The 1,153,433-nt window shown below is 34.1% G+C and overlaps 4 protein-coding genes and 1 non-coding gene across 6 annotated transcripts; 1 reads left to right on the forward strand and 4 right to left on the reverse strand.

The window, feature by feature from the left end:
• Window positions 1-19,524: 19,524 nt before the first annotated feature.
• On the forward strand, window positions 19,525-55,201 carry LOC149409665 (uncharacterized). Of its 2 annotated transcripts, XM_089649610.1 has the most exons (23): window positions 19,525-19,801; window positions 24,955-25,103; window positions 26,753-26,889; window positions 27,111-27,871; window positions 28,074-28,171; window positions 28,260-28,364; window positions 28,925-29,099; window positions 30,199-30,335; window positions 30,915-31,118; window positions 31,743-31,980; window positions 32,329-32,447; window positions 33,009-33,216; window positions 33,559-33,856; window positions 34,877-35,006; window positions 35,431-35,553; window positions 36,097-36,225; window positions 43,816-43,987; window positions 45,926-46,219; window positions 46,929-47,106; window positions 47,783-47,993; window positions 49,795-50,166; window positions 52,504-52,650; window positions 53,358-55,201. In XM_089649610.1, the coding sequence occupies exons 1-23, from the start codon at window positions 19,672-19,674 to the stop codon at window positions 53,403-53,405; spliced, it is 4,563 nt and encodes a 1,520-aa protein (XP_089505736.1). In that variant the 5' UTR covers window positions 19,525-19,671; the 3' UTR covers window positions 53,406-55,201. The 2 variants fall into 2 exon arrangements, with proteins under 2 accessions (XP_089505736.1, XP_089505738.1); XM_089649612.1 differs by lacking the exon at window positions 52,504-52,650.
• Window positions 55,202-66,502: 11,301 nt separating this feature from the next.
• On the reverse strand, window positions 66,503-68,185 carry LOC149409666 (uncharacterized). The gene has a single exon (XM_089649723.1). It carries the CDS (start codon window positions 68,100-68,102, stop codon window positions 66,516-66,518), a length of 1,587 nt encoding a protein of 528 aa, XP_089505849.1. The 5' UTR covers window positions 68,103-68,185; the 3' UTR covers window positions 66,503-66,515.
• A 29,444-nt stretch (window positions 68,186-97,629) lies between these two features.
• On the reverse strand, window positions 97,630-101,065 carry LOC149409667 (uncharacterized). The gene has a single exon (XM_089649482.1). The coding sequence runs from the start codon at window positions 100,742-100,744 to the stop codon at window positions 99,164-99,166; it is 1,581 nt and encodes a 526-aa protein (XP_089505608.1). The 5' UTR covers window positions 100,745-101,065; the 3' UTR covers window positions 97,630-99,163.
• Window positions 101,066-169,389: 68,324 nt separating this feature from the next.
• On the reverse strand, window positions 169,390-704,876 carry SPR (G protein-coupled sex peptide receptor). Its single transcript, XM_089649467.1, has 3 exons — window positions 704,448-704,876; window positions 319,133-319,233; window positions 169,390-170,111 (listed from the first exon to the last, which is right to left on the reverse strand). The coding sequence occupies exons 1-3, from the start codon at window positions 704,874-704,876 to the stop codon at window positions 169,421-169,423; spliced, it is 1,221 nt and encodes a 406-aa protein (XP_089505593.1). The 3' UTR covers window positions 169,390-169,420.
• A 310,623-nt stretch (window positions 704,877-1,015,499) lies between these two features.
• On the reverse strand, window positions 1,015,500-1,015,571 carry TRNAT-GGU (transfer RNA threonine (anticodon GGU)). Its single transcript has one exon. It is a non-coding gene; the product is annotated as a tRNA-Thr (tRNA).
• Between the last annotated feature and the right edge of the window lie 137,862 nt (window positions 1,015,572-1,153,433).

Consider the following 1,153,433-nt stretch of genomic DNA (forward strand, 5'->3'; position numbering starts at 1 on the left):
TTTTCCTTTCATTGAAAACTAATCTAATACATTTTTATTTAGAGGCGATAAATAAAGTCCGCAAATTATTTTCTGAGACTGGCAACACCCATGTCTGTCAAATTTGACGACTATAATGTCAGTCGTTGGCTTTCCAATGAATATTAGAATAATCTTCGACATTTATGTTGAAATCGAATCGAAGTGTTATTTTAATAAAATATTTGTAGTAAGCGTATACATCTACCCTGAAAGAATACCAATAATACTAAAATACGAAAGCGGCCACTGTGCTACGCAAAACATAAGTTTGCTGACATTGGTTTTTCATCACTTCGTTTACTATGATTTTAATAATATCACGCAAAAACACCCGTCTTCAGATATAATCTTCTGAGCTAGCTATTTTTCAACAATTTTTAACAAAAATTTAACAAATTTTAAAGTTTATTTAAGTTCTGTGATAGTTATATTCAAGGTCTGTTATTATTTCATTATGGGCCAGTTGGTGTTTCTCAGTATCTACTCGAATAGTAACAAAACTTGAATAGAACTTTTACAGGTGTTGAATATTAACTTTGAAATTTGATAAATTTTTCATGTTCTGTGAAACAACTAGCCCTTAAGGCGATGCCATACGTAATGCAAAATCATGTGTTTTTGGTCGCCTAGTGTTTCAGATGCTTTTATTACATACTGCGAGTAGAATACATCTTGGCCTTTGAAATGATCGAGTATTTTTTAGATAAGTCTTTTTATAAGCCCAGAAAAAAATAATGTATAAGGCCTATGAAAACTGCTTTAAAGTTCAAAATCTCCTACTTACGAACCCATTTTCGGTTATGATTTTATTGTATAATGTGGTAAATTAAGTTATTTATAAAATGATCGAATTACATTTAAATATTTGTGCCTGAACATCCACAAAATAAAATAAAAGGCACTTTTTGACCATGTTTTTTACTTGCATACATCAAAACAGGCGGATGGTGTTAAGCGGGAATTTAAACCTTATCGCCATCTACGTAAGGGTTATTATTGATAGCGGCTCAATTTAAAATATTATACGACGTAGTGCATCGCCTTAATGTTGTATGTTCGAATGTATACAATACCTACTTTACTGAATTAGGAAAAGTTTCCATACTCCGTCTACTTCTAAATACGCATAAATTATTTGAATAACATTGATGGCTTCCATGGTCAAAGGGTAAGGCTCTCGACCAGCAAGACGGAGGCCGCTTGTTCAAATCCCAGCATGTAAATATTATTTGTGTTATTTCACAATTTACTCATTTAAAATAGTATATAGCATATTTCCAGTACACTCCAGAGTGGGAGATACTCTCAGTATCGCCCTGGTATAAAACCACCATTCGGAAATGAAACATTGCTTGAAATGGCTTTCGCCGTGTTTGGTGACCAGATCTGAACAACCAGATACTTCCCCACCTTCCTTTTCTCCATCTCCTTCCCTTCCCCACTACCTTCAACCTCACAACATACCTCAATTGGGTTTAGCCTAAAAAAAAATTTGAGAGCGGTAAGATTTTTGTCGATTTATTTTTTTTATTTTCAAAAGAAAGATAAACATTCCTGGGTTACGAATAAACTTACAATATTTGAAAATTTTTTACTACCATCACAGTAAGAAAATGTTGCTTGTGTCGTGATGGAGGACTTAGCCAGCTGAGGAATTGAACACACTACGCCTGGGTGGGACCCAAACGCGATGTCAACTCAGTCACCGGCTGGTCAAAATAATAATAATATATCTTATTGTTAAATTTCATGTTTTTTATTTTTAAGTTATATAAATTATTTCACGTTTTTTGTAACAGGATTACTAAATTTGTAATACACATAAAAAATTTGTCAGTTGTAATGTTGGTTTACATTCCAATCTACATGGAAGGCATTTATATTTGAAGGTGTGTATTTTTTAACCCTTGGCCGGACCTGACCGTCTTATGCCTCGCCACCACTGACATCCTAACATGAAATCCGGGTATCATTTCGATGAGCTGGAGACAAACCATATGATCAGAAGCATCACAGGAGCCATGAGAACCACTCCAATACTAGCCATGGGAGTGCTGCTGAACCTACCCCCACTAAACATAGAAATAGAGGGGGCGGCGATGGCGGCAGCCTACAGGTTACATTGCAATGGCCAATGGAGAGGAGAGTTGCCCAGAAACAGTCACACGGAGATAGGAATAAGACTGAGGGCAATTAGTCCGACGGCTGGGATGAAGCAGGACGGCAAGCAAGCCGAATACTTCTTCGGACAGCTGTTTAAAGTGACGTACCCCACAAGGGAGGAATGGGACTCGGTCCCAGGTCCAAACTCCAAACAGGAACTAATCTGGTTCACAGACGGGTCCAAGATGGAGGAAGGAACAGGGGCCGGGGTCTGTCTACAGGGATCTAAGAGGGAACTCAGTATACCTCTAGGAATGCACTGCACTGTGTTTCAAGCTGAGATGAAAGCCATCTTAGCCTGCGCACAGGAGAATATGAGTATCGGGTACAGAAATAAGAACATAAATATATGTTCGGATAGCCAGGCGGCCTTAATGGCACTGGAAAGTAACCGATGCGACTCCAGACTGGTGATGGAATGCAGGACTATCCTTATAGAACTGGCGACCATCAATAAAGTAACCCTGCTCTGGGTACCAGGACATAAGGTATTGAGGGCAACGAGCGGGCTGACGAACTAGCAAGGAAAGGGGCGAAAGCACCACTTGCGGGATCCGAGCCGGCCGTAGGAGTAGCAGCTTGCCACACCAAACTACATATCAAGAGGTGGGTCAAATCCCAACACTGGAAGGAATGGAAGAAGGCACCCGGAATGAGGCAATCTAAAGTACTCATAAACGGACTGGACCCTAACCGAACCAGGCAACTACTCGATATGGACAGAAACTCACTGAGGGAACTGGTAGGACTATTAACGGGACACTGCCATCTCAGGAGACACATGCAACTGTTGGGAGTGGAAAACACCAACATCTGTAGGAAATGTGAAGAGGAGGAAGAGACTCCAATTCACCTATGGTGCCAATGTCCCGCTCTGCTGGGAATAAGTCTCAGATACCTGGGAAGAGACAGTGTGGAACCAGAAGACATCGCCACATATCCAATGACAGCCCTGGCGAACTTCATAAAAGGGACCGGGTGACTGTTAAAGGAATGAGGTAAAATGGGAGATAGTACAATGGGCCTATGGCCTAAGTGCTCGCGGGGAACGTAAGTACACCGCATCCGACTTTAAAAAAAAAAAAAAATCATATGTTTGGCACCGTGAGAGTTCGAGAATGCTTTGAATATTCTACGACAACAGTCATATGTTGAACGCCGAAGAGCACACACTAAAATATCCAGACCCTGCGCAGAAAAGTAAAGTTTGTTATAGTATTGCAGTCTATCGTGGGACTTTTCTACGCAGGATCTGAATATTTGTTCTTTAACGAATCACCTGGCGCAGCGATGCTTCAATTGATAGCGGCCGGTAAAACATAACACATTTGTAAAAGTGTCTTTTTTTTTTATTTTTATATAAACTCCGCACAGGAGGCCCAGAAGAAAATAATTTCCCTCAGGGCCTATATCATCTTTAGGGATGCTGTGTGGAGGGTCTTTTTGTGGAGAGGAAGGAGTGAACATGGGTCTTGAAGAGTCCCAAGTTGTAGGAGGGAGGAAACACAGAGGCCGGCAGTTCGTTCCAGAGCCGAGCTGTTGAACCTAAGAACGAATCGTAGAAGCGACCCGTTCTCATGTGACAAATGTCAACTGTGTACAAATGTTGGGCGCGCGTTTGGCGCGTATCCCGACTACGCACCGGTGCCGAAGGGATCAATGACGCCAGTTCCTCAGAACATCTTCCATTGTAATACCGATAGAACAAGGACAGCAAATTAAATAATGTCACAAAATGTTAAATTTTGGAAACAAGCCTAAACTTTTGTTTTAATTTGAGATATGTAGTTAAGTTTTTACACAGCCAGCAATTTGTACGCCATTCTAAAAAGAACTAGTAATTCGTACACAGATTTTTGTTCCACGCATGACATTTCATGCTCATATTGAGACAGCATGTAGCACTTCACTGAGAATTCTGGGCTTTGTTCTACGCACTGCAAGGAATTTTAGAGATAACCGGGTGCTTATAGTTTTATTTAATTCCTTAGTAAGGAGTAGACTTGAAAGTGGGTCGGTGATTTGGAGTCCACACCAGGTAAACTATTCTCTCATGTTGGAGAGAGTTCAGCAGAAATTCTTGAGATTTCTCTACATGAGGGAGTATGACTACTACCCGTGGCTCTATCCCACTGACTTTCTTTTGAGTATGCTCGGAATTAACTATCTACGGGTCAGGAGTGCGAATTGCTACACATTTCTTTAGACTGATTCGTGGATGGTTTGAAAACTCGGTAATCATGGAGAGCATTCATTTCTATGTTCCCGATGGTTATCTACGTCACCGACAACATAGACTATTTTATCTCCCGGCCTGCAGAACTAACTTGCCAATGGTCATGCCTGTGGGGAGAGCAATCTTGCTGTTGAACAGAATCAATTCGGATATCCACATTTTTAGCATCAATGAAGCTTCCTTTAAAAGGCAAGCTCTATTATTACTGGTATACATAGTTGATATACACACTGTTAATATAAATCTAAGAATTCTTATTGCAAAAATATTTTTAAAACGCATTTTTTTTTTTTTTTTTTTTTAATTTTTATTCCAGATCTCGGGGAGGGTGGTGCAATCCCACGAGCTCCATATTATACATAGAATATATATAAAGAAATTAACTTTGATTAAATTAAATTTGAAACTAACAATTTTGTATTGTTTTTGAGATGAATAAACAAAATTGAATTGAATTGAAAACAGCATTAATTTTAAACGCCCACTCCACCGGCTCCGCATCACTTGGTTTGTTCCCCTCGCCCTTATGGGCATCTCTGTCTATTCCTTAGTCTGTGCTCTTAACACTCCTTTAATCTGTACCCTTATTCAGTGGCGGCTCGAGCACTTCGATGGTGGGATTGACATTTTTTTTCATGTACTGAAACCTCACTTACCGGAGAATATAATATAAAATTTATTAAACAAAGTTGTTTATGGACAAGTCATACACACAAGATGTCTAAACCCAAAATCAATTAAATTCTTTATAGGTATATGCCGATGTATAATATAGTGTATAAAGATCATGCAAAATCTTGCAAGATTATCATCAAACTTAATTTGAACGCGTCGGATTCCTCTTGGAAACTATGTAATGATGGGGTTTAATGATCTGTGCCCACTGGCTATTTGAAATGCACAAACAAGTGCTCATGCATCGTTTTGCGGATTGTCTACGATCGAGAAATAAACGCAAGGAATATGCCCAAATGCTTAGAAGGATACATCGGAATATCTCCTCGTGTGCGCTAGGTTTTGCGCACAAAGAAATGCATCAAAGGACTATAGATTTGCGTTGCTACGCCCTGGTCGTCGCTATGCGCTGGTCGTCACTAGTAAGCTTCACGACATGGCGTGGTGGGGACGTTTGTCTCTTGAAAATGTTCGTGAATAAATTTTTATATCATAAAATACTGTAAAAATTTATATTTCTGCAAATGTTAATTGATTCTATAATCAAATAATTCATTCATTTTGGTTTCGGTATAGTATAGACTTTTTTTTTCTTTTAGTAGATTTCATGTAAATGTGGTGGAGATTGTCCCCATTGTTTCTGTGAAGAACTGCCACTGCGATTATTATAAAGAAGTATCTTTTTAATTTCATTTCATTGCCGGCAACCCGGGCATCTATTGAACATTTAATTTGATACATATGTGTGTATATTACCCTCCTCACTAGACGATGTCTGTTCTGAGACAGGTAAGATCTTTGGTTGTTTCCTATTTTCCAGCCTTGTTACATGTCCTGCCCAGGGGAATCGTCCCAGTTCTATTATACCGCACAAAAGTCCCAACTGCACCCAATCGTCTGGAGCAGTGAAACTGTGGCATCCCAATAGGGGTACATTGTGAGGCTGAAGGTAGCGGGGAGGGGAAGAGGAAGGTGGGGAAGTATAATAAATAGTATAACTCAAGGTCGTATTTAATCCATAATAATATTTTTCTCAAAACACTGTATCTGTATATGTATTATTATAAACAAAGATCATTAGATTATTATGGACAGTAACTAAGCATGTTATAAGATCCTTCAATGTTTAAGATAAGATGCTGAATGCTGTTGAGTGACTCAAATACATTTCTCACCATCTCTATGCAGCCATCATCTATTTTCCAACCATAGGTAGAAGAAAACTTTGATTATACATGGTAGAGCTCGGTCAATCAATAGTTTTACACAACTCGGGTCGCTTCCGACCTACTGGTGTCGTGAGTGGGTTGTGAAAACCCGTTCTTTGGGTGGGTTTACGGGTGCTACGCCGCCCGGCGTACCAGTTTATGGACTACCCGAAACCCAAAAGCCGAATACCCGTCACCTGGTTACTTTCACTTTCATTTGCTGTAGTTAGGTAGTAGATCCTATAACTGTTAGACCATGCCATGATGTGAAATTGTGTAAAACTCTTCACATTCCAAAATAAAATAAATATGACTTAAAATATCCACTTAAAATAGTTCAAAGATTGATAATTAAAGTAATATTGAAAAAACCATCCAAATTTTCTACTGAGATTCTCTTTTCAATATTCAATGTACCCACAATAGACAATATATATATAAAAAATATTCAATTCTACAAATTTATAAAGAAATACATTTAAATAACTTACAATTCAATTCATCAGCAAGATATCAAAAAACTATCAAAATCCCAAAACTTAATACAAAGCACACACAAAATACCTATCTCTATCTAGGTATAACATATTTTAACATCCTTCCATTATATCTAAAAAATATTGAAGATATTCAGGAATTTAAAATAAAATTAAAAAAATACCTAAAACTACTATAAAAGTCCATATCTTACTCTTATTATTATTTCGTTCAAATCTTGAAACTGTATTATTGATAAATCTTGCCTATTTCTTACTTATCCCTTTGGTTTTGCAAATATATTATTTACTTACTTACATGATTCCATATAATTGAGCTAGGATTCACTCACCAAACACAAGAGCCTCGTCTCTTTATGGTGAGGAAAAGCTATTATTATTTACCTTTATAACACTGTATAGTATGTATAAATTGTATATTTATTGTAAAAAACATACAAATATAAAATAAATAAAAAAAAAATGACAATTTATTTTTCGGAATAACTTTATTGAGTAAAACCTCAAATTGTAATATTTAATTATTGAAGACAATATTAGCGATTTCTAAACGAAAATCTGAAACAGAAAAATCAGAAAAGGATACGGTCACATCTAGGACACGAACCCAGGACCCTTGTCCTTCCGGGACACTGCTCTACAAACTGAGCTAATGGGACCCTATCCCCCTCTTATCTATCCCCATGTTTTTCCGGGACACGGGTGTCCCGGAAAGACAAGGGACCGTATCCTTTTCTGATTTTTCTGTTTCAGATTTTCGTTTAGAAATCGCTAATATTGTCTTCAATAATTAAATATGACAATGTTTGCTTCCGCTGTCTTCATACTAGCAATGGGTCATGACTAATTTTATTAAGAGCAGGATCCACGGTACCAGGTATTTTCGTTCAAATTCAAACTTAATTGAACGGGAGCTGTGAGCTTAGAGCTTATGAGCAATGAGAATACTGTGCTCGCCCGATACGGCTCCCCCGATACGGCTTCCAGCTCCCAGCGTAAGTTTATGAATGATCGTTTGACTCTTAGTACCAGTACGCCGCTCGTACCCTGAGAAAAATAAGGTGCTAGGTAGTTAGTAGATATAGTCAATGACTAAAACAAATATCCTGTGTAGTTACCAGAGATGTGCAAAATGGGTACCCAAAACCATTTGAAATGCAAAATGGAAATGGGTCAAAACTTTTCCATTTGAAAATGCAAAATGCAAAATGGTTTTTAGAAAGGCATTTCAAATGCAAAATGCAAAATACCTATTTTCAAAATGCATTGAAAATGCAAAATGGTTTCTCAGGTCAAACAATTAAAATAATTATAGAATTTTTAACCAATTTTGTCATTTAATAATGAACATCAATGAAGAACAAACATATTACATGATGGTAAATCCAAAAACACCACGACTACCATAGACATATGAATATTAGTAGACCTGCCCTAAGTGATTAAAAGCGTATTATTCCCCACTCCCCATACCGGTTCCATTGGAGCCGGCTGGGCTCGCGTATGGCTTCCCGTGAATCTTGAGAATGTGACGTCATCATTCTTGTGCGAACTAGTGTCAAGCTATAGTCGAGTTCATTTTACGAAATAACACGGCAAAATGGTGGCTTGCGCTATGAAAACTTGTAAAAATAGAAGTGAAAAAGAGAATAAACCCAATTGTCGTATTACATTCCGTAGGTAAGCATTATTTTACTTTGTTTTAAGCTTATTCACATCGTATAATATGGATCAGTTTTAGAAACATATACTATCACGCGATGGACGCGAAACACAAAGCCGTGCACAAGAATCAGGGATGTGCATTCGCCTTTTGCGCTTTGATAAAATACATAATAGTATCATTTGGAACTCTGTCGTATTAATAAAGGATAATAAACCAATCATTTTTAAATTTATTCCACTTTAATAGCGTTATTACAAAACGAGTTTTGAATTTTACACAACTCATAAACAACACTTAATATAGGATAAATGGTTGGTTATCAATTGTGAAAAATTGGTATGTTTGGAAGAAAAATGTAGATACAGTGAGCATTTTTGGAATGAAAAATGTATGTGTCATTTTGCTGTCCGATGATATTTTTTTATCCATTAAAATTGAAAATATTATATTTTTCTATCGCACGTCGCCACCGATCATATATTATCTTTGGATTATACTATCACACGTCGCAACGGACCACGTGTTAGGTCCGCGCTTGTTTCGTATGTACGGTACTGCTGGAACGAGAAAGAGTGCATATCACGTAATGCGCTAGGTTATACTGAGTGGCGATGTGTGATAGAAAATCATGGTTTTTGTTTTTAATTGAAAAAGTGTCATCGGACGGCAAAATGATGTCCAAATTTTTACTCCAAATACTCTTAGGAATCGCTGGTAAAAGCTGTGTGTATATAATTTCATTTGTTTTTTTAGTTGTTTTACATTTCTATTATCTTCTTAAAAGTGAAATGTTATATATTTTCTTAAAGCTTTAATTATTTTATTATTAATAGTAACAGAACGGTTGTGACAACCCTCCAACATTGGTCGAATGTAGCGATTCTCAAGTGAGCTAATCGTTTTTACTGGGAAGTAAATTATGAAACATTTATAAAAGTGTCTTAACTAAATACTCTGAAACTAACTACGACTCTGAAAATAGAAGAAATTTACTTTGGCGAATTTGGACTTCGCAAATTTGTTCATAACGTGGCGAGTAATTTGCGCTCCCATGCAAAAATGTCTATTCATTCAAAAGCAGATTTTATTTTTAAGAACTAAATGGTGATATTATAATGCGAGATGCCTATACACGGTGTCCGGAAACTCGTAGTACAAGCGGGAAACTGGAGAATCTACACCACATGGGGAACCCAAAAAAACATAAAGTTTTTTGATTTGAGCATTTTCAAAAAAAAAAAAAAACCAAAAAAAAATATTTTTCGGCTATTTTAGGGTTAAAGTTTTTTTCTGGTGTTTAGGGTTGAATAACAGATGTTTTAACCCTGTAGAGCAGAAATATTTTATGATTACACCGGGTTAAATGAAGGGTGATTTCAAAATAATGCTTCAAATCCGAGTTTCTTCATTTGTTTTACTTTCAAATAGTTTTAATTAGTTGGGTACTTTGATCTTCAGTAATAATTTATAAGAATTTGATTAAAAAAAAAAAAAAAAAAATCAACTTCAAACTCGATTTACTCGATAACGAAAGCTCAAATAAAAAAAAAATATACTACAAAATCGACTCCAAATGTGATGTAGATTCACCAGTTTCCCGCTTGTACTACGAGTTTCCGGACACCCTGTATACTGTAAGATTGATTTATTGACGAATCACAGTCAGCTTTCCCCTCTGCGTCTCGCAACTGATGGTTTTACCCCTCACCTTTAGGTTCTAGTCTATTATATGTCTGTGACGACTACAGATTATTAAACCACAAAAAATTTGCGCGGGACTAATGTTGCCAACGTAAAAACATAGAAACTGCTCTCTAATATTTAATATTAGAGCGTCATGGCTCCATGTTCAGTATTTGAATCAGTATTTTTTGTAATGGTATCACTCAATTGCCAGGTCTCCTACCAGGGAGCAACTTGACAAATGTAAATTATCTCTCATAGCGAGGTTGAAGACCGACTGATATTTGGGGCTTATGAAAAAAAGATGAGTGGAGATAGTAGGAAGAATGTTGCAAAAAGGCATTTGAAATGGAAAATGCATTGAGAAAAGCATTTAAAATGCAAAATGCAAAATGGTTTTTAGAAAAGCATTTAAAATGCAAAATGGAAAATACCAATTTTGCATTTTGCATTTCCATTTGAAATGGATTTATTTGAAATAAAGCACATCTCTGGTAGTTACACATGTCCAAGTCCAGATGTCGGACTGTACGATGCCGTTCAAGTCTCTGAGGTTGTAATAACAATTAATTCTTTGGGGATCAACTGTCCAATGGATCAACTATCCAGGGGATCAAATGTCCTAGGGATCAATCGTTAGGAAACCATCGAGAATCCAAGGATTTTAGAGTGCATGAGTCTCTATCTTACTATCTGAGATAGCGTTATCATACATTATTCTATCTTCCTTTCTGTAGGACCAAAGTGTTAATGGTTCTGCCAGTTGGGACGCATAGAGGGATATTTTGTAACTGTATAGAATACCTATGTTAGCAACAAATTTTAGAAGTGAGATTCAAAAGACAAATCTATTTCAAAGCTCCATACCATTTGTTAGAGATAACACTGTTAGCTGAAAATAGTTCTGTAAACAAAGAAATTTCAAACAGAAAAAGTTGGACACATTTTTTTAGAACCTCCTTAAACTGTTCCTTTTTGGGGCCTTCAGGGAACCAAGGGGGAGTGGAGAGGAGAACTGAGGCTCTCTTCCCTCGTGGGCCTTCAGGGAACCAAAGTGAGTGGAAAAGAGAGCTGAGGACACCTTAGTGAACTCTTCTTTCTTGGGGCTTTCAGGGAACCAACGGGGAGTACACTCATCCCTCGTGGGGCCTTCAGAACCTAGGGGGGATAAATAGGGGAGCTGAGGCAACCTCTGTAGATTCTTTCCTTGTGGGGTCTTCAGGGAATCAAGGGGCAGTGGAGAGGATTGCTGAGGCCACCTCCGTGGACTATATGCTCTGGGGGCCTTCACGGTTCCAAAAAAGAGGGACTTCTTATGGAAAAAAACCTTACCGCTTCAGGATATCCAGGGCATCCATACGCGGGGAAACAGGGACCTTCACGGGACCTGGAAACAAACTCAAGGGAATTAGGTAAAATCGGAGATGGCACAGTGGGCTTAGATAAAAAAAGTTTTAAAAAAATCATAAAAACAATATTTCGGTTGTCGGTGCTTGAAGTGAAATACTCTTGCGTGAAATTATTCACGTTCAATGAGCCCAAATTTGCTTGCTTTTCAAAATTACAACCGAAGCCATAAAGTAGGTATATATACCTACCTAAAATAAGTAAATTATTTTATTTTTATTTTAACTAGCTGCACCCCGTCACCGGTTGTTGTGGCTCTGTCGGTCTGTGCAAATAAAGAAACAATAGCGCGTGTTGCTTTTACGAACAACAGATGGCGCTGGTTTAGAAAAAAAAGTTTTTATCTGTCACAGGTGACATCTTTATAATATAGGTATATAAAAACATACGCATATTCGAGTGCAACGTTGTGTCAACATTACAAAGCAATCAGTAAAGACCTTTCGCAAATTCAATTATTTTTACATTTTTATTTTTATAGATAGGATGATTCTGAATTTTAAACATTTCTTTTGTTTACTAACTTTTTTTTTGTTTCATTCGAAAGGTTGTCAACAAAAATATAATAATAATTATAAAGAAAGTATGTTATATTATTTTTATTTATGTTACGTTATGTTGTGACCTAAAAGGCAATTTTAGGTTCATGATGGCTACCAACGCTGTACTACGTATTGGTGGTTTCCTATTGGTTGAAGTTATAATAACGAGTTTGGCAGGTGATAACTAAAAAGAGGGACACATAAAATAACAAGGGGTTGATGAAAAAACCTAAGGGTGGTGCTACAGTTGATTTATGATTCTTATTAATACAGGATTTTCCAATAAGAGGTGTTATTTTGAATAGCCCGTTATTTCGGTAGATGTTACTTTTGAAGCTGTCATTTTTTGACATTTAACAAGTAGAAACTACGCCACTAATAAAAACGGAACGATACACGCTTCAACAAAAATTTCAACAGAAATTATTTAAATTCACTTGAGTGAATCAAATGCAAATCATCTTGAGTGATGAGGCCCATTTCCACCTCGGTGGCTTCGTCAACAAGCGAAATTGTCGCATCTGTGGCTCGGAAAACCCAAGAGGGTCAATCCGCACCAAATCATCCATAAAATTTTGGATTTGTCACCCACCATCTCAGATTTTGATGAAACTTTAAATTTTTAATCCTTCCATATAGATAAGAAAATATACCAAATTTTACCTTCCTACCTCAACTCGTTTTTTTTTTATGGGCAGTTGAAGTTTGGGCAAAATAAGCGTTTTTACATATTCCGAGCACTCCGGAAGAGCTTGTACCTTCAATGAAAAAGAATTGTATCTTTGTCATTTATAGTGCAAATGCAATGAAAATTTTCAATATTATCAAGAAAACTATGCTGATTGCAGAAAAAAATAAATAAACCCTTTACATTTATCTACTTGACTTTAAAAAATTACCAAAAGTAATTTTTTAAGTAATTTTTGTGACGGAAAAGGTACTTTACAAAAAAGCAATATCTCGGGAAGGTACAGGGTTAATGAAGTAATTTTTTTTTTATTCATTCCTACAAATAGCATAGAATCACATACAAAAATAAAATTCATGGCATTTTACTTGCTTCAATAAATAAAATCCATTTTAAACTTTTTTCAAACTTTTTGTAATTTTTTTTTTATTCTTATCTACAATAAACATAGTACAACCTAAAAAAATAAAACTCCTGGTATTTTGTGTGCTTCACAGTGTAGAAACGTTTTTAAAATGAGAAATCTTAATCATTCAGAATTGTTCCAAGTTTTTTAAAATCTAGATACTGTATTTGCAAATAAAAAAAGTCAAACTTATTCGGTCCTTTACAACATGCTGGTAAGCTTGCAATGTAAGCTTAAGGCACCAACAAAATAATGTACCTTGTTCCTTACCCTGAATGCATACACCATAGCAATATTTTATAACAAGATCAACTTTTTAACTCTTTTCAATACAAAGTTAACTCTTTAAAAAACAAATACAATAAAAATAAAACAGGCAATGTAGGATTAGGTTAAATGAAAGTACAATACAATAATATTGTTTACAAATAAATGTTCAAGTTCATTTTTTACTTTTATTCTTGATCTGACCCATAAGATGGTTGAACTTTTGATCAGCATGATGAACGTCTTTTTCAAGAAAGTAGTAAGCTCTTCCTGAACCTTTTGCTGTGGGAGGGTCAACGATATTAAAAATATTTTGTAGTGGAACAAAACAAATATCTTCTTTTTGATGTGGCCAGTAAAAGGATGGAGCTGGGCCAAAAGGATGCATAAACTTGATTGATACATCACACTCGTCTTCATCTTTGGAAACCACAAGTCCAAAAAACCAATGGTTGTCATATACGCAAGCTACATAAGAGTTTGTACAAATTTGTACCATACTTAGTTGCTCAGAGCGATTTCGTTCCCCACTGAAGTTAAAAATCAAAGCATAATCTGAATCTGAACGTATCCTTTTTGTGCCAACTTCATTTTCAGACAGAGGAACAAAGCAGTGGAAACCTCGAGTGCCTGGTATTGTTTTAGCTTGTGAAAAACGCTGCTGTAATTGTTGCCTGCAAGTGAATAAGCTTTCTTTTCTCAGCAAGTAAAAATATATATTTTCTACTCTCGACTGACAAAACTTAAAAGTTTTGTCTACAGTTGTGATAGTGTTGCCAGGGCCAAGTTGCAAACTTTCTCTAGTTAGAAGACGTTTTACTGTTCCACCTATTCCATCACAGGGAGATTTCCCATGACTCGTAGCAAAAAACGACCAACATGCTTTCAAGTTGAAGTCTTTTTGATGGTGACACAGATTTAAAAAGGTTTTGCAGTTTTTATATTGCGCTGCGCAACCATCAGTAAAATAATGAACACTTTGAATTTGGGGAAATTTTTGATTTAAAAATTGAGCAACAATTTTTTGAGTTTCGTAAACGAAACTTACATCATGTTCCAAGTCATCTGAAATTACACACAAGCTTGACACTGTGAGATCTTTGCCAGGCTCTTCACAAGTGTAAATTACCACTGGGTGGAGTGAACAACTGTCTTGCGTCCAGTGGTAACCCTGGACTTCATTCTGGATAACATAGGAGAAGTTTTCACTGAAGTCTAATAACACAACAGCTTCATTTATCTGAAGCTGTGCTTTTAGGGACTCTTTGAGATATTTTGATTGAGACTTTGTTATAAAAGAATGAGGAAGAAGTTTTACAAGACTCTTCACAAGATGTTCTACATATTCATGAAAGGGAACTGTAACTGAAACCTGCTGTGTTCTATCAGTAGTTACCCATGCACTGTATGTAATTTCATCTTCTTGGTCCCATTCTTCAAATTTTTCTAACAAATGTTTTTTAAGATTTTCACTAGATGTTGAACACTTATCGCAATGTCGAAGCATACAGTCTCTATTGTTCTTTGAGCACACTAAGTAGTCCATTAAATCATTGTACGTTTCTTCACTGTCACAAGCATTAAGAAGCAACACTACATTTTGATGAATTGCACAAACGCAGACAGAATGAGAGCCTGGAGAACCTACTGGCACACACCATTTGGGACGCAACCAACAAAATTTCGAAATCCCAATTTTTGAAGCAGGGTATTCAAACTTGAAGGTAGCATAAAGTTCATTCAGGTTACAAAGCAATAGTCTTTTGTTGTTCATAAACATTTTTGGTTATGCTAACTTTATCTTTTTTCCCTGGCATAACATGAGAAAATTCATCGTTTTGGTAGAAATTTTTAACCAAAGTAACTGTTCCTTGGTCTAATGGTTTTCCTTTTTTTGGATCAGGTAAAGCAATGATACCATTTTCATTTAGTAGCTCTCGTGCTTTACGAACTGAGTATTCACCAACACTGAATTCTTCAGCAACCTTTTTTCTACTCCACGAAGTTGGAGCGAGAGTTAGAAGCTGAATTCTCTCACGGCGTGTAACTTGTGTTTCCAATTTTTTTTTAACCAACTCAACAAGCCTGTCCATGTCATTAGCTTTTTCTTGAATACATCTTGGTATTTTTGCATCACATTTTACTGGGGAAAATTCTTTTTCTAAAACTTTACTTACTTTTTTCTTTAAGGTTGAACAAGCAGAATCTAACTTCCGTTTAGCGTAACTAGACTTACTGTGGGATGGTATTGCATGTAGTTTAAATGGAGATTCTCCAATGTCAGTTAAAGAAGTGTTGATTTCTTGTAAAAAAAATTCTTTGTTTAAAACATTTTCAACTTCACTTATGTCTTCTTGAAAAGTGTTAAGCTCTTCAATTTCATTGTTAAGGTTTTGGCTCTTACTAATTTTTGCTCTGCATGCATTACAAATTTTTTGTCCAGGGATTGCTTTATTAGTTACTTTTAGAATGGTATTAATGTTCTCTGAAAATTCCAAGGATACTGTTCTTAAAGTTTTTGTAATTTTCCTTTTGTGGCTTTGGAACGGGTCAAAACAAGCTTTTTGAAATGTTTCATATTTATTTAAGTTAAATATTCTGTGGTGCTCACAAATGTTGAAAACCAAGTCTGTAGATACAAAACTTCTTTGTTGAATAAGCTTTTTTTCAAATTCACTTAACAAATCCACACTCGTTAATTTCTCTGACTTAGTATAACTTTTTTTGTGACATTCAGTACCATTATGTTGTCCCACACTACATTTAACTAAACTTGTTTCGATTAGAGACATTTTAACAACGTACACCATAACATGAAACAACTACTGTATTTATATAGATGATCACTGCTTTGAAGCTGACTCAGAACTAAGCATGTCAGAGGAAACAAAGCATGTAGTATCCTGCAAACTTAGTGATGAGGCAGATAGTAATTTTCATGTTCTGTCTTGTTCTTGTTGCAGATACATCATTTCCATGTAGTGACTTGTCTCTAGGACTGTTTCTTTGATATTAGTCCATTCATTCAACCTATATTACTAGCTATATACCTAAACTATAACTTGCCCAATTACAAACTAAAAATAGATATTAAAAAAATCACAAAAAGTTTGAAAAAAGTTTAAAATGGATTTTATTTATTTTTGTATCTAGATTTAAAAAAACCTAGAACAATTCTGTATGATAAAGATTTCTTATTTTAAAAACGTTTCTACACTGTGAAGCACACAAAATACCAGGAGTTTTATTTTTTTAGGTTGTACTATGTTTATTGTAGATAAGAATAAAAAAAAATTACAAAAAGTTTGAAAAAAGTTTAAATGGATTTTATTTATTGAAGCAAGTAAAATGCCATGAATTTTATTTTTGTATGTGATTCTTTGCTATTTGTAGATATGAATAAAAAAAAATTACTTCATTAACACTGTACCTTCCCGAGATATTGCTTTTTTGTAAAGTACCTTTTCCGTCCCAAAAATTACTTAAAAAATTACTTTTGGTAATTAAAGTCAAGTAGATAAATGTAAAGGGTTTATTTATTTTTTTCTGCAATCAGCATAGTTTTCTTGATAATATTGAAAATTTTCATTGCATTTGCACTATAAATGACAAAGATACAATTCTTTTTCATTGAAGGTACAGGCTCTTCCGGAGTGCTCGGAATATGTAAAAACGCTTATTTTGCCCAAACTTCAACTGCCCATAAAAAAAAAACGAGTTGAGGTAGGAAGGTAAAATTTGGTATATTTTCTTATCTATATGGAAGGATTAAAAATTTAAAGTTTCATCAAAATCTGAGATGGTGGGTGACATGGCCTGGATGATTTGGTGCGGATTGACCCAAGAGTTATTGTTGAAAAGCATCTCTATTCTCAACGTGTGACTGTTTGGTGCGGTTTATGGTCGGGCGAAGTCATTGGACCTTACTTTTTCGAAAATGAGGCTGGAGCAACAGTTACGGTGAATGGATTGCGCTACCGAGAGATGATTAATGATTTTTTATGGCCGGAATTGGATGGTATCGATCTGGACAACGTTTACTTTCAACAAGACGGCGCTACGTGCCACACAAGCAACGAAACCATTAATCTTTTACGATTGAATATCAAAATAACACCTCTTATTGGAAAACCTGTACTATGTAAGATTCTCATGCATATTAATTTTTTGTTTTAAATGGCTAACCTTATATTTTTCGTCTGAGCACTGAAAACAAACAAAAAATGAATTAAAAAAATATTTCATAAAGGTTTCAACCACCTCACTTTTTTGTTGTTTCATATTAAAATCTTATATACATATAGAATTTCGTCCTGCGCATGTTTGCACTAGCAAAACTCGAAAAGTAGTCGACAGATAGCGCTGAAAATTTAAAAGTGTGTTCTTATTAGTGCCAGGAGTGTTTTTTGGTTGGTTTGAATGGTAGAAAAAATGGTAAAAAATTCCTCGGCTGGCTAAGTCCTCCATCACAACACAAGCAACATTTTCAGCTTACTGTGGTGGTAGTAGGAGATTTTCAAATATTGTCAGGTTATTCGTAACCCGGGAATGTTTGTCTTTCTTTTAAAAAAATAAATTACATTAATTAAAGTCGATGAAATGTAGTTTTTTAACAATATCATTGTGGTATACAGTAGTGAATGGTGGAATAAATCGGAGGCGAAAGACATTACTGACATTAGTAATAGCAAAGCATTGCGAGGCAACTAGTACCTACTTAATATAAAATTCACAAAGTTTTGTAATTTTTTATGAATTTGCGGTCGGAACCTTTGGTCTCATATAAGTGTACATTTTAATTCTCTTGTGGTTAAAGCGTGGTATTTTCTTTTTCAAATACCGTTTATCCATATTTCTAACCATTACAGTAAAGGTGATACAAAGATTTGTATGAGATCATATATTATGGTAGACGGAAAAAAACAGCGTATTCAAAAGGTAAAATGATGATACGATGAGGATTTTTTGTAAACTTGTCGAATTCCGTTGCATGCAAAGGCTCTTTTAAAAAAAACACACTTGATTTCAACTTAAATATCTAATTGAGACAACATTTAAGTCGAGGGTTTAAGAAAACATGCACAAAATAGGTTTTTGTAGTGAAATTATGAGTTATTTTAATAATCTATGCGTATTTCCTAACCTTCAAACATAACTTTGAAGAAAAAATTGAATTTTAATGCATCTTTTATCATGCCCCACACAAATATAGTTATTTGTTGTAGTAATTAAGTAACCAAGTGTTATTTATAATTTTTGCGTGTTGAGCGGGCAGCGGAATTCGAAAAGTTTATCGAATTTATATTTTATTTTAGTTAATACAAGGAGAAATGTTACAATACAGGATAGTAAAAAAATTAATTCTATGACAAAAATAGGGCAGTTAAATAATGTCAAATCAAGACAGGAACAAGGTTTTGATGGAGTTTACGACTTTTGCCACCAACCTTTTTTTAACGCTATACAAGAGTAAGTAGCTATATAAAGTAAAACTCTTGTTTTTTTCTTGGGTTGTTGGTTGTACAAAAGTTGTACCTTCAATGCTGTTTTAAATAATAACCATTTTAATAATTTTTGCGAATTTTGTAATGCCAAAAAATCGCCTTATAACATCCAGCCGTTTAAAAAGTGAATTTAATCGTCGTGTGTTGATGATATTTAATTTTGTGCTAATATTTATTTTAATCAATTTTTAAATAAATAATACTAATATGATTGGTTATTTATTATTACCAAGGTAGGTGCCAATCACCGTAATTATTTTTTTTTACGTATTTACATGGCTACTAAAAATGCTCACTCTTCGGTCATACGACAAACCCAATATGCATTGTGATTGGTGCAAACGTTGGCGTCATTACAAACTGAAAGCGGAAATATCCAATCAGAGAGCTTCAAATTCGCTTATATTGTAACAGACAACGGGCGCCACTGTCGTTTATTTTCAGGGTCAATTTTAAAATCACAAAAGTATGTAAGCAGAATTCGTTAGTTCTTAATTTGATCACAGGTAATACAATTTAAGCTTACTTTTGCATTGGCGCTCATCTGCGTTCACTTGTCAACTTCCTGCCGCCATGCTGTTTTGCTGTTAGCATTGGTCCGCGGTGTATTCGGTTATCAAATGGATTAGTATCCGTATATAAACATTTCGTCGGTATATTATATTAACTGCTTCGTTTCTGGTAAGTATTAGTATCCATTTCCTCAAAATGGACCCCGCAAAAATGAAAGTGGTCGAGTTGAAGGCGGAACTGAGCGTGCTGGGCTTGGATGTAAAAGGAAATAAGGCCGTGCTCGTTGATCGGCTGAAGAAAGCGTTGGAATCCAGCGGAGGACTAGGTAAATATACAATATGAATCCCCTTTCTCATCTCCATATCCAAAATGGATTGATTAAAGCGTTATATAACGAAATCTCAGCACAAATCATTTTCCCGCTCAGTACTTTATGCATAATATTATCAACCGCCGGTCATTTTTGCATTGCTAAATAAATGAAGTCATGATTGCAAAACATCTCAATTCGAAATCTTGGTCGACGTTTGTTTATCGTATGTACTTTTTAAAATTATTCGAGTATCAAAATAAGTGTATAATATCAAAAATGCCTATTCTGTAAATGAAGCCTGGATGCTGTCCAACTTCCGATATTACAGGGTTCAGAACTAATAAATTGATGTTTATTAATAAATTCATTGATAAAAACATTCAGTTAGGATATTTTCTCAAAAAAATTATCTTACACAATTTGTTTTTATATTGGAGAGTGGGGCGGTTGTCAAACATGCCGACATTGGGTTCCGATCGTAATGTTACATTTCCCATCGAATAATACAATAATCCTTGAGTGCCGTCTCTAGTTCACATAAAATATCGCTATAAAATCGTTATCGCTTTAGTTTTACTAGTTATAGTTCTGCAAAACGTCGGACTTGCAAATACAATTTTGCGCCAACCATTGTTATTTGTTAGGTTAGTTGTGTATATTCGTTGTGATAAACGCGGAATACGACATTGCTGTTAAATTTGAGAATGAATCCCATTGTTCATTATTAAATCGTTGCAAAATAAGTTAAAAAGTCGTTAAAACTTCATGGATTGTTCATGTTAAGGTAAAGTACATTTTTGCTTAGCATGTGCATAAATCAATATCTCTAGATGTGAGTAATTTACTTGTTTTGCATTGTGACTTATAATAATTATGTTTAGGTTTCATAACATTTTTGTACTTTTGATGTATCATTGCATTCAATGATTGTTTTTTTATTTCACCAATTTTTAATTCAGATCAAATAATTCTTCAACATGGAATGGAATAATTTTTTTAAATTTAAAAATCCAATGACACTACAATATATCTAGACTCGTTATTGTCTCAAAAACTAGAGATAAAATGTGGCAAGTAGGAAAAACTCGCTTTTTTCTATGAATTCTTAATTCAAACGTTGCTTATGTGTGACACATTGTCATATGTCACATTCAAAGAATAAGCGTGAATGAACGAAATAAACGATAACAGGCAGCGTTTTTGTATTTGCGTTGAATTTTACATTCTACATCACGGGCGTGACTGAGATAACATGATGCGCTTACTCGTTTACACCATAAGACCACCACGGAAAACTGTATGAGACGACCTGCTAGATTGTGCTTCTTATACTTATGTATTGCTATGTTCGCTATCCTAATTAATCTAATCACACTGAAAATCTTCAGGAAACAATCGAAATAATTGTATTTGTTATAATAATAAAATAATTTGTGAGTATTAAACGAATGAAATCTTATTCTTTTGTTATTAACTATTGTTTTCTGAATAATAAAAACATTTTGTCGTCACATACGAGAGCATTTTGAAACTTTTTAATAGGTAACAACGTAACGCGACGTGTGGTAGTATAGTACTAAAACTACAAGCTCGAAAGCAATAGAATTGTCTTGCATTTGGCTTGCCACTTTGAGATTTTTACAGCGCGTCTATATATTGTAACGTCATTGAAAAAATCAGTTTTTCAATTCTGAAAATTCTGTAATTCTGGTCAACACTATAAGTCCACCAAGAAAAGAGCATAAAGTTTTATAGATGCAATGTCGACATCCAATTAAGTTGACGTGAAGCATAAAAAAACAGTTAAATCTAGAAAATTAATTCATATCGTCGGTTTTCTGCCAGAAGTCATTAAGTGACATTTTTTTAAAAACTGATATGGAAGTCGCAATCTACCTTTTTTTTCATGCTTTATTCAGTAAATAAGTAATTAGGTCTAGTTACTTATTTGCTGAAATTTAACTAATTGAGCACTATAAAGCCGGGAATACACATGCCTGTAGCTGGCACACTTGCATGCCAGCTCCTTGCACATGCCAGCTACTATCATGTGTATACGCTAACTTGCATGCCTGTACCTGCCTTGCCAGTAGATTGCACAACATTTGATTTACTGGCATGCAAGTTGAGGGAGGGGACGAGGGGGGCTATGAAACCGGCATGTGTGAATGTCGTGACAAGTACGGGCATGCCAGTAGCTGACCTGTTGTTCGCCGCGGCCTTTTCTCTCATTAAATTAGCCACACATTGTACTGCCAATTGCAATACGATGATATTTAATTCCCTTCGAATGTTTTCCATTGCCAAAAAGCTTGAGACTACTCAGTCTCAGAGTGATTTGAGACACGTACTGTCTAGTGACTGGCATGTGTATACGTCTTGCAAATACAGGCATGCAAGGACGCAACTGGCATGCAAGTTTAACTTGCATGTGTATTCTCATTGCGCCAGTAGCTTGCACATGCCAGTAGCTTGCATGCAAGCTACTGGTCCATTTTACAGGCATGTGTATCGCCGCCTTAATAGTTGAGTGTATATAAAATACCAATAATAATTGTTAATATAAAATATTTTAATGACTTTTGAAAGTGTAATAATGTGGGGAAATGCACATAAAATATGTCTAAAAATTACACCTAAAAATCATAATTAGTGGAGATAGTCTACGGCGAATTCTTCCGGCCGATGGTCAACACTATAGAAGCTGAGATGGATAGTGGTGGAGTGGTTGCGGTGATGAAGTCGGTAGCACCGTCCATATCTGCTTCTACAGTGTTGACCATCGGCCTGGAGGATTCGCCGTCGACAGCAGTCTATCGCTAAGGAATCACCTACACAGCATTATCATTTCCAGACAGCCCGGCGATGTCTTCGAACTTTCGAGTGCTGATTAAATTAAGCAGTTCTTCTCAAGTTACGCATTGTCTGGAACATTCCCGGTTTTACAAGACACAAGTGGCTCTATACAGGGTGTATCGGCACTAACCCGACAAACTTTAACCAGCTATTCCTTAGCACATTTGGAGTAAAAAATGTTATGGGCACTTTGCTGTCCGGTAGTACTTTTTTTTCAATTAAAAACAAAAAAATTTAAAATTTCCACACTACATCACTGTCATTGGCATTGCGTTTCGTGTTCAACAGCTGTTATAATAAGCAAGTATGTCAAAAAGCGTATTCGCTCTTTCGCACACACTAAATAATAGTTAAAAATGAGACGAATGGTGCCGTGCCATTTCGTTGTGATTGTAAGTGTGCGCCAATATAGGTACACACGTGCATTATTCAACGGAATTCGAATAAAATATTTGCCAGATGGGTTTTCAAACTTTGACAAAGGATAAAATAGTGGTGACATGTGGTGAAAATATGAATAGTAAATTTTTTATTAAAAAAAAAACGTCACAGGACAGCAAAGTGCACATAAGATTTTTTACTCCAAATATTCTAAGGAATAGCTGGTTAAAGTTTGTCGGGTACGTGCCGATACACCCTGTATAGGCGCGGCTGCACTACAGCTCAGTCTTAGTCACTCAGTCAGTCAGTCTCGGAACAGTGTACACAGCGAGAACTCGGAGTTGCGCCTAGACCTGGTGACTCTTTGCTGGCCTGCGCCCTGCCTTGGCCTTGCCTTGTTTCTTTAAATGCTACATAACTCGAATGTCGATACTAAAATTTTATTATATAGAAATAGTAATGTTTATTATATGCATACACTGGAAATGTAATTTTATCGAGTTTCTAAACCAGTATTTGTTTTTAGGGAAAATAAAAAATAAGATATATTTGAAATACACAGAAAACATTGCAAACTAAAAAAATGTGATTAAAGTACTGAAGGGTTAAATTTTGCTTAGATATTATTTTGATGTTTTGGATTGTAAAATTATATTGCTAGAACGATGCCAGTGCACATATCAAGTTATCAATGTTAAAGGTGACGAATGCATTAGTTCTATGCAGATTAGAATTTATTGTCATGATGTAAAATGAACACTTTGTTTAGTCCAGATTTGTAAACAGTACAATTTAGAGGTCTTTTCGAATGGAAATAATATTATTCTATTATGTTGACGCTGACACTCTCAATTTATATCATTGTAAAGTGAAATTGTCTATTTTTTTAACCGCAACTTGGACATAAAGTCATAAAAGGTGGTTAAATCCTTATATTTTACCATTTATTTATATTTTAATAAAACTAGTCTTGTTTTAACAAAAATTGGTTACATCCAGCTGATATTATGTACTTTCAATATAGGTCTAATTCATTTCAGTGCAGGAATTGCTAACCTGATTTTTTTTGGCGCCATCTATGTTTCATAATATTACATGTACAAGCTGTTGAAAGAATACAAAACAAATTCTTACATTTTATAAATTTTAAAATGGGTATTCCAGCAATTATGTCGAACTACAACACTTTGTTAAATTATATGAATATGCACAAATTGCCAGAAGAATTTTCACTGACTATATAAAATATCTATATAAAATTCTCAATGATTTAGTTGATAGTCCGGTATTGCTAGAATTGATAAGCTTCCGGATTCCACAATGTAATACAAGTCAGGATTTATTTCAGTACAGAAATTCTGGGACTAACTTCCATATATATTCCTCTTTGCCCAGAATACTAATGGAGGTAATCAATTATACCAAGTCAGTGGACATTTTCAATTTATCTTTAAACAATTAAATGTTGTTAATGAAGCAATTCAGTTATGTACAATAAATGATGTATATTTCTTAATATTCATTTGTAAAAGCCCCAAAATGGGGCGTTAAATAATAAAAAATAATAATAATAATAATTCCCATTATAAAATTTAACTATTTCTCTATTTCGTTTTGTTGTTTTCTCGAACTTTTTCAGTGATGGTTTTTGGTTTTGACAATGTTTGATTTTGAGGTACAGAATTATAGAATACATATTCCTGCTTCCCTTCTGGAATACATTATTATTATTATCATTAAATTTGTAATACATAATTGAAATGTACCTACCTTAAAAATGAGTCCCAATAGAAGTGTCTGCCGTTAGCGCTCAATGCGAAAATCACAGGTTTGTTGAGATTAGAAAGTACTTTCTTCCTCTGCCAGTTCCATGCCACATTGCCTTACATCGTTAATGAATTAATCATTAATATTGTTGTTTATTCCAGTGCACGCCGACACAACCATCGCCGACACATCGACCGAGGAGCTGGACGACACGGTCGGCGGTGATTCCCCTCCTCGCAGGAAACCCGGCCCCGCATCCCGAACCCGCAGGCGCCTGTCTTCCGCAGAGCCCCCCGCCACCCCTACCAGGGTATTTACCTTCAGCTACTCCTATTGCTAAAACTGATGTGTTCTGGTGATGCAGTGCTGATTTCCAACAGCAATTAGTTAGTTACTTCTGGTGCAAAACTTAAAGATGTAGGCTTGGGTGTGGAAATGAACAATCTGAAAGTACATTTTCTGTTGTAGTGTAGTATTGAAGATCTACAGTCTCTAATGTCATCAATGTAAGTCCAAATAATAATAAATAATAATACTTGGATGACTTGTATAGCGCCGTTTTTGTGCAAAAACATCTCAAGGGTCTCAAAGTCTTGGTGGATACTTTAAAATAGTGTGAATCTGAGGTTCCCAAACTTTTTTGCCCCGTAGACCACTTGCCAAAAAATTTTTCTTTCGTAGACCCCCTGCCTGCCGAATATTGAATTTTCCTAAAACTATTGACGTCCCATGTGATAATCATTTATATTTTTCCTAAAAAGATTCCCTTCCCTTGCCTGTCCAACAAATGGGTGGCGGTATAGTTCCTCTGTCTTTACACTGTGCAGACAGGGGCGCCCTTGTGAGGTATTACACCAAATGAAAATGAAGCAGGATAAGCAACGGGAATTTCTTTCTGTAGCTGGCCCTACAGAACGGCCCCTTAAGTTCTTTGTTAGTCATTCCTGTTAGTTCTTCTTGTCACATGATATCCGATTCTTCAACGTTCCATTTCCATAGTCAAAATGTCCTCAGACTTAGTTTTGAAGTCTGTGTGCCTTTAAATGTTGAACGTCATTATTACCCCGGACGTTTTTCAAAAAAAGTTGGGGAACTAGGTAAATTCGCGGCTTCCAATAAACAATGTTTTGCTTGAATAAATTAATTCTGACGAGAAAAGGAACGTAGACTCTATTTATATACCTCAATAAACAACTTCACGAAATATAAAAATACAAATATCAAATATGTAATTTCTCAGTCTATTATATGTTTGTTAGGTCTATCGTGTCATTTACGGAACTCCTAAATGTTGACTTGTGGTAAATGGGGGTCCGCTCGTATGTACCCCCATTTGAATCTCGTGGACCCCCAATTTTTTTTCTCGCTGACATAGACCCCCAGCAAGCCGATATCGACCCCTGGGGGTCCATATAGACCACTTTGGGAACCTCTGGTGTGAATGATGGATTCTCGGAAAAGGTGGATGAGTTTGTGTATTTGGGAAGTACGTTTATGAGATATACTAAGTCTGACAAGGTTGGTTGGCACCAACAAATACTAATTGTCCTAAGAAGTGAAGCTAACAGTACACAATTGAGTACTGATTCTAACCTTGATGTAAGGCAGTGAGGCATGGAACTGGCAGAGAAGGAAGAAAGTTGACTGAATGCCATATAAATGAGATCTTTGAAGTGTATGTTTGGTAAATTTTATGCATGATCGTGTGAAAGATGTGGAAATTAGGAAAGAATGTAGGCTGATGTTATAAAGATTAAGATAAAGAGTAAGATTAAGGAAAATAAAGGGATGCCCAGAGGGTTTGGATATGTAGAGAATACATGACGTAGAAGTGAATGGTCGAAGAAGTTAGGGAAGCCCGAGGAAATGGCTTGAGAAATCTTTATTTTGTAAGGTAACTTCTGTCACTCTTAAAAATCTCATTTGGGCTATTGTTAAAATATGTTGTGTTATTTACAGTCGAGCCGTCGGGGAGGTGTTCGAGACTCCACGGAGACATCTGTGAAGAGTGCGGTGATCCCTGAGGAAAGCAGCCAGAAGATTGTCTCTCTGGACAGCGAATCCGACTCTGAGAGCTCTTCAACTACCGCAAAAAGGTTTGTCATCTCATTTAGCTTCTCAGCTTTAATTGCTACCATTGTTCCGTGTGTTTCATGTTAAACCAGAATATTAAAGAAAATTGAGAAAAAATCTATCGTGTAATCACTAATGTAACCTTTTATTTTACCACATTCTGTTCACTGTCCTCTTGTATCGGGTTACCGATTTGGTAATTCTTTGATGAACTAATTTGATTATAATAATATATGTTTTTTAGTGTATCAAAGGTAGAGCCCACAAAGGCAGCCGTTCCTGCTAAAGAACCTCTACCCGTCATAAAGGAGGTGCCTGTTGCCCAGTCTCCTGCCAAGGAGCCACCAGCACAACAATCTCCCGCAAAACCTACCCCGGCCACACAATCACCTAAAGAGGTTGTTGCGCAATCCCCTGCCAAACCTGTGGAGCAGGCAAAACAGGACAAATCCCCCGAAAAACCCACTGTACCATCGCCTGCCAAACCCGTCGAGCAGTCCCCCGTCAAACCCACACAGCAGGCGCCTGCCAAAACAGTAGAATCATCGCCAGTCAAACCTACACTACAATCGCCTGCAAAACCGGCTGAGAAATCTCCCGTCAAACCCACACAGCAGTCACCTGCGAAACCGGCAGAGAAATCTCCCATCAAACCAACACAACAATCGCCTGCTAAACCGGTAGAACAATCACCTGCCAAACCTGTAGAATCATCGCCTGCCAAACCAGCTGAGAAACTTGTTGAGAAATCTCCAGCTAAACCCGTAGAGAAATCGCCTGCGAAGCCAGCTGATAAGCCGACGATGAAACCAGAGCAGGCCAAGGTGGAGAAGATGGTGGTGGATGAACCAACTGTTGTAGAAGCCAAGGAGTCGGTGGAAGAAGATAAGGTCGAGGAAGTCGAGGATTCCGCTTGCCCGCTGAAGCCAAAGACTCCAGTGAAGGAAGCCACTGCTAAAGAAGACAAGAAGAAGTCTCCCCAGAAGGAAGAACAGCCAGGGAAAGGTGAGATTTATATTTGTTTTGTATTTTTCCGTGTGATTAATGTGGTCACGTGCAATCAAGCTTAGTATCAGATTTCATTGCCTGCCACCCACCCACCCGGGTGTTAACATAATTATTTATACATCTTATGATAAGTGACCCGCCTATGGAGGTTGGTCTCTTGTGAACTAAATGAAATACTGAAGGTCGAAACCCTTTTCAGTTGAGGCTATGGAGGTTGAAGAAGGCGCCAAACCTTTAGAAGAGAAGCCCAAGGAAGGAGAGGAAGAGAAACCTGATGAGAATAGCTCTAGAAGAGAGGTGAGTTTCTTTTAAATCACTAAATCATCCCAGCTTATTCTGGCCGACAAGTCTACAACATATTACATGTCTGTTTTTGTACTATCAGGATTCGAGGCGAGACCGTGGAGACAGAGACAGAAGAAGCGGCAGAAGAGATAAGCACAGCCGCTGGGGCGGTCAGGCTGAAAATTCAGAGGGAGGAGAGAAGGAGGTATTTCAATTAATTCAATACTGTTGAAGAAAACTGTTATTTTTAAAAACATCACCTCAGAAACTGATTTGATCCAATACATTTTTTCCGTCCTAGAATGTGATGCTTCTATGTCAAACTTATAGAACATATGGGATAAACAGTGAAATCTTGATGGATTCATTGACTTTAAACCGCAGTAAGCAGTTTCATACGTTTCCGTATTATGTATTATTTTGAGGAATGGTATTAATTAAATAATACATTTACCATGACACCAATCGCCCGAGTGTATATTTTCTGCTATCTTTGTCGCAATTTTCCTTTGATTCATCTCCATACTTAATACATAATACACTATTAAAATATTACCAATTGAAAAAAATGCATTATGCCAAAAGTACTGACTTGTCCTGTAAATAAATAAATTACTCAATACTCTTTAATCCTCAGTAATATTACTCTGGTGCATATAACACATTTGATCTTTCTGATTATCGCGTCTTTCGCATACTGTGGGTTTAATTTAGCTTCTAAAGAAAGAAACGTGCAATAATTACAAATCTGCCACTGCCCCGTAGGAAAACTCTCGCGATGGCGAAGACGCACCCAGAGAGCGCGATGGTGAGGACAGACGAGAGCGATCTCGTCGGTCATCTGAGCGCCGGCCCCAGCGTGAGCCCTCACCACGCCGCAAGAGCCCCACACGCATTCCCGAGCCGGATGTGCCCACCGACAAGGTCACAATCTCCTGGTGTAAGTACTAACTGACCAACCACCTCATCGAATAATAGTGGAAAAAATCCTAAATTCTTTAACCTTTCCTCATCTGTGGTGTGTATTTACTACACATTGCTTCTAATAACTTTAATAACTCTATAAATATAATTAATTCTGGGTTCAGATTTTAGGTATTCCTCCGTTATACATTTATGCACTGAATTAAAAAATAATAGATTACATATTTTTTAAATTCAATTGAAAATCAGAGTTTTTTTGTTAAAAATCGGGAACTAATACACCAATACAATCAACCGTGTGATACTAAATACGCGAAGAGTGTGAAAGGAAATGACACGCTATTGATGTCCCGCTTTAATTCGCTATGCGGGAACATGAGACATCCACACTTCTGCAGTTGTAGTTTTGATTTAGACTATCGATACCTACGACCGCACAGCTGTGTCTGTGCCAGCCGCTAGCCGCGCTGCTAGGCAGTTGGCCGCAAACCGTCGTTAGATTTGGACCTCTCGCACGTTTCTTTAGCATCTGCCGATGGTTTTTTCATGTTTTCAGCAATTAAATTACAATTATTATAACTTTTGATATAAAATATAATAAACATAATCGATTAGCTATGAATATTCATATTTTTCTGATATTAAATCGCTTATTTTGAGATGTGTATTGACTACACAGCACCGTAACGCGTGTATTTTTTTAGCACAGTAAGGGAAAGGTTAAAAAAAGAAGATAGAGACGCTTTGCAAATTTGTGATATTTTTTTATGCTGTGAGTAACTATATACTACAGGGTCAGGGTAAAGTTGTTCCAATTTAAATAATTCAATTGATTGTGAAAACCCTTGCTTAACAAGTCGCCTCCTGGCATAACTGTTCTGCGCTATTCAAATCGCTCACCTATCTCAAATAAGTGTTAAATAATTAGAATGTTTTCCACTTCATTTTCAATTAATGCATACGTATTGAAAAATCAAAGACAATTTGTTGGATTTTTTCTGCAGTGGTCTGGAACTGCAAATAAATCATCAAAATCTACTCGCACTTCACTTGCAAAGAAATCATCAGTCAAACATACAGGTAAATTTAATAATCCGTACTTGTTTTTTTTGTAGACGACAGTGACTTGAATCTGCATATTGAGGTCCCAGAACTGAGTGCTGCCGTGCCACTTACCGAGGGAGGCTTTGGCCACTGCTGGGCTGGAGCCAGGGCTTCACACGGAGTCACCGAGGGGAAAGTGTGCTATGAGGTAACCTTGCCATCAGACATAGGATTATATGCAATATCTATTCCAAAACATATGCCTACTTTACATATAAGGAATATGTCTTTTAGAACCTGTTCATTGGGAAACTTTTGATTTCACAAACAAAAATACTTATTTCGGTTGTGTGTGACTGTCTGTAACTCCGTTTCAATGAGTTCTAGAACTTGGATTTGCTTTGAATTTTAATGTCATTTTCAAAATTTTAACTGATTTTGAGAATAATTATTATATAAGGCAAGTGAAAACATAATTTACCTAAAACCTCTGGATTCCAGGACCCCAGACATCTAATGCAATCATCCATTCAATTCCACCCAAAGTAAAATAAAATTGAGCTTAATTCTTACACAAACAGGTAGAGAATCTTGCAAACAGAGAAAGACTGTCAAAGAGAAAGAGAGCAGATATCAATTTTATTAGGAGACAAGGTCAACCAGGCCTGGATTCCCAAAGCATTCCGCATAACTTTGGCAAAGCTGCACTGTGCACGACGAAGGGCCTAGTGCATTCTTTAGTTTGCTAAGCTCTAGCTGCGTTTTATATGGTAATCTTTTATGTTAGGTTCGCTTGGAGAACATGCAGACCCCCGCAGACTCCGGCAGCCCGGCCATCAGGTTTGGCTGGTCCACCCTGGCTTCCTCCCTGCACCTGGGCGAGGGCCCTCTGAGTTGGGGCTTTGAAAGTTCCGGCCGGAAGATCAACAATTCCGAGTTTTCCGAGTACGCTGAGAAACTCAACGAGAAGGACGTGGTTGGGGTTTATTTGGTAAGTTATATGTTCAAAAATAATTTCAGTGCAACTAGTTTGTTGCATATTGAGTCCTCATTTAGATTTAAAAAAAAAACAGTTTTTGGTCAACATTTTCATATATTCTTATTGAGGGTCTAATCACGTCCCTTGTAAATTGCTCTAAAGAAGAAACGTTAAGAAAAAAAAGAAGGAATGAACCTTTTTTTAAAGTTTTGACATTTGAATTATCATGATTTATTTTTGGGGAATTATGCATTATTAAGCGGTGTGTTTAGGGTTTATTACACACCACTTAATAATGCATAGTACCCCAAAAATAAATCAATCTATGTAATACTTTTGGCCGTGAAAATCTCAAATCATATCTTTGACATTTGACTTCATAGAAGAAATTGAAAAACATAACTGCATTTAAAGTGAATTGTCTATTGTGGACTGCGTCTACACTGAGTTAAAACTGACAATCTTATGCAAAATGTACAGCCCCACATGACAAATTAAAGTAAAATGAAATAATTAGACAAAGAATCATATAACATTGTTTTTCCACACATGTTTATGGAATCTCATTTCTACAGTGTTCAGTTTACTTTAATCCTTCCTCAGCACTAATAGTAAATAAGTTTTGTTAATTCCCAGGATCTGGAGTCCAGCCCGTGCACTGTGTCGTACACCATCAACGGCAAGGAGCAAGGCACTGCCTTTGAGTTTGAGTCGGATCTGCTGGAGGGTGCCGCTGTGTTCCCCCACGTGCTCAGCCGCAATTGCTGCTACAAGGCAAACTACGGCCACGACAAGTTCAGCCTGCTCACCAAGACCAAGGTGGTGAAACGGGCCATCGAGGTGCCCATCGAGACTGTCGTTGAGGAGAAGAGAGGTGATTATTTGCTTTTTAATCACTTACTTTGATGATGTTCTCAGTATCCTGGGAGAGTCCAAGTGTTGCTTAAAATTGTTTAGTTACTGGATGTGAGAATAGCCAGTGACTTCCGAATCGTCCTTTTCGTTTTTTCTTTCTTTACTTCCTGTCCCCCTTCTTCTTCCCTTACGACTTATCTTTCGACTTCCCATCAACTTCCCTTCTGCTTTCCCTTCCCATCCTTACTTCCCACAACCTCATAATATTCCCCAAATAGGTATGTCATAAGTGCTCGGGTTCAGGGCAGTTGGATCACTTGAATTTGCTTTAAAAAATGGAGATTTTTAAAACTGTTTGGTCTTCCAGTGAAAGATCAGAAAGAGAGGGAGGCGCAGAAGCTGATAGACGATGCCCAGAAGGAGAAGGATGACGACAGGAAGAGGAGGGAAGACCGCCAGAGGGAGCGCTCCAGGAATGAGCCCAAGGTTTGTATCTTTCTATGATTAATTAACAATCACCAAATCACTGCTGTCAATTGACTATCGGAATTCTCGTAGATAGTTAGGACAAGGCTACCCTTATACAATGAACAATATAAAGTTGTAATATTTGAATTATTATCCTTCTTAGAATCCCTACTGATTTGCCTATTTGTGAACTATCCTGCGCGGTTATCCTGCACAGGGCATAATCCCTTTCGCTAAAACATTTTAGATACAATGCACTTCCACTGGCCTTTAGACAGAACATAAATTATTATATACATTAAACACCAAGTCTTAGATCCCCTGCCAATACAGATCAAATATTGATATTCAATATCAACATTGTTATTAGTAATGGTAAACTTATGTTTTTTAAATGTACAATTATGTTTTAAAACACGATTGTGTTGTAAACATGAATTAATTTTATTTTTAAACTGCGACTGCTCTCAACACAGTATTTTCTAATGGGACAGTCACAGTACCCATGCAATATAAGGAGGTTCTGTTTTGTATTTGAAAAGTAATGCAAAAAGGTAATAATATTGTTTGTACGTTTAGGAGAAACGAAGACGCACCGACCACAAAGACGACAAGGAGAAGGAACGTGAGGAGAAGGACAAGGATTCTAGCAAGGCGGAAACCAAGGACGCCCCGGCCAAGGAAAACGGCCAGCTAGGGGACTCGCCGGCCAAGAACGGCAAGGGTTCGGAGAAGTACGACCCTCTGGACTGCATCGACGATGTGGAAAAAGAGGAAAGCGCTGAAGGTGGGTTGGAATTATTATTCTACCTATCGGTACCCCGGTCAGAAGTCACTAGTAACTTCCTCTCATTTCATCCACTTCAATCCCTTATACCAAGTCCTGAGAGTCCTTATACAAAGTCTCGAGAGTCCTTCCCTCCTCATGTTTTGAAGGTCAAATGTGCAATATTTAAAGTTTTTTTAATTTTGAAGTTTGTATTGAATTGCTTTTGAATCATGAAATATGTTCAAGAAATCAAGGATATTGTTCAGTTAGAAAAAAGGTTTTGAAACTTGTAGTACCTATCCACACGTATGATACTAATAATCTTTGAACAGTAATGTTAATAAAGTTATTTTTTTTCAGTCAAAGCTGAGGTCGTTAAAGAAGAAGCCAAACCCGACTCTGACGTCAAAGTCGAGGCTAAGGAGGAAAAAAAAGAAGAACCCACCAAGCCGGCGGTCAAAGAAGATGCCACTGAGGCAAAACCCGCAGAAGGCACAGCCGTTGCGGAAGATAAAGTGGAAGAGGCCGTCGCCACTCCTGCTCCCGTAGAAGACGATAAGAAGAAGCCTGAAGAAATGGAAGTGGAAGCCAAAGTTGAAGAGAGTCTGCCTGATGGAGTGGCGGAAGCTCTGGCTGAAGGAAAGACGACCGTTACGAGGTTTGTTAATTTATTTTTATAATTATATATGGATGATTTGTATAGTGGGCTTTCTGTAAAAAATCATGTCAAACACTCTTTATGCTGAAGCTTTATTTATTTAAAACAATAATGTAGAATTACAAACAACAACAAACAACAGTTGCCAAAGACTATATAACACTTAAGGAATATATCCCATTCATTAGGCTAATTTGTTCACTTGTCGGAACAGCTCATATTATCCTCTCCGTTGTCTCCCTTATTGTCCTGCTGAGAAATATGATCTAAACGGTGTTAGAAAGAGAGCGCCTTACATTCAAAGCTAGAAATTAACCACAGAATTATTAAATTGTACACATCTGAGAAACCAAAGGTACCAATAGCAATTTGAGAACATTTCACTTTGTCAGACAAAAAAGCAAAAGGTGAGCCATATTTAAAACTTTTTATGTTTGCATTAAAAAATTGAATATTTCTATAATGATATATTTATTTCTAATACGTAATAAAATTTGACTGAAATTAACATTCAGAAAATTCCATTTTCTTTGGATTTAATTGCAAAGTGGAAATACACACAAATACCGATAGAATATGCCAGAGGCCTGAGGGGTTAAGCGAGATAGATTTAAAGGAGAATGATGAGGAAGAATATCTTTCATATTATAATATAATATCAGGAAGCAGAGGTGGACTCCGGCAGTGAGGTAGATTCTGAGGGGAGTGGTGATGAAGAAGACTTTGCACCACACCTCGCTGTTGGGGTCTAAGTCAAGCAGGGGTTGGACTCAGTGGCGGCTCGTGACTTTTGCGTGTACTACAGTGCTAATATTACAAAAAATGGCATTATTGATGTTGTTGTGCCTGAAAACGATTTTTTATGTTTGATGAAAATTTTTTGAAAACATTTTAAAATTATTGTTTTTTTTAATCGAAAATTTGCAGGTACTTGAAAATTCAATTCTTCCATATATTTATTATTCCCACCCTCTTCAGCTTACACATTTGGTTCATGGTTATTTTTTGTAAAATCTCCAGGTTTGAGCTGGATATTGAGATTGATGGAGAGGAAGCCAAGATGTTGGAAGGATACCTCTACATCGGGCTGGTGCCTCTGGAGAAGCTGGTTCCTGGACCCCAGAGACCAGGCTCTGAGGAGGAGTGCCAGGTACCGCCTTTTCCAACACACATACATACTTTTAATTATTTCATGCCAACATCTTGTCCTTGTTTTATTGTCCATGTCGGATTTTCGTACAAATCTAAAGTTTTATTCTAATATTGATGAAATTTTGCACACTTCAAAGGAGGAGGAAGGTCACCGTCTACATGTTACTTTCAAAAACTGCACCAAGCCCGAGCAACACCAAGTGTTGCTAGTTTGCTAATAAAAAAGACTTAAATTGTGTTACTAATTTAATACACTTTTCATTATTTGTTATAAATCAGTGATCATTGAATCCTGTGTTAGTCCATTATTATTATGACCATGTATATTATATATCCCAAGTTTCAGTTGGTTTGCTTCAATAGAGCCTTTTAATTTATGAAATGATTGTATGATTATTAATGGTGACTATTTCCATCATCAGGTCATCATGATGTGTGGTCTGCCCGGATCAGGCAAGTCCCACTGGGCCCAGGAGTATGTGGCTGTGAACCAGGATAAGAGGTTCAACATCTTGGGGAACACCAGTCTGATTGACAGGATGAAGGTATGAACACAGATTTTATTTCAGAAGATTAATTAAACACCACTGGTAAATTGTTTATCAGGTGCGATCATGGATTTATTTTTGCCTTTTGGTTCAATACAATAACATTAGTTACGAGATGCTAACATTTTACCTAGCGTTCGTCAATGTTAAAAGCGTGAAATCTTAAGAATAAAAAATTTTCGACTCCCTTACAAAATACAGTGCCGGTTGAAATAAAAAGTAGGCTTTTGAGTCTGGTAACGTCACGCATCACACGTCCATAGATTTGGTGCCATTTTGGGAGACCCGAATAATTGTAACTTTCAAAAATTATTTTAACTATTAAATAGCTAATAATAACTATTATATAGAAGGTTACTAAAGTTATTAATTTAATTCAATTAGGTGCGCCTTCTATGTCGTTTTTAGTGCTGATATTGAGGTTATTTTATTGGCCTTTTTCAGCCAGACTTAATTCTTGACTTGTACTGGTTAAGCTTTTATATCTGGGGGAAGGGTAGTAATAAAGTTGACAATAATTGATTGGTGTGAATTCCCTAGGTGGACTGCAAGCCCTTCAAGGCCCAGTTTGAAGGTCGCTGGGATGCGGTGATCGCCAAGGTCACCAAATGTGTGGTGAAGCTGATTGAGGTCGCCCACAATCGCCGCCGCAACTACATCCTCGACCAGGTAACATTCTAAACACTTCACATCTTCATGTCTACGACGGTGTTCAAACTGTGCTCGAGTCGAGCTCACAGATATCCTCGGACACAAGAGTGTTGTCCACAATATCACAATTTACATCGGGGACAAACGTGAACCCATTTGTTATGATTAAGATGATAGATTAAAGGATTCAGCCTCCTCACTTCAGATTTCACTAGTAATTGTCACTCATCCGATTATAGTTATTTTAGATACAGTGAAACCTCTATCTATCGTTTTAGAAAAGACCTGTTGAAAAAAGCCATGAACGCGGAAAATGAACTTTACTTAGTTTGTAACTTTATTGCTGTACATATATTATGGAGAACATATATTGAAGTATGCAATTTTTTCACCGATGGTTCATTTGGAAACGCTCGAAACCTAGATAAGTAAAAATATTGCACGCGCAGAACATTTGACACGGTTTGACGACAACTAGGTGTGGTAATGGTGAGTGGTTTATTTATGGACTAATGCCAGGAGCGGCCGCCGCCGGCAGAAGCGACTAAATCGTTATCTCTCTCTTTCCAATGTTCCGCTCATTGTTTACAGAACCGATAATCGAAACCAAGCATTTAGTTATGGAATGTGGTTTTAAAATGTATGTTCATTTAAGATTTATAAATGATTGATAGGGGATAAAATATGTATAAAAAAAAACTGCATGATTTTCAACGATGAATGCTATAAAATGATGCATAATAGAACGATGCAATCTTTGTTTTGTATGATGTAAATTCGAGACTGGAATAAATATGGGAAAACAGTCATTCGATGAACGATCGATCGAGGTTTCACTGTACACAAAATTCATTCGATGACCGTCAAAATTGACATTTAGCGTCATTTTAAATTTTCGTCATTTGAACATTCTCCGTTAAATACCGATTCTCTGCCCATTTTAGCTTTTGTTATTATCTGATGACAATTTGATCAAAATCTGTAGCGGGCAGAGAACCGACTTATAAAGGGGACGTTAAAATGTAAAAAATTCTAAATGGTTTTGAACATTGATTTGATGGTCTACAACACCCGAACGAAAATTTAAATAGGAATCCATAATTATGAAGTAAATATGAATTACGAATTGTAAACAAATCTCAAAAAATTTTGAGGTACCAATTTTTTTCTGCCATGGAGAAATTTGTTGTTTGTAGAAATGTATTATTTTTTAAAATGACTTTTGAATGTCCAATGCTTATTATTTGGCGATTGCATTTAGAAATATTAACAAAGCAAAAACAATCCATCTAATTATCATTGGCTTTCTTCCAAACTGAATAAGTGATATTTGAAATGTACCATTCTCCCTTTTATTTATTTTTACTGTATGCGCTCAACAACTTAGCAAAAATCAAGCCAGTTTTTGGGTGTTGAAATTTTGAATACATTTATTCGTTGGGGGTTCGCTTGCTGTCCTTGTGTCCAGACGTGTAATTCTACCAAGGTAAGAAAACAAGGTAAAAGGTTTGTGTGTACATCTGGAGACAAGAAGGCCAATCCAACGGAAGGTACTGGTATAGTATGCTGTGAGTATATTTATTACCTCTCATTCCTCTAGTCAAATTTAATCAGTCTTTAGGTCTATTTTGGAAAACGGTAAGTGGGGAAGAAGTTGAACACTTGTAGCGCTGAGTGGATTTGTAAAAGCGAGCGCAACTTATGAACTGATTATTCGACCTGTAATGAGATACATAATAATATATAAATTGCAGAATTTTGGAGAATCAAGACCCGAAGAGTGAAGATTTTAATATATTATGGAAAATAAGCAAACAAATTGCTCCATTCTGATGCCAATTTCCAAGTATTTTGAAATTCAGAGTGGAGTCTAGGTATTTCTGTTTTCTTCCACCATTAAATGTTTTCTTATCATAAATAATAGTGCAATTTACATGTTTGCATTTTGATATTAAGAAAGTTGCCAACAGATTTGATAAACTCGCTGATTTTGTTTTTTAGGTTTCGGCTTTATTCTTGCAGATTAAATAGCATTTGCAACCAGCAGCTCACATTATTTCTTTTTATTTCTTTGGTTCAGAAATAATTCATTTTTTGTATTATTTTTCTTCATTTTTAATAGACACATCTACAAGGTGGGGCAAAAGTAATCACCCTATTGGAAAACGCTATAACTTTTGCAAATGGCGCCAAATGTCAATTCTTTTTTGACATTTGTGAAGTAAACAAACGCAGAATACAAATCGACAAGACATGAATCGGTTTACTCCGCAAAAACGCGGAATAATTGTTTCCATTTTTTTTTAATGGAAACCTTAAGGAGAATATTCGCCAGGAATGCGAGAACCTGTCGCCCGAAGTTCTGGCAAGAGTGATGGAAAATGCCATAAAACGGGCCCGTATGGTCATCAACTCTGGCGGCGGCCACTTGGATTAAATAAACAAATTTCACAAGCAGTACCAAAGTTTATCATAAAAAAAATTACAGCAAAAGAACATCGGGTGATTACTTTTGCCCCACCTTGTATATTGACAATTTTTATTTTTAAAATTGTCATAAATTAATTTCTGTTTTATAAAAGGATTGTCTACAATTCTATGTATTTAAATATTGCACAGTGCACATAAATTCAAACAAGCATTCTGGAATATATTATGAAAAACTGAAAGTTCCTCGTAAAAAGGCTATTTAAGGCATTTCTTCAAGTTTAAAAAAAAAATAAAACACTGTATTTTTTGTTGCATTAATTTATACTTTAAATTTTAATTTGTCATTTACCACACATAATACTGTCGAACTTGGTTATAACGATCACGGCAATAGCAAGTTCACGGCTATAATGAGCAATTACAAAATGATATTTTAGTTCTGGCTTTTCTTCATATAATTGTTGGCTGTTGTGACGAGGTCAAGGTCGACTGATAACTGTGAAAATAATTTTGTCAACACATTTCTGAATACTTGAATGGGTCGTCGAGTCTGAAAATAAAGGAATAGTTGGGAATTATTCTCAAAGTAAGTGGTAACAAACAAAAGAGCCATTAGCTGCCCTGCGCACAATGGCGCTTGGCGTTAATTTCCTATCCCGTTAGGGAAGGTTTCATATTTTTATGGCACTACCTAAGGCACTATATAAGATCTGCATAGTCATGCGAAATTTGAGCTTTGCTAATTTGTTACCGTTTTATGTCTTCTTTTGTATTATAACTCATCGTCAATTTTGTTTTAAAAACAAATAAATATTTGTTTAAAAGGACCAAGTTACGAGTACGTACATCACTGCACGGTGTAAATTTATGATAGTGATGCACAACTTTTTCAGCAGAGGCGCCTATTTTGCCTATTTTTCAAACAAGTGGATTCTTTTTTGTTTTTGTTGAGGGGAAGAGCTTGATGGCGAAATTCAAGATTTAGGGTTTCTGTTGATTTTTTAGAACTTGTTTAGCAAACCGGTTCTTCAAATTTAGTTCCATTTAGGACATGTAGCTTAAATAAACCAACGCTCTTTTATTTTAATTCTATTTTGTACCTACTTCATAATGGCTTACATCTATATACTGTTAGTATCTCGTGTATAATACAGATATTCTCCTATGTAAACTGCATCATTTATCACTTTTATGTAAAAGCCTTTTTAGGCGTGTAAATAAATAATAAAATGTTCTCAGCCAGGGTTTTCAAGAAGTAACCCAAAAATTTTGATTCTTCTCTATAGCCATGTGGGCCGTATGTAATTGACATGCAGACTGCAAGAATTTTCCGCAGGTTGTGTATCACTGTTTTGTGACATGAAAACATAACAATCCGGCAAGATATGTAGTTATTTATGACAAGTGAGATTTTACAAGCGGTACAATACACCCAAGCTGAGACAATTTAGTGATATTTTTCTTGGAAGCATTGAACCAGGTGATGATAATTATAATGCGTTTGTTTTAAGGAGGAAATTGAGAAGCATGAAAGCGAAATCTAAAAAAAAATCATTTATTATAAATTTGGTTAGTGAAAAGTTTTTGTTTAACTACTCCTCGTATTTTGAAAATATACTGTACATTTGCGAATATATTGATAGGTACATACGACTTTTAAAAAACATGTTTTGGAAATAACGAGTAATGGGTATAAGGATCAAATTTAGTCAGTCCCCTCGTGCTCGTTATTTGGTCAGTCCCCTCGTGCTCGTTATTTGGTCAGTCCCCTCGTGCTCGTTATTTGGTCAGTCCCCTCGTGCTCGTTATTTGGTCAGTCCCCTCGTGCTCGTTATTTGGTCAGTTCCCTCGTGCTCGTTATTTGGTCAGTCCCCTCGTGCTCGTTATTTGGTCAGTCCCCTCGTGCTCGTTATTTGGTCAGTTCCCTCGTGCTCGTTATTTGGTCAGTCCCCTCGTGCTCGTTATTTGGTCAGTCCCCTCGTGCTCGTTATTTGGTCAGTCCCCTCGTGCTCGTTATTTGGTCAGTTCCCTCGTGCTCGTTATTTGGTCAGTCCCCTCGTGCTCGTTATTTGGTCAGTCCCCTCGTGCTCGTTATTTGGTCAGTCCCCTCGTGCTCGTTATTTGGTCAGTTCCCTCGTGCTCGTTATTTGGTCAGTCCCCTCGTGCTCGTTATTTGGTCAGTCCCCTCGTGCTCGTTATTTGGTCAGTCCCCTCGTGCTCGTTATTTGGTCAGTCCCCTCGTGCTCGTTATTTGGTCAGTCCCCTCGTCCTCGTTATAACCAAGTTTGACTGTATATAGACGATAAAATGGTCATTAAAATAATATCTCCATTCAAAGAAAAATAATGTTGACTTACAAATATTTTTCTTCCACAGGCACACGTAAAATTAAGTATTTTTAACTAGGGATATCCTTATAAATATGCATAACATTTCTAGTTTATGTTTCTGTTTTGGAAATCTTACTTAAAATGAGTAATTTTTAATACTTTCACTGTGTAAAATTGTAGCTAAGAAACTAACTTTAAGAATAATCTTTACTATTATAACTATCAGCTGTGATTTTCATCATTTTTAATGACTTCATCACATTTCAAAAGTGTGTTGAACTGCCACTATTCTGAGTTGTATAGGAACCGGGTACAATATTATAATTCGTAAGCAGATTTTATTTTCGAGGACTAAATAATGATATCAGAATGTGAGTTGCCTGTATACTCTCGGATTCATTTATTGACAAATCACAGAAAGGGAGACGGTCACGTCGCCTCCTCACCCGGAGCAACTTGGTTTGTTCCTCCCTTTTCCCCGACAGGCTGGTCTATGGGATGTCTACGAATCACTCTGTAAAAATAGGAATTTTTATTTTTTTACAGGTTTAAATTTCACTCCATGAAAACTAATCTATTTAACATTTTCGTTAGTTTTTACAAGTTTTTGTTGGGGATAGAAATAAAAAAGAATAAAATCTAAACCATTTGCAGTACAAACTTTTGTCTAAAAAGGATACTTAATTTTTTTTGATTACATGCAAGGTTCAGATTATTCAATCTTTTTTTTTTTTTTTTTTTTTTACTGTCAGTCAAAATATAAAAAAAATGTTTTATCAATATCCTACACCAAACTCGAGAGTTAGTTATTACACTATTTTGTAATGCCATTATATGAAGTTTATTTTTGTAAGAATATTAAATTTAAAAAAAAATTCAGTCCTTGTGTGGAAAAACAGCATTATGTAAAAAGTTCCGAGTTATGTTCTGAGATATTGACTATTAAACATTTCATTTGACGTTAGCTAGCATATATATGCATTTAATTTATGCGTAATAAACAGAGATGTGCAAAATGGGTACCCAAAACCATTTGAAATGCAAAATGGAAATGGGTCAAAACTTTTCCATTTGAAAATGCAAAATGGTTTTTAGAAAAGCATTTCAAATGCAAAATACCTATTTTCAAAATGCATTGAAAATGCAAAATGGTTTCTCAGGTCAAACAATTAAAATAATTATAGAATTTTTAAACAATTTTGTCATTTAGTAATGGACATCAATGTAGAACAAATATATTACATGATGGTAAACCCAAAAACATTACATGATGGTAAATCCAAAAACACCACGACTACAGAATATGAAACCACAAAAAATTTGCGCGGGACTAATGTTGCCAACGTAAAAACATAGAAACTGCCATCTAACATTTAATATTACAGCGTCATGGCCCCATGTTCATTATTTGAATCAGTATTTTTTGTAATGGTATCACTCAATTGCCAGGGCTCCTACCAGGGAGCAACTTGACAAATGTAAATTATCTCTCATAGCGAGGTTGAGGACCGACTGATATTTGGGGCTTAAAAAAGATGAGTGGAGATAGTAGGAAGAATGTTGCAAAAAAGCATTTAAAATGGAATATGCATTGAGAAAAGCATTTAAAATGCAAAATGGTTTTTAGAAAAGCATTTAAAATGCAAAATGGAAAATACCCATTTTGTATTTCCATTTGAAATGGATTTATTTGAAATAAAGCACATCTCTGGTAATAAAGAATTTCTATTAATAGACAATATGTTTTATGTATTTTAATTAATTTACTCCTCAAGTTTTGAGTACACTAAAAGTAAATGGAAAACAAAAAAAATAATGCCCTTTTTTCCATAAATCAATATGCATTTGCGTTTTCTCCAGGTTTGTTTCTACGAAATTAGTTTATTCAGCATCTGTTTCCAGTTTGACTGATGAATTTACCAGGAACCAGTCACACACGAAAATAATTAGTGATTGGACAAAACTGCAATATACTTTTCAGCCAATCAGCACTCTTGGGCTTCACAGAAAAAAATATCAAATAATTACAAGTAATCCAAGCGCCGTCCACACAAACCGTCTGTTTCAAATCGATTTGACTTGACCGTCGTTTGGAGATTCTAAAACAATTTTAGGCGTTATTTCGATAAGGCAATTTTTCCACGTAAGGGCAGTTCAGAGTCTGCAATGGCAATGTTTAGTTGTTAATTTGCTGTATTACATAATTATTCTCTGCTTTTGGATTGTAAGAATGATTGTAGAGAGGAATATATTACATTTTGACTAGCGGCAGGTGGAGGAAGATTCGATAACATACTACTTTGGCCGTGTTCAGATTTCTATAGATCTATTATGGTGGCAATGAATGTATTCTTTTTATGTTTATTTCAACGAGTTTATCAAATCTGTTGCAAACACAAAGGTATGCAATATACCACAAAGTATGAACAATAATGATTAGTAGTGGAGGTAAAGAGAAATGCTTGAATTTGGTTGTTTGTAACAACAAAGTGGTGGGGGTATAACCAACACCAACCCCAACCCCAACCAACAAACCAACAATATCCCTCCGCTCCAACGGAAGAAAACTAAAATTGAAAACCGTCTAAATTAAATCTGTTTTGCTCTCTATCATATATCCGGAAATCTACCCAATGGATGCTGCCTAACTTGGACTGCCCGATGTCTGATGACCCCTCACCTCGATGTCTTCTTGTGGTATCAAACTCAAAACACATAATCTTGACAACGTGGAAATACTAAATACCAAAAAAAACATAATAATTCGTCGCTGGATCACAATGGACCGTGTGCACCCGCACCGTCTCTGTGTGAATGATGAATGTCTCTGGATGAACATCAACAACAGACTAATGTCTACCCGTCGGCTCAGCGGCGCAAAATGCGCGATTTCAACAACGGATACAAGCGAACGGCCGTCGTCATTGTGCCGGCCGAGGATACCTTCGCCGAGCGCCAAAAGTTGCGCGAAGAAAGGGATGGCAAGGATGTTCCTGATGGGGCCGTGCTAGAAATGAAAGGTACGCAATAAACAAACAAACATTCAACCAACGCTACAATGTTTAAAAAAAAAATTACTTGTGTGTGCGACATAATATATATTATTTCACACATTTTCTTTGAGTTTTCACGATTTGAACAGTTTTTTAAAATTTTATTTTCTCCTATCTTTAAAAATTGCCATACAAATGTCGCACATGTCTGATATCACACTAAAAAATCTTGTTTTATCTTGCCTATTTTTATTTATTTAGTTTTTTTCCTTTTTATTATACCTTTGCTGTTGTTACCTGAGCCTCAATTATTTTTAAACAACACTAAAAGTAAAAGTTAAAATGTTGATTATGAAACAGCAAAGTTAAATATAATTTTTCTTTACCACTTTTCACTTGTTCCGATAATCTGTGCTTCCCGCTCCCAGTTCCTCTGTTTTCTTGATTTTAAAATGGTGACACGATTTTGATTTATTGATGCAAACTTTTACTTTTTGACTTCGCTATTTTCCAAATACACTTCCGATCATGTCTCATTATTTCTCTTTGGTGGTTTTGATTAATCTGGTATTACATGTCTTGTACTATTTTCTTTGCAAACAAACAATTCTAATATATTTGGTTCTAGATATTGAAAGTTTTTACTAATAAAAATTATTTAGGGAAAGGGGCACTTCTCAAATTTGTGCGGCAGAAATTCCTGTGTGTTGATTTTGATCTTTTCAACATTCGGCGCTTTCTGACATGGGACGCAGTTCTTAACCATAATATATTTTTTGATAGATTTATGCAAATTTTGAATCCAGCGTACATATAAAAATTATTCCTGTTTATTTTCCCCTCTGTATTGGCTCGAATTGGATACCAATGCATCAATACGTCAGTGCTAAATGTTCTTTTGAGTTCTTCCTAATATTATCATTAGAACTTTAAAATATACTTTTGGTATAATGAAGGATCTAGGAGGATTGGACATAATATCAATTTAGTTTCATTGCCTTCGACACATTTATATAACCCGAAGCAAAAGTTTCCATCTCGCATTGATTCCCCCAAAGCGCAAATGTACTTGTTATCTCTGTAGTACCATTGAATATTAGCTCTTATGCGCAGTCTTATGTGCGTTTCAACAACGTAGTCGTTGGCAATAGAGTTCACACTTGTAAAAGATATCAGCTCACGCTCTACTCTATAGCGCACTATTTCTGGATACTGATGTGGAACCTCCAAAATGTCTTTCAAACAACTATTTTCTTTGACGTTTCATTGGAAATTTAAAGATTTTTTATTTAATTACTCTAATATATATATGTATGAAATATAAGTGAGATGTAGAATATTTAGTTAGTCCTCCTCGCTAGGAGATGCTGTGCCTAGGAGAAGTAGGTTTTGGATGGAGGGTTTCCAGCATCTTTTATAGTAAAACTTCATGGTTGGTTGGGTAGGGTTTCTCCAGTTACTTCTATGACGATGTTCCTAATTACTAAATAGTAATACCTTAAACAAAGATTTAATAAATGTAGCTATTTTCTGTTTTAGTTTTTTTGATACTGGGTGGACGTTAGTTACATAAGTTTAATGGAATTTATTTATCCAAAGGTACTTAGGTATATTTAGCTTGTCTATTTGCTTGGTTCTGGTTTTATGATTATGTGAGGAGTTTGCCTTTTTGTCCTTTTTGAGGCGATGAACCAGAATACTTTGGCATTATGGGGATCTTTAATATGGAAAGGATTGTCCTATATCGGAATAAACAACATGGAACTGTAAAATATGATTACTTTGGGAACAGTCACAAACTCGCTGAACATTTAATTCTTAGAAGTGTGTTAGGGAAACCCGTTTTTGGAGAGTTCTAATTTGAGAAGAAATAACAGTTACATTTGTGGTTTGCTCGAGGATGAACTAGTTAGGATGGTGAATATGAATAGAGGTTGCTACAATGCGTGCGTTGTACCATTCCAGCCAACTTCGTGCTGCCGGAGAAGTGCATGTGGCTAGACGAGGTGGTGTTCTCGGAGCAAGGCGAAGAGGAGTCCAAGAAGACGGTGGCCAGCTACAACCGCGAAGGGCGGCAGGCGGGCTTCGGGCCCAACCAGAACATGGGCGGGGGGCGCGGCGGGAGCAGCGGCAGCTCTCGAGGCGGCCAGGGCGGGGGAGGTGGCAACCGACGCCGCTTTGATTCCGACAGAGGGCGGTACGACCGTGGGCGCCAGGGCGGAGGGGGCGGTGGACCCATGAGGAGGAATGACCGGCGAGGTAAATTTATTTATGTTCTTAACCAGTCAACTGTTTTTTCAATTTCAGGTGAAGATTTCAATTGAAGTTGTGATTCCTTGTGCGCTCATTTCACAAAGTCTTTTTTTTTTTTGTTGTTTTATACTTGCATTAAAATACTAAATAAAATATGTAATTATTATAATGCAATTAAACCTGAAATAAGGATTATGCAATTCAAAGGAGGCGAAATATTTGTTATTTGCAAAAAAACAACTATTTTGTGACATTGCGTAAATTTTATTTGACTAATAATTGGTGTTATTTCACAATATCAATTAAAAATAACGTATAGTATATGTACGGCACCTTCCAGAGTGTAAGATACTCAGTATCGCCCTAGTTTAAGGACCAATATTCAGAATTCAAACGTCGCTTGAAATGGCTTTAACCAAGTTAACAGATCTGAAAAGTCAGGTACTTCCCCAACTTCCTCTTCCCCTTTCCCTTCCTACAACCTTTAGTGTCACAACATATGATAGGATGCCGTAGTCTCACTAGCTTGTTTGGTATTCACATCTAAAATTTATCATCAATGAATTATATAGCTGTTAAATTATATTTTTTGGGAATATTTAAAATGTGAAGCTGGTATTGTGTAAGCTTATGGAGAAATTAAAGATTTAAACAAGGTAATGTAAGGTTCCATTTTGGGTACGGGAATGTTAATTTGAGTGTGTTTTAATTCTAGATGACCGTCGCGGAGGTGGAGGCGGCGGCTGGTCCGGAGGCCGTGGCTGGGAGGGAGGCCGCGGAGAGGGGGGCGGCGGGGGCTGGGGCCGAGACATGCCTCCCCATGGAGGCGGACGCGACCAACGCTCTCGGGAGCCCTACCGTCAGGGCGGCGAGCGCTGGTCTCAGCAGGGCCGGTACGTTACACTCATCTCAATACATGCTTAATTAATTAATTTATTTATTTACTATTTTAGAGACTAAGGACGGGTTGTTTCGGAGAATTTGAACAATTTTTCAAATTTGATGAATTGTTCAAATTCTCCGAAACAACCCGTCCTAACAGTACATAGATGAAATGTGATAAACTATTTACAAGGTTTTGGGAATTTTTAATACAAGGATCGTTACCAATGACGGCAAGTCTCTTATGAAATATCTGTTTAGTGATTATATACATTTTACTGCTACATGGTGATTATATACATTTTACTCCACTACTTGGGCTGGAATTTGCTTGTTTTGCTTATTTTCTAGTTTCTTATTTACCATGCACGGTAAATAAGAAGCTAGAAAATAAGTTGAATTAATTGGAGATGGTTCGTGACTCATTTTATTAAGAGCAGGAGTCATGGTACCAGCTCAATATTTTTATACCATTGTGAGATCCAACGCAATTGAAAGGGAGCCTTTAGCTCAGAGCTATGAGCAATGAGCATACTGTGCTTGCCCAACTTCCCAACGTATACTTATGAATGATCGTACCGGTACCTCCTGGTCACTAAGGCCATGAAGTATCTGTATGGATAATTCAGGTATTACTTGTATCACCGTTCCAAATGTGAACTGTGTCTCATTTGTGACTTGTTTCAGTGGTGGTGGAGGCGGACGTGACAGCCGTGCCAATGACGCACCCCGCCGTGCACCAAGCAGCGGCGAGCAGCAGCCGCGCGGGCCGGCCGGGGGTGCCGGGGGCAGGGGGGGCGCACCCCCCCTTCCCTATCACCGTCAGGCCGGACCCGGAGCATCCGCCGTGCCTGCGAGGGGTGGTCCTGCGGCACCCGCCAGGCAGAACTACAACAGGGTATGTAAAAAACAATATTTATTTCAACTCAAACCTTCTAATTATCCCTGGAGATGTTACTGTGCTGCTGTTTCAAATTTTTCACTTATTTTTATTGAGTCGTTGATGTCAACCATAGACAAACAAAACAATAAACCTCTTCATGAGGGAAAGGGAAACATTTCAGTTTGGGCGGAGCGGGGAGGTGGCATGTCCACCTCCCTTTTAAGTGATTTGTGGCAACTTACGTTGTTGTATCAGTATTTGGTCTAAATCGATAATAAAATCTGCTTGCAAAGAAATCCCAAATCGGGTAAACAAAAGTTCGGGCTTGTTTCCAAAATTGTTTGTTATAATATTTAGTTAGGACACTTTTATAATTGTGTTAATTTACTCACCTCACTTATTTTTTGCTTCGCTACGCAACTCAATGTAGATGATGATATTGTAGATGATTGGGGTAAAAATGAACATTGAGTAGTGATGCCGCCGGGTCCCGTTTGAGGAACCGGGTCCTGTGGGAACCGGGTACCCGGCGGCATCACTAACATTGAGACCCTGCGAAGAAAAGTCCCACAATCTACCGCGCTGCAAACAGTTACCCTACTACCAGAGATGTGCTTTATTTCAAATAAATCAATTTCAAATGGAAATGCAAAATGGGTATTTTCCATTTTGCATTTTAAATGCTTTTCTAAAAACCATTTTGCATTTTAAATGCTTTTCTCAATGCATTTTCCATTTTAAATGCTTTTTTGCAACATTCTTCCTACTATCTCCACTCATCTTTTTTTTCATAAGCCCCAAATATCAGTCGTTCCTCAACCTCGCTATGAAAGATAATTTCCATTTGTCAAGTTGCTCCCTGGTAGGAGCCCTGGCAATTGAGTGATACCATTACAAAAATACTGATTCAAATACTGAACATGGGGCCATGATGCTGTAATATTAAATGTTAGATAGCAGTTTCTATGTTTTTACGTTAGCAACATTAGTCCCGCGCAAATTTTTTGTGGTTTCATAATCTGTAGTCTTGGTGTTTTTGGATTTACCATCATGTAATATATTTGTTCTACATTGATGTCCATTATTAAATGACAAAATTGTTTAAAAATTCTATATTTATTTTAATTGTTTGAGCTGAGAAACCATTTTGCATTTTCAATGCATTTTGAAAATAGGCATTTTGCATTTGAAATGCTTTTCTAAAAAACCATTTTGCATTTTTCATTTTCAAATGGAAAAGTTTTGATCCATTTCCATTTTGCATTTCAAATGGTTTTGGGTACCCATTTTGCACATCTCTGCCTACTACATTAGCGAACTTATCTGATTAATTTCACATGTGTTCTTTTCAGCAGTCAACGTATGACTAATGTCATAGTTTATTCAAAGCATTCTCTCAAAATATAATAAATTGATAGGCTAGCTTTAGACTTGTAAGTTTTTTCGTAAATTTACGACTTCTAGCCAATGGGCATATTGCATTTTGAAAATCCAATATGCCCATTGGCTAGAAGTCGTAAATTTACGAAAAAACTTACAAGTCTAAAGCTAGCCTTACTCTGTACTTACCTTCGTGGATAAGACTATTGAGGTATTTTTTGGGGAGGTGTGATATAATGTACATACACGTCTTTTAGCCAAGGACACAATATAACACAGCGGACAGGGAAGTCAAATTTAGTATGTAGTACATACTTCAAAGACTGCCTTTTCTCTGAAGAGATGGTTCCACTCCGAGACAATTGATTATCAGAACTGCCACAGCATATAAAACTTGAGAAGTATGAATATAATTGTATGTTGTTTGTTTGCACAGAGCAATTCAGGTGGGCAGCAGGGAGGCGGAGGTAACTGGCAACAGCAGCAACAGCAGCAGGGCTGGGGCGGTGGGCAGCAGCAACAGGGCTGGCCGCAGCAGCACTGGGGTGGGGGCGGGCAGCAGGGCTGGCAGAACACAAGCTGGGGAGCCAACTGGAACCAGTGGAACAACTGGAACAGCCAGCAGCAGCAGGGGCAGGGCCAGGGCCAGGCGCAGCAGGGCCAGTGGGGCAAGGCCGGGCAGGCAGGGCAGGCCGGTCAGGCTGGGCAGGCCGGACAGGCTGCGCAGGCGGGCGGAGACCCCGGCCAGTGGGGCACCTGGTCGCAGCAGCAGCAGGGCTACTGGGGGCAGCAGCAGTGGCCGCAGCAGGTAACACAATCTCTCATTGAATCAACCAAACAAAGAATTGTTTAGTTCCTACAACCTAATGGTCAATCTATTCACCCACCAAATGATTTTTTAATAGCCAACAGACTAGGTCCAGTCGACCAATCCTCCAACCAAATGATTAAATAATGGTTATTTAATCTTTACGTACCCCAGGGTACGGTAAGGTAAAAATCACATTTCACCCGAAGGGGGTCCTACATCTTGAAATTATTGCCCTTTCCAATAGCACTCTGATATTATTTTTTTAAGCCCACTGTTTCGACTGGACAACGCCTATCCTCGCGAAGCAGTCAATCAGTAACCCTTCGCCGTTAAGGAGTCGAAAAGAATATTCCATAAACAGAAAACATTTTGGTTAAGGCCAACCAACATGTAGACAATACCATCTCTAAATAGTCGTAATATATCTGTTTAGGTCTTCTAAACTACACAACGGATTATGACAGGGTTTTCACTTTTCAGAGAATTTATTCCCCAAGGTTTATATAATACACGTTTACTATATTTATAGAAAGTAGAGAAAAGTCAATGTTTTGTAATCAAGTCAAATATTATTGTGCGCTTACATTGCTAACGCTGGCTGAACCTTGAAATTGTGTATCTTAAAAAGGCCTACAGAAAAGTCCACAATGGTATATGTCTAATCTCCTAAGGATAACCCTGAGCAACACCGGGTACACATCAGCTAGTACTATAATAAAGTGACATTTTATTGTTTGTGTTTAACAAAGCCAGTAGAAGTAAGATCCAAAGGCAAAATGAATGTATAAGGTCGACATTGCAATTGCAGTAATTCAGGCATCAGGCTCCTGGGGGTCAAGTAATGCAAAATGGTCAAAGAGCTATTACAAACATCATTGTAGCCTTATACTGTTGTCCAGTAACCAATCTACATAAACCTAATGCTGTAACTGCTATAGGTTCAATAGTAGATAGTACATGTCTGTCCACGTATTCTGCATTTCATTCTGATTAGGATATCCAACCACACCAGAGCGCCATCTGCTTTGAGCTTTCCACTGTACATTTCTTTGAATTACCTTTTCATATAGTTTTTGGTGTAGGGTATGTTTTCAGTTAAAACCAGTTTATATACTGTTACGTAATACGATCGCTTAACAACTTGTGTTACCCCACTTTCCCCCATGGCCACGGTCATGTTAAATGCACGTGATAGACCACCCACGGCGACCGCTAGGCCTCCAGCCTATCTCGCCTCGGGCAACGCCAGTCACCATTCTACTTGGGCCTCGTGCAGTCGCGGTCCCTGCGTCCCGGCTTGGCAATTATTAATACGCCCGAACCTTGCGTAGTTCTCGCGTGTTTAAACCAACTCAATTATTGTAATCAATAGTTTGCCGTATCATTCTTAAACATGTTCTGGATCCGTTATATATTCGGCCCGTTGGAAGTCGTTTGTATTACCGTTAAATTCACCTGTTTCCTCGTTCGTGTGGTCTGACCGGACCGCGGACCCTTCATTTATCATGCCTTGGCGAACCAGTAAGCATCTTCAGTATACCCTTTCTTGTGTTCAAATCGGTAAATTCATGTAGCAATCCCCGTTTCACCCGGTCGTCCTAGAGAGAGGAAGAGAGAGAGTCAGATTCAATTCAACCCTGTGTTTCTTTAGAAAATGTTAAATATACCTGTGTCCTTCATATTCATGATTAATTATTGCTTTGACTTGCCCCATCCCTGACCGATGGACGAAGAAATGAATTAAGAAGCTCCCCACCCCTGATGGATTCGAGTTCTCATCGGCCTACCTTTTTACACTGAGCTAGCAAATTGCATTACACCTGGTTCAAGTCCAGATGGGTAACCTATTACTTAGCACTGGTTTCCAACTAGGAGCCTAAACATAATATAGCAATACTCTTAATTAGGGAAAAGTCTTACCATATAAACTTAAAATGTATATGAATAATAAGATTTATTATCTGGTCAACAGAAAACAATTGCGAAAAAATCATTAAGGTGCAGTTCTGCCAATTCTCAGTCGACGATGAGTGGTATTTTGAGTATTTTCTGTTTCAACGTTTCTTCAAGAGGTTATTAACATATTAAAAAATGGTAATGAGATTTTTTGTTTTAAAGTGCGGATTGATTACTAAATAGTTTTTGTAGGATTACCTAAATTATAGTATATAGAGCATGTGATGTAAAAAACAACTTAGATATCGCATAAAACTGGGGGATGTGTATTTTCCCCGATGGTGGCCAACATCCTGTTTGTCAATGAATCCATCAATCCCTTTAAACCTCTCCCCCTGTAATCCACCATGAGTAATAATAATGAGGACATTATCACAGCAATACGGCAACAAGGCGGTTGCGGGCGCCAAGACCGTGGGCACACCAGCCGCCGGAGCGCAAGCCAGCGGGGCCGCGGCCCAACAGCAGACCGCCGCCTCACAGCAACAGATATGGGCCCAGTACGCGCAGGCCTATGCGCAACAGGTCAGCAAATGGGACTATTAATGGGAATTACTAATTTCCCAACTTTCTCCCTAACCTTAATCTCCCTCTCCTCCCCTCCCCCGCTGACTCCCTTCAGCCACACAACATGCTCCATGCCATTGGGTAGAGCCAGTCCCACTGACCCCAGGTACCTTGGATTCTTATGCGGTGTTTATATTCAAACAAATTCTTCATTGAATCCCATTGCGATATTTAATTTTTGTTCAACTCACATGACATTGCTTATCTTAACTTTTATTGCATAAGTTATTTTATTGACTGAGCGTAGCAAAGTCCTTTTTTAACTCTGCCAAAGTCCATTTTTAACTCTTAGTCTTCAAAGTACAACATTGCAAAGTATTTTTCAGATTAAGGCATTTTTAACAATAAAAGCTAAATTTATGCATCATTTTCTAGGTTATTTTTAGAAAACCGTGGATTAAATTACTCAACCCTCAAATCTTCTCAAACAAATAGAATTGCAATATTTTACATCAAAATTTTGAAAAACAAATATAACCACTTTCATATAAAATTAATATTCATTTTAATGGTCTCGTAATGAACATTTTGTGGCTTGAAGGGTTTTACCAAACCACAGTCAATATGGGGTTTATATATGATATGATAGATATGCCCCCATTTTGTGTCGAATTATAAAATGTGGACGCTTTGTATATGATTAAAAGTGAATTATTTATTTGCAGGGATACGCAACAATGGGCAACACAGCGGCCCCGGCTGAAAAGAAATAATCATCTCCCCCCGAACAGTATTGATTGTAGAAACACCACCCTAATGCTGGTGGTCTGCAGTATGGACACTTTGTGATTATATGGTGGAAACTCTGTTTTATTCGTTAGGTTTAATCTAAAATTACATGTGTAACAATAATAATATACTTTCCTAAGTGCATATATTTTAAGAGAAAAATGTGTGTTGTTGGGATGTCTGTTTTATTAGTAATAATATTACTCTAGTTTAACCATTCATCGTTTGACTCTTTGATAGCCTGAAGGTTTGAGGCCTAAACTAACCATAAACACCTGACTTTAAATTATTTCAATCATTTGCCCAGTGGAACTTTCTTATAAGGCTTTTTTAGGTATCGGAAAACAAACTTCTTTTGTCATCCGATTGGGTCCATAAGGGTGAGGAATCGACGTAAACTGAAAAACCTGCCCAGGAAGGTATAGTTGGCTAAGGTCGGCAGCACAGTCGCACGGTTTACATAGATTCCTTACCCTTACCGACCCAATAGACAACGGGCTAAGTATTATGAGGGTTTTTACTGGATACATATTTTTCAAAAAGGGCATGCGTCATATCAAAGTGAAAATAAAACGGCATCCTTTGCCAGTGAAGTCCTGTTTCTCTCGGTCTGCACAAGTTGATATAAACTATACCTTCAAATATTCTGAATGTTTTGTTGCATAACTAAATCTTATGTACTAGCTTTGCGTTTAATAAATAAATGAATTACTTAACTGGATTTGTGTCTGTGCTCGAGGAACATTTATAGTTCCAGCATAGTAAGTTATATACTTTATTACTGCTTAACTAGTTCCTAAAAACTTTATTATAATAAATCTGCATAACTGCTTACAGACAAACCTGTTGAAGTTCTATCAATAATATTTTTGACAAAACCTTGTTTCTCTAGTTTTGTGGTTAATAAAGAAATCGCTCGTTTTGGATCTGTTCTCGAGGAACATTTACAAGAAGCTGCCAGACGTTCAGTAACAATACTGTTGAAAATTGATAACGCGTATAGCATTGTGCATGAATTGGCCTTGCCAATGGACGCTGTTCAGCATCTATATATCGATATGTAATGAATTTAATTTTATTTTTATAATGGAAATCTCTTGCATTTGGTTGAAAAATTGAAAAAAAAAATTTTAGTGTTGCTACTAAACTTGGAGATAAATGAAATTAGTAATTTTGAAAATGTAAATGGACGACATAACGGAATGGTACAAATAATAAATGACGAGTTTTAATTTTTTTTGATTTGTATCTGATAACGATTTTTTTTTCCTTGTTTTTAAGAAACGTTGCATTAAACGTGGATAAAGTGGAACCATTCTGAATGTGGTGGATAATTTACTCTTTGCACTGAATACTGTAAAACAATATTCACTCAAACCTCAATCATGGCAACAAAGACAGAAGATACATAGGTGTCCATTTCAGTGATGATCGGAATGCTTATATGTATTGGTTCAACTGTTAAAATGGAAACGTGTAATGAATTATTGAAGTATGAAATTTTTGTTTAGAAAAATAATGTACAAATTTCTGCAATAAAAAATATCTTTTTATACACTTTTTCATTGTAGAATTATCCCACACTTGGATTATTAAATTAGGATGCATTTTTATATATTATTGTTTTATGGTATGCAGTGAGGACTATGGATATACATATTATAATACATGATATTATTTTGTCCTTAGTGTTTCCTTGTTTGACACATGTTCTTTTGGTTTTGTTCTTTTTTTACTGTAAATACATATATCATTTGTTATAGTAATTTGACGTATAAGTGGAAATAAACTTAGATAAAATATATGATAGTTCTTTGATTTCTTGACATCTCCCATTTCTCAACTCGTATTATGTAAATTTATTTGTTTTTCAATCCCAACTTTCCCATCCCCAATCCTTTGAGTCTCGCAACGTACCCCAGTGTGGATGCCCATAGTCTCACTGGCCCCTGGCGGTTGGTACTCTTGAGTAGTGTTCACATAAAAAAACAAACAAAAGTATAATCACCCTTGAAGTTGGTATTCCTGATTTGTAATATCTCGCATCGGACAATGATCCCAATGTGCCCATACTTCGAACGCCAAAGCTGACTACATCTGTAACCTCAATGCTAATTCAATAATAATGGTTGCTCCACGCCAACATTTTAGTTATTTCTGATGTATTACAAAGATCTCAAATATTTCTAGAGGGATCCATACGGATGTAAGTTATTGATATTTAAGATTAATAAAAACAGGACCTCACAAGTAAAACATATTTTAATTACTAGATTTTATTTTTCCGGATGATGAATCCCTAGTAGCTTCCCGATGGAAACTGTGATGAAATAGGTTTCTTCCAAAAGAAAATGTATTTAATGAAAGCTAAACCTCAATTACGAAGAAATCATCACACTAGAGACACCTAGCGAACTTTATTGAAATAAATGCAGGAGACTGTAATTGGAAAAAAGAGGCGTTTTAGTGGGATGTGTCTACCCAAATTTATTACTAAAATTAGCCAATCACAGTGGGTTTTTGACAGGACAAAGGAGAAATCTACATTATTTATTAACATGGGAACGAAGACATCGAGTCAAAGGATAATGCACTATAAGATAAACATGTTCTCACGGGGGAAACATTGGTCATAAACTTTCGGTGTAAGAAACGAAGAGAGATTGATACAAATGAAAAAAAAGGATTGATTGTCATTCGAAATCAAATAAAGTATGATAGACTGTTATCTGGAAGGGGCAAGAAACTTCTAATAAGTGAAATTAACGCGTGAGGGTAGAGTAGACTCAGGAGAACCCGAAAAAAACTGTGTAGAGAGGTGAAAACAAGACAAAACTAAGTGATTTAATTATAGTTTTGAATGATGGAGGGAAATACATCTACAGATCAACAAGAAAAACGCGTAATCGATATGCAAATTTGAGAGGATCGTACTAGGAAACTACCGGCCGAGGAACCAATGGTTTTGGATCGATGAGATTAAATACAATGGCCTGATTCATAAATTTATGTGTTTATATCGAAATAAACAATACAAGATCCACGATCATTAGAAGGACAATTAAGATGGAATTGGTCATAAAATTTAACATGGGACATATGGGACTATTTATTTAAAACCAAATGCATTAGATTGACAGGCAGACACATTAGCTACAATTGATGGCTGAGGTACAAAGATTTTATAATAATTACTCCATATAAATCAAAAATTAATGACTATTTTTTGAGGGAACAAGATGCAATACGGGTAACGCCTTAATATTTAATTAATTTACAGTGGCGAAACGGTGAAAGGGGGGGAAAATAATGTTCATTTCGGGTCTAATGACATTAAGGTGCATAAAGATTGAGGTGGTTAGGAGTACTACCCTGTACACTTAAACTGAGATAATGCATAAAGATATAAATGAAAACATTTGAACTCTGTTTTCCAAGCGAAATTCGAATAGAAAGTTTGGCCTTGGAAGAAAGGACGCATACAGACCGACAGATTGGCAAGAACTGGAATATACACGAAAATAGCAGCATTATGAAGTTGATTTCGGCATCATAGGAGCGTGGAGATGAATTTAAAGTGCCATAATAACCAGAGGAAGGATGAAATAAACGTAAGCACTAATAAACATGATTGGATTGAGGGAATCCAATGCGAACATGAACTTGCCTGCTAAGACAGGAACAATAGTGACTGAATTATGAAGCGCAATCCCGAAAAGAACAAAAATTAGAGGGAAAATTATTTATAAGATAAAGAATTAGATAAGGAACGTTGAATGTGAAGTGTGCGTAGGGAGTACGGTAATGGACTGATTATATTCCCAGAAAAATAAACGAAATTAAGCACAGCTAGAAAAACACATCTAACCTTACGACGAACTCTATGAAAACAATTAAAGGATGCTGATCCAGCCCTGCAACTGCAGAGGACAAAGACGGTAAATTTGAAGGCGTAGCCGAGAGATGACTATGTCGTATGAATAAGTGACCAGATTTAAATAATCAAAACTAGTGGCACATATGTTCCAATTTACGAGTTGATTGATGATCTATTTGCCTGAAGGGTGAAATCGACTTAAGTCATTTTGGTATTGAAGACAGTATAAAAACGAGTGCGCGAGAGGATTCGAGACAGTTCTCGGGGAATTTTGTGAGGCTTGAAAGGACGGGAAGTGCGAATTACGCGTGTGTGTACGTCGAGAAAGGTAACTAATAAGTCCCTGGACTTAGGAGATTTTCAATAAAAGTATTAAATTCAGTTTTAAGTCTCTTTGAAAAAAAATCCAATCAGTGAAATTTGAACAAGTCAGTTTTAATTAATTAAACAGTGTTAATAAAGTAGGGTTATATTCAGTGACTTTCAATAAAAGTTAAATTCAGTTATTCCAAATCCTCTTTGAAAATCCCATCAGTGAAATCCTATAATAAAATAGAGTTTAAACTCAGTGTTTAGGAGTGTTAATGTGAAAAGTGCAAAAAAGTGATTTGTAAATTATTTAAATTCTAAACTAATTATTTCATTCAAAGTGAAAATCATTTAAATTCAATTTAAGTGTTTTATCGGATATCTAAAGTGAACGTGATCGCGTCTTGATATTTAAAAATAGATTATAATTTAGTATCAATTTTGGAAAAAAAATATTAATAGTAGATACGAACATCATTAGCTTAAAAAGAAACACAATTTAGACAGTTCGAAAAGTAATATCAATGATTAGATTTGATTAAATTTAATCTCTTTGTGATTTTATTATTCAGTTAAAATAAGTACGAAGAGAATTCGGAAGGATTAAAAAAAAAAGTGAAAATGATAAAAATAAATATTGTCTCTTTGTTTAAAAAGTAATAATGAAATAAATTTGAAAATAAAGGATTCATCGGATACTTTAAAGTTAAGTTTAAAATTAAAATAAACGTTACCTCTTTGTCTTAAAATAGTGTTTCGGGAAAAATAACAATAATCACTCTCCTTTGTTTCGAAATAAAAGGAGTAATAATAATACGATTAGTTCAGATTTTGTATAAATAATAATACTAAATATCTTATCATTGTTTGCGATATATTTTGGAAAGTATTAACCTCAGTCCTTACGTCAATCAACATTTACGAAAACTAAATCAAAACTTTAAAGCCGCGGTCAAATGAAAAAGAAATGGTAGTCACGAATCAATTTAATTAAGACTACATTCTAAACAGCAAGTAGGTAATATTTTGGAACCTTGATCGCAAATTTCGTGTAAACCCGAACGGATATATTTGCATGATCGATCAAGGTGGGTGAGTCAAAAGAAATCAAAATATAAGATAAAAATTCAGAAATCAAAAGACAACGTTCCTGAGAGCCGAGAGGGGAGAGAAAATCATGGGCGACAACGTTCCTGAAAGCCGAGAAATCATAAAAATGAAATCTTATAATATTTTATATTTTATATATATAGGTTATAATTCGGTCCAGCCTCTGGTTGCGATATTTCAGCAACTAGATCTATCCCAAGAATTAGGTACATATGATACCTATAATATGGTATAACTTTGTACCATTTCACATATAAAGATGTATATATCACGAATACCTATTATCACACTTGTGTCATGCACAAATGTCTACTTCAAATACCTATTACCACATTCGTGTCAAAAACAAATACCTACTTCCAAATATCCTTTCAAAATTAGGTAAACCTTATTTACCAACATGTACCATGAAAATCCAAAAACGATAATGTACGATTTGTCTTCTAAACTATCAGCTGATAGTAGATATTATGTCACTGATAGCAGATACAAATATAACCCACAAAGAATTCATAAGACCCTAAAATAGGTCAAAGTCCTCTTAATTACACGAACTGCATTCCAGTCGAACTCTAAAATAAATAAAACATCGTGTCCGGTAAGGGCAGGTTTCTCAAAGCTAGTCTTTCATACCAAATCACAGCAAGCATATTCATGTGTGTTTTATACACTGGCTAGAAGTCAAAATAATATCAATAAGAAAACATCCTAAATACCTAACTACGTACGTCAGAGATGAATAGCTCACTCAAGATACCTATTCGGTTAATTATGGTTCAATTAAGTCGCACATACTAGTTATGTGATCATATCCTAAGTGACCAAATCTAAGCGTCATAATAATTTTGTACGTATGAGTACAACCTATTTCCACCCAATGTTAAATAACTCAGTCAAATTCAATCAAAAGAGGGGGTGGTCACTCCTTATAAAATCCATCAACGAAAACAAAAAAAAATGTGGTTGTCAGACCGCGATACCAAAACTGTCAAACAAACAAACAAGTATATTACTTAGTATATCGTATTTATTCGTATTTCCTATTAGTATTTATGTATCGAGATATCGGACTCAGGACTCACAACCCTGGGATTTGAGATTCTTGGTTCCCAATGTTTCATGTGAGAAAATGTTACATTGTGAATTATAAAAAAAACGTATGTATACATATATGTATTTGAATGTATAATCCACTGGGTGATGTGAACCCGCCTACAGCTGGCGTTTTAGGCCTAAGAATGGTCATGTCACATCGCTTCTTGGAGTGGTGGCAAGCCTAGGAAACTTGTCATTACAACAACCGTGAGTATATGATTGTTCAGAAGACGAAACCGGTTCGCTTCAGTAGTCGTAAATCCGGAGGTGATGGAATTTGGAGTGTACTGGACCCAGGGGAGGTTCGATCGTAGCGCTAGAGGGTTGTGGATCTGGAGGTGTGGGAAAGCCTCGCAAGTACCTACCACTAGAGGCACCTGACGACGGTGTGAAAGTCTTATTCGACCTTGGTTCACCCGGTTATATTGCAGGAGGAGGCGCCAAATTATTAACAGCAATATTGCTTTCCGAGTTCGTCTTCGTACAAAATCATAAACACTAACCATACTTACAAAGATTAAATCAACATGTATGTACCCCACAGGTCGTCGCAGAATTGGAGAGAATTTTGGAGAACATATGTTTCATAACTAATATTGTACTAACCTATATTCGATTGTTTTAACTATATATGTATGCTATGACACTAAATTAAATGTTATGTATTTTCCACAGGTTTTACGGTTTCTAAAGGAATTAGAACTAGGAGATAGGGATTATCAGGAAAAATTTAGTTAGGTTAAATGATACCAGCGTTCGCAATATCTCGACGTAATCCAATCTCCTTACCCAATCACTAACCTGAAAAGAACCAAAGTTACCACAAAATGAAAGTAATTAAAATCCTATATCATAAATCAAAAAAATTACACAACGTTTGATGGAATTTAATTACAATATAAATACGAAAATATTTGCGTTCAAGGCCGTAAATAACGTATTAATTAGTTAAGTACATATGTCTATAAAGATATATAGTACAAGAGAGCTTTAAGTGGCTTTCTGTAGTTATCAAAGAAATTAAGGGTCCAATTTTCATGGAGGCTTATGTGTTGTAGGGGAAGAATTTTCCAACCCTACGAACACATATGTAAAGCCTTAGAAAAGAAAAACAAATATCGATCATAGCCAAGAGAGAAGAAAATTCTATTTGTTTTAAACAAAAAAAAAAGGAAATATATAAAATTACTCTCACACCCAAAAAGGTGAAACATTACAAACCCTCTATAAAAATTCAAGATTTTAGTATTAACGCTGATCAGAAATAATTAAAACAAACCCCACGGAAAGATCGATTTTCTAGGTCCGCTAAGGCAAAGTCGATTGTAGGTCTGTCTATACACTGGGCTATGCACCAAATATTGTTTTTACACAATCACTTGTCGTAAGATTTCCACTGTATTTTAGAGATTAGATGGGGCGAATTCAATCGTAGGTCTGTCCAATACTACAGGGCTGCGCGTCGCATTTTTTTGTGTACGGTTGCTTCACTTTTGTGAAATGGCTTTAGCCGTGTTTCGTGACCAGATTTGAATTGCTAGATTAAGATCACCCTCCTCTTCTCCATCTCCTCACAACATACATACACAATTAGGAATGCTATAGCCCCACTGGCTCTAGATGTTTGGGAGCAGTTAAATAGGGCGTGATCAAAGATATTAGAAGAACGAGATATGCTATGTTGGCCGCCGGACCGTAGGCGGAGTACTACCTAATTAGGGTACTTTGAACGGTATCGGGACGTGTACGCACAGAAATCTGTTCTATGTATTAGTGCGGATACCTTAGCGTAAGCGAAGGTGTGCAGTAGTATTGGTGAACAAAACCGGCGACACTGGGCAAAACAATTCCACACAGTATGAACTGCTCATAGCACATCTCGTTCTTCTAATATCTTTGAGCGTGATAGACATGTGTAATTAATTTTCCGAAAATTCCTAAGAAGCGACTATTAAAGAGTCATAAAATATGTGTTTGTTCCTTTAAATAATAAGTTCTCATGTTCTAACGAAGAAGCGAAGGCCGATGCAATTAATTTTAATAAATTTTCCGCCTTTTCAGGTATCATGGATTCTTGTTAGGAGATAAGAATGTTCACCCCTATTAAAATTATTACCCATATTAAACACATTTGAGATATGTATGTACCATTTTGCCCAATAGATAGAGAAAAGATTGGTGCAAGCAGTCATCCTCATCCAACAGTACCAGGGAAAAGTAATATGTTGTTTTATTGACCATCTTCCTACAGGACCTCAATTCTCGACGAATTCATTCCACTCGAAAAATGAGTGGTGTGACCCATTCGTTCTAGTGGAATAACTTATGACGTTTGGCATATGTAAGAACGTACCTTTGACGAGACTCAAAAATAAGAACGTCGACCAATGTATGTATTTTTGACGGCGTTTGCTAGCGGCCAGGATTGGAGAATCGATACCGTGATCCTACAAAACTCCTGCTGCCATTACAAGCTGGACGCTGTCTGAAAAACTCTGGAATTAAGGTGTCCAAGTGTTCCGGTGTTCTGCTGACTTTCATAACAGCATTTATGCGAGCTTCATTTGTCGCATACATGCGATATTCATGTTTAAAATCAACCCTCAAAAACAAAGTTTTTTTTACTAAAATACAACTGTTTTATTAATAGACTAGCTTTACCCCGCAACGCGTTGCTGTGGTTCACTCTGCCTGTGCTGATAGAGAAACAATATCGCGTGTTGCTTTTACAACCAACAGATAGCGCTGTTTAAAAAAAACATAGTTTTACCTGTCACAGGTACATCTACATACACGCATATTCGAATGCAACATTGTGTCAAAATTTCAAAGCAATCGATGAAAAACTTTCAGAGATTTAAGATTTTGAACAAATGAACATTTACATAGATGTATTTCAAAATACTCTTTGGTTGGACAGAGGATTGATTATCCTCCCCAGGGACTGGATTCAACCGCGCTAACAACTGAAACAAATCTCGATTTGAAAGGACCGACATTTATTTAGAATATTAACTGGTGTAATGTATTCTAATTTCAGATAAATGCGTGTGTGTCTGCGTGTGTAAGCACCATTGCCACCAAAAGTTGTCATCGTCAATAGAGTCGAGTTTTAGCTCGATCGGATGTTTCTCTGAAGTGGGATAATTTCTCTTTCCAAGATTTGCATTAATTTATTCACGAAAACAAAAGTGAAAATTAAATAAATGTGCTTTAAAAAAATAAACCACTGAAAACAATTTTTTAGTCTTTTAAAAATAAAAATAAATAAATTGGTTTAACTGTATTAAGTATTAAGTCCACAACTCTACCAACTTCGCCAAATGCCGATCGGGTAGGACCGACATTTATTTTATAAATTAAATGCTGTAATTTTAAGTAATCTCAGAGAAATGTGTATATCCACGTGTGTATGCGAGATTGCCACCAAAAGTTGATAGAATGCATTGTCATCGATAATGAAGTATATCTGCTCGATCGGATGTCGGGAAGTGGGTTAATTACCACTTCAAAGATTCATTCATTCACGTAAACAAAAATGAAATTCAAATAAATGCATATGAAAGATACTGGACAACCTTGCACACTCTCATAATGTACCTGCAATGTTGTTTCATTCGTAAAAGGTGTACGAATCCCAAAGTCCCACGTTTGTTGCATTATTTTACAGTTTCGCCACATTATCACATTCCTGATGCCATCTCGTTATCTGAAAAAACCTGTATTTAATACGCGGAACATGTTATTAACTGCTCAGAATTATCAATAACAACTCGATTCTGTTCTACTATTAATTATAATTTCATTATCACCGAGGTTAAGGTTTTTGCGATTGACTTACGAAATACCCGGAACAGTAAAAATGATTTTATTTACAAGAATAAGTTTTTTCAGTACCTACTTAAAGCTCCATAGTAAGCGTTCAAAAGAAAAAGAAAATGATTTGAAAGGAGATTCGTAAATAAGGTAGCGCGCTAATATTAAAAAAATCTAATAATAACTAAGCGAAAACTGTGAAAATATTTAATAAATCACGACTGATATAAAAAATAGCAAAAATCTCTTCAAATGCCTAAGTTGCATATAAAGATACACTGTGAATTTTTTCATACCTCTAACATGACAAAACACAGAATTAAATGTGTTTTTAATAATTTTCGGAGCACACTTTGCGAATTTTTCTTTCGAAGGAACTTCATATAATTATTATCGTTTCGGCTCTACAAATGTACTGATATTATCTCCAAAAACAACACATATTTTTAGGAACTTAAAAACTTAGTGTTTAAGAAAATTCGCAAAAAAATCGGTTGAAATTCGGAATGCGGTGGGCTAAACCGGTCGGTACCCCTGAGTGGGGATCTGGGAGGTATTCGGAATGCGGGGGTTAAACCGGTACCCCCCAGTGGGGATCTTGGAGATATTCGGAATGCGGGGGCTAAACCGGTATCCCTGAGTGGGGATCTGGGAGGTATTCGGAATGCGGGGGCTAAACCGGTACCCCCGAGTGGGAATCTAGGAGATATTCGGAATGCGGGGGCTAAACCGGTACCCCTGAGTGGAGATCTGGGAGGTATTTGGAATGCGGGACTAAACCGGAACCCCCGAGTGGGGATTTAGGAGATATTCGGAATGCGGGGGCTAAACCGGTACCCCCGAGTGGGGATTTAGGAGATATTCGGAATGCGGGGCTAAACCGGTACCCCCGAGTGGGGATCTCGGAGGTATTGGCTCAACTCGAACAAGTACATAGTGAGCAGTAGCTCGGATTCAAAATGGATGCTTCTATTTTTCTCTCATTTTATAAACCAATACAAAATATCCTCAGAAATCATAAGATTTGTTTAATGTAAGAATGATATATGTATTACGCAACTGCGAATGTTAGAAGAAGTCCGGGACGCCCGAGGATGAAATAGCACGATTAAGGGAATCAGATACCTGAGTCGGGCCATGTCAAGAGTCGGAATTACAGAAAAGTATGTATCAGATGATGTATAATGTGAATGAAGCAAGGCGTGTGTGCCAAGACCGAGTTGTTTGGCGGTCCGTCTTCTGCTCACCCCCGCGGGGAAACGGTGTGTTGGTTACTTAGTTATTTTGGTATTATCAAAATTACAAATTTCGGTCGTGGGTCTGTCTGCCTGTGCAGCTTTCGTTCAATGAACTCGAATTTGTTTTGAATTGAAATGTCGTTCTCAAAATTAGAAATGATTTTATGAAGAATTCAGACAAGCCTGAACTTACCAACATATAACATTTAAATTGTAATTTTCAAATTTGGAACTGATGTGTCAAGAATCTATCTATCCGGTTGTATGAAGAATTCAGACTAGTGATAAGTTACCTATCTATAGTATAACAATTTAATTGTGATTTTCAAAATTGGAACTGATATGTCAAGAGCGTATCTCGTGATTTGCGTTAGTTTTTATAATATTTTGGAAACTAGGAAGTGGCCTTAACATGAAACATAATAAAATTAAACACTTAAAATTTTTGGACATCACTTTAATTTTTATAACACTACAACCGGTTGTGGCGAAACCGGTTTTAGTATTTATGTATAATAATAGCCACATAAAAGAAATCGGTAATCTAAAAAGTTTTAATCAAATTCTTGTCATCAAAAATAGTTGTCGCGATTTGTAATTTATTATTATTAAATTAGCCAAATATTATTATAATGTACATAATAAGGAAGTTGAGTGAAAAATATTTTGACTTATAAAAAATATGTTCATGTAGATCAAAAAATATCGATTCTAAATATATAAATATATTTCTATATTATTATTCTTACAATTAGTTAAACGTTCTTGAAAAAGCATTCAATAGCAATATACTGTATACGCTCCACGATTGGTCGAAAGAATTCTGTCGTCACATGTGTCGTGACTTGTACGTACAACGGAACACCTATGGTGCATCTCTTTCTATTACATGAGAGATGGTCGATTTAGATGAGAGAGGTGTATAGGCCAAAGGTTTATTTGGGTTTGTCAAATATATGTACGTATTTGTTATTATTATTATATGAAATGGATTTCTAAAGATACATATTCGTATAGTGCTTTATAATAATATGTTGTTTATTGCATAACTTAGATGTTTTTATTATTATACATGTCACAAAGCATGTGATACACTTCAGGCCGCCGGCCGCTCAGAAAAGTCTCACAGTGAACTGGGCTGTAAACCGTTATTTTACTTTTGGTCTTTACTTTTCTGCGCGGTGGTCCTGAATTCGCGCGGGGAACGTCAACAAGTAGCGACGGCGATACCGTACAAGTACCGTATCGGGCGTGAAAAGCAAATATTCTAACTTAAAATATTAATTTAACTATGAAATCTTAATCAATTTTCTTTTTTTTTTAATAACATCAATTATAATAGACGGTTAACATTGGTAAAAAAATTACTGGAATTCCTTGTTGAAGAATTAAATTTTTTTCCATACATAATGCTTAAGCGACGTGGTTTTCACAGTTCTAATGACGTCACACTACACCCCGCCTGTTACCGCTCGGATTCCGCTCGTTTTGGCGGGCTTAATAAAATTTAAACTTTGAGAATTAATTTAACTATGAAAACAAACTTTAAAAAAAAAAAAAAAATACCAGTATTTAAGTTTGAATGCGAACATTGATAAAAAAAAATAAAAAAAATGGACTCAACTTCCTTATTATTGTATTATCACAGGTCAGCATTTAATGCCTCTTTCCACAACAGCTTTTTCCCAGAAGTTGTAATCTGACTCACTTAGTGTGTTGTCATCACACTGGTTATTATTCTTATCTCCTACGTAGCAGGTAGGGTGATTACCTTCATTAAAATATTTTCTGTTCAAACGTAAGTCATACACATCTACTGCGCTGATGATTGGAGGGAGACAAGCACACTTCCAAGGGTTCCCATGAAGAGATACCGCTGTGCCCAGCTTCCCTTTGAAGAAGCTAGCTGGGAGGTACGTGAGCCTATTGCACTCAACTGCGAAGTAATTCAGATCTCCAACATGGAGCAAGTCTTCTGGGAGACGGGTTAACATATTGTTTTGAAGTTCCAGCCTTTTCAACCGCTTTAAAGGAACAAACGTCAGGATGTTTAAACTCGTCAGTCGATTGTTTTGCAGATTCAAGTTTTCTAAAAGCGCGTTGTTTTGAAACAGGGTATTATCCAATGTTGACAGCTGATTTCCGGCCAAGTTTAAAGTTTCCAACTTTCTAAGATCCGTGAAGAATGTGTCGAAGAAACTGGCCATCAGGTTGTAGGATAGATCTAGCTCTTCGATCGTGGTCATTTCTGCGAACAGTTTCTCGTACATCCATGCGAACTTGTTGTGTGCCAAGTTTAACGTTCTGAGTTTGTTTGTAAACCAGAAACTTTCCACGTGCAAGTGGGTGATATTGTTGTAGGAAAGATCCAGCGTTTCCAGTCCTATTTTGAACACTCCTGGCCTGAAGAGGTCGCCGATACGGTTATGCGACATGTTTACAAAAGTCATACTTTCTATGAGGCTACCGACTCCATCAGCTGTGATATAGTTGTAAGAGAGATCCAGATAGGTGACAGAAGTACCTTTGAATGTGTTCCTTGGTACATTGCGTATTTTTGAATGGGACATTATCACAGTGCGAAGATTCGTAGCAGTTTCGAAACACCTATCTCCGAGCTTGACCTCGGTTTCCGTAGCATTTATAGATTTCAACACTCCACCGACATTGAACTTGGTGAAATCAATGTTGTAAGCGTTATTACGCGACAGGTCGACAATCTGAAGTTTGTTGAAAGAATTAAGATTGGTCAATGAAAATACGTCAAAAGGTACGCCGACATTCGACAAGTCCAAGGAATAAAGATTCGGCACTTTGGAAAGGAGAGATTTCCCTTTACATTTTCCGGTACTGGATAGTCGTAATGTTTCCAGATTTCCCAAGTATATAAATTCCTCTCCTGAAAAGCAGAGGTCAGGATTTCCAGACAAATCCAGATTAGTCAAAGAGCTTGCGTTTGAGAACAACTCCGGCGATAGTGTTAGCAATTTTGCATTTTTTAGCACGACAGTTTTAATCCTCTCCCAGTCGACATTCCGGAATGTATCAGTTAATGTGGTGTCTGCCACATCAGATTGTTTTTTCCTCGTAAGGATATAGTTCTTCTTTTCTCCGACAGCGCGGCACACTAATGTATCCAGGTTCCATTTGGATCTGTCACAATTCAATTCACTGACGCTTATTTGACCTTGCAACAACACGGCGATGATTAGAAGGAAGTGATGAAAGGTCAACATAGTGAGAGAAATCTTGCACGATCACTGCACTCGCGTGACTGCGGACACAGCCTCACCATGGGAACTGAATTCTGGATGCTGCTTACGTCTTGAAATAGGATAACTTATTTAATACAAATAATAACATAAATACGACCCCGCAGGGCCGGAGTGAGAACTAACGGTTGAAAGGGCAATATCTAATTATTTTTTTTAGCAAGACTTTAATTAGTTATTGCAGAACAAAAACCCATCAAACAACCTATTTGATAAAATTAGGGTCTTGGATATTCGCCAGTTATTTACAATTAGAATTTGAACAATTCATCAAATTTCAAAGTTGATTTTCAAGTTCTGTGAAAGGTCTATTCAAGTTCTGTTATTATTTCAGTTTTGTGAAATAACTGGCTAATAATTATATAATAAGAGAACTTGAATAGAACCTTCACAGAACTTGATAACAAATGGAAAAATAACCTGCTGGTAAATCCACAACATCAAGCACACACCCGTCTTCATCAAACCTGGGATGCGTGCTCCCTAAAACTAGAACCACATTCGCTTAGCGACAATCTGGTTCATTGCTCCTAAAATATACAATGCCTTAAACACCGATATAAATCCAATTAATTCTACATCCTTTTTTACTATCCGTGTTCAACATTGGCGAGCTTTTTTTTAAGAATACACGAGTTTAAAAAAAAAGTTTTAACTAGAAAAAAAATATAATTTCTTTTTTCATATCGCTAAATTCAGATGTGACCGTAAATAGGTACATTTCTAGATAAGTACGTACCACAATTAAACTGTGTTAAAGAATTTTTATTTTTTGGAATAACTTTATTGAGTTAAACCTCAAATTGCACTATTAATTAATTTTTTTTGTATTTATTTTAATCTTACTTTTAATATTTTTATTTATATTTAATTCTTAAAAATCCTTTAATCAATTAGTTTAATCTTAATTTTTATTTCTTATACGGTTTCTATAATAAAATATATTTTTTGTTTTTGTTTTACCATAACATGTCCCCCATCCCGTTCCCTTATGTTTTATTATTTGTTCTACAAAATATATTTTTTATATATTATATTTTATATATATATTATATAAATCATGTACGACTACCATAATACGGGCATGAGCCTAGTATGATAGTTGAGAAAATCACCAAAATTGTAATCTTTTAAAATTTAGAAAATAATATGTATATTTTTTTTATAAGACTTTCGGTTGAGACACGTGGTCTTTTTAAAGTTTGAACACGGGAGTCTTTCCTTCTTTGATTTGTCATAAAATGAATTTGACAATATACAGGCAACTCGTATTGTAATATCAACATTCAGTCGTCGAAAATAATAATCTGCTTACAAATAGTTAGTCCTGTTTACAAATGGCTCGCAAATTTGACCACAAATCCCAAATCGGGTATACAAAAGTTTGGGGCCTTGTTTCCAAAATACAAAATTTTGTAACACTATTTAGTTAGACACTTTTACAAATGTGTTATAATTTATCCACGTCACTCATTTTTGCGTCGCTGCGCCAGGCGGTTCGTTTAAAAACGAACATTCAGATTCTACGCGGAAAAGTCACCCAGTGGACAGCGCAGCAGACGTTTGCCTTACTTTTGCGAACTTTACTTTTCTGCGCAGGGCCTGGTTATTTCAATGTCAGCTCTTCGGCGGTCAATGTACGGCTGGGAAAACGTCAAAACGTGGAATAAAAAAATGTTTGTAATTAATTGCTTGTGTTTAGTTAAAATAAATGTAAATTAATTTTTTTTATTTTTATTTAAGTATTTAGATAGAAAAAAAATATTATAGCGTTGATAATATTATGTTAAACTTTATTTTTTATATTCCAAAAGGCTATTTTATACTTATGAGAGATAAGGATCTAAAGTCAGTTTTTTATTTCAAGTTTAAAAATGGTTATTTTTGTTCCTAATACTTGATCTTCATTGTTGTTATTATTTAAATTTACGAATCTGTATAGTATGATTACTGTATAATAATAACTAGCCATTTAATAAAAAAAGATTCGAAATTTTTAAATTAGAAATTCATATGTCATACGGCATATATTCTGGTCTAGTAATGTGTAATTTCTATCACCTAAGAAATTCTAAAAGTACTATAGGATTCATATGTCTTGATTATAAATGTAAAAATTCTAACTATACAATTGTAAATGTTCTCCAAAATGCCTTGGAAAGAATCTCAGACTTGTGATGTCCCGAAAGAAACCATTCATCTGTTCTGAATGCAATTACTAATGTTATCCAAATTGACCCTGGTAATAAATTACATCTTTGCGATTCTTTCAAGGATAAAGAAACCATCCTGTCACTTCGAATGCAATCAACAATGTTCCCAAAATTTGTTTTGACAGCATCGCCATTCCATTGTAAGAATATTATGTACTAAATACACAATTTGGCTGTCCTGAAACGGGAATCCTTCCCAGTTGGACAGACAAAGGTTCATTTTGTTATGCATTGTTTGTAATTTATATATATAAAATAAATAACAAAAAAAAATATTTATCTGTGCGTGTCTTTCCTATTGTATCCGAGTACACATCTGTAGAGTGATCCTTGATAAGCAAGTTACACTGGTTTTTCCAGCAAATAATAATAGCGAAACTAGAATTATACATTGATTATGATATAGCTATAGTGCTGGCCGCTCGTTGGAGGGCACGGAGTAAACAACATAGACATTTTAGACTACACTCATAGAGCATATTATAGCATAGAGCAGTGTTCCTCAAACTTTTTGTGTTCAAGATACACCTATCAAATCAAGAAATTTTAGAGGTACACCAAAGAAAAAAGCAACGTTTATTTAAAATTTATTTACAACTAAAATTAATATACCTAATACAAAAAGATGTTTAGTTAGAAATGTGAGCCTGTTTAACTGAGCACAGGCGATCGAAATTTGGAGCAATCGTTGATAAGGCTGCTCTCATCTCTTCATTGATCGTCCTCAGGCGTTCTCTTTTTTTCGATTTAATTGTAGTGAGTAGTGAGTTGAAAATCCCAATTCGAATAAGAAGATTGTGGCAAATTATAATATATTTTCAACAGCATGCTTTGAAAGCAGTGGATACTCATTTTTTTATATGCAGCCAAAAATATGCTACTTTGGAAAATTTTAGTTTTAATTTCCGAATAGTTTTTAAGGCGTATTAACCAGCGACCGAGAATTCGAATTTCGTCAAAAGACAGTCTCACGATCGGAAGTTTTTTAGAACGAGACAGAAATACCATATTCATTCCACTGCCAGCCGTATACTCCGCGCGGCGGTCGAAACCTACAGCATGGTTCCGATGAAATAACAATTATTGTGTTTGAATTTTCGGTTGTAGCTTTCTTCCTAATAAGTAGTTACATACATATTTGTAAATTATACGTCGGAGTGCGTAAACATAAATAAATACAAATGTAGTGCGTTGACATAGCAGGTACAAAATAGGTAGGTATTTGAATAAACTTTTTTTTTTTAATTTTTCAAATATTTTTATTCACTTGTTTTTTTTAAAATTTTATTTTACATAGGTTTTACAAAAGTGATTAACATTAAGTTTGATTGTAAAAAATCTCTCGTCTTACATATTTATCCGTTTGTAAGATAGGTATTACCAGTAAGTTTTATTTCTAATACTTAAAGTAATTATATCAAAATAACCTTGTTTTTTTTCTTCTAAAACAAGAAGCTCAATTCACAATATGACATTATTAAACTGACAAAAAGTAACACTAAAAATACTAAATATGTTGAATTATACCAATGTAATAGGGAATTGGACAATAGAATAGAAATTATTAACAAAAACATGATTTGAATCGCACATCACGATTCAAAACCGTTATTTTGACGGGAATCATATACGCATAGACTAGAATGCGGCATTGCCTGCTCTTTTGTAGCTAGTTAAATATATTTATATGAGGAAGATTTCGAAACAGAAATTGTACAGCTTAATGTGTAACTAAGAAAATTTTATTACAAATAAGTTTACATGGAAATGGAATTAATCTCCTTCGAAGTACTGTGCTTGACTAGAGATATACTTATCCCAACGTTGAATCCATGACTGGAAACATTTTACCACGAGTTACCCGACACCGTGTGTACAAGGTACTGTTGCATACGTGTTGCTCGCGCAACGTCGGGTAGTAAATTATGGTTTATGATTATCGCGGTAATTACAGTTGAATCGGTCACCGTAATATACCATGCATTTCCCGACACCATAATAATAATAATAATAATAATTGGATGACTTGTATAGCGCCGTTTTTGTGCAAAATCACCTCAAGGGCGCTGAAATCACCTCAAGGGCGCTGGTATACAAGGGTATGGTTTTGTGCGTGTAACTCGCGTATTGCCGGGAATTATTGATATTTTATAATTACCGCGATATTCACGGTTTCAGTCACCGTAATTTCACCACGAGTTTCCCGACACCGTGTACACGTGGTAATGTTGCATGCGCGTAAATCGCGCAACACCGGGTAATAAATGCTTGTTTATAATTACCGCGGTAATTAGAGTTGAATCGGTCACAGTAATATACTACGCGTTTCCCGACACCATGTACACAAGGGTATGGTTTTGTGCGTGTAACTCGCGTAACGCCGGGAATAATTGCTAGTTTATAAATACCCCGATATTGACGGTTTCGGTCACCATAATATCCATGATTCACAATATATTGTAGGTATTACCTATTTACATAATAAAATAATAATAATATTAATGTAAATTACACATACCGACGGAATTTTAGAGACAATATTTGCTTCAGAATCACAACCATTCGTCGGTAGGTGATTATTTTCCCTGAAAATTAAACAACACAAAATTATCGCTAAATGTTATAAAAAATATATGCGTATTCTGACTGATTCGTTTGAACGACCCTGTAGCATATAGAGTACGTACAATGTACAAGGATAATTAAATATGACTAACCCTTTTTTTTCTGCAAATATTTCTCCCATGTACGTTTTTGATGACGAAATTTTTGTTTTCTTATAAAAATTTTGTCCGATAGTATTTTTCTCCTCATTTTTAAACGAGGAATTTCGTTAAAATGTTATCAAGTAGACTGGCGTGGAATAGACGTCTGCTCGCCGCGCTGTCGCAGCGGGGAATGATAAAATTTCGGCTTGCGCCGAGGTAATCAGAAACAACGAACAAACAATAAACGCGAATCGAAATTAATTACTATTATATACTTTAAGAATATATTTCTTGGTCATAAATTATTTTTAATGTTTCAATAATATCATAGTAAATTATTTTTGTAAAAAGATCTCAACTATACCAATTTGTAAGGTCATAAATAAATAGTCAAATTGAGGGATTTTCGTCACAAAACGCGTCCTCGGATTTATTTATTAGTAATTTTATTTGAAATAAAAACAAAATTCTTATACATATATATGATAGATAATTTATTGATTGTTTATACTGTATTATTATATGATTTGAAATATTTGTTGTATGATACAACTTCGCCTTTGAAAATGCAACAAATCTGCATATCGTCCAACGGTAACACTTTATTATGGTATGAAAATAATATCATTTTCCAAAATTTTACAACTTACTTTACAAGATAAAATAACGATCTTTCGAAATCAATTTGTGTTTTTTTCTAGAAAAGTGTCCATACGTCTAAAAGTGACCTCAAAAATGCCAAATTTCAGGTCAAGTCTACCTATTTCGCCTTAACTCCATGAATTCTTCCTGTTTGTTTATCGATAAGTGTCCAAGGGAAATGTTATACGAGAGTGGATTTCGTACCCAGTCCGTAGGTTGTAGGTCACACTTAGGAAAAGAACAGTTCATTTTTTCTGCTAATAGCTCCAAGTGTTTCACTATCAAAGCCTGCATTTTTTTCTGAATCATGACATTTGGAAACAATTCATTACTACCATTATCAGTGTGGCTGATCCATAATACCAATGTAGCTTTCAATTTTAGAAGCAAGACGTTAAAATATAAGAATTCCTACCTTGCATTTTTCTGTTGAGCTCATTTAAATGAGTGATTATGTCCGCCAGATAAGCAAGTGTTACTACCAATTCTTCTTTTTTAAACACAGAAGCAAAATCTGAACCCTGGGCCTTTAAAAATGTCTGGGACTCATTTTTTAGCTCGTAAATCCGAAATAACACTTTTACGCGAGAAAGCCATGGTAGGTACTTTTGTATGAACAGAAATGACTGATGATCTGCTCCCATTTGCTTACTTATTATCTTCAAAGTACCTTAAATTTTTCCGCAGCACACCAACTGATGACCACGGTACACCAGTGTGCCGCGGCACACGCTTTGCGGAACACTGGCATAGAGGAGCGATCGGAAAACTTTTTTGCTAAGAGCCAAATAGAAAAAAAAATTTGCTGGCCAAGAAGCAAACTTAAGGACATCTAGATAATTCTAGGTTAAAACATTTTTATTTATTGGGCTTAAATTTATTTATATTGTTATTTAATACACTTACCTACATATTAAAATTAATTAAAAATACATATTTACATTAAAATTTCATTTTAGTTTAAAAAAAATTATTATTTTCACTATGAAGGAAAATTTAATTTATTTAAAAATGATGTCCTGTATGAACTTTGGCTCAAAGGAACCAGGGACACGTTTGTTTTGAAAATGTATTTTTATGGTATAATCCACTTTTTACCTAATCAATATTATAGTTCACCAGCTTAAAGTTAACGTTTTTTGGCATCCTGAAAAAGGACTTAATTATTACATCCGTAAACTGAACACGGAACTTTATTTTTTGAAAAATCAATATTGATAAAAAAATATTTCGAAAGAGCTAAACACTGCCACCGAGTTCTAAATAAATACAATTTGCCGTCATTGAAAGGAATGCCAAAGTCAATATGCTACATTAGCGCCTCTAGCAGCCAGAATTTTTAACATTGCCACTATTTCATTGGAGTTGGACGTTTTACTATTATTTTTTAATTAATTTATTTATTTACATACAGTATAAACAATACGTACCAGTTAAACAAGTATATTAAAAGTCAGTGTCTGTAACTGTCTTGACACAAATTGATAAAATGCCAATTTCCTGATAAAATATTAATTATTCAGAATTTATCGAGAACACGTGTTCTTTTCTTAATAAATTTCAAGACGAAATGCGACAATATCAGTATGTCAATAACAATACTAATATTTGTACATCAACTCATTTGTTAAAGGCCTGCAGTCCCGTTTTAACAGGACAATTTTTATATCAGTAATTTTTTTCCGTGTAGGAGTGTTTTGTGAATATCTCACTAGGAGAACCTGTTATTTTTCCAAAAAATGTTTAACCATCCCATTCCAGAGCGGGGTACTAAACTTCCCCCAAAGAGTTTATTATTATTTTTATATAATTATTTTTACATAAAACGTGAAATTAGGATATTATAGGGTATTTGATGTGAATGAAGTTTTTGAAGATGTTGCTGTCAATGTACTATCGGCCATTTTCTAAAAGTATTTTCTTTAATAAAAAAAAAACTTTGTATTTTGATGTTTGAAAATGTAAAATCCATTATTAGATCGCGGTACGTAGCTTGACGACCCCTGGCGCAGAGCACAGATCATTAAAACATACCTACCTATCATTATAACATGTCTACCACACTTGAACCACTTGAAGACCACAAATAGTTGTTTAAAAATTGTAAGATCTGTTATTGAATCTGAGCAGGAAAACTGTTGATCTAAAAACCTGTTTCTTGACTCACCTTATATCGTAACGAAAAGTAATTAATCTCTAAATAATATAAATATAGATGCTACCCGCGTCTGTCTGTTTATGCGCTTCGTTCTTCTAAACTACGCAACTAATCTTGATAAGGTTTTCACTGTCATTTAGAAAATTTTTTCCGGAAGGTTTATATATAGGTTTATATGTGATTCATACTTGCATACTTATGTTTCTATAAAATAGTATTTTTTAGTTATTTTATTATTATTTCATGTATGATTCATACTTGCATACTTATGTTTCTATAAAATAGTATTTTTTAGTTATTTTAAGTTATTTTTATTATTATTTCATGTGTGATTCATACTTGCATACTTATGTTTCTATAAAATAGTATTTTTTAGTTATTTTATTATTATTTCATGTATGATTCATACTTGCATACTTATGTTTCTATAAAATAGTATTTTTTAGTTATTTTAAGTTATTTTTATTATTATTTCATGTGTGATTCATACTTGCATACTTATGTTTCTATAAAATAGTATTTTTTAGTTATTTTATTATTATTTCATATATGATTCATACTTGCATACTTATGTTTCTATAAAATAGTATTTTTTAGTTATTTTAAGTTATTTTTATTATTATTTCATGTGTGATTCATACTTGCATACTTATGTTTCTATAAAATAGTATTTTTTAGTTCTTTTAAGTTATTTTTATTATTATTTCATGTGTGATTCATACTTGCATACTTATGTTTCTATAAAATTATATTTATTTATTATTATTTTATAGTTCTTTTAAGTTATTTTTTATTATTATTTCATGTATGATTCATACTTACATACTTATGTTTCTATAAAATAGTATTTTTTACTTCTCTTATGTTATTTTTATTATTATTTCATGTATAACTACCACAACACGGGTATTAGCCTAGTATGGTAGTTAAAAAAATGTCAAAAATGTAACATGTAAACATTTATTAAATAATAAATTATAAAAAATATATATATGTATATAATACATTTGTTTATTGTTTTTATTTATTAATAAAAAAGGATACACGAATTACATTATACATAATATAAAACAGTTTTTAATTACATAATATAATATGATATAATATAAGTATTTGATGTACCCGATGTACCCCCATAAATAAGCAAGGCTTGAGTGTATGGGGGGTAAATACATGCATATGATATTTATAGAAAGTAGAGAATAGTCGATGTTTTGATATCAAGTCGTAAACAAATTATTTTCGAGCCACAAAGTTATTGAATAAATTATTAATATTTTAATTAATCTAAATAACATTTTTGATCGGCAACGTCGCAAATGTCAAATATGATAGTCTACAATCTCGGCTGTTGCAAATCAAAATACGCATGCAAAATGTGCAATTATTGTGTATATCGTTCTGTCATTTTAATTAATTCTATATTCTATGCTAAAACGATTGATGAATATATGTAATTAGGAAGATAACCTATAATCATTTAAATTGTAGTTTACAAGCGTAATTTTATCGTTGTTATTGGTAATCTCCATGAATTTTAATATATTTTAATAGCGCAAATATGTGAAAAATCACAGAATGTTATTAAGTGTAGGATACAATTATTGTATAACAATGAGAACGTATTGCGAGCGGTATGCTGAAATAGGCGAAGCGACGAGTATATAGCGTGGTCTGTCACAGGCTTAAACTAAAAAAATATTTCTAAATATTATACAGGGTTTACCAATAAGAGGTGTTATTTTGATATTCAATCGTAAAAGATCAATGGTTTCGTTGCTTGTGTGGCACGTAGTGCCGTTTTGTTGAAAGTAAACGTTGTCCAAATCAATACCATCCAATTCCGGCCATAAAAAATCATTAATCATCTCTCGATAGGGCAATCCATTCACCGTAACTGTTGCTCCAGCCTCATTTTCGAAAAAGTAAGATCCAATGACTCCTCCGGACCATAAACCGCACCAAAAAGTCACACGTTGAGGATAGAGAGGCTTTTCAACAATAATTCTTGGGTTTTCCGAGCCCCAGATGCGACAATTTTGCTTGTTGACGAAGCCACCGAGGTGGAAATGGGCCTCATCACTCAAGATGATTTGCATTTGATTCACTCAAGTGAATTTTAATAATTTCAATGCGTTGTTGAAGCGTGTATCGTCCATTTTTATTAATGGCGTAGTTTCTACTTATCAAATGTCACAAAATGACAGCTGCAAAAGTAACATCTACCGAAATAGCGGGCTATTCTAAATAACACCTCTTATTGGAAAAGCCTGTATAATTGATAGGTTGGACGACCTCCCTGGTCAAGAGATAAGACTCCCGACTAGCAATCCAGAAGTCACGGGTTCAAATCTCGGAGTACGAAAATAAATTTTTGATCAATTTGTATTATTTCATAAGTAATACGTAGTATATTTGAAGTAAGTTCCAGAATAGTAGATACTCTCAATATCGCCATGGTGAAAGACCACCATTCTGAATCGAAAGATTGCTTGAAATGACTTTAGTCATGTTTGGTGACCAGATCTGAATTGCCAGAATCAGATAACCCCATCTCCTTCTTCTTCTCACTACATTCAGCCTCACAACATACCTATCCTAATTGGGGATGCTACTAATTGGGTGTCACTGGCTCCAGGCGGTTTCGAGCAGTAGGGACTCTTGTGCGGTATAAAAAAGGTGCTTACACACAATCAGTACCAATTTTGAAAATGAAAATTATAATAATTTTCTGGTAATCATAGGTGGGTACTTTAAAGCTTGTCTAAATTCTTCACAGCATTTGTTCCACATTTTGAAAATGAGGATAACATTAAAATTAAATTCGAGTTCATTGAACCAGAGTTAAAAAGGCAGACAGACACACAGCTGAAAAAAGCATTTTTGATTACAAAAAACACACTTCAATGTTTTTTTTACACATTAACAATAATTAAGATTCTGAAGGAATTTTCAAATTCAAATTCAAAATTCAAAAAAATATTTATTGCACCAAAAGAGTACAAAGGGTATAACTTATAGGCTACATCCTATTTCTTCCAGCTAACCCAAAAAAAAAGAAATATGTAAAATAAACTAAGTTTGTTTTACATATTTGGGTTGTGTTTAATTTATTTATTTCTTCCTGTCTTCATACGGCTACACACCAATGTACTACGAGGAAGATTGCAAGTTTGAGGTACTTGTAAGTATAAAAATCTATGGATAACCGTAAACAAACAACAGCTGATTCAGACAGCTTCAAACTTTATACCAAAATAAGTGACAATTAAGCAAATCAACACAGTAATCCAATAAAAACCTAAAAACCAGTGTTACGTAAAACAAAGTGACAGTTTATCCGGTAGTGGCAGTGTAAAATAACTACACATTTTGTTAAAATAAATATATGCCAAACTACAAGTCATTGTAAACCAAAGACAATTTATGGATTTGAATTTGTGAAAAAAAAGAAGAAGAAGAAAAAAAAGTGTCATTTTTGTCATAGACTAAACAACCAAATTATATATTTTAATTATTTTAATAAGGGGCATTTATGAACAAACAATAGAAATTTTCCAACGAATTAAATAAATAAATACAACATCAAGAAAATGTCCAAATCTCGCAGCAAGTTTTCCAACGTGAAGAAAGTACTGACAACATCGTCATCACTAACAACCGCGTCTGGCACAATGGACTCTCCGTCGGAGGCTCATCAGTCGATGATTAACATTGACAGCGACTCTATCTTGGAATTTATCAATTCCAAATTTGAAGAAATGAAGGAAGTTATGCTCAACAAAATTGCATCAGAGCTGCAAGAAATAAAAAGCTTTACTAACTTCGTTAACGAAAAATACGATGACATAATACACAAACTGTCAAAAATCATGGATACACCAAATCAAGTAAATAAACTCAAGGAAGAACTAGCCGAAAAAGAAAAAAGATTGGCTGCAGTAGAAGTTCACCTGGCAGATCTGGAACAATCAGCCCTATTGAACAGTATAGAAATAAGCGGTATAAAATTGCAAGACAACTTATCCCCAGTCCATACTGTGACGCGGATCGCGGAGCTCGCGGGCGTCATAATGGCACCAGAGGATACCTACAAAATTACAACCAACAAATCAAATGATCAAAAAAAATCACGATTAATTTCGCAGACATCACAAAAGCACGCACCATGTTAGCTGCTAAATATAGTGATCCGATAAAAAAATTCAACGGGGAAGGAGCCCAATACGTTTACCTAAATGCAGCACTAACGCCTTATTATAAAAATCTACACTGGAATGCCAGAAAAAGGGCACAAGAAAAAGAATATAAGTACGTATGGGTGAAATCGGGAAAAATTTTGGTAAGAAAAACAAATGACTCAAAGGTGGTTGAAATAAGACACCTAAACGATTTACCTACTAAGATGATTTAAAAAGAAGAAAAAAAAACTTATTACACTATTTACTCAATATGTTTATTATGGCTTCTACAAAGATAAAAACCAATTTTTAACGGTAATTAACCGTAATATACCAACACCTGATATACCAAAAAAATTTGCATCTCTGAGAAATGCAACTCCAAAACTGATTAAAATCAAATTTAAAAATCCAAATGGTCGAGATAAGTTTTTGGAAACAGATAAAAATTGCAATAAAAAAACAGAGAAAAATGAAGTGAGACGGAACATTAACAAAACAGGATTCGCAAGACGGCGTGGACCTATACACATAAATGAACATCTAGCCACTCACACAACAAGAAAACTATATCTCTACAAACTATTTGCAAGAAACTACCTTTTCACCTACTTATGGAGTACAACAAGGCGAGTATATATTCGCCATCGATCAACCGACTCGCGAGCAATTCAATCTAACTCAGAAAATACCACCAACCTCATTGAAGAACAACTAGAGGAAAACCAACAAATTGATGACATAAGTACAACAGCGGAAGAAATTGTTCCTGAAGTAGGCGCCAAACTGTATCCTTATATTACTTCGTACTTATAACCATAATAACCATAAACATTCCCAAATCTTATGTAGATTATCATGTTTGGCTTTCCATCCAAATTTCTATTTTTATCCTTGTAAAAAATGATTTCTGCACTGAATTTTGACTTAGAAACAATAAATAACACAGAATACACTTTTAACCAAGCAAAAGAATACAAACTCCTTGTCTCAGGAAAACACAGTTTAAGCATAATATGTCAAAACATAAGAAGTATTCAAAAGAACTTTGATAGTTTCTGTGTCCTACTAAATGAAATAGATATAAGTTTCGATATCATTATCCTAAGTGAATGCTGGTTAGGTGATTCTTACACCAACTTAAACTTAAATGACTATACCACATTCCAGACCACAAGACACATAAATCAAAATGATGGTATAGTAATTTTTGTCAAAGATTCAATAAAATCTTTCATATCAGAAATTAACATAACTGAAGCAAACTGCATTCAAATATCCCTTGGCCCATGTCTTTCTATATTTGCTATATACAGACCACCTTGCTACAACAATCTCTCCCCTTTCTTAAATTCCTTAAATAAACTTCTTGAAGAACATAAAAAAACTCAACAAATAATTATTGCTGGTGACGTGAATATTAAAATATTAAACTGCCTACCAAAAACTACGGAATTCTTAAATCTTTTTACTCACTACGGACTTAAATCTACAATAAACTCGCCAACAAGAACTACATCACCCTCCAAATCCTGCATCGATCATATATTCGTTAAAACTATAAGAAAAACTTTTTCATCCATTATTCGCTCAACTGTCACTGACCATTTTACAACTACATTAAACATACATATTAACAAAGAACAAAGTAAAAACAAAAATGACAACATGCAAGACAAAATAAACTTTAAGTCCCTAAAATCGGATATTCACGATGAACCTTGGACTAACGTACTAAATGAAATAGACCCAAACACAGCGCTGAACACATTTATAAATACGGTTGAAACCTACATAGCCAAACACCCCACAAAAAATCCACAAAAGAACTACACACAAAAAGAAAAAAAAAATAACACCATGGATCACGAAAGGAATAGTCAACAGTATTCATAAAAGAGATGCAATGCATATGCGAGTCCACAAAAACCCGAATGATAACAAACTAAAGAATGATTACTTACTGTATAGAAACCTGTGTAATAAGTTAATTAAACAAGCCAAATACAAATATTACAAAAAAGAAATAAAAATCGCCAAAAATGATCCTAAAAAAATTTGGGAAATTGTAAGAAATATTACTTATTCCACTCTGAAGAAAGATTCACATATCAAATAACTATTAATAAACGGAGACAAAGTCTTAACAAACAATGAACCTAATAAAATAGCTAATTTTATTAACACACAATTCTCAAAAGTTGGCTCTACCTTAGCGGAAAAAATTCTTAAAAAAAACTCTACATCAGAAGACTCTTTATCCAAACTTTGCTCTTCCATACGACCAAATCACTCGTTTAATGCTTATCAAGTAAATGCAAAGGAAATCTCGGATCTTATTAAATCTCTCAAACCAAATTGCGCGATGGGACCGGATAACATTTCCAATCAAATACTGATAAATCTACGAGAATACATACTTATACCGCTTCAACACATTTTCAACCAAAGTTTTAGGCTCGGAATTGTCACTGATCACTTAAAAATAGGATGAATTACTCCAATACATAAATCGGGAGACAAAACTCTGATATTAAATTACAGACCAATCACTTTGCTAAACTCACTATCTAAACTTCTAGAAAAAGCTATGAAAAAAAGATTAATTGCGTACCTTGAAAAACACAACCTGCTCTTACGCCGTCAATTTGGATTTCATGCCAAAATGGGTACAGAAGATGCTTTATCAGAATTAACCAACTACATAGTGAAAAGCATAGATGGCGGATAAAAGGTGATTGGGGTGTTCTTAGACCTAGCAAAAGCTTTCGACACCATTTCGCATAACTTACTACAACAAAAACTCAAAAATATCGGTATAACTGGTCAACCGCTAAAATGGTTTGTCAGCTACATTGAAAAGAGACAGCAAATAGTAAAAATAAATAAATACAGCAGTGACAAAGCAGATATCAGGTATGGAGTACCGCAAGGCAGCGTTTTGGGTCCCATACTATTCCTCATATATATAAATAGTCTAACTGAGATAAACCTAGGAAAAATTGAGTACAAAGTAATCAGTTATGCAGACGACACTGCAATTTTGTTCAAGGCACAATCATGGGAAAAGGTATTCAAAAATACAGAAACAGGGATGACTGTAGTAAATAAATGGCAACAAAATAATCTACTAACACTGAACATTTCAAAAACAAAATATCTAACTTTTAGCAAAACAAAGGCTGGTCAACCACATAGCCAACCACAACTACATTAACCCCTGCACCAATATTTCGTCAAATAACACATGCTGTACTTGTGACAAAATTGTTTATGCAGACAATATTAAATATCTAGATTTAACTGTTGACCATAAACTAAAATGGGATATCCATATTAATATATTATCAAAAAAAATACGAAAATTATCATACATCTTCAAAACAATACGAAACATCATGTCATTAAATCAACTAAAAAATATATATTTCGCACTCTGTCAAAGTATTTTAGCGTATGGAATATCAGTTTGGGGAGGAGCAGCAGATACTTACCTCAATTCTCTTAAAATAAATCACAAAACAATAATTAGAATTATGTTTAAAAAACCTTACCAACATCCGACGGAACAGCTAATGATCAAAAACAAATTACTAGACGTAAATAAACTATTCATAAGGAAGATCATTTACAAAAACTGTATCAAAACTTCACATCTCCACATACCTCACTCGCAAAACACAAGAGCAAAAATTAATAAGCACTTTCAAGTTCCCCATATCAAATCAAATTTTACAAAAAACACGAATCTTACCTAGCACCACACATTTTCAATACCTTCCTAACACAAACAAAAACTTACGTCACCCCAAATAATTTGAATTGGCTGTTCAAAAGATTTGTATTATGGCTGAATGAAAAGGAAAGAACAGATATTCAAAATATTCTAAATAAATAACATTTCATACAATTTCTCACGAAATTATATAATATTCAAATAAAACAAATGCGAGAAACTGAAATTTTGCAATACTAATTATCATGTAACCGCTATATCTATATTCAATTGTCACAAAATTTAATTTACTTTTATCTATGTTACATAGGCAATCTTCTCATGGAATGTAACTAATAAAAAAAAAAAGTATGTATGTAAATATTTAATATACCACCACATAATTGTATCTTTTTGTCTTTTTACATACATTTTTTTTTTTTTTTTTAAAAGAAAGACAAACATTCTTGGGTTACGAATAACCCAACAATGTTTGAAAATCTCCTACTACCACCACAGAAAGCCGAAAATGTTGCTTGTGTTGTGATGGAGGACTTAGCCAGCCGAGGAATCGAACACGCGACGCTCGGGTGAGACCCAAGCGCTATGCCCACTCAACCACTGACCGGTATATATATATATTTTTTTAAATACATACATTTCTTTTGGAACAAATATAATATGTGATTTACCCGCCTCGGAACAGACTTTGTCTAGTGAGGCGGGTAAAAGAAAAGAAAACAATGTAAACAACCATGAAATTAAATAAACGCCCGGGTTGCCGGCACTGAAACTGAAAAAAGGTCATGGGGCAATGTTACTACGAAATGCCACTAATTTAACACTAACTTCGAAATTTTAAACAAAAAAATTGCTAAAAAGTTTAATTTCTTAAGTAGGATAAAAGGAAAATTGGACATTAAAACAAGAATATTGGTCTACAATACCACTGTAGCATACCATCTGAATTATTGTACAAGTGTAATATTTCTAAGTAACAAAACCCAAATTAAGAGAATGGAAGTAATCCAGAACAGAGGCATGAGGTCAATACTGTGTTGTTGCAGGTACACCAGAATAAAAACCATGCAACGTCAACTCAATCTTTTAAATGTGTGGCAACGATTAGTTTATAATACCTTAGTGTTTATTTATAAGCTTAAAAATAAAATGTTTCCTGACTATATGTCAAAGAATGTTAGAATTAATAGTGCAGTTCATTTATATCCTACGAGAAACTGCAAGGATTTTAGGCTTCCTAAAACACATTTATCGGGAACACAAAACAATATTTATTATAAAGGTTTTAAAATGTTCAATGAACTCCCGGTAATTGTTAAGGAAGCTAAAAGTCTTGCAGTTTTTCGTGGATTATGTCTCAATGTTGTGAAATCTAAATTTTAGTATGTAAGTAGTAAATAATATTGTAGTAGTCATAGAAAATAATATATTAGGTATAAGATGTAAAATTTTATAACTATATAAAATATACATTAAAAAAAAAAACTATTTTGCGACATGCGTCAAAAGATTTTTGCTGAACTGTCTGTACGTGACATTAAAAATGTAGATGGTCAATGCAGCAGGAGTCGCTCTGTTGATTGGCGCGTTCTGATGGGTAGAAGTTCTCTTGTTAGCAGAGGCGGCTGTAGGGAACCAGGCATTGTAGGTCATTTGTGTGACTAATCTTTATTTGATATTGTGAAAAATGTAGGTAGATACGGCATGAGTCCGTGAATCAAAATACATATTATGTTAAATATAGTAAATTGGAAATAACTACTCAATCCATGTACTGGCGGCAAATTATTTAAAAGAGATTCTGTTTAAATGTAGTTGTGCACAACATTAAAGTAAATAAAATAAGAGTTTGAAACGTACGTCCGCAGTATCCAAAGATACTGGGTACGAAGCTAAGAGTATGGTGGTTCGGTGGTGCGAATCTACGCGACGTTTATCAATTCCATTTAAGTTTAGACTTGCGATTCTATTTGACAATGATCTTTTAAGTTTTTTTGTTTTGTTTCATTCTTCAGCTTTATACTAAATAGATAATAATAAATAAATAATTATTCTAAACCTTTTACGAACTGTCCAATTGGAAAACAACCATTTTTCCACACACGACAAGCGTGTAAAATGATAAACCGACGTAAGTTTATGTCACCATCTCTTTAAAACATATAATATTCATCATGCTGTCCTCCTCACGGCCATGACCTAAGCGTCCCTAAGCTTTCTTCGGTACCTAATTTCTACAAAGACGAAAGACATAGTGCCGTCTCGTTTATTCTATGGTGCGCATAGGGACAGAAGATTCCAAAGCCGGGGATATTCTTTAAATTGACCCAGCAAATCGTGTGGACTTGTGAATGAAAGCTTCTATTAGAGTCACTAGTAGGTACAATAGATGTCACTGCTCGTCACTCGCCGCCGCCGCTCGCAGCCTGCTATTTCGCGGTACATTTCAAATAAATTAAGAATAAGACCAGTTGATTTGATGCCCATCATTTATTATTATTGGTGTCTTATAATTTTGGGGGGTCAAACACCAATTAACTAAGGGAAGAACCGCCCCTGCTTGTTAGCCACGTATGAGTAATATTATATAAATCTGGCGCAGCCGATAGAGGAAGTTACAAATTTGTAACGGGGTTGTAAAAAAAGTGAACACTACAGGAACTGCATGCTAAGTCACCGCAAAAGGGCACGCGATTATCTTCTTCGAGTCCATCCAAGGGGAAGAAGAAGTGAAATCACCGCAAAAGGGCGCGTGACGTGACCACCAATACGATAGCGTGATCTTCGTCTGGAGACGATTTCGATTACCGCGAAAGGGCGTGTAATCATCATGTTATTCTGACTCTTGACATATTGAAGTGAATCACCGATACAGTATTATATTTGTACGACTTTCTTGAAGGAATGGAGTTTATATAAGAAACAAAACTATTAATTCCCATTGCGTATGTACGGGTAGACAAATTATTCAACTTTATATTTTAAAGTATAACTTGCAATATGTGTTTGTTTCATAAAATAATTAAATTAGCCCCATCTACGATAGAGCAGATTGTGAGTTCTAAATGAAGTAGACCTTTAATGCCTAGAATCCATATATATGGTTAGTTTTGGTTATGGCTACCACCGCCCCGAGAACCATTTATTAGATAACCAACACCTCTGCCCTAGGTCTTCAAGAGGCTCGCTACGTTTACAGATTTAGCAGGGGTTCCCGGGTTCACGGGGTGAGGATTGTCTAGGTCTAGGCTGGACAGATTTGGAGAGACTTGTTGAGGGAGATATTTTTATTTCTCCAGTAGGACGCTCTCGACCCATCACCTTGCACCGAAGTGGGAGATATGAGGGATACCTTTTTCCTTCCTAGATCTTCATCTCCTTCCTTTCCTCAAAATAACTCTCCACACAGCATCCAAAGATGACATAGGCCCGGAAAGAAATTATTTTCCTCAGGATCTCCTGTGTGAAGCTTTTAAAATCATCAAAGTCATCAAAATCATCAAACAAATACTAATATGATCTATCGACAACTTCTACGGTAGTGCGTTAAACTCACTGGCTCTAGACAAGGGATTAAAGTAAATTAAAGTACACACTATACCATATTATTATTTACATCTCTTTACGGATTGTAAGACAGTTTCTGAATCAAAACTAAGATTGAAATTGTTTTAGTCATTTTTAATGACATTTGAATAGCCACTAACTCCCCCTGTTCTTCCTTTCTTCATCCCCTTACCTATCACTTAAAAAATCCTAAATTAAGCTTGCTTTAGTCTCCGGGCAGTAGAAACAAGAATGTTATTTATAGACTTGGATATCAATTGTGCTTCCGTTCACTACACAAAATTATGTTGAGACTAGACGATATCCTAAAATAAAGCCAGAATCTTAATGACGTAAGTGAAACAGTCGTGCACAAAAATATGCGACGCGCGGCTCTGGTATATTGGACAGACCTGCGGTTGAATTTGCTCTATCAAATCTCTAAAATAAAGTAGGAATCTTAACGACATTACTGATGAAGTCGTGTTATAACAATATTCGGTGCGCGGCCCAGCTTAATGGACGGACCTACGGTTGACTTTACCGTATCAGGCCTGGAAAATCGATCTTTCCGTGGGGTTAATTTTATTACTTCTGACTAACGAATTACTAAAATCTCAAATATTTCTAGAGGGATTCCTCGGGAAGTTACTAATTGATTGTCTAGAAAAATAAAATATGGTCCTCACCGCTTATTTTATAGTTGAAAAACTTTTTATAAAATTTTCAATCCGTTGTACTTCAAATATTTTTATGCTCGGCTGCTGTTTTTATTAATCTCAAATATAAATAACTCACATCCGTATTGACCCCTCTATAAGCATTTGAGATTTTAGTAATACTTTATCAGAAATAATTAAAATGTGAGCCTCGAGCACTCCCCCATTATTAGAGTCATATGTCGCCTTAAGGTATGTCCACAGTATTAATTATATTATAGTGTCAGCATTTGATACCGGTGTTAGCGATGGCCGTTTTCCAATTCTCTTAATTTCCTGATAAATGTTTATTGTTTTATGTCGTTAGTAGGGATAGTTTTATTTTCTCCAACATGATGCGACAATATCGCTTGTCTAACTGCAAGTGATAAATGTCTCTAGGCATTTACATATATATTTTTATTTTATTTTATTGAAATAAAAACAATATGAGTTACAGTGTGCACATTTACAGGGTTTTCCAATAAGAGGTGTTATTTTGAATAGCCCGCTATTTCGGTAGATGTTACTTTTGAAGCTGTGTTTTTTGACATTTGACAAGTAGAAACTACGCCATTAATAAAAATGGAACGATACACGCTTCAAAAACGCATTGAAATTATTAAAATTCACTTGAGTGAATCAAATGCAAATCATCTTGAGTGATGAGGCCCATTTCCACCTCGGTGGCTTCGTCACCAAGCAAAATTTTCTCATCTGGGGCTCGGAAAACCCAAGAGTTATTGTTGAAAAGCCTTTCTATCCTCAACGTGTGACTGTTTGGTGCGGTTTATGGTCCGGCGGAGTAATTGGACCATACTTTTTCGAAAATGAGGCTGGAGCAACAGTTACGGTGAATGGATTGCGCTATTGAGAGACGTTTAATGATTTTTTTATGGCCGGAATTGGATGGTATTAATCTGGATAACGTTTAGTTACAACAAGACGGCGCTACGTGCTACACAAGCAACGAAACCATTGATCTTTTACGATTGAATATCAAAATAACACTTCTTATTGGAAAACCCTGTATTTTACAAAATATTAAAAAGTCATCTTTTTCAGTCTTGCATAACCTATCAGAAAAGAGGAACTCTTGTGCCTGATAAGAGAGCTACGATTCTCTGGTTGTATATAGTGGTATGTTAATGTTAAAGTTTTTTTTTGAAAAAGTGTTTAATTTTATTTATTTGTTATTCCAGTCGAACAACGAGTGGTTAGAGTGGAATAACTTATGAAGTTTTGCATATGTAAGTACGTACCTTCGACGAGACCATGGCGAGACTCAAAAAGAAGAACGTCGACCAATGTATGTACTTTTAACGGCAATTGACAACGGCGAGGATTGGAGAAGCGACCTGATCAGTGGCGGCGTAGGGTAGATTGGCACCCGGGGCGGTTTTGTATTGAGCACCCCTACTTAAAATAAAACACCGAATACTAAACATGCTTACGAGACTTTATTTTACTGAAATATTCGATGACATTATCAACATTTATTTTCCTGTCTCTTTCAATTGATAAAATCGAAAGATTGGTTAGTCGCGCTTGGCTCATTGTGGATCTTAAATAAGATTTTATTAATTTTAACTTTGAAAAGCTTCTTTCATATGAAGCCACCGAAACACAGATTGTCAAAAAAATCTTAGACACAGCGCTAAACTTGGAACTGACTCAGAATAGCTCCATTTTACAATGAATCTGAGGAGCTCCAATGTAGTCCATTGAACTGCTTCGTGGGCAGAAATGTTGGCGGCTCCTAAATGGCACCTCAATCGTAATATCTCCAACACGATATCCTCTGCTGAAAATTCATCGTAAATTTTTAATAAATTTGGAACCATTCCACGAAGATCTCCTTCTGGTTATGTTACCAACGTTTTTGTCTGAACAAAACTAAATGTAACCAGAATAAAATCCATTGCCCTGTAACGATGCAGCTCGTCTGGTAATGTAAGACCAGCATCTCGGGCCATTTCTCCGGGCATACGTTTACGAAATCTCCTGCTTCCTCTTTTTCCTTCAATCGGAATGTCAAAGTCCTCACATATTTTTGTTGCGTAGCAAATAGCCTTTTCCACTATTTGATTGCGTTGACTTTGAATAAAAATTTTAAGGGCCTTAATCTTTACTACACACTTTTCTAATGATAGCCCAGATGTTTGAATATACTGTTGCGTCTGATTAACTTCTTCTAGTACTTCACACCAAAAGGAAAGATATCATAGAAAACTGAAATCACACAAAGCTGGTATGAGTGTTGATGCTGCTTCCCTTGTCTCAGCATTTTCTTTACTAGTGTTGGGATCACACATATCTTCGAGTGTTGTTACAAGCTTCTCAAAATTATTCTTCAATTGTTTAACAGCGTCGTGATGAGCACTCCATCTTGTCTCTGATAGCCGTTTAACGGACACGCCTACATTTTTCATTAATATTTCCCACCGATATGTGGATGATGAAAAGAACGTGTAAACTCTTTCTACAGTTCCGAAAAAAGTTAAACTTGAAGAAACGCTACCAAAAGAGTGCACTCCACATAGATTAGGCGAATAATTTGCACAAGGCGAAAACAACGTTTTCGGATTGCGTTCTTTGATTTTTGCTTGTACACCACCACTCCGCGGTGAACAGGGGAGGAGGTCATTTTAATTACGGAGCTGCCTAAACGGGCAGATGACAGCTGTCAATTCATTACAAAGAAATGGAATTTCATGGCAGCTCTCTAATTCGTCTGACTCCTTCCCCTACCATAGGAAAAATATTTTATAGCGTCGTGTGACGGTAGAAAAGATAAGCGCTCGCGGTTGAAAAGATAACTGTTTGCGTTTTTATAGCTGTGTGTGACGCAGGTCATATTTGGCTGCACAAGTGTGTTGTCGTTTTCACCCCTTGGTCCTTGGTACCCGGGGCGGACCGCCCCCCCCGCCCCCCATTTACGCCGCCACTGGACCTGATCCTACAAAACTCCTGCTGCCATTACAAGCTGGACTCAGTCTGAACAACTCTTGGATTAAGGTGTCCAAGTGTTCCGGTGTTCTGTTGACTTTTATAACAGCATTTATGCGAGCTTCATTTGACCCATACATGCGGAATTCATCTTTAAAATCAACCCTTAAAAACTTTTTTTTAAATAAATATATATAAATTTATATTTTTTAAGGGCGGAGAAGGTTTACACGTAGTTCCGTGTGAGCACTTAGGGCATAGGCCCATTATGCTATCTCCCATTTTACCTCAATCCTTCAGCAACAACCCAGTCCCTTTAATAAAGTTCACCAGGGTTGTTATTGGGTATGTGGCTATGTCTTCTAGTTCTACTGTATGTCTCCCTAGGTATCTGAGCCTAGTTACCACCAGAGCAGGACATTGGCACCATAGGTGAATTAGAGTCTCTTCATGCTCTTCACATTTACTGCATCTATTGGTGTTTTCCACTCCCAATATCCGCATGTGTCTCCTGAGATGGCAGTGTCCCGTTAGTAGTCCTACCAGTTCCCTCAGCGAGTTTCTGTTCATATCAAGTAGTTTCTTGGTTCATCTAGGGTCTAGTCCTAGAAACCTTTTAGATTTTATTAATACGTTAAACCCCCGTTATTAGAGTCTTATGTCGCCTTAAGTGTAAGAAGGTTTTTGCCGAACCATATTAACATCTTCATTCGCTAATTTGTTAACTAGTTCCCGTGTTTGACATAGTTAATAATACAATATCATTTGCACAGGAGATTAATTCACCTATACAGGGTGTATCGGCACTAACCCGACAAACTTTAACCAGCTATTCCTTAGCACATTTGGAGTAAAAAATGTTATGGGCACTTTGCTGTCCGGTAGCATTTTTTTTTCAATTAAAAACAAAAAAATTTAAAATTTCCACACTACATCACTGTCATTGGCATTGCGTTTCGTGTTAAACAGCTGTTATAAGCAAGTGTGTCAAAAAGCGTCTTCGCTCTTTCGCACACACTAAATAATAATAGTTAAAAATGAGACGAATGGTGCCGTGCTATTTCGTTGTGACTGTAAACGTGCGCCAATATAGGTACACACGTGCATTATTCAACGGAATTCGAATAAAATATTTGCCAGATGGGTTTTAAAACTTTATCAAAGGATAAAACAGTGGTGACATGTGGTGAAAATATGAATAATAAATTTTTTATTAAAAAAAAACGTTACCGGACAGCAAAGTGCACATAAGATTTTTTACTCCAAATATGCTAAGGAATAGCTGGTTAAAGTTTGTCGGGTACGTGCCGATACACCCTGTATAATAGGTAGAAATAATTATGGTCGAAGAACCTTCCCTTGAGGGATGCCAAAATGATTTTCATTTATGATTGAGTTTATGTAATTATATGTTTGCAACACAAGGTTTGATATTGAATCAAAATTTGATACCAGTGTTAGAGATGGCTGTTTCCCAATTCGCATAATTTCCCGGTAAAAGTTTGTTATCATCGTCAGTCAGTCAGTCATCTTGCTCTTATTCTGTACAACGTAAGTGTACGAACACAAAGATCGCGTGTTTCGGCTTTCAGATTAGCCGGCGAGTAAGCGGCCGACTGGCGCAGGCGCGCCGACAAGAATGTTTTTATCTAAACGTGTGAGAACGCACATAGTAAAGGCAGGTTCAGACTTGTGTCCGCGCGCTGGCGCGCCGAGAAGCTTTACCTGAATGAATTCTTAATTCCTACTCGCCGGTGCGGCCGGTTAGTGAAGCTTGTTTTGGAAGCTAGTGTCAAAACATAAATAAACGAGTCCTGTCAAAATAAGCGACTTACTAATTGCTGCTGTTTTTAACAAATCGCCGATCTGGGATAAAAGAAACAGTTTACATAGCAACAGAAATGTTGTCGACAAGTGCTGGAAAGAAATCAGTAAGCATATGAATGAAAATGGTACGAATAAAAGTACGAACTGAGAAAATTTTATAATAACCTCAAATGTCACGAGTGAAATAAGGTATATTTAAAAAATCTTTCTTTTTCAGCCTTAAGCTCACTAAACAAGTGATGATATTCACCATACACCGTACAGCGCCCCTGAGGTGATATTTCGCAAAAGCGGCGCTATAAAAATCATCCAATAAATAAATAAATAATAAATAAAATGGCTTTTTCTACTACTATTAATTGGAAGAATACCAATTGTTTTGTTTCTTAATGTCAAGAAAGAATTCTCCAAAAGTAAAAAATCTTCTTCCGACGAGCTTGATATTTTGTTAAAACTGACAGCTGCTATCAGGCTACCGCGCAAATGGCGCGGATTTTACTGGCGTTCTATGTGTCCACAACTCGGCACCAGTCTTCTCCGGCGGACTCAGGCACTGAGCGCTGGTAATCTGAAAGCCGAAACACGCGTTCTTTGTGTTCGTACACTAACACGCGATGTGACAGTATCGCTTGTCTAGCTGCAAATGATAAATTTCCGAGGCCATTTAATAAGGTTTATTATTGTGTCATCATTTGATAGCGGTGTTAGCGATGGCCGTTTCCCAATTAGAGTAATCTGCCTGTAAAAGTGTATTATTTAAAAAGATGAAAAACTTTTAAAGTACTGTTTTATTAATGTTTCAGAATTATTTCAGTACCTTAACCATTAATTTCAGGAACCCACTTTTGTTTTCCTTAATGCTACGTTTATCTAGAAGGATTTTAAACATTTTCATGAAAAAATATGAAATAGTTTTTTTCATAAACAGATCATGTCCACAAAAACACATTTTCGCGACGCTGTGCGTCGTTCGCTTGAGTTATTATGTACAAGGTGGGACAAAAGTAATGTCATAATGTGAAATAAAAAATGGGCTCTGTTTTCACAGAAACTTTATTTGAATGTGTAAAATTGATAACATTTTAAAGTTGAAAAAATTATATAGGTCAAATGACCACCTCCTGAGTCTTTGCACATTTGTGCTCGTTTTACTGCATTTTGTATAGTTGCTCGCAAAACATCTGGCTCCAAATTGGCGATTTCATCTTCATTGTTGGCTTTCAAGCCTTGTGGTTTTTTTTGTAGTTAAGTATTACATGTAGGAAAATGCACGAGAACCACAGATACCAGAGTAACAACTGATAATTGAGTAAATTAGTCAAGCTTTGGTAAAATCGAAACTAATTAACTGTTTATCATGTCCCATCGCCACAGGGGTAGGCAGAGACGATTAACCGACACACAACTCTGTCTTGATGCAAACTTCTTGCTTCTTTCATATTCATAGGTCGTCTCATACATGTTATTCTATTATTCTGACTCCTTAAAATAATAGAAAGCATTTGATTCACTTTGTCATTTGACACCCACTTCTTGCTTCTTTCACATTCATGCATCGCCTCATATATATTTTGCGTATTTCTAAAATTTGACATGATCAGTCTCAAGTATTTGATTCTCTTGGTCGTTTGGCAGTTACTTTTTGTTTCTTTCACATTTATACATCGTCTCATACATATTGTTCCGCTATTCTGACTTTTAACACGTTTGACTCGTTTAAAATTTCTTTTTAAGTACAACAAAAAAATCAAGACTGAGTCATTTAGATACTCACTTGTACCTAGATAACATGCAGTTGACGATAATTTCGCAGAAATTGTAGATGTGTTCAACTGCACGGAATTTAGTAACAAGAAGGCAATAGTAATATACTCAATACTTTCGGTACATCAATTATAAAATTAATATTTCCATCGAATTTAATAACAACCGATTTTTTTGGTGAAGAAGAACAAGGATGAATACAGGAATGGATAGAATGTAGGTATGTTCCCTCATATATCGGCGATTGGGGCCTCAGTACCTACGGGTAAAATACCAACTGACGCCCACATTGTCTAAGATGAGATTTGGACTTCATTTTAGGGTATTGTATCATCTTAAGAACAAGGATGAATACAGCAATGGATAATATGTAGGTATATTCCCTCATATATCGGCGATTGGGGCCTCGGTACGGTTAAACACCCACAGGCGCTCACATTGTCTAAGTTAAGATTTGGAATTTATTTTAGGGTATTGTATCATCTTAAGAACAAGGATGAATACAGCAATGGATAATATGTAGGTATATTCCCTCATATATCGGCGATTGGGGCCTCGGTACGGTTAAACACCCACAGGCGCTCACATTGTCTAAGTTAAAATTTGGACTTCATTTTAGGGTATTGTATCATCTTAAGAACAAGGATGAATACAGGAATGGATAGAATGTAGGTATGTTCCCTCATATATCGGCGATTGGGGCCTCAGTATGGGTAAAACACCAACTGACGCTCACATTGTCTAAGATGAGATTTGGACTTCATTTTAGGGTATTGTATCATCTTAAGAACAAGGATGAATACAGGAATGGATAGTATGTATGTATATTCTCTCATATATCTGCGATTGGGGCCTCGGTACGGGTAAACACCCACTGGCGCTCACATTGTCTCAGTTAAGATTTGGAATTTATTGTTTATCTATTTACACAAACAGACCGAGTCACAGCAACTCGCGTGGCGAGGTACAGCTAGTACCAAAATAATGTCGCTAACCGCGTCTGTCTGTGCGCTTAGTTCTTCTAAACTACGCCACTAATTTTGATGAGGATTTTCACTATCATTTAGAAAATTTCTTCTGTAAGGTTTATATTTAATACATGTTTATTGTATTTATAGAAATTAGAGAAAAGTCGAGCAACGCCAGATACACTTGTAAAATGTAACTCAATTTTATTATATTGCGGTAAATTAAATAAAAAAATACGTATTAAATTACTGGCGAAGTCAATTTAGTAATGAATTTTAGGTTGCAAAGAGATTTTACTGAATGCATTTTAAAATCCAATGTGTAGGTACGTCATCAGAATCAAAGTCATCGAAAAACTCCGAAATAATTGATTCTCGGAGTGAATAAACCTGTTTACTTTGTATTTTGGCCATTCTGTTGTGTTCAAGTCTCAGATTAATAACATATTTTTCTTGCTAGGTTTCAATTTCTAAAATTTGTTTTTCTTAGAATACAAGTTATCGGGAGGGAGATTGAGATATCTGATGTGGGATCGTGTGATATTATTTATCTCAGATTTACAGACCAACTGCGCAAATAAATAATGTACGGACAATATTTTTTTACAGGCCGGTAAGGAATTGAACTCCCAGGTATTCTAAAAAAACCCGCGTATTGGTGATGACGTAGCAAACTAACCGTTCAGCCGCCAAACAACCCTGTCTTGGCAACACTTCTTGTTTCATTCACACTCATACATCGTCTCATAAATACTCTTCTGTTATTCTGACACTTAAAATATTGGACTGAATCACCTATACCGTATTATATTTTAAATAAAACTATTTATTCATATTCATATTATGAATAAAACTATTTATTCATATTCATATTATGAATAAAACTATTTATTCATATTCAAATTATGAATAAAACTATTTATTTATATTGATATTATGAATAAAACTATTTATTCATATTCATATTATAAATAAAACTATTTTTTTATATTCATATTATGAATAAAACTATTTATTCATATTCATATTATGAATCAAACTATTTATTTATATTCATATTATGAATAAAACTATTTATTCATATTCAAATTATAAATAAAAGTATTTATTTATATTCATATTATGAATAAAACTATTTATTCATAATTATATTATAAATAAAACTATTTATTTATATTCATATTGTGAATAAAACTATTTATTCATATTCATATTGCGTATGCACGGGCGCAAACAAATAATTCATCTTAATATTGTAACTTGTGAAAAGTGTTTGTTTCTTAAAATAATTAAAAAACAGGATACATGATTTTAAGCTCAACTCGTAAAATAATTCCCTTAAACATTGAAAATAACAACCTGCAAATCCTGATACAGGTGAAATATCTTGGACTGTGCATTGATAAACACCTAACTTTTAAACAGCATATTCAAGATATTAAAGATAAAATCACCCCCTTAATTAGCGTATTCAGCCGGATATCATATATGTTACCAAATAAAATTAAAAAAAGGTTTATATTATCGCCTCGTACACTCACATTTAAACTACTTGGTTGAAATCTGGGGAAATACATGTGAAACATATATAAACGAACTACAGGTAACACAAAACAAAGTAATCAAAAAACTATTTCACTTCAAATCTAGAACATCAACTAAAAAATTATATATGGAAACAAAACTATTAAAATTAAGAAAATCATATGAATATAATATATGTCTTCTTATTTACAAAATAAATAATAAACTCATACATACAAATACAGAACTCATTAAAACGTCCCAAGTACACACACACTTTACTCGGCAACACGATAAAATACATTTAAACACCATACATACTCATTATGGCAAGCAATCCATTGGTTACGAGGGAAGCAACATATACAATTGCCTCCCAGGCGAAATTAAAAATGAAAAAAGTATAGGTACATTTAAAAAAAAAATTGTTCAGTTTTATGCTCAATCAACAAAACAATGAAAGTGAATAATATCAGTGTGTAATATATTTATGTGTAATATTATATGTTATTTCTAGTTAAATAAGTGAAAAATGTAATTTTCTTTTATCAAGAATAAAAAAAATAAAAAGAGCAGATTATGAATTCTTTAAAGCGAAACTTTGATGCCGAGAATCCATGTATTAGGTTGGTTGTAAAATCATCAAATGAATTCTTATATCTATCAACAACTCTACGGCAGAGCGTCTAGCTCATTGTCTCTAGACCAGGGTTCTGGTATTCAAAACCCTATAGGGACAAATAAAAATAATGTTACAGTACTATGGGTTTAATCACATAAACAATTAAAATAAATTAAACTAAATAATATTATTTGCATCTCTTTCCGGATGGTAATACATTATCTGTATCAAATCTTAGATCGAAATTGCTTTAGTCACTTTTAGTTACCATTTGAATAGTCACTAACACTTTCTGTCCTTCATTTCCTCATTCCCTTAGCTATCACTTATATCACTCACTAAAATTCTAAATTAAGATTGGCATAGTCCCACCGGTTTTAAGCTGTAGAGACTTTTGAGGTATATCACACAATATCGAATAATGTTATTGAATATTAATTTTTCGAAGAAAATTTCTTATGAAAGCTTATCACTTTGTGATGTCATTATTTATTAGAATAATACACAAATAACTTTGTTTACATCACTTTAATATTTATAACCTCTATATGTTTCATGAACAATGTTCACCTCATCAGGAGTAAGTATTTACATTGAGTGATGTAAACAAAGTTATTTGTGTATTATTCTAATTATTGAATGACTTAGGTATCTCTTTTGTTTCCGTTTACTACACAAAAACTTTGTTGAGGCATGTTCACAGTATTATTATATCAGCATTTGATACCGCTGTTAGCCATGGAAGTTTCCCAATTTTCGTAATGTTCTGGTAGAAGTTTATTGTTTTACTTCACGATAAACTTCTACCAGAAAATTTGGAAACTTCCTGGGAGAAGTTTATCGTGAAGTAAAACAATAAACTTCTACCGTGAAGTAAAAGAATAAATTTTCTGGTAGAGGTTTATTGTTTTACTTCACGATCACAGACATTCAAATTAAAAGAGTAGCGCGGGAGTCGGCGGGACCGCCCCACCTTCGGTGATTTGTCAATAAATGAATCTGACAGTATAGAGGCAATTCGTATTGTAATATCACTATTCCTCGGTTAGGTCCTCGTTAGTAAAATTATTTTTACAATTTTCTGTTTAGTTAGACATTTTTACAAATGTATACACCACACGTGATTCGTTTAAGAACGAATATCTGAAAAGGATGTGAATTCTGTGTAGAAAAGTAACACAATGGACAGCGCTGCAAACCCTAGCTTTACTTTTCGGCGCATGGTCTGGTGATTTCAATATACACTCTTCGGCGGTCAATGTACGACTGATGTCGTAGTTTATTCAAACATTCTCGAACCCTGTTTTGCATCCAGCTCATCGAAACAATACCCAGATTTCATACAAGCGCAATTCTATTAATTTGTATGCCTATGGTCATGATGCTTTTATTCTCTCCAATGAAACACGTGGTGTGATAATACCACTTGTCTTTCTGCAAGGTACTTATGAATAATTGTATACAGACCACACAAAGTTTTTTTACTGTGTCAGCATTTGATACCGGTGTTAGCGATGGCCGTTTCCCAATTCGCGTAATCTGCTGGTAAAAGTGTATTATCGTTGCAGTGTTTGGTATTATTCTTCTCTCCAATGTAGCAGATGGGATAATTGCCTTCGTTGAAATATCGCTTGTCCACTTTTAATTCGTATATTTCCAAGGCATCGATTATTGGAGGAAGACAGGAACATTTCCAAGGGTTTCCGTGAATAGATACAATAGTGCCCGGTTTCCCCTTGAAGAAGCTACCTGAGAGGTATGTCATCCTGTTACAGGAAAGCAAAAATGTTTGCAGATCTAACACAGAAAAAAAATCTTCCGGGAGCCTGTTTAACTTGTTGTTCCGCAAATCCAGAATTCTCAACCGTTTTAACGGTACGAACGTAAGAATGTTCAACGTTGCTATATTATTATTTTGAAGGTATAGGTTTTCGAGATTTTCATTTTTATGAAAAATATTGTTGCTTAAAGCAGCGATTAAATTTCCAGCTAGATTGAGAGTTTCCAAGTTTTTGAGGTCATCGAAAAAAGATTCTCCGAAGGTGTACAGCACGTTGTGAGACAGATCTAAAAACATGAGGGCTGGTAGGTCTGCCAATAGTCTTACGTACATCCAATGAAACTTGTTGTGAGACAAGATTAATGTTTTCAGCTTGTTTGTCAATGAAAAACTTTCAGCGTGCATGTGATCTAGTTTATTAAACGACAAGTCCAGGGTTTCCAGAGATTTCTTGAAGATTCCAGGCTTAAACACATCATCTATTTTATTATGAGAAATATTCACATAACTCATAGATTCTGTCAGACTATTTAGAGCCGCAGCAGAGAGAGTATTGGAGGAGATATCCAGGAAAGATATTGCAGTTCCTTCAAACGAATCTTTCGGAATGATGCGTATTCTGGAGCCTGACATAATCAAAGTTCTCAAACTGACAGCATCCACGAAACAGCGATTACCAACTTTTACTTTCGTTTGCGAAGTGTTTAGAGATACGACCACTCCTCCTACATTAAACTTCGTAAAATCGATTTCAAAATTATGATTGCGTGAGATATCCAATATCTTGAGCCTTGGGAAATAATTTAAATTACTCAAGGAAAACATGTCGAAAAGTACACGCACATTGGACAAATCCAAAGAATGAAGATGCGGTAATTCAGATAATAAAGATTGTTTTCCGCACCTCCCAGTTCCAGACAGACGCAATGTCTGTAGTTTTTTCAAGTGAACAAACTCTTTTCCAAAGAAGCAGAGGTCGGGGTTTTCGGATAGATCGAGGTTGACTAAAGCACTGGCGTTTACAAACAGGTCTGGCGTAAATTTCAACAACTTCGCATTCTTTGCTTTGAACGATTTGACTTTAGTCCAGTCGAATTTTCTGAACGTTTCCGTGGTTTTTGTGTCAGCGAGGTCAGACTGTTTGGTAATATCGAGAATATAGTTGTCATTTTCCCCGATGGCGTGACACTCCAATGTTTCCAAGTTCCAAGGTGATATTGCACAGTTTAACTCACAGTAACTGGTTCGCACCAGCAACATAAACAGTAGAAGGAAGCCACGAAGCGACATTACTTTCGCTTTAAAATTTAAATCACTTCACTTTCACGGACTCGGACTTATCGCATAATGCGTGTAACTTGAAAACTGCACAGAAGAGGCTGCGTTGCCACTGGATCGATTGGTTTACGGAATGCCTGCGCTAAACACGAGACACAGGGCCGGTACAGTGAGTGACCGTTCAACTAGTGACCAAACCGGGTCCTGCTGACAAGTGGATAGCGAATTTGACTACAACAACGTGCAAGTACGTCTGATTCGCAACTTTGGCTGGACAAAACTACGATTTCAAAAATCTAAAACGACTAAATTCGTTTAATTCAATTGCCAGAAGTCAGGGAAGGCACTGAAGAGGTAAATCAATAGTATTTTGTATTAATTAAGTATTTTGTGGGCGTGTGCGTGTGCCCTTAGTAGACTACATATTTCCATTGAAAGTGAATATAAACACGATTTTAATTCCACTATTTATCTGGATTGAATTTAATAAAAAATATTAACGTTTCATGGGATGAAAAATCACAATGTTAACTTTGTTCGACGTGCAATATATTATACTTCAGTGTTAAGTCATAAAATTGGTTTATTAATATTTATTACAATATTTACTGGCTGGCGCTTTCAGAGTTACCCTGGTGAAAGGTCACCGTTTACGCTGGAAATGATTACACGCGTATGTACGTCGCTTGAGGTAATATGAAGGTGAATAAAAGAAAAACTATGGGGCTACGTTTTTTATTTTTATTTTATTTTATAAGATAATATATTACAAAATGATAACAAATTTATAATGTATTATTCCCAGTGAGTTTACAAATCTCATTTTGGGAAAGACAACATTAGATTAAAGACAAGACAACATAAATACATTCAAATAAATAAACTAAGAAGTTATTTTGGAGTTCCAAAGAAAGAATGTGTCAGTCATTAATAAAACTGCTGAGGAAATAGCTTTTAAGAGCTTTTGCCAATGTTTTTTTGTTCGCTGCCGGAAGTTTTAGATTACTAGGTAATGCGTTGTTTTGCTTCCGTGCAATGCATTGTAAGGAGTTAATTTTAAATTTACATGATTTGCTACGTGCTGCGTACGAGGACCAATAGTCCAGCTATATCTGAATTGCCAGTTATTTCCTACTTTCCGATTTCATTAAATTGTTTTGAATCCAACTCCCTTTCTCAAAAAACAATTTTGAAACAAGTGCATTTTTGAAGCAGGGATAAAAATTTTCAACTACAGAAATGCTCTGTTTCAGAAATAATTCCACGAATTTTCGATAAAAATACATTTTTTTGGATTTAAAATGAATTTTAAACATGCTGGGAGTGTGATGGATTATTTCTAAAAAAACGCCATTCTGTTTTTTTTTCTTCATGCATTTTAAAGTCTTCCACGGTACTATTGAAAAATGTCCTTCACAACACAGGTAAACTCCTAGCGTGGTTAGCAATATGCATTCTCTTGTAATAAAAAAACATGTTATTTATGTTTTACCAAACCCGTCATTACCATACAATCCACATTATTAATAAGAGGTAATATTGTTTGTATGAAATGCAAAAACTTTGTACCATAACTTCTTAATAATTTATAATCCTTGTTTAGTAAATTGTTAATTTAAGAGGAAACAAGCCAAAAATATGTATATTCTTTGTATACCTTATATTGTAGGTAATAGGCATTAAAATCGCTTGACAAACGGAGTCTAGAAACGTTCGATTTCAAGCACGAAACTGGTTTTTATTTATTTTGTAAATAAATTTTATAAGAAAGCAAAAAAGTTAATCAAGTGAAACTGTCACAGATAATCTTAGCTATAATATTTTATTTTTTAAAAGTTGTTTCCTTTACGCGTTCATACATTTATATTAAAAAAAATATTTTTTTTAGTAGTTTACATTTATATTTTTAATTGAGTAATTTTTTTATTTTATTTGTATTCTACTCAAGCGAAACGATAGGAAAATCTTTGATTTATCGAAAGCATATTTTTTTGTATTCATAATGTATACCAATTCCTTATAAAGGTTAATCAAAATAGTGATTTAGCATTAAGCTTCGCCTTAATAAAAAAAAAATATTTATGGATACAGTTAACAACATAAAAAATAACAAATATATTTGAAAAATATTTGGTCCTTTGTGTTGTAATGAATTGCGTAGTTAAGTTTCAATTTGACATTGAATCGGACAATCGTTGTCGTTAAGTATTATTTTGCAAACAGGAAAATCCACGAAAACCACCGATACCAGAGTAATAATACCTGTGACTTAAATCGAATAAACTAGTCAAGCACTGAAACTAATTAACTATTTATCATGCTCTATCCGCCGGGGTAAGCAAAGACTAATGATCGACATTTGATACAAACCTCTTGCTTCTTTCACATTCATGCATCTTCTCATACATATCCTCCTATTATTCTGACTCTTCAGATGCCCAGACTCAAAAATTTGATTCAGTTGGTCGTTCGGCTCTCACTTCTTGATTTTTCACATTCATTTTCAGAATCACCCTGGTGAATCATCACCATTTAGAATCGAATGGTTTAGGTAGGTGCTTAAAATGGATTTAGTCGCGTTAAGTGATCATATCTTAATTGCCAGGTAGTTCCATTTGTTCTATTTAAAATCTTCTTTGCCTTCCCGATTGCTTGCTAAAGAGTATCATGCGAACAATTTACGCGTAAGTGAATGGACGAATTCGGGGACGTCTAAGGAGGACGTCAAGCACAAAAGCGGTCATGTTAATTAATGTTAATGTTATTTTTAATATGATATTTCGAGCCCGGAGATAATGGCATCCTCAATTAAGGGTATATTGTCAGGCTGAAGGAAGTTGTTAAGGGAAAGAGATGGAGTGGAAGAAAGTGATGGGGAAAGGAACGCTGAATTTACCACTAAGCATGGCAATAGCCGTCAAATGTTATGAATAATGTTAATATTTCGTTTAAGAATAATGCAAATTTACCAGAGAGATACTGAGAGTATTTTTATTTCGTAGACATTACACGATACGCCATAAGTTTTCGATCAATAACAATTTATAATAAAACACGTTTTTCGTTCGTGTATAGATTCACCTCTGTGTTTTTTTTATTATAAGCAAGTCACACAGGTTTTTCGACATTTAAAAATCTAATCGAAACATTCCACAAATAAATTGCAAAAAACCCCTGTGAGGTTATGGCGATTCTTTAACCCATCAGGCCTCTGGCATACTGACAGACCGTTATGTTTATTTGTGTGTATTTCCGCTACTCAATGAATATTGAGGATATTTCTAAAAACTAAAAACTGTTTTTGAGAGGTGTTGAAATACACTTATTAATACACTTTGAATGTATATATATAATATGAAATAATAAAATTATTAATTCAAACATAAAAAAAACGTTTTAAAATAGCCCACCTCGCGTCAAACACTTAAATTACTGATAAAAAAACATGTCACCTAACTTTTTGGCATTTCTTACAAAAATGATAAATAAAAAAATCACAAAGTTTCACAAACTTTTCTCAAATTGCGGTCGGAACATTTGGTTTAATAGAGATGTTCATTTTAATTATTCTTTATTTAAAATTTGTATTTGAATACAAAGCTTGGTGTGTCTCTTTCTAACACCGTTTAGTTCATATTTCTAACTATGAAGGTAAGGGAGACACAACGATTTCTAAATCTGTTATGAGCTATACCAAAAAGCAATTATACAATACATTGCTCATAAGCAATATAACGCATTACCTAGTATTCTAAAACTTCCGGCAACGAACAAAAAACGTTGGCAAAAGTTCTTAAAAGTATTTCCTCAGCAGTTTTAGTAATGACTGACACATTCTTTCTTTGGAACTCCAAAATAAATTCTGCGTTTATTTATTTTAATGTATCTATGTTGTCTTGTATTTAATATAATGTTGTCTTTCCCGAAATGAGTTTTGAAAACTGACTGGGAATAATACATTATAACTTATTATTTTGTAATAAATAAAAAAAAAACAAAAAAATTATGAACTGTTCTAAAAAGCGTACAAGCTAGCCAGAATATTATTTTTTCGGTGACACATTATAGCAAGATAACGAAAATTATTTGCTGTATGATAATTGTAAGCCTTTGTTACCTATCTCACTATAATTTATTTATTTATTTTAATATCAACGGTATAAAATAAACCATATACAATAAATTATAAACAGTGACATCAGAAAATATACAATTAACAGAAACTCTAGATGGATATAAAAAGTTAGAGATACAAGTACATGCAAAACTTATAGGTAGACTAGGTTAGATTAGTATTGATTGAAATATATGATAGTATAGATACATGATATAATATATTACAATAGCTAAAATGAATGCATTTATATTCAGGTTTTGGTTGAAAGTAAGTAAGTACCAATCAAGCTGTTGGTTCACCTTATTGACCCAAGTTTCCTCTGTTGCCCCAGGCAGTTCATTTTATATACATATTATATTTATTTGACTTTTTACGTAAGTATGAGTAGACATTTAGTAGACATTTTAGTGGTCATGATTTAAAACATATGATAATAAAGCCTTTTTATAATATATAATAATATTTCTTTGCGTCCCGTTCTGAGGTAGTTGACAGGAATGCACAAAGTGAATGTTAAAGGCTACTTTTGCAGGTCAATTTTTAAAGTGGAACTTAATGTAACTTTTTTGTTTTGTATCTTAGTTACATAACTTTAACACAACATTACAAACCGCTTCTCTCATAAAATTAATATTATTAATAATGAGATAATAAGTAAGCGGTCATATTTAAAAAAACTTCAGTTTTTAAAAAATTCACAATTAGTAATCATTTCGTGGTTAGACATAATTGTAATTTTGAAAACTTAGCCAATGACCGTTAGAACTGGGCGTTTCAGTTTATTTACAAGTTCTATTCATGCTCTGTTATTATATCATTATTGGCCAGTTTTATCACAAGAGTGTTTGCGTTTGTAAATTCTAACCGTAATGTAAGATGTACAGTAGAATAATTTCAAAGAAATTCGAATCAGCCAATCTGCACAAACTGAGTGCTGTAAGACCAAAGATATTAGAAGAACGAGATATGCTATGTTGGCTGCCGGACCGTAGGCGGAGTACTACCTAATTAGGGTACTTTGAATACTATCGGGACGTGTACGCACAGAAATCTGTTCTATGTATTAGTGCGGATACCTTAGCGTAAGCGAAGGTGTGCAGTAGTATTGGTGAACAAAACCGGCGACACTGGGCAAAACAATTCCACACAGTATGAACTGCTCATAGCACATCTCGTTCTTCTAATATCTTTGTGTAAGACCATGCGCAGAAAATTAAGTTATCTCTAGTAAGGTAACCGTCTGCAGCGCAGTAGAGTATAGAACTTTTCTGCGCAGGGTCTTGCAGCATTTGTTTTATGTCGATTGGTTACCGACCCGTGGGATGACTGGCTAAGTTGGACCACTGCAGGGTAATTTGTAAAAAGGGGCTGCGGGCGGGTGTTCCAAATTATTTCGAACTATTTTGAAATGATTATTATCAATAAAATTTTTGATAATTATTTAAAAAAAATTATTACAGTTCAAACATCCTGCTTTGAAACCTTCGCATTTGCTCGTACATTTAATCTCTTGAAATTGTATCTATGTTTGTTATGTTACCTAAATTTTTTCATTGTAATTTTTTTAATAAGATGTACGGTATGTATACGACAGATGGCAAGGCTGATAGGTATATTGAAATAAGGGTAAATGCTCGTGGAGGACTGAATACGGTTGGCGCTAACAAAAAACTGTCCAAAGAAGCGAAGCTAGCAGTCCACAATAGAGCGCTGGTACCTATCTTGATGTATGGAACTGGCAGATGAAGGATGAAAGTAGACTGAATGCTGTATTCCTCAAACATCATCGCGTGGAGGATCAATCTTTGGAGTGGAAGGAAGTATATACACACTTCAAAATAGGCCTGTAATCTATAACTATACACGTCACACCTTCTTTGCATTTTGCGCTCTGTTATCAAAATGCTGTAATGTTCAGTAATAAAGAAATCAAATACATTTCTTTTAATCTTATCGGTACACGTCACATGTGTATCAATGATATACCAATTGTTTGAAACTAAATGTCGATAAATGCAAAATTATGTCCTTCTATAGATCAAAAAAACAATTGTCTTCGAATACTTAATAATATTTGCTTAACAACTGTTACATCTATTAAAGACCTTGGTGTCTCTCTTGATAGCAAGCTTTTTTTTCGAGATCACATAACTGCAATCGTTAATAAATCCCTCAAACTACTTGGTTTCATCACTAGAATCACTTCGGACTTAAAAAAAAAAGTAAATACCCTTAGAACTCTTTACTGCTCCTTGGTTCGCCCCATCTTGAATATGCTTGTGTTATTTGGTCTCCTTTTTATGCTGTCCACATTCGACGCATTGAATCTGTTCAACATCGGTTCTTAAGAGGGATTGCTATGATATGATGAAATTGAACTAACTCTAAACCTTTCTCCTTTAGAAGTCCGTCGGGAAAGTAATGACCTCATTTGCTTCTTCAAAATTATAAATGGTATTATTGATTCACCTACTCTACTGCAACTCATTCCCTTCAATATCCCCTCGCACAGACTCAGAAATAATGAACTGCTCTTTCTCAACCATCATTCGACAAATTATGGATATTATTCACCATTGTCCAGAATGTGTAGACTGGTCAACTCAAATCAAAACCTTAACTTTTTTCGGATAAGTCTGAATGATTTTTGCCAGTCGCTAAACAAGTGACGGAATATTATAAGTGTCCTGTGGTCCTGACCCACGGCGTAGTCTTGACTTGATTCGACTTGTCACTTTATTCTCTCATATTATTATTATTAACTCCACACAGGAGGCCCTGAAGAAAATAATTTCCCTAAGGAATGTCATCTTTGGGGATGCTGTGTGGAGGGTCTTTTTGTGGAGAGGAAGGGGTGAACATGGGTTTTGAAGAGTCCCATGTTGTAGGAGGGAGGAAACACAGAGGCCGGCAGTTCGTTCCACAGCCGAGCTGTTGAACTTAAGAACGAATCGTAGAAGCGACCCGTTCTCATGTGACAAATGTCAACTGTGTACAAATGTTGGGCGCGCGTTTGGCGTGTATCCCGACTACGCACCGGTGCCGAAGGGATCAATGACGCTAGTTCCTCAGAGCATCTTCCATTGTAATACCGATAGAACAAGGACAGCATACCTACCTGACGCCTGTGCTCTAAAGATTGCAGTCCGTTTGTTAAGATTGGGGAATCTATCAAACGGACCGCCCGTTTTCGCACAGAGTCAAGGGTTTTTTTTCAGGTATTTAGGGGCTTCGGACCAGAGATGGCTGCCAAATTCGACAGTAGGGCGCACTTGCGATTTGTACAGGGTCAGCAGTTGTGTATTATTAAAGTATCTGCGGGCCCTGTACAGTACGCCCAGCTTCTGAGAGGCCAACTTTACTCTGGCTTCGATGGAGCCCCCGTACCTGAGCTGGTCACTTATAGTTATACCAAGCATATCAATGGAAGGCCTGTTCGGAAGATTGCTTCCGTTGAAGGAGACTAGATTATCATTTGGATCCCTTTTAGACGTAATCAGACAGGATTGGGTCTTTGAAACATTAAATTCGACGAGATTATTTTTACCCCAGGAGGAAATACTCTCGAGATAACCGTCCATTCTCTGCTTCAAAGCCCTCCGAGCCGTTGGAGTTATAATATCTGCCTTATGTCTTTGCTTTCATGTACCTTTGTCTACTCTTGTATTTTTCATTTTAATGTATTCGTGTTATTATTTTGTAATTTGGACAATGTCCGTTAATAAATAAATAAATACCTAGTAAAAACCCAGTGGATGGTTTTGAGAAAAACAATATTTCTTACAACATAATTCATTTGGTATTTTCACGAGTTTTTGATTTCCTAGAGCAGGCAATCTACCTAGCTAACTCTTCGACTATTCAATGACGAATGCCTACAAGCAAATGGTAGGTATTTTGAGGTTGCGCCAGTGTAAATAAATGTTTCCATCTTTGCAGACGTAGATTTAAAAAATAGTGACCAAAAAATACTAAAAAAAACTAATAATTACTCGCTGTTTACAAGCTACGAGATATTTAAAAAAATTTATACCCTTCAAGAGTTTCAAGTGCTCGGAGCCAGTGGAACTATGGACTTTTATGTTTTGACTGGAAGAGGTAAGGAAGAAGCTTGGTAAGTACAAGATCTCTCCGCTTTACATCTATTAGCCCATTCAGAGCAATGTGACAATTCTGAAAAACGACTTTTTCAATGACGAAAGAGAGAGTGTCCATCACTTTAAAACGTGTCACAGATATGCTTTATATAACATGGGATGTAATGTAACTTGCAGTTAAAAGCACAAACACACTTTTTTTTAAAAACTCACGTCGGGTTTTGATCCCTCAACCTCTGAAACTGGATCTCAATCGCTAAGCCATGTAGGATAATTACATCAATATCTGTAGGTCGTCAAATATTTATTTATAAAAAAAACTACACAAGAAAATCATAAGTCCAGTACTAAGTCATTCCTGTGTCGAGGTGTGCAGATTTAGAATAATAGCAAATAAAAAATAACTGCTGTGAGTACATTTATAGTTGACAACAATAACATTCTTTATAAACCAAATGAGTATTACAAATTAATTGTGGTTGCTTATCAGCCACATTCATAGGATGACCATACTTACGAGTACAAGAGGGAGAGCATGAACAATCTTAAAAAGTAAATGAAAATCGTTGAAATCGAAATTGAAATATCGTTACGTATGTAATAATAAGTAAAGAATAAAAATTTAATGATAGTAAATAAAAAAATATTGTCGCTATCTGGTCTGTCTGTTTCTGCGCTTATTTCTTTTGAACTAAAGGACGGATTTTTAAAGGGTTTTATACAATAAAAGAAGATCAAATATTTTTCGCCTTTGTGATAATTTGAATAAATTTAATTAACTTCGTAAGTTTACATAATTGATTAAAAAAAAAATTATATTACACGCCCATAGTGGCTTTTACACACATGTGATATAATTATAATAATTTAACACTAATATAACAAAAGCTAACATTAATATTCATTTATGAGGTATGTTATTATATCCTTCTTGTAACTACATTCCGTGCAGTTGAACACATCAACTACTTCTGAGAAAACATTGCCAACTGCATGCAATCTAGGTACAAGCGAGTATCTAAATTACTCACTCCTGATAATTTTGTTGCAATTAAAAAGAATTTTAGATCTACTAGTTCTAGGTATATGAAAGGTAATTAGACTTAAATAAATCAGGGCTGTCTTTAATACCATTACCAATTTTATAAATAAAAATCAAGTCGGAAACAAGTCTTCTATCTGAGAGTTTTAATAAGTTTAGTTCTTTCATCAAGTGATTGTAGTTTGATGTGTCAATTAGTAGACCGAGTTTAAAGTTGATGAATCTTAGGAATTTATGCTGATTTTTTTCAATGGAGTCAGAGTGGATTTTGAAGTGAAGGGGTTACCAGATAAAAGAATTATATTCGACTTGACTACGAACTAGAGAAGAATATAATATTTTTAATGTTGAAATATTACGAAAATCTCTGCCATTTCGAAGAATGAAACCAAGCATTTTTAATCCTTTGTTGATAACTGAATTTATATGTGAAAGAAAGTTAAATTTTGATCTTCTAATCAGAAAAATTCAATTATAATAAGGAAGTGTCCGTGATTTCAGTTTTTTTGTATGTATAGAATATTTTTGAATACCCTTTCCAGTTTTCTGCGGTCACTTTCTTGCATCATAATTTAGGTAATGCTAAATGTGGTCAATTTGTCAGTTTGTTGACGTCCCATTTTATGAGATAATAATAAAATGATAAATATGATGTATTTACAGTAGCGGGTGTTTATCTTGAAACGTGATTACTTTATGAAAATAATTTGTGACGGAACTGGCAGAAGATGGAAAAAAATCGTAGAAATGATATACAACTCCAGATAAACAAATATTATTCACAATAAATATCCTGGCATGTAGCACCATTCTGATTGAAGTAGAGGACTTAAAATTTGCGTAAAAAACTGCGATTTTTAACATTTTGAAATACTATGGATACGCATACTATGGATACCGCATACTATGGATACGTATACTCAATAATAAAATATGGAATAATTTTTTGGGGAAACTCAGCAAACGCCAGAGATGTTTTTATCATCCAAAAGAGATGCCTACGAACAATTACAAACTCTGATCACCGGGATTCATGTAGACCAATTATAATGGAGATATATATAATGGAGTTATGCCTGTTAGTTCGATCATCTCCAGAAAAGTTTCCACAAAAAAACTCAACACATAAACACGCTACAAGGTTCACAGAAAACTTATTAATCCCAAAAGCAAACAAAACTATATTTCAAAAAGGACCACACTACATGGCCATTAAAGTATATAACAACCGTCCACGTAGCATCAAACAAATAACCGACATACTTAAATTTAAATCATCACTAAAAACATTTCTTTTAAACAATTGTCACTACACCTTAAATGAATACCTTACATAAATTAAATACCTCTGTTTTTTATTTTTTATTTACATACATTTGTTAACATGTAATTGTTGGATTATGTAATATAATGTGTATTTGTTGGGTTAGCTGGAAGAAATAGGATGTAACCTATAAGCTATACCCTTTGTACTCTTTTTGTGCAATAAATACGTTTCTGAATTTTGAATCTCATCCATAATAGTCTTCATATTACAAATCAACCAAAAGCCATAATAAAAAACAGGTAATCAATAAATAAAACATTGAACATTCCGATAACACACACCACACACGGACAAAGACACTTTCAATACTACGCAACCAAACTTTTTAACAGTATGCCCATTACTTTGAAACAATTAATGACTACAAATACATCTACAAACTTTCTCAAAAAAACATATCGTAGCCTGGATAAAAAATCCAGATATTCACTTTATTCAAAAGATTATAATTCAAACCAAACATAACCAAAATATAATAAGTAAAATTGAATATTATACACGTTCTTCAAGAATTATCCAAAAATACATACACTCACATATAAATGTGTTTTCATGTTTCTGTGAAAAAAAAAAAAGCTTTCTACTACAACACATAAATACCTGTGAGGTGTTCACGTAACATACAATATCACCCACATGCAGTTTTACCTATATCAACCTATGTTCTTTATTTTTTATAATTTTTTTCTGTACTTTTTTCTCTGTACTACAATATAAACCACTGTAATCATTTGTAAAATGTGTATTCAAGAATAGACAAATAAATAAATAAAAAAACAGTAGTTTGGTTTGGCAGAAGAAAAAGAAATGCGTTCATCTATTAAAATTACAGAAAAAAAACGTTTAATTTTGTGACATGCGTACGAGTCGTAAATAACGATCTAAATACTGATTTTTGAAAATAATTTTTAATTAATTATCATGATGAAATATAATACAAATGATTTTTGAGTACCGGTCTCACTGAGAATTTCCTGGGTCAAGATAGGCGAGAACAGGCTTGGAATGTCGGACGGATGTGGTTAATGCTTTAGGTATAGTTAAATGGACTGAATTGTTAATAAACTGATAACAACTCTTTTATTGAATTTCAAGAACAATTAAAGTTGCGTATTAAAGACTGAAGTAAAAACATCTAGTTTGGGTCGTCGCGTTGTGGAGTTTGAAATTATCCTGTCAAAAATGTCGTGTGCAAAAAGCGCGTTTTCTATTTTTATGTTAATATTGGTGCAAACAAGTTTTTGTGAACTTTATTGTGAAGTCTCACCGTGGTCTGCAGAGACTTTGCGTTGCTCTCCGATTGGAGATACAGGAAATCACATCGTAGAGAAGAGCAGAAGGTTAAATTACGTCGAAAAAACTCTAACAGATGATTTTAAAAAGTACAATTGGCTAAGAATCATAACATTTATTTTGAGGGATTCAAAGTTGTATAGTTTATCTCCAGACTTGTTCGTCAACGCAAGTGAATTGATCAATCTGGACCTCTCTGGGAATCCCGATTTGTGTTTCAAAGGAGGAGAATTCGAGCATTTGAACAATCTGCAAACTTTGCAATTGTCGGGTTCAAGTCAATGTACAGAGCCTTCTTTGCTGTCAAATGTCCCTAATCTACGCGCTTTGGACCTCTCAAATCTTAGAGCCAGTTCTTCCATATTTTCACTGCGCAATTTGAGCTCTTTCGCTAGACTGGAACACGTTGACCTCTCTCGAAACATTCAAATTGATTTCACGACGTTTAGATTCGGAGGATCTGTGACCCATTTGGATGCTTCAAAAACAATAGTGACGCTGGGAAAAAAGTGTTTAGAGAATGCTGTCAACCTACAGACCCTTTTGTTGTCTCAATCGGGTATATTGAAAATCCCGAGAAGTGCTTTCACAGGCACAGCAATAAAGCACTTGGATCTCTCTTACAACTCCATTCGATTCGACAGTCTGTTGAGTCTGACGAACACCATGACCTTTGTGAACGCATCGCATAACAGAATCAGCGATTTATTTAGAGGTGGGGTCTTCCCGCAACAACTGGAAACCCTAGACCTTTCGTTCAACAACATCAGCGCCGTTGACGTCGATACTTTCGAGAAGACAAACAAGCTTTTAACTCTGAACATGGCCCACAATAAACTCTTCTGGTTTTATGAAAAAGCGTTTTTGGGCTTAACAGAGTTAAAAACATTGGATTTATCGTTCAACCAGCTTGCCAACTTTCACGTCAACATCTTCGTTGCCCTAAACAAACTGGAAACATTGAACCTGGCTGGAAACGAGTTTAAAACATTGGACCTCGCACTTTTTCAGAAAACTACGCAAATCAAACATATGTACTTGCAAGAAAACCATATTCAAACTCTCAATATTTTAACATTCGCACATTTAAATCAGCTGAGGACTTTGGACTTAAGAAACAACAAATTATTGCGTATACCTGAAGGTTTACCCAATGTGGGAAAAATTAAAACTTTATCAATATCTTGTAATAAGTTGTCGTATATTCCCGCGAATTTCTTCGTGGGACAGTACGGAATACAAGTAACTTTGCGAGGAAACCCTTGGAAGTGTGGATGCTTGATCCCAGTTTTAAACAATTTAAGGGGTGCAGAAGTTGATCAGATAGGTTTTACTGATGGCAGCCACCCCACCTGCTTCATGGGGGAGGGGAATCATTCCGAATGTAATGATAATTCTCTTAGTGAAGATGAATATTTGAGTTGGGAGATGGCTATTAAAGGAAACCGTATAACGTGCTGAAGTATTTAGGCTATCAAGACTTGTTGGAGAAATTAGTGTAATTGATTTAAATAAACAGGACTCGTGTTGTGATCTTGTGAATAGTGTAATCGATGCAAAAGGGCAACCACAATAATCGTAAATCAGTTACTAATTATCACAAGGAGTAATGTATAGTGAAATAATATCGCTTTTTACAACGACAATAAGTTTCCTAGATTATCGTTGTGGCCTTAATGCTGGCTCAGATTACAATGTTTTTTTTTTAAGTTTGCACTTGCACAGTTTTTTCTTCAATCTAAAATCTTAAAGTTTATTTATTAGACACACTAGAGGAGTTTTACATTACATTTTAAAAGGTGTTTGTATCACTGAATATTCTAAAGACTTAGGACGGGTTGTTTCACAGAATTTGAACAATTCATCAAATTTTATAGTTGATTTTCAAGTTCTGTTAAGGTTATATTATAGTTCTGTAATTATATAGGGGTTTCAGATAACTGAAATAGTAACAGAACTTGAATAGAACCCATTGTTAAAATTCTGTGAAGCAACCCATCCTTAAAAAATTTGAAACAATCTAATGAAAAAAATATCAAATTAAATACATTTGTAAAAAACACGGAATCAGAAAATTCGACAAGCCAGTGTCCTGGTGTTGTTAAAGTAATAAAATCAATATTTAATAAATATCGGCAAGATCTTTCGGGAACATTGATATTGATTCATTGAAGCAATTCAGGACAATCAATTTTGTAACGTAGAATTTTATGTAATAGTGTTAAATCTACGCTTTTTATTTTTCTGAATGTTTCATTTGAGTTATTTATTTCGGGAAAGGAGGATTACATAGGTTTTCGGGTAAAACTTTCAGTAACTACAAACTACGGGTATAAAATATGATTTAAGATTTTCACGGCCAAAAGTATTTTACATCTGTTCATTAAATAACACATCTGCCCTGATGATGGACACTGCAATGCTGTCCGAAACTTTGGCTAAAGAAGGAGTTAGCGCAACACGGCTTAACACCCCAAAAACAAATAGCAAAAATACGGGTAAAAAGTCCAGAAAAAAACAAGATTAAATAAATTAAAATTGCAATTTTTTTCATAAAATGGCGCCCTAAGCACTGCAAAGATCGCCATTGTTGTTTAGAAATTTAAAAAGAAAATATTTAAAAAAATATATTAAAAGACATTATAGAAATTATTTTTTATAAAAAAAATAAGGTTAATCATTATATGTATTAGTTATTAGCTAGAAGAGTAAATGTTTAAATCAATCAATCAATATCAATTAATTAATAATTAATTAATTAATTGATTTGTTTCCAAAATGTGGTTGGTGAATTTAGAATAATTATTTCTATGCGAACATCTTTTTTTGTTTATTTGTTTTTAATTAGTTTTAAAAAATTATTTATTTCTACGACAATAAGTAAACTTTACAGTACATCTAAAACTTTTCTTTATATGTAGTATTTGGGCATAACTCACGAAAAGCAGCAAGGCTTTAAGCTTCTTTAACATCTGTCGGTAGTTCATTAAAAATCTTAAATTCGTTAAAATAGAGATTATTTTGTTTTGTTTTTTATTATAATTTGTTTTCGGAAGTCTAAAATCTCCACAGTTTCTCGTGGGGTAGCCATGTATTGCGAAATTAAAATTTACACCATTAAACATGTATTTCGGGGCATCTAATTTTTTAGCCTTAAATATAAATATTAGGGTTTTGTGAATTATTCGCTGCCTCACACTTAACATTCCTATTTTTTTTACAGAATCTTTATCTTAGAATACCTACTACAATTCAATACTGCTCGCATGCCTCTATTTTAAATTATTTGCGATTTACTTATCTTTGTTTGATTGCACAGTAAGAGGACAAACTTTATGCCTCAACTATAATATTAAAGTTTCTAGAAGTCTCTTACCTATACAAAAAGTTACCAATCGTAATAAATTAACTAATAAACCCCGATTGGTTTGAAAGATCATCCTATTATTAATATTTACACACAAAAAAATATAAATTCAAAAAAAATGTTAATAGTATAAAAATCTTGTTGGATAGTCTTTGGGATGTTTTTAATTAATAAATTTATACTATTTTTCTCCACTTCTTAACATTGTCAACTTTCCTTGGATAAACGTAAGATCTAATAAACTTTTTCATATTTTTTGTGTTTAACACTTTATGATTTATGACCGTTATTCATTGCAATATTATATATATGTTTAAATTATTTAAAGATAAGGGAACTTAAACTAATCTACTATGTATGAAAAGTTGTTAATTTTTTAGCAAATGGATGGTTCGATGTTTTATGCATAACAATATCTGCGTATATATCTTTAAATGTTAAATTCAAATTTATTTTTTGACAATGGAAATACAGATCCAATAAAATTATGCCATAATGTTTTTTTTCTTGTTTCTAATAACGAGGGTTTACTCGACGTTAACATTTTAATTATTTCTGATAAACGTATTACTAAAATCCCAAATGTTTCTAGAGCGATTCCTACGGATGTAAATTATTGATATTTAAGATTAATAAAAATAGGACCTTAGTATTAAAATATTTTATCTAAAATGGTTAGAAAATTTTATGAAACGTTTTTCAACCTTAAAATTAGGGGTGAGTAGGAGATTTTAATTTTTTTATGTTTTATATATTCAATAATATTATTATTGGGTTTATAAAAACAGTTTATTTTTAAACAAGTTCTGCTGTGTAATTATTATTACGCGTGACAGCTGTTTCGCCCTCTGAAGGCATTATCAAACTGTGGGTAGCCCACTTACAGACGATATATTTATATTATTTGTAGATAGGTATTTTAATTTCAATTACTGATTTCTTAATTGATTTCTGAGTAAAATGTTAGAAATTATTAATGGTTATTACCCCAGTAAAGTTTCCCCAATTACTGTAATGTTTAAATTTGACTGAATGTCTTTATGTTAGTTATTCCCAAACGATGACTCATTGGGTTATTTTAATAGCATAATTAAGTACTTCATAGTGCACTCATATTTGCACTACGTTTGAAGATATCTAGTAGGGGTGAACGAATTATATTTGTTTGTTCGCACAGGAGATTTTACTTTTCTAACTTGTAAATTACTTGTATTCACTTGTAAATTACTTATATTGACTTCTAAATTACTTGTATTCACTTCTAAATTACTTGTATTCACTTGTAAACTACTTTTATTCACTTGTAAATTACTTGTATTCACTTGTAAATTACTATCATCTACTATTATTTTATCTCTCCTATCTTATAATATGTACATTTAAATGCAACTTTATATGTACAATTAATAATTTTTTTAAAGTTTTTAATATTTTTTTTTGTAATCTAAACATTAAAAAACTCCCCTTTTCACTGTATTATGCAGTACATATTGTAAAATATATATCATGTAAAAACAAATCAGGGCGTTTATAATATAATAAACCTACATCTATATATATAAAAATAAAAATGTTAATATTCGTTTTGTTCAAAATTTTAAATTTCCGAAAGTTCTTCAACGATTGATTTTCAACGTTGCCTTCGAATACGCGTGTGTTTTTATATACCTATATTATATAAATGTCACCTGTGTCAGGTAAAATATGTTTTTTTTAAACACCTTTTATTGGTTCTCTATCTGCACAGTCAAGCTGAGCCACAGCAACGCGTGTCGGGGTGCAACTAGTAAACAATTTACTTAAGTTATACTATAAATATAAATAGTATAATTTAAGTAAACAATAGATATATCATTGAAGAAGAAAACAATAATAAAAATTCTAAATCAGACTGCTCGTGCGCAGGATCGAATTGCATACGCTGCCGCCGCTTACGAAAACAATATGAATATTACGAAAAAAAGTGATAAATTAATTATTAATGAACTTCTAACGTTTCTTCAAAACAAAATCGATGTCTTAGACGAACTAACCGCGGTTCAAATATGCTCCAATCATTTCTCAGAAGACGAAGTGGAGGCTGCGAAAGACATTCTGTGCAGTGAAACAGTTGAACGCAGGATTATGAAGAAAGGCGAAGGTAGGAAGTGTAAGAATTTATATGATATCATTAAAATACTGAAGGAAACAGAGAATGAAGCTCTACCGACATTTGTGGCTCAGAATCTAACAAACTACCGCCTGTCAATTTCGATCACGTAGATGTCACTAGTCTCCTAAAAGATATCATGGCATTAAAGGGTAACTAACCACAATTCAGACACAAATGTCCAAACGAAGCGAACGAAAGAACGAGACAGAGAAAAAAAAAGATAAATAGGAAATAATATTTTAACTATACAGGGTGTATCGGCACTAACCCGACAAACTTTAACCAGCTATTCCTTAGCACATTTGGAGTAAAAAATGTTATGTATGTTGGGCACTTTGCTGTCCGGTAGCATTTTTTTTTCAATTAAAAACAAAAAAATTTAAAATTTCCACACTACATCATTGTCATTGGCATTGCGTTTCGTGTTAAACAGCTGTTATAAGCAAGTATGTCAAAAAGCGTCTTCGCTCTTTCGCAAACACTAAATAATAATAGTTAAAAATGAGACGAATGGTGCCGTGCCATTTCGTTGTGATTTTAAAAGTGCGCCAATATAGTTACACACGTACATTATTCAACGGAATTCGAATAAAATATTTGCCAGATGGGCTTTCAAACTTTGACAAAGGATAAAACAGTGGTGACATGTGGTGAAAATATGAATAGTAAATTTTTTATTAAAAAAAAAACGTTACCGGACAGCAAAGTGCACATAAGATTTTTTACTCCAAATATGCTAAGGAATAGCTGGTTAAAGTTTGTCGGGTACGTGCCGATACACCCTGTATAGTAAAATAACTAGATCTTTATCTTTTTATTTCCTGTGTCTGGTTTTGTTTCTTGTTTCATTTAGATTCGTTAATATTTTTTCAATGATTTACTACATTGATGATTGATGGGTTGATGATTGAAAGTTGTTCCAATAAAAAATAAATATTTTTAATGACTTTTATGTTAGTAATAATAATTGTGTTATTAGATTCTGAGAGCTAAATGTAAATTCAGTAAAAGGAAACATCCACCGCATTTTAAAAAGTAGTTAACTGTTATAAAAAAACACGGCAAACAACACCTTATATTTGAATTATGCGTTTCAATTTAGGTATCATTTTAAAAGTTCTCCATGAAGAAAATATATATTTATTTTTTGATTGACTCCCTTTTACATATAAAATCATTGCTTATTGCACTACTGAATACTAAGAAATATACATTATTTATTGTACATAACTGAATTTCTTCATTAACAACATTTTATATTTGTTTAAAGATAAATTAAAGATGTCCACTGACTTTAGTATTCTGGGAATTCATAGAGGAATACGTATGGTAGTTAGTCCCAGAATTTCTGCACTGAAATAAATCCTGACTTTGTAGCGCACCGTTTGTACGCTTGCCACTACACCATCTCTTTTCCCCGTACAGCGCCATCCTGCTCACCCAAACCTAGGCGAACTAGGCTGCGCAGACGCCCTCTGCGCATTTCCCACTCTCGAGTCGCCACATAAACCACGCCCCGCCACAAGGAATGGCCTATATAAAGAGCTGCAGACCTCAATTCAGCCAGTTCGTCTGCAGCTCGCCCTTAGCTAGTACACTCTCTTAGTTGCGCTTCGTCCTGTGGTACGACCCTCTAAGCAGAACACAGTCACCGCCGCCCGTTACCATAACGGCACAAGTCAGTTTTGTTGCTCCCAAAGACTAATCGGCAAGGTTCCCTCCGATCCCGTGCTCAGTTAATTATTATTGTGATTTGATACATTGTGACTATTTTTACTATATGTGATCTGTGAACTTACCTTAAAATAAATAAAGTTTAACCAACAATTGTGTTATAAATTCTAATATAAAGTTATGGAATTCGGAAGCTTATCATTCTAGCAATACCGGACTATCAACTAAATCATTTAGAATTTTATATAGAAATATTAAGTCAGTGAAAATTCTTCTGTCTGACAATTTGAGCATATTCATATAATTTAACAGAGTGTTGTAGTTCTATATAATTTCTGGAATACCCATTTTAAAATTTATAAAACGTAAGAATTTGTTTTGTATTCTTTCAACAGCTTGTACATGTATATTATAGTGTGGGTTCCAGACAGGAGAATTGTAGTCAAGTTGACTTCTTACATAGGCAAAATATAACAATTTAATACTCTTTATATTGTTAAAATTACTGGTTAGCCTAGTTATAAATCCCAACATTTCTAAGTCCTTATTAGAGATTTCTGTTATGTGGTTAACAAATGAAAGGTTTCATTGAAAAGTGATGCCTAAGTTTTTGATTTGTGTTGATGTCTCAAGAGCATCGTTATCAATGTTGCTATCAAAAATCACTGAATTATTTATTCGAAAACATCTAACTATTTGAAATTTTGAGATATTTAAGTAAAGTCTATTTTCATTACACAAAATTACTAATTATATGTACGTGTTTGAAAATCAAAAATGTCTCTCAACATCTACTGATATAACAAGAGCAATTAACTGATATAACTGTCTCAATCGGGTATATTGAGAATCCCGAGAAGTGCTTTCTTAGGCACATCAATAAAGCACTTGGATCTCACTTACAACTCCATTCGATTCGACAGTCTGTTGAGTCTGACGAGTCTGTTGAGTGACTAAACAAAGTGAATAGGCTAATAAAATATGATAATATTTTTATGAAATAACACTAAGTTATCCCTTTCAGACCCGAGCCTAGTTCACAAACAATTTTTAGTTTTTCGTTGTAGTAATGTGATTATGGGTAACAAAAAAAGAAAAAAAAGAATTTTTTTATATTTTTTATTAATCAATTTCTCTTGGAAAAGCCATACTCACAATTGTGAGTACTGGGTCTCAAGAATTTCCAAAAAGAGATACTGTTTTAACAAAATATTCGAAGTAAGTTATCAAAAATCAATGATTATTTGCTATGAAACTTTAAGAAACAGTTGACATCTTTTGATAGGCATAAGTAGACATCACATTTTATACATTTGGTGCGAGATCGCTTTGAACATCCCTCCAGTCTGCAACACCTTGGAACTTTGAGAGTCGACAATGGGCCAGTGCTCATACCCGTCGTACCTCTTGTCTTCAAATGGAATTGCAGCTGGTTGGTATCTTTTTGAAGGTGACTGTATTGTTTGGGTGCTCGTTTCAGCATCTGCATCAAACTTTCGTTTGGGTGGCAGTCCTCCAAGCAAATACTCTCCAATCGTCAGCCTAAAATCCAGCAGGTCCAGTATATCTTTTTTTCTGTAATTATTTTCGTTGCAAACTCTTCTGTACTCATTCCAGCTATTTACGATAGCTAAGTCAAACATATGAATAATTACTTTTAACGTCCATTTCTTTGTCTTGACCCAAGTCCTGTAACATTCCAGACTTTGTAACATCACAACTATCGACTCCATCCATTTTTTCATTGTATAGTTTTACAACAGCTGGGCACTGAACTTGTATGTGTTTTTTTTCAGTTTTATCCCATCTTTCAACTTGAGTACTGGGCGTACTACCTACAAAGGAAGATGCCATTAGAATAGATTTGCTGTCTTTCAATTTCACAATAGAAATAGCATCATCTGATCGGCATATTTCTTCAAAATCCCCTTTCTTCATTTGTTTATCTGGGGTAAACTTGAAGCCTTTAAATCTGTTAGGCATAATGGTGCCTGTGCCATAAATTTTTTTCTCCTTTTAGTTTATCAAATAAAGGCATTGTTGTGAAATAACGATCAAAGAAGACAGAGCTTTCTTCTGGCAGAGTTGAAACAAGTCGCAAAATTACTGCAGGACCTAGACCTAATGTTCGATCGGGTAATGGTGTATTCGCACCTTGGTATATCTCGAAATCCAACACTGTTCCATTGGAACCAGTCATTACGAAATTTTTCAGTCCGGTTGGACGAGGTTTGTTTCTTACAAATTGGCGAACGGCACATCTTCCTAGAAATGGTATCATTTGCTCGTCAATTGAGTAAAACCCAAAGTCTCTCTCAATAGAAAGACATCTGTCTCTCACTGTTTTTATCACTGGATCAATTTTGCAAAAAATATTATTAGCATGGCCTGCATTTTCAGCAAATGTGTCAACGAAGTGTAAATTGACGCGGAACATAAAAAATCTGTCACGACTCATTGCTGATGCAATCGGATCAAATCGAAATCGAGAATGCCAATGTAGCTTGATCCTCGGAAATTTAATACAGCCAATCAGGGCATTTATACCAAAAAACTTTTTTATTTCAGAAGAAGAAGTTTTCAGTATGTTTCCAGTTTTATTTAAATAATATTGTGCAGTGTGTTTCGCTCCCAGCTCAAAAAGCTCCTGCGTAAAATACCTCTCAAAGAATGCGACTGGTGATATTACTTGAGAAGGTACTTTCAATGTTGGTGTTGTTGTCTTTCTCACAAAAGATCTTTTCCTCCACTGGTAGTTTCTTTGTGCTGGTGGTTGATTATCCGGTTCTTCGTCTGGCTCAGCATCAGATGAACTGCTTACGGTTCTATTTTGTGGGGTCCATTCATCTTCGTTATCATCATCGCTAAATAACTCAATATCTGATTCATTTCCGTTCATAAGCAAGTCAGTAATGGCATCTGGATCATTTATAAGATTCTCCATGGTCTGTAAATAAAATACAAATCATAAAAACACAGTAAAAACAAAGGCATTTTATTTAATGAATACAAATATCTTATACCATACATTACTTACATTGGCAGGGTAGAGAACCAGAGCTCACAAACGTGAGTTGTAAAATTCAAATGTATCTAATCAATACAAAATAAACTTTTAACTTGTAATAGAGCTACACTATTGTTTACTACACTCTTGACCAACGATAACTTCAATAATAATTGAAATAAGTTGAATAAAAGCAAAGTTATGAGCAAAAACAGGGAGAACCACAAGACTTTATCGAACTGTCATAAAAGTGCAACAAAAGAATCCTGGTGTTGCCACCGCATAGAAATTTTACCCAATTAAAAAATATTTTTCAAGTACCCATCCATGCTCACAAACGATCGAGACTGGTCACACACCCATAGAAGCATTGCACCGTCAGAAATTAAATCAGTAACTTACCCTCACAAAAGTGAGTACAGGGTCTGAAAGGGTTATTCCAAAAAATAAATATTATTCCTAGACTTGCAGGAAAGTCAATAGATGTCGCACATTAAAATAAAAAAATAAGGTATGTTTATCTAAAGACACTGTCTACATTGCATTTAGTTCGGGTTGAATCTTGCGATCATACATAAAGATAGTTGCCAATAAAAATGCGCGGTGGGAAAAATGAAGACAATGTTGGTAGTTCTTAGTCGAAGTATGATACAGTTAAATATGACCGAGGAGATAGGGTCCCATTAGCTCAGTTGGTAGAGCGGTGCCCCGACAAGGCAAGGGTACTGGGTTCGAGTCCTAGATGTGACCGTATATTTTCTGTTTCAGATTTTCGAATCGCTAATATTGTCTTCGATAATTAAATAAAAATATTTACTTTAATAACGTAATAGCGCTGTGGATACAACTAATGACCAAAGAAAATACCCCTATACAACAGAAAAAATTATGTTAATGTTATAAAATTAATGTACTTCTATTTTTATACTCCGTATTTTTTAAAAATATCTTTCAAGTGTGCCAGAGCGGCGATGAGAGGGGGTCGGTAAGATTACATTTTTAACATCTTGTCGAAATTGTCAGCATAAAATAAAGCGACGTCAAGGCATGTGCTCCAACAGTATATGGAGGTAACTGAAGATTTAGAAACTTCTTTTTGTAAAATTGTCAGCATAAAATAAAGCGACGTCAACGCATGTGCTCCAACAGTATATGAAGGTAACTGAAGATTTAGAAACTTCTTTTTGTAAAATTGTCAGCATAAAATAAAGCGACGTCAAGGCATGTGCTCCAACAGTATATGGAGGTAACTGAAGATTTAGAAACTTCTTTTTGTAAAATTGTCAGCATAAAATAAAGCGACGTCAAGGCATGTGCTCCAACAGTATATGGAGGTAACTGAAGATTTAGAAACTTCTTTTTGTAAAATTGTCAGCATAAAATAAAGCGACGTCAAGGCATGTGCTCCAACAGTATATGGAGGTAACTGAATATTTAGAAACTTCTTTTTGTAAAATTGTCAGCATAAAATAAAGCGACGTCAAGGCATGTGCTCCAACAGTATATGGAGGTAACTGAAGATTTAGAAACTTCTTTTTGTAAAATTGTCAGCATAAAATAAAGCGACGTCAACGCATGTGCTCCAACAGTATATGGAGGTAACTGAAGATTTAGAAACTTATTTTTGTAAAATTGTCAGCATAAAATAAAGCAACGTCAAGGCATGTGCTCCAACAGTATATGGAGGTAACTGAAGATTTAGAAACTTCTTTTTGTAAAATTGTCAGCATAAAATAAAGCGACGTCAACGCATGTGCTCCAACAGTATATGGAGGTAACTGAAGATTTAGAAACTTCTTTTTGTAAAATTGTCAGCATAAAATAAAGCGACGTCAAGGCATGTGCTCCAACAGTATATGGAGGTAACTGAAGATTTAGAAACTTCTTTTTGTAAAATTGTCAGCATAAAATAAAGCGACGTCAAGGCATGTGCTCCAACAGTATATGGAGGTAACTGAAGATTTAGAAACTTCTTTTTGTAAAATTGTCAGCATAAAATAAAGCGACGTCAAGGCATGTGCTCCAACAGTATATGGAGGTAACTGAAGATTTAGAAACTTCTTTTTGTAAAATTGTCAGCATAAAATAAAGCGACGTCAACGCATGTGCTCCAACAGTATATGGAGGTAACTGAAGATTTAGAAACTTTTTTTTGTAAAATTGTCAGCATAAAATAAAGCGACGTCAAGGCATGTGCTCCAACAGTATATGGAGGTAACTGAAGATTTAGAAACTTCTTTTTGTAAAATTGTCAGCATAAAATAAAGCGACGTCAAGGCATGTGCTCCAACAGTATATGGAGGTAACTGAAGATTTAGAAACTTCTTTTTGTAAAATTGTCAGCATAAAATAAAGCGACGTCAACGCATGTGCTCCAACAGTATATGGAGGTAACTGAAGATTTAGAAACTTTTTTTTGTAAAATTGTCAGCATAAAATAAAGCGACGTCAAGGCATGTGCTCCAACAGTATATGGAGGTAACTGAAGATTTAGAAACTTCTTTTTGTAAAATTGTCAGCATAAAATAAAGCGACGTCAAGGCATGTGCTCCAACAGTATATGGAGGTAACTGAAGATTTAGAAACTTCTTTTTGTAAAATTGTCAGCATAAAATAAAGCGACGTCAAGGCATGTGCTCCAACAGTATATGGAGGTAACTGAAGATTTAGAAACTTCTTTTTGTAAAATTGTCAGCATAAAATAAAGCGACGTCAAGGCATGTGCTCCAACAGTATATGGAGGTAACTGAAGATTTAGAAACTTCTTTTTGTAAAATTGTCAGCATAAAATAAAGCGACGTCAAGGCATGTGCTCCAACAGTATATGGAGGTAACTGAAGATTTAGAAACTTCTTTTTGTAAAATTGTCAGCATAAAATAAAGCGACGTCAAGGCATGTGCTCCAACAGTATATGGAGGTAACTGAAGATTTAGAAACTTCTTTTTGTAAAATTGTCAGCATAAAATAAAGCGACGTCAACGCATGTGCTCCAACAGTATATGGAGGTAACTGAAGATTTAGAAACTTCTTTTTGTAAAATTGTCAGCATAAAATAAAGCGACGTCAAGGCATGTGCTCCAACAGTATATGGAGGTAACTGAAGATTTAGAAACTTCTTTTTGTAAAATTGTCAGCATAAAATAAAGCGACGTCAACGCATGTGCTCCAACAGTATATGGAGGTAACTGAAGATTTAGAAACTTCTTTTTGTAAAATTGTCAGCATAAAATAAAGCGACGTCAAGGCATGTGCTCCAACAGTATATGGAGGTAACTGAAGATTTAGAAACTTCTTTTTGTAAAATTGTCAGCATAAAATAAAGCGACGTCAAGGCATGTGCTCCAACAGTATATGGAGGTAACTGAAGATTTAGAAACTTCTTTTTGTAAAATTGTCAGCATAAAATAAAGCGACGTCAAGGCATGTGCTCCAACAGTATATGGAGGTAACTGAAGATTTAGAAACTTTTTTTTGTAAAATTGTCAGCATAAAATAAAGCGACGTCAAGGCATGTGCTCCAACAGTATATGGAGGTAACTGAAGATTTAGAAACTTCTTTTTGTAAAATTGTCAGCATAAAATAAAGCGACGTCAAGGCATGTGCTCCAACAGTATATGGAGGTAACTGAAGATTTAGAAACTTCTTTTTGTAAAATTGTCAGCATAAAATAAAGCGACGTCAAGGCATGTGCTCCAACAGTATATGGAGGTAACTGAAGATTTAGAAACTTCTTTTTGTAAAATTGTCAGCATAAAATAAAGCGACGTCAAGGCATGTGCTCCAACAGTATATGGAGGTAACTGAAGATTTAGAAACTTCTTTTTGTAAAATTGTCAGCATAAAATAAAGCGACGTCAAGGCATGTGCTCCAACAGTATATGGAGGTAACTGAAGATTTAGAAACTTCTTTTTGTAAAATTGTCAGCATAAAATAAAGCGACGTCAAGGCATGTGCTCCAACAGTATATGGAGGTAACTGAAGATTTAGAAACTTCTTTTTGTAAAATTGTCAGCATAAAATAAAGCGACGTCAAGGCATGTGCTCCAACAGTATATGGAGGTAACTGAAGATTTAGAAACTTCTTTTTGTAAAATTGTCAGCATAAAATAAAGCGACGTCAACGCATGTGCTCCAACAGTATATGGAGGTAACTGAAGATTTAGAAACTTCTTTTTGTAAAATTGTCAGCATAAAATAAAGCGACGTCAAGGCATGTGCTCCAACAGTATATGGAGGTAACTGAAGATTTAGAAACTTCTTTTTGTAAAATTGTCAGCATAAAATAAAGCGACGTCAACGCATGTGCTCCAACAGTATATGGAGGTAACTGAAGATTTAGAAACTTCTTTTTGTAAAATTGTCAGCATAAAATAAAGCGACGTCAAGGCATGTGCTCCAACAGTATATGGAGGTAACTGAAGATTTAGAAACTTCTTTTTGTAAAATTGTCAGCATAAAATAAAGCGACGTCAAGGCATGTGCTCCAACAGTATATGGAGGTAACTGAAGATTTAGAAACTTCTTTTTGTAAAATTGTCAGCATAAAATAAAGCGACGTCAAGGCATGTGCTCCAACAGTATATGGAGGTAACTGAAGATTTAGAAACTTCTTTTTGTAAAATTGTCAGCATAAAATAAAGCGACGTCAACGCATGTGCTCCAACAGTATATGGAGGTAACTGAAGATTTAGAAACTTCTTTTTGTAAAATTGTCAGCATAAAATAAAGCGACGTCAAGGCATGTGCTCCAACAGTATATGGAGGTAACTGAAAATTTAGAAACTTCTTTTTGTAAAATTGTCAGCATAAAATAAAGCGACGTCAAGGCATGTGCTCCAACAGTATATGGAGGTAACTGAAGATTTAGAAACTTCTTTTTGTAAAATTGTCAGCATAAAATAAAGCGACGTCAAGGCATGTGCTCCAACAGTATATGGAGGTAACTGAAGATTTAGAAACTTCTTTTTGTAAAATTGTCAGCATAAAATAAAGCGACGTCAAGGCATGTGCTCCAACAGTATATGGAGGTAACTGAAGATTTAGAAATTTCTTTTTGTAAAATTGTCAGCATAAAATAAAGCGACGTCAAGGCATGTGCTCCAACAGTATATGGAGGTAACTGAAGATTTAGATTTTTTTTTGTAAAATTTAATTTTTTTTTTTTTTCATAGGAAGCAATTACTTTGTGGTTAGACATTATATTATAAAATAAAACACAAACACTTTGTATTTAACCACGAATTTATTATTTCATATATCGACCGGTTTCACTTCGACCAAGCTTCTTCAGGATATAATAATAACTAAATGCTAAGACAGAGTTATGGCTTATATATAAGAGTGACAGAGGGAGAAAGAACAAAATTAGAGGGAGACAAAATATTTGACATAGGTAAAATGGATAATCAATTAGTGGGAGGGAGACAACAATACAATAATCAATTACTGGGGGGGAAACATCAATACACATCATAATCCCAAGTAAATGAACAAACAACAGTTAACTGTAATCTATGAGATATTAAAAAAAGGAATTTTTTGTTGTGTTTTACATTAACTAAAGGACAATATTTAGATATATATGATAATATTAATAATGAATCACGCTACAACACATATATACTATCATGGGTTAGGATGGATTGCGGGAAATAAGTTAAAAATAGGACTATAGGGTGTATTTTTTTGATTTGATAAGTTAATTTGATTATTAAGTAAGTATTCTGACATATTTGTATTTAAAGATTTCATAATTTATAAAGCTTCTAAGTTATCTAGTTTTATACCTATACTATTTTTATGTAAGATGCGAGTTCCTGAAATTTTATTAAATGTATGATCTGTTGAGATCAAGTGATTTGCCAGCTCATCCTAACCCATGATCGTATATATGTGTTGTAGCGTAATTCATTATTAATATTATCATATATATCTAAATATTGTCCTTAAGTTAATGTAAAACACAACAAAAAATTCCCTTTTTTAATATCTCATAGATTACAGTTAACTGTTGTTTGTTCATTTACTTGGGATTATGATGTGTATTGATGTTTCCCCCCCCAGTAATTGATTATTGTATTGTTGTCTCCCTCCCACTAATTGATTATCCATTTTACCTATGTCAAATATTTTGTCTCCCTCTAATTTTGTTCTTTCTCCCTCTGTCACTCTTATATATAAGCCATAACTCTGTCTTAGCATTTAGTTATTATTATATCCTGAAGAAGCTTGGTCGAAGTGAAACCGGTCGATATATGAAATAATAAATTCGTGGTTAAATACAAAGTGTTTGTGTTTTATTTTATAATTTAAAATTTTTGTTAGTGTTGGAGTTTTTAGTAATCCTTTTTTTTTAAATACTGTTGATAAGTTCATTTACCACGAGAAACTGAAAACTTTGAATGAAAAAATACATTTGCACATAAAAATATAAAAAATACATACGCGCTGATAATGTAAAATAATAATTATGAAAAATAAGAAAAAAAATTTTTTTTTGCATTTTTTCCGGTCTCCAATTACCACAATGCCCCGAGACATCCTGATTGGTGGTAGGTAAAGTTGACAGGCTTGGAATAACAAACGGATGTGGTTAATGCTACTTAAATAGACTGATTATTTTTAAACTATGAACTTATTTATTGACGTTCAAGAACAATAATGTCTAAGTTTTGCATTGAGGCCCGAAGTTTAAACGTCTCTGATGTTGGACCGTAGCGCGGTGAAGTTTCAAAGATAGTATGTTATCAAAAAATGTCGTGTGCAACAAGTGTATTTTGGTCCCTTCTGTTATTATTTGTGGAAACTAGTTTTTGTAAACTAAACTGTGAAGTCTCACCATGGTCTGCAGAGACATTGCGTTGCTCTCCGATTGGAAATAAAGGAAATCACATCGTGGAGAATAGCAAAAGATCTAACTACGTAGAAAAAACTTTGACAGCTGATTTTAAAAAGTACAACTGGCAAAGAATTATAACATTTATCTTGAGGGATTCAAATCTGTATAGTTTATCTCCAGACTTGTTCGTCAACGCAAGTGAATTGATCAATCTGGACCTCTCTGGGAATCCCGATTTGTGTTTCAAAGGAGGAGAATTCGTGCATCTGAAAAATCTACAAACTTTGCAATTGTCGGGTTCAAATCAATGTACAGAGCCTTCTTTGCTGTCAAACGTCCCTAATCTACGCGCTTTGGACCTCTCAAATCTTAGAGCCAGTTTTTCCATATTTTCACTGCGCAATCTGAGCTCCTTCGCTAAACTGGAGCACGTTGACCTCTCGCGAAACCTTCACATTGATTTCACGACGTTTAAATTCGGAGGAGCTGTGACCCATTTGGATGCTTCAAAAACAACAGTGACGCTGGGAAAAAAGTGTTTAGAGAATGCTGTCAACCTGCAGACCCTTCTTTTGTCTCATTCGGGTATATTGAAAATCCCAAGAAGTACTTTCACAGGCACAGCAATAAAGTACTTGGATCTCTCTTACAACTCCATTCGATTCGACAGTCTGTTGAGTCTAACGAATACGATGACCTTTGTGAACGCATCGCATAACAGCATCAGCGATTTATTCAGAGGCGGGGTCTTCCCGCAACAACTGGAAACCCTGGACCTTTCGTTCAACAACATCAGCGCCCTTCACATCAATACTTTCGAGAACACAAACAAACTTTTGACCCTAAACTTTGCCCACAATAACTTTTTCTTTTTTTACGAAAAAGCATTTTTGGGCTTGAGAATGTTAAAAACATTAGATTTATCATACAACCAGCTCGGCAACTTCTACGTCAACACCTTCATTGACTTACAAAACATGGAAACATTAAACCTGGCTGGAAACAAGATTTACACAATGGACCCCGCGCTTTTTCAGAAAATTTCCTTAATCAAACATATATACCTGCAAGAAAACCATCTTGAAGCGCTCAATATTATGATATTCGCAAATTTAAAAGACCTGAGAACCCTGGACTTAAGCAACAACGAATTATTGCGTATACCTGAAGGCTTACTAAAAGTGGGAAACATCAAAACTTTAGTAATGTCTTGCAATAAATTATCGTATATTCCCACTGACTTCTTCGTGGGACAGTACGGAACGCACGTATCTTTGCAAGGAAACCCTTGGAAGTGTGGATGTTTGATCCAAGTTTTAAATAATTTAAGGATCGCAAAAGTTGATCGGATAGGTTTTACTGATGGCATCCACCCAACCTGCTTTGTGGGGAAGGGTAATTACTCCGAATGTAATGATAATTCTCTGAGTGACGATGATTATTCAAGTTGGCAGTTGGCCGTCAAAGAAAATGGCATTACGTGCTGAAGTGTTCAGGGTTTCAAGAACTGAGAGCAAAAATCAATGAACATGAATTACACAGGACTCGTGTTGTGTTTTAAAAGTTTGTGAAAAGTGTCAACATCTATGCAAAATGGCAACATTATAGTTATAAATCGTAAATCACGAGGAATAAGATTATTTAAATCAAATAACATTGCTTTTGAATGTGATAATAAGGTGCTTACCCAGATCAATCATCATTGTAGTTCGGCTTCAGTACAGGGACTGATTATAATAACATGGAATTTATATAGCGCAGTTTAGTGTCATTTCACTTCAAGTGCGCTTAACTACTCGTATAACAAACTTAAAAAAAAATGGTAATTCAGTATTAATGGTTCTTAAAATTATTCCTACAGTGTGCCTTACCCAATACAGATCTAATATTATAACACTAAATACACTGTTTATACAAAGTGATGACAAAACTTAGAATAACAATAACAGCAGGACAGGACAAAACACGAATATTAAAACTAAAACATAACATAAAACAGGAGGCAGATTGTGCTCAGAAATGAGAGTTACATCATTACATTCATTCATATCTGCATAAGCGTAGATTTTATCCAATACGAATTTTTTATAATTGTTTTTGTCCGAATTTATTTTGTTACGTCGAAATTGTAACATAATATAAGTAAATCACTCAAACTATAGTATTCCCAGGCAGAACTCGTATGCACGTCACCATGGAATATTCGATAGGAAAATACGTCGTAAGTTGCTTCCTACAATACTGATGGATGACAGTGACCATTATAACGTCGGTACAACTGTTTGTTTCCCTTATAAACTAACATTAAAAAAACGGAACCCTTTCATTACGATGACAGTTGAATTCAAAGTGTTACAAATCAAGAAATAATTCGTCCCAGACAGGATAATATTTATATTTTTACGGTAAAATCTGTAACGAATAATTAGGCACTTAATGTTACATGTCTACCCCATCCTGTGCGAATTCTATTACCATTATTTACGTTTTTGAAATATACCCTTTTTTAATACGACAGATTATTAATCTAATTCCAGTACAATCTTCTCATTCTGACACTCTCAACATCTAGGAAGATAATTAGACAACAAAGTCTTAACGCTATTTAAAGAGTAACTAAATATCTACTGTTTCAAAAATTGCATTTAACAACACTATTCCTCGTGTCATGCTATATTGTACTAGAACATCTGTTCTACCGTGTGGTATCTTTTCAAGTCGTGACGACGATAAGTCATAGCATTCCAAGAGAAATGGACTGTCAATAAAGTTATGAATAATGTTAATAAAAACATTTATTACCAGTTTTAATTTGTACCTTGATGATGCTTGAGCAAAGCGAAACCGGTCGGTAAATGAATTAATTTAAAACTAGTATTTTTATTAAAAAATGTTATTTTTATTAAATCCAGAAAAAAAATATCTGGTACATCCACATGCGAACGCATGGAACTTATCCGAGGTTCATACACCATATGAACTATATGACTTACTTGAAGCAACAAATGCATTGATGTATTATACTAGATTAGCCCTGTCTAGTTAAATTTATTTTCAAAATGACAACACATAGCGTACGTCACAAATATGGAGATGAACTTAACAACCCAAATCTGTATAAACTCCCTGTACAATGTACAAGCGTTCAAACTCGTAAGCGAAACCAAGGAACAGCGTTCATTTTGCTACCGAGGTGGTTACAATGCTTGGACCTTTTCATAAATGTGCACGTGAACGAAACCAAAATTGTGTTGGGGTTATTTTTCAATGGATATCCCGTGTCTAATCTAATATTAGTCTATGAAAAAATTGTTTTAGCCTAGAAACTAGACGTTATGCAATATTATTGTTGAAGAAAGCAATCATTTTATTGTTTGTTATATTTAATATTTCTATTTATGATACTGTGGCAATTTGTGGTGGAATTCCATTGTAATTGAAACAAAATTAAAACTTTTTTCACTTGCCTTATTTTTTGACCGTGACCGGTTTCAACTTCAGCTTATTATCAGACTGCTACAATTATTCCTTAAATTATGGTTTAAATGCATAACATTTGAGGGAATGAGTGGGATGAAATAATTAACTGTTTATTTATTAATTAACGTCCTTTTTCGGGATTTTTACAAATGAATATTCAGTACATAACTGAATTGTTTTATTAGCAACATTTTATATTTGTTTAAAGATAAATTGAAGATGTCCACTGACTTGGTATAATTGTTTTCCTCCACTAGTATTCTGGGCAAAGAGGAGTATATATGGTAGTTTGTCCCAGAATTTCTGCAGTGAAATAAATAATAATTTTTAGTATTACGTTGTGGAATATCATGCTTTATTTTTTTGTATTATTTTCGATAGCTCAATAATAATAATATTTGGATGATTTGTCTAGCTCCGTTTTTGGGCAAAATAACCTAAATGGCACTGTACAAACATATAATACACCTCTACAATGATATATGGAGATAATATATAGTCCAATACTTACCTGGTAGGTCACTTGAAATTAATAATATTAAACTAATTGTTTATTAGCGAATTTTAGATAGGTATATTCGGTTTTTAAAATCCATGCAAAAGCCTGGCTGCTCGTAAAACCAAATATAATAAAATTGACAGGAATGGTGTAAATTGTTTTAATTATAAATATATGGATTTTACAATCTTCTATGCTATGATGTTTCACAATTGAATTTTGTAGCGCGCCGTTTTTACTCTCGCCACTACACCATCTCTTTCCCCCGTACAGCGCCTTCCCGCTCACCCATACCTAGGCAAACTAGGCTGCGCAGACGCCCTCTGCGCATCTCCCACTCTCGAGTCGCCACATAAGCCACGCCCCTCTACAAGGAATGGCCTATATAAGGAGCGAAACGTCGTAATTCAACCAGTTCGTCTGAAGCTCGCCCTTGGCTAGTACACTCTCTTAGTTGCGCCTCGTCCTTTGGCACGACCCTCTAAGGAGTATTCTACTTCCATAAGCAAAGCACCAACCAGACCCCGATTGCTGCCTTAGTTGCGCTTCGTCCTATGGTACGACCCTCTAAGCAGACCACAGTCGCCGCCGCTCGTCACCATAATTTCCAATTAATGGTTATTATCAGCAGGCCTAATTACCTCGGTTTTAGAGAATCATTTACTATCTATTTAGGGAATACCATAATTAAGGTGACACAATACCCTGATAGCGGGGATTTCCCCCATGCTCACATTTGAATTATTTCTGATGTACGTATTACTAAAATCTTAAATGTTTTCTTGTACATATTTTCTTTTTACAAACAAATTATATTATTTGGCTTTCAGTCATGCCAATTTTGGGAACTGTAAAATTGGAAGTGGTTGTGAAGAATTCACACATGCCATAAATACCTATCTATAGCTGATGTAATATTCTAGCAAAAAAATGCTTTATTTTAAATTGCAAGCTGATTTTTCAAGAATTCACAGGTTCTGCCCTAGTATAAGATATTACACAAAGTGAAAGGTATAAAATTTTAGATCTTCGAAAGTTTTGCTCGTACGTATACGTACGTTTCAGTTAAATATGGGAAAGCAGAACACAAAAGGAGTTTTATCGCGAACAAAATTACAGCACCAAGGAAAATGCTTAACGGATTGGAGATGGTACTACTGAAATACACACATAAAATAAGATTTTTGGGATAAGTTTTCTACAGAACATAATTGTACAATGTCAGTTTAAATAATTTTTAATTTGTAGGTATATACATATATGCGCAGTCGAAAAACTTTAATTGAGCAAATTGAATTTGGAGTATAAAATGTAGATTAATGTTGGTTTCATGTGACATGTTTTTATTTTTACCGAAATGCATTTTATACATCAAATAGGTAAACTAAGGAATAGCTGGTGAAAGTAAAGTAAGCGTTTCATTTGTAAAAACATTATATTTTTATACTGTTCCGTATGTGGAACTTATAATTTTGATATCAAAATAACAATGTAAATTTGTACCTATTAACTTCCGCCCATGTATTGTAAGTTCTTCCCTTCCCACAGTGAGTTTTATAACTCATCGGGATTGCTTTAGCAAGAAAAAAAAAATCATTAATAATTAAAAACATGAGTTTTTTTTTCTATCAAAAACTTCTATCAAAAGTGTCTACCAAATAAATATACATTTATTAACCAAAAAAGGATTTGTGATTTATATTTTTTTGGGATCCCTTACAAATTTTTTCACTGTACGTAGATACCACGAATTTCAAAACAAAATTATGCAATTCATTAAATAATGCTAATATTAATTATTATTATTATTATCGTACAGAAATTTATATTTATAAAACTTGTCCGTGTGAAATCAAACCATGTCACACTGTGCAATATTTGGTCCGGCGCGGCGCGCAAATGAAACTTGATACGAAATGGTTCGGTATCTGGCTCCGCCCACTTAAAGCGCGTTCACGCCCATAACTAATATTTTTTTGGCGTCTTATTTCGCCTTAAATGGTTTTCACCTAATTACAGTTGTGAGACAGGTGTCTATTTCTAATATTATTGTATTCTTGAAATAGAAACAGTCTAACATAACAAATTTCAATTTAAAAAATCCATTAAAGTATTCTTATTCCAATATTTTTTGTATTCTTGGTAACATGAGATTTTTTAATGGAAATTCCAAAGTCTAACTTTAATAAATTAAACTGTTTTCATGTTCTGATGATAAACCCCAGGAGTTGTTGCTGCAGTGAGCCGTAATATGTAGTCCGAAAATGTCGGTTTGGAATCAAAGATGATAACGATATCGTTTGCCCTTTAATGCTGTATCTGTAGTTCAGGTTGCATTTTTAAGCAGTCTTGGTAAGAAATTATTTGCATCAGAAGTTTGAAGTCATCTGAAAATAGAAGACATCTGCCATATTTTACACAGTCCTGGATATCGTCTATAAGAATGAGGAACAACAAAGGACTAAGGTTTGACGCCTCGGGAATACCTGGCAATGCATGGAATTTTTTAGATTTATGTCCATTTATAAAAACATATTGGTTTCTGGATTTAAAATATGAGGCTTTTTTACTTGTTTTCATAACTGAAAATTTAATATAACGATTTATAACGATGCCCAAAATAATAAAGTACAGGTTATACAAAATAGGGGGATGAGGATTATTTTAAAATGCAACATTTTTACTAGAGTTAAAATTATGTTAAAAAATTAAATATGATGACAACCAAGCAACATATATTATATAATACCTTGGCAATGATGTATAAGCTTCAAAATAATATGCTCCCAAATTATCTGCAGAGATATATAATGTACCATGAAAATGTTCACAATTATCCTACGAGAAGACGCAGAGATTTTAGGCTTCCCAAAACTAAACTTTCGTGCACACAAAACAGCGCGTTTTATAAAGGGCAAAAACTTTATAATAACCTACAGGGAGCCCCAAGCCTTAGCAATTTTCGTAGGACATGTGCTTTATATGCCAAAAATATTTTTTTATTGTTGAACATACTCACCAATATTATTTTAGTCACCTAGATATCTTATATAATGTAATTTTGTGTATTTATCTTTTTCTCTTAAAATCTAATTAAAAATGGTATTTTTTGTATTTTTTATATTTTCCTACTAGATGTATGAAAAAATTTGCGTATATCTTAATAAAGATTCAAAAACAAAACAAAACAAATGTAAATTGAACACCTTATGAAATAGAACTTATTTAGGCATTGATAATAGTACTGTCTTGCATTTTCACTTTATGTTATTTTTTTAACATTACCTAATAGTCGTCTTACTAACCATATATCTAAAAATATACTGTTATCTTTTTATTTCATACTATACATATGTTGGGGACGGATAATCAACTTACCGTCGCACAGCGGATAGAAAAGAATTGGAATTCCGGAATGCCAATAACAATAATTAAATATTTATCCCTAATAATAAATAAATATTCATGCCCAGGCAAGGCGAGTGTCCTGGGTTAGAGTCCTAGATGTGACCGTATCTTTTTCTGATTTTTCTGTTTCAAATTTTCGTTTAGGAATCGCTAATATTGTCCTTCAATAATTAAGTAAAAATTATACTTCAATAAACGCTGATTTATCGACTGAACTGAAAAAAAGGTTACCTCAAAAAGGTTTCTTCATTTAACAAAGTTTTGGATTTTTTTAAATATCAGATTACTTTCCTAAATCAATCCCCTAATAACGGAAATCAAAATATTTAAAGATTATATCAATTTTTAGCTTTTTCAATGAAAAGTGAATGTTTTGGACACATTATTTACTTTTATTATAAATGTTGAGGTTGATAGTATTTTGGCATTAATGTATAATGTAGAGTTTATATTGCATGGATTTTTTTAGTACGTAGTAGTAAGTAGGTACACGATATATCAAAACCACCTCAAAACAGATCGGACACTGAATTATGTTGGCCTCAGTGTTGCCAACTCAACAACTTCAAAATATGCTAGAGTGATGGAAAAATATGCCAGAAAAATGCTAAATTACTTTAAAAAATGCGAAAAGAAAAGCTAACATAAATTTAACTTAGAAATAAAATCAGTGAAATAAAATATCAATTTCTTCATCTTCATCTTCTTCTTCTTCATTAACAGCAGCTGATGTGGAAGGCTGAGAGACGGAGTCGTAACTTTCTTTGGTCCCAATGCAGCGTAGTACTTCGTCAGGAACAGTGTAAGAATAACAGCACTTTCCTGCTCTCTTTAGGCCAAATCTCACGTACAAAATGGCATTCAAGGTTCTCACCGCCAAACGATTTCGGAGTTTTGTTTTGACGAGACTCATTTGGCTAAATACACGTTCAATGTCCGCATTTGAATGCGGCAATGTTAAAATAGACATTGCAAACTGACATAAATCACCGAAGGGGTTATTATTAGCTGCATCTTTATATTGCATGACTTCATTCCAAAACTCTACAGTGGAAGTCAAGGATTCCCATTTAATGTGAACTATGTTTCTCCATTGAGACACCAATTTTTCAATCGAAGGTTCATTTAGTCGGAACTCTTGGGCTATTTCTACAATGGATGGTTTTACTACTTTTAAAGAATCTTTATCTTTATCGCCCGAAAAAGTGTTGTCCATAGTGCAAGTGAGGTGGGGAGACCGACAAAGTTATCGATATCATTTTTGTTAGTTAAAAAATTGGTTTTTATTATTTTCATGTTTCTGTAAAAATAAGCCAAATAAATATGCTATATGCTGAAAGCATAATAGTTATGCTAAACATGGAGTAATTATGCCAAATTTAGCATATAATATGCTAACTTGGCAACACTGGTTGGCCTCCTATCTATCTTAACATTCCAACATAATTACAGATTACTCTCAGGTCAGCAAATGTTCTAATCGTTAAATGTCAGATAAAATGTTTTGCTTCTGGAAGCGGTTGAGATTCCCGTGTCCGCGAGTGTAAATCGTGATGAAAGACAAACAAATAAACGAAGGAATATGTTATTATTTAAAAAAATGATATATTAATGTTTATAAGACAAGGTTTTACGCATGGCACAAAGGATAACAAATTATTATAAGCAATAATTAGTCGCCTGAAATATCAATACAAATTTTAAAATATCTCCCGAGTAAAAATAAATGCCGCCGACTAATGCCACTTAAATGCAACTAAATAATGCGACTAAATGCCGCCGACTAAACATTGCTTATAATAATTTGTTATCGTTTGTGCTATGCATAAAACCTTGTCTTATAAACATTAGTTTATATAAAAAAAAAAAAAAATTTGGTCGAAAGTCGAAATATTTCACCAACAAATGTAGATATAATATGTCTCGACTCCATCTAGTGGGAAATTTAGCACAAACAAAGAATTTCCTAAAAAAATAAAGTTGGTTGTTTACAGGTGAAAATATAATAAGCAGTAATTGTTGATTGAATTATTAGTACATATTGAATTATTTGGCGGGTTGAAAATAAGCCGACATGGCTCAGTGGTCCAGAGCACCTGAACGGACAGCAGAAGGTGCGGGTTCAATTCTCGTCGGCGGCATTTATTTTTACTCGGGAGATATTTTCAATTTTGTATTGATATTTCAGGCGACTAATTATTGCTTATAATAAGAAGGAATTTGTGTTCTGAAAGTTTCTCCTGTGAATCCCTACAGTGTGACAGTAAACGAATAAGAAAAAGGCATCGCTGGCGTTCATCAAACTCTGAAAGTTTTGCTTCTTTGAACTATCCAAGAACTATTCACAGAGAATTCAGCCTTAAAGAATATGTGGAATAATTAACGTAATTTTAAACCACCGGGCCCCACCATTTCTCTTAAAGAATCCTTAATGCCTGCACCTCCCAGAGATATTAGAGCGTCTTCAATGGCTTAAAAATATTAGAGCAATGTAATGTCATTAAGGACCACCTTGCCAATTCGGATTTTAAAGAGATCGGGATGAATTTTGACTTGCAGCATATGATTCTGCGTCTGTTCAACATGCCTCTATCAAAAAATCCTTCGCGGCGATAACGCATACAGCGTAGTATACTTGCCATCAGAAGATATGAAAAATGTCAAAGATTGGAGGTGTTTTTATTCTACAGTATCTGGTAATATTAATATCTAATGAATGTACAGTTTAGGAATGTTGTAAGCGAATGCGGAGCCCTCCGTTATTTAAAAAAAGAACCAATGACTTTTTCAAACAGTAAACGGCGTCAGCGGGTTTTTATCTCCAACTTTGGTATTATTAATAAAAAATACATAAATGTATTCATTTAATAATGTTTTTGTTACATATGTTCTTAAACGATTTGATAATAAAACATGTATATTTTAGTATGACCTGTGAACTTGATTGTGGGTAAAACCTCAATAAATAATAATTGTAATACGAATGGTAATTGTTGTTATCTACAATAATGTTGAGGAAGTTTAGGTTTAATGTTTTTAGAGCCAATTGGTTAGCATAAGTCGGATAGTTGACATTCAAGAACAATAAAGGCAGGAAGTTGTGCAAAAAAGACTGAAGATTAAACATCTCTGATAAAGGGGCGTCGCGTCGTGGAGTTTCAAAGATAGTTACCAAAAAATGTCGGGTGCAACAAGTGTATTTTGTTTCTTTTTGTTAATGTTCGTGAAAAATAGTTTTTGTGAACTTAATTGTGAAGTTTCACCGTGGTCTGCAGAGACTTTGCGTTGCTTTGCGATTGGAGATACAGGAAATCACATCGTTGAGAAGAGCAGAAGGTTAAATTACGTCGAAAAAACTCTAACAGATGATTTTAAAAAGTATAATTGGCGAAGAATCATAACATTCATCTTGAGGGATGCAAAGTTGTATAGTTTATCTCCAGACTTGTTCGTCAACGCAAGTGAATTGATCAATCTGGATCTCTCTGGAAATCCCGATTTGTGTTTCAAAGGAGGCGAATTCGTGCATCTGAAAAATCTACAAACATTGCAATTGTCGGGTTCAAGTCGATGTACAGAGTCTTCTTTGCTGTCAAACGTCACTAATCTACGCGCTTTAAACCTCTCAAATCTTAGAGCCAGTTCGTCCATATTTTCACTGCGCGATCTGAGCTCCTTCACTAGACTGGAACACGTTGACCTCTCTCGAAACATTCAAATTGATTTCACGACGTTTAAATTCGGAGGATCTGTGACCCATTTGGATGCTTCAAAAACAAGAGTGACGCTGGGAAAAAAGTGTTTAGAGAATGCTGTCAACCTACAGACTCTTTTGTTGTCTCAATCGGGTATATTGAAAATCCCGAGAAGTGCTTTCACTGGCACAGCAATAAAGCATTTGGATCTCTCTTACAACTCGATTCAATTCAACAGTTTGTTGAGTCTGACAAACACCATGACCTTTGTGAACGCATCGCATAACAACATCAGTGATTTATTCAAAGGCGGGGTCTTCCCGGAACAACTGGAAACCCTGGACCTTTCGTTCAATAACCTAAGCTCCCTCGTTGTCGATACTTTCGAGAAGACGAACAAACTTTTAACCCTGGACATGGCCCACAATAAACTCTTCTGGTTTTATGAAAAAGTGTTTTTGGGCTTAGTAGAGTTAAGAATATTGGATTTATCGTACAACCAGCTCGCAAACTTCCACGTCAAAATCTTTATTGACCTCCAAAACATGGAAACATTGAATTTGGCTGGGAACGAGTTTTACACATTGAACCCGGCGCTTTTTGAGAAAACTACGCGAATCAAACATATGTACCTACAAGAAAACCATCTTCAAACGCTCAATATTTTGACATTCGCAAATTTAAAAGAGCTGAGGACTTTGGACTTGAGAAACAACGAACTATTGCGTATACCTGAAGGCTTACTCAAGGTGGGAAATATCAAAACTTTAGTAATGTCTTGCAATAAATTTTCGTATATTCCCTCCGACTTCTTCGTGGGACAACAGTACGGAAAACACGTATCTTATTTGAAAGGAAACCCTTGGAAGTGTGGATGTTTGATCCCAGTTTTAAACAATTTAAAGGGCGCAGAAGTTGATCGGACAGGTTTTACTGATGGCAGCCACCCAACCTGCTTTGTGGGGAAGGGTAATTATTCCGAATGTAATGATAATTCTCTGAGTGACGATGATTATTTAAGTTGGCAGTTGGCCGTCAAAGAAAATGGCATTACATGCTGAAGTATTCAGGCTTTCAAGAACTGAGAGCTGAAATCAATGAAAATGAATTACACAGGACTCGTGTTGTGTTTTTGTGAAAAGTGTTTACGTTACGCAAAAAGGCACATAATAATAAATAGTATGTCAGTTATCACGAGAAAGAAGAGATAGTGGAATATGGCAGGACATTTGACATTCTTGTATCTTCTGTCTTCTTCGTTTTTATACAGACAGGAGATCGTTAAGAAGGAAGATTTTCATGCACGACTTTTAGGACGATTGTCGATGATGTGCATACGATGTCTACCTGGGGCTAGTATACCAGTACATTGTTGTAATACCGTTTGAAGAAATTCTTTAAAGCCTAAACACATTATGATATATGCATCAACTCTTATTTGGTAGTGGCTTATGCAGAGTATATGCTGAAGTGTCACATTACGACATAATCTTCCTCAGGAGAGGGTCAGATCAATTGGGGAACTGCCGCGGAATATCATTTCTTTGTATGGGATCTTTCACCTTGACAGATGACAGCCGCTTGGGCATGGCGCTCCGTAAATTGATCTGATCTGAGGGGGTCGCATCATTTTCAAATACCTCCTGGTAGCAAATCACAGCCTATCATTGTTGCCACGCCCACACTTATAACACATCTGTCAGGTGTGACAGGTCTGTCTAAGATTGTATGGCGAGCGATATAATGTTATATAAAACGCTTTGCTGCGTGTAGCGTGTTGTGTCTCCCCAATTATTCAAATCAAAACATTAAACCAATGGCGTAGAGAAGGATTACATCGGTTTACAGCACTGGTAAGATCGCCATTGTTGCCACAAGTTCTGCTATAGATCAGCGGAAAAGACCAAAGATAGGTTGTAAATGTAAAATGATGACCTTATGAAACTAGTTATTAGTTATACATTATATTTCTTTTTATATTACCTAATCGTCGTCTTACTAACCATTTGTCTAAAAATGTACTGTTTTTCTTCTTTTACACAACTCATTCTTCTCGATCAATATTTATCTAAATTCAACATTTTCTAAATCTGTCGATAACATGGCAATGAAATGTTTTACTGTACATTCCTGTCTCCTCAGAGCAGGTTACAGACTAGTTTCATCTCCAGAACAGGTAACAGGTTAGTTTCCTAAGGGACTATGTCATCTTTGGGGATGCTCTGTGGAGGGTTTCTAAAAAGGAAATGAAAGAGAGTAATATCTGGGAAGGAAAAAGGTATTAGGGGTGGGTAGAAACCCTTAACTTACCCCCCCTTCCCTTATATTCTAATACTAAATCGATGATTTTGTGTATAATTATTTGTTAATGATTAAGTACCCTGTATTGAATATCATCTACTTCGATCGATAAAAGTTTTATCGATAATATCGGTAACTTGTCATAATTCCCAAGCATGACTGCAGATCGCCAACGAAAAAATAACATTTCATAACGACTTAGTGTTATTAATTTAGTCGACGTGAACTGTTGTTTGTGCATTAGTGCAATCGTGCTGGGAAACGATGACAAGTTATCGACAGAATCGATAAATCCTCTATCGATCGATTGATGACCTGTTTTGTTTTAATCTCTTTCGTCAGTTTCTTTAAGTACACTTCATGAAGTATCCTTTCTTTTCACGAAACTATGTACATCATGATGTGACACCTATTAACCTATTATGTATTCATTACTTCCGCCATGGATGAAACCACAGTATCCTCCTTGAATACCTCAAGGACGACATAGTGTTTTTAATTATGACGGCATAATAACACTTTCCGAATACATGCGAACATCTCAGCACAGTGAAGTGAAGTGTTTCTAGTGAAGTGTCAACAAAACTCATGTAAATTCTATATATATATATTTAGAATTTACGGCACAAGTGCCATTTACATACAAAAGTTTTTATTTTATATTTTTATACACACATAGATAGTACAGTATTAAATTTTGTAAATTAAATAAAATAACAGTAAAGAAAGAAGCAATGACAATAGCCTGTTATGTAGTGACCTCATTAAAATAAGTGGCGTTCAAATGTGTTATTAGTGCAGCTTTATACTTTTCAAGGGGAATATTAAAAGTATCTGCGATTTTAGCATAAAAGTTCCCAAGTGTGTGCAATCTATTTATAACTGAGTTATATCCTGAGACTGTGTTATAATTGTCGCAATAATACATACTAGAGAACCTTGATCTAATGGTAGGTACATGAAATTGAATCAAAATTAATATGTCAGGGCTATTCAACTGATAATTTATAATTTTGTATAAAAATATAAGATCAAAATTTTTTCTTTAATCACTTGATTCTAAGACATTACCTATATTGATGATAAAAACTTATACTTAATAATATAGATTATAACCAGAAAATTGATAAAATAGTAACAACATGCCAGCGTCAAAGACCGAAAGATGGTAAGCCTCTAAGTTTTATTTATACATTTATTATCTTAAAATTATTATTATTTACATTACTGACCCATATCTTGCCCTAACACTATTATAAAATTTTATTGTTACAACATATCACCATATACTTTTAGCGCATTACCTTTCCATCTAAAGTGTTGTTTGTTCAATATTTGCACTATCGACGTATACCTAAATATTATATCGACTGCATACATTCCTCATTATTTAAAAATCATTATCAAACGAAGAATAAATCAAATTATTGAGTATTATAAACTAAATATATACTAACTAAATTCACAAATACCTTCTGTGTATGTAATAAATTCTATAGAAAAAATTAAAATTTATTATTTCAAAAGTCAAGCTAGGATACTATTGCACAAATAATGATGGTTTTACTGCTATTAATACCTACTGAAAAAAATTTCACATTTTAACATACGTAATGAAAAATATAAATCTAAACGAAATAGATTAAATCTAAACATTGAAGAATATGTATTTGAAAAAGCCAAAATCCTAAAAAGTCTAAAAAAAATTTAAATCTAAACGAAATCGATAAAATCTAAACATTGAAGAATATGTATTTAAAAAAGCCTAAATCCTAAAAAGCCTAAAAAATTATAAATCTAAACGAAATCGATAAAATCTAAACATTGAAGAATATGTATTTGAAAAAGCCTAAATCCTAAAAAGCCTAAAAAAAATATAAATCTAAACGAAATCGATAAAATCTAAACATTGAAGAATATGTATTTGAAAAAGCCTAAATCCTAAAAAGCCTAAAAAATTTTTAAATCTAAACGAAATCGATAAAATCTAAACATTGAAGAATATGTATTTGAAAAAGCCTAAATCCTAAAAAGCCTAAAAAAAATAAAAATCTAAACGAAATCGATAAAATCTAAACATTGAAGAATATGTATTTGAAAAAGCCTAAAAAAATATAAATCTAAACGAAATCGATAAAATCTAAACATTGAAGAATATGTATGTGAAACAGCCATAGAATGCAGTAAAATCTATAAAAATATAAAAAAATCTACTTTCAATCTTACACCTAAACATAAAAAGTGTAAATAAAAACAAGGATGAATTTTCGGTACCTCTAAATACACTCTGTTCACAACCAGATTTTATAATACTATCCGAAGCCCATATACATTCTAACATAAATATACCAAATATCCCAAACTACAAGCAATATGTAACAAATTACGAAGATGTAGTTACGAAGTTTCTAGGGAATCAGAAGGACCGGAACTTTTAAAATATCGTAGAAAATATGTTGTTCAATTTTAAAAATCTGGGAAGCTCAATGAGTTTAAAACTCCATTTTTTAAACTCCCATTTGGATTACTTCCCGGAAAATCTTGGTGCAGTTAGTGAAGAGCAATGTGAGAGGTTTCACCAAGATATCAAGGAAATTGAGAGAAGGTATCAAGGTCGATGGGATACAAATATGATGGGCGACTACTGCTGGATGCTGCATAAGGAAAATATAACGTCCCACAAACGAAAAAACACAAAACGAAGCTTCCAAAACTAAAAAAAGTAGATTTTATAAAGATTTATAATTGTATATAATGTAAATAAAATATATTATGACTTAAAATTAATAAAATTTGTATAATTTTATGATTTTTTTCTTTTGAAAATTCCCTACAGAAGTAGTGTAAGGCGGGTTTTGCCTATATTTTAATTTCCACTTTGCGGAAAATCCTTACGTGATGGGTCGAAATGGATGGCATTCTATAATTCAGCATACCGAAATACATATAATTCAACCATTACCATTTAAAAAAAAATTAAAAAATGTCAATTTGCAGACCTGTGTTATCAGATTAATAAAAATAGTGGAATTGTAGTAATGAAAAATTTACCGATACCAACGTTACCGAAATACCTATGTGTAACGTAAACTGTCTGTCAAACAATTTTAATGTAAATAATATGCCCTTTAATATAATCGCAATGTATCAAACACACAGCTCTAATGTAACCTTATTTATAGAAGCGTTAAAAATATCTCTGTAATAAGAATAATTTAAATTGTATCGTAATAGGTGACTTGAATATTAATACTGGCCCAAATAATCACTGTAAAAATAAAATGGATTATATAAATGCTATGAATGAAATATGTTAGAGAAATTACAAAACAAGCACCATCGTGCCTAGATCATATTTGGAGCAATATTAAACACACAGAAAAAAATAAATCTATCATATGGAAAAACGACATAACAGATCATAATACGAATAAAATTGTTTATGGTTTATGTAGAAACTTAAAAATTTATGATTCTGGAAAAAATGTTAACATCATTTCAAAACTGAACTATCAAAAATTAAATAATAAATTACGTAATGAATCATGGACGTCAATACTAAATTGCCAAAACTCTGATACATTTGCAAATTATTTCGAAGAAACATTAAATGATGGAAAATTAAACCATGGATTACGCAAGGCTTAGTTATATCTATCCGGAAAAAAGAAAAACTCTCCATTCAAACAAAAAAAACTAACAATAATCACATCAAAATTGAATATAAAATATTTCGAAACAAACTCACAAAAAATATTTATTTATTTATTTATACGCCTATTGGGCTTTTACATACATAGTTAATAACAAAAATAATATTCTGAAGATTGCAAGTTCACAAAAGTAATAGTAAAAATACATATAACCATATCCATTTGACATATTATAACAGCAAGTAAATAGTACAAAAATAAGAATATTCCTACTCCTAAATTATACAGACTTAAATTAGTTAATAAAGCTAAATATTATTAAAGACACGAAAGAAATATATTATAAAGATAATATAATCCTTACAAAGAAAAACCCTAAAAAAACATGGAACACTATAAACGAAATTATAAATAAAAATAAATCAATTACAAATGTTATAAACAAAACTGGAACCATATTAAATGCTATCCGAGAATCAAAAAAGTGTTCAAATATTTTCAACAATTTTTTCGAAAACGTCGGACAAAAACTTGCATACAAAATCGATCGAAATTATCAACCAGATGATATTCATGAAGATAAACTCAGTGATAACAATCTATCAGTTTTTAAATCGACTACGGAGAAAACATAATAAAATCACTAAAAATGGTGCTGCACCTGGATATGAGGGTGTAACTACAGAAATCTGTAAAAAAATATTCTAACTCATCAACTAAACCAATTAATCATATAATTAATGTAAACATTGAAAGTGGAATATTCCCATCAAACTAAAAAAATCCATTATAAAACCTGTTATAAATCAATTAATCAAGAAATAAACAATTACCGCCCAATGTCGTTAATATCCAATGTAGCCAAAAAATAGGAAAGAGTAATAATGAATCAAATTGTAGATTACATGGAAATAAAAAGTTATAATCCCCAGTCAATACGGTTTCAGAGAAAAATTGAGTACGCAAGACGTAATAGCGGAATGAACTAGAGTTATTTATAAAGCATTGGATAAAGGGAAAAAATGCTTAAGTATATTCATTGTTACATCAATATTACACACAAAATTAATCAACAAACTAAATAATTTAGGAATAACTGACAAAGCTAAATCGTGAATAAACACAGTTGTCTATATCAAAGAACCCAGCAAGTGAAAGTAAACAACGAGTTAAGTGATATAGAAAAAAATAGTGTCGGAATCCCACAAGGAACTGTGTTGGGCCCAATACTATTCATATTATATGTAAATTAACTTTTTGAATTCCCAATTATCGGAAAGATTATATCTTATGCGGATGATACAGTATTAACGATTGAAGAAAACTCCTGGAAAAAGGCCGAAATATCGGCAAATAATGCAATTAATTTCATTAAACAATGGTTTGACTAAAAATTTCTCTCTTTAAATGTTGAAAAAGCTAAATATCTACCTCTGAGCCTAACAGAGAATATTTCAAATATAAATGGAAACATTAAAGTTCACGACAGAAATTGCCTACGTAAAATCACACATGTAACTCAAATTGTATACATATTAGTAGTAGAGAACAATTAAAATATCTCGGAATAATTATCGACAGTAAAATCAAATAAACTCCACAATAAAAATAATAAGGAAACTAATAAATAAATTCTTCAGACTTACGACGGGTTGTTTCGGAGAATTTGAATAATTCATCAAATTTCAACGTTCATTTCCGGGTTCTGTGAAAGTCCTATTCAAGTTCTGTTAATATATCATTATAGGCTATTTACTTGACAGAACTGAAATAAAAACAGAACTTGAAAAAATCTTTCGCATAACTGGAAAATGAGCGTTGAAATTTGATGAATTGTTCAAATTCTCCGAAACAACCCGTCTTTAGAAATACTACCTCATTAGAAATAGTAAAAGAAATTTACTTTGTACTTGCGCACTCTGTACTACAATATGGAATCATAGCTTGGAGAGGTTATTATTACATAAATCATCCCTTCTCCCACTCGAAACAATTCAAAAAATTCTTATAAAAATTATCATAAAAAAACCGTACTACCCAACAATAAATGTTTTCCAAGAATTCGCTGTTCCCCCACTTACAAAAATTTACGACAAAATTGCACTGCTGCAGCTACTTATTCTTTTTTGAAAACTATTTTTAGTGAAAATAATACCCTGCTGAGGAAAATAATAATACTGCTAAGTATTAGCATAAGGTATACTTCTGTTGGTGGTCTAACTGTACCACCCGTACAAACCACAACAGCACAGAATCACTATGTATATAAATAAATAAAATTATTTAATCAATTACCCGCTGATATGCGAACAGAAAAAAATACGACAAATATAAAAAAAGGTTAAATCTTATTTTTGTAGTTCCACCATTTAATTTTAACTTTCTCTTAGATATATTCTTGACTGTTTTGTTATTCCTGATGTTTTATGTACATCCTATATAATTTCTCGTTTTAATTACCTTATAATTCTTAAAAAATATTATAAGTCTAAATCTATAATATGTCAAATTCTTAAGTTATTGATAAGGATTTTTAAGTTATTAATAAGTTGTTCGCTCCTAACCACAAGCGTCAGTTTTTGTAGGAGAGTGTATAAAATATGTAAGCTATAATATGTCCTATTTAAAAAAAATTATATTAAAAAATAGCAATAAAATACGTCCTGTTTTCATCGAGTTTTCTTAGCCTAGCAACACTGAGGGTGTTTGAATGAGTGTCTTTTTTATATTTGAAAACTGTAATGATTAATTTGGACGTATTATATAGAAATAGGAGGTAACGATTTTTTGCAAATTTTAAACATATTTGGACTCGTTTCTTTAGTGCGCTAAGTGACGGTGCTAGAAGAACCATATCATCTGCGTACCAACTGTCTATTTGTAAATACACTGTAACCTCTGTATTCATTATAATAATTGTATAAATATTTATAATGGAGTATATAATTAGAGCTACATAATCATCTACACTAAACAACATATTTATCAGTGGATACTATTTTACTTTTTGGATAAGTATATGCAAACGACTACACCATAGCGAGGAATTTAAAGTTGTCAAATATAATCAACAAGGAGATCTTCTTCAAAAAACAAAAATGTTTCAAAGAAATAAAAATACTATTCAAATTGCATACACACAGAGAAATGTATTTACAAAAGGTAAACAATGTAAACAAAAAAAACACAAATACAAAGAAAACATTTTATAAAAAAATATAATATCGATATTTCAATGTGATCTTTGGCATTGCTTATCATTGGCCAGTGTCTCATAATTAGGAGAGTATGACGATAATTCTGTTAGCAAACAATCATAATTACGCTCATCGGTGAGTCGAGATATATATCTTACTTTTATTAAGTTCATGTTTGAAAACAATGATTCGCATAAATATATCGAACCGAAAAATGATTCAATTTTATATGCCGCTTTTTTTCAAAAATGGGAACTTTTCTCTGTTCACTGTATTCCAAAAGTCCTCTGATATTAAGAATTTTGGCAAAATATCATTCTTAAGGTCCAAACTTTCTAACTCTAGTTCTTCTGTCTTACCTTGTACAAAATCTGCAATACATGCGGCCATTTCCATTATATTTATTTGGCAAGTAAAAGGATTAATACAGGAGTAAACAATTGGCTCGATATGTGCAAACTGCAAAAATCTCTCTTCAAACTGTTTTTAACACCTCAACATTCATACAATATCGCAAACATACGAACGTATTTAATAAACCTAGGCACTCAAAATTAAAACTCTAACAAATAAATAAAAATAAATCATATTTTTAATTAATGTTTATGAAAAATTCTTTCACTGTCGAATAGTGGCGGGCACATACGAATCGGGCACGGGGTTGGGAATCCCTGTTGTAGACAAACGGCGTGGTGTCCAGGAATTCCATTACAGTTGGTTTTACAAAAATAATCTCACTTCCAGAGCAAGTGTGGCCTTGTTACCCACGGCTCTACGACAAGAAGCCCGTCCACACAGGATCGGTAGATGTCCTTCAATTACAAAAATAATCTCACTTCCAGAGCAAGTATGGCCTTGTTAACCACGACTCCACGACAAGAAGCCCGTCCACACAGGATCGGTAGATGTCCTTCAATTACAAAAATAATCTCACTTCCAGAGCAAGTTTGGCCTTGTTGACCACGGCTCCACGAAAAGAAGCCCGTCCACACAGGATCGGTAGATGTCCTTCAATTACAAAAATAATCTCACTTCCAGAGCAAGTTTGGCCTCGTTGACCACGGCTCCACGAAAAGAAGCCCGTCCACACAGGATCGGTAGATGTCCTTCAATTACAAAAATAATCTCACTTCCAGAGCAAGTTTGGCCTCGTTGACCACGGCTCCACGAAAAGAAGCCCGTCCACACAGGATCGGTAGATGTCCTTCAATTACAAAAATAATCTCACTTCCAGAGCAAGTGTGGCCTCGTTAACCACGGCTCCACGACAAGAAGCCCGTCCACACAGGATCGGTAGATGTCCTTCAATTACAAAAATAATCTCACTTCCAGAGCAAGTGTGGCCTCGTTAACCACGGCTCCACGACAAGAAGCCCGTCCACACAGGATCGGTAGATGTCCTTCAATTACAAAAATAATCTCACTTCCAGAGCAAGTGTGGCCTTGTTAACCACGGCTCCACGACAAGAAGCCCGTCCACACAGGATCGGTAGATGTCCTTCAATTACAAAATCCGTCAATCCAGAGGTTGCCCATAGCTCCCGAGCGGTATGCCGGAAAAATAATAATCACACAATCTTTGGCCAAAACTCCCAAGATATCATAAAAACTCCCCAGATATCATAAGAACTCCACAGATATCGTTAAAACTCCCCAGATATCACAAAAACTCCTTAGATATCATAAAAAACTCCCCAGATATAATAAAAAAACTCCCCAGATATCATAAAAAAACTCCCCAGATTCGAAAAATTCGCTCCTTAGAATTGAATGTAATAGGCTAGAGTTTCCCCACCCCTGCCCTAATAGTATCACTACATGAGCACCGCACAAGAGTCCCAACTGCTCTCAACAGCCTATAGCTAGTTAAACTGTAACATCCACATGGGAGGGAAAGGAGATGGAGAATAGGATGGTGGGGGAATTACCTGATTATTTTGATCTGGTCTCCAACAAGGCTAAAGCCAATTCAAGCAAATATTTAATAATATATAAATAAAAAACCTTTTATGTGTCCACGTCGGGTTTTTAACCCTCGTTCTTTGGTTCTACAGACAATGAGCTTACCACACTTTCACGCAGCTCGTCATGGTTAATTTAAAAGAAGAACAATTTCGTTTATAAATAATATATTTATTTTTACAGTTTTGTTACAGTTTTTAATAATGTTTACATAATTTTAAAACATTGAATTATATAATATTTCCTAACTACGCAAGCGTTACAAACTTCCTAAATATGTATATCTCCCTTCGTTTCTTCTACACATGAATACAATAATATATGAATTTTATAAAAAAATTACACAATACAAACATTCAATATCTCCTTCGATGTAACAGTTTTAAATGATGAAATACAACGTTCAAAAGGACAATTAAAACATTGAAATGAAGAATTCTAAATTAGAATATGTCTTTCATAATTAGAGTTTCTTAAACAATTAAATGAACCATTCGAATTTCGGAAGTTATGTAGTACAACACGACGAAAACATTTGAAATTCGAATTAAGTAGACAATGAAATTAAAAATTCATTGTCCGAACACCGTGAAAGTAAACATTTGAATTTAGCAAACAATGAAAAAAATATATAATTCGAATTTTAATGAAATAAAGAATTTAGAATTCAGTGAATGGTTTTACTTTTAAACAATATTTTTTTTAAAATTTTACTTTAAAATAAAAAAAGTGCTTCAGTTAATTAAAGTATTATAAATGTACATAGTTTAATATAAAACAAGAAATTTTAGTCATTTTTAAACACATTTGTTCCATCTTTTGACACAATGTATCAAAATAACAGCGTCTGAAAAAGTCGTATAAATTATGAAAATTTATGATATTTACACTATTTCTGTTTTTCAATAGATGTACACTGGTTCAAAACAAATGTATGTTTTATATCTAAATTATGGCAAGCCAAAAAGGAAATTCTATAAACAAAAACAAAATTCAAAATGCCACAATAAATTTTATCATTTAGTATTTATATAATTTATTTACAATAAAACATTTATAAATATAAGTATAAAAAGCTGGGCTCATTGCTTTTTAAACTAATATTTAAACTATTTTTCATTACAAAATAATTTTTATATACGATTTCTTAAAAACTACGACAGTGTTAAATTGTTTTTGTAAAACTCAAAATAAATGTCGCTGCTTTCGCCGATCTAACTAAATTCAAGTATACTTTAAACTAATGTAGGCAAGTATCTAAAACGGAACATCTACTTGTCTGATTAAACCATCGCTTAGCGTTGAACTGTCAAAGTTACATAAAAATTTATAATTATTTTTCGGTTGAAATCATTGTGTTATGAAAAGTTAAATAATTTTTTTGTTATATGTAAACTACACTATTTTAAGGCTCCGTAGTAAGCTTTTAAAAAGAAGATGTTTTATAGGGAGATATGAAAATACGAATGTTAATAAAACGATAATGATTAAACGAAATTTGTGATTATATTTAATAAAACACTCTAATGTCTAAAGTTATTTAGGTATGTTTTTATTTACATAATTTAAAATGTCTTGAAATGCCCTAATGTTTGCACATGTCCTAAACCAGTTGGCATGTATTTAATTTAATACTGCTCCGTCACAAGTTATCCTGCGGTAGATATCGCCTAGATAGCAAAGAGTCGGTGGAATATTTCTGAACGCATCCGAAACTGTTTTTGAAAGTTGATGAAATTCGCTCTCGATTTATAAATACCATAAATTTTTTTAAATATTAAAATTTTGAATGCAAACATCATTAAACCAGAGTGGAAGATACTACCAGTATCGCCCTGGTGTAAGACCACCATTCAGAATTGAAACGTTGCTCCAAATGGCTTTAGCCGTGTTTAGTGACTAGATCTGAATAGCCAGGTACTTCCCCACCTTCCTCTTTCCCTTCCCCACTTACCTTCAGCCTCACAAAATCCCCCAATTGGGGATGCCATAGTCTCACTGGCTCCAGACGGGAACAGTTGGGACTCTTGTGAGGTACTCACTATAAAAAAAAAAAAAAGATAGAGCCAGTATCGCCTCGGTAAATTTAGAATCGAAACATTACTTGAAACTGTTAGTGACCATGTACATTCCAACCTCACTCTTCCCCATTCTTTTCCATTCCCAGTTCCGCCTTGCAACATACCCTGATTGGGGATGCCATAGTCCCAATTGTTCCGGACATTGATTTGAAACACTTAGAGCAGTATTCGCGTAAAATGAAATTATAATTACTTAAAAATTTTCCCACTGAACAAAACTTCTCAAAAATGTGATCCAAAACAACTGTCACAAATTTACATAAGAGACACACCAAGGAAATTGATTACATTTTCAAAAAAAGAAATCTGATATTTAATTTTTTTAAATATTTTTACCGAAGTAAGACAAATTTGATCTTACTTCGGACACACATGAACCCAGAACACTCTGTCTGTTTATCTATTCAGTGGACCCTCCGAAAATAATTCAAGTACATTTTGAATTTCTGAAATCTGGATCTTTTCCGCTTGACGGGAAATGAAAATACGTAACATTTATTTTTTTAAATATTATCAGGTCGGCGCATAAAGCCTCGTTGATACGGTTTGATGAATGTAATTTATATTGAAGGGTCGCAGAAATTTGGCATTATGATCATATTTTAAGATGACATTTTGATGGGAATTAGAATATCTCTAAAATATTGGATATTTTTTTAAGGACACTCTGAAAATTAGTAAAAAAAATTGTTGATTGATTTAAAAAAAAAATTGTAATATTAATAATATAAGTATGAGGAGGTGCCAGTTTGTAGAGACCTTTTATATTAACCAAGATACTTTTTTCCTTTCCAGAACTTACTCCCCTGCGTCGCCAAAGGTAACATAGACTCAATGTTAAAAAAGGTTGATAGGTGGTGGATATTCGACTTGTCTGGGAGTTGGGACAGAACGGGTTCGAAGTTAAAAAATCAGAAAAAAAAATTACCAAATTTTTCGCCATAGAAAATGCAGTAGTGGCAAGCGAAGTTGTGTCAGAAGAAATGGCTAGCAGTCGATAACGGAGTTTTGATAACACTCCTAACAAATGACGCAATGATAGAGAACTTATATAAATATATTATAGGTAGGTATACTATCTAAGCGGCTATGTAATAAAAGATATGCTTTTGGTATGTGTCGGTGGAAGCAAAGGCGGAGCTGTGTATATGTGAGCTGCAGTATTATAATTGAACGATGTTATTAACCTCTTAAGGACCACGCCCGAGTATACTCGGGCGGCTATTATGTGCCAGAATTCGGAATTCATACTATAGAATTTTTTTAATTATTTTTTCACACTATGCACCACAACATCAATATTCAGTCCCATTTTGGGCCCGAATATGGCTTTTATATGAGGATATATATTTTAAGTAAATAAAATTAATTGATTTTTAATTTTTAAATGATTACTGAAGGGGTTAAACATAATAATTTCGGTTGTCGGTGCATGGGCGCGTGTTTTGAAAATTGTATCACTGCGTAATATGTAAAATTATTCAAGTTAAATTAACTTTTGATTTTTAAAATTGTAATTTTTTAAAAATCATGAAAGACAAGCGATAAAGTAGAAGCGAAAATTATTCTATTAATTAAAGATATATTTTTTAAAAGTGTATTGATTTAGTTTTAATGTTTGACAGATGCTTCGATGAATTTATTAATTAAGTCAACGATTGTGGTTCTACTGAACTAGGTCCAGTGGACATACTTTAGATAAACGTTCATATAAATATTCTTTTAATGGGTACCCATTGTCTTGTATTTTTATAATTTCGTGTCCTAATTTGTCAAATTTACTAACATTCTTCTTTTAAGAGACAATGATTTGTGAGGCAATTATAATAAAAAATACTCGTAGCTTCACAAATCCTTCAATTTTAATATAACGATGTATCTGACTCAAGTATTAGATTCACTTGATCCAACCATGTCTTCTTAGTGCGTACCCGAATTCTTCAACTCACTTTTTATGCATCAGATTAGCAGAACCTATTAGCAGAGATCACTGAGGCGTATGTGTGGTTAAACCATACGTGGTCATGAGGATGCAAGGCTGATGTAAGCGTACTGAGTAAGATTAAGAAAGGGATGATTATATGGTTTGGGCATGTAGAGCGCATGAACGAAGAAAGGAGTGTAAGGAGAATATATGACGCGAATGTTAATGGTAGCAGAAGTCAGGGATGGAAAACATGGCACGACCATGTTAACCAGAAATTTGAGTCAGAATAACATAAGAGTATGTATTAGACGATGCATGGATGTGAATGAGGCAGGGAGTTGTGCCAAGACCAAGTTCGACTTCTCTGCCTACCTGGTTGGTGATTTTCACGGGTCTGCTCTAGTATGTTACTACTTTCGGTTCACGGCCCATCTCCATTAGAAGCTTTGAAGGTGATCGGAGAAAGATCATTTTTTGAAAGTGATAAATTTGTATTTTAATGTTTTAAACAACGGACTTGCCATAAGAAGAATGTCATATGAAGATAAATTCATTCTCTTGTCTAGGTATCGAGGGAAGGATGTGAAAACCCAAAAAGGACGCAGGAGAAAACCCCGAAGGCTTCACTTACATTAATTCATATTTCAGCTGTCACATATCAAAATGACATGAAGCGACGGATGAACATCGAGCAAGTTCTGTAAACAGTAGAATTCGCGTAAAAAAACATGATTCTAATTTTATCTAAAACCGAAACTAAAATTTCCTCTGAAACCATAAGATTTGTAAGTAGGTTTTTAAATACCTACCTACTTGATGATAAACAAAACACATAAAAGGCTTTACATATCTCCCTGCAATCGGAATCGATTTTAGAAATATTGTTGGCCGGGATAAAATTGGCGGCTTCTCTACACACTTGTCCCTGCAGCAGAGTGAAACTGATCGCGCAGTGAAGCCCTCGTCGATCAACATGGAATATAGGAATGACTCTGGCACTTTCTTTCCGATCTGATATCGGTCCAGATTTTTTAATTGATCGCGGTGATCAAAGAAGGGATTTATGTTGCTCCCTACAGGGAGGATTACCGGGAGGTGTGTAAGGCCTTTTAAGTTACTTTTCCCATTTCAAATTAAGAATTATGGAAACTTTGGCGCCAATGTTTTTTCCCTGTTGGGAACAAAGCTTGGCTACCTGGGAAGACACCAGAAGAACCAGAAGAAATAGTAACTTAACCAACAAACACCCTGGTTAACTTTAATCAAATTCTGTTAACGGAATGAGGTAAAGTGAGAGATAAAGCAATGGGTGAGTGTTCACGGGAACCATACGTTAACCGTCTCCGTTCATTATAAAAAAGATTTATTCAATTTTTCTAAACAAATGTAACCTTTTCAATGACAATTATTTTTCAAACTTTCGTCAGGCAGGAAGGTATCTTAATATTGAAAAAAATGTAAATAAGTAAGTCCTCAACAGCCTCCGTGGTCGAGGGGTAAGGCTCTCGACTAGCAAGCGGGAGGTCGCGGGTTCAATCCCGTCGTGCGCAAATAAATTTTGTTGTTTAAGTTGTGTTATTTCACAAAATACTTATTAATTAAAATATATAGTATATTTGCGGCATGTTCCAGAGTGGAAGGTACTCTCATTGTCGCCCTGCTTTAAGACCACCTTCAGAATTGAAAAGTTGCTTGAAATGGTTTTGGCCGGGCACTTTCCCTCCTTCCGCAGTTAGGACTCTTGAGCGGTTTCACATAAAAAAAGTCCAAAATAAACACTAAGGCTTCACTTAAAGTGATTTGTTTTTAAGGTATTATGCCGTGTTGCGCTACCTCATTCTTTAGCCAAAGTTTCAGACAGTATTGCAGTGTCCACCATGAAGGCAGATGTGCAGTTTTAAAAGATATTTAGACAAAAGTAGACGAATAATTTGGTTTTTCGGAATGATTTTTTTCAAAATCTCAATTTTTTTATCATTACTCAAATGTGTAAGTAGATTAACTCGAAAAGATTTCAATATAGAAGCCTAATGGGCGTCTATACATTGTGTTATAAATAAATACATAACGCAATCGATAAATTGTAGTTTTACATTTACAATTACTGCGTTTTCCCTTGTTCAAACATTTCCCCGTGTTCCGGAAAAGTGTGTTTATTTTTCAAAATTCAAAATGAAAATTGTGCTTCAATGTTTGAGCGAGAGCATCATTTTAATTTAACTTTAAACATTTCCGTTTTCATTACGGTCTGATGAAAATGATAAAACGTGGAATAAACGTGCAGTAAAACTGCAGAACGAATCCCCGAAGGTTTACTGTGAAATTTACAAAAATAATATTTATGATATTTTTATTTTGGCATCCTTTGTGTGCAGGTAAAAGGATGGTTTGGGATGCGGAAGCAGGCCTTTGAAATTTTGTAGTGACAATTTGCAAATTGGAAATCGGCGTATCAGCGACAAGGGTAGTTAAAAAAATCATTGACGAAGATAATGTCAACAAGTCTCAGACCGCAGCTGTAGGACCACAATATGAAAGACATGGACACAGCATAATTGTTACTAATCATTATGAGATGATTATCCTGATAAGAGAGGACGTAACACCAGAGGACGTAATTACTTGATGAGATTGGTTATTGATCGAATGGTCCAAAGGTTGGGCTACCACTTTGGAGTCGCGGGTTCAATCTTATTAAATCTAAGTCCTCCATCATTGCAGAATCAATATTTTCACTTGTAAAGATGGGAGTAGAATGAAATCAAATATGGTTAGGTTAACTCTAAAACGGGAGTCAAAATTATCATCGAACACAGTTCGATTATCAAACCCTTGAACAAATCTTCTAGCGAAATGATTTCGCCAGCACGTATTATTAGCAGTATAAAGTTAACAGTTTCGATGGCCTACTTCTATACGGAGGTAAAAAAAAATAAAATTCGTTAGTGATGCAATTTTGTTACGAGCTCTGCTACTGTTTCAATGGAGGAACAACACAAATATTGTCCAGTTTGGTAGGGTAGGTTATTATATAGCGTACACAAACAATAAGTTGAATCAATGTTTATTTTGTATTGCTCTTTTAATTATGAAATTTAGAAAAATTTGATAAAAGTCTGGATAAATATTCTAAAACGTGGGACCCGGTTAGTAAAAATAATTTCTTTCTTTCAGTCAAATAATAATGACAAGTAAGTATTTTGGTTTGCGGAAATGGAAAAATTGCATTTTATTAGTTATTTTGTTAACACTTAAATCGATTGTTCATTTAGCGGCCATTGTTATTGATGTGAAAGTTTTAAGGTAATTTATATAATAAGTCTACTCTTATTTAACCCAAAATAACTTGAAAATAAATTAACCCTAATATAGGAAATTTGTTTGAGTTAATACATAAAAATTAAAAAAAAAACAAACTATTTTATTATTATTGTAACAAAAAAATACTTCAAATTATACGTTTTAACAAAGAAATATCTCTAAAAATACATTCTTTTTGATTTCCGGAAAATGAAATACATACTTCTCATTATTATTACTGACGCAAATTGTTTTTCAAACAATATGTGCCTAGTAACTGTGTCTCACTTTTCTGTTTATTTACCCTATGTCAGTTTGTTTATTCACTTGAGCCTTGCATTCAAATTACAGTTAAAAAATATTTCAATCGCTATTTTTAGGAAACTGTGATTTATGAGATGTTACCGTATAAAAATATAGGTCTTTGGGTTGTGAGAAGTACGAAGAGGCATATTGTACGGGTTCTAGACAGTGCCTTGTGGTACACCGCCCAGAAGAAAATAATAATTACCTATAATATATTTCTCGTGGAAAAGAGCTTGACGAAACGAAAATTCAATACGTGGTGAAAAAAATACGTTAAATAGATGTGTTACATTGATTTGTGGTAGTTGTAACCATTTTCATCCTAAAAAAGGTAATTATTCAATTGTATTCTGCAATAGAATTGTAGAATTATTTGGGATTACTGCCTTTAAAACACGGTAGTCAGGAGGGAATACTGTATTTGTTATACTGGTATTTTAATTGAAACTGCTCTGATTAACTAGTGTGATTGATTTTTCGGCATCGTTTCACAGCCGGTCTCCATGTCAAACACGTTCTTAAAGTTTGTACATGGTTTTTTGTGCTACGAGAAGACTGATATTGTACGGCGTTCCATCCTCTCAACCTACCCCTGATGTGAATCATTGATCACGTAGGTATATGAACTTCATTTTATTCACCGTATATGACTTCCGAATAGGAATATTGGGCCTAGATTTTCCGGACACGATGATTCCCCACATGGAAAATCTCGCACTTTGAGAACTTTGAACACTGATTATTCCGCATATTTTAATACGTTTTCATACGAAATTACGATCACATCAACTCGAGATTCCTCTACGAATACATTGTCCGAATCAGCTGCCATGTGATGTAGTAAAGATTGTATAGGACTGGCAGGAGGGAGAAGTAGCGAGAAGAAATTTGCATATAAATGTGGAAGTAAGAGTAAAAATGAGAAGGGACGGACCAGTGGCGTGTGGATTGTCCCCGGGGGGCAAAACAATTTTTTTTTGACAGTTTTGTAAAATGATTTGATTTGAATATCAGACGTGCCGAAAAAATGATTTATTTTGAAAAATTCGATAGAATATTGAATTTGTCGACTAAAATTTGATGGAAAATATGATTTATTTTTATATGAATACTGAATGACCGGACCTAGTGGGACTATGATCGCTTTAATTGGATTTTTTTGTTGGAGTGGAGGGGGGGGGAATAAGATAAAATTAAGGAGGTTTTACCCGTTAAAAGCAACTTTAAGAAATGTTTCGAGAGAGAGATCTGCATAACTAATATTTTATAATTAATAAATATGGAGAAACGAGAAACGGGGGAAACGTATCCCAAATTTGCTGTCAAATACATGGACGACAAAAATTGTACATAATTATTCAAAATAACCATATATATTTTCTTCATAGAAATAACAAGCACTTCATGAAAGAATTAAAATTATTAAAACTGTCAGACAGAAGACTTGTTTCTGACTCGGATTCGTTAATTAATATTGATATTGTTTACAAATACACTAGTATCCGTAGATTGTATGCATTTAATTGTATAAATATACCTGTGAGAATGTTTTAACTATGCTGTGTGCCTTTGTTTGTATGTATGCGTTTTTTAATTTTTTTTTATTGAAGGAAGTTACGATGTAAGAACAAGTCTTAATTATATTATTATTATTAAAATATACACAAAGAAATATATAACAAATTAAAAATCAGCTGGAATAGATCCATTACCGGGAGGAAAGAATGGACGAGTCACGAGGGTGGTCGAATTAAGCGTCGTTTCATGCAAGAGCGTCGTCCCGTCTTGCCATGCTTGCTACGCAAGAATCGTTTTTTTTTTAAAATCAAGGATTTGTGGGGTAAGAGGGGACTGCGGGCGGGTGTTTCTAAAAACTCTTTGAATCATTCCATACTGTCGGTGGGCACAGATACATTCAAACGTATCCTCTTTAAAATTATTTGGCTGTATTTAGGAGTCGTCTATGTAATACGTGACACAAATATGAAATTTTAAAAATCTTCTCACGTTTCTTTATCACGTTCATCTACCGCGTAGTTAAATTACGTCATACTGAGCAAAATACCACCAACCCACCCAAATAATCAGTTAGTATGTAGCTAAGTGAACAGATGCGTCAGGTTCCCACAAAGGAGTCGCGGGCTTAATCGTCTCAAATATCGTCATGTTAAATATACAGAAAATATGAATACAGTTAATAAACACTTTTAATAGAAAAAAAACACTTAGTATTAGTTACATAATAATGAGAAAAAAGGATTTTGGTTTCCCGAAACGGAAAACAATGCATTTGAAGAGTTATTTCGTTAAAATTAAAATTTTAAGTTATACTTGGCGGCAATTGTTGTGGATTTGAAAGTTTAATATTTAGTTTTTTTTCTTTATTTAACTAGAATATGAACCTATGATCCCAACATAATTTTTTAGGTTCTTAGTTTGTGTTTAGTTAAAAATAAACCAAAAAATTGGCCTAAAATACCATTTTAACGTGTGAAAAAAGATATATTAACCATTTTTTATCGAAAGCTAAATACTTACATCTCATTGTTATCTAACTGATATAGAGTTTAAAAATAAATTAAAAGTGAGAATTAACCTTGTCCATATTTCATGTAAGCAAATAAATTTAAAACTATATATTTCTACGAATATAGCGTATATTTGAATGGACATCGATGTCGCCAATGATTCCAGTCCATGTAGCACGCGCTCTGTCTCTATTACATTTGTCTGACATCGTATATCGCCATCCCGGTCGTAATTTAAATTTAATAAAGATGATGAAACACAGTATTTCTGTTTTTTTTTGTTGTTTGTTTTTTGGGTGTTATGCCGTGTTGCGCTAACTCCTTCTTTAGCCGACGTTTCGGACAGCGTTGCAGTGTCCATCATGTGGGCAGATCCGGTAGATCCGAGGATGTGTAGATCTGATGATGGACACTGCAACTCTGTCCGAAACGTCGGCTAAAGAAGGAGTTAGCGCAACATGGCATAACACCCCAAAAACAAACAACAAAAATGCTTTTGGCCGTGAAAATCTAAAAACTTACCTCACAGTATTTCTGTATTTGAAATTTAAGACCCGATTGGCCAGAATTTTGTACCACGAAACACACCCGTATTACATTTCTTGTTCTTATTTATTCTATGTTAAGAGTGGAATTTTTAGTATGGGAAAGTTATATAATAGAAAATTTAACGTATATTTCTCATAAATTAAAAATTACTCAATTTTTTTTTAAATCTCAATACTACAATGGAACTGAACAGAACATACTGAAAAAAGATACAATTTTCAATATCCTAACAACGTTCCCTAAATTCGGTGCAACTTGTAAATGGTAGCATAGGTGGAATTTGTGTAAGCCCATTTAGTTTTTTTTCTGGGTACGCCTCTGCCATCGGGGCAGTGAAATGTTTTTTCATACTTATTGAATAAAATGTTTTGCAAAAAGGCGAGGTATTTTATTCCAAGTTCAGGAGAAACGCTTTGGGAAATGAAATTTTCAGAGAGAACTTGCGAGCAACGATTATAGTCCAAGAATTCATATTATCTACAAATAACATGAAAATATGTGAAAAAAACTTTTACTTTCATCACTATAAGTGGAAAATGTTTTTTGTGCTATAATAATAATAATAATAATAATAGTGTTTTATTATCTTTTTTTTGTGTAACAAATAGATATAATGATATCCTCACTGGGATCTCCCGTGCTTATTATATTATTATTATTATTATCTAATGGAGGACTCTGCTATAGTGATTGAATCCACAACGTCTAGGGGGCAACCTGATGCATTTGTCAACTTATCTACTAACCGGTAGGTACTAATCATTAATCGAAATTTTATGATTATTTTTTTTACATTATCTCCACACGGGAGGCAAAACGCAGGCTCTGAAATAATTTCCCATATTTCCCATATGGCCTATGTCATCTTTGAGGGTGGTGTATGGTGGGTATTTTCTGTAAAGAAAGGAGTGAAGTTGAGTCTTGAAGAGACCCATGTTTGGTCGAAGAAACGATTCGTTTTTATGCGACAAATGAAAAATGCTGAGAGTGCATTTGGCGAGTTTCCTGACTGTGCACCGGTGATCAATGCCGCTAGTTAGTCGCTAGCGTCTTCCATTAAAATACCGGTAGAACAAGGACGGCATTCCCACCCAACGCCTGTGATTGCAATAAATGCTGTAAAGATTGCAATACAATTGTTAAGAAATGAAAATCTATCAAATGGACCATGATGGTTTTTCAGGTATTTTGGGGCTCCAGACCAGAGGTGGCTGCCAAATTCAATAGTGGGGCGCATTTATACAAGGTTGGCAGTTCCGTACTATCTGCAGTATCTGCGGGCCCTGTTCATTAGGCCCTGCTTCTGTAAGGATAACATAACAAAGTTGTTTAATTTTGTAAATGATAAGTTCTTAATAATTCTGGATACAGTCGCCATCTATGGATTGTTTGAATAATTGATTATTAGAAATGGTGTGAATCTGCACTAACGTTCTAGAGCTCTAACCCTGTCGATAAACAGTTGCTTCTTTTTCGTTGTGTATTTCCGAATCTGTCAATGGTTTAGTATTTTAACCTATAAAGGGACTGGTTACCAGTCAAAAAGTGTTCTTTCTTCAGAAATTTATTACAGTAAACAGTGTTGATTTGTACAAGGGTCGGGCCCGTTATCGATAAATTGTTTTTGTCAACGTTGATATTATAAAAAGCATGTTTTGTGATTCAAAATAAAAAAAAGTTAAAATACGCTCCACGTGTTTCCAGTAAAGTCCATAAACCAGAAAAATATACATGGTTGCAAAGGCAAATAATGTTGGGAAATTCTGTATTTTAAATGCGGATATCTTCGAACTTACGAACTCCTAGCAACATCTAAACCTCGTAGTATAAAACTTCTTGATAGATATTTTGCAATCCCTAAACCTGTATCAATTTACCAGAAGCGCAATGCAGGGCACGTTTATAATATGTAAATATGTATTTAGCCGCCATTAGGTAGACTCGGCATTCCATCCTAGTCTTGTTCAAATTCAAATCAAGAACTGTGAACACCTTCCCGCGCAAACTTTCCGGAAGCCGGAAGTGAGGGACAATATTTGAATATGGCGGTGTTTCCGTGCCAGCGAATAGAACCGGAAATTGCATAAATTATGTGGCAGAACTACGTGCGCGCGCAACGTAAAAAGATATTTATGCACATTATTTATTTATGCATATTATTAGAAGTCCATTACCGGATAAATAAAATTTCCATATTTGTTCGACTGCATAATTGCACGAATATCACATGATATTTATTTCGTTACTAAAGTTGTATTAATTCATATAGGTACCAGCAGATGGCACTGATGATTTGAGATTTGAACCGAAAAGCACTGCCTTTTTCGACACAAACATAAAGAATCGTTCCTTGAATGTTCATCTTTTTAAATGGAATAATGACAAAATTTGATTATGACGTGTGCTTCCGTTTCGCATATTTAGTTCCTTCCTTAGAAACCTTATAGCAGTGCGGTCAGTGCGGCGCACGCGGAATTGCTATTCTTAGTTAATATTATTGAAAGTGATTTATCCCAAATTTAATATTATAATATTTTTATTTTATGCGAGTAAGGTAGGGCAGGCGGTACTTATGAGCTTGTACTCACAATAATTTCGGTCAAAAGTCAATCACCCACGTCAGGCCAGGTACAGACTACTAGAAATTTTGTAGCCTATACCAACTGAATTATCCGTATGGAAACTCTGAGCTAAAGTGGTGCCATCTCGGCACGACAAATAAATGTAAATGATGTAAATGTGTCTTCGGGTATTTCTGCCTCGCCGAAGAGTTCCGAGGCATTGACGAGCGCCGCTCATGTTTAGGAGAGATTTCAATATAATGGTTAACATCAATCCAGATAAATTGATGTTCTAATGCGACATTTCTCAATGAGCGATATGGAATCCGCTCGCACCACATGATTTATGACAACTTAATATGTGATACAAATTAAACTCAATATTTTGATAGTATATTGGTTGGTAATGTTAATTACTTTTAAATTGACCGAAATTTAGGAAGTGAGTAACTTCAACGCTTCTAAGCGCTAGTCGCCACTTCCGATGTTCCTATATGGATGGGACGTATTTGGTTCAAAGTCATTGTATTTGTTCGATAAGTTACGACAACTCCGTGAAAATTAGATGTGAGCGGTAATTTTTTAAACAAAAGAAAGTGTTTTCGTAGATGAGAAGAGGGAAGGCTGATATTAAACGAATTGGGATTGAAGGGGGATGTTTAAAGGAGCAACTGTATGCAGTTGACGCCGGTAAAAAGATATCAAGGGAAGTTGGGCTAGAGGACCACAATGAAGGGTTGATACCAATCGAGGTAGGTGAATCAGTGAAACATGGAACGGACAGAGAAAGGACGGAAATTGATTGAGTGCTGTAGAAATTAGATCCCTGATGATCACGTGTGGTAAAACCATGTAAGTACCTAAGAACAAATAATAAATGCACGTGAAATTCCAGACATTTAGGTCAAATTTTTTACGCAAAAATTCACTTATGACAAAGTCATTAAATGGCCATTTAGCGCAATTTTGTTTTTTGACATTTTAAAGGTCCCCGTTAAACGACGATCATTGTAATAATATTCAAATTGTGAAAAGCTGACAAGCTTAACAGCTTGATAGTTGTCCCTTTCTGCTGTTCACCATTAAGTGTGAACATTTGTTCAAAAGCTGAAACGGACTTATGACGGGTTGTTTCACGGAATTTGAACAATTCACCAAATTTAAAAGTTAATTTTCAAGTTCTGTGAAGGTTCTATTCAAGTTCTAGTACTGACCAGTTTCTTCACAAAACTGAAATGATAACATAACTTGAAAATAACTTTCACAAAAATAGAAAATCCACTTAAACATTTGATGAATTGTTCAAATTTTATACATTTTTATAAGAATCAGCATTTAACGGAGACATTCAATTGCCAAAAAATAAAATGGCGCTGATACCTAATGTTACATTTTAATTTCTATGAAACAACCCTTCCTAAGTCTGTGCATTTTTATGAAGCGAAGGTTCACAGTTCAATTAAAATTATGTTGCTCTCAAAGTAATTTTTTCTCTAAAAATAATTTAATTTGTTATATTATTTACCATAATCAAAATAGTTTTAATGGGTTAAATGTTTAAAAAAAAACAGACAACCCATATTCATTCAAATGACAAGACAAAAAATAAAATGTTATTTAAACAAAGGTATATAATAATATAATATATGTACAATATATTTAAAAAAAGATTCCTATCCTACACAATTTTAAAGTTACATCTTTCAATAAAATTTCTTAACATTTTATGATTAATTAAGTATTGAAGTCATGTGCACATTTATAGGAGTTTTACCACAATCACCTACCAACGAAATAATGTTATAAATATGTAATTATACTATTTTGATTCTACGTAACTACTCCTTTTGTTATAAATTACTTCAAAACGTTCATCATCCATTCTTTAATTTTAAAATTATAACAAATTTTAAGCATTCATTCATATTTTTTCGTAGTATTCGTTTCATTCATGAAAAATCAATGTAATATTCAAATCATTCATTTTATAAATTACTTTTCTAATCTTTCATTGTCCATTTTATAAACGAATTATAACTCGAAACATTCATTTCATAAAATAAATAAAAATATTATCATTCAATTTATACGCAAAATTAGTGTCAATTCACATTAATTTAATAAATGAATGTAATATAATTTTCATTTGTCATTCATTTTATAACTCACAAAATTCTAAATATTCATAATTCATTTCGCACATTATTATAAGTTTATTAGATAAATTGTACAATATTTTTAAAAATCATTTTTGAAAAACTGTAAGTAATAATTGAATCATTCAACATTCATTTGTAATATTCAAAACATTCACTAATCATTTTACAAATTGAAGATGATTTAATCATCATCATTAATTTCATAAAAGTAATATATTATTCGCATCGTTCATTTAATAAATCATAAAATTTTCGCAAAACTTAATATTTCTATCATTTTAAACAATGTATAATATTCTTATAGTAAAATCATCATTCATTTTATGAATGAGGTACCCTTTATCATTCATTTTGATGTAGGACTCCTTAATATTAACATTCATCACAATTGGTTTTTTTTTAATTAAGAGAGTTCAATTTATAATGTAAAAATAATATTATTTATCATTCATTTAAACATATTTCATTCATTTTATAAATACAGAAATTTTCTAAAAAAATTATCATACTTTTTGTAAATGAAAAAATATTCCAAACATTTATCATTCATTTCATAAATGAAAAAGTATTCTAAACGTTTATCATTCATTCAACAAAATATTATTCAAAGTTTTCATTCATTTTATAAATGATGAAAGATTATTTATCATTGATTTAATAAATGACAAAATATACTAAACATTTTTAGTTCATTTTCTAAATGAGATAATATTCTAAACATTTATCATTCATTTAATAAATGACAAAATATTATTAATCTTTATAATTCATTTAATAAACGACATAATATTCTAAACATTTATCATTCATTTTATAAATGAAAAATATTTTAAACATTTATCATTGATTTTACAAATGACAAAATATTATTAAAATTTATCGTACATTTTATAAATGAGAAAATAGTCTAAAAATTTTTCATTCCTTTTATAAATGAGAAAATATTCTAAACATTTATCATTCATTTTATAAATTACGTAATATATTTTTACCATTCGTTATATAAATTATTTTTGATCATACTTAACTATCTACTTGCAATACAATTCTCATTACTCTTTACTGTACTCATTCTTGATTATATAATCCTTTAAACTAGGTTTATAATATTGTTTGTAAAATTTATACATTAAATTGATAACACACTAGAAATATAAGTATTTTTTTCTCTAATCTAGGCATGTAATTCAAATAAAAAAGTAGGATTTTAATTCTGATAAAAAGTGTGCCTCTAAAAATAAAGGTTTAGTGGGTTTAGATATTTCGAAAAAAAAAATGTAGTATTCAAATAAAATTATATACTTTAACTGTTTTACTAATCCATGTAAAATAATTACTTTATTTTCTAAAATATATTTTGCAACATTTTTTTTCTCTAAAAAAAAATATATCGCGTTAACCTCTTGACTACAGCCTACTACAATGGCAGTTCAGGGAATAGAAACATAACTTACCTTACGATGCACTGCATATGCAGTTGTGCTAGGACTAACAGTTATACTGGCTGTTTCTAGGGATTATTTTTGATGATTCTATTTTAATTTTGTGCATTGACTGATCGTTTTAGCGTATTTATACGCAAACCAGAAATAAATACGAAAAATGCTACTTTTTGTTGTGTTTCATATTGTAATTGTAATTACTGAATATTTGACGCCTTTTTGGTATAAAACAGTCGAATATATTATTCTAAATAATGCCCTTATCATATACACCGTGTTTCAAGCTCATATAGCGAAACTTCAGAAGATATAATATGAAATTCAAAGCTTTTGTTTTTCCTGCTTCCATCTCAAAGAAAATAGGTGAACACGTGCTTCTATAGTTGACGAGCGTAACCTTCGTAAGTAAAAAAAGAAAGCTGGGCTCAAGCTACCTTTAAAAATAAGAATCGCTCTGTTTGAAAACATAAATATTCACCCCTTGAAAGTTTCGTGAGATAAACTAGAAACTCGGCGTATAAAACATTATTTTCCATATGTCTGTAGGTATATTGTTAACACTATGTATACAATGTTTTCTGTAATTTCTAGAGCACAGTTCATTCTATATATCTGTAGGTGCATTGTTTATACTACACAATGTTTTCAGTAATTTCTATAAAACAGTATCTTCTATATGTCTGTAGGTGTATTGTTTATACTATACAATGTTTTCTATAATTTCTAGAGCACAGTTTCATTGGTACAAGTCCTGGGCCCGTTGACCAGCGAATATCTACTGGATCCCCCATTCTTCCTGTTGGTAGTCCCTCCTCTAACAAACAGCTCTTTGAAAGTCTCCCTGAATTGCCTGGACATCCCGCAATAGATTGCAAAGTTGACAGGGTAAGACGCCATGATAAAAAAGTTGGTAATCAAAATGAGAATATTAGCAATGTTGTAGTTTAGAATTTCTTTTACAGAGCTTGATATAATGTGCAGAATAGTCACGATCGCAACAGGAATTTCAACCATCAAGAACACTGTGACTACAACAATCAACATTAGAGTGGTACAATTGGAATCTCGTAGCTTTTTGCATTCAGATTTGCGGTTCTCCTTGAAAAGTTTTCGTCGTCTGCGTTGGGCGTCCCTCATGGCTCTGAAAAGGAGCACGTTTAAAACCACGAGGGATACGCAGGGGATGAGGTGCACGAAGATGACTCTGAACATGTAGTAAGTGGTGAAATAGATGTCTTGGGTGACGTACTCATCCACCCAGAGCGAGATGGAGCCTCGGCAGACGTCCTCCACTCGGCCATTCCAGAGGATCCTAACGGGCTGGTAGGTGCGATCGAAGAACCGCGTAGACTGATGCAGCAAAGCGCCAATACCTATGTAAGTCAGGCACTTGGTCACGCGTGGCATCGTACACCTGAAACAATAAGAAACATTTCATTAGTTGGTATAAATTGATTACTGATACGAGTAGAAAGTGTAAGGTAGCAGTTTCTTGACGAATAAGATATTTAAATTGGCGGGCAAAGTGTTCAAATTAGCGTGCTGGACCCCTTCCCCGTTTGATGACAAAATAGTCACTATATACTATATACTCACACACTCCACTTGGCGCCACAACTCTTGGGCCACGTGGCATATTTAAATATCTGGACACTAAAAAAGCCTTAAGCCTTGGCCTTTTTAGAAAATTTTTCAAGAAGTGTTATATCTGACTTCAAATAACAGAATTCTAAATGGGCACTGAGAATGTCGACACAGACATCGGAGCTCGGAGTTTTCTGGCACCGTATGCCGTAAGGAATATGATATAATAACTAGTATGCGTATCCACCATTTCAATGGGTAATTCTCGCACCATCCATAGAATAATTATGTCAATGAGAGAAGCTGGTCACATCTGATAACCCACTCGGCATAAAATCAATTCTGTGCATAATTTCGCCATCGCGGCGAAACGGCCATAATTCTCAGCGCTTTTTCATGAAAATGGAAAGAAAGCGGATTTTTCGGTCTACTTACTTAAATCAATGACTTAATATAAACTAGGTTAGTCTGTGTGGTACGAAACAATTCTGAATGAAAACAATTTTGATACATTATGTCTAATCACCTCTCTCTTGCACACTGCTATGGCATGGTGTTGATGTATACAGAAGTCAACACGGTATTATTGTGATGTATGGTAAAAAGTTGGGTATTCGAGCGATAGATGGCACAAGTCAGAAAGCTTACTCCAGAGTCCGACAGATGTCGCTAAAGTGTAGCAATTGCCTGTGGGGTATCCTTGTCAGACTTCAAGCTTCGAGCTTCGAGAAACAGAGAATTACCAACCCTCGGGTAATGAACAGTGTAGCTAAATCCAGACTTATTAATTGTAACGTAAATAAACGCAATTATAGTAAAGAACCTTTTACTTTTTCAAGGAGTTCCCAATACAGAAATCTGCAAGTAAGCAGAAATATAACACTTATTATTGTTGTTATTAGTAACAAGTACTTATATTTTAGCTGACTTCTACCCGCCGTAGCTCGGGGTTACGAATGTTTTAGGATAAGAGTAAAGTTTTGAGGTTGTGACTTATTGTATACCAACATAAAAACTAGGTTCACTTGTATTGTAGAAATTATATTGTTGTAATGAATTGAAAACGTTTACTTTTTCATTTATTGTTATTAGTAACAAGTATTTATGTATTAACTGACTTCCGGCGTAGCTCGGGGTGACGAATGTTTGAGAATAAGAGTAAAGTTTTGAGGTTGTGACTTATTGTATACCTATTATAGTATTTGTTTCACTTGATCGTGCTATGTCTTCCTTGGGCGTCACCATATTATTTCAATTTTCTTTTAAAAAAATCCATTTATCGTTATATTAATTTACGTATCTCATTTCAGTTCACACGGAGAACTGTTAAAAACGGAATGTTGGCCGTTTTCTGATAAGCTGCAAAATTTTAATGTATCAGAACACGTATTCATGCACTAATAATATGCCTTAATAATATACAGGGTTTTACAATAAGAGGTGTTATTTTGAATAGCCCGCTATTTCGGTAGATGTTACTTTTGAAGCTGTCGTTTTTTGACATTTGACAAGTAGAAACTACGCCATTAATAAAAATGGAACAATACACGCTTCAACAAGGCATTGAAATTATTCAAATTCAATTGAGTGAATCAAATGCAAATCATCTTGAGTGATGAGGCTCATTTCCACCTCGGTGGCTTCGTCAACAAGCAAAATTGTCGCATCTGGGGCTCGGAAAACCCAAGATTTATTATTGAAAAGCCTCTTTATCCTCAACGTGTGACTGTTTGGTGCGGTTTATGGTCCGGCGGAGTCATTGGACCTTACTTTTTCGAAAATGAGGCTGGAGCAACAGTTATGGTGAATGGATTGCGCTATCGAGAGATGATTAATGATTTTTTATAGCCGGAATTGGATGGTATTGATCTGGAAAACGTTTACTTTCAACGAGACGGCGCTACGTGCCACACAAGCAACAAAACCATTGATCTTTTACGATTGAATATAAAAATAACACCTCTTATTGGAAAACCCTGTATAATGACATATAATGACATCGTCATTATACATTCCTGTTTTACTAAAAGTTTAATAGTAAGCCTATCAATTCATGCGTCAAGGGCCTGTGATCCCGTTTTTAACCAAATTACGAATAATTTGTAGCAAATACAATTTTTTCTCCATATAGAGATAATGCGTTAAGGCTTCCTACGGCGTCTTGTTCTTCTACGATTCGAACTTAAACATTATCAAACATGCTGTATATAGTTTTCTGTGCGCGATTGTTTGTCCCCGTGAAATATTCATGTATGAAATTTAAAATCTCATTAAATGAAGTCAAATTTGATTTAAAATTAAGAGTTAATTTTTAAAATTGGAACTGATTGTTCAGACGAGAAATAAAATGGGTACCTACCTACATAGAACCAAAAAATTATTAATTTTTAAAAAGTAAATTTATAATCACCTATTAATATGAATATTGTAAATTATTAATATTTTCAGCTTCACAAATCCGTACACTTATAATATCCCGTGATTTTTAGTATTAACTAATTTGTTTATCAGCATGGACTGTTCCACTGTGAACATGTGTATTAATACCTTAGTGAAAACCTATTATTGGTTAAATAATTTAACACTTACTACACCATACCTTGTAATAATTATAACTGTTGGTTTTCCAAATAAAATAAAATAAAAAATAAAATACTTGTATTGTCTGCCTAGTGTATTGTATTTCAAGGGGTCTATTCATGAACATATTTATAAGTCCGGACCACTTCTATTCCAAAATTATAATTTCAAATTTCAAACAGGACCGAATTGGAGAAAAGCGAATTGTCTCTTTTTTGCTTAGGACAAGTTCTTTTCTAGGATGAAGGAACAATTCTGAGGCTGTGTTCTACCGGATTTAGTAATTTTTCTCACGACAGCTTTAAAGTTGTTTGTAAGTTGCTTCAAATTCATTGAAAAACCCAATTTTGGACTAGGGCCTAGATTTACGGGGCAGAATCGAATGACATTTTGTATGTTTAGTACAGTACGTTTTTTTTCTAATTTAAATTATATAAAATTGTAACATTTATTTCATCACTTTTAACACTTCTACTCCTTCACCAATTGTTCTGTCGTTTTGGGTTTGCCCGTCCCCCCGTACTACACCCCTTTAACCTCTAATTGTTCTAGAAATATGTACATTTTGTATAGGTATATTATAGTGGCGAAAACAGAGTAATTTGATTTTCTGACTTGAAAAAAAATAATTATATATTTTCATGAAATGAGAAAAAAATAAAACATTTTCATGAAATAAGAAAAAAAAATTATTAATTTTTAAAATTTTTTTATTAAAAGTTTTTTTTATTACAGAGTTTAGTGTTAACGTATACGTGTTTAGTGTTAACGTATACGTAGTGTTAACCTATACGTGTTTAACGTAGTTTTAACTACGTTGTGTTAACGTATGTTAACTATGTTAACTACATTGTTACGTATGTTAACTATGTATGTTAACTACGTTGTGTTAACGTATACGTGTTTAGTGTTAACGTAACGTAATCTACCTACAGAGTTTAGTGTTAACGTATTTTTATGTCTGCATCAAATTAATAAAAAAAACACCAGAAAACTAAAGCGATGACCGTGCATCAAACCGTTTTTATCTCGTGAAGTTGCTCTTTTTCAGTGATTTTGTCTTCTTAAAAAACTGACACAAACTGTCAACCTATTTTGAAATAAGCCAGGCTCTATAAAACACAAAAGTGCAATCTTTAAAGAAACTTACGGCTGTTGTTCCCAATCCTACTGATCAACTGTTGAACCGAATTTTTGGCTCAACATTCCATGCACAATTACGCTCTTCCCAATGCAACTCTCATATCAGGCTAGAGGAACTAAACAGCTGGATCAAAGCTGGATTGACCTCTGGCTCAGTAAAAGGATTAGTTATAAAAAGTGTCAACGGAGTGAAAAATGACAGCGAAATGTCGAACGTCCTTTAGTTCACGCATTCTTTTTCGTATTGCGTATTGACAATTTCATTATTATCTTTAGTATCAAATTAATATGGACTGTGAATATGAAGATATCAATGATAATATTTATAGTAGATATTACGGAATTGACGTACGTAATGCACGATAATATCCAGTTACACAGGCGGCGACAGCCAAACAAAATGACAACGATTTCTTCTGTTTTCGATTATCAAAAATGCCGTATGGTGTTGTAAACTCCATAATATAAATTTTCCCATTCTGCTTGCTACTTTTTGGTTTTTATTTTGCTCAAGTTGCTTAGTTTCATGTTAACACACGGAGAAGAAACATCAATCGTCAAATTTGTATTAATGTACCTATTATCGCGCTTTCGGAGCATTGGTAAAAGTCAAGCTAATGCTTTATTTTTAATATATTTACATGCGTTTGTTAAAACAAATAAAAAGTCGGTTTATGTATTACGGTACTTAAAACAAATTATCTGTATTAATAATAAGTAAAATAATAATTCATCAATATTAATTTAACATTGAAAGTTTATACTTTGTTGTCATTTTATTGTCTGTGAAAGTGGGCGGGGCCACTTAAGATTACCAACGATAAAGATGTTTGGAAACAGGCGAATCGAGCGTTACTAAATAAATGGCTTGGCTGATTGGAGCTTCAGATTGATCGATCTAAAAGTTGGGAACAACGGCCGTTAGAGTCATTTGACATCATATAATCAATATTATCCATCGCGAAATAACTTTTCTTATATTAAATTCTCCATGAATACACAGTGCATCGTATGTACTAAAAAATTGACAATACATCTGATTTCATATCTTGTGCTGTTTTTGAAAACGTCTACCATCTCATTTGCGCCGAGATTGTAGAAACCTCACGCTGTGCAGCTAGAAAGTTACAATGGAAATGCAAAAAATGCTTGAAGATTGTAAAAAAATTACAAAGGTAACATTTTGTTATGTGATGTCATAAATGATCAAGAGCCATCTATCGTCAAACATGCCAAGCAGACAATACAACTGTAGCAGTTATTTCTAGCCCGCTACAGAGTCATAGCAACAATCAGTGCCCATCTCTGATTTACGGCTGTTTTAAAGGAGGGCAACTTCGCCACAACATGAGACGGGTTGGCGGTCAGCACAGCCACTTCAACAACAACGTTGTGGAGCAGAGAAGACACGAGCCACCTCATGAGCCGACACGACATATTACGAGTTTTGATGACGAGGCAGATTAGCTATTTTTGCCTTGGTCATCCATCGTTCTACATATAAAATATTAGCTTTGCCGATGGCACTGCTTGGCGCCCCTTATTACCATTTATCAGGTTAGTTAAATTTTAAATGTCACCATCTTTTTGTCACTCTCAATGTAACTTTAAATTTCCAATCGTGCATTCAACCTTCTCATGGTTGATGCACACGCCTGAGATATTTGCTATTGATTAAAGAGTTCTTATGTTATTTAAAAGATGTAGAAATAAATGTCGTATTTTGGAATCATTTTCTCCTTTCTTTTATTTACGACACTATGTTACCACATCACCTCATGATCTGGCTATAATAACGCCCTACGTGGTAATATTGGCTGCAATGGCGCTCCAACGTGTTTAAACCCGGTTGGCATTTAATTTATTTTTTTCGATCTCGTTGACATTGAGGGTTGGCAGTAATTTTTGACGTGTGACATTTTTAACTGGCTTGATAAAGGTTATTTTTATGTCGGCTCATGGGGGTCTTTCTCTGTTGTGCAACGTTCTCGTCCGTGTTTCTATTTTAAAAATTGCTTTCTTAATAATTATTTTAAGATAATTACTATAATTATATCTAATATACTTTTGGCCGTGAATACTCTGCGAGATGTGGTGGGTATCTCGTATATTTTTAATTGTGTTGTAATGTTGATCCAGATTCCCACATCTGATTTATAGTATTGGTATAATATGTAATGATTCACCTGGCTCTTTCTTTTAAAATTTCTTTAAAATTTTTTTTTTTAAATTAAATTAATTTTGATTTAATTTTCATCATATAATTAATTGGTGATATTAAATTCTATGCCTGTTGATACTCCAGGATTCATAGCGAATTTCTTTATTTATTTTATATTTTTATTTTGTGTATTGTATTTCGTATTGTTCACCTTGATAAAATTATATTCAGATGGGTACTCCGTCCACGGACGTGACTAATAGCGTCAATATGCTTACTTTTGAGTTTCTAGGTATTCAGGTACACCTACTGACAATGCGTTTAGACGAGACGCAGTTTACAATACTCCGATGCTAAAATGGGTAAAATTTTATGTCGAGGGCCGCTCTATATTTTTGCTGCCGCACATAACACGGCATACAATAACATTTATTACTTTTTGCAAGGAATTCGCTCCGTGTCGCTAGGTAAGTGAAATATTATTTTCGTCACTTTTATTATTGTTTTTGTGACTCATCATTTTGCACGCGAAATGCGTCGTAATTTTATTCAGTTTTATTACTTATTGCAAGGATTCGATCGCGTATATTTTAAAAATTTTGTTAAATTCAAATAATAAATTTATATGTTACATTTTTCGCTTTTTGTGTCCAACTCTTTTCGGAGGATTTATTTGGTACATTTGCTCGAAATTCTGTACGTTAATTTTGTTACATAATATAACTTCGTAATAATTTTACATAAAATTTAACTGTTACATTTCGTCGTTTGTTGTCCAACTCTCCGGAGGATTTATTTGGCACATTTGCTCGAAATTTGTATATTAATTTTTGTCACAAAATACTTAACTTCATAATAATTTTTGTCACAAAATATTTAACTTCATAATAATTTCTTTGAAATTTTAATGTTACATTTTACAATCCTGATAATAATACTTCAAAAGTTATTATATTAATTTCACGATGTTTGCTGATGTTTAAATAATAATTATCCGCGGTAGAAATTTTTTTTCTCATCAAATTTAGTGTTCAGAATTTTTAGTGTTGAACATTAATATTGTTGACTCCAATGTTGTATTTCATTGTATTGTCACGGGTTTTGTAATCCAGCTTGTAATGAGGGATCATTGTATTCCGATCGCAACTAAACGGCGACTTTTTAATAATTATCTACTTTTAACTACGCAGTAGTAAAATTTTTCAATAAATTTCCAATTTTTTGTTTTGTAGTGAATATTAATAAATTATACACTTACATTCATTTTGAGATTCTTCTTGGAACTAGCTTTCATAATTTATAATATGATAATTAATAATGAAATAATTAATTTATAATTATTTTTCATAAAATATTTTGGAATTTTAATTTTTTACATTTAATTTTTTTTTAAATTCTTGATTTTTAAATTTAAATTTTTCAGTTTTCTGTACTGTTTAATTGGTGAGTTTTGTTATCTATCTCACATTGAGGATATGGTAGATCTCAATTCACGCTTTTTGAATGTTATCGGACTTTGGAATTTTTATTAATTAATAAATGTTAATTCTTTAAACGTCATTATTTACAACTTCGTTTAAGAGGATCTCATGGTTATATTTTAGGTCTCTTTTGTGGTTTTATACCGCGCTTTTGTTTAAATTCTTCGTTTTGGTAATAATTTTGCGAAATTATTTTTTTGGCTTTTACATTAATTATAATATTACTACCGCCATCTTTAGTAACTCTACGCTACTTTTAACTTCGTGATATTTTCAACTTCTTGGGTTTGTGTTTTTGATGGATTTTTCTTCAACTTTACTTTATTGTTCTTATGAACATTTTAAAATTCTATTTATTGAATTTTTTTTTTTGCAACATTACAATCAACTGGTAGTCAGAGTTGCTTTTAAATTTCCGAAACGGTTCAGTGGGCTCGCTTTACAAGAATTCATCTTTTAACAATATTCTTTCGCTACTATAGAATGTTTTGTTCTGAATTCTTATAATTTTTTTTTTTTTTTTTTAGCAAGGTGAACATTATGTCCTGTGTTGTGTTGTCAGTGAATGTACTTGTGATTATTTATTATGATTATTGAGGATTTGTTTCTCACATTTATTGAGGATTTGTTTCTCACATTTATGGTTGAGTCTGCACATAATACGCTACAATATACCATAACTGGGTCTCGTTATGTGATAACACCCATGTTACAAGCTTTTAGCTTTAACATTTACCATGATAGCTTAATCAGGTTATAATAGATACATTACCATGATAGCTTAATCAGCTTATAATAGATACATTCTCATGATAGCTTATTCAGCTTATAATAGATACATTACCATGATAGCTTAATCAGCTTATAATAGATACATTCTCATGATAGCTTAATCAGCTTATAATAGATACAAACCATGATAGCTGATCGGCTGATAACAGATATATTTTATGTGTTTATTTATTATGTCATGTATATGTTTACGTATTTCATGTTTTGTGTTATGTTTCGTCGATTTTCAACGGTATTCCTCAGTCTCTGACTGGTTCGCTCCGTGACGAAGGAATATGTGCATGAAAATGAAATAATTAATAGATTAATTTCTATTTACTTTTGGCATACTCTTCAATATTTATTACAAGAAAATTTATTGATATTGATTTTCTATTTAATATTCACTTCTACTCTACTGCCATCTATTGTCAAGTAGTGCAAAACTTTTAATTACCATTGCTTTTGGTTTGATCTGCCATCTGTTGACAAGATGAGCCGAATTTTCGATAACAAATTCTGATTTCAGTTTGAACAATCATCTTCAACTTGCTGCCATCTATTGACAAGATGTGCGTAACCTTTTAAATACAAAGGCGTATTTTGGTTTGATTATTAACTTTTATTATCTACGGGTACACTGTGATATATTTGCATAATTCATTTTCAATTTTAAATTTTTCGTTTATGAAAATTGTTTTTACTTATTTATTATCATTATATCAGTCATCATGACGTTTAACTATTATAGGTTTTTTTGACCTTTTTATTTATTTTTATAATATTATTGTCAAAGTACAATTCTGTGATAACTTTTCTTTTACAACACAGTTTGTTAAAAACTTTTTTTTTTTAAATTTTTACAACATAATCTTGTTAATGTTTTTAAATGTTTTAGTGAATCTAAATCTTTTGTGTTCAGAACAATGCTTCTTTTATGCACACTCTTTCTTTGATAAGGGCCTGCCAATTTGCGAATCTTTCTTTTTTTTTCTTTCATCGGTGACCAAGGGTTGGTTAGGTTTAGATTTCTTCAATCATCGAGAAAACTTCTCCATGCTATGTCAACTGAAGACATCCGGACCATACTCTTCCTTCTTCATCTCCATGCTGTGTCAACTGAAGACATCCGGACCTTACGCTTCCGTCTTCATATCTATGCTGCGTCCAACTGTTATTACCTGGAGCACAGTCTTTCTTCGTCATCTGCTGGCCATTACTCTGGATACTGAAATTTCAACATCAGAACTTTAACCATATCAATGCTGCCTTCCTCGGGGTTCAATCGTTCCAGACCATGCTGAACTTCAGGAACATTTTCAATGCTGAAGCCTTTTACTACCCGCCAAGACCGCACTACACATTTCTGCTGCTGGAGGGTGAATCGACTTTGTCAAGAGGTGTCAGGCGAACCTCAGACTTATAGCCATAAGTCCTTTGGCTAAGGGGGCATTGTAGCAGTTATTTCTAGCCCGCTACAGAGTCATAGCAACAATCAGTGCCCATCTCTGATTTACGGCTGTTTTAAAGGAAGGCAACTTCGCCACAACATGAGACGGGTTGGCGGTCAGCACAGCCACTTCAACAACAACGTTGTGGAGCAGAGAAGACACGAGCCAACTCATGAGCCGACACGACATATTACGAGTTTTGATGACGACGCAGATTAGCTATTTTTGCCTTGGTCATCCATCGTTCTACATATAAAATATTAGCTTTGCCGATGGCACTGCTTGGCGCCCCTTATTACCATTTATCAGGTTAGTTAAATTTTAAATGTCACCATCTTTTTGTCACTCTCAATGTAACTTTAAATTTCCAATCGTGCATTCAACCTTCGGTTGATGCACACGCCTGAGATATTTGCTATTGATTAAAGAGTTCTTATGTTATTTAAAAGATGTAGAAATAAATGTCGTATTTTGGAATCATTTCCTCCTTTCTTTTATTTACGACACTATGTTACCACATCACCTCATGATCTGGCTATAATAACGCCCTAGGTGGTAATATTGGCTACACAACCATCAACATCTGCAAGCATTCAGTCAAGCGGCACTGAAAATTTTCCAACTTCAACCATAGATGGCGTTAATAAAAATAATGCTCTTCTCACTTCTGAATTATTTATAAAGGAACTATCCAATTTTAAAACAGCTATAATGGAATTTGTGGAAAAAATTGACTCATTACCCAAAAATATGAATCAATCATTTCGCAAAAGAAATAATCATAAATTCAATTCAATTTATATCGGATCAACACGATGATTTAAAAAATCGCATAGTCGAGATTGAAACATCTCAGAAACAAGTCAATACTGATATAATGGAAGTAAATAGGGATAATTCTGTCCTATAAAACACTATTTCGAAACAAAATGAGAAAATTGATCGACTAGAGTACTATAGTCAAATATTCTCATATCTATCAGAGGTGTTCCTGAATCAAGCGTTGAAAATAATATGGAAGTACTGAAAAAATATCCAAAATTATCAATTACGAAGGTACCGCCACACCATTATAGTCTGAAATAACAAAAATCTAAAGATTGGAACCAAAACTTTAGAAAAAAATCCCAGGTGCATTATAGCGACGTTCAACAGCATTCAAGCTCGCGATGAAGTCTTAAACGAAATAAAGAATTATAAGAAATTTACTACGATCAACACTAACAAACTAAACACAGTTGACCTTGGGCTATCGCAAGAAAACAGACGCATTTATGTATCCGAAAATTTAATACCAAAAGGAAAATTTTTATTATCTCAAACAAAAAATTTGCAAGAGATAACAACTTCAAACACTCTTGGTCGAATTCAGGACGTATTTTAATGAGACAAACTGATACCTCCAAAATTATAACAATAACCAATGTCCTAGATCTTGATCGAGAAAAACGTCAATTAATATGACTAATGATACAAGGGATTTCATCGCGTGATTCATCACTAGATTCAACACAACCTCGCCAGTTTCAACAGTAATGTCATCGCGTGCTTCATCACTAGATTCGACACAACCTCGCCAGTTTCAACAGTAATGTCATCGCGTGCTTCATCACTAGATTCAACACCACCTCGCCAGTTTCAACAGTGATTTCATCGCGTGCTTCATCACTAGATCCAACACAACATCCTAGTTTTATTAGTGATTATTTTATTATATTTTTTTATTTTTATTTATTCTTAAATAAATTAGTATTACAAAGGTATAGTACATTGTCCTCCACGCTAAGAGTTCACCTGTATTGTGGAGAAATTTTTCAATTGTAAAGTTATATAATAGTAAGCAATATAGTGGAGATTAGTTATACAGAGAAACAATAAAATTTAAAATATAATATAGATTTTAACATAGTTTTAACAAAAACAAATAAGAAATAAAAATTAAATATTTAAAATGATTGTAGCCAGTTCCATATGAGTTTTTTGTATTTTGTAAGCTTAGATGTTTTATATTGTGTTGGAAGTGAATTGTATAGTTTTATAGCCTGGAATCTGTAGTGTTTTTGTCCAAAGGATGTGTTGGTTTTTGGTATTAGTAGTTGGTGTGCATGTCTTGTTCTAGTATTGCGAGAAGTTTGTGAATTTTTAAGTGTGTTTAGGTTCTTGTAAAGGAAAGTAAGTATTTGTTTTGAATATAATTTTTGAATCTTCAACACTGGGAATCTTTTGAATATGATTGAAGTGGGTGATAGTATAAGTACTTTGAGTATTACTTGTAGGTTTTCTGAGCTTTATACAGTGTATCTATGTATTTTTTACTGGCAATAATGCCGTATTCTATTATGGATTGTGCTATTGTGATGTATATATTCTTTATATCACATATGTTTAGTGATTACATCGCGTGTTTCATCACAAGTTTCATCGTATGTTTCATCACTGATTTCATCACAGGTTACATCGCTGAATTCATCACTGGATTAATAATAATAATACATATATTTTTTTAATTTACAATATTTGATATTACGCATCAAACAACACAAATAAAGGTCATGATTAGTTTCTTAGAACCAGGCATAATATCGCATCCTCTACACTTTTGAAATAGTTACGGAATGTTTTTTTAAGTTTCAAAGAGAACCAGGCATAATATCGCATCCTCTACACTTCTGAAATAGTTACGGAATGTTTTTTTAAGTTTCAAAGTGAAGCTGGCATTTTATGTCCTATTTTCGATCTCCAGATTAAATCCAGAATCTAGAATCCAAGATGCTATGATCGAATGCGGCGGCTGTGAAATGTAAAAAATGCTCACTTTGAATGATATTTTTTATTTTTTGTAACTTTAAAGTTTTCCTTATTTTAAAGAATTTATTTCTGAAGACATTTTTCACAGTAGACTTATTAGTGTTTTTTTTTGTTTTACGTCCAGACGGTCTTTTACATGGATTTAAGAATAGAATATACCCAGCGAGCTATCGAAAATTATTCACAAAGTTTTTAAAGCATGAAATAACACTAAACTGCTAAACTGAATACGAAGCAATGTTAGTAACATATGTAACAGAAACATAAAATAATATAAAAACTAGAACAATACTACATGGTTTTCCAATAAGAGGTTTTATTTTGTTAGATGTTACTTTTGAAGCTGTCATTTTTTGACATTTGACAAGTAGAAACTACGCCATTAATAAAAATGGATAATAAGTGGAGTGGTAAAGTAAAATGGAATAAGAATAACGATACAAGACGTATTGGAATTATTAAAATTCACTCGAGTGAATCAAATGCAAATCATCTTGAGTGATGAGGCCCATTTCCACCTCGGTGGCTTCGTCAACAAGCAAAATTGTCGTATCTGGGGCTCGGAAAACCCAAGAGTTATTGTTGAAAAGCCTCTCTATTCTCAACGTGTGCCAGTTTGGTGCGATTTATGGTCCGGCGTAGTCATTGGACCTTATTTTTTCGAAAATGCGGCTGGAGCAACAGTTACAGTGAATGGATTGCTCTATCGAGGGATGATTCATGATTTTTTATGGTCAGAATTGGATGGTATTGATCTGGACAACGTTTAATTTCAACAAAACGGTGCTACTTTCCACACAAGCAACGAAACCATTGATATTTTATTTATAAATTGAGCCGCTATCAATAACAACCCTTACGTAGATGGCGATAAGGTTTAAATTCCCGCTTAACACCATCCGCCGGTTTTGATTTATGCAAGAAAAAAAACATTGCCAAAAAATGCCTTTTATTTTATTTTGTGGATGTTCAGGTATAAATATTAAAAAATTTTCCGATCATTTTATAAATAACTTAATTTGCCACATTATACAATAAAATTATAACCGAAAATGGGTTCGTAAGTAGGAGATTTTGAACTTTAAAGCAGTTTTCATAGGCATTATACATAATTTTTTTTGGGTTTATAAAAAGACTTATCAAAAAATACTCAAATTTTCAAACCAAAAACACATGACTTTGCATTACGATGTATTGCATCGCCTTAAACATGATCACAGAATTTTTTAAATTTTCATTATTTTTTTTCTAGAACAATTTTATTTTTATTTTTTAATGATAAACTAATGTTTTAAAGACAAGGTTTTAAACATAGCACAAAGGATAACAAATAATTATATGCAATAATTAGTCGCCTGACATATCAATACAAAATAAAAACATCTCCCGAGTAAAAATAAATGTCGCCAACGGGAATTGAACCCGTTCCTTCTTAGGTGCTCTGAAACAGACATAGCTCAGTGGTTTCAGAGCACCTGACCGGACATCAGAAGGCACGGGTTCAATTCCCGTTTGCGGCATTTATTTTTACACGGGAGATATTTTCAATTTGTATTGATATTTCAGGTGACTAATTATTATTGCTTATAATTATTTGTTAGTTGTATTTTTTATTATTTATGTTAAAGATGTACTACGTGTAAGTAACAGTTGTCTGAGCGTTATACAAAGGTATTCATTATTTTTTTTTGTATATCATAAAAAAATCTTTATGTTTACACAAACAGTTAGCTTCTGCACGAAAATTCCATAATAACTTGTAAAGTGAATATTTTCCAACAAATTGGAAACATGGGGTTCGCCAAGCGTTTTGTATAAAAACCTTGCCAATTTTTTTTTTAAACCTTTATCGAGAGACAAACCCAATTGTGAGGCATACATGTAGGAAACAAGCAAATATTGGATAGATATAAAAAATATATTCCCGTAGATTAAAAATATGCTACAAAATTGTGTTTAAACGGTTTTCATTTTTTACTAGAGATGCAAATAAATGCCCCGATAGAAAACCCATTATTGAAAATCATAAAGTCTTTGCAAATTGTTTTCGTGATTATTTTGTAAAGCTCATTTTGAATTTAACGTAACGGAATTTAAAATATTCGTGTTTGATATAAAGCTAGATAACCGATTTATCATTTCCGATTTTATGTCCGAGTTAAATCTTCCCCACAGGAAAAACTAAACCCTTCCACACACTTTTCCACAAATGATCATCTAGTCGATCGACATTATGCAAGTGCATTATATAAGCAAAATAAATACAAAACAATACAAGAACAACACGTCAACTCACCAGAGATCAAATGGGAAAATAATTCACCGACTCCAGATATTTTCATATCAGAGGGTTCGGCTCGGTAGAACTCCTAACAGAGCCTATAAATCCTACTGATCCCTCAACATAAATATTTAAAAAATCTTTCGTTATCCTACATGTATTCAAAATGACCGACTTTTGCATCTTTATATATAAATTTTTTGATAGATCTAATACGCCTAAATTTTGAATGAGAGCTAGGTATAATGCCAGTAGCCGAAATAACAAATGGTAATATTTTTATAGATTATTATTATTATTTATTGAAAGTTTTTGATACATTGCAAAGATTATAAAATACAGGAAAACATTACATGAAATTACAAAAATAAAAGGTAATTTAAAAAAAATCCGCACTCAAAGCCAAAACAGGTTTTAGCGTTGGGCGGGAAATAAAAATTAATAAATATATATATATATATTTTTTTTAAATATTTATGTTGAGGGATCAGTAGTCAACACGTCAACTCACCAGAGTTGACGTGTTGTTTTTGTATTGTTTTGTATTTATTTTGCTTATATAATGCACTTGCATAATGTTAATTGATTAGATGATCATTTGTGGAAAAGTGTGTGGAAGGGTTTATTTTTTGCTATGGGGAAGATTTAACCCGGACATAAAATCAGAAAAAAAACTTTTATTTTAAGTAATAATTATGTGTGGATGTTCGAGGTTTGACGTAAAATAGCTTTTGATTACTTTGTTTTGTGTTGCCTGTAGTTCAATTATATGTGTTTTAAATGCGTTTCCCCAGATTTAAATCAAGTAGTTTAAATGAGAATGTACGAGACTATAATATTTATTTATTTATTAACGCCCTAATGGGCTTAAAAAAAATAAGTAACAAGTAATACAGTTGTGTTAGGTACATAGTTTACAATAAATAATGGTTTATGATTATGTTAAGGTAAATTAAAATTAATAGTGTGGATTACGGAAAGCAAAATAGGTATTAAGAAATATAGAAATATAAAAATAAAAGTGTATTCACTACGGAATAGTGAATTCATACATCTCAGTTAAGTGATTAAAAAGATTTCGTTTTATAACTAATACGGAATCTTTAAACATGTCTACAATATTACCAAATTTATTGCCAAAATGATGTAGTCTATATATAGGTGTATGAGCTTCATAGTTGGTTTTAAAATTGTCACAGAAAAATGTTGCACTTTGCCTCGTATTTCTGGTCGGTACGTAAAATTTTATTTTGTCGAGAATTTCTGGGTTGGCAATGCAATTATTAATAATTTTATTTAATAGTACCAGATCAGAGATGATCCGCCTATCTGACAGCGTTATTAAGATAAGTTGTTTCATTAAAAGGACATAGTTAATATTTTGAATTGGAATATTCAGTTTAAAGTTAATAAATCTTAGAAATGGGGACCAGGTAGGTGAATTATACTCTACCTGACTTCTTACTAAAGAAGTGTACAATGTTTTCAAACATTCAAGTGACTTGAAATCACTCGCCCTTCTGCATATGAAACCAAGCATTTTTATAGCTCTCTTTGTTATATCATTTATATGCAGAGTAAATGTTATCTTTTCATCAAATATAACAACTCAAGTCCCTGATCTGAGCAACTGATGTCAATAGTACATTATTTAAAGAGTATTCATAAGTAAAATGACTTTGGATTTTACGAAAACGAATAACTTGGCACTTTTGAATATTAAGAAATAATGAGTTGATCACACACCAATGATACAATTTATCCAAATTAGATTGTAAAATATGGCAATCCTCTATACTACGTATCATTCTATATATTTTGAAATCACTAGCGAAGAGCAGAACTTGTACATCTTTAAATACACTAACAATGTCATTTGTAAATAATAAAAACAGAATCAGAATATATATATATAGAAATTTTGTAATATTATTTGGTAACCGATATGATAACCGGCTAAATACGCTAACTAAGGGGGTGATTTTGTCTTAAATTGACTCTATCCTGAGTTCCCATGGAACCATCTCAAACACGCTTGATTTGATGTTCATTGATATATTGTTTCATTATTATTTAATATAATAACTTCATTAAGGCACCATCTGTGATTTTATTTACTCACTAACAAGCCGATCTTCGGTTTCTCTATTTCTTGTTCTTGTAACTAAAGCTATAACAAGTTATAACAACTGTTTGCCTTTCATTCCGGGTCGCTGATCGCCACCCTCTTATTGCCCCCACCCCTCGGCTTCATATTAAATAATAGTTTTAGAGAGTATTGTACAGTCAGAGAATAGATTGCGAATAATATTTTCAATGGGCGTTAAACTATCTATATAAATAAAAAGGCAATTTTCGTACATGTGTGCCTTATAGACTGCAAAACTACTGTACCCATTATGCTGAAAATTTAAAAATTTGTTCTTATTAGTGCTATGAGTGTTTAGAGAGTGGTTCGACAGGTAGAGGAAGTCGGGACACTAGAGAAAGACTTAACGCATTATCTTTGTCTTGAAATGAGATACAGAATCTAATAAATGTCGATGTAATGCAGTTTTTCCTCGGGGAACGCACGAGGGAGACTTCACGCATTATCTCAGGATTGGAATCATATACGTAATGGAATCAAAGTCAATATAATGTAGTTTTTCCCCGGGGGACGCCCGAGGGCGACTTAACGCATTATCTCTGGATTGAAATCATATACGTAATGGAATCAAAGTCAATATAATGTAGTTTTTCCTCGGGGGACGCCCGAGGGAGACTTAACGCATTATTTCTGGATTGGAATCATATACGTAATGGAATCAAAGTCAATATAATGTAGTTTTTCCTCGAGGGACGCCCGAGGAAGACTTAACGCATTATCTCTGGATTGGAATCATATACGTAATGGAATCAAAGTCAATATAATGTAGTTTTTCCTCGGGGGACGCCCGAGGGAGACTTCACGCATTATCTCTGGATTGAAATCATATACGTAATGGAATCAAAGTCCATATTATGTAGTTTTTTTTACGGTAAAAATGTGGATTTCTTTGATGAATTACATGAATAAATTGTCTGTAATGGTTAAAGATGTCACAAAATACGGATAAAGTCACTTCAAGCAACGCAAGGTTTCCAATCTGAAAGGTGTAGGTAACTGTGGTTTCACGAGAAAAGTTAATTTTTTTTTATGTTGCGATGATATCCTACCATATCCTCTTCTGCACTATAATCTATACTTTTCTTTAATCAAACGTACAAACAGGGAAAGGATACCTACTCAAGTTAACAACTTCATTTGCTATAATTTTCTCTGTGCAGGTCAATATTTGTGTTATGAATGAGATACCGGAGTAGCACTGAACATATTATAATCCCTAGAAACGTGAAGTGGCCGTATCCGTATGCCAGAAGTAAGATAAAATTTTCCTTACTTCTGATGAAATTGATCGAACTTTTTTTAAACATCCAAATCCTTTTTTGAGTGAAAAAATTATTATTACATTAGCCTGTCTAAGGCCTAGGAGTCGAAAGGTGGTTGCGCCAATGCGCAATAGACATTAATTTATACAAACATCTCATACACACATACCTGCGACCACTGTACTGAGATAGTATTATTGTCCTTTGTCCTACCTTCCTTTCCATTCCTGTTCATTTTATGTGCCCTTTGGTAATCAGTATGTTTCAATAACCCTAACCGCTCACAATTAACCGCATCCGCGCGAGATCTCATCTCCCTTATCTTATTACATTATCATTCGCGCCGATATCGTGCAAGCCGCTTCGTGTTAAGTGACATTGTTGTGAGGAGAAAAGACAGGAAGAAGCGAGTGCCTTTTCCTAATGGTGAGTCCTTCCTTTATCGGTACAACAAATATTGTCTTATGTGCAGTGGTCATTGCTCAATCATCGAAGGTCCTTCGACAATCATTTCTTACACTATCATAAAAACAACTTCATAACTTCTTATACACCAAAAGGTCTTGTAAATTGTCAATTATTGGGAATTGGCGACATAAGTTTTCTTTAGACTCCTAGACTGATTAGTTGGTCAAATAAGAATTTCACTATTTTAAAATGTTGATCGATTTCATTAGAAGTGAGTAAATATTGAATTTATTTCAGCACACCGACACATCCAAAAGACATTTCTGTCAGTCTATCTCTTCAGCGCTAAAGAGCACATCTACCAGTGGCGTACCCTTTCACTAATTCCCGGACCCTTCGCCCTTTAATCTTTGTTAACTAGAGGCAAATACTAGGAGACGAATTATCATAACAAAATATTTAAAAAAAGACAAGTATTATTAAAATAGTTTTCTGTTCAAATATTGCATTATAGGTTGGTACCTACTTTATCTTTTACAAGAATTTTTCGCAAAATCAGTTCCGATATTGAAAATGATACTAGCTTGGCGCCAAGATCCTTTGATGTGTGCACGAAACCAACAATAATCGGGTTGACAAGTCGAAATCGGAGGCCAACGCGTGCATACATTAAGTGGTCCTGTACACGTTGGGCTAACGCATTGGATCAATGTTGGCACCAACCCGCCAAGGTGTGAACGATGGTGGGTTGGCCCAAAATGGGTTGGTCCAAAATCCTTTGATGTGTGCATGAAAATGACAATAATCGTGTAGGAGGCCAACGTGTTTATACGCCAAGTGGTCCTGGTCACGTTGGGCCAGCGCTTTGTGCCAATTTTGGCGACCCACCAAACGGTTGAACGCTGTTGGCGCCAAGATCCTTCAGAATCCAAAGTTGGTAGCCAATGCGTGCATACGTCAAGCAGTCCTGTACACGTTGGGCCAGTGTACTACGCGCTCTGTCTCACATTTACGAGCCATAACGCCAGCCGAACCATGAATTATGGGAAAGGAAAGAACCAACCCCAAGCGACGGTTTGCGCCTTTTGCGGTTGCTTCGTTCCTTTCCCAAGATTCTTGGTTCGGCTCACAGGTGTATACGCAACATAAGGTGCTCCTGGAACGAGACGGAGTGCTAATCACGTGATATGCTAGGTTGTACCCAATGGCGTGATGGAAAAAGTATGTTTTTTGTTAAAATTTTGTTAAATTACTTCTTCAGGAATCGCTGATTAAAGTATTTCGGGTACGTTCTGATACACCCTGTACGGCCAAAGTTTTTCCTGCAGCTGCACAGTGCCATTACAAAATATCCGTAAGTAGTAAAACACACATAATAGGAAAAGGTAGGTAAGGCATGATCGCGTGTCGAGTGTCGCTGTGCTACGAAGAAACTACACGAACTGTCAATCGGCTACGCAATGAAAGTTATGCATTTGGTTTGCAGATTGAAATAAAAGCGGGGCACTGATGTGCCTAGACGCCTGTGATAGCCTTATAATATGTGAACAGTTTAAGCGACATTTATGCGCGCAGTACATGAAGAAAAATTAGTGATAAAAATATTGCTAATTCATTAAGAATCTCTTCAAATCGCGATTCAGGCTTTTAACGAATGAATTGATAGGTTTCCTGATAAAATTTTACCCGATGTCGGAACACATGTTTATAAAATTCCTAACATTTATAGCCGGATTACAAAAAATAACAAAACTCATTTTTCTCCGCGTATAAATCGTCTTCCTTCTTTCTGTTATCTACGAATTACAAGCAAAACCATCAATACACGACAATATTTCACAACAAACTATGAATCATCAAAATAAACCAATGAAAAATCAATGGGACTTAATTAGCGCAAATAAAATTAATTACAGCAAATAATATTCGTGTGATAATCCCACCGGGTAAACAAATTATGTTCATCGACACGATTTGGTAGACAAACACACATAAAATCTCTTAATGAGAGAAATATTATCCGCAAATATTATTATTTATGATACGGTTTATTTGTGATTCTGTGTTCGTAATTCCGTGGCTTGTTTATAAATGGGTAATATCAGTTTTTCAAATTTCACGAGGCATATGTAGAATTAGATGTTATGCGACACAAGACTATTATAACTGGGGTTTGCACGAGGCTCACATTTTAATTGATTCTGACGAATTCATAACTATAATATATATTTATATCGATACCGGCGGATGTAATTTTTTTATATTTAAGATTAATACTTTTGACCGTGATACAGGTATCAAAGTCCTAAATATAAATGGAATAGGTTTTTAAACAATTAAGGGCCGGTTTTATAACCATCCGTTACGCTTAATACCATTTTTAATTAATATTTGGTCTACCACCTGATTTTGCCGTTTTATAAACGTTCGCCAGGTCAACGATTGGTTTCATTTCGATTTATGCATAACCCACTGATTTCGGTGAGTTAAATGGGCAACGACCCGTTTTGTTGGCGCTCAAATGCTTTTTGACAGCTGTCAGCAGGTAGTTGTTGTATTGTTGGTTGTCTTTTGCCCGGCGTTCGCTCATTTGAAACCGTGCACTATTTTAATTAAAAGATAGTAGGTATAACGTAATTTGACTTTGTGAAATGGATTCCTCATCAAGCAGTGGAAGTGGTGACGGGCGTTTGGCATTTCTTGGAGACACTTCATCTATTAACAGTGAAGAAGAAGCTGCAGGAAGACGCAGGCGTCCGCGTATTTTCATGGATAGACTGGACTATTTCAATTATTTTGCCGACATCGATTTCAAAGTGAGATTTCGTTTGTCAAAAAGTACCGTAGGTCTAATTTTAAATATAATTGGATAATATAAAGTGGGTTAATATTGTGTGAACAAATACTGCAAACCGCTCCAAACTTTCGAAATAACGACCGCTTTTGACAGCTAAAGTAATAACCATAGATGAAAACAATATCAGAGACAATTATTTACCAAAAACATTGCCAGTAAAAATACTTTTGGACCAAATGTAACCGTTGACCGCTGATAATGCAAATTTGTTTATAGTACCCAAAAGAAGATAACGAACGGATAGCGGTCCGCTAACGAAAAACGGTTCGTTACGTAACAGAAATTTGGTACTTCGTTTATAAAACCGGCCCTAAGAAGCTTTGGAAATAAAAAAAATATGTTAAAATTATTAATAACCAATTAAATTTAACTGTCAGCCCAATTCTTAGTATGTTCCCCATTACTTCACTTATCCCAAGTTCCCCTCCCCCACTTCTCTCCAACAACTGACGGTCTGTCCCACTCTAGTATACTGCCTCTTTCTTATTTAATAATTTATGTATTATATGTGTACTTCTGTATTTAATAGAATACTTTTTATAACTGTCCTGATGATGTAACGGAGGTAGTGAAACCGACAGACAGTAAAGTTTATCAATAAAGTGACCTAAAACCAAGTATTTTCATTTCATTTATTTAAAATGTCAAGTCACTCTGTGTTTGCTTCTTTCGAAAAATGATTTTTTTTTTAATGCTAAACTAATGTTTATAAGACAAGGTTTTATGCATAGCATAAAGAATAAGAAATAATTATTGCTTTGTTATGAATTATTTCGTTTATCATGTTGTTGTGCACGTTTAGATGTTATTTGTCTCGTGGTAACAAATCACAGAAATAAATAACAAAATCCAATTAATTTTAATTAAGGACACCTGCAGACGAGAGACTTCGAGTCCCGGCGACAGTTGAACAACTATTCCAAAATTCACACAAATTCAAAAAATGTCTCCCAACTGTGTGCGCACCTCCATATATCGGAATGTAATTTTATGCCTGCAACTGTTGCAACGCATCTGTTTCCGCAACCTCTATCGCAAAGTCTCTCGTCTACGTGCGCCTTAATTATTAATTTTGTACTTAATATATTACAACAACAAAACACTTCGTTCAAAAACTTCAGCTTAAAATTAGTAGTATTAATTTATTTTCGAAACATTTACACAGGTATAAGAGGTAATACCGTAGCAATGTATTGCGCCTGAATACTTCAAAATGTGCAATTTATTGTACTTTAATGTTAAACCTTTTGCATACAACTAAATTCTAGGCGCAGCGAAGTGCAGATATCTCGAGAGCACTCGGGTTGTGCAAATTAATGATATTTTAGTCGAGACCAGTTGCGGCTCGTGTCTTTTGGGTGTACTAGAGTGCTGATATTACAAAAATTGAATTATTGATGTTGTTGTAGCTGAAAATGATTTCGTATTTTTTTTTCGAAAATTTATTTTTTTGTATGAAGATTTTCAGGAAATCCGTGCGGCGCTGAAATTTCCTGAAAATCTTCAAACGAAAAATCGAATTTTCGAAAAAAAAAAAACGTTTTGGACTAAAAAACATCAATATTGTTGAATTTTTCAAACTTAGCACTCTATCAAAGTGAAAAGTCACAAGCCGCCACTGGCGAGGCAACTATTAAATGTAACTGTCTTGCTCGCAATGTCGACTAATAACCAATATTGTTTGGTTTAAGACTTTTATTGTGCGGATGTTGGTTGTTGTGCTAGGATCTTGTCCTGTTTATTAATTTTTCAAAAACCTAGCACAGCCGATAAAGAAAATTAGAAACAAAAAAATAGTTGGCACGCGTATGCGTATTATTGCGTATATGTCCGCGTGATTGTTACGGACTACCAAGCTTATGGTAAAAATAACAATACGTGGTAAGTTACAGATTATCATAATATTAACGAAACATTCATGGGTACAAAACGAACTCTCTCAAGCAGGATCTCGTAAAAATTTTCTTTTGAAATTTCTTCACTTCAAGCTCCGATACTTGAGAATGCTACTCACTGTTATACCCTATAAGGTAAGCGAGGTCACTGTCCCTGTCAGAAAGTAACAATCAACTGAGTCTGCATTGACCATTGACATTTACAGACAGTTCATCAACTATATTTTGATGCATGGCATCTTTTTATACTTAGCACTCCTCAAATTTGTATTTTTTTTCGTAATTTATTTTATTTTAAATGCACATTTACAGTTATACATTAGAAGTGAGTCGTTCGCGAACGAGTCGGCTCAGTGAACCGGATCTTTACACCGATCCGTAAGATCCGGTTCCCAAATCAGCCGCTCACTCGTTCGCGGATCGGTAGTGACTCACCCGTTCGGGAACGGTGAGCCGGTGACCCGGTGACCCGCTTCACTCGTTCGCGAACGAAGAGCCGGTGAGCCGGTGAGCCGGTGAGCCGGTGAGCCGGTGAGCCGGTGACCCGGTGACCCGCTTCACTCGTTCGCGAACGGTGAGCCGGTGAGCAGGTGACCCGCCAGACCCGAAGAGCCGACTCACCCGTTCGCGAACGAAGATCCGCATACATCGTTCAACGGATCTCACGGCTCGCGGGTCACTACTGACGTACTGACCGGATTGATTATATATACGACATAATAATACTGGTATTCCCGCTTGCATAACATTTTTGTTGTTGTGTCGGCACTTATTTAGTTTATTATAACAGGAACAAGGAAGAGTTATATTATGTTCATGGTTTATTTTCAGTTAATCATTGATATCGAAATAATCGTAAAAAAGTAATGTTGGCATTGAGTACTTACATGAACGACGTTTAGCTATTATTCTCACACCGAAGTATTTTGTTTCACAACACAATTTTTATATTATTATTACACTTATTTGGGACAGAATTAATTTAAAATAAATTTAAGTTTATTTTCATTGTTCTATATTTTGATTCCATTCACCAATTGATTTTTTAAAACTTAATTTAAAGAAATTTTTTCAATGGTATTGATATAGATTATAGATTTTAATTTAAAAATAACACATCTGACAATTTTTGTGGCCGCAGAAAAATGATTCCAAATTTCACTCTTTTTTCTTGTGGAAATCGTGGTAAATTTATATTAAAGCTATTATAAAGTTCGTAATTATGTTTTCCGGGTAAAAAAAACTAAAAAGCGATAAGAAACGTGATTCAACGATTACCGTACGATTGAAGTTTGACGTTTTGTACCAAAAACCTAACAAAACAAAAGATTTCATTTTTTCATTCTAATAAAAGGGTATTCCAATAAAATTGGGAATCCCCTTTGAATATAATCATAAATATACGATATATTGATCGATTTTTCTGGACAAAAAATTTGTCTTCGAAATATATAATATTCCCAAAGAAGCAAAAATGTCGGAATGTTTCCTCACGATAGCAAGGTCCCATCTGACGAAGCGCAGTCCTGAGAAATGACCTTTAAAGCATTTATCTTTTCAGCTCATTCTTCCGGAGGGAGCTTTGTCAGACGCAACCTGTTATGAAACATCATAAAACCCTAAAAATATTTTAAATGCAACTTTTATAAAAGAAAAATGAAATCTCATGGTTTCATGTTTAAATACTTTTATTTTATAAGCAATAATTATTAGCCTAAAACACTCATCCACATTGAAAAATCTCCTGATAAAAGATACATGACGCCAACGGGACTTGAACCCGTGTCCTTTCGATTTCCGGTCGACAGCTCTGACCACTGAGCTATGGCGGCTTATCTCTTATCCGCGAAATAATTCAATATATACTAGTGTTTCAGGCTAATAATTATTGCTTATAAAATAATTGTTACCCTTTGTGCTATGCATAAAAAATCTTGTCTTAAACATTAGTTTACCAAAAAAAAAAAAAAAAAACTTTTAATTTCACCAAAACATAAAAATAGCACATTGTATAATAAACGATCCAATTTGATTTCGGTCACAATGTACAATTAAAATAAATTTCACTAGCGAATCTTAAACATCTTAGGACACTGTAGAGTGTAGAACACAATGTCGATTTCAATATCTGTACCATTGTATAATATCGACGACTACACGTATGTATTCTTTTATTTTATTTATGGATGGGGGGGGGGGGGGGGGGGGGTTCAATCGAGCCGGTTCACTGAAGCGGATCTTTCAGGTGAACGGGACCCAGTGAACCGGCTCCCTCAACTGAGCCGCTTCGCCCATCTCTATTATACATAACCAATAAAAAATATACATTTTATTTTATTAAGTAATAATCCGCGTTTTTGAACTGTTGAATATTTATGATTTAATATTTTCACGGCCAAAAGTATTTTTGCTATTTGTTTTTGAGGTATTATGCCGTGTTTCGCTAACTCCTTCTTTAGCCAACGTTTCGGACAGCATTGCAGTATCCATCATCAGAGCAGATGTGTTATTTGAGGTTGTGGTGAAATGCGAGCTTATGTATGGGGATGTGATACCGTGTTGCCAGCTCCAACCCTCTGAGCCAACATTAACGTATAATTTTTTTTTTTAAAGTGGTTAGTGTTGAATATTTAATTAGAAAATATCAATATCAGGGGACAGGTAATTTAGTAACAGAATCATTTTTCCGAGCGCCATTACTAATGGTAAGTTAGTTCTGCATTTTGGGACGACAAAGGTTCTGTGCCTGCGCGCTCTTGTGTGATTGTCGGGGACATAAAACTCTAATTTTTCTATTATATCGGGAATAGAGATGTTACCGTTTAGAAGTTTATATGCTGTTGTCAGCAAAGCAGTTTTCCTTCTATCGGTGAGGCTATTAATACCCAGCATTCCGGACAAAAATGCTGATATATTGGCGCATAACCGCTTTATGGAGAAATAAATAAATATCTAGTTAGTTCGGTTCTTTTGTAAAATAAATTACAAAAAACTTCATTACTTTGATGGAACAAAGAACATTAGTGAGCGCGGGAACAATATGTTACTTTGTTTCAGAACCAGCTACAAGAATATGGAAAACGCTAAGTACAGGGTTTTCCAATAAGAGGTGTTATTTTGACTAGCACTCTATTTCGGTAGATGATACTTTTGAAGCTGTCATTTTTTAACATTTGACAAGTAAAAACTACGTTATTAATATAAATGGAACAATACACGCTTCAAAAACGCATTGAAATTATTAAAATTCACTTGAGTGAATCAAATGCAAATCATCTTGAGTGATGAGGCCCATTTCCACCTCGGTGGCTTCGTCAACAAGCAAAATTGTCGCATCTGCAAAAGCAAAACCCAAGAATTATTGTTGAAAAGCCTCTTTATCTTCAACGTGTGATTTTTTGGTGCGGTTTATGGTCCGGCGGAGTCGTTGGACCTTACTTTTTTGAAAATGAGGCTGGAGAAACAGTTACGGTGAATGGATTGCGCTATCGAGAGATGATTAATAATTTTTTATGGCCGAAATTGGATGGTATTGATCTGGATAACGTTCACCTTCAACAAACGGCAGTACATGCCACACAAGCAACGAAAACATTGATCTTTTACGATTGAATATCAAAATAACACCTCTTATTGGAAAACCCTGTACTTCACATTCATTCAGGATAAGTAAATTATCTACAAAGGAATTCAAATGTCCAATTAAAATAACATAAGGAAATAACGGAAGAGAACTTCTGTTCTAGCTAAGGGAACTCTGAAGAGTTAGAGTTGCATTTCAGTAGTTGCACGAGGAATTATTATAATGAGAGAAATGAACAATGGAAGAATTAAAAATAAAACCAAACGTACATCATTACGTTCATGTTTATATTATAATTATTTATTTATTTATTGATTTTATTTTAGTAATTTGTACATTTAAGTTTACAAATGACTAATTAATTGTTACATATAAATATACTGTGTTTTTTTTCTTGAATTATGATTACAAAGTTTCTTTAAGGCTCCGTAGTAAGCGTTCAAAGATGGTTTGAAAGGAAGATATGTAAATACGAATGTTAGAGGGAGCGCGCTAATATTAAAAAAAAAACAATTATAATGAAGGGAAAATTGTGAAAATATTTAATAAAATACGACTCGTTTGAAATAGGGCAAAAATATCTCGATAAATAAGTTGCGTTTAAAGATACAAGATGATTTTTTTTCATACCTATAACATATTAAATAACAGAACATAACGTTTTTTTAAATATAATTTTATAGCTTGTTTTGCGATGCTTTGCGATTTTTGTCTATCGAGGGAATTTCATATTATTACCGCTTCGGCTTACAAATATGTAAGATAACAGTCTCAACTGGGAATCGAACCCAGGATCTCTATCTTACTGAGACAACGTAATGCGTAAATTATTATATTCTCTTATAATTTTATATCAACTCGAGTATGATTTGAGATTTTCACGGCCAAAAGTATTATAGTGATTAGTTTTTGGGGTATTATGCCGTGTTGCGCTATCTCCTTCTAATCTGACAGATATGTGATCAGATTACCCATCTGCCCTGATGATGGACACTGTATTGCTGTCCGAAACGTTGGCTAGAGAAAAAGATAGCGCATAACGGCATAATACCCCAAATCACTATGACTATATCAACTCGTTGGAATATTTTTTAAATTTTTAGTCTATAGGCCGGTGAACATTATTTAAGAGGAAGCTACAAGCCAAAAATGTGTAAATTCTTGGTATACCACATACTGTAGGTAATAGGAATTAAAATCGCTTGACAAACGGAGTCTAAAAACGTTCGATTTCAAGCCAAAAACTGGCCTTTATTTATTTTGTAAATAATTTTACAAGAAAGCGAAAAAAGTTAAACAAATGAAACTGTCACAAATAATCTTAGCTATAATACTGTATTTTTTTTAAAATTTTCCTTTACGCGTTCATACATTTCCATTGAAATAATGTTTTTTTTAGTAGTTTACATTTATATTTTTTATTGAGTAATTTATTTTATTATTTGTATTCTACTCAAGCAAAGCGATAGTGTAACTCTCAATGTATCTAAAGTATATTTTTTGGTATTCATAATGTACACCAATTCGTTATAAAGATTAATCGATTAAATGATTTAGCATTAAGCTTCGCCTTAAATTGAATTAGCCAGCGTAAGTTTTGTTTAATTTGAAAAGGAAATTAAATATTCAGAGAAACTAAGCTGTATTTTTTTCGAACAACTTTCAAACAGGTTAATTAAGGGGAATCAGAAGAAAAGGGATGTTTAATAGCTTGAAAAATATCTGAAATTCGCTAATTTGAAAATCGTCTAGGTACCTAACTATAACACGTAGAAACTATAAAAGGTAACAGGGGGTAAAGTGTAGTGTAAATGTAATGTGTTTGTTTCGAGCTGCGTAAGACTCGCCCCGCTATGCCCCCCCCTCCATACTAACTTTGGGATGTGATTATATATGATAGTTAAAGTCAAAAAAAAAAAAAACATATTTTCGAAAGTACATTATTTTTTCAATACAAAAATATTAAAAATAATTACTTAAAAAAATTGGTACTTATTTTTTAAAGATTTTTTTTTGTCTTTATTACCTTATTAAGCGATGCACTACGTCGTGTAATATTTTAAATTGTGCCGCTATCAATAAAAACCCTTACGTAAATGGCGATACGGCTTAAATTCCCGCTTCTAACAATCCACCTGTTTTGATTTATGCAAGAAAAAAACATGGCCAAAAAGTGCCCTTTATTTTATGTTGTGGATGTTCAGGCATAAATATATATTTTTTTTCGATCATTTTATAAATAACTTAATTTGCCACATTATACAATAAAACCATAACCAAAAATGGGTTCGTAAGTAGGAGATTTTGAACTTTATAGCAGTTTTCATAGGCCTTTACATTATTTTTTTCTGGGCTTATAAAAATACTTATCAAAAAAAAACTCGATTATTTCAAAGGCCAAGATGTATTCTACTCGCAGTATTTAATTAAAGCATCTGAAACATTTCTAGGCGACCAAATTTTCAAACCAAAAACACATGATTTTGAATTACTACGTATGGCATCGCCTTAAGGTATAATCCATCTGCCGTTAAAGTGTTTTTTTAATACTTGTCCTGTTTGGCGGCTTCTCTAGTCTAGTCAAGGGATTGATACCCTCAGGTAGTATGGTAGTTTCTCAAGTGTGGTAGATACTTTCAGTATAGCCGCGGTGATTTATTTTTAACAATTGATTTTTCTTACACCTGATTTATCCATTATAATTAGATTACGGTTACATATGGACGACCTCGGTGGTCAAGCGGTCAAAATTTTTAAATTGAGCTGCTATCAATAACAACCCTTACGTAGATGGCAATAAGGTTGAAATTCTTCTCAACACCATCCGCCTGTTTTGATGTATGCAAGAAAAAAACATGGCCAAAAAGTGCCTTTTATTTTATTTTGTGTAAGTTCAGGCATAAATACTAAATTTTTTTCAATCATTTTATAGATAAATTAATTTTCCACATTATACAAGAAAATCATAACCGAAAATGGGTTCGTAAGTAACTAACTAACTAACTAACTAACTAACCATCACGCCGTTTCCCCGCAGGGGTAGGCAGAGAGGACGGACCGCCAAACAACTCGCTCTTGGCACACACTTCTTGCCTCATTCACATTCATACATCGTCTCATACATACTCTTCTATTGTTCTGACTCTTGACATGGCCCGACTCAAGTATCTGATTCACTTGGTCGTGCCATGTCTTCCTCGGGCGTCCCCGACTTCTGCTACCATTCACATTTGCATCATATATTCTCCTTACACTTCTTTCTTCGCTCATTCGCTCTACATGCCCAAACCATCTAAGCGTCCCTTTCTTGATCTTACTCATTACGCTTACATCAGCCTTGCACTCTTTGCTGATATCCACATTCCTCACACGATCATACATGGTTTTACCACACATACGCCTCAGGGATCTCATTTCAACAGCATTCAATCTACTTTCATCCTTTCCTTGCCAGTTCCATGCCTCACTTCCATACATCAGGGTAGGTACCAGCACTCCATTGTGGACTGCTAACTTCGCTTCTTTGGACAATTTTTTGTTAGCGCCTACGGCGTTTAGTCCTCCATTAACGGAATTACCTGCATTTACCCTTCTTTCGATATCTCTGTCAGCCTTCCCATCCCTCGTAAACATACTTCCTAAATACACAAACTCATCCACCTGCTCCAAGTATTCCCCATTCACAATTATATTGCACACTGTTTTCGTACTCTCTCTTTCAAACACCATTACTTTAGACTTACTTACATTCATCATTAACTCATTCTTCATGCATACTTCGTTCATCCTAGACACGAGAGACTGTAGATCATTTATACTATTAGCAATCAGCACCGCATCATCAGCATACAACAGGCAACATACTTTAAAATTATTCAAATTCGCGCCCAATCCCACCTCTTTCAATTCTTGCATACAATTATCCATGTATAGATTGAATAACCACGGTGACATTACGCAGCCTTGTTTAACACCTTTTGTGATATCAAACCACCCCGTAAAACCACCGTTTACCCTAACACATGCAACGCTTCCCTCATACAGAGACGCAATTGCCTGAATCAGATTCGTATTCACTCCATACTTGGACAACACCTTCCATAGCTTTTTCCTGTCGACTCGGTCGTATGCTTTTTGTAAATCTACAAAGGCACAGAAAAGTTTCTGGTTTTTTGCCAGAAACTTCTCAGTGAGCATACGCAATGAGAAGATCTGGTCCATGCACCCCCTTCCACTCATGAAAGCACCTTGCACATCCCATATTTTATCCTTTGTTTTCTTTCTTACTCTTTCAATCAAAATTCTACCATACAGCTTGCCAACTGAACTAAGCAGGCTAATAGCCCTATGATTCCCACATTCCATACGTGACCCTTTACCTTTGTATAATGGCATGATCACAGCCCTTCTCCAATCTAAAGGCGTGTAACCTTCCTTTAAACATTGGTTAAAAAGATTGCACAACCATGTGAGAATTACACGGCTACCTCCTTTAAAATATTCAGCAGCAATATTGTCAAACCCAACAGCCTTACCATTCTTCATACATTTAATCGAGTTTTCTATCTCATCCATGCTAATTTCGGTAACATTCACTCCATCGTCATTCATATCTGATTCGCCACTGGAATCACTGTCATTCACTTCGCTTTCGAAGACTTCCTCGAAATAATTCATCCATCTCTCTTTTATTTTTTCCTCATTCGTCAACATTTTTCCATCTTTTGATTTTATCACTTTCATGCTTCCGTTTTCTGGGCCACTCCGGGACCTTTTGACTTCTTTCCAAAACAACTTAATGTTTTCTTGGAAATGGTTAGTCATTTTCATTCCTTCTTCCTCTTCCAGGCGTTTCTTTCGTTCTTTCACTCCAACTCTTACTTTTTTCTTACATTCCTTATATACTTCTTTCGCTCGATACTTCTCTTCGCTGGAAGCACTGCCAGCCGCAATCAGACACAACCATGCTTTCTTCTTTTCTGAGACCAGTGCTTTAATCTCATCATCCCACCATGCATCACCTTTCTTCCTACCTTGCGTACTTATTCCGCAAACCTCCCTAGCAGATTCACAAAGACACACTTTTATGTGGTTCCATGTTTCGTCTATGCTTAGACCATCCATTTCCTTCGCATTCAATCTTATCTCTGCACAATTCACATACTTACTTCTCACATTATCGTTTTGCAGTTTTTCTATTTTGACTCTTGTCGGAGCTGGTACCGTTTTCACTTTAGAGCGCCAACCGCGAAAGAGGTTTACTCTCGACACTACAAGAAAGTGGTCAGTTTCGACCTCAGCCCCTCTGAAAACTCTTGTGTCCTCGGTAACAGCTCTCAACCTAGAGTCAATTACTACAAAATCAATAATTGACCTCTCATTTCCTCTTTCCCACGTATATTGGTGGATACCTTTATGATCGAAGAAAGTATTCGACACAAACAGGTTCCACTCTAAACATACTTCAAGCATTCTGTTCCCGTTGTCATTCGTTCTTTTATCCCCAAACATACCTAAGACCGAATCAAATCCGTCACGTCTAATTCCCACCCACCCATTCAAATCGCCTGCCATTATAATCCTTTCGTTCATATTTTTTAGTCTCATTACAACATTCACACCAGTCCAAAAATCATCTTTCACTTCATCGCTTTCAGAATTAACAGGGGCGTAGCAAATAACAAGAAACACCCTTGTCAAACCGATTTTAAATCTGATCCACATTATTCTCGGACTTACACATTCATACTGCAACATACATTCAATCATTCTGGGAGACAGTAGCGCTGCAACACCTTGACAAGCCCTCTCCGTATCTGGTCTCCCAGACCAAATGACGAGCCTATCATTATGCTGCATTGTACCGCTACCTTTTTTCATACTCTCTGTTATACAAAGTACGTCCAAACATTTGCTCACCATAGTATCACACAGTTCGTTCATCTTTCTTTCCATTCCTCCTCTAATGTTCCATGTACCAATTCGACATTGATCACGTTCCGTCCTCCTCTTTGCGCCACCGAAGGGTTGGCGATGTGATGGATAGCGAACCTCATCGACATCTTTGTCGGCCATTCCCTTCCAAGTACTACTTAAACATCTTAATTATACAACTTATCATATCGTTACACACATAAAACAAATAATACATATTTATACGCTTAATATAACATTTAACTTAACAAATAAACTACCACTAAAAATAGTTATTTTATCACTATATAATTGTTTTAAAACACTCCATGTAGACAGCAAACCAAAGAGCGCGGGTTCATTCCGATTTCATCCTTCATTTCCGATGTCATTATTCCACGCGCGGAAGGGCACGAGCGGTGGGGAGCGGAGGTTGCGGCAGGGGTTGCATGAGTCGCCAAATGACTCTTTTCTTGTGCGGGTTCAGGGTAGATTCCGAGAAACGATGATTCTGTGGCCTAAGCAATGTCATATGGCCCACATTCTATAACGGCACTGAATAAGCACTGTATGCGTCGGACAGCGGGGTTTGCAGTATTGGTGCGGGTGGACGAGGGGCAAGGGGCAAGGGCCGAAGGGATGATCACATCTGGTGAATGTTCAAAGCACTGATCTCGTATTATAGGCACAGGAATTCACACATCTTAGGATTAACAAAATTATTTGTCACCTTTTCTTAAAGTCGTTATACGTCCACACTGGTCACAGTAAAATTAGTTTTTAGTACACTTAAGCAACTTAAATACAGTAAGGAACATTTATTGACACTTTTAAGGGCGGAATATATGAAATTTCACTTGTAATTGTCGAAGAAAGACGAGACCGACCAAAACGCGTCAGGCTGCTCCGAGAGAGCCCGACCTACCGTAAGTAGGAGATTTTAAACTTTAAAGCAGTTTTCATATGCCTTATACATAATTTTTTTCTGGGCTTATGAAAAGACTTATCTAAAAAATACTCAATTATTTCAAAGGTCAAGATGTATTCTACTCGCAGTATTTAATTAAAGTATCTGAAACATTTCTAGGCGACCACATTTTCAAACCAAAAACACATGATTTTGCATTACTACGTATGGCAGCGCCTTAAATAATTTTGTGTTATTTCATATGAATCCAAGCGCAGGTAAAAGAACACAATTCAGAAATGAAACAAACCTTTCTTGAAATTGCGTTTACCGCGTTTAATGATCTGATCTGAATAACCATGTGCTTCTTTACCATCCTCTCTCTCATCTCCTTCCCATCCCTACTTCTTTCAGCCTCACAACTTGGGGTGTAAGTTGAAAATGGTATAGTCACAAAATTAGATACCTATATAAAAAAACATTAATTAAGCTTTTTAATTTAATCACCGTTTATATAAAGTTCATTAAAATAACTGAAATTGAGAAAATACACTATTTGAAAAGAAAATTTACTGAATTTGTTTTCATAATGCCGATATTATTAAACGGGTTATAAAATTAAAATAAATAAACCGGCAAAGCAGAGCGCAAAATTCTGCTTTTAAAGCGCTAAAAATATACAATAGAGGGACAATCGACCAACATTTAGTAAATTATTCTAGGACTGAACGTGAAAAACTACTCCAGTTAGAAATACCCCATTGAAGATACGTGTCGAAACCAGTTAAAGACTTGATGAAAGGAAATACTGTTCTGTTAATGCAGTTAATTAAACATTTAACGTCATTAATTAACACAGTACGTGCGAACTATTTATTTTTGGAATAACTTAGTGAGTAAAACATCAAATTGCAATATTTAATTATTGAAGACAATATTAGCGATTGGTAAACGAAAATTTGAAACGGAAAAATATTCGGTCGCATCTAGGACTTGAACCCAGGAACTTCACCTTGTTGGGGCGCCACTCTACCAACTGATAAAATTAATATAGTGTTGGTGGTTCTTATTCGAAGTATGATATAGTTAAACATGACCGAAGTACAGGGTTTTTCAATGAGAGGTGTTATTTTGATATTCAATCGGAAAAGATCAATGGTTTCGTTGCTTGTGTGGCACGTAGCGCCGTCTTGTTGAAAGTAAACGTTGTAACGTTGTGCATCAAAACCATTCGATTCTGGCCATAAAAAATCATTAATCATCTCTCGATGGCGATCCATTCACCGTAACTGTTGCTCCAGCCTCATTTTCGAAAAAGTAAGGTCCAATGACTCCACAAGACCATAAATCGCACCAAACAGTCACACGTTGAGGATAGAGAGGCTTTTCAACAATAAATCTTGGCTTTTCCGAGCACCAGACGCGACAATTTTGCTTTTTGACTAAGCCACCGAGGTGGAAATGGGCCTCATCACTCTGAGATGAGGATGATTTGCATTTGATTCACTCAAGTGAATTTTAATAATTTAAATGCGTTGTTAAAGCGTGTATCGTTCCATTTTTATTAATGGCGTAGTTTCTACTTGTTAAATGTCAAAAAATGACAGCTTCAAAAGTAACATCTACCGAAATAGCGGGCTATTCAAAATAACACCTCTTATTGGAAAACCCTGTAGATATGGTCCCATTAGCTCAGTTTGTGGAGTGGCGCCTCGGCAAGGCAAGGGTCTTACGTTAAAGTCGTAGATGCGACCGTATATTTTCTGTTTCAAATTCAGCGAGACAGCGGGTTTCTCTGTCGAGTTTCAGCTTGATCGGATGTTGGAAAGTGGGTTATTATCTGCTCCCAAGAATTGCATTTATTCATTCTTTCCCGAAAACAAAAGTGAAATTCAAATAGACATATTTAAAAATGGCGTTAAAACGTTTTGACGACCTCCATGGTTTAGTGATTGAGGAGTTAGACTTTCGATTAGCAATCTATCAATCCGAAGGTCGTGGGTTCAATTCCAGGCTTGTGCAAGTAGTTTAACTGAATTAATTTGTGTTCCTATAAAGATATACCACCGCGGACTTTTCTGTAAACCTTTTTGAGATATACAATTCCGTAGTACATTATTTTAAGGTATCTCATAAAGTTTAGCCAGCTTTAGGAATGTAGGATACAAAAAATATTTTTTTACGACTTGTTAACAAAACATCGACTTTTTTCTACTTTATATAAAGATAATATGCATAAATTATATATATAAACCTTAAGAGAAAAAATCTTTAAAATATAGTGAAAACCATATTAAAATTTGTTGCGTAGTTTAGAAGAACTTAGCCTACAAACAGACAGACACGGAAAGCGACTTTATTTTCTACTTTTTAAAGATTTGCGGCACGTTCCAGAGTGGAAGATACTTCCAGTATCGCCTGGGTGAAAGACCACAAATGGCTTTAGCCGTGTTTGGTGCCCAGATAAATAGCCAGATACTTCCTCTTACCTATCTTCATCTCTTCCGCACTACCTTTCGTCTCACAACATACCCCAATTGGGGATGCCATAGTCTCACTAGCTGTAGACGGTTGAGGAACTCTGCAGTGTTTACATAAAAGTCTTGGTTTGACCCGACTGAAGCATTTGATTCACTTATTATTTGTGCCAAGACTTTTAGGGCGTTCCGAACATTTTCCATTCACGGCTTCATAATATATTTTCCTGTCATTATTTTTCTTGGCATTCCGTCTACTTGCAACACCAAACAAGTGTCTTGTTACCGGTCATATTTTATATTAATGCCATCCAGAACTTTGCAGATTTTCTGCGCGCCAATACTCGGTCCTCGAGTAATGTTCGGGATGGGCAGAGCATGAAACTGTCACCAAGGCATGGGCACACAAAGGATTACAGGTTCTACTAATTGTAGTGAAATGAAAGATGATAGTTTTGTTTTTGCACATTATAAATCATGGAGAATATATTTAAGTTAACATGTTACATATAATGAGTCGGCACTTACCCCCAGGGATCAAAAATTGGTTTTTAATTCTAACTAAACTGACTAACCACTGAATAACGGGAAGTGAGCGGGGAGCTTCTATCCGGCCGGCGGTGGTCTGTCCCAGACGGATCCAGCTGGCACCATCAGGGCTTTGGTCCGAGAGTAACGTGTCCAGGAGACGGGTCCAGCGTCTCCGACAAGGTGACTGATAAGCGATTCTGGAGCGTAACGGGTCTAGCATTTAAGGAGTGAATCCATCAATTGAGGAGCTGATCGGCAGATTACTTGAGCGGGTGCCGTCCGGGCGTGTGATTTTATTATCCGTTTCTCGTTTAGAAAAATACGGCTTGTATAGCGCCACTTGAGGTAAATGCTTCAATTCGCGGAATCCGCGGAATACCGATTTGCGAGGGATCGCGTATATAATCTTCAGTAGAACATTTGTGATTTTCACGAGCACACACACGGTGAACCATTATACGGACGTTTATTTAAAAGAACCTGCACCGACTGGGTTTTTGTAAAAAAACCGAATAACCCGCATCAGGAATACTGATGTACACATTTTTAATACGATCGCCCATCCAGGGTACAAATGAATTATCATCTAATTGACTGTGCGATCATTACACGGCCGCCCCGCTCGTGTAACAATTCCAGAGTACCAAAGAAAAGGAGACGGAAACAAACAATAGACTCCCCGGCGGTCTATGTGTTGCCAGACCGTGCTCTCTATAATTTTAATCGAAATTAATGCTAACAATGGTACTTGTTCTGAAGAGGTGTTTTAAATAAGACTTAACACCGCTTCATAACATTACCCCCCGCGCCACACAAATGTTTGTCCCCAAACATTAATACAACCCTAAAAAAAACTACAACTGCAATAACTAAGCTTCAAAAGATCCTCTGGGTTTCTAAAAAAAAACAATCAACAATTATACATGAGCATCATAATTTGTAAGATAAGTAAGGAATAAGACAAAATCTACGATTTGGATAGCAAAACTTATGATGAATGGGTGTGCCGCAGCTCCAATCGCACCCATCGAGCGTGCAGCCGGATGGTTGAGCCTGTGATTCAGCCATTCTAGAACTTAAAGATAACTTAAGATTAATGTAACTTAATTACAAATTTTAGAAGATATTACGTGAACGGAGTCTGCAAGCACCCACAGTATCGGAATACCGGGTGATGATAAATTGACGATTGTCGAAGACTGCCGTTAGCGTTACATCTGTTACGGAAAATATTCTTAAACAAAATTGTAGGTAAACCTGTAGGTATATAAAAAAAATATTATTGTTCTTCTCAACACATCTAAACAACTTAAGCGTTAAAGCTTCACTGGCCCTTTAATAGGGCGATAAGCCACTCAGGCAACACTTTTTTAGGGAGGTAAACCAACCCTCACTTTTCACTGAGTCTACTTCTCCGTTGGAGATAAAATACACTTCGAAGAAATTCTATCTACTCTACCTGACCTGGTTATTGGGTAAGTTTTTCGAAGAGAATTTATACAATAAGACAAAATAATCATCCTTGGAAAGCATTATTTCGTAATAGTAGAAAAACTTTTAACCTTTACACGCACGCAGGTGTGTAAGGTGGTTTAATCGAGTGGAACTGTCAACAACCAATCTTATAGATGTGGTGCAATTAGTAGTAGTATACATCCATTGTTGTAAATGGTGTCATTGGTCGAAGATTGTATACATCCATTGTTGTAAATGGTGCAATTGGTAGAAAATTGTATACATCCATTGTTGTAAATGGTGCAATTGGTAGAAAATTGTATACATCCATTGTTGTAAATGGTGCAATTGGTAGAAAATTGTATACATGCATTGTTGTAAATGGTGCAATTGGTAGAAAATTGTATTATTGTACTAATTTATAGATAAAACCTACTTTTACTTAATATAACTAAAGTTATAGAAGGAATTTACGGAAAAGACATATGCTGAACCAGCTCTTATAATTGTATCATTAATTACTATGAAATTATTAAACAAAATATCAAGAGTACTACCATAAGTATACCATTTCCAAACATGACAAGATAATTATAATAAAGTAAACAAAAATATATTTGGTAAAATTCAATTCTTAATAATAAAATTTTAAAAACTGCTTAGAAAACAAAGATGTACTGGACCGGTACATCTTCACTTTCTAAGTAACGGGCGAACGTATACAATATGCACATAAGTATATATTAAGAAACCTAGAATATACGGGGATAGTGGGAAAGTATCACCGTGCATTCCAAGATTTGGGCAGTTTATATATCCCATGCTACCTAACTTTCACTTGTTTAGTCAAAGCCATATTTGACGTCGTTTTTTTTTTTTATTTATTTTTTTTTTTTTTTTTTTTAATTATTGTCTTTTAATTATTTTTTTTTTAGTTATTATACTAACCATTTTACGAAATTTCTATATTTTCTAAAAGAAAATTAACTAGGACAGGACTAAGGACTGTCATAATGCTGGGTCGCTCCAACTCGGGTGATCAAGCCGCTTTGTGCTCCCGTGCATTGAAAAATATTTGAAATATTAATTAATTGAGAGTACTTGGTAGGGTGGCCAGACCCACCAAAGCACTATCAGAAACATATTAATCCGGTATATTTTCTGACTTGACGATGTCTTTCACGTGAAAGTTACCAGTTTCCTTACCTTTGAGGTCTGCTAATGTATAGATTAAGTCTGATTTTTTCTTCACGACTATATTTTGCACAAAGCGTGGAGCTAGTTTCTGTGCAAAGTAATTTAAAGCGTTTGATTGGACGAAATTTCTACGCCAAACCCTGTCTCCGACTTGAAAACTAACATGTTTTCTCCGCAGGTTATAATGGTTTGCTCCTTTTTGGTAAGCTTTTAGTAAAGCATCTGAGACTTGCTCATAAACTGATGACAGTTCTTCTAATTTTTGTGCGTAGGTTCTCTGACTAGTACAATTTTGTGAATTAGGTTCCGTATCAGCTATAGGGTTACGATGCAAATCACCGTCTAATATTTGCTCCCGACCATGCATTAGAAAATAAGGTGTAAAACCCGTAGCGCAATTTACGGAATTGTTCATAGCTGATTGTATTTGTGGTAAAAATTTTGACCAATTACGGTGGTCTGATTCAACTAATATCGATAATGCGGTGCCCAAAGTTTGGTTATATCTCTCTACCACATTATTTTGAGGGGTATAATAAGAGTTATAAAACGAAGGTGGTATATTATAATTATTTAATAAGTCCTTAAATTCTTTGGATACAAACTGACGGCCGTTATCACAAACAATGGTGCGCGGTACGCCATGTACAAGAAAGATACTTTCTTCTAAACTCTTCACAATGCTTCGCGCGGTACCTTTGCGCAACGGAAACAGCCAGGTAAACTTTGAAAAAACATCGACACAGGATAAAATAACGGTAAAACCAGAGTAACTTCTCGGTAATGGACCTACCAAATCCAACGATAACATTTGCATTGGACGTGTAACTTTTTTTGGATGTGATGAAATACCGTTAGGTGAGGCCGTACTGATTTTGTGGGCCTTACAGACCGTACAGCGATTTACAAATTGTTTAATGTCTCTGTACATATTTGGCCAAAAATACCGTAATTGTACTTTTTTATAAGTTTTAAAAACGCCGGGGTGACAAGATCGAATAGACTCGTGAACACTACTTAAAATGTCTAATCTTTTTTCTTGAGGAATTACTTTTTTCCACGCAGTGTCTTCACACAGTGCTAAACGAGTTTTCGTGTGACGAAATAGTTCGTTATCCCGAATTTGGAAGTTCTGAAAACGTTGGGGAAATTCTTGACAACCCTTCCAAATATTTTGATACCACTCATCTTGAATATTTCCTGAATCTATAATGGAGATTTCGGCAAGATCCATTCGCGAAAGGACATCTGGGACTATGTGTTGAGTACCTTTACGATGGATTACATCAAACGAGAATTGGGATAGGCGTGAACTCCAACGCGCGAGACGACCGCTGGGGTTGGACAGAGAACCTAACCATTTTAGACTTGAGTGGTCGGTTACAACTGTAAAATGAGTTCCTTCAATGTATGGTCTAAAGTGTGTAACGGAGTCTAGTACGGCTAAAAGTTCACGCTCAGTTATTCCATAATTACGTTCGTGAACGTTTAAGCATCTCGAAAAATAAGCAATAGGGTGCTCCTGTCCATCTATAGTTTGAATTAATACCCCCCCAATGCCTACGGAGCTTGCGTCACAGTGTATAGCGAAGGGTTTCGAAAAATCTGGACAACTTAAGACTGGGGCAGAAGTAAGTGCTTGCTTTAGTGCAATAAATGCGGATTCAGCTTCCGGTGACCATTTAAAATTACTAATTCCCTTTTTTGAACCAGTAATACTTGTTAAAGGAGCTGCAATGCTTGAAAATCCCCTGATAAACCGTCTAAAGTAACCGCACAGGCCAATAAATGCCCGAATTTGTTTAGCATTTTTCGGTATAGGAAAATCTTTAATACTATCTATCTTACTTGGATCAGTGCGAAGTCCCTGGGAATCTACCATATAGCCCAAGTATTTAAGCTCGGCTTTACAAAATTCTGACTTTTTTAAGTTAATGGTGAGACCCGCGTCTCGTAGACGTTCGTACACCCGATTTAACAAGTTTAAATGTGATTTCAAGTCTTCCGATACTAATATAAGGTCATCTAAATAGCAAAAAACATTATCATCGAAATCAGGTCCAAACAATGCATCCGCTAGTCTTTGTAATTCGCTAGGAGCATTTTTCAAACCAAACGGCATGCGAGTGAACTCAAAGAGGCCCCGCCCAGGAACAACAAATGCTGTCTTTTCACATGATTTTTTGTCCAAGGCTATTTGCCAAAATGCCTTGGAGAGGTCAATCGAGGAAACATATCTGGCACCGCCCAGTTTATCTAGGATACGCGCAATATAGGGAAGAGGGTAACTATCACGTACCGTGACGTTATTAATTTTTCGAGAATCAAGGCAAAATCTAGCTGTTCCGTCTTTTTTTGTTACAATTATTACTGGACTGGACCATGGTGAACGAGAAGGTTGAATAACCCCTAATTTTAGCATTTCATCAACTTCTGTTTCTAATTGTTTCTGCCGTGCGGGTGAAAGAGGGTAATACCGCTGTTTGATGGGTGGTTCTGTTGTAATTATTTTGTGTTTAACTAAGTGTGTTAGACCTAACCCCTTTTTTTCAAAAGAAATTGACTCGAATTTTTTAACTATTTTAGAGAGTTCCCTGTTCTCTTCAATAGTTAGGGATGAGGCTGGCCGAATAGCCCGCAACCCACTAATATTTCCTTCCGAAACAGGAAGAGTAGCTTTCGAAAACAGTTCCGGTGCGATGTGGAACTCCTTCCAAAAGTTAACTCCTAGAATAATTGAAGGCGACAATGTCGGGATGACGTAGAAAAGAATTTCCTTTGTGGATGATTTATACGTGACCGGCAATGACATTGTCCCTAAGACTGGTTGGTTTGAACCGTCCGCTGTATAAACACTAAACTTAACTTTAACTAACTTAATACCTAATTCCTTAAAAATTTTATAACTATTGCCTCCTAGACATGACAATGAAGCGCCGCTGTCTAGCATTCCGCTGTAGAAATTATTTATAATATGTACATAAGTATAAGGACGGTTATCATTTTCAATAGCCATCTCCCGTGGCAGCGGGCCCACTGTTCCGGTTGATGGGGATGAAAGAAATTTATCAACTATTCGGAGCCAACTCTCCCACTCGCTTTTCCTCTGCGCCAAGGACGGCTTGTAGCAAGAGAGACTCCGACCTAGTTTTTTGACTTTTTATGAGCTTTGTCATTGATAGCTCCCACTTTAGGATTGTTAGACCTTGAATTTTTCTTCCTGCAATCTTCTATAACGTGTCCCGATAGTTTACAATATGAACAGAATGGTTTATTGTAAAACGTTCTAGAATTTTCGTGCGCAGTTTTTGTATATGTGTTAGAAGTAGAAGAAGACGGTTTATTGTATTTATAATTATTATCTTTGTTTCCAAGACTAACTTTAGTATAGTTGTTGGAATAATTGTTGTTATTTGGTTTTCTGTACTGATTTTGGCTATAACCTTGGTGTCTATGAATATTATTATTATTAAAATTAGGTGTTTGTCTAGCAGTACTATCAAATTTCTCAGGTTTATTAGTGACAGGTAAGTCTACTTTTGGTTGAGAAACGTTGAAAGATACGAAATCATCCGACAGTGTTGCATAAGATTCCAAGTTGCCTGCATGAGTAGTCAATTGATCGAATGTCGATATATCTCTTGAGACTAGTAAATTTGTATACATAGGCAATAAAGCTTTTTTTGCCAACCGCAAAAGTTCTAATTCCGGTAGTTTAGCTTCAAGCATATTGTTTAATGACTTCATTCTGAGAGTGAATTCTAGCACTGACATACCTTTAGGTTGTGTCATGTCAAATAGTTTTACCTTAAGATCTGTTTGAAGGTCGTTTGCTTCAAATTGTCTTATCAAAAGTTTTGAAAGATCGTCCCATTTCAAATCCTGAGTGTAAATAGACCTGAACCACAGGAGTGCTAAACCTTCTAAAAGATCAGGAAAAACGCGTACAAGATGATCCTGGTTAAAATTTTTTGTCCTACATTTCTCCTCAATCAATAGTAAGAATTCCCTTACACTACTTTTTCCGTCATATTTCAGTTTCCAACCGTCTACGTTATTTGAGTGTGAGTCTCTATAAATAATCTTTGTTTGTTTAATTATGTGGGCTTTCTTAATGGTTGTGTCGTCTAATTCAGAATCCGATGATTCAGAATTCACTTCACTTATAGCAGGTATTTTAATCTCTTTATTATAAGCGCGCGCCTGTAAACGTAACTCATGAGAAGTCGACGATGGATCAATATTCCTGTCTTTAAGTTCTTTAATGAGAACCTCCTTCGAAGCCCCATTGATATTTGGTATTGGTATTGGTGAAGACATGATTACGTTCTTTGATGTTCAGATAAAAAGAAAGAAGTAAAGGAAGAGAAAAATAAAACAATTATTGTTAAAAAAAAAAAATTAAGGTATTTAATTTTTTGTTTATAAAACAAAAGAAACTCTTCATTGACGGCTGTAGTATCATTAGACGTAATAATAGCTCAACTTCTATTGTACAATTGTGAAAAAAAACAAAAAAAAATGTTAAAAAAAATATGCTCCACCCTAATGAGAATTGCGAAAAATGGACCACCCTATTATATTGTGAAACGTTATTAAACGTCGGCCTAATGTAATTGTCGATCAAAGATATCATTTAATTTGGGCGAAAAAAAAAATGACGTAGGTATGTATATAAATAATATTGAGTGTTTGTTGACTTACGAGTAATTAAAACGCATATCGATTGTAATGTGGACTTACAATTTGTATTGTAGAACGCCGACATAAATGTTTTTAATATTATGTATATTAGCGTTAAAATCTAATAATATTATAAAACGCAAATATGCCTTGATCAAACAAGTGAATGACATCGTAAAATAATCGTAAATAATTATGAATTAGACAGTTTGACATAACCTCCCATATAATCATCTTGTTTACCAATTAGTGTTGACATAAAATTTGACAGCAACAAAAGCATAGATAAATCATAGATTTCATGAAAGATGAAAGTTTACGCAAGATTTTACCATAGAATAACGCAAATTATGAATTATCGTTACAAGAATACTGAGTGTATTTGAGGTTATGAAACAATATACAAATCACTAGACATATGTGATACAATATTATGTCAATTAATCATGAAACATTTCACCAAAATCAGCACAACATGCAATCACCACGAGCCAAAACACGTTGAGGCGCCAATTTGTTACCGGTCATATTTTATATTAATGCCATCCAGAACTTTGCAGATTTTCTGCGCGCCAATACTCGGTCCTCGAGTAATGTTCGGGATGGGCAGAGCATGAAACTGTCACCAAGGCATGGGCACACAAAGGATTACAGGTTCTACTAATTGTAGTGAAATGAAAGATGATAGTTTTGTTTTTGCACATTATAAATCATGGAGAATATATTTAAGTTAACATGTTACATATAATGAGTCGGCACTTACCCCCAGGGATCAAAAATTGGTTTTTAATTCTAACTAAACTGACTAACCACTGAATAACGGGAAGTGAGCGGGGAGCTTCTATCCGGCCGGCGGTGGTCTGTCCCAGACGGATCCAGCTGGCACCATCAGGGCTTTGGTCCGAGAGTAACGTGTCCAGGAGACGGGTCCAGCGTCTCCGACAAGGTGACTGATAAGCGATTCTGGAGCGTAACGGGTCTAGCATTTAAGGAGTGAATCCATCAATTGAGGAGCTGATCGGCAGATTACTTGAGCGGGTGCCGTCCGGGCGTGTGATTTTATTATCCGTTTCTCGTTTAGAAAAATACGGCTTGTATAGCGCCACTTGAGGTAAATGCTTCAATTCGCGGAATCCGCGGAATACCGATTTGCGAGGGATCGCGTATATAATCTTAAGTAGAACATTTGTGATTTTCACGAGCACACACACGGTGAACCATTATACGGACGTTTATTTAAAAGAACCTGCACCGACTTGGTTTTTGTAAAAAAACCGAATAACCCGCATCAGGAATACTGATGTACACATTTTTAATACGATCGCCCATCCAGGGTACAAATGAATTATCATCTAATTGACTGTGCGATCATTACACGGCCGCCCCGCTCGTGTAACAATTCCAGAGTACCAAAGAAAAGGAGACGGAAACAAACAATAGACTCCCCGGCGGTCTATGTGTTGCCAGACCGTGCTCTCTATAATTTTAATCGAAATTAATGCTAACAATGGTACTTGTTCTGAAGAGGTGTTTTAAATAATTACTTTTAAATAAGACTTAACACCGCTTCATAACAGTCTCTTTCTGAAGCGTGTTAATTATTATACATGCACATTGTTTTACCGCATATACGCCTGAAAGATCTTACTAGTTTTACTACACATACATCACAGGGTTCTCGTTTGTCCAATATGAACGCAAGTTATATAACCAATATGTACCATTATTTTCATCGAACCTTTTTCCGTTAATTTAACAGCTATCGTGAGAAACACGAATAAATAAGGGCTTAAACTGCCACAGAAAGATCTCCGTTAAATAACCATTAATTTATCTTTCTGTCCGAGCTTCCTTTAATGGTATTCTGCAGATATTTAGTGTTTTTTTCCAGGCAAGCGTTCATTACTAGCACTCAGGATCTTCAGCGTTGCGATAAATATTATTATTTTCCCGATAAATGCGGAGAACGAAAGAAAAAAACTGTCTATTAGCCGATTGGAAAGTTTATCAGCCAGTTTCCTGAGGCACGTACAGTTGATTTAATTCGGACTCGAAAGGTAAATTTTTATGTTATGTGCATTTTATTTGATTCTAAATGTTTCTTCAACTAATATTAATAAATTATCAATTGAGGATTGCCAACGTTTTTTAAGAATATTGGTTGTAAAAATTTCTTCAAATTATTGATAATACGATGAAAAATGGGATTGCAGGCCTTAAACGAATGAAGTAACAGGATTCCTGATAAAGTTTCAGAAAATTTAGAATACCTTTAGAATTTTTTTTTGCAAGTTTTTCATAAATAACCATCCCCCAAAATATCGCGGTATTTACGTGGAACACGGTGTTTAGTTGACTTTTTCGTGTGATATTAGCGATTGGAATAGGAAAGTTCAACATAATAGGCGTTTTACACGTTCGTTTTTTTCCGTACAGGTTCCTCACAGGTAGTTTTTTCATAGTATGGATTCGTGATGAAATGAAAGAAGAAAGAGAAAGGAAATTTGTACTGATTTTCGCACAGTTTAAAATGGCGGACATTATTTTACATAATCTGTAATTTTTTACACATCTATATTATGTGGAAATATTGCATGTTTATTTAGTTTTATACCTAAAACACTGATTAAAAGACTATAATAAGTGTTTGTTAATGACTGTGAACGCGTATCACTGTTGATATTTATGAGATGTTGACGACAACTGAGATGGCAACTTACAAATGCTTTCATGACGAGATATTGCCATTTACGATGTGTTGCCATTTTATGACATTACCCTCTCAAAATATTATTTCTTAAAAAAAAGGTTTTGAGTTTTCTTTGAATTTTTCTTCAAGTGGATCAAAATTTTCAATATTTTTTTACAAAAATGAACATACTTTCTACACAGGTAACAATACTTTTCCTCAAATAACCGTATTCATTCTCTCACCCACGTTTCGTATTCAAACCGCCCGATTCCCATTAAACCTCTAATTAATCAGTTTTTATTAAATTTCTCGCAAATCGCCGAAAACAAAATCATTATTTTTCACTCTTTTAAAAATAAGCCTTAATTATTAGGGTAGCCTGTTTTAATGAAGACAAATGCCTTCAAAGAAACCTCCTTCTCTATAAATCAGAAGAACTTTGGATGTTTTTATGAAGAGCTTATTGAATTAGGACGATCTGAATTTTTTTGCTCGGCATCTTTCGCCACTTTTTACCAATCAATCTGAGCTGAGAATAAAGTGTGTCACATAATTGTCGCTAAGTTTATTTTTACATTTGTGTTAATTCTGCACAAGTGTTTAGACTATTTGGTGGCCAGATCTGAATAGCAATACCCAATCTAACTTCGTCATCATCTTCCACATCTTCTTCCTAATCGCCTTACCTGTATTTTTCTCCATTTTCTTCCCAAACTTCTATCTCATGTTCTTCATATACTTTCCCACCTTCTTCCCAATCTTTTCCCCATCTTCTCCACCTACTTCCCCATCTTCTCCACCTACTTCCCCATCTTATGCCCGTTCTTTTCCTATATTCTCGATCTACTTCCCCATATTCTTCCCAATCTTTTCTCCCATCTTCTCCACATACTTCCCCATCTTCTCCACCTACTTCCCCATCTTATGCCTGTTCTTCTCCTATATTCTCGATCTACTTCCCCATATTCTTCCCAATCTTTTCCCCCATCTTCTCCACCTACTTCCCCATCTTATGCCCGTTCTTCTCCTATATTCTCGATCTACTTCCCCATATTCTTTCCCACTTTATTCCCTTTAGTTTTTCACAATTTATTCTCCATCTTCTTTCCCATCTTATTCCCATATCATCTTCCTCTTCGCCTTCACTATCTTCTTACCCATCTTCTTTCTAATCCTCTTTCACATCTTATTTCCATTTCGTCTTCCTCATCGCCTTTTCTATCTTCTTCCCAATATTCTTTCCCGTCTTCTCCATCTAATCCCCCATATTCTTCCGTATTCTCTTCCACATCTTATTTCCATTTCGTCTTCCTCATCGCCTTCTCTATCTTCTTCCCAATATTCTTTCCCGTCTTCTCCATCTAATCCCCCATATTCTTCCGTATCCTCTTCCACATCTTATTTCCATTTCGTCTTCCTCATCGCCTTCTCTTTCTTCTTCTCAATATTCTTTCCCGCCATCTCCATCTGCTCCCCCATATTCTTCCTAATCCTCTTCCACATCTTATTTCCATTTCGTCTTCCTCATCGCCTTCTCTATCTTCTTCCCAATATTCTTTCCCGCCTTCTCCATCTACTCCCCCATATTCTTCCTAATCTTCTTTACCATCCTCTCCATATATTTCCCTACCTTCTTCCCATTCTTATCTCGCCATCTTCTCTATCCACTTCCCCAAATTTTTCCTATATTTTTCATAAATTCTTCCCTATCTTCTTCCCTATCTCCTTCCTCATCGTCTCCCCCGTTTTTTTCCCATCTTCGCCATTTACTAACCCATATTCCTCCCGATCTTCTTATACTTCCCTTTATTTTTCCTGAAAGGCTTGCTGAAAAATACGAACAACATTAAAATTTTATAAATATTAAACATCTCTGCCCTCCCTTACAGAGAATGAAAATGTAGGCCTGCTCAAAAGCAAGTAAAATAGATTGTTATTTCAGGAACTACTCACACTGAACATGACATCTCTAGAAGGATGATATGTAACGATTTAAAAGAACACAACAACTGATGCGACCAAATTGACTTCTTCTCAAGAAAGAAAAAAAAAGAAAATTTGAAAAATAGTGTCATTATTTAATACAAGCCTTTTGGCTCCTAGGCTCCAGATAGATCAACAGAATAAATAGCCAATTAGAACAGTTTTGGTATGCGTGTTTTCAAATCCTTTTTGAAATCAATAATTTTTGACGAAAATATTAAAATTACACAGTTTTAGTACGATAATCATAATGATAACTACAAAATCTTAAATCTTCCATACAATTTAAACAGTATTTATTTTAACGGTATTCAATTGAATATCTGTACAGAGAAAGAATTTGGATATTTTAAAATTATGGTAAATTTCAGCTATTTTATTAAATTTCAGCTATTTTATTCTAATTTCAGATATTTTAAATAGGTAAGTTGAGAAATAATAAGGTAAGTTGAGTTTATTTATGATACATGGAAACGCCCACCAAACCCTTCTGTCGGGTTGATTTTTTCAGTGACCACGCAGCCGAATTCATTTATAATAATTTGTCAGACTTGCGAGGGTAGGCAAGTGGAAGGATGGGATGAAAGAAGAAGTTAATGTATCGGAAGCGAGATCGTTAAGAACAACGTGTGCTAAGTCTCTGTAAAGAATACAAGATAAGAAATAATAAGGAATTAAAACAAAGGGTGTACGGGTAACAGAATTAAGAATATGGTATTAGTTGAAATGTGAATAGTATTGTCTTGAAAGATTTTAGGGTGTTAACCTGATGGATGGCACTGTATCAGATATGTGTTTATGATGCGGCTGTTGCAAATATGATTTATGTAGTTTCACAGTCGCGAAAGTCGGATACAAAGAATCTAAACTATTCTGTCTCCGTAAACTATTTGTTTTGCAAACTATGAAATATATCTTTAAAACAAAAATAAATTCTAAATAAATTAAAACAGAATCAACATTAGAAATAATAGTGTATTTTATAATCCCCGAACGAACACAAAACAAATGCAAACACACTGCGGTTTCATTGGACTTCGTACTTTCAATCTTTTACCGAAAAATATTTAAGTGATTACTAAACTTCTATCATTTAGTGATTAAGAGGAAGCTACAAGCCAAAAATGTGTATATTTTTGGTATACCTTATATCGTAGGTAATAGGCATTAAAATCGCTTGACAAACGGAGTCTAGAAACGTTCGATTTTAAGCAAAAAACTAGTTTTTATTTATTTTGTGAATAATTTTATAAGAAAGTTAAAAAGTTAATCAACTGTCACAGATAATCTTAGCTATAATACTGTATTTTTAAAAAGTTGTTTCCTTTACGCGTTCATAAATTTCTATTGAAAAAATATTTTTTTAGTAGTTTGCATTTATATTTTTCATTGAGTAATTTATTTTTTTTATTTCTATTCTACTCAAGCGAAACGATAGGAAAACCTTCAATTTATCTAAAGCATATTTTGTGGTATTCATAATGAACAGGGTGTTAAGGGACGCACTTGACTTGCTTGATTACTCGATTCCTGTTATTATGTGGAGGAAAAAATGGAAATGAAATTTTTTGTGATATTTTTGATGTTCTTTTTTTTAACAAACTTTAAAAAGTCACTTTAAAAAGTCACCGAAGACCAAAATTTCATATTAATTTTTACTCCATAATCAGGGAGTACTGGTTAAAGTATGTCAGGTACGTTCCTTAACACCCTGTAGGTATATTATTTTCGAAGCACAAATTTCAAAATTACACTTCATCATTTTTGTATGCTAATTAATCAACACTCTTTCAAGAATTCATCAGTTGGTATAAGATTAATAAAATTCAGACGATAAACACTTTGGATTTTAAAAACTTCATTCTTATCCAAGATTAATTACTTGAGAGTGTTAATTAAAAAAAACGTTATTTTAAATTAAAGGTTTAATTAATTTTGTACTTCTTCTTCTTCTTTATGTGCCGTATCAGGTCCCCCCGACGTTGGCGATCACTCTTGAAAATGTCTCTTTGTCTTGCGCTGCCCGGAATAGCTCCTCCACACTTCTAATGCCGGTCCACTCTCGTATGTTTCGCAGCCAAGACATTTGTCTCCTACCAGGCCCTCTGTGACCCTCTATCTGTACGATAAATGAATATATATATATATATATTTTTTTTTTTTAAATGTGAAACCTTACAAGAAAACCTCCCAATTAGTCCTAACCGCGTGGAGCCAGTGAGACTATGGCATCTCCAATTGGGGTATATTTTGAGGCTTAGGGAGGGGAAGGAGATGGGAAAGAAGAAGGTTGTAATTTACCTGGCTATTCAAATCTGGTCACCAAACACAGCCAAAGCAATTTCAAGCAACGTTTCAATTCTAAAAAGTGGTCCATACGTCAGAGAGATACTGAGAGTATCTTCGAATCTGGAACGTGCCACAAATATACTTCGAATCTGGAACGTGCCACAAATATACTTCGAATCTGGAACGTGCCACAAATATACTTCGAATCTGGAACGTGTCACAAATATACTTCGAATCTGGAACGTGCCACAAATATACTTCGAATCTAGAACGTGCAACAAATATACGATAATATTTTAACTAACCCAATCACTAAAATCCGATTGAGCTGAAACTCGGCGGATGCACTCGTTGATCACAAAGCATTCTTTTAACATTAGGTATCAATCACAAATATACGATCATTAAATTACAGCAAAATATACGAAATAAATGTCGGTCCGACTCGCCCGCGATTTGGCTCAGTTGTTAGCGAGGTTGACTCCAGTCCCCGGGGAAGAAGGTTAAATCCCCGGTCACCTCATTTTTTTTTAGTTTTAGATTTTCAAAAAATTGAAAAATAGAGAGAAAAAAATGATTACGGTTTTTTTTTATCAAGATACTGTTAAAAATGTGACTACATGACCGTTTCTTTTATATGATTCAGAATATTAGTCATTAAGAATATATATGAACAAGTGTTCAACGCAGAATAGATATGAAAGACGAGATGCGAAAATATTATTATTCTGAAGGACACGTGTTCCGATTTCCTCATAAAAAAGCCGTGCTTTACTGATAGTTTGTTATGAAATTTGTCAAATCACTCATTATAAGCCTCTAGTCCTGTTTTTAACAGAGAAACGAGTAATTTGACTAGATTTTTAATTAATTAATAATTTTTCACATCAGTTTTCTCCGTGTAGTAAAAAATCTTTGTTTTTATGGGTTGAATTTTTGTTGTTTGAAGAATTAAATTACATTTTCAGATTTATTTTATTTTTTATCACCCGCAGATTTTAAAAATTATTTAACGCACCCCTGCGGTGATGAAGCGATATTCGAAAATTGGGTAAGACTCAATTCTGTCACTGTCACTTGTCCTGCATGTTGTCTCGTGTCACTTGTCACTTGTCGCTTAACAGTTATTTATTATTACGGAAAACCGATGGAAATATTTATGGAAGGTTTTTAAACGTAAAAAGGTTGTTGAAAAAAACAGCGCGATATTATAAATTTTCGAGACAGTGTTTTTGAGTTGCGTGGATTTATATTAAAAATAATTTGTTTCAATACAAACAAAATATATGAAATGTCTGCTTTCCATTCTATAATTCATAGATTAGTTAGTGTACCCCTATCTCTTAACAATTTTCAAGGGAACTCAATATCATTAAACAAATTGCAACCAATAATGGATATAACACCAATTTAATTGAAAACATTCTTAATAAAAAATATAAGAATAAATTCCTTAAATCATACAAACATTCTTAATAAAAAATATCCTATACAAAAGGATGAGAATAAGAAAAAATGGAGGAAAATTATGTATTTTAATAATAAAGTTTCTAATTCCTTAACAAAAAATGTACCTAATGAAATTCTTCCTATATTTTATTCAAATAACAAACTTAAAAATTAAATAGTAAATAATAAAGATAGAGATTCAATAATGAAAAAATCTGGAATATATAAATTGAAGTGTAATGATTGTGGTTTCTTTTATATAGGTAAAACTTCGAGAAACTTTGAAATAAGGATTAAAGAACATATGAAATCTTTAAACAATAACAGTTTCTCGGAGTTTGCCAACCATTTGTTGGAAACTAGTCATACCTTTAACTTCAATAGTGGAATAGAATTAATACATTGTAATGTCAATGGCATTCAGTTGGATAAACTAGAAATTTTAGAGATTAGAAAGAGTGTGAATGCAAAATTGAATATTATTAACAATCAAAAATGACAAAATTTAAATGACCCAATATTAAACCTATTCCCTTTGTAAATTGTTCCATATTGCTTCTCTTTCCCCTATCCATTCTCATCTTTTCATTGTTGCCATTGTCTATGTCTATTATTTTTTAATGACACCATTGTCCATGTCTATTATTTATAATTAGTATTATTAAAACCCTGAAGAAGTGAGCGTTGTTCATGAAACATGTTGGTATTTATAAACAATAAAAGTGGTAATTAAAAGTATTTTAATAATTTCAAATATATGTGTCACATATTTATTTATTCTTATTTGAAGTAAAATTAAACCTTTCTTCTTTACAAAAAACGTAGGAAAAACTTTGATCTCATCTGCATTTTCAAAATTATCAACAGACTCATCTATGTTGTTGAAATTCACCCCTTTCAATATCTCAGAAATAATGAATTGCTTTTCCTCAATCAACACTCCACAAATTATGGATACCAATGTCCAGAATGGCCAGACTTGTCAACTCAAGTCAAAGCCTTGAATTTTTTGAAGTAATGATGTTTGTCAGTCATTATGCAAGTAATATTTTGTATTGATGTGGCAGAAGACATGAACTCTGTTCTTGACTTGTCATGAAATTATCTTTATTTTATTGTTTTAAAATGGAAACATTTGTGCATCTGGCTATTCATGGAATCCTTCAAATTTTTCTCCAGCACCAATTGTTACACATAATAACATGGTATGTAGTTCGTTCTAATTGATTTATATCTATGGTTTCGATGTGTGGCACCTCCAGTACTTATTTACTTAACAATTGTGTATCGCGATATTGCTAAAATTGGATTTTTCGATATTTTGGTTGCCAAATCTGCGATCTAGGACAGAGTATGGGAAGGCAAATCTGGGGAAGAGCTCATTCCTTGTACGACAGTAAGATTTGGTCCATCTCTGGACTGAAATCGCTGAATAACGCCATCATTACCTGGAGATTGGAGACTGGATTATTGGAGGATTTGTAATCGAAAATTGTCTTCTTAACATGGAACCACGATTAACTTGGCCGCTCCCACCTGGAAGTCACTAATTGTTTTTTAAATTCAACAGAATTTTATTGCTGCCTGCCATGCTATTCATTAACTACGCTTCAGTCGGCACCATATTAGCATAAGCAAGCCATTTTGCCAGACAGTTTAATTTTAGGATGTTTTTGTTTTATTTCAATATACCTACATTTTTCTAAAATATTAACACTCTTTCTTTTGAAAAACACCCCATCCGTTTTCAGAGCACTAGAGAAGGATTCTTTATTAAAATATTGAAGACAATATTAGTGATTTCTAAACGAAAATCTGAAAAATCAGAAAAAGAAACACACACATCTGGGACTCGAACCCAGGACCCTTGTCTTTCCGTGACAGTGCTCTACCAACTGAGCTAATGGGGCCCTATTCCCCTCGGTCATTTTTAACTGTATCATACTTCGAATAACAACTACTAACATTGTCTTCATTTTTTCACCGCACATTTATTCTTTATTACATTATATTTTATTTGTTCCTAATTAATTAATTAAAATTCTCCGACTTAATATTTATGTTCAAAATCGTAATTGGTAGTATAGGCAGCCCTAATTTACTGATGAATTGAATGAATTTCATGTGCCTACTTGCGCGAGCTACTCTTTCCAAAATAATGTTTAAATGTATCAATACCAGTGTTGAGCATTGAAAATACTCACTTATACCTAAATTACATGAAGTTAGTAATAGATAAGCAGATGTGGCGGATCTCTTAAACTGCAAGAAGGCTATAATATCATATATTTTCAATAAATATTAATTAAACCTAGAAAGTCTACTTAGAAGTTTTGCGTGTACCTGCATCTCTTACTTTAATATCATTATAGAGTTTCTGATCATTTTATACTTTCTGATGTCATTGTATTTGATTTATTGTTTATGGTATATTTATACCGTTGTTATTAAATAAATAATCTAATCCCAAGGTAACACCATAGACATAAGAGACATTCTATATTATTTCTATGGCGTCTATCTACTACTTGCCATGTCAAGAGTCAGAACAATAGAAGAGTATGTATGAGACGATGTATGAATGTGAATGAGGCAAGGAGTGTGTGCCAAGACCGAGTTGTTTGGCGGTCCGTCCTCTCTGCCTACCCCTGCGGGGAAACGGCGTGATGGTTAGTTAGTTAGTTAGTTTTTTCTATCTACTATACCTTCAATTTAAATCCATTATCTACACAATACAAAAAAAATCATTTCTAATGTTTTTAAATGGAACAAAGAAATTGTGTGGAGTTATCAAATGAAAGAGAATGAAAGGGGCAAAGTATGTGTAACAAAACAAAACCAGTCGCTTTAAAATTCACGTGGAACGAGAATCATGTAGCCCAATATACCACATCCGAGAGATGTGAACATTGTAAAGTAGTGAGGGTGGGAAACGGAAGGGAAAAGATAGAAGAGAAAAGAGAAGAGGAAGGAGAAGGTTTCCGTTTGTTGGCAGAGGTCGCTCCCTCGCACAAAACAACTCATTAGTCCGTGTCTTTCTAAAGAAAACAGCCGGGCTACAGAAGCGGAGCGGGGTTTATAAACTTTGGTCTGTCGGCAGTAGGAATTGCGAATCCGGCGGTGTTTGGTAAAGTTCAGATTTTTAAAACTCAAAATCACAATTTCTATTTCAATTACCGATAGCAATCACTAAAACAGTGTCAGGAAACTAGTGATTCAAGTTCAAATCATCGATTATTGTATCTAACGGTAAATGATAACAAGATTTAGAACGGGTTGCTCCCGAGAATTTGAACAATTTGAATCAAATTTTTACGTTAATATTCCAGTTCTATGAAAGTCCCATTTAAGTCCTATCATTAACCAAATAAGCAATAAAAATATAATTTTCACGGAATTTAATTTTGAAATTAGATGAATTGTTCAAATTCTGTAAAATAGTCTGTCCTAAGCTTACTTATATTTCAATAAACAAATCAAATATGTGTTAACAGACCAATTTTCCATCTTAATTCACTCGCAAAATAAATTGATTTGAAAACCCAGCCTCGTTTCTCTCTGCACGTGCACAGAATCTGTACAAGGGCTGATATAAAGCAATAAAGACATTAAAAGGCTTTTGCCTCGGGGGAGGTGACGGAGGTTGCAGGGTAAAAGGAGAGAAATTGATAAGGTAGTCGCTGATTATAACCTTACTAGCGAAGACCACTGAAAAATGGGACCGCAGAGAGGACGGACAGCCAAACAAGTGTTGGCACACAATCCTTGTGCACACAATCAATTTTGTAATATCCTTGATATTAGTGTATGAGCTCACAAATAGATGGCACTATATTAGTCCATTAGGTTACCCATTGATGGCAATAAATGCCGAGAATAATAGGATTATAAATAAGGTTTGAACCTCAATGTCGAGGTCCACTTTATTCCAACCGCCTGCTAATTGAGATAACAGAACCATTGTCACTCTATCACAAAAAAGTTCTAGTGTTTTGTTGATGCCGGAGTTTTATTTACTAAGAGAGTTTGTGAGAAAACCCCTGAGAAACAACACATTCATTAACAATAAAAACTAAATATGTGACATTTAGTATATCATCAAAAAGTCAGCCTTCTGACACTCATAATCTAATTATACATAATTGTCTGCTAAATTGTAATTGCCACCCCTTGGAAAGTGTAGATTGTATCATGTATCTAGGTGTAAGGATTGATAAATTTTTAAAATGGAATGACCATATCGATATGTTAACAAAAAATATTAGGAGACTTCTATTTATTTTTAAAGAACTGTGACACATATTGGACAAAGAGAAATTAAAAACTGTCTATTTTGCCTTAGTCCAATCTCGACTTTCTTATAACATAGTATGCTGGGGATCATGTCTAAAGTCCAATGTTGAACCACTAAATATTACTAAAAAATTGATCCTTAAAGTAATGTAAAAAAATAATTCTGTTATCCATCCAACCTACTTTATAAGGAATGTAATGTTATGTGTATAAAACAGCTATATATCACTTAAATACTTTGTCGTTTTTTTATCAATATTACATTTGCTGAAAGAACACAACAAATGCGGACAACTGGAATTAGCTCTACATTGAACTTTGTGGCGGTACATACGAAAACTTCTTTTGGTCAAAGAAATTATTTATACCAGGCACCACTTATGTTAAATATTCTTCCAAATCATATTAAGTCTACCAATTCCTTAGTTAAATTTAAAAATTTAATTAAGATTTTTGTATTGACAGACAATTGTCTTAATATTTTTTCATCCTTGTCCTTTCTTAAATAATAAGATTTTATATAAGTCCCATTTACTAAAAACTGAATGTCACCCTATCTGTCTTTATTATCTACTTTGCTTCTTCTTTTGAATAATGATTAATGATTAGTTATGGTTCAAATATTGTTACAATATACTGTCAAATTACCCATCTGGTAACACATCTAATACTTATTTTTTTCTTTAATTTTGAAATATTTTGTGTTTGTATGTAGAATTAATTTATGTTTGTGATAACTCTTATGTTTGCTTCACTCAAATGTAAATTGTTAACCTCGATACAGGCTTAGTCCTAGTGAGGTTGATTTTTATGTGAAAAAAAAGTGTTTTATGTATAGTGAGATGCAATAAATAAATAAATCAAAAAACCAATGCCAATAAGTAATATTTGCGATTTTTTTACGTATTTGAGATAAAATAACGATATGCATATGCAATATTATATCACATAAAAAATAGACAGAACAACCAGAACTGTGTGTTCAAATATCACATTTACCCTCAATTATAGTGTTGTTATTCAGTCTTAGTTTTAATACTGCCCATCAGATGTCAGCAGCGTGTGTAAATCTAAGTTATTATTATCCAGTTTAGGTAGTTTTAAGATATTTCCATAGGTGGCGGTACTTACCCTACATGACAGAGACAACATGTCGGCTGTACCCGAATGATAACAACTACAGCCGATGCTTGCTGATACCTAGATAGACAGCCGAGTTCGAGTGGCTTCCTTCGTTAGAATAACTGTGAGTGGTTTATTTATGAAATAACTAGTCTCATATACAGCGGATGTATGTCCTACAAGATATTAATTATATTAACCTTACAATATTAAAGTAACTGGTATTCTTTGATGAAATAAAAATATTATTGAAAACTCCTGATCTCAAAGTCTATTTCTCATTAAGACGACAATTAACAATACACAAGTACATTACATTACATTACGCTACTTTTGGACAAGCACAGTTAATCCAGACAAAAAATCGACCTTAACTGGAACAAATTAGGGGAAAGCTGAATTTTTGCATGTAAATAATACCAACTGCAGGGAGTATTTTCACAAAAGTCCCCACTCCTCCACATATTCCCCCCCCCCTGTCCCTCGCCAAACATTTAAACTAAAGAAACCACGGAAAAAGTCAAGATACAAGTAAGATGCTCCCCGTATACCTTAACGAGGCAAAAATAAATACATGTTCGAACGTGAAATACTTGGGGCACATTATTAATGAAGACCTATCGGACGATGGCGATATCGAACGACAAAAGAGAAGCCTAAGCATAGTATCTAATATGATTGCCTGCAGATTTTGCAAATGCAGCAATACCGTTAAAAAAATACTGTTCAACGCATTCTGTACTGGCCTGTATACGTGTGAGACATGGTGTCACTACCGAACTTGCTCGATGGAACGACTCCGAATTCAATATAATGACGCCTGTAGAATCATATTTGGATACCGAAGATACAGCAGCGCATCGACAATGTTCACGGAACTAGGACTGAATGGATTTGCCGGCCTGATGAGACACCGGGTCACTGGAGCAAGGATGCGGCTAATGGCCTCCGCCAACACGTTGGTGACCGCAGCCTACCAGCACCAAGCGCCACTCCTGAGTGAGAGCTGGGCCCAAGCGCACTCAAGACCACACCCTGCATAGTTGTCCTTATTTGTTAATTTATTATATCTATTATACAAAAAAAATCCATATCTATATGGGACGTGTAGGATTGCACAAACCTCCCCACATCCTGGAATAAAATATTATTATTAGCAGGAAGAGATCAAACCGACAGGAAAAATAACATATTCACGTGATATTCTTCTCATATTCTTTTTTCACGGGTTATGATAATCGTAGGATTTGTGAAGCTGAAAGTATTATAAAAAATATATTTAACTCAGAATCATTGCCTATCAAAAGATGAAATTTACGATTTGAAATTTACACATCTGACGGCCTCCGTAAACGAGAGGTAAGGCTCTCGACTAGCTATCAGAATTCACGGATTCCAATCCCGGCGTGTGCAAACAAATTATAATTGATGCATTTGTTTTATTTCACAATAAATTTATTCATTAAAAATAATATGTAATATAATTGCGACACGTTCCAGAGTGAAAGAACTGAAGACACTCTGAGTATCGCCCTGGTGTAAGACCACCATTCAGGATTGAAACGTTTCATGAAACGGCTTTCTCCATCATTCTGCTTCCCTCTTCACTAAGGTAGTGCGTCACAACATTCCTTAAAAAAATAATTTACAATCACGAGATACACGGACACGGGACGAGAAATGCAAAGTAACTTAGATTGTCCACAAGGAAGAAATCTCGTGTACCGAGCCGTACAACTATACAACAAAATCCCGAATGAAACTACTAAGACTGAAAATATGATTTATTTGATTAAAAATATTTATAGATTTGGCCAAATAACGTTAATTTTTATATGTGTTTCTAGAATTATTAGCACACACGACGATGTGAGCTAACTTTAGATTAATAATTAATAAATAAATAGATATTACACGGTCTGCAAATAATATTCGAGAAAAGTTTTGTAATTCCGAAAGAAGTTTGATTAATTTTGTACTTTTCAATCTGTTGCTATAAACTGCGAATAAAACAAATACATTGTGAAGTTAATTCTTTGGAACTTGTTTAGAAAAATCAACAAACGCAAGTTCTTTGACTATTTCCTTGGAAAAAAACCATCGAGACGTAATAAAATTATGCATAAAATGGCATAAATTCAAAGCGGAATTCTTAAGAAAATTCCTGCCACATGCCACTCTGTAAAAAACTCTCATAAATATCAAACAAACCTACAAGACATGCTGAAAGTATTGAAGGCTTTATTCTTTGGAATTAAAATCATCAAACTGGAAATAAATCATTCAAAGACAAGTTAGGCAAAGCATATAAAAAAATATGATGAAAACTCCGACCGTTAATACAAGCTTTGGACAAAGAGACCACAAATTACAGGCAGTGAAATCATTCGACAATCTTTCACTCGATACAACAAATTAGGTTAATATGAAAACATCATAAAAAAATTATAACGTAAAGTAGTAACATGTATACATTATAAAGAATACCATTACAATACACACTTCATTATATTCAATCGTACTGCAGAAACTTTAATAGTCCACAACTGCTTACCCTGTACAAATAGCAAGGGCGCGTCACGGTTGAATTTGGCAGCCACCTCTGGTCTTGAGCTCCAAAATAACCTGAAAAAACCCTCGACTCAATGCAGAAACTGGCGGTCCGTTTGATAGATTATCCTATTTTAACAAACGAATTGCAATCTTTAAAGCACCGGCGTGGGATGGGGATACTGTCCTTGCTGAGTTCCTTTGAGGAATAGCGTCATTGATTCATTGATCTTTTGGCACCAGTGCACAGTCGGAAAACACGTACCCAACATTTGTACACAGTTGAAATTTATCACATAAGAACGGGTCATTTCTACGACTCGTTCTTGAGTTCAATAGCTCGGCTGTGGAACGATTTGCCGGCCTCTGTATTTCTTCCCTTCTATAACATGGGTCTCTTCAAGACCCTCCACACAGCATCCTCAAAGATGACAAAGGCACTGGAGTGGAGTTAAAGTAAAAAAAAGTATTATTTTTTTTCACTGATTTTGGATAAAAAATTATAAAATTTTGTTTTCTACTCGCACTGTGCTTCCCTAAATTTTCGTCTTCGAGGTAAATTTTTCTGGAGTTATAATATCTTACGTAATATATCGTGATTGATGGTACTCGGCGCGCGACTCGAAATAAATCTGCCGAAATTTTCTTTCGCGCGAACATTACAGATTGATGCATTTATTCACAATTTAGAAATATTTGAAAAATAATAACTTTATAATAATAGTTCATCTGAAAACATGTGCGCCGCCGACTTTTATTTCATTCACTTGTGTGTCATGTAATCTCTTGACACTTATTTCCATCAATTTTACATCCTGTCACTTTCGTCATTCCCAGCTGCTCCCAACCGTCTGGAGTCGTCATGTTATGTCGGTATGTTGAGAAGCTGAATGTACCGGGAGGGGAAGGAGATGGGGAAGAGGAAGATGGGGATGTATCTGGATATTCAGGTCAGGTCAAAAAATACAGCGATAACCATTTTAATATTGAATTGTCGCCAGGGCGATTCTGATAACGAAAAATTCAATCCTACACTGGGTAGACGCACCGACATTTCGTTCTATGTGTATTTCACACGATGTTTTTTTTTAATACTAATTTCCATATTGATATTATCAACCTATAAAAAAAAATTGATGTCAAAATATCTATGTAAAATTGTACCTATTAACTCTATTAGATTACCTAAGATTAGATCTATGTATTGTAAGTTCCTCCCGTCCTAAAATGAGTTTTTTAAATGTGATTGCTTTAACAAGAAAAAAAATTATAAAAAAAAAATCTTTTCAAACGTATACAGATTGTCAAAACCTTGAATATAATCATAGATTACTTTAAATCATCTGTCATTTGCACATTATCAAAATTGACAGACTTGCCCTAACATAAAATCCGGTAATCATTTCGACAAGCTGGAGCTGAAGGGAAATCAAGTGACCATATTTTTGGCACGAGGAGGGTTCAGGAATACTTCAAAAATTAGAAAACACCGAAGAGTGAACATTGAAATAACCAGATCCTGCAGATAAAAGTAAAGTTCGCCAAAGTTAGGAGTGCAGTCCACTATGGGACTTTTCTGCGCTGGATCTGAAGGTTCGTAAATGACTGTTAAAAAACTGAACCGCTTTCAAATTCAAATGGATAGCTTAGAAATAGTGTAGATTGCGGGATCGTGTTTTGGCAGAATGTTATGATGCAGGGCTAGACTCCTTTTGTTTTAATATTTTATTCATTAATTTATTCTGCATCATCACATTTATCCTCGCCGATTCTCTAACCTAGTTAGGAACTGGGCGATTGTCGCGGGTATTGGTTTTGGTAAAATTTCGAATCATAATTTAAAATTTAAAATCTGTACCGGGCGGAAACAGAAAAAAACAAAAACACTTCCTTGCCTGCAGAGAAACCAGAGAGTGGGGCCTGATCTCTCGGCAGACGACAGTCACAGTTTTCCGGAGTGAAATTGTTTGGGAATGGTTTCCCTTTAATCGGAGTGGCGAAGTCTAGTTTTATAGAGCCGTATACATGGAGTAAAATACGAGGTTCCATAGTGGAATTGGTTCCGTGGCTAGTTCGAATATTGTAACCACGCGGCATCATGAATCGCAAACGGAGTCAGACGTGTGATCTGCTTGAATCCGACCCATCCTTTATGGGATGAAGAAGCCAGTGGCTTGAAATGTTGTGCCCGGTTACCGGAAGCCTAAGGATGGTATTCTTTCTCGCGGTTTGGCACTACGCCGACCGCATTTTCACCAGGGCCGTAGGGAGGCCTATTTTTCCTTGCATAAAGGGAATCCTCGCCAGGATACACGGATGAGACCGCGGGCACCAGATTCCTCTTCCTCAGTCGCCAGATTGCCAGTTTCCTGCCACGGACAGTCGCCAGGAGGCGGAACTGACTCTTCCTCTTGCTCCGTCTGGAGCCCCCTGGAGCTCAGCCTGATGAGGTGCTGCTCCAGCTCGAGTGGGATGTTACTTAATTAGCTAGATAGATAAAGCGTGGTCGGAACCTTGGGGGTAAGCTTGTATCTGGCTTTTATTATATTGTTTTCATTATAACTCACACGGTAGAGTGTATAGACTTGTATTGTATTCGAAATAATATACATTAATGTTACTCTAAACCTTCTTTCCTTGACTCTAAATTACACATTGTAACCTGACACATTTCTGGTTTCGAACCCAACCCCCTGAGAACCCTGGGATCACAAACATTCTTGTGGGTATCTGACCCTCAAGAATTGGCGCTTCCAGTACTGGATAAAGTTTGTGATTCCACATTCATTATTATAACCTGAAATGTCTTGTGAGTATTGTAGGTTGCACGTAGCAGGTAACCATAGCAACTACTCAACGTAGCAATTGGCGACCCACTTAAAACACGGCTATAAATGTGTCAGGATTGTGTTTTTTTTTGGATGGTTTAGGGTTATTTTGTTCTCTTGGAGCTCTGATACATAACCTAAAATGTTAAACTTGTTTGTTAAATGTTAACCCGATAACTGTAAAAGTGAAATTGTTATCGCATGATTGTATGAATTTCTTATGTGCGTTGTTTTAAGGAATTGTGTGAATGTTAGGGATCATTCCTCCTTTATGGTACCGTTAAATAATAAATTGAAACATGTTTATTTATTAATGCAGTTGACAACTGAATATTATTATTATTATACACAAATAACAACGCATATCGAAGTAACGGGAGTCGGTTCATTGCCATTAGTTCATAGCATGGCTTGCGTCTTCGCTAATAATTTCAAATAATAAATGTGTATTCTAATTAGGTAATTGTTTTCATTTTGAAAAGTGATTCTTTTTTTTCTCGTGTGGATTTAATACGTGAATAAATAATATTATATTATAATACATTGTTCAGTATTACAATAGTACGGAAAAACCAGGGCTGGCAAAGAAATAAATATTTTATCAAGGTTGCCACAAATTTTTTCAAGGTTGCCACAAAATATATATTTTTTTTACCTTATTTATCAAGGTTGCCACAAATATTTTTCAGGGTTGCGAAATTTATTTTTATTAATTTTTAATTGGAAAAAGGTACGCACTATACTGATGTGTTTCTACTTAATATACTTCTTTTGAGTTTTTGCTTTCTAGTATTGTCATAATATGTTATAGACAAGTTCTTTCGGATTTCGGAAACTAACGGTCATCTTCTTTTTCTATTTTATATCAAGTATAACTTCTGACGTCATCATGTCTACTCCAATTCCGAATGTGAAAAACGCTTCTAAGGAGGAGCTAATTAAGGAACTAACGGCGCGGTCAATCAAACCAGATAATACATTCCAAGCGTTACGCGCACAAGCGCGCGCTTTTAATAAAAAACAAAAACAAATTTCTAATGCAGATTCAGAGAATAATGATTCAGAATGTGACTCCGAAGTTGAAACGACGGGTAATAATTCGGACGGGGAAATAAATAGTGAAGTTAAAGGGAAGGTTACCCTAATTAAAGAAACCAAAATAATTTATAAGGAATCTTCGTCGCGTGGGCTTGGTAACTGGGATTACAAGTTCGATGGTAAAACCTGTGTGCGGGACTTTTTGAGTTTGTTAGATGAACGTTGCAGATCACGGGGCATTACGCACAAAGAAATAGTGAAATCTTTTAATGAAATTCTAGATGGTCTTGCCTTACTGTGGTATAGGTCTATTTACACCCCAGATTTAAAGTGGGATGACCTATCCAAGCTATTAATCAACCAGTTCGAGGGAGAGGGTAAACAGATTGAATTAAAAACAGAACTTTTTAATTTGAAACAGCCTAAGGGTATGTCTGTTTTTGAGTTTACTTTGAGAATGAAGGCCCTCAATAATAAACTTGATGCCAAACTGCCAGAAGCAGAACTGCTGCAATTAGCAATGAAGGCACTGCTACCATCATATGCAAACTTACTAGCAGCAAGAGATTTTATCTCTTTCGAAGATCTCTCTAAGGCAGCAACAAAATTAGAATCACTAACTGAAGCTTCAACGTCTTCTTCTTCTAATAAAAAAGTGGTTGAACTACCAGAAAAATATAGTAACTTTAGAAAGTATTCGTCTTTCAATAATAAGGCTAGTTTCAATAATAGTCACAACACTTCGACTTTTCATCAAAAACAACAAAGTCATCAGAATACGTACAATAATGATATTTTCACGCGTAAGACGTCTTCTCTTCCAAATAATAAGATTATTTGTGACTTTTGTAAGAAAAGTGGGCATAAGGTAACGGAATGCTGGAAGAAAGCCTTCAATTCTAAAAATGCTAACGTTGGTACCGTACATACTGGTAGCAAGAATCACACTCAAAAAAACTAGCTTGGAGTCAATCTGGACACGCCCCTCCCTGTGCGCAAAGGGAACGGGAGTGGCAGAGTTGGCTCCGACTGGTTCGTCAGTTTTTGTCAACACCGTCTTCTGGGGTGGTGGGCCCGCTACCACAGAAGCCGGAGGTTGTGGGAGATAATCGTCCATTCGTTAATATATATATATTAGATAATACGTTTTCTGCTCTCTTAGACAGTGGAGCAACAGTCTCTTGTTTAGGGGGAGATAGTTTTAAGCAATTTGTAGATTTAGGCGTAGAATTAGAAAAAGTTGATTTTAAAGTTAAAACAGCTGACGGTTCGAGTCAGTCTGTTCTGGGTACTTTAACCTTGCCGGTGACGTACAGGACAATCACGAAGGAGGTTGTCTTTTACGTCATCCTATCATTATCACCTGATTTTATCTTAGGAGTCAACTTTTGGAGGCAGTTTCGAATCGCACCGGAACTGTTTCCAGAAGTTCACGAACCTGACCATGAAGGTCACCTTAATGAATTAAGAGCAATACGGCCGGCTTCTTCATTATCTGTTTCTGAGAGTAAAGCTCTTTCGAAAATGATTAATAAATTCGAATCTATTTCTTACGAAAGGAAAGGTCTGGGTTTAACTCATTTAGTAAAACATAAAATCGTTACCAATGGTCCGCCGATTAAGCAGCGCTACTATCCTCTGTCTCCGGCAAGACAAAGGCAACTTGACGCGGAAGTGGACGAGATGCTAAATTTGGGAGTAATCCGTCCCTCTCGTTCACCGTGGTCTAGCCCAGTTGTTATTGTACAGAAGAAGGATGGGACAGGGAGATTTTGCCTGGATTCCAGGAAAATTAATAATGTCACGGTCAGAGATAGTTATCCACTACCTCATATCGCACGTATCTTGGACAAACTTGGTGGCGCAAGATATGTGTCTTCGATAGACTTGAGTAAGGCCTTTTGGCAGGTAGCGCTGGATAAAGACTCTTGCGAGAAAACGGCATTCGTCGTCCCAGGTCGGGGACTCTTCGAATTTACTCGTATGCCGTTTGGGTTAAAAAATGCACCCTCTGAACTCCAAAGACTGGCTGACGCTCTTTTTGGACCTGAATTTGATGATAACGCTTTCTGTTATCTGGACGATTTAATTTTAATATCGGAAGATTTTAATTCACATATGAGACTACTTAATAAAGTTTTCGAAAGACTGAGAGACGCGGGTCTCACAATAAATCAAAAAAAATCAGAGTTCTGTAAATCGGAGCTTAAGTACTTGGGGTACATAGTAGATTCACAGGGGCTTCGCACGGACCCGGTAAAAATTGAAAGCATTAAGGATTTCCCTATTCCAAAAAACGCGAAAGGAATTCGAGCTTTTATTGGCCTTTCAGGGTATTTTAGACGTTTTATCAAAGGCTTCTCCAGTATAGCCGCTCCGTTAACAAAGCTTACTGGATCAAAGAATGGAGTCAGTAAATTTAAGTGGACTCCAGAAGCTGATAAAGCGTTTAATGATCTAAAACAAGCTCTTATTAGTGCTCCAGTTCTAAGCTGCCCAAATTTTTCTGAACCGTTCGCGATTCATTGCGATGCAAGCTCCGTTGGAATTGGTGGTGTTCTAATTCAAAATATAGACGGTGCCGAACACCCGATCGCGTACTATTCACGTTGTCTTAATACCCACGAACGTAACTATGGCATCACGGAAAGAGAGCTTTTAGCGGTATTAGATTCTGTCACCCATTTTAGACCCTACATAGAAGGGGCTCATTTCACGGTAATTACAGACCATTCGAGCCTGAAATGGCTTGGATCCTTGTCAAACCCAAGTGGTCGTCTGGCGCGTTGGAGCACTCGTCTTTGTCAGTTTTCCTTTGACGTCATCCATCGTAAAGGTACGCAGCATATTGTACCAGACGTACTTTCTCGCATGGATCTCGCGCTAATTTCGGGTCTTGACTCTCAACCTACGTCGGACAAATGGTACCAAAATGCATGGCAAGGTTGCCAGGATTTTCCTCAAAGATTTTCTAACTTCCAAATTAAAGATAACGAATTGTATCGCCATACGAAAACTCAATTAGCCTTACGGGAGGACACTGCTTGGAAGAAGGTGATTCCTCAGGAAAATAGGAAAGCTATTATTTCAGACTCCCATGAGTCGACTCGTTCATGTCATCCAGGAGTTTTTAAAACATATAAAAAGTTACAACTTCGCTATTTTTGGCCTAACATGTACAAAGATGTCAAAGAATTTATTAGTCATTGTGCTGTTTGCAAAGCGCATAAAATCAGCACGGCACCACCGAACGGTTTATCTTCTAACCCAAAAAAAGTAACAAGGCCTATGCAGATGCTATCTTTAGATTTGGTAGGACCTTTGCCTCGTAGTTATTCAGGACATACGGTAATTTTAACTTGCGTTGATGTTTTCTCTAAATTCACGTGGTTATTTCCGCTGCGCAAAGGCACCGCGGGAAGCATAGTAAAGAATTTAGAGGAAAATATTTTCCTAGTACACGGTGTACCGAAAACTATTATTTGTGACAACGGGCCCCAATTCATCTCAAAGGAATTTAAGGACCTCCTTAAGAGTTATAATGTTCCACCCCCATTTTATAACTCGTATTATACTCCACAGAATAATGTCGTCGAAAGATACAACCAAACTCTTGGCACCGCGTTGTCAATCCTGGTGGAATCAGACCACCGTAACTGGGCTAAATTTCTGCCACAGGTTCAGTCCGCAATGAACAACACTGTTAATTGCGCGACAAATTATACACCGTACTTCCTTATGCACGGCAGGGAGCAAATTCTCGACGGAGATTTGCACCGTATACCTATAGATAATGGGGAAATTAACTCGGAAAGAGGAGCTTCGCCCTCCGCTTATGCTCAAAGGCTACAGGGTCTAGCAAACATATACAAGCAGGTTTCAGACGCTTTGTTCAAAGCCTACAAGACGGGAGCGAATCGTTATAACTTACGCAGAAGAAACGTCACATTTCAAGTAGGGGACGTCGTGTGGAGACGAAACTTTGTTCAGTCAAACGCATTAAATTACTTCTCTCAAAAATTGTCCCCACGCTTCGTGCAAAATGTTATAATAAAGAAGAAATCGGATCTAGTGTATACCCTGGCAGACCTTACAGGAAAAATATCTGGCGATTTCCATGTAAAGGATATCGTCAAGACGGACAATGTTCCGGTATAAATTCTTTTCGAACATCAGTGCCTCCGAAGGTCTGGCCAACTTTCGTGAGGATTGATATTATTAATAATTAAGAACTTCGGTTCCTTATTAGAATTTCTAAGCACGGAAAACTTCACCGGCCTGATCAACCGAGTTGAAGAATTCCCATGCCATCTGACAAACTTTGGTCCTGTCATAATTTCATTTCGGAAGAAATGTTTAAATACCTCGCGAGGGCGTTTTTTTTTTTTTTAATATATCTGTTATTGTTAATTATAAGCTACTTGCTTAAAACAATTAACCATCAACTCCGGTATGAATGCTCGAATTGAATGGACTAGAAATAAACCTTATTAGAATTAGTAATAATTAATGTAGTATTTATTTATTAGCAATAATTTATTTATTTACTTAAACTTAAGTACACAACAGACTCCAAGTGAACAAATGAACACTCATTTAAAAATATTATGAATTTTGTATAATGAAATTGGCTAATATACCTTAACATGTAGTATGTGTTAGGATATAACATCTTGAAATGTAAGGAGTTACATTCCCACTGTCTCTTTCGTTTCATGATGGTGAAAACAAAGAAGCATTGTCTACAAATTACGTGCTTGAACACTGGTTGTTCTCGTTTCATCATTAATATGTAAACGGATATTTTTGTTATTGTTTTACAGTAAATGTCTTGATGGGTCATGAAAATATATTAAAGACTGCACCAAGCGGTGCACTGAACATTTAATCTCCTAGTGATAAAATGGAGCTGTTCGCTTTATTGCTGATGAAACGAGACATAACTTACTTGTTTTCCTTTATAAGTACGGTTCTGACTTATAATGTGGAACGATATCCCACCACCGATCCTTCCACATTTTAAGCCACTTCTTTCATATTATGATTCTTGAACCTGATTTTTCTGTATTTTGTCAAGATCAGAACATACGAAGATGTTTTGAAACCTTCCGTAGGTTCTGACCTAGGTTTAATCTATAAATGTTAATTTTATTTGTTGCTGATTCTTTGACTTCTCAACAGTCATTTCTGTGTACACACTTGTTGTACTTGTTACAAATAATTTTTTTTTTTAATTTTAAAAATTGCATTGCATTAAATCTTGCTACCATGTAAGTAACATGAGATGTTCCTTTCCTATTGTTTTAGAATTTTTATTATAAACTCTAAGTTTATTATACATAATTGTTGTTACAGTCCTGCGAGACTTATTATTAACAATTTTTTTTTTGAACAACTGTTTACAGAGAAAACCATAAGTTGTTTCATAAAAATATCGATTACGCCTTCGTTACTGTTGGACGTATACCTAGATCACTGCACTAATAATAGTTGCATATCACTTAACCCGATTGCACCTTCTATATTGATGGCTGTATACTGTATTAATTTGGCTCCATTCTTATGCGATGGTTGTTGACTGCTTAACACTCTTGTTGAATTAAGATTGTGTATTTTCATTAACTGCTCTGTTCTCTTATGGATACCCCCATACGACCTAGTTAGGTAGATTAGGTATAAACATCGACAAAGTGTTTTCTTATCTCCTATGGAGAAGTAGAGTCAGTGATAAGTGAGGGTTGCTATGCACCCTAAAAAGTGTTGCCTGACGGGCTTATAACCCTATTTTGGGTCAGTGATGCATTATCGCATTTGGTTGTATAAAATGAATGTGATAGACAGTCAGTTATTTGGTTAGTTATAAATGTGGCGTCTGTATTAATTAAGTCTTACTTTTATTAATTATGTACTAATTATTTTTATAAATGTAACGTCAACGGTTGTCCATGACGCTAAGTCAATTAGTCTTCACCCAGCATATTCAAGCTGTGGGTGTTGGCGGATCCCGTTCACGTAACATTGGTTGTTATGTTTAGATTAAGTTTTTAAGTTTAGTTCCTACAATATTATAGTTATTTAAGTAAGAATGGCTGCACCGCAATCCTGTTCATCCTGCCTTACGTTCGATGAAGTGCGACCGGATTTGCGGCACGCCCATTCGCTATTCTCACTTTGGTTTAATTTTGTTATATGAATACTTCCTATTGATGGTTATTATTATCTACTGGTATTTTATTGATCACTTTGTTTTTTTTTCTGTTGTAGTAGACCCTTGGACCGACCTAGAAAGAATAGGGTTAGGTTATTTCGACAATTTTATATGTTTGAGGGCAAACATTTGGTGGCGAGGGGGGTAATGTTATGATGCAGGGCTAGACTCCTTTTGTTTTAATATTTTATTCATTAATTTATTCTGCATCATCACATTTATCCTCGCCGATTCTCTAACCTAGTTAGGAACTGGGCGATTGTCGCGGGTATTGGTTTTGGTAAAATTTCGAATCATAATTTAAAATTTAAAATCTGTACCGGGCGGAAACAGAAAAAAAACAAAAACACTTCCTTGCCTGCAGAGAAACCAGAGAGTGGGGCCTGATCTCTCGGCAGACGACAGTCACAGTTTTCCGGAGTGAAATTGTTTGGGAATGGTTTCCCTTTAATCGGAGTGGCGAAGTCTAGTTTTATAGAGTCGTATAAATGGAGTAAAATACGAGGTTCCATAGTGGAATTGGTTCCGTGGCTAGTTCGAATATTGTAACCACGCGGCATCATGAATCGCAAACGGAGTCAGACGTGTGATCTGCTTGAATCCGACCCATCCTTTATGGGATGAAGAAGCCAGTGGCTTGAAATGTTGTGCCCGGTTACCGGAAGCCTAAGGATGGTATTCTTTCTCGCGGTTTGGCACTACGCCGACCGCATTTTCACCAGGGCCGTAGGGAGGCCTATTTTTCCTTGCATAAAGGGAATCCTCGCCAGGATACACGGATGAGACCGCGGGCACCAGATTCCTCTTCCTCAGTCGCCAGATTGCCAGTTTCCTGCCACGGACAGTCGCCAGGAGGCGGAACTGACTCTTCCTCTTGCTCCGTCTGGAGCCCCCTGGAGCTCAGCCTGATGAGGTGCTGCTCCAGCTCGAGTGGGATGTTACTTAATTAGCTAGATAGATAAAGCGTGGTCGGAACCTTGGGGGTAGGCTTGTATCTGGCTTTTATTATATTGTTTTCATTATAACTCACACGGTAGAGTGTATAGACTTGTATTGTATTCGAAATAATATACATTAATGTTACTCTAAACCTTCTTTCCTTGACTCTAAATTACACATTGTAACCTGACACATTTCTGGTTTCGAACCCAACCCCCTGAGAACCCTGGGATCACAAACATTCTTGTGGGTATCTGACCCTCAAGAATTGGCGCTTCCAGTACTGGATAAAGTTTGTGATTCCACATTCATTATTATAACCTGAAATGTCTGGTGAGTATTGTAGGTTGCACGTAGCAGGTAACCATAGCAACTACTCAACGTAGCAATTGGCGACCCACTTAAAACAATTGCGCCTTAAAACAAGAGTTCAGGCAAGTTACTTAGCTTAGAAGTAGTGTGGATTGCGAGATCGTGTTTTGGCAGGCGCCAGTCAATTGCGCCTTAAAACAGGAGTTCAGGCAAGTTGCTTAGCTTAGAAGTAGTGTAGATTGCGGGATCGTGTTTTGGCAGGCGCCAGTCAATTACGCCTTAAAACAGGAGTTAAGGCAAGTTGCTTAGCTTAGAAGTAGTGTAGATTGCGGGATCGTGTTTTGGTAGGCGCCAGTCAATTGCGCCTTAAAACAGGAGTTCAGGCAAGTTGCTTAGCTTAGAAGTAGTGTAGATTGCGGGATCGTGTTTTGGGAGGCGCCAGTCAATTACGCCTTAAAACATGAGTTTAGGCAAGTTGCTTAGCTTAGAAGTAGTGTAGATTGAGGGATCTTGTTTTGGCAGGCGCCAGTCAATTGCGTCTTAAAACAGGAGTTCAGGCAAGTTGCATAGCTTAGAAGTAGTGTAGATTGAGGGATCGTGTTTTGGCAGGCGCCAGTCAATTGCGCCTTAAAACAGGAGTTCAGGCAAGTTGCTTAGCTTAGAAGTAGTGTAGATTGCGGGATCGTGTTTTGGCAGGCGCCAGTCAATTACGCCTTAAAACAGGAGTTCAGGCAAGTTGCTTAGCTTAGAAGTAGTGTAGATTGCGGGATCGTGTTTTGGTAGGCGCCAGTCAATTGCGCCTTAAAACAGGAGTTCAGGCAAGTTGCTTAGCTTAGAAGTAGTGTAGATTGCGGGATCGTGTTTTGGGAGGCGCCAGTCAATTACGCCTTAAAACATGAGTTTAGGCAAGTTGCTTAGCTTAGAAGTAGTGTAGATTGAGGGATCTTGTTTTGGCAGGCGCCAGTCAATTGCGTCTTAAAACAGGAGTTCAGGCAAGTTGCTTAGCTTAGAAGTAGTGTAGATTGAGGGATCTTGTTTTGGCAGGCGCCAGTCAATTGCGCCTTAAAACAGGAGTTCAGGCAAGTTGCTTAGCTTAGAAGTAGTGTAGATTGCGGGATCGTGTTTTGGAAGGCGCCAGTCAATTACGCCTTAAAACATGAGTTTAGGCAAGTTGCTTAGCTTAGAAGTAGTGTAGATTGAGGGATCTTGTTTTGGCAGGCGCCAGTCAATTGCGTCTTAAAACAGGAGTTCAGGCAAGTTGCTTAGCTTAGAAGTAGTGTAGATTGAGGGATCTTGTTTTGGCAGGCGCCAGTCAATTGCGCCTTAAAACAGGAGTTCAGGCTAGTGGATTAGCTTAGAAGTAGTGTAGATTGCGGGATCGTGTTTCGCTAGGCGCCTGTTTTTTTGATCCTTGAAATTTGTGTTCAGAACAGCTGCATAGCTTAAAATTAGTGTTGATTGCGGGATCGTGTTTTGGCAGGCGCCAGTCAATTGCGCCTTAAAACAGGAGTTCAGGTTAGCTGATTAGCTTAGAAGTAATGTAGATTTCGGGACCGTGTTTTGCTTGGCGCATATTTATTGCGCCTTGAAACTCGAGTTCAGACCAGCTGCACAGCTTGAAAGTAGTGTTGATTGCAGGTTCATGTTTTGGCAGGCGCCAAAAGATTATGACAAATTTGTAAAAATATTCAAATTTCGAAACAGGCAGAAATTTTGTTCACCAATTTAGGATTTTGCAGTTAAGTTTTTTACGCAGCCAGCAATTTGCGCGCCATTGTAATAAGGACTAGTAATTCGAAAGCAGATTTTATTTTCGCGAATAACATGGTTGTTTCATTGAGTTAACTTGGTTTGGTGCGCTTTCCCTTATGGCCTAGTCTATTAATTTGGATGTCTATGGTCATTTGCTTTTATAGTTACCATTAACAAATCATTAACAAACATTCTAAATTCGCAATAACAAACAGTAATTCACGTTCACAAACAGCTATTTTACACGTTCACAAACAGTTATTTTACACGTTCACAAACAGTTGTTTTCCACGTTCACAAACAGTAATTTTGCACGTTCACAAACAGTTATTTTACACGTTCAAAATCGGTTTATAAAAGCATGTGTCTTCTTATCAACTAACTAACTAACCATCACGCCGTTTCCCCGCAGGGGTAGGCAGAGAGGATGGACCTCCAAACAACCCGGTCTTGGCACACATTGTTTGCCTGATTCACATTCATACATCGTCCCAAATATGCTCTTCTATTATTCTGACTCTTTTCAGTCAATATTTTAAATTTAAAACACGCAATATTTCCACGTAATATAGTAATGTAAAATAGTGACAGACGACATATGTCAAATAATGTCCGCCATCTCAAACTGTACATCAAACTATAATAGGTACCAAAATAGAAAAATTTTGCTTTTTTCATCCCGAATCCGAATGTAAAGATGAATCTCAAACATTCTAAAATAGAAATCTGAACTAAGTTTGTACTTTCATCAAAAACATTTTGCTCGATTGGATTAAATCTATTTGTACCGGATGTCAGAAACACACATCATCAATCTGTAGCTATTATGTATATGGCATCATAAGTTAATGCTTTACACTTTACACGTGTAGGAATTCAACACCCATTTTTTCTCCAATTCCATAAGTAACGTATTATTTGTCCACACGTCGAATATAATAATATTATTTTTTATTAAAGGTAAACATGTTTTTACAAGACAAGGTTATATGCAGAGCACAAAGGACAACAAATTATTAAAAGCAATCATTTTTAGCCTGAAAGAATAATATATTGAAAAAAAATATTCCGACAAAAAATATTATTTTATTTGATATGAAAATGTTTAAATTGTTAGAAAGAACGATTTTCAGTTTCTTTGCATTTCTATATACAACTCGACATGATGCATTTGATGGTTCATAATTAATTGCTTTGATAAGCTTTCAGATTCCACTACGTAATACTAAAAGTAGGAATTTATTTTAGTGTGAAAATTCAAGGACTAACTTATGGACGGAAATAATATACGGAGTCAGTGGAACAAATTAACAAATACAAAAGATTGTTAATGAGGCAGTTTAGTTATTTATAATAAATACTGTATTATTTTTACTATTCATATGTAAAAGCCCTTAAAAACTACGTTAATTAATAAAAAAATCTATATAAATAAAAATTTTTGAAATAATTAAAAACACTTTGTTTTTAATTATTTAGTAAATTAATAAATTGGTGCCACAAAGTGAATTTGAAAAATTTGAAGAAAAGAAAAAAATGTTCTTCGCCGAATGTTTTGAAATTTTGACACAACGCTGCATTGGAATACGCATCTATTTTATTAAATACTTATATTATATACAGCGTTTTCCAATAAGAGGTGTAATTTTAAATAGCCCGCTATTTCGGTAGATGTTACTTTTGAAGCTGTCATTTTTTGACATTTGACAAATAGAAACTACGCCATTAATAAAAATGGAACGATACACGCTTCAACAACGCATTGAAATTATTAAAATTCACTTGAATAAATCCAATGCAAATCATCTTGAATGATGAGGCCCATTTCCACCTCGGTGGCATCGTCAACAAGCAAAATTGTCGCATCTGGGGCTCGGCAAACCCAAGAGTTATTGTTGAAAAGCCGCTCTATCCTCAACGTGTGACTGTTTGGTGCGGTTTATGGTCCGGTGGAGTCATTGGACCTTACTTTTTCGAAAATGAGGCTGGAGCAACAGTTACGGTGAATGGATTGCGCTATCGAGAGATGATTAATGATTTTTTATGGCCGGAATCGGATGGTATTGATCTGGACAACGTTTACTTTCAACAAGACGACGCTACGTGCCACACAAGCAACGAAACTATTGATCTTTTACGATTGAACATCAAAATAACACCTCTTATTAGAAAACCCTGATAGGACTGATAGACTGTTGACTGAAGATAGGACTTTGTAAATGTCACCTGTGACAGGTTAAAACATCCTTTAAAAAAAAACAGCTCCATTTGTTAGACGTAAAAGCAACCCACGCTATTTTGTTTCTCTATCTGCACAGATAGACTGAGCTACAGCGCTTGGCGATATACAGCTAGTAAATAATAATTTGTGTAGCTTAGGTGAAAGATCACACCAAGATCGTTTTTCTAATATAATTTCATCGGCACTATTTAATTAATTGCAGCATAAATAAATATATAGAAAACATGCTTACCTGGCAGGTCACTTCAGATAAACACAGTTTCATTAAATGTTAAAGCTTGGAGAAGATATGACTTTGCACGTAGAGGTATATTATATTTCGTATATTAAAGACACTGAACATTGTACAATTTTAATGGATGCTACTTTATCCTCCATTACAGTTGATATTACATTTATTAGAAGATTACTGGCAAAATGAGATTTCATAATTATTTTGAATATTTTCTAAATTAGATTTTTGTTTTCGCCATTTGGACATCAAGATCTAACTAACTAACAAAAAACTAAAACCTTCCACACAATTTTCCACAAATGATCGTCTAGTCAATCCACATTATGCAAGTGCATTATATAATCATAATAAATACAAAATAATACAAGAACAACACGTCGAATCACCCAAAATCGAATGGGAAAATAATTCACCGACTCCAGATATTTTCATATCAGAAAGTTCGGCTCGGTAGAACTTCTAATTGGACCTATAAATCCTACTGATCTCTCAATATAAATATTTAAAAAAATAATTCGTTATCCTACATGTATTTAAAATTACTGATTTTTGCATTTTTATATATAAATTCTTTGACAGATCTAATATGCCTAAATTTCAAATGAGAGAGCTAGGTATAATGCCAGTAGCCGAAATAACAAATGGTAATATTTTTTTAGTCTGAGAATGACAAATTCTTTTTATCTCATTTCCTAAATTTGTGTATTTTCTTATTTTTTTTAATATAGATCTAGTCTAGAAACGTTCGATTTCAAGCAAAACACTGTTTTTTAAAATTCATTTTTTAAACAATTTTATTAGAAAGCAAAAAAGTGATTCAAGTGAAACTGTCACAGATAATCTTAGCTATAATAATGTATTTTTTAAAAGTCGTTTTCTTTATGCCTTCATTCATTTATATTGAAAAAAAAATTTAGTAGTTTAAATTTATATTTTTTATCGAGTACTTTATTTTTTTATTTGTATTCTACTCAAGCGAAACGATAGGAAAACCTTTAATTTATCTAAAGCATATTTTTTGGTATTCATAATGTACAACGATTCGTTATACAGATTAATCAAAATAGTGATTTAGCAAAGCTTCGCCTTAGTACAAATAGATGCATTACGGTAAAAATCTTAGTTTTTGAATGGTTGATTTTAGAGTATTTACAACTCTGGAATTTTCCGCAACTATCTTTATTATCTCCTAAAAAAGAATTACGAAGGGTTTGTTTTTTATACAAATCTACAGTTTGGATTTGAGAATGATGAAATTGTACGGTTCACCTTCAAAACAAGAGGAAAAAAACTGTCTAAATAAGATAAAATCATTTCAATTTTTAACCCTTGGAATGCAAAAAGCAAAATTTCAATCGAACACCGTACACCGGTAGACTCTATTTTCGTGAAAACTTACTTGTTTCTTTAAAAATTGATGTTTTCTTTTAATTTTTCTGTTCTACCAGTTAATACGTTTATATATTTATTTAAAAACACATATCTCCAGGATAGTCAGAAAAATGTTTTGTTTTGTCTTTCTTATTTTATAAAAAAATGAAACGAAAATATGTTTGAGATTTATTGTATTTCCAGTTAAATTCCAGTGAGATTTTCCTGTAAATGAATACACTACCATGACATTTGAAATGAAATTTTGCGTGCGCTTTTTCACAGATAAAATAAAATTTTTGCAACTGAAAAAACAGCACGCTAAAATAATATTAATATACTTTATTTCCTTGCCAAGCGAATACGATATATTTTTGTATACTACAAGCACTTTATTAAGGTTCATTTAGACGTACATTTGATTTCTTTACACAACTAAAATTACATTTCTACAAAATAGTCCATTCCGCGAGTTGGAACAAAGTTTTCAGCGCGGCTTTGTCTAGAACCTGCTACAGAAATAAGGTTCTATTTCGGCCGGCGGCAGAGTGAAAAGAGGCATAAAATATTCACTTTCCCTCTGATAGGCTCTAGATTACTCCGGAAACACATGTCCATCCCGTCAGGTGGGCGGTAGATGGAAATTGCAAAGTTACATAAGTCTTTGTTGTAGGAAAACACTATGACGGTAACTGCAACTTGTCAATAATGTAACTAGATTTCAGGTTTAAATTAATTTATAATCGAGTATACTATATACGTATACTACTCAATAGTAGTGAGTAGTACTCATAGCTCGGTGGTCGTCAAACTTATTAGTCAAAAGAACCAAATATCAGCAGTATCTACAAGGAGTTAAATTTCTTTAGGAGCCGGTTAAAACTAAGTATTCCGAATAAAACAATATGATATTATGTAAAATTCTTCATAATTATCTTATTTATTAAATTTACAAAAAAACCGTTTTATTAATTACAAATCTAAAGTACGTATTAAGGTGAAGCTTAATGCCAAATCACTATTTTGATTAATCTTTATAACGAATTGGTGAACATTATGAATACCAAAAATATGCTTTAGATACATTGAAGGTTTTCCTATCGCTTCGCTTGGGTAGAATACAAATAAAAAAATAACTTACTAAATAAAACATATAAATGTAAACTATTAAAAAATTTTTTTTCCAATATAAATGTATGAAGGCATAAAGGAAACAACTTTTAAAAATATATTATTATAGCTAAGATTATCTGTGACAGTTTCACTTGATTAACTTTTTTGCTTTCTTATAAAATAATTTAAAAAATAAATAAAAAAACAGTTTTGTGCTTGAAATCGAACGTTTGTCAAGCGATTTGAATGCCTATTACCTACAATAAGGTATTCCAAGAATATACACATTTTTGGCTTGTAGCTTCCTCTTAAGTTATTTATTTAGAACTATAGAAATAAAGTAATAAAATAATTAGAGTAGAAACAAAAACAAAAAAAACTGTTATGCAGTGGTTTCGTTTAAATATGCACGGCTAAAATGTTAAATAAGTACATATTTATAGATAAATAGAGGCATTTTAAAAACATCAGCTAACATATCATATGAGTTGCCAGTAGTAGAGTAGTATGTAATCTATTTATAACAGAATTGTAGGCTGAAACCGTAGTATAATTGTTACGATAATACATTCTAGCTAACCTTGATCTTATGGTAGAAGCATGAAAGTGAATGAAACTAACTAGCCATTACACCGTTTCTTCGCAGGGGTAGGCAGAGAGGACGGACCGCCAAACAACTCGGTCTTTGCACACAATCCTTGCCTCATTCACATTCATACATCGTCTCATACATGCTCTTCTATTATTCTGACTATTGACATGGCCCGACTCGAGTATCTGATTCACTCGATCGTGCCATGTCTTCCTCCGGCGTCCCCGACTTCTGCTACCGTTCGCATTTGCGTCGTATATTCTCCTTACATTCCTTTCTTCGCTCATTCGCTCTACATACCCAAAAACCTTGCATTCTTTGCGGATCTCCACATTTAATACATGGTTTCGCCACACATATATTCCTCAGGGATATCATTTCATTTCAACATTAATATATCAAGGCTATCAAACTGAAAATTTAAAATTTTACATAAAAATATTCAAAATCTAAAATTAATAAAACACAATAAAAATTTGCATTGGACTTTTTCAATGATATTAATATGATTATTAAAGACAGTTGACAAAATTGTAGAGTTATATTCTATTATACTTATAACGACAAATGTGTACAGAATTTTTAATGTGTGAATATTTAAAAAACCCTTACTATATGTTCGAAGAACGAACATGGGTTGTGACAGGCGATGCAAAAACACAATGCGTAACGTTACTTCACAATCAACTTACCGCGAGGCGATGGTGAAATCTGCGTAGTGAGCATCATCTGTCAGCACTGGAACGTTTAGCGTGGTTTGTTAGCACTCGTTATTTAAAATTAAATTGCGATAAAATACGTAAGGTAATTATTTCGATAAAGAACCGGCGATGGAGTTTTGACAGGACGAACGGTTTTTGTGCGACTGGGTCGGCTCACGGCTCTCCGTGGTTTTAGCTGACGTGGGCGAACTTAAACTATACAGTTTAAATTCTGACGATACGATTGGTTAGTACACGGCCTGTCAAAAGCAATCGGCGTTACGGAACACTATAAAACCCAAAATTTTCATAGCCCTGTTAGCAATAGAAGTTATATGAGATACAAAACAGAGTTTGTGGTAAAAGATGCTGCCTAGGTCAAGTATTTCGACTTCAAAGATTTAGTCGACATTACACAGTGAATGGTTCCATGATAACTCAATACAGTGACAATTCAACACACTTTTAAAGTCATTAGAAACGATTAAACTTAACATAACCTAACCTAACCTACTTAACCCAGTTAATAAAGTTTTTGTTTCATCACTTTCCATGACTTTATATAACTTTTTAAAGATGTGATGAATTATCATTGTGATGATTTATCCAGTGATCCCCTAACCTAATCCAACCCAAACTTAAATAACCTATCCCAACAGGATGAACTATTTAAATATATTTTCATGAATTTATTTAAATATATTTTATACCTAGCCAAGTTCTATACCAATATAACCTAACCTATCCTAATGCTTTTTTACTGTTGTTTTCAAAGTATATTATATAAATCAAGTAAGTTATTTTTTATTTATTTATCAATATAAAGTTTATTACATGTATTTTTCGACATCTGTCGCATTAGGGTACACCTGTGTCGAGACAGACGTATTCAGATACTTAAAGAATATTTACATGCATAACTAAATCAAAATACAAATTACAAAGTTGTATACACTTTCAACCATGGAGAGAATAGAATAAAGTGTAGGTACAGGGACGACAATATTATAAATGCATATGAAAAATAAATGCATTTAGTTGGAGGACGTAGTTACAAAGGGGCTTTTATAAAATTATTGATTCTAATATTTTATTTTGTATGTGTAACCTAACCTAACCTAACCCATCCCAACCTCACATATCCTATCCCAACAGAAAGAATCGACATACCTAGCCTAGTATGTTCTATCCCAATATAACCTGACCTAACCTAACATAACCTATCGCCGTTTGTACTGTTCTTTAAAGTATATTATATTAATCGTGTGTCGATTTAAGACTTGCGTAATTTATAACGAATACGTAAATAAATCAACATAGTATCTAACCTAAACTAATCTAACATAAAAACTAACCGAAAGAGCGTAGGCATAGATAAAGAAGAACACAAGAAATTAATTGTGGGTGTGTTTCCTGATCCAAATATTTGCCTAATCGAGACTTAAATTTCTAGTACAAAACTGTTCTTAAGAAAATCAAATGGGATTGACATCTACGATATCAGGCGAGTATAAGCGAGACAGAGTGCCAGGCTATTGAGCTAAACGGAACAAATTTGTATGGAAGTCACTTCTAGTTTTCTTCTTTATTCTATGTGGAGATTGGACAAATGATGAAATTAGAAATGCGACGCCGCGCTGTTAGGTTATTTTTTATTTTTTTTTTATTTTTTTTTATTTATTTATTTAACGCCCAGAGGGCTTTTACATGGTTGGTAGTATAATTTTAATTTGACAAATACTTTCAAACATAAAAAATAAGAATAAAATTACATTTGATAAAAGCTATGCAACAAGTCATACAAACACAAGAAACAAAAACAGAAAATTACAGCTATTTGTTGGTTTACATGATTTGTTTAGGAGTATTGTTGAAATAAATGTTTTAAATGATCCACAAAACTTGCCAAGTTGGTATTGAATATGTCAACATCACCCAAGTAATGATTTCCCATGGTGTGAAGTCGTTGTATCGGAGAGTGGGCAATGTAGTTACGCTTATGTGTGCTGCTGTAGAATATTGTATTTTGTCGTGTTGTTACTGTGGGTGTATGTATGTTTATAAGTTGCAGGAGTTCACAACAGTCGAATTTAGAGTTAAGTATTTTGAATAAGAACGTTAAATCGTTTATTTTACGTCTATCTTCTAATGTATGTATTTTTAGAGTATTTAGTAAGAAATTGTATTTTAAGTCTTCGACAGGGATATTTAATTTAAAATTTATAAAACGTAGAAATTTTTTTTGTATTCGCTCAATGTTGTTAATGTGAATTTTATAAGATGGAGACCAAACTACTGAGTTATATTCAATTAGACTTCTTACTAGAGATACGTATAATAGTTTAATGGCTTGCAAAGAATTAAAGTTTTTAGTTGTTCTTAATACAAAGCCTAGTGTTTTCATACCTTTGTTCACAATTTGATGGATATGATTGGTGAAACTTAGTTTTTCATCCAAAATAATTCCAAGATCTCTCATTTCCGTGACTCTTTCTAAAGCTATGTTATTGATGGAATATTCGAATAAAACAGGATTTTTGTTTCTGAAGAAAGTCAAGGTTTTGCACTTTACTACATTTAAAAATAAATTATTTTGAACGCACCAATCTCTAAAGTTACTAATATTTGACTGTAGTATATGGCAATGATTTATATCAGTTATTTTCTTGTATAGTTTGACGTCATCTGCAAAGAGCAATACCTCGACATCGTTGAAGCAATTGGTTATATCATTGATGAAAATGAGGAACAAAACCGGGCCAAGGTGACTACCTTGCGGTAGGCCACTGGTAGCCCGGAAAGCTTTCGACATCCAAGATTTTATTTTAACGAACAGTTTACGATTTGACAAATAGCTACTAAACCATTTTAGCATGTTATCCCTTATTCCTAGAGCAAATAGTTTTTGGATTAGTAGTTTATGGGATACTTTGTCGAATGCCTTCGAAAAGTCTGTATATATACAGTCGACTTGTTTATTTTCTGCAAATGATTGTATAATGAAGTTTTGAAATACCGTTAAGTTAGTTGCGGTGGATCTTCCTTTGATAAAACCGTGCTGTTTTTGATTAATTAATTTTATTAATTTGGGATAGATTTCATCAAGGACCAATGATTCAAAAAGCTTTGGCAGTACTGACTGTATACAAATGGGGCGATAATTAGCTATGTCAGTATCGTCTCCTTTTTTGTAGATCGGTGTAATGAAGCTAGATTTCCAGCGGTCTGGAAAATGTCCAAGGGACAAGAGACGGTTAAATAGTAATGTAAGTGGTTTAGATAATGTATTAGAGCATGTTTTGAGGAATATTGGTGGAATGTTGTCTGGGCCAGCGGATTTGTCAGTGTCTAAGGAAAGTAATTTTTGTTCGCAACACTTTTGTGTGATTTGGCAGTTTGTTAAGTTTGTGGTCATATTAAATTTGTATTCGGGTATTTTATCATCTGGAGTGTCTTCATCATATACATTTTTGAAGAAGTCCGAAAAAAGGTTTACAATATCCTGTGTATTGTTTGCACTGATTCCATTCATATGCATTATTGGCGGGTAGTCTGTGTTTTCATTGTTCATTTTTTTAAGAAATTTCCAAAGGTTTTTGGATTTAAAGACAGTGTCCTCGACAGAGGTTATGTACATTTTGTAACATTGTTTGGAAAGATCTTTACATTTTTTCCTAGTTTCGCTAAAGATTATATAATCATTTATGGATTTACTTTGTTTGAATTTTTTGTGTTGACTCTTTTTTTGCTGAAGAGAGGCTGTAAGCTCTGATGAAAACCAAACCGGGTAGGTATAGCTTCTCGGTGTGTAAAAAGGTACATAGGATTCAATAGTATTAGAAAAATATAAATAAAGTTTATCTAACGATTCATCAACGCTTTCATCGGATAAAAAAGACCAGTCTGTATTTGAGAAATAGGAGTTAATTGAGTCGAAGTCGGCTCGTTTAAAGTTTAGGACGCTTTGTGAAGGTTTCCTTTCATTATCACATATCATATTTAATTTAATGTATAGGGGAGGATGATGATTATCTATAGGTAGAAGTGGATCATTTGAGAGTTCAACAGACATTTTAGGATAGTTTGATAAAGCTAAGTCTAATAAGCGATTGTTACTGTTATATATAAAATTATGTTGATGAAAGTTTAGAAAGTTTACCATGTCCAAAATTTCACGTGCACGATCGTTTTCACTTTCGTTTATGATGAGACCACAGTTATTTGCTTTCCATATTAAGTTTGGTAAGTTATAATCCCCAAGAATAACAATTTTCGAGTCAGGATATTTTGATGAAATTGTTTCGATGTCTTGACAGTGGTTTCTATATGACTGAGGGTCAGAAAGTGGTGGTAGATAGGCCGTTCCAAATATAATTTTCTCGAGAGGAGTCGTTATTTGCACAAAAATATGTTCGATGTTATTGTGTTTCGTGGTTAATTTTCTTGCTGACAACTTCTGTTTTATTGCAATTAAAACTCCTCCACCTCTTGACTTGGAACTTGATCTGACGTTTCTGTCGCAACGAAATACTTTGTAGTTAGTAAGACCGAGTTCAGTCGATTTGATTTCCGAGTTTAGCCAGGTTTCCGTAAGTATAATGATGTCATGATGATGAGAAGGTAGAGCTGCTTGTAGGTCATCGAGTTTTGATCGCAGTCCGCGGATGTTTTGATAATAGATTTTTATGGTTCTGGTTCGGTTAGGTGGGATTTCTTGAATATTTTTGTAACTTCCTAGTTTTTTGGTCGATTCGGCACGATTCGGGGGGTGGAGTTAATGTATTTTATGGTGACATCTTCACCATTTTCTTTCCTTTTTTCCAGCTGAACCCTCAGATCGCTCAGAAATTTTTGTTGCGCCGGTGTTGAGTCGGGGTAAATTCTGACATTGTTCTTGAGAAGACTTCGTTTGCTTAGAATATTTCTGGATTGTGTTGAATTTTGTAGTTCTATTTTTATTGGTCTAGGCTTGTCATTTAATAATTTTCCAACTCTATAAAATTTAGAAATATTTTCATTTGCTGAATTGTCGATTACACCGATTATACTGGTGACAGCTGCCTGGTCATCCAAGATTATATTCAAACTTCCTCTTTCCCATCTCCATCCTCACTGCATAAAGCATCACAATATATTTCTATTTGGAAATGTCCAACTGAATCCGAGAAGTTTAGATAAATAACGTTAACTTTAGCTAAATGAAACCCAAATGAAAATATCTATTTGCGTTACAGTAAAACTCCATAATTCCGGCTCTTTATACAATAGTAATAATGCTCTAAAGACGTGCCTTGACTGTAGTAGTACCAGTGAACATCAAATCCCTAGAAAAGAGATCTACACCGATTTGAAAGAAAACGGCTGTCACCCCAGACAGATGTATGAAGTTTATAATCCATTCAGTAAAAAAATCCATATCTTAAAATTAGTAAGGAAGCTTAGTATTTGGGAATACTGATAAGTCCATAGAGGCAATACCAGTTCAATTTAATTAAAAGGAATTGTTAACTGCGATTAGCTTCAATTTCGGTTCTACTTAAGGATAAGGAATCGTCCTTGATAAAATTAGACTTAACTTTATTAAATTACCTTAAAATTAACGACCTTTTTTGCTGTCATCCAGAGAACTCGATTAGTAGTTAAGGAGTAACTCGTTAATAATTTTAAGATTAAGGACAATTCCTTAAACTTAAGTATAACTACAATCGCTTCTCTTCTCTCCGGTGGCAGCAGAATTGTCTCTTTCCTTAAAATTAACGTATTTTATTATTTCAGTTCTCTGAGATGAGGGCGATAAATATGTTAATTCAATGGTTAAGTACAATTCAGTTTCCTTATTATCCTTAAACAGAACCGAAATCACCCCTTTTCTCTTGGATGACAGCAGAATTGTCCTTAACCTAAAATGATAATAAATTAACTTTGTGTTAAAGCCTTACGTGACACATTACGATATATAATGCCCGCATAAATTGCCATGTACGTATTTATGTCGTTGAATCACAGTTAACATAAAAGTGATTCCGGCTTAAAGGTAAGGAATCGTCCTTAATCTTAAATTTTTCGACTTTTCACTGTCATTCGATAGAACTGGAATCGCAGTTAGCGAAAAAGTCGTTAATTTTAAGGTTGAGAACAATTTTTCTGTCATTTTATAGGACTGGAATCACAGTTAAGGTAGAAGTCGTTAATGATTTGAAGGTTAAGGATGATTCCTTATCCTTAGTAGAATCTCGGAATCTCCTCCGCAGTTCTCTCGGATAATTTTAAAGTTAAGGACAATTCCTTATCGTCAAGTACAACTGCTCCTCAGGTTACATTTCTATCGGATTATCTCTCCAGTCTGTAGTGCCAACCTACTGAGCAGTGAAGTCATTATTGAAATAACGCGACCCAGCGAAAGAGTAATGACTGGAGGGGGAACTACGTATATTTCATGGGATATCAACTCGGCAAATAATGGAATTATAAATTAGGTGCAATTCACTAGACTTCTAGAAGTAGTACCTACACTAGCGTTGAATGTACCTTCAACTAAAGGATATCTAAAGCTGTGTTTGGAGCCGTCCAAATAGGCGTACCCCGAAAACAAAAGTTACACGGAAAAAAATGAGTATTTATTAAAATCCTTTTAAAACGGGACAGCAGGCCGTTTCCTAATAAAATTTGGGATATGTACATAGGGAAATTGCAGAATTTGAGATTTCGAATTAAGTATTTGCGAATGCATACTTACCAATCCCATATATTCACATGCGATTGAAAGAATCCAAAATAAATTTTTAAGATATGTAAATTTTAAAATGGGCATTCCTAGAGAAAACCTAAATAACGATAACGTAATTTGTTCGTTAAATTTAATAAAATTATCTGATCGCAGAATTATTTCCGATTTAACCTGTTTGTATAAAATCTTTTATTCAATGTTTGATACACCTGATTTATTATATGTAATCTCTTTTCATACTCCAAGCAGGTCGGTTACAAGACAGTACCTACCATATTATTGTAGCAATTCTATATCAACGTCCCAATATCACACTCATGTGCGACGGATTCAACAGCTAGGAAACAAATACTACGATGTTGTTATTATAGTTGGATAGTTGGAGAATTACCTTGCCGGCGGAACGCACGTATTACGCCGCGCGCCGTTTGTTTTTGAATATTCATTCCGAATACTATTACTTCGCCAAAAAAATGAGCGATCCAAGTTTATTTATGAATGAGCTTCATGTGCTCACTAATATAATAAAAGTGTTGAGCACCAAAGTTGACAGCCTAACAGCTGATGTTAAAGAAATAAAGTCAATACTACTAGTCGGTAGTGATAAAAGTGTACCTACATCGCGAGGCGAGGTAGATACATCGCTTACCGCCCGCCGCTGGGCCGATGTCACTGCCCCCCCGCCCCCGCCCCCGCCGCCGCCCGGTCACCCGGCCGCCCGCACAGAGCAGAAAGGTACCGTAAACAAAGGCCGAATGTCTACCCGTGCTACAGCTAGAGCAAAGGAAGGCGAAACAACTCAAGTTTCAAGTCAAGTTTCTGGGACCATCGACAAGGGGAAGAGGCCGCTGTCCGGCCCATCTAAACCGAAGAAGATGTCAACTCCCGTTGCCCAACCTACCGATACTGTAACATCAAAGACTGCAGAAACCGATACAGCTGAATCCGAATCTGAAACGGAAGCTTATACCTCCACTTCGGCTAACACCAATTGGCGCCGAGTCACGCATAGGAAAAAAAGACGACCAGTACTTCATGGTACCGCGACTGAGCATAAAGGCCTCATAGCCGTTGAAAGGCGCAAGTATATTCATGCCTGGCAATTCGATGTCAACACTACGGTTGAGGATATTGTAAAATTCCTTCTCAATATAAACAAAGAAATTGTTTACGATGTTGTCAAATTGACAGCCAAAGCTGACTACGCCTCTTTCCGGATCGGAGTCCCGGAATCGAAGCTTTCGTTTTATATGGACCCGAACGTATGGCCAAATCATGTTGCATTCAATGAGTGGTTTTTTCGGAGAAATTTTGCAACCAATGATAAAACGAAACACTCTAAGAGTGAGAAATAATTCTAACCTCTCTATATATTATCAAAACGTTCGAGGGTTAAATACGAAATTGGCAGTATTTAAAAACAACCTATTTGCTCGAGATAGCTTAGATTTAATAGCAATCACTGAATCGTGGCTGAAACCAAGTGTGCATAATTCAGAGCTATTTCCAGAGAATTATGTTGTCTTTCGTCGTGACCGCCTCACACGAGCGGGGGGTGTCGTCCTGGCTGTTCGTGCTGATTCTGTAACCCATGCTGAGAGGATTTATTCAATGGACCTCCCCGACACTGAATCCCTGTGGGTGAAGCTATCCTTGAAATCTTCAACTGTTTTCGTATGTGTGATATATGTGCCACCTCGTTCTTCAACTTCGTTATACTACAACATGTTTGAAAAAATAGAAAGTAATTATAATCTTCTCAGTGACAAAAATATCTTAATATTAGGTGATTTGAACCTCCCTTCCTGTAACTCCAATATTGTGAACATGTTTAATTATTTTAAATGTTTCTACGGTTTGCAAGAATATAACTTGATATGCAATGATTATAATAACACTCTGGATATAGTTTTATGTAATGCCAAGGATCTTATAAAGTGTGTTGAGAAATGTCATGACCCTATTACAAACGAGGATAAGCACCACCCTGCTTTGTCTATAAGTATTAGTGAGGCTCACTCAGGTGTTTCAAGTTCATGTCTAAACCCAAGTCCAATAGAAGTTCCCTCCTATCACGGAGCTAGAACCATAAACGCATGGAGATTCAACAAAGGAAATTTCCACTTATTATATGAATTGCTTTCTAAATGCTCATGGCAACCGGTCTGCCAAAGTTCAACAGACATAAATGCATTATGTACAAATTTTTACAATTCAATTTACAATATATTCGACAAGTGTATACCCATTTCCACACCTCGCACTACGACACACAGAGTATATCCTAAGTGGTACACAAATAGTATCATTTCAAATATTAAAATTAAACATATTTTTCATAAGCAATGGAAAAAAACACGTCACAACTTGGACTATGCTAATTTTTCAGCCTATCGCTCCATCGTAAAACATGAAATCAGTGAAGCTTTTAAAAATCATTTAACTTCAATGGAAGAAAAATTATCTATAGATCCCAAACAGTTTTGGAAGTACATTAAGGATCTAAAAAAATCTAACAACTCATTTAAGTCTATGATTCTTGACGGAGAGGAATTGACTACTGATGATAAAATCGCTAATAGTTTTGCAACCTTTTTTCATCTGTTTACAAAAATGTCCAACCAACTCTCAATATTGACTCTACCCTTCACACTGTACAGATTGGGCCCTCATTCGACCTGGTCAGTATTTCAGAAAAAGATGTTAAGGAGGCACTCTCAAATTTAAAGAAACCTCACTCCATCGGTCCTGACAATATTCCAACATTTATACTAAAGGGTTGTTCCGACCTTTTAATACCACCATTATGTCATCTCTTCAATGTATGCCTAAAAAACGGGATTCTCCCAGACATCTGGAGATTAACTAAAATAACCCCTATCTACAAGAAGGGAGACAAACGCGATATCCGGAATTATCGACCAGTTGCCGTTCTATGTTCCATCATGAAAATATTCGAGAAAATTCTACATAAATATATACTTAATCACGTTAATCCAATTCTTGATGACCGTCAATATGGTTTTAGACCCCAGATGTCAGTAACATCAAACCTCTTATGCATCTCAGATTTCTTATCACAAACTCTCGACAATCGGGGACAGGTGGATGTTGCTTATTTCGACCTGGAAAAAGCATTCGACAAGGTTGACATCGACATTCTTCTAAATAAGCTAGCTTCATTTGGTTTTTCCAAAAGACTACTCTGTTTTTTTGCTTCATATTTTCGAAATCGTAGACAGTTTGTTTATTATAAGGGTTCCAGTTCTTTGGAATTCATAGTTTTTTCTGGAGTTCCTCAGGGGTCCATCCTTGGACCACTTCTGTTTCTGATTTTTATTAACGATATTGGTTCAGTCATCACACATTCGCTGTATTTACTATTTGCAGATGACTTGAAACTGTATCGCTCAATAAAAAATCATCTTGACTGTATTCTCCTTCAATGTGACATTGACTGCGTCTCAAACTGGGCCAAAATAAATGGCTTGAACTTCAGTACACCCAAGTGCAATATCGTCTCGTATACAAGATCAAAGAAACCGCATGTATTTGAATATACAATCAATGAAATTATTCTCCAACACCTAAACCAAATCAAAGACCTAGGAGTTATTTACGACACCAAACTAACTTTTCACCAACACATCGATGATTTAATAAGCAGAGCATACAGGCTTCTCGGCTTCGTAATTAGAAACTCATATCCGTTTCGTAACACAAAAACACTGACGTTATTATATAACACACTAGTCCTAAGTGTACTTGAATCAAACTCGATCATCTGGGCTCCACATGAATTAACATACACTTTACGCATTGAAAGAGTCCATAAAAAATTTTTAAGGTTTTTATTCTCGCGGCTCTATGGACGTTACCCTTGGCTTTACCCATCGATTTATATATTAGGCATGACCAATTACCACTCCCTAGAGACACGTAGAGGTATTGCTTTGCTTAAATATTTTTTCCAACTAATAAACGGTCACTTATCTAATAATGAGATACTGGCCCAATTAAATTTTTTTGTACCAGAGTCTCACTCTCGAGGACGTCATCACAATCTTCTATATAGTAGAGCAAGCCGCACTAATTTATTAATGAACTCACCTGTAGGGAGAGCTACGTACTTTTTGAATGCGGTAGATAAAAAATTAGATTTATTTTTTGTGTCCTATAGCGCATTTGTGAGATTTTTGGCATTGCATATACACTGCATAAATGGTACAATTATAACGTCTTAGGCTTTATTACCTGTAATTGTTATAAATAAATGTACAAATTATAAATAAATAAATAAATAAATAAATAAATAAATAAATAAATAAATAAATAAATATATTTAGTACATCAATTTCAATATATAAGCATACCCTATTGAAGTTTTTTTTCATCAAGTAGTGGAATATTTTAATAAAGGTATTAAATTTGATTTGACTAACATATAATAATTATGTCAACTGAAACAGAAAAAAATATTTTGGATTTTTTATGTTTTGTGCCAGCATGCTGTGTAGATCAAGTTCAGTGATATTTTGACTTTATATTTATTTTTCTGCAATTGTTTTAAATAGTCGTTTCCTGCACTATTTTCATGTTTAATTTCGTAAATATTTTTTTATATATATGTATGTAAAAGCCTTAATAGGCGTGAAATAAATAAATTATATATATTGCGTGAACAGCACTGATCTTTATTTTAATTATATTTAAATTATAACAATTAATTGTTTTAATCTTGAATCTATGCCTGATTTTATAACTGGTTATATTCGCCTCTTATCAGCAATCGACTCATTCAGTCTTACATTGTAGATGAATTGTGGTGAATCGATAATATATTTCACATTTATGTAGATGAATTGGGGTGAATCGACAGTATATTTCACATTTATGTAGATGAATTGTGGTGAATCCATAATATATTTCACATTTATGAAGATGAATTGTGGTGAATCGATAATATATTTCACATTTATGTAGATGAATTGTGGTGAATCGATAATATATTTCACATTTGTGTAAATTAATTGTGGTGAATAGATAATATATTTCACATTAATGAAGATGAATTGTGGTAAATCGATAATATAATTCACATTTATGTAGATAAATTGTGGTGCTCTAGTGAGATATATCTGGTTGAGCATTGTATGTTACTTGAACCCATTTTGTATATTTAATAGTGGATGGTACTCTCAGTATCGCCCAGTTGAGACAAAACACTCTAGAATAATTGAGCTATATGGCTAAGTACACTCTTTTCTTCTTTATTATATTAATGGATATTGCCTTTTCACGTTTATAAATCAAATGTACTAGCAGGAGTCTTTTTAAAATTAAATTAAAAAAAATATTGAGTAATTTGATTAATTAAAATTTTTATTTATTTGCGTAAAATAAACGACATAACTTTTTTATTCCAGATTCTGCAAATCATAAACTTACGAATACCTAAAATAACAACACGACAAAATACACTATTCCACTGCAACACACATTAGCGCAATTACATTGCGAACTCCCCAATACAACGGTTTCACACTATGGGAAACCAATACTTTGGTGATGTCGATATATTTAATATTAACTTTGCGAATTTTGTGGATTACGTAAAAATACTTATTTCAACACTATTCCTAAATGGAAGTTATATTTTTGTAAACCAATCAAATCGCTGTATTTTTTAATTTATGTTCTTGTTATTTTTAAATTTGTTTCTTGCATTTATTATTTTTTTAATGTAATTTTATATTTATTATTTCTTTCTCGTGTTTCAAAATTGTCCGTCATTAAAATTGTACCACATACATTTAAAAGCTCTCTGGGCGTTAAATAAATAAATATAAATAAATTTATATAAGGCTGCGAGATTAAGAATTAAGGCTGGTCAAGATTAAGGCTGTTGTAAAGAATTACACCACTTTCAACTTAATCTTCAACAACCTATTTGAAATTTGAACTCGATTTATGAAGTTTGATAGCTGTAAACAATGTAAATTTTAGCCATTTTTCATGTTATTTCGGCGCCCAAGAGAATCTGTCAATTTCAAAATTGAACACAAAAATGCTCAATCTCCCAAAATCACGATTCACTTTTACTAACAATAATAAACCATTTCGTAACTATAATAGCCAGATGACATAAAAATAATTTTGGTTAAATATTAATTATAATTTCTTAAGCTCGGTTGAAGTACGGTATTTTATGAAATCATCACTGGAAAATTAATAATCTCGGTTGCAGTACGGTATTTTATGAAATCATCACTGGAATAAATTAATAACCTCTGTTACAGCATGGTATTTTATGAAATCATCACTGGAATAACTTAATAAGCTCTGTGGTAGTACGGTATTTTATGAAATCATCAGTGGAATAAATTAATAAGCTCGGTTAAGCACGGTATTGTATGAAATCATCACTGGAGTAAATTAATAAGCTCGGTTGCAATACGCTATTTTATGAAAACAACCATTAGAATAAATTAATAAGCTGTTCAAACCACCTGTTCTCAAATCTAAATCGTTGGACTCTACCTCCCAAGACATAGACTGATCTCAATTGCCACAACCATTGCACGATTATTCGAACGTCTATTATTAAACAGTATCGGAGCCAGTCTGGAAACCTACGACAGCCAAATGGGATTCAAAAAGCAAACTGCTACCGATACTGATATATTTACGGTAAAAAGAACCCTGGAATACTACAGGAATAAAAAGACCACCTCATATGCATGTTTCTTAGACCTGAGCAAGGCCTTCGACAGGGTTTCTCACCCTCTGCTATGGGCTAAACTCAGAGAAAGAGGCATATCATCGGAGGTCATACATATCCTCGACTCGTGGCACAGACAGCAGGAAAACCTAGTAAGATGGAAGGATGATTTTTCCGAACCTTTCCTCCTAAAGAGTGGCGTCAGACAGGGAGGATGCATGTCACCGATACTGTTCAATCTGTACATGGACGAACTCACCGAAAGGCTAAACAATGCAGGAGTAGGCTGCCACATCGGAGGACAGTGTCTGAGTAACGTCAGTTATGCGGACGATATGGTCCTGATGGCACCATCTATAAGGGGACTGCGCATTCTTCTGAAAATCTGTGAAGAGTATGCTGAAGAAACAAATATGTTGTATAACCCCGCTAAAACGGCTCTATTGGTCATAAGACATGGGCAAGGCCCGAAAAATATTCCTCCAGCTACCTTGAACGGTGTGAACTTGAAGGTGACCGAAGGAACTAAATACCTTGGACACATAATCACCAGTAATCTGATGGACGATGATGAACTCGATAGACAAAGGCGAGCTCTCAGCGTTAAAGCAAACATGCTCAGTAGAAGATTTCGCCTTTGCAGTACCGCAGTAAAAAGGACGCTCTTCCTTTCCTTCTGCGCAAAGTTGTACACGTGCGAACTATGGGCAAACTACAAAAAGAGTAGTATAGAAAGACTACGGGTCCAATACAACAACGCCTTCCGCACAATGTTTTGTCTCCCCAGATACTGCAGCGCTTCCCGTATGTTCACGGAGGGGCGAGTTCCCGGATATGCAGCCCTTATTAGATCCAGGGTGGCAGGAATGAGGGAAAGGATAAGAAGCTCTGGAAATATCCTCACTATGGAAGCCCGCCTCACTCCATCCTCCAGCATTTACGCACACTGGAGAAAAATACTAGCGCCTAATATAGTCACGGCTCCCTAAAGGCTTCAACTTTCTATTATTCTATTTATTTTATCATTTTATTTTATTTCATTTTCAATTTATTCTGTTTTCTTTTCGTTGTCTTTCTGTTCTATCTTTTTGTTTTTGATTATATATTTCATTGTATGTCTATATGGAATGTGTGGGACTGCACTAACCTCCCCACATACCGGAATAAACACCTTATTATTATTATTATTATAATAAATCAGTTAAAATAGTATCTATCACTTTTCAACAAATTATAGTGTACATTCAACATATAAATTAAACATAAGAATATGAAAATGTAATTTTATCGAATTTATTTGGGAGATGGTTGAAGATCATTGAATAGTTTTATTCCATTATTTACAAAATGATGTTGGGCTGCTGTTGAGCATAACCGTGGTACTGTTAGTCCTTCTACAGTGTTATTTTTTAACACGATAACGAAATAACGATAAATAGGGCCCTCTTTACATTCTTCATAACCATTATAAATAAATAATTTGAGTAAATCTTTTAGAAAATGTCATCCGTTTGTCCAAATTTAAACAGGTTTCTGATTAGTAATTTTCCCCTTATAAAATCACTATTAAAATTACATTAACACCTTGAGGCAATTTTGGAATACATGCTTTAAGGCGATGCCATACGTAGTAATTCAAAATCATGTGTTTTTGGTTTGAAAATTTGGTCGCCTAGAAATGTTTCAGATGCTTTAATTAAATACTGCGAGTAGAATACATCTTGGCCTTTGAAATAATCGAGTATTTTTTAGATATGTCTTTTTATAAGCCCAGAAAAAACTAATGTAAAGGCCTATGAAAACTGCTTTAAAGTTCGAAATTTCCTACTTACGAAGCCATTTTCGGTTATGATTTTTTTGTATAATGTGGCGAATTAAGTTATTTATAAAAATATCGAAAACAATTAAATATTTGTGCCTGAAAATCCACAAAATAAAATAAAAGGCACTTTTCGACCATGTTTTTTTCTTGCATAAATCAAAACAGGCGGATGGTGTTAAGCGGGAATTTAAACCTTATAGCCATTAACAACGTAAGGGTGTTATTGATAGCGGCTCAATTTAAAATATTACACGACGTAGTGCATCGCCTTAATGACTCGAAACAACTGTAGAGCCTTTTTGGGAGATATACACCCCAACTTCTCATAAAAGTTATGCTATCTTATTTTGTATTATGGTGAGGAATACACCAAGCTATACAATTAGAGGTCCTGTGGGATACTAGTATCTCGTCGACACGTGTTCCACCATTAGAATGCGATAACTGGTGGACGTAGATCGGATTCGGTAGTTTTAGTTACAGCTTTGGGAGCGTTGGAGGCCAATGGGAGATTACAAATTAGAACCTCTTTTTAGCTTCACACATCAATGGACAAATATAATTTTAATAGGGTCCGAAAGAGAGAGATAGAGAATACCACGCTTTAGTTGGGATTAAAAAAATTACCGCACAGGCCCCTGTACCGGACAGCAGATGGATGTACCTAATAATTAATTAATAATTAAGAAAATGAATATTCTGATATCACACATTTTACGATGAAGAATCCTTTGAGGCTTATCTCGCACGATGAGTCATCCTGCTAAGAATTTAAAGCACCGTACACGTGTCATATCGCCAGTTCAAGGATGAATTACTCGCACGATAAACCGTGGGACCTCAGTATATGTTTAGATTTAAGAATAATTACTCCACATTAACACGTGTAGAAATTGTTGAATTCGAACCCAATAAATACGCAAACAACTGGCTCAACCAGTCAGTTGTCCAAGGTACCCCCAGAGGAAACCGGCATTTACAGTCAATCCCCAACAAACACAAAATATCACTAATAAACCGGTCAGAAAAGCGTATAAAAAAAACATAAAAACTCCGACGGTAAACACTACCTTTGGACAAAGACACCATAAATACCACGCAATTAAAGCATTCAACAGTCTTCCACTTGAAACAAAAATTGAGGAAAATAAAAATAAATTCAAACACAAAATAAAAAAATGGATTAAAGAACAAAAAAGACAATATTTCCAAAATTCTATAACATAAGAGAATAAAACATATACACGCAACACAAAAAATGTATAAGGCAAGCGGCACGCACAAGCACATAGATCATTGTAAATGCCGATTTCCATTCTCTTCTAATGTTTTTATTTTGGTGTGAGAATTGAATTTTGATTTCTAATCTTTATTTTTGATGTAAATTTATCTTTATTTTAATGTTGTTTTTTGTTTAAATGTATAAATTCGCATATTTTAAAATGGGGGCCTCAGCACGGGTGAACAACCCAGTGAGGCCAACGTTGCTGAATTGAAATGTAAAGTACTGTAGAGTAATGTATCAATAAATAAATAAAATAAATAAATGTCACTGGCGTAGGTGTCCAGTACAGCTCCCAATTTTTTTAAATAATTCTAGGAAACAACATTTAGCATTTGAAAAAGATTTGTTAAGGTTTGCAAATATATAAATAAACATTTTTGTATAAAATGAAAACAATGAAGTGACAGTGACTTTTATAATCCCTTATCGAATTAATTACAATTTACAATATAAAAAGCAGTAATAATAATTTATAACATAAAAAAGTAGTAATTACAATTGACAACATAAAAAAGTAGTAATAACAATTTACAACATAAAAAAGTAGTAATTACAATTTACAACAAAAAAGTAATAATTACAATTTGCAACATAAAAAAACAATTGGTAAGCAAGAAAACAATCGTAATTTTTAATTGTATGTAATATTAAATCGGAAAGTGTGTCATATGCTTTCAAAAAAAATGTTTTAATTTGGAATGCGTTCATTAACGGCGAATCTATTGGAAAATGAATGTCAACCGGAAATATTTATAAATAAATTATGAATCTGACTGATCATTTAAAGTAACTTGACGACAAAATCTCAGAATACCCTTGGTGTTGACAGTTACAATTTTTGATCAGAAATGTTCAATTGGTTCATTTGATTTGATTTTCATAAAATATTTAAATAAAAATAAAGGTCAATATTTATGACAGCGAAAACATCAACGGTATTATCGAAATAAAGAGAAAACAAGCACATTTTGACACTGCGTCAGAGCAAAGGTCAGATTGTATGCAATAATGCCCCAATTACCATATATCTAGTTCGTTAGTCAGTATAATACAGTGATTCCCAAATGTGGACTATATCACCCCCCTGAGGGCGTTGCTTGGTGAGATCCATTGGGGGCGCTATGGCCTCTAGGGCAAATAAGGGGGCGGCGAATGACTCAAATGGGCGTCAGATGCAATAAAAAAAATCATAATAAATTCAAATAAATCGTAGATTTACACCATCGCAAGAATCTTGCATATGAACCGTTCAATTATGTTCCGTTCGTATGGTCTACCTAAGATTGTGGCTGATAAGCCAACAATGGTACTTTTTAATACTTATTTAGTTAGTATAATGTTATTTTTGCCAACTTTAAATGTACTGCCTAGCTGTAATTTTATTTTGAATAACTGTAGAATTTGTAATTTGTAATAGTATTACGGGTTCAATTCCCGTTGGCGGCATTTATTTTTACTCTGGAGTTATTTTCAATTTGTATTGATAGTTCAGGCGACTAATTATTGCTTATAATTATTTGTTATTCTTTCTGCTATGCATAAAACCTTGTCTTATAAACACAATTTCACAATTAATTAATTAAAATAATATATAGTATATTTGCGGCACGTTCCAGAGTGGAAGATACTACCAGTATCGCCCTGGTGTAAGACCACCATTCAGAATTGAAACGTTGCTCCAAATGGCTTTAGCCGTCTTTAGTGACTAGATCTGAATAGCCAGGTACTTCCCCACCTTCCTCTTTCCCTTCCCCACTTACCTTCAGCCTCACAACATCCCCCAATTGGGGATGCCATAGTCTCACTGGCTCCAGACGGGAGCAGTTGGGACTCTTGTGAGGTATTCACTATAAAAAAAAAAAAAAAATAAAAAAAAAAAAATTAGTTTATCGTTAAAAAATAATAATATTTTACAAGTCAAAAATATTTCACCAATAAATGAAGATATTATATGTCTCGACGCCATCTAGTGAGAAATTTAGCACTAACAAAGCCTTTCATACAAAATAAAGTTGGTTGTTTACAGGTGGAAAAATATAATAAACAGTAATTGTTGATTGAGGTACTAGTATATATTGAATCATTTGGCGGGTTGGAAATAAGCCGACATTGCTCAGTGGTTTCAGAGCACCTGACCGGACATCAGAAGGCACGGGTTCAATTCCTGTTGGCGGCATTTATTTTTACTCGGGAGATATTTTCAATTTGCATTGATATTTCAGGCGACAGATTATTGCTTATAATTATTTGTAGTAATTTTGTAGGTTATGCTAAGCTTACATGTATTTTTTCTTTATGTTTTATTAACATTTTAAAGCTGTACATATCGACACAGGAATTCCCTAGCAAAACAAGCTGCTTATGATTTTGTTGTAATATTCTTTTTTTTAATGCAAAAAATTTGTGATTGGGCATTATGGATGCATTAATAGTTTTTTTTATAATATTGTGTAAAAAAAACTTTTTTTCGAATTTATAAGTGAAAAATGTGAGAAAAGAATTAAACTAGTAGAAGATCAAACCCGAAACGCCCGGATACGAACAGATAACTACCTACGTACCAACGGGTTGGTCATGATTGTTTAATTTTGTAAATGATAAGTTCTTAATAATTCTGGATACAGTCGCCATCTATGGATTGTTTGAATAATTGATTATTAGAAATGGTGTGAATCTGCACTAACGTTCTAGAGCTCTAACCCTGTCGACAAACAGTTGCTTCTTTTTCATTGTGTATTTCCGAATCAGTCAATGGTTTAGTATTTTAACCTATAAAGGGACTGTTACCAGTCAAAAAGTGTTCTTTCATTCAGAAATTTATTACAGTAAACAGTGTTTATCTGTACAAGGGTCGGGCCCGTTATCAATAATAATAATAATAATATATTTTATTTAGGTAAGTTTACATATTACAACTATACATACATATTATGGTGTACATTGATTGTAACTTTTATATTTAAGGTTATAAAATTAACAAAAATGAAGAATTATTAAAACAAACATAATATTGTGAAGGTAAATAGAAAATAAAAGTACAGTTGTGGTTTCTCAAATACCGCCTCACTAGGCTAGCCTGTGTTGAGGCAGAATTTTTCGTGATAGTACCTAATACCATTGAACATACCTATACTTGTATTAAGAAGTATTCGCTTAATAATGTGGTGACTTCAATAACTGCGAATTTGGGTGAATGCACCGGTAAAGGCCCTATTCTTATTTTTAATCCAAATTTTTACATTATCTTTGAAATTTTTATGTGAATAACATTGTTTTATGCTATCTGGAAGAATGTTGTAGAGTCTTGTCGCAAAGTATTTAAAGTTTCGTTGACCAAACGTAGTATGTGTTATAGGAATTTGTAGTAAGATTTTGTTGTTGCTTCGAGTACATCGTGTATTTGAACTTTTTATGTAGTAATTATGTATATTTGAGTATAGATGAGTTAGGATAGTTTTTGCATATAGCTGCCGAACATCAAACACATTCATAAATCAATATCAATAAATTGTTATTGTCAACGTTTATATTATAAAAAGCATGTTTTGTGATTCAAAGTAAAAAAAAAATTAAAATACGCTCCAAGTGTTTCCAATTAAGTCCATAAACCAGAAAAATATACAATGATTTCAAAGCATGTAATTTTAGTGGAAGACAAATAAACTTGGAAATGGGCGCTGAGCAAGATAAGGTTGGGAATCTCTGGTATAATGTGTCGCCTAGAGTGTAGGTGTGAAACTGGTTAAGGAGATAGGCTCGGTCTCACTTGGTAATTTGCCTGAATATGCAATCAGTGGAGACGTTAACTCACTTAACAGATTGCCAGCGTCGTGTCGCTTCCCCATGACAAACCTAAATAAATAGCAAAGGGAAATTAAGAAAACAACTATGTTCAAGGATTCCGGTGTCACACGACAAATATAGATTTTAATAGAAATTAATTTTAAGGCATATTTATAGAAATTTCCTTATTAATTAACCCTTCAACTCCTCCATCAATTCTTTTGCTCTTCGAACCCCTCACCCAATAACCCAATTACAGACATCTGTACCCGGTGTCCAGAAACTAGCTGTACCACCGGTAAACTGGAATATCTACCTTATGGACATATATTTTGCAAGAAAACTTCACTACATTCTTCCTTCAGATATAAAACCAAAAGAAAAATAGTTTAAGGTTAAACATAACGTACGTTATAATCTACACGTTTATAGATGGCGTTAATTAAATTATTTTATGAAATACAATTTTTGCAAGTTATGCTTTAACATATTAAAACAAATTATTTATTTGCGCCAGTACATACGCAATATGAATAAATAGTTTTATCCACACAATACTCAATTCTATCAAGAAAGACATGAAAATACAATATTGTATAGGTGATCAATCTATAATTTAAAATTATAGTTATAATGAGTTTTTTAAAATATATAATGCATCTAAAAAATAAAAACAATAGGACAGTTCAACCATGAATATATCCGAGTTAAATTTTTTAACTCATTTCCAGAAAAAATTAGAAACATGAATGCAAATATAAACGAATTCAAAAGCCACCTTAAAAAGTATTCCGAACGGTTGAACTGAATCATATCAAATATAAACCAATATAACAACACCCCCCATACACACAAGCCCTGCTTATTTATGGGGGTACATCAAATACTTATATTATATTATATTATGTAATTAATTACTGTACTACATTGTGTAATGTAATTCGTGTATCTTTTTTTTTACTAATAAAAAAAATCTATTTTCAATTTTCCACCTACAGCTAGAAGCCAATTTCAAAGAATTAATATTTTAGTTTAACAGAGGACTGAACCTTTCTCCCAAGAACTAGAGTTAACACCGCTAATACCTTAGCCAAATCCCCATCCTACTGAAATTTATTTCGTATTTTTGTAATTATTTTTTTATAGTTATGTTTAACTACTGGAATTTTTAAAACATTTGTGTTCTAATTACGGGCACATATGAAAACTAAAAAAAAACAAATATAGGTACGAATAAAAAAAACTAATAAACAACAATTATCACATTTTATTATAATAACAGTACTCAAATAACTTCTTAAACGCGCGGCAGTGTACTTCGAACATTGACTTTACATTGACGAATGTCGGCGGACGGTGAATAGCTAGGGTAGGCAAAGTCTACCGAATTAAATCGGAACTCCCTTGGCGCGGCGCATCCCCTTTCCTCACCGCGGCGTATATGCCCTTATTATCTAAAATTCATTTACGGAGCCACGTTTTGCATTCAGATAGGAATTCGTCCCAATTAAACGGAATGGTGTCCCAGATAAGTAAATTACTTCCTTGAGTTTTGGACCAAATAACCGGCTGTTCCGGTAAACCGGTGTAACAACTAAGCAGAATCAACTGTAATATTCTGAGAAATTGTAAATAAAACAAAAATAAAAAAAATGCCGTTCACAACATGAAGTTTCCTCTAAATGAACAATTTTCTTCCTAACTAACAAACTAACCATCATGCCGGTTCCCCGCAAGGGTAGGCGGAGAAGACGGACCGCCAAACAACTCGGTCTTGGCACACACTTCTTGCCTCATTCTCATTCATACATTATCTCATACATACTCTTCTATTATTCTGACTCTTGAAATGGACCGACTCAAGTATCTGATTCACTTGATAGTGCCATGTCTTCCTTTGGCGTCCCCGACTTCTGCTACCATTCGCATTTGCGTCATATATTATCCTTACACGCCTTTCTTGGCTCATTCATTCTACATGCCCAAACCACTAAGCGTACTTTTCTTAAACTTACTCATTACGCTTACATCAGCCTTGCATTCTTTGAGGATCTCCACATTTCTCACACGATCATACATGTTTTTACCACACATCAGCCTCAGGGACCTCATTTCAACAGCACTCAGTCTAATTCCATCCTTTCTCTGCCAGTTCCATGCCGCACTTCCATACATCAGGGTAGGTACAAACACTCCATTGTGGACAGCTAACTTCCTTTCTTTGGACAATTTTTTGTTAGCGCCAATTGCGTTCAATCTTCCATTACTGGAGTTATCTTCCCAGAAATCACATCTTAGGTTCAAGGAAGTTAAAGGTTTTACAATGACGAATTCCTTAGAAAACATATTATGACTTTAATAATATATTTACATTCATAAAGAACAGATTTTGAAATGTGTCCCTATCTATCCTAATAACCATATATACAGGGTTTTCCAATAAGAGGTGTTATTTTGATATTCAATCGAAAAGATCAATGGTTTCGTTGCTTGTGTGGCACGTAGCGCCGTCTTGTTGAAAGTAAACGTTGTCCAGATTAATACCATTCAATTCCGGCCATAAAAAATCATTAATCATCTCTCGATAGCGCAATCCATTCACCGTAACTGTTGTTCCAGCCTCATTTTCGAAAAAGTAAGATCCAATGACTCTGCCGGACCATAAACCGCACCAAACAGTAACACGTTGAAGATAGAGAGGCTTTTCATCAATAATTCTTGGGTTTTCTGAGCCCCAGAGTTGAGAACTTGAGTAAATCAAATCAAGATGATTTGCATTTGATTCACTCAAGTGAATTTTAATAATTTCAATGCGTTGTTGAAGCGTATATCGTTCCATTTTTATCAATGGCGTAGTTTCTACTTGTCAAATGTTAAAAAATGACAGCTTCAAAAGTAACATCTCTTATTGGAAAACCCTGTATAAATACCTAATACCTATAAATCGATTTTTTTTATATTAGAGTTAGATTTTGTTATAAACCTAATTATACAGTTTTTTTCCAAGATAAGAGTTGCTCATTACTGCTCTAGACGGTTGGAAGCAGTTAGGAATATTGCGGTATTCTCATTTTTTTTTTCATAAAATACGAAGAAAATTTACATCGTTTCAGACATCCTTTTTCATTTTCATCAAAGGAGATAATATTCAGTTGCTAAGGAATTAGTTAAAATACCCTATCTGTTTGGAACACGAATAAGGAGAATGGGTTTATAGAAGCTATGGCGAAATGTCCGCCTTTGTATATCGAGTTTGTTATTCAAATTGATTTAAAACAGAATTAAATTTGAATTTTATATCAGGCTAGTTAAAGAAGCAATCTTCAAGTTTACAAAAGTAACTCGAGAAAATGTTGCGAGTCAACAACAAAGGGTCAGCAAACTTATCAAATCAAAAGGTAATTTTTGAAGAGGTATAAAACATATTTTATTATTGTATATTGAGTTAGTTCGTATTACATTTTAGATGAAAGATACAATTTTTTTTTGGAAAATCAAATCTAAGGTATGAGATACAAACTTACCCGACAAATTCGTTGTGAGTGAGAACAAGGTGGCAACGTAGTGATCCGTCCGTATCCATTGAAACTACATGTAAACAACAACATTAGGCAGAGAGTTTTACGTTTACGATTATGCTACAATTCGTATGTTTTAAACCAAATTCAGAAAGAAAACTGTACTAAAATTAACAAAATGTAATTACACTTTGAAAGACTAAATTATTCAATTATTAATCACTTAACTAATGTCATTGCTTCATTTAACTAAATTTCAAAATGTCCACATTCCATCATTTAACTCGTCGTGTAGATCGTCGTTTACATCATGTAGCCGGTAAGCTTAATAAAGGTCTGCCTATTCTTTTTGGATGAAGCCAGAAATTGTCACAGTGAATAAAATTACAATACAATGTTAAAAGTAAGTCTTTGGACAAAACAAGCACAGAATAAAGATAAAGACACACTGTAAGATAGAGACACACTATATTAACACGTTTTGATTTAAGTAATCAAGTTTTTACAGTTAAACACTGCTAAATACATTACTTTATCAGATCCTCTGCGAATAAAATAAAAGTTATTGTCACGAAGCGCTGCAATTAAATACACCGACGAAACGACAGCTTTTGGGTGCGTGACGGTAGATTTGGCAACACCGCAAAATAATAATGCCAGACGCACACGGCGCGGCGGACCAATTTTACCTGAAAAGTACCCTTAAACGTTGTAAAAAAAGTACAAGTACAAGTAAAAAAGTCATTAAACTTACTTGTACTTATATTGTATCACATAGAATCAACTCCCAAAGTTAGTGCACTTTACCCTAGGACACCTTGTATAAACTAATTTGTACGTGGTTACATTTCGTTGTATTTAAAATTATATTTTGCAGGAAGCATATAAATTTAATTTTAATGCATTAATTCTTAAAACTTATCATTATACATTTTTTAAAAATCGAACTCCAAGGAACTAGAAGTACCAGTAGTCAAATCGAACACCAAGGAACTAGAAGAGCTAGTACTAAAACGAAACTCCAAGGAGCTAGAAAAACTAGTAGTAAAATGGAACTCCAAGGAACTAGAGGAACTAGTAGTAAAATGGAACTCCAAGGAACTAGAAGAACTAGTAGTAAAATTGATCTCTAAGGACCTAGAAGAACTAGTAGTTAAATGAAACTGCAGGGAACAAGAGTCATTGATTTCTTCGGCTCCGGCGTTCAGTCGGAAAACACTCCAAACGAGCTCTTAACATATATCTGTACACAGTTGAAATTCGTTACAACAACATTGACAACAGTTTCGACTCGTTTTCGAGTTAAACAGCTCGGCTGTGGAATGATTTACCGGCCTCCACAGCATCCCCAAAGATAACTCAGTCTCCCCCAAGGAGTTAGTGTAGAAATAATAATAATAGAAAAATAACAACTTTTTTTATATATAATAAAATGGCGAACACATTTCCACAGCTCCGTGAGAAAACGAATATATATTTTAATGCCTTTTCCACATCTTATCTCTTGAAGATGGATTTAGTCGAGTTCAGTCCAGTTCATCCGCCATGAAAAGCTCGTAACTGTCTGGTTGGTATGAATAGAGTCAATCTTCCATTGTTGTCGGAAACTTAACCAAACGAGACCAGACGTTCAAAAACTTGTTTGTTTACAGCGATCAATCAAAAGGATAAACTTAGCACTTGGTTTCAATTTAATTACCACAAGAAGTGAAGAACTATTTATGTAGTGAGGGTAAAAGATGCATTAAAATTACACTTCTCAATTAAGTTTGAAGGTTAGGAAATACGCATCCATTAAATAGTTGTCTCCATTAGATATTTAAGTTGAAATCAAGAATTGTTTTTTTAAAGAGCCTTTGCGTGCAGCGGAATTCGACAACTTTAACATCACAAGTACCAACTGCTCCAAAACCGTCTAAACCCAGTGAGACTATGGCATCCCTAATTGGGGTATGTTTTGAGGCTGAAGGTAGTGTGGAGGGAAAGGAGATGAGGAGAGGAAGCTGGGGAAGTACCTGGCTATTCAGATGAGGACACCAAATACATTTCAAGCAACATTTCAATTCTGAATGGTGGTCCTTCACCAGGGCGATATTGGAAGTACGAGGGTACGTTTTTAAGTTCGCGGAATGGGTAGGTAGATGATTAGTCGGAGTGTCGCTGAGTTAAGTACTAATTGAGCAACTCATTATTAGTATAAATACCAGGTTTTATCGTAATTAGGTCATTAGTCTTTGAGCTATCGTCGACCAAACAAGTCAAACAAGGGGAGAATTGTGAATATGGAGAAAAGCGAGTTCCGCACTGTTATAAAATTCCTTCCTACCAAACAAGGAAAATCAGTTCAGATCATACTTGAAGAGATGTCATCCGTTTACGGGGATTTCTTGTACAAGTGGCATACCCTCTTTAAACAAGGCAGGGAGTCGCTTGAATCTTGAATGAAATTGAAATTTTATCTTCCTCCCTGGAATATGTCGCAAATAATATATTATTTTATATGAACGAATTGTGAAATTTATGAAATAAAAAGCCTCTCTTACCCCTCAAACACTGAGGCCATCAAGCTAAGCATATTGCATAACATAATTTATGGTAGAAAATGATATCGACTTGGTTATTCCAATCTGTTCGCTAAAATGGTTAAAGTCAGATAATATTATAACAGATTTTCACGGCCAGAAGTATTATCGCGATAACTTTTAAGTTAGTATGTAGTGTTGCGCTACCTCTTTCTTAAGCCAACGTCTCGGAAACGTCACAGCGTCCATCATCAGTCCATTACTTTTACTTAGGATTTGTTTCAGATGTCCTGGGAAGACGCAAAACGCATGGAGCACAAAAACCACTTTAACTGTCATGTTCTTGATATTCAGTAATTTACGGCTACACCAAAACTCAACTTGTCCTTGTACATTAATAAACACACACTTCACGAAAATCTATACATTCATCTGCCCTGAAGCCTGTGATACTACATACAGATGTATACAGAATGTTCCGTCACGCCGATTTGCTTTTGACAGGCCGTGTGCTGACCAATAGTATGGTCAAATTTTGAACTGTACAGTTTGAAATCACACACGTCAACTATAATCATGGAGTGCCGTGAGCCGTACAATCGCATCGAAACGTTCGTCTTGTCAAAACCAATGTGTGTACTATCGCCGGTTATTTATCGGAATAATCCCTTAAACGTATTTTATCGCAATTATCGCAATCCAATTCAACATAACGAGTGCTACCGTACAACGATCACCGTTCCAGTGCTGACAGATGATTCTCGAGATGCAGATTTCGTTCGCCACTCGGTAAGCTGACTGTGAATTTACCTAACAAATTGTGTTATCGCATTCGCCTGTCATAAGCCATAGGCGTTATCCATGCTTTATCTGTGTGGAATAGCCCTTTAAAATACGGCTATCCCGACCCTTGTTCGTTCCTTGAACACAGACTATCAAGCGTTTTATGGGCGTGGCCAATACAGATTCTTGTGTTGTAGTGTCACACGAAGCTATAATATTTCTCTCCTCCTTTTACGGGATTTTCAAATTTCTTTTAATGGATTTGTCACCTTGACAGCTTACATCCGCGTGACCGTGGCCTCAAATTGATCGCATCGTTTTCAAATAACGCCTGGCTAGCAGATCACAGCATATCATCTAGGTTACGCCCACACTTATAACACATCATCTGTCTGGTGTAACATGGCTTTATAGTTATAGGATAGCGAGCGATATGGCAATGTAAGCCTTGCCCGAAAAACGCTTGATGCGTATAGCATCGTTTGGCAGCACCATTATGATGGACACTTTAACGCTGTTCAAATTGTTAGCTAAAGTAAAAGAAACCGCCACACGGCGTAGTAACCCAAAAATCAAAGACCATTATGTCAAACATGTTTGAGAATGTGTGGTCTAAAGAACTTTCATGAACAGTTACGTTATAGTTCGACGTCTTGCTTAGAGAAGTTACCACTAGAAATTCGTCTAGGGTGTTATCCACCCCACAGTTGAAAAACAATTATTATGGGAATATAATGTCTGTGTTGTCCTCGATGGATTAAACTTTAAGTGTGAGGCAAAGTTTCAGTCAGGGCCGGATTGGCTAAAAATACGGATATAATGTACAATCACAAGGCGTAAAAAAAGTATCAAATATTATTATTTTTAATGATATACTAGTGTTAACAACACAAGGTTTTATGCATAGCACAACGGATAAAATATTATTGTTAAGCAGGTAGGTAACGTTTTAGTGAAAAATATAAAAAAAAAACATTTACCTATTTTGAGTTGAAAATGTATTTTTTGGATGTAACTTTTTACTCCATTTTTCTTGATAGTCAGTAATTGACGGCTACACCAACACTAAACGTCGAAACCTTCAGTGAAATACCGGCCATTCTACGTTAATAAACACACACTTCACGACAATCTACACATGGATCTGCCCTGAAGCCCTTGTCAGACTATACTAAACGCATCTAGCTTTTTATGGGCGTGGCTAATACATATTGTTTTGTTGTAGTGTCACACGAAGCCATAATCTTCCCCTTTTACGGGATTTATAATTTCTTTTATAGCATATGTCACCTTGACAGCTTGTCAAGGCTTGTCTTGACTGTGGCAGCCCCAAATTGATAATTTTAAAATATCGCCTGGCTAGCTGTTAAGAACAAGCCACATAAATGTTAGTATTAATTCTTAGGACATGTAAAAAATTCAATAACTTTAGAACAATGAAAATCCTATATTTTGCTTATGTCCGCAGCTTACTAGAATACGCGTCACAAGTTTGGAACCCGCAATACATATCACATGTAGAAATTCTAGAACGTGTTCAGAATCGTTTTCTACGATACTTGGATTTCCGCAGCTACCGCCCACATCTAAGTCACCAAGATTCAGCAGCGTACTTCAATATACCATCATTAGAAGTTCGAAGAAGCTCGGCCGATGTACTCTTTCTTCAAAAAATAGCCAGGTCCGTTGTTGATTGCCCAGAACTCCTAGAACGAATACAAATACGAGTTCCTAATAGACAAACCAGATCAAACATGATTTTTAGCCTCCCTCGATGCAACACTAATTCTAAGCAGAATTATTTCATCTATCGTGCGTCCAACACTTTCAACACACACTATTCACAATTTGACATATTTAACTCTACACCACACTCCTTAAAATCCCACAGACACTCTCTCGATACCTTACAATAACAATAACTACAGATACCATAAACATAACCTAATCGATCCCCCCCCCATCCTACCCCCTCCCTATTCCCTCCTAAATAACTTGTCTCTTGAAATGTAATTTTCCTTAGTAAATATCTCGGAATCACTACACTTGTATACAATACCTATGTGGAAACCTGTAAATGGTTTAATTATTGCAACTCGATTATTATTATGCTTTTATTAATGTAAACTGTTGGTATCCCAAATAAAATAAATAAATAAAAGTAAAGTAGGTATTTAGTGTAATTTGAAATGATTTAAAAATAGTGAAAATAATGATATTCAGCTAATTTTAGTAATAACACTAATAATTTTTAACCTTTTAAAAATAAGACAGTTTTTTATACCATGTTTTCATAGTTCTTTTACAATTATTAGAATGTTTTATAACTTTTATAATTATTATAACTTTTGTAAGTACTTTTAGCCAGAATAGGAAATAAACTATAGGAAAACGAATTTCTTCTGCAGGCAATCTAAGAAAAGATGACTGTTATTTGATGTCAGATTGATCGATATAATAATATTTTGGCCTTGAAATGTGGAATATCGCCAAGGTGAAAAACCACCGTAAAGAATCGAAACGTTACTTGAAAAGGCTTTGACGTGTTTGTTCCCTCAATACATTCAACCTTACAACATTCTCCATACAATTACACATAAAACATTCAATTACGTTTTTATCACAATAATGCTGCAGTTCTTTCTTAAACACTACATAATAGCTGTAGAAAATGAGACAATGTACAAAGGAAAAATGTAATCAATATCATACATCTATCATCACATGTAAGATGACACGGTTGTTTGCGACATCTCACGGGTCAGAGAAAAGCAATTGATTTTCCTCTCTGTATAATTAACACATGTGATTCCCGATGCACGTCTGAATGCCCTACACAAAAGCAGAGTAATGTGTAATTACACAATAAAGCGTACTCAAGGCAGTAATCCTCCGGGTAATGGGTTAGTGGGGCCCACACTATCGTTGCTTTATCCTATAATACAAATAGTATCAGATGATCTCTCTCGGCGAACGACACTTGAGATTATTTTGCACTTTCTACGGCGTATTCGTTGAACCGTCGCATCTGGCTAGGTTTTGACAGTGCATTAGGTACTTGAAAACTTTTCTTCGGCGATCTAGTGGAACTGTCACGTCGTGCTAGAGAAAGAGGTACTTGAACACTTGTCGCGAGTGTTACCTACTCAAGAACGCTCCAGACCCGAAGATAACACCGAGCACACCCAGCATCCGGCTATACATCTTATCTAGCGGTGTCTACACTTGGTGATCCACCAAATAACATTATCATCATCGACGATGGACCCGGACGTGGGAGCGCGTGACCGCCCGCACAATACCCTATCAACGAGAGCACCGATAAATAGGACCGCAACACCTCACAGGGTGTCAATCTTCAGTTAACAAGACTACTTGTCAATATTGTTGTTAGATTCTCCATCTGAAATTACGTTTAAATCGCTTGTAATTGTGTGTTTTATAAATAAATATTGTTACTTCACCGTCTCATAATTTTATTTAGTTAAAATAAAATAAAGGAAAACCAAGAAAGTTAACTCGAGCGGGGATCGAACACTCATTGTTCAGATTCAAATATTAATATTTGATTCCCGGCTCTGTGATTTTTGAAGTGAAACTTCTTTACGCGCGTCATGCAATTTCGAGGACCGGAGTAAAACCGACTCATGACCGAAACGAAAATGCGGGTACCCCCACCACCGATTAAAGTTCATTTGATCTAGTCAAAGTTTTGAAGTAACATATAAATGCTTCTTAGCTCATCCCGACAACTGGCGTTGGTGGTGTAATGGTCAGCATAGTTGCCTTCCAAGCAGTTGATCCGAGTTCGATTCTCGGCCATCGCACATTATTTTTTTGTTTTTAACGCCTTTTTCATTCAATATCTTATTTTTTAGTAGGTCAGAACATTTTTTAAAAGAAAATAATATTGCAAAATAATAAAAACACTTATCTCACTGTGATAAAACATTACTCCGCTAGAGCGCGCTTTGCGTTATTGTGTTGGATTAAAATTATTATCTAATCCGTATATTATGATAATTGTATTACATTTATTTAATTAATTTATTTATTTTGATAATATGTAATAATTTACAGAAAAAAAAATTAAAACTATCTCCCTCTGATAAAATATCCGTTCGCTAGAGCGCACTACGCGATCTTGTGTGGGATTCTATTTCTGTACATTGTACATTATTTTTAAAAATATATTATATTTTGGGTGTGATGTAGGTAACATTATAAAACATAACAAGCTCTCATATTTTCAGAACCTACATAATATAATCAATTTATGCGGCTTTGCTTACAGTTGGTGCTCAGCGTGGTTGGCTTTCAATCAGTTAAGCGAGGTTCGATTCTCGGCAGTGGCATTTTTGAAGTGAAACCTTGTTGAGGTGGGGGAGCCGCTCACGAACGTTCTCTCTCTTCTCTTCTTTCCTCTCTCTCAGACACCAGCGAACTGCGCCACGCCAAGCATCAGCTGAAACTAGAAGTTTCACTTCTGTCTTGCGTAGGCTTGACACACCCACTTTTTCCTTATTTACCCCACAAAGAAGGCCCTGAGCAAAATAATTTTCCTCAGGGCCTATGTTATCTTTTGGGATGTTTTGTGAAGGATATTTTTTAAGGGGAGGTAGTTCTGCGAAGGTAAAAGGGTTGTGTAGGAATCAAGGGATCGGCGTGTCCAGGAGTGACGGATATATCTCTACCACTGCGTTGAAAAAGGATGGGTCGAGAGACCAGTTGGATGTTTACCAGTTATGACCAGTTATGTTTTTATTTATGTTTTCGTTTCAGATGACACATACACTTCACTTTGACTTTGGTTCAAGATTTTGTTTATGATAGCCTGCGATAAGCGAGCCCTATAGGTCTGAGACAGAGGTATGAAATCATTGGATCACGACACAATAAAAGAAATTGTAATTTTTTTTTTTTTATGGCTTTATCTAGGTATTAGAGCCGGGAAAGAGTCTAGAGGGGTCGAGAAGATGCACTCAGTGGCATGAATAGCCAAGAAGTGACTAGAAGGGACTAAAATAGACTAGGAGAGATGAGGTGATTTTGCACAAGAGCGGCGCTGTATAAATCGTCCAAATATTATTATTATTATTATTAATAGAGACTAGATATGATGGACTCGCTGAACGTTACAGCGGTGCTGCCCAGGTCTGTTATCTATGTGAGGATATTATTTCAGCGCTCTTTATTAGCAGCAGACACATACCTGAACGGATGACGAACCACGTGCTGGCGCTGTTGGTGGACGCGAAGGACTCTATCCCTGCAGCAGCTGGTCCAGTTTCTTCACCACCTAGGATTCTTGCTGCAGAGTCTCCATTTTCTATCTTCGTTGAACGTCACAGCGGTGCTGCCAAGGTCTGTTATCTATGTGAGGATATTGTGTCAGCGCTTTAATAGCAGCAGACACATGTCAGCGCTTTATTAGCAGCAGACACATACCTGAACGGATGACGAACCTCGTGCTGGCACTGTTGGTGGACGCGGTAATCTCTCTCGATGCAGCAGCAGGTCCAGTTTCTTCACCACCTAGGATTCTTGCTGCAGAGTCTCCATCTTCTATCTTCGTCGAACGTCACAGCGGTGCTGCCAAGGTCTGTTATCTATGTGAGGATATTGTGTCAGCGCTTTAATAGCAGCAGACACATGTCAGCGCTTTATTAGCAGCAGACACATACCTGAACGGATGACGAACCTCGTGCTGGCACTGTTGGTGGACGCGGTAGTGTCTCTCGCTGCGGCAGCTGGTCCAGCCTCTTCACCATCTAGGATTCTTGCTGCAGAGTCTCCATCTTCTGTCTTCATGTCACCTGTTCCTGTTCTTCATTTTACTTTACTTAACTTCACTTTATTTTGGTAATATATATATATTTTTTTGTAATACCTGCATCAACTGTAAAGCGCCCCTGAGGTGATAACTCACAAAAGCGGCGCTATAAAAATTGTCCAATATTATTATTATATTATTATTATTATTCCCAAACCAGCCTCTCTCGATCTGGCACGCCACGCAGCTGGTGAGCAGGTGCATTCTAAACACAACTCACCCGATGATCCCGGGCACCCCTTGCTTATTCACCAAACTTAGCCAACCACTTGGGGTGACCTATGGCAAATGTGTTGGTTATTCAATAAATGGTTCCCGGGGTGGCATTATGCAAACCCGTATCCCAAATTGAACGCTAAGAATGAAACATAGCAATCACATGTACAGGGTTTTCCAATAAGAGGTGTTATTTTGATATTCAATCGTAAAATATTAATGGTTTCGTTGCTTGTGTGGCACGTAACGCCGTCTTGTTGAAAGTAAACGTTGTCCAGATCAATACCATCCAATTCCGGCCATAAAAAATCATTAATCATCTCTCAATAGCGCAACCCATTCACCTTAACTGTTGCTCCAGCCTCATTTTCGAAATAGTAAGGTCCAATGACTCCGCTGGACCATAAACCTCACCAAAAAGTCACACGTTGAAGATAGAGAGGCTTTTCAACAATAACTCTTGGGTTTTCTGAGCCCCAGAAGCGACAATTTTGCATGTTGACGAAGCCACCGAGGTGGATATGAGAGTCATCACTCAAGATGATTTGCATTTGATTCACTCAAGTGAATTTTGCGTGTATCGTTCCATTTTTATTAATGGCGTAGTTTCTACTTGTCAAATGTCAAGAAAGCAGTGGCGGCTCGTGACTTTTGGGTGTAATAGAGTGCTAATATTATAAAAAATGGCATTTCTGATGTTGTTATAGCTGAAAATGATTTTTTATTTTTTTTTCGAAAATCGATTTTTTGTATGAAGATTTTCAGGAAATTTCAGTATCGCCGTGCGCCGCACGGAATTCCTGAAAATCTTCATACAAAAAATCAATTTTTCTAAAAAAAAAAAAAAATCATTTTCAGCTACAACAACATCAATTAAGCCATTTTTAGTAATATTAGCACTCTAGTAACCCAAAAGTCACGAGCCGCCACTGCAAGAAAGACGGCTTCAAAAGTAACATCTACCGAAATAGCGGGCTATTCAAAATAACACCTCTTATTGGAGAACCCTGTATTAATGAAATGTAACACTGCTACCGTTGCCGTGAGAATTATAAAGCGCCAATTGGCCACAAGTAAATTTCTAAGTCCGACCCTGTATCCACTGGTGTTCCAACTTATCTAACTGAAGTATCTACGTATTAGCAAATAATAATTTGGAGTAAATAGGGGATAACAATATGATTCTATTGATCGACTGAATATCACAAAGCCAAAATTTCCTAGTCTTGGCATTAATCAGGTTTACCCTGTAATTTTAGATATCCCTAACATTTAGTCTGGATTACAAACGGGATCAAAGACGTTCAGTAAACGTAAAATCAACAATCATGAATTATAGCTGTAGTTATATTAAAGATAGTTTTGGTATCGGCTATGAACCGTGAAAAATGACGGGACATTATAATTGTAGGATTTGTGAAGCTGAAAGTATTTACTATCTATAATGATCAGCGTGTACCTTGATAGCAAACTTATATTTAATAAGCACATTGACTCAATCGTTAATAGGTTGTATAAAATGCATGGTTTCGTTCTACGTGTAAGTAAAATATTCAGTAATCCGCGTACAATTGTAATGTTATATTTCGCATTAGTCAGAAGTACACTGGAATATGCATCGCTTAATTAGAATCCACAATATAAACTTTTCATAGATAGTATAGAACGTATCCAAAACAAATTAAAAAAATATATTACCCCCGAGTGTACATTTGAAACTTTGCAGCGAAGACGAGCAGTAGCTGACTCAATATTTATACACAGAATTTTAAACAATGACATTGACATACCTTTGCAATACAGTACATACAGTGCTATTCCACACGCTAAATTATAAAACAAATGCAGCATCTAATTCGCCAATTAACCGAGCTCTTCATACTCTACATAAATAATATAATTTCAATTTGTCTAAACTCTAACATTGACATTTTTTCGGATTCACTGCCCAAATTCAAACGTGGCTTAATGTCAATAATTTAAACTATATATAATATAGACACACACACAAACACTCACACATACATTATACACGTCACACACACACACACACACACCTATAAACTACACAAGTTACCTGGTAATTAAGGAATAAACAAAGAAAATAATAAAAAAAGAAAATTTGTACTTACTTCATTTACTATACTCTTAGAGTACTTTTTATGATTTATCTCTAAATTGTATAAATAATACACTTGTACACTTTTATTTGACACTGAGCATTATCTGTATACAAAAAATATCTTTTATACTTTTTCCTTATTTAAATGTAAAACAATATTTAAAATTGTTATCTACCAGTCAATCTGTGAGAAATAGTTAGGATGCAGGCGAATTCTAAAGTTATTTTTATACAAAATTATCTTTTAATTACTGTCTGTATCTGTGTTTTCTCCTTAAATACATAAATAAATAAAAATAAACATACCAATTAGCAGACATTACAATGAAACATATCATAGGTGCACAACATGAAGTATCTTATTCCTGTATATTGTTTCAACTCTGTAAATCATGTACTGTTTTTTTCGATAATACAAAATAAATAAAAATAAAATAAAATCCTTGATATTATTGTAGTAGCTCACCAGATTAGCAGTAGATGGCGTTAGCTTACGAATATTGTAGAGATCAATTGTTTAATAAATTAGGTGGGAACCTCAATGTCGGGTTTACATTTTTCCAACCGCCTGCTAAATAGGACACCAGAGCTCTTTGTCAAAATATCATATTAATAAATATATATTCTAAAACTTCCGGTAATTGTTTGGTTTCGGTTGTCTCCTTATTGTACCTTTTTAAAGTGTCTGCTCAGAAAATTCTCATTTCTGAGCACAAACTGCCTCCTGTTTTATATTATGTTTTAGTTATAATATTCGTGTTTTGTCCTGTCCTGCTGTTATTATTATTCAATGTTTTGTCATCACTTTGTATAAACAGTGTATTTAGTGTTATAATATTAGATCTGTATTGGGTAAGCCATATAGTAGGAATAATTTTAAGAACCACTAATACTGAATTACCATTTTTTTAAAGTTTGTTATACGAGTAGTTAAGCTCACTTGAAGTGAAATGACACTAAACTGCGCTATATAAATGCCATGTTATTATTATTAAAAATCAGTGTTTTACGCAAAGTCTTTTGTTTAAGCCGGAGTTTTATTGAATAAGAGAGTTTTTCGAAAAACCCGTAGATACAACATCTTCCAATGACATTATCAAAATACAAGATACGTTATATTCATGCTTATTGAATAAAAATGTTGCATAAGAAAAGAATATGAATTCAAAGATTATGTATTGCGTATATATATGAATGAAAAATGATCATTTAAAAAATATTATATTATACAGGGTGTATCGGCACATTTAGAATGTTTTTTCAATAACATTTTGTTTCAATTAAAAACAAAAAAATATAAAAAAAACCACACTCCGTCACTGTCATTGGCAGTGTTTCTCGAGTTCAACAGCTGTTATTAGCAAGTGTGTCAAAAAGCGTGTTTGCTCTTTCATACACACTAAATAATAATAGTTAAAAATGAGACGAATGCTGCCATGCCATTTCGTTGTGATCCCAAAAGCGCGCCAATGTAGGTACGTACGTATATTATTAAACGAAACTCGAATAAAATATTGCCAGATGGGTTTTCAAACTGTGACAAAGGATAAAACAGTGGTGACATGTGGTGAAAATATGAATGGTAAATTTTTTATTAAAAAAATTTTTTACCGGACAGCAAAGTGTCCATAACATTTTTTACTCCAAATGTGCCAAGGAATAGCTGGTTAAAGTTTGTCGGGTACGTGCCGATACACCCTGTATATATGAACAGCCCGCTGGAATGTCCACTGAACTTATCTTCCCCCAATCAAATCATCTAAGTAACTGCCAAATATTTAACCAGAATAAAGAATTATAAATTAAAAAAATAATTTTGCCACCTTTTATATCGCTTTTCTAATATGATTTATACTATCAAATCCGATTTGGAAAAATGAAAATTCATTCAACTTGAATAATTTTACGAACTACGCTGGAATACTATAAAACACCCACGTACCGACAACAAACAAAAATTAACAAAAAGTTGCCTCCAAAATGATGATAAATAGAATTAATTATAGGCAAGTATTTTATAATTTATAATACAAATAAATGAAACAGCTCACATCCGATATCAGATATTTATTATACCTTTTGATGTAAAAAAAAATTACATAAGTATTTTGGCCCGAATACCAAAATTTAGTTTTATATTAAAAGGCCGCACAATTATGACTACCACAACACGGGCATTAGCCTAGTGTGATAGTCAAAAGAAAATGTTCTGCATCATCGTGTAAATTTTTATAAAAGAAAAATAATAATTATTCCCATTACGACGAGACAATGCCCTAAAATAAAGTCAGAAACTTAATTTCAATTCAATTCAATTCAATTAGTTTATTCCTTTAAAAACATTACAAAATTACATTTTATTTCGTTTTTAAGTACATTTGTAAAATGGTATTACATAATAAGTGGTGTATAAACTATACCAGCATTAATTACATTAATTACTCTAATAACGGGGGTTTGCTCGACGCTCACATTTTAATTATTTTTGATGAACGTATTACTAAAATCTCAAATGTTTCTAGAGGGATCCCTCGGGAAGTAACTAATTCATTGTCTAGAAAAATAAAATCTGGTGCTTACCGCTAATTTCATAGTTCAAAGACGTTTAATAAAAATTTCAAACCGTTTTACATAAAATATTTTAATGGTAACGTCCTGTTTTTGTTAATCTTAAATTTAAATAACCCGTAGAGATCCCTCTAGAAACATTTGAGATTTTAGTAATACGTTCATCAAAAATAATTAAAATGTGAGCGTCGAGCAAACCCCCGTTATTAGAGTCTTATGTCGCCTTAAGAGGAAGCTACAAGCCAAAAATGTGTATATTCTTGGTATACCTTATGTCGCAGGTAATAGGCATAAAAATCGACTGACAAACGAAGTCTCGAAATTTTCGATTTGAAGCAAAAAAGTGGTTTTTATTTATTTTGCAAATAATTTTACAAAAAAGCAAAAAAGTTAAACAAGTAAAACTGTCACAGATAATATTAGTTATAATACTGTATGTTTTAAAATTGTTTCCTTCACGCGTTCATACAATTCTATTGAAAAAATGTTTTTTTTTTGTAGTTTATATTTATATTTTTTTATTTGTATTCTACTTAAACGAAGCGATAGTTTAACCTTCAATTTATCTAAAGCATATTTTTTTGGTATTCATAATGTACACCAATTCACCAATAGTGATTTAGCATTAAGCTTCGCCTTAGCAAAGTTCCCAAATAAAATAAAGATAGTTGAATAGAATGGAAATAGTTTACTAACATCGCGCCCTGGGGTTCGAAAATATCACGCAAAGCCACTGTGGTAACTGGCAACTACCAAATAATAATACAAGTTTGTAGAACTTTACTACAATCGAAATCTTTGATCACTTATATAACTAGGAACTAGTTTAAGTATCAAGTTTCTTCAGTAATTCAGCTGCGGGCTCTATGATTTCGGATTATGCGACTCTAAAGTTTGTTTGTTCGACTCAAACCAATAGTCTTAAATTATTCTATAAAAGTACTGATCAATGATTTAAAAAAATGTATTTGTATCATAGACATATGAATATTAGTAGACCTGCCCTAAGTGATTAAAAGCGTATTATCCCCACTCCCCATACCGGTTCCATTGGAGCCGGCTGTGCTCGCTTATGGCCTCAAGTGAAATTTGAAAACGTGACGTCATCATTCTTGTGCGAACTATGGTCGAGGCATCATCGGTTCATTTTACGAAATAACACGGCAAAATGTTGACTTGTACTATGAAAACTTGTAAAAATAGATGTGAAAAAGAGAATAAACCCAATTGTCGTATTACATTCCATATATAAGCATTATTTTACTTTATTTTAAGCATATTCACATCGTATAATATGAATCAGTTGTTACTATCACATCGAGAAACGTCTGGACGCGAAACGCAAAGCTGGTTGGTTGCTGGGAAGTAAATTATGAACATTTATAAAAGTGTCTTAACTAATTACTTAAACGAAATATTCGACTCTGAAAATAGAACCGAATTTTTTTGCCGAATTTGGACTTCGCAAATTTGTTCATAACGTGGCGAGTAATTTGCGCTCCCATGTAAAAATGTCTATTCATTCAAAAGCAGATTTTACTTTTAAGAAGTAAATGGTGATATTATAATGCGAGATGCCTATTTACTGTCAGATTGATTTATTGACGAATCACAGTCAGCTTCACTCTCTTCGTTCTTCAACAGTTGATTTTACCCCTCGCCATTATCTTCTCGTCTATTAATTCCTATGTCTGTGATTTGTATAAAAATTGTTAAATGGGTGCTTCGCTGACATTTTGGCTTTCCAAAATCTGTTTGAGATTGAGTCGATTAAAAAAATACTAATAAATACGGGCAACGAAAATTCACTTATCTTGTACCTTTTATATTTTATAAGATAAATATTATATTTGTATTTATTGGGTTAGTTGGAAGAAATAGGATGTAACCTATAAGCTATACCCTTTGTACTCTGTATTTTGGTGCAATAAAAAAATAAAATGTAAAAAAGCGAATCAATCTGCACCGATGAACTAAAAAAAATGTGAAAATTGTTAATAGATCAAGATATTTTATATTGATATAATTTATAAATGGGTTTTCCAATAAGAGGTGTTATTTTGAATAGCCCGCTATTTCGGTAGATATTAATTTTGAAGCTGTCATTTTTTGACATTTGACAAGTAGAAACTACGTCATAATTAAAAATGGAACGATACACGCTTCAACATTGCATTGAAATTATTCAAATTCACTTGAGTGAATCAAATGCAAATCATCTTGAGTGATGAGGCCCATTTCCACCTCGGTGGCTTCGTCAGCAAGCAAAATTGTCGCATCTCGGGCTCGAATACCCCAAGAGTTATTGTTGAAAAGCATTTTATTCTCAACGTGTGACTGTTTGGTGCGGTTTATGGTCCGGCGCAGTCATTGGACCTTACTTTTTCGAAAAAGAGGCTGGAGCAACAGTTACGGTGAATGGATTGCGCTATCGAGAGATGATAAATGATTTTTTATGGACGGAATTGGATGGTATTGATCTGGACAACGTTTACTTTCAACAAGACGGCGCTAAGTGCCACACAAGCAACGAAACCATTGATCGTTTACGATTGAATATCAAAATACCTCTTATTGGAAAACCCTGTACATTGATGTCCTTTGATGGTATGTATGCATGTAATTGTATAAATATGCCTGAGAGTATGTTTAAATAATGTTATGCGCCTTTGAGTTTGTGTCTGCCTATGAATATATGTAAAAAGGAAACGGGGTTTCCTTTTCTGATTTTTCTGTTTCAGATTTTCGTTTAAAAATCACTAATATTGTCTTCAATATTTAAATATTACAATTTGAGGTTTTACTCAATAAAGTTATTCCGAAAAATAAGTAAAGTATTTTTATTTAGGTCATGGAATTAGAGTTGACCAAAAGAACACAACCTTACAATTGTTAGTTTTGGTGTATACATGATTTTGACAATGATATCCATACGTTCTAGGTCTTCCATGGGACACACATGTGAAAGAAAACTTTTCAATTTCCGGTATCCTTCCAATCACAGTCCTTCCCAAACATGAAATCGCGACCACTATCCTACAAATTACCTAACAATCAACCCACACTAATATCAAGTTACTTTACAATCAAGACATCCACAACCACAATACTGGAATAACAATAAAATCCCCATTCCTCTAACACACACTACGAAATATGGAATAAAATCTCTTAACTATATTGCCTACACACTCTATAACTCTCTTCCAGATATGTATAAGAGCCGCCAGCATAATCCAAAAATTCAAAGTAAGGCTTTAAAAAAATATTTTTTATAAACATATAAAAACAAAAATACATAATTCTTGTCGTGTTGTAATTTGTTTTGTTTCTTTTTCCCACTTGATAAAATCTGATCTTACTATACGTGTATAATTTTTTTTATTTTTTTTATTATTATTTTTTTTTTATTTTTTTTTTAATTATTTTTTTTTTTTTTTAAGATTGCTTTAAGATTGCTAGTTAACAATCGAAACCGGTAGCAAAGTAAACAAAATTTAAGAAACAAATGTACATTGGAAAATAAAACCTAATAAAACCGAAAAATCTCTGCGTTCATTGCTACTGTTTTTCAGTTCGTATTATATGATTTTACTGTTGTTATTTTCTGTAAACAAATGTAATAAATAAATACCTACGGGCCCCCAAAAGCTTACCCAGTCTGCCGAAGTAAAATTCACGGCACTGTCTTTAACTTCAAGTGTAGATAAACCGAATATTAACTTTGAAGTCGTGAAAATAAGTTGGATTTCATCGATAGCATCTGTACCTTGGGTTTTGATTGGAAATGTTTTGAAGATGATTTGAGTCGTGCGTTAATTTTGATTCGCAATAAATCAAACCAAATTACTTCCGTTAAATCCATAAAGGTGAAAAGATAACAATTCAGGATCGAACAGCCAAGTCCTTCCGAATCTTCATCTTCCCCATATCATTCAAAATTCCTACTCCCTACAGAATCACAATATACCCCAATTAGAGATGCTATATTTAAAAATGAAAAAGTTATTTAAATGATTGCAATATGAATTTGGTAATTTAAATTGTACGGGTCGACGTGGTAGTTAATTTTAGTATTTTTTAAAGTCATTTTTAGTTCATATTAGTATTTTAGTCATCTTTAGTTAGTTTTAGTATTTTATGGTTGTGTTAGTTAATTTGATAACTAGGTCCCGAAGGTCGAGTGGTTAATTATTATGTTTTTTATTAAGTTTTTAACCCAGCAGGACTAGGAGGGTAGTGCAATCCCAGTCTGCCATATTACTTGATATATCGTCACCTTAAAGCAATAGTGGGATATCTTGAAAAATGCTGTTCTGAGATAATAGGACTTTTAGGTTTGCGTGAGCTCTAGCAGCATCAAATTAACTAATCTTGCAGATTAATGATATAGTATAAGAGAGGTAAATTATTTAACATCAACACAAAATTGTAATAATAGAAAAATAATTAATTTTTTCATACTAATTTTGACAAAGTATACGTAAATCTGGAAATATCTCACTGTTGCGTGGAGTGTTTGGTAATCATCTCAAATTATCTCAGTGTAGCATAGTAATAATATTACGAGTTTAGATGGATAAATGAATTAATAATTGTTCCTCGGGAGATTTTTTCAATGTGTACGACTGTTTCAGGCTAATAATTGCTTTAAATAATTAATAATTGCTTTAAATAATTAATAATTCTTATTTCTGCATGTTTTTCCATGATGTTTATAATCATAAATACATTTTCAACAGTACACACCCACCTACTCCTATAGTTTGTCAATACGACAATTGACGATAGTAAGGTGGAATAAAAATGAAAAAAATATATATTTGTGCTTATAAATTTATTTATGAGAAGCGTTATATAATGTATATAACAAAAATATCAGAAAAACCTTAAGGATAAAAGTATGTAACAAAATTAACAGAAAACCAAGAATAAAAAGTAGGTATGTATCAAAAATAACAGAAAACCTTTAGAATAAAGGTATGTAATTTTTTTTACAGAAAACTTTAAGAACAAAAAAATAAAACAAATATGTGTTGATTCCCTGGAAACCTACAATGAACCTTCATCGTTATTTTTTTCTTGTACATCGCAGTCTGTATTAGCAGTATTAATTAATTCAAAACAAATTATGAGGTTTTTTTGGTATAACACCACTTTGGCAAACAAATAAAAAATCACGATTTTTATTCGGTGGAATTGTAGGTGGAGCTGTATAAGCTGGTCCTAGAATTATACTTTTCTCATTCCAAGCATTATTTAGTCGCTCTCTCACATAAATGCTCTGATTAAATGGATCCTCGGTGTAGGTGCTTTTGTATTTGATAACTAACGATTCGTCTTTAGTGATCTGTAAAATCTTAACTTTATTCCAAATACATTTATTTTTGTCCATGTTTATTGAGAAATTTTTTCCAGTATTCTCACATACCTTCTTCCAGTCAATGAAGTCCGTTGTTTCCATTTCTGTTAACTTATAACGAGGTTCATTCTTCTTGGAACACTTTATGATCATCGCTAACTCCGTTGGAATAAATATTAGGCCTTGTTTTAAAATCCTGACCTTTTCTCTGTCGATGCAATAATGAATGGAGTCTCCTTTGTTTCCTGAGTGCCCAACAATTAGGTATATATGGGTAATGATTTGAATATCAAGTGTTCATACTGCATGCATGTACATAGAAAATAAATAAAATTGTTTTTATTCTGTGCCACACAGTTATCAGAATAAAATATCACTTCCCGTATCCCTTGGCAAAGGTCTTTTAAAAATGTGTACACGCAGGTAGATATTTCAATTGGGCATCTTTTAGCTACACCCTCATGCCGCATGTAACAATGGCCCTGTCTTGTTTGGTATTGTAAATACAGAAGTTATAACGTTTAACTTGCTCTTATAAAAAAATAGATATATTGCCATTTGGCAACGGCATAACAGCTTGAAAGTCATAAATGGCAACTACAGTATCATCAGTGGTCTTGGTAATGTTTTTATCTTTTTCTTGTCGAGATAGCTTTACATTCTGAATGTGTTCAGAATATTATTATTTTTTCTAATATATCATTTGCAGTACTATAGTTGTATTATACACAAAATCCACAAAGGTTCTTTTTTGGTTAAAAAAAATATATATTGAATTTATATCTTGATGGGATATTTTATTTTATTTATTTATTTAACGCCCAGAGGGCTTTTACATGGTTGGTAGTATAATTTTAATTTGACAAATACTTTCAAACATAAAAAAAATAAGAATAAAATTACATTTGATAAAAGCTATGCAACAAGTCATACAAACACAAGAAACAAAAACAGAAAATTACAGCTATTTGTTGGTTTACATGATTTGTTTAGGAGTATTGTTGAAATAAATGTTTTAAATGATCCACAAAACTTGCCAAGTTGGTATTGAATATGTCAACATCACCCAAGTAATGATTTCCCATGGTGTGAAGTCGTTGTATCGGAGAGTGGGCAATGTAGTTACGCTTATGTGTGCTGCTGTAGAATATTGTATTTTGAATTTGTTATTGAATTGTAATTTAATATTGAATTTGGTATTGAATTGTATGTAGAGTGTATAACATAGAGATTACCTACCGAGACACACTTCTATTTGTACAAAGTGTACATCTTTTGGATATTTGGAGATCCGAGATGATCCTGCACGATAATAGTGCGATTCCACTCTACTAAAGCTGTTGATGTGATTCATAACACCATCAACTAAATCATCCTTTTGCAGGAAGCTGTCTGTTTTCTTTTTTAATGCAGTGCTTATGGTATTATTGCTTATATCTAAGGTTGCCATAAAAAAATCTTACACATACGTATGTTATGTCCATCTCTCTCAAAATAATAACCACTATTAGCTAGCATTCATGGAATCATAAATATTAAAATATTTTAATCGATCAACTTCCAAAACAGATTCAGAACATTTGTATTTACAATTAGTACACAGTACAGGCTTAATTTGTTTTGCTCTGCGTATTTTTCCTGACTTTGCTACATACTCCTGACCAGTATTCACCTTCAGTTTATTTATGTTTCTCTTCCAAGATCACCCAACTTGTTGAAAACTATAGAGCTACAGTGAGACAATAAATTTATTTCAGTATTTTAAACGACCTTTTGAAAGCAACAGTGGGACAACATCAATATCTCAGTGTTGCTCTGAGTGACCGAACATTTCAATACTGAGATTTTACTTGTAACACTGGCAATTTTTTTTTTACAAAATATCCCAGTAATGCATCATGTAGAGCTCAAAATTTTACATCGAACTGCATACTTATCTCAAAAGTGTATTTTTCGAAGATATCCCACTATTGCTTTAAGGTGACGAATATACAAGAGAGAAATAAGAACAATGACAAATAAAAATAAAATTAACAAATAATACATAATAGACAGGTAGCTAATGATAACACAAAAAAGCATTATAGGAATAAGATAAATTAATGTTAAACTAAATGAAATTAAATAATCGACCATCAGAGAGTCCGTCGCATAGTCTGCATCCATCGCTCATTAAGTGGAGATAATGATCGCCCATCAGGGAGGTCGTCGCATCGTCTGCATACATCGCCCATTAAGTGGAGATAATGATCGCCACCCTCCCTTCTGTGAACATCGTGGAGGCACTGCAAAACCTCAGTAGTTGCATAAGTTGCCTGTATACGTTGTTGTAGCACACCCTCAGCTTATCCCATTGCGCTACTGGATATTGTGTCCACAGTTCTGGCAGTGCATTACGTCTTAAAGAGCAATTTTGTAACATCTTCGATATAATGGTAGAAACGCCTTGAGAGCATTCCTGCCCTTATACTGATTGCTCTCTTTTATCGTTCCATATATTACATATCCTTCATGTCGTCTGTAAGGATATGTCCTAAATATTTAACATGTAAGGCCACAAGTTCATTACCTTCAAGACGGATTGGTGGAACTGGTGCAACTTGTGAATTGACAACTGAAGATCCTGGAATCGATTCCTAGTTGTGATCGTTATCTTTTTTATTTTCCGTGTATTGTTCTGTTATATCTTTTGCCTAGATTTATCAGTATTATCTTCTTCTTCATTGAAAAATTAACATATTTCTTAATCACCACATCACTTGTTTAAATATTCGATCCTTAACGAAAAGGCATTATTTTATTTTTTTATGTGTAGGTATACCCAATAAAAAATACCTTACTGATAATAAACGGTATTTGAGTGAACACAATACCATTCATTCAATTAATGATTTAATCAAAAAGTAATGCATCAGCTCAATATATTATTCAGTAGAATTCCGTACTAGGCTCAATATATTATTCAGTAGAATAATATATTGAGCCTAGTACGGCAGCTTTAATAAATTATTCACAACATTGCTGTGTTTTCTCACCACAGAATTTTCAATCAATATGTTCGATTCGTCTATCCGTAATTAATAACGAATGAGCTACTTGCATGTGATTATTATTAAAATACGTAATTCTAAATCGTTCGATGCTTTTTAAATCGTATTTTAATCAAAAGGGTATCCAAAGTACTCATAGACAGACTAGACCCAAGGAGAACCAGACAACTATGCAATATGGACAGAAACTCACTGAGGGAACTGGTAGGACTGCTAACAGGACACTGCCATCTCAGGATGCACATGCGGTTGTTGGGAGTGGAAAACACCGACAGATGGAGGAAATGTGAAGAGGATGAAGAGACTCCAATTGACCTTTGGTGCCAATGTCCCGTTCTGTTGGGAACAAGGCTCAGATACCTGGGGAGACACATGGTAGAACCAGAAGACGTAGTCACATATCCAATGAAAACCCTGGTAAACTTCATTAAAGGTACCGGATTACTGTTAAAGGAATGAGGTAAAATGGGAGATAGCACAATGGACCTATGTACTAAATGCTCGTCGGAACTACATCTAAACCACCTCCGCTCTATAAATAAATAAGATCGGACACACAACCCATCGTCTTGCACCGCAGTGTGAGGGGTGGATTGAAACGTCGGTCACTCTTGGACACACTGACCCCCAGATTCCTACTCAGCCTTCACATTCCTACTACTTTTCTTTCCTTAAAAAACCCCTGGTAATAGGCCCAGAACCAGAAGACATAGCCACATCCAATGAAAGGAAAAGGAATGAGGTAAATTGGGATATAGCACAATGGGCCTATAGCCTAACAGTGGCGGTTCTTCCCTTAGGTCAATTGGTATTTGACCCCTCAAAATTATAAGACAACAATAATAATAAATTATATGCATCATCTCAAGAGAACCTTGCGTTAACCGTCACCTATTCAAAAAAAATCATACGGCTTAAATATAAACAATTCTTATGAAAGCTTTTCAGGAAAGGTGATTTTTTTAAAAACATTATCATCCATACAAATACAATAAGAGAGCTGATGTGATATACTGTTGGCCAAGATATACTTGTGTTATTCCAGATGTCAGTGACTGAAATATATCTAATTATTGAAGACAATATTAGCGATTTTTAAACGAAAATTTGAAAGAGAAAAATCAAAAAAGATACAGTCGCATGACTTCAGCATCTCAATAAAGTCAGAATAAATGGCATATTTCAGAACATATTCGAAAAATAAATACTTTTTTTAAAAAAGGCGGTGAATTACGCTTTCAAATATTTTCATTAAAATTAAACATTTAATTATTAAAATTTCCATGAGACCATGAGTTGCATGAACAAATTGACTATACGGATAATAGCTGTTTTTTTCCAAATCTGAAAAAATTAGCACGAGGAGTTATAAAGCATATTAGTAATAAGGAGATGTAATGCGCCTGTCTCGCTAGGAAAATTTGTGTTGAGAGCTGATGTGCGATATTTGATCCCGATTGGGTTATTTGCCTCCCGGCTATTTACAGACGTGTCCTCTCCGCTAGCAGTTTGCACTAAGGAGAAACAACAAGCAGGGATTCGATTATCCTGGTCGGAGGGTGTAAAAAAGAGCTTAAATTCATCGCAGACTTTAATCACAATACGGGGACAGTGATTAATCACTTTTAAGTGGTTTTTTGTGAATTGACAAGATTAAAAGTGGAGGGAGGAGTGTGACACAAGAAGAGGTAGCAGGATGTTTTCTCTTCGAGGGAATTTCATTAGATTACTTTTCAACTCATCATGTGAATAGAGATTATATAAAAAAAACCAATACATTTGCGTTCAAAGGGAAGTACATTATAATATACGTCTAGCTTTGGTAGAAATTCAGAATAGAAGGGAGGTAACTATGTAGAAACATTATGCACAATGTACATTTGTGTAAATATTGTAGAACCAAAATGTAGATAGGTACGTATTACAACCCCAGCAATAAATCTGATTTCAATTAACAGACTTATCTCGTCACAGCAATCTATAGCACAATTCGCAACTTCTCGCTTCCTTTGCTCGATAATTTAGAGAGAGAGTTATTTATTGTTCTTGCTAGATGTCACTGAATTACAGAAACGTGAATAATATTATGGGTGTGTCCGTGTTCCAAAAGAAAATTCAATTTTCTAAACATCTGGTAAAATTGCTTGAACATCATGTATGTATGCAATTTGATAAGATTTGAGATTTTCATGAGCAAAATCAATATATATATATATATATTATAAAAGTAAGTGTACAATCGTGCCGCTAAAAGTAAGAAACGAGTCCCGGTATTATCAAGGGAGTTATATGGTGTGGTAGCCCTCTATCTCCCATCCATGAAGAAGGTTCCAGTTTTTACCTGAAAGGCGTGCTTTCGAAGAAACAGGGTTTTCCAATAAGAAGTGTTTTTTTGAATAGCCCGCAATTTCGGTAGATGTTACTTTTGAAGCTGTTATTTTTTAACATTTGACAAGTAGAAACTACGCCATTAATAAAAATGGAACGATACACGCTTCAACAACGCATTAAAATTATTAAAATTCACTTGAGTGAATCAAATGCAAACCATCTTGAGTGATGAGGCACATTTCCACCTCGGTGGCTTCGTCAACAATCAAAATTGTCGCATCTGGGGCTCGGAAAACCCAAAAGTTATTGTTGAAAAGCCTCTCCATCCTCAAAGTGTGACTGTTTGGTGCGGTTTATGGTCAGGCGGAGTCATTGGACCTTACTTTTTCGAAAATGAGGCTGGAGCAACAGTTACGGTGCATGGATTGCGCTATTGAGAGATGATTAATGATTTTTTATGGCTGCAATTGGATGGTATTGATCTGAACAACGTTTAATTTCAACAAGACGGCGTTACGTGCCACACAAGCAACGAAACCATTGATCTTTTACGATTGAATATCAAAATAACACCTCTTATTGGAAAACCCTGTATAAGGTTTCTCATATCCCTTCTTAAGGTTTCGCCCTCTAGAAATTTTTAGAACAGCCCAGAACATTCGAGAGTATTTGAAAGCATTTCACAACATTCCACATCCAACATCCCGGAACTTTCTGGAATGAAGTGGAATGTTTGGGCAGAGTCTGGAACATCCCAGATCAGAATGATTTTAACTAGTAATTTATCAGGAAATTCGTAATCGTTACAATACATTGGCTTCTTTAAATAGTATAAAACAAAGTCACTATCCGCGTCTGTCTGTTGTGCGCTTAGTTCTTCTTAACTATGAAACAGGGTTTGATTTTTACTATCATTTAACGAATTTCTCCCGGCAGGCTTATATACGAGGCGTATCCAGAAAGTAAGTGTACTGAGGCTCTCACGACCGAACGAATTTTATTTTCGACATGTTGGCTACATTTACATGTAGCCTGACTTTTCCCGTCCGCAACGAGACCGTTTTAAGGTCAGTACGTTGAGAAATGTCGACGCGACAACACGTTTCGTGAAAAACGTCAATACAATCTCCCGCCAAGTGCGAAATACGCGGCGTCATCCGTTATCACGTTTGGAAGGGAAAACCTTCGTTTGAGGTTTATAATTTGGTGAAAACTGCATATGGTGATAAAGCTATGAATCGTACGAGTATGTGCAAGTGGTATCGCGAGTTTAAAAATGGTTCTCACCTCTTCACCCTCCGCCAAAAAGTTCAAAATCACAATTTCAGCCAAGAAAATTATGGCATCCGTGTTTTGGGACTGTCAAGGCATAATTTTGATTGAATATCTGCCTCAAGGGAGACCATCAACTCTGCAAGATACTGTGAGACCCTAAAAAAATGCGGGAGGCGTTTCAAAACAAGAGGAGAGGCATGCTGACAAAGGGAGTCAGCATGCTGCACGACAATGCCAGACCACACACGGCCAGCGAAACGAAGGAACTGCTTGCTTCGTTTAAATGGGATGTCCTAAATCACCGCGCGCATTGTCCTGACTTAGCACCTTCAGATTTTTATCTCTTTACCTCCCTGAAGCTGTACATGGGTGGAAAAAGGTTTTCAACAGACGAGGAGGTAAAGGGGGAGGTGGAGAAGTGGACGAAGGGGTTGGCGGGAAACTAATTCGAGGAAGGCATCAAAAAGTTGATACCCCGCTTCACCACCTGCATTGAGAGGAATGGCGACTATGTCGAAAAATAGCTTACATATGTACTACGGTAACCATGTAATTTTTATGTTTCAATAAAGAAAATTGTAACCTACAAAAATTCAGTACACTTACTTTCTGGATATGCCTCGTATATATATAATATATGAATATTATATTTATTGATAGTAAGAAAAGTCGAACAATGCCGGGTCCGTAAGCTAGTTATGAATAATTTATGGGTTATATTCATCCAAAAGGATCTGAAATATCCGGACAAATGAGAACAATTAATTGAAACCGGTCATTACTTGGAATTGTTCCTGAATACCTGGGAATACCCAAAACGCATAGAGCACGCCTATTTACCGAGGCAATTGAAATCTGGTTTATTTTTCTGTGGAATGCCAACGAAATATTTGCCGCGTTTTTAGTGTCAAAGCGTCTTCTTTCATTATTTTTGATATAAATTGATTATGGAAATAATAGATTTGAGGTATCATCAGAAAGATAGTTTTATCTACATTATTTTGATGTAATTTTTACAATATTTTACCCAAGAAAAGTGATGAAAATTAACTTCGTAAGAAATGTCAAAATTTTTACGTCATAATGAATAATTATATTTTTAGCATTATTTATTTACAGGTTTCTTGTACAAAATAATATTATTAGTAACAACAGTTGTATAAACTACCGAAATCTGGAAGAATTGTTATCATATACTTATATAATGCGACACAAAATTTTTTTAATTTAAATAGTTTACACATCTGCCCCTATGATGGAACAGTAAAGCTGTCCGAAACGTTGGATAGAGAAGAAGGAAGCGCAACACGGCGTTATAACCTAAAAATGAATAGCGATAATTATAACAATCAATTTTATTTGTAAATCGGTAACGATCATAGTTCTGGGAATTTTCTGTTCGGTTGTAGATACCATCGTAACATGGCTATTATTTAACAGAATGAAATCCAATCACAAACTTTTAATGAACTCTTAACTTCAAATAATTATGATTTCAAATCGTTAAAATAATCGAAAATAATAAAATAAATATTTAAATCGTCAAACTTCATTAAGTTTTATTTTTGATATATTTGAATTGAAAACCTTATTGGCTGAGCAGTAAGCTCATTGGCTTTGAGCCAGAACTCTTGCCTTTAATACCCTGATGAGGGTAATGTATTTCAAAATGTATGTATTATGAAATATAAAATAAATGTAGCGTAATTTCTCAGTCCTCCTTACTAGAAGATTCTGTGCTAAGGGGAACTAGATCTTGGGTAGAATGTTTTAAGCGTCTTATATAGTTCAAATTCATTGTGTTTTTTTATTAAGGTGAGATTTGATGAACTTAATGTAGTGATTTTTTAGAATTTGTCGGATACTGGGTGAGAGTTTGTTTGATTCACTCATCATCATTATTATTTGATCCATTTGATCGATCCATGCCTTCTTCAGACGTTCCAGACTTCTTCTCTCATTAACTTTCACGTCATATATCTTCTTACAGTCCTTATTCGTACATTCATTTTTAAGAACCATGATCATGTGTTTGACAAGTAGAAACTACGCCATTCATAAAAATGCAACGATACACGCTTCAACAACGCATTGAAATGATCAAAATTCACTTGAGTGAATCAAATGCAAATCATTTTAAGTGATGAGGCGCATTTCCACCTCGGTGGCTTCGTCAACAAGCAAAATTGTCGCAACTGGGGCTCGGAAAACCCAAGAGTTATTGTTGAAAAGCCTCTCTATTCTCAACGTGTGACTGTTTGGTGCGGTTTATGGTCCGGCGGAGTCATTGGACCTTACTTTTTTGAAAATGAGGCTGGAGCAACAGTTACGGTGAATGGATTGCACTATCGAGAGATGATTAATGATTTTTTATGGCCGGAATTGGATGATATTGATTTGGACAACGTTTACTTTCAACAAGACGATGCTACGTGCCACACAAGCAACGAAACCATTGGTCTTTTACGATTGAATATCAAAATAACACCTCTTATTGGAAAACACTGTATATATCAGACATATAAGAACTGCTTTAAAGTGTGAAATATCCTACTTACGAAATTCTTTTTGGTCATGGTTTTATTGTATAATGTTGAAAAATAAGTTGTATTGGAGATGATCGGAAAAAAATAATTTTCCCACCTGAACTTCACAAAATAAAATAAAAAACGCTATTTGACGTTGTTTTTTGCATTAATCAAAACAGGCGTTTTGTGTAAAGCGGGAATTTGAACCTTAATTGAATTAATTAAATGTTACACGATGTGGTGCATCGCCTTAAGCTTACGCTTTGATTTCTTTCCGGGTCTTCCCATGTGTAACATGGTAACCCACGGTTTTAGCACACATCAGGCATCGTATTTATAGAGCATTCGTTCTATTTTCATCCCTCCTTTTCCAGTTCCATGTCTGACGCGGTACATCAATTTAATACCATTGATACAAATTAAGAGTTGCTGCCGATGCAATATTGTGTCAGTTTTGCATGACATGGAGTTCATCATTTTTAATTCAATAAATACAACCGGACCAAGCCACACAACGCATCGAGCCGCTCCCAATTAGCAAATAACTAATTAAATTAAACAGTCAAAGGCAATAGAGTGGATGAAATCAATTGTGACTATAATACTGTATTTGGACATCCACTTCAAAGGATTATCCTCTCGCTATAGGCTCTCAACGAGCGTCATGGAAAGTGCGAACTATTGGTTTCTTTCAAATAGATTTAAGGGGGTGGCTGATTATGCTATAAGTTCAAAGCGTTTTATATAACTCCATATTGCTCGCCATACAATCCTATAGAGACCTGTCACACCTAAAAATATAATGTTTTACAAGTGTGAGCGAGGCGACGATATATTTGAAAATTATGCGACCCCCATCTCCTACCAACGGCAGGAGAAGGGGTTATAACAATTAAAGGAGCGCCGTAATACGCGGCTGTCGTCTGTCAAAGTGATAGATCCCATACAAAGAAATGATATTCCGCGGCAGTCCCCCAATCAATCTGAACCCTTCTCCTGAGGAAGATTATAGTAGTGTGTCAGTCCAACATATAATACGTATATGCCACGCCTAATTGTGTCTAAGGTCTTAAACGTTAACAGAAAAAAGTCAAATTAATGTTTGATATAATTTGTAATCAATAAAATTATATTTATTTAGGTTTTTATAAACGCAAGTTATTGCTTGGCGCTTGGAATATTTTTTATTACTAGGGCATTTTTGCCAAAGTTTGTACATTGCGTTTCTGTCATATTTCCGACGATTTTGATGCCTTTTTTCATACATATTGTAGAAGAATATTGGAGAGATATTTACACGAAAATGTATTTTTTTTATTTTTATTTTTTTTATTTTATTTATTATAAATTTTTAAAGATACAGGTATATGCAGTCCCACAAAGCTGTCACACATGACGGCTTGTCTGTAGGTTCTACAAATAATATATATAAAACATTTTTAATTTTTAATACATGTATGACACAAAATTATACAATAAACAATATCACAAAATAATATATATCAAAGTACCTACCTATATACAAATTATTTAGGCAGGTACGTTGAGATGTTCAGGAATACATCAATAATAATGTTCAGAGATACATTGATTCGTCGCTTATTAGCCAACGCTTAGTGTTTTTGGGGCAGGGTCTCTCATTATTCTGAGGTTTAAAATAATTATTAAATTTATTGAAAATCTCTGGTATTAAATATTTAAGCGTTCGGCTTCCATACTTATTTGTTACTCTTGGAATAATGAGGCCCTTATTTTCAGTGAATCTTGTTGTGTGATTATGCACCGGTTGCTTTTTATATTTGCTATCTCCCTCATTATCCATTATAATAATGTACCAAAGAAGACCCTTTATTGGAAGTAGGCCCTCAGAACCATACAGTAGTTTTAGATTACTTCTTTGTCTGTAGATATTCGGTGGTACAATTTTTTTTATTATAGCAATTTGTAAGTTTTGTATATATTTAATATAAATATTGCTTGAGTGCCCCCAAGTTCGTATGCCATATCTGAGTATGGATTCGACCATAGAAAAATAAATTATTTTAAGAGTACAATGAGGCAAAACAAATTTCAGTTTATAAAAATTACTTGCAAAAGATCGGAGCTGGTTACAGATTTTAGCCACTTGTTTATCCCATTTAAATTTATTGTCTACTATTAGTCCCAGATAAGTATATTCGTTAGTAAAGTCAATTGTTTCACAGTGGCAAATATTTTCAATTTTTCTATGTATACATTCAGAATTATGAGCAATTATTTTGGGTATATTCCATATTCCCAGGCTTGGTGATTTTACATACATACATTTTGTTTTTTTAACATTAATAATTAAACCAACATCATGAGCCCATTTAAGTAGCTCGTTAAAGTCACTTTGCAATTGTTGAATAGCTATGATAGGATTTTCATTGGATACTACAAGTGCAGTATCGTCAGCAAAAATGAATCTAAAGGCCTTTTTAAAGAGTTTTGACATAACAATAACATATATAATGTACAATTTTGGACCTAAAATTGATCCTTGCGGTACTCCTAATTTAATATGTCTTCCTTTACTCATATCATTTAAAATCTTTACGTTCATTTTTCTATTAGTTAAGTAGTTTTTAAAGAATGAGAGGAGTTTACCCCGGATTCCAATGTTTTCAAGAACCTTAATTAATTGTATATGGCTGAGAGTGTCAAAAGCTTTTGAGTAGTCAATAAAAAGCACCAGTACATGTTTTTTAGAATTAAGTTGAGAATTTATAAAATCAGAAAATTTTTCCAGCAATTTATCACAACTTTTTTTTTTCTGGAACCCGTACTGGCATTCATCTATAATATTCAAATTATTCAAATATTTATCTAAATTTATCGAAATATATTTTTCTAAAAATTTTTCTAGTGCCGGGAGAATAGAAATTGGCCTGTAATTGTTAATTTCGGAGTGATCTCCATTTTTGAAAATAGGTCTTACAATGCTATTTTTTAATTCATCGGGGATGAGGCTGGTATCGATTATTCTGTTGATAAAGTGAGCAATAACAGGGCTAAGTAATTTGACATGTTTTTTTTAAATCAAACATACGAATTAGATCTATGCCCGGTGACTTTGAATTTTTCATACCTCCGATAATATATTCAATTTGCTTAGCATTAGCTCTAGGTAAGTACATTGAATGCGGTAGGGATTCTTGCAAGTGATTAGACGCTCGGAAATCACATTCATGTAACAACTTATTAACTCCTTCATCAAAAAAGTTAGCAAAATTTTCTGCCACTGCATCAGAAGATTGTGACTTTAGGAAATATTTAGATAAGACTTCATCGCAACCAGATTTATTTTTCCTACCCAAAATTGTATTAATTTCATTCCATGTTTTTTTAATGTTCTTGAAACAGTGATTAAATTTGTTATTATAGTATGCCTTTTTTGTGTTTAATATTTGTTTATTAAGTTTATTTCTATATTTTTTGAAAGAGATTTCATATTTTTTATTATTAGGCGTGTTTTTCCACTTTTTCCACATGGAATCTCGTATTAGAATACTTTCAGCGAGACTGTCATTCATCCAAGTTTTTTGGTTATTTCGAAATTTTTTTGTTTTTAATTTTGTAAAGGTACTTTTTTCATAAATATTTTTAAAAATCGATTTTAATTCTGCATAAATAATGTTTGGTTCAGACAATTTTAACATTGCATTCCAATCGGTGATTTCGATCAATAAATCAATCCTTTTGTCCGATAGTGCAGTGTAATACTCTTGGTGCGATTTGTCGACGGTACATTTATCATAGTAACAGAAGTTAATACTAGCTGCAGTTAGGTAGTGGTCAGCTATTATTGAATCGCATACGCATGAACTGATTTCGGTCGTCTCCTTCACTCTTACATAGATATGGTCTAAACATGAAGCCGTTACATAATTAGTCAATATCGCTTCTCTAGTCACATCATTTATACATCTGGTCATTCCAAAATGAGACATGAGGTTTTCATATTGCATAGTTATGGGTTCGTGTACATTTAATAAGTTAATATTCGTATCACCTAGAACCAATACGGATTCTTTTATATCAATATTTCCCAATATTGTCTCCAGCTCATCAAGAAATAATTTTTTTTTTGTATTTGGCGGTCTATATATTGCTAAAAGATGTAAGCGAATATGTTTGTTTACTGAAATGGTTCCGTAAACGCATTCAAAATTATTAGTCATAATATTTATTTTTTCAAATGTAAGGTGATCTTTCACGTACACAATAATACCGCCACCCGATCTTTTTGTTCGACAAAAATGGTACGAATTAAATCCCGGTAATTTATAAAGATTTATATTATTTTCATTAATAGACGTTTCGCATAGCGAAATTAAGTCGATGTTTCTCAAAGAGCTAGAAACAATTAATAGTAAAGTGTCCCAATATTTAGATAAAGATCGTATATTTAAGTTGAGGGCAGTTATTTTATTATTTCCTAACACATGTTTTTTTGTAGCCCAGTTTTCAAAAATTGACGTGCGTTCATAATCTATTTCTGCTGAATCAAAATCACAGTTCAAGTCACCCATATAGAATAATATTTTAATTGGCAGCAATAATATATAAACATGTATTGGGATTTATAAATATAAATACGATAGATACATAACAATATAGCAGTTAGTATTTCCGATATGTTCCAGGTTAGATTATAGTTTAATCAGTTAAATAAATTTAATCAGTTAAATACAACTTAAGAACCCGTTAATATTTTAAATTAATTATTTAGATCAAAATAAAGTGTGTTTTTACCAAGTATTATTTCTACATTCAATTAAACAAAGTTAATTTTGCATTGTAGGTAATTAAGATTAATTTTATGGTGTCTTTAAATAGCTTGCATAATTAACATATTATTGAAAATTTACAGTTTTTACATAAATTTGGACCAACATTGAAAAAATCTAGTTTTACTTTTGTGCTAAAAATCCGTTAGTTCCATTCCGTGGCCACATTTACATTTTGACATATATTTTATAACGCCCTTTTGAAGGGCTTTTACATGGGAATAGTTTATGAAATTATATAAAATTACACTATCATCAACCGTTCTATTTTTATTTTTTATACATAACTGAAGTGCACTAGCAACAATCCATTAGTCAACATTATTTCTCTCCATTAATATTCTGTAAAGAAACGAAATGAAAAATATACTAATGTCAAAAACAAGTAAAAAATAGAGGATAAATGTCCATTTCCACAGCTGAGGTATTTCGAACAGAAATAATAATAATATCACTGTATGAAAAGGTCTAATCCTGTGATGGGAAAGCCGGCATACACAATTATACTCACAATTGATTTCCTACACATCATTATGCCATTTTGACTGCTGAATTTTTAATTTGCTATTTGATAGCGGCTCTGCACGTTGTGCAGCTTACTTTTGAAGTAGCCAATCATGTTTAGATAGTGTTTATTTTTTTTAATGCCGCACAGAGTCATTGGTATGATATCATCTCCATTTGGAGTGTATAGTGAGGCTGAAAAGAATGGGGAAGAGAAGGAGAAGGGATAGAAGAAGTTTTGAGAATTTACTGACTATTTAAATGTGGTCAGCAAACATGGTTAAAGTCATCTCGATTCTTAATCATGGTCTTTCACCAGAAAGCAGGCGGGGGTAACCAGGAACCGCCCAGGAACTATTTATTTGCTAGCCAAAACCTCTGCCATAAGTCACAGATCTTGCTTCATCCATATTCAAACATTGCATAAAATATTTTCTTTATCTATTAGTTGTCTGCAACGGGCAAAAAGCTGATTTTAGGCACAAACATTCAAACATACATATACTTTAATACATTTGTGGGCACACACTCATTGCTTCATCCACATTTAAACATCACATAATAAATATAAAAATAGGCACACACCTCCTGTTAATCCACATTCAAACATTTCATCACACCCCAGATTTTTACCCATTAGTTTCGGGCAAAAGCAAAGTATTGACACACACTCTTTGTTTCATCCACATGCAACCGCCCTTCAATTTATATCGAACCAAAGGTTCTTTTTCGTTTGAATTCGGACCTGCCTATTTCGTATGGAAAATCCTATACAAGAATTAAGCCCCTAATCGTATGGAAAAAATTCAGACCATTTGTGATGTTTTTATATATCGATCCGTTCAAATTGTCGCTGGTGTGGCATGTCTGATTTTGGCCTTTAAGTTTATGGTTCACTTCGTTTAGTGACTTAGCATGTTTAGATGTTTAGATGCCTGTATAGCATGTTTAGATGCCTGTATTCATGGGGTGATGCTTAGTCAAATCCGTGGATGTTACTATCTTGTCCTTGCGGGCTGGAACGGGAGAGATCGTTCGAGGCCATATTACTTCTCCAGACGGAACTGGGAGGGATGGATTCACACGTCCGTCACTCCTAGACACCCAAATGACCACCAGTTTCCCACCCCTTTTACTTATTCCTTCCCAGTAGGTACTTCCTCTACTTAGTTTCCTTAACTCTTGACCGGCCAAGATGCCAAACAAAACGTCTGTAACCAAGTGGGTTTTCCGACGACCCCATGCATTTTTTGTCTTATGGGCTTTTAAACTATAGAAATTACAATTATTAATGGTAACCTATGTATTTTCGCAGGAAAACGTAAAATACTAAAACGATATGTCAAGTATTTAAGCTAATATAAGGAGCACAGTAATTTAGGTTACTACCTACTCCCCTACTTGGCTGCGGGATAGTTAAGGCGATGCACTACGTCGTGTAACATTTTAAATTGAGCCGTTATCAATAACAACCCTTACGTAGATGGCGATACGGCTTAAATTCCCGCTTCTAACCATCCACCTGTTTTGATTTATGCAAGAAAAAAACATGGCCAAAAAGTATCTTTTATTTTATTCTGTGGATGTTCAGGCGTAAATATTTAATTTTTTTTTGATCATTTTATAAATAACTTAATTTGCCACATTATACAATAAAATTATAACCGAAAATGGGTTCGTAAGTAGGAGATTTTGAACTTTAAAGCAGTTTTAATAGGCATTATATCATCTTTACATTATTTTTTTCTGGGCTTATAACAAAATTTATCTAAAAAATACTCGATTATTTCGAAGGTCAGGATGTATTCTACTTGCAGTATTTAATTAAAGCATCTGAAACATTTCTAGGCGACCAAATTTTCAAACCAAAAACACATGATTTTGCATTACTACGTATGGCATCGCCTTAAACAGACCCTCCACATAAAACCACCAAAGATGAAGGCCTCCCGTATGAAGTCAATATAGAATAGGGCGATACTGAAATAAATAAAATCTCTTTATTATAGATTCAATTGATAAATTGATGCAGTTTGTAAATAGTTTTCAAAATTTAATTTGATTAATGAAATAAAATATTGAATAATTATAAATTCTATGTTCAGTTATTTATACAAATTATGATTGTTGAGATTATACCGCTATAAACTATAAAAAGTAATTGACTGGCATTTCAAACAGATCGGATTTATTAGATTACCGGACTTTCTACGAAATACCTCTATAAGTTAATTTTACTATGGGTCCTCAAATCTTCCACTTAAACCGAGCTTCCCAAGCTCAGATTTAAAGCTCTCACAACTGATGCCAAATAATAAATAAACAGGAAAATTGGGACCATTGAAAGGAATCCAATTTCTATACTAGATTGGCTCTCTTGCTATGTAATACGAATAAATAGGGTCTAATGAGGGTAAGCCGCCAAAATCGTAAAGATGTTAATATCTTTTCACAGGGAGGTTTTAATGTGCTTACTCTGAGCACTAAATACAAGTTTGGAGCATAAATCCATTTCACTAAATTTAAAAACCTACTAGTAGTTCTTATTTGAAGTATGATACAGTTAAAAGTGACCGAGGGGAATAGGGTCCCATTAGCTCAGTTGGTAGAGCACTGTCCCGGAAAGACAAGGGTCCTGGGTTCGAGTCCCAGATGTGACCGTTTCCTTTTCTGATTTTTCTGTTTCAGATTTTCGTTTAGAAATCACTAATATTGTCTTCAATATTTAAATATTACAATTTGAGGTTTTACTCAATAAAGTTATTCCGAAAAATAAATATTAGTAATAATTCATATAAATTTACATTTGCTAAAGATGGTAAGCCTTCAACGAATTTAAACGATGCAAAGGCAAACATTTCTGCGCGCAACAAGTGTCAAAATCAATGTTACTTGGGTATGAAATTAATTGCGAGTGCATCATACGTTTGCCAAAACAAAGCATTGTTCGAAATGGACAGGGCACTACCATCTATCAGAGTTTCGTCAAACAAAGGGTGGTAGAATGGTCGGGTGGGGGTTACACAGACTCCTCCAATGGTTCATAGCCCATCTCTATTTATATTATCTATGGCGCAATCTATATCGATGTTTTAAACTCAGTTAGAAGGTAATAGCCAGTCGTAAATATGTTCATTATCTGGAAGGGGATTATCTGAATAATTGCACTACTGTAGAATTCTGGTCCCGAGTTGGAATCTTCGCAAGGTATTAGAGGAATAATTCAGAGCTGGAGCTAAGATTTATAAAGTCCTAAATAAATTAGACTGATGATGGTAATTGAGTCAAATAAGTTAATTCTTATTTCTTAGTTGAAATGGGGTATCTATTTAATACGAAATTTCAATAAAGAAATGCCAATTAAACTAAGTCAGTTAATTTTGAAAATGCAATAAGGCAGAGTTTTGGCTTTGAATTGATGTTCAAAATAAGAGGAAGGTCACAGCTTGTAAAATATTAAGAAAAACTCTGCGTGTCCAATTCCAGGCAACGCTGGCGACTTCTACTAGTTTAAAGCGAAATAATACTTGAAAAAAATATTAGTTATAGGCGTTTCCAAAGAGTGGACGCGCTTCCAGTGGGCGGAGCAAGAGACTGAACCATTTATTATTTTGAGTATCGAGTTTCATTACTATAAGTATTGAAGTAACGTATGACCGAGTTTGCTTTAGCGGGACTGAAAATGGATCTTTCCGAGTGGTATATTTTTATTAATTCTTTTAATTATTTTAATGAATACGTTAATAAAATCACTAATGTTTCTAGAGGGATTCCTCGGGAAGTTACTAATTCATCGTCTACAAAAATAAAATCAGGTGCTTCCCGCTCATCTTATAGTTGAAAAACGTTTTATAAAATTAGCAAACCGTTTAACATAAGATATGTAATGGTAATGTCCTATTTTTATTAATCTTAAATATAAATAATTTGCATCCCTAGGAATCTCTCTAGACACATTTAAGAGTTTAGTAATACGTTCATCAGAAATAATTAAAATGTGAACGTTGGGGCAAATTCCCGTTATCAGGGTTTTGTGTCACCTTAATCATAAATACCTACATCAGGATATGGTTGCGCCAATACGCAATAGACATTAATTATACACACATCTCATGCACACATACACACATACCTGCGACCACTGTACTGAGATAGTATTGTTGTTCCTTTGTTCCTACCTTCCTTCCCATTCCTGCTAATTTATGTGCCCTTTGGTAGTCAGTATGTTGCAATAACCCAAACCGCTAACAATAAACCGCATCCGCTCGAGATCTCGTCTCCCTTATCTTACGAAATTATTATTCGCGACGATATAGTGCAATCCGCTTGTGTTAAGTGACATTGTTGTGAAGAAAAGACGGGAAGAAACAAGTGCCCCTTTCCCAATGGTGAGTCCTTCCTGTATCCATACAACAAATATTATCTTATGTGCAGTGGGCATTGCTCAATCATTCAAGGTCCTTCGACAATCATTTTTTACACTAACATAAAAAACAACTACATAACTTCTTACACACCAAAGTTGGTCCTTCGAGCCGGATATTGAACCGTAATTTCCGTAATTTCGGTAATAAACCATAAGAGTGTTATTGCGTTTTACATACCCGCGTAATCAATTAATAATTACCCGCATTTTATTTCTGGAGATTCCTATCCGATATTACTGGATGAATTGAATGGAAATAACATATTTACCCGCAAATAGAATAGATTTATAATATATGCCAATACCGCTATTTAATATCTATTTCTAATAATAATACCGATATTGTTATATCAACCGCATTTAAAATTAACCGCATTTCATTATAAATTATTTGGTTATTGTAATACATCCCAGTATTGGATGTATTATACATAAAAATAATAATACTTTAATAAGACGTAAAGTGATAAATTTGGTCTACCCGCATTATCTATACTTAACCCTTCACGGCACCCGCACTGAGTTAACCCTACGGGCATAAAAGTTAATTTATTGAATAAAAATTAAATATCAATCAATTTATTTTCTATAAATATTATTATTATAATATTTTTTACCGCATTATATAATAAAATAACCAGAATCAGAAAATGGCTACAAGCGCGTCAGGGTCGTCACGTGACGAAAGACTCTTGAAACGTTTAAATGCCAAATTGGCCGCTAATTTTGCATGTTTACAATCAGTCTTCGACAAGATGAAGAAGGCTTCTGATAGTGTTAACAATCGGCAATCTTTTTTATCAGGCGCAAGTACACTAGAAAGAATTCGGTCCGAATTTATAACGCTTCTAGATGAAAAGGTTAATTGTGAACTGGAATTGAACCCAGAAGCAGTCGCTGAATATTCTCAATTAAATGCTTTTGAGGAAATTTTCGGCATTATTAAATATACCGAAGCGAACATGCTGGCCAATCCGGTTGAAAAACCTCGCCGTCAAATTAAATTACCGCCTTTAGAAATAGCGTGCTTTGACGGAAAATTAGAAAATTGGCCTCTTTTCTATGAGACTTATATCTCGGTTATCCATTCAAATTATTCATCGGATAATTCAGAAAAGATGCAGTATCTGATGTCCAAGTTGACGGGAAAAGCTTTAAATATTTGCAAAACTATCACACCTACCGGTACAAATTATCAAGTGATATGGGACGCATTGTGCACCAAATATAATGATCCACGCGTTCTCGCTGAGTCATACTTTGATCGATTGCTGAAAATACCTGCTGTTACTTCGGTTACGCCCGCTTCGCTAGAAAAATTTGCAGATACATACGCGACTAACATTGCCGCACTGAAACAGTTACGAATCAAAGATCTCGCAGAATTTATATTGCTACAACTGGGCCTTAAACGTCTTGACATAGAGACAGTGAAGGCTTTCGAATCGTCTATTCGGAATGATGAAATTTTCCCGTCCAGCTCTGATTTAATTGATTTTGTGAGAGGACAGCAACGAATCCTTAATCGCGCGCAAATCGCACAACCTACGTCGAGCCGTCTTGGCTCAAATAATAATAATTCCGCAAAGACATTTATTAATGTCGAAAAAGGCGACAATCACTCTGTCGAAATTTGTTTTTGTTGTCAAAGGGGATCGCACCCTTTGTATCAATGCTCTAAATTTAATGGTTTAGAACCACGCGAGCGATTTAATTTAATCAAGTCATCGAATATACGAGTTTGCGTGAACTGCCTCAGTACTAGGCACGGCACAAAAGCGTGCAAATCAAAGAGTACGTGCAAATCATGCACTCTCAACCACCATAGTTTGTTGCATTTCAAACAAACTGATCAGCGAAAACCACAACGAGACCAAATACCGTCTCCCGCGTCGCCAGCAGACGTCGATAATGACGATTCAAATTCTGCAAGCCCGGTATCACTGTGCGTGACAAATTCATTTACTAGAGCAAATACTACTGCACTCTTAGGAACTGCCGTTTGCACTACCCGAGATGCTAAGGGCCAGGTGCAGACAATACGCGCTCTGATAGATAGCGGCTCCCAAAGGGATATTATTACGCGTAAATGCTGTTTACGTTTGAATCTCACGGTGCGATCATCGCAAGGCACTTACGTCACGGGAATAGGCGACTCAAGAAATTTGACAAAGGGCATGACTTGTCTAAAATTATACTCTCGCTACGACGACACTCACTCGTATATGATTGAACCTTATGTAGTAGAAACTATAACTAGTGAGTTGCCTACTGTTAACGTCAACCGCGCCTCGTTGTCGTATCTCGACAATTTGCCCTTAGCAGATAATACTTTCCACACGCCCGGTGAGATTGATATTATCTTGGGATGTGACATGTTTGCTCGCATTTTTAAAGCAAACAAAATATCAGGTTATCCCGGCCAGCCAATTGCTATCGAAACTACTTTGGGCTATCTCATCCTAGGCACTGCTCCAACGATGACTGAAACCCCAAGTATAAACGCCACACCATCATTTTGTACGTTCGCGAAAAATGATGACCTTTGCCTTTCGCGCTTCTTCGAATTGGAAGACATTCCAGACGAGAAATTTTTAACGCCTGATGAACAGGAATGTGAAGACATTTTTAAACTCACCACTTCCCGTGACACGACAGGTCGTTACATTGTTGCGTTCCCGTTTCGTAACAGTCCTTCTATCCTCGGTGAATCGTTGCCAGCCGCTGAGCGCCGGTTCCGATCTCTCGAACGCCGATTAATAGCTCAACCCGCTATAAAATTAGAGTACGACAAAATATTGCGCGAATACCTACAGAAAGGGTACATTTCGCCTGTCGATAATTCTGACTTACCCCATTACGTCATTCCGCATCATATTGTAGTTCGCGAGGACAAATTAACTACCAAAATCCGCATGGTTCTGGACGCGAGCATGAAATCCGATTTGGGCTACTCGCTCAACGACATTCTACATACCGGTAAGAATTTACAAGGTGATTTGTTTCGGATTATACTTAAGTTCCGATTGTTTGCAGTAGCTATAACCGCTGACATAAAACAAATGTATCTTCAAATTGTAGTGCAAGAAGAATGCCGTCGTTATCAGCGAATGCTGTATAGATTTAACAATAGCGACCCTTTACAATTGTTCGAATTTAATCGCGTCACATTCGGCATGTCTTGTAGCCCATTTTTGGCAATGCGTACACTGCGCCAACTCGCGTCGCATGAACGACCTCGTTTTCCACTTGCTGCAAACTTGGTGGAAAATGGCTCTTTCTATATGGACGATTTCGTCACCAGTTGTTCGTCGGTCGAGGAAGCCTCCGAGTTATCGACGGAATTAATTCAGCTGTTCGCTGCTGGAGGATTTGACCTTGTAAAGTTCTCTAGCAATTCTCCTAATCTTTTGTCCACGATTCCTTCAGCGCGTCGTGTTAAGGAACATGTGGAATTTAATTCTGATGAAAACCTAAAAATACTAGGGCTTCATTGGATACCCGCTTCAGATAATTTCGTATTTGTTGTAAACTCCAACGAAAGAATTTGTACTAAACGAAACATTCTCTCGACGATTGCTCGTCTTTGGGATTTGATGGGTTTCGTTGCACCAGTTGTATTATTAGCCAAGCTTATAATTAAGTCTCTTTGGGAATACAAGCTTGATTGGGACGATACTCCTCCTGGAACTGTTGTCACGCTTTGGCGACAGTTTGAAAAAGAATTGCCATTACTGCAATCTATTAAAATTCCTCGTTTTGTAGGAATCGAACACCAATGTATACTAACCCTTATCGGGTTTTCAGACGCAAGTGAACGCGCATTCGGAGGTGTTATTTACTTACATGTTTACTGTCCGAATACTGATAAAACCACAATTAGTTTATTATGTGCCAAATCCAAAGTCGCTCCTGCTAAGACGATTTCACTTGCGCGATTAGAACTATGTGGAGCACTAATACTTGCGCGATTAATGCATACGGTCAGTAATACCTACGCATCAAATTCAAGAGCTCATACGACATTAGCTTTTTGCGACAGCACGGTTGCTCTAGCGTGGATAAATTCACCGCCTGCGAAATGGCAGACCTTCGTTGCCAATCGGGTGTCACAAATACAAAAACACCTGGGGGCTGAATGCTTCTATCATATAAAAGGGAAAGACAATCCCGCCGACTGCCTGTCGCGTGGTCTCACCCCCGCTCAACTCATAGACCATCCGTTATGGTTTAATGGCCCCGCATTCGCTCAGTTACCTAAAAATGATTGGCCTTTACAGCGTTTTGATTCGAAATCTGTATCTGATCCACCCGAACTGAAAACTAAAGTTTTGATGTCCGTTCAAAACAATAACCGCCTCAAAACAATTGCTCCACCTTTACTGTGTGCACTAGCTTCTCGTGTTAGTTCATGGCCGAAATTAATTCGGATTGTAATCTATGTTTTTCGTTTCATTAAGAAATTACCGCGAACATTCGAATTAAGTCATATCTTAACTGCAGAAATAGCTGTTATAAAATCAATACAGCAAGAACATTTCTCCGAAGATATAAAGGCAGTCAATGATGGGAAGAAGGTTCGGCGAGCTATTGCAAAATTGAATCCGTTTCTTCATCACGGTATTCTAAGGGTAGGAGGCAGATTAAAAAACGCTGAAATAGAATTTGACAGTCGTCATCCCATTCTATTACCCGCGCGTGATCATGTAGTCGATTTAATAATAGATTACTATCATATAAAGAACCTACATACGGGTCCCACTTTACTCATGTCTCTACTAAGACAGAGATTCTGGATACTTTCATCGCGTAATCTGGTCCGGAAGCGCGTCCATCGGTGCAATACGTGCTTCAAAGTTAAGCCTAAACCACAATTCCCAATAATGGGAGATTTACCCGCTTGTCGCGTCCGCGAAGCTAAGGCTTTTCTACACACAGGTGTTGACTACGCTGGCCCGCTACAAATAATCCCTTATAGACGTCGGGGGGTCCGAAGTCAAAAGGCATACATTTGCATATTTATCTGCCTAGTGACCCGTGCGGTTCATATCGAACTCGCTTCAGATCTTTCCACCGAAGTCTTTCTCAACGCTTTCAAGCGTTTTTTATCTAGACGTGGTCCTGTGAGTGTAATGTACTCCGATAATGGAACGAACTTCGTGGGAGCTAAGTCTCATTTAAACTCTTTATTCGATCTAATAGAGTCTCGTAATTATAAGAAGGAACTCTCAAATAATCTACGGGAAAACCGCATCGAATGGAAAATGAATCCTCCTCAAGCTCCACACTTTGGTGGAATCTGGGAAAGTAACATTAAATGCCTGAAGAGTTATTTAAATAAAATCGTAGGCACCTCTCTACTGACTTACGAAGAGATGCAGACAGTGCTTTCTCAGATTGAAGCAATTTTAAACTCACGTCCGCTGTCGGTACTTAGTGTCACCGATGTTTCAGCTCCGTTACCTTTAACACCCGCGCATTTTTTAACACTTACGCCGTTAAAATCTCTACCCGCCGCTGACTTGTCCAACGAGTCCGTAAACTTACTGCAAAGGAAGCATCTCGTCGATCATCTCGTCCAGACTTTCTGGAACCGCTGGCGTATGGAATATTTAAATACTTTACAATCGCGGCAGAAATGGAACACGAGTTCAAACCCGGTAACGGCAGGCACAATTGTAATGATGAAGTGTGAAAATATTGCGCCTCTTCAATGGCCTATTGGCATAATAGTCAACGTATATCCCGGTTTGGACGGAGTGACCCGTGTTGCTGATGTCAAAACGAACACCGGCATATACCGCAGAGCAGTAGTAAAACTCTGCCCTTTACCGTCGCAATAATAGTCCTTGGCAACTTGGTCATCAGATGGTACATCTATGGCCCTCTTTTTTTATTTTCTACATTATTCTATTTAATTTAGTTTAAATTTACCGCTGATTAATTTTATTACTAAATTAATACAATAGCATCACATATTAACATTTTTCTGACCTTTTTACAAATTAATACTAATTTTACCGCGTGTTACTACAATTTTGTTCGTTTTAACGTTAAAGCGTACTGACCTTTTTATGGTTTATGGAAGTGGATTCTTTCATCCCCTTCCAGGCGGGGGGCATGGTTGCGCCAATACGCAATAGACATTAATTATACACACATCTCATGCACACATACACACATACCTGCGACCACTGTACTGAGATAGTATTGTTGTTCCTTTGTTCCTACCTTCCTTCCCATTCCTGCTAATTTATGTGCCCTTTGGTAGTCAGTATGTTGCAATAACCCAAACCGCTAACAATAAACCGCATCCGCTCGAGATCTCGTCTCCCTTATCTTACGAAATTATTATTCGCGACGATATAGTGCAATCCGCTTGTGTTAAGTGACATTGTTGTGAAGAAAAGACGGGAAGAAACAAGTGCCCCTTTCCCAATGGTGAGTCCTTCCTGTATCCATACAACAAATATTATCTTATGTGCAGTGGGCATTGCTCAATCATTCAAGGTCCTTCGACAATCATTTTTTACACTAACATAAAAAACAACTACATAACTTCTTACACACCAGGATACAAAGTATAATGATAAATTAGAATGTCGTTTAATTACAAACAACTAAGCATAGACAAAATATTATTAATATTAATAGGAATCACGTAAAATAATTATTTTAAATAACATAAACTTTTAACTGTATTTTTAATTTCTAAAATATATTTTTCCCATCTTTCTTAAATCGGACAGAATGTCTAGGACAGCCTTGCATTGTACATTGTAGATTAAGGAACCATGTATATTACAGTTGATAACACTCCGTTCAATAGAAATAAGACTTACTTGGATTTGGATTTTTGGGATTTGTCCTTTCACCGTAAAACAAAAATAAGACAAACACAACTTTTTTTCGCTATGCGACTTTTGATGAAACCTTTGCAATGTAAGGGGGATCTAACTCACCAAGTTCTGGCAACTGGGGCGTGGCAGACGTAAATGTATCTCTGGACTGCTAGCGCTAGTGTCAGCCATATGCTAGCTGTGTGGAACATGGCTGGTATCACCTGGAAAACAAAACGAAAATTACGAATTAATCAAATAATTTGTATGTAATAAATATCTCGTAAAAACGTGTAAGTAGCTATTTTTAACAGCTTACTTAAAAAATTGTTTAAAAGATTATTTTTTAAATTTATTTTAAATTTATTGTTGTTACAATATATATAGACGTGACGTAGAAATCTCAAAGTGGCAAGCCAAAAGTAAGACAATTGCATTGCTTCCGATTTGATAGTTTTAGTACTAAACTGCGACGCCTCGCGTAAGGTAAAGTAAATTGCATTAAAAAAGTGCCAAAAGGCCAACGAAATATGATTTCATTCGTAAATACATAAAAATCATTTATTATTATAAAAATACAATTATTTCCACCGCCTTTAGAGAAAGTGAGATAGTGACCGTAGCAACACGTAAGTACAAGAAAGACAACCTAATAGCAGAAAGTCGTCTCATACAGTATTCCGTGTTTGCCTTAAAGTGTAAGCGAGTAAGCGCATTTTGTTATCTCAGTTACACACGTGATGAAGAATGTAGTATACGACGCAAATACGAAAACCGAATATCATTTATTTCTAAAATAAAATAATTAAAACACTTTGTTTTTACCACGATAATCTTTATTTTTTATATAAAGTCAACATGTTTTGAGAACGATGTAAAAACGATGTAAAAACAAAGTGTTTTAATTATTTTATTAATAAAATGGTGCCACAAAGTGAATTTGCAAAATTTGAAGAAATCATTTATTTCGTTCATACACACATATTCTTTGAATGTCTTGTCTTTGTCATACATGAACAACGTTTCAATTAAGAATCTAGTGGAAACATAAGAGTGTTTCTTAATTGTCACATTTTATCTTGAGTTTGGGAGACATGATGTATTCCCAGAAGGCTTTTACGTACAATGTAGTGTTACTTTTTTTGAGAAAATACAATGAACATAATAATTAAAATTCACAATAGTTAACAAAATACAGGAAACAGAAAATATAAACATATAACATAAAAATAGATAATCTGCATTGACAGATCAAATCCTCAAAGATGTCATCGACCCTGTGGGATATTATTTTCCTCAGGTCCTCTTGTGTCGAGTTTAGGGAAAACAAAAAATCCAATAATTAGAGACTCGATAAGAGTAAAATTAAAAAGAGTAAACTTTCTGATAAAAAATATTGCTTATTTTATTAGGAATCTGTTTAAATTATTTGTATTGCTGTTAAAAATGGAGATGTAGGCCATAACGAATGAATTGATAGGTATGTTGATAAACTTTAAGAAAAAATACCAACGTTTTGAAACGATGTCCAAAATCTTTATTTATTTATTTTATTTATTACAACATAATACATTACAAAATGATAACAAATTTATAATGTATTATTCCCAGTGAGTTTACAAAACTCATTTCGGTAATCAATAAGACAAACGCGAGAGCTTGAACACGTGTTCCGATGTTATTTATCTATTTTATTACCAATTATTTTTATAAGCAATAATTGTTCGCCTGAAACACTCATCCACATTGAAAAATTTTTTTGATAAAAAATACATGACGCCAACGGGACTCGAACCCGTGTCCATTCGATTTCCGGTCGAAAAAAAAAAAAAAAAAAAAAAAAATTGTTATCCTTTGTGCTATGCATAAATAAAATCTTGTCTTAAAAACATTAATTTATCAATAAATATTTTATTTTATTAAGTAATAATCGCATTTTTGAACTGTTGAATATTTAATTAGAAAATATCTATATCAGGGGACAGTTAATTTAGTAACAGAATCATTTTTCCGAGCGGCATTACTAATGGTAAGTTAGTTCTGCATTTTGGAACGACAATGGTTCTGTGCCTGCGCGCTCTTGTGTAATTGTCGGGGACATAAAACTATATTTTTCTATTATATCGGGAATACAGATGTTACCGTTTAGAAGTTTATATGCTGTTGTCAGCAAAGCAGTTTTCCTTCCATCGGTGAGGCTATTAAAACCCAGCATTCTGGACAAAAAGGCTGATGGATATAACCAGGGATAATATCCGAAGTATCTATGATATAAATATCTCAGAAACTTCTTTTGTACTTTGTCTATCACTTGAGGGTAGGTTAAATCCATTGGTCCCCATGTTACAGAACCACTTTCCAAAATGCTACGTACTAAATTATAGTACAGCACACAAATCGCGGCCGAGCTGCAAAAATGTCTGGAGTTGCTTAGCACAAATCCTAGCATTCTTAAAGCTTTGTTGCGTTTCTATGTGGACGTGAAATGTTAGTTGCGTATCAAATGAGATTCACAAACCTCTCGAAATAACAATGTGCTGAAGAGATGAATAAGACTTTTTGTAGTTATAGTAAATCGTTTTGTTTGCCTTGGTGTAGCACATAATGGAGCATTTCTTAATATTAAATCCTAATTTATTGATATGATAACATTCGACCGTAGAATTTATATCGCTTTGTAGCTGCAAGCAATTTACAAAGATTTTTATTAAAATGAATAGTTTCATGTCATCCGCGAATAAGAGAAACTTAGAAAATTTTATGCAATGGATAATGTCGTTTATAAATAGCGAGAAAAGTAAGGGTCCAAGATTCGACCCCTGTGGAACTCCAGAGTTTGTGATGAAGTTGGGAGAGTTACGTATTGTTGTCTATTTGAGAAATAACTTACAAATAGACATAGAAGTTTCGCTGAAAATCCAAATTGGTCGAGTTTATTTAGGAGAGTAAGCGGATCTACCGAATCAAAGGCTTTTGCGAAATCGTTGTACGATACATCTACTTGATAGTTACTATCAAAAGCTTTAGATATGTACTCCGAAAAAACCATAAGATTAGACACAGTAGATTTGCCAGATCTAAAACCGTGTTGCTGGTCAATTATAAAGGGTTCAACATGGGTATAAATGAATTAATGAATTATTAGTTCAAACAACTTGGCTGGAGAGGATAGGATCGCCACTGGTATGTAATGAGAGACTGAAGCCTTATAACCAGTTTTATGTAACGGTGTAACTTTAGAGATTTTCCACAGGTCTGGGAATATTCCGGAGTTAAGTGAGAGATTATAAATTTACGCGAGAGGTGTTAATAAGGGCTCAAAGCATCCCTTAAACACGGATGACGGAATAAGATCCGGTCCAAAAGAAGTTTTAGATTTTAATTCTTTAACAGCAGCGGTGATGTCAGTGTTTGTGATATTTTGAATATTAACATTCTGTGCTATTATTGGCGTATTTTTTCTAGGTATAATTTTTAAAATTTCATGTCCGCAGCTTCCTTACTATAAGTTGATTTAAAATAGTCTGCAAATTAATTTATTATGAAATTGCTAACACTTTATCAAGAAGCGGCTTGGAGTCCCGTTCTTAACAGAATTACCAATAATTTTAAAAGATTCTTAATAAATTAGCCATACTCATTTTTCTCCGTGCAAACTTAATTACATCATATCATGCAGTTTGTTGATTTTAATGTGACACTTTGCAAAAGCGCCCCTGTCTGTACAGCGAAAAGGTAGGAACACTATGTCGCCACTCGGTTGGGCAGTTATGAGGCAGGTTAAGGTAGGGGCTGTAGGAATAGATTTATTAATGCGGCTCTTGAAGATGCCCGGATTTCATGAAGGAGGAAAAACAGATGCCGGTAGCTCGTTTCACATACTTAAATACAAAAAACGAGTCGAAGAAACGACCCGTTCTCATGAAGCCAACATCAACTGTGAGCAGGTGCATATCCATCGAGTTTCACACACGTGCACCGGAGTTCAATTCTGCTAGCTTCATAGAGCAGACTCAATTATATATCCGTATAACAGACTATGCATGACCACACTGCATCAGAGATGGCAGTCGGTCTGTTAACAACGTATTGTCAATCAGCTAGTCACTATCAAAGATCTGCGAGCCCAATACAAGACGTCCAGTTTCTTGGAAGTCAGATATCCTCGGGCTTCTATAGTGCCCGATACTTGAGCCGTTTTGATATACTCTCTGTGATTTATATCAATATTACTTCAGCATTTATTAACGATATTATTATGAATACTTAAGTGAACAAATAGATTATAATTTTAAATTTCACGTAACTGAAAAACAACCATTAATGTAGGTTAAGGCGAAGCTTAATGCCAAATCACTATTTTGATTAATCTTTATAACGAATTGGTGTACATTATGAATACCAAAAAAATAGTTTTAGATAAATTGAAGGTTTTCCTATCGCTTCGCTTGAGTAGAATATAAATAAAAAAATAAATTACTCAATAAAAAATATAAATGAAAACTACTAAAAAATATTTTTTTTCAATAGAAATGTATGAACGCAAAAAGGAAATAACTTTTTAAAAATACAGTATTATAGCTAAGATTATCTGTGACAGTTTCACTTGATTAACTTTTTTGCTTTCTTATAAAATTATTTACAAAATAAATAAAAACCAGTTTATTGCTTGAAATGGAACGTTTCTAGACTCAGTTTGTCAAAAGATTGTAATGCTTATTACCTACGATACAGTATACCAAGAATATACACATTTTTGGCTTGTAGCTTCCTCTTAAATGGTTGTTTATAAGCTGTGCAAAATTTAAAAAAAGGTTTATTTATCAAAGGGAGTAATACAATAGTCCTTATAAAAATGTTAACAAACGTCGAGTAGTACCGAAGCGCTTTAAAACGTTGTAATATAAACTAATTAAAATTAATTGATCACTAATACGTTCTTCGACATTAAAAAAAACGCCTTGTTAATGAATATAAGAAGCCTAATTAAAAAAGTATTTTCTGTACAGTAATATGTACCTTCAATTGTAATTACTAATAAGTCTTTATAAATCGTCCAACGCTTAAGCGACAATAGGTTTTGGATTGTTAATTAAAATATCAAAGATCTCTTCCAATTCTCATTTACAAATGAAATAAAAATATATTTTTTACGTATTTACATAATTAAGAACCCGCATTCCAAATCTACACCATATTTCTATTAAAAACTTTTATAGCCTCTTTAAAATTATAATATCTTATTTGCTAAGTTGAAAAGGTAATTATATACAAGGAGGGGCAAAAGTAATCACCCTATTGGAAAACGCTATAACTTTTGCAAATGGCGCCAAATGTCAATTCGGTTTTGACATTTGTGAAGTAAAAAAACGCGGAATACAAATCGATAAGACATAAATCGGTTTACTCCGCAAGAACGCGGAATATTGTTTCCATTTTTTTTGCGCACAATTCGTCGGTTGTGTTGGCGCAGCGTGAATTTCGTCGCAGATTTTCTGTACAAACTGGTCACTCGCTTTGAAGAGACTGGGACAACATGAGATGTTCCCAAGGCTGGCCGCCCCCGAAGCGGCCGTTCTGCTGAGAATATCGCTGCTGTTGCCCAAGATGTCGAAGATGAGCCCGGAACATCGACCAGACGACGTGCCACGCAATTGGGCATTGGCCGGCAGTCCCTACGCAGAATTTTGGTGAAAAATTTGAAGATGTTTCCTTACAAAGTGCAGACAGTGCATCAGCTGTTAGCTGTTGACCACCAAACGCTTACAACCTACGCCCAAGCCATCCTGAACCTCAACGAAGAGGTAGACGATTTTTGGAATGAATTCTAATGGATCAAATAAACAAATTTCACGAGCAGTACCAAAGTTTATCATTAAAAAAATTGCAGCAAAAGAATATCGGGTGATTACTTTTGCCCCACAGAAAAAAATCATAAAATATGCTCAGAAAATTGTTAACAACGAATTTGGTTCTGATATTTAACGTGTTATAGGTATGAAAAACTCCCGATGTTTCTTTGAATGCCATTTAAGACATTTGTCGAGAGATATGTGATCTATTTTAAATTAGCCATATTTCATTAAATATTTTCACTTACGCCTATTATCTCATCTCACCTCCCTTTCAAACCATCTTCTTCTTCTTTTTGAACGCTTACTACGGATCTTTAAGACAAGACAATACCCTAAAATAAAGCCAGAATCTTAACGACTTAAGTGAAGCAGCCGTGCACAAAAATATACGGCGCGCGTCTCTGGTGTATTGGACAGAACTGAGGTTGAATTTGCCCTAGCACATCTCTAAAATATCTCATAATAACGACATAACTGATAAAGTCGTGTAAAAAACGATATTCAGCGTGCAGCCCGGCGTAATGGACGGACCTACCGTCAACTTTGCACTAGCAGGTCTAGAAAATCGTTCTTTCCGTGGGGTTTATTTTGATAATTTCTGATACAGTATTACTAAAACCTCAAATCTTTCTAGAGGGATCTCTAGGGGAGCTACTAATTCGTTGTATAGAAAAATAAAATCTTGTGCTTACCGCTAATTTTACGCTTGAAAACCGATTTATATAAAATAATAATTTTAATGATTAGGTCCAGTTTTTATAATATTAATAATTTACATCCTTTGGGACCCCTCTAGAAAAATTGAGATTTTAGTAATAAGTTCATCAAAAATAATTAAAATGTGAGCGTAGTGCCCTTTTTTAAATTGTTATAAATAACAGACAAGAAATCCAAAACAGAAATCTGCTCTCCAGTACGATTTTCCGACCCCTGACTTAGGTTACTGCATTCCGCATTCCACATATAAGTAATTATGCACCATGATTACAACGCAGACGTAAACACCATGGTATATTATTCTGTTCGCATACCAGTTACTCGCTGATTTAACTGTGAATTACCTACGGTCATTAACAGCTCGGAGGGCTTTGAAGCAGAGAATAGACTGTTACCCAAGGCGTATTTTTAAAGTATACAGTGTTAAACAGAGGTAAACATTTAGAAAACTAAAAGGTAATGTTGGTATGTGTGTGCGCTATAAACTCAAAAACTAATGGACTGATTTCGCTCAAAATTTGTTCTGATTAGTGCCTAGAATTGTAACGTTAAAAAATTATGCAAATTTAAATTGCCAAAGTAGTGCCCGATTTTTGAAAGTTTTTCGGGTGGCTGCCCTGCGATCGGTTGTATGGAGCGGGTGGAAAGGACCGGTGACAATACGGGGGCAAAAACGAACGGACGCGCGGTTTTTTTGGAAGACGATTCCGCGGCGCCGACATTGGCTTGACTATTTTATTAATTAAAAAGTAGACTAGTTGAGACGAGTTCCAAACGCGCCATTGGGGCGATTGAGTGTGTACGTTGCGTTTTGCCAGACAAATTTATACCAAAAAATGAAAAACAGCACGCGGATACCATCAACCGATCCTTCGAAGAATGAAGGATACAGACATTCCGTGTAAATTAACCAAACATAAAACAAATGTTTTGACTCCTGCGCGAGATCAGCCTGTTCTTTGTTGGAGTTTTGTTGTTCGGTGAGTGTTTTTGAAGTATAATTCCTTGGAGACTACACTGGATTACCAAGCATGCTGTCGGGGTGACACAAAGATGAATCCTCATTGTCCCCGCGTAGCCTGCCAAACGTTCAATGGATGCTGGTTAATTGAAGATGGCCTCGCGCACTCCTTTCGACGAATCTCTACCTTGAGCTAACTCATTCGGATTTCGCGGGGACCTGTCGTCCTGGTCACCGCTGGCTGACTCTCCAGACACCCTCAGACAGGACAACATGATCAAGGTTCTTCAATGCTTTCACCCATTCTGCTCTCCTTGCCTTAGCCCCATCATAGCCCTGGTGATTGACAAGGGTCCATGCTCATCAGACATGACAAAGTGTTTAGGGAGTAATTTGAATTGCAGAATAAGTCGCGAACGCAAGAGAAAGACTTATCGTCGGAATGAGACATGAAGTGTAATAAAAGTCGATATAAATAATTTTTAATAGTATCAATTTTGTTAACACATTTACAGTACCAAATGGTAGAAAACTTTATAAAATTCAAGAATATTTTTGTATTGAATTTGGGAGCCACCTCTGGGCTGGAGCCCCACAGTACTTAGTAAACCTGCTTGATTTTCAATCAAAGTAGGGGGGTCCATACATGGACATACTGAGACTGTTCTACAGATATTTTAATGGAGCCTAAGGAGCTAGCAGTATTGATCCCAATTTTTATAACATTAGAGAGAAAAAAACATTTCTCGGAATATGTAAAAAAAATACTTTATAAATACATTATCTGAAAGTATTTAAGTCGTTGTTGAAAGTAAACGTTGTACAGATCAATACCATTCAATTCCGGCCATAAAAAAATCATTAATTATCTCTCGATAGCGATCCATTCACCGTAACTGTTGCTCCAGCCTCATTTTCGAAAAAGTAAGGTCCAATGACTTCGCCGGACCATAAACCGCACCAAACAGTCACACGTTGAGAATAAAAAGGATTTCCAACAATAAATCTTGGGTTTTCCAAGCCCCAAATGCGACAATTTTGCTTGTTGACGAAGCCACCGAGGTGGAAATGGGCCTCATCACTCAAGATGATTTGCATTTGTTTCACTCAAGTGAATTTTAATAATTTAAATGCGTTGTTGAAGCGTTTATCGTTCCATTTTTATTAATGGCGTAATTTCTTCTTGTCAAATGTTAAAAAATGACAGCTTCAAAAGTAACATCTACCGAAATAGCGGACTATTCAAAATAACACCTCTTATTGGAAAACCCAGTATATTATCTGGCAGCTCTTAATTTCTTCTTTACCGGCAATGCGGAACGCGAACGGAAAAAAATTCTAAATTTATAAGGAAATACATTTTATTTACATATATATATATATATATATATATATATATATATATATCAAAATGAACGTTTGTTTGTTTGTTAAGAGTGTTTAGATAGTGGTTCAAATAGTAGAAGAAATCGGAAACGTCCGAGAAAGACTTACAACACTATCTCTGCACTGGAATGAGATATTTAGTCGAATTAAAGATCGAATTTATATCGATAACGTAGTGTTATAATGGTAACAGTGCGGTATACAGTGGTGAAAGGCAGAAAAAGTCAGAGACACCCGAGGAAGACAAACACTTATGACAATACGATAATATTGTTAATTTATTAAAAATCTGGTCAAATTTTTCGTTTTCCTGTTAGAAATGGGACTGGAGGTCTATAAAGAATGAGTTGACAAATTTCATAACAAACTATAAGTAAAGCACGACTATGTCATGAGGAAATCGGAACACGTGTTCTTCAGAATAATAATATTTTCGCATCTCGTCCTTTATATCTATTCTGGGTTAAACACGTGTTCATATATAATCTGAATAATATAAAAGAAACAGTCATGTAGTCACATTTTTAACAATTAATATGAGTAAGTTTAGAGATTGGTGCGTTCAAAATAATTTATTTTTAAATGTAGTAAAGTGCAAAACCTTGACTTTCTTCAGAAACAAAAATCCTGTTTTATTCGAATATTCCATCAATAACATAGCTTTAGAAAGAGTCACGGAAATGAGAGATCTTTTGGACGAAAAACTAAGTTTCACCAATCGTATCCATCAAATTGTGAACAAATGTATGAAAACACTAGGCTTCGTATTAAGAACAACTAAAACTTTAATTCTTTACAAGCCATTAAACTATTGTACTCGTAAGTATCTCTAGTAAGAAGTCTAATTGAATATAACTCAGTAGTTTGGTCTCCATCTTACAAAATTCACATTAACAACATTGAGCGAATACAAAAAAAAATTCTACGTTTTATAAATTTTAAATTAAATATCCCTGTCGAAGACTTAGGACGGGTTGTTTCGGAGAATCTGAACAATTCATCAAATTTCAACGTTCATTTTCAAGTTCTGTGAAAGATTTTTTCAAGTTCTGTTTTTATTTCAGTTTTGTCAAGCAACTAGCCTATAATGATATAAAAACAGAACTTGAATAAGTCTTTCACAGAACCCGAAAATGAACGTTGAAATTTGATGAATTGTTCAAATTCTCCGAAACAACCCGTCCTTAAAATACAATTTCTTATTAAATACTCTAAAAATACAAACATTAGAAGATAGACGTAAAACAAACGATTTAACGTTCCTATTCAAAATACTTAACTCTAAATTCGACTGTTGTGAACTCCTGCAACTTATAAACATACAAACACCCACAGTAACAACACGACAAAATACAATATTCTACAGCAGCACACATAAGCGAAACTACATTGCCCACTCTCCGATACAACGACTTCACACCATGGGAAATCATTACTTGGGTGATGTTGACATATTCAATACCAACTTGGCAAGTTTTGTGGATCATTTAAAACATTTATTTCAACAATACTCCTAAAAACATCATGTAAACCTACAAATAGCTGTAATTTTCTGTTTTTGTGTCTTGTGTTTGTATGACTTGTTGCATAGCTTTTATAAAATGTAATTTTATTCTTATTTTTTATGTTTCAAAGTATCTGTCAAATTAAAACTATACTACCAACCATGTAAAAGCCCTCGGGGCGTTAAATAAAGAAATAAATATCTTGATAAAAAAGCCGTTATCATTTTTCTCTCTCCATCTATCTAGTGATATAATAAATCACACAAGGTGGTGTTCATGAATGGTGTACTCAGGCGTCCATATAATGCGCAGGTGGCTTGTGTACTGTCCTCTCCACAAGTCAGTCTGTGGGATCAAGTGACCCTTGTGGGTAGGATGTAGGGTTCTTCTGGGCCTTTTCACGTCCTCGTGACATGCATTGTGCTTTATTAGCGTCATTCTTCATTGTGTGGAAATCAAAATCATATATTTTAACGCGGGCGTTTTTAAAAACGAAGGTCTCGCCAGTTGTTGCCGAATGTTTAAAAAATATATCTCGTCTAACCGTTGCTTGTTAGTGAGCTTACGTTATCGAACGGGAATCAAATGCTTGTACGATCCAATGATAATTACGATCTTTTGGCTTACAGGTCTTCTAAATAAATTAGAAAAAAGAAGGGCGAAAAAAATTATGTTTAGACTTTAGCGGGTGGCCGAAACACGGAGTTATTATTTTTTACGCAGTTAAGTCAGTCAGCAAGGTGAGAAAAAAACCCGGCGATGCCATACGTAGTAATGCAAAATCATGTGTTTTTGGTTTGAAAATTTGGTCGCCTAGAAATGTTTCAGATAATTTAATTAAATACTGGGAGTAGAATACATTTTGGCCTTTGAAATAATCGAGTATTTTTTAAGTCTTTTTATAAGCCCAGAAAAAAATAATGTATAAGGCCTCTGAAAACTGCTTTAAAGTTCAAAATCTCCTACTTACGAACCCATTTTCGGTTATGATTTTATTGTATAATGTAGAAAATTAAGTTATTTATAAAATGATCGAAAAAAAATTAAATATTTATGCCTGAACATCCACAAAATAAAATAAAAGGCACTTTTTGGCCATGTTTTTTTCATGCATACCTAAATCAAAACAGGTGGATGGTTAGAAGCGGGAATTTAAGCCGTATCGCCATCTACGTAAGGGTTGTTATTGATAGCGGCTCGATTTAAAATATTACACGACGTACTGCATCGCCTTAAATGGAAATCGGACCAGCAGACTGCAGAATACTGCTTTAATGTCAAGGGGTTACATCACTTCACAGCTTTGTGTAATCAAAATGGATTAAACAGAAGTTCGTGCTCAGACATTGATTTTCTCGCGAGCGTTTGACAAATTCTTGAATCCAATTCCGCAAAGCCAGGCGGAGTGCCTTCGACCGCTTTGGAGCTGCCTGTAACCGCCTGGGATACGTCTCGAAAATGTCTGGGATCATTGGAAAGTCGCACAGTGGTCGAGAATCAAATCGGTAACAACATTTTAACTATTTATTGTGTTAGTTCAAGCTACGTAATATAGATGGCACGAGTGCCAGAGGCTCATAAAGTTTTAAAAGTCATTCAGATGTCTCTGGTATATAGGTTCGCCCCTCCAGTTCAGAAGCAAGGTGAGCTAGAAGATAGGTTTCTACCAAAAGAGAGATTTTGAGAGTATAACAGAGAGTAAGTTGGCCTCCAGCCTATCCTAAATAAAGATATTAAAGTCTTATGTCGAAATTAAAACAGATGGTTACAAAATCATATTTTTAAATGTTCTAACGTAGCAAAACAGGTTTATATTAGCTGGGTTATAGCTCTACAACCAAGAAATATTAGTAATAAAATTTTTGATTCTTTTATCTTCACAAATTTTTATTACGTAAAAATAATTAACTGGATAAAAATAAACTGTCGAAAAATGATTGTTTTGTCTTTTATATTATAATTTTATCTTAATTCAGGGGAATTTGTTTAAACGTTTTCAAATAAAGAAAAGTTAATTTTTTCTTAATTCAGGGGAATTGGTTTAAACGTTTTCAAATAAAGAAATGTCAATTTTATCTTAATTCAGGGGAATTTGTTCAAACTTTTTCAAATATAGAAATTATTTCCTGAAAAGACAATCAATTCATCTGGTCTGTCTGGGGCCTAGGAGTCGAACAGTTTTGTGTCGATTGGTGACATCAGTTTTTTAAAATCGGTACAGATAACCATTTTCGGGATTGTCTGTTTACTGTTAATATTTTTCGTGAATACTACTCGTAGGCGATCAGAGCTAGAGAATTGACGGGTTGTTTCGGACAATTTGAATAATTCTTTAAATTTCAAAGTTCATTTTCAAGTTGTGTAAGATTTTTTCAAGTCCTGTTTTTATTTAAATTCTGTCAAGCAACTATGTAATAATGATATAATAACAGAAATTGAACACGACTTTCACAGAACCGGAAAATGAACGTTAAAATTTGATGAATTGCTCAAATTCTCCGAAACAACCAGTTCTAAGTAATGAAAATGATAATCTGCTTATTCTGGAATGTGGGGAGGTTTGTTCAATCGAACATATCCCAATGTGCATACATAAAGTAAGAACAAAAAAACGTTAAGCATTAGATTGACGTGGCCAAAAACTTTCTCCAGTCGGCTGCGATGTTAGAGTATGGACTCTGGCGGGGTTCCATGATAATATTTTTTTCTTAATTTTTGAACTTATACTTTAAAATGTTAAACTTTTTATTTATGTTAACCACATATGTTGTGTCGTTTGTATATTTAAATAAATAAATAGATAAGGACATTTTCGGATTTGTTTGTCCTCTCCCTTAAATATGCTACCCGGGCTCTTATGAGGGCTGCAACACTAGCATAGCTAGAATATTGTAAATTTACATTTCAAAACTCTTTATTTCTAACATACACTTGTAAAACACACTATAAGAAACATCGTTGCAACAATTTTTAGTGGAACATATTGATTACACGTTTAAAAATTCAAATTTAATATACATTTAGTGTGTATATTTTTAAGTGTCATTTCAACCGCCATGCTAGGGATGTGGGCTGTATTATAGCGGGTGAAGTTTAAACATTAAAATATAATAATGAAAATATTATAATATGATTAAATTACACAATTCAGATTTAGTTATTTTATTTGATAATTTTACTAAGAAAATTGGATAAAGGATGAGAGAGACATATGAAGGGAGATTGGTTGGTTAGAGTGTAGAATATATGTGTGTTATAATTGATATGTATTGCAGATGTAAGGAATCATACAGTTATTTATGTTTTGAAAGTATGGAGCTGTATTGAAATGTATTGCAGATGTAAAGAATCATACAGTTATTTATGTTTTGAAAGTATGGAGCTAGGTTTAAAATTTTAAGTAGTCAGGGAGGAGGTTGAAGATTTTTGGATTTGGATTTCTGGTGATGTGATTGTGTTGTAAGAGTATTTTTGTTTAATTGTGTTCGTACAAAAAATGTGTTGAATGCGTGAAGCATAGATTGAAGATGGAGGAATATCTTGTCGGTCGCTTGTTAATAACACGAATTACAATTAATTTAACAAAAGATAGTAAAAGTATGAAATATTTTTGTCACTATTGGATTCGATTTTTAATCACAGTGCGGCGGTTACGACACGAGGAACAATGCACAAGGAACAAGGACTAGGAAGTGAACGAGGAGACGTCGGGCGCCCAACAAGACAGCCTGAGCCAGGATTACAAGTGTAGACAATGTTTGTTTTTGTTTCAGGGTGATGCTGAGAGAAATCCTTACAGGCTGTTTAAAATGCATTTTTACGTAAAACTGCATGTTTTCGCGAGGGAGTCAAGAGAATATTTTTTTTTAAATACCTACATCTATTTGAATTTCACTCTTGTTGATGGAATGAATGCACATCTTGAGCGACCAACTGAAACTCTGCAGATAGATTCGTTGTCAATAACAATACATTATATCATGGCAATTACGTACACACGCTCGGACATATACGTATTTCTCTAAATTTGGATGTCAATATATGAAATAAATGTCAGACCTACGCGCTTGGCTTTTGGCGAGGTTGTTAGAGCGGTTGACTCCTATCCCTGGGAAGGAAGATTAATTCCTCAGTAAAACCATAAAAATATATTCAATGTTAAGTTTTAAAAGACATTTAAAATCTATTATACGAGTACTACTGTGTTGGGATAGGCTGTTTGAGGTTGGACTGGGTTGTTCTAGGTCGGGCTAGGCTGTTCTAGGTTGGGCTAAGCTGTTCTATGTTGGGCTAGGTTGTTCTAGGTTGGGCTAGGATACTCTAGGTTGGGCTAAGCTGTTCTAGGTTGGGCTAGGTTGTTCTAGGTTGGGCTAGGATTTTTTTTGGCTAGGCTAGGCAGTTTTGGTTGAGAGGTTGTTGTAGTTTGGGTTAAGATGGCCTGGTTTGGGCTAGGCTGTCCTAGTTTGGGCTAGACTGGGTTCGTTTGGTGAAGGTTGGCCTGGGTCGGGATAGGCTGTTCTAGGTTAGGCTAGGCTGCTCCCGTTTGGGCAAGCTGGGGAAAGGTTGAGCTGGGTTAGGTTAGGTTGGACTAGGTTAAGCTAGGTTGGGCTCGGCAGTTCTAGATTGGCCTATGGTTGAGCTAGATAAATAAGATAAATAAATTCTGCTCATGTAAGATTTCGATATAATATGCAAATTATATATAAATGAAATACTTATTAACATCCCTTTTAATCAATAATAATCTACATGTTTTAAAGCCATTGATTATTAATCGCCACAAAGTAATTAACTATTTAGGCGATTAAATATTGAAGTAATCAAATATTGAAGTAATTAATAATTGAAGTAATTAACTATTGAAGAAGTAATATGCAAATGTTTAACCACTTTGAACAGAATAAAAGTAAGAAAAATTGAGTTCTGGGAAACGGAACATGCCCACAACATATTTATTTCGCTTCACTTCTTCGTGAATATTTTCGATTTATTTTCTGACTCTTGGTAACACAAACGCAGGCATGTTAACATTATTTCGAAAAACATACAGAGTTAGGCACGAGCGGCCATTAAATTATAATGTGGGTTCGGAACTTGGTTAAATTATTCAACTTTTTGATTAAAACGGCACGTCTATAAAATGTTTTAATATGAATACCGCACAAGAATCTCAACAGCTCCCAACCGTTTGTAGCCAGTGAGAATATGGCATCCCCAATTGGGGTATGTTATTAGGCTGGAGTTAGTGGAGAGAGAGATGAGATGGGAAGAGAAGGTGAGGATGTACCTGGCTAATCAGATCTGATCACCAAACACGGCCAAAGTCATTAAAAGCAAGGAAATTCAATTTGGGAGACGTGTGTTGGAACTCATTTATTGGATATCCAACACCTCTGTCATAGGTCACCCCAAGTGATTCGCTTCGGTTGGTGGCTTAGAAGGGGTGCCCGGGATCATGGGAAGAGGTTTATCTAGATTATGGCGGCGGATGCGTCTCCCACCTACCACATGGTGGGTCAAATCGAGAAAAAATGGTTGATGGAGGCTTTTTGGCCTTTCCAGCAATACTTCTCCGACCCATAGCCTGGCCCCTGGTGGGGGGATGGATTCATAAATCAGAATCCTATCGTTATTTCCCAGAAGTTCATTTCATTCCTGTCCTTAAAGAGACCATCCACATGGATTCCTCTGACATAACACAGGCTCTACAATAATATTAAGTGTTCATCATCTTTTTTTATTGTTGTAAAAAATAGTAATAAGGATATCCTCACTGTGATCTGCAATACTGAAGATTTAATTTTCATATATTTAAAATTTTGTAGTTTAGACAATATGAATTAATTATAAATTTATGAAATAATTATAAATATATTACATGGTGTTTTTTTGTAAAGTTGAGAGGTTTCATCCTGTATTGGATGTCAGTATATTATCTTTTTCTGATCTCCCTATGTTTTGTATCCCGTTTTTATTTGAGATTTAAATTTTTAAATATTGTTGTGAGTTTTGAAAGAGAGAGAGATTTTTTGCCAAAATGTTGTTCTCGTATTTGTAGTTGCTTGTTGTAAATGTTTTTGATATTGACATGTAGTGGTTTTAATATATGTGTTAGTCGTTATTTCTTGTGTTTTGTATAAATGAATGTAAGGAGTAGTGTTTTAGATTAGAGTTGTTTAAGTGACATGAAGTTAAGTTTGTTGAAGATTTCGTCAGTGCTAGTTCTTAGTTCTTACAGAGACTTTCAGAATAATTTTCATTATGCCTATTTGGGTTTTAATGAGTGATTTTAGGATATTGTCATTTAATAATAATAATAAAATAATAATTGAATGACTTTTACAGCGCCGTTTTTGTGCAAAATCACCTCAAGGGCTCTTTACAAATTTATAATACATTTCTACAGTGATCTATGTTATTACTAACTATTTATGGAGATAATATACAGTACCATACTTACTTGGTAGGTCACATGAGATTAACACTTAATTAAAATTATCTAATTGTTTATTAGCGAAATTTAGATACAGGATTTAGGACAAAATTGGAAAATTAGATATAACTTGACATTCTCTCAGGAATGGTATATTTAATTTAATTAAAAAGGTAAGTTTTTAGCTAAGACCTGAATTTTGTTGGAATTGTTATGTGATTTTAGTTCCGGAGGGAGTTTATTCCAAGCTTTCGGCCCAGATAATCCGAAAGCGCGATCACCAAACTTAGTATTTGGCTTGCGCTTAGGTTCCATCCATAGACTAATAAATACATCAATGGTTCCATCAGTCTGCCTACAGTTGATGCTCTGCCCCATCCAAAAATACTGTATTCTAAGAGCGATTGGCAACGAGCCATGTATATCTTTATTAAGTCTGCTTTACTTAGGAAAATTTCTAATGGTTTTGAAGTTACAACTCAGTTAAAATTATTTTCCTCAGTTCCTCCTGTGTGAAGCTAATGTAAAAAATGATACGACTGATAGTACGAGTATCTACCACTCTGAAACGTGTCGCAAATAAAATACTCAAATTAATAACGTGATCAGGCTGAGAAGTAAACATCCCAACATTCTACAATACCTTAAGACGAATTTTGAAGAGTCACGTGTTCAAGTCAGTGCCATCCAGCATTGACAGTTTGCAAATGGGGGCGACTGTTGTTGACACTCGTTGTTACTGCTGATTTGCGTATTGTTTTGCCGCAAGTATGTTAAATAAACAGAGAAGTTTACTTGGCGCCAGCACAGACTTCATAATTTGGTTGTCGCGCACCCGGACCTGTACCTTAGTCTCCCTTCATACATTATCACTATTTTTTATGTGAATGAATTATTAATTATGTTAAGAATGAATATTATACAATGAATAAGATAAATTATTAATTATGTTAAGAATGAATATTATAGAATGAATAAGATAAATTATTAATTATGTGGAGACATTTTGGTCATATTTAAATTAAACACTGATATCTTGACAAAGAAACCATTAGCTTTGAAACATGTAGATTAACATGACGTACCCCCATACACACAAGCCCTGCTTATTTATAGGGGTACATTAAATACTTATATTATATTATGTAATTAATAACTGTATTATATTGTGTAATGTAATTCGTGTATCTTTTTTAATTAATAAAAAAAATTATTAACTAAAGTGGTATAAATAAATTGTACAATAAATAACTAAATCTTATAAAACAAAGGCGTAATCCGCTTCTGTATGTCTGTGCGCTTAGTTCTTCTAAACGACACAACAGATTTTGATAGTGTTTTCACTATCATGAAGAGAATTTCTTTCGAAAGGTTTATATACATAAAACATGCATGTTATATTTTAAAAAGTAGAAAAAAGTCAATGTTTTGTATAAAAGTATTGAACATATATTTTCGGGCGCTTACATTGCCAACGCTGGCTAAACCTTATTAGATACATCAAAATAATGTACTACCGAATCGTATATCTTAAAAAGGCCCACAAAAATTATGCAATTGTGTATGTCTTTCTCCTGAGGATAAACCCCAACAAGGCCGGGTAAACGTCAGCTAGTTTATATATAAACTATTTTTCCCATGTCGTCCTTGATATATATGACCAAATAGACTGATTTTTTTTTTTAAAATAGCAGTATGAAAACGATTCAGTGAAAAAAATTGATAGTGCGAAAAAATTATGATTTTTTTTAGCATTATTCCTTGAAAGATTACTTGTTTTTTACGTCTCTATAGTATCCAATGGACAAAAGTGTTTTTTTCTGTAATTAACAAAAAAAGTTTTTCTCTCTTTGTTAAAAACCCTAAGGGGTAGAAAAGTTTTGGGATATCATTTAAAAGTTTGTAATTGAGCTTAGTTTGCAATTTTGAATAACTATTAATTATACAGGGTTTTCCAATAAGAGGTGTTATTTTGATATTTAATCGTAAAAGATCAATGGTTTCGTTGCTTGTGTGGCACGTAGCGCCGTTTTGTTGAAAGTAAACGTTGTCCAGATCAATAACATCCAATTCCGGCTATAAAAAAATCATTAATAATCTCTCGATAGCGCAATCCATTCACCGTAACTGTTGCTCCAGCCTCATTTTCGAAAAAGTAAGGTCCAATGTCTCCGTCGGACCATAAACCGCACCAAACAGTCACACGTTGAAGATATAAAGGCTTTTCAACAATAACTCTTGGGTTTTCCGAGCCCCAGATGCGACAATGAAGATGGAAATGGGCCTCATCACTCAAGATGATTTGCATTTGATTCACTCAAGTGAATTTTAATAATTTCAATGCGTCGTTGAAGCGTGTATCGTTCCATTTTTATTGATGACGTAGTTTTTACTTGTAAAATGTCAAAAAATGACAGCTTTTAAAATAACATCTACCGATATTTCGGTAGATGTTCGCTATTGCGAGCTATTCAAAATATCACCTCTTATTGGAAAACCCTGTATTTATCAACGTCAGATCCTTTGCTGCAGAGTCTCGTCTCAAAATGTCTGCCCACAGGCACTTTATATATAGAATATATACAGACACATTTATAAACACGTTGCAGCTGTCACTAGAATAATTAATACATTATTAATTACAGTCTAACCAGTCTAGACAAAAGTTTTTCAAACCCACTTGCATAAAATCATTCGTTTATAAAAGTACCACCAAGATGGATTATTAGTATTAAATGATCCTGACGTAAATGCATGAAATTTATTAATTGGAATATAAGATACAATATCCATTAATTTGTATTATTTTTAAATGATAAATTAACGTTTATAAGACATAATTATAAGGATAACAAATAATTATAAGCAATAATTAGTCATCCGAAATAATAATACAAATTGAAAATATCTCCCGAGTGAAAATAAATTCCGCCAACGGGAATTGAACCCGTGCCTTCTGATGTCCAGTCAGGTACTCTGTATCCACTGAGCTATGTCGGCTTATTTCCAACCCACCAAATGATTCAGTATCTATTAACATTATTTTGATGTATCTCATAAGGTTTAGCCAGCGTTGGCAATTTAGTGCCCAAAAAAATATTTTACGCCTTGATTATAAAACATCGACTTTTTTCTACTTTCTTTTAAGATAATATGCATGTTTCATATTTGTAAACCTTTCGGAAAAAAATCTTATCAAAATCCGTTGCGTAGTTTAGAAGAACTAAGCGCACAAACATGCAGACGCGGACTTTATTTTATGGATACTATTTGGAAATTTAGATATGAACTCAGTAAAGCAAAAAGTCCATAGATATGTTGCATATTATTTTCTCTGCCTAACACCGCTGTGAAAGAAACTAATTTCCTATTTCCTCGTTCAAAATTCTTAATTTTAATCTCAGACCTTTCAATATTTTTTTGTATAAAATCACAGAACCACCTAACCTTTAGAGGAATTAGGATATATCCTTATTTAAAACCAACCATCTTTTAATATCACGCCTGATTGCTAAAAAGGAGGCTTTAATTTTAGCAAAAGCGAATAAGAACTTTAAAACTTTATGAGCAGAATATTCTCAAAGCTATTTATTAAGAATTTAAGCGAAGTCCATTTTAAACCCTTCGTGCTTTGAACTTAGTTAAAAGGATAAAAAAGTGGGTTCTAATACACATTTTCTTTAAAGTTTTAATTGCTTTGCTTATTACTTTGCATTCATAAGAAGTAATTGGACAGTGCTAAGGACCTTATATTAGTACTTGTATAAACCGTGCGTTAGTTTGCCTTATTTTTTCCTTAGTCACATCTTACCTTCACATATGCCGATGAAATAAAGATATATATTTTTTCTTACTGTCTCCCTCACAACTTAAGCATCCCTTAGCTTTCTTTGGTACCTAATTTTTATTTCGACGAAAGACATTGTGCCATCTCGTTTATTCTATGGCGCGCATAGGGACAGAAGATGCCAAAGGGGACATTCTCCAGGTTCGATTCCACCGCTCGCAGCTCTGCTGTTTCGCGGTACATTTAAAATATATTAAGATTAAGCTGTTTTGATGCAAATAATTTATTATTATTGTTATCTTATAATTTTGGGGGTCAAACACCAATTGACCTAAGGAAAAAACCACAACTGTTGGGTCATAGGCCCATTGTGCTATCTCCCATTTTACCTCAATCCTTTAACAACAACCCAGTCCCTTTAATAAAGTTCACCAGGGTTGTCATTGGATATGTGGCTATGTCTTTTGGTTCTACAATGTGTCTTCCCAGCTTGGTTCCCAACAGGGCGGGACATTGTCACCAAAGGTGAATTGGAGTCTCTTCATCCTCTTCACATTTTTTGCATCTGTTGGTGTTTTCCACTCTCAACAACTACATGTGCCTCCTGAGATGGCAGTATCCCGTTATTAGTCCCACCAGTTCCCTCAATGAGTGCACTGTCCACATTGAGTAGTTGTCTGGTTCAAGATCTAAATGTATTACAGTGAGATTGGGTGGTAATCATTTGTGAAATTGTGGAAAGGTATTACATAATACACTAAGTAAGAGAGTGGCACGTAAAATTATCAAATATAATATAATGTACAATATGGCATTATAGGAAAGGGTGGAACTTATAAAAGATACACACAACCGCTGTATATAGTGCAAAAAATAATATTATGACGAGACAATACCCCTTAATAACGTCGAAATCTTAATCTTAGAAGTCATGCACTGACATATGCGAAGCGCGGCTCTGGCGTATTGGACAGATATTCGGTTGAATTCGCCCTAGCAAATCTTTAAAATAAAGTGGAAATCTTAATGACATAAGAGATGTAGTCGCGTAAAAACAATATTTGGTGCACGGCCCGGCGTATTGGACGAACCTACGGTCGACTTTGCCCTAGCAGGCCTAGAAAATTGATCTTTCCGTGGGTTGATTTTAATTATTTCTGATGAAAGTCTAAATTAAATCTCTGATGTTTCTAGAGGGGTCCCTCGGGAAGTTACTAATTCACTGTGTAGAAAAATAAAATCTGATGCTAACCGCTAATTTTATAATTGAAAAACTTTTTTTTTAAATTTTAAAACCTTTTTACAAAAAAAAAAATATTGGTAAGGTTCTGTTTTATTTAATCTCAAATATAAATACTTAAATTCGTAGGTAGAAAAACATATTATTCTTACGAATTGATCAAAATTACAATCAAAAATATAAAAAGAATCTTGTAAAATAATGATGTAGTTAACAGAATAGCCGGGACGAGTCAGTGCTACCAGAGATCGGACAACACTCTTGTCCAGGCCGTTGCCCAGTGGCAGGGAGCGCCTCTACACCAGAGATGGAGAATTTCACTCAAGCCACCATAAAGTCCTAATATGCTCATCAATTTATTCATTTTTTATTTATTTCTTTATTGATTTTTTATGTATCAACTTAAATGTAAACTTTTATGGCAGGCAGAACATTGCACACACAGCTTTGTCCACCTGAAATAAACAATATTATTATTATTATTATAGTCTGACTAGAGGTTTTTTTAAATATTGGACAATTTTTGATTATTTATTAAAAATATAAATATTTTTTTAATTTTCATAAAAATTTTTGAAATACTGCAATTCATTTATTTAAAAAGAAAATCCTTCCATCAAACTATTACTACTACATTATTTTAAAAGATTCCTTTTTCTTTTTGAAGATTGGATAATTTTTGGGGAAGTAATGATATCGAAAAGTAAGCACCATGGTTTTCATCAGTGGTCCATTTTTACCCTTAAAATTTAATAATATAATTTTACAAAATTTTTTTTTTTTCTCATGGCTGAAAAGTCACTGGTGATATTGTAGAGCGGTTTTTTTAAACGGATCAATTTTTTAATCGTCGTCGGTCATGCTCGGGACATCGATAAACAGAGAGACCTTCAGCAACTACGTTATTTCGAGTACAGGCCTTTGCTCGTCGCGGATTTCAAATGTCACGTGATCAAGTCAGTGCCATCGAGCAATTACAGTTAACAAGTTTGTGGTTTACTGGTTGTTACTGCAGATTTGTGTATTTTTAAAGATTAGCTATTTAATTAGACTATTTTTAAATGGTCGATGTTACTTAGCAAAAGCATTGACTTCGAATAACTTTTATCATAAACTCGAATGTAATGTTATGTTCACCATTATTCGATCAGTTATATTTTATACATACTGATTGTTGCCTAGTAATTTTGTAAAATATTAAACATGACGCATTTTTAATACTGTCAACTTGACCATACATCAGGGTTGGTATCACAACTCCGTAGTGAACTCTGCCCCTTTGCTGCTATCTCCGAAAACTTTTTGCTAACAACTACAAGTTCAGTCTACAATTTCTTGAATAATTAATTCCTTTCATTCTTCTCCTTTATCAGCATTAACAAGAGAAGATTCGCTCTTGCGATCTAACTTTGTCAAGTTCTCAAACTCACCCACTTGCCCTGTGTAAGGATTCAGCGTTCACAACTATAATACTATAACGCTGTTTTCGCTTCCTATCTGCATTCATCATTATAGCATTCTGTAATCATGAATGATTTATTCAACTGTATTAATTACATTGGTGACGTTCTGTGTCTCTCTCATTAAGAAATCCTGTGTAAAGTGCAAGCGCAGTTGATAACGCAATCATTAATTACATTGGTGACGTTCTGTGTCTCTCTCATTAGGAAATCCTGTGTAAAGTGCAAGCGCAGTTGATAACGCAAGCAGATTATAATAAAGATAACATCGTATTATTGCATTAAAAATACCAGGCAATCAGCATTGTACCATTGGAAATATACACTCATAGCCGCTAGAGCAATAGGTGTTCGGTTTTCCATATGGTAAAGAAAATATTAACATGGAAACATATTTAAGCTGCTTACTGCGGTTTAAAGCCAATGACCGCACCTAGATTTCACTATTTATACCACGTTTTTAAAGTTGTTGAAGTTTGATCTGTATTGGCTGATGATCCCAGATGTAGGATGGGCCGTTTCACAGAAATTGAAAAATTCGTAAAAATTTTATTTCCGTTTCTATTTTAAGTCTGTGAAATAACTGTCCCATGGTTGAACAATAGCAGAACTTAAATAGAACTTTCACGAATGGAATTTGAAAATTGAAATGTAATGAATTGTTCAAATTCTGTGAAATAAACCGTTCTCAATGTCTAATTTATAGTTAGAATAATTTGTGTTCTGTCTAATGGCCAGTTGAAGTACATTAAACATGTAGCATTGTTGCAAAGTATCTAAAATTTATTTGTCCCAAAGTTATTTTAGCGAAAGAGATAAGTTAGGGTTTGTATCCCTTGGTTCTAGTATCACAAGCTTTTAGGACTTTGTCAAAAATAGTTGTGTGTTTGAAGAGGTTTGATAGTATGTTTTCAGCGTAAAGTTTCCTAATGTCCAAAACACAGATTTTCCTAAAGATTTCGTCCGAACTCCTTGCGATCGGTAGTTTTAGAGTTAGTTAGTTAGTTTTAAGATCCAGAAATGATAAAAAATACGTTTTGTTCTGTTATTTAATATGTTACAGGCATGGAAAATTTCACAGTGTATCTTTGAATGAAACTGTAGTGTTACGCCACTACTTGACTCGAACGTTATTCTAGAAGTTTTCAAACAAGCTTCTTGGATTTTCTTTTATTTTTTTAATATTTTTTTCTGTAGAGGAATGTTCGAGAATGTTTTATTTTTGAACGAAATGGTCAGTACAGTACCAGCAACCGCGACATCGAGATCAAATTATTTTGCCTACGTGACGCTCTTTGGAACATTCTCGAACCTTCCTTTCGTAAATCATTTTGTTGTATTTTCTACGTTTATTTATTGTTTTCGAATGAATTGTTAAAAACCGCTTCAGCCAAATTTCGTAGTTATTTATTAATAAAAAGAATACCGAACTTAACTACAAAACCAAAACATTTTTTAGGAGATTTTTGTTCTATTTCAAACGAGTCGTGTTTTATTAAATATTTTCACCATTTTCGCTTAATTATTATCGTTTTTTAATATTAGCGCGCTCCCTCTATACATATCGCATTTAAATATCTCTACATAGAGCCTAAATAAATAAAAAATAATAAGACGATAGCATTTTCATAGATAATGATATATCGTTATTAACGTTTACTATACAGTGATGAATTAATTTTGTTGTAAATGTATAAAAAATTAAAACTAAAATATCGGCAACATCTATTTTTTTAAATTTTTTTATTTATTTATTTATTCAAAAAACAGTTTTTACATAAAAAACATACTCTGCATATCTCACTAGGGCATTTCTGTATCAAGATGTGCAGCTTTACAATAATATCACTTTAAAAAATACATATATGTAAACTTAAAATAATAACAACATTAAATTTAAACCAAAAAAAGAAAAGTTTATGACACGGTCGTTTCAAGACCGGTAGATAAAAATAAACAAAATTTTAGTAACAAATGTATGAAAAATAAAAACAAAAATGTCAACGTAAGTCAATGTATGTCAATGTAAGTAAGTTGGCAACAATAAAATTCTTCTGTTAACTAAATTATTAGTTCATTGCTTAAGTCTGTGAATCCTTTACATTGCAGAATTCAACACAGAGTTATTGTTATGAAACAATATGTTCCACCTAGTATGCTTCCGAGTATTGTTGTAATATCCTTGATGTTACTATAAGAGCTGATCCATAGATGGCGCTAAATATTAGTCTATTATGCTTCCCATAGATGGCGAGTATTTACTATTTATTATTATTTATTATTATTACACGCCCTAATGGGCTTTTACACACCACAAAGTTTAATAGTAGAGTATCACAGTTATTATAGATTCTACAAAATTAAAACAATAAAGGAAACATAATACAACGAAAAAAGAAAAAAATATTAAATGTTACAACAAAAGCATATAATAAAATAAGATACATTAGTAAAAATGATAAGAAGTCTCACATAAATAGATATTCAAAATAAAAATAAAAATATATATATTGCGGAAATTATAGATGTCTATTTGTGTCTCGATCTATAAAAGAATTGAAATAAACAATATTTATATTGATTATTTTTAAGATGAAATATATCTCCCAGATCAGAGTATTTATTTCCGAGACTGTGAAGTCTTGGAATTGGGGAATTTTGATAAGACAGTGTCCTGGTGTTGTAAAAATAAAAGGGTAGTAAATTTCGGCAAGATCTTTTGGGTATGTGGATGCTGATTAATTGGAGTAACTCAGGACAGTCAATTTTGTAATGAAGTATTTTATGTAGTACTATTAAATCTGTGTTTATTCTTCTTTCAGAAAGTTTTAATAAGGACAATTTATCTAGTAAGTAGTTATAATCAATGTTTTCTACAGGAATATGCAATTTATAGTTTATATACTTCAAGAACTTATGTTGAATCTTTTCAATATTATCGGAATGAATATTGTAAAAGGGAGACCATAACGTAGAGTTATACTCTAGTTGGCATCTAACAAGGGTTTTGTACAACATGATAAATGTGCCTAAATTATTGAAGTCTTTTGAAATTCTCAAAACAATTCCAAGAGTCTTAAGAGCCTTATTGATAATGTTATTAATATGATACACAAAAGTTAGTTTGCTATCGAACAATATACCTAGGTCAATAATTTCACTGACGCAATTTAAGTTTTTATCATTTAATGTATATTGAAAAAATATTGGATTATTTATTCTGTAAAAATTAATGAACTGACATTTCTTTATGTTCAATGCAAGTTTGTTGATAGAGCACCATTCAAAAAGATTTCTCAAATTAGTTTGTAATATAATGCAATCATTTATGTTATTAATCTCTTTATAAAGTTTCAAATCATCAGCAAAAAGTAATACTTTTATGTTAGTAAATATATCAACAATGTCATTTATGAATATAATAAACAAAATGGGCCCCAAATGAGAGCCTTGTGGCACTCCACTTGTGGCTATAAATGTGTATGAATTTGTGCCATTTATTTTCACACTAAGACTTCTATTGGACAAATAACTAATAAACCAATTTAATAAACTACCATAAACTCCAAGTGTGGCTAATTTATTAATTAATATTTTGTGACACACCTTATCAAAGGCCTTGCTAAAATCAGTGTATATTGAGTCAACCTGGCATCTGTTTGCTAAAGAATTGGATATGAAGTTTTCGTATATTAGTAAATTTCGTATATTAAAGTAGATTTATTTGAACAAAAGCCATGTTGGTAGGAAGTTATAATTTTTTGTATGTTGGAAGTTATCTTAGAGAGTACAATTTTTTCAAAAAGTTTGGGTATCGCTGATTGGATACATATCGGTCTATAATTTGTAATGTCCGTTTTGTCCCCTTTTTTTAAAATAGGGGTAAGAAAACTGTGTTTCCATGTATCAGGGAAACAACCTGTTTCTAGAGACTGATTAAAAATTAGGAAAAGAGGAACAGTTAGGCCGTTTAAACATTCCTTAATTAACACCGGTGGAATATTATCAGGTCCAGCATTTTTTCTAACATCTAACAAATTTACATGCTTTTTGATATCATTAATTTCTATGCGTATTTCAGATATATCCAGACTAAGATTTGATGAGAATTGGGGAATTTCGTTGCTAGGTATATCCTCTTCATATACAGACTTAAAATAATCGGCGAATAAGTTTACAATGTTTTCATCATTACAACCAATTTTCCCATTGAAGTTCATACAAGGAGGAATACCCAAGTGTAATTCCAAAAATGTTTTATGTTTACACGAATATCATTTTCAATTTTATCAATATAATTTTTATAGCACAATTTTGAGATTTTACAACACTCCTTTCTTAACAATTGAAATTTATTGTAATCACTTGACATTCTGGATCGCTTGTAATTTATATGAGCAATTTTCTTTTTATATGTTATGTGATCAATTCGGGGCTAAACCAGTTTGGAAAATGAGAAATTTTATTACGTCGAATGGGCACAAAATTTGCAATAGCATCATTAAGAATAGAATAAAATGTATTGACATTATTGTTAATATCTGTGTTTTCAAGAAAAGACCAGTCTGTTGAATTTAAGAAATCAGAAATTTTAGGAAAATTTGCTTTATAAAAATTATAATGCGACTTGACATTTTTAAGATAAGTGTTGTTAATAAATGGAATAGTTATATCAAGAGGAGGATGGTAGAGGTCTACAGGCAATAGTTCATCCAAGGATTTACATACGGTAGCAGTGGGCTCACTGCAAAACACTAGATCAAGAAGACGACTATTTATATTAGTGACAGTGTTTAATTGTGGGATTGATAAGTAATTCGACATACCCAGAATCTCTCTTTCGCTGAGATTTGTAGTTGACGAATTAACACCAGATAATTCGGGGTCGTCATGGTTCCAACATATATTTGGCAAGTTATAATCACCTATTATTACAAGTTTAGCACTAGGATATTTAAACCTTAAAATTTCTACATCTTCCACGTGATTCTTATAAAGCTGTAAATTAGAAGATGGCGGGAAATATACACATCCTAATATTAACTTGCCAGCATTTTTATTTTCGAGCAACACGAATATTTGTTCAACATCACTATTTTTAATTTTAAGCACTTTCGAAGTAACCCTTTTGTGGACAGCTATCAGGACTCCTCCGCCTCTTGTATTGGAGCTGGTTTTTAGACTCCGGTCTACTCGATAGATGTTGTGATTTTGAAATCCAAGTTCAGCCGAGAAGATTGATGGGATTAACCAAGTTTCCGTTAACATGATGACGTCGTGTGAGAAAGTCGGAACATTTATTCTGAAATCATTTAATTTAGTTCTGATGCCTCTGATATTCTGATAGTATAGGTTACATTTATTTAGTTGGAGTTTTTTGGCAAAACATTGATAATTTTGGGGAGGTTATTAATATATTTTATAGTTAAATTTGGTTCGCCATTTTTCTTTCTAGTTTCTAGTTCGTTCCGAAGTATCATAAGTTGTTTTCTTTGTTGACTCGTCTGATCGTTGCCGGCTTTAACACCATCTTTGAAATTTTTGTTATTAATTAAGATTGTCCGGACTAAATGCTCCTCATTGAGTTCTATCTTGATTGGTCTACATTTATTTGAAATTTTCTTCGTTCCCAACCTGTACATTTTAATGTCTTGAGTATTAATGGTAATATTAATATTTTTCAGAGCCGTAGTAACTTTTTTAACATCATCGGAAATATTTATAGATGTTAGATCTGACGTACTCTCCGGGACATTGAAGAGAATTACGTTTTTTGCACGAAGCTTCCTCTCTTCAATTTCGGTTAATACTTCACAAATATTAGGTGGAGGATTTGTGGAGTTAGTATCAGTAGATTGAGTAAGAGCTGCACTTTTTAAGGTCGATAATTCTCCTTCGAGAATACCCATCCGGACGGCCATTAATCCTGTTGTTCCCAAGAGTTCCGTTGTTAAAGGTGTTATTTTTCCCATTTGTTCCTTTGTGAATTTGTTACCCGGGTCATTTATAATTTTGATAAGGGAACTAAGTAGATCTTTTGCCTTTGTCATGTAGTTGAGCGAGTTTTCGTTTAGATCCATGTTTTATAAGAGTTAAGACGATGTTTACACTATTCTTTGAAAAAATTGACACTAGCGCCTATTTCCCGCAATCAGTTAAACACGATTCAAAAAATGATGACACTATTAGCCAATAGCGAGAAAATGATGACACTTGCAACCAACGACAAACTTATTTTTTGCGCCTGCGCGTTGTGAACGTTTATGATTTCAGAAATGTTTTTATTTAATATTTTTAAAACACGATAATGCACAGCACACAATATATTTAAGAAATATAACTGACTGATTACTGAAAACACCAAGTAATATAAAGTATTTAACACTTTTTGTTTGTATTTACTTGTAAATCCTTACTGTTTATGCAATTTTAATATGGAGCGTATTTCACTGTGAACTCTAGGCGGTAGGTGATAAATTATCTCGATTATTATTGATATTATTATTGATATTATTGATATTGTAAAGGATCAAGTGTATGTAAATAAGGTGGGAACATCAAGGTCGGGGTCCACATTATTCCAACAGCTTGATAGTTAAGATATTATTGCCCATTAATTGTCTATCTTATCTATCCAAATAAAGTCGAAAGTCGTTAACCCTGGAGTTCTTATTAAATTAAGAGTTTGAAATAAGCTCTGAGTTACAACAATTAATATCTAAGTTATAAAGATAGGATCTAAGGTTGGTAGAGCGATGCCCCGGCAAGGCATGGTTCAAGTCCTAGATGTGACCTATCTTTTTCTGAATTTTCTGTTTCAAATTTCCGTTTAGGAATCGCTAATATTGTCTTCAATAATTAAATTAAATTTACTTGCGCACGCCGGGATTTCAACCCGCGACCTTCGGCTTGCTAGTCGAGAGCATTATCCCTCAACCAAGAAGGCCCTCTAATTCATCTTTTCAGAAATCGAAAACACCTTTGATATATTTGGGTCTGATAAATAAATAAGTTTACAATTGTCATCTCAAATCATCCCTGAAAACTTTTCGAAAAAGTTTCACCAAAACGTAAATTGGAATTTTACTTTGAAGTGTTTCGGAGGTGTCAGAAATTCTTTTTGATTTTCCAAGAAAAAGCCCCGAGGAATAAAAAAAATAGATTACGTCTTAAAGTTTGATCTTTGTCATGCCAATTTGGTTTTAGATACCCCTTTCCTGTAACTCCGGAAAGATTAGTTGGCTTAATCTAAAGTTGAATTTCACAACTCCATCTTAAATAACTCGCTCCAATCTGTGGTAGCTTGATCCACTTAGTTTGATGAAAGGTCGTATCGGCATTTTGTCATAATGATGAAGATAGAAAATACTCATGTAAAGGTGTTCAGCAAGGCTCTGTAATGTGACCGTGGTTATTCAATATGCACATGGATTATTACAGTATGCAAAAAATGATAGATGTGGGCTTGGGTGTGAAAAATTGCACGATGACGGTACGGTGCTGATGTCTCTCGTGTCTTGTGTCTAAGATTGTGAGGTAAGAAAAGTCACTTCTTTTGACTTTTGAAGTTTAAAATGAGACAACGATCGACGATTCTATTACAGTATAGCGTGGTTTCATCCAGCTTTTCTCCATATTAGAATTGATGATGGTGTCTAAGCAGTAATTTCTTTCAGGATATTCCAGAATTGCATTCATAAAATGCATAGCTACCCGACGAGTATTATTTTTATATTAAATAGGTCACAAGCATGAATAATATTCCACCAGAAGCATTAGAATAATATTGGCGCAGCCGGTAGCCCATCAACTCATTCTGCGTACATACGTAGTACATTCGGTGTTTGGTTTCAAAATGAGAATATGTTTAGTTCCTATCGAGATGTCATTTATCCAGTTACTACCTAAGTAGTTCATTAACCTTAAGCTTGCTGGAAAAATATTTGAAATTTGGAACAATGGCAAGAACATAGTGCAAATTCGAGTGCATTTGTTTTGAAAACACTACGGGTATAACTTCGATCGAAAATTGGAACCGTAAATATTTTGACCGCACATTGTTGCCTAACTATATACACCAATGAAAAACTCTGAAAGTTTATGGAATAAACTGGAGGCCGTAATGGATCGTGATTATATCATGCAAGGTAGATTTCCATCGTCCTTTCATATTCATTAATAATTTAACCTGTATCTATAATTTATTGTCTTGCTGAAATAACAATGCTACATGTAACTGAGTTTTTCGTATCCTGACGTGAGGTAATATTTTGAAATTTAAAAAGTTTTTATTTTAAAATATTTTAGGCCAATAAGTAGGCTCCGAAAAAGAATTGTACTGTCTATGGTTAATAGATAACAAATTTGTTCCATACAAAAAACCCGAAGATATCGATTTAGTGAGTGGTTTATTTATGGATTGGGACTACCTTGAAAGCAAGTTGCTGATGTTTTTTGTGTACATAATCTTGTTGAAAAGTAAAAAAAAAAGAAATTTAAATCTTGAGGGTGCTTAATATCTTTTAAGTACTCATTTGTTTTATTGTGGCGATAATTACTGCGAGGTATCTCGGTGGAACTCATTATATTGTTATTGTGTTGTGCTCTCCTTCGCAAAGATACAGTGTTCAGTGATTGGTCATCCCGTTTTCCCATCTTCTATAACTTGTTCACTCCTACACATATCCAATTCCAACAACCACGATTTCATTTCATCTCGTTTAAATTATGTACAGTCTACACCCATGTTCATCTAAAGCTGTAATTCGTAAGCATTTTAGATGCAACATTCAGCATACACAGGAGTTAATGGTGAATGTAAAGGTAAATCCAAAGTCGTGGTGTTTGAAAGAGAGAGGGTACGTTAAAAGTGTGCAAGTTGGTGCTGACAAAAAACTGTCCAAATAAGCGAAGCTAACAGTCCACAGTGGAGCGTTGATGCCAACCTTGATAAGTATTTGAGTGAGGCATGGAACTGGAAGAGAAGGATGATAGTTTATTGAATGCTGTAGAAATGAGATCTCTGAGGCAAATGTGTACTAAAACTACTTATGACCATGTTGAACATGTAGAGATCAAGAAAGCAAGGCTGATTTAGACGTAATGGATAGTATTAAAAAAGTGACGCTTGGATGGTTTAGGCATGTAGAGGATGATGATCAAAGAAAATAATTTACGGAGAATGACGCCAATGTGAATGGAAGAAGAAGTCGGGACTTCCGAGGAAGACATGACACAAATACTTAAGTCGGGTCAAGAACATAGTCAGAATAACAGAAATGCACGTATGAGACAATGTGTGAATGTGAATGAAACAATTTATGTGTGCCAAAACGGAATTTTGTGACAGTCTATTCTAAATTCATATCCAATGGGAAAGGGCGTGATGCTTAGGTAGTTGGTTACAGATTAAAGATTATAATCCTCCTTGATGGTTCTTTCTTATAGAAAACCTGCAGTGAAAGAATTTCATAAATTGTTTTATGTAAGACTGGGTAAAATGCATGAATATGGTAAAACTTGAGAAAATATCTAAAAGTTTTAAAACTTTGCTGGAAAATGTAACTTGTGGAATTAAAATGGAACATGATTTTGAGAATCTAATTGAGCATGAAGCCGTTGTAAGATTTCTGAAAGAATTTAACAAGGTGCCGACGGTTGGAAAAGTACTAACCATAATGCCTGTAATATAATAAAAGTTTTTGGACTCGTGCCAGAAAATGGGTCACACAGTTTTTATTTCAACGAAAGACTTGTCTGTGTAGTAAAATAATTGAGCATGAATTCTGTAATATCTTCGATATTTTTAAAAGATGGCAATAGATTAGTCTATTAGAATACCCACAGATGGCGTTTTAGAAAATAATGTGATAATAAATATAATGAAAACCTCACGAGAGGTCCATGTTATTCCAACCGCCTGCTAATTCAGACACTAGAGCCATTACCACCCTCACAATAAAAGTCCATAGAGTTTTGTTGAAGCCAGAGTTTTATTTATTAAGAGAGTTTGTGAAAAAAACCCCGGAGATGCAATAAATACAAAATTCAAATAGTAAATTAAGGAGCGTGTTAAGAGGATGAACCATTGGAATAAATAAAAATCCTACCAAGATAATTATATTTAACCTTTACTGTGCTAAAAAAATCCACTCGTTCCGGTGCTGTGTAGTCAATACACATCTCAGAATAAGCGATTTAATATCGGAAAAATATGAATATTCATAGCTTTTCGCTTATGTTTATTATATTTTACATCAAAACTGATAATAATTGTAATTTAATTGCTGAAAACATGAAAAAACCATCGGCAGATGCAAAAAAAACTTGCGAGGGGTCCACATCTAACGACGGTCCGCAACCGACTGGCTGGCGGCTAGCACACACACAGCTATGCGGTCGTAGGTATCGATGGTCTAAATCAAAATACAACGCGGACATGTGGATTTCTCATGTTCCCGCATAGCGAACTAAAGCGGGACATCAATAGCGTCATTTCCTCGCACACTCTTCGCGTAGCAGTGTCACACGGTTGATTGTATTGGTGTATTTGTTTCTGATTTTTAACAAAAATCTCTGATTTTTAATTGAATTTGAAAACTATGTAAAGTTTTATTTTTTAATTCAGTGCATAAATGTATAGTGTATAGCATAAATGTGTATGTATAAATGTATGTAAGGCCCATAGTGTACGGCTAATTTGTAATGTTCTTTATTACATAACAACAAATAAATTTGTGATTACAGAATTTCATTTATTTCTGAACCAAATCTCATGCAAAGACTGTATGCACTCTACTCTACCAAGGATTCAGGAATATCTTATATAAAAAAATGTATGTAAATTACCAACCTCGGAACAGACTTCTTCTGGTGAGGCGATTAATACTCGTACTTCATGTAAATAAATATTACAATAAAATAATGGCTTGGGTTGCTGGCATTGAAATTGAAGTGGTCGTGCCATGTCAGAATAACACAAGGATATGTACGAGGCGGTTTATGAATGTGAATGAAGCAAGGAGTGTGTGCCCAGATCAAGTTTTTTGGCGGTACATCCTCTCTTCTAACTACACCTGCGGGTAATAGTTATAGGTAATATTACGGATAGTTTGTTAACTTCATTACTACGTATATTCGTACTATTTGTATGAATAAATTATTTACTGTATGTATTATGATTATTGAACCCATACAAATGAATCCATTTGAGCGTCCAAATAAATTGAAAAAAAAATGACCAAAAAAAAATCAAATTTTAACAATTTTGAGTTTGACCATTGACCAAATTTGAGTTTCACCATTGATCAAATTTTAATAATTTTAAATTTGATCGCTGACCAAATTTTAATAGTTTTGAATTTGACAATTGATAAATTTTAACAATTTTTAATTTCACCACTAGCCAAAATTTAAAACTTTTAAATTTGAAAAATATTGATAATAAATGATTTAAAATAGAAAATATAAGATATTAGACAAAATCGTGTACGGCACACAATCACCTTGGTTGGACAGGCTTCAAAATTCACTTTATTCTCAGATGTGAGGTGTCATAGTTTGCAAAGACTATTTTTTTAAACTATTTACCAATCTATGATTTTGAGGTTGAATCTTGTGTAAAGCAATTTATTTTAACATATTTTAGACTAGCTGACGTGTTCCCAGCGTTGCTGAGAGTTATCCTTATCCTAGATCATATAACATCACGTAGTACATTATTTTGATGTGTCTCAGGTTTAGCCAGCGTTAGCAATGTAAAAGCCCGAAAATATTGTTTTACGACTTGATTAAAAAACATCATCTTCTCTCTAATTTCCATAAATATAATACGCGTGTATTACATATATAACATAGTATGCTGGGGATCATGTCTAAAGTCCAATGTTGAACCACTAAATATTACTCAAAAATTGATCCTTAAAGTGATGTACAAAAAAACTTATGTTATCCATCCAACCTACTTTATAAGGAATGTAATGTTATGTGCATATAACAGCCATATATCACTCAAATACTTTGTCGATTTTTTATCAATATTAAATTTGCTGAAAGAACACAACAAATGCGGAAAACTAGAATTAGCTCTACATTGAACTTTGTGGCTGTAATACTAAAACTTCTTTTGGTCAAAGAAATTATTTATATCAGGCACCACTTATGTTTAATATTCTTCCAAATCATATTAAGTCTACCAATTCCTTAGTTAAATTTAAAAAGTTAATTAAGGTTTTTGTATTGACAGACAATTGTCTTAATATTTTTTCATCCGTGTCCTTTCTTAAATAATAAGATTTTATACAAGTCCCATTTGCTATAAACTGAATGTCATTCTATCTGTCTTTATTATATTCTTTGCTTCTTCTTTTGAATAATGATTAGTTATGGTTCAAATGTTGTTACAATATACTGTCAAATTACCCATCTGGTAACACATCTAATACTTATTTTTTCTTTAATTTTGAAATATTTTGTGTTTGTATGTAGAATACCTTTATGTTTGTGATTACTCTTATGTTTGCTTCACTAAAATGTAAATTGTTAACCTCGATACAGGCTTAGTCCTAGTAAGGTTGATTTTTCTGTAAAAAAAGTGTTTTATGAATAGTGAGATGCAATAAATATAAAAAACCTTCCGATAAAAATTCTTTAAACGATTGTTAAAGCCCTATCAAAATCCGTTGCGTAGTTCAGAAGAACTAAGCGAAAATATTTCTATGGGTTGTAATACATAAATATGCAGATGCTAGATATAACACGGTAAAGCGAAATTGGAACCCTATCCAACTAAAGTAACGAACTATGTATTTTATCTTTTTTCCATCAAGGGGGAATACGTAACTTTTACAAAAGAGAAATAAAAATTCCTTCCAGTTTTTCCCAGATGCCATTAATAAAATCCTAAAAATAGCCCAAATAAATAATTCATATTTCGCGTCGCTATCGTAACAATCGGTTTGGTCAAGTCGCAATCTCATCTTAATATTTATTTTGTAATTCTTGTAACTTTTTTCTCTTTATCTTAATAAAGTTTTAGCCCCAACACCAATTGGAGAAGATGAGATTTAATCCACTTATATAACTAACAGCATGTACGCACTCGCATCCTTCTACCAACACTGTATACCTAGACATTGGGGGTCTAGAGTCATTTTTATAAAAAGTAGCTTCCTTTATAAATAAAACATTAGAGTCTTAGGCAAAAGAGAAAAACATCTGTTTCCTCAGAACGCCGTGGAAAAGTGGTGGGCTACCTACAAAATGACAAGTTTAAAATTAATGTGTTTTAGAAATTTATGTTGAATTTTATAAAAAAGATGGACAAAACTTTCACCTCCTCGCGTTTCTAACTGAATACATAATTTTCGCAAGTTTCCTTCGGTAAACAGATTATTAATGATGCAAAGAAGATCGCAGGTTTACAAGTATCAAACTGCGAAGAAATTCCTTAGTCTTCTCATATTTTAATAACAGGTTCCATATTTCCAAGTGCTTTACTTTAAACTTCAAACTTTCCAAAGAGTTACAGGATCTTAGATCTGGGAGCTTACATCACAACACATTATTGAAAAAGTTCCAAACTGTTGGCTGAAAGCTTCCTGTGTGTAGAACCACTGAAGTCATAAACTAACAGAAGTGTGTTGTATATTTTTTGATAAAACTGGTCTCTATGGACCCTCATACAACACAATAAATTTGCCCAGTTGTAAAAAAATTAGGTCTCTCTCAGAGACTTTTAGGCACAGATGATGGAATTTGTTTAAAAAATTACAACAACAAACTATTTACATACACAGAATATAAAAGAACATAAGAAGTAACAAAAGAATTTCAATTGCCAGCCTGAAGATGTCCATAATAGGACGAAACCGGTACTGGTAAAATAAACAAGTGGAAATAAGTTAAAAAATATTTTATTTTCTATTTTAATACACAAAATAGAAAATTTGGTTCTTAGGTTGGGTTAATTAAGTAATTTGTGCTTTTGTTTTTAATGAGTTTTATTATTCCAATGTAGATTTGTTACGTATAAATTTTATTAATTAGCGACCGGTTTCGACACGTCCGTGTCATTAACTAACTATTTTAAAACTAAATTTTTAAGTGTAGAAATATGGGGTTTAATTTAGTTTGGTTCTTTGGTGGGAGGGGATTTGAGGGAGGGGGAGGGGGTTAAGAGGGAAACGGATGGAGGAGTCAACATAACGGGGAACACTGTCAATAGAGGTGATTTGCAAGGTGCTATTATTTTATTAAGTATATTATTTGTTACATAGTGAATGCCAAAGAAATACAAATAATTTGTGCTTATTTAGATTTTGACTAAACTCACTACATACGAAATAGTTCAAAATATAGACAAAATGATCGTTTTATAAGTTGAATTTTGAACTTAAGGCGATGCACTACGTAGTGTAATATTTTTAATTGAGCCGCTATCAATAACACCCCTTACGTAGATGGCGATAAGGTTTAAATTCCCGCAAAACACCATCCGCCTATTTGATTTATGAAAGAAAAAAACATGGACAAAAAGTGCCTTTTATTTTATTTTGTGGGTGTTCAGGCATAAATATTTAATTTTTTTTCGATCATTTTATAAATAACTTTATTTGCCACACTATACAATAAAATTATAACCCAAAATAGGTTCATAAGTAGGAGGTTTTGAACTTTAAATCAGTTTTCATAGGCCTTATACATTATTTTTTTCTGGGCTTATAAAAAGACTTATTCAAAAAATACTCGATTATTTCAAAGGCCAAGATGTATTCTACTCGCAGTATTTAATTAAAACATCTGAAACATTTCTAGGCGACCAAATTTTCAAACCAAAATCACATGATTTGGAATTACTACGTATGTCATCGCCTTAAAAATGGAATTATAATGCACCTTTTACCATCTATCCCGACGTAAATCGTTGTTTCTTGTAGTAATTAAGTTGAAATTAAGTGTAGTTTTCATATTCTGTGCCTATTAAGAGTGCGGCGGTTAGGTAATTATATCATATATCAAGATATAATATAAGAAATATTAATTATACAGTAAGTAATATATTTTGGGTTTGAAATTATATATTTAATGAAAAAACACATTTTGTATTACATCACTTTGCATTAAAAGTAACTATACATAAGTGGTGTGTTACAAAATTTGTTATATGTAACTTTATACCACATTAATTTTTTTTTGTATCGAGATTTTATTGATTATTGAGATCTGAATATTTATTTGTATTCAGATTTTATTGATTATTGAGATCTGAATATTTTCTGTATTGAGAATTAATTGATTATTGAGATCGGAATATTTTCTCTATTGAGAATTAATTGACTATTGAGATCTGAATATTTTTTTGTATTAAGATTTTTTTGATTATTGAGATCTGAATATTTTTTAACTGGGCTAATTTTTTGTGGTTTACGTAGGTCCATATAGACAACTTAATACGAAATTTTGATTTTCCTTTTAAACTTTCGAAATTGTTTGAATAGATAAATAATTTTCATGGACTGTCTGGGGCCCAAGAGTCTGTGGTTTTTATTTGTTATTTTTAAAGAAAAAAATAACATTGGTCAATTTTTATAGCACCGTTTATCAAAGAATCACATTAGACGCTTAACAATTCTATTTATGACACTTTGATATTTTATGCATTCAAAACAAACATTATAAAACCTTCTAGGCATTGTCCGTTCATTGTATTGAACGTATCAGCGCAGGGGATGTACGACAGATATTCAAAAGTCTTTGGAGTTTTACCGGGAATTATCGTGTTAAAACAGTCACAAGTAATTTTGTTTTCACCTCCCAGACAACCATCGACAAAACATGTTATGATCGGGCTGGGTTAATGAATGTTACTTTAAATAAAGTAAGTATTTACTTATCACGTTATCTGTCCTATTCTCCTATATGTAAGCACGTAGGACTGAACGTCATACGTTGAATTTTATTTTGGTGTAAGTATGTTTTTGATCCGTGATATTTATTTATTTATTTACGCCTATTAAGGCTTTTACATACATGTAAAACAATATTTAAGAAATTATACTCATAAATAGTGCAGGAAATGACTTTGATACACACAGTATGTAGGTACAAAAATAAATATAAAAAATCTCAGCCGACAAAATACTGTTAACGTGCAAAATACTGCAATGCTGTCAATTTAAATAGCTTTATCAAAATATTCCACTACTTGATTAAAAAAACTTCAATAAGGTATGCTTATATGATGAAATTGATGTACTAAATATATCAACAACATCGGAGTATTTGTTTCCTAGCTGTTGAATCCGTCGCATAGGAGTGTGATATTGGGACGTTGATATAGAATTGCTACAATAATATGGAAGGTACTGTCTTGTAACCGACCTGCTTGGAGTATGAAAAGAGATTAGGTACATATAATAAATCAGATGTTGTCAGTTTGTACAGTTTTAATTCAATGTGTAACTTAAACACCATTTGACGGTCGGAAATCTTTTTTTATTAGTAAGATTGTTTAGCATTCTCATGGAAAGTTCGATAATCCTAATTTCGTCATAGTTAGACATTAAAAATACTGTTATTTTCGTTAGGTAACTAAAAACTTTAAATGTAAAACTGCGTACTTCAGATATTTATGATAACCTAGCAATTTGCTTAATTCCCAGATAATTACGCGGATTGCATGGATTTCGTTTACAACATTGTACTATTATTATTATTATCAAGCGAAAACTTTACGGAGGTTCTATTAATATTCGAAGGAAATAATAATTATTATTCTGAGGGAATAATTTATTTGAGAAACTTTCCCCTTTTACCTCTACTCTCAACTCTCCATTTCGCGCGGATTGAATTAAACTTGGGAGGAGATTTCAATTAGAACTTAAAATAAATTGAATCCTAAATTGTCTCGGTTTAATTATTGTGGAGACTTGTCGTTAGGTACTATTTTAAAAGAGAATTGTTTCATGTTTATTTTGGAGATTTAAACGTTTAACGATGAGAACCTAAATGATATATACTCGTATATCGAATACTTTACAATTTTAAATACATGTATTTGAATTTTACTTTTGTTTTCGGTAATGATTGAATGCAAATCTTGGATGCGGAAATTAACCTACTTCCTGACATCAGATCGCGATAAAACTCAGCAGATAGACTCGTTGTCAATGTCAATGCATTCTGTCGACTTTTGGTGGCAAAAATGAAACCACAAGATATGTTACTGAGGAAATTGGCCGCGGTAACATATCTTCACTCTATTAATATAACGATTGAATGTAAATCTTGGATGCGGAAATTAACCTCCCCACCCCTTAGAAAGTGTAGATTGTATCATGTATCTAGGTGTAAAGATTGATAAATTTTTAAAATGGAATGACCATATCGATATGTTAACAAAAAATATCAGGAGACTTACATTTATTTTTAAAGAACTGCGACACAAAGAGAAATTAAAAACTGTCTATTTTGCCTTAGTCCAATCTCGACTTTCTTATAACATAGTATGCTGGGGATCATGTCTAAAGTCCAATGTTGAACCACTAAATATTACTCAAAAATTGATCTTTAAAGTAATGTACAAAAAAAAATTCTGTTATCCATCCAACTTACTTTATAAGGAATGTAATGTTATGTGTATAAAACAGCTATATATCACTCAAATACTTTGTCGATTTTTTATCAATATTAAATTTGCTGAAAGAACACAACAAATGCGGACAACTAGAATTAGCTCTACATTGAACTTTGTGGCGATACATACTAAAACTTCTTTTTGTCAAAAAAATTATTTATATCAGGCACCACTTATGTTTAATATTCTTCCAAATCATATTCAGTTTACCAATTCCTTAGTTAAATTTAAAAATTTAATTAAGATTTTTGTATTGACAGACAATTGTCTTAATATTTTTTCATCCTTGTTCTTTCTTAAATAATAAGATTTTATATAAGTCCCATTTACTAAAAACTGAATGTCACCCTATCTGTCTTTATTATCTACTTTGCTTCTTCTTTTGAATAATGATTAATGATTAGTTATGGTTCAAATATTGTTACAACATACTGTCAAATTACCCATCTGGTAACACATCTAATACTTATTTTTTTCTTTAATTTTGAAATATTTTGTGTTTGTATGTAGAATTAATTTATGTTTGTGATTACTCTTATGTTTGCTTCACTCAAATGTAAATTTTTAACCTCGATACAGGCTTAGTCCTGGTGAGGTTGATTTTTATGAGAAAAAAAGTGTTTTATGTATAGTGAGATGCAATAAATAAATAAAAATAAAAAAAACTACTTCCCAAGATCTGATCGAGATAAAACTCAGCAGATAGACTCGTTGTCAAGTCAATGCATTCTGTCAACTTTTGGTGGCAAAAGTGAAACCACAAGATATTTTACTGAGGAAATTGGCCTCAGTAACATATCTTCACTCTATTAATGTAATAATTGAATGCAAATTTTGGATGCGGAAATTAACTTACTTTTAGAAATAATTATAACCTACTTTTAGAAATAATACGATCACGTATAAGTAACAGATGGTTACTCCTTCAAGGCTCCTACAAGGACTCTAATTTTTTGGTATAAACGAAGCTACATTTAATATAATCTAGACCAAGCGCATTGACAGTGTTTAATCAACTAGGGCAGAATCGCCTGATGAGACACCGGGTCACTGGAGCCAGGATGCGGCTAATGGCCTCCGCCAACACGTTGGTGACCGCAGCCTACCAGCACCAAGCGCCACTACTGAGTGAGCGCTGGGCCCAAGCTCACTCAAGACCACGCCCTGCCATTGAAGTATTGTATTTAGATAAGACATGAACCGAAAAATTATGTTCCGTTTTTTTTACCTGACCTCCAACTCCCCAACCCTCTAACTAAAATTACTTACTGAATCTGGTCTATTAATCTTTTTTTTTTTTTTTTTATTAATATCAATAGCAAAATTTGTACATTATGTAGGTTTAAAGTATAATATAAGTATATTTTTTGTATTTTTTTCACAGTCCTCCTCACTAGGGTTTCCTGTTCTGAGGCGGCCTGTAGTTTTTCTTAAATTTTTGTATTTAGTTTTGAATTGTCTTTACATTGTCTTCATAATGTTTGTAAGTTGATTGTTACTTTGATCTCTAAGCCATGTTTTGACTTTTGTTTTAAATATACTCATTTCGTTTATTTTTTTGGTTTCCTTTGGTAGAGCATTGAACAATTTTATAGCATGGAATTTATTATTTCTCTGTCCAAAGGATGTGTTTAAACTGGGAGTAATCAGGATATTTTCGCTTTTTGCCCTGGTTGTGTATTTATGTTGGGCAGTGGAGTATTCGGATATGTTTTTTTTCAGTTTAAATAAAATATTTTTTGAATATAGTTTCTGTACATTGTAAACATTGAAGTTTTTGAATATTTCTTCTGTCGGAGTTCTAAGCGGAACTTTCAGTATAGTCTTTAATACTCCTTTTTGTGCTATATTGAGCCGCTCTGTGTGAGTGCTCAAGGCAGACCCCCATCCAGTTATTCCGTACTCTATTTGTGATTGACACAAAGCATAGTATACTTTTTTAATATCGTTTATATTGAGGATATTGCGAATGTTTCTAAAGAAGTATATGTACCTGGTTAGTTTTTTTGTAATTACATCTATATGTGAGTTCCAACGGAGATTATCATCAATTTCAATTCCAAGATATTTGATGCTTTTGGAGTGTGCTATAGTGGGACAGAGGCATGATAAGCCTTGATTTTTTTGATAAATTCCTTGGCATGAATGTAATTTGAGATTAAGGTCCTCCGACGGCTGCCCTCTGGCTGTTTTAGAAAATGTCAGATATTTTGTTTTATTGACATTAAGCGTCAGGGAGTTTCTTTCAAGCCAGTTTTGCAGGAGACCAAGTCCGTGTTCAGCTTCTTTGTAGGTATTTATCCAATCTTTTTCTTTAAATAAAATTACTGTGTCATCAGCAAAACTAATGATTTTTCCTCTTGTTTCTAGGTTACAGATATCATTAATGTATATTAAAAATAATATCGGACCTAGTACGCTTCCTTGTGGTACTCCATGGTTGATTAGGAGAGGTTTGCTTTTTCTTTTGTTAATTTGGACGCTCTGTGTACGCTCCGTCATATAGCTTTTTAGTAAGTTTAGTGTTGTACATGACATACCAATTTTTGAAAGTTTTGAAAAAAGTATTTTGTGATCTATTGTGTCAAAAGCCTTTTGTAAGTCTATGAAGATTGCCAAAGTTTTTTCTCCACTGTCTAAACTTTTAGTGATCATATCGGTAATTTTTTCTATGGCGTCACTAGTACTTAAGTTCTCCCTAAATCCATACTGAGTTTTTGATAATTTTTTATTGTCTTCTAAGTAGGATAAGAGTTGTTTTTTTAGTATTCTTTCCAATATTTTTGAAAATGCATTTAGTAGGCTTATTGGTCGGTAATTGTTTATGTCATTTTTACATCCTTGTTTAAATATTGGTATAACAATCGCTTTTTTGAGGGCTGTAGGGAATATGCTATTCGTTATAGACATGTTGACTAAGTATGTAAGTGGTTCGATAAGTTCTTTACAGAGATATTTTATTGCGTTGGTTGAGATTGTGTCCTCCCCCGAAGAAATATTTGATTTTAAAGAAGAAATTGTGTTTTTGATATCGTCAGCTGTAATTTGTTTAAAATTGAGCTGATTTCCTTGCTCAGGTGGTTCGTTTATTTGTACATCTTCGTTACATTTTGTAACTTGCTTTGCTAGATTTGATCCTATATTTATGAAAAAAATTATTGACGTATTCAAGTATTTGGTCAGGATTATCAGCGTATGTCCTGGGAACATTGTTTATATTCAGCACGTCAATTGATGTAACGTTGGCAGATTTAGAACTGGTTATTTCATTTATTATTTGCCACATTTTCCTGGGATTTTGTTTACAATCTACAATTTTTTTCTTATAGTAGGTTTCTTTTGTATACATAATAACTTTTTTGCAAATGTTTCTGTATCTTTTGTAGTATCTTAACATGTGTATATCGTATGGAATTTTTTTAAGTTTCTTGTGTAACTCGTCTCTTTTTCTTATGCAGTTTATAACATTCTGTGTAATCCATGGTTTAATATGTACATTTTTGTGTGAGATTTTCTTAGTAATTTTTGTGGTATTAGATAGTATATTATTCTGAAGAAGTTCTATGAAATAATTCCATGCATCATTTGTATTGTTCATGCTTTGCAGTTTTTTCCAATCGGTACATTGTAGATTATGTTTAATGATATTCCAGTTGATTTCTGTTTTTTCTGTTGTTAATGGTTTTTTCTTCATTTTATTTGACTTGTTTATTTTTATTGAAAGCATAGTTGTATAATGATCGGTTATAGTTGAATTAAATACAACAGTTTGAGTAATGTCTTTTGTTTTACTCATTATATGGTCTATGCAACTTTCACTGTTGTCCACTTTTCGAGTAGGAACATTTATTAAGCTTTCCAGTCCATGGGATGCTAGCATCTGCAGATATTGAATTCGCTTAGGGTGTCCATTTTCTAAAATATTTATATTTACATCTCCAATAATAAATATGTTTTTCGTTTCTTTAAGAAGGCAGAGTTCCTCGTCTACGGATTTAAGGAACTGGTCGATGTTTCTTGTTGAGGGCGATCGATAGATTGCTAATATAGCTTTTTCTTTACTGATTTTAATTTTTAAACAATTGGCATTTGTGATAATAATTTCTTCAACTTCGGCTTTTATTTCATTTTTAATGTATATAATTACACCATCGTTTTGTTTTTTGTTATTCAAACTTGAGTAGGTTGTATATCCAGCAATTTCCAATTTCATGTATTTATGATTTATCCAACATTCAGTAAGTATTATTATTTGAAAATTAACTTTTAAATATTTCAATAAAATTTGCAATTCATCAAAATTTTTTCTTATGCTTCTTATGTTTTTGTGTAGTATATTGAAAGAGTTGTTATTTAAATTCGATAGATCATTTGGTTCCGAGGTTAATATAATGTCAGCCATTTTTATATCTTTTTTCGTAATCGTTTTTGTGCCCTTTTGTTATACAATATTTTTTATATCATCTACATGTTTTATATAAATTATTTTTTCGGTTGGCATTCTTCGCGTCATTATTTTTCCATCTTTGAACCAAACGTAGGAGTACATTTTTTCATTGGCAGATTTTTTCGTTTTCCAGAGCAGTTCCCTTTGATATGGGCTCAGTTCCTCTGCAATATAGATTGGTTCGGTGGAGATATCTTTTATAGCTGCATAATTAATATTTTTCCTTTTAGAAAGAAGATTGTCTCTTGTCTTTTTTTCCGCAAATTCCACTAGCAGTTTCGGTGGCGCATTGTTCCTTCTATCATGTGTCCTTTTTATATCAATTATATCATTGTGCTGGATTTCCATTCCTGCCGCCGCCGCAACTCTTTTTACTATCTCCATCTGCTGCTCTCCATTTTTTTGGGGAATGCCCGCTATTTCTAAGAAATTAGACCGAGATTTGTATTCGAGGTCTGAAATTTTTATTTCAAGTTGTTTAATAATGATATTCTTTTCCTGGTGTTCCTTTTTTATGTTTTCAAAATCATTTTCAATTTTTTTATTTTGTATAATTGTTATTTCTAGTTTTTTTATTAGTTCATCGTACTGACTACTCATAAAATCAATGCTTTTTTGAGTGTCCTGGGTTTGTTTTTCAATTTTTGATATAATTTCTTTTTTCATGGATTCAAATTTTTTTTCAATAATCTGTATAATTTTATCAATGTTAAATTTTTCTTCGGTTTCCGTTATAACTCCCTTTCCTCTTGTATTTGCCATTTTCTATTTTTTTTTTTTTTTTTTTCGGTTTATTAATTATATTTTTATTAATGTTGGAACAAAAATGCCCCTAAGTATATATTAATTTATGTAAATTGTCTATGGCAAAATAGTTTTGTATTGTCTATGGTTATTGTATATTTTCACCAAAGTTGATTTTGGGTTACAATGACAATACTCTTTTTGCACTTCAATTTACAAATGATTGAATTTACAAATGATTGAATCTGGTGTTGTAGTTTCAGGCGCCCCCCATAATTATTCTTAATTTCTTTTTATTTTTTATTTTTTGTATATCAAGTTCATTGAATTTGCGTAATTATTGTAAATTTTATTTATTTTTAGATTAAAATTTGATTTATTCACGTGATAACTGTTTATTTTTATGAATCTCAAACTCACTTGTATTTCTTAAATATTCACATATCTATTATGCAATCAATATGTATCTCCTGGAATAAAAAGCATTATTATTTATAGCCTATCAGATGCTACGACTTGAACTTATCAGTTCCAATTTAAAAAATTAAAACTTTATTGAACTTGAATGATTTCACGCATTACGAATAAAATTTCCAATCACGCACTCATGCACCGAAAACCGAAATGAATATTTTTATAATTTTATTGAGATTTTGGTCGCTTATATATTGGTCGTTTTTATTACTAAAATGTGAAATAAAAATAGAGTTGACAATGACATCATCGTTATAATTTATTATTCAAACTAATGAAGCAATTACATTACGTCCGTTCCATTACAAAATGTACAGGCACTATAATTTTCACCAGGCCAGTACAACAGTAATTTCCCGATTGTGTGGTCAAAACTACAACCATTAATCACATCAAATTAACGGCTTTTGTGAAAAATATCCGGGTTTATATACCCCGATTGCTTTGTCAACGTCACGCGTGACATTATGTGATAATCCTCTTATAAAAATGGTCGATTTTGAGTGCCACTCAGAATAATAAGCTTTTTTTCACCAAATGGTATTTTTTTGAAGGTTCATTCATCCCTTTGTTTTCGTAGATCATTACATATTATTTTTTTATTTGAATAACTTTTCTACTTAATAACTTTGGAAGGTTATACACATCAATGTAATATATCACTAAAGAAGAAGATAATACTTATAAATCTAAATGAAACATGAAACAGAACAAGACAGAGAAAAATAAAAAGGTAACGGTCTGAACCGGGAATCAAACCCAGGAATTTTGTCTTACCGGGACAACGCCTCTAACCACACAGCCATTTTGTCGATCTAATTCAAATTCAGATTTAAGAATAGGATCTTGCAATTATCGGTGGATCCTGCAGACAAGCTGGCATGTGACAGCTTTGTTGGTCTACCTATTTTGTTAAATAAAAAAGTGTTATACATATTGATTTAAATAAATAAAAGAATAAATAAATAAAAAAAACTATTTTTTCACATATTTTTGAAGCTATCTTTTTGAATGATCATAGAGTTCTAAAGAGTTGGTACAATTAAAACCTAGATAGTGTATCGGATATACATATCGGATTTTTATTTATATGGAACACCTTTTATATCGATAAAAATGAATAATAAGCTCCAAATGGCCTAGTGGTTAGATGCGTAAGACAGAGTTCCTGGATTCGATTCTCAGTTCAGACCGTTACATTATTATTTTTTCTATGTCCTATTCTGTTTCATATTTCGTTTAGATTCTTTAGTATTAACTTCTTCTTGAATGATAGGCATTATTTTATTTATTTAACTGTTGAAAAAAGAAATCATTTATGAAATAAAATAGATTTTTTCTGTAATGAAATGTTTTGGATTATATCTATTTTAAAATAACGAAATAAAGCAGTGGGCTTGAATTTTCGTCAGTAATTTACGAGAGTGTTGGATTTGGGCGTAGTCAAATAAATAAGTAATTATTCATATATTGGAAATCAAAATTTAAACTTAAAATTGAGTCCGGCTGGAAGGACCAAAATTTACGTAACGAGGCGAATCATATGCAACACACATCGGTACAGAACCGTCACTGTTTAAAGGTATCAGATTGCCTATAGTATCCATATTCGGACACTGTACACGACCTGACTAATGATTCTTTGATCCTAGACCTCTACCATTATTTTATTCATGATTCCAGGTTTTATAGCCATTTGCTATACATGTAAGTAACAACCAACAATCTAAGCGTCCTTATCGTAATACTGTTAAATTTTCTTACATCGGTCATGCTTTGTTTTCGGAACTTCTTATTGAATTCATTTCTACTACTGCCAGTCTAATTTCGCACCTTCTCTGCTAGTTCCATGACTCACTGTCATACATCAGGGTTGGTATAGTTTAGACTGATAAGAACGTTGGCTCCTTTGAACTCTGTCATGTCTTTGAAATAGTTTTAACATACGTACGCATCAGGGCTCTTACTTTTACTTTGCTTCACTTCATCCTTTCACTACTAGTTCAACGTCTTACTTCTATCCTATATCAGGATCATGTCAGAACTGTGGGTAGATTACACTACATCCCAATGGCACAAGCATAAAGTCGTTTACAATAATGCTTATCGCCAATCATTCCGCCTACCGATATACTGCCAGCCCTATGGAAATGTTCCTAGAGGGACGAGTTTCACTCTCAGAGCGCTTCTCCGCCACCACATGGGAAGCTTATGGCGCAGACTACGCCAATCAAATAACACTATCATCACTGCCATTGGAGACGGGAGATTGTTCACATATTTTTCACTTCTATTCCGCATTGCCTATCTGTGTTTTCTTATTATTTGTCTGTTATTTTAAAATATGGAAAGTCTTGCATTGCACTAACCCTGCACAAATTATGAAATAAACTATTTTTATTATTAAAAAATGAGGTTGTCACGCAGTGTTCAGAACTAATTGATTGCAGTTATTCATTCTCCTCACACATCACACCTGAAACCTCTCGCCCCACGTCTCACGCTTCACGCTACACGTCTCATGCCTCACGCCTCACGCCTCACGCCTCACGACTCACGACTCACGCCTCACGCCCTACACCTAGCGCCTTGCGCGTCATTTAAATATTTGAGATTTAACAAAGAGTCTGCGCCAAGACAGAGTTGTGTGGCGGTGTTGTCATCTCTGCCTACCCCTGCAGAGCTACGGAATGGTTAGTTAGGATTTGTTTTAGGTAGGTACATTTATAAATAGATTTTATTACACTTTATTTTTAATATTGTGGGGTTGAATTTAACCATCCTGAAGATTTCTTCACAGCTATTGCAAGTTTCACGTATAAAATATTTTACTAAGCCAAAAGAATCGAGTGCCAGACAAAATGCCTCCACTTTAAAGTTGGCTCAAAGTTGCGACTTTTATATCGCATTTTGAAGTATATTCCATTCACAAAAGTTTTGGTTGACCGAAACATTTTTAGAACGTGGTTAGCTTAGACAATATAACTGGAGAGAAACGATGAAATTATGATATTTTTTTCGTTTGAATCATCGTATAGAATTCAAAACTATGTAAATGAAGAAAAACTATATAATTGCAAGATTTAGTATTCCACAAAAAAATCCTTCTTTAGTACCGTATATTGTACTCGAAAGATTCAACAATGAAATGTTATGAAAATGAATTATAAAATACATTTAATTACCTATCGAATATTGCACCGCCCACCATTAGGCGAGAGACAACAACCCTCAAGGAATACAAAAAGGCAGTGAACAACAATATTCCAAGAAAACCTAACAAACCCCCCAGCCAGCCGCTTTATGTCTACACATAGAGTAAGAAAGAGGAGAGGTGCCCATAAGGGTGAGGGCGGAGACCATTTAGTGCGCGTACATTAAATCTGCTCACGAATTACTACTCCTTTTTACAAAGGCGCGCAATTTGCTGGTTGCGTAAAAAAATTAACAACAAATCCCAAATCAAAACAAAAGTTCGGGCTTGTCTCCAAACCGAATATTTTGTTACACTATTTAGATAGCCACTTTTACAAATGCCTCAAATTTAATTTTTATTATTTTATTTATTCAAAAATATTGTTATAGGATTTATAAAAACAGTTTATTTTTAAACAAGTTCTGCTGTGTAATTATTACTACGCGTGACAGCTGTTTCGCCCTCTGAAGGGATTATCAAACTGTGGGTAGCCTACTTACGGACGATACATTAATATTATTTCTAGATAGGTTTTTTAATTTCAATTACTGATTTCCTAATTGATTTCTGAGTAAAATGTTAGAAATTATTAATGGTTACTACCCCAATAAAGTTTCCCCAATTACTGTAATGTTTAAATTTGACTGAAGGTCTTTATGTTAGTTATTCCTAAACGATGACTCATAGGGTTATTTTAATAGCATAATTAAGTACTTCATAATGAACTCGTATTTGCACTAGGTTTCAAGATATCTAGTAGGGGTGAACGAATTTTATTTGTTTGTTCATTTATTAAAATAGCTTTCGGATTATTAGAGTTTTTGTTAATTTCTAACTGCTCTAAAAGATTCAGTTTACGGCCTTTATTTTGTACGTGTAACGGCGTCAAATTTACTAGCCTCACTCGTTTTAGCATCGCTAATCCGATTTGAAGGCGGTTCAGTATTTTTTTATTACGAAGAAAACTCCCACAATGGACTGCACAACTCTACTTTTCTGCGCAGGATCAGGCAATTTTAATGCGTGTTCTTTGGCGTTTAACGCGCCACTGATATCTTATATATTCGAAGGATTCTGGAACCCACAGGTGCCAAAAAATGGTCACGTGGTTTGTCTGCAACTTGTCAACACGGCATAATAACCCAACAAAAACTTTTCGTTCCTAGTTTTCCACCAGGGCAATACTGAGAGAATTTACGAGGTGGAAGTGCACAATTTAATATATTTTTTAAATATAAATGTGAAAAACCACTAATGTACTTTTTTCGACGGTCAGTGCGAACAAAATTCTCGTCAACATGATTTCGCTTTTTGCTTTTCTATAAACTTTCTAGAGTAACTAATATTCCCAGAGTAACTCATCCTCCAATATTTTTTCGCTAGCCCATTTGGTGCAAAAGTAAAATAAACTTTGAAAACCAACTATGCCTAACTCAAGTTGTAGACTTGCTACACTTACCAAACTCCCTAACTCGAGTTAGATCGTGAGCTTTTGGTTCTGGACTAAGATATTTGATATGGTCAGTTTAGGGTGAGGACCAAATGCCACTGGAATAAGTTGGAATAAGTTTAAAAACTTTTCGAAAAAGTTTATAGAATCATTCTGAAAGAATAAAAAATTTAATCATCGCAAAAAATTGAAAAATCGCGGGATGTTCTGAATTCTTGAAAAATCAGTTCCAATTTTATAAATCACATTTGAAAAGAATTTATTACGAAGTAAATAATGTGACGTCATGTCTTATTTTCTAATTAAATAGCTTAATGATGGAATTGAAGTTACGAGTTGAAATTAGCGATGTTTCAAATAACACCAGAATTCGTATGTTTTTTATGGCTCCATTTGATGCCCAACAAGCAGATTTTTTTAATGTTTTTTAAGAATTTTTCGTGTTTTACACCAAGCAAAAAATTGGAAATTTATATCGGCGCTGCCATAGCTTTGCGCAGAGTTTTTCAAAATTAATTATAGAAATGAATTTTCTTATTATTTTTAATGTTAAGTTTGCAAAATTTTATCAAGGAATTTCAAAATTATAATTTAAGGGTGTGAAAAAATATGGGGGTGGTTCACGTCGAGGTTGATCCACTTAAATACGAGTATATATTTATTTATTTAATATCCACCGTATAAATATACCATAAACAATAATTGCATATAACCCCCTTTACACACGAGTTTTTGACTGAAATATATATATATATATATATATTTTTTCACTGATTCAATCTGTATTGCAATATGGAATTGTTGGCTGAGACGAAGTATTCAAAACCTCTCTCTTGCCTGTAGAAATCATCCAGAGAATATTAATAAAAACAATTTCAAATAAGACATATGATTACCCCACCATCATATTATTTATAGAATTTAAAGTCCCTTCTCTGCTAATCATTTAAAAAAAACATCACTTTTACAATTTCATAAAGATTCTTTCAACAACGAAAACCAAATAATTTTTTCAAACAGCAACATACCAAATGTGCAAGGTTCTATAACCTCCCCGTGCTGCAAAACCACCACAGCCCAAACATTTTATAAATATAGTGGAGTGAAATGGTTTAACGAATTACCTCTAGATGTAAGATAACAAAAAAAATGATGAAATTCAAAAACACAATTAAAAATGTAATTCAGCAGTATTTCTTTAATTATTACACTTTTAAAATAATATCATAATTCTGTAAAATAATATTAGATATCCTTTTTTTCTGCTTTCTTCTTTTTTTCTCTCCTCCTTTTTTCGAATAGTAATTAATTACGTTTCTCCACCTTTTTAACACGAGCGTTTGCTGAAAGAAAAGGTGTGTTACTTTACTCTTTCTGATATAAAAAAAAAACAACAGTATAATAACAATCAAATACTAGAAACATTTTTTTAAATGGCATTTGACTGTGACATTTGATCGTTAAATGACGACAGAAAGTATCAAATTAATACAAGCTCTAGAAGGATACACAAGTATAAGTATACTTGGGTAAAATTAATATTGATTGAAAAAATATGATATTGTAGCCTTCTTGTACCTACCTTCTGTATCCACCACATCTGGCTATCTATTACTAATTTCATGTAATCTGGGTACAAGCGAGTTTTTGAAATGCTTAATCCTGGTATCGTTACTAATACTTAAACAGGATTTCGGAATGAGTTGCTCAATATTTAATAAAATAATAATAGTTGATACAGTGTGTATAATTTCTATCACCTAAGAAATTCTAAAAATATAGAACTATAGGATTCATATGTCTTATACTGATTTATATATGTTGAAATTCTAACTATACAATTGTAAATGTTCTCCAAAATGCCCTGGAAAGAATCTCAGACTTGTGATGTCCCGAAAGAAACCATTCATCTGTTCTGAATGCAATTACTAATGTTATCCAAATTGATCCTGGTAATAAATTACATCTTTGCGATTCTTTCAAGGATAAAGAAACCATCTTGTCACTTCGAGTGCAATCAACAATGTTCTCAAAATTTGTTTTGACAGCATCGCCATTCCATTGTAAGAATATTATGTACTAAATATACAATTTGGCTGTCCTGAAACGGGAATCCTTCCCAGTTGGACGGACAAAGGTTCATTTTGTTTTGTATTGTTTGTAATTTATATATATATATAAAAATAAATTAAGTTAGGGGTATTTTTCGTTATTACATAGTTGTAGTACCTATTACGTATGTCCATAAAATATCATTACATAATTTCGCCTTTGAAAATCAACTTCGATAGGTATATGATAATCTCGTAGGTATTTTACTGTATACGATGTATGAATGTGAATGAGGCAAGGAGTGTGTGCCAAGACCGAGTTGTTTGGCGGTCCGTTCTCTCTGCCTACCCCTGCGGGGAAACGGCGTGATGGTTAGTTAGTGAGTTTTCGTAGGTATTTGAAATTCAATGAGGTTAAGGTACAGAATTTCGTCAAACTCGGAATAAAACTGTAGATTTGCATAACAAAATTTAAACAAAGCCACAGAACAACGCAACAGACAATTTTCCTTGTGTATATTCAGTGTTCCACGCTCATACGAAATGCAAAACTTTGGGGGGTGGATATTGATAATAATCTTTTTTGGTGTTTATCCAAAACAAAGTGTTTTTTAACACGTTTTTTCTAATTACCAATTTAAAAAAAAGAAAAAAAATAATTGTCCTCTGTAATCGTAGCTTTACTTTTGCGAGTAACGCACGTGTTCGGATAAAAAAAAGACCACCCCTTCTAAATCTTAAATATAACAGCGGACCGAGTGGGGAGAAAAAAAATAAAGGTGTATTTAAACATAAAAATAAGAAATCTATCTTAACTTTTTAATTTGGGCACTAACGGAAAAAAATGTCGAATGCAAGTTTTTCATGATAACCTCAAAGAAGAAGATACATTTATTTTGCCAATTTTTCCATTGATGACCATATTATTATAGAAACGTGAAGAAAATACCATTCGAACATAATATTAGGGTGGAAAAGCACTCCACCCTAACCGCCGTTGTTCAAACCAACTACAGCTTTTCCCGGAGTACCGTTAGATGTCTGTACGGTGTACGGCGGGTTTAGCAAATGCACGGAGCTAAGTACAACCCTTCTGGACCCAATTCCCAAGACAAAAGCCCCTAACACCTCAAACGTGGCACTCGAAATATTGGCAGTCTGTCACGGACCGCAGCCACCCCGATCCTCTCTCTTATTCGGAGATCTCCAAACTTGTTTTAAACTTTTAACAGGGGATCTAGCACAGTGAATTCGATAACTTTAGAATATTGGATCTATAGTCGTAACTACCCATGCTTTTATAACGATTTTCCGAGCACGGTCACGCTGTTGATATCCAGACCGATAAATGTAACGCAATAAATAAGAAGTCGACGAACGCTGGCAAAGCCGTAGGTATCTTTAAATATTATAAAATAAAGTCTATCTGTTTCACTATCACTATGTTTTGTCTCACTATCATTTAGAAAGTTTCTTCCGAAAGGTTTGTGTATATAATACATGTATATTATATTTATAGAAATTAGAGAAACATCAATGTTTTGTAATTAAGTCAGTAAAAATATATTCGGGCGCTACATTGCTAATGCTGTCTAAACCTTATGAGATAAATCAACATAATGTACTACGTAATTGAATATCATTTTTTTTTTTTTTTTTAATATTTTTATTTATTTTATAAAATACAGAATAATGTTTAAATTTACATAGTAAGAACATATTTCAATAAAAATTAACATGTTTACCTTTACAAGAGTCTAAAACTCGTGTGTAAAGGGAAAATAATAAAAACTTAACATACATATGTAAATAGAAGAAAAAAAGAATCATAAAAACATATAAAGTGAAGAGATTTTAGTTTTTTTATATAATAATTTATAAAATAATTTAGTGAGATATCATCGTCATTCTAATTCGTTAAATTATTTATTGTAGTGAAGTTAATTTTATTTTTAAATTTATTAAAATCCGGTTCTAATCTCATCTCAGTCGTTAATTTATTAAACCATACCACTCCAGTGTACGTGTAATAGTGTTGTGCAAAACTGGTATGCATTAATGGAGTCCATAAGCGACCCATTGTATTTTGCCTATTGCTCTCGACACGAACCATGGCATGGTGTGACTTCTTATACAGATCTTTGTGGATTTGAAGTAGCGTATTTTTCGTATATGTATTTTTTAGTGATGGGACTTGAAAATCTTGGAAAAGTTGTAAGGTTGGGTAGTCTGGTGGTTTTTTTATTAAAATTTTTATTAACAGCCTTTGAGTGATTTCCAGCGGTAAAAGTGATGATTTGTAAGCTCCCCCCCACGCAACGATACCATACTGTATTATTGAATGGGCTAGAGCGTAGTAAATATTTTTAAGAATTTTTAAGTTAAGTATATTTCTTAGACTAATAAATATGTAAATGAGTTTTCTTAATCTATTTATGATATTGTTTATATGAGTTTTCCACTTAAGTTGACTATCTATTATTACACCTAAATATTTAATTTCATTTTTATTTCCTATGGATAAACAGTCATTATTTTGGCAAGTAGATTTTTTTGATATGCATTTTTTTTAATGTATTTTAATATTTAATGTAATAAAAGGGTTTATTTTGTTTATACTAAAAATTATATAATATGTTTTTTCAATATTTAATGTTAATAAGTTTTTATCAAACCATTCTTTTAACGTATTGATATCATTGTTAGCAATTATTTCAAGTTCATTCAATGAATTCGCTTGAAATATAATTGCAGTATCATCTGCATATGAAATGAGTTTTCCTGTTAATGGTAATTTAAAGATATTATTAACATATAATATGAATAGAAGAGGGCCCAATATGGTGCCTTGTGGTATTCCAAAGTCACTTGTGTTCGGTTCACTGAGAGTGTTATTTATTTTTACATATTGACTTCTAGAGTTCAGGAAACTTTCTATCCACATTTTGGCATTATCTATAATTCCTATTTTGTTAAGCTTGTAGAGTAATTTTTTGTGACTTATGCTGTCGAAGGCTTTCTTTAGGTCTATGAATATTGCAAGAGATTTTTTGCCTTTGTCTAGTGCTTGATGTATTTTTGTTGTTAAATCTATGATTGCGTCCTGTGTGCTTATTTTTTCGCGAAATCCAAATTGTTGGTCACTCAATATATTATTAGTTTCAATAAATTTTAGCAGTTGCTTTTTTGCTACCTTTTCAAAATTTTTTGAGATATTTGATAATACTGATATAGGTCGGTAGTTATTAATTTCTTTAGTATCACCTGATTTAAAAATCGGTGAAATAATAGTTTTTTTGTAAATAGATGGAAAGATTCCTTTTTTAAGACTATTATTTATGATATGTGTAATAGGTTTTTTCAAAAAGTTAAGATTTTTTTTCAGAATTTCAACGGTTACCCCATCAAAACCTGGTGCTGACTCAGTTTTTAGGTTTTGTATTATAACAACAGTTTCTTGTTCGGTTATCGTTTCGAATGTTTTTACCGTTTTATTTAATGAAACTACTGGAATTCCTGATGTGGTGGTATTATCTATGTTGTTAGTAATTTCGTTTGCGAGATTTTTTCCGACATTTGAAAAAAAATTATTGAAAGCATTCGCACATAGTTTTGGGTTATCAGAAACTTGCATCATATTATTGTTAATGTGCAGCTTTAAAATGTCACTTGTCTTTCTTTTTTTATCAATTATTTCATTTATTGTTTTCCAAATTTTTTTACCACTGTTACCTGAATTTAACATCTTTTGTTTGTAGAATTCTTCTTTGGTCATTTTAATTAGTGCCGTTAGTTTATTTCTGTATTTTTTAAAGTGTAAAATAATCGAATTATTTAGTGGGAATTTTTTTGTAAGTTTAAATAATTTTTCTTTTTCTCTAATGGAAACCACTAGACCATGGGTAATCCATGGTTTAATTTTTTTGAATTTTTTTTTATATATTTTTTTGTGTATTTCACAGCTTGAATCTTTTATATGCTTTTGTAAGGTGTCATGAAATTTTAAAGCACTATTATTTACATCTTCTGTGCAGAATATAGATTCCCATGTTTCGTGCGACAGTTTTTCATGAAGTATTTGTTGGTTTATCGATATTTTAGGCATGTTAGATTTATTACTATTATTAATGTTTTGTTTTTCTATGTTAAGGTTAAGAATACATGTATGATGGTCCGTTATGTTGTTTCTCCATATTATTGTTTGAAGATTATCAATGTAGTTGGAATTACACCATATGTGATCAATACATGATGGTATTTGATTATTAAATTCTCTAGTATATTTATTAATACAGGGTTTAAAATTTAAAGCGGTCATCATGTTTATATAATTGTCCTTTTCAATAGTGTGATTATTTTCAGCAATGTTAATATTAATATCGCCAATTAGAAAATTATTTGTACATTTATTATTTAAAATAATATTATTCAATTCTCCAATAAAAGTGGATATAACAGCAGAGTGTGTCCTGTATATTGATATTATTTGTATAGGTAGTTTATTATTAATGCTCAGTCTTATAATAATACAGTTTGCATTAGTCATATTAGTTTCAGTAAAGAGTACGTCTTTAAATATCGTCTTCGTGTATATAACAATACCACTATTTTTGTTAATATAATGTGAGCTCTGAAAGTAGTTGTAATTGGGGAGAGTTGGGATGATTGAGTTGGTGTTTAAATGTGCTTCAGTCAGTATGATTATGTCAGGATATTTGTTTAATAAATTTAGGTTTACTAGAAAATGATCAAAATTTTTCTTTATAGATCGTATGTTTAGATGCATTACGGTAAATGAATCTGGAGTCGTTTGAAGTATTGTGTTACAGTCATTAGAGTTGTCACAAATTACATTTTTTACGTAAATTTTTTTTTCCAGATGTTGAATAATGTAGTCATCCATTTCTAGTTTTAGCAAAAGGATTAAATAATATATAAGCGTTTGATGCATTTTTGTTCAGTGAAGCGAAGGAATATATTTTAAAAATATTATGATATTGGTAATCGTATTGTATATAGTTTTTAAACGGTTGTGAAATGTTTTCTTTAAACACATTTAAAGTTTTGAAGAATTTAAACGATATTATAATTTGTAGTATACAATGAGAGTTTTTCGTAAATGGAAATAAATTGATATGTAAATTATTGGGAATTAATATACAGAATTTTATATAAAGTACTGAAGGTATATTATAGTTTTTATAATACAATCTAACTAGTAAATTAGTTTTATGATATAGTCAGAATTCTATTTTTTCCAAAGCTATTTTAAGCATTCTTTGATAATATGGGCAAGCTTTATTATTTGCTAGGTGATTTGTTGGTATTTTTAGATTGAATCTTTCATTTGTTGTGGCACAATTTTTACATTTTGGAGAAGTTTCCTTATTTTCACAGTCCTTGTAGGAGTGGTCTCCTGCACTGCATCATAAAAGGCCTACAGAAAAATCCAAGATGGTATATATCTATCTCTTAAGGATAACCCACAGAACGCCGGGTACACATCAGCTAGAATTTAATATTTTATATATGTAAACCTTCCAGAAGAAAACCTCTAAATGATAGTGAAAATACTATCAAAATCTCTTAGGTAGTTTAGAAGAACTAAGCGCATAAAGAGACAGACGCGGATAACGACTTTATTTTACTATTTAGAGAAAAAAAAGAGAAAGTATACTTTTTTTGGACGCCGGGTCTACTACTATTCACAGAATTACTGGTTATATGTTTGTCGCTCTGATTCGATGTCCAACTTTGATAAATTATATTTTTTTGGTCTTGTTTGGCAATCACTGTTCAAATTCATCAACTAACTGAAAGGGGATCGATCTCAATCCGTCCAACTGACAGCCAGACGTCTCACCTCTGGGTTGTTGATCATTTCAAAAACCAAAACATACAAATGATAAATTAAGAATTGACAATATTTTCAATTGTATTGAGTCACATGGGGTAAAAATTCGCGGTGGACAATAATTACATGTGGTATTAAAATCATGTATTCAAGACTCAAAGAATTTTTTTTCTTTTCTTTATTAAATAATTAATTAATTTACAGGGTAGAATCATTAATGTTAACTATAATAATTCATAAAATTAGTTTTCACTGCTTTTGATTTTTTAATGTTCCTCTTCTATACAAGCTGGCGCTTGTGTCTAGAAGAGTGGTGAGTGTCAAGATGAAGAATATTTAGTGTTTGTAATTATGATTTAAGGAAATATGGATATTAAAATGAAGATAGTTTCATCATTTTGGTATTTTTACGTTGTACTTCTCTTTAAACGCTTTTAGTAGGTGTTCATCGTTTTCGATTGTTCTGATATTTTCGGGTAGACTGTTGAAGTATTTTTTCTGTACAACATGTGTCATTTAACCCATGAGGTGCCTGGCATATTCTGTCAAGTATTTCCACTCTCAATAAAATCCAAATAATTTGAGCAGCCTCTCTGCCAATCCGCAGGGGTAGGCAGAGAGAACGGACCGCGAAACAACTCGGTCTTGACACACACACCTTGCCTCATTCACATTTATACCTCGTCTCATACATACTCTTCTATTATTCTGACTTTTAATATGGCCCGACTCAAGTTTCTGATTCACTTGATCGTGCTATGTGTTCCTCGGGCGTCCCCGACTTCTGCAACCATTAGCATTTGCATATAGTTAACTACGTAAGTATCTATGTACTTTTATACAGATATTTTGAATTTCAGAATTATCAGAAATTTTGGTAGAGATTTATTATGAAATAAGAGAAAATAAGAAGCAAATTTCTTTGGATGCGAGGTTCACAGTTCACAAAACTACTAGTTATTTTTTAATAACGGTCAATTATATCTATATTTTTTTAAAATTTCTCTATTACAAAAATTCGCTAAAAACCCTTAAAAATGATCAAAAACACGTTTTGTTCTGTTATTTAACGTGTTGGCATGAAAAATTCAGAGTGTATCTTGGAATGCTTTTTCCAATTTGGTAGGCGGGAATGGGTACCGCCGCCCTGGGAACCATTTATTGGATGACCAACACCTCTGCCACAGGTCACCCCAAGTGGTTCGCTACGTTTGGTGACTTAGCAGGGGTGCCCGGGTTCATGGGTTAAGGTTTGCCCAGGTCTTGAGGGAGACCCTTTACAACCGGTTACCGCTGTCCGGGCCGCTCGATAGTACAGGGGCCCGACCCTCAGGCTCACGACTAAGGGTGGGCTGCCCCATCAGCGAGTGAAAAAACCCCGCCACTGCTGTTGTGCCGGTTCGTGACCGGAGGGGACCCAGCAGCAGCGTTTGGGGCGCATTGGATGCCCTCTCCAGCCGGACTCTCCCAGCCTATCGCCTAGCACCGCAGTGGGTGGGCTGGAACCAAACGCTCATCACTCCTGGACAGCCTGAACCCCATATTCCTACCCACCCCTCATACCTTTCCATTCCAGACCTTCCTTTCACTTCATACCCTTAAAAAAAAAAAAAAAAAAAAAAAACAAAAAATTAAAATCATGAATATACATAAAAACAAACTTAACATCTTTACAGCGGCGAGTAGCAGGCGTCCCCGGTGCGGGCCGAAACTGTTGGTAAATTTTGCCAACATTCGCGGCCTGCACACAAATTTAAATTCCGTCCATCACCATCTTTTGTCCCAACGTCCCAACCTTCTTTTCCTATCCAAAACTCAGATAGCCGAGCCGCCAGACTCCTCCTATCTGGACTGCCCGGGCTTTACCCTCGCAAGCAAATTCCGACTGAAAGGAGGAGTCTGCCTCTATAGTCGAGCTGACGTCAACTGTGTGCGACTATTGAGTCTGGAAAACTCCAGATTCGACGTAATGTGGGTGCGCGTCAATCTTGCCAGTACGGCAAGATTCTACGCATGTCTATACCGCTCACCGAACCATAGCGAATCAGACACTTCCGAGCTCTTCAAACATTTGAGCGATACTATTGATGATCTCTTGCCCCGCTACCCTTCGGCCGAGTTTGTTGTTCTGGGGGACTTCAACGTTCATAACGAACCATGGTTGAAGTTCTCAGGCCCAACGGACTCGGCTGGCCGACAGGCGGAATCCTTTGCCATTTGCTACGGATTAGAGCAATTGGTTCAGGAGCCTACAAGGGTTCCTGATGTCCAGACTCACCGCTCCAATCTGTTAGACCTATTCTTAACTACTGTGCCACACGGTTATAAGATTGACGTCACAGCGCCTCTGGGATCATCTGACCACTGCCTAGTGACGACATCAATCCCCGTTAGCCTCAGACCATCGACAACATCACTATTAGCCAAAATCACAACCAGGCATAATGGCAACTACCAATAAAGTCCAAACACGATCAAAACAAACCGAATCACCACATCGAACTGATGCCTGTGCAGACCAGCAATATGATAAATTTATAAAGTATGTCGATAAAAAGATGGAGGATTTAAAGCAACAACTATTCAAAAAAATTGAAGATGAGACACTGAACATAAGAAAAATTTTTGAATTTGATATATCAGATATGAAAAAAAGTGTTGACCTCAGCCGTCAATATCTCATAAACATGACAGAAAAAATTGATGAAGCAAGCAAATCTCTTGAATTCGATGATAAACAACATTTCAAAGAAAAATTAAGGAAACATGAACCAATTGTTATAATTAAACCTAAAAATCATGAACAAAAAAACACAAAAACACAAGAGGACATAAAGAACAACATAGATCCAGTTGATGTGGGCGTGGCCGGAATCAAGAATTTCAAAAAAGGATCAGTTATAGTGGAATTAAAAAACACAGAGGCAACAAAAAAGATCCGAAAAGAAGTTATCACTAAGCTTGGGGATAGGTATGATGTTGATATTCCTAAACCCAAGAATCCAACAGTAAAAGTGATAGGATTGACGGATAAATATACCGCCGAAGAAATAGAAAATAAAATAAGGATGCAAAATGATTATATAGACAAGGAAAACTCAAAAATATCGGTAAAATTTATAAAAGAAAATAAAAAAAGTAGTGAAAACAATAACTTTACTGTATTCATAGAAGTAGATGGAAAAACACACTCAAAAATGTTAGAGGAAGCGAAGATAAATATTGGATGGAATAGATGTGCTGTCTTCGATCATCTCTCAGTTTTGAGATGTTTCAATTGCAACGGATACAGACATAAAGCAGGCGTTTGTAAAAATAAAAAATCATGCGGAAGATGCTCAAATGAACATGATACGTCAGACTGTCAGGAAAATAGTGAAAAAATCAAATGTGTAAATTGCAAACTGACAAATGAAAAACTTTCATTAAATTTGAATGATAATCACCATGCATGGAGCAAAGAGTGTCCTATTTACAAAAGAAACATAGAATCGGAGAAGAGAAAAATTGATTTTTTAGGATAAAAAAAAAGACAAACGTATACTATTTAAATATTTCAAGTCTTTTGGCCCACGTAAATGAAATTGAAGTTTTATTACAAGAAATGAAACCAGAAATTTTAATGTTAAGTGAAACATGTATAACCAGTGATATTTACGATTCTGAAGTATCATTTATTGGGTATTCAACTGTAAGATGCAATTCATTTAGTCGGCATACGGGAGGAGTTCTAATGATTATTAAAAATGGTATATCTTTTAAAATAATATCAAATGAAGTGTTTGATGAAAAAAATACATGGATACTGGCAGTACAAATAAGAAAAAACTTTATTAAAGGAACATACGCTGTATTATACCACTCACCAAACCAAAGCCATTCAAAATTTTTAGATTTTTTCGAAAGTTGGTGTAGTAAAAACATGAAAAATCAAGATATGTTTTATGTAACCGGTGACTTTAACATTGACATGAAAGTCAAGAATACCTACAGTAATAGACTTCAGAGTTTAGTGAATTATCTAGGAATGAAACAACTTGTGACCAAACCAACTAGAATCTCAAATACATCAGAAAGCATTATTGATTTAGTCATAACAAATCATTTTTACTTGAATGTTAATGTTATGGATACTCCAAAAATATCTGACCACGAAAATATATTAACAATATTTGAAACGACCACAAGTCCGAAGCCACAGGGAATACGAAATATAACGTATAGAAAAAAAAAATAACTATAATAAGGATACATTGTGTACAGCATTACAAAACAAAAAATGGATCTGCGATACCCAAGGAAATTTAGACGGAAAAGCCGATGAACTAGTAGGACATCTGAAAACAGTAGTAAATGAGCTAATGCCTTTAACTAATATTATATTAAAAGATACAAATAAATGGTATACGAAATCCTTACATATTCTACAAAAACAAAGGGATACAGCCTATAAAGCCTGTAAAATACAATTCACTGAAGAAAGGTGGGAAACTTATAAGAAACTTAGAAACATGTACAGTACAGAAATAAAACATACCAAAAATTCGTATATCAGGCAAAAAATAATTACCTCTCAAAGTGACTCAAGAAAAATGTGGACTACACTTAAAGAAATTATAAGCGGCAAACAGAGGGAAAACATTAAAGAAGTTCGGTTTCCAGATGGAGTTGAAGATGATACACTTAAAATAGCCCAAAAATTTAACACAAATTTTGTACTTAGTGTCGAAAACATAAATAAGAGTATTCCATTAGTCGCAGATACCTCTTCTCAATCATCGGAAAAAAGAGAGAATAAAAATATTTTCAGGTTTAATAAAATTGACAATGAGTATTTAATGAAAATCATTAAAACAATGAAACCAAAATCATCGCCGGATGGAATTACTATAAGCATAATCAAAGATGCACTGCCAGCTATAGGAGATAGATTAGTTGCACTAATAAATGAATCTCTGACTAAGGGAATTTTTCCGCAGTCATGGAAAACCTCCATAATAACACCAGTGCCCAAAATAATAAATGCTAAAAATTTCGAAGACTTCAGACCAATAAATGGATTGCCTAAATATGAACAATTACTAGAATGCATTGTGAAAGAACAGATGAGTAAATTTATAGAAAAAAATAACATCCTAGTAAAAGAACAATCTGGGTTTAGAAATAAATATTCCTGTGAAACAGCAATAAATTATGTGATAAATGAATGGAAAACAGCTATGGATCAGAAGAAAATCACAATAGCAGTGTTCTTGGATTTTAGACGTGCTTTTGAAACGATAGACAGAGAAAGACTAATAATGAAATTGAAGGACATAGGAATCCGTGCTAATGAATTGCAGTGGTTTATTGATTACTTAAAAAATAGAAAACAAAAAACCAAAATTGGAGATACTATCTCTGAAGAACAAGAAATCAACATTGGAGTTCCTCAAGGATCTGTTTTGGGACCGCTCCTATTTATTTTATATATTAATGATATAGTGAAGTGCTTAAAGTACTGTTCCATCAAACTTTTTGCAGATGACACACTTTTATATATTATAGCAAATAATATTGAAGATGCGTTGTCAAAAATACAAAATGATCTTAATGAATTATCTAAGTGGTTAAACATAAATAAATTGAAATTAAATGTAACTAAAAGTAAATTTATGGTATTAGGGAAAAAACTAAACGTAAATACTGTCCTAAATATAGACAATCAAAATATGGAAGAAGTAAAAGAAATTAAATACCTGGGAATCATAATAGATAACAAGTTAAAATTTAACACTAACTTTGAAATTTTAAATAAAAAAATGGCGAAAAAGGTTCATTTCTTAAGTAGGATAAAAGGAAAATTGGACATTAAAACAAGGATATTGGTCTACAATACCACTGTAGCATCCCATCTAAATTATTGTACAAGTGTAATATTTCTAAGTAACAAAACCCAAATTAAGAGAATGGAAGTAATCCAGAACAGAGGCATGAGGTCAATACTGTGTTGTAGCAGGTACACCAGAATAAAAACCATGCAACGTCAACTCAATATTTTAAGTGTGTGGCAACGATAAGTTTATAATACCTTAGTGTTTATTTATAAGCTAAAAAATAAAATGTTACCTGACTATATGTCAAAGAATGTTAAAATTAATAGTGCAGTTCATTTATATCCTACGAGAAACTGCAACGATTTTAGGCTTCCTAAAACACACTTATCAGAAACACAAAACAATATTTATTATAAAGGTTTTAAAATGTTCAATGAACTCCCGGTAATTGTTAAGGAAGCTAAAAGTCTTGCAGTTTTTCGTGGATTATGTCTCAATGTTGTTAAATCTAAATTTTAGTATGTAAGAAGTAAATAATATTGTAGTAGTCATAGAAAATAATATATTAGGTATAAGATGTAAACTCTTATAACTAAATAAAATATACATTAAAAAAAAAAAAAAAAAAAAAAAGACCAACCAATGAGAGGCTGAGGAGAAAAGTGTGGCACTATAGGTCAGCAGATTGGTTCGGTATGCGGGCCCATTTCAATGCTTTTCCGTGGTCAGCTGTTTGTTTTCGGACTTCGGACCCTTCAAGATGTGCCCAGGAGATTGGTGAAGTCATCAATTCGGCGATGGATGGCTTCATACAATCGACTACTAAAGAAACTGGTGTGGGCTCAAAGCCGTGGTTCAGTCGACAATGCTCCGAAGCAGTTCGACGAAAAAACGCGGCTTACCGAGCCTACAACACATCTCGAACGCCCAAAAGCAGATCAGCATACAACAAATCGGCAAAGGAATGCAAGAGAATCATCAATAGGTCAAAATTCGAACACGACCTGCAGATCAGCAAAAAGCTGGCTGCCTGCCCGCATGGCAGCAGAGCATTCTGGTCGCTTGCGGGCTCAATAGGTCGAAATTTTTGCAAACCCAGTTTGCCACCTCTTACCAGACCTGACGGCTCACTAGCAAACACTGCCACCGAAAAGGCAAACCTTTTAGGGAAAATGTTTGCGGAAAACTCGACCCTCGACGACGGGGGTGCTGTTCCGCCGTCGGTTCCTCACTGCGGCTTCTATATGAAAAAGCTGAGGATCCGGCATCGGGATGTACTCCACGTCATACGGGGGCTCGATGTTAACAAAGCTAGTGGACCTGATGGAATACCTGCCCTGGTATTGCAGAGGTGTGCTGCGGAAATAGTTCCAGTTTTGACAAAGCTCTTCAAAATGTCCCTGAAGTGTGGCACTGTGCCCTCTGGTTGGAAAAAAGCGGTAATTCACCCTATTCCCAAGAAAGGTGACCGCTCCAACCCGGCCAACTACCGCCCCATAGCGATCACATCAGTTCTGTCCAAAGTGATGGAACGTGTGATCAACGACAAACTGCTCACATACCTCGAGAAGAACAAAATTATCAACGACCGTCAATACGGATTCCGGCGGAACCGCTCGTGCGGTGATCTTCTCGCGTATGTGACGCATGTTTGGGGGCGGTGCCTGGAACGTCACGGTGAGACCCAAACGGTCGCACTAGACATATCCAAGGCCTTTGACCGGGTCTGGCACCGAGGACTTGTCAACAAATTGCATTCTTACGGACTTCCCGCATCCCTGTGTACGTGGATTGCTGACTTTTTAAGGGATAGGTCGATTCAGGCGGTTGCTGACGGTTTCACCTCTTCCTCGCACTCTATAAATGCTGGCGTCCCACAGGGATCGGTTCTGTCTCCGACTTTGTTTTTGTTGCACATCAATGACCTTTTGACATGTGCACCGATTCATTGTTACGCGGATGACAGTACAGTTCATGATAGCTTTTTGTTTGACAAGCCCCCAAAGGGCACACAAACTCCAACGGCTCGGAGGGCTTTGAAGCAGAGAATGGACGGTTATCTCGAGAGTATTTCCTCCTGGGGTAAAAATAATCTCGTCGAATTTAATGTTTCAAAGACCCAATCCTGTCTGATTACGTCTAAAAGGGATCCAAATGATAATATAGTCTCCTTCAACGGAAGCAATCTTCCGAACAGGCCTTCCATTGATATGCTTGGTGTAACTATAAGTGACCAGCTCAGGTACGGGGGCTCCATCGAAGCCAGAGTAAAGTTGGCCTCTCAGAAGCTGGGCGTACTGTACAGGGCCCGCAGATACTTTAATAGTACACAACTGCTCACCCTGTACAAATCGCAAGTGCGCCCTACGGTCGAATTTGGCAGCCATCTCTGGTCTGGAGCCCCTAAATACCTGAAAAAAACCCTTGACTCTGTGCAGAAACGGGCGGTCCGTTTGATAGATTCCCCAATCTTAACAAACGGACTGCAATCTTTAGAGCACAGGCGTCAGGTAGGTATGCTGTCCTTGTTCTATCGGTATTACAATGGAAGATGCTCTGAGGAACTAGCGTCATTGATCCCTTCGGCACCGGTGCGTAGTCGGGATACACGCCAAACGCGCGCCCAACATTTGTACACAGTTGACACTTGTCACATGAGAACGGGTCGCTTCTACGATTCGTTCTTAAGTTCAACAGCTCGGCTGTGGAACGAACTGCCGGCCTCTGTGTTTCCTCCCTCCTACAACATGGGACTCTTCAAGACCCATGTTCACTCCTTCCTCTCCACAAAAAGACCCTCCACACAGCATCCCCAAAGATGACATAGGCCCTGAGGGAAATTATTTTCTTCAGGGCCTCCTGTGTGGAGTAAATATAAAAAAAAAGTTTTTTGCTCTATTTCATACAAATCGTGTTTTTTAAAAATATTTTCACCATTTAATAATTATCATTTTCTAATATTAACGCGCTTCCTCTAACATTCGTATTTACATAACTCCCTTTCGAACCATCTTTGAACGCTTACTACGGGGCCTCAAGCAAACATAATGTAAAAGGAGAAGTCACAATATAGAAAATAAATAAAAAAGAATAACAGATAGTTATAACAGAGTCAACATACTTATAGGTACACAATGTACTTAAACACACTCACAGGCATTCACATACTCAAAAGCACATAACACACTTAAACATACTTATAGGCATACACACACTCAAAAGCGCATAAAATACTTAAACATACTTATAGGCATACACACACTCAAAAGCACATAAAATACTTACACATACTTATAGGCATACACACACTCAAAAGCACATAACATACTTAAACATACTCATAGGCATACACACACTCAAAAGCACATAAAATACTTAAACATACTTATAGGCATACACACACTCAAAAGCACACAAACTACTTAAACATACTCATAGGAATACACACACTCAAAAGCACACAAAATACTTAAACATACTAATAGGAATACACACACTCAAAAGCACATAAAATACTTAAACATACTTATAGGCATACACACACTCAAAAGCACATAACATAACAAATTATTATAAGCAATAATTAGTCGCCTGAAATATCCATACAAAATGAAAATATCTCCCGAGTAAAAATAAATGCCGCTGACGGGAATTGAACCCGCACCTTCTGATGTCTTGTCAGGTGCTCTGGACCACTGAGCTACGTCGGCTTATTTAAAACACGCAAAATAATTCAATATGTACACTAGTACTTCAATCAACAATTACTGCTTATTATGTTTTTTCCACCTGTAAACAACCAACTTTATTTTGTAGGAAAGGCTTTGTGAGTGCTAAATTTCCCACTAGATGGCGTCGAGACATATTATATCTGCATTTCTTAAATTATTTCAAAAAATTTCATCATCAAATTTAGATATAATATTCAAAAGCATACACACACTCAAAAGCACATAACATACTTAAACACACTCATAGGCATATGAATAAAATTAGATGCATTCAATAAATGAATTCTAATGTATTCATAAACAATACAATCACATATTTAACTGTTTTTTGAGTGCAGGTTGATTCGATTTTTATATCCATTAGCATCTTATTTAATAAAGAAGGTACAAGATAAGCAAATGTTCGCTGGCCGTAAGTGTTAGTAATTTTTGGAAAGGACATACCATGATTTGGACTAAATCTTGCATTGCATGTGTGATCTATTAAACTACACAAATATAGTATTTAAGAATCACTCATACACAATAATATATACGTATAAAAATTCAATTCAATTTGTTTATTCCTTTAAAAACATTACAAAAATAAATTTAATTAGTTTTTAACAACATTCGTAAAGTGGTATAACATAATAAATAAGTGGTGTATCAGCTATACCAGCATCAATAGAGCTTGCCTTTTAAAGGCAGCTTCACCTTCAGCTATATATGTCGATATCCGAATTGATTCTGTTCAACAGCAAAACTGCTCTCCCCACCGGCATGACCTGCAGGCAAGTTAGTCCTGCAGGCCAGGAGATAAACCAGTCTATGCTGTCGGTGACGGAGATAACCATCAGGAACATAGAGACTAATACTCTCCATGATAGTCGGATTTTTAAAGCATCACGAATCAGTTTGAAGAAATGTTATACAATATGCACATCTCTTCTGACTCGTAGATGGATACCGAGCATGCCCAAGAAAAAGTCAGTAGGATAGAGCCATGGATAGTAGACATACTCCATCATGTAGAAGAATCTCACAAATAAAATCCATGATTAACAAATCACCAAAGTGAAGCAATAAAGATAAACGCCATAATAGTAAAAATTCAGTTAATACAAAGAACAGATAAGTGAGAAAGTAGAAAATATCTAAACAATTCGCTGTGCAAACTTCCGACCGAGCTTCCTCAAGGCTAATGACGACCTCAAACACAAAACCATTCCATCATTAAATATATATTAAACTCCCCGGCATCGTATGTCGGTGAATCACTTAACCTAACTCGCCCCAGTGGGTTAGACCAACACCCAGAGCACCCTTCCGCGAGCCCTAAAAGCCTTAATTCCGTCCACCCCACAGACATTCAAATTTATAGAAGAGTCAATTAGGGAAATGAGAACAAACCAACTTGCAAGGAGCGCGGGAGGCGGCTTGACCGTCCCATTTTAGATATTTTTTACAATGGCGCCCAAATTACTAACTGACTATATATCCCAAATCGAATACAGAAAAGTTCGGACTTTTTACCAAATGCGTTATAATTTACCCACTGCACTCAATTTAGCGTCGCTTCGCCAGGGGATTCGTTTAAGAACGAACATTCAGATTATGAAAAATGGACTGCCCTGCAAATCTTCACCTTTTTTAAACGAACATTACTTTTTGGAGCAGGTTTGGTTATTTCAATATGCGCTCTTCGGTTGTCAATGTACGACTGATATCATAGTTTCTGTAACGTATTTTTGAACCCTCCTGGTTCCAAAAATATGGTCACATGGTTTGTCTCCAGCTCGTCGAAATGATACCCATATTTCATGTTAGAGCAAGTCTATTAATTTTAGTGTCTATGTTCCAACCCAACCCAGCTTTTGCTAATATCTCATACTGGATTCACAGAGATCGAGTTACACAAGGATTAGACGAAGTTATAATGGTAAAAGCATTGCGCTAACTGCTTCGGGTAAGCAAGATTATAACAAGGCCTTAATGAGTGCCTTAATTTATAAATTTTCCAACTTAGATTAACCTGCGCTCATATAAGCATTTGAAAATGCCAACTTTATGTAAAGAAAGACTCAGAGACTGGGAAGAACTAGAGTGAGAAGTCACTGATGTAAATAAGTTACAATCCAAGATGCGGTATTTGAGAAATCTCAACTAACTGCACTTTTATTTTCTTTTTACCTTCATAATATTATGTTTGTATTTTTCTGTTAATTTTATAACCTTAAAAATAAAAGTTACAAATCAATGTACACCATAATATGTATTAATAGTTGTAATGTGTAAACTTTCCTAAATAAAGATATTATTATTATTATTATTATTAATCTTGAGCTGTACCAAATAATGTTGCTTGTAAAGTCTTCAACAACCAGGATTTATAAAACTGGAACTAAACCATCAAGCAGAAAATGTAGCAAAAACTAGAAGACACGTGTTCATGCACCTGCATTTGTCCGACATTTCAATAAAATCATTTTAACTGCTATTTTAATTTTATTAAAAATTATTAAATCTCTAATTGACAGCCCTGAATTATTGGGATTCATTTATCTGAATGTACCTTCCAGACTAACTCGAAGCAGACACTTTTAAATGCAACAATACACTCAATAGTAACTAATCTATTAATACATCAATTCCAAAAACTAATCACATTGCAAACAAACGATGTTAACTTATTGATGTTTGGTGTTATTAATTTTGTGGGCTTCAAAAGGCAACTAATTTCAAACCTATTTGCTCGTTAATAACTTTTTTTTATTATTTAACTTAATTTTTTTTACCTTCCTCTATACCTTTCTAAGAGTACATCACATATTCTTTTTTAGTTTATTTTGTTTTTAACACACATTTTAATAACTGTATAGATTTACGAACATACTTTTATATATTGTTATTTTTGTTGTTTTTTAAAAATTAAAACCTTCTTTTGGCACTGTATTGTGCCGTAAATTATGTAAAATATGTATATTGTAAAAGCTCATCAGGGCTTAAATAAATAAATAAAAATATGAATTTTTAAATAATAATATTTTATGTAAGTCCCATTTGCTAAAAACTGAATGTCACCCTATCTGTCTTTATTATCTACTTTGCTTCTTCTTTTGAATAATGATTAATGATTATTTATGGTTTAAATATTGTTACAATATACTGTCAAATTACCCATCTGGTAACACATCTAATACTTATTTTTTCTTTATTTTTAAATATTTTTTGTTTGTATGTAGAATTACTTTATGTTTGTGATTACTTTTATGTTTGCTTTACTCAAATATAAATTGTTAACCTCGGTACAGGCTTAGTCCTAGTGAGTGATATGCAATAAATAAATAAATTGTAAATATTATTAAGTGAATAAATAAATTAAAAATAAATAATTAACACATTCGTGTTTTCCTGAATTCTAGAACATCTATCAATTCCTTCGTTAAAGGCCTGTATTCCCGTTTTTAACCGGATTACGAATAATTTGAAGAGATTCTTAATAAATAAGAAATATTTTATATCAGTAAGTTTACTCCGTTTGGTCTTACACCAGGGAGATACTGAAAGTATCTACCTCTCTGAAACGTGCCGCAAATATTAAGAATTTTAAATGAATTGCTGAAGAATTGCTTCACTACTTACTATCTGCCTACCCCCACGGAGATAACATGTGATTGAAGCGCTTTAGTTAGTTGGATAGTTAAGATTGTGGAAATTAGATTTTTTAAATATGTAATATTGCATTCAATAGGAATTGTGCTTGTAAACTACGCACTAAAAATAGCGTACTAGAACTATCTTACCACTGAGCCCAAAAAAGGTATTGGAAATAAAATAATTTTTGAAACCGTATTACATATTTTCCGAATAATCCTTTTGAAAACGAGCCCCAAATTCCACTGCAAGACAAATTTCAAACGCTTCAAAAATTCGCATTTGTCGAATGGCAATACTTTTTGCTGGAAATGTTTTTTACTGTTGCGCTTGGAAATAAATAATGTACTAAAGCAATGTGCAGAAGGGTGGACTGGTCATGTATAGAGACTAAAAAAAGATATAGTTATTTCAGGGGTAGTAAAAGTTTCGTAAACTTTTTATAGGGAGATACAGATTTTTATAGGGTTTTCACTATCATTTAGAAAATTTCTTTCGGAAGGTTTATATTTATAATCTTCTATAGAAGCTGGAACTTGTGTCTAGAAGAGTGGTGAGCATCAAGATTAAGAATATTTAGTGTTTGTAATTATGAAAATTAAAATTTATAATTAATTAAAAAGATAGTTTCATCATTTTGATGAATTCGATCTGTGTAATGTAAGTATAAAATAAGATAAAATGTGACATTTAAGTGAAGTTTTAAACTAGACGTAAAAATATAGTACTTAGAAAAAAGAATTTTTATTAAAGTGTATAAAAATTGTGCAATCATAAACATAAACAAAAATCAAAAACAAAGACAAGGGCATTAATGTATAGTATTGCACAATCGATGTAAGTATAAATATAAATGGCTGTTGATTTTTTTGACAAATGGATTTACAAGATTTTTTTTTTGAACCATGACTTGAGACATAATGGAGTATGCCAAATCCCACCATGAAATATTCAATTCAATTTCAATTCGATTTGTTTATTCCGTTAAAAACATTACAAAATTACATTTTAATTCGTTTTTAAGTACGTAGTTAATATAATATTTCATAATAAGCGGTCTATCAACTATACCTGCATCAATAGAGCTTGCCTTTTAAAGGCAGCTTCACCTCTAACTAAATATGTCGATATTCGAATTGATTCTGTTCACCAGCAAGACTGCTCTCCCCACCGGCATGACCATTGGCAAGTTAGTTCTGCAGGCTGGGAGATAAAACAGTCTATGCTGTCGGTGACGGAGATAACCATCAGGAACATAGAGACTAATACTCTCCATGATAGTTGGATTTTCAAACCATCCACGAATCAGTTTGAAGAAGTGTGATACAATATGCACATCTCTTCTGACCCGTAGATGGTTCATACCGAGCATGCCCAAGAGAAAGTCAATAGGATAGTGGCCATACTCCCACAGAAAGAGGAATCTCAGAAATTACATAATATAATACAGTGAGGATGCTGATGATAAATAATTGACTTAATGCGAAATGTTTGAGATCCTTGACGATTCGAAATTCGATAAAAAAAAATTCTGACGGGCCACCCTATTGTGCAGTCGACAAGCCGGCGGTACAGAAACTGGAATTGCTAAATCCAAATTTTTATTTATTATTGAACCCTTGTGAACGTCTTCAGAGAGTGGAAAAGGTTTCCCTCACAACGAAAAATATATTTTATTTTTCTATTTAAGAATTCGTTTTATTCTGGCATTCGTATGTATTATGTGGGGAAAAGCCGCGAGTGACTTAATACAGTAGAAACTCGGTATAAAAGGAGTTTTTTTTTTCGTAAAATTGAAGTGCCTATTATTATGACGGCCTCCGTGATAACGATCCTTAGCCACGAATTCGGAGGTCACGGGTTAAAAAAGTATATTTTTCTTCACTTTCAGAGTGCAAGATGCTTTCAGTATCGCCCTGGAGAAAGACAACCATTCAGAATCAAAACGTTGTTCGAAATGGATTTAGTGTTTGGCCAATGTATGCCATAGTCTCACTGCTTCTAGACGGTTTGGAGCAGTAGGGACTCTTATGCATAGATATTCACAAAAAATCTTTCTATCTCTTAACATTTTTATTGATCAAATTTATTTGTATTAGCAAACATTCTCTATCATCCAGAAAACGATCTTCAAGTTATTCTATTTTGGGTTTTGAAATATTTATACAGGGTGTATCGGCACTAACCCGACAAACTTTAACGAGCTATTCCTTAGCACATTTGGAGTAAAAAATGTTTAAGGGCACTTTGCTGTCCGGTAGCATTTTTTTTCAATTAAAAACAAAAAAAATAAAAATTTCCACACTACATCACTGTCATTGGCTTTGCTTTTCGTGTTCAACAGCTGTTATAAGCAAGTATGTCGAAAAGCGTCTTCGCTCTTTCGCACACACTAAATAATAATAGTTAAAAATGAGACGAATGGTGCCGTGCCATTTCGTTGTGATTGTAAAAGTGCGCCAATATAGGTACACACGCGCATTATTCAATGGAATTCGAATAAAATATTGCCAGATGGGTTTTCAAACTTTGACAAAGGATAAAACAGTGGTGACATGTGGTGAAAATATGAATAATAATTTTTTTATTAAAAAAAACGTTACCGGACAGCAAAGTGCACATAAGATGTTTTACTCCAAATATGCTAAGGAATAGCTGGTTAAAGTTTGTCGGGTACGTGCCGATACACCCTGTATACATGTAAACGATTTTTTTACCAGATTTGCTGATCTTAAGCGATTCCCACACATCCGAAGCCTGTCATTAAAATTGTCAGCCCATAACATCTGTAAGCGAGCTCTGTGTCTTTTTCGCATCCAAAGACGTCATCCGTTAATAATACATCCAGTTATCATCAGAATATATAAATAAGTTAATGACCCAGATGCAATTATAGCCGTGTTTGATGGCATTATAAGAAGGAAGCTGGAATACTTATGCTGTATGGTAATCTATGGACTGCGCACCAAACTAAATATATAAATGCGTTAAAATAAATCCAGAACAATCTTTAGGAATGTCTATATGCAGACGCTTGGAACTTATCCGAGGTTAAAACACCATTTTGATTTAATTGAGGCAACGAATAGATTCAGCCTAGAATTAGATTTCTTTGATTTTTTTTATATATTTTTATTTATTTTTTTATTTATTTATTTATTATTTTTTTTAAAGAAAGATAAACATTCCCGGGTTCAAAGAACCTGACAATATTTGAAAATCTCCAACTACCACCACAGTAAGCTGAAAATATTGCTTGTGTTGTGATGGAGGACTAGCCGAGGAATTGAACACACTACGCCTGGATGGGACCCAAACGCGATGTCAACTCGGCCACTGACCGGTCGAATGTATCTATTTATCTCTCATTTAATAAATCACACGAAAAAATCCTCTGAAATCATAAGATTTGTAAGTAGGTATTTAAATACCCTCATATTTAATAATAAACCATATATTTTAGTAACATTAAAAAATATTTAAAATATGGAAATATACAATTTGTCCAAAGAAACGTTATCATCTCAATGACATTCTTTTTAAGCTTTCTCCCGGCAGGTAGATACTGTAGATAAGTAGGAACAACAATTTAACATTTAAAAAAAGAATCTTCAAATATTACCATTAAAAAAGCCACCCTCTTTTACTGGAAACGGAACGTACTAAGAACTTTGCAAAACGGTCGAGTTAAAACAGAACTTCGCTATGATCAGGGCTTAAAATATCAGCATAGCGATGTACAACTCAACCCTCATTGGAAATCACACAGCCAATAACTTTCTTCTTCCCCTCCCCCTGCCTATGACCAAAGACCGGCGATCAAAGGCAGTGCCTTTGAGGACGCTGGGTGCTGCGGATTGGACTCGATAAAGGAGACAACGCTAGCCAAACCACCCACTACAACACCCTTCTTCTGTTGGGAACAGGGGTATTCAAGCAAGACCCTCAAGCCCATCTTATTTTTTATATTCATTACACTAAAAATAGATCCACTTCATAAATATGGTCTAATATAAACATAGCTTTAATTATTACATACACCATTTTTACATTTTTCTTTAAAATTTTGTAATAGGTTCATTTTAAGTTTCACTGGGAAATAAGCAATTCATTTGGATTTCCTTTAAACAGTTAACAATTCTATGTTTTTGTTTTGTGCATTTATTTTAGTGTAATGTTTTCTTTCTGTCTTGCATGGCGTGTGTGTAAGTCTTTATTGTAATGTACAGGGTTTTCTAATAAGAGGTGTGATTTTGAATAGCCCGCTATTTCCGTAGATGTTACTTTTGAAGCTGTCATTTTTTGACATTTGACAAGTAAAAACTACGCCATTAATAAAAAAATGGCACGATACACGCTTCAACAAAGCATTGAAATTATTAAAATTCACTTGAGTGAATCAAATGCAAATCATCTTGAGTGATGAGGCCTATTTCCACCTCGGTGGCTTCGTCAACAAGCAAAGTTGTCGCATCTGGGGCTCGGAAAACCCAAGAATTATCGTTAAAAAGCCTCTCTATCCTCAACGTTTGACTGCTTGGTGCGGTTTATGGTCCGGCGGAGTCATTGGACCTTACTTTTTTGAAAATGAGGCTGGAGCAACAGTTACGGTGAATGGATTGCGCTATCGAGAGATGATTAATGATTTTGTATGGCAGGAATTGGATGATATTGATCTGGACAACGTTTACACAAGCAACGAAACCATTGATCTTTTACGATTAAATATCAAAATAACACCTCTTATTGGAAAACCCTGTAGTTTTTCGCTAGAGTAAATTGTTAAAAACTTAATAACGTAATATTATACCTAATTTATTTAAAGCATTTTCTGTAATGATTTATATTAGATTTCCTGGATTATTTTGAGTTTTTTAAGCTACCTACGATACCAATATAGAGAATACTTATCCGGCCTGAGAAATACGTAAAATAGTCCACGCGCGTTTTCAGGGATTGGATGTTTAAAAGAGGCTCAAAGCCGTTCCGTAAGCAGGTATACACATTGATGTATTATATTTAGATGAGACACGATGCGTTAAAACAGGTTCTACTTTTTTTACCTCAAATTGACCTCCCGAGCGTTCTAACTAAAACTATGGAATTCGGTCTACGCGCACCGCTTATCGCGTTCACATGGAACACTTTTCTACGACATATTGGTACGCAATAGCGCCTCTAATTGTATAGATCTATGGGTATACACCATTTGACTAATTTACCTAAAATATTTTTGTTACGTGAAAAACTTTTTAGGAATGGTCACATACTAAGGTCCCGCCAGCGATAAAACGCTTTTGTTTTGACTAAATATTTAAATATATCTCGTGACCCAAGGGTTGTGGCGCCAAGTGGCGTGCATAAGAACATGACAATACGAATGGTTCTAAAAATGTTTCACTTTCCGTTACTTCTTAGTGCGGTTACGTTATCGAGCGGGGAGTGGGTCATTCTTGACTTAAAGCTACGTAGTAAGCATTCAAAAAGAAGAGAAACAAAGTTTGAAAGGGAGATATGTAAAAACAAATGTTAGAGGGAGCGCGCTAATATTACAGTTTAGACGTAAGCGACAATATTTAACTAAGCATGATTTATTTAAAATTGGAGAAGCAGTCGATTTAAAATTTAAAATTTAATTTAAAATTAGTGTGAATTAGTTTTGAAAATATAAACATTTATGAATTAATTAATTTTTAATATATATTTTGGACGAAAGAGACATCTCTGGTCAATTTTGGATAGATTTTGCTCTGCAGGTGAGTGATAAATGAATTACAGTCACCCTTTGCATTGATCAGTTGGATTCATCCCGGATTGTGTCATTTGTCAAAAGAGGTCTATTTAAGACAAAAATGATTGAAATACTTTTTTTGTGACAGTAATGTGACATACGTGTGGAATTGCAAATGTGCTAATTCATCATCATTAATAATTCTACTCTCTTGAGAGCTGTTTGAAATCTTATAATCTCCTAGTGCGAATGCAAATATATTATAGTGCTGATCTGCCGTTTTTTTTTTGCTGCCAAATTCAAAGAGCAAGGAGAAGAACTCAATTGCAAGTGGGATTCTCTGGTGAGTCTTTCTGTTTATATGTATTTGGTGGCTGGTTTATAAGTTGACTTCTCCTGAAAAGTGAATTCATTGATCAATCCATTTTTTTTCTCATAGGGAATTAAAATATTCCCTGATGGTCTGTGCTATTTATAATCCAGATTATCACCAAAAATAATGAAAAAACTGTCGAAAAATGTCTTAAGAGAAAGATTTTTTTTTTTCATACTTATAACACATTTTAAAACTGTTTTTTCTGTTGATGAAATTTAATGTAATTAATTTTTCAATTAGGTAAATGCGTAGATTTTGTCTTAAAAAATGACATATTCTTTTTTCAGAGGAAAATCTTGAAGTGTTTGAGAAATTCGGAATGCGGGCCTAAAGTTTTGAACCCCTGAGAGAGGCTATTCTCAGATATTCCGTATGTGAGAAAATACATGTCTTTTCGTCAAAAAGCCTTTGAAATGTTGATGAAAATAGTTTGATTCAAAGTATAAATAGTAATCCTTTTGTTTCCATTAATAAAATTACATAACATTAATAGTGCGGTCAACAGAAAAATATTGCAGAAAAAATTCTGTGTTTTGTGAATAATTTTAGTAGGCGGGTATGAGTACCACAGCCCCGGGAATCATTTAGTGGATAACCAACGGTAACCGGATAAATCATCACATCTTTAAAAAGTTATATAAAGTCATGGAAAGTGATGAAACAAAAACTTTATTATGTGGGTTATGTAGGTTAGGTTAGGTAAGGATAAAAAAAAAATTTCATAGTTTCTAATGACTTTATATCACTTTTTAAAAGTGTGTTGAATTGTCACCGTGTTGAGTTATCATGGAACCATAACCAACACCTCTGCCATAGGTCACCCCAAGAGGTTTGTTTGGTGATTTAGCAGGGTGCCCGGGTTCATGTGGTGAGGATTGTCTAGGTCTTGGCGGAGGATGCGTATGTTCACCTTATAACGGTTGGGACTACATAAGCCACGTTGCCGTCATTTATAACGGGATATTGAGGTTGCAAGGCACTTTGTCGCCTTTGTAACAAGTTATGTGGTAACAAAGTGTAGAAATAAAAGAAGAAAGGAAATGATTCCAAGATACAATATTTATTTCTACAACTCTAAATAACATGAGAACTCTTTAAATCAATAGTAAATATCTCAGGGGTGTGCATCATCCGAAGGATTGAATGCACGGTTGGAAAATTTAAAATTACATTGAGAGATTGACAATAAGGTTGGTGACATTAAAATTTTTTTTATTTTTATTTTATTTATTTATTTAGACGCCGTAAAAGGCTATTACAATATACATGAGTTATGTTTACAGTGGTTCACAGGAGCGAAACAGTATTATGTTAAACAGAATAATTACTGAGAAATTATGTTGAAAATTAAACAAGAATAACATCTGGTATACATAGGTACAATAGTATTTTTATTTTCAATCCGTACAGTAATTTAGTATTGAGGTTATTGTTACCTTCAATATTGGATTTGGTTTTTATTTGGTTGATTTAACTGACCTGATAAACGTAAAAGGGCGCCAAGCAGTGCAATCTAGCAAAGCTAAAATTTTAATCAGTAGAGCGTTGGATGACCAAGGTAAAAAAAAGCTAACTGCGACGTCATCGTAGCTCGTAATAATATGTCGACCCATGAGGTGGCTCGTGTCTTATCTGCGTCACAACGTCCCGGTACCGCAGCCTGTTGAATACTGACGCGTGGAAGTGGCCGTCCTGTCCGCAAGCCCGTCTCCCGTTTCCTCTTGAAGTTGCCATGTGGCAAAGCAGCCGTAAATCAGAGATGGGAACTGATTACTGCTATAACTCTGTGTTATTTCACAATTAATTAATTAAAATAATATATAGTATATTTGCGGCACGTTCCAGAGTGGAAGATACTACCAGTATCGCCCTGGTGTAAGACCACCATTCAGAATTGAAACGTTGCTCCAAATGGCTTTTGCCGTGTTTAGTGACTAGATCTGAATAGCCAGGTACTTCCCCACCTTCCTCTTTCCCTTCCCCACTTACCTTCAGCCTCACAACATCCCCCAATTGGGGATGCCATAGTCTCACTGGCTCCAGACGGGAGCAGTTGGGACTCTTGTGAGGTATTAACTATAAAAAAAAAAAAAAAAAAAAGCGGACTAGATATAACTGCTACAACCTAGTGGCCGGTTTTGGAAAGACTGGTTGATGGATATCTTTTTATCTCTCCAGCAAGACTCTCTCGACGCATTGCCTTCCACCGCAGTGGAAGGGATGGATTCATAAGTTAGTCACTCTTGTACATACTTACCCCCAAATTCCTACCCAGCCAGATCACAGATTTCCCGTTCCGTCCTTTCCTTAAAAAAATTCTCCACACACCATTCCCAAAAATGACATAGGCCCTTAGGTAATGTAACAAATAGGTTAACTTACAAAAAAATTCTCTCATAGTAACCAAATGAAATGGTTTTCTATTTTCATACGTATATAGTGGGTTAGCAAGAAAAAATCTATTAAGGCGATGCACTACGTAGTAATGCAAAATCACGTGTTTTTGGTTTGAAAATTTGATCGCCTAGAAATGTTTCAGATGCTTTAATTAAATACTGCGAGTAGAATACATCTTGGCCTTTGAAATAATCGATTATTTTTTAGATAAGTCTTTTTATAAGCCCAGAAAAAATAATGTATAGGCCTATGAAAACTCAAACCCATTTTCGGTTATGATTTTATTGTATAATGTGGCAAATTAAGTTATTTATAAAATGATCGGAAAAAAATTAAATATTTATGCCTGAACATCCACAAAATAAAAGAAAAGGCAATTTTTGGCCATTGTTTTTTCTTGCATAAATCAAAACAGGCGGATGGTGTTAAGCGGGAATTTAAACCTTATCGCCATCTACGTAAGGGTTGTTATTCGTAGCGGCTCAATTTAAAATATTACACGACGTAGTGCATCGCCTTAAATCATTTGAACACTATCACCAAATAACCTATAATATTAATAATACGTCTAACTCCAGTAAAATATTGGCAGTATCGACAACGCTGGCCGCTAGAGGCGCTAATTTAGCATATTGACGTTGACATTTCGTTCAATGGCGGCGAATTGAATTAATTTAGTACCTACTTGGTGGCGGTAGTTTGTGATTTCTATTTTGTGGTTTGGATCGGATGTATTAATTACAAACAATAAAAACACTAATTATAATTGGGGGAAATTGAATTGAATTAATAATAAATAATTAATTACAATAAATAATTATTACCCAATATTAATGTTAGGTCCTCATTAAAGCAAGCCTAAATAGAATTAATTATAATAAATGCATAAAATATACAAGCACAATCAACAACTAGAAATAATTTTAAAATTTTTTTCTCATACCATCATGTAGAACCTCCCAAAGTTAGTGCATATTACTTCATTAATTGTTTTATTTTTATTAAAGTCTAAACGGCATCGGGATGTACTCCACGTCATACGGGGGCTCGATGTTAACAAAGCTAGTGGACCTGATGGAATACCTGCCCTGGTATTGCAGAGGTGTGCTGCGGAAATAGTTCCAGTTTTGACAAAGCTCTTCAAAATGTCCCTGAAGTGTGGCACTGTGCCCTCTGGTTGGAAAAAAGCGGTAATTCACCCTATTCCCAAGAAAGGTGACCGCTCCAACCCGGCCAACTACCGCCCCATAGCGATCACATCAGTTCTGTCCAAAGTGATGGAACGTGTGATCAACGACAAACTGCTCACATACCTCGAGAAGAACAAAATTATCAACGACCGTCAATACGGATTCCGGCGGAACCGCTCGTGCGGTGATCTTCTCGCGTATGTGACGCATGTTTGGGGGCGGTGCCTGGAACGTCACGATGAGACCCAAACGGTCGCACTAGACATATCCAAGGCCTTTGACCGGGTCTGGCACCGAGGACTTGTCAACAAATTGCATTCTTACGGACTTCCCGCATCCCTGTGTACGTGGATTGCTGACTTTTTAAGGGATAGGTCGATTCAGGCGGTTGCTGATGGTTTCACCTCTTCCTCGCACTCCATAAATGCTGGCGTCCCACAGGGATCGGTTCTGTCTCCGACTTTGTTTTTGTTGCACATCAATGACTTTTTGACATGTGCACCGATTCATTGTTACGCGGATGACAGTACAGTTCATGATAGCTTTTTGTTTGACAAGCCCCCAAAGGGCACACAAACTCCGACGGCTCGGAGGGCTTTGAAGCAGAGAATGGACGGTTATCTCGAGAGTATTTCCTCCTGGGGTAAAAATAATCTCGTCGAATTTAATGTTTCAAAGACCCAATCCTGTCTGATTACGTCTAAAAGGGATCCAAATGATAATCTAGTCTCCTTCAACGGAAGCAATCTTCCGAACAGGCCTTCTATTGATATGCTTGGTGTAACTATAAGTGACCAGCTCAGGTACGGGGGCTCCATCGAAGCCAGAGTAAAGTTGGCCTCTCAGAAGCTGGGCGTACTGTACAGGGCCCGCAGATACTTTAATAGTACACAACTGCTCACCCTGTACAAATCGCAAGTGCGCCCCACTGTCGAATTTGGCAGCCATCTCTGGTCTGGATCCCCAAAATACCTGAAAAAACCCTTGACTCTGTGCAGAAACGGGCGGTCCGTTTGATAGATTCACCAATCTTAACAAACGGACTGCAATCTTTAGAGCACAGGCGTCAGGTAGGTATGCTGTCCTTGTTCTATCGGTATTACAATGGAAGATGCTCTGAGGAACTAGCGTCATTGATCCCTTCGGCACCGGTGCGTAGTCGGGATACACGCCAAACGCGCGCCCAACATTTGTACACAGTTGACACTTGTCACATGAGAACGGGTCGCTTCTACGATTCGTTCTTAAGTTCAACAGCTCGGCTGTGGAACGAACTGCCGGCCTCTGTGTTTCCTTCCTCCTACAACATGGGACTCTTCAAGACCCATGTTCACTCCTTCCTCTCCACAAAAAGACCCTCCACACAGCATCCCCAAAGATGACATAGGCCCTGAGGGAAATTATTTTCTTCAGGGCCTCCTGTGTGGAGTAAATATAAAAAAATAAATAAAAAAAAAACGAAACACGCTGTATGTTTATGCATCTGTGTGAGTACTGTGATAGAGTAAACTAATATTGATAGACTTCTACCATCTAAAAATATTTCATCTAATATTATAAAACGATATATCATAATAAATGTCAAAGTATGCCAGTCATAAATAGTTGTAATATAAATAGTTTATTTGCTATCTTTAGACATCTTTGGATCTCACCTTTTGAAATGTCAAATTTCAAGCATTTATTTCGTTTCTCACATAACACATATTATGTACATCACACTTCTTCCTACGTCACATTTACAGTAGGTACTCGTTTGGGTAGTACCTACATCATATTATTTTACGCGAAGTATAAATAAATATTGTTATTTTTTGTTTTTTCTTTTAACCAGTTGCACGATGGTTTGCCAACCTCCTCCGTGGCGGCCCGGATCAGAAGAGAATGATTGAAGGAGACCATTTGACCTTTCCAGCTGGACTCTTTCGACCCATCGCTTGCACTGTAGTTGGAGAGATGGATTTATACGTCCGTCAATCCTGGACACATTGAACCCCAGATTCCTACCCACCACACCTCATACCTCTCTCCTTCCCAGACATTCCACTTCTCCATTTCTCTAAAAAGAGCATCCACACAGCATTCACAAAGATGACATGTATGGAACTAATGTGGAAAAAAATTAGGTCTCATCGCTCAATTTCGATGTAAATTAAGAAATTATAAATAAAAACTACAAATACGAGGATATTATATGAAATATAGGTTTATTCACTGGTTTTAAACCACAATAATCAGTTTGCATGTTACCGTTTTATTATAATATATAATATAATTTTTAGAAAGAGCGCGACCGATTCCAAAACCGAATGCATAACGTATGTTAAACTATATAAGAGTAGAATTTGAAAGCTTAGCCAAAATTAAAAGGTTTCCCAAATATAAAATAAGTTATAAGAACCTCAAATCTATATCTTCTCTATCTCTATTTTCTCGCCACGGTTTTACCGCAATCTACCAGCTACCTGTCAAAACCAAATATTTCACTTTGGTTTAGTACAATTTATAAATGAAATAGCTTTGAAAACATTATTAGAATGTGCCCTTCAAACTTGTATTTATTTGACAAAATTCAGACACAGCTTTGTTAAGACGAGACAATACTCTAAAATAAAGTCGGAATCATATCGACGTAAGTGAAGAAGACGTGTACAAATATATGCGGTGCGCGGCCCGGCATATTGGATGGACCTACGGTCGAATTTTCCCTAGCAAATCTCCAAAATAAAGTTGTAATTTTAAAGAAAGCATGTACAAACATACACATTTTATAAATACGGACGTATTTGCCCTAGCAGGCCTAGAAAATGGATTTTTCGCGGAGTACATTTTAATTAATGCTCATAAACGTATTACTAAGATTGCGGATGTTTCCGACTGAATCTCTAGGGAAATTAGTAATTATCGTCAATTTTTTTGATAAAATCGTTTTTTCAATGGTAAAGTACTGTTTTTATTAATCTATGCAAATAAAAATGTATATGATCGTTTGTTCAACATATTAAATTCTTCTATGATTGCTTTGAAATTTTGACATGACGTTGTATTCGAATTCACGCCCATATATTTATATACCCATTTATCTTCTTTATAAATAAAAATGTAAATGTTCGTTTGTTCAAAATTTATATCTCTGAAAGCTCTTCCCCGATTGCTTTGTAATTTTGACACAGCGTTGCATTATATACCAATATTATATACATGTCACCTGTGGCAGGTAAGAACGCGCGTTTTTGAAAAATAGCGCCATCTGTTGAACATAAAAGCAACTCGCGATATTGTTTCTTGCGATCTGTTTTTCTATCTGCAGAGACAGACTGAGCCACAGAAATGCGTTGTGGGTAAAGCTTGTCTAAAATATAAATAGCTTACATAAAATATAAAATTTACTATTGCACTCTGGGATTTGAACCAGCGACCTTCGGCTTGCTGATCAAGAGCCTTACCCCTAAACCACGGAGGCCGTAATTGTTTCACATTAAAAAAAACTTTTTGAACAATCTCTTCTCCTAATAATTTGGCATGTTTTGCAGACCAATAAATTTGTATTCCAATTATTTTGGAAGTATTTTTCCGTTGCATATCAAGGAAGAGGAAAACTTAGAGAAAGGTTTGGTGGGTGTGTCCGAGTACAGGAATAAACAAAAAAAATGTACTTCTGCTGAAATTGACAAATAATGGTTGTTTATTTATTTTTCGGAATAAATTTATTGAGTAAAACCTCAAATTATAATATTTAAATATTGAAGACAATATTAGTGATTTCTGAACGAAAATCTGAAACAGAAAAATCAGAAAAGGATACGGTCTGCCAATAAATATGTGCGGTGAAAAAATGAAGACAGTATTGGTAGTTCTTATTCGAAGTATGATACAGTTAAAAGTGACCGAGGGGGATAGGGTCCCATTAGCTCAGTTGGTAGAGCAGTGTCCCGGAAAGATAAGGGTCCTGGGTTTGTGTCCTAGATGTGAACGTATCCTTTTCTGATTTTTCTGTTTCAGATTTTCGTTTAGAAATCACTAATATTGTCTTCAATATTTAAAAAATGGTTGTTTGGTTTTAAAATAAGAATATACTTAGTTCTTACCGGGATGTTACTTATCCAGTTCCCACTTATCCTAACCATAACCTTTCTGGAAAAGTATTTGAAATTTGGGCGAATTTTTATAACATAGTGCAAGTTCTAGTACATTTGTTTTGAAAACAGAAGAAAGATTGGGACCAGCTTGGAAGCAAGCTGTGGTTGTTGATTCAACAAGGATTAAAAAAAGGATATTTACTACCTTGAAGTGCATAATATTGTTTAAGTACTCATTCGTTTTTTTTGTTGCGATAATTACCTGGTGGTTCCGCGGTGGAACTCACTATATTGTGATTGTGTTGTGTGCTACTTTGCGCAGATACAGTGGAAAGTGATTGGTCATCCTGTTATCTCTCATTCTATACATTGTTCATTTCTACACATATTATCCATCAATAGAAAAAAAAATCTAATCCAATGGCCTGTCTGTGGCTTAAAAGTTGGAAGGTATTTTTTAAATGTAAATGGCAACATTAGATTTCTTTCAAATCGGTATAGATTGCAATTCTATGGATTATTGGTTGGTTCAGTGTTTCAAATCATATTGTATTTATGGAAATGTTTCGTTACTTGAAAACTCAATTAAAAATTTGGAGTGGCGACTACTTCGATGCTATACAATTCCAATAATTTTCAAGTACTGACTAACTAGGTATATCGAATACCAAGTTAGAACCATTACACTCGAAAATAATCGAATAGAGAGAGACTCCGTCGTCAAGCGGTTAAGATTCTCGACTATGAATTAAGAGGTCGCGGGTTTGAATCTTGTAGTTACTTTTGACGGCCTTCGTGGTCGAAGGTAAGGCTTTCAACTAGCAATCAGAATGTCGCGGGCTTAAATCCAGTAAATTTTATTTTATGAATTTTTGTTATTTCACAATTCATTCACTAAAAATAATAAATAGTATACTTGCGGCACGTTTCAGAGTGGAAGATTCTCTCAGTATCGCCCTGGTATAAATTTGCTTGAAATGGCTTTAGCCGTTTTTGGTGATCAGATCTATCTCCTGCAAATCTTACTTTCTTCAGCCTCACAACATACCCCAATTTGTGATGACATAGTCCCATTGGCTCTAGACGGTTTGGAGCAGTTGGGACTTTTTTGCGGTATTCACACATAAAATGTAATAAAAAATGTATGCAACCATATTGATGGCAATGGGGCGGAACTAGCAGACAAGGAGAAATAGAAAAAGTGGAGTAATGCTTCTCCAGTAGAGGGATGTTCGCGCTCTTACCTCGAGGGACAAAACGTTTTGATATAACCTCTGCGAGTGTAACTTAATATATAGTTTATCCAAAATTACAGCCTATTAAATGACCTTAACGACTTTACCCTACCTAAAGTAACAACTATTATTTCAGATAGGTACATTTCTACTCTTAGTATTGCTCTGGTGAAAGATCACACTTCAGAATCGAAATGATGCTTGAAACGACTTTAGTCAATATTTTGTGACCAGATCTGAATAGCTAGGTACCCACTTACCTTCCTCTTCCCAAACCCCTTCCCTTTCCCAATATCCCCTCGGCCTGACGACATACCAAAATTGAAGGCTCTCGAGCCGTATTCAAAATGAAAATAAGATGATTATCTATATACAGCTTTAATCTTTGATTGAAACATCATAGTTTTCGCAGTACTTTTAGAAGGCCACTAAGAGTTTTTCAGGTAAATAGGAGCTCCAGACCATCAAACTCAGCAATATTACTCCAACCGTGGTATTAATTATTTTCCTCGCCTGTAAAGGTCATAACCGCGTGCAATTCAATTTTAACTGGCGTGACCTCTCTATTAAACTTTAATGAAGACCGGAACGGAATTGGACCCTAAAAGCAATGCAGAGAATGACGATCAACTATTTATTAATGGACTCAACTACTGGAAATGGAAACGATATTAACGCTATGGAAGATTTTAGATCATATTGAATCAGTCTCTGTTAGAAATTGAGGTGATGTTTGGAATTATTTAGGTTTAGACTTTGATTTTTTTTATAGTCTCATATTGTCTTGCAATATAGCTCCATTATTTTGACTACTTCTAAACAGAACCATATTTCAGAAATAGAAAAAGAACAAAAGAGGTTAATGAATTACCTCTATATGAGAGAACATAGGTACTATCCATTCCTGTATCCATCCTAGTTCATTAAGACGCACGCGCAAAAATATTTTTATGGAAGCATTTTCTTGAAACTAATGTCTATTTATTTATTTAAAATTATTAAAATTCACTTGAGTGAATCAAATGCAAATCATCTTGAGTGATGGGGCCCATTTCCACCTCGGTGGCTTCGTCAACAAGCAAAATTGTCGCATCTGGGGCTCGGAAGACCCAAGAGTTATTGTTGAAAAGCCTCTCTATCCTCGACGTGTGACTGTTTGGTGCAGTTTATGGTCCGGCGGAGTCATTGGACCTTACTTTTTCGAAAATGAGGCTGGAGCAACAGTTACGGTGAATGGATTGCGCTATCGAGAAATGATTAATGATTTTTCATGGCTGAAATTGGATGTTATTGATCTGGACAACGTTTACTTTCAACAAGACGGCGCTACGTGCCGTCTTGTTGAACGAAACCATTGATCTTTTACGATTGAATATCAAAATAACACCTCTTATTGGAAAACCCTGTACATTCGTTTGATGTATCACATAAGGTTTAGCCAGCGTTAGCGTAAGCGCCCGAAAATATTTTTTTACGCCTTGATTTCAAAATATCGACTTTTCACTATTTTTTATAAATGAAATATGCGTGTATTATACAATATACTATACATATATAAAACTTCCGAAAAATAATTTCTAAATCATAGTGAAAACCATATCAAAATCCGTTGCGTAGTTTAGAAGAACTAAGCACACGAACGGACAGACGCAGAAAGTGACTTTATTTTATACTACATATAATATTTAGAGAACAGAGAATTTCAATAGACCATTTAGCGAATTTTACAGGAGACTTTTTTTTTGTTTTTAGAGGCAAATTCTAAAAAATTCTCGATTTTGGTAATTTCGTTTAACACATATGTGTAACAGGAAATCATTAAAGATCATTTGTCGAAGATTGAAGCTATAATAATGTCCATATTATGACTTTAAAGGTGGACGTTGAACATGGCTTGAAAATGATGAATGATTATTTTGGATATTGAACATATCGTTTGGAGATTGAACAATTCGGCTCCCATAAGTTTGAGGTATTTTTTGTTCAATTAGCCAATTAGTGGTAAAATGCATATACAATGTGATTTTCAGATTTCAAATACTTTACTTTTATCTTAGTTAGTAGTTGACTTAAAGTATTACTTTAAAATATACAAACAGAGTCCTTGAGTTGATTTTTCACAAAAACTGCTCTATATAAATCATCCAATATTTTGGAAGTTTTTTTTTTTACCGCTAATATACTACTATTGGTTGTCGGTGCATGCGTGATGTAAATTATTCTTACATCGTACGTATTACGGCCTCCGTGGTCTAGGGGTACTCTTGACTAGAAATCAGGAGGTCGTGGATTCAAATCCCGGCGTGCGCAAGTAAATTTTATTTGACTCATTTATGTTATTTTCACAAATTATTCATTTAAAATAACATATAGTCTATTTGCGGCATGTTCCAGAGAGGAAGATATGGTGTAAAGACTACCATAAGAATTGAAATGGCTTTAGCCGTGTTTGGTGATCAGATCTGAATAGATACTCACATACCATCTCTCTTCTCCTTCATCCTCCTTCCTCTCTTTCTCCTCTCCATCTCCTTCCCCTCCACACTACCTTCAGCCTCACAATATACTAATATACCCCGATTGGGGATTCCATAGTCTCACTGGCTCCAGATGGTTGGGAGCAGTGGAGATTGTGTGCGGCATTCCATAAAAAAAATCCCGAGTGATGCGTAAAACTATTGAAGTTCAATTTTCAGTTGAAAATTTGTTATATTTTTATTGTTTCGTTACCTACATTTGATAAATGTAATTTTTAAAGTTTACTTACTTTAGAAAGATTTTTTTTCTTTCGGAAGGTCTTATTTGCCGTGAGCTTATTATTTATGTTGATTTTCGTGAGTAAAATATTATTTTTTTTAAATAGGTACTTTCAGCTCTTAAAATCCTAAAATTATAATATCCCGCAATTTGGGTTATGGGTGTGCGCTATTTAACATTACATTTATTGTTGTTAGTCGTTTGCCTAGTTTGTTTTATTGTATTTCCTACATAAGAATACGTTTATTGTTTTTTATGTGACTAAAAAAAACAAAAAATCAGAAACTTTTAATTGAATGAATTCAAAATTGAAATATTTGGACTTCGTTTTCATCAGCGATCTCAGCAGTGATAACGGACAAAATATGTGTCGTAGATGTCTTTCAATCAGACTATGAGGACAGTCGACTTTTTGCACATTTTCATGTCCTTGTTCTTTTGTTGTATTTCTTGAATAAAAATAAGTTTTAATGCACTAATATAATTTATTAATACTCATTTTAGGTAAAAATCCTAAGTTTGTAAATAAATAATTGAATAAATAAATAATAAATGAAGCATCCTGTATATTTGCCTAGCGAATTCAAGAAGTACATGTAAAATATGGTGAAAAAGCCTATAATTGACATAATTTTAACACTTACCTTTCTATTTGAGCTACTGTTCTAAGGTTTATTGATTCTGGAGTCGGTGAAGTCATTTTTTAGTTCAATAACAGTATATATTCGCAATTAAACGTATTTTTAGTGGAACAATTTAGTTGTTAGAAAACAACTAAAAATCAACATGGCCGCACATTTTAACTAGCCGGCTCCTGATTGGTTGACAGTGGAGATTGAACATTCAAGACCTCAACGTTCGGCGGGATGTTGAACAAATATCTATAAAATTTAAAAAAATATTATATTCATAACTTTGAGTGTTTGAATATTCAATATCCAGGAGATTGAACAAATAAGAACTGAAACATTTTTCCGTGTGTGTTTAAATGTCACTTAAAAACCAAAAAATATGTTTTTTTTAGCTTCATTAATGCGCAATAGGCTAATGAACACATTGGCATTCATAACTTAGTTTTGCAAAAAAAGGTCTATTGAACATACAAGAACTAGGACAGCGAACAGTGAACTGAATTTATTCTCCATGCATACAATTAAAATTAACAAAATGAATTTATGAACCAATTTGCATATTTAAATAAAGGAGTGTTCAATTGTATTAAAATTGATTGAATTTTGTTATTATTTGTATTCAGTTGACCTTTGTTATGCTATTTTATCATTGGTTGGCCTGAAAATCGTCGATAAACCTTTTTTTAACCCTTCAAGCTAATTTATTCGCTTTTTTTAACAGCTCATAGAAATGTTGTATCTCCCTTGCTATTATAATGATGAAAAATATGATCTATACGATTTTAGAAAGAAAAAAACGACGGCACATTTATAAATAAAGAAATTAACCACAGAATAATGAAAATGTATACCTATTTGGAACCAAAGGTTACGACCGCAATTTGAGATAAAATTATGAAACTAATGAGTTTTTTATTAATTATTTTTGTATTATACAATGAAAAAAAATGTGACAGTAATGTATATAATACATTTGACTATTAAAAAAAGTTTTTTTGTTATCTGTTATTTTAGTTCAGGCGTTTATAGGAAAAAACGTAAAGTGAGAAATATTTTAAATTTTTTTTGTTTGCATTAAAATTTTTTTGAATAATAAAATTTAAAAGCGTATTTTATCACCTTTCAAAAACAGTTTTCAGTTTTTGGATACGTTTAGAAATGTTCAATTTATTTGGATTTTGGAAATTGGAAATTCACACAAATTCCCCTGACATATAACAGCATCGTTAAGAAACATAAAACAGACAACATGGCACAAGTCTGAAGGGTTAATTGAAATTTTTTTCATGACAAAAAATATGAAATTTGTTTTATTATAATGTTGTAGCATCGAGAAGAATCCATTGAATAATTAATAATAAGCAGCTCGACGCTACTTAGGTACGTACTTGCTACTTAGGTACGTACTTGCAGTCAAAATCAAAACAAAGCAACCTACGTACTACAAGCATCTACTTGTCTATTGGCGACAATAGTATCGCAAATCAGTCTGGAATGTTACGAGGACTCGCCAGAAGGTTCGAGTCTACCGCCTAGGCATAATTGCCATGCCGCTGAAATTTCGCAAAAGGCCCAGACTGAGCGAGTGCCTCGAATTTAGTTGCAATTAACTACCCGCTGTTGCCACCGGCCGAACAGTATAAATAAGCCCGACGCAGCGAGTCAGTCAGTCAGTCATCAGTCCGCCGTCATTTAGCAAGAATCAACGAGTGATAACCCGCGCTCCTCTTACTAGCGCAAAGGAAAATTTACCCGGCTTTGCCCGTACAATCATGGACTCCATCGGGACATCATCTTAGCGCCTTGGCCCAGATCAACTGCCTACAAGGTCCGCCGCACCTTCAGCCTTCCCGTCAGCACTGGAGTATAGATTCGCCAGATCGCCAGTGCCTGACAGTCATCGAGTCCGGTCTCAACGCGCCGTCGCCAACTACCGCCTAGACCACATCACCGCAGCAACCGGAGTATTCAACTTTTGTCCTACATCATCTCCTCGTCTCGGCAACTGACTCAATAAACACAGTGACTTTCACGACACGCCTTTCATTTTGTGCTTCACACCACCTGATCCCCAAAATGTATTAAATAGATTTATTATTGAAGAAGATAATACTAAACGAAACATGAAACAGAACGAGACACAGAAAATTATAATTATATATATATATATATATATATATATATATATATATATATATATATATATATATATATATATCATTTTTTTCCTTTATAAAAGGTACCTGCATCAGTAGCCGTTTTAAAGTCGAAATCAGTGTACACCAATGGCGTTGATCAACGGCTCTCAGAAAACACAGAAAACCTTAGATATTATGCAATAAATATCGTTTCAAGATGAAAATTGTAAATAATAAATTCGAGACGTCTAGTACTACTTTGCAAAAACAAACTTTATTGTCGTCTCAAAAAAAAAACAAAATTTATCTTTGTATAAATTGCACCAATGGCTGACTTAAATTAAAATGCAGAAAAAACTGTGTAATAAATTAATACATTCCTTCGCAAGCAAAAAATTCTAAGAACAAAATTCTTGACTTCTAGTTATAGCACCTCCTTAGCTTTGCGAAACCAACTATACTGTCGTAAAAAATAATAAAATAACAATCTTTTCCATTTAACAAAAGTACACTAATGGCCGTCTTCAAGCAGTAACTAATGGGTACACCAATGGCGTCGAGCACCAACATTATAAAATGCGGAAAATCATATAATTACGTTGGTGTAATAAAATAAATTAACAAATACCTATTAAGCTAAAAATAAAATAATGAAATTAGAAAATTTTAGAATTAAACGTCATCAACTCTATTATTATCGTGACATGAAATTTCTTTTTACGTAAGGTACACCAATGGCCGTCTTCAAGTAGTAACGAACCGGAACACAGATAATTGCGTCTATCGCCAACTCTCAGAGAGCGACGGAACTCGTAGTTGTGCGAAAAATTAATAAAGGACTTCATAAGCGGAAAACTTAAGACTTTTTATTTCTTGTCAGAGAAATCCCAATGAGTTACAAAACTCATTTTAGGAAGGGAGTGACGTACTATACATAAATGCATAATAATAATAACATGGCATTTATATAGCGCAGTTTAGTGTCATTTCACTTCAAGTGCGCTTAACTACTCGTATAACAAACTTTAAAAAAATGGTAATTCAGTATTATTGGTTCTTAAAATTATTCCAACAGTGTGCCTTACCCAATACAGATCTAATATTATAACACTAAATACACTGTTTATACAAAGTGATGACAAAACTTAGAATAACAATAACAGCAGGACAGGACAAAACACGAATATTAAAACTAAAACATAACATACCTAAAACAGGAGGCAGTGTCTGCTCAGAAATGAGAATTTTTTGAGCAGACATTTTAAAAAGGTACAATAAGGAGACAACCGAAACCAAACAATTACCGGAAGTTTTAGAATATGGCTTATTGTAAAATATTGAAAAGAAGTTAAAATTTATAAATGGTAAGATTTTTTAAATAATTTTGTTACTTACATACTTTGCATACTTATAGTAACTTATTGCACATGACATGTAGGGTGAGGTAATATTCCGTAGGTATTTTGATATCAACATTATAAGTTTCACATACAATAAAGTATAAAACAAAAATAAAAAGAGTTTAAGAAGAACATTTGAGGCTCCCACCGCTTTCCCACCCCGGTATAAGTAACAGATGGTTACTCCTTTAGGGTACACAAAAGGACTCTAATATTTATATTGATAAAAGACTCTAGGTATACAACGATTCTAGACCTCAAATGTCCCTGCATGAGGGGTTAGTTAGCACTATGCAAGATGCTCAGGTTAGTATAAGTGTTAATAGTCTATATGAGACATTGTTAGTTTTTAAACATCAGATAAACGCAAAACAAGTATGTACAAAAGGAATCAGATTCTCCGAGTCGGCAGTCCCTCACAGGTGCAATCAGACTTCGTTTGGTCCACAGGTGAGGTTCGACAACCACTCACGCTTGCGGTGACCATCTGATTTTGCCCCAAAGAAAGAGATAAGCTGATATATAGGCTGTGAGCAGCCAAATACCCTAAAGAAGAAATCGAGCGTCAGACGGGAGAGGAGCGCAAGAAAAGTGGTCTAGCTCTTGCAGACCTCACGACAGCCAAGAGCACCACGAGGCGCGACTCGTGATCCATACACCATGTCCAGAGGATAAAAGAGCAGCCAGTTTTTCTGCAGAGACGACGGTCTGTGATCCACGCCCTCGAAGGGCTGGGACAAAACATTACATAAAAAGTTCAGTTTCAACAATCTAAAACTACGTCGACCGTGATTGCTTGTAACCTGTAAGAATCTACATTAAAAACTACGAAATGGTAAATAGATAGGCAAAAAGGAAATAAAAAACAAACAGAAATAAAGAGCAAGCCCTTTCCCTGTTCCGACCGCAGAAGAAGAACACGAGAAAATCAAAGAAATAAACAAACAAGGATATACATATAACCTTGTAAGGTAAGCCTGTAATTTACAGATAGATACTTATCCAGCCATATAATTCGTAGGTAAAAATAAATTATGGATGCTTATTAATTAAAACCACAAACACAGGGAAATTAAAAAAAACTTCTAGTACTCAGCTCTGTAAAATCAACACTTTTAGACAAATTTTCAAATGTTAATGTTACCCCTTGGTAAAAGGTACACCAATGGCCGCCTTAAAACTGTTTCTAACCAGCCGGTACACCAATGGCGTCGTTAGAATATTGTTTGCTTCTAGCGTCGTTTGAGAAGCTATCATTACCATAGACAGAGTTCCACTGTGACCGTTTTGCCGCCGTTTGGTCTTTCATTATGATCGGTCACACTGTGCGGGCGTGTTCGGAATTAGCAAGCTTTGTGTACTATCACCACTGAACAGATAAACAGATAGAAATGCTTTGCGGACGTGTCCGCGTGCCCAAGTTCTTCTTATAGGTGGCGCAAAAAACTTACGATTCTGTGTATAAGCGTATTTGCATACACTTCTGACAAGAATTTCTTTGGAAACGCCCCCGAGAAACAACAGTTTGTTGTGCTTAAGCCTAATTATTGGCTAGAATGTTCCGTGACAAATCTGAACAGTGACAAATTTTATTATTTTATTACTTTTGAATAGTATAAATTAAATTAAAAGTAAAAGAAAAGAAAAAGCTTACTGTTTTCGATTCAACTCTGACTCCAATATTTAAACCTACCTCTTGTGAAATTGGTCGAACATTTTCAAATACCGAAATTCTGTCTTGAATAGATAGTAAATTTCATTGACCTGTCTGTGGTCTAGGTGTGGAAATTGGCAAAATTCTTTCAAATCGGTCACACTTCTAGCCATTATCTGTTCAGTGCTATCAAAAAAGTCCCCGAACACACTGGGCTTAGGTAATAACATGGGACGTTTTGATTGTAAGAACTTTGTTAGTTATTTTCGAAACCCTACCCAATCCTTTGGGGAAACGTCGTTATTTGACCTCATTATAATAATTTGCAAGGCCGCTTTATGGAACCGATTTTGGCTTTCCACGGTTCCTCGCTTTTATTTACATTAAGATCCATGCTCCATTTCATGTAGTTGCTTCTCGCACTAATTTAGGTACAATTCTGGTTTACAAAGATAGAATCATATGTAATATGAAACTTGTACTATCAACATATTTAATTTAAAGAATATTACTTCCTTTAAAGCAGATCTATACACATAAAAAATCACTTTTTTAGTGCCAGCAGTGTTTAGAGTGTCGTGTGAATAGTAGAACGTTCGAGAAAGACTGAAGACGAAACAATACCCTAAAATAAAGCTAGAATCTTAACGATGTAAGTGAAGCAGACTTGAACAAAGATAAACGACGTGAAAACTCGAAAAACGAGGTACGGTACGATCAAGGGAGTTATATGGAGTGGTAGCCCTCTATCCCCCATCCACGAAGAAGGTTCCCGTTTTTACCTGAAGGGCGTGCTTTTGAAGATATAAGGGATGGAAACTTCGCCCTGTAGAAATGTTTAGAACAGTCCGGATCATTCGAGAGTATTCGAGGGCATTCCACAACATTCAAGAACATCCCTGAAAATTCTGAAATTTTGTGTAATGTTCGGGAATAGTATGGAACGTTCGGGAACATCCCAGATCATAATGAACTAAAAACGGGATTACAGGCTGTTTCCTGATAAACTTTTAGTAAATTCGTAATTGTGACAATACATTCCCATCTCTAAATAATATAAAACAAAGTCACTATCTGCGTGTGTCTGTTTGTGCGCTTAGTTCTTCTTAACAATGCAACGGAGTTTGATAGGACTACCATTTAGAAAATTTCTTCCGGAAGGTTTATATATATAATACATCGATATTATATATATAACGCCGGGTACACGTCAGATAGTTCTTAAAATAATTTACAATGTTCAATCGGCGCTGTATTTTATATGGGAGTTGTGACGTTTTTTATTCTTTGGTTAAGAGACTTATTTACTTTTAATATTGAAGAACACTATGTAAAATGTTAGCATCTTGTCACCAATGTTATCGTTTTGAATCAACGAGCAAAAATGCATCCATAACTGCACCTGATAAACAATTTACCGGTGTTTAAAAACCTGTATTAAAATATTTTCAAAGGTACAAATGTGAATGTGGACCAGTGTTGCCAATACATAGGTACGTTTTAAAATGCACACAGTTGTTGAAGAGATTTTCAAATTAAGTACATTTATCTCCAAAATTAAACGAAAGTTTTTTTTTATTATGTAGTCATTTTCCAATTTTGCCTATCGTTCGGGCTTTGAAAAAAGCTCTTTTGAAAATTTGAAACTAAATATAGCGAGTTCGCACAATTATTGTAAATATTATTTTACAATATGTTTGGATAATCAACAAATGCCTAGAATCTCCGCATTTTCATCACAAATAGGTATTCCCCACAAAAAACAGAATTGTTAATTATTTCCCTGTAATTCAGAGAATTTTCCCGGCGAAAAACAAAACTGTTGAATATTTCCACTTCGTATATACAAAATTATATACGAAGTGGAAAACCTGATAATAATAATGATAATTGGATTATTTATATAGCGCCGTTTTCTTTATAAAATTACCTCGAGGGCGCTTAACAACTTAATTTATGCATTTAATCTACTTTCCTACCACTTAGACTTGTAACTTAATACTAGTGACTTATAACTTGTGGCTTATAATTAAAAGGGTTAATGTCTAGTGCTTTACAACTAATAATTTTAACTTTGACTTAAAACTATACATATTTTTATGACCGAGTGGGTATTTAAACAATACTGTTATAATGATGTGGATTTCTAAACCATAGATTTATTATGGTTATGAGGGAACTTCTGGTTCAGTTGTGCCAACCAAACGAATTATGAATTCTACGTACAATAATATTTAATAAAACTTTTATACTAAGAGTTCTCTGTCTTTGCACTGTCCCTACAGTGTAAAGACAGAGGAACGATATAGCCACCTGGTTGGGCAGCGTTGTGAGGCGGATTAAGGTGGGGGCTGTTGGAAGGGATTTATTAATGCTAGTCTTAAAGAGGCCCGAATTATACCATCGTTAAAATCAGATGCCATTAGCTCGTTCCACGTACGAGCAGTCTTACGCAATAATGAGTCGAAGAAACGACCCGTTCTCATGAAGCCAACATCAACAACTATGAATGGGCGTTCGCCAAGTCTCACGAATGTGTACCGGTACACCCAAGGTCAATGCTGCTACCTTCTTAGAGAAAATGCCATTAAAATTTCCTGTAGAACAGACTCAGAATGCCTACATTGCTTCTTGCGTCAGAGATAGCAATCGGTCTGTTAATAACGGAATGTCAATCAGACTGACGTACCGCCCCACAGTGGGCTGAAAATCGCCTTTCATAGACATAGAGACTTGAATTTTCAAGGGTATTTTTTTTGGCTAGAAATGGATTCTGCTGATCATTACTATGCTATAAAATTTCGTACGAAGCAATTGCGTGTACAAATGAAGGAGTTATAATTTTTTTAAGAAAAAATTGTATGGCACTGACATTAAAAATGAGGCTATCTCTGGAATCATTTTTAATGTCAGTGCGATACAATTTTTCTTAAAAAAATGATAACTCCTTCATTTGTACACGCAATTGCTTCGTACGAAATTTTATAGCATAGTAAAGATCAGCAAAATCCATTTCTAGCCAAAAAAATACCCTTGAAAATTCAAGTCTCTATGTCTATGAAAGGCTATTTTCAGCCCACTGTGCGCCCTCCTTTGTACAGAATCAATTTTTTTTTCAAATGAAACTTAACAAAAAAAATCATCATAGGTGGCCACTGGGTTCAACCTAGCGCATCACGTGATACGCACCCCGTCTCGTTCCAGCAGAGCGGTAACATATGAGATAAGCGCGGATTATGTGATCCGTCGCAACATGTAGTAGCGACATATGGTAGAAAAATTTATTTTTGGTTTTTAATGAAAAAAAACCATCGAAAATCAAAATGACATGTACATTTTTACTTCAATCGTTGATAAAAGTCTTTCAGGTACGTGCTGGTGCACCCTGTACATATACCACTCCTGTAACTATTAATTTATTTGCATTTCTGTACATTCCGCTATTATGGGATATGCAATATCAACCGCAACCGCCATTATCATAGCTGTCACTCCGAGGCGGCCTGACGTCATACTGTAACATGGCGGATATATTTATATAAAACAAAATAGCGGCTGCCCACAGCCACCATTTGAATAATTTCCAACATTATTTTTAACGTTTCCACCGTCAGCTGCCTGGAAAAACAATATTCACTTGTATCAGTGAAATGTAGTGACAGATTCCTGTTATATTAATACATATAACGGTAGTGAAATGCAATGGCATTCAGAAAATTTGTAAATTTTCATTTTAACTAACAAACTACCTAACCATCAGAGTAATTATAGAGGATATACCGATACACAATTTCTTGCCTCCGGCTCCAAAAGCGAGAACTTCTGCCTGTCAAAACGCACCACTCAAAAAAACGACAATTCTGAAACCATAAGACAAAAGCATTCAATTTGGTTGAGCGGCTGTATCAATCTGGTTAAGTTGAACGTAAATTTACACCGTGTGGAGATTCGTTGTATACGATCATGTTAAACGATTGTACTGCCAGAACATCCAACAACCATCAAACCACCCAACCAAGTTGAATCGTCGAGTGGTTGAACCAACTTTAATCAGTCTGCTTAGAAAGTCGTCGTGCGTGACGGATTTTTTTTTAACATTATATGATGATTTAACTTATTTGTGGGATACTACAAGCAAGATTTACTCTGATAGAGATGCCAGGAACGAAGCTCTAGTGATATTTTTGAAGCAGTTCTAATATTTTGAAAAGGTTGCAATGAATGAAACCCGTAAAAAGATATATCTTTATTTTATATTATTGAAACAAACAGTACATGATTTACAGAGATGAAACAATATACAGGAATAAGATACTTCATGATAGGTACCTATGATATGTTTCCTTATAATGTCTGCTAAGTGGTATGTTTATTCCTTAATTACTTGATGACTTGTGTGTAATGCATGTGTGAGTGTTTGTGTGTATGTGTCTATATGTATACATTGAATAGTTTAAATTATTGACATGATGCCACGTTTGAATTTGGGCAGTGAATCCGAAAAAATGTCAATATTAGAGTTAAGACAAATATTATTTAGAATATGAAGAGCTCGGTTAATTGTCGAATTAGATGCTGAATTTGTTTTATAATTTAGCGTGTGGAATTGCACTGTATATCGTGTACGTCTTAAAGGTATGTTAAAGTTAAAAAGGGACAGAAGTTCAGTACAGTCAATGTCATTGTTTAATATTCTGTGTATAAATATTGAGTCAGCTACTGCTCGTCTTCGCTGCAAAGTTTCAAATGTACACTCGAAGGTAATATATTTTATAAATTTGTTTTGGATACGTTCTATACTATCTATGTAAAGTTTATATTGTGGATTCCAAATAAGCGATGCATATTCCAGTGTACTTCTGACTAATGCGAAATATAACATTACAATTGTACGCGGATTATTGAATATTTTACTCACACGTAGCACGAAATCAAGCATTTTATACGACCTGTTAACGATTGAGTCAATGTGCTTATTAAATATAAGTTTGCTATCAAGGTAAACCTCGAGGTCTATAAATTCCGTTTTAGAGATGACAGGTTCATTGTTGAGTGAATATGAGTACTTAATTACCTGTTTATTTCTGGTGAATGTCATAGTGGGACATTTAGAAACGTTTATATCTAGACAGTTTTATTCTTTTGGTAAAGTCATTATTTTGCCTACATTTGTCCTTGTCTTTCCTTGTTAATAGTAAAACAATGTAGAAGACATGCTGCGTGTGTTCTCCAGAGCCAACTGACGAAAGTGAACCAACCATTGCGTTGTCTGTACCCAACGCTCAACGGTTGACACACACCCGTTGAACCAACCAAATTGAGTGGTCTATATAGGGGCTTAACCGACAGCATCTATAAACTTGTAATTTTTTTTGAAGTGAAACTTCTTTACGCGCGTCATGCAATTTCGAGGACCGGAGTAAAACCAACTCATGACCGTCACAAAAAACCGTGATCATTTCGCTATAGGAGCTTAGCTAATATTATATACCTAGTTTAGGTCACTCTCCAAACTCAACTTCGCGGTCTAGAGGCAGAGCGCCCGAGTGTCGTCGTGAAGAACCGAGGTTCGATCCCCGCTTTAAGGATTTTTCTTTTCTTTTTCTGATTTTTTTAATACGAGGAAAAGTGATAAAATGCTCTCGTGCTGCGACTTTTAGATATTTTGACTATATGATATTTTGGTTGAAATATAGCTTACAAATCGAGCCGGTAGAGTCGCTCGGTATTTTGATTAATTATTTTTATTTTTAATCATTAAAATTTCTAATCAAGGCCGATAACGCGACTAATTACCCACGCAGACGTACGTGACAAGTTTTTTTAGTAAAAAACACAGCCGTAAGTGAGTTTTTCAAAATTTCCAGACTTCATACGGGTATGAGACTGTTAAAACACGATAGATCTTTTCCAAAACGGACAAATATACGGAAATATTTTGAAAAACGACAGATATGACTTCACACTGCCGATATATCTTCGATTTGACCCTATATAAAGCGTTAACGAGACGTTATGTGATATTATTCATTTGCCGTGTTTGAAAACAAAAATTTGCGCTCGACAAGTCAATCTAGGAGTACACGTTGTATACGCGGTTCTCGTCGCGCAAGATACCTCTCCTCGCGGTCTAGAGGCAGAGCGTTCGACACTCGTTATGCAGGACCCGGGTTCGAATCCCATATTTTTATAACTTTTAATTTTTTTATCACATGCTACTTATAAATATGTCAATAGACAGAAATGAAAAGAGAGAGAGAAGAATACTAAAAGTTTCACTTCCGTCGTGCGTAGGCTTGCCACACACTGTATTTTTTATTTTTGGCTATCGGCACAAGTGCCATTTACACAAATGATCGTTATTGAGAATACAATATAGAAATAAAAAAGAAATAAATAAGTTTACAAGACAAAAGAAAAAATAAAATATCTTAGTACAAAGTTAATGAAGAAATAAAAAAGAAACAAAAGAAACTGTTTTAATTGTTCGTCAAAATATGTACAGCTAATGTGTTTATTTAGTACAGCTTTAGACTTCAATAGAGGTATATAAAAAAAAAACATCAGCTAAGAGTTAATTATGGTGTGTGATGTACCTATTTACAACAGAATTGTAGCCTGAATCTGAAGTGTAATTGTCAGAATAAACGAACTAGGAAACCTCCGTATTGGTAGGAATTTGCAATACCAGAGCTACCTCAAATATTGAAATAAATACGGTCAAAGAGCCTTCAATGCCCCTAAATTTTTCAACATGTTACCAAACTCTTTAAAAAAATGTGAACTAATATTCAGAAGAATTTTTTGTTTGTATTTATTTTTGTAGAATAAATTAATGAGCAAAGCCTCAAACTGAAGACAATGTGCGCGCTTTTAAAACGAAAATTTGAAACAGTAAAAATATGGTCATATCTAGGACCTAGTTTCAAAACATCAACGTTTATTTTTTTAAATAGCAGACGGCGCCACTTCCGTCTACAACAATTTAAACTGTACAGGCATTCCGATACTAATACTATCAGATCTTAAAACAAAAAATATAAGTAGATTGTTATTAAACCCGTTGTAACCCGTTGACAAACTGCCATCTAGCAGTTGAACGGGATTTCATTTAAATAACAGAAGAACGGTTTTATGGAGAATATCAAAAATAAATAAATACAAAGGTTATTTTTTTTCATTGTCCGTTTTCTACTGTTTTGTTTTATCCGTTTTTTGACTGAAATTGGTGCTCCATACACATGACTGAAGTCTTTCTCGTCGCGTCTCACTGTAATCTACGGCGGGACAAAGAAACATTAATCTTTTATGTTTTCAGATTACGGGATTCTCTATTCGAGGCTCCCATTTCATAATATACCGCGATTAAAGAACTTACAGTACAGCTAGGTCCAATATAACTAAGGATCGCCCTGCTAAAAGACATTTTGAAATAATGAATAGATATTTACGTTGACTTTATCTGAATAACGACCATATCCTACAACCAGTGCCAATATTATTTTGTATCTTATAAAAGTAGGTAACATAGAACACTTCTGTTATTCCGTTAAAATTTTACTCATAATAGATAATACGGGGTGATAAGAACGGGTGGATAAAAAAACGTTACTCTTAAAAACGTTACTATCATGTGCATGCATACTGCATATATACATACCGAAAATTTTCAAACTGCCCGATTTCCAGGTATAAAAACGTATTATGATAGTTTTTAGACGGATATCGATCGGTCACGCAATGAAAATGTTAAAAAGCAGTAATACCCATTTGCAGCAATATTGGAGGAATATTTTAAATCGACACATCGAATTACCAAAGGAAATACGGAACGCATAATTGGCAGAATTTCGGAGCAATTAAAAATATACCGGGTCAATAACATAGCAAATGTCACCTGAACAAACGTGAAGTTATTATCAAAACGTGAAATACGAAAATAACATTTGTTTTGAGGATTGCAACAAAGTGGTGCTAGCCTAAAAAAATCTTGTATGAATATTATTATGAATATTATCACTTCATCGTATAGTTATGCCAACGCTGCAGCGGCGTAACAGGGAATCTTAATACGTAAGACTGTTAAGGCGATGCATTACGTCGTGTAATATTTTAAATTGAGCCGCTATCAATAACAACCCTTACGTTGATGGTGATAAGGTTTAAATTCCCGCTTAACACCATCCGCCTGTTTTGATTTATACAAAAAAAAAAAATTGCCGAAAAGTGCCTTTTATTTTATTTTGTGGATGTTCAGGCATAAATATTAAATTTTTTTTCGATCATTTTATAAATAACTTGATTTGCCACATTATACAATAAAATCATAACCGAAAAAGGGTTTGTAAGTGGGAGATTTTGAACTTTAAAGCAGTTTTCATAGGCCTTTACATTATTTTTTTCTGGACTTATAAAAAGATTAATCTAAAAAACACTCGATTATTTCAAAGGCCAAGATGTATTCTACTCGCGGTATTTAATTAAAGCATCTGAAACATTTCTAGGCGACAAAATTTGCAAACCAAAAACACATGATTTTGCACAACTACGTATGGCATCGTCAATGTTGTGTAATGATTGACTGTACCTACTTAGTGTGGCGAACTAAGTCTAGCTTGGACGATGATCTGGGTAGAAAGAAGCTGATTGAGAACTCGTTGCTGTATTTAAGGGCTGGTCTATTTTAACGTAATTTTCATGTAATGTAATTAATCCAGTGGATTATTAACTTTCTGAAACATATTTTCTTCGATATAATTTTTTTTTATTTTTTATTTTTTATTATTTTAATATAGATTATAGTTACATTAATACATACATATTTTGAAAAATATAATATTTAGGTACATAATTGGTCATGTATACCTTATCAGAAAAGAGGAGCTCTTGTGCCTGATAAGGGAGCCACGATTCTTACTTAGATACAATGTTATAATATGATGTTATGTGTAAAATATAAATATAATAACTTGTTGGTTCGTAATACAGCGCAATTCGGAAGGGAGATTATTGTAGTTTTTTATGGCTTGGTAAATATAATGGTTTTGCATTTGAGTTGTTTTAAAGATTGGCGTAATAAATTGATTTCCATTTCTCATCAGTTTGTAAAATTTTTAATATTCTGTGTTATTTTTTTCTTTACACATTTTTATAATTGAAGTTTGCTTAAATATATTATCAATATTTGGTACTGGAAACAATTTAAAAAGCAATTTTGTTGGGAAAGTAGAGTTTTTAATAAAGTATTACCTTTATAATATTTTTTTGCGAGACTTTTACTGAGTTTAGGTTGTTTTTATTAGATCCTCCCCAACCTATGATTCCGTAAATAAGCAGGGAGTGGACAAGAGCATAATATACATTTTTTAGTATTTTCACATTTAAAATATTTCTTAACCTAACAAATATATATATAAATTTCCTTATTCTCTTTACTAACTCCGTAATATGGCTTTTCCATTTCAAATTTTCATCGATGATCACACCAAGATATTTAATTTCAGAAGAAGAGTTGATTACAGTACAAATAGGATGAGGGAGTTTACAGTTGACATTGTCACAACTTTCATAATGGATTATGATATTTACTTTGTGTTTAGGTATTTTTTGTAGTGAAAATAATACATAATGTTGTTTTTTTGGCATTAAGTGTGAGTAGGTTATTATCAAACCATGATTTTAAGATATTAATACATTCATTTGCAAGTTTGTTAACTAGTTCCCATGTTTGACCTTTTATTAATGAAACAGTATCATCAGCATAAGAGATTAATTCACCTTTGATTTTCTGTTGGAAAATGTCATTTACATACATTAGAAATAGTAATGGTCCGAGGACCGTGCCTTGATGTACTAAAGGTTTGGTTTAATTTTACAATTTGAGGTCTCTCTGTTAAGTAGCTTTGTATCCATTTAAGAGCTATGTGGTCAATGCCATTTTCTTTTAATTTTAATATAAGTCTTTCATGGGAAATGCTGTCAAATGCTTTCTTTAAGTCAATAAAAATTCCTATAATCCAAAAATCATATGAACAGAAACGATGTTTTTTAAGAAATCACGAATTACATGAGGCGATCCTATTTTAGTATGAAATCGGGTCTTAATTTTTTGGGTCTGGTCGCCTGCAAATAGAAATGAACCTTATAGTCCGTTAAAATTGATTTACATAGTGGTCGTTTTTGCCTGCAGACCCCCGATTTATTTATTTTGAAACATAAGATTTGAATTTGACCAATAAGAGGGCCAATCAGATTTATTGTTTTATAGATACTTAGTTACCTATTTCCTAAAAAAATTCTTACCTTAGGCATATTATATCTGGATCTGGGAAGTATAAGACACCATGTCCACTTTTTTACGACACGGACCTTTATATGTGGTGTAGGTTTAAATGTTTCTCTCCATCTAAGGTTATAAGACAAAAATTAAAATTTTATGTAATAAGTAAAATATCAGTGATTTCAAAAACACCATATCCCATATATCTGTGATCACTTAGAGGCGTACAACATTTTGTCGACAAAAAAACTATGTGAAAATAGTGTGGAAGGGAAAGGAGATGTAGAAGAGGTAGTTGGGGAAGTACGTGGCTCTGCAGATCTGGTCAACAAACAAGATTATAGCTATTTGAATCTAGACTAGATGTCTATGACAATGCATTCTGTTTTTTTTTGCAACTTTTGGTGGCACTCATGCACAGACACGTGCGCACATATCCATTTTTATGAAATTGAATGATATTATGTTTAAAAATTTACAGCAGTCAATATACGAAATAAATATCGGTATTCTCCAACTAAGGTGTTATTTATTAAGAACTTTTGAATCCATTTCCTGGGGAGCAAGGTTCAATCCTCAGTGAAACCATAAAAAAATCGAAATTGACTACTAGCCGGTCCAAGAGATGGCGCAACTAGGTCAAAAATTGAAAATAGATGTATCATGGTAATAAAAACTTCATGAGAACAACTGTAAAACCCAGTATTAATAAATACATAAATGTGGCTAGATCTTTCGATGAAATTCTATCTCACATTATTTTCGTTACATATACACAAACCCAAAGTTTATACCCTTCGTGCATCCGACAGTACAAAGTTATAAAGTTCCTGACGTAATCCAAACGGAAACATTGCTGGTCTTATGCCATTTTCTGCTTTATTACAGACAGTTCTCTGGTTGTTCAACCCGGTGCACAATCGATCTAAACTCAACATTAGGTGGCCAAAAATTCTTCTTTGAAATCCTAAAATGTAAGAATTAAAATACTCACGTGCAAACCTATGCGAAACTTATAAGAATTAAAAACAAAATTAAGGCATTAAATTTCTTTTTACAGGATAAATAATATGAAACGAAGATGCAAAAAAAAGGTGAAATAAAGACCAAAAATTGGAATAATATATGACTTTTTCAGTGGAAGTTTTAAACCATTCATACAATTACATTTTAACATACATAAGATAGGTACTAATGTTTTACAGAAGTATATAAATGTATGTCGCTGCTGAAGGCCGCCATTTTGCTGAAGTGGTATTAAAAATCTTAATGAAAAAATAGGGTTATAAGCAGATCATAATAAAAAGAGTGTTAAGTCTCTAAATTTATTAGTTTCACCTGTATAACCGCTTCGTATGGTATTTGTGTGCATCTGAAACTACCGTTTGCTTATTTGGCTCGATGTACGAAGATCATCGTTTTTCTTTGAATATCATTATTGATACATCCTTCAAGGGTATTTTGAATTATGAATAGAGGGAAGGTGAATTTATATATTAATTATGTTTAATATAATATTCAATATTATATTCAATATTCAACATAAGTTCCTGAAGTAAGTATATAAACTATAAATTGCATATTCCTGTAGAAAACATTGATTATAACTACTTACTTGATAAATTGTCCCTATTAAAACTTTCAGAAAGAAGAATTAACACAGATTTAATAGTACTACATAAAATACTTCATTACAAAATTGACTGCCCTGAGTTACTCCAATTAATTAGTATCCACAAACCCAAAAGATCTTGCCGAAATTTACTACCCTTTTATTTTTACAACACCAGGACACTGTCTTATCAAAATTCCCCGATTCCAAGACTTCAAAGTCTCGGAAATAAATACTCTGATCTGGGAGATATATTTCATCTTAAAAATAATCAATATAAATATTGTTTATTTCAATTCTTTTATATATCGAGACACAAATAGACATCTATAATTTCCGCAATATATATATTTTTATTTTTATTTTGAATATCTATTTATGTGAGACTTCTTATCATTTTTACTAATATATCCTTTTTTATTATATGCTTTTGTTGTAACATTTAATATTTTTTCTTTTTTCGTTTTATTACTTTTCCTTTATTGTTTTAATTTTGTAGAATTTATAATAACTGTGATAATCTACTATTAAACTTTGTAGTGTGTAAAAGCCCATTAGGGCGTGTAATAGTAAATAAATAAATTCTCAATTTCAAAATTATATGGAAGATTGGAGTCGAATTCAGACTTTGAATGGAGGGGAGGAATTTTGGATAGGGCTTGATAGGATAATGGATATTCGCTTAGAGAGGGACAACCAAAAAATATGTAATCAAAAGTCACCACTTATACCATTATTTCTAAGAAATATCGACACGAAATCCACTGATTATGCAATGGAAAAAAAAACTTCACACAAACGAGCTGTTGGAAAAAAAATGTTTTGAAATGTGTAAATGTGGATGAAAATTTCTGTTAATTATATTGTTTACAAAAATTGTTTTGGCCAGTTTAAGTTGGAAATTGAACCTATGTGCGGCAGGAGTGAAGATTCCGGTCCTGTCAAGTTGTCTGATAAAACTACGGATATCATTAAAGTTTTTACTCCATAGTGCTTGACGTAATAATGGGTCTGTTCATAGTTTGTAGCTTTTTGGTTTACATTGGAAAAAATTAAATGGACCAAAATAGATTTGTCAATTCCAAATTGATTCATAAGATGGAAAAACGTTATAAAAATCAGCGTTTGATGACTTTTAATAATTTTGTATTATGTATAAATATCCGATTTTTTTGTAACTAGATTATCTCACGCAATTGATTTGACTGTAAAATCCCAGTGAAAATTAATTTATATAAACAAAATAGAGCTGGTTTCGCAAATATTATATGCAATTCATTTTGTGCTTTTGATTTTAGATTAGATTTTATTTAGACGGTAATCAATATTTGACACCACAATTGGGGTAACTGTTGTTGACAAGAAGAATCAGAAACGGATTCTAACTTATCCTTGATCTTTTCGATCGATATTATGGCTTTGAGATCCCCCCTTATTCGACGTACAGTTAAAAGTGACCGAAAGGGATAGGGTCCCATTAGCTCAGTGGTAGAGCGGTGCCCCGGCAAGGCAAGGGTCCTGGGTTCGAGTCCTAGATGTGACCGTATCCTTTTCTGATTTTCTGTTACAGATTTTCGTTTAGAAATCGCTAATATTGTCTTCATAATTAGTTATAATATAAATAAGAGGCTGACTGAATTTAGTGTCCTCGCCTGACTTGAGCTGGTTTTAATTGAACCCGCTACTAGAAGTCAACAATTCAGTACTATAAGACTCTAAGCTATTCATTCTGCATTCTGTGTGCAGAACAAAAGTTCTGTCAGATAATTTTATTTGAGCGAAGGTTTATCTCAATCCGGAACGCTGTGTTTAATATGTAAAACGCCATTATTCCCCGGACAGCGGTGGATTAAGTTGCCAAAGACAACTGGCTTGTCTGCTCCTTTCACACATATACGAAGAGTAGTTTTGATAGTTTGTCGATAGTTTTCGAAATTGCATTCGAACGAAATTCGTACAAGTCTTCTGTCAAAGGATTCTTGTCAATTTTCAAATGGTTGAATCTTTCAAATTTCATATTTGTAATAAATAGTTACTTTGTGGCTCGTCATAATTTACAATAAAAGATATAAATTTTTTTAGACCACTTTAATTTCAATTGAACTCTACTGGTTTCGGAAGCACACTTCCTTTGTCAGGAGAATATTAAAACTAACCTATGATACAAAATATTGACAGATATATACACAAAAAATATAATTTAGGTGTTTGAGTGGGAGGTTAACAAAGGGGGACGGGTATTTGCGGGAATTCCGGCAATAACAGAGCAGTTTACTGGAAATATATCTAGAATGGGACTGAACGATAATTGAATTTGGTTATTCAATATAATAGCGTTATTATTTAGGGTTTTTTGATTTCAAGGGCTTCTAAGTTATCTAATCTTTAAATTAAGCCACAATTATTATAGGTTAGTTTTAATATTCTCCTGACGAAGGAAGGGTTGGTGATAATCTGGCGTGTAAATAGCACAGACCATCAAATAATATTTTAAATCCCTATAAATAAAATGGATTGATCAATGAATTCACTCTGCAGGAGAACACAACTTATAACCCAGCCACCAAAATACATATGAACAGAAAGACTCACCAGAAAATAGCACTTGCAATAGAGTTTTGCTCCTTGATCTTCAATCAGCACAAAATATATTTGAGTTCGCACTAGGAGATTATAATGTGTCACCAGCTCTCAAGAGAATAGAATTATTAAAGAAGATAAATCAACACATTGTAATAATAAGCACTGCACATTATTGTGACAAAAAATATTTCAATCATTTTTGTCTTAAATAGACCTCTTTTGACAAATGATACAACCCGGATGAATCCAACTGATCAATGCAAAAGGTGTCGGTAATCGGTTATCATTCACCTGCAGAGCAAAATCCATCCAAAAATGATCAGAGATGTCTCCTTTGTCCATTATATATATTAAAAATTAATTAATTCATATATGTATTTTAATAATTAATTCACACTAATTTTAAATTAAATTTTAAATTTTAAACCGACTGCTTATCCAAGGGTGCTTCCGAAACCGGTAAAGTGCAATTAAAATTAAAGTGGTCTAAAACAAATTTATATCTTTTATTGTATTTTAAATTTCGTTTTTTTCAATACTCACAACAACAGAAAACAGCATTATCATTGTTGTATCTCCGGGGTGTTCTCTCAAAATCTCTGAATCAATAAAACTCCGACAACAACGAAGACTTTTAATGTGATAAATTGTCAATGGCTATGATATCTTAATTAGCAGGTATGGTATTTTGGAAGGCTGGCATAAATGCCATTACAGTAATCGAGACGAGAAACTTCGTAAGAGTTGATAAGTAGTTTTGTTGCTTCTGTAAGAAGGTTTCTCCGGACAGACTTGAGATGTTTTAGGTGAAAAAAACCAGTGCCAACAGTCCTATTATTTGATTTTTAAACGAAATTTCCGAATCTAAATTGACACCGAGAAGTTTGACTGTTGTTTTTGGGATGATATCTTTGCCGGAAATAGAAATAGGTGAATCGTCTATGAATTGTTGACGTTGTTTGTGGCCGCCCAGAGAAACTCAGTCTTAGGTGGATTCAGCTTCAGTTTGTTTAAAGACATCCAACGAGTTATTGCTTCTAGACATTTAATTATACGGTTCTTGAGACTCTATTGATTTCGTTTGGAGCGCAGTAAAAATAAACTTGCTGATCCTAACTAACCATTGCCTTCGTTATTGGATTCTTGCGGCCCTTAATAACGAAAGCCAAATGAAAATTAATTTGATTAATTAATGTTATTACAAAATTTATTTATTAAAATCTTATATATACTATATTTGAGGCACATTCCACAGTGGTAGATACTTTTGGTTTGCTCCTTGAAATAGATTTTGCAGTGTTTGGTGTTAATATCTGAAAGGTAAGACTCTTCCCCATGTTCCTCTTCCATATTTCTTTCCATCCTCACTACCTTCAGCCTGCCTACATACCCCAATTGGGGATGCCATAGTCTCACTGGCTCCAGACCGTTTGGAGCAGTTGGTACTCTTGTAAATACTCATATGAAATATTAATAACATCTCAACGACCCTTTTTTCATCACAATGTGCAAATATGTATCATTTAATATCCTCTACTAATTTGTTTTACATTAACGCCACAAGGGAGGTACGAGGGAAAACAATTTCCCTCAGGGCCTATTTCATCTTTGAGGATGCTGTGCGGAGGGTATTTATTAAGGAGATGAAGGATAAGAAGTTCTGGGAAGGAGAATGGTATGAGGAGTGACTCCCACTGCAGCGCAAGGCGATGGGCTGAGAGACCAGTTGTAGAAATCAAAAGGTCTCCCCAAACCAGTCTCTCCCGATCTGGCACCCTACACAGCTGGTAGGTAGGCGCATCCAGAACATACCTCACCCGATGAATCCGGGCATCCCTGTCAAATCACCAAACGTAACTAACCACTTGATGTGACGAATGGCAGAGGTGTTGGATATCCAATAAATGGTTCCAGGGGCAGCGTTACCAAAGTCCACCTCCCATTGATATAGATGAATCAGAAGATTTATATTTTTATTATGATGCGAGCTTGCTAAATCCCGACGAGTTACAAAACTCGTTGTAGGACTAGAGGAACTTACAATACATAGGTGGGGGTCAATAGGTACAATTTTACATTAGTATTTTGATAACAAAATTTTAGATTAAGTTTCACATAAGAAACAGTACAAAAATAGAAAAATGTAGGTTAAGTAGAACAAACAAGAAGAAACAAAAAAGGAAACAGACAGAGATACACACAAAATCACAGAACCAAGGTAGGAATTTAGAAGAAGGTACTTACCCACTGAAACATTAGTAAAAATATATTATGCTAGATACAGGGTATAAGAAAAGGAGAGAGAAATAAATAAAACAAAGATTACGTACTTTCGTTTCTATATGTTTAGAAAAAAAATTTTTTTACAGCCCTACTTTGAATTTATGGATTATGCTGGCTTCTTCTTCTTCTTCCTAGCACTATCCCAACTCATTGCCTAGGTAGGCTGTTGGGGTCGGCTCTTCTCGTTCTCAGGTTATAGCTTCTTCGGTTCTGAGTGTCGCTTTCATCTAGGCCGTTTCTTTGTAGGATTTTGGAGCATTGGGTCATCCAGGAGTTCTTTGGTCTACCTCTGGATGACTGTCTTTGAAGCTCTATAGACATTGCCTGCTTCACAGTGTGGTCTGGTGGTCTCCGTCTTATGTGCCCATACCATCTTAACTGTCGTTCCTCTAGCTTACTGTTTATGTCAGTGACACCCAGGGTACCACGAATTGGATTATGCTGGCTGTTTTTAGACATATCTGGAAGAGAGTTATAGAGTGTGTAGGCAATATAGTTCAGACATAACTATTACAATTGTAGGATTTCTGAGGCTGAAAGTATTTATAAAAACACATATTTTTAACAGATAATGTTTTTGTATACATTTTTAAAGTAAAGTAGTACATATACAATCTGCCATAGTGTATTTTTTTTCCAGAATAACTACTGTATGCAGAATTTTTTTTATGGTGCCTACCGATCTGCGCGACTGGTTAATTCATATACGCATCTGTCAAACATTAAATAAAGAAGTTTGTTTGTTTTATGAATTTTAACTTAAGCGTAAGACAATTTCAGCTGACTGACAGCTATTTCGTCGTTCAAATTTATTTTATAACTAAGAAAAACCTATATATATATAAATGTAAGGACGTATTGTTTCAGAGGGTGACCGGATAAATCGTCAAAATGATAATTCATCACATTTTTAAAACGTTATATAAAATCAGTTTAAGTTTCAGTGCCGGCAACCCGGGCGTTTAATTAAGGTTGGTTCTGTACAGATGTTTTTTTTTTCATTACCCTCCTCACTAGACAAAGTCTGTTCTGAGGCTGGTAATTAACAATTTATATATAAACCAAATGTTTAGTAAAAATAGTAAAATAAAAATAATAAGAAAAAATAGTAGTAAAAAAATGAGTAATATAAAAATAGAAAAATAAGTGTAGTACTATATGTGTTGAAAAATTATGTATAAAAATATGAAATGAGTATTTCGTATTATAATTAATTGAAAAATTTTGTAATTTTGATAGAATTTGTGTGCAGTATGTTTTGTAAAATGCATTAGATGCTTAGAATATTTCTAATAGCTCTTCTTTCTTTTACCATCAACCAGTTTACAAATCTTTTGAACACCCAATTCAAATTATTTGGTAAGACGGAAGTTTTAGTTTGGGTTAGGAACATGTTGAATATGCGAAGAGCCAGGTAAGATTCATGTCTTTTAGCGAAATTTGATTTGATATACGGTACTTGTAATTGTTTGTGTGTAATTGCTCTCGTGTTTTTTTTTTCAGTTTTTGTAGATGATCTTCTTTATGAACAGTTTATATATGTCTAATAAGTTATTTTCAATCATTAGCTCTTCTGTCGGATGTTGATAAGGCTTTCTAAACATAATTCGAATTATTGATTTATTATTAATTTTAAAGGATTTGAGATGAGTGTATTGAGATGAGTCATGGAAATTATTGAGTCATGGAAAGTGATGAAACAAAAACTTTATTAACTGGGTTAAGTAGGTTAGGTTAGTTTTACTTTTTTTCCATCGTTTCTAATGACTTTATATCAATTTTTAAAGGTGTGTTGAATTGTCACCGTGTTGAGTTATCATGCAACCGTTTAAAAAAAAAGTTTGTATGTGATTTAAAAAGGAACACCCTGTATTCCAAAACTATTTAGGTAATGTAATATTAAATAATATGTTTGGGCGGAGAGCCTAAATTCCGCCCACCCGCGCCGTATGTCGGCGGGCGGCTAATTTCGCAGAGGCCACTTTAGGGCGGATATTCGGACTTTGGTAATAAAACGGACTCTGGCTAAAATATGTGACAATTCTAGTTTGAAACTCTAAGTGGCAATCCTCCTGCCGCATTTCGTCCTTGTTATGGCGAAGTCCTTTTTGGTATATTTAATTACGTTTTTATTATGCGAATTTACCATGAAAAGCGTAAAATTACGCATTACTCTGATGTGCCGAACGTAAAACTACAGGGTTTTCCAATAAGAGGTGTTATTTTGATATTAAGTCGTAAAAGATCAATGGTTTCGTTGCTTGTGTGGCACGTAGCGCCGTCTTGTTGAAAGTAAACATTGTTCAGATTAATACCATCTAATTCCGGCCATGAAAAATCATTAATCATCTCTCGATAGCGCAATCCATTCACCGTAACTGTTGCTCCAGCCTCATGTTCAAAAAAGTAAGGTCCAATGACTCCACCGGACCATAAACCGCACCAAACAGTCACACGTTGAGAGTAAAAAGGCTTTTCAACAATAATTTTTGGGTTTTCAGAGCCTCAGATGCGACAATTTTGCTTGTTGACGAAGCCACCGAGGTGGAAATGGGCCTCATCATTGAAGATGATTTGCATTTGATTCACTCAAGTGAATTTTAATAATTTCAATGCATTGTTGAAGCGTGTATCGTTCCATTTTTATCAATGGCGTAGTTTTTACTTGTCAAATGTAAAAAAAATAACAGCTTCAAAAGTAACATCTACCGAAATAGCGGGCTATTCAAAATAACACCTCTTATTGGAAAACCCTGTATTTCAATTACAATTTTTGGTTAGTTTTATTTCATCTTCCTCTTGGCCCAAGACCTCCATCATTGTACTAGTAACATTGCCCATTATTATAATAACGGCCTCCGTGGTCGTGGGGTAAGCTAGCTAGATAAAATATCAATCAGGAAGTCTTTTAAATCCCGGCGTGCGCAAGTAAATTTATTTGTTTAGTTTGTGTTTTCACAAATTATTAATTAAAAAAATAATATATAGTAAATTTGCAGCACTGTTCCAGAATCGCCTTGGCGTTCGACCACCATTTAGAATTGAAACGGCCTTAACCGTGTTTGGTGATCATACTTGAATAGCCAGGTACTTCCCTACCTTTCTCTTCTCCATCTCCTTCCCCTCCTCACTACCTTCAGCCTCCCAAATTGGGGATGCCATAGTTACTGGCTCCAGACGGCTGGGAGTAGTTGGGACCCTTGTGCTGTATTCACATTAATATATTTTAAGAAGGTCGTAGGAAATCAACTGATTGAATTGTTTTCAATTGTCGAGAGCCATAGAAAGTGTTAATTTGCATAAATCTATCTAAAGATTTAAAAACAAAAAAAAAACAAATAAAAATAAAATATGACAAATAATACAAACCCAGTCAAGAGACAAAAGATGATCAAAAAGAGACATAAAAGAAACAAAAGTGAAATAGATAGATACATAGAAGAGACAAAAGAGAATCAAATAGAGACATAAAAGATCCAAACGAGAATCAAATAGTGACATAAAAGAGACAAAAGAGTGTAACGTTAAAAAATTATGCAAATTTAAATTTTCAAAGTAGTGCCTGATTATTGTTTTGTTGAAAGTTTTTCGGGTGGCTGCCCTACGATCGTGGTACGGAGCAGGCTAGATAACGTGGGTAGAAAGGACGGGTGACGGGGGAAAATCGAACGGACGCGCGGATTTTTTGGAAGACGATTCCGCGGCGCTGAGATTGGTTTGACTATTTCATATTAAGACGTAGACTAGTTGAGGCGAGTTCCAAACGCGCCATTGGAACTATTGAGTGTGTACGTTGCGTTTTGCCAGACCAATTTATAACAAAAAATGAAAAAGAGCACGCGGATACCATCAACCAATCCTTTGGAGAATGAAGGATACAGACTTTCCGTGTAGACTAACCAAACATAAAACAAACGTTTTGACTCCTGTGCAAGATCAGCCTGTTCTTTGTTCGAGTGTTGTTATTCAGTGAGATTAAAATATACAATCAGTTATTTGGATTATAAAATAGTTTTATTTGTGAGTGTTTTTGAATTATAATTCCTTGGAGACTACACTGGATTACCAAGCGTGATTTCGGGGTGACACAAAGATGAATCCTCATTGTCTCCGCGTAGCCTGCCAAACGTTCAATGGATGCTGGTTAATTGAGGATGGCCTCGCGCACTCCTTCCCACGAATCTCTACCTTTAACTAACTCATTCGGATTTCGCGGGAACCTGTGATCAAGGTTCTTCAATGCTTTCACACATTCTGCCCTCCTTGCCTTAGCCCCATCCTAGCCCTGGTGATTGAAAAGGGTCCATATTCATCAGACGTGACATTGGCGCCCAACGTGGGGCAGCTACCCGAAAAACTTTCAACAGAACAAAACATATCATAACATTTCAATAATCGGACACTACTTTGGCAATTTAAATTTGCGTAATTTATTAACGTTACAAGAGAATCAAATAGTGACATAAAAGAAAAAAAAGATAATCAAATAGAGACATAAAAATACAAATAGAGATACCCAAGAAGTGATACTAATAATAATAAGAGTTTATTCCGGAATGTATTCAGAGGTAGTTAATTTCCATATTATATAAATACAAGACAAAAAATAAGAAAACAGAGATAGGCAATGCGGAATAAAAACAAAAAATGTGTTCAAGCAGCCGTTTATGGAGGATATTTGAACAACTCCCGTCTTCAGAGGACCAGCAGGGGGTACTCCATACCCAGGCAACCATAGCAGTGATGTTAGTGTTATTTGAATACATAATATAATTAGCGCAACATACTTTTTTAATCCATATAAATATCGATGAAAATGTCTACTTCAGCACACTTTATCAAAATAAATTAAGTATCTGTTTTTATATTAATTATTCATCAAAATAGTAATCTTGAAATACATTAAATTGATTTCTGTGACTTAAAGTCAATAAATCCCTCAATATTTGATAGTTTATACCTTATTTTTAGGTTTTATAAATTTGGCATATTATGGCAAGCGATAGCACGAAAAGTTTTTGCAAACATGGCACAATATACCATAAATCGCTCGAGTGAATATGTACACAACTTCTATTTTTTATAACGTCTCACTCCTACGTACTTCCAATGTAATTATTTTGTTATATAAGTGTTTTCAGATTTATAAGACAATCAAAAAGTGATCCGTTTTCTGTTTGTTCAATTATCATGATTAGCACGTTCAACAGACAGGTTTTCGGCAAGCATTATTTTATCAGGGAATACGACAAAGTTAAATTTAGTTATATATGTGTTAATGGAGGGAAATTCAATTTCTGATTAACATATTTGCTTTAATTGCAGAAGAAAGTTTTAATTGCTTTCGGTATTTTTCCCTAAAATTTATAATCGTTTTATTCACGTGGTTACTCGTTTCTGAAAAGTTTTAATTCATTTTTTACATTAATTATAAAAATATTGTCTTCGATAATCACAAATTCACTCTGTGACTTCATTTTAATTTAATGAAAAATCACTTAACAATGGTTTCTTCATAATGATAAACGTATAAAGAAGATTAATAAATATAATAATAGATAAATAAGTACATACAAACTAAAATATTACAGTGATAGTTACGTACAATTTTATTAATTACCTACTTCAAATACTTTCGTTTATTATATTACACCACAATGAAATAATACTTTTTTTAAGAAAAGAAATAGCTAAATGCACAGTTATTGCCGACAATTTATAGTAATAGCCCACAATATGACACTGATGGCCACTTAAGTAATTTGAAAAAAATAATGATTTTTTTTTTTTTTACATTAACTCCACACATTTATATTTTTAGTTTAAATTTATCTTAATCTTATTTTTAATTCTTCACCAACATTATATATATTTTCTTTAAATGTATTATAAAGATTTTTTGTATTCTAAAATGGAGGTCTCTGCACGGTTAAGCCACCCAGTGAGGCCAACATTACTAAATTGTATTAAGAAATGTAAAATATTGTAGCAAAATAAATAAATAAACAGGGGGCCTCGAGGAAAATAATTTCCCTCAGGTCCTATATCATCTTTGGGAATGCTATGTGGAGGCTCTTTTAGATGAGATGAAGGAAAATAAGGAGTCTTTAAGAGACCCATGTTGTATGTGGGAGGAAATACAGATGCTGGCAAATCGTTCCACAACCCCGAGCTGTTGAACTCATGAAGGAGTCGTAGAAGCGACCCATTATCGTGTGACAAATGACAACCGTTTATATTTATACTGGGCGTGTTTCCCCACAATGCACCCGTGTCGAATGGATCGATGACGCTAGTACCTCGGAGTATCTTACATTGTAATACAAATAACAGTTATTGCTTATTTGTGCATAGTGATAGCCCATAATAATGACAGTGATAGCCAACTTTTAAAAGTGTTATAAAAACAACTTCAAGACTGCACACATTTATTTAATTTAATTATCAATAAAATATTAAGATAATATAAGAAATACCTGCAAAATTGAATAAAAAAACTTGGATGCGCTTCACGAAATCTGTTTTCATTTTTTAACATCATCGATGTATCTGCCAATGTGGTGGTTTGTTGATTCATATTGAACTAATAGAGACGTCGGTTTTAACATCGAGGCTGTATCTGCCGATGTGGCGGTTTGTTGATTCACATTGAACTAATAGAGACGTCTGTTTTAACATCGAGGCTCTATCTGCCGATATGGCGGTTTGTTGATTCAAATTGAACTAATATTTTTATTTTTATTTTTTTATTTTATTTATTAGCACACTTTTATTTTTATCATACTTTTATAGTGACGTATTGCCATCTCACTAGTTGTGGAACGCATAGATAATAATAGAGACGTCTGTTTTAAAATCGTGGCTGTATTTGTCGATGTGGCGGTTTGTTGTTTCGATTGAACTAAAAGACACGTCTGTTTTAACATCGTCCCTGTATCTGCCGATATGACGGTTTGTCGATTCACATTGAACTAATAGACACGTCTGTTTTAACATCGTCGTCCCTGTATCTGCCGATATGACGGTTTGTCGATTCACATTGAACTAATAGACACGTCTGTTTTAACATCGTGGCTGTATCTGCCAATGTGGTGGTTTGTTGATTCATATTGAACTAATAGAGACGTCTGTTTTCACATCGTGCCTGTATCTGCCGATGTGGCGGTTTGTTGATTCACATGGAACTAATAGAGACGTCTGTTTTAGCATCGTGGCTGTATCTGCCGATGTGGCGGTTCGTTGATTCACATGGAACTAATAGAGACGTCTGTTTTAGCATCGTGTCTGTATCTGCCAATGTGGCGGTTTGTTGATTCACATTGAACTAATAGAGACGTCTGTTTTAACGTCGTGGCTGTATTTGCCGATGTGGCGGTTTGTTGATTCACATTGGCAGATCACTTTCGTCGTCCCTGTATCTGCCGATATGACGGTTTGTCGATTCACATTGAACTAATAGACACGTCTGTTTTAACATCGTGGCTGTATCTGCCGATGTGACGGTTTGTCGATTCACATTGAACTAATAGACACGTCTGTTTTAACATCGTGGCTGTATCTGCCGATGTGGTGGTTTGTTGATTCATATTGAACTAATAGAGACGTCTGTTTTCACATCGTGCCTGTATCTGCCGATGTGGCGGTTTGTTGATTCATATTGAACTAATAGAGACGTCTGTTTTAGCATCGTGGCTGTATCAGCCGATGTGGCGGTTTGTTGATTCACATGGAACTAATAGAGACGTCTGTTTTAGCATCGTGGCTGTATCTGTAGATGTGGCGGTTTGTTGATTCACATGGAACTAATAGAGACGTCTGTTTTAGCATCGTGTCTGTATCTGCCAATGTGGCGGTTTGTTGATTCACATTGAACTAATAGAGACGTCTGTTTTAACGTCGTGGCTGTATTTGCCGATGTGGCGGTTTGTTGATTCACATTTAACTAATAGAGACGTCTGATAAGGTTCCATAGTAAGCGTCAAAAAGAAGAAGAAGATCGTTACAAAGTGAGATGTTTGTAAATACGAATGACAGAGGTAGCGTGCTAATATATTTTTTTTATAATTAATATGCGTAAGCGAAAATATTTAATAAAGCGTGAATTATTTATAATAAGGCAAAAATATCTTAATTAGCATTTAAAGAAACACTGTGAATTTTTTTATATCTATAACATGATATAACACAACCAGATATGCATATAATTACCTATTTAACTAAGAAAATGTATTGAAATTACCTTAAAAAATAACATATATTTTTTCAAGAGCTTAAAGCTTAAACTGTTCAAAGAAATTAAAATGCAGTAGAAATTTTATAAGCCGGATATTAAGTCATATTTAAGCTTAAAAAGGTGATCATTTGATGTATTTTACTATATGAATTATTTAGGTTAGTGAGAAAATAACAATCAAAGTGAGAGTGGACAATCACTGGTGGCGGGCAATAATAGTCTAGTTTACCCTACACGTAATCTTTACAGATTTATTCCACGGTCCATAATAAAAGTTGTAAAAATATGATTTGTGTATTTTTAGGATACGTTTAACGCATACCCAACTACTCCTACAATGTTGTGTAACTTAGTGCCGTACGATGTAAACACTTTTTATGATCGCTCCTTAATCTTACGTACGAATGTCTTTAAACGGGACGGTGGAAAGTGGGAGTGAATATTTCTCAAACGAAACTAGAGCAAAATACTTATACTGTGGTATGGATTTTATATCAGAAATGTGTACAGTATACTCTTGATTTACTGGCAAACACTGTTATATTCCAAAAAATGAATACAGTAGAATCTCTATTTATCGGGATATATTCAATAAAAAAACCCGTTTGTCAGATTTCTCAGGTAATCCCAATATGATAAAAACATTTTTAAAGAAAATAGGACAGTAATATTAAGGAATTCAAATCCAAGAAAACCGAACTTGTCTCGATTATGTGGTATTGTGAACATGCTCCTAGCATACTTAAATATATTTTATTCGCTTGGCAAGGAAATAATGTACAGGGTTTTCCAATAAGAGGTGTTATTTTGAGTAGCCCGCTATTTCGGTAGATGTTACTTTTGAAGCTGTCATTTTTTAACATTTGACAAGTAGAAACTACGCCATTAATAAAAATGGAACGATACACGCTTCAACAACGCATTGAAATTATTAAAATTCACTTGAGTGAATCAAATGCAAATCATCTTGAGTGATGAGGCCCATTTCCACCTCGGTGGCTTCGTCAACAAGCAAAATTGTCGCATCTGGGGCTCGGGAAACCCAAGAGTTATTGTTGAAAAGCCTCTCTATCCTCAACGTGTGACTGTTTGGTGCGGTTTATTGTCCGGCGGAGTCATTGGACCTTACTTTTTCGAAAATGAGGCTGGAGCAACAGTTACGGTGAATGGATTGCGCTATCAAGAGATGATTAATGATTTTTTATGGCCGGAATTGGATGGTATTGATCCGGACAACGTTTACTTTCAACAAAACGGCGCTACGTGCCACACAAGCAACGAAACCACTGAACAAAATAACACCTCTTATTGGAAAACCCTGAATTATGCGCTTCGTATATTATCTTCTTAACGAAAAAATATTTTATAAGAATCTAAGTGCTCAAGAGAAATATGTTTTATATCAGTAGAAATTCTGAATGCGGGGCGTTAACTCCTCCAGCGTTTTAGAGTCATACGAGTATATGACCGGGTGTCCATATTTTATAAGAGTATTTTTATCTTTTTTTCTATCACGCGAAAATACGTGATTTTTTGAAGTTAGAAAGAAAAATGATAATGCTTTCGAGTGTGCTTCAAATATTTATACTGAATGCCATTAATAAAATCCTAAAAATAACCAAAAGAATCATTCATATTTGCGCCGCTATCGTAACAGTCGGTTAATTCTTATTTTTTTATTAAATTAACGAGAAAAAAGTCATGTTACAGTTTTCTCACAAATTCCACAAACAAAACAAATGTGTTTTCGAAATATCGAGTTCCCTCAATTTTTCTGTAATTGGAGTAAAAAATTAAGTAATAATGTGGTTAGAGTTTTCGACAATATTTTTCGCGTTTGATATTAAAATTTTATTATTTAGAAATAGTAATGTATATATTAATTGCATACACCGGAAAGATGATTTTATTTTGTTTCTAAAACAGTATTTTTTTTAAGGAAAATTTTAAAAATTAGATGTAAATGGCGCATTTGAAAGAAAATATTGCAAACTAAACCAATGTGTTGAAAGTACTGAAAGGTTAAGGTGAAGCTTAATGCCAAATCACTATTTTTATTAATATTTATAACGAATTGGTGTACATTATGAAAACCAAAAAATATGCTTTAGTTAAATTGAAGGTTTTCCTATCGCTTCGCTTGAGTAGAAACAAATAAAAAAATAAATGCAAACTACCACAAAAATATTTTTTCAATAGAAATGTATGAAAGCACAAAGGAAACAACTTTTAAAAATACAGTTTTATGGCTCCGATTATCTGTGACAGTTACACTTGATTAAATTTTTTGCTTTCTTATAAAATTATTTACAAAATAAATAAAAACCAGTTTTTTGCTTGAAATCGAACGTTTCTAGACTCCGTTTGTAAAGCGATTTTAATCCCTATTACCTACGATATAAGGTATACCAAGAATATACACATTTTTGGCTTGTAGCTTTCTCTTACGCATTAAAGAAATGAATTAAGCCGCTTCCCGATTAGTCCGAACCCAGAAAATCGAGATTCTCCTGTATTTCGAATAAATACCTTTAGCCAAATAGAAAAATCATTTTTGTTTATTTCCTAATAACATCATGTATCACGTACAATAAACTTTATAGATTTTAATACAGACCATAAAGGCAAGACGTGGGACGAGTCTTGTGCAGAAATATTGTCGCTCGTAAAATAAAATATGAATTATTTTATTATTATGTGAAATGTTATGTGTTAATACAGCATATGGAAAGCGCACGTGTGTTATTGGATATATAAAAAAAAATAATGATACAATAAATAAAATTTTTGCCTTTTTTATTGTGTGCTTTAAGAATGAGAAAAGAAAAGTCATGAGTCCGTGAAATGATTTGGAAATTTTTGGTTTTTTACTGTTGAAACTAACTATGAAACTATTCGCTGAAGAGGTAGGCAGAGAGGATGAAACGCCACTCAACTCTGTCTTGGCCATTGAGCTATACAATTAGAGGCGCTATTGGGTATTAATATCTCGTCGAAACTCGTCGATGAGCGGTACGCGTAGACCGGATTCGGTAGTATTAGTTAGAGGTCAGTTGGAGGTGTGATATCTTAATTTTGGAGGCGGGTATGAACCATTTATTGGATAGCTGAAAACCCTACCATAGGTCACATTAGTGGTTTGATACGTTTGGTAACTTAGCAGGGGTGCTCTGGTTCATGGGATGTGGTTTGTCTAGATCTTGGCGGCAGTTGCGTTTGACCACCTACCGCGCAGCGGGCCGGATCGGGAGAAGCTGGTTGAAGGAGACCTTTTGACCTCTTCAGCCGGACTATCTTAACCCATTGCCTTACACAACAGTGGGAGGGATGGATTTATTTGTCCGTTACTCCTAGACACATTGATATACGGATTAATTCCCACCCTCATACCGTTTTACTTCAAAGAATTTCACACAGTATCCTCAAAGATGGCCCATAGATTTTTTTTTCAAGGCTTCCTGTCTGGAGCTAATGCATAAAAGAAAAGTGGAACCTATTTTTATGATTCATGTCTCATCTAGAAGTAATGCATCAATGGTCTTGGCACACATCCACTATGCAGTGCCGGTTCGTGGCTTATCTCACAGGGAGTTCAATCGGTATATAAAAGTAAGTTAAAAATATCTGGAGGTATTTTACATACTGTACATATTTTTCCATAGATCTTAAAGATTTTCATCACATCACTGCAACAGAGATTGGCGACCTAGCAACAAAATACAATTTGTCGATTTATTAAAACTTTAATTAAATATTAATGTCTTACATGATATCTTCGAAATTGTAGAGAATGGACGCAACATACCTGTAACAAAAGAAAAAAACCAAGTTAATCATAAGTGCTCCATTTACATCGATTTTTTTAGTAAAATGATGTGTGATGTAATGTAGTACTCTCAGAAACTATGAATACATTTAAAATATTTATTTTATTTTATTTAAACGCCCATAGGGCTTTCACCTATAGTAATGTACATCTTTATTTTTTAAGTTATACAGATGACATTAAAAAAATCTGTGTTCGCAAAATACAGGTTACATAAAAAAATATCAGAGTTAACAAAATATGTTACATAAAATATAAGAGTTTAAAAAATATAGGTATGGATAGAGTACAAATAAGTGAGACGAAAAATAGCAAATCTGCCAAAATCCTCCAAATCAACCATAATGATAATAAGAAAGTGTAACAATAGTATACAAATTAGGTAAAAATAATTCGCACATACTCCGTTTAAAGTTTGCCAAGTTCAAATTATTGTCAAATACATTTATATTGTTTAAGTATTTGTTACCAAGACTGTGTAAACGTTGTATTGGAGAGTGAAAACTATATTTGGAATGAGATGTATGTATGTAAAATGTTGATATTTGCCTAGGTATGTGGAGATATATTAAATGCAGGAGTTCACAGCAATCGAATTTAGAGTTCAATAAGTTTAATAAAAAGGTTAGGTCGTTTATTTTTCTTCTGTTTTCTTATGTCGGAATATTTAAAAGATTCAATAATAACTGGTAATTTATGTGTTCTAAAGGGATGTTAAGTTTAAAATTGACGAAGCGTAGAAATTTTCTTTGGATTCTTTCAACATTACGAATATGTACATTATAGAAGGGCGACCAAACTATGAGTTATGTCCTATCAGGCTTCTAACAAGGGATATGTACAATAGTTTTATGATTTGTAAAGATTCAATGTTTTTAATTGTTCTTAATATAAAACCTAATGTTTTCATACCCTTATTCTGAATGTGGGCCGTAAAGTCTAGTTTGTCATCCATTATTATGCCAAGATCTCGCATTTCTTTTACTCTTTCTAAATTTGTTTTATTTATTGAATAGCCAAAAAATTGTGAAAGATTTAATGTGTATTTTCTGATCATGATTAAAATCTCACTAAAAATATATTTTCAATTATAATTACTGATTTAAAAAACGATCTAAAACCGTACATTCCGAAACGTTTCCAACTGGCTACAACGTCATTATTACATAGGAAACGCCAATGTCTGGTGAGACGGCTGACACCAACGTCATCCAGCGTGACGTCGAATAAAATTGGCGGAGATCGGGAATGGCAGATTTTATATCAAAATAGAAAATTTATTCGTCAGCAAGAAAGTAAAATAAAAATTCAAAAAACAGTGAAAATATCTTTTTTGCCCCAAGGATTCCAAATTTAAATCAGTATAGAAATCGCTGAAGTAGTCTCGGATAGGGAATTCAACGATAATGACTGAATAACCAACTCACTCTCACGTCATTTCCCCGTAAGGGTAGGCAGATAGGATGGACCGCCAAAAAAACTTGGTCATTGCACACACTCCTTGCTTCGTTCACATTTGTAATCGTCTCTCGAATACCCATCTATTATCTTGAAATGGTCCGATTCAAGTGTTTCGTTAACTTGATAGTGATATATATTCATCGGGTTGTCCCCGTTTCCTTCTATCATGCACATTTGCGTCATGTATTCACTTTGCAATACTCAAGTATTTGGTTCACTTGATAGTGCCATATCTTCATTAAGTTGTCCCCGTCTTTTTATATCATGCACATTTGAGTCATGTATTCATTTTGCAACACTATTTCAGTATTTGGTTCACTTGATAGTGCCAAATCTTCATTAAGTTGTCCCCGTCTTCTTCTATCATGCACATTTGCGTCATGTATACACTTTGCAACACTCAAGTATTTGGTTCACTTGATAGTGCCATATCTTCATTAAGTTGTACCAGTCTTCTTCTATCATGCACATTTGCGTCATGTATCCACTTTGCAACACTCAAGTATTTGGTTCACTTGATAGTGCCATATCTTAATCGGGTTGTCCCCGTCTTATTCTATCGTGCACATTTGCGTCATGAATTCACTTTGCAAACACTTTTTACCCCACAAACGCTTCAGCGAACTCATTTCTACAGCGTTCAGTCTACTTTCATCCTTCTTCTGCTATTTCTATGCCTCACTGACACACACACTGGGGTTAGTACCAGCACTCCATTGTGGACTACAAGCCTCACTTCTTTAGACAGTTCATCGTTACCGACAATAGCGTGTTCTTCAATAATAGAGTTTCTTGCAATTACCCATCTTACAATATCAACCTTTCCATTTCTTGTAAATATTATTATTTTTTTATAATGATAAACTACCATTATGAAAAAAATAATAAAGTAAATAAAGTTGGTCGTTTACAGATGAAAAAATATAATAAGCAGTAATTGTTTATTGAATTATTAGAACATATTGGATTATTTGGCGTGTTGAAAATAAGCCGACGTAGCTCAGTGGTCCAGAGCATCTGACCGGACATCAGAAGGTGCGGGTTCAATTCCCATCGGTGGCATTTATTTTTGCTCGAGAGATATTTTCAATTTGTATGTACATTTCAGGCGACTAATTTATTGCTTATAATAATTTGTTATCCTTTGTGCTTCGCATAAAAAACCTGGTCTTATAAACATTAGTTTATCATAATACAAAAATAATATTTGACAAGTCTAAATATTTCACCAACAAATGTAGATATAATATTTCTCGACCCCAACTAGTGGGAAATATGATTTAAGATTTTCACTGCAAAAAGTATTTTTTTTTATTTGTTTTTGGGGTGTTATGCCGTGTTGCGCTAACTCCTTCTTTAGCCAACGTTTCGGACAGCATTGAGTGTCAGCAATGTGAGCTTATGTATGAGGCTGTGATACCGTGTTGCCAGCTCCAACCCTCTGAGCTGACATTAAAGTATAATTTTTTTATAGTGGTTTTCTTCGTTTAGCTCTGGTGTAGCCGTCAATTACCGGATACCAAGAACTATTGAGCTTAGCTAAAGAAGGAGTTAGCGCAACGCGGCATAATACCCCAAAAACAAATAACAAAAAAAATCTTATGGGAAATTTAGCACTAACTAAGCCTTTCCTACAAAAATAAAGTTGGTTGTTTACAGGTGAATAAATGTAATAAGCAGTAATTGTTGATTGAAGTATTAGGCGTGTTGGAAATAAGCCGACATAGCTATGTTGTCCAGAACACCTGACCGGACATCAGAAGGTGCGAGTTCAATTTATTTCAATTTGTATGGTATAACTTGTTAATATACTTCATCTGTTCCTTCATTCACAAACTCATCCACCTGCTCTAAGTGGTCATTATTCACAACTGTATTGCACACATGTATAGTTGGGAAATCAGTATTACCTGAAATTAAAATTGACTCGTCGAAAAATAACTTTTATAAAACTCTGTAAAACTCCCAGTGACCCATTTAAAAACTCGTTCCGGCTGCACGGTTGTTTGAGAGAACTTTATCTGTCAAGGATGTTGTTTGTAGGTAACTACGTTTCAATGGAAACTTCTGTCTGTTCCACTACATTAGTTTTAGACTCTCTACATAAATTGAAACGTCAGCAGAACTAACCCTTTGAAACTGTTTGTTGCTTTTGAAATGTTTCAGTTTTACCTAAATTTTAACCCTTAAATGCAGGTTTATTAATTTTTCTGGAAAAAAATATATTTTGCTGATATTTACATGCGTATGCAAGGAAATATAAAGAATTTTATTTTTTTGTAATTTTTTAATGATATTTGATTAAAAAAAATTGTTGCAGGTTTACAAAACCATGTATTTAATATAAATTAATATAAACAATTTACGTATGAAAAAAAAAATAATAAAAAAATTTCTCAAAACTAATGAGTGTACCGGAAAAATACGAGTTATTACATATAAGTATTGTATTATTGTATCTACTTACCTAAGAAAATCAAAATAATAACAGCAAAACAAAACTGTAATTCTAACCTCCAACCAATTTTCAAGAATCTTCACTTTGTTAAAGAAAAAGTGACAGATGACAAAAAATTTTGAAAAAAAAAGATGATGCCACTCGATAAAATATATTACATTAAATTAAATCTGAGAAAAATTGTAGGATTTTTTGTTAAGCGGAAAGCATTCATACAATATTTGACTATCAAAAAAAATTATTTTCAATTTTCTCTATGATATAAGTAGCTAACGTGTACCCGGAATTGCTGAGAGATAGAAATATACCATAAAGGACTTTTCTGTAGGTCTTTATAAGCTATACAATTTCGTAGTACATTATTTTGATGATTCCTATAAGGTTTAGCCAGCGTTAGCAATGTAAGGCTTGATTACAAAATGTCGATTTTTATCCACTTTCCATAATTATTATACATGTAAACCTTCCGGGAGAAATTCACTAAATGATAGTGAAAACTCTTTTAAAATCCGTTGCGTGGTTTAGAAGAACTACACGCACAAACGCGGATAGCAATTTTTTTATATAATGTTATTAATAACTTAATAAATAAAATTTCAAATTGTGGTATTTTATCATTAGAGACAGAATTAACAAACTCAAAAGAAAAATGTGAAACAGAAAAGCGTCTAGGAACTGAACCCAGGACTTCTTCCTTGCCGGGGAAGTGCCCTGACCACTGAGATAATTTGACCGTATCAAAATTCGTCTGATAGTTACCAAAATTATATTCATTTAATGAAGGTATATTTTTTGGCTGCTTTCTTTAAATATGATTGCAAGATTCTACCCCAGCTAAATGCAATCGAAATAGGAAAGGTTGTTTTACAGAAATTAAAATTTAAACTTTTCATCAAATAGCCATTTAGCGTCATTTTGTTTTTTGATAGTTAGAGGTCCCCTTCAAATACTGATTCTATGTCCGTTTCAGCTTTTGAACAAATCAACAGAAGAGGACAACTATCATGTTGTTAAGCTTTTTAGGTTATTACAATTTGATAGAAAGGTGAATCGCACCTAGAATCGGTGTTTGACGGGGACCTCTCATATGTCATAAGAACAAAATGGCGCTAAGCTGCCATTTAATGACTAAGGATGTTTCAAGGAATTTGAACAAATCTTTAAATTTCAATGTTAACTTTCAAGTTCTGTGAAAGGTCTTTTCGAGTTCTGTTAACATATTAGTTAAGCCAAGTAACTGGAATACAATGATATAAAAACAGAAGTTGAATAGGAAATTCAAGGAACCCTAAGATGAACGTTGTAACTTTTCACCTTCACAGACAACGACATTGTAAATAAATAAAAGTGTTAAAAATGTTCGAATGGGGCGTTTCATAGAATTTTAATAATTCATCAAATTTCAAGGTTGATTTTCAAGTTCTGTGAAAGGTCTTTTCAAGTTCTGTTAACATATTAGTTAAGCAAAGTAACTGGCCTACAATGATATAAAAACAGAACTTGAATATGAAATTCAAGGAACCCTAAAATGAACTTTGCAACTTTTCACCTTCACAGACAACGACATTGTAAATAAATAAAAGTGTAAAAAATGTTAGGATGGGACGTTTGATAGAATTTTAACAATTCATCAAATTTCAAGGTTGATTTTCAAGTTCTGTGAAGGTTCTTTTGAGGTTCTGTTATTATTTCAGTTTTGTGAAGCAACTGGTTAATAATGATATATTAATAAAACTTGAATAGAACCTTTACAGAACTTGAAAAATAATTCAAATTCCGTGATTAGACATACGTGAATTTCGGCACAACAACTGGCCCTCAGTAAACTTTCAAAATCATTAATGATTAGAGATTTTGATCAGAATTTAAATTTTTGACTTTATAAACATTTACAAAAAAATATGCTTTTTAAATGACGAATGATTAATTTATAACATAATATTAATATTTTATTGCTTCTCTGATACGATTTAATCATTTCCGATTTTGAAAATGAAAAGTTCATTTGAATTGAACAATATAAAGCATTACGAATGAATACAATTTCAAATCACTCACGCACTCATGCACCAACACCTGAAATTAATAGGTATATGCATAGGTAAAAGCAAAACGTAGAACCAACGACTTCAACTGTCTGCGGCCAGTGGAATTATAAAATACTAAATTGGGGAAGTACCTGGATATTCAGATCCAGTCACAAAGCGCGGCTAGTGCCATTTAAAACTCCGACAGAAAATTCAAGCTTTGGACAAAGACACTACCAATACCATGCAATAAAAGCTTTCAACAGTTTAAAACTTGAAATTAAAATTGAAGAAAGTAAAAATAAATTCACACACAAAATTACAAAATGGATTAAAGAACAAAAAAGACAATATTACCAAAATTTCATAGCAAAAAATACAAATAAAACCTTCACGTAACACACAAAACCAATATAAACACACATCACTCACAAACACACAAGATTATTTTCAATGTACTTTTTTTTTTAATTTTAAATATATTATTATGTATTTTTAATTTTAAATGTATAATTTTTCTCATTAAATGTATTATGTAGTTTATATTTCATATTATAAAATGAAGGCCTCAGCACGGGCAAGCCGTGAGGCCTACATTACTGGAAAACCTGAATTGTAAAAAATATTGTACCTAATAAAAAAAAAAAAAACAATGTTTCGATTCAGAATGCTTGTCTTTCACCGTTATATTGTAAAGAATCTAGCACTCAAAGTACACCCATAGATGGTTCTAGGTGAGTATATTAAGCTACCCATAGATGGCGTTAGCTGTCCAGAATAAAATTTTGATATATAAGATAAGATCTCAAGGTCGGGGTCCAGATTATTCCAACCGCCTGTTAATTAAAATATCAGAATCCATAAATCTATCACAATAAAAGTATTTTGTTAAAGAGTTTTATTGTATCAGAGATTTTGCGAGAAAACCCCGGAGACACAACAGTTACATGCCAACCTTGCTCTTAAGAGGAAGCTACAAGCCAAAAATGTGTATATTCTTGGTATACCTTATATTGTAGGTAATAGGCATTAAAATCGCTTGACAAACGGAGTCTAGAAACTTTCGATTTCAAGCACAAAACTGGTTTTTATTTATTTTATTAATAATTTTATAAGAAAGCAAAAAAGTTAATCAAGTGAAACTGTCACAGATAATCTTAGCTATAATAATGTATATTTTTTTAAGTTTTCCTTTATGCGTTCATACATTTCAATTGAAATTTTTTTTTTTAGTAGTTTACATTTATATTTTTTATGGAGTAATTTATCTTTTTATTTGTATTTTACTCAAGCGAAACAATAGGAAAACCTTCAATTTATCTACAAAATATTTGTATTAATTTATATCTTATTAATTCGGTATTCATAAGGTACACCAATTCGTTACAAATATTAATCAAAATAGTGATTTAGCATTAAGCTTCGCCTTAAAGTGGTGTTGGCGTAAATTACAAAGAAAAAAATAACCTCAGAAAAATGGGAAGACAACTCTTTTAGATCACGTCTAATGTAATTTTTTTTCTCAGGGTTCTGAAAAACCCTCAGAAACATTTCAATTCAACTTGTTATTTCCAATAACAGGAATATCTTTCTATTTTATAACCGCACACTGAACAAATAATCACTAGAAGTGTCATCTTTACCGATCTAAAAGAAACTGATGTCATCAAATTTCATTTTATATTCGGGCGCCTCCGACTTCTATAATTATTATCTCCGAGAAAGACACTAGCAGTAGCGAAGCATTTAGTGGGATCCACTAGTACCTATTTATATTTCATCTAGAATACATTTCTATAGGTTTGTGTCTTCAGTGTTATCAGATCACATAGGGTGTAAATAATTTTGTTCACTTCCTCAGCATAAAAACCCCAGAGAGTTCGAATTTCGAATAGATAGGCTTCCTTTATTGAATTACGGATAACGTGAACAATATTACGTAGCTGTTGAGAAGTAAGTCAAGCGATGAGAATCACTGAAAACTATTATAATGTTACATAGCTGTTGAAAAGTTAGTTAAACTATAAGATTCACTGAAAACTGTTATAATGTTACATAGCTGTCGAAAAGTTAGTCAAACTATAAGAATCACTGAAAACTATTATAATGTTACATAGCTGTTAAAAAGTTAGTTAAACTATAAGAATCACTGAAAACTGTTATAATGTTACATAGCTGTTGAAAAGTTAGTTAAACTATAAGAATCACTGAAAACCGTTATAATGTTACATAGCTGTTGAAAAGTTAGTCAAACTATAAGAATCACGGAAAATGTAAAACGATAATTGTTGCGAGCGTTCTATGTGCCCGAAAACGGTTCAATTTATCTTTCTTCCCTTGAACATGATCTTGTTTTTACAAATTCTTTCTTTAAAATGTATCATTAACCTGTCTGGTGCCTAGGAGTCGAAGGTTTTATGTGTGTGATAAAAGATTTTAATGGGCGTGTCCCCGTGCCAGAAACAAAGCTAATTTTATCCTAAATTCTGATGAAATTGATCAAGTTTTAAAATATCGACATTCTTTCTTGAAAAGATGTTTAAATTCATTGGCCTATTTGGAAAGTACCTACTGTAATATTGGTATAGATAACACTTACATGTAGAGATTATTCACTTCAAACCAAACATGACACAATTTAATTAATATTTAAATAATAAATTTGGATCTACTAAAAACAGATTATTGTTGAATAATTATTTGTTAATGTTTTTAAACACTGGCATTAATTGTCATCTTCTTTTTATTTTGTTATATTCTCGTTTCATTTCATGTAGTATCCTTTTATTTTCACTACTGCATTGTATCTATATTATAAATATGTAATATGTTCAACTCAAGTTAACTGCTACTAACCTAATATTTAATACTGCCGCCTTTGATCACAACACAGTGTCATCCTTGTCTCCAAGAGAATACTGTGTTTTATCAATGACCGCAGAATAACACTTTAATTGATAACAATATGCGAACACCTCAGCACAGGTTCTACAGTAAGGTGTTCACATAATACCACTACCAACCTCTTATATACCAACAGTTCTATAGTTTTTCTATACCACGAGAGATAGGAAAAGAAAAACGTTATGTAAAATATATTTTTTGTCTTTGGTGATAATTAATATACATAATCTAACGTACTTAATTCTTCTATTTACCTCTAATTGCTACACATATATTATTTTTTTTAACAGTTTTCTTTTACTTGCCTCTTTTTTTATTGCAATTGACATCTCTATAACATTTTGATGAATATCCGTTTCATTGACATTGTGGTAAAAAATAAACAATTCTATAAATTTATTAGAATTAACTTATTGAAGCATTTAACTCTTGATGTGCCCACCCAAAGTTTTTAACGCGCACCATCGGATTATATTTTCGTCATAACTTAGTTGTTTTTTTTTTTTGCAATATGATTTTATATATAATATATTGTATTGTCTTACTAGATAATGTGTTTATATACAGGGCGTCCGCGGGTAAAGTGGACTAACTTCGGGCGGTCATTTTACATGATGGAAGAAGAAAAAGTGATGAAAAATTTTATTCGAAATTCCAACATTTTAAAGTAGTTTATAAAGGTAAGAATATTTATAATAAATACTCTTCTATTGAATATATTGCATGAAATGAATTATATGCGGATAAAAACATTGGAATTTCGAAAACAATTATTTTTCTTTTACACTTCTATCGTAATGTAGAATCACCTCCCGATATTAGCGCATTTTACCCTCAGACGCACTGTAGTGTTCGTGTACTTGTAAACGTTTTATAAATGTTGTTTTCGTGTGTATAAGTCCATTTGGAATAAAGAACAATTTTCTAATTTTGAATTAGTTATTTTTTGGTATAGTTTTTTCGTGAGGGTTTCTGGGTTATAATTGAAGAGTTTTTTTTAATAAATTTATTCTGTGATCTTTGCAAATCGTTTGAATATATATTGTGTGTGTGTTTTACCCATATTTCTATTAAACTAGACTGGGACTGGATTAAATTGCTGGATGAAATAATTCTTTCTTCTGTCACTCTGCGACTAAACAAATCCTCCATTTATTTCGTCTGCATTTGAATCAAACTTATACCCATTTAAGTTTTTATTCGTTTTACAAAATAATATTTTCAACCATAAAAGTAGCTATAACTTACAGTTCTGTATGGGAAGCCATATATTGGGAGTAATAACTCCCCAAGCTATTGATAGAGAACTCACTTATAGATCCCCAATAAAATGATTGTTACTTCATTTATATGGTGTTATACGATACTTTAAAAATGTTAAAACGAGAATAAAAAATAATTATAACGATACTAAGAGATACAAAATCACGGTCTAGTCCAGAGGTTCCCAAAGTGGTCTATATAGACCCCCAGGGGTCGATATCGGCTTGCGGGGGGTCTATGTCAGTGAGAAAAAAATTTGGGGGTCCACGAGATTCAAATGGGGATAGATACGAGCGGACCCCCATTTACCTTAAGTCAACATTTAGGAGTTCCGTAAATGACACAATACACCTAACACAAATAACACAGTTTGCGTAAAACTAATAATAGACTGAGAAATTACTTATTTGATATTTGTATTTTTATGTTTCGTAAAGTTGTTTATTGAGGTATATAAATAAAATTATACGTTCCTTTTCTTGTCAGTATTAATATATTCAAGCAAAACATTGCAAATCGGAAGCCGCGAATTTTCCTAGATTCCCAACTTGTTTTTGAAAAACGTCCTGGGTAATAATGACGTTCAAAATTTAAATATTCTTCACACAGACTTCAAAACTAAATTTAAGGACATTTTGACTGTGGAAGTGGAATTTTGAAGAATCGGATATCCTATGGCAAGAAGAACTGATCGGAATAAGCCCTAACAAAGAACTTAAGGCGCAGTTCTGTAGGGCCAGCTACAGAAAGAAATTCCCGTTGGTTATCCTGCTCCATTTTCATTTGGTGTAATACCTCACAAGGGCGCCCCTGTCTCCACAACGTAAAGACAGGAACTATAACCGCCACCCGGTTGTTGGACAGGCAAGGTAAGGGAATCTTCTTACGAAAAAGAGAAATGATTATCACATGGGACTTTAATAGTTTTAGGAAAATTCAACATTCGGCACGCAGGGGGTCTACGGAAAAAAATATATTTGGCAAGTGGTCTACGGGGCAAAAAAGTTTGGGAACCTCTGGTCTAGTCCATAATCCTACTATGTATAGAGAGCACATTACATAAAGAGAACATTTTTTCATAATCGCCTTCACATAATTGTATTTTTTTTTGCCTGATATCAATTTTAGGAAACGGATTTGTAATTGTTCTATTTAATTTAAGTACGTTTTATATATATAATCTTTTGATTCTTAAAATATTCTTAGGACAGGTTATTTCGGAGAATTTGAACGATTCATCAAATTATAACGTTTATTTTCGGGTTCTGTGAAAGTACCATTCAAATTCTGTTATTAGAGGCTACTTGCTTGACAGAACTGAAATAAAAACAGAACTTGAAAAAATCTAAAATTAATGCACCTCAAAAATGCTATAATGGGTATAATTTGCTATGATAGACACATCAAATGCTACAATATTAACTGCGTATCACAACTTATGTGAATGTAGCAGATTCATTACCTACACATTCTCATTTATAAAAGCGATGTAATGAACAATGACATGCGAATTATAAAGTTTTCACTGGAGGAGGAGTTCCACATGCTTTTCTCTTTCCCTAAAACACTTTTATCACGAAGAACATCTTCACGAAACGAACTTTATTTTCAAATTATTATCATATAATCTATTCATCTATTTGGCTTGTGTATCATTTCGAACTTAAAATGAACTTTGGAAGTTGTTGAACCCTCTGAATGAAAACTTTGAGAGTTATTTGAACATTATTTAATAAATCGTTACTTATGTTTTGTTCAATACCGTTTAACTCAGTGATGGGCAAAGTACGGCCCGCGGGCCAAGTCCGGCCCGCCAGGCTAGTCAATCCGGCCCGCGACATTGTTTTGAATAACCCTACCAAAATTTACCAATTGAACAAAATGTATTTTCTACGTAGATAGAATAGAATACTTAAAGGTTTCCTTCTCATTGTGTTTTAAGTACGGTATTATTGCATCTAATATTAGTTTGCACACAACCTCGCGCTTTGCAGATCGGTAGCATGGCGATGTAAAGTGCAATGCGTGTGTTGCTCGGCTAAGTTCGGGACAAATCGGGCGCTACCATTTTCATTTCCTCTGTTGTCAAGGTCAGTGTTCAATGTTCATCAGTGTAGTTCGGACAGTCACGACGCGACGTCGCGTGCGTAGTCAGTGTCAAGTCACCTCTGCGGCTGTATGCCTGGCTTGTGTTTCTATGATTGTGCTTTTTTGGTAGTGTTTTCAAGGCCCTGTCAAAATCAAGTTTCCCAAACCTGAAATCTCACGCTCAGAAGATAATTGCGATGTTTGCATCTTCCTACATCTGTGAACAGGTGTTTTCTACTATGAAGCATCGCAAAAACAGTGTTAGAAACCGATTGACTGATCAGTGATCACCATTTAGCTTCACTACTGCGAATCAGCTCATCCCAGTTTTTACCAGATTATGATAAACTTTTAGAAGCTCAGCCACAGTTTCATATGTCACATACGCCTTCATACTCTTCTAAAGAATAATCAATTTTTGTTACTTTTTTACCATTTTAGCATATAACGTACTCAATATTATGCATGATGTAAAAATTAAAAAATAAAGTACTTATATCACTTATAAAAAATTATTTTATTACATTTTTTTTCCGGCCCGCCTAGATAATTTTTTATTTTATCTGGCCCTTTCCTTAAAAAGTTTGCCCATCTCTGGACTTTAACTAGTATTTTTTTCAAATAATGAAGATGTTTCATTTAAAGTTATGAAGAGTGAAAGTCAATTTATATATTTCTCTTGTTTAAATTGGTAAATTTCATAATTATATGGAAGATTGGAGCCGAATTCAGACTTAGAAGAGATGATATGTTGAATGGAGGGGAGGCATTTTTAGATAAGGTTAGTGTTATTCAGTGTTAAAGGGGATACAGCACCGTTCGAAAAAAACGTAGGCTTTTTGAGATTGGTGACTGGTAGATTTGGTACGATTTTGGGAGACCAGAAAAATTAAAATTTTTGAAAACTGTTATAACTTTTAAAACTGGCATTAACAATAAAAAATTACACGTATTTAAGTTAGGATGTCATTATTGATTAAAATATATATAGAAAATGGAATAGTGTTCCTTATTTTCTAAGAGTCGGGCTACCGAATTTCAAAATAGCTTCAGATCAAAGCAATTGCGTCAATAATTCTCAGATTTGTGCCTTTTGAGCCGATAAAGCAGTTTTAATTACTCAATCCATCCATCTTACGTCGAATTTTGTGAATGGTCCATCAACCAGAAATCTTTGAGTCATCTTATTAATTAGTATAAAGTTGTTAACTCTAATTTTGTAAAGCGCCTTTGAAGTGATATTTAAGTTTGGACTGAGAATTTTAGCAATAAGTAATCTTTACATTATGCGCTGCTTCTTTTATTCGCTGTTCTTTTATCCGATTTTCTATTATCTACGGCCGAGATACGACAAAAAAAAACAAAATTTTGTCTTTTGTCGTTTAATAAGAGATGATTTGAAAAGGTAAATATTACAGATTTTTTTAATAAATGGGGGTTTAAGATAAAATGGTGAGCATTAACAAGACTTAGGTGAAAGTTTTTATCAACATTATCGATAGTTTGTGGACTTATGTCCGTCATTCCTGAACACACTGACCACCAGATTTATACCCACCCTTCATACCTTTACATCATTTTCTTGAAAGGATCCTCCACAATGTATCCTTAAAGCTGAAACAGTCCTTGAGTTAATTGTTTTTTTGCAAATCAAAAGGGCTATATGTTTTATCATTGAAATAATGAATAAATTGAACATATAAACTCCCACCTATCTATTGTAAGGTCCTACAGTGAGTTTTGTTACTATCGGGATTGCTCTAGCAAGAAATACATACATTTAGATATTTTTTGACAATTGCGTTTAGAGGGTTATACAGGGTGTATTGGCACGTACCTGACAAACTTTAACCAGCTATTCCTTACCAAATTTGGAGTAAAAAATGTTATTGGCACTTTGCTGTCCGGTAACATTTTTTTTAATAAAAAATTTACTATTCATATTTTCACCACATGTCACCATTTATCCTTTGTCAAAGTTTGAAAACCCATCTGGCAATATTTTATTCGAGTTTCGTTGAATAATATACGTACGTACCTGCATTGGCGCGCTTTTACAATCACAACGAAATGGCATGGCACCATTCGTCTCATTTTTAGCTATTATTATTTAGTGTGTATGAAAGAGCGAACACGCTTTTTGACACACTTGCTAAAAACAACTGTTGAACACGAGAAACAATGCCAATGACAGTGACGGAGTGTGGATTTTTTAATAATTTTTTGTTTTTAATTGAAAAAAAATGTTACCTGACAGCAAAGTGCCCATAACATTTTTTACTCTAAATGTGCTAAGGAAAAGCTGGTTAAAGTCTGTCGGGTACGTGCCGATAAACCCTGTATATGGAGTAGAGTAGAAGACTAGAAGTGCTTTCTATATAAAATTGAATGCAAACAAATGTTCCACTTGGCCCAATAGCCCAGCGCTCCGTTTCATCGAAGATTTCCGTCCCATTTGAATTTCGTAAACACAGTTTTGTATTGGAAATTTATGTCTAGATTGCGCAAATTTGGATCATGAAACAAGCCTTTAAGGAATTTCTATGGTTTTATTTCGGAATGGCAGTGCTAAGAACATATGCAGCCCTTGTTAGCGGCATCCTGGAATATAGCTATCATTTGGGCCCCTTCTGAACAAAAACCATATCCTAGAAATAAAAAAATGCAAAAGAGGTTTATGTGTTATTTAAATATGAGAGAATGTAGTAACTATCTATTCCTATACATTACCTGTTAATAGAAAGTTACAAGCCAAAAATGTGTATATTATTGGTATACCTTATATTGTAGGTAATAGGCATTAAAATCGCTTGACAAACGGAGTCTAGAAACGTTCGATTTCAAGCATAAAACTGGTTTTTATTTATTTTGTAAATATTTTTTTAAGAAAGCAAAAAAGTTAATCAAGTGAAACTGTCACAGAAAATCTTAGCTATAATTCTGTATTTTTCAAAAGTTGTTTCTTTTACGCGTTCATCCATTTCTATTGAAAACATATATTTTTTAGTAGTTTACTTTTAAATTTTTTATTGAGTGATTTATTTTTTATTTGTATTCTACTCAAGCAAAACGATAGGAAAACCTCCTATTTATCTAAAGCATTTTTTTGGTATTCGTAATATACACCAATTCGTTATAAAGATTAATCAAAATAGTGATTGAGCATTAAGCTTCGCCTTGAACAAGGATGGCCTTGTTCACTAATTTCTGGAGCTATTCAGTCCCTAACAAGTATACACGTGGTAGATCTCATACACTTTTAGGTAAAGTGTAAAAGTTTAAGTAAGCTGCTTAAGGCGATGCCATACGTAGTAATGCAAAATCATGTGTTTTTGGTTTGAAAATTTGGTCGCCTAGAATTGTTTCAGATGCTTTAATTAAATACTGCGAGTAGAATATATCTTGGCCTTCGAAATGATCGAGTATTTTCTAGATAAGTCTTTTATAAGCCCAGAAAAAAATAATGTAAAGGCCTATGAAAACTGCTTTAAAGTTCAAAATCTCCTACTTACGAACCCATTTTCGGTTATGATTTTATTGTATAATGCGGCAAATTAAGTTATTTATGCAATGATCGAAATTTTTTTTAATATTTATGCCTGAAAATCCACAAAATAAAATAAAAGTCATTTTTGGCCATGTTTTTTTCTTGCATAAATCAAAACAGGCGGATTGTGTTAAGCGGGAATTTAAACCTTATCGCCATCTCCGTAAGGGTTGTTATTGATAGCGGCTCAATTTAAAATATTACACGACGTAGTGTATCGCCTTAATGATTCTGCATTGACCATCGATGTTTGAAAAGTCACTGACTTACTTACTTCAACAACTATCTTTTGACATGTCACAAAAAAGTATAAAACTGCCCACATGACCCTTTATACTTACATCTACTGGGTTTTCCAATAAGAGTTGTTATTTTGAATAGCCCGCTATTTCGGTAGATGTTACTTTTAAAGCTGTCATTTTTTGACATTTGACAAGTAGAAACTACGCCATAAATAAAAATGGATTGATACACGCTTTAAAAACGCATTGAAATTATTAAAATTCACTTGAATGAATCAAATGCAAATAATCTTGAGTGATGATGCCCATTTCCACCTCGTTGGCTTCGTCAACAAGCAAAATTGTCGCATCTGGGGCTCGGAAAACCCTAGAGTTATTGTTAAAAAAGCCTCTCTATCCTCAAATTGTGACAGTTTGGTGCGGTTTATGGTCCGGCGGAGTCATTGGATCTTACTTTTTCGAAAATGAGGCTGGAGCAACAGTTACGGTGAATGGATTGCGCTATCGAGAGATGATTAATGATTTTTTATGGCCGGAATTTGATGGTATTAATTTGGACAACGTTTACTTTCAACAAAACGGCGCTACGTACCACACAAGCAACGAAACCATTGATCTTTTACGATTGAATATCAAAATAACACCTCTTATTGGAAAACCCTGTTTCATTTTTGTGATCTTCTCAGTAATATTTTGGCTCGTAACTGTTTTATGGAGAACATTAATAATTATGTATCTACGACCATATAAAAGATTCCCTGCCTCGTGGCAATTTCTTCGAATCAAACAAACCCAGTTTTGCAGTGAAAATACATTTTTGTATCAGTTTTTAATTAAAAAAATAATTAAAGAATTCAATTCTTTTCCACGAAAATTTTAAATTAGAAGGAATTATTAATATTGGTAGGTATATTTTTATCTGCGAATATTGTGTAGGTATTTAAGTTATTATTTGAATTGTTTTCTGAAAAAAAAATTGGAGTTAAATTATTCAAAGAAAATTTCAGATTTTTAACTAATTGTAGAAATTTTGTATTACTAATTGAAATTTTAATTGCGATGTCACGTATATAAAAATTGCCCGCGAATGTTTGTGCTCGCAAAATTCGAAAAGTAGTAACACAGATATCGCTGAAAATTTCTAAGTTTGTTTTTATTAGTGCCAATAGTGTTTAGAGAGCAGTTTGATGGTAAAAGATGTCGTGGACGCCCGAGGAATACCTAACAAAATATCTTCGCACTGGAATGAGATACGGAGTCCAATAAAAGACTATCTAATGTAGTTTTCTAAGAGAACATTGTGGTATACATTAGTGGATGGAGAAAGAAGTTGACGACCCCTGAAAAAGACATGATCAATGGCGTAGCAGGGTCTACTAGTAGAAAATAAAACACTTATGTGTGCTGGTAGATGAAAATTATTATTGAAAACATCTTTTTGTTCAAGGATACTGGGCAGCTGTGGTTAACAGTAAAATGAAAAATGATTTTGACTTACTCGTGGTTTTTTCGATCTATATTACAGCCTTGAGGGACTCTGCTGATTATCACTGCACAAGCTTCCGTAAAGACTAGAATTAAATGCACTGAAGGGAGTCCTTCAAGGGACAAGGGAGTCCTTTAAGGTTGGTTCTGTACAGATGTTTTTTTTTCATTACCCTCCTCACTAGACATTAGACACAGGTAATTAACAATTTATATATAAACCAAATGTTTAGTAAAAAATAGTAAAATAAAAATAATAAGAAAAAATAGTAGTAAAAAAATGAGCAATATAAAAATAGAAAAATAAGTGTAGTACTATATGTGTTGAAAATTTATGTATAAAAATATGAAATGAGTATTTCGTATTATAATTAATTGTAAAATTTTGTAATTTTGATAGAATTTGTGTGCAGTATGGTTTGTAAAATGCATTAGATGTTTAGAATATTTCTAATATCTGTTCTTTCTTTTACCATCAACCAGTTTACAAATCTTTTGAACACCCAATTCAAATTATTTGGTAAGACGTAAGTTTTAGTTTGGGTTAGGAACATGTTGAATATGTGAGGAGCCAGGTAAGATTCATGTCTTATAGCGAAATTTGATTTGATATACGGTACTTGTAATTGTTTGTGTGTAATTGCTCTCGTGTTTTGCGAGTGAGTTATGTGATGTGGTAATTTTTTTATGCAGTTTTTGTAGATGATCTTCTTTATGAACAGTTTATTTATGTTTAATAAGTTATTTTCAATCATTAGCTGTTCTGTCGGATGTTGATAAGGCTTTCTAAACACTGCCAAGGTTTTCTTAACATACTGGTAGTAAATAAATTGTTGCAAATGTGACTGCATGTAGTTACTCCACACTGTCAGACAGGGACAGGTAATTGGGTAATGAGTAAATGGGTGAAGGAATGAAGGAAAACATGATAGGGGGAGATAAATATAGTTGCGTCGATAGATACAATATAGGTTGTAAACTTTGTTTCGAATGCATCATGATTTTAAATAAAAAATGTTCATTTTTTACTTTTTGATTTATGTAGTAGAAGTGTCGCAACTACCTGCATATTGTGTGAAGTTAATGATGGAGTGTAAGAAGAAGGTGAAGGTTGAAGAGCCTAGCACATAGCTAAAGCTATTTCAATCGCCGCAATGTGTTGATTCTGAATTATGGTCAACAAAAACAACACTGAGAGTTTCTTTTACTCTGAATTGAGCTGATCAGTAATTATCATTTTGTAATAAGACTAAACTTGGCTACGAAACCGGATGTCACGGATTAAATAATGTAAGAAAATTTTATTTTATTAATTTCTGTTATTTCACAAATTGTTCATTTTCAATTATTAAAAAAATTATTACGGTATGTGGGAGGTTGGTGCGATCCCACACGTGCCATATAGATACACACATTGATTGTATATTTGAAGCACGTTCCAGAATAGAGGATACTTTCAGTATCACCCTGTAGAAAGTTCACCAATGTTGCTTGAAAAGGCTTCACAACATACCCTAATTGGGGATGCCATAATCAATGTCAACTAAACAAATAATAGTAACATATCAGTAGCATTATTAAAGTTATCACAAAAAAACCTTACAGATTCTCGACAATATAGTTATTTAAAGACTTCACCATACTGAACATATAGCAACTATGCATAAAAATTATATATTTATTGCCAAAAAGACAAACTTAACCATCATACTAAACAACACAATTACGAAACAAGAAACAGACATCAACACATGACCCCGAAGATAAATACCACCTATGGACAAAGACATTTTAATAATCTGGCCCCAAAAAATTTCAATTTAATGGAAAAAGATGTTAAAGACCTGGCAACAAGTGTAAATATAAGACAAAAAATCCATACATGGATAGTCAACAAAGGCATTGTATAGCGGACAGATAACATCTATAATACATACAATTATAGCACGCTCCCACCTGAATTTTTCTCTTTTATTCTCATTCATTTATTTGTAATTTCATTATTTCTCATGTTTTTTTTTTTATTTTTTATCTTTTTTATTTATCTTTTCTGTATATCTTTTTATTTATATCTTTGATTCTATGTAAATTCGAATTATCTAAAATTAGATTGGAAACCCTTGGAACAAGCTCACCTAGTGAGGTGGATACTACAAACAAAAAGGAATGTTAATTTATTGGTTAGTAAATAATACAAATATCCAACAAGCAACTAAAAATACAAAATTTGGGCAAAAAAACTTCCTTTTCAATGGTACTAAACTCTACAAAAAATACCACTCTCATTCAAAACTCACATTTTATAAGAACATAAAAATCTCAAATAAAAAGCTGGATTAAAAACGTATGGAGATCAGAAATAAAAAAATATATACTGACACAAAATACAGACTGAAACCGAAGCTGCTAACTGCATTAAAACACCATGTAATATATTTTAAGTTTTCAGAAAAAACACTACTTAATATATTCATACTTACTTCACATTAAACACACTTCTAAATTTGAATCATATGTAATCAAAATAGTCAGCACGGGAAGTCCCAGTGAGGATATCATTATCTCCATGTGTTACAACAAAGAAAAATTATAAAATATTTATTGTTAAAATATTATTATTATTTCAAAATTAAATAGACGCCGTCCACAATTCATAAAAAAATAATTTTATTTTTATTTATTACACGCCCTAGTGGGCTTTTCTTTAAAAAAATACAAGCATTTTGTATCAGAGTAAACACTTAAAAATTAATACAATAAAGAAGAATGTAAACATAATGGCAAAAATGAATCCTCACGCATATAATTGAATTTAAAAGATTCAACAAAACAAAATAGTAGAAGCGGAGAAGTTATATGGGTTCATAGGTCTATTTGTGTCTAGAAGAATAAAAGTGATAGAATATACAACATTTAAACTGATTAGTTTTCAAATGAAATTTATCACCCAGATCAGAATATTTATTTCCGAAATTGTGAAGTCTCGGAATCGGAGAATTTTGGTAAGCTAGTGTCCTGGTGTTATTGAAGTAAAATGTTAAGAAATGTCGGCATGATTTTTTGGGAACATGGATATTGATACATTGAAGTAATTCGGGACAGTCAATTTTAAAATGTAGTATTCTTTGTAACAGTATTAAATTTGTGCTTATTCTTCTTTCTGAAAGTTTCAATAGAGAAATTTATCCAAGAGGTAATTGTAATTTATGTTTTGTATAGCAATATGCAATTTATAATTTATAAACTTTAGAAACTTCCGTTGAATCTTTTCAATGTTATCCGAATGAATATTGAAAAATGGAGACCATAACCTTGAGTTACACTCAATCAATTAATACTTATTGTTTGCGAAATTACTCAAAATTCGCTTTTTTTTAATTTTTTTGTCTTCGTATTAAAATAGGTTATCGAAAAAGATATAACACAAAAAACCACTTCAATTTAACTCTTTGAATTTCAACTCAATCGAAGATTATGTCGCAGCGCTCCAGATAAGTGAAACGTCAGTTAAGTAAACTCAAGTTAAGTAAAGTCCAGTTAAGTGAAAGCCCTAGCTAATTCCCGGCTTAGCGGAGTGGCGGCGTTAAGTGACGTTAAGTAATCTGGAACAAGCTATCTCGACGAGATAATCTGCTTAAGGTCAGAGCAAACTCCTAATCTCTTCGATTAAAAATAGCCAGACTCTAATCGAATAACGAAAATGGTCTTAGAATTAATTAATTCTTGCGTATCTTTGCTGTTTTTCAGCTCAACAGTGGTAGATACTCTCACTATCGTCATGTTGACCATTATTAGGCATTTTAAAATCTTTATCTTTCGTATCTCCTTCAAGACGGCCTCCGTGGTTGAGGGGTAAGGCTCTCGACTAGCAAGCTGGAGGTCGCAGATTCAAATCCCGGCATGCACAGGTAAATTTTATTTAAGGCGATGCCATACGTAGTAATGCAGAATCATGTGTTTTTGGTTTGAAAATTTGGTCGCCTAGAAATGTTTCAGATGCTTTAATTAAATACTGCGAGTAGAATGCATCTTGGCCTTTGAAATAATCCAGTATTTTTTAGATAAGTCTTTTTATAAGCCCAGAAAAAAATAATGTAAATGACTATGAAAATTGCTGTAAAGTTCGAAATCTCCTACTTACGAACGATTTTATTGTATAATGTAGCAAATTAAGTTATTTATAAAATGATCGAAAAAAATTAAATATTTATGCCTGAACAATGAACATCCACAAAATAAAATAAACGGCACTTTTTGGCCATGTTTTTTTCTTACATAAATCAAAACAGGCGGATGGTTTTAAGCGGGAATTTAAAACTTATCGCCATCTACGTAAGGGTTGTTATTGATAGCGGCTCAATTTAAAATATTACACGACGTAGTGCATCGCCTTAATTTATTTATGTTATTTCACAATTAAAAAATGACGGCCGGCATAGTCCAGTGGTAACTCATTTGACTGCCATTCCGAAGGTCGCGGGTTCGAACCCGGCGTGCGCAAATAAATTTTATTTGATTAATTTGTGTTATTTCACAATTAATTAATTAAAATAATATATAGTATATTTGCGGCACGTTCCAGAGTGGAAGATACTACCAGTATCGCCCTGATGTAAGACCACCATTCAGAATTGAAACGTTGCTCCAAATGGCTTTAGCCGTGTTTAGTGACTAGATCTGAATAGCCAGGTACTTCCCCACCTTCCTCTTTCCCTTCCCCACTTACCTTCAGCCTCACAACATCCCCCAATTGGGGATGCCATAGTCTCACTGGCTCCAGACGGGAGCAGTTGGGACTCTTGTGAGGTATTCACTATAAAAAAAAAAAAAAAACATATATATAATATTTGCGGCACGTGCCAGAGGGGATGATACTCTCAGTGTCGCCCTTGTGTAAGACCACCATTCAGAATTGAAACGTTGCTTGAAATGGCTTTGGCCGTGTTTGATAACCATACCTGAATAGCTAGGTACTGTCCCACCTCCCTCCTCTGCATCTCCTTCCCCTCTCTGCTACCTCGAGCCTAACAATATACCACAATCGGGGATACCATAGTCTCACTGGCTCCAGATAGTTTGGAACAGAACTCTTGTGCAGTTACACATTAAAACAAAAAAAACGTCACAAAATACAAAAAAATTGGGAATGCAACAGTTTCACAGGCTTCGAGTAGTTGGGACTCATTTACTCTACTCTGGTGGTAAAATTAAATAAATCAATTAACATTTTATGTGAATACCGTGCATGAGTACCAAATTCTCAAGTTGTGAGGCTGTAGATTGTGGGGATGGGAAGAAAATGGGAAAAAGGAAGGTGATAATCTTCCTGACTATTCAGATGTGACCAACAAACACGGTAAAACCCATTTAAAGCAACTCTTCGATTCTGTATGGTGATCTTTCACCAAGGAGTTGCGTAAAGTTATACAAATCTGTTAATTTGTTCGAACAGTTTAGTCAACTTGAATACAATTCTCCCATCACAACCCACATTACAGTATTATTACTAAATGATAAAAAGACATAGAACGTCAAAGAAGAGTACTGAGTGTGCGAGCTAACATGCTTGCCAGAAGATTCAACAAATGCAGTCCTCCGGTGAATGCGCAACTTTTCCAAACATATTGCATGAGCTTCTACACAAGCGAGCTATGGACGACATACACACAAGGCGTCATGAACACACTCCGAGTACAGTACAACCACGCATATAGAGCCCTATTTGGCCTCCCCTGGCGATGCAGCGCCTCACAGATGTTCACCGAAGGAAGGGTGCATGGGTTCGCAGCTTTGATGCGCCACAGAATAGCCGGGACGAGTCAGCGCTACCAGAGATCGGACAACACTCTTGTCCAGGCCGTTGCCCAGTGGCAGGGAGCGCCTCTACACCAGAGATGGAGAATTTCACTCAAGCCACCATAAAGTCCTAATGTGCTCATCGATGTATTCATTTTTTATTTATTATTTTTATTTATTTCTTTATTCATTTTCTTTTTATGTATTAACTTAAATGTAAACTTATATGGCAGGCAGAGCATTGCACACACCGCTCTGTTCAGCGGAAATAAACATTATTATTATTATTATTCATGTACAAGCTATTGAAAGAATACAAAACAAATTACGTTTTTTTACTTAAGTTTTAAAATGGGTATTCCAGCAATTTTGTTGAACTACGATGCTCTTATCATATGAAAGTGCTTAAATTTTATGACGGATGGATTTTCACTGACTTAGTATTTCTATATAAACTTCTAAATGATGCATTTGAGAGTCCAGTATTGCTTGCATTAAAATTTCGAATTCCACTACGTAATACTACAATTCGGAATTTATTTTAGTGCAGAAATTCTGGTACTAATTACCATATGCATTCCTCATTGCCCAAAACATTTATAGAGGCAAATAATTATACCAAGTCAGTGGACATATTTAATTTATCACTTGACAAATACAAAGATTGATACTGAAACAGTTTCGTTAGGATCGTAACTGTTCCGTCACGCCGATTTGCTTTTTACAGGCCGTGTGCTAACCATTAGTATGGTCAGATTTTGAACTGTACAGTTTGAAATCACACACGTCAACTATAATCACGGAGTGCCGTGAGCCGTACAATCGCATCGAAACGTTCGTCTTATCAAAACCAATGTGTGTACTATCGCCGGTTATTTATCGGAATAATCCCTTAAACGTATTTTATCGCAATTATCGCAATCCAATTCAACATAACGAGTGCTACCGTACAACGATCACCGTTTTAGTGCTGACAGATGATTCTCGAGTTGCAGATTTCGTTCGCCACCTGGTAAGCTGACTGTGAATTAACCATACAAATTGTGTTATCGCATTCGCCTGTCATAAGCCATAGGCGTTATGCATGCTTTATCTGTGTGGAATAGCCCTTTAAAATACGGCTATCCCAACCCTTGTTTGTTCCTCGAACAGTAACCATTCAACTACGGATGCCGTCATTTTGAGGCAAAATGGATTATCAATGGGAAAGACCAAGAGAAGAGGAATGATGGGAAATATCTAGTGACCAGATGCTGACCCTGTACAAGTCTCAAATCCGCCCAACTATTGAATTTGGGAGCCACCTTTGGGCTGGTGCCCCAAAATACTTAATAAACCTGCTTGAATCAGTGCAAAGGAGAGCGATCTGTCTGATTGACAATCCGTTGTTAACAGACCGATTGCCTTTTCTAATTCATAGACGCAATGTAGGCATGCTGTGTCTGTTCCACAGGTATTTCAATGGAGCCTGCTCCAAGGAGCTAGCAGCATTAATTCCTGATGCACCGGTGCACGAGCGCGAAACTCGATGGACACGAACTGAACACCCGTTCACGGTTGACGTTGGCTTCGTGAGAACGGGCCGTTTTTACGACTCGTTTTTGTGTAAGTTGGCTCGTATGTGGAACGAGCTACCGGCATCTGTTTTTCCCCCCTCCTATAATCCGAGCCTCTTCAAGGCCCGCATTAACAAATTCCTTCCTACAGCCTCTACCTTATTCCGCCTCACAACGCCGCCCAACTGGGTGGTGACATAGTTCCCCTGCCTGCAATTAAAATATTTTTTTCCATTCGGAATGAATGTTTTTCACCAAAGCGATACTGAGAGTACCTACTTATCTAGCACTCGATCATAGTGCAAGAAAATATTTCACCCTGTTTATGGTAGAAGCATGGAGAAATCAAATAACTCCTCACCGGAATCCCTGATAATTTTTTTTTCTCTTCGGTGTCTACATTATCTCTAGGGATGTTGTTTGAATGATCTTTTCGAGGAGAGGAAGGAGTGAACATTGTTCTTGAAGACGAGTTGGAATGATTTTTTTTACATTTAAGATTTTTGGTCCGGTTAACCTCCTCGGACCTAAAACTTTTTTTGGTGAATTTGAATTTTAAAAGTAAATCGCAGAAATTTATTTAATTTATTTAAAATTAATATTATGATTACATAGTTTTTCGTATAGATCTTTGTAGAAGACGCTGGGTCTCTAGCATAAATGTTATGGAACAATATTATTATGACCTTTTGCAAAGCGTTTTATTAAAGTTGAGAGACATTTTAGATTTTATCAATTTTTCACAGACATATATAAAAAAATATATCGATTTGGTGTTATAAAATGTAATTAATAATAATAGTTAAGCTAAAAATATAGTAAACACAACAAACTTTCCAATTTCTGAACCAGCAAAAAATACCTGTCATTTTAAAACTACCATAAAACCGTTCTATTAGCATTTATTTGAAAATTCATTTTAAATATAAAATTGGCCTCTATGATGAACAGTTCAAACACGAAACTAGTTTGAATTAACAACAATCTTGGAATCACACCACTTTTCCGGACACTTTTTATGTCGACCACAGGAGACAATTGGTCTGAGGAGGTTAACGGACATGAAGTATTTTGTGTACTGTAAATTATAATCTACATACTTTTTTTAAGTGTTCTAAAATGATTTCAGATTATTCGCCCCTTGTTCAGCAGTCGATTCGTAATGTAATGATAATTTATTATAATGTTACGCTGTTTCGTTCTAGAATTTAAATAATTTAAAGATTTCTTTTGTTATTTGAATTCTTAAAAAGCTTTTAGCTGTTGATTTTATAACTGTTTCTGTATTTTAAGTTGATTTATTTTGCTAATGTTTCATAAATAATGTAACACTTTATAGACATTAACATTTCCTCATTTTATAAGGGGTGTAAGGATATCGTGATACATGTGAAAATTTGGTAAATATACATCGCATTTGAAGTCGATTTTGTAACATAAATTTTTTTGATTTAAATTTAAGTCTCCGGACAAATTGTATCAGATTTTTTTCAGATCAATTTCAATAAAATCTATCGCTTGGGGTTTAATATGAGCTGTTTAATGTATTTTAAAATGTGTCGAAACGTAGACCTTGCTCGAAAAGTTTTCTGCTTGTACTACTAGTTTCCAGACACCATGTATAAAATGTTTGTTTTTAATTCGAAACGATAGTGGAAGGTGGAAAATTGTGGAATACGTTTTTTGTAACATGCATCCCGATTTAATTCATCTACAACCTTACTTATAAAGATTAAGCTATACTCCGCTGCAACGTTGGTATAGCCAGCTATACGAGAAAAAGAGGTTATACTGCTTAGGTTAAAATAGTAACTCATAAAAATATTCATGTAAGATTTTGTTAGATTTCTTTTATTAGGTTCTGAACCTCAAAACAGGGTCATTTTCGCATTTCACATTTTGATGCCAACTTCACGTTTCTTCAGAAGATATTGTTAAGTCATTGACCTGGTCTGTTTTGATTTGGATCGAAATCCGGCCAATTCGATTAATCAACATTTCTATGTTAAATATTGCTCTGATGGAACTACAAACGGGTATAACTGCTTTTTATTATATTTTCATTACGCGACAGATCGATATTTGTTAAACTTCTTCGGGCATTCTTCATATTGCTGGCGGTATCGTGACGCTATACTAAGAGATCAGCCGATATAAATCGGACAGCTACTAATACGGCTGGTATACACATCCGCAGCGATTATGAGTAACGTTTTCCACTATACCGACCTTATACGCCCGTATAATATTTATGCCGCGATTATGAGTATATATAAGACGGCTAAAGCGGTAGACAATTTGGGCATTGTCGTGGTGAAAGGGGTTATCAAGGTCTTGGCGGTGAATTCGTGTGCACAATTACTGCGTGGCGGGCCGGATTGGGAGAATCAGGTTGAGGGAAACCGTTTGACCTCTTCATCTGGACTCTCTTGGCCCATAGCCTTGCACCACAGTGAGATCCGTCATTCGTTCCGTCCGTCATTCCTGGAGCCACTGAACCCTAGATTCCTACACACCCCTTACACATTTTACCTTCCCTAAACTTCATCTCTTTCCTTTACTTAAAAAGACCCTCCACACATCATCCCCAAAAACGAAATGACGCAAAAAAATTATGATCTTTAGAGCACAGGCTGTGGGAATGCTGTCCTTGTCCTACAGGTATTTCAGTGAAAGATGCTTCGAGGAACTAGCGTTATCGATCCCTTGGTACGACTATAACCCTGAAACATTGGTACAAGAACGGATCGTTTCTACGACTAATTTTTGAGATTTCTGCGTTTCCTTCCTCCTAAAATATGTGTTTCTTCAAGACCCAGGTTCACTTTGTGCTTTCCAACATAAAGACTGTGTACACATTTATTTTTATTTTGTTTTTAAATAGAGACGGGTTACGAATGACTTGACTTTTTTTTTGTCAGTAATTTTTTTTTAACTTAACCTAACCTTACTTAACCTAACCTACTTAACCCAGCTAATAAAGTTTTTGTTTCATCACTTTCCATGACTTTATATAACTTTTTAAAGATGTGATTAATTTTCATTTTGATGATTTATCCGGTTACCATGAAAATCTCCTACTACCACCACAGTAAGCGGAAAATGTTTGCTTGTGTTGTGGTTTTATTTATTTATATATTTATACGCCCATTGGGCTTTTACATACATAGTTCTTAAGAAAAATATTCTGAATATTGTAAGTTCACAATAGTAACAGTAATAATACATTTAACCATATCCATTTGACATATTATAACAGCAAGTAAATAGTAAATGCATACAACAATTATTTGTACGTATTATATTTAATAGTACACAACTGCTGACCCTGTACAAATCGCAAGTGCGCCCTACTGTCGAATTTGGCAGCCATCTCTGGTCCGGAGCCCCTAAATACCTGAAAAAAACCCTTGACTCTGTGCAAAAACGGGCGGTCCGTTTGATAGATTCCCCAATCTTGACAAACGGACTGCAATCTTTAGAGCACAGGCGTCAGGTAGGTATGCTGTCCTTGTTCTATCGGTATTACAATGGAAGATGCTCTGAGGAACTAGCGTCATTGATCCCTTCGGCACCGGTGCGTAGTCGGGATACACGCCAAACGCGCGCCCAACATTTGTACACGGTTGACATTTGTCACATGAGAACGGGTCGCTTCTACGATTCGTTCTTAGGTTCAACAGCTCGGCTGTGGAACGAACTGCCGGCCTCTGTGTTTCCTCCCTCCTACAACATGGGACTCTTCAAGACTCATGTTCACTCCTTCCTCTCCACAAAAAGACCCTCCACACAGCATCCCCAAAGATGACATAGGCCCTGAGGGAAATTATTTTCTTTAGGGCCTCCTGTGTGGAGTTAATATAAAAAAAGGTATAAACCTCTTGTAAAAAAATAAGAATATGTATTGTTAACAAAATATAGAGCGTTTGACTTGTTATCGTGGCCTGTTAAATCGAGGGCGTTCGGTTTGCCATTTTACATACACATTTTAAATAGTTTATATAAAAAATATTGTGAAGATTATAAGTATAGAATAGTAAAATCAATAATATAACCTTCACCATTTGACATATAAAAGCAAGCAAAAAGCAAATGGAAACATGATAGTTTGTAGGTATAAGCCTGTTGTAAGAAAATAAGAATACGCCTACTTCTAAGGTATAAAGATGAAAATCGTTTATAAAAATGTTAAGTTTAGTAATACTAGGTAGTAGTTGTATTAACATAATATGTATGCGACACATAAAAGCTATTGTATATATTTATTCATTCATTTAAACATCTATTCACGAACTAGTTCGTAAATTGATAAATAAATAAAAATAACATTGTTACTAAATGATTACAGTAATTACATATGAATAATAATGCAGTTGTAGTAATTTGCAAAAAGACTACACCTATAATTGTGTAAATCTTGAGGAAATAATTCGATGATAGGTGCAATAGCTAGATGTTTATTGGTTTATTATAAGAGTTCTAATAAATTGGTTTTAAATTTGGAAACCGATTGGAAACGATAGACATCGATTGAACTATATTTGTTTCCAAGTGTATGAAGCCTTTGAATTGTGGAGTTTACGAAGTAATTATTGGCAGATTTGGTAACAAAATATAGAGCATTTAAACGGGTATCGTGGGTAGGTATACGCAAATTAATTAAGCTCGTTAAATCGAGGGCGTCCAGGCAGCCATTTGATATATTGAAAAGGCAAACTAAGTCACTCACTGTGCGTCTTGTAGTTAAAATCGCTTAGGTTTAGTAATTCCATTAGACATGTATAATTAAGTTCTTCGATTGGTATTCCAAGTTTGTAATTAATAAACCTTAGAAACTTATGTTGTACTCTTTCGATTTTTTGCTGATGGGTCTTATAAAATGGAGCCCGGATTGTTACAGCAATTTGAAGGAATTAATTGTTTTAATCATCCTCAGAATGTACCCCAGGCATTTCACGGCCTTGTTGGTTATTTCATTTATATGAGGAACATAAGTTAATTTACTGTCAAATATTGTACCAAGGTCCTTAATTTGTTTTACTCTTTTTAGAAAATTGTTGTTGATGCTATATTGATATTTAATGGGATTATTGATTCGGGTAAAAGTTATTGATTGACATTTTTCAATATTGAGAACCAGTTCATTAAGGGTGCACCACTCTTCTAGCCTCACAAGATTTGATTGCAATACGCTACAGTCATTATGATTAGTTATTGTTATGTAAATTTTTAAATCGTCCGCAAATAAAAATATCATAACTCCATCAAAGATGGTAGTTATGTCGTTGATAAACAAGGAAAATAACACTGGGTCCAGATGTGACCCCTGTGGGACTACGGTGAAGATTTCAAATTGATGTGAAAAATGTGAATTGATTTTTACTGATATTTTTCTTTTGTGAAGGTAGTTTTCGAACCATCATAAAATATGCCCAGTTATGCATAGGGATCTTAGTTTTTTTATAAGAATTTTATGTGAGACTTTATCGAAAGCCTTACTAAAGTCTGTATCCACTACGTCTGTTTGAAGACGATTGTTCATGGAATTAGTTATATATTCCTGATATATCATTAAGTTTGTTAGAGTAGATCTTTTTGCTATGAAGCCATGTTGTCGATGTGAAATTACTTTATTGATTTCAGGCGAGAGTTTAGAGAACAGGGCAGATTAAAGTATTTTTGGGATTGACGACTGGATACATATAGGTCTATAGTTGGATATAGAGGACTTAGCCATCTCAGGGATTGAACACAATATGCCTGAGTGGGACCCAAACGCGATGTCAACTCAGCCAACGACCCGTTATCCACAAATACGACACAGGCCCTGAGGGAAATTATTTTTCTCAGGACCTCTAGCGATGACATAAAAAAGGCCATAATTAGTACCTACGTTGTTGTCTTTTGTGTTTTTTCTAAAAAAAAAACAGCGTCTAAGCAATTCACGGTTCGGAAACTAACCTTGTGTGTGGAGAGACTTCCCTTTGCCGTTATAACAACATCTAATCAATAAGACGCCCACCCTCCTCAGAAATTCCTACTTGTTATTTGAACAGATGAATTCAATATCTTCCGTCTTCGGTACAGCAATACAACCTCTTCGGTACAGTCTTATAGCCACTGAAACAATAAATTGATAGAAGTTTGCTGCGGGCATTTCCGTATGCGTGAACTAAGCTCCAATTTTCCTTAATTCTATTGCATTTATTTTTATTTGTTTATTTAAGTGAAAATATATTACACAGTAATAATATTTGTAATACAGTAGCTGACGTATAAATGGCGTTGCTCGGGGTTGTGAATGGTTTGCGGTAAGGTTTTAAGGCGATGCCATACGTAGTAATGCAAGATCATGTGTTTTTGGTTTGAAAATTTGGCCGCCTAGAAATGTTTCAGATGCTTTAATTAAATACTGCGAGTAGAATACATCTTTGCCTTTGAAATAATCAAGACTTTTTTAGATAAGTCTTGCTATAAGCCCAGAAAAAAATAATGTAAAGGCCTATGAAAACTGCTTTAAAGTTCAAAATCTCCTACTTACGAACCCATTTTCGGTTATAATTTTATTGTATAATGTAGCAAATTAAATTATTTATAAAATGATCGAAAAAAAAATAAATTTATGCCTGAACATCCACAAAATAAAATAAAAGGCACTTTTTGGCCATGTTTTTTCATGCATAAATCAAAACAGGTGGATGGTTAGAAGCGGAAATTTAAGCCCTATCGCCATCTACGTAAGGGTTGTTATTGATAGCGGCTCGATTTAAAATATTACACGACGTAGTGCATCGCCTTAAAGTTATGAATGTGTACCGAAAAACTGGAAGCATTTTTTAAGGCGGAAACAATGTTATTTTACAAGATTAAAAAGTGTACGGGCGTTCTCCTTACACCCCTTTCTTTGTTCATCATAACCCCCACATTTTACCACTTCAACTCATTTCATCATGCAATGTCTTTTTCCGTCGTACCCGACTTTTTATACCATTCAAAACACAACTTAAACACTCCTGGCACTAATAAAATCGAACTTTGAAATTTTCATAGAAATCAATCGAGTAGTTTTTGAGTCGGGCACAAACAAAGAATCATTGATTTTCGAGTCGGGCACAAACAAAGAATCATTGATTTTTTATGTGCGAGTATAAGAAGATTATTCCTAATGATTTTAATAAATCTCATTTCGGGAAAGACAACATTATCCAATACGGAAACTATTTTTACGAGTACATAAGAATACGAATTTAAAAGTGAGCTCAATGAAGGGTTGTACAAAGATTTTAAAACAGACTAGACAGGTTTAACACAGTTAATTGAAAAATATTTCAAATATCATTAAGAAAGATACACAAAAGTGCCAAAGAAAGATTGTGTCACTGGTTCATAAATCTGATGAGAATATATCCTTTGAAAGCTTTTGCCAATGTTTTTTTTGTTTGTTACTGGAAGTTTTAGGTTACTGTGTAATGGATTTGTATTGCGTATGTGCAATTTGATTTTGTGATAGTGTTTTGTAATATTGGATGTTGGAATCAAAAGTTGGTTTGGTGTTTGTGTGTGAGGGTGAATTCTAAAACTTCCGGTAATTGTTTGGTTTCGGTTGCCTCCTTATTGTACCTTTTTAAAATATCTGCTCAGAAGATTCTCGTTTCTGAAGCAGAATAATTTTTGTAATACCTGCATCAACTGTAAAGCGCCCCTGAAGTGATATCTCACAAAAGCGGAGCTATAAAAATTGTCCAATTTTTATTATTAATGAGTGTATAGCCAGTATAGAATAGTTTCGTGGTACATCCTCTCTACAGTGAAATGAATCGCCGTAATGGTTAGTTAGTTCAAAATTTTAAGAGGCGCGAGCCAATATGTTTACGTATAAAAAAAGTAATTTTGGGGTTAGTTTTCCGAGGGATTAATGCCCCACTAATCACTGGTTAGGTTAGGTTAGTTTAAGGGTAGCAACGGAGGATACTTTCAATTATCGCCACGTTTCCTATAATGCAATCCTACCCCTCAATAACACAATATAACAATGTATAAACTTACCCCAATCTACAATATTATAACAGTGGGTAAACTCGCCCCAAACTATGATGTTATGTTATGGATAATGGGGGTCTTTTTCACTCCCTTATTTTTAGAAAGGTAACTAAATTCGTTATAGTTATTGGGACATCCTGTAGATGGTGGCTTGAGATGATACTCATAGAATTTTAATAATCTTGTTTTGTCCTGTCCTGCTGTTATTGTTATTCTAAGTTTTGTCATCAATTTGTATAAACAGTGTATTTCGTGTTATAATATTAGATCTGTATTGGGTAAGGCACACTGTAGGAATAATTTTAAGAACCACTAATACTGAATTACCATTTTTAAGTTTGTTATAGTTAAGCGCACTTGAAGTGAAATGACACTAAACTGCGCTATATAAATGCCATGTTATTATTATTATTGAGAGCTTTTGGCAATGTTTTTTGTTTGTTACTGTAAGTTTTAGGTTACTAGGTAATACGTTTGTATTGTGTATGTGTAATTTATTGTAAGGAGTTAATTCCAAATTTAATCGTGTTTGTGGATGACAGTAAATGTATTTGATTTTGTGATATTGTTTGAAAAGCTAGTTTGGTGTTTGTGTGTTAATTATTAGTAGAATGGCAGTTATGATGTTATATTTTGACAGAATCAGAAAGGAAATTAAATTTGATTAAAAATTATGAATTTTCTTTCTTGAACATGTAATAATCCATTTAATAAATTCTCTGGGGCCTAATAGTCAAAAGGCATGTATTTGATGCACGTGTATTGCGGCATGTTTGTATGTCCTCAGTAAAATTATATTAAACTTACTTCTGTTTATTTTCATATTTAGATTGTATTTCTTGGACCGATAGTAATCAATTTTAAATCCATCAATGAAATGGCCCCACCCTATATCTCTGGACTATGCATCCCGGAAAACACTGGTCTGAGGCAGTCAACTCTTAGATCAGCAACTTCATCAACTGTAGGCAGACTGATGGAACCTAAGCGCAAACCAAATACTAAGTTTGGTGATCGCGCTTTCGGAGTATCTGGGCCGAAGGCTTGGAATAAACTCCCTCCAGAACTAAGATCCATAACAAAACCAACAGAATTCAGGTCTTAACTAAAAACTTACCTTTTTAAGCTGTCATACCCTTAAATTAAATAAACCATTCCTGAGAGAAAGTCCAGTTAAATCCAATTATGTCCTAAATCCTGTATCTAAATTACACTAATAAACAATTAGTTAATGTTAATTAAGTGTTTATCTCAAATGACCTACCAGGTAAATATTGTACTGTATATTATCTCCATACATAGTTAATAATAACATAGTAGTAATACAGCGCAAGTACAGCGCCCTTGAGGTGATTTTGCACAAAAACCGTGATATAAAAGTCATCCAAATATTATTATTATTATCTATTTAATAATTTCTCAGGGGCCTAGTGTATTTTGAACATGTCCGTGTATACATGGTAAAATCAAATTTTCCTTCTGTTGCATTTGTTCGAAGGTTTTCAAATATTGAAAAATTTTATTCAGAAATCTAGAAATCGAAGTCTTATTTGAAATACATTTTCTTTGAAATCGGTATGGATCACAATTCTAGAAATCTCCGGTTCATTGCTCAAAGCCATAGAAGATGTGAATAATATATCATTTCTAGAATTTTTCCATTGATTTGAATCCAAATCTTATATCTGATATTGGATATTACGTAAATATATGTAAATCATGCAACAGTGAAAGTACTAGAGTGGAAATGAGAGATTTCACTATGCCGTTCAATATCAGGAGAAGTTGGATGTTTTTACAGTAAATAGGGGGAAATAGGAGAGCGATGAGATGCAGAAATGTTTTTTTTTAATGCACAATTTATAACCATTGTCTACTATTTTTTTCACCCCGTTAAGAGCATATTCTGAATGATTTTAATGGTGATCAGACTTTTAATCACCCGTCAGTTGATCCCTCGCAATGCTTGATCCCTCTGCCGGTTGATCCCCAAAATAATTATTTATTTTGTACTAAATGCGTTTCATATAAATTTTAAATTTATAACTATGGTCTACGTTTTTTATATCCGGTTACGGGCATCTTTAAAATGATTTAAATGGTGATCAAAACGTCGTTGATCCCGCGGACAGTTGATCCCCGAGAATTGACCCCCGGACAGTTTATCCCCCGTAAAGTTGACCCCCACAGTCGTTTGATCCCCCGGGCGATTGATCCCTTTGCCAGTTGATCCCTAAAATACTATTTCCGTCGTACTTCCTGGTAATGTATGTACGAGGCGTATCCAGAAAGTAAGTGTACTGAGGCTCTCACGACCGAATGAATTTTACTTTCGACATGTTGGCTACATTTACGTGTAGCCTGACTCTTCCCCTCCGCAACGAGACCGGTTCAAGGTCAGTACGTTGAGAAATGTCGACGCGACAACACGTTTTGTGAAAAATGTCAATCCAATCTCCCGCCAAGTGTGAAATACGCGGCGTCATCCGTTATCTCGTTCGGAAGGGAAAACCTTCGTTTGAGGTTTATAATTTGGTGAAAACTGCATATGGTGATAAAGCTATGAATTGTACGAGTATGTACAAGTGGTATCGCGAGTTTAAAAATGGTTCTCACCTCTCCACCCTCCGCCAAAAAGTTCAAAACCACAATTTCAGCCAAGAAAATTATGACATCCGTGTTTTGGGACTGTCAAGGCATAATTTTGATTGAATATCTGCCTCAAGGGGAGACCATCAACTCTGCGAGATACTGTGAGACTCTAAAAAAATTTCGGAAGGCGATTCAAAACAAGAGGAGAGGCATTCTGACAAAGGGAGTAAGCCTGCTGCACGACAATGCCAGACCACACATGGCCAACGCAACGAAGGAACTGCTTGCTTAGTTTAAATGGGATGTCTTAAACCACCCCGCGCATTCTCCTGACCTAGCACCTTAAGATTTTTATCTCTTTACCTCCCTGAAGCTGTAAGTGGGTGGAAAAAGGTATTCAACCGACGAGGAGGTAAAGGGGGAGGTGGAGAAGTGGACGAAGGGGTTGGTGGAAAACTACTTCGAGGAAGGCATCAAAAAAGTTGTTACCCCACTTCACCACCTGCATTGAGAGGAATGGCGACTATGTCGAAAAATAGCTTACATATGTACTACGGTAACCATGTAATTTTTATGTTTCAATAAAAAAAATTGTAAGCTACAAAAATTCAGTACACTTACTTTCTGGATACGCCTCGTATATATGTACAGATGATATACGGCCATTAAACAAAAGCCGATATGTGAAGGTAGGTAGTTATATCTATGCTATCACACTCGGTTATGTTAACCCTAAATAACTAAACTGTTTTTATTGTTTCATTGTTACTACACTTTCGTCGAGTGGACTACGCAATAAAACACTAGAAATAAATCAAAAATATTTAATTAAGATAGGAAATTGTTACATGGCACAAAAGTAAGGTTTATAATGAACAAATTAAGTACAAATTAATATCAGTCTACACAGTGACTACACATGTCAACATTATGTGGACCACAAATAGCCTTTCTACATCTGGTGCAATGGTGTTTGGTCATCCTCCGTGCCTTGGATGGACACAGGAAGCAAATTTTAGGCACGTTTGACGTAGATGGAACCGGAACTTCTATTGTAGAAGATTCGCCAACATTAACAATTAATATAAGAATATATGAATGTACGTACCTTAAAAATAAAAATTGTTGTTATAACTAAACTTTCGTCCAGCGGACGACGCGATGGTCATAGGGCACGTCCTAGTATGCGTGTGACTGCAATCGCGTCACGTGCTGCACTGTTTACTCAAATTAGGAAGGTAACGAAAGAGTCAAGGTCGGAGAGCGGGGTGAAGTAGGTGATTTCGAATTTCGCCGAGTAGCGCGTCGTCGCCACGACTAGCGATTAGTTATCTAGGGTTAAAGGTATAATGAATTGTGTAAGTGTATAGTATAGTGTGGTTATTGTGTATTTTACCAAAGCCGACTGTACATATAATAATAATAATAATTGGATGACTTGTATAGCGCCGTTTTTTTGCAAAATCACCTCAAGGGCGCAGTATAAATTTTTAATACATTTCTACAGTGATCTATGTTATTACTATGGAGATAATAAACAGTGCAATACTTACCTGGTAGGTCACTTGAGATTAACACTTAATTAACATTAACTAATTGTTTATTAGCGAAATTTAGATACAGGATTTAGGACATTATTGGATATAACTGGACTTTCTCTCAGGAATGGTATATTTAATTTAAGGGTATGACAGCTAAAAAAGGTAAGTTTTTAGTTTAGACCTGAATTCTGTTGGACTTGTTATGGATCTTAGTTCCAGAGGGAGTTTATTCCAAGCCTTGGGCCCAGATACTCCGAAAGCGCGATCACCAAACTTAATATTTGGCTTGCGCTTAGGTTCCATCAGTCTGCCTACAGCTGATGATGTAGTTGATCTAAGAGTTGACTGCCTCAGACCAGTGTTTTCCGGGACGCATAGTTCAGAGATGTAGGGTGGGGCCATTTCATTGATGTATTTAAACACTATCCAGCTCAATTTGTACTGGATTCTTTCAGGGCACTTGAGCCAGTGAAGGTTACGAAGGTGTTCTGAAATGTGCGAATATTTTGAAACCCCGGTTATGAGCCGCGCTGCTGCATTAAACACTGATTTAAGTTTGTCAATTTGATATTTTGGAAGGCTTGCATAAATGCCGTTGCAGTAATCCGTTATATTAGTATATATAAGTATTCCGTTCGTCTTTTTATCAATATTACTGAATTTTCTAATGTAGTCGTAAAATCACTCGGCACACGTTGCCAGGGAAAAATACAATAGAAATAATCTTTCGGGGCATCAATTTTTCAACAAAATTTCATCAACCAACACCTCTGCCCTAATTTACCCCAAGTGTTACCAGCAGGGGTGGCCGGGTTCATCGGGTGTAGTGTGTTCAGATCTTATAAACAGTTTGTGCAAAGAATAAATAAATTGATAACGATCCAAGAAAATGACCAATTCACGCTATTATTCAATCAACCCCTATTTACACACAATACTAAAAAAAATATAAATCCCATCTTAAACAATCATCATTCTATGATTGAACTTATTCACAACCCTAAGCTCGTAATTTTACCAAAGTAGCACGGGGCGCATTTGTATTATGAACTCAAATGATTTGTTTTCCACGCCCCCGTACACAAATATTACCACGCGCGTGGGAAAGCGTGGCGAGGCTTTCTGAGGCAGGTTTTCCGTAAATATAAATGTTTATTTCACGTTTCATGTATAGTTTTATGTACGTTACCTGATTTTGTCGGTATTGCAGACATATATATAGATTTACATTTTTTGTAAAACATGCAAATTACGTGTTTATGGTCTGAAAACTTGATCACTTAAAAATATTATTGGTGGTGTAATTGAATACGACCAGGAGAACACATCTTGGCCTTTGAAATTAAATTTAATCATTGAAATTAATTTGTTAATGTGATCCGCAGAGCATGTAGAGAATAAACGGAGAAATGATTGTACCGAGAATATATGACGCGTATGTGAATGGTATAAGTCGGGGACACCCGAGGAAGACATGATGGAACGATCAAGTGAACAAGACACTTGAGTAAGGCCATGTAAAGAAGTTAGAATAACAGAAGAGTATATGTGAGGCAATGTATGATTGTGAATGAGACAAGGAGTGGGTGCCAAGACCGAGTTGTTTGGCGGCCCGTGATATCTGCCTAGCCTTGCTGCGAGACGGCGTGATGGTTAGTTATATGGTAAAAGTAATTCCATCCCTCTGAATTATTGAATGGGCTAGAGTATAGTTTACGTATTTTTTTAAATTATTTTTAAACTTCTGCAATCTACATACAATATAACATTCTATGGAATTTTATACATGTTTATTGCTTGCAGCGGTTTAAATTACCTCAAGTGGTAGGTACAGGTCCAAGCACTGTGCAAAACCAAGAGATTATCCAACACACCTAATTTTTGAAGAATTTAAAGCATTAAAATTTAATGATCTTGTCAAAAAAAACACAATAAATCAAATAATAAAAGAAAAACAAAATCACAGCTTTTTAACTGAAAGTCATACTCGTCAAAAATATATATTTCCAGCACAAAAATGTAACACCACTTTTGCTCAACATCATTACATATATCTAGGGAAAAAATACTTCAACAGCCTACCCGAAAATATCAGAACAATAGAAAACGATAAACACCTACTAAAGCAATTAAAAATAAGTTCAATGTAAAAATACCAAAATGATGAAACTATCTTTGTAATTAATTATAAATTTTAATATTCATATTTACAAACACAAAATATTCTACATCTTGATTAACAAGTCTTCTAGACACAAGCGCCAGCTTCTATAGAAGAGGAACATTAAAAAATCAAAAGCAGTGAAAACTAATTGTATGTAATATCTTTGTTAACATTATTGATTATACTATGTAAATTGATTAATTTAATAAATATATATAATGATATTTTCCTTGTGATTTGAACGACACAGTCAATTAAAACACAATTGAGTTTCTCTGTAAGTAAAGTAGAGGTTTATTTTGTTAATCTCACAAGATTTACATAAAGAAAAGCATTCAGTAACAAAACATTATCTGTAATAAGGAAAGAAACGACATTTAATGTTATTAATTGTTATGTAAATTCCTTAATCACAATCGCGATAGCAATACCAATTATTGAAATTATTCCCATCAATCTGCTTTGTCACAACCCATAGATTATTTTTACTATGTCTTAAACCATAGATTACGAAATATCGAGTCGACTGTGTAGGTACTGTGGCGCACATCCAGCCAGTGACAGTCCACGACACACACAGCCACAATGACGAGACAAGCTCGGCATTGCCTTGAATTAAAGAAAATTATATTTTTCCTTACATATATATTATATAAAAAAAAAACAAAAAAATTATAGGAGTTCACGTGTAATTTATGAGCAATTTTTTTCTCTCAGAATTATTACAGACAGCGTAAAGATAGAAGTATTATTTTATCTAGGTGAATAACCAATATACCTTGGGGTGAAAATAATTCTAAAACGAGCTTTTAATAACATTTATTAAATGTGAAACCGCTCAAGAGTCCCAACTGCTCCCAAACGTCTGTAGTCAATGATAATATGGCATCCCCAATTGGGGTATGTTGTGAGGCTGAAAGTAATAAGGAGGAGAAGGAGATAGGGAAGAGGAAGGCGTGGAAGTATCTGGCTAGTCAGATCTGGTCACCAAACATGGCCACAACCACTTCAAGTAACTTTTTTAATTCTGAATTTTAGTCTCACATCAGAGCGATAATTAGAGTTAAATAACACAAATTAATAAAATAAAATTTACTTGTGCACGCCCTATTGGAACCTGCAACCTCCAGCTTGCTAGTCGAGAGCCTTACCACTTCACCACGTAGACCGTCGAGAATAAATCAATTTTCTTGCTTGCCAAAATGTTTTTTAATCAAATATGTCTGAAAAACGTGCGCAAAGTGGTTAGTGGATTTTTGTGCGGTTTACAAAAAAACTCGAAATATTTATCTAATTATGTATAAATTTTTGAAATTGGCTTATTCACGCGTACCTTCTATAAACACAGCATATTATTTTCATTATTTCAACCCGGACCTCTCTAGACAAAATACTAGGTGCGCCACTGAGGTGGAATGATTGACAATGGTAATTGGTTTATAATGGAAGGAACATTTTTTACATGAATTTACCTGCTGACAAACTGATACAAATTCCCATTGTATAAAAATAATATTAGGCCATAAAAAATGGTTTCAGTTTCTTTTGTATGCATAATTATCATTTAAAATTTCTAAATTCAACAAAAGTAGGTAATGTGGTTGACTGAAAAAAGTACGGAATATTCTAAATCTGTCACTATGTACTTGTACATTCATACTTCTGACAAAATTATATAATGTCAACGAATGCCTGCTGTATTAATTCCCCAGCGGGATTGCTGAGGAATAAATACAGCGGGAATGAATACTTGAAGCCCTAGAGTGGCTCAATGACCTACATGTTACCCTCTGACTCCCCCACCATACGAAAGAAGAAGAAAAATCGTATTCAGCTTGTTTGTTATGTTCATTATCACGTACCTACTTATAAATTCATGAATTTTCGCTATTAATTTATTCCTGAACCAACTCTCACGCAAAAATAACTAACTGTATACGCTCTACCCAGGAATATCTTAAATATTAAAATACATGCAAATTACCCACCTCAGAACAGACTTGTCTAACGAAAAGGAAAAAGAAATTATGTAAATAAATATTACATTAAAATAAAACCCCTAGTTTCTGGCACTGAAATTGAATTAAATTGAGTTTACAGAATGGTAGATACCCGCCAGGTGACTAAGAACATCACTCAGAAACAAAATGTTGCTATAAAAATGGCTAAAGCCATGCTGTGTGACCAGATTTGATTAGCCAAGTACTTCCCGAACTTCCAATCTCATTCCACTGACTCCGTTTACCCTTGGCAGTTTACGTACTATACGTAACTAGATAACGGATTAGGCATTATGGAAAGGGCGATATAAATTATCACTGTAACTAGATAAAGGATTAGGCATTATGAAAAAGGTGAAATAAATTATCACTGAAACTAAATAACGGATTGGACATTATGAAAAGGGTGAAATAACTTATCACTGTAACTAGATAACAGATTACGCATTATGAAAAGGGCAATATAAATTATCACTAATAATAATAATAATAATAATAATTGGATAATTTGCAGAGCGCCGTTTTTGTGAAAAATCACCTCAAGGGCGCTGTAACTAGATAACGGATTAGGCATTATGAAAAGGGCGAAATAACTTATCACTGTAACTAGACAACGGATTACGCATTATGAAAAGGGCGAAATAACTTTTCACTGTAACTAGATAACAGATTACGCATTATGAAAAGGGCGATATAACTTATCACTGTAACTAGACAACGGATTAGGCATTATGAAAAGGGCGAAAAATGCGTGCATATTTATTTATTAATTTTAATATCTATTTATTCATTTACAATTATTTTGTGTAGCCTATGTGGTGATTGAAGGTGTCAAATTAAAACAATATATCACATTATAACAGGAGAAGGGATAATAAAAATATAAGTTATATTTATAACAGATGCAGTCGTCATTTGCTAGTAAAATATTAACTTTAAATGCAAAAAGTTGCATTATCAATGACAAAATTTACAAAATTTAATTTATTTAAATGATTAAATTTCAAATTTTATTAACACAGATTTTTAGATTTAAATTCGGCCTTTGTGTTCAGTATCTATTTGGGACCATGTACACTAATTTTCATTTCAATTTTGTAAAAATTACATAAGTAACCACTCATTTAAAAGTAATGTGTTTCTTGAGGTGACAAAACCACAAATCAATACTAGCAGAATCAAAATCGTGGGATTTAATCGAATTCTACGAATAGATTACCTCAAATATTACCCAACAAATAAACACGATTCGTGTTATAATACAACATTATATGTAAGGTTGTTAAATTTGGTAATAATGACCTTGTAATAAACGTATTGGGGTTGATACCAAGGACGTATTATCACCTCCAATTTAACATACATAATTTCCACCGAATAAATAACCACAAGAACTTAAACTGTTTGTTTTTAAGTGAATAACGCTCGAAAGTTCTGTAGCAAATATTAAATTTCTTTCACCATTGGGGTCACCAATATTGTGGTAGATATTTAGGCGTTAAATGCGTTTTAAATAAAACGATTTAAATATTATAAAGATTGACTTTAATAAACAATTAAATTTACAAAGCGATTTTTATTTATTTATTTATTTTACATGTATATAAATTACAAACAATACAAAAAAATGAACCTTTGTCTGTCCAACTGGGAAGGATTCCCGTTTCAGGACAGCCAAATTGTGCATTAAGTACATAATATTCTTACAATGGTATGGCGATGCTGTCAAAACAGATTTTGAGAACATTGTTGCTTGCATTCGAAGTGCCAGGATAGTTTCTTTATCCTTGAAAGAATCGCAAAGATGTAATTTATTACCAGGGTCAATTTGGATAACATTAGTAATTGCATTCAGAACAGATGAATGGTTTCTTTCGGGACATCATAAGTCTGAGATTCTTTCCAGGGCATTTTGGAGAACATTTAAAATTGTATAGTTAGAATTTCCACATTTATAAATCAGTATAAGACATATGAAACCTATAGTATATACTATATTTTTAGAATTTCTTAGGTGATAGAAGTTACACATTACTAGACCAGAATATATGCCGTATGACATATGAATTTCCAATTTTAAAATTTCCAATCTTTATTTATTAAATGGATTATCAGAAGGTTTCGGAAAACGCGGGAGATTATTACGTGGGAATTACATGCTATGCGTCAAGCCAATCAAAACGGAATGAATTTCTTACAAGGATTTTCAAAATGCACTGTTTTTTCAAAACGCGCATGCGTCCCAGTGTGGCGATTAAAAAAATGTCGTCTGCGTCTAAAATTAGATTATTAATATTTCTTACAGCTCCTCCGGAGCCAGAGGGACTATTGCATCCCCTATTTGGGCAGATTGTGAGGCTGCAGAGAGTATGAAAGGTAAAGAGATGGAGAAAAGAAAAGGTGATAAAGTACTTGGCTCTTCAAATCTGATCACAAAACGCGATTAAAGTAAGTTAAAATAATGTTTCAATTCTGAAAATTTCTATCTTTTGTTAAAAAAATGGAAGAAAACTGATGTCGCTAATTTACATGAGACCTGTCGGCTCCTAAGCTAATATAAACAGGCTAACATAATTGATAATCTGCTTAAGAAAAGATTGTGATATTTATTTATTTCAACCATGAAGGCTGTTACGTTTACACGTTGTTATAGGTAAGAAGTTTGGGACTACAATAATAACGGTCTTACTAAAAAAAACGCTTCACGTCCGTTAAACTGTGTTTTTGTTACGCATTGTACAAAGACTGTACAATTTTTAATTATTACTAATAAAAAATGTCTTTAACTGGCTTCGAAAGATCCGGCAACATAGCATTTTGAAAGACTGACGCATGCGCCTGATGAGCCATGTATTTTTCGCTGGAAAATGACAGATGTTTTTGTTTTGTCGTGTATTTACTATTATTTGTGCTATTTTTAGTCAATTATACCATCGTAAAAGGTAAGGTTTCTTCGGATTTATATTTTTTAAATTGTCGTTTACTGAAAGTTATTTTATTAAATAACTTAAATGCTTTATGCCTTATGTAGGTAAATAAAATTTAGAAAAAAAACAAGGTTTATATTGTGCCAAAATGAATCCAAAACATCAGATTTCTTAAATATAATATTTTTTATTGGTATGAGCGTGATGAAAAGTGAAGTGACAGTTTACTTGCAAATTCCTTATAAAATGATTTTGTTTTATTTTTTACTTCTCTGAAATTTTTCGTATTTTAAATTAGAAATATTGTCCTTTTTTAAATATTAAAGTATATTTTTGAAATACAAAAAACTAAAAGGTAATTTGAACAAATTTTTAAAAATCGTATTTGTTTTTAGGACATCTTAAAAATAATGATATACCTATATATAATACCAGTGGGGCCGGGCAGATGTGGTCCTGCCACAAAACGCCTTCAATGTAGGGAAGTTAACATTTGTGGTTGTATGTATTTTTAGATGAGAAATCTGAAATAAAACATCGTTGAAATTCGATGATAAATTATGTTATTTCTAGTTTATACAATAAATAAACAGCTATTTTTGATTGGAAAATCAATGTTTATATCTTATATCTTTCCACGAACTATTTTATGTCAGCTTGTATTTTAAGTTTCAATTAGTACATACACGCTCATTTATCAATTGAATAAAATTTTCATCACGTTTTTAGTAAGACCGTAAGTGTACACAACAAAATAAACTGACTCTGATCGATATATGCAGGTACAATACAAGTTGTCATAGAGAGTTCTGCTGTACAAAGCAGTTCAATCACTGCATAACCAGGCCGTTGCCCAGTGGCAGGGAGCGCCTCTACACCAGATATGGAGAATTTCACTCAAGCCACCATAAAGTCCTAATGTGTTGTCACGTAATAGATCCCTAACGCATTCAAAAGACCCGCGAACCTAAAATTAAGACGCAGACAGTTGGTACCACTGGCATTTGCGCATGGAACTGCCTCGATCATCGGCCGTTATCACTGTAAATCCAACCTTGGTCTCGACACCATGTGTGGGCAGTTCGCAACGTAAACGCTCACGGAACGTTTTCGTTCTTAACGACATGTGTGTTTGTTTTACTTTTAAATGCAGTCTTGAACAAGAAGTGCCGGCTACATCATTGAAGACCGATTCGCACGCGATGGCGCGTAAAAGGAGCACCATCACGGTAATAACTGTGAGTAACGCCGCCAAAGTCTTTTCACTATAGCATCACCGGGAACGACACACGTAAGCACGTTATTTAACCATTTTCTCATTATGTGCCTATATTTCTTGTAATGTCCTGATAAACAAGCTTGGCAGCCAGAACAAAATACGAGAGAGATTGTCCAATTCTTACAGCCAGGAAATAATATAGGATGTTAACTGTGTCCTCATTTGTGTCCTTAAATGTACCTGTTGCATGTGAATATAACCATCTATTATCCCAATTGGAGTTTGTAATGATCTGCCCTTTCTACTTCAAACTTCTCCTTCTTCTCTTCTTTCTACGATAAATTTCCTTTAAGTCCCATAGGTAACTTTTCCATAAGGCTTTGGTTATGTATATATCCGGGGTAGGAAGGTCCTCCCTGCCGTCTTTCAATCCCTTGCCTCTCTCTTTATTACACACCCCTTCAAGTGTGTACATCCTAGTTTGTCTACGTGACGTACGACCTTGAACGTACTCATTTCACGTGACGGCTCAGTATAAAAAGGCTTCACCGAACGTTGTGTTGGGTTTTTGTTTCTCGGTTTAGAAACCTAGTTATCTATATATGTGTGGTATCCCTTGGTTCTTTTGAGATAGAGTGAGTTGAATTCATTACCGCTGTGTTTTAAAACCATTTTATAAACCTTATCTTCTAAGTCGCCTGCTCCCCCCCCACTAGCTACTCGATTCTACCTATCGTAGGGTAATGTGAATATAATAAAGTGTTAGATTTTATATATGTGATATACATACGATAAGTTTATGGTGTTAGTTGTCGGCGCCATCCATGTATATATTTTGGGAGGGGAAGGAGAGGAAAGGAAATGAAATTTTTTCAAGCTAAGATTGACTCCTCCTCTTACCAAACAAAACTGATGGATGATAATTTGAGCAAGGCGATCGATATCTGCGTGTCTGGATATCACAACCGGCCGGGTCTCCCCTTGTTCCAAATCGGCAACCTTCACGCCAGAATAAAGAAAACCAGGTCTCATCACCAATTTCAGAATTGCCCCAATCTCAAACACCTCCAGGATAACCTACTTTACTGAGTGTAGAAGGGGAAAGCCATGACATCCCTTGTCACGAATCTAGTCGCGAAAGTGTGACACGTAAGGTCCTAAGTTACGAGCCACCTCTAGAAAACATTGTAACTCCCACGTCGTCGGGGATTTACATCCCTTTCTAGGTCAATACATATATAACACACGACGATCTTGTCGACATTTTGCCCGCTTATTAACGATAGGTTGTGTGCCTACCCATTCAGCCAATTATCATGTGAGATATATGTAAGGTCTACTCGATATGCCAAATTTGGGATGAGGACTGTCTGTATTTTAATATTTGGTTCCAGTATTTATTTTATGAGGTTACTAGCATCCTCGTGTATTAGGTATGGGTAACTCCTACTGAATACCTATCCTCTCAGGTAAGGTATAAACGGATAATTGGTTTGATTTTTTGCATTTAATTTAAAGAGGCTGCCTACCTCTCGAAAGGTACCTGTTGAGAAAAGTTGTTCGGTTGGTAGTTTTATTTCGGAGATTACCATCTCCCTCTTCCGACTTTAGATTTGTTTTTGTGCATCCCAATTCGTAACTTAGAAAGTCAAACAATAGATGAAAAGTATTAAATTAGAAAAGTCAAATAACAGAAGAAAAGTTTTCATTTTGTTCCGTCTGGTTGCATCCGAACGCTTTCAATTCGGGACGGCATACGCTAGCAAAACTTCCCCTTTGACTGACTGTACCTGCGTCTTGTCCTATATATGAAAAGGTCGTTGACTCGTCTCTCGCTCACAGCTGATTGACAATGCGTCTAGCGTATCCCTTCTTATGGGAAGATTATTTGGGTTGCAGGCGTTGCAAACTCGGTTCCTGTACCTCGGTTGTATCCTATTATTAAAAGGGTCCTCTGAAATTTAATAAATAATATAAAAAAACTCACCCTGTTAGTCACCTCCAAATCCTCGTGTGAAACTTACCTGGTTACACTATATAGCTAAATCACTTTAATTTTCGACCTCCTCCCTACGCTTATAAAAGGGTAATTAAATATTCCTGTAAATAAAATTGTACCTCCCTAATCTGTTAGGATTCGAACCCACAGTTAATAATCTATTTGATTCTCTGGTTTTCGGTCTCCGTGGATAGAATGCCATCTCGCCAAATCAATAACTTAGCCCGATTAAACACTTCCTGCCTTTAAGTACATTCACTCTGCTTTAAAAACGCAATCATTATTTTTATTATTTTCATGTTTTTAAGACAAGCAATCTAGTTCGAACTGTATACGAAATCACGTTTAAATCAACACAACTTTATAACACAATCGCGATTGCACAACACCTGGCGCCCCTGAGGTGGGTTTTTACAAAACGGCGCTCTACAAATTATCCAATTATTATTATTGTCATTATTATTAATTGTTTTCCCACTGAGTCGAACCACTTTCACTTCACACAAACACTAGTTCAATAATATTTCACTTTAATTCAATATACAACAAAGCTTTCTAACACTATTTGAATTCACTAATCAACTGCAATTTCATACAACACTTCTGATTTGAATTCATTTCTTGGAGCTCCCAACGTACCCACGTTCAAGAACTGACTGCCCGTCCCTGCGCCCTGTCCCGTGTGAATGTGTTTACTCCAGGCCTGTCTGTCCATAAATCTCCCGTCGTTGTCTAAACAAAATTTTTTTTGAGCACGTTCGTTTCGTTTATTTTATGTGAGTGTCCAAAACATCACAGCCTCCCTTTAGTTCTAAGCCCAGCGGGTAATCTCGCTTCCTCGTGTTAGTCGATGGGATTAGAAATAACTATAGGTAATTTACATTTCTCGAATACCTCTGTATTTATTTTTTATTTTTATTTTAAATTTTATTTTAATTCTTCCAAAATGTTGAGCGCCCCTGTTCTTCGTTTCTAACCTAGCATCTGTTTATTTTTTGGTTCCCGTGATTATCGGCTTGTTCTGCTGGTGAGTTTTTTCCCGCCCTCAGCTTTTTCAAGTGTTTTTGTGTCTCTATGGGTAGAAATTCAATATGTCATGTAACACTTGTTTATTTTCGAATTTTAAACTCCGAGTTTTGTTTATTACATAATAGTGCTTGACTTAACTTTGTGTTTTTTCATCTCAATGCGTTATTTGTATTATATTCGAGTGTTATTTATTTCCATGTTGATTTGTTTTTATTTTGTGTCCTCGGCTGTGATCCGATGGTTTTTTGTCCGTCTGTGTTATTTATGACTTAAACATTCTCTGCCTTTTAGATCTGGAATAAACAATAATTGTTTACAGTTATTCTAATATCAATGGTATAAAATATGCCATATACTTCACGATATCCGATGCAATGTTTATTTTAGATTTGTCCCAGCTATCTTATTCTTGTGTTATAATTAATCCGATTTCGATGTTTGTTTATCCTTTGGCTTCGTTGTTTATGAACATTTTAGATGTTTTTTGTCGTCACAATGAATTCAATGTTTTCCGGGTCTGTCTGTTTATTCTATTTTGCCTTTGAAGTACGATGTCTCTGTTATCATTTTTGACGATAGGTACCATTTCTTTTGCTGTTAATGTGAATTAATAAGGTTTATGAAATCCATTTTTTTTCTCAACAACAGTAATGAACTCAAGCCAGCTTTTATATCTATCTCTCCTGGTTTGCGGCATCAGATGTAATGATCTGCCCTTTCTACTTCAAACTTCTCCTTCTTCTCTTCTTTCTACGATAAATTTCCTTTAAGTCCCATAGGTAACTTTTCCATAAGGCTTTGGTTATGTATATATCCGGGGTAGGAAGGTCCTCCCTGCCGTCTTTCAATCCCTTGCCTCTCTCTTTATTACACACCCCTTCAAGTGTGTACATCCTAGTTTGTCTACGTGACGTACGACCTTGAACGTACTCATTTCACGTGACGGCTCAGTATAAAAAGGCTTCACCGAACGTTGTGTTGGGTTTTTGTTTCTCGGTTTAGAAACCTAGTTATCTATATATGTGTGGTATCCCTTGGTTCTTTTGAGATAGAGTGAGTTGAATTCATTACCGCTGTGTTTTAAAACCATTTTATAAACCTTATCTTCTAAGTCGCCTGCTCCCCCCCCACTAGCTACTCGATTCTACCTATCGTAGGGTAATGTGAATATAATAAAGTGTTAGATTTTATATATGTGATATACATACGATAAGTTTATGGTGTTAGTTGTCGGCGCCATCCATGTATATATTTTGGGAGGGGAAGGAGAGGAAAGGAAATGAAATTTTTTCAAGCTAAGATTGACTCCTCCTCTTACCAAACAAAACTGATGGATGATAATTTGAGCAAGGCGATCGATATCTGCGTGTCTGGATATCACAACCGGCCGGGTCTCCCCTTGTTCCAAATCGGCAACCTTCACGCCAGAATAAAGAAAACCAGGTCTCATCACCAATTTCAGAATTGCCCCAATCTCAAACACCTCCAGGATAACCTACTTTACTGAGTGTAGAAGGGGAAAGCCATGACATCCCTTGTCACGAATCTAGTCGCGAAAGTGTGACACGTAAGGTCCTAAGTTACGAGCCACCTCTAGAAAACATTGTAACTCCCACGTCGTCGGGGATTTACATCCCTTTCTAGGTCAATACATATATAACACACGACGATCTTGTCGACATTTTGCCCGCTTATTAACGATAGGTTGTGTGCCTACCCATTCAGCCAATTATCATGTGAGATATATGTAAGGTCTACTCGATATGCCAAATTTGGGATGAGGACTGTCTGTATTTTAATATTTGGTTCCAGTATTTATTTTATGAGGTTACTAGCATCCTCGTGTATTAGGTATGGGTAACTCCTACTGAATACCTATCCTCTCAGGTAAGGTATAAACGGATAATTGGTTTGATTTTTTGCATTTAATTTAAAGAGGCTGCCTACCTCTCGAAAGGTACCTGTTGAGAAAAGTTGTTCGGTTGGTAGTTTTATTTCGGAGATTACCATCTCCCTCTTCCGACTTTAGATTTGTTTTTGTGCATCCCAATTCGTAACTTAGAAAGTCAAACAATAGATGAAAAGTATTAAATTAGAAAAGTCAAATAACAGAAGAAAAGTTTTCATTTTGTTCCGTCTGGTTGCATCCGAACGCTTTCAATTCGGGACGGCATACGCTAGCAAAACTTCCCCTTTGACTGACTGTACCTGCGTCTTGTCCTATATATGAAAAGGTCGTTGACTCGTCTCTCGCTCACAGCTGATTGACAATGCGTCTAGCGTATCCCTTCTTATGGGAAGATTATTTGGGTTGCAGGCGTTGCAAACTCGGTTCCTGTACCTCGGTTGTATCCTATTATTAAAAGGGTCCTCTGAAATTTAATAAATAATATAAAAAAACTCACCCTGTTAGTCACCTCCAAATCCTCGTGTGAAACTTACCTGGTTACACTATATAGCTAAATCACTTTAATTTTCGACCTCCTCCCTACGCTTATAAAAGGGTAATTAAATATTCCTGTAAATAAAATTGTACCTCCCTAATCTGTTAGGATTCGAACCCACAGTTAATAATCTATTTGATTCTCTGGTTTTCGGTCTCCGTGGATAGAATGCCATCTCGCCAAATCAATAACTTAGCCCGATTAAACACTTCCTGCCTTTAAGTACATTCACTCTGCTTTAAAAACGCAATCATTATTTTTATTATTTTCATGTTTTTAAGACAAGCAATCTAGTTCGAACTGTATACGAAATCACGTTTAAATCAACACAACTTTATAACACAATCGCGATTGCACAACACCTGGCGCCCCTGAGGTGGGTTTTTACAAAACGGCGCTCTACAAATTATCCAATTATTATTATTGTCATTATTATTAATTGTTTTCCCACTGAGTCGAACCACTTTCACTTCACACAAACACTAGTTCAATAATATTTCACTTTAATTCAATATACAACAAAGCTTTCTAACACTATTTGAATTCACTAATCAACTGCAATTTCATACAACACTTCTGATTTGAATTCATTTCTTGGAGCTCCCAACGTACCCACGTTCAAGAACTGACTGCCCGTCCCTGCGCCCTGTCCCGTGTGAATGTGTTTACTCCAGGCCTGTCTGTCCATAAATCTCCCGTCGTTGTCTAAACAAAATTTTTTTTGAGCACGTTCGTTTCGTTTATTTTATGTGAGTGTCCAAAACATCACAGCCTCCCTTTAGTTCTAAGCCCAGCGGGTAATCTCGCTTCCTCGTGTTAGTCGATGGGATTAGAAATAACTATAGGTAATTTACATTTCTCGAATACCTCTGTATTTATTTTTTATTTTTATTTTAAATTTTATTTTAATTCTTCCAAAATGTTGAGCGCCCCTGTTCTTCGTTTCTAACCTAGCATCTGTTTATTTTTTGGTTCCCGTGATTATCGGCTTGTTCTGCTGGTGAGTTTTTTCCCGCCCTCAGCTTTTTCAAGTGTTTTTGTGTCTCTATGGGTAGAAATTCAATATGTCATGTAACACTTGTTTATTTTCGAATTTTAAACTCCGAGTTTTGTTTATTACATAATAGTGCTTGACTTAACTTTGTGTTTTTTCATCTCAATGCGTTATTTGTATTATATTCGAGTGTTATTTATTTCCATGTTGATTTGTTTTTATTTTGTGTCCTCGGCTGTGATCCGATGGTTTTTTGTCCGTCTGTGTTATTTATGACTTAAACATTCTCTGCCTTTTAGATCTGGAATAAACAATAATTGTTTACAGTTATTCTAATATCAATGGTATAAAATATGCCATATACTTCACGATATCCGATGCAATGTTTATTTTAGATTTGTCCCAGCTATCTTATTCTTGTGTTATAATTAATCCGATTTCGATGTTTGTTTATCCTTTGGCTTCGTTGTTTATGAACATTTTAGATGTTTTTTGTCGTCACAATGAATTCAATGTTTTCCGGGTCTGTCTGTTTATTCTATTTTGCCTTTGAAGTACGATGTCTCTGTTATCATTTTTGACGATAGGTACCATTTCTTTTGCTGTTAATGTGAATTAATAAGGTTTATGAAATCCATTTTTTTTCTCAACAACAGTAATGAACTCAAGCCAGCTTTTATATCTATCTCTCCTGGTTTGCGGCATCAGATGTAATGATCTGCCCTTTCTACTTCAAACTTCTCCTTCTTCTCTTCTTTCTACGATAAATTTCCTTTAAGTCCCATAGGTAACTTTTCCATAAGGCTTTGGTTATGTATATATCCGGGGTAGGAAGGTCCTCCCTGCCGTCTTTCAATCCCTTGCCTCTCTCTTTATTACACACCCCTTCAAGTGTGTACATCCTAGTTTGTCTACGTGACGTACGACCTTGAACGTACTCATTTCACGTGACGGCTCAGTATAAAAAGGCTTCACCGAACGTTGTGTTGGGTTTTTGTTTCTCGGTTTAGAAACCTAGTTATCTATATATGTGTGGTATCCCTTGGTTCTTTTGAGATAGAGTGAGTTGAATTCATTACCGCTGTGTTTTAAAACCATTTTATAAACCTTATCTTCTAAGTCGCCTGCTCCCCCCCCACTAGCTACTCGATTCTACCTATCGTAGGGTAATGTGAATATAATAAAGTGTTAGATTTTATATATGTGATATACATACGATAAGTTTATGGTGTTAGTTGTCGGCGCCATCCATGTATATATTTTGGGAGGGGAAGGAGAGGAAAGGAAATGAAATTTTTTCAAGCTAAGATTGACTCCTCCTCTTACCAAACAAAACTGATGGATGATAATTTGAGCAAGGCGATCGATATCTGCGTGTCTGGATATCACAACCGGCCGGGTCTCCCCTTGTTCCAAATCGGCAACCTTCACGCCAGAATAAAGAAAACCAGGTCTCATCACCAATTTCAGAATTGCCCCAATCTCAAACACCTCCAGGATAACCTACTTTACTGAGTGTAGAAGGGGAAAGCCATGACATCCCTTGTCACGAATCTAGTCGCGAAAGTGTGACACGTAAGGTCCTAAGTTACGAGCCACCTCTAGAAAACATTGTAACTCCCACGTCGTCGGGGATTTACATCCCTTTCTAGGTCAATACATATATAACACACGACGATCTTGTCGACATTTTGCCCGCTTATTAACGATAGGTTGTGTGCCTACCCATTCAGCCAATTATCATGTGAGATATATGTAAGGTCTACTCGATATGCCAAATTTGGGATGAGGACTGTCTGTATTTTAATATTTGGTTCCAGTATTTATTTTATGAGGTTACTAGCATCCTCGTGTATTAGGTATGGGTAACTCCTACTGAATACCTATCCTCTCAGGTAAGGTATAAACGGATAATTGGTTTGATTTTTTGCATTTAATTTAAAGAGGCTGCCTACCTCTCGAAAGGTACCTGTTGAGAAAAGTTGTTCGGTTGGTAGTTTTATTTCGGAGATTACCATCTCCCTCTTCCGACTTTAGATTTGTTTTTGTGCATCCCAATTCGTAACTTAGAAAGTCAAACAATAGATGAAAAGTATTAAATTAGAAATCAGAAATAAATCAGAAATCAACTGGAATATCATTAAACATAACCTACAATGTACCGATTGGAAAAAACTGCAATGTATGAACAATACAAATGATGCATGGAATTATTTCATAGAACTTCTTCAGAATAATATACTATCTAATACCACAAAAATTACTAAGAAAATCTCACACAAAAATGTACATATTAAACCATGGATTACACAGAATGTTATAAACTGCATAAGAAAAAGAGACGAGTTACACAAGAAACTTAAAAAAATTCCATACGATATACACATGTTAAGATACTACAAAAGATACAGAAACATTTGCAAAAAAGTTATTATGTGTACAAAAGAAACCTACTATAAGAAAAAAATTGTAGATTGTAAACAAAATCCCAGGAAAATGTGGCAAATAATAAATGAAATAACCAGTTCTAAATCTGCCAACGTTACATCAATTGACGTGCTGAATATAAACAATGTTCCCAGGACATACGCTGATAATCCTGACCAAATACTTGAATACGTCAATAATTTTTTCATAAATATAGGATCAAATCTAGCAAAGCAAGTTACAAAATGTAATGAAGATGTACAAATAAACGAACCACCTGAGCAAGGAAATCAGCTCAATTTTAAACAAATTACAGCTGACGATATCAAAAACACAATTTCTTCTTTAAAATCAAATATTTCTTCGGGGGAGGACACAATCTCAACCAACGCAATAAAATATCTCTGTAAAGAACTTATCGAACCACTTACATACTTAGTCAACATGTCTATAACGAATAGCATATTCCCTACAGCCCTCAAAAAAGCGATTGTTATACCAATATTTAAACAAGGATGTAAAAATGACATAAACAATTACCGACCAATAAGCCTACTAAATGCATTTTCAAAAATATTGGAAAGAATACTAAAAAAACAACTCTTATCCTACTTAGAAGACAATAAAAAATTATCAAAAACTCAGTATGGATTTAGGGAGAACTTAAGTACTAGTGACGCCATAGAAAAAATTACCGATATGATCACTAAAAGTTTAGACAGTGGAGAAAAAACTTTGGCAATCTTCATAGACTTACAAAAGGCTTTTGACACAATAGATCACAAAATACTTTTTTCAAAACTTTCAAAAATTGGTATGTCATGTACAACACTAAACTTACTAAAAAGCTATATGACGGAGCGTACACAGAGCGTCCAAATTAACAAGAGAAAAAGCAAACCTCTCCTAATCAACCATGGAGTACCACAAGGAAGCGTACTAGGTCCGATATTATTTTTAATATACATTAATGATATCTGTAACCTAGAAACAAGAGGAAAAATCATTAGTTTTGCTGATGACACAGTAATTTTATTTAAAGAAAAAGATTGGATAAATACCTACAAAGAAGCTGAACACGGACTTGGTCTCCTGCAAAACTGGCTTAAAAGAAACTCCCTGACGCTTAATGTCAATAAAACAAAATATCTGACATTTTCTAAAACAGCCAGAGGGCAGCCGTCAGAGGACCTTAATCTCAAATTACATTCATGCCAAGGAATTTATCAAAAAAATCAAGGCTTATCATGCCTCTGTCCCACTATAGCACACTCCAAAAGCATCAAATATCTTGGAATTGAAATTGATGATAATCTCCGTTGGAACTCACATATAGATGTAATTACAAAAAAACTAACCAGGTACATATACTTTTTTAGAAACATTCGCAATATCCTCAATATAAACGATATTAAAAAAGTATACTATGCTTTGTGTCAATCACAAATAGAGTACGGAATAACTGGATGGGGGTCTGCCTTGAGCACTCACACAGAGCGGCTCAATATAGCACAAAAAGGAGTATTAAAGACTATACTGAAAGTTCCGCTTAGAACTCCGACAGAAGAAATATTCAAAAACTTCAATGTTTACAATGTACAGAAACTATATTCAAAAAATATTTTATTTAAACTGAAAAAAAACATATCCGAATACTCCACTGCCCAACATAAATACACAACCAGGGCAAAAAGCGAAAATATCCTGATTACTCCCAGTTTGAACACATCCTTTGGACAGAGAAATAATAAATTCCATGCTATAAAATTGTTCAATGCTCTACCAAATGAAACCAAAAAAATAAACGAAATGAGTTTATTTAAAACAAAAGTCAAAACATGGCTTAGAGATCAAAGTAATAATCAACTTACAAACATTATGAAGACAATGTAAAGACAATTCAAAACTAAATACAAAAATTTAAGAAAAACTACAGGCCGCCTCAGAACAGGAAACCCTAGTGAGGAGGACTGTGAAACAAATACAAAAAATATACTTATATTATACTTTAAACCTACATAATGTACAAATTTTGCTATTGATATTAATAAAAAAAAAAAAAAAAAAAAAAAGAAAAGTCAAATAACAGAAGAAAAGTTTTCATTTTGTTCCGTCTGGTTGCATCCGAACGCTTTCAATTCGGGACGGCATACGCTAGCAAAACTTCCCCTTTGACTGACTGTACCTGCGTCTTGTCCTATATATGAAAAGGTCGTTGACTCGTCTCTCGCTCACAGCTGATTGACAATGCGTCTAGCGTATCCCTTCTTATGGGAAGATTATTTGGGTTGCAGGCGTTGCAAACTCGGTTCCTGTACCTCGGTTGTATCCTATTATTAAAAGGGTCCTCTGAAATTTAATAAATAATATAAAAAAACTCACCCTGTTAGTCACCTCCAAATCCTCGTGTGAAACTTACCTGGTTACACTATATAGCTAAATCACTTTAATTTTCGACCTCCTCCCTACGCTTATAAAAGGGTAATTAAATATTCCTGTAAATAAAATTGTACCTCCCTAATCTGTTAGGATTCGAACCCACAGTTAATAATCTATTTGATTCTCTGGTTTTCGGTCTCCGTGGATAGAATGCCATCTCGCCAAATCAATAACTTAGCCCGATTAAACACTTCCTGCCTTTAAGTACATTCACTCTGCTTTAAAAACGCAATCATTATTTTTATTATTTTCATGTTTTTAAGACAAGCAATCTAGTTCGAACTGTATACGAAATCACGTTTAAATCAACACAACTTTATAACACAATCGCGATTGCACAACACCTGGCGCCCCTGAGGTGGGTTTTTACAAAACGGCGCTCTACAAATTATCCAATTATTATTATTGTCATTATTATTAATTGTTTTCCCACTGAGTCGAACCACTTTCACTTCACACAAACACTAGTTCAATAATATTTCACTTTAATTCAATATACAACAAAGCTTTCTAACACTATTTGAATTCACTAATCAACTGCAATTTCACACAACACTTCTGATTTGAATTCATTTCTTGGAGCTCCCAACGTACCCACGTTCAAGAACTGACTGCCCGTCCCTGCGCCCTGTCCCGTGTGAATGTGTTTACTCCAGGCCTGTCTGTCCATAAATCTCCCGTCGTTGTCTAAACAAAATTTTTTTTGAGCACGTTCGTTTCGTTTATTTTATGTGAGTGTTCAAAACATCACAAGTTTCATTTGACGAGAGAAGTGTGGTCTGAATTGTTGGAATCATCCCCCGCATAAAGACATTTTGCCGACCCTTCCTGAATTAATTAGTTTCTCTAATCTCTACGCTGAGCTGAATGCCGAAGCCTATGTGAAACCCCCTCAAATCCACAACACTGGCTCACAATACGGGGCCCTCAAATTCACAACACTGGCGCCCCAAATTCACAACACTGGCGCATAACGTGGGACCCTCAAATTCACAACAGTGTTCATCAATTTATTCATTTTTTATTTATTTCTATATTGATTTTTTTTATGTATTAACTTAAATGTAAACTTTAATGGCAGGCAGAACATTGCACACACCGCTCTGTCCAGTTCAAATAAATATTATAATTATAATTATTATAAACTAACAAATAGTACAAAATAAGTATTCAAGGTATTTTGAAAGTACTTGCAGAGCAATGAGTAGTAATTTATAAAAATGAACATCAACAGTTTGTTTGTATTTGGTCAATTATTTATTAGATGAGATTGGGTGTTTTACAACACAAAGCTAAATTAATACAGAACTGTACCGACTGTATAGAAATTCTGTCTCTAATTAATTTAAACATTCCTTTGAAACGTACACAACACACGGCGCTATTTCACACGCTTAATTACCAAACAAATAGAGCGTATATTTCCCCAATTAACCGTGTTCCTCACATATTCAATAATATTTGTTTAAATTCTAATATCAACATTTTTTGGGATTCACTGCCTAAATTCAAACGTGGCATTATGTCAATTATATTATAAACAGTTTAATGAGCATACATATACATACACACTCATACAAACACATACACATCACATGTCACCCGGTAATTACTGAATATACATACTGGACATTAAAAGGAAAAATATCATAGGGTCCTTATAATATTTAATACACATGCCGTGAAATATTTAATATCTGTAAATTGTTTCATCGCTGTTACCATTGTACTGTTTGTTTATATAATATAAAGGAAATAAATACAATAAATGTGATAATAGGTTCACATAAAGAAGTATGGAGAATCTAAAGTTGTACAATGCAGTTAAATGATTATTGTGATATATATTGATGATAATTTTAAAAATAAACAATTAATGTTTGTTTGAAAATGTTTGGTCAATTTAATGAGAAGTAAGAAAATAATTAGCTTACTTTGGAGAAGACCACAATACGCTTCCATTAAATTATCTATGGTATTAATAAAATATTCTCTACCGCTAGCAAATATTTGAATTGGCTTAGATAATACGCGTTTAAGTACATTATTATATAGTTTAAATTACAAAAGGTAGTAGGTCCCAAGTTAATTCGAATTAAACTGCTAACTGGATAATTTTGGACATTTTATTTTACCAACACACTTTTAAAAGACCTAATTAAGGATATCCCAAAGTAAATTTACACGTTAAACATAAACCAGGACTCATTAGCATCCCCTGTGAATTCGCGTTACATTTGAAATACATTTTTGAGTGACTTATTGCGTAAAATTATAATACTTGTTTAGGTAGTTAAATCTTGAGGGTAATTCCAATAATATAACATACTTAAAGGCACGATGTACCCAATCCCTCTCCTTAACATGAACAATAAATTAAAAATTCTTTGTTATCATTTACTGTTATATGTATAATAATAATAATAAAATTTGGATGATTTGTATAGCGCCGTTTTTGTACAAAATCACCTCAAGGGCGCTGTTGTGAGGACGCGTCATCTTATTCTGATGACAAATTTCGTTCTATCTCGATTTTAAATTATTTTCTTGTACTTATTTATTCTAACCCCACACAGAAGGTCAAGATAAAAATAATTTCCCTCGTGTCATCTGTTGGGATGCTGTGTGGAGGGTCTAAAGGGTATACTTTGATCGACAACTAAATTTCATTAATAATTTTAAAATTACATTAAATGAATACAATGTTGGGTTTTGTATTAACAATACGCAGCCAATTAAAAATATTTGTTTAGTATTTTTAATTTTTTACGGTTATTACAACAATCCGGTTCCTACTTAAATTTCCCTCCACTGTTTTTATTCCATTTACAAAAGGTCTAACCTTCGAAAAAAGTAGAAAGAAGATTTGAAAAAAGAAGGCCAAAAGCAATTGTCTTTTTTTTTTAATTGATGTTATTTTCGTTGTTGCATATCATTGCATATTTGTAGCTCCTTCGTAATAATTATCGAAAAACAGTTTAATTTATCTGACCAAATCATCATGCATTAAATAAATATTTATATTATCGAGAGTGATAAAAAACCGTTCATGTTGTGAAACAACTAATAAACTAAAGTGCTCACAGAACATTCAAAACCAACACAAGAACTTCCAATTGAAGCCACGACATTCACAAGGTAAAGACCTCCTTTCCCACTCCTATTTTCCTTTTGATAAACACGATTGTTTATTTTTATTTTCTTGTTAAAAATAACAGTCCATCCGTTGAGCACCAATCGATTTGGTATTCTGTATTATTCAAACTATGAAAAAAATTGTACATGTCATTAGATAGGAGTCACATCGAGTACAACTCATCAGTGTGAGCACCAAGTTACGCTATTCATGAACTCACGATAGAAAGAATTAAAATTAAATTTTATTAATTTTACAATAAGTATCACAAGGAAATGTGTCAATTATGATTATCTACTATGTCAAATAAATTTATTAAAATTATTCGAACATGAGCTAATGATTTAACTTGTTTATACAAAATCATAAACTCAATAATTGACGGCTCTGACAAATTACTCGTATTTTACTCTATTTCATTCCACATACCTCGCAAACCAACTTTGAAGCAATATCTACTGTATTATTGAAACAATTCCAACACGGCATCTTTTATAATGCGACTTCAACTTTTATAATGTTTTTTCTCATTAAATGTGTTTTCTAGTTTCGTATAAAGTGTTAAATAAAGTTTTCAAGAAAAAAAACATCGAAAAACGGTTAAAAAGTTGAGATGTATTTGCATTCAAAATTTTATTTTTGTTGAGTCCTAATGAGGGTTTTATTTGCTCTCAAAAACTATACATATTTCATTCGGGAATACGTTAAAAAACAGTGAATCTATTTGAAATTGAACTTTAAGCGGAAATATACGATGATATGTTTTTTTTAACGAAGAGTTAGCGACTGTCAAAAAAAAATAGCAAAGTTCTGGAAGATCTGGGTATTCAAAACTGACTTTCTACTGTATGCCCACATCGTTAAATTTTTATATTAATGTGTTTATTGCACAAGAGTTCCGACTAGTCGATCGTAATGGACCCGATCCTTTTGACCCGATCTTATGATATACCCGATCATTAGTGGTTTATACCACTGATGATCGATGAAGTCATTATTTAAAAAAAGATTCCTTTATTTGATCGACGGTCTATCAAGTCAGTCAGCTCTCGTGAAGGGAGTAGTGGGCGACCATAGATGAATACATTTTGTAGACCAGGCGTCTCAAATCTAGTTCTCGCAATACAGAAATATAGATATATAGTAGACGGGCATTTTCGAAATTGTTTTCAAGTAGGTACATTGCGTTTTTGTCATGTACCATGATTTTAATTCATTTTTCATGGTTGAGCAGTATAAAATATTTGAAAGTTGTGAATTTTGTATTAAAATTTATTAATTTACTTTTAGTTACATATGAATGTTAAACATTTTTTTTATTTATTATATATGGACTTTTTGTGTTAATCAATGAATAAAAAAACACAAGTAGATGCCGTATACACCGATTTCAGTAAGGCTTTCGACAAAGTTAGTCACCCTATCTTAATGAATAAACTGGATAAAATCGGCATACGCGAAAATCTGCTTCGTTGGTTAGAATCATATTTATCAAATAGAAGTCAATTAGTTACTGTTAACGGTTTTAACTCTTCCCCAATATTAGTTACGTCAGGCGTTCCACAAGGATTACGCCTTGGACCCTTGCTTTTCTTAATCTTCATTAACGACCTTACATGTAAACTCCACTGTAATTTTTCTATATACGCTGACGACCTCAAGATATATAAAGCAATTAAATCTATGGAAGATTGTGAACTCTTACAACAAGACCTTAACACATTACCTGCCTGGTGTATTGACAATGAAATGGAATTGAATATAGCTAAGTGCAAAGTTATAAATTTCACCAAGAACACCACCAAAACTCTATACTCATATAGTATATGTGGTCACAATCTGGAAACAGGTGAATCGATCAAAGATTTAGGAATTATATTCGACAACAAACTAAAGTTCAACCAACACATAGAATACATTGTAAATAAATCAAATAAAGTACTAGGTTTTATTGTAAGATCAACTAAACTGTTCAAGAACTCTTCTTCTTCTTCTTCAATGGCGCTACAGCCCATTTCGAGCCTTGGCCTCCTTTAACATGAGCCTCCACCGCCCTCTGTCCTCGGCCGTCGTCTTCCAATCTGCAACATGGAGTAGTCCTCTGGCATCTTTCCTGACATCGTCCTCCCATCTCAGCCTAGGTCTGCCCGCCTTTCGTTTGCCTCCCGGGTGTCCTGTTAAAACCTTCTTTGGTACACGTGTGCTTGGCATTCGGTGCACATGTCCGGCCCATCTTAGTCTTTGGAGCCGTAAATGAGTAGAGAGTCTGGGAGCTTGGTAGATGTCATATAGCTCCTTATTGTGGCGGATTCTCCATGCCTCTCCCTCTCGCACCGCTCCTAAGATTCTTCGAAGTACCTTTCTTTCGAAAGTGTCCAGCCGTTCCGCAGACTTTGCTGTCAGTGTTCCCGCCTCACATCCATAGGCCAGGACCGTTCTAATAATTGTTTTGTACAGGGTTATTTTGGTTTTCCTATGGACGTTTCGGGATTTGAACACTGGCAGCAACGCGAAGTAAGTGTTGTTAGCGGCTGTGATGCGCTTTCTTACTTCTACTGGGTCTTCGTTGTCCTGCGTTATGATGGAGCCCAGGTAGGCAAACTCTTCGACCACTTCAAAGTTATAGGAGTTTTTAAAATTCACTTTATCTTTTATTCTGCGGTATGGGGTTCTGGTTTGCATCATGATTTTAGTTTTGTTCTCATTGATTTGCAAGCCCACCTCTCTTGCTGCAGTCTCCAAAGGGTCAAACACCTCTCTTACAGCCTGTAAGGATCTTCCAACAATGTTAAGGTCGTCTGCATATCCAACTATTTGATTGCTTTTGTAGCAAATGTTTGAGTCGGTAGCAATCATTGTCTTCCTCACGACGTGCTCCAGAACAATATTGAAAAGAGTGGGAGCTAAGCCATCACCTTGTTTCAGCCCCTGGGAGACGTTAAAATCCTCCGTTGTTTCACCTCCTATCCTTACTCGACATCGTGAACCAACCATTGTTGCTTTTACAAGCTTGACTATTTTGGGCGGTATACCAAAATTTAGGAGTATTTCATATATTTTCTCCCTATCTATACTGTCATATGCCTGTTTGAAGTCAACAAATAGTTGATATATGTCGATATCGAATTCCCAGCATTTTGTCAGGATTTGTCGAGTAGTAAAGAGTTGATCAGTGGTGGATCTCCCCCTCCTAAAACCTGCCTGATACTCTCCCAGCAAGTTCTCTGAATGACGTTCTAGTCTTTCTTTCAAAATTGTTGTGAAGATTTTATACGCTGTACAAAGTAGCGATATTCCTCTGTGATTTTCACATTTCAATTTGTCTCCCTTTTTATGTATGGGGCATATTATACTAGTTTGCCACTCTTCTGGTACTCTTTCGGCGGTTCAAGAACTCTAATAGCTTAATACTTCTATTCAATTCGTTAATCCGTAGTGTTTTTGAGTACGGGTCAACAGTCTAGAATCCACATTACATTACACAGGTATCCAGACTCGAATCTGTCCAAAGAAAATTTACACGGATTTTGTCTTATCGATCAGGTGTCTACCATCTTCTAAATGGGTATGAACAAAGACTTACATATTTCAAACTAGAGAGTTTAGTTAAAAGACGAAATATAAATGACCTCTTAATGCTTTACAAAATTGTGAATAATCGTGTAAATAGTAACTTAGTCAATCAAATCAATTTTTACGCCAGGCCTAAATATACTAGAAATATGAACATATTTTGGACCGAAATTTTTGCCAATAACACTGGATATTTTAATCCCATGTCTAGAATGTCTCGATCATACAATGATCTTGCTAAAACACACACTGTCATAGATATTTTTGCAAATAATTTAACTTGTTTCAAGAAATATATCCACGATTTAGAAAACAAAAAAATAAGAAAAAAATAAAATAAAACACATTAGTCTAGGGATATTTATAATTTTTTATTTTTTTATTTTGTAATCCATAATTAATGTTTTTATAAATATCCTGTTTGTGTCTCGAATAAATAAAATAAAATAAAATAAAAGGAAGTGCGTTTTTATCATGTCCAATTTCTACATTCATTTAAATAAAGTCTGATTTCGTTTTTAATTTAAGGTATGTAAGAAGATTTCTGTAGTTTCTTAAAGTGTTAGTATTTACATAATTTTGACCAGCATTGAAAAAGAGCGTTTGACATTTCTGGAATAAGATCAGTTCATTGATTATATTACTATAAAATGGTTTTTTATGCATAACTTAATGCCCCAGCAACAATCTTATGTATTTATTAAATTATAAATTGAAGAATGTCTAGTGAAGAATCCACATTATAACACTCCATCAGTATTCTGGGCAATAAGAACTACATATTATGGCAGTTTGTTGCAGAATTTCTGCACTGAAAAACACATGACTTATAGTAATCTGGTATTTATGAAAACATTTATACATTTTGCTAAAATGCACATATCATGAAACCGAAGTTACAAATCATATCAGATGAACCGTTTCTATTTCTACCTCGCGAGAATTAGACTCAAATCGTCTGATTTACACACAATTGGTACATCTATAGTCCTCGTCCACACTGCGGTAGTGCATTCGATCTATAAATAATTTTTTTTTTATATATTAAAGTACCTGATCTAATATTGCATACTTTTGACCCGATCACTTCACCGGTGGGTCTCGATCGAACCAGGATTAGCCAAAATTTGCTTCTAACTGTCCAGAGTAAAATTGGAGTATTTGTGAAGCTAAACGGAACTGGAATAGAAAGGAAGGTTGTTTAGTACCTGACCATTCAGATCTGATTATTAAATACGACGAAAGCCGTTTAAATCAACGTATGCTAGTATGCATACTCGTAGAATGTGTTTCACATGGACTGAAAGTGTTATATTCTACTTAAAAACGAGGAACAGATATTATTTATGAGCACATTAATTTATTTTAATTTTTATGAAAATTTTCCAATAAATTTAATGTTATTTTTGCCTACGCCAAGTTTCTAACCTACAACCTCTAGTTCCACAGTCCATATTCAAGGAGCTTACTAATAAAAGGCATTGTATGAGAACAATTTTAACATCATATAATTCAATTACTAGGGAATTTGGCTTGAACAGGCTTTGAAAAGAACAGAACATAATATTAATGGCACAGGCAATTTCAGAACTTTTTATTAAGGTGTCCATAAATTACTGACAGAACTAAACTCGGAGTAAAATTGTAAAAAGATAATTAATGCAGAACATATTAAAATAATAACTGCCGAAGTAATGATATTTATGGTAATTTAATTGGTTTGGTGAAGCCTTAATTTCTAAAAACTGAATTTTAATGTTTATTATTAATTTGGTTGAAAAATTATTACAATATTTCTTTGAAAATTTTTACATCGACTATCAAAATATTTAGTCCAGTAGAATATTATTTGCAATCTTCCTCACTAGGGATTACCTTTCCGAGAGTGACTATAGGGAGTTGTGTTGGCGTTACATAATGATTTCATCATCATCATGTTTGTCGACTTCATTTTGCGTTTGTTGATTTCGTCAACTTCATATTTGTCGACCCCATCCCGTGTTTATTGATTTCATCATCTTCATGTTTGTAGACCTAATCTTGTGTCTGTTGATTTCATCATCTTCATATTTGTAGACCTCATCTCGTGTTTATTGATTTCGTCATCTTCATATTTGTAGACCTCATCTCGTGTTTGTTGATTTCGTCATCTTCATGTTTATAGACATCATCATATGTTGATTTACTTATCTTCGTGTTTGTTGACTCTAGGTTGTGTTGGTATTACTTCATATTTTTTAATGATTACCTCATCTTCATGTTTACTTAACCACATTTAATGCTGTATTCAAACTGGTTTTTCTCTATCGCATTTTTAATTTTATTAAAGGGTATTAGAAAGTTTTTAGAAATCAAATGTAGACAGTTTTTTAACTTTATATTTTGAAAGTCAAGTGTGCAAAATTTAATCGTATCTCGGAATAAAACATTGATAGTGCCGCCGGGGACACTCTATATATACCCATTGGTACATAGAAAGAAGAAAAAGAAGTAAGCGAAAATTGACCTTACTTCGGGCAGAGGAAATATAAAAAACAACCTTATTTTTATGTGAACACTGCACAATAGTCCCAACTGATCCCAACCGTCTAGAGCCAGTGAGACTATGGCATCCTTAATTGCAGTATGTTGTGAAGCTGAAGGTAGTGGGGAGGGAAAGGAAACGGGGAGTACCTGGCTACTCAGATCTAGTCACCAAACACAGCTAAAGCCATTTCAAGCAACTTTTCCATTCTGAATGGTGGTCTTACACCAGGGCGATACTGAGAGTATCGTTTACCTCGAATGTGTCGCAAATTGTGAAATAACACAAAGTCTTCAAATAAAATCCACTTTCGCATGCCGGGATTTGAACCCGGAACCTTCGGATTGCTAGTCAAGAGTCTCACCCCTAGACCACAGAGTGGTTCTATGGGTTTTTCGCTTAAGTTAAAACCTTATTATAAATAACAATGATTTTGCTATTTACAGGGTTTTGAACTCGTGACCTCTATGCCCAGAGTCTAGGATCTTTCCGCTTTGCTACGGAGGTCTTAAGGTCACCAGTTAGGTACTAAATAAACATCTCTGAAGCAAAACGAGCATTGCTTGTGATTTGCCTAACAGATGTAGATCTAGTAGGCTCTGTAGTGGTCTAGACTCTAAACCAGGTCTGGGGAACCTTTTTGCCGCCAAGGGCTATTTTGATATTATTTGTGTTTCCATCGCTGGCCGGACATGAATATACATTTATACTCTCACCGTCATGAACAAATAATAAAAAATTAGCCTGCTTTGTAAATAATAGTGGACAATATTTTTTGACCATTTGGACAATATTTTTGTCTTTTTGAACAAATATTTGTTCCATCGTGTTCAATGGGACAAATTGGACAGTATTCTTATTCTTTTGAACAAATTTTTGTGCAATTGAACAATATTAGGAGGGTAGTAATTTTTTGAACAATTTTTTTTAACCAATGTTCTTGAACTGTACGGTTTGGAATCACACACGTCAGCTACAATCACGGAGTGCCGTGAGCCGTACTATCGTATTGAAACGTTCGTCTTGTCAAAACCAATGTATGTACTATCGCCGGTTATTTATCGGAATAATCCCTTAAACGTATTTTATCGCAATCCAATTCAACATAACGAGTGCTACCGTACAACGATCACCGTTCCAGTGCTGACAGATGATTCTCAAGATGCAGATTTCGTGCGCCACCCGGTAAACTGACTGTGAATTAACCTTACAAATTGTGTTATCGCATTCGCCTGTCATAAGCCATAGGCGTTATCCACGCTTTATCTGTGTGGAATAGCCCTTTAAAATACGGCTATCCCAACCCTTGTTCGTTCCTCAAACAACCAACATTTGAACATGTTTGTTGCTTGTTTGAAATATTTGTGGATGTTAGTGGAATTATATGGATGTTTGTGGATATTGGTCAATTTTTGTGGAAAACATGTTAATAAATTAAATAATAAGAAAATAAATGTTATAAAATATTTTTCGCTTATTTATTTAAATGATTAGTACAAGTGACTAAAATAAAAATGTTATCAATATGAAATACTTGGTTTTACTTCGCGGCTTCGCTCGCATGGTATTGGGGAGAATTTACTCTACAAAGAATTTTCCAACGAGAGTGAAAAGTTTGTTCAATATGAATACTAGCCTATGTCACTTTTCAGTCGTTCAATTATCTTTGTGTAAAAAAAATCACGTCGATCGATCGCTTCGTTGTGACGTGAAAGAAGGACAAACAAACAAACACACTTTCAAACTTATAATATTAATGTATATATATATATTTTTTTTTAAGAAAGAAAAACATTCCCGGGTTACGAATAACCTGACAATACTTGAAAATCTCCTACTACCACCACAGTAAGCTGAAAATGTTGCTTGTGCTGTGATGGAGGACTTAGCCAGCCGAGGAATTGAACACACTACGCCTGAGTGGGACCCAAGCGCGATGTCAACTTGGCCACCGACCGGTCGGTATATATTATATATTGGTAAGCAGTTAAGATATTAGATTTGTGTTATTGATTATTGATATTTGTAGAGATATTTGTGGATATTTGTGAATGTTTTGAATATTTTTAGTTATAAAATGAAAATATTTTTGCCTATTTTGGTAAATTTTGTCTCATCGATATTGTATACTCGAGATATTTTTTAACAATAAATTAATTGTGGTTTTTGACAGATATTTGGGCAAATTTGTGAATATTTGTCGATGTTTTTCAATGTTTGAGTATATCTGTGGATATATTATGATGTCTGTGGATATTCATAATTTTTACCGATATACATATATTGTTAACCGTGAAAAAAAGGACGACTATGGAAAATTTTATTTATATTTTGTTGTTATCAGGGTTTTCTAGCTTCAGACTTCTGCTTAACAATTTATAAATTGTACAATCGTGTAAATCAATAAACATCATTACATCTAACAATAACAATACAAGTTATAGGAATCGGTCAACTACATAGGTTCTGTTTTTTCTCTGGTTGGTGTTGTGGGCCAAACTAAAGATGGATACGTCGCGGGGGCAGAGGTTACCCACCTCTGCTTTAGATTGTACCCCACCAACAGCCTTGAGCTTAGTTGCAAGCCCTAAAACACTAATTTAAAACCAATTTTTAAAAATATATTCATAATACTTGATTTGTTTTTCCTTGACAAAATTTTTTTTTTTTTAATTTAATTAAGCTCTTATTACAAAGCACGTAATAATTAAGTTCTTAATTCAAAGCACCTAAGAATAAGAGCTTCATACAAATCATGTAATAATCAATCTCTTAATTTAAAGCATATTAAGGACTTATGCTATTAATACAAAGCACATAAGAACTATGATATTAATACGAAGAACGTAAGAATTGAGATCTTAATCAAAGAATGTAAGAATTTTTTTCCGCGTGCAACAAATATTTATTATAATTTTATTGAAAAAACTTCGATTCCCAATGGAGCCTGTCACCTTTTTTATTTTTCTTTGTCTTGTTCTGTTCTATGATTGTTTAGATTTATTAATATCATCTTCTTCTTCATTGAATTATTTATTTATCCATTAAAGAAAATATGACTGCTTTTGTGTTTCCTCCCTCCGTCTATCTCTTTATGTACCGGAGTTCACACTTTTATTTCCTTAAAAACACCCTCCATACAGCATCCCTTAATATGACAAGGGTCTCGTATGTGATTTCTATACATTTCCCGTGAGTGGCTTCCTCATTGATACTTCGCAGATCGACTAATGGAAATCTAAGGGTTGAAAAAAATTACACTACCCTTAGGTACCCTTCTATTCTACCACCCCAATCTTCCTTCCAACCTCTTTTCATCAACCCCAACGTTTCTCTTACCTGGTAAATAGTACTGTATCACAAAATGAATAACCGTTGGAAATAACCGTTAAAAGGCTTTGCGCCTAACGGTTATTTCCAACGGAAACTAACTTAACGCCTAACCCAGTTGACAAATGTTATCAACATTATAATTTATAATAAGAATGTTAAACCATTGTTGAATGAAGAATTGTTGTTTAATCATGATATTATTGTCATAAGACGACTCTAAACTCTTACTAGTCACCATCTAAACCATTCTGGTGTGGCAAACGTATTTTTTAAGATCCATGTATTTGAATTTCAATTTTGTTTTCTTGAATATATGAATGTGAATCTTGGAAATGGGAATTAACCAATTTCCCAACATCACATTAAACTGATACTCGGCAGATACACTCTTTGTCGATGGCAATGCATTTTTTCAACTTTTGATTGCGCTCACACAAAAGATGAACTCAAAATTTAATATAGATATATTTAAAATTACTAATATGGCGCGTTTGTCATGTTTTCCGGACGTGCACCGATACTGAAGGGATCAATAATAGTATTTTTAATTGAAATAGTGGTAAAAAAACAAAAGGTCCATCTGTGCATGGATTGTTTTCCGATATTTTGGGACTCCAGACCAGAGATGACTGATAATTTAACAATGGGGCGCATTTTTGTACAGCAGTTGTGTTCTGCGGGCCTGTAAAAAACTCCAGCTTCTGAGAAACTAACTTTTAAAGGTCACCGTGATGACGTTAATGACAGAATTTTTTAAACAGTTCGGCGTTCCAAGCATACAAAAAAATCTATGCCATATAAATCTGGTGTATCATCTTGAAAATTGGAAGACAAATACCTCGCATAATCATAAAACCAGACCAAACAAATATAAAAGCTAAATATAACAAATTGTTATATTTACTTTGGACAAGGGAATTAATAATTGTAAAATAATATAACTACCGTCCAGTGGCAGCTCGTGACTTTTTTTGTTTGTTTTTTTAATTAAAATGCATGGAAAACAAAAAATGAACTATCGTTTATAGATATCAACCGGGACCGAAGTCCTTCGTCATTCGCCTCTAGTTCTCAACCATTCCTGTCATGCTTCAATTCTCTTCTACGTAGTCTGTCTACTTCTTCATCGGCCTGCCTCTGGGTCACTTCCAGTGGAACATATTTTTAATGTCCTGTCATCTTTCAACATGTCCAACAGCTGCACGGTTTATCAACTCCAAAAAACGTTATTAATGCGTCTGGAGACGATCAATATCAATTGTCAATGGTTATGTCTATTGAAAATTGATATTGATTGTTTCCAGACGCATTAATATCAATTGTCAATAGTTATGTCAATCGACATCGTTAATGCGATGGACATTTGATAATATTGATCGTTTCCTGAGTAAATTGAAGCAATTGACAATTATTGGATTTGCCCATTGACGTGTATTTTGATGTAGCGCGTAGACAACATAGACAAACAACATGGATGCTTAGGAATGGTCGTTTTGCTGTGCGATTGACAATCGTTCTTTCAATCGCTCTATTAATAAAGACCCTTGGCATTCGGTTTCGTCACGGATACCGCAATTGTCCTGTGTTATGGAAAGAAAAATCCAAATATAATCCTTGTTTGTACTTCACTATATCATGGCAGCTTTACATTATGTTTCCGCAGACGTCCACAAAGCAACTGGTGCGTAAGTATTGACGAGTCGATTGAAGTTCCGCTAATCGCACTTCAATACACATTGAGAATTATTAATATTGATCGTTTCCGATCTACTTATTTATGTTCTAATTTACTTGTTCTTTCGAAAAGATAGGTAGAAATATATATAAAAAAACACTGATTACATCCCAATAAAAATAAATGTAGTTGCATTTTTAAAATAATAATTAAAGTATTCGTTCAATCACATTTTTTTAAGGTTTCAATATTTAAAAAATTACATTATTGATGTTGTTGTAACTTTTTTTTTTCTAAAATTCAGTTTTTTGTTTGATAATTTTCAGGAAATTGATGCAGTGCACTGTCAAACTGAAATTTCTTGAAAATCTTTATACAAAAACCGAATTTTCTAAAAAAAAAATATTTTCTCTGTTAAACATTCACTTTGCTCTCTATCATAGTCAAAAGTCACGATTCGCTACTGCTTACTTCCACCCAGTATAAAACAAACGTAATCAATTAATATGTTGTTTTGCACAACACTATTACACGTACATTGGACTGGTGTGGTTTAATCAACTAACGACAGAGATGAGATTAGAACCGGACTATAAAAATAAAATAAACTTCACTACCTTAAATAATTTAGTGAATTATAATGAAGATGACATCTCACTGTATTATTTTATATATTAATGTATAAATAAACTAAAATTTCTTCACTTTATATGTTTTTAATAAAAATATATAAAAACTTATTAAGAATTTTTTTCTCCTATTTACACATGTATGTTAAGTTTTTATTTTTTTACCTTTACACACGAGTTTAAGACTCTTATAAAGGTAAACATGTTAATTTTTATTTGAAATATGTTCTTACTATGTAAATTCAAAAAATTATACTGTATTTTATAAAATAAATAAAAATATTTAAAAAAAACTACACTTAATAGAGGAAATCATCGCTTATGGAATTATCAAAAAAAAGCGACTAGTATTTTAAAAAGACATCGCGATAGAAGGTATTGAAATAACCCTCCCCAAACCATGAAGTTGAATCATAAAAGTCGCTGAAAACCCTTTATAAAAAAATATTATTATATGTATTTCTGACTCATATTTTCTTAAAATGTTTAAATTGTGTAATAAAAAATCAAAAATAAACCAGTTTATCTTTATTGAGAATACGTGGAATATTTACACTCCTACGGAAAACTTTAAATAATACTAAGCAGTTCGCAAATCTGTGGAAATAATACTAAAAAATATAATATTTTTTTACAAAATTAATTGCAATTTTCAACCGTTAACGACGTTAACGTTTTTTTGAAATATTTCAACGCCAAGCAGATAATAACTGTTAATGTTCGCTTTCAAGTACCCTCCCTAACATGAATCGGAAATAACGTTCCATCCGATTTGAAACCCTTTTAAATTGGTTCAAGGTAAATAAGTGGCTTTAAACGAGATAATCATTTATGAGGAAAAATTTAATTGCCAAGTTAAAGTTAAGTTATTAATGGTTTGTGTAAATAATATTCCTCTCGACTTCAACCTAATTCAACACGTAAATAAAATAAATTACATTGAGGAGTTTAAAATCATGTAAAAACAATAAGGGGAATTTATTTACCTCATGTATGGATTTTTCGAATTGTGCTATTGCCGATGAGTTTGCGTTTAGTTGGTAGAATAAAATAAAAATGCAGATAATTGCTACAAGGACTGTACCACATTGCAAGCAATCACTTATGGCATCAAGGTCTGGTGAGTCTGCGATTCAGATACCATCTGCCCGCACAGAGGTCAAATTTACACCGGTCAACTTCCAGCTGCTCTTCGTGAAGTGAATAAAGGTAAATGAGTGGTGTTGACAAGTATCCCTTGATCCCTTCGGCACCGCTGAGGAAGAAGAGCCGTCAACCACGGTTTTTCAATTCAATTCAATTCGTCAATCACAATTGTTCTTCCCCTCAGAAAGTCCGCAATCCAACTACGCAGGGTTGGGTGGATCCCATACGATGGTAACTTCCCGATAAGCGCCCGGTGCCAGACTCTGTCAAAGGCTTTGGAGATATCCAACCCAACGGTTTGAGTTTCACCAAAACGCTCAATGTATCGGTATTACAATGGAAGATGCTCTGAGGAACTAGCGTCATTGATCCCTTCGGCACCGGTGCGTAGTCGGGATACACGCCCAACATTTGTACACGGTTGACATTTGTCACATGAGAACGGGTCGCTTCTACGATTCGTTCTTAAGTTCAACAGCTCGGCTATGGAACGAGCTGCCGGCCTCTGTGTTTCCTCCCTCCTACAACATGGGACTCTTCAAGACCCATGTTCAATCCTTCCTCTCCACAAAAAGACCCTCCACACAGCATCCCCAAAGATGACATAGGCCCTGAGGGAAATTATTTTCTTCAGGGCCTCCTGTGTGGAGTTAATATTAAAAAAAAATCGCTTTACCGGCCGAACCGTATACGATGATAACTTTTTTATGTCTCCCGACTTGGCCAGAATTCTAATCGAAAAGGACGAAAGGGGCCATCGTTGTTACTGTACACGTAAATACAACATATATACCACATATTGACACATTCATACACATTATTTGCACACTTGCCTATATATAAAACTAGTTTGATAGCCCAAACCTCTTAAATGGCCTGGTCAGGCCACATTGCCCATCCAAAGGGGTAAAAGTAAATTTCCCATCGGAGGGTTAAAAAATATACGTTATAAAATATAATTTTATGTGTAATGAAATGTATTCATGTAAATATTAGTTTATATAAGCCTAATGTTTTATGAACTCACTTAATAAAAAAAAAAAAATATTGATTGGTGACATTCTGTTCGCGCTGTACATTGTACAATACTAATTATAATTCATGGCCCAGTTGACAATTAACAAACAATTCATGAATGAAAGCAACATATTTTTTATTCAAGGATGTTCATTTTGAAATCCAACAATTGGCTAATAGTGAAACGCGATGATATTTATACTTTATAAATAATAAACAACGTATTACCAAAATACGTTTCAAATAAAATTATTTACATCATTCACAGACACACATACAATAATGTGCAATGAAATAAGGCCACCAAAAATAGTTTACTGTACAAAAGAATGCCATATTATAATTCGCTGTCGGAAACCATCAAGTCTGCACCAATTGATAGATTCAAGCTCGATTGTGGGAGCCATATTAATCAAATAAAATGTAATAATATATATTTGTTAAAAATAACAAATTAGAAATTTGTAAACTTTGACGTACAAATAAAACAAACACTAAAAGCAATGATAAAAATAACCCTCCATCAAAAGAAATTTTCAGTTTTTTCAGTTTTTATAAAACTCTGCGCAAAAAATGCTCTACTCAAACTTAAAGACAAAAAAGTACCCTATAACAAACAAACTTACAACGACTAAAACATCAAATCTATTGAACCTCTCAACATTAAATACCTCTTTTGGCCATAAAAATCACAATTTCAATGCTATTTCCCTTCCATATGAAATTAAAAACACCAAGGAGAAAGTTTTAAAAAGACATCAATATATGGCTCACTGAACATGAATATGAGGAAATAATTTAAATTATGAAGTAGGAGTAAGGAAATTATGATGTTATATCCTTACAACATCCTACAGTCCACATCGGAATATGGATAGCTACTGAAAAGGACTGTTTAAAACAAATAATTGGTCTTTGCAAACATTTTGATAGAGACTTACTGTTCCAGTTTTTCACACCAAAAAAGAAAAAAAGCACAAGTCTTTGTATTATAACATTGGCGCCCAACGTGGTGCTGTTTGAGCACGAATTCCCTGAAGTAGCACTTAATTTTCCACTCCAATCAACCGATATTTATTTAGTCCCGGTGAACTTATTGTATGCCGTTTGCGTTTTTACAGTGGGAAGTTCAATTGGCAAAGTGCACCCGGTGCGCACAGAGGTTCGGATGACAACATTAGCTGGACAAAAATACGATTTGAGAAGCCTTATTAAATATAAATTGATAAACCCCATTGACAAACAAAACATTACACTTTTCACTATAGTTGTTTTCTACCCTACATACACCATACAAAAATCATCATTATATCTTGATAGATTAAAAAAAGTGTGTACTTGTTGCAACATCAAGTACAAACTCGCTTTTCAGTAAACCTGGGATGCAAGGTCACAAAAACTAGAACGATGTTCAGCGACAATTCTGGTTCACCGCCCTTAAAATATACAATGCATTGAGCACCGATATAAAATCAACTCATAAGATATCCCTTTTTACTATACGTGTTCAACGCTGGATATTTGAAAGGGGGTGAGAATTCTTTGAAGAATTTTTAAAGATTTTCTAAAACTATTTAAAAAAAATAATTATAAAATATATAAATTGTATCTTCACCTTTATATTATTTTAATACTTTTTTAGTATTTTTTCGCATTGTATAATTTGTATGACTACCATAACACGGGAATTAGCCTAGTAAGGTAGTTGAAAATTGTTATGTTTAAAAATCTATCAAATAAAAGGAAAGAAAAATAGATGGACGGCTTTTTTTACACTAAGCCAAGACAGGAGACCTCCAGCAAAATAATTGCCTTCAGGGCCTGTGTCATCTTTAATAATAATAATTAATGATTATTGGATGACTTGTATAGCGCCGTTTTTGTGCTAAATCACCTCAAGAGCGCTGTACAAACTTATAATACATTTCTACAGTGATCTATGTTATTAATTAACTATTTATGGAGAATATATACAGTACAATACCTGGTAGGTCACTTGAGATTAACACTTAATAGTCACTTGAGATTAACCTGGTAGGTCACTTGAGATTAACACTTAATTAACATTATCTAATTGTTTATTGGCGAAATTGAGATACAGGATTTAGGACTTAATTGAAAAATTGAATATAACTGGACTTTCTCTTAGGAATGGTAATTTAATTTATGGGTACGACAGCTTAAAAAGGTAAGTTTTTAGTTTAGACCTGAATTCTGTTGGAGTTGTTATGGATCTTAGTTCCGGAGGGAGTTTATTCCAAGCCTTCGGCCCAGATACTCCGAAAGCGCGATCACCAAACTTAGTATTTGGCTTGCGCTAAGGTTCTATCAGTCTGTCAACAGCTGATGATGTTGCTGATCTAAGAATTGACTGCCTCAGACCAGTGTTTTCCGGGACGCATAGTTCAGAGATGTAGGGTGGGGCCATTTCATTGATGGATTTAAACACCATCCAGCACAGTTTGTACTGGATTCTTTCAGGGCACTTGAGCCAGTGAAGGTTACGAAGGTGTTCTAAAATGTGCGAATATTTTGAAACTCTGGTAATGAGCCGTGCTGCTGCATTAAACACTGATTGAAGTTTGTCAATTTGATATTTTGGAAGGCTGGCATAAATGCCGTTGCAGTAATCGAGACGTGAGACTACGTAAGAGTTCTTAAGTAGTTTTGTTGCTTCTGTAGGAAGGTTTCTTCGGACAGACTTGAGTTGTCTTAGGTGAAAAAAACCGGTGCTTACAGTCCTATTTATTTGACTTTTAAACGAAAAAAGTTTGACTGTTGTTTTTGGGATGGAGATCTTTTTAAAGTAAATTAAGCAGAGGAAGTTTTGGGAAGGTAAAAGGTATGAGAAATGGGTAAAAATCTAAGGATCAGTGTGTCCACAAGTGACGGATTGACTGATTGATGATTATATCACTCCCAATGTGGCGCAAGGCGATTTGTCGAGAGTCCAGTTGGAGAGATCGAATGGTCTCCCCAAACTAGCCTCTCCCGATCTGGCACCCCATGTGGGTGACAGGTAGGCAGTCGCATCCCGAACAGACCTATTCCGATGTACCTGGGCACCCCTGCTAAATCTCTAAACGAAGCGAACCATTACTACATCATAAATTTGAATATTTATAAAATGCCCTATTTGGCACGATTTTAAACAGCTGTGTGTTGTGACTTGTTTTCTATGATTCCAGCAATCAATGTAAGTATACTGTTTTTTTTATAAGATATTACAATGAAACAACTTTTTTCACAAAGATTTTTGGCCAGCTAAGGTTGCGGTTCGGACTCTTGTGGGGTGATTGCAAAGGAAATGGGTTATGACTTATGCTGTTTGCTGCGCTTTTCCAACCTTTCAATTTAATCACTATTCAATATTTTTTTTATTTTTTTTATAGTGAATACCTCACAAGAGTCCCAACTGCTCCCTCATTGACTTTTTCGTTACAGGAAAATCATACTTTCAAGTTAAATAAGGTCACCAAAGAACCTAAGAATATGGCATTTGTGGTCTTATAACAAATAATTCTATTGGTTTAAATCCGATTGGTATTGATAAAGTCATGTATTTGATAACCTACGTCGTGGAGCAAAAAGCGAATTTTGCCGCTTTTACTAGAATAACGCGAATTTCGCAATTTTCTAGCGAGTAACGAAAATTTTCTGACATTTTAAAATAAGAAAGTAATATTATAAATTCCCAATTAATATTTCTTTGTATGGACAAAAAAAATAAATTATCAATTTATAATATAACTTTCTTAGGGTTTTATGGTTTCGGAAAGTTTGATGCGTTTTTATGATAATTTTTCAAAAAGTTACTTTTTATTAATAAGTAATCAATTATTAATAAAAAAATCATATCATAATATTTACACTGTGTTTCAGAGTGATACACTAAGTATCATCACCCACAAACGAAACTTTGCTTCAAATTTCTTTGGTCGTATTTGGTGACCAGATCTGAATACTCAGATAACTCCCAACCTTCCTCTTTCCCACATTTTTACCCTTTCCACTCTAATCAGCCGAACAAAATAAAATGATTGGGAATGCTATATTCTCACTGGCTCCTGACAATCGGACGCAATTGGAACTCTAACAAACAAACAAAAAAATATTTTTCGACAGTAAAAACTTTCATTTTTAAGAAATATGAGGAGGGAAGATAAGTCTAGGTGAATCAAGAAAGGGCGAGAAGATGCATAAAGAGCCAAAAATAGTCAAGAAGAATCACAAAGAGCCGAAAAAGCCTATGTTAATCAAGAAGGAGCGAGAAGACGCAAGAAGAGTCAAGGCGATCCAAGAATAGAGAAAAGCCTAAGCTAGTCAAGAAAAACGAGAAAATCCAAGAAGTAGCAAGAAGAGTGAAGACGAGCTAGGAAGAGTCAAGAAGAATCAAAAAGAACCTCGAAGAACTAAAAAGAGGTAAGAAGATGATAAACTAAGAAAAAAACAACAATCAATCAATCCTGTATTCCTGCCCATCCTTAATTCCAATATTGGCTTATTTGGTTCTCTTACTTAATCTTTCATTTCTAAGAAGAAAATCATTCCATTTGATTGTATTTTATTAGAACAAGGTATTTTCTACTCCCGAAAGACCACTTTCTGAACTATAATAGAATTAGTTTTAAACTCTCATCAATCTTCTCTAAAAAAACTATCGATTTATTGGTTTTAGCCATTTGTCTTCCAAGACAGTTGTCAAATCATTATTCACACTATTTTCGGCAAAAAATCTATTTGCCCGAAAAATCCATTTGGCAGTTAAAAAATAATCGGACACCCATTTTCCGAACCCTTATTTTCTGGGAAGGCTTTATAAACACATCCGTTTATCCCTTTTATATTGTGATATTATACCCTTGTATATAATTTGACCGTTTGGTAGAAGAGATGACAAATGCGTCCTGATACATGAACACTTTTAATGCTTTGCTAGCTTAGTCCTCCATCATTGCAAAATCAACATTTTTCGCTTTTAATAATTGCAGTTGGTAGGAGTTTTTTAAAATACTTTCAGGTTATTTGTAACACGGGAGTGCTTGTTATTAATTTTAAAAAAAAAGTATAAATATTTTATTTAATTTGGGAGGTGAGTTTTGGTACCACCGCCCCAGGAACCATTTGTTGGATAACGAACACCTCTGCAATAGGTCAACACAAATGTTTCGCTACGTTTGGTGTTTTAGTAGGGGTGCCCAGGTTCATAGGATGAGGTGGGGAGGCTGGTTTGGGGAGAACCTTCACCTGGTCTCTCTCGACCCATCTCCTTATGCCGCAGCGGGAGAGATAGATACGAGCATCCGTCACTCCTGGACAAACTGATCTCTTAATTCTTATCCACCCCTAATACCTTTTTTCTTGTCATATCTTCCTATTTTTCCTTCCCTTAAAAATAACTTCCACAACACAACCTGTGTGGGGTTGTGTAAAAAAAGTACTGTATCTATACACCCTAGGAATGTGACATAATATTTAATATGAGTTACTGCAGTACTAAAGTGTTATATAAAAATATATTTTTTTAAATGTAAAACCGCACAAGAGTCCCAACTGCTCCCAACCGCCTGGAGCCAGTGAGACTATGGCATCCCCAATTAAGGTATGTTGTAAGGATAAAGATAATAAGGAGAGGAAAGAGATTTGGAAGAGGAAGGTAGGAAAGTACATGGATATTCAGATCTAGTCACAAAACACGGCTAAATCCATTTCAAGCAATGTTTCAATTCTGAATGGGGTTTTACACCAGGGCGATACTGGAAGTATCTTACACTCCGGAACGTGCCGCAAGTATACCATTTATTATTTTAAATGAGTAAATTTTGAAATAAGACAAATTATTTAAATAAAATTTACTTGCGCGCGCCGGAGTAATGACTTACGACCTCTGGCTTGCTAGTCGAGAGTCTTACCTCTCAAACACGGTAGCCGTTAAATATATACACATATTTGTTTTATTTATTTAGACGTCCGTTATTGAGATATAAAAAAGTTTAAAAAAATATAAGTACCTACATTAGGAAGTTATAATATGTTGAGGCGATGCACTACGTCGTGTAATATTTTAAATTGAGCCGCTATCAATAATAACCCTTACGTAGATGGTGATAAGGTTTAAATTCCCGCTTAACATCATCCGCCTGTTTTGATTTATGCAAGAAAAAAACATGGCCAAAAAGTGCCTTTTATTTTATTTTGTGGATGTTCAGGCATAAATATTTAATTTGTTTCCGATCATTTTATAAATAACTTAATTTGCCACATTATACAATAAAATCATATCCGAAAATAGGTTTTTAAGTAGGAAATTTTGAACTTTAAAGCAGTTTTCATAGGCCTTATACATTATTTTTTTCTGGGCTTAAAAAAAGACTTAAATAAAAAATACTCGATTATTTCAAAGGCTGAGATGTATTCTACTCGCAGTATTTAATTAAAGCATATGAAACATTTCTAGGCGACCAAATTTTCAAACCAAAACACATGATTTTGCATTACTACTAAGTGCATCGCCTTAATAATTTAGTTTTGGAAAAACTTAATGATTAAAACCTCAAATTGTAATATTTAATTATTGAAGACAATATTAGCGATTTTTAAACGAAAATTTCATCATAAATCAGATAATACATGCGACAGTATTTTACAATTTCAATTTTATCTAGTAGGAGATTAAGCATTAACAATACCTTTTCTACAACAATAAAGTTGGCTGTTTTTAAGTGAAAAAATCTAGAAAGCAATAATTGTTGAATAAAAAATAATATTCCATTTTTAGTTACTTTGCGGATTTATAATAAGCCGATGTAGCGGAACGGTAAAGCAGCTGACCGGCAATCAGAAGGCTGCGGGAATAGACAGGAACATATACAATACATTTTTAACATAACTAATACTAACAATTTTCATTCACTAGAAGAGACATTTCATTCACACAGATACCAGTGGTTTAATTTTCGATTTTAATAATATGATCGATACAGCTTAAAATGATGTAGACAATCTTGTAGGTGAAATAATGATTGGTTCCAATAGTTATGAAAAGACAAAACTGAAATAATTTTTGAGTTTTCATATTACTTAACTCTAAAGTATCAATATTTATGTCCAAAAATAAAATGATGTCAAGCAGTGCACTCAGTGATTAAAGGAATTTACCTGTGTGAGCCTGGGACGGAGGTTTTGTACAGTTTTTTTTTTAAATTTAAACTCATAAGTAAAGAAAATTTTTCGAGAAAATTAATGAGTCCTTAATAGTTAAATTGGGTTCTGTATTGTCATGTTCTGTGTTTTTTTTTCGTAAATAATAATATTATTTATTTGCCAAGAGAAAAATTTTACATATTTTTAACATAAATTCTATTGATAAAAATGTCACTGCTCAGCTATGCATTCCGTATCTCTCCGGGAATGCAGCTGGTTTTCAGCAGTGCCTCCAATAAAATAATAATAATATATACATATTTAGGTATAATAATGAACAATGAAATTATTTTAACAATAAAAACTCAAATCAACACGAACAAATAAAAATAGAAATAGTAGGTATGCAAATCAGTGCAAATTAATAATTTAGTCAACAAAAATTCAAAATAAACAATATACAACATAGCAACCACATATAGCTAAGTATCCCCTTAATTGTAACGATAGTAACCATTCGAAACATAGCTTTTTGAAGCAATGCAACGATGTCGATATTCGGGTTGACAGTGGTACTTGGTTCCACAGCTTTGACGACGAATAGCTATAACTACTCTCAAACACAGTAGTTTTATGTTTGGGGAAAACGAGTAAGTGGTTTCTTTGACGCGTACTATGTGTATGAGAGTCAGGGGACAGCTGCAATCTGTCAAACAGATAGGCAGGAACCTTTGAATTCATTAAATTAAACATTTGACACAATTGGTGTAATTTCCTTCTGTTCGACTTATTTAGAATCTGATGCCGATATAGGTAAGGCGAGATATGATCGCGTCTCGGTACATTATAACAATATATAACATTAAATCAATAACCATCAATAATATATAACATTGACGGGTATGCCGAAAGCCTTGTTACCAATGTAGGACCTGTAGTTTATCATCAGGTTTATTGTAAGGTCCCTGTGATTTGCGGTGCGTTTCAATCCGTAAATCCGTGATCAGTAGATATTTGGGGAGATGTTGATTTCTATTTAATTTGTGAGAATTATTTTTACGAAAAACAATACGCGTTTTACGCGGGAATCGGTGGCAAAGAGATAATGTGACTAACAGGGACGAACGCTAAAACCGGAATAGATTTACTTCGTCATGATCGACGGTAATCAGAGATTCCACAGATTACTCCGCGAGCCATCTGTATACATTAAAGTAGTCCCACAAAAGTTATTCCAATGAAATCAAATACATAAATGGCTTCACCAAAACTAAACGCAGAAAACCACATTGAGAGGATTTCGACGATTCTATCACATCTGCCTGGACGAAAGCATTATTTTCATTTTGTACAATGTTTGCTAGCTTTCCACACTCTTACCCTATTTATTCCGTAGATATCCTCCGGGAGTTTCTTTACCGCCCGCCACGGCTAGTGACAAACTGCTCCCCGACACAGGACCAGCGCCGCGCGTGCGAATACGCATTTATTCTCATTTGTCCGGTAAGTTAATCCGGCAGGCGCAGTGTGCGGGGTGCGCTGAAAGGGTTAACCCGATAGAATTGCGAAGAGGGCGGGTCCGTTTGTCCAAAGTGAGTTCAAATTGATCAAACAAAATATGTTAAATAACATAACCACCTCTAGAATTGAAGATCACATGATAGGAAGTACATAATATTGCATATTTACTGAAAATATTAATTTAAAATGTGTACAAGTGCTATCATGTCTGAGGTCAATATTAGTTTCTAATAATTATAATATTATTTTTTGGATGATTTGTATAGCGCCGTTTTTGTGCAAAATCACCTCAAGGGCGCGCTAGGCAGATTGTATGTTTTAGCCGAACCCTCCACATATGCCTAGTGAATTATCCTGTAATGAATATGGTTTTTCTTCAACTTAGTTACATACATTTTATATATGTCAGCGGGTTATGGGAATTTAAAATTATGAAAAATTAGTTTAATTCACTCGCGATATCATTCAATCGATCGAACTAGAACCGATATGAATAGAATACGCTGTACGCTTCATAAGAATGTATTTTTAAAGCATCGTATATGCTGTCCCTCTTCCGTTATTGACAATTAGTAGGCGTAACAATACAAAGGGCTGTTCCTCACCGATGCACAAACGCATTTAATGCTAAACTTTTTTATTTATGTCAATTGCATATTATATATATTCAGGCAATAATTCCATATTCTTTTATTGATTGGAAAAGTGCAAAATGTGTTGTTTTCAATTGTTTTATTTTATACACGGTGTCCGGAAACTCGTAGTACAAGCGGGAAACTGGAGAATCTACACCACATGGGGAACCCAAAAAACATAAAGTTTTTTGATTTGAGCATTTTCACAAAAAAAAAAAAAAAAACCAAAAAAATATATTTTCGGCTATTTTAGGGTTAAAGTTTTTTCTGGTGTTTAGGGTTGAACAACAGATGTTTTAACCCTGCAGAGCAGAAATATTTTATGATTACACCGGGTTAAATGAAGGGTGATTTCAAAATAATGCTTCAAATCCGAGTTTCTTCATTTGTTTTACTTTAAAATAGTTTTAATTAGTTGGGTACTTTGATCTTCAGTAATATTTTATAAGAATTTGATTAAAAAAAAAAAAAAAAAAAAATCAATTTCAAATTCGATTTACTCGATAACGAAAGCTCAAATCAAAAAAAAATATACTACAAAATCGACTCCAAATGTGATGTAGATTCACCAGTTTCCCGCTTGTACTACGAGTTTCCGGACACCCTGTATATGTTTCTTGTGTTTATGAAAAGGTGTATTGTTTTGAGGAGTTTATTTGTGATTTGTTTGATGTGATGTATTTTAATTTATCTCGTGATTCATTCGTGATTCGTCTAATTTTTGATCAAATCTTATTGTTTAAAATCCTAAATAATGGTCAGGAATCACCAAAACTTACCAATTTAATAAATCTTCATATTCCGTCTAGATCAACCCGACAATCAGATTTATTTTATTTACCCTCGTGTAGAAAAAATATTCGAAAAAATTCCCCAATTCCTCGTTGCACAATATAATACAAAATTTTACAGCATTGACATTTTTTGGTAATAACATAAAGAAATATCGATATAAAGTAATGCGTACGATCGATTATTAATATGAGAGTATGGAATATATCAGGAGCATCTCCTATCCTCTTCCTATTTTCCTCTTCCTCTCCCCTTCCTTTAAAACAAAATTAAGTTTAAGTTATTAAAACTTCATTTTCAATGAACTTTAACTCAAAAAACTTCTGTGGCTTGACTTCAGTTAACTTGTATATTTATATTTATCATTGTATATGTATTATGTAAAAGCTGTTTGTTTCTTACAAATAAATAAAACCAATATCGAAATTATTTCTTACAATATATTTTAATTATTTATAATCAGTATAGAAAACGTTTCTATGAATTTTCTGCTCGGTGATAACGCGTACGTCTAGGGAACTAGAGACCGAGAACAAACAAAACAAACTCTCATAGTTAAAATAATAATGTTTAACGTAGACCTTGCGCTATTATAAAGTAAAATATATTATTATTCAAACATTGGGGTAGTTTTTTTTTGTATACGAGTGAACTTTTTGGGTTAAACCACAGGAGAGAATTTAAAATGTGAATAGCTACCGAACAGCTCTTTATCAAGTTTCTATGGTTTAGGGGTCTCAAAAGTTGAGCATTATAATTAAACATACTAATTACGGTCGTTGGTGAATGGGTGATGTGATATTTTCCCGCCTAATGCGTAAAATTATATAAGTTCAATGAGATTTTTATCTTCAAACTTGGAACTGATAATTAGTATGTAAATCATATAAGACAAGCGAAAAAATTAATAAATCATTTATAAGAAAATAAAATTTTGTGTATAAACCGCTATAATCAAAAGGATTGAATTGTTTCGAAATCAATGGTTTCTTCAGGATATGAATATTGTAATTAAAATTAAGTAATTTAAAAATAGACAAATAAATATCTACCGATAGACTTATTAAATGAGAGGTGATTAATTAGTTATTATAATTTAAAAAAATTGTTAAATAAATTATATTATCATAAATAGTTAATAAGCATATTTATTTATACATAAAAACTTTTATAAATTTATTTATCGTTTTTTTCAATTTATACTTTTTTTAAAGTTAGAATTTTTTACCTCACTAGGACAAGCCTGTGTTGAGGTTAATAATTTTACAAAACATTAAAAACAATAGTACAAAGATTATAAAAGATTTAAAATAGTACAAATAGTAAAAAAAATAATACAAATATTAAGATAACAATATTGTTACATTGATGTTTCTACGAATTGGATACCTACATGGTACCTGTCAGCCTATGCATTACAGTATAATGTTGTAAACATGTAGGGTGACCATGATATTTAATTGCAATAAAAATGTAACAAACAATTATTTTTAAAAACAGAGAAGAAAGAAAGAGAGAAAAATATAATTTACATTATAAAAAGAAAAGGATGAAAAAATAAACTTATTAAAAATATTATGCCACAATTTAAAAGGACAAAGATGAAAGAATATGTTGGAAATCCTCGGATGGCAGAAATAATTTAACATTCTTTTTAAATGTACACAAGGAATTTGACGATTTAATGTGATCTGTTCTGCTTTTAAATAGAAGTGGAGCCTTGTACAAATAATGTCTTTACCCAAATGAGGATTTAGGGTGAATTGCCACAAAGTTCAGACCAGAGCCAATTCTTGTAGTACGAATTTGTTGAGTTCTTTTCGCAGAACTAATATTGTAAAAAAATCTGCATAGCGTTTGTATGATAAATTAATATAACAGAATCAAGGATATGTTTAAATAATAAAATAATATGTTTAAAAAATTAAAATTAATTTTATTTTTTTCGTTTAGACGTCTTATTTATTTTTTCATTCAGTTATATTAATAAATAAAAATGTTGTACACATAAATGTGCTGGTTTATAAACGTAAGATTAGATAAAATGAAAATGCAAAAATATATTTGGATGGCTATTAAAAAAAAATGGTTATTAACCAACTAACCTTCACGAAATTTCCCCGAAGGGTAGGCAGAGAGGACTGACTGCCAACACACACTCCTTGCCTCATTTACATTCATAAATCGGCTCATACGTACTCTTCTATTATTCTGACTTTTGACATGGGCTGACTCAAGTATTTGGTTCACTTGTTCGTGCCATGTCTTCCCGGGACGTTCCCGATTTCTTCCACCGTTCACATTTGTGTCATAAATTCTTTTTTCACTCCTTTCTTCTTTCATTCGTTCCACATGTCCAAACCACTTATGCGTCTCCACATCTCCGCATATCTCACACGATCACATAAGGTTTTGTCACATATACGCCTCGGGGATCTCATTTCTACAGCATTCAGTCTACTTTCATCCTACCTATGCTTCATGTTATGCATCTGTTCCATGCCTCACTTCCATACGTTAGGGTAGGTACCAGCAATTCATTGTGAACTACTAGCTTCGCTTCTTTGAACAGTTGTTTGCAAGCGCCAACCGCGTTCAGTCCTACATTAATGAAGTTACCTGCATTTACCCTTGTTTTAATATCTCCGTCAGCCTTCCTATCTCTCGTAAACATAAAATAGCATTAATTCAATAATCTAACTTCAAATTTACTGCTTGAGTTCCACCACGGGAAATGATATGATGCTCCCCGATATGATGCTCCCCGTGTATCATAATGATATAAAAATAAAAACGTCTAAGAACATAAAATAATTAGGACATATCACTGATGAAGACTTATCGGACGATGGCGATATTGAACGACAAAAGACAAGTATCAGCATAGTGTTTAATATGATTGACCGATGATTTTATAAATGCAGCAATTATGTAGAAAAAGCATTGTTCAATGCATTTTGTACTAGCCTGTGTACTTGTGAGACATGTTTTCACTACCAAAATTGCTCGATGGGACGACTTCGAATTCAATAAAATAACGTTTCTAGAATTATATTTGGATACAGAGGATGCAGCAGAGTATCGACAATATTTACAGAACTAGGACTGATGAGACACTGGGCCAACGGAGACAGGATACAGCTAATGGCCTAAGAAAACACGGTGGTGACTGCAGCATATCAGCACCAAGCGCCACCCCCGAGTGAGCACTGAGGTCAAGCTTACACAACCCGATATAATTAATCATAATTGATAATTTTTAGTTTTACTTTTATTTCTTAAAAAATCTTTTATTATTATTTAAAATGTAAGTATAATGGGTCGTGTAAGATTGCACTAAACTCCCCACATCCTGAAATAAATATTAATATTATTAATAATAATTGAAAACACCCCAAAGACTCCTCTTTAATTTGAAAAACAAATAATCAAAGTAGCACATATCCGTACTAGATATTTGTAATACCTTTTTTACTAAAAGTTATTATTCAGTTTGGTTCAGAATTTTGGCCTTTTGGGGATCAGGTGAGAAGGCACGGAATAAAAGGCGTGTGGTGAAGGTCACTGTGTTTATTGAGTCAGTTGCCGAGACGAGGAGATGAAGTAGGACATATGTTGAATACTCCGGTTGCTGCGATGATGTGCTGGTCAGGCGCGGGTCAGTGAGTCGACGCCGGACGCTAGTGACCGGGACTCGATGACTGTCAGGCACTGGCGATCTGGGGAATCAATACTCTAGTGCTGACGGAGGCCGAAGGTGCGGCGGACCTTGTAGGCGGTTGAACGGGAGCGGCGTAGACCAGTGAGGATGCTGCGTGTCCTCGTGGTGGTCATGTTGGCGTGGAAGAAGCGCTGGTCAGAGACGCTGGAACCAGGGCGCTTGTAATCCGAGTTGCGCTTGCCAGGGACGGCGATCTGGACAAGGCGCTATGATGGTGTCCCGATGGAGTCCATGATGGTACGGGCAAAGCCGGGTACGTTGTCCTTCGCGCTAGTAAGAGGAGCGCGGGTGATCACTCGTTGAGCCTCGTTGACTGACGGCTGATAGATAACTGACTGACTTGCTGCGTCCGGCTTATTTATACTGTTCGGCCGGTGGCAACAGCAGGTAGTTAAATGGCAACTAAAACCTAGGCACTCGCACAGTCTGTATGTTTCAGGAACCTTCGACAGCGCGGCAATTATGCATAGGCGGTAGACTCGAACCTTCTGGCGAGTTCTCGTAATGTGAAAGACGGCCTGTGACGTATTGTCGCCTGGTAGACAAGTAGGTGCTTGTTTTGTTTACGATTCCGGCTGAGTAGCTCAGGAGTAGGTACTAAGTAGGTCGAGCGGTTTATTATTAATTATTCAATGGATTCTTTTCGACGCTACAGCCTTATATCCAAATTAAAGTTTTGTATGAAAAAGCCGGGCAGCCGTTCCTCTTAAAATTGAAATGCTTACATATATCCTCCGTGTGTGTTTTCACTTGTTGGGTGTGAACGAAAATTTACGTTAAGCCAAAGATTATCCCAAATAAAAAGGTTTATTTGAAAAATTGCTCGTATAATGCGTAATACGTATCATTTATTTCCATTTGTTCGGCAAGGCTATTCTCGCTGACGCTATGTGCGGGGAGATTACACAGCTGGAGGTATTTTGTTATTGCTTGGGCTTGGAAACAAACAAAAATGTTTGCGATATTTGAAAAGGTGTTATTAATGAACATAGTTTAATTTAAATGAAATTATTTAAGGTTAGCAATTATTGTTAATGAAATTGTATGTGATATCATAATATATCGGAACACGTGTTCATTTAGCTGCGTTCAATCTGTTATTTAATGATGAATATTGAATTGTATTTCTTTTTTTTGATCCAGGTATTTTAACTACCTTGTTTATTACTTGATAGTGTTACATTTATATTGTCCCTTACTAAAGTTCTCACTTTAGTAAGGATTATCGATTTTCTTACAATTACAATCTCAATAGATTATTGATTTTCTTACAATCATTTACATATTTTTTTTTATCGAACTATACAAAATAAATGGTTACTCTGACAACAAACAGATAGCTACGCTACTTAAGTTACCTGTAATTTGATAATAACAGGATAATACTTGTAACTCTATACCTATGTTAATGGCACATGTTGTGCCGTATGTTTTTTAAAATAAATAAATAATGATGAAATGCGAATATTAGAATTTTTATAAACACATGTTCCAAAGTCGCCATAAAACATTCGAGTTTTCCTGATAGTTTGTTAGGAAATCTGACAATTCATTCGTTTAAAAGTTGCAGTCCCGTTTATACGTTCCAAAAAAAATAGTTATTTTTGAAGATAACTAACTAACTAACTGACCATCACGCCGTTCCCCGCAGGGGTAGGCAGAGAGGACGGACCGCCACACAACTCGGTCTTGGCACACACTCCTTGCCTCATTCACATTCATACATCGTCTCATATTATTCTGACCCTTCATTACTCATCTCTTCTATTATTCTGACTCTTGACATGGCCCGACTCAAGTATCTGATTCACTTGATCGTGCCATATCTTCCTCGGGCGTCCCCGACTTTTGCTACCATTCGCATTTGCATCATATATACTCCTTACACTCCTTTCTTCGCTCATTCCATCTACATGCCCAAACCATCTAAGCGTTCCTTTCTTGATCTTACTCATTACGCTTACATCAGCCTTGCACTCTTTGCTGATCTCCACATTCCTCACACGATCACACATGGTTTTACCACACATAAGCAAGATAATATTTTGAAGATAATATCAAAACATTTTTTATGCCGAAACGTTAATTCTATGAAATTCCCTCGATACAAAATAATCGCTAAGTAAGCTCCGAAAATTATTAAAAAGACGTTTTGTTCTGTTATTTAATATGTTATAGGCATGAAAAAATTCACAGTGCCTCTTTAAATGCAACTAAAGTAGAGATTTTTACTCCATTTCAAACGAGTAGCTTTTTATTAAATATTTTCACAATTTTCGCTTAATTATTATCGTTTTTTTAATATTAGCTCGCTTCCTCTAAAATTCGTATAAACATATCTCCCTTTCAAACCATCTTTGAACCCTACTACGGGGCCTTAACAGGAATACGATTAATATATGTTTTTAATAAATCGGCAAAACTTCATATCAGGAGTCATTAAGGACTCAATCAGCTCGCAGCAGCTGACTTTTCTAACAAACTTCAAACTTGAAAACACTTAAGCCTTAACTAAGGAGGAAATAGAAAAAAATAGTATTTGGAAATAATATTAATATTTTCCATTGTCCAATTCTCTTCACAGTACGGAGTGCCCTTATATCGAAGGGTTGGGTTAGGTTAGGTTAGGTAATTTAGGTTCCACGCAATCTTTGCCCGTTTATTTGGTTGAATTATTACACGCTGAATTATTTTCATAAGTAATTCATTCGGGGGCGTCTCTCGTGCCGGCCACAAGTACAAATGTAATAAATACGTCTATACTCTGTTAACCAACACCCCATCAACCGAATCAGTAGTATTATACAAATATACTCTGTTAACCAACACCGCAACCAACCGAATCAGTAGTATTATACAAATATACTCTGTTAACCAACACCGCAACCAACCGAATCAGTAGTATTATACAGATATACTCTGTTAACCAACACCGCAACCAACCGGATCAGCAGTATTATAGAGATATAATCTGTTAACCAACACCGCAACCAACCGGATCAGTAGTATAGTACAGATATACTCTATTAACCAGCACCGCAACCAACCGAATCAGTAGTATTATACGTCTATAGTCGGTTAACCAACAACGCAACCAATCGAATCAGTAGTATTATACGTCTTTACCTGTTAATCAGCACCGCAACCAATCGAATCAGTAGTATTATACAGATTTACAAATGTACAAATGTATTAGGTAGATTAAAAAATATTAATTTCGATATCATCGATTGCTATAGGCCAGTGCAATTAGCGATTCGCGATCGAAGTAATTCCGGTAGTCCCAATTTTTTTATATGTTATATAAACTGATGCCCTGATGTAAAATCTGAGTTTCCGACCTTGGCGCACCTGTGCTCGTGCCGCCATTTTGAAAAAACTGGCCGAAATCGGGCCAAAATCTAATTTTTCCCAAATACCTCATTTCCAATGCAAATTTCGGCTAAAGTATATTTAAAAGTATAATAGAACATAAAATAACCTACAACTTTTGTAAAAACAAATTTCTTCTATCTCTAATAGGTACCGAGGTAGAAAGTCGTAAAGGTGCGTATATTTTTGAAAAAATAAGTTTTTTGCGCGACTAGATTTGGTTTTTTATAAATACCTCGTTTCCAGTACAATTTTGTGAAAAATTTATTGATAATAATTTTGTAGAAAATAAAATTTCGTTAAAGAAATAGGTATATAATTTATATTTTTTATCTCTATTACGTATCCAAACTCTAATCCACCAAAACCAGGCCAAAAATTGAAACAGAGGTTAGGTGTTTTAAACTTGGCATTCCTTGATTTTATTTTTCTTTAACAATTATTGTTCTAAGAACATATACGTTGACAACAATCGTCATGCCTGTGTCAGACCTAGCTATAAATATAGTAGATAGACTATTTCAGCATATCGGTCGCCATACATTCCCAATGGGAAGACCACTAAAATAGGCCAAGCCACTACATTTGTGCTCGCAGCTTGGTCTGACATGCCTATCAACGTAATCACAACATACATTTAAGATTATTAATACAATTAAGATGATAAGGTACATAAAAAAGATAAAAAATTGGTATTTTCGTAAAATTAACATTTATTGACATTCTTTTCTTTATTAGTTAAGTTGTCAGCATAACAAAAAATAAAATTAATGGTAGATCAGTTTAGACAGAAGTACGAGCCCTAGACTATAGTTTCTTACTTCTGGCCCTGAATAGCTTCTTCATCCGTCTTATCACCCAAATTTGTGGCGACTGGGTCATCATATTCCTCGTCATCGTCATCAACGAAGGCTTCTACAGCATTCTCGCAGGAGTTGCCATTGCAATGAATGCAGAGTAGGGAACATTTCAAACCCGACTTTCTGCAGGTGCACTTTCCAGCGCAACCTTTTTTGCATTGACATGATGTGAAGTTCAGCAAGGCCTGAGGTGCAGCTTCCTTCAACATTGTTACTGGAGTAAGTAACCCAACAGCATCCTTTTTCCACCCCCATTCAGTCGGATCTTTATCGTGACCAAACCAAGTCTGCACTTGCAAGTATGTTCTTGAAGCGTGTTGCTGGTGTTGCATCTTTGGTGGGTGGTAGCCTGGATAAATTGAATTTGTTCTTTTTTACTCCTTTGACAAAAATGATGTACCTTAAATTTTCCAAATTTGATTTCTCGTTGCCGCCATACAAAAGTGCAAATAGTTGTTCGGCAGCCAAAGTGATTGTTTCTGTCTTTGCTTTCGGGTCTTGAAATACACGAACAAGTTCATTCACTGAGTGGTTCTTGAGAAGAATATTACAAAATTTGTGTTTGTCTTGACCGAACGGAGCTCCAGTTGTATCGCAACCACTTATGGCATGAAAGAATAAAATGTTTTCAACTATTTCAATGTGTTTAAAACATTTGTTCTAGTACAACGCGTTAGGTGATTTACCTTTTCCAACTTTTTGGTAATATATGTTGGGAGGTGAGAGAGCTGTGAGGAGTACCAGCAGATCAATATCCTGACCAACGATTATGACTACATCATGTTGAGATGACAACGAATTTGCTGTGTTCACTATGAGAACGTCAGCATCCTCTTCAGCTTGTACTGTCGTTATGCGGGATCGTGCAAATGAGGTTCTGAGTAGGGAAATAAAACGAGACTTGTTCTTCTCATTTCCCAGAAACTTTTCCTGTGGCACTTGTGGGTGCATGCTTTCAAAAACCAAAACTTCAGCAGAAGTTGTAACTCTGGCACGCCATGCTCTTTCCACCCCTTTAATGCTTTTCTTTTCCATAGAATCTGGGTATCCATCGAATACCACTACTGCATTGGATCCATAATGATTTTGTACATACCTGACATATTGCTGGAAAATTACTGAAAAAGGTTGAGCACGACCCCATACAACTTTGTGCAGTAAATATCCTCCATCAATTAGGTGTATTTTACTGCTTCCCAGTTCTGTATTATTTGGTAGAGGGTTGAATGATGAATAAAATATAGACTTCGTTCCTTTGCGCATGCCTTCCTCTGAGAAAAAAGACAATGGTACAGGAGAGAGTTCATATTGAAAATATTCTTTAAGTTTACTTTCAGACCTTTTGGCAATACACATATGATGGAATAGCATTAATTTAATGGATCTATTGCCATAGTCACACCCTGATTTTTGACACTGCTGGTCACCGCCGCAAGAAAAACTATCGCATCATTACGTTTTAAGTGTAGGTTTCCAAAGTTCTGGTTGATAACTTTAGACATAGCTAATTTCCTCATCTTTTCAGCCATGTGACAAGTGACTTTGCTATCCCCGATTGTGCCACTGCTAATAGACATAATCACGTTTGTTTTAGGAAATGGTTCATGGCAAGCAAACCAATCAATAAGAGTTTGAACGTCTCGATCATCCCTCTTAATTCTTGTAGGCCTCATCTCTACATGTTGCTCTGACGTTCCTGATTCAATCCCACTCGATACCCTCACAAATATTATGCAGATAAACCAATCCAGGAGGGGAGAAGTAGAAGGGTGGGGGGTAGCCCCCCCATACCGAAGTGCCCTCTAGTAAATTTATAGATGTATGTATTTAAAAATGCAAACAAAAATCTAATAACGTGATAATAAACCGTGATAGATTTTCTGTGCGTACCTACCTAGATTTGTTTATTCTTTATATCGGTAAAAAAAATTATATAAACATAAAAACTACAGAGCTTTTTTTAAAATTTTATGTTTTACATAATTGGTATCAATTAAATTTTCATGAAATTCCACTGGAAACGAGGTATTTATAAAAAACCAAACCTAGTCGCGCAAAAAACTTGTTTTTTCAAAAATATACGCACCTTTACGACTTTCTACCTCGATATCTATTAGAGATAGAAGAAATTTGTTTTAACAAAAGTTGTAGGTTATTTTATGTTCTATCATACTTGCAAAAATATTTTAGCCGAAATTTGCATTGAAAATGAGGTATTTGGGAAAAACTAGATTTTGGCCCGATTTCGGCCAGTTTTTTCAAAATGGCGGCGCGAGCACAGGTGCGCCAAGGTCGGAAACTCAGATTTTACATCAGGGCATCAGTTTATATAACATATAAAAAAATTGGGACTACCGGAATTACTTCGATCGCGACCCCCTTTTTGGCGCTAATTGCACTGGCCTAATAGTCCAAGGTCCCATCTTGGGTTAAATTTATTATAGGTAATTTTGTTAACATCACGTGTAAAATTTATCACAGGCAGCGTTATTTTAAATTGGCTGTCATTCAAATATTTCCAGTGAACTTTAACGGCTGTCATTAACACGCAATCAACGCGTCGTTTCTTTGCAGAAGTAAGTAGAGAGGCTGGATCGCTAAATTACTCCAATTCTATAAGTTATTTTTACCAAACAACTACTGTTAGAGGCGGCACCACGATCTGATACTCATACCACATGGCAAAATAAACGTGTTGGCACTGCAGCATGACGATGGGTATGGTGATGATAAAAAACTTTTCACAAATCTTGAAGGTATCAAGAGACATTTTGTGTCTTAGTCATGTACCTATGGATATTTTAATGATTAAAATTACTGAATATTATAATTACATAATTATTAATTTAAATAAAATAAAAAAATAACAAATTTATAATTAAAAAAAAATATTGCTATGGTAGAGTATCGAACCTCGATTAACTGCTTGGAAGTAAACTATGCTGGCTGTTATACCATCAACTATGGTAAGAACTGAGGCATTAATTCGTTACGTGTACTGAAAATAAGATTGATGTGGATATTTTTTAAAATTTTACAATGTTACCTCTATCACATCCAAAATTCTATTGTTTAAGAACATGGTATTTTTATAAACAATAACAACTGTCATATTTTTGATGTGAATACTGTACAAGCGTCTATTGCTCCCAACCGTCTGAAGATAGTGAGATTATGGGATCCCCTATTGGGATATGTTGTGATGCTGAAGGGAGATGGGAGTGGAAAGATATGGAGAACATGAAGATGGGGAAGTACCAAGATATTCAAATCAAAGCCATTTAAAGCAACGGTGCAATTCTGAATGCTCTGGGCGGCTTTGAGGGTATTTTCCACTCTGGCGCTTTGTTTATTTATTCATAAAATGGTGCATTACAATAGAATCCTCCACAGTTCACCTCACTAGGGAACTCCTGTGTCGAGATAAACAGCAAAACAATTATATTTAATTAAATAAGTAAAGTACATTATACAAACAAAGATTTGGATAGTACCGAATATGGGGTTTCTAAGCTGATTTATGACAAAATCCACAATACGGGCAATCCAAAATCACTACACTCAGATAGTATCGATTTTTTAACGATTTTATTCAATATATTTAACGAACTTATAGTTTTTATATTTTCACTGAGCATATTATAAAGCAACGGAGCTTTATAAGAAAAAATCCTTTGCCCAAACGGATGTACAAGTATTTTTGGCCGATACATTAACCCTTCAGGCTAAGTATTTTTATCTTTTTTTTTCTATAATGCGTAGATATGTGATTTGTTCGTCATGGGAAAGATTAACAGTATTTTTTTCAGTGTGTCTCAAATATTTCTACAATTGTCAATATGTATGATAAGTAATGGCAGGATTTTTTCAGGAATGTTAAAAAATCATTTGTATTTTATTTTTATTGAATAATCGGCATATAAAGTGAAGTGACAGTTTTCTTACTAATTATCCACACAAAAGGATTGTGTTTTATAAATATAGAATTCTTTAAAAATTATGAACGTTTCGAGTCAAAATGTCCCGGTAAGTTTTTTTGTTAACATTTTCAAGTTTGATATTAAAAAAATGTTTTTAAGATATATCAATATTTATTTCAATTACAAACATTTCAAAGATAATTTTTTCTAGTTTTTAAAATGGTGTTTATTTCAACCACAACGTAAAAAAGCAATACTTCGATACCTCGGAAGAATTCCAAAATTTTATGAAATATCGCTATGTCGTTGGGACTTGTTAGTAAAAATATTTGTTATATCTCTGCTTACTAGCAGATTTCTGCGTGTTGGGAACTCTTGATAAAGTAAAAGGTTCTTTACAATAATTACGTTTATTTACGTTACAATAAATTAAGTCTGGATTTAACTACACTGTTCATTACCCGAGGGTTGGTAATTCTCTGTTTCTAGAAGCTTGAAGTCTGACAATAATATCCCACAGGCAATTGCTACACTCTAGCGACATCTGTCGGACTCTGGACTAAGCTTTCTGACTAGTGCCATCTATCGCTTGGACACCCAACTTATGACCATACATTACAATATTTAAAAACACTAGATTGGGTTAAAGAATAACCCGATCTAGTGTTGCTCACTTGTTGTGATTTTTTGGCAGTATCAATGTTGTTGAAAAATTTACAGAGAGCCTGTTTTATGTACTTTCTGACATAATATTACTTTCACTAAGTATATAATATCAGTGATGAATTCGAAATAAACTTTTCTTATACATTAGTATTATTGTTATTTATCCTGGCATACATTTATTGTTATATCAAGGCTGAAACTTGTTAAGGCTGAATCTTGAAAGTTTTTTCGGCCCATTTTCTTGCTCAACAACCCAAATACTATTTAAAATACCTTACCTAATATATCTTCGGGATCAAGAAGTATAAAAGCGACATACCTGAAACAAAGGAAAATTCAAAATTAATTCAAAATATTTCTTATTAAGATGAAACTGCTCTTAAAATTTGTTTTTACATTTTCCTAACTTACAATGTCTAAACACTTTGATGTCTTAAGAAGTGAAATCAAATAACTGTTAACTGGTTGAGAAATCAAATCGTAAAATAATACAATTTATTTCAAAATGACTACACAGAAAGCCCTGAAGAAAAAAACTTCCCTTAAGGCCTATGTCATCTTTTGCGATGCTGTGTTGATGGTCTTTTTAGGAAAGAAAGTTCTGGGAAGGAAAAAGGTGTGAGGGTTGGGTTATCTTGGGCTCAGTGTAACCAGAAGCGACGGATGTATGAATAAATGCGTCCTTTTATAGTTCGAGGCGATATTCTGAAAATTCTGCTGGAGAGGTCATTAGGTTTTACCCATTAGGTTTTTTTATTCTTAAAAATATTTGTATTATAAAGGTAAAGTATATTGTCCTCCACGCTAGGAGTTCACTTTTGTTGTGGAGGACTTTTTCAATTGTAAAGTTACATAATACTAAAACAATACAGTGGAGTTAGTTACACAATGTAACAATAAAAATTAAAATATAAAATCGATTTTTCCATAGTTATAGCAAAAAAAATGTGTGAAATATAAAAAAAATTAAATATTAAAAGGATTGTAGCCAGTTCCATATGTGTTTGTATTCTGTAAGATTAGATGTTTTATATTGTGTTGGAATTGAATTACGAGCATATAGTTTTATAGCCTGGAATCTGTAGTGTTTTTGTCCAAAGGATGTGTTGGTTTTTGGTATTAGTAGTTGGTGTGCATGTCTTGTTCTGGTATTGCAAGAAGTTTGTGAAATTTTAAATGTGTTTAGGTTCTTGTAAAGGAAAGTAAGTATTTGTTTTGAATATAATTTTTGTATCTTCAACACTGGGAATTTTTTGAATATGGTTGAAGTGGGTGCTAGTATTGGTACTTTAAGTATTACTTTTATTAAGGTTTTCTGAGCTTTATTCAGTGTGTCTATGTATTTTTTACCGGCATAGCCCCAGGCAATAATGCCGTATTCCATTATGGATTGTGCTATTGCGAGGTATATATTCTTTATATCAAATATGTTTAGTATATTTCTAGTATATTTTTAGTATATTATGTTTGGTATATTTTTTGACCTCAACCAGTCGATCCAGCTTGTTATGCAGAAGGTAGGCAAATGCATCCGCCTCAACAAACCTCACCCCATGAAACCGAGTACCTCTGGTATGTCATCAAACGTAGAAAATCACTTGGGGTGACCTTTGGAAGAGGTGTTGGTTATACAATGGCTCCCGGGGTGACGGTAACACAAATTATTTAAATAATGTTTCTCTGCCTCCTTTTCAATGTTTTCAAGTTGAAATTCCGAGAACAAAGAGCTATTATTCAACCGTAACCTTCACCTTTATCATCTGCCCACCCCTTCGGGGAGTGTGGACAGTTCTGGGAGTTAACACATAACGTTGGATCCCTTAAAGCCCTTCTTTTAAATCCCATAATACCCATCAAAGAGCTTCGTGTCGCTTTCGAAAAGTAAATGTCAAAAACGTTCACGTCACGAAATCGTTCGGACGTCCTTCAAACACTGTGCAAATAATTTCTAGAAGTGGTCTTTATACCGATTTGATAGGTTACAAAAGACTTTTTTATTCCCAGGCCCCAGCAGGAAAATGATACTGATAATCTACTCATCAATTTAACAGGTAATATTGCGCATTTTTTCTATCAGTGTTTTTTTTAATGAGAACGCCGCACTGCGTCTTAACTGCTCCCAACTCTCTAGAGCCAGTGAGACGATGGCATCCTCAATTGTAGTACGTTCTGAGGCTGAATTTAGTAGGGAGGGGAAGGGTATGGGAAATTAGAAGGTGGGGGAGGATCTGGGTATTCAGATCGGGTCACAAAACACTTTTGAATTGTGCTCTTACACCAGGACGATACTGAGAATATCTTCCACTCTGTCGCAAGTATACTATAATTTATTTTAAAATTTAAAAATGTGAAAATACGCTTGTTTATATACTCGCGCTCCCCGGGATTTGAACCAGCGACCTTCGACTTGCTGGTGAGAGCCTTACTCCTTGACCACGGAGGCTGTCAACACAGGACTGAAGTCACTGAAGAAATAAACCGATGGAATTATGTTTTGAGCATGTCTCTGTGCCAGAAAAAAACAAAAATTTTCATTTTCAAAAGAGAAGAAAAAGAAAGAGATTGAGCCACAGGAAGGTTTTGATATTGTTCTGGATTTTCAGAGCTGGAGGTCTGGGAAGGTTGATCGATAAAGCCCTATGTCCATACAATATATTCTAAATTCAAAATATATGGTCAGTTAGAGATATTTGCGAACACGGTCACATTGATAAGAAATGTTCCGACGGCCGATCGTCAAATTTTTGCGCAGCCTCCATAGTATTAGATAACTTTTGACTGTCAATACCGCACCCCGGGATCGCTAGGGATCTATATCGCACAACTCAAAATATAACTGATGAGACACCGGGTCACTGAAGCCAGGAAGCGGCTAATGGCCTCCGTCAACACGTTGGTGACCTCAGCCTTCCAGTACCAAACGCCACTCCTGAGTGAGCGCTGGGCCCAAGCTCACTCAAGACCACGCCCTGCATAGTTGTAAATTACTCTGTTGTTAATTCATTCTTCTTCATATATTTTTTCATTTTTCCCATACCTATTGTACAAAAAATTATGTATATATATATGGGACGTGTGGGATTGCACTAACCTCCACATATCCTGGAATAAAAATTATTTTTATTATTACCTTTTTCGGGAGAGCTTTTTAAATATTTCGTTTTAGTGTGATTAATCAGTTTATTAACAAATAAATAACATTGTTTTATGAAATTTGGGAAACTGTTATGCAATTTCGTTGCGTATCTGAGTTTCAGAAATTTCTTTAATTTTTAAGGCATTTATAAGTTTTATGAAATTTTTTTTTAATAATATATTTTTTAAATAAAAATAGGTAAGTTTTATTTTATAACTGTGTTTTTAATATTAAATTGCGGATAAATAACAAAAAACAAAACAAAAAATATTTCTTCAACTTACAAAGAAAAATAGGTACCTACACAGAATTTTACTATAGTCAACATCACCAGCTGTAGCTGTATCAGCATCAGCAATAGTCAATACCCATAATTCATTATAATCAACATCACCAGCTGTAGTTTTATCAGAATCAGCAATAGTAGAAACCCATAATTTATCATAATCAACATCACCAGCTGTAGTTGTATCAGAATCAGCAATAGTAGAAACCCATAATTTATCATAATCAACATCACTAGCTGTAGTTGTATCAAAATCAGCAATAGTAGAAACTCATAATTTATCATAATCAACATCACCAGCTGTAGCTGTATCAGCATCAGCAATAGTCAAACACATAATTTTTGATAATTCTGATGATAATGGCTTGGAATGAGTTGTGCCTGGTGAATTATATTAGCTGCAGAAAAATCTGGTGGGATAAGGTATGAAAAGGACAGAATCATAGCATCTTATATATCTCTTTACCCTTCAAGCCTCGGAAAAAAGACATTACTGGCCACAAACATCATATTTCTTAGATACTTAAATTTAAAGCTCAAAATTCCAATTGAATACATTAATTATTTCAGTTTGATTAATTAATTGCATCAAATAACGATGTCTAATAGCCGAATTATGTCAGAACTGGTTGTGTTACACAGAGTCATTAACAACTTAATTGACAGTCCTACAATCGTTACCACTATTAGATTCCATGTGCTCACTAGGAACACAAGACAAAACGTAATGCCTTCTGCAATACATACACAACTAACTATCAGACACACTCAATAACCAATAGAATGCATGATCTGTGCAATAAGTACTATTGATATATTTATTGACTCCATTTATAGAATTAAGCGTAATCTATACCAGCACTTTGTTGAATCCTACAAAGTATGGTAGCGTTGGTAATATAGTTTTAGTGATTAGTCTTTTATGTAGTATTGTTCTAGTTTCTGTATTATTTAATGTTACTGTTACATGTTTAACTAATATTATTTCATATTCAGTTTATGAGTTTACTGTTATATCATGCTTTAAATTTTTTTATAAAATTTTCGATAGCGCACTGGGTATGTTCTGTTCTTAAAATCCACGTAAAAGCCCGGATGGGCGTAAAATCAAATAAAATATTTCATTAAAGACTCTGAAGGACAAATCTGACCGGGCCGTCCATACATTGTTAAAAAGTATTTTTATATTTATTTCTGTATTTCGAGTACGTGTCATTTGTTTGTTGTAAGAAAGATAAATAATTATTCTTCTCAGTTTGTCTCAAGTACACATTCATTTATACACATCTTTGTCGTGAACAGATAATCAATATTTATCATAGTCCTATTACTAGAAAGGTCTTATTTAAGCTGCCCATAGCAAATATGTTTCAATTCGGTAAAGAATACACTTCTATGGGTTGTCTGCTCAGTGTCGTTCAAGCTTGTATTTGCAAGGGTGAAAACTTTACTGCGTGACTTTGGGATATTGGAAAAAGAAATTAAATCTAACAGGTGATATTATTTTCAGTTCTAGCGTGCTTTTTTATGTGTTGGTATTCCTGTATATTTTCGTTAAATGTTTCTCATCTAATTACAATAAAACCAAATTAAAAATTTAAACACAACAGAGAGAAATGTGGAAACCAGCAAATAATGCAAGGCTAATACACCTAATGTAAGCGTAATGGGCATGTGGAGCAAACGAACGAAGAAAGTGAAATGAGAATATAGACGAAAATGTGGTATGGTAAAAGAAACAGCGAAGAAGAAGACATGGCACGATCACGGGATCTTTATGTATTTATATTTTCAGATAACATTGAAAAGATTCAACGGAAGTTTCTAAGGTTTATAAATTATAAATTGCATATTCCTATATAAAACATAAATTACAATTACCTCTTGGATAACTTGTCTCTATTGAAACTTTCAGAAAGAAGAATAAGCACAGATTTAATACTGTTACAAAGAATACTACATTTTAAAATTGACTGTCCCGAATTACTTCAATGTATCAATATCCATGTTCCCAAAAAATCATGCCGACATTTCTTACTTTTTTACTTCAATAACACCAGGACACTAGCTTACCAAAATTATCCGATTATTATCCAAATATTCTGATCTGGGTGATATATTTCATTTGAAAACTAATCAGTATAAATGTTGTATATTCTATCACTTTTATTCTTCTATACACAAATAGACCTATGTACCCATATAACTTCTCCGCTTCTACTATTTTGTTATGTTGAATCTTTCAAATTCAATTATATGCGTAAGGATTCATTTGCCATTATGTTTACATTCTTCTTTATTGTATTAATTTTTAAGTGTTTACTCTGATACAAAATGCTTGTATTTTTTTAAAAGAAAAGCCCACTAGGGCGTGTAATAAATAAATAAATATTTGAGTCGGGCCACGTCAAGAGTCAGAGTAATAGAAGACTATGTATGAGACTATTTATGAAGGTGTGTGTGCTAAGACAGATTTTTTGGCGGTTCGTCAATTCTGCCTACCTCTGCACTACAATGTACATTGTGGACACTTAACATGTATTCTTAGTTATAGTTGCAATTTTCATATATATACAGGGTTTTCCAATAAGAGGTGTTATTTTGATATTCAATCGCAAAAGATCAATGGTTTCATTGCTTGTGTGGCACGTAGCGCCGTCTTGTTGAAAGTAAACGTTGTCCAGATCAATACCATCCAATACCCGCTATAAAAAAATCATAAATCATCTCTCGATAGCGCAATCCATTCACCGTAACTGTTGTTCCAGCCTCATTTTCGAAAAAGTAAGGTCCAATGACTCCGCCGGACCATAAACCGCACCAAACAGTCACACGTTCAGGATAAAGAGGCTTTTCAACAATAACTCTTGGGTTTTCCGAGCCCCAGATGCGACAATTTTGCTTGTTGACAAAGCCACCGAGGTGGAAATGGACCTCATCACTCTGAGATGAGGATGATTTGCATTTGATTCAATCAAGTGAATTTTAATAATTTCAATGCGTTGTTAAAGCGTGTATCGTTCCTTTTTATTAATGGCGTAGTTTCTACTTGTCAAGTGTCAAAAAATGACCGCACCAAACAGTCACACGTTGAAGACATGGAGGCTTTTCAACAATAATTCTTGGGTTTTCCGAGCCCCAATGCGACAATTTTGCTTGTTGACGAAGCCACCGAGGTGGAAATGGGCCTCATCACTCAAGATGATTAGCATATGATTCACTCAAGTGAATTTTAATAATTTCAATGCATTTTTGAAGCGTGTATCGTTCCATTTTTATTAATGACGTAGTTTCTACTTGTCAAATTTTAAATGACAGCTTCAAAAGTAACATTTACCGAAATAGCGGGATATTCAAAATAACACCTCTTATTGGAAAACCCCGTTATATATTTTAATGGACATGATAATTCAATTTAAAAAGTCTGCTCACTTTAGCCCATAGACTTGTGCAAAGTTGTAGAAAGGGAATATTTCCACAATTTATTTGTGGTTACGATTTCATGGAAACATGAATTTTGAGTTACAGCTTGAGGTATAGTACAGTTTGCAAGCGGCCGTGTTAATACCGTTAAACTGCCCGGAGCCAATAGATAATGCCATCCCCAATCATTGGGGTGTGTTGCTAAGCTGAAGTTTACAAGTTGTGGAACTTTCCACCCTATCGGGAACATTATCCCATTGGAAAATTGTGGGGATAGCTACTCGGTTTTTATTAAATATGTGTTATCTTTTAAAATAATTATAATAAGATTTTATTACAGAATGTATGCAGGGCTGGTGTAATGCTATACATTACATATATTAAAATAACAGAAAAGTAATAAGAATGCACAGATAGGCAATGCGGAATAAAAGTGAAAAATGTGTGCAACCAGCCGTTTATGGAGGATATTTGAACATCTTCCGACTCCAGAGTGCCATCAGGGGGAACTTCATCCAGATAACCATGGCAGTGATGATAATATTATTTGATTGGCATAGTCTGCGCCATAAGCTTCCCATGTGGTGGCGGAGAAGCGATCTGAAAGAGAGCACCAGTCCCTCCAGGAATATTTCCGTAACGCTGCAGTATCTTGGTAGGCGGAATAGTTAGCGATAAGCATTATTGTAAGCGACTTTTAGCTTGTGCAATTGGGATGTAGTGTAATCTACCCACAGTTCTGACGTGTACACGGAAGTGCATGTGCGTTAAATAGTATCCATTAGACATTTGTACTGCAATAGTAAGAACGTCTTGAACGCATACCTGCTCTAACAGATATTTATATCTGGTAAGTTTTTAGATTCTCACGGCCAAAAGCATTTTTGTTGTTTGTTTTTGGGGTGTTATGCCGTGTTGCGCTAACTCCTTCTTTAGCCGACGTTTCGGACAGCGTTGCAGTGTCCATCATCAGGGCAGATCCGGCACACATCTTCGGATCTACCGGATCTGCCCTGATGATGGACACTGCAACGCTGTCCGAAACGTCGGCTAAAGAAGGAGTTAGCGCAACACGGCATAACACCCCAAAAACAAACAACAAAGATATTTATATCTATATATTTCAGGTCGTCTGTGATAATATGTCCCAAGTATTTGACGCTACGACTAACATCCATTTTCCTTCCGTCTAGCCATATGAAAATGTAATGCCGCTGTCTATCATTTTAGCGACTACACGACTAAATTACACAAGCATGAAGATCACGTACCAATAAATGTTGCATATCTAACTGCGAGATTTGTACGACTCTTTTTTTCAAATTCCTCTTTAAAAAGTATTAAATTAATAACGCACACACTTAAACTCTGGACCTTATTAATTCCTAACTTCTCAGAGAAAGGTGGTACGTGACATCATCATTGTAGTATCTTCTCGTCTTTTTCGTTTTTATACAAGACGCATGAGAAGGAATATTTTTGTCTGTTCAGAGGAAGCTACAAGCCGAAAATGTGTATATTCTTGGTATACCATATATTGTATGTAATATTATTAAAATCGCTTGACAAACGGAGTCTAGAAACGTTCGATATCAGGCACAAAAAGTGGTTTTTATTTATTTTGTAAATAATTTTATAAGAAAACAAAAAAGTTAATCAAGTGAAACTGTCACAGATAATCTAAGCTATAAAACTGTATTTTTTTAAAGTTGTTTCCTTTACACGTTCATAAATTTCTATTGAAAAAAATGTTTTTTTTCGTAGTTTACATTTATATTTTTTATCGAGTAATTTATTTCTTTATTTGTATTTTACTCAAGCAAAACGATAGGAAAACCTTCAATTTATCTAAAGCATTTTTTTTGGTATTCACAATGTAAACCAATTCGTTATACAGATTAATCAAAATAGTGATTTAGCATTAAACTTTGTTTTCATTGGCGCCCTTTTAGGTGTTTTTACACGAGAACATAAAAAATTATTCAGTATTATATATTTAACATTTTTTTAAAGTGAATACCGCACATGAGTCTTAACTGCTCCTAACCGTACGGAGCCAGTGGCATCCCCAATGAACGTATGTACTGAGGCTGAAGGTAGTGGCGAGGGGAGGGAAACACAGGTGAACTCCTAGCGTGGAGGACAATATACTAAAACATTGTTTAACAAATATATTAAAGAATAAATAAATAAAAAATAAAAAAATGAGGAAGAAGAAGGCACGAGAATTACCTGGCTATTCAGATCTTGTCACTAAGAACGTCTGAAGCAATTTCAAACAAAGTTTCAAATCTGAAAGGTGATCGTCCACCAGGGTGACACTGAGAGAATCTTTCACTCTGGAACGTGCCACAAATATGCTGTATATTATTATAAATAAATGAATTGTAAAATAACACAAATTCATAAAATAGAACTTACTTGCGCACGCCGGAATTTAAGCTCACGACCTTCAGATTGCTAGTTGAGAGTCTTACCTCTCAACCACGGAGGACGTCACAAATAACTGAAATGCTTCAGAATTTAACTAATGTTTAAAGAAGGGTTACACGCCTTTAGATTGGAGAAGGGCTGTGATCATGCCATTATACATAGGTAAAGAGTCACGTATGCAATGTGGGAATCATCTGTTAAGTTCAGTTGGCAAGCTGTATGGTAGAATTTTGATTGAAAGGGTAAGAAAGGAAACAAAGAATAAAATATGGGGTGTACAAGGTGCTTTTATGAGTTGAAGGGGGTGCATGAACCAGATCTTCTCATTGCGTATGCTCACCGAGAAGTTTCTGGCACAAAACCAGAAACTTTTCTGTGGCTTTGTAGATCTACAAAAAGCATACGACCGAGTAGACAGGAAAAGCTATGGAAGGTGTTGTCCAAGTATGGAGTGAATACGAATCTGACTCAGGCAATTGCGTCTCTGTGTGAAGGAAGTTGCATGTGTTAGGATAAACGGTGGTTTCACGGGGTGGTTTGATATCACAAAAGGTGTTAAGCAAGGCTGAGTAATGTCACCGTGGTTATTCAATCTATACATAATTGTATGCAAGAATTGAAAGAGGTGCGATTGGGCGCAAATTTGAGTAATCTGAAAGTATGTTGTCTGTTGTATGCTGATGATGCGGTGCTGATTGCTAATAGTGTGAATGATCTGCAGTCTCTCGTGTCTAGGAAGAACGAAATTTGCATGAAAAATGAGTTAATGATGAATGTAAGTAAGTCCAAAGTAATGGTGTTTGAAAGAGAGAGTACGAAAACAGTGTGCAATATAGCTGTGAATGAGGAATACTTGGAGCAGGTGGATGAATTTGTGCATTTAGGAAGTATGTTTACGGGAGATGGGAGAGGCTTACAGAGATATTGAAAGAAGGGTAAATGCAGGTAACTCCATTAATGGAGGACTGAACGCAGTTGGCGCTAACAAAATTATCCAAAGAAGCGAAGTTAGCAGAAAGGATGAAAGTAGATTGAGTGCTGTTGAAATGAGATCCCTGAGGCGTATGTGTGGTAAAACCATGTATGATCGTGTGAGGAATGTGGAGAACCGCAAAGAGTGCAAACTGATGTAAGCGTAATGAGTAAGATTAAGAAAGGGACGCATATGTGGTTTGGGCATGTAGAGCGAATGAGCGAAGATAGGAGTGTAAGGAGAATATACGATGCAAATGTGAATGGTAGCAGAAGTCGGGGATGCCCGAGGAAGACATGGCACGACCAAGTGAATTAGATACTTGAGTCGGGTCATATCAAGAGTCAGAATAACAAAAGAGTAAGTATGTGACGATGTATGAATGTGAATGAGGCAAGGAGTGTGTGCCAAGACCGAGTTGTTTGGTGGTCCGTCCTCTCTGCCTACCCCTGCGGGGAAACGGCGTGATGGTAAGTTAGTTAGTTACTTAGCTTCAAAATTGTTTTTGTAATATATTGAAGATATCTACTGACTCCACTGAGAATCATTTTCATCCATTAGTATGATTTTTAAATTTACACAACTGATAACAATTAATGTAGGGTTAGGTTGTTTATCAGTTGTGTAAAATTCAAAACACATTTAATAGTATGGTGGTCTAAAATATAAACGCATTAAAAACAGATTTTTGTTCGAGGGTCATGCCGAAATTATGTAGGCGTGAATTTCACATACTCCTGTCAAAATTATACATGGCATCATTACACATCCCACTGATTACGAATAAATTTTTATTTTTTATGGATAAAATATTTTATAAATAATTACGACAGACCTAAATGTGTAAAATACAATATCATGTTGAGTTTTCATAAATAAAACAGGAATACAATTTTATTACACAGGTTGTGGGTTTGATTTCGTAAAAAATGTATGAAATAATGCTTCACTTCTGACATTCCTGACAGTGTTTAAAATAAATAAAGGAATAGCGCCAAATGTCATTACGCTGGTGACACCTCGACTTGATGTAACATCTATTTACGGAATACGTAAAAAGTACGTGAAAAAATAATGAAATTCTGTCGTGCTTTTTATCTTCTAATAATATACGTGGAATCTTTTGCATGTTTAGGGGAAAATATTAACATTTTTTGGTATAATTTTTTTGATGCTATGCAGTAATAATAATGATAATGATTTGATAACTGTCTGACAGGAGAATTATTTCAGACCTGATTGTGATACACAGAGTCATTAACAAGTTTATTGATAGTCCTGCCATCGTTGCCACTATTAAATTCCATGTGCCGACTAGGAATACAAGACCAAATATAACATTCTTCTGCATTACATACACGACCAACTACCAGACACACTCACTGACCAATAAGATGCATGATCTAGGCAACAAGTGTGGGGGTGCTATTGATTTATTTATTGACTCCATTTATAGAATAAAGCATAATCTATACCAACACTTTGTCGACTCCTACAAATTAGAGTAGCGTTGGTAAATTAGTTCTAATGTTTTGTCTTATGTGTAGTGTTGTTGTAATTTCTTTTTTACTTCATGTTACTCTTTCCTTTTTACTGATATTGCTTCATATTCAGTTTTTTTTAAAAAATTATTTCTTAATATTTTCTCATTATATTTGTAATCACAATTATACAATTATGTGTTTTGTACCTACTTGACAATGGATAACATCTATTTACTGTCAGTTTCTCCTGTATAATACAGATATTCTCCTATGTACACTGCATCGTGTATCAATTTTATGTAAAAGCCTTTTAAGGTGTATATAAAGGGTTTTCCAATAAAAGGTGTTATTTTGAATATTAATGAAGGAATTATTGATTTTTTTATGGCCGGAATTGGATGGTATTGATCTAGACAACGTTTACTTTCAAAAAGACGGCGCTACGTGCCACACAAGCAACTTTACCATTGATCTTTTACGGGAAAAGTTTCCGGACCGTGTTATCTCTCGAAGAGGTGATCACAATTGGCCACCGAGATCTTGTGATGTAACACCTTGCGACGCCTTCCTTTGGGGCCACGTAAAAGAAAAGGTCTACGCCAACAGCCAAGCGTCGATTCAAGACCTCAAAGATGGAATTCGTGAGGCTATCGAGGACATAAGGCAGTAACTTTGCGATTTGGTTATGGAAAATTTCATGAAAAGGATATGGTCCTGTAGGCGTGGTCGTGGTGGTCATTTGACCAATGTTATTTTTCACTATTAACGGCATACCTTCCTCTTTATAATGAAATAAACATTCGATAATTTATATTAAAAAATGCCATTTTTCTTTGAATATCAAAATAACACCTCTTATTGGAAAACCCTGTATAATCAAATAAATAAATAAATAATTTGTATAGCGCAGTTTTTGTGAAAAATCACCTAAAGATTGCTGGACAATTTATTAGGAATTCTTAGGCTCTATCAAATTTTATCATTTACAAACATAAACATAAAGAAAAAAAATCTTTTCTGGCAGATCACTTAAGATAAACGCACTTTTATACATCAATTTAAAATTTGATATATCGTTGTGAAATCATGTTTTCTATTAAGTTGTTTGTGCGTATAATTACGGTTTATAATTAATTGTAGGTAACTACCTACAAAAGTCAAGATTTCAGAGAAAACATTATTTTTTGGAAGTGGGTTTTATTGTACACAGAACTGGTTACTATACTATCATTTCCAGCCGAATATAATTTTAAAGTCTAAACGAAACATGAAATAAAACAAGACACAGAAAATAAAAAAGGTAACGATCGCTAAAAGAAATCGAACCCATTCTTTTCCTATCGAGACAACGCTTTTAACCACTTAGCCATATTATTATAGCTACTGTCATTTTTCTCAATCTCAAAATCTTAATCTAAGAATTAACAATATCACCCTTATATTAATTCTCACATTTTTTGCTTGATAATAAAGTTTAAATGAATACATCTTTCGGCCAGAAGAACCACTATTTCCATGCTATAAAATTATATAATGCCCTTCCTATTGAAATTAAAAACACCATGGATATAGAAAAGTTTAAAAAAGACATCAAATTATAGCTAACTTAACATGAAGATGAGGAAATCATTAAATTTATGAAGTAACCCCAACGCAACCTACAGACAACAAACATAAATACTTTTTGCTTAATTTATTTTATATTTTGTGGGAACCAACAAATTAGAAGATGAGGAAATCATGATCAACACAAATACAACAAACTACAGTCCGCCTCGGAACAGGAATACCTAGTGAGGAGGACTGAGAACAAACTACATCACTTTATAACTTTTTTTACTTCATATTGTATCTTTTTTACTTTACTTTATATTGCCGTTAAATAAAAAAAAATACGTTTGTAAACTAGACAGTATCTCAGATATTCCGTTTACTTACCTATCCGAAAATACACAAAAGCCTAAAAAAACATCATTTATTGGTTCAGATAAACTGCACAATATTCCAAAAATTAAGGATGTCATAGTCATACTGGCTCCAGAATGTTGGGAATCTTAAATCTAGAATCTAGTCTATAAAATCTATTTTTCTAATCACTTACTAGATTTTAGTAAAATATTTGAGTTTAAAATATCGATAATTTTAGCAAAATCCTATTTGAATTCTGTCAATGAAAAGCATGTACCGCGCGTTAACAGGTCTAATATGATATGATTCGAGCCATGTTCGATAATTTTAAATCTGTTCAACCCCCCCCCCCCCTTCTCCTTACCACGCCTCAAACCTCCTGCCAACCAGCCCAAACCAATACCTCCTACATCCCCACGGGGGTACCGCCCAAACACCCCACCTGTCAGACAACTGTCACGTCACATCGCGCGAACTTCACTCCGTTAAATTAAAAATGGCCACCGGAATTCCATAGAGAAAGAGGAGATTGATAGAACATAGATGCATAGAGGAAAATACATTAGAATATAATTAGATTAAAAAAAGACATGGAGAGAGAGTAAGTTAGGTACAAATATATTATTAGGCCTGAATGATGGTCAGATAATGAAAGTTATGAATTAACCCCCAGAACGCCGGGTTTTTCGCAATAACTTCCTGAACGATGGTCAGATAATGAAAGTTATGAATTAACCCCCAGAACGCAGGGATTTTCGCAATAACTTCCGTCCGTAAACACTGACAAATAATTCAAAACATAAAGGTAACTCTAAGTTGATAGAAGTGCCACACACCAAAGCCATAGATAAAATACAGGGTTTTCCAATAAGAGGTGTTATTTTGATATTCAAAGAAAAATGCCATTCTTTAATATAAATTATTGAATGTTTATTTCATTATAAAGGAGAAGGTAAGCCGTTAATAGTGAAAAATAACATTAGTCAAATGACAACCACGACCACGCCTACAGGACCATATCCTTTTCATGAAATTTTCCATAACCAAATCGCAAAGTGGCTGCCTTATGTCCTCGATAGCCTCACGAATTCCATCTTTGAGGTTTTGAATCGAGACGCTGGGCTGTTGGCGTAGACCTTTTTTTCACGTGGATCCAAAGGAAGAAGTCGCAAGGTGTTAAATCACAAGATCTCGGTGGCCAATTTTGATCACCTCTTCGAGAGATAACACGGTCCGGAAACTTTTCCCGTAAAAGATTAATGGTTTCGTTGCTTGTGTGGCACGTAACGCCGTTTTGTTGAAAGTAAACGTTGTCCGGATCAATACCATCCAATTTTGGCCATAAAAAATAATTTCTTATTGGAAACAAAACACCTCTTATTGGAAAACCCTATACATCTAAAGGGATCGACTCATCCTGTTACAATATACTTTATATAATAGCCTCCTTTTTGGAGTAACGTTATGAACATATTTAAAATAAAAAAAAAATTAATTGAGGTATAGTAGGCTTATTAGTATGGCCAGTATTTTTTTATTTCTATCAGCATTTAATGATCACAGACAACGATGACTTTCAAATTTTATACAAGCTCTCAACTGACCTACCGTCAGACATATTCATAAACACACAACTATTTATTCCCTCTCTGCCTTTTTTAATGCTGAATGATAAATAGTTCGTTTGATCATCGCTTCTCAACCTTTCTAGTGTCGCGATTCCCTAAAAAGCCAAAAAATAAGTACGACCCTTCATTACATATTTTAACACATTCGCTGGCACAAGCTTTTGTTGCCATTAAAAATACATATGAATGATCCTCCCTCGAGAGTGATTGGCACTGAACTGGTTAACGTTTATCAAAGTTTTACATTACTAAAGTGAAAAGAACGTATTCAATTAAAAAATTTTCAGTTCAATTTGTTTATTCCTTTAAAAACATTACAAAATAACATTTTAATTAGTTTTTAAGAACACTTGTAAAATGGTATTACATAATAAATAAATGGTGCATCAACTATACCAGCATCAATAGAGCTTGCCTTTTAAAGGTAGCTTTACGATGCTAAAAATGTCGATATCCGAATTGATTCTGTTCAACAGCAAGACTGCTCTCCCCACCGACATAACCATTGGCAAAATAGTCCTGCAGGCCGGGAGATAAAATAGTCTATGTTGTCGGTGACGGACATAACCATCAGGAACATAGTGACTAATACTCTCCACGAATCAGTTTGAAGAAGTGTGATACAATATGCACATCTCTTCTGATCCGTAGATGGTTCATACCGAGCATGCCCAAGAGAAAGTCAGTAGGATAGAGCCAAGGGTAGTAGCCATACTTCCTCAGGTAGAGGAATCTCAGAATTATTGTAGAAAGTATTGTTTGGGAAGGCTTGCAACTAACTAATATAAATATAGACTGACAAAACTCTACAGCCAAAATTGTTGTTTCAAGATTTGAATAAATAGTGTGACGATGTGAATAGGAAAGCTTAGTAACGTGTAAAACAACATCAATCATTTTTGCCACTCTTACTTATGCGAAAAGACTTCTCGTCGATAGTGGTTTTAAAATAATAATAATGACTATCCATTTAATAAATAAAGATTCGAAATTTTAAAATTGGAAATTCATAAGTCATACGGCATATATTCTGGTCTAGTAATGTGTAATTTCTATCACCTAAGAAATTCTAAAAATATAGTACTATAGGATTCATGTCTTATACTGATTTATAAATGTGGAAATTATAACTATACAATTGTAAATGTTCTCCAAAATGCCCTGGAAAGAATCTCAGACTAGTGATGTCCTGAAAGAAACCATTTATCTGTTCTGAATGCAATTATTAATGTTATCCATATTGACCCTGGTAATAAGTGACATCTTTGCGATTCTTTCAAGGATAAAGAAACCATCTTGTCACCTCGAATGCAATCAACAATGTTCTCAAAATTTGTTTTGACAGCATCGCCATTCCATTGTAAGAATATTGTGTACTAAATACACAATTTAGCTGTCCTGAAACGGGAATCCTTCCCAGTTGGACAGACAAAGGTTCATTTTGTTTTGTGTTGTTTGTAATTTAAATAAAAATATAATGAAAATAAATAATCGCCTCTTATCATTATTTGAAAATAATTAAATTCTTATTAAAATTTTGTAATATGGATAATATGTTTTCTGAAATAATAAAAATATATTAAAAGGTATTTTTAAGTCTAATTGAGTGGCTTCGGTTTCAGTCTGTATTTGATGTTAGTAATTAATTTTTTTATTTTTTTTAAAAAGAAAGTCAAACATTCCCGGGTTACGAATAACCTGACAATATTTGAAAATCTCCTACTACCACCACAGTAGGCTGAAAATGCTGCTTGTGTTGTGATGGAGGACTTAGCCAGCCGAGGAATTGAACACACTACGCCCGAGTGAGACCCAAGCGCGATGTCAACTCGGCCACCGACCGGTCAAATAGTATTTTATCTATTTCTGATCTCCAGTTTTATATGATGCTTTTTATTTGAGATTTAAATGTTATTTTTATTGTTGGGAGTTTTGAATGAGAGTAGAATTGTACTGTAGAGTTTATTAATAGTATAGGAAGCTTTTTTGCCCGATTTTTATCTGTAGTCGCTTGTTGGATATGTTTACGATATTAAGATCGTTGAAGTTTCGTAAGTGCTAATGTTAGTTTTTGCACGGGTTTTAATTAGTGATTTCAGGCAATTGTCATTTGTACTGCCCCATCCAACAATTAATTAACACTTATATATTTATTAGTTTATTTGGAAGCAGGCGTAACCTATGGTTATAGCTTAGAATATTTCGTGGAGATGACTGATTTTTTGCCACATTCTTACCTAAACCTGACTGCGATACCTCTTATTCCGCGTTGAGAAACCTCGTGTTGAGAAACTGTGCGTTAGATGAATTAACTTACATTTCATAAAATATTTTTCAACGTTTTCATCAGTTTTGACACGATCAATATAAATACATGTCACCTCAAACCTTTTCTAGTAAAAAACATGACAGTTGTTTGGAAGCGATGACTAGTCGCATTTCATAGGGGTGCGGTTCTATGAGCTATTTATGATGTAGATTATAAAATCGTTTTATTTGAACCTGGAACAATTTACTTTATTTAAAGAGGTTTTGAAATGATTTTCAAGGAGAAAGTCAAAGTTTTCAGGTTACGCATAATTTGACACAATAATACTGCATCTTAAGGAGGCGAAGTAAAGTCGAAGGCGATTGCAAAGCAGTTTGAAGCGATATAAAGCAAAGCGATGCGTGTAACGGTTTTAAATCCTCAACTTCCGTTACTAACACTGATTTGAAGATCTAGGTAATCGTATCGATGCGTACCAACACAACTAAGATGACATCTGCCTTTGGCTCGCTAGTCGCTGAGGAGTTCAGATCCAGCAGAGCGGCAGGGAACACGTTATTGTTACGAAGACATAGGGTTTTCCAATAAGAAGTGTTATTTTGATATTCAATCGTAAAAGATCAATGGTTTCGTTGCTTGTGTGGCATGTAGCGCCATCTTGTTGAAAGTAAACGCTGTCCAGATCAGTACCATCTAATTCCGACTGTAAAAAATCATTAATCATCTCTCGATAGCGCAATCCATTCACCGTAATTGTTGCTCCAGCCTCATTTTCGAATAAGTAAGGTCCAATGACTCCGCCGGATCATAAACCGCACCAAACAGTCAAACGTTGAGAGTAAAGAGGCTTTTCAACAATAACTCTTGGGTTTTCCGAGCCCCAGATGCGACAATTTTGCTGGTTGACCAAGCCACCGAGGTGGAAATGGGCCTCATCACTCAAGATGATTTGCATTTGATTCACTCAAGTAAATTTTAATAATTTGAATGCGTTGGTGAAGCGTGTATCGTTCCATTTTTATTAATGGCGTAGTTTTTACTTGTCAAATGTCAAAAACGACAGCTTTAAAAGTAACATCTACTGAAATAGCGGGCTATTCAAAATAACACCTCTTATTGGAAAACCCTAAATAACACCTCTTATTGGAAAACCCTAAATAACACCTCTTATTGGAAAACCCTAAATAACACCCCTTATTGGAAAACTCTAAACCAGGGCGAGTCTTGGCGACGCAACTTATTTCGACTCGTATAAAAAAAATCATCATATTATTGAGTTATAATTTTTAGTCAATCATCTAGCATATTTTAATAATTACTTGTTTGTTATGTTTAAACAAACTGGCGCCCTATAAATTAATTAATTATTCGACTTACTTAAATATAATATTGTGGTGAAAATTTGTAAATTAACTCATAGAAATTATCATCGAGTTTCTGACCACCCTAAAGATGTAAATAAAAGTCCTTCTTCTAACTTAAATTTAAATATTAAAAAATCTATTTCGTTACCTTGATTTTCATTTACATTATAATCTTGCTCATTTTTATATTTCATTTATGTTTTTCTACCATAATTATTAATCTTTAAAATTTTTAACTGTTACATTTGGCTATAACTACAGGTTTTCCAATAAGAGGTGTTATTTTAAATAGCCCGATATTTCGGAAGATGTTACTTTTGAAGCTGTCATTTGACATTTGACAAGTAGAAACTACGCCATTTATAAAAATGGAACGATACACGCTTCAACAGCGCATTGAAATTATTAAAATGCACTTGAGTGAATCAAATGCAAATCGTCTTGAGTGATGAGGCCCATTTCCACCTCGGTGGCTTCGTCAACAAGCAAAATTGTCGCATCTGGGGCTCGGAAAACCCACGAGTTATTGTTGATAAGCCTCTCTTTTTTCAACGTGTGACTGTTAGGTGCGGTTTATGGTCCGGCGGAGTCATTGGACCTTACTTATTCGAAAATGAGGCTGGAGCAACAGTTACGGTGAATGGATTGCGCTATCGAGAGATGATTAATGATTTTTTATCGCCGGAATTAGATGGCATTGATCTGGACAACGTTTACTTTCAACAATACGGCGTTACGTGCTACACAAGCAATGAAACAATTGATCTTTTACGATTGAATATCAAAATAACACCTCTTATCGGAAAACCCTGTACTATAATAATATTTTATTAATTCTATTATATTTTACATGCGTAGCGGCAACACTGTCCCACGTGCCCAACGCCTGCTCCTGTTTCTGCTGAGGAAAGATTGATAGTGACTTTGAGGCGCGAAATTAACAAAAGTTGTTTGATCTTTTATTAAATTAAAACATTTAAATAATACACAATAATTGTTCGACGTGTTCACTTCGCGCGAAAATATTAAACGCACTGATCGCGTTGATCAAGTCCCGCCATTGTGACGTTTATTTGTCACATAGAACACTTCCAAGTGGCGGTGACCATTAATTAGAGTGGAGTGACTTTTTTGTTTTAGAATTTCTAAATCCCTATATGTTTGATCTGCGATGACATTTTCAGGTGTCGCGGTTAACCTTAAATTTTCCAAAAGCCTTTTTTTTCATGTTATTAGTTACTCCCTGCAAAGCGTAATTTAAGAAACTTTTATTATGTTATTTACGGTAGCACGCGTGTTCGATCATTGTTTCTCGTTATTGCAACACTATCTAATGAGTTCCGTCAAAACAAACAGACATAAATCAATACTTCATTATGTATTTAAAAGTAATCCTTATTATTCATTGTTACACACGGTTCCATGATAACTCAACACAGTGACAATTCAACACACCTTTTAAAAAGTGATATAAAGTCATTAGAAACGATGAAAAAAAAAAACCAAACTAACCTAACCCTCTTAATCCAGTTAATAAAGTTTTTGTTTCATAACTATATTAAATATCCCTGTCGAAGACTTAAAATACAATTTCATATTAAATACTCTAAAAATACATACATTAGAAGATAGACGTAAAATAAACGATTTAACGTTCTTATTCAAGATACTTAACTCTAAATTCGACTGTTGTGAACTCCTGCAACTTATAAACATACATACACCCACAGTAACAACACGACAAAATACAATATTCTACAGCAGCACACATAAGCGTAACTACATTGCCCACTCTCCGATACAACGACTTCACACCATGGGAAATCATTACTTGGATGATGTTGACATATTCAATACCAATTAGGCAAGTTTTGTGGATCATTTAAAACATTTATTTCAACAATACTCCTAAACACATCATGTAAACCTACAAATAGCTGTAATTTTCTGTTTTTGTTTCTTGTGTTTGTATGACTTGTTGCATAGCTTTTATCAAATGTAATTTTATTCTTATTTTTTATGTTTCAAAGTATCTGTCAAATTAAAATTATACTACCAACCCATCGATACTTCAATCTAGGTCGCTCGTAATCACCGTCGAAATTGCATACATTGGTCGATATTCTTATTTTTGAGTGTCATCGAAGGTACACACTTAAAAACGCCAAAAGTCATTCCACTCGAATGGGTCGAACCACTCGTTGATCGAGTGGAATGAATTCATCGAGAATCGAGGCTATGAACACGTACATCGATAGAAGTGAGGTCAAATTTATCTTACTGAAATTGAAATGAAATTATTATTGAAACATCTTGAACAAACAATTTCATCGGTTTTTCAATTTCATCTGGCCGTTTTGCGAATTATCCACAACCTTTTTCTTTTAAATCTTTATGAAGTACACTTCTAGAAACGTACAGACAAAGTCGCCAGATTTTGTTCCACTGGCGCAGTGCTGATATACCGGTGAGTAGTATTGGGAATTTCATTAGTTCACAGTCGCTCAACGCGTCCGGTTTCATTTTTACTTTCCTCTTTGGTACCGTGAAGTTAATTGCCAAATTGACGGGTTTGAATTTTTTTATTTGCGGGCGCATGTAATTGGGGTTTCTGAAAATTGGGATATTGACGGGTTGATTGGTGACGTTTGATCAGTGATCAAACATACATAATATAGTCAGATATCGACTGTGGATTTTTAAAACCCTTCTAGCCATAAAAAGAAAATTGTACAGGAGACGATTAAAACGAATATTTACAAATTTGTAACACTTTATAAAAATTTCTTTATATTATTTAATAAACAGGCAGCATTCTGCTGTTTTAATTTGAGTTGTTGAGTCATTTAGTTGTTTTAATTTTAAAAAAGTAATCCTTTCTTCTCTCCAAATAATAATATAACCGAACTTTATATTAGTAGAATTGATGACATGTTGTGGAAGATTGTTCCATGCATCCACTACTCTATTTGCAAAGAATTGTTTTCTAGGATTGGATGCAAAAGGCGTTTTGTTGATTTATATATAGTATCCTCGGAGAGTTATATGTGTTGGTGGTGAAGATTTGTTGGATGCCAGAGAAACTATATAATAATGTCCAGATAAAATTTCGAAAGTCTCAATCAAGTCACCTCTCTCTCGTATTTCTTTTACCGTTAAAACTCTTGGTATCTTAGATCTATATCTTTTTGGTATTTTAGGTCTATATCTTTTAAAGCTCTTGGTATCTTAGGTATAACTTTTAAAGCTTTTGGTATCGTAGATTTATATATTTTAAAGCTCTTGGTATCTTAGATGTATATCTTTTAAAGCTCTTGGTATCTTAGATTTATACTCTTAAAGCTCTCGGTATCTAAGATTTAGGTCTTTTGCAAAATATGAACTCAATATTTGAAAAGCATATTCCAGGACAGGTTACACATATTTTTATCATCAAGTTCGATGTTAGGTTAAGGAAGGCTTTTCTGATTAAATAAGTTATCGACAATCCCAGAGATATGCGGTTCTTATATATATTTATATATTTTATATTTTTGTTTATTGCAGAAACAAACAGTACATAATTACATAGATGACAATAGTTACAAAATTATAAAAGTTAGTACAATAATTGGTACCAATGACAAGTCGCTGACATATATGCATATGAGGTATATTATATTATTTCAAGTCTTTTGGTATGCTAACTCCAGGTCTCTTTGGTCACTGCTTTTAGAGGTTTTCCATATGAGGTAGATAACTGGTGATGGTGATGTGACAATATTTTTTTAAATAAAATATGATTCTAAACGAGAATTTTATACAAACAATAGTTTAGGTAACTTTTTATTGATCGGGAAGGATCAAAATTTCCGAAAAATGTGGCTTGAAGGGTTTTACCAAAACACAGTCGATATTAGTTGACAGGCATATCAAATAAATTGTTAATTCACGATCTGCCAAAGTAAGGCAAGAAAAAAGGAATTATACGGTTGAACGAAATTGTTGATTTCTATGTGAATCAACTATCTGAATTTAGTGAGACTATGGCATCCTTAAAGGTTATATTGGATCGTATCTGGCTATACACCAGAGTAAAAGATACTCTCAGTATTGCAACATTGCTTGAGATAGCCGTGTTTGGTGACCAGATCTGAATAGTCAGGTACTTCCCCACCTTCCTCTTCTCGATTGGGATCAGTTAGAGTCTTGTGCGGTACTCGCATAAAAAGAAATACCAGTCGACTGATTTTTGGCATATTACGGCAAGTTTGAAAAAACCTCATCGCTTGCCATTTTGTGCAAAATTTAAAGAACTTGAAAATATGGGATACACAGTCAAATCTAGGTGGATTCATTGGCTTTAAACCACAGTGAGCAGTTTTAGATGTTTCCATATTAATATTTTAAAGAATGATATTAATCAAAAAATACGGTAAATAAAATATAAACATACACACCAATAGCTCTATTGGATATTGTAGTTATTTATTTAATGGTATTTACTTAGATATACATAATAAACTAATTAAAAAATATATTGAGAAATACAAAAAGTTCTCTTAAATTGTTTATACTCCGAGGTTAACTAAAGAAAATTGCGCCCAGAATTACCAAAACAACATTGCTTCCAGACCACACATCGTTTCCTTTCCTTAACTGTACTAACCAGAATCCTTTTTCACCCTTTTTCCGTACCCCCGCATCCCCAAGCAGTGCAGGACCCAAAACCTAAACCCAAGACCCGAGACTAGCACCACTTTAAATAATTGATTCCAGAGCCGTCTGGAAAAGCAAATTATTTCAAGATATACTCCAGAGCTTTTACTTGATACTCGCTGTCTTCTTCCTGCGAAGTACAATTGTATAGCGTACAGGTGGGTTCAAAAATATCTTGGAAGCATGTGCATAAAACGTGATGTTATTTTAAAAAAACTTTGCTACATATTTCATACAAAAGTTCATTTGGAATTTGAGTTTGAAATACCCAACCAAACTGAATTTAAAAAAAAATTAAAATTTATATCAAATATCAGTTAGGGACGGGAACTATTTTATTTAGTATTTTTTTAACTTAATTATTTTTCTGTTTGACATTTTTCGTTTAGTAGTTGTTAATATTATCTATTTTATTTGCTTGGTTTGATAATTATTAAAAGTAAGCCATTTTATTTTAAAAATTTTCTGGCTTTCACCCTTCAAGGGTGTTCTAGGCTATCATTTCAAATTATGGAGAGAGGGGCAGAAAATTTATGTGTCAATTTTTTTAAATGTGCAAATTTCTAAATTGTATGGAAGATTGGAGTCGAGCTCAAATATAGAAGAGATGATATGAACGGAAGGGAGGCAATTTTAGATAAGGCTTGCTACAAGAGAGGATATTTGATAATAGAGACAAACAAAATGTGATCGATTGTAATCTAAGGTTCCTTCTTCTAGACTACAAAAAATACCTTCTGTGGAGTCAAGCACGTGAATTTTAAAAAGGTTTGAAAGAACTTTTCATGATTTCAGTCCATTGATAAAGTTTGGTAAATTCGGTCATTTGAATTTTTATGTTTGATTTCTAAGGACGGGTTGTTTCAGAGAATTCGAACAATTCTTCAAATTTCAAAATTAATTTTCTAGTTTTGTTATGAGTTCAGTTCTGGCCTATAACGATATAATAACAGAACTTGAATAGGATATTCACAGACCCCGAAAATGATCTTTGAAATTTGACAAATTGTTGAAATCCCATGAAACCACTCATCCTAAGAGATACGAATCGCGCGTTGGGTTAAATCGGTAAATTTACTAGGAAATTTTTGATTGATTTTAACATGAGCATTGTTTTTTAAGGCACTTTCAGTTGGGATATCGGAATAACAAACATACTGGGCGATAGTCCTTACAGTATTCTACTTAAAGAAACAAAAAATGTTGTTTTACAAGTTTCAGGGTTTTCGTTCATACTGTACTAGCTGATATACCCGGCGTTGCTCAGGGAATTATTTATTTATTTAGAATTTACGGCACAAGTGCCATTTACATACAAAGTTTTTATTTTATTTTTTTACATATAGATAGTGCAGTGATGAGAAAATTAAAGAATTAAAATGACAGTAAGGAAAGAAGCAATGACAATAGCCTGTTATGTAGTGACTTCATTAAAATAAGTGGCGTTAAAATGTGTTATTAGTGCAGCTTTATACATTACAAGTTGAATATTAAAAGTATCTGCGATTTTAGCATAAAAGTTCCCAAGTGTGTGCAATCTATTTATAACTGAGTTTTATCCTGAGACTGTGGTATAATTGTCACAATAATACGTACTAGAAGACCTTGATCTAATGGTAGGTACATGAAATTGAATCAACATTAATATGTCAGGGCTATCCAACAGATAATTTACAATTTTGTATAAAAATGTAAGATCAAATTTTTTCTTCTATCACTTAACTTAAGCAATTTCAATGAATGTAATAAGAAATCATAATTCTAAAGGAATTCCAAGCCTAAAATTAGTACACATCAAAAATTTGCGTTGTACTCTTTCAATGGTATTAATGTGATTAAGACATGTGACCAAATTGTAGAGTTGTATTCTAGAATACTTCTAACGAAAGAATTTCGGGAGAGAGGTTTTGGGTACAGTTTTGAGGTTGTGAATTATAGAGTACCTGATAACTGGGTGCATTTTTAAGGTGGATATAAAATGATTGTATTGAAATAAGTATATGTTGAATAAGTATATAAAATGATTGTATTGAAATAAGTATATGTTGAATAAGTATATAAAATGATTGTATTGAAATAAGTATATGTTGAATAAGTATATAAAATGATTGTATTGAAATAAGTGTATGTTGAATAAGTATATAAAATGATTGTATTGAAATAAGTATATGTTGAATAAGTATATAAAATGATTGTATTGAAATAAGTATATGTTGAATAAGTATATAAAATGATTGTATTGAAATAAGTGTATGTTGAATAAGTATATAAAATGATTGTATTGAAATAAGTATATGTTGAATAAGTATATAAAATGATTGTATTGAAATAAGTATATGTTGAATAAGTTTATAAAATGATTGTATTGAAATAAGTGTATGTTGAATAAGTATATAAAATGATTGTATTGAAATAAGTGTATGTTGAATAAGTATATAAAATGATTGTATTGAAATAAGTATATGTTGAATAAGTATATAAAATGATTGTATTGAAATAAGTATATGTTGAATAAGTACATAAAATGATTGTATTGAAATAAGTATATGTTGAATAAGTACATAAAATGATTGTATTGAAATAAGTATATGTTGAATAAGTATATAAAATGATTGTGTTGAAATAAGTATATGTTGAATAAGTATATAAAATGATTGTATTGAAATAAGTATATGTTGCCCTTGATCGTGACGTGTTTTCCTCGGATGTCTTCGAATTCTTCAACCACTTGCTTCCAAGTCATATATTCTCTTTACGCCAATTTCACTGACGTCTCATTTTACCATAAATAATTATTTGATTCATGGTCGGTGACGGTTTGACCGGTCAGTGGCCGAGTTGACATCGCGTTTGGGTCCCACCCAGGCGTAGTGTGTTCAATTCCTCGGCTGGCTAAGTCCTCCATCACAACACAAGCAACATTTTCAGCTTACTGTGGAGGTAGTAGGAGATTTTCAAATATTGTCAGGTTATTCGTAAACCGAAAAAAAAAGGTCTTCCTCGACTTTTTCTACAATTCAATTCATATAGTATAATGAAATCCACATTTTTACTGTTAAGAACTACATAATGTCGATTTTAATTGTACTCTATCAAGTGCAGAGATAAGATATTTTTCGAGCGTCACCGACTTCTTCTACAATTCAAAAAACATTCTTTGTAAACACTTCTGATACTAATAAGAACAAACTTTGAAATTTTCAGCAAAATCGGATGAATGGTATAGGAATGTATGGGAAAAACAAAGAAACATTCATTTGTATATATATATATATACAGGGTGTATCGGCACGTACCCGACAAACTTTTACAAGCTATTCCTTAGCACATTTGGAGTAAAAAATCTTATGGGCACTTTGCTGTCCGGTAACATTTTTTTTAATAAAAAATTTACTATTCATATTTTCATCACATGTCACCACTGTTTTATCTTTTGTCAAAGTTTGAAAACCCATCTGGCAATATTTTGTTCGAGTTTCGTTGAATAATGTACGTACGTACCTACGTTGGCGCGCTTTTACAATCACAACGAAATGGCACGACACCATTCGTCTCATTTTTAACTATTATTATTTAGTGTGTACGAAAGAGCGAGGACATTTTTTGACACACTTGCTAATAACAGCTCTTGAACACGAGAAACCGTGCAAATGACAGTGACGGAGTGTGGATTTTTTATTTATTTTTTTTGTGTTTAATGGAAAAAAAAATGTTACCGGACAGCAAAGCGCCCATAACATTTTTTATTCCAAATGTACTGAGGAATAGCTGGTTAAAGTTTGTCGGGTACTTGCCGATACTCCCTGTATAGAGTGTACTTTCATTATTCCTTTTTCAGTTCCGTGCTTCAGAACCCTCCTGTGGTCTAGCTTTCATTGACAGCCTTTATTAGTGACCACAACGTTCTTTCTTCCATCTATTGAAATTCCTGCATTCTCCTTCGTCCTTTTGTCCTTTCCAGGCTTTCCGTTCCTCTTGAGCTTAATATTTCCAGAGCACGCAAATACATCCACTTGCTGCAATAAGTAGTTAGGAATGATATTCAATTTACTTGTTAGTTAGAAATAATATACTATACTAAGTTAAGCTAGCTGAAGTTCTCCACGTTGGTTGCCCGGGCTTTACGCAGAGTTATTCGAAATCAGAGGGAGACATTTAATTAGTTTACAAAATTTCAAGAAGTGTGAAAATTCTGCTAAATGTAAAAGTCGATAAGGTTGTTTTTATAAAATATCATGAATAAAAAAAATTTGAAGATAAAGCGTGCAAAATTTCATCAATTTCAGAACAAAATTGTAGTTTGCATAAACAAAACAAACAACACACGCCTCATCGGGCACTTTTCTTTATGTATATGTTAACGAAAGTGTAAAATAAGAATATAACAAATTCTTATTTTACATTTACGTTAACATAAGAATTTTTTACAGAAAGCATTCTTTATGTATACGTTAACGGAAATGTAAAATAAGAATATAACAAATAAAACAACGTGTTTTATTACAGAAAGCATTATTTTTATACATTTCCTAATACAATATTGGAATAATATACAACTCCTAGGAAATGTATACATTTCTTAGGATATCTATGAATTAAATAATTTTTAAAACAATATTTTATACATTTCCTAAATAACTTCGGAATTGAATACATTTCCTAGGAGTTGTGTACAATTCCTAGATATCACACATTTTCGGTAACATATACAGGGTGTATCGGCACGTACCCGACAAACTTTAACCAGCTATTCCTTAGCACATTTGGAGTAAAAAATGTTATGGGCCAGCCTCATGTTCGAAAAAGTAAGGTCCAATGACGCCGCCGGACCATAAACCGCACCAAACAGTCACACATTGAGGTTAGAGAGGCGTTTTAACAATAACTCTTGGGTTGGGATGCGACAATTTTGCTCGTTGACAAGCCACCGAGGTGGAAATGGGCCCCATCACTCAAGATGATTTGCATTTGATTCACTCAAGTGAATTTTAATAATTTCAATGCGTTGTTGAAGCGTGTATTTTTATTAATGGCGTAGTTTCTACTTGTCAAATGTCAAAAAATGACAGCTTCAAAAAGTAACATCTACCGAAATAGCGGGAAATATTAGAAAACCCTATAGTTGCACTTGCTTAAGTTGTCTCTCTTATCCCAGATCGAATAAAAATTTAACAGCTTTTATGAGAAGGATAGTCATTCAAATAATATGTTTATTGTTGGGCCGCTATAAAGTAGGTCCACTGGACATAGTGCATTGAAACCACGCGTGTTGTTTCAGTAACATATCTTCACTGACTAACTAACTAACTAACCATCACGCCGTTTCCTCACAGGGGTAGGCAGAGAGGACGGACCGCCAAACAACTCGGTCTTGGCACACACTCCTTGCCTCATTCACATCCATACATCTGTATCTGTATATTGTATCTGATTCACTTGGTCGTGCCATGTCTTCCTCGGGCGTTCCCTACTTCTGCTACCATTCACATTTGCATCGTATATTCTCCTTACACTCCTTTCTTCGCTCATTCGCCCTATATGCCCAAACCATCTAAGCGTACCTTTCTTGATCTTACTCATTACGCTTACATCAGCCTTGCACTCTTTGCGGATCTCCACATTCCTCACACGATCATACATGGTTTTACCACACATACGCTTCAGGGATCTCATTTCAACAGCATTCAATCTACTTTCATCCTTTTTTTGCCAGTTCCATGCCTCACATTCATACATCAGGGTAGGTACCAGCAGTCCATTGTGGACTGCTAACTTCGCTTCTTTGGACAATTTTTTGTTAGCGCCAACTGCGTTCAGTCCTCCATTAATGGAGTTACCTGCATTTACTCTTCTTTCAATATCTCTGTCAACCTTCCCATCTCTCGTAAACATGCTTCCTAAATACACAAACTCATCCACCTGCTCCAAGTATTCCTCATTCACGGCTATATTGCACCCTGTTTTCGTACTCTCTCTTTCAAACACCATGACTTTAGACTTACTTACATTCATCATTAACTCATTCTTCATGCATACTTCGTTCATCCTAGACACGAGAGACTGCAGATCATCCATACTATTAGCAATCAGCACCGCATCATCAGCATACAAGAGGCAACATACTTTCAAATTACAAAGTTAACAATTCATCTGTCAACATTTAAATAAAGAATTATTAATTTATAAAATAATTTTTATTCACATGATTTTTAAGTATCAGTTCCAATTATGAAAATTAAAAGGTCATTGAACTTGAATAATTCGCAAATTACGCAGGAATAAAACATCAAATCACGCACCCTTACACCGAGAACCGAAAATAGTATGTTTCATTTGAAATCACGATGGCTGTGAAAATTTCAAATCGTAGCTAAAGCTGTTTCAAATCACGAATCAATCTTGAAGTAGAATCTAGTTTTTGACTCCAATCACTTCGTTTTAATTTATTTACTTTTGAAAGAGTGGTAATGTATTATTTCACAGTGCTTTCACTCAAACGAAGTATTGAATTACGTAAGTCTAAACTTAAACTTTAGGGTGCACAGTTTACACCCGCACTGTGCAAGCGGGTTCCCTACAGAGCATCGGACCATCCCCGTAATAAGATGGAACCTTCCACTAAAATCCGCTAAAGCCATTTAATGCAACATTTGGCAAAGTTGCAACAAACTATTTCAAGAGTAATATACAAAATCGAAACATTTGCCGTGTTTAGTTACCTGATCTGAACATCCAGATACTTACCAACCTTCTTTTGGCCCATCTCCTTCCGCTCCCACTTCCTTCAGCTTTACAATCCGTGGTCTTCGGGTCGATGCAAGAAGAATTTATTACTGAACTGCAATATCAATTTATTTTGGATGTTGTTTTTTTCTTTTTATTTTTCCACCACCCTGTTGCTTAGAGTTGAAAACATCTCGACACCCGATCAATTAGACTAAAAGCAGTGCTCTACTGCCACCCAGTACAAGCCACTGCCACAGAGTACCGTAACATGGGGTGGCTTTGATCAATTTCCAACTTTTATACTAAGTCACCTTTCGGAGTGGGACTTTAAAATATTACTATGATATGCAGGTTATAATCGATATAAGTTTTAAAGTAAGATGTATATCTAACCCAAACATTATTGATATCAATGTACAAATGTAAAAACAAATATTATGTTGAAAAATTGGCTCGCTGAAAGAAATAGTTTGTAGGTATTAGAGTCTAATACAATCTATTGGTAGATACTATCACTGTTGTGTATATGTTTTTATATTTTTAAAACAAACTGTTATTTTTTATTGTTATCACTGTTGTCATTAAGTAAAATAAGTTTTATCTTTTTAAAATATTTTTTATGTGAAAAGCTGCCATCGACAAACTACTGAAAAGTAGTTTATTGGAACTTTTCTGTATTTTATTTTATTATTTACTGTAATATATATTTTTATCTTGCTTTCTTTAAAAAAAAAAGAAAAAATTGAAAATATATTTAATGATTTCTTATGAGACAACATTTTCATTTCATAAACGATACAACTTTTCCGAGTACGGGAAGTTAAAAAAATGTTGCGCGTATACTTACAAGTGAAACAACTTGTGTCATCTTCCTGGGCTATAAAAGCAACAGTTTAATATATAAACAATCCCTTAAAATGTACACTACTGCTGACGAAGCTCAAGTGGTGGCACTACTGCAATCAGAGAGTGTTATGTTGTTCGGCAACTTAACTTAAGTTGTTTTGCAGTTCGACGGGTTTTCCGGCGGTTTTAAGAGATTGGTGGCTTCATCTCAAGGCGTGGATCAGGGCGTCGACGCTACACATTCGAAAAAGACGATCACTTCATTGTCTCATAAAATTTTGCAATAGGTGCGATTTTTGTGACGCCGAGTATATATCTGATGTGTTTTACAATATAAATGATGCGAAACTTTTATAACCCTTAAGAAATACCTAAAAAAACATCAACCGAAAGCAAGAAACAATTATTTTAACACTTATTTTCAAAGCTTAGTTGTATTCAAGTTGTCCAAAAAAATAACATCAAAAAAATTAATCCGTTGAAGACAAAGTTTTTTTACTATAATATCTACATGAATTTTATAATTTCTTTTAAGGCTGAGGATTCGTTCCCAGATACCGAATTCAAAAGCGCTACCGAACTTAGATGCTGAGTGATTAGGAACATCATTTCAAATAGATATATTTAAGTAGCAGTTAATCTCTAAGATTAAAAGGGGTATTTAAATTTAAAAAAAACATAACAATAACAAAGGTAATTTAATTTAATTTTGTACAACGATTTAAAATGTGCCATTTTAGGTTAGCCGCAAAAACGACAAGTTCAAATCAGGAGATTTTTTATTTTTTATCAGGAGATTTTTTCAATGTGGATGAGTGTTTCAGGCGAACAATTATTGCTTATAAAAATAATTGTTATCCTTTGTGCTATGCATAAATAAAATCTTGTCTTAAAAACATTAATTTATCAAAAAAAAATAATAACGACAAGTTCATTTTTATTCGTGAATTCGGCTACTTTGACGTCACGACGGGTGACGTTGGCCACAGACATTGGCGTTTTCTATGTCAGAATGACGTTGTAGGCAGTTGGAACAGTTTCATAATGGGTGGTTTTGGATCGTTTTTAAAATAATTAATTCTAAAAAAAATTTGGTACAATGATCAGAAACAGAAAAATGAACTTTTGATCTGCCGCACATTTTTACCGATTATATCAGCGATTATCAAAGTCACGAAAAGATTTCAAAGTCACCCCATATTACGGTACCATACCAACAGTGGCATTTAGGGGTGAATGTCCTCTGATACCTTTAGGGTTCATAATATTGAAGAAACGATTCATTTCTGAATTGTGATAATATTATTTCGCAAAGCAGTAAAATAAAAAAAATGCTTTATGAAACTAAGATGTATTTATTTAGAACTAGCGCTACCCCGCCATTGCTGTGGCGCAGTATGTCTGTGCAGATAGATAAACAATAGCGCGTGTTGCTTTCACGCCAGTTTTTCATAGATATATAAAAACACATGCGTATTCAAATGCAAGGTTGTATCAATATTTCAAAGGAATCGGTTAAGAAATTTTGGAGAGTTAAGATTTTGAACAAGCGAACATTTACGCAAATATTTATATTGATTGATAGATAACTTCTGTAATTTTATCCAATTTCAGAAAAATGCGTATATATGCGTGATTTAAACTAAAAGTTAGTAGAATGCATTGTCATTAAATTTTGAAATCTGAAGATTGTGAAGAATTTCCGGAGATTTAAGATTAGAACAAACGAAATTTTCAAATCTGAATAAACGATTTTTTTTATATAGATTTAAATAAAATATAGATAGATAGATAGATTAAGGGCATAATTCGCAGTGCAAAAATAATGTAAAATGTAGAAAAAAGAAATATTTATAGATAGAATTTTTAAAAGAAAACAAAATAAAATAAAAAATATTGTACATTCGTGCAAAGTAAATGAAATCAATGAAGAAAAACAAAAACCTTTTATGCAGTGACCTCGTTAAAAAATACCCACTGCTAAAGTGTTTAATTAGTACCGCTTCATACCTAAGACTAGAGACATACTTAATAATCAGCAACATTAGCATAAGAGTTACCAATGGTGTTTAATCCATACATATTATAAAAGTAAGTGTACAATGTGCGTGCTGCTTAAACTCAGAAACGAGTCGCGGTACGATCAAGGGAGTTATATGGTGTGGTAGCCCTCATTCCCCCATCCATGAAGAAGGTTCCCGTTTTTACCCGAAGGGCTTGCTTTTGAAGATATAAGGGCAGAAACTTTCAGATTGCCTAGAACAATACAGAACATTCGAGAGTATTCATTTCACAACATCCCAGAAAATTTTGGAATGTTGTGGAATGTTCGACAATAGTCTGGAACGATCGTGAACATCTCGGAACATCCCAGATCTTAATGGGATAAAAAACAGGATTACAGGCCGTTTATTTATAAACTTTGAGTAAATTCGTAATCGTGGCAATAGATTGATATCTCTAAATAATATTAAACAAAGTCATCATCCGCGTCTGTCTGTTTGTGCGCAACGGAGTTTGATGGGGTTTTCAAGTTTATAATACAGGGTTTTCCAATAAGAAGTGTTATTTTGAATAGCCCGCTATTTCGGTAAATGTTACTTTTAAAGCTGTTATTTTTTAACATTTGATAAGTAAAAACTACGCCATTAATAAAAATGGAACGATACACGCATCAACAATGAATTGACATTATTAAAATTCACTTGAGTGAATCAAATGCAAATAATCTTGAGTGATGAGGACCATTTCCACCTCGGTAGCTTCGTCAACAAGCAAAATTGTCGCATCTGGGGCTCGGAAAACCCAAGAATTATTGTTAAAAAGCCTCTTTATCCTCAATGTGTGACTGTTTGGTGCGGTTTATGGTTCGGCGGAGTCATTGGACCTCACTTTTTCGAAAATGAGGCTGGAGCAACAGTTACGGTGAATGGAAAGCTATCGAGAGCTGATTAATGATTTTTTATGGCCAAAATTGGATGGTATTGATCTGGACAACGTTTGCTTTCAACAAAACGGCGTTACGCGCCACACAAGCAACGAAACCATTGATCTTTTACGATTGAATTTCGAAATAACACCTCTTATTGGAAAACCAAAATGGATATTTTATTTATTGAAAGTACAAAACATTCAAGTAAGTCTATATATATTTTTTAACATTATTCATATAATGCATATGATATAAGTTACCATACATAGTTTTTTTACATGCTTTTCGAGTTCTACACTAGGCAAATTCTCGTATTATGGTAGTCGAAATTTTAATTCATTGGCGTAATGCGGAGATCTACAATTGTTCGCTCAGTTTAGCAAAATGCACAAGTATAATCCAACCTTATTATAAACTGTTGTTTTCCCTAAATCAAAATCTCTAAATAGTATAAAACAAAGTCACTATCAGCGTCTGTCTGTTTGTGTTTTTAGTTCTTCTAAACTATGCAACGGAGTTTGATAGGGTTTTCGCTATAATTTAGAAAATTTCTTCCGAAAGGTGTGTATATCTATAATACATTGATACCGTACCATGTGTAGTGGTACGCCACTACTCGAGTCGGACGGTGTCAAGTACTACTTACTATACAGTTCCATGCGATAAGGTACCTATGCCGTCATAGAACATACTGGAAGTTTCAACCGTTGATCAGCGTTACGGGTGGCAATGTTTGTAGCCATAGCACCTAGGATGTTCAGGAACGTTCTTGGGACGCCACCACACTCAATTTTAGTGTCACTACGCTTGGCAATCCGTTTAAGAAAGAACATTCATATTCAGCGCAAAAAAGTTCCACAATGAACAACGCTGCAAACATTTGTCGGGTTATTATAATGTACGCTTTTCGGTGGTCAATCTACGACTGATATCGTAAGCATTTTGGTACCATCCTGGTTCCAAAAAGATGGTCGCGTGGTATGTCTCCATCTCGTCGAAATGACACCCAGATTTCATGTTATGGCATGTCTATTAATTTGAATGTCTGACCATGAATTATTTTCAATGTACAGATCAGTTAAATAATTAATCTATTTTGCGTACAATTCATAAATATACATAAAATTTAAGGTAATGGGTAAGTGAGAAAACTAATGACTAATGACGTAAGCTCATAATAAATTATTATTCAAAGCAACCCATTAATCAAGGCTAGAAGATTATTTGGGATATAGAATAATTATTGTTAATGATTAATTGGTATGAAATTAATTATACAGTATACGACAAATTATTAATTTAAATTATTGTACGCAGATAGATTGATGAGCAGTCTTACAAAGAACGAAGCGGGCCATTATACAGGGTGTCGGGTATTTGGTGCAAAATAATTGTGTTCGTTATGAAAAATCACAAGAAAAATGTGTTTTTAGAGAAATAATAGTGCGTGTTGGTTTTACGTTAAATAGCGTTGCTGTTTAAAAAAGCACGTTTTTAACTGTCACACCCATGTATATAAAAACACAAGCGTATTCAAAGTTGTGTTAAAATTTCAAAGCAATCGGTTACGAAATTTCGGAGATTTAAGATTTTGAACAGAGATGTGCTTTATTCAAAATAAATCCATTTCAAATGGAAACGCAAAATGCAAAATGGGTATTTTCCATTTTATATTTTAAATGCTTTTCTAAAAACCATTTTGCATTTTAAATGCTTTTCTCAATGCATTTTCCATTTTAATTGCTTTTTAGCAACATTCTTCCTACTATCTCCACTCATCTTTTTTTCATAAGCCCCAAATATCAGTCGGTCCTCAACCTCGCTATGAGAGATAATTTACATTTGTCAAGTTGCTCCCTGGTAGGAGCCCTGGCAATTGAGTGATACCATTACAAAAAGTACTGATTCAAATACAGACCATCGGGCCATGACGCTGTAATAATAGCAGTTTCTATGTTTTTACATTGGCAACATTAGTCCCGCGCAAATTTTTTGTGGTTTCATAATCTCTAGTCGTGGTGTTTTTGGATTTACCATCATGTAATATGTTTGTTCTACATTGATGTCCATTATTAAATGACAAAATTGTTTAAAAATTCTATAATTATTTTAATAGCTTGACCTGAGAAACCATTTTGCATTTTCGATGCATTTTGAAATTAAGTATTTTGCATTATGCATTTCAAATGCTTTTCTAAAAACCATTTTGCATTTTGCATTTTCAAATGGAAAAGTTTTGACTCATTTCCATTTTGCATTTCAAATGGTTTTGGGTACCCATTTTGCACATCTCTGATTTTGAACAAACGAACATTTACATTTTTATTTATATAATATAGATGAAGCATTTATTCATCTTGGCTTATATATTACAGGTAAAATGGTGCTGATTTATAGTAGATAAAATGACAAAATACGTAGATTCATTAATCTTTAAAAAAAATTAAATATAAATCTTTTATATATAAACTTTTGAAACTAAATATTTCTTTCACGTTTATACAATTCTTTAAGGATTTAATAACAGCCTTTTTGTAAAGGATTATGCGGATTTACCGATTGACACTGATATATATTTTTATTAGTATTCTGAAGATTTATCTACCAGTGGGAATAAAATTAAGTACCTTTGGTTCAACCGTAAAAACTGAGAAAACGTAAAAAATTCGACAAAAAATTTAGAATCTCTTAGAAAATCTTTTCCAAAATAAAAATAAAGTTAATATATACCATTATTTTAGGACGACCTCGTTATACGTTATGCTGCGCGGTCTTTTTTATACAAAATTTAAATTTGGATTTGAGCCCCATATTCCCAACCAAAGTACATCATTATTTTTTAAATCAAAAGGATTAGCAAATATCTAGTATGGTTATGTTCTTATTTATTTATTTTTGGTTTAAATTATAAAATGTAGGCAATGAAGTTTTTTTAAATTTTATTTGAATACGGCACAAGAGTCCCAACTGCTCCGAAACGTCTGGAGCCAGTGAAACTATTGCAACCCCAATTGGGGTATGTTGTGAGCCGGAATGTTGTGGAGAGGGGAAGCAGATGAGGAAGAGGAAGGAGAGGAGTACCTGGCTATTCAGATCTGGTCACCAAACTTGGCTAAAAACATTTAAACCAAAGTTTCAAGTTGAATGGTGTGATGAAAGGCTTTAAATCACAGTGAGGAAAAAACAGATAAACCATAGCTGCAAAAAAAAAAAAAAATGCAAATTATTTATGAAAAACGGACATACTAACGACATCTGGCGGAGAAAGAATTGATCCAGCTTGCTTGCAGTAGACTCCTGTAATAGTTGAAATTATATCGAGGTTCTAAGACGAAAGCAGAGAGGTCGTAAAATCGTCTAGGACTAGACAGGGCTTCCCCTTTTCTAGGCCTAAAAATAAACAATGAAGGTTGTCAACCAATAGATCTAAACAAAGAGCTATAAAAATTTTGAGTAACCAATCAGTGAACGAAGGGGGGTGTGTCTACGAAAGACAAAGGATTGAACCTTGGACCCGACATTAAAAAAGATAATTAATTGCATTTCCGTTCCCACAAAAATTAGAGGTGAACGCACTATGGCATAAACACTGACGTTCAAGGCGACAAACTCTAGGAAATGTTTACAATAACCGAGACATTTAGGTGATGGCGAACCGTTGAAATCGAGTGCTTTGAAGATTTTACAAATTGAAAAACACACGCACGAAAATGCAATGGAAAATTTATAAACGTGATAGTATAAAAAAGGGGCGGGAAAAGCGAAGGAAAGTTACTGGCGGAATTTCAACTGTAGTGCAATTATTTATGATAGAAGGAGGGTGTCATGTTCGATAAAAATCGTACTAAAGAGAGGAGTGAGTGTTGGAAACAATGGAAATAAATCGTTATCAATTTAAGATGAAACGGACATATTGGTAAATCAATTTTGAATGAAAAATCTCGCAAAAAAAAATACACTTTTAGAAAAGTGCGGCGATCGAATGGAAGGATAGTACAGGGATTTTGGACTGCTACGAAGGTTCTAGGAAAATGAAAATTGAGTATTAGAAGAAGACAGTAAAATTAAACATATATCGATAGATTAGATTCAGGAAAAGTAGACATTTTCATGATTATTAGGTTAGATATATATTAGAGTTACCCAATATTACGGAGGGATCGAAACAAGACAAAAGGTTGGCGGTCTCATGTATATTTTGAAGGGTAAACAATCGAAATCCGAACATGATTTTTATTTACGTTAAGGTAATAAACGATTGGAAAAGCGATTAACTTTAACGTTGGTCTTATGAAGTATTTAGATTAGTCAAAAGAGATAAAAATTAATAGGTTTGAAATTAAACTAAATTTACGAGTCTGGTACCAAAATTTTAAACGTAAACAGGTGTCCAGACATATAATTTATGTGAAATCTTGTAAGTGAGGGATGGAGGATGGGGCGGAGATTGGATCAGGCAATAAAAGTGACAGATATCCCAGAGTCAAATTAGGTATATCTCCCATAGAAGTGTGGAAAACTATATATTAATTAATAATAAATGAAGTATGAAATTTCCCAGGAGACCACACACATCGGGAAAAGTGAAGAAAAGATAACAGGAAGGGTAAAGAACGGAGATAGGAAATGATCCATGTGGAGAAAAGCGATACAATTCGAATTTATCCGTGAAATTAATAAATACGACTTGGAAAATGAGTAATTATAAGAGTTATGAGAAATGACATAAGAATCAAGAAGAAATTGTGCAAGAAAACGTCGCGGATAAAAGAAAATCCAAGAAGATAAGGAAAAATTCAAATCTGCGGCATTAAGAGAGAAAGTACTGGTGAAAATGGAAAAGCCCATATAAGGGACAATAAAATTGAGTAGAATTCAGACGAATCGAAATTCAAAAATGCGTAGTAAAGATTTCAGCATGGATTTAAACAATTTCGCACGAGATGCATAAAATTGAGATCTATATATATGTTATTGAGGACGGACCTATCGCGAATTGAGAAAAAAAGGGAACGCAAAATCATGAGATTTTAACTACATTTTTGTATGAACAGAGGACAAAGGGAGCTTGGGCGATTAACACAGACTTACCCGATTCGGACCCTATCGACTTAGATTTGTGAGATAAAAACTAACTACCGCCCAGAGCCGGAAAGCAGAACATCTTATGGAAGGACAATCGATATTGGTGGAAGGGGTGTTTGGATTTACGAGTTGATAGGAGATAGAATTAAGCATCAAGAGAAATTCAGATACGTCTTTTGGAACCTGAGAGGGGTATAAAAGATGGAACTCATCAGTCAGGAGGGCAGTCGCGCCGAGGGTTTGAAAAGTTGTTACATGGCAGTACTACGTCTATTGGTAAAATTCTAGTGAAATAATCTAAGTGTTAAATTCTGAACAAGTACCTGGACTTAGAAAGTTTTGTAAAAAGTCTTAAATTCAGTTTCTAAATTCTGAAAACCCCACCAGTGAAGTTTTGTTAAATCAGTTTAATTTGGTTAAACAGTGAAAAAAAATATAATTTAAACTCAGTGCTTAAAAGTGTTAAGTGAAGTGCAAAAAGTGAATTGTGAATTAATTAAAAATTTAAAAATAATTATTTCATTCAAAGTGAAAACATTCAAATTAAATTTAAGAGTTTGTTATCGTTAATCTAAAGTGAACGTGATCGCGTATTGATATTTAAAAATAGATTATAATTTAACGTCAATTTGGTTAAAAAATAATAATAATAGTAATAAATACTTCATCTTAGGTTAAAAGAAACACAAAAACAAAAAAAAAAAGGATTCGATAATAATAAACGTTTAAACCTTTGTTCTAAAATTAATAGTAAGAGGGAAAAAATTTAATTTATTAAGAAGTTAATTAAAAGTTTGCACAATTCGGAATAAATTTTCTTATCAATTTATATAAAAAGAAATTTAGAATTAATAAATTGTTCAATTAAAATCCATCGTGCGTATAGCGACAGTGTTAAAAGTGTTTGTCGTTTTAACCGGAATTTTAATCATCAGTCTATCATTTCGAAAAAGAATTTGAAACAACTATCATTCAAAAGCTTAAACTAGAAAGGTGTTATTAAATCAACGGGTTTTCTGAATTAGGATTTCGTTCGGAAGAAAAATTAAATATCAGCTAATTTATATGATTCAAGCGAGAATAAAATATTAAATAGGAATAAATAGTCGAAAAGATTTATTTTGAAATTAGTTGAAAAATACAATTAATTAGGTAGGATTTCTTCATCAAGGTTGTTGTGTACTACCCGACCGGAAATACCTTGACGTGGGTGAGTTTTCCTTTTATAAATAATTTTCAGGTCCCAGGAGACACAGAAGGGCTGTGAAGTGGAAGTATATCAATTGAATATTAAATTAAAACAACAAAACAAAGAATTACACATTAATATATGTATATTGTATATTTGTATATATATTTATAAATATAAAATAAAATATTGTATATAAAGAATATATATATGAGTAATGTAATTATATATATGTATTTTATTTATTAATCGAAACATCGAAATGGTAGCGATTTTTAATACCTACCCGAGGACATATCTATATTATTGAAAAAGAAAATATGTATTTATTAATATTCAAGACCATGTAGAATCATGTACCTTATATTTATTTATTAATATATGTAATCTTATTTAACGTATTTTGACAATCGAGATATGTGTACATATATATATATTTATATTATTTTCACTTAACTTCTAGTAAATTTACTAAATTCGGAAAATGAAATATATAGTTTAACTTCAATAAAGGATTTAAAAATATTTTAATTAATAGTGCACAATAAAAGTTAAGAGGCACAAATGACTTCTAAGGAATTTTAAAATAAACAAATCTCACATTTAGGTTAGTGTGTCAGGAGATGTTTATATTATTTGTTTACAAAACAAAGGATCACTGGAGAATTGGGTCAACCGCATAGTTTGAAAACGACCTTGGCCATAATTAGTTAGTCACAAAGGATTTTATTAATTACCCGAAACAGCTGGAAGATGCGTGTTCTCAAATACTTATCAATCACAAACGACAATTGAAAAATCACGGGTTAGCCAGATTTATATCAAAAAATTACATGAAACATTTGAATACCATTGATTAGATAATCGCACAGTTTTATTAGTTACCTGAAACAGCTGGAAGCTGCGTGCTTACAAATACTTATCATTCACAATCGACAATTGAAAAATCACGGGTTAGCCAGATTTATATCGAATAATTATACGAAACATTTGAATTTTATTGATTGGGTGCTCATACAAAACCCCATCAGTTGCCTGAGATATTTGAGGGTCGAGTACTCTCTAATGTGGCAATCAACCACTTGAAACAATTGGAAAATCACGGGATAGGATGAACAAAAATTAATGTTGAACCCTGGAGGTAAAATTTAAAACAAATACAGTTCATCAATAGGAGGCAGTGGTCGCTCCTACAACAAGACCATTAACCAAACCAAATAGAGATGACGATTCTCTTAAATAAAAACGTCAAAACCAAACAAACAAAAGCTTGGAGTTCGATAGCTCTCCAAAACAAACTATCAAATATGACCTTATTCTACTAGTATTTATTAGTATCACCTTATTAGTACGTATATATTCGGTTACCAGACCTAGAGCTTCGCAGAGTTCTTGGCGCGAGATCCGAGCTCGGGATGCGAGGTAGATAGCCTCGTATTGCGAGTTATAAACCTTTCCCAAACTGTATGTATACATATATTTATTCGTATGTACTGTTTACTGGAGAATGCGGACCTGCATACAGCTTGCATTTTAGGTCTTATAGACCACCCTCGCATTTTCTCTTAAACGTGGAATGAGGATTCACGACCCGTAAGTCCACACCAACCGTGAGTATATGATTGTATATAGGACGAAACCGGTTCGCCCTAAGTAAATTGTAGTCCAAGGAGGGGTCGGAATTTGGGGGTATCGGGACCCGGGGGGAAACTTGAATGCAGTACATGATGACGTGGAAGGCTTCTTGGGACACGATAACTTAGGTATCAATCAAGGAGCCGTGTCAAAGGATTGTGCAAATTTCTAGTCCACTCCCGATCATCTCGTTTACTTGATGGAGGATTGGAGCCAAATTATGCCAGCAAATGGGCTATTCCGAGTTCGTCAAATATGCAATTAACTAATTACATTAACCTACTAAATCAATCTTTACATGTACCTTATAGCAGCAGAATCAAAAAGGAGTGGCGCCAAACAGACCCAAGAGTTTACCAAAATCAAATTTACTAACAATTAACCATTTGAGTTATATTAAATTACCTGTCCAAATAAACATGTATAATATCTTTTATCAGCGTTTAACTACGATTTTGTTAGGGTGCAGGGAATCAGAATAATTACAATAGGAAAGTTAGCTCATTCAGAAAATTCATTTAAGTCTAGGTTTGCAATAGAAAGACTAATTCAACTTTGAACTCAACACCTCGATCAGAACCAAGAGGGTTACCACAAAAATGAAAGTAATTAAAATCCTATATCATAAATCAAAAAATTACACAACGTTTGATGGAATTTAATTACAATATAAATACGAAAATTATTTGCGTTCAAGTTCGTAAATAACGTATTAATTAGTTGAGTACATATGTCTATGAAGATATATAGTACAAGAGAGCTTTAAGTAGCTTTCTTTAGATATCAAAGAAAAGGGTCCAATTTTCATGGAGGCTTATGTGTTGTAGGGGAGGAATTTTCCATCCCTGCGAACACATATGCAAAGCCTTAGAGAAAAAATTAAATATCGGTCATAGCCAAGAGAGAAGAAAATTTTATATTGTTTTAAACAAAAAAAAAAAGAAATATTTAAAATTACTCTCACACCCAAAAAGGTGAAACATTACAACTGGTGCCGTGACCAGGAGGTTCAGGTTTTATAAGTCTTTGAGAGAAAAAAAAAACAAAGTTATTGGTCAACCTATTGCAAAAACGGAGAAAATAATAATAATAAATAGAACGAAATTAATTAAAGAGTTAACACAACAAAAAAAAAAAATTATCAGAAAAGTGCGACATTACATAAATATACAGTGAAATTTAAAAATAAATAGATTAACGTAAACAAACAATAAATCCAAAAAGAAAGTGTTAACGAATAAATCTTATAATACAAAAAGTGTCCTTATAAATAAAAATGTGTTAATTCAAATGACCGTGAACTTTAGAGTCAATAAAAATTCTTTTCATACGATAATATAAACAATAAGAAAGGATATGTGGGTTAATGATGTCATTCACTCGAGAGGAATGCGTTCCGTAAACAAAAACATTGTTTATGTTTTGGATTCACCGAACAAATCGGAATGTTGATATGAAGCAAGTTTAATAAACAAGACTAACACGAAAAACATCGAACGTATTGTGACAGCAAAGAACATCGAAAAATTGATAAGATAAACATCGGGCGTAAACACATCGATGTTTTTAAAAAAAGGTCGGAAACATCGTTAAATAATACGTATCACTCTGAAGAACAAAAATTAAATAACAAACGTCGAGATTAAATAAACAATGACCCAAAAACGAGATAAACATAAACATTGCATTTGGATATCGTGAAGTATTAACGTAAACAATTATTGTTTATCTTATATCCGAAAATACAGACCAGCGGCGGTCTGTGGAAATTTAACAAATTATTCACAAAGTCAGGAAAAGAAATTATTATTTTTATCGCTAGACATTCGACAGAATTATTAGAAGGATAGAAAGGTTTAGAGAAATTAAATTGATTAATGTTTTGCAACACCCAATGTACCTTACTAGATATCATTGGTTTTGCAAAAATAATGATTACGAAAAATATAAAATTGATTAATATCAATTGATAAACAAAAAACAAAAAAATATGTTTTTGATTAACATTAATATCATTATAAAACAAAAGAAAAACAATTATTTTGAGATGTTGGGGTGTAATATATTAGGATCATGTTATAACATAATAAATAGCGGAAATATTACACCCATATCATGTGATAGATAGATCTATAATAACAATAATATCAAAATAGAAAAGTGTAATTGTATTACATCATAGTTAATCATTAGGACCACGTGTTAGATTCAAATGGTCGCGCTACGTGCCGCCAATGTAGATACTTGTTGTCAGGATCACAAATCTCGATAATCGACAGAGACATTAATGAGGGTGAAACATTTGATGTTTTGTTTTGTGAGGTAAGATTAATCTTACATAATATAATTTACCATATAAACGGGTAAGTTGAAATAACGTAAGATTTACTCATGATAATTTTGTTGACATTCGGGTCAGGTAGTTGACTATTAAAACATATTTTAAGACACAGAGAACCCAGTCAATGGATTCGATAAAGAATTCAAGTATAGGCCAAACAAATAAACGTTGTTTTGAAAAGACAAAGTGTTATTTGAGAATTCGAGTTTCAATTTCAAAGAAAAAAAAAAAAAAAAAACAATTCAGAGTCGGCTCGAGATTTTAATGTCGTTGACGAATGTTTATGATGGGATATATATATGTGTATATATATACCTATTTAAAGGAAATTCATGTTAGGCATTGAAAAAAAAAAATCATAATAGATTTTACAAATCTTGCAAATTGAATATGGATTTTGCAAATTGGAAATAGATTTTGACGAATCAGGTGATGAAATACAAGAGAAAAAATCTAGAAAAACAAAAAAAAAATAGAAAAACGAGAAGGGAAATATTGTTACCAGAGAACTGCGAAATAGTGTAGTGATATTAAAAATAAAATAGATCAATAAATAAAATATAAATAAAAGTGAAAAAGTGCTCGCATGCAACAGACTGCGTTACGTAAACAAACGAAAGCAATTAAACACGATTCATTATGACGGGACAGTGAACCCACAAAATAGGACTCATGTTGTTTATAAAACTAACCCTCGCGCCTTTGAGAATATAAACAAAGTAAGAGATTTACGACTTGGATTCAACGCGAAGGAATTTTAAACGTAAACCAACTTGGTCCTTCATGAACGAACGGGTGACACATTAAGATAAACAAAGCGAAAAAGGATAAGATAAAAGTGATATTCAGATGAAACGAAGGATAACGTAAATAATCCTTATAGATAAGGATAAACATTGGATAAAGATAAAAGATAAATTATGATTTATCTAACGGGATAAAAGTGTTAGGATTTGCGGACACTTATTATGAAATACAAATATCGGAGCTTAAATCAAGTATAGATCAAACAAATAAGCGTTGTTTTGAAACAACAAAAGTGTTAGTTGTGAATTCAACTTTCAACTTCAAAGAAAAATTACAATTCAGACGGCACCGAGATAAGCCACTTGACAGTGAATGAAAATAAATAAAATGGTCTAGACAAGTAATAAACGGAAGCGCGTAGAATTGGAATTTGCAGCAACTGATAACACGGAGCAGGGGTACTCAACAGTTTGGAATTGGAAAAAAAAAAAAAAATTTTCATTAAAGAAAAAAAAAAAGATTGAAGAATAAAACGTCAAGAAACGCTTGTTGTGAAAAGGGAGGTCTTAGTCCAACCAGGTTGAGGACCACCTAAACACGCGAGTCGAGGGGCGTGTGTTTTTTCCCAGAAAAAAAAGAGATTAATTTTGAGTTTATCAAAATTAGAGAAATTCCATAAAATAAAATCTACGCGAAAAGAAAATAGAAAATACAATGTGATTCAAAGTCAAGGTTGTTAACAATCCAAACAGGATGGAAAGAGAGATAGGGAATAGCAGAATGAGGGGGGGGGAGAAAGGAAATAACAGAATGGAAAGAGAGATAGGGAGTAACAGAATGAGGGGGGGGGAGAAAGGAAATAACAGAATGGAGAGAGAGATAGGGAATGATAGAGTGAGGTAGAGAAAGGAAATAACAGGAAGTGATGTAGGAAAAGGAATAACAGAACGAAGGGGGGAGAAAAGCTAGACTACATTTTGAACACAATTTCGATGTCTAAAGTAGTATACAACGTTAGCCACAGCAAATTGAGTTCAGAGGGGGGAACTGTGATGAAAGGCTTTAAATCACAGTGAGGAAAAAACAGATAAACCATAGCTGCAAAAAAAAAAAAATATGCAAATTATTTATGAAAAACGGACATACTAACGACATCTGGCGGAGAAAGAATTGATCCAGCTTGCTTGCAGTAGACTCCTGTAATAGTTGAAATTATATCGAGGTTCTAAGACGAAAGCAGAGAGGTCGTAAAATCGTCTAGGACTAGACAGGGCTTCCCCTTTTCTAGGCCTAAAAATAAACAATGAAGGTTGTCAACCAATAGATCTAAACAAAGAGCTATAAAAATTTTGAGTAACCAATCAGTGAACGAAGGGGGGTGTGTCTACGAAAGACAAAGGATTGAACCTTGGACCCGACATTAAAAAAGATAATTAATTGCATTTCCGTTCCCACAAAAATTAGAGGTGAACGCACTATGGCATAAACACTGACGTTCAAGGCGACAAACTCTAGGAAATGTTTACAATAACCGAGACATTTAGGTGATGGCGAACCGTTGAAATCGAGTGCTTTGAAGATTTTACAAATTGAAAAACACACGCACGAAAATGCAATGGAAAATTTATAAACGTGATAGTATAAAAAAGGGGCGGGAAAAGCGAAGGAAAGTTACTGGCGGAATTTCAACTGTAGTGCAATTATTTATGATAGAAGGAGGGTGTCATGTTCGATAAAAATCGTACTAAAGAGAGGAGTGAGTGTTGGAAACAATGGAAATAAATCGTTATCAATTTAAGATGAAACGGACATATTGGTAAATCAATTTTGAATGAAAAATCTCGCAAAAAAAAATACACTTTTAGAAAAGTGCGGCGATCGAATGGAAGGATAGTACAGGGATTTTGGACTGCTACGAAGGTTCTAGGAAAATGAAAATTGAGTATTAGAAGAAGACAGTAAAATTAAACATATATCGATAGATTAGATTCAGGAAAAGTAGACATTTTCATGATTATTAGGTTAGATATATATTAGAGTTACCCAATATTACGGAGGGATCGAAACAAGACAAAAGGTTGGCGGTCTCATGTATATTTTGAAGGGTAAACAATCGAAATCCGAACATGATTTTTATTTACGTTAAGGTAATAAACGATTGGAAAAGCGATTAACTTTAACGTTGGTCTTATGAAGTATTTAGATTAGTCAAAAGAGATAAAAATTAATAGGTTTGAAATTAAACTAAATTTACGAGTCTGGTACCAAAATTTTAAACGTAAACAGGTGTCCAGACATATAATTTATGTGAAATCTTGTAAGTGAGGGATGGAGGATGGGGCGGAGATTGGATCAGGCAATAAAAGTGACAGATATCCCAGAGTCAAATTAGGTATATCTCCCATAGAAGTGTGGAAAACTATATATTAATTAATAATAAATGAAGTATGAAATTTCCCAGGAGACCACACACATCGGGAAAAGTGAAGAAAAGATAACAGGAAGGGTAAAGAACGGAGATAGGAAATGATCCATGTGGAGAAAAGCGATACAATTCGAATTTATCCGTGAAATTAATAAATACGACTTGGAAAATGAGTAATTATAAGAGTTATGAGAAATGACATAAGAATCAAGAAGAAATTGTGCAAGAAAACGTCGCGGATAAAAGAAAATCCAAGAAGATAAGGAAAAATTCAAATCTGCGGCATTAAGAGAGAAAGTACTGGTGAAAATGGAAAAGCCCATATAAGGGACAATAAAATTGAGTAGAATTCAGACGAATCGAAATTCAAAAATGCGTAGTAAAGATTTCAGCATGGATTTAAACAATTTCGCACGAGATGCATAAAATTGAGATCTATATATATGTTATTGAGGACGGACCTATCGCGAATTGAGAAAAAAAGGGAACGCAAAATCATGAGATTTTAACTACATTTTTGTATGAACAGAGGACAAAGGGAGCTTGGGCGATTAACACAGACTTACCCGATTCGGACCCTATCGACTTAGATTTGTGAGATAAAAACTAACTACCGCCCAGAGCCGGAAAGCAGAACATCTTATGGAAGGACAATCGATATTGGTGGAAGGGGTGTTTGGATTTACGAGTTGATAGGAGATAGAATTAAGCATCAAGAGAAATTCAGATACGTCTTTTGGAACCTGAGAGGGGTATAAAAGATGGAACTCATCAGTCAGGAGGGCAGTCGCGCCGAGGGTTTGAAAAGTTGTTACATGGCAGTACTACGTCTATTGGTAAAATTCTAGTGAAATAATCTAAGTGTTAAATTCTGAACAAGTACCTGGACTTAGAAAGTTTTGTAAAAAGTCTTAAATTCAGTTTCTAAATTCTGAAAACCCCACCAGTGAAGTTTTGTTAAATCAGTTTAATTTGGTTAAACAGTGAAAAAAAATATAATTTAAACTCAGTGCTTAAAAGTGTTAAGTGAAGTGCAAAAAGTGAATTGTGAATTAATTAAAAATTTAAAAATAATTATTTCATTCAAAGTGAAAACATTCAAATTAAATTTAAGAGTTTGTTATCGTTAATCTAAAGTGAACGTGATCGCGTATTGATATTTAAAAATAGATTATAATTTAACGTCAATTTGGTTAAAAAATAATAATAATAGTAATAAATACTTCATCTTAGGTTAAAAGAAACACAAAAACAAAAAAAAAAAGGATTCGATAATAATAAACGTTTAAACCTTTGTTCTAAAATTAATAGTAAGAGGGAAAAAATTTAATTTATTAAGAAGTTAATTAAAAGTTTGCACAATTCGGAATAAATTTTCTTATCAATTTATATAAAAAGAAATTTAGAATTAATAAATTGTTCAATTAAAATCCATCGTGCGTATAGCGACAGTGTTAAAAGTGTTTGTCGTTTTAACCGGAATTTTAATCATCAGTCTATCATTTCGAAAAAGAATTTGAAACAACTATCATTCAAAAGCTTAAACTAGAAAGGTGTTATTAAATCAACGGGTTTTCTGAATTAGGATTTCGTTCGGAAGAAAAATTAAATATCAGCTAATTTATATGATTCAAGCGAGAATAAAATATTAAATAGGAATAAATAGTCGAAAAGATTTATTTTGAAATTAGTTGAAAAATACAATTAATTAGGTAGGATTTCTTCATCAAGGTTGTTGTGTACTACCCGACCGGAAATACCTTGACGTGGGTGAGTTTTCCTTTTATAAATAATTTTCAGGTCCCAGGAGACACAGAAGGGCTGTGAAGTGGAAGTATATCAATTGAATATTAAATTAAAACAACAAAACAAAGAATTACACATTAATATATGTATATTGTATATTTGTATATATATTTATAAATATAAAATAAAATATTGTATATAAAGAATATATATATGAGTAATGTAATTATATATATGTATTTTATTTATTAATCGAAACATCGAAATGGTAGCGATTTTTAATACCTACCCGAGGACATATCTATATTATTGAAAAAGAAAATATGTATTTATTAATATTCAAGACCATGTAGAATCATGTACCTTATATTTATTTATTAATATATGTAATCTTATTTAACGTATTTTGACAATCGAGATATGTGTACATATATATATATATTTATATTATTTTCACTTAACTTCTAGTAAATTTACTAAATTCGGAAAATGAAATATATAGTTTAACTTCAATAAAGGATTTAAAAATATTTTAATTAATAGTGCACAATAAAAGTTAAGAGGCACAAATGACTTCTAAGGAATTTTAAAATAAACAAATCTCACATTTAGGTTAGTGTGTCAGGAGATGTTTATATTATTTGTTTACAAAACAAAGGATCACTGGAGAATTGGGTCAACCGCATAGTTTGAAAACGACCTTGGCCATAATTAGTTAGTCACAAAGGATTTTATTAATTACCCGAAACAGCTGGAAGATGCGTGTTCTCAAATACTTATCAATCACAAACGACAATTGAAAAATCACGGGTTAGCCAGATTTATATCAAAAAATTACATGAAACATTTGAATACCATTGATTAGATAATCGCACAGTTTTATTAGTTACCTGAAACAGCTGGAAGCTGCGTGCTTACAAATACTTATCATTCACAATCGACAATTGAAAAATCACGGGTTAGCCAGATTTATATCGAATAATTATACGAAACATTTGAATTTTATTGATTGGGTGCTCATACAAAACCCCATCAGTTGCCTGAGATATTTGAGGGTCGAGTACTCTCTAATGTGGCAATCAACCACTTGAAACAATTGGAAAATCACGGGATAGGATGAACAAAAATTAATGTTGAACCCTGGAGGTAAAATTTAAAACAAATACAGTTCATCAATAGGAGGCAGTGGTCGCTCCTACAACAAGACCATTAACCAAACCAAATAGAGATGACGATTCTCTTAAATAAAAACGTCAAAACCAAACAAACAAAAGCTTGGAGTTCGATAGCTCTCCAAAACAAACTATCAAATATGACCTTATTCTACTAGTATTTATTAGTATCACCTTATTAGTACGTATATATTCGGTTACCAGACCTAGAGCTTCGCAGAGTTCTTGGCGCGAGATCCGAGCTCGGGATGCGAGGTAGATAGCCTCGTATTGCGAGTTATAAACCTTTCCCAAACTGTATGTATACATATATTTATTCGTATGTACTGTTTACTGGAGAATGCGGACCTGCATACAGCTTGCATTTTAGGTCTTATAGACCACCCTCGCATTTTCTCTTAAACGTGGAATGAGGATTCACGACCCGTAAGTCCACACCAACCGTGAGTATATGATTGTATATAGGACGAAACCGGTTCGCCCTAAGTAAATTGTAGTCCAAGGAGGGGTCGGAATTTGGGGGTATCGGGACCCGGGGGGAAACTTGAATGCAGTACATGATGACGTGGAAGGCTTCTTGGGACACGATAACTTAGGTATCAATCAAGGAGCCGTGTCAAAGGATTGTGCAAATTTCTAGTCCACTCCCGATCATCTCGTTTACTTGATGGAGGATTGGAGCCAAATTATGCCAGCAAATGGGCTATTCCGAGTTCGTCAAATATGCAATTAACTAATTACATTAACCTACTAAATCAATCTTTACATGTACCTTATAGCAGCAGAATCAAAAAGGAGTGGCGCCAAACAGACCCAAGAGTTTACCAAAATCAAATTTACTAACAATTAACCATTTGAGTTATATTAAATTACCTGTCCAAATAAACATGTATAATATCTTTTATCAGCGTTTAACTACGATTTTGTTAGGGTGCAGGGAATCAGAATAATTACAATAGGAAAGTTAGCTCATTCAGAAAATTCATTTAAGTCTAGGTTTGCAATAGAAAGACTAATTCAACTTTGAACTCAACACCTCGATCAGAACCAAGAGGGTTACCACAAAAATGAAAGTAATTAAAATCCTATATCATAAATCAAAAAATTACACAACGTTTGATGGAATTTAATTACAATATAAATACGAAAATTATTTGCGTTCAAGTTCGTAAATAACGTATTAATTAGTTGAGTACATATGTCTATGAAGATATATAGTACAAGAGAGCTTTAAGTAGCTTTCTTTAGATATCAAAGAAAAGGGTCCAATTTTCATGGAGGCTTATGTGTTGTAGGGGAGGAATTTTCCATCCCTGCGAACACATATGCAAAGCCTTAGAGAAAAAATTAAATATCGGTCATAGCCAAGAGAGAAGAAAATTTTATATTGTTTTAAACAAAAAAAAAAAGAAATATTTAAAATTACTCTCACACCCAAAAAGGTGAAACATTACAATGGTGATCTTACAACAGGGCGATATTGAGAGTATCTTCTACTCGGGAACGTGACGTAAGTATACTAGATATTATTTTAAAATTAATAAATTGTGAAATAACACAAATAAATTAAATTAAATTTACTTGCGCACGCCGGGGTTTGAACCCGGCATTCAGCTTGCTAGTCGAGAGTTTTACCCCTCAATTATGTAATTCCACATCTGCCCTGATGATGGATACTGTAATACTGTCCTAAGCGTTGTCTACAGAAGGAGGTAGCGGAGGTAACACGGCATAATATTTTAAAAATATATCATTATAATACCTTTGGTCGTGAAAATCACAAATCATCAATCTAAATATAAAATTGTTTATATTTTCTTCTAATTTTTTTCTTCTTGTAATAATAATAACTAGCAGTTAAAAACCCGCTCCGCGGGTTTTTGCTGCTAGGCCCTGCGGGCGACACTTGGTTGGGCTGCGCCCAGTTTAAGTGATATTAACAACAGTTACATTTAATAGATAGATATTAGGTCATTCACAGAGAGAGGGTGAGTATATATTGTTAAAACACGGAACAGGAAGGAGTTAATGAATAATAACATGCTCAATTTAGGCATAATAAGAATGACAGTTGTTTGAATAAATGAAATTTTACGTATTTGTGATGGATTATTTCAAATGAAACACTATTATTGACTACATGTCTACAACTGATATTAACTGTTATGGTACCTAATATAATTTGCTCATAGGAGACTTGCAGTGCTTAAATATGTGTTACAACCGTCAATGTCTATAAGTTGAATCAATATCGTATAGTTTGTCACAACAATTAAAGATAGTTACAACAAAGTTGACTGAAATAATACATTATTACATATTGATTAATTGTACCCGTGTTTATGGATAAAAGGAGGGTAATGGTGCAATGTGATTAGCAGTCGGTTTAATTAAATGGTGTGAATTTTACTCCAACTGGTGGTAATTCTTTTCCTAAAACTGTTACTTTATCTAATAAAGTTTAAAGTTAGATTATATATACACCTTCATCAGGAGAGTAAAAATCTATATATAAAGGTAGATTATTACAATATAGCGCCCCTGAGGTAATATCTCACAAAAGCGGCGCCATGCAAATTGTCCAATTAATAAATAAATATAATGTTTACATTTTATTATGTCCGTATGCATTGATATACAATGGAAATAGATAAAATAATGTTATCCGATTAAACTTTATTTTATTAAAAAACAAATAACTTTTTTAACTTCACTTTATTATATACAACCAATACATGTTTCATGAACGAAGTATACACCGAAGTCAAAAATTAAATATAGATTACAATTGGAAAAAAGAAGTGGAAGAAGGGGGGAGGGGTAAGAGTAGGCTGGGTTTATAAGAATTATGAATTACAATATGAAAGACCAGTTAAGTGGGAAAATATTTAAAAGAGAGTTTATAAAAAAAAATTCTTGTTAATTACATCTACTTTTATAAACATGTTCTCTTATTTCTAAAATTTCGAAATTATTTATTTGTGATGCTTTATATCCTGTGTGAAGTATTTTAAGACCTGAAATTTTTTTTTGCATATAACCATAAAACAATATATTCATAAGACAAATAACATTTAATAACGGTTATTCTAATAAATTGATAGTTGAAATACTAAATAAAATAATTAAACATATTATCTTCAAACGGTATTTTTACCCTAGTTCTTAAGATATAAATAAACAATGGCGTAGAATTCTGTTTGTGGATAACGACACTTCTAAAATGATATATATAAACATTCCTGGTACTATTCAACCGGCGTTTTACACTAATAACAGAATGAATAAATATATTCTTAATAATATAGATTGCGAAAATCAAACAAAAAAATCAGGAGTTTATAAACTCAATTGGGCTGGATTTGTAATTTATTTTACAAAGGTAGAACCAATAGAAACTTTGAAGTCAGAACTAAAAAATATCTCAGGGTTCTAAATGGAAATAGTGAATATGAGTTTGCAAATCATCTTTTGAATCACACTTTCGATAAAAATTCAGGTCTTAAAATACTTCACTCAGGATTAAAGCATCGCAAATAAATAATTTAGAAATTTTAGAAATTAGAAAACATGTCAATATAAAATCAGATGTAATTAATAAGCAAAAAAAAAATATAAATAATAATGAAAAATGCCATTGCAAAGTAGAACTAAACTTCCAAATCTTATTATTAAATGCTTGATGTTCAAGTAATTTTGCATATTTAAATATACGCGCCAGTCATTTGATTCGTTTCTTCACCGCCAGAGGGGCGCTCTGTCGGCCACCTAGCCGCGATGCGTATCGGGAATCGGCCATATTGAATTAACGCCTGCTTTTTTCGTCAAACGTCAAACGTAATCACGTAATTGTGGATAATTTTCACTGTAATGTAATTAATCCAATGGATTATGAACTTTCTAAGACATATTTTCTTCAATATTATCCAAAAATTGTATGAGCAGAAACGATATTTTTAAGAAATATCGTATTACATGTGGCGATTCTATTTCAGTATGAAATGGTGTCTTAATCTTTAAAGTCTTATTTAAAAACAATTTGAATTTGACCAATCACAGGGCCTACACCGTCCAGACGCTGGAGTAATAATATTATCAGATTCAAAATTATGGGAAGCATATTATGATCAAAGATACAAATCAAATTGATGATTTATGTAGAAAATCTTTGTCTTTTCCGGAAAGTATAGAACATATTATATCGGGATGTTCTATATTAGTCCGAGTAAACATTTAGACATAATCAAGTTTTAAAAATAATTCACCAAAGTTTGGAAACTAAACATAACTTGATTGACTGCCGTAATATACTCGTAGTACCATATTATGAATACGAACCAAATTCATTTTTAGAAAATGAATTTTATAAAATATATTACGATGAAATATATTATGAACGATTATTCATAATAGACCCGATATAGTTTTACATGACAAAATTTAAAAAAAATAACTTATATCGTTGATGACGCTATTCCAAATTCCAGTAATATTCAAAAATCTGTTTCTGAAAAAAATAAGAAAATACACAGATTAAGGAAATGACATTAAAAGAATTTGGCATTCTCAGACTATAAAAATATTACCATTTGTTATTTCGGCTACTGGTAATATACCTAGGTCTCTCATTCAAAATTTAGGCGTATTGGATCTGTCGAAGAATTATACATAAAAATGCAAAAATCAGTCAATTTAAATACATGTAGGATCTCTGGTGAGTTGACGTGTGGTTCTTCTATTGTTTTGTATTTATTATGCTTATATAATGCACTTGCATAGTGTCGATTGATTTACTAGATGATCATTAGTGGAAAAGTGTGTGAAAGGGTTTAGTTTTTCCTGTGGGGAAGATTTAACCCGGACATAAAGTCGGAAAAATAAAAAAAAAGATAAAAGAAATGTTTAGCAAATTGTAATAACGTACGTGATATTTTAAAATGGTTCATATTATCTCATAGACATTAATTATTGACAAAATAGGGACTGACAAGAGGGATTATGTGTGAGATTTGTCGTCACTTTACCATATCCATATTTCCACCGCGTTCAGTGAACAAAAATTTATTAAACCACAAAGGAATCCATCAACCCTGAAAAGCTTGTAAAATTCACCCCGCAACCACCGAACAGGTAATCACAAGAAGTGTGATCTACACCGAATTGACATAAACAGAATATTCAACATCTTTGACCTACTAGGTATACGACAATAATACATAAACACACAACTAAACTATATTTTTTAACAAAAAAAAAACAATTTCAACAAACACAAACTATTACTAATAGACCAGTTAGATAAGCGTACAAAACTCAAGCTTTGGACAAAGACACTACAAATAATACCAAGTAATAAAATTTTTCAACAATTTTTAGCTCGATTTAAAAAGTTTGGAAAAAAACATTTTCATTACAAAATAAAAGATTGATTAAAGAACAATATATTTAACAAAAAAAAAAATAACGTTGACTGCTGATATTTAATTATGAATTATAATAAATATTATAATTTATATATTTATATGTAGAAAAAAATAATGTTTTTTCTTTTATTTCAAATTATCTTTTTAATGAATATTATTAAATTGTAAAATGGAAGCCTTAGCACGGGTAAAGTAACCTGTGAGGCTTACATTATAAAGTAATGTTTTAAAATATGTGTTGAATCTAATTAAAAAATATGGACAGTCCAATAAAATTAAAAATTTTTGGCTACAACAAATATTTTTGATATTTCGTAAAATCAATTTCACCAGAAGTGTGATTCAACCGCAACGTTTGTATATCTACAATTTTTAATTTAACTTTTCTATAATAAGAAGAAGATAATACTAAAAATCTAAATGAAACAGAACAAGACAAAGAAAATAAAATAAAAAACGAATTCAACTGGGAATCGAATTCAGGATCTCTGTCTTAATGGAAAAACATCTTATCCAATTGACCATTGAGATCTTATTATTATACGTCAAATTTTTTGATCTATTATTTAAAAACCAGAATAAACAATATTACCATGAAATTTTTTTTTCTATATTTTTGAATGATCACAAATTTTAAAAGAATTGGTTTGCAAACTAGATAGTGTCTCGATGAAACATATCCAATATTTATTTCACCTATTGAGTTTTTCTTAAAGTCTAAATTAATAAATTTTATTTTATGTGTCTTGTTTTATTCCATATTTCTTCTAAATTTGTTAGTATATTTTTTTTCGAAGACATATTTCATTGAACCTTCAAAGTTTAAGAAAAGTGTGACAGTAAAAATATTAATATATTTTTTACTCAACAAACATGGTTTTCCAATAAGAGGTGTAATTTTGAATAGCACGCTATTTCGGTAGATGTTACTTTTGAAGCGGTCATTTTTTAACATTTCACAAGTAGAAACTACGCCATTAGTAAAAATGGAACTATACACGCTTCAACAATGCATTGAAATTATTAAAATTCACTTGAGTGAATCAAATGCAAATCATCTTGAGTGATGAGGCCTTTTTCCACCTCGGTGGCTTCGTCAACAAGCAAAATTGTCGCACCTGGGGCTCGGAAAACCCAAGAGTTTTTGTTGAAAAGCCTTTCTATCTTCAACGTGTGACTGTTTGGTGTGGTTTATGGTCCGGCGAAGTCATTGGACCTTACTTTTTCGAAAATGGGGCTGGAGCAACAGTTACGTTGAATGGATTGCGCTATCGAGAGATAACTAATGATTTTCTATGGCCGGAATTAGATGGTATTGATTTGGACAGCGTTTACTTTCAACAAGATGGCATTACGTGCCACACAAGCAACGAAACCATTGATCTTTTACGATTGAATATCAAAATAACACCTCTTATTGGAAAACCCTGTACTTATTGTGTTATTTTTTTGCTTTTTTTTGAAAATTTTTGAAAATCTTTTAAGAAGAACAATATCAGAAGAATTTCTCCAGAATCTATTTATTATATAATTAAAATATAAGGTTAATTCGGGCACACAGACACGCCCAAAACACACATCTACAAGTCTATCCTTTCAATGCAGTACAACGATAAAAATGTCTTGAAATCCGATCGAAAGTTCGAATTTCTCGAATATTAATTTCGTGTGGAGATGTTTTTTACCAAATTAGGGAGGTAGGTAATTTGATTCCCGTAATGAAATCCAAAGATCGGAACGTATTTAGGTTGTTTTTTACGTATTTTTTTCGCAAATACGATTTGCCGTCTGGAGTGGTTTTATATTAAATGAGATATACAGGATGTAACAAGACCTAACCGCCAGACTAGAGTCTTAGTTGGTTAGAACTAACGATTTCCGAGTATATTTGAAGTAAGAAAATTAAATACAATTTTAATCTTAGGTAACTTGACGAGTGATAACAAAAAAATCTGTTACATTTCGCTATATTCGTTAGTTCCATTTGATTGTTTACGAGGATCACTTACTTATACCACGTCCTACCAACACATTATTGAATAGTAAATGGACGTTTGGCACTATGCTTATTTTCGTCCCATTTTCATATGGGTTGATGAAAAATATTTAAGAAACGTAACTGTAAAAAAAAATGTTTTTGTACCATTATATAACTATTTTTATCAATAGATATGTTTTTTTTTATTTGACTGACGATTGAACCTTCCTTACCAAGGACTGGGGTCAACTACGCTAAAAACTGAACCAAATCCAGATTGGGTACGAGGACCAACATTTATTTCTTATAACTACTGTATTATTATTCAATTTCAGATAAATGCGTATATTTCTACGTGTTTATGTTTGATTGCCACCAAAAATTGATAGAATGCATTGTCATTAACAACAAATCGATTTCCCAAGTTTCAGCTTAATCGAATATCGGCAAGTGGGTTAATTTTAATCATGATAATAGATGTATTAAAAAAAATTACGTTTTTTTATATTTTTACCGATTTTCGTACAGTTTACGTTGGCGGACACTTATGTATCATCTATCATTGTTTTTCGTAACTTTATTATATATGTGGAAATGTTGCATGATTATTTAGTTTTACATTTAATAATAAAACGACAATAATTTGTATTATTTACTGATTATGAACGTGTAAAACTGTTATTTTTTTTTAATTTCACGATTATTTGTTGACAACAACGACAAAGTAAATAAGTTCTTGAAGATTTAGGTACGGTCCCAAAATATTATATCTTTTCTAATGCCAACTATTTGTAAGAAAACAATAATCGCGTAAAGCAAAGTTTTTTCATATGGGTACTAATATTTTTTCCATATGATCGTGTAAAGCAAAGTTTTTTTTTATATAAATTCTGATATTTTTTCCATATGATCGTGTAAAGCAAAGTTTTTTCATATAGATTCTGATATTTTTTCCATATGATCGTGTAAAGCAAAGTTTTTTTATATAGATTCTGATATTTTTTCCATATGATCGTGTAAAGCAAAGTTTTTTTTTATATAGATTCTGATATTTTTTCCATATGATCGTGTAAAGCAAAGTTTTTTCATATAGATTCTGATATTTTTTCCATATGATCGTGTAAAGCAAGTTTTTTTCATATGGCTACCGATATTTTATTCCATATGATCATGTAAAGCAAAGTTTTTTCATATGGGTACCTTTATTTTTTTAATATGAAAATCGGTATGAAAAAGGCATTCACGCATAGGGGAGGTGAGCGGTTTATAGGCTGAGTAATCAGAGAGAGATTTTTGTTTATTTGTTTTTTATGGGTGAAGTTTTTTGATACTAAAATGCCATAATCTTATATTTTTTTCTCCAAAGTGTAGGAATTTGCTAGTTACAGACTGTCTGATATTTCTCGTTACACCCTGTATATAGTGTATATTTTTTATGGCGATAGGAACGGTAGGCGGGATGTTTCTTAGGTTGAGTTCGAGCCAATTTATTTCAAGTGCTGCAACCGTAGCTCGTTCATTAGATGTAAGACATATTTTCTTTAACGTTTTCATATCAATCCAATAATGTCAACTAAGGTAACACAATCTTTTTAATAAACAAGTTTATTACATTTTCTATACTTGTCCATCGAGGCAACAGAGTTGTAGATACTCTGATTGTCACCCTGGTGAAAATCACCTTTGCTCAACTTAGCTGTTAAAAAAAATTTCTCTTTAAAAAATGTATATATCATTTTCATATTTGCATTTTGGCCATTTTGTTAATAAAATGCAGAGATGTACTTTATTTTAAATAAATCCATTTCAAATGGAAATGCAAAATGGGTATTTTCCATTTTGAATTTTAAATGTTTTTTTAAAAACCATTTTGCATGTTGCATTTTAAATACTTTTCTCAGAGCATTTTCCATTTTAAATGCTTATTTGCAACATTCTTCCTACTATATCCATTCATCTTTTTTTCCTAAGCCCCAAATATCAGTCGGTCCTCAACCTCGCTATGAGAGATAATTTACATTTGTCAAGTTGCTCGCTGGTAGAAGCCTGGCAATTGAGTGATACCATTACAAAAAATACTGATTCAAATACTGAACATGGGGCCATGACGCTGTTATATTAAATGTTAGATAGCAGTTTCTATGTTTTTACGTTGGCAACATTAGTCCCGCGCAAATTTTTTGTGGTTTCCTAATCTGTAGTCGTGGTGTTTTTGGATTTACCATCATGTAATATATTTGTTCTACATTGATGTCCATTATTAAATGACAAAATTGTTTAAAAATTCTATAATTATTTTAATGGTTTGATCTAAGAAACCATTTTGCATTTTCAATGCATTTTGAAAATAGGTATTTTGCATTTTGCATTTGAAATGCTTTTCTAAAAACCATTTTGCATTTTGCATTTTCAAATGGAAAAGTTTTGACCAATGCATTTCAAATGGTTTTGGGTACCCATTTTGCACATCTCTGATAAAATGATATTAATTTGGCTCTGAATGAAACTGTGCTTAGCTAGATTGACAAAACGGAAGAGTTTATTGAATCATAAACAAGTTAAGACCTCTACATTATAGGTGGCGTTAGAGACAAGTACCTAATACATGGTGTTATTTACAGGTGAAAAAAATATAATAAGCAGTAATTGTTGATTGAAGTAATAGTACATATTGAATTATTTGGCGGGTTGGAACTAAGCCGACGTGGTCCAGAGCGTCTGACCGGACATTAGAAGGCGCGGGTTCAATTCCCGTCGGCGGCATTTATTTTTACTCGGGAGATATTTTCAATTTGTATTGATATTACAGGCGACTAATTATTGCTTATAATAGTTTATTATCCTTTGTTCTATGCATAAAAACCTTGTCTTGTAAACATAAGAAAAAAAATCTACTATTCGCGGATGACATGAAACTGATGAAGGAAATCGAATCAGATTATGATTATTCGAAACTGCAGGCCGACCTCGATTCAATCATGATATGGTCAAACCACATAGTCCAGCTTACCTCGGCTTGCTCCAAAACTCTTGGTTTTGTAATTAGAACTTGCAAACAATTCAATAACAAAGAAGCAATGACCTCCATGTTCAACGGAGTGGTCAGAAGCAAGCTGGAGTAAGCCAGTACTGTCTGGATACCTTATCAACTTAAATACATAAATATGATTGAACAAATTCAAAAAAAATTCCTAAGGTATGTTTACATGCGATCATATGGAATATATCCGAAATTCATGCATCACGTGGAACTGCTAAAGGTGACAAATTACCAAAGCCTGGAGACTAGGCGTAATGCTGGACTCATGGTATTTGAATTAAAGTTACTAAAAAACCTTATCGATTGTCCATATCTCCTGTCATGCTGTGGCTTATTCGTTCCTGATAAATACTGTCGAAATCGTAGCCACGACCTATTCTGTATACCGCAGGGTCGGACAGATGTCATTGCCCAACATAGCATGACAAGAGGTATGACCTTGCTAAATGCCCTACCAGCGGATATAGATGTGTTTAACATCACTGTACCATGTTTTAAAAAAATATGTACATGTATTGTTAGTTATAATAAAATTGTACCATAATTGGACTTACCTGTCTGTCGTACAATAAAAAAATAAATAAAAAATAAATAAATAAATAAGTTTATCATTAAAAAAAAGTACATTTTTTATTATTTACTAGTAGACCCCGCAATACTTCACTATCGCTATTATCTTTCTGACTTCTTTCAACCTTCTCCACTGTATGCCACAATGTTACTACTAAAACTACATTTATTTATTTATTTTATTAATACAAGACTAAGAGGGTACATATGGTTTTTGTGATATTTCACCCTCCATGCTAGGGATGACCCTGTGTTATGGAGGGTGAATTTTAATGTTTGAACAGAATCTAAACATTACTATAATATGAAAAAGAAAAATTATGTAAAGCTAGTTTGGGTTGCAAGGAGAGAATGGAGAAGTTAGAAAATTATAAGAAGATGAAAAACTTGAGAAATTATTAGTAAATAGATAACACTAATTAATTATGTACATAATATACCGCAAAGTTAGGGAATAAGGATATATTATGTTTTGTCTGAAAGGTGATTAAATTTATAGAGTGTAGAATGATTGGGTATTGTAGTTGTATTGTATTCCATGTGTAAGGATCCATTTTGTTATTTGTTTTTTAAAGGAATGGGGTTGACTTACGGTTTTTAGGTTTTCAGGGATAAGGTTAAAGATTTTAAGAGCTAGGAAGAAAAATTGTCTTTGAGCTGACGTGGTATGTAGTGAAGGTACTTTGTAGTGACCGTTGGTTATTGTTCTGGTGGTGTTGTTGTGTTGTAAAAGAGTTTTGTTAAAACAGGAAATGTATTAGCGAAAATTTTAGGTGGAGTTGTCGTATGTTTAAGACCTTCTACTCTATGAGGAGTTGAGTGGAGGGTATCGTAAGCTAGTAGGGATTGGCAGAGAGCGTAGTATACAGTTTTAAGAATTGAGGTTGTGAGGATATTTCTTAGATTTCGAAAAGCATAAGAGAGCTTGCGGATGCGTGGGGTTAGACTGGCCAAGTGCCGATTACATCAACATTAATTTGACTCTGTGTTTCATTCGGTGCAGAGATATTGATTTAAGTATTGCTCGTGTGTCGCCAACTTTTTCTACCGGACATACTCAGGCTGAATTTTTATATAAAGGGTTTCCAATAAGAGGTGTTATTTTGATATTCAATCGTAAAAGATCAATGATTTCGTTGCTTGTGTGGCACTTAGCGCCGTTTTGTTGAAAGAAAAACGTTGTCCAGATCAATACCATCCGATTTTGGCCATAAAAAATAATTAATCATCTCTCGATAGCGCAATCCATTCACCGTAACTGTTGCTCCAGCCTCATTTTCGAAAAAGTAAGGTCCAATGATTCCGCCGGAACATAAACCGCACCTAACAGTCGCACGTTGAGAGAAAAGAAGCTTTTCAACAATAACTCTTTGGTTTTCCGAGCCCCAGATGCGACAATTTTGCTTGTTGATGAAGCCACCGAGGTGGAAATGGGCCTCATCACTCAAAATGATTTGCATTTGATTCACTCAAGTGAATTTTAATCATTTCAATACGTTGTTGAAGCGTGTATCGTTCCATCATTATTAGTGGCGTAGTTTCTTCTTGTCAAATGTCAAAAAATGACAGCTTTAAAAGTAACATCTACCGAAATAGCAGGTTATTCAAAATAACACCTCTCATTAGAAAATCCTGTATTTGGAAAACATTTTCTTTTGATTTTAATATTGCTCCTGCAATCCAGCTTAAATCCATCAATTGGTGCAGACTTTATGGTTTCCGGCATTACATTCCTTATTAGAGTAAACTAATTCGTGTATTCGCTTTGTCCTTTTTAGGTAGCCTAATTTCATTACCATAAATGTTATGTCTATGAATTTTCTTTGTTGTTTACCTTTTTTTTAACAGTATTTTGGTAAAAGGTTTTTATTATTGTATGTGTCAATATCATCGCAGTCATATGATCAAGCGTAGAGATGTAAAAAGCACAGTTATCTTATTTTTAAAGAATTTATGGTTTAAAACGCATTCAGAAAAGGCTACAAAAGACTCACTAACAAATATTTCACGTTAAGCGTTTTTCAAATATCAAATTAGCGTTAAGGCGATGCCATACGTAGTAATGCAAAATCATGTGTTTTTGGTTTGAAAATTTGGTCGCCTAGAAATGTTTCAGATGCTTTAATTAAATACTGCGAGTAGAATACATCTTGACCTTTGAAAAAATCGAGTATTTTTTACATAAGTCTTTTTATAAGCCCAGAAAAAATAGTGTAAAGGCCTATGAAAACTGCTTTAAAGTTCAAAATCTCCTACTTACGAACCTATTTTCGGTTATGATTTTATTGTATTATGTGGAAAATTAAGTTATTTATAAAATGATCAAAAAAATTAAATATTTATGCTTGAACATCGACAAAATAAAATAAAAGGCACTTTTTGGCTATCTTTTTTTCTTGCATAAATCAAAACTGGCGGATGGTGTTAAGCGGGAATTTAAATCTTATCGCCATCTATGTAAGAGTTGTTATTGATAGCGGCTCAATTTAAAATATTACACGAAGTAGTGCATCGCCTTAATCACAACATGTTATTTTTCTAGTATAAATGAGTAACTTCCCGAGGTATTCTTTTAGAAACATCTGAGATTTTAGTAATGTGTTAATTAAATTAATTAAAATAAACCTTGCGGAAAGATCAATTTTCGAGTTCTGTTAGGGCAAGTTCGACCGTAGGTCCTTCCAATACGCATAGAATGCGCGTCGTATATTTTTGTAGACGACTTCTTTACTTACGTCGTTAAGATTCTTACTTTATTCTTATTGTGTCATTTTAACCCGTGAGCCGTACATTTTTATTAATAAACTAGCGCAGAACCATGAAAAATTACGTGATATTCTAATTGCAGCATTGATAGCACGTTAGCTAAAAAGCGCACATCTTTGAAAAATTATAAAACCTTTAGAAATAACACAATTCAAATAAAGAATTAAATTGATTTTCTGGTTAAAAATATTATATACTTGATCGCTTGTATGAATTCTAGACACATCTTTATCGCGAGGTATTTTCTCTCTTGTTTGAATTCTTGACGCGTCAGTTCCAATTTTGATAACGACAAAAAAAATTATATTATAAATAGGTAATTTATCGTTTGTCTGATTTCTCGGCTCAAATAAATCATTCTCAGTTTGAAAAAGTCAAATTCAAAACAAACCCGAGTTCTTTAAAACAGATCACAGACAGAGTCAAAACCGGAAAAATATTTTTTTTAATAATGTGTATTTTTTTAGACACACGCATAAACCTGTGAGCCTCGTATTTTATTTATAAATTTGCTTACTTGTACCCGGCATTGCTAGGGGTTATCTTTAGAAGATAGACATATACAACCGTAGACTTTTCTATAGGCCTTTTTAAGATATACAATTCCATAGTAGTTGTAGTAGTAGTAATTAGTAATGTAGTAGTAATTGCTCGACGCAGAAGAGGAAGATGACTTTTATAAAACTACTTATGGAGGATTTGACGAGGCGGGGGAGGAAAAGGAATATGTGCAAGGATTCGAAGCCGCAGACATGGTGGACTCCGACTTCAGCATTGACGAAGATGATGAGCTCATTTCAGATGACGGAGCGGAGGGAAAACCTGAGAGAAAACGCCCCGCCAACTCCAGAGCTTATAGGAATTCGCCACAAGATGTCGCCACTACCGTTGGCATTTCGCACTTGGACGGGCCCAGGCCACAAATAAATAAGCACAAACTCGACAACCAAAATTTACACATCTTCGGATCTACCGGATCTGCCCTGATGATGGACACTGCAACGCTGTCCGAAACGTCGGCTAAAGAAGGAGTTAGCGCAACACGGCATAACACCCCAAAAACAAACAACAAAAATGCTTTTGGCCGTGAGAATCTAAAAACTTACAATTCCATAGTACATTATTTTGATGTATCTCATAAGGTTTAGCCAGCGTTAGCAATGTAGTGCTAGAAAAAAATATTTACGACTTGATTAAAACATCGACTTTTCTCTACTTTTTATACATATAATATGCATGTATTATATATGTAAGCCTTCTGGAAAAAAAATTCTAAATGATAGTGAAAACTCAATCAAAATCCGTTATACATTTTAGAAGAACTAAGCGCACAAACATACAGCCGCGGATAGCGACTTTATTTTATACTATTTAGAGACGTTACAAACGAAAACAACACAGTTCACGAGATTTTCTCATTATGTTGGTATATCTTTTTTGTTATTTGTGGAAGCTCCGAGCTTTAAGCTTCGTTGAATATAAAAAAAAAACTTTCAAAGGCATCGTTTAATTTTTTCATTGTGCTTTTCCACAATGTATATTTTGACATGTAATTTTCTGCTTCATAGAAGGATAATTTAAAACCGTTACTCTGTTAAAGCTATTGTAAAATATGTGGCCATTACAAAAGACAGCTTACGTAATTTATAATTTGATACGGAACATCCATTTGATAAAAAAATTACAAGCAAATAAAAAAAATTTCAGCCTGTCGTACACTATTTTATTTTATAATAATAATTCGTTTGTACAGGAAAATAAAAATTATATCTAATTTATAAGAATCTCTTCAAATTATTGGTAATCCGGTTAAAAATGAACATGCAGGCCCTTAAGGATTGAATTAATAGGTTTCCTAATAATCTTCTAGTAAAATGCGAATATTTTCGCATTTAATATACAGTTGCAGGAACACGTGTTATGATATATTAAGAATTTACTAAAAGTATCAGGAAACGGCCTACAATACCGTTTTTAAAAGAATTAACGATAATTTGATGAGATTCTTAATAAATCAGTAATACTCTTTGATCTCCGTGTAGGGTAGTAAAATCTTTGGCTGTGTCGTGCGTTCAAATCCCAGTGAGAGTAAACTTAAATAATTTTATTCACTTGGCAAGGAAATCATAAAACTTAATATTATTCTAGCTTGTCGTTTCGTCACTTGGAAACATATTTATTTTCTGTTAAATATAAAATTTCCTGTTAAATATAAACTTTCCTGTTAAATATAAAATTCCGACTTTCAAATCGTTTATTTATTTTGACATTTATAGTTACAAGTTTTACTACAAGTTAAATTGTTCTAAATAAAATTGGACATAGTTAATATACCTATTACGTATGTTCTTAAAATGTCTTGTTAAAGCCGTAGGTGAAAGCAGTGATAACAAATAATTTTAAATAGGAAGAAAGTGTGTGGAGAGTGGAAGCGTTTTATGTTCATATTTCTGTATTCATTTGCAGGAAAGCCTCATTTTATTGTGTTATATAGCTATTATTTAAAAAAAACTCAAAAATATGTTCGTTGAAATTAATAAAATACTTAGTTTTTACCACTTTTATTGTTTATAAATACCAACATGTTTCATGAGCAACGCTCACTTCTTCAGGGTTTTAATAATACTAATTATAAATAATAGACATAGACAATGGTGTCAATAGAGAAATAATAGACATAGACAATGGTGTCACTAAAAAATAATAGACATAGACAATGGCAACAATGAAAAGATGAGAATGGATAGGGGAAAGAGAGGCAATATGTAACAATTTACATTATTTTCGTGTTTCTTCTTAATTATATATTTTTCATAACATTATAATGAAAAAAAAAACATTTTTACGAATATTGGTAGGTATTCTTGAGAAACTAAATAGGTCATTTTTGGATGAGATATCTGAAAAAAAAAATTCATTTAAAATATTTTTTATCCCGAGAATATCGCCACCTATCGGGTTCAAAGCTATCCTATATTTTAAACTGGAACCAACCAGAAATCGGTTGTGCGGTTTCGGAGATTTGCGTGTACGAACACAGTGACACGTGATTTTTATACAGATTGTCCGATTTATAAAACATAATAAATATTATCAAAATTGTGTCAGCAGACAATGATACTAATTGCAGTCAGCCTGTGGTTTGCGTTCCTTGGCTACGAATCCGGAAATTGAAAGTTAAAATCCCGGCGTTCTCTGGAAATTTTTAATTGATTAATTTGGTTAGTACACAATTTATTCATTCAGTACATTCGATATGTAACTTGAAATGGCTTTAGACTTGTTTCATGGCCAGATCTGAATTGCCAGGTAATTTGACTACTTCATCTCCTTCCCCTCTCCACTACCTTCATTCTCACAACATACCCCAATTGGGGATGCCTTAGTCTCACTGGCTCCAGAAGATTGAAAGCGTTTGGTACTCTCGTGCGGTATACGGACAAAAATACGACTTTTTTAATAAAGGTATTGTTAAAAATATGACTGGATGACTATTTCCTAATAAAAATTAGTCATTCATAATATATCTACATATAAAAGTGCTCACGCAGGTGCCCTTATCAGAATAAATAAAATGGAAAAGATGTCAAACTATTATTATTTTGAAGGACAAGTTTTCCTAATTCTTCATAAAATATTCTTGCTTTACTGATAGTTTGTTATGAATGTTGTCGAAGCATTCGTTATAGGCTTCCAGTCCCATTTCTAACTAGAAAACGCATAGTTTGACTAGATACGAAATAAAATAGAAGTCTTATAATCATTGTAACCCACCATTTTACGAGTAATTCTACCAAAATTTGTCAATATTCTATTAATTGCTTTCCACGAAAATACTTGTGTACATTCTCACATCAAAATAGCTAAGATAAATTAGTTTACACTACCATTATCTAGCAGATCCAATATACGCCCATCAAGCATGTGTTTGGTACTACGTTATATGTACACGGTGTTTGGAAACTCGTATCCAGGAAACTAGAAAAATCAGATCTAATTTTTTTTTTCGATCTGAGCATACCGATATTTTTTAACGGTTAAAAGACGGATCTATTCTTTGAGGCATTTCAAAATAAATTATAGATGATGTTAACATTGTAACTCCCTAGCGACGGGTTCATCCAAATAATTCTAACTTCGGAATAGATTTAGACGAAAATGAAAACTTACACCAAATATATACAGGGTTTTCCAATAAGAGGTGTTATTTTGATATTCAATCGTAAAAGATCAATGGTTTCGTTGCTTGTGTGGCACGTAGCGCCATCTTGTTGAAAGTAAACGTTGTCCAAATCAATACCATCCAATTCCGGCCATAAAAAATCATTAATCATCTCTCGATAGCGATCCATTCACCGAAACTGTTGCTCCAGCCTCATTTGAAAAAGTAAGGTCCAATGACTCCGCCGGACCATAAACCGCACCAACCAGTCACACGTTGAGGATAAAAAGGCTTTTCAACAAAAACTCTTGAGTTTTCCGAGCCCCAGATGCGACAATTTTGCTTGTTGACGACATGCAAATAACATGTCTAAGTATACTCCAATACCATATAATAATACAATATAAAACCATTGCATTTATACCTTGATACTGGGTACATCTACTCTAACCGCTGTCAATCGGTTTTCTAATTCTAGAATTCGCCACAAGATGGCGCCACTTCCGTTGGCATTTCGCACTTAGATGGGCCCCAAGCTAACATAAATACTGTGCTTTCAGAATTCACCACAAGATGTCGCCACTTCCGTTGGCATTTCGCACTTGGACGGGCCCAGGCCACAAATAAATAAGCACAAACTCGACAACCAAAATTTACACATCTTCGGATCTACCGGATCTGCCCTGATGATGGACACTGCAACGCTGTCCGAAACGTCGGTTAAAGAAGGAGTTAGCGCAACACGGCATAACACCCTAAAAACAAACAACAAAAATGCTTTTGGCCGTGAGAATCTAAAAACTTACCTGATGTGATTGATGTAGATTTACCAGTTTCGTGTCTGTACTACGAGTTTCCGGACACCGTGTACATGGTTATAACATGCTGCAGCTTACTGTATACAATATTACTAGCATGTAATAATGGTGACGGGTGAAGAGAGACCGATTTGCTAACGTGATGTGAAAAGTGAACACCACTGAGCACGGAACAAGCATCGCTCGGAACAGATTCGCAATATTACCACCGGTTTTGTGCAAAATGCTGCCAAAATCACAGCTTCTCAAATAGTTTGAACAATTTATAATTCACTTAAATAATATTATGCACTCCATGAATGCACACCAGTTTCACACAACACTATTACACGTACACTGGAGTGGTGTAGTTTAATCAACTAACGACAGTGATGGGATTAGAACCGGACTATAATAAATTTAAAAATAAAATAAACTTCACTACCTTAAATAATTTAGCCAATTAGAATGACGATGACATCTCACTACATTATTGCATAAAAAAAACAAAAATCTCTTCACTTTATATGTTTTTTATGATTTTTTTTCTTCCATTTACATATGTAAGTTAAGTTTTTATTTATATTTTTTTCCCTTTACACACGAGTTGACTCTTGTAAAGGTAAACATGTTAATTTTTATTGAAATATGTTCTTACTATGTAAATTTGAATAATTATACTGTATTTTATAAAACAAATAAAAATATTAAAAAAAAGAGCACCCTGTTTTAACTTTACCGTTTGTACGTTTCGTTTCCGTTTCAAGATGGTTGACGTTTTAATAGTTCAATTCTTTATTCAAATTTTAAATCCTGATGGTTTTTCGGATTTTTTTTTCGTATTTTTTATCTGAATGAAAAATCTGAAAAGTCTTTCTTTGGACCAATTGCATAATATAATTCCTTATTTGTTTATAATTAGATAGGTAGGTATTTAAGTAACCAACTTACAAATTTTATAATTTCAAAGGAAATTTTGATATTGGTTTATTATACTAACATACTAGTACCCGGCGTTGCTCGGGGTTATGAATGGTTTGGAGTAAAGTTTAGATGTTGTAAATTGTAGTGTACCTGAAAATTGTCTATTTTTTAGGTGGAAATAATATTATTCAAAAGAATTAAAAAGTTTTTTTTTTGCTTCTGGCATTATACCTAGCTCTCTCATTCAAAATTTAGGCGTATTAGATCTGTCAAAAAATTTATGTATAAAAATGCAAAAATCAGTCATTTTAAATACATGTAGGATTACGAAAGATATTTAAATATTTATGTTGAGGGATCAGTAAGATTTATAGGTCCAGTTAGGAGTTCTACCGACCCGAACCCTTAGATATGAAAATATCTGGAGTCGGTGAATTTTTTTTCCCATTTGATCTCTGGTGAGTTGACGTGTTGTTCTTGTATTGTTTTATATTTATTATTCTTATATACTACTGTTATAACTATGGAAAAATCGATTTTATATTTTAATTTTTAATGTTTCTCTGTGTAACCAACTCCACTGTGTTGTCTTAGAATTATATAACTTTACAATTGAAAAAGTCCTCCACAACACAGGTGAACTCCTAGCGCGGAGGACAATATACTATACCATTGTTTAACAAATATATTAAAGAATAAATAAAAAAATAAAAAAAAAATAAAAAAAATAAAAAAAAACAAAAATGCACTTGCATAGTGTGGATTGACTAAATGATCGTTTGTGGAAAAGTGTGTGGAATGGTTTAGTTTTTTCCTGTGGGGAAGATTTAACCCAGACATAAAGTCAGAAAAAAAAGTTTTTATTTCTTCATTTTTACATTCACTCCCTTCGGGAGAACGTGTGGAAATTATTTCCCCTCAGGGCCATTGTCTTCATTGGAGATGCTGTAAGGAGAGTTTTTTTTAAGGAAAAGAAGAGGAGGAAGTTCTGAGAAGGAAAAATACATAAGGGGTGGGAATGAATCTAGGGATCTGTATGTCCAGGAGTGACGAATGTATGAATCCATCCCTCCCACTGCGGTGCAAGGCGATGTTCAGGGCAAGTCCTGCTGGAAAGGTTATAGGCTCTCCCTCAATAAACTTGATCGTGCCATGTCTTCCTCTGGCGTCCTCGTCTTTCACCATTCACTACTGTGTACCATATTGTTACCATTAAAAAACTGCATTATGTCGAATTTTATCCGACTCAAGTGCAGAAATAATGCCTTAGGACTTCGTCGGGCGTCTCCGACTATTATTACTACACACCAACACAACATTGTTACTATTAAAAAAACTACTGTAAATCGACTACGCATCTCATTCCAGTGCAGAGATAATGCGTTAAATCTTCCTCGGGCCTACCCGACTATTTCTACCGTTCACTACTGTATACCACATTGTTACTTGTAATGACGTTGTAGCCAGATGAAACCGCACATTCCGCGGTTTTAGATTGTTTTTGAAATCGAAAATTATGAATAAAAAATAAAAATGACAATATTTTTTTAATTCAAATAAATAATGTAAAGAGTTTATCGATCAAAAGCTGCACAGTTTTAGAATCTCTGAGTAAAGTTTCCAGTAAAAGCTGTGTATGTTCAGAGCATTTTCTCTTCTATGGTGGCCATGGTAACGAGGAACCAAGTACGCTGTACGATGCACGGATCACGTGACGCAGGCACGGGGTAGAATTACTTGCGATGGAGGAGAGGGGGAAGATGGGAAGATTCATCTAGTGATGGATGGTGAAGTTCGACAAATCGAAAGAATTCTCGATATTCAGCTCGAACGAATTCTCGACATTCAGCTCGAACGCGAAAAGTGTAGTCCAGACTCCCAGAGGCTAAACAAAAGCGAACAATAAAGTGAAGCAATATAAAATTCCTATTATATTGCGATAATAAAAAAAAGATTTTATGCACTATTCCACGCTTAATTGCATATTTAGTTTTTTTGCGTTGTATGGACTTTGGTGACGAATCGAATGACACAAGCTTTATAATATGGTTGCATGAAAAAATATAACATATTATTTTAAGAAAAGTGAAGGAAAAAAACCTTACCTAAAATAAACTCACTATTTTAATTTTGTTATTAACTTATTCTCGCTTCTATCTAAACGTCATTGTAATAAATCATTGAAGAAGATAATATATATAATCATAAAAATTTCGAAACAGACATAGAAAATAAAAAGGTGTCGGTAGCAACTGTGACTCTTATTGTGTTTTGTTATAAAATGTAGTAGAGAAGGAGAGGTAGTTACTTGTCACCGCGGTTCCAGCTAGCGTAAACCAATGTGGAACCGGTTCCAAAAGCAAATGAAAAAGAATCGGTTGCCCAAAAATAAGTTATATTTTTCAATAAAATAATATGTAATGAATTAATTTTGTTAGAAAGGTTACTCAGGTATTGTTGTTGCCTTAGATAAATTTTCAGTAAAGAGCTTAAGCACAACCTGGTTATTTTATTAACCCGCAGCCAAGTGGGGGAGTAGGTAGTACCCAAAATTACTATACTCCTTATATTTACTTAAATACTTGACATTTCCTTTCAGTATTTTACGTATTCCTGCGCAAATACATAAGTTAAGGCGATGCCATACGTCGTGTAATATTTTGAATCGAGCCGCCATCAATAACACTTCTTACGTAGATGGCGATAAGGCTTAAATTCCCACTTAACACCATCCAGCTGTTTTGACTTAGGCGAGAAAAAAACATGGCCCAAAAGTGACTTTTATTTTATTTTGTGGATGTTCAGGCATAAATATTTAAATTTTTTCCGATCATTTTATAAATAACTTAATCTGCCATATTATACAATAAAACCATAACCGAAAATGGGTTAGTAAGTAGGAGATTTTGAACTTAAAAGCAGTTTTCATAGGCCTTATAAACTATTTTTTTCTGGGCTTATAAAAAGACTTTTGTAAAAAACACTCGATTATTTCAAAGGCCAAGATGTATTTTACTCGCGGTATTTATTTAAAGCATCTGAAACATTTGTAGGCGACCAAATTTTCAATCCAAAAACACATGATTTTGCGTTACTACGTATGGCATCGCCTTAAATTTAATGATTGACTGAATAATCGGTATTCCTATAGCTTAAAATCCCATAATACATAAAAATGCATGGGGTCATCGGAAGACCCATTTGGTTACAGACGTTTTGCCTGCCAAGAGTTAACCGAGTTTTTTTTTACTAATTTTTTTTCTACCTTTTTGAATATGTTTTGTAGGGAATTCATCGCTTTCGACCACTTCACCAACTGATGACAAATATGTAATATTGAAAGTCCATTTCACTTGTTTATTTACCCTTTTCTCCTCTGCTATGTGAAACTAAAGTCAAATTTACAGCAATATTATGTGTCGACATGTCCGGGCATGGCGTATCTATGAGACGTAACGAGGCGTCATCTATCCGTCGGGAGTACAAACAGAGAGCGTTCGATACGTCGGAAACTGAGAATATAACAAGCATAGTTTAATATTGAAGTGTCTTGCATGAAATTGGATAGGGAGGGGGGGATTATGTGGAAGAGTCTGCGAGGGGGATAGATTTTTTTCGAAAGCTTGTGAATTGTTATTCAGATTGTACAATGGAAAAAATCCATCACTTTTTTCGGATAGACTCTACTGATTATTATTTGAACTAACCAAGAAAAATGTAGGATTTTTTTTTTTTTTTTTTAGTTTTTATTTAAAATTTTTAGTCACTTTTCGATAAGTGGTATGTCTCTGCCTTTACTTGCAGATTCCTGTGTGTTGGGAACTCTCGATAAAGTAAAAGGTTTTTTACATTGATGTATTATACTAGATTAGCCCTGTCTAGTTAAATTCATTTTTTAAATAACGCCACATAGCGTACGTCACAAATATGGAGATGAACTTAACAACCCAACTCTGTTTAAACTCCTTGTACAAGCGTTCAAACTCGTAAGCAAAACCACGGAGAATTTTTTGACAGAGGTGTTGTAATAAGGACATAATTCAAATTTAAATATTTGGAACTCGGTTATATTTGTGATTGAAAAAATGAACTTGCCCAGCATAGCTGAGAAGCAAAATAGACCAAAAAAAGGTAAAACGCAATGCACAGTGCCCATTTTGCATCGCGACATAATGCGTGGGCCTTTTCATAAATGTGCATGTGAACCAAATCAAAATTGTGTTGGGGTTATTTTTAAATGAATATGTCGTGTCTAGTCTAATTTAGTCTATGGTTTTTTACAAAAATTACGTTTATTTACGTTACAATAAATTAAGTCTGGATTTAGCTACACTGTTCATTACCCGAGGGTTGGTAATTCTCTGTTTCTAGAAGCTTGAAGTCTGACAAGGATACCCCACAGGCAATTGCTATACTCTAGCGACATCTGTCGGACTCTGGACTAAGCTTTCTGACTAGTGCCATCTATCGCTTGAATACCCAACTTATTACCATACATCACAATTAAAATACTAGGCAAATATGTAAGTATTTTCTTGGTCGAAATTTGTTTACATTATTGAATTAAAAATAAGAGTGACTTATATACCTATAACTTTACTTGATAAGAGAATTGAAATAAAGATTAGATAAAGAGTTTTTTAGAATTAAGTTTAAAAAATCAACAGATTTATTTAAAATTATATTAATGGTTTTTTTGGTTCGACTGAGAATTGAAATCTAAATTCAAATACTGTTTACAATAAATAATAATATAGCAAATTTACTTTTTTTAATGAAGTGAAGCAATCCTTAAAAAGCTTACCCCCCTTTATAAATAATCAATTCTAAACACTTATAGTATCCATAAAGGTGTTCAGTTTTCAATTTCCTTGTATTAATCAATCAATATTCAGTGAATTGAACATTTTGGGTTCAATATAAGAAAACTGTCAATATTTTTAACCACTTAAAGCTTATGAACGAGCGGTGTTCGCGGACGGCGCGTGTATCGTACCGCGACAACCCGAACACTGCTCGCGTGTTTTGACTTGTTTGCGTTATACAAGATAAAAAAACGAACTGCGCTCGCCACTCGCCATTTGACGCTCGTACCTAGAGGTTTGCGCAAAACTTTTCTTCCGTTTTCAAAATTATTTAATTAAAGCATCTGAAATGTTTGAGATGCTTTAATTAAATACTGCGAGTAGAATACATCTTGGCCTTTAAAATAATCGAGCCCAGAAAAACATAATGTAAAGGCCTATGAAAACTGTTTTAAAGTTCAGAATTTCCTACTTACGAACCCATTTTCGGTTATGATTTTATTGTATAATGTGGCAAATTAAGTTATTTATAAAATGATCGAAAAAAAATTAAATATTTTTGGGGATCAGGTAGTGAGAGGCACGAAATAAAAGGCGGTGTCGTGAAGGTCACTGTGTTTATTGAGTCAGTTGCCGTGACGAGAAGATGATGTAGGACAGATGTTGAATACTCCGGTTGCTGCGATGATGTGGTCTAGGCGGTAGTTGGCGACGGTGCGTTGAGACCGGACTCGATGACTGTCAGGCACTGGCGATCTGGGGAATCAATACTCAAGTGCTGACGGAAGGCCGAAGGTGCGGCGGACCTTGTAGGCAGTTGAGCGGGAGCGGCGTAGACCAGTGAGAATGTTGCGTGTCCTCGTGGTGGTCATGGTGGCGTGGAAGAAGCGCTGGTCAGAGACACTGGAACCAGGGCGCTTGTAATCCGAGAAGCGCTGGCCAGGGACGGTGATCTGGGCCAAGGCGCTAAGATGATGTCCCGATAGAGTCCATGATGGTACGGGCGAAGCCGGGTATCTTGTCCTTTGCGGGGAGCGCACCGATCGTCACTCGTGAGATTAGTAAATCGTTGGCGGCAGATTGATGACTGACTGCCTGACTCGCTGCGTCGGGCTTATTTACTGTTCGGCCGGTGGCAACAGCAGGTAGTTAAATGGCAACTAAATCGAGGCCACTCGCTCGGTCTGGGCCTTTCGCGAAGTTTTGGCGGCGCGGCAATTATGCCTAGGCGGTAGACTCGAACCTTCTGGCGAGTTCTCGTAATGTGAAAGGCGGACTGCGACGTATTGTCACCGGTAGACAAGTAGGTGCTTGTAGTAGGTTGCTTGTTTTGTTTACGATTCCGGCTGCGTAGCTCGGGAGTAGGTACTAAGTAGGTCGAGCGGTTTATTATTAATTCAATTAATCTGGATTCTTCGGCTACAAACACCCCCTTCCCACTATTATCCGCGCTTTTGCGGATAATAGTGGGAAGGGGGTCAAATAGTCAAATCTGGATTCTTCTGCTACATATTTATGCCTGAATATCCACAAAATAAAATAAAAGGCACTTTTTGGCCATGTTTATTCCTTGCATAAATCAAAACAGGTGGATGGTGTTAAGCGCGAATTTAAACCTTATCGCCATCTACGTAAGGGTTGTTATTGATAGCGGCTCAATTTAAAATATTTCACGACGTAGTGCATCGTCTCAAATGCATCTTATGTATTTGTCAAGATTTTTTTGCTCTATTTTGAACGAGTCATGTTTTAATTAATATATTCACAATTTTCAATTAATATATTCACTTAATTATTATCGGTTTTTAATATTATTGCGCTCCCTCTTATATTCATATCAACATATTTTATTTTCAAAAAATCTTTTTCGTCTTTTTGAATACTTAATACGGAGCCTAAATTTCGATATATTTCTATTTATCTATTTATTACATCTCAAATTAAACTCACTAGGACCAAGGATGGGTTGTTGCATAGATTTTGAACAGTTCTGTTAAGTAACTGGCCTGTAATGATATAGTAACAGAACTTGAATAGAACATTTACAGAACTCGCAAATGAACGTTGAAATTTGATGAATTGTTCAAATTCTATGTAACAACCAATATTTAGCCTGTATCGAGGTTAACAATTTGCATTTGAGTGAAACAAACATAGAATTATCACAAACATAAAGTAATACTACATACAAAACACAAAATATTTCAAAAATATGTATTAGATGAGTTACCAGATGGGTAATTTGACAGTATATTGTAACAATATTTGAACCATAACTAATCATGCATCATTATTCCCTAGAAGAAACAAGTAGATAATAAAGACAGATAGGGTGACATTCAGTTTTTTAGCAAATGGGACTTATATAAAATGTTATTATATAAGAAAAGAAGAGGATTGAAAAAATATTAAGACAATCATAATAAATAAATATTTAATTACATATTTTAAATTTATTGCATTGAATGAGAAAATTTTGTAAGGGTTCTGTAAGAATTCTATGAGCCTACTGTTAACAGCAGGTTTAAGACAATTTTGAGGCAGAGAAGATTTACGTAATAAAAAATTAGATCATTTAAAAAAAAATAATGCATACAAGTATTTTGTCATTATATCTACTATAAATCAGCACCATTTTACCTGTACTATATAAGCCAAGATGAATAATTGCTTAATCTGTATTACACAAATAAAAACGTCCGTTTGTTCAAAATCTTAAATCTCCGAAAGTTCTTCACCTATTGCTTTGAAATTTTAATACAACGTTGCATTTGAATACGCATTGTAGCAATTCACTTTTGCCCCGCTACCGTTTTAAGACAAACTTAAACAAACTTTAACAAACTCCATCCAAGACCGCCTTCGTCTATGGGACTCGTGCTCTATGGGCTTTCCTAGAAGGAAGCAGAAGAGATAATTTCTTAAAGTCAGTACCAATCGGACAGCCTTGCGGAGAGGGCGCGCCAACTGATGTGATACGAGCGACTGCTCCATTCGACATATTTCACGGGAGACGCTGATTGCGGACATACCTAGTTATATTTAATCGCTAGTCATCGTGTCAATCTCTCACTTATTTACAATTCTTTCCTAAGAATTGTATGGCGCCCATTTCGGTGAATCAGGTCAGATATTTTATGTTATACACAATGTCACATTTTTAACTATTATTGCAACTTAAAAATTCTTTCCGTGCGATCAATTCTTCGAATTGTCACACACCCCTTGAGATCATGCTAATCTTGTTATTTGAGAGTCTCTAGCCCTATTTGTTATTTGTATAAATATAATATTAATCATCGTACCTCTTTTATTCAATAACAAAGCAATCCTCATCATTGTCTTTTACTAATCATGTTACAACGGCCCTAGAGTTGTTGAATTTGTACGTGAGATTATTGCATTAAAGTGGCGACCAATGGTGTCTAAATTATTACTAGCCCAACTGTCACAGTTACAGCGTGTGTTTTTATATACCTATATTATGAAGATGTGACAGGTAAAAACATTTTTTTAAAACAGTTCTATTTGTTAGACGTAAAAGCAAAACGCGCTATTGTTTCTTTATCTGCACAGACAGACTGAGCCAAAGCAACGCGTAGCGGGGCAGAGCTAGTCTCAATAGAGTAGTCCCTGTCGTTGAGTATTTAATCGAATACTGTCCGAGGTGGTGGAATAGGTTATTTATTTTCAATACACTCAAATGTCGGCTATTTCCAAGGCGATTAACCTTAACAATTCTATTGGGGCACGTCTGCGATGGGTTCATTAAAAGGGCGTTAAACAGAGAAAAGGCAGTAAATTCTAGTCGACATTTATTTTTGATTCTACGCGATATGAATATAAAACGCGAATGGGGATATTTTTTATGTGTGCGTTGTGATTATAACATTTTTATTATAATTATTTTTATTAATTTTAAAAGATTACAATTTTCTGATTTTCTCAACTACCATCCTAGGCACATGCCCGTATTATAGTAGTCGTATATGATTTATGTACGAATAACAACATAATATTTTGTAGAAAAAATAATAAAATATAAGGAAAAGAGAAATTGTTGTGGTAAAACCAAAATTTAAAAAATATTTTACTATAGAGACCATATAAGAAATAAAAATAAGGGAAAACTGATTGGTAAAAAGATATTGGTGATGGTCTGGTTTGTAAACCACACAGACCATCAGGGAATAATTAATTCCCAATGAAAAAAAGGTCGATTACAAAAATTCACTCTGCAGGCAGCGAAACAAATTATCATCCAGCCACCAAATACATAGAACAAAGAACTCACCGAATATATCACTCGCATTAAGATGAAAACAATTCCTTATCCTCAAGTTAATCTCCAAATTCGGCAGCGGTCGGCAATCAGCACCATAAAACTTGCATTTGCACCATTAAATAATGATCTGTCACGACAAGCTCTCAATAGAGTAGAATTTTGAATTAAATTTGAATTAACACATTGTAATTCAAAAAAACGAACTGCCACTTTCTTCTGACAAAAATATTTAAATGTTTTTTTCGTAAATCGACTAAACAGGAATAGTGGTGCCCTCTTTTGTCCAACAACATAATTCAGATGAATCCAGCTGTTTAATGCACCGATGACTGAAATTCATTGTCACTCACTTGCAGAACAAAATTCATACAATAACTGACCAGAGATGTCTATAATGTCCACTATTTTTTAAATTTTAATTTTCAAATTTTATGTTAACTAATTTTAAGTCAACTGCTTCTCCAGATATTTTTAAGAAAATAGAAATAAAATATTTAATTTAGTAACATTAAGATACAAGCAAAAATATACCAAATTATTTATTTTTTTCTTCCTTAAAACAGGTTAATCTTAGTACCTATTTACGGCAACTTTATCACATTTTAATTTAGCGATATGAAAAAAAAAATGATAAAGTAATTTTTTTTTAAAAACAGTGTTAGGAACTCATGTATTCTTTTAAAATCTTTGTCACTTTTCAAATAGCCAATGTTGAACACGGATAGTAAAAAAAGATAAAGAATTAAATGATTTTATACCAGTGTTGAATGCATTATATATATATATATATATATATATATATATATATATATATATATATATATATATTTATCCCCTCTCGTACTATGTTGATCTCGCGCGACGGTACGCCAGGTATATGTTGATCCGTTTGCATTTGTTGATCCACCCCGGATATGTTGATCCACTACCCAAGCTGGCATACATATGTAAATCCCTACAGATCAACTTGTGTCATCGAGATTTTGCTGTAAGCCACGCCCATTTTTCGGTCGCATATACATTTTACACGATTTATTTTGTTGATCTATATATTTCTGACAAACTTGACCGCTTGCATGTGTTGTAACTTGTAACCGCCAATTTCGCGCGCGTTGTGGTACTTTTTATATTCCGTTAGAACATCCATATTCTATGAAAATGACTCTGTACTTAAAGAGGATAGACTGCCTCACGCGTATTTATATTGAAATGGAACTTTCAAAAACGTCAAATCCATGCTTAAAAAATCTTTTGAACTTGATTAAACAAAAATGTAATTTTAATGCATCATTTACTACGTTTCGTGACTTAGCAGGGGTGCCCGGGTTCATGGGGTGAGATTTGTCTAAGTCATTTTATAAGAGAAATTTTGAACATTGATTGAATAAAATTTTATTTTAATGTATCTTTTACCATCTCTCCCGACGTAAGTTTCTTGTAATGATTAAGTTGAAACAAAGCGTAATATCCATAATATGTGCCTATTAAAATTGCGGTGATTAGATTGGTGAGAATTTAATTTTTCAAATTTTAAATTGAAATTGCTGAAAAATTTATTCCAATTTGTTTTTTACTAAACATGGCTAAAGTCATTTCAAGCACCGATTCCAACCAACGATGTTTTAGTATATGTTCGTCAATCAACAGGAGCCATAATGTCTGTACATCAGAGCCCTCGAGAATTATTACAATTATGTGTACCGCCGCCCCGGGAGCCATTTATAAGATAACCAATACACCTACCATTAGTCACCGCCAACGATTTAGCGAGATAGTTGTTTATTTTTTGTATTTTTTTACATCGTCTCCACACAGGAGGCCCTAAGGAAAATCGTAACTCTCAAGGCCTATGTCATCTTTGTGAATGCTGTGTTGGGGGTATTTTGAAAGAAAGGAAGGTCAGTGAGTTCTGGGAAGGAAATAGGTATGGATGGGTGGGTAGTATTCTGGAGGTCAGTGTGTTCGAGTGATAAACATAAGATTCCAACTCTCCTACTGCGTTGCAAGGCGATGCGTTGAAAGAGGATTAATCGATCCGGCCCACCACGCATTTGGTAGGCAAGCGCATCCGCCGCCAAGAACCGAACAAACCTCACCCCATAAACCCGGGCACTCCTGCTAAGTCACCAAACATATCAAACTACTTGAGGTGGCTCTCGACTAGCAATCCGTAGGTCGCGGGTTCAAATAAATTTTATTAAAATTAATTTGCACTATTTTACAATTAGTGTTTGGTTATATCTGAATAGCCAGGTACTCTCCCACCTTCCTCCTCGTCATCTCCTTTGAGGTCACCTTTGAGGATGCCATAGTCTCACTGGCTCCAGACGGAAGTTTTTGTAAGTCTCCATATTCAAATTCGGCGGTATGATTTTTTTATGTGACACCTCTCACTAGAGCGCCCCTGTCTTTACACGTTAAATACATAGAAACTATGTCGCCATCCGGTTGGGCAGCGTTATGAGGCGGGTTAAGGTAGGGGCTGTAGGAATGAATTTATTAATGCGGGTCTTAAAGAGGCCCGGATTATATTGATAGCTCGTTCCACATGCGAGCCGACTTACGATAAAACGAGTCGGAGAAACGACCCGTTCATATATGTATAGATAACATCAACTTTACTGTGAACCTGTGTTCCGCTCGTGTCCGTCGAGTATCACGCACGTGCACGGTGCACCGGGGATCAATGCTGCTAGCTCCTTTTAACAGGCTCTAATAAAATATCTGTAGAATAGACACAGCATACGCACATTTCGTCATACATGATTTTACCGTACATATGCCTCAGGGATCTCATTTCTACAGTATTCAGTCTACTTTCAGCCTTCTTCTGCCAATTCCATGCCTCATTTCCATATATTAGGGTAGGTACCAGCACTCCATTGTGGACTGCTAGCTTCGCTTCTTTGGACAGTTTTTAGTTAGCTCCAACCGCGTCCAATCATCCATTAATTACCCATTATAACCAAGAAGTATAATCGACTCCAAATGTGATGTAGATTCACCAGTTTCCCGCTTGTACTACGAGTTTCCGGACACCCTGTATATGAACGGGTCGTTTCTCCAACTCGTTTTATTGTAAGTCGGCTCGCATGTGGAACGAGCTATCGGCATCTGTTTTTCCTCCTCCATATAATCCGGGCCTCTTTAAGACCCGCATTAATAAATTCATTCCTACAGACCCTACCTTAACCCGCCCCATAACGCTGCCCAACTGGGTGGCGACATAGTTTCTCTGTATTTAACGTGTAAAGACAGGGGCGCTCTAGTGAGATGTGTCACATAAAAAAGTCATACCTCCGAATTTGAATATGGAGACATACAAAATGATCTATATTATAAGTTATAACCAATGAATTCACACAATTTTTATCGATTATCACTTTTTATTAGGATTTTAAAAAAATCGTAAACTTTATAATCACATAACTCTTGAAAAGAAAGTCCCAATGATTGGCATAAATCATTCAAATCGAATAAACATTATTTTTTAAATATTAATATTCTGTTTAAATTATTGTCACATCTTACCGGAAATCGTTATATTTTAAAGTTCTCTAAATAAAATTAAATCTTAAAACAGAAGAAGAAAAAGTTTTTTTTTATGAATGAGATAAAACTTTACCCCAAACAACGTGTAAATATATTAATTAAAATCAAAATATAAACTTCACATTAGGAAAGAGGACAACGAACAAATAATTACATTGACTAAGTGTTACGGACGGACATGCACTTGAGCAAGACTTGGGAGCTGTACTCACAGAAACTTTAAAAAAACTTGGGTTTATTTGTAGTACGGGGTCAATTATTATTATTATTATTATGTAATGAGCAGGCAGCATTCTGCTGATGCGCTCATATCTGATTTTACAACAAGTTTGACAGTAATTGAGTTGTACTGGTATAATTATCCCCCGAAAACATTAAAACGGAAACAATATAAACTACTTTTTTAAAAGAAAGACATACATTCCCGGGTTTCGAATAACCTGGCAATATTTGAAAATCTCCTACTACCACCACAGTCAGCTGAAAATGTTGCTTGTGTTGTGATGGAGGACTTAAACATTAGTTTAAGGAAAAAAAGGATTTTAAGGAAAAGGAGGTTTAAGGAAAAATTAGGAAAAAAAATTCTTGTCTTAAACATTAGTTTACAAAAAAAAATAATAATTAATATCTTATTTCTGATTGTTTTTATTATAATTTCATTTAGAGTATCATCTAGCATCGTGCCGCAGTTAACCTGTAATCATAAATGATGCGTTTGCTTGAATAGGTATATATTGAGTTTATAGTTTTTCACTGATCCATTTATGTAGGTATGTTTTACATTTTTAACGGTGAATGGTTTTGTTTTGTAATGTTTTATCAAATAAAATTGTAAAAAATAAGGTATTTTTAATAACTTCAAATTGTTAAAAATAAGGTATTTTTAAAGTATTGAAATCCAATCTTGAAATAAATATTTTTTTATTGTAGCCTGAGAATTCCCCGTTTTTGATAAACAATATTTATGAGAGATCTGGAAACGGTATTTATAAACTCGTAATAGGATACATATGAGAAACCGGAGAATTTCTCTCTTTTTCTTAGTAATGACGGCCCCCATGGTCAAATGGTTGAGATTCTGGGTCGCGGGTTCAAAATCCCAGCAAGCGCAAATTAATTAAATAATTATGTGATATTTCATAAATAATTCATAAAATATAATGCATTTAATATAATATATTTTCCGCACGGCCAAGGATGGGAAATGCGTTCAGTATTGCCCTGAACAAAAACCACCATTTAGAATAGAAACGTCATCATACTAGGAGGCTATCTCTTTTATGGTGACCATTTATAGGGATTGATTAAATAAACTGAAAATTGCAAAATTATAATAGAAAATAGAAAAAGACATTCGTAATATAAAACATAATTTTAATATAATTTTAAAATATCTTACACACATAATATCGTAGTAAAATGAAGAAATTTACAAAAAGACAAAAAACACACCTCAAAATATTATATTTTTACAAAAATACACCTCAACATTTTGGAAACACATAAGGTAGGTACCTACTTTATAATAAATGAGTTTTATGAAACAAACATTAGATATTAGCAAAAATGATTACACATATAGTATAATGAACATACCTATTACTGGTAAACAAGACATGTTGATCATCCAGTTGATTGGTCAGACATCTCTAAATACAAAGTTTTGAGATAATGAGGAAAGCAATGTTCGAATGCTCGCCATAAACCAAATATTATTTACATGTGTCTGTATTTTATAAATTAAATATGCTATAAAAAAATAACACCGGGAAGTATAACGGTTCGGTACATTAGTACGACATTTTTAAATTTTCTACAAATAACCCAGAAAACATATCTTTTGTTTGTTTTTTCATTTTACATATAACTGTATACTCAACTCAAATTCCGATTCTTCGGAGATGTCTGACTAATCAACTGGACGATCGTTATATTTACATATTATACACAAATCGCGTGATGAAAATCACAACTTGAAATGTAAGATATTTACTCTTTATCGTATTATTACAAAGAATTTTTTTTCTTGAGCCAGTGGAATGTTACATATACACACGGCACGAGTTCCCAAAATTGAAGATGAAATAAACGAAAATTATAACCTAGCTAGAAGACAATAACTTTTTAAATAAAAATTCACAATTTAGAAAAACACACACAACACGATGAAAGTTAAACCCAAACAACATGGAATAAAATCAGCATTATTAAATAGCGAATAATTCTGTCAGTTATTAATTTTGGTACATACATATCCCAAACTTTAATTTATTGGTAAATCGAATAAATATACTCCAGAATAAATTGTATGAAAAAATGAAATGCAAAGTGATTACCAAGAAATAATCTAATCTAAAATTGGGATCATATTTATAAAAGAAGACAAAACAAAAACAAGCTGACGTTAACAACACAATTTTTGCGTAATTTGATGGAAAAACATAAAATATAATGTTATAAGAAGGTACAGTAACTATTGGATATGATGTCCGGTTTTTGACAACATTTCACTTGTAAGATATTATAGCGTAATGACTCCTGGATATATACTTATTGCACAAGACTGCAAAAGTGAACTAGATGTTCTGGAAAACATTGTAAAATTGATATCAAGTTATCAATAAACAATCGCATAAATTAACAATTTCCAAATGACCACTATGCTTTGAGCAATTGAAACCTTTATACATAAATTTAAATGGAAAATGAGAAAAGTGCACCACGTCTAAAACAGTAGAGGGACTTCTTATAAAAAAGTGATAAACAGAGAAATGATTAAAAGCACAAAAGATATGGTCGAAAAATGTTTGTTTTCTTATAGAAAAATATGTTGTTCATTTACCAAATGTTAGTAAGTGACTACATGCACTATCATGAATGCTTTAATTATTTAAAATACACGTAATTTATTATTAAAAACTATAATATTAATATGAAATAAACAAAACGGATTTTTATGCAAAATATTTTCCAACGTGATCATTTTAAAAATGAAACAATTCGACTGAGAATACACCAAGATAACACAAACAACCAGTACACTAATTGAGTTTGTGTAATCAAATGAACGTGAACAAATTCTAAAATACTAGACAAACCTAAAATTACAGATCATGGCACCATTAGTATAGTGATGACTTGAAAAAGAAACAGCAAAAATACTAGAAAAAGTGAATAATAGAAGAAATTTCTAAAGGTCGGATATGCTTATTACAAAAATGACAGATTGTTTGTTAATTTTAAAGTTCTATGAAATTTCTATTCAAGTTCTGTTATGATATCAGTATAGGCCAGGTACTTCACAGAACTGAAATAATATCGGAACTTGAATAGAACTTTCGCAGAACCTGAAAATTAACATCAAAATTTGATGAATTGTTTAAAATCTGTCAAAAGATCCGTCCTAAGCAACTTTTATTATTTTAACAACATTCATTATTGGCATTGTCCTTGATAGTTTTACAGTTAGTACAAAAATTTTCTTGGACCCTGTGCAGAACACAAATAGATTTCCTGCAAGTATAACAACACAGCTTAGTTTTTCTATCAATGTTGCGCGGGCAAAGATAACACCGTCTTCGTATTGCCTTGGTAGGTAAAACTTGTACTTCATTTAATACAATATCGTCGCTTGTGCTCGGCATAACTTTTTCAAATAATTCAAAGCCGTATTGCTGCGCTTTGTGAAATTTTACACCGCTTTCTTTTCTACTTTTAATGTTGTTTTTCACTAAGTCCATGGCCAACTCCCTGATAAAGATTTTTCGTCTGCTTCGGTCATTTGAATGCCATTCTGGATATTTAGTGATCCAAATAACATAAGCATTCAAGGCAGCCATATCTAAAATCTCCATGAAAATACGAAATGGCCACCTTCTTGTCGACCTAACGCAGGAATATTCCCTTGTCATTTTGTCCCCGGTGTCTACAGCCCCCTTTGTTGAGTTGTAATGTAATATTATATCTGGCTTTTTTGACTCTGACGCTGATGAAATTTTGTCGTCGTGGAATTCGGTTGAAAGAAGAGCCACTGCACTCTTCTTTTTCGGCACATAAGAAACAATTGTAAGTGAATCGGTAAAACCAAAAAGGCTTGTATGTAATTCCCTTTGCGGAGAAGGTAAAAATTCTTTTGGAATTTCTCTTTTATTCGACCTCAATGTACCAGTCAGCGTCAAATTATCATCCAATAATTTATTGGCAAGAGGTATTGACGTGACAAAGTTGTCTGTCGTAACACCTCTTCCAGAACCGTAATATGGTGCTACTAAGTCAGTTACGACTCGTAACCCCTGATTTACTTCTCGGGCATTGCCAATTTTGCCCGTGTATACTTGAGTATTTAAAATATAGGCTGTTTTGGCATCAGCTGCCACCCATATTTTAATTCCGTATCGTCCAGGTTTGCTTTTCATGTATACACGGAAAGGACATGATCCCCGGTACGTCGCCAAACGTTCGTCTACGGTGATGTGGGAATCCGGGGAGTAATTTCTAGTGCAAGCTGCGTTAAATTTTTCATAAATTGATTTTATCGCCTCCAGTTTTGTCCCACTTTGTGCGATTCTTTCGTGCCTAGTCACTCTATCATCAAATCGTAGAGTACTAAATAAGAATGCAAATCTATCTCTAGACATAGCTGCTGTATAAAAAAATTGCCTAAATAGATCATTCGTTGTCCACAACTCTTTCAACTGCATCTTTCTGCAACGGTTTCTCCCAGCAGCAAGCAATATGCCGATAAAGGATTTAATTTCATCCGTAGAAATTGATGCATCATCGGCTGTGCCCTTGTTTTCCCTCACACAAAAACGTTGGGTTTCAGTAACTATTTCTTTGAGAATATCGTCAGTAATAAACAATGAAAATGCGTCTCCAATAGATGAAATATTTTTGCTTTCATTTGTCAGGCCAGGACGAGAGTAAACAATATTGTGTTGCCTACTACGGGATTGTGTCGGAGGAACGGAACTCCACTTAAATCCAGATTTGGAAGTAAAAGATTTTTCTTCCGTTTCATCAGTAATCTTTTCGGCATCTTCGTCAGAGGTGTCGGATTCACTTTCAGAAGAACTTTCAAAAGAAACATGATCTTCAATGTCCGATGTGTTTTGAATGTTTTCAAATTCAAAATCACTGTTTGACTCATCACTACCAGAGTCTTTCTCTAATAACGCTCGCACCTGCTCAGCGTTTAAAAAATTTTTGGGCATTTTTTTAGAATTGTGTTAATTTAAAAAGTAAGTAGGTAAACTTGATATCGTAACTGAATCTGCAATCAGAGCCTGCAATCTGTAATCAGAAAAAAGTAATTATGTAGCATCAACCCACTTACTTTTCAATAATAACTAACTAAATATCTAATCATCACGTCGTTTCCCGCAGGGGTACCTAGGCAGAGAGGACAAACCGCCAAAAACTCGGTCTTGGTACACACTCTTTGCCTCATTCACATTCATATATATATGAGACGATATATGAATATATATATACAGTCAAACTTGGTTATAGCGAGCACAAAAAACTAAATTTTCTCCTTAGAGCGATTACTCGTTTTATCCAAAATAGGTTTTCTAAAAGTCGTAAGTATCTACCTACCTGCCCCTACTATTAATATATGTGTAGTGTATTAGAAAACAACACTTTTATTCATAAAATTTATAATCAATGATTGTTTTTAATTTTTCGTTTTCCCGCTCCACAATTCCTTTCTCAAAACAATCAACACATTATAACTACCTTTACCTGGTTCGAGGCTTCCAAGAAAAATAACATTAAATTGCCAGTCGTAATATAATCAATAGCATGGGCATATTGTAATTTTACTCATTGCACTTACATCAGCCTTGCATTCTTTGCAGATTTCCACATTTCTCATACGATCAAATATGGTTTTACCACACATACTCCTCAGGGATCTCATATCAACAGCATTCAGTCTACTTTCATCATCATCATCTGCCAGTTCCATGCCTCACTGCCATACATCAGGGTAGGTACAAGCATTCCACTGTGGACTACTAGCTTCGCTTCTTTAGACAGCTTTTTGTTGGCGCCAACGGAATTCAGTCCTCCATTAATGGAGTTACCTGCATTTACCCATCTTTCAATATCTCTATCAGCCTTCCCATCTGAGATTGATATTCTCAAAATATCTCAAATCGAAAATTTATGCATCCAAAAAATAACCATGGGTGCCTTCCGTTGATTATGTGTTTACATTTTTATGTTTTTAATAATCTATCAAATAACGAAGATAAAATAAAATAAATAACAAAAACATCTTGAAATTATTATTTCACATAAAGAAAAGAATTAAATGATACCTTTTTGTTAATTATAATTAATGTAAGACTAAATTTAACGCTTCTTGAGGTGAATTTTCACAAAAACGGCGCTATTTAAATCATATGGTCATATTCTAATGCGTGAAAAACTAGTAGGTACTATTAGTACTACTAGTAGTACGATTATTCTATAAATTGTATGGTTTGAGCAATGGAATACATAATGTTTACATGAAAATAAATTTAGAATTAATATAATAATTTTTATCATAAAATAAAAGAATATGGGAACCAAATGAACATTTTGAGTAAAAACGCAAAAACAAGCTGCAATAATATGCAGTTATAATAATAATACACCGAGAAATTTTGACACTGATACCATCAATAAAAGCAAACTATTAAAATGCAATATTTTAATATTGTGGAGAATAAATAATGTTTATGAATGTAAGTAAGTCCAAAGTCATGGTATTTGAAAGAGAGAGTATGAAAACAGTGTGCAATATATTTGTGAATGATGAATACTTGGAGCAAGTGGATGAGTTTGTGTATTTGGGAAGTATGTTTACGAGAGATGGGAAGGCTGATAGGGATATTGAAAGAAGGGTGAATGCAGGTAACTCCATAAATGGTGGGTTAAATGCCGTAGGCGCCAACAAAAAGCTGTCCAAAGAAGCAAAGCTGGCAGTCCACAATGGAGTGCTGGTACCTACCCTGATGTATGGCAGTGAAGCATGGAACTGGCAGAGGAAGGATGAAAGTAGGCTGAATGCTGTAGAGATGAGATCCCTGAGGCGTACGTGTGGTAAAACCATGTATGATCGTGTGAGTAATGTGGATATCCGCAAAGAATGCAAGGCTGATGTGAGCGTAATGAGTAAAATTAAGAAAGGGACCCTCAGATGGTTTGGGCATGTAGAGCAAATGAATGAAGAAAGGAGCGTAAGGAGAATATATGACGCAAGTGTGAATGGTGTAAGAAGTAGGGGACGCCCGAGGAAGACATGGCACGATCAAGTGAATCAGATACTTGAGTCGGGTCATGTCAAGAGTCAGAAAAATAGAAGAGTATGTATGAGACGATGTATGAATGTGAATGAGGCAAAGAGTGTGTGCCAAGACCGAGTTGTTTGGCGGTCCGTCCTCTCTGCCTACCCCTGCGGGGAAACGGCGTGATGGTTAGTTAGTTAGTTAGTTAGTTAACACCCCTGAAACATATACTTTTATACGCCATTGCATAAGATAAATGTACTTACCAATCTGAAGACGCCCGTAGCACTGTGAAACTGGTCCGTTCCCAAAGAGAATTATTTAACACCAAAACACAAGTTAGCAATAACCGAAAACACTATTTATTCGCTGCAGTCTTCAATCATACTGTACTTTAAACTTTTGAGCAAGTTCTATCTTCCAAATTCCAACAAATTTTAAAAAATAATTGTCTCTTTCTGGTCTATTTGTATTTCATACGACAAACAGAGACGGATGCAATTTTAATTGTGTTCCTAAAATGTGTTGCTCATAGAATGTATAAGGACACCTGCGCCGGATGTTACCCAGACGAAATGGTCTGGGACCGCCAAGTGAATATCTTAGTATTTCAAAAGGACATATGAGAAGCGCTGTGTCACCGATTCGGATTAAGTCCTTTCCATTAATAACTAAGAAATTACTTACTATCCCTTAAAAATTGTTCAGTTACCGCCTCTCCCATTTCAATTCCGGTCAATCATTAAGTAAAGCAAAATGGTAAAGTGATAATAAGAATACTAGCGTGACTCAATTATAACGGTATAGCCCTTTTTATTACAATGCAAAATTTATCTTTCGGCTACCGGCTTCGGCAGGATCTTCGTCCAGTTCGTGGAAACGATTATAAAGTCCCGCCCCGTAAAAAATATTCTATCAGATTTAGATGTAATTTATTTAATATCTTAAAAAGTAGTAATGCGATATAATTTTTTTAAATGCAGATCGATGGCATCCTCAATTGGGGTTGTTGTGAGACTGAAGATATTGTGAACCTCGAAGGAGATGAGGAAGTTGGGAGAGTACTTGGCTCTTCAGATCTGGTTGCCAAACACTCATTGTAAAATACTACAAATTAATTTTAGTAAAATTTATTTGAGCCCGCGACCTTCGGATTGCTAGTCGATAGCCTTACCCCTCGATAACGGAGGCCGTCATTTAGGAACGTTTTAAATTATGTTTTACATTTGAAAGTAGACGTTTATTACAATTTGGGAGGAGGGTATGTGCACCGCCGCCCCGGGAACCATTTATTGGATAACCTACACTTCTGCCATAGGTCTCCCCAAGTTGTTGGATATGTTTGGTGACTTATCAGGTGTGCCCGAGTTTATGGGGTGAGGTATGTGAGGGGCTTGGCGGCGGATGCGCCTGCCTAATAACTGCGAGGTGGGCCGGATCGATTAGTCCTCTTTCAACGCATGGCCTTGCAACGCAGTAGGAGAGTTGGATTCTTATGTATATCACTCAATCACACTGAACCCCAGATTACTACCCACCCATCATACCTATTTACTTCCCAGAACCCACTCTCCTTCCTTTCCTTCAAAATTCCCCCAACACAGCATTCACAAAGATGACATAGGCCCTGAGGGTTACGATTTTCCTCAGGGCCTCCTGAGTGGATATGTTGTAAAAAATATAAGAAATAAACAACAATCTCGCTAAACGTTGACGGTGACCTATGGTAGGGGTGTTGGTTATCTAATAAATGGTTCCCGGGGCGGCGGTACACATAATTGTAATAGTTCTCGAGGGCTCTGATGTACAGACATTATGGCTCCTGTTGATTGACGAACATATACTAAAACATCGTTGGTTGGAATCGTAGCTTGAAATGACTTTAGCCATGTTTAGTAATAAACAAATTAGAATAGATTTTTTAGCAATCATAATTTAAAATTTGTAAAATTTAATTCTCACCAATCTAATCGCCGCAATTTTAATAGGCACATATTATGGATATTACGCTTTGTTTCAACTTAATCATTACAAGAAACTTACGTCGGGAGAGATGGTAAAAGATACATTAAATAAAAATTTTATTCAATCAAAGTTCAAAATTTCTCTTATAAAATGACCCAGACAAACCTCACCCTATGAACCCGAGCACCCCTGCTAAGTCACGAAACGTAGTAAATGATGTATTAAATTTACAATTTTTGTTTAATCAAGTTCAAAAGATTTTTTTAGCATGGATTTGACGTTTGCGAAAGTTCCATTTCAATATAAATACTCGTGAGGCAGTCTATCCTCTGTAAGTATAAAGTCATTTTCATAGAATATGGATGTACTAACAGGATCTAAAAAGTACGACAACGCGCGCGAAATTGGCGGTTAAGTTACAACGCATGCAAGCCGTCAAGTTTGTCAGAAATATATGGATCAACAAAATAAATCGTGTAAAATGTATATGCGACCGAAAAATGGGCGTGGCTTACAGCTAAATCTCGATGACACAAGTTGATCTGTAGGGATTTACATATGTATGCCAGCTTGGGTAATGGATCAACATATCCGGGGTGGATCAACAAATGCAAACGGATCAACAAATACCTGGCGTACCGTCGCGCGAGATCAACATAGTACGAGAGGGGATAAATATATATATATATATATATATATATATACACACATATTATATATATATATATATATATATATCTCGCTACATTTGTTGCGTCCGACCCCTAAAAACTCCATAGCATTGTAGCGTCCACCGACTTACAGCGTCCGATATACGGACGCTGCAATGTTTTGACGTCAAAATTGGCCAGAACGATGCTTACCCCATGTAGAATCGTTTGGCAAAAATTTTTGTGGAAGCAAAAAATCTCTCGGAATGTCTGGAAACGAATATTGAACGTTTGAAATTTTGCCGACAGGTTCGCTACACAATGTATATATCGAGCAGTGTATGTTTTTATTCATTTCTACGATCTTGCCGCGTCCACGAAGTAATATAATTTTCGATACATAACGACGATCTTGCTGCGTCTACGCATTACGTCGATAGTATTGCGTCCTCGAGACCGATTACGAGTAGATATTATTTTATATACATATCGACGGTCGTACTGCATCCACACATTACGTCGATAGTATTGCGTCCCCATGGCCGTTCGCGAGTAGATATTATTTTGAATACATTACGATAGTCTTGCTGCGTCCACGCATTACGTCGATAGTACTGCGTCCCCGTAGCCACTCATGAGAATATACTATTTTTAACACATAATGACAATCGTGCTGCTTCCATGCATCACGTCGATAGTATTGCGTCCCAGTGAACGATCACGAGTAGATATTATTTTGAATATACGACAACGGTCGAAATAATTTTCAATACATAACGACGATCGTACTGCGTCTACGCATTACGTCGATAGTATTGCGTCCTCGAGACCGATTACAAGTAGATATTATTTAATATACATAACGACGGTTGTGCTGCATCCACGCATTACTTTGATAGTATTGCGTCCCCATGGCCGATCATGCTGAAATATTATTATGAATATATAACGACGGTTTTGCTGCGTCCACACATTATTTCGATAGTACTGCGTCCCGTGGCCATTCACGAGTGCATTGTTATGTATTATTTGAGCGTTTGGTTGAGTAAATCATCAGATTTGGCAACATTGGGTTAATTTACAACGATGCCGCTTGACATTCAGAACTAAGAAGCGTCCTCCGTGGTTTTTAATGCATAACGAGGATCGTGCTGCGTCCACGCATTACTTCGATAGTACTGCGTCCCCGTTGCCATTTGCGAGTACATTGTTGTATATTATTTGAGAGTTTGGTTGGGTAAATCATCAGATTTGGCAACATTGGGTTAATTTACAACGATGCCGCTTGATGCTCAGAACTAAGAAGCATCCTGCGTGGTTTTTAATGCATAACGACGATCGTGCTGCGTTTACGCATTACGTTGGTAGTATTGCGTCCGTTCACGAATAGATATTATTTTTAATACATATCGATGGTAGTGCTATATCCACGCATTACATCGATAGTATTGCGTACCTGTGGCCGATCTAGATTAGGTATTATTTTTAATTAATGAAGACAATATTAGCGAAATTCAATCGAACATCTGAAACGGAAAAATCTGAAAAAGGCACTGTCACATTTGGGACTCGAACCCAGGACCTTTGGGTTTCCGAGCCGTGACCCTACCAACTGAGATAATGTGTCCCTATCTGATTCGGTCATATTTACTGTAATATACTTCGACTTAGAATTACCAACAGAGTGAAAGTTACTCCCAGTATCGCCCTGGTGTAAGACCACCATTCAGAATTGAAACGTTGCTCCAAGTGGCTTTAGCCGTGTTTAGTAACTAGATCTGAATAGCCAGGTACTTCCCCACCTTTCTCTTCCCCATCTCTTCCCCTTCAATATACCCCAATTGGGGATGCCATAGTCTCAGTAGCTCCAGACGGGAGCAGTTGGGACTCTTGTGAGATATTCACTATAAAAGTAAAACATACTTAATCTTAATTTTCTTAACGCATATTTTTATTGGCTGCTATCTTTATGTATCATTGCAGGATTCAACTCGAACTAAATGCTATCTGGATAGTGTCTTGGATACATTTATCAATTTTTAATTAATATGCAACACCTATTGACTTTTCTTCATGTCTAGGATGATTATTATTTTATATTATATCTCTACACTATGTTTTCAAAACTCGTATGAGCGGAGTTTACACAAACACACTATTTTACATTGAAATCATTATCGAACGAAGAACGAAACAATATTGTTTTTTGAAGAACATTCGGTGGTAGCGAAACCCGGTCGAAACAAAATATAAAAAATAAAAGTGGTGTTTACAAAGTTATTGTTAAATTATTATTTAATTGCAAAGAAAATCGATTTAAAATTCTCTAATACCACCTCAACTTTTCTTATTGTTTGATATTATTTATTTTATTTCAGGGAAATCAACAGTTTACAATGTGGTTCATTAATACATGTGTAATTTACCTAACTAAGAAACCAATTACAGATTTCCTCAATATACTATTCTATTATGTATCTAAAAATTTAAACACTATACTTACAAGAACTAAAAAATACTAAATTTATCGAAGAAAACAAACACTTTGTAGCTTGACATTATACAAAATGAAACAAATACCTTGTTTTAAAAGACTTTATTTTAATTTATATTTCGTTGACCGGTTTGGATTGAACACAAATATTGTGATAAATAAATATAAAGTGGTTTAAAACAAAGTACGGTTTTATTTTGTAAAAAATATAACGTTATTCAAGAGGGAGCTTATTATAACATAATATATGTCATTAGTCATTATATAGTATAATTACATTTTATGCAGTTTGGTACACGTTTAATACATTTTAAATTGAGTTTTTAAATTTATTTTGGTTACATTGAGAATCAGAGAGAATGTTATTATACATATGTTGAACATATTCTTCTAAGACAAGCATTTTTATTTGAATTGGTTTTACAGTGTTTTTCTTTAAATAGATTACATGAGCGTGTGTGCCGTGTAGGTACTTTCAAATCAATTCTGCTTAATAAACTCCACATATTATGTTTCTACGTATCATTTCTTGGTATTATTTATATCTAACCTGTTTTTATTACTTTTTTTTGTATTTTCTTGTAAGGTTATTAAGAGTTTTTGTAATAATATTTGCAATATAAATATATGTAAAAATATATAGTTGTCCTCTCCTAAGCACAAGCATCTGATTTATCAGAAAAGTGATTGAAATATTATATAATATTATGTTGTTTAATATTGTAACACCAAAGATGTTAAGAAATAAAAAAAATATATTTATATATATTTTTATTTTTAACTTTATGGTATTAATAAGTTTAACTCATTAATTGAAATAATGCAATTTGAGGTTGAACTAATTAAGTTAAATATAAAAACAGATATTATTATATTGAATACGAAACGACAGAAGTGCTGCGTCGATGGTATTGTATCCTCGTGACCAATCAAGAATAGATATTATTTTGTATACATAACGACGGCCGTGCTGCGTCCACGCATTACGTCGATAGTATTGCGTCCTCGTGTCAGTTTGCGAATATATATATTTTTATGTATTGTTTGAGCCTTTGGTGAAGCAAAACGGTAGATTTGGCAACATTCAGTTCATTTACAACGATGCCACATAGCACTCAGAATTAAAAATCACCCTGCGCGGGTGGACATTTTTGTAAGATGGTTTACAGTAGACGGTAAATTTATATCCCGACCTAAAAAGGTCCGACCGCCTTCTGCAATGGAGCGAACTGGCGAATTATGAAATGATACATTTTTATTCAGGATATGTAAAAATGATTGTCGCACGCCTGCGCCTAGTAGATACTTTTGTATACAAGATATTCATTCAAAATTCTCACTATCAATAGACAGTTTTTTGTCAGGTCTGGTGTGTTTCTGGATGTCAAAAAAATAAAACATATATATATACATATATTTTTTTATATACCGCACAAGAGTCTCAACCGCTCCCGTCTGGAACAACGAGACTGTGGCATCCCCAATCTGAGTACTAGGGTGAAGGTATTGGGGGGGGGGGAAGAAGATGGGGAAGAGAAATGTAGAAAAGTACCTGGCTATTTATATCTGGTCACCAAACACGGCAAAAGCTTAGAAATAACGTTTCCATTCGGAATGGTGGTCTCACATCAGGGCGATACTGAGAGTATATTTCACTCTGGAACGTGCTGCAAACACACTTTATATTATGTTTAATGTATTAATTGTGAAATAACACAAACAAATAAAAAAATATTCGGGCACGCCGGGTTTGACCGTCAGATTACGGGATTCGGATTGCGAGTTGAGAGTCTTACCTCTCAACCACAGATGCTGTATTTAATTAATTAATTCACTATGAACGTGAAAAGTTCACTAGAAGAGTAAGAAATATTTTGTGTTGTTTATTTATTTGTTAATTTATTTATTACACCTAATAGACTTTTAAATTCTAGTTTAATAGTTGAGTATCGCAGTTATTATAAATTCTTCAAAATTAAAACAATAGAGAAAACAAAATAGAATGAAAAAAAATGTTACGAAAAAGCGTATAATAAAATAAGATACATTGGTAAAAATGATAAGAAGTCTCACATAAGTAGATATTCAAAATGAACAAAAGATTGCAAAAAATATAGATGTCTATTTGTCTAGATATATAAAAGAATTAAAATAAACAATATTTATATTGATTATTTTTAAGGTGAAATATATCTCCCATATCAGAATAAGTCATGCAATCCTAAGGGGTTTTATAATATAAGGGGCATAACAACGGCCTAAATGTACCTTTTGAAACTCTCAAAACAAATCCAAGAGTCTTAAGGGCCTTATATACGGAAGACGTAAAAATGAAATCGACCTTCAAAACGCCATGTAACAAACAAATAATATACACTTGGACGCTAGAATAAATTATTCAGTATGGACGTGAAACCTTTATTAGAATAGTCAGCAATATACGGAAGACGTAACAATTGAATTAGAGTGAACGGACGTGAAACCTATATTAAAAGGAACCTTCAATATATAAAAAATATACACCCGGACGTGAGTATGTACGTGACGCTAGAAATGTATGAATGTGTAATAAACATCAAAACCTGCATTATTATGAATATTAAAAAAATATGATATTAGCGATTATTGTGAGTAAAACATAGTGCAATATTCACAAAAACAATCTAAAAAAAAGAACTAGAAGTGCTGGACGCCCAAAGACGGATTTACGCACGGACGCAATAAATGTTGTGGGACCTATATATATATATATATATATATATATATATATTTATCCCCTCTCGTACTATGTTGATCTCGCGCGACGGTACGCCAGGTATATGTTGATCCGATTGCATTTGTTGATCCACCCCGGATATGTTGATCCACTACCCAAGCTGGCATACATATGTAAATCCCTACAGATCAACTTGTGTCATCGAGATTTTGCTGTAAGCCACGCCCATTTTTCGGTCGCATATACATTTTACACGATTTATTTTGTTGATCTATATATTTCTGACAAACTTGACCGCTTGCATGTGTTGTAACTTGTAACCGCCAATTTCGCGCGCGTTGTGGTACTTTTTAGATTCCGTTAGAACATCCATATTCTATGAAAATGACTCTGTACTTAAAGAGGATAGACTGCCTCACGCGTATTTATATTGAAATGGAACTTTCAAAAACGTCAAATCCATGCTTAAAAAATCTTTTGAACTTGATTAAAAAAAAATGTAATTTTAATGCATCATTTACTACGTTTCGTGACTTAGCAGGGGTGCCCGGGTTCATGGGGTGAGATTTGTCTAAGTCATTTTATAAGAGAAATTTTGAACATTGATTGAATAAAATTTTATTTTAATGTATCTTTTACCATCTCTCCCGACGTAAGTTTCTTGTAATGATTAAGTTGAAACAAAGCGTAATATCCATAATATGTGCCTATTAAAATTGCGGTGATTAGATTGGTGAGAATTTAATTTTTCAAATTTTAAATTGAAATTGCTGAAAAATTTATTCCAATTTGTTTTTTACTAAACATGGCTAAAGTCATTTCAAGCACCGATTCCAACCAACGATGTTTTAGTATATGTTCGTCAATCAACAGGAGCCATAATGTCTGTACATCAGAGCCCTCGAGAATTATTACAATTATGTGTACCGCCGCCCCGGGAGCCAATATATTAGATAACCAATACACCTACCATTAGTCACCGCCAACGTTTAAGCGAGGTAGTTGTTTATTTTTTGTATTTTTTTACATCGTCTCCACACAGGAGGCCCTAAGGAAAATCGTAACCCTCAAGGCCTATGTCATCTTTGTGAATGCTGTGTTGGGGGTATTTTGAAAGAAAGGAAGGTCAGTGAGTTCTGGGAAGGAAATAGGTATGGATGGGTGGGTAGTATTCTGGGGGTCAGTGTGTTCGAGTGATAAACATAAGATTCCAACTCTCCTACTGCGTTGCAAGGCGATGCGTTGAAAGAGGATTAATCGATCCGGCCCACCACGCATTTGGTAGGCAAGCGCATCCGCCGCCAAGAACCGAACAAACCTCACCCCATAAACCCGGGCACTCCTGCTAAGTCACCAAACATATCAAACTACTTGAGGTGGCTCTCGACTAGCAATCCGTAGGTCGCGGGTCCAAATAAATTTTATTAAAATTAATTTGCACTATTTTGCAATTAGTGTTTGGTTATATCTGAATAGCCAGGTACTCTCCCACCTTCCTCCTCGTCATCTCCTTTGAGGTCTCCTTTGAGGATGCCATAGTCTCACTGGCTCCAGACGGAAGTTTTTGTAAGTCTCCATATTCAAATTCGGCGGTATGATTTTTTTATGTGACACCTCTCACTAGAGCGCCCCTGTCTTTACACGTTAAATACATAGAAACTATGTCGCCAACCGGTTGGGCAGCGTTATGAGGCGGGTTAAGGTAGGGGCTGTAGGAATGAATTTATTAATGCTGGTCTTAGCACAGACACAGCATACGCACATTTCGTCATACATGATTTTATCGCACATATGCCTCAGGGATCTCATTTATACAGTATTCTGTCTACTTTCAGCCTTCTTCTGCCAATTCCATGCCTCATTTCCATATATTAGGGTTGGTACCAGCACTCCATTGTGGACTGCTAGCTTCGCTTCTTTGGACAGTTTTTAGTTAGCTCCAACCGCGTCCAATCATCCATTAATTACCCATTATAACCAAGAACCCGGCCTCCCCTACTAAGTCACGAAGCGTAATCAGGAGAGATGGTAATAGATGCAAGTTCAAAATTTCCCATATAACATTATGCCTTTTGCTGCCATTTTGGATTTTGATGGTCGAAAGGTATCCCTCAACCAGTCTCTTTCGATCCGGCCCGCCACGCAGTAGGTATTTTTTATGGATTTGATTTTTGCGAAAGTTTCGTTTCAATCTAAATACGCATACATTTCTTATAAACAATTCAAGCAACATATATTAGGGTAGGTACCAGCACTCCATTGTGGACTGCTAGCTTCGCTTCTTTGGACAGTTTTTAGTTAGCTCCAACCGCGTCCAATCATCCATTAATTACCCATTATAACCAAGAACCCGGCCTCCCCTACTAAGTCACGAAGCGTAATCAGGAGAGATGGTAAAAGATACAGGTTCAAAATTTCCTACATAACATTATTCCTTTTGCCGCCATTTTGGATTTTTATGGTCGAAAGGTATCCCTCAACCAGTTTATTTCGATCCGGCCCGCCACGCAGTAGATGGGAAAACGCATCCGCCGCCAGGACCTAGACAAACCTCACCCTATGAACCCGTGTACCCCTGCTAAGTTATGATTTTTTTATGGATTTGTTTTTGCGAAATTTTCGTTTCGATCTAAATACGCATACATTTCTTATAAACAATTCAAGCAACACACGTCATTATGATTTGAAACCGTACCATTTCACAGTCATTTCATGCGATATTCGACTCTAGAGACTAATACTTTGAGTTCAATATCACAAAAGATTACGGAATCACATAAAACCTTGTGATGAACAGTCCACCGATTGCCCCTTGATTGGTTCATTTAGTAAAACCATATATAGGGACACAGATCAACTTTGTCTAATAACTTCTTACCTGGATCAACATACTACGGGAATAGATCAATATATATGAGATCAACATACATAAGTATGCCAATTTGGGTAGATCAACATACTACGGGAATAGATCAATATATATGAGATCAACATATGTATGCCAATTTGGGTAGATCAACATAAATTATGCATCCGATTTCCATACAAATTTTGAAAATTTTACTAACAGTATATCATATGGTTTTTCTGGCAAACTGGCAACATTGATAAGTATTGTACCACTGTTGTCAATTCATTCAGATGTATTCCATAATAGCCAAGTTATATGGTGTTTAAGGTGGATCAACATAGTCTAACAACTTCTTACTGGATCAACATAATACGGGAAGAGGACAATATATATATATATATATATATATATAATATGTGTGTATATATATATATATATATATATATATATATATATATATATATATTTATCCCCTCTCGTACTATGTTGATCTCGAGCGACGGTACGCCAGGTATATGTTGATCCGTTTGCATTTGTTGATCCACTCCGGATATGTTGATCCATTACCCAAGCTGGCATACATATGTAAATCCCTGCAGATCAACTTGTGTCATCGAGATTTAGCTGTAAGCCACGCCCATTTTTCGGTCGCATATACATTTTACACGATTTATTTTGTTGATCTATATATTTCTGACCAACTTGACGGCTTGCATGCATTGTAACTTGTATTTCGCGCGCGTTGTGGTACTTTTTAGATTCTGTTAGAACATCCATATTCTATGAAAATGACTTTGTACTTAAAGAGGATAGACTGCCTCACGCATATTTATATTGAAATGGAACTTTCGCAAACGTCAAATCCATGCTTAAAAAATCTTTTGAACTTGATTAAACAAAAATATAACTTTAATGCTTCATTTACTACGTTTCGTGACTAAGCAGGGGTGCCCGGGTTCATGGGGTGAGGTTCATTGAGTCATTTTAAAAGAGAAATTTTGAACATTGATTGAATCAAATTTTATTTTAATGTATCTTTTACCATCTCTCCCGACGTAAGTTTCTTGTAATGATTAAGTTGAAACAAAGCGTAATATCCATAATTTGTGCCTATTAAAATTGCGGCGATTAGATTGGTGAGAATTTAATTTTTCAAATTTTAAATTAAAATTGCTGAAAAAATTATTCCAATTTGTTTTTTATTAAACATGGCTAAAGTCATTTCAAGCACCGATTCCAACCAACGATGTTTTAGTATATGTTCGTCAATCAACAGGAGCCATAATGTCTGTACATCAGAGCCCTCGAGAATTATTACAATTATGTATACCGCCGCCCCGGGAACCATTTATTAGATAACCAATACAATTTAGCGAGATAGTTGTTTATTTTTTGTATTTTTTTACATCGTCTCCACACAGGAGGCCCTTAGGAAAATCTTAACTCTCAAGGCCTATGTCATCTTTGTGAATGCTGTGTTGGGGTATTTTGAAAGAAAGGAAGGACAGTGAGTTCTGGGAAGGAAATAGGTATGATGGGTGGGTAGTAATCTGGGGGTCAGTGTGTTCGAGTGATAAACATAAAAATCCAACTCTCCTACTGCGTTGCAAGGCGATGCGTTGAAAGAGGATTAATCGATCCGGCCCACCACGCATTTGGTAGGCAAGCGCATCCGCCGCCAAGAACCGAACAAACCTCACCCTATAAACCCGGGCACTCCTGCTAAGTCACTAAACATATCAAACTACTTGAGGTGGCTCTCGACTAGCAATCCGAAGGTCGCGGGTTCAAATAAATTTTATTAAAATTAATTTGCATTATTTTACAATTAGGGTTTGGTGACCATATCTGAATAGCCAGGTTCTCTCCCACCTTCCTCCTCCTCATCTCCTTCGAGGTCTCCTTTGAGGATGCCATAGTCTCACTGGCTCCAGACGGGAGCGTATAGGACTGTATGACTCTGGTGCGGTATTCACACAAGTTTTTATTTGTAAAAAATGAAACAAATATTATAATCAGATATCATATTTCCTACAAAAAGCCACAGCTGCTAACTTCGAGAAGTTGAATAAAGTATTTTTAGCACACAAATTGCAGAAGTAGAACTAACACGTGCAGTTTATAGTAATACCAACTAAAAGATAAGATAAAACACTTCAATATATTTTATTTAAATTTTGATAATTCCTTCATGCTTCATGCTTTAGTGTTTAATAAAAAAATACAAATCATATCACACTACATCTTAACTTAAAGGTGGATATGTTTTTATACACAAAAAAGGTTTATTTGTATATTCTCTGTATGAAAACTATTTTCGTTAAAAAAATAATACTGTATTGAAAATGTGATCAGACCAAAACTTCGTTGTTAAAACAATGCAGCTGCGGACTGCCGGGCTCAGAGTATTATTATTATTATTATTAATATTATTACTCTAAGCTGCCGGGATGTGACAACACCCTGATTATAATACATTTAACCCATATAATAATTATAATTTTATTTGTTTTGTCTTTGATAATCAACGGCTATGGAATTCTGCGTCTTGCCACCGCGATACTATTGATTACTAAACACGACGAAATATTTCAAAACGACTTATTAACGATTCCGGAATGTACTTTATTCATAATTGTTTTAAGAATTTATCTGTTTCTTTAGACAATTTATTTTTAAAAGTGCTTATAAAATACGTTTTATTACTTATCCACTGGAGCCATTTCTGCCATATTTTGCCAATATTGTGCAATATCTTAGTTTTACCTCTAGGTACACAATAGAGTGGGTACTTATGGAATCTAAAAATACGGGATTATTGATTAAATCTAGGTGGATTCGTTAGCTTTAAACCGCATTTAGTAGTTTATATGGTTTCTATGTTAATGTTTTTGGGGGATGATTATACCGGTACAATTGACCCCGTATTACAACTAAACTCCAGTTTCTGTGAGTACAGCTCCCAAGTTTTATAAGCTCAAGTGCATGTCCGTCCGTAACACTTAGTCAATGTACTTATTTGTTCGTTGTCCTCTCTTTCCTAATGTGAAGGTGCTATTATAATTTTAATCAATATATATACATGTTATTTGGGGGAAAGTTTTATCTCAATCATAAAAAAAAACTTTTTCTCTTTATTTTTTTATTGAGATTAAAGCAAACTATCATATTAACATTAATTTGTTTTGTTATTTTATTACATTAAATAGTTACGGTTCGTGATAAAACTGATTTACTTGAGGCCAGATAGTGTATTACGTTAAACATAATTGAAATTTTGAAAAGTAATTTTTTCTACTAATTAAAAAATATTATTTTCCTCGTCATTCCGTAAAAGCTGCAATGACCCCGGGGTCGGGATCATTGCAGCTTTTCACTCGATCGGTTTATGAGTATATAGCTTAATTTATATGAGATTAAAAAAATAAGAATTTGGTAGACAACTAGTTTTCTGCCGTTGATTATGAGTATTTTTATCGTAAGCCTAAGTTTTTATCGCAAGACGTAGAAAATGCTTAAAGTCAAATTGGTTCAATTGGCCCATTTTATAATATTCATTGGGCCACTGTGAAAACAACTTCACATAAAATATAATCGAACAAATTGATTAAATATAATTGCATTTGTAACCACCTTGTAGCTGTTTTTTTAGTTTATGCTTTATAGAAAGATGCCGACTTCCGGTCATATTGTTTTATAATATTAAATATGAGATGATTTTAAAAGAATCATCTTTAGAGCTATTCGAAACATTCGCAAAAATCAAATCCATAAAAAAATCATAACTTAGCAGGGGTACACTGTTGCGTTTGCTCAGCTACTGCGTGGCGGGCCGGATCGAAAGAGACTGGTTGAGGGATACCTTTTGGCCAAAAAAATCTAAAATGGCGGCAAAAAGAATAATGTTATATGGTATATTTTGAACTTCTTACTACCTCTCCTGATTACGCTTCGTGACTTAGTAGGGGTGGCCGGGTTCTTGATTATAATGGGTAATTATTTAAAATGGGTAATCACCGGATGATTGAACGCGGTTGGAGATAGCAAAAACTGTCCAAAGAAGCGAAACTCCACAATGGAGTGCTGGTACCTACCCTAATATATGGAAGTGAGGCATGGAACTGGTAGAAGAAGGCTGAAAGTAGACTGAATACTGTAGAAATGAGATCCCTGATGCATATGTGCGGTAAAATCATGTATGACGAAATCTATTCTACAGGTATTTTATTAGAGCCTGTTAAAAGGAGCTAGCAGCATTGATCCCCGGACGGACACGAGCGGAACGCACGTTCAAAATAAAGTTGATGTTGTCTTTATGAGAAAGGGTCGTTTTTCCAACTCGTTTTTGAGTAAAGTCCGCTCGTGTGTGTGTTTTTTCCTCCATATAATACGGGCCTCTTTCAGATCCGCATTAATAAATTCATCCCTACAGCCCCTACCTTAACCCGCCTTATAACGCTGCCCAACTGGGTGGTGACATAGTTTCTCTGTATTTAAAGTGTGAAGACAGGGGCGCTCTTGTGATAGGTGTCACATAAAAAATCATACTTGCGAATTTGAATATAAAGACAAACAAAATGATCATTTTGATGATTTATCCGGTCATCTCCGGTAAGATGTAACAATCGTTTATACAGAATATTAATATTTGAAGTTGAGTTGAGTTGAGTTGTGCGATTACATTTTGTAAGTCTCCATATTCAAATTCGGCGGTATGATTTTTTTATGTGACACCTTTCACTAGAGCGCCCCTGTCTTTACACTCTAAATACAGATAAACTATGTCGCCAACCGGTTGGGCAGCGTTATGAGGCGGGTTAAGGTAGGGGCTGTAGGAATGAATGTATTAATGCTGGTCTTAAAGAGGCGCGAATTATATTGAGGAGGAAAAACAGATGCTGATAGCTCGTTCCACATGCGAGCCGACTTACGGTAAAACGAGTCGGAGAAACGACCCGTTCATATATAGATAACATCAACTTTACTGTGAACTGTGTTCCGCTCGTGTCCGTCGAGTATCACTGGGGATCAAGGCTGCTAGCTCCTTTTAACAGGCTCTTATAAAATATCTGTAAAATAGACACAGCATACGCACATTTTGTCATACATGATTTTACTGCACATATTTTTTTTTTTTTTTTTAAAAGAAAGACAAACATTCCCAGGTTACGAATAACCCAACAATGTTTGAAAATCTCCTACTACCACCACAGAAAGCCGAAAATGTTGCTTGTGTTGTGATGGAGGACTTAGCCAGCCGAGGAATCGAACACGCGACGCTCGGGTGAGACCCAAGCGCTATGCCCACTCAACCACTGACCGGTCTCAGGGATCTCATTTCTACAGTATTCTGTCTACTTTCAGCCTTCTTCTGCCAATTCTGTGCCTCATTTCCATATATTAGGGTAGGTACCAGCACTCCATTGTGGACTGCTAGCTTCGCTTCTTTGGACAGTTTTTAGTTAGCTCCAACCGCGTCCAATCATACATTAATTACCCATTATAATCAAGAACCCGGCCTCCCCTACTAAGTCACGAAGCGTAATCAGGAGAGATGGTAAAAGATACAGGTTCAAAATTTCCTACATAACATTATTCCTTTTGCGGCCATTTTGGATTTTTATGATCGAAAGGTATCCCTCAACCAGTTTCTTTCGATCCGGCCCGCCACGCAGTAAATGGGCAATCGCATCCGCCGCCAGGACCTAGACAAACCTCACCCAATGAACCCGTTTTTTTTGTTTTTGAATCTTTATTTAGATGTATGCAAATTTTTTCATACATCTAGTAGGAAAATGTAAAAAAATACAAGAAATAACAATTACATTTTAAAAGAAAAAGATAAATACACAAAATTATATTATATAAGATATCTAGGTGACTAAAATAATGTACCCCTGCTAAGTTATGATTTTTTTATGGATTTGTTTTTGCGAAATTTTCGTTTCAATCTAAATACGCATACATTTCTTATAAACAATTCAAGCAACAAACAGTCGAATGAACACGTCATTTTTATTTGAAACGGTACCATCTCACAGTCATTTCATGCGATATTCGACTCTAGAGACTAATACTTTGAGTTCAATATCACAAAAGATTACGGAATCACATAAAACCTTGTGATGAACAGTCCACCGATTGCCCCTTGATTGGTTCATTTAGTAAAACCATATATAGGGACACAGATCAACTTTGTCTAATAACTTCTTACCTGGATTAACATACTACGGGAATAGATCAATATATATGAGATCAACATAAGTATGCCAATTTGGGTAGATCAATATATATGAGATCAACATAAGTATGCCAATTTGGGTAGATCAACATAAATTATGCATCCGATTTCCATACAAATTTTGAAAATTTTATTAACAGTATATCAAATGGTTTTTCTGGCAAACTGGCAACATTGATAATTATTGTACCACTGTTGCCAATTCATTCAGATGTATTCCACAATAGCCAAGTTATATGGTGTTAAAGGTGGATCAACTTAGTCTAACAACTTCTTACTGGATCAACATACTACGGGAAGAGGTCAATATATATATATATATATATATATTTATATTAACTCCACACAGGAGGCCCTGAAGAAAATAATTTTCCTCAGGGCCTATGTCATCTTTGGGGATGCTGTGTGGAGGGTCTTTTGGTGGAAAGGAAGGTGTGAACATGGGTCTTGAAGAGTCCCATGTTGTAGAAGGGAGGAAACACAGAAGCCGGCAGTTCGTTCCACAGCCGAGCTGTTGAACTTAAAAACGAATCGTAGAAGCAACCCGTTCTCATATGACAAATGTCAACTGTGTACAAATGTTGGGCGCGCGTTTGGCGTGTATCCCGACTACGAACCGGTGCCGAAGGGATCAATGACGCTAGTTCCTCAGAGCATCTTCCATTGTAATACCGATAGAACAGGGACAGCATACCTACCTGACGCCTGTGCTCTAAAGATTGTAGTCCGTTTGTTAAGATTGGGGAATCTATCAAACGGACCGCCCATTTTTGCACAGAGTCAAGGGTTTTTTCAGGTATTTAGGGGCTCCGGACCAGAGATGGCTGAAAAATTCGACAGTAGGGCGCACTTGCGATTTGTACAGGGTCAGCAATTGTGTACTATTAAAGTATCTGCGTACCCTGTACAGTACGCCCAGCTTCTGAGAGGCCAGCTTTACTCTGGTTTCGATGGAGCCCCCATACCTGAGCTGGTCACTTATAGTTACACCAAGCATATCAATGGAAGGCCTGTTCGGAAGATTGCTTCCGTTGAAGGAGACTAGATTATCATTAAGATCCCTTTTAGACGTAATCAGACAGGATTGGGTCTTTGAAACATTAAATTCGACGAGATTATTTTTACCCCAGTAGGAAACACTCGAGATAACCGTCCATTCTCTGCTTCAAAGCCCTCCGAGCCGTTGGAGTTTGTGATATGATGCACTTTTACTGAGATAATACAGGCGGAGACCTCTAGCGGCAGAGTCGAAAAATAAGTAATTACGATCAAATGGATGGGTGGATGAAGCTTTACAGGGTAGAGGGCAGATGTCTCTGTGAGGTAGAGAGATGGACCAATCGTAGGCCTCGATTTAATCTCCCACCAATCAAGAGGATCCAGAGAAAGCGGGGCGGCAGGTGGGAGTGGTTTACCAAGACAGACAAAGGAATGGACTTTGAACCGGGAGGAGCTACCTCGATTTATTACAGGAAAAAAACGGGAACCTTGGTAGAGGGTAGTGCGATGACGTCATGGGTTTGGAATGCAAGGGTGTGGCGGAACGCGATCGTAAACCATCGACGGACGAGGCGGACGTGTTTCAAGAAGGGTAACGGACATAACACGAAACGAACTGGGGACTGAGAGAAATTGGTAGAATCTTACGTTAAGACATGCCGGAAGTGGAAATCATTGGGGGAGAGGGCAGTTACACGCGTCACTTAAAAGAAAACAACAGAAATAAAGGGAAAACAGGCAAATTACGTAAGAAAAGTGGAAAAAAAAAGCAAACATTGGACTTCAATCGTAAGTATGACGTAGGACCGCAAAGTAACAGCGTTGAGGTTACGAGAGAATGATGGCGCGAAGTCAGTTGTGAAAGGGATACCAAGGGAAAAAAGGTTGGCGATGTCAGACACTTGAAAGCACTGATTTTGAAAAAAAATACGGACATGGTTTTGGGCCATTAGGACGCTGATAACGACCCAACGAGGTGATAAAATTAACCCGCGTCTTATGGAGACGAAAATACATTAAAATTAATGTATAAACAATTAGTGGGGAAATTATGAGAGAGTACGTTCGGGTTTGTTATGACAGGTGATTAAAGCCTCTGATCGATGCGAGATGAAGTAGGAGAACAAGACAGAAGATGGGAGTATAGAGGTAACAACCGAGGCGACGCCCAAAATTACAGGGAGGGGTCGCGAAAATCCAGTAATAATTCTTAAAAAAAAAACTGACCGAAAGAATAGACAGGATATCAAACCGATGCGGACTAGAACGTGGAATAAAAATATAAACGAGATGATGTAAACTGGGACGTCTCAACTAAAAGCAAGTATCGATGGAAGCCTTAAATAGAAATAATCGAAAAAAAATAGAATAGCTATATTAGACCGTTTGTAAGGGAAGAGAACTAAATGTTAGAAGTAGGAGACGATCGTACGCGGGAGACTTAACACACTGAGAGGAGGAAACGGACGTGTACACCGTTTGAATTGTCGGGAGGAGTTGGTTTGGAAGGTAGAGGGGGAAACGGACGTGTACACCGTTTGAATTGTCGGGAGGAGTTGGTTTGGAAGGTAGAGGGGGAAACGGACGTGTACACCGTTTGGATTGTCGGGAGGAATTGGTTTGGAGGGTAGAGGGGGAAACGGACGTGTACATCGTTTAAATTGTCGAAGGCATAGGGAAGAAGATCAAAGCTAAGCTCGTGAAAGCGTTGAAAACAAAGCGTATCACATCATAAACGACGGCCATTAAATAAATTGTGCGGACACGATAGCATTTAAAATTAAAAAGGCCGGAATTCACATTACAAAAAGACAGCTCGCGCTAGAGCGTAATAAAGAAAACGCCGTATGGGAATACGAGACCGCTCCCCAGTCCGCGTCTGATCTTTTTGTCGCATGAGACGAATGCCAGGGTGTTAACTTTCTTGAAATGATCAGAATGGCCTAATTAGCATGATGCGACTATGGGCTAAATAGAAAAGAACATACGAGTCGATAAAGGTTAGAATAGCATGTATTTGACGTGATTAATGAGGAAACGGGACTATAAAAGAGCTGAATTTAGAAAAAACGGGGAGTCCTTTCGTGAATTTTGAGGGAGTTGAAAATCGCCGGGAACCGTTCAAACACGTCGCGCTGCTTGGTAATTATTTGTGGACTTAGGGAAATTCTCTAGTCAAAAACGTACGGTTAGATTCAGTGTTTGGAAAAAAATAATATTCGCATCGGACCTTAGAGAATTTTAGAACTTCAAAGAATTAGTTAAACACAGTATTTGGCGTGATAGTAAATAAAGGTTGAAAATTTAATTAATTTAAATTCAGTGAAAAAAAAAAGATTAGTAACGACACTACGGTGTCGCGTTATAAGCCGAGTTGTTAATACGAAGTGTTGAAAGGGAGAGGGAAAACGGTTATAATCCGAGACTAACGCGATCCTTCGTTGTAAGGAATTTAAACTAGAAAAAAAAATGATAATAATAATAATTAAAGATAAAATAATATTAATATCGGAACCAGAGAATTTAGAACCTCGGGGAATTATTCAGATTCGGTGTTCATGACGATTTACGATTTTAAACTAGAAAAAAAATGATAATAATAATAATTAAAGATAAAATAATATTTATATCGGAACCAGAGAATTTAGAACCTCGGGGAATTATTCAGAGTCGGTGTTCATGACGATTTACGAATTTAAACTAGAAAAATGATAAAAATAAAAAAATAATACATTTAATGCTGGTATGAAAAGGGAAAAATTTAAATCGCTTACTCGATTAACGTTCGATAAATAATAACCATACCTCGCTATAATGAAATAGTAAGAACCCAAAAATAGCAAATAGTAAGAACAAAAAAAAAAGTTATTACTGAGATTAGAGAACTCAATTCAGTGAGATAATCAGGTTGCGCGTTGAGATTAAACGTTTACAATCTTATAGAGAAATTATTGATAGGTGGACGGAGACAAAAGAACAGGTTGTTTTGCCGTCGATTATCCCGGTGGATTAGAGGAGGGGCGGGCTCAGGTAAGTGATTTGCACAATTATAATATATTTGCAGGCCAAGGGTGGAGGTTACTGTTCCTGCAGCTATCTGAAGGCGCCAGTTGGGACCGTAATTGTGTACGTATTATCAAATGACATATGTACGTGTATGTACGAATGAATGCGTAAGCTGATAAAATAAATATCATTTGTTCCATGACGAAACAATTATCAATTATTATGGGGACTAGGACCGTCATCGGAGTCCGTCATTAGGGCTCATTGTAGGTAAAGTACCTATTTATCGTGGAGATAATTCAAATAATTGGGTACAACGCTCGCAACACGATAATACAAAGGAAAAAAAAAAATATATCCATTTCAAACCGGCTTTAAAATAGACAGGGCATTGACTCGAGTTGGGCGGAGGACAGGTTGATTTATTAGGGTCTGAAAGTGCAAACGGCCTGGAAGATTAAATGGGACACTAGGAACAGCTGAGTCGGAAATGTAGGGTTGGTTCCAAAAAAAAAATACGGCGGATGGATGAATGGCGGCTTGGGTAATAAAGACTTGCTTCGAGGGTACGAACATAGCTAAAACCATTTAACGGGCGGAACAAAAAAATCAGACGGTGTCTGAGAATAATTAAAGTAATTTTGAGCAGCGATTGAGGGTCTACGAACATAGCTAGAGTCATTCAACGGGAGGAACCAAAAATCAGACGGTGTCTGAGAATAATTAAAGTATCTTGAACAGCAATTGAGGGTCTACGAACATAGCTAAAACCATTTAACGGGCGGAGCACAAGGTCAGACGGTGTCTGAGAATAATTGAAGAAATTTTGAGCTGCAATTGAAAGTCTACGAACATAGCTAAATTCACTTAACGGGAGGATCCCAAGATCAGGTGGAGCCTGAGGGAAATTGAATAAACAGGGCGGCAGACTGGAGACCGGAGGAGTCTGGGAACATGGCTAAAGGTCATATCTGAGTTGGTGATCTCTATAAATAAAATCATCGAACAAACAAAACCATAATATATTATGTGTATCGTAATTATTAGCATTTATATTAGTATTTATGTATCAAGCGAACTGGTTGGAATTCACAACTCCTTCTCGGCGATGCTTGGTCTGGAATGTACTGTATAAATAGTACATTGCAGATTATAAAAACAAAACAAAGTAAATTTATATATATTTCTTGATATGTACTGTCTGCAGGGGGGATGTATGTGGTCTGGTAACTATCGGGATGATACACTACGGCTGCATACACGCCCTCTCAGAGGATGGGAAGCAGCCTAGGAAACTGCTCTCCACAAAGACCGCAAGTATATTTTTGCATATAGAACGAAACCGGTTCGTACTAAGTAGACGTAATTCTCGGAGGAGTTGGAATCTGGGAGCGTGAGACCCTGTTGAGATTTGGACGTAGTATGTGACGACCACAGGAATGGTCAACTAGGACACGGTGACTTAGGCACCAACTAGGAGATTGGGTCGAGTGATCATGCCAAACCCAGGTCGATACGGATCATTTTCACGTCTTGCAGGAGGAAGGAGCCAGATTTTTGCTAGCAAAGTAATATTCCGAGTTCGTCATATATGCAATAACCGAATCATACTAACACGCTGGAAATTAGTCCCATGTTATCCCATCTAGTAGGAGAGGTCGGCGATCCAGAGGTCCCGGAGGACAAACTATGATTGTAATGTACTAACAAATTATGTTTGATTTTCGATTTGTGTATTAAGGCTTTATGACAGGTCGGTAGGACGGCCTAGTAGAACTTCTAAGGAGATCAGAGTAGGGAAGGTAGACAGTATGGAGAAAGCGGGGGTTTTAGGTATTTTGATCCAATTTCGATTCGTTAACTTTGAAATTAACAACTCTGACCTCACCCCTGTCCTAAAGAGAACTAGGGGTTACCAAACAAAGTAATTAAAAACCCGATACCATAAAGCAAAAAAATCACACAACGTTTGGTGGGATTTAATTACAACTAAATACGAGGGAGTTACGTTGAAGGTCGTAACCGGCGTATTAATTAACTAAGTACATTTGTCTTTATATAAATGTATATATATTACTTGAGAACCATGAGTAGCCTTCGTAGCTACCGAAGGGAGAAAGAGTTCTGAGGATATTTTAATGCCGGTGGCCTAAGGTCACTTAGGTATTACAAAAAAAATTAAATTCAAAGGGTGAAAGGAAGAGTCATCTCAAGTTTGTGTGCCCTTTGGGGGCTTGTCAAACAAAAAGCTATCATGAACTGTACTGTCATCCGCGTAGGAATGAATCGGTGCACATGTCAAAAGGTCATTGATGTGCAACAAAAACAAAGTCGGAGACAGAACCGATCCCTGTGGGACGTCAGCATTTATAGAGTATGAGGAAGAGGTGAAACCGTCAGCAACTGCCTGAATCGACCTATCCCTTAAAAAGTCAGCAATCCACGTACACAGGGATGCGGGAAGTCCGTAAGAAGGTAATTTGTTGACAAGTTCTCGATGCCAGACCCGGTCAAAGGCCTTGGATATGTCTAGTGCGACAGTTTGGGTCTCACCGTGACGTTCCAGGCACCGCCACCAAACATGCGTCACATACGCGAAAAGATCATCGCACGAGTGGTTCCGCCGGAATCCGTATTGATGGTCGTTGATAATTTTGTTCTTCTCGAGGTATGTGAGCAGTTTTTCGTTGATCACACGTTCCATCACTTTGGACAGAACTGATGTAATCGCTATGGGGCGTTAGTTGGCCGGGTTGGAGCGGTCATCTTTCTTGGGAATAGGGCGAATGACCGCTTTTTTCCAACCAGAGGGCACAGTGCCACACTTCTGGGACATTTTGAAGAGCTTTGTCAAAACTGGAACTATTTCGGCAGCACACTTCTGCAATACCAGGGCAGGTATTCCATCAGGTCCACTAGCTTTGTTAACATCGAGCCCCCGTATAACGTGGGGTACATCCCGATGCCGGATCCTCAGCTTGTTCATATAGAAGCTGCAGTGAGGAACCGACGGCGGAACAGCACCTCCGTCATCGAGGGTCGAGTTTTCCGCAAACATTTTCCCTAATAGGTTAGTCTTTTCGGTGGCAGTTTCGGTTTTCGGTGGCGGGCCATGCGGGCAGGCAGCCAGCTTTTTGCTGATCTGCAGGTCGTGTTCGAATTTTGACCTATTAATAATTCTCTTGCATTCGTTTGCCGATTTGTTGTATGCTGATCTGCTTTCGGGCGTTCGAGATGTGTTGTAGGCTCGGTAAGCCCCGTTTTTTCGTCGAACTGCTTCGGAGCATTGTCGACTGAACCACGGCTTTGAACCCACACCAGTTTCTTTAGTAGTTGATTGTATGAAGCCATCCATCGCCGATTTGATGACTTCACCAATCTCCTGGGCACATCTTGAAGGGTCCGAAGTCTGAAAACAAACAGCTGACCACGGAAAAGCGTTGAAATGGGCCTGCATACCGAACCAATCTGCTGACCTATAGTGCCACACTTTTCTCCTCAGCCTCTCATTGGTTGGTCTGAAGTTAACGGGGATTGATGTCGTCACTAGGCAGTGGTCGGATGATCCCAGAGGCGCTGTGACGTCAATCTTATAACCGTGTGGCACAGTAGTTAAGAATAGATCTAACAGATTGGAGCGGTGAGTCTGGACATCAGGAACCCTCGTAGGCTCCTGAACCAGTTGCTTTAATCCTTAGCAAATGGCAAAGGATTCCGCCTGTCGGCCAGCCGAGTCCGTTGGGCCTGAGAACTTCAACCATTGTTCGTTATGAACATTGAAGTGCCCCAGAACAATAAACTCGGCCGAAGGGTAGCGGGGCAAGAGATCATCAATAGTATCGCTCAAATGTTTGAAGAGTTCGGAAGTGTCTGATTCGCTATGGTTTGGTGAGCGGTATAGACATGCGTAGAATCTTGCCGTACTGACAAGATTGACGCGCACCCACATTATGTCGAATCTGGAGTTTTCCAGACTCAATAGTCGTACACAGTTGACGTCAGCTCGACTATAGAGGCAGACTCCTCCTTTGAGTCGGAACTTGCTTGCAAGGGTAAAGCCCGGGCAGTCCAGATAAGAGGAGTCTGGCGGCTCGGCTATCTGAGTTTCGGATAGGAAAAGAAGGTTGGGACGTTGGGACAAAAGATGGATGCATATTTTAGGAGCGATTAACTAGAATTATCGTAGAACGATTTTATATTATATACTAGCTGCACCCCACCACGTGTTGCTGTAGAACGGTCTGTCTGCGCAGATAGAGAAACAATAGCACGTTTTTATTTTACTTCCAACAGATTGCGCTGTTTTCAAAAAGAGCATAGTTTTATATATCTCAAGGGACATTTATATAATAAAGGTATATTATTTATTTATTTGGTACAATATTTTTTCCATTTCAAAGTTTTCCAGTAATGTTGGCCTCACTGGGTGGCTTGCCCGTGCTGAGGCCTTCATTTTATAATATGAAAATATAATCTACATAATACAATACATAAAGAGAAAATAATACATTTAAAATATAATCTAGTGTGTTTGTGAGTGATGTGTGTTTATATTGGTTTTGTGTGTTACGTGTAGGTTTTATTTTTATTTTATGCTATGACATTTTGATAATATTGTCTTTTTTGTTCTTTAATCCATTTTGTAATTTTGTGTGTGAATTTATTTTTATTTTCCTCAATTTTAATTTCAAGTTTTACACGGTTGAAAGCTTTTATAGCATGGTATTGGTAGTGTCTTTGTCCAAAGCTTGAATTTACTGTCGGAGTTTTTATGTTTTCTTTGTCCGCTTGTCTAACTGGTCTGTTAGTGTTATTTTGTGTATGTTGAAATTTTTTTTTTTTGTCAAAAATGTAGTTTAGTATTGTTTTAACGTATAATTGGCGTATATCTAGTACGTCACAGCTGTTGAATATTTGGTCTGTATCAGTCAGTCTATGTTTTTTTAGTATTATCTTAAAGATCGTTTTCTGTTCGGTTTCTATGTAATTGATAGCCGAGTTTGTTGCTCCTCCCCAAGCAATAACTCCATATTCTATTATTGATTGTCAAAGTGCAAAATATATTGTTTTATTTTATATATGTTTCTTATGTTTATAAAACACATACGCATATTTCAATGCAACGTTGTGTTAAAAATTCAAAGCAATCAGTGAACAACTTTAGGACATTTAAGATTTTGAACGAACGAACATTTCGTTTTTATTTATATTGCCCTATTTGCATTTTCTCTTAATTGTTAACGTGTTTCAATGTTAGCGCGCTCCCTCTAACATTCGTATTTACATATCTCCCTTTCAAACCATCTTTGAACGCTTACTACGGGGCCTTAATCTATTGTTGATCACGAATATGAGAAAATATCTTACAAAATTGTGGTACAGTGGTCATTATTTTAAATCTACACGCAGATCTAATATCGTGCTCAGTCGCATTGCTGCTGATGTCGAGTTCCTACGCATTTTTCCAAAATTAACTAACCTATCGTTCAATTAGTTTAGCAAAGACGTCAGTCTTTTCCGCCATAAATAAAAACAATTTCCACTAGAATAAGAAAATAACTTTAACCTTTATCCTCTCGTCCTTCTTAAGAGCATGAACCGTGAAAAAGTACTCCAAACTCATCCATCTGAAATATCATTTTTCCGCCACATGAATCGTTTTTGAACTCTACTGGAAATATTTTAGTTAACAAAGACCACAATATTTGTAAGAGTTGAACTTTTGTTTGAGTTTTTTTTTCTAAGTACGAATGTTTATCATCTACTATATCTACTGTCAGGTTTCGCTCAAGTTTACAAATGTAACATACGTTTTTTCGAATTTTTTAAACATGAATACGTAGAACAACCATACGTGGAACTCCCATGTTGAGAATGTAAAATCAAAAAATTTCCCCTATAACCCGTGTACTTTATCAACTCGAAGGTGTACTCCCCACATCTCTACTGCGTGCCACATATTATGCTATGATCCACTCCCACCTGAGTAATCTAGTTAGTATCTGGGGCACCATTACCAAAAAAATTGTTCCGAAATACAAGTTATTCAAAATAGAGCCGTACGTAATATGTATAATCTGCCATGAGATACACATGTCAAAGATATATACTCACTGACACAAATACTTCCTTTTACGATTCTACCAAAGTATAAGATCACAACTGCCATTCTACAAATAATTCAACACACCAACACTAAACCAGTCTTTAATTCCGACATACACCAGCACAAAACACGAACACTAAATCAAATAAACTTATCGTCATCTACTTATACGACTAAATTTAGAATTAACTCCTTCAATACATTGCACATAAGCAGTATAGCGCATTACCTAGTAATCTAAAACTTCCGGCAACGAACAAAAAACATTGGCAAAAGCTCTTAAAAGCTATTTCCTCAGCAGTTTTATTAATGACTGACACATTATTTCTTTGGAACTCCAAAATAACTTTTGCGTTTATTTATTTTAATGTATCTATCTTGTCTTGTCTTTAATATAATGTTGTCTTTCCCGAAATGAGTTTTGTAAACTCAGTGGGAATAATACATTATAACTTATTATTTTTTAATAAAAAAAATAAATAAAAAAAACCTGTTTTTTAACAAAAATCCAGTTACAGGTAAATAATTTTAAAGAGCCTCTTGCTTATTTAGTGGTGTACATTATCGAATTACATCGAAATTAAAAATTTTAACGTTATTGATAAAAGTCACTACAGACGAAGTTTCTTTATATATATATTTCTGGGCTTGCGAGGTTAGAGATTACTGCTGGCGGGTGATCCAAGTTATTTCGAAAAACTTTTTTGAAATTTGTGATTCTATCGGTATACACAAATACATTCAAATTGGTCAAAATGATTTGCTTGTATGTGCTTATACTTATAGAAAACAATATTTGTACGTACTACGGCATTTTTTGATAGTACAAACAGGAAGATTTTACAGACTTGGGACAGTCAAATTTAAACTAAATTTATGATGGAAATGACTTTTGAGCTAAAATCAGTTTTAGTTGACTTTTAGGAATTTATAGTACAGAGCAAAATATGTGAGGAGTAAAAGTCAGGCTTACATACATTAAAAAATATTCAATTTGGAAGGCGCGTATAGTTACCGCCGCTCCAGGAACCATTTATTGGATGACCAATCTAATAGCATAGGTCACCCCAAGTGGTTCGCTACCTTTGGCATCTTATAAGGGGTGGTTCGGGTTTTCATGGGGTGAGGTTTCTCGCGGTCTCGGCGTTGCGGGCAGGATCGGGACAGACTTCTTGATTGAGACCATTTGACCTCTCCAGCAGAACTCCTTACCATCGCTTTGCTCCGCAGTAAGATTCATTGATTGATTGATCGGATCCACATGTCTATCACTACCCACGCCTCGTACCTTTTTTTCCTAGAACTTCTTCTCCTTTTCTATTTTAAAAAAAGCATATTTTTAAAAGGCAGTTTACTTTGTTGGATAGTAAAATTATAATTTAAATATTGAATACACGATATACGAGTGAAAAAAGAAGGCGAATAGATGCAACTAGTTCTAGTCTAGAATTAGACAAACCCTTTTACTAATAAACGTGTTTAAAATTTTACACAACTGATAAATAACCACTTATTGGTTGACAGCAGTATAAAATATAAAACACGTTTAGTTAGGCTGTTAGTACAGTGCAAGGAGTAAAATCATCGCTAAAATTTGCTACATTATTTTATTCTCATCGTAAATCTGGCTTGTTTGTTTGGAGTAAATTGCCACCAGGCGTCCCACGTGCGGATTGCCACAGTAAATAAACAGAAGTGTATAAAATTATTTGTTTAAAGATGTTTAATTAGATAGATATTACGCTGTATTTGATGAAAGCGAATGTAAAACACGATAAACATATTTACTGAACAAACAAACCGATAAACCGTGCTATCATAACATCACAAAGTTTAGAAATGTCTACGCATTTATTTTGAGTCATGGAGCAATAACTTCCGAATTGATTTTCAGTCATCTTTAACTTGTGCTTTTCTTCCGGAAGTATTCTTCCATTTGACCCGATCATTTAGACTCGATTATGAACCGCCAATGATCGATCGTGTCACTTATTCAAAAAAGATTCGATGATTTGAACGATTAGTTGTCAGCTCAGTCAGAGCCCACGATTGGCGTGGCAAGCGAGAATAAATGACTATACATTTTGTATATCTGGCGTCTCGCGACAGAGAAATACTGGTGGTAAATGACTGAAATCTAAAGTAGGCTGTCATTAAAGTCCAAGCCTGAAACCGCAATGAAATCCTTTTCAGATTTAACATCTTTATTTCCTTGTCGTGAAAACGAGACTCGAGACTCCCGGTGAAACGCGATTGCACATCTATACAGTGAAAGGACGTAAAACCTATATTAAAAGGAACCTGTTAACCTGAACCGGGAGTCTCGAGTCTTTTCTTTGGAGAAAGGAAGAAAAATCTTTGCACATCTAAATTTACAAAGAAATACAGTCAAATACTCATAACTTTCAATTCAATACATCAGCAAGATACCAGAAAACTATTAAAATCCCAAAATTTAACACTAAGCTAATTCAAAATACCTATTTTTATCAAGGCATAATTTATTTTAATAACCTTAATAGGGGTCAAAATTCTTCACCGTAATAATAAAAGCAAAAGATTGGATAACTTAGAAGCTCTTGAAATAAAAAATCCCTAAATAATAACGCTAGTATATTGAATAACCAAATTAATTTATCGTTTAGTCCCATTCTAGATATATTTCCAGTAAACAGCTCTGTTATTGCTGGAATTCCCGCAATTACCCGTCCCCCTTTGTTAACCTCCCACTCAAACACTTAAATTATATTTTTTGTGCATATATCTGTCAATATTTTGTATCAAAGGTTAGTTTTAATACTCTCCTGATGAAGGAAGGGTGCTTCCGAAACCGGTAGAGTACAATTAAAATTAAAGTGGTCTAAAACAAATTTATATCTTTTATTGTAAATTATGACGAACCACAAAGTAAATGCTTATTACAAATATGTAAAATTTTATTGTTTAGAAATAGTAATGTTTATTTTAAATGCATATAAAACATTTCAAATTAAACAAATGTGTTGAATGCACTGAAGGGTTAACCATTAAATATTAGAAAATCTGGATGACAATAATAAATCATAATTACGTAGGCCCCAGCCGTAATCCTTGTGGGTCACTACGGATTTTTCCAAAGATTAACCTTTTCAAAGGACCTTTCACCCTTAATGCATAAATACTGTTAGTTAATAATTTACCGCCTAATTGCGTGCTTTCCGACCGTCCTCGTTATCTTGACGTAGGTTTTACAAGCAAATAATAAATTTACAACATTTCGTGAGAAAATCCTAATTCAAGGCATGACGAGACACTTAGTTGATATTTTTGTGCGCATTTCAGGACTATTAGCAGGCCTAACTTGATGGAGAAATAATATCGGAGCATCTGTTCACTGAGGTTCTTTGAATAAAATTTTAAATCGGTTAACCTAACCTTATGTGGCAAAGATTGTTTCTCTGGACATTCTTTATGATGAAAAAGCTATATTATTGTCGTTCGCAATTTGGGTTATGTTTTAGTACCATTCAATTAGTAACCATGTTCTAATTTATTAACAAAATGCGGAGAATATTTTTTTGACAATATTTACTTTCTCTCTCTCCTGAACAAGCTGCTTCACATTGTGAATTATTTTTTTGGTTTTTATAACGTGTTCAAGTTCCTCCTTCTTTGGTATACTTTCGGATAGCCTTACAGAGTCTATCATCATGACAGATGTGCATATTGTGGTGAAGTGATTGTTCATGTAAATATATATACATTTTTTTTTTTTTTTTTTTAAATTTTTTTTTTATAATTTTGATTAAATTTTATGATTTTGACTGTCCAACTAGGAAGGATTCCCGTTTCAGGACAGTCAAATTTACAGGTTTCAAGTTATTCTAGACGAATACAGGATTTAAGACTAGCTAAAATAAGTATGTTAAAACGAAGATACATAAAAAGATACATAAAATTATTTCAAATTACATTTTTTAGTATCATTTCGGAATCAGTCCTGCCTATATCCAACAACCATTTTGTCACTCTTGGACCGAAGGATGACAATTCACATAGTTTCAGCTGAGAGGGGATTTTATTATATATTTTAGGACCGAGATATGAGAATATTTTTGATAAGCCGCTCTGTTGCTTTTTGGAACGGAAAGGTCATTCCTTCCCTTACTTCTGGTTTGATGTTTGTGTTCGGCTGTTTTCATTTTGTTTTTATTTTTATGAACATGGATTACAATTTTTTTTATATAGCACTGTCGGACATCTAGTACATTAAATTCCTTGAAGAGAGCGTCGCTCGAATATCTGAAAGGTTTCTTCATAATAACACGTAAAATAGATTTCTGTGCCTTCAATAACGGGTTTAATGTTGTTATTTCTGCACCTCCCCACCCAATGCAACCGTAGGTTATGATTGAGTTACACAGCCCGTATTATATGTTTTTAAGTCTTGTTTTATATATATATTTTGCTGGTGGGCTGGCGCATCTCAAAACATACCTCACCCGATGATCCGGACACCCCTGCTATATCACCAAACGTAGCAAACCACTTGGTGTGACCTATGGAAAAAGGTGTTGGTTATTCAATAAATTGGTCCGGGGCGGCGGTACCGAAACCCGTCTCCCAAATATAATGTAATGTAGAAGTGATACCGTGTTGCGCGCGTTAATTGTATCAGGTTTTGTATTTCAGTGTGATAATTATTAAAATTGATGTAGTTTTATTTTATATATACATATATATTCTCTTACTTAAAGTTGAAATAATAAGTATCAGTTTGTGATATACTGTCATAAGTAAAAACACAGTGTTGTCCTTGAGATTCTAAAGGAGGATACTGTGTTCCAGCTATGGCGGTAATGTTGTATACATATTCGGTTAGTAGCAGTGTACCTAAATCATAATGATACAAAGACACAATTTAGTGAAAAGAAAATGATACTTCATTAGGTAAACTATATTTATTTATTTATTTTCACATATACGGCACAACATGTGCCATTCACATACTAAATTACAGAGAATAGTACAGCAACATAAGGAATGCAACAATATAAATGTAAGTATAACGGTATAATCAGTAAATAGTAATAAGGTTAAAAGTATGAAAAAAGAGATATAAATAAAATATAAGTAGCAATCTGTAGTATAGTATTAAGTCAAAGTAAGAAATTGTATGTAATAATATACAATAAAGTAGTATAAGCAAGAATGAAGTGCTTATAAATATCTGAAAGGCATTAAGAGTTTGTAAAAAATAAAATAAAATTTTTTAGAAAGGTATATACTATTAGAAAATGAAAAGAATAAAATATATACTATTATAATATGAAAAGGAAACAAAAGTAATAAATGGGAGAATCGCGTGTATAATAATAATGTGCGACACTGCTTGACAGTCCGATAAAGTTTTACATAGTACCTATGATGACTATGATATATAATGCACTGATATCAGCTTCTACCTATCGAGTACTAGTAGTTTTTAATCTGAAGTACATAAACATTATGATGCTATGGTATTACTCGACAATTTTTGTTTTATGCATCTTTTATATGATAATAGAAAATCGGCGTGATCGATGTTGGAATATTCATTGTCTAATCTGTGTAAGCGATGGATTATTGAATTTTGTTCTGCGTTAGTTCCAGTATTGTTGCAATAATAAGGTGACTTGAGTCTAGTTGGTCTACAGGGAACACGGTAGTTTATCAACGAAGTTAATTCAGGGGAGTCAAACTGGTGGTAGCTATATGATGTATAACAAAACAAAAGTAGACGGTAAATAATATTTCGGAGTTTAGTTACGGTGTAGCCGTCAAGTACTGGAAACCAAGAGCTACTAAGCTTAGTCGCGACATCTCCAATAATATTAATGGGTTTTTTGGTGGATTTGGTGGATGGAGTGCTCGATGTGTTTTGGGTCTTACCAGAACATAAAAAAATAATAAATTCAAAGCTATTATCTCAGCTATATTATATTATATTGTCAAATAACTTGTCAAGATTAATTATATGGTGTCGTGATAACCGCTTGCACCTCAACATAATCAAATGTCAAATTATGAGGTTTCATCGAATAAAGAATCCAATATTTTTTGATTAATCCATTAACAATATGTTGTTAGTATCTGTCTCGGAAATTAATGACTTAGGCATTTGGTTTGACACAAAACTTAACTTTATCAAGCATATTGAAATAATAACCAATAAAGCTTTGAAAATGTTGGGATTTATTTTAAGGGTATCTAGTGATTTCAATAATGTAAATACTGTAAAAACATTATATATCTCACTAGTAATGAGTCATGTAGAATACAATTCCACGGTTTGGTCCCCAAATTATGAGGTTCATTCACATGCGATTGAATGAATCCAAAATAAATTTTTAAGATATGTAAATTTCAAAATGGGCATTCTAGAGAAAATCTAAATTACGATAACGTACTTTGTTCATTAAATTTAATAAAATTATCTGATCGCAGAATTATTTCCGATTTAACCTGTTTGTATAAAATCATTAATTCAATGTTCGATACCCCTGATTTATTACATGTAATCTCTTTTCATACTCCAAGCAGGTCGGTTACAAGACAGTACCTACTATATTATTGTAGTAATTCTATATCAACGTCCCAATATCACACTCTTATGCGATGGATTCAACAGCCAGGAAACAAATACTACGATGTTGTTGATATATTTAGTACGTGAATTTCAATATATAAGCATACCCTATTGAAGTTTTTTTCATCAAGTAGTGGAATATTTTAATAAAGGTATTTAATTTGATTTGACTAACAAATAATAATTTTGTCAACTGAAACAGAAAAAAATATTTTGGATTTTTTATGTTTTGTGCCTACATGCTGTGTAGATCAAGTTCAGTGATATTTTGACTTTATATTTATTTTTCTGCAATTGTTTTAAATGGTCGTTTCCTGCACTATTTTCATGTATAATTTCGTTAATATTTTTTATATATATGTATGTAAAAGCCTTAATAGGCGTGAAATAAATAAATATATTGAAGTTATCTACATGAAGATGCTCGAGATAAAGAGTTGAACTTGTATTTATCTCATTAAGTGATCCAGTGGGAAGAAAAGCGGCGAATGCGATCTTAAAAAACGCAGAAACAAAAAAGACAGTACAAAATCTAGAATTTTTTTTTCATCGTTCTACCGTATCCTCACATCTTTATAAACACAAACAAGCATTAGCAGCGTATTTAGCATTCACAACCATGACTTGCGAGGCTGTTATAAAAGGTTTGGCTTTGCCTTCTACCTTAATTTCTTGTACCTTTCCCGTTCTATCCCGTGCATGTACGTACACTGTCTACGTGTATACACGGTACAAATATTGTAAGTACAGTAGGGAGGACACCATTATTTTTATTATTTTTTTTTCGAGATATCTAAAAAATTGCTTATTACTATTTGAAATCACTACTCCCAGTCATGTTTTAAATCGGCCATTTGGAATTTCATACATCCGTAAATTTGCTTGGTACGTTTCGGTTCCGGTTTAAGATGGTTGCCGTGTTGGATACTAAATTTTCACCCCGCCATAGATCGCATAATCGTGGTTTATCAGATCAACGAGCAAATTGGAATAATCAATATTATTTTACCTACCTACCAGAAGAATGTTTAAAAAAATAATGGTCTTTGAGATAGTGACGTTGTTTATGACAAAGTATATAGTTCGTTGGTAATTAAGTAGGAAGGTATTTCAGGGTATCTATTCCAGAGTCTCTACCACGAATTACTCGCTATGCGCCATCTACGAACGAAAATCTCTAGGACTTTTGTCATAAGTTCTATTTATACATTCTTGAGTGTCGCACGGTTGAAAAGATGACTGTGTTGGCAACCCTGTGAATATTGTCTATGTTTCTGATGTGTTTGAGGTTTCTATGTAGTTAATTTGAAATGTCAAAAACAAACCGTTGCCGCGTCGTTCTGTCAACGTTTTTATTTGCTACCGCACTTTTTCTGAAATGAATGGCGGCGAATACATATCGAAATGCCAGAAAAATCTTTTTATAGAGCTGGTTGGTGCAGACGCAGAGTTGATGTCTGGCAAATTTTCATCTATTTTCACCGTCAGGGAATCCAGAAGAAGGTAGACAGAGATCGCCGAGAAGCTGAATGCTCTCGCTGGGGCAAACAAAGATTCCTAAGTTGTTTTAACCCGAGTGGTTAAAACAACTTTGCAGAACTAAACGAATCTGATACCAACTTCGAAAAGCGCGCGGGAAACGATTTTTTTTTGTATAAGGCAATTCACCAGTATGCAATGAGATTTTGACAGTTTTGCCGATCTCTACTGCTTCGACCCACTCGTTGTTTAAGTCGAATGAATTTTGACGTATGGCGTGTAGTATGTACTTTCGGTGAGACTCAAGAATAACATACTCTACCAGTGTATGTACTTTCGGCGGAAATTGCAAACGATCGAGACTGGGGAATAGATACCCAGTACTTACAAATCTTATGATTTTCGAGGTATTGTTATTTGTTAAATAATAGGGAATTTGAAGCATCATTTTTTAGACGTGAAGTCTACTTACTGTTATACTTACACATAGCTACTAGCAATTGAATTTGGATCTGAAATATTCGAGGTCCTTGATATACCTAACCAAATTACAATGTTTTTTTTTCATAACGATCCACCCTAACGAACAAGGCCTACGTGTATACACGTCAGATCTATTGTACAGTGCGGGTAATTTAGGGTGGTTACATCTATGTACACACGTCCGGGGAACACCTTCGTGAGGAAGGGATGTGAATTATGAAGGCGAGTAGAGGCCAGAAAGTCACTCACTATCGTGAGGGTTGTCTAATTTATGAGTGTGTTTATTTATGAATTTCTGGTGTAGAGTTCCAAGAGTTATTCAAGGGTGATGTAATCGCAAAGCAAATCAAGAATAGACTTTAAAATTAATTGTGAACTTGAAGTTGACACAACGATGGTTAGAGATGGTGAACAGAGAGTAAGGAAGGAATCCGACTTACCTCTTTGATGTTCGTCAACGATGTTGCTAGTTGGTTTCACTCACAGGGGATGATTTATTTCACACGCAACTTCCACAACATCTGGGTTGGGTAAGGAACACACTGAGGGAACCGAAATATATTCACTGCACAGTATTCTACCCCGAATTGATATCAGTAAAAGCACTGATCATAAAGCAATGTTCATCAAACCGGTTTCATCAATAAACTGATTTGACAGTTACGTTTATTGTTGTAAATATCACACAAACGTGGGTACAGTCGGATAATGACAGGTACTTGTAGGTAATAGGATGGGAAAATTTCAAGGACAATGTTAAAGGAAGATAGTTGCGTCAACAGGTGGTGTAAACTTTTGGACAAAGAAATATGCAGAAATATGCATATGAAATATATTATTCTATAAAATTATTTAATGTCCTCCCTTTTGAAATAAAAAACATTAAAAGAATAACTGACTTCCAAAGAAACATTAAGAAATGGATTATGGATAAGGGAAGGATGAATATAGATATAATTTTCCAACCCAACAAGGACTAAAGCTTGTATTATGTTTTATTTTTCTCTAAATATTGTTTTTTTAATTTTCTATATAGTATTTTAACATATGTACTTATACTATTTCAAACACACAACCATGTACAATGTGTCTTTAGAACGGGGTACCCCAGTAAGGACACATTATCTTATATAAAAAAATTGTTAAATAAAAAAAAAAAAAAATAAAATAAAATCAAGGACCAGAGACTGATTATATCAAAAACTTATTCAAGGGTGGTGTAATCAGGGACTAGAGACTGATTATATCAAAGACTTATTCAAGGGTGGTGAAATCAGGGACTAGAGACTTATTATATCAAAATGCAATGTTTTATCCGAGATATTAGAAATCTTTAAAATATCAAGTTGGAACCGTCTACAATATTAATTGATGAATTATTTTATAAAATATCACGAACAGCAACACTAATTGCAGTCGCAATTTTGTTTGCATATCAGTTTTGTGGTTTTATTGTGGACTGTACTCAATAATTGACACAGCTAATAGGGTAGCTGTTGTTAACAGTTAGAATTTGAATAGGATTTTGACTTACCCTTGGTCTTGTCGATTGAAATGAGGGAAAAAGATTGGCTATCACTGCCCAAGCTTCCGTAATAGATTACGGGCCGTTTCTTGATAAATACATTGGTTTCTCTAAATAGTGTAAAACAAAGTCATTATCCGCGTGTGTATGTTTATGCGCTTAGTTCTTCTAAAGTATACAACATAGTTAGATAAAGTTGTCACTATCATTTAGAGAATATCTTCCGGAAGGTTTATTTATATAATACATGGATTTTATAGTATTGAATGTATAGAAAAGTAGAGCAATGCCAGGTACATGACAGCTAGTATTATATAAAACCCTTTTCAAATGCCAACTATAGTTGAATTCTACATCATGGTCTCTCCTTTTTAATATTCATTCAGACAAAATTGAAAAGATTCAACATAAGTACCTCAGGTATATAAACTATTGAATATTCCTGTACGAAATATTGACTACAATTACCTCGTTGATAAAATGTCTCTATCGAAACTTTTAGAAAGAAGAATAATTTATTAATATTAATATTACATAAAATAGTGCGTTTACAAAATTGACTGTCCTGAATTGCTTTAATCAATCAATATTCATGTTCCCAAAAAGTTGCCGAAATGTATTACCCGTTTATTTTAACAACACGTAAAATAAACTAAATATACATACATTAAAAGACGTAAAATAAACGATTTAACGTTCTTATTCAAAATACTTAACTCTAAATTCGACTGTTGTGAACTCCTGCAACTTATAAACATACATACACCCACAGTAACAACACGACAAAATACAATATTCTACAGCAGCACATATAAGCGTAACTACATTGCCCACTCTCCGATACAATGACTTCACACCATGGGAAATCATTACTTGGGTGATGTTGACATATTCAATACCAACTTGGCAAGTTTTGTGGATCATTTAAAACATTTATTTCAACAATACTCCTAAACACATCATGTAAACCTACAAATAGCTGTAATTTTCTGTTTATGTTTCTTGTGTTTGTATGACTTGTTGCATAGCTTTTATCAAATATAATTTTATTCTTATTTTTTATGTTTCAAAGTATCTGTCAAATAAAAATTATACTACCAACCATGTAAAAGCCCTCTGGGTGTTAAATAAATAAAAAACACTAGGACACTGGCTTATCAAAATTGCCCGATTGGGAGACTTCAACGGTTATATATTTTCTTTATTGTTTTAATTTTAAGTACTAACATTGTGGTATAAAATATTGATTCAGCACATATCTGACTCTGAGTATAAGAGGAAAGTTGAACATGGGCACAATACTAGGTTCACAAAGAATGAAGGCATGCTTGTACCTAAACATAATAATAAATACGGACACCGAACCCTTGAGTATAGTGTGCCTAAAATATATAATATGCTACCTGGTAATATTAAGAAATGCGAATTTCCAAATAGAGTCAGATATTTGCTGAAAACATGGCTACTAGGTAGAAATAATTTGTATTCGGCGATTTAATGTGTAAGTTTATTGTTATTGTATAAATTAAGGTCTAAGTTGTAATCTGTAAAAAGTTGTAATAAAAATCCTGTTTGACAAACTACTTAACTGTAGTTTAACGGGATATACATGAAGTAAATAAAACATAAGTGTAATAAATAAATATGTTATCTGCTGTGCTCAAAGAACATTAATAATATGCTTTCGAACTATAACACTTCAATCTCTCTAACCGGTGAAAATAACTTTACCTCATGATCCTGTGTAAAGTTTGCAATAACGTTATCGACTGTCCTAACTTCCTCGACCTGATAAACTTTAAAATGCCACTCAAAGCAGGTAGGTTTATCAACTTACTCCACATTTTCCCGACGCGCAAAAATGATGGTGTCAGGGATCGAAAAAGGAGATCAAAAAGAAAAAAATAAATTATTTTATCAGCAATAATTATTAGCCTGAAACAATCATCCACATTGAAAAATCTCCGGATAAAAGATACATGACGCCAACGGGACTTGAACCCGTGTCCTTTCGATTTCCGGTCGACAGCTCTGACCACTGAGCTATGGCGGCTTATCTCTTATCCGCGAAATAATTTAATATATACTAGTGTTTCATTCAACAATTACTGCTTGTTACATTTTTTCACCTGAAACAACCAACTTTATTTTATATGAGAAAGGCATTGTAAGTGCTAACTCTCTCACTAGATGGCGTCGAGACAAATTGTCTACATTTTTGGTGAGAATATTAGAACTTGTCAAATATTAATTATTATTTTTTTGGTAAACTAATGTTTAAGACAAGATCTTTTATGCATAGCACAAAGGGTTAAAAAAATTATAAAATAATTGTTACTCTTAGTGCTATGCATAAAAAATCTTGTCTTAAACATAAGTTTACCAAAAAAAATAATAAAAAATTTAATTCTGAAGAATTCAGACATGAATTTTTTGATACTGATCTTGTTTGATCTGCATGTGTGCAGTACTTTAAGAAGAAAACTAAAATCTGTTTAAAATTACACAACTCCGATGTAACGGGTGTTTTTTTTCAGAGATTTGTTTTTCGAATTGGTTACACTTTTTCCATTTGTGCAAAGTTTTGTTTGCCATTTCACCGTTTTCATGATTACTTTTTCTTCCCCAATTGAATGGCATTACCTTGTTGACCTGTGAATAAGTTTCCAGCATCCTGCCGCTAGTCTACGTCAATAAACTTGGAAGTGGTTAGTCTTGAAAGCTAACATTCGCCGCGTTATTGCCGATATACGACCCCAGCTGCTCGAAAATTAGACTTCTAAATTGCGCTCTATTCGGGTCAGCCGCGATCCCATATCCTTGAAATCATATTTAAACACTAATGGCATAAAATTATCTATACAAAACAGCCAATATCATGGCTTTTACCACGATTTTAAAATGTTAAAAGTTGTTTCAATTTAATTTTAAAGTTATACCTCTAAAAAAAACACTACTTACTTTTCCTCACTTTAAATTTGTGTATTTTTTGTTAATATTAATTTTCTGCTTATCGTGTTAATCTGTGAGCAGTGGCGGTTTTCTCTAAGATGATTTTATGTAGTTAACACCCATTACAAATATGAGGTTATGAGATAAACTTGCATTACCACATTATGGTTAAGAAGCAACTTTTCCAAACATATTGTATGAGCTTCTACACTAGCGAGCTATGGACGACATACACACAAGGCGTCATGAACACACTCCGAGTACAGTACAGCCACGCATACAGAGCCCTATTTGGCCTCCCCTGGCGATGCAGCGCCTCACAGATGTTCACCGAAGGAAGGGTGCATGGGTTCGCTGCTTTGATGCGCCACAGAACAGCCGGGACGATTCAGCGCTACCAGAGATCGGACAACACTCTTGTCCAGGCCGTTGCCCAGTGGCAGGGAGCGCCTCTACAAGTCCTAATGTGCTCATCAATGTATTCATATTTTATTATTTTTATTTATTTCTTTATTGATTTTCTTTTTATGTATGTATTAACTTAAATGTAAACTTTTATGGCAGGCTGAGCATTGCACACACCGCTCTGTACAGCTGAAATAAACATTATTATCAGCGCGCCTATAAATCAAACGCCACCCAAAAATACGAATAAAAAGCCACCCTATATTCCCATGTTGTGCGTTATAGAATCAGCACAAAATAGTTAGTATAAAAAACCAAAACAACACAATGAAAACCTCACGGTGAAATCTTAAAATCGAAAACAAGACGATCTCTGTGCGTCGCGGGAGAATGTTTGAAATCAGTGTCACCGTGTTTGGTGGAGCCATCACCGCCCCGCGCCGGCAGATGAAATATTATTTTTCTTCATAGTATAGTTGTTAGTTATTTATTTTTTCATGAATGACATTATTAGTAAATCTACTAGTAACACACTAGTTTGCTATCGGCTTTCAACTAGATGGCAGTTTCATTTATTAAACTATCTATGAAGATGAACTCTGAGAATTTTATGAAATATATATGTGTGATATCTTCGTTTTATATTCTGAACCCCTCAGTGAAAAATTCCACGAAAAGCCACTGTCTGTGAGAAATCGTTAGGTTGCATGTGAATTCTCAAGTTAATGTTTTGTTAATTACTGTCTATATCTGTGTTTTCTCCTTAGAAAAAAATCTATGCTGGTAGAATCGAGATACCCTTCCACAAGTTTGAAAAAATAACGTTAATCACGGCATACATTAGGACCCTAATTTTTTTTCTAATTTTTTTGCTTAATTTTTGAATGACCCTAGGCCCTGAGTAACACTGCATATCAAACGATTATAAGGGGAAGATATAGTAAATCTATTGTTTAGGGGTGAGTCGAAAACTGACTTTGCGAGTTTTGGAAAAGTTTTGCCGACAGATTTTTCATTTTTAATTTTATTTTATATATTTCAATTCAGCTTATTCATTTTAAAAACATTACAAAATTGTTAATTTTAATGCATTTGCTAGTAAAAATTCTGACATTTCTGTATTATATAGAATTGATTCTGTTCAACATTGGCAAGTTAGTCCTGCAGGCTGGGAGACAGAATGGTCTATGTTGCCAGTGACGGAGATAACCATCGGGAACATAGAAATGAATGCTCTCCATGATAACCGAGTTTTCAAACCATCCACGAATCAGTCTAAAGAAATGTGTAGCAATGCGCACATCCTTCCTGACCCGTAGATAGTTCATTCCAAGCATACCCAAAAGAAAGTCAGTGGGATAGAGCCACGGGTAGTAGCCATACTCCCTCATGTAGAGAAATCTCAAGAATTATAGATATAAGTAGGTACAGTGGTATTATATAAATTACAAATGGGTACAACATATATTTATAATTGCAATCTCACCAAAGAAGAAAATGGTTCTTGTGCTTGGAGAGCGAGTTACACTAATTATAAGAAAAATAGAATAACATCATGCAATAGGTATATACAGGGTTTTCCAATAAGAGGTGTTATTTTTATATTCAATCGTAAAAGATCAATAGTTCCGTTGCTTGTGTAGCTTGTAGCGCCGTTTTTTTTTAATTAAACATTGTCCAAATCAATACCATCCAATTCCGGCCATAAAAAATCATAAATCATCTCTCGATAGCGCAATCCATTCACCGTAACTGTTGCTCCAGCCTCATTTTCAAAAAAGTAAGGTCCAATGACTCCGCCGGACCATAAACCACACCAAACAGTCACACATTGAGGATAAAGAGGCTTTTCAACAATAATTCTTGGGTTTTCCGAGCCCCAGATGCGACAATTTTGCTTGTTGACGAAGCGGGCCGGACGGAAGCGAAATGGGCCTCATCACTCAAGATTATTTGCATTTGATTCACTCAAGTTAATTTTAATAATTTAAGTGTGTTGTTGAAGCGTGTATCGTTCCATTTTTATTAACGGCGTAGTTTTTACTTGTCGAATGTCAAAAAATGACAGCTTTAAAAGTAACATCTACCGAAATAGCGGGCTATTCAAAATAACACCTCTTATTGGAAAACCCTGTATAATAGCAACAATTGAAATTATCTATATGTGTAGGTGTACATAATATATAGGATTCTGTTACATACTAAGTATAAAGCAATTAAGAGAGTTATTAGAAACATCTTAATAAAGTAGATTGATAATAAATCATAAATAAAGAAACGGAAAACAGGCAATTATTTTGTTAATTATTCCTGAAATGTTTAACTTTAGTTTGAGTTTCAGTTTGTTGATATATTTTAATTTCTTTATTTCAATCTGAAGGTTGTTGAAATACTTTATTCCTAAATAGATATGATTGTTTTGCATTAGTTTGGTATTGTGATGTTGTCCTGATATATCTTTTTGATAGATGGGTTTCAAAGTTTTTGATGATATTATCTTTGTAAATTTGGATAATTGCATTTTTCTTGAAAATATCCTCTACTCGAGGCACCCCGAAATCTGCGAATAGCGTTTCTATTGGATACGTGGAGGGTTTATTTGGATGAAGTAACTAAGTTACCTCGTCATTAATACTGCCTTTACGGGGAGCAATAATATGTTATTTGTAAGTCCTGCCCGATTATCAGAACGGAGTACAAACGCTTTTGAGTCCTTTGACGGCTTTGATAGCTTTGACGGCTGTGACCGGTTTACATGATTAACACCTCAGCTCACCTTATATTGTTGTAACAGATGTGTCATTGTCTTTTTCCTTAGTTAAAAAAATATATAAATAACCCGATGCTCTGCAGGGAACCCGCTAGCACAGCGCGGGTGTAAACTGTTGGCTCCAAAATTTAATTGTAGACTAACGGAATACAATACTTCGTAAATGTGAAACAATACATGATTATTATTTTTCAATATTCTTGTTTATTTTTGCAGATTGAATTATTTTTAGTGAAGTTATGATGCCGACAAGGAGGTGCTATGGTTTTCATCAGTGGTCCATTTACACATGTAAAAATAAGTTATTAAAAAAATGTTTTCGCGATATATATGTTTTATCTATATGTTTTCAAATTTACTCGATTTTAAATAACAATATATAAACATAAGTATTTACATATATTAACTAACGATCACACTGACATATTGGGTACTTACCGTAATGAATAATTACTGCACATTATTTTTCCAATCCCATCTCCGCTACACAGAGAAAGGTGACGTTCTGTTAATTGGGATACCTTCATACAAGTATCTACGCATTCCTCTTACCATCAATTAGCTGTGCTGTGTCAGCGCACTGTTTACCTCTGTGCCGTGCCGCTTTGTCTTGCTCGTTTTCCCTCCCAATAAGCAATAACGTCACGTCACGCGCAGTAAGTGGCTGTCTGGTGTGTAACGTAAAGTATATCACGTAGATCGTGTAACGTAGTGTTCTACAACCTGTGTGCCACGAAATGGAAGATAAGCCTGGTATATCAGTTGGTCCGTATCCTCGCAATGTAAGACATTTGTTAAACATAGCTGCTGCTGCCCTCTGTGGGTGTAAGTCTGTTACCGTGGGATTAATTGGCAACAAATAAAAGTAAGGATGGGTTTATTATCTAGAAATAAAAAATATTTAAGAATACTAAAAAATGTATTACCACAAAAAAGACATAATAAAAAATAAATTAATTAGCATCCTACTGCATAATCTGTCTGACAAAGGGCTTGCACAGGTAAAAAGAAGGTGTGATACCAGTTCGTTCTTGATGCGAAGTAGTAGATTCCTGTTCTTTACAGCAACTCCTAGTTTATAATTATAATTTATCCAAAAAATAATCTTGTAGTCCAATGCAAAACAGCCTCACGATGCTGGTCTCCGAGAGGGTCCCTCTTAACCAATGAGGATCGGCAGATGCCATCCGATTCCATCAATCCAATGGTCAATGCTCCATATGCAAAGTTGATGCTTACAAAAATTGGCGAATGTTCGTCGAACCTCAGCCAAGAGGAATGCCCGTTGCTCTGGGCTGGTGATCAAAGAATGGCCACTGCTTCCAATGCAAATCACTGATCCTTGCTCCCTCAGGTTTGGCAACTCTCCAACTCAGAATTCCAGGGCTGTCAATTTGACCAATAGCAAAATGACAATGTGTAGGTACTTAAAGGTCCCACACACCAAGACCATAGATGTGATGTAAGTAAAGTGATGCACACACACTTTGTTACAAATCTTATATGTAACAAGTCTTAAGCTTTGAAGGTTTTTAACCTAACTAAATCAAGGGATTTTTTCGTTGAAAATTCACTAGAAGACTCGAGTCTTAGAGACCTAGATGTGACCGTATCTTATTCTCATTTTTCCGTTTCAGAATTTCGTTTAGGAATTGCTAACATTGTCTTCAATAATTAAATATTACTATTGAAGTTTTACTCGTTAAGTTATTCCAAAAAGTAAGTAGTTATCTCTATGTTTAAGAACATTCTAGTTTAGCCAAACATCTAAGGAAAAAAAGATACTTTGATATTAAATTTGATGCTTTGAAAATTCACTAAACTACAATTCAACTAAAATACGTTCTATGTATTCACATTTCCATGAGTGCCAGTTTTTAATTATTTTCATAGTTTTACGCGATTGGCAGATATAACCTGGCTGCCTCAAGCGATCGCGGTCGAAATACAACGTAAATTAAACCACAATATATATGATTTAAGATTTTCACGGCCAAAAGTATTTTTGTTATTTGTTTTTGGGGTGTTATGCCGTGTTGCGCTAACTCCGCTAGTTCTTGGTATCCGGTAATTGACGGCTACACCAGAGCTAAACGGAGAAAACCACTGAAAATTATACGTTAATTTTAGCTCAGAGGGTTGGAGCTGGCAACACGGTATCACATCCCCATACATAAGCTCACATTTCACCACTATCCAGTTAAGAATTTTTCCTCATAAAACTCATTAATGTAACATAAAATCAGTCAATTAAGTACAACCATCAGATGGTAATAGTAATGAGGCCAAATGAGCCGCAGTACTAGTTAGCTAGAAACATGAAAGGGTATTGCTATTAGCCCTAGCTAGTTAGAGGATTACGAAAGAATACATAAAATGAAAAAAAATCCAACCTCAAATAACACATCTGCCCTGGTGATGGACACTGCAATGCTGTCCGAAACGTTGGCTAAAGAAAAAGTTAGCGCAACACGGCATAACACCCCAAAAACAAATAACAAAAACACAATATATATATATTTTTTTCCACTTGTAGTTTTGTTCACTATGTAATATAATTATAATAATTACAATATTATCTTTGGCAGCTAGAACTAAGTTACCCGTGAAATGTGCAAATAGTATTTAAGAAATGTAATTTTGTTTAATCTGCTAGCGTAGTGAGAAGATGGACATATTTAAGACACTGTTACAAAGAGAGAAAAAACCTTGTTGGGTTAAAATCAATTTTGGCCAAAATATCAAATAGAACCTGTTGTCCCAAGGGCACTCGATAGACGACACTTGAGGTGCACGCTGTGTCAAATTAATAAAGGTTTATGGCCCATTCTTCCTAGTATTTATATTATTATCTACGGCCGTGTGAAAGAAAAAGGTTGTGTAGGACTAACGTAACGCGATCCGGTACTATCCCAGTTCTAAGGGTTCGTACCCGTTTCATTTACCCGGCATATTGAAATGATACAGTCTATGCACAGGTTCTCAAACTTGTTTCGACCACCGCCCACTTTGAGATTTAAAAAAAATCTAGTGCCCCCATATTATATACTTTAAAAACTTTGCGACAAGACTCTTCAACATTCTTCCAGACAGCATAAAACAATGTGATTCACAAAAAAAATTCAAAGATAATGTAAAAATTTGGATCAAAAATAAGAATAGGGCCTTCACCCAAATTTGCAATTATTGAAGTCACCACATTATTGAGCGAATACATCTTTACAAGTATATGTATGTTCAAAGGTATTAGGAACTAACTCGATATTTTTTGCCTCAACACAGGCTAGCCTAGTGAGGTGGTATTTGAGAAACATCAACTGTACTTATATTTTCTTTTTACCTTCACAATATTATGTTTGTATTTTTCTGTTAATTTTATAACCTTAAATAAAATAGTTACAAATCAATGTACACCATAATATGTATGTATAGTTGCAATGTGTAAACTTTCCTGAATAAAGATATTATTATTACGTAATTGTAAAAAGCATTCACTCTAAAATTCTTCACCGTAGTAACAAAGGAAAAAAATTAGATAATTTAGAAGCACTTGAAATCAGAAAATCCCTCAATAATAACTCCAGTATAATAAATAACCAAATTAATCTGTCTTATAGTCCTATTCTAGACATATTTCCAGTTAACCGCTCTGTTCTTCCTGGAATTCCTGTAATTCCCCTTTGAACTTTGTCCACCCCTCCCTCAAACACTTAACATTTTTGTATGTATATGTCAATATTTTGTGTCGTAGATCAGTTTTTAATATTCTGCTGATGAAGGAAGGGTTCTTCCGAAACCGGTAGAGTGAAAATAAAACTATAGTGGTCAAAAAAAAAAATTATGTGTTTTTATTGTAAGATATTATTATTATTTTTTAATTTACCATTATCTGTTGTGTATCTCAAAAACAGTTATTTTTAAACATTAATTATTATATTGGCAGGATAGATAGGGTGTGACCTATTTCTGAGATCAAAGAATGTTTCAATGAGAGGAAATTTAACTCGTACTTAATCATATTTAGAAGAACTTGCAACAACTTTTTTACCTCATATGAGTAAACGAATTCGTACTAAGCGAGTTAGAACAAGTAAGATAATCATTTCAATTCATGCAAGGTCGTAAAAATCGCGTTGTTTAACAAAAACTTGTCAGATCTTGATTTTTACAAACATGGCACGAACTGAGGGTAGATAGTCTGATACAGTTTTCCATACAAACTTTGAGGAACCAATGACGTTGACAGAAAAGATATAATTCCATTATAAGTGTTTAATTTAATTTAAAAACTAACCAACACAGTGGCGAATACCTTGTTTTGTTATAAAATAACTTTTGTTACAAGGAATTTAATTAAATTCACCTAGATTCTGGGTTTTATAGATAGAATTCGTCTGACGTCGCCCCCCAAGATTTCTTTAACGCCCGCTATTTTTTTTTATCATTCTACTACCCCTTACTAACTAACCATCACACCGTTTCAGAGAAGACGGACCGCCAAACAACTCGGTCTTAGCACAAACTCCTTGGTTCGTTCACGATCATACAGCGTGTCATTCATCCTATTGTTCTAAATCTGGAAATGACCCGACTCAAGTATCCGATTCACTTGATTGTGCCATGTCTTCCATTCATATTTGCATCATACATTCTCCTTACAGACTTTCTTCGTCCATTTGCTCTAGATGCCCAAACCATCTCAGCATCCCTTTGACGCTTACGGATTTGACGGATCTCCACTCATGATCATACATGGTTTTACGAACATATGCTTCAAGGATCTCATTTGTACAGCATTTAGTCTACTTTCATCCTTCTTCTGCCAGTTCCATGCCTCACTGCTATACATCAGGGTAGGCACAAGCAGTCCATTGTGGACTGCTAGCTTCGCTTCTTTGGACATGTTCTTGTTAGCGACAACTGCGTTCAGTCCTCCATTAATGGAGTTACCTGCAACTATCTAGCACCTAGCACCTTCAGATTATTATCTCTTTACCTCCCTGAAGCTGTACATAGGTACAAAAAGGTTTTCAACCGACGAAGAGGTGGAAAAATGGACAAAGGGGTTGGCGGGAAACTACTTCGAGGAAGGCATCAAAAAGTAGATATCCCGCTTCACCACCTGCATTGAGAGGAATGGCGACTATGTCGAAAAATACCTTACATATGTACTACGGTAACCATGTGTTTTTTTTTGTTTCAATAAAAAAAAAATTGTAACCTACAAAAATTCAGTACACTTACTTTCTGAATACGCCTCGTACTTCCTAAATACACAAACTCATCCACCTGCTCCAAGTATTCCTCATTCATTCCTCCATTAACGAAGTTACCTGCATTTACCCTTATAGCAATATCTCTGCAAGCCTCCCCTCCTACTCCAAGTATTCATAATTCACAACTAAATTGCACACTGTTTTCATACTCCCTCATTTACTAATTTATTAAGAAGATCTTCACGTTAGTGATAATTCCGATTAAAAACGCGATTCCTGGCGTTACAGATGAATTAACAGGATCCTGATTATCCTTAGTAAATTAGGAAGATATTATCATGATGTCGGAAAGCGTGTTCATGAAAACCCAAATTATTTTAATATTAGATGTAATTACAGTAATGACGTATTGCCCATCTCACTAGGTGTGGAACGCCTGTGTTGAGGTGGCAATTTACAAAGTGGTTGTTAGCTAGGTTTTTGTTTTTACACTGTTTACATTAAATAATGAAAATGACAGATAAAATAAAATCAGTAATTTATTGTATTTTTTATATTATTATTATTTTATTTTTTTGTACAATTCAAGTATGAATGTAGAGGATTAAGACAAAGCGAGAATAATTTTAAGTAATTAAATTTCAGTTTGACAAAACGGCAGAGTGATAAATGGTAAGAAAAAAGCAGATGAAACTTTAGTCAAATGTGCATACCATTCTCCTAATGTATATATATATATATATATATATATATAACTTACTTACCAATGCTTCTTTTGTTGAAATTTTTGTTTTTATTTTTCCTACATTTGTTACAAATATTTGGTTTATTTTTGTCTACAGGTCTCGAAACGACCGTGTCATAAACATTTCTATTTTGGGTATAAATTTAATGTTATTTTTTTTTTTATTTGTTACAATATTTTTTACATTTCAAGTTTTCCTGTAATGTTGGCCTCACCGGGTGGCTTGCCCGTGCGGAGGCCTTAATTTTATAATATGAAAATATAATCTACATAATACATTTAAAGAGAAAATAATACATTTGAAATATAATCTTGTGTGTTTGTGAGTGATGTGTGTTTGTTTGATGTGGTTTTGTGTGTTACGTGTAGGTTTTATTTTTATTTTATGCTATGAAATTTTGGTAATATTGTCTTTTTTGTTCTTTAATCCATTTTGTAATTTTGTGTGTGAATTTATTTTTATTTTCCTCAATTTTAATTTCAAGTTTTACACTGTTGAGAGCTTTTATAGCGTGGTATTGGTAGTGTCTTTGTCCAAAGCTTGAATTTACTGTCGGAGTTTTTATGTTTTCTTTGTACGGTTGGCTAACTGGTCTGTTAGTGTTATTTTGTGTATGTTGAAATTTTATTTTTTTGTCAAATATGTAGTTTAGTAGTGTTTTGACGTATAGTTGATTGTTATTATTATTATATTAAGTTAAAATATATGTATTTTTTAAAATGATTTAATTGTAAAGCTGCACATCTTGATACAGGAATGCCCCCTAGTGAGATGTGCAGAGTATGTTTTTTATGTTAAAAACTGTTTTTTGAATAAATAAATGAAAATGTTTATTGGCATTAATCAATGATTTTACTTTTAACCCTTCAGGTCTCAAAAAGATATTACTAGCCACAAACATCATATTCCACTATAGCTTCTGAAGGTCAGATCTGACCGGGGCGTCAATACATCATAAAAGTATTTTACCTTTTTTCTATAATGCGTAGATATGTGATATGCTCGTCATTTGAAAGATAAATAATTATTCATCACAGTTTGTATAAAATATGTATCCATTATTAATTGAATAAAATTTTTAAAAAATGTCAAAGTGCATGATTACGAATTTCGACATTTTTTTACTGACCAAAATTGAAAATTTAAAAAAATATTTATATTTATATTGGGTATAAAAAGTGAAGTCACAGTTTTATTATTTATTACCTACACAAAAGGAATAATATTATGTTTTATAAATTTTGAATTATTTCAAAATTATGGACGTTCCGAATAAAAATGTTCTGGTATGTTTTTTTTGTTAACATTTTTATGTTTGATATTAAAAATATTAATGTTTTTTCAAATGCAAATATTTGAAAGATAATTTAATCTTGTTCAAATATCTAATCCAATTGTTTAATCAATAAATCCACCTAGATTTCACCGTCCATCCCATATTTTTAAGTTCTATATATTTGGCACATTATGGCAAGCAATTGCTCAAAATTTTTATGCAAACTTGGCATAATATGCCAAAAATATCTCGGGTGGGTAGTTATATCTGCTTTAAAGAAGTGTCAAGGATATTTTGGGTCTCTTACTATCTCTTCCAAAGTTTGCAAGCACTTTTTGATCATTTCCGAGTCATGGAAATAATGGAGTCATGGAAGTCATCCAGTCATGGAAGTCGTGGAGTCATGGAAGTCATGGAGTCATGGAAGTCATGGAATCATGGAAGTCATGGAGTCACGGAAGTCATGGAAGTCATGGAGTCACGGAAGTCATGGAGTCATGGAAGTCATGGAGTCATGGAAGTCATGGAGTCATGGAAGTCATGGAGTCATGGAAGTCATGGAGTCATGGAAGTCATGGAGTCATGGAAACTCTTTTAAAAAATATTAAAAAATAATTGGCGTCCACAGGTCTGGTGTAATCCTTGCTCTACTTTTTTGACGTAATACACGTATTCAAATAACATATTAATTCACGCCTTAGGCATGGCACGATTAAGTGGATTGAATACTTGATTCGATGTCAATCACCTTCCTCCAGTGTCATTGTACCGCTTCCTTAAAATTATATAATTAAGATAGATAAGTGTATTGTATGTATTAAAAAACCTTTAAGACGACAAAATACCATATATAATTTTAACGAAGTAAGTGTAGAAGGCGTCCACAAATATATGCGACTCGCGGCTCCAATGTGTTGGACAGACCTACGGTCGAATATGCTCTGGCAAAACTCAAGTGGGAATCTAAACAACGTAAGTGAATAAGGCGTGTACAAAAATATTCAGCGCGCGGCCCGGCATATTGGACGAACCTGCGGTCGAATTTACCCTAGCAGGCCGAGAAAATTAATCTTTCCGCAGGTTTTTTTTAAATTTATTACTAATATCTCAGATGTTTCTAAAAGAATACCCGGGGAAGTAATTCACTGTCTAGATAAATAAAATCTGGTGCTTAACGCTAATTTTATAAATGTTTATATTTGAAGACAATATTAACGACTCTCAAGCGAAACAAGATTCAGTCGCATTTAGGAATTGAACCACTGAATTTTTATTCAGTTTTAATAAATTATTCAAACCGTCTACGGAAAATAATTTAATTTAAAAGTGCAGTTTTTATTAATCTCAAATTCAGTTCGTATAAAATGCTTGGTTTCGTGCTACGTGTAAGCAAAGTATTCAGTAATCCGCGTACAATCGTAATGTTATATTTCGCATTAGTCAGAAGTACACTGGAATATGCATCGACTATTTGAATCCATAATATAAACTTTACATAGATAGTATAGAACGTATTCAAAACAAATTTATAAAATATATTACCAACAGATTCAACAATAACTTTGAATGTACATTTGAAACTTTTGCGAGAAGTGGCTGACTCAATATTTATACATAGAATTTTAAACTTTAGACTGTACCGAACTTCTGCCCCTTATTAATTTAAACATAACTTTGGAACGTACACGACATATAGTTCTATTTCGCACGCTTAATTATAAAACAAGTGCAATTCGCCAATAAACCGAGCTCTTCATACTCTAAACAATATTTGTCTAAACTCAAACATTGACATTTTTTCGGATTCACTGCCCAAATTCAAACGTGGCATCATGTCAATAATATAAACTGTTCAATGCGCATGCATATAGACAGACACACACAAACACTCACACATAAATTAAACACACACACACACACACCTATATATTACACACGTCACCTGGTAATTTAATTAAGGAATAAACATACCACTTTGCAGAAATTACAAGGAAACATATCATAGGTACCCATCATTGAGTATCTAATTCATGTATATTGTTTCAACACTGTAAATCGTGTACTGTTTGATTCTATAATAAAAAATAAAAATAACTCACACCCATGGGAATCGGTTTGAAGAAAATAGAATTATAATTATAACTGAAATTTGAGCCCTCGAGCATACCCCGTTATAAGAGTCCTGTGTCGTTTTCAATGCCACTACCAGTTAATTAATCAGTCTGCAGTATATACCTACATACGTCCTTAGTTTTCGCTAACTCTGATAAGGATCGTAACTGAAAATGTGTTATTAAATGATATTGGTTGTACACAAAGTTAAACTTTGTTTACGGTTGAACAAGAACGACAAATAATTGTTAAAGTTTGAAACTTTCTTCGATTAGTTCAACGCAAAATGTGTTTGTCTTAGATACATATTTTGATTGCGTCTCTGAACCAAGTTCTCATTAACATTTATAATCAAACCACCACCTTTTATGTGTAGTAAATTTATTTTGTCAAAATAAACGAAACAGTTCACTATGGAGTGCTGATACCAACCCTGAGGTGTAATAAGTGAGGCATGGAAACAGCAGATAAAGGATGAAAGAAGACTGAATACTGTAGAAGTTCGATCCCTGAGCTGTATACCTGTGATTGCTTTATACGATTTTTTTTTTCGTCCAGTTTCTATACGGGTCTTTTCATTAGAATCGGAACGAAAAAAGGACGTGTTTTATTTGGTGGGTATAGATTTTCGAGCGGCTTAAGACGGCGAAAATTATTTTACATATATGACATCTGCATAATTCAAAAAATATATATTTTTTTTTATTATCTACGAATTAAATACAAACAAAAATGTAATTTATTTTTCCTAATTATTCTACTACTCCTTAGGGTGACCTCAAGATGCTCGTGTTTATGGGAGGAATAAGTACGTAAAAAAAATAAAGGTTAATAGACGATGTGATAACAAAATAACTATAAACGTAATTCCTTCGTCATAGTGAATTTCGCGTTTATTTTGGATGATTTGATGACTACAACATAAAACGCAAGTGGCAGATGTGATTTATTATGTCCAATTTTTTGATGATTTAATACCATCCCAAATGTTATCTCTTATTTGTTGGCAATGTAGAAGAACTGCTTTAATTTGACAATTTTTTATACCACTGGTATCACTGCTCGAGCTAGTTGCTAAATCTAACCATGACTAGCATAATTCATTCTGTATCTGGCGTCTTAACCCCGCAGTTGACTACTCCCCACCGTCGTTACACCGCGAGTTCCGTGCGAATCCTCTGTAAAAAATATTCTCATAATACCGTCAGTAAATTCGAGAGTTTTGATCAACATCTCCACAGCAACAATAGAACACCGATTTACGGATTAGGAAGTTGTGTAAATCGAGAGGTTATATTCCAACCTCTCTGATGACAATAAACCTTTCTACAGCAACTATGTGTATGGAGTAGTAATTATAAAAATAATCATCTTGGACAGCAAAAATAACATTCGAAAAGAGAACGGATGGGTATGAAAAAAAGCGTGTAAAACGTCCATTAGAAAGGGACACCATGATTATTTTGCATACCAGTACCCAAATCAGATAAGCACGTACAGAGCATACAAAGTGACCGTGTAATAAGTTTTTTTAAATATGTTAATGTATATATTTTTTAAATGAAACACTGTAACAATAAACAAATAAAATTCAAGAGCGTACCTTAATTAGGAACGCGAAAGCAGATTTGGCACGATCAAGCCAAACAATTACTTGCCTACCCCTATTTTTATTTTTCGTAAGTTATATTTTTTTGGCTCCACATTAATTTAAGCTGCAGAGTGGAAAATGAACTCGTTTTCCTAAAAAAATAATACACAATTTCATGACTCCAATTCTATTCAGGCAAAAAACATTATTTCGCTACACAGTTAAGATTTTCGCTTTCGTTTTTTATTTCCTATGACTCTGAATGAATTGGTTATAGAGTTTTCCATTAGGAAAAAAATCGATAATTTTATCACTACCTTAACACTTAAAATCTAAAATAATGGTTTCAAATTTATCCAATTGACTCAGTAATCACAATCATGGATCGAATAATATCGAGACCATTAAATTTCATTCGAATGAATTTGTATAAATGATCGAGATTTTATTTAGAGAGTCAACCAAATGTTACTCGTTCGTACAATTATTTTTTAGCTAACGGCCCTCTATTCTAGAGGTTTTACGAAGTCTCTATTTTATATAATATAACATTATTTTATTACTCTACATTTATTATTATACTAGCTGTAGCCCGCCACGCGTTGCTGTAGCTCCTTCTAGAACTTTCAAGAGTATTTTCGAACTTTCCGGAATCTTCTATACTAGCCGACACACTCCGCCACTCAGTTTGGAACCTTATAGAACCTTCTTGAACTTTATCCTTCTAGAACCTACTAGAGCCTTCAAAAAAATTCTGGAACCTTCCAGACTCACCGACACAGTTGGCGGGCTCTGACTCTGATTCTGACATAATCTGAAGCATTCGCGGTATTCCCATAATAAATCACATTTTCATCACCCCTACCGAACTCTCTTACTTTCGATGTGACACCAAGGGAATAGTGAATAGTATCTACCATCATAACCACCGGTGACTTTCAGTGGGTGGTTTCTTTTTATAATATATATAAGTTTTACATTGTATTACTATTAATAGTTTTTTCTTATGTGAAACCGAGTCCCGACTGCTCCCATTCGTCAGGAGCTAGTAAGACAACAGACTCTCCAATCGGGGTATGTTGTGAGGTTGAAGGTGAAAAAGATGGAGCAGAGGAAGGTGGGCACTTACCTGGCTAGTCAGATCTGGTCACAAAACACGGTTAAAGTCATTTCAAGCAACGTTTCAATTCTGAACGGTGGTCTTACACCAGGGCAATACTGAGAATATCTTCCACAACGTGCCGCAAATATACTATTTTAAATGAGTAAATTGTGAAGTAACACGAGTTAATCAAATAAAATTTACCTGCGCACGCCGGGATTTGAACCCGCGACCTCCAGCTTGCTAGTCGAGAGCCTTTCCCCTCCACTACGGAGGCCGTTTAGTAATGTATTGGTTAAATTTTGGGGTATTATATATAACTTTTTTTTGGCAACGTTTCAGGCAGCACTACATTGTCCATAATCAGGCGATGGTCTACACATCTGCCCTGGTATGCTGTAAAAAAAACACTATTATACTTTTGGCCGTAAAAATTTCAAATTATTTTTAATGCATCACAATTTTTTTTCGGCAATTTTCTCCGGTTTTCCTAATTAGTACAATGAGTTAAATTTCAATTCAGTTGAATATTTTTATTTTCCATAGTTTCCACAAAATTTTATAAAAACCCCATAGATTTATTCAACCCAACAGAATATAACCCATCTCCCAGAAAGCAATAAACCCACAAGAAGAGATATTAACCCTTAAGTGACGTCGTCGGTCCATGGGACCCATATCTATACTCCTCCCTTCTACCTCTCTCATATTCACTACTGTGTCCTGCGCGTCTGAGTACGTTCCTACATTCTGACTGAGATCGCACAGGAGGACAGACGGCTCCCTAACACAAGTAAAAAATCTATTTACCAGAGTTATATGAGTCCCCTGGACCCACGGCGTCACAATTTTTTTTCTAGTTTTTTTTTTTTTTTTTTTTTTTTTTTTTATTGAAAAATTTTTTGATACATATATATACAGGTACATACATAATAACAAAAAATAAAAGAGAGTAACAAAAAAAATCCCACAAAGGCGAGGCCTGTGCGTGGGCATTATTATTTGTATGTGGATATTTAAAACAGTGGTTTAAATAAAAATAAAATATTGTACATGGTGATTGATTTTACCGTAATTTCAGTTACTTTTTACTAAAATTCCAAAAATATTTAAGTGCTCAATGAATATTAATTGGTACAACAAGTATTAATTGATACAACAAACACATAGCAGACTTTATTATATATCTACTCTTAAAGCTAATTAGTTGTAAGTATAATTAATGGCTTTGTTAATAACTTATAAGAAAAAAATATCTATTTTGGCTGTTTTGAGCCAAGTTTTGATATATTTTTTATATGAATGAAGATTTTGACGAGTGGTCTCTTTAAGGGTTGAACATACTGAATTATAGATTTTTGGAGCAATAAAACTAATGTGTCTCTGGGCCTGTCTAGTTTTACAGTGGGGTATAACATACTCACAGGCGCCACATCTTAGTTTAATTGTCAAGATGGCGAATCAAAACCCCGAACCAAGTACTTTAAATATTACTGTTATCTCAAAGATAGACCCTACCGAGCTTTGGCTATTATTGTAGAAACTGTAACACGAAGTGTAAATTGAAGATTCAATCCCAGATCATGAGAGATGTGTTGCAGTTAGTGTAGATTGTGAATTGTGATTTTACCTATCGTCATCATTTTGATATTCAATATTATTGTTGTTTTTTTTTACATAAGTTTTAAAAGTTTTTCATTGTATTTTTAATTTTATTATTATTTATTTATAAATAATTCATGTGTTAATTCCATTTAAGATAAAAATAGAGGTATTCTAGTCTAGTAGAATTTTGTAAAAATGAAATGGAAATATCATTTTATGTAAAGAGATTCTCATTATTATTTATGGATATGTTTTGTGGAATAAATTTCTAGTTTTTATTTAATATTGCAATACATCTCTGATTTTTCGTAAAGATTTGAGATTGATTATTTATAATAAAAAATAAAACACTACTGAAAATTGCTTAACAAGTTTTGAAATATGGGTCCCAGGGACCCACGACGTCATTTACGTAAATTTTGTTCACCCCGGCACTTAACGGTTAAAATGTAATAAAGCCGCTCCGCCAGCAATAAAACAAAATAAGCCATAAATGTGGAATATTGTATAGAGCCAATAACGCTCATTCCTGACATATGAGGGGTACCCAAAAGAAACCGAACTGTTGCGGGGGGTTTACTTTGCAGTACCGGGCTTCAAAGAGTATTCTAATGGATCGATTGATTTGGAGTCTTTCATTGGATTGTAGCTTTGTTTTAGGGTCTCATCCATAGCACCATGATTCGTCATCCGTGAAGACCTTGGATAAAATGTTTGGGTCATTTAGAACTCTGTTCACGAAAATTAGCCATCTAAAAAACTACGAACAAACAAAACAACAGTCATCAAAAAATTCACACCAGCCGACAGGACAACTTCTCCATCGCAGCGCTTGGTATACTGATTGAGGAAAAGTAGCTGTACTCGGTTTTAACGTTCCCGTTACGAAAAAAACTAAGCCCCCCACAACATCAGTTCGATTTCTTTTGGGTACCCCCACCGTAGATGCTACAATAAACCATAGCCTTGGTTCAAATTCTACCAATCTAAAGATGCCCCTCATGAGATGAAATCGATCCAGTTATTTAAAAAAAAATAATGAAGACCATTTTAAGGATGTTGAAATTCATTAAAAAACGCATATTTTAAAAAAAATAGCCGTCACGGGACGCCTGGCCGATGCGAAACATAGAAATTGATTTTTATTGAAGGAAGTTGAAATGAAAGTAGACAAGTCATTATATTTTTTATAACAAAACAATTCTTTTTATAATTATTTAAATATACTACAAATTAAAAATTCATCATAATTTAGAATAAATTCATTGCCAATTTTAGTGAGAATCGAAACCAATTATTTAACAAAAAACTCATTTAAAACAATGTATTGTATTTGATATGTATTATATTTATGGCAAGTTCCAGGGTGTAAGATACTCTCAATATCGCCCTAGTGTAAGACCACCTTTCAGAATTGAAACGTTGCTTGAAATGGCTTTGGCCGTGTTTGGTGACCAAATCTGAATAGCCAGTTACTCCTCCACCTTACTTTCCCCATCTCCTCCCCACTAGATTCAGCCTCAAAACATACTCCAGTTCGGGATGCCATAGTTTCACTTGCTCCAAAAGGTTTGGAGCAATAGGAACTCTTGTGCGGTTTCACATAAAAATAAATAGTCGCGAGGCTAGCCGAATGATGGGTCGTCCCGTTTCCGTGCAAGAGCGTCGTTCCATCTTGCCACGCTTGTAACGCCAGAGTAATTTATACCAAAATATGTTTCTCATCAAAAATATTTCAAACATTTACTTTGTCCAGCGAATTAACTCATCCTAGTCATGTCAAATAAGAATTACCGTTACTTACTTAAAGTTGCAAAAGGGTAAAGACTCATAAATTGGCAAAAACCAGCCAAGTCTCTAGGCAATTGTGCTCTTCTCGGCATCTCTTATCAGCTCAGAGACCCGCTGCTTTATTAACTACCCCATCTCAACTGGATAATGCACCCTGCATTATTCAACCCTTAGTCCTAGGAGAACAGAAAGGCAACAACTTAAAAGCGGAGCCCAATTCTATTTGAAGTTCATCTCACGAAGGAAATAAACTCCCAAGACATTATTGATGTCTGGAGTCGAAGTGAAGTGTTTGCTTGGGATTGGATTTAAAAAATTCAAATATCATTTTACCATTAATACATACGTCCGAAGATATTTACGAATAATGATATAGAACTGTCAGTAGCAGAGTAGACAAAGCTGTTTGGCCGATGGTCCAAATATGTGGAGGTTCACCAAAGTACAACTTTAAGTCGGACGATAAATTTGTAAAGAATTGAACCCAGTTGTAAGAAAAGTGGAGATATGAAAAAAATACAGGGTGGGGCAAAAGTAATCACCCGATGTTCTTTTGATGTATTTTTTTTAAAAGATAAACTTTGTTACTGCTTGTTATTCATGTCTGGTTGATTTGTATTCTTCGTTTGTTTACTTCACAAATATCCAAACCAATTTTAGGATAACTAATTATTGCTTATAATTATTTGTTATCCTTTATGTTATGCATAAAACCTTGTCTTATAAACGTTAGTTTATCAATAACAAATAATAATATTTGACAAGTCAAAAATATTTCACCAATAAATGAAGATATCATATGTCTCGACGCCATCTAGTGAGAAATTTAGCACTAACAAAGCCATTCCTACAAAAATAAAGTTGGTTGTTTTCAGGTGAAAAAATATAATAAGCAGTAATGGTTGATTGAGGTACTAGTACATATTGAATCATTTGGCGGGTTGGAAATAAGCCGACATAGCTCAGTGGATACAGAGCACCTGACCGGACATCAGAAGGCACGAGTTCATTTCCCGTTGGCGGCATTTATTTTTACTCGGGAGATATTTTCAATTTGTATTAGTATTTCGGATGACTAAATATTGCTTATAATTATTTGTCCAAACCGAATTGACATTTGGCGCCATTTGCAAAAGTTGTAGCGTTTTCCAGGAGGGTGATTACTTTTGCCCCACCCTGTACTAGGCTGATGAAAGCATTATGAGTAAGATTAAGGAAGGAACGCTTAGATGGTATGGGCATGTAAAGCAAATGAATGAAGAAAAAAGTGTAATTATATGACGCGAATATGAATGAAGGCATGAAGAAATCGTGGACGCCCGAGGAATACATGACACAATCAATCAACCAGCTACTTGAGTCGGGCCATGTCAAGAGTCAGAATAATAGAAGAGTATGTATGAGACGATGTATGAATGTGAATAAGGCAGTGAGTGTTTGCCAAGACTGAGTTGTTTGGCGGTTCGTCCTCTCTGACTATCTCTGTGGGGAAACGGCGTGGTGGTTAGTTAGTTAGTTAGGAATTGAACCCAGGACAAAAGAAAAATCAGTAAAGTTTGAAGTCCTGGGTTCAATTCCTACATGCGACCGAATCTTTATATTATCTTCAATGACTAAATATTACTCTTGGAGGTTTTACTCAATAAGTTTTTCCACTGAAAAGATATTGAATATTGATATTTTTTGTAATGCATCATGTATATATTGTTGATGGAACTTAATTGAGTTATTTTGTGTTTATCTTACAATGAAATTATCGTATTATTTAACTGTTTGTTATTTTTTCCACATATATAAATATGTAATGCTTGATAATACCTTAGAAAATTATTTGAAAGATTTTGGAATTTAATTTATTTTGTTTTTTAGAAATTTTTCTATGTTAATTTGGATTGACATTGGATGTCAGGGGGTATTTTTTAAATAGTAAAGTAAAATAAACATAACACAAAAGTCATACAAATAACTGTTTCATGTCAAAAATGTTCATTTACAATGAAGTGATAATCTCTAAGGTACAAACAAATAATATTTTAACTAAAATTCATTGAGAAATAAAGAAATATTCTAAAATAATAAATCTTTAAAAATTTTCCATACTAGTCGAAAACATGTCCGTCACTACCAGTGTTAATTTGAATGAACATTTAAATTCATGTACAATATTCTGGAAAATGACTGTGAATTGAACTAATTTTATTATTATGGAACACATCTTAATGCGTTAAAATATTTATAATTCGAGTAGAAAATATTGATATCTCACCTAACTGAAATTCGATGAAACTTACAATCAGCAGATGTCAAAACATTTATCATTGTTGTGGCGGGAATAAGGAGTTCAATCGAGTGGAAAAAATAGACGCTACAGAAAAGATTACAAGATAAATAAGAAAACAAAAACATGGTTTTTCTAAATCGCTACCGTTAAGGTAAAAAAATTCACAAAGTTCATGTTAATTTGAATTAACAATGGGCCTGAAAGGGTTAAATATTAAAATAAAATCAAGTATTTCATATTTTTTAAGCAATTAGCCTGAAACATCCATATAAATTGAAAAAAATCTTTTGAGATAAAATACATGCATAAAATATATACACATATTTGGTAGAGAACGAAAAATAAAGAATTTTATTTTAATACTGCTGGAACCTTTTTGATACCGTCTTAGGTAAAAACTCTGGTGTGTTACTCTTGTATTGTACTTGCCATAATACTTGACGTCAAAAGAGCAATTAAAATAATCTGCACAGCAATATGTGGTGTAATTTAAATGGCATATTATGCAAAATAAGACTCTTGATTACGTCTATAATTATACCGCTTCGTTCTCTATAACTCCATAGTATTTCCTTATGAAGTATCACCGTGTTAAAGATAAAGCCTTCATTTACCATGAAATAATTTAAATTTTCTATAACAAAGAACATGCTTTTAGAAAATATAAGTGGATATCTAATGAACTATGGTCCTGCTTAGGAATATTTAAGATTGGAGCTTTTGGAAGTTAAGGTTGATAAACATCAGTTTTAGTTAATAAGATTTATTTAATGACAGTGACATCAAACAGTATAAAATGAACATAAGCTTAAGAAAGATTTAAAAGTAAGAAATACAATTATATACAAAACTTATAGGTAGACTAAATATTGATTGAGACGTCATGATAGTACCTAGATTCCGTGTAGTTAAATAGATCAGACAAATCTGCGTATCTATTACTAAATTCATGTAATTAAACATGATTTTGGAACGAGTAGCTCTCGTAGGTATATGGAATTCAATGAGGTTAGGTAAATTCGTCCTGTCTATATTATCATATATAGACAGGTCGGATCAATACATTATGTTTTGAATTTTAGCTGGTTATTAGTATATCAGTTAACTTTAAATTTTTGAAAATATTAGTTATTAGTATATCAGTTAACATCAAATTTTTGAAATTTAGCTGGTTATTAGTATATCAGTTAACTTTAAATTTTTATTTATTTGTGTTCTTATATGTTCTATTATTTTTTATTTATTATTTACAATATTGTATTTGCTGTAAATCTCTCAGGCCACTGGTACAGAACCCTTAGTTTTTTTTTAAATATTTTTTATTATTATTATAATTTTAATTGAAAATATTTTTTTGGATTTTATCATTATTATTTAGTTTATTCTTATATATGTAAATAATCTGTTGATTTTCCCAAATAAATAAAATAAAATAAAATAAAAATAAAATCATTTACAAATTTGAACAAAAATATTAAGTCGGATATAATTCTTCGATACCTAAATTTCGTGCAGTTAAATAGATTCGCCATATTTGCGTACCTATTACTAACTCATTCATTTATTCATGATTTCGGAACGAGTAGCTGTCGTAGGTACATGAAATTCAATGAGGTTACGTAAATTTGGGCTGTCTTTGCTACCATTTACAATTTTTAACAATTTTTAAATTAATAAGTTTTAATAAATTAACTGCAGTCTATGCTTTCAATGGGAATACCGAGTTTAAAATTGTGTGCCTTAAGAATTTGTGTTGAAGTTTTTCAATTGAATCTGAAAGTATTTTAGGTCACTGGAGCCAGGATGCGGCTAATGGCCTCCGCCAACACGTTGGTGACCGCAGCCTACCAGCACCAAGCGCCACTCCTGAGTGAGCGCTGGGCCCAAGCTCACTCAAGACCACGCCCTGCATAGTTGTTAATTTATTCTTCTTCATATATTTTTTCATTTTTCACATACCTACTGTACAAAAAATATGTTTATACACGGTGTCCGGAAACTCGTAGTACGAGCGGGAAACTGGAGAAACTACACCACATGGGGAACCCAAAAAAACATAAAGTTTTTTGATTTGAGCATTTTCAAAAAAAAAAAAAAAACCAAAAAAAAAATATTTTTCGGCTATTTTAGGGTTAAAGTTTTTTCTGGTGTTTAGGGTTGAATAACAGATGTTTTAACCCTGCAGAGCAGAAATATTTTATGATTACACCGGGTTAAATCAAGGGTGATTTCAAAATAATGCTTCAAATCCGAGTTTCTTCATTTGTTTTACTTTCAAATAGTTTTAATTAGTTGGGTACTTTGATTTTCAATCAAATCAACTTCAAACTCGATTTACTCGATAACGAAAGCTCAAATAAAAAAAAAATATACTACAAAATCGACTCCAAATGTGATGTAGATTCACCAGTTTCCCGCTTGTACTACGAGTTTCCGGACACCCTGTATATATATGGGACGTGTGGGATTGCACTAACCTCCCCACATCCTGGAATAAAAATTATTATTATTAAAAGGGGGACCAGATCGAGGAGTCATATGCGGCTTGGCTTCAAACTAAAGAAGTATAAAAAATTACGAGGTTATTATTTATTGTTTCTTTACACTGTATCTTTTTTACTTAAGAATTTTAACCTCACTAGAACAAGCCTGTGTCGAGGGTCGAGGTAAATAATTTTACAAAATAATAAAAATATCAAATATTATATATTACTATAGAATAATATTTTTGCATTATTATTTTTACAAATTGGGTACCTATTAAGCCAGTTCCAGCAAATTCAAATCATCAGAATTTATGTTGATAATTTGATTATAAAAAAATAAAATTTAACTTTTACTTTAAAAAGGACCAGAGATAAGAAAAAAGAGAATTACATTGTAAAAGGACACAAATTAAAAAAAATATATATACAGGGTGTATCGGCACGTACCCGACAAACTTTAACCAGCTATTCCTCAGCACATTTGGAGTAAAAAATGTTATGGGCGCTTTGCTGTCCGATACAACATATTATGAGATACCAAAGCTTTTTTAAAGAGCTTGTATCGCCACGGTGAAAGACAAACATTCAGAATCGAAACATTGCTTTAAATCGTTTCAGCTGCGTTTGGCGACCAGATCTGAATAGACAGGTACTCCCAACCTTCTTCATCCCTGTTTTCTTCCCCTTTCCACTACTTTTATCCTGACAACCATAGATTGAAGAGTTATACAAAAAGTGTATTATGAAATTCGTACTGTGTTTATGAAATACGAATGGGGTAGAGATCTATGATGTCGTAAGTGAGACGGAGCGCTAGGCTGTTGGACTAACTGGAGCATTTTTTATTTCTATTCAACTATTATTTGAATGCACAACAACTCTCAACGATAACTATTACTGTACCTGCTTATATATTTATTGTTTTTGTGTTTAATTCGTAAAACTTGCAAATTTTGAAAAAAAAAATAAAAAAGTACCTGCTTATATTTTCCGTACTTGGCCTATAATGCCATGTAATAAACACACATTATTGTACTTCTGATCAGCTTACCTTATACATTGTATACATGTAAAACCCTTCATTGCGTGAATAAATAAATGAATTTGTATGGAAGGCATTTAAAGTGTTATTCTTTGCTCTCAACTTACTCCAATTGGGGATGCCATAGTCCCACTACCAGCTCCGGTTAGAAAGGAACTGTTAAGGTTAAGACGAGACAATAACCTAAAATAAAGTCAGTATCTTAACGACGTAAGTGAAGAAGCCGCGCACAAAAATATGCTACGCGTGTCCCTGGTGTATTGGACAGACCTACGATTGAATTTGCTCTAGCAAATCTCTAAAATAAAGTGGAAATCTAAATGACATAAGTGATGAAGTCGTGTAAAACAATATTCGGCGCGCGACCCGGCTTAACGGAAGGACTTACGGTCGACTCTGCCCTAGCAGGTCTAGAAAATTTATCTTTCCATGGGATTCATTTTAATTATTTCCGATCGACGTATTACTAAAATTTCAAATGGTTTTAGAGGGAAGTAACTTATTCATCTTCAAAAATAAATAAAATCTAGTGCTTACCGTTATTTTTATAGTTGAAAAGCGTTACATAAAATTTTAAAAACGTTGTACTTACAATGTTTTAATGATAAGGTCCTGGTTTTATTAATCTTAAATATAAATAACTTACATTCTTATGGATTGGTCTAAAAAAATATGTACATTAAATTAAAATGTGAACCTCGAGCAAGCCCTCGTTATTAGTGTCTTATGTCACCAAAATGTGCCTGCGCGCTCCATACGCTCTTCTTTCCTATTCAATGAAAAATAAACTACTGTAAATAAAATTCTTGATTGAACAGACTATGTAATAATTACAATAACATAAAATTAAAATTGGCCTTTTTCATTTGCGAGCTGAATAAATATTTTAATAAATCAATAAATTAGTGTTATTCTAACAAGTGATGGGTAATTTATCTGTAGTTGTTTATAACATAATTTATCGTATCTACATTATGTAGTGCTTACAATGTATTCCGGATTAAAATATTATACTGATCAATGTCTTCATTTTCCATTGCCAGCGTAACTAAAGTTAGCAGTTTAAATTATGAATCCATTAAGGAAGAAAAAGTGACGTAACGAGTTTCTTGTTTATTTTCTAAACGTATTCATCTTTTATGAAAATTCCTTTCCCGAAAAGAAAACGAGATAATTATGAAAATTCAGTTGGCTCTTTGAAACAGAGGTGATAATCCCATCGCATAAAAGTTTTCAAATAATTAAAGAAAAGGTGGGTAATTAGTACTTATGGGCTACTTATCAAAGACATTATTATCATGTTCGTAAAGGCTACAGCTATTTGGATAGCGATGGGTCATGACTAATTTTATTAAGAGTCGGATTCACGGTCCAGCTCAATAACTTTGTACGACTCAAAGAGTGGACTTATTTGAACGGGAACAGCGTACGAGCAATGAGCATTCTGTGTTGGTCCGATACGCTTTGCCCAAGCACAATGCACAAGCTTCCGAAATCAAATGATTCTCTGAGGGAAAATTTAACATATAAACCAAACTTTTCTGAACAGACTGGTAATATCCCACTAATTGGTGTATTTGGTAGAATTGCCCATCTCCTACCAACAGATGTAAAGAGGGGCTTATACTTTAGTTTAATCCAGTCCCATCTAAATTATTTAATAGAAATATGGGGAAACACATACATTACATACCTAAATGATTTACAAACAATACAGAACAAAGTTATTAAAAAAAACTCTTCAATTATAACCCGGACACTCCGGACACAAAAAAACTATATCAGAAAATGTAACTTTTGAAAATAAGAAAATTGTACGAATACAACAAATGCCCCCTACACTTATACACACAAACACAACATTTAAACAAACGTCACAAGTACACGAACATTATACTAGGCAACATAACAAATTCTACAGAAAATACTGTAAGGACTGAAAGTAGCAAAAGAAGCATTGGCCACGAGGGTGTACAAAAATACTATCTCCTTCAAGATAACCTTAAAACGGAGAGTATAAATGTATTTAAAAAATAATCTTAAGTTATCAGAACAAAATTAAAAAAAACTACTTTTATGTACTTATTTAAGTTAAGAAAGTGAAATGTAAAATTTCTTTTAACTGAATAAATAAATAAAATAAAATATATAATAAATTTTTTCAATATCACTGATTTAGGAACTCTACACCAATGCTCCGCAACCTTTTCTCACCTACGACACACCAAATTTCTTCCTAGAATTCCGCGGCACACCAAAAGCTAAAATATATAGATATTAAATTGATACACAAAATTTACAATAATTTTTGTTTTTTTATTTGAAAAGTATACATTCATACATACTATTATAAGATATTTATTTTTACGCAATCTTGATTATTATTATAAAATAATAATAAATTAATGAGCGATTCATTGTTAAATTAACCTGCGCTTGTTTCAATGAACACAAAAGTTTTATATTCGGCTCGATTTTTGACAGCGTAACCCGAAGCATGACCGCTTATCATTTTAATAAAACCGTTAAAAAACTTTGCTCACATAAATATGTCGTTGAAAATGGAAGTAGTGTTCAGAATGCTTTGACGGAAATGAAAGGATATTCTTTTTTAACGTAAATCCAGAAAACATTTAATTGATCTTCGGAGAAGTCAAGTTTTAATGTCATGTCATTATTTCAATCTGTAAATTCCACTCGAATTTGCAAAGGCAGTGTTTCCGTAGAATTTATTGCATTGGTTGCAAAAGGATTTCGAATCCAATCGTATTGTTCCGTATTAATGGAATAAAAATATTGACCAAATTTCTGATTTCTGAGGTGCTGAAACAGTTTGGGCATATTTTGATTTAAAAGAAACTGACACACCTCGTGACGAAGCTCAAACAATCTAGCCAAAACTTTGCCTCGGGATAGCGAACGAATTTCAGTATAAAACAATAAGGATTCATATTCGGCTCCCATTTCTGCGCAGAGTATTCCAAAGATTCGCGAGTTTAGGGCTCTTGATTTAATTATGTTTACGATTTTAATGCATTCATTCATCGTGTTCAAAAGTTCCTCTGGTAAATTTTTGACCATCAATGCTTCGCGATGTATGCAGCAGTGTGTAAATTGTAACGTTGGATTTTTTTGTTTTACACAAGAGACAAAACCCTTTTTACTACCCGTCATTGCCGCAGCGCCATCCGTGCAAACAGCAATGCAATTGCTCCATTTAATATTATATATTTTGAAGAAATCATCGGTTACTTGAAAAAAATCTTCACCGATAGTTCGCCCTGGAACCTCCTTACAAAATAAAAAAAAAGTTCTTTAATAAAGTCCTCGTCGACGAAAAGTACAGTAGCTATCAACTGTGCTTTATTTTTAATATCGGTTGTTTCGTTGATCTGAAGCGCAAATTTTTCAGCCAATAACAGTTTTCTAATCAGTGTTTCTGATATATTGTGAATACGTCTTTTAACAGCATCTGCAGACAATGAAAAATATTTTGTCATTGTGTATTAAATACATAATGAAATATTGTAAAATTTCAAATACATTGAATTTGACCGCGGCACACCTGTGTCCGGCTCACGGCACACCAGTGTGCCACGGCACACCGGTTGCGGAGCACTGCTCTACACTGTCAGACAGGTATAGGTAATTGGATAACATGGAATTGGGTGGAGGAATGCAGGAAAACATGATTTAGGCATATATTATTGAAAGCTTATGTTGATTGTATAGAATATTTTGCTTGTGTTATACAAAGGATAAGGATAAGTATCGTTAGGAGACCGGATTACGGCAAGCATCCTGAGAAGGAAGAAGTGTTGGATTTTCACAATACCTGTAGGCATTTGCCGCGGAGGATCTCAGGTGTGTACCAAGTGATTTGTGACCATCATTATATACTCTAAGTTTATCTAAGTGATGCCGTCAAAAGGTCTTATCCTTTGATGGGAAGGTCCGAGTACACTAATATAGTCAGAATTGATTTCATATTGTGTATTTCTTTGATAGTTAACCATACCATTTGCATCTACATTAAATAAATAATCCAAATCGGTTCATCAAAATTCGTTCATATTATTTGCGAGGTTTCAAGTTGTGCGCTTTTGAAAAAGTTTTTCTAACGATCTGGCAAGAGGAATCGAAAAAAAGCTACCGGTTAAAGAATATTAGAAAACACTGAAGTAACAAACCTATAGAAATGTGTAGTGAGCGTGTCCGTATGACAGTAGAAAGCTTAATTCTATCTTACTGGTGATATCTGGTAAATTGATCAAATATTTTCATTTCGTTAAACAAATAGAGTCTATACTCCTTGAAAAAACATTTTGAAACATTTTTCCCGTACGGGAAGTAGTAAGGGGCAAGTGGCGGCTGTCGATGTTGCCCGAATCCTTCTGACCACGAATGAACTCAACGAACGGAGAACATTTAGGTTACCGGTGCGCCAACTTCAAGTGTTCCTTGAGATTTTTACCTAAAAAATCTGAATTACACCACTATTGATTATGGTAGAACCATATTAATCAATGAAAGGTTATACCATTGCTTTCCCTACTTGTACACTATTTCAGCGTGCATGTTTTCATTTTTTCTACATTTCGAAGTCATCGCTAGAGATCTGTGTCTTGGCACTTGTGCATTGGCACTGAAGCCTGTGGTATCTCACAGCGGACGATAAACCGATGTTTGTGGCCCATACTTCGAATGCCAATATTAGCTCTATCTGTATACCTCAATGAGTATTTTTTAAATACGAATTTTTTCTTTTCTCTTTCTTCTTTCTTCAAGGTTTTATTTAAAATCGGCTTGGAAAGATAACAGTTCTAGATATTTTCGTTCAGTGTTGGCGGGCCTTTGATCAGAACTGAAAAACTTTTATCACTTTGAAAACTTTAAAGTTATACAAGAATAATGGCCCCATCCTTAAAAGAAGGGTCGTTTTTTCAAGTTATTGATAAACTCTTTGCAATAAAAAGGTGATGATTAAAAAAAGGAAGATTTTATTGTTTTTTAAAGTGTGTGGTTTCTATTGTATAAAGAATGAGAACTTGAAAGTGAAATAATACAATGTAATGAAGACATACAACAATATTCAACAAACTAATTATATTTTCCAGCTAAATATGCGTTCTTTTCAATAAAAAAATATCATATAAAATTATTTCTAGATAAATACCGTACCATGACTTAAAAATTATGATATTAAACATTTTGCGACGCACTTTTTCAACCAAAAATTAAATATAATTAAATGTAAGTGATGAAACGACAAGCTACAATAATATTGAGATAAATTATTTGTTTGCCAATCGAATACAAAAAAAATATAGTAGGCTGCGATCATTTTTAAGGTTCAAAATACCATTTCATTAGATTAATTTATGTTATTTCACAATTTTTTAATTAAAAAATAATATATAGGATACTTGCGACATGTTTCAGAGTGGAAAATACTCTCAGTATCACCCTGGTATAAGACTACCATTCAGAAACGGAACGTTGCTTGAAAAAACCGTGTCCCAGATTTGAATAGACTGTCACCACGACTTTTTCTGCCTCATCTCTTTCCCCTCTCACTACCTTCAGACATACCCCAATTAATGGTGATGCCATAGTTTCACTTGCTCCAGACGATAGGGAGCAGTTGAGGCTCTTGGAACGAAATAAATTTAAAAAAAAACATAGGTTAATGTAGTGAGCTATTGTGAAATCCACGGTGTTTGTATCGGCACAATAATGTCTTGACGGCCGGCATAGTCCAGTGGTAACGCATTGGACTGCCATTCCGAAGGTCGCGGGTTCGAACCCGGCGTGCGCAAACAAATTTTATTTGATTAATTTGTGTTATTTCACAATTAATTAATTAAAATAATATATAGTATATTTGCGGCACGTTCCAGAGTGGAAGATACTTCCAGTATCGCCCTGGTGTAAGACCACCATTCAGAATTGAAACGTTGCTCCAAATGACTTTAGCCGTGTTTAGTGACTAGATCTGAATAGCCAGATACTTCCCCACCTTCCTCTTTCCCTTCCCCACTTACCTTCAGCCTCACAACATCCCCCAATTGGGGATGCCATAGTCTCACTGGCTCCAGACGGGAGCAGTTGGGACTCTTGTGAGGTATACACAATAAAAAAAAAAAATAAAAAAAAAATAATGCGCAGAATTCACACACGGATTCGCCCGTGTATTCCTGTGATGGACAGATCGGCTCTATCTATCAGTCTGCTGTCCGTCTGTCCGTCACGAGCCGATCTGCGTGTTAATGTACGTAAAGAATTGGCTCTCCGAGCATAACCTCATTCAAAGTCGATGACCATCACGCCATTCAGTGATGGAAAGCCCAAAACGTTTGTTTCCCTAGATTTCAACCTATCGAGTGATTGGTGTTATATAAACACACATATACCATATTATTTAATTGATATAATTCATAAAAATATTAATATAAAAACACATAAAACTGCTTACTGCATTTTAAAGCCAATGAATCCATATTTGGCATATTATTATTTATTAATCGCCCATAAGAGCTTTTACAAACATTTGATAATATGAAAATAACAATTCAGTGAAACAGTAATCAATATTAAAATTTGCATTTAAAATTATACAGAACCTATAGAGAAGAATGGTATTATGCTAAACTTATCTGTTTTTATTGCTGAGGTATGTTATTATAGCCTTCTTGTAAGTATATTCCGTGCAGTTGAACACATCTACAATTAATTAGATATTATGGCAAGCGATCGCTCAAAACGTTTTTACAAACTTAATTTTTTTAAAAATATTTCCAATATTTCAAAATTTTCCAAGATGAGAATTTAGACAATAAAACCAAAAAAAATAAAATTTACCTAGAATTTGTCCTTTTTTTCTTTTCCTTAAAAAGGTTTTTCCCTAGATATTTTATCAACGTAATATGAGAGCCTCGCCGCTCGAATGTCCGGATGCCTGCCTGTGTGTTGCAGACGGCGGATTTGTTCGGTGGACAGACCCGCCGAGCAGATCCGTGTGTGAATTCTGCGCGTAAGAAATTAATAAAAACTTCTTTTTTTTTTCAAATACCGGACAGATTATATGTTGGCTAAGCTATACTTTAACAAATTTCTTATTTTTGTACTATTTACTTGCTGTTATAATATGTCAAATGGATATAATAATAATAATAAATTTATTTCACATAAAAATCATACAATAAAACATGCGGACACTTTGACTAGCCAACTAGGAATGGATCCTGTTTTAGGCCAGTCAAATTGACAAGTTTAGTTCATATTATAATTTAGTACTTAATATAAAACAAAAACCGGTAAAGTAAATAACAACCAGATAGTAGTAATAAAAAGACAGATCACCACAGGAGTTGTAAGGTAGAAAAAAATGGGAAGGGTAGTTTATAAGTTTATAATATAGTTAGATGATTAGAAAATAATCGATAGCATTGATAAATAAATTACAGATTAATACAGAATTGACAATTGTGTTCAGAGGTGATAAATATGTGTTTTTGTATTGTATGGACTTAAAAAAATTATGTATCAGTGTTTTGACAATAATGTACATTTATATTTTTTATAATTTTTTATAATAAGATTATCTATTGATCAACATATCTTCACTTTTTACCCTTCCTAAATCAAGGAGCTAGTCGTTGACCAATTTGTGCAAAACATTTGTACTTTCTGAATGATATTAAATAATTTAGGTCCTAAGTACGAGAATTGCCGTTGCCCAAGGGACGTCGTGGTTTTTATTGGGATTATTGGATTATTCCTTGAAAGTCGGGTGTCGTGAAGGTGGTCGATGGAAGGGAAGTGCTGACGTTGATTTTTTGCAAGTAATATAATCTTTCTAATATACAGTTGTCTAACATCGAGAACTTTTATTTCCGTGAATAATGCATCACTGGGGTACCTGAATGGGTTTTTGAGGATGACTCTTTGTAGTGATTTCTGTGCTTTAACCAGGGAGTCTAATATTGTTTTGGCACATCCACCCCAACCTAGGGATGAATATTCGAGTAAAGAATCACACATGGAATAGTATATTGATTTCATATCTTTTACAGAGAGAATATTTCTGATGGTCATAAGGAGGTGGGTAAGTTTTCTGACTTTTGAGGCAGTTGAGTTAATGTGTTCTTCCCATCTCAGATATTTGTCTATGGTGATTCCTAAATATTTTAAACTATCTACGGATTCTACGTTTTTGCAAGTACAAGTATTCGGTTCATTACAAATGTGAATAGTAATATTCAGTATTTCCTTGGGTTGTCCCGCTTGAGTTGCACTAAAACGCATAAATTTTGTCTTTTCCGTGTTGAGAGTAAGGAGATTATTATCTAGCCAATGTTTAACATTGTTTATCCCAAGTTCGGCTTTTCTATGCGTTTCGAACCAGTTTTTCGCCTCAAATATTAAGACCGTATCGTCAGCAAAAGTGATGATATGATCGGCAAGGTTACTGTTACAAAGATTATTGATATAAATACTAAACAATATCGGTCCTAAAGTACTTCCCTGTGGAACACAAAATTCGATATTGGCTGGATCGCTTAGAGTGCCACTAATATTAACTCTTTGGCTTTGATTTTCTAGATACTTCCTTACCATTTAAGTAACTGCCCCTAAATACCGATTTTTTGAAGTTTTTTTCAAAAGGATTTTGTGCGAGATGGTATCGAAAGCTTTAGCCAGATCCAGAAAGAGCGCGATGCTTTTAATTCCTCGATCTATGTTATTAGAAGTTACTGTTGTAAGATTGCCAATGGCATTTTCGGTACCTAAACCCGGTCGGAAGCCAAATTGTCTTTCAGAAAGAATGTTATTATCTTAAAGGTAAAAGCTAAGACGGTTTTTGACAATTTTCTCTATAATTTTTGAGACCAAATTGACCATAGATATCGGCCGGTAATTTTGAATCTAATATGGTTAAATGTATTTTTACTATTACTTTTGTGAACTTGCAATCTTCAGAATATTATTTTTTTATTAACTATGTATGTAAAAGCCCAATGGGCATATAAATAAATAAACATACACCAGCACAACGACCACAAAATCAAATGCACTTATGTACTCACATCACATTCTTTGGAACTCTCTAACTTTTGTATATAACTCCTAATCAATAAAAAAATATATGATAATAGTAAGTGTACGCCCCTAAAACTCAGAAACGAGTCCCGGTACAATCAAGGGAGTTATATGGTGTGGTAGCCCTCAATCTCCCATCCCAAAGAAGGTTCCCGTTTATACCTGAAGGGCGTGCTTTTGGAGATATAAGGGATGGAAGTTTCGCCCTCTAAAAATTTCTGGAACAGTCCAGAACATTCGAGAGTATTCGAGAGCATTCCAAAACATTCCAGAACATCCCGGTACATTCTGGAATGTTATGGAATGTTCGAGAATAGTCTGTTACATTCGGGAACATCTTAATATATACAAATTCAGGCTGATTATGTTTTTGCTTGCAAAACTCAAAAAGTGGTTGACCGAAATCAATGAACATTTAAAAGTTTGTTGTTATTACTGCCAAGAGTGTTTAGAGATGTCGGAGCAATACTAAATTCAATATATCTGCACCGTAATGAGATAAGCAGTCGAATTAAAGTAGATGAAATGTAGTTTTTTAACAGTAACATTGTGGTACACAGTAGTGAATGGTGGAAGAAGTCAGAGGCGTCCAATAAGGACATTAGCAATAGCGAAGCGTTGCAGAGGATCAAAAATTCTCTTTTAACTTAAATAAATAAAAAAGAAGAAATCAAAAAATAATCACAATAATTGCGAGATGTTTTAAAAATGACAAAATCTTACCTCATTCATGATGTTCCAAGCGTAGCAGGCTTCTATAGGGGTCAGCGGCTTGTAGTGATTTCCAAAGGTGTACATATAAAACAGCCATGGAGCAGGAAACAAGAAGGTGAACATGTCGCACAGAGCCATCGCCATCAAAACTGCATTAGTAGGCGTTCTCATGTGCCTTCTACTTAAAACCACCACTATAAGGGTATTTGCTACAATAGTCGTAGCCAGAAGGAAGGGAGCAATATAACCATACATCGGCTGGGCATATTGTATAGGAAACTCACAAGTTACATTGACAAAATCATTCGAATTGTTACAAGACTCTTGTCCAGTCACATTGATGATATAAGGGAACGTCGTGTTCTGCATACCTTCGAAATAATCGTCAGTAGACGTTGGCATAACAGTTGAGGTATAGTTCAAACTTGGATACATCATGTTGCTATTATCATTGTTGGAATTGTAAATGCTTTCGAAATTTTCAAATCTGTGCTTTGATTCTTGGTTGTGTCGCATTGGATGTCTGATGACATCTCCAGGGATGTCGTTTGATTCAATTGTAGATCTGTTTTGAAAAAACGATAATATGTCTCCTGGCCTATCCGAGTGGCCACCTATATCTGGATGTTGCAACATTTTGAGTTTTTGGTGAAGTTCCTAACAAATACAATTTTTTTTATTTTTGGTTGCAACAAATCCAGAAAATTTTCACAATTTTTAAAACAATGTTTATTTTTGGGCACCGTTATATTAATCTCCCCAATACAAATGATAATTCAAATTTAACACTTGACTTTGATTAGTCTTAAAAAAATACACACTTTCACAAAATTCAAAAATAATCAAAATAAAACAATATTTTTAAAACTGTTTAAAGGAAACAAAACACGTTTTATTCAGGTGTCAAAAACCTTGAAAAAATGTCATCATGATAAATCCGATTCTTACAGTTCTGCACGAGAAACAAAAATACAAAATTTTAAACATATTTTCTTTATGGTATGTTAAAGTGATTAGTAAGTTTTTTTTCAAATTTTCTTATTCATTTGGTCCAAAATGATAATCGTCTTTTTGCTTTCTTTCCAAAACAGGTGCAAAAAGTGGCCTACTTATAACTTCAACCCAGCTTAGATTAGGGTTTTTGACTTTAATGTACAAGATGTAGAAAATAACGTTTAAGAAACACAGGAAGAAAAATACTTTAAGAGATTCGTAATTACGCTCGAAAAAGGTGTTAGCTTGAAGGTTTCTATGGGGAATTGGACGAATTGGGAACCGGGGCTGATTTTGGATTTGGTTGTTGGCTGCATCCTGAGGGTGCCTATTTTGGCGACGCCTTGCAGGAGAATTGTCGCGATTCATTTTTATTAAATTAAAAAAAAAAATTAAAAATTGTTTTAGTCCGCAGCGCAAAAAGATTCTTACAAAAATATCCACCGATTTTATAGATAATTTTAATATGGTTTACATAATTGTTTAGCAATTAAAATAAATCGATGTGTAAGTGAATTTGGTATCTTGAATCTTACGAGATTAAAAATATTTATTTTTGTTGTCTTGGTTAAAAGTTGTAAGTTGATTAGTCACTGTATTATCACTCACTTTAAATTGTTTAGAAAAACTGTGCACTCATCACTTCTATTCCCCGTATTTAACCTGTAACAAAGAAAAATAAAACATTAGTCAAAAACATTAATCGAGTAATTAAAAGGAGTTAATAAATTTCAAAGAATTACATTTTAATGTAGGCTGATTGGAATATTAACATACATACACTAAATAGAAATCCAGTGACAGACCGAAACAAGATTTTCAGCCGAAACCGGAACCGCATTTCGGCTTCTGTTCTAGTTTCAACATCATCATTAGAAAGGTGATTACATTTCCTAGATTTTTTTGAAGTACATTAGTCAATTTCGTAGGAACGCTTTTCTCAGAAAAAAATCAAACTTTTTACTGATTTACCCGAGAACCACGGACATGATGGACTAACTAACAAACTAATTATCACAGTATTTCTCCGCAGGGGTAGTCAGAGAGCACGTCTCACCAAACAACTCGGTCTTGATAAAAACTCACATTCACATTCTCATTCATACATACTCTTCTATTATTCTAACTCTTGACATGGTCCGACTCAAGTATCTGATTAACTTGATCGTGCCATGTCTTCCTCGGGCGTCACCAATTTTTCTACCATTCACATTTGCGACCTATTTTCTCTTTACACCTCTTTCTTTGTTCTTTCGCTCTATATGCGCAAACGATCTGAGCGTAATTTTACGCTTACTTCAGTCTTTCCGCATTTCTCACACGACCACACATACCCCTCGGCCTCAGTTCTACAGCATGGAGTTGGAAATAACAGCTCATTTTAATATAATCTTTAAGTTGCTCTGTCGGCATACACACATTACGAACGCAGGCTTCGTTATCAGCGGCCGAACTGGCCAAAACCGAAAACGAAACTTCAGCCGGTCATTATTTATTTAGCAATGTTAAAACATCACTGTAAATGTTATATGGTATTTAAAATAGTTCTAAGTCGTTTAAAACATGGTTTTAAATGAAAAGAGGGTTGTAATAATTGAAGAGATGAATGATAGCGGGGTAAAGTTCTACAAAATTTAAGTGCTTCAAATTTGAACAGAATTTACAAAAGTTTTAATGTTGGTTAAGAGGCGCTTGTGCAAACGTGTTCCGTCATTTTTTCTTTCCTAAGAAAACCCACAGAATTCGTTAATTTAAACTCTGACCTAACGTCCTTGCCGCAGATGGTAATTATTTTAACAAGTTTTCTAATGTAGGTAATAACTTATTACAAGTCTTCATTTAATAATTCTGGGGTTTGCGGCTAAAAGTGCCAATGTCATTTTTCCAATTTTAAGAGGCCTATTTTTTCAAGTTTTCAAACCACGTATTCCGAAATTACGAAAATTTATTTCCCTTGAACACTTTTTAAGCTCTTAAAATTTTTTTTTTTTTTTGAAGTTAATCTCTTCACATTTGCGGAGATAAAAAAGTAATTATTTACAGGGTTTTCCAATAAGAGGTGTTATTTTGAATAGCCCGCTATTTGGGTAGATGTTACTATTGACATTTTTTGACATTTGACAAGTAAAAACTACGCCATCAATAAAAATGGAACGATACACGCTTCAAAAACGCATTAAAATTATTAAAATTCACTTGAGTGAATCAAATGCAAATCATCTTGAGTGATGAGGCCCATTTCCACCTCGGTGGCTTCGTCAACAAGCAAAATTGTCGCATCTGGGGCTCGGAAAACCCAAGAGTTATTGTTGAAAAGCCTCTCTATCCTCAACGTGTGACTGTTTGGTGCGGTTCATGGTCCGGCGGAGTCATTGGACCTTACTTTTTCGAAAATGAGGCTGGAGCAACAGTTACGGTGAATAGATTGCGCTATCGAGAGATGATTAATGATTTTTATGGCCGGAATTGAATGGTATTGATTTGAACAACGTTTACTTTCAACAAGACGGCGCTACGTGCTACACAAACAATGAAACCATTGATCTTTTACGATTGAATATCAAAATAACAACTCATATTGGAAAACCCTGTATAATTGAATCAATGATTTTTTTTATTTTTGAATTTATGATTATTTATTGTGATATGTTTAGAAAAAAAGTAGTACCAAAGTAAAAGCAAAGTACCCACATGGCTGCTTGTCTGCCGGTTCAACCTTAAGACTTATTCTTAATTTCTACCGATTTATAACATGTTTCTCTTTAACTCTTTAAGTTTTTAATTTCCAAAAAAGAAATTTTATTTTCGAAGATTTTTTCTATACATTTGTTATACCGAAATGTTAATAATATGAAATTCCTTCGATAGAAAAAAAGGCAAAGTCAGTTGCGAAAATTATTAAAAAAAACTTATAGTTTTTTAATATGTTATAGGTATGAAAAAAAATCGCAGCGTATCTTTAAATGCAACTAAATCTAAATGCATACCTAAACATTTATTATGCCGAAACTTTAATTATATGAAATTCTCTCGACAGAAAAAAATTGCAAAATAAGCTACGAAAATTATTAAAAACACGTTTTGTTCTGTTATTTAATATGTTATAGGCATGAAAAAATTCACAGTGTATCTTTATATGCAACTAAAGCATTTTTCAAGATATTTTCGATCTATTTTAAACGAGTCGTATTTTATTAAATATGTTCACCATTTTCGCCTAATTGTAATCGTTTTTCAATATTAGCGCGCTCCCTCTAACATTCGTATTTACATATCTCCCTTTCGAACCATCTTTGAACGCTTACTACGGAGCCTTAATTAATAATATCGAGGAGAAGAATTCTACGAGTACATATTACATTCATAGAAATGTGAAAAATATTATTTGTAATGTGTCAACACCAGAGGAATAATAGGCTGCGGAATAAAAGTTATGGACTAATGTTTTAGACTGTGTAATTAGAAAAATAACTTTACAGATACGAGTTCATGAATTGATCGTTAATTATCCTTTTTTTATGATTTCATTACTGAGTTTCTCATTTTTCTCAAGTGCAAAGTATTTTTTAGTTCGTCAAAAATCACTGGTAGATAATATTCCACTGTTCGGCCACCATGCTTATTAGATATTTTAGTGAATATTATTAATATTAAGACCACAAAATATTTTTTTTTTATATTCAGATCTACCATGTGACATAATAATAAGTTACTTACCCTGCAGGCGGCACTTAGTTGGGCTTCGCCCAGTTTAAGTGATACTAACAACAGTTACATTTAATAGGTAGATATTAGGTCATTCACAGAGAGAGGGTGAGTATATATTGTTAAAACACGGAACAGGAAGTTAACCTATAATAACCCTACCTCACCTAACCTAACCTATCATTTAATTATACATATAAAAGTACATGTCAAATTTAGAGATTTGTTGGCTAATTTTACAATCAACGAAGCGTTTCTAGCTTCCGATTGTGTTTCATGTTTTTTTATTGGGTTGGCAGTTCCTAAACTTCATACAAACAAAAGCGTATGATGCGCAAACTTCATATCGTTGTTCTGTCAAAATAGTGCGAAATTATTATTTACGTAAATAATATTAAATATCAATATTTTTAAAAATCGTAAATGCAAAGAGTTGTTGTTTATTGTCATTAAGTTGAACAAAATGTTTATTTTCTTTTTAAATGCGTTTTAATACGGCAGTTTGGTAGTTTGAACAGATAAAATTGTACGTCTTTGTTATGGATTATTTCAAATTAAATTATTCGCTATTATATCGCCAGAGGTGCGTTCTGTCGGCCAATAGGGAAACTACTCCAGCTGCTGGTAAAGGAGGGAATGACATTTTCAAGGAGCTTTAGATGAACCTATGCGGAATTTGCACGAAACATAAGATTTGAATTCGACCAATCAGAGGGCCGAAACCGTCCAGATGATGGCGTGATAATACTATAACTTATATTGTACACATCCACGACATAAAATGAAATAATACAAAAAAATGTCGCACTCGTCGCACGCCTCTTGCAGTCTGGACTAAATCATTCACAAATTCGAAAAAATCTTATCTTCGTTTGTTCCTCTATTTCTGATGTCGCTGTACCTCTCGAAAGGTGAGCAATGTCATCCTTTAATTTGCAAGCGTTTTCTGTCTTAATTTTCTACATCAAATCAACTATTTTTAGCCGGTCACGTCTTTTAGATCATTTCAGCCATCTATGGTACATTGTAATACATATTAGGTTTTATTATTATTTTTTGAATGACTTAAAAAGTAAAACCTCAAATTGTGATATTTAATCATTGAAGACAATATTAGAAACTTTTGAAGGAAAATCAGAAAAAGATTCGGTCGCATCTGAGAATCGAACCCAGGACCTCAGCCTCGCCGGGGCTTTGCTCTACCACTGAGCTAATTTCTTCGCTATCCCCTTCTCTCATAATTGTATCATACTTCGACAAAGAACTGCTATTATGTAATGTAGATACTGCCTTTGATAAATCGGTCAATTTATTTTTGTTTATGCTTGAAATAAAAGGTAAAGAAGAGTGTTTTCAGGTTTTTTTATCAAATGAAATATAAGAGAAAAATATTATTAAGGAATCTACATAATAATAAAAAGGTTTGTTTATTTTTGTTGAAACAGAGCGGTGAGTGCAATAATCTATCTGCCATATAAAAGTGTGTATCTATATACATTACATAACATGAGTAAAATAAAATGGTAAACATATTTAGCAGTAGTTGTACTACGGTGGCTTGAGGGAAATTCCCCATTTAAGGTGTAGGTGCGCCCTGCCACTGGGCGACGGCCTGGAAAAGAGTATTTTCCGATCTCTGATAGCGCTGACTCTTACCGTCTACAGCAGTAAAACCATCTGCGAACATCTGTGAAGCGCTGCATCGCCAAAGGAGGCCAAACAGCGCCCAGTATGCGAGGTTATACAATACTCAGAATCTGTTCATGACGCTTTGTGTACCTTGTCCATAGTTCGCTAGTATACAAACTCACGCAGTATGTTTGGAATAGTTGCTTCTGCACATGTTGAATCTCCTGGCGAGCATGTTGACTCGCACGCTCAGTACTCAAATCACGGGCAAAACCAATTAGTACACAAATGAATAGAACTAAGATCATGTTTCTATTGAACCGGATGTGATTACTGTTGTTTGTCGTATTATGAACCCTGGAAACTACAACGATATAACATTTAAAACACAAAAAATCACAACAAAACTTGTTTGAGAGACCATCTTTGGGTCGATTGCCGTGTTCTTGATGGAACAAACCAGCAACGAACGTTGTTTATTGCTCTAAATATATTGAGAAATAATATTAAATATTAGCACAAAACACGCATTTTTTAATGTGATTTTTTCTCTCTCGATTATTGTTTCTGAGATAATGGGCGTAATTGTAATCTCTGTCTGAATTTTTTAAAGTGAATTTTTTTCTTTAATTTTTTTTATGTGAAAACCGCAAAAGAGTCGCAACTGCAACTAACCGCCTGAAGCCAGCGAGACTATGGCATTTCCGTGGAGCGTTCCATTGCATTGCATTCTGCTGGAGTCGTTTCACCGAGCAAGTTCGATAGTGACACCATGTCTCACACCTATACAGGCCAGTACAGAATGCGTTGAACAGAGTTGTAAATTTTATGGACAAATGGTAAATGTTGTAATATGGCAATGAAATAACATTCAGTTGGTAACACTACATGCACAGGAAGTAGGTGTCAAAAGTATAAGTCTCTGTAATGGCTGTAATGTGTGTGCTCTGCTACAATAAACGTAATAAATAAACGTACAATAAACGTAATAATCTGCTACAATAACTTATTAAAGATCACCATCTATTATTTATCAAGACTACAGATTAAGGGCCCAGGCACATGTGAAAAGAGGAAAAACATCTTGTAATGATGGAAGGCAATCAGAACATGTTAAAATTGGAGGGGTCAAGAAACTGGAATGTGTGGAAGTTCCAGACTGCAGTATTTTACGTGGACAAGGATGGCTGGATATAGTGGAAGGTCGGAGTACAAAACCTGAAGAAAGTGCACAGAAAATTATTTGGGAAAACAAGGATGCAAAGGCTCAGTCCTTAATAGTCACAAGGATGACAGAAAATGTTATGTTACACATTATATCATGTTCTATTTCAGCGGAAATGTGGAAGAAGTTGCAGAGAGTGTATGAACAAAAAACGGAGACCATCATTCCTATTGTACAACAGCGATTTTTTCAGTACAAATATGAAAAAGTAACAGAAATGTCTGCATTTTTATCAAAAATACAAGAATTACAGAACCAGTTAAAACAATTGGGAGAAGAAATTTCTGAGAAATTTGTAATAACTAAAATACTCATGTCGCTGCCAGAAGAATATTAAAATTTTTTGTGATAATTAGTCATCAATCATGATTGCAGCTACAGAATCTATTAAACGTTTGAAGCACGTAGATATTCGTTTTCACTTTGTCAAAGATCTAGTGAAAAATAATAAAATAAATATAAAATTCATAAAAACTAGCGAACAACCAGCGGATTTTCTCACTAAATCTTTGAGTAAAGAGTTATTTGTACGATTTATTGGAATGTTATTACATTGAGGGAGGATGTTGTAATATGGCAATGAAATAACATTCAGTTGGTAACACTACATGAACAGGAAGTAGGTGTCAAAAGTATAAGTCTCTGTAATGGCTGTAATGTGTGTGCTCTGCTACAATAAACGTTATTTTGGTTATTAAAGATCACCATCTATTATTTATCAAGACTACAGTAAATAAATAAAAATTGAAAGGAACCAACCTCAAATCAGAGCTTACCTAGCAGAAAGAATACAAACTACGTAGGTACAAGATATTTGTGAGTTTTTTCGTATTACGAAGTATTAGTCCCTGGTGCCCGTCAGATTCAAAGAATTTGACAAATAACCGAATGTTTGTACTTGTAAACAACTGGGGACAGAAACCGTGCAAAAACAACAGCATAATTCAACGAATATTCCCCGAGGCGTTGTTTTGCCTTTTTGCTCTTTTGCCACCGCTACGAAACGCTATTGTATCCATCTGCAGCCCTTAGGGGACTGCAGCCAGTATAAAAGCATCATCATAAGATTGGTAGTGTACTGCAATGTTTTCCAGTGCAGCGCGTTGTAAAAGGCATCAACAATATTTTCAATCTTCCGTCCAAATCAGTACGTTTCTCTAAGCAAAAAACTTCGGAGTTTAACGTACTTGAGTATTTTTGAATAAATCAATTTGCATTTCACTTTTATTTTTGGTAATGAATGAATGCAAATCATGGAAGGGAAATTAATAAACTTCCTAAAAATCAAGCTGAAAATCGACATCGGAATAGTTGTCGATGACAATGCATTCTATCGACAAGCGTACTTAAAAGATTTTCTCCGAAATTGGATGAAATCACCTACCCGATCAGCAATTTACGAAGTTGGTAGAGTAGAAGACTCCAATTCCCGGGTAGGAAAGTTCAATCTTCAAGTCAAGCAATTTTTTGCTGTTGTTTTATGTTATAAAAGACATTTTGATATACATGTATATTTTTTATAAATTTCCTTGTTAAACTAAAATTTAAAATAAATGTCGTACCAATTAGAATAAGTATCTATGTAAGTAAGTACCCTTTGCATAACCTAAAAGACAATGTATATTAATATTTCACATTGTAGAGAATGTCGTTTTTTTAATTTAAAAAAAGGTGCGCATGGAGGTTTAGTCCTTGCTTAACCACTCGAGTTATCGCGACGACTCAACGACTGGAATATGAGTTGAGTGATTGGCGTTCGAGTTGGATATATCTCGCCGCCATTTAAAAAAAATATATATTGAGCCAATGAATTCACCTATATTTTACAGATTTATAAAAAAAATATGAAAAAATGGCATATTATGAAGTGCGATCACACGAGACGTTTTTCAAACTCGGCATAATATGCCGAAAATGACTCGAGTGGTTAAATGGTACTTAATGCTGAAATAAACATGGAATAAATAATAAAACTAGAAGTGCCTTCAACACAAATTTGAATGAAAACAAATATCCCATTCATAATAATAATAATAATTATTATTATTTTAGGGTTTAATGCATATAAGAAATTAGGTTATATAAATTTTTACAAAAGATTGTTTTCAAGTATTTATACATAAAAAAAGAAATTTCAAGAAATGTGGAATTTCCAAAAAAATTTTAGGCAGCGGTGAAAGATCTCGTCAATGTGGAGAGACTCTTTCAAGAATCAGAAGAATTTCCCTTCTGAATCTCTCCTCACTGACGCCAAATATATCAATCTCGGAGGAGATTTAAGGCGATGCCATACGTAGTAATGCAAAATCATGTGTTTTTGGTTTGAAAATTTGGTCGCCTAGAAATGTTTCAGATGCTTAAATTAAATACTGCGAGTAGAATACATCTTGGCCTTTAAAATAATCGAGTATTTTTTAGATACGTCTTTTTATAAGTCCAAAAAAAAATAATGTATAAAGCCTGTGAAAACTGTTTAAAGTTCAAAATCTCCTACTTACGAACCCATTTTCGGTTAAGATTTTATTGTATAATGTGGTAAATTAAGTTATCTATAAAATGATCGAAATTTTTTTAAATATTTATGCCTGAGCATCCACAAAATAAAATAAAAGCCACTTTTTGGCCATGTTTTTTTCTTGAATAAATCAAAACAGGCGGATGGTGTTAAGCGGAAATTTAAACCTTATCGCCATCTATGTAAGCGTTGTTATCGATAGCGGCTCAATTTAAAATATTACACGACGTAGTGCATAGCCTTAAGGAGCAATATACTCCTCCCTACCGGGAGAACCATTGGCAGGTTATTTCTGCAGGCAGGAAGATAGAATAATCTATGATGACGTTGTCTAAGATAGTCATCTGGAACATAGAGACTCACGCGCTCCAAAATGGCTGAGTTCTTTAATTTAGCACGTACTCTGTCTCACTTACACTCGCCTAAAATCATGGATCTCTATCCCATTTGAATTTCGTTATAAGAACGGTGAAGTTTCAAATCAAATGAAATCAACCCGTTAAAAACAGAGGGTTTTTTTTTTACTTTTATACGTTTTTTCAAATGTCATTAATAATTTGTTTTTGTTTTGACTGAGGTTTGAACCTTTCTACCCAGGAACTGTAGTCGACAACTCTACCACCCGAGCCAAATCCCGATTTGATAAGACCGACATGTGTGCTTAACTGCTGTAATATCATCGATGTGTGTTTGCGTGATTGCCATAAAAAGTTGAATGAGTTCATTGATTTCGGGAAGTGGGTCTATTTCCGCTTCCAATACAGGGTTTTCCAATAAGAGGTGTTATTTTGAATAGCCCTCTATTTCGGTAGATGTTACTTTTGAGGCTGTCATTTTTTCACATTTGACAAGTAGAAACTACGCCATTAAAAAATTGAATGACACCCGCTTCAACAACACATTGAAATTATTAAAATTCACTTGAGTGAATCAAATGCAAATCATCTTGAGTGATGAGGCCCATTCCCACCTCTGTGGCTTCGTCAACAACCAACATTGTCGCATTTGTGAAAAGCCTATCTATCCTCAAAGTGTGACTGTTGGTGCGGTTTATGGTCCGGCAGAGTCATTGGACCTTATTTTTTCGAAAATGAGGCTGGAGCAACAGTTACGGTGAATGGATTGCGCTATCGAGAGATGATTAATTATTTTTTATGGCCGAAATTGGATGGTATTGATCTGGACAGCGTTTACATTCAACAAGACGCTACGTGCCACACAAACAATGAAACCATTGATCTTTTACGATTGAATATCAAAATATCACCTCTTATTGGAAAACCCTGTATTTACATTCATTCATTATCGAGAACGAAAGAAAAATTCAAATAGATGTTTGAAAAAAAACCAAATCGCGATGATTGACCATTTGATTACAATGATAGGTTTGATTTTCTGCAAAACTAAGTTACAATCAATTATCTCTTCTGTACGGCGTAAAGTCCTCCTTCTGTGCACATCATCTTACATATTATTTCTTCTTATTCTCAAAAACATAAACAAAACAAATTCGACTTGTAATAACCGATCATCACTGGCGATGACACGCGTCACTCTTCATAAAATGAAACGACGAAACAGGTTCTGTATTAAAATCGTAATATTCATCCGAAAAGTGTTTATAAAATAATGACATTTTATTTTAAAAGCTTTTTTTAAGAGGGTCAAAATCTCTGCGGTTTGTTAAGGTAAAAAAACCGCAGGTAGCTTTTTCTTTCAGTGTATTAAAAAAGGTTTTGTAAGCTTTTTCAAACACCTTACATTATACTCCCGGAATAAAACTGCCAACTTTGGAATTTTGAGAAAAACGTTTTGGATTGAAACTGAAATAATAATAATAATAATAATTGGATGACTTGTATAGCGCCGTTTTTGTGCAAAATCACCTCAAGGGCGCTGTACAAACTTATAATACATTTTTACAGTGATCTATGTTATTACTTAACTATTTATGGAGAAAATATACAGTACAATACTAACTTGGTAGGTCACTTGAGATTAACATTTAATTTACATTATCTAATTGTTTATTAGCGAAATTTAGATACAGGATTTAGGACTTAATTGAAAAATTGAATATAACTGGACTTTCTCTTAGGAATGGTATATTTAATTTAAGGGTACGACAGCTTAAAAAGGTAAGTTTTTAGTTTAGACCTGAATTCTGTTGGACTTGTTATGGATCTTAGTTCCGGAGGGAGTTTATTCCAAGCCTTCGGCCCAGATACTCCGAAAGCGCGATCACCAAACTTAGTATTTGGCTTGCGCTTAGGTTCCATCAGTCTGCCTACAGCTGATGATGTTGCTGATCTAAGAGTTGACTGCCCCAGACCAGTGTTTTCCCAGACGCATAGTTCAGAGATGTAGGGTGGGGCCATTTCATTGATGGATTTAAGCCCCATCCAGCCCTTTTTTACTGGATTCTTTCAGGGCACTTGAGCCAGTGAAGGTTACGAACGTGTTCTGAAATGTGCGAAAATTTTGAAACCCCGGTTATGAGCCGTGCTTCTGCATTGAACACTGATTGAAGTTTGTCAATTTGATGTTTTGGAAGGCTGGCATAATAATAATATTATTTTATTACACTCGGATAGTATTTAACTATCCACTTGAAATTACTTTTTTTTAATGATAAACTAATGTTTATATGAAAAGGTTTTACGCATAGCGTAAAGGATAATAAATAATTATAAGCACTAATTGGTCGCCTGAAATACTCATAAAATTACTGCTTATTATATATTTTCACCTGTAAACAATTTTATTTATTTTAATAAAGTTAAATGTAAATAAATTTGATTGTTTACAGGTGAAACTAAGCAGTAATTGTTGATTGAGGTACTAGTATATATTGAATTATTTGGTGGATTAGAAATAAGCCGACATAGCTCTGTGGTTCAGAGCACCTGACCGGACATCAGAATGTACGGGTTCAATTCCCGTTGGTGGCATTTATTTTTACTCGGGAGATATTTTTAATTTGTAATGATATTTCAGGCGACTAATTATTGCTTAAAATTATTTGTTTTCCTCTTGAAAGCTTATCCATAGGATAAAGTATATTTTCTTTACTATTATTGTATATTATTCGGTACTCCAACCTATGGATAGTGGCTATTTATCGGATAAGTTAGTCAGGATTTCTACCTATTGCGAATATTTATTTATTATTTACTAATTATTATCTTCCTAAATCCCAATAAAATAATAAAATTTTGGAGGATCAGGTTTTCGAGGGATCAACTTTACGAGGGATCAAGTGACTGGGGATCAGGCGTCATTGAAATATTAGTCTCAATTTTAGTCCGTTCTTCTTACAATCGTCTGGAGTCAATGAGATTACGATATACGTTATCTTATAAATAGGCTATAAACAGGGTGGTGAAATACCCCCTGATAAAGACAAGCCGATAGAAATACAGATTATCCGGGGGTAAAGTGTACAGACACGCCAGCAACATACAGGTGTCCGGGGGTAAATTGTACAAACTTCAGGAGGTGAATCTACATGAAGGTAGAAATAAAAAAATAAAACTAGGTAAACTTTTGTCGAAATTCCTACATTTGAGGGTAATTTTCAATAATATAAAAATAAATATTCATCTTAAGATACGTTTATTTTTTAATTATACCATCACGTAGAATCTGTGGCGTGTCTCTGTATATCTAGTTAGCTTTGTTTTAGTGACCCGACTCTTGATCCCCCAGCAAATGTTCACCCGACTGTTCCCCCGGACAGTTGATCCACCAGACATTTAATCCCTTTGCCAGTTGATCCCTCAGACACTTGATCACACAAAGGGTTAATACTATTGTCACTACTAGGTAATTAGAGCTATTTTCCGTCAGCTGACCCTCAATAAAAGCATGTCTATTTTGTTATTCGCCGGATTATCATCTCCGCATACTTTTTCGGAGACATTACATTCTTGTTAGCAAAGATTAGCGGATTTCCGCTCAAAACGCTTGCAGCATAAGTACCTTCCTAAATCCTAGTAAAATAATATAATTTTGTGGGATCAGGTTTTCGAGGGATCAAATGTACGAGGGATCAACTATACAAGGGATCAACTGTACGAGGGATCAAGTGACTGTGAAATCAAGCGTCATTGAATCTTTATCTTACTTCAGTCCCAACTTTAGTCCCAATTTTAATCCGAACTTCTTCCAACCGTCTGGAGTAAATGAGATTACGACATCCCCAATTAGGTTCTTGTGAGGCTGAAGGTAGTGGGGAGGAAAGGAAACGAGGAAGAGGAAGATGAGGAAGTACCTGACTATTCGGATCTGATCACCAAACACGGTTGCAGCCATTTCAAGCAGCCTTTCGAATCTTTATGTCATTTTTTCACCTCAGAGCTATACTGAGAATGTATAATTCTCCACAACCCTAGAGCACATTAAAAATTCTTTTAATTATTGAACACAATATTAGCGATTTCTGAACAAAAATCTGAAACAGAAAAATCAGAAAAGGATACGGTCACATCTAGGACTCGAATCCAGGACCCTTGTCTTTCCGGGACACCGCTCTTACCAAAAAAATTGTTGATAACGATACCGATAGTTGCCAATAAAAATGTGCGGTGAAAAAATGAAGACAATGTTGGTAGTTCTTATTCGAAGTATGATACAGTTAAAAGTGACCGAGGGGGATAGGGTCCCATTAGCTCAGTTGGTAGAGCGGTTTCCCGGAAAGACAAGGGTCCTGGGTTCGAGTCCTAGATGTGACCGTATCCTTTTCTGATTTTTCTGTTTCAGATTTTCGTTTAGAAATCGCTAATATTGTCTTCAATAATTAAATATTACAATTAGAGGTTTTACTCAATATAAAATACACGTTTTCAATATGTTATCAGAATCTTACCACCTACTTTCGTTAGCTATTAATGTACAAAACAGACATCTATAACCAAAATATCATACTTGGTTAAAACTTGAAATGTTTTCTTATATGTAAATTAAGTTACGAATATAATTTTTTTCTAGTTTCAACAAAGTCGGTAGGAAATAAAACAGGTATACGAAATATACTAACTTGTGTAATTTTCTTTTTCTTTTACCCATTTTCAAGTTATTACAAAAATAATCTGTTTATTTTTTGCGGGTACCAGACCCTATTATAATGCTTTGTTAAACGCTTTTCATGTAAATTCAAAACGTGTACAGCCGGTAAAGAATTTTCTTTAGCAGATTTTGTTTCGTGGAAAACAAATTCAAAAAAGTCTCTTGAACAAGCAGAAAAAATTATTTCATCATGTTAATAAAGTCGTCCACGTGTTCTTTCTACAGTTTTAGAAATCTGAGTAATTTTGTAACATTTTTAATAGAAGAAAATGACTTTTCAAAGAGAGAACACATTTTTTTTTCTTCTTATTACTGAAACAATGAAAGAAAAAAAACGAGAAGGATTAGATATTATATGATATGGTGATGATAGCCTCCGTGGTTGAGGGGTAAGGCTCTCGACTTGCAAGCTGAAGGTCTCGGGTTCAAATGCCGATGCGCGTAAGTAGATTTGATCTTGTTTATTTGTGCTATGAAGTGTAAAGCATATTTGCGGCACGTTCCACAGTGGAAGATACTATCATCATCTCCCTAGTGTAAGACCCTCATTCAGGATTGAAACGTTGTTTGAAATTGCTTTGGCGGTGTTTGGTGACCAGATCTGAATATCCAGGTACTTCCCTACCGTCCTCTTTCCCATCTTGTTCTCTTTTTCCACTACCTTCAGCCCCACAACACACCTTAATTTGGGATGCCATAGTCTCACTGGCTCCAGAAAGTTGGGAATGTTGTGCGATTTCACATAAATTTTCTATTATTTTTTATTTATTTACGCCCTTGCGGCTTTTAAATAAAACATGTCTCAATAAATAATATTAGTGTCTCAAATGAAGATTATTATTAAAATGCAAAAATCAGTCATATTAAATACAGGGTTTTCCAATAAGAGGTGTTATTTTGAATAGCCCGCTATTTCGGTAGATGTTACTTTTGAAGCTATCATTTTTGACGTTTGACAAGTAGAAACTACGTCATTAATACAAATGGAACGATACACGCTTCAATAACGCATTGATATTATTAAAATTCACTTAAGTGAATCAAATGCAAATCATCTTGAGTGATGAAGCCCATTTCCACCTCGGTGACTTTGTCAACAAGCAAAATTGTCGCATCTGGGGCTCGGAAAACCCAAGAGTTATTGTTGAAAAGCCTCTTTATCCTCAACGTGTGACTGTTTGGTACGGTTCATGGTCCGGCGGAGTCATTGGACCTTACTTTTTCGAAAATGAGGCTGGAGCAACAGTTACGGTGAATGGATTGGGCTATCGAGAGATGATTAATGATTTTTTTATGGCCGGAATTGGATGGTATTGATTTGGACAACGTTTACTTTCAACAAGATGGCGCTACGTGCCACATAAGCAACGAAACCATTGATCTTTTACGATTGAATATCAAAATAACTACTCTTATTGGAAAACCCTGTACATGTAGGATTACGAAAGATTTTTAAAATATTTATATTGAGGGATCGGTATAGGATTTATAGGTCCAATTAGAAGTTATATCGAGCCGAACCCTCTGATATGAAAATATCTGGAGTCGGTGAATTATTTTCCCATTTGATCTCTGTTGATTTGACGTGTTGTTTTTGTATTATTTCGTATTTATTATGCTTATATAATTCACTTGCATAATGTGGATTGAATAGATGATCATTTGTGGAAAAGTGTGGGGCAGATTTAATCAGGACATAGAGTCGAAAAAACTAAAAAAATAGTTCAATTCAAAGCTACACGAATTGGATATATAATTAAATGCTATATAATTACATGCTCCTTGTATTATTTTTAATTCAATAATACGTATTTTCTTTGATATACTTTTTATATTATTTAAATTTTTTCTGTTTTCCACACCTATTTTTTATATTCATATATCTTAAACTTATGTAGATATTTTGCATTATTTTTAATTCTTTTATACTTCATACTTGTTTTAGATGGATAAATTATTTTATTTTATTTTTATATTATTTTGTTTTCATTCAACTTATTTTTAATTTGTATTATTATACTTAACATAAAATTGACCACTACAACACGGGCATGTGCCTAGTGTGGTAGCCAAAAATTTACCCGTTTACTGTAATGTATAAACTTTACTGAATAAAGAAAAAAAAAAAAAAAAAAAAAAAAATTGCATTTGCTTACCGTCGGGTTCCGTTGGAGATCCGGACTTACAATCTAATGGATTGATCTGCCAACTATATGAATGTTTACGAGTACTATTTACAAAGTGAATCTTTCTATATACATTTAGGCAATTTCCTTGAGGTTAAAATAAGCCGCTTGCATAAAACTCTAAACAGTATAAAATAAAATCGCTATCCGCGTCTGTCTGTTTCTTCGCTTAGTTCTTCTAAGCTACCCAGCGGATTTTGATAGGGTTTTTACTATCACTTAGAATTTTTTTTCTTAAAGGTTTATATGTATAATACATGTATCAGGCTTGCCTTGTTTGGGACTATTACACGTCCAAGTTTAAGGCGAAACTTAAAGCTAAATCACTATTTTCGATTAATATTTACAACGAATCTGTTTATATTACGAATACAAAAAAATTGCTTTGGTTAAATAAAAGCTTATCCTATTGTTTCCGTTAACTAAAATAAAAATAAAATTCTAAGTTAATTTATTAAAAAATAAACGGGTTAACTAAAAAAAAAAAATGTTTTTTTAATTACAAATGTATGAATGCATTTAAAAACAACTAAAAAAATTATGGCTAAGATTATCTATGACTGTTTCATTAGATTAATTTTATTTTCTTATGAAATTATTCATGATATAAAAAAAAATCTTTTGCACTTGAAATCGTGAGTTTCTTGATTGCGTTTGCCAAGCGATTTTTTGATCTTTACCTATATTCGTAGCGATATAAGGCACTCTAAGATTATAAACATTTTTGTCTCAATAAGCACAATACAACTACTACGACCACACTCGTACGCTAAAAGTTTCACGTACGAATAATAATTTTCCTTTTTTAATAGTTGCTAAATAAATTCATGGTGTCATTTTAATTATATAATAATAAAATTTCGTAAAGGTAATTATAAATTAATTATTAAATGCAAATGCTGTAAGGGGAAATTAACCCACTTTCTGACATACGATTGAGCTAAAACTCGGCAAATATACTAGCTGTCGATGACGATGGATTCTATCAATTTTTTGTTGCAATCACTTATACGCATTTCTCTGAAATTGGATGACATTAGAGTAGTTAATATACGAAATAAATGTCGGTTCTACCCGATCCGCATTTGGCGACGTTGGTAGAGTTGTAGCCACTAGCTTCTAGTTGGGAAGGTTCAATCTTAAGACAAGTAAAAAATAAGTTTTAATGATATATTTTAGTAAAAAATTATTTTAATGGGTTGATTTAAAAAAAAAAATTTAACAAGTAGATATAATCATTATTATCTTCTTAGGTAATCTAATTACGACTGAAAAAACTAGTAAAACATGTATATTATTAGTGTAATTACTCGTAAAGAAGGCTTTAGTGGGAAACACAGCCTGTGACGTTGTTTGCGGCCAAAAGAAGAACATTATTAAAATTTATCAAATGAAAGCCTCCTAGTTTGTCGCTACACTGTACAGTACTGTACACGGTACGCGGTCTTTATTAAATAAAACCCAAGCTTAACAGAATAAGTGTACCGAAAAGTAACTCAATTTATTACGCATTTTATTTGTATTTTTAAAGACAAGTAAGATAAACAGATTTTAATGTAAGAATTGGTACCTTTTAGGTACGTGAAATTTTCGGTGTAAATAAAATGTCTGAATATAAATTGTTCGTGGTAAATATTATCTGTACTTGGAAAGCAAAACAAATGATGTAAATATTTACAAAAAAAGACTCGTTCAATTTCAACTACTCTCCAAATTTTCAAAAAAAAAATTCTCACTTATTTAAATGAGGATTAGACATTGCCTCGAACCTTCTCATCTATTTAAAAAAATCACGTGCTTGACTCCCCATATTGTACTTTCTGTGGTGTAGAAGTGGGAACTATAGATCACATATTTTTTGGTTGTCCATCTCTTAACAAATATCCTCTCTTCTATCAAGCCTTATCTTAAATTCTCATGTCTTCAATTAGTAACGTTTAGGCTTAAATTAGGCACAAATAAATTAATGTGAATAACTAATATTTGCTCCGTTGTAATTATGTATTTTTACGAATTCCAGTTTTCCAAAGCACTTGATAAGAAATATTCAAAACCGATAAACATTAATTGAGATAACCTCTATGTATTGTCGTCGCACCATTAGTGGATAGTGGGTAGAGGGTAGTGGGTTGTGGGTTGTAGGTAGAGGGTGTGGGTAGTGGGTAGTGGGTAGTGGGTAGTGGGTAGTGGGTAGTAAGTAGTGGGTAGTCGGTAGTGGGTAGTAGGTATTGAGTAGTGGTTAGTGGGTAGAAGGTAGTGGTAGTGGGTAGTAGGTAGTGGTTAGTGGGTAGTGGGTAGTAAGTAGAGGGTAGTGGGTAGTGGGTAGTGGGTAGTGGGTAGTAGGTAGTGGGTAGTGGGTAGTGGGTAGTGGGTAGGTGGTAGTGGGTAGTAAGTAGAGTGTAGTTAGTGGGTAGTGGGTAGTAAGTAGAGGGTAGTGGGTAGTGGGTAGTGGGTAGTAGGTATTGGGTAGTGGGTAGTGGGTAGATGGTAGTGGGTAGTGGGTAGTGGGTAGTGGGTAGTCGGTAGTGGGTAGTGGGTATTGGGTAGTGGGTAGTGGGTAGTTGGTAGTGGGTAGTGGGTAGTAGGTAGTGGGTAGTGGGTAGTAGGTAGTAAGTAGTGGGTAGTGGGTAGTGGGTAGTTGGTAGTTGGTAGTGGGTAGTGGGTAGTGGGTAGTGGGTAGTGGGTAGCCGGGTAGTAGGTAGTGGGTAGTGGGTAGTGGGTAGTGGGTAGTAGGGAGTGGGTAGTGGGTAGTGGGTAGTGGGTAGTGGGTAGTGGGTAGTGGGTAGTAAGTAGAGGGTAGTGGGTAGTGGGTAGTGGGTAGTGGGTAGTGGGTAGTGGGTAGTGGGTAGTGGGTAGTGGGTAGTAGGGAGTGGGTAGTGGGTAGTGGGTAGTGGGTAGTGGGTAGTGGGTAGTGGGTAGTGGGTAGTGGGTAGTGGGTAGTGGGTAGTAGGGAGTGGGTAGTGGGTAGTGGGTAGTGGGTAGTAGGGAGTGGGGAGTGGGTAGTGGGTAGTGGGTAGTAGGTAGTGGGTAGTGGGTAGTAGGTAGTAAGTAGTGGGTAGTGGGTAGTGGGTAGTTGGTAGTTGGTAGTGGGTAGTGGGTAGTGGGTAGTGGGTAGTAGGTAGTGGGTAGTGGGTAGTGGGTAGTAAGTAGAGGGTAGTGGGTAGTGGGTAGTGGGTAGTGGGTAGTAGGTAGTGGGTAGTGGGTAGTGAGTAGTAAGTAGAGGGTAGTGGGTAGTGGGTAGTGGGTAGTAAGTAGTGGGTAGTCGGTAGTGGGTAGTGGGTATTGGGTCGTGGGTAGTGGGTAGTTGGTAGTGGGTAGTGGGTAGCCGGGTAGTAGGTAGTGGGTAGTGGGTAGTGGGTAGTGGGTAGTAGGGAGTGGGTAGTGGGTAGTGGGTAGTGGGTAGTGGGTAGTGGGTAGTGGGTAGTAAGTAGAGGGTAGTGGGTAGTGGGTAGTGGGTAGTGGGTAGTGGGTAGTGGGTAGTGGGTAGTAGGGAGTGGGTAGTGGGTAGTGGGTAGTGGGTAGTGGGTAGTGGGTAGTGGGTAGTGGGTAGTGGGTAGTGGGTAGTGGGTAGTGGGTAGTAGGGAGTGGGTAGTGGGTAGTGGGTAGTGGGTAGTAGGGAGTGGGGAGTGGGTAGTGGGTAGTGGGTAGTGGGTAGTGGGTAGTGGGTAGTGGGTAGTGGGTAGTGGGTAGTGGGTAGTGGGTAGTGGGTAGTGGGTAGTGGGTAGTTGGTAGTGGGTAGTAGGTAGTGGGTAGTGTGATTCGAAAACAGAGTCGTCAGAGCAGACATCCTTATAATGATTGATCCCGGCGATCATATTTAGAACCAATCAAATAGCTGTTTTTTTTAATGCACTAAATATGAGGATTGAGGGCGTGAAAAACGACGTGTAACATTTTAAATTGAGCCGTTGGCAATAACACTCCTTATATAAATGGCGATAAGGTTTAAATTCCCGATTTAAAACCAGCCGCGTGTTTTGAATTTTGCAAGAAAAAACAATCGCCAACTAGAGTTTTATTTTATTTAGCGAATTTCAGGCACAAATTATTGCGATCGTTTTCTAAAGAACTTAATTTTCCAAATTATAAAAAAAAACTTAACTGAAAAAAGGTTTGTATGTAGAAGATTTTGAACTCTAAAACAGTTTTTACTAACCTGATATTCAAAGGACAAGATGAGTACTACTCGAAACATTTAATTAAAGCATTTGAAATATTTCCAAGCCATCAAATTTTCAAACCAAAAACAGATGATTGATGAAAATAATATTTAATATAAAGCAATATTTTACAAAATCTTCTTATCAATAAAGTGATTTTTTCACTAGCTTCCTATCACTAAATCGCTTTTTGATGAGATATTACTGTTAGAGCACCTGTTTCATTTCCCAACGCCGTACATTTAGGGTTTATGTTACACTATCAAAATACAATATCCAATCTGTCTTATCTCAGGTTCTATCCCGGTCCAGATTAGAAAACAATTATTTAGAAGGCTTATTACAGGAATGGAAGGCTGAAACAGGTGGTGGTGATTGCAGTTTCCATAACAACAAAATATCTTAAAATACCTTGGGTATACTGGCAAAAAACGATAACTCAAAAATCGCTGTTTAAAAAAAAAAATTGTACTGTACCAACTCTGTTTATGCTATGTTCCTGCATTTCTCCACCCAATTATCTCTCCCTGTCTACCAGCGTGGAGTACCTAGATACCAACATGAGTGACATTGCAACAATTAATTACACATCACCAGTCTGTTAAGAAAACCGGTGAAGTGAACATGTCCCTTCAATGCGTTTAATTCGAGACTATTATGAAAGCTCGCGTACTGATAACCATCAGTTTCCCTCAAGGCTATAAAATTGATCAAAAAGACCAACGATAAGTAAGAATCATTTTCCAATTCTAACTGTTAACCACAGCTACTCCAATAGTTGCCACAAATATTGACAACAGTCCATAATAAAACCACAAACTGGTTCGCATACAATATTTGTGACTTCAATGTATGTTTATTTATAGCATACTACATTTCCAGACGTTTATATTCTGGCAAAAACACAAAGTTACGAAATAGTAAGTGTTTTTTGTCCGTCAGGTACTTGTTTCAAACTGACTGTTGCACTTTCTTTTGATTGCACACTTCTGCTATAAAAAATAATATTTCACTCGAATTGTGCAAAAAAACAAAAGCAAAAAATAAATGTTATTCTTCGATTACAAAAGTATAGACATGCGAAATGCCTACAGTCAATAACAATCAAGTTGAGTTTTTTTGCCAGAAATGACAAGGACAGATACAAGTGCACATTCTTAGTCAATGTAGACATAATAACGGCAAATCGAGATAACGTTTTTTCGAGTGCAAAAATATTGTTACTTAAAATTTTTTTTTTTTTTTTGACTTGTTTAAGTACTTAGATAGAAAAAAAAATATAATAGCGATGATAATATTTTGTTAAATTTTATTTTTTATCTTCCAAAGGCTATTTTATACTTAAGAGAGATAAGGATCTAAAGTCAGTTTTTATTTCAAGTTTAAAAATGGTTATTTTTTTCCTAATACTTGATCTTCATTGTTGTTATTATTTAAATTAAAATGTACTAATTTTTTGCGCGGTGGTAGCCATTTAATGAATAAAGATTCGAAATTTTAAAATTAGAAATTCATATGTCATACGGCATATATTCCGGTCTAGTAATGTGTAATTTCTATCACCTAAGAAATTTTAAAAATATAGTACTATAGGATTCATATTATGTCTTATACTGATTTATAAATGTGGAAATTCTAACTATAAAATTGTAAATGTTCTCCAAAATGCCCTGGAAAGAATCTCAGACTTGTGATGTCCCGAAAGAAACCATTCATCTGTTCTGAATGCAATTACTAATGTTATTCAAATTGACCCTGGTAATAAATTACATCTTTGCGATTCTTTCAAGGATAAAGAAACCATCCTGTCACTCTTTGAATGCAATCAAAAATGTTCTCAAAATTTGTTTTGACAGCATCGCCATTCCATTGTAAGAATATTATGTACTAAATACACAATTTGGCTGTCCTGAAACGGGAATCCTTCCCAGTTGGACAGACAAATTTTCGTTTTGTTTTGTATTGTTATATACATATATATATATATATATATAAAATAAAATCAATATACTCCGATGATTTAATTTGTTTTAAAATGTTGCATTATAAGTTGCCTTTAATAGAACTTCATTTGGTGAAATGGTTTATCTCTGGATGTTCAAAACGAAGTTGGTCGGTGACATATAAAATATGTATGTTTTTCTCGTTTGTGTAAATTATCTTAAAAATATACAAATATATGTAAAAGATTATTCAATGGGAGTACAAAGATAAATACATATATTATTTGTCAACTTGTTATGCAAATTCTACGACAATGTAACTACACGAAAAAGATTTATTGAATCTAATGATATTTATTATATGTACTTAGGTATTACACTTCTGCTTTATTTTGTCCGTATTCCTTATTATGTATGTAAAAGTCCTATGGGTGTTCAATAATTAAATAATTTTAATTTATTTTTTTGGTAAATTGAATAGTAATATTATTAAATATATTAAAGACAAACCAAAAAATTTAATGAAGTAAATCAAACTATGACGTTCCGAATTGGGGTATGTTGTGAGGATAAAGTAATAATAATAATATATGGATGATTTGTATAGCGCCTTTTTTGTGAAAAAATCACCTAAAGGGCGCTGAACAAATAAACATTACATTTCTACAATGATCTACGTTATTACTAACTATATATGGAGATAATATACAGTACCAGTAAAGTTGGTATTTTGTTCAATTGATCGCGAAATGTTTTTCACGGACGTTCCTGACTTTATCTACCTTCCGCATTCGCGGTATATACCTCCTTACACTCTTATCTTCCTACATTCGTTCTACATGCCCAAACCATATAAGCGTACCTTACTTTATCTTATTCATATGAAGGCTGCCACAGAACTTTGACGGCCTCTGTGGTCGAGGGGTAAGGCTCTCGACTAGTAAGCTGAAGGTCGCGGTTTCAAATCCCTTTTTTAAATGATTAATTTGCGTTATTTCACGATTTACTCATACAAAATATAATATATAATTTATTTGCGGCACGTTCCTGAGTGAAGCATACTCTCAGTATCGCCTTAGAGTAAAAATACCATTAAATGGCTTTGGCTCTGCTTGGTGACCGGATCTGAATAACCACAAATTTTCCCGCTCTTCTCTTTCCCATCTCCTTTGCATACCCACTATACGCCATAATCTCACTGGCTCCAGATGTATGGGACTCTTGTGCACATATTTTTTCACATATTTTTTAATAGCTATATTTTTTTAATAGCGATTTCACATATTTTTTAATAGCTATAAACTTTCCCTCTTTTCTCTTTCCCATATCCTTTGCATACCCACTATACGCCATAATCTCACTGGCTTCACATGTTTGGGAATTTTGTGCGATTTCACATATTTTTTTGAATAGCCATAAACTTTCCCGCTTTTCTCTTTCCCATATCCTTTGCATACCCAATATACGCCATAATCTCACTGGCTTCACATGTTTGGGACTTTTGTGCGATTTCACATATTTTTTTAATAGCTATAAACTTTCCCTCTTTTCTCTTTCCCATATCCTTTGCACACCCACTACACGCCATAATCTCACTGGCTCGAGATGTTTGGGACTCTTGTGCGATTTCACATATTTTTTTGAATAGCCATAAACTTTCCCGCATTTCTCTTTCCCATCTCCTTTGCATACCCACTATACGCCATAATCTCACTGGCTCCAGATGTTTGGGACTGTTGTGCGATTTTATTTTTTTTGAAATGCACTAGCAGTTAAAGCAATCCTAAAAAATATTATCAAATAAATACATCGTTCTTTTAATATATTTCATGTGGCCTGGTTACATTTTTCCGGTTGAAAATTACCCCTCAGGGGATTGGTGAAAAATTTGCCGCGTGTTCCAACAGCATTTTTAAAGGAGATTAATATATCACGTCATATGTTTTTTTTGGTTAGATTGAGTATAATACTCAATTTGACATTTTTAATGCCATCTCACATGACTGAGCGGTCCAGACTGAGTTTAAATCTGCGAGCTATTTCTAAATCACGTAGAGATGTTTAATGTGTCAAACAATATTCTCTGAAATATTTACGTCATTATAAGGGACTTGTTTTTGTTAATTAAATTACCTTATTTATTAGTTTTTTATGCGAAACATATTTTACACGGAGAAAAATGAGCGTTGCTAATTTATTAACACCAGACAATACCGTCAAATAAATTCGGACTCTTAAGAACGTAAGTGAAGAAGTTGTGCACACATATATTTGTCTTTATTCTATACTTTGCTTCTTCTTTTGAATAATGATTAATGATTAGTTATGGTTCAATTATTGTTACAATATACTGTCAAATTACCCATCTGCTAACACATCTAATACTTATTTTTTCTTTAATTTTGAAATATTTTGTGTTTGTATATAGAATTACTTTATGTTCGTGATACTCTTATGTTTGCTTCACTCAAATGTAAATTGCTAACCTCGATAAAGGCTTAGTCCTAGTGAGGTTGATTTTTATGTATAAAAAACGTATTTTATGTATGGTGAGATGCAATAAATAAATAAATATATGAGACGCGCGGCCCTTTGTATTAGACAGATCTACTGTTGAATTTTCCCTAAAAAAACTCTCAAATAAATTAGAAATCTCAAGACTAGACAATACCCTAAAATAAAACAAGAATCCAAACGACGTAAGTGAAGCAGCCGTGTAAAAAAAAATTCGACGCGCGGCCCTTGTGTACTGGACTAACCTGCGGTTGAATTTGTCCGAGCAAATCTCTAAAATAATAACGAGATAAGTGATGAAGTCGTGTTAAAACAATATTCAGCGCGCGTTCCTACATAATAGATGGACCTACGGTCGACTTTGCCCTAGCAAGTCTAGAAAATCGATCTTATAAACGTTTATAAAATTTTAAAAGTTTTACATAAAATATTTTGGTGATAAGGTACTAATGTTATTAATCTTAAATAAAAACAGCTCACATTTGTAGGGATTTCTCTATATATATCGACGTTGGAAAGGCGAAACGGCGTAAGCGACAATTTAGTTAAATATACTGTTTTGATCAGACAAAAATTCTAATCAAAACTCAGATTGACTGGTTTTTTAATATTTTTCGGTAACGCCATTTGCCTAGGAACAAGTGTTTATGGACCTGCGTTTCTCTTAATAATATTAAGTCATGACGAATTGCAAAAAAAGGACTTTTATGTACATGGGTTCCAACATCGACATGGTATTTTACTAAAAGGTTATCAGGAAACCTATCAGTTCATACGTAAAAGCCCGCAATCACGTTCTTAACCGGATTGTGAATAATTTGAAAAGATTCTTAATAAATTTGCATTATTTTTATTACTGATTTTTCTCTGTGCAAGCGTGGCAAAATGGGATGATGAAAAAGGGACAACGCTTTTGCATGGAACGACGATTTATTTGGCCAGCCTCGTGACTTGTCATTTTTTCCCCCCCGACCGCAAAAACTCTATTCAAACATTTCAATGATAATAAAATAATTCATTGTGTTTTTTTATCAAAAAAATTAAGGACTTGTTTACTTTCATTTTCACTTCCAATAAAAAAAAATAATTTCGATGTTTTACATCTGACAGGTATTCCGTAATTGCTCCCATCCATCTAGAGCCAGTGAGACTAAGTCATCCCCAATTGGGGTATGTAGTGAGGCTGATAGTAGTAATGGAAGTAAAGAAATTTGGAAGAGGTATGTGAGGGAGGGGGAGTATCTAGATATTCAGATATGGTCACCAAACATGGATAAAGCAATTCCAAGCATCGGTTAAATTCTGAACGGCGGTCTTTTACCAGGGCAATACTGAAAGTTTCTTCCATTCTACAACATGTAACAAATACAAAATGCATTTTTTTAATCTTTACCCTATTTTTATTTATTTATTTATTCCTTTAGATTTGCACACAGTACAATATGATACAAGATATAATTAAAATATTTTTAGTGATTATAGATTATTTTACCTTATCAGGTCAAAATTATTGGTTCCTAACTAGGCAAATTGCCCGTTCCAAGGAACCAAAATATGTGAAAGTAAGTGTGTGATTTGTCTATGTCTATAATATATCTCATTAATGTTTTAATTTGTGATGTTTAATCGTTACAATCTTATGATAGAATCGAACTTGAGCTGTTGTGTATATTTCAGTTGTGTATGAGCAATAATTAGAATAGTGGAAGATACATATAGTGTGTGATTAGTCTATGTCTATTTATTATGTGACGTTTATAACATTTTTTCAGATTCTCCTCTACCCAGTCCAATCAACCATCTAGTTATTATTGGGCCTATGTAGGAAATATTACAAGATATTATGTTTAAATCAGGGGGAATTTTGTTGTACAGTTTAGGTCCCAATTATGTGTGTCCCAGCTATGTTTCAAATATTTTCCATTCAGTAAAATTGGTATTGTTTTTTGATAATTATGGTATTTAAATGTTGGGTAAATTGCGTTTTAACACATTATTTGATATCATTGGATTATATTATTCACTAGTTGAAGTCCCCGGTGTTAATCGTGCTAAACTCAGAATTTGAACATCAAGTGCTTAATTTTCAAATTTCGTGAACTAAAAATCAATTTCATTGTCCTGTCTTTGGGCTGAGTCCCTAGGTCTTACATGATGTGTTTGTACAGCATTATAATATGGACTTCAATCTACGTCATCCCATCGGACGAAGAAAATAGATATTTTCACACCAATTAGCAGAGAATACATACAGTGTCCAATTAGCAATTAGATATCATTGTGTCTGGTCTGCAAGACTACAAAGCCGAGGGGTATTGCTTTGATGGAATGGGTTACATGGAGTTCAAAGCCACTATAACATGGGGCTACTTTGCAATCTTCGCAAAAGCATCATATAATTTTCGCTCTAACAATTTTTTTCTGGCAACCTAATGTGGAGTTGCAATACAACAAGAGAATATAAAAAAAAAGACATGAACAAAATGAATAAACATAATACACATAAGTACAAAAAGTACAACATAAAATACAATACAGAAATAATAATATTTTTACTTCCAGCTGCATGAATTGGATTTGCAATTCAATTTATCCATAATAGGACCATAAATAATACGAAAGGAACAAAATAAATCAAGTAATATACAGGGTTTTCTAATATGAGGTGTTATTTTGATATTCAATCGTAAAAGATCAGTGGTTTCGTTGCTTGTGTGGCATGTAGCGCCGTTTTGTTGAAAGTAAACGTTGTCCAGATCAATACCATCCAATTTCGGCCACAAAAAATCATTAATCATCTCTCGATAGCGCAATCCATTCACTGTAACTGTTGCTCCTGCCTCATTTTCGACAAAGTAAGGTCCAATGACTCCACCGGACCATAAACCGCACCAAAAAGTCACACGTTGAGGATAAAAAAGCTTTTCAACAATAACTCTTGGGTTTTCCGAGCCCCAGATGCGACAATTTTGCTTGTTGACGAAGCCATCGAGGTGGAAATGGGCCTCATCACTCAAGATGATTTGCATTTGATTCACTCAAGTGAATTTTGATAATTTCAATGCGTTGTTGAAGCTTGTATCGTTCCATTTCTAATAATGACGTAGTTTCTACTTGTCAAATGTTAAAAAATGACAGCTTCAAAAGTATGTAACATCTACCGAAATAGCGGGCTATTCAAAATAACAACTCTTATTGGAAAACCCTGTATTATCTTATTTCAATGTATTTAAGTAGGCCCCCAATTGTATAAAAGATCAACTCGTAGAAAACTGTTGTGTTCCCACAAATAGTTCTCCAACTCGTCGTGGAAGGAGATTTTAGAGAATAAGTTCTTTATATTAAATCGGAGAGACGATACCCTCTTCCATCCCAGTGCCTTGAGGGAACTAAGGAAGAGTGGAGAGGAGAGACGAAGGCCACTTCCCTATTGGGGCCTTCGGGGAACTAAGGAGGAGTGGAGAGAAGCGACGAGACCCTCTTCCCTCGTGAGGCCTTCAAGGAACCAAGGGGGAGTGGAACCAAGGGAGATTAGAGAGGAGAAATGAGACCTGGGAATACACATTGTGGAACCAGAAGACATGGCCACATATCCAATAACTGTCTGGTGAACTTTATAAAAGGGACCGGGTGATTGTTAAAGGATTGAGGTAAAATGGGAGATAGCACAATGGGCCTATGGCCTAAGTGCTCACGGGAACTACGTGTAAACCGTCTCCGCTCTATAAAAAAATAGATCTGCAAACACCATGTTTGTCTGGAAGCAGCCTAACTGGCCCTAGCGACTACTGACTACTAGCTGCCATCTTGCGGACTTCCACGCAAGCTCTTTGCACTGCCCTCTATGAATGCATCTGTGAAACTCTTAGCTAACTCGCTTCCCAACATCGTAACCATAATCTACTTATTTAAAAATGTTTTTAAAACATAAAAAAATGTGTATATACACATGTTTACTTATTGAAGACAATATTTGCGATTCCTGAGCGAAAATTTGAAACAGAAAAATCAAAAAAAGTTACGGTCACATCTTAGACTTGAACCCAGAACCATCTAGGACTTGACTGCTATTTTCATAGCAATAAAAACGTGCAGTGAGAAAACGAAGACAATGTTGGTAGTTCGTATTCTAAGTATGATACATTTAAATATGACCGAAGGAGATAGGGTCCAATTAGCTCAGTTGGAAGAGCGGTGCCCCAGAAAGGAAAGCATCCTGGGTTCAAGTCCTAGATGTGACCGTTTCTTTTTCTGATTTTTCTATTTACAATTTTATTTTAAGAATCGCTTATATTCTCTTCAATAATAATATATTACAATTGGAAGTTTTACTCATTGATATATACATATATATTGGGTTGGCTGAGGATTGTACCTTCCAAGAGACCGTAGTCAACCGCGCTACATACCTTGCTAGATGCCGATCGGGTAGAACCGACATTTAAATCAAATATTAACTCCTGTAATATTATGCGTTTTCAGAGAAATGCGTATATATCCGCTATTGACACCAAATAATTATATAATGCATTGGCATTGATAACAATAATTTTATTGTGGAACTAAAATGTTAGATATTTCTCTCTGAAAAGTGTGTAGATATTTCCCTTTTGTTAAAATTTTTTACTTATTTTTAAATAAAAATGGATTTTCATAAATTATTTTTAATTTTTTAATTGCATGTCGTTCGAAGATTATCCAAAAAAATGATTTGGATTGATTATTCACTTAAAACTGTCCTACGAAAAAAGTTTTTGTAAATATTTTTCTTTGTGAAAATGATCCTCAATTATGGTTTTTTTCTTCTACAACAGAGAATCAATAAAACCCAATAATCCTCCTTCCGTTCTTTAAAAATACTCTCAACACAGCATTCCCAAGAAGTCGCAGACCTCGTTAATAACTCCATGCCCACGTTTAGGCAATGAATTAATCCTTCACATAATTACGTACATACATTTGTAAACATTCTGACACTAGTGGCATCTCCAAACTTACAGACCCTACTCTAGACACTAGACTTACATACTTACAGACACACAGACCCTACAAATTGCGGACCTCAAGTACACCAAAGCATATGTTGCAATATGTATGTAAAGCTTCGTTTACTGTGTGACGTAGTTCCGTATACATTCCGCCCCTGGCATTAATATATTCATAATATTAATTCCAGGGGCGTCGCATTCTTGTGTTAATTGTATGCTGTGCACACGGGCGGCATGATAATCAGGCGCCTCTTAAATGTGTCTCTCTGCATTTGTTGCCGCTTAATTTGGTGACGTACATTAGTGTTGTGTTGCTTGACTTTTCTATAATTTCAATAACTTTAGTGTCCATGTATTTTTTATATATATTCTGTAAACGATAGTGGATACCCTATCAAACTCCGTTGATAGTTTAGAAGAAAACAGACAGACGCGGATAGCGACTTTACTTGACACTATTTTGAGATTTAACCAAGCGGCGTATTTTTATCTCAAGGAAATTGCTCTAATTTTAAACAAGATATATTGATTATATATGTCTTATTATATTATTCGCACAGTTATAATTCGTGAGAATGGGTAGGTATGGAATAAAATGTTTTTTTGAATCAGGCGGGTAGGGAAACACGGGTATCTTTTTATAATATATGTTATATATTAGATTTGAAATGTGAGTTTATTTTGTAATTTTTTTTTCAGTTTTCGTGATTTTTCAAGTTCGTTCGAATGGTAAATTTCTGATCGTCTCTCAAATTTTGACAAAAAAAAATAATTACGTCACAAAGAAAATTGACAATATTTGTATTTGAAAGGAACAAAGCTTGACAACTCTTATAATTATAATTAATATTAATACCGTGATTCTGCACGAGTCGACCAGCACAATCAATTTATTATTAGTTGACAATTTCTAAAATAAAGTAGGTAACAATTTACTTTTTCAAATAAAGGCAGAAATACCCCTCAATTCGACCCTGCATATTTAATAAACGTACCTACTTCATCAGCGGAATTTCACTGGAAAGTACACAGCGTAATGCATCATAATGTGATGTAGGTTATCTTGTTCGGGAGATGCTTTGTGTACACCCTATATAGCTACAGGGTGCCTTTAATCTGCCTTTGATGTGGAACATTATATCTGCACCAGAAACCATATACAGGATGTCCATAAATTTAAGATAGGAAACGTGGGTTGCAAAACTTTGAAGATCTACCGATAATTATTGGAAATATATTAATACATTTTTGTTTTACTGAATTTATGTTTAAGAATAGTTTATTTTTTACATACGTCTCGTACATACTCTTCTGTTATTTAGACTCTTGAAACGTCTCTACTTTAGTATAAAAAATTTAAGAAAATAATAAAATCTTCCTCGAGTACAAGAATTTACTTACTGTCCTAGTAAGGCCATAAGAATCTAAGATAATAACAAAACCTTCCTCGAGTACAAGAATTTACTAACTGTCCTAGTCAGGCCATAAGGATCTAAGATAATAATAAAACCTTCCTCGAGTACAAGAATTTACTTACTGTCCTAGTTAGGCCATAAGAATCTAAGATAATAATAAAACCTTCCTCGAGTACAAGAATTTACTTACTGTCCTAGTTAGGCCATAAGAATCTAAGATAATAAGAAAACCTTCCTCGAGTACAAGAATTTACTTACTGTCCTAGTTAGGCCATAAGAATCTAAGATAATAAACAAAACCTTCTTCGAGTTCAAGAATTTAGTTACTGTCCTAATTAGATATTGAGAATCTGAGAAAACAATAAAGCCTTCCACGAGTACAGAAATTTAGTTATTGTCTTAGTCAGGCCATAAGAACCTAAGATAATGATAAAAACTTCCGGAGTTCAATAATTCAGTTACTGTCTTAGTCAAGCCATAAGAATTTAAGTTAATAATAAAACCTTCTTCGAGTACAAGAATCCAGTTACTGTTCTAGTCAGGCCATGAGAATCTAAGAAATAAAGTATTCCTCGAGTATAAGAGTTCGGTATAGTCAGACCAAGAAAGTCTAAGCAAATAATGAAACCTTTCTCTAGACGAAGAATTGTTGAGGGAGTCGAGACGTTGTTTAAATTACTATATCTGAACATCCAGGAAATTCTGAACATTCATCTTCGTCATTGCTCTTTTTACTTACATCAAACAAACCTTTAATTGGCAATATTAGAGTACCAACCAGTGGCTAAAAAAATATCCTCGCAATGTAATATTATACGCCATGTAATATTACGTATAAACAAAATGTCACATTAATTTGAAAGGTTCCTGACAGATTTACTTTTATCGAGCCTCCCCCAAGCTTTATCATAAGTCTCAGAAGTTTTTTTGTATCCATTTCTCGGCTTTGTGTACATTTTATCTGTATTTTCAAACAAACAATGGGCATATTCCAAAAAACGTATGAAACCGTTTCAATTACTCTCCGTACCAATCAACCCGCAGATCTTTTCAAAACCCCCTATCCAAACTTTTATATCGTACTCGGAAAGTCCTTTATTGCCACAACAATACTTTCTGATCATATTATCATTCAGTTATAGCGACCGTATTCTACAAAATAAGAAGAATTCAATAGAATTTGGAATGGTTGAAAGACGTCCACATTATACGATATTTTGGAAAATACGCCATTCTTTTACTTCCTTCCTAGTACCTACTCGTACTTCTATTAGTATTAGAATTTTTCTTTCCCACTTGAGCGATTTTTGGCAGTGATTGCTTGTCATAGTGTGCCGAATATTTAGATCCTAAAAAAATCTAATAAATGGCGAAATTTATGTGGATTCGTTGGCTTTAAAAGCGCAGTTAGCAGTCCAGATGTAGTCATATTAATGAATTAACTAATCAAATAGTGGTAAATATATATATATATATAAATACAACCTATCGCTCGAGTAGATAGCATAATGTATGGTATTATGGGGATTACATGACGGAATAGGGGATTTTCACTCTTTTTTAATTCTCTAGTAAAATTTAATGATAATGAAAGAATTTTTATTTAAATTAACGTTGACGAATAAATTTTCTACAACAATTCAAAATAAGCCATTTTCGATTTGCCGTTAAAAAGACATGTTCATTTTTATTCAAAGCTGCACCCCTCCACGCATTTCTGTAGCTCAGTCGGTCTGTGCAGATAGAAAAACAATAGCGCGTGTTTCTTTTGCGTCCAGATGTGCAGTTTTTCAAAAAATCATGTACTTACCTGTCACAGGTGACATTTTATTTTATTTTATTTATGTACAAATCTAACTAATTGTAAAAGTACCATTTTCACAGTGATAATGTAGCGCCAAAAACCTTTGAACTCATTGAATTTTCCGAAGAATATGTCGAAATTTTTATCTAATATATTTAAATAGCGTATCGCTCTTCCCACGGGCGAATTCGGGTACAGATTTTTACGATTTGTACTACTCAATCGGCAATATAATATGTTATGGTGACGTGCCCGAGAGTGAGACTCTGGGACAAATAAATTGATTTGCGCCAGAATCTCACCGTTATATAATACAGGTATTTAAAATCACACTAATATTCGAATGCAAAGTTGTGTCAAAATGTCAAAGCAATCAGTAAAGAACTTTCCGAGATTTAAGATGTTGAACAAACGAACATTAACATTTTTTATTATGTAGATTCAGGAGCTTTGACGTCACGCCGTACGCCGGACGAGGTTATTACCAGACATTGGCGTTTTCTAACCCATAATGACGTTTTAGCCAGTTGGAACCATTTGGGAATGTGGGATTATAAATCGTTTTAAATCTTTGAAAGAAATGAAAATTAAAAAGAAATGTTATCAGTAGGATAATCATAATTAGAAAAATAAGTTTTAGGACGGGTTGTGTCGGAGAATTTGAACAATTCATCAAATTTCAACGTTCATTTTCAGGTTCTGTGAAAGATTTTTTCAAGTTCTGTTTTTATTTTAGTTCTGTCAAGCAACTAGCCTATAATGGTATAATAACAGAATTTGAATAGGACTTTCACAGAACCCGTAAATGAACGTTGAAATTTGATGAATTGTTCAAATTCTCCGAAACAACTCGTCCAGTATTCAGTAGTTGTGAAAATACACAATTACAAAGGAAATACCAAATTAACAATTTTTTGAGAGAGTTTCAGACACAACTGAAGGAAGTACTTTTATTTTTTCTTAATTTTTGACGAAATTACATAATTCAAAAAACTTCATAAAACATTTATAGAACAAAAATACAGAGTACAAAGAGTATAGCTTATAGGTTACTTCCTATTTCTTCCAGCTAACCCTACAAATAGACATTATATTACATAACCCAATAATTACATGTTAACAAATGTACTTAAATAAAAAATAGAGGTATTTAATTTATGTAACGTATTCAGTTAAAGTGTAATGACATTTGCTTGAAAGAAATGTCTTTAGTGATGATTTAAATTTGAGTATGTCTTTTATTTGTTTGATGCTACATGGAAGGTTGTTATATACTTTAATGGCCATGTAGTGTGGTTCTTTTTGAAATATAGTTTTGTTTGCTTTTGTGATTAATAAGTTTTCTGTAAACCGTGTAGCGTGTTTATGTGTTGATTTTTTTGTTTGAACTTTTCTGGAGATGATTGAACTAACAGGCATAACTCTATTATATATGTGTCCGTCACTGTCAGAAGATTGAGATTTTTAAAAATTGGTCTACATGAATCCCGGTCATCAGCGTTTGTAATTTTTCGTAGGCACCTCTTTTGGATGATAAAAACATCTTTGGCGTTTACTGAGTTTCCCCAAAAAAGTATTCCGTATTTTATCATTGAGTATATATATATCATACCGAGCAATTACACTTACGGGTATTACGCATGCCAAAAAACCTAACCTAATCTTCTATCTTTCTTTTTTTTTCTAAATGAAATTGGATTGGCACACATTAGGCTTTACTAACAAACATGTTTTTATTTTACACAACTGATTAATAACCATTATTTTGTGGTAAATGATTTTTTTACCAGTTGTGTAAAATTTAACTAGCTAACCATCATGCCGTTTCACTGTAGGGGTGTGCAATATATAATATCTACCGTACCAAAAACTATGATATACGAGTAACACGTGTTACCAACCTATCAACCTTTCACATAGTGTAGCAAAATATTGTGCTGAGCTCCTGTGATCCTGTGATGAGGTGATTGGTGGAGGATTGGGAGGATAAAGAACACTCTCTTCTATTACACATATGCACTGATGATGGACACTGTAATGCTATCAGTTGGAAAAGGAGGGAGGTCGCGAAACACGGCATAACCCAAAAATAAATAACCATAATAAGACATCCACAGCCACAATACTAGGAATAACAATAAATTTCGCATACCACTAACACACACTACGAAATATGATATAAAATCTCTGAACTATATTGCCTACACACTCTATAACTCTTTTCCATATATGTATAAATAAAGCCAGCTTAATACAAAAATTGAAAGTAATGCTTTAACTATTTTTTATTTTTAGAACATATAAAAACGAAAATACGTAATTATTGTAGTGTTGTACTTTGTTTTGATTCTATATCTCTTTTGTTCTTTGCCCTGTATTATTGTTATTATTTTTTTTATCTATTATCGAGCATAATCTATTTTTACCAATTTATTTAGTGGGTAAGTACCTTCTTCTAAATTCCTACCTTGGCTCTGTGCTTATGTGTATATCTCTGTCTGTTTCTTTTGTGTTTCTTCTTGTTTGTTCTACCAAACCTCCTTTTTTCTGTTTGTGTACTATTTCGTGTGTGAAACTTATAATGTTGATTTTAAAATAGTAATATAAAAAAATCCTCTCGACCTACAATTTGTAACACATCGGGATTGCACTAGCAAGAAAAAAATAGTAATAAAAAATTATTTTAAATGTCGCTGAAAATCTCAAATCGTTTATTTAAAAATCGTTTTACAGCTTGTCTGGCTTTTCAATTTTTTTTATCTTCAAATTATTCGTAAGCCAGGAATGTATTTCTGATTTAAAAAAAACCTTATTAGCTTTTATAAAAAAAAATCATTGACACAACTGTCAGACGACTTACGTATATTCCCTTTATTCTGACAGTAACGAAGTTCAGAATAAGGGCGAATTTAGTTGATAGCGTTTCTCATGGTATCCGTCAAACACTGGCATTATTTACTGAAGGCCTAATAAAGAGTCTGTGAGGGATTTGGATTCACTGTGATATCGGCAATCTCTCTGTTTGAAGTCCCGGATTTGTTGAAAACGTATCACGTCCACGATACGTAGGTTTCATTATTAAAAAAATCTCGCTGGTAAAATGAGGATACCTAATGAGTATACATTTAATATTTTAAATGTACATGGCGATTGGTAGATCAACTGATCCAATTTCCTCGTTTTTCAAAAAAAAAGTTCTCTTCTTTATTATGCTTGAATCCCCGGATTACATTTTCTGTGGTCTTGAAGTGGGAACCTTAGATCACATATTTTTTGTTTGTGCCTCTCTAAACAAATATCCTTTCTTCAGCATTATCTAAAATTACCTCCTTTTCGTTCAACATCGCATCTTTTTTAAGCTTGAACTCGACTCCAATCTTTCATATGATTACGAAATTTGCCCATTTAAGTAAAATTTATATATAAATTCCCTCTTTCGATAATTTGAAACAGTGGCCTAGAACACCCTTGAAGGGTGAAAGCCAAAAATATTTAAGAATTTATTTATATTAATTTTTGGAATAACTCAAATAGTAAAAGCTCAAATTGTATTGTTTAGTTATTGAAGACATTATTAGCCATTTATTTAACTGTATGTAACTGGAGATAGGATCCCATTAGCTCAGTTGGTAGAGCGGTGCCCCGGCAAGGAAAAGGTCATGGGTTCGAGTCCTAAATGTGACCGTATCTTTATTATGATTTTTCTGTTCGTTTATGAATTGCTAATAATGTCTTCAATATTTCTTTATATATTTATACCAGTGGATCCCTCGCAGTGCTTCATTATTGCTAATACCTCTGACTTCTTCCACCGCTCACTACTGTATACCATAATGTAACTGTTAAAAAACTACATTACATGGACTTTAATTCTACTCCGTATCCTATAACGGTGCAGAGATATTGCGATAAGTATTCCTCGGGCGTCCCCGACTTTTTCTATCATTTACACATTTTTAAACACTCCTAATAACAACAAAAATTTGAAATTTTCAGCAATATCAGTCGACTAATTTTCGAGTTTAGCGAGTACAAACATACGCAGACTGAATTTTGATATATATATTAAGAGTAGAAAGCAGTTAGAAATTAACTCAACCATTAGGAATGCATTTTTATAATATAAGACTTTATACTGTCACAGACCGGCTCTATGTAAGGAAGTTAAAATTTGTGGTTGTATGTATTTTTGGATGAAAATAGTGAAGAAAAATTTTTTAGGTAAAAAACTTTGATAAAATTTAATTGAAATTGGCTAAACGGTTTAAGAGATAAGCGTGTATACAGTTACACCTGATTTTTGAAGGATTTTAACCAAGGTTTCCTGAGCATATTTGGAGTGATAAAGTGGATGTCATTTTGCGGTCCAATAATATTTTTTTCAAATAATAACAAAAAAAAATCTATTACATATCGCCACTGATCACATTGTTACACGTCGTAACGGGTCACGTGATACTTTTCGTTTAAAAACAGATTTTAATTTTTTGATAATGCCTTTAGAGGGCGAAACAGCTGTCACGCGTAATAATAATTACACAGCAGAACTTGTTTAAATATAAACTGTTTTTATAAACCCAATAATAATATTATTGTATATATAAAAAAATAAAAAATAAAATGGAGTTCTACAAATTAAACTTAATAACAATAAATATAAAAAAGCCTAGTTCTTATTTCTTTAGTTTGCCGGCGCAAAATTTGCGATGATACACAAATAGGTACAACAATTATAAACATCTTTACATTAATTTTTATACATCTAAATAAATATTAAAATATAATGTTTATATATTTATAAAAAAAAATGTATACCATCTACCATACGTCGTTTCCCCAGAGTAACTAGTTATTTTCAAAGTAATGATTTTTTAAGCATATCCTTAACGATAAGCTGGCGTTCAAGAGGTTAAGGTTTTTTTAAATAATTTATTGTGAAAGTGAAAAATGGGATATGGTGCGCACCCTCGAGGTGGGAGGTTTCTACTTCAGGCACCGTATTCGCTTAAAAGGTTCATAAAATTAGAATATTACATACGTTTGTCATTTAAATACATTTGCAGGATAAAATATGATCCTTTTCACGAGATTAATGTTTCTTTTAATGATATAGTATGCAGTATATTTTATAGGTGGGGCCTACTGTAATTGTTATATTTAAAAAAGAGTCTTTGAGACTAGAATTGTTTTTTTTTTTTTTTTTAAATAAAGTCAAACATTCCCAGGTTACGAATAACCTGACAATATTTGAAAATCTCCTACAACCACCACAGTAAGCTGAAAATGTTGCTTGTGTTGTGATGGAGGAATTGAACACACTACGCCTGAGTGGGACCCAAACGCGATGTCAACTCGGCCACCGACCGGTCTCATGTGTTTCAATCAATTAAAAATCATGATTTTTTTGTGCAGAGAGACTGAGTATCTTTTTACAATACGTACGTACACAGAGAAAAAAGAGTTTTGCTTATTTGTTAAGGTGACATAAGATTCTAATAACGGGGTTTGTTCGAAACTCACATTTTAATTATTTCTGATGAACGTATTACTAAAATCTCAAATGTGTCTAGAGGGATCACTACGGACGTAAGTTATTTATTTATAGGATTAATAAAAACAGGACCTACCATTAAAATATATTGTGTAAAACGGTTTGAAAACTTTAAAAAACGTTTTTCAGCTATAAAATTAGAGGTAAGCACCAGATTTTATTTTTGTAGATGGTGAATTAGTAACTTCCCGAGGGATCTCTCTAGAAACATTTGAGGTTTTAGAAATAAGCACATCAGAAATAATTCAAATAAACCCCACAGAAAGATCGATTTTCTAGGCCTTCTGATGTCCATTATTAATGTTATTTTTACACGACTTAATCACTTATTTTGTTGAGATTCCAACTTTATTTAAGAGATTTGGTATGGCAAATTCAACAGCAAGTTTGTCTAATATACCAAGGCCTCGCGTCGTATATTCTTGTGCACGGCTGCTTCACTTACGTCGTTAATATTCTGTCTTTATTTTAGAGTATTGTCTTAAGAATCTCTTCAAATTATCCGTAATCCGGTTAAAAACGGGACTGTACTACTGAACTCAAAAAAGCAGCCGAAGATGTTTAATATTGATATTATTTTTTAACACATTAGTATTCATTGTATATATGTATGTATATGCGTGTAAATATGCCTATGAGTGTGTGTACGTACGTTGTGTGCTTTTAAGTGTATATGCTTATGATTATGTAGAGGGTGTTATATGTATCTGTCTATTTATTTTATGAGTGTATTTTAGTCACGTTGCTTCTTGTTATATATGTGTTTTAGTGGCATAATTAACTACCTAACGTGTTCCCAGCGTTGGTGGGGCTTGTCTGTAACAGATAAGCTGTCGTACCCTTAAATTAAATATACCAATCCTAAGAGAAAGTCCAGTTATATTCAATTTTTCAATTAAGTCCTAAATCCTGTATCTAAATTTCGCCGATAAACAATTAGATAATGTTAATGAAGTGTTAATCTCAAGTGACCTTCCAGGTAAGTATTGTACTGTATATTTTCTCCATAAATAGTTCAGTAATAACATAGATCACTGTCGAATGTATTATAAGTTTGTACAGCGCCCTTGAGGTGTTTTTGCACAAAAACGGCGCTATACAAGTCATCCAAGTATTATTATTATTATTATTATTATAGAATATTACATCTAGAATTTTTCTGTAGTCCTTTTTAAGATATACAATTCCTTAGTACATTATGTTGATGTTTCTCATAAGGTTTAACCAGCGTTAGCAATGTAAGTGCCGAAAGATATATTTTTTACTACTTTATTACAAAACATCGACTTTCTCTACTTTCTATAAATATATTTATTTATTTATTTATTATTGGATAATTTGTATAGCGCCGCTTTTGTGAGATATCACCTCAGGGGCGCTTTACAGTTGCTGCAGGTATTACAGAAAATATAAATATTACAAAAATAGAGTGAAGTTAAGTTAAGTAAAATGAAGTAAAGGAACAGGTGACACGAAGATAGAAGATGGAGACTCTGCAGCAAGAATCCCAGGTGGTGAAGAAACTGGTCCAGCTGCTGCAGCGAAAGAGTCCACCGCGTCCACCAACAGTGCCAGCACGAGGTTCGTCATCCGTCCAGGTATGTGTCTGCTGCTAATAAAGCGCTGACACACTATCCTCTCACAGATACCAGACCTTGGCAGCACCGCTGTGACGTTCTACGAAGATAGAAGATGGAGACTCTGCAGCAAGAATCCTAAGTGGTGAAGGAACTGGACCAGCTGCTGCAGTAAGAGAGTCCACCGCGTCCAACAACAGCGTCCAGGTATGTATCTGCTGCTAATAAAGCGCTGACACCTCACATAGATAAGAGACCCTGGCAGCACCGCTGTGACGTTTGGCAAGTCCATCATTTATCTCCATGTAATCCTGTTCCTGGTAATTGTTGAAGTGGTGCATTCTGTCCGCAATAAAAAGCGACGGTTGGGTAATAAATTGCCCTGGGCTTAGTAAAAAACTTGCCAGTGTCCAAGCTTGCCCAGTTTCCGAGAATTTTGTTGAAAACATCTGGAGTGCATTTACCGGTCGCCGTTCGTTTCGAAAGTCCGATATTTTTGAGCAAATTTCAGAATATTCACTTTAAAACACTGCACTCAAATCACATATTATAAAGTTTATTTTTATTTAAGTTCAAATGTTGATGGATTGATTTTAAAAATAATTTCAAAGGGATGTTGCCTCATTTCCCTTGAAAATACTAAAAAAACACAAAGCGGTTGGAGGAAGCGTTAGGACGCGTCCTGCTGCCACGAAGGGCGCTACAATATAATGTTCATATATAAACCTTTGGAATAAATTCTCTAATTGATAGTGAAAACCTTATCAAAATCCGTTGCGTAATTTAGAAGAACTAAACTCACAAACAGACATATGCGGAAAGCGAATTTGTTTTATGATCTTTAGAGATTTGGTGAATGTGACCTACTGATAAACTGCTTTAGCAGTTTAGTAAATGAATAATTTATTAAGATCTAAGTACGTCTAACTTACAATTACATTAATAACGCGTAGCAAACCCAAATTTTGTATGAATTATTAATTTCTTCTGTCTTCTTTCATTTCTTTTATCCCGTATTTGCCTTTCCTATAACTTCCACCCCAGCGAAATAATCTTACAAATGTTAAAACGGCATCCTTTGATCGGAGTAACTTTTATGTGAGAAGCACAAGAATAATATAAAACCTAAGCTTTTTGCTGTTCTTCTCCGAATTTTCTTGCGGTAAGTCAGTAGAAATGCTAGCATAACGTAGCGGCAGCTGCGTTAATGTTTATTTTAAATATATGTTTGAGTTTCGTTTAGAAGGAAGCTGACTTGATTCTGTTTTTTGTGAATTTAAAATAATCACGGGGTTGTTTTCTGTTGGGGATAATGTGTTGGTTCTTGAGTGTAGAAAATTGTTTATGGCAGTTATTGGTCTGTGAGTGAGGGAATGAACTAAAGACTCTCCATACTAGCGACCGAATTCTTGTTTGAAGTAATACGAATTCTAATGCTGCCTATACATATGCGAGCCAAAATGCCGCATTGAACCTCAACGTATGAGAAAAGAACGAAGCAATCGCAAAAGCGCGAAACGCCATGTTATATATATAAATATATCACACACCATAATTCATGTCATAAAATAACAATTAACTGTGGAATTTGATTACAAAGTGAAGACAGAAAATATAAAATTAGTACTAGAAGGAAATACAAGCACATTCAAAATATTATCACCAAATTTGAGTAGACTTACGTAATATTAGTAATGAATTAGAAGATATGCTAGTATAGCCTTTTTGTACCTAGCTTCTGTGCAGTTAAACAGATCCGCTACATCTGCGTACCTATTACTAACTTCATGTAATCTAGGTACAAGCGAGTGTTTGAAATGCTCATTCTTGGAATTGTTACAATTAAACAGGGTTTTAGAACGGTCAGCTCTTATTGCTGTCTACACAACCTCTTCTTCTTCTCTTCTTCTTCCTAGCACTATCCCAACTCATTGCCTAGGTAGGCTGTTGGGGTCGGCTCTTCTCGTTCTCAGGTTATAGCTTCTTCGGTTCTGAGAGTCGCTTTCATCTAGGCCGTTTTTTTGTAGGATTTTGGAGCATTGGGTCATCCAGGAGTTCTTTGGTCTATCTCTGTCTACACAACCATTTTCAATTTAACTAAAAAATAATAATTTTTTATATTCAACTATCCAAGTGAGGATTTTTATTTTCGGTTATAATTATCATGTTTTTGTTGCAAAATAGTTTTATTTTCGTTATCTTTAAACTAGCTTTAACCCCCAGTAACGCCGGGTATACGTTAGTTAGGAGTTTTCCTCGGGAGACACATACCATCACTGATTTTTGTGTATGCCTTTTTAAGATATAAAATTCCGTAGGACATTATTGTAATGTATCTCATAAGGTTTAGCCAGCGTTAGGAATGTAAGCACTCGAAAATACTTTTTTTATGACTTGATTACAAAACATCGAATTTCTCTACTTTCTATAAATATTATATGAATGTAATATATACATAAACCTTCCGGAAGAAATTTTAAATTAAAAGTCTTCTGGAACTGAGAAAGGATAATGTCTTTTTCTGCCCCAAATTACGGTGACGCAATTCCAACGTCATATCACAATTTCGTTATTAGTTACTATCTGACGTGTAGCCGGTGTTGCTTGACTTTTCTCTACTTTCAATAAATGTAATATCCATTTATTATATATATATATAAACCTTTCGGAAAAAATTCTCTAAACGATAGTGAAAATTCTATCGAAATCCGTTGCGTAGTTTACAAGAACTAAGCGCACAAACAGCCAGACAAGGAGAGCGACTTTGATTTATACAGGTTTTCCAATAAGAGGTGTTATTTTGAATTGCCCGCTATTTCGGTAGATGTTACTTTTGAAGCTGTCATTTTTTCAGCTGACATTTGACAAGTAAAAACTACGCCATTGATAAAAATGGAACTGTAGTGGTACGCAACTACTTCATTCGAACGAAATTCTAGAAGTCTCGATTTTTCCAAACAAGCTTCTTGGATGTTCTTTTATTTATTTGTTTGGAAAATTCTACATAGCAACCAAATTGTTCCAGAAGCTTCTTTACCTTTTAAAAGCGACAGCATGAAGAATCTAGTTAGTCAATCAGTCATTAATCTGCCATCTGTTAAAAAGGTGCTCAACGAGTGATAATCCGCGCACCTCACTTGCGCGAAGGAAATTCTTCCCGGCTCTGCTCATGGACTCCATCGGGACATCATCATAGCGCTTTGGCCCAGATCGCCGTCCCTGGCCAACGCTACATGGATTACAGCGCCTTGGTTCCAGCGTCTCTGACCAGCGCTTCATCCACGTACCATGACCACCACGAGGACACGCAGCATCCTCACTGGTCTACTCAGCTCCCTTTCAACCGCCTACAAGGTCCACCGCACCTTCAGCATTCTCGTCAGCACTGGATTACTGATTGCCAAGATCGCCAGTGCCTGACAGTCGACGAGTCCGGTCACCAGCGCCCGACGTCGACTCACAGACCCGCGCTTGACCTGCCATCACCGCCTGCATCCGGAGGATACTACATCTGTCCAACGTCATCTCATCACAGCTACCTGACTCAACAAATAAACACTCTGACCTTCACAACAACATCTTTCATTCCGTGCCTACTCACCAGATCACCAAAGAACGATACACGCTTCAACAACGCATTGAAATTATTAAAATTCACTTGAGTGAATCAAATGCAAATCATCTGAGTGATGAGGCCCATTTCCACATCGGTGGCTTCGTCAACAAGCGAAATTGTCGCATCTGGGGCTCGGAAAACCCAAGAATTATTGTTGAAAAGCCTTTCTATTCTCAACGTGTGACTGTTTGGTGCGGTTTATGGTCCAGCGGAGTCATTGGACCTTACTTTTTCGAAAATGAGGCTGGAGCAACAATTACAGTGAATAGATTGCGCTATCGAGAGATGATTAATGATTTTTTATGGCCGAAATTGGATAGTATTGATTTAGACAACGTTTAATTTCAACAAAATGGCACTACGTGCCACACAAGCAACGAAACCATTGATATTTTACAATTGAATATCAAAATAACACCTCTTATTGGAAAACCTTGTATAAGTAAAAAAGGTGAAAAACTTTTTTCGAGATTCTAACGTTTTAACCCCTCCAGCGTGTTGGGGTCATATATGACCGGGTGTCCATATTTCATAAAACAATTTTTTCTATCATGCGAAAATACCCATTTTTTGGCGTTATATAGAAAAATAATAAGTCTTCCCAGTTTGCCTCAAATATTTATACTGGAATCCATTAATAAAATCCTAAAAATAGCGAAAATGAACAATTCGTATTTGGCGCCGCTATCGTAACAATCGGTTCAACTTTAAAAATTATTTTTTTATTATATTAACGAGATAAAAGTGAAGATACAGTTTTCTTACAAATTCCCTAAACAAAATGAACGTGTTTTAGAAATATTGAGTTTTCTCAACTTTTTTACGACAACATTTTTCTCGTTTCATATTAAAGATGTATTTTTTAGAAATAGAAATGTTTATTCTAGATACATACACCGGAAAATAATTTTATCTAGTTTTTAAAATAATATTTTTTACGGAAAACTAAAAAAATAAGATGTAGGTATATAGCGCATTTGAAATACACATAAACTGTACAAAAGTGATGTATGTACTGAAGGGTTAAGATAGTTTTTTGGTAAAAAAGAATCACCTTCCAAAGTTAGCGCATTTTACCCCTTAAACCCTGTATATGAACTAGCGTAGGCCCGTGAAATATCACGGCATATAATAAATGAATTTACAAAAAAAATATTTACTTATTTGCATCATTGACTTTCATTCAGTAATGAGTAAGATTGAGAAAGGGACGCTTAGATGGTTTGGGCATGTAGAGCAAATAAACGATGAAGGGAGTTAAAGGAGAATTTATGACGCAAATTTAATTGGTAGAATAAGTCATGGACGCCCAAAGAAGACATGACACGATCAAGTTAACTTAATTGAATCGATGTATTAATATGAATGATTCAATTCAATATGTGTGTTCCATGACTGAGTTGTCTGACGGTTCATCTTCTCTGCCTACCCATATGAGGAAATAGCTTGATGGTTTGTTAGTTAAGTCTGATCTTTACATAGGTGAAATATAATGAAACTGCAAACAATTTGATATACCTTTACACAGTAGATTAATCAAGTTCTTCATTTATTAGATTTTTTAAATTTTGGTACTTACTTAAAGCACTGCCGATTTCACGATATTCGATTGAGATTGTTATGAAATTCCATACCTGAAACAAAGATAAAAAATACATTATTGCTTTTTGTAAAACTACATGCAAAAAGGCGTCTAAGATCCATAAATAGGTAGGTACTTATAATATTTTCAGCTACGAGACATAGATGACTCAAGTTTACGTAGATTTATAGAGGTTATAGAGTTATCCGACAGATGTCGGTAGTATATAGAGTCGCCCCTCCATTGTGGGTACAAAGGTACCGAGAACCGTGAGATTTTGCGAATTCGTGAGATTTTGGGGCCATAATACAGAAGACGCCTACCTCCAGGACGACCTGTACACTATTTCTTCATCAAATTTGTTTTTTTGGTGTAAATAAAGACTCAGAATAAAGTGTTTTATTGTGAAAAATGTGTTTTATTATCAGTGATTTATATACTACACAACAAACTGGCGCAGCCGGTAAGATTTATGAATATGAAAACAACGATACAGCTTAAACTATAAATAATAACATTGTAGAAGAATAAAATCGAAACTAAACATGAAATAGAACAAGATACAGAAACCTAAAAAAGATAAGCCTCACAATTAGGAATCGAACCCAGGATTTCTTGTCTTAACGGTACCGGTACGTCTTAAACTACTCGACCATTGGGATCTATTTATAAAACATCACATTTATCGATCTCATATTTAAAATCCAGAATTGACAATATCATCTTGCAACCAATTTTTATCATATTTTTGGCAGCTACCTTTTATAAAGAATTACGTCCGTTTGTCAAAAACACATTTGTTCAAACGGCTTGTGACTTTTGAGTGTGATAGAGTGCTAAGTTTGAAAAATGCGAAGTTATTGATGTTGTTTATTCCAAAACGGTTTTTTTTTTAAATTCGATTTTTTGCTGAAGATGAAATCTTGATGAAGATTTTCAGGAAATTTCTGTTTGACCGTGCCATTTTTTTTAAATATTAACACCCTGATACACCCAAAAGGCACTTGCCGCTACTGGTTCAAATACTGCTAACAATCGATAGTGCATTATACAGAAGAGAAGAAATCTTACAACATGATTGGAAAATATTTCATTTTTAGCAAAGACGTAAATCCTTGGATACTACTTATATTGGATAACAGCAGTAAGACGTTTACAATGGTAACAGAAAAAAATAAATTGCTAACAAACCAACATATTAGAGTATTTCAGAATAAAGAGGTTAGCCTTTTGTAGACATTATTTGTCGTTTTGTTAAATTTGTCCTTGGAACAGTAAGGTTCTATCTGTCATTTGTATTAAATTGAGAAATTGGTGTTCAAAGTCTGACTCTCGAATAAAACACTCAAACAATGTTGTTAATAAATATTGTAATTCATTTTTGTTACCCTTTAGTATTAAATGCGGTGTAATTATTACGCGGCGCGTAACTTCAGAACAGTTAAGAACTTAACTTTGGTCATGGCGTTTTGTTACTTAAAACGGTTTTAAACTAAGCTCAAGGCCGGCTTTACCACTCTATGCAAAAAGAACGTGAAATTTTGTTGCTTTGAAAATCAGCTTAACTCAGAGTAACATATTTCTGTCTTTTATTATTTGTTTTTGGGGTTTTTTGCGAAAAAACACATCTGCCCTGATGATGGACACTGCAATGCTGTCCGAAACGTTGGCTAAAGAAGGAATTAGCGCAACACGGCATAGCACCCCAAAAACAAATAAAAAAATACTTTTGGCCGTGATAATCTTAAATCATATTTGAGATTTCTGTCTGATTATTTTAATTTATTTTGTTAAATACCAAGTTTGTTTGCACCGAACCATCTTTATTATAATTTTTCTTTTTTTTTGTAATAACAACATTTATACATATTTATATATGATTCAAAATATTATATTTAATGTCTTTATGAAATAGGACCTCTTGTGTCTGATGAGTAAGTCACAATTTTTACTCATCAGACACAAGACACACTTAAAAGTTTGAGTTGACGTTGCATGGTTTTTATCCTGATGTACCTGCTACAACACAGTATTGACCTCATGCCTCTGTTCTGGATTATTTCCACTTTTTTAATTTGTGTTTTGTTACTCAGAAAGATTAAACTTGTGCAACAATTCAGATGGGATGCTCAGTGGTATTTTAGACCAATATCCTTGTTTTTATGTCCAATCGTCCCCTTATCCTACTTAAGAAATTAACCTTTTTCGCAATTTTTTTATTTAAAATTTCAAAATTAGTGTTAAATTTTAACTTTTTATCGATTATGATTCCCAAGTATTTAATTTCTTTTACTTCTCAAATATTTTGATTGTCTTTATTAAAGACAGTATGTACGTTTAGTTTTTTCCCTAATACCAAGAATTTACTTTTAGTTACTTTTAATTTCAATTTATTTATGTTTAACCACTTAGATAATTCATTAAGTTCATTTAGTATTTTTGACAATGCATCTTCAATATTATTTGCTATAATCTATAAAAGTGTGTCATCTGCAAAAAAGTTTGATGGAAGAGTACTTTAAGCACTTCACTATATCATTAATATATAAAATAAATATGAGCGAAAACAGATCCTTGAGGAACTCCAAGGTTAATTTCTTGTTCTTCAGAGATAGTTTCTCCAATTTTGGTTCTTTGTTTTCTATTTTTTGAGTAACCAATAAACCACTGCAATTCATTAGCACGAATTCCTATGTCCTTCGATTTCATTATTAGTCTTTCTCTGTCTATTGTTTCAAAAAGTTTTAATTTTTTTTTTATTTATTTGTTCTGATTGGTTGATAATATAGAGCAATTTAGAAGGGAGATTATTGTAATCTTTGTGGATTAGTTAATATAGGGGTTTTACATCTGTGTTGTTTTAAAATTAGGTGTAATAAATTGATTTCCATTTCTCATTAGTTTGTAGAATCCTCGTTATTATTAATTTTTAGATGGAACGTTCTTGTCCCAAACACACGAGCTCAAAGAACATCGCAAATGGAACCACGTTTTTCTAAAAATTAAATACGTAAAGTAATTTTATACAACTTTGAACATATTTTTGTTGGCAATAAAGAAAATAACATCTCAAAATTTTTGTGCAAGAAATTCAATTTAAGCGAAATATCATACAGAACCTTACCGTCCCCAGGCCATAAAATCTATTTCTTAAACCTTTTCTTAGGGTAGGTACTACCTCCAAACCCCTTGAAAATCGTAAACCTTAACTTTGGAGGTAACGTAATATATTCATGGTTTTACAATGGACCACCCTTGAGATTTATAAGGGTAGTTTTCCATGATAGAAAAGTAGTTAAATATTTATCATGCCTGATATTATTTTATGTAAATTTTATTTATAGGGTGATTGTTTAACAGTTTTATATTTTTTGTGACAAATAAAAAGGCTTCATTTTTCGGTGACAGCAGTGAGTGCTATGTTCTCTCAATTCGGGGACGATCAGTGGCTGAATTAAGGAGAAGCGGAATATGAAGGTTGGGAAGTATGTGTTTATTCAGAACTAATCATTAAACGATGATCTTGGTGGTAGATCGCTAGGCTTCTTACAGGACCCGAGCACGCGGGTTTGAAACCCAACAAGAGAAAAGAAGATTCATCGTACGAATTATTCGTTGTTCGCTACGTTTGGGAACTGAGGGTTGACCAGACTCACAGGGTGAGGTTTGTTTAAGTCTTGGCGGCGGATGCGTCTATTCACCACTTGCGTGGCGGGCTGGATCGTGAGAGACCGATTAAGGCCCCGTAGCAAGCGTTCAAAGATGGTTTGAAAAGGAGATAATGTAAATGCGGATTGCTAATATTAAAAAAGCGATAATAATTAAGCGAAAATTTTGAAATAAATATTTATTGAAACACGTTTGAAATATAGCAATAATCTCTAGATAAAGTTGCATTGGAAGGTACACTGAAATTTTTCATACCTATAACTTATTAAAAAAATAGAATAAAACGAGATTTTAATAATTTTTGGAACTTTTTTTTCCATCGAGGGAATATCATATAATTACCGTATTTTTTTAATTTTTTTTATTTTTTTTATTTGGTAAAATATTTTTTACATTTCAAGTTTTCTAGTAATGTAGGCCTCACTGGGTGGCTTGCCCGTGCTGAGGCCTTCATTTTATAATATGAAAATTTGATCTACATAATACATGTAAAGAGAAAATTATACATTTAAAATTAAATATTATTAATTTTAAATTAATATGCATTACCATTGTATAGATTTTATCTTAAAAAATAACATAATTTTTTTTAGTACCTTAAAACTAAGCGATTTAAAGAGAAATATGTTATAAATAGGTAGAAATTGGGAATGCAAGGGCTTAGAGGAGACCCTTTGACCTCTTCGGCCGGACTATCTCAATCCAAAATCTTGCACCGAGTTGGAATTGATTGATTCATCACTCACACTGACGTACAAATTCTTATCCACCCCTCACTCCAGATCTTCCTCTCCTACATCTACTTTTTAAAAACCCTCCACACAGCATCCCCAAAGACGGTAAAGGTGCTGAGGAAAATTATTTTCCTCAACCACATACTCAAGGCTTCCTGCGGGAAGTTAATTTTAAAAAAATCGTCACATTTTCATCTCGTTCCTGAATGGTAGATAGGTACGCGATGTAAAATGAGTATTACTAATTTAAGAATCTGTTATGGATAATAATAAATCATTGGTAATCCGTTTGAAAACGGGATTGCAGTCCGTCTCCTGATAAAATTATATTTAATTCGTAATTTTTTTTTAAATTTGAGAACCGCACAAGATCGCCAACTGCTCCCAACCATCTTGAGCTAGTGAAACTATAGCAACCCCAATTGGGGTATGTTGTGAGGCTGAAGATTGTGGGGAGGTGAAGAAGATGGGATAGGGGAAGGTGGAGAGTGTTCACGTGTTCATGCACCTGCGTTTGTCTTGATAATATACTGGGTGTCCGATGGTAAAGTGCGCTAACCTCGGGAGGTAATTCTACGTGATGGTAGAAGTAAAAATGTTAAGGCGATGCCATACGTAGTAATGCAAAATCATATGTTTTTGGTTTGAAAACTTGGTCGTCCAGAAATGTTTCAGATGCTTTAATTAAATACTGCGAGTAGAATACATCTTGGCCTTTGAAATAGTCGAGTAGTTTTTAGATAAGTCTTTTTATAAGCCCAGAAAAAAATAATGTATAAGGCCTATAAAAACTGCTTTAAAGTTCAAAATCTCCTACTTACGAACCCATTTTCTGTTATGATTTTATTGTTTAATGTGGCGAATTAAGTTATTTTTAAAATGATTGAAAAAAAATTAAATATTTATGCCTGAACATCCACAAAATAAAATAAAAGGCACTTTTTGGCCAAGTTTTTTTCTTGCATAAATCAAAACAGGCGGATGGTGTTAAGCGGGAATTTAAACCTTATCGCCATCTACGTATGGGTTGTTATTGATAGCGGCTCAATTTAAAATATTACATGACGTAGTGCATCGCCTTAAACAACTTTTATCTAAATTCCAATATTTATTTTCCCATACAAACAATTACACTTTTTAACCTAAAAACTAAGATATCCCCGGACACCCTATATAATGACGAAATGCGAAAAGGTTAGAATTTTTACGAACACGTGTTCCAATATCCTGACACTACATTGGTATTTTACAAAAAATTTTCAGGAAACCTATCAATTCATTATTTAAGGGCCTGCATTCCCTTTTTAGACCGGATTATTAATAATTTGAACCGATTCTCAATAAATAAGCAATTTTACATGTCAGTAATATTTCTTCATGTACTTTGACGGCCGGCATAGTCCAGTGGTAACGCATTGGACTGCCATTCCGAAGGTCGCGGGTTCGAACCCGGCGTGCGCAAATAAATTTTATTTGATTAATTTGTGTTATTTCACAATTAATTAATTAAAAATAATATATAGTATATTTGCGGCACGTTCCAGAGTGGAAGATACTACCAGTATCGCCCTGGTGTAAGACCACCATTCAGAATTGAAACGTTGCTCCAAATGGCTTTAGCCGTGTTTAGTGACTAGATCTGAATAGCCAGGTACTTCCCCACCTTCCTCTTTCCCTTCCCCACTTACCTTCAGCCTCACAACATCCCCCAATTGGGGATGCCATAGTCTCACTGGCTCCAGACGGGAGCAGTTGGGACTCTTGTGAGGTATTCACTATAAAAAAAAAATAATAAAATAATGATTCAGAAACATAGAAACGTTGCTTGAAATGGCTTTAGTCGTGTTTGGAGACTAGATCTGAATTGAAGGTACCCAACCCAACCATTTTTCATCTCCTCGCCTTAATCCCACTTCAAACTCACAACGGTTGGGACTCTTGTGCGGAACCTATTCAGATTAACCCTTCAAGCTAATTTGTTCGCTTTTGGGAATGACTCATATAACTCATATGTTTTTCCTCCTTCAAATAATCGGGGCTTCTTCAAGACCCGCATTAAGAAAGCCCTTCCTACAGCCCCTACCTTGACCCAACTCACAACGCTGCTCAACCACTGCCCACATAATTTTTTTCACTATCCATAATTTTATTTCAGCTTTATATTTGAGTTTCAAAATTTTAATATTTCAACAGTTGTATGATTATTTTTGACAGTAAAATTTGAACTCACCTTTCAAAAACCATTTTTTTTACTTTTTGGATACGTTCAGTAATATTCCATTCATTTGGATTGTGTTGCGAATCGAAAATACACAACTCTCCGAACTTCTAACAACATCTTTAGAATAATGAATGAATGGTTAACATTTCTCAGTTTTAACAATATTGTATTTTCTGAAATATTGGGGTGAAAAACTTTTTTTATTGATTTATGCGATAAATAAATAATCTCCCAAGCTGGATTTTAAAGGAGGCTCTCGGGCAAAATTATCCAAACAGGAGGCCTCAGACTTCGTAAAGTTTAGGTGATTATATTTATGGAAAATTATGTAATGATTTAATTATCTAGTTACGGCGGTAAGGTGGGATCTTTACTTCACGCAGAAATTAACGCGTAAATACTTTGTATCTCGTTCGTGGTTTCGTGGTTTGGTTTGTTGGAGCGTTCAACCGCAGAGCAAATAGTGTTTGGAATTTGACACGGTGTTTCTACCTGTTTGTTAGACGATCAGGTTAAAATTTCCCGCATGGTTCAAAATTATTTTTTTACGTGTATATATGCACAAAACTCTCAACCATAGTTTCATAGTTTTTTAAAGTTTTCATAGATTTTTGGGGATCAGGTGAGAGGCACGAAATAAAAGGCGTGTCGTGAAGGTCACAGTGTTTATTGAGTCAGTTGCCGTGATGAAGAGATGACGTAGGACAGATGAATTCACCGGATGCTGGCTTTGTTGGCAGGTCAAACGCGGGTCAGTGAGTCGACGCCGGGCGCTGGTGACCGGACTCGTTGACTGTCAGGCACTGGCGATCTGGGGAATCAATACTCCAGTGCTGACGGGAAAGCCGAAGGTGCGGATCTTGTAGGCGGTTGAGCGGGAGCTGCGTAGACCAGTGAAGATGCTGCGTATCCTCGTGGTGGTCATGATGCGTGGATGAAGCGCTGGTCAGAGACGCTGGAACCAGGGCGCTGTAATCCGTGTAGCGCTGGCCAGGGACGTGGCCGAGGCGCTATGATGATGTCCCAATGGAGTCCATGATTTTACGGGCGAAGCCGGGTGTATTGTCCTTCGCGAGGGGGCGCGGGACGCGCCGATCGTCACTCGTGAGATTTGTCCACTGACGGCAGATTGATGACTGACTGACTGCTCGCTGCGTCGGGTTTATTTATACTGTACGGCCGGTGGCAACAGTAGGTAGATGGATTGCAACTAAATCCGAGGCACTCGCACAGTCTGGGTGTTTCGGGAATCTTCGATAGCGCGACAATTATGCAAAGGCGGTAGACTCGAACCTTCTGGCGAGTTGTCGTAATATGCCAGACCGACTTGCGATCGTATTGTCGCTGATAGGCAAGTAGGTGCTTGTAGCAGGTAGGTTGCTTAATTTACCATTCGGCTGTCAGTACGTACCTGCAAGTACGTACCTAATTAGGTCGAGCGGTTTATTATTAATTAGTTAATCTGGATTTTTCTCGACGCCACACATTGAATATGACTTCCTAATTTTATTTTTTTGTAGGAATGTTGAAGGGTAAGGACATTGAATGAGAAATGTTAACTCCTCGGGCTAATTTGCTCGCTTTTGGGAACAGTCCATATAGGTCTCGTAGAAAACATTTTGTCTCCCTTATTACTGTAGGTTTTTTAACTTAACTGCACAAAACTGGTAATTTATTTATTTTTATTTAAGTACATAAAACAGGCATGGTGCCCGAAAAATTACATTCATGGATGTTTAAATACATAATAATAACAAAATGAATAAGCTAAATATGTAGAAGTAAATGACAAATAAGAATGGGTAAAAGGTAAATACAAATATGTTCATAAACGATTTGTTATTGTCACACCTGTACTGGTGAGAATCTGATTAGGTATCTACAAAGTTACTTCTCTTTAAATAAAGGGCTTCATCATAATATCAGCTTAGTATGATTAAAGGTAATACTTAAAGGGTAAAGGTAAAGGTAGTGTTTAAAGTCATTAATTTTTTTAAATTCATCATTAGAGCCACGTATATTGTAAAATGGTATAATTTCTTAATGTTCGCGGTACAGGGAAAACATATCCTGTATTTGTGTGGTAGGCTTTAATATAGAAAATGTCTTTCATCCTCCTTGTTGCTTTTCTTGATGGTATATTTATTTATTTATTTATTTTTATTTTATTTATTTTTATTTTATTAACGCCTAGAAGGCTTTTACATATACATGTTATGGGTTTTGTTGTTCAGTAGCATTATAAAATATTTTAATTACATAGCATAATAAATTGAGTATGAACTTACATAACAATGTGTAGGGTTATTGTTATGGTGTTATTATTTTATAAACATAAGCAAGCAAAGTTTATTGTACAAAGTACGTCGGTTGAATATTTTACAGAACATAGGTTAAACTAATACATAAACTTGAGAAAAATATAACAGATATAGGTAGGTAGTTAAGTAGATACAATTCAAGTATATAGTTACGGTGTTATTGGAATTTGGACAATGAGTTCGATAAGTTTATATAAATATAGTGTAGTTACAAGAGTACAATAATGTAAGTAGGTAATAAACACAAGACAAGTAAGTTTGTTATTATTATTATAAAGATAAACACTACAGTTTGTTGTAAACCATCTTTGTAATCATCAATCTTTATTTTGCCCGATTGGGAATTTTACAAAACAAAGCTTAGTTAATGAAACAATAAAATATGCGTTTGAAAAGAAATTATGAATCTGTTACAAACATTCTAGTATACTGTATTTTAGTTTGTATACTGATTGGTGATGATAAACATCAATTGAGCTATACTTATTACCGAGTATGTGAAGTCTTTGAATAGGTGAGTTTTGAAAATAATTGTTAGCAGATATGGGAACATTATATAGAGCGGTCTGTCGAGTGTCGCGCGTAGGTACACGGAGCGATATAAGACTCGTCAAATCAATGGCGTCCAGTCTGCCATTCGAAATTTTGAAAAGAGATACTAAGTCGCACACTGTGCGTCTCAATGATAAATCGGTTAAATTTAGTAAGTTCATGAGGAAAGTGTAATTAAGATATTCGTTTGGAATTCCTAATTTATAATTAATAAATCGCAGAAATTTATGTTGCACTCTTTCAATTTTTAATTGGTGAATCTTATAAAATGGAGACCAGATTGTTGAGTTATACTCTAGATTACTTCTAACTAAACCAGTGAATAGCAGTTTGAAGGAATTTATTAATTTAAAATTCATATTGATGTTAATTTGGGATAAAATGTTTGGTGTATCAACTGATGCATGTATAATTTTGTGTAGAAGCAGTACGTCAGAAAGTTTACGTCTGACCGTCAGTGAGTTTAGTTTATAGTGCAAAATTCGGTCATTTTATTTTCCAAATTGACCAGATAAATCATCACGATAAGCAATTACACGGGTTAGTTTCCTTTGTATGGATTCAATCCTATAATTATGAATTTCATAATTGGGAGACCAAATTGTTGATGCGTATTCCAGAATACTTCGCACAGTTGATTTATATAATGTTAAAGTTAATTCTTTACTTTTAAAACAATTTGTGATTCTTAGCGTTAATCCTAATACTTGTGATGCACGTTTTGAAATTGTATCTACATGTTTATTGAAGCAAAGTGACGAGTCAAATGTCAAGTCTTTGATTGAAGTTGTGTTTAGAAATATGACTATGACTTCCTAATTTATATTTTTGTAGGAATATTGTGAGGTTGAAGGGAGTGAAAAGTTAAATGAGATGGGAATAGGAAGGTTTCTCCCTTACTGTTAAGGTGGAAAATATGTTTTAAACGGTTTTAAAAAGAGAACACAACACGCTTTATATTCAAATCTAAAACTTAACCACAAAAAAAAATTATGTACATTTTTATTAAAACTAAAGCTGCCGACCGTATATTGAAAAAAAAAATTATGAAACTTTGTGATTTTTTGTTGATTATGTTTGCATGGACCGACAAAATAGTGACGTAATGATTACGTTTATAACAAATTATAATAAGCAATAATAACCAGCCTGAAATACAAATATAAATTGAAAACAATTTCAGAGAAAAAATAAATGCCACCAACGGGAAATGAACCCGACCCTTCAGGTGCACTGAACCGGCTTATTTCGTCTGAAAATATGTTTTTAATTATAATAATTTGTTATACTCTGTGCTTCGCATAAAGAACCGTGTCTTGTAAACATAAGCTTATCTTTAATAAAAAATACGTTTATAAAACATTTTTTTCTAAAAAAGCACATGAGTGTGTTTTTATTTTAAGTTTTAAAAAAAACGTAAGGTGAGTCTATCTAATTGTTTTTAATGTGTTCATTAAAATTAATATATATTTAATGTTTGATAATAAAATCGCCTTTCAAACACAGTTTTTAGTTTTCACAGTTTTGAAACATTAAATATTATTTTTTTAGATTCTATTTCAAAACAGAAATAATAATCTGAGCATCTGACAGAATATGCCAAAGGACTAAAGGGTTAACGATACAATAACCCACGCTTCATTGCAATTTAAAATAAATCCATGAGTAAAAAAGTCAGTTTAACGAATGGATTGCAATATTTCATAATACACCTACCTTGGTTCCGTGTAATTTAAACATGTGTCACATAACACAATAATAAATTGACTTGGCTGTATTACATTGTCAAACAGTACAATATACAAGCAATACACTATTTACCAGCTAGAAGGCGTTTAATGCTAGGTCACAAATCATCTAAAATGACTTCTCAGAAAAATAAAATATTCCGTTTCGCATTATACGCGCGGGAGAAATATTACGGAAATGACGATTTTATCATATTTTCGCATGCAAACTCTAAGACAATAGAACTGCGGAAGATGGCTTACAATCCATCGCACAGTGGACGATTTCGTGACTGTAGCAAAGAAAAAAAAAAGAATTTTTAAATGTAGCAACCCCTTAGTATGGGTTGTATCGCAGAATTTGAAAAATTCATCAAATTTAACGTTCATTTTCGGGTTCTGTGAAAGTTTTATTCTAATTTTGTTATTATACCATTACAGGCTATTTGCTTGACATAACTTAAATAATAACAAAACTTGAAAAAATCTTTCAAAGAACTTAGGAATTAACTTTTAAATTTGAAGAATTGTTCAAATTCTCCGAAACAACCCGTCCTAAATTAATTTTGATGTGTTTCTTTATAAACCAAGTTCTAGATTTCAGAGAGACATTTATAAATATGAAACGAAAAAATATAAGTTTGCATTTGACACCATGTTTATCTTTATTTTAAAACTGTTACGTCTGTGCGAATTTATATGAGTGAAAGCGAGATAGCATGCTTGTGAGATCTTATAAAAGGCCATGCACGTGAGTAGTGTGCCTCTTTTGTTACAACAGCTCCCCAATAAATACTAGTACAAGATCACGGATTATTTACTGAGTTTTCTTCACACGCCACAATAAATGCGCAATACTCCATACACTACAAAAACATTGATTGATAATAAAAATTTTAAAAAAATTTCATCCCTTTTGGAAACGATTTAAAATTTATATTTCGAATAAATTTGACAAAAAGTTAGTAAACTTGAAAAATTTAAAAATCTGTAAAAAAATTTAAACAGAAATGTAAATTTCAAATCCAGAATAATCAAAACATGTATTTTATCGCTTGTCTGAATTGTTCCCACAAACAGGTCGAAATTTACATTTTAAATTCAAAGCAAATCTAAATTCTTGAGTTCGTTGAGCCGGAGTTACAGACAATTTAACAGTCAAAATTAGTATTTTTAATTGCTGTTCCGAAAAAACGGCTTCAAAAATATAATTTTTTGATGTTCGCTTCAGTTTCTAAAATTTTTGACACCTTTTTTGCCTTATTCGGGGGTCAATTATTTCTTTGATCTGTGATTGTAACACGTCTTCTGAAGATATTTTTCCACCAAATTTTAATAACAGTTGAATAATACCTCCAAATCTCCCCTCCCTCCCATAACAAGGTACAATAATGGTAGTAGCCCACAATGCAATACGTCCAGGGTTGTATTTCATGGGCTTTCTGTCATAAATACTACATTCATTTTGGCGTTTCCATTACACCTTAAAATATATCATTTTTTGGATTTGATGCATTGAAACAGATTATAGAAGATTGGTCGTTTGGATTTAAAATTTACAGTTTTTTTGTGTAGTTTATTTAGCAATATTGACTATATACAATAAACACCGTGTTCCCCTCTTATAACTTTGGAACGTGATTATTCACAAAAATCTTTAAAAAACATACTAGTAGTTATAATAAAATAATAAAAGACAAAAGCTCTTGCATTTGAGAAGGGATTTCACGCTCAAATAATATTTTGACGTTAGTAATAAAGTATTGTAAAAAATTATAAAAGCAAAAGAAAATTCAAGATTTATCGATAGCGAAAATATTTTTTAAAAACAATAACAAATATGGACTATTTTGGTGGTTTTCGTCAATTTTTCAAATTAAGCATACATTCACGAACATTTTTCATAATTTTCAAATTATGCACAAATTCATGAATATTTTCGATAATTTTCAAATTATGCACAAATTCATGAAAATTTTCGATAATTTTTCAAATTGTGCATAAATTCTTGAAAATTTTTAATCATTTTCCAATCAGGAATAAATACATGAAAATTTTCGTCAATTTTTCAAACAAGCTTAAATTCATGAACGTTTTTTACAAATTCAAGCCACTATAAAATGCGTGCCTATTCCTTAATGACCTTAATATTATAATTTAATAATAAAACAATAAATAATGTAGTCTCGATAGAATCCGTACTAGATATTTGCTATACCTCAGGATTAAAAAATATGTTTTTCAGTTTGGTTAAGTATTTTAACCTCAAATCCAAATTTAAGTTTTGTATGAAAAGGCCACGCAGCTGTTTCCCCCTTTAAGCGGTTGAGGTTTAACCTTGCTCTTTTTGTGGAGATCTTTTGGTTGTGTTTTATTTCCTATAAAAACACACTCTAATGTGACGTTATCTGCTAATATAAGGGTTGAAAAATTAGCTACATACTGACGATATCAATATGTAAGACTTACATAGTGTAAAATTGTGAACCTCGTTGTGTTTTTCGATAATCTTTATGGTCACTATTGTCGATGGTCACTGAGCGACGTTATGCGAAGTAAAAAACACATATTACGTCACCTAAAACACGTCTAAAATCTTTTTTCATTCCCCCAATCGTCACTTCTACGGTTTCAAAGCAATCATATAGCCAAAAACTTGTGTCTTCAATTAATTATCTTTAATGGTTAGACGGCGCGCTCTGATTGGTTCACGTGATCGCGAGTTGCTATTGGTCGGTTTAATTGGAACACGTGACCGCATCTTGAGCACGTGATTAAATTGAGGATTCGAATAAAAGCAGTGGCGTGCATTCAGTAATTTCAAAGACGTCCAATTACTTGAACTCTGTAAAGTTACCTCGTAATTATTATCGGATAACTTCAGTCTATTTTTTTAACAGTTTTCACCGTCGTTCTTTCACCTCGTTAGGAACGAAAATTCTGTTTAAAGTTTTCAGAGTAAGTAAATAACTAGCTGTCTAGCGATAACGCCATTTAAGGGGTAGGAAGTAGAGAGAATATACCAGAGGTTCCCAACCTTATATATCTCACTTTTCAATTATTTATTTTTTCAAAAAAGTACAAGACGGAAAATTTTTTGAAAAAAGTGAATGTTGCATTTTGGAAGAGAGAGGACAGCAACGCTTTTAAATAGCACGAACAACAGTTTAGTGACGTGGCAGTTATTTTTTTTCACTCTAAGTGGTTCACTACGTTTGGTTACTTCGCAGGTATGCCCGGGTTTATTGGGTGAGCCTGTGAAAATGACCTTTGCTATTTGCATGATATATTATTTATTTATTTATTTAATTATTTTTTCATGTTCTCCGTAAAACGGTTATTCACCAATACATTATGGAGAAGATTACAAATTAGACAAAAAGTATAGCAAAACACATAAAAAGGTCAGTTTCACTACTTTGTGACATACGTCAAAAGATAATTGTTAAACTGCCTGTAGGTTACGTTAAAAATGTCGATGGTCAATGCAGACTCGTTGAGCAGTTCAGTCGCTCTGTTGACTGGGGCGTTCTGATAGGCAGAAGTCCTCGCTTTTGGAGCATAAAAAAGGGTATGGGACCTTCCACGAGTATACTTGTCTGGGACATATAAGTTAATCTCTTTCAAAATAGGTGGATTATGTATAGTTCCAGAGATTATCTTAAAAAAATGTTTTCCTAAAAATATTTTTCGGCGGGCTTCTAATGTATTAAGATCGAGGATTAAGATTATTAAGATTATCAAGGCAAATGCAAGGTGACTTGCATTGCTTCATGGCGAAATGCAATAATATTCGGATTTTCATGAACACGTGCTCCGACATTATGATAATGTACTCGAAATTTACTAAAAGTTTATCAGGAAATCTGATAATTCATTCGTAATTCATTTAACTTGAATTACCAATAATTTGAATATATTCTTAATAAATTAGTAATATTAACTTTTCTCCTAGCACCCACTGTTTGGCAGGCCGGTTCGGAAGGCCCTTTGACCTGTCCAGCAGGACTCTGTCGACCCATCACCTTGCACCGCAGTGTATGAAATGTATTCACACATCTGTCACTCCTAGATACACTGACTCCCAGATTCCTACCCACCCCTTATACCTGCTTTTCCTTCCTAAAATTTCCTCTTTCTCTTCCTTAAAAAAACGCATAACATTGCATCTCCAAAGAGCACATAAGCAATGTGGAACTGATTTAAAAAATGATATTAGATTAGTGTGTGAAATTTCAATTCTCTAAGATTTTTTTTAACCCGGTGATGCAGTATTTCTAAATTTTAAAAAAAAATTCTTAACATTTTTGAAAAATATCATAAACAAAAATATATGGTTCCGTGGCAACTTTTGAAAAGTAATATTAAGACGATGCCATACGTAGTAATGCAAAATCATGTGTTTTTGGTTTGAAAATTTGGTCGCCTAGAAATGTTTCAGATGCTTTAATTAAAAACTGCGAGTAGAATACATCTTGGCCTTTGAAATTATCGAGTATTTTTTAGAAAAGTCTTTTTATAAGCCCAGAATAAAATAATGTATAGGCCTATGAAAACTGCTTTAAAGTTAAAAATCTCCTACTTATGAACCCATTTTCGGTTATGATTTTATTGTATAATGTAGCAAATTAAGTTATTTATAAAATGATCCAAAAAAAAATTAATATTTATGCCTGAACATCCATAAAATAAAATAAAAGGCACTTTTTGGCCATGTTTTTTTCTTGCATAAATCAAAACAGGCGGATGGTGTTAAGCGGGAATTTAAACCTTATCGCCATCTACGTAAGGGTCGTTATTGATAGCGGCTCAATTTAAAATATTACACGACGTAGTGCATGGCCTTAAGTCATTAAAATTGAAGAAATAAAAATTTGCCTCACCTAACCTAACCTAACCTTTTTAACCATTTTTTTTCATAACTTTTCATGAATATTCACAACTAGGTGGCGTCGATATATATATTTTTAGTAAGAAATTTAGTTTTTCGCAATACCTCTCCTACAAACATAAAGTTGGTTGTTTTCAGGTGAAAATATAAAAAGCAATTATTGTTAAATGAAATACTAGTATTTATTGAATTATTTGGAAGTTTGTTTTGTGCTTTGTACTTCGTTAATTATTTATACATTTTTTAAATGTGAAATATCAAAAAAAAGAGGTGACAATATTCTGTGTAGTACATTTGTCTAATAAAATGAGTGGTGCCATTATAATTATTTTTTTTAATTTTCACATAAAAAAATTTAATATTTAAAAAAAAAAAACATTTTTGATGGCAACATTTGAGATATCGCCTTTTAAAGGCAGTTCTTAGTTTTCGCATACGTTCAGAAATGTTACAATTATTTGTATTTTATTGCGAAGTGCCTCGGACCTACTGTCAAAATACGACTAAGGCCTGAGGAGTTAAACATTGGCATTTCTATGTTTGGCAACTAGATCTATGTTACCAGGTTTTCCCAACCTTTGCCTTCTCCATTTCCATCCTCACCCCACTCTCTTTAGCCACAAAACACAGTCTCACACTGGCTCCGGGAATTTATCGCTTTTTACGCTGATGTTTTGATTGATTGTCAAATTTAATTAACTTCACAGAAATATCAAATAGCTGACGCCATCAATATTGATTGAATAATAAATTAATATTATTTTGCATCAGGCAATGCTTTTTATTGCAAGCAATAATTTTTTTTGCAATATTTTAACGGATATAATCTGCGAGAATTAATATCATATTTGATAGGAGTTATATTACTTACTAAAAATGAGACAATGTTTACACACCAGTGGTGTTGCGATAAACTCTCTGGCCCCGGGCAAACATTGGTAAGCAAATAAGTGATTAAGATTTTCCTTTATTGTACAAGGTTTTCCAATAAGTAAAAGATCAATAGTTTCGTTGCATGTGTGGCACGTAGCGCCGTCTTGTTGAAAGTGAACGTTGTCCAGATCAATACCATCTAATTCCGGCCATAATAAATCATTAATCATCTCTCGATAGCGCAATCCATTTACCTTAACTGTTGCTCCGAAAAAGTAAGGTCCAATGACTCCGCTGGACCATAAACCGCACCAAACAGTCACACGTTGAGGATAGAGAGACTTTTCAACAATAATTCTGGGGTTTTACGAGCTCCAAATGCGACAATTTTGCTTGTTGACGAAGCCACCGAGGTGGAAATGGGCCTCATCACTCAAGATGATTTGCATTTGATTCACTCAAGTGAATTTTAATAATTTCAATGCGTTGTTGAAGCGTGTATCGTTCCATTACTATTAATGGCGTAGTTTCTACTTGCCAAATGTCAAAAAATTACATCTTCAAAAGTAACATCTACTGAAATAGCGGGCTATTCAAAATAACACCTCTTAGTCGAAAACTCTGTAATATCCTAAAAGTTCCAAGCCCTTTACGGAACGTAAACGATAATAAAAAATCGTTTTTTGATTAGAATTTACGCGTAGAAATCCAACCAAAAGCACGGAGTAATTATTGCGGGAGTGTTTAAATAAACACGATTTTCACCATGGACTTCCGGCTGAAAATTATGACTTTTCTGTAGGGCAATCTGTACGTACCACTCGTGTACGAACACCAGCAAAAAGTATGGCGGATACTACACGGTTTGTGCGTATGCTACACTCTTAAAACTCTAGTCGCTTGTAAGTATCTTCGTGTACGAATGGCCTAACTTTTCAAGAATTCAAAACACTATGACGAAAAAATTGAGCGAAACAATAATAAACTTAGTGTGTAGATAGAAGAACTGTTCAAATGCATTTAAAATAACTGAAAAGATTCATAATTTAAGAGGAAGCTACAAGCCAAAAGTTTGTATATTCTTGGTATACCTTATATCGTAGGTTATAGGCATTAAAATTGCTTGACAAACTGAGTCTAGAAACGTATGATTTCAAGCACAAAACTGGTTTTCATTTATTTTGTAAATAATGTTATAAGAAAGCAAAAAAGTTAATCAAGTGAAACTGTCACACATAATCTTAGCTATAATACTATATTTTTTTAAATTGTTTCCTTTATGCGTTCATACATTTCTATTGAAATAATTTTTTTTTATTAGTTTTACATTTATATTTTTAATGAGTAATTATTTTTTTTCATTTTTATTCTACTCGAGCGAAACGATAAAAAAACCTTCAATTTATCTAAAGCATATTTTTTGGTATACATAATGTACACCAATTCGTTAGAAAGATTAATCAAAATAGTGATTTGGCATTAAGCTTCGCCTTAAGGAAATAATAACATCCACCAAGTTTGAAATGTTTCGCAAAAATTCAATTATGAAATTTGCATCAAATGGTCACTAGCATAATTTTGTTTCTTTTACATTTAAAATGTTCCCATTAAAAGCTGATTTCAGATCTTTCTAAGCCTCCCCTCTAAATGTTATCAATTGACAAGCACATCAACATGACTGCTTTTTTGCAGATCAAAAAAAAATGCCCCAGTAAAAGACAGTTCCTCGCAACGTCACTGTACAAAACCATATATGTCCAAGTGATGAAAATGGTTCTTTGGTATTGTCATAAATTGATAAAAATAATACTAAATCATCGATCATGATCAATCAACATCATAAGCCACCCCCACACACTGCCATATTATGAAGGTCTCTGACACTTTTCTACAATAATAATAATATTCTCCCAGAACTTTTGTACGCGGTATTTTTTGCACCCCTGTCTGTTGACACGACGGATTAATTTATCATCCGTCTCAATTTATATACCTTTTAAAAAATAACCCACGTTGTGTTTGCCCATCCTCAAAAAGGGTGAAATGCTGGCGTCTTTTGAAAATCTGTCACTAGGGACAATGTGGGAAAGATTAAAAAACGCTTGGTGTCAAGGCTCTGTCAGTTTGTTTCCTGTCAGATTCAGTTGTCCAAAATTTGAATTTGAAAAAAGAATCTATGAATCAGAATGATTCTTTTTTAATTTTTATTACTCAAAATCGAATAAATGGTATAACGCGCACGGTAAAAACAAAGAAACATTGATTTTTTAAAGTGAATATCCAAAAAGGTAATTTAGAAAAAATACGATACCATTTATACAGGAAATAATTTATTTATTTATTAACTAACGCCGTTCTCGGGGATTTTACTTGTGAATAATAAGAAATATATATTATTTATTGTAGATAACTGAATTGCTTCATTAAAATATTTTATATTTGTTTAAAAGATAACTTGAAGATGTCCACTTACTTGGTATAATTGTTTCCCTCCATTAGTATTTTGGGCAAAGAGGAATACATATGGTAGTTGGTCTAATATTAATATTATAATCGTGTATATATAAACGGTGTACCCAATAGTTAAGCTTTTATCCACATCCGAGGATCATGCACCATGTGTATTTACTTGAGGTGATGAATATATTGATATAGTGTTTTATCGAGTGAATTTACAAGGGGAAGAAGATGAATATGTGTTATTGTTGTGTACATGTGTTCTTTTTCTGACACTCAATTAAGCTCGGCTCCTCGAACGATTCAATTAACGTGATGCACCTCGTACTATAAAAAAAATTTCATCAAATTCAAATTTTCAAAATCAAAAGAATATTTACTGCACAAAAATAAAGAGTACCTACAAAGGGTATAGCTTATAGGTTAAATCCTATTTCTTCCAGCTAACCCAAAAAATAAACATTATATTACATAACCCAACAATTACATGTTAACAAATGTTTGTAAATAAAAAAGAAAAAAACAGAGGTATTTAATTTATGTAAGGTATTCATTTAAGGTGTAGTGACATTTGTTTAAAATAAATGTTTTTAGTGATGATTTAAATTTGAGTATGTCGGTTATTTGTTTGATGCTACGTGGAAGGTTGTTATATACTTTAATGGCCATGTAGTGTTGTACTTTTTGAAATATCGTTTTGTTTGCTTTTGGGATTAATAAGTTTTCTGTGAACCTTGTAGCGTGTTTATGTGTTGAGTTTTTTCGTGGGAACTTTTCTGGAGATGATCGAACTAACAGGCATAACTCCATTATATATATGTCCGTCACTGTCAGGAGTTTGAGATTTTTTAAAATTTGTCTACATGAATCCCGGTGATCAGAGTTTGTAATTTTTATCGTTTTTCATCGTATGTTTTATTTCACTTAACCTCTTCATTTATAAAATCACCCAATTTGTATCACCTAAGTCAACAGTGGAAATATTGATACGAACAAATCAATAAGCCATAATTGGAATAGGAGCTTTTAGAAACGAGAGCTTAAATAAAACACTCACCATTTGGCTGCCGATACATAGATAATAGGTGATAACAAACTAATTTGAAGGCTCTATTATCAATTCAGGCTGAAAGGGAAGCCACCTACTTGTACCCTAAATAGGTACTAATTACATCCCGCATTCAATCTAACACATAATACCAACTTACTACCTACTTCAAATTGATTAAATTGCATAGTTTTTGGTTAGTTGTAATCAAATACTTGTATTTTCTAGGAAAATATCTAACTAAGTGCTAAAACACACGCCATTTTATAGCATACAAACCGTACTTCAATAGTTACGTACTCAAGAACCGCACAACGCTCTAGGGCCGCTCCCAACTATTAATTAAATAATTAAGCAGACAAAGGGACAACATGAAGTGTATGAAATCAATTATTATGAATATAATTGGGTATTCCGGCAATTCCGGCCCTCTTAGGCCAACCGTCAAAGGATTTTTTGATAGCATCACCGTTTCCTTTATAGATATTATCATTATTATTTGCGTTTATTCGAGCTGTATTATTAAAAAAATACATTCTATGCGCCAAGCAACTACTTGAGCATTTATAAAAATGAAAAACATATATACTATGGGTTAGAAATCATTGCTTATACCCATTGCCGCAAACGTATGCAGCTACTTTCCTTCCGTTTCTTTCGTTGGTTTGTTCAAGGAATCCGCAATACCGTTACCCACGATGTCAACATATCCATCGGTCTAGATCGGACAATCGATAAAGCCCTATGACAATACGATATTGACTAAAATCATCATCTATGATCAGTGAGCGATATTTGCGAGCACGGCCAACCATTTATAAGAAATGATAGAAAAATTTTAGCACGTCCTCTAAAGTAGCGGATAAGCTATACATACCCTTCTATTGATCTGACTCTTGACATGGCCCGACTCAAGTATCTGATTCACTTGGTCGTGCCATGTCTTCCTCGGGCGTCCCCGACTTCTGCTACCATTCACATTTGCATCGTATATTCTCCTTACACTCCTTTCTTCGCTCATTCGCTCTACATGGCCAAACCATCTAAGCGTCCCTTTCTTGATCTTACTCACTACGCTTACATAAGCCTTGCACTCTTTGCGGATATCCTCATTCCTCACACGATCATACATGGTTTTACCACACATACGCCTCAGGGATCTCATTTCAACAGCATTCAATCTACTTTCATCCTTTCTTTGCCAGTTCCATGCCTCACTTCCATACATCAGGGTAGGTACCAGCACTCCATTGTGGACTGCTATATATGGAGATAATATACAGTACAATACTTACCTGGTAGGTCACTTGAGATTAACACTTAATTAACATTATCTAATTGTTTATCGGCGAAATTTAGATACAGGATTTAAAATACAGGGCCTACTATTCGAATTTCATCCAATTTCCGAGATATTTTCCTTAAAAGTTTGAAGTTTTTAAGCTCTTAAAAAAATAAATGTTATTCTTTAAGATAGTATCTATTTGTTCCAAAAGCCGAAACGGTAATTATTTGAAATTCCCTCGATAGAAATAAATCGCAAAGTATGCTCCGAAAAATATTATTAACACTTTTATTTCTGTTATTTTACAAGTTATATGTATGAAAAAAATCACAATGCTTCTTTTAATGCTACTCAATAGACCCCAAAAGTGATTTTTGTTATTTTTGAAATACGCCGTGATTTATTAAACATTTTCACAACAGTCGCTTACGTCTTATGATTCTAAGCATGATTATTTCAGCCCCTCTCACTTCCTTACGCGCGTACGCTATCTGCCTTTCAGTCACTGCTTAGAGAGCTTCGCGGACGGTCGTGTTGTTCTCCGTTTGAAGATCTGCTCTAATGATTCACAATGCAACGATGTCCGAAATATAATAATATATGGGCCACCTGTTTCAAATAACAATACTCGAACGTGGAATCCAGAAAAAAGCGTGCGAGCGAAAAAAGCTATTGAAAGTTCTGAAACTGTGGGGAATATAATTTAATAAAATAAAATATTTTTTTGTTTTAAAACCACGATATTTATTAATTTAAGAACCGACCGGTTTCGCTTTACTTAAGCATCATCGGGGTACAAATTAATACTAAACAAGAAGTACATAATGTGTGCATATATATAAAAAAATATAGAGGGAGACAACATGATACAAATATAAGCAACACAAAGACGGTCATAAAATACATTAACATAAGTGCACAAGTAATGGAAAAACCGCTAGATAATTATGTAGACTAATGGGTTATACGAATTAATCGGGAGAAACAAAACATCAACTGGCAAGGTGGTAAGGAGGTAAGGAGAACTGGGATTTTTTTATGGGTTTATTGGAAACAGACCTAATATTGGACTACTTGATATGTCTAATTGATTATTAAGTATCTGACTTTTGGTTTTTACAGCTTTTTTAATTTCTAGTGCCTCTAAATTGTTTAGTCTGTTACCATGCCCGTTTTTATGTAAGATGTTAGCACCGGTGCTATGACAGAATGTATGATCTTTATCGATCAAATGATTTGCGAATTCGGAAAAACCGTTATTATTGAGGTTTTATTGATGTTTTGTTTCTCCCGATTTATTCGTATAACCCATTAGTCTACACAATTATCTAGCGGTTTTTCCATTACTTGTGCACTTATGCTAATGTATTTTATGACCGTCTTTGTGTTGCTTATATTTGTATCATGTTGTCTCCCTCTATATTTTGTTATATATATGCACACATTATGTACTTCTTGTTTAGTATTAATTTGTACCCAGATGATGCTTAAGTAAAGCGAAACCGGTCGGTTCTTAAATTAATAAATATCGTGGTTTTAAAACATAAAATATTTTATTTTATTAAATATGTCAAACCACAAAGTGATTGCTTTCTACAATAATACAAGAATATAATTTAGTTCAGTGATGTTATTTTTTATGTCGGAAGGAGGCCCTGAAGAAAATAATTTCTCTCAGAGCCTGTGTCATCTTTGAGAATGCTGTATAGAGGGTCTTTTTTGAGGAGGAGGGAGTGAACCTGTCCTGAATGTCAACTGTACAATTTCTTCCCAGAATTAACTTTATTGTACGTTTTTTGACTAACCGTACCTTGGTGTTCTATTTTCAATAAACTCTTTAATTATGTTTCAGATGTGAAATCTATACTCCGCTACAGAATGTTTTGCCCAAGTCTTGTAAAGATGCAAAGGCACGGACGTAATAATAAAATCATTTGAGCCCTTTACTGTTATTTAAAAGGTCACTTGAAGTGCAGTTATAATCAATGATTTTATTTTTTTCTAGCTTCCACGAATAATCTGAAAAGGCATTATCTAAGGATTATACTCTTAAGGAGAATATAGAAAATGTAGAAAGGTGAAACGGATTTAAGATTTTCGACGAAATTATTGTGTTGTGAAATATTTATTTTGTTATTTATTACTTTATTTTTTTTTTTACAGTTTTACCGTACGCGGTCTTGTTGTAGAGTGGTATATCTAACTGTCATGGAAAGTTTTTTTCTGAGCTTTAAGAGAAAGGTTTCTTAAAGATACTGGAGTTATTCTAGGGCTATGTTAGATTTTTAACATCGATCACCGTAATGCTTGCCTTCCTGAATAAATCTAATTTTATTTAATCATTTACGGCCAAGATGTTTTTGACAATGGTGTGTTTTTATCTTTCTGTATTCCAATCATTTAGCTTTGCTTCTAGGGTTGTGCCCCAGTATTGCTTTTTGGAGACTGTAAACGGATCTCTCGGCATTTAATGAAACTGCAGCAGAACAAAGGCTGTTGCTATATTGACGTTCATGGTATGTTTTGCTCAGATTGACGATAAGGTTTCCAGATCCGCATTTCGCTCGAAGCATGTTTAGGGTAATAAGTTTATAGTTTAGGGTTCTTTCACCGTATTTATGTGAACATTTCAGAACCACCAATCTTTCATTTTGAGTGAATCTTGTGTTTGTGATTAAATTATATTTGACAATTTAAACAAATAATATTTAGAGAAGTTAAAAATAAAATTGAAAGTTCACTGAAAGCTTAAACTATTAAAAGTAGTAATTTCATAAAAATGTAAATAAATAGAGCCCCTTTCACATTTTAGAATGTAATTTTATGTTGCTTACATGTTTTATTGCTCTTTATAAATATTGAATTGTTTAAATGAATAAATAAATAATTACAAAAAAGTCTTCTGATTTGTAAGTCCTCGGGAAGCACTAAGGATCTTTCTATCTATCTTTATAATATAATAAATTTGATGAGCATAAAAATGTAAACGTGTATATAATTTATATAAATGTACAAAAGTAGATATTACACGTGTATAAATATTATATTGCGCATATTATACAAGATGTCGGGGGTAAAGTGCACAAACTTCGGGAGGTGATTCTAATTGATAGTACAAGTAAAAAAGAAAAAAAAAAATTTTTTTGGAATTCCAACGTTTTAAGATAGTTTTCGAGTAAAAAAGTTTAATTTTTTGTATAGAAAAAAAAAAACAATTTCTTCTACGGAAAATAAATTTTTGTGGAAAAAATTTGGAAATTCGAATAATTTCCATTTCATTTTTACTTCTTCTAGCATTTAGAATAACCTCCTGAAGTTTGAGCACTTTACCCCCGGACACCCTATAAAGATAACCATATAAGAAAAACCTTATTGATGTAAAAATATATTTATTGATTTTATAAAAGTTATAAATTACTTTTATAAAAGTGAGAATAGTATTTTAGTAAAGTAAAGTAATTTTTATACCTATACAAATGACTTTCGTAAATGTTTTTTGTAAAATTAAAAAAAAAGAATTAATTAAATCCGTAATAAAACCCATATTTTGAGAACCATCTTCATTTCGACTTCGTTCTCATTTGGTCGGTGCTAACTAAAAATGGTTCTGTTTTTCTAAAATTGCAATAGATGTCGGTAATTTAATTTCATAATCCCCAAAATTATTCCTAATACGAATTCAGACACCTCTGTCGGATTCTTTTAACACTAAATATTGTTTATTTTGTGGGTATTGCCCAAATCTAAATTCTTTACGCGGAAAGCGGGCCCTTATTATCTAATTGTTTATTAGCGAAATTTAGTTACAGGATTTAGGGCATAGTTGGAAAATTGAATATAAGTGGACTTTCTCTCAGGAATGGTATATTTATTTAAGGGTATGACAGCTAAAAAAGGTAAGTTTTTAGTTTAGATCTGAATTCTGTTGTACTTGTTATGGATCTTAGTTCCGAAAAAGTTTATTCCAAGCCTTCGAATCAGATACCCAGAAATTTGCATCACATATTCTCCTTGCACTCCTTTTTTCGCACATACGCCTCAGCAAATTTTTTTAACAGAACAAATAGTGAATACAGACCACAATAACTAATTGATTCCCTTTGTAGAGTAAAACTATGGACTTCCAATCATAGACTAAATTAGACTAGACACGGCATATTCATTTAAAAATAACCCCAACACAATTTTGGTTTGGTTCACATGCACATTTATGAAAAGGCCCACGCATTATGACGCAATGCGAAATGGGCACTGTGCATTGCGTTTTACCTTTTGTTGGTTTATTTTGCTTCTCAGCTATGCTGGGCAAGTTCATTTTTTCAATCACAAAAATAACCGAGTTCCAAATATTTGAATTTGAATTATGTCCATATTACAACACCTCTGACAACAAATTCTCCGTGGTTTTGCTTACGAGTTTGAACGCTTGTACAAGGAGTTTAAACAGTGTTGGGTTGTTAAGTTTTTCTCCATATTTGTGACGTACGCTACGTGGCGTTATTTTTAAAATGAATTTAACTAGACAGGGCTAATCTAGTATAATACATCAATGCTTCCAATACATATTCAGGTTAGTATTTTTTAAATTCTAAATTTTCAATTTATTAATATTTTTACGTAGCTTTACGACGTTCGACGTTTTGGAATATCAATTCAAAGACAATACCTCTAGTGTTGCCAGCGTATATCGATTTCATATTTATTGCGTTTTCAATATAGATCTGGCTATTAACAGCGCGACCGTGCTCAGGAAATCGAAATAAAATCATCGGTACTCACGCCTATCGATCCGATATTTACAAAGTTATTGATTTCACTATTCTAGACTGCCAGGAATATAAATTAGATTTACGCTTTTCTAACCGTTTGAAACGGAGGCTATCTATCAGTTCTTGAATAAAGCATACAAAGTGATGATCAAGATGTGCTTCTGGAGGGAACTGTGAGAGTCGTTCACATTTAACACCATTATATCGCCTTATCTCTTCAGTGTCGAATTCGCATACGAGAAAATTTTATTCTCATTCCATCAAATCGTTCTTCTATAATTGATTACTTCAATTCTAACCATTAATGGAATGGGTTTCCATTAATGGTGATGGGCACAATACACGCCAATTGAATTGTCGATATCGGAAATAGCAGCATTGTTAATAAATTCATGGCATTATGGGAGAATTCACCATATTTATGAAGATAGGAACAGAATTAGATTGAATTCAATACATTGCTATAAGTGGAATTGAAAACAAATAATGCAGATTTTTTGAACCGAACGCTTAACTCACAGGAATACATTTGGTTTTCCAATAAGAGGTGTTATTTTGATATTTAATCGTAAAAGATGAATGGTTTCGTTGCTTGTGTGGTACGTAGCGCCGTTTTGTTGAAAGTAAACGTTGTCTCAATCAATATCACCCAATTATGGCCATAAAAAAATATTAATCATCTCTCGATAGCGCAATCCATTCACCGTAACTGTTGCTACAGCCTCATTTTCGAAACAGTAAGGTCCAATGACTTCGCCGGACCATTAGCCGCACCAAACAGTCACACGTTGAGGATAGAGAGGCTTATCAACAATAACTCTTGGGTTTTTCGAGCCCCAGATGCGACAATTTTGTTTGTTGACGAAGCCACCGAGGTGGAAATTGGCCTCATCACTCAAGATGATTTGCATTTGGTTCACTCAAGTGAATTTTAATAATTTCAATGCGTTGTTGAAGCGTGTATTGTTCCATTTTTATTAATGGCGTAGTTTCTACTTATCAGATTTTAAAAAATGACAGCTTCAAAAGTAACATCAACCGAAATAGCGGGATATTCAAAATAACACCTCTTATTGGAAAACCCTGTGCATTGTTTACGTAAAGCTTGTTTCAAACCTTGATTCGACTTAATTCGAGCCTTGTCAAAAGACAGAATAAAAACAGAGTGTATATCAATTTGGGAGGCGAACCTCAACATAGGTCACCCTAAGTGGTTTGCTACGTTTGATGACTTAGCAGTTATGCCCGAGTTCGCAGGGAAAGGTGCGTCCAGGTTTTGCTGGCGGATGGACAAAGTGGAAGGGATGGATTCATGCCTGGGCACACTGACTCCCAGATTCCTCAAATATTCTCCTCAAAAAAACCCTCCACACAGCACCACCAAAGATGAAATTGGCTCTGAAGGAATTGATTTTTATTAGGGCCTCCTGTGTGGCGTTGAAGTAAAAAAGTTTTTCATCAGTATCAATGCAGATTTCATGGTACTACACGAAGTGGATGGTACAAAAAGTCGGGGAGGCCCGAAGAATACATAAATCAATGAATTATTTGTGGTAAAATAAGCTGTACGTGAAGAAAGATGTGTAAAGAGTATGTATGAATGGTAGGAGTCGAGTCAACATTTTAACTTCTCAAGCTAGACTCTCTCGACCCATTGCCTTACACCTCAGTAGAAGGGATGTTTTAATACAAACGTAGTTCTTGAATACACTTACTCCCAAATTCCTACACGTCCATCATAACTTTTTCATTCTCAGCACTTCTTCTGCTTAGTTTTCTTAAAATGACTCTCCACACAGCATCCGCAAAATATGAAATAACCCATGAGGAAAAGTATTTCCAAGGGTCTCTTGTGTGGAGTTAATGTTCTTAAAAAAATAGGACGTTCAAATAATAATATTGTCACGTTGGTACGCTAAGCATAAAAAGATAATTTTTAATATGCATGAGCAAAACAAAAGGCTTTATCAGTTCCCCTCTTTTGTGATTACATTTCTCTTTGTTTCATGTGATTAAACTATATCCTACAGTGTTGGCTACCTTACTGCAACGCCCGTGTAAGCAACGATGAGCTAGCATTATGGATATGAACACCGAAGATACAATCTCTAGAAGGATGATCTGTACCGAATTGAAAGCACACTGCTGTCGTAAATTTACACAAAGATGCCTTAATTCGAGAACTCCAAGGGATATATTCGTTTAGCGAGAAATTCAGTTGAAGCTCTAAACAGAACTAATTATTGACCCAAGAAGCCAACTTAACAAAGAGTGATTTGCGAAAATGATTCCTAAAACCAACGCTATTCTTGGAACTGTGGCGATTCCTAAAACCAATGCATTTCTTGGAAGTATTGCGATTCCTAAAACCAATGCTATTCTTGTAACTATTGCGATTCATAAATTCAACGCGATTCTTGGAACTATTGGGTTTTAGAAATAATTTTCGTAATTTGCTCTTTGTTGAGTTTTATATAACAATATTTTTTAAAGGATACGTATTACCTGAAAATATATCAATTCCTCCTACTACCAGCATTATCTAAAGACAAAGACATTGATCCAATGTTCAAATGGACAATGTCGAAATGGACATACATTCTAATGGACAAAATTAATATTAAAATGGACAAAATATTGACTACTACAAAGTGATTTTTAAAAATGGACGAAATATTGTCCAAAACACCTACTATAAATTAATTATAAAATGGACGGGATCCAAATGGACGAAATATTGTCCAAATTGACCACTGTAAATTAGTTAAAAAATGAACGTAATCCAAATGGACGAAATATTGTCCAAATCAACTACCATACATTAGTTAAAAAATGGACGGAATCCAAATGGACGAAATATTGTCCAATTCGTCTACTACAAATTAGTTAAAAAATGGACAGAATCCAAATGGATAAAATGAATGAGCAAATGGACCAAACACCGTTAAAATTAGTTATTGAATGTAAATTTTGTAAAATAATTCTCAAAAATTATTTAAATGTATTCTCATACGCCTATTCGTCTTTGGTATCCTAAATCCAGCTTTACGCCCGGTGAATACCGTTTTAACCATACAAACGCTATGGTAATAAGTCAAATCTTCTACGTCTGGACAAAATTAATATTAAAACAGACTAAATGTAATGCAAATCTAAAGCCAGCGTTATGCCCAGTTAAGTCCGTTTTAACCATACAAACGCCATGGTTAAAAATCAAGTCTTCTCTCACTGTTCCGACCTCATGCGCCGAATTATATTTACACCGCGTTTATAAGTCCAAAAATGGATATGAAGGCCTTTTTTAAACTTATTTAAAATTATATAATTTCAATAAAGTCCAAATTGCAGTTTTCCAACGGGTCCTTAATAAGAATACAATTGATTTTTTTTTTAAATTTGTGGCCGTTTTGTGGACCCTCCATTCAAAATGTCATCTCTTTTAAGTCTGAATTCGACTCTAAAATTCCAAATAATTTTGTAAATTTGCGAATGTAAACATAATTAATATGAATTCACCTTCACTCTCTCCATAATTTGAAATGATGACCCAGAAACTTTTGAAAAAAAAGATCGGAACAAACAATCTTTTTCACAGGATGTTTTGTTCATAATTTATTTAATGTTTATTTTGAAAAAAATGATTACATTGACATTTAACAACTTTTACAATTAATGATTAACATACCAGATCATTAATCAATTACTTACAATGATCATAGCAGTTGCGAGTGCAGCCTCGTGCTGAAAAAAAACTTATCTTGAATTCACTGAGGTTTTACTGAAACATGTCTATGTCTGAAGAAAGGTGGTTTAATAGCATCTTTATTCTCCCCAGAGTCATGATAATTGGTAGGTTGGTCCTCCCTCTTGGAAAAATAAAAAGCCTGCGCTGCCTAGCTCCGGTGAAGTTATCTGTGACATAAAACGTAATACGTTCCAGAACAGCTGGATTGCAAAAGTGTTTGCAAGCCTTCTGAAAATTGGTTCTAAAATTTTATTGACTTTGTTAACATGTTGTTAATTTTAGGGACATTTTTTTAAGATATCTGGTAATAACAAGTCCGCCGTTTGCAGTTAGTCCTTTTTTAAGAGCACCTAAATGGATAAATGTACAAATGGACAAAATATCAGGTCAAAGACTTTTTGACGACTTTGGCCTCCGTGGTCAAGCGGTAATGCTCTCGACTAGAAATTCAAGGTTCAAACCCCGGCGTGCGCAAGTAAATTAAATTTGATTGATTTGAGTGGAAAATACTCTTAGTATCTCCGTGATATAATACCACCATTTAGAATTGAAACGTTGTTTGAAACGGCTTTAACCGTGTTTGGTGACCAAATCTGAATAGCCAGGTACTTCCTCACCTTCCTCTTCCCCATCTCCTTTGAATAGAAATGAATAGGATGCTATAGTCGCACTGGCTCTAGACAGTTGGGGCGGTATTCATATAAAAATAGAATTGATTAAATATTCAGAAAATAATTTCAATAAAAAAGTAAGGAACATTAAACTTTCTGCGTGCCACACAGACACGCCCACAAAACATTTCTGTCTGTTTATATCTTCAGTGGATATAAAATGGCAGTAATAACAGTAAGGTTCCTGTGCACGGAGTCAACACTATTTGCATTTACTCAGCGTAATAACCCGGCTAAGCTAATTGTGGGCAGGACTGTACAAGACGTTCTAGGTGTGGCCCAATTCATTAGGTAAAGTAATTTAATGCAACAGGTGCTTAATTGGTTTGCAAATTGTAGGTAGAAAATAAAAATGGAGATGGACATGGTTGAATGTGACAACATTGTTGTCACCACAATGTTACACGGAAAAAAAATGAGTATTGTCGATTTTTATCAAGGCAAATGCAGATGCATTAACACGTGTTTGATGTATTAGGAATTTATTAAAAGTTTATCAGGAAACGGCCTGCAATCCTGTTTTTAACCGTATTTCCAACAATTCGGAGAGATTCTTAAATAATAATAAATTAGCAATTCTCATTTTTCTCCGCTGGACAAAGTCATCAAATGTCAATTTTTTAAATATTTAATGGTCCCCGTTAAACGAGATTCTTTGTGATTTTAAGCTTTTTATCGAATAGTAATAATCTGAAAAGGCTAACAACAAGATAGTTGGTCTCTTCTGCTGATCACAATTTGTTCAAAAGCTGAAACGAACTTGAATCTTTCAACTGTAAAACAAAACGAAACGCCGCAGAATGGCCATTTGATGATAATGTTAAATTTGAATTTCTCGGAAACAACCCGTTCTGAGGGTCTTAATAATAAACGTGTTTTAAATTTTACACAACTGATAAACAAATATAAGGGAGTAAGCGAAATTTGGTCTAGGTAGGGAGAGGGTGATATATTCGTAGGAGAGAGTGTGTTACATATATTTTTAATTGGAGAAATTTTAATAACATTTCATTTAATAAAAAACGCTAAAAAATCATAAATAGCACTAGGTTTCAATTTAATTTTTATATTTGGTTAAGAACGGGACAACTGGCCACTCCCTGATAAACTTTTAGCAAATTCGTAAAAATGTAGGAACTCCTTCATTTGTCTTAAAAATATATATTGACGAAATGCGAATATGTTAGAATTTTCATGAACACATCGACATTTTGTATTTTACTAATAGTTTAACAGGAAACCTATCAATTTATTCGTTCAGGGCCTGCAATCCCATTTTTAACGCAATGAATTTCAATAGATTCTTAATTAATTAACGTGTACCGTTTTTAATACTACACTGAGAAAAATGAATAAAGCTAATTATTAAGAATGTCTTCTTGTCAAATTATTAGTAATTCCAGTTTAAAACGGGATTGCAGGTGTTACGAATAGATTAACAGGTTTTTGCGATAAAATTTTAGTAAATTAAAAATATATTATCATGATGTCGGAACACGTGTTCATGTGTAAAAATTTATTTTTATGGGGCGAGAGGAAAAAAATCTCTCTCAACGGTCTCTCAAAAAGGTCTCTCCAAATTAATTTACTAAGAAAGTTTTGTTATCCAATTAATGCATGGTTTGCGGGGCGGCGGTACCCACACCCACCTCCCTATATAACTTAACTGAATACCGTATAAATGAGATTCTCGAACCTACCTAAATCTTACAAAGTGGTAAAATCATTATATAAGATGTATCAAAAAATAAATAATAACAATGCTAACTACTGTAAAAATCTGTGTTTAGCCTAGTAGTCACGTACGGACAAACTGCCCGGCCAGGCAAACGTGACGCCACAGGCATAGCAACGAGCAGGGTATAGATTCTCCAATCCAGGCCGCTCGCAATCTCCGTCGAAAGTACACACATTGGTCAAATTTTAACTTCTTTTCAATATTTTATAATAAGCCATATTCTAAAACTTCCGGTAATTGTTTGGTTTCGGTTGTCTCCTTATTGTACCTTTTAAGTGTCTGTTAAAAAATTATCATTTCTAAGCACAAACTGCCTTCTGTTTCATATTATGTTTTAGTTTTAATATTCGTGTTTTGTCCTGTCCTGCTGTTATTGTTATTCTATGTTTTGTCATCACTTTGTATAAACAGTGTATTTAGTGTTATAATATTAGATTTGTATTGGGTAAGGCACACTGTAGGAATAATTTTAAGAACCACTAATACTGAATTACCATTTTTTTAAAGTTTTTTATACGAGTAGTTAAGCGCACTTTAATGAAATGACACTAAACTGCGCTATATAAATGCAATTTTATTATTATTATTATTGGTCGACAATCTTATTCTTGAATCTCTTCAAACGTCAAAAATCACACCACTCGAGCAGCGAGTGGGTCGAACCACTCGTTCTTCGAGTGGAATGACTTATTCGAGAATCGAGGCCCTGTTATATTTACTTCTTTGCCGGACAGATCCATCCAAACGTTTGTACTCGTGTTTTATAATTTCTATGCTTTTAATTCCTGTTTTAGTTACTTTTAAGTTTTATTATTGAATTTTATCAAATACCAGATTACTAGAAATTGGGACTAACTACCATAATATGTAATTCTTATTGTCCTAAACAGTAAATGAGAGTAATAGCGTGGATTCTTCTATTGACACCTTTAATGTATCACTTGGTAAGAGTTGTGCAAAAAAACGTATACGAGTAATGTGATTTTTTATAATTTTATAAACTATCCTAATTTTAAATCCCTTCTTGGCCATCTTGATACTGCATTATACTGCAATATTAAAAATAAATTTTCTCAGTTCCCATTGTTTAAAACGCTATAGATAGCATGAATACATGAAAAAATAATGTAATTACTATATAATAAGATAGAGTGTGCTGATGTAGACATTTTACTCGATAATTTATATCGATTCAAAAAAATATTCTGCTATTACTAAAAAAACACTTGCGCCCCTACTTGCGACCTTCTTGTATCTTACTTTTCTGTACTACCGGTTTTCCAATAAGAGGTGTTATTTTGATATTTAATCGTAAAATATCAATGGTTTCGTTGCTTGTGTGGCACGTAGCGCCGTCTTGTTGAAAGTAAACGTTGTCCAGATCAATATCATCCAATTCCGGCCATCAAAAATCATTAATCATCTCTCGATAGTGCAATCCATTCACCGTAACTGTTGCTCCAGCCTCATTTTCGAAAAAGTAAGGTCCAATGACTCCGCCGGACCATAAAATGCACCAAACAGTCACACGTTGAGGATATAGAGGCTTTTCAACAATAACTCTTGGGTTTTCCGAGCTCCAGATGCGACAATTTTGCTTGTTGACGAAGCCACCGAGGTGGAAATGGGCCTCATCACTCAAGATGATTTGCATTTGGTTCATTTAAGTGAATTTTAATAATTTCAATGCGTTGTTCAAGCGTGTATCGTTCCATTTTTATTAATGACGTAGTTTCTTCTTGTCAAATGTCAAAAAATAACAGCTTTAAAAGTAACATCTACTGAAATAGCGGGCTATTAAAAATAACAACTCTTATTGGAAAATCCTGTATTTGTCTTTCATATAATTTAATAATTTTTATTTGTTTTACATTTTAATTTATATTTTGATATATGAAAATTAATGTACCTTATCTATTTCTGAGTAGATTTTTATAATTGTTGTACCTATATATTAACTGAGTTTTTATAACTGCACTGATCTCACGTAAGTGAGATCGTCTGTAAAAACCCAGCATAAATAAATAAAAAGCAACTGAAAACGGCGTTAAAAATACATACACGGTCACGAAATGGAACTGACGGATTCCATAACGGAAATGGTAAACGTAATTTTTTTTTCAATGTTTGTCCAAATTTACGTAAATACAAAAAAAAATATGTAAGCTGTTTGGCACCACAAAATTAATCTCATTCACCTAAAATTAATTAATAAATCTGACTATGTTTAATTTGAAGTAGAAATGGGACATGGTGAAAACACGAAACCTTTTTCTTTTTAAGAAATACAAACTTTAACGGGTTAAAAATAACCTGACAATATTTGAAAATTTCTTACTACTACCACAGTAAGAGGAAAATGTTGCTTGTGTTGTGATGGAGGACTTATCCAGCCGAGGAATTAAACACCCTACGCCTGGGTGGGACCCAAGCGCGATGTCAACTCAACCACCGACCGGTTTAGATCTAAAAAAAATCTTTGTCAAACTTTATCAGATGATGAGCCAATTGGATTGGCATGAACTTTCTAAATTCGATACCGTTAATGAGACGCTACACCATTTTTATTCATGTATATATAATGTATTTGACGCTTGCTTCCCTAGGAAACCTCCCAACAGAGGTGGACGTAGATATCCGAAGTGGTTCACTAGAGATACCATCAGGAGCATTGAGAAAAAACATGCTCACCATAAAAAATGGAAAGCTACTGGTGACCAAAATGAGTATGAAATGTTCAGTAATCTCAGAGCAGTTGTTAGAAGAAATGTTCATATAGCATTCCGAACGTATGTCGACTCAATAGAGAGTGATATCAAGCATGATCCCAAGGCATTTTGGGACTACGTAAAATCACTGCGCAAGGATGGTGGTATAACAGACATCATGATGCATGGTGATCGGGAAGTTAGAGGAGCGGATGTAGCCAATGCATTTGCAACCCATTTCCAATCAGTGTACAGTAATGAGCCTCCATTACTAAATCCCATTTCTGCTTCCAAGTTGAATGTGAAGGGAGCCCAAAACATTGATATAAGTCATATAGACGAATCAGATGTTAAATCTTCAATTAATAACATGAAACATACACATTCACTTGGGCCAGACTTTCTTCCAGTATTTTTTTTAAAAGGATGTGTTGAATTTTTAAAAATGCCACTAAGTTTTATATTCAACCTATCTTTAGATACTGGTATATTTCCTGATTCCTGGAAAGTCTCAAAAATTTGTCCCATTTTCAAAAGTGGATCAAAGACATCTGTCGAAAATTTCAGGCCAGTGGCAATACTTTCCGCCCCGGCTAAGTTATTCGAATCGATAATTCATAAACATGTGCTGTTTCAAGTAGAGCCTTTCTTAATATCGGAACAGCATGGGTTTAGAAAAGGTCGATCAACAGATACTAACCTACTGGTACTCACAGATTATGTTTCCAAATCTTTAGATAAGGGCTACCAAGTAGATTGCTCATATAATGATTTCTCGAAGGCATTTGATACCGTAAACCATGACATATTATTAAATAAATTGTCAACTATAGGTTTTTCTTTACGGTTTCTCATATTCTTTGCAAGCTATTTTACTGGAAGAAAGCAATTTGTATCTCATGGAATATTCATGTCAAAATTATTCCTTGTACTCTCAGGCGTTCCACAGGGCTCTAATTTAGGACCGCTCCTCTTTCTAATTTTTATTAACGATATTACAGAAAATATTCTGCATTCCAGGTCACTTCTTTTTGCTGATGACCTAAAACTATTCTTGGAAATTAAAACTTTAGAAGACTGCATTCGACTCCAATCGGACATTAATAGAATTGTTGACTGGAGTAAACGGAATCGGATCGAATTCAATATTTCTAAATGTTTCATTCTTTCTTTCACAAGGGCACGTCATACTTGGTTTTACCGGTATACCATGAATGCCCGAAGTTTAAAACGTGTCTCCACTATGAAAGATCTTGGCATCATGTTTGATAGTAGGCTGACATTTCATGCTCATATCGAAATGACGTGTAGTGCTTCACTGAAAATGCTGGGCTTCGTCCTACGCACTGCGATGAATTTTAGAGACACCCGGGTTCTCCAAGTGCTATACATTGCGTTGGTTAGGAGTAGGCTTGAGAGTGGGTCGGTGGTTTGGAGCCCACATCAGGTGAAGTATTCCCTCATGTTGGAGAGAGTGCAGAAGAAATTTCTGAGATTCCTCTACCTGAGGGAGTATGGCTACTACCCGTGGCTCTATCCTACTGACTTTCTCTTGGGCATGCTCGGTATGAACCATCTACGGGTCAGAAGAGATGTGCATATTGTATCACACTTCTTCAAACTGATTCGTGGATGGTTAGTAAATCCGACTATCATGGAGAGTATTAGTCTCTATGTTCCTGATGGTTATCTCCGTCACCGACAGCATAGACTGTTTTATCTCCCGGCCTGCAGGACTAACTTGCCAATGGTCATGCCGGTGGGGAGAGCAGTCTTGCTGTTGAACAGAATTAATTCGGATATCGACATATTTAGCATCGGTGAAGCTGCCTTTAAAAGGCAAGCTCTATTGATGCTGGTATAGTTTATACACCGCTAACTATTATGTAATACCATTTTACAAATATACTTAAAAACGAAATAAAATGTAATTTTGTAATGTTTTTAAAAGAATAAACAAATTGAATTGAATTGAATTGAATTGAATAAATAATTAGTTAAATATATACAGGTCGGATAGTTATATTTGCTTGACTAAATAAACTTAATTAACTTATTTTCATGTTAAAAATATGAAACTTTACAATATACTACAACATATAAACCTTACCCTTACCCTTTAACTAACATATTTATAATGTCACTAAAAGAAGGTAAATTTCCCACAAAGCTTAAAGAAGCTATTATAATCCCTATTCATAAAACAGGATCAAAAATTAACATTGAAAATTACCGTCCAATCTCAATACTCACGGTATTTAGGAAAACTTTTTGAGCGCATTGTCTACGATCAAATTTACACAACGATTGTTCGTAATATACAAAACCAACAACACGGATTTCTCCAAAAAATATCAGTTCTAATAAACTTAAATTTTACGGAATATTTAACGTGCAATATGGACAATAGAAACCAAGTAGATGTAATCTACACTGATTACTCTAAAACCTTCGATAAGGTAAAACATTTCTTTCTAATTCAAAAATTAAAACAATTAGGCGCCCATGGTGACTTACTCCGGTGGCTCACTTCATACCTTTGGAGTAGACTTCAAAGTGTCTTAGTTGAGGGAACAAAGTCCAGCTTCTTCTCTGTGCCCTCCGGTGTACCTCAAGGTTTTCATTTAGGCTCATTATTATTTAATGTGTATATATACGATATTCACAATTTTTTTTTAGATGCTAATTACCTAGCATATGCAAATGATAAAAAAATAAACTTAGTTATTAAATCAATCAACGACTGCATTAAACTTCAAGAGGACCTCAATCGTCTCTTTGTCTATTGCGAATTAAACAAACATGTTATTAACATCGCAAAATGCAATAAATTAACATTTCCGCGTAATAAAAATAAAATATCCTTTGTATACACACTAAACGGCACACTCATCAATGAAGTAAAATATATCAGGGACCTTGGGGTAACACTGGATGTTAAATTAAACTTTATCCAACACACTGATGACATCATTAACAAAGCCAATAAAATGCTGGGATTTATAATTCGCAAAACAAAACCCTTCTGCAACATAAACACTCTATATTTCCTTTACACCTCATATATTCGCCCGCACCTGGAACACTGTACACCGATCTGGACTCCTTTATACCAAACCCATATCGAAAGAATAGAAAGAATTAAAAAAAATTTAAACACATAAATTATAAACTAAACTTACACTTCTCAAATTATACCGTATCCATTAAATTTCATAATTTTAACTCCCTCCAAACACGACGTCTAATTTTTGATCAAATTTTATTATTTAAAATCCTAAATAATGGTCTGGACTCACCAGAACTTACCAATTTAATAAATCTTCATATTCCGTCTAGATCAACCCGACAATCTGATTTATTTTATCTACCCTCGTTTATACAAACATTCGAAAAAATTCCCCAATTCCTCGTTTATGTGCACAATATAATACAAAATTTTACAGCATTGACATTTTTGGTAATAACCTAAAGAAATATCGATATGAAGTAATGCGTACGATCGATTATTAATATGAGAGTATGGAATGTATCGGGAGCATCTCCTATCCTTTTTCTATTTTCCTCTTCCTCTCCCCTTCCTTTAACACCAAATTAATTTTAAGATATTAAAACTTCATTTCTAATGAACTTTAACATAAGAAACTTCTGTGGCTGGACTTCAGTTAATATATATATCTATCATTGTATATTATATAAAAGCTGTTTGTTTCTTACAAAATAAATATAAATATAAAAAACGAAATGTACAAACTTTGGCGAAAGCGCTCACTTAAAAAGCTGACCTGTAAGGCTGCCCGAAATGTTAGCTAAGGATGGAGAATGCCCAACACGGCATAGTAACCCAAAAATTAATCACGATGAAGCGTGATGTTTTGTTGGTTTATCCATTTCAAGTCATTGCAATATTTTTTCGTCTGTTCGTTCATTTAAACCCTAGCTTTTACACAATGAATTTTAGATACCATATCCAAAATATAACAATGCCTTGAAACCATCTACACTATTTTACGAACTGCCAAAACTTTAACAATTTAAATACATTTATCATTTTAAATCCTACCCTTGTCAGGTGTCAAAAATAATAAAACTCTCCCTTTAATAAATATTCACTATGAAAATATTGAAATTACAAAAGAAAAAAAACATAGGTAGTTACAACATTATTAAATTTATAGGTGGTTACAGGTCAACATTTTAAAGAGACCCTTGCTTGTGTAGCGATGTAATAAATGGATAAAAATATATTTTAAATTACCATATATATATAATATAATATACCAACAATACGTCCGTCAATCCTGAATACACCAATCCCTACATTCCTACCCATCCTTCATACTCTTTTTTCTTCTCAGAACTTCTTCTCCTTTCTTTTATAAAAAAACTCTCCGCACAGCATCCCCTAAGATGACATAGACCCTTAGGAAAATTCTTCTCCTCAGAGCCTTCTGTGTGGGTTTGACGGCCGGCATAGTCCAGTGGTAACGCATTGGACTGCCATTCCGAAGGTCGCGGGATCGAACCCGGCGTGCGCAAATAAATTTTATTTGATTAATTTGTGTTATTTTACAATTAATTAATTAAAATAATATATAGTATATTTGCGGCACGTTCCAGAGTGGAAGATACTACCAGTATCGCCCTGGTGTAAGACCACCATTCAGAATTGAAACGTTGCTCCAAATGGCTTTAGCCGTGTTTAGTGACTAGATCTGAATAGCCAGGTACTTCCCCACCTTCCTCTTTCCCTTCCCCACTTACCTTCAGCCTCACAACATCCCCCAATTGGGGATGCCATAGTCTCACTGGCTCCAGACGGGAGCAGTTGGGACTCTTGTGAGGTATTCACTATAAAAATAAAAATAAATATTGCAGTACGGGATTATTGGGTGGGGAGGGGCTTTTAAGGCTTCTTTACAGCCCATAATTACAATTCAAAAAATAATTATAAAAATAATCCTTAGGAAACCATATGACTCCCCTACTTTAGAGATATTTCGGGAATTTAATGTACCATCTATCACAGAATTGTATAAGAGAATCGCCTTATATCAAATTTATAAAGAATATTTTATTTATAAAATTCACCCCTCAGATAGCATAAGCAATAGATTCAAAACTAATGGCTCAATAGCCATTCCTATGCTTAGAACGACCACGGCTCAGCACCACTATTCGTATTTAGGTGTGAGATGGTACAATATATTATTGTCCAAAAATAAAATTAGTGTAACCGAAACTGTGAATTATGAACAATTCAAAAAGTTAATTAAGTCCCTAAAATTGGATACTGATATATTGTACCCCTAATTTTCTTACACTTACTCAATTTGTAAAAAAAAAATTATATATTAATTTAATTGTCTTTAAAAAACTATTTTTCTAATTTGTTTACCTGATATATTGTACCTACCCTTAATTTCCTCACTTAATCTGTAAGAAGATATATTATTTTAATTATCTTTAAAAACACACTTTTCTCATTTGTGTACCTATGTTAATATTATGTTTGTATTTATATCAAAAGTTTTGAATTATTGTTTAAAAAATCAATAGAACTAAATGTAAATACTCCTCCCATAAACACGAGCTCCTGGAGCTCAACTTATGGAGTAGTAGAATAAAAAAACTAAAAAATTATATATATAAGTCTGCATATTGTTATCATTTATAATGTTAAATAATTTACAAGTAATAAATAAATAAAAAAAATAAAAAAATTAAAAAAACTCGTCAAATGCCGATCGGTTAGTACCGATAATTATTTCGTATATTGACTGCTGTAATGACAAACAATACGCATTAGCCATAAAAATTTGATAGAATGTATTGCCATTGACAACGAGTCTATTTGATTTTTCGATTAGATGACGGGAAAAATGTTAATTTCCACATAATGACGTATTTAAAAAACATAAAAAGAACATTGTCGAATTGAATCGATAGTCTACATTTAAACAAAACTGATAAACATCACTACGCACTTGGTATATTTGGACATTAGCGGTTTAAGAGGGGATTGCGTGCGGGTGTGGGATAATAAGTATGATGTTATAATGAACACATAAGTAATTCTTTCGACCTAAGTTCCAAATACGCCACCGTGTAAAAGCGTAGGTCACTCGCCTCGGGCATGACTGCGGGGCCCAGTGGCGTACTGCACATTACCCGGTGGGCGGGTCAAGCGACGCTATATCTAAAATAATGCCAAGCCATGACTTTTGCCTCCCTTCCAGACAGCTTTTACTCAACACCACCCGAAGCGTGAACAGTGAACATCTTTTAAAATTAACTTTTTATTTTTCATCAAACTTTTAAGGATGGAATTTTTTTGAAAGCTTTGAAGAAGAATTTTCTTATTTTTCGCTTCGTACAGTGTTAACATTTTTTTGTGCTTGATGAAGTGTGCGAGTTGGCATCGCATTGTTTCCCACCCAAGCGTCGTACGTCTAATTCGTGGACTTACTAAGTCATCCATCAGGACACAAGCAAAATTTCACGTTTATTGTTGTGGTAGTGTTTGTTTAATGTTTGTCTAAAAAAATAATATTATCATATAAAAATATGAGGTGCATGCAATAATATAAGTAGATTTAGTTTAAATTAATATTGATTGAAAATATATGATACTATAGCCTTTTTGTACCTTCATCCTCCACATCAGCGTATTTATTATTAACTTCATGTAAACTAGGTACGAGCTAGTGTTTGAAATGCTCAGTCCTGGTATTGTTTCATTTAAACATGATTTTGGAACGATTAGTAACTCTCGTAGGTATATGAAATGCAATAAGGTTAAGTAAATTCGGGCTGTATTTACTACTTAAAGTGGTGAAGAGGAGTATGTTGTGATGTTTTTAAACAAAAATCAAATGAGTATTGTAAAAATATACTTTGATAAATAATATGTACAGACTTCTAAAACAATTGAATCCTTATTATCAAACATTTGTAATGCATTCTTTATTTTCCTTTATTTTTCTTGAACTATGAAAATATTATATGTTTTCACCATACATAGCTAGTCCCTTTTTATAAAAGATTAACTGACGTTTAGCAGCTTTACTCGGGGTTATGAACTTAATTTTTTTTGAAGTAATAGAAAAAGTTAATTTTTTAAGGTAGGTATGTATTTATTTCATTTGATCATGCCATGTCTTCCTCGGGCGACCCCGACTACTTCTACCATTCACTTCCACGTCACATGTTCTCTTATCACCTATTTCTTCGTTCATCACATACGCATCATCTTCACATACATGTCTACCTTGGGCATCCCCGACTTTGTCTATCATTCTCTTCCATGTCATACATTCTCTTTGATATTCAATCGTAAAAGATCAATGGTTTCGTTGTTTGTGTGGCACGCAGCGCCGTCTTGTTGAAAGTAAACGTTGTCCAGATCAATACCATCCAATTTCAGCCATAAAAAATATTAATCATCTCTCAATAGCGCAATCCATTCACCGTAACTGTTGCTCCAGCCTCATTTTCGAAAACGTAAGGTCCAATGACTCCGCCGGACTATAAACTGCACCAAACAGTCACACGCTGATGAAAAAGAAGCTTTTCAATAATAACTCTTGGGTTTTCCGAGCCCCAGATGCGACAATTTTGCTTGTTGACGAAGCCACCGAGGTGGAAATGGGCCTCATCACTCAAGATGATTTTCATTTGATTCACTCAAGTGAATTTTAATAATTTCAATGTGTTGTTGAAGCGTATATCGTTCCATTTTTATTAATGGCGTAGTTTCTGCTTGTCAAATGTCAAAAAATGACAGCTTCAAAAGTAACATCTACCGAAATAGCGGGCTATTCAAAATAACATCTCTTATTGAAAAACCCTGAGAATTGTTACTTTTAAAAAACTACATTATAATAAATACTTAAAGTCGATTCCGTATCTCACTGCAGTACAGTTAATCAGTCTTCATCGGGCATCTCCTTGACTTCTTCTTCCATTGAAACCACTCTCTTAATATTTCTGACACTAATAAAAAAAAGCTTTTAAATTTTCAGCGAAAAGCAGTCCACTAATTTTTTAGTCTCTAGCGCACGGACATACGGACGTTGCCTTTTTTATTTGGATTAAAATGAATTACTTACTTACCTAAATAAATACGAACTTTATTACAAGTTCGCAATAAATTTAATCCTTTCCCTAAAACCCTTCCGTCCCATTAAGTTAATGCCTTATTTTTTTTAAATCGCCCAGTCAACAATAAAAGCAACCACAGAACAGATAACCCCTAGAATTGTCATCTACGGAAAATTGAACGAAAACGATTGCTGCCAATTACCTATTCTATTCTACCCGCAGATCTCGTACAATGCTCAACCAATTTCAACGGATGTAAGGAGAAAGCTTAACCGTTCCTTCCTCAGGGTAAAATATATACCAACTTAACGTTACAAAATAATGGGTGAACAAGTGAATATATTGATTGCAACAATAACATTTGGCTGTCATCAGTTGTTTTGTTTTGCTCCATCTAAAATTAATTTTTTACCATTCTTTTTTGTTTTCTGGCAAAAAAAAAGTGTAGTGTGTTGTGCCTTGAGGTTTCTTCTCCCTCCTGATCTTCCAGGAGTCACTTTTCGCTGCTGATTTCCAGATATTTATAAACTTTTTTACTTCTGTCATTTTTCATACTATTATTGTAGTTGTTTACTGTTGTGAATAATGGAGGAAGATTTCCCTCCTGGACCCCCTACAAAGCCCCCAGATCCCTCTCCAGACCCCCCAGACGGGGAAAATGTAGAAATTTCTGACAGTGATTCTGTCATCTTGACTTCTACCAAAAAAAGGAAATTGACTCCTTCTTCCCCAATAAAACTTGACTCGCCTTCGACTTCACTGTCCCCACCAGCACTTTCTCAACTTCCTCCAACAAACTTTTATTCTCCTCATTCCCGTGGCCCATTCATAGCATACGCCCAAAAAACTGAGCAAGGAAAAACCATCCACCCTCTTGAATTTGGCAAATTCCTCTCAAATAGCAAGAATCTTTCAATCAAACCTGGAGGTGTAAAAGCCGAGGGTCGCTTCCGAATCTCCGTCGAATTCCTCTCAGGGCCAGCTGCCAACAGTTTCATCAAAAATATCTTAATTTCATCTAATTCAAAGTTCAAGGCATATATCCCTACTTTCAATGTCACTCGCATGGGCCTGGTCAGAGGTATCTCGACCGATCTGTCCATCGAAGAAATTCTGTCTTCACTTTCAACCCCCCAACACATTGGCAATCCCATAAAAGCCAGGAGGCTAAATTACAAGGACTCCTCTGAGGGTATAATTACCTGGAAGCCCTCCCAATCTGTTGTTATCACCTTTGAAGGTCAATCTCTTCCCTCCCATATATATTTATTCTTCAACTCATTACCAGTTGAAATGTATACATATCCCACCACTCAATGTTTCAATTGCTGCCGTTTTGGTCATACCAAAGCTGCATGCAGATCTCAACCCAGATGTTTTAAATGTGGAGAAAACCACGCAGCTGACCAATGTCCTTCTTCCTCCTCACCTAAATGTTTTAACTGCTCAGGCTCACATACAGCTATCAACACATCTTGCCCAGAACAATCTCGCCAAAAAAATATTAAAATTTCTATGGCCTCTCAGAACTTGTCTTTTCTGCAGGCTTCTAAATTATTCCCGCCTGTCAAAAAATCATTTGCTGAGGCTTTATCCAGCAACTCCTCATCCAACCCTCTTCCCTCCACTACAACAACTTCTTCTCGTTCAACTAAATTCACATACAAAAACGCTATCTCTAAACCGGCTCCTGGATACGATCAGCAACAACACAACTCACTGCTCTTAAATCCCAATGGTTCACCTCTTTCAAATGCCACAAATGGGTGTGCAAATAATTATAATCCGTCCTCAATGAACTCTCTTAAACTTTCTGAAAAACTCTCCCAAGACAATTCTTCATTTATCCAAACTCTTATTATTCTTCTAATTGACCTTATTTCTTCTCAAACTAATCTACCGTCCAACGCTGCTACTATTATTTCCACATTAAAATCATTTATTCAAAATGGCTCTTCAGGATGTCAGAATACTTCAGTGGAATAGCCGAAGTGCTATTTCTAACAAATCTGATCTCCTTAACCTATTAAATTCCAACTTTATTTCTTTGGCTGCTATCTCGGAGACTTGGTTTACTCCATCCACCCACTTTAATGTGGGAGGGTATTCCTGTCTCCGCGACGATCGCCCGGAAGGTTCGGGCGGCGGTGCTGCCCTTTTTATTAAAAAATCCATATCATTTTCCCCAATAAATAATATCAAACCCCCCAATGCTGACTTCCAAATGGTTGCAGCTAAAATAAAGGACACATCCTTTATTTCAGTCTATCTTCCCCCAACAGCCCACTTCAATAAACAAACTTGGTTGCAAATTGTAAGTCAACTAAGCCCTCCTTTCTTTATATTAGGCGATTTTAATGCCCATTCCCCCGTCTGGGGTTCTGCTTTCTCCGACCGAGATGGTCGAAGTGTGATGGATTTCCTAGATCAATCCAACCTTTTCCTTTTGAATGACGGATCTCCTACTAGGATCTCACGCCCCAGCACAAACCCCAGTGCAGTGGATCTCTCGATATGTTCTACTAGTCTGGCTTCTCTCTCCTCGTGGGTGGTGTCCCCCGACCCTTGCTCCAGTGATCATTTCCCGATCATCATTACTTATCAAACTTCTTTCCAATCGGACAAGTCTCATATTTCGACAAAGATTAAAACGAAACACACCAAATGGGATGAATTTAACTCTCATATGGACAAGTTCCTACTAAATTCACCCGCCACCGATATATTTTCCGTCAAAGATGATTATAATAACTTCAAATCAATGCTCATAACTGCAATAAATAAATCAAATCCTCCCCCTAAAACTAAATCTCTCAAAAAACTCCCTCCAACTCCCTGGTGGGATGAGGAATGTTCCAAAGTAGTAAGAATTCGGAAAGCTAAATCTCTTTCCTATCGTTACAATATGACTATGGAGAACTATCTTATATACAAAAACGCTGAATCCAATGCCAAAAGGGTATTGAGGTCAAAAAAAGATCCGGGTGGTACAACTTTTGCAGTTCAGTATCTCCGAACACTCCAATTTCGGAAGTTTGGTCTATGATCCGAAGATTTCGATCCTCCTTCAGTTCACCATCTCCTCGAGCGTCCCATTCTAAATGGATAGATGAATTCTTGGACAAAATTGCCCCCCCTTCTGTTCCTAACTTAGATGAAATAACGCCCATCTATAATACTCCCATGTCTAATCATTGGCTAGACTCTCCATTCACCTTAATTGAGCTAAAAAATGGTTTATCAACAGTCAAGGACTCATCTCCAGGCAGAGATGGTATACCTTACAGCATAATCAAAAATAGTAATGATAATGTTCTAAACCACTTCTTAAGCATCTTAAATAAAATCTTCCAGACTGGTATAATGCCTGATGACTGGAGTTCTCAAATAATCATCCCTATTTTAAAAACAAACAAATCTCCAAATTTTGGATCCAACTACAGGCCAATCGCTCTTTCATCCACCCTCAGTAAACTTTATGAAAAATTAATTAAAAACCGATTAGAATTTTTTGTCGAGAGTAAACAGCTTCTCTCTCCATCTCAATTTGGGTTTAGGAAAAAAAAATCCACTCAGGATAACCTTGCCATCATCAGCACTGATATTAATTTATCAATTTCCAAACAGGAAGTTTGTCTTGCCGTCTTTATAGATATAGAAGGCGCCTTTGACAATGTTTCCATCCCAATCCTGAAAAAAAAACTTCTAGGCCTTGGCCTTCCCCCCATGTTTGTCCAATCAATTATTAATCTATTTCTAGATAGAAAAATTTTCATTGAACTTCCAGATATTTCTCCTCAAAGTAGGTCTATTTGGAAGGGTTTACCACAAGGCGATGTATTGTCCCCCTTACTGTATAATATATACACATATGATATGCATGCCACTATTCCCCCACAAATAAAAATTATCGAGTTCGCAGATGACATAGCTTTCTTCTTATCATCCAAAATCATCCCTCTTGCCGTCAAATATCTTAACGAAGCCATGAATGCCCTTTGCACATGGCTCACGTTACATGGTCTTGAACTTTCAATCCAAAAGACTCAGTGTGTCACCTTCTCAAACCGCCATAAAAACCCCCCCGTTCAAATTTTATTTAAAAATTCTCCAATCTCCAACGCTTCTGAAGTAAAATTTTTGGGAGTAACATTTGATAGGAAACTTAAATGGTCTTCCCATATTAATAATTTAGTTACTAAATGCGAAAAAAATTTAAATATCATCAGATCATTATCTGGCATTTGGTGGGGAGCTCACCCTACTTGCATTAAGTTGCTTTACAATGCACTTATTCGAAGCCATCTCGACTATGCCTGCCCACTTTTTAGTACTGCCTCAAAAAATGTACTTAATAAATTAGACAAAATTCAATCTAAATCTTTGCGAATAATAACTGGAGCGATGCAATCGTCACCCATCAATTCCCTTCAAGTAGAATGTTCTGATCCTCCTCTTTATTTAAGGCGTCAACTATTTGCTGACAAATTTGTTCTTAAATGTTTAAATTCTAAATGTCATCAGGTTATCCCCAGCTTCTCGTTGTTCATTGACTCAAACCATTCATCTACAATCAGAGCTTCAACTAAACCTATTCCTGACATCTGTAAAAATTTTAAGTCTCTCTCAGAGCTCCACATCATCCAAAATGATCTACTTCCCTTATACAAACTAAAATATAGTCACGTCACCCTATCCCCAACAATATTAGAAGGGATCGGAATCTTTAAAAGTCATTCCAATCTCCCGGCCCGAACTGTCAATAATATGTTCAATGACATTATTTTATCTAAATGGCCCAACTTTTCTCTTTTATTTACTGATGGATCCAAATCTCCCGACTCTCCTAACTGTGGTATAGGTATTAACGTTTACCACAATAATTCTAATGATAGAATATTTCATTCAATTTCAAATCAATTTTCAATATTTTCAGCTGGGTGCATTGCAATAATAGAATCTCTCAAATATATAATCAAAAATAATTTTGAACATTCCCTCGTTCTCTCTGACTCTCTCAGTTCCCTCCAAAAACTTAAATCCAGTCCTCTTCTTCATCCTGATGATCACTTTGTATGCCTTATTCGAGTGATGATAGCATCCATTCAAAGCTCTGGTAAATCTGTAACTCTGATTTGGATTCCTGGACATGTTGGTATCATGGGTAATGATATTGCGGATGCCTTGGCAAAACAAGGAGCGTCCAACCCTGTTGTTACCCTCGTAAACCACATTCCCTTATCTGACATTTTTTCCATCATCAAAGAAAGATCCCGCAATGTTTGGTCAGAGTATTGGCACATTGCTAGTCAATCCAAGGGAGCCTGCTATGCCTCAATACAAAGGACTATACCATCAAAACCGTGGTTTCAGCAATTCCCTCATTTTTCCAAAAAAGAAATTTCTTCACTCATTCGAATGAGGATCGGTCATTGTTCCGTTCCTTCCCATCTTTTTAAAATTCACGTCCTTGACTCCCCAGATTGTACATTCTGTGGTCTAGAAGTGGGAACTTTAGATCACATATTTTTTGGTTGTCCCTCTCTAAACAAATATCCTCTCTTCTATCAAGCCTTAACTAAAATTGCCTCCCCTCCATTCAACATTTCATCTCTTTTAAGTCTGAACTCGACTCCAATTTTCATTATAATTTTGAAATTTGCCTATTTAAATAAAATTAATATTTAAATTCACCTTTCAATACACCTTTCTCAATAATTTTAAATGATGGCCAAGAACACCCTTGAAGGGTGAAAGCCAGAAATAATGGAAAAAAAAAAAAAGTGAATATATTATATTAATAGGTAACATTTATTTTATGAGCAATAATTATTAGCCTGAAACACTCATCCACATTGAAAAATCTCCTGATAAAATATACATGACGCCAACGGGACATGAACCCGTGTCTTTTTGATTTCAGGTCGACAGCTCTGACCACTGAGCTATGGCGGCTTATCTCTTATCCGCGAAATAATTCAATATATACTAGTGTTTCATTCAACAATTACTGCTTGTTACATTTTTTCACCTGAAACAACCAACTTTATTTTATATGAAAAAGGCATTGTAAGTGCTAACTCTCTCACTAGATGGCGTCGAGACAAATTGTCTACATTTTTTGGTGATAGTAAGATACTAGAACTTTTAAATATTAATTATTATTTTTTTCGGTAAACTAATGTTTAAGACAAGATTTTTTATGCATAGCACAAAGGGTAACAATTATTTTATAAGCAATAATTATTATGCTATGCATAAAAAATCTTGTCGTTAACATTAGTTTACAAAAAAAATAAATAATTAATATTAATATGTGTTGAAGTGGGGGCGGAGGCTTGACTTGTGGGAGATATAACGGACGGGGGATGGGGACATATCCAAGATGGGATAATATATTTTTTTGTTTACTGATATGAGATTCATTTTTCTTATGGGAATTCTTAATTTCTAAGGATTCTAAGATAACTACCAAAACCAGTCCGCATTAATATTTTTTTAAATAGCCGTCACGGGACTGGTAGATGTGAAACATCGAAATTGATTTTTATTTTTAACAGGTAGCAGTGCATTTATCTGCGGTTTTTTTTTCTTTATACAGGGTGCGGCAGAGAGGACGGACGTTTTTGAGATGGGTAGTACTCTCCCCTTCCGTCTACGAGAGAGGTGGGGGGGTGCCGCTTGACTCGTTAGTTCTTAGCATTGTTTTACTAGTTGTCGTCATGGAGCCGTGGACGGTGGAGCACCGCGTTTTTGCCTATGATTGTTTCATCCGAAATAATGAGTCAGTCACCGTCGTACAGCGTGATTTTCGTCGCCACTTCAACATTTATCGGAATAGAGCTGTTCCTTCTCAAAACACCATCTTTTGTTGGGTTGAATCACTTCGCAGGCGTGGTGAACTGATCAACAGAAGACCAAGAGGAGCTCCGCGAACAGTTCGAACTCCTGAAAATGGGGACATGGGGACACCTCAAGGCTAGAGTATACGAGAACAAGCCCCGAACTCTGGACGAATTGAAGGACGCAATTCGTGTGGAAGTCGCCCAAGTTGAGAGAGCAATGTTGGAGAGAGTCTACGAGAACCTCCAAGAACGTCTCCAGCACTGCATCAACGATTTCGGCCACCACATGCCTGATGTGATTTTCCACACTTCCATCAATAAATTTGTTTTTGAGTAAAAATGAAATATTTTATGATTTTTTTAAAACCGTCCGTCCTATCTGCCGCACCCTGTATTTACTGTCACTGACACTATTAATGTCACTGTGACACATATTTAAAAAATCAATGTCTTGGCAGCGGGGTGGAAAGAGCCAACAAGTCACGAGACTGGCCGAATATCACGCCACACAAGAATTGGCCTTCCCCGCACAGAGTTTTAGTGGCCGGGCTCTTGTCTCACGAGTATTGCCACGCTTGCTACGTATGAGTCGGTTAGGCACGTTGCTAGGCTCGCCAATAGATGTTTCACATCAAATATGATGGTTAAAAAAAAAAGTATTTCTAATGGATAACTACAACGTTATAGCTACATCAAAAAGTGTACAATTCTATTTGGTTTTCTCTTCAGGGTACGTAATCAACACCCAACGTTCAGAGGTAATCAAAAATAATATATCTTCTATAAAGTGATGAATTTTTTCCATTTTATCTAATCTCTCTTTTGCAGGCCAGGCGATATACGATGTGGGTTGTATGGTGGTTGTATGGAAGATGTATGATGGATGAACGAATGGTGAATGTATGGGTGACAGTATGGTGGAAAGATATCCCCTAGCCTCAATTGAAGCGGGCTTTTCTATTCAATAAGAGAACCCTTTTTCCAGAAATTAGGTTTATGTCGATTGGTGGCCAAAGATTTGACTTCCAGTGAAACTGCCTAAACTCTATAGATAAATATTCATGATATGATTAACCTTACGATCGACAATGTGGCCTAGCCAGGCCATATAATATATGTGGGCTATCAAACTAGTTCTTGGATAATAGATAGATATCAATGTGTTGTAAATGTGTATATAACGGGACAAAACCATGTTTGTACGTACAGTTTTTACCAACCGATGTAAAGTCCTTTTTTCATCAAAAGTCCAACTACGTAAAAAAGTTATCGCAGTATATTATACGGTTCGGCCGGTATAGCGATATTTGTCAACTAAATTTAACACCACTCGTACTCTTTGATTGACTTCACGAAGTTTTCCGGTGAAAATTTTACCTCTGAGCGGGTAGTTGGTATCCGAATCGCAGACCTACTAGACCTTGATGCCACCAGACCTACCAGCCTATCCAGGCCATGTGGTACATTTTTTAAAAATTCTGCCGTCTAAATGCAAACTCATTGGCAATAACACCATTCAACTCAGCTCGCCGTGTTCAATAGTATATCGATACCGCTCGCCAAAAAGCCAACGGAAAACAAAACATTTTTGAAAAATAAAATAGCCTGGCCAGGCCACATTGCCCATCGGAGGGATAAATATAATACGCACCTTTGAATCTTTCTGTACCATATTTTATTTTATTGTAAGCCTAAGAAATATTTAACCAAATTTGATACATACCAACGACCTAGAATTTTGTCTTGGGCTTTCTCGCAAAGCTTGCATGAATATTCAAAGGTTTTATAGCAGAATAACTCTGAGGTCCCGGAGGTCTAACACACACGATCAGTAAAGCCCTATATCAATACAGTATTGACTAAATTCATCATCTTTGATCATTCAGCGATATTTCCAAGCACGGTCAACGATTGATAAGAAATGTTCCGACAGCCGATAGAATAATTTTAGCACGGCCTCCATAGAACCAAATAAGCTTCGGTTAACTGTTAACATAAACTTTGTTTTTAATACTGTCATTCGAAATGCAAAATAACTGGAGTAAAAAATTAAAGAACAGAATTAACGAAAATAACGAAGCTCTTAGAATTGAAAGAAATCTTATATGCGGTGAGTTGAATCCGTCCAGGCCAATGACGCTACATTGGTTAGTGCAGCGCACCTAAATTTGTTCACATAACACTAACTATCTAATTAACCAACTAACCATCACGCCGTTCCCACGCAGGGGTAGGCAGAGAGGATGGACCGCCAAACAACTTCTGGTCTTGGAACATACTTCTTGCCTCATTCATATATCGTCTCATACATATTCTTATATTATTCTTACTCTCGACATGGCCCGACTCAAGTATCTAATTAACTTGGCCATGTCATGTCTTCCTTGGGCGTCCCCGACTTCTGCTACCATTCACATTTGCGTCATACATTCTCCTTACACACCTTTCTTCGCATGCCCACACCATCTAAGCGTCCCTTTCTTAATAACGACATCATCCACTAATTAACTCCCACGTTAGTGTCAAACAGTAAACCCGGACCGCCAATGCGTATTTAGGTTAGTATTTCAATTCAACCTTCAAATTTAGTTTATTAATAATTTTACGTAGCTGAATGACGTTTGACGTTTCAGAATGTCAATTTATGGACAATACCTTAAGTTTTGCCAGCGTACAGCGATTTTTTAATGCATTATCAATATCGGTCGGGATATCAACAGCACGATCGTGCTCGGAAAATCGACTTAAGTTATCGGTAGTCTGGCCTATCGATCCGATATTGTAAAGTTATCGATTTCACTGTGCTAGACCCCCTAGGTTCCGAATCTTTTTCTGGTTTTTCTGTTTCACATTTTTCGTTTCAGAGCTATTAAATATTTCAATCTGTGGTTTTACTCAATAAGTTATTCCACTTTTAAAATATTAAATACAATAAATTTTTCAATTTGTCCACTGGGTTCGGTAACCACATCATACCCTTTCCCACACACGTGTAACGTGCAAGTGTTTGTGATAGATAGCATCTTCCTATACTTGAAAGGAAGGTGATCCTCTTTGATAGACGAATAAAGACGTTCTATATTAAACCATTAATCGAATTGCTACGAATCCATAAAACCGATTATTGTGTGTGAATCGGGGATATAATAAATGAGAAAGATTCAAGATAGGATGACAAAGTCTTCGATTTTTATCAAATTAAACCCTCATGCATGAATATTTCTGAAAAGACCGAGTTCAGATTTAAATAAAATGCAAATAAATGGAATATTTCTGAACATATCTGGTGATGATCTGGTTTGTAAACCACACAGACATTCAGGGAATAATTAATTCCCTATTAAAAAAAAGTTGATTGCAAAAATTCAGTCTGCAGGCAGCGTAACAAATTATCATCCAGCCACCAAAAACATAAAACAGAGAACTCACAGAATATATCACTCGCATTGAGATTGGCAGCAATTCCTAAACCTCAAGGTTTATCTCCAAATTCGGCAGCGGACGGCAATCAGCACAATAAAACTTGCATTTACACCATGAAATAATGATCTTTCACGACAAGCTATCAAGAGAGTAGAATTTTGAATGAAATTTGAATTAATACATTGTAATTCAAAAACTGTTACTTTTCTTGTGACTAAAATATTTAAATCTTTTAGTCGTAAATCGACCAAACAGGAATAGTGGTGCCCTCTTTTGTCAAACAACATAATTCAGATGAATTCAGCTGTTTAATGCACAGATGACTGAATTTCAGTGTCACTTATCTGAGAGCAAAATCCATACAATAATTGACCAGAGATGTCTATCCTGTCCACTATTAAAAACCTAACTAATTTTAACCTAACCTAACCATTTAAAAATATCGCTCATCTTACGTTTTTGTGCTGATAACGAAAAAAATATAAAAACACAAGTTATGGTCACCTCTTTTTTTGTTGTTTTACAAAGTTGTATTGATTTTTTTCAAAATGTTGCGGTCGGATCCTTTGATTTCACAAAAGTGCACATTTTAATCCTTCTTTGGTTAACTTCTTTGAATATAACGGATGTTTTTTTCTTTACACCGTTTAGTTGATGTTCTGACAATAATAGTAAGAGGGTCACAACGATATCTATGAGATCACATGAGTTGTTCCCAAAAGCGAACAAATAAGCCTGATAGGTTAAAAAGAAACTAAAAAGAACTTTTGTATCAATGACTTGCGTAGTACAGATTAGGCACATTAAAAACACAATCTAACATTGCATAAGAGATGAAACCGTAGTATATTTGTCACAATAATACATACTAGAGAAGCTTCATCTAATGGTAGGAACATTTAAGTAGAAAGCAGGTGTGCAGTATTCATAAAAAAATAATTAAAACGTAAGGAATTAGGTTTCTCTATTTTTTTTTATTTTTTGTTTTATTAAGTAAAAGATTATACATTTATATATATTATTTAAGAAATGTTTTGACTGCCCAACTAGGAGGATTCCCGTTTGAGGACAGTCAAATTAGGATGAGTATTAACATTTTGATAAGTTGTTTGATAAGTATAGTATTAAAATAATAATGAAATAATAGGTATATGTACTTTTAACTGGTGCCTAAGTCTACTAACATATTTTGTATAAATATGAATAACAAAGAGAAGAAATAGAATAAAATGAAATTCAATTAAATTATTCAATTAAACATAAGATTAACTGCTGCTTGGGTAGCATTCTAATTTAAAAGTACTAGGTAGGTACATATATACACATAATGATAAAGATTAGAACATAAAGGTATCTTTTACATGGTTTATTTTTTGTTGGAGTTTTTGTAGTTGTTTTTGGTTTGTGTTTGATTTCATTTTTTGTGTAGTAAAAGTTCACTCTCCTTTCTACCTAATTGATGAAACCAATTAGTGGTCAATTTATGGAGAATAGCTGTGTATTCCTTTTTCCTTTTTGCATGAAGTTGTATAGTTTTGGACCTAAGAATGATAAGTGTCTTATTTAAAGTGTCTTATTTAAAGCAAAACATCCTCTAATATTTCTTCACGGTATGGGATCAATAAAAAAAAAACAGTTATATGTTGCTTATTCTTGAAATGGATAAAATAAATAAACTAACGGCTATCCCTTAGATAATTGGCAAGTTATATCCTGTGTCGAAATAACAGTAGGTAGTGTCAGCAATCAAAAAAACATCGTAAAATTTTTGGCAATATTCATTCATATTTATGTTAGAGATGCCATCTGCCATTTTGATAAAACTGAGATTCAAAGTTTCAATTCCGAATAAAACAAAAACACTTTTAGGATACAAAAAAAAAATATTGCAGATGAATTTTCTTCATGTTTAAGAACATTCTTAGCAAAAAACACGTTGTAACAAAAAATAAGTTAAGAAGAAGACTTAGGATGGGTTGTTTTATAGAATTTCAACAATTCATCAAATTTCATAGTTAATTTGCACGTTCTCTGAAAGTCCTCTTTAAGTACCGTTATTATATCATTGTGGGCCGGTTGGTTCACAGAACTGAAATACTAAGAGAACTGGAATAGAATTAACTTTTGTGAAACAGCCCCTCCTTAAATTAAATGCACCGATGAAAATTTCAGTCACGAGCCGCCTCTTGTTATCTAACACAGTCGATCGATAAAGGATTTATCGATAATGTCGATAATTTGTCATCGTTCCAAACAACGACCTACATTTTAAACAACAGAACACTTCAAATGAATTAAGACTACTTAGTCTTGTGAAGTGATGCTTGTTCATTGGTGAACTGCAGTCAAGCTCGGAAACGGTGACAAGTTACTGACATTATCGATAAAACCTAGAACCAAGTATATTTGAAGAAAAAAAAACAAAGAAGAAGACTTTAGTCAAATGCACCGATGGAAATTTCAGTCACGAGCCTCCTCTTGGTATCTAGCACAGTCGATCGATAAAGTATTTATCGATAATTTGTTATCGTTCCAAACATCAAATATTTTAAACAACAGTACACGTCAAATGAATCAAGACCATGTCGTGAAGTGTTGTTTGTTAATTTGCGATCTGCAGTCAAGCTCAGAAACGGAGACAAGTTACCGACATTATCGATAAAATCTTTATAAATCGACGTAATATTATGACAATCTGTATTTTATATAATATACATGTTTAAATGAAATATTGTTTTAATTAAAACATTTGAATTAATTTAACTGCTGTAAAAAAATATAAAGTAACTTATTTCCATAGATAAATCTCACATTTTCAGGAGGTTCTGCCTACGGTATAAAGCTTTTTCCTAACCATTTCTAAAGAAAATTGTGGAAAGTATGATTACACGAAAATAAGAATATTGAAACTTTTTCTTTTATAGATGATTTATCTTCGACATTTCAATAGTTAATCATCCGTGAACAGAAAAATTCTATTTGAATAATATATTCGCCAAGATCTTGTTGAGAGGAATAATTGACATTTTATTTTAACTTTAATAAATCGTAATTATAAGTAGTTTTTGGTCATTTATCAGAGTTTAACAGTGAGGACCTCAGTGGTTGAGCGGTTAAAATCTCCCACTGTGAATTTAGAGGTCGTAGGATCGAATCACGGCTTTTGAAAATAAGTTCTTTAATAAATTATTGTTATGTTTTAAATTTAATTAGTATGTGTTATTGCACATTTAGTTAAAATAAAATACCGTTACATCCTTGATATTAGTGTGTGATCTCACCCATAGATTGATATGATTGTGTCAGCGCTTTATTAGCAGCAGACACATACCTGGACGAATGATGAACCTGGTGCTGACATTGTTGGTGGACGCGATGGACAGCAGCTGGTCCAGTTTCTTCACTACCTAGGATTCTTGCTTCAGATTCTCCATCTTCTATCTTCGTCGAACGTCACAGCGGTGCTGCCAAGGTCTGTTATCTATGTGAGGATATTGTGTCAGCGCTTTATTAGCAGCAGACACATACCTGGACGAATGACGAACCTCGTGCTGGCACTGTTGGTGGACGCAGTGGACTCTCGCTGCAGCAGCTAGTCCAGTTTCTTCACCACCTAGGATTCTTGCTGCAGAGTCTCCATCTTCTATCTTCGTGGCACCTGTTCCTGTAATTCATTTTACTCAACATAACTTCACTTTTTTTGTAATATTTAATTTTGTAATATCTGCATCAACTGTAAAGCGCCTCTGAGGTGATATCTCACAAATGCGGCGCTATACAAATTGTCCAATAAATAAATAAATCGATGGCAGCTGTAAGAATAATGTGATAATAAATAAAGCGAGAACCTTCCGAAGGCGGCTGTTGATGTCGCCCGAATCCTTCCAAACGCGAACGAACTCAATGAACGGAGTTGAAGATGACCGGTACCGCCCGCCACCACGCAAATGCTCCACACCTTTTTAACATTAATAAGTCAATTTAAACGACTACTGATTTTGGGAAAACCCTACCTACCTATCAAAGGTTATACCATTGCTTTCCCTATATTTTCCAGTACCACTAGTACAATATCTTGGCATTTTGTCGTTATCTCGTTTGTGCGTACGCATGTCGGCATTTTGACGTTATCGCCGGAGACTTACTACCGACGAGCGATTGTTACCGACTGATGTCTATGATATCTCACAGTAAATGAACCGATATGCGTGGCCCACACTTCGACCGCCAAAGCTGGCTTTATCTATAATTTCAGTGTCAGAACTTTAAGAAATTTCTCGAATCTCTCGTTGTTGACGCAACTATATACATCTCCCTTTAACACAATATGTATCCTCGTTTCCCCACCCAACCTTTTGTCAGTTACCTGTCCCTGTTTGACAGTATGGAGTTCATACTTAATTGACCTTGCAATAATGGTACCAGTCAGTTTATTACAGAAACTTGTGCGGTGATTAATCCAGTAATCCCTCAGTGCCATAATATCAATTCTCACCAAAACGTGCAGAGTAAAAAAATAGGTAAGTCAGAATCCTACCTCACTGTTACTGTTCACCTGTATTTGTGTCACTTTTTGATTTGATAATCAGTCAATTTTTGAAATTTAAAACTTTTAAGTGCAAATATAACTAAGTTTAAAAAATGATTTAAATCATTGCATAATTTCTGCGTGGAGTAAAGATCCCAACTCACCGCCGCAGCTAAATAATTCAATCATTGCATAATGTCTGCGTGGAGTAAAAATCCCACCCCACCATCGCAGCTAAATAATTAAACCATTGCATAATTTCTACTTAATGTAAAGATCCCACCTCACCACAGCAAAATAATTAAATCATTGCAAAATTTTACAGAATTCACTTAAATTTTACACAGTCTAAGGCTTCATATTTGAATTATTGTAAGGCCCTTCGTACACAGATATACTAACAAGCTAAGTGACCGTAATGCAACCATAAGTAGACTTCCGATATACTACTCTTAAGCTGGTACGCGGCGCTACCCGAATTATACTGAACATGATAATTTTTCACGTGCAGCCGTCGAGTTAGTAATACTATATCAAGTGACTCTAGCGACAAAGACAGTAACATTATTCTTCATTATATTTACAAGCATAAAAAAGGATTTAAAAAAAGATTTTGGGTTCACCCACATAACGAAATAAATGTATTGGCATTTGTCGCTGCCAAGCACCACTCGTACATGAGAATTATGTTTTTCACGCCTTTACCGCTAAATCCTTTCTTACGCATACCGGTAAATTACAGTTATATTAACATGAATAGTTTTCTACCTCCAAAATAAATTTAAAATTCAAATCATGTTCGGTCGTCATTTCTGCAAAATAAGTAGTAGATACGAATTCAACTCGCGTAGCACTGTCAATAGAGCGCAAACTGACGTCAACCTGGTAGTCGACGCGTGGCGTAAATTTCTCATTTTTCTATTGAACAATATTTTCGAATCAATTTACTTTTTTTACTTATTCTGTAAAAATAAATTGTTTACGTTTTTTAATAAATACGAGGAACTGCTTGACCATCCGCCTTACTCACCAGATCTATCCCCAAGCGACTTCTTTTTGTTCCCTAATCTAAAAACTGCGCTCGGAGGACAGAGATTTTCGTCGAATGAGGAGGCATGGGAGAAATGATCACCTTTGTGAACAATTATTTTGCAGAGAAAAACGCCGAATACTTTTTGGATGGGTTAGAGAGATGAGAGCATCGCTGGGAGAAGAGTGTAGAGTTACAAGGAGACTTTGTAGAAAAATAAATAAAAAACTTTAAAAAAAAAATCTTGTTTCATTGTTAGGTCGGAAGTTTTTCAGACCACCCTCGTATTGTGGCCTTACTCCCAATATTTTCATAGAAATTTGTGTTTACTATTGTTTAGATTTGTTTGGGCTTGATGAAGTCTTTAATAACAGACGCATGGTTTTTTTTTTTGTTTTTACTGCACAAAACTGCATTTCACTTTATTTAATGTTACAAAGAGTTAAATTATTCCCGACCCGGACAAAACACTTTTACTAATGGTCTGTAGACCATAATGACTGCTTGTTACTATTTTATAGGAGAGAAGAAGAAGGAATCCAGTCGGCGAGGTTTTTTATAATCTAACCAAGTAAAACACATTGACAAGCTAATTGTAAATAAACACTGTCAAAGAAATATGATTTAAGATTTTCACTGCCAAAAGTATTTTTGTTATTTGTTTTTGGGGTGTTATGCCGTGTTGCGCTAACTCCTTCTTTAGCCAACGTTTCGGACAGCATTGCAGTGTCCATCATCAGGGCAGATGTGTTATTTGAGGTTGTGTTAAAATGTGAGCTTATGTATGAGTTTGTGATACCGTGTTGCCAGCTCCAACCCTCTGAGCTAACATTAACGTATCAATTTTTTTTTTCTCAAATAACACATCTGCCTTGATGATGGACACTGCAATGCTGTCCGAAACGTTGGCTAAAGAAGGAGTTAGCGCAACACGGCATAACACCCCAAAAACAAATAACAAAAAAAACTGTCGAAGAAAGCCAATTGATAAGGCAAAACATCTGTTTTATCTGTTAGCCCTAGTTTTACCTCTGACCGCTAGGTGCTAGGCAGGAGCCTGTAAAGTAACTGGTGGTGAACTTTGCTAATGGTTGGTACATTTTTAACATCTATATATTTTTTCTTTTTTCTCTCAAAAAAACTAATAGTTTATTCTTTTTTATCGGTTACTGTGTTAAAATGTTGGGATGCTTGCAAATTCTCTAATGTACATTTTAATCTACGCGTTCGTAGATGGCACGAAATTAATTATTTCACTCGAATACACCTTTTTACAAGTTATGCTTTTAAATATTGATCCAAATTATTTGTTTGCGCCCATGTATACTCAATATGAATATGCATAAATATTTTTGTCCTTATACAATCTCAATTCTTTCAAGAAAGGCATACAAAGACAATACTGTATCGGTGATTCAATCAAATATTGAATTTATATGCCTTTCTTAAAAGAATTGGGTTGTTATAGGAATGAAACTATTTTTTAAGATTCACATTGCGTATGTATAGGCGCAAACAAATAATTCGTCTTAAAATTTTAAAGCATAACTTGCGGAACGTGTATTTAAGTTAAATAATTAAATAAGCGCCATCTAAGAAAGAGCGGATTTTGAATTCTTTTATGTTTACGATTGACATTTTTTATTGCCAATTTTTATGTTAAGTAAAAAATGAAAAGTACGACAATCGACGTATCTTTTGCTTGCCACTTTGAGATCTCTACAACTTGTATGTTTTTTAATGCCATTGGTTTTTTGTAATGTATTCGCAATTATTTTTTGTTAATATTTACCAGTAGTCATTTGTATCGCAATCGGAGTTGATTATCAATGTTCGTGCTGTGTTTTATCAAATAATAAAAAAATGGTAGCCGTATTGGATAGCGCCATTTTACCCCGCCAGCGTTACGAGTCGTGAAATCGAAATTATCTACATTACACGAGATATACTATTCACAGAACTACTAGTATCATAATACTATATCTGACCCTAATAGAAAAGGATAAAGAACGAGTATTTTTAAGGACGTATCATTTTGTGACAGAAATAGCACTACGTGGCCCAAGTGCTTCTTGTAGTGGTTTTTCTTGCATTTGCAATGTTCGCGCTTTACATAATAGAAACGGTACTGTTCAGTTTTTCTAAGTCATAAATCAGGAGTTCTTTGTATAGTAAATCGATTTCGCTGTCCGCACGTTTCGGGGGATGGAGTAAAAAATCTGAGCGTAGGCGGAAGTGGGGTATAACCATGTTATTTGCTGTCGTGCGAAGCGCAAATATGGTATTAATTTATTATTTCGGCAATGATATTAAAATATATCTAGACATGTTATTGTCTCACACAATTTAAACAAAATGTGGCAAGTTACGAACACAGTTTACAGTAAATTTTTAATTCACATGTTGTTCCTGTATGACAAAGATATATATATTAAATTTCAGGCAAGCATCGAGAGACAGACCGCGTGCTAAATGGAACTCTTGAACTAAAGGTACTAAGTCAGTATCACTTTTTTTTCCATTCGAAGTTATATGGAAGGAACTACTCTTCCTTACTATGTGGGTGCAAATGATACCAAGTGCTTACTCGCTTTCACTAAGACGAAGTAGGCTGTCTTATATGTTTGACCTGTTTGATTAGAAGAGGGCGCCAAGCAACACATCACGCGTTGTTAAATTTAGATTTGGAGCAAAAACAATGACCAGTGATAACGTTTAACAAAACTGCTGCATCATTCCATGCCGATAAAATGTCGTCTGGAGCGCTTGCTCTTGTCCTTTACCGAATTGCATGGTTCCCAGAAGGCTGCCCGAATGGTACTAAATTTGTCCCGTCGTGTCGTCAGTCTCCAGCTCTCTTCTCGAAGGCGCCAGTGTGCATACGTCACATAATAATAGTGAAATCGTAACAGGGCAACATTGAACTGCTACCGGTGTTGCTACGTTCGCCATCTTACTTTCTCTATTAAAATCGTAGGGAAACCATTGAGATAATTATATTATTAATAATGATAAGTAACTTGCTCATATTTGTTGAAGAAATATAATGCCTTGTTTTTTACCAGTGTTTGCCGCGTAATCGAAACACGTTCTCATCACACAAAAAGGCATTTTGCCACTCACTTACGCAATTTATATATGTAGTTTCACGCGGTGAGTGATAATTTAGTACAAAATCAAAAGTACGACAAGTAGCGTATCTTTCGCTTGCCACTTTGAGATCTCTGCAACACATCAATATATTTTTTTAATGTCATGGGTTTATTGAAATTAATTTCATTTTAGAATACTTTGGTAGTTTTTAATACCGCAAATCGGAGTTGACTCGAACACAATAAGTACTACATGCAGATGCACTGCTTGTGTATAGCACGTTTTAAAATTGTTTTAACAATGTCGCTACGTACACTTCCCATGTATGGATTTAAACAAAGGTCAAAATCATAGCTGTGCCATAAATTGAAAGCCGAAGTAGATTTTAAAGATCAATTTATGTTTATTCATTAAACATAATGTACAGTATACCTGAGGCACGTTTCGCAGTGGAATTACCTCTCAGTATTGCCCTGGTGTAAAACCACCATTCAGAAATGGCTTTAGCCGTGTTTAGCGACAAGATCTGAATATCCAGGTACTCCCCTACCTTCTCTACCCCATCTCCTTCCCTTCCCAACTACCTTCAGCCTCACAACATACCCCAATTGGAGATTCCGTAGTATAACTGGCCCCAGATGAGCAGATGGGACTCTTGGGCGGTATTCACATTATCTCTTGACAAGCCAAGATGCCAAACAATTGTCTGTAATCAACTGGGTTTTCCGACGACCCCATTCATTTTTCTGTCTTATGGGCTTTTAAATTATAGAAATCGCAATTATTCAGTCAATTTATTTTTTTTATTTTATATACATATAAATTACAAACAATACAAAACAAAATGAACCTTTGTCTGTCCAACTGGGAAGAATTCCCGTTTCAGGACAGCCAAATTGTGTATTTAGTACATAATATTCTTACAGTGGAATTGCGACGCTGTCAAAATAAATTTTGAGAACATTGTTGATTGCATTCGAAGTGACAGGATGGTTTCTTTATCCTTGGAAGAATCGCAAAGATTTCATTTATTACCAGGGTCAATTTGGATAACATTAGTAATTGCATTCAGAACAGATGAATAGTTTCTTTCGGGACATCACAAATCTGAGATTCTTTCCAGGGCATTTTGGAGAACATTTACAATTATATAGTTAGAATTTCCACATTTATAAATCAGTATAAGACATATGAATCCTATAGTACTATATTTTTAGAATTTCTTACGTGTTAGAAATTACACATTACTAGACCAGAATATATGACATATGAATTTCCAATTTTAAAATTTCGAATATTTATTCATTAAATGGCTACCACCGCGCAAAAGATTCGTAAATTTAAATTTAAATAATAACAAAAATAAAGATCAAGCTATTAAGAAAAAAAATTAACCATTTTTAAACTTGAAATAAAAAGTAACTTTAGACCCTTATCTCTATTAAGTATAAAATAGCCTTTTGGAAGATAAAAAATAAAATTTTACATAATATTATCAACGCTATTATTTTTTTTTCTATCTAACTACTAAAAAAAACACTTATTAGTTCATATTAGATATGTAATTATTAATGGTAACTTATGTATTTGCGCAGAAATACGTGAAATACTAAAATGATATGTCAAGTATTTAAGCTAATATAAGGAGGATAATAATTTTGGGTACTACCTAATCCCCTACTTGGCTGCGGGATAGGTACAAAAAAAACATTTCAAACTCCAACAATGAACCAAAGGCGTAGGCTATCAAAAAGCAGATGCTCTATAAATTGTCACAAATTGTTTAATTAATTTCAACATACCTCACGCGTGCTCGAAACGACAGTAAATCATATAAAACCTCTGAGATAGCAGAAAAAGGAGGTTTTCAACAACTATTCCAAGTGACCTCTTGATCTCTTGGAATGGGCAGTTGGGCTGTATTGGGGTGCGCGAGGAAGAAAAAGTTAGCCATGAAAGCTACGAACTTTTTATCGTTTATATGAGTACTTTATACGATACGATACGCTAGTTGGATTAAAGGTTTTGAAAAGGAGATTGATGATGACGTGTTAGTTGTTTGTTTTGATGTTGAAATGGTATGCATAAAGATATTGTAAAATAATTAAGTTGTCAGTTTGACTTCTGCAGTTTTAGAGTGAGACGACAACAGACCGTGGTTTATATGCAGTAGTGCGTGCTTTTAAACCCAGAACTGGACTAACTCAGAAGTTGCTCTTTCAATATCAATTATTACTTTTATTTATTTACTTATTTCACGCCTATTAAGGCTTTTACATACATATATATAAAAAATAATTACGATTTTATACATGAAAATAGTGCAGGCGACTATTTAAAACAATTGCAGAAAAATAACTATAAAGTCAAAATATCACTGAACTTGATCTACACAGTATGCAGGCACAAAACATAAAAAATCCAAAATATTTTTTTCTGTTTCAGTTGACAAAATTATTATGTGTTAGTCAAATCAAATTAAATACCTTTATTAAAATATTCCACTACTTGATGAAAAAAAATTTATCGTGTAAATAATAAATCTTGCCGTGAACTGAACGCCATTTCTCTAATTCTACACTATATTCTCATTTTTTACATTAGCTCCACTCGATAGGCTATACCATATTTGGTGATGCTGTGTGGAGGGTCTTTGGAATGGAGGAATTTCGGGGCTATGTGTCTAGGACTATTTACGTAAGAATCCATCCCTCCCAGTGTGGTGCAAGAGAGAGTCCGGTAGGAGAGGTCAAAAGATCTCTTTCAACCAGTCTCTGCCGATCCGGCACGCCATGCAATATGTGGGCACTGTTGGCAGATGCACCAGCCGCCAAGACCTGGTCAAACCTTACCCCATGAACCTAGGAAACCCTGCTAAGTCACCAAACGTAGCGAACCACTTGGGGGTGACCTATGGCGGAGGGGTAGGTTAACCAATAAATGGTTCCGTAGGCGGATAAATATGAGAATTTTTTTCGGATTCAATACCCCTCGCAGTATTTTTTTTTTGAGAATACGGCTCAAGAGTCCCAACTGCTCCGCATTGTTCAGAGTGAGAAGGAAAATAGCATTTCGATTGGGAAGAAGAGGTATGGAAAGTACATAGTTATTCAGATCTGTTCACCAAACACGTCAAAAGCCACTTTAAGTTACCTTTCGATTTTGAATTGTGTTCTTTCACCAAAACAACACTTAGAGTATCTACTCTGGAACGTGCTGCAAATATTAAGAATACTATGGTTCGATGAACTCTAGAACATGGATTTGCTTTGAATTTAAGTGTTATTTTCAAAATTCAAAAATAATTCAGACAAAATTATTTAATTTTATGAATTTGAAATGTGTATTTCTTCTGTTTCACTTTTTTAAAGATCTCGTAATTATTCAAATTTCCTAACGGTGTTCGTTTTAATTTAAATTTTTGAGCGTCTATAAAATGGCCAACGTTTCTTTTTGAAAGGCAAATGTTTTTTTTTTAAATTTTTTACTTTCTTAAAACTACAATCATAATATCCCGTGATTTTTCACGGGTCTGTGCTATTAAAAAATACAAACTTACATACCCTTATTGTGCGTAATGGATGTGTGAAAATATATCCAATTTCAAAGCAGTATCTAAAAATTAATTCTTTTTATCTTTTTTTTGTAATAGCTTTCTCCATTTTATATCTCCGCCCAATAAAGGGTTGTAATAGAACCATTGCCCTTAATTGTGAGGTTGTAATTTTATATAGGGTGGATCCTTTCATTAGAAGCCTAAATATTTATTAGCATGCAATTACCTCCGATCAAAAAATTATAGCCAACAACATCCCTTAGTAAATAAACGTCTGCAAATGCTACAAGCCATAAACTTCCTTTCGAACATCATATAGGATGGGTCAATGATTTAACACACGTAAAAGTGGGGAGTTTTTGAATTGGGGCAAACACAGGGATCAGTGGTGTGTATATGTGTTTTTATATCCCACGGCGGGGGATGCGGTAAGGACAAGGGGCGATATATACCGGTGTTACGTGGCTTCGAAACATGTAGATAAACGCAAAAAATATTTATCAAATTGTGATGTATGGTAATGAGGTTGAGTGTTAATCGATAGATGGCGGTAGACATAAAGCTTACGCCAGAGTCCGTCAGATGTCACTAGGGTGTAACAGGTACTTGCGAGATTATATTATCAGAGAGTAAGCTCTTGGGGCGTGAGATTTACCTACCCTCGGGTAACGAACAGTGTAGTGTAGCCAGACCTTTTATTGTAACTTAAATAAATGCAATTATATTATGAACCTTTTACTAATTTAAGGAGTTCCCAACACCCGAAGTCTGCATAAAAGGATAAAGGATATAAAGGAAGATATAACACAAATATTAATAAATATTTACTAGCGCCCCAATTAAGAAGTAAGGTCATGAAAACTAGGGGTAGAATTTGAATAATTGGTGACCAGTGGAAGTGACAGTGACAGGAAAATATTTGTGACAAATACGAATGACGAAGTGCTTGACTGATTCTTAAGAATAAAAAAAAGAGTACCGAGTAATGGTCGATATTCCAATTCCAGTTACTTCGTCCAAGTGGAACCGGTTAATTTTTTAATATAATATTGGAAAACTAGTCTCGCCAACAAAAAAACTTTCGCACCGGGCTGGGCAAACGCAGCGATTAGTTGAGATTGCATTTACATGTAGTCGATATTCCTGTTCCGATTACCTGGAACTGGTTATTTTATTGACATTTGAAATTGGAAACATCGATATTATTATTTATCTGAGAAACCGGTTAGTTCTTGGAATCGGTTCCTTTTGGAATATTTATCAAAAATTAAAAAAAAACAATAGGAAAATTGAGATTATTATTTAGAATTTTTTTAGGGACCAGTACTTTTTTCGCAGCTTTTTAAAATCACGCCACTGTCTGAAACCCAAACAAGTAGCATAAATAAGCGTTGAAAACCTTGGCTGTTAACTGTCCGTTAACTTTACGGCCTTATTTTCCTGAGCGATATTACGGCAGAGTGTTTTTCAGAGATTCCCACATTGTAAAGTATGTTTTTTTTCTATAGAAATTCTCGGATTTATCGACAGGATTAAAGCAAATTTTTTTTGTTATGGAAAAATTTTCAGATTGAACAATTGTTGGAAAATAAGAATCATCCATTATATATAATTGAGGTGACAAATGCGACTGGTTTTTACCTGGGTGTCGCAGATATAATCCTCAATAATTGCACAAGCAAAGTTTACAAAGTTTTGTAAAAACTGGAACGGTACCATTATTGTTTTTTATAATGTGGGTACCAACACCTCTACCATAGGTCACGCCAAGTGATTCGCTACGTTTGGTGACTGTGCAGGGTTCTCAGGTTCATGGAGTGAAGTAACTCTAGGTTTCAAATGATTACTGCGTGGCGGGCTGGATCAGAAGAGACTGGTAAAGGGAGACTATTTGACTTACTCTCCCGACTAATCGCCTTGCACTGCAGTGGGAAGGACCGATTCACACTCCTGGACCCACCGACCTATATTTTTTCCTCCTACCCGTTTCTCATATTTTTTTCCTTTCCAGATCTTTCTCTACTTCTTTTCATTAATCCACACAGCATGTAAAGTTGACACAGGCCCCAAGGAAAATAGTTTTTCTGAGGCGTCCTGTGTGGAGTTAATGAAAACAAAAGTGAAAAAACACATAAATTTTGAACCAACAGTATATATTTTAGATGTTATGTAATGAGAGTTGCTTTACGCCAGAACTCTCTACTATAAAATCGCTCTCATAAAATACTTGAAGTCATAAAATAAAATTAACGTTTTTTAACGAAATCTTCTATAAATAACGAGGAATAACCTTTGACCAAAAATTTTTATGATGATTGCTAGATAAAAAATTTCCAACACTCTGCTTGGAGAAAAATGGGGTTGGTTTTTAACCCCCATAAAGCCTTTGCGAGAGCTTAAAACAAACAGGCCGATATATTTGATGTTTTGCTTGCAGTGTGTGCTTTAGCCGAATTGAGATTTTGAAGCAATATTGCCTGCGAATTTATTGAAAAGATTTGGCAATTTCATTCGAATTTTTTGCGTTTATAGCTCGACCCACCGTCGAACAAATAATTCTTGTCAAAGTATTATGATGTTGGAAATTCAATCGTAGTTCTCAGGTATAAATCATCGATTTTCGTTTGCCAATTATTTGTGGCACGTTATTGAATGGCCTCTATTCTCTATAAAGTCACGGGTCGAATCACTCGTTGTTCGACTGGAATGACTTTTGAAGTTTGGCGTGTGTTAGTGTGTTCCTTCGACGAGATTCAAGAATAAGAAAGTCGACCAATGCATTTACTTTCGATGGCGATTGCGGGCGGCTGGATTAGAGAATTAATATCCTGGTTAAAGACTAGTAATCATTTTTCTGCCGCCGTAAGCAAAAAGGCAGCCATTTGCGAAAGTCGCACGGAGAAAAGTGAGTTTTGCGAAAATATTAATAATCTCTTCAAATTATTGGTAATCCGGTTAAGAACGGGATTGCTGGCACTTAATGAATGAATTAATAGATTTCCTGATAAACTTTTAGTAAAATACGAATATGATATCACGATGTCGAAACACGTGTTCATAAAAATTCTGATTCTTTCACATTTCGTCATTATACGAGGCGTATCCAGAAAGTAAGTGTACTGAATTTTTGTAGGTTACAAATCTTTTTATTGAAACAAAAAAATTACATGGTTACCGTAATACATATGTAAGCTATTTTTCGACATAGTCGCCATTCCTCTCAATGCAGGTGGTGAAGCGGGGGATCAACTTTGTGATGCCTTCCTCGACGTAGTTTCCCGCCAACACCTTCGTCCACTTTTCCACCTCCTCCTTTACCTCCTCGTCGGTTAAAAACCTTTTTCCACCCATGTACAGCTTCAGGGAGGTAAAGAGATAATAATCTGAAGGTGCTAGGTTAAGGGAATGCGCGGGGTGGTTCAGGATACCCCATTTAAACGAGGCAAGCAGTTCCTTCGTGGCGTTGGCCGTGTGTGGTCTGGCATTGTCGTGCAGCAGGCTGACTCCCTTTGTCAGCATGCCTCTCCTCTTGTTATGAATCACCTTCCGCAATTTTTTTAGGGTCTCACAGTATCTTGCAGAGTTAATGGTCTCCACTTGAGGCAGATATTCAATCAAAATTATGCCTCGACAGTCCCAAAACACGGATGCCACGATTTTCTTGGCTGAAATTGTGGTTTTGAACTTTTTGGTGGAGGGTGAAGACGTGAGAACCGTTTTTAAACTCGCGATACCACTTGTACACCCTCGTACAATTCATAGCTTTATCACCATATGCAGTTTTAACCTCATTATAAACCTCAAACGGAGGTTTTTCCTTCCAAACGAGATAACGGATGACGCCGCGTATTTCGCATTTGGCGGGAGATTGGATTGACATTTTTCACGAAACGTGTTGTCACGTTGACACTTCTCAACGTACTGACCTTGAACAGGTCTCGTTGCGGAGGGGAAGAGTCAGGCTACACGTTAGTGTAGCACATATCTAAAATAAAATTCATTCGGTCGTGAGAGCCTCAGTACACTTACTTTCTGGATATGCCTCGTATATTACTAAGGCAAATGCAGGTGCTCGAACACGTGTTCCGATATATTAGGAATTTACTAAAAGTTTAATAGGAAATGGCATGCAATCCCGTTTATAACCGGATTACCAATAATTTGAAGAGATTCTTAATAAGTTAGCAATACTCATTTTACTGATTTGTTATCTTTATGTTTCGTATTCATCAACTTAATAAAAAAAAAAAGATTTTTACCGAGCACAATGAACCCGATGTTTTTTCGGGTTTTGGTGGCGAATGCGTCCACAAAATCAGATCGCAAGAGACTGGTTGAGGGAGATCTTTTGACCTCTCCAGCAGGTCTCTCTCGGAACATCGCCTTTACACTGCTGTGGGAGGAATGGATTTATACGTCCGTCACTCCGGAATACAAAGACCCCCAAATTCCTTCCCACCATTCATGACTACTCCTTCCCTAAAAAGACCGTCTACGCAGCATTCCTAAAAATACATAGGCCATGAGAGGAATTATCTTCCTTAAGGCCTCCTGTGTGGAGCTAATGTAAAAAAAATCATAAAAAATAAAAACCCATAATTTTTTTATTAGTTTTTTGTATACATACATATGTAACATAATCATGAGTAATTAAGCCTGCAACATTGATTAAAAAACTGTAAAAACACATATATGTATACAATATATAACCTTTACGAGAGTTAAAATACTCATTCAAAATAGTTATTCAATTTTATTTTCTTATGGAAGAAACCACTATATTTGTTGTAGGTAATAAATTTCATATGAAAATAACATTTTTCGTGAAATGTATTCGGTTTAACATTAGATTTAAAATTCTCGTATAGTGTGTAAAACAATGCAAAAAAACTGATAATCATGAAAAAAATACTGTTAATGTCATTGAACACCAAAACCAATGTCTCAACAATAAAAACCAAAATACTTACATAACAATATTTTTTTGTATTTAAGTCACCGCGTTTCTAATTTCTATCGATTTCTAACAAGTTTTTCGTTGACTCTTTCAGTTTTTAAGTTCCAAAAAATACGTTATTTTTGAAGATAATATCTATACATTTGCTGTGCCGAAACGTTCACTATATGAAATTACCTCTACAGAAAAAATCACGAAGTAAGCTCCAAAAATTATGAAAAACACGTTTTGTTCTGTTGTTTAATATGTTATAGGAATGAAAAAATTCAGAGTGTATCTATAAATGCTGCTAAAGGATTCATCGAGAGATTTTTGCTCTATTTCAAACGCGTCGTGTTTTATTAAATATTTTCATCATTTTCGCTCAATTATTATCGTTTTTTTTTAATATTTGCGCGCTCACTCTAACATTCGTATTTACATACGTTCCTTTCAAACCATCGTTGAACGCTTACTTCGGGGTATTAAGTAAGTACTGTATTTTTAAATAATTAAATCGAGTTTCACGAATTAAAACGCAATAAAGAAGTATTATCGTTACCATTTTCAACTAGTTTGAACCATTTTGTTACTTGCTTGCCATACTTACAAATTAATTTGTCTGAGTAACACAGAAATTTCTCCACCAGATTCCCTAGAGTAGCGAGATATTTCTTCATAAAAGTCATGCTATCTCATTTTGTATTACGGTGAGATATATGATTTTTTTATTTATTTTTTTTATTTTTTTTTATTTTTTTTTTTTTTATTGCCGGTAACCCGGGCGTTTATTGACATCAATATTTGTTTACAAATTATGTGCGCTACCCGACTCACTAGACAAATGATTTAAACAGTGTTGTAAAAGGGAGAACACCAAGAGTTTTATGTTCATTTAAAAGTTAACGATAGACGCATAAGAAGTTTTTTTTTTAAATAATTCAATGAAAATAATAAAGAGATTCTACGGGTAATAAAATATTAGAATGCTCTTGAGACCAAGAAGAAAACAATTACAAAAAAGTAGCTCGGAAGACTTGAACTGAATTCATTCAATTCTTCTTGACTGTAATTGCTCCCTAGTGGGGTGCATCTTCTCTTACACCAACTACTCTGTAGAATTGAATTTATCTCGAGTGAAATAAAAGTTTTTATCTAGTTTGACAGAGTTTTATGAGTTGCAGTAAGAATAATCAGATCAATGAAGCAAACGGAATTTTTATCTTTTCTGCAAATCTTTAATGGCATATTTTTATATGTCTGCTAGAGTTCGCGCTTCCGTTTATTGTGGTCGGCTGTCATCTTTACGGGATGCTTTGTGAGGGGTTTTGGTGATGATCTGGTTTGTAAGTCACACAGATCACCAGGGAATAATTAATTCCCTATGAAAAAAAAGGTTGATTACAAAATTTACTCTGCAGAAAAAGTAACAAATTATAATTCACCTACCAAATGTATAAAAACAGAAGACTCACCGAAAATATCACTCGCATTGAGTTTAGCAGCGATTTTTTAATCTTTAAATTCGGCAGCGGACGGCAATCGGAACAATAACACTTGCATTAGCAACATGAAATTATAATCTGTCACGACCAGCTCTCAAGAGAGTAGAATTTAGAATAAAAAAGAATTAACACATTGTAATTCTAAAGTACTGTCACTTTATTGTGACAAAAATATTTTAATCCTTTAGTCTTAAATCGACCAAACTGGAATAGTGATGCCCTCTTTTGTCAAATAATATAATTCGGATGAATCCAGCTGATTAATGCAGAGATAACTCTAATTTATTATCACTTTACCTGCAGAGCAAAATCTATGCGAGAATTCCCAGAGAGGTCTATAGTATCACTATTTTTAATTTTTAATTTAAAATTTTATTTCAAACTGATTTTAAGTCTACTGCTTCTCCAGGTTTTTTTAAGGGAAAGGAACGAGATAAAGTTCTGGAAAGAAAAAAGGTTAGAGGGGTGGGTTTTGAACCTGGGAGTCAATGTATCCAGGAGTGACGGACGTATGAATCCATCCCTCTCACTGCAGTGCAAGAAGATGGGTCGAGAGAGTGCTGTTGGGGAGGTCAAAAGGTCGCCCTCAACCAGTCTCTAATCCAACAAGCCACGCAGCTGGTGGGTCGACGCATCTGCCGCCAAGACCAAGACAAACTTCACCTCATGAACCCGGGCACCACTGCTAAATTACCAAACGTAGCAAACCATTTTGGAAATTCTATGGCAGGGGTGTTAGTTATCCAATAAATGGTTCACATACCCGCCTGCCAAATAAAGATACTATACAGTCTGGTACAGAAGGTGGAATTCAAAAGCCAAGTCTCACAAAATACTAGTCTTCCATAGTAGTCTAGTCTAGGGCACGCACCACTTTCCCGAACCATTTTAAGGACCAGATGAGTCCCTCTATCGATTATAACGTCAAGACTCTAATACTTAATGATTCTAAAAGCCTCCGACTGTCCCTACATGGCACAACATTAATTTATACATACTAGAAACTTTTAAGTGTTCTCATCCAAGGCAGTTTGTTCTTGTTCTTGAAGCTAGTGGAAAGACAATATGTATAAAGGAGAACATTCAAAGGAAGAAGAAACAAGAAATAAAAAAAAAACAAATTTAAACATGTTCCCATAGCAGCGAACTACACAAGAATAGCCTTTGCTTCTGACGCACCACGTGCAGTCCCGACGAGAGCCAGTGAGGATGGGAAGGTGGCCCTACGAAATTTTAACACCTCTGTAGTGGAATCCATAATAGTCCAATGCCAATCCAGGTAAAATCCAGGTAACTCCATTAATGGAGGACTGAACGCAGTTGGCGCTAACAAAAATTGTCCAAAGAAGCGAAGCTAGCAGACCACAATGGAGTGCTGGTACCTACCCTGATGTACAGAAATGAGGCATAAAACTGGTAGAGAAAGGATGAAAGTAAACTGAATGTTGTAGAAATTAGATACCAGAGGGGTATGGTAAAACCATGTATGATCGTGTGAGAAATGTGGAGATCCGAATAGAATGCAAGGCTAATGAGAAAGATCAACAAAGATTGTTTGGGCATATAGAGCGAATGAGCGAAAAATGGAGTGTAATAATAAAAAATGTGAATAGTAGCAGAAGTAGGGGACGTCCGATGAAGACAGATCAAGTGAATCAATCGAGCCTTGTCAAGAGTCAGAATAATAGAAGAGTATGTATGAGACGATGTAATAAGGTGAATGAGGCAAGAAGTGTGTGCCAAGACCGAGTTGTTTGGCAGCTCTCTGCCTAACCCTCTAGAGAAACGGCGTGATGGTTAGTTAGTTAGTATATTATTATATCGCATATCAGCACGTACCCTAAAAACTTTTACTAGCTATTCCTGAGCATATTTGGAGTAAGTCAAAATATTTCGGTAATTTTTTTGCTAACATTTTCATGTCTGATATTAAAAATGTATTTTTTATACATATCGATGTTCATTTAAAATACAAACATTTGAAACATAATTTAATCTTTTTTCTAAAATGGTGTTTCGTTTTACGACAACTTCAAAAATAAGAACCACATTTAAAATATTCAATCAAGCATCGAGAAAATGCATGTGAAATTTAACCGTTGTTGGGACTTGTCAGTAAAAATATTTTAAATCCTGAAGGCCATGAATTAGAATCTAAAATTCAGAAACTTTTTCGTCGGTTTTTGCAATTGCCAAATAAAAAGTAATTTTCATATTTACTTTTTATTATTTCTGTCAGTTAAAGAATATGAACGTAAATACGTTGATGGTATTGACTCTGACCACTGAAACAAAAACCTGTGGAAGCGTGTTGTGGGCGTGTACCCTAAAAAGTTTAATTTCTCCTTGCTTCTCTTGAATTTCATCGAAATTTTGGAAGTACTTTTTTTTACCTGATTTGTTGCTAGCCCAAATCTGATTTGTTGTTAGCCCAATATTCAGAATTGAAAAGTTGCTTGAAAAGGCTTTGGCCGTGTTTGGTGACCAGGCCTGAATAGCCAGGTACTTTCCCAACTTCCTCTATCCTATATCCTACCCCTCTCCGCTACCTTTATCATCATACAAAAGTTCTCTGTTATTATAAAATTCTAGGCATTAATAGAATTTACTTTATATTAATTACTATTCATTATCATAAACATCTCATACCTCGATTTATGTCAGGTCTTATACAAACCTAGTATTCATTCAACTATTACTACACTAGTAGATATTTCTTTTAATTATGTATCGTTTAACTGCACTTCTATTATCAACTGTATCACTTGCAATGATATTTTTTGTACACATTACTTTTTCTGTAATCACTCTATTGTATCACTCTATTATAAAAGCCATTTTATGGCGTTTAAATGAATAAATAACATGCCCCAAATGGGGATGTCATTTTCTTACTGACTCCGGATGGTTGGGAGTCGTTGGGACTGTTGTGAAGTTTCAAATTAAAAAAAAAACGATTAGAACAATTTTCTTTCCAAATTTGACCTAACAATTTTACTTAGTCTCACTGGCTTAAGGCAGTTGCGACTTTGTTGTGGCACATAAAGATAATCCATTTCTTTGGCCAGTCTGTGGCCTAGAAGTCAAAAGGTTTTTCGTATAAACTTATTACAATCAGTATTCTTTAATTTTGGTAAAGATCACACTTCTAGATTTTATCTGTTCGGTGTCCCTAGTCATAAAGGCTGTTTCGGCCCGCGGATTTTATTAGCTTAAGTACTTAGCCCGTGGCATATCTCATAGGCCAAAGGCCACAGGCCATTGACCGCAGCCCGTAGCATACGGACCTATAGACCATAGCCCATAGCACATGAGTCCATTAGGTCTAATGACGCGGTAAGTTGGTAAATAAGCACTTTTAAACAGTGATGAAAAAATGTGTTTTTTTCGAATTGAATTATCGCTCTCAGTCTGAAAGAATTCGGAAAAAATAAAATAAAAATGGAATTGTCAGTAAAAACTACTAAAATTGATTAAATTGTCGACAGTTTTTGTAAAAACCCTTCTTGTGTCAGAAGAAACTTTAACAGTAGTTTGATTTTTGTGAGACGAAGGAAATGTATGCCCGAAACCTGTCTTTGCCGGTGACCGGATAATTCATCACACATTAAAAAGTTATATAAAGTCATGGAAAGTTATGAAACAAAAACCTTATTAACTGGGTTAAGTAGGTCAGGTTAGGTTAAAAAAAATCATCTTTCTAATGACTTTATATTACTTTTTAAAAGTGTGTTGAATTGTCACTGTGTTGAGTTATCATGGAACCGTCTTTGCCAATTTTGTTATAAGAATTAATGAGGTAATCAACACAACACACTTCAGGCGGGTATATTTTGCGCCGCCGCGGACCGCTGGCGCTGGTGACGGGCGAAAATAAAGGTCCAGCGCGAATTATTTTAATTTGTTTTAAATAGCTATATCTTCGAAAATAATGAAAATATTCTAATAAAAACTTCTACAAACTAACTCAGCATATCCAAGCTATAAAATGACTAACCGAAAAATCAATTATTTCGTTAATCTTCAAACACATTGCTTATCAAGTGTCAGGTATTCAATAATAAACGGTGCCTTTTTTTATTTTTTTATTTATTCATTTTATTTTAGTAATTTGTACATTTAAGTTTACAAATTACTAATTAATTTGTTACATATAAATATACTAGATTTTTTCTTGCTTGAACTTTCCAATTGGGGCAGACCTTAAGTTTTCCGGCACCGCATTATAGTATTTCATCCCTTCATATAGTAAACTATTCTGAGTATTCGCTTTGTCCTTTTTTGGTAGCCTGATTTCATTGCACGTCCTTGTTTGATGTTTGTGTATGTCCTTGTTGTATACAATTTTATTTGAAAAATATTTGGGTAGCAGGTTGTTTACTATTTTTTTTACAAATATCATCATGTTCAAGGTCAACATCTGTTTCACCGTTAGCCAATTTAGTTTTTCTAACATTTTATTTACTTTTTAATATCTATTTCGTCTGAGTATTGTTCTCAGTGCCCTATTTTGGAGAATTTGAAATTTATTTTGTTTTTGGTCGTTACACAGGAAAAGGGTAGTTGAGCAGCAGTTAAAATGTGGAGCAATAATGGAGTTATAAATGGTGATTGCAGTTTTTTCGGACAGTTTTTGGCGAATTCTTCCCAAAAAAGATATCTTTTTTCCAATTTTCTTTTGGGTATATTCAGCATGCTAGTTAAAGTTGAGTTTGGAATTTATTATAACTCCGAAGTATTTTATATCGGTAAGATTTGCAATAATTTCACCATCAATTTCGATTTTGCTTTCACTGGATGTCTTCTTATAAATAATTACCATACATTTTGTTTTTTTTTTTGTATTTAATTTGAGCTTATTTATTTTTAGCCATCTTGATACCTTATCTAGTTCATTATTTAAAATATTTATTAGTTCTTCATAGTTTTCTCCAATTATATATATATATGTTATATATATAACATCGGCAAATAGTCGTACTTTGCATTTTGAAAATATTTTCACCATGTCATTAATATAGAGTATGAACAATAGAGGTCCAAGGACTGATCCCTGTGGTACTCCTAATTTATTTTCCATTGGTTTTGAAAATTGATTATTAATTTTTATTACCTGTATTCGGTCTTTCAAATACTCTTTTATTAATTTAGTGGCTGCAGTTGAAAAACCAATTTTTTTAAGCTTTCTTATCAATATTTCTCGATCTATAGTTTCGAATGGAATAGAATATAGTTTTGAATGTTGAAATACCGATGTACACGAAATACTCAAATATAGAAAGAAGAATTTTATTGCAATTTGACAATATGTACTTATAGTTGGGACCTTTAGAAAGAGATTGGAATATAATATTCATAGAAAAACATTGAATAATTTATTCTTTTCTGCCATTGGAATAAAGCCGGCGCAAAAGGTAAAAATATCCTTCCCGTCCTGAAGCAACCATCGACCGAATGGGTAGAAATACCTTTACCATCTGAAAATGTAAGGTGAGTCATTTTGAAAACTTTTTTAGTATATTTCAATTTCAGAAAGTATATTTCATTACCTTTCAAATACAGTTTTTAGTTTTCGGATACATTCAGAAATATTCAATTTAATTGGATTTTATTGCAAAGCGGAAATACTTCAACAGACAGAATATGCCAGAGGTTTGAGAAATCATGGGTATTACGGTCAAATTCTATCATCTGTGTCCCACATGAACTAATTTATGAAATGAAAGAGTCTACAAGATATTTTTAACGTTTTTCTTTTTATTTTTTGGACATTAACCCTGGTTATACGCATCTATTTATATTTTATTCCTGACCAGATTACCACTCCTTAGATACAAGAAGAGGTATTGCTCTGCAGCCTTCCAAAGCTTGAAGGGTTAACTATGTTTATCTATTAGTAACCCTTGTATGTTACAAAGTAGTTTATTTGAGCCAGAATTTATTTTTTCTTTTGAAAGAATATGCCAGAGGCTCGAAAGAACGTTAAAAACGTCGTTATAGAAGATACCGTGATGTAGAACTATGGTAGTCGATCAAAACCTTAAAAACTTTCCCTGTAACTATGCCGGGATTGTAAAGTGGTAACGTCGAAAATCTATACACCAAACAATCGATAGCAAAAAACTATGCATCTCACTGTTTTTTTACTTTATTTTTGTCATGAGTAAATAGTTGTTGTTTTATATAATTCCGTATTGAACTTGATAGGGGAGAGGTATCAATTAGGTTCAGAAAAAAACAAGTGTCTTTGTTATGGTTGTTTTATTTCCAATTATACATCGTTCAATTACCATATCGTATCATTTTTTTTTTTTTTTTTTTTTAATTATTACTATACGTTAGATTATTAAGAGGAAGCTACAAGCCAAAAATGTGTATATTTTTGGTATACGTTATATTGTAGGTAATAAGCATTAAAATCGCTTGAAAAACGGAGTCTAGAAACGTTCAAAACTTGTTTTTATTTATTTTGTAAATAATTTTATAAGAAAGCAAAAAAGTTAATCAAGTGAAACTGTCACAGATAGCCTTAGCTATAATACTTTATGTTTTAAAGTTGTTTTCTTTACTCATTCATACATTTCTATTGAATTTTTTTTTTTGGTTTACATTTTTTTTATTGGTTAATTAATTTTTTAATTTGCATTCTACTCAAGCGAAACGATAGTATAACCTTCAATTTATCTAAAGCATATTTTTTGGTATTCATAATGTACACCAATTCGTTATAAAAATAATCAAAATAGTGATTTAACATTAAGCTTCGCCTTAATTCAATTTCAGTGAAATCTTCTCATTCTGACACTCGAAGGATGGGTTGTTTCACAGAATTTTAACAATTCATCAAATTTCAAAGTAGATTTTCACGTTCTGTAAAGGTTCTATCCAAGTTCTGCTATTATTTCAGTTTTTTGAAGCAACTAACTAATTATGAAATAATAATAGAATATGAATAGAACCTTCACAAAACTTGAAAATCAACTTTGAAATACAATATACTAATTACAACGTTCATTTTCGGGTCTCGTGAAAGTCCTATTCAAGTTCTGATATTATATCACTATAGGCCAGTTACTTCACAGAAGAGAAATAATAATAGAACCTGAAAAGAACTTTCACATAACTTGAAAATTAACTTTGAAATTTGAAGGATGGTTCAAATTTTCTAAAAAAATCCGTGAAAAGGAAATCTTCAATTACCACTAGAATAAGCTCCATAAAATAAATGTTTTTTTACATACTTGTCATGAGCGATTTTTTGTTTTATGTGATTTTCTTATAAATGTCATTTATTTCTCTTTTATGTGTTCTTTTATTAGAAGAAGTAAAGTGAAAAATTAAAATGAATTATTTATAATTTCCAGAAAATAAGTACTGCACTTAACCCCCGGACACTTTGAAGTTAGAACGTGGAAGTTTATTGTAGAATCCAAAGCCAAAAGTACTGAGTCTCCTATCTTTTTTGGCAACCATATTTTGAAACCTCTGTAAGGTTAAGTATAATGTAAAATATAAAGAGGTTCTGAATTTACTAAAAGTGGGGTCACCCAAGCGAATATGTGGAAAATGTATGGGCCCTATGAAAACATAGTTGTGTTTATATTATCTTCAGGTTATCAACCCTCAAATATATATATATAAATATATTTGACTTTTTGGTGCGGTTTATGGTCCGGCGGAGTCATTGGACCTTACTTTTTCGAAAATGAGGCTGAAGCAACAGTTACGGTGAATGGATTGCGCTATCGAGAGATGATTAATGATTTTTTATGGCCGGAATTGGATGGTATTGATCTGGACAGGATCAAGTTTACTTTTAACAAGACGACGCTACGTGCCACACAAGCAACGAAACCATTGATATTTTACGATTGAATATCAAAATAACACCTCTTATTGGAAAACCCTGTACTTACTTTATATTTGAAAATTTGCTTAATTTATAATATCAGGTGTTTTTATTTGGATTTGATGTTAATCTTAGTATTAGCATTTGATTTTTTTTATATATGGTTATGCTATTATCCATGTATTATATTACACATGCATTTTTAACATTTAAAATTCTTCAAGACAATATCAAAAAATTATTAATTTGTTGTAATGAAAATAGACTTTACTTAAATATCTCAAAATGTCAAATAGTTAATAATTCAGTGATTTTTGACTACAACATTGATAACAATGCTCTTGAGACCTTAACACAAATCAAAGACTTAGGCATCAAATCTTTTATTTGTTAACCACATAAAAGCAATCTCTAATAAGGGCTTAAAAATGTTAGGATTTATAACTAGGCTAACTAGAAATTTTTACAATATAAAGAGTATTAAATTGTTATTTTCGCCCATGTAAGAAGTCAACTTGACTACAACTCTCCTGTCTGGAACCCACACTATAATATACATGTACAAGCTGTTGAAAGAATACAAAACAAATTTTACGTTTTATAAATTTTAAAATGGGTATTCCAGCAATTATGTTGGACTACAACACTCTGTTAAATTATATGAATATTCTCAAATTGTCAGACAGAAGAATTTTAACTGACGTGGTATTTCTGTATAAAATTCTAAATGATTTAGTTGATCCGGTATTGTTAGAATTGATAAGCTTCCGGATTATAATCACAACGTAATACTAGAAGTCAGGATTTATTTCAGTAAAGAAATTCTGGGACTAACTACCATATGTATTCCTCTTTGCCCAGAATACTAATGAAGGGAAACAATTAAACCAAGTCAGTGGACATCTTCAATTTATCTTTAAACAGACATAAAATGTTGATAATGAAGCAATTGAGTTATGTACAATAAATAATGTTTATTTTTTTTAATATTCATATTTAAAAGCTCATATCATTTTCCTCTGTAAAAGCCCGATAGGGCGTTGATGAATAATAAATTTAAAAAAATTAAAAATATTTACAATTGAGGAGCGTTTTCAAAATGATAAATATTAACCCAAAACGTTTTTTTTATTTTTTTCTATGTGGGTGTCTACGAAATGGTAAGGACAAAAGGGAATAAAGTTTAAAGTTGTCACTTTGTAACCCCCACCCTTCCCTCTACCTACCCTTCCACTAGTCTCTCCAGTCACCATGCTCTCTCTTCCACTCATGCTTTTTTCTTTTCCTTTTGTTTACATTGTAATTTTCCTCTGTATTTAATTTGGTTTATATTTCCATTGTCCCGAAGAGGGTTGAGAGCAACCGAATCAAAAATAATCATTTAAATATCATATCCATGTATTATATATATTTAAACGTTTCGGAAGAAATTCTCTAAATGATAGTGAAAACTCTATCAAAATCCTTTGCTTAGTGTAGAAGATATAAGCGCATAGGCATAAGCAACAGACAGACGCTCACCTTAACTTTGTTATATACTATTTAGAGATTCCAATGTATTTTCACGATTACAAATTTACTAAAACATTTAATAAAAACACAGGAAACAGCCTGTAATCCCGTTTTAGTTCATTATGATCTGGGATGTTCTCGAATGTTTCAAACTATTCCCAAACATTGTTGATATATTTAGTACATCAATTTCTTTATATAAGCATAGCTTATTAAAGTTTTTTTCATCAAATAGGGGAATATTTTGATAAAGCTATTTAAATTGACAGTATTCTGCACGTTAACAGTATTTTATCGACTGAAACAAAAAATTATTTTGGATTTATTATATTTGTATTTTGTACCTACATACTGTGTGGATCAAATTCAGTAATATCTTTTTTTTATATATGTGTTTTAAACAGTCATTTCCTGCACTATTTACGAGTATAATTTCTAAAATTTTGTTATATATGTATGTAAAAGCCTTAATAGGCGTAAAATAAATAAATAAATTCCACAACATTCCGAAATATTCAAAATGTTTTGGAATGTTGTGGAATATTCTCGAATGTTCTGGACTGTTTTAGACATTCCTAGAGGGCGAAACGTCCAGCCCTCATATCTTCAAAGCACGCCCTTCAGGAAAAAAACAGTAACCTTCTTCATGGATGGGGGATAGAGGGTTACCACACCAAATAACTCCCTTGATTGTACCCGGACTCGTTTCTGAGTTTTAGAAGCACGCACATTGTATACTTGCTTTTATAATATATATTGATTTAATAATAATAATAATAATAATTGGATAATTTGTAGAGCGCCGTTTTTGTGAAAAATCACCTCAACAATGTATACTTCATATTAATTATCCATTTTTTATATATACAGTTCAACGGTAGGTACATATTATGTATGTTATAAATATTCAAATCAACCTACTATGTTAACCCCTCCCCTCAATGTAATTTGCCTATGTATATAAACCCTAGTTTAAGACAAAAATTGTACCAGTCTGAAGATGGCCCTAACAGGCTGAAACCGGTCACGGTCAAATAAAAAACAAGTGGAAAAAAGTTTAAAATTGTGTTCTTTATATATATTTATAATGGAATTCCACCACGAAATAACAGTTTCAAATATTAAAATATTAATTTATTTATAAAGAAACTCAATTCAAAATATTTTCATAATGCGACGAGATAGACGTTAAAGTGTGAAAATTTATTTTGTAACTTGACTACATCAAATGATATCAGTTCATCACGTAAAGTGAGTCCAATGTGTCTAAATTGACTGGACCGGACTGATCGTGTTTTGTGCCCGGAAAAGGGATGGAACGGTACCTACCCCTAAATGTTCAGCGGTGATTTAATTTGTTCCAGGTTGCAGTAAAACAGAAAAAAAATCCGGCCCATTTGCTGTGATACTATCACCAGTGAAAATCCTTTCAAACAATAAAAAATGTTTTAAAATAGTAAAAAAATCAACTCGTAAAAAAATAGTCGTGTTTTTATCATAATACATTAGATAGCATAGTCGCTCTGACTATTTATATATTATTTAGTGTTTAATTGACCCGCCGTCTCTGTTTTCAATGAAATCACTTTCAAAGACTTTTTTTTCGTCAGAATCAAGAATGTTTGCTAACGTTTTCAACGTTGGAAAATTCTATTTATAAAAACACAGGTTGCATGTCAAAGCAGGACTTCGAAGAAAACTAAAGAAAAAAAAAACAAAAATATATTTTAAGATTAATTTTAAAACTGTAAAGAAAATAGGTCTGAATAATGATTGAACCTTCCTATTCGTAATGTTTAAAATGAGTACGGCTTTTTAAAAATAAAAATACTGTCAAAAATGTCACTCCATAACCATTTCTTAATAAAATATTAGTCATTCAGAATATATTTGAGCACGCAGGTAACTTTGTCCGAATAAATATAATGGACGATATGCGATTTTTTTTAAGACGTGTTCCGACTTCGTCATAACATATTCGTGCTTTACCTACTGATAGTCTGTCATGAAATTTGTGATTTTATTTGTTTTAGCCCTCCAGTCCTGTTTTTAACGGGATAATAATAATCATATTTTTAATGAATTAACAATATTTTGTGTCACTTTTGGACATGATTTCTACCAAAAGTTAATTCAATGCATTGTCATCGACAATGAGTCTATTCAGCTTGATAGGATATCGGGAAGTTGGTTAATTTCCGCTTCGGAGGTTTGTATTCATTCATAACGAAAACAGATGAGAAATTCAAAAAGATGTATTTAAAATTGCAATGTCTCTATCAATAATAATTTAAAAAATAATGTTATAAATAATATTATTAATTATTATTTTATTTTTTATTTTATCTAATTTTCTTTTTTTGGTTTTTGAGATATGTATGTATTACTACGCTAAAGCGTTGATGATTATTTCATTTATGTATTATACTATTATTATATGTGCAACTTATCTCCTGCTGACAAGCTACTTGCAGTAGCTTAGCGGGTATAAATAATGTATGTAATTTTCATACAAATAAAAAAAATTTCTTCGTATATTATGTCCTCAATGTCTGTGACAGACTACACTCTAATCGCGCTATATTCTCGTGGCTTGGCCTATTTCAGCATATCGCTCGCCATACATTCTCATTGGGCGAGCGATATGCTGAAATATGCCAGGCCACGATGCATAAAGCGTAATGTGTCGCATACATAAATGATATAAATATTATGCCAACCGGTTTATAAAAACAAAACATTTAATTTAATTGTATAATATATTATACAATTAAATTGGCGTAAACGCCAATGAGGCACTTTGGGTAATATATTGTTTCTTAAAAAAAAGTCACCGGATTCAGAAATGTCAGACTTTATTTTAATGCAAGCGCAGACCCGTGAAAAATGACAAGTCAAAAACAAAATAAATCAAGTTTTAAAATTTAATTTAAAAAATTCTAAAAACGAAAGTGAAAATTATATTTGTCTAAGAATTTTTTTTTTTAAATGTTATAGCTGAGGATCGAATCCAGATCAACTGCTTGGAAGGCGACAACGCTGACCATTACACCACCAATTATTCTAAGAACAGCGGCGTATCGCCCCTGAGGTGATATCACACAAAAGCGGCGCTATACAAATTGTCCAATAAATAAATAAATAGATTTACAAAAAATATTAAGGATGAGAGAATTTGAACAATTCATCAAATTTCAATGTTGTTTTTCAAGTTCTGTGAAGGTTCTATTCAAGTTCTGTTATTATATAATTATTTGTCAGTTTTTTTTATAAAACTTAAATTATTTGAAATAAAGCAAAAATCTCTCGACAAATGCTTTAGTTGCATTTAAAGATACACTGTGAATTTTTTCATGCCTATAACATATTAAATAACTGAAAAAAACGTGTTTTTAATAATTCTCTGAGCTTATTTTCCGATAGTTTTCTATCGAGGGAATTTCATATAGTTCGGCATTTAGATATTATTTTCAAAAAGGACATTTTTTTTTTTTGGAAGTTAAAAACTTAAAAAGGTAAAAGGTATCGAGCGTCCCGACTTTTTCTAACATTCAAACAGCTCTCTAAATACTGCTGGCACTAATAAGAACAAAAAAAAAATTTCAGCGGAATCGGATGAATGGTGTACGGGAAAAACAAAAAAATATAATTTTCTTATATACATTTATTTATTTATTTATTAACGGACATCGTCCAAATTACAAAATAATAACACGAATACAATAAAATGAAAAATACAGGAGTAGACAAAGGTACATGAAAGCAAAGACATAGGATAGATATAATATAAGAAAATAAAGTGACAAGTCGAATCAAGTCAAGAATACGCCGTGGGTCAGGACCACGGGACACTTATAATATTCTGTCACTTGTTTAGCGACTGGCGAAAATCATTCAGACTTATCCCAAAAAAGTTAAGGTTTTGACTTGAGTTGACCAGTCTACACATTCTGGACAATGGTGAATAATATCCACAATTTGTCAAATGATGGTTGAGGAAGAACAGTTCATTATTTCTGAGTCTGTGCGAGGGGATATTGAAGGGGATGAGTTGCATGGGAGATAATTAAATAATATATATATATAGATAATTAAATTTGTGTTCTCTGTCCAATATTTTGACAGTGTGATATTGGTACGAACGTACCAAAGAGGGTTATAACTAATTCATAATCGACGACTTTGTTTGTAGTAAATATAATCGAACTTCGATTATTTTGTCAGTGTAATATTAATCTAAGAGCTCGTGCGCTTGACAGTAATTAATTTTCTGAATATATTTCACTCTCGTGTAATTACTTAAGCAAGTCATTAATTTCGTATTTACGTTAATTTCACACGTGTTTACATGGTCCACTTGAATAACATATTATATTTTGTTTCCAAGTACATTTTAAAATGTTATTTATTTTTGGAATAACTTAACTAAGAATAACTTAGTATAACCGCATTTTGTAATATTTAATTATTAAAGACAATATTAGCGATTCTTGAATGAAAATTTGAAACAGAAAAATTAGATAAAGATACGGTCGCATCTATGATTTGAACCCAAGACCCTCGCTTTGCCGGGGCGCCATTATTATTTATAACATAAATTAATATTCATCTTAGACTTGCAGAAAAGTCAATAGATGTCGCACTTTAACATTAAAATGGGATATATTTATCTAAGACACTGTCTAGATCAGCGTTTCCCAAAAGGTGTTCCGCGGAACCCTGGGGTTCCGTAGAAGCATCACAAGGGTTCCGCGTTCCGTCCGGATTTAACGTATGTATTTAACAAAAAAAATAATGCGCACGGGAGATTGCGCACGCAATGATTTGTATATTGAAAAGTAGTGAAATGTTTGCAATGCAACTCGACGAAAGTACAGATGTCGCTGGACTATCAATACTGCTTGTTTTCGTAAGATACCTCTTCGGGGGATCTATTGAAGAGGATTTGTTTATTTGTGCTCCTTTGGAGACCAACACGACTGGAGAAGAAATTTTCAAAGTCATTGATAATTGAATTGACACATTTTTTCTAATGAATGTACATAACATTCATTGGAACAAATGTGTCGATGTACGTAGCGATGGAGCTGCTGCTTTGACTGGCAAAATAAAAGGTACTGTAACAAGAATTAAGAATGTTGCACCTAAATGCAGAAGCAGTCACTGCGTTTTACATCGACATGCTCTTGTCGTAAAAAAAATACCACACGAGGTAAAGAAAGTTCTCGATCAAGTCGTACAAATTGTGAATTACGTTAAATCACGTCCGCTCCAATTGAGACTTTTTTAAAAAGTGTGTGAAGTCAGCACCAATCACTTCTTCTTCACACGGAAGGCTTTCCAAAGGAAAAGTATTATCAAGATTGTTTGAATTGCGCAACGAACTAGTGGTATTTTTTTTCCAAAGAATCGCTTTCTTCATCTTTGAGTGATCTTGTTCAACTATTGCACGACGAGCAATGGCTAATAAAACTGGCGTATTTGGCAGAAATATTTGATAAACTGAATGTAATTTGCAAGTCATTGCAAGGAAGAAACACAAATACTTTTACAGTAAACGACAAAATCTCTTCTCTTATAAAGAAACTTGTCTTCTGGATAGAATGTGTTGAACAGAAACAGTACCAATGTTTTACTCTTTTAAACGAGTTTCTGGAAAAAAATGAGTTGCAAGTAACCTAAGATGTTGAAAAATGCATTTACGAACATTTGATGGCCCTCAACAAATCTCTGGAAGAGTATTTTCCTGAAAAAAACCTGCAGGACATTGACTGGGTACAGAATCCATTCCTAGTTCACAGGACACCGTCGACTCTTACAGCAACAGAGAACGAGGCTTTGATTGATATCATGTGTTCTTCTTCCTTACAACAAAAGTTTAATTCAGAAAAAACTAATCTGGATGAGTTTTGGATTGGACTTAAAAACGAATATCCAGAAGTCGTCGAGAAGGCTATCACAGTTTTGTTACCGTTTGTAACCACTTACCGATGTGAAACTGGTTTTTCGGCTTACGCTTACACAAAAAACAAATACAGAAACAGACTGGATGCAGCTCCAGATCTTCGTATTCAGCTGTCTGACATAAAGCCTGATTTCAATGCTATTTTAACAAAAAATGTAAAAAGATATCACTCTTCACATTAAATTAAGTTATACACAAAACTTTTGACCCTTTTTTCATGGTAAACATGAAAGTATTCAAACTACAAGTTTATCTTTTTCTTATAAAAATAGGGTTCCGCCTAGAAAAGTATGATCGATAAGGGTTCCGGGGCGAAAAAAAATTGGGAAACGCTGGTCTAGATTACATTTAGTTCGAGTTGAGTCTTGCGACTTTTCGGCAAGTCTAGGATGAATATTTATTGATTATAGTGTACGTCTCACTAGGAAAATCCGTGTTGAGAGCAGGCGCAGTTCTTCAAATCTGTATCGTACCACGTGAAATACGTACTTATTACTCAGGCCTCTGGCATATTCTGTTAGAAGGTCGGAGAATTTTCACTTTGCGATAAAATCCAAATAAATGAAATGTTAACTTATCCGAAAAGTAAAAGTTTTTTTAAACATATAATTTTTTAAATAATTTAATTTTTAATGCAATTTAATGTTTTTTGTAACTAAAGTTTTCAATGAAACGAATAAAAAATATATATTTGACAAGGATATTACAAACGTTTTTTTTCATTTAACCTTTTCGTCGTTTCATATATATATATATTAATAAAAAAAATCTAAATATCTTGTTCTTGAGTTGAACATTTTAATTCTTCTATAGTTAACTTCTTGAGATTTAAATGTAAATCGTGAGGTTTTTTCTTTCTAACACCGTTAAGATAATATTTCTCATTATGACAGTAATCGAGATACAACATTTTCAAAGGGTTAACAGGTTTTAATAAAATCGTCGATATTTTATCTGTCTTAGCTAATGATCCAAGACTGATCTAATTTAGATTTGGAATTTCAGTTCTGTCTAATGGCCAATGGAAGTTCACTATACAGCTTTGTTGCAAGAATCTAAAATTTCTTTGGCCAAAAGTTATAAGTAAGAGATTATGCCCTTTGGATCTAGCACCACGAACAGTTTGTCCAAAATAGTTATGTGTTTTGAGAGGTATGCCAGAATGTTTTTGGCATAAAGCTTCCTAATGTACAACACAAAGATTCTCGTAAAGATTTCATCCGAACTTCTTGCTTGTTTAATACCTATCTAGCCAAATTATTTCGTCTTATTGTCAACATTTTCAAATGAAGTATTTTTTAAAGAAAGATGAACATTTCCTAGTTACGAATAACCACTATTATCATATATCCTACCATCAATACAGTAAAAAAATCTTGCTTGTGCAATGATAAAGGACTTGAACGCAGTAGATTGAACCCATGAAGCTGAAGTGGAAACCAATATCCTTGGACCAATCAGCTACAAGCCAATCTTTCTTAGCAAATATTATAAGAAGTACCTCACAAGAGTTTTTCGGAGCCTGTTAAACGTTGGTTTATCCTTAATATGGAAAAAGTTGTGCGTGTAAAGGTAGTGGGAGGGTAATGAAATGTGAAAGAGGAAGGTTGAAACGTTCCTGACTTTTCAGATCTGGTTTTGGTCGGCCCTTGTGGTTGAGTGGTTACTATTCTTGACTATGAAACCGGAGGACAGGTTCAATTCTCGGCGTGCGCATTCTTTTTATTAGTACCAACTCGAATCTTAATCTTTGCAGTATTTATACAATTTGCAACAAAACAGTTAACGTTCGTGAAATGATTTTTTTTAAAATTTGGTTGTACGTGTGTAGAATGACGAATGTGTGATAAGACACAATTTTTTGCGACACCCACTCTGCCTAACCCTGCGAAGAAATTGCGTGGTAGTTAACCTTTAACTTTTACGTACTTGAAGGTAAAAAAAACACGTATCACCCAAAGGGGGTCACTAAGATCCCCCATATATCGCTCAGCGAACGTGTTTCTTAATACTCTTTTTGCCCTTTCCGATAACACTAAACTAGACAACGCTCACCTTCACCAAGCAGTCAATCGGTAGGTAAACAAATGATTATAATAGACAGTACAAAATCGTGCGCAACTCAAATACATAAAACATTATTATTGTAACCCTTTCCAGTCAAATTCACTTTCTACGTCCGCACTCGTGCCTTTTTTAGTGGTTAATTTCCCCAGAATTGCATAGATATAGTAATTAATATCTTAAAAAATAGTAATCGGGTATTATCGGTTACGTACCGACTAGTTTTTTTAAGATTATCTAAAACATGGAAAATGTATTTAAAAAACAACTTAGATAAGACAAAAAAACTCTCGTTTGGGGGTAATATATTACCCCACTATGGTGCGGGAGCGTTAATTAGTTTGTTTGGTTATTCCTAACAGAGGGTGGTTTTACGTTGAAAAGTTATTAACCCTTCGTCCAACTTTCCACCTTTGTCCGGACTTATAAAAAGGGCATCAACACCATTAAAGACGTGTTCCCTAGATCCCAGATGAAGGCGTTTGTTAATAGCAAACTTTTGGTGTAATTATCCTTTTAGTTTTAATTTATCATCAAACTTTGTACCAGGGAAACTGAAATGATACCTAATCCCTAGAAATGTGATGGTATAATGATTTCGCCAGCTAAATAGTGTAGTTATCAGTAATTCTGAGTAAATGGTTAAGACGAGAAAATATCCTAAAATAAAGCCAGAATCTTAACGACGTAAGTAAAGCAGCCGTGCACAAATATATGCGATGCGTGGCCTTGTTGTATAAGACAGACCTACGGCTGATTTTGTCTTATCAAATCTCTAATATAAAGTGGGAATCTTAACAACATCTAACATCTTAGCGACAAGTGATGAAGTCGTGTAAACACAATATTTGGCGAACGGCCAAGCGTAATGGACGAACTTATGGTCGCCTTTGCCCTAGCAGGCTGAAAAAATCGCTTTTCCGTGGGGTTTTTTTGAATTATTTATGAAAATAATAATAACTAGCAGTTAAAAACCCGCTCCGCGGGTTTTTTTCTGCTAGGCCCTGCGGGCGGCTCTTAGTTGGGCTTCGCCCATTTTAAGTGATATTAACAACAGTTACATTTAATAGATAGATATTAGGACATTCACAGAGAGAGGGTGAGTATATATATTGTTAAAACACGGAACAGGAAGGAGTTAATTAATAATAACATGCTACATTTACGCATAATAAGAATGACAGTTGTTTGAATAAATGAAATTTTACGTATTTGTGATGGATTATTTCAAATTAAACACTATTATTGACTACATGTCTACAACTGATATTAACTCTTATCTTAGGTACCTAATATAATTAGCTCATAGGAGACTTGCAGTGCTTAAATATCCGTCAATGTCTATAAATTGAATCAATATCGTTTAGTTTGTTACAATTAAAGATAGTTATAACAAAGTTGACTTAAATAATAGATTATTACAAATTGATTAATTGTACCCGTGTTTATGAATAAAAGGAGGGTAATTGTGCGATGAGATTAGCAGTCGGTTTAATTAAAAGGTGTTAATTTTACTCCAACTGGTCTTAATTCTTTACCTACAACTGTTACTGTATCTAATAAAGTTTAAAGTAAGATTATAATATATACAACATCACTAGAAAAGTAAAAATCTATATATAAAGGTAGATTATTACAATATAGCGCCCCTGACATTTTATTGTGTATACACCGAAATCAAAAATTAAATATAGATTGCAATTGGGAAATAAGAAGTGGAAGGAAGGAGGAGGGGTAAGAGTAGGCTGGGTTTATAATAATTAGGAATTACAATATCGTTAGACGGGAAAGACCAGTTGAGTGGGAAAATATTTAAAAGAAAGTTTATAAAAAAATTCTTGTTAATTATATCTGCTTTGATATTAACATGTTTCCACATTTCTAAAATTTCGAAACTATTTATAGTGAAGTATTTTGAGACGTGAAAATAACAAATGGCATATAACCATAAAACAAAATATTTATAAGACAAATAGCATTTAATAACGGTTATTCTAATAAATTGATAGTTGAAATACTAAATAAAAAATTAGACATATTCTCTTCAAACGGTCTTTCTAAAGATAGAAATGAACAATGGCGTAGAATTCTGTTTGTGGATAACGATACTTCTAAAATTATATATATAAACTATTCAACTGGCGTTTTACACTAATAACAATGAAGAAATATATTCTTAATAATAAAGATAGCAAAATTCAAACAAAAAAATCGGGAGTTTAAAAACTCAATTGGGATGATTATAATTTCTTTTACAAAGGTAGAACCAAAAGAAACTTTGAAGTCAGAACTAAAGAATATTGCAAGGCTCTAAATGGAAATATTGAATCTGAGTTTGAATAATGATCACACTTTCGATATAAAATTCAGGTATTAAAATACTTCACTCAGGATATAAAGCATCTTAAATAAATTATTTTGAAATTTTAGAAATTAGAAAACATGTCAATATAAAATCAGATATAATTAATAAACAAAAAAAATATAAATAATAATGAAAAATGCCATTACAAAGTGATAAGTTTCCAGAAGAAATCTTCTTATTAAACGCTTGTTAATCGTAAGTAGTCAAATATTGTGAGCTGCATATTTAAATATTCGCGCCATTCATTTGGTTGGTTTTTATACCGCCAGAGGTGCGCTCTGTCGGCCATCTAATCTATAGCCGTGGGTATCGGCCATTGAAGGAACGCGTGATTTTTTCATAAACGTCAAACATAATCACGTAACTGTGGATAATTTTCACTGTAATGTAATTAATCCAATGGATTATGAACTTTCTAAAACATATTTTCTTCTTAAATTATATGAGCAGAAACGATGCTTTTGAAGAAATCTCGTATTATTATGAGGCGATCCTATTTTAGTATGAAATCGTGTCTTAATTTTCAAGTTAGCTGAATTTACCCGAAACAGACAATTTTAATTTGACCAATCAGAGGGCCTACATCGTCCAGACGCTAGGACAATAATACTATCAGATAATATTTGCCTAATTTAAATTGCGCCGTTTTCGTGAGAAATCACCTCATTGGCGCTGTACAAATATAATTCTTATATAGTTAATACTAGAACTACTGACTTAAAACTAGTGACTTACCTCTAAGACTAAGGCCTGTAACTACTGACTTAATGACATATATATTTACATATGAAGAAAATTACAACTAAAATTAAGATTAACAATCTAATTTTACTAGCGCCAGAAGAAGAAGGAAGTTCTATTAAACTAGGGTGTTTTTATTGTTAGCTGGATATATATCTTAAATTAATGAAGTGAATGAATGAAATTTATCGTCGATGAACGTATGATGAACGTATTACTAAAATCTCAAATGTTTCTAGAGGAATCTTGAGTGAAGTTAATAATTCAACATATAAAAAATAAAATCTATTGCTTACCGCTAATTTTAGTGTTGAAAAAAGTTTTATTAAATTTTAAAAGAGTTTTACATGAAATATTTTAATGTTAAGGTCCTGTTTTTATTCATTTTAAATATAAATATCTTATATTCCTAGGAATCCCTTTTTTTTATTCGGTACAATATTTTTTACATTTCAAAGTTTTCCAGTAATGTTGGCCTTACTGGGTGGCTTGCCCGTGCTGAGGCCTTCATTTTATAATATGAAAATATAATCTACATAATACATTTAAAGAGAAAATAATACATTTAAAATTAAAAATACATAATATAAAATAATATATTTAAAATTAAAAAATAATACATTGAAAATAATTTTGTGTGTTTATATTGGTTTTGTGTGTTACGTATAGGTTTTGTTTTTATTTTATGCTATGACATTTTGGTAATATTGTCTTTTTTGTTCTTTAATCCATTTTGTAATATTGTGTGTGAATTTATTTTTACTTTCCTCAATTTTAATTTCAAGTTTTACACTGTTGAAAGCTTTTATAGCATGGTATTGGTAGTGTCTTTGTCCAAAGCTTGAATTTATTGTCGGAGTTTTTATGTTTTCTTTGTACGCTTGTCTAACTGGTCTGTTAGTGTTATTTTGTGTATGTTGAAATTTATTTTTTTTGTCATAAATGTAGTTTAGTAGTGTTTTAACGTATAATTGGCGTATATCTAGTACGTCAGAGCTGTTGAATATTTGCTCTGTATCAGTCAGTCTTTGTTTTTTTAGTATTACCTTTAAGATCGTTTTCTGTGCGGTTTCTATGTAATTGATAGTCGAGTTTGTTGCTCCTCCAAAATTGCTCCTCTTTAAAATCAGTACGCTTATTAGTAATACGTACATAAGAAATAATTAAAATGTAATAAATTAGCAAGCAACATCAAATTTTTTCAATTTGTATTTATCGGATTGAAAGGGTAAAACATAAATAGGTACGAAAATGTATTATTTGAATATGAGAGCAGTATTTTTCATGCCATGGTTCTCTTTTCCACTACAACTCAAGTACTTTTCGCTAACGGTAATTTTTAATCAGAGAATGAACAAGCTTCCGGCCGCCATTTCGCAGTTTTATTTTGGCGCGCATTTATCCGGATGTAGCCGACATTTTCCCGCCTTTGCACCGTTGACCATCAATACTTGCTTCCGCTGTTTTATCGACGGTTTTTTCAAAGTTATATGGCTTTCGGTATTTCTATTACATAGTTCATTGCATTCATTTTAATATTACGATAACAATGAAAATGTTAAAAATAAAAAACTTGTATTTCAAAAGATGTTTCCAATCTTCCGTACTTATAATATACATTCCGTTTTTTAGCTATACCCATAGACATATGAATATTAGTAGACCTGCCCTAAGTGATTAAAAGCGTATTATCCCCACTCCCCATACCGGTTCCATTGAGCCGGCTGGGCTCGCATATGGCCTCAAGTGAAATTTGAAAACGTGACGTCATCATTCTTGTGCGAACTATGGTCGAGGCATCATCGGTTCATTTTACGAAATAACACGGCAAAATGTTGACTTGTGATATGAAAACTTGTAAAAATAGATGTGAAAAAGAGAATAAACCCAATTGTCGTATTACATTCCATAAGTAAGCATTATTTTACTTTATTTTAAGCTTATTCACACCGCATTACATGGATCAGTTTTAGAAACATATACTATCACATCACAATGTAGCGATTCTCAAGTGTGCTTATCGTTGTTTACTGGGGTAAGTAAATTATGAGACATTTGTAAAAGTGTCTTAACTAAATACTCTGAAACTAACTACGACTCTGAAAATAGAAGTTGCCTTACTTTGCCGAATTTGGACTTCGCAAATTAGTTCATAACGTGGCGAGTAATTTGCGCTCCCATGTAGAAATGTCTATTCATTCAAAAGCAGATTTTACTTTTAAGAAGTAAATGGTGATATTATAATGCGAGATGCCTATTTACTGTCAGATTGATTTATTGACGAATCACAGTCAGCTTCACTCCCTTCGTTCTTCAACAGTTGATTTTACCCCTCGCCATTATCTTCTCGTCTATTAATTCCTATGTCTGTGGCTATACCCCACACTCGTTGCTGTAGAAAAGTCTGTCTGTGCAAATAGAGAAACAAAAGCGCATTTTGCTTTTACGTCCAACAGATAACGCTGTTTTTCAAAGAAACATATTTTTTCAACAGATGGCACTGTTTTTTAAAAAAAATGTGTTTTTACCTGTCACGGGTAGCTTCTAAACCAGAGGTTCCCAAAGTGGTCTATATCGACCCCCAGGGGTCGATATCGGCTTGCTGGGGGTCTATGTCAGTGAGAAAAAAAATTTGAGGGTCCACGAGATTCAAATGGGGGTACATACGAGCGGACCCCCATTTACCTTAAGTCAACATTTAGGAGTTCCGTAGATGACACAATAGACCTAAGGGGCTGTTCAAGTATTACGTAAGCAAATTTATTACAATTATTTACCCCCTCTTCCCCCTTGTCATCAAAAGTAAGCAAAGCTCTTACCCCCCCTCCCATGCTTACGTAAAAATTGGTACATATATGCATTTTTCTGTTAATGTATTCTGTTTTTATATTGATTCCTAAGCAGCACATATAAAATAGACTTAGGATAGAGGACTTTAATGCACATAATATTCATTTAAACAAACTTTATTGACACAGTGGGAATCCCCGAATATGTATTCGGTTTTCAAACATAGACAATGTGTGGGTTGCCAATATGTAAAAAAAAATAACTACTGCTGAGCAGTGCTGCCGTAATCACTATCTCGACCCCCCCCCACCCCCCATGTCATCAAAAATAAGCAAAGCAAAGACCCCCCTGCCCCCCTATAGTGCTTACATAATACTTGAACGGCCCCTAACACAAATAACACAGTTTACGTAATACTGATAATAAACTGAGAAATTACTTACTTATTTGATATTTGTATTTTTATATTTCGTAAAGTTGTTTATTGAGGTATATAAATAAAATTACACATTTCTTTTCTTGTCAGCATTAATATATTAAGGCAAAACATTGCACATCGGAAGCCGTGAATTTTCCTAGTTCCCCAACTTGTTTTTGAAAAACGTCCAGGTTAATAATGACGTTTAACATTTAAATGTACTTAACACAACTTAAAACTAAGTTTGAGGACATTTTGACTGAGGAAGTGGAATGTTGAAGAATCGGATATCGTATGACAAGAAGAACTGATCGGAATAAGCACTGACAAAGAACTTAAGGGGTAGTTCTGTAGGACCAGCTACAGAAAGGAATTCCCGTTGCTTATCCTGCTCCATTTTCATTTGGTGTTATACCTCACAAGGGTGCCCCTGTCTGCAAAATGTAAGGACAGAGGAACTATTCCACCACCCGGTTGTAGGGCAGGCAAGGGAAGGGAATCTTCTTACGAAAAAGAGAAATGATTATCACATGGGACGTTAATAGTTTTAGGAAAATTTTATATTCGGCAGGCAGAAGGGTCTACGGAAAAAAAATATATTATCAAGTGGTCTACGGGGCAGAAAAGTTTGGGAACCTCTGGTCTAAACAATAAAGGCATATAAAAACACACGCGTTGTGTCAAAATTTCAAAGCAATCCGTGAAGAACTTTCGAAGATTTAAGATTTTGAACAAACGAAAATTTACATTTTTATTTATATCCATTTTATAGTTTTTAACGCTGAGCCCTACCTGGAGCCGGTGAGACTATGACATCCCCGATTGGGTATGTTGTCAGGCTGAAAAGAGAGGGGAGGGGAAGGAAATGGGGGAAATGAAGGAAGGGAACTGGAAAGTTGGGAAGTAAGTACCTAGTAATTCAAATCTCCTTACCAAACACGGCTAAAGCCATTTCAAGCAACGTTTTGATCAAAAGATTTTATTTATTTATTAATATTTATTTTAATTTATTTATTATTACCAACAAGAACAAATAAATAAAATCAAACTTTTTTCCAAAAAAACTTATAGTAAAAAAAATATATATTTATATTGTTTACATATAACAAAATATTATAACTTAGAATCTAAGTAAGAATCGTGGCTCCCTTATCAGGCACAAGAGCTCTTTTTTTCTGATAAGCTATACATGACCAATTATGAACCTAAATATTATTTTTTGCAAAATATGTATGTATTAATGTAACCCATATGATCTTTATTAGAATAATAAAAAATAATAATAAAAAAATTAACTGTACAAACACATTACAATAATTTAAAAATATAAATATTTCGAGGCTAATTTCCAAAAATTGCATTTTTTAACAAAACTGCCCAACTCAAATGAAAAATAATTTTTCGTGTTTAAATTTTTTTATTAATAGTACATTATAATTAACAAATAGTTATAAAATAGTAGAAATATAATAAAACTTAGTGGATAACGTAATACAAATATCAACACCAACAGAAAGATAATAATTACAAAACATAATATTTAGAAATTTCTCAAATAAATAACATAATACAAATATCATTAGAATAAAAAAAATATAACTTATATCATTGATGTCGCCATACCAAATTCCTGTAATATTCAAAAATCTGTTAGCGAAAAAATAAGAAAATACACAGATTTAGGAAATGAAATAAAAAGAATTTGGCATTCTCAGACTATAAAAATATTACCATTCTTTATTTCGGCTACTGGCATTATACATAGCTCTCTAATTAAAAATTTAGGCGTATTGGATCTATCAAAAAATTTATATACAGGGTGTCCGGAAACTCGTAGTACAAGCGGGAAACTGGTGAATCTACATCACATTTGGAGTCGATTTCGTAGTATATTTTTTTTTATTTGAGCTTTCGTTATCGAGTAAATCGAGTTTGAAGTTGATTTTTTTTTTTTTTTATTTTTTTTTTTTAATCAAATTCTTATAAATTATTACTGAAGATCAAAGTACCCAACTAATTAAAACTATTTGAAAGTAAAACAAATGAAGAAACTCGGATTTGAAGCATTATTTTGAAATCACCCTTCATTTAACCCGGTGTAATCATAAAATATTTCTGCTCTGCAGGGTTAAAACATCTGTTATTCAACCCTAAACACCAGAAAAAACTTTAACCCTAAAATAGCCGAAAAATATTTTTTTTTGGTTTTTTTTTTGCTCAAATCAAAAAACTTTATGTTTTTTTGGGTTCCCCATGTGGTGTAGATTTTCCAGTTTCCCGCTTGTACTACGAGTTTCCGGACACCGTGTATAAAGATGCAAAAGTCGGTCATTTTGAATACATGTAGGATAACAAAAGATTTTTTAAATATTTATGTTGAGGGATCAGTAGGATTTATAGGCCCTGTTAGAAGTTCTACCGAGCCGAACCCTCTGATATGAAAATATCTGGAGACGGTGAATTTTTTTCCCATTTGATATCTGGTGAGTTGACGTGTTGTTGTTCTTGTATTGTTTTATATTTATTTTACTTATATAATGCACTTACATAGTGTTGATTGACTAGCTGATCATTTGTGGAAAAGTGAGTGGAAGGGTTTAGTTTTTCCTATGGGGAAGATTTAACCCGGACAACAAAATCGGAAGCATAAAAAAAATGTTGAAAAAATATAGCTTAAATTATATAACAGTTATTAAACTTATAAAACATAAGAAATATAAATAAAATAAATGTGCTTATTCAACAGGTAATAATATAAGGCATGTACAGAGCTTGGTGACGAAAGACAAACATTTCCAGGTAACGAATAACTTCATTTGTTTTTTAGCTCATTGTTAACTTTTTTTAGCAAATAATTATGAGTTTTAGTATTAATTTTACAGACCAACCGTTTATCGACCTCTGATGTCCCCTTTCAATATTGCCTTTTTCCACCACTTACTACTGTATACCACTATGTTACTGTTAAAAAAACTACATCATATCGACTAATTTGACTCCGTATCTAATTCTGGCGAATAGAGCGTCTCCGATCACTACCATTCAAACCAATATCAAAACACTTTTGGCACTAATAACAACAAACTTTTAAATTTTCAACGATATAAATTGACTACTTTTAGAGTTTTGCAAGCACAAACATACGAAGGCTGATTTTTTATATATTACAAGATGACATGTACCCGGTGTTACTGGGAGCTATCTTTAGGAGATAGACATGATATGAAAATTTACCGAATTATTGACAATATTAATGACTGCTTATTATTACAATCAAATCTCATTAGCTTTTCTGATTGGTGTATCCTAAATAAATAAACCCTTAGTGTAAAAAAGTGTCAAGTCATGAGATTTTATACGAAGAAGAACCCATTGATTTTCACATACTGTATGAACAATCAAGTCTTAGTATCTTTACCCGAAATAAAAGACCTGGGGATAATATTTGACACCAAATTAACATTTATCTTCCACATTAACAATATAACCACTAAAGTGATGCAAATGTTGGGTTTCATACATTGATGTATTATACTAGATTAGCCCTGTCTAGTTAAATTCATTTTAAAAATAACGCCACCTAGCGTATGTCACAAATATGGAGATGAACTTAACAACCCAAATCTGTTTAAACTCCTTGTACAAGCGTTCAAACTCGTAAGCGAAACCACGGAGAATTTGTTGTCAGAGGTGTTGTAATATGGACATAATTCAAATTTAAATATTTGGAACTCGGTTATTTTTGTTATTGAAAAAATGAACTTGCCCAGCATAGCTGAGAAGCAAAATAGACCAACAAAAGGTAAAACGCAATGCACAGTGCCCATTTCGCATCGCGACATAATGCGTGGGCCTTTTCATAAATGTGCATGTGAACCAAACCAAAATTGTGTTGGGGTTATTTTTGAATGAATATGCCGTGTCTAGTCAAATTTAGTCTATGGTTTCATATTAAGAACTTCAAAAGATTTCAAAAATTTAAAAATATTGTATTCATCCATTGTCAGAAGCCATTTAGAATTCAACTCAACCATTTGGAATCCATTTTACAAAATTCATGAAAAATCTATCGAGCGAATACAACATAAATTATGGATAAGTAATTCCTATAGAAAACATTAACTACACCTCACTATTGAAAGTCTTGGGCCTTGCCACGTTAAAAGATAGAGAAATATGTTCTGATCTATTTTTTCTTTATAAAATTGTTAATAACATGTTTGACTCCCCTGAAATCCTTAGGCTGATTGACTTTCATGTGCCTAGTAGAACGGTTCGTCAGAAGGTACCTTACTATTGTAACATTGCAGATACTAAAGCAGAAATAAATTCAGTAATGAACCGACTGCACAATGTAGGGAATAAATATCACATGAACACCAACGGTACTGAATGTCTATCAGCCTATAAAAACATTATGTTATTAAATCTGTATGTCTATCTTGATAGCTTTGTAATGTTTATAAATTTTCAATTTATCCAAATTTATAGGAATGTGCATCCTATAGTTTACTCTGTTTGTTGATTTAAGTTAATATTTCTATATTTGGTACATGTTTTATTGCTATATCTCTTTTACTCTCTGATTATATCAAATGTTTTTTAATTGTATCATATGTAAAAGCCCTAATTGGGCGTGTACAAATAAATAAATAAATTAACTACAAATAAATATACCGTTGCAGACTTTTTTGTGGGCCTTTTTAAGATAAAACTTTATCGGACTGTCAAGCAGTGTCGCACATTATTATTATACACGCGATTCTCCCATTTATTACTTTTGTTTCCTTTTCATATTATAATAGTATATATTTTATTCTTTTCATTTTCTAATAGTATATACCTTTCTAAATTTTTTAATTTAATTTTTACAAACTCTTATTGCCTTTTAGACATTTTATAAGCACTTCATTCTTGCTTATACTACTTTATTGTATATTATTACATATAATTTCTTACTTTGACTCAATACTATAGGTACTACAGATTGCTACTTATATTTTATTTATATCTCTTTTTTCATACTTTTAACCTTACTACTATTTACTGATTATACCGTTATACTTACATTTATATTGTTGCATTCCTTATGTTGCTGTACTATTCTCTGTAATTTAGTATGTGAATGGCACATGTTGTGCCGTATTTGTGAAAATAAATAAATAAATAAATATACAATTCCGTAGCACATTATTTTGATGTATCTCATAAGGTTTAGCCAGCGCCAGCGTTGGCAATGTAAACGCCCGAAAATATTTTTTTTATGACTTGATTTCAAAACCTCTACTTTTCTCTACTTTATATAAATGTAAAATGCGTGTATTATACAAATAAACCTTGCGGAAGAAATTTTCTAAATGATAGTGAAAACTCTATCGAAATCCGTTACGTAGTTTAGAAGAACTAAGCGCACAAACAGACAGACGCGGAAAGCGACTATATTTTATACTATTTAGAGAAGATTTAAACGTATTTTTATAACAATATAATATTAACTTATACGACTATTTACGAAAGACGTAGAAAGCTTTGAGAAGAGAAGAGATAATATGAGATGATATTATCGAAGGGCATGACGGCAATAAAGGGATGATAATCCAACAAGGGATGCTGCAAGGATCAGGGTGAATAAAGCACGTGTTTCGAGACTTGCGGCGATTTGGTATTCGATAATCCCTGTAAGCCTTAATCCTTGTTGTCAAAGCGAGTGGTCAGGGAAGCGAACAACTAATACTAGTTGATAGTAATAATGCTCTCAGTTTATTAATAGTACATTTATGTGGCGTATGAACCTGAAGTTTAAATGCCATCTGTATATTTTATTTACTAGTAGTTCTATGAACAGTAAATCTCGTGTCCGAAAAAATATGTTAAAGTTAGCTATGTAGTGAAAGTAAAGCTTATTTGTATAATGTAGTGGATGTAGCAGATTTTTAGTCAACTCTCTAGCCAAAGTTAGCCATCTGGTCGTGGTAAAGCTTGCTTGAATAATAAAGTGGATAGAGCAGATTTTCAGTCAACTCTCTAGCCAAAGTTAGGCATCTGCTCGTGGTAAAGCTTGCTTGAATAGTAAAGTGGATGGTGCAGATTTTCATTCAACTCTCTAGCCAAAGTTAGCCATCTGCTCGTGGTAAAGCTTGCTTGAATAGTAAAGTGGATGGAGCAGATTTTCCGTCAAATCTCTATCCAAAGTTAGCCATCTGCTCGTGGTAAAGCTTGCTTGAATAATAAATTGGATGGAGCAGAGTCTCAGTCAATCTCTTTTCAAAGTTAGCCAAGTAGTCAAAGTAAAGCTTGCTTTGATAATAAAGCAGATGAAGCATATTTTCAGTCAAAATTAGCCCTTTCATCCCCAGTGTTAATTCAAATTAACACGAACTTTTTTACCGTAACGGTAACGATTTAGAAAAGCCATGTATTTGTTTTCTTATAGCTTGTAATCTTTTCTGTGGCGTCTATTTTTCCGCTCTGTTGAAATCCTTCTTCCCGTCACAAAAACGATAAATATTTTGACATCTGCTGATTGTGAGTTTCATCGAATTTCTTCCATTTGAGAATCATTGATTACTCAATTTAAGGTGAGATATAAATATTTTCTACTCGAATCACAAATATTTTAACGCATTAAGATGTGTTCTATAATAATATCATCAGTTCAATTCACTGTTCAGTCATTTTCCAGAATATTGTACATGAATTTAAATGTTCGTTCAAATTAACACTGGTAGTGACGGACATGTTTTTGACTAGTATGGCGAATTTTTAAAGATTAATTATGGATGAATGAATTTTAGTTAAAATGTTATTTGTTTGTACCTTAGAGATTATCACTACATTGTAAATGTGCATTTTTGACATGAAACAGTTATTTGTATTACTTTCGTGTTATGTTTATTTTACCTTACTATTTTAAAATACCCTCTGACGCCCAGTGTTAATCGAAATTAACATAGCATAATTTAAAAAAAAAAGAAATACCAAAAATTTTCAAATAATTTTCTGAGGTATTATCAAGCATTCCATATTTTAAATATGTGGAAACCATAATGCGGATTTGAAAGGGTTAGCTATCTAGTCAAAGTGAGCCTAGCTTAAATACTAAAGTGGAAGCAGAAAAAATGAATGTACAAATAAATGTAGAGAGATCGAAGAAAATGCCAAACGGTCGAGCTAAAATAGGACTTGTAATTAAAGAAACCTCAATAGCCGTTGGAGTCCCGTTGTGTCATATCTGTCACCAAATGACTCGTTCCCACGTCCGCACAAAACCCGATCTATCTTCCTTTCATTTTTGGCCAGACATGTGACACAAACATTTTTAGAAAGAGAGAACACTTAGCTATCTTTTTTTCATTTTATCCTTCCAGTTTTAAAATATTCTTACTAACAATATTGTGAAATTTCTTGGAATCTCGGAATTCTCCCAAGGAATCTAAAATGTGCTATATATTGCATATTTTTGAAGTTGTCGTTAAAAGAAATAACATTTTTGAAACTATATAAAATTATCTTTTAAATTTTTATATTTTAAATAAACATTGATATATCTACAAAATACATTTCGAATAGCAAACATGAAAATGCTAACAAAAAAAATCACCGGGACATTTTGACTAGGAATGTCCATAATTTTGAAGGAATTCGATATTTACAAAAAACATTCCTTTTCACAGGTAATTAGTAAGAAAACTGTCACTTCACTTCTAATCCCGTTTATAAGTTTATAATAAATCACGCCAATTCGTAATAATGCACTTAGACATTTTTTTTCAATTTTCTCTACATGATCATGCATAAATATTTGATATAAACTGAGAAAAAAAATTATTTATCTTTCCACTGACGAACAAATCACACATCTAAGCATTATCAAAAACAATAATAAAAATACTTTTATAATGTATTGACGCCCCGGTCAGATCTGTCCTTCAGAGCCTCTTATGGAATATGATGTTTGTGGCTAGTAGTGTCCTTCCGAGGCCTGGAGGGTTAAAAGTTTATGTGCCAATATAAAAATTTTATGAATTGACAAGCGGGAATACTTCCAAATAAATCTCTAATCTGACAGATTATGTAACTCACATGAAATTAGTCACATTGTCAAGACACGAGGGGTCAAATCATATCATTACCTGATTCACTGAGGTCCTTACCACAAAGCAATTGGAGATGCAGTCGATTTTAAATTTAAAATTTAATTTTAAATTAGTGTGAATTAATTTTTAAAATATAAACATATATGAATTAATTAATTTTTAATATATATAATGGACAAGAGAGACATCTCTGGTCATTTTTGGATGGATTTTGCTCTGCAGGTGAGTGATAGCGGATTACCGACACCTTTGCATTGATCAGATGGATTCATCCAGGTTGTATCATTTGTCAAAAGAGGTCTATTGAAGACTAAAATGTTTGAAATATTTTTTGACAATAATGTGCAGTGCATATTATTACAATGTGCTGATTCATCATTATTAATAATTATACTCTCTTGAGAGCTGTTGACATCTTATAATCACATAGTGCGAATTCAAATATATTTTGTGCTGATCTGCCGTCTGCCACCGAATCTGAAGACCAAGGAGAAGAACTCAATTGCAAGTGCTATTTTCTGGTGAGTCTTTCTGTTTATATGTATTTTGGGGGCTGGTTTATAAATTGTCTTCTCCTGCAGAGTGAATTCATTGATCAATCCATTTTTTCATAGGAAATTAAAATATTCCCTGATGGTCTGTGCTATTTACAAGCCAGATTATCACCAGCAATATTATTATTATTTACTAGATTCCGTAATCTTTGACCTCGCAAAACCCTTCCCCGGTCTATTCGGTCTCTATTTCTATCTCATTCTACTAATCCCACCCTTCAATACCTTGGTCCCTAGTGACAGGCCTCAAAATACATTAAATTTGTTTAATATTCAGAACTTACTAGGTATACAACACGTTGATGAGCAGTAAATGACAATATTCATAAATCTGGGGCGGCTCCTTTGGGCAAGATCTGTGGAAAGGATTGAAAATAGTATTAAACATAAATTAATCTTACTCATAGAGACTCCCTAATACGACGCTACAGCTTTGGTATAGAAATACGGTGAAGAGGGCCGTATGTTGCTCGGGTTAAAATCTTTACTTAATCGTAATATTATCCATGCAAGATTTTTTAGACTACCACCACTTTGTTCCACTCCACAAAAACACAGTCATTTTCGCATTTTGCGTTTAATTGCTAACTTCACGTTTCTTCACATGACATTTGCGATGTCATTGACCCAGTCTGTTTAGAATTGCTTCAAAATTCGGCCAATTCGATTATGCGTTCCGTATTTGTTTTATTAAATCGATATTTCGATTCAAAATATTCTTCTGATAGTGCTGCAAAGGTGTTTTACAGTTTTTTTGTACATTTTCTTTGCGCGACCAATTCATAGCCAATTAGAAAATAATTCCGCTGTCCGGTCTGGTTAAGAACAAATAAACTACATTTTTTTAATTAAATACCTGGTTGCGCCAATGCGCAATAGACCTTAATTTATACATACATCTCATACGCACATACCTGCGACCACTGTACTGAGATAGTATTATTGTCTTTTGTCCTACCTTCTGTTTCCATTTCTGCTAATTTTTTATGTGCCCTTTGGTAATCAGTATGTTGCAATAACCCGAACCGCTCACAATAAACCGCATCCGCGCGAGATCTCATCTCCCTTATCTTATTACATTATCATTTCCGCCGATATAGTGCAAGCCTCTTCGTGTTGACATTGTGACACAAGTGACATTGTTGTGAGGAGAAAAGATAGGAAGAAACGAGTGCCCTTTCCTAATGGTGAGTCCTTCCTTTATCCGTACAACAAATATTGTCTTATGTGCAGTGGTCATTGCTCAATCATCCAACGTCCTTCGACAATCATTTCTTACACTATCATAAAAACAACTTCATAACTTCTTATACACCAATACCTTAACAATATATTCACTTGAGGATCGTCGGTGGATAAGCGACTTGTGCTTCTTTTTTTAAATTGCAAATATGGAGCTCGACTGTTGTGAACTAAGCTGAAGTCTAGTTAATATAAGCGTAACAACTCAACACACTAGGCATAAAGACCAATTTCACTGTCACCGTTCACAAACAAACTACGCCATACCATTTATTATTTTTTTATTTATTTTTTTTTATTTTTTTTATTTAATATTTGTATGTTTTTTACAATAAATATACAATTATACATATTATACAGTGTTATCGGGGTAAATAATAATAGCTTTTCCTCACCATAAAGAGACGAGGCTCTTGTGTTTGGTGAGTGAATCCTAGCTCAATTATATGGAATCATAAGTAAGTAAATAATATATTTGCAAAACCAAAGAGATAAGTAATAAATAGGCAAGATTTATCAATAATACAGTTTCAAGATTTGAAGGAAATAATAATAAGAGTAAGATATGGACTTTTATAGTAGTTTCAGGTAATTTTTTAATTTTATTTTAAGTTCCTGAATATCTTCAATATTTTTTAGATATAATGGAAGGATGTTAAAATATGTTATACCTAGATAGAGATATTTTAGAGGTATTTTGTGTGTGCTTTGTATTAAGTTTTGGGATTTCGATAGTTTTTTGATATCTTGCTGATGAATTGAATTGTAAGTTATTTAACTGTATTTCTTTATAAATTTGTAGAATTGAATATTTTTTATATATATTGTCTGTTGTGGGTACATTGAATATTGAAAAGAGAATCTCAGTAGAAAATTTGGATGGTTTTTTCAATATTACTTTAATTATCAATCTTTGAACTATTTAAAGTGGATTTAATATATTGTTATAAGTTCCTCCCCAGCCAATAATACCATATTGTAATATAGATTGTACAATTGCATAGTACACTCTTTTTTTTCTTTCTTCTATACACCATAAACTTACGCGAACGAATTGGCAAACGAATAAACAAATAATATAGCCATTTGTAACATAACAAATTCGGTGTTCATATCATACCCAAACAAATCTTCCATGTTAAAATATATTATTACCATTTTTTTTTAAATTTTATTCAATTGTTAATCATATGAAACCATTGTTTATTACTAACCCTTGGGTAAAAATTTTTATAATTTAAATATGTTTTTTAATCATATTAATATCAAATTATTTTTATACTAAATAATCAATGTCTATTGAATTTTTAATAAAAATTGAAAGCCTTCATTACTGGCACATACATGAGACTAGGAGAAAGAATTTAATAAGACTCCATTTCAGAAAAAAAAACTCAATAGTCGTTGATGTACAGAGCAAAGAGGATATTTGGCGAATCTCCAAAGGAAATTAATTTAAACTTATATTACGAAAATATCTAATTGATTCATTTTAAAATAAATGTTGTTTTTTTAATAATATGCATGTACATTTGAACATGTAGGGATTTTTGAAGACATCGGTAATTATGAACCATTTTACTAATGTCCAGAATGGCCAGACTTGTCAACTCAAGTCAAAGCCTTAAATTTGTTGACGCGAGTCAAAGACGTAGTTTCATAGAATTTAGTTATGTTTCAAGTTCTGTTAAAGTTTTGATACTTTACCGTTATAGGTAAGAAGCTTAAAAAACTGAAATAATAACAGAACTTTCATAGAACTTAAAAATCAAATTCTTAATTTGAAGAATTCTTCAAATTCTGTGATACAACTGGCCTTAATAATTTTTGTCAATCATTACGTAAGCATTTTGTATTGATATGGTAGAAGTCGTGAACTCTATCAAAACATTATTCCTGTTTTAACTTGACATTATCTTTATTGTCTTTTGTGCCCTATTTTGTCATAGCTGTATTTTGTATCATTTCTCCTTGAATTAACTTCTTGTAACATGTATTGTGTTGTAATTGGCCAAGGTCCGTTGATAAACCAATAAATAAATGACTAATTGAAATGTTACAATGTCAGCACGTCGTCCCACTTGCTAGGTAACGATAAGGAATCGACAAAAACTGGAGACCCTACGAAGAGAAGTCCTCCAATGGCAGCGCTACACATCGTAGTGAACTTTACTTTCTGCACAGGGTCTTCGGTTTTTGTCGATTTTTTATCTTTACCGAGCTAGTGAGACATTTTTTTAAGTGAATACCGCTCAAGAGTCCCAACTGCTCCCAACCGTCAGAAGCAAGTGAGACTATGACATCTCCAATCAAGTATGTTGTGAGGCTTAAGGTAGTGAGGAGGGGAGTGAGATGGGGAAGAAGGAGGTGAGGGAGTACCTGAGTATTCATATCTGGTCATCAAACATTGCCAAAGCCATTTCAAGCAACGTTTCAATTCTGAATGGTGGCCTTACACCGAGGCGATACTGAGGGTATCTTCTTATATTACATTTTATTTCAATTGAATAAATTGTGAAGTAACACAAATTTCTTAAATTTATTTGCGCACGCCACGATTTATACCCGTGACCTTCGTCTTGCTAGAGAGCCTTACCCCTCTACCACGGAGGCCGTCAATGGTAACGATGACATGATTAGTGTTCTGTATAAAAGTTACTTACATTTCCATTTTGGATGGTCTTCTTGGCATTCGATGGAGTTTACTTTGATTTTTCTTACCTGAAACAATTACAAACACATTGTTAGTATTTTATTCAGCAGCATTTTTTTTATATTAGTATAGGCAACTTTTATTTAATAGCTAAAATAATCGCATTGTATAAATGGATTGCTTAACAAAAACATTATCATCCGGAAAGTTTATTAGGGACCCCTACGAGTTATCTGTAAGGAATTTTTAAAATGTGAAAACGGACAAATTTTTAAAAACTACAAAAAAATTAGAAAAATCATTTTTCACCCCAAAAACATGTTTTTTTTTCTCTCTCTCTCTCTCTCTGAGCATTTTCTCGAAAAGAAAAGGTCTAATCGAAAAAAGATATAATAGCACAAACTTAAACCATAAGAAAGATATGCGAAAAATATGCCGATGAGAATAACATGGTCTACAACCTTACTAAATCTGTATTGCTAGTATTAAAGTCAAACGCAAGCCCTACAAAAGTAATACCCGCCAGCCTAAAAGACACGAGAATAACAGATGAATTCCGAGACTTACTTCAGACACATCATAACAGAGGAACTCAGTGATGATTCGGATATTGAGCTGTAGAGAAGATCATATGCATAAGGGGAAATTAACAGTGTAGCCCAAAAGCAAAAGGCAGTCTTTAAAAACATACTGCAAACATACAGCTTATGTATGTAGCTGTGAACCTACTACAATAAAGCGTCTGTAAAAACAATGGAAGTTCAATTCAACAACGCGTACTCCCATGCTTTTTGGATTGTCCCGGTACTGCAGTACCAATGAGATGTTCAAAGAAGGGCGGGTTCACGGATTTCGAGCCCAAATCAGATAACATATCACCAGCTACAGAACACGAACCACGATTGAAAAACTCTCTTGTTATGTGTTATGAGTTGCCCATATCCTCCATTAATCAATCATCCCCACGACTACAAATCATAGAGGATACATCACCACTTCGATCACGCAGCAATATGGTGTCAAACATGCGTTGGTCACGTAAAATCAGAGGTACAAGCATAAACGCCATTGAGAAAAGCATGCCCATAAAAAGAATGGTTAACTACGAAATTGGAGGGAGCGAGATGAAACAGGAGGGGAAGCGGGAATACACGTAGCGGTGAAAATGCACTTCAGTTCGGAGAACCTGGGACTTCAGTTCCGAGATCCCGAGACTTAAGTTGTGAGAGTCGGGAGACACGCCGCCGTCCGCTGTGTGGGTGATCACCCACTCATAGCGGCGAGGCCGAATGCAAATTTACTCTACCTCTGGAGAGTAAGAACCACGCTATGGAGAGCTGATGAGTAACCAGTACGTCCCACATCGGTTCATAGCCGTCGGCGCTTTAAATATATGGTACCTTTGACAAACGTAATGATACAGTGCCCGTTACTTCCAACATACAATTGTTACATACAATAGGTTGAATAAATTTAAAAAAAAATAAATAAATTTAAAAATATGAATAACTTTGTTGCCAGTAAATGGTACATCCGTATATTTTTATTTTATTTTATTTATTTATTTAACGCCCAGGGGGCTTTTACATGGTTGGTAGTATAATTTTAATTTGACAAATACTTTCAAACATAAAAAATAAGAATAAAATTACATTTGATAAAAGCTATGCAACAAGTCATACAAACACAAGAAACAAAAACAGAAAATTACAGCTATTTGTTGGTTTACATGATTTGTTTAGGAGTATTGTTGAAATAAATGTTTTAAATGATCCACAAAACTTGCCAAGTTGGTATTGAATATGTCAACATCACCCAGTAATGATTTCCCATGGTGTGAAGTCGTTGTATCGGAGAGTGGGCAATGTAGTTACGCTTATGTGTGCTGCTGTAGAATATTGTATTTTGTCGTGTTGTTACTGTGGGTTTATGTATGTTTATAAGTTGCAGGAGTTCACAACAGTCGAATTTAGAGTTAAGTATTTTGAATAAGAACGTTAAATCGTTTATTTTACGTCTATCTTCTAATGTATGTATTTTTAGAGTATTTAGTAAGAAATTGTATTTTAAGTCTTCGACAGGGATATTTAAATCAGTATAATCGGTGAAGAGTGTTGAAATTTTGATGATTCCTTGAAAAATGGCCTGAACGTTTATAAAATGTCCACCAGCAACTGGTAATAATCTGGGTAGGTGTAACAGATTATAACAGATGTCAGTACTGACTTCTGGCAGGGTCCCATTTACAAGCGATGTCATAGATGTTTAAAAGTCTTACTTTATTTTCATTATCTTTATTATTTTGTAAATATTTTATTATTTTTCTTTTCTATCTTACAATATTTTGATTTTTACTTTAAATTATAGTTATTATATCTAACTGGTGGGATTGCACCACCCTCCCCGTGGTCTGAAATAAACAAGTTAAACAAAATTGACTCTAAATATAATGTAGATTCGCCAATTTTTCGCTTGTACCACTATATTCCGGACACCATGTAAGTATCATCTTATACAAAGTACATATTGAAAATGGTTTCAAGATTTCAAGAAATTCTAAAATATCTTCACTATTTCACTTTGACTTTATCAAAAATCTGTATTTAATATTTAAGATAGTGAAGACTTAACGGAAAATAAATTTATAATTTGCTAAAGGATTATTTATATTTGTATTAGGTCCACAAATAAATCATTAGAATTGCTTTTGAAGTCCAGATGGCTTACAAAATTAGTTCTGGAAAATAAACAAGAATTGAATATGAATATTGCAAATTAAATAAGGATTTACGAGCATTAGATTTAATCCTCTTGATGATTTTCAAATTTTCGATTGAACCAAACGGCTTAACCATCAACTTTGTTGTCAGAGAGCTTGCTTCATATAAATTTACAATAATTGCAAACGAAGAATGATGGGTCCTGGGTTATACATATTTTGATGAGAAAAAACCTATTTGCTGATGACGTTAAACTATGCAAGAAAATAACAAGTGTCAACGAATGTTTCAATTTACAACATGTAATGTCTGTATGAAGTGCAAGCGAGATAGCATGCTTGCAAGATGCTATAAAAGGCAATGCATACTAGGATCGTGCCTCTTTTGTTACAAGCAGCTCCACAATAAATACCAGTGCATAGATCACCTAAGAGTATCATTATTGTGTACGACCTTCACCGGCTACAATACTCCATACATCACACAACATGATTTGAACAATAACGAACTCCAGTTCATTTTTTAAATTAATTTTTTTATCAATAATGTTAACCTTCTACGTTTAATATTTTTATTGCTAAAGTTAGTTATGGTAGTTAAAATAATTTTAAGAGTTTTAATTTTTCGGGTCTCAAGAAAATGCATGAAATCCACGTACTATATATACTATACTATACCTTTATAATCTACTCATTTTCGGATTTTCATGAAAATTTTAGCTAGCATTCGGGGAACTCTCCACAAATTCATAACACTAATGTGGATGTCGTAGACCATAGATATATTAATCACGTAGACTGGTTCTGATGAATGAGCAAATCCAGTGTTATCAACTACACTTTGTGTTTTAGTGTGCTGATGTTTTATTTGTTTTTAAATAAAGATTTATAAATTCTACGTATATGCTCAGAATCAGCTTTGTTGATTTTTTAAAATTATATTTTTAAGTAATAATATTTTTTCACTAGAGTTCTTTATTAGCTTCATATTTTCAACCAAACAAACCATACATAAATCTTTGAAATATTCATCATGTTGTCCGTTCCAGAAATTAAAATAATAAAATTTTAATAAATTATTCTTTACATAAAAACAATTGAAATAGTCTCAGATAATCGTGATCTTGGAATAACCCTTGGCAATAAACGACAACATAACCTACATAAAATGTAACTAATCACGAATAAGTCCATCCGCACACGACGCAACCAGTTTTTAACGGCGACGAAACCAGTCAATCACAAATCGCCCGCGCTTTTCAATTGCCCTATGCCTTTTTAATTTGTCTATGCCACAAAAGCTGCCAGATTACGTCAGCGACGAAAGCTCTTCATTTAATGTTTCTTTTTATAAAAGGGTGAACCAAGAATCTTCATCTTAGAGGATTCCGAATGTTCTACACCGATTGCTTTGAAATATTGACCCAGCGTTGCATTCAAATACGCGTGTATATCTTTATATACCTATATTATATAGATGTCATCTATGACCGATAAAAACTTATTTGTAAGAGCAAAGAATGCTGTTGTTTCTCTATATGGATTTAATTATAATTCTAAAAATATATTTTACACTTTAAAATTCATTCATTGAGTGCATCCATTATTTGTGAATCTTCACATTTCTCACACGATCACATACGGTTTTACCACATATACGCCTCAAGGATCTCATTTCCACAGCATTCAATCAACTCTCATCGGTAGGAACCTTCTTTAATTATTATTCATAACAATTTTAAAGGCTTCTATAACATAACTAACTAACTAACTAACCATCACGCCGTTTCCCCGCAGGGATAGGCAGAGAATACGGACCGCCAAACAACTCGGTTTGGCACACAGTTCTTGCCTCATTCACATTCATACATCATATTATATATACTCTTCTTTTATTCTTACTCTTGTCATGTCCCGACTTAAGTATCTGATTCACTCGATCGCGCCATGTCTTCCTCGGACGTCCCCGACTTCTGCTACCATTCGCATTTGCGTCATATATTCTCCGTACACTCTTTTCTTCGCTCATTTGCTCTACATGCCCAAACCAATCAAACCAACCAGTCTCTTTCTTTGATCTTACTCATTACGCATCCATCAGCATTGGACTGACTAAAAATTGCAGGTACGATTCTTTAAAGTAGTTTAAGGTATGTTACCTGAGTTTTCTCCGTATAAGTAAGGTGGTAGAAGGCTTTATTACTTCAAAAAGCGTTATCCTGGGGTTGTAAAGCCTCCTGATCTTGGAAAATATTTCCAGTTTGCTCTAAAACCAATCTGAGGTCATTTCTACAGACTTGTTTACAAAGCTTACAGATTCTCGAAGCTTTTGGTTATCGTTTTTATTACAGCACTACTGGCGCAAACCCGTGAAATTTACTGGATATTATAATCGTGGGATTTGTGAAGCCAAAAGTATTTTTTTGGATCATTGCCTTCTAGAAATGTGAAATGTCAATTTTCTTTATAATATTTTTTAACGAATTTACTTTTCGAATCAACACTGTTATTAAACATAAAAATTTACCAAAAATTTTAACAAAATAAACACATTTTTCAAATGCAGAAGAAATAATAATTTACATTTATTTTATTTATTTATAGACTATGGCATCTCCAATTCTTGGGGTATGTTGTGAGGTTGAAGGTGCTGGGCAGGAGAAGGATATAAGGAAAAGGAGGGCGGGTAAGTTCCTGTCTATTCAGATCTGGTTACTAAACACGGCTGCTATTTCAAGCAACGTTTCAATTCTGAATCGTGATATTACACCAAGGCGATACTGAGAGTATCTTCCACTCTGGAACGTGCCGCAAATACACTATATTTATTTTTTAAATGAAGAAATTCCAAGATAACACAAATGAATCAAACAAAATTTACTTGCGCACGCCTGGATTTGAACTTGCGACCGCCAGCCTCGTAGTCGAGACTCTTACCCCTCAACTACGGATACAACGTGAGCTGAAAGTATTTATAAAAAAATCCCTTCCAAAATAAATATTATCAATTTTAGTTTTTGAAAAAATCAGAAACAAATATATCTTTTGAATGAAAACCATATACACATTCAAATTCCGAATTATTAATTAATTGTAAAATAATTTTCTAATAACAGGTAGATACTTCCTTAACAAATTAGTTCAGTATTTATTGTTTTAGAATTTAATTTGTAGAACTACATTATATATTTATTTTTCGGAATAACTTTATTGAGTAAAACCTCAAATTGTAATATTTAATTATTGAAGACAATATTAGCGATTTCTAAACGAAAATCTGAAACAGAAAAATCAGAAAAGGATACGGTCACATCTAGGACTTGAACCCAGGACCCTTGTCTTTCCGGGACACCGCTCTACCAACTGAGCTAATGGGACCCTATCCCCTTCGGTCACTTTTAACTGTATCATACTTCGAATAAGAACGACCAACGTTGTCTTCATTTTTTCACCGCACATTTTTACTGGCAACTATCTTTATGTATGATCGCATGATTCAACCCGAACTAAATGCAATCTAGACAGCGTATTTTAAGATAAACCTATATTATTTTTTTATTTTTAATGTGCGACATCTATTGACTTTTCTGCAAGTCTAGAATGAATATTTATTTTTCGGAATAACTTTATTGAGTAAAACCTCAAATTGTAATATTTAGGGTCATATAAAAAACTATAGAACATATTGTATCGGGTCCTATAGAAACTATTATATCGGGATGTTCTATATTAGCAATTTTATAAAATATATTATATTAAACTATACTAACTATTAGTCATAATAGACCCGATATAGTTTTACATGACAAAATTAAAAAAAAATAACTTATATCATTGATGTCGCTATTCCAAATTCCTGTAATATTAAAAAATCTGTTAATAAAAAAATAAACAGATTTAGGAAATGAGATACTTAAAAAGAATTTGGCATTCTCAGACTATAAAAAATGTTATCATTCGTTATTTCGGCTACTGGCATTGTACCTAGCTCTCTCATTAAAAATTTAGGCTTATTAGATCTATCAAAAAAATTAAATTTAAAAATGCAAAAATCAGTCATTTTAAATACATGTAGGATAACGATTTTTTTTTTAAATATTTATGTTGAGGGATCAGTAGGATTTATAGGCCCTGTTAGGAGTTCTACCGAGCCGAACCCTCTGATATGAAAATATCTGGAGTCGGTGAATTATTTTCCCATTTGATCTCTGGTGAGTTGACGTGTTGTTCTTGTATTGTTTTGTATTTATTTTTCTTATATAATGCACTTGCATAATGTTGATTGACTAGATGATCATTTGTGGAAAAGTGTGTGGAAGGGTTTAGTTTTTCCTATGGGGAAGATTTAGCCCGGACATAAATCGGAAAATTATAAAAGAAAAAAAATAATAATTAGCTCAGTTTTCAAAGCACTTTCCCGGCAAATAAGAGATCCTTAGTCCATTCCCAGATGCGAAATTTTCTTTAATGATTAAAAATCATAATTATTTCGGGAACGATGATATTCGTAATATCTGCAAATCAGCTACATAATCTAACTGTTCTGTTTAAGAAGAACATCTTAATATTCATATCAAGTTGAAATGATGGAATTCCCATCAGACCGACCCCGTCTCTAACTTCTTCCCGTCCCCTTTTTATCCCAAGAGAATGTATTTCTCATACGTCCAAACTCCTCATTCTCGAAGTTCTGTGATGCATGAAAGTCCACGATATTAGGGGAACAAGTTAAGATTTCAGAAATCATTATGTTTCACTAAGCGCTATCCTTTCATAAAATCATCGTTCAAATCTACAGAAACATCTCTCTAAAGGTAGGATGTTTCATAGAATTTGAACATTTCGTTAAATTTCAACGTTCATTTGCGAGTTCTGTGAAAGTCCTATACAAGTTTTGTTATTATAGCATTACAGGCCAGTTATTCGACAGAACTGAAATAAATAAATCTGAAATAAAAAGCTGGATACTTAACATAGGAAGATCTGAAATAGAAAATTTACTGAAATCAAACACAGACTAAAACAGAATCAACTGAACTATACCAAAAAACACTTCATATATATATATATATATACATATATCAAAAAAACATCTTACTTATTTTAAAACTATTAACAAAAAATTATATTGCATGATATATGTTCATAATTAAACTTATTTGTAACTTTGATGTAATATTAATTTTCTTATAATTAAATTATACATAATATGCAAATGAAATCCTCAGCACGGGAGATCCCAGTCATCATTATATCTATTTGTTACACAAAAAAATAATAAAACACTTATTATTATTATTAATAACAGAACTTGAAAAAAATGTTCACAGAAATTGAAAATTATCTTTGAATTTTGAAGAATTGTTCAATTTCCCGAAACAACCCTTCCTGAGTATGGCTTATTTCATAGAATTTGAACAATTCATCAAATTTGAACGTTCATTTGCGAGTTCTTTGAATGTCCTATTCAAGTTCTGCTATTATATCATTATAGGCCAGTTACTTGACAGAACTGAAATAATTACAGAACTTGAAAAGAATTTTCACAGAACTTGAAAATTAACTTTGAAATTTGAAGAATTGTTCAAATTCTCCAAAACAACCCGTCCTAAATGTAAGTTCGCTGACTTTGGAATCAGGGCTTTCATGTTAAAAACCCCGACAAAGGCAATAAGGCATTTTTCATTGATTAATTTTTTTAAAAATAATAATAATAATAATTACTATTAACTCACTAATCGAGTTCTTTAATGACTAAAATTTTAAATTTTAAACACACTTCTAGGTATTTTCTATAGCGTTTAAAAATACATGTTTTTTTTATTAATTTTATTTTAGTAATTTGTACATTTAAGTTTACACATGACTAACTAATTTTTTTTTTGTAAAGTTGGTGATCAGATTTGTATAGCCAGGTACCTTAGCACCTTTCATTTGCCTTCATTGCCTTCTCCCAATTTCTACGAGTTCAAAATATTTTTTTTTAATTTGAAATTTCTATACGTCCATCTACTGGAAAGTATCAAAGAAAAGAAACAATGGCTTTCGTAAATCATGGCGTTACATTTAAAATGACACATTTCTGAATCATGTGCGAACCGACATGTAAAATGAAAAAAAACCTGTTCAGGTAATGGTTGAAGTTTTCCTGAAAATAATGACTTTTGCAGAAAATATTTTATTTACTTAGAGGCACATTGGGCTTTTACATACCTCCAGTAAGAATGAGAGAAAAAACTGATAAAGTTAAGGGTTGTTATTGAAAGTAATCAAGACCGGTCAGTGGCTAAGTTGGCATCGCGTTTGAGTCCCACCCTAGCGTCGTGCCTTTAATTCCTCGGCTGGCTAACTCCTCCATCACTACATAAGATATTTTCAAATATTTTAATGTTATTCGTAACCCGGGAATGTTTGTCTTTCTTTAAACACAATTTTGTGTAAAAAAAAATTGTGCGAGAAGCAACTGCATGAAATGGAGCATGGAGTCTCGTATTAAATTTATTAATTATCAATACTCACCACTCTCACCAGGTCAGGGCTGTCTAAAATATAATAAAATATCGCATATATATCTTTGCTGTGACAATTAAAGTGTACGAGTAGTTTCAGAGAATTTGAAAAATTCATCTAAGGTTCTATTCAAGTTTTGTTATTATTTCAGTTTAGTAAAGCAACTGGCCAATAATGATTAAGTAATAGGTATTAAATAGAACTTCCACAGAATATGTATATCAACTTGGAAATTTGATGAATTGTTCAAATTCTGTGAAACAACGCGTCATCAGTAATTACACTAATTACATTACATGGCTAAAAATTAGATCATAAATTTGAATATAGAATTAATAATTTATGTTCTTTATTTTCGTATCATGATTTTGCTTCAACATTTCTTTTAGATAAATTTCTAGAGACTCTAAAATACTAACAATATAAAAGTACACGACTGGCAAGCCTACCTTCAGGACACGTTCAAACTGTAGAACTATGCTCCTTCAAAGCAGTAATTTAAAACAATGTGTTTCGTTCGATCACAAAGTATATTTTCTAAATATCTACAGTCTACGCTGTCTCTCGTGTCTAGGATGAACGAAGTATGTATGAAGAATAACTTAATGATGTATATGAATAAGTCTAAAGTAATGGTGTTTGAAAGAGAGAGTACGAAAACAGTGTGCAATATAGCTGTGAATGAGGAATACTTAGAGCAGGTGGATCAGTTTGTGTAATTAGGAAGTATGTTTACGAGATATGGGAAGGCTGACAGAGATATTGAAAGCAGGGTAAATGAAAGTAACTACATTAATAGAGGACTGAAAGTTGGCGCTAGCAAAAAATGTCCGAAGAATCGAAGCTATCAGTCCACAATGGAGTGCTGGTACCTACACTGATGTATGAAAGTGAGGCATGGAACTGGCAGAGAAAGGTTGAAAGTAGAATGAATGCTGTAGAAATGAGGTCGCTGAGGCGTATGTGTAGTAAAACTATCCGCAAAGAGTGCATGGCTGATGTAAGCGTAATGAATAAGATTAATAAAGGAAAGCTTAGATAGTTTGGGCATGTAGGGCGAATGAGCTAATAAAGAAGATGAAAATGAAGAAGATGCTTTTGATAATAGAAGAGTATGTATGAGAATGTGAATGAGGCAAGGAGTGTGTGCCAAGACCGAGTTGTTTGGCGGTCCATCCTTTCTGCCTACTTCTGCGGGGAACGGCATGATGGTTAGTTAGTTAAAAAACGTGATTTTTTCTTCTTTGTCACTTTAACCCGTGTTCTCCTGATGCAAAGATATGTCAGTCAAATTCTAAAACTTATCAGACCGAGAAACATCGCTTTTTCATTTATTTGAAAACCGTTGAGGGGAGAAATCCTCTTTTTATTCTTGTCATTGCTTTTATTGAGGGAGGTTTATTTGATCGGCGTAGGTATATTTTAATCAGGATAATAAAGGTTTTACCATTAACCCTCTGTAATAATATATAACTTTGTGTGGCGGAAGGAAAATAGTCCTTCCTTATTGGTACACTGAGAAAAAATAGTTTTACTGATTTATTAAAATCCTGTGAAAAACGGTTAAGTATACCATTTTCCGATAAACTTTTAGTATATAAATAATAAATCAAAACGACCATTAATGCACTTGCGTTTGTCCGGATAGTACACAATGACGAAATGCGAAAACAATACAATTTTTATTTACACATGTTCCAACATCGCCATAACACATTCGTTTTGCTGTTAGTTTATTACGAATCCTGTCAATTCATTCCTTAAAGGCCTCCAATCCCTGTTTTAACCGGAATAATAATAATTTGAAAGAATTCTTAATAAATTTTCAATATTTTAAATCAGTAAGTTTTCTCCGTCTAGATACTGTGAATGTTCTGGTGAATGGCCAACATTCAAAATCGAATCGTCGCGCGTCGTTTCAATTGACTTTAGCCATGTTCGGATACCAGATCAAATTAATATAATTAATAGCCCTGGCTACTTTCCAACCTGCCTCTTTTCCTTCCTAACTCCTTTTATCACTAATTATATATTTATCACATTAATAAAAATATATTAACACGCAAAAACGAGATTCGTGACCTTGGGGTGATCTTCGAAGCAAATCTCTCTTTCAAATCCCACTTATCTGACATTGTCTCCCGCGCCAACAAAATGCTTGGATTTGTTCTTCGTAATGCGAGATCATTTACTAATGGAATTGCAATACGGAGAACATACGAAGCACTTGTCCGCAGCATCCTGGAATACAGCTCCATTATTTGGGCCCCTTCTGAACAAAACCATATCTTAGAAATAGAAAAAAGTACAAAAAATGTTTATGCGTTTCCTGTATATGAGGGAATATATATAATATCCATTCCTGTATCCATCCTTGTTCATAACAGGAATGCTCGATTTCAATACATTAGAAGCCCGCAGAAAAATATTTTTAGGCAAACACTTTTTTAAGCTAATCTCTGGTACAATACACAATCCGCCTATGTTGAAAGAGGTTAACTTTTATGTCCCTAACAATTATACTCGAGGGAGATCCCATGCACTCTTATATGCTCCGAAAGCGAGGACTTCTGCCTATCAGAACGCGCCAATAAACAGAGCGACTCAACTGCTTAACGATTCTGCATTAGCCATCGACATTTTCAACGTAACCAACACAAAATAGTAAAACTGCCTGTGTAAACCTTTTAATTTGTAATCTTCTCCATGATATATTGGTGTATAACCGTTTTATGGAGAACATGAGAAAATAAATAAATAAATAAATAATCGTCTTAATCCTATTATTCCTACTTGACATAGTCCCAACTGCTCTCAACCGTCTGCAGCCAATGAGACAATGGCATCCCCCAACGAAGTATATCGGGAGGCTGAAGGTGGCGGGGAGGGGAAGGAGGAAGTGAGGGAGTACATAGCTATTCATATCTTGTCACCAAAGACGGGTAAAGCCATTTCAAGCAACGTTTAGAATCTGAATAGCGGTCTATCACCAGGGTGGTACTGAAACCATCTACCGCTGTGGAGCATGCCGCAAATACAGGGTTTTCCAATAAGAGGTGTTATTTTAAATACCCCGCTATTTCGGTAGATGTTACTTTTAAAGCTGTTATTTTTTGACATTTGACAAGTAGAAACTACGCCATTAATAAAAATGGAACAATACACGCTTCAACAACGCATTAAAATTATTAAAATTCACTTAAGTAAATCAAATGCAATCATTTTGAGTGATGAGGCTCATTTCTACCTCGTGGCTTCGTCAACAAACAAAATTGTCGCATCTGGGGCTCGGAAAACCCAAAAGTTATTGTTGAAAAGCTTCTCTATTCTCAACGTGTGACTGTTTGGTGCGGTTTATGGTCTGGCGGAGTCATTGGACCTTACTTTTTTGAAAATGAGGCTGGAGCAACAGTTACGGTGAATGGATTGCGCTATCGAGAGATGATTAATGATTTTTTATGGCCGGAATTGGATGGTTTTGATCTGGACAACGTTTAATTTCAATAAAATGGCGCTACGTGCCACACAATCAAAGAAACCATTGATCTTTTACGATTGAATATCAAAATAACACCTCTTATTGGAAAACCCTATAAACATAATAGATTTTATATACTAACATACTTTACAATTTTATATACTTTATATATAACCTATGCGGAAGAAAAGTATTATGCTAACCTTAATTGTTATTATTACTCACATACGTTATTATAGCCTTCTTGTAACTATATTCCAAGATGTTGAACACATCTACAATTATAAATTAAATAAATTTAAAAAAAAAACGCTATCATCAACCTTGTAAGTTTTTTTTCAATGTTAGTATTTATTCGTTTTATGAATTGTCATGTTGTTACAAATACGCCTCATGGATCTCATTTGTACTGCAATATGTTTTCTTTCATCCTTATTCTGCCAGTTGCAAGCATCGCTGTAAGATTGATTGATTGGCATCAGAACTCATATCACGATAAAGACAAGATATCTGAAATAATATCAACAATATCATTTACTGGCTCAAGAAAACAGCTCCGAATCACAATAATTCTGCTCATCTGTCTGATTAGGTGATCTCTGTAACTCCTAGCCTCAGGGGTAAGCCTTAGGCGACAAAGGAATCTTGCTTAATTTTACCTAATACAGGGTTTTCCAATAAGAGGTGTAATTGGTGAATGGATTGCGCTATCGAGAGATGATTAATGATTTTTTTATGACCAGAATTGGATGGTATTGATCTGGACAGCGTTTACTTTCAACAAGACGGCGCTACGTGCCACACAAGCAACGAAACCATTGATCTTTTAAGAAAAGTTTCCGGACTGTTATCTCTCGAAAAGGTGATCACAATTGGCCACCGAGATCTTGTGATTTAACACCTTGCGACTTCTTTCTTTGAGGCAACGTGAAAAAGAAGATCTACGTCAACAGCCCAGCGTCGATTCAAGACCTCATAGATGGAATTCGAGGGGCTATCTAGGACATAAGGCAGCCACTTTGCGATTTGGTTATGGAAAATTTCATGTAAAGGATATGGTCCTGTAGGCGTGGTCGTGGTGGTCATTTGACTGATGTTATTTTTCACTATTAACGGCATACCTTTTTCTTTATAATGAAATAAAAATTTGATCATTTTTATTTAAAAAATGGCATTTTTCTTTGAATATCAAAATAACACCTCTTATTGGAAAACCCTATATTTGAACACTGAGAAACACATGATCTATTATAATGTATTTGAATTCATCTCAACACGTCACATTGCTCCTTTTCAGGAGAGAAAAATTTAATTATATCAATTTATTAGAATATTTACTAAGCTAGTAAGTAACCGATATTATCCCTTCAGGCTAATTTCTGAACAGCTCATATGGTTTCAAAGAAACCGTTGTCTCCCTTACTCTCATGTTTATAAATATGATCTAAACGGCATTAGAAAGAGAAAACACCATGCTTTATGTTCAAATCTAATAAGTTAATCAGATCAAAAATAAAATTTACACCTCTATGAAATCTAAGTTTTCGAACGAAATTGAATTTTTTACACGAAACGACTACAAAGTGAGGTGACTGTAAATATTTTAAAACCAATTTTCAAACTTTTTTTATGGGTGCATTAAAATTTAAAATATATATATATATGTTTATTTCTAATAATAAAATAAATTTGAAAACTTACTTCATCACCTTTAAAAAAAACGGTTTTTAGTGTTCAAATACGTTTAGAAATATTCCATTTATTTGGATTTAATCGCGAAGCGAAAATACTCCGACCCTCGGACAGAATATTCCAGAGGCCTGAGAGTTTAAAGCTTAAGAGGAAATTACAAGCCAAAAATGTGTATATTCTTTGTATACCTTATATCGTAGGTAATAGGCATTAAAATCGCTTGAAGTCTAGAAACGTTCGATTTTAAGCAAAAACTGTTCTTATTTATTTATTTTGTAAATAATTTTACAAGAAAGCAAAAAATTTAATCAAATGAAACTGTCACAGATAATCTTGGCTATAATACTGTATTTTTTTAAAGTTGTTTCCTTTACGCTTTCATACATTTCTATTGAAAAAATATTTTATTAGTAATTTGCATTTGTATTTTTTATTGAGTAATTTATTTTTTATTTGTATTCTACTCAAGCGAGGCGATAGGAAAACCTTAAATTTATCTAAATCATATTTTTTGGTATTCATAATGTACACCAATTCTTTAAAAAGATTAATCAAAATAGTGATTTGGAATTAAGTTTTGCCTTAAGGTTATTGCAGATATTATGCTTAGTCCCGTCACGTCGCGTCATCTTTATTTATATTTTTTTTGTAGATTTTAATTGCATTTGTTACTAGGCATGGTAACATAATAATAGTATTAAATACTAGTGAATCGTTTCTTTATGTAATATCTACCATCGTTTCCCCTTGCAAACAATGTACAAGTTACAATCTATGTGCCCCGTCACGTGTCTAATACAATACCACGTAGCCAGGGAGGCAGTGAGACAAACAGATATAATTCTATATTGTGTATTCCCTAGAGGTAAGGGTGAAACTATGACCCGTGGTAGAATTGCGAGGGATGAAATAAAATCAGGTATTTTTCTTATATCGCTTAGGGAAATTAGATTTACCTGAAATCATTCCAACAGCGTCTCCAAATAAGACAGATGTGTCTATTGTCAACTAGTTTTTATACAAATGTTGTTGTAAACAAAATAAATTTATTATTATTTTAGTAAATGGTTTACCGAGAGTTCCTGTGACCTTTCGGGCTATTGGGACATTGCGCTAGTTAACCTCATTTCTTCAACAGTAACACGGTCCTTTTGCTAGTACCTACCAGGTGAAGTAATCAAAAACCTCTGCAAACTTTACTCACGCTTAAAATACTACACATATTCCTGGAAAAAAAATTATATTAATTATGCTGGGGGAGAGGGCAGCCCCTGACCCTGCGTGCGCCACTTACGTTGATCGAGTATGTTTTTTGACATAATAAAATCCATCGCCCTCTGTCGAACTCAATCTTTTCAATCCAGGTGATAAGCAACCGCCGATCGTCACCCAGTGAATTTATAAATCAGAAAGTTGGTGAAAACTGGCTTCTTGAGTTCAATGAATTTAGTATACATGCAGCAATAGTGCAAGTGCACTGATATTCGTTTATTAACATCCTCATTTAGTTATAAATTACAGTGACACCTACTGTTTTGAATACATGTACAATTTCTTCATAAATTACAATATGCAATTATCAATTATCAATGTGCTATTATCATAAAAATTTTATTATAATTTCACGAAAACGGCGCTATACAAGTTATCCAATTATTATTATTGTTCAAAATTAGAGACTAACAGAAATTTATTTTTCGAATGAAAACCGTCAGTAAACACGAAAAATCACGAAATCTGTCAAAATTTTAAACAAAAGATATACACATTTTAAATTTTAAATATTATTAAAAAATATTACATTGTTATTGCTTGGTTCTTTAAGCACTAAAGAAATTTCTACAAAATAAAACAAGTAAAAAATTTAAGTATTTGTATTGTAGGTAGAAAATGATATTTTTTGCATTTAAATCAAAGTTCAAGAGTTCATTGAACTAGAGCTACAGACAGACATTTGGAAGGCGGGATTGGGTACCGCCGCCCCTAGAACAATTTATTGGATAAACAACAACACTCTCATGGGTCACACCAAGTGGTTCGCTACGTTTCATGATCTAGCAGGGGTACCCGGATTCATCGGGTGAGGTGTGTCCAGGATGCGCATGCATAAAGAGAAGCTGGTTTGAGGAGACCCTTTGACCTCTCCAACTGGTCTCTTGACCCATCCGAAGGGATATACTATACGTCCGTCACTCCTGGATACACTAATCCCTAGATTTCTACCAAAACTGAATACCTTTTTCCTTCTCAGAACTTTCTTTCTTTCATTTTGTTAAAAAAAACCTCCACACAGTATTCCCAAATATGACATAGTTCCTAAAAATAAATAGTCACACAACCGAAAATTAGTATTTTTCATGATTCTTGTGAAGTAGAGTAAACAACAAATGAGATTCCTCCGTAGAAATAAACTTCCTCATTGAGTTTGCCAGGAGAACCTTCATTAAAATGCAGAAACTTTTTTTTGTATCCAAGATCTCAACCGGAAGTTACAGAAAAGAACTGGACAGCTAATTTCTAGAAGTGCGATCTGTGCTGATTTCAATGACAGACAGTCATCCAGAGGTAGACCAAAGAACTCCTGTATGACCCAATGCTCCAAAATCCTACAAAGAAACGGCCTAGATGAAAGCGACACTCAGAACCGAAGAAGCTATAACCTGAGAACGAGAAGAGCCGACCCCAACAGCCTACCTAGGCAATGAGTTGGGATAGTGCTAGGAAGAAGAAGAAGCGATCTGTGCTGATTTGAAATTAACTGATACCACCAATTTACCTAAGATCTTTATACATTTAGGCCCAGAGATACCAAAAAAATAGTTTTCTCGGCGATGCGGTCCTTTTCCCTTAGATTTGAGGCCAAAATCTATCCAAATATCCAGTACGGATATGTGCTACTTTATTTATTTGAGTCCATAGGCCATTAAAGAAATAAATTATAAAATATAGATCATTAAAGAAATAAATTATAAAATATAGACCATTAAAGAAATAAATTATAAAATATAGACCATTAAAGAAATAAATTATAAAATATAGACCGTTAGAGTGATGGTTTAGGTAAGTTGAACTGACCTAGTTAGGGGTATGGCCACATAATGTTGTCTTCCCCTCGGCAGGCCAACAGGCGAGAGGAAAAATACCTAACTAATTCATTTTCCATTAAAGGGGAGGTTCCCAACACGGAAGACCCGAGTCGAGTTCGCCCTATAAAAATAGAGCCCGATTTGATGTCAAGTCATTTCAACAACTACCTCTGAAAAAGAAACAACTCAGAAAAACCAAAACCAATTCTCCAAGTGAAATATTTAACAGTGTTTTATTCAGTAGTAAAATCAGTTCCCTTCCAGTTTAAAATCAGTTTTGCCCAGTAGTAGATTTATGTGTCAAGACAGATTAAGAAATCAATTCTTCTTTGTACTTTTACGTAACTTCATTCCATTTAAAAAAAAATTTAATATGAAATCAAATTTAATAATATAATTATTAAGTTCTGCAAGTACAATGAACAATGAACTTATGTAAACCCTTGCACAGGAAAAGGCCTTAGATTAAATTTACTTGAACAATTAGAAATCAACAAAAGAACCAATGACCCTAATATAACATTAATTAATAAAGTAAGGAAAATTATTTATTCCCCGCTTCTAAGTATGTTCACAAAACCTAAACAATATAACACATTCAAATAAATTAATAACTGCTACATCATTATTGAACAATTAAGAAAACATTAATGTGGGGAAAACAGACTTCAAAATACCCCCACAGAATATGAAATCTATCGTCACAATTATTTTTATCGGTAAATTGGTTTAACCGGTAGTAAATCATTTTAAATTTGGGAGGGGGTAAAATAAAATCATTTTAATAAGTCGTCTAAACGTGGCTAAACCACAGATTGAAAATGGCCTTGAAAACCGAAACAACTGTAACAATAACAAAAACCAAAAAATACTTGCAGATCTTAATAATTATATTATTAAATTTGATTTTAATTAAATTAAAAAAAAAAATTAAAATGAAGTTCTACGAATTAAACACAAAAACAATAAATAAATTCACTCCATTTTTTCGCCACACTCCCCAAGGCTGATTTCGTGACAAGTTGTGTCCAGCACCATATTGTATACAGTATCTGTACAGACGAATAATTGTCTCGTACATATATATATACATATACCAATATATGGTAGGAGTGTTGGTTAACCAATAAATGGTTTCCAGGGCGGCGGAACCTATACCCGACTCCCAAATTAAGAAGTTTGATCGGTAATTTCATCCGAAGTAATATCAAAATTAATCTTGTTGCAAACACACAGACACGCCCATTACACTTCTATCCGTGTATCTCTTCATTGGCTGTTACCGAGTAAAAAACTTTTTCGATTTTAGAAAACAAATCAGAACTTTCAACCAGAGGCAATCGAATTGACAAAGAGCTACCGAATCTGGATGCGACTATAATGTAAAAAAAACACATAATCACAGACATAGGAATTAATAGACGAGAAGATAATGGCGAGGGGTTAAATCAACTGTTGAAGAACGAAGGGAGTGAAGCTGACTGTGATTCGTCAATAAATCAATCTGACAGTAAATAGGCATCTCGCATTATAATATCACCATTTACTTCTTAAAAGTAAAATCTGCTTTTGAATGAATAGACATTTTTACATGGGAGCGCAAATTACTCGCCACGTTATGAACAAATTTGCGAAGTCCAAATTCGGCAAAAAAATTCGGTTCTATTTTTAGAGTCGAATATTTCGTTTAATTATTTAGTTAAGACACTTTTATAAATGTTCATAATTTACTTCCCAGCAACCAACCAGCTTTTTGTTTCGCGTCCAGACGTTTCTCGATGTGATAGTAACAACTGATTCATATTATACGATGTGAATATGCTTAAAATAAAGTAAAATAATGCTTATATATGGAATGTAATACGACAATTTGGTTTATTCTCTTTTTTACATCTATTTTTACAAGTTTTCATAGTACAAGTCAACATTTTGCCGTGTTATTTCGTAAAATGAACCGATGATGCCTCGACCATAGTTCGCACAAGAATGATGACGTCACGTTTTCAAATTTCACTTGAGGCCATACGCGAGCACAGCCGGCTCCAATGGAACCGGTATGGGGAGTGGGGATAATACGCTTTTAATCACTTAGGGCAGGTCTACTAATATTCATATGTCTATGCACATGATAAATAATGTTGTGTCGTCCTATTTGCAATATTTAACTACATTTCTAACCTGTCATTTCTATTTAACACTTCAGGCCTCTGGCATATTTACCGTTATATTTCTTAAAGAAGCTGTCAAAAAGTCGGAGAGTTTGCCTGTATTTCAGATTCTCTTTAAAATCCAAATACATGGAATATTTCTGGACTTATCCGAAAACTAAGGTGATAAAATACAGTTTAAAATTTTATTATAATAAATAAACATGTAGTTTTAGAAATATTACAATTTGGAATGCGAACACAAAAAAGTTTTTAAAACTGCTCGCTTTACGTTTTTTCGTCTAAACCATAGGTTCTCAACGTGGGCGATAACGCCCCCTTGTGGGCGTTTGAGACTTTCAGGGGGGCAGTAAAATACCCACAGAACATTAGGAGCATTGAGATGACACAGTCAGGGCGTGAGTAGTTAAAAATATAGTTTAAAAAAGACAAAAAACTAACTAATCACGTTAATTTTAATATTGGTTAATGTTTGTTATTGTATGTATTGAAAACATGTTATTGGATCTATTATAATCATACTTTTGTAACATGTTATTGTATTATTGTAATCATATTATTGTATATATTGTAATCATGTTATTGTATTATTGTAATCATGTTATTGTATATATTTTGATCATGTGAAATGTATTGAAATAATACTTTTGTGTGTATTTTAATCATGTTATTGTATATATTTTGATCATGTGAAATGTATTGAAATCATACTTTTGTGTGTTTTTTAATCATGTTATTGTATATATTTTGATCATGTGAAATGAAATCATTCTTTTGTATGTATTGTAATAATGTTATTGTATTATTGTAATCATCATATTGTATGTATTGTAATCATGGTGTTGTATGTATTGTTATCTTGTTATTTTTTTATTTTTTTATTAATACCCCAAACTAGGCAAATACCCGCATTATGGTGGTAATAAATAAGAAAATATAAAAAAAAAAATCATAAGAAAATATAAAAAACATATAAAATAAAATATAAACACAATTATACAATGTTGTATGTATTACAATCATGTTATTGTATGTATTGTTATCTTGTTATTGTATGTATTGTAATCATGTTATTTTATGTATTATTATCATGTCATTGTATGTATTGTACGTCACGTGTGCAAAAATTCACTTATTTCGGTAGTTCGGGAGTGAGAAAATTGAACTAAAAGATTGAGTTACATTCAGATCTACATTAAATTAAATGATACGAAATATATATTTTTTTTAATTATATCCTATCTTTCGACTTTATAGTATTACAGTGTAATAACACGTTTAAATATAATCGTGGCAATGGTTGTTTCAGATTCGAGACAGATGGTAATTAATAAAAAAATGGGGGGGCTCTAAATAAATATTCTCAATGTAGGCTTGCATTCAATAAAAGGTCGAAAATAAAAATAATAGAATCCAATAATATAGACCTAAAACTGAGAATACTCCTCATCAAGACCTATGTATGGAGTATCTTGATGTACGGCTGCGAAACATGGTGCCTATCCGAAAGAGATAAACGGAGACTAGAGGCTTTTGAGATGTGGTCCTATAGAAGACATTTCCTGGAGAGACCATATTACAAATGAGGAGGTTCTCCAAAGAATCGAAGGAGGAAGGCTCCTGCTCAGGACCTTGTCCGAAAGGCGTGCAAGATGGATCGGCCATGTTATACGACAAGAAGGCCTCTTGCATGTCATAATAGAGGGTATGACCGAGGGGACCAACTCTAGGGGACGCCCACGCCGAGAGTACCTGGAGGACCTGCTGGTGGACGTGCGCTGCTCATCATATGCAGAAGTCAAAAGAGCCGCACAAGACAGGGAAGAATGGAAGAGGAGATTAGATAAAATTGCTGCAAACCAATCCCAGGATTGAAACCAGAGAGAGAGAGGCGGTGGGCAAAATAAAGTTGAGTACCTATGGTCTAAACCAAGGCTGCCCAACCCCAGGCCCGCGGGCCACAATGTGGCCCGCGAACGAATTATAAGTGGCCCGCGTGAACCAATTTCAAAAAACCCGCCAATTTGAAAAAGAACGAGAATCAGCGACGAAAAAATCTAACCTGTTGAATGGAATCTTGTAGCCACCCCCCCCCCCCCCCCCATGGAAATCGAAAAATTGTTGTGGGGAATCACATATGATGTTTTTGGGTGCGCGGAATTTTTTCTCAGCGAAGTTCCGTAACCCCCCCCCCCCCATGGAAATAGGAACCGTCAGGTATTCAGTGGCCCGCCAGAAGGTTTGGCAGCCTTGGTCTAAACACTGAACTAAAAGTAAAGGTAACAGTAAAAAATACATATTCTCTCATCAAGCTACCTCACTTTTTATCATTTCATATAAAAATTTCACTGGTTTGACTGAAGATTGAACCTTCCTTTCCGGGGACTGGAGTTATCCGCAATAACAACTAAGCCAGATCCCAATTGGGTAGGACCGACATTTATTTCGTGTATTAACTGCTGTAATGTCATCCAATTTAAGTGAAATGCGTATACGTTGGCTTGTGCGTGCGCGATTATTACCAAAAATTAACAGAATGCGTTGCCATTGACACCAACTTTACCTGCCGAGATTCAGTTTAATCGAGTGTCGAGAAATGGGTTGATTTCCCCTTCCGAGATTTACATTAATTCATGAAAACAAAATAGAACTTCAAATACATAGAAGTATTTAAAAATACAGAGTTTTCCAATCAGAGGTGTAATTTTGATATTCAATCGTAAAAGATCAATGGTTTCGTTGCTTGTGTGGCACGTAGCGCCGTTTTGTTGAAAGTAAACGTTGTCCAGATCAATACCATCCAATTTCGGCATTAAAAAATCATGAATCATCTCTCGATAGCTCAATCCATTCACCGTAACTGTTGCTCCAGCCTCATTTTCGAAAAAGTATGGTCCGATGACCATAAACCGCACCAAACAGTCACACGTTGAGAATAAAGAGGCTTTTCAACAATAACTCTTGGGTTTTCCGAGCCCCAGATGCGACAATTTTGCTTGTTGACGAAGCCACCGATATGGAAATGGGCCTCATCACTCAAGATGATTTGCATTTGATCCACTCAAGTGAATTTTAATAATTTCAATGCGTTGTTGAAGCGTGTATCGTTCCATTTTTATTAATGGCGTAGTTTTTACTTGTCAAATGTTAAAAATTAAAAGCTTCAAAAGTTACATCTACCGATATAGTGGGCTATTCAAAATAACACCTCTTATTGGAAAACCCTGTATATATTATCTTTGGATTATAGCTGAATAATGGCAGATGTTCTTTTGAAGTTCATGTGTAAAACGCGAAAATAAATCCTATCGGAACAAGGTGTAACTATTTATACCACACATCAAAGAGATTTTATATTTCCAAAAAAATAAAAGTTAAAACCAACCTATTATTCGCCTCGCAAACTTCAGAAACGAGACTTGTTTTATGTATCGATAGTTTGCAGCTAGCGGCGTGCGTCAAGCGACTCAATTGAAACTTCGCACGAATCGTAACTCAGTTAGCAGACAGACAAAGTTTCAGATCAAAGTTAGCGAAATGAAACAGCTCGAGAGGAATTACATCAATATCATACCGCAATGCCTGGAGCTGGCATCGGGTCAACTTCGACGTATCTCATGTCTAGCCGAAAGGTTTTTAAAATTAAGTGAAAGATTGTTTTCTTGTGCTGAAGATGAGCCAATAGACAATGTAGGTATTCGAGATACGCAGGGCCGGCCAATGCGGGCGCAATTGAAGCAGTCCGCGTGCGAATTGCCAAGGCGTTGTTAACACATATTTTTTTATTATTTTTCATTGTTATGAAACGACGCAACCCAAAAATACAAATCATCTTAATATCATTGATTACAGCGTATCTACCTAGCATGCGCGGTTCGTCCATACATGCTGTGGATGCTTCGCATCCCTTGCATTTTAGAGTTAAAAGATTTGTACCTCTAGTTGTAAACAGCAATACTGCGATTTAAATATTTTAATATTTCTACAGTGAGCTTAATGTGACTTTTTTACAAAAACGGCGCTGAAAAAAATCATACTAATATAATTATATTAAATGAAAAAATACACTTTGTTAAACACCACTTTTATTTTGAATTAATAAAGAGCCAACCAGGTTTCGCTTAGCTCAAGCTTCGTCAGGGCTTATTATATCAACTAAATTTATTTTCATACATACACATATATATATATATATATATATATATATATATATATATATATATATATATATATATATATATATATATATATATATATATATATATATATATATATAGAAGAAATTAAAGCAATGAGTGAATGAGATAGAAATAAAATAACAAACACGAGTGAAAGAGATAGAAATAAAAGAGCAGACACCTATTGGTGGTAGAACGAGAATTCGCGAATTCGCGAATCATCTTCTAGAAACTAATCATTCATTTGATAAAACCTCTGGGACTAAAATATTACATAAAAATGGAATTGGAATTAGGTTAAACAATTTAGAAGCCCTCGAAATTAAAAAAAGCTGTCAATAATAAATCAAATATAATCAACAATCAAATCAATTTAACTGATAGTCCAATATTTAATTTATTCCTTTAACCTCGGATAAAACTGTTTCCTCCCTTCCCCCTCCCTTCCTACCCATCCTGTAATCAGTCTAAATCCTTTCTCGTTCTAGCACTAATAAGGTGTCTGCTCTTTTATTTCTATCTCTTTCACTCGTGTCTGTTATTTTATTTCTGTCTCCTTCACTCATTGTTTTAACTAACTACGGTTTACAATCTGTAAACCGTATCCAATATGCTAGAACGTACGTTCTTTCCGCGCATGCGCACTGAGACCCGCAAGCCAATATCTTTGCCAACTTTATTCAATATTAATGACAGCATCCAACGTACAAAAACCGTCTTTAATGCTCATATGTATAATGCACACAATCGTATACTCTATTACTAATCTATTGGATTGTAAGCGCGCGCTGCTTTGACAGTTTGCTTTGAGCTCGAAGCAGTTTACTGAAGTCGAATTCTTATTGAAAATTATTAACTTGCGATTTACTTTTTAATGAACACACTCCGAGTACAGTACAACCACGCATACAGAGCCCTATTTGGCCTCCCCTGGCGATGCAGCGCCTCACAGATGTTCACCGAAGGAAGGGTGCATGGGTTCGCTGCTTTGATGCGCCACAGAATAGCCGGGACGAGTCAGCGCTACCAGAGATCGGACAACACTCTTGTCCAGGCCGTTGCCCAGTGGCAGGGAGCGCCTCTACAAGTCCTAATGTGCTCATCAATGTATTCATTTTTATTTATTTCTTTATTGATTTTCTTTTTATGTATTTATTAAGTTAAATGTAAACTTTTATGGCAGGCAGAGCATTGCTCATACCGCTTTGTCCAGCTGAAATAAACATTATTTTATTATTATTTAAATAAATAAAAATGAATTCCCAAAATAAGATGGTTACTTCGCCAGCAAGTTCTAGATGATAATAGTAAATTGAGTGGTTGTATTATTTTTTATTTATTTATAATTTCACGCTCGGCTGGGCTTTTACATGTTATTTAATTTAAAAAAAACATATAAATAAAGAACAAAAAAAAATGTAAAAATAAATGCAAAATCAAAAAGCGAATGGAAGTCAAAATAAAACACAACCTCTAAAACAAAAACAAAGTCAAAAACGAAATAAAGTGTTAACTAGACACTCCACCATGCGAAATGGAATTATGGAATCATTAATGAGAAAAAGTTTTGGACAGTGCTCTACCAACTGAGCTAATGGGACCCTATTCCCCTCGGTCACTTTTAACTGTATCATACTTCGAATAAGAACTACTAACATTGTCTTCATTTTTCTTCAATATTTAAATATTACAATTTGAGGTTTTACTCAATAAAGTTATTCCGAAAAATAAATATTCATTCTAGACTTGCAGAAAAAGTCAACAGATGTCGCACATTAAAAATAAAAAAATAAGATAGGTTTATATAAAAAGACGCTGTCTGGATTGCATTTAGTTCGGGTTGAATCTTGCGATCATACATAAAGATAGTTGCCAATAAAAATGTGCGGTGAAAAAATGAAGACAATGTTAGTAGTTCTTATTCGAAGTATGATACAGTTAAAAGTGACCGAGGGGAATAGGGTCCCATTAGCTCAGTTGGTAGAGCACTGTCCCGTAAAGACAAGGGTCCTGGGTTCATGTCCCAGATGTGACCGTTTCCTTTTCTGATTTTTCTGTTTCAGATTTTCGTTTAGAAATCACTAATATTGTCTTCAATATTTAAATATTACAATTTGAGGTTTTACTCAATAAAGTTATTCCGAAAAATAAACAAATATATTGGGACAAAACACATTTTAGACTTTGAAATAATCCGGTAAAGTATTTCTAAAGGCCGAAAAAATAAAGTATCAGGCTTATTAAAACTTCTTTAAGAGCAAAAAATATTCTTCTTTCAAGAGCTTCATTAGTTCAACTCCGTTTATTAGAGGTAAGATAATGTGCATATTCTTAGTGTGACTTATAACGCCACGAATATAGGTAATAGTCAAAAAATCGCTTGGCAAATGAAGTTTAGAAACGCTCGATTTCAAGCGCAAAGGTGGTTTTTATTTATGATGTGAATAATATTATAAGAAAGAAAAAAAGGTATTTTAAGAAAAGATAATCTTAGACATAATATTGTTTTTTAATACGTTCATACATTTCTAATGAAAAAAATCATTTTATTTTCAAATAGTTTATGCTTACATATTTTATAAAGTATTCAATAATTTTATTTTATTTCTACTCAAGCGAAACTATTGGAAAAACTTTTATTTATACAACGCATATTTTTGGTATCCATAATGCAAACCGATTCGTAGTAAAGATTAAGGCGATGCCGTACGTAGTAATGAAAAATCATTTGTTTTTGGTTTGAAAATTTGGTCGCCTAGAAATGTTTCAGATACTTTAATTAATTACTGTGAGTAGAATACATCTAGACCTTTGAAATAATCGAGCATTTTTTAGATAAGTCTTTTTATAAGCCCAGAAAAAAATAATGTATAGGCCTATGAAAACTGATTTAAAGTTCAAAATCTCCTACTTACGAACCCATTTTCGGTTATAATTTTATTGTATAATATGGCAAATTAAGTTATTTATAAAATGATCGGAAAAAATTAAATATTTATGCCTGAACATCCACAAAATAAAATAAAAGGCACTTTTTGGCCATGTTTTTTTTCTTGCATAAATCAAAACAGGCGGATGGTGTTAAGCGGGAATTTAAACCTTATCGCCAACTATGTAAGGGTTGTTATTGATAGCGGCTCAATTTAAAATATTACACGACGTAGTGCATTGCCTTAAATAAAACATAAAATAAGAACACAAATAAAAACAGTACATAAACAAAATTATCCTTGCTTCACTAACAACAGCAAAAATCACTAATACCTACAACTAAACTGAACAAATGTTTACAAAATGAATGTTATGAAAATTAACAGGATTCATAGCAACAATATGAAAACTTGCAGAATATTAAAAATTATGCAATGTAAGCTGAAATATATATATATATATTTTTTTTATTATTTTAATATAGATCATAGTTACATTAATACATACATATTTTGCAGTATATCATATTTAGGTACATAGTTAGTCATGTATACCTTATCAGAAAAGAGGAGCTCTTGTGCCTGATAAGGGAGCCACGATTCTTACTTAGATTCAATGTTAAATATTATATTATATTTTTAAATATTCTCAAGTTACACTAAAATATGTCCATATCAATAAATTTGGTCGGAGATTAGAAGAAAATTTATAAAGATGAAATAGACATCATAATTAATAGACTCGCCCTTACATGAAATCTGGATATCATTCAATGAGCTGGAGGCAAACCACGTGACCAGAAAAAAAAGGGCACTGAAATGCTAATTCAGAAGTTTGCCAGCCTAATAAATAATGAATTAAATAGTAAAAATCATGTATTAGTCTTATTTATAGATTATTCCAAGGCATTTGACACTATTGATCATAAAAAAATATTGAAAATATTAGAAATCATAGGAATAAGAGGGAAACTTTTAAAACTCTTTGAAAATTACTTGAACAACCGATGCATGAAAATAAAACTTTTGAACACCTTAAGTAAACAAAGGAAAATATTAGCAGGCGTTCCTCAAGGTTCCATATTGGGACCAATTTTATATATTATTTATGTATCTTTTATTAAGTACATTTTTAAACATGTAAAACACTTTGTATATGCGGACGATACTGCATTGGTGATTTCTCGCAGTGATTTGCAATTATGTATTGAACTATTACAAAAAGATTACATTGAACTTTTGAAATGGTCTCACGACTCTGGTTTAATTATAAATGCCAAAAAAACTAAATTGATACATATTAGATCACCCAATGCTAAGGCAAATATTATTACACCTGAAATAAAGACACACACTTCAAATTGCTTACATGTTGGTATTCCTGCAATATGTACATGTGAAAATATTGAACTGGTCACAGAGTATGTATATTTAGGTATTATTATTGATTGTTTTTTAAAATGGGACTTACAAATAAATAAAGTATGTGAACGTCTGAGATCTATTGTTAATAGATTATATAAATTAAAATTCTATGTTCCAATACGTACACTTAGAATAATTTATTTATCACTAGCTGAATCTATTATAAGGTATGGAATCACAGCTTGGGGGCTTTCATGTAAAACAAATATAAACCATGTTCAATCAGTTCAAAATTCACTAGTTAAATTATTAGCTCATAAAAGTTTATACGAACAAAGGCATAATGTTCCATACCTTTATCAGAGGTTCGAGAATGCTTTTAATGAACTATGAGCAGAAAAGTAAAGTTGGCTAAAGTAAGGGAGAGTTTTGTAGTGCTGTCCATTACCGGATCCTCCGAACGAACGAACCGCCTGGAGAAGCGACACTAAAATTGAGTGAGGTGGGTAAATTATAACACATTTGTAAAAGTGTCCAATTAAATAGTGTATCAAAATATTAAATTTTGAAAACAAGCCCCAAACTTTTGTTTACCTTATTTTGCATATTTATTTATTTATTTGGTACATTATTTTTTACAATTTATGTTTTCCAGTAATGTAGGCCTCACTGGGTGGCTTGCCCGTGCTGAGGCCTTCATTTTATAATATGAAAATATAATCTACATATTATTTAAAGAAAAATTAATACATTTAAAAATAAAATAATACATTTAAAAAGAAAATAATACATTTGAAATTAGAAATACGAAATACATAATAATACATTTAAAATTAAAGAATAATATAATAAAAACTAGCAGTTAAAAACCCGCTCCGCGGGTTTCTTTCTGCTAGGCCCTGCGGGCGGCTCTTCGTTGGGCTTCGCCCATTTTAAGTGATATTAACAACAGTTACATTTAATAGATAGATATTAGAACATTCACAGAGAGAGGGTGAGTATATATATATTGTTAAAACACGGAACAGGAAGGAGTTAATTAATAATAACATGCTAAATTTACGCATAATAAGAATGACAGTTGTTTGAATAAATGAAATTTTACGTATTTGTGATGGATTATTTCAAATGAAACACTATTATTCTACAACTGATATTAACTGTTATCGTACCTAATATAATTAGCTCATAGGAGACTTGCAGTGCTTAAATATGTGTTACAACCGTCAATGTCTATAAGTTGAATCAATATCGTTTAGTTTGTCACCATTAAAGATAGTTTTAACAAAGTTGACTTAAATAATAGATTATTACATATTGATTAATTGTACCCGTGTTTATGAATAAAAGGAGGGTAATTGTGCGATGACATTAGCAGTCGGTTTAATTAAAAGGTGTTAATTTTACTCCAACTGGTGGTAATTCTTTACCTACAACTTTTACTGTATCTAATAAAGTTTAAAGCTAGATTATATATACACCTTCATCAGGAGAGTAAAAATCTATATATAAAGGTAGATTGTTACAATATAGCGCCCCTGAGGTGATATCTCACAAAAGCGGCGCTATGCAAATTATCCAATAAATAAATAAATATAATGTTTACATTTTATTGTGTATACACCGAAGTCAAAAATTAAATATAGATTGCAATTGGGAAAGAAGAAGTGGAAGGAGGGGGGAGGGTTAAGAGTAGGCTGGGTTTATAATAATTAGGAATTACAATATCGTTAGACGGGAAAGACCAGTTGATTGGGAAAATATTTAAAAGAGAGTTTATAAAAAAAATCTTGTTAATTATATCTGCTTTTATATTAATATGTATCCTCATTTCTAAAATTTCAAAATTATTTATAGTGAAGTATTTTAAGACCTGAAAAAAACAAATAGCATATAACCATAAAATAGCATTTAATAACGGTTATTCTAATAAATTGATAGTTGAAATACTAAATAAAAAAAATTAAACACATTCTCTTCAAACGGTCTTTCTAAAGATAGAAATAAACAATGGCGTAGAATTCTGTTTGTGGATAACGATACTTCTAAAATTATATATATAAACAATCCTGGTACCATTCAACTGGCGTTTTACACTAATAACAATGAATAAATATATTCTTAATAATAAAGATAGCAAAATTCAAACAAAAAAATCAGGAGTTTAAAAACTCAATTGAGATGATTGTAATTTCTTTTACAAAGGTAGAACCAATAGAAACTTTGAAGTCAGAACTAAAGAATATTGCAGGGCTATAAATGGGAATAGTGAATCTGAGTTTGCAAATAATCTTTTGAATAATGATCACACTTTCGATAAAAGTTCAGGTCTTAAAATACTTCACTCAGGATATAAAGCATCGCAAATAAATAATTTTGAAATTTTAGAAATTAGAAAACATGCCAATATAAAATCAGATATAATTAATAAGAAAAAAAATATACATAATAATGATAAATGCCATTACAAAGTGATAAGCTTCCAGAAGAAATCTTCTTATAAAACGCTTGTTAATGGTAAGTAGTCAAGTATTGTGAGCTGCATATTTAAATATTCGCGCCAGGCATTTGGTTCGTTTTTAAACCGCCAGAGGTGCGCTCTGTCGGCCATCTTGAAGAAACGCGTGAATTTTTATTAACGTCAAACATAATCACGTAACTGTGGAGAATTTTCATTGTAATGTAATTAATACAATGGATTATGAACTTTCTAAAACATATTTTCTTCGATATTATCCAAAAATTATATGAGCAGAAACGATGCTTTTGAAGAAATCTCGTATTATTATGAGGCGATCCTATTTAAGTATGGAATCGTGTCTTAATATTCAAGTTACTCGAAACAGACAATTTTAATTTGACCAATCAGAGGGCCTACATCGTCCAGACGCTGGGACAATAATACTATCAGATCAGATGACATGTGTGTTTGTGAGTGATGTGTGTTTATATTGGTTTTGTGTGTTACGTTTAGGTTTTATTTTTATTTTATGCTATGACATTTTGGTAATATTGTCTTTTTTGTTCTTTAATCCATTTTGTAATTTTGTTTGTGAATTTATTTTTATTTATCAATTTTAATTTCACGTTTTAAACTGTTGAAAGCTTTTATTGCATGGTATTGGTAGTGTCTTTGTCCAAAGCTTGAATTTACTGTCGGAGTTTTTATGTTTTCTTTGTACGCTTGTCTAACTGGTCTGTAAGTGTTATTTTGTGTATGTTGAAATTTATTTTTTTTGTCAAAAATGTAGTTTAGTAGTGTTTTAACGTATAATTGGCGTATATCTAGTACGTCACAGCTGTTGAATATTTGGTCTGTATCGGTCAGTCTATGTTTTTTTAGTATTATCTTTAAGATCGTTTTCTGTGCGGTTTCTATGTAATTGATAGCCGAGTTTGTTGCTCCTCCCCAAGCAATAATTCCATATTCTATTATTGATTGGCAAAGTACAAAATATATTGTTTTCAATTGTTTTATTTTATATATGTTTCTTATGTTTAGGAAAATGTGTATTGTTTTGAGAAGTTTATTTGTGATTTGTTTGATGTGAGGTATCCATCTAAGGTTATGGTCAATATATATATGTAGTTAAGTTTTTTAAAAGGACTAAGTACTTCGTAAGCAGATACTTCCTCATCTTTTTTCCCTCCTTCAATACCTTGAACCTAACAAAATAACTCAATCAATTGAGGATGCCATAATCTGACTAGCTCCAGACGGTTGGGAGCAGTTGGTACTCTGGCGCGGTACACACATTAAAATTAAGCGAAAAAACAATGATGAAAGTTCATCTCGCTTAAAAGAGAGAACATTGTTGGAGCGAAATATCCGATTTCCAAATGGTCATTGCGGTGTAGTATCGTGTTCCTCGCTAAACTGGGATGGATAGCAATTTCCCAGAACCCAAGGGAATATACCCCAGGACTAAGGGCGGTCAGGTTACCCACGCTAGTTTATTCACCGAGGAACTTGATACCTAAAAACCAATAAACCAGGTGATGGCTACTTTGCTGGTTTTACTATATCCATACTAATAATGTTTCGAGGTGTATGCTACCTACCAAGATGGCGATTTTATGTGGCAAGGAACATCTCATAACATTCTGACAGGGAATATTTTTACTTATTTGTAAATAATATTTCAATTTCTCCCATTTTCGTTGAATCTTTTTTTGTTACAACCGGTCTATATCAATCGATCTTGCTATCAACGATCCGTGATAGCAAAATAGACATCAAAACAAAGTAATCCCATTCTTAAAACAACAACAAAACACATTTATCAGTCTCAAAATACACACAAACGTGAGAAATCTGTACGAAATTTTTGAAACACCATTTGAAGGGAAGCCTTTCAATCTGTTTTAATATATAGGGAAAGTTTCGTGAACAAATATACTGCTGAAGTTTCAGACACGTGTAGCGGAAGAAATGAGAGGTTTTGTTTTGGGAAGGCTGACAGAGATATTGAAACAAGGGTAAATGCAGGTATCTCAATTAATGGAAGACTGAACGCAGTTGGCGCTAACAAAAAATTGTCCAAAGAACCAGTCCACAATGGAGTGCTGGTACCTAATAGAACTGGCAGAGAAAGGATGAATGTAGACTGAATGCTGTAGAAATGAGATCCCTGAGGCGTATGTGTGGTAATGATGATGTAACCATGATCGTGTGATAAATGTGGAGATCCGCAAAGAGTGCAAGGCTGATGTAAGAGTAATGAGTAAGATCAAGAAAGGGACGCTTAGATGGTTTGGGCATGTAGAGCAATGAGTGAATAAAGGAGTGCAAGGAGAATATATGATGCAAATGTGAATGGCAGCAGTAATCCCCAACAGAAATCAGAAACAGGTATTACATTATGTAATAGAGGGATTTGGATCACAAGGGCTTAACTATAAATAATGTTGTTTTGAGTTAAGCTTGGTTTTAGTAATGCCATAATCGTATTTATTAGTGACACGAAGCTCCATCTCGTACATACAGCCGTTTTAGAGATATAGTTGGGCATATGAGCATTCCAACCTTTATTTGCGTTTATCTTAAAACCATGTTTTTCTAGATAGGCCAGTATGTTCCTAAAGTCCGTATTTATGTATATAAATTATGACTACCGTATTACTGTCTAGTGTGGTAGTCGAAAAGCATATTGTAAAAAAACTACATTAAAAAACTTATATTATGAATCTAGAAAAAAAAGAATTATGACATCACGCGGTCTTGTTTACCATCCCGAAAATTAAACATAAAACATTTTATTCTCACAAAGGTTTGCCTAGATAATAGATACAAAGGGAGATGTCATGGAAGCTTGTCAACTGTCACCGAACTACGACCAAATTGCTTGAGCGATATTGGCGACACTTTTGTGCCACGCATACGTCAGTCGCGTACAATTATGTACGTCGATGTTGCGTTTAAGAACCATCGGTCCAGCTCGTCAGTGCAACGTCGTCGGCCGAACGAAGGTACGCCTGGCACTATTTTTAGCCCAATACTAATAATGGTTCAATATTCATCCTCCTTGTTTCTTATATCTATGTTACCTTCCGTATTGTGTATTTTAAAGGAACGCAAAAGAATATACGAAGTCTTGTCAGTTCGTTTGAAGCTAAAAATAAAACGTAATAAAAATTTAAAGATCTCAATCCGGGCATGTGCAATCTCGGAGAAGTTTCTCAGCGAAGGCGGGAAGGTTGGTTTTGTTTGAAAAATGGCGTCAGTCACGTGGTCTGATTGCTTTATTACGACACCGCTTAGATTACGTAGATGCAGAGAATACAGAATGTCAGCAATCATCTTGTTAAACATTTTCTTCTGCACATCTATAACTGATACATACATAAAAGTTCAAGCAGTGTCCTAAAAGGCGTCACAATACAAATTCTCACACGTCTTGTAAGAAAACGACAAAGACAAAGGATAATAAAATGTCGAATATCTATTTATATAACCATTGAAATTTTGCGAACATATCGTCGCTGTTAAATCAAACCAGCATATGTGCAAAAATTGAGCTTTTGAGTTGTTGGTGTCAAAGAAAATCTTTTTTTCCGGTCTATTTTAATGTCGAACCGGAATATCGTATAGTTGAATAAAAATCCGTCAGATGGCGTCGGGCCGGTATGCATATATTTTTATCAGAAGAGAGATCTATTACGCAATACGCCGGTCGCTTCAAAACTTTCAAGGAGGAAAGCCATCCATCATGTATGTAAAACTGAATTATCTCACAATAGTACATTTTTATTATTACTCAGATATGACTTATTGGCAGATAATCCGGTTTGCACTTAACATAAGCGTTCATAGCAGTCTCAGCTAAAACAAACCGGCATATATGCCAAAATGTCTGTTTCCGGGAAAATCTATCGCCGAACTTCACAGAGATTATCAAAAAAAAGAAAGGAGTCAAACCTTGCAGGAATCAGCTACTACCAGTACAGAGGTTTTTTCACACCGAAGAAAGATCAGTGTGATGTTTGTCTCATTTACCAAAACATGCAACAAAATAGATAGAATATGAGAATCATATTCTAGAAAAGGACTGGTCCAGACTGGAAAAGGAGAATAACAAGAAAAGCACAGATTCAACCGTCGTAGCAGTATACGACCTACAGGCAGTGCTGTCATGCCCACAGGGGGAGGCTTCTTCCTACTACTGCATTTCAAAGCTAGCCGTTTACAATTTAACAATTGCTGAACTGGGCGACAAATCGGCAAACTGTTACACTTGGGATGAGACACAGGGGAAAAGAGGAGTGATTGAGATTGGGAGCTGTGTGCTGAAATATCTGCAACATTTTAGTGACAAAGCTGACTGTCCAATATACGTCGTCTTTTGAAGCGATAATTGTTGTGGACAACAATAACTTTATGATGGCAATGTACAAATATGCTGTTACAACATTAAAAAACATAAAATCTATCACACACACATTTTTAGTAAAGGGCCACACCCAAAACGAGGGGGTTTCGGCAGTTAAAAGAGCACTCCGAAGAAAAATTACCTTCCCAATGCGCCATGGCCCCATAAAAACGGCAAAGAAAAGTGGCAACCCTTACCTGGTTCATTAGGACTTTTTTTTATATAAAAGCTCTGAAGGAAACCCAAGCGATTTTACCCATTTTGGCCATTCAAATGTTTAAAGTAATTAAAGACGACGGCAACTTTTACTTAAAAACATCCTACGGATCATATGACTGAGAGGAGGTGACGAAAAGGAATAAACGGGGCAATGGGAGCGTGAATCCTGTTCTGATCTCAAAATCAACTGCTGCTTATCTCAAAATCAACTGCGTCCCCCATATATTGCTTAAGATATTAGAATAAAACGCACAAAAGTTTATAATCAATAATTAGTCGCCTAAAATATCCATACAAATTGAAAATATCTCGTCGGCGGTCGACTAATTATTTCTTATAATAATTTGTTATCCTTTGTGCTATGCATAAGAAACCTTGTCTTATAAACATTAGTTTATCATTAAAAAATAATAATTATTAAACTTAACAACTAAATAGTTACAATGTAACGTAGCCTCTAGTTATTCCATCCCTCGTAGCAAAGTTAAAAGTTGATTACTGCTCAAATTCCCGGACGCCGTTGGGCATGCCTCGACACCCGCCTTACGGTGGGCTTTACACAGCAGCTGTTAAGTTGTTGATCTGTTTTTTTTTCTGTGGTATTCTAGGGGTTAAATAACCAAATTATTTTACAGATTATGGTGTTAAGTCGTTAGAAAACGTTCATGACATAATAAAAGAAATTATTTTTTTTAGAAATCACATCAGCTTTCTATAAATGTAATTTTTTTTATTGTTACTCACAACAACAAAATATTCCATTGTAGATTTTACGTCATTTTATTATATTAACCCTATTAACGCCACCCTTTATTTATGAGATTTTAACCGAGTATCACATATGTGACTATGTCACATAGCAAAATATTAAATGAGAATTTGAGTGAAAAATATTATGGCTTAAAAAACAAATATTCATAAGGATAAACAAACGCTGATTCGTATTATGTAAGTTAATTAATAAATCGTAATCAAAACCAAAATATACTAAAACGTTCTGTGATTGGTCGGCGGGTTCTGACAGTACGCAGCTAGCGTCAAAGAATTCGTCAAAATTGTTTCGGTTATCTTATGTTTTTTTTCACACCAACCCGAGTGTGCTTGACCTTGCTGTCAACCGATAAAACGGAGGTACGTATGACGTCACGCGTACCCAGTCAGATTTCGATCGTTCTGGCGGACTTACAAATTATAATACAAACTTTGAAAATTATTTAAACTATGAAATCAACACCCAGGATCTCTTATCTAACCGGGACATTGGGACCTATTTTTATTGCTAAAAATTCATCCCTGCTGATATAAGCAAATACTGGTGCCACTTTCATTATGCCCATACGTCTCGGCGGGGCCAACCTGAAAATCTGCAGCGAAATCAAATATTTGAGGGATGTCATCACCGATGACCTAAATTATAAAAATGACATAGAACGCCAAAGAAGAGTATTGAGTGTGCGAGCTAACATGCTTGCCAGAAGATTCAACAAATGCAGTCCTCCGGTGAAGAAGCAACTTTTCCAAACATACTGTATGAGTTTCTACACTAGCGAGCTATGGACGACATACACACAAGGCGTCATGAACACACTCCGAGTACAGTACAACCACGCATACAGAGCCCTATTTGGCCTCCCCTGTCGATGCAGCGCCTCACAGATGTTCACCGAAGGAAGCGTGCATGGGTTCGCTGCTTTGATGCGCCGCAGAATAGCCGGGACGAGTCAGCGCTACCAGAAATCGGAAAACACTCTTTTCCAGGACGTTGCCCAGTGGCAGGGAGCGCCTCTACACCAGAGATGGAAAATTTCACTCAAGCCACCATAAAGTCCTAATGTGTTCATAAATTCATTCATTTATTTTTATTTTGATTTTTTATGTTTTAACTTTAATATAAACTTTTATGGCAGGCAGAGCATTGCACACACCGCTCTGTCCAGCTGAAATAAACATTATTATTATTAAAAAGGTACTTGCCAAAAATATGGGAAAAATTAGTTGCAAGATGATATTGTTAATTCTGAATTTAAAATATGACACTTCATAAATAAGTCCTAATGGTCGAGTGGTTTAAGACGCCTGTCCCGGTAAGACAAGAGACTTGTTTCGATTCCTAGTTGTGACCGATATCTTTTTATTTTTCTGTGTCTTGTTCTGTTTAATGTTTCGCTTAAATTTATTAGTACTATCTTCTTTTTCAATGAAATAAGTTAATTATTGTTTTGTTATAAATTAATTTATACTCATCCAGTTAACCAATTCAACAGTGGTGCTTTTATCAATAACACGCAATGCCCAGACAAGGGCTTGATTTAATTTCCACAGCGATGAATGAGAATTATAACTCCCAATTAAAAAGTTAGGTTAACAACGGCAATTAGTCGAATATATACCAGTCGGACATTGCTCAAACATAAAGATGAAAGAACAATGGGGATTTTTTTTGAAAAATTCTTAATCCAATTTTCATATCGGAAAAAAAAACTAAAATAAAATTATTGAACCCCGCGGGCTAATTTGTTCGGTTTTGCAAACAATCAACCCGTAGAGTTATTATGTTCGTTTTTGCGAACAGTTCATATGGTCATATAGAAATCTTCGTGTCTTCCTTATTATCATAGTGATAAATACACGGCGTTAGAACGAGAAAACAAAAAGTTTTATATTTAAATCTAGAAATAAACTTTAAAAAAATAATAATGATTTGAGAAAATTTATTACACTTTGTGAATTTTTTATAATTTGTTTTTGTATGAAACGATAAAAAGTTAGGTGATAGTAAATTTTATAATAAATTTGTCTGATAAAATTTCTATTTTTTTTGTTATCAAGTATTTTAGTTCAATGCTTATTTTATGTTTGCATTCAATGTTTTGATATTTAAGATGAATGTTTTAATTTCTAACTCTAAAATATGAAAGTTTATTTCATCACCTTTTAAAAACAGTTTGTTTAGTTTAGATACGTTCAGAAATGTTCCATTTATTTTGATTTTATTGTAAAGCGGATATACACTCAAATTTATTTATTAATTTTCGGGAAATTGACAATATACATTTATTTCAGTTTGTACATAAGTATTACATAGCTAAAATAAAACCAATTATGGATTTACTCCTTGTGACTTTACCTCTAATGAGAAAGCATAATAGAATAAGTAAATAAAATTTGTAAGAAAGGAATATGAAATCAAAAATTTATGCAAAACTAAAGATTATATAAAACGAAAAATTTACAAAACAAAACATTTATCAATACATTTATAGCCATGGAGAGAGGTTGTAGATATAAATCAAATCATAATAGAAATATAAACAATAGAGAAATAACATTATTAACAAAGCATCAGAGAAGTATTCTTTTATGCACCTCTTGTATTTGGTAAGTTCGCAACTAAAAATATCCACCTTGGATAATACGCTATTGTAATTATTGGCGCCTTTAAGAAATACAAAGGTCAAAGTAAAAGGTTAAAGGGTTGAAGTAAATGAAATTTTATAATGTTATTATTATTTTTACTGCTGTTTCGTTGTTCTACTGTGGTTAGTCCACATTTAAGTGACTAATTTATGTGATTTTGTATATCCCTCGATTCACATAAAAAGATTAAACACAGTCAAACACACTAACGATAAATTTTTGAAAAATGTTAGTGAAATATTTCAGTCAAATGCTTGGGTTATAATATGAAACAAATTGATACGTTTTTTGAATGAATATAATGCAAAAGCATCTGCTCAAAAGAACCAACTCTAGAACAAAATGATACATTTACAATGCTATGTGTGGGTTACTTCTAGACTATGCATCCTTAGGTTGGGGTGTATGTGCAAAAACTGTTTTGGACAAATTAGCAAAAGCTAAAAAATCACTACTAAGGGTAATCTTCAAAAAACCATTTATATATCATAGCGATGCACTATTTGAAGAGTTCCGAGTTCTGGATGTTAGACAACTATACATGAGAAAATTAATTTTAAACACCCATCAACAACGCCACCTCTACCCATCTATTAACCACTCTCACGACACCCACCAATCACGGAGAAATCCAATTGTACCACTCACAACTAAAACATCTCTCGCTCAAAGACACTTCTCATTCTTAGGTCCAAAACTATACAACTTCATGCCTGATGCTTGGAAAAGGGAAAACACAGCTATTCTTTATAAATTGACCACTAATTGGTTTCATCAATTAGGTAGAAAGGAGAGTGAACTTTTACTACACAAAAAATTAAATCAAACACAAACCAAAAACAACAACAAAAACGCCAACAAAAAAAAAACATGTTAAAGATACCTTTATGTTCTAATCTTTATCATTATGTGTATATATTTACCTACCAAGTACTTTCAAAGTAGAATGCTACCCAAGCAGCAGTTAATCTTATGTTTAATTATCCAATTCAACATAAAAAATGTATATCCATTAAAATATCCATTTTATTTTATTCTATTTCTTCTCTTTGTTATTCATATTTATAAAAAATATGTTAGTAGGCTAAGGCACCAGTTAAAAGTAAATATACCTATTATTTTAATACTATACTTATCAAACAACTTATCAAAATGTTAATACTCATTCTAATTTGACTGTCCTAAAACGGGAAACCTCTCAGTTGGGCAGTCAAAACATTTCTTAAATAATGTATAATCTTTAACTAATTAAAAAAATGAAGTGTTTTGAGTAAAGCTAAAGCGAAACAAATAATACATTTTTAAAAACGTTTATTGAATTGGAAGAAACCAAGAAGTGAGATGAATTATTACGAATCGAGACCAGCTGATGGTGTCAAAGAAGGGTAAATTATCTTTGCCGTTTGGAATATAAAATGTATTACCTTTGTGTGACCGTTCACTGTTCAGTATGGTCATCAATGAAAATGGATGGTTCGAGATTAAGAAATGTTTAGAAATGTGACAAACAGTAAACCGTGTTAATTAAAAGCAATAAATTTAAAGGTTGGGTTGTTCCACAAAATCTGAACAATTCGTGAAATCTCAAAGTAAATATTCAAGTTCTGTTACCATCCAATTTCTGTGAAACAAATGACCCACGATGAAATAATAACAAAACTTGAATATCCAAAATTAAATATGCAAAAGCTGTTTTATTTTCGTACTATAGTATGAGTCCAAACCGCTCCCAACTATCTGGAGCCAGTGAGACTATAGCATCCATAGTTTGGGTATGTTATGAGGCTGAAGGTTGTGGAAAGCGGAAGGAGATGGATAAGAGGAGAAAGGGAAAGTTCGTGGCTATTCAGATCTGGTCACCAAACACAGCTAAAGTCATTTTAAGCAACTTTTCAATTCCGAATGGTGGTCTTAACACCAGGACAATACTGAGAGTATCTTCCACTCTGGAATATTCCACAAAAATACTTTACTTTATCTTAAATAAGTAAATTAATAAATAACACAAATTAATCAAAACAAAATTACCTGCGCACGCCGGGGTTTGAACCCACAACCTCTGGCTTGCTGTCCAAGATCCTTACCCCTCGACAAAGGAAGCCGTCAGTGGTTTTAATTTAACATAGAATTGACCTTAATCCGGATGACAACAATATTTTATATTTGCTGAAATTGTGAATTGGCTGCTTTCTACATAACTACTTTGAAATTTAATGATTTGTTCATATTCTGTGAAACAACCAATCCTTAGAACGGGTTGTTTCAGAGAATTTTAACAATTCATCAAATTTTACAGGTAATTTTCAAGGACTGCAAAAGTTATATTCAAGTTCTATTATTATTTCAGTTCTGTGAAGCAAGTGGCATATAATAACAGAACTTCAATAGGACTTTCACAGAACTTGAAAATCGACTTTGAAATTTGTTGAATTGATTAAATTTTCTGAAACATCCCGTCCTTAGACTGTGTATTTATGGAGTTTTTGAATAAAATGGTATGCTTTGTCACATTTCTGGCCCATTCTTAATCACAAACCATTAATTTTAACAGCTGATGTTGACGAAGAAAGGTTAATTTTTCTTCGTCCTCATCTGTTTTTACTGTTACCAACTCATGCATGATTGTAATATCCAGACAATAATGTATCATTGTTCTTTACTTATGTGCTATAAAATTGACCAATTTCTTTTGAACAAAAAAATCTAATTATTTTTGCTTGTTTTGCTATTTCAAAAAACATGGAGTTTTTGATATGAAACTCCGTTGAACAACCTGATTAAAATTTTGATAATACCGCTTCTCTGTCGTCAGTTGCAATACAAAAGACTTTGCAAAACATTAACTAAGCTGTTCAACTATTAGTCAATGCACAAAAGGCTTGCTGTCAACTCTACTGAACCAATGTCAGGACTCAATACGTTTACTTTTAAGTCAAATTTGCCTTTCTAGACTGCCTGGTGATTGGTGGATTAATTTACTATTACATTATTTTCATTATGTACCATTATGTGTGGGAACCTAATTCTTGCCAATGGAAGCAATAAGACTACAGTATCTCAAATGATCAGGGTATCTCCTATGCTAGGAACGGAATACTAGCAATTTCGAAGCCTATACCTAGGGTCAACCCAACGGCGCATGCCCATATCAACCCGCTGGAGCTATCTTTACACAAGCTGTAAACTAAGTGGTGCCATCTCGGCGCGAAAAAATGTGTTGTGTCTTAATAAGATATTTCCCGCCTCGCCTAAGGCATTGATGATGATCAATGATGTTTCAGAAAAAATTTAAATTTATTTTTTTACATTACATAACAATTTTTTACAAAGTAAATTTTATAATAACACAATACAAAACTAAAAAACGGTAGAAATGAAAGAAGGAATTGGTAGAAAACTCGCAACAAATTAGCCACATTTGAATAATAAAGACAAATTGAACAAAATACAGGATTTTCCAATAAGAGTTGTTATTTTGAATAGCCCGCTATTTCAGTAGATGTTACTTTGGAAGCTGTAATTTTTTGACATTTGACAAGTAGAAACTACGCCATTGATAAAAATGGAACGATACACGCTTCTTGAAATTATTAAAATTCACTTGAGTGAATCAAATGCAAATCATCTTGAGTGATGAGGCACATTTCCACCTCGGTGGCTTCGTCAACAAGCAAAATTGTCTGGCTGGAGCAACAGTTACGGTGAATGGATTGCGCTATCGAGAGATGATTAATATTTTTTATGGCCGGAATTGGATGGTATTAATCTGGACAGCGTTTACTTTCAACAAGACGGTGCTACGTGCCACACAAGCAACGAAACCATTGATCTTTTACGATTGAATTTCAAAATAACACCTCTTATTTAAAAACCCTGTACAACGCTCAACATCGATGCTCTGCGCGTTAAGATAATAATTAATATTCGCAGTTGAAATTTCTCGGTGTGTGATATGAAAACCGCAAGCACAACGCGACTTGATTGCATAAATAAATACATAAAGTCATGGTTATGCTGCATCCACAATCATAAATATAACACCATCCATCACATGCGATCCAGTAAAACACAAACGCCATCTGCCGGCAGAATCGAGAAATTAATTGGTCCAGTTTTGTGTTGTATCTGGTCTGTTGTCCATTGGCCATTTATTTATACCTCTGCTGCGAAATTTGAAGCCAGCTCGGGATTATGGTTCATTGTTGGAATGAAATTATTAAACGAGAAGGTAAATAGTAACACGAGGTAAATTATATCATATAAAGATAGGCCAGTTTGAACAGATTAGCTAATTTCAGATTAATTAATTTTGAACAGTTTTAATACAAATTTAATTAAAATTATTTACTTAAGCTCTTATTAATTATTTAACGAGCAGGTACACGGGACCGCAGGGCAAATCGTGAAATGATGTAAAGGGAGTTTAGTTTAGCAGGTGAGTATATTTTCTTTTTATTTATTTGAATACGCACAAAAGTTCCAACTACGCCAAACCGCCTGGAGCCAGTGATACTATGGCATCCCCAATTCGAAAAATTTTGAAAATTTTGAAAACTTCTAAAATTTTGTCCAGTACAAGCTACAACTATAAACATAAATGTTAACTTTAATAACAATCATATCGCACCATCCTAAGCTTGTTCACTGCTGGGAATACAACTAGATGCAAATATAAACTGGAAAGAACATGTATCTAAAGTTGTAGCAAAAATCAGTAGCTTTTCTTTTGTTCTAGGCACCCTTAAAAATATCTCAAACATCGTGTCAGTAATCACCGCATACTATGGATACGTATACTCAATGATAAAATACGGAATAGTTTTTTGGGGATACTCAGTAAACGCCAAAGATGTTTTTATCATCCAAAAGAGGTGCCTACGAAAAATTACAAACTCTGATCACCGGGATTCATGTAGACCAATTTAAAAAAATCTTAAACTTCTGACAGTGACGGACATATATATAATGAAGTTATGCCTGTTAGTACGATCATCTCCAGAAAAGTTCCCACAAAAAAACTCAAAACATAAACACGCAACAAGGTTCACAGAAAACCTATTAATACCAAAAGCAAACAAAACTATTTTTCAAAAAGGACCACACTACATGGGCATTAAAGTATATAACAACCTTCCACGTAGCATCAAAAAAATAACCGACATACTTAAATTTAAATCAACACTAAAAACATTTCTTTTAAACACATGTCACTACACCTTAAATAAATACCTTACATGAATTCAATAAGTACCTCTGTTTTTTATTTTTTTATTATTTACTGTTATTTATTTTTATTTATTTGTTAACATGTAATTGTTGGGTTATGTAATATAATGTGTATTTGTTGGGTTAGCTGGAAGAAATAGGATGTAACCTATAGGCTATACCGTTTGTACTCTTTTTGTGCAATAAATATTTTTTGAATTTCAATTTTGAAGTTATTGGTAATAGGAAATATATACTATCTTCCACTCTCGAGAGTGCCGCAAATATACAATATATTATTTTAAATGAATATTTTGTGACATTACAAAAAAAATCTAAGAAAATTTAATTGCCATGCCGAAATTTGAACCCGCGACCTCCATTCGACAACGGAAAACATCATTAATTGTAATATTTGAATGAACCTAAGCTTTTAAAATAAACTTTTTAAAATTTTGCGTTGTTTATTCTTCGTATTTTTTTGTTTAAACGAATAGTGGTTTATAAATAAATCCGCTTACAAAACAATTTTGTTTTACTTGATGCTTGAAGTTAAGTTTGAAGCTTTTCCGAAACTTTTCGAACGAAATAATTTCCGCTTCCTGTCACTGTGTTCAAATATTAATTCAATTCGTCTCTCCCGTCAGGAGGAAAATTGAAGTGAGAATATTAATTCTGTAATTCTCATCTGCCAGGGAGCGATGTTACGATCACCCGGCACTTAGTAATAAGCACTTTAATCCAAGGAAGAACATCTACACGACGATCGGAAAATCTGTATCACATAAAAATACAACTTTTTTGTAATTTACAGAGTGACCGCAAAATATGTATGAATGATTCAATATATCCAAGCTAAAGATGGTAGGATATATCGAATGAAAATTTGGGATCAGTGTTTGCATATTTACGGGCATATGAATATATTCCTTCCACTTTGGAGCAAGGCGATGGGTCGAGATAACAGTCGGAGAGGTAAAAAGGTCTTCCCAAACCAGCCTCTTTAAATAAGGCGTGGTATTAAATGTGATATTTTTACTAACTATGAATACCGTTAAATAATAATAATAATATCTTTATTTAGGAAAGTTTACACATTACAACTATACATACATATTATTGTGTACATTGATTTGTAACTTTTATATTTTTTTAGTACAGTTGTGGTTTCTCAAATACCGCCTCACTAGGCTAGCCTGTGTTGAGGCAAAATTTTTCGTGTTAGTTCCTAATACCATTGAACATACCTATACTTGTATTAAGATGTATTCGCTCAATAATGTGGTGACTTCAATAACTGCGAATTTGGGTGAATGCACCGGTAAAGGCCCTATTCTTATTTTTGATCCAAATTTTTACATTATCTTTGAAACTTTTTTGTGAATCACATTGTTTTATGCTGTCTGGAAGAATGTTGTAGAGTCTTGTAGCAAAGTATTTAAAGTTTCGTTGACCAAACGTAGTATGTGTTATCGGTATTTGTAGTAAGTTTTTGTTGTTGCTTCGAGTACATGGTGTATTTGAACTTTTTACGTAGTAATTATGTATATTTGAGTATAGATGAGTTAGGATAATTTTAGCATATAGCTGCCGAACATCAAACACATTCATAATATTAAAAATCAGATTCGAGTCTGTGTTTATAGGTGACCTTAAAATTATTTTTAAAATTGTTTTCTGAGCCTTAATATGTTTGGAAGATCAAATGTTAACTTTTCTGATTCTGTTAATTGCACTAAAAATGTGTAATTTTAAAATTTTCATTCAATATAATTCAATGTGTAATTTTAAAATTTTCATTCAATATAATTCAATGTGATAATTATTGATTTTCAAAATGGTCTAAAACAGCACATTCTGAAACGGTTTCAACTGGCTGCAACATCATTAACGTCATTATGACATATAAAACGCAAGTCACGAATAAAATGAAAATGTCGGTTTGGCGGCAAATCGAAAATGGCACATTATAAATTTTTTTACATATTGTATTCTTCAATATAAAAATGAAAGAAAAACACTTGAATTTTTTATGTGAAACCGCACAAGAGTCTCAACTGCTCCCAACCGTCGGGAGCAACTGAGGCGATGGATTCACCAATTGTGGTATGTTATGAGGCTGTAGAGAGGGAAGGAGATGGGAAAGAGGAAGGTGGGGAAGTACCTGGCTATTCAGATCTGGTCACTAAACACGGCTAAAGTCATTTCAAGCAACGTTTCAATTCTGAATGGTGGTCTCACACCAGGGCGATACTGAGAGTATCTTCTAATCTGGAAGTGCGGAAAAACACTATTTTTCAGTAATTTTTGAAATAACAGAAATTAATTTAATAAAATTTACTTGGTCACGCTGGGGTTTGAACCCTCGAGCTCCAGCTTGCTATTCGAAAACCTCAGCCCTCGACCGCGGAGGCCTTCAAATACTTTTGGGCAAAAAAGCTTCTTATATCATAGTATTAAACTCTACAATAAAATACCACTCTCACTCAAAAACCTCAACATTATAACATTTAAATCTCAAATAAAAAGCTGGATACTTAATATAGGAAGATCTGAAATAGAAAATATACTGATATCAAACACAGTCTAAAACAGAATCAACTGAACTATACCAAAAAACACTATCTTACTTATTTTAAGCTTATTTAAAAAAAATATACTACATTATATATGTTCATAATTAAATTCATATGTAACTTTGTTGTGATATTAATTTTCTTATAATTAAATTATACATAATATGTAAATTAAATCCTCAGCACGGTAGATCCCAGTGAGGATATCATTATATATATTTGTTACAAAAAAAAATTGATAGTGATATTTTATATTTTATTTAATCCATTATTTTGTGTATGAACTTATTTTTGCTTTCCTCAATTTTATTTTCAAGTGTTAGATTGTTGAAAGCTCTTATAGCGTGGTATTGATAGTGTCTTTGTCCAAAGCTTGTTTTTTTTGTACGCTTGTCTAACTGGTCTGGTAGTGATATTTTTTGTATGTTGAAATTCGTTTATTTTGTCAAAAATTTAGTTTAGTAGTGTTTTAACGTATAATTGGCGTATATCTAGTACGTCACAGCTGTTGAATATTTGGTCAGTACCGGTCAGTCTATGTTTTTTTAGTATTACCTTTGATCGTTTTCTGTGCGATTTCTATGTAATCGATAGCCGAATTTTTTGCTCCTCCCGAAGCAATAATTCCATAGTCTTTGTTCGAACGTGGTTTTACAAGTAACCTTATCTCACTGTTACAGGAGAGTTTCTTCGACTTAACGAAAGCACGCACGTGACATTATAACCATTGTTAATTAAAGACCAAAAAACCCCGATTTGCACTATTTTTTAATCTAGGCCACCAGTTTCTACGTAATCTTACATTTTCGCTTTGACTTTTTTTATTTTGGCCCATCAATTACTTCATTATCAGACCCCAATCTCGGCCTAACAAGGTAAGGAATTAATTACTGGCCCATCCCCATACCTGATCCCTACCCATTCCTTGCCCCTCCTCACTCCATGGCCCAACCATTAATCCTTCAGACTGACGGGGAGATATATGGATTATAATACGTTGAGTATTTGCAACCTGTATAAATATGTGATATGCGGTGGCGTATTAAAAATCACACAAATTTACTGCTAATTCTTAGTTTAAATTCATTTTCATTAAACTACTATTTTGTAACTGTTAATTCTTAATTGAATTCCACTGTCGGTAAAATTACTATTTTGTAACTGTTAATTTTTAGTTGAATTCCATTGCCATTAAAATTACTATTTTGTAACTGTTAATTCTTAGTCGAATTCCATTGTCATTAAAGTTACTATTTTGTTATTGCTAATTCTTTTGTGAATTCCATTGCCATTAAAACTACTATTCTGTAACTGTTAATAACTCCATTGTCATTAAAATTACTATTTTGTAACTGTTAATTCTTAGTTGAATTATATTGCCATAAAAATTACTATTTGTAACTGTTAATTCTTAGTCAAATTCCATTGTCATTATACTATTTTGTAATTGCTAATTATTTTGTGAATTCCACTGTCATTAAAACTACTATTTTGAAACTGTTAATTCTTAGTTGAATTTCAGTGTCATTAAAATTACTATTTTGTAACTGTTAATTCTTAGTTGAATTATATTGCCATTAAAATTACTATTTTGTAACTGTTAATTCTTAGTCGACTTCTATTGACATAAAAAATAACTATTTTGTTACTGTTAATTCTTAGTCGAATTCCATTTCCATTAAAATTACTATTTTGTAATTGCTAATTCTTTTGTAAATTCCATTGTCATTAAAATTATTTTTTTGTGACTGTTAATTCTTAGTTGAATTTCATTGTCATGAGCGAAATAGTAACCTAACAGTATTTAAGTAAAATTAAATTCTAAATATTAGTAATTTACTCAAAATAGAAATTTACTAAAATTAATATTTCATGGAAATATTTTTTTAAATTACTAGTTTACGTATCCGAAATATAATAATAATAAATATGTGCGTACATATTTCTTTCTCGTCTGTACGATGCTGCTGGAACGAGACGGAGTGCATATCACGTGATGCGTTAGGTTGTACCTAGCGGCGACATGTGATGATTTTTGTTTTTAATTTGAAAAAATATCATTGGAGAACAAAATGACATTTATATTTTTAATTGTTGAAGACAACATTAGCTCTACCAACTGAGCTAATGGGACCCTATCTCCTTCGGTCATATTTAACTGTATCATACTTAAAATTAGAACTACCGAAAATGTCTTCATTTTCTCACCGCACATTTTTAAAAGCTGCTATCTTTTAATTATTCCTAATATTTTCGAGTACGGCGACGTTGACGTCACGCTGGCAACGTTCGTGCGAGCCATCTTACCAGCCAGTGGCGTTTCCTGCGTCATAATGACGTTGTAGCCAGTTGGAACCGTTTCGGATTGAGCGGTTACAGAGAGTTTTTAAAATCAATATTTATGAATGATTTATTCCTTCGAGCGGGGTATTAACATTAAAAAAATTTAGTACTTCAGTTTCTACTCCAACTTTCATGTATCCAATCTTCGTTCACTCCCACGTCTATTAAGCGTCACGAAGTTCCCCAATTTGATCTATATCATCTTTGGAGATACTGTGCGGAGGGTATTTTTAAGAAGGGAACTGCGCCATTCTGGAGTTGGACAGATCCGACATCATATGAGAACCGAAAGTTATTATTTATTTTAAATTCGTATATTATACGAAATCTAATGCAAAGTGAATATCATCTTTCCCTTTGACAATTTCCAAGAAAACATTTGATATAAAAACCTGTATTTTTTTTCAAATTATTTATGTTGTAAAATGTACAGTATTTTTCTTGATCTAATTTTCTTGAAAATAAATTCCAAAATCTACGTGAATTAATTTCCATATTTTTAGCATTTTTTTATTTACTGTACAACAGAACATTCATTCCAGTTACAGTACAATTTTACATCAAATCATACAGTACAATTTTACATCATATCAGCATTTATCTAAGTGACTCTTCAATAATTTTTTTAGGTCATTTAGACCAGTGTTCCGCAAACTTTTTATGTTCACGGTACACCTAACTAATCAAGAAATTTTAACGGTACACCAATGAAAAAAAAACAAGGTAAATTTTGGATAGGATTGGCTAGGCTTATTACGAATAACGGCGAACTTTGAGGTTGAACTACGAAAGCTGCATGTCATCATAATTTAAAAAAACATCCCAGGTTTTGAATGGTTTGTTTGGCAAAGCAGGGTTTGTTTAGCCGGGTTTGTTTAGCCGGGTTTGTGTAATTATGATTGATATTTATCACATAACAGAGACATAATGACCGTGAACTGTCACCGAATCGGTTCGAGAAGTGAATTTAAATTTTACGCAATTGATAATTAAAATGCACCTTTTTCCGCCGCCACCAAGCCAAAAAGTTTCCTTTTATAGTAATTACGGCATATCTAAAGTTTTTTTCTAAAAATTATTCGTAATAAGCGTGGCCACTCCGAACCAAAATTTACCAAAAACAATATTTTATTAATATTTATTATTAACCAATCATTACGGACAGGTATAGTTCCAGCACTGTGGAAAAATGGTTTAGTCACACCAATTCCGAAAAAGAAACCAATTTCAAGTATTAGTGATCTCAGACCGATTAGCATATTACCAGCATTATCCAAGGTACTCGAAAAAGTCGTGTTTGAGCAAACAGTAGTCTACGCTGAAACATGCGGGATTATACCTCGTCATCAATCGGGGTTTCGTAAAGGCCACAGCACTACAACAGCTCTGCAATGTATTACAGATGATATTCTTGCCTCCACTGATGCAGGCAAAGCCTCGATACTAGTTCTGCTGGACTTCTCTAAGGCATTTGACTTACTGAGCATTCCATTACTTATTGCAAAGTTGCGTTACTTTGGTTTTGACGATGAAGCAATAAAATGGTTTCAAAATTACTTCAAAGATAGAACTCAGCGCACAGTTTGCAAGGATAGTAATGGGACTCTAAAATATTCATCTGACATTATAATAACAAGTGGGGTACCCCAGGGATCGATACTAGGGCCATTGCTTTTTGCTATATATACCGCTGACATGATGCAATCTATTGAACACTGTGGTTCGCACATGTATGCTGATGACACACAACTATATTTATCGTTTGACGTAAGTAAAACTCATGTGGCAGTGGATATGGTAAATGGTGACCTACGTAGAGTTTGCAGTTGGGCAAAGGAGCACGCGTTACTTCTCAATCCTCAAAAAACTGTTGCTTTATTAATGGGAACTAAGCAAAAAATATCATGCGTAAAAAATGGAGGACATGTTGTAAAAATACATGAAACCACCGTTCCCTTTGTTGATGCTGCGCGCAACCTTGGAATAATGGTGGACGGTAGATTGAGGTATGATGAACATGTTAAAAACAGGTCACAGTGGTGCTACTCGAGGCTTCGTCTATTGTACAATATAAGAGATAACATATCAGTGAAACTACGCAAGATTATTACTGATAGTCTTGTTCTCTCAATATTGGACTATGGAGACTCAGTTTACGGTCCATCTTTATTGAAAAAAACCCAAAAACAAGTACAACGAGTCCAAAATGCATGTGTCCGATATTGCTATAATGTCCCGAGACGCGAGCATATCTCGCCTTACCTCTATCGGCATCGAATACTGAATATGTCGAACAGAAGGAAGTTACATCAAATGTGTCAACTGTTCAACTTGATGAATTCAAAGGTTCCTTCCTATCTGTTTGACAGACTGCAGTGGTCCCGTGACTCACATGCACATAGTACACGCCAAAGAGACCATTTACTTGTTCTCCCCAAACATAAAACTGCTGTTTTTGAGGGTAGTTTTAGCTACTCATCGTCAAAACTCTGGAATAAAATACCACTGCCTATTCGAACAACAACATCGTTGCAGTGCTTTAAGAAGCTCTGCAGCGAATGGTTGCTGACAGCACAGTCAACCGCACAACATCATAATTGATTGAATTTAAAATGAAAGGGACACCTACTTGTGATTATTATTTTTTTTTACTTTTATCTATGTATTTTATGTAAATTTAATCCTGAATTTATATTTTATTTTATTTTAAAGAAATTTGTATTTATCGATTTATAACACATTATATTAAAGGCACTGCTGAAAACCAGCTACATTCCCGGAGAAATCCGGAATGTACAGCTGAGCAGTTGCCCTTTTGACAATATAATCATCTAAATGTATGTGTACAAACTATATGCAAACATGTAAAAAATTATTGTCAAATAAACGTTTTTATTATTATTATTATTATTATAACATGAAAAGATGTTTAATGCGAAATGTGAGCCTGTTTAACTGAATACAGACGATCAAAATTTGGAACAATCGTTGATAACGCTGCTCGCATCTCTTCGTCGATCGTCCTCAGGCGACGACCCAACCAAACACTAGCATTAACGAATGACTACTAAACAAGCAGGCGCAACGTCGCCGTCGTAATTCGTAATGTTATGTTGTCACGCGCATGCACCCCGATAGCTCGTGCGCAGTCACGTGATAATGTAGCAATAGCACCCCACTTATGTAGTGTAGCACACGTGATAATGTAGCGTAGCGGCGTAGCACACGGCCACTTCGCAGCGATCGAGTCCCACCCACGCCACCTCCGGCCGCCGCGCCGCACAGAAAAGTAAAGACCAATTTACAGAGCACTTTGTGAGAAGTGACGCGGGACTCGCGGCACACTTACAAATGGCCACGGCACACCAGTGTGCCGCGGAGCACACTTTGCGGAACACTGATTTAGACTACAGTCACATTTAAATTATTTGCTAGTTCGTTCAACAGCATCATCAATTTTATACATGTATGAAACGGAGTGTCTTTGGGTTTGTCTTTTTTTTAAATCTACATTTTTATTCCGAGATTGCACACTTGACTTTCAAAACAAGAAAAAGGTCCCTGTTTAAATGAATATTTGAAAAAACACCGATCACTTAAAGTGAGATAATGATACTTTTTGATGAAAGTTTGCTCACTTGACGTTCAAAAGAAGAAAAATTATAACTGTCTATGTCTGACTTCGAAAGACTCTCCGTTAAGTACGAGTAACGCCGGGAACTTCAGTTGTATACAGAGGCGGATTTGCCCTTAGGCCTATGTAGGCCCGGGCCTAGGGCGGCTAGATATTAGGGGCGGCCAATCGTGACAAAAAAGTCACAGATGATAACAAGAAATTACTTCCTAAGTACCTAAATATTCTACGTACGAAATAGCGATATGCAAGAGCGTGTTCACACACAGCGCGCCCCCACGCCCCGCAGCCGCCCTCGCCACACCTATCATGCTCCGTCGCTCGCCCGCTCGCGTATTTCCAATCCCTACCGTGATTCAGTTGCGCTAGTGACTGAACCGCGTTAGGTATTGTTATGCATAATACGTGTTCACACACAGAGCTATAATATGCGTGGGATGGCGTATTTCAGCATATCACTCGCCATACTTTCGAATTTGGAATGAATGGACATACGTATGAATACATCCCTCCAACTGCGGTGCAAGGTGATGGGTCAAGATAGTCCGGCTGGAAAAGTCAAAAGGCCTCCCTCACCCAGTCTCTCTCGATCCGGCCCGCCACGCAGCAGGTGGGCAGACGTATCCGCCGCCAAGACCTGGACAAATCTCACCCCATGAACCATGAATGATAATGGCAGGAAAATTAAAACGGTTTTGACCCTAGGAACTTACTGAAAAGTTTGGATACTCCTGGTCAGTATGATGGGTACTGAGAAAGGGGCGGCTACATGGTCTGGGGCCTAGGGCGGCCAAGACTACAAATCCGTCTCTGGTTGTATATATATACATAAATAGCTGCCGTGTATCCGGAGTTACTTGACTTTTCTCTACTGTTAATAAATGTAATATCCATGTTATATATATGCAAACCTTCCGGAAGAAATTCTCTAAATGATGAGAATTAAACGTACAAACAGACAGACGCAGATAGTGACTTTGTTTTATACTATTTAGAGATTCCAATGTATTTTCACGATCACGAATTTACTAAAAGATTATCAGGAAACGGCATGTTATCTCGTTTTTAGTTTTCCCGAACGTTCCAGACTGTTCCCAACACTGTTCTACTGGGTTGCTTTTTCGTGCAAATCTACAGTTTTATTCCGAGATTGATTGATTCACTGTTTATATGAGAGTTCGTTTAACTGCTCCACCTCCCTTTTCTACTCCTTTGGTACTTCTTTGTGAAATTTTGCACAATTGACGTTCAGAATAAAAGAAAAATTTAATGTCTACATCTGATTTCTAAAACTTTGTATAAAGATTTGACAACGACGTTAGTAGATTATAAGTTTGTATCGGCTTACCGTTTACATACACACCACCCATTATACATATAAGAGAGTAAAATATTATTATTGACCCGTGTGTGTAAGGTAAAAGAACTTCGCACATCTCGAAATTGTACAAAATAAAGTCGCTATCCGCGTCTGTCTGTTTGTACCCTTAGTTCTTCTAAACTACGCAACGGATTTTGTTAGAATTTGCACTATCAATTAGAGAATATCTTCCGAAAGACTTACGTATATAATACATTCATATATAATACATTTTTCAGTTTACTATTATTTATAATATATTTGTTTTTAGTTTTATTTCATGTATGATTCATACTTGCATACTTATGTTTCTATAAAATAATATTTTTTAGTTCTTTTAATTAATTTTAATTATTATTTCATGTGTGATTCATACTTGCATACTTATGTTTCTATAAAATAGTATTTTTAGTTCTTTTAAGTTATTTTTATTATTATTTCATGTGTGATTCATACTTGCATACTTATGTTTCTATAAAATAGTATTTTTAGTTCTTTTAAGTTATTTTTATTATTATTTCATGTATGATTCATACTTGCATACTTATTTTTCTATAAAATAGTATTTTTTAATTCTTTTAAATTATTTTTATTATTATTTCATGTATGATTCATACTTGCATACTTATGTTTTTATAAAATAGTATTTTTTAGTTCTTTTATGTTATCTTTATTATTATTTCACGTATAACTACCACAACACGGGCATTAGCCTAGTATGGTAGTTCAAAAAATGTCAAAAAATGTAACATGTAAACATTTATTAAATAATAAAAAAATAAAATATATATATACATAGAAAATAGAGAAAAGTCGATGTTGTGTAATCAAGTCGTAAATACAATATTTTCGGGCGCTTACATTGCTAATTCTGGCCAAACCTTATGAAATACGTCAAAAGAATCTACTACGGAATTGTATATTTTGAAAAATCCTACAAAAACGTCCGCGATGGTATATGTCTATCTCCTTAGATTAACCCCCAACAACGCCGGGTAAACATCAGCTAATAAATAAAAAGTAACAGCCTAAATAATATATAGACGAGGAAATAGTAATAAATATACGTTGCTATCAACACCTCCTATCAATTAATCATCGAAAAGGATTTATACGTTTATAGATAACACAAACCTCATACTGCTTGATATGGATAACTTTTTTCGGTTACACGGAAATGCCCACAAACACCTATATCTCTTCAGTGATTGGGTAATATATTTTCAAAATTGGAATTGTTTGAATAATTCAGAAAAGTGGTAAAACCACCCTGTTAAAAATGTACGAACCATTAGCAAAGTTCACCACCAGTTACTTTACAGGCTCCTGCCTAGCACCTAGCGGTCAGAGGTAAAACTAGGGCTAACAGATAAAACAGATGTTTTGCCTTATCAATTGGCTTTCTTTGACAGTGTTTGTTTACAATTGGCTTGTCAATGTGTTTTACTTGGTTAGATTATAAAAAGCCTCGCCGACTGGATTCCGACTTCTTCTCTCCTATAAAATAGTAACAAGCAGTCATTATGGTCGACAGACCATTAAGTAAAATTGTTTTATCCGGGTCGGGAATAATTTTACTCTTTGTAACATTAAATAAAGTGAAATGCAGTTTTGTGCAGTAAAAAAAATATAATATTTTTAATTAAATCGTTTTCGAAATTGTAACGAATTTGTCACGGTATTTCCGCGCTAGTGGAAAAAAAATTATGGACTACATAGTCACATGAGGAAGAGAAAAAAAATTAACGACTTTGGTCATTTTCCCAGTCAAATGTCACACTGTTAAAATCATAAGTCTAACATAACCTCACATCCGAAGAACTTTTATACTACCAATACATCGTTCTGAAATCCGAGATAATACGTTGTGTGGATTATATAGTCCTTTTTTATATCAAAGTAGAAGTTTCCTGGGTCGATCATGATGTACCCGCTCACTGTAACCCGCTCATTGTAATCCGCCTATTAACCACCAATGAGCGAGCGGGTACTTTTTTTTTAAAAGATTCGTTCTTCGACACCCGTGTTTTGTGATGGGTATCGGAGTTGCGAGCGAATGATGATTTCTTTAGACCTGGCTTTTCAAATCTCATTCTCGCGACAAACAAAAAGAGATGGTAAATACCTTAAATATGCGAACTCTAAAATAGGCTATAATTTTTCACCTACTACCTATCTACTTTAAACGAAATACCCGATCAAAGATCGAGAGTAACTGGTACCCAGGTCTCGGGTAGGACGGGAACTTTCATATTACGGCAGCCTGTGGCAAGCATTCCGCGCATAGGTCTCTGGGTTTCTACTTTGTAGCATCTTTTCCATGTGCAAAAGTACCCGATCACACTACGGGTACTATCGACACTATCGTGGGTCGTGAGCAACCCAATTCGTGTGAAATAATCGATCGATCCTTCTCTGCAGTAAAATCATACATCTGAAAGGCCATTATGCAAAATACATTAAATTAAAATTCTACGTTTTATTTTCAAACTGTACTCATAACTTTATCAATAAAGGTAACTCGATTCTCGAGAGGTGTTCAAATTTAATTAATATTAGATTCAGGAAGACCAGTGGAAAGGTAAACGTACTATGTATAATTAAGGTTGTTCTGAAGTCATCAATGTCACAAACAATTAGCTAGCTTCTTATTATTCAACTTCGAAGCGTTATTTTTGCTTTCTTGTTAGTCAACAAATTTCTGACCAACTTGTTGAAAATTTCTGACGAGAAATTTTAATTAATGGCTTCCTAAGTAAAATTTCAACGTTCGTGACTGAAAAGTATTGACCCTACAAACGCCATCCAACGAAATATCGTTGTTGTTGGAATGGATGAGAACTGACAACAACGATCGTTGTTTGTCTAAATAAATTTTGAAAACAAAGAGAATTGCCACAAATTATCATCGTTTGAGCGCAAATATTGAGGTGAGTAGAACGCTCGTCTAATAGTCACAAGGATAATAACAATAATATTTGGATTATTTATATAGCCCCGTTTTTGTGCAAAATCACCTCAGGGGCGCTGTAAAAATATATAATACACTTCTTCAATGATCTATTAACTACATAATAATAATAATATTTGGCTAATTTATATAGCGCCGTTTTCGTGAGAAATCACCTCAAGGGCGCTGTACAAATATATTTCTTAAATATACATATCGAGATAATATACAGTACCATACCTACCTGGTTGGTCACTTGATATTAACACTTTATAAACATTAACTTATTGTTTATTAGCGAAATTTAGATACAGGATTTAGGACATAATTGGAAAATTGGATATAATTGGACTTTCTCTCAGGAATGGTATATTTAATTTAAGGGTATGACAGCTTAAAAGAGTTACTTTTTAGTTTATACCTGAATTCTGTTGGACTTGTTACGGATCTTACGGAGGCAGTTTATTTCCTCCGGAACTAAGATCCATAACAAGTCCAACAGAATTCAGGTCTAAACTACAAACTTACCTTTTCAGGCTGTCATACCGTTAAATTAAATATACCATTCCTGAGTGAAAGTTAAATTTTATCCAATTTTCCAATGATGTCCTAAATCTTGTACCTAAATTTCGCTAATAAACAATTAGTTAATGTCAAAGAAGTGTTAATCTTAAGTGACCTACTAGGTAAGTATGGTACTGTATATTATCTCCATATAAAGTTAGTAATAACATAGATCATCGTAGAAATGTATTTTTTATTTGTACAGCGCCCTTGAGAAGATTTTCAAATTCAATCATTAGCAAATTATTATTATACACATTAAAAAATATTACACGTTCAAGAAAAGTTCGGCATTCGTAGGGTTAAAACTATGTTCCAGTTATACCAATAAATATTACGTGTGTATTTCATTTACATGCTGATTGTACTTGATGTGATACAGAGATTACAAGTAGGCGGTCACACAATAGCTGATGGCGATTAGTTTACCTTTGTGAAAGGACAAAGAAGCAATTTATTAAATATTACTGTCGTTTATTTTTTCTTTGGTCAAAGTGTTTTTTAGGTCTTTTAATAAATTAGATAAGTTTCTATGGTTGTTGTTAGGGTAGTGAATTTTTAATCTATCACAATGGGTATGTAAATACATAAATTAATACTCGTAAATATCAGCCTTCGTAATTTTTATGCGATTATCATACAATACCACGGTCGAAGCCAGTGGGACAATTACATTACGAAGGTAGAAGGAGGAGGATATGGAAGAAATTGTGAAGAGAATGAAAGAAAAGTAAGAAAGTTTAAATAAAAAGCTTCTTCTTCACAATATTTATTAATTTATTTATTAATTTTCGGGAAATTGACAGTTTACATTTAATCAGTTTGTAGATAAGTATTATTTAGTAAAATAAAACCAATAAAATTATGGATTTCCTCCTTGTGACTTCACCTCTACTGAGAGAGCATAATATGGAATAAGTTATTTAAATTTGTTAAGCTTTGTTTGGGCTTGATGAAGTCTTCAATAACAGACGGATGGTTTTTTTTGTTTTTACTGCACAAAACTGCATTTCACTTTTATTTAATGTTACAAAGAGTTAAATTATTCCCAACCCGGACAAAACACTTTTACTATTGGTCCGTTGACCATAATGACTGCTTGTTACTATTTTATAGGAGAGAAGAAGTGAAAAATCCAGTCGGCGTATAATCTAATCAAGTAACACACATTGACAAGCTAATTGTCAAAACTGTCAAAACAAACACTGTTAAAGAAAGCCAATTGATAAGCAAAACATCTGTTTTATCTGTTAGCCCTAGTTTTACCTCTGACCGCTAGGTGCTAGGCAGAAGTCTGTAAAGTAACTGGTGGTGAACTTTGCTAATGGTTCGAACATTTTCAACAAAATTTGTGAGAAAGGAATATGAATAAAAAAAATTATATAAAATGAAAAATTTCCAAAACAATACATTTATAGCCATGGAGAGAGGTTGTAGATAATATAAATCAAATCATAATAGAGATATAAACAATAGAGACATAAACATTATTCACAAACCATCAGAAAAATATTATTTTATTGACCTCTTGTATTTGGTAAGTTTGCAACTGAAAATATCAACCTTGGATAATACGCTATAGTAAATTATTGGCAAGAATTCTGCTTAGAGTTCGTTTTGCTTTGATCAACCCAGAACAGGACACAACGCGCAGGTACATTGAATGGAATCTTGTTTAGCAACTCTGGGCATTGAATATTATTGTTAACTATTTTATACAGGAATAGTGCATCCTTATGATGCATATAATGCAATAACATAATTCGTCTTTATTTAAACAAGAAACACTTAATGATGATAATAATTGAGAACGAGTTTGTAGGACGACCTGAAGGCCAAAGTCCTCTCTATTAGGCTCTCAAAATCTATCTATTGCAACACGGAGAGAAATCTATGTTTGCCTTACGATAAATTAACAGGTTTTATTGATAAAACCTCAATTAAAGAATGTTTTATCAATTTGCCTTGATAATATATCATGACGATACAAAGAATTTTCGTTGTTTTGCAAAAATATTCGGATTTTCGTAAACACGTGTTCCGACATCATTCGTAATATAATTTACTACCATGTGTGTGGCGTATGAGAAATGTGGACATCCGCAAAGAGTGAAAGGCTGATGTAAGTGTAATGAGTAAGATTAAGAAAGGGACGCTTAGATACAGCCCCAGGATAAAGCTTTCCGAAGTAATAAAGCCTTCTACCACCTTATACAGAGAAAAATCAGGTAACATACCTTAAACTACTTTAAAGAATCGTACCTGCAATTTACAGGCAGTCCAAGGCTGATGGATGCGTAATGAGTGAAATTAAAGAAAGGGACTGGTTGGTTGGATTGGTTTGGGCATGTAGAGTGAATGAGCGAAGAAAGGAGAGTAAAGAGTTTATATTACGCAAATGTGAATGGTAGCAGATGTCAGGAACGTATGGAAGACATGGCACGATCAAGTGAATCAGATACTTGAGTCGGGCCATCTCAAGAGTCAAATTACTAGAAGAGCATGTTGAGACGATGTATGAATGTGAATGAGGCAAGGAGGTGTGCCAAGACCGAGTTTTTTGGCGGTCCAACCTCTCTGCCTACCCCTGCGGGGAAACGGCGTGATGGTTAGTTAGTTAGTGCATCAGATACCTGTTAATTAATTCGTAAGGCCTGCAATTCCGTTTTAAGCTGGAATTACTAATTATTTGAATAAATTCTTAATAAATTAAGAAGTCATTTTTCTCCGTGTAAAAACCTAACTGCTGGCTCAGCTAGCTTCCGAATTGGAGGGGCGAACCTATACACTAGAGACATCTCTTGGAGAACTATGTCAACTTTATGAGTTACTAGCACTAGAGCCATTTATTCATGTAGCTCGAACTATCACTAAAAGCACCTGACTATTGAATATTCAGATATTATGATGACGAAATTAAACGCGTTTCAAGCAACTTCTCGATTGTGACTTACTCAATATCACCCCGATGAAAGTCAGAATTGAAAAGTTTCTTGAAACATCTTTCCAACAAACAGCCTTTTCACTGCAAGAACTTTTCGTCTTTTTGGAATAAAAACGATGCTTACATTAAAAGCAAAACAGGTATCACTGAGTCTGATGGAATGTAAATGAAATACGTATGAAGCTGATAAGCTAGGTAGATACTTCTTAACTCTCCTCTTGCCTATCTCCTTTCTCTACCGCTCCCTTAGACCTCACGATGTACATAACCCAAATCAGGATCCTACAATCCTGTTGACTTTGACAGTAAATGTACAATTCCGCAGCAATCGTATGAAAATAAAAATAAATTGAAATTCTCAAATCCAATAACAAAGCAATCAAGAAAATTTTTCCTTTGCTTGCTTATAATTTAAGTCGTTACTCAATCAATAATATATAATAATTATTATTGTTTTCGTCAAAGCAATAAAGTAGGTCCTCCCCCCACCGTTTTAATGTACTTATCTTTTCTCCCAACTCATATCTTATATTCAAATTCTCATCTGGAAGTTGATTGGTTCAGAGATTATCCCGCTCTTTGGAACAACTGAGTAAGTTGTTAAGAGATTTACCTCCCTTAGAACCAATGACTTAAAATGCACTAGGGCAGTGCAGTAAGTCTGTATACTTGGACTGTATTTTTAATGTGTCATCTCACAAGAGTTCTAAGGTAACGATACACTGGGCCACGTATACAACGTATGCCATATTATGTTCCAATGCCAACATATACACATGACGACGCGACGCAAATTTGAATCGTAATGTGTCGACATTTAATATTTTTTTTTATATTAACTCCACACAGGAGGCCCTGAAGAAAATAATTTCCCTCAGGGCCTATGTCATCTTTGGGGATGCTGTGTGGAGGGTCATTTTGTGGAGAGAGAAAGGAGTGAACATGGGTCTTGAAGAGTCCCATGTTGTAGGAGGGAGGAAACACAGAGGCCGGCAGTTCGTTCCACAACCGAGCTATTGAACTTAAGAACGAATCGTAGAAGCGACCCCTTCTCATGTGACAAATGTCAACCGTGTACAAATGTTGGGCGCGTGTTTGGCGTGTATCACGACTACGCACCGGTGCCGAAGGGATCAATGACGCTAGTTCCTCAGAGCATCTTCCATTGTAATACCGATAGAACAATGACAGCATACCTACCTGACGCCTGTGCTCTAAAGATTGCAGTCTGTTTGTTAAGATTGGGTAATCTATCAAACGAACCGCCCGTTTCTGCACAGTCAAGGGTTTTTTTCAGGTATTTAAGGGCTCCGGACCAGAGATGGCTGCCAAATTCGACAGTAGGGCGCACTTGCGATTTGTACAGGGTCAGCAGTTGTGTACTATTAAAGTATCTGTGGGCCCTGTACAGTACGCCCAGCTTCTGAGAGGCCTTTAGAAAAACTTTACTCCAAGCCATTCCAAACCCAAAAACCTAACCTAACAATTGAATAGATAATCATTTGAATGGAAACTAATATCGCCACTGAATATTTTGGTTCCATCACATTTAGCGCGCGCTCCGTCTCTATTACATTGCCTGACATCAAATATATTTTATCGCCATCCATTTCATTTTCATAATGATGATGAAACACAGTTTTATTTTCGAAATTTACGAACTGATTTGCCAGAATTTTGGATCACGAAATATGCACACATAGCCATACATAACCATAACCATACATAAAAAAAAACCAACGTATAATATATCACACGACGCCACTATCACGTGATATGTGCTCTGTTCGTATGTAACAAGAACTGCTGCTGGAACGAGACGGAGTGTGATGGAAAAAAACATACCATCGGACAACAAAATGACATATACTCCAAATAAGTGGGAAGTGATAAAAAAAAAACGATAAAAATTTCCGAGCGGTCAAAACTAAAATTGACTATACAGTAGAATGTTCCAGTGAATGAGGCCTATTACAAACATGTTATATATACATAATAATTTAGTGCAATAGTAACCATGAAGAAGAAAAGTATTATAATTTTATATATATTTTTAAAGAATTTGGCATTCTCAGACTATAAAAATATCACCATTCGTTATTTCGGCTACTGGCATAATACCTAGCTCCCTCATTAAAAATTTAGGCATATTAGATCTATCAAAAAATTTCTATATAAAAATGCAAAAATCAGTCATTTTAAATACATGTAGGATAACGAAAGATTTTTTAAATATTTATGTTGAGGGATCAGTAGGATTTATAGGCCCTGTTAGAAGTTCTACCGAGCCAAACCCTCTGATATGAAAATATCTGGAGTCGGTGAATTATTTTCCCATTTGATCTCTGGTGAGTTGACGTGTTGTTCTTGTATTGTTTTGTATTTATTTTGCTTATTTAATGCACATGCATAATGTTGATTGACTTGTGGAAAAGTGTGTGGAAGGGTTTAGTTTTTCCTATGGGGAAGATTTAACCCGGACATAAAATCGGAAAAGATATAAAAAATATTTTTTATTGAAGTATGTTATTATAGCCTTCTTGTAACTATATTTTGTGCAGTTTAACAAGAGAGTAGCTGAATGACTCATTTATGATAGCATAAAGAATTTATGATCGAGTAGTTCTAGTTGGTATGTTGAAGTTGACTAGGCTCAGTAAATCAGAATTGTATTCATATATTTTTTTAAATAAAAGTCAAGTTGGAAACAGGTCTTCTATCTGAGAGTTTAAGTAATTGTAATTCTTTCATCAAGTGGTTGTAATTTTTGGTTTCTAAAGGTAGACGAAGTTTATAGTTAACTAGCTGACATGAACCCGGCGTTGCTTGGGGTTATCCTTAGAAGATAATAAAGCACTATACCACTGTGGACCTGTTTTTTGTGTAGACCTTTTTAAGATATACAATTCCGTATTACATTATTTTAATGTATCTCATAAGGTTTAGCCAGTGTTAGCAATGTAAGCGTCCGAAAATATTTTTTACGACTTGATTACAAAACATCAACTTTTCTCTACTTTTTATAAATATAATATGCATGAATTATATGTACAAACTTTTCGAAGGAAATTCTCTATATGATAGTAAAAATTCTATCAAAATCCGTTGAGTTGTTTATAAGAACTAAGTGCACAAACAGACAGACACGGATAGTGAACTTATTTTATACTACAGGGTTTTCCAATAAGAGGTGTTATTTTGATATTCAATCGTAAAAGATCAATGGTTTCGTTGCTTGTGTGGCACGTAGCGCCGTCTTGTTGAATGTAAACGTTGTCTAAATTAATACTTTTCAATTCCGGACATAAAAAAATCATTAATCATCTCTCGATAGCGCAATCCATTCACCGTAACTGTTGCTCCAGCCTCATTTTCGAAAAAGTAAGGTCCAATGATTCCGCTGGACCATAAACCGCACCAAACATTCACACGTTGAGGAAAAAGAGGTTTTTCAACAATAATTTATGGGTTTTCCGAGCCCCAGATGTGACGATTTTGCTTGTTGGCGAAGCCACCGAGGTGGAAATGTGCCTCATCACTCAAGATCAAGGCTGCCCAACCTTTTTAACAGTTGGGCCAAATTGACGATTTTGAATCACTGGCGGGCCACTGAATACCTGACGGTTCCTATTTCCATGGGGGGGGGTGTTGTTAGAAAATTTCTATAAAACATAATTCCTCACAAAAAAAAATTCAAAATGAGTGCTCCCCACCAAATATTTGAAATCCATGGGGGGGGGGGGTTGTTACGAAACTTCGCTGAGAAAAAATTCCGCGCACCCAAAAACATCATATGTGATTCCCCACAACAATTTTTCGAATTCCATGGGGGGGGGGTGGCTACAAGATTCCATTTCGGACGCAAAAAATACTATATCAAAACCGGTGTATTTTTGTTTAAAAAGTAAGTTCAACAGGTTAGATTTTTTCGTCGCTGATTCTCGTTCTGAGTAGCCCAAATAGCGATAAATCGCCTTCGTTGGCAACACTGGTGACCGCGCGCAAGCGGCATTGTTTGTTTTACCGCAGGCCCGCGACACTTTTTCAAATTGGCGGATTGGCGGGTTTTTTGAAAATGGTTCACGCGGGCCACTTATAATTCGATCGCGGGCCACATTATGGCCCGCGGGCCTGGGGTTGGGCAGCCTTGCTCAAGATGATTTGCATTTGATTCACTCAAGTGAATTTTAATAACTTCAATGCGTTGTTGAAGCATGTATTGCTCCATTCTTATCAATGGCGTAGTTTTACTTGTCAAATGTCAAAAAATGACAGCTTTAAAAGTAATATCTACCAAAATAACGGGCTATTCAAAATGACACCTCTTATTGGAAAACCCTGTATTTAGAGATAAATCTGCTGATGTTTTTCATGATTGAAGATGTAAACAAGATTTTGAAGTGTGATTTTTAATCTTGAAGATTTACAAGAAGCAATATTCGGCAAATAGACTCGTCTCGTGAATAGTTCAAAAGAAATTCACAAGAGTTGTTTACAACTTCGCAGTGCTTCTTGAATACTTTGGACTTATTTCAAAACATCCTTCCGTTAAATTAAAAATATTCGAGTCTTTGAACGTTTGAATTTTAATTTACTGAGTTCGTCCATGGCCTTTATTCATATTCAAGTGCGGAAATTCTGGGACTAACTTCCATATATATTCCTTACCGCCCAGAATACTTATGGAGGGAAAAAGATTATACAGAGTATTATATATGGACATCTCCAATTTATCATTAAATAAATACAAAAAAATGTTGCTGATGCAGTTTAGTTTAGTAACTATATTAAATCTCTAAATAGTATGAAACAAAGTCACTATCCGCGTCTATTTGGTTGTGCGCTTAGTTCTTCTAAACCACGCAACGGATTTTGATATCGTTTTCACTACCATTTAGAGATTTTTTCCGGTAGGTTTGTATATATGATACATGTATATTGGTGACTGGATAAATCATCACAATGATAATTCATCACATCTTTAAAAAGTTATATAAAGTCATGGAAAGTGATGAAACAAAAACTTTACTAACTGGGTTAAGTAGGTTAGGTTAGGTTAGGTTAAAAAAAAAATTCATCGTTTCTAATGACTTTATATCACTTTTTAAAAGTGTGTTGAATTGTCACTGTGTTGAGTTATCATGGAACCATATTTTTTTACCAGATTTCTTTTGCATATTCTTTATTCTTAATTTAAATATATTTTTTTACTACAAAAATTATTTTAATAATGATTTCCATAGTTGAAATGTGCAATTCAAATTTAAGGGGTAATCTTTACATGTAAAGTCGGATTATGTGATTTTCGCAGATCTGCGTTCGTTGTCGATCTTTATTTCAGATGGATACCACGGAATGTATTGTATTTGTATATATTAAAATTAATAAAATTCTGTACCATAACATTAAAATATTTTACGTAAAGCGGTTAGAAAAAATTTGTAAAACATTATACATTATAAAATTTACGGTAGGTACCAGATTTTATTATTTTAGACGACGAATTTATAAATCAAGGAATCAAGAAAGGACCATTTTCTAGGCCTGTTAGAGCAAATTCGACCGTAAGTCCGTCCAATACGCCCGGACCGCGCGCATATATTGTTTTACACGTCTTCTTCACTTCGGTAAGATTCCGATTCTATTTTTGAGTATTGTGTCGCCAAGCAATCAAAAGATCAAAATACAGTAAATGAAATACTTTGTGACTATAGACACTAATAACGTGTTGTTTCACAGAATTCGAACAATTCATCAAATTTCAAATATAACTTGAAAATTAAATTCGGAATTTGATGAATTGTTCAAATTCTATGAAACATCCCGTCTTAAGTGTATTCGGGCCTTCCTATTAGTGTTCAAGTATTCGTTTATTTTTTTTGGTTGTGAAGGCGTAGCAAATGATAAAGAAAAATCTGGGTGCTACTCTGTTAACCTAACATTACAAAAAATGCAAAGAAGCTTAAAATTCTTGAAAAAAAATTTTTTTGTTCACTTTTGAAGAGCAATGGCCAATCTGGTATATTTTGAGTCAGCCTCAAAACTAAACTTGTCGAATGGACAAGTTTTCAACAAGAGAAATTTACATTTAAATTCAAGAATTTTAAAATTGAGAAATAAATTATTTTCAACGTTGTCAGAAAAAGGATTAAACCAGTAATTAAAATTTTGTCCGAAAATATTTGAACTCAGTAATTGAAATGTAAATTTAGCCTTTGTCAGTAGTCAAAATGCAAAAAATATTTTTAAACATAGTTTAATTAAGTTTACCAGATGAACGGAATTTTATTTTTGAATGAAAATGACTTTCAAGTAATGGATGCATTTTTAAAAATCCTTTTGACTTTTTATTGAAACAAGTGAAAAGGTTTTCGTATAATTATTTTTATAAATATCAACAAATTTATTTAACATTGCTCAATTGCATAATTACTTTCATAGTTTCTTACATAAGTACTAATTTTGTACTTTTAATTATTATATACAATTATTAAACTCCTTCGTACAACAGAACTTTCTATGATAACTTGTATTGCTTATATAATAATAATAATAATGGCATTTTCAGACTATAAAAATATTACCATTTATTATTTCGGCTATTGGCATTATACCTAGATCTCTTATAAAAAATTTAGGCGTATTAGATTTATCAAAAAAGTTATATATAAAAATTCAAAAATCAGTCATTTTAAATACATGTAGGATAATGAAAGATTTTTTTAATATTTATATTGAGGGATCAGTAGGATTTATAGGCCCTGTTAGGAGTTCTACCGAGCCGAACCCTCTGATATGAAAATATCTGGAGTCGGTGAATTATTTTCCCATTTGATCTCTGGTGAATTGACGTGTTGTTCTTGTGTGGTTTTGTATTTATTTTGCTTATATAATGCACTTGCATAATGTTGATTGACTAGATGATCATTTGTGGAAAAGTGTGTGGAAGGGTTTAGTTTTTCCTATGGGGAAGATTTAAACCGGACATAAAATCGTAAAAAAAAATAATAATAATTAAAAAGTTTCCGGAAAAGACAAACATTTTCTGCATAAATCATCAATTTGATTTGTATCTTTGATTATATGCTTCCTATAATTTTTAGTATTAATGACTCTATCCTGAATGGCAAGCATAAATCCTTCTATTTCTGCGCTCAACTCTCCAATACTCAACCATTTGTTTGACGAAAATTTGTCAACATACATTTGGTTGAGATAATTGAAGTTTTTTGCGTGTTAAATTTTATTTTACCAGGAATCTAATAATTCTTGATTGGTATTTATAAAAATGTTGGCATTCTCGTCGTATAAATTTGAAGGTGTAATGTTTCTATCTGCCTTGCAAATTATTTTGTGCATTTCTGAGCTATGAGCTTTTCTATGGAAAAAAAGTTCTTAGCATTTCTACCTGATTATGTTTCAAATATTTTTTATATAAAATAAATTTTATATTCCAGAATGTGGGGAGGTTAGTGCAATCCCACACGTCCCATATAGATAAACATTTAAAAAAAAAATAGTTATAGTTCATACTCAGTTAATTATTTTATGTACTATACACTTATTATTGCACTCCTGAATAAATTACTTACAGTAATGAGTATATGTAAAAGCCTTCAAGTCGTGAATAAATAAAGAAAAAGTCAATTTAAAAATACAATAAGAACTGTCAACACATCGCGGTTTTTTCGTCAAGTCGCAGTATGATTAGAAAAAAATTTTCGGTAAAAACCAACTCTAAAATAAGTATACTACGTTTAGCTTACCTTGATTAGGTTTTCACCATTCAAAGCATTGTTGTGGTTCTCTGGAAAAAATAAAAAATACAAATTTGATTATTTTGAATAACAACAATATTTTCCAAAGAAATAAGAGGATTAACCAACATTCCTTCCAGAATAAAGGTCAGTGTTAGATTTCGTTTATGTTGATTGTTTATTAAACTTTATCCAACACACTGATGGCATCATTAACAAAGCTAATAAAATGCTGGGATTTATAATTCGCATAACAAAACCCTTACATAACATAAACACTCTATATTCCCTTTACACCGCATATATTCGCCCGCACCTGGAACACTGTACACCGATCTGGAATCCTTTATACCAAGTCCATATCGAAAGAATAGAAAGAATTCAAAAAAAAAATTTTAAACACATAAATTTTAAACTAAACTTACACTTCTCAAATTATACCGAATCCATTAAATTTCATAATGTTAACTCCCTCCAAACACGACGTCTAATTTTTGATCAAATCTTATTATTTAAAATCCTAAATAATGGTCTGGACTCACCAGAACTTACCAATTTAATAAATCTTCATATTCCGTTTAGATCAACCCGACAATCTTATTTATTTTATCTACCCTCGTGTAGAAAAAAACATTCGAAAAGATTCCCCAATTCCTCGTATATGTGCACAATATAATACAAAATTTTACAGCATTGACATTTTTGGTAATAAACTAAAGAAATATCGATATGAAGTAATGCGTATGATCGATTATTAATATGAGAGTGTGGAATGTATCGGGAGCATCTCCTATCCTCTTCCTATTTTCCTCTTCCTCTCCCCTTCCTGTAACACCAAATTAAATTTAAGATATTAAAATTTCATTTCTAATGAACTTTAACATAAGAAACTTCTGAGGCTTGACTTTAGTTAACTTGTATATTTATATATATCACTGTATATTATATAAAAGCTGTTTGTTTCTTACAAAATAAATAACCAAAATGTTTCACACATATTGAATAAGAGAGATGTCAAAGAGTCTCCCCTCAACCGGCCTCTTCTGATCAAGCTGTTGGGCTGATACATCCGCCGCCAAGACCTCGACAAACCTCACATCGTGAGTGGGTACCCCTGATAAGTCACCAAAGGTAATGGTAATGAATCATTTAGAGCCATCTACGACAGAGGCGTTAGAAATCCAAAGAATGCATCCTGCATGGGCAGTACCCGTATCTGCATCCCAATTTGAATTTCTTAATGTCTTCTTTGTGCGACCAAACTTTGTCAACCTTTCACTTTCGACTTACATATTCTCCTTCACTCGTTTTACGTTCATCCGCTCTACGTGTCCAGCGTTCCTTTCCTAATGATTGCAACGTTTCGGCCAATCATAGCTTTACCACGCAAACGCCTCTGAGATCTCATTTCTACAGCATTTAGTCTACTTTCATCCTTCCTGTGCCAGTAGGCTTTAGCGCGCTATTGAGGACTGCTAGCATCGCTTCTTTGGACAACTTTTTTTTACTAGCGCCTACCGCGTTCAGTCCCAATTCCCAAATACATGTGATGTATGGTAATAAGTTGAGTATTCAAGCGATAGATGGCACTAGTCAGAAAGCTTACTCCAGAGTCCGACAGATGTCGCTAGAGTGTAGCAATTGCCTGTGGGGTATCCTTGTCAGACTTCAAGCTTCTAGAAACAGAGAATTACCAACCTTCGGGTAATGAACAGTGTAGACAAATCCAGACTTAATTTATTGTAACGTAAATAAACGTTATAATTGTAAAGAACCTTTTACTTTATCAAGAGTTCCCAACACACAAATCTACTAGTAAGCAGAGATATAACAATGCACAAAACCATCTACTTGCTTTAAGTATTAATCGTCTACAACCATGTTTATTGCACGCATATATGATATTAAGAAACGTACATGTGATTCCTGACAATGTTTGGAGTAAAAAATGTATGTAAAAATTGGTCTCCGGTGACTTTTGTTTTGATTTTTTTCCCCACAAAAACATAGAAAATCAGTATGATTTGGACAGCTGGGGTCGATGTGAGGAGTTGGCGAGTTACTAGGCTAAGTGATCAGTGTCAATGTGTGAAAGAATTTATTAAAATAAACAAAAAAAAACCATTGAAATAGTCACCGGAGACCAAAACTTCATGTAAATTTAATATTCCAAATAATTTCAGGAATCACTGATTAAAGTAAGTCAAGTACGTCCCTTAGCACCCGTATAATATATTATATAATGCGGAAATAAGCAGTTTAAATACAGTTGATTAGTTATAGGTCAATGCATAATCCCTTTGTTGATTACGTAACGGCTCTCCTAAATGCCGTAACCAAAATCTTGTATGAGGTATTACGCATTCGATGGTTCAATGAAAGATCTGTTCTACTTGTATTCAGATATTATGTTAATTCCTTTTAATATTGGGGTGTAGATATTTTTGTTTTTTAACTGTAATAATGTGATGTGTTTGGCCACCGAGTTTACCGGAGGGCGTAAAATATTAAATTAATGTTAAAAAAAATTATGTATGCTGGATTCCAGGCTGTTGGCTTACCTTTGCTTCCGGATGAGTTTCGGATGCTGGAAATCACGCATTCAAATGTAAGTGCCTTGAGATAGGATGGTAGTTTCTATGCTGCGTACCATTTGTTATTTTTTGAATGCGTGATTTCCAGCAACCTAAACTCTTCCGGAAGAGTTTCGGATACTAGAAATCACGCATTCAAATGTAAGTTCCTTGAGATAGGTGGTAGTTTCTATCCTGAGTACCATTTGTTATTTTTTGAATGCGTGATTTCCAGCAACCTAAACTCTTCCGGAAGAGTTTCGGATACTAGAAATCACGCATTCAAATGTAAATTCCTTGAGATAGGTGGTAGTTTCTATCTTGAGTACCATTTGTCATTTTTTTCATGTATTAAGGCTTTAGTTGGTTATTCCTGCACCTTGGGGTTGGTTTTTCCAGATTGCCGTCATATAATATGCGTCGCCAACCATCAGATGGAATAGTTTAAACTATTAAAATTGTAATAATTAGTTGATGAAACAGTGGTTTGTCTCATTTTTATAATTTCTGTACTTACTCAGTCTGAAATCAACTATTACTAACACCCCTTCTAGCAGAGATTCCTAACCTTTTCTGGCTCACCGCTAACTTTTTTAGTTTATTTTTCTTCAACACCCTACCCCTACCCACAATTAAAAAAGTATGACATCACAGATGGAAATTCATAAGTTACAAGTTTGCAAGGGGAAGGTCAAGTGGTAGAATTAAAAACAAAATAACCTTTTTTAAAACCGGGCATTGTGGGTTCGATATTCTATCGTGTTAGTCCTCCATCATTACACAAGCCACATTTACCGGTGGATGTTCAATATTTTGAGAATATTTGTAACCCCGTGAATGTACTTCTATAACTGTATTTCTAAATTTAAAAAATAACTTCCTTCACATTAAAAATTATTAAAAATGTATTTTTAAAAATGTAATATCTAATCAAAAAAAGTAGCCACCGTTAAACAAACCATCAATAATACATTATCACTAATTGAACGGCTCATCTACAAGATTCTTGCAATGGTACCTAAGACCTAGTCGATTTCATTAGAATTTTTTTAATCCCTATATCAGCCACCCACCCCGCCACTATTTACCGCTACCGCCACCTTTGATATCACCAACGTCCCCTGGAAGACGGAATCACTGGTCTAGGTTATTTAAAAAAAAATCAACAACAACATAACATAAAAATTATAATGTTCATTTGTTCAAAATCTTAAATCTCCGAAAGTTCTTCACCGATTGTTTTGTTTTTGTTTTTGTTTTTGTTATTGTTATTGTTATTGTTATTGTTATTGTTATTGTTATTGTTATTGTTATTGTTATTGTTATTGTTATTGTTATTGTTATTGTTATTGTTATTGTTATTGTTATTGTTATTGTTATTGTTATTGTTATTGTTATTGTTATTGTTATTGTTATTGTTATTGTTATTGTTACGGTTATTGTTATTGTTATAAGATTGTCGATGATCAGATGCTCGTGTATAAAATTACTAACTCAAAAGTTGACTGCCCGGAGTTGCCGAACAAAATAAATTTCCATGCGCCAATTCGATACAGCAAACAAAATACCCTTTTCTACATTGATAGATGCATTACCAATTCCAACCAAAATGAATTTATGCAAAGGACATGTAACTACTATAATAATAAATTTGCAAATATAGACACTCGTGCTGACATATTCACTGATAGTTACTATCACTACAGAATTTCATTGTATCACATTCTAACTCATATTAACGACTGTTGAATTGATTGTACCTAATATTTTAATATTATGCGTGGCAACTTTTCCTTATCCCTCTCCTCCCCTTTCCCGTTCAAACCCTAGTCTATTTAATTATAGTTATAATCACTTTTACTTATTGCTGTTTATGGTAGGCATATTATAGGTTTATCGTTTACAGGTTAGTTTTATGTTTCTGAATATCTATCTGTGAACAATAATAATTGGTCTGTTTTTTTGTTATCCTCTTATGTATATTGTATTACTAAGTCTGTTTATGTTCCTCAAATAAATAAATAAATATTTCGACACAACGTTGAATTCGAATACGCGCGTGTTTTTATTAACCAATATTATATAAATGTCACCTGTGACAAGTAAAATCATGCTCCTTCTGAAAATCAGCCACATATGTTGAACACAGCCACAACTATTGTTTCTCCACAGCAAAGGGTAACAGAGTGGAGCTAGTAAATAAATAAATTATAAATTTCATCGGCCTGTAATATCATTACAATAAGAAATTGAAATTCGTTGTCGGGATCTCTCTATTTCTAACATCTGGGGACAGATAACAATAATATAAATGGAGATGTAATTTAATACTTCGTGTCTCTGACAGGCTAGGCACTAGACAGCGAATATTGGCACACAAGGCTACCGAAGAGATACACAGAAAGAATTGTGTCATAAACATGTTCGTTTGCCTTATGTAAGCAAAAAATTTCCATACTTCTGATGAAATTAATCACACATTTCAAACGTTGAAAATCTTTGCCGAGACGAAAACCTATTTCGTTAACATCACTAGAGCCTAGGAGTCAAAATGTTTTACGTGATTTTGGAACTAATGGGCGTTTTATACTATGGTCTTTTCCATACCGATCCCTACATGGAAATTATATCGGGGACCATGTAAAAAAACTTTGTTCTACGCAATCATTAGTTCATGCTTACGATCTCATAAGAATAATTGCCATTATATAAGAAATAATATTATCAATAGACAGATAATGGCAATACCTTCATCATAACCATAGATCATATTTGAAAGAAAATAACAAATCAACAAAAATACATATGAAATTCACATTACCAAACAGTAATACACATTCACAATCAGTAATGAACACAATATTTTATAGTATTTTTACCAATATTTTAAATTTAAAATAAATAACACTGTGACATTTCCACATGACTGTGTTTTAGTAAAACCATTCAAGCAACATTTTTGGAAATGTTACTTTTCAGTTGTTTCATACAGAATAGTCTTTAAAGTACAACAAGGTAAAGTTATTTTTGCAAATTAGGCCATTTTTAATACTAAAAACCCGAATGGTTGGAGAAGTCGGTGACGCCCGATGAAGACATGGTACGATCAAGTTAATCAGATACTCCAGTCAGGCCATGTCAAGTATCAGAATAACAGAAGAGTATGCATGAGACGATGTATGAATGTGAATAAAGCAAGAAGTGTGTGCCAAGACCGAATTGTTTGGCGGACCGTCCTCTCTGCCTACCCCTGCGAGGAACGGCGTGATGGTTAGTTAGTTAGTTAAAACCCAATTTCTTTGTACAATTCTTTTTTGGGTTATTTCGAGAAAACCGTTGGTAAAATTATTCAATCCTCAAATCTCTCATAATTACAAATTGAATTACAATATTTCATATCAAAATTTTGAAAACAACTTACCATTTTCATATAATCTTAAATATATTTAACTAGTTTTACAAATTTTAAAATATCGTGTCGTGTAAAATTTTCATTTTGTTACTTGAAGGGTTTTATATTCGATATAGTTACGTCAATCAATGACAGGCGACAAAATTAAAATGTACGAAAAAAGGTTCCAAATAATTACACGTTCTCGTTTCATATTGAACCCATATGGAAACTGGATAAAAAAAAAGAATCGTGTAAAACGACCATAACAAATCGTCTTCTTTTCAAATCGGCATACATTAAACTTTTAGAGATAATGGATTAACAGATTTGTCATTGATAAGGAATTTACTGGATTACCAAAATTTTGATGAGAATTTCAATAAATTAGCAATACTCATTTTTCTCCGTGTTGAAATGGTTTTTGCCGTGTTTGGTAAACAGAACGAAATAGCCATGTACTTCCCACCATTCCTCTTCCGCATTTTCTTCCTTTCTCCGCACCTCGGCTTTATATCGGTGTGGACAACACTTCTAGGAATTACGCATTCGGTGTCTGACGCGGTTAGCTGTTAACTCCGGAATGCTAAGCTAACCCTAGGGGGTGTTTTGTTAAATTTTACCCCTGCGAGAGGTTAAAATGATATCATATGGTAATTTAATTTTAACCCCTGTATAACTGATGGAATTTTTAATGGCTGATTTTTATGGTGTTTAAATGGTAGAGAATGATACGTTCAACGTCACCATGAATTAATAGAGATAAAACTAATTATCATAGGCTTTCAATGGGTAAACAGAAAGGATAAACTGCCACACTTTGCTTTATTCTCTTTCACATATAAATTTAATTTTTTTAGTGTTTATTATTTGTGTTTTTACAATAAATATACAATGTTTACAAGTCATACTGTTTTAATTTATACTACACTTCTATTAAAAGCGTTTACTTGTATATGGAAGAGGAGTGTACATTTGAGAAAAAAATAATATAACTAGGTTACAAAGTAAAAAAAAATTCAAAATTAAAATCCACACAAATTATTGTACAGGGTTTTCCAATAAGAGGTGTTATTTTGAATAGCCCAATATTTCGGTAGATGTTACTTTTAAAGCTATTATTTTTAAACATTTGACAGGTTAAAACTACGTTATTGATAAAAATGGAACAATACACGCTTTAACAACGCATTGTAACTATTAAAATTTACTTGAGTGAATCAAATGCAAATCATCTTGAGTGATTAGGCCCATTTCCACCTCGGTGGCTTCGTCAACAAGCAAAATTGTCGCACTGGGGCTCGGAAAACCCAAGAATTATTGATGAAAAGCCTCTTTATGGTCCGGCGGAGTGATTTGACCTTACTTTTTTGAAAATGAGGCTGGAGCAACAGTTACGGTGAATGGATTGCGCTACCAAGAGATGATTAATGATTTTTTATTGCCGAAATTGGATAAAATTGATCTTGACAACGTTTACTTTCAACAAGACGGCGCTACGTGCCACACAAGCAACGAAACCATTGATTTTTTACGATTGAATATCAAAATAACACCTCTTATTGGAAAACCCTGTATTTGTAAGGAAGAAAAAAAAATATTTTGGAGGATAAATCGAGTATATTAGGATAATTTGTGAGATTTTCAAGTGGAACTAGAGGAATCAGTTTTTTTGCTAACGATTTTCCTAAAATATTTTTTTATATAGATCAATATTTGTTTTTTTATCATTAATGCGTCTTATTTCTTCTGGTAATTTATTAAAGAAATGTTTTCCTTGGTGGCTATAATGGTGCTGGGCAAAAGAAGTGTGTAGTTTAAGGCATGCAAATATATATTTAAGTCTGGTTCGATTTTCAGCTATGAATGAGTATTAATCTTTTTCTTTTATAATTTGAATAATTGAATTTTTCATAAATAAGTGTTTAAATGTAGGAACTATGAATTCTTCGAATACGCGTTCAGTGGGGAAGTCTGGAGATTTGTTTAGTATTATTTTTATTATGACTTTTTGCTTATAAAATTTTACCATTTTATATCTAGTGTGTATCTATTCTAAAACTAGTATAAAGATATTCCATTACCTACGTACTAATAATTGGACTTCACAACATTGAGACATAACCCACAAGACTTTTGGCTTCCTTAACATTTAAAAGCAGTTGATTGAACATTTTGAAACCTTTATAATAAATATTGTTTTGTGTTGCCGATAAATTTGTTTTAGGAAGCCTAAAATCATTGCAGCTTCTTGTAGGATACCCATGGACTGTACTATTAATACTAACACTTTTTAACATATAATCTGGTAACATTTTTTAACTTGTATATAAATACTAGGGTATTACAAACCAAACGTTATAAATCATTTGTTCTCATTAGCTATGATTCTGCTTATACACGTACGAACCCATGAGCGAACTTAGCCATGGATAGGAACGAAGAAATGCTGCTTTCGGCTGTTCAGTTCAACGGTTCTTTCCTTCCCTATAATATGTGGCTCGGCTCGCGCTTTGGTTCATACAAATGGAATTGAACGCCTCTGAGTATTTTAAATGTGCCTTATATTTTTTTGTGTTTTAAGTTGTCGTCAAAACAAATACCAACTAATCAAACATAAAATTATCATACGTAGTGTATTTGAAATAAACATTGAAATATTTCTAAACAATAACATTTTAGTATCAAAAATGAAAACGTTAATAAAAATGTACCGAAACATTTTGACTTCCAAAATTTTGGAACAATTCGAACTTTAAAAAACAAATTCCTTTGATTTAGGGAATTAATAAGAGAACTGTCACTTCAGTTTTTGTAACGTTCACACCGAAAAATGAAATTAAAAAAAAGGTTACAATTGTCAAACAAAAAAATTAGGGGTTTGTGTCATTTTTGCGGATTTGTCTCCTTGAGAAAGGGAACGAGTGTAAGTTCTGGAAAGGAAAAGGTTTGAGGAATGAATAGGAATCTGAGGTCAGTGTATCCAGGAGGTATCTAGCATGGTCGATCAATAAAGGTTTTATCGATAATATCGGTAACTAGTCATCGTTCCCAAGCACAAATGCAGATCAAAAATATCATAACAAAAATCAGTAGCTTTTTTTTGTTCTAGGCACCCTTAAAAATATCTCAAACATCGAGTCAGTAATCACCGCATACTATAGATACGTATACTCAATGATAAAATACGGAATAGTTTTTTGGGGAAACTCAGTAAACGCCAAAGATGTTTTTATCATCCAAAAGAGGTGCCTACAAAAAATTACAAATTATTTTACAAGCAATAATTATTAGCCTGAAACACTCATCCACATCGAAAAATCTCCTGATAAAAGATACATGACGCCAACGGGCCCGACGCCCGACGCCCGACGCCCGGAAATCGAAAGGACACGGATTCAAGTCCCGTTGGCGTCATGTATCTTTTATCAGGAGATTTTTCAATGTGGATGAGTGTTTCAGGTTAATAATTATTGATTGTAAAATAATTGTTACCCTTTGTTCTATGCATAAAAACTCTTGTCTTAAACATTAGTTTACCAAAAAATAATAAAAATTACAAACTCTGATCACCGGCATTCATGTAGACCAGTTTTTAAAAATCTCGAACTTCTGACAGTGACGGACATATATATAATGGAATTATGCCTGTTAGTTCGATCATCTCCAGAAAAGTTCCCACAAAAAAACTCAACACATAAACACGCTACAAGGTTCACAGAAAACTTATTAATCCCAAAAGCAAACAAAACTATATTTCAAAAAGGACCACACTACATGGCTATTAAAGTATATAACAACCTTCCACGTAGCATCAAACAAATAACCGACACACTTAAATTTAAATCAGCACTAAAAACATTTATTTTAAACAAATGTCACTACATCTTAAATGAATACCTTACATAAATTAAATACCTTTGTTTTTTTATTTATTATTTAGGTACATTTGTTAAGGCGATGCATGTCGTGTCATATTTTACATTGAGCCGCTATCAATAACAACCCTTACAAAGATGGCGATAAGGTTTAAATTCCCGCTTAACACAATCCGCCTGTTTTGATTTATGAAAGAAAAAAACATGGCCAAAAGTGCCTTTTATTTTATTTTGTGGATGTTCAGTCATATATATTAATTTTTTTCCGATCATTTTATAAATAACTTAATTTGCCACATTATACAATAAAATCATAACCGAAAATGGGTTCGTAAGTGGGAGATTTTGAACTTTAAAGCAGTTTTCATCTTCCTTATACATTATGTTTTTCTGGGCTTATAAAAAGACTTATATAAAAAACACTCGATTATTTCAAAGGTGAAGATGTATTCTACTCGCAGTATTTAATTGAAGCATCTAAAACATTTCTAAGCGACCAAATTTTCAAACCAAAAACACATCATTTTTCATTACTACGTATGGCATCGCCTTAACATGTAATTGTTGGGTTATGTAATATAAAATGAAATGTCTATTTGTTGGGTTAGCTGGAAGAAATAGGATGTAACCTATAAGCTATACCCTTTGTACTCTGTATTTTTGTGCAATAATTTTTTTTATATTTTAATTTGATCACCAATGAACAAATAATGATTCACAACAACTAAATGTTCTTAATTGTACGTTAGCAATCTGCAGTCGTGCATGTGAATGACGAAAAGTTATCGATATTATCGATAAATTCTCTATCGATCGACCGATACCCAGGGGTGATCGATATATTACTACAAGGCAATGTAAGGTGGTACAATGGCCGATTCAGCCCTGCTGAAGAGGTCAAAAGGTCTCCGTCAACTGTTATTATACTACATTCTTTCAAAAAATAAACATGACCGTGGCTATTATTCCGCTATCCCAATATCTTTTTTAAATTCTATGCACATAATATTTTCCACGCTGCATACATAAATTTTAAGACCATGAAGCTAAAGAAAATTCCTTTGTTAATGGGTTTATATAAACATTTTTCACGTTTACGATTTGAAATGATGGTTTATGATACCGGGTGTTTCATCATTCGCTCCGCTTTTTAATAACTACAGACTGGTTCGTATGTTAAATCCTAGCTAAACCCACCGAATGTCGTTAACACTTTTACTACTGGTAACAGATGCGCCAACCAAATTATTGCATCACATACACTACAGTTAAACACATTAAAGCATTATGACTAATCACAGAATAAAGAAAAATACAAGAAATGCGATGTGGAAGTATTTCGTTTCAGTGAAAGATACTCTCAGTATCGCCCTGGTCTAAGACCACCAATCAGAATCAAAACGTTGCTTGAAATGACTTTAGTTGTGTTTAGTGACCAGTTTGGAATAGGTTCTTCTTCAACTTCTTTTTCCCCGTCTTTTTCCCTCTCTACTATCCCTAATCTCTAGAATTGGCCAATTATTATATCGGGGATTATTAAAGAATAATAGACTATTGACTCAGACCATTGACGTTTATAAAATTTATATCTTTGGGCGATCGTACATTTTTTTCTTCATATTTATTTTGAAGTGTTGTTACAATCTCGTTATAAGTTAACTCTTCAATATTTTTCGGATGAACTGTTTCTTTTAAAATTTAATATTTCTCCGCAACAATAATCAAAGATATCCAACCAATAATACCAAGATTGGATATCTTTGTATTATCAATAATTCAAAGATATCCAACTTTCTCTTTGTCCGTAATATTAATTACTTTTAAATAAATTTGTACACGTTCCGAGACTTTCACAGCTCGACTCGTATTGCAGCACTGGCAAAGTACTCTTAGACATGTTGAAATTATTAAAAAAACAAAGACGAAATCACTGTCTTACATTGGACTTAACATTACTCGTTTTTAATTTAACTTTTTCGATTATCCTCGTCGAATTCTGTACTGGCCTGTATACGTGTGAGACATGGTGTCACTACCGAACTTGCTCGATGGAACGACTCCGAATTCAATATAATGACGCCTGTAGAATCATATTTGGATACCGAAGATACAGCAGCGCATCGACAATGTTCACGGAATTAGGACTAAATGGATTTGCTGGCCTGATGAGACACCGGGTCACTGGAGCCAGGATGCGGCTAATAGCCTCCGCCAACACGTTGGTGACCGCAGCCTACCAGCACCAAGCGCCACTCCGAGTGAGCGCTGGGCCCAAGCTCACTCAAGACCACGCCCTGCATGGTTGTTAATTACTTTGTTGTTAATTTATTCTTCTTCATATATTTTTTCATTTTTCACATACCTACTCTACAAAAAATATGTATATATATTTATATTGTCATGCTGTGGCTTATTCGTTCCTGATAAATACTGTCGAAATCGTAGCCACGACCTATTCTGTATACCGCAGGGTCGGACAGATGTCATTGCCCAACATAGCATGACAAGAGGTATGACCTTGCTAAATGCCCTACCAGCGGATATAGATGTGTTTAATATCACCATACCATGTTTCAAAAAAAATATGTACATGTATTGTTAGTTTTAATAAAATTGTACCATAATTGGACTTACATGTCTGTCGTACAATAAAAATAAAAATAAAAAAATATATATATGGGACGTGTGGGATTGCACTAACCTCCCCAAATCCTGGAATAAAAATTATTATTATTATTATTATAAACGAGTTTAAAAAACTAAATTATTTGAAAAATCTTACCATTCATAAATCTTCACTTCTTTTCAATATTTTATAATAAGCCATATTCTAAAACTCCCGGTAATTGTTTGGTTTCGGTTGCCTCCTTATTGTACCTTTTAAAATGTATGCTCAGAAGATTCTCATTTCTGAGCACAAACTGCCTCCTGTTTTATATTATGTTTTTTGTTTTAATGTTCTTCTTTTGTTGTGTCCTGCTGTTATTGTTATTCTTAATTCTGTCATCACTTTGTATAAACAGTGTATTTAGTGTTACATTATTAGATCTGTATTCGGTAAGGCACACTGTAAGAATAATTTTAAGAACATGACCACGAATACTAAATTACCGTTTTTAAGTTTGTTAATTATAATATAAATTCAATGTTTTTTTTTTATTATTATTCACCCTCACAACTGAAAACTGACGTATTTCGTTTTAGTGGAAAATACTCCCAATATTGCTCTCGTGTAAGACCACAATTAAGAGTTGAAACAAAATGACTTCAGCCGTTTTTAGTCACCAGATCTGAACAGCCAGGAACTTCCCCACCTTGCTCTTTTCCATATCTTCCCCTCCCCACACCTTCAACATCATAAGGTATATGTACTTTGATTTAATAGAAAGCATACAAAAAAATACTCAAGAAATATAACAAAACCATAAATAATATATTTCAAAAAAGACATGATTTATAATATAATTATAATATAACTTTAAAAAAACTCTTCGGCTCAAAACACACATTCTTCTTGTTTAATAATCTTTCTTATCACTACACACACATGCGAAATTAATAAATCGGTCGGTGGCCGAGTTGACATCACGCTTGGGTCTCACTCGGGCGTAGTGAGTTCAATTCCTCGGCTGGCTAAGTCCTCTTTGTTTGAATGGTTTAAATTCTCGCTTAACACCATCCGCCTGTTTTGATTTATGCAAGAAAAAAACATGGCCAAAAAGTGCCTTTTATTTTATTTTGTGGATGTTCACGCATGAATGTTTAATTTTTTTCGATAATTTTATAAATAACTCAATTTTCCACATCATACAATAAAATCATTACAGAAAATGGGTTCGTAAGTAGGAGATTTTTAACTTTAAAGCAATTTTCATAGGCCTTATACATTATTTTTTTCCGGGCTTATAAAAAGGTTTATCTAAAAAATACTCGATTATTTCAAAGGCCAAGATGTATTCTACTCGCAGTATTTAAATAAAGCATCTGAAACATTTCTAGGCGACCAAATTTTCAAACCAAAAACACATGATTTTGCATTACTACGTATGGCATCGCCTTAAAGGTACTCGTACAGTAAATAAATAATTTAAAAATACCAATACCTTTTACATGGTTAGATAGTCCCACCGGCTTTGTGTCCTTATGCAGAAATAACATTTATATCATAATTATTTATATCGCAAATAACCATAGAAACTTTGATGTTTTCGGTATTGATAATTTAAATATTTGATATTTCAAAATCAATTTGTTGAACCAAAACATTGAATATGAAATATTTTCGAGGTAATTCTGCATTGCTTATTTTTAATACGAGGAATTGTAATCGATAGGCTTTGACGTGATATTTATATTAAAGGATTTAATCTAAATTCCTTTTCAGAAATGGCCGATAAAAAGTATTAAATATTTCTATAAAATCATAAAGAGTTTTTATCTGTCACTCAAACAACAAAGAGGAATAGTATCATTTTGATAAATACCCAACCATAAAAAATGATATCTTGAGCAAAAAATTCAATTATCAAACCGGTTTTTGTGAAATACAGGGTTTTCCAATAAGAGGTGTTATTTCGATACTCAATCGTAAAAGATCAATGGTTTCGTTGCTTGTGCGGCACGTAGTGCCATCTTGTTGAAAGTAAACGTTGTCCAGATCAATATCATCCAATTTCGGCTATAAAAAATCATTGATCATCTCTTGATAGCGCAATCCATTCACCGTAACTGTTGCTCCAGCCTCATTTTCTAAAAAGTAAGGTCCAATGACTCCGCCGGACCATGAACCGCACCAAACTGTCACACGTTGAGAAAAGAGAGGCTTTTCAACAATAACTCTTGGGTTTTCCGAGCTCCAAATGCGACAATTTTGCTTGTTGACGAAGCCACCGAGGTGGAAATGGGACTCATCACTCAAGATGATTTGCATTCGATTCACTCAAGTGAATTTTAATAATTTCGATGCGTTGTTGAAGCGTGTATCGTTTCATTTATATTAATGGCGTAGTTTCTACTTGTCAAATATTAAAAAAATGACAGCTTTAAAAGTAACATCTACCGAAATAGCGGGCTATTCAAAATAACACCTCTTATTGGAAAACCCTGTATTTTAACTAGCTGACTCGGCCTTGTTGGGAGTTATCCTTAGGAGATAGCCATATGCCATCCCGGATTTTTCTGTAGCCTTTTTAAGATATACAATTCTGTACTACATTATTTTGATGTATCTCATAAGGTTTAGACAGCGTTAGCAATATAACAGCCCGAAAATATGTTTTTACTATTCGATTACAAAACATCAACTTTTCTTTACTTTATATAAATATATTAAACATCTATAATACATTAAAACCTTCCGAAAGAAATTCTCTTAATAATAGTGACCCCATGATAGATACCCTATCAAACTATTAGAAGAAATAAGCGCACAAGCAGACATACGCGATTAGCGACTTTGTTTAATACTATATATTTTTATAATACAGGGTATCCGGGGGTTAAGTGCATTAACTTCGGGAGGTGATTCTACCTGACGCGCCCAAACTTGGTCAGTCTAAATTGCCGAATTTCGTGTCAATGACTTTTTTTTTGCAAAGGATCTGATAATTTAATGCATCTAGCCGTGTTTATCTTTAAAAACTTGATTGTTTTAATCCAAACTTGTTACTGTAGTGTGCATTTAAAGACTTACTTGAAAGAACATCTTTATTCAGTGCGTGTTTACTCCAGACTTACTTTGAACATTGTGTTATTTGTGCGTAATTTTAACTACTGTGACTTTTAATTTAATGTCTGGCTTCACCCACGAAGAATGGACAGACATTCATTAGGTTTATGGGCTACATGATGTAAATAAAATTCGTTCAATTAGTCAAAAGCAATGACATTAGTAAGTGATTGATTAATAGTTAAATAATTTAATCATTCAAAGTGTTACTACGACTTGTTAAATTTAGTACAGTTCTATTTTGAATTTGGTTTAAAACGTACGAAATGAAGTACAATTATTGTAAACTCAGCGTAATGTTATTGTTTACTTGCGTTTCAATGGATACGGGTCATTTACAACGTTGCCACCTCGTTCTCGGCAACTTCGCAGCGAATTTATGGGGATAAGTTTGTCCACACACTAAGGATTTTTAATAGGTATGTCTTTTTGTATGGGAAAAAAAAGTTGGGATTTCGGAACAAGTCATCTTTTTTACTCCTACCATATTATATCTTATACCTTGTATATTCATCACCAAGATTAAAATATAAATTCTTGAGATTGTGAAGATAAATTGAATTTGTCTATTTTGATGTTGTTATCAATACATCATCGGTGGTCAGTCGATTTTTGCTTTAATACCCGTAGGTGGCAATAACATTTGACAATTGTCAAATTTCAACTAAAAGTTGTTCAATTTATCGGTGTTTTCCACACCCTAGATAAATTTATCCACATATCGGTTAAGGTTTTTTTTTTATTAAATTCCGACTTTGTCTCGCAGGTTACAAAATAGCATTTAGAGACTTTGTAGTGTTTCTACCGTAGCACCGGTCGTAAAAATATTCTATTTGAAAGTTACAAGTAGCGCCGGAAGTAACGAGAAGTAGCATCCGATGTAACGATCCGTTATAATATATCTCCACCTGACAGGTAACGGATAACGGATAGCGAAACGAATAACGATGACCGAGGGCATAACGAATAACGACTTCTGAGCTCAGAAAATGCAGTAAAATCAGCTTTCTAGAATCTAGATAACACTGTTCATTATTGCAATATGTTGGAAAACTACCCTTTTACAAAAAGCAGTTAAAGTTTGACACAGTTAACTCTGTCGGCAGCCAAAAGAGAAACTAAAGTCAGAATAGATTTTTAAGGGATTTTCATCAAAATTTTTGCTTTATAATATTTTAGGGGTTTATTTCGTACTATCAACATCCGTTATAAGTGTCCAAAAAAATAGAAGAAAATTACCGAGGACGGTTTAAAAGGGCGATAGATAAATACAAATGAAAGAGTGAGCGCGCTAATATTTAAGAAAAAACGATTGTAATTAATAGGCGTGAGCGACAGCTACGATAGTATTTAATAAAACACGACTTATTTTTAAAATAGTTCCAAAATCTTACGACTTTTGACTTAATTAGCATTTAAAGAAACACTGAGAATTTTTTCATACCTAGAGCATGTTAAAAACAGATGTGCGTTTTATAATTTCATACGATTACTTTTTCAACTCGTAATCGAATATCTTCAAAAATAACAGATAATAATAAGATTTTTTAGTTTAAAACCTTAAAGTGTTATATGTAGTAGAAATTTTGAAAGCGAGGTAGTGGTAGAGAAGTGCGGGCTTGATAAAAAATATCAAACAAATTAATAATAAATAAAACAATATACAGGATTTTCCAATAAGAGGTGTTATTTTGAATAGCCCGCTATTTCGTTAGATGTTACTTTTGAAGCTGTCATTTTTTGACATTTGACAAGTAGAAACTACGCTTTTAATAAAAATGGAACATCAACGCATTGAAATTGACTTGAGAGAATCAAATGCAAATCATCTTGAGTGATGAGGCCCATTTCCACCTCGGTGGCTTTGTCAACAAGCAAAATTGTCGCATCTGGGGCTCGGAAAACCCAAGAGTTATTGTTGAAAAGCCTCTTTATCTTCAACGTGTTAGTGTTTGGTGCGATTTATGGTCCGGCGGAGTCATTGGACCTTACTTTTTCGAAAATGAGGCTGGAGCAACAGTTACGGTGAATGGATTGCGCTATACAGAAATGATTAATGATTTTTATGGCCGGAATTGGATGGTATTGATCTGGACAACGTTTACTTTCAACAAGACGGCGCTACGTGCCACACAAGCAACGAAACCATTGATCTTTTACGATTGAATATCAAAATAACACCTCTTTTTGGAAAACCCTGTATTATTCATAGAAGCAAAATATATATTTTTTATTGGAAAACTTTTATTGATCCACACATAATAATTTGAGTTAATAGGGCACAGGTATACAGTTTATGGGGACATTATATTTTTTAAGACATATAAAATCGAAAATACGTAATTCTTGTCGTGTTGTACTTTGTTTTGTTTCTTTCTCTCTCCTTTTCTATCCCTGTATTTGTAATCGAGCATAATCTATTTTTACCAATGTATTAGTGGGTAAGTACCTTCTTCTAAATACCTTGGCTCTGTGCTTATGTGTAAATCCCTGTCTGTTTCCTTTTTTGTTTCTTATTGTTTGTTCTACTTATCCTTCTTTTGTCTATTTGTGTACTGTTTTGTATGTGAAACTTATAATGTTGATATCAAAATACAAATTTAAAATTGCACCTATTAACTCACACCTATGTATTGAAAGATCCTCTCGTCCTACAATGAGTTTTGTAACTCGTGGGGATTGTTCTAGCAAGAAATAAATAAATTATTTTCATTTCTATCACTCTGTATTATACATAAATACAAAGTAAGTGATTAAAATTTAAATAATTTAACCGTTCAAAGTGTTACTACAATTTGTTAATTTTCGTAAAGTTCTATTTTGAATTTGGTTGAAAACGTACGGATTGCAGCATAATTGTAAACGTCAAATACTCAGCGTAATGTTATTGTTTACTTGCGTTTCAATGGATACGGGTCATTTACAACGATGCGACCTGGTCCTCGTTTTGTATGTAACACTTAATAATTATGATATTTTTCTATTTTTGTACTTCGTATGTGAAACTTATAATTTTGAAATCAAAATACCAATGTAAAATTTTACATATTAAAATCATAAATTCTTTTCATCTCTATCACTCTGTAATATACATAAATACAGAGTAAATTTATTATATATTCATCTTTCTTTGCCGTCTTTTCAATATCTAGACTCTACGTGCAATAAATTTCTAATTGCTTCCCGGAAACCGTTCCTATCGATTTTCCTTCCACTTCAATAGTTCTAGAACGTAAAAGAAATTCATAGAAGAATGCGGAACACAATACATTTATTTTATTAAAGATAAAATTACGTAATATTTTAAACTTCAAGTGAAGATATGAAAAATGTTACGCTTTATTTATTTTCGATAACAATTATTTTACAAGCAATAATTATTGGCCTGAAACACTCATCCACATTGAAAAATCTCCTGATAAAAGATACGTGACGCCAACGGGACTTGAACCCGTGTCCTTTCGATTTCCGGTCGACAGCTCTGACCACTGAGCTATTGCGGCTTATCTCTTATCCGTGAAATAATTCAATATATACCTACTAGTGTTTCATTGAACAATTACTGCTTGTTACATTTTTTCACCTGAAACAACCAACTTTATTTTATTTGAGAATATTTGACAAGTTCTAGTGTCTTCACCAAAAAATGAAGACAATTTGTCTCGACGCCATCTAGTGAAAGAGTTAGCACTTACAATGCCTTTAAATCCGTAAACTATTTATTTTGCAAACTATGAAATACATCTTTAAAAACAAAAATAAATTCGTAATAAATGAAAACAGAACCAACATTAGAAATAATAATGTATTTTATACTCCCCAAACGAACACAAAACAAATGCAAACACACTGCAGTTTCATTGGACCTCGTACTTTCAATCTTTTACCGAAAAATATTCAAGTGATTACTAAACTTCCTCAATACTTAAAATAATTAAAATTATGGCTTTTCGATACAGCAGTTGAAACTTTTTTTAATTTTATTTGTATCAATTTATGTTTCTCATAAAATATTCACCATATATTACACTAAACACTTATAACTTCACTATACACTATTGTAAACACTTTTTATACAAACCGCTTAGACAAAATGTAATTTTTTTTTATTTTTGTATGCCCACAATTTGTTTATTTCTAGGTACAATAAAATAATAACTTAAATATATTACCCACGCACAGGCTGCGCCTTAGTGGGTTCTCATTATTCGTATTGATTTATATAATATTGAATGTAATTAATGTAAAAATTGGGAAAAATAAATGAATTTAAAAAAATATATATTACTAACACCAACGATGATTGATCTCAAATAACTGTGGAGAATTCTGTCATTAACAGTTTCTAGTGACGATTTTTTTTTCTTGATTGAATGAATAAACGAATGAATGAAATCTTGGAATAGAAAATTAACCCGTTTGTCGACTAGATGATATTGAGCTGAAACTCAGCATTTGATGATAATGCATTCTATAAACTTTTGGTGGCACTCATGCACAGACACACATTTTTTAAAATTGGAAGACATTGTATTTTTTTTAAATTGCAGCAGTTAATATACAAAATAAATGTCGGCACTATCCAATTAGGATTTTGCTAAGGTGTTAGCGTTCTTGACTATAGTTCCTGAGGAGGAAGCTTCAATCCTCAGTATAACCAAAAGAAAAATGTATTATTAAATACATCTACTAATAAAAATCTGTGTTCTATAGTAAGTATACTTTGTTTTTACGGGTTTATCGATAATGATCTTTTTTTATCAAAGTCTTTTTTATAATATTACTAGTACCAAAGATGAATGATACAAAAATCCCCTTAAATGACTTACTATGTTACTTTTTTATCAAATTTTATCAAAACCATTTATTGTTACCAAATAATAATAAAAAACTTTTAAATCTTGTTATTATTTCAATTCAGCACTCCTTAATAAAAATCTCGCGGGATTCGAGAAAGATGCAGAATTTGCAAACCATAATTAGTAAACTCGGTACATATCATGTACAAAATACTATGTGTATCTTTCGTTCGCCCAATATTAGAATTTGGATCAGTAATATGGAATCCCTAATATTAAGGCGATGCACTACGTCGTGTAATATTTTAAATTGGGCCGCTATTAATAACAACCCTTACGTAGATGGCGATAAGGTTTCAATTCCCGCTTAACACCTTCCGCCTGTTTTGAGTTATGAAAGAAAAAAACATGGCCAAAAAGTGCCTTTTATTTTATTTTGTGGATGTTCAGGCATTAATATTTAAATTTTTTTCGATCATTTTATAAATAACTTTATTTTCCACACTATACAATAAAATCATAACCGAAAATGGGTTCGTTAGTAGGAGATTTTGAACTTTAAAGCAGTTTTCATAGGCCTTTACACTATTTTTTTCTGGGCTTATAAAAAGACTTATCTAAAAAATAATTGATTTTATTAAAGGCCAAGATGTATTCTACTCGCAGTATTTAATTAAAGCATCTGAAACATTTCTAGGCTACCAAATTTTCAAACCAAAAACACATGATTATGCATTACTACGTATGGCATCGCCTTAAGTTAATATTGAAAGGTTAGAAGGAATTTTAAGAAAGGTTCTAAAACACTTGGACTTTAAATCCTTCCAACAACCCCAACATTTAAAAGACTCATTAGCATTCCACAAACTATCAACATTAGAAGATAGTAGAGATATATCCGACCAAAAATTTGTATTCAAAATTATCCACAACGTGTTGACAACGACTACCATCTGGAAAGTGTTCATTTCCACTGCCCAGTTTAAAACACACGGTTAACTAACTATTCCACATTCCACACTTAAACCTAACTACACTGTGAGGAAAGAAAATGCAGTAATCTCCTCTAACGATGGACTGAATGTTATATGCGCTAATTAGGAGGAACAGATAAAACAGGATCCGATAAAGGAGAAAATTCGTGCTTTCATCAAACTTTGGTCACACATCCACCTTGACAGTATAACTGAAGATCTGCAGAGTCCGCCTTTGAAATGGGGTGGAACACCCCTCTAGAGGGAGGGGGTGGTGAGAATTTTTAAAAAACATGTTTGCAAACTAGGTCGAGTGAGGTATCATTTACTATGACTTCTTTCATGCTAAATCGAATGAGACCACTCCCATGTTGATACAATTAAATTTGGTGAGATGAGACATGTTTTTTAATAAAGAAACGTAAAAATTATAGGAATTTTACCGGTCGGTGGATCACTTGACATCGCGTTTGGGTCCCACCAAGGCGTACCATCAATATTTTTACAATATTTTTAGCGTACTCTAATTAATGGTAATAGGAGATTTTCAAATATTGTCAGGTTATTCGTAACCCGGGAATGTATAATATCGGCTGAAATGATTAAATATTACAATTTAAATTTTTACTAATTAAGTTATTCAATTTTTTTTAATCATCTTATACTTGTTGAAAAGTCAATTCATGTTGCATATTAAAATAAAAATGTATGTTTTTATCAAATATTTATCTAGATTGCATTTAGTCGGGGAAGAATATTGCTTTCAAACATAAAGATTACAGCCCTTAAAAAGATGCATATTAAGAAAATGAAGACGATATTGATAGTTATTAGTCAAAGTATGATACAATTAAATATGACCGAAGGGAAGAGGGTTGTATTAGTTCAGTGATAAATCAATGCCCCGGCGAGGCTAAGTTCCTGGGTTCAATTCCTAGATGAAACCGAATCTTTTTCTGTTTCAAATTTTCGTTTGAGAATCAGTAATATTGTCATCAAAGATTAACAATAACAAGCATGGCTGGCTGTGAACAAAGCAAGGAGAGTACCAACACAGTGTTGTGTGATGGTGTTTTATCTGCATTATCCTTCGGGAAAATAGCGTGATGATTAGTTAGCTGTTAACATTGATTTTTCTTCTGATGACAACAAGATAAACAAGTTGCCGATTTTCAAGTGAATTTGAAAATGAACTAAAAATCTATTAAGCAAGCTGGTATTCAAATCACGAAACTTGCTAACTTAATCCAGAGTCCGTGTCTTGAAGCCACGAAGGGAGATTTTTACGAAATGTTGATGTTCAACACGAACGTGACCAAAGTTATAATCCCATTATATTAGATCGTCAGCTGTTCTCTTCTGAAGTTCAGTGAAAATTCATCAAAGCGTCGATAAAAATTCTAATAAAATGGTGGTAATTCGACTGGTATTGGATTTGATATTTGACTGCATATTTATCGTAAAAGCTGAATATATTAGTGTCGGTGATAAATCTTCAATCGTTAGCTGTCACAGCACGAATCTCGTAGGATGACCAAATATTTTCAGCTCATTGCTTTCATCAAATCATCAAACTTTCGTTTCTTTCGTTCAATGAGAAAAAAATAACAAACTGTGGGACTACTTTATTTCTTCCCACATGTGGCAATACTAACGCGAATTAATCCGCTGCTATACGCAAGCGAACATGAGAAGAGGAATCTTCATTCCCGTTTTAGCCTTCGATTTAACCGCCAGTACTACCACTCTTTCTGCCACCGTCACCGCGTTCTGTATAAATTATAATATTCGTCCTCACGAATAAACTAAATCAATTGTGCAGACACTTGTTTCAATTTCCCATCTCCTGAACACAATTTACGGTTTGGGCAGGCGCCGTAAATTACAGCTAATTACAGCCCTATACAAAAAACACGACACCATCCCTAAAATAAAGTCGGAATCTTAACGACTTAAGTGATGAAGCCGTGTACAAAAATATGCGACGCATGGCCCCGGTGTATTGGACAGACCTACGGTCGAATTTGCCCTGGCAAATACAAAATAAATAAAATAGGAACCTTAACGACGTAAGTGAAGACGTCATGTTAAAAAATATTCGCGATCCTTTGCGCTCCATAAATTTCAGTAAATATAAAAATCAACCAGTAATAATACCATCAAAAAGCAAATAATAGTAATAAATGTAATACTAACAAAGTACTCAACAGGCTCAAATTTTCGTTCTTTGTATCTCGTCAGATCACATGGTGCGAGCGGATTCCATATGTTTCACCGAGAAATTTCGGCTGGTAATATCAATATTTATCTATACGCGCTAAGCGTTAATCTTGACCGTTGTATTGAAATCTCTCCGCAACATGAGCGGCAGTCATCAATGCCTCGGAACTCTTCGGTGACGCGAGGCGGAAATCCCCGAAGACAAAATAAATTTATTCGTCATGCCGAGATGGCACCACTTTAATTCACAGTTCGCACACGATTCTGTCAGTATAATCTTCAAAATTGCTAGTATTATTTACCTGGCGTTCGGGATAGGATAGACCGACAATATTTTTAGCGCACCACCCATATGACTGCGTAGTTCTTTACCCGACGTTTCGGACAGCGTTACGGTGTCCATTATCAGGGTGAATGGAGGTTGTGGTGCAAGTGCAAGACATTATTTTTCGAATTTTTGTTCAATATAATAATATATATTGGGCTTAAAATACAAATAGTAGCAGAATAAACACGCAATTACTTCTCTTGAGAAAAAAAGACTACCTTCACCTGTATATAAAGGTAGAATAACCGTTTTACGGAGAACATGAAAAATAAATAAATAAATAAATAATTCATTTCAAGCACTTTAGTAATATATTAGGACATTGAAATTCTTGGAGTAAGTACTTGTATATAGGACCGGCTCAAGTATCAGGTTTCTATAGAAGTCCGAGTAAATCTGGCTTCCAAGAAACTAGGCATCTCTAAATACAGGGTTTTCCAAAAAGAGGTGTTATTTTGATATTCAATCGTAAAAGATCAATGGTTTCGTTGCTTCGTGGCACGTAGCGCAGTCTTGTTGAAAGTAAACGTTGTCCAGATCAATACCATCCAATTTCGGCCATAAAAAATCATTAATCATCTCTCGATAGCGCAATCCATTCACGGTAACTGTTGCTCTAGCCTCATTTTCGAAAAAGTAAGGTCCAATGACTCTGCCGGACCATAAACCGCACCAAACAGTCACACGTTGAGGATATGGAGGCTTTTCAACAATAACTCTTGTGTTTTCCGAGCCCCAGATGCGACAATTTTGCTTGTTGACGAAGCCACCGAGGTGGAAATGGGCCTCATCACCCAAGATGATTTGCATTTGATTCACTCAAGTGAATTTTAATAATTTCAATGTGTTGTTGAAGCGTGTATCAATCCATTTTTATTAAAAACAAAGTTTCTACTTGTCAAATGTCAAAAAATGACAGATTCAAAAGTAACGTCTACCGAAATAGCAGGCTATTCAAAATAACACCTCTTATTGGAAAACCTTATAGTATAAAATAAAGTCGCTATCCGTGTTTGTCTGTTTATGCACTTAGTTCTTCTAAACTATGAAACGCATTTTAATAGGGTTTTCACTATGATTTAGAGAACTTCTTCCGGAAGGCTTATATATATTTGGGATCTGGTGAGGAGGCACGGAATGAAAGATGTTGTTGTGAAGGTCAGAGTGTTTATTTGATGAGTCAGGTAGCCGTGATGAGATGACGTTGGACAGATGTAGTATTCTCCGGATGCAGGCGGTGATGGCAGGTCAAGCGCGGGTCTGTGAGTCGACGCCGGACGCTAGTGACCGGACTCGTTTACTGTCAGGCACTGGCGATCTTGGCAATCAGTACTCCAGTGCTGACGAGAATACTGAAGGTGCGGTGGACCTTGTAGGCGGTTGAATGGGAACTGAGTAGACAAGTGAGGATGCTACGTGTCCTCGTGGTGGTCATGGTGAGTGGATGAAGCGCTGGTCAGAGACGCTGGAACCAGGGCGCTGTAATCCACGTAGCGTTGGCCAGGGACGGCGATCTGGGCCAAAGCGCTATGATGATAACCCGATGGAGTCCATGAGCAGAGCCGGGAAGAATGTCGCAGGTCAAATCATCGCGCAGGTGAGGTGCGCGGATTATCACTCGTTGAGCACCTTGTTAACTGATGGCGGATTGATGACTGACTGACTAACTAGATTCTTCATGCTGTCGCTTTTAAAAGGTGAAGAAGCTTCTGGAACAATTTGGTTGCTATGTAGAATTTTCCAAACAAATAAATAAAAGAACATCCAAGAAGCTTGTTTGGAAAAATCGAGACTTCTAGAATTTCGTTCGAATGAAGTAGTTGCGTACCACTACATATATAATCCATACATTTTATATTTGTGGAAATTATATAAATGTCGATGTTTTGTAATCAAGTAGTAAAAAAATATATTTTCGGACGCTTACATTGCTAAAGCTGGCTAAACCTTGTAATGGACCTGTTTGGGGTAAAGGAACGTAAAGATTTTTTTTTTATATAAATTAAAATACGTTCAGAGAATAGGGAGAAACGAACAGACTATGGACATCTTTGGGACATCCTAGAAGCTTTATTATAGAAACCTACGTCGGTAATAGGTGTTAACCACGTAATAATTGAAAAGAGGCGTGATGGAGCTCAACGAATCAGATCATTCCTAAAATCAATTAAATAATTTTTCGCCAATCACGGAGATTAAGGGCGGTCTAAGACACGATACACTCGAGGTTGATTTACTGTTGAGTTTACCTTGGGACCCGGTCTCACGACACGTGCAAAGGCACTTCGACGATAAATTTGCATTCTAAGGCAGAAACGTAGCGATACCCAACCATCGATAACGAAAAAAGGGGGTGACGGTTTGGTGGGAGAAGAGGGGGTTTTTAGAATGTTTTGGTCCAGAAGACATACTACGAGTTGATCCTCGTAGAGAGAATTGTTTACGATCGCTGAACTTCTGAGTGCTCTTTCAAGTGGCCACAGTGAACACAAATTTTAACTTAAGATAGGACGTTTGGCCGAAATTGCCTAATTATATTAACACGGAGGAGATGCAAGTTGGGTAATTAAGAAAAGACATAAAAGTTAATGGGTCACGAAGTCTTTGATTAACGATCAAAATTTTACGACCTTTTTTGCGCGTAAACAAAGTTACGAAGATAATATATTGAAATTCCTGGATGAAGCGAGAAAAGAGTATATGGGTTGGGCTAAAACTAGACGCAAAAAAACTGTAAAAACAGGGATGTACTGGGCGTAGATCACCGAAAAGAAAGGACCAGGAATCGAAAAGAAACCCGAAAGGTAGTTTAGCTCATGATGGAAGAGGTGTCACCGACTCGGGTAGTGGACAGCGATGGATTACGAAAAATTACCAGAAGATATGCGGCGGATATCACGAAAAGAGTCAAAACAGGTAGGCGAAATTACAAAAAACGTGTCGAATCAAATTTTGGAACGAATGCCTACGTATGTCATCACCGAGAGGAAGGTATATGTGTCCTGGGATCACCCACGGATCGTGTAGACACCAATCAAATGCTAGAAGGCAGCACACAAGGAAGGATACTGGATTGCGCAAGCGCTGGACATAATAGGTGAAAAGCTTCCGTTAGTTGGGATAATTTATCGATTATATTATCGATATCAATAGCGAATTCCTCGGAAAGATTTCGAAAACAACGATATAGAAATGAGCTACACCTAGTCTATAGGCCGGAAATCAACCAATATTACGGACACAACACGCGTACGAGAAAAAATAATCAAATAATTTTGCGCAATAATCTACATCGCCGAAAATCATTTACGGGAGGGCGCCCGGAAGTCAGGTCACCGAGTACACGCCTGTACCCGTCTCGGCAGGGGGGTAGGTGTCTACCTCAACTCGGCAGGCGGGGGCCAAAAATCCTGAAACGGGGTTATGCAATTCTAAACTTAACGGGAAGTGAAACCTTGAATTCATAAAGGCGAAAGTCGCACAAATTTTAAGTCGATTTATTCGAAAAAACATTATTAAATAGCGTTGTTTGGAGGGAATCAGGGCTTTTTTCGTTTTAACTCGGTTGGAGTCGGTCTTCGAGATCCTTACGTCGTGACATCTTTTGTGTGCCATTTTAAACTAAACTTATAGAGTTTTAAATGTAGTGAAGTAGTGAGTTTAGAAAATCAAGGTATTTTCATGAAGTTAGAGTGCTTTTAATATTAATTGAAATAATTGGAGTGTTTTAAAATTTAATTAGATTCAACCAAAGGAAAAGGGGTGACTCATAATTAGACAATACCAAATTCACGGGTTGGAGTCTCTTGGTTTGGACTAATATAGAACGATGAAACTCAACTGCAGTAATGTTTAATAATAACGCGTGTGCCATTAGAGGAGGAAAAAATAGAGAACCATAATAATTATCAAATGACCTGACGAAAACGGCTAAGACAAAGTTCTAAATTTATTGTGAAATTGAAGAGACAGTGTTTTTCTTGCGAGCACGGGAAGGATTTTAACGGTTTACACGATATAAGAATTGAGTGAAAAAATCGAAGTGAACGTGGCAGATAATATATGAAAGGTTCTAGGGAGGGGAAGGGGGTTTTGGGTAGATCTCGGCAAATACTTACTTAGATACTCTAAAATAGTCGATAGGGAGAGATATCTAGACTAGGTACAGTGGAGGCCAACAAATACCTATGCATGTCAACTATCAACTTACGGTTAGGGAGGAAGAGATATTCTATTGAAAGAAATGATCCGCTTAAACATTCCGAAATCTAGTATTCGGTAATTTATGTGCTATCTCCGGAGCGGCGTATGAAAGTAGAAATTTTAGCTAGAAAAATTAGATACAATATGGTTATAGTTTCTACCGGCGAGTAGACGGGTGACATAGAGAACCGATTTCGAATTTAATACGAACCTTTAACGGCTTAGGGGCTTCTACTCATACCTACAGTTCCTGGACGCGGATTAATGTACATGTCGTCGATATCCCGACTGGACTGGTAATATAACGATTTTGGGTGAGTGATCTTGCATGAATATATATTTCCAGAACGTTAAAATTGCGACGAAGATGGGGCTGCAACTGATAAAATAGTATCACATTTAGAACTGTTTGCTTGCTTCTAACAGCTGTGTTTAGCACGAGGCCAATGACCTACTTATTTGTAAGCAGTTAGTGGCGACACACGACCCAAAAGGAAGAAAAGGGACCCCATAAATCACTCGACGTCCGTGCCTGACGACAAAAGTCGTACACTCTACCGAGTTGGCGGCCGCGCAGAGGCACCTCAAATCAACATGGAAGCGACTAGCTGCAACCAACTCATGCTCAAAACAAATAAAAAAATAAAATTAATAATATTTGTATAACCTTATATGTTCACTAACAAATTCCTAAATACCTTTGGCCTCGGCTTAGAACTCACCGTTGGAGTATGTTGTCCGTAAGCTTTCGGGGCGTCAACGTTGTATGGAGAATCACGAAGAGTTCGGAAGGTCATCCCTTTTCGCGGAACCGGGTCGGATGAGAGGACACGAGAGGCAGTATGAAAATTAATGTCAAGTTGGAATGTTTGGGCCTTGGTTCGCTGCGAAGGCGTTTAATTGAACGGGCTCCAAGTCTTTCAAAATCGCGTGGAGGGGACGTCGGCGTGATGAACGAGGGTTCAAAATCGGAGGACGAACACATACTAAAGCGGGGTTTACCCGGAGGTTGATGCAACTCGACTGGAAAACCCTCGAGATCCTTTGCAGCAACCTTCGTGAGGTGGATAGTAGGCCTGGCGGCTAGTGGACGTTGAAAGCCTCACCAGAACAAACCTATTTGAAACATGCACGCGTTTAGCATCATGACAAGGGACGCAATGAAAAATTCCCCTTTTACAGTCAGTAAAGTAGTCCGTTGGAGGAAGCGGGGCGGGGTGATTTGGGATATTCCAACAGGTGCATTATCTCTCCCTCTGACGTGAGCGGTCCGGAGGTGTCAAGGCGACTATAAGAAGAAGTTAGACCAGACCTCGGGGAAAGCCAGACACGTATTGGTTCTTGGGGTTTTGCATTTGGAAGAATAGCGACCATTTCATTTGGGGCAGTGAGGTGCCGACCCAGTTTGCAAAAAAAAACCTTTTTCTCGTCATTCAATCTCCTTTTCTCTCGTTTCCACTTCCATCCGCAACACCCAAAGTTTACTAACCACAGCTAAATCCATTTATCTAGTTTCAGTACATCGTTACAGAGGTCGACGAGAGAGTCCCAGTACTTATGCGGAAACAACACACTATTCAACGAAGGGTTTAATAGCCCGTACACAAGAGGGGGGGGGGGGTACGGTTCTATGTCACAATCTAGAATTTATAAACACGGGGACATTAGGTAAGGGCGGGGATACAAGGAAATTGTAGAGATATGATAGAAACTACTAGGTCAATTAGCAATAGGGTCCAGTATTCGAAAGTTAGGTGAGACACGTACTCGTTTCTTGTAGTACTCGCTGAGGGTCGATGGACGTTTTCCCCACACTTTGGCTAAAAAGAACCGGGAGTTACCATGGAAAGGAGACATTAAATACCTACCACCCCATAACGGTGGGCTTCGAATTAACAAATCACACAACGTGAAGTTAAGGGATTTATTGTAGATCAACCCCAAAGCGAAGGCCTTATTTTACTGTGTCCAATATCGCAGGGGCGGGGGATGTTCAGAGTTAGCTAGGCTCAGCACGATATCATTTTGCAAAAGCGAACTGAACGCTGGGGATAAAGAGGTATAAAAACCTCATTCAAGCGAGTTAGGACAATTAGGAGGTCGAGTCAACACATTTGGTGCCTTGAGAACCAGGAGCCGAGAGTTTTACAAGTTGGGGTGGCTTCATTGACCTTATAAGCGATAGAGGTACGAGTATGGTGTCTCAAGAAAAAAATATACAAATCAGTTAAATGATCATAATTTGAGCAGGGCTCGCATTTAGATGGTGAAACGTAAAGCATCTGACTAGTATTTTGTAGACCGCTTTTAAAAAAAATAATATGAAATGAATATTATTCAAACATTTTAAATGCCTTACGAAAGTGGGTAAAAACCGTACTAATGTCTGTCTGTCGTTTTGAAGAGACTCATTGACTCATGTCACTTGAAAATTATTGCAAACTAAAAGGAACTAATAGACCTTTTCATGATTTACAACGGTCGGGCCATAAATCTTAGAAAGAAAAAATAACCACCGAGCATTTACGAGACCACTTGTATTAGGTAAAAACGGTTTGTTATCTTTGGATAGAGCGATATTAAGGGGAAACCTAACCGGTGAACATTTTGAAGGAAACAGCTTCGAAAATACAAGCTTTCATACAAAAGGGATCCGTCTATCCTCTTAATATAGAGTTAAACTTCGCAATGGGTGGTGATAACAGATAACAGATATTGTATGCGCTTTTGTACGACGTAGGTTGGGGTCTTTGAGTGCCATTTAAATTCGTTGAACGAAGTTTGGAAACGTTATGCGTGCAGACTTCGGTAGTCTCGGAATGTGTATATTACAAAATGGTCGGTAGATAACGGTTTTTCGATACCTAGCAAGCAATATAAAGAGGGAGAAAGTGTGAGATGGTAATAATAATAAGGTAAACCGAAGACTAGTGAGATTTGACTTGGTTACGAATCGGGACAGCCGGGATAGTGAGAGAGGGGAGATAATAATTATTTTGTTATGTTTTCGTAAAGGTTTAAATTAAACGTAGTGAGTACAAGCAGGGATACAATACGTTTGCGTACCACGACGAGTTCATTGAACCTACAGTGAACATTACCGGTGATTACTATCAAATACTTAAGTTCGTTACGTAACGGATGTTTTTCGGTGAAATAAATGCAGTGTTCTTGTGAAGTGAATAGTTACAACCATTGGATATAATCTAACTTAATATTTGAGTAAAGTGAAAACAGTGATATTATGAGAAAAACTACAGCGTGAAATAGTGACTAAATTCTGTGAATAAGAATAAATAAATCCGTTTCAATTAGTTCAACAAGTAAACAAAACACGTTCGGTACAATACGAATATTAAAACAAAAGATAGGTAGTCTCGCAAAACTACTACTTGGATGACTTAGTCATATATTCGTGCGGAAATTTCGATGAACATCTAGGACACATAAGTGCAGTTTTAGGGAGGTTGCGTGTCCAATTCAATAAACCAGATTTAATCCAATTCAAGTGTTGTCAAGGCTTATTGATAACCAGCCGCACATACAGATTATTATTTATTAAAGAAAATGAATGAAGTCACGCGAGGAAAAAAAAAAAAACAGAAAAAAAAACCACATGCAAAATAGCTACGCGTTTTAAATAGATTCATTTTGCGTGCATATCATCATGGGAAAAAAAACATACAACCGAGACTTCAGTCAGGTACCCATAGAACTTTGCTTCGACCCTTTGGGGGTGCAACAAAAACTTAGCCATAAATGTGTAGTTAAGAGGAAACACGTTTACTGACGAAGCGCCTAGAATATAAAGCAAAGTTACGAGTTTTGTGACAAATGAAACCGTGTTTCGTCTTAATGAAATCACGAGTGGTAGGAGGCGGCAGATTTATGAATGGCATTGTGCCTTACGTTTTGTTTAAAGGCATTTGAGTTAAGACACGTACAGGGGCGAACTTCGTGAGAAGCAGATAAGCCAAAAATTAACGGAAGATTGGAAAGAAAAAAAAAGGAAAAGACCCATTCTAGAATTTATTTTGCATTTAGGGAAAATAGGAACATCTCCTCTTAGGGAGGTAAGGGGTACGCAACCTTTGGAGTACGAAAAAAAAAATTGAAAAGGAAGGAAAATGAGTAATCTAAAACTATTGTTAGTAATGATTTCACCAACTAAACACCAAAACGTGTTTATCCGCTGTAATCCTTACTAAAGGGAGGCTGTAATGGACCTGTTTGGGGTAAAGGAACGTAAAGATTTTTTTTTTATATAAATTAAAATACGTTCAGAGAATAGGGAGAAACGAACAGACTATGGACATCTTTGGGACATCCTAGAAGCTTTATTATAGAAACCTACGTCGGTAATAGGTGTTAACCACGTAATAATTGAAAAGAGGCGTGATGGAGCTCAACGAATCAGATCATTCCTAAAATCAATTAAATAATTTTTCGCCAATCACGGAGATTAAGGGCGGTCTAAGACACGATACACTCGAGGTTGATTTACTGTTGAGTTAACCTTGGGACCCGGTCTCACGACACGTGCAAAGGCACTTGGGATTCGACGATAAATTTGCATTCTAAGGCAGAAACGTAGCGATACCCAACCATCGATAACGAAAAAAGGGGGTGACGGTTTGGTGGGAGAAGAGGGGGTTTTTAGAATGTTTTGGTCCAGAAGACATACTACGAGTTGATCCTCGTAGAGAGAATTGTTTACGATCGCTGAACTTCTGAGTGCTCTTTCAAGTGGCCACAGTGAACACAAATTTTAACTTAAGATAGGACGTTTGGCCGAAATTGCCTAATTATATTAACACGGAGGAGATGCAAGTTGGGTAATTAAGAAAAGACATAAAAGTTAATGGGTCACGAAGTCTTTGATTAACGATCAAAATTTTACGACCTTTTTTGCGCGTAAACAAAGTTACGAGGATAATATATTGAAATTCCTGGATGAAGCGAGAAAAGAGTATATGGGTTGGGCTAAAACTAGACGCAAAAAAACTGTAAAAACAGGGATGTACTGGGCGTAGATCACCGAAAAGAAAGGACCAGGAATCGAAAAGAAACCCGAAAGGTAGTTTAGCTCATGATGGAAGAGGTGTCACCGACTCGGGTAGTGGACAGCGATGGATTACGAAAAATTACCAGAAGATATGCGGCGGATATCACGAAAAGAGTCAAAACAGGTAGGCGAAATTACAAAAAACGTGTCGAATCAAATTTTGGAACGAATGCCTACGTATGTCATCACCGAGAGGAAGGTATATGTGTCCTGGGATCACCCACGGATCGTGTAGACACCAATCAAATGCTAGAAGGCAGCACACAAGGAAGGATACTGGATTGCGCAAGCGCTGGACATAATAGGTGAAAAGCTGCCGTTAGTTGGGATAATTTATCGATTATATTATCGATATCAATAGCGAATTCCTCGGAAAGATTTCGAAAACAACGATATAGAAATGAGCTACACCTAGTCTATAGGCCGGAAATCAACCAATATTACGGACACAACACGCGTACGAGAAAAAATAATCAAATAATTTTGCGCAATAATCTACATCGCCGAAAATCATTTACGGGAGGGCGCCCGGAAGTCAGGTCACCGAGTACACGCCTGTACCCGTCTCGGCAGGGGGGTAGGTGTCTACCTCAACTCGGCAGGCGGGGGCCAAAAATCCTGAAACGGGGTTATGCAATTCTAAACTTAACGGGAAGTGAAACCTTGAATTCATAAAGGCGAAAGTCGCACAAATTTTAAGTCGATTTATTCGAAAAAACATTATTAAATAGCGTTGTTTGGAGGGAATCAGGGCTTTTTTCGTTTTAACTCGGTTGGAGTCGGTCTTCGAGATCCTTACGTCGTGACATCTTTTGTGTGCCATTTTAAACTAAACTTATAGAGTTTTAAATGTAGTGAAGTAGTGAGTTTAGAAAATCAAGGTATTTTCATGAAGTTAGAGTGCTTTTAATATTAATTGAAATAATTGGAGTGTTTTAAAATTTAATTAGATTCAACCAAAGGAAAAGGGGTGACTCATAATTAGACAATACCAAATTCACGGGTTGGAGTCTCTTGGTTTGGACTAATATAGAACGATGAAACTCAACTGCAGTAATGTTTAATAATAACGCGTGTGCCATTAGAGGAGGAAAAAATAGAGAACCATAATAATTATCAAATGACCTGACGAAAACGGCTAAGACAAAGTTCTAAATTTATTGTGAAATTGAAGAGACAGTGTTTTTCTTGCGAGCACGGGAAGGATTTTAACGGTTTACACGATATAAGAATTGAGTGAAAAAATCGAAGTGAACGTGGCAGATAATATATGAAAGGTTCTAGGGAGGGGAAGGGGGTTTTGGGTAGATCTCGGCAAATACTTACTTAGATACTCTAAAATAGTCGATAGGGAGAGATATCTAGACTAGGTACAGTGGAGGCCAACAAATACCTATGCATGTCAACTATCAACTTACGGTTAGGGAGGAAGAGATATTCTATTGAAAGAAATGATCCGCTTAAACATTCCGAAATCTAGTATTCGGTAATTTATGTGCTATCTCCGGAGCGGCGTATGAAAGTAGAAATTTTAGCTAGAAAAATTAGATACAATATGGTTATAGTTTCTACCGGCGAGTAGACGGGTGACATAGAGAACCGATTTCGAATTTAATACGAACCTTTAACGGCTTAGGGGCTTCTACTCATACCTACAGTTCCTGGACGCGGATTAATGTACATGTCGTCGATATCCCGACTGGACTGGTAATATAACGATTTTGGGTGAGTGATCTTGCATGAATATATATTTCCAGAACGTTAAAATTGCGACGAAGATGGGGCTGCAACTGATAAAATAGTATCACATTTAGAACTGTTTGCTTGCTTCTAACAGCTGTGTTTAGCACGAGGCCAATGACCTACTTATTTGTAAGCAGTTAGTGGCGACACACGACCCAAAAGGAAGAAAAGGGACCCCATAAATCACTCGACGTCCGTGCCTGACGACAAAAGTCGTACACTCTACCGAGTTGGCGGCCGCGCAGAGGCACCTCAAATCAACATGGAAGCGACTAGCTGCAACCAACTCATGCTCAAAACAAATAAAAAAATAAAATTAATAATATTTGTATAACCTTATATGTTCACTAACAAATTCCTAAATACCTTTGGCCTCGGCTTAGAACTCACCGTTGGAGTATGTTGTCCGTAAGCTGTCTTGGGAAAGCACACAACTTCCTCGGCTCAGAAGATTTTCTACTTTCCTCATCACGCGATTTCGGGGCGTCAACGTTGTATGGAGAATCACGAAGAGTTCGGAAGGTCATCCCTTTTCGCGGAACCGGGTCGGATGAGAGGACACGAGAGGCAGTATGAAAATTAATGTCAAGTTGGAATGTTTGGGCCTTGGTTCGCTGCGAAGGTGTTTAATTGAACGGGCTCCAAGTCTTTCAAAATCGCGTGGAGGGGACGTCGGCGTGATGAACGAGGGTTCAAAATCGGAGGACGAACACATACTAAAGCGGGGTTTACCCGGAGGTTGATGCAACTCGACTGGAAAACCCTCGAGATCCTTTGCAGCAACCTTCGTGAGGTGGATAGTAGGCCTGGCGGCTAGTGGACGTTGAAAGCCTCACCAGAACAAACCTATTTGAAACATGCACGCGTTTAGCATCATGACAAGGGACGCAATGAAAAATTCCCCTTTTACAGTCAGTAAAGTAGTCCGTTGGAGGAAGCGGGGCGGGGTGATTTGGGATATTCCAACAGGTGCATTATCTCTCCCTCTGACGTGAGCGGTCCGGAGGTGTCAAGGCGACTATAAGAAGAAGTTAGACCAGACCTCGGGGAAAGCCAGACACGTATTGGTTCTTGGGGTTTTGCATTTGGAAGAATAGCGACCATTTCATTTGGGGCAGTGAGGTGCCGACCCAGTTTGCAAAAAAAAACCTTTTTCTCGTCATTCAATCTCCTTTTCTCTCGTTTCCACTTCCATCCGCAACACCCAAAGTTTACTAACCACAGCTAAATCCATTTATCTAGTTTCAGTACATCGTTACAGAGGTCGACGAGAGAGTCCCAGTACTTATGCGGAAACAACACACTATTCAACGAAGGGTTTAATAGCCCGTACACAAGAGGGGGGGGGGGTACGGTTCTATGTCACAATCTAGAATTTATAAACACGGGGACATTAGGTAAGGGCGGGGATACAAGGAAATTGTAGAGATATGATAGAAACTACTAGGTCAATTAGCAATAGGGTCCAGTATTCGAAAGTTAGGTGAGACACGTACTCGTTTCTTGTAGTACTCGCTGAGGGTCGATGGACGTTTTCCCCACACTTTGGCTAAAAAGAACCGGGAGTTACCATGGAAAGGAGACATTAAATACCTACCACCCCATAACGGTGGGCTTCGAATTAACAAATCACACAACGTGAAGTTAAGGGATTTATTGTAGATCAACCCCAAAGCGAAGGCCTTATTTTACTGTGTCCAATATCGCAGGGGCGGGGGATGTTCAGAGTTAGCTAGGCTCAGCACGATATCATTTTGCAAAAGCGAACTGAACGCTGGGGATAAAGAGGTATAAAAACCTCATTCAAGCGAGTTAGGACAATTAGGAGGTCGAGTCAACACAACCTTATGAGATACCTTAAAATAATCTACTACGGAATTGTATATCTCAATAAGGTCGACAGAAAAGTCCAGGGTGGTATATGTCCATCTCCTGAAGTAAATCCCCAGCAACACCGGGTACACATCAGATAGTCTTCTGTAAATTGGCCTAGCAGATTCTTCAATAGTGACCAGCTGCTAATCCTGTACAGAATTTCAAATACGCCCGAACTATTGAATTTGTGAGCAACCGTTTAAAACCTAATTGATTCTGTGCAAAAATGTTGTTAACAGACTGTTTGCCATCTCTAATGCCATCTCTAATGCCCGAACGCAATGTATACATGATGAGTCTGTTATATATGTATTTGAATGCAGCCTGCTCTAAAGGGATATCAGCATTTATCCCCGAACGAATGAGAACGGGTAGTATCTTCCATATATGTGTGGAAAGAGCTACCAGCATCTGTGTTTCCTCCTTCAATGGTGTACTTATTACAAGACAATGCACCTGAGTTTCCTCCTTCAATTGTGTACTTATTACAAGACAATGAAGAGAGTCCGTAAACTCTAAGTACAATCTGGAAACTGGTTTATCTATGTCACATTTGGACTCAATTTCGTGGTATTAATTTTTTAATTGTAGCTTTCGTTTTCAACTAAATTAAATCCGAATTTGTAATATTTTCTGTAAAATTTGAAATAAATCTGTCGCTAAGAGGTAAGTATCATCTGTTCGTTATGTTTTAAATAACTATTTTTTTTTTTTTTTATTGACAATTTTTTTTTGATACATACACGGACATGTATAATTATACAAAACATAAAAACGGTAACAAAAAAAATCCCACAAAGACGAAGCCTGTGCGTTGGCACAGTTATGTATTCAAAACAGTGGTTGTTACATTATCTATGATTTAAACGAAAAGAGAAATATGAATAAAGAAAAAATAAATAATTATTGTAGACAATATAAGCGATTTCTAAACGAAAATCTGAAACAGAAAAATCAGAAAAGGATACGGTCACATCTAGGACACGAACCCAGGACCCTTGTCTTGCCGGGACACCGCTCTACCACTGAGCTAATGGGACCGTATCCCCCTCGGTCACTTTTAACTGTATCATACTTCGAATAAGAACTACCAACATGGTGTACATTTTTTCACCGCACATTTTTACTGGCAACTATCTTTATGTATGATCGTAAGATTCAACCCGCAACGTCCTAGATGTGACCGTATCCTTTTCTGATTTTCGTTTAGAAATCGCTAATATTGTCTTCAATAATTAAAATATTACAATTTGAGGTTTTACTCAATAAAGTTATTCCGAAAAATAAAAAATGATTGAAAAAATTGAAAAGGTAACTAACTAACTAACCATCACGCCGTTTCACCGCAGTAGTAGGCAGAAAGGACGGACTGCCAAACAACTCGGCCTTAGCACACACTTCTTGCTTCATTCACATTCATACATCGTCTCATACATACTCTTCTATTATTTAAAGTATCTGATTCACTTGATCGTGCCATATCTTCCTCTTGCGATTTCTGCTATTTGCGTCATACATTATCCTCACACTCCTTTCTCCGGTCATTTTCTCTACATGCACAAGCCATCTAAGCGTCCATTTCTTAATCTTACTCACTACGCTTACCTTGCACTATTTGCGGATCTCCACATTTCTCACACGATCATACATGGTTTTACCACACATACGCTTCAGGGATCTCATTTCAACAGCATTCAGTCTACTTTCATCCTTTCTCTGCCAGTTTCATGCGTCACTTGCAAATGCATAAGGGTAGGTACCAGCACTCCATTGTGGACTGACAGCTTCGCTTATTTGGACATTTTTTTGTTAGCGCATTTACCCTTCTTTCAATATCTCTGTCAGCCTTCCCATCTCTCTAGAACATACTTCCTAAATACATTAACTAATCCACCTGCTCCAAGTATTCCTCATTCACAACTATATTGCACACTGTTTTCGTACTCTCTCTTTCAAACACCACGACTTACGACACACATACATTGATCATTAACTCATTATTCATACATTCTTTATTCATCCTAGATACGAGAAACTATAGATCTTTCATACTGTTAGCAATCAGCACCGCATCATCAGCATACAACAGGCAACATATTAATTAGGAATTCAATATTAACAATACCTATTTACAAAAAATAAGTTTTATTTTATGTAGTTAAGTTTTTACGCAGCAAGTTATTTGCGCGCCATTGTAAAAAGGACTAGTAATTTTTGAATTTTATTTTCGAGAACCGAGGGTTATATTACAACGCGAGTTGTCAGATTCATCTATTGACTAAATTCCTAAAGTGGGACGGTCACGCCACCTCCTAGTTGATTCGCTCCCTTTCCTTGAATGGCTCGTTCATTAATTTTAATATCTTAGCGTTAAATAAATAAAATTTAAATTAAAAAAATATATGAGTCACGTAACCAGATTATTAGTTATATATATTAAAGTCAGATAACAAATAATTGTCTGGACTCACCAGAAATTACCAATTTAATAAATCTTCACATTCCGTCTAGATCAACCCGACAATATGATTTATTTTATCTACCCTCGTGTAGAACAAACATTCGAAAAAATTCCCCAATTCCTCGTTTATGTGCACAATATAATACAAAATTTTACAGCATTGACATTTTTGGTAATAACCTAAAGAAATATCGATATGAAGTAATGCGTACGATCGATTATTAATATGAGAGTATGGAATGTATCTGCAGCATCTCCTTTCCTCTTCCTATTTTCCTCTTCCTCTCCCCTTCCTTTAACACCAAATTATTTTTAAGATACTAAAACTTAATTTCTAATGCACTTTAACATAAGAAACTTCTGTGGCTTGACTTCAGTTAACTTGTATATTTAAATCTATCATTGTATATTATATAAAAGCTGTTTGTTTCTTACAAAATAAACATAATAAATAAACCAGGTTTTTGCTGTATAACCCAGTAACGCCACATCAGTATTGCACCGTACATCGACTATCAAATTTAATGCAGCGAAATGCATTTCTTGATAAATCTTTGACGTTGTCGGGAGGATATTGCATGCATTACACGCGAGCACTCTTACATAACAATACATGCTCACTGCACGTTATACTATGTGGATTAGGCTGAACTAGTGGCGTGCACAGATTTTTTTTACCAGAAAAGCTACTGTAGGCAGTAGGCAAAACAGCAAATTGATTGAAAAACAAAACTTAACAATGACGTTGTAAGTTTTTGCTTAGAATATCTAAGCTGCTCTAGCAGAATTATTCTTAATTCGGATCAATCAATCAACTATCTACATAACCCTTCCATTTATGCATATTACCAGCCATTTTTTTATTATTTTTTATGTGAATACCGCATAGGTCTTATGCCAGTGATACTATGTATATTGTGAGGCTGAAGGTTGTAGGGAGGGGGGTGAGATGGGAAAGAAAGTGGAGGGTACCTGGCTATTCAAATCTGGTGTTACCAAACGCGTCTAAAGCCATTTCAAGCAACATTTCAATTCTATATGGTGGTCTTACTACAGAGCGATACTGAAAGTATCTTCCACTCTGGAACTTGGCACAAGTCAATTTTATATGAATTTAAAATGATGAATTATAAAATAACACAAATTCATCAAATAAATTTTACTTGCGCACAGGATTTGAGCCCGCGACCTTCGGATTCCTAGTCGAGAGCCTTAACCCTCGACTGCAAAGGTCGTTTATTTACATAATTACTGTAAATATATGCAGGAAATTAACCCCTATAATATACAATTTATTTCCTTTGGTTTGACTGACGATTGAACCTTCCTCCCCAGAGACTGGCCCTTAACTGCTGAGAACTCTTAACTGTCGTGAACGCTTAACTGTTGTGAACTCTTAACTGTCGTGAACTCTTAACTGTCGTGAACTCTTAACTGTCGTGAACTCTTAACTGTCGTAAACTCTTAACTGTCGTGAACTCTCAACTGCTGTGAACTCTTAACTGTCGTAAACTCTTAACTGTCGTGAACTCTTAACTGTTGTGAACTCTTAACTGTCGTGAACGCTTAACTGCTGTGAACTCTAAACTGTCGTGAACTCTTAACTTTTGTGAACTCTAAACTGTCGTGAACTCTTAACTGTCGTGAACTCTTAACTGTCGTGAACTCTACTTGGTTTAACAGAGTATTGAACCTTCCTCACTAGAGAATGGAGTCAACAACTATAACACCAAAGCCAAATCACAATCGGATAGTACCGAAATTTATCTTGTACATTAACGATGGTAATTTTTTAAATATAATGTCATCCAATTTCAGAAAAACATTTTGACGGTATATAACTTCAGTACTATTCGATATTTTCTTAAAACTCTAAAATGCATTGCGAGTCCATCCTAACACACATTGCGCGTTAGACCTTGCCCAGTGCAAACTGCACATGCAGTGCGGTGTTCGTGCAGTTTAAAATAGACTAACTGGAAACGCAGTTTGATGGAGTTGTATTAAGTTTGTCTAGCAGATGCCAATCAAGCGGAAGGAATTGCTAATTGCAATCCGAACTTAACGATTGTTATAGGTTTCAAAGAGCTTGTTTATGGATTATGTTGACTTTATACGATACGACCATTACATATCTACCACTGAACTTAAATTCTCTAGACGTGCGATCTCTAACGATGTAATATAAAATTAGTATTTATTTATTTCATTTAAACGCCCATAGGGCTTTTACATACAATGCAATTATGTTTTTTAAATACAATAACAGTAAAGAATTTACATAATATATAAGAATATACAGATTACATAAAATATAAGATTTAACAATGCATAGGTTAACAAAATATAGGTAACATGGAACAAGAGTTTACGAAACTTAGGTAACATGAAATTTAAGTAAATGAAATAAAAAATATATGATCTGCCAATATCCTCCAAATCAATTGAATAAAAAAGGGTGAAATTGTTGTTCACATTAGCCTATAAACTATGTAACTCTAATTAACAATCTCTATTACGCAAGATTAGGATAAGAATCGACAAAAAGTCTAATAGAAAAACATTTAGTTAAGTATTACAATATTAAACCAAGTATCACAATATTAAGTCAAGTATCACAATATTAAACCAAGCATTATAATATTAAACAAAGTATTACAATATTAAGTTAAGTACTATAATATTAAACTAAGTATTATAATATTTATTTATTTAAACGTATTTTGTAGAGTAGTAGAAATAGTTCGCACATACTCCGTTTGATGTTTGCCAAGTTCATATTTGAGATACAGATTTAATAATAATGTGTTTATAGGCTGATAGACATTCAGTACCGTTAGTGTTCACGCAATATTTATTTTCTGCACTGTGTAGTCGGTTCATTACTGAATTTATTTCTGCTTTGGTACCTGCAATAGTGTCACCGATTTGCATGAGAAATTTTTGCTCCTAAGTCCATACAAGTCAGACTGGTGCTGGTGAGTAGTGAGGTAGGTTATATCTAATTCTAATATACCTACTATTATTGTGTCTTTATTAGGTACTGTTCCATTATCATTGAGATACATAGATGGAGACAGCTTTGGCGTTCGAAGTTTGGACCACGCATATCGGATCATTGTCCGATGTGAGGTATCTCGGGCGTCAGTTGGTTACAAGTACTCGCCTGGCACAGGTCTAGGGCAATAACTTCAAAGTGCCGAGTTGCAGCTGAGATATTGTACAAGTCGTCCTAGAAAATTCAGGGAAAGCAGTGGCATAACCTTTCGTCTGTGAGTAGGGTTTTACCATAATCAGTAGTCGTGTAAATTGATGTATTAATCTTAAAAACTCGTGGAGCATTTGCGCGGCGGCACGCTACCGGCAGTCACCTTTGACTCATTCGTTGAGTTTGTTCGCGGTCGGAAGGATTCGGGCGATATCGACAACCACCACACCTCCTTAATACAATATTTCACACTGATAAAACAAAGTTTTATTTTAATTTAATAACACAGGATATCCGGGGGTTAAATGGCGCTAACTTCGGGAGGTGATTCTACATGATACTAGAAGTTTAAAGATAAATAATTTTTTTCGAAATTTCAATGTTTTTTTTTCCCGTACACAAATATTTATTTTCCCATAAAAATAATTCAAATTTGTTACCTAAAAACTACCTTAAAACGTTGGAATTTATAAAAAAAAATATTTCTCATTTTTACTTGAACTACCGTGTAGAACCATCCCCTGAAATTAGCGCATTTTACCCCCGGACACCTGTATAAGAAACCACAAAGTAATTGCTTTCTCCGAAAACAGTTTTGTTTATTGTTTGGAATTTATACGGCTGAAGCATTACGTTTGTACCACAGAACATAAAAATGCCAGAAGTGTGTTTGTCCAATAATTTAAATGAAAACTGATTTCACCTAACAGTGAATTTCACGTAACATCCTTCAACAGGTTTATCTTTAAGGGTAAACCCAATGTACGTTATAATCTACGCGTTCATATATGGCGTTAATTAAAATATTGTATGAAAATATCCTTTTTGCAAGTAATGCCCTAAAATATTAAAACCATTTTTTTGTATGTGCGCCTACATACGCAATATGAAGATTAATAAATAGTTTTTTAACCTGCCTGTGTTGTGATGGAGAGCCTAGCCAGCTAAAACATTGAACTAAAGACGCCTGGGTGGGACCCAAACGCGATGCCAACTCAGCTACTGACCGGCAACAAAATAAAAACCGTCAAACAGCTGTTCACCCGGTCAAGATTTGTCAGTTTCTTAAATAATTTTTTATATAAAACGAAAAAAAAAGTTAATTTGCAATAACATATAAAAACGTTTATCTGAAAATTTTCGTATCAAGTACTAAGGACGGGTTGTGTCGGAGAATTTGAACAATTCATCAAATTTCAACGTTCATTTTCAGGTTCTGTGAAAGATTTTTTCAAGTTCTGTTTTTATTTCAGTTCTGTCAAGCAACTACCCTATAATGATATAATAACAGAATTTGAATAGGATTTTCACAGAACCCGTAAATGAACGTTGAAATTTGATGAATTGTTCAAATTCTCCGAAACAACCCGTCCTAAGTCATTTTTAAAACTTAGTTGTGGTCCATTTTGAATATTTAAATCAGAGAGAAACTTTCATCTGCTTTAAAATCCGGTATATACTTTTTTGGTGCATTCAAAAACAACGATTCTGTTTTAAATTAAATATCAAGTGGAAATATTTGATGATATGATATTTTTGTTTAGCTTCGAGGGGTTGAAAATAAAAATAAAATTGAAAAAGCGATTTCCGGGAACGAATGGTTGAGTTTGCCTACTAGTAAAGTATGTTAGAGAGACGGGATATCTGAAAAGGACGTTGACAGAATGGTAAATGCAGGAAATTCAATTAAAGGTGAACTGAATGCAAAAGTCGTCACTAAAAAACTGTCAAAGGAAGCGAGACTATAGCAGGCTACCAACCCTAGTGTTTGGCAGAGAGTATTCACCCTGATATTAATTTTGTGATTTAATGACTTAGGAGATCTATAAATACGTAACTGTGTATGATTCAATTATGTTATTCTGATAATTCATAGCTAATAGATGTAGCAGATATTTTCAATTTAAATCTTGACACATTCAAAGTCAAATTAGTTCAGCACTTTTAACTTGATTATTAAATGAATATTTGACACAGAAAAATCAGAAAAAGATACGGGATTTGAACTCAGGAACCTCGTCTAATAAAGTCTTCAAAAACTAAATATTTTAATTTGAGGTTTTACTCATCAAGTTATTACAAAAAATAAATATTCATCCTATACTTGCAGAAAAGTCAATATAATATACAATACAATATATATAATGAGAGTAAGGCATATACGATCTCCACCAGCCAAATATACCATCAAGCCTGTAATCAATTCACATTCATTTTAGTGTATTCACAATTTCACACAGCCCTGTAAATGTGGAACCATTAAACTAGTACAAACATACATATATCTGGGGATAACTCTTTACAAGTATATGAAATTGGATAATCATGTAAGTAATATTTGCAAACGTCTACGAGATATTGCGGAGCGAATTTAAAAAATTAATTCATGTCACTGTACGTTAAAAATAATCTATTTGTCACTACCGGAATCTACAGATACCTATTGATTAACGTCTTGGAGGAACTCGTGCAAGACAAATATAGTGTTACATATAAGATTTGTAACAAGGTGTGTGTGCATCACTTTACGTACATCCCATCTATGGTCTTGGTGTGTGTGGGACCTTTAAGTACCTAAACATTGTCATTTTGCTGTTGGTCAAATTGACAGCCCTGGAATTTTGACTTGGGGAGTTGCCAAACCAGAGGGAGGAAGATTCTGTGATTGGCATTGGAAGCAGTGGCCATTCTTTGATCACCAGCCCAGATTTAATTGATTTGATTGATGGAATCAGATCGCATCTGCCGATCCTGATTGGTTAAGAGGGACCCTTTTGAAGACCAGCAGCGTGAGGTGAGCATCGGACTACAACATTATTTTTAGGATAAATTATAAACGGGGAGTTGCTGTGAAGAACAGGAATCTACTACTTCGCATCAACAACGAACTGTTATCACATCTTCATTTTACCTACGCAAGCCCTTTGCCAGAAAGATTATGTAGTAGGATACTAATTTATTTATTTTTACTATTTTTTTGTGGTAATACATTTTAGCATCCTTAAATATTTTTTTTTTCTAGATAATAAACCCATCCTTACTTTTATTTGTTGCCACTTAATCCCACGGTTACAATGGGTTTCATTCAAACAATGCAAAACTCTATAACAAAGCTTTTAACATAATTATTACACGAGTCAGTTAATATATTAGATATTCGAGGGATATTATGGTTTGAAACTGCATGTTAAACCCTATTATTGGATTCAATATATAATTAAAAAGTAGATCAGACACTCATCAGTACTCATAAATGGACCTTTCACAAGGCGAACCAGACAACTACTCAATATGGACAGAAACTCACTGAAGGGAACTGGTGGGACTAATAACGGGACACTGCCGTCTCAGGAGGCTCAAGCAGTTGTCGGGAGTGAAAAACACCAACAGATGTAGGAAATTTGAAGAGGATGAAGAAACTCCGATTCCCTTTAATGCCAATGTCCCGCTCTTTGGGAACAAGGCTCAGATACCTGGGAAAACACACGGTAGAACCAGAAGAAGTAGTCATATATCCAATGACAACCCTGGTAAACTTCATTAAAGGTACCGGATTACTGTTAGAGGAATGAGGTAAAATGGGAGATAGCACAATGGGCCTATGTACTAAATGCTCGTCGGAACTACATCTAAACCACCTCCGCTCTATAAATAAATAAGTTCGGACACACAATCCATCGTCTTGCACCGCAGTGTGAGGGGTGGATTGAAACGTCGGTTACTCTTGGACACACTGACCCCCAGATTCCTACTCAGCCCTCACATTCCTACTCCCTTTCTTTCCTTAAAAAACTCCGGTAATGGGCCCCGAGAGAAATAATATTCCTCAGGGCCTCCTGTGTGGATCTACCGTAAGCCATATATATTTTTTTCAAACATTGTTTTACCACATTTACGACTCAGGGATCCCAGTTCTACAGCATTCAGTTTACTTTCATCCTCCTTTCAGTATTCCACTTCAGCTAAAATTATTTTTTTCAGCAGGAAATCAATAAATATCAGAGCTATAATAAGAGTTATCCGTTCCTATCTAATATTAAGAATGCGAAAATGTGTTTGTTTATTTGTTTGTTTTTGTTCTTTCACGTAGCAACAAAGCGACCGATCGACGTGATTTTTTGCACAAAAACAGTTAAAGAACTAGGAATTGACATATGCAACTTTTCATCCTGAAAAACCATTTCATAACCGTTGAAAAAAATCTTTGTAGAATAATTTCTCCCTAATACCACGCGAGCGAAGCCGCGAGTAGAAGCTGCTATAACTAGGTTAGTTCCGTGTTAAATAACATGATAATCACATTTAAAATTGAAGTATCTTATACTAGAGATTCCTTTCATTCCAATAATAATTAAATTAATATTCGAAATTCGCTTACAACAGTATAAATTACGCGAATCCTTTAGAGCTAACTGATCGATGGTATAAATCACATGATCAAAATCTCTACGTTTCAACTAAACCAGATTATCCAAAATACTGTTCATCTACATTTCTACATTCATTTTTCTCAACTTTCCCCATGCTCATCTCTTTCCTTTACCCATTTCCATCAGCGCAGACAGTGTCCCAACTGCACAAAGCCAGTGGGACTATGAAATCTACAATTTGGGGTAAGCTGTCCGACAGAAGTAGATAGAGTAAAAAGTTTTTTAACGAAAGCTGAAGCAGTAGCAAAGAAGAAGAAGGTATTGTTTTTTTTGCGGATGTCAATGCGAATGTGTAATTGATATTAAAATTTTAACGAGGACGGGTAGAATATAAAGTATTTAAGTAACTTTCGTTAAATGAGTATAAAAATCCAAAAGAGATCAAGCTCTTTCGGGAGTGTGCCGTTTCTCGTTCTTTTTAAGCCTCATATATAACATGTTTGCTGGCGACAAATTGAATGTCCGCTATAAATGTGTTTTTAATTTTATTTTATATACATAGATAAGTTTATTTTTTTATACGTGGATAAGAATAATTTTACATAAATGTTTTTGATTTTATAACTTTGTGGCAGCTGGACGCGTCATGTCGTCTTCCAACCGCTTTGTGTTTTTTTTTAGTATTTTCAAGGGAAATGAGGCAACATCCCTTTGAAATTTTTAAAATCAGTGAATCAAAATTTTAAATTAACTTACCAATTAGTAATCAGAACTTTATAGTAATGTGATTAGAGTGTAGTGTTTTAAAAATGAATAATCAAAAATTGTGCTGTAAAATATTCTAAATTCGGTAAAGTTGAACTTGGGGCGAGAATCGGTACCGGTAGGTACGCCAGATGTTTTCAATGGAATTCTTGGAAACTCTGAAAGCCCTAAATAGTGCCTAGGGTAATTTATCATCCCGTCCGTCGCCTTTTATTATGGGACAATGCACCACTAACATAATCACCAGGAACAAGTGTACAAGGAGATGAACTTATCGAACGTCACAGCGGTGCTGCCAAGGTTTGTTATCAATGTGAGGACATTGTGTCAGCGCTCTATTAGCAGCAGACACATACCTGGACGGATGACAAACCTCGTGCTGGCACTGTTGATGGACTCTCTCGCTGTAGCAGCTGGTCCAGTTTCCTCACCACCTAGGATTCTTGCTGCAGAGTCTCCATCCTCTATCTTCGTCGAATGTCACAGCGGTGCTGCCAAGGTCTGGAATCCATGAGAGGACATTATGTGAGCGCTCTATTAGCAGCAGACACATACCTGGACGGATGACGAACCTCGTGCTGGCACTGTTGGTGGACGCGGTGCACTCTCTCGCTGCAGCAGCTAATCCAGTTTCCTCACCACCTAGGATTCTTGCTGCAGATTCTTCATCTTCGTGTCACCTGTTTCTGTACTTCATTTTATTTAACTTAATTTCAATTTTAATTTGTAAAATTCATACTTTTTTTGTAATATCTGCATTAACTGTAAAGCGCACCTGAGGTGATATCTCACAAAAGCGCCTCTATACAAATCATCCAATAAATAAATAAATAATAAATAAAATAGTGTGTTTTACTTGCCGCGTTTAAAACCGCGTGAAACGACATACACTTGGGACATTGCTAATCCGGATAACAATTCAAATCGCGAAACCACTACGGCTAAGGAACTCACATTTTAAAGTTCCGTTAAAACTTCTGTTATAATTTTGCAGAAACAAAAGAGGTAGTGAAAAGTATGCAGAACATCCGCGTTTGCAGAAACAAAAGCAGACGCCCGTAACATCACTAAGAAATAGAAACTTTTGGTAGTACTTGACTAAACAGATCAATAAACGCGACTACAACCACTTAAAGCAACAAAACAACAAAATTTTAAGATGGTACTAATCTTTACTAAATTGGAGATACATATAATGGTATCAAGTTTACCTGTCAAAAATTTGAACGTGTAAAACCCTGATTTAGTTTTAAACCCTGTTTTAGAGCAATAAATCCTAACTAATCCATTTATCCCGACATAAATCCTTCAGAAAACAGGGCACCAGAGCCCATAAAACACAAATATTTAACGTTATCATTCCACATTTAGGGTCCAGTTTAATTATGCCATATAAAACACATTTCGTTACATTACTATACTTTGTATTCGACCAGTCACCGGACCCTTGGAGGTTAGGGACACCAATTACACCACCCCCGCACTGTGACTAAGGGAATGATTTTAGCAGGACATAATTATAAAGATTCACATTTTTGGTCATTCGCTAAATAGGAAAAGTAAATAATATCTTAACACATTAAAATAATAATTAACATTTTGATTTTAATTACAGAGCTTTACGACATTAATAATTAAATATCATCAGTTTTAGAAGTTCATTAAAAATAAGATTTCCTGCCTTATATGCACAATGTGACAGACAGAATTGTCAGGCTATTGAGAAAGGAAAGTATTAAGACTGTCTTCGGAACAACGACCAAAATACAAGACCTACTGAGGTCTGCAAAGACTAAGTTTCCTCTTCCTGGAGTGTATAAACTCAGATGTTCCGGATGTGACAAGGTCTATGTAGGCCAGACAGAGCGGACTATCTCCAAAAGGATCTCAGAACACTTCAGAGATTGTAAACTCGGCCACCCTGACAAATCGGCGATTGCCGAGCATTTGATTGACACCGGGCATTACTTTGGATTTGTTCCTGAAGTCCTGGGGAGACCTAAAACTTATAGAGCACGGCTGATTACGGAGGCCATTAAAATTCATAAAAATCCCTTAAATATTAATAGAGACGATGGAGCTAAGCTCAATAGTTCTTGGTATCCGGTAATTGACGGATACACCAGAGCTAAACGAAGAAAACCACTATAAAAAAAATATATACTTTAATGTTAGCTCAGAGGGTTGGAGCTGGCAACACGGTATCACAACCTCATACATTAGCTCACATTTCACCACAACCTCAAATAACACATCTGCCCTGATGATGGACACTGAAATGCTGTCCGAAACGTTGGCTAAAGAAGGAGTTAGCGCAACACGACATAACACCCCCAAAACAAATAACAAAAATAGTTAAAAAAATCTTTAAAAACATGAGTTTTTAAAAATAGTAATATTGATTTCCTAAACGTTTGGTAAATGTGAGTACGTCACATTCTAAACAATATGTTGTGAGTTTGAAACATTCTGTAATGTAACCCCTCCTGCGTTTTAGGGTTATATATGACCGGGCTTTCATATTTTTTTAAGTATTTTTATATTTTTTTCCGTCATGTCGAAATGCGTTTTTTTTAAGTCAGAAAGAAAAATAATTATTATTTCCTGTTTACCTCAAATACTGGATGCCATTAATAAATTTTTTTAAATTTCCAAAATGAATAGTTCATATTTCGCGTCGCTATAGTAACAATCTGTATAACTTTAAAAAATATTTTTAATTTTATGAACGAGATAAAAGTGAAGTAACGGTTTTGTACAAATTCACCAAACAAAACGAATGTGCTTTCAAAATATCGAGTTCTCTCAATTTAGGAGTAAAAAATTAAGAAAAAAATGTGGATAGCGTTTTTGACAACATTTCACATTTGATATCAAAATTTTATTATTTAAAAAAATAATTTGTATTTTGAATGTGTACACCGGAATGATAATTTTATCTAGTTTCTAAAACAGTATTTGTTTTTACGGAAAATAAAAAAATAAGATGTATTAATGTTAAAAATAGACGCATTTGAAATACACAGAAAAAATTGCAAACTGAACAAAAGTGTTGAAAGTACTAACAATTTTTTTTCAGTTATTGTTTTTTGTTAATTTATCTGTATAAAATTTATACATAATTGATCACAGAGTAAATAGTTCATATATTTTCATAATTCTACACAAAATAACTCTACTGAAGTATTGTTACCAAGAAACAGGCAGTTGTCTAGTATGATGATTCAATGTGTCAATCCTTTGTAAATGTCAATTAAATACCATGAATATCAAAAATATATCTTTTTATTTAAAGATGTACCCCACAAAATATATGTATGAGAGAAGGGTGTTATTTATTTAGTTTAAAACACTTTTGTGACAGTTTTTCTTTTTGTTTTATTTTTTTTTTAGTACTTATATATTTTTTAAATTTAAACTTTTTTGTTTTTGTAATTCGAAATTTATTGAAATAAAATAAAATATGTGAGCCTCCGTGGTCGAGGGGAAAGGCTCTCGACTAGCGATCTGGAGGTTGCGGATCTAAATCCCGGGGTGCGTAAGTAAATTTTATTTGATAGATTTTTGTTATTTCGCAATGCATTCATTTAAAACAATATATGCGGCACCTACCAGAGTGGAAGACACTTTCAGTTTAGTCCTGATGTAAGACCAACAATCAGAATTGAAACGTTGCTTGAAATGGCTTTAGCCGTGTCTAGTGACTAGATCTGAATAGCCAGATACTCCCCCACGTTTCTCTTCACCATCTCATTTCTTTCCCCACTAGCTTCTGTCTCAAATAATACCCCGATTGGGGATGCCATAGTCTCACTTAATCCAGACGGTTGAGGGCAGTTGTGACTCTTGTGCGATACCACATAAAAAATAAAATTTCAAATTGCAATCCAAACATTTTTTTAAAATTCTTCTTTGGTTAACCTCTAGATTTGAATATAAAGTGTGGTGTTTTCTCTTTCTAACACCGTTTTCTATGATAAATCGTTCTTTAGAAAATTAGCCTGAAAATTTTACGACTTTTACAGTTTTACATAGAGGCTTTTTTAAAAGAGACGCTTAGCTTGTTGGGAAGTAAGAGCTTCATAGATGTACGCACAGATGGCAGTGCATAGAGCTTGCGTGGAAGTCCGCAAGATGGAGCCAGTGGCCAGTAGTCGCCAGGGCCAGTGGGAAGGCTCTCAGAGAATCTTACTATTTCAGATTCCAATTAGCAAGCTTCTAGTTAGGTCGACTATCGAGTCACCATTATAATACGTGAAGTATTAATAAATCCCTGATTAATCTAAAAGAACCATTTAATTATAAACTCCTTCCAAGACGAGTTCCAACACAACAAAAGAGTATTCTGTTATAATTTAAAAACTTCATACGATTGAGTTTAAATGGATTTTTGTTCTGCTCATTGAACAAGCCGGTCCACTGTGTCATAAAACATTTCGGCCATTTATCAAAATCCATTGAGACTGATAATTTGCGACTGTACAAACAGATCACTAAATCCCCGGATTTAAATTGAAACGACTTTATTTTTTAATTATAATCATTATTTCCACGTAACGATGGTAACCCGACAATACTCGTAAGAGAATAAATCGTGTGTTGAGAATGAGGTCGCTGAGGCGTTGATGTTAAATTAAATTATTGTTCGTTATGCGTATCGGTTCCAATTAAATAAATATTTTGGAACTGCGTATAGAATTTATGGATCTATTGTTAAAATGTTAATACAACGACATAACACAGGTGAGAATTATTACACTGCCAGAAAAATTTTTTTTTTACATTTGCTCCACACGGGAAGCTCTCAGGAAAATTTGTTTCCTCAGGGCCTATGTCGTCTGGATGCCGGGTGGAGGGTTTTTAAGGAAGGGGCTAAAGATCTGTTAATAAAAAAGGTATAAGGATGGCTAGGAATCTGGAGTCAGTGTGTCCAGGAGTGACGGACGTTTGAATTCATCCCTCCCACTGGGGTGCAAGGCGATAAATCGAGAGATTTCTGTTGAAGAGGTAAAAATATCTCAGACGCATCTGCCGCCAAAACCTTGACAATTCTCATCTCCCCTGCTAAGTCATCAAACGTAGCGAAACCCTTGGGGTGATCTATGGCAGAGGCGTTGGTTATCCAAAATACAGTGTGTGGCAAGCCTACGCACGACAGAAGTGAAACTTTTAGTATTCTTCTCTCTCTCTCTTCATTTCATTGTCTGCGCGCTGTCCCAGTCGATGCTTGTTTACACACGCTTTGGTTGTAGGCACGACATCCCTACGTCATATTTCACTGTTAGTATAATCTCGCCAATATGTTAAACAATCCTATCATGCTATTACAACAATAATACTATTTTGTGAGATATTTATCCACTCTTCTTGGATATGTTTACCTTACGTTAATGTCATCACTGTGTGAATCAGACTCTCTTCTTCTTTGGTGATTTTCAGGGGATATTTCCTCTTGTGCCACGAATATTTTTCTCACTTTTATCTCGTCACTACTCATTTTTGACACTAAAACTCTGTTCCAAATCGAATAAACAACAATCAATTACGTATTTCACTCGTATTACACTCACCGCGCAGTACACGAAGCAAGCAGAGCTGATGCCTGGCGTGGCGTCGTTGGCTAGAGAGAGAGGAAAAGAGAGAAGAGAGAGAGAGAACGTTCGTCAGTGGCTTCCTCACCTCAGTAAGCGACTACGGTGAGAGAGCGACAGTGAACGGTGAGCGGTGGTGGGGGTCACTTCAATAAATGGTTCCTGGAGCCGCGGAACCGAAATTGCGATTGGAAAGAATTACACTTACTTAAAGAAGATCAACTGAAATCACACATAACTTAACCCCTAGAGTGCTAAAATAACCAATTAGATTACCTAGCATCTCACCGCATTTAGAATTTAAAATATATTTAATTCACCTTGCAAGATAATGATGTATCTTAATATTATTCTAGCTTGTCGTTTTGTCACTTGCAAATATGTTTATTTTATATGTGATAAAGCGCGTTGCAAATTCCATTACAAATGATTTGCAGGAAAGCTTTAAATGAAGGAGAGCCTCAATTTTATCTTGGAAAATATATTCATTTTTATATAACATTAGAAAGAAAAAAAAAATTCTCTGAATACAGGGTGTCCGAGTGGGTAAAGTGTGCTAACTTCAGAGGGTGATTCTACATTGATTTTACATGAAAAATATACAGGATTTTCCAATAAGAGGTGTTATTTTGATATTCAATCGAAAAAAATCACTGGTTGCGTTGCTTGTGTGGTACGTAGCACCGTTTTGTTAAAAGTAAACGTTATTCAGATCAATACCATCCAATTTTGGCCATGAAAAATCATTAATGATCTCTCGATAGCGCAATCCATTCACCGTAACTGTTGCTCCAGCCTTATTTTCGAAAAAGTAAGGTCCAATGACTCCGTCGGACCATAAACCGCACCAAACAGTCACACGTTGAGGATAGAGAGGTTTTTTAACAATAAATTTTGGGTTTTCCGAGCGCCATTTTGCTTGTTGACGAAGCCACCGAGGTGGAAATAGGCCTCATTACTCAAGATGATTTGCATTTGATTCACTCAAGTGAATTTTAATAATTTCAATGCGTTGTTGAAGCGTGTATCGTTCCATTTTTATAAATGACGTAGTTTCTACTTGTCAAATGTTAAAAAATAACAACTTCAAAAGTAACATCTACCGAAATAACGGGCTATTCAAAATAACACTTCTTTTTTGGAAAACCCTGCAAAAATAACTTTATTCGAAATTCCAATTTTTTATGTAATTTTAAGTTACATATATTCATTTGTGGAAAAATATTTGTTTTTAATTATAGAAGACAGTATTACCGATTTCTTAACGAAAATTTGAAACAGAAAAATCAGAAAAGGATACGGTCACATCTAGGTGAAAATATGAAGACAATGTTGGTGGTTCTTATTCGAAGTATGATACAGTTACATATGACCGAAGGAGATAGGGTCCCATTAACTCAGTTGGTAGAGCGGTGCTCCGGCAAGGTAAGGGTCCTGGGTTCGAGTCCTAGATGTGACCGTATCCTTTTCTGATTTTTCTGTTTCAGATTTGATTTAGAAATAGCTAATATTGTCTTCAATAATTAAATATTACAATTTGAGGTTTTACTCAATAATAGTTATTCCAAATAATATATATATTTTTTTATGCAAATAAACATTGATATTTCGAAAACAGAAGTAATAAACCACTTTCATCAAATTTTTGGGAAGGGGGTGGGGGTTTATTTCTGGGAAAGCAAACTTCTGAGAAAAAAAGAAATTCAATACATAAATATCCGTTTTTCTAAAGAAATAACTCTCAAAATGTCATTTTTCGCTGTCGAGGTTGTATACAAAATGAAACTAGATCATCGGAAAAAATCAGCTTAGAAGCAAAACCACTTTTTTAGAGCTGTTGGCCGCAATTTCAAGCCAAATCTAGCTTTAAAAGAACTGAGTTAGCAAAACTGATTTTAACCCTAGCCTTCCAAAAGTAAATGAATCTCTCTAAAACTTTACCTATTTTAAAACAGTTATTTTGGCGTGTGTAATTCGAGTTGCGTAATTTAAAAAGATTAAATTATTTCCTAATACAATACAAAAGACAATAGTTCTATCGACAGCTCAACCGTGCTAGGGATGAGCACGGATGAGCTGTCGATAGCCCGGCTGATATTTACACTAAATAAATAAGAAATCTTTAATTATTGAAGACAATATTAGTGATTTCCAAACGAAAATCTGAAACAGAAAAATCAGAAAAGGATACGGTCACATCTAGGTGAAAAAATGAAGACAATGTTTGTAGTTCTTATTCGAAGTATGATACAGTTAAAAGTGACCGAGGGGAATAGGGTCCCATTAGCTCAGTTGGTAGAGCAGTGTCCCGGAAAGACAAGGGTCCTGGGTTCGGGTCCTAGATGTGACCGTATCCTTTTCTGATTTTTCTGTTTCAGATTTTCGTTTGGAAATCACTAATATTGTCTTCAATAATTAAAGATTTCTTATTTATTTAGTGTAAATATCAGCCGGGCTATCGACAGCTCATCCGTGCTCATCCCTAGCACGGTTGAGCTGTCGATAGAACTATTGTCTTTTTTATTGTATTAGGAAATAATTTAATCTTTTTAAATTACGCAACTCGAATTACACACGCCAAAATAACTGTTTTAAAATAGGTAAAGTTTTAGAGAGATTCATTTACTTTTGGAAGGCTAGGGTTAAAATAGTTCTTATTCGAAGTATGATACAGTTAAAAGTGACCGAGGGGAATAGGGTCCCATTAGCTCAGTTGGTAGAGCAGTGTCCCGGAAAGACAAGGGTCCTGGGTTCGGGTCCTAGATGTGACCGTATCCTTTTCTGATTTTTCTGTTTCAGATTTTCGTTTAGAAATCACTAATATTGTCTTCAATAATTAAATATTACAATTTGAGGTTTTACTCAATAAAGTTATTCCGAAAAAATAAATAAGAAATCGTTTGACGAAGACAAAATTGCACAAATGAATTTAAAGACTTGTTCCAATTAATTCGACGGCCTCCGTGAATGAGTGGTTATGATCTCAGCTACAAATCCGGAGGTCATGTGATCAAATCACGGCTTGCGCAAGCAAATTTAATTTGATTTATTCCTTGTTATCTCTCAATTTAATAATTGAAAAAATAATATATGCAAGTTCCAGAGTGGAATATCCTTTTAGTTTGGCCCCTGTGGTTAACCGTGTTTAGTGACTAGATCTGCCAGCCAGGTACCCAATTTTCCCTCCCCACAACCTTTAACCTCACAGCAGAACCCCAAAAGGGGATGCAATAGGCTCACTAACTACAGACGGTTGAGAGCGTTGGGACTCTGCCCAGATAAAAAAATAATAACGAAAATATGTAAATATTATTTTTGAGGAAAGAGATGATTTAGAATTATATTCTAAACAATTCTTGAATGTATTTAAAGCGTTTACAATGTAAAAATTTAGAGGAAAAACACTAAAAAGTTATGAAGACCTTATTCCAGCAATTAAGTATTTCAATTTAAAATTCAATGGACTGACTTTACCAGTTTTCTACCCTTGTAATTTTTTAAAGCTTTATTTCAAATGCTTTGTTTCAGTTAGTGCAAAACGGACAGGAAAATGGGTACATACAACCTTCGAAATAGTCCGTTATAAAATTTAAAATTCAAGTCAATTTAATTTTATTTTAAGTTTCTGAGTTTTGATACCCGGTTTTGCCCGAGCTTTGCCAGTTTGTGTGTTACTTATTGAAATAAATAATATTGTGTAATGTCAACATTTTATTGGGAATTTTCAGCTTGTGATAAAATTATTTTGTGGGAACTTGAATTGACTTTGAAATCGTCGTATCCTGGAATATAGCTTCATTATTTGGACCCTTAAGAACAAAACCATATCCTATAAAAGAGGTTTAGACGTTACCAATACATGAGAGAATATGCTTACTTTTCGTTTCTGTATCCCTTATATTTTTGTATCCTGTATACCTTATATCGTAGGTAATAGGCATTAAAATCGCTTGACAATCGAAGTCTAGAAACATTCGATTTCAAACACAAAACTGGTTTTTATTTATTTTGTAAATAATTATATAAGAAAGCAAAAAAAAATAATCAAATAAAACTGTCATAGATAATTTTAGCTATAATACTGTATTTTTCAAAAGTTGTTTCCTTTATGCGTTCACACATTTCTATAGAAAAAAATATTTTTTATTAAATAATTTATTGTTTTATTTGGTTTCTACTCAAGCGAAACGATAGGAAAACCTTCAATTTATCTAAAGCATATTTCGGTATTCCAAATATACAACAATTCGTTTACTTCATCGTTTTTATTTACAGTTTGGAATAACTTAATAAGTAAAACCTCAAAATGTAGTAATTTATTATTTAAAACAGGATTAGCGATTTATTCACTAGACTTGTAGAAAAGTCAATAGAAGCCGCACATTAAAATTAAAATAGGATATATTTATCCTAGACACCATCTAGATCGAATCTTGCGATCATACATAAACCAGCCAATAAAAATATATGATAAAAAAATGAAGATAATATTGGTTGTTCTTATTCGAAGTATGATACAGTCAAATAAGACCGAAGCAGATAGGGTCCCATTAGCTCAGTTGGAAGAGCCGCGTCCCGGAAAGACGAGGTTCTTGGGTTCATGTCCTAGATGTGACAGTATCTTTTTGTTTCAAATTTTCGTTTAAAAATCGCTAATATTGTCTACAATATACTAAATACTGGTCCCACTATCATTCTACCCATACGTCTCGGGGGGGCCAACCTGAAAATCTGCAGCGAAATCAAATATTTGGGGCATGTCATCACCCATGACCTAAATGGAAGATGCTCTGAAGAACTAGCGTCATTGATCCCTTCGGCGCCGGTGCGTAGTCGGGATACACGCCAAACGCGCGCCCAACATTTGTACACAGTTGACACTTGTCACATGAGAACGGGTCGCTTCTACGATTCGTTCTTAAGTTCAACAGCTCGGCTGTGGAACGAACTGCCGGCCTCTGTGTTTCCTCCCTCCTACAACATGGGACTCTTCAAGACCCATGTTCACTCCTTCCTCTCCACAAAAAGACCCTCCACACAGCATCCCCAAAGATGACATAGGCCCTGAGGGAAATTATTTTCTTCAGGGCCTCCTGTGTGGAGTAAATATAAAAAAAAAATGATAAAAATGACATAGAACGCAAAAGAAGAGTAGTGAGTGTGCGAGCTAACATGCTTGCCAGAAGATTCAACAAATGCAGTCCTCCGGTGAAGAAGCAACTTTTCCAAACATATTGTGCGAGCATCTACACTAGCGAGCTATGGACAACATACACACAAGGCGTTATGAACACACTCCGAGTACAGTACAAACACGCATACAGAGCCTTATTTGGCCTCCCCTGGCGATGCAGCGCCTCACAGATGTTCACCGAAGGAAGGGTGCATGGGTTCGCTGCTTTGATGCGCCACAGAATAGCCGGGACGAGTCAGCGCTACCAGAGATCGGATAACACTCTTGTCCAGGCCGTTGCCCAGTGGCAGCCAACGCCTCTACAATAGAGATGAAGAATTTCACTAAAGCCACCATAAAGTCCTAATGTGTTCATCAATTTATTCATTTTTAAATTTATTTCTTTATTGTTTTTTTTATGTATTAACTTAAATGCAAACTTTTATGGCAGGCAGAGCATTGCACACACCCAAAGATATTAGAAGAACGAGATTTGCTATGTTGTCCGTCGGACTGTAGGCGGAGTACTACCTAATTAGGGTACTTTGAACGGTATCGGGACGTGTACGCACAGAAATCTGTTCTACGTATTAGTGCGGCTACCTTAGCGTAAGCGAAGGTGTGCAGTAGTATTGGTGAACAAAACCGGCGACACTCGGCAAAACAATTCCACACAGTACGAACTGCTCATAGCACATCTCGTTCTTCTAATATCTTTGCACACACCGCTCTGTCCAGCTGAAATAAGCATTATCATTATTATTATTAATCCACTTATATTCAAAGAGGTTAACTTATATATGTGAGATCCCATGCACTTCAAACTCCGAAAGCGAAGACTTCTGCCTAACAGAATGCCCCAATCAACAGAGCGAATCAACTGCTTAACGATTCTGCATTGATCGACATTTTTAACCTCACTTACAGACAGTTTTTACTTTATGACCTTTTATACTTACTCAAATTTATAATCTTCTCCGTGATATATTGGTACATAACCGTTCACGTAGCGCCGTCTTGTTGAAAGTAAATGTTGTCTAAATCAATAACATCCAATTCCGGCCATAAAAAACCATTAGTCATCTCTCCATAGCGCAATCCATTCACCGTAACTGTTGCTCCAGCCTCATTTTCGATTTAAACTAAGGTCCAATGACTCCGCCGGACCATAAACCGCACCAAACAGTCACACGTTGAGGCTTTTTAACAATAATTCTAGGGTTTTCCGAGCCCCAGATGCGACAATTTTGCTTGTTGACGAAGCCACCGAGGTGGAAATGGGCCTCATCACTCAAGGTGATTTGCATTTGATTCACTCAAGTGAATTTTAATAATTTCAATGCATTGTTGAAGCGTGTATCGTTCCATTTTTATTAATGGCGTAGTTTCTACTTGTCATATGTCAAAAAATGACAGCTTCAAAAGTAACTCTACCGAAATAGAGGGCTATTCAAAATAACACCTCTTATTGGAAAACCCTATAGATATGATACAAATAACAATACAATAAAATATTCAGAATTATACATACTGAAGAAAAATATATCTAGGAATTTAAATTAATTATTTAGGTGCTTCAATACTTCATTTTTAACCCACAAAATAATTAGTGGCCATACTACAATTAAATTTCTAAAAAAAATTGTAAATCTGCAGCACAAACACACGCATGAGACGAGACTCATTGGCTTCAGATGGATGGGAGTAGTTGGGACTCTTGTGCATTATTTACATATTTAAAAAATTAAATTAAAACACATTGTGCGCAATCTCTCTTTAACACTTGTTCCTGCACTTCTCCATCCAATTACTTGTAACCCATTTACCTGTCGCTGTCTGCCAGCGTAGAATACCTCCATTAAATAACATTGCAACAATTTACTATACATGTCAAAACCTGTGCAGTGTACACATTAAGGGGGTATTTCACTATCTCTGATTATGTTCTGACTAAGCACTAATCCGCGGATTAGTCATTTTTTCGTTTTCACTATACGAATAACGCTAACGCTCGGGTTAAAGTTCGATTTGACTAATCAGTGCTCGAACCTCACGTTAGGCGCTATTCCTCGAATCAAAGATGGCGTCAAAACATTCCGAGTTTGACAGCGGAGAAGTGAGTCAAATTTTGTTGCGAATTATTATGGATACCGAGGTTTTTGATTTACAGAAGCAGGTGAAAGGGCGGCGATGCGAAGGCCGCGAGTTTTAAGAGCTCGAATGAATTTGAATGCTTGTATGATCCATCCTGAATTATTTTATTGTGTTCAAAATAAGAAACGATGTATTAATTCGACACGAATCTATCTAAAATGACCTGATAATCAACATAACATAACCAAAAAAATGCTCACTTTGCGGTGTGCGGACTGTGGCGGGAAACTTGTCAATTGGCGTTGACGCTAGCACTCCATAGACATTGCGGCAAAACATGACAGGCGTTGTAGTAGATTGGGTAACTGCAAACATTTTGCGATGTTGCCAGACTATTTTGAGTGTTATCTATCCGGAAGCTCGGCAACAATGGTGAAACGGTCGCCGTTGAATAACGAAGTTATTCTGATCTTTAAATCCAGCCAACGGCTAGCTAGTCAGATATTTAGCCCGACATAGTGAAATACCCCCTTAGTGTTCCCTCAGTACGTTTAATTCGAATCTATTACGGGAGTAATGATGACCAAGCAGTGCCCTAGTCCATAATTTCGATCGAAAAAACCAAGGGTAAGTCAGAATCTTATTCCAATTCTAACGGTTAACCACAACTACCCCAATAGTTGTGTCAAAATATTGATTACAGTTCACAATAAAACCACAAACTGATTCACGTAGAATATTGCGAATCCAAAACATAAATTAAAAATTTTATTTACTTAATATTTTTATCTCCCTATTCCCTTTATCTTATATCCCCCATTCTTTTTCTTCTTAAAAATCCTCTTTGAGTAAGACTTTAAAGTTAAATAAGGTTGTTTGTCCTCTCTTTTTTACCGCTAGCCCTGTAATTATACGATTCGCAAAGTTGCCATGTTCCAAAAATTACCCGCTTCAATTTAAACGATATTTCTTAACGTCTTTATTAATCGGCACTCCGTTGCCTAACGTTTAATTTAACGAACGCGAACGTGTTTGAAATTCGAATCATCTTAACTATGCGATTAATTATTATACGACCACATTACAATATAAATTCGAATACATTAATCGATATCTTTAACGGTTAAAAATCTTCATATCGATGTCAGAAAGTCAAAAGTGAAAATTTAATCAAAAATTAGTTAAGACCAGACATTAAAATAAAGCCAGAATCGTAAAGATACAAATCAAACAGGAGTTCACAAAAATATGTGACGCGTGGCTCTGTTGTATTGGACAGACCTGTGGTTGAATTTGTTATATCAAATCTCTCAAATAAAGAGGGAATCTTAACGACATAAGTATGAAGTCGTGTAAAAACAATATTCGCCGCTCGGCCCGGCGTAATGGACGGACCTATGGTCGACTTTGCCCTAGAAGGCCTAGAAATTAAATCTTTCTATGGGGATTTTTTAAAATTATTTTTGATAAACGTATTACTAAAATCTCATTTTTTTCTAGAAGAATCCCTCGGGAAGTTACAATTTCATCGTCTAGAAAATAAAATCAGTTGCTTATCGCTAATTTAATATTTTACAAAATTTTCAGACCTCTTTGCGTTTTTATTAATCTTAGATATAAATAACTTACATCCGTAGGGATCCCTTTGGAAACATTTAGGGTTTTAGTAATACGTTCATCAGAAATAATTAAAATGTGAACGTCGAACAAACTTCCACTATTAAATTTTTATTTCGCCTTAAACATACAGTTTTGATAAAAAAAATTATCTTATCAAAACTGTTTACTTAACTCATTTTTGAATAAATTGTCGCTTACGCCCTTTTTCCTTTCCGGTGTCGATATATAACACATTTTTCTCGTCTAGAAACCACAGTACTCATTTAAAAGCTATTGAAAAAATACAAAATAAATGATTACGTTTTCTAAATCTTAAAATGGGTATTGCTTAATTTTTGTTGAACTGATTGGTCAAGAATCAATAATTCTGACTATCCCGTGATTTATCACGGTTAAACGCTAGTATTATTCTTAATCTTAAAAAAACAATAATTTAAACATGTTTATGAGAAAGTTCTACCCTCATGTATTGATTTCATATTGTAAATCTTTCTGTTTATGTGAAACTTCTATGCTCATGTGTTCCAATTGAAAATCTCACTATCTATGTTATTATGTTGATGTCTATGCTCATGTGTTTCATATTGTTAATATTGTTTCGTGTATGTGAAACTTGTGTGTCCATGTGTTCCAATTATAAATCTCAGTGTGTATTTTATTATGTTGATGTCTATGCTCATGTGTTTCCTATTGTAAATATTGCTTCTGGTATTTAAAACTTCTATTCTCATGTCTTCCAATTGTAAATCTCACTGTTTATGTTATTATGGTTATGTCTTTGCTCATGTGTTTCATATTGTGAATATTGCTTATGGTTTGTGAAACTTCCATGTCCATGTTTTCCAATTGTACATTTTTTGTTTATGTAAAACTTCTAAGTTCATATGTTCCAATTTTAAATCTCACTATCGATGTTAATATGTTTATGTCTATGCCCATGTGTTTCGTATTGTAAACATTGCTGCTAGTATGTGAAACTTCTATATCCATGTGTTTCAATACTTAATCTTTCAGTTTATGGGAAACATCTTTGCTCATATGTTTCATGAAGTAAATTTTCCTTCTGTTTATGTAAAATGTCTATGCTCATGTGTTTCACATTGTAAATATTCCTTCTGTTTATATGAAACTTTTTTGTTCATGCGTTTCATTCTATAATCTTTCTTTTGTTTATATGAAACTTCCACGCTCATTTATTTGATATTGTCTAGAACTTCCTTCAGTTTATATTGTAAATCTTCCTTCTGTTTACCTGAAATTTCTATGCTCATACATTTTTATTGTGAAAATTCCTTTTGTTTGTGCAAACCTTCTACATTCCACGTTTATAGAAATTTTGTTTAAAACCTAAAACGTGTTATGAGTTCATACCTCACCTAACGTAGGTATTATTTTAGAAATCAATACTACTTCATTTATCTAGAAGCACGATTAAAAATAAAATATTTGAATAAAAGAAAAACTGAAACCTTTTCCCATTTGTAAAACAGATCAAAGAAAAGAAAATATTTTTAATTAACATCGTTATTTCCAACCGCCCTTTGCGTGTAAATCATTTATTTTTTTCATTTTTTAATTACGGATCTTCAAACATTTGAAATGTCAATCAAGTCCGGTAAAAATGTCCAGTTTATTAAAAAAATATTCGCTATCTGTGGGTATATTTTTTAAAACGTAATTAAATATATATTATTTTTAATGATAGGTATTAAAATCATAATACGAATTATTGAATATTCGAGCGAAATTTTATGATTTGAGTTGATTGACATACCCCTTAAAATACCAAACAACTACTGCAGTTTGCGGCACCACGATCTTCTTTAAATTTTTTTTTTTTTAAATGCACCTTCCTTTTTTTCATTTTGTCTAGAAGGCAATTATATATGTTTCCCCTCTCGTAACCAATGGATTGCTTACCATAGGGAGTATGTATGGTGTTTAAAAGGATGTTATCGTGTTGCCGTGTAAAGTATGTATGTACATGGGACGTTTTAATAAGATCTGTATTTGTGTGTATGAGCTTATTATTTATTTTGTAAACAAAGAGACATGTACAGATTATATTCACTAAGTTTTCATAATGTTAACAGTTTCGTTTCAGTATATATATTTTTTTATTTTCTAGATTTGAAGTTAAATAGCTTTTTTAACATTCATAGGTTTGTGTAGTTCATTTATATGCGTTTTTATATGCGTTTCCCAAGATTTCAATCAAGTAGTTGAAATATGAATGAACGAGATTATAATATAGACCGTTTTTAATTTCATTTGGTAACAGATATGATAACCGTCTAAATACGCTAATTAAAGGGATTATTTTATCTTTAATATCTTGAATATGCTGTTTAAATATGTTTATCAATGCACAGCCCAAGATATGTCTCCTGTATCAGGATTTGCAAGTTGTTATATTCAATTTTTAAGGGTACATGAGGAGGAATGATTTTACGGGTTGAGCTTAAAATCATGTATCCTGTTTTTTTAATATTCATAGTTAGGATATTTGATTGGAGCCAACTGTTATTTTTTTCAAGGTCTCTTTGTGCACTACCTATTAAGATGTCGAAATCTTCACCCCAGTAGAAAATTAAAGTATCATCTGCATATATAAAAAAAATACCGTTTTAATCTAAGATATCATTTATAAAAATTTGGAATAGTAGTGGTCCTAGTATGAATCTCTGCGGAACTCCGCAGCTCTTAGCAATATATATTATTTCATGTCGTTCTGGTTAACTTTTATGATGAAGTTCCGGTGTTGCTCAGTATTTATAAAGAGTATAAGAGTGGAGGGACTAGTCCTGACAGTTGAATTTAAGAACAGAAATAAAATGCTATAAAGAATTTACAGGGCACCAGCTCAGAATCATATTATTCTGAACAAATTTATATAAATTATGAAAGTAATCCCAAAAGATACTAATGAATATAAGTCAATCTCAATTTGGAAGGCATCTTACGTAAAATCCTAAGTCCGCCAAGGCCAGCAAGCTTCAACAACCGTCCCGTGTCTCCGAGAATCTCGCCACAACTGACGGAACAAATTGAAACCATACACAGCGCTCTTCACACCCGTAGCTCGCAAATCAAAACGGCAAACTTGAGAATCCTGTCAGCCGCTTTCGGTAGGAACTAAAAAGCAAGACTGCTACAAGGTGAAGACAATAATTTTCATCTTATTCTGAACGTCAAGTGTGCAAAATTTCGTCAAAAAATATCAGTATTGTGTTTAAGTGTACACAAGTTAATCAATCGTAGAATAAAACTGTAATTTTTATTTAAAAAAATCCAAACCGGGAGATTCTTATTTATATATTACATTATTAAAAAGACGTTACTTTATTTTTGCCAATGTTCATGTTTCTACATTTATTTATTCGTGTTCTCCACAAGACAGTTATGAACCAATATTACGGAGATGATCACAAATTTCAAGTATATTTAAGTATAAAAGGTCATGGAGGCAGTTTTACTATTTTGCTATTATTATACGTTAAAAGATATTTGCTGAACTTTCTGTAAATGACTGTGGAAATGTCAACGGTCAATGCAGAAACATTAACCAATTCGCTTGGTTGATTGGCGCGTTGTGAAAAATTCCATGGGATCTCCCACGAGTATATTAATGTTTAGCATATATAAGTTAATCACTTTCGTTTTAAGTGGAATATAATGCATAGTTACAGAAATTAGTTTAAAACATAATTTGCCTAAAAATATTGTTTTTTGAGAATTTTTCTCTAGGGGCTATATTATCTTTTGGGATGATATGTAAAGGGCCTTTTTTAAGGAAAGGAAGTTATGGGAAGGTAAAATGTATGAGGGTTTGTTAGGAATCCAAGGATCAGTATGTCCAGGAGTGACGGATTCCCGATGCAACGCAAGACGATGGGTCAAGAGACCAGTTGAAGTGGTCAAAGAGTCTCACGCCACGCAGCTGGTCGGCAAATGCATCCTAAACACATTTCACCTGGTGAAATTGGTCAGCAAAAATGCTAAATCAACAAACATACCGAACCACTTAGGGTGATCTATGTCAGAGGTTATCCAATAAATAGTTCACGGGGCGGCGGTACCAAAATCCGCCTCCCAAATTGAAAAAAAGAAAGTTAAGAACAAGGATGGATACATTATGCATTGTACTCTTCTCTCATATACAGGGTGTATCGGCACGTACCCGACAAACTTTAACCAGCTATTCCTTAACATATTTGGCGGCGAAACAGCTGTCACGCGTAATAATAATTACACAGCAGAACTTGTTTAAAAATAAACTGTTTTTATAAACCCAATAACAATATTATTGAATATATAAAAAATTTTAAAAAAATAAATGGAGTTCTACAAATTAAACTTAATAAAAATAAATATGAATTTGATTTATTCACATGTTACAACAAACGGATTGCAGTAAGGGAAATAATTTATCTCTTGGTTCATGTCATCTTCGGGGATTCTGTATGGTATGTCGTTTTGAGAAAAGAATGGACTGAGCATTATGTTTCTTGAATAGACCCACGTATTATTATTATTATTTTTAATTTTTTGTTGTGTAAATATAAAATACTGCGTCCATTTACAAAGTACAAAAAGGTTTATGTGCTATACAGGGTGTATCGGCACGTACCCGACAAACTTTGACAAGCTTTTCCTTAGCACATTTGGAGTAAAAAAATTTAAGGGCACTTTACTGTCCGGTAACATTTTTTTCGATTAAAAACAAAAAATTATAAAAAAATCTACACTCCGTCACTGTCATTGGCATTGTTTCTCGTGTTCAACAGCTGTTATTAGCAAGTGTGTCAAAAAGCGCCTTCGCTCTTTCATACACACTAAATAATAATAGTTAAAAATGAAACGAATGGTGCCATGCCATTTCGTTGCGATTGTAAAAGCGCGCCAATGTAGGTACGTACGTATATTATTCAACGAAACTCGAATAAAATATTGCCAGATGGGTTTTTAAACTGTGACAAAGGATAAAACAGTGGTGAAAATATGAATAATAAATTTTTTATTTAAAAAAATGTTACCGGACAGCAAAGTGCCTATAACATTTTTTGCTCACAGTTTGATAATGCCTTCAGAGGGCGAAACAGCTGTCACGCGTAATAATAATTACACAGCAGAACTTGTTTAAAAATAAACTGTTTTTATAAACCCAAATTGATATTAATAATTTGGTTATATTTTTTTGGTGTTCCAAGGCCAATCTCTGAATAGGTTATATATATTTTAATATTTTAAAAGAATTCATTAATCGAAGCGCCATTCCAAAAACAGCCAGTTTTCAAAATTTTAAATAACTGGTCTTTTTTTATAAAACCGCCGCCTTTCATTTTCCGGTTCAAAAGAGATCTTAATTAGTTGGGACTGATTGATTATTCCATCTTGTAAAATGTTTGAAAGTGGGACCTTAAAAGCGAGTGGATTCTGTTCAGATTTTATAAAAATATTTTTGGTAACGACTCAAATTTACTAGGTAGGTAATTTAATGACTAATCTTTATTATAACCCTTTATTATTATTTGATAAATATATTTTTTGGTAACAACTCAAATTTTTTGCAAAAAAAAACATTTATAATTTTTTAACTGTCTTTTTAATTTGTAATCATAATCATACACTACAACAATGTTTTGTATTTTATCCATGTAGTCATGTAAAAATATTTGGGACAAACAGATAATGATTTATTTTTCCAACGACTAACAAACCACATATCTAAGCCTTTATAAAAAATACTTTTATTATGTATGCGCGCCCTGGTCAGATCTGTCCTTCAAAGCCTCTAGTAGATCTGATGTTTATGGCTAGTAATGTATGCACGCCCCGGTCAGATCTGTCTTTCAAAGCCTCTAGTGGATATGATGTTTGTGGCTAGTAATGTATGTACGCCCCGGTCAGATCTGTCCTTCAAAGCCTCTAGTAGATCTGATGTTTATGGCTAGTAATGTATGCACGCCCCGGTCAGATCTGTCCTTCAAAGCCTCTAGTGGATATGATGTTTGTGGCTAGTAATGTATGTACGCCCCGGTCAGATCAGTCCTTCAAAGCCTCAAGTGGATATGATATTTGTGGCTAGTAATGTAAGAACGCCCGTTTAGATCTGTCCTTCAAAGCCTCTAGTGGATATGATGTTTGTGGCTAGTAATGTATGCACGCCCGTTCAGATCTGTCCTTCAAAGCCTCTAGTGGATATGATTTTTGTGGGTAGAAATGTATGCACGCCCCGGTCGGATCTGTCCTTCAGTCTCTAGTAGATATGATGTTTGTGGCTAGTAATGTCCTTCCAAGGCTTGAAGGGTTGAAAAAACACTGAAATTCTTCACTTTTTATTTGAATACTATACATTATTTTGGAGGAGAGTGTGGGTACCGCTGCCCCGGGAATCTTTTATTCGATAACTAACACTCTTGCCATAGGTACCCCAAGTGGTCCGCTACGTTTGGTGACTTAATATGGATGCCGACGTTCATGGGGAGAGGTTTTCCAGGTCTTGGCGGCAGATGCGTTTGGGAAGAGGTTTGTCCAGGTCTTGGCGGCAGATGCGTTTGGGGAGAGGTTTGTCCAGGTCTTGGCGGCAGATGCGTTTGGGGAGAGGTTTGTCCAGGTCTTGGCGGCAGATGCGTTTGGGGAGAGGTTTGTCCAGGTCTTGGCGGCAGATGCGTTTGGGGAGAGGTTTGTCCGGGTCTTGGCGGCAGATGCGTTTGGGGAGAGGTTTGTCCAGGTCTTGGCGGCAGATGCGTTTGGGGAGAGGTTTGTCCGGGTCTTGGCGGCAGATGCGTTTGGGGAGAGGTTTGTCCGGGTCTTGGCGGCAGATGCGTTTGGGAAGAGGTTTGTCCGGGTCTTGGCGGCAGATGAGTTTGCCCACCGTGGCGTACAGTATTGGGAGAGACTGGTAGAGGGAGATCTTTTGACCTCTTCAACCGGACTCTGAAGTCGTGTCCAGGAGTCCGTCACTTCTGGTCACATTGACCCCCTAGATTCATGCTCACCCCTCAAACCTTTTTCCAACCCGGACTTTCTTCTCCTACCTTTCCCTAAAAATGCTCACCACACAGCACACAGCAAAGATGACATAAGCCCAGAGAAAAACTTTTTCCCTAACGTTCGGAGCCAGTAGAACTACGGCACACCCAAAACGTGCATTTTGTGAGGCTAAATTGAGTGGTGACGGGAGGAATATAGAAAAGGGAAAGGTTGGAAAGCACCAGGCTATTCAGATTTAGTCACTAAACGCGGCTTATTCGATTTCAAGCAAATTTTCTGTTCTGAATGGTTGTCTTCTACTAGGGTGATATTGAGAGTATCTACGACTCTATAATAATAATAATAAAGTGTTTATTCCGGTATGTGGGGAGGTTAGTGCAGTCCCACACATTCCATATAAAGATACAACAAAATATATAATCAAAACAAAAAGATAGAACAGAAAAACATAGAAAACAGAATAAATTGAAAATAAAATAGAATAAAATGATAAAATAATAGAATAATAGAAAGTTGAAGTCTTTAGGGAGCCGTGACTATATTAGGCGCTAGTATTTTTCTCCAGTGTGCGTCAATGCTGGAGGATGGAGTGAGGCGGGCTTCCGTAGTGAGGATATTTCCAGAGCTTCTTATCCTTTCCCTCATTCCTGCCACCCTGGATCTAATAAGGGCTGCATATCTGGGAACTCGCCCCTCCGTGAACATACGGGAAGCGCTGCAATATCTGGGGAGACAAAACATTGTGCGGAAGGCGTTGTTGTATTGGACCCGTAGTCTTTCAATACTACTCTTTTTGTAGTTTGCCCATAGTTCGCACGTGTACAGCGTTGCGCAGAAGGAAAGGAAGAGCGTCCATTTTACTGCGGTACTGCAAAGGCGAAATCTTCTACTGAGCATGTTTGCTTTAACGCTGAGAGCTCGCCTTTGTCTATCGATATCATCATCGTCCATTAGATTACTGGTGATTATGTGTCCAAGGTATTATTTTGAAATAGATCGACTGTGCTATACCGTCTTAGTGTCTTCTCCATATAACTGTATATCCAGACAATACTTGTTTCATTCACATTCATACGTGATTTTCTAAAAATCCGTCCCTCTACATAACCTATAGGTACTAGTTGTTTCATTTGCCGCACAGCACTTGTTCGCATATATATTATTCTTTACTTAATTCATACATACTGTTCCACCTAATATTTTCTCACCCGACTTTGCCCGAGGTATAAATTGTTTTTTCTGACTCAACACTTGATAACGCATGGAACAAGCTGTATGACGTCTCGTTATTTTAATATTGCATTGACCTAGAAATCCACTAAAATATTGCATATTTAATGACGCCAGAACTCTTCTTTTCGAATTTAATACATGGATAAAAATGAAAACTAGTAATTTATTTAAAAAATCTCTACAAATAATTCGAAATCCGGTTGAAAACGGGATTACAGGTCGTTTTGTGTAAAACTTTTATAACATTCCTAATACATCGACACACTTGTTAATGCACATTGTATTTATTATCCCAATGTCGAAACCACGTTCATAATATTACATTATTTTCGCATATCGTAGTAACGATATATTACATTCCACTTTTACGAAAAATTTAACAGGAAACCCATCAATTAATTTTTTAAAAGCCTGTAGTCCCGTTTTTCACCAGCTTACAAATAATTTGAAGAGATACATATATATAAGTGTATGGTGCATGTGCAATGTGCATAAACAAGTGTGTCGATGTATTAGGAATGTTATAAAAGTTTTACAGAAAACGACCTGTAATCGCGTTGTTATATATATATATTATAGCAATTTCGAAACCATGTTCATAATATTACAATATTTTCGCATTTCGGTATATATATAACGAAATATTATAGTATTATGAACATGGTTTCGACATTGCGATAATATATATATGTACATTACGTAGTAACCAAATGCGAAAATATTGTAATATTATGAATGTGGTTTCGACATTGCGATAATACATTCCACTTTTTAGAGTTTTTATTTTCTCAAAATCGAAATTGAAAAAGCAAAATTTCTCTGATAATCAATCTTTGTACGAAATGACACGCGCAATTTTACAACTTTATTTCGGTATGCGTTTTAATATGGGAAAAAAATCTCCACGCTAATAAACGTTTAATGAAACTTTTGAAATTGAAAAACTCTCGAAAAATAATTATTCAAGTAAAAAAATATTGGTTAATTCATCTTCCCATCAATTCATCTGTATTTTTCATTAAAAATTCCAATTTTTTCTTTAATTTCCGATCAAGAAAATATTTATATTTATTATTACACAGGCCTACAGTCATGCTAATATTTTTGTCGGACGATAGCAAATATTTAGCAATATTAATATCATACAGGCAATTTTGCTAATTGAATTCGGTTTTCTTGCAATTTTTATTTATTTAACAAATATCAGCTGACGTGTACCCGGCGTCGCTAGGGGTTATCTTTAGGAGAAATCATTACTGTAATATCATTACTGTAAGCCTTTTTAAGATATACATTTCCGTAGTACATTATTTTGAAGTATCTCATAAGGTTTAGCCAGCGTTAGCTCCTAGCCCTCAGCGCCCGAAAATATATTTTTACGTCGTGATTATAAAACCATCGATTTTTCTATATAAAGAATATGCATGTTTCATATATGTAAATCTTTTTTAAGAAAATTCACTAAATGATAGTGAAAATCCAATCAAAATCTCTTTGCTTAGTTTACATAAACGAAGCGTACAAGACAAAAGCGGATATTTAGAGATTATCATTTTCACATTATTTTCTCTCTAACGTAATCAGTATATTTGTTTATTTTATTTAGTACAGGTTATTATATACATTTAAATAATGTTTTTTTCTATCCAACAAGAGTGATCAGGCCAGGCTTTTTAGGACAGCAAAATAAAAATAAATTGAAATATATATTTTGTACAACTAAAAATTTAAAAAAGAGATAAAAACAAAAGAAGGATAAGAAAAGGAGAGAAAGAATAAAAAAATTAAAACATAAAGAGCTTATATTTGATCATCAAAATTTATTAAAATAAAATTGTTTGTTTTTGTTGTTCATTTGCTTTTTTTGTTTTTCTTTTTCTTTTTGTTTTGTTTTTGTTTATATTTATTATGTTAATGCCGACTAAGCTTTATATAGGTCTATGAAATCCCCAATTATTGTATGTTACGTCTAGGGCTTGCGAATTCCGCACCTTTTTCAAATACCGCGATTTTTCTTTAATTTATCCCGCAATCCCGCGGGATTTTAAAATGGTGCGTAATTTGTAAATCCTAGAATTTGGAAACCTTTAGAATTCAGAAATCCCAAGGCAATCGCGGATTTATGTTTATAAGTATTTAATTGAAATAATATTGAATATTATAAAAATACATTAAAAACGTAACGTGATAAATATTTTAAGTAGACTTTAAAATAAAAAATGGTCGAAAAAAATTGAGTCCTCCCCTCACCCATACGTGAATGGGCTTGTGTGCACAAAATCCCAGCAGCGACAAATACCGCACAAGAAAATCCTCAATATCAAATATAGCTGAAACCCGTGGGATTGAGGGATGTGGGATTGCGGGATGCCAGATTGCGGGATGCCAGATTGCGGGATGCCAGATTGCGGGATGCGGGATTGCCAACCCTATTTTTGTGCGAGGGGAAGAATGTTTATGTGATTTTTCACAGATATAGAATTTCTATGATAACGAAATCATTATAACCTATTTTATTGAGTTAATATTTATCATGATACCAGAATGAGGCATAGGTAATTTGCCCTTTACCCTAATACAATTATGTAGATATAATACATTATATACATCGCGGGTTGGGAGTTGAGAGAGTATTGTGCTAAGGGTTAATAATTAACCTTGTTAGTCTTGCTACAATAATATATTCAAATAGGGACTGAAGAGGAATCGGTAGATGAAGGTTGGCATTAGTGGGTACCTGGCATTTCAGATCTAGTTAGTGAATATCAATTAGGAAGGCGAGGATGGGTACAGCCGTCCGGGAACTATTCATTGGATAACCAGCACCTCTGTCATAGGTCACCCTAAGTGGTTCACTGCGTTTGTTAACTTAGCAGGGGTGCCCGATAGGGTGAGATTTGTCCAGGTGCGGTTGAAAGATACCCTTTGACCTCATCAGCTGGACTCTCTCTACTTATGGCCTTGCACCGAGGTGGGAGGCGGGTGAATCAACACGTCACCCTTGAACAGATTCCAGTCATACCTTTTTCTTTCCCCGAACTTCTTCTCCTTCCTTTACAAAAACAGCATCACCCAATACGACTTAGGCCCTGAGAGAAAAGTTAATGTAAAAATAATCTACTCAAAATAAATAAACGAACAGCCTTACTAAAAAAATATCACTTCACAACCGTTAAAAGATGTTTATGTTACACATTGTTTAAAGACTGCAAAAGTTTAGATTCAAGTTAGTACTCATAAAAAAAAACTTTAACTGGGCTCTAAAACAACTGGCAATGTTGATTTTCAGCAGACTGACACGTGAACTTCTTATCTAGAAAAAGTGACATTATTTCGGACATGTTATTTTTTTTAATTGGTTGTCACCCCATGAATTTAATAAGAATATATGAAAGATGTTTTTTAATACCACAAATGTTTTATATATGTTCAAAATCAACGTTCGTATTGCGTTAACAAAAAATTTAAAATGCCTTATCTAGTCGTTGATAACAATAATAATGATAATCTTTGGGAATTATTCTTTTTTTATGGTAAAAATGAGATAAATAGTGAGGCAACCATTTTCTTGCAGATTCCTTCAATAAAAGAAATGTGAGTTCAAAATTTCGCTTTCTCTACAATTTTTCGACGTTTGGAGTAAAAAAAAACGTTTTTTTTTTTAATTTTTCCATGTTTGAAATTACAATATTCTAAGTAATACAAAAATCTAAAAGGTATTATATCTAGTTTTCGTTTTTACGACATCCTCAAAGAGCAGAAATATTTATTAACACCATTAAAATACCTTGTAAATATTCCGAAATTCGATGCGGTATTTCAAGTTTATACAACAGATAAACAACCATCTTTGGCTGTGTAAACATTGTATAAATCAATCTTTCCATAAGCTAGTTCATGTTAGTTTTAATATTAGTAATGTTTTCAGACACAAATGTAATTTTCACCACTTTTTTTAGTAAGGCTGGGTATTCAAACTTAGTTATGATATGCTAATTATTAATAGGTGTACACACAAAAGTGATTTTGCTACATTTAAAAATTTAAAAAGAATTTGTTCATTTTTTGGATTAGTTTAACAACAGGACCTCAGAATAAGGTTACAAAATTGTTATTTTTCCTCCCATTAGAAGACTTTTTGCTCTACGTCACGTAATATTTTAAATTAAGCCGCTATCAATAACAACCCTTACGTAGATGGCGATAAGGTTTAAATTCTAGCTTAACACCATTCGCCTGTTTTGATTTATGCAAGAAAAAAACATGGCCAAAAAGTGCATTTTATTTTATTTTGTGGATGTTCAGGCATAAATTTTTTTTTTTTCGATCACTTGATAAATAACTTAATTTGCCATATCATACAATAAAATGAAAACCGAAAATGGGTTCGTAAGTAGAAGATTTTGAACTTTAAAGAAGTTTTCATAGGCCTTATACATTATTTTTTTCTGGGTTTATAAAAAGACTTATCTAAAAATACTCGATTATTTCAAAGGTCAAGATGTGTTATACTCGCAGTATTTAATTAAAGCACCTGAAACATTTCTAGGCGACCAAATTTTCAAACCAAAAACATATGATTTTGCATTCCTACGCATGGCATCGCCTTAATGTTAAACGTTAAGTTCGTCGTAAACTACCACTTCCATAGATGGCGTTAATGTTATTACTTTATTGATGCTTTACAATATTAAGAATGCAGTATTAGACTGAATCGTCGATAAAATGCTTTATTTGTAGCCTTGAAAATTTTGAAATTTTATACGGACAAAACTATTTATTTATATTCATATCGCATATGTGTGGTTGCAAACTAATAATGTGTCAAATTATTATAAGCAATAATCAGTCGCCTGAAATATCAATAAAAATTGAAAATATCTCCCGAGTAAAAATAAATGCCGCTGACGGGAATTGAACCCGCGCCTTCTGATGTCTGGTCAGGTGCTCTAGACCACTGAGCTACGTCGGCTTATTTCCAACTCGCGCAAAATTCGATTTCTACTAGTACTTTGATAAAAATTACTGTTTATTATTGCTTATAATAATTTGTTATCCTTTGTGCTATGCATAAAATATCTTATAAACATTAGTTTATAATTAAATAATAATAATTTGTCGAATATTATAAAGCATAACTAGCGAAAAGTGTATTTTAATAAAAATATATCCCTTCCACTCCCCACCCTGTATTCCCTTGTGCTCCATACTGTTGTGTAAAAGATGAGCTAGATAAGCTTGGGGCACGACGGGGTGCGGGGTGCGGGGCGTGGGGTGTTTCTTCGTCTGGGGTTATTACAGACAGTTAGTTTACGCCAAAGAAATTAGAAACTTGGCGGAATTACGAACGAAATTGAGACAGGCAGAAGAAATAATAAAAACCAACAGGGTGGCGTTTATGCGACTGAAACAAAACATTTTAAGAAGATGTAGTGTTTGTATTGAGCACGAAGGTAGACATTTTGAAAAAAATTGTTATTCAATAATAAAAAATTAATGACAATTATTATTTATTTTTGTTTTGTTCACAGTTTTCAACAGGTTTTTTGGACTGTGCTTCCGAACAAAACACCCTAAAGATTTTTACAGGGTTAGGAGATGATAAAATCTGCTTAAAAGTTCTTAAAAAAGGTTTAGGCGGATTTTTTTAAAATCTTATTTTAAAAGAATTAAAATTTTATAAGTTAAAAATTTTAATTAACTTTGGGATTCAACATTTTTGATGGCGCAATGGTTTGATCTAACCACAATTATTTTTGTGTCTACAAGACATACTATTACCCAATCAGAAAAAAAATCAAACAAATATCTCAATAATTCATGCTTCTGTGATCAATAATCTCTTAAGTGAAGGTTTCACAAAAAAAATACGAAAAAAAATCAAAACTACAAAAATACAAAAAATCGCGGAACATACGTATGGGTGATTTGGGTAGCCCTAGGGGTTTTCTACCTCTTGTCTTCCGTTTGACACTAAATTTTTGAGACGTCCTGTATAACTCATATTATGTTTTCCTTGTTAGCAACTATAACTGGGCACGTCCTGCAGCTAACGACTGAAAAATCGATCAGCTCGCTCCATCGGCACTGTTGACACATTCCTCTTCCGCTACTCGCAGTATGATGTTTTGAAATCATTAACTATAAAACCCAATGTATTTTACGATGCAACCAATCAACCCAACGGTTAAAAAATAACTCAAATATTTTGTACAACCCGTGGAAAACATGAGAGTGTCATTATACAAACTAACTTAACATTATCTCCGTTTTTTACATTACATATAAAAAAGTGATGCCAAACTAAAATAAAAATAAACTTTTGTGGGTTTAATGGCAATGCATTAAATGGGCTAAAAAAGTAATCTATCCAAAAGAACACAAGTTGTAAAAAGAAATTACACAATAAGTCGACCATTTACAAGTTAAATAGGAGTACCACAAGACACTGTATTGGGTCCATTACTTTTAATCTTGTATATTAACGATATTTTTTAACAAAACCTCAGTAGAAACGTTATTTCTTATGCGATATGATCATCACATAGTAAAGGAGTAGATTTCTGGAATATTGTTAAGGTAAATGCAAGCAATGACATGCAAATTCTAAAATACTGATTCGATACAAACCTTCTCACAATAAATGCAACAAAACCGTATAAATTAATAAGTTCAGAACTTTCCCAAGCATTCATATAATTATTTAACACAACAAAAATTTAACACGTAATTTTTTTTTAAATTCTCTCGTTAAATAAAGTAAGTCTGGTACGTCTTTTTTTACACTCTGTATGGGTAGGTAGGTAACTAAAAAGATTTGATTTATTTTTTAACTTTGTTAAACTATTATCCAATAACAACATAATTCACAGCATATAAGAAGAACTTATCAACAGTGGAAATGAATAAAGAGAATGATTGATGCCTATAAACCAACTTCATCTGAATATAGCAATGACAAATTGAACAAAAACGTACACTAATAATACGATTTTTGAACACGGTTTTGATGTAATACATGACAAAGCAATATCATTTTTTTCTAGTTACAGCATAGACCAACCCTGATGAAGGTAAAGCCAGTATTATTTTAATATAATGTGCAGAATTGTTATTTTGTCTTGTTATGTCGCTATTGGTTCCAAGATAGGTAAACTATCTCTAAGGAACTCTAAGGGACTCTTTCTAAGGAACTAATTGATCATGAAAACACCAAATAAATTATGTTGTAATCATTGTTTTTATTAAAACTATCGGCAAAGTGTGTCGCCTTCATGTAATTTTAAGTGACAGTTTTCCCTCTGCCCAAACCAATTAACCATTTAGTTGACCAAACTGATGTGGAATATTAAGCATATTTTTTTTTGTACAGTGCAACATACAATCCTAACAAAGATGACTTTAATAGAGTCGTAGATAATTAAGTCATAAGCTTTTATCTTCAGTTTTCCTATTCTATCGGAGAATGGCTGTCATCAAAGCAATCTCCAAGGAAATTCAGTTATTGGCCTCGGATTTAAATTAGCTACATCTCCTCATCCCTGGCAATTTCAATGTAAGCCCCTCTTCTGTGAATTGATTCCATTACTTGTGATTAATCCAAGTTCTTGAGTATTTGAATTGAGATACACGTTATTATATGGGCTAGTTATGGGGAACTTTTCGATGAAAGGTGTTAAAATTATAAAAAAACAATCAATTCACAAGAATACTGTTTCAAAACCTTGTGAACATCTCACCAAAAATGGCCTAGTGAGGTGATTACGACACACTATCATATTTATAATATATTTAAACATTGGTAAAATCTTCAGCTCCGGAGATCTAGTGAGAAGTACTAATAAATTAACAACAAAAAAAAACAATTTTTCAAAGTTTTACAGAAACCTCTCAAAGTTTGTCTCAAATATGTATATATTATTCCGTAGGTAAAATTCTTAAAGCTGTCAAAGTGTATGTTTAAAATTGGCGGGATTTTTGTTGACATTTAATAATTTACAAAAAAATGTATTTACGGCATCAAAAGTGAAGTGACAGTTTTCTTATTAATTCCTTTTAGTGTTTTTTAAGTGTCCAATTATTTAAAATTTATTTAGTTTTCTTTTTATATTGAAATTTTATTATTTACAAATATAGTGTTTATTTTAAAAACAAACATCTGAAAGAATTTTTTTGACTATTATTATTATTTCTTGCTTGGGAATAACTTACAATACATAGGTAAGAGTTAATACGTACAATTTTTACATTGGTATTTTGATATCAAAATTATAAATTTCACATACAAAACAGTAAAAAAATGGTGAAAAGGTGGTTAAGTATAACAAACAAGAAAAAACAAAAAAAAAAGGAAACAGACAGAAATATTCACATTAGCATAAAGCCAAAGTTAGAATTTACAAAAAAGTACTTACCCCCTAATTGGTAAATTATTGGTTGATTATTTTATCTGATTTTAAAAATAGTATTTGTACCATAAAATCCACATTGTTAACTACATTAGATCGGCTATAATTCAACTCCGTATCTCATTTCAGTGTATATATAATGCTTTAAGTCTTCCTCGGGCGTCCCCGACGTCTTCTACGATTCAAACCACTATTCAAACACTCCTGGTACTAGAGTGGTACTAATACTAGGCGAAATCGGTCCGGTAGCTAGTCTAAAGGGCACGCACATACAAACATCACCTTGTATACAGATATTCAAGTATATACAGGATTTTCCAATAAGAGGTGTTATTTTGAATAGTCCGCTATTTCGGTAAATGTTACTTTTAAAGCTGTCATTTTTTGACATTTGACAAGTAGAAACTACGCCATTAATAAAAATTAATTAATAAAACGATACACGCTTCAACAACGCATTGAAATTATTAAAATTCACTTGAGTGAATCAAATACAAATCATCTTGAGTGATGAGGCCCATTTCCACCTCCGTGGCTTCGTCAACAAGCAAAATTGTCGCATCTGGGGCTCGGAAAACCCAAGAGTTATTGTTGAAAAGCTTGGTGCGGTTTATAGTCCAGCGGAGTCATTGGACCTTACTTTTTCGAAAATGAGGTTGGAGCAACAGTTACGGTGAATGGATTGCGCTATCGAGAGATGATTAATGATTTTTTATGGCCAGAATAGGATGGTATTGATCTGGATAACGTTTGCTTTCAACAAGACGGCGCTACGTGCCATACAAGCAACGAAACCATTGATATTTTACGATTGAATATCCAAATAACACCTCTTATTGGAAAACCCTATAGTTTATAATTTGGTTATGGTAGTCGGTATATTCTATTAATCCATCTCTAATTGAGTTACACAGCTATATAAGCATTCAATTATTAAATAATCAATCAGTTGGATATATTTATCGGAGTTGTGTAACTCATAAATTCTAACGTATTGCTGCCCTCTGGGAGATCGCGGTCTGCGAGTTTAGAAGTTTGTTACCAGTTTGTTTGCATCAAGCTCCTAACACACATAGAATGGTAACAGACGTGTTTTCGACGATCAGTGTAAAGGTTAAGTCGCTTTTAATATGTTTCTTGTATTGTTCTAGGCTTTTGACCAGTTGAAGATAAGTTCTTGGATCAATTAAATTGTACTATTCAGTAGTACTAAGCACAAAGGGGAATCCGCAGTTTGGATAAAATAGATGATATTTTCTTATTGTTCAACTGTCAGAGGGATCAATTGTCGACGGGCCAACTGTTGGGGATCAACTGTTGGGATAACCAAACATTTACGGATTTGGTTATTTTTGGCATATTATGCCATATTGCGCTTCCTCCTTCTTTAACCAATGTTTTGGACAGCATTATAAAGTCCATCATCAGGGCAGATGTCACATCTGCCGGCACAGGCACGGAACGGCATAATACCCCAAAATAAATTACTATAAAACATACATTTTTTAATGTTTACTGTTTGAAAGATGTAGGTAGATAAGGAGATATCAAAAACGTTACTAATAAATTCTTAACAAAACAGCCTCTGTGGATTATTGCCAACAATTTTCAGGCGATATTTTTATGCCCTCTGGTCTTTTTCTTCCGTCTTTTTATTTTTATCTAGAAACTCTGTCCCAAACAATGAAATTCATCGATAAACAATACTCTCGTCACAATATTGACCTTCCCGTAGAAAAACGTCCCGATCAGTCTATTTATAAATCAGATAAAGACATCGGCCAACCACTCTAAACTGTTGAAAACAATTTTATTAGTAAAACAAACGTTCTATGCTTTTAAAGCAAAAAGACTTTTTTTAAAGAAACATCATACTATCTATCATTTTTCTGACAAACGTTACTTAAATGATTAAGGACTAATACAAACAAATACTTATGTGTGTGGTTAAATTAGGCGTGTGTAATGAGCAAAGAAATTAGGCGTATGTAATGAGCAAAGAATTAGGCGTGTGTGATGAGCAAAGAAAGAAGTGAAAGTGAATGGTGGAAAACGTCGGGAACGCCTGAGAAAGACATGGCGCTATCAAGTGAAAAGACGGCTCGTGACTTCAAACATAACGACCAGTTATATTTAGGTTATTATTTCAAGGGCTTAAGATCTTTAATATAGGAATTTAAGTGAAAATCAGTGAAAAGGTGTATTTCGCATTACAGAACTCCATTTTTGATACATAATGTTTTATAGTGTGTATCTTTAATTTGTAAAAAGGTGTTTCAAATAAATAATTTGGATGACTCTGTGGTTTCTCTTTCCTGTATTATTATTTTACTAGCTGACGTGTACCCGGCGTTGCTGGGGGTTATCTCTAGGATATATATATATATATATAAATCCCGCTACCGATGTGGCGACCTTTCACTTCGCATCCTTTTGACTACCACCGCTTATGGTAGGTTTAGAAACAAAAACGCTGTGAATGTTCACTTATATATAGTTATAGAATAAAGTGATCGTAACAGAATTTGCCATAAATCGTGTTTTAAGGGTATTCATATTTTTGCAAGGTACATACATTTTAGAGTCTTTTGGACACCCTCTCATATTGCTGCCCTTTTGGTAACCGCATATATCTTACGAATATCACAGTACATTACGTTTTTAATAAGGCGTCCGTTCATTACGAACATTTAACGACTTCCGTATATTCCCGTATGCCATACGTTTATATTCCGATGCTTTCAGAATCCTTTTAATTTGGTCTTGATTTGGCACCGGTGTATATCCTATGTATATAACGATACGCTGTCATTGAAAAGACGAGTCCATCCAAACAAAGGTTAATTTGACGACATAATACATTAATTTAATTTGCTTGTCTAGGATGATGCAAATTTAATTTTAAAAGAATAGCATTCCGAAAATTCAAAATGGTGGACGATTTTATGATACATTTTATATTAGAAATAACAGAAAATAACGTAATTATCTCTCTTCACGTCTGTCAAAATTAACTATCGATTTTGGCTTGTATTTTAACGAACCGCTTTGGCTCTAGCGTTATATTTGTCACCAATAAGTATTCTGACTTAGTAGCTGCCTTTCTACGATGGACGACAATTGCGAAAAGGTTTATTTCTTAAAAGAAAGATAATCATTCTCGGATTTCGTAAAACCTATCACTATTTAAAAATCTCCTACTACCGTCATTATAAGCGGCAGATGTTGGTTGCTTATTCAGTGATGGAGGACTTAGCCAGCCAATGAAACCAGCCAGGCCTTGACTGGGTGGGAACAAATGGTATTAGCCAAATGAATTGAATTCACTGACAGTGAAACCGTAAGATTGGTAGAAAATTAATTATTTTTCTATGCTTAGAAACAACAACGAAATTTTGCCAAATTTCATAGTTAGCGGCGGTCATCTCAAGTCAGGTCTCCAGCGACAAAATGTTTTCAAAACATTCGACAAAAACAAAAACATTGGGACAGGGCCACTTTTCGAAATAATTGCATAAAGCCGGGCAAGGCCGGATCATCAGCTTTATATCTATCTACATGCATAATATATAAAGATGTTTGGTTTGGCTTTTTATATAAATCTACAGTTTTATTGCGATGTTGATGAAATTTTGCATACTTGACGATAAGAATAAAATAAAAATTACTACCTACATCCGAATTCTAAAAATTGTGTGTAAAGCCCGGCTAATCTAATATAAATATGTTTCAAAATTTTATTTTAAAATCTGGGAACCCTTTTAAAATTAGTCTCGCGATAAAGGCAAGACAATCTCTCTATATATCTAAACAACACAAAATCCGTATTAGTAAACTAATAATTTTCTCAACTTTTTTGGCGAACAATAAACTTATCACCGTAAATAAACAAGTTATTGTTTAGATAGAACTGAGTTGGATAAAATTATCACGGAATGGTCATATTATTATTAATTTGATTGATCCCCCTTATCTTTATTGGAATCTGTTTCGTCAAAGCTAACAACATCTGACATTAGCGCCCTACCAAATGTTTGTTGGGCGATTGCAATTTTTTCTGATTTTAGATAAAACGATTTCGTTCACTGATATTAGTAATTATCACGAATATTATGTACCTATTTTATGACTCTATTCTACCATTCTAACAAGAAAAAGAGTTGAGTTAGTTTAAGGAAAATTTCATAAACAATTGATTAAGTAAAGGGACCATCGTCCACATTACATCTACTGTCAATAATCAATTATTTTTTTTCATTTAGGACATAATTTTTGTTTTAATTTCCGGCAAATAATCATATTATGATGGTCCGATGCTCTGAAAGGAACCCGCTTGCACAGCGCGGGTGTAAACTGTGCAACCTAAAGTTTAAGTTTAGACTTACGGATTTCAATACTTTTGTTTGTGTGAAAGCACTATGAAATAATACATGATTTTATTTCAATGACAAGCCATAGATTATTAAGATAAATGTATTGATTACATAATATAAGTACTACAATAATATCCTGTTATTATCATATAACATCATTCGATGTGAATTATGCTGACGAATAATAATATATTTTGCATTTATTTTGAAAAAAAAGTTATCCATCTGTTATATAGTTGGCCATCTTCCTAATATATTTATATCTGTCGCATGATTATTAGATTTTCTTTAATTTTTTTGTGGTCTCGTGCTCAACAAATTGTTTTATTTATTTATTATGTGTAATAACACTTTTTTTATAATAATATATAAAAACCACTGAGGATACGTGTTCAAAGAATAGCTGGAATGCTTATAGTAATTTCTCTATCATCATAAATAACATGAATCTTCGTAGACTCTACCGGCTACCCAGATTTCAACTTGCCACTTAAAGAATATTGTACTATTATATCTATCTTTTACGTATCATATTTTATCTTTTATGTACTTCTTTTACACAGTTATTATTATATTATGTACTTTAAACTTGTCATACTACTTTGCACAACTTACCTATAATAACGTACCTAAATTTGTAAAAGACTTTATTGTGTGGCATTTAAAAAAACCAACATAAGATGAAATAAATGGTCTGTCTTTGAAAAAATATTAATGTCACGTGATATTTTAAGATATAATAAACGAATAATCCTGCCATAAGCTAGTTGTAATTTCAACAAGTCCTGGGGCAAGTGACTTGCTAATTCATCAGTTATGCTAATCCTGAAAATCCTCGAAGGGTGTCGTTGTAAGGATATGCCATAGTATCACCATACCATAGTTTCAGCGCCCATGAGGTGATTTTTCAAAATACGATGCTCTAAATATTATCCGAATATTATTATGCACTCAGTGTACACTGTTCACACTTGAGCACGTAGGAACTACATACCTAGTAAAAAAAATATTTTGATTATTTGTAGAGTGTCGTTTTTGTGAAAAACTACCTCAAGGGCCTAAGATATAACTTATTGCAGGAAAAAAATGTTTACTTTACTTAAACCCATTTTTTACATTGAGGCCCTGAGGAATATAATTTACTTCTGAGCCTGAACATGTCTTTTTGAGGAGAGGAAAGACTGTACATGGGTATTAAAGAGACCCATGATGCATGAGGGAGGAAAAACAGAGGCCGGCAAATCATTCCACAATTACTAAATTAATGTATTGATCAATAGATTAATCAGTAGATATTTACACCATGCAATTGGCATACGTAAAATATTTCTCATGTATAACAATAAACATATTAGGGAATACAGGTAGGTATACGAACCAAGTTTTGAGGTTATTTAGAGTAATTAAATATATATACTGTTTTTACAATATTATTCAATAGAACAATTCCTATTGTCATGCTATGCTATGCTTGAAAATCTATTCTGCAGTTTGGTATCTTGAACAATTCGTGTCATGATGACGACTACCTACTGCTCAAGTTTTCAGGCACGTAAATGTCGAAGCATTCCAAGAGTAATAGGCTATCAAATAGAGATACGCACTACTTTATTAAAACTAAGTATTGCACGATATGTATGACGATTTTTCAATTTTTTTCAATGTACCTAGGTAGGGCAGGTGCCCAGCTGCCTACCTACCTAATTAAAGTCTCAACTCTTTCTTCGGTTATTTCTTTAACCTCATCTGTATGATTGGAGGTTGGCTGAGTGTTTTACACCCGCAGAGGGGAGGTTTTCCTTGAGCAGTTAGAGACAAGAGTTTAAGTTCAAAGTGTCGCTTATGGATGGATTCATTAAGTCTGAACTGTACGCGGCATTGCACAGTGCTGAAATCCCATACATGAATAGGTACAAAATTAAAAATGGAAACAAAAATTGTCGCATAAATATATATCACCCAAAACCTGGAAGAGGAAGAAAATAATATCCTAACTGGTGACTTTAATATAAATTTCAAAAATTTGAATGATACATATACTAAAAGACTTAAAAAAATTATCCAAGCATCGGGAATGAAACAACTTGTTAAAAGTGAGACACGAATAACGGATAAATCCAGGACGTTAATTGACCTTGTCATATCCAACAGATTAGATTTGAATGTAAAAGTTCTAGATGAGCCAAAAATAACCGACCATAACCTTATACACATTACAGATAACACAAAAAGAACTAATACGAAAACCAGCAAAGAAATAAAATACAGAAATTATAAAAAATATAACAGTGAAAGGTTAATTGAACTTCTGGGTGATATGAATGAACTTCATCAAATGGAATTTAATGAAAAGTCTAAATCATTAATAAATAACCTTCAAGAAGTAATCGACCAGTTAATACCAATCCAAACTACTAAAATAAGAGGAACAAATAAATGGTATAACATAAAACTACAATCAATACAATATGAAAGAGATAGAATGTACAAAATTGCAAAAATCTCAAGAAACTCACAAGACTGGAAAGCATTCAAAAATGCAAGAAATAAATACTCAAAACAACTGAAAGTTTGTAAGAACGATTACTTCAAAAATAAAATTATCTGTGAAAAAGGAGACACTAAAAAAATGTGGAAAACCATAAAAGGATTAATGCAAACTGAAGATAAAGGGATGAAACATGACATTGAATTTCCACATCAGATACAGGGTAGCATACAGAACTGCTTCAACAAATATTTTGTAAACAGCATAACGGAATTACATCAGAGTATACCAATACTGAAGGAAGACAACCGCGTGAGAAATGTTCCCCTAAACCGAGAAAAACTTGTGTTTAAAGAGATTGATGAAACATATCTTTTACAGATTCTAAACAGCACCAAATCAAAAGAGAGTCCAGATGGAATAAGTTTTACAGTTTTAAGGGATGCAATGCCAGTGATAGGACCTCATCTACTGAACATAATAAATGAATCGTTAAGAAGTGGAAAATTTCCAAACACATGGAAAACATATATTGTGATCCCGATTCCGAAAGTTGTTAATACCAGAAAATGTGAAGAATTTAGACCTATAAATATGTTACCAAAATACGAACAGGTACTAGAAATTGTAATAAAGAAACAACTCGTTGAGTATTTGGAAAAACATCATATATTATGCGACGAACAATCAGGATTCCGTAATAATAACTCTTGTGAAGCTGCAATAAACATTGTGATTGATACATGGAAGAAAGAAACAGATAATAAAAAAATCACCATTGCAGCATTCTTAGATTTTAAAAGAGCATTTGAAACGATAGAAAGGAAAAAACTTTTGGAAAAATTAGAAGATATAGGTCTTTCTGAAGTAGCTCTAAATCTTTTCAAAGAATATCTCCATGAAAGAAAACAGGTAACAAAAGTGGAAAGCTCAGAATCAGAACCGATAGAAAACAACCTCGGTGTTCCACAAGGGTCGGTATTAGGTCCAATTCTATTCATTATTTACATTAATGATATAATTAAAACCATAAAACATTGCAAAATTAGATTATTTGCAGACGATACATTAATCTATATTTCATGTGAAGAGTACACAGATGCAATCAATAAATTAAATGAAGACCTTCAAAATATAGCGAAATGGCTGAAATTAAACAAATTAAAACTGAATGTCAACAAAACAAAATATATGGAAATAGGCAACAAAACGCATAACACAGAGTTAAAATTGACAATTAATGACGAAAAAATTGAAAAAGTAAATGAAATTAAGTACCTAGGTGTGATACTAGATTCAAAACTAACTTTCGCAGCAAATTTTGAATATGTGCTAAAGAAGGTATCTAAAAAAGTCAATTTTCTTAGAAGATTAAGAAATAAACTAAATGGAAACACTACAGAGCTGATTTATAAAACTATAGTTGCTCCACATTTAGATTATTGCTCTACTATGTTATATTTGGCCAATGAAGGAAACTTGAACAAGCTAGATGTTATACAGAATAGAGCTATGAGATGTATACTAGGAAAAGGAAAATACGCAAGCATAGATCAAATGAGAGAACAGCTAAATTGGATTTCTATAAAAAAGAGACTATTATATAATGTGTTAATTTTTGTACATAAAATCATGAACAACCAAATGCCAAAATATTTTAAGGATGAAATTGTTTTTAATAGAGATGTTCATAATTACGAAACCAGAAATGTAAATAGGATTAGATTGCCACATATGAAAAAAACAAAATCACAGAACTGCCTAATGTACAAAGGACTAAAAATGTATGATGAAATGCCTGAAAGTCTGAAGAATGAAGGAAGAATGAATTTATTTAAAAAGAAATGTTATATTTATTGTAAAAATATGTAAAATTACAAAATGAAATATGATCTTGTTTATATTAGTTTATATTCAAATGTATAAACTAACTCAATAAATAATAAAAAAAAAAAAATAAAATAAATAACACTCCAGCAGGTTTGGTGACTAGTGCATGGCGCTAATTAGCAAAGAACTATTTCTCAAAAATAATCTTAGGTAACTATGACAAGGTAATTAGACAATAGTAAAAGTTAGGTTGCTAAACCATTTATTTTACAAAATTCAGAGTTCGAGCATCAGTGTACTTATATTAATATTTGTTTTTTGTATATAGTTTTTGAGTATGGAGGCTACTAACAAAGAATACCCATATTATTAACTAAGACTACCAAAACATTAACAAAGATTAACTTAGATAAACCAAGATAAACTAAGATTAATCAAGTTTAATCGATAATAACCATGATTATAGAAGATTTTTGTAAACCTCTCGGTTACAAATTATTATAAGCAATATTATTGTAAGAGATAAAACTTACAAATTGAAAAATCTCCCGAGAAAAAATACATGCCACCAATGGGACTCGAACCCACGGCCTTCTGATTACCGGTCGGCAGCTCTACCACTGAACTATGGCGGCTTATTTAATACCCACCAAATTAGTCAATTAATCAAGACATATCTCGACGCCCTTAAATGGGAGAATTAGCACCATTGATTGATTAATTAATTAAATTAATTAGCACCGTAATAATTCCTTTACCTACAAAAATGAAGTTGGTTTTTTCAGGTGAGAAAAAAATTAATAAGCAATAATTTTGCTTGCAGAACAATAAGTACACGACTAATTTGGCGGATAAGCCGCCATAGCTCAGAAGTAGAGCTGCTGACCGGTAATCAGAAGGCCGTGGGTTCGAGTTCCATTGGCAGCATGTCACTTTATAGGTGACGTTTCACTTTATAGATAATTTTGCCTTAACTCACTTAACGTAAAAAAAACTTCCAAGTGTAATCGCAGCCTTACAACAATTATTGCTTATAATAATTTGTAATCCTTTTTGCTATGCATAAACCTTACCTTATAAACATTAAGTTAATTCAAAAGAAAATTATTAACCTCTCTGTTTGCTGTCTTATTTTAATTTTTGTTTGTTGTATTTTTTTTATCTAATATAGTTTTATTTTTGTTATTACTAACTTTATTTTGTTTTAAAACTTTCTGTGATGTTAATATTGTACTACCTACATGTAAAACCCCTCAGGACGCTTGTACACCCACTTCCAGTTATATTATTTTGTTCTTCTACTTTTTGCGTCTATCAGTACATTTTTTAATTGAATACCACACAAGAGTCTCAATCGCTCCCGTCTGGAGTCAGTGAGACTATGGCCTATCCCCAATCGGGGAATGTTGTGAGACTGAAGGTAGGTGAGGGGAATGAGACGAGGAAGAGGAAGGTGGGGAAGTACCAGGATATTCAGTTCTGGTCACCAAACACAGCTAAAGCCATTCCAAGCTAGCTTAACAGACTTTAATCGGGAAGGGTAGTTCTACCCGTTCGCGTTCGGTCGATTGATGCTTAACGTCGGAAGGGTATTTCTACCTTCTGCGCCCGCCTCATTTCAATGGCAGAAAAGAAGAAATTATCCGATGTTTTTATATGAATATTACAGTGGGTTGCCATATTAATAGGGACACCTATGGAAAATGTGTTTTTTACACTTTGTGTTCATAAAACACAGATGTTAATGATTTTAGGTGCGGTTATTATTATTTATTTACAAGGACATTGAATTTTGAAAAATTAAACACCGTATTTGTCCTTAATCTACGATTGTTTTATTTTTTTTATTATTTTTAAACATTATCGAACAAAAAGTCAATATTTCGTCATTTCGCCTTTAGCCGCAATAACAGCTTGTACACGCCGTGGTATACTCTCAATGCACAATTTTGCAGTAATCTTTAGGTCAGGAGGATGATGCCACACCCGGATGAGGGTTTCGATGAGCTGCTGCTTCGTTGTGATCACCTCCTTGGCAATCTCCCTCTTGGTGAGCTCCTACAGGTTTTTAATAGGGTTCATGTTAGGGGAAGTCCCCGGCCAAGGTAAAACCTGCACATTTTTTTCAGCCGGGAATGCAGTGACAGTCTTGTCTTTATGACAGGGTGCGGAGTTGTGCATAAAAACGTATTTCTGGCCACCAGGGAACCATTCTCCGACTTGAGGCAGTAATCGATTTTCCAGTATTTGTCTGTACTGATCCTGCCTCATAGTCTCTTGCACGATGTGGAGGCGCCCCATCCCTTTGGAAGAGATGACTGACCACATCATGATACTGGTAGGGTGTTTGATAGTCTCTAGATGGCAGTCCGGCTGAAATTTCTCTCCTGGGCGTCGTCGGACAAACGATGATTAATCCAACAAAATTTGGAATATGGACTCGTCAGAGAAGTACACCTTAAAAAAAGGCCATAATCAAACTAATGGAATTTTTTGAAAGCTTAAAAACCACAAAAATGTTAATAAGCATATTTCAGTTCTCTATAGTCATGTTTTGGTGCGCGTTGGCCCATTCCAGTAGTTTTTTCCTCATATCTACTGTGAGGCGAGGTTTTTTAGCTGGCCGATGACCAATGAGATTCTCCTCAGCCAATATCCTCTGGACTCTCCTTTGGGAGACTTCGATATCTTCTTCGTTGATCATCAAGGTCAAACGAACCCTTCTCTTTTTGCGGTTTTGGAGACAGACGTCTTTGATTTTGCGGCCAGTAAGAGGTGTAGTGATTCGTTTTCTGCCACATTTCCCAATGTGATCCAATTCAAGGGGCAGGTTTTGATTGATTTTCTAATTTATCCTGTTAACCACAGACTTTAAAATACCTGTAATGGCTGCTATATCCCTTTGGGAATGTTGAGTGTTTAACAATAGTGTCTTCACTTCCGGAAATTTTCTTGGGGACATGTCTGAAGACCTAGCCATACTGAAAAAACAGAACATTGGACTCAATATGGAAAAACCATTCACTGAAATAAGATATGAAAAAAAAAATTACAGAAATTAATACATAATTAATAATTATTATTTTTTTGATAAATTAATGTTTTAAAGACAAGATTTTATTTATGCATAGCACAAGGGATAACAATTATTTTTATAAGCAATAATTGTTCGCCTGAAACACTCATCCACATTGAAAAAATCTCCTGATAAAAAATACATGACGCCAACGGGACTCGAACCCGTGTTCATTCGATTTCCGGTCAAAAGCTCTGACCACTGAGCTATGGGGGCTTATTTCTTACCCGAGAAAATATTCAATATATGCTAGTGTTTCATTCAACAATTACTGCTTTTTACATTTTTTTCACCTGAGAAAAAAAAATTTTTTCGAGTCCCGTTGGCGTCATGTATTTTTTATCAGGAGATTTTTTCAATGTGGATGAGTGTTTCAGGCGAACAATTATTGCTTATAAAAATAACATAATTAATAATTACTACCATCTTTGTATAGCTAAACTGTTAAAACTCGTAAATATAATTATAATGTATATATATTTACCAGAACTTCAATCACGCATTTTCACAAAAATGCTGGCCACGTGCAAAAAACCTTAAATTTTCGAGGGATGTGTCACTTTGCGAGTGTTGCCACTTCTTAAAAGTGTCAGTGGTGATACCAGCAACAAAAATAACGAAGGAATGGCCATCATATTCAAGTTATTTAGAAGTAGAGATAACGTAAACATAAAAATCAGGAAATATTGGAACTGTCCCTATTAATATGGCAACCCACTGTATATACCAATCTCTCTGTAAAGGTTCCAACTATACGTACGTAATTATCAAATTGTAATGCAAGTCTTTTTTTAGTATTTATCTTGGAATCTTTTGTGTACATCGATATTTCAACTAACTAACTAACTAACCATCACGCCGTTTCCCCGCAGGGGTAGGCAGAGAGGACGGACCGCCAAACAACTCGGTCTTGGCACACACTCCTTGCCTCATTCACATTAATACATCGTCTCATACATACTCTTCTATTATTCTGACTCTTGACATGGCCCGACTCGAGTATCTGATTCACTTGATCGTGCCATGTCTTTCTCGGGCGTCAAATGACCTATATTATTGAACACCTGACACTTGATAGGTTTTGCGTTTGAAGTACAACGAAATAAGTAATTTAGATAACATATTCTGTTATTATAATAGTTCAATTCCTGGAACGAGAGTTTTTATGTCCCTAAAACTCGAAACAAATCTCTCTATCTCGGTTCCGCACCCACTCAACTACTGAGTGTCTGGCGCATCTAACAAAAGCAGGTATCGGCGAACACAGTTAGGCGGACCATAATAAATATTTACATGCCAGTTTTTAAAAAGCAAATTGTCCTACGGTTGTGTTCTGAGGAGATTATTTTAAATTTCATTTTATAAAATAACCAATATTATTAGCATGTTCCGATGGTTTTTTGGGTGGCAATTGCACACGTGGTATTTGAATGGGTAATAATGTGTTACTCTGACAATACTAGTGATGTGGCAATTGTTTTTGTTTTTATAATGATTTGGGCTTGGTGAAAATATAATAATTTGTAATTTTAAATCAAATAAAACACTTTGTTTATTAACCACGACTTTTTTATTATTACATCTACCGGTTTCGCTACGGTCGAGCTTCATCAGGATGTGAAATATAACAGTTATATTTAACATCCTGATGAAGCTCGACTGTAGCGAAACCGGTACCTAGATGTAATAATAAAAAAGTCGTGGTTAATAAACAAAGTGTTTTATTTGATTTAATATATAATGTCTAACCACAAAGTGATTGCTTCCTACGAAAAAATTTGTAATTTTATAAAATTGAAACCTAGTTTATACTTTAAAAATTGAACCCTAATGACCCAACAATGACTTTGTTTTCGATTTATTAAGTTGCATTAGAAATAATACTTGGTTTTCGGCTAGAAATTTTATAGCTTGGGTATGCTGAGTTAGTATGTAGAAAATTTTATTAAAATATTTCCATTATTTTCGAAGATATAGCGATTTAAAACAAATTAAAGAAACTCGCGCGGGACCTTTATTTTCAGCGGTCTGCCGGCGAAAAAATAACCCGATCAAAGTGTGTTAATAAAACACCAAAACATCATACAAATAAGAATACTGAAGGGGTAAATAAAATCATATAAATAAGTTGCCTTCGTGTGGCGTAACTGAAGTTTTATAAGTACTTGAACACCGAAACAGCCGTCACAAAAATAAATACAAAAATATTTGCAAAACTCAGTTAGGTATCTGTTCTTTCCGGAATGCGATAATTCCTATTCCAAATAGTTTTTGTCATAAGAATTATATTTATTCGTCATTTATTTTTTAAAAGTAGCATAAAAACATATATTATTTCCTCACATGTTCACAAATAATGTCATAGCCTTATATTGTAAAGTACAGTAATATTTTTGGCATGGTATATTTATAAACACGGTGTCTTACAACTATATTATGAAATTCTAAATTAATGTTGCATTGTAAATTACATTTTTAGGACTTGTTTTTAAGTGTTAGGTAAACTACCTACTGAAGCCCTTACCTATTGTCTATCTCAAGTAGGGAAAGCAATAAATCTCCAACATTATATGGCAGCTTAAAATTAGAAGTGTTGAAGTCCCACCCGCTATATCACCGTCCGAACCATAATAAAATTAAATGTGCATCTTCCGAAAAAAATATTTACATTGCTAACGTCATGTTCAATATCTTTTATATTATTATTTCTGTTTTACTCTGTACCCACTTATATTGTATCTACTTTTAATTTTCAACTTATTTTTTAAAAATTTGTTTTTATTTAAATTTATTTAGGAAACTTATAGTCGTACAGTGAAATATAACAATAAACATGAATATGTTATAGACCAATTAAATTCCATGAAATGTTAAAGAAGTACATAATATTAAAAATAGATACAGTTTTCGCATGGTTATAGGTACTAATTGAAAATAATAAAACAAACTACGGAAGTAATAGTATAATTTTCCCAAAAGTAAAAGTGTTTTTAGCTATTAATTATTAATTTAGTGAGTTGCAATTTATTTGATTTTAAGTTGAAAATCTCGTAAGGTATTATAATTTTCACAGATACGTCCTATTATAGAGTTTTGCGCGTATTTGGATTTACAGTGAGGTATTCTAAATAAATCGTTCGATGGTGTTTTGTTTGGGGCAACGAAATGCAATCTTTTCTAACAGATATGATGAATTAACAAGACAGTTCACGATTTTGTAAAAGAATAAAGCATCATAGATTTTTCTGCGTTTATATAAAGCGATAGGGTCAAACCGATGATCACTAAAGCGATACGATAGGTGTTTTATAAATTTGTTTTGGATATTTTCGATTCCAAATGACTGCGGCGAACTCAAGTTGTGACCTTACATATGACATTTATAACACAATTCACTATCCAAACTACTGGAAAAAACTATAAAAAAAAGATTGCTCGCATACCTTGATAAACACAAACTGATCTCAAACAGCCAATTCGGGTTTCAAGCGAAAATGGGAACAGAAGACGCCTTATCGGAACTAACTACTTACATAGTCAAAAACTTATGATGGCGGGTCAAAGGTGGTAGGGGCTTTCTTAGACCTAGCAAAAGCTTTCGACACCATCTCACATAAATTACTACATCAAAAACTCAAAAATATCGGCATAACCGGTCCACCACTAAAATGGTTCATCAACTACATTGAAAATAGACAACAAATAGTAAAAATCAATAAACACGAAAGTGACAAGGTAGGTAACAGGTATGGAGTACCGCAAAGCAGCGTCTTGGGTCCCATACTTTTTCTCATCTACATAAATAGTCTAACTGAGATAAACCTTGGAAAAATAGAGTATAAAGTAATCAGTTACGCAGATGACACTGTAATTTTATTCAAAGCACAATCATGGGAAAATGTCTACAAAAACACAGAAGCAGGGATGACTGAAATAAATAAATGGCTAATGAATAATCTTCTTACACTCAACATTTCTAAAACAAAATACTTGACTTTTAGTAAAACAAAAGCTGGTCAGCCAGATAGTCGCCCACAATTCCATCTTCACCCCTGCACCAATACTTCTACAAATAACACACGCTGTCCTTGTGACAAAATAGATTATGCGGATAATATCAAATATCTCGGCTTAACTGTTGACCATAATCTAAAATCGGATCTCCAAATTAACCCAATAACAAAAAAAATCCGGAAACTATCATACATCTTCAAAACAAAAACAATACAAACAAAACGAAATATTTTATGTCATTAAATCAGCTAAAAAATATATACTTTGCACTTTGTCAAAGTATTCTAATGTATGGTATTTCAGTATGGGGAGTAGCAGCAGACACTCATCTCAAATCCCTTAAAATTAATCATAAATCAATAATTCGAATTATGTTTAGAAAGCCTTATAAACATCCGACAGAACAGCTAATGATTGAAAATAACTTATTTGACATAAATAAACTGTTCATAAAGAAGATCATCTACAAAAACTGCATAAAAAAATTACCGAATCACATAACTCACTAGCAAAACACGAGAGCAATTACACACAAACAATTACAAGTACCGTATATCAAATCAAATTTCGCTAAAAGACACGAATCTTACCTGGCTCCTCACATATTCAACATGTTCCTAACCCAAACTAAAACTTACGTCTTACCAAATAATTTGAATTGGGTGTTCAAAAGATTTGTAAACTGGTTGATGGTAAAACAAAGAACAGATATTAGAAATATTCTAAACATCTAATGCATTTTACAAACCATACTGCACACAAATTCTAACAAAATTTTACAATTAATTATAATTCGAAATACTCATTTCATATTTTTATACATAATTTTTCAACACATATAGTACTACACTTATTTTTCTATTTTTGTATATTACTCATTTTTTTACTCCAATTTTTTCTTATTATTTTTATTTTACTATTTTTTACTAAACATTTGGTTTATATATAAATTGTTAATTACCAGCCTCAGAACAGACTATGTCTAGTGAGGAGGGTAATGAAAAAAAAAACATCTGTACAGAACCAACCTTAAATAAACGCCCCGGTTGCCGGCACTGAAACTGATAATTAGGGTGTGTGCTACGGGGAAAGGCTTTGCTATGCTTATAATAAAGACCATTTCTTTATAAGCTTTTTCTAAAATATTTTCAATATGATCCTTAAATAACTAATTTTAGAATGTAGTATTAATCCAAGAGATCTGATTGTTTCTACCCGTTGTAGGGGTACAAGGTTCAATTTGTAAGTATAATTAATTGGATGTTTTTTACGTGAAAAGGTAATAACATTACATTTGTTTATGTTTAGAAGATAGTTGATTGTTTTCGCAATATTGTTCAATTTTGTTAATGTCTTCTTGTAACTGGTTGCAGTCATCTACGGAGTCAATGCATTTATATAATTTCATGTCATCTACGTAAAATAAGAAACAAGAATGACTAATATTACGTTCCATGTCATTTATACGTAAATTAAACAAGTGTTATGTTCTAAATTATATACACTTAATATTGTGATCCTGAAAAAGTATCCTTGTAAACTTGTATTCATGTAAAAGCCTTCAAGGCGTCAATTAATAAGTAAATAAATAAATATAAAACTATTTTGTAAAGGGTAGTTATTTAAATACAGTGGAACCTCTCATAACGAGACTAATTCGTTCCAGAATTTTACTCGTTATGTGAAACACTCGTTGCGAAATAATTTTTCCCATATAAAACAATGTAAAATACAACAATGCGTTCCATGCCGAAAAAATAATCAATTTTTATATTTTTAACATTTATTCAAATAAAATTACATACTAATAAATTGTTAATGAGCCTTACCCTTAGGAGTACAACCTGGAATGCGATTTTGATTTACAAAAATAATAAAAAGATCGAAAAAACTAGTTTATTACTTGTGACTTTATGACAAATAATTGCAGTACAACCCTAGTATGCTATTTCTATTTATAAATTAATAATAAGAATTTTGTTTTCCGAAGACATGTCAATGTAACGGTTTTGTTTATTTTTGTTTGTATGATCATTGTGTATTTTACTTTAAATCTGAGATACTTGCAAGTATAGCCAGGAGCATTCAGAAAGGTGATTGCATTGTGAAGACAGTTGTTAGGTACAGGCGCACCTATTGTTTAGTATTATTGGAGACGCCATGTGAGACTTTGTAGAGAAATTGAAATTAGATTTTTTTTAAATTAGATTTTAATAAAATGAATAAAAAAAAGATGATACCATAAAATTGAAATGCTGTAATTTAAGTCAGAATGTCATTACTAATAATAAAATATAAAAATAATGGACTGGAGTTCCTTATGGTTGTTTGTTTAATGTTCACCAATTAATTGTTTTCTTATTTGTATATTTTTCTGCAATGTTATGAAGGGAAAGGAAGGTCTGGGAAGAAAAGGGTATGAGGAGTGTGTAGTAAACTAGGGATCACAGTGGACAGTAGTGATGGATGGTATGAACCCAACCCACCCATTGCGGTGCAAGGCGATGAGCCGGGAGAATCCGGCAGGAGAGGTCACCCCAAATGTCCCCGAACGCTGTTGCTGGGTCCGCTTCGGTCACGAACCGGCACAACAGTTGCCCAACTAGTTGATGGGGCAGGCAGCACACCCTCAGTCGTCAGTCTGAGGGTCAGGCCCCGGCATTACCGAGCGGCCCTGACCGCGGTAACCGGTTGTAAACGGTCATCGCACCCACCACCAAGACCTGGGCAAACATTACCCCATGAAAACGGACACACCTGCTAAGTCACGAAACGTAGCCAACCACTTGGTGTGACCTATGTCAGGAATGTTGGTCATTAAATGGTTTCCAGGGAAGTGCTACCCATACCCACATTCTAAATTTCTATTTGTGCTTTTTAACTTCTATTTAGAACGAGTTGCTTTCATTGTATCGACAGTAATCAATACTGTATGTAGACAAGACACTAAAATGATTGGTCGCCAAATAAACTCTAAAACGTACAGACGTCCATACTCGGTATTAAATTGAAAATAGATACATTTGAAATAGTAAGACATTCGAGACCACTGGCAAAACATGTGCTGCAACGTCGCAAATAACCAGCCACCGCGAGTTGAAACGAACCGGCAACATTGTACCCTTCACGGTCACCATTTCAGGCTAAACGTGAAATGCAGAATACGTCGTTTCCGGTCGCCACTAACGGCTAGGAATAAAACGCAGAATACGTCGAACACGGTCGCCATTTTAGTCTAGTTATGAAATGTCGTCACTTCAGGCTAGATATGAAATGCAGAATACGTCGTTTCCGGTCGCCACAAAAGGCTTGTTGTGAAATTAATAATTCGTCATACCCAGTCGCCACTAAAGGCCAGGAATGAAATGCGGAATACGTGGCTGTGTATATCACCTAGCGCCAAGCTGCCTCGCGACAGACTCCGGAACTTAAATATTCGAAAACTTGCACTCCCAGCCCAATTTGGCGACCAGGACTAATTCCGCTGAGATGCTTGTAACGACATCTATTATTGAACTGTGTAAAAATTTTGAGAAACAAAGTGGCGACCGTATATCGGTCGCCAAATGTCGGTGGTCGCCACTTTAAATGCATATTTGCCCATGCTGGTCGCCAAATAGGCGGTGTGATATATATATATATATATATATATATATATATATATATATATATATATATATACCATTTTCGACTTTTCCATCCGTATGTAATTCCGTCCGCATGCAATTCCGTCCGTATGCAATTCCGTCCGTATGTAATTCCGTCCGTATGCAATTCCGTCCGTATGTAATTCCGTCCGTATGCAATTCCGTCCGTATGCAATTCCGTCCGTATGTAATTCCGTCCGTATGCAATTCCGTCCGTATGTAATTCCGTCCGTATGCAATTCCGTCCGTATGTAATTCCGTCCGCATGCAATTCCGTCCGTATGTAATTCCGTCCGTATTCAATTCCGTACGTATGTAATTCCGGCAGTGGTAAGTGAAATTCATTCAAGTTCGTCATGTTACGACAAAAATATGTATAAACGACGTAATAATAAAATTATTTTTTGAATGCAGTAATATAATTCGTCGGGTTGGAATGCTTTCTTTGTTCTACCGGTATTACAATGGAAGTTGCTCCAAGGAACTAGCGTTATTGATCCCTTCGGCGCCGGTGCATAGTCAGGAAACACGCCAAACGCGCGCTCAACATTTGTACATGGTTGACATTTTGTCACATGAGTCATTTCTACGACTCGCACTTGAGTTCGATAGCTCAGTCATGGAACCTTTTGCGGCCTCTGTGTTTCCCCCTCCGATAATGTGGATCTCTTCAAGACGCAAAAATTTCTCCACACAGCATCCCCAAATATGACATTGGCTATAAGGGAAATAATTTTCCTCAAGGCCTATGTGTGGTTCAAATTAATTTTTATTTTAATAATTTAACAAGTTAAACCTCAAATTGTAATATCCTTCATTGCACATGCAGCATTTTAACATTACATTGTGCTAGCTTAGTTGTCCTTCATTGCACAAGTAGCATTTCAACATTACATTGTGCTTGCTTAATCGTCCTTCATTGCACAATCAGCATTTTAACATTACATTGTGCAAGCTTAGTCGTATTTCATTGCACAAGCAGCATTACATTGTGTTAGCTTAATCGTCCTTCATTGCACAATCAGCATTTTAACATTACATTGTGCAAGCTTAGTCGTATTTCATTGCACAAGCAGCATTACATTGTGTTAGCTTAATCGTCCTTCATTGCACAATCAGCATTTTAACATTACATTGTGCAAGCTTAGTCGTATTTCATTGCACAAGCAGCATTACATTGTGTTAGCTTAATCGTCCTTCATTGCACAAGTAGCATTTTAACATCACATCGATGGAAGTAGGAGGATTTTTAATTTTTGTCAAGAAATTCGTAACCCGGGAATGTTTGCCTTTCTTTAAAAAAATGAATTGGTGTTATGTACCTATGAGGTATGTAATCAACTCTCCTCCTGGCTATTTATAGGTTATGTCTGAATTACAACAATCTGATTAATAATCAATCATTGCTCTGTTAACTTGATTAGCAAGTTCTAAATAATAATTGTAAGAACAAGTCCTTGGTACCGGATTTCTTCTTTTGTTAACACATTTCGTATAAACGAACCAATTTTTTTGCTCAGTTAAATCAGAAAAAGATACGGTCTGGTCTCTGGTATCTGCGGAACTCCGGCAAGGTAAGGTTCTGGGTTCAATTCCTTGATGCGAACGTATCTGATTTATCTGTTTAAAATTTTCATCTCGGAGACGCTAATATTTTCTTCAATGGTTAAATATATATTTTTTTAATATTTTGATAAGCTTTGTTCCATGGTCCTACAAAATTCATACAGCTATTCGTCTTACGAAATTCCTTCTCATTTGTATAGTGAAAAATGCCCAAAACATTTATCAGAGGGTCGAATAATAAAAAGCATTCTTCGTAAAAATACCCATTTTTTTAATAAATAATGTGAAGGCGCAAACAAACAAAAACGGCATCCGGAGGCGGACGGAGGGAGGTCCGAATTTTCCTCTATAAATCAAAACTTTTTCTTTAGTGAAACAGGATTAGTCCGAAAGGGGTTTGAAAACAATTTTCATAATTGTTTAGTTTTAAGGATCTCATTAGCAAGTCATTTTTTTAATAAGCCCAGTGTTTTTCGCTTTTGATTGGTTTTAAATAAAAGTTTTAAATAAGATAGGTACCTGTTTTGTCACGACATTTGGTCACCGGTTGTTTCGTTTGGCTTCCCAGCCAACCGCAGAGCTATCTTAAAGTTTTTAAATATTTTTTACCAACAAGTCCCAACGACATGGTGAATTCTCTCTTCAAATTTTGAAATGCTCACGAGGTATCTAAAATTTGCCACATATTACTTGTTTTTGAAGTTGTCGTTAAAAGAAATACTATTTTAGAAACAAGATTATTTTTATTATTCAGAGGGATTGCTAGGAGGGTAGGTTTAGAAAAAGGCAAATACTCATATTATGAAATTGAACTAACTCTAAACCTCTCTCCTTTGGAAGTCCGTCGGGAAAGAAATGACCTCATTTGCTTCTTCAAAATTATAAATGGTATTATTGATTCACCTACTCTACTGCAACTCATTCCCTTCAATATCCCCTCGCAAAGACTCAGAAATAATGAACTGCTCTTCCTCAACCATCATTCGACAAATTATGGATATTATTCACCATAGTCCAGTGGTAACGCATTGGACTGCCATTCCGAAGGTCGCGGGTTCGAACCCGGCGTGCGCAAATAAATTTTATTTGATTAATTTGTGTTATTTCACAATTAATTAATTAAAATAATATATAGTATATTTGCGGCACGTTCCAGAGTGGAAGATACTACCAGTATCGCCCTGGTGTAAGACCACCATTCAGAATTGAAACGTTGCTCCAAATGGCTTTAGCCGTGTTTAGTGACTAGATCTGAATAGCCAGGTACTTCCCCACCTTCCTCTTTCCCTTCCCCACTTGCCTTCAGCCTCACAACATCCCCCAATTGGGGATGCCATAGTCTCACTGGCTCCAGACGGGAGCAGTTGGGACTCTTGTGAGGTATTCACTATAAAAAAAAAAAAAAAAAAAAAATTGTCCAGAATGTGTAGACTGGTCAACTCAAATCAAAACCTTAACTATTTTGGGATAAGTCTGAATGATTTTTGCCAGTCGCTAAACAAGTGACGGAATATTATAAGTGTCCCGTGGTCCTGACCCACGGCGTATTCTTGACTTGATTCGGCTTGTCACTTTATTTTCTTATATTATATCTGCCATATGTCTTTGCTTTCATGTACCTTTGTCTACTCCTGTTTTTTCATTTTACTTTATTCGTGTTATTATTTTGTAATTTGGACGATGTCCGTTAATAAATAAATAAATAAATAATCTTTGACATACTTGAATTTTAAAAAAACATTAATGTTTTTAAAATATCAAAAATGAAAATCATAACAAAAAAACTTACCAGGACATTTTGACTCGGAACGTCCATAATTTTGAAATAATTCGATATTTGTAAAACCTATTCCTTTTGTGTAGGTAATTGGTAATAAAACTGTCACTTCACTTGTTATGCCATTTATACGGTAAAAAATATAAATATTTTTTTAACTTCAATGTCAATAAAAAATGCCGAAATTCGTAACCATGTAATAATGTATAAATATTTGATACAAACTGTGAAGAATAATTATTTATCTTTCCAATGACGAACAAATCACCTATCTAAGGATTATAGAAAAAGAGATAAAAATACTTTTATAATGTATTGACGCCCCGGTCAGATCTGTCCTTCAGAGGCTATAATTGAATAAGATGCTTGTGGCTAGTAATGTCCTTTCAAAGCCTAAAGGGTAAGTTGGGTCCGCGCATGATTTATACCTTAATGCCGCTAATGTATCACATCATGAGTCATCGATGAACTTCTAACTTCTCAACATGTGAAAATACAATACGTACCCCTGGAAAAGTGTTACGCTTTTACGTTCAGAGATCGTGTACATTGCAACAATTGATCGCCATTGGTTATTGTTTTAAAGTGACTTCTAATTAATCCATTTACAGAGTGTTATTTCGATGCGGGCCCCATTCGACATCGACATACATCAAGATAATTAAACCTGGTAACAGCAATCTTGCGTATTACTTTGTGCGTTGGTTTGGGCATTGGTGGCGGAATTATAAGTATCTTTAGGCAGAAGGTGAATAGAATTTCTATTTTGACCCAGTACGGGGCTCGACCTAGAGCGTCACCGTACAGTACCTACGAGAATTCTTGTCCAAAAATTCTTGAACAACACCGCAAATCAGAAATGAAAAATTGCTTAGTAATAATAATAATAAGGTGTTTATTCTGGTATGTGGGGAGGTTAGTGCAGTCCCACACATTCCATATAGAGATACAACAAAATATATAATCAAAAACAAAAAGATATAACAGAAAGACAAAGAAAACAAAACAGAATAAATTGAAAATAAAATAGAACAGATAAAATGATAAAATAAATAGAATAATAGAAAGTTGAAGCCTTTAGGGAGCCGTGACTATATTAGGCGCTAGTATTTTTCTCCAGTGTGCGTCAATGCTGGAGGATGGAGTGAGGCGAGCTTCCATAGTGAGGATATTTCCAGAGCTTCTTATCCTTTCCCTCATTCCTGCCACCCTGGATCTAATAAGGACTGCATATCCGGGAACTCGCCCCTCCATGAACATACGGGAAGCGCTGCAGTATCTGGGGGGACAAAACATTGTGCGGAAGGCGTTAAAAACCCTTAACTCTTGTTTATTAGATTCTCAACAAATCGATTGCAATCTTTAGAGCACAGGCGTTAGGTGTCCTTGTTACACAAATATTTCAATGAAAAATGCTTCGATTAACTAACATTATTGGTCCTTTCGGCACCGGCATAGTCGGGAAGCACACTGAACGCGTGTCCAATATTTTTTTGACATTTGTCACATGAGAACTTGTCTTTTGAATTTCAAGTTTAAAAGCTCGGTTGTGGAGCGGGTCTCCGTGTTTCTCCCTCCTACAATATAGGTCTCTTCAAAACCCATGTTCACTCCACCCTCTCCTCAAAAATATCTTCATACAGCATCCCCAAAGATAACATAGACCCATACACCACTTTGGAACATGCTGCAAATTTATTAAAAAATATATTCAATTAATAGATTGTGAAATAACACAAATCAATTAAATAAAATTCACTTGCGTACGTCGACGGAATTTGAACCCGCGACCTCCGTAGTAGTCGACATCAAACAGTACAGTGACAATACAGAACATAATAAAAATAAAGGGTTAGGTTCCGAAGAGTTATTATCACTTTTAATATCTGCATTTATAAAAGTAATTTTGAAAAGCGTTCTGATTTGTGTCAGAATCGCTAGCGCAGACCTAACCAGTTTTGATTTTGCAGTCTAAATTCCTATCCATTATTCATGCATATTTATTGAAAATACCGTAAAATATTATCCCCCTTTGAAGCCGAACCGCGCTGAAGTTATTTTGGGATATATATTTTTTTACTAGCGGCACAGTTGCTGAATTTAACGACAGACCGGGAATTGCTTACGCTTCAGTTTTATTTTTGGCCTCTCACTGCAAACTGATTCCCATTATACGTTTACCTATAGAGTTATCTACAGGCAAATAGGTAAATGTAAGTTATTACACACGTGAGATGATTTTAGTACGTACTTGATACAAAAATGTAGAGAAGGCATTGGTGAACTATATTTATGCTCTCAAACTTATATATCATTCTATGGTCGAATCAATACTTAGATATGGAATTCGAACTTGGGGACACTCGAGTAATATTAATATTTAATAAATTCAAAATTTTAAAACTGTTATAATAAAAAAAAATCGTAAGCCTAGCATTTAAAAACAAAGAAACAACTTAAAATTACTGTATGGCTCTGAGGGCTTAGTTCCAATTAAAGGGCTTCTCTGGTTTATTATAATTATGGATAATGCGGGAGAAAATGCGTGCGAAAAATTATTGGTGCATAGTCACAAAACAAGATTTACTGAAAAAAAGGCCTAAAAATTCCACTAATATCAAATAAGTATGGTAGCAGAACACTTGACTATTTGATACCTTTGATTTATAACAAATTTAACGAAAATTTTAACTTAAAAAATAATGAGGAACCCTGCCCTAAACTGACAAAAAGTGGTTAATAAATGAACAAAACGTTTATCTATCCTAAACATTATATTTGGTATTAATATTTAAACTTACGCTAATGTTTATTATGTTATAACATTAAATGGTAGAACCTACAGACAAGCTGATTGTCACAGCTTTGTGGGACTACCCATATCTTATATTGTATTAAATGTAATTATATTCAATTTAATAAATAAATTTAAAAAATAAAAAAAGATGAGACATGAAGCGAAAAAATAGGTTCCATGTTTTTTTTACCTAAAATCGACCACCAATACTCCAAACGCTCTAACTAAAACTACAAAATCTGGTATACGCGCACTGCGTGTCGCGTTCTAATAGTGGAACGTGTTTCTACAAGATATTTCAAAATCAATTGAGCCTCTAAGGGTACGTATACATTTGTGAGCCGTACCACAAATTACGGGAAAGGAACGAATCAACTGCAAGCGGCCGTTCTCCCCATTTGCGGTTGCTTCGTTTCTTTCCCATAAGTCTCAATCTCAGTTCAGTTCGGCAGTTCGGCTCGCGGATTTATACGTAGCATAATGTTTTTTTTTCCTCCGCGTTCATCTCACCATGTAACTCCTGCGTGGAGATGAGCAGCTTAATAATTATATTTAATCAAATAAGTCAATTACATAATACATAAATAAATAACAAAATATGATGGTATAACATCTGAACCACATCTCACTAATAAAGGTGTTCCGCAGGGTTCTGTATTAGGTCCACTGTTGTTCATTATATACATGAATGATTTTATCAAAGTGTTAAAACATTGTGCAATTAAACTCTTTGCTGATGATACGTTGCTATACATAGCCAGTAAAAATTTACAGGACGCCATTGAAAAAATACAAATTGACTTAAATTGTGTAACACTTTGGTTAAACCAAAACAAACTAAAATTGAATGTAATGGAAACAAAGTTTTTAATTGTGGATAGTGTAGGGGGAAACGAGCAGGCAATACTAAAAATTGATAACGTAAACATAGAAAGGATGAGTAGTATTAAATATCTGGGTGTAATATTAGATGAAAAATTAAAATTTGATGAACACTTAGAATACATAACAAAGAAAATTGCTAAAAAAGTTGGATTCCTAAAAAGGATCAGAAATAACTTGGATCTAAAGACAACGCGCCTTGTTTACAATTCTATTGTTACTCCGCATTTAAATTATTGTTCTAGTGTTTTATTCTTATGCGACGAAGCCCAAAATAATAAACTCCAGGTTATACAAAATAGGGGGATGAGGATGATTTTAAAATGCAACATTTTTACTAGAGTTAAAATTATGTTACAAAATTTAAATATGATGACAACCAAACAACATATAATATATAATACGTTAACAATGATGTATAAGCTTCAAAATAATATGCTCCCAAATTATCTGCAAAAAATGTTATGTGCCATGAAAATGTTCACAATTATCCTACGAGAAGACGCAGAGATTTAAGGCTTCCCAAAACTAAACTTTCATGCACACAAAACAGCGCGTTTTAGAAAGGGCAAAAACTTTATAATAACCTACCAAATGTCATAAAGGAAGCCACAAGCGTTACCACTTTTTGTAGGACATGTGCTTTGTATGTAAAAAATAATTTTTGATTGTTGAACATACTCACCAATATTATTTTAGTCACCTAGATATCTTATATAATATAATTTTGTGTATTTATCTTTTTTTCTTAAAATGTAATTGTTATTTTTTATATTTTCCTACTAGATGAATGAAAAAGTTTGCGTTCATCTAAATAAAGATTCAAAAACAAAACAAACAAATAAATAGAAGGATTCTATCGAATATGGGGTTCTTAATGTGACTTGTGTCAGAAGCTACAATATATGTAATTCAAAATCACCACTCTCAGCTAGTATGGAATTTTTGACCATTTTCTTAAATAGATACTGTTGTGTTCGCACAAACAGGTCTCCAACTCGTCTTGGAAGGATTTTAATAATAAGATGGTTCTTTTATATTAATCAGTCATTTATTAATACTCCCACGTATTATATTGGTGACTCGATAGTCGACCTAACTAGTGGCTGGCTAATTGGAATCTGGGCCAGTGAGATTCTCTGAGAGCCTTACCACTGGCCCTGGCGACTACTGGCCACTGGCTCCATCTTGCGGACTTCCACGCAAGCTCTATGCACTGCCATCTGTGCGTGCATCTACAAAGCTTCCTAACAGATACAATGAACTTGTAGTTTTTATATTTTCACCGAGCATAATTATAAAGCAACGGAGCTTTATAAGAATAACTCCTTTGTCCAATGTTCTGGTATTCACCGGCTGATACATTAAAAAAGAACCCAATCTAGTGTTGCGCACTTATTGTGATCTTTTAACAGTATCAAAATCTTGTTGAAAAATTTACAGAGCGCCTGTATTATGTACAACTGCCTTATTGATATAATTTTTCTGTAACCAGGTAATATAACTGTGACGAATACAAAAAAATTTCTTTTATATTATATTTATACTATATACAGTTTTTAATGTAACTAAGTCCAATATATTTCTTAGAATCTTGAAGATGTAGGCTAGCTTTCTAATTTTGTAAATATAATGGGTTTAAGACTTAATAATTTAGTAGCTTTGGATATTTAAGAAATCGGTAAATTCAAGAGTTGAAATCATTAATAACTAATTAAATTTAACTGTAAGCCCAATTCTAAGTATGTTCCCCATTGCTTCACTTACCCCACGCCCCCCCCCCATGGTTCTCAAAAAAGTTTTGAATTGTCCCACACTAGTTTACTGTTTTTTTATAATTCTATCTTTCTTTTTTATAATTTATGTAAATATGTTAGAGCAAAAGTAATAAATCCGGATATTATGTATTTACTATCCAGCCATTATTTATAATGTCTACACAATTTAAACAAAGTTAAAATTGACACAGAATTAATTACATTAACTAGAAATTTTATATAATATCTTCGAAGACTTGGATAAAGTAATAAAACCAAACCTAACCTCAACAAGTCAGTTGGACCGTATTTATTACTTTGGCTTACCTAACCTAACCTAACCTAACCTAAACTAACCAAACCTTGTAACATTTAATCTTACCTGTATTTGATACTTATCAAAAGGAACTCAAGATATATGTGGGTAGATTAATGCTTGCACCAGTAATAAAACTCTTATAACAAATATAAGATTTATTTTATGAAATGCAGTTTCTGAACACATAGCTCTAGGAAATAATAAAAGAAACAAGAGACTCAATATAAAGGTTATATCTCAAAGCGTGTCGAGGCAGATGCTCGATAGTTAAAAGTGCAAGTCATGTCAGTTGAAGATTTTACAAAGAATGAATGATGCTATCAGAAATAAATGGGCGCCAGTTCAGAATTAGATAATTCTGAACAAATTTATAAATTATCAGTGTAATCCCTAGTAAACTAAAAATATGTCAATCTCAAATAAAAGGGCCTCTTACGTAAATTCAGGGTCCGCCAAGGTCGGTAAGCCTTTCACCGTTCCTTGTCACACGAGTTTCGAACCACAACTGACAGAACCAACAATTCAATGCAGCGCAGCGCCCTTCAGAGTAGTTCGCAAAACAAGACGACAACTTGAGAATGCTGACTGTCGGTAAGGTAGGTACTTAAACGGGCGAGACTGCTACAACCTAACCCAACCTAACCAAAACTAATCTAACCTAACCTAACCACAACAAGTCAGTTGGACCGTATTTATTACTTTGGCTAACCTAACCTAACATAAACTAACCTAATCTAACCAAACCTAACCTAACCCAATCTAACCTAACCAAAACGAACATAACCTAACCTAACCAAACATAAACTAACCTAACCTAACCCAACCTAACCTAACCTAACCTAACCTCGACAAGTCAGTTGGACCGTATTTTTTACTTAGGCTAACTTTGACTCGATGTTATGAATAATATCCGGAAAAAGTGATTAATTTATCACATTGTGTAAACAATTTTGTTACTATATATAATGACCAGCCATTATGTATAATAGCTATTTAATCACTATGACTGTTACATATAAATGTGTACTTCTGTATTTAATAGCATAATTTTTATAACAGTCCTGATCATGATAGAGAGGTACTGAAACCGATATACAGTAAAATATATCAATTAAGTGACCTAAAACCAAGTATTTTCGTTTCATTTATTTAAAATGTCAAGTCACAATGTATTTGTTTGTTTTGAAAAAAATAAGTAATATGATTGATTCATTTTAGATTTCTATCAGCCAAGCCAAGATATTTGGTATTGTCTACTCTTTCCAAATGTTGACAATTACACTCCTGCACAAAACAATGTATTTTTAAAGAATGATGATGATATAGCGATGATCTATGAGAGGAGGTACCACACGTACATCTGTATATGTAAAATCCTTTTAACGGGCGTAAATAAATAAATAAATAAATTTTATCTAATAATGTCTCAGTTTTATAAAAATGGCAGATATCAGTGAAGAATCACAAAAACATCAAACACATAAGATATCTGTTCCCAAAACATGAAAGGTCGATCGATCTCTCGAAACCTTCGGATCTGTGATTTGTCGCCCCCGGGGACTTAAGAATCGAAAAGGACAATTAATTGTTCAAAGGCCTAGCTCGGATGCCGCCGAATAACGTGGTGATACTGAATTTAATCGAGTTAAATCGAAGGCCATCATTACGCTTAATTTGATCGAAGTAACGTGAAGGAAGTTTGTGGACTCGTGAATTGTAGAACTTAGACTTTAATTAATACCCTTAAAGCCACGGAAGGACATACAATCGCTTAGGGATTGATCTGACCCCTGGCATCAATTCATTATAAAAGTATTTTTTTATCTATCTTTCTATAGTGCGGACATAGGTATATTATTTATTCAACGAAAGAAATTCTTCTCAGTTTGAAAATGAAAGTTTAAAAAACATTTATATTTGTATACTATAAACGAGATACAAAGTGAAGTGATAAAAAAGAAACGTGTTTTCTAAATTTTGATTTCTCTTGAAACAAATGGAGTTAAGAGTCAAAATGTGAGTGGAATTAGATCAAATGCTGTATAAATGGGATTCTTCAGGAACGTGTGTGGTAAAACTATATATGACCGTATTACAAATGATGCAGCGTAATTAATAAATTTAAGAAAAGTACGCTTAGATGCTTTGAAAATGAACAAGAAAGGTATGAAAGGAGAATATATGACGCAAAATTGTAGAAGAAGTCAAGGATGTACGTGGCAGATACGGCACGACCGTAAATCAAACACAAGTCGGGTTCTACCAAGAGTCAGAAAAACAGAAGAGTCAATTAAAATCATTAAATTACTCTACACAGGAGGCTCAAGGAAAATTTTCTCAGAGTCTATGTCATATTTGGGGACGCTATGGGTGGGTCATTTTAATGTATGTAAAGAGAGGAGGTTCTAGGAAGGATAAAGGTAGAATGACTTGATCTGATTCTGAGGTTCAGTATGCCCAGGAGTGACAAACGTATGAATCCGTCTCTTCCACTGCGGTGCAAAGCGTTGTTGATTAAGAGAATCTTGCTGGAGAAGTAAAAGGATCTCTCTCATCCGGCCTCTTCCGATTTGGTCCATCACGCAGCTAGTGAACAGAAGCATCCGCTGCCAAAACCTGGATAATCATCACCTCATTAACCTTGCATAGCCACCAAACGTTGTGAACCACTTGGGATGACCAATAACAAAATTATCGATTATCCAATAAATGGTTCTTAGGGCGATGTTGCCCTCTTATCCGCCTTCCAAATTTAGATTTTTGGGTATTTTGTGGATTTTATTTAGTGATGTAAAGTTAATGTAAATTTCTGAGTATTTATTCAGTAAAATTACAAAGAGAATGAGACGTGGTGGATCGAGGCTAGATACACGAGTCAGTATCGGACGCGAGTTTCTTCAATTGTAAGTCGAAAGTAGTTGACTGGATGAGAGTGACTTGAAGAGCGAGTACTTGTACAATGGCAGACAGCAGACTCGGCGTTTATGCAGACGATTCCGTAGTGCGGTGTCTTGGAGAACTATCTGACGTTTCTGGAAGCTTTCGAAGTGCGAGGTATTTTTTTCCATATGTCTCTAAGATTCTAGGTGTGCATACTTTTTACTTTTAATTATATTTCATTTCACTGGGAAAACCAACAGTTACAATACTTTATAAGGTAGGGTAAAATGAGTATAATAATTGAACCAATAATAATAACCTATGCAGATATGATGATGGGAGAGAGTGGAGAGGTGGATTGAAGGTGTAGAATGTATTAGGTTTGATGATGTGAGGTGCCGAGTTAAATAAGTTGATTAAACTGAACGAAATGTTCAAAATGTATGAAGCGCGGTAATTTTCTAACTAGCTGGAAATTGTGCAGCATGGCTGCCGCAGATGCTTGTATGTGAATAAAGCAATTAGGAAGTCTGAAGTATGGTAGTCTATCCTCTCTTTCAATCCCTCCGTGATGGTTACTGTTATCTTGTTACTAATGTCTAGTTATGATAGTTCAGATAATTAGTCATAGATGGCGGTGATTACTCTGTTGGGCGGCGCTTGCACTGGCGGGTCTCGAATACTTCCGACGGCACCCGATGGTAGCCGAATGATACGCTGGGAGCTCATTACATTTCATTTCGTATCCAGTAAAACGTTATTGTATGTAAGACTCCCATACTCAATAAATTTACTTAGTTAATTAGTTTTATAATTAAATTTTCTATTTTCAATACGTATTTGACTAATGGTCAAAATCAATGCATCATTTATTTTGTCGCATTGAATAATAGAAAATTAGCAAGCCTTTCCGAATAGTGTTAAAATAACTATTATAATTGAGGTTGATTGAATTCCCGTGTGATTATGCCACAAAGGACAGATACCTCTGCTGATGTGGGTCCAATTAGCTTCAGCGGCGGGTCGCTTTCACCAAACTGAACTGAGGGAGATTTCAACCTTCAATTAATTTATTACAACATATCAATCATCGGTAGGTACTGGCAGAATCGAATGGCAAATAATTTTAATATCGCTCTCAAGAAAGAATTTCACAGTTCGAAATAGAACTCCAATACAACCTATAGTCAACAAACATGGATATAAGGAAATTTAAAGCAAAAAATTATGTCTAATGTGGTAAACCCACGTGTCATCTGTTGAGATGCTGGATGGTGGCTCTTTTTAGAGAAATAAATAAGAGAAAGTTCTGGAAAGGTAGAAGGTATGAGGGTTGGGTAGGAATCTAAGTATCAGCGTGTCCAGCTAGGACATGGCACTACCAAGTGAATGAGATACTTGAGTCGGGCCATGTCAAGAGTCAGAATAATAGAAGAGTATGTATGAGACGATGTATGAATGTGAATGAGGTAAGGAGTGTGTGCCAAGACCAATTTGTTTGGCGGTCCGTCCTCTCTGCCTACCACTGCGGGGAAACGGGGCGTTATGGTTAGTTAGTTAGTTAGTAAGTCACTTTGGATAGGACAGAAGAGCGTGTGGAGCGCGCAGGTACATGAAACTAAATCTTATTTTTGAACTAATCTTATTTGCAAACAAAGGTTATGATATTTATGTACTTGAGTGTAAAATTACATACGTAAATTTTGGTTTATAACAAAGACAATAACATAAAATTATACTTGGAAAACCGACTTATATTTACATTTGCATGTAAATTACAACAATAGAAGAAGATAATCGAATATTACGAACAATCTACATATAATTTCTATTATTAATACATCAATGGTCTTATGCACTGAAACGATAAACCGACAGAAGCGTGCTTTGGGCGTGTGTGTGTGACCGAAGTAACCTCAATTCTACAGGGTTTTCCAATAAGAGGTGTTATTTTGAATAGCCCGCTATTTCGGTAGATGTTACTTTTGAAGCTGTCATTTTTTGACATTTCGCAAGTAAAAACTACACCATTGATAAAAATGGAACAATACACGCTTCAACAATGCATTAAAATTATTAAAATTCACTTGAGTGAATCAAATGCAAATCATCTTGAGTGATGTGGCCCATTTCCACTTCAGTGGCTTCGTCAACAAGCAAAATTGTCGCATCTGGGGCTCGAAAAACCTAAGAATTATTGTTGAAAAGCTTCTTTATCCTCAACGAGTGACTGTTTGGTGTTATGGTCCAGCGGAGTCATTGGACCTTACTTTTTCGAAAATGAGGCTGGAGCAACAGTTACGGTGAATGGATTGCGCTATCGAGAGATGATTAATGATTTTTTATGGCCGGAATTGGATGATATTGATCTGAACAACGTTTAATTTCAACGAAACGGCGCTACGTGCCACACAAGCAACGGAACCATTGATCTTTTACGATTGAATATCAAAATAACACATCTTATTGGAAAACCCTGTACTTTATAGTTGTAATGCTGAACGTAATGGGGAGGGAAAGGAAACGGAGAAGAGAAAAGTTGTGAAGTACCTGGCAATTAAGCACATTCCTATGTGGTCATAAAACACAGGTGCCATTTCAAGTAACTTTCACGAGGGATTTTCACGATCTTTTCATGAGATACTGAACGGTTCCACGATAACTCAACACAGTGACAATTCAACACACTTTTAAGAAGTGATATAAAGTCATTATAAACGATGAAAAAAAAAATTTAACCTAACCTAACCTAACCTACTTAACCCAGTTAATAAAGTTTTTGTTTCATCACTTTCCATGACTTTATATAACTTTTTAAAGATGTGATGAATTATCATTGTGATGATTTATCCGGTCACCCAAAAAACGTATACGTGTATACAATATATATATTTTTAAATATATAGATATTTAAAAAAAAATATCAATGCAAAATAAATAAAAAACATATGTAATGTTTAATTACGACTTTCGTTACATGGCAGTATATCCTCTCTGCATACGTTACCAGGAATGAAGTACCACAGAAATATTATCCTTTGGGGGAGCAAGTGTCAGGGGGATAAAAATATAAACATGAATGTATGTAATAATGTGTTTCTTTTAATTTTTTTTTCTTTCTCTACAGATGGCCTAGTCCTTAAGCAGTTATTTCGTCCTGTATTATTTTTAGGCTTAATTTATTTTACTATACCTGTACATATTTTAATATTGTTATTTGTGTTTTTGGGAATATTGTAAGCATCCTACAGCCTAATCACTATGCAGGGACATTGGAGGTCTAGATTCATTTTATAATAAATGTAGAATCGTTTAACCAAAAAAAATTAGAGTCCTTGTGAGAGCCCTGAAGGAGTAACCATCTGTTACTTATAGCAGGGCGGGTAAGCGGTGGATAACATCCAGTGACAGGGGGATCAACTGTCAGAGGGATCAAATGTCGGGGGGATCAAGCGTCAAGATGTTCATGTTTATGACGTCAGAATAACACTTTATGTTAAACATGCGAACACCTCAGCACAGGTTATCCTCTTTACAAATCACTACTACTAACCTATTTACATACAGTTTCTGATTATTAACGTTTTTTTATGTTGTGAATTTATTTAGAACCAGCTGTACCCCGCCGCACTTTGCTGTGTCTCAATCTGTCTGTGGAGATAGAGAAACAATAGCGCGTGCTGTTTTTTCGTCCGACGATAGCGCTATTTAAAGAAGAAAAAAAAACTGTCACAGGTGACATCTTTATAATAAATGTAAATAAAAACACACGCGTATTCAAATGCAACATCGGGTCAAAATTTCAAAGCAGTCGGTGAAGAATTCTTGGAAATTTAAGATTTTGAACAATGAACATTTACATTTTTTATTAATTTGTTCATTGTACAGGGTTTTCCAATAAGAGGTGTTATTTTGATATTCAATCGTAAAAGATCAATGGTTTCGTTGCTTGTGTGGCACGTAGCGCCGTTCTGTTGAAAGTAAACGTTGTCCAGATCAATACCATTCAATTCCGACAATAAAAAAATATTAATCATCTCTCGATAGCGCAATCCATTCACCGTAACTGTTGCTCCAGTCTCATTTTCGAAAAAATAAGGTCCAATGACTCCGCCGGACCATAAACCGTACCAAACAGTCACACGTTGAGGATAGAGAGGCTTTTCAACAATATCTCTTGGGTTTTCCGAGCCCCAGATGCGACAAATTTGCTTGTTAACGAAGCCACCGAGGTGGAAATGGGCCTCATCACTCAAGATGATTTTAATAATTTCAATGCGTTGTTGAAGTGTATATCTATATTAATGGCGTAGTTTCTACTTTTTTTTTATTTTTTTTTATTGTACAACAGAACATTCGTTCCAGTTACAGTACAATTTTACAAACAGTATAATTTTACATCATATCAGCATTTGGGTAAGTGACTCTTCAATAATTGTTTTAGGTCGTTTAAAGAACAGTCATTTACATCCATACATACATTACATACATTACTTGTCAAATGTCTAAAAATGACAGCTTCAAAAGTAACATCTACCGAAATATCGGGCTATTCAAAATAACACCTCTTATTGGAAAACCCTTTATATAAGAATTGACGGCACAAATACCATTTACATGCATTTTTTTGACAGTTACATTACTATATAGAAAGAAGAAAGAAAAGATATATTCATTTATTAATAAACGCCCTTTTTCGGGGCTTTTACATATGAATATTAAGAAATATACATTATTTATTGTACATAACTGAATTGCTTCATTAACAACATTTTATATTTGTGTAAAGATATGTAAATTGAATATGTCCACTGACTTGGTATAATTATTACCCTCCATTAATATTCTGGGCAAAGAGGAATACATATGGTAGTTAGTCCAATTTCTCCAGTGAAATAAATCCTGACTTCTAGTATTACGTTGTGGAATCCGGAAGCTTATCAATTTTTGCAATACCGGACCCAGTGAAAATTATAAGATTATTTAATTAAACAAAACAAAAGAAAAAATAATATCATTAGTATAAAGTTAATAAAAGCATAACACATACCTGATGATGGTATGGAGGTACCGAAACAGGCATACAGTAAAATAAATCAATAAAGTGACCTAAAACCAAGTATTTTCGTTTCATTTATTTGAAATTTCAAGTCACAATGTGTTTACTTCTTTTGAAAAAATAATGAAAGCATGAATGAGAACATTAATGATGCTGTGACCTCGTTAAAATGTGCACTGCTAAAGTGTTTAATTAGTACGGCCTTATACTTCAAGAGACGCATATTAATATACTTTAGCTAAATTAGCAGAAGAGTTACCATGGTGTGTAATCTATCTAGCCTGAGACCGTAATTTAATTGTCACAATAAGTAATACTAGGGAACTTTGTGTATTTATTTACTTATTTATTTATTAACGGGCATTTTCCAAATTACAAAATAATAACACGAATAAAGTAAAATGAAAAATACAGGAGTAGACAAAGGTACATGAACGCAAAGACATATGGTAGATATAATATAAGAAAATAAAGTGGAATAAAGTCAAGAATACGCCGTGGGTCAGGACTACATGACACTTATAATATTCCGTCACTTGTTTAGCGACTGGCAAAAATCATTCAGACTTATCCCAAAAAAGTTAAGGTTTTGACTTGAGTTGACCAGTCTACACATTCTGGACAATGGTGAATAATTTTTTTTTTTTTTTTTTTTTTTTCTATATTCATGAAATATTAATGTGTACAGTTTTACATGCTTTTCGACTACCACACTAGACACACGCCCGTATTATGGTAGTCGAAATTTATATACATAGGTTTATATAATTATATAAATGTAATATTTGATAACTTGTTAATCTAAGTATTTTTTTTCTTACATGTAATGTATGTGTATAATAGGTGACAATTTTACTGGTTCCCAGTTCAGTAGATTGCTCAAGTGTACATCAACCGTATTTTAAACTGTTGATATTAATGAGATAAAATGAACACAATCAGCAAATAAATAGGTTACTTTACTTGTTAAAATAATGAAAATAAAGTAGAAATTATGAAAATGAACTTGTTGAAATAATGAAAATAAAGATTAATTAATTAATTATTAAACTTTTTTCTTTACAGAATTGAATGAAAAACAAAAATGACTAATAAAGAAAATGAGCTTAATTTAATGATGGCAGGCATTCCTTGAAAAAGTTCCTTCCCTTTATAAATAACCAATTTTGAACACTTATGACATACAAATTGTGAGTTTTTGATTTTCTGATATCAATACTCAGCGAGTTGAATATTTTGGGAGCAATATAAGAAAACTGCCGCTGGGCGAAAGCTGTTTTCGTTTGGGGAATTTTACATTTTAGGTGTGACGAATAACGGGTGTTAATTTTTTGTTGTGTTTTATTCACCAAGTCATTTTTCCGTATGTATATGAGAATGGTCTTAACATATAATTGTCGAATATCTAATATTCTGAGTTTTCTAAAAAGTGGTTCTGATGGGTTTGTTGGCTTACATTTGAATATTATCCTTAGTAACAGTTTTTGAATTAAAACCATGGGATGAAGAATCGTTTTTGCACAACCTCCCCATCCCACTATACCATATGTAGTAATTGATTGAAAAAGTGCAAAGTATACACATTTTAGTGTTTGTAGGTTAAGGATAGATCTGAGAGAGTAGAAGATGTAGCATAATTTGCGAAGCCTTTTTGTTGTAGAATTTATATGGGCCTCCCATCGCAGTTGATTGTCTATAATGACCCCCAAGTACTTAATTTCGTTTGATATTATAAGGTTATCGCATGAACAATTTTTGTGAGGTGATGTAGCCATGTTGAAGTTCTGTGAACATGAATGTATGGTAAGTTTATGATAGTTTTGAGGGGGATTAGGTTTGCGTATGGAAAAAAAGTAAGTATTTAGTTTTCTCAATATTTAGAGTGAGGAGTTTGGAATCTAACCAGCGTTTTATTTCATTTATACCATGATTTGCTTTTTCAAATGCTGAATTCAAATTTTCATCTGCAAATATGATAACCGTATCATCGGCAAAAGATATTATAGTGCCACCAGTATCCAAATTGCATAACGAGTTAATGTATATTAGAAACAGAAGTGGGCCCAACACACTGCCTTGGGGCACGCCATATGTGATTGGCAAACTTGTACTTCTATACTCTTTAGCGGAGTTAATAATAGTTGACTGGGACCTATTTGTTAGATAGCTCTCAAACCATTTAAGAGGAACACCTTTTATTCCTATCTGTGAGAGTTTTTTCAAAAGTATGCGGTGAGATACAGTGTCAAAGGCTTTAGCCAGATCCAAGAATACAGCGAGGGGCTTGCGACTTTTATCGAGGTTATCAGAAATTAATTTAGTAAAAGCTGCAATTGCATCTGATGCACTAAGACCTTTGCGGAAGCCGTATTGGTTTTTTGACAGGATTTTATTTTCTTCGAGAAACTTGTAGAGCCTTTGTTTTACTGTTTTTTCGATTATTTTAGAGATTGGACTCAGTAGAGATATTGGTCTATAGTTATTGACGATTGATCTGTCCCCTGATTTAAAGATAGGAATAATTGTTGAATGTTTTAGAGTGTTTGGGAAAAGGCCAGTTCGAAAACTTAGATTTGTGATGTATACAAGGGGCTTAGCAATGATTGGTTTAAGGTGTTTAATTAGTTTAGTGGATATATTGTCAACTCCCGTGGAGTGTGTATTTTTGAGTGAATTGATGATTTCAGTGATTTCTCGTTCTGTTGTTAGTGTGAGATTGAAAGGGTCATAACTCAGATTATCGAGAAAGATAGTATTTGCAAGATTATTTTCAGACTTGCTATTTCTTTTTAAAATATTATTTGCTAGATCCGATCCGATTGTAGAGAAGAATTGGTTGAAGTGATTTGCGATTGTTTCTGAATTTTCGGTTGCATTTAGTGTTTTATTTGTGATGGTTATTTTATTTATGGGTGTGGTAATTTTGTCGGTGTAGCATATTTCTTTGACAATGTTCCAGATTTTTTTATTATCATTCGCAGCTTCCTCTATCTGTTTCCTATAATAATCTTCTCTGGCCGTACAGGTTATTTTTTTACAGGCATTTCTGTATCTTTTATAAAATAAGAGAGATTCGTAATCAGTGGAGTTATTTTTACAATATTTATGAAGTTTATCACGTTTGCGGATACAGTGTAAAATACCAGTAGTTATCCAAGGTTTTAGTTTAATTGTACGACTACTTTGATTGTTGTGAGTGTGGGATGTGGCATTTTTCAGATGCTTATGTAGGATGTTGATGAGAGATTCACACGCTAAGTTTGGATCGCTAATTTTGTAGAAATTTGACCAGTTTTCATTGGAAACCAGTTTGAAGAGAGTGTCATAAGAAATTTTCTTTAGTTGTATAGTGGATGCTGGTAATTTTTGAATTTTATGAGAAATGGAGGTGATAGTAGCGTAGTGATCTGTCACAGTGCACTGATATATGAGAGATTTGATATTTAGCTTACATTTGACAAAGACGTGGTCTATGCAACTGGCGGATAACTCTGAGACACGAGTAGGGGCTGTAATAGCTGGGATAAATCCTTGAAGAGTTAATAAATTTATGTAGTCGTTTGCTTGGGGATGCATTGTATTTATAATATTAATATTTAGGTCACCAATAATTAGAACATTTTCATGATCTCTAATACATGCCAGAAACTGATTAAGCGAGTTTAAAAATGGTGTTATATTGGAAGTGCTCGGTGATCGGTATATAGTTAGAACAGTAACGCTATTTTCTATTTCAAGTTTAAGACAATTTGAGTAAGTTATTGTGATTTCCTTTATAGAGTATTGTATATGATTTTTTATGTATATAATAACGCCATCATTTTGTAAATGGTTATTCTGAGTACTGTATTGATTATAGTTTTTTATGTTTTTAGGAATATAGTTATCTCTGATCCAGCATTCGCTCAGAATAATCAAGTCAAAGTCTGAGTCAAGTTCTGTAAGTAGTATCATTAGTTCATTGAAATTTTTGTTCATGCTTCTGATATTCATGGAAAATATTTTTAGGTTGGATTTATTTAGGGTTTTTTGAACTTCTACAGAACTACTTGTTTCGATACATGGAATCTGCGACAAATTGTCTAAAATATTATTTATATTATCTTCCATTTTTTAAATTGGTGTAGAGTGTTGGTAGCTAAACTTTGGATGAAGACTAGAAGCTGAACAAAACTTGGCGAGCAATTTAGAAAACAAGTTGTATGTAGAGTTTTTACTGTTGGCAATGTTAGAAAATAATGTTGATGTTTCAAAGCAATAGAAATAGGAATAGTATCTTTTACCGGATTCTTGATTCTGACACTAGTACAATATATGTGATACCTCAAAACAAGTACAATAAAAAAATAATAATACGATACAATAAAAGTTTTACACATGATAATTTTAGAACTATAATTGTGATGAATTTGGTGAGAGTAGTGCCAGTGTCTCCGCATTAGAAACAAGAATTGCAGGTGTTCCGATATCTCTACGTACGTAGATCTGCCCTGATTTGATCCACGAATACTTAAAAAAAATTTCCTTTGTAGCTTTGCGGGCCAGGTACCACAAGTGGTTAGCACGAAATGTCAGGTGTTCCGCAACGTAGACTGGTGAGCTTGGTCCGGCAATCCCTAAGTTCAGAGTGTTGAGCTTCTCCTCGGGACTGGATGCTTGTTTGTGGAAGGCTTTTATATCCGATAGTAATTGTTCTCGATCGCGATTCGTGGTCAGTTTAAAAACAATAGGTCCATTTTTGTGTTTTTGTGTCCTGTAGGACGCTTCAATGTTTGAAGTATTTACTTTTGATTGAATGGTTTGGCATATATTGTGGAATATATTTTTCAAACTTTCTCCCTTTATTTCGGGTATTCCCCTCACCTCTATATTTTTGGCTCTTGCCGACCTTTCGACATTTTCAAGCTGGCCTTCTAGTAGGTCAATTCGGGATTCTAAAGAGGAATTTTGTTTTGTTAACACCGTATTTTTATCTTCTAACTCCCGCACGCGGAGGAGAATATCTTCATACTGCTTGCTCATGAAGGTTATTGTATCCAGTATTTTATTATTTTGTAAGATGATTGCATTTTGACTTTTCAGGATTTCGCTGTTCTCCGATCCAATGGGTTTATCACAACTGATATCGTAAACCGGTGACTGCGCCTGGGAAGAAGTGCCAACCGCTACGGTTGCGCACTTCTTGCATTTAATTTGAGTGCGCCGTTCCATTGTCAGTCGTCGATAAGCGGTTTCTGTGATTCCACCGCAGAGAAGATGGTATGCTCCTTTACATACTAGGCATACAAATGTAGTTCCCGTCGATTCGGGACATGCTAAGCAGTTAGGCATAGTTAGAAGATTTTTAATATTTTTAATTTATTCAATTTTCGATGGATTCTCCGAGCCTTGAACGCGCCCCGCAACTTAACAGTCGTGCGTTAGAGATTAAATAAAATAAAAATAAAATATAAAATTTTTAGTTGGTTTGGTTGGGGCTCGAACGTACGCCGTTGATATAACTTTCAGCGTGACCGATTTATCCACTGAACCACTTCCGAGTTATGAGTAGGCGAGATAATAGACCTTCATATATTGTAATTCAGCTTGAGAGATGACAGTGCTGTTTTTGCTAAATCTTTCACTTTCAATATTTGATAGTTTTACTTTTATATTAATAGAATTGGATTTAAAACTTAAAAAAAAAAAAACTGGGTGATTTAACACTGTTACACTTAGCAAAAAACAAAATTGAGCACTTTTGATGTAGTTTGAACGTAATCTTGTAAACAATTAATTTTGACAGTTCCGTATTATTTAAATTCGTACACTTTTAATGGAATGCAATGCAGAATTTAACTTATTAATCACGTAGATTGTGGATTTTTAAAGTCTTTATCGTTTGATCACTTAAATATATAGGTTTGATTACTTTTTACTGCAATTTTTATAAATTTAACAGAGCTCAGCAGTTGTTGACAATAGCGTGCACTTACGTTTTATTAACTGATATATAATATCCATAATTTGTCGAATGATGGTTGAGGAAGAGCAGTTCATTATTTTTGAGTCTTTGCGAAGGGATATTGAAGGGAATGAGTTGCAGTAGAGTAGGTGAATCAATAATACCATTTACAATTTTGAAGAAGCAAATGAGGTCATTTCTTTCCCGACGGACTTCCAAAGGAGAGAGGTTTAGAGTTAGTTCAATTTCATCATATGAGTATTTGCTTTTTTCTAAACCTAGCCTCCTAGCAATCCCTCTTAAGAACCGATGTTGAACAGATTCGATGCGTCGAATGTGGACAGCATAAAAAGGAGACCAAATAACACAAGCATATTCAAGAGGGGGGCGAACCAAGGAGCAGTAAAGAGTTCTAACGGTATTTACGTTTTTGAAGTCCGAAGTGATTCTAGTGATGAAACCAAGTATTTTCAGGGATTTATTAACGATTGCAGTTATGTGATCCCGTAAAGAAAGCTTGCTATCAAGAGAGACACCAAGGTCTTTAATAGATGTAACAGTTGCTAAGCAAATATTATTAAGTTTGTATTCTAAGACAATCGGTTTTTTTGATCTATAGAAGGACATAATTTTGCATTTATCGACATTTAGTTTCAAACAATTAATTTTACAACAATCATTGAAAGAGTCGATATTCGATTGGAAAAGAAGGCAGTCATCGTGATTTTTTATTATTTTTAGAATCTTATTGTCGTCCGCAAAAAGCCAAAAGCGTGTATGAGAAAAAATACTAATAATGTCGTTTATAAACAAGTTAAAAAGAAGCGGTGCTAGATGTGCTCCTTGAGGTACGCCGGACGTTACTTCGATAATAGTAGACACAAAGTTGTTTATTTGTTTCAATTCGATGTAATAGTAGGAACATGAATTATCTATGTTATGTAAACTGTAATCATTTGTAAAATGTGTGTACGATTACAGAAATAAATCAAATTTGAATTTCAGCAAGCACTTTTAAAAAAAAATTTTTCAGTGGTGATGGTATGAGAGATGGGGAAGATAAATTACAAGCCATAATGGCAGAGAATGAGGAAAGAAAGCATACAGGGAGTATGTGCCAACTTGAATAATATGCCTAATCGGAGTTACGAGACTTTTTTTCCTTCATCTTAGGACCATGTGAATAGGATCAAATATTGGGATTTAAATCAAAGTGATTTAAATACTCATTATGTACGGCTATTTCTTGGTAGCAATTTGTTGTTATAATCGGTGTTATAACCTAATATAATGTGTTAGTCGAAAAAGAGAAATGATTGTTCCGCAATAGAGTTGTGATTCCAACTCTGATGTGAGTCGAAGAGGCGTCTAACAGGCAAAAAATTCAATGACGGCCTACGTGGTTGAGTGATATATTTATTTTTTTATATTTCACTGTGAATTCATTTAAAACAGAACTACATTTGTAACTGTGACAGTTGGGCTAGTAATAATTTAGACACCATTGGTCGCCAGTTTAATGCAATAATCTCAAGTACAAATTCAACCACTCTAGGGCCGTTGTAACATGATTAGTAAAAGACCATGAGGATTGCTTTGTTATTGAATAAAAGAAGTACGATGATTAATATTATATTTATTCAAATAAAAAATAGGGCTAGAGACTCTCAAATAACAAGATTAGCATGATCTCAAGGGGTGTGCGACAATTCGAAGAATTGATCGCACGGAAGGTATTTTTAAGTAGCAATAATAGTTAAAATTGTGACATTGTGTATAGCATAGAATATCTGACCTGATTCACCAAAATGGGCGCCATACAACTCTTACGAAAGAATTGTAAATAAGTGAAAGATTGACATGATGACCAGCGATTAAATATAACTAGCTATGTCCGCCATCAGCGTCTCCCGTGAAATATGTCGACTGGAGCAGTTGCTCGTATCACATCAGTTGGCGCGCCCTCTCCGCAAGGCTGTCCGATTGGTACTGACTTAAAGAAAGTATCTCTTCTGCTTCCTTCTAGGAAAGCCCATAGAGCACGAGTCCCATAGACGAAGGCGGTCTTGGATGAAGTTTGTTAAAGTTCGTTTAAGTTTGTCTTAACACCGTAGCAGGGCAAAAGTAAACTGCTACACATTGTGTAGTGGTCGAGGAGTAAGGCTCTCGATCAGGCTTGCCCAAGTCCCGGCGTGTGCAAATAAATTTTGTTTGATTAATTTGTGTAACTTTACAATTGACTCATTTAAAATAACAAATCTTATATTTGTGGCACGTTCCAGAGTGGAAAATACTCTCAGTATCGTACTGGTGTAAGACCACCATTCAGAATTGAAACGTTGCATGAAATATTTTGGCTATGTTTTGTGACCTGATCTGATAATTTTCCATCTTCATCTTTCCTCCTCTCTACCCTCTCCACTACTTCAACCGTACCCATGCCCTATTCTCTAATATTTTGTTAGACCCTTTTACAAATGTGTTATAATTTACCCATCTCACTCATTTTTAAGATTTGAAGGCTGTTCAGTTTTTTAACAGTCTTTACGAACATTCCAATCAAAAGCAGAAAAGTCTACGTTGACTACGTTGCAAATTGTTGCCTTACTTTTATGCGCAGGATCTGTTCATTTTAATGCGCGCTTTTCAGCGTCCAACGTACGACTGATGTCGTATATTCAAAGTAATCTCGAACTCTCCTTGTGCCAAAAATAATATTGTGACGTGGTTTACTCAAGCTCGTCGAAATGATAACCGGATTTTATGTTAGGACAAGTCTAGCATTTTGGATGTCTATGGTCCTGTCATTAACAAATGTTGAAAATTATTATAGGAAACGAAAAACATTATCAAAGGCATTGGAACTTTAGAAGAAAAACATTGGAAATGTATCTTTCTTTTGGTTTGGCTTCTCAAACAGACTGTTATGAATTACCCGAGGTGTTTTCTCGAATATCCCGTTTATTATGATATCTAGTGCTATGTTTCAAAACGAAGTATTCTTAGGTGTTAGTTAGAATTAAAGGGTATTTATTTTTAACTGCTATGTATTTTCTCTTACAGATTGATATGACTTTTAGATAAATACACGTTTTTTTTGTTATTTGTTTTTGGGGTGTTATGCCGTGTTCCGCTACCTCCTTCTTTAGCCAACCTTTAGATGTGTTATTCGAGGTTATGGTGTAATGTGAGCTCATGTATGAGGATGTGATACCGTGTTGCCAGCTCCAACCTTCTGAGCTGACATTAAAGTATATTTTTTTAAAGTGGTTCTTTGTTTAGCTCTGTTGTAGCCGTCAATTATAATTAAAGAGATATCATATTTTTTTTAAGAACTGATTTCTTTTCTTTCGAATAAACACAACTTCAATAAGCTTAAAAATCAGCCGTCAAAAATATGAACAAAAAAAATACACATTACAAATGCGCGTGACGCTAAAAGTCAGAAACCAGTCCCGGTACAATCAAGGGAGGTATATAGTGTGGTAGCCCTCTATCCTCATACACGAAGAAGGTTCCCGTTTTAACCTGATAGGCGTGCTTTTGAAGATATAAGAGCTGTAAAAAGTAGAAATTTCTAGAACAATCCAGAACATCCCGAAAGGTTGTGGAATGTTCGGGAAAAGTCTGGAACGTTTGGGAACATCCCGGAACATCTCAGATCATAATAAACTAAAATAGCGATTATAGGCCATTTACTGATAAACTTTTATTTTATAAGCAATAATTATTAGCCTGAAACACTCATCCACATTGAGAAATCTCCTGATAAAAGATACATGACGCCAACGGGACATGAACCCGTGTCCTTTCGATTTCCGGTCGACAGCTCTGACCACTGAGCTATGGCGGCTTATCTCTTATCCGCGAAATAATTCAATATATACTAGTGTTTCATTCAACAATTACTGCTTGTTACATTTTTTCACCTGAAACAACTAACTTTATTTTATATGAGAAAGGCATTGTAAGTGTTAACTCTCTCACTAGATGGCGTCGAGACAAATTGTCTACATTTTTGGTGAAGATACTAGAACTTGTCAAATATTAATTATTATTTTTTTGGTAAACTAATGTTTAAGACATGATTTTTTATGCATAGCACAAAGGGTAACAATTATTTTATAAGCAATAATTATTAGCCTGAAACACTCATCCATATTGAAAAATCTCCTGATAAAAGATACAAGTCCCGTTGGCGTCATTTATTTTTACTCGGGAGATATTTTAAATTTGTATTAGTATTTCGGATGACAAATTATTGCTTAACGTTAGTTTATCATTAAAAAAAATAATAATAATAATATTTGACAAGTCAAAAATATTTCACCGATAAATGAAGATATCATATGTCTCGACGCCATCTAGTGAGAAATTTAGCACTAACAAAGCCTTTCCTACAAATATAAAGTTGGTTGTTTACAGGTGAAAAAATATAATAAGCAGTAATTGTTGATTGAGGTACTAGTACATATTGAATCATTTGGCGGGTTGGAAATAAGTAAATTGATTTAAAAAATAAATTGCTTATAATTATTTGTTATCCTTTATGCTATGCATAAAACCTTGTCTTATAAACGTTAGTTTAACATTAAAAAAAAAAAAAAAAATAAGTCAATAATAACAGTCAAACCAATACGCAAGAATATTTCACATCACTTCACGCATGCACCGACAGCTGAAATTAGTTAGTTTGATGATGTCTGACCATAATGGAAACAGAGATAAGATCGAGTTTTGATGGCATAGACCAGTGTTCCGCAAACTTTTTATGTTCACGGTACACCTAACTAATCAAGAAATTTTAACGGTTCACCAAAGAAAAAAAACAAGATAAATTTTGGATAGGATTGGCTAGGCTTATTACGAATAACGGCGAACTTTGAGGTTCAAGTACGAAATCTGCATGTCATCATAATTTAAAAAAACATCCCAGGTTTTGAATGGTTTGTTTGGCAAAGCAGGGTTTGTCTAGCCGGGTTTGTGTAATTATGATTGATATTTATCACATAACAGTGACAGAATGACCGCGAACTGTCACCGAATCGGTTCGAGAAGTGAATTTTAATTTTATCCAATTGATAATTAAAATGCATATTTTTCCGCCGCCACCCAGCTAAAAAGTTTCCTTTTATAGTAATTACGGCATATCTAAAGTTTTTTTTCTAAAAATTATTCGTAATAAGCGTGGCCACTCCGAACCAAAATTTACCAAAAACAATATATTATTCGTATTTATTAATAAAATTAATATAACATGAAAAGATGTTTAATGCGAAATGTGAGCCTGTTTAACTGAACACAGACGATCAAAATTTGGAACAATCGTTGATAACGCTGCTCGCATCTCTTCGTCGATCGTCCTCAGGCGTTCTCTTTTTTTGACTTTATCGTTGTGAGAGTTAAAAACCCCAATCCGCATAAATAGGTCGTGGCAAATGGTAATAGAATTGCAATAGCTCGCTTTGACAGCAGTGGATACTCATTTTTTACGTGGAGTCAAAATGAGCTAACTCTGTTTTAGAAAATTTTAATTTTAGTGTCCGATCAGTTTTAAGCTCCATGAATTCTTCCTGCTCGTTTATTGGTAAATGTCCAAGGGAAATGCTTTCCGAAAATGGATTTCTTACCCAGTCCATAGGTTGCAGGTCACACTTAGGAAAATATAAGTTCATTTTTTCTGCTAACAGCTCTAACTGTTTCACTATCAAAAGCCTGCATTTTTTTTCTGAATCGGCAGCCATGACATTTGGAAACATTTTGTTACTACCATTAGTAGCGTGGCTGATCCATAGCACCAGCTTAGCGCGAAAGCTTTCAATCTTGTCTGAAGACGTTCAAATGTTACAATTTCTTCCTTGCATTTTTTTGTTCAGCTCATTTAATTGAGCGAATATGTCCGCCAGATATGCAAGTTTTGCTACCCATTCTTCTTTTTTAAATAGATTTGCAATTAATAAAGTCAATTAAGTTCGCGACGACACAACCAAACACTAGCATTAACGAATGACTACTAAACAAGCGGGCGCAACGTCGCCGTCGTAATTCGTAATGTTATGTTGTCACGCGCATGCACCCCGATAGCTCGTGCGCAATCACGTGATAATGTAGCAATAGCACCCCACTTATGTAGTGTAGCACACGTGATAATGTAACGTAGCGGCGTAGCACACGGCCACTTCGCAGCGATCGAGTCCCACCCACGCCACCTCCGGCCGCCGCGCCGCACAGAAAAGCAAAGACCGATTTACAGAGCACTTTGTGAGAAGTGACGCGGGACTCGCGGCACACTTACAAATGGCCACGGCACACCAGTGTGCCGCGGAGCACACTTTGCGGAACACTGGCATAGACTATAATATAATAATATTATGTTCACCAAATAAAAGAAAAAGATGTTTGTATTACATGAATTCGTCCTTTTGTTAGTGTCATTGTCAACCATTCCATCTCACATTATTAATCGAACATACTCAAACACTTTTTACACAACTCCAGTTGAAGCAAGAAATGATTGCTTTCTAAAAGAACAGCAAAAAAGAAGTGCTTAGAAACTCTGGAAAGATGATCTCTAGAAGTGTGAACTGTTTACACCGAGTTGAAACTGATGACACCAATTTGGATAAAAACATAACAAAATTGTTAATTTTAAACAGTTTTTAAATAAATTTATAAAACAGATTTACGTCAATATTAAAATGAAACCGTAAAAGTCAAGTTTTTTTACCTTCGACAATTGGACCTTCCTTCTTAAACTCGACAAATTCTGCTTGGATATGACCGACATTAATTTCGTATATTAATTGCAGTAACGTCATCCAATTTCATAGAAATGCTTGTATGTTCGCGTGTGTAAGCGTGATTGCCGCCAAATATTGATAGAATGCGTTTTTATCCACAACTATTCTATCTGCCAAGTTTCAGCTCGATCGGATGTAGGAAAGTGGTTTAATTTCCGCTTCCAAGATTTGCATTCATACATAACGAACACAAAAGGCTCGCCTTTTAAAGGCTCGCCTTTTAAAGGCTGCTTCATTGATGCTAAAAATGTCGATATCCGAATTGATTCTGTTCAACAGCAAGATTGCCCTCCCCACAAGCATGACTGGTTAGTCTTACAGGCCGAGAGATAGAACTGTCTATGCTGTCGGTGATGGGGAAACCATTGGGAACTGGCCTTCCATTGATGCTTGGTTTAACTATATGTGACGAGCTCAGGTACGGGGGCTCCATCGAAGCCAGAGTAAAGCTGGCCTCTCAGAAGCTGGGCGTACTGTACAGGGCCCGCAGATACTTTAATAGTACACAACTGCTGACCCTGTACAAATCGCAAGTGCGCCCTACTGTCGAATTTGGCAGCCATCTCTGGTCCGGAGCCCCTAAATACCTGAAAAAACCCTTGACTCTGTGCAAAAACGGGCGATCCGTTTGATAGATTCCCCAATATTAACAAACGGACTGCAATCTTTAGAGCTCAGGCGTCAGGTAGGTATGCTGTCCTTGTTCTAACGGTATTACAATGGAAGATGCTCTGAGGAACTAGCGTCATTGATCCCTTTGGCACCGGTGCGTAGTCGGGATACACGCCAAACGCGCGCCCAACATTTGTACACGGTTGACATTTGTCAAATGAGAACGGGTCGCTTCTACGATTCGTTCTTAAGTTCAACAGCTCGGCTGTGGAATGAACTGCCGGCCTCTGTGTTTCCTCCCTCCTACAACATGGGACTCTTCAAGACCCATGTTCACTCCTTCCTCTCCACAAAAAGACCCTCCACACAGCATCCCCAAAGATGACATAGGCCCTGAGGGAAATTATTTTCTTCAGGGCCTTCTGTGTGGAGTAAATACAAAAAAAAGAACACAGAAATGAATTCTCTTCATTATAGCCGAGTTTTCAAAATATCCACGAAGTCATGTGTGGCAATGCGCCTGTCCCTTCCGGAGTTCTAATAGGATCCAATTGATATCTTAACAATTTCGGATCGATAGGCTTAACTTCCGACGATTTATATATCAATATCCCTAGCACGGTTGCGCTGTTGATAGCCGAACCGATATTGAAAAAATAAATAAATTGTTATACGATGGAAACACTGGCGGATATATTTATGAATTGATGTTCCTAAACGTCAAACGGCTACGTAAAATAAATTTAAAAATAATAATAAATAAAAAATGTCGAACCTTTTACACTAAAGATGGAGTTAATAAGGTAATGTTTAGTTTGTGACTTTTTTTTCTCAAAGCTGGAACGGAATCATTTGATCGCATATTAAATGAATATATGTCTATTTTTATTTATTTATTTGGTATAATATTTTTTACATTTCAAAGTTTTCCAGTAATGTTGGCCTCACTGGGTGGCTTGCCCGTGCTGAGGCCTTCATTTTATAATATGAAAATATAATCCACATAATACATTTAAAGAGAAAATAATACATTTAAAATATAATCTTGTGTGTTTGTGAGTGATGTGTGTTTATATTGATTTTGTGTGTTACGTGTAGGTTTTATTTTTATTTTATGCTATGACATTTTGGTAATATTGTCTTTTTTGTTCTTTAATCCATTTTGCAATTTTGTGTGTGAATTTATTTTTATTTTCCTCAATTTTTTTTTTTCTTTTTTTAATTACAAGATAATATATTACAAAATGATAACAAAGTAATGATGTATTATTCCCAATGAGTTTATTAAACTCATTTCGGGAAAGACAACATTAGAAAGGACAAGGCAAATAAATAAAATACATTAAAATAAATAAACGCAGATGTTATTATGGAGTTCCAGAGAAAGATTGTGTTAGTCATTAATGAAACTGCTAAGAAAATATCTTTTAAGAGCTTTTGTCAATGTTTTTTTATTAGTTGCCGGAAGTTTTAATTTCTAGGTAATGCTTTATATTGTTTATGTGCAATGTATTGTAAGGAGTTAATTCCAAATTTGGTCGTGTAAGTAGATGACGATAAATGTATTTGATTTTGTGATCGTGTTTTGTGCTGGTGTATGTCAGAATTAAGGACTGGTTTAGTGTTGGTGTTTGAGGAGTGTTGAATTTTAATTTCAAGTTTTACACTGTTGAAAGCTTTTATAGCATGGTATTGGTAGTGTCTTTGTCCAAAGCTTGAATTTACTGTCGGAGTTTTTATGTTTTCTTTGTACGCTTGTCTAAATAATAAAATAATCTAAATCGCGTATACCAATTTTTTTTCAATGCTATGAGCTTCGTTAGATAACTTCCATTCAAATTCCATTTATGATGCCAGTAATTTTGTATAATGAACAAAGTTATTAAAAAAAATGTGTATATTTGGCAGTCAGCCGACATCTTGGTGGCAGCGCCAAAAGACGCGTCTTTTGTCTCCGACTGTTGTAATCATTATACTGACGACGAATTTAGTCAATATTGTATTATATATGGTTTTATCGATCGTCCATTATAAGTACCCTGACCAACTGTTCATTTCGTGCATACCCAACAATGGCCTCAAAAAAAAAATAACAATGGCCTCGACTCACCAGAGCTAATGAATTTAATAAATATTCATATTCCAACAAGATCAACACGGCAATCCCATTTGTTTCATTTACCTACATATAGAACTAACTTTAGAACAAATTCACCAATTCCACGTATATGTGCCCAATATAATACTAAATTTCAAAACATAGACATTTTTAGCAATACACTTCACAAATATCGATTAGAAGTAACTCGTACGATCGAAAATTAATACAATAGTATGGAATGTATCCAGAGAATCTCCTATCCTCATCCTAAATTCCTATTCCTCCCCTCCTCACCTAATATATATATATATATTTTTTTTTGCAATAAAACTCCATCTCCAATCAATTTTAATATAGGAGACTTTTTTGGCTTGACTGTATTTAACATGTATATATTTATATTTTATGTATAAGCTGTTTGTCTCTTACCTTTACCAATAAATAAATACCCAAAAAAAGTCGGTACGATAAAGCCGCGGGTATAGTCACACTTATAATGTAGAGAAATCTCCGAAATTTCTTCTGAACTGTCACCAACATGAGGAAGCACTTTGGCTGGTTTAGGCTTCAAATTACCGGTGACTGCGTAGTTTTTAATATTGATATCAATCACCAAATGAATTTTTCGTTGAAAAGTAGTGTCATAAATCTTGCGAATAGATTATAATTTTTTTACTACTATAATACAAGTTACAAACTTTGAAGGTAAGGTGGTAGAGACGGAGAACACAGAAGTTACACGCTTTTTGTCAGCATGATCGTATTATCATGCTGTTTCATTCATACGGTTGTCTCTATCCCACATTTAGACGCACGTTCTCTTAAAATAAGGCCCTTTTCCACGGGGATGCGCAAGTATCAGATACTCGACGATTCAAGTATCTTTTTGAGTACCGCGTACATATGTACAAAATTTGTATACTTTCCGGGCGAGGTTGTCTCAACTTGCGTCCTCGAAACTTTAAACATGTCGTAGCTTGTGTCAGATATTTTGTAACAATGCGTATGCTTTATATATCTAGAGCTAAGATCAAAACAGTCAACAAAGAATGACAGTATGTAAAAAGAACTACTACAGCAACTGTTTGGTTGTGTGTGAGGTTACGAAAGCATTCTAGTTTTGAAGTTTCAACATTGATTGGTGGAGACGCTGGTCTAGTAATTTTAGTATGACATACACGGACTGTGTTTGCGACGGTAGTACACAACATGAGTATCTGATACTTGCGTTTCCCCGTGGAAGAAGAGCTTAAGACTTTTTTTGACTCCTTGTCCCAGAGAGTTAAGAAAAATACTAATTCAGAACTAATTTCGATATTTTGAAATGTGTTGCTAATTTTAACAAAACTAAGAAGATAAATTGACATTTCTTTGGGCAATTGCACTCGCCCACAAAACTATTCTTTCCGTTTTTTAGGGCTTATTTTCCATACTGATATATTAATATTGATTCACTTTCATATTCTTACTATTAGATCAAGGTTCCCTATCATAAATTATTGTGACAATTATACTACGGTTTCAGCCTACAATTCTGTTGTAAATAGATCACACGTCATTGCTAACTCTTATGCTAAATTAGCTGATGTTTTAAAATGTCTCTATTAAAGTATAAAGCTTTTTTAACATAAGCTCCACACAGGAGGTCATGATGAAAAAAAAATCTGAGGGTGTATGTCGTCATTGGGGAAGCTTGGTTTGGGTGGTTGGTCTTTTTAAAGAAAAGAGGGAGAAACAATTCTGAGAAGAAAAAGGGTATGAGGGGTGGGTAGGAAGCTGGAGTTTAATGTGACCAGGAGTGACGGACATATAATCTATCCCTCCAAGACGATGGGTTGAGAGAGAGTCCGGCTGGAGAGGTCTAAAGGTCTCCCTCAACAAGTCTATCCCGATCCGACCTGCGTCACAGTAGGTGGGCAAACGCATCACCGCCAAGACCTAGACAAATATCACCCCATGAACCCAGGCATTCCCTGCTAAGTCACCAAACGTATCAAACCACTAGGTCACTCCATAAAAGATTTTGTTGTTTTTGTTTCTTCTTAATTTCTTTCACTAGCTTTCTGCTAATGTATTTGTTTCTTATCTTTCTTCTTTCTACATTGTACTATGACTGTTAATACGTAGGTAATAGAATTTTATTATTGTAGTTTTATAATGTGTGTGCACTAAATATAAAATGAAAATTTTATAGATAAATAAAATATACAAAAAAATAACTATCTCGAATTAAATGGGACTTTTGCCGTTAATTCTAAATAAATTAATAAAAAAGTTATTGTGTTTCAGATCCAAGACCCGAGACAGGTAAATGATATTATTTAATTTTTAGATCCAAGACCCGAGACAGGTAAATGATACTATTTAATTTTTAGATCCAAGACCCGAGACAGGTAAATGATACTATTTAATTTTTAGATCCAAGACCCGAGACAGGTAAATGATATTATTTAATTTTTAGATCCAAGACCCGAGACAGGTAAATGATATTTTTTAATTTTTAGATCCAAGTCCCGAAACATGTCAATGATAGTATTTGATGTTTAGATCCAAGACCCGAGACAGGTAAATGACATTATTTAATTTTTAGATCCAAGACCCGAGACAGGTAAGTAATATTATTTAATTTTTAGATCCAAGACCCGAGACAGGTAAGTGATATTATTTAATTTTTATATCCAAGACCCGAGACAGGTAAATAATATTATTTAATTTTTAGATCCAAGACCCGAGACAGGTAAATAATATTATTTAATTTTTAGATCCAAGACCCCAGACAGGTAAACGATATTATTTAATTTTTAGATCCAAGACCCGAGACAGGTAAATGATATTATTTAATTTTTTAGATCCAAGACCCGAGACAGTTAAATTTAGTAATTTCGGTATTGAAATTGCTTGATTAATTATTATAGATTTTTTCGAGCTTTGAAACAAATGTAGATATAGATTATTCACCGACACGCCCATAATACATTTCTGTCTGTTTATCGCTTCGGTGATCATGCTCGTAATCCGTTTTTTCCTAGAATTGTGGCGATGAAAAATTTGAGACTTAAGATGGAGTTAGAAAAATGAATGCACTTTAAAGAAATGTCGAGAAAACGTAGATCGTTGACGGAGATAAAATGGGTTGATATATTTCAGTTCGGGCTTATTCCGACCATAAATTTTGCGCACAGATTTTCCAACACGTACAAAACTGCTAACACAACTTTCTTCGCACACGGATTTTTCTAGTGCCGATTATTGCGCGCATTAAAAAACTGCGCACGTGATGATTGCGAACATTTAAATCTCTTCACGTGGATTATTCCCAACACGGATTACTCCACTCACAGAATATAATGGATATAGATTATTGTGCGTATACCAGGTGCTAAAAAAGTAACCTTGTGCCATAATGTAATGATTGATGTCGCTCAGTTATCTCTTCCTTAAATAGTATAAAAGTAGTCTGTTTGTGTGCTTAGTTCTTCTAAACTACACCAAACTAAAAACTTACCTTTTTAAGCTGTCGTACCCTTAGATTAAATATACCATTCCTAAGAGAATGTCCAGTTATATTCAATTTTTCAATTAAGTCCTAAACCTGTATCTAAATTTCGCCAATAAAAAATTAGGTAATGTTAATTAAGTGTTAATCTCAAGTGACCTACCAGGTAAGTATTGTACTGTATATTTTCTCCATAAATAGTTAAGTAATAACATAAATCACTGTAGAAATGTATTATAAGTTTGTACAGCGCCCTTGAGGTGATTTTGCACAAAAACGGCGCTATACAAGTCATCCAATTATTATTATTAATGGATTTAGGTAGGATTTTCACTATCACTATCATTTAGAGAATTTCCCCCCAAAGATTTTGAAAAATTATACGTGCATATTATATTTATAGAAAGTAGAGAAAAATCGATCAACACCGGGTATATGTCAGCTAGTTTAAATCTGCGGGCGGCGTGTGTTTGTTTTTTATTCAAATTTCATTTTTATTCCGATTTGATGAAATTTAGCACACTTCAAAGCAAGAGTAAGGTCACTGTCTACATTAAATTTCGAAAAACTCTACGTAAAACCTTCGTTATTGTTTGATGGTTAACGTTTGTTTGTTTGAATAATATTACAAAGATGCGTAAAGCTTTGCTTTGTATAGAAATGATTTTTTAATGTGCCGAATGTGTGGAAATACTGTGCCCAATAATCATGGTCGGAATAATCATGACATCACGATATTTCTGGTAAATCTTGTGAAAATAAAATTATATGTTTAAACACAACAATTTACATAAAACACCGCCCCGGGGAAGTGATGGATGTTGCATTAGATAAGCACATCTGCTAACGTCAGGATGTCAGAGAGGTGGATCACTCCATTGGGGCTGGAGCACTGATTCCCAACGGGGTGGTACTACCCACCCTGGGGGAGTTCGTTCGACTCAGTGCAAGGTTTGGCGGTAGAGAAAGGCTACAAGGGCTGAAATGGGAGTCAGAGGAATCACAAGAATCTTGCAGATGAAACGTTCTATCTGTGATTCGGTTTTATTGAAGTGTCAACAGTATTTTCAAATGAATTGTTGAATATTTTTGAAGCGGAAATTGACACACTTCCCGAAATCCTATCAAGCTGAAATTTGGCAAATAGACAATGCATTCTTCCATCGACCACTTTCACGACACCCGACTTTCAAGGAATAATCCAATAGTCCCAATAAAAACCTCGACGTCCCTTGGGCAACGGCAATTCTCGTACTTAGGGCCTAAATTATTTAATATCATTCCTAATGCTTGGAAAACGAAAAGTACAAATCTTTTGCGCAAATTGGTCAACGACTGGCTCCTTGATTTAGGGAGGGTGAAAAGTGAAGAAATGTTGATCAATAGATAATCTCATTATAAAAAATTATAAAAAATATATGTGTACATTATTTTCAAACCACTGATACATAATTTTTTAAAGTCAATACAATACAAAAACACATATTTATCACCTCTGAACACAATTTTCAATTCTGTATTAATCTGTACTTTATTTATCATCCAACTATATTATAAACTTATAAACTACCCTTCCCATGTTTTCTACCTTACAACTCGTGTGGTGATCTGTCTTTTTATTACAACTATCTGGCTGTTATTTACTTTACCGGTTTTATTTTATATTAAGTGCTAAATTATGATATGAACTAAACTTGTCAATTTGACTGGTTTGACTAATTTGACTGGATCCATTCCTAGTTGGCTAGTCAAAGTTTCCTCATGTTTTATTGTATGATTATTATGTGAAATAAATTTAATATTATTATTCTTTGGTGTCAATCACGTACATAGATGCATTACTCTAAGTTTGCTACGATTTTTGTTGTATAATATAATTATATTTATATTTATATTTTTATATTTTTTTGTTGTTGTTACTTTTATTACGCTAAAATATTTATGTATATTTATTGTTTTTATTGTTATCATGCTAAAATATATATTTTTGTTTTTGTTGTTACTGTTACTATGCTTAAACATGTTTATTGTTGTTGTTGTTGTTGTTGTTACTGTTATTATGCTAATATATATTTGTTGTTGTTGTTACTGTTATTAGATTTATATGTATATATTTTTGTTGTTCTTGTTAGTGTTATTATGATAAATTTATTTTTTTGTTGTTGTAGTTACTGTTATTGTAATAAATATATATTTTTGCTGCAGTTGTTACTGTTACTTTCCTAAAATATATATTTTTTTAAATATTTTTTCCCATTTGTGTTTGTAAAACGTATTTTGAATATTAAAAAGTCGTACAAACATGGAAAGCACAAGGAAAAAATTATTGTTTCTAATTTATTAAAAATCTCTTCAAATTAACACTAACTTTTATTAAATTCTAATTTTATGAAATTGGAGCACGTGTTCAAACACGAATTCGGGTATGTATATTTTTATCATATCTACACATGTACATGGTGTCCGGAAACTAGTTGTCCAAGCGGGAAACTGATGAATCACATAAAGAGGAACCGGAGAAAACACAAAAAAAAATTGTAAGCAACTAAAACTTTAGGGTTAAACAAATCTTTGGGAGCAGGGATTCAACGCATTAAAAAAACTATAAACAGCTGATAATAACCCCGTTGTGACTGATTTCTTTGGACTCGATTTGCTGGAAAAGTAGATAGCTCTAATAAAAATAAAAATATTAATTAAACGACTCCAAATGTGATGTAGATTCATTAGTTTCCCGCTTGTGCCACTAGTTTCCGTACACCATGTATATTGTATAAGCTTACTCTGCAAGTATAATGCTTACAATCAGGTTAACTATAAAACAAACATACAATTACAGATACACATATTTCTAAGTATTAACCAAACATACTTCACAGACAAGTAATTCTCTAGGAAAACCGTCTATTAATTCAGGACTCAGAAGGACCATTGTATTCCATAATAATGAATTAATTTCCAGTACAATAGCAATCACTTGAGTAATTAATAATGCCTAATATTGTTATAAAGGATATTGTCACGTAATAAGGCTTTGATTTGTATGCGATTTACAGTGGAACTGTGGATGTAAATTGACCTGAATTGAAATTGTGAACTATAAGCTTTAGAATTATTGCTGTAAATAGCTCACGCTGTTTCCTCGCAGAGGCAGGCAGAGAGGACGGACAGCCAAACAACTCGGTCTTAGCATACACTGCTTGCCTCAATCACATTCATACATACTTTTCTGTTATTCTGACTCTTGACATGTCTTGACTTCCTCGAGCATCACCGATTTCTTCTACTTATACGCTATACATGCCCATAACGTTTTTTTCTGTGTGAATACCGCACAAGAGTCCCAACTGCTCCCAACCATCTAGAGCCAGTGAGACTATATCATCCCTAATTGGGATATGTTATGAGTTACTTTGGGACGTGCCGCAAGTATACTATATATTATTTCAATGAAATAACCAGAGATGTGCAAAATGGGTACCCAAAACCATTTGAAATGCAAAATGGAAATGGGTCAAAACTTTTCCATTTGAAAATGCAAAATGCAAAATGGTTTTTAGAAAAGCATTTCAAATGCTAAATGCAAAATACCTATTTTCAAAATGCATTGAAAATGCAAAATGGTTTCTCAGGTCAAACAATTAGAATAATTATAGAAATTTTAAACAGTTTTGTCATTTAATAATGGACATCAATGTAGAACAAACATATTACATGATGGTAAATCCAAAAACACCACGACTACAGATTATGAAACCACAAAAATTTTGAGCGGGATTAATGTTGCCAACGTAAAAACATAGAAACTGCTATCTAACATTTAATATTACAGCGTCATGGCCCCACGTTCTGTATTTGAATCAGTATTTTTTGTAGTGGCATCACTCAATTGCCAGGGCTCCTACCAGGGAGCAACTTGACAAATGTAAATTATCTCTCATAGCGAGGTTGAGGACCGACTGATATTTGGGGCTTATGAAAAAAAGATGAGTGGAGATAGTAGGAAGAATGTTGCAAAAAAGCATTAAAAATACCCATTTTGCATTTTGCATTTCCATTTGAAATGGATTTATTTGAAATAAAGCACATCTCTGGAAATAACACAAATTAATCAAATACAATTTACTTGCTCACGCAGGATTAGAACCCGCGACCTCCAACTTGCTAGTCGAGAGCCTTGCCTACGGAGGTCGTCAATAATATTTTTTTGTGTTTGTTTTTAGCGCTATCCCCAGTATTGCAACTCCAAAAATACCACACATTATTTAAATTGAAAATATTTTGATTAAAAAAAAAAACAATCAGAGAATTTTCCACGTAGAAAGAATTCACAGAAACCTCTTAGCCTCCAAGAAGCGGCAAAATAAAATGTATCTTGTAAATTTCATCGGTGATTTAGGCCTTAAAACTCCCTTAGGGTTGGTTTTCTGAGAGTTGTATTTTTCCTCACCGAGGGTTGAATTTAGAGAAAGAAGATCTTAAGGAAGGTAAAAACGTTTCAGCAGGTTAAGCAGCAAGCCTAAAAAGATAACAATATGTGCTGAAGTGTTTACAATTATTTTAATTATTTAATGTTAAAGCGATGCACTACTTCGTGTAATATTTTAAATTGAGCCGCTATCAATAACAACCCTTACGTAGATGGCGATAAGGTTTGAATTCCCGTTTAACACCATCCCCCTGTTTTGATTTATGCAAGAAAAAAACATGGCCAATAAGTGCCTTTTGTTTTATTTTGTGGGTGTTCAGGCATAAATATTTAATTTTTTTTTGATCATTTTATAAATAACTTAATTTGCCACATTATACAATAAAATCATTACCGAAAATGGGTTCGTAAGTAGGAGATTTTGAACTTTAAAGCAGTTTTCATAGGCCTTAAACATTATTTTTTCTGGGCTTATAAAAAGACTTATCTAAAAAATACTTGATTATTTCAAAAGTCAAGATGTATTCTACTCGCAGTATTTAATTAAAGCATCTGAAACATTTCTAGGTGACCAAATTTTCAACCCATTTTCGGTTATGGTTTTATTGTATAATGTGGCAAATTAAGTTATTTATAAAATGATCGAAAACAAATTGAATATTTATGCCTGAACATCAACAAAATAAAATATAAGGCACTTTTTGGCCATGTTTTTTTCTTGCATAAATCAAAACAGGCGGATGGTGTTAAGCGGGAATTTAAACCTTATCGCCATCTAAGTAAGGGTTGTTATTGATAGCGGCTCAATTTAACATATTACACGACGTAGCGCATCGCCTTAATTCTAAAATTCGTATTTGCATATCTCCCTTTCAAACCATCTTTGAACGCTTACTACGGGGCCTTAAATTCGACTACGCATCTTATTACAGTGCAGAAAAAATCTGTCACGTCTGTCAATGTGGTATACTACTGTATACCACATTGTTACTCGTATTAAAAAAACCACGTTTTACCGAATTTAATTAGATTCCGTATCTTATTCCAGTGCAGACATAATGCATTATCTTCCTCGAACGTCCCCGACTTATTCTACCATACAAATCACTCTGTAAACACTCATGGCACTAATAAGAACAATCCTTGGAATTTTTTGTGAAATTAGACAAGTAATTTTGGAATCTGCAGGGCGGACAAATACGGACGTCGCCTTTGTATGTATATATATATGCCTGTTTGAAGAATTTCAAGTACCTACATTTAAAGACCTATATATTAAAAACTCACTAATCCAAATTATAAAAGAAAAAGATAAATATCAATTTTTAAATGAAAACAGAACGCGACTTAGACATGTTTTTCTATGCCCAAAACTAAATACGTCTTTTGCACAACATCATTATACTTACCAGGGAAGAACTTTTTTCAATCGTCTACCAGAAGAAATCAGAAGCATTAATGATAAAACCCAAATACTGCTCTCTGTCAAGAGACACTTTAAAAATATTCTGAAAAAAAAACTACTGTCACTTAATTAATCTCACAAATATCCTTAGTTTTCCATAACTTCCTTTCTTTTTTTAAATTTAATATATTAATATATTATCCTTCACTACTATCAAAAAAATACTACAGCAAACATACATTTATGTACAATGAATTATTTAAGTACTAACTAACAACAACAATTATGTACACTCCCCTTCCATATACAAGCAAATGCTTTCAATGGAAGAGTAGTAAAAAGACCCAATATGTAAAATGAATTATGTACCATGTAAACATATTATTAAAAATAAAAAATAATTACAAAAAAAAAAAAAAAGATAAGTATCCAAGGAATAAATGTCATACTTGCAGTTTTACTGAAGAATAACCAACAAACAGGTTATTATGAATGCTATCCTTACCTGAAACAAAAAAGTATTAATTTAGATGCAAAAAAATATTATCAAATCCTTGTTCGCAATATAAATTATCAATAAATAATTAAAACTTATAAAAAATAAAAACTTTCTTCTCCAACACATAAACACCTATACGTAACCACGTAAACACCTCAGCACAGGTTCTCCTAGTGAGGTGTTCACGAAACATACAATATTACTCACATTCACCTTCTCAAACCTACCTTACACACAACATATTATAGTTATAAGTTTGAAATATATCATTTACAAATATAAATAATTATGTGAACACTGTAAATATTATATAGAAATAAATAAATATATCTACAATAATTTTATTGTATAACAGAAAAGCACACAGTTTTCTCAACGTCACACCACACAAGAGTACCAACAGCTCTATTTCGAGGATGAAGGGTTAGAGTAAGATGTAGAAAATGATGATTTGAAGTACCTGGCTATTTGGATCTGGTCACCAAACACGGCCAAAGCCATTGCGAGTGAAAAAGCGAAACAGAAAAAGTTTCGGTCACATCCAAGAAACGTTGATTTGTTTATTAATATCAACGGTACAAATCTCTATTACACTATAATAAAGTCCCTAACGGAGTCTGTTTGTGGGCTTAGTTCTTCTAAACTACACAACAGATTTTGATAAGTTTTTTACTTCCATTTAGAAAATTTTCTCCGAAAGGTTTCTATATATTTACATATAATACATGCAGATTTTATTTATATAATGTAGAGAAATGTCGAGAAAAGCCGGGTAAACGTCAGCTAGTTTATAATCTCTGAAAATAGTATAAAATAAAGTCTTTAGTTCCTTTTAACTATGCAACGAATTTTGTTGGAGTATTCATTATCGTTTAGAGAATTTCTCCGGGAAGGTTTATATATATACAGGGTTTTCCAATAAGAGGTGTTATTTTGATATTCAAAGAGCTATCGAGAGATGATTAATGATTTTTAATGGCCAGAATTGGATGGTATTGATCTGGACAACGTTTACTTTCAACAAGACGGCGCTACGTGCTACACAAGCAACGTAACCATTGATCTTTTACGGAAAAAGTTTCCTGAACGTGTTATCTCTCGAAGAGGTGATCACAATTGGACACCGAGATCTTGTGATTTAACACCTTGCGACTTCTTCCTTTGGGGCCACGTGAAAGAGAAGGTCTACGCCAACAGCCCAGCGTCGATTCAAGACCTCAAAGATGGAATTTGTGAGGCTATCGAAGACATAAGGCAGCCACTTTGCGATTTGGTAATGGAAAATTTCATGAAAAGGATATGGTCCTGTAGGCGTGGTCGTGGTGGTCATTTGACTGATGTTATTTTTCACTATTAACGGCATACCTTCCTCTTTATAATGAAATAAACATTCGATAATTCATATAAAAAATGGCATTTTTCTTTGAATATCAAAATAAAACCTCCTATTGGAAAACCCTATATAATACATGTAAATTATAAATATAGAAAGTGGAGAAAAGTCAATGCTTTGTAATCAAGTCGTAAACAAAATATTTCCGGGCGCTTACATTGCTAATGCTGGATAAACCTGATGAGATACATCAAAATATTGTACTACGGAATTGTTTATTTTAAAAATGCCTACAGAAAAATCCTCAACGGTATATGTCTGTCTCCTAAGGATAACCTAAAGCCACGTCTGGTACAAGTCAGCCAGTAAACAATAAATACATTTCACATTCATATACAAGCATATATTTGTAGTTTTGATTCCCAATTTATGTATTTCCCAATACGATACTGAGATTAAAGTGTATAAAAAAACAACCAGTAAAAAACATAGTTTTTTTACTTTAATATTAATTTTTCAATTTTGCTAGTAGCAAATTTCAAAGATAAGAAATTTTAAAAAAATGTTTTGGCCAAGGATTGAACTTTACTCGCCAGGGACTGGCTCTTCGACTGGTGTAATCTTTTAAAAAGTATTTTTATACTTAAAAAAATATGTTACTTCCTCCCAGGGACAGAAGTTGATCGTGACGAGTTATAACTGAGACAAATCCCAATTGGATAGGACCGATATATATTTCGTATATTAACTTCTGTAATGTCGTCCTGATTGACGTTTATTTGATTGATAACAAAAGATGATAGAATATATTTTCGACAACGAGTCTATCTATCGAGTTTCAGCTCAATTGTGTCTCGGGAAGTGAGTTAAATTCCGCATCCTAGATTTGAATTCATTCATAAAAATCTTGTGAACTGTATAAAATACGTTAGTTTGTAATAGACGTTGGTTAGAAAAATACGTTAGTTTGTAAAATACGTTAGTTTATAAAATACGTTAGTTTTTAAAATACGTTAGTTTGTAAAAGACGATAGTTTGTAAAATACGTTAGTTTGTAAAATACGTTAGTTTTTAAAAGACGCTACTTTGTAAAAGACGTTAGTTTTTAAAATACGTTAGTTTGTAAAATGCGTTAGTGTGTAAAAGACGTTAGTTTGTAAAATACGTTTGTGTGTAAAAGACGTTAGTTTGCAAAAGAGGTAAGTTTGTAAAATACGTTAATTTGTAAAATGCGTTAGTTTGTAAAATACGTTAGTTTGTAAAATACGTTAGTTTGTAAAAAACGTTAGTTTGTAAAATGCGTTAGTTTGTAAAATACGTTAGTTTGTCAAATACGTTAGTTAATTAAATACGTTAGTTTGTAAAATGCGTTAGTGTGTAAAAGACGTTAGTTTGTAAAATACGTTAGTTTGTAAAATACGTTAGTTTGTAAAATACGTTAGTTTTTAAAAGACGCTACTTTGTAAAAGACGTTAGTTTTTAAAATACGTTAGTTTGTAAAAGACGTAAGTTTGTAAAAGACGTTAGTTTGTAAAATACGTTTGTTTGTAAAAGACGTTAGTTTGCAAAAGAGGTAAGTTTGTAAAATACGTTAATTTGTAAAATGCGTTAGTTTGTAAAATACGTTCGTTTGTAAAATACGTTAGTTTTTAAAAGACGCTACTTTGTAAAAGACGTTAGTTTGTAAAATACGTTTGTTTGTAAAAGGCGTTAGTTTGTAAAAGAGGTAAGTTTGTAAAATACGTTAATTTGTAAAATGCGTGAGTTTGTAAAATACGTTAGTTTGTAAAATACGTTAGTTTGTAAAATGCGTTAGTTTGTAAAATACGTTAGTTTGTTAAATACGTTAGTTTGTTAAATACGTTAGTTTGTTAAATACGTTAGTTTGTAAAATACGTTTGTTTGTAAAAGGCGTTAGTTTGTAAAAGAGGTAAGTTTGTAAAATACGTTAATTTGTAAAATGCGTGAGTTTGTAAAATACGTTAGTTTGTAAAATACGTTAGTTTGTAAAATGCGTTAGTTTGTAAAATACGTTAGTTTGTTAAATACGTTAGTTTGTTAAATACGTTAGTTTGTAAAATGCGTTAGTGTGTAAAAAACGTTAGTTTGTAAAATACGTTAGTTTGTAAAATACGTTAATTTGTAAAATGCGTTAGTTTGTAAAATACGTTAGTTTGTAAAATACGTTAGTTTTTAAAGACGCTACTTTGTAAAAGACGTTAGTTTGTAAAATAAGTTTGTTTGTAAAAGACGTTAGTTTGCAAAAGAGGTAAGTTTGTTAAATACGTTAATTTGTAAAATGCGTTAGTTTGTAAAATACGTTAGTTTGTAAAATACGTTAGTTTGTAAAATGCGTTAGTTTGTAAAATACGTTAGTTTGTTAAATACGTTAGTTTGTAAAATGCGTTAGTGTGTAAAAGACGTTAGTTTGTAAAAGAGGTAAGTTTGTAAAATACGTTAATTTGTAAAATGCGTTAGTTTGTAAAATACGTTAGTTTGTAAAATACGTTAGTTTTTAAAAGACGCTACTTTGTAAAAGACGTTAGTTTGTAAAATACGTTTGTTTGTAAAAGACGTTAGTTTGTAAAAGAGGTAAGTTTGTAAAATACGTTAATATGTAAAATGCGTTAGTTTGTAAAATACGTTAGTTTGTAAAATACGTTAGTTTGTTAAATGCGTTAGTTTGTAAAATACGTTAGTTTGTTAAATACGTTAGTTTGTTAAATGCGTTAGTTTGTAAAATGCGTTAGTGTGTAAAAGACGTTAGTTTGTAAAATACGTTAGTTTGTAAAATACGTTAGTTTGTAAAATACTTTACTTTTTAAAAGACGCTGCTTTGTAAAATACGTTAGTTGGTAAAATACGTTAGTTTGTAAAAGACGTTAGTTTGTAAAATACGTAAGTTTGTAAAATGCGTTAGTGTGTAAAAGACGTTAGTTTGTAAAATGCGTTAGTGTGTAAAAGACGTTAGTTTGTAAAATACGTTAGTTTGTAAAAGACGTTAGTTTGTAAAATACGTTAGTTTGTAAAATGCGTTAAGTTTGTAAAATGCGTTAGTGTGTAAAAGACGTTAGTTTGTAAAATACGTTAGTTTGTAAAATGCGTTAGTGTGTAAAAGACGTTAGTTTGTAAAATGCGTTAGTGTGTAAAAGACGTTAGTTTGTAAAATACGTTAGTTTGTAAAATACGTTAGTTTGTAAAATACGTTAGTTTGTAAAAGACGTTAGTTTTTAAAATACGTTAGTTTGTAAAATGCGTCAGTGTGTAAAAGACGTTAGTTTGTAAAATACGTTAGTTTGTAAAATGCGTTAGTTTGTAAAATACGTTAGTTTGTTAAATACGTTAGTTTGTTAAATACGTTAGTTTGTAAAATGCGTTAGTGTGTAAAAGACGTTAGTTTGTAAAATGCGTTAGTGTGTAAAAGACGTTAGTTTGTAAAATACGTAAGTTTGTAAAAGACGTTAGTTTGTAAAATACGTTAGTTTGTAAAATGCGTTAGTGTGTAAAAGACGTTAGTTTGTAAAACACGTTAGTTTGTAAAATGCGTTAGTGTGTAAAAGACGTTAGTTTGTAAAATACGTTAGTTTATAAAATGCGTTAGTGTGTAAAAGACGTTAGTTTGTAAAATAAGTTAGTTTGTAAAATGCGTTAGTTTGTAAAATACGTTAGTTTGTAAAATGCGTTAGTGTGTAAAAGACGTTAGTTTGTAAAATACGTTAGTTTGTTAAATGCGTTAGTGTGTAAAAGACGTTAGTTTGTAAAATGCGTTAGTGTGTAAAAGACGTTAGTTTGTAAAATACGTTAGTTTGTAAAAGACGTTAGTTTGTAAAATACGTTAGTTTGTAAAATGCGTAAGTGTAAAAAAGACGTAAGTTTGTAAAATGCGTTAGTGTGTAAAATACGTTAGTTTGTAAAATACGTTAGTTTGTAAAAGACGTTAGTTTGTAAAATACGTTAGTTTGTAAAATACGTTAGTTGGTAAAAGACGTTAGTTTGTAAAATACGTTAGTTTGTAAAATGCGTTAGTGTCTAAAAGACGTTAGTTTGTAAAATGCGTTAGTGTGTAAAAGTCGTTAGTTTGTATAATACGTTAGTTTGTAAAATGCGTTAGTGTGTAAAAGACGTTAGTTTGTAAAATACATTAGTTTGTAAAATGCGTTAGTGTGTTAAAGACGTTAGTTTGTAAAATACGTTAGTTTGTAAAATGCGTTAGTGTGTAAAATACGTTAGTTTGTAAAATACGTTAGTTTGTAAAAGACGTTAGTTTGTAAAATACGTTAGTTTGTAAAATGCGTTAGTGTGTAAAATACGTTAGTTTGTAAAATACGTTAGTTTGTAAAAGACGTTAGTTTGTAAAATACGTTAGTTTGTAAAATACGTTAGTTTGTAAAAGACGTTAGTTTGTAAAATACGTTAGTTTGTAAAATGCGTTAGTGTGTAAAAGACGTTAGTTTGTAAAATACGTTAGTTTGTAAAAGACGTTAGTTTGTAAAAGACGTTAGTTTGTAAAATACGTTAGTTTGTAAAATGCGTTTGTTTGTAAAATACGTTAGTTTGTAAAATGCGTTAGTGTATAAAAGACGTTAGTTTGTAAAATACGTTAGTTTTTAAAAGACGTTATTTTGTAAAATACGTTAATTTGTAAAATGCGTTAGTGTGTAAAAGACGTTAGTTTGTAAAAGACGTTAGTTTGTAAAAGACGTTAGTTTGTAAAATACGTTAGTTTGTAAAAGTAGTTAGTTTGTAAAATACGTTAGTTTGTAAAATACGTTAGTTTGTAAAATGCGTTAGTGTGTAAAAGACGTTAGTTTGTAAAATACGTTAGTTTGTTAAATGCGTTAGTGTGTAAAAGACGTTAGTTTGTAAAATGCGTTAGTGTGTAAAAGACGTTAGTTTGTAAAATACGTTAGTTTGTGAAATGCGTTAGTGTGTAAAATACGTTAGTTTGTAAAATACGTTAGTTTGTAAAAGACGTTAGTTTGTTAAATACGTTTGTTTGTAAAATACGTTAGTTTGTAAAAGACGTTAGTTTGTAAAATACGTTAGTTTGTAAAATGCGTTAGTGTGTAAAAGACGTTAGTTTGTAAAATACGTTAGTTTGTAAAATACGTTAGTTTGTAAAAGACGTTAGTTTTTAAAATACGTTAGTTTGTAAATTGCGTTAGTTTGTAAAATACGTTAGTTTGTAAAATGCGTTAGTGTGTAAAATACGTTAGTTTGTAAAATGCGTTAGTTTGTTAAAGACGTTAGTTTGTAAAATACGTTAGTTTGTAAAACGCGTTAGTGTGTAAAAGACGTTAGTTTGTATAATACGTTAGTTTGTAAAATGCGTTAGTGTGTAAAAGACGTTAGTTTGTAAAATACGTTAGTTTTTAAAATGCGTTAGTGTGTAAAAGACGTTAGTTTGTAAAATACGTTAGTTTGTAAAATGCGTAAGTGTGTACAAGACGTTAGTTTGTAAAATACGTTAGTTTGTAAAATGCGTTAGTGTGTAAAAGACGTTAGTTTGTAAAATACGTTAGTTTGTAAAATGCGTTAGTGTGTAAAAGACATTAGTTTGTAAAATACGTTAGTTTGTAAAATACGTTAGTTTTTAAAAGACGCTACTTTGTAAAAGACGTTAGTTTTTAAAATACGTTAGTTTGTAAAATGCGTTAGTGTGTTAAATACGTTAGTTTGTAAAATACGTTAGTTTGTTAAAGACGTTAGTTTGTAAAATACGTTAGTTTGTAAAATGCCTTAGTGTGTAAAATACGTTAGTTTGTAAAATACGTTAGTTTGTTAAAGACTTTAGTTTGTAAAATACGTTAGTTTGTAAAATACGTTAGTTTGTAAAAGACGTTAGTTTGTAAAATACGTTAGTTTGTAAAATGCGTTAGTTTGTATCGAAGATTTTCTTCTTAAATCTAATAAAGGTCAGGTCAATGTTTTCCGTAAGATGTTTGTGCTTCAGTGGAATTGTCTGGCAAACAATAGAGCCGGTTTTGTTTCAAGCCCTTAGGCGAACCGACAGTGAACAGGTAATCCCTAGGAGTGACATCTATCTCGGTAGCTACCGATTTGTAATGAAACTGATATATATATACATATATATATATATATATTTTATTTTATATTATTAAAACAAACAGTACATGATTTACAGAGATGAAACAATACACAGGAATAAGATACTTCATGTTGAGTACCTATGATATGTTTCCTTGTTATGTCTGCTAAGTGGTATGTTTATTCCTTAATTACCAGGTGACTTGTGTAGTGTATAGGTATGTGTCTGACGTGTATAATGTATGTGTCAGTGTTTGTGTGTGTGTGTCTGTATGTATGCGCATTGAATACTTTAAATTATTGACATGATGCCACGTTTGAATTTGGGCAGTGAATCCAAAAAAATGTCAATGTTAGAGTTAAGACAAATATTATTTAGAGTATGAAGATCTCGGTTAATTGTCGAATTAGATGCTGCATTTGTTTTATAACTTAGCGTGTGGAATAGCACTGTATGTCGTGTACGTCTCGGAGGTATGTTAAAGTTCATAAGGGGAAGTTCTGTACAGTCTATGTCATTGTTTAAAATTCTGTTTATAAATATTGAGTCAGCTACTGCTCGTCTTCGCTGCAAATATCCATACGTGGCACTGGATTGGTCTGTTTCGTTACCCATATATGGCGTTTAGCTTTCGAGTATTGTAGAGACCAAGTGTACTATATTTGAAGTGGTAACATCAAGGTCGGATCCACATTATTCCAAATGCCTGCTAATTGAGATGTCAGAGCCCATTATCAATTTAACACATTAATGTTCAAGTGTTTTGTTAAGCCGAAGTTTGAGGTTGTGAGGTATTTTAAAGATACACTATTAAGTAAGAAAGTAGAGAAAAATCGATATATTTGAACATAAAAATTGTTGCTTGGACACGCCCACAGCACAGTTCTATACGTTTATATCTTCAGTGCAAACCAAACTCGCTCTGGGCAAATGGAGCATTTGATTTTAACAAACCAAGCGGTAATTTAAAGTGCTTTTGGCAAACCGACCCTAAAAATACAAGCTTGCTTTACAGGGTTCTTGCTGTTTTCGGCAACTAATTTTTTTATTTACGGCTTCCGTGGTATGGGTCTTGCTATGAAATTTGGAGGTCGCTGGTTCAAATTCTTCCATGCGCAAGTAAATTTTATTAGAGTGGGTTTTGGAGGTTATATCCATCAATGTCATATAAAATAATGAAGTCTAGTCAGTACCGTTACCTTTTTTTATTTTTCTATGTCTTCTTCTGTTTCATGTTTCGATAAGATTTATAAGTATTATCTTCTTATTGTTCACAATGACTACGATGTTAATTTATGTTCACGAAGTTAATGTTCTTAATTTATTCGAAGTTGTAGCGAACTGCAATCGTGTTCGGGAACGATGACAAGTTACCGACATTATCGATAAATCTTTTATCGATTAAACGCCCAAATACCCTGGTACCACCATATAGAATTGAAATCTTGCTAAAAAATGATTTTAGCAGTGATTGGTGATCAGATATGAATAGCCAGGTACGTTCCTACCTTCCTCTTAAACATCTCTTTCTTACTACCTCCAACCTCACAACATACCCATATTGTCATGATACCCGGACTCTTGCTTACTCCAGGCGGTTGAGAGCAATTGGAACTCTAGTGCGATATGGTAGACCGGGGGCGATTAAAACGCGTCATGATTGAAACATCTCAATTTACTAGAAAACTATGATACCTAAGATTATGATGAAACAATTAAAACTCAGTCAGTAACACAATCGTGATCACAGGAGACATTATTGTAGGGACATATCCTCAACAGCACTCCAGTCGACGAGTGACACAGTCGTGTATAGGAGACATTATTGTAGGTACATGTCCTCAACAGCACTCCAGTCGACGAGTGACACAGTCGTGTATAGGAGATATTATTGTAGGTACATGTCCTCAACAGCACTCCAGTCGACGAGTGACACAGTCGTGCATAGGAGACATTATTGTAGGGACATATCCTCAACAGCACCCCAGTCGACGAGTGACACAGTCGTGCATAGGATACATTATTGTAGGGACATATCCTCAAGAGCACTCCAGTCGACGAGTGACACAGTCGTGTATGGGAGACATTATTGTAGGTACATGTCCTCAACAGTACTCCAGTCGACGAGTGACACAGTCGTGTATAGGAGATATTATTGTAGGTACATGTCCTCAACAGCACTCCAGTCGACGAGTGACACAGTCATGTATAGGAGATATTATTGTAGGTACATGTCCTCAACAGCACTCCAGTCGACGAGTGACACAGTCGTGCATAGGAGACATTATTGTAGGAACATATCCTCAACAGCACTCCAGTCGACGAGTAACACAGTCGTGTATAGGAGACATTATTGTAGGTACATGTCCTCAACAGCACTCCAGTCGACGAGTGACACAGTCGTGTATAGGAGATATTATTGTAGGTACATGTCCTCAACAGCACTCCAATCGGTGAGTGACACAGTCGTGCATAGGAGACATTATTGTAGGGACATATACTCAACAGCACTCCAGTCGGCGAGTGACACAGTTGTGCATAGGAGACATTATTGGATTTTGTGCTCAAAATTTTAGTAAGTAATTACTATTTGCTGTAGTAGCTGCTGCAGTACTTGAAACTTTGAAAACTTTTAAAATTTGATTAGCTCGGTAACTTTGCAGCCAATTTCTGCTGTAGAATCTGAACATCTAGAACAGTGAAACATTGGGCCAGTACGGAGTTTTTGAAAGGTCATCCTCACCGCTTACCCCTTTAGTAAAACGGAGTGATGGTATCGAAATATGGAATCAGACAATTCACTCGGAGGAGTGTTCACTCGAGGTAACGTTAGTTTTTATTTCATTTCGCGTTCACATGGCGTATACAGAATAATATAGAAATGAACATTCATCCATCCTTTCTCTCTATGATGTCGTCAAACGAAGTCCTGCATCTTGAAATTCATTTTATTTGTGACCATTTGATCGAAGAATGTTACTCAAATGAAGCAAAGAAAAAGTCGACGGTTTTGGATGCAACCACGGAGACCATGTGCTACTATGTTGAGCTCTTCAAATACATTATTGACAGAATTGGCAGAAAAATTTCACAAACCATACTTTAATCATCTTCAAATAGATAAAAGTAATTTCAAGTACCTACATTTAAAGACCTATATATTAAAACTCATTAATCCAAATTATAAAAGAAAAAGATAAATATCAATATTTAAATGAAAACAGAACGCGACTTAGACATGTTTTTCTATGCCCAAAACTAAATAGGTACGTCTTTTTCACAACATCATTATACTTATCAGGGAAGAACTTTTTTCAATCGTCTACCAGAAGAAATCAGAAGCATTAATGATAAAACCCGAATACTGCTCTCTGTCAAGAGACACTTTAAAAATATTCTGAAATAAAAAAACTACTGTCACTTAATTAATCTCACAAATATCCTTAGTTTTCCATAACTTCCTTTCTTTTTTTAAATTTATTATATTAATATATTATCCTTCACTACTATCAAAAAAATACTACAGCAAACATACATTTATGTACAATGAATTATTTAAGTACTAACTAACAACAACATTTATGTACACTCCCCTTCCATACACAAGCAAATGCTTTCAATGGAAGAGTAGTAAAAAGACCCAAGATGTAAAATGAATTATGTACCATGTAAATATATTATTAAAAATAAAAAATAATTATTAAAAAAAATATATATTAAAAAAAAAAAAATTTTGAATAACTGCTTCCACTTATTGGTGCGTCAGTAAAGTAAAAAGAAACGGTAAAGTTGTCGAATTCCGCTTTATGCAAAGGCTTGTAGGGTAAATTATAGGGAGTTTACATCTCCCGAAAATAACTACAACATTATTTTTACCTACATTCTTGTGAGGCTGGTATCATTGTAAACCTGCGCGCGGTACCTCGCGCGGCAAATAATATAATTCTGTCTCCAGCAGTCTAGTCGTCGCGTCGGGTTGACCCTAAAACCTCCTCTAGCGTACGCGATTTATTTGTTCATAAAATTATTATAAGTGAGTTTTGTTGAAATTAAAAAACTAAATTAGAATTATCCAAATTCTCATTGTTTCACACTGAGAGTAATCACGCAACCTTGGATTCTGCGGATTGGAGAACCCCAGAATCATTCAGCCAACAACCCATTTAAACTGGCGATGTTAGATTAAGTTTAAACTAAGTTTCACCAATCATATCCATCAAATTGTGAACAAAGGTATGAAAACACTAGGCTTCGTATTAAGAACAACTAAAAACTTTAATTTTTTACAAGCCATTAAATTATTATACGTATCTCTAATAAGTAGTCTAATTGAATATAACTCAGTAGTTTGGTCTCCATCTTACAAAATTCACATTAACAACATTTAGCGAATACAAAAAAAATTTCTACGTTTTATAAATTATAAAATCTTATATCCCTGTCGAAGACTTAAAATACAATTTCTTATTAAATACTCTAAAAATACATACATTAGAAGATATACGTAAAATTAACGATTTAACGTTCTTATTCAAAATACTTAACTCTAAATTCGACTGTTGTGAACTCGTGCAACTTATAAACATACATACACCCACACTAACAACACGACAAAATACAATATTCTACAGTAGCACACATAAGCTTAACTACATTGCCCACTCTCCGATACACCGACTTCACACCATGGGAAATCATTACTTGGGTGATGTTGGCATATTCAATACCAACTTGGCAAGTTTTGTGGATCATTTAAAACATTTATTTCAACAATACTCCTAAACACATCATGTAAATCTACAGATAGCTGTAATTTTCTGTTTTTGTTTCTTGTGTTTGTATGACTTGTTGCATAGCTTTTATCAAATGTAATTTTATTCTTATTTTTTATGTTTCAAAGTATCTGTCAAATTAAAATTATACTACCAACCATGTTAAAGCCCTCCGGGCATTAAATAAATAAACAAATAAAAAAAATTAAAAAATAACCAATCCTCCAAAGGCTCTTTAAGAATTAACACTTGAAATCAACTTTAATATCTAATGGAGACAAATATTAAATTCGAAGGTTGAAGTAAATAAGCACGAAATCGGTTTTTAGTTTATCGTGTCGGAGGAGAGGGTAAAAGATACATTAAAATTTCATCTTTTCTCAATCAAAGTTAAGTTTGTGGGTTAGGAAATTATTAAAATAATCCAAACTACCTTTTTCTTGTAGTAGTTACTTGAGTTGAAACGAAGTGCTGTATCTAATTTTTGCGTACTAAACGTGCAGCGGAATTTGACAAGAGAGTATATAGACGCATGTTGTACTGGGAGGATTGAACGATCATTTCGTGTTCATATGTTTCATTTTTCTTTCATACCGAGAGCGAGTAAAATATGCCGAATGCAAAAATCCAACATCGACGGATCGGTTCTCTAATGAATTAATTCGGAATTTTCATTTTGTGTTCAGTGAAATGAAAGATAGAAATTAAGGAAAAGTGAACCGTATGATTTCTGCTTAAGTTCGTAAGTTAAAGTGAACCGTCTGTATCCTACTTAAGTTCGTAAGTTAAAGTAAGCCGTCTGATTCCTGCTTAAGATCGTAAGTTAAAGTGAACCGTATGTATCCTACTTAAGTTCGTAAGTTAAAGTAAACCGTCTGATTCCTGCTTAAGATCGTGAGTTAAAGTGAACTGTCTGATTCCTGCTTAAGTTCGTAAGTTAAAGTGAACTGTCTGATTCCTGCTTAAGTTCGTAAATTAAATCATGTTGGCTTCCGTCGGTCGTTTTAAAGCACCCTTGTTTTAAATGGATATATTTAATTAAATATGTAGGAACACTTAAATGCTTTCTTAGAATTACTGTTTACGTAAATTACGACTATGAAAATACATTAAAATCCTTAAGTAGAATAAATTATATTTCGCGCAAGGTACATTTTGAAGCTAACTTAACATTTCATTGTTTTTTGGTGCGAATAAATTTAAATTTTAAAATGTATCTCATGAAAATTTAAAACTGTACATAATTGATTTCTTTATAAATAAAAAATCTTCATGTCAAAGGTGGTTTAAAATTTTAAATCTCTAAAAGTTCTTGACCGATTTCTTTGAAATTTTGACACAATTTTGCATTTGAATACGCATGTGTTTTTATGTACCTATATTATATAGATGTCACCTGTGACAGGTAAAAATATGTTTCTTTTTTTTAACATCGCCATCTGTTGGATGTAAAAGCAACACTCGATATTGTTTTTCTATCTGCACAGGCAGACTAAGCCACAAGGTACAGCCAATTTGTAAAAATGCATAGAAGCCAAAACAGTATATAAATAATATATACTGATGTCATCAATTTACATATTCCTACTTGTCGGTGACCGGTCAAACCAAAGATTTCAATTATTTCTTTAAAGAAGAATTTTTATGTTTGATAATTTGGCGAATATTACCAATTTCAATATACATTTTAAGGTAAGGCTCTCGAATAGCAAGCCAGACGTCACGTGTATAATTCCCGGGGTGCGCAAGTAAATTTTGGATGACATAGTCTCACTGGCCCCAGACGGTTTTGAAATCCCAGTTGGGACTCACGTACGTTTTCATTTCACAATTATTTGATATCTACAAGAGAACTGTTGATGGGATTTTTCGGTCATTACAGTCAACAGGTTAACATAGCAATGTAATGTCTCTTAATTTCCCCTACATCACGTATTTTTTTGAGTTGAGGAATAATTTAAAATCCACAAATCCAACTTTGAATTTCTGACTTATCTGATATTACATCCCAAGCAAAGATCGTTTTAAACTGAACAAAATTTCACGATAAATTTTCTCACCGAAAGAAATCTAATTCGAGATTAAATTGTAAATCATATTAAGTTTAGTTTCCACATTTCATTTCTGAGAATTCTAATAGATTCGATTTCCACAAATTCCAATTAAAACAAACTCTCCACGCACGTATAACCTTCTTTCACATGTACAATATTCCTAAAATGTTAACAGTAATTAGCGACCTAAAAAAATCACATTATTTTTTGTGAAATTTGAGTTATTTCAGGTCAATTAATTTTAGTTAAATTTGCATTTTTTATTGCTGATTTTTTTAGAAAATCGGTGTTTTTAAAACGATATGTTAAAGTGGGACATTTTTTTAAATTATTTAAGGAATAATAAAACCTTGACCAAAGCAATATTTTGAATGTTCAATATGTTTCTATATTATTTTAAAACACAATAAAATTAGTTTGGGGAGTGGAATTTGGAAGAGAAAAAACAAAAAGGAACAGCAAGAATAAATTTAAAAGAGTTAAATAAATCAAACTAGAAGAAACGAGAACTATCAAGAAGAATCTAGAAGAAGTAAAAAGAATGATCAAACAGCAACAGAAAGATCAAGAAAAATAGGAATAAAAAAACTAAAAGAAGTAAATAAGAGTAAGAAGGAGCAAGAATGGTGAAGTAGAATCAATAAGTACAAAAATAAGATAGAAGAAACAATAGATATCAAGAAGAAGTTAGAAAGGGTAACAAGGAGCAAAAAGAACCAAAAATGAGTAAGCGGCAGCAACGAGATCAAGAAAGATCAAAAACAAAATAGAATATGTCTTAAGGAGTAAGAAAGGCTAGAAACAGCAAGATGGAACAAGAATAAGTAAACCGAAGTAAGAAAAAGAAATATTGAGCAGATTTAATCAATAAGAGCAAGAAAAAGATAAAAGAAACAATAAAGATCAGGAGAAGGTAGAAAAGGTAACAAGGAGCAAAATGTAGCATAAATGAGCAGCAACAATAAAATCAAGAAATTGCAAAAACACGCTAGAAGAAACCTTTAGAAGTAAGGAAAAGCAAGTAAGAAGAAGTAAAAAGAAAAAAAAGGAGCAAGTAAAATCAATATGAGCAAGAATAAGGTAAAAGAAACAAGAAAGATCAAAAATATGATGAAGAAGTAACAAAGAGTGAGAATTTTCAATAATAAGCATTTATAAGCAATAAGCTAAAAATAACCTGAAAGAAATACTTACGAACAAGAAAAAGCTAGAAGAACCAACAAAGATCAAGAATAATCTACAAGAATTAAGAATTAGCAAAAAAATTATCTATAAATTGCAAGAAGAAGCTAAAATAACTTAAAAGAAGCAAGAAGAAGCAGTAAGGAACAAGAACGAGCTAAAATAAGTAGAAAGAAGCAGGAAGCAGTTGTAAGGAGCACGAGGGAGCTAAACTAAGTAGAAAGAAGCAGGAAGAAGCAGTAAGGAGCAAGAACAAGCTAAAATAAGTAGAAAAAAGCAGGAAGCAGTAGTAAGGAGCAAAAGAATCTAAAATTAGTAAAAAGAAGCAGTAAGGAGCAAGAAGCTACACAAAATTATTCAAATATTACTTTAAATAAAAATGATTATTTATTTTAAAATATTCACTGCTGTGCATTGTACAAAACCCAACATAACATCGTACAATTCCTTAACGGGTCGTTGGTTTATAAGTAGCAAAATTAGATTAGATTTTCCTTTGATTAGCTTACGAGTATGGTTCCTTTTGATTGCAGGACGAGAAGTAATCCACGGTACAGAGGAAGAACAAAGGAAGTTTAGAGCACAGAGATGAAAGGAATGAAGCATTATTATTTGTTGAAATGTGAATACTTGTATGGAAGTTTGTATTATTACATAAGGTTTCTTGTACACGATGCGATAAATTTACAGATTTTAAGTCAGTTGCAGGCCTTGGCACTGTATAGATATTTAGGATACCTATCAAACAAAAGAAAACAAAGGAAAGTTCTTATTAATTTTTTTAAATACTTGAATTTCGATATCGTTGTCTTTAATTAAATGAATAAATGGAAGAATAAAAGATGTGCAATCTTGGAAGCGGAAATTAACTAACTTCTACACACGCGTACACACATGCATTTCTCTGAAATTTGATGATTTTATAAAAATTTACAGCAGTTCATACAATAAATAAATCTCGCTGCCATTTAATTAGGATTTGGCTTGAGTGACTCAGTCCCTAGGAAGAAAAGTTCAATGCTCAGTCAAATCAATAATTATTTTTACGCATAATACATGTAAATTTTGAAATACATTAAAATAAATTGATAAAAATAGATGTATCGAATTAAAAAAAACTTTATCTTTTTTCATATTTTTTATTTATTCCACTTTATTAATTATATTGGCAATGGTACTATGCCTGTTTCAGCAGGAAATGCTGAAGTAAATGAAAAAAAATAAAACAAAATACCTTCCATTGATATTTAAGGCGATGCCATACATAGTAATGCAAAATCATTTGTTTTTGGTTTGAAAATTTGGTTACCTAGAAATGTTTCAGATGCTTTTATTAAATACTGCGAGTAGAATACATCTTGGCCTTTGAAATAATCTAGTATTTTTTAGATAAGTCTTTTTACAGGCCCAGAAATAAATAATGTAAAAGGTCAATGAAAACCGCTTTAAAGTTCAAAATCTCTTACTTACAAACCCATTTACTGTTATGATTTTATTGTATAATATGACAAATTAAGTTATTTATAAAATGATCTAAAAAAAATTAAATATTTATGCCTAAACATCCACAAAATAAAATAAAAGGCACTTTTTGGCCATGTTTTTTTCTTGCATAAATCAAAACAGGCGGATGGTGGTTAAGCGGGAATTTAAACCATATCGCCATCTACGTAAGGGTTGTTATTGATAGCAGCTCAATTTAAAATATTACACGACGTAGTGCATCGCCTTAAATACAAAAACCGCTTAAGTAATAACCTTGGCAAAAAATTTGATAGGAAGTCGGATATAAATTTTATTATTTTAACAGATAGCCTACTCAGAAACGTTTTTGCCTGTTTTGTATTAAAGATGTCCAATCCTATTCCAACGAGAATTGAATTGGTTGGTTCCGTTCCTTATAAAATTCAAGTGCTTGACTCCCTATATTATGCTTTCTGTGGTCCAGACGTGAGAACTTTAGATCACATCTTTTTTGGTTGTCCTTCTCCAAACAGCTATATTTTCTTCTATCAAGCCTTATCTAAAATTGCCTCCCCTCCATTCAAGATATTATCTCTTGTAAGTTTGAATTCTACTCCTATCTTCCAAATCATTTTTAAATTTCCCCATTTAAACAAAAGCTCTAAATAGTATAAAACAAAGTGGCTATCCGCGTCTGTCTGTTTGTGCAATTAGTTCGTCTAAACTACGCAACGAAGTTTGATAGGTTTTTCACTATCATTAATAGAATTTCTTCCGGAAGGTTTATACATATAATACATGCATATAATATTTATAAAAAAAGCCGGGTACGAGTCAGCAAGTTGATATATAACTCCTCACTTTCACTTTCCCTCTCTGCATAATTTGAAATGATGGCCTAGAACACCCTTGAAGGGTGAAAACTAGAAACAATTGAAAAAAAGTTATTTTACCTTTATATAAATGTAGACGGTAGATGTTTCACTTTGTAAAAATTAATGATTTTCTATTACACATAAAGCAGGTAAACAAATTGTTTTTTTGAAAATCTGAATTAGTCATTTCGAAGACACCTGCGTTAAGAATAACTGTTCGGTATGGAAATGTTGGCTCATACCGAAAGCGATTAAGTGTCGAACTAACAAATTATTATAAGAAATATCTACACAAATATCTCCCGAGTAAAAATATCTCCCAAGTAAAAATATATGCCGCCAACGGGAAATGAACCGCACCTTCTGATCGGCTTATTTCCAACATGCCAAATAATTTGTATAAGATTAATTTGGTGGTTATTTAAAAAGCGTACATAATATATTTGTGGAAAATTCACAATTTTTACGTAAATTTTGACCAACATTGAACATTTTTGGTATAGAATCAGTTAGTTCTATTTCATGAACATATTTATTTATTTATTATTTGTTTGTCTTTTACATAATAATAGTATATGAAAACTATATTGCTTCTGAAACTTTTTAAATGGCTTTTGTACATAACTGAACGGCCCCAGCCAGTCTTTTATTTTTTTTGGAATTTGTGTGGGTTTTTCAGGCCTATTGCTTCTGAAACTTTCATCAATAAAAATTAATTCATAAAATATTTTTGACATCTCCTTCATTTTTTGTCTGAATAAGCGTTACGAATTACGAATATATAATATATTTCACACTACATAAAGATTCACCGACAGTCGAAATTGGTATGTTTAATTATTTCCATTTCACCCCTGCAGGGTCAAACTACTACTGTACTACTGTAACTACTGCAGCCCGTAGCGAAGTGGAGTTGGCAGTATGCTTTGATTTGCACCATCAAATGGTTATTCGGTATTCAGTTTCGGGTAGCGAAACTTTGTTCATTTGAAATTTCTCTTTTTTTAACTGGGATGTGATTCTATTTATTTTTTTACTGTACGATTTGTATAGCGCTATTTTTGTGAGATATCACTTCAGGGGTGCTTTACAGTTGATGCTGGTATTACAAAAAATATAAATATTACAAAAATAAAGTGAAGTTAAGTTAAGTTAAATAAAGTACAGGAACAGGTAATACGAAGAAAGAAGATTGAGACTTTGCAGCAAGAATCCTAGGTTGTGAAGAAACTGGACCAGCTGCTGCAGCAAAATAGTCCACCGCGTCCACCAACAGTACCAGCACGAGGTTCCTCATCCGTCCAGGTATGTGTCTACTGCTAATAAAGCGCTTATACCTCACATAGATAAGAGACCCTGGCAGCACTGCTGTGACATTCGGCAAGTCCATCATTAATCTCCATGTAATCCTGTTCCTGGTGATTTTTGAAGTGGTGTATTCTTCTCGCAAGGAAAAATGACAATCGGGAAAATAAATTACCCTGGGCTTAGCGAAATACTTGCTAGGGCCTTAAGATTTTTCGAGAATTCCGTTGAAAATATCTGGGGTGCTTTTACCGATCGACGTTCGTTTCGAATGACGAATATTTTTGAGCAAAATTTAGGAATATTCACTTTTAACACACTGCACTCAAATCACATTTTATAAAGTTCTAATAACTGGTTGTTGTGTTTATTTTTATTTAAGTTAAAATTTTGTTTGATTGATTTCAAAAATAATTTCAAAGGGATGTTGCTTTATTCCCCTTGAAAATACCAACAAAAAACCCAAAGAGGACGCGTTAGGACGCGTCCGGCTGCCACGAAGGGCGCTATACAACTTGCTTATGCTATACTCTATACGCCTTCCACTTTAAACACGGAATAGATAAAAACATAAGGGTTAACTGTTTTTTTGTTTTGTCTTTGTCTTTGACGTTGTCTCTGTCTCTGTCTTTGTCTGCGCTGCAAATCTGGCAGCTAAAAAACTGGCCACGACGCATTTTAGTAGACTGGCACATGAGGTTTCCGTCGTGAAAAAATTAGGTTTATTTCTGACATATTAATTTTTAATTGACTGTCATCGCGTGAATTTAACAATAATTCCACGAAGGTGATATTTTTTTACTAACATAAATGCCTTATGCATGGGTAGGTAAATATAAATCAAAGAAATAAACGTTTATATTGCGCAAACGATGAATAAAAATGTAATTTTTTGTGTGTTTATTTTCTTATATTTTTTATTGTATAGAATAAGATTAAAAATAAAGCGACAATTTTCTTGCAAATTTCCTAAAAAAAAATAATGTATTTTCGAAAATTTATCGATGTTTGGATTAAAATTGTGATGTCCTTTTTTTACTTTTTTCAAGTTAAAAAATTAAAACATTCCAATTAATAAATCTTATAGTAAATTAAAAATACAATTTTTTATAACGATAATAATTTTATCCAGTTTTTTTAAATTGTATTTGCTTTTAAAACATCTTCAAAAACAAGATATTCACAAACAAAATATTCCGAAATTCGATAATAAATTTCAAGTTATTTCACCAATCTTCTTTTGCTGCATAAACGGTGTTTTTCTCTTTCCATTTACTATTTTGTGGCCGTTAAATGTTAATTTATATTAGTAAGGACTTAGCATATACGGTTGTTTATCAATTGTCTAAAATGTTCATCACATTTATAATTAAGGCTGTTTGCCTTTATTTAGACTAGTTACTCTTATAATTGGGAAAAATAGTGTCTAGGACGGCTTTGAGCCCGAAATTATCTATGCCATGCTCTTAAAATATCTTTCTATTGCTAGAAATAACTGAAAACTAACCTCGGTTCTGAACTGGAGAGGCGAACCTATATACTAGAGACATCTCTTGGGGAACTCTTTAAACTTTATGAGCAACTAACACAAGAGCCATCTATACTAAGTAGTTCGAACTATCACAACTTCTGCGAAGAAAGTGGGTACGATTTTGATATTTATTTTTCGTAGTACGTTGATTAATTACATTAGAAAAAACATAGTAGAAAAATGCTGAGCTAATTATTTTCCAATAGTTTTTGCATTATCTAGATAACATTTTCAGAGACTTAAAATAGAGGATTACGGATATTATTGATAACGCAGTAACCGACTAATTACGGAGGAAGGAAAGAGAAAGGTCGACCCTGCCATCACCTTTGGGTAATTTAAATTTAAGCTTATTTCTACAAAATTTTCATCGACGATTTTTTATGTTGCTCAAAGGTTTAGAATAATTGAATAAAACAAGCAAAAATGTATCGAAGAAAATTAACCTTCATCTCTGAGAAGATAAACAAAAATAGTTGCGTTTTGGGCGTGTTTGTGTGCTAAGTTTTGATCAAGTGACGGCCTCCGTAGTGGATTGGTTACAATCCGAACCCCGGCGTGCGCAAGTAAATTTAATTTGTTTTTATTTTACTTATTATTAATTTCAAATGATGTATAGTATATTAGAGGCACGTTCCAGAGTGAAAGATACTTTCAGTATTTCCCTGGTGAAAAACCACGATTCAGAATCGAAAACTTGCTTGAAATGACTCTAGCCATGTTTGGTGACAAGATAGCCAACTACTTCCCACCTTCCTCTAACTCATCTCCTTTCCTTCCACATTACCTACATTCTCACAATAAACCCCAACTTGGGTATATATGCCCCAATGCCATAGTTTCACTGTCTCTAGGAGCTGGGACTACGGTACTGTAATGTAATACGGTAATGAGGCCTACTCTAAGGAGCTAACAGTATTGATCCCCGGAACTAACAGTAATGATCCCCAAAGCTAACAGTAATGATCTCCGGAGCTAACAGTAATGATCCCCAAAGCTAACAGTAATGATCCCCGGAGCTAACAGTAATGATCCCCAAAGCTAACAGTAATGATCCACGGAGCTAACAGTAATGATCCCCGAAGCTAACAGTAATGATCTCCGGAGCTAACAGTAATGATCCCCAAAGCTAACAGTAATGATCCCCGGAGCTAACAGTAATGATCCCCGGAGCTAATAGTAATGATCCCCGGAGCTAATAGTAATGATCCCCAAAGCTAACAGTAATGATCCCCGGAGCCAACAGTAATGATCCCCGTAGCTAACAGTAATGATCCCCGGAGCTAACAGTAATGATCCCCGGAGCTAACAGTAATGATCCCCAAAGCTAACAGTAATGATCCCCGGAGCTAAAAGTAATGATCCCCGGAGCTAACAGTAATGATCCCCGGAGCTAACAGTAATGATCCCCGGAGCTAACAGTAATGATCCCCAAAGCTAACAGTAATGATCCCCGGAGCTAACAGTAATGATCACGTGCGTGAAACTCGACGGACACGAGCAAAACACCCATTCACATGAGAACGGGTAGTTTCCTCGATTGGTTTTTGTGTAAGACGGCTAGTATATGGAACGAGCTACCAGCATTTATTTTTCCTCCTCATATATTCCAAGCCTTTCCGAGACCCGCACACGGACAAAACTTACTGATATTAAATATTGCTTATTTATTAAGAATCTCTTCAAAATATTCGCAATCCGATAAAAACGGGATTGCAGGCCTTTAACGAATGAATTAAAAGGTTTCCTAATAAACTTTCAGTAAAACACGAAAACTTTATAGCGAAGTAAGAACACGCGTTTTCGTTATTTCGTCATTGTTTATAATTAGGACAAATGAAGTTGCATGAACACGTGTATTATGAATGTGCTTAATTATTATTAGGAAACGGACTGCAATCTTGTTTTCAACATTTTTTTATAATTCAGCAAAAATCATTTTTCTTCGTAAATCCATTCTTACAACCCCTACCTTAACCCGCCTCACAACGTAGCCCAACCGGTTGATGACATAACTCCCCTGCCTTTACACTGCACAGACAGGGGAGCTCTTTTATGGTGTCACATAATTTATTTATTTTTAAACTCGCACGAAATTAAAAATATTGTTTTTTTTTTAATGGTGACACAATTATCTTTGAAATGTGTATTAAATATCACTTTACGAAAATCATTGAACTAAACTTGTTCTCGTTTTTTTTAATAGAAATTTGACCCCGAAAATAGAACTGAAAAGATAGACACGTATTTTTACTGCCCTTATCATCTGGTAAAATTGATGGAACATTGTCAGATTTCGAATTTCTCACTTGAGTTACATGCCTTTGGCTTAGGAGTCTGTTGGTCTTATAGGCGACATTAATTTTCATTCAAATCGGCTTAGATTACACTTCTAGACATTTCAATTCAGTGGCATCACTAATCTATCCATCTCCTTCCCCTCGGTCCATCACTTTGAAATAATCAATCAAATCCAACTCATCGGTTCATTTATATAGAGAAAAAAAGCATTAAACTTAATGAAAAATTCATTAGGTTTAATGCTTTTTTTCACTTGCCAATTGACACCATATAAATTATAATTAATTACTAACAGCCTTACTAAAAGACGTAATGAAAATTAATGTGATGTGAAAAACCTTACTAATAAAAACACTGACATAAAGTAGTTGATTGAAAGATAATGCGTATCTAGCCAAAGAGGTTTGTTTATCTGTTGTACAGGTTTTCCAATAAGAGGTGTTATTTTGATATTCAACCGTAAAAGATCAATGGTTTCGTTGCTTGTGTGGCACGTAGCGCCGTCTTGTTGAAAGTAAACATTGTCCAGATCAATACCATCCAATTCCGGCCATAAAAAATCATTAACCATCTCTCGATAGCGCAATCCATTCACCGTAACTGTTGCTCCAGCCTCATTTTCGAAAAAAAAGTAAGGTCCAATGATTCCGCCGGACCATAAACCGCACCAAACAGTCACACGTTGAGGATAGAGAGACTTTTCAACAATAACTCTTGGGTTTTCAGAGCCCCAGGTGCGACAATTTCGCTTGTTGACAAAGCCACCGAGGTGGAAATGGGCCTCATCACTTGAAGCGTGTATCGTTCCATTTGTATTAATGGCGTAGTTTCTACTTGTCAAATGTCAAAAAATGACAGCTTCAAAAGTAACATATACCGAAATAGCGGGCTATTCAAAATAACACCTCTTATTGGAAAACCCTGTATAAACTATAAATATCTCATCGAATTTTGGAATATTTCCAAAAAAATTTGAAAATTTTAAATATTTCTTAATTTTGAACCATTTTAAAAACAAAATAAAAATTTCTTAATTTTTGTATTTTAAATATTATTGGGGTATTTTGCATTGTTGCGCTTCCTCCTTCACTGTAAAGATGTCCGAAATTTGAATAAAATATCTACACCTTATTTTTAATTAATAAAAGTGAACCCCGCAATGCTTCGCTATTGTTTATGTCTTTCTCAAGCGACTCCGACTTCTTCCATCATTCAAACTGCTCTCCAAACACTCATGGCATCACTAAGAACAAACTTTGAAACTTTCAGCGATATCGCGCGACCACTTTTCGAGTTTTGCGATTGTGCTCGCAGGCTAAATTTTTATATATTGTGAAGATTGTTTATAAATACACCGGTATCGATTGATTGTATGTATGCATGTAATTGTATATATATGCGTATGAGTGTGTTTATGTATGTTGTGTGCCTTTGAGTGTGTTGACCGTGTTTATTTATTTATTTAAGGAGAAAACACAGATACAGACAGTAATTAATAAATAATTTTGTAATACAATAACTTGAGAATTCTCCTGAATCCTATCTATTTCTCACAGATTGACTGGTAGATAACAATTTTAAATAATTTTTTTCATGTAAATAAGGAAAAAGTATAAAAGAAAATTATTTTGTATGTGGATAATGCTCAATTTCAAATAAAAGTGTACAAATATTTATTATACAAGTTTAGAGATAAATCATAAAAAAGTACTTAAAGAGTATAGTGAATGAAGTAAGTACACATTTTCTTTTTTTTATAGGAAAACAGACTTCAATTTCCTACCAAAAGTACTATATGTATCAAAAGTATGTCGGAATCCTTCAGGTTTTGGTTTTTATTATACAATGCTGACACCAGCATTTGTGCGAGTCCGGCTAATATGGAATGAGTCGTTAAGCCTCGTCGTTCTGGGTGGTATTTTAAGGTTTATTAGATTGAGTAAGCCAGGACAGTCTATAAAGTTGTTACAGATTTTGTACAAGGTCATTAGGTCAAGGTAAGTTCGCCGGTTAGTAAGAGTGGAGACGTTATATTTCGAGAGCATATTTGTGTATCTCCGTTTAGGTGCGCTCATTCTGTGGTTGAGGTAACGCAGAAATTTCTTCTGCATACTTTCAATATTTTCTTTATAGATATCGTAAAGTGGAGTCTATATGGAGGTGCAGTATTTAAGTTGAGAACGGACCAGTTTATAGTAAAGCAGAAGGTAGGTTTCAGGTTTTCGAAATACGCGGCTGTTTCTGATATAAAGCCTAGCATGCAGTAACCTATATTCACAATGTTTTTAATGTGTATACTCGATCTAGTGAATAGTTACCAATGTAATAATTGTGAATAATAGCGTTATGATTTTAGTGTTATATCTGTTTATGTATGTTGTGTGCCTTTGAGTGTGTTGACCGTGTTATATCTATCTGTTTATTTATGTTGTGTGCCTTTGAGTATTTTGACCGTGATATATCTATCTGTTTATGTATGTTGTGTGCCTTTGAGTATGTTGACCGTGTTATTTATATCTGTTTATGTATGTTGTGTGCCTTTGAGTATGTTGACCGTGTTATTTCTATCTGTTTATGTATGTTGTGTGCCTTTGAGTATGTTGACCGTGTTATATCTATCTGTTTATGTATGTTGTGTGCCTTTGAGTATGTCGACCGTGTTATATCTATCTGTTTATGTATGTTGTGTGCCTTTGAGTATGTTGACCGTGTTATATCTATCTGTTTATGTATGTTGTGTGCCTTTGAGTTGTTGACCGTGTTATATCTATCTGTTTATGTATGTTGTGTGCCTTTGAGTATGTTGACTGTGTTATGAATGTTGTGCCTTTGTTTTGTAGTACTTAAAATATTATACTTCTGTATATATTTTCAACATTTTGGCTTCTAGTTATATGTGTGCTTCAGTCCTATAATTAATACTGTGAAATTTATCTGCTGACAAACTGCTTTGGCAGTTCAGTGGGTATTTGTAATGAAGAATAATAATGAAATTCCACGATGAATGATCAGTACGCTCCTCGGGTGACCCCGACTTCTTTTATCATTTAAAATACTCTCAGCACTGCTAAGAACAATCTTTAATATATACAGCGATATTGGTGGAATACTTACTTATAAGGGGGTGACAGAATACGCTATAAGTTCAAAGCGTTGTATATAACTCCATATTGCTCGCCATACAATCCCATACGGACCTTTCACACCTAAAAAGATGTGTTATAAGTGTGGGCGTGGCTACGATATGCGCTTTGATCTGCTAGCCAGGCTACCTACGGCAGGAGAAGGGGTCAGAACAATTAACGAAGCTCCGTAATTACGCGGCTGTCATCTTTCAAAGTGACAGATCCCACACAAAGAAATCATATTCGGCAGCAGTTCCCCAATTCATCTGACGCCCTATCCTGAGTAAGATTGTAGCGTATTGTGTCCAGAGATGTGCAAAATGGGTACCCAAAACCATTTGAAATGCAAAATGGAAATGGGTCAAAACTTTTCCATTTGAAAATGCAAAATGCAAAATGGTTTTTAGAAAAGCATTTCAAATGCAAAATGCAAAATACCTATTTTCAAAATGCATTGAAAATGCAAAATGGTTTCTCAGGTCAAACATTCAAAATAATTATATAATTTTTAAACAATTTTGTCATTTAATCAACATCAATGTAGAACAAACATATTACAAACATAGTCACGGCTCCCTAAAGGCTTCAACTTTCTATTATTCTATCATTTTATTCTATTTTATTTTCAATTTATTCTGTTTTCTTTTCGTTGTCTTTCTGTTCTATCTTTTTGTTTTTGATTATATATTTCATTGTATGTCTATATGGAATGTGTGGGACTGCACTAACCTCTCCACATACCGGAATAAACACCTTATTATTATTATTATTACATGATGGTAAATCCAAAAACACCACGACTACAGATTATGAAACCACAAAAAATTTGCGCGGGACTAATGTTGCCAACGTAAAAACATAGAAACTGCTATCTAACATTTAATATTACAGCGTCATACAGTTTTTTGGCTTGCAGTGTAAATAAAATATTGTAAACTAGACAAAACATACTCATATGTAAAGCATTTAAGCATTAAAATGAATCATCAACATAAACAAAAAAATTTTGTTGTGCCACAATACGAAGTATGTCAAAAAAATACAAATAAATAGTAGTATATCTGTGTGTAAGGATAGAATGGCCAACCTTATGATTCCAGAGATAGCCTCATTTTTATTGTCAGTGCCATACAAATTTTTCTTAAAAAAATGATAACTCCTTCATTGGTACACGCAATTGTTTCGTATGAAATTTTATAGCATAGTAATGATTAGAAGAATCCATTTCTAGCCAAAAAAATACCCTTTAAATTCAAGTCTCTATGTCTATGAAAGGCGATTTTCAGCCCACTGTGCGTCATGGCCCCATGTTCAGTATTTGAATCAGTATTTTTTGTAATGGTATCACTCAATTGCCAGGGCTCCTACCAGGAAGCAACTCGACAAATGTAAATTATCTCTCATAGCGAGGTTGAGGACCAACTTTTTTATATTAACTCCACACAGAAGGCCCTGAAGAAAGTAATTTCTCTCAGGGTCTATGTCATCTTTGGGGATGCTGTGTGGAGGGTCTTTTTGTGGAGAGGAAGGAGTAAACATGGGTCTTGAAGAGTCCCATGTTGTAGGAGGGAGGAAACACAGAGGCCAGCAGTTCGTTCCACAGCCGAGCTGTTGAACTTAAGAACGAATCGTAGAAGCGACCCGTTCTCATGTGACAAATGTCAACCGTGTACAAATGTTGGGCGCGCGTTTGGCGTGTATTCCGACTACGCACCGGTGCCGAAGGGATCAATGACGCTAGTTCCTCAGAGCATCTTCCATTGTAATACCGATAGAACAAGGACAGCATACCTACCTGACGCCTGTGCTCTAAAGATTGCAGTCCGTTTGTTAAGATTGGGGAATCTATCAAACGGACCGCCCGTTTTTGCACAGAGTCAAGGGTTTTTTCAGATATTTAGGGGCTCCGGACCAGAGATGGCTGCCAAATTCGACAGTAGGGCGCACTTGCGATTTGTACAGGGTCAGCAGTTGTGTACTATTAAAGTATCTGCGGGCCCTGTACCGTACGCCCAGCTTCTGAGAGGCCAACTTTACTCTGGCTTCGATGGAGCCCCCGTACCTGAGCTGGTCACTTATAGTTACACCAAGCATATCAATGGAAGGCCTGTTCGGAAGATTGCTTCCGTTGAAGGAGACTAGATTGTCATTTGGATCCCTTTTAGACGTAATCAGACAGGATTGGGTCTTTGAAACATTAAATTCGACGAGATTATTTTTACCCCAGGAGGAAATACTCTCTAGATAACCGTCCATTCTCTGTTTCAAAGCCCTCCGAGCCGTTGGAGTTTGTGTGCCCTTTGGGGGCTTGTCAAACAAAAAGCCATCATGAACAACTGTACTGTCATCCGCGTAACAATGAATCGGTGCACATGTCAAAAGGTCATTGATGTGCAATAAAAACAAAGTCGGAGACAGAACCGATCCCTGTGGGATCGGTTCTGTCTCCGACTGATATTTGGGGCTTATGAAAAAAATATGAGTGGAGAAAGAAGGAAGAATGTTGCAAAAAAGCATTTAAAATGGAAAATGCATTGAGAAAGGCATTTAAAATGCAAAATGGTTTTTAGAAAAGCATTTAAAATGCAAAATGGAAACTACCCATTTTGCATTTCCATTTGAAATGGATTTATTTGAAATAAAGCACATCTCTGATTGTGTCACCCTAACATATAATACGTATATGACACGCCAAAATTATGCGTGCATAATATAGCGTAATGTGTATAAAGTTTTTTATTTTTTTATTTATTTATTTGCTAAGACATACACAGTACAATAAGATACAGTTAGATATTTTTAGTTATTACATAGTTGTATTAACTATTACGTATGTCCATAAAATATCATTACGTAATTTCGCCTGAGATTGTTATAAAAGGAATGAAGTATGTGGATAGATAATAATAAATGAATTGAAAACAAGAATTATAATAATCTCACGAATTGTAATTGACTGTTAATACATAGAAGTTTTGAAAAATGATGTGAAAATATTTTTGAAATATGTCATGCTAAGAAATTTAATAATTTAGTTTTGTATGTTAGAAAGGAATCATGAAAGATGTCTAAATGTAGTAATTTTTCGTAATGGGTGCATGTTATGATTGCGCGAGTAATTACTAAGTTGTTTGCTGCATTGGTATTGTTGGTAAATGTTGTATTATTGCGGTAAATGTTGTTTTAATATAAAAAAGATGTAAATGTTTTATTATTGCTGATGGCTTATAACTTATTATGTAACTTAAACTGTATGTAATGTAATGTAATGCTTATTACGTAACTTAAACTGTTTAGCACACTTTTTCCATATACTTCTCTAATCGAAACACGTTTTTCCGTTTTTAATTAGCTGACATCTACCCGTCTACCATGTAATATGTTGTTATCCTTAGGGGATAGACTTTTAACATCGCTCACTTTTCTGTAGGTCTTTTCAAGATATACAATTCCGTGTTACATTATTTTGATGTATCTCATAATGTTAAGCCAGCGTTAGAAATGTAAGCCCCCGAAAACATATTTTTTTACGACTTGATTACAAAACATCGACTTTTCTCCACTTTCTATAAATGTACTAATCATGTATTGTATATTTAAACCTTCCGGAAGAAATTTTCTAAATGATAGTAAAAACCCTATCAAAATCAGTTGCGTGGCTTAGAAGAACTAAGCGCACAAAACGATAGACGCGGAGAGCGGCTTTGTTTTATACTATTTATAGATAGTTAATATTGTGAAATGGAAAAAAGTTAAATCAAACTGAAAATAAATATTTACTTATCTTAGAATTCGCTCAGTTTTGATTGGTGCAAGCGATCGTGTTCATAAAACATTTATTTTATTTATTCTAATTCAAGTCGGCTTCATTCTACACATACAATGTTCAAAAATAACCTTTTGCCACGGAAGATATAAACCTATAGACGTGTGCTATGTGCTTGTTTGTGTGCAATAAGTAAGCTCAATTATTCCTTACTATTAAAACTTTTTATAATATCGACATTCTATCGGGGACAAAAACGGGGACTTTCTATAAGATACGAAACGTCTCATATCCGTTGGCGATAATAGTGGTGTTCTTTCAAATTGGTAGGTTGGGTACCGCTGCCCCGGGAACCATTTATTGGATAATCAACACTTATGGTATAGGACATCCCAAGGTGTATTTGGTGTCTTAGCAGGTGTGCATGTTTATCCAGGTCTTGACGGTGGATATATCTGCCCACCTGATTGAGGTAGACCTTATGACCTCTCGAGCTGGACTACTTCGACCCATAGCTTTTACCCACGGAGGGAGGAATAGATTCACTGACCTAAGATCCCTACCCACCCCTCATACCTTTTTTCCATTTCAAAACTCCTCTCCTACCTTTCCTTAAAAAAACCCTCCACACAGCATCCCCATGTGCCCCGAAGGAAATTATTTTCCTAGATTCTCCTCCTGTGTTGAGTAAATGTAAAAAAAATGCAAGACTGACGTAAGCCTAATGATAAGATTAAGAAAAGGGTGCTTAGATGATTTGAGCGTGTTTGATGTATACAGGGTGTATCGGCACGTACCCGAAAAACTTTTACCAGCTATTCCTTAGCACATTTGGAGTAAAAAATGTTATGGGTACTTTGCTGTCCGGTAACATTTTTTTTTAATAAAAAATTTACTATTCATATTTTCACCACATGTCACCAATGTTTTATCCTTTGTCAAAGTTTGAAAACCCGTCTGACAATATTTTGTTCGAGTTTCGTTGAATAATGTACGTACGTACCTACGTTGGCGCGCTTTTACAATCACAACGAAATGGCACGGCACCATTCGTCTCATTTTTAGCTATTATTATTTAGTGCGTACGAAAGAGCGAGGACACTTTTTAACACACTTGCTAATAACAGCTGTTGAACACAAACAATGCAAATGACAGTGACGGAGTGTGGATTTTTTATTTATTTTTTTTGTTTTTAATGGAAAAAAAAATGTTACCGGACAGCAAAGCGCCCATAATATTTTTTACTCCAAATGTGCTGAGGAATAACTGGTTAAAGTTTGTCGGGTACTTGCCGATACACCCTGTATATTATGGCAAGATCAATTAAATCAAATACCGGCCATCATAAACAGAATAACCTTAGACTATGTATGAATGTGAATAAAACGAGGAATATTTGCCTTAAATGAGTTGTATGATGATTAATCCTATCTGCGTATCCTTGCGGGAAAACGGTGTGATTGTTAGTTAGTTATTTTATTGTATTTAATTTTTTATTTTGTGAATTAAATCACACCTCTAGAAATTATTTGTTCATTGCTTGCTGCCAATACAAACAGCGCAAAATTATTCACTGGTCAAATTGATGGATGGTAATTTATCAAAATGTCAGTAGTGCCGAAAAGTTCATAACATTATGAAGTTACGAGAAATGAAGCTTGTGTTTCGTCAAACATTACACAAACATGTCGCAAGATATCACGTGCCGAAAACGCAATAAAAAAATTAAATATATAAAAAAAAAATTAAATAGTGATATATAAGCACTGACAGCTCCATTTCCCCGCTTGACGGACCGCCAGTTAAGTCGGTATTGGCACAAACTCCTCGCTTTATTCACATTCGTACATCGTCTCATACATAATCGTTTATTTATTTATATATTTACGCCTAAAAAGGCTTTTACATTTTAAATTTTTAAAAAAGAAAGACAAACATTCCCGGGTTACGAATAACCTGACAATATTTGAAAATCTCCTACTACCACCACAGTAAGCTAAAAATGTTGCTTGTGTTGTGATGGAGGACTTAGCCAGCTGAGGAATTGAACACACTACGCCTGGGTGGGACCCAAACGCGATGTCAACTCGGCCACCGACCGTAATACATGATGCAGTGTACATAAGAGAATATCTGTATTATACAGGAGATACTAGCAGTATATAGATGTAATCCATTGTAAAGTAGGTACAAAATACACAATTGTAAAATTGTGATTTCAAGTATAATGAGAAAATATGAAGCAATATTATTAAAACGTAAGAGTAACAAGTACAAAATAAATTACAACAACATATAAGACAAAACATTAAAACTAATTTACCAACGCTACTCTAATTTGTATGATTCGACAAAGTGTTGGTATAGATTATGCTTAGTTCTATAAATGGAGTCAATAAATAAATCAATAGCACCCCCATACTTGTGGCCCAGATCATGAATCTTATTGGTCAGTGAGTGTGTCTGATAGTTGGTCGTGCATGTATTGCAGAAGAATGTTATATTTTGTCTTTTATTCCTAGTTGGCACATGGAATTTGTTAGTGGCAACGATGGCAGGACTATCAATTAAGTTGTTATCTGTGTAACACAAACAGGTCTGAAATAATTCTCCTGTCAGACAGTGTTATTACATGCAATTGATTCATCAAACTGAAATAATTAATGTAATCAAAAGGAATTCTGTGCTTAAAATTTACGTACTTAGAAATTTGTGCTGAACACTTTCTATATTATTGGAGTGAATTTTATATAGAGTGGACCAAATGGATGAATTATACTCCAATTGACTTCTGACTAATGAAATATAGAGGGTTCTCAAACAATCTATGAACTTAAAATTAGTTAAAGTTCTGCAAAAGAAGCCAAGCATCTTTAAAGCCTTTTAGTTATATAGTTAATGTGTGCAATGAATGTCAATGAAAGTTCATATATTATTCTAACTCTTGACATGGCCCGACTCAGATATTTGATTTATATTTGATTTTATATTTTATATTTATATTTGATTCCCTTGATGGTGCCGTGTCTTCCTCGGGCGTCCCCAACTTCTACTGCCATTAACATTCGCGTCGTATATAATTCCTTCACTCCTTTCTCGTGATAAAAAATGCTATTTAACTCTTGATAGGCCAAGATGCCAAACAAAACGTCTGTAACCAAGTGGGTATTCCGACGACCCCATGCGTTTTTCTGTCTTATAGACTAAACTATAGAAATCCCAATTATTTAGTTAATTATTAATGATAACTTATGTATTTGAGCAGAAATTCGTAAAATACTAAAATGATATGTCAAGTATTTAAGCTAATATAAGGAGGATAGTAATTTTGGATACTACCCATTCCCGCACTTGGCTGCAGGATTGTTAATATGATTAATTACATTTTAGATTGTTTAAGTGTGTGATAAACAAATTTCGAATTTGAGAAAAACAAATGTTAGGTTTGGTTAAATTAGGTCAGGTAAAGTGAGGTTAGGTTACATAAGGTTAGGTTAGGTTATAATAGGTTGAGTTGAGTTAGGTTAGGCTAGGTTAAATTAGGTAACTTCAAGTTAGGTTAGATTAAGTTAGGATAGGTTAAGTTAGGTTATTTCGAATAAATCATATACTTTGGGGTGTGACATTATATGTTAAGTGTATAAAATTGTAATACACCAAATTTTATTGAATCAATTAAATTATATAACAGCCAACCAAGTAAACCTGATTGGCTGTCATTTTCTAATTCAATAAAATGTGTTTTTTTTAATATTTAATAAGTAAGGTTACATTAACTCCTGACAGGCCAAGATGCAAAACAAAACTTCTGGAACCAAGTGGATCTTTCGACGACCACATGATTTTTCATGGGGTCGATTTTTCCACGTCTTATGGGCTTTTAAACGAAAGAAATCCCAATTCTTCAGTCAATTATTAATGGTAACTTATGTATTTTCGCAGGAATACGTAAAATACTAAAATGATATGTCAAGCATTTAAGCTAATATAAGGAGGATAGTTATTTTGGGTACTACCTACTCCCCCCTTGGCTGCGGGAAAGTTAAGTTAGGTGAGGTTTTTTCAAGGTGTGTAATTCCAGTTGGCTTAATTCCCCCACGCGTAATTTAGTCCGTGTGCAATGTTATTATTCGTACGTAGGGTAAGTGAGTTTTGCCCAAAATACACCCAAACTCCGATAGGAGAGATAATCAAAAGTAAGAAGAAGCATGAAAATCCTAAACACTGTTATCTAGAGAACTCATTCTGGCAACACGGCTTTTTTTTACCAAGATCCGAGAAATTTATAAAAATAACATTTCTGATTATCCCTCATTATTGTGTTGGCACAGCAACATGTTGCCATTATTGACGGACAGGGCGATAAAGATAATAAAAACAGGCATTATTTTTTCTACATCTCCGAAACAGGACTCTTATTGGAAACATTGTTTTATATCGTGAGAAAAACTTTTTAACATATACTAGAGAACTTCGATATCTAGTTTTTCGAATTTTTCCTATGTTTCTGGTTAATTATTGAAACAGATCTTTTTGGCATACACTAATATTATTTATAAATTATTGAAGATAATATCAACAACTCGGCTCCCTAGTAAGCGATCACAGATGGTTTGAAAGGGAGATATTTAAATACGATTGTTAGAGGTATAGCGCTAATATTAAAAAAAAAACTATAGCAGTTAAGATAAAATTGTGAAAATATTTAATAAAACACGACTCGTTTGAAATAGAGCAAAAATCTCTCAACAAATGCTTTGAATGCATTTAAAGATACACTGTGATTTTTTTTCATTTCTATAACATATCAAATAACAGAACGAAACAAGTTATTAACAATTTTCGAGGCTTACTTTGCGATTTTTTTTCTATCGAGGGAATTTCATATAATTAAAGTTTCGGCCTAACAAATGTAAAGATATTGTTTTTTTGAAACTTAAAACGTAGGAAGTTGAGTTGACTGACTGAAAATATGAAAAAGAAACGGAAAATAAAAATCGCAACTGGGACTCAAACCCAAATACTTAGGGATTTTGACCTGTAACCTCCTGATTAGCAGCCGAGGATCTTGACCAATCAGCCACGGAGATCATATTAATAGTGTAAATACTCTGTTTTTGTTTATGTATTTTGTTACAGATGACACACATAAACTTCACTTTGACTTTGGTTCAAGATTTTGTTTATGATAGCCTGCGATAAGCGAGCCCTAAGGGTCTGAGACAAAGGTGTGAAATCGTCGGATCACGACAATAGAAAGAATTTTATTTTTTTATTTTTTTTGCTGGATTTTATTTAGGTATTGGAGCCAGGAAGGAGTCTGAAAGGGTCGAGAGGATGCACTAGGTGGCATGAAAGGCTGGGAGGTGACTGGAGAGACTGGAGAGACTAGGATGAGGTGATTTTGCACAGCGGTGCTGCCAAGGTCTTTTATCTATGTGAGGATATTGTGTCGGCGCTCTTTATTGGCAGCAGACACATGTCAGCGCTATATTAGCGGCGGACACATGCCTGAGCGGATGACGAGCCTCGTGCTGGCACAGTTGGTGGACGGGGTAGTCTCTCTCCCTGCAGCAGCTGGTACAGTTCCTTCGCTACCTAGGACTCTTGCAGCAGAGTCTCCATCTTCTGTCTTTGTCGAGCGTCACAGCGGTGCTGCCAAGGTTTGTTGTCTATGTGAGGATGTTGTGTCGGCGCTCTTTATTGGCAGCAGACACATTTCAGCGCTATATTAGCGGCGGACACATGCCTGAGCGGATGACGAGCCTCGTACTGGCACAGTTGGTGGACGGGGTAGTCTCTCTCCCTGCAGCAGCTGGTACAGTTCCTTCGCTACCTAGGACTCTTGCAGCAGAGTCTCCATCTTCTGTCTTTGTCGAGCGTCACAGCGGTGCTGCCAAGGTTTGTTGTCTATGTGAGGATGTTGTGTCGGCGCTCTTTATTGGCAGCAGACACATGTCAGCGCTATATTGGCAGCAGACACATGTCAGCGCTATATTGGCGGCAGACACATACCTGAACGGATGACGAACCTCGTGCTGGCACAGTTGGTCTAAATAACAAATGTAGATCCTAGGAAATAAACTGCACAGCGCCCTTGAGGTGATTTTTCACAAAAACGGCGCTCTACAAATTATCCAATTATTATTATTATTATTATTATTAACTTATTACTTCTTTATTAAATTTTATTTTCACTTAAGGCGATGCCATAAGTAGTAATGCAAAATCATGTGTTTTTGGTTTGAAAATTTGGTCGCCTAGAAATGTTTCGGATGCTTTAATTAAATACTACGAGTAGAATACATCTTGGCCTTTGAAATAATCGAGTAATTTTTAGATACGTCTTTTTATAAGTCCAGAAAAAAATGTAAAGGCCTATGAAAACTGCTTTAAAGTTCAAAATCTCCTACTTACAAACCCATTTTCGGTTATGATTTTATTGTATTATGTGGCAAATTAAGTTATTTATAAAATGATCGGAAATAAATTAAATATTTATGCGTGAACATCCACAAAATAAAATAAAAGGCACTTTTGGCCATGTTTTTTTCTTGCATAAATCAAAACAGGCGGATGGGTGTTAAGCGGGAATTTAAACCTTATCGCCATCTACGTAAGGGTTGTTATTGATAGCGGCTCAATTTAAAATATTACAAGACGTGGTGCATCGCCTTAAAAACTTTTCATATAATTCTATAGAGTATTGAACAATTTTATTATTTCTTTTTTGGAATTTTCAAATCATCTGGTAATAGTCGAAAAACCGAAAACTAAGAACGGGTTGTTTCGGATAATTTGAACAATTCATCAAATTTCAAAGTTGATTTTCAACTTCCGTGTAATTTTGTGAAGCAACTGATAAATTATGATACAATAATAGCACTTGAATAGAACCTTCACAGAACTTGAAAATCAACTTTGAAATTTGATGAATTGTTCAAATACGTGAAATAATCAAAACATAATAAAATATTACAGAAAGATTATGTTGAATTTAACTTCACAATGTTTAATTTGCTAAAAATTACGATATTTTAAAGAAATTATGTTTCTCTAAAAACACTTCTCCTGATTGCTTGCATGATATAAAAAATATATTACAAACTAGCTGTACCCCGCCACACGTTGCTGTAGCTAAGTCAGGCTCTGCAGATAGAGGAACAATATAAAAACCGATGTGAAACTTCACAAAGCAATCCAAAATACTCACATTTGTCGGGAACCAGTGGGACTATAGCATCCCTAAATGAGTATATTGTGAGGCTAAAGGGAGTGGGAAATGGCGAAGAGGAAGGTGAGGAAGTACTTGGCTATTCAGATCTGGCCACCAAACATGGCTAAAGCCATTAAGAGCAACGTTTTGTTTCTGAATGGTGGTCTTTCATCAGGGAGATTTTGTGAGTATTACTAACATTAACTCTTTGAGAATTAAAAACTCTAACAAATTGTATGTTCAAAACAACGATGACCTACTATTTTAAAATATGACGATACTGAAGCAGATATTGAAGCAGATACCATTTTAAAATATGACGATAATTACTTTTTTAATGTGTTACCGCACGTACAAGAATCTCAACTACCCGGGCCAAGTGGAAAGATGGCATCCTAAGTATAGAGAACTTCCTTCAGCCTTGCAACATTCCCAAAATTGGGTAAAAAAGAATTGCAACCATAATTGCAATAGACTACAAATATTCCAAAATAAATACATTCGCACAGTACTGGGAGCCCCCAAGTGGATAAAAAATAATTCTCCAACAACAAATTTAAACTCATGATGAAAGAGAAAGCGGCCTTATTCGACCGAAGCTCTGTATGCCAGTTATACAACATGAACAACGTTATACAACGTGTATGGTGGCGATGAAAATAAATAAATCGCTATTTTTTAACTCCTCGGGTTACACAGATTATCATTTGATATCACGTTTTATCTAGAATTGTTCCCAACTCAATGGTAAGCTTATTATTACCAAGCTGTACCCCGCCACGCTGTTGCACAGTCTTTCTGTGCAGATAAAGAAACAATAGCGCGTTTTGCTTCTACGCCCAAAAGTTGCACTTTTTTTAAAAAAAAACATGTTTTTTCCTCTCACATGTGAAATAACATTTATATACAGGATTTTCCAATAAGAGGTATTATTTTGATATTCAAAGAAAAATGCCATTTTTTAATATAAATTATCGAATGTTTATTTCATTATAAAGATGAAGGTATGCCGTTAATAGTGAAAAATAATATCAGTCAAGTGACCACCACGACCACGCCTACAGAACCATATCCTTTTCATGAAATTTTCCATAACCAAATCGCAAAGTGGCTGCCTTATGTCCTCGATAGCCTCACGAATTCCATCTTTGAGGTCTTGAATCGACGCTGGGCTGTTGGCGTAGACCTTCTCGTGGCACAAAGGAAGAAGTCGCAAGGTGTTACATCACAAGATCTCGGTGGCCAATTTTGTTCACCTCTTCCAGAGAAAACACGCTCCGGAAACTTTTCCCGTAAAAGATCAATGGTTTCGTTGCTTGTGTGGCACGTAGAGCCATCTTGTTGAAAGTAAACGTTGTCCAGATCAATACCATCCAATTCCGGCCATAAAAAATCATTAATTCCTTAATTAATATTCAAAATTAATTAATATAAAAACACACGCGTATTCGAATGCAATGTTGGGTCAAAATTTAAATAGATAAATAGATTCCCGAGAAATCATTATGCTGCCCACGCGAGAGTGTAAACGGGTTTTATATAATCAACAAGATGTACATAAACTTAGATTGAATTGTTTTATTTAATTTATGTTTGCCAACTGGGTATTAACACACTATGTGGAAGTCGATTCATTACAACGTGTAGCAAGAGAAAACAGTATTCTCAGAAAAAAATTGTGTGTTTTTTTTTTAAATCGACATATCTTCGAAAGTTATAGATATTTTGCAATAAAATTTTCTGTTTTGTACTGCTATCATGTTACAGTTTTATGCATACCATACAAATATCCCAACTGCTCTTAGCAAGTGGGACTTTAGCATATTTAAAGGAAGTGGAAAGGAGAAGGAAATAATACAAATCAATGTTACCTCATGATTACTGTTTCACTGAGTTATTATGTATTTCCATCGAACAATTAGGATACATCACACGTTTTTAATGTAAATAAATAAATATATACAGGGTGTATCGGCAAGTACCAGACAAAACTTTAACCAGCTATTCCTCAGCACATTTGGAGTAAAAAATGTTATGGGCGCTTTGCTGTCCGGTAACATTTTTTTTCCATTAAAAACAAAAAATAAATAAAAAATCCACACTCCGTCACTATCATTTGCATTGTTTCTCGTGTTCAACATCTGTTATTAGCAAGTGTGTCAAAAAAAGTCCTCGCTCTTTCGTACACACTAAATAATAATAGTTAAAACTGAGACGAATGGTGCCGTGCCATTTCGTTGTGATTGTAAAAGCGCGCCAACGTAGGTACGTACGTACATTATTTAACTAAACTCGAACAAAATATTGCCAGATGGGTTTTCAAACTTTGACAAAGGATAAAACATTTGTGACATGTGGTGAAAATATGAATAGTAAATTTTTTATTAAAAAAAAATGTTACCAGACAGCAAAGCGCCCATAACATTTTTTACTCCAAATGTGCTCAGGAATAGCTGGTTAAAGTTTTGTTGCATTATTGACCAGTTGCTTTACAGAAATGAAATAATAACTGAACCTTAACAAACTTTCACGTGAACTTGAAAATTAACTTTAAAATTTGATGAATTATTAAAATTCTGCAAAACAGCCCGTGCTAAGTCTACTGACACTAAACAGTTTATTAAAAAATTTCAAATGATCTTATAATTAAAATGAATACTATGTAATTACTTATTTGTAATTTAGTTCGAAACATTCCGTAGACTTATACGTAATTATTATACAAGAAAAGCACCTTTCAATGGATTATCCCCTTAAATGTGTTTACTGACATAGGGTAAACTATTTCAGTTCTATAGAATTAAGCGTCGTTATTACTTGAAGAAGTTTTCTATTTAATTAACTCTGTTAAACATTACGCTGTTTCATAGCAGGATGTGTATAGAGAGGATGTCTTGGCACACACTCCTTGCTTCATTCACATTCATACATCGTATCATACAGGGTTTTAAAGATCAATGGTTTCGTTGCTTGTGTTACACGTAGCGTTGAAAGTAAACGTTTTCCAGATCAATACCATCCAATTCCAGCCATAAAAAATCATTAATCATCTCTCGATAGCGCAATCCATTCACCGTAACTGTTGCTCCAGCCTCATTTTCGAAAAAGTAAGGTCCAATGACTCCGAGGGACCATAAACGGCACCAAAAAGTCACACGTTGAGAATAGAAAGGCTTTTCAACAATAACTCTTGGGTTTTCCGAGCCCCAGATGCGACAATTTTGCTTTTTGACGAAGCCACCGAGGTGGAAATGGCCCTCATCACTCAAGATGATTTGCATTTGATTCACTCAAGTGAATTTTAATAATTTCAATGCGTTGTCGAAGCGTGTATCGTTCCATTTTTATTAATGGCGTAGTTTCTACTTGTAAAATGTCAAAAATGACAGCTTCAAAAGTAACATCTATCGAAATAGCAGGCTATTCAAAATAACACCTATTATTGAAAAACCCTGTACATACTCTTTTATAATTCTGCCTCTTGACACGAACTCAAGTACTCAAGAACTCGATTAACTTAATGTTCTTCTACCGACTCAAGCGATAGGTTGTATATATAATTTACCATATTATTTAAATAATATAATTTCTCAAAATATTAATATTGAAACTTATGAAATGTTTACTGCGGCTTAAAGCTAAATAATCCACCCACATTTCGCTGCTTAAGCCATATTTTTTGGTTCTTAAATTTGGTACATTATGATAAGCGATCGCCGTAAACGTTTTTTGCAAAATTGGCATAATGTGCCGAAAATCGCTCGATATGCTACAGTATCCTAGTTAATTTCTCAGTTCATCCGGTCTTCATGTCTAAACGATCTAAGCGTCCCTTTCTCAATCTTCCTCATTGATCCCTCCGGGTCTCCGTGATTGAGTGGTAACGCTCTCAACTACCAAGCCAGAGGCTGCGGGTTCAAATCTACAATTTAGTCATTTAAAATAATATAAGTTATATTTTTGGCAGGTTCCATAATGGAAGACACTCTCAGTATCGCCACATTCGGAATTTAGACTTGAAACTATCCGTGTTTGTCGACAAGATCAGAAGATGAATATATTATTGCCTCGTACATTCACATTTAAACTACTTGATTGAAATCTGAGGAAAAGCATACGAAACATACATAAAAGAAACTACAGGTGACACAAAACGAAGTAATCAAAAAGCGATTTCACTTCAATGCCTAGAAACTGTAGAAAAAAAATATATACGGAAACAAAACCGTTAACATTAAGAAAACTATATGAATAGATCAGCAACAGATCAGCAAGAGATCAGCAATAGATCAGCAATAGATCAGCAACACTATCAGCTATAGGAAAACCGATGGAACCCAAGCGCAAGCTAAATACTAAGTTTGGTGATAGCGCCTTCGGAGCATCAGGGCCGAAGGCTTGGAATAAACTCCCTCCGGAACTAAGATCCATAACGAGTCCCACAGAATTAAGGTCTAAACTAAAAACTTACCTATTTAAGCTGTCATACCCTTAAAATTAAATATACCATTCCTGAGAGAAAATCCAATACAAAATCCCAATTATATCCAATTTTTCAATTATGTCCTAAATCCGGTATCTAAATTTCGCTAATAAACAATTAGTTAATTTTATTCAAGTGTTAATCTCAAGTGACCTACCAGGTAAGTACGTTACTGTATATTATATACCCATATATAGTTAGTAATAACATAGATCATTGTAGAAATAAAAAATCATCCATATATAACTATTTGATGATATTATCGACATATAGATTATCCAAGGTTGATATTTTCAGTTGCGAACTTAATATATATAAGAGGTCCATAAAAGAATATTTCTGTGATGGTTTGTGAATAATTTTTATGTCTCTATTTTTTATATCTCTATAATGGTTTGATATATCCACAACCTCTCTGCATGGCTATAAATGTATTGTTTTGTATAATTTTTTTAATCCATATTCCTTTCTCACAAATTGATTTTGATTATTCCATATTATGATGTCTCAGTTAAAGTCACAAGGAGGAAATCCATAATTGGTTTTATTTTATTTTATAATATTTATGTACAAACTGATTAAATGTAAACTGTCGATTTCCCGAAAATGAATAAATAAATTATTATAATACATGTCTCCTTATAAACAAAATAAATAATAAACTAATACATACAAATACAGAACACATTAAAACGCCCCAATTACACACACACTTTACATGGCAACACGATAACATACATTTAAACAGCATACGCCATACATACTCACTATGGCAAGCAATCCATTGGTTACGAGGGGGATAACATATATAATTACCTTTCAGACAATGTTAAAAAAGAAAAAAATGAATTTATCTAAGTGATTTATATTTAAATAAGTGAAAACTTAATTTTCTTTTATCTGGAATAAAAAACTTTTAAAAAATGATGTGTTAAGAAAATGAAGATTATGTCGGGCGATCTTAATGATAGTATGATACAGTTAAATATGACCGAAGGAGAGAGGGTAGAGCAAAGCCCAGCAAGGCTGAGGTCCTGTGTTCAATCCTAGATGCAACCGTATCTTTCTCTGATTTCTGTGTTTCACATTTTTTTGTTTGAAAGTCGTTAAAATTGTCTTTAATGATTAAATATTCCAATATGATATTTTTTCAGAAAGTTATTAAAAAATAAATTGTCAAAATAATTTATTTTTTTTCATTTTATTTAATTCTCTGTTTCTGTTGAAGTGATTCTCAGAGGGATAAAATTTTTGAAAACTTTATCACGCGTAAAATTATTACTGTAACATTTCCGCGTAACTGAATTTTCTTTTCGACGTCATAAAATTAATTTAACATCATTCTATTCTTGGCAGCTATGGTTTAATTTTTTAATAAAATTTTATATCTGTTTCAAATATTCGTTTAGGAATTGCTAATATTATCTTCAATAATCGATAGAAACGTGTTGAGGTCGTTTCGTATTCCAAAAGTACACTCAACTTTTCCTACTTTCTTTTAGTGAAATTGATCAAACATTGAATATCACATTTCTAGATACTCATCTATTCAGTGGTTGAAATTTGCACTGACGAAAATTTTTGATTAATTATACTTTACAATTGAATGAATTTAAAAATATTATTATTTTTAGCAAGATTTTGAAATAATTTAAGAAGTTTTTGGATTCATTTCAAAACACATCATTTTTATACCGGTATTTTAATTGAATATGCTCCGAGAAAGAAAGGTCGTTGATGCCTTCGGCACTGGTGCACAGTCGAGAAGCAAGCCATACCCAGTTGACATTTGTCACATTAGAACGGGTTCACCTCCTTTCTTTCCACAAAAAGACGCTCTACGTAGCATCCCCGAAGGTGTTGTAGGCCCTAAGGGAATTATTCAAATATTTTCTTCAGGGCCTCTTGTGTGGAGAGAATGTAATACAAATACATAAAACTTCCCGGCTTCGCTCGTGACATGTTGTTAGGTTGATGGAGCAGGAAGGGGAAATAGATGGGGTGGAGGAAGGTTGGAAATAACCCGTTCTTAACCCTTTCATCCCCAGTGTTAATTCAAATTAACATGAACTTTGTGATTTTTTTCACCGTAACGGTAGCAATTTAGAAAAGCCTTGTTTTTGTTTTCTTATAACTTGTAATTTTTTCTGTGGCATCTATTTTTTCCGCTCTGTTGAAATCCTTATTCCCGCCACAAAGACGATAAATATTTTGACATCTGCTGATTGTGAGTTTCATCGAATTTCTGCCGTCATTGATTACTTAATTTAAAGTGAGATATCAATATTTTCTACTCGAATTACAAATATTTTAACGCATTAAGATGTGTTCTATAATAATAATATCAGTTCAATTCACGGCTCAGAGTCATTTGCCAGAATATTGTAAATGATTTTCAATGTTAATTCAAATTAACACTGGTAGTGACGGACATGTTTTCGACTAGTATGGCGAATTTTTAAAGATTTGTTATCCTAGATTATTTCTTTATTTCTTAATGAATTTTAGTAAATATGTTATTTGTTTGTTCCTTAGAGATTATCACTACATTTTAAATATGCATTTTTGACATGAAACAGTTATTTGTATTACTTTTTTGTTATGTTTATTTTACCTTGAATAATTTCTAAAAAAAAAAAATTAAATACCAAAAATTTTCAAATAATTTTGTGGTGCATTATTAAGGAATACATATTTTATAAATGTGGAAACAATGATGCGGGTGTGAAAGGGTTAAGATCTGGTCACCAAACAATGCTAGTGCATTAGAACCTTTTGCAAATAATCTGGAATTCTTTGACACAATGTATTTTTTTTACATAAACTCCATATAGGAGACCTTCAGGAAAATAATTTCCCTCGGGGTCTATGTCATCTTTGAAATACACATTGTAGGAAGAAGGAAACATAGAAGCTGAAACATCGTTGCAAAGCCGAGCTGACTAAAGAACCATTAAGTTCTTCGTAGCGTCTTCCATTGAATTACCAGTAGAACAATGACAGCATTCCCACCTGGCGCCCGAGCTTTATAGACTGCAATCTGTTTGTTAAAATTGGGGAATCTTTCACACAGAGTCATTATAAACATATTATTATGCCAAGATTACAACACTAATCCTCCTTTAGAAGACCGTCGGAAAAAATATGATTCGTTTCTTTAAAATTATCAACAATTTTATTGACTCACCTATATTACTAGAACTCATCTCATTCAATATACCTTCTCGTAGACTCAGAAATAAAGAACTGCTCTTCCTCAATCAACACTCGACTAAGTGTGATTCTATTCAATATTGTCCACAATATGTAGAGTGGTCAACTCACGGCAAGATCTTGATTTTTTTGGTATAAGTTAGAATGTATTTTGTCGCTCACTATGCAATTGAGGATATTTTGTATCACTTTAGTTTTAGCAAGGTCTTGACTTGACTTGACACTTCTTTTCCCTGTTTGTCTCTGCTTTTATATAACATCCTTTAGCAAAACTCTTTACTCTTTCATTGTACATTGTCCCAAATCGCTTTGTAATATATTGGACGTAAGTATTAATAAATAAATTAATTAATAATTGATTAATTTGAAGACTAAAAATGGTAAAAATAAATGATGTCTCAAAAACAGTTATTCTCCGAAAAAATACCATTCCAAGAAAGCATTTTTAATAGAAACGACAGCTGATTTAATTTTTTTACTTAGCAAGCAAAAAACAAAATTAAACAAAATGAGAAAAATTATTTCAAATATGGCATTTTAATGGGTGTCTTCGTGGCTACTATCGCAATTACCGTTTCGATCCTTGCTTCATGCACATTCATACATCGCCTCATATTTTACGCATGAATAAATTTATTGATATGAAATACGGTTAATTATTTGTTAAAAATCTGATTAAATTATTCGTTTTCGTGTCAACAAGGGGACTGCAGGCCTTCGACGAATTAATTGACAGTGTTCCTAACAAATTATTGGTTTAAAGCGATTGTTTTATGATAATAATATTGATATTGACACATTGATACTATCGCATTCCTTCATGACATTTATTAGGAAAAGAACACGTGTTCTCGATATATTCTGAATGACTAATATTTTAACATGAAATTCGAATGCTATTACTTTTTTAACAAGATTGTTTTTCTCCGTGTACTCCTGTGTAATTCTGACTCCTGACACTACCTTATTCAAGTATATATTTGATTCACTTGATCGTGCCATCCTTATCGGGTGACTTTGACTTCCTCTACCATTATTTGTCTAGTTTTTGCGTACATCCGCTTCACATTTGCAAACCATTTCAATTTCACTTAACAATTTCAATCTTACAATTATTTCCAGATATTTTTAATATCTAATACAGTCACACAGTTTTTGACCACACAAACGCCTAAGAGATGTCATGTTTACGATACTGTCAATATCAGGACTGAATCATTACGATACTCGTTCGTACCTAGATTGCATGCAGTTGGCAATACATTTTTGCAGAATAGTAAATGGTGTTCAACTTTACGGAATATAGTTACAAGAAGGCTATAATAACATACCTCAAATAATAAATAAAAATAATAAGTAAAATCCCGTAAGGGCGTATAGCATAAATACGTAAATAAATAAAATAATGAATAATTTGAAAATCGATATAATAATAATATTTATAGCTTATCGGGATATTCTTATACCTAAATAAGCTTCATGTATGTATATCCTTCTTTTAAGACAGCTTACATATAAACGAAACCGGCGTGTAATAATAATGTGACTCAAAGTAATTGTTTTATTTAATAAATGATTTCTGGCAAGTTCGTACATCTGTTTCTAAATTGTAATAACGTATCAAAATTGATTAGCGTATAAATTAAGGAAAACAATTTGAAATGAAATTATAAGAATGTTAATATTTTCTTACCTTGCATATGCTGTACACAAGACGTTATCACGAACCACTCAAAAACTGTTTTAAAAACGTTTAAAACTGCAAAAAGTCACCCTCAAAACATAGAATTTAAAAAAAACACTGATTCATAAATTATTGTTTTTAAGAATTATTGTTTTTAAGATAAAAATTATCAACACCCGTATGAATACTCTATAAGGAGATCTGTCAAAATCTGTCTGGATTCAAAAACAACAATAAATGTACCAAAAATGGTAAAAATGTTACATAAAATCCATTTTTATGTGTTTTTTCTATCACAACGCACTGATGTTAAAAACGTTAAATATTTCTGATATTTTCAGTATGTTTTCAATTGAATTTTCAGGAATTTCAGCGTCGTTTTTAAAGGTTTTCACGGCGGAAGTTGCGTGCTCTCTCGTGGATAGGTTTCGCAGGACTGTGGCTGGAGACTGTGGATGCGCGGGACGGCGGAGATGAGTGAGGGAGGGGTGGGGAGGGGCGGAGAGCGCCGGCGCCGATAGGGGAGGGGAAGAAGAGGGCGTCGCGACGCCTATCGTGAGAAAAGCGGGCAGGACCGGCGCGCGGTGACATTTCACATTCAACAATGTGTTATTTTGCATCTTTTCACACGCGTTTGTAACTTATTGCAGATTTTTACAGCAGTTTTATCATATTTATTATTTACATGTTACAGGTAGTCTTATGCTTGAGCTTTGCGATGAATAGCAGAGTTAAGGCATTCGTTCAAAGTGTAGTGACATTTATTAGGTTTGAAAAACCTAACAGATATCTTATTTTAAATCTAGAGCAAAAATTTTCAAATGGGTATAAAAGGAAATTTGCACGGTTCTACGAAAGATATCAAAATTAGGAATTATGGCGTTAATTAAACGCTTTTTATTCTTTCTTATGCTCCAAAAACGACGATTTGCGAACTAAAGAATACGCCAATCAACAGAGTTACTCAACTGCTTAATAAATCAGCATTGACCATCGTCATTTTTAACATCACTTACAGACAGACAGACCATAGCAACTACCTTTTGACGCACATCACAAAATAGTATAACTGCCCCGCCAAGACCTTTTTATACTTACATTACCTCAATTTTTTAATGTTCTCCGTAATATAATATAGCGTTTCCGTAATATTTCGGCGTTTAGTTTTGATGAAACCGCAAACCGTTATACATATATATGTATAACCGTTTAATGGAGAACACAAAGAAATAAATAAAAATAAATATAACTAAAATTCCCACCACACTTCACAAAATCTAATAATTTATTAAATAAACACATTTAAATCAGTTCAAATAATAATTCTTACGCATCATAGAAACAACGTTAAAAATTAAGAAGCTTGCCCAACTTATCTCTTACATTGTAAATATGAAATTAATTTCCACAATGTTATGAATTTAATATTAAATAAAAAGTCATTTTAATGATATTTATTTTATTCATTAATTTTTTAAGATATACACAGTACAAAAAGATACAGTTAGATATTTTTAGTTATTACATAGTTGTAGTACCTATTACGTATGTCCATAAAATATCATTACGTAATTTCGCCTGAGATTGTTATAAAAGGAATGAAGTGTGTGGATAGATAATAATAAATGAATTGAAAACAAGAATTAGAATAAGCTCACGAATTGTAATTGACTGTTAATACATAGAAGTTTTGAAAAATTATGTGAAAATATTTTTGAAATATGTCATGCTGAGAAATTTAATAAGTAAGGACGGGTTGTTTCGGAGAATTTGAACAATTCATCAAATTTCAACGTTCATTTACAGGTTCTGTGAAAGTCCTATTCAAATTCTGTTATTATATCATTATAGGCTAGTTGCTTGACAGAACTGAAATAATAACAAAACTTAAAAATATCTTTCACAGAACTTGAAAATTAACTTTGAAATTTGATGAATTGTTCAAATTCTCCGAAACAACCCGTCCGTTTTGTATGTTAGAAATGAATCATGAAAGATGTCTAAATGAAGTAATTTTTTCGTAATAGGTGTATGTTGTGATTGCGCGAGTAATTACTGAGTTGTTTGCTGCATTGGTATTGTTGGCTTCAATATGAAATAGTGTAGTGTGCCTTTTGCCATTTAAAACAATGACGGATAGCAATTCGGGACTATCTATTTTATTATTTAGCAGATTATGTAGAAACAACAGGTCTGACAATGTGCGTCTTTTTTGTAAAGTTTACATATTATTTGTAGTTTTGTTGTATTTCTTGAGTAAATGTTTCGAAAATTTATTCTGTATACTTTCTACTAAATCTATGTAAACTTTATACTGAGGATTCCATATTGTGGAAGCATACTCCAGTGGACTTCTGACCAATGAACAAAACAATATTTCTAGAGTCTTAGCACTAGATATTTATTTATTTATTAACGGACATCGTCCAAATTACAAAATAATAACACGAATAAAGTAAAATGAAAAATACAGGAGTAGACAAAGGTACATAAAAGCAAAGACATATGGTAGATATAATATAAGAAAATAAAGTGACAAGTCGAATCAAGTCAATAATACGCCGTGGGTCAGGACCACAGAACACTTATAATATTCCGTCACTTGTTTAGCGACTGGCAAAAATCATTCAGACTTATCTCAAAAAAGTTAAGGTTTTGACTTGAGTTGACCAGTCTACACATTCTGGAAAATGGTGAATAATATCCATAATTTGTCGAATGATGGTTGAGGAAGAGCAGTTCCTTATTTCTGAGTCTTTACGAGGGGATATTGAAGGGAATGAGTTGCAGTAGAGTAGGTGAATCAATAATACCATTTATAATTTTGAAGAAGCAAATGAGGTCAATATATTGATAGATAGATATGAATGTATTGTTATGTATTTGAGTTACATTACCTACCTCAATGAACTAAACCTATCAATTTGATTGTCCTTCCTTTTTCGAAACCTTCCCAGTTGGACAGTCAAAGATTCATTATTTGTAATTGTATTTTTTAGTATCTAATAAATAAATAAAATAAAATAATATTAATTTCTAAAAATGAATATGTTCGTTTGTTCAAAATCTTAAGGACGGGTTGGTTCACAGAATTTGAACAATTTATCAAATTTTAAAGTTAATTTTAAATTCAAGTTCTGTTATTATATCAGTTTTGTGTAACAACTGGACAATAGCGATATAATAACAGAACTGGAATAGAACCTTCACAAAACTTAACAATTAACATTGAAATGATGAACTTTTCAAATACTATGAAACATCATGTCATCTCGTATATCTCCAAAAGTTGTGCACATATTGCTTTGAAATTTTGACACTACCTTGCATTTGAACATGCGTGCGTTTATACAGGGTTTTCCAATAAGAGGTGTTATTTTAATATTCAATCGTAAAAGATCAATAGTTTCGTTGCTTGTGTGGCACGTAGTGCCGTCTTGTTGAAAATAAACGTTGTCTAGATTAATACCATCCAATTCCGGCCATAAAAAATCATTAATCATCTCTCGATAGCGCAATCCATTCACCGTAACTGTTGCTCCAGCCTGATTTTCAAAAAAGTAAGGTCCAATGACTTCGCCGGACCATAAACTGCACCAAACAATCACACGTTGAGGATAGAGAGGCTTTTCAACAATAACTTTTGGGTTTTCCGAGCTTGTTGACGAAACCACCGAGGTGGAAATGGGCCTCATCACTCAAGATGATTTGCATTTGATTCACTCAAGTGAATTTTAATAATTTTAATGCATTGTTGAAGCGTGTATCGTTCCATTTTTATTAATGGCGTAGTTTTTACTTGTCAAATGTCAAAAAATGACAGCTTCAAAAGTAACATCTACCGAAATAGCGGGCTATTCAAAATAACACCTCTTATTGGAAAACCCTGGATATACCTACATTATATAGATGTCACCTGTGACAGGTAAATACATGCTTTTTTTAAACCGCGCTATCTTTTGGACGTAAAATCAACATTCGCTATTGTTTCTCCATCTGCACAGACAACCACAGCAAAGCTCTGCGGGGTACAACTTATACATATAAATAAAAATTTAAATGTTCGTCTGTTCAAAATCTTAAATTTCCGAAAGTTCTTCGTCGATTGCTTTGAAATTTTGACGTAACATTGCATTCGAATACGCGTATGTTTTGATGTACCTATATTATATGACAGGTAAAAACATGCTTTTTTTTAAACGGTGCCATCTGTTCGACGTAAAATCAACACGCGATATTGTTTCTCTATCTGCACGGACAGACCGAACCACAGCAATGTTTGATAAATAAATAAGTTCTACAACTTTTTTTACCTGTAAATTTTGTTTTAGTGTCAAGAGTTGTACGAAAATCTATAATTAATATTTTGCTATTCATACCTATTTTTTTTTAATTCCAATAAGACATAATTTGTATAACGTTATTTTAATTTTATTCTTATATTATTTTAGACTTGGAGATAGTTTCACTAAAACTAAATGCCGAAAACAATATTGATTCCACTAATTATTTAACTGAAATACTAGCCTTCAGAGGATCACTTCTACATATATAAACACAATATTTTCACATTATCATGCTGGAAACTGTAAGGCTCTCCGAAACGTTGGCTAAAGACGAAGGTAGCGCAATACGGCATGATAGCCCAAAAAAATAATTACGATGATTAATTAAATGACTATTTCAGAGTTATGCATCACATATAAAAACACAATATTTTCACATTGTCATGCTGGAAACTGTAAAGCTCTCCGAAACGTTGGCTAAAGACGAAAGAAGCGCAATATCGCATGATAGCCCAAAAAATAATCACTATGATTAATTAAATTATTATTTTAGAGTTATGCATCAATTTCCATAATGAACTTTCGAGCAAATCAAATGTATTGTAATGCAAATTTTTTTAGGTTCATACATTTTAAACCAATAAAGCAATTGATATCAGAATGCGCCCAAGAAGGGCGAAAGTCAAAAACAATGAAGAAAATACAAACAATAACTTTTTTAAATAACAACTAACTCCTCCACACTTCTTGTTTTTTGAGTTCCGTATTTAACGAGAAACAAGGATTCACAAATCATTTGTTTGAACTTTTACTTCGACTTTGTTGAAAATTTTTCTTTTGTGTACGAACGCATTTCTTGGGACCTCTTTTCATAGGAATATTACTCGTGAAATATTGCATGATTACACTGAAGACAAACAATCTACAGAAGTGTAATTTGGAAATGCATATGTATCCGAAATAAAGTCAATTTGATCTTACTTCTGGTGTTATTAATTATTATTTTTTTTTGGTAAACTAATGTTTTTAAGACAAGATTTTTTTATGCATAGCACAAAGGGTAACAATTATTTGATGAAAAAAATGTAACAAGCAGTAATTGTTGAATGAAACACTAGTATATATTGAATTATTTCGCGGGTAAGAGATAAGCCGCCATAGCTCAGTGGTCAGAGCTGTCGACCGGAAATCGAAAGGACACGGGTTCGAGTCCCGTTGGCGTCATGTATCTTTTATCAGGAGATTTTTCAATGTGGATGAGTGTTTCAGGCGAATAATTATTGCTTGTAAAATAATTGTTACCCTCTGGTGTTATTGATCAAACATTTTCAAAAACCGAAAAATTTGCAATGTTTTCTATATGTCAAATGCGCTGTATACATCTCATTTCTTAACTTTTCGTACAAAAAAATATTCTTTTAAAAACAAGATAAAATTATCTATCCGGTGTAAGCATTAAAAATAAACATAACTTTTTCTAAATAATAAAATTTTAATATCAAACGTGAATAATGTTGTCAAAAACTCTAACTGCATTTTTGCTCATTTCAAATTGACATAACTAGATATTTCAATAATTCATTAGTTTTATTTCGGGGAATTTAAAAAAATTTATCTTCACTTTTATCTCTTTCATATAATAAAAAATTATTTTTATAGTTAATCCAATTGTTTCTATAGCGATGCGAAATAAGAATTATTCGTTTTGGCTATTTTTAAGATTTTGTTAATGGCATTCAGTATAAATATTTGAAGCGAACTGAAAACAATTATAATTTATCAACGTCAAAAAATATGTACTATAAATTATAATTTTATATAAAAATATTTTTTTTAAATATGGACGCCCGGTCGTATATGACTCTAAAAAGCTGGAGGGGTTAAAATCAGATGATTTATTTATTTAGAATTTACGGCACAAGTTTTAAATACAAAACACCATTTACATACAATTTTTTTTTATTTTTTTACATATACATAGTGCAGTATTAAATTTTGATGAAAAAAATTAAATTTAGTTAAAACATAACAAATAAAATAAATATAAAGAAAGAAGCAATAACATAAGCCTGTTATGTAGTGACCTCATTAAAATAAGTGGCGTTAAAATGTGTTATTAGTGCAGTTTTATACTTTACTAGGGGAATATTAAAAGTATCTGCGAAATTAGCATAAAAGTTCCCAAGTGTGTGCAATCTATTTATAACTGAGTTATATCCTGAGACTGTGGTATAATTGTCACAATAATACATACTAGAGGACCTTGATCTAATGGTAGGTACCTACATGAGATTGAATCAACATTAATATGTCAGGGCTATCCGACTGATAATTTATAATTTTGTATTAAAATATAAGATCAAAAATTTTTCTTCCATCACTTAACTTAAGCAATTTCAATGAAATAATAAATAAGAAATCATAATCTATTGTTTCTGAAGGAATTCCAAGCTTAAAATTAACACACCTCAAAATTTTGCGTTGGACTCTTTCAATGGTATTAATGTGATTATTAAAGATAGGTGACCAAATTGTAGAGTTGTATTCTAGAATACTTCTAACGAGAGATCGAAAGGTCTTTTGTAGATTCATGAGAACAGCTTTAGATCAATGATTTCTTGTTTAATCCTCCGTGATCGAGAGATAAAACTCTCGGTAATGCCGGAGATCACGGGTTCAGATCCCGGCGTGCGCATTAAAATTTTATTTGATTAATTTGTATTATATCACAATTTACAAATTTTGTTTTTTTTTAAAGAAAAAAAAACATTTCCGTGTTACGAAAAACCTGACAATATTTGAAAATCTCCTACTAGGCCAGTGCAATTAGCGCCAAAAATGGGGTCGCGATCGAAGTAATTCCGGTAGTCCCAATTTTTTTATATGTTATATAAACTGATTTCCTGGTGTAAAATCTGAGTTTCCGACCTTGGCACACCTGTGCTCGCGCCGCCATTTTGAAAAAACTGGCCGAAATCGGGCCAAAATCTAGTTTTTCCCAAATTTCTCATTTCCAATGCAAATTTTGGCTAAAGTTTTTGTAACAAGTATAATAGAACATAAAATAATCTACAACTTTTGTAAAAACAAATTTCTTCTATCTCTAATAGGTACCGAGGTAGAAAGTCGTAAAGGTGTGTATAATTTTGAAAAAACAAGTTTTTTGCGCGACTAGGTTTGGTTTTTTATAAATACCTCGTTTCCAGTGGAATTTCATGAAAATTTTATTGATACCAATTATGTAGAACATAAAATTTCAAAAAAACTGTTGATTTAAATTTGAAATTTTGGTCAGGGATTTGGTCTGACATGACCATCGAACAAACTCTGATGAGATCGATGAAAACATCTGGAGGTTTGACCCAAGGACGGGGAATCACAGACAGTTCCATCCTTCGTTGGACTGCTGGATTCGTTTATCTGCATAACATTTGTGAGGGTATCGAGTCATTATCGAGCAGTGGCACAATCGGGGATAGCAAAGTCACTTTTCACATGGCTTAAAAGATGGGGAAATTAGCTATGTCTAAAGTTATCAACCAGAACTTTGGAAACCTACACTTAAAACGTAATAATGCGATAGTTTCTCTTGCGGCGGTGACCAGCAGTGTCAGAAATCAGGGTGTGACTATAGCAATAGATCCATTAATGCTATTCCATCGTATGTGTATTGCCAAAAAGTCTGAAAGTGAACTTAAAGAATATTTTCAATATGAACTCTCTCCTGTACCATTGTCTCTTTTCTCAGAGGAAGGCATGCGCAAAGGAACGAAGTCTATATTTTATTCATCATTAAACCCTCTACCAAATAATACAGAACTGGAAAGCAGTAAAATACACGTAATTGATGGAGGATATTTACTGCACAAAGTTGTATGGGGTCGTGCTTAACCCTTTTCAGTAATTTTCCAGCAATATGTCAGGTGTGTACAAAATCATTATGGATCCAATGCAGTAGTGGTATTCGATGGATACCCAGATTCTATGGAAAATAAAAGCACTAAAGGGGTGGAAAGAGCACGGCGTGCCAGAGTTACAACTTCTGCTGAAATTTTGTTTTTTGAAAGCATGCACCCACAAGTGACACAGGAAAAGTTTCTGGGAAATGAGAAGAACAAGTCTCGTTTTATTTCCCTACTCAGAACCTCATTAGCACCATCCCACATAACGACAGTATAAGCTGAAGAGGATGCTGACGTTCTCATAGTGAACACAGCAAATTCGTGGTCATCTCAACATGATGTAGTCATAATCGTTGGTCAGGATATTGATCTGCTGGTACTCCTCACAGCTCTCTCACCTCCCAACGTATATTACCAAAAAGTTGGAAAAGGTAAATCACCTAACGCGTTGTACTCGAAAAAATGTTTTAAACACATTGAAATAGTTGAAAACATTTTATTCCTTCATGCCATAAGTGGTTGCGATACAACTGGAGCTCCGTTCGGTCAATGCAAACACAAATTTTGTAATATTCTTCTCAATAACCACTCAGTGAATGAATTTGTTCGTGTATTTCAAGACCCATAAGCAAAGACAGAAACAATCACTTTGGCTGCCGAACAACTATTTGCACTTTTGTATGGCGGCAACGAGAAATCAAATGTGGAAAATTTAAGGTACATCATTTTTGTCAAAGGAGTAAAAAAGAACAAATTCAATTTATCCAGGCTACCACCCACCAAAGATGCAGTCCAGCAACACGCTTCAAGAACATACTTGCAAGTGCAGACTTGGTCACGATAAAGATCCGACTGAATGGGGGTGGAAAAAGGTTGCTGTTGGGTTACTTACTCCAGTAACAATGTTGAAGGAAGCTGCACCTCAAGTCTTGCTGAACTTCATATCATGTCAATGCAAAAAAGGTTGCGCTGGAAAGTGCACCTGCAGAAAGTCGGGATTGAAATGTTCCCTACTCTGCATTCATTGCAATGGCAACTCCTGCGAGAATGCTGTAGAAACCTTTGTTGATGACGATGACGAGGAATATGACGACCCAGTCGCCACAAATTTGGGTGATAAGACAGATGAAAAAGCTATTCAGGGCCAGAAGTAAGAAACTTTAGTCAAGGGCTCGTACTTCTGTCTAAACTGATCTACCATTAATTTTATATTTTGTTTTGCTGATAACTTAACTAATAAAGAAAAGAATGTCAATAAATGTTAATTTTACGAAAATATTTTTTTTTAATCTTTTTTATGTACCTTATCATCTTAATTGTATTAATAATCTTAAATTTATGTTGTGATTACGTTGATAGGCATGTCAGACCAAGCTGCGAGCACAAATTTAATGTAGTGGCTTGGCCTATTTTAGTGGTCTTCCCATTGGGAATGTATGGCGACCGATATGCTGAAATAGTCTATCTACTATATTTATAGCTAGGTCTGACACAGGCATGACGATTGTTGTCAACGTATATGTTCTTAGAACAATAATTGTTAAAGAAAAATAAAATCAAGGAATGCCAAGTTTAAAACACCTAACCTCTGTTTCAATTTTTGGCCTGGTTTTGGTGGATTAGAGTTTGGATACGTAATAGAGATAAAAAATATAAATTATAAACCTATTTCTTTAACGAAATTTTATTTTCTACAAAATTATTATTAATAAATTTTTCACAAAATTGTACTGGAAACGAGGTATTTATAAAAAACCAAACCTAGTCGCGCAAAAAACTTGTTTTTTCAAAAATATGCGCACATTTACGACTTTCTACCTCGGTACCTTTTAGAGATAGAAGAAATTTGTTTGTACAAAAGTTGTAGGTTATTTTATGTTCTATTATACTTGTTAAAAAACTTTAGCCGAAATTTGCATTGGAAATGAGATATTTGGGAAAAACTAGATTTTGGCCCGTTTTTTGCCAGTTTTTTCAAAATGGCGGCGCGAGCACAGGTGTGCCAAGGTCGGAAACTCAGATTTTACATCAGGGGATCAGTTTATATAACATATAAAAAAAATTGGGACTACCGGAATTACTTCGATCGCGAATCGCTAATTGCACTGGCCTATACTACCACCACAGTAAGCTGAAAATGTTGCTTGTGTTGTGATGGAGGACTTAGCCAGCATTTATAATGATATGTATTTATAATGATAGATTATAATAATTATTATAATACATCATTTATCAGTATTTATAATGATACTGTCAGCATCGCCTTGGTGCAAGATCAACATTCAGAAATGAAACGTTGCTTTGGCCGTGTTCGGTGACCAAATCTGAATAGCCAGTACTTCCGTACCTTCGTCTTCCTAAATTTTGTCAAATTATTCGTAATCCTGTTAAAAACTGCAGCAGGCCTTGAACGAATGAATGAATTGAAAGATTTCTGAAGGTAAAACACGGATATATCATTAGGATGTCGGAACACGTGTTCATAAAAATTCTAAAATTGTAACATTTCATCATTTTAATTATCAAGAAAAGGACACCTGCATGAACACGTGTTACGGTTTATTATGAATGGTTTAATATTTTATTGTGAAATGGACAACAATCACGTTTCTGATTTAAATGAATCAGCCATAATCATTTTTCGACGTGCAATTGGAGATGTTATGTTGATATTCTCACTGGCTACAGACGGTGGGGAGCAGTTGGGTCTGTTGTGCAGTATTCACATTAATAAAATAAATGAATTTAAAAAAAAAAAAACAAGTTACGAAGTACGTTCCATTGAAACGCTCCGTGATGACATGTTGACGAACTCTGCCTGGGAATATTTTATTATTTTAATTGCTTACCTGTTAATGTCCTGTTGACGAACTTCTTTCAATGCGTAAAATAATAGCAAGGAAATACAATTAATAAATTTGATATCTTAGCTTATCTGCAATGGTCACCTATTTAAGGCGATGCACTACGTCGTGATATATTTTAAACTGAGCCGCTATCAATAACAACCTTTACGTAGATGGCGATAAAGTTTAAATTCCCGCTTAACACCATCCGCCTGTTTTGATTTATGCAAGAAAAAAACATGGCCAAAAAGTGCCTTTTATTTTATTTTGTGGATGTTCAGGCATAAATATTTAATTTTTTCGATCATTTTATAAATAACTTAATTTGTCACATTATACAATAAAATCATAACCGAAAATTGGTTTGCAAGTAGGAGATTTTGAACTTTAAAGCAGTTTTCATAGGCCTTTTACATTATTTTTTTCTGGGCTTATAAAAAAACTTATCTAAAAAATACTCGATTATTTCAAAGGCCAAGATGTATTCTACTCGCAGTATTTAATTAAAGCATCTGAAACATTTCTAGGCGACCAAATTTTCAAACCAAAAACACACGATTTTGCATTACTACTTATGGCACCGCCTTAAGTTATTACTAGTGTTTGATTATGTTTGTATTCTGTGATATGTAATTATTGTGTATGTATATTTATACCGTGGATATTAAATACAATACAATACAAATCTAATTGTTTCTTAGAACTTTATGTAAAATACCTACCAATCAATTCACAGAATTGATTCGATTGAAGTCTTGCAATCAAAGGCACATCCCAACAATAAAGAAAGAAAACAAACTTTGAAAAGATAAACTTTATACTGTCGATAAAACAACAATACCCCTCAGCGACCCTCCCAGCAAAACTTCAGCTTTTAATGGAATAAAAAAATGAAAAGATTTTGGCTTTGAGTCGTTTTTTTTAACATTGACCCCACACAAGAACCCTGAGGAAAATAATTTTCCTCAGGGCTTATGTCATCTTTGGGGTTTTGTGTGGAGATTCCTTTGAAATAAAGGAAGGAGAGAAAGTTCGGGGAAGAAAAGGGTATGAGGGGTGGGTAAGAAGCTAGGGGTGAGTGTAACGGACGTATAAATCCATCCCGCCCGCTGCGGTACTAGACGATGGATCGAGAGAGACCAGCTAGAGTTGTCAAGGGTCTCCCCAAGCCGGCTCGATTTAAGATCTGCACACACCTCAATGGTTCCCGGGGCGGAGGTACCCGTCCCCGTCTTCCAAACTAATGTAATGAGTCTATTACGGAAGCTTATGCAATGATAACCAGCAGGGTCCCTCAAGGCTATAATAGGTCAGAATCCTTTTCCGATTCTAACTGTTAACCGCAGCTACCCAAATAGTTATGTCAAAAATTGAAAAAGTTTACAAGAGACATGGCCTTTTCTAAGGAATTAATTGTTTAGAGGGTATCAAAATATAAAGTTGAGTTGTAACGTATCTTATTTTTGATGTGGAACATCTTTTGCGGGCCTAGGGGGGTAAAACCGACATTTGAGTAGCGATCGTGGTAAGACAGGTGCAGGTATATTCATGTGACGTAAAAAAATGTCACTCACCTTTTTACGTGTGATAACGAGGGCATAAAGTAAATTAAACTCAGGATTCGTGGATCAAGTTGAAACTGTTTTCAGTCAGAGGGGGGAGGATTTCATTGATTAATGAAAGTATGAAAAAACAACTATCAATATTCAATATCAGTGTGTGTAATGTTGAATAACGCTCCGTATTATATTTAACGTAAACAAGATCGGTTTGCAACCAAACATAACAGAAAGTGTCTCCCAGTTTAAATTACCTCGTGCTTGACATTTTAAATCAGTTAGATTTCAGCATCGTAGTGAATACTGTACGGTATCGTGAATTGAAAAACAAATTTATCCAGAACAAATATATCTGAAATCAATTACAATCTAACTGCGCAGACGCAAACATTTGGATCATCATTGGTCGAAAGTGTCGTCACTTAGTGTCCCATTGGTGGAAAGTGTCATCATTGTTCGTCTGTGCTAAACGGATTGCGGCATTTAGGCGCTAATTACCGAAGTGTGCAGTTTTAATCAAATTTAACGGTAAATTTCAAAAATCGACAATGGCAAGCACGAGAGGCAAGACAACCACTCTGGAAAGTGAAGACAAGATTATTCAGTTCCTAGAAAAAAAAATGGACATTATGAAAAAAGATATAATATCCCAAATAACAAACCAAAATATTGAAAACCAAAAAAACCTCGACAGCATAAAGATAGAAATGTCAGAAATCATAGAAAAAAAATTTAATTCTGAATTGAAAGACGTCAAAAACATCAAGAACCAGTTGAGCGAACTCACTAAAACCATCGATTTTCTCTCACAAAAAATCGACGATTACGAGGCGGAGAGAAACAAATTGCACAAAAAAATTAAGGAAGTTGAAAAGGAAAATAAAAATTTAAAATACATTGTCAACCAATCTCTGCAAAACTCTCTCGACACTACGCTTGAAATCAATGGAATCGACACGAAGAAAGACGAAAATCCTAAAATTCCAATAGAACGCATCTTCAAAAAAATAGGATGTGAAGACTTACTTGACACCATAACAAACTCCTACACCAACTCCATAAAAAAATCTATAACTGTAAAAATGGCCACAAAAGAAGAAAAAGACAAGATCATTCTCCAAAAAAAGAAAGCGGGATATTTCTCTGCCAAAGACATTAACCACTCCAACTCAGAAAAACCCATCTACATAAACGATAAGCTGACGCCACAAAATAAACAACTGCTCTGGCTAGCGAGAGCAACAAAGGCGATGGGTTACCAATACGCGTGGACGAAGAACGGGAACGTCCTTCTCCGCAAAAATAAGGATACTCCAATTATATACATCAGAGACGCGAGCGACATACCCCTTCAATAACCTGGACTCCCTCCTGTACCTTCAAAGATGACCTCCGGACTCAACTAAAAATGGCCCCTTCAGAAGAAAACAGCATCTCTGAAACTCTTGAATGTGACAATTTTGAAGATGTAAACACACTTTTCTACGACACATCTTTCAACATACTAAACATGAACATCAGAAGCATTAGAAAATTTTTTGATGATTTCTGTATCCTTTTAAATTCGTTAACCTTCCAAATTGATTTTATTGCATTCACTGAAACACAAATGCGCGAATGTACCCCTTTCAACTTACCAAACTACACTACTTTTTCAGTTCCGTCTAGACACACCTCTCACGATGGCATAACCATATTTTACAATATACACACTATATCCAACATTAGCATAGACAACACTCATTTCAAATATGCAAATGCCGTCCATGCAACCTTCTCCTCCAAAGGAAAAAAATACTCAATTTTAACAGCATACCGCTCCCCTTCTTTATCCCCAATTTTGTTTACACAAGAAATCAAAACTTTTATCAACAATAACAGCTCGAATCAATTCGATTTTGCATTTTTTATGGGTGATATTAACATAAATATACAAAACGCTGTATTAAATCCGACCGCAAACGAATATCTAAATGTTCTATACTCCACAGGATACCTATCATACATAAACAACACTACCAGACCTAATCATCCAAACGATACATGTCTTGACCATATATTTCTAAAAACACATAAAAATTTCCAACATAAATCCGCTACATTAAAAATCGACATAACTGACCACTATCCCACCTTTTACGGCCATCATACACCAAATTTATCCATCTCTGTTGAACCGAAAAACAAAGCAATGATTAAAATCAACTATTCAACTTTAAATAACTTACTGAACGAACAATCGTGGATCGCTGTCCTATCTAATGACAACCCAAATTTAGCTTTAAATACCTTCTATGAAATACTTCAAAATTGTATTAAAAAAAGTCAAGAAACAATAGCACCGCCAAAAAGTAAGCACAAACACATAAAACCGTGGATTACGCGCGGACTAATAATCTCAATACAACACAGAAACAAACTTTTTAAGATTTATAAAAATCACGAAAAATATTGCACATCCAAAAACGAAACACAGAACCACACCAAACGGAACGAATACATTTTATTTAGAAACTACCTAAACTCAATCATAAAAAAACAAAAACAACAATACTACTCTACACAACTACATAATGCTCACAACGACTCCAAAAAAACATGGCACGTCATAAACGAAATCTCTAACAGGAACCAAAAAGTTTATAAAATTCCTCAAAAAATCATTACTGACAATAACACAACCATCGAAGACGCTGAGAGCATTGCAAACAATTTCAATCACTTCTTTACAAACATCGCCTCAACCCTCATAGATGATAATCCCAGTCTTAGCATTCACTCGAATCAAATTCCTCCCGGCCTTTCAGATTCTAATGTCACTACATATGAACTATCTACCTTCAAAGAAATAACAGAACTTGAAATCTCAAAACAAATTGACAACCTTAAAGAGAAGTCTGCAAATGGCCCAGATAACATTGGCAATACCACAATTAAATCAATTAAAAAGCATATAATCATTCCAATACATCATATTTTCAACAACTGCATCAGGCATAGCATTTACCCCAATGACTTCAAACTCTCTCACATCATCCCAATACATAAATCCGGATCTCAATTCAAAATAGGCAACTACAGACCTATAACTTTAACTTCTCAATTATCCAAAATCTTCGAAAAGTGTTTAAAACGACAAATTATGAACTTTTTAGAATCTAATGATATCCTCTCAGCTAATCAATACGGCTTTAGAACCAAACTGTGCACCGATGACGCTATCTTTAGCTTAACCAAAAGCATATACTCTAACCTTGACTCTAACACTAAAACGCTAACCATTTTCTTGGATTTAAAGAAAGCGTTTGACACAGTCAACCACAGAATTTTATTAAAAAAAATCTCTAAAGTAGGTATTAAAAACAAAAGTTTCATGTTATTAAAAAGCTATATATTGAATCGCCAACAACGCACAAAAATAGGAACAAGCTTAAGCACCTATGACTTGACAAAACATGGTATTCCTCAAGGAACTGTCTTAGGGCCACTACTCTTTCTAATCTACATCAATGACCTATGCAATATTGCAATACCAGGTAAAATTCTCTCTTTCGCCGATGATACTGCAATAACAATACAAGGTAAAACGTGGGAAGAAACAACCAGTAAAGCCAACAAATGTATTGCAACAGTCAAAGATTGGCTTGATAGAAATCTCCTCAGTCTAAATTTGAATAAAACTATCTTTATTCCCTTTTACAATTCCCAAAAGTCATCCCCTAAAAATAATCTTAATCTGAAGTTCCACAACCCTAATTGTAACTTTGCGACATGCTTAAATTGCGAAGACGTGAAATTCGGACAATATATCAAGTATTTAGGAGTTACTATAGACTGCCAACTCAAATGGACTTACCATATAGAAAAGACGGTCAATAAACTGAGATACCTAAGTTAAATTTTCAAACGAATGAGCAACATTGTCAATATAAAAACCATGAAACTTGTTTATGACGCGTTAGTGCTTTCATCTATTTCCTATGGAATAATTGCCTGGGGAGGAACTTACAATAATCACGTAAAACCCTTAGAAATTGCTCAGAAATCCATCATTAAAATAATGTACCAAAGGACCAAGACATATCCCACCAACCAGTTATTTCAAGAAACAGAAATCATGGAACTAAGACGGATCTATTGTATTCAATGTCTCAAATTTATATTTACGCGTCCTATCAATTTCACCAAAAACACAAATCGCTCGAGCCAGAGACATACCACATGCGTGTTCACAGTCCCTCACTGCAAAACTAGGCTGGGCCAAAGGCACATCAACTATATTGCCCCAAAATTGTTCAATTCTTTACCCAATTCCATCAACATGTGTCAAAACCTGAACTTACATAAGAAAAATGTTAAAAGTTGGATAAGAAATAATTTTTTTTTTTTTTTTTATTTATTCACATTTAAACCCGCTAAACTACTTGTGTAGTTTGTCAGCAGGGACATAGAGACAACATTTATACACTCATAAGATACAATTTGAACGGTACATAATTACATAAATTGGTTACATTGCAGAAAAGTTTAAATAGCAGCATAAAAGCCTTATATAATAAGCAAGTAAAAATAAATGTATGAACAAATTAGTATTATCAACATAAAACATAAAAGCCTTATAAAATAAGCAAGTAAAAATAAATGTATGAACAAATTAGTATTATCAACAAGTACATCAATAGTTTCATAAATAGAGGTAAGTAGTCAGGTATTACAAAATAATTGTTTTTCCATTTTCTAAGAATATGAATTCCATTTCAGGGGCATCAGTATAGATCATTATTATCCAATAACCATTTCCTTAGATTATATTTAACATTAGCAGTATACATGTTATTATTTTTAATTGTCATTGGTAATAAGTTAAACATTTTGGGTACTATATAGTTTAAAGTTCTTTCACCATATTTATTAGTACATTTCGGAACTACCAGTCCTTCATTTTGAGTGAATCTTGTGTTATGTTTATGGCAAACTCTTTCCCTATACAATGAATCAGACAATATAACATGTTGACTTACAATATTATAAAACAATAATCCTCTGACAGGTAAAATATTCAGAGACTTGTATATTAATTTAATGTTACTTCTGTGTTGATTGTCATATTTATGGATTAACAATTTTATAATGGAGTTTTGTAATGTTTGTATATAGCTTATATTAGTTTTACAAGAATGTCCCCAAGAAGTAATTCCATAACGTATAGTGGATTCAGCCAGAGATAAGTAGATTAACTTTAAAGTACTTATAGGCACGAAATATTTTATTTTATAAATCCTACCCACAATAGCTCGTAGACGTTTACAAACATTAGCAATTTGTACATCCCATTTCATGTAGCAGTCAATAGTAACACCCAAATATACATAACTTTTGACAAAATCAATGGTTTCACATGAACAGGGCTGTGCAACATTTTTATGTATGCAGTCAAATGTGTGTGTATATAATGAAGGAATTACATTACATCTGGCGTGTGGAGATCTGATGTGCATAATTTTAGTTTTTTTGGCATTTATAAAGCGAATATTTCGAAGCGAGTAACTTTTTTCTATAATTTAAGCCATCGGTTTCTAAATAACTAAACAACCACAGGTCTTTCTGTAAATTAAAGATTAATTTCTTTAAATCAAAGAAATATATACATGCATCTATGTCTTATGTGTGTGTGTGGGTGTGTGTGTGTGTGTGCGTGAGTGAGTGTGCGTGTGTCTGTGTGTGCGTGTGTCTGTGTGTGTGTGTATATGTTTGTAAATTTTAAAAAAAAGAAGAAAAAATAAAAACTTCTCTAAAAAAAAAACCAATCACATTGATCTCTATAGATACATTTAACAAGTTTAAAAAAATATATATTTTAAACACCACTGTTTTATCCTTACACTATAATACCCACGCTCAGGCTTCGCCTTTGTGGGATTTTTTTGTTACTCTTTCATTCTATATTACTATGTATGTACCTGAATTGTATATGTATCAAAAATTTTGTTAATAAAAAAAAAAAAAAAATATATATATATATATATTTAACATATAAAACCACGAAGAGAGAAAAGGTAAGGATTTTACACATGCGTGCTCTGCGGGTTGAAGGTGGCATTCTTTTCCAGGCGCGTTCTTACAGGATTTATTCTGGAGTGAAGGTAACGAGGTCCATCCCTCGTGTCCGGGAATCAAGCTGCAATCTGCTTCCAATCTGTTCTCAAACAACTACTTACATATTTATTTATTTATTTTTCATGTTCTCCGTAAAACGGTTATTCACCAATACATTATGGAGAAGATTACAAATTAGACAAAAAGTATAGCAAAACACATAAAAAGGTCAGTTTCACTACTTTGTGACATACGTCAAAAGATAATTGTTAAACTGCCTGTAGGTTACGTTAAAAATGTCGATGGTCAATGCAGACTCGTTGAGCAGTTCAGTCGCTCTGTTGACTGGGGCGTTCTGAGATATGAGCGTGATGATGATAGCGTGGCTCTCGGCATAATTTCCAGGGCTTGTTTTCAACTCTGATCGGTCACTAAACAAAGGAGACGTCCTCACCAACCATGTCAGCCATGTTCATTATTTTGGTAGACAAAGAACGCAGGAAGAACGACTTACTCGTTTGAAAGCTCCTCTAAATACCCATTACTAGCTAGAAATAACACACTCCTTTTAAACTGCGTAGATATTCAAGACAAAATCCGCAATCCGTGCCGCAAAAAAAAGCGCCGCGCCGGTCTGAAAAACAAATCCACTTCATCCGCCATCCCTTCTATCTCGCCACCACCCACTTCCGCTATCTTTACTTCCGTCAGGTTACCTTGCCATTGCACAAATACAAGGTCCATCCACATTTCTTGAAAACTAAAATTTTTAGCTATCGTTCGTGTAAAAATTAAATTTTAATAAATTAGGACTCAATTTGGTTGGAGCGGTTTATTATGTGGCATCCAAAAAATAAAAATAGAAAACACAAGCAGAACGTTTTACAAAAGGAAGTTTCGAGATATAATTTCAAGCGCGTAACGTAGGCAATTAACTCGGTCTCGGTGTCAAGGTTGCTGATACTGTACTGCCGAATTCGCTCCTGCTGTCGCTTATATAGGTGAAAAACGTTCTCGAACATTCCAGTTGCTATAGTTACAAATATTGCCAATCAAGCTTCTTGACAAAGGCCGAAACTTCTAGTATGTTCTATAATGACCGTTCGACTCAAGTAGTGGCGTACCACTACAAATTAAAAGATATTTTGTTGGACTAGCAGCGCCTGATCAGAACATCCCCAAATAAAGTATACCATAGTCCCAATAGCTTCAGACAATAATTTCCGCATGTCGTCTATATAAAAAATAACATAAAACCTAATTCTTCCACCAATCTCCCGCAGAAAACATTATTATTTGAAAAGAAATTTATGGACGTACTTTGCATATGAGATTCAGATACGAGAAATGAATTTATGTGCGTATTTAATTTGCGAGATGGGGAACAAATACTGCCTTCTGCACAGTTAGGTGAACAAACAGAAATTCAACACAAACTCATAAATCTTGTTCAACACAGGTTTTTTCGCATACGCAATTTTCCTTGAGTTTTTATTCCGTTACAATTTTCGTGTTTATGCAGATTTTCGGGAATTTCACCAGATGAGCGGCAACTTTGTTTTAACGCCGTTATATCCGTTAAACGCCCTTTCTATTCGTTTAACGCACGGTAAATTCGTTTAGCGGCCGTTAAAATAACGGAAAGCCGACATAAATTAATTAAAAACAGAGGTGGCCGCAAAAGTTTTAATTTTCTCCAAACCATATCATTTTTAAGCCACCATATTTCTTATTTTTATAGACAAACATTCCCCGGTTTCAAATGACCTGAGAGTAATTGAATTCCTACTACTAAATCATTATAGTGAGGAAAATGTTGCTTGTGCAATGATGGAGGACTTAGCTAAATGATAACGGGTCTTTTCTAATTTCTCAAAGAAACAGTTTATCTTTTTATCTAAAAAGAATTTAGTAAAAGTTATTTACTTTTTTACATCTAAAATCATATAGAATAACCCCCCGAAGTTAGCGCGCTTTACCCCCGGAATCCTGTATATCCTCCCTCTTACAACATGTAGCTCTTCAAGACCGATGTTCACTCCTTTCTCTCCTCTAAAACACCCTCCACACAGCATCCTCTAAGATGGCACAAGCCCTGAGAAAAATAATTCTCCCCGGGAGTTCTGTATGAAAATTTAAAATAAAAATAGCCCGGAACACGAATTTTTATATATTTAAATTATCCCTTGATATAAAAAGTTTGGCTACTGTAGGGGACGCCCTAAGAAGATATGGCACGATCAAGTGAACCAGATACTTGAGTCGGGACATGTTAAGAGTCAGAATAACAGAAGAGTATGTACGATGTATGAATGTGAATGAGGAAAGGAGTGTGTTCTAATACAGAGTTTTTTGGCGGTATATCCTCTATATCTTCCCCTGCGGCGAAACGGCGTGATGGTTGTTAGTTATGAAAAATAAATAAACTCATTTCGTACGTTTCGATTTTAGCAGAAAGATGCTAAGAGTATATGGAGAGTACGGACCGCCAAATAACTCGGTCTTAGCACATACTCCTTGCCTCATTTACATTCATATATACTTTTCTTTTAGTCTTCCTCGGGCGTCTCCGAATTCTTCTACCATTCACATTTGCGTCATATATTATCCTTACACTCCTTTCTCGTTCATTCGCTCTACATGCCCGAATCATCTAAGCGTCTCTAATGATGAATGAATATACTAATGACGCTTACTTCAGCCGTGCATTCTTTGCGTATCTCCGCATTTCTAACAAGATCATACATGATTTCACCACACATGAGCCTCAGGAATCTCATTTCTACAGCATTCAATTAGCTTTCGTCATTCCTCGGCCTATTCCATGCCTCACTGCCATACATCAGGGTAGGTACCACCACCTCATTGTGGACTGCTAGCTTCGCTTATTTGAACAATTATTTGTTAGCGCCAAACGCATTCAGTCTTCCATTAATGGAGTATCCTGCGTTTTATTTTTTATACAGCGGAGATGGATTACATATAGTTCCCGTGAGCACTTAGGCCATAGGCCCATAGTGCTATCTCCCATTTTACCTCATTACTTCAATAGTCACCCGCTCCTTTTTACAGTGCTAAAGTTCACCAGGGTTGTTATTGGATATGTGGCTATATTATCTGGTTTCACAATGTGTCTTCCCAGGTCTCATCTCTCCTCTCTAATTCTCCTTGGTACCCTGAAGGCCCCACAATGGAAGATAGCCTCATCTCTCCTCTCCACTCCCCTTTGGTTTACTGAAGGCCCCATGATCGAAGAGTCCACTACCCCTTGGTTCCTTGAAGGCCCTATGACAGAAGAGTCCACTCCTCCTTGGCTCCCTGAAGGCTCCACAAGGGAAGAGAGCCTCATCTCTTCTCTCTACTCCCCTTTGGTTCACTGAAGGCCCCATGATCGAAGAGTCCACTCCCCCTTGGTTCCTTGAAGGCCTCATGACAGAAAAGTCCACTCCTCCTTGGCTCCCCGAAGGCCCCACAAGGAAAGAGAGCCTCATCTCTCTTCTCCACTCCCCTTGGTTTCCTGAAAGTCCCACGAGGAAAAATGGCCTCATCTCTCCTTTCCACTCCTCCTTGGTTTCATTTACTCTGCTTTCAATATCTCATCTTCCGAATTAATTGCTTAATTTTATGACTGAAATAGATTTAGTCGGATGCTTTTCCGATATGATCTTGAACGATAAAATGATTCATCACCAACTCTAAATAAAGCTCGATTAAACACGATTAAGAAATATGAAAGATACATAATCACATAAAAAATATATCGGGACCAAGCTGCCTCGCATCGAAAACATGAAAGCTTAATTTTTTATCAATTTAATGTATTTATCTAAACGAATTTATACACTGCCAATGGATTTTATTGATAAACATATATACATTTTTAAAAATCTTTTTGGATTATAAACACTTCTAGTTAATAATGAGCGTTTATTGATCTTCATTTCCCCTTGATCTTTATAAAAGACCCATTATTTCGAAATACTTCGTGAAAGACTTAAGTTCTTAGATGAAAGATCTGGTAATAAAAATGCATCAAATTGTTTATGAGGTAAATTCTTTGGAAGTGTGTAGTTTTTGTAAGAGCTGAAGCCGAAACGGTAATTATATGAAATTCCCACGATAGAAAAAAATCGCAAAGTAAGCTCCTAAAATTAGTGTATCTTAAGATTTTAACCCGCAACCTCCTGATACGTAGTCAAGGATCGTAAAAACTCAACCACTGAGGACGTTAACTAATGATTTTATAACTGATGACTAGTGTTTAGTGACTAGTTATGAATATTTGGTTATTCCCAACATTCCCCAGCAATCCCCAATGCATCAAACAGCCCCACAATATTACCCGCGTGACAGCTGTTTCACCTTCTACAAGTTTTTAAAAACGTTTTCATAAAATGAAAAAAAAAAATAGAGTTAAACAATTGGACATTTTTTTGGATCGCTGACCACGCTTAAAACAAAGATTTAAAAAAAATAATATTTTGATTCAATTTATTTACTATAAAAGGTAACTATTTACATACATAAATAAATACTCGAAAATACTGCATTTCAAATTATAATTTTGCATGTGACGATCGCCATATTGATGTTTTACAAAAAATTCTGTCCATATTTTGTTATGTTTGGATTAGTTTTGTTATTTTTTGTTACGTTTTGTTATGTCTTAATATGTTTTGCTATGTTTTGTTATTTTTTGTAATGTTTTGTTATCATTTGTTATGTTTGGTTATGTTTTGTCATGTTTGTTATTTTTTGTTATGTTTTATTATTTTTTATTATGTTTTGTTTAGTTTTATTATTTTTCATTACGTTTAGATATGTTTTAATATGTTTTTCTATGTTTTTTTATTTTATTTTATGTTTTGTTTAGTTTTGTTATTTTTTGTTACGTTTTGTTATGTTTTAATATTTTTTGCTATGTTTTGTTATTTTTGTAATCTTTTGTTATGTTTGGTTATGTTTTGTCATGTTTGTTATGTTTTATTATGTTTGGTTTAGTTTTGTTATTTTTCGTTACTTTTTGATATGTTTTAATATGTTTTGCTATTTTTTGTTATATTTTGTTATGTTTTGTTTAGTTTGGTTATTTTTTGTTTGTGATGAAAGGCTTTAAATCACAGTGAAAAAAAACAGATAAACCATAGCTGCAAAAAAAATATGCAAATTATTTATGAAAACGGACATGCTAACGACATCTGGCGGAGAAAGAATTGATCCAGCTTGCTTGCAGTAGACACCTGTAATAGTTGAAATTAAATCTAGGTTCCGGGACGAAAGCAGAGAGGTCGTAAAATCGTCTAGGACGACTGGTACTTCCCCTTTCCCAGGCCTATAAATAAAAATTGAATTTTGTCAACCAATAGATCTGAACAAAGAGCTATAAAATTTTGAGTAACCAATCAGTGAACGAAGGGGGGTGTGTCTACGAAAGACAAAGGATTGAACCTTGGACCCGACATTAAAAAAGATAATTAATGGCTTCTTCTTTCCCACAGAAATTAGAGGTGAACGCACTTTAGGGTCAACATCGACTTTCAAGGTGACAAACTCCTGGAAATGTTTACAATAACTGAGACGTTTATGGGGTATCGAACCATTGAAATCGGGTGCTTGGAAGTCTTACAAGTTGTAAAGCGCACACACAAAAATGCAATGAAAAAAATTATAAACGTGATAGTATAAAAAAAGGACGGGAAAAGCGAAGGAAAATCACTGGCAGAATTTTCAACTGTAGTACAATTATTTATGATAGAAGGAGGGTGTCATGTTCGATAAAAATCGTACTAAAGAGAGGAGTGAGTGTTGGAAACAATGGAAATTAATCGTTATCAATTTAAGATGAAACGGACATATTGGTAAATCAATTTTGAATGAAAATCTCGCAAAAAAAATAGACATTTTAGAAAAGTGCGGCGACCGAATGGAAGGATAATACAGAGATTTTGGACTGCTACGAAGGTCCTAGGGACGTGAAAATCGAGTAGCAGAAGAAGACAGTAAAACTAAACATAATAGCGATAGATTAGATTCAGGAAAAGTAGACATTTTACATAATTATTAGGTTAGATATATATTAGAGTTACCCAATATTACGGAGGGATCGAAACAAGATAAAAGGTTGGCGGTCTCATGTATATTTTGAAGGATAAACAATCAAAATCCGAACATGATTTTTATTTACGTTAAGGTAATAAACGATTAGAAAAGCGATTTACTTTAACGTGGACCTTATGGAAGTATTTAGATTAGACAAAAGAGATTAAAATTAATAGGTTTGAAATTAAACTAAATTTACGAGTCTAGTACCAAAATTTTAAACATAAACAGATGTCAATGCATATGTTTTATGTGAATCCTGGTATGAGAAAGATAGAAAATTGGGCGGAGATTGGGTCAGGCAATAAAAATGACAGATATCCCAGAGTCTAATTAGGTATATCTCCCATGGAAGTGTGGAAAACTATATATTAATTAATAATAAATGAAGTATGAAATTTCCCAGCAGACTACACACATCGGGAAAAGTGGAGAAAAGATAAAAGGAAGGGTAAAGAACGGAGATAAAGAATAATCCAAGTGGAAAAAAGTGATACAATTCGAATTTATCCGTGAAATTAATAAATACGACTTGGAAAATGAGTAATTATAAGAGTTATGAGAAATGACATAAGAATCAAGAAGAGTTTGTGCAAGAAAACGTCGCGGATAAAAATAAAATTCAAAGATAAAGGAAAAACTCAAATCTGCGTCATGGAGATAGAAAGTACGAGTGGAAATGGAAAAGCTCATATAAGTAACAATAAAATTAAGTAGAATTTAAACAAATCGAAATTCAAAAATGCGTAGTAAAGATTTCGACATGGATTTAAACAATTTTCGCACGAGATGCATAAAATTGAGATCTGTATTTATGTTATTGAGGACGGACCTATCGCGAATTGAGAAAAAAAAGGAACGCAAAATCATGAGATTCTAACTACATTTTTGTATGAACAGAGGACAAAGGGAGCTTGGGCGATTAACACAGACTTACCTGATTCGGACCCTATCGACTTAGATTTGTGAGATGGAAACTGAACACCGCCTTGAGCCGGAAAGCAGAACATCTTATGGAACCACAATCGATATTGATGGGAGGGATGTTCGGATTTGCGAGTTGGTAAAAGATAGAATTGATTACCAAAGGAAATTCAGATACGTCTTTTGGAACCTGAGAGGGGTATAAAAGATGGAACTCATCAGTCAGGAGGCAGTCGCGCCGAGGGTTTGAAAAGTTGTTACATGGCAGTACTACGTCTATTGGTAAAATTCTAGTGAAATAATCTAAGTGTTAAATTCTGAACAAGTCCCTGGACTTAGAAAGTTTTGTAAAAAGTCTTAAATTCAGTTTCTAAATTCTGAAAACCCCACCAGTGAAGTTTTGTTAAATCAGTTTAATTTGGTTAAACAGTGAAAATAAATATAATTTAAACTCAGTGCTTAAAAGTGTTAAGTGAAGTGCAAAAAGTGAATTGTGATTTAATTAAAAATTTAAAAATAATTATTTCATTCAAAGTGAAAACATTCAAATTAAATTTAAGAGTTTGTTATCGTTAATCTAAAGTGAACGTGATCGCGTATTGATATTTAAAAATAGATTATAATTTAACGTCAATTTGGTTAAAAAATAATAATAATAGTAATAAATACTCCATCTTAGGTTAAAAGAAACACAAAAACAAAAAAAAGGATTCGATAATAATAAACGTTTAAATCTTTGTTCTAAAATTAACAGTTAGAAAAAAATTTAATTTATTAATAGTCGAGTAAATTAAAAGTTTGCACAATTTGGAATAAATTTTCTTATCAATTTATATAAAAAGAAATTTAGAATTAATAAATTGTTCAATTAAAATCCATCGTGCGTATAGCGACAGTGTTAAAAGTGTTTGTCGTTTTAACCGGAATTTTAATCATCAGTCTATCATTTCGAAAAAGAATTTGAAACAGCTATCATTCAAAAGCCTAAACTAGAAAGGTGTTATTAAATCAACGGGTTTTCTGAATTAGGATTTCGTTCGGAAGAAAAATTAAATATCAGCTAATTTATACGATTCAAGCGAGAATAAAATATTAAATAGGAATAAATAGTCGAAAAGATTTATTTTGAAATTAGTTGAAAAATACAATAAATTAGGTAGGATTTTCTTCATCAAGGTTGTTGTGTACTACCCGACCGGAAATACCTTGACGTGGGTGAGTTTTCCTTTTATAAATAATTTTCAGGTCCCAGGAGACACAGAAGGGCTGTGAAGTGGAAGTATATCAATTGAATATTAAATTAAAACAACAAAACAAAGAATTACACATTAATATATGTATATTGTATATTTGTATATATATTTATCTATATAAAAGTAAAGTAAAATATTGTATATAAAGAATATATATATGAGTAATGTAATTATATATATGTATTTTATTTATTAATCGAAGCATCGAAATGGTAGCGATTTTTAATACCTACCCGAGGACATATCTATATTATTGAAAAAGAAAATATGTATTTATTAATATTCCAGACTATGTAGAATCATATATTTTATATTTATTTATTAATATATGTACTTTTATTTAACATATTTTGACAATCGAGATATGTGTACTTATATATGTATATTTATTCTTCAATTAAACCTAGTAAATTTACTAAATTCGGGAAATGAAATAAATAGTTTAACTTCTATAAAGGATTTAAAAATATTTTAATAAATAGTGCGCAATAAAAGTAAAGAGGCACAAATGACTTCTAAGGAATTTTAAAATAAACAAATCTCACATTTAGGTTAGTGTGTCAGGAGATGTTTATATTATTTGTTTACAAATAAAGAGCTCACTGGAGAATTGGGTCAACCGCATAGTTTGGAAACGACCTTGGCCATAATTAGTTAGTCACAAAGGATTTTATTAGTTATCTGAACCAGCTGGAAGCTGCGTGCGCTCAAATACCTATCAATCACAAACGACAATTGAAAAATCACGGGTTAGGAAGATTTATATCGAATAATTATACGAAACATTTGAATATTATTGATTGGGTGCTCATACAAAACCCCATCAGTTGCCTGAGATATTTGAGGGTCGAGTACTCTCTAATGTGGCAATCAACTACTTGAAACAATTGGAAAATCACGGGATAGGATGAACAAAAAATTAATGTTGAACCCTGGAGGTAAAATTTAAAACAAATACAGTTCATCAATAGGAGGCCGTGGTCGCTCCTATAACAAGACCATTAACCAAATCCAATAGAGATGGCGATTCTCTTAAATAAAAACGTCAAAACCAAACAAACAAAAGCCTGGAGTTCGATAGCTCTCCAAAACAAACTATCAAATATGATCTTATTTTACTAGTATTTATTAGTATCACCTTATTCTTACGTATATATTCGGTTACCAAACCTAGAGCTTCGCAGAGTTCTTGGCGCGAGATCCGAGCTCGGGATGCGAGGTAGATAGCCTCGTATTGCGAGTTGTAAGCCTTTCCCAAACTGTATGTATACATATATTTATTCGTATGTACTGTTTACTGGAGGATGCGGACCTGCATACAGCTTGCATTTTAGGTCTAATAGACCACTATCGCATCTTCTCTTAAACGTGGAATGAGGATTCACGACCCGTAAGTCCACACCAACCGTGAGTATATGATTGTATATAGGACGAAACCGGTTCGCCCTAAGTAAATTGTAGTCCAAGGAGGTGTCGGAATTTGGGGGTATCGGGACCCGGGGGGAAACTTGAATGCAGTACATGATGACGTGGAAGGCTTTTTGGGACACGATAACTTAGGTATCAATCAAGGAGCCGTGTCAAAGGATTGTGCAAATTTCTAGTCCACTCCCGATCATCTCGTTTACTTGATGGAGGATTGGAGCCAAATTATGCCAGCAAATGGGCTATTCCGAGTTCGTCAAATATGCAATTAACTAATTACATTAACCTACTAAATCAATCTTTACATGTACCTTATAGCAGCAGAATCATAAAGGAGTGGTGCCACACAGACACAAAAGTTCACCAAAATCAAATTTACTAACAATTAACCATTTGAGTTATATTAAATTACCTGTCCAAATAAACATGTATAATATCTTTTATCAGCGTTTAACTACGATTTTGTTAGGGTGCAGGGAATCAGAATAATTACAATAGGAAAGTTAGCTCATTCAGAAAATTCATTTAAGTCTAGGTTTGCAATAGAAAGACTAATTCAACTTTGAACTCAACACCTCGATCAGAACCAAGAGGGTTACCACAAAAATGAAAGTAATTAAAATCCTATATCATAAATCAAAAAAATTACACAACGTTTGATGGAATTTAATTACAATATAAATACGGGTATATTTGCGTTCAAGATCGTAAATAACGTATTAATTAGTTAAGTACATATGTCTATAAAGATATATAGTACAAGAGAGCTTTAAGTAGCTTTCTGTAGATATCAAAGAAGAGGGTCCAATTTTCATGGAGGCTTATGTGTTGTAGGGGAGGAATTTTCCATCCCTGCGAACACATATGCAAAGCCTTAGAAAAAAAAAATTAAACATCGGTCATAGCCAAGAGAGAAGAAAATTTTATATTGTTTGAAACAAAATAAAAGAATGGCGAAAAGGCGAAAACATTACATGTTACGTGTTATTTTTTAATATTTTTTGTTATGTTTTGTCATTTTTGTTGTGTTTTATTATTTTTTGGTATGTTTTGTTATCTTTTTTTATGTTTTGTTATGTTTGTTATTTTTGTTATATTTTGTTATGTTTTGTTATGTTTTGTTACGTTGTGTTACGTTTTGTTGTTTTGTTTTGTTATATAAAAAAACAAAACATAACAAAATATGGAAATACTCAAAAGCATTTTCATTTGTCGTAATTGTAATTTCAACAGCAGTGTTTTCCATTCCCGAAGTTGTAAATAGTTGAGTTTTATAGAAATTTATTTTAATCAAAGTTTTATTTTTTTAAATCGTCGTAATAAGCGTGGCCAACAATCCCAAACGTTTACCAACATTTAAATTGATCTGCGAGTACGCAACCATATGCCAATACACCCAATTACCTGTCCATGTCTGACAGTGTGGAGTACTACATGCCTACATAAATGACATTGGAAAAATGTATTATTCATTACCAGTCTGTTAAGAAGTCCTGTGCAGTGTACACGTTAAGTTTCGAAAGCAAGTTGTGCATTAATAGTATAATAGTCCTTCAAGGCCATAATATCGACTGAAAAGACCAAGGGTAAGTCATAATCATTTTCCAATTCTAACTGTTAACCACAGCTACCATAATAGTTGTGTCAAATTTTGATTACGGTCCACAATAAAACCACAATCTGATTCACGTGCAATATTTGCGACTCCAGCGTGTTTTATTTGTATGGTTATCTGAAAAAAAAATTAGCTTATTCAATTTAGGCATAAAACTTCAACCTTTACTATAGCTTAGTGTTTGGTAGACGTACACGTACTGACGATAAAGCGGCTAAACAATTCACCCCATAAAACACGTATTAAAGATAAACAATTGCCATGGCCAACCATTTGCACTCAGATAAAAATAACAAGTAACCAATAAATAGGGTCCTAAAAAATTTGCGTTATTTTTGACAAAATTCGCGTTATTTTTGGCGAAATAAACGTTTTTAATTTTTATCAAAATTTTTCAAAAAGTGGGTGGTATTTTGCATAAAAATTGATGTTATGTCATAGTGTCAAGTGATGTTCTAAGGAGCTAGCAGCATTTATCTCCGGTGTGATTAATTATCATGTGCAAATGCGTAAAACACATTTTCATAGTCGCTGTTAGCTTCACGAGAACGGGTCGTTTCTTCGACTCGTTATGGTGTAAGTCTTCTCGTATGTGGAACTTCCTCTTCAAAACCCTTATTAAATAATTCCTTGCCATAGCCCATACCTTAACTCGTCTGACAACGCTGCCCAACGGGTGGTGAAATACAGGGTTTTCCAATAAGAGGTGTTATTTTGAATAGCCCGCTTTTCGGTAGATGTTACTTTTGAAGCTATCATTTTTTTACATTTGACAAGTAGAAACTACGTTATTAATAAAAATGGAACGATACACGCTTCAACAATGCATTGAAATTATTAAAATTCACTTGAATGAATCAAATGCAAATCATCTTGAGTGATGAGGCCAATTTCCACCACGGTGGCTTCGTCAACAAGCAAAATTGTCGAATCTGGGGCTCGGAAAACCTAAGAATTATTGTTGAAAAGCCTTTCTATCCTCAACGTGTGACTGTTTGGTGCGGTTTATGGTCCGGCGGAGTCATTGGACCTTACTTTTTGAAAATTGAGGCTGGAGCAACAGTTACGGTGAATGGATTGCGCTATCGAGAGATGATTAATGATTTTTTATGGCTGGAATTGGATGTTATTGATTTAGACAACGTTTACTTTCAACAAGACGGCGCTACGTGCCACACAAGCAACGAAACAATTGATCTTTTACGATTGAATATCAAAATAACACAAAGGAAAACCCTGTAGTTCCTCTGTCTTTACACTGTACAGACAGGAGCGCTCTTGTGAGGTGTAACATAAAAATAAATTTAAAAGTGCGAATTCAGATGTGTTCCATTTTTTGGCTTTTCAAGCGTGTCAAAGCCATGGGCAAACAAATACATTCTATTTAATTGGGGTTATAACTTATTGAAACGTATTTATAAACGTCATTGTAATATTTATTGGATGTTTGAGATTGATAAAAATGTAGGGTAAGTAAGAATATAGACCTTGGTGTCAATTTAGATTACAATCTTTTTTTTTTTTATCACATTAACAATGTGGTTAGTAAATCTCTTATGCTACTTGGCTTTGTCTATGGAATCACCTCTGACTTTAATAATATTATCACCCCAAAAACTCTTTCGTTTGTTCGCCTAAATTTATTTATTTATTTATTACACGCCCTAGTGGGCTTTTATTTTTTAAAAAAATACAAGCATTTTGTATCAGAGTAAACACTTAAAAATTAATACAATAAAGAAGAATGTAAACATAATGGCAAAAATGAATCCTCACGCATATAATTGAATTTAAAAGATTCAACAAAACAAAATAGTAGAAGCGGAGAAGTTATATGGGTACATAGGTCTATTTGTGTCTAAAAGTGATAGAATATACAACATTTATACTGATTAGTTTTGAGATTTTATATATCACCCAGATCAGAATATTTGTTTCCGAGATTGTGAAGTCTCGGAATCGGAGAATTTTGGTAAGCTAGTGTCCTGGTGTTATTGAAGTAAAAAGGTAAGAAATGTCAGCATGATTTTTTGGGAACATGGATATTGATCAAAGATATTAGAAGAACGAGATATGCTATGTTGGCCGCCGGACCGTAGCCGGAGTACTACCTAATTAGGGTACTTTGAACGGTATCGGGACGTGTACGCACAGAAATCTGTTCTATGTATTAGTGCGGATACCTTAGCGTAAGCGAAGATGTGCAGTAGTATTGGTGAACAAAACCGGCGACACTCGGCAAAACAATTCCACTCAGTACGAACTGCGCATAGCACATCTCGTTCTTCTAATATCTTTGATATTGATACATTGAAGTAATTCGGGACAGTGAATTTTAAAATGTAGTATTCTTTGTAACAGTATTAAATCTGTGCTTATTCTTCTTTCTGAAAGTTTCAACAGAGTCATTTTATCCAAGAGGTAATTGTAATTTATGTTTTGTATAGGAATATGCAATTTATAATTTATAAACCTTAAAAACTTCCGTTGAATCTTTTCAATGTTATCTGAATGAATATTGAAAAATGGAGACCATAACGTAGAGTTATACTCAAGTTGGCATCTGACAAGTGTTTTATATAACATAATAAATGTTCCTAAATTATTTAAATCTTTTGCAGCTCTCAAAACAAAGCCAAGAGTCTTTAGGGCCTTGTTGATAATATTATTAATATGACATACAAAGGTGAGTTTACTGTCGAACATAATGCTTTTTACTAACACAAATTAAATCTTGAATATGCCTGCGTTATTTGGTCTCTTTTCTAAGATGTTCAAATCAATTATATGAAAGCCGAAAATGTTGCTTGTGTAGTGATGGAGGACTTAGCCAGCCGAGGAATCGAACACGCGACGCTCGGGTGAGACCCAAGCGCTATGCCCACTCAACCACTGACCGGTCAATAATACAATGTACAAGCTATTAAAAGATGACTAAATAAGTTCTTACATTTTCTATGTTTTAAAACAGGTATCCCAGATTTTTGTTGATCTACTTCACTGTTTCAAATAAAATGAAAATTTATTTTTTATTGTTATCAAGTTTAATTTGTTGAGGACCAATTTTTATAATTTTTTTTTAATATATTCAATAATATTATTTTTCACTGTTTGATAATGCCTTACGAAGGCGGACCATCTGTCATACGTAATAATAATTACACACATTTACAAATATTGAACGATATGCTACATATGGAAAAATAACCTGCTGGTTTCTCCACAACATCAAGCACACACCCGCTCTTCATCAAACCTGGGATGCGTGCTCCCTAAAACTAGAACCACATTCGCTTAGCGACAATTCTGGTTCATCGCTCCTAAAATATACATTGCATTGAACACCGATATAAAGTCAATTAATTCTATATCCCTTTTTACTATCCGTCTTCAACATTGGCTATTTGAAAATGGACGAGCTGTCTTTAAAGAATGCATGAGTTCCTAACACTTTAAAAAAAAACTTGAAATTTTTATAACTCTAAATTCAAATGTGACAATGTCGCCGTAAATTGGTACATTTCTAGATAAGTACGTACCACGATTAACCTGTGTTAAAGAAAAAACAATTATATAAAATAATTTGTTATAATTTTGAATTTATCTTACTTTTAATATTACTATATTTTATTGTCTTTAAAATACCATTTTATCAATCGTCTTAATTTCATTTTTATTTCCAGTATGGTTTCTATAATAAAGGGTATTTTTTTAATTTTTGTTTTATGATGACATGTCCCCCATCTTGTTCTCTTATGTTTTAATATTTGATCTACAACATATTATTTTGTTATTCTTACATAAATAATGTAAGACTACCATAAAACAGAGATGAGCCTCTAGCATGGTAGTTGAATTGTAATCTTTTAAAATTTATAAAAAAGATTAAATAATATTGTTGAAAATATAAAAGAAAAACTTTAAAATAGGTGTACATATGCTTAAATTCACGGACAGAGAGATGTTTCACAGACTTTAACAATTTGTCAAATTTCAACGTTAAAAGCTAGTTCCTGTGATGGCCAGTTGTTTCACACTACTTAGATGATAACAGAACTTTAGAAAGAACTTTGCAGAACTTGAATAAGCTTTGAAATTTGATTTAAACTTTGTATTTCCACAAAAAGTTTCTGGGATCTTCCGGAACTCACTACGCAATAGATATTAGAAATCAAGATTTATTTTAGTGCAGAAATTCGGGAACTAACTACCATGTGTATTCCTCATTGCCCAGAATACATCATGATGCCAAGTCAGTGGATATCTTCAATGTACCACTAAATAAATAAAGAATATTTTTACTTCAACAACATAAGCGCCAGTCTGGTGGTATTTGTAGCAAAGGGCAGCAATAATGGCGGCAAACAATCAACTGACATTGCCAATTACCAGGATGGCCAATCACTCTGATAATCTGCACAACGGGATATGGCGCCGGACAATTACGATCTTGGATCCGGGTTGTCAGGGCATCCATTTTTACCATGTTTTTACTACATTTAAAAAAATATATTTTTACATAACTTTCCACAGGAGGCTATGAAGAAAATAATTTACTTTATAGCCGATGTCATATTTAAGGAAATTGTGTAGAGGTTATTTTTAACCTTTCCTTATCTGTGGTGTGTATTTACTACACATTGCTTCTAATAACTTTAATAACTCTATAAATATAATAAATTCCGGGTTCAGATTTTAGGTATTCCTCCGTTATACATTTATGCACTGAAATAAAAATTAATATTTTACATAGTTTTCAAATTCAATTAAAAATCGGGAACAAATACACAAATACAATCAAACGTGTGATAATAATACGCGAAGAGTTTGCGAGGAAATGACACGCTATTGATGTCCCACCTTAATTCGCTATGTGGAAACATGAGACATCCACACGTCTGCAGTTGTATTTTGATTTAGACCATCGATACCTACGACCGCACAGCTGTGTGCCAGCCGCCAGCCGTTAGCCAGTCGGCCGCGAACCGTCGTTAGATGTGGACCTCTCGCACGTTTCTTTAGCATCTGCCGATGGTTTTTTTTATGTTTTCAGCAATTAAATTACAATTATTACCACTTTTGATATAAAATATAATAAACATAATCGATTAGCTATGAATATTCATATTTTTCCAATATTAAATCGCTTATTTTGAGATGTGTATTGACTACACAGCACCGGAACGGGTAGATTTTTTAAGCACAGTAAGGGAAAGGTTAAGGAAAGGAAGAAGGTTCTGAGAAAGAAAAAGGCTTGAGGGGTGGGTAGGAATCTAGGGATTAGTTTGTCCAGGAGGGGCGGATGTGTGAATCCATCCCTCCCGCTGCTCTGCAAGACGATGGTTTAAGAGAAATCAGCTGGAGAGGGTAAAGGATCTCCCCAAACTGGACTCTCACGCAGCCACGCAGTTGGTGGGCTGGCAACATCTCACCCGACGAATAAACCTCACCTGATGAACCTGGGCACCCCTGATATATCACCAAACGTAACAAGCCACTTGGGGTAACCTGTTGCAGAGGTGTTGGTTATCCAATAGAATGTTAGTTTGCGTCACAGTTAGTTTGCAATATTGCCTTATTAACCGCCAACACGAAAAAATATAGCTAATTTTTTAAGAATCTTTTCAAATTATTTGCAATCCGGTTAAAACGAGATTAAAGAATGAATTGATAGGTTTTACTGTAAAGTTTTAGTAAAATACGAATGTATTATCACAAGGTCAAAATTATATATTATCAAGGCAAATTGAGGTGCATGAACACGTGTTCAGATATATTATGATTACCAATAATATGAAGAGATTCTTAATAAATTATCAAAACACATTTTTCGGCTGTTTGATCTAGGATGTCCGGACAGCCATTTGTGAAAATTTGATTTCAGATTACGAATCATCGGCAAGAGGTTTTCAGAACATGTTTAGACGTGCAAGTTAAGCACTAATTACTTACCATTAACCGACTATTACTTTTGATTTGTGCCTAAAGTAGAAAAACTTTTTAAAATAAATATGTTTATATAATAGTCAAAAGATTTTCGAAAACAGAAACGTAACGCACAAACAATTAAGTTAAGGCAAGGTTAAGGTAAGCTTTATACTAAATCACTATTTTGATTAATATTTATAACGAATTGGTGTATATTATGATAACCAAAAAATATGCTTTAGATAAATTGAAGGTTTTCCTATCGTTTCGCTTGAGTAAACAAATAAAAATAACAAATTACTCAATAAAAAATATAAATGTAAACTACGAAAAAAAATATTTTCATTAGAAATGTATGAAGGCGTAAAGACAACTACTTTTAAAAATTACAGTATTATAACTAAAATGATCTGTGACAGTTTCACTTGATTAACTTTTTTGCTTTCTTATAAAATTATTTACAAAATAAATAAAAAACAGTTTTGTGATTGAAATCGGAAGTTTCTTGTATTTTAATGCCTATTACCTACAATATAAGGTATACTAAGAATATACACATTTTTTGCTTGTAGCTTCCTCTTAAGCGCAACTACAAGTATTAGTTTATTCGTTGGACAGAAACAATTTATTTTATGTAAAACAATTGTCTTTCACAAAATTATGGAAAAAATACTAATTATCTGAAATTATTCGTATTTTTTCTTAATTTTAAGGTAAGGACAGCTTTTCAGGCTTTATGAAGGGCATGCTACTGCTTATCATATTTTAAATAAAAAAGAAGAAAAAATCTCTAAGGTAAAAAATGTAAAACACTGATTCACTGCCCAAATTCAAAGTGGTATCATGTCAATAATTTAAACTGTTCAATGCGCATACATACAGATACACACACACACACAAATACTCACACATACATTACACACACTCTTATATACTACAAACGTCACCTGGTAATTAAGGAATAAACATACCACTTAGCAGACATTACAAGGAAACATATCATAAGTACCCAACATGAATTATCTTATTCCTGTATATTGTTTCATCTTTTTAAATCATGTACTGTTTGTTTCTATAATATAAAATAAAATAAAACACAGAAAAGAAAAAAATCTTCAAATAATGGGCAGTTCAGGTAGAAACAAGGGTGAAAAGACACGAAAGATTCTCAGCGGGTTGTAGCAAGAGGAGTAATTCTTCTACAGGTGTCTCATAATGAAGGCCGTGCGAATTTAGCAAAACCCTGCCATCTGGTGGTACATTATACGCAATGCTCTGGGGCAACCTAAAGATAACAACCCATAGCAAAATATTGTGGTAATGTCCGCGTTCCTGAAGTAAGCTCAATTTGTCCTTACTTCTTCTGAAATTGGTCAAACACACGTTTCTAATAGATTTCTGACCCAAAACGCATCCAGCACACCGAATTACAGAGGCAATTGAAATTCACAAAAACGATATAATAGAGACGACGACGGGACCTAAGATTAATGGTTTTTGGCATTCAATATTTGAATATCTACACCAAAACTAAACGCTGAAAACTACAATCATCCCCCGTGGGCTGTAAAGCAAACATCTAACCAATAGCTGAACTCGTTGCACACGCAAATGTGCTACCGAGTTCACTGCAGCAGTGATACGTCGCTTGGTTGTTCACAGGTCGCTTGGCCAGAGTTGTTTGTAGAGGTGATATATTATATAAACTGCTTCTTGAAACCAAGCCCACGATCTAGCTCAGTATATCGATAAAACCATATATCTATAGTCAGTTAGTGATATTTGCGAGCACGGTCAGAATACTATTTCGATTGTTGGTAGATAAAAGCCACAACTTTATGGATAATGTCGTTCGTTATGCAAAATAACTGGGTTTTTATGAATTGAGGTAACCTAACTAAGCTACATGAGTTGAAAGGAATCGTAGACGATCCATAAAAATACTGAAAGTTCCTGTAAGAACTAGCACTGACGAAATCTTCACCAATCTTAACATCATGTCAATTAAACAACTATATTCTAAAACTATACTCATTTACATTCACAAGTACAAAATCCAAGAAATAACAACAAACACGTACAATAGAAACACTAGATCTCATGGTCAAAAACTTATCCAACAAATAACTACTAATACAACTTTAGGGCAAAAAAGCTTCTTATATCATAGTATTAAACTCTACAATAAAATACCACTCTCACTCAAAAACCTCAACATTATAACATTTAAATCTCAAATAAAAAGCTGGATACTTAATATAGGGAGATCTGAAATAGAAAATATACTGATATCAAACACAGACTAAAACCGAATCTACTAAACTGAACTATACAAAAAAACACTATCTTACTTATTTTAAAATTATTTTTTAAAAAATAAAAAATTATACTGCATGATATATGTTTATAATTTAGTTCAAATGTTACTTTGTTACAATATTAATTTTTTATAATTAAATTATATTATGTAAATGAAAAATTCAGCACGGGAGATCCCAGTGAGGATATCATTATCTCTATATGTTACTAAGAAAAGAAGAAAATAATCATTATTATAATAAAAATCATTATTATTATTATATTATTATAGACTTAATTAAAGGACCTAAGACGCGTTCAATTGATTCCGTTTAAGCCTGGAGAAACAAAAGATGTTAATTATGACGTGTATAACATTGTCTGTATCAATCTTATGATTTAAATGCTATACATGTCCCAAGTAAAGAAATGTATATTTCGGATACTTTGTCTAGAGCCGCTTTGAAAGATCATCATATACGGTTATGAGTCTGATCTATATTGTCATGCCAATTCAGTCTATATGAACTTAGCTATCAGTGAAGAATATCGTAAAAAATTGAGTAATGCTACCGCATTGGATGAAGACTTGTCAAACAACCGGATAGGTATTGTGATATATAAAATGTTAATGAATTTTAAATTCTATTTTATTGCGTCACATCACTATGTTAATGCCATCACTATTATTATTTTCAAGTGTCTATAGTAAATCTCTCGGTGTGTATTGTCAGTGAGCAAGCTCGCATCTCCTGTATCCCCGTCTCCTGTATAACAAGTCTACATAAAGTAATTAAATAGTGCCAAGTGTTTAATATAAAGAACAAAGATCACATGAAACAATATTCATCT

This window comes from Hesperophylax consimilis, chromosome 30 (genome assembly GCF_061612785.1).
Source record: "Hesperophylax consimilis isolate HC1 chromosome 30, BYU_Hcon_1.0, whole genome shotgun sequence".
NCBI classification, from domain to species: domain Eukaryota; kingdom Metazoa; phylum Arthropoda; class Insecta; order Trichoptera; family Limnephilidae; genus Hesperophylax; species Hesperophylax consimilis.

Coding starts and splice junctions, on each gene's coding strand:
- LOC149409665 (XM_089649610.1), top strand. CDS start 19,672: ATGGACCCCGCAAAAATGAAAGTGGTCGAGTTGAAGGCGGAACTGAGC. Junction 31,981..32,328: donor TGTCGTTGAGGAGAAGAGAG/GTGATTATTTGC, acceptor TTGGTCTTCCAG/TGAAAGATCAGAAAGAGAGG. Junction 33,217..33,558: donor AAAAGAGGAAAGCGCTGAAG/GTGGGTTGGAAT, acceptor ATTTTTTTTCAG/TCAAAGCTGAGGTCGTTAAA.
- LOC149409666 (XM_089649723.1), bottom strand. CDS start 68,102: ATGTTGACCTTTCATCACTTCCTTCTAATCATCGCCGTGTTGTTGCAA.
- LOC149409667 (XM_089649482.1), bottom strand. CDS start 100,744: ATGTCGCTTCGTGGCTTCCTTCTACTGTTTATGTTGCTGGTGCGAACC.
- SPR (XM_089649467.1), bottom strand. CDS start 704,876: ATGATGTATCCAAGTTTGAACTATACCTCAACTGTTATGCCAACGTCT. Junction 319,234..704,447: donor CTTGGAACATCATGAATGAG/GTAAGATTTTGT, acceptor TTTGTTTTCCAG/GTGATACCAGCCATGTTCCA. Junction 170,112..319,132: donor GCCCCAGTTGCCAGAACTTG/GTGAGTTAGATC, acceptor TTATTGTTTCAG/GTGTACGATGCCACGCGTGA.